The sequence below is a fragment of the Schistocerca nitens genome, chromosome 9 (genome assembly GCF_023898315.1).
Source record: "Schistocerca nitens isolate TAMUIC-IGC-003100 chromosome 9, iqSchNite1.1, whole genome shotgun sequence".
In the NCBI taxonomy this organism is placed as follows: Eukaryota; Metazoa; Arthropoda; class Insecta; order Orthoptera; family Acrididae; genus Schistocerca; species Schistocerca nitens.
This window is the reverse complement of record NC_064622.1, coordinates 419,116,890-420,257,483: the sequence shown is the minus strand read 5'-3', so window position 1 is coordinate 420,257,483 and position 1,140,594 is coordinate 419,116,890. Positions and strand designations below refer to the sequence as shown.

At 40.9% G+C, this 1,140,594-nt stretch overlaps 3 protein-coding genes, 6 long non-coding RNA genes and 3 other non-coding genes across 16 annotated transcripts; 2 read left to right on the top strand and 10 right to left on the bottom strand.

Annotated features, from left to right (window-relative positions):
* Positions 1 to 26,500: 26,500 nt before the first annotated feature.
* LOC126204286 (numb-like protein) lies at positions 26,501 to 461,356 on the bottom strand. Its single transcript, XM_049938673.1, has 5 exons — positions 461,334 to 461,356; positions 367,702 to 367,940; positions 31,520 to 31,724; positions 26,925 to 27,206; positions 26,501 to 26,532 (listed from the first exon to the last, which is right to left on the bottom strand). Exons 2-5 carry the CDS (start codon positions 367,720 to 367,722, stop codon positions 26,501 to 26,503), a joined length of 540 nt encoding a protein of 179 aa, XP_049794630.1. The 5' UTR covers positions 367,723 to 367,940; positions 461,334 to 461,356.
* Positions 178,076 to 179,507, bottom strand: LOC126203651 (uncharacterized). 2 transcript variants are annotated; one of them, XR_007540335.1, is made up of 5 exons: positions 179,422 to 179,507; positions 178,992 to 179,180; positions 178,684 to 178,895; positions 178,377 to 178,573; positions 178,076 to 178,257 (listed from the first exon to the last, which is right to left on the bottom strand). It is a non-coding gene; the product is annotated as an uncharacterized LOC126203651 (long non-coding RNA). The 2 variants fall into 2 exon arrangements; XR_007540333.1 differs by having other exon boundaries at positions 178,684 to 178,880.
* On the bottom strand, positions 270,282 to 283,661 carry LOC126203648 (uncharacterized). 2 transcript variants are annotated; one of them, XR_007540329.1, is made up of 7 exons: positions 283,567 to 283,661; positions 283,258 to 283,455; positions 282,957 to 283,148; positions 282,649 to 282,861; positions 282,342 to 282,538; positions 282,045 to 282,229; positions 270,282 to 270,557 (listed from the first exon to the last, which is right to left on the bottom strand). It is a non-coding gene; the product is annotated as an uncharacterized LOC126203648 (long non-coding RNA). The 2 variants fall into 2 exon arrangements; XR_007540328.1 differs by having other exon boundaries at positions 282,649 to 282,846.
* LOC126203655 (uncharacterized) lies at positions 330,782 to 331,341 on the top strand. Its single transcript, XR_007540340.1, has 3 exons — positions 330,782 to 330,874; positions 330,986 to 331,183; positions 331,293 to 331,341. It is a non-coding gene; the product is annotated as an uncharacterized LOC126203655 (long non-coding RNA).
* LOC126204285 (junction-mediating and -regulatory protein-like) lies at positions 403,116 to 403,454 on the bottom strand. The gene has a single exon (XM_049938672.1). The coding sequence runs from the start codon at positions 403,452 to 403,454 to the stop codon at positions 403,116 to 403,118; it is 339 nt and encodes a 112-aa protein (XP_049794629.1).
* Trnat-agu (transfer RNA threonine (anticodon AGU)) lies at positions 429,837 to 429,910 on the bottom strand. The gene has a single exon. It is a non-coding gene; the product is annotated as a tRNA-Thr (tRNA).
* Positions 461,357 to 484,195: 22,839 nt separating the features above from the next.
* On the bottom strand, positions 484,196 to 649,637 carry LOC126203649 (uncharacterized). Its single transcript, XR_007540330.1, has 10 exons — positions 649,587 to 649,637; positions 584,292 to 584,384; positions 583,980 to 584,177; positions 583,679 to 583,870; positions 583,371 to 583,568; positions 583,064 to 583,260; positions 582,767 to 582,951; positions 570,996 to 571,273; positions 489,470 to 489,502; positions 484,196 to 484,234 (listed from the first exon to the last, which is right to left on the bottom strand). It is a non-coding gene; the product is annotated as an uncharacterized LOC126203649 (long non-coding RNA).
* A 6,421-nt stretch (positions 649,638 to 656,058) lies between these two features.
* Positions 656,059 to 1,117,271, bottom strand: LOC126203645 (uncharacterized). The gene is made up of 4 exons (XM_049938023.1): positions 1,117,246 to 1,117,271; positions 673,358 to 673,568; positions 662,509 to 662,713; positions 656,059 to 656,770 (listed from the first exon to the last, which is right to left on the bottom strand). Exons 2-4 carry the CDS (start codon positions 673,490 to 673,492, stop codon positions 656,304 to 656,306), a joined length of 807 nt encoding a protein of 268 aa, XP_049793980.1. The 5' UTR covers positions 673,493 to 673,568; positions 1,117,246 to 1,117,271; the 3' UTR covers positions 656,059 to 656,303.
* Positions 753,346 to 753,419, bottom strand: Trnat-agu (transfer RNA threonine (anticodon AGU)). The gene has a single exon. It is a non-coding gene; the product is annotated as a tRNA-Thr (tRNA).
* LOC126203652 (uncharacterized) lies at positions 907,096 to 908,028 on the bottom strand. The gene is made up of 4 exons (XR_007540336.1): positions 907,901 to 908,028; positions 907,593 to 907,790; positions 907,286 to 907,482; positions 907,096 to 907,173 (listed from the first exon to the last, which is right to left on the bottom strand). It is a non-coding gene; the product is annotated as an uncharacterized LOC126203652 (long non-coding RNA).
* Positions 935,420 to 983,984, top strand: LOC126203646 (uncharacterized). 3 transcript variants are annotated; one of them, XR_007540326.1, is made up of 16 exons: positions 935,420 to 935,606; positions 945,694 to 945,726; positions 949,360 to 949,490; positions 955,993 to 956,085; positions 956,197 to 956,394; positions 956,504 to 956,692; positions 956,803 to 957,000; positions 957,111 to 957,307; positions 957,427 to 957,611; positions 962,720 to 962,812; positions 962,924 to 963,121; positions 963,231 to 963,419; positions 963,530 to 963,727; positions 963,838 to 964,034; positions 964,154 to 964,338; positions 983,617 to 983,984. It is a non-coding gene; the product is annotated as an uncharacterized LOC126203646 (long non-coding RNA). The 3 variants fall into 3 exon arrangements; XR_007540327.1 differs by lacking the exon at positions 935,420 to 935,606 and having other exon boundaries at positions 944,983 to 945,726; positions 963,515 to 963,727; XR_007540325.1 differs by lacking the exon at positions 935,420 to 935,606 and having other exon boundaries at positions 944,984 to 945,726.
* On the bottom strand, positions 1,088,498 to 1,088,571 carry Trnat-agu (transfer RNA threonine (anticodon AGU)). The gene has a single exon. It is a non-coding gene; the product is annotated as a tRNA-Thr (tRNA).
* Positions 1,117,272 to 1,140,594: the final 23,323 nt, after the last annotated feature.

The window sequence follows — 1,140,594 nt, the reverse complement described above, 5'->3', positions numbered from 1 at the left end:
TGTTCTACTGATCAACAACATTCATTGAAATTTCAACTTAAACTGTAACACAGTTGACCTTCTCTCAGTTATTTTGTGAACATAGTTTATCAATTTGATGTTAATACATTTAAATACACTGGACTGCATCGACAGAAAGAACCAAGGCAGTAAACGTAATGTAATACAGAACAACTTGCATGTGACGGTAATCAACGGTCCAACAGGAGTGCAGGATTTCATTTTGTCATAGAACTGTTAAGCGAGTGCGTGCCTTAAGTCCATCCACACAATCCCTACCTATGATGCAGTTCTTTTTATGCTGCACACATCACTGAATCTTGCATGACTACAATAACACTCGGAAAAGGGTCAGTGTACCAACAGAGAAAGAACAGACTATCTGGTAAAATCAACTATTTTTTCATGGCCAGTTACTTGCTAATGAAGTTGAAGTTACACATGTACAACATTTATGAAAAATTGACAACAGTACTTATCTGAATTCAGGGAGTTTGGGAGACAAACTAATGTGGATACAAAACAATCCCATTGTATCGAACTTAGTTACAGATAACCTTAAAATCACTTTGATGCTGTGCCATGTAGCTCTTAGGAAAGTTTTGGACTCTGCCTTCAATAAAATCACACGATTTCCTCAGAACAAAAATCACACCAACAACCTAGACTCAACCATCTTCGACATCTTGTTACAACAATGAGCCAGTATACCAATGAAGCCCTCAACCCACTGACCGACAGTTGGTTGATTCATGATGTGACCCTTTCATATGCTTTGTTCACTTAAACTGTCTCCATCTAATTCTGTAGATATTGCCACCAGCAAAATTAAATATTGAAACGGCAACTAAAAAGACTGCCTATGTGATTGTATCTATTTAGTCTTATTCAATATGAAATGAACAAATAGAAAACATATGATGTAACCAAGGTGGATTACAGTCCAAAGTAGGTCCGACATCAGCCAGGCCCCAAGACGTTTTCTTCCATTCAATGGCCTGTCTGTCTTATTTAGAACTTTTGAGGCTGCTGTGACATCAGACAAGCCACTTTATGAATTATTTGTCTATCGAAACTGCAGTGTCCTATATTGGTTTCTCCAGTGGATACTCTTTAGCAGTACTCTCTGAAAAATTTTCACTTCATTTTTATTGTCTTAAAAAGCGTTTTTTGGATGTACTATTTTTTTTTTCCTTGGTCGTCCTTTCCTTGGACTCGTCCATTTGCTGATTTCCAAGGGATATCTGCCCTCAGAAATTCAGTCTTACTAATTGTTTGCGCCTTAGCAAAACCTTATGTCAGCTCTCCGAACCCCTCTGCAACTATGTTCTCCTGCCTGCCCTAATGACATGGTGCCATTGTCCACCCTTCCCCCTCCCTTTCCTCCCTATGCAACAATGGTAGCTTCCTGCCTTCAGGTGGCCCTACAAATTCTAATTTCAGTGCTTAGTTGAAACTGATATATCTTGAGATCTAACACTCAAATCACAAAGCATGTTTTCGCAAAACTCACTCTAATCAAATTGTATGTACATCATCCTGTGATTGCATATACTAATCACTCTCCATTATTTTGATTTATCGACAGATTAGCTATGAGCGTGCTGAGCATGCAAAGTGGAAGAATCTACCACTGCCATGTCTCAACCTTCTCATATTGTTTTTGAAACATCCATGAGCTCTGAATATCGGTACATGATAAACTTCTCTTTCCTTTATTTCTACATCATGTAGGTATATTTCACTTTCTCACATTTTCTCCTGCCCCAAACTGGTCACAGCCTTCAATTCTGGCATTTTCATGTCCTTTATAGTCTTACCAGTTTTTAGAACTCCCCTCAACATTTAACACTATATATTTTAAGAAAACATGCACCAATAGTTACACTATTTTATTTGTCATGTGTGTGTGTATCTAAAAACAAAGATGATGTGACTTACCGAACAAAAGCGCTGGCAGGTCGATAGACACACAAACAAACACAAACACACACACAAAATTCAAGCTTTCGCAACAAACTGTTGCCTCATCAGGAAAGAAGAAAGGAGAGGGAAAGACGAAAGGATGTGGGTTTTAGGGGAGAGGGTAAGGAGTCATTCCAATCCCGGGAGCGGAAAGACTTACCTTGGGGGAAAAAAGGACGGGTATACACTCGCACACACACACATATCCATCCACACATATACAGACACAAGCAGACATCTCACAAGCAGACATATTTAAAGACAAAGAGTTTGGGCAGAGATGTCAGTCGAGGCAGAAGTGAAGAGGCAAAGATGATGTTGAATGACAGGTGAGGTATGAGTGGCGGCAACTTGAAATTAGCGGAGATTGAGGCCTGGTGGGTAACGGGAAGAGAGGATATACTGAAGAGCAAGTTCCCATCTCCGGAGTTCGGATGGGTTGGTGTTGGTGGCAAGTATCCAGATAACCCGGACAGTGTAACACTGTGCCAAGATGTGCTGGCCGTGCACCAAGGCATGTTTAGCCACAGGGTGATCCTCATTACCAACAAACACTGTCTGCCTGTGTCCATTCATGTGAATGGACAGTTTGTTGCTGGTCATTCCCACATAGAATGCATCACAGTGTAGGTAGGTCAGTTGGTAAATCACGTGGGTGCTTTCACATGTGGCTCTGCCTTTGATCGTGTACACCTTCCGGGTTACAGGACTGGAGTAGGTGGTGGAGGGAGGGTGCATGGGACAGGTTTTACACCGGGGGCGGTTACAAGGATAGGAGCCAGAGGGTAGGGAAGGTGGTTTGGGGATTTCATAGGGATGAACTAACAGGTTACGAAGGTTAGGTGGATGGCGGAAAGACACTCTTGGTGGAGTGGGGAGGATTTCATGAAGGATGGATCTCATTTCAGGGTTTTAACGTCATTATTTCTTCGTCAGACAATTGTTAGCCTCGTTTTCATAATCTGCCACCACAAAACCACTCCTTTTAATATATTGCACGCAGTTTTTCGAAGTTTTCCCGAATTTCTCCGTCCTTTAACGTGTTTTGGCGGCAACACAACCACCTAACCTTTGTGCACATCGTTGTCTACCAACCCAAGTCCAACATAGCCCAGCTGTAACCAACACCTACTCGCCTTTTTTCACACCAGATATTCAGTTACTTTCCAGTTCACCTTTATCTCTCCCCATATATTTTTATTTTCATTTTCATTTCGCCTCATTTTACACTTTCCACCTTCTAATACCATGTCACCCTCACAACACCCCCACAATGACCCCATTAAGTTTTATTTACATTCCCTGCGCAAACATGCCTTCGCCCTAGCCAGATTACGCTCCCATATTCTATTTTCTCAGGCTTGTCTGACATTTAGCATTACCCCCAAAGGCCTCACACTTAAAGTTCCCATCTCTGGCTGCAACCCTTCTTTCCATCAGTCCCTATACCAGTTCCAAACTGAACAATCCATTGCCCTCACCCACCTAATCCTTCACCTACACATCAACTCAGCCAATGAACACACCCGTCAACTCCTATCCTTAATAAAAGTCCTTAATCTTTCCTCTCCCACATCCACACCGGCTGTTCAGAGCATCCTCCTACAGGCCAACCGTAAATTAGAACAGCATGCCACCCTCCACCTCAAAAAACTATCCAATCTCCTGGTTTCCCACCTCCGGAAAGGCAACTCACTCACCCTTCACAACCTTTCCAGCAAACCTCAACCTCCTCTCATTGCACACAAACCCAGTCTCTCCCATCTACTCAATCTCCCACTTCCAGCTCCACTCCCTCCAAAACCTCAAAATTCCAATCAACACAATCTAGAACCACAACACCCTAACTCAGTAGTTAACCTTTCCTCCAAACCTCTCTCCCAATCCGAAACCTCTGTCCTATCCAAAGGCATCACCTTCAGCCCCACTCCCAGATTCAACCAAACAGCCCTCCCAAAGATTTACTGTCCTACACCCGTACTCTCTGCTGGAAATATCACTTTGCCATGAAGAAAAATGATCCTAATCCTACTCCTAATGATCCAACTCCCCAAGACACCATCCAAATTGAACCCTGCCTGGAACAGTTCCGTCCTCCGTCGCAGCGGGACCCACCTCCTCTTCCTCAAAACCACCCTCTCCAAACCTTCCAGGAATTTCTGACTTCCAGCCTTGCATCTCAATCCTTCTTAAAAAACCTTAATCCTACTCCCAACATCACCACTGCTGAAGCCCAGGCTATCCGTGATCTGAAGGCTGACCGATCCATCGTCATTCTTCCGGCGGACAAGGGTTCCACGACCGTGGTACTTGATCGTCGGGAGTATGCGGCTGAGGGACTGCGTCAGCTTTCAGACAACACCACATACAAAGTTTGCCAAGGTAACCCCATTCCCGATGTCCAGGCGGAGCTTCAAGGAATCCTCAGAACCTTAGGCCCCCTGCAAAACCTTTCACCTGACTCCATCAACCTCCTGACCCCACCGACACCCCGCACCCCTACCTTCTACCTTCTTCCTAAAATCCACAAACCTAATCATCCCGGCCGCCCAATTGTAGCTGGTTACCAAGCCCCCACAGAACGTATCTCTGCCTACGTAGATCAACAGCTTCAACCTATTACATGCAGTCTCCCATCCTTCATCAAAGACACCAACCACTTTCTCGAACACCTGGAATCCTTACCCAATCTGTTACCCCTGGAAACCATCCTTGTAACCATTGATGCCACTTCCTTATACACAAATATTCCGCACGTCCAGGGCCTGACTGCGATGGAGCATTTCCTTTCACGCCGATCACCTGCCACCCTACCTAAAACCTCTTTCCTCATCACCCTAGCCAGCTTCATCCTGACCCACAACTTCTTCACTTTTGAAGGCCAGACATACCAACAATTAAAGGGAACAGCCATGGGTACCAGGATGGCCCCCTCGTACGCCAACCAATTCATGGGTCGCTTAGAGGAAGCCTTCTTGGTTACCCAGGCCTGCCAACCCAAAGTTTGGTACAGATTTATTGATGACATCTTCATGATCTGGACTCACAGTGAAGAAGAACTCCAGAATTTCCTCTCCAACCTCAACTCCTTTGGTTCCATCAGATTCACCTGGTCCTACTCCAAATCCTATGCCACTTTCCTTGACGTTGACCTCCACCTGTCCAATGGCCAGCTTCACACGTCCGTCCACATCAAACCCACCAACAAGCAACAGTACCTCCATTATGACAGCTGCCACCCATTCCACATCGAACGGTCCCTTCCCTACAGCCTAGGTCTTCGTGGCAAACGAATCTGCTCCAGTCCGGAATCCCTGAACCATTACACCCACAACCTGACAACAGCTTTCGCATCTCGCAACTACCCTCCCGACCTGGTACAGAAGCAAATAACCAGAGCCACCTCCTCATCCCCTTGAACCCAGAATCCCCCACAGAAGAACCACAAAAGTGCCCCACTTGTGACAGGATACTTTCCGGGACTGGACCAGACTCTGAATGTGGCTCTCCAGCAGGGATACGACTTCCTCAAATCCTGCCCTGAAATGAGATCCATCCTTCATGAAATCCTCCCCACTCCACCAAGAGTGTCTTTCCGCCGTCCACCTAACCTTCGTAACCTGTTAGTTCATCCCTATGAAATCCCCAAACCACCTTCCCTACCCTCTGGCTCCTATCCTTGTAACCGCCCCCGGTGTAAAACCTGTCCCATGCACCCTCCCTCCACCACCTACTCCAGTCCTGTAACCCGGAAGGTGTACACGATCAAAGGCAGAGCCACATGTGAAAGCACCCATGTGATTTACCAACTGACCTGCCTACACTGTGATGCATTCTATGTGGGAATGACCAGCAACAAACTGTCCATTCGCATGAATGGACACAGGCAGACAGTGTTTGTTGGTAATGAGGATCACCCTGTGGCTAAACATGCCTTGGTGCACGGCCAGAACATCTTGGCACAGTGTTACACTGTCCGGGTTATCTGGATACTTCCCACCAACACCAACCCATCCGTACTCCGGAGATGGGAACTTGCTCTTCAGTATATCCTCTCTTCCCGTTACCCACCAGGCCTCAATCTCCGCTAATTTCAAGTTGCCGCCACTCATACCTCACCTGTCATTCAACATCATCTTTGCCTCTTCACTTCTGCCTCGACTGACATCTCTGCCCAAACTCTTTGTCTTTAAATATGTCTGCTTGTGAGATGTCTGCTTGTGTCTGTATATGTGTGGATGGATATGTGTGTGTGTGCGAGTGTATACCCGTCCTTTTTTCCCCCAAGGTAAGTCTTTCCGCTTCCGGGATTGGAATGACTCCTTACCCTCTCCCCTAAAACCCACATCCTTTCGTCTTTCCCTCTCCTTTCTTCTTTCCTGATGAGGCAACAGTTTGTTGCGAAAGCTTGAATTTTGTACCTTAGGGGGAAAAAAGGACAGGTATACACTCGCACACACACACATATCCATCCACACATATACAGACACAAGCAGACATATTTAGAGCAAAAATTGTATAGTAGATTACGGTGAAAAGCGGAAGGCGAATACAAAGTGAGACTACTGGTAAAAACAGAAAGAGAAAATAAAGAGAAAAAGAGACGACAGGAAAGATTTCGAAATGGAACAGCGTCAATAACAAACGTAATTGTTGGGTTCAAATTACTGATATCAATATAATAGAGGGAAACACTCCACGTAGGAAAAATATATCTAAAAACAAAGATGATGTGACTTACCGAACAAAAGCGCTGGCAGGTCGATAGACACACAAACAAACACAAACACACACAAAAAATTCAAGCTTTCGCAACAAACTGTTGCCTCATCAGGAAAGAGGGAAGGAGAGGGAAAGACGAAGGGATGTGGGTTTTAAGGGAGAGGGTAAGGAGTCATTCCAATTCCGGGAGCGGAAAGACTTACCTTAGGGGGAAAAAAGGACAGGTATACACTCGCACACACACACATATCCATCCACACATATACAGACACAAGCAGACATATTTTGTGTGTCTATCGACCTGCCAGCGCTTTTGTTCGGTAAGTCACATCATCTTTGTTTTTATATATATATAACAGAGGGAAACATTCCACATGGAAAAAATATATCTAAAAAGAAAGATGATGAGACTTACCAAACAAAAGCGCTGGCAGGTCGATAGACACACAAACAAACACAAACATACACACAAAATTCTAGCTTTCGCAACAAACGGTTGCGTCGTCAGGAAAGAGGGAAGGAGAGGGAAAGATGAAAGGAAGTGGGTTTTAAGGGAGAGGGTAAGGAGTCATTCCAATCCCGGGAGCGGAAAGACTTACCTTAGGGGGAAAAAAGGACGGGTATACAGTCGCACACACACACATATCCATCCGCATATACACAGACACAAGCAGACATTTGTAAAGGCAAAGAGTTTGGGCAGAGATGTCAGTCGAGGCGGAAGTACAGAGGCAAAGGTGATGTTGAAAGACAGGTGAGGTACGAGCGGCGGCAAATAGAAATTAGAAATTAGCGGAGATTGAGGCCTGGCGGATAGCGAGAAGAGAGGATATGCTGAAGGGCAAGTTCCCACTTCCGGAGTTCTGACAGGTTGGTGTTAGTGGGAAGTATCCAGATAACCCGGACGGTGTAACACTGTGCCAAGATGTGCTGGCCGTGCACCAAGGCATGTTTAGCCACAGGGTGATCCTCATTACCAACAAACACTGTCTGCCTGTGTCCATTCATGCGAATGGACAGTTTGTTGCTGGTCATTCCCACATAGAAGGCTTCACAGTGTAGGCAGGTCAGTTGGTAAATCACGTGGGTGCTTTCACACGTGGCTCTGCCTTTGATCGTGTACACCTTCCGGGTTACAGGACTGGAGTAGGTGGTGGTGGGAGGGTGCATGGGACAGGTTTTACACCGGGGGCGGTTACAAGGGTAGGAGCCAGAGAGTAGGGAAGGTGGTTTGGGGATTTCATAGGGATGAACTAAGAGGTTAAGAAGGTTAGGTGGACGGCGGAAAGACACTCTAGGTGGAGTGGGGAGGATTTCATGAAGGATGGATCTCATTTCAGGGCAGGATTTGAGGAAGTCGTATCCCTGCTGGAGAGCCACATTCAGAATCTGATCCAGTCCCGGAAAGTATCCTGTCACAAGTGGGGCACTTTTGGGGTTCTTCTGTGGAAGGTTCCGGGTTTGAGGAAGCAAATAACCAGAGCCACTTCCTCATCTCCTCAAACCCAGAACCTTCCACAGAAGAACCCCAAAAGTGCCCCACTTGTGATAGGATACTTTCCGGGACTGGATCAGATTCTGAATGTGGCTCTCCAGCAGGGATACGACTTCCTCAAATCCTGCCCTGAAATGAGATCCATCCTTCATGAAATCCTCCCCACTCCACCTAGAGTGTCTTTCCGCCGTCCACCTAACCTTCGTAACCTCTTAGTTCATCCCTATGAAATCCCCAAACCACCTTCCCTACTCTCTGGCTCCTACCCTTGTAACCGCCCCCGGTGTAAAACCTGTCCCATGCACCCTCCCACCACCACCTACTCCAGTCCTGTAACCCGGAAGGTGTACACGATCAAAGGCAGAGCCACGTGTGAAAGCACCCACGTGATTTACCAACTGACCTGCCTACACTGTGAAGCCTCCTATGTGGGAATGACCAGCAACAAACTGTCCATTCGCAGGAATGGACACAGGCAGACAGTGTTTGTTGGTAATGAGGATCACCCTGTGGCTAAACATGCCTTGGTGCACGGCCAGCACATCTTGGCACAGTGTTACACCGTCCGGGTTATTTGGATACTTCCCACTAACACCAACCTGTCAGAACTCCGGAGGTGGGAACTTGCCCTTCAGCATATTCTCTCTTCTCGCTATCCGCCAGGCCTCAATCTCCGCTAATTTCTAATTTCTATTTGCCGCCGCTCGTACCTCACCTGTCTTTCAACATCACCTTTGCCTCTGTACTTCCGCCTCGACTGACATCTCTGCCCAAACTCTTTGCCTTTACAAATGTCTGCTTGTGTCTGTGTATATGCGGATGGATATGTGTGTGTGTGCGACTGTATACCCATCCTTTTTTCCCCCTAAGGTAAGTCTTTCCGCTCCCGGGATTGGAATGACTCCTTACCCTCTCCCTAAAACCCACTTCCTCTCATCTTTCCCTCTCCTTCCCTCTTTCCTGACGAAGCAACCGTTTGTTGCGAAAGCTAGAATTTTGTGTGTATGTTTGTGTTTGTTTGTGTGTCTATCACTTTATATATATATATATATATATATATATATATATATATATATATATATATATATATATATATATATATATATATATATATAAAAAGAAAGATGATGAGACTTACCAAACAAAAGCGCTGGCAGGTCGATAGACACACAATCAAACACAAATATACACACAAAATTCAAGCTTTCGCAACAAACTGTTGCCTCATCAGGAAAGAGGGAAGGAGAGGGAAAGATGAAAGGATGTGGGTTTTAAGGGAGAGGATAAGGAGTCATTCCAATCCCGGGAGCGGAAAGACTTACCTTAGGGGGAAGACTTACCTTAGGGGGAAAAAAGGACAGGTATACACTCGCACACACACACACATATCAATCCACACATACAGACACAAGCTTGTGTCTGTATGTGTGGATTGATATGTGTGTGTGTGTGCAAGTGTATACCTGTCCTTTTTTCCCCCTAAGGTAAGTCTTTCCGCTCCCAGGATTGGAATGACTCCTTATCCTCTCCCTTAAAACCCACATCCTTTCATCTTTCCCTCTCCTTCCCTCTTTCCTGATGAGGCAACAGTTTGTTGCGAAAGCTTGAATTTTGTGTGTATATTTGTGTTTGTTTGTGTGTCTATCGACCTGCCAGCGCTTTTGTTTGGTAAGTCTCATCATCTTTCTTTTTAGATATATTTTTCCACGTGGAATGTTTCCCTCTGTATATATATATATATATATATATATATATATATATATATATATATATATATATATATATATATAATAGAGGGAAACATTCCACGTGGGAAAAATATATCCCTAGACATGGGACAAAAGAGAGTATTGCTGTCCACCATGTCTCCCATGACACCTTCTTCCTCATCAACACCATGGTCCACTCCAATCCCTACTCCAGAGCCATCTTTCTCTAATGTGAGATAGGTTTATAAATCTCAGAATAAAAGCCTCACAATGACACCTGAAGGCCACCATTTTCCACACCATGTAACAAAGTTTGTATTCTAACTACACACAGATTAATTTGTTACACTACCTTTTCCAAATATTTTCAGAATAATTTTAGTCATGACTTCAGTGATGGAAGCTTACCATTATTACTCATTATGATTTACTCTGTCCAAGGAATACCACTCATGACTCCATAGACTTTTCCCTTCCATTATTGTACTTTTTTGTTTTTCATACACTGAAAATCATTCTTTCTTGATTGCATTTGCTACAGTTACTAAATCACTGGATTTTTTTATATTTATACTTCTGAGTCCACCTATTCTGGTGCTCCACACTGCTCAGTTTCTTATTTCCTTAGCCAATTACATAAAATATACAGATCACACACCTGTTTGTGACACAAATCATTCATCTTCTTAACATCAGATTCTTGCCCTTGTATATACTACACGTTCTGCACTGTTACCTTAGTTCCAAGTTACATTTCTGTTATATTTATTCCTCTTGTAACCTATTTAACTTAAACCATAAAAACACTGTTCATACTTGTATATCACAGAGTGTTACTTCCAATATTGTGGTTTACCCAGAATGTTGTCTTGTTTTCACTTCATGTCCCCCTTGTTATTTTCTCTATATTTCAAAACTCTATTGACACTGTTACTTTCGGGATTTTACGTTTATCATGACATCTTCATGACATCGTGTATCCAACCATTGACTTACTTCACATATTCTCTTGCATTTCAATAACTTCCTCACTTCTCAGTTGTATATATGTACATACTGAAGACTACCAACAATAGATTAAACAAAAGAGGAAGAGAATAGAACAAGGAAAGAATGCATTGTTCTACCCGGCTCAAGTACGCACAGTCGCCTCACTGTGAAGTTTCCCATAGAGCAGGAAACGTTGTACCCTTTTTAATGTGCCTCATCCACCATCCCTTCATCAACTTTCCATGCATCTGTTTCTGGTCCTCCTCCCAGAGGATGACTCTTACATCCTTTTTCTTCTTCCCTTTGAATTCTAATACGATACAAACTTATATTTAATACATCTTTTTCGTTAGAACCTTTGGTCCTACTTGGAAGTTCTAAATTGCCCAGAAATGGCTCCTTTTGCTACAAAAATTGTGTTATTACTGATTTTTCCTAACTAAACTCTGCGTGAACAGGCACCATGAAGTTCTAGCGGTACTGACTGGGCGCCATGTCATACTCAGCCCACAGGCGTCACTGAATGCGGATGTGGAGGGGCTTGTGGTCAGCACATGATACCACTGACCGTTAGTCAGTTTACATGACTGGAGCTGCTACTTTCCCATCAAGTAGCTCCTCAGTTTGCCTCACAAGGCCTGAGTACACCCCACTTGCCAACAGTGCCCGGCAGACCGAATGGTCACCCATTCAAATTATAGCCCTGTCTGACAGCGTTTAACTTCGCTGATCTGATGACTGCCTTTTACTGCATGCTGAGATTTTGTTAGAAAACTAATATTTGCATACTTGGAAATACACATGGTTCATTAGGTACCAGTTCAACACAAAGCACGTACAACAACAACAACAACAACATACAGAGAAACCACACACAGGTGCATATTACCAACCACTGAACATGAAATACTGACTTTAGTTATTTAGTTATTAAAGAACACCAAAGATGTGAAACACATTAACGCTCTCCCTTATTTAATAACTTGCGAAGTCTAATCTTATTACATCAATACTGATATCTAATGTAAAACAGTGGCTTTTTTAGTATATCAGCAAGTTGTTCTACAGTGTCTACTTTTGCAACTGTGATTTCATAAGCGCTGACTAGTTCATGAACAAAGAAATGCCTTTTATGAATATGCTTCATTCTTCAGTGAAACTCAGGATTCTGGGCAAGCCGGATAGCAGTTTTGTTGTCAGCCTGCAGAATTGGTGTTGCCTCCAATTGGTTCATTTCTGTCAGAAGCTTCTTGATCCAGACAATTTCCCAAGCAGCATCACTGGCAGCCACAACCTCAGCTTCAGTTGTGGCTATGGTAACAGAAGATTGCCTTTGACTAATCCAGAAGATAGGTGCCCCAAAGTACTGACAAAGGACCCCAGATGTTGAGCGCCCAGAGCCAGGATCACCACCAACATGGTCAACATCACAAGAACACTCTAAAACCTGCTTCTTAGAATTGTTTTTATATACAAGTCCATAATTTGTTGTGCCTCTCAGGTATCGTAAGGTTCTTTTAACTTTCACTACATCACGATCTGTTCATTTTCAAGATTTCTTGATACAACACTGGCAGCATATGCAATGTCAGGACGTCTGCCACACATCAGAAACATACGTGCTCCAACAGCTTGCCTGTATGGAAATTCAGAGTTGCAAGGACTTTCTTCGGTATCATTGTTATTTATAATGGGTGTAGTTACAGCCTTGTAGTTCTTCATGTTGAAATGCTCTAGTATTTTCTCTGTGTAATGAGTTTGACTTACACATACAGTTTCATGTTCTTGTTGGTCAGTTTCCAGACCTAAGAAAAATGATGCAGGCACTGAAGTAAATTTAAATCACTGACAATGTCTTCAAGTTCCTGTTCACTGTGAGCTGCAATCAGACCATCATCAACATAAAGCACAAGGAATATTTTCTTACAACCTTACTGTATCATGAAAACACCTTTCAGTGCTTTTCGATCCATCTTCCTTCTCTGTTGTTTTGGAATATGAGCATAGGAAGTGGAGCCTATCACCTGCGGATGTTTCTGTCTTGGCTTCTTTCCATATTACAATTCATATGGAGATGTTCCTGGAATACTGAAAGCCCCTGTTCAGTTTAGAATGTAGGTTGCAGTGTTCACCATCTCTGCCCAAAGATTCTGTGGAATGTTTGCATGTGCATGCATTAAGGCTCTGGTAGTTTCCACAACTGTGCAGTTCTCTCTTTCACTGGACCCATTTTGTTCTAGAGTGTATGGCATTGTAGGGGTGTTGAATTATACACCCTTTGTGAAGAATCTCTTTTGCTTGTTTGTTGTCAAATTCTTTCCCATTATCACTCAGAAGTTCCTTGCTGGTATGTCCAGCAGCTTTTGCTTCAGCTATGAACTGCCTTAACTTTTCTGCAACTCCAGACTTTTCTTGTATGAAATATGTTGCCTTAAACTTTGTACAATCATCTTTGGAAAGAACAAAATACCGGTGCCCTGACACAGAAGGTACTAGGAATGGACCACATACATCAGCGTGAATAAGCTCACCTGGTTCTGCTGTCCTCTTTCTGTTGCCAAATGGTAAACGATGAGCCTTGCCATCAATACAGCCTTCACAAAGTTCACTGTCCATTTCCGTCTCAATATTTAACTCGCTACTAAGTACAGACTTCACATGGTGCTTGTTCTGGTTTCCAAATCTTTCATGATAAAGCTGCAACATATTGTCTCTGCTAGTGGTATGAACTTCGCTGAGGGAGCTAGGTTACACATTTCTTAGAACAAGTTTAAAAAGGCCTACAAAGCGATCACAGACACCTACCAATCTAGTGACATTATCAGTCTTAAGATGACAAATTCCTGCAGTTGATGTGAATTTACTTTCTGGATGTTTATCCTGTGCTGCAAGAACAGAGAATAGATTCTTGTGAATCTGAGGTACATACCATACATCTGTCAAGGTAATTCTGTTCCATTTTCCTCCAATTGCTGCTTCTGTGTCTATCGAACCTTTTCCAATTGCTTCAATTATGTCACCATTAGCTGTAGTAACTGAGTGTTTTGTTAGAAAAGACTGAAATGTTTTGTAACAAGTCCTGTCATTTGTAATATGACTTGTTGCACCATTGTCTATATACCAGTCCTCATTTCTACATTCAGAGTTCATCACAGAAGATGTCACAGCAAGAAGTAGTATATTTGTATCTGTGGTAGCTGGTTTTGGAGGTTTGCCATCTGCTGCCCACTTTCTGCACACTTTAATTGTATGGTTAGGTTTCTTGCAGTAATTACATATTAATTTATTTTTCTTCTTTTTCTCCATTGGATTTACTTGCTGAAATAACAGCCTTGACGAGTCTGTAGTGAGGGCTTCTTGTTTACTAAAATCACCCTCCTTTGTACTCAGAGCTTTTTCATGTGCACACAATTGATTTGTTAAATTATCAATTGTTCTGTCATCTCTAGATGTTAGCATCCAACTACGAGGGCAGTTGAATAAGTAATGCAACACTTTTTTTTTCTCGGCCAATTTTGGTTGAAAAAACCGGAAATTTCTTGTGGAATATTTTCAAACATTCCCGCTTCGTCTCGTATAGTTTCATTGACTTGCGACAGGTGGCAGCGCTGTACGGAGCTGTTAAAATGGCGTCTGTAACGGATGTGCGTTGCAAACAACGGGCAGTGATCGAGTTTCTTTTGGCGGAAAACCAGGGCATCCCAGATATTCATAGGCGCTTGCAGAATGTCTATGGTGATCTGGCAGTGGACAAAAGCACGGTGAGTCATTGGGCAAAGCGTGTGTCATCATCGCCGCAAGGTCAAGCAAGACTGACTGATCTCCCGCGTGCGGGCCGGCCGTGTACAGCTGTGACTCCTGCAATGGCGGAGCGTGCGAACACACTTGTTCGAGATGACCATCAAAAAACTCAGTTCTCAACTTGACATCTCTGTTGGTAGTGCTGTCACAATTATTCACCAGTTGGGATATTCAAAGGTTTGTTCCCGCTGGGTCCCTCGTTGTCTAACCGAACACCATAAAGAGCAAAGGAGAACCATATGTGTGGAATTGCTTGCTCGTCATGAGGCTGAGGGTGACAATTTCTTGTCAAAGATTGTTACAGGTGATGAAACATGGGTTCATCATTTCGAACCTGAAACAAAACGGCAATCAATGGAGTGGCGCCACACCCACTCCCCTACCAAGAAAAAGTTTAAATCCATACCCTCAGCCGGTAAAGTCACGGTTACAGTCTTCTGGAACGCTGAAGGGGTTATTCTGTTTGATGTCCTTCCCCATGGTCAAACGATCAACTCTGAAGTGTATTGTGTTACTCTTCAGAAATTGAAGAAACGACTTCAGCATGTTCATAGGCACAAAAATCAGAACGAACTTCTCCTTCTTCATGACAACGCAAGACCTCACACAAGTCTTTGCACCCGAGAGGAGCTCACAAAACTTCAGTGGACTGTTCTTCCTCATGCACCCTACAGCCCCGATCTCTAACCGTCGGATTTCCATATGTTTGGCCCAATGAAGGACGCAATCCGTGGGACGCACTACGCGGATGATGAAGAAGTTATTGATGCAGTACGACGTTGGCTCCGACATCGACCAGTGGAATGGTACCGTGCAGGCATACAGGCCCTCATTTCAAGGTAGAGTAAGGTCGTAGCATTGAATGGAGATTACGTTGAAAAATAGTGTTGTGTAGCTAAAAGATTGGGGAATAACCTGGTGTATTTCAATGCTGAATAAAACAACCCCTGTTTCAGAAAAAAAATGTGTTGCATTACTTATTGAACTGCGCTCGTAGATTTAAACGAAAAATAGTGTTCTCATAGTGTACCTAATATTTTACAAATCAAAAACAAATAAGGCATTTCTGAATTATTTACGATATCTTTAGTCATTTCCTGTTTCAATTCACTCCACAAATTTTTCAGTTTGGAAATGTGTGTTGCAATATCGTCTTCAGGAGCCTTTTTGTAACTAAAGAACTGCAAACAAAGGTTGTACACTTTGTCTTCAGAGACACCATCAAATATTTTGTGTAATTCTGTCCACACTTCACATGCTGTATTTAGATGCATTATGTTCTGCAAAGTTTTTTCCGACATATTTGTAGTCAAAACAAGTGGAGCATTGCTGTCTGCTTTGCTAAAAGCTTCTAAAGCACTTCTGTAGATCACTCTTTGTTCAACGGTAGCACTTTCTGAAATAATTCTAGGTTTCACTAACCTGCCTTCCACAAGATCAAGTGCACCAGGAATTCCTTGTAGACAAATACTTATTTTGTATTTCCAAGTGCTCCAATTTGTTTTGCCTTCCACTACTCCGATGTTGATAATTCTCATTGAATCCATCGTTGGTTGCATGGAATTAACAACTTCAGAGACGTCTTCTTGGAGATAACTTTGAAAACCTTTTGCACAGAGATACATTATTATTTTCTTACAAGTGTCCTTTTAACACACACCTGGGCCCATAACCTGCTGAGATTTTGTTAGAAAACGAATATTTTCTTATTTGGAAATACACATGATTTATTAGGTACCGGTGGAACACAAAGCACGTACAACAACAACAACAATATACAGAAAAACCAGACACAGGTGCGTATTACCAACCACTGAACATAAAATACTGACTTGAATTATTTAGTTGTTAAAGAGCACCAAAGATGTAAAATACATTAACACTGCATGTACATTATTATACAACACCACTCAACATCTACATCACAACAATTCATATTAAAAAATCGATACCTATGATCATGTTGACACTGAGTTTCCGAATTCTCTAATGTGTGTAATTCTGTGACTACAATTTTGAACTGCAAGAGTAGTTTGACTTCATGTTGGATTGTTTTTGGACACCATCCCTGTAGCACCATAAATTTTAATGTTACAGATCAGCAATAGTACTGTGTTCATTTTGCTGGGTGAAGTCACTGAAATCTGTGAACAACTGTCAACCAATACCTCACTTTCTAAGCCACCTACTGCTACTTTTACAAATGGATTGACATCAGCTGAAATGGGCACCAACTCTCCTCCACAAAACAACTCTTTTATTTGGCTTTTTTTTTACCAAACTCAGTCACAGGCATTGAATTTCTATCTTTGCTCTTCCTATTCACCATTGAGCCTGGGAGTCGAAAATCACACTGCATGAGCGCTGTCCAACCTTGATGGCAGTTCATATTTGGAATCTCCATCAAATACAAATTTATAAATCATACAAATTTATAAATCATATTACTTCCGTCCGGAGGCACTCTTGCATTTTGTAATGAACATGCTTGTTTGAATTCTCTCGCTTGCAGTTCAGAAGTGCTTGCTTCCTTGCAGTCTATCATATACTGTTCTGGAGCCTGAAGTCCCCAGACTTGCCACATCAATGAATTTTTATTTCTTATTGTTCCAGTTCCAGTCAGTTGCTTTTTGTCAAACTGTCACACTATCCCAGTAGTACCAGCAGCGTTTAATTCGTCAGATATGTTATAATTATAACTGTTGCACAAGTCAGGTGGCTCTTCACACACACTCGGTGGTGCAGGAATGTCTCCCCCACTCATCATTGTCTCCATTCCTACCAAGTTCACTAGAAAGTACCATCAACTGCCCAACCAAGATATTCAGCAATCTTGTTCCCCCACTGAGTGCACCTCCTCGCCACCAAGGTCACCTGTGTCAGCTGCTATCCACACTTTATTTATGTTCCTCACTATTACTTAAAACTGGTCATCAGAATGATTGATATTCTGTTGCCTGTCATGCACATCATCATAAGGGTCACCAGTCTTACACCTTGCCTCAGTTGTTGTGGTATATCTTGCACTATACTGTAAGGGCCATGATAATATTAGACTCTTTCGAGAAAATGTTCATAATTCTCATAATTGTCATGGAGTGGTGCTACAAGTTCTCACCAAACACAGTATGGTAACAAAAGTTTTACCCACAGCAACAACCGTACAGCCACCCCCACATCAGTACTTACAGAATGCCTTCATTGTGCCCTGACCAGGTTGATACTAGTCTTTGGTCCAGAAATCTATGAGCAGTTCTTGCTGAATTGCTGTAGACCAATATTCTTTCAAAAATTGGAACATGTAAATGATTACAGTAATTAGCTACATCATTCACCTGTCTAAAGACATCATCTTTGAATTGCTCTGCTGTAAAAGAAGCAGACAGCGAATGAGTTGTAAAAAAGGTAGTAAGAGCTACTTGACTTTCTGCGAGTTGTATCCAAGGCTATATCCTCAAAGTCTTATGTGGATGGTCTTAGCAGCAGCTGGTTCCATGGCTAAGTAAAGATGAGAACAGCAACCAGGCAACAGTCGGTTACCACTTCACAGTGGGCTAATAGCACTTGTCCAGAAACACATGGAAGTACGACTTCTTGACATGGCTGGAAGTATGAGAAGATTGTACTGAAAGATGTTAGGTGATTAGCCAGTTTCATCCATAGCTAGTTTCACACTCTTGGATATTATGGCGAAACTTAATGGTATAAACAATAACAAATGTTATGAGCATATTGAAACAAAAAAAAAAAAATTAACAAAATATAGGCACTAGTAACTTCACTAGGCAAAAATTACGTTATATCGTTACCTTTGTCAAAGTATCATTAACCACAAAGCCACATGGCAAGATTAAAATATAAGGATGTCCCTCATATAACTATAAAATATAGAAACTGTAGCTTATACGTTTGAAATCCGTTGTGGTAACAGCTAAAGAGGCCAAACTTCTAAAATGTAAGATTTTTTTCCACTATAAAATTTGTTTCAAAGTTGGAAACTGACTCCTTTTGATGAATTCCTGATTGTGCTATGCACCTCCCTCTACTCTTTATGTGTAAGGTCTATGTGTTTTGTCATGCAACTTGAAATTTGAGATTTCTCTCTTGTGGCATAGGCACCAGCACTTAAATCAGCATGTTTGTTGTCCACAGGTGTGCTTGGTTGTCGTGGACAGGCCTAATGTCCCCTGTGACAGGTCAGCTAGCAGTGACAAAGTCATTAGTGTTGGAGTGTACACCCACCTTCCAGGCAACGGGGACAGCTCATCACCAATGAGGATTTTTTTCCTATTGCGGTGGGCATCCGCCTACTATAAGTGCAGCCAACACACTAGCAACACCACGTGCCGATATCATGGGCACTGACAAGACACCACCTGTTGGATGGAGACGCTGTGGTTCTGCTGCTACCACAACAGAAGCGTTACGTCATTGTGAGGTTAACACTCAGTACAGTCAGCAATGTTTGGCCTAGCATATAAAACTGATTTTTGTTTACAATAAACAAATTATTTGAGCAACATGAGAATTCTCATTGAGTGTAACTATTGTTGTTTAGTAGTTCTCATAGAAAACCTTCACTGATTTCAGTGTAGGGCATCTGTTTTACCTTTGTACTAGAGCGTTAGTTACACAACGGTACACCTATTCACTTCCATTCAGCATCTTGTTTCATCAGGAATTTATCAGCATTGTTGAATGCATTCACTGCCAACCACTTAGCCTATCTGTAGCAATGTATGTTATGCATCACCAACCTTGCAATTTCTTCATGACAGAACTCTCAATACAGATCAAGTTTCCAGAGCTTCATATTTCCGATGCCATCTTTACAGTATAACAGTCCCAGATCGAGAGATTATGCCTGAGAAAAGAAACTTGTAATAGAGAAGAGTTTATCTGTGATTGTCACAGACACAGCTACAAACTAATAATCCTGACTTTTTTCCCAAGGAAATCTTAAAACTTAAACATCCCTCATGACATACTCTGCTGAGAAATGGCCACACCAGTTTAGTTACTGCACTAGATCATTCGCTTCATCACAGATACTTCACATGAAAAGTCAGAATAAAAAGGAAATAATTTCATGCTTGGCAGAGCGAGTGTACCAGCATACATCATTGGTTTAGGGAATGATGTGTTGCGGTCACCTGAGTGTGACAAAAGCAAACTCTAGGGCACAGTGTTTTGAGCTGGAACACAGCCAACAGCTCTTTTGCACAACACTTTTGGATATTTTTCTATTACAAAAAGTCAGAAGGTGAAATACATTATTTTTGCTCTTCCATTGTAGCAAACTGATACTTTTAGCTTACAGGGGAATGTAAATACATGTCAAGTATTGCGCATCACATAGCAGATATCGATTGCTGTACCAAAATACTACTTCTGGGAAGCTGGATCTTCCCCCATGTGGCGAGAGGTAGTAATAGGTAATGCATCCAGGAACATTGTCGAACATGATTATTTTCGTGGTGCAGGTGTTAATGGTAGGCAAAGGCATAATGTTACTTGATCGAACTGTACTCCACACCCACATGTCAACGATATTGCAACACTGTACTTGTTTCCCTTGTTTGTCTTTCCGGAGATGCATTCAGCACTGGCTCCAGTTTCATTCATATATATTATTTTACAAGTCAACATCCCTCTTCTTCAAGACATTCTAATCGTACAGAGATGAATGAGGCATCATTAGAAAATTTTTAATTGTTTCTCATACTGCATACTGAGTTTGCGCTAAAAACTTACTGTTTGTCGAAAATTTTGAACTATTGTAGGCAAATGGGCATCATGGATGCCCGGCATCATACCTGTATTTTGTGAAGCTAACCTCTTACTCACGAACAAGAGACTCACTTTTCAAATTATCTTATTACAAATAACTCCTTATTAACTGGATAATTTGTATACAGCACTGTCATAGATAATAACGGTGACCATTGCGGTAATACAATATCTCTCCTCACCTAGCGTGAAATGAATGCTACCCGTACACGTTGACTTTTCTAAATGATTATACGTTTCGAAATAACAAAGATATTAGTCATTGTCAACATAAATTGTGATTTACGTATTGCTGCTACAGCCATACGTACTTACATGAACTTATAAACACAATCAAAATCCCAAAATACAGTTAGAATTTATTGAGGTCTTAGTGATTACCAGGTAAGAAGCGAATTAAAATTGCATTTGCTGTCGTTATAAGCAAGTCACAGGGACAAAAGTTTCAACACGCAGGATTGTATTTACCATATCCATTCTTTACTTAGAGGCAGTTGCATGTAGCCATTTCAGGACTAACTAAATCAACTAATATTTTCACATACCTTAAGGAAAATGAAAAATAAAAAGTTCATGAAGCTCTAATTCTTATATGACATATCATTTACAACGAGGTATTCTAAAGCCCTGGAAAGAATTTCGTTCAAATTTTCTGTAAGGAAATATATAGAAAAGGGTGTGTCATAAATTTATGATTATTATTTCGCTTTTTCGGTTTATTTTTAAAGAATTTTTTTTTTCAGTTCACACAACTATTCTTATCCCAACTACTTTCTTATTCCAAATACTGTTGTTATTTAAAACTATGAAAGCGCTAAAGTTTCGTAAAGGGCCCCTGATGAATAATAATGTCCAGCCGCATCGAACAGCACTGTTGGAGGTTCTCTTGCAGTGAGAGGATATTTGGCGAATGGGCTGGCCTGTCCGTTCCCATGACGTAAATACCATCGATCACGTGTGAGATCCATTCGGGAAATGTATTGCAGTATATCCACATTCACCAAGGACCATCCAGCAGATGTCAGTCCTGCTGGTAGATGAATCAAATGCCCTGCCACAAAAACTTATTACCAACCGTACGGTCAGCATAGGAGGATGCAATAGAGCATGCACTGTCATCAGTGGTGATCACACATTCCGTTACAAACCATGTCCCGCCATTTGTAAACCTGGGGACCATAATGAAACACAGACACTTTAGTGTAATTCTACTTTGAATGAAATTGTTATTTCTGTTCTTCTCATTGCACACTTCTTTCAGTGACCTCCAATACACTGTAGCAGTTATTTCTATGAGTGGCCCACATTTCATTGAACCATATTACTTGGCAGAGACACATCTCGCAAAAATTACAAACTTTTTGTCCATAGGGTTTGCACAACTGCTATATTGCCATGATTTGATACACAAATAGCCAAGATATTGAAGATACAGCAAAACATAATTCACAATAAGATTCTGTGCAGCTATTGTGTTTCCCTACTCAATCGCAGTCACAAGGCCATCTGCAATTATCTACCACAACACCAAGAATAGCCCATAAGCAGTCATATAGTGATGATAGCTCTACGTACCAGTCCTGTTGTGAGACATATCACAGGAGTATGACATAATTTTTGTTCATCTCATCACATCCTGATCCGCAGTTATTATCACCATTCAGAATTAATTTTTGTACATAAAGTACCTCCTACATGATAGTACATCATTTTATTTAGCAGCATCAGGTGAAGTAACAATTTAATAAATCTCATTGCACCTCTTCAGGTAGTGTCACCTTGAGCTACACCTGCATAAATACGCTGTAAGCCACCTTTAGGTGCCTGGCAGAGGGTTCATCAAATCACTTTCACTATTCCTCTACCATTGCACTCTGTAACAGTGAATGGGAAAAACAAACTTTGCTGAAAAGAGATCACTGTTCTGAAAAACAGTTTTGTTTTAATAAATGGAATCATTAGTCATGTGTCATGTCCATCTGTATTTCCCCTAATTTTTGACAATACCAAATGAGCTGCACTTCTCTGAACTTTTTCAATGTCCTCTTGTCAATCCCATCTGGTAAGGGTACCATACTGCACAATCATACCCTAGCAGAGGATGGACAAGCATAATGTAGGCAATCTCCTTAGTACACCTGTTGCATCTTCTAAGTGCTCTACCAGTAAAATGAAGTCTTGGGTTTGCCTCCCCCAAAATATTTTCTATGTGATCATTCCAATTTCAGGAACATTGCATAATAATTATGAACAACACAGGCACTGCAATATTGTAACCATCCACCGACATTTAGCAAGCGACTTTCAGTTAAAAATGTCACCCCTGTATGGCAATATACATAATTAACATACGAATGCCAGTTTTAGATGCATGGTTGACAACATACGGAGATTTGGGTCGGGCTGTGGGTCACACTCAGATAGCCTAATGGTAAAGTGATCACTCCCGATAAGTGGGAAATCCGCATTTGAGTCCTGGTACAGCACAAATTTTCATTATTGTCATTCAGTTATACAGCTGATGGTTGTCCATGCTGTGCCTGATCCTTTCCACATGCCTGCATATCTAAAGGAACATTGCATTGTACTTCAGAACAACAAAGCCACTGCAATCTTTTATTTATCCACCAATACTGGGCTAGTGACTTTCAATTAAAATATCTCTCCTGTACGGGAATATACATAACAGATGAACAAGTGCAGGTTGATGACATATGGAAGTTTGGGTCTAGCCATGGAGAACGCTCGGGTAACCTAATGGTAAACTGACAGCTATTAATAAGACAGAAATCTGCCGCAAGTCTAGGTCCAGCACAAAAAAATTTTCATTGTCACTCCATTATACAGCTAATGTTTGTTCATATTTGCAACTACAAATACATTTCATGTACTTGTCTGACTCAGTTCTGTCCTATGGTATAATCTGCAACTTGTTGAAGTTTAAATGAAAAAAATATTGCCACTGAAGTTGAAATAAGAACATTTTGACAAATTGACAAGTAAATATCTTCAAGAAGCCTCTTCAGGGAGCTAAGAATTCATATACTTCCCTGTCAGTAGATATACTCCATACTGGTATTTCTGGTTCATGATAAAAGTGAATTTAGGGTGAATTCATAAATTCACTAACACAATTTAGAATTAAATATAATTTTTATATAGATTACATATCAATCCTGAGTATTCAGAATGGAGCTTATTTATTCTGGTGAAAAAAGTTATAATTGTTTATAAACTGACTTATGACGGGAAACTGAATATATCCAAATATTTAAAGACAAAATAAAAGAATTTAGTAGCCATTCTATGTGCAGTGTACTCAAGGGTAGTGAGTAATATAAATTGTGTTTATCTTTGCAAGTATGTAGGCAGCTGGTTGTGGTCTGCATAAAGTTGCTGAAACACTCTGAAGTGTTAAAACACCAGCTAATTAATGTATAGGAGAAGTAGTTCCCCCTTTTTTTTCTTTTTTCAAAGTAGTCGTTTCCCTCCTAACAAAAGAAGAAGAGCATAATATTCTAATTCCAAAGAAAGCAGATGTTGATAGGTATGGATATTACCAAACAGTACATTTAATAAGTGAAATACTAACATGAATTATTTGTTGAAGAATGAAAAAACTGGTAGAAGGTGACCTTGGGGAAGATCTGTTTGAATCCCAGACAAATGTAGGGACATGTGAGGCAATATTGACTCTGTGATATTCCTTACAAGATAAATTAAGGAAAAGCAAGCCCACATTTACAGCATTTATAAACTTAAGGAAAGCTTTTGACAATGCTGACTGGAATAAAATTGTGACAGTAGCACAGCTAGAAAACAGGGAGCCAAAGGTTATTTACAACTTGTTCAGAAACCATATGTCGATTATGAGTGAAGGGGCATGAGAGGGAAACAGTGGTTGAGAAGAGTGTGAGGTGGGGTTGTAGCCTATCCCTGATATTGTTCAATCTGTATATTTAGTAAGCAGTAAAGAAACCAAAGAAAAATTAGGAGTAGGAATTAAAGACCAAGGAGAAGAAATAAAAACTTTGAGGTTTACTAGTGAGATTGTAGATCTGTTAGAGACAGCAAGGAACATGAAGAACAGTTGAATAGAATGGACAGTGTCTTGAAAGGAGGTTAAAAGATGAGCATTAACAAAAGCAAAACAAGGATGAGGGATTGTAGTCAGGTGATGCAGATGGAATCAGATTAGGAAATGAGGAATTTAAAGAATCACATGAGTTTTGCTGTTTGAGCAGCAAAATAACTAATGGTGGTCAAAGTGAGAGGATGTAAAATGTGGATTGGCAGTGGCAAGAAAAGTGTTTCTAAAGAAGAGAAATTTATTAATGTTGAACATAGATTTAAATTTTAGGAAGTATTTTTCTGGAAGTATTTCTATGGAGTGTAGTTCTGTGTGTATGTGGATGATAAACACTTTAGACAGGAAGAAACATAGGCTTTTGAAATGTGGTGCTGCAGAAGAATACTCAAGACTGGATGGGTAGGACATGTAACTAATGAGGAATTACTGAATAAAAATGGAGAAAAAAGAAGTTTGTGGCACTGCATGACTAGAAGAAGGAATTGGCTAATGGGACACATTCTGACATGTCAAGGGATCACAAATTTAGTATTAGAGGGAAGTGCGAGGGAGGGAGGCCAAGAGATGAATACAGTACTCAGGTTCGAAAGGATGTAGAATACAGTAGCTATTTAGAGATGCAGAGCCTTGTGTGAGATAGAGTAATGTGGAGAGCTGCATCAAGCCAGTATTCAGGCTGTGTGTGGCATAATGCAGTAGATTTTCATGGTTTAACCATGGACCAAGGACTGTGGTGTTCCTCAGGCCAGAGGTCACAGGTGATGGATTTCAGGAATTGCGACTGTCACAATGCAAGTACATTGAACAGTGGAGCATTTTATAGTCATTTTATTTATTCTATTACATTTTGGCGCTTCAAAAGTAGTTTATATTTTAGAAAGTATGGATGATAAGACAAAGAAAATTGTGGCAGTCACTGCAGTTTGTATTCTATGTACTCATGTATTTCTTGAAAGAAAAATCACACAATATCTGTAGAATAATGGACATAACACAGTGGATAATAACCGACATTTTATTGGCAGGCACTTATAATGTTGGATTACACAAATCTTCCCCACCTTACATACTTCCTTCAAGAGGCTTACTTTTTTCTGAGGTTATTTCTGGAAGTAGTGAAGGTATTTTAAATCTGTCTTGCGAATCCAGCAAAATGCCTATTGTTGTCATCAAATGTGTTATGCATTATTGAAATAAAATAACATCATTGGTCTTAATGAAACATATATACCACTTTGCTTGCTTTCTCCATCTAAAAACAGTTCATTACAAAAGATGTTGATGCTAGTACTTAACATTTTTGTTCAGAAGTTTAGAAATGCAGAAGTCCTTACATTTTTTATCAACTTACATCTGTCCTTACTCGTGAGATCAAAATTTGTCAGGGAAAAATGCTAAAACTTATCTGGAAATCAGAGAAATATCAGGGAATTTCACTTGAGGGAACTTGTGGCAACCCTGGAGAGATATTAAGAAACAGTTACCTCGATAATTCAACAGTCTACAAATGATTACAATCCACATAATTCAAACCCCCTTGGACAAAATAGGATTTGGAAGGGTGATCGTTTGAGTGGGTCAGACTTCTTTTTCGAATAGACGACTAATTATGTAACATAACAATTATTTTACCCTTGTCATTACACACATATCTTGATCTTTCAGAATCATCCCCAATAACTTGGATCTTCTATCTGTCTTTAAAATGCTTAAAACAACTCACTCCAGTTTCGTAAAGCAAAACTTTACAATCCAGCAAAACAGTGGTAAAATAATTAAAATTTTAAATACCCTTGTGTGGTTTGCATGATTAGGCTCATAAATTTCAATAATACATTAAGCAACCACAGTGTTATAATTTCTACCACAAGTAAGTTATCCAAAAACATCTCGTCAGAAAATACCTTCAGTTACTTCCAAGTTGCAAGCATAATAGATTCAAAAACCAAGAACATAATGAAACACTTGAACTAGAACAATTTGACATCAACAAACAGAATTAATTTCTTTGCCCTCCTAGGCATACCACTTGTATTGCAGTGGTCTGGAGCTGCCTTGGAGCTCAGTCAACATGGCCACTACTTCACAGGTGACATGTTGCACAACACCACATGATCAAAACCCAGCCCACTCCTTCACAGTCTGTCATTGAGACCAGTGTTACATCAACACTGATTTATAAACTTCTGCAACAGTGCACCGTCATGGAATAGGGCTTCTAACAGTGGGGGGAGGGTCCCAGGCGCACCACAATTGAGGGGGCGGACAGCTGAATTGCAGGGATGGCTGCCACCTGCATCTCTGAATTGCTTGCAAGGGGGAGAGGAAAATGTCCTTTGCAAAACCTGCCTGCGACGCGCACCACCACTGGGTATGCTCAGACAAAGAGTCGGAGCAACAACTTCCATGGGTGACAGTGGCGGCGTGACGTCAACGTCAGAATCCATCGGCTCAGGCACCACGAAGTAACACGACAGCAATGGCAGTTGGAGGTGGGGCCATGGCGGTGACGAGAGGCGCCCGCCCAGTGCAGCAGACCAGATCAGCGGCGCAGTCAGGGGCACCCGCACCATAGGCAGGAGCAGCGGAGCCGCCGTCAGTTGAGTCATGGGCTGTTGCAGCGGAAGCTGCGGAGAATCCAATTCTGCCGGGAAAGAACCAGCAGCAAAAAACCGAGGACGTCACAAATGGATCTGGTTATGGCATTGCTTGACAGTGCCAGAGGGACCAGAAATCACAAACAAGGCACGGCCAAGCTGGCGAAGAATGCGCCCCTGCTCCCAGTGCTGCCTGACAGAAAAAACACAACAGAAAACCAAATCATGTGGCGCCCAGCCATAACAAGGCGAAGCAATCGGAGCGTGCAGTGGCGGGTGCAACAGTTGCAATAGCAACCAATGTGTGCAGCCATGCAGTGGCTCCACTGGGGAACAGGTGCCATGCAGCTGGGAGAAATATGAAGCAAAGAAAGTCCATAGCGCAGGCTTGCAAAAGTGTGTGGCAAGCAAATTGTTCAACGGCGACATAAACTTATGCACAGAGTGTTCAACCTTGCTGTTGGACTGGAGGTGGAATGGGTCGGAGGTCAGATGGCGAATCCGATTAACTGTGCAGAACACTTAAAACTTGGAGGACACAAATTGAGGGCCATTGTCAGAGACAATGACTTCAGGAAGGCCATCAATGGAAAAAATAGACGTCAAGGTCCGAATAGTTGTGGCAGATGTGTTACAAGACATAGGTACAACAAAAGGAAAGTTTTTGTAAGCATCAATGAGTATTAACCAGCAGGTGTCCCAGAAAAGACCTGCAAAATCATTATGAACGTGCTGCCAAGGTGCAGTAGGAGTCGGCCATGTGGAACAGCACTGGCAGGGAGCAGACTGGTGCTCCGCGCAAGAGCGACAATTAGCAAGCAAATTCTCAATTTGGTTATTAACACCGAACGAAGTGCAGTGACGACGCACTAATTGCTTCGTCCGCACTATACCCCAATGACGTGCAGTAAACGGAGGATTTCCAACTGCAGTGAATGAGGTACAACCACACAAGACTGATCAGTGTCAGTTCGTACCAAAATAACTTCATGGTGTACAGACAAGTTGAGATGTTCCACAAAGTAACATCGAACAAGTGGATTACTAATCCACATGGCAGACAGAGGCCATTGAGTTCGAATATACTGCAAAACAATCTGCAAGGAAGCATCGGCGGCTGTCATGGAAGCAATGCGACAAAAATCCACCAGAAAACCATCATTGAAATCCTTATTTTGCGAATCAATGAACATGCTAGGCAATTCGGAAGAATCAAACAGATGAAACAGAAGGTAGATGAGACAGAGCATTGGCTGTAGGCCAAAACAAAATTTCATAATTGTAGTTAGACAAAAACAAAGACCAACATTGCAACTTTTGTGCAGTATGGACTGGAACTGGCTTTGACAGGTGAAACAACGACGTCAAAGGCATATGGTCGGTGACCAAATAGAACTTGCGATCGTACAATAAATCATGAAACTTGGTCACTCCATATACAATAGCTAAAGCCTATTTCTGGATATGAGAATAGTTTTGCTGGGCAGAATTGAGCAATTTAGACGCAAAAGCGACCGCGCGATCAACAGAAGTAATGCGGTGCGACAGAACTGCTCCGATGCCATGGGAAGATGCATCGACAGCCAAAACAACTGGTTTGGAGGGATCAGAAGGAATCAAGCAGCGATCACTCAACAGAGCAGATTTGAGCTTGTGGAAAGCAGCGTCACAGTCTGAAGACCAAACAAAAGGAACGTTCTTACACCGAAGGCGATGCAAAGGTCCTGCAATGTGCGCTGCATTTGGTACAAACCAAACATAATATGTAATTCTGCCTAACACAGACTGAAGTTCTTTCACATTCCTGAGTGCTGGCAAGTCCCTAACCACATGGAGATGTGATGGTGAGTGGTGGATACCCTGTCTGTTAATCATATGTCCTAAATATCGAATCTCAGCTTGAAAAAATTTGCCATTGTCTCTGTTACATTTGAGTCCTGGCTGCAAAAGTACAGTAAGTAAGGCACACAAATTCTGCAGATGTTCGTCAGGGGTGTGACCTAATACCACAATATCGTCCATATAATTGGAACAACCAGGGAGATTGGCACACAACTGCTGCAAGTACAACTGAAAAAATGCAGGAGCTGAAGCACAACTGAACGGAAGGCGGCGAAACTTGAACACTCCAAGGTGGGTGTTGATCACAAAATATCGTCACGACTGTTGGTTGAGTGGAATTTGAAAGTATGCAACCCAAAAGTCAATCTTGGAAAAGAATTTACCTGCACTAAGCTTAACAAAAATGTCTTCAGCGCATGATAAGGGAACTGAAGCTACCACCATCTGGGGATTGACTGTAGACTTAAAGTCAGAACAAATACTGAGATGACCATTTGGTTTTTTCACACACACTATAGGAGAAGCCCATTGCAAAGCAGAAACAGGTTGAAGGACACCACTGTCTTGCAAATGCTAAAGTTTAGCAGCCACGGCGACACACTGTGCATGAGGTACCAGGTGTACGCGCTGGAAAATAGGCATGTTATTGTCTCTAACTACAATATGCACTGCAAAGTCCATGGCATAACCAAGCCCCTCAAAAAAGAGTTCAGCAAAATCATCACATAGTGTAGCCACACTTTCTGCATGGTCACAAGCTTTGAAGCAAAGTACATTGTCCTGAAATGCAAGACTAAAAAGTTCAAATGCATCCATGCCAAAAATGATTGGAGCATTACTAGAGTGGAGCACATGAGAAGACACAGTTATCATCATTGCACTACACATGGCTTGCAAACTACACACGCCTAGCATTGAGATTTCCTGTCCAGGAAATGCAGTCAGTATGGAATGCGAACGACGAAGTGGGGACAAACCAAGCAAGTCATACGTTGATCAGTTGATAAAAAAACAGACACACCAGTGTACAGCTGCATATGAATAGAACATCCACAAATGTTCAAAGTCACAAAAAGTTCATTCGCCTCATGCTGAATGCGAGAGGAAGGGTCTGGCAAAACTTGTTCATGCACACTACGAGCTGTAGAAGCACGTGAAGCAGAAGGCTTTTAAAAAATGGCATTAATGTCGATAGGCTGACTGTGGTGTCACCACCAGACACCACACTTGCTAGGTGGTAGCCTTTAAATCTGCCGCTGTCCGTTAGTATACGTCAGACCCGCGTGTCGCCACTATCAGTGATTGCAGACCGAGCGCCGCCACACGGCAAGTCTAGTCTAGAGAGACTCCCTAGCACTCACCCCAGTTGTACAGCCGACTTTGCTAGTGATGGTTCACTGTCTACATACGCTCTCATTTGCAGAGAGGACTGTTTAGCATGGCCTTCAGCTACGTCATTTGCTACAACCTAGCAAGGCGCCATATTCAGTTACTATAAGAACTATCTTCAAGAATGTATTCTGAACAGATAATATTGTGTCTCATGTACCATCAAGAGCGACGTTCATCATTAATGGATTAAAGTTAAGTATCAAACTAATTGTGTCCGCTTTCTGAATTATCGTTCCTTGTCATGTTCCAGACCTCACGTCACTATAGTTCTTCCCTCCTCACACCAGCCTGCGTGAGCTAAAACGTGTGCATTTCGGCCTCCACTCATAATACGATGTCAGCTCTTCTGCTAACACAAAACTGATGATGGGAACTATGATCATGGCAGTTTCCATTGCAGTTATGCCCACATGAGTCACGCGAATGTGAAACAGTCTGAGAATTAGAGTGTCTCTTACTACACACAGCTTGCAAATGTCCTTTCTTATTGCAAAAATAACACTGTGCATGACTGGATGGGCACCTGTCCTGTGGGTGGGCAAGAAAGCAATTCAGATAAGATTTCAGTTGCTTTGTGGGTGCCTGGTTGGAAAATTGTTTACTTGTGCACAAGCGGCACGGCGTGGCTCCCTGTGCCGGGGCAGGGCGGGAGGACGTGTGTTGTGCCTCGCCAACAGTACACACACCCGAGATCACAATGAATCTGGAAGTAGCCATATGTAACGTATCTTGTCTGTCTAGCAAGTCTACTACTTCTTGCAAAGATGGGTTTTTAAATCTTAGGAGTTGCTCGTGGATGCGGTGATCCGTCACATTCTGCACTATAGCATCCTGAATCAAATATCCACATAGGCGAGTCCACAGGATCAATTAAAGTCAAAATCCAATCATAGTCCCTGAAGGTCAGCTGACCATGAATTATTTGACTGATTAGGACCATGCAGGAGATGGAAAAATTTGTAGCATGCAGCCACCACATTTACAATGTCACAGAAGTGGGAGTTTAAAGCTGCTATCACTTTGGTGAAATTTTTAGTTTCTGGGTCGGTGGTGGGAAACAATTTTGTGAGTGCAGGGTATAACATAACACCAACGTTGGTAATGAAAAAGGCAAGATGCTCTGTACCTGGTATGTTGTATGCGACGAGTTGAGCCTCGAGCTGGGCGATGTATTCTGGCCAGCGTTCAGAGCCCGGACTGAAGGCACGGAATGGCGGCACCGAAGGCGTCATCTGTGGCACAGGTGGGGGCATCGGAGGTGCTGAGGCAGCTGCAGTTTGTAGTGTGACAAGTCCATTCACAGCAGCAAGCAGCGGCGTCATTTGCTGAGCCTCAAATCGTACAATATTAGACAGTGAAGCCTGTTCCTGTTGCGAAGTCATCACTGACACAAAATAATTTCTTAGAGCGAAGAGTGGGACCACACATTCACTCAGTCACACAGAGATAGCACAAAAAAGATAAAGCAGTGCCAAACAAAAAACATAGGTAAGAGGAGAAAAAAAAATTATCCCATACTCATAGCCACTTTTTTTGTATCCCTCCTGAATAGGCAGTGCATGGGTCTGCTCTTGTGAACTGCTTCTGTAATATAGGCCGAGAGTGAAGGAAGTGAGTAGGAGCAGGAGAACTGAAGCACTTCAGTACTGCATGTAACTTCAACACTTTTAATAGAGTCAAAAACACAAATAAATATCAAATGCATACATAACTTTGGATAGGATGAGCACATAGGTGAGAAGCCATAGTCCATGTCTAATCCTGTGAAGTTAGGATGACTGTTCTATATAATCTCAAAACTAACAAATACTCATTGCTGTCCATACTCTAATTAAACGTAACTAATACAAAGTCTCAATAGAAAGCTAACCCATTCGGTAGCAGAAGCGATATTTCCAGGCCATCTGCTCTTGATGAAAAAGTGCCAGAAATCAATACGGCACTCGCTGGGCTCCACAGCATTGGCCAGAGGGCGTTGTGGTTGGCATTGTTGGCATAGTTAGTCTTTTCTCATAGTGCCAACTTACGAGAGCGTGCACCTATGTTGTGGCGTCATAACTATCGATGCTACATTACATAACATCCAAAACATTGAGAATATGTGTAGTACAATACCACAATATTTCATCATCATTATACTAAATCTACATAGGTACTGTACTGTTTTGTATACAAACATATATATTAACATAATACAAATTTTGAAGAAAAGAAGATTTATTTTATAACTATTTTCCTTAAATTCTTGCTGACATTTTTTTATTTTATATGGCTTAATGTTCAGCTGAAAGCTCTTCACATGTACACTTCATAGTGAACTATGTCCACTCATTTTGAAGGCCCAAACTTTGGCTGAGGTACTGCTGTCAGTGTGCTCAGTTTCACTTTTTCTCAGCACACATATACATGGAGAACATGGAGAAATACAAAAAACACCCTGTATTAGTAAAGCAATACACCATACTTCTAAGCCTTTACGAAATGATTAAAATCCAATTATGTATGAAATACAAGATTTCAGTTATATATAAAAGCTTTTTACAAAATAATGAAGAAAAACTAAACTCCGTCTGAACATGCTGTGGAAGACCCAACACTACCAACCAACCACTGTAGCAACATCAGCCCAAAGGCATTGTCCAATGCATATATGGAGGTGTGTGGAGTCAGCACACCATTCTCCCAGCCTTTGTCAGTTTTTCTGATCAAAATGCTCGCCACACTTCACAGCGTTTAACTTTGTTAATCTGACACGAATCAATGTATTCAACACACCATGGCCAGTGGCACAAAATTATGGATAAATGGGTTCAAAATGATGCGGAAGCTGTTCTTCAAGTCTCTTTCATTTAAACTAAAAATTACTGGTTTATTAAACTTTACTCATTGTTTTTGGAAATTATGATTTTTACTAAAATCGTTTCTATCAGAACACCCACACATACTTCATATACTGTAATTGGCCAATTATCAGAACATATATTCTTTCAGTGCATGATTACATGAAACTGCTAGTACCAAAGATATAAATTGGAAATTTTCAACATCATAGAAAGTAAACTATGTAGTAGTATTTAGTTAACAATCTGTCGGAGATTATTTCATTCAATTTATTATGTAAAGTTCCATGAATTACATATACAGTACCAAACATTACCTAGACTCACATAGATAATTTACCATATTGTAATCATATTTACCTTCATGTAGTTGACTTTATTATTTGCTTATGCCTGTGTTTTCATTCATTACTTTTCCTAACAAACCTTGTCAGCTGAAAGAGTGTATTGGCAAACACGAAATAGTATAAAGACTGGATAATGTCATGGATCCTTGTTGTCACTATTGTATATAATATAAATCATATTTACCATATTTTGTCACTTCATTTATGTCACAGCATTTTGTTGATTTCTTACTCCATTGCCATTGACACATTGCTACATCATCATATAATCATTTAATGATAAATATCCATGCTGTGTTCCTTTTTTACAAAACTGGCTATACAAAATCACATCTACAGCAATAAACCAATTCCATTATCTAACACAGCATCTCTCTCTATTACTTAAAAGCCAAAAGCTTGTATATTACATTTCATTAGCTTAGGTAATGAGACTGTTTTACTTTTAAAATTATTTTTTTTCTTTCTCATTGTGCCTGATTGTCTTTTTTTATAACAAATGCTTCTTGTTATCCTACTTTAGGTAACACTTTTATTTCATCACAAAATTATTTATTCTAACATGAATGGCAAGGTACTGATATATCGTTATGAACACTGACACATTGTGATAAACTGATTTTATTTCTTTCAGAACAATAGTAAATTTACTGTTGCAGCTGCTATATTATTAGCTGATTGCACACTCAACTTCAGACAGTAGAATCAAAGATATCTTGCCATTATTGGCACAAATCTCATCAGTATTATTGATCCCCCAAGCATATATAAGACAATTTTGCATCAAATATTTCTGAAATAACTTTTAAACATCATCTACTTTCATCGTACGCTGTATACAGTGCTTATAAATGTGTTATTCAACAAATGATTAAGTATCCTTCAGGGCAGAAACTTATACAGTGGTAAAGATGTGGAAGATGGATGACCAAAACAGAGAGAATTCTAGGACAGAAAAGATGTAAATGTTGGATGACCATCCTGGAACAGAACCGTTGGACAGGAAAGACGTAGGTGTTGGGTGACCAAGCTGAGACAGAATGCCGAGACCAGAAAGATGTAGAAATGAGTGGACCAAGAAACAAAGAATCATTACACCCAGGTAGGGAAGGATTACAACCACATAGTTTATTCACTAATTTACAGTGAACCCCTACTTAATTACTTTAATCATTGTCCAAAGTATTTTCAATTTGGCAGCTGACACCTCTTTATGTGGGGTCAACAATGACTATATGCACAGGGTTGGAGTCCCAAGCAGCACAGAACAATAAGTTGCGTTACCTCTACCTGAAAATGTGCACATCTCGCTACTGGTGAAGAGACAATAAACATTTCATGTTTCTTTGTAGTTACAAGAAAGTAGTGAAAGCTACCAGGTTCGAATACCCGCGACGCAAAAATCATTTGTATTGTCATTCCAGGTACCAGTATCATGCTATTGGTGAACACATTTAATATCTGACACCTGATCAATTCATATAGGTACTGAGTTCTACTCCTCGTCCATCACCACAACTTCACTTCATGGGTTTTGCACTTTATTACATACTTTCTGTGGTTACTTCTCTGGCCCAATAAAAGCATCATGGGGTTGCCGGTGCAGTGTGAAATGTATTACCATTTATCTCCAGGTCTGGACATTTAGCCTTGTAAACCAATACTGGTGAACGCTTCAATAGTGTATGCATCTTTATGCCTAGTCGAGTCTCAATCAGACATACAAGCTTTGTTTAGTTAACAGTGGGTTCAAATCATATCACGAACAATAACTTATGTCATTTAATGAGCATGATAATACTGCTGAAGTGTCACGTATTCTAAAGAAGTTTAATTTAAAAGCATTAGGGACTGTCGCATCTATAACAACTTTTTTTCTCTCACCATATAGTGGAGATGGTGAGTCAAAGATAAGCATGACACTGTCACAATAAAAGCTTTTGGCCAACAAGGCCTTTGTTGAAAATATATGACACACACACACACACACACACACACACACACACACACACACACACACACACACACACACACACATGACTACAGCCTCTGGCAGCTGAAGCCACACATACTGTTACATTCCATCATGGATTTTCTATTGTTTCATAACTTGTGTTCTAATATTTGTTGTATCACGGCATTAGTTTACATCTTGATTGACTTCCATAATGAACAGTGCCATCCAGTGATCTCTTGCGGTAGTTATTGTGTATAGTCAGAAGACTGTACCCCACAGGATTTTGATGTTCAGAGGAGCTGCAATATAGCTATGTTACATTGGTTGTATTCAGCAGTTGCCCACTGTTTTTGCTGTCAAGTGTGCCTCATGTTAAGTGCAGCTTTAAATGTCAACACATCACACAACCATGGTTTGCAAAGGTCAGGTTATATGCAGAACATGTGGTTCAGCTGACTGTGAATGATGTCCTAAATGAATACGCAACACATGTGTGTAAACTACCATTCATTTTGGAGGAAGGAAAATATCATTCCAAGAAGAGAACAGAATACAGTAGCTAAAGTTTACCAACGCATCTCATACTTTGAGGTGAAGAAGACATAAGGCCACACAGCCACCTGCTTCAGTGAAGTCCATCTCAAAACTGTACCAGCCTGTACAAATGACTTGTAGTGGCAACCAGACACTGACGGCTGAACAGAGCGCAATCTACAGTTATATATGTAGCCTCAAAGCTTCCACTTACAACTGAACCAATGGTGGATGCAGAACATTGTTGGGAAGAATAATACACCTTCGTGGCAAAGAGAAACAGAAAAAAATCTGTTAAAACAGCCTTACCAATGTCCCAAAACTTGAACCTGAGAATTGAAAACAACAGTCCAGAAAAAACTGGTCCAAAATCATCAGGCTATGCGATCTTCATCCTATCTGATGAATCAGATGATGACCATTTCCTAGGTGGTATCAATGTTGATGTCTGCCTTGGAGATCAGCAAGTTCCTCTCACCCTCCCTCGTTGCAAACTCCCCATCAAGGAGGAATAACAATGGGAAAACAGCAGAAAAACCTCACTGCTAAGGCGGCTTTCATACTACAGTGGGAAATCAATTGGTTTTGGGCACATGTGGTGGGTATATGACTATTAGATCAGGGAAGACCAAAGTGCGTAAGATTTCAACAGATACATTTTAAGCTATATGACACCCTTGGACTACATGGTTGTGGCTAGCACAAAAAATATGACCTTAGGACAAAGAAGGCTGAAGAAGGAGTGACTATTTTCGTAAACAACACAGCCCTGAACAGATGGTGGAGCATTCACTGCAGCAATGCATTAGTGTCATTCATTCCTCTTTATCTTTCTGTGTGTTCCCCATCCCACATACACACTGCTCACTGGAAAGTGATTGATGACTTTTACTGGTGATCACTTCTTGATCTAGATTCACCTTCCAGACAGAGTGGTGCCTGGAATAAAACTGGCATTACAGGTGCTATGTAAGGCAAACAGGAAAGGAGTACAGTTTACAAAAGTCACCCAGAACTAGGTTTCTGGATGACTTTTCTAAACTGTACCCCTTCCCCTAAATCTCTCCAGTCCTTTCCCTTCACCCCTCTTCCTTCCCCTTCAACTCTTCCGCCAGAAGAAGGAGTCACTGCCTCCAAAAGCTTGTGAAAGTTAAATCTTTTTGTTCATGTATTTCCCTGCCACTGCTTGGAGAGTAGATTTTTTATCTGTCCATTTACATTTTAATATAATATAATCTTGACAGTAGATCGACCAGTGTTCTTCTTTGTTTGGAGACAACTTCTTCATCTTTTGTTCCTCCTCCATCATTGCAACGACATTTATAGCACTTCAGTTGCCAGTAATTTTCTTAATTTATTTCACAACTAATTTTGGAGCTTAAAATTTCCTCTTCAGGTGCCACCAAATAATTATCATAGGACCAGCGACCAGCACCCATCTGGTCAGCATCTCACACACACATGATCATGAACCCTAGCTGCTGAAGCTGACAGTCTGGATTCAGTAACCAGAGACTGTGGTCATATGTGTGTGAGAGTTGCATTTGTATGATTGTTTGCGTGCATGTATGTCATCTGTTTCTGATGAAGGCCATTTTGGCCGAAAGATTACTTGCTGTCAGACTTTTTGTTGAGCCCATATGTGACTCAGAATCTCGGCTATTTGCAGTGAGTTACTGCACTCTTGTTCGTAATATTTTGATTACTTCATCCTGGATTTTCCAACATTAAACAAAGGGGAGATTGCTACTTAACATATAATGGGTTGTTAAGTCTCAGACAGGCACAAAAAAGGACTGCCAAACAAGTAAGTGTCTGGCCGAAAGGCCTTCTTCAGAACTGGACAACACACACTCACACACACATATGCAAACACAATACACCAAAACTCACGACCACTGTCTCTGGTTGCTGAGGCCAGAGTTGCATTTGCATGATTGATTGATTGATTGAGTGTGTGTGTGTGTGTGTGTGTGTGTGTGTGTCTGCATGTTGTGTAATTCAGAAGAAGGCCTTTTGGCTTTAAGATTACTTGCTTAGCAGTCTTTTTGTTGTGTCTGTGACACAACATCTCCACTATAAGGAGAGTACCGATCAATTCTTTACATAATATCATTGATGTACTAAACATGGTCTAACCTAAGAAGAGAAAAGATAAATTGGCTGACCTTGAAAGTTACGCACAAGGTGCCACAATCATGCAAAGCAAAATCCCGTTTTTATTAGTGTCAGTGGGGTACCGTTTTAAGTTAGCGAAAGAGTCAGGCAACCTGTTGTGAAAGAAGTAACTAGTATTATACAATATTGTAAAATATTACATTGGTGTCATATGTGTTTTCATTCATAATGTATAAAATACTCTGCCAAGAACTCATGGAACAGTCCATCAATGCAAATGTTTAACAATGCATAGAAAAATAATGTTAGCTTCTTCATCAGGACATTAGAGGACTGAGTAATAAGGTAAAATGGATCTTCATCTGCTTCAAAAAGTTAGCGAGAGCTGTGTTTTGTGCCTATCTGAACACTAAATGACATCACAGTTAAAGCAGTTATATATAAAGGCTGCACTCTGGCATCTTACTTATGTAGAACTAATGTGCATGAAGGATAAGATTCTACATAATTATATAAAGGCAGAACACAAGTGCAAAAACTTTGAAATGAGTAGATCCTATAGAAAGCAACATGTGGAAGTGAGTGTTTGTGCAATAATACTGCATAATAGTTCATCCTTAATTGTAACTGTATACAGATTTCTACTGGGCAATTTTGATCTGTTAGTGGGGCATATGGATTCCTTATTTGTATTCATAGTTTGATATCGGTAATTAAATTTCCAAAATGACTGCATAAAGACAGGAGAATAATGTTTGATAATTGATAATGTTTTCTTTGATGAAGCTCAGAGCAAGAAAATAACTGTACACTCTATGATAATGATGCACAGTTAGTTAAGATACGCATGGTAGTGCCTTACAGAGTTTCTTCTCCTCAGTGGAAATCAGTTAGAATAATTAATGACTCTGAGACAACAAATTTTAAGAATATGAGGAGGATATCCAGGTTGGTTGCACCAATAATCACACCCATTTAGCAATAGTTCATTTACTAACCCTCCCGTTACCAAGCTTTTTCACACCTCTATTTTACAAAGTATTTGGATGACCCCAAAAGAGTTTTGTGTTTTATTGTAATATTTGTTCTCAGATTTCGTTATTTCCATTGAATGGGTTTATTTAGTATTGAAAACAGCTTTTCAGGTTATTAGAAGTATTTCATCAGATCACAGATACAAAGTACAAAACATTTTTTATATCTTTTACTAAATTCAGTACTCAACAAACAGAAAATTAATAATCTATGTACCTCAACAGTTACTGCAGTAAAATAACACAAGACCTGTTTCAACTTTTCAATGAAGTACATTTTTGCACCACATGCACTTCACAGTAACAGTTTCTTCTCTGTGTATATTACAAACAGGTTTCTTGCACGTTACACAAAAGAATCTTGTTTTCCGATCTTCGTTTCTCTTGCAATCTAGACGTCATTGTGGCGTTGGTAACTTGGAACACTGGGTCTGGATCACTGCTGTAGGAATTGTAATACCACAAGCTTTCAGTGCATCTTTGCTGAGTCCAAACGCCAGTTCAGTTGTGAAGAGTTTACGTCGGCTTCAGTTATTCTTCTGGCATTCAGGAAATCTTTGAGTGTACAGAATATATGCATTCATTGATGCAATATCTATCATTTCCAAGAAGATTCTTAGTGGCCACAACCTTGTTCCTCTAACACAACTGTATTCTCTTGTCACTTTGTCCCCATTATCTACAGCACCTTTGGTTTTGTTGTAGTGCAGTATGATCCACACGTATCTCAGTGTGCTATCCCCTTGCACGCACTCACCTCGCTGTTGAGCTCATGAGTCATGTGTCGGTGGGAGGATGAGTGGCTGGAAGTGACTGACATTAAGCTCCGTCTAGTCAAGCCCACAACGCGTGTGTGGTGTACTTCTTTTCAACCCCATCGACGGGACGAGGTTCTCCTCACTCAGCTTCGAATAGGCCACAGCCCTATGATGCATGGCTTCCTGCTCTGGCGAGAAGACCCTCCAATGTGTGGTGCTTGCGGCGTCCATGTCACTGTGCGCCACGTTTTATTGGATTGCGTTTTATTTTCTGACCAGCGGGCCGCAGCTGACTGGCCAGTGGACCTGCCAACTCTTTTAGGCAACACTCTGACGAATTTGGTTAAAGTTTTAAAGTTCTGTGCCATGTCAAATGTTTTTACAAACATTTTAGGGAGAGGATTTTAATTTGCTCACTGTGTGACAAGCTCGCCCATATTTTATGTAAGTAGCCAGCCAGTGACAATTTCAGTGGCATTCTTGTTGCTATGTTTTCTCTTTCCTTCGGTTTTACTTTCTTATATAGCATTTTCTTTCTTTTCCTGCTTTCTTTGCGTGTGTGCTTCAGTTTTCTTAGGTCTGTCCACATTCGTTCCTTTTAATGTGTGTCAGGGCGCTTATGACCTCGATGTTGAGCGCCCATAAACCCCAAAACACACACACACACACACACACACATTTCGGGATTGTGTTAACTTTCTTTACCACTCACTTGGCTCTCACTATGCTGAGTAGAGAGTAGTATTACTGCCTTTCCCTTCTTTGGAACATAGGAAACTATGGTCTAGTCATTTGTGAAACCAAACGTTGAAGAGTGAACTTCTCTCTTTCTGTGTGGCAAGAATTCCTTTGGAATCTCTTTCTTATTGGAACGCAAGGTCATGTTTCATTTTAGTAGTTCAGCAACCAACAGAAAACTGGTGAAAAAATTATCAGTTGTTACACCATGACCGTTATTCAGAAATGGTTACATCAGATCCAAAACAACTCTCTGTCCTTGATTCACTTCCTGAGTACTGTCCACCATTCTGTAAATTTGGATCCGTAATAAGTAAGATGTCTTCACATCAGCACAAACCCAAATTTCAATGCCATACTTGCCACGCTTGCTCTTCATATAAACCCTAAAAGGGCAGTTTCCTCGGTACGTTGCTAATCATTCATCAATAGTCACGTATTCATAAGGATAGAAGTTATTGTACAAGTTAGACTGAAATTTGTCGAACACTACCCTTATGGCTTGTATGTGGTCAAATCGCAAGAATTTCAGTATGGACAAAAATCGGTTTCTTGGCATGGCAGCACAAAAGAATGGTTGCCAAAAGGCAATATTACCTCCCCACAGATCAAAAGTACTTGTGCAATGTCCATGAGTTCAACTAGCTCCTATTAGAATTGCTAATGTAGCGTACACTCCAGTTGCATTTATATCTCTCCATGTCGTTTTGTGCAAAGAATGAGCTTCATTCTACAAAGAAATTACTCGTTTGGCTTCCCTGTTCGTTTCTTCTACAATGATGCTCACAATTTCCGGTGAGATAAATAATAAAAATGACTCTGTTATTGTTTTGATTGTTTTTCCTGGGCCAGGTGTTACATTAAAAATGTTGCGACATCGACGCCACCCACCTTTTGTTGGTTCACTAGAAAATTGTAGTCCACTTCTAGAAACAAACAAATCTCCAGTGTCTTCTTCTTCTTCTTCTTCACCACCATCATCCTCTTCTTCTTCTTCTACTCGTTCACGTGAATGTGTAGTGTCTTCTGATATTTCATCATCAGCTTCATCTGATGCTATGATATGGTCTTTGACAAGAGGTTCAATATATTCATTCAGTTCATTATCAATGTCCCATTCATTTTCATCATCACTGACATCAGAATTGTATAGAATTTCCATGATCTCTTCGCTAGAAAGTCCTTTGGACATTCTTACTTGCAGATGAAATACTGACTCGTGTAATGTCAGCTCAACAGTGAACATCAAATTCAACTCAACAGTAGTAACCAGCAACAATAACAAACATTGGATCTGTGGCACAGTTCAACAAAGAAAATGAATGACAGATATATTTCCCAAAACCTTCTTTCTCTACGAATAAGAAAATAAGAAGTTTCATACCAAGCGGGGTAGTCTCACAATCCCACCAATAAATGACATGAATAACAATGATAACGCCAAAAAAATTGGACAGTTGTGAGTGTGAATTCAACGTCAATCATTTTAGTACAAAGTCATGAAACCACAGGCATGTGGCCCTTCAGATAACATTATTATAGGGAAAAAATCAACCCGGGGTAGTCAGAATACCCCGCTTGGTAATACGTTGGGGAGCTGTGTGGGTATATGTCGTGAAGGAAGGTCGGCCACCAAACCTGTAAGTTGTTGAAGCGAGCCGGGCGTCGTACTGGGCGTGCTGGTCGTGCCGCGACTGGTAAGCTGGTGGTTTGCGGGTGGAACGGGGTGATGACGACGATGTCTCCGGTGGGCGTGGCGAACACACGAAGCATGTCCAGGTCGACATCGGGCAGGAGGGGAACACATTTCACCAGATGGCAGGGAATGGCGGAGTTTTTGTCACGAGCACTGGATGAAGAGAAACACACGATGAACAGTGTATAATCGCCCAGTATTATTGAGATGTCATAGATTATGTCCAGGAGGACAGGCACAAACACCTCAAGCGAGGGCACGTTCGAGACGTGTGGGGCGAGAGAAACCTCGTCAGGGCAAGGCAGGCGACGGTAGAGAGGTCGAAGGGACCAGAGAAGGGCCAGACGGCGAGGGCGTGATTGTAGGTAAGCTCGACATGGGGAGCATGTGGTCACTTGACAGAGTGCGTGAGACCGGAGTAGAGGGCGAGGTCGAAGGAGAGCTCGACAATTGTAGCTGGAAGTCACTCAGTGGAGTGTGTGTATGATGTGGAGGGAGTGGTCGGAGCGTCGTGGACCACAACAGTGATTGGCGTGGTCATGGCCTGAAGAGGGGTAGAAGAGAAGGCTTAAGTCTGTTGAGAGAGACTGTAACAGCCAAATCTTTCATCTGGATGTCATAAGTGTTGGCTGAGCGCTGGAGAACTCGGTGTGGACCGGTATATGGAGGTTGGAGGGGAGCACAGACAGTGTCATCTCAGAGCATTTCGAACTCGCAATTGTCCACAGTTTTCAGGACGTGAACCTTAGGGCAAGAATGGCTGGTGGGTGGACAGATATGGAGGTTGATGAAGTGGCGTCTGACGCGGTCCACAAAGGAAGGTAAGTCAGACTGAGGGAGGGAAGCGGAAGGGCTCACAAGTTCGCCAGGGAGAACAATGTTCTGGCCGTATACGAACTCAGCTGTTGTGCCTTTGAGGTCTTCCTTATAAATCGCATGAATGCCGAGTAGCACAAGGGGAAGGGCCTCCATCCATAGAGAGTCGTGGCATCGAAGAGCTGCCTTGAAAGTGCGGTCACAGCGCTCGACTAGCCTGTTCCTTTGCGGGTGATGTGCTGTGGTACAGATGCGCCTGATGCTGCAAATGTTACAAATCCTGTTGGACAGGGCTGACTCAAATTGTCTATCCTGGTCAGTCGTGATGATAGCTGGACATCGAAATGAGATACCCATGACTCGACAAAAGCTCGAGCAACAGTTTCTGCCATAATATTGGGGAGGGGGACAGCCTCGACCCAGTAAGTTGTTCGGTCGATAGACGAGAGAACACAACAAAAGGTGTTAGAGGGGGAGAGAGGGCCGACAATGTCAATATGAATATGCTGGAAACGCCCAGGAGGGATCGAAAAGGCACCGAGGCGGTGAAGTGTGCTTCTGTACTTTGTAGCGTTGGCACGTGATGCAGGAGCGTGCCCATTGCTGGCAGTCCTTGTTGACATTTCTCCACACAAAGCACTCCGCTACGAGGTGGGTGGCCGCACGAACACCGGAGTGCGCTAAATTATGCAATGCGTTAAAGACAGCTCGACGGAGCGTGGTTGGGATGAGGGGGCGTAACTAGCCCATACTCTCGTCGCACAAGATCTCACCAGAAATGCCAGGAAGGTGGTGTGGACGAATTGTAGTGAAGAAGTAGAGTCCGAAATCAGGTTTTGTGTTCCCTCGTCGGCCGGTTGTTAGGCAGTTCAGAGATGTCTAACAGCGAATGGACGGCATCGACTCGTGAAAGGAAATCAGCAACTATATTGTCAGCACCCCTTATGTGTCTGACAACGATGGTGAACTGAGGTATGAAGTCCATGTATCTGAAGCAGCGAGGAGGCGGGTCAGCTGGTGGGTTCGTAATGGCCGCAGCCAGGGGTTTGTAGTCCGTTAAAACAAAGAAAGGGCATCCCTCAACGTCAGTATTAAAATGCTTCATTGCTTCATAGACCGCGAGCAACTCCCTGTCAAACACGGAATATTTCCGTTGCGAATTGGTGAGCTTGCGCGAGAAGAACTGCAGAGGCGAAGTCTGGCCGTCGATTGTCTCGCTAACGACAGCTCCGATGGCAGTATCGCTCGCGTCTGTGGTGATGAAAAGCTGCACATTGGGACGAGGATGAGCGATGGTGCAGGCCTCGGTAAGAAGATTTTTGAGGGCAGTGAAAGAGTCAGTCATAGCAGGGGGCCATGGAACGGGCCGAGATCCAGAAGTGTTAGTGCCTGCCAAGGCGTCCGTCAGTGGAGCCTGAATCTCCACAGCCCGAGGTAGATGTAGGCGATCATAATTAACTTTCCCCAGAAAGCGCCGGGGCTCTTTGAACGACGAAGGTCTAGGTAGGTTTAGTATTGTTTGTACTTTCTCTGGGGGCAGTGAAATGCCGTCAGCAGAGACCCAAAAACCAAGAAGAGTGACAGCAGGTTGATGTAGATGCAATTTGTCCCAGTTGGTCTCGATGCCTGCTGCCACGAGAGTGTTCATAACAGTTTGCACATGTCGAATGTTGTCCTCGACGGAGGAGCTGAACACAAGAATGTAATCAAGATCTGCAAAGCAGAATTTTAGGTTGAATAGCACTTCCTTGATGAAGCGTTGCCAGGTCTGTGTTGCATTTTTCAGACCAAAGGGCATGAATCGAAACTGAAATAACCCGATCGGGGTGATGATTGCTGTGTTCTCGATGTCTTCAGGTGCCATGGGGATCTGGTGGTAGGCCCGTTTGCAATCAATGACAGAGAATGTGGTCGCACCTGCGAGGGAACTGGTAAAGTCGGCAATGTTGGGTATGGGGTAGGTGTCCATAATTGTATGTGTATTTAGTTGACGGTAGTCTCCGCAGATGCACCAGGACCCGTCTTTCTTGGGTGTCATATGTATGGGCGTATACCAGCTACTGGCAGAAGGTTCAATGACGCCAGAGCTTAGTAGTTCAGAAATCTGATTTTTAAGTTCGGAGAGGCGCTCGGGACAAGGTCAATGTGGTTTACAGGAGATCTGGGGACCTGGCGTGAGGTGAAGCTTGTGAACCATGCCGTTGGTGACGATGGAAATGTTGCCGGTGGCACAGGAGGCGGTTTGTTTACAATGTGTGGTGGGTGGGGCATGCGAGGCGTGGTCGTGGTGTTCGGAGCCACTCAGCGGATCCGACGGGAGCCGAGGCGGTAAAGTGTCCCAGGAGTCAACGTGACAAGATGGCCGCCGGCGCAAAGCAGTGGTACCATGGTCGAGTGAGCCCGGTAGTGCTCATGAGCCATTAGTGAGTTCATTGTCTGAGGGTGCGGCCTGTGGCAACACGGTCATGCACAAAACACTTGGCGCGAGTGCACTGTGTGAGTTGTCAGTGGCGGTTGCACGGCAGCATGCAGGAGCCGAAGTTGCATAGATTGATGTGCTGTCTGCGAGGAGCGTGGTAGGGGCCATCAGTTCGGCAACACGTGACGCCGGCCACGGTGGTCTAGCGGTTCTAGGCGCACAGTCCGGAACCGCGCGACTGCTACGGTCGCAGGTTCGAATCTTGCCTCGGGCATGGACGTGTGTGATGTCCTTAGGTTAGTTAGGTTTAAGTAGTTCTAAGTTCTAGGGGACTGATGACCACAGATGTTAAGTCCCATAGTGCTCAGAACCATTTGAACACATGACGCTCGTCACGCATGCTCACTTGTATTCAGCTGAGTGTCAAACAATGCCATGTTAGGAGGGTGTGGCCCTGTGGAACTGTCAGTACACGTTATGGCAGTCTTGACAGCACAGTTGCGAGGGGTAGCAGGAGGTAAACACACGGAGGCTCGATTGCTGGGATTGCAGGCATACTCGGCGCACTTACTGACCTTGCTTTGTCCTTAATGTAGTGTCTGTAATTGCTTTGCTGCATAGGAGAGCTGGAGCTGTGTTTCGTGGAGCTGAAAGGAGAGCTCGAAGTTTTCCTTGCATAGGCAAGCGACGTGTTCAAGCTCGACAAGGCACTTGGTTTCTTGTAATGTTGTTGACAGAGACGAGCATGTATGGATGAGATGAGCCCAGACCGATGTGTTACGGGGTGGTTTGCTCGATGGAGCACAGGGTAAGTAAGTTTTGGACGGATGATGAAACATGGTGTTTCGTACTAGGTCCGGTGAAAGTTTGTGGTGTCACAAGAAGCCAGTGCCTAGTATAGGTTCATCAATTTCACACACTAAAAAGTCCACTCGAGTTTGCAGTTTGCAGAGATTGAGACAACATGGGAAGTTGAACCCGAGCATTGTAGTTTAGTTGAATTCATGGTTTGCAGTGAAGTATGATGGGGGCAGATGTTCGACGATGCTAAGGACATAGGCAGCTGCGAAACATCGGCGCCTATGTCCACTAGGAAAAGGTATCCTGATGAAATGTCTTTAATGTAAAGATGTCCACAATTATCTGGTCGTTCCCAGACAGAATGGAGCACTAGGGGGTGCCTGTCATGTTGTGCACAGGAGGTGGCACCCGGACCTACCTGCAATTGGCATTTGGGAAATAGCAGGGTGATTTGCAGTTCCGTGCTGCCTCACCAAACCGTGTGTGGAAATAACAATACAGGTAGTGCGGTTGGATTTCCTGCGTAAAGTTCGTTGCCAGTGGCGGTGGCTGAGGTTAGGTGGCCACAGCAGGTTCAGTTGCAGGAGGGGGCATCACCGTGTGTGGAGCCGGTGAAGTCCCAGTTGCTTGTTTACTGCTTTCCAGTGCGAGTGGAATGGTCGGCACAGTACAGCCCAGACCACGTCTGGCCGCAGTGCGATGAGCCTGAACCTCTGACTTGTCAGGTAGGCAGTGGCTGGCGAAATAGAACAGTGATGTATTGTGTAGCTTGTCAGCAATTGTCATTCTTTGCTCAACAGGTTCAGGAGACCTCTGAGCCAGAGTAAAGTGGATATGAGGAGATAGTTTATCTGACCAGATGACGAGGAGAGCTGTGTCAGAGAGTAGATTGGCGCTGACCAGGTCACGTAGCCGTCCCCAGAGCTGGGAAGGTTTGTCGTTGCCTAGTTGCTCGACGTGAAGCACTTGCCATATTGCTGCCTCAGTTGAGCGTGCAAGCCAACATAGAACTGTCTTTTTGGCTAGAGTGTTGTGGGTGGATGAGTGCAGGGTGTCGACCAGGTCAGCAATCAAGTCCTCCTGGTCGTGCAGGTGGGTGATGAGGCACAGAAACCTGGTTGACTCATCGACTTTGTAATGGTCAAACACTTCGTCCACAATTTTGAACCAGGTAGTTGCTCTGTCGGGATTAATCGGTGACAGCATCGGTAAGCATTGTAGAATGTTCAGAAGAACAGGTTGAGTTGAGTTCGTCAGGACACTGCCTGAATTGAGCTTTTGTTGCTGTAGTATTCCAGGAGAGTGTGCCTCCAGGGGACGTGGCAATGACGGCTGTTCGTCGCGTCATGGAAGGCCGATGCAGGTGAGACACCATAATGTGTCGACTGCGGTTGCGGAAGCTCAAAACGTTGTGGGTGTGTTTGGATTGACGTGTCACGGAAGACTGACATGGATGAGGCACCGAGATGTGCTGAGAATGGCAGCGGAAGCTCGACTGGTGCCGGCGCGGCAGCGACAGGTGAGAAAAAGTTCAAAGTTTGAGAATGCATGTTAGTCCACAGAAAGCTTGACGTATGATCAGAGCTGGGGCCACCTGCGTTGCAGGAGGCTGCGGAGGTGTGGGCTGTCCAGAAGCAGAGTGTGGGAAATGATGTCAAACGTGGGATGGAATGTGTGAATGTTCACTGTTCATAGTCACTCCACTCAAAATGGTGTGCGGATAAGGTGAATGTCATGGCACAAAACACTGAGGCGTAGCAGTGGGACAGAGGTGGAGGTCAGGCATGGATAACAAGTTATTTTTCCTGTTGTAGGCCGAGGTATCGAAGTAAGGAGGAATATTCTGATGCTGAACTGAGGCAGGCGCGGGCATGGTCAGATGCTGAGGAGGTAGACCTGTGAACAAAGCAGTTCCGGCCACGTGGCAGGTATCTGCATGGTACTGCATGGATCGTGGCATGGCAAATCGTTGTCTTGGCGGTAGTAAGTTGTCCGATGAAGCATTTGCAGAAATCGGCATTGGTCCCTCACTACACGGAGATCCATAAGAGGTAACTGCACAGTCGATGAGGGAGGGCACATGTGGTGGGAACAAAGGCGTTTGATAGCTGGGGTCATGTGCACTCCTAACCTCACCTATTGTTGCAGGCTCGAAAACGTCTGGTGAAATCGGGGGGATTATCGAGTGAGAGGCATCGTGTTGCAGTCCTGGCAGGTGTACATCGCCTGCAACACGATGCATGTCGATCACAAAATCCGGCGTGAGACGCTGGGCTGAAGTCATTGTTCGAGTGCTGTGTCGATGTAATACATGCAAAAATAACAGACGTGGAGATCGCGGACACAGTAAAACGGCGAAAACAGAAGATGATACAACTCGGGGTCACCAGTGAGGAGGATTACTGGGTTGGTTGCACCAATAATCACACCCATTTAGCAATAGTTCATTTATTAACCTTAACACATACAAGGATCACAAATAACTGAACTGAACATGGCGGAACAGCCAAAGATAATTCTTAGAGTCCAAAGGTTAATGCATATCGATGTTGGCGCTGATGAAATCGACACCACAAATAGCTTACAACACATGACCTGGGATAAAATTTATAGTGAATTAAATGCTGAAATAAAATTTAATTTATTTCGTGATAAAGTCATATTGTTGTTTGAAAACAGCTTTCCTCGTAAAATTATCAGAAAGGACATTAAACATCCAAGTAAAGAAACATGGATTACTAGACAAATTAAAGCATAATGTGAAAGGAGAAGGGAAATGTATCTGTTGGCAAGAACACGTAAAGATCCTGCAGTAGTTGCATACTCCAAAAATGATGCAAGGTGACTAAGAAAGTCATTTCAAAATCAATAAATGTGCACCTTACATCAAAAAACATTCCAACAACAGACATAATCCATATGGAATGTAGTCCTATATGGAACATAGTGACATGAGGGACAGGACAGCAGGCCAGAGAACAGGATAACATCATTGTTGATTCAAATGGAGGGGTTATACATGATCAGTCCCAGGTAGCAGGTATGTTTTTAATCTATGTATGTTTGCAGGTGGAGGTATTCAGCTGGAAAATAATTGTTAAAATTCATCATGGAACTTCACCTGCACAATTCATTTCACTACTAGTTTCAGTCAAATGAGCATTATGAAGCATAAACTGCCATAAACAGCTGCAAAGTTATACCCTAATAGGAGTAATTTGAGCCCATCATAGTAGTGAAACAATTTCTTTTCAATAATGGCTGTGTACAATAGTTTTTTTGGAGAACAAAAGCTCACAACAGAAAGTAACACACCGGCCTATTTGCATTATACAACATAACATCACAGGTTGGCATTTTCTGTGACCTGTCTAAGCTGTTTGATTGTGTAAATCACAATATCTTCCTAGATAAAATAAGTTTTGTGGAACTGGTAGTATCAGTCAACTGATGGATAAAAAGTTCCAACACCAAGGAATAATAACTACAGAGCAATGGAATTTCAGGAATACACTTTTCTAGGTAACATATTAAAGTGATTATGTTGCATGATCACAGGTTAATATAAACATGAGAAAAACCATTGCAAATGTGAAATGTTGATACATTAATAACTGACATAACTGCCAGAATGTTGAATGTAAACGTACATTCATTTTGTTGTGCAGCTACTGCATATCAGTTTGTGGAATGGAGTTCCATGTCTGTTGTACTTGGTCAGAGTCAATATAGGGATAATTAATGCTGGTTGTGGATAACGCTGTTTGTCAACTGATGATGTCCCATACATGCTCGATTGGACATATATATGGTTATTGAGCAGGCCAAGGCTACATGTCAACATTGATGTTTAGAATATTCCTATCTCCCACCTGTGGTGACAGGCACTGCACACATATGAGATTTTATTTCAGTTAACAGCACCCAGTTCAACTCTTTGCTCACTTGTTTCACAGCAGTGTTGACTCAGTGCTGGTCATGATGCTACAGGACTTCCACAAAACTCTCATGCTTGTATACGCAGTTGCTACTCATAGTCTTTCATTGATTCTGTCATGAAGTACAAAGCAAGTGTATACTCAAAATCTGATTTTTAGGCTTGAGGGGTGGGGGGGGGGGGGGGAGAGAGGTTTGTGGCAGAAAGACAGTAAATGTTAATTTCTGGACAAATGATGAAATAGTTTTGATATATCACAGTAAAAGATTCTGGGAACACTTTCTGTTAATGAATATTCATGACAGGTAGTGGCATCTGTCTGCTTGGTTAGATGTGGTGCAAGTTTGATTTGTGGTGGTTTTTTGTAGGCAAGAAGAGAGGGGAAACTACCTTCCCCTGCCCCTTAATGGCTACATCATTGATACAAACTATTGCACACACCTGATATTTACCCTTTCATAATCTAATATGTTTAGCTAGAATCTAGCCTCCAAGACATTCTCTTGTAGCCATAATTTTCAGACCTTTAAGTGCACTTATGACCAGATTATATTGTCACTACCAGAAACTGAATACAGTCAGGCCAGTTCACATTAACCACAGTTCTTTACTTTCCTCCAGTTGTGAAATAAACTGAGCTGCTGGGAAATGGCCTTCTGTTATTAGTTATTCAGATTTATTGGTGTATCTTCAATGTAATTTATTTACAAAAAGTATTACCCATATACCATATGGTATGAACATTTATGCATTCAGGGCATAAATTTGCTATCACATGCTCATTAGAGGCATGAAAAACATATTTATAATAAAAAATCACTTTCTAAATTCAGTGAACTTGGGCATTAAACCATTGTAATCAAACCTGAATGTCTTATGGAGCAGAAACTTTAATTTTAAATAGAAAGATGAATACTGAAGAAATTTAAAAGAAAGAAGAAATATTATTTGGAAAATATTAGGCACCAAAATTGCTGATGGAGAAACTCATAGGCTGAGAAGTAATAAGGAAATAGAAGAATACATGGACATAAATAGTGACATGAGAAAATTAAGATTTAAATTTTATGGGCACATTAATGGAATGGGTCCCACTAGAATGACAAAACAAATAGTAAAACTCAACAAATACAGAAGTAAGGGCAAAAGTGAGCAAATTAAATGGATCACTGCAATTAAGGATGATGTTAAAGTAGTCAATATAACTAAGGGAGATGTTACATACAGAAAAACATTCAGACAAAAGAGGGAGATTAGAAAATGGAATGGAACCCCATGGTCTGAGGAAAGAAAAAGATTACACTCTGAAAGGATGAAACAAATTTGGACACAAAGAAAGGCCAGCCATCAAAAGTGACATTGATTGATTGTACCTCGCATGGTCCTATTGGGTCCATATATGAATAACAATAAATAATAATATTGCTCTTATTAATGTATACTCTTTCATCTGGCATGTTATCATACAACATGAAATGCCCAACATGTACTGCTTGTGATTTCAGTAAAAACACACTTATATCCAACTCACAAAAATTACCTCACTTGCATTTTAAAAATTTTCCAGTACACATAGTGGAAAGATATTGTTACAAGCTTCTCAAAAACTATTTTCTATACTGCATATCATTTTATCTAGTAGATTCTTCAAATTCCAGTTTCTGTGATTCTCAACACATTATTCTTTAACATTTTCTGACACAAAAAAAACATATATATACTGCTGGTGTCGCAAAAGACAGCTGCTGGATTGGAGTGGCATGGCACTAACTTGTCATGGTGGAAAGTTAGTGGCACCAAAACGTTTGAACAAATTCAAATTTTAGTGACACCAATGAAATCTGATAATTTCTCTTGTAGTATTTGTGATTCACTTCAAGTAACACCATTTTAATTACATGTCGAACCCATCTTCAGCCACTGCATACATAATTTGCATTCTTCTCTTAGTTTGCAGTCCATCACTGTTTCTCCTGTGTGCCCATCTGTCAGTGCACCAGGTGTTGGATCAATTTCCTACTTTTTCTGCCAAGATTATCCTTCCTCCGAGCTCTAATGGACATACTGTCAGGGTACTGGTGCATGGGAAGAAGGAGTTTTTAAATCTTTCAGAGCAAGCTATGATTTTTCTGATTTTATTATGACAATCACTTCTCTGTATATGGGTAGGTACCAACAGAATATCTTCACAATTGAAATAGAAAGTCGGTGATTGAAATTTCATGAGAAGATCCTGCCACAATGAAAAATGCCCTTCTTTTAAAGTTAAGCACCCCAATTCACGTATCATGTCCATAGCACTCTCTCCTCTATTTTGCAATAATACAGAATCAGCTACCCTTCTTGAATTTTTTTGATGTCTTCCATCAGTCCCAGGTGAGTAGATCCCACACCACACAGCATTACTCCACAATAGGACAGGCAAGCATGTGTAAACAATCTCTTTTGTAGACCTGTCGCACTTCCTAAATGTTCTGCCAATAAACTGCTGTTCTTGGTTTGCTTTCCTCAAATGTTCAAATGTGTGTGAAATCTTATGGGACTTAACTGCTAAGGTCATCAGTCCCTAAGCTTACACACTACTTAATCTAAATTATCCTAAGAACAAACACACACACCCATGCCTGAGGGAGGACTCGGAACCTCCGCCGGGACCAGCCACACAGTCCATGACTGTAGTGCCTTAGACTGCTCAACTAAATCCGCGTGGTGGTTTGCTTTCCTCACAACATTATTTACGTGATTGTTCCAATTTAAGTTATTTATAATTGTGATCTCTAAGCATCTAGTTGAATTTATGGTCTTTAGATTTCGCTGACTTATTGTGTAACCAAGCTTTAGCAGACTTCGTTTAGTACCCATGTGGATGACTTCATACTTTTTTATTATTTAGAGTCAGTTACCACTTTTTACATGATATAGATGTCTTGTATAAATCATTACACATTTGGTTTTCATCAACTGATGACCTTACCTGATGGTAAGTGATGGCATCATCTGCAAACAATCTAAAAGGGCTGCTCAGATTGACTCATAAGTCATTTATGTAGATTAGGAATGGCAGATGGTGTATCACATTTCCTTGGGAAACGCCAGTTATTACTTCTGTTTTACTCAATGACTTTATGTCAGTTACTATGAACTGTTATCTTTCTGACTGGAACTCAAGAATCCAGTCACACAACTGAAGCAATACTCAATAGGCACGCAATTTGTTTAGAAGTCACTTGTGAGGAATGGTGTCAAAAGCCTTCTGGAAATCTAAAATATATGTAATAAATCTGACATCTGCTGTTGATAGCACTCATTACCTCATGAGAATAAAGAGCTAATTATATTTTACAAGAACAGTATTTTCTGAATATATTGTAGCTATTTGTTAATAAGTCATGTTCTTTGAGGTAATTCATAATGTTCAAACACATCTTAAATTGGTTCTCCTCAAATGGTCTCTCACTCAATGCAAATAAAACTCATTATATGAGGTTCCATACACCACAAAGTAATCTCAATGAAATTAACATAAAATGTAGAGATTAAGTAATACAGAAAGTTGAAGATACAAAATTCCTGGGTGCTTATATAGACAGCAAATGTAATTGCTCAGTTCACATTCTCCATCTATGTAATAAAACTTAGCTCGGCAACATTTGCATTGCGGGTAATTCAGAGGCTGAAGTTGATGCCATTAAGGTTGCCTATGTTGGCTACTTCCATTCATTGATGTCATACGATCACATTCTTGGGGAACCAACCACTTGCAAAGAAAGTTTTTACCATCAAAAAAAAAAAAAAAAAAGCAATCAGAATAATGTGTTTGGTCCATCAAAGACACTCTTGCAGGCACTTGTTTCGAAAGATAGGTATCCCAACAACTGCCTCACAGTATATTTTTTCCTTGCTGACCTTTGTGTGCAAAAATCATTCTATCTACCAAGACAACAGTAAATTCCATGGCTAAAACACCAGAAACAAAAACAATCTACATGTCGAAATGAAATGTCTCACTCTGGTACAAAATGGAGTTTACTACTCCAGCATTAAGCTGTTCAATGCTCTCCCACTACACATCAAATGTGTTCATACAGAACTGCCAAAATTTAAACAAGTTCTCAACGATTACCTGAGAGAGATATCTTTTTATACCGTGGGTGAATATTTGAAAGAGAATGTATACCATCACTAAACTTATTGCGTCTAGAACTAGTTCAACTGATTTTATTGAGCATTTGAGCATTATCACACGTTTTGTAGCAACAGATTGGCTGTACCTGTATTTACTCTTGTAGGCCTAATATCTGATTTAACTTCGTGGTCTTATTTATAACTTTTATTTGAAACTCCCTTTTCTGTTAAATGGTTGTTCTGTTATCTAGCTGACATTGTATCTATTACTGTATTTATAGCATGTCTTACTTAAACTATGTACAATTTGGCATTGAATTGCCCTTGTATTTATTGTAAGTTTAAATTGAAACCTGTAAAATCTGACACGTTCCATGTCCTTGTGATTGACTCACTAACTGGATCTACGGAACATGAAATAAATAACTAAATAAACATAGTATATGTTCCAAAATCCCACTGCAGATCACTATTTTATATGCGATGCTGGATCACTCTTTTGCTAGCTAGACTATGGAACAGCTGACAATTCTTGTTACCATTGCTCATACTGCTCTCACTATAACACATGCTATACAGTTGCAAAGCATGGGCCTGTGATTCATTTTTTATTAATGATACTTGGCGTTTTCAACCTTTATTATCATCATCTTGTGAAGTTATGGTCTGAAGAAGGTTGTGAAGAACAACCAAAACTAGTCACTGTCCTTTAACTATATATTGAAAATTGTGGTCTATGCATTAAATGATTTTACGTTAAAATTTTTTTGTTCAGTAAATTATATTAAGACTGCTACCTCCTCCCTCCCCTCCCATGAACCATGGACCTTGCCATTGGTGGGGAGGCTTGCGTGCCTCAGCGATACAGATAGCCGAACCGTAGGTGCAACCACAATGGAGGGGTATCTGTTGAGAGTCCAGACAAACGTGTGGTTCCTGAAGAGGGGCAGCAGCCTTTTCAGTAGTTGCAGGGGCAACAGTCTGGATGATTGACTGATCTGGCCTTGTAACACTAACCAAAATGGCCTTGCTGTGCTGGTACTGCGAACGGCTGAAAGCAAGGGGAAACTACAGCCGTAATTTTTCCCGAGGGCATGCAGCTTTACTGTATAGTTAAATGATGATGGCGTCCTCTTGGGTAAAATATTCCAGAGGTAAAATAGTCCCCCATTTGGATCCCTGGGCGGGGACTACTCAGGAGGACATCGTTATCAGGAGAAAGAAAACTGGTGTTCTACGGATCGGAGCGTGGGATGTCAGATCCCTTAACCCATTAGCGCCGTCCGTTGCCATATGGTAATGTTTGTAACCCTTTTTTAAAATAGTTGATTCCACAACATCTATGAAGCGAGAGTGTTGGCAGCACTGGATTCCATTCCGCAAGACTGTAAAGATCACTACAATGCAACAGTTTTAAAAATACATTTAAATTCTTCAGTGTAAGCAGTGTTGGAAGTCGTTGTCTGACGAAGAAAAATGGAGTATAAGTTTGAGTAAGTATGTTTTACACAGTAACTTATGATATATAATTTGGTTTTTTAGTATGGTTGTGCTTTAAATACTCAAATATATATTCTTTGGAGGTTACTGCTTGTTGTGAAATAAATTACGTTCATGTAGGTCGTTTGAACGTCGGTGTTGCCATATGGCAACGCTAGGCGCCTGTACTCAGTAAAAGGACGAATTTTCTCTTTTTTGTTTTAGAAGAAGTTTCTCGTTTGCTGAGGCACTGGAGATTCTTTATAATGAGGATATTGAAGGTGATGTGTTTGTTGAGCCCCAAAATTATTTTCCAAGAAAGATCGGGGATATTTTGAGACAGCAATAGAGAAGAATGATGGATTATTGTATGTGCGGTGGCTGGACAGCTCAATTGTCACAATGATCTCTTCTTCATGTTGTGCACAAGAAGTTGGCCAAGTCAAGAGATTCTCGCAACTACAAAAGCGAAATATAATGATTCCCAGACCAAAACTGGTAGCCAAATATAAACATATATGGGAGGTACTGATCAGATGGACAGAATCTAGTGTGCTATCACATTGCAATAAGAAACAAGAAATGGTACTGGTGTCTCTTTACATGGATGTTAGATGTCACCATATAAAACAGTTGGATTTTGTATGATAAAGCAAGAAACCAAACTATTTCTCAGCTTGATTTCAAGAGCGAAGTAGGAACAGTGTACTTGTAAAGACACCAAGCTTTACCAAAAGGAGCCGGGAGACCATTCGCATCAAGGGCATGTTCCGACAGCTGCATATCAGATTCAATTAGGTTTGATAAGACTGACCACCTCGTCCAGCACACAGAAGGCAAGAAGAAGAAAAGGTGTGCACACAAGGACTGTAAAGCTATTGTGAGAACAATGTGTTCAAAGTGTAATGTGGGAGTGTGTATTGACTGTTTTATTCCATTTCATGTAAAATAATGCTGAGTTCAAGATTTGATATTTTGATTAATAATTGTACTGTGTTATAAAGTATCAATTGTATGATGAAGATTGAATAATAAATTTGCACAAAACTTGTATATGTAATAAGAAATTCCAAGGACTCACATATTTTAGTTGAAGTTGTAATCCATATAAATTTAGGTAGTGAAAGCGCCTAGTGTTGCCATATGGCAACATCAAATATCTTGCTAATGGCAGTAATGATGTTCGTCAAAACAACTCTGTTGTGCAATTTATGCTTTTTACAGACATAATAACACAATTTTCTTTAAAAAATCAAGAAAAATTTAATTCCGGCGCTAATGGGTTAATCGGGCAGGTAGGTTAGAAAATTTAAAAAGGTAAATGAATAGGTTAAAGTTAGATATAGTGGGAATTAGTGAAGTTTGGTGGCAGGAGGAACAAGACTTTGGTCAGGCGAATACAGGGTTATAAATGCAAAATCAAATAGGGGTAATGCAGGAGTAGGTTTAATAATGAATAAAAAAATAGGAGAGCGGGTAAGCTACTACAGACAGCATAGTGAACGCATTATTGTGGCCAAGATAGACACAAAGCCCACACCTACCACAGTAGTACAAGTTTATATGCCAACTAGCTCTGCACATGATGAAGAAATTGAAGAAATGTATGATGAAATAAAAGAAATTATTCAGAAAGTGAAGGGAGATGAAAATTTAATAATCATGGGTGACTGCAATTCGAGAGTAGGAAAAGGGAGAGAAGGAAACATAGTAGGTGATTATGGATTGGGGGTAAGAAATGAAAGAGGAAGCCGCCTGATAGAGTTTTGCGCAGAGCATAACTTAATCATAGCTAACACTTGGTTCCAGAATCGTGAAAGAAGGTTGTATACATGGAAGAATCCTGGAGATACTAAAAGGTATCAGATAGATTATATAATGGTAAGACAGAGATTTAGGAACCATGTTTTAAATTGTAAGACATTTCCAGGGGCAGATGTGGACTCTGACCACAATCTATTGGTTATGAACTGTAGATTAAAACTGAAGAAACTGCAAAAAGGTGGGAATTTAAGGAGATGGGACCTGGATAAACAGACTAAACCAGAGGTTGTACAGAGTTTCAGGGAGAGCATAAGGGAACAACTGACAGGAATGGGGGAAAGAAATACAGTAAAAGAAGAATGGGTAGCTTTGAGGGATGAAGTAGTGAAGGCAGCAGAGGATCAAGTAGGTAAAAAGACGAGGGCTAGTAGAAATCCTTGGGTAACAGAAGAAATATTGAATTTAATTGATGAAAGGAGGATATATAAAAATGCAGTAAATGAAGCAGGCAAAAAGGAATACAAACGTCTCAAAAAAGAGATTGACAGGAAGTGCAAAATGGCTAATCAGGGATGGCTAGAGGACAAACGTAAGGATGTAGAGGCTTATCTCACTAGGGGTAAGATAGTTACTGCCTACAGGAAAATGAAAGAGACCTTTGGAGAAAAGAGAACCAATTGTACCAATATCAAGAGCTCAGATGGAAACTCAGTTCTAAGCAAAGAAGGGAAAGCAGAAAGGTGGAAGGAGTATATAGAGGGTCTATACAAGGGCGATGTACTTGACGACAATATTATGGAAATGGAAGAGTATGTAGATGAAGATGAAATGGGAGATACGATACCGCGTGAAGAGTTTGACAGGACGCGGAAAGACCTGAGTTGAAACAAGGCCTCTGGAGTAGACAACATTCCATTAGAACTACTGACGGCCTTGGGAGAGCCAGTCCTGACAAAACTCTACCATCTGGTGAGCAAGATGTATGAGACAGGTGACGAACCCTCAGACTTCAAGAAGAATATAATAATTCCAATCCCAAAGAAAGCAGGTGCTGACAGATGTGAAAATTACCGAACTATCAGTTTAATAAGCCACGGCTGCAAAATACTAACACAAATTCTTTACAGATGAATGGAGAAACTGGTAGAAGCCGACCTCGGGGAAGATCAGTTTGGATTCCGTAGAAATGTTGGAACATGTGAGGCAATACTGACACTATGACTTATCTTAGAAGCTAGATTAAGGAAAGGCAAACCTACGTTTCTAACATTTGTAGACTTAGAGAAAGCTTTTGACAATGTTGACTGGAATACTCTCTTTCAGATTCTGAAGGTGGCAGGGGTAAAATACAGGGAGCAAAAGGCTATTTATAATTTGTACAGAAACCAGATGGCAGTTATAAGAGTTGAGGTACATGAAAGGGAAGCAGTGGTTGGGAAGGGAGTGAGACAGGGTTGTAACCTTTCCTCGATGTTATTCAATCTGTATACTGAGCAAGTAGTGAAGGAAACAAAAGAAAAATTTGGAGTAGGTATTAAAATCTATGGAGAAGAAATAAAAACTTTGAGGTTTGCCGATGACATTGTAATTCTGTCAGAGACAGCAAAGGACTTGGAAGAGCAGTTGAACGGAATGGATAATGTCTTGAAAGGAGGATATAAGATGAACATCAACAAAAGCAAAACGAGGATAATGGAATGTAGTCGAATTAAGTCGGGTGATGCTGAGGGGATTAGATTAGGAAATGAGACACTTAAAGTAGTAAAGGAGTTTTGCTATTTGGGGAGCAAAATAACTGATGATGGTCGAAGCAGAGAGGATATAAAATGTAGGCTGGCAATGGCAAGGAATGCGTTTCTGAAGAAGAGAAATTTGTTAACATCGAGTATAAATTTAAGTGTCAGGAAGTCGTTTCTCAAAGTATTTGTATGGAAGTGAAACATGGACGATAAATAGTTTGGACAAGAAGAGAATAGAAGCTTTTGAAATGTGGTGCTACAGAAGAATGCTGAAAATTAGATGGGTAGATCACATAACTAATGAGGAGTTATGGAATAGGATTGGGGAGAAGAGAAGTTTGCGGCACACTTGACTAGAAGAAGGTATCAGTTTGTAGGACATGTTCTGAGGCATCAAGGGATCACCAATTTAGTAATGAAGGCAGGGTGGAGGGGAAAAATTGTAGAGGGAGACCAAGAGATGAATACCCTAAGCAGATACAGAAGGATGTAGGTTGCAGTAGGTACCGGGAGATGAAGAAGCTTGCACATGATAGAGTAGCATGGAGAGCAGTATCAAACCAGTCTCAGGACTGAAGACCACAACAACAACAAACAACACCTGCTCCCTGACATCCAACTTCACTAATAATTAGGCTTATTTCTAGAGTATTTTGTTATTAGTACCTCTGAATTTCTAGAGACTTGTAAAAGAGTAATTAGCTATTCCGCATACTACCTGAGTGATATTTTTCTCCATTCTGTAATAACAATACTTTCCAGATCACTGAAAATGGATATAACACATAATGTGTTTCACAATGCACACTGTTGACAATTTAGTTAAGTGAACACTCATAATCTCAGGTATTAAGCCAGGTGGCATCATCCAAATGGTCCAATATTTCAGGAAGCTAATTTGCCATTTTCAGGTGGCCATGGTCATCAGCACCACATACTATCATCTGCCAGGAAAGCCTAAAAACACAAATGAGTTCTTACTTCTTCAACACCATGGTTGAACTTCAAACATTTTAGGACACTGTCATTTGTTCAGCAACAGATAGAATTAACTTACAAAACGATGGTAATTGTAGTAAAAATCTAAACAGTTCTCTCTCTCTCTCTCTCTCTCTCTCTCTCTCTCTATCTATCTATCTATCTATCTATCTCTCTCTCTCTCTCTCTCTCACACACACACACACTCTCTCTCTCTCTCTTTCTCTCTCTTTCTCTCTCTTTCACTCTTTCTTTCCCACCCCAACCCACCACCTGACCACCTCTCTCTCTTGATACTTTCAGTTTTCCCCAGATATTATTCAGTAACACCCATGAAACATGGACCTTGCCTTTGGTGGGGAGGCTTGTGTGCCTCAATGATGCAGATAGCCGTACCTTAGATGCAACCACAATGGAAGGGTATCTGTTAAGAGGCCAGACCAATGTGTGGTTCCTGAAGAGGGGCAGCAGCCTTTTCAGTAGTTGCAAGGGTAACAGTCTGGATGATTGACTGATCTGGCCTTGTAACATCCACCAAAACGGCCTTGCTGTGCTGGTACTGTGAACACCTGAAATCAAGGGGAAACTACAGTCCTAATTTTTCCCGAGGGCATGCAGCTTTACTATGTGGTTACATGATGATGGCATCCTATTGGGTAAAATATCTTGAGGTGAAATAGTCCCCCATTTGGATATCTGGGCAGAGACTACTCAGGAGGATGTCATTATCAGGATAAACAAAACTGACATTCTATGGATTGGAGTGTGGAATGTCAGATCCCTTAATTGAGCAGGCAGGTTAGAAAATTTAAAAAGGGAAATGGACAGGTTAAATTTAGATATAGTAGGAATTAGTGAAGTTTGGTGGCAGGAGAAACAATACTTCTGATAAGATGAATAACATGGTTATGAATCAAATATGGGTAATCCAGGAGTAGGTTCAATAATGAATTAAAAAAAAAAAAATAGGAAAATGGGACAAAGACCATGTTGGATGCATTTTTGTAGCCAAGATACACATGAAGCCCATGCCTACTACAGAAGTACAAGTTTATATGCCAACTACCTCCACAGATGATGAAGAAATTGAAGAAATGTATGAGCAGATAAAAGAAATTGTTCACATAGTTAAGGGAGATGAAAATTTAATAGCCATGGATGACTGGAATTCGATAGTAGGAAAAGTGGTAGGTGAATACGGAATGAGGGTAAGGAATGAAAGAGGATGCTGCCTAGTAGAATCTTGCATATAGTGTAACTTAATCATTGGTAACACTTGGTTTAAGAGACATAAAAGAAGGTTGTATATGTGGAAGAGACCTGGAGGCACTGGAAAGTGTCAGATAGATTATATAATGGTAAGATAGAGATTTATGAACCAGGTTTTAAATTTTGAAACATTTCCAGGGGCAGACATCAACTCTGACCACAATTTATTGGATATGACTGCAGGTTAAAACTGAAGAAACTGCAGATAGGTAGGAACTAGAGGTTGCATAAAGTATCAGAGGGAGCGTTAGGGAACAATTGACAAGAACAGAGGAAAGGAATACCATGGAAGAAGAATGGCTCGTTTTAAGAGATAAAATAGTGAAGGCAGTAAAAGGATGAGGGCTAGAGATACTTAATTTAATTGATGAAAGAAGAAAATATAATAATGTAGTAAATGAAACAGGACAAAAGAAATAAAAATGTATCAGAATGAGTTCAACAGGAAATGCTAAATGGCTAAGCAGGAATGGCTAGAGGACAAATGTAATTATGTAGAAGCATACATCACTAGGGGTAACATAGATGCTAGCTACAGAGAAATTAGAGAGACCTTTAGGGAAAAGGGAACCACCTGTATGAATATCAAGAGCTCAAATGGTAAACAAGTCCTAAGCAAAAAAAGGAAAGTTGAAAGGTGGAAGAAGTGCATAGAGGGTCTATACATGTATGATGTACTTCAGGACAATATTAAGGGCATGGAAGAGTACATAGATGAAGATGAGATGGGAGATATGATACTGCGTGAAGAAGTTGACAGAATACTGAAAGACCTAAGCAGAAACAAGGGCCCAGGAGTAGACAACATTCTGTTAGAACTACTGATAGCCTTGGGAGTGCCAGCCATGACCAAACTCTTCTATCTGGTGGGCAAGATGTATGAGACAGGTGAAATACCCTCACTCATACTTCAAGAAGAATAAAATAATTCCAATCCCAAAGAAAGCAGGTGTTGACAGGTGTGAAAATTACTGAACTATTAGTTTAATTAGTCACGATTGCAAAATACTAACACAAATTCTTCACAGATGAATGGAAAAACCTGGTAGAAGCCAACCTAAGGGAAGATCAGTTTGGATTCCATAGAAATGTTGGAACAAACAGGGCAATACTGACCCTATGACTTGCACTAGAACATAAGCTAAGGAAAGTCAAACCTACATTTCTAGCATTTGTTGACTTAGAGAAAGCTTTTGACACTGTTGATGAAATACTCCCTTTCTAATTGTAACATTATGTGATTGTCTTATCATTTTAAATCATTCACTAATCGAGCAGTCGCTCGGCAACAGCTACAGTTAGCAAATAATGTTGCGAGAATGTAAAAGGTGAACGACCTGTGACGTAACTTGTTTATTGTCGAAGCGCCGTCAGAGATGCAGTGAGTTATTGACTTTGAAAACCGCGGCGCGAAAAACGGACAGAAGAAGGACACCTTTACACATTTTTTTTTTGAGGTACGAGATATTCTCGATGAACAGTTACTCATTCTTCTCTTGTCTCCTGTAACTTGTGTCGGACGCGCATGTCTTGCCGCCATATTATTATTGTCAAAATTAATATTGTTCTAGTGTAAAGTAAATGTGTAATACTAAAAGTGCCTAGCAGTAGATTTATTGTGTGACGTGTATGTGAAAACGTCAAAGGAATTGTTTTCATTAAGAGAAGTGCCAGTCAAAACGGCATCCATGTTAAATCCGTCATTGCAGTGTAAGTTTGTCTATTACTTGCCATAAATTCAGAGTTAAATAGAACTGGTGTATGGACTATTCATTTACTATAGAATCTATGTCTCACTTCTTCATGAAATTATTTAATTTTTTATATGTTTCTGCCAAATAGAGAGTTCACAGTCACGAATTCTTTCGTCGAGTTCGGACGGAAGTTGCATGCGGCGAAATATTTTCTCCGCGCCATATTCTACTGGTAAATGCATGATAAACTACGGTCCCTTAGGAAATTCATGTTGAGCTATCCAAAATAATTATATTTTGAATAGGCATTTACTCTCCTCTGCAATGCAACAAGAAACAGCCGCACACGGTCGGCGTTCGCAAATATGTTTCCACCGCTGATTATAGCTATATGTTACAGCACAAAAGTAACATATTGTTATAATTAGAGACTACGAACGGGGACATTTATAACTGTATGTTTATGTATACACATTACGTAAACATATCGTTATAAAATTCTGAATGTGGCAGGGGTAAAATACAGGGACCAAATGGCTATTTACAATTTGTTCAGAAGCCAGATGGCAGTTACAAGAGTTGATGGGCATGAAAACAAAGCAGTGGTAGAGAAGGGAGTGAGAGAGAGTTGTAGCCTATCCCCGATGTTATTCAGTCTGTATATTGAGCAAGCAGTGAAGGAAACTAAAGAAAAATTCAGAGTAGGAATTAAAATCCACAGAGAAGAAATAAAGAAATTGATGAAACCAGAATGAGATTTTCACTCTGCAGCGGAGTGTGCGCTGATATGAAACTTCCTGGCAGATTAAAACTGTGTGCGGACCGAGACTCGAACTTGGGACCTTTGCATTTCGCGGGCAAGTGCTCTACCGACTGAGCTACCCAAGCACGACTCACGCCCCGTCCTCACAGCTCTACTTCTGCCAGTACCTCGTCTCCTACCTTCCAAACTTTACAGAAGCTCTCCTGCGAAACTTGCAGAACTATTTGGTAGAGCACTTGCCCGCGAAAGGCAAAGGTCCCAAGTTCGAGTCTCGGTGTGGCACACAGTTTTAATCTGCCAGGAAATTTCAAAAAATTTGATGTTTACCAATGACATTGTAATTCTGTCACAGACAGAAAAGGACCTGGAAGAGCAATTGAACGAAATGGACAGTGTCTTGAAAGGAGAATGTAAGATGAACATCAACAATAGCAAAATGAGGATAATGGAATGTAGTTGAATTAAATCAGGTGATGCTGAGGGAATTAGATTTGGAAATCAGACTCTTAAAGTAGTAGATGAGTTTTGCCATTTGTGAAGTAAAATAACTGAGGATGATCAAAGTAGAGAGGATATAAAATGTAGACTGGATATGGCAAGGAAAGCGTTTCTGAAGAAGAGAAATTTGGTATAGATTTAAGTATGAGGAAGTCCTTTCTGAAAGTATTTATATGGAGTGTAGTCATGTATGGAAGTGAAACATGGACAATAAATAGTTTATACAATACAAGAATAGAAGCTTTCAAAATGTGGTGCTACAGAAAAATTCTGAAGATCAGATGGGTAGATCATGTAACTAATGAAGAGGTACTATATAGAATTGGGGAGAAGAGGAAGTTGTGGCACAACTTGACTAGGAGAAGGGATCAGTTAGTACAACTTGTTCTAAGGCATCAAGGGCTCCTCAATTTAGTATGGAAGGGAAGTGTGGAGGGTAAAAATTGTATAGGGAGACCAAGAGATGAATATACTAAGCAGATTCAGAAGGATGTAGGTTGCAGCAGTTACTTAGAGATCAAGATACTTGCAAAGGATAGAGTAGCATGAGGAGCCTGTAATCTCCCCCCCCCCCCCCTCCCCCTCCTTCCTGATTCCAATTTATTGTCCACATTAAACAATGTCCAGCAAAGTCTTTTATGAAGGTTTGAGAGGAGCAAAGCTTACAATAAACTTTATAGTGTACTTAGTGTGTAATATTGAGTTGGCTCCCATTCTTCTTGTTTGGGGGTCTGATTCTTGAAGCTGAAAATGTCACAAAAGGTCCTCACAGTTTGTTTGAACTAAATAAATCTGAGGACTATTGTTGCTGCATTTTTTATGTAAATATATTTTCTCATATTTTAGTATCTCATACATTATTTTGATTTTTCATGTTAACAACGCTGAAATTACATTGTTCATGCAAAAATACAAAAATACTTCTGATCACACCTCAGAAATATGTTTAGGACTCTCACACTGAGTGGAAATAAAAATATTCCAAAGGGCTTACAGTTTTTCTTATAAAATGAATTTCTATTAGTTTCTGTTACATTATTAATTTCAATTATTATTTCATAAATGAATCCAGAAATAAACTTAGTAAACAGTACAGGATTGTGTAATTAATAATACAAATTTTAAGTGTGCCAATAATTTCTAATTCCAAATGTTTCAAATAATAATAATAATTTTAACTGTACATTCGGGGCTAGTACTTACAAATTATGTCATCAAAACTAAAATATTTTAAAAAGTAATTCCTTTTCATAAATTTGAGCTTGAACTATAACATATGGTATGGTGCTGTGTATAAAATTATATGGAAGGTTTCAGAAAAGCAGCTGAGATATTATTGGCGTGTCCAAAATTCAAAAAATAATACTGATATCAACAACTACTGTTGAGAAATAGTATATCTACAGCAGTAGGTGCCATTACAACATGCCCCTCATATAATATGCAAACAATGTGTTTACAATATTTTGTGGCCTACTGTAAGGTTTGCCAAATGGTGTACAAAATGATGCCAGAAGGTAGAATACAGATTCTCAAAGTTAAATTCCAAAATTACAAGAAAATTTAAGGTTGAATGATCATCCTTTCCCTACGAACATAAGTATAGGTTAGCTTACAACAAACTGCAAAGGGTAAAGAAGGAAATACATAGCATCTAACAAATTTCTGCTTATAATAAACAGTGTTCTTGTTGCATACAATTTGTCTATAGTCCAAATAAGTGTGAAACCTGAGTAGTGAAATGGTAAACTTAACATATGGCAACAATTTCCTAAATTGTGGATGAAATTCACATGAAGCTGCTCAAAACAGAAGAAAAATATCTACTCTACACGTCACAATCTATACATTAGATTAGATTTACTTTCATTCCAATTGATCCGTAGTGAGGAGGTCCTCCAGGATGTGGAACATGTCAGAAAAACAACAATACATGACAAATACTTACAACTAAAACAAATATGCTAATGTACCATTCCACAGGTCCCAAGTGGAATGATCGTCATTTTTTAATGAATACTAAGAGTCATTTTACAAATACTAATACGCTGAATTTAAAATTAAAAAGTTTTTTTATTTATTTATAAGGTAATAAACATGTAATACAACTACTATAATACTTATTTACAATGAACACATTACTGCACTGAAATTGTGCAGAATATATACAAATCAGTTGGTTTTACTGAGAAATTCATCAATGGAGTAGAAGGAGTTGGCCACCAATAAATCCTTTACGCTTCTCTTAAAGTGAATTTCATTGGTTGTTAAGCTTTTTATGGCTGCTGGCAAATTATTGAAAATTTGTGTTCCTGAATAATGCACACCTTTTTGTACAAGACCAAGTAACTTTAAATCCTTGTGAAGATTATTCTTATTTCTACTATTGATTCCATGAATTGAGCTGTTGGTTTGAAAAAGTGATATATTTTTAATGACAAATTTCAGTAAGGAATAAATATATTGGGAAGCAGCAGTTAGTATCCCTAGTTCCCTAAACAGGCTTCTGCAGGATGTTCTTGAGTTCACACCCCATATAACTCTTACTGCACGTTTTTGTGCCCGGAAAAATTTTGCTTGGCTTGATGAATTACCCCAAAAAATAATCCCATATGACATTATGGAATGAAAGTAAGCATAGTATGCCAGCTTTTTCATTTTTATATCCCCTATGTCTGACAAAATTCGCATTGCAAACAGAGATTTGTTAAGACGCTTCAGCAGTTCTGTGGTGTGCTCCTCCCGGTTGAATTTATTATCAAGCTGTAATCCCAAGAATTTAACACTGTCCACTTCTTCTATCTTCTTGTCATCCTATGTTAGACATATACTCTTGGAACACCCCTTACAAGTTCTGAACTCCATGTAGTGTGTTTTTTCAAAGTTTAGTGACAAAGAATTGGCTAGGAACCAGTGATTAATGTCCACAAATATTTTATTGGCTGATCTTTCAAAGACTACACTTGATTTGCTATTTATTGCAATGTATGTATCATTGGCAAACAAAACAAACTTGGCATCTGGTAATGTTACTGATGAAAGGTCATTGATATACACAAGAAAAAGTAAGGGCCCCAAAATGGAACCTTGTGGGACCCCACATGTAATTAGTTCCCAGTTGGATGATGCCTGATAGCTTGATACATGTCTCTTTCCTAATAACACCCTTTGTTTCCTGCCAGAGATATAAGATTTGAACCATTTTGCAGCAGTTCCTGTTATACTATAATATTCTAGTTTACTTAAAAGGATATTGTGATTTACACAGTCAAATGCCTTTGACAGATCACAAAATATACCAGTTGCCTGCAATTTTTTGTCTAATGAATTAAGCACATTTTCACTGTAAGTGTAGATAGCCTTCTCAATATCAGAACCTTTTAGAAATCCAAACTGTGACTATATGAGGACATAGCATTCAGATTTCCAGATCTGTGGAACATTATGTCCCAAAACAAATGATACAAAGTCAAAACTACAACATTACAACACTAAACTATAGAAATAAGTGCAGAGGCAACTTAAAGTACTAGAATTAAAAATTGCAAGTTTACATCTATAAAGTTGCACCCTCAAAATAATCAAAAGAGAAGAAAAAATTTCAGAGTCTAAGTGTGTGATGAGTGAGCCAACTCGAAAAACTCACAATAATGGGCACTGCCCAGAAGAACATACTCTATCACAAGTATGAGTATAGCACAAAATTAATCATCTACATAAACCAAAGTATGTAAGGATATGTTGGCTCATGAAAAGAGAAAATAATGAAAAGTCTTAGGGCCTATGCTTACAATATGTGGACTGACAACACTACAAAATGAATAAAGTTCATAATCATATATCAATAAGTTCAATAATATGTAAAGAATAATTAGAGGAAGCATCTAGCCTCAATCAACTGTTGCACTGTGTGATACCGCCTCTAGACTTGATTATGTCCTAAATTAGGAACGGAAGAGAGTCAACAAGTTTTCTCACTTATGTCATGTCCAGGTGAAACCCCTGATGGAATAGGTTCCTTAGAGCCAAGGGAATGCAGGGATATTGATCCCTACATTTTACCTTTTGATCCAGCCAGCCCCAGGCACATTTTCAGTGGTACTAAGATCAAGTTAATTAGTCCCCCCCCCCCCCTAACCCCCAAGTGTGATTTCGGTGTACTACATCTGCACCTGTGGTCCAGAGCTAGCGTCTTTGGTTAGTAAAAATCATTTCTCTCCCAGGTTCAAATCCCACCACAGCTTAAATTTCGATTAATAATCAGAATTGAACAATGAATTTTCTTCATACGAGCCCCTCAGAAACTGACCATGTTCCGAGACACCACTTACTCTGCGAATGTTGATATTGCACTCCTGCTGGAGGTGTTGGTCACTGACTTCCAAGTGCCCACCGGGCTTGCCACCCCTGTTGCTCATGCCTCCAACACTGGCAGCAGTGTCGCCATACTCTTACATGATGGGCTCCCTGTACAGGATGTCGTATACCTCCCCTCCACATGGGGGATGACCCTTACTCTATTTGGCACGTGTATCATTAATATCTATCACCATCTGGCTCTAGTTGCCATCATGACCGACATAACATGCTTCGCTGAGAAGATCACACTGTTCTTCACAGGTCCACAAGATGATGTGATGCTTGGTGGGGACTTCAAGTCAACACAAGGGTCTGCTGACCAACTCCAATGGCATTCAACTTGTTCGGCTCTCACAGTTGTCATTGATTGCCTGCAGTTTATGTGGATTTATGAGTGAGAACTGTCAAATGGGTAACCCAGTTGGGCTCACTAGAGCTTTGTGCAGGTGTCAACGAGTTGCAGGCAATTGATTCAGTAGGAGTGCAATATCAACATTCACAGAGTAAATGGTGTCTTGGAACATGTTCAGTGTGTGAGGGGCTCATATGAACAAGATTCATTGTTCAATGCTGATTATTAATCAAAATTTAAGAAGTGGTGAGATTCAGACCTGGGAGAGAATTCATTTTTACTAACTAAAGGCTCTACCCCTGGACCACAGGTGCAGATGTAGTACTGAAATCACACATGGAGGGTGGGGTGGGGGGGAGGGGGAAGCTAAATAACTCGATCTTAGTACCACTGAAAATGCATGGGGCTGGCTGGATTAAAAGGTGAAGTGTAGGGATCAATATCCCTCATTCCCTTGGCTCTATGGAACCTAATCCGTCAGGGGTTTCACATGGACACGGCATAACTGAGAAAACTTGTTGACTCTCTTCCATGCTGAATTGAGGACATTATCAAGTCTAGAAGCGGTATCACACAGTGTTAACTTAATGTCTCCTGAGAATAGTTATCTGCCTGGTGCTCTGAAGTTAAGATGAGCTGCACTCCGCGTAAGTGTGTGGCTATCTCTCTTATATCATGAAAGGCCTGTGACACTACACAGCTACATAGGAAGCAATGTGCCTATCGATTTTTGTTCTGACAATCCTGATGCCATGGTGCAATTTGTATCACGAATATCTTCACCTTTTGTCACTTACTATATCAACACTATAGACAATACAAGGAGGGAAGAGAGTTGTAGCTGGAGGATAGAGCACTTGACTGGTTGGTGACTGTGACTGATTTTAGAATCATGTGAAGGTGTACGCAGTAGAAAGCACTATCAGCAGTTTCCGTCATTTTCTACAGCTTCTGTTGGAGTGAGACATGAGCCTATTTGTTGAGCAGCATTTGCCAGTATTACAAGATCTGCACATTAAGGGCTGTGAAATACATTGAAGCTATTGGGAGCATATTTTAATTATCCAGTTATATACTTTCATTGCTCACAAAATTCAGTGTAATTTTTAAACTAGTTACATAACGCGTGGGCAGTGAAGCCATACTTGGTCAGTCGTACACTATATAGTAAACTAAAACAGAAGGAGGTCTTCAACAATGAAACACAAAATATCTGTAAACTAGCTGAGTCCCTCTGATTTCATAACAATTTTACCCATCTTGAAAATGGAAATTTGTTTTCATTGCCAACAGACTCTATTTAAAATAGTTTTTGACTCGAAAATGGTTTCCGATAATACTTCTTAATTTGGTATCAATTAGTGGTTATTGGTGTACACTATAATAATAATGTAATACAAGCTATTTGTGGTGACCTTAGAAAAGTTTAATAAGTTTTATTACATGTCAGATCATAACAAGAGAAGTGAGTTGGATACCATATGCAAGACGGCCCGCGTGCATCATATAGGACAGCTGAATTGTATATCAAGAGGAAATAATATTCCTCAAAGCAGCTACACACACTTTGCTTTTTTGAGGCTGGTCAAACACATGAGCAAGCAGAACACTTGACATCTTACCAATGGTGTGGAGGGTCATTGTCAATGGAATCATACAGAACTTTTGACAACACATAATGGAAGAACCTCGAGTATGATATAGAGAGATAGTCAAGCACTAAGGTGATCACATGTCATGGGAAGGTTTCAAAGGAATGATCCAGAAAGAAATTAAAGAGGGGTGTGTGCAATCAGAGTCTATTAATAACATTATAAAAGAGTCATGCAGCAGTGCGTAGGGAGGTTCTCAGTGTCAGTACAGAGCATCCAGGGGGCAGGGATGCTCGGCACCAGCACCCAATGGAGCTGTAAACACTTTATCTAGTGTAAGAGAAGATGGTGACAGACTCTGGTGGACACACAGCAAATGTAAGCTAAGTAATGCTTTACAATATTCATTGGAATAATGCTGAACAAGACTGTCTCTCTCTGTCTCAAAAAGTTAGACTAGTGGACAACCACGTGAATTCACCACCAACAAGAATTACAGGTGACTCTCAGACATGTGTTGACCATGTTATTACAAACTTAAGTAAGGAGGACCTTGTAGTTGGAACTGTTGAGAACCACATTTCGGATCATAGTGCATTAGACCTAGAGCTTCACACTGACAAAGAAATAGTATCTCGTAAAGAACAATTTACTTATAAAAGAAAGCTTGACTACCATGCATTAAAGGAAAAACTGACACACATAAACTGGTATCAGGTAGGCCTATATGCAACAGAAGACATTAATGAAAAGTGGGAAATATTTTATACAACATTAACCCATTGCCTAAATCAAGTATGCCCAAGGGTCAAAATACTAAAGAAAACTGACAGTTCCAGGAATCTTAAACTCCCCCCTAATGTGATGAAATTAAAGAATGACATGAATGATCTATATATATTTTTTTAAGGGCACCAAACTGCAGTACTTTCAGTCTAAATACAAAGCTTGTAGAAAAACCTATAGGGAAGCACTTAAGACATTAAAGGCACAGAAGTATGCAGAACAGATGAGTCAATCCTGTAATGTTAGCAAAACAGCGTGGAATATAGTAAAGAAGGAAAGTGGGGGGAGTGACAAGGCATTGTGTAACAACATAATAATAAGGGGCAATGAAAAATTGGTTAGTAACCCAAAAGACGTATGCGAGAGATTCATAGATCAATTTAGTAAGATGAGTAAGGAGGATGTGATAAACCCACTGCAGGTGCTAAATCCCACTAATGTCAGTAATTCGTTCTTCCTGAGGTGTGTTACAGAACAGGAAATCCTGAGAACTATTTCCAACTTAAAAGCAAGTACATCCAGTGGCTGGGATGACATCTCAGCCAAATTTCTGAAAGAATGCAGTAATGAGTTAATAAAGCCATTGCAACATTTAAATAAACAGCTCTTTCAGACAGGGGTCATTTCCTGACATGTTAAAAGTCACTGAAATAAGACCAGTGCATAAAAAGGGAAAATCTACTGATGTACAAAATTATAGGCCTATTTCATTGACATCAGAACTTAGTAAGTTGTTGGAAAGGCTATTTCTTTATCAAATGGAATCATTTTTCTCTAAATACAATTAATTAAAAAGTTCTCAACACGGTTTCAGGAAGGGCAAGTCTACAATAGCAGCCATAGCCACATTTATTCAAGCAGTATTGAATAAACTTGATGATGGAAACAAAGTTATTGGCACCTTTCTAGACCTATCTAAGGCTTTTGATACTGTAAATCACTCCATTCTTCTACATAAGTTAGAAACATATGGGGTCAGAGGAGTGGCATTAGATTTGTTAAGATCGTACCTTGCTGACAGGAGACAATGTATTAAGTTGTATCATACAACCGGGGAACTTATACAAACAGTAAAACCTTCTTATAAAATTCTTAACTGTGGAGTCCTTCAGGGAAGTATTATTGGGCCTTTTCTGTTCATTGTGTACATCAATGATATAATAATTCAAAAAAATGCAGACCTTGTGTAGTAGCCACCAGAAAGATCGCGGGAGGCGCACATTGGCATGGCGCGTCACGGGCGGTAGTTGCCGCAAGTAGAGTCCCGTCCACCAGAGGGCACGCGAGAATTCGGACGCGACCTCTGCCGGCGTAACATCAAGATCAACAACAACAACTCCGGCAGCACGGGCCGTGCCCACTCAGTCAACATCGGGCATGCCTAGGACGCAGTCCCGGTCTACGCTAAGTGAAGTGCGACGTAACGTGAACAGTGTTACTACACAATTGGCGACGAGTAGGGTCGTTCTTTCGCGTGTTGCGTCGTTGTTCCGGTTTCGCAGCTTCTCCACGGCATGGAGGATTTAGTGCGGGTTTTAGTTGCGCAGCAGACGGAGCTCATGGCCACCATGAAACAAGTGCTTCCGGCGTTGCTCTCCACGCCGTCTGCTCCGGCGCAGTTCCCTCCTCCCTTTCCCCCGTATGACGAGACGGCGGAGGATTGGGACGCATACGAACATTGCCTTCGGCAGCATTTCCAGGCGTTTCATGTCGCCGATGTGGAGGTATGTCGTGCGCTCTTCTTGTCTTGGATATCTCCCTCGCTGTATCAAGTTTTGCGGCAGCTAGCGCCGTTGCAGGAACCCTCGTCCTTGTCTTTTGACGCATTGTGTTCATTGCTGTCTTCATATTATCGCCGCCGCACGTTGTTCGTTCGGCCCCTGATAGGGAGGTCCGGCAACGGGCCCTGCAGTTAGAAGACCCTTCCCTCAAGGAAGTCCTGTCCATTGCTCAATCGTATGAAGTCTCTCACGCAGCAGGTCAACAGCTGGAAGCATGGTGCGACGTGGCGGAGGTTCAGGGCGGCGCGGCCGCGTCCACTGTGTCCGGGGTGGACGACGTGCGAGCGGTACAATCCGGCCGTTACGGCCGCTCCCGCATGGCGCGTAAACAGAATTCTGGCCGCCGGCCCCTGTTGCCGTCCTGTGCGTCATGCTATATACATCATAATCGGTCAGAGTGCCCCCGGCGTTGGGCCGTTTGTCCCAAATGTAATAAAAAAGGTCACATAGCTAAAGTTTGCCGCTCAGGCTCGAAAGAATCGAAGGAAGCAAGTACAGAGGACATGGACGTTGACATTCAGGAAGTTTCATCGGGCCAGGCTCCCAACGTGTCGGCACGCAAACTCTTTATCGAGGTGTCGGTTCGGTCGCGCCGGTTACACCTGCAAGTCGATACGGGCGCGGCAGTTTCGTTGTTGAATGCACAAACTTATTCCGACCTTGGATCGCCCCCGTTGGAGCCAGTTTACCGGCGTCTACGCGGTTATGGTAAACAGTTCATTCCCCTACTGGGTCAATTCACTACCGACGTGACTTACAAGTCAGTCACTCGGCCTATTACTTTTATTGTTGTCAGTGATGCGAGCTCCGCTAACCTTTTTGGCCTGGATGCCTTTCAAGCTTTCGGTTTTTCTATTGCTGACACCATACAGTTGGTCTCCGAAGACGTTCCCTATCACTCATTGGAATCTTTTGATCTCAGACTTTCCAGATATTTTTGAGGAGGGCCTGGGGCGTGTTTCCGATTTTGAAGCTCACTTAACGTTGAAGGCGTCGGCTCGCCCGCGTTTTCTACGCGCGAGACAGATCCCCTTGGCTCTCCGCCCTCAGGTAAAGGAAGAGCTAGACCGGCTGACAGCCCTAGGGGTCGTTCTTCCCGTTTCTTCCAGTGAGTGGGCTTCGCCCCTCGTTATTGTCAAGAAGCCCTCGGGAAAATTACGTCTTTGTGGCGATTTCAAGGCCACCATTAATTCCCAATTGGTGGTGGACACCTATCCTTTGCCTCGTGCTGATGAATTGTTCTCCGCCGTGGCGGGAGGCCAATATTTTTCGAAAATCGATCTGTCGGAGGCTTATCATCAGATACCACTTGATGAGGACTCCAAACGGCTGGCAGTCGTCAACACCCCGTTTGGCCTTTACCAATACCAGCGGTTGGCTTTTGGAATATCCAGTGCCCCGGCGATATTCCAGCGTTATCTTGAGCATGTCATGTCGACAATCCCTCATTGTATTAATTACCTGGATGACATAATTGTCACAGGCCGCAGCACGAAGGACCACTTGCACAACCTTCGCACCCTCTTTCTCAAATTCAGGTCTGTGGGCTTGCGTTACAACCTGCATAAGTCAACCTTCTTCCAACCGTCCATTGAGTATGTGGGCTACACCATATCTCGGCATGGCATCCAGCCACTAGGAAGTTTGGTCCAAGGTATCGTCAACCTTCCTCGGCCCTCTTCGCTGAAAGAGTTACAAGCTTTTTTAGGCAAGATAGCGTATTACCACCGGTTCATTCCCAGGGCTTCCACTATAGCCCACCCCCTGTACGGCCTTCTGCACAAGGGTGTTCCTTTTGATTGGTCGCCTGCATGCGAGCGAGCGTTCACCTCGTTGAAGGGCCTCCTCACTTCAGCCCCTTGTTTGGCTACTTTTGATCCCCGTAAGCCGTTGGTCCTGGCTACAGATGCTTCGCAGTATGGGGTGGGGGCGGTCCTGGCCCATCGCAACGCAGATGGTTCCGAGCAACCACTGGCGTTTGCGTCTAAAACGCTTAGTCCCGCGCAGGCCCATTACTCCCAGGTGGAAAAAGAGGCTTTGGCCATTGTCTACGCTGTTACCAAGTTTCACCCTTTCTTGTATGGCACGAAGTTTCAGTTAATCACTGACCATAAGCCGTTAATATCGTTATTTGGCCCCGCCTCTCAGATTCCGGATAGGGCAGCCCACAGACTACAGCGCTGGGCCTTGTTCCTCTCTAAGTACCATTATGACATTCATTTTCGCCCTACAGGACAGCATGCCAACGCCGACGCTCTTTCCCGTCTTCCGGTGGGCCCGGATCCTACGTTTGATCGAGAGGAGATTATGTGTTTTCATTTGGATGTGGCATCCCGCCAAGCAGTTGATGGCTTCCCGATCACTAGTTCTCGAGTCGCCAGGGAAACGGCGGCTGACCCGGTTCTCCGGCAAGTAGTTCGCCTCATTCAGCAGGGGTGGTCCTCCCGCCCTCCGGGCCGGGCCTCTGACCCTCTTCGTAATTATTTTCTTCTAAGAGACCGCCTCTCGGTCTTGGAAGGAGTTCTCCTTCTGGCTACCGATGATACAGCTCCTCGCGTGGTTGTTCCTGCAGGTTTACGAAGGGAGGTCCTCACGTTATTACATGCGGGGCACTGGGGTGTTTCCCGTACTAAAACCTTGGCTCGCAGACATGTGTACTGGCCCGGTATTGACAGAGAAATTGAGCACTTGGTGGCCGCCTGTTCCCAGTGTGCGAGCCAACAAGCATCTCCCAGGGCAGCGTTCTCTTCATGGCCGCAGGCAACCCAAGCATGGGAACGTGTTCACATCGATTTTGCGGGCCCGTTTCTCAATGGCTTTTGGCTCATTGTCATTGATGCTTATTCCCGATTCCCATATGTGGTTCGCTGCTCCTCAACCACTTCAGAAGTTGCAATCCAGGCACTAGCAAAAATCTTTTCTGTGGAAGGTCTGCCAATCACCCTGGTCTCCGACAATGGACCGCAGTTTATTTCGCAGACCTTCCAGGATTTTTGTAGGTGCTTCGGTATTCGGCACGTTTGCTCTCCCCCCTTCCATCCACAATCGAATGGGGAAGCCGAGCGGATGGTGCGCACATTTAAGACGCAGATGAAAAAGTATGTGCACGAATTTCCTGCAGAGGAAGCCTTGACGTTTTTCTTGACGGCATACCGGACCACACCAATGGGCGACCGCAGCCCCGAAGAGCTCCTCCATGGGCGTCAACCTAGGACTCTGCTGCACCTCCTCCGGCCTGGTCCTCGCCAGTCTTCACAAAACGGAGTACCGGGCTTTCCACTGGGTATGTCGGTCTGGGCCCGTGGGTTTGGTCACAATCCACGTTGGATACCGGCGGTGGTCCTGCGTCTAAATGGCCGCCGGCTCTATACCTTGCAGGAGGGGGATCGGGTGGTACGTCGTCACCAAAATCAGCTACGTCCACGTTCGGGCACCCACCCTCCGACCTCTCGGGCACCGGCTTCCCCATTGCCGGCACCTGTCTTGGTTTCACAGGGGACGTTACCTCCTCTCCCCGCTGTGACTCTGCCGCACTGCGATGGTTCTCAGCCTTGGCAGCCTCCAGTAGCTCCAGCACCGGCATCGCCATCATTCGAGATGCCCCAGCGAGAGCCGGCCCCCCTAGCAGGCCCGGTTTCTCAGGGGGCTAGTTCACCTGTGGTTGTCCCTTCCCCTTCGTCCCCACCACTGGGTCTTGCCCCTCCCGAGGTGGAACAGGATCCGGAGTTCGACAGCTTGTCACCCGTTCTGTCCCGAGCTCCGGTTGTGGGACGATGGGGGCCTCTTCGTGTGGGTCACTTCCAGCCGTATTCGAAGGTTCCAGCTCGAGGGTTGGCAGATCCCCTCGACTCCGGCCATCCAATGGATGTGGAGGTCATCGCTCCTGCCCGACGCTCCACCTTCCGACGCAGTGGAACACAGTGGCTTCACCCCCCGAAGGAGGAGGAGTGTAGTAGCCACCAGAAAGATCACGGGAGGCGCACATTGGCACGGCGCGTCACGGGCGGTAGTTGCCGCAAGTAGAGTCCCGTCCACCAGAGGGCACGCGAGAATTCGGATGCGACCTCTGCCGGCGTAACAACAAGATCAACAACAACAACAACTCCGGCAGTACAGGCCGTGCCCAGTCAGTCAACATCGGGCATGCCTAGGACGCAGTCCCGGTCTACGCTAAGTGAAGTGCGACGTAACGTGAACAGTGTTACTACACCTTGTGAATTATGCCGATGACACCTCCTTCATAAGCTGGGGCCCTACGAAACAGCTAGCAGTGCAAAATAATATGAAGAACACTAGCCTCATCACAGAATCTATGACTAAAAATAAATTGGCATTAAATAAGGAAAAGACAATTCTAATGGAGTTTATGCTAAATTACAAATCAGGACAAGTGGATACTGATCCAGAGTTATCAATTGAAACAACTGATAAACATAAATTCCTGGGTATTATAGTTGATGAAGGAGTACATCAGCTATATGTGTAATAAAATCTCGTGTAATACCTACCTGCTAAAATGCCTTTCTAGCATAATATCGTCACCAGTCTTAAGACAAATTTATTTTGGTATTATACACTCCCACCTACAATACCGTATTGAGATTTGGGGCGGGGCACCAACGGTATACATGGATAGGGCTTTTAGAGCCCAGAAGAGAGCAATTAGGATAATAGCGAATATTAGTAAAGGTCAATCCTGTAGAGAATACTTCATTAAGTATAATATACTAATAGTGTATTCGTTATATGTTCTAAGGACTATACTGTTTGTAAAAGAAAATATGGAGCACAGTACAATAAATAGTGATATCCATAGTTATAATACAAGGAAGAAAGAGGATTACCACATAAAATTCAGAAATAAAAAATCAACCGATCATAATCCATTTTCTGCTGGAACATTTTTTTACAACAGACTGCCAAATACCATAAAAATGTTAAAAGGAAACATATTTAAAATAAAATTAAACCAGCTGTTAATTGCTAAATGTTTGTACTCAATCAAAGATTTTTAATGTTGTATGTACTTTATGTTCATGTATGTACTGACTGACTATGTCCATGACTATAAAAGTTATTATGGACAAATAAACCATTATTATTATTATTAGATCCTTTCTAATAATTATTGAAAGCATCTGACATTCTGATAAGTGCTTTTGGTCCAACACCTCACTGAGCAAATGTGTTTGTTATAACAATAAATTGGTTAAAAAAAGAGTAATATCTTGCCTCATCAGCAAAAATTCCTACCAAATCCATGAGAATTATCAATCTTCTGTAACCTAGCGCCCTCCAACCAAGGAGATTTTCTCCCTCTCATCTCTGCTATAAAGGTTCATAATATAGCAAACTAACCCACAATGATATTAACATTCTGATTGCACCAAGAAAGGTAAGGAACTTGTGCCAGGTTGCGATATATTAAATTAGTACAGACAAGATTTTCTTGACTGCAAGACTATTAAATGTGGAACTTCCTGGCAGAGTGAAAATCTCATTCTGGTATTAAATGTGAGTAGATTATTTATTCCTAGGTACATGACCATGTAGTACCTGGGAACAGATTTTCACAACTGGAGTCACCTTATTCTCTGCAGTGATTTTTGTAATTTCAGAGAAAAGACTGCAACAGGCACAGGGTGAATGCCAACATACCAAAATGGAATAAGGAAATACACTGAACTTCTATTACAGTGCTGGATAGATGGGAAAATCTATAAAGAGTGCCAAGGTACAACACTGTCCCCTGGATGTCTGCAGATCTGATCCATACTGATAGCCACGCGCCACACTACCTTATCATTCAGCTACATGAGCCAAGCCAACATGGTGCAGCCCAGTGATAAAAGTGGAGATGGGTGCTATTTTCTTTTGGTTGCACTAGAGTATTGCCATAATACTGCACCATGGAGAATCTGACAAGTCCTTGCAAAAATCAAAAACTTAATTGCTTAATTTTATTTGTTTTGTGGAAGGAGCCTAATGCACTCACCAAGAAATAACATGTACAATATTTTACAAAATTTTATTTCATCAAATAGCTCTAATAAAAATGGTCATCTTTAAAAAATAATGAAGGATAACAATTATTTCATGTTCATGATAAGCAATTCATCTGTACCTGTAAAATATTTTTATTGATCAACGTCTTGCATGACAGAAGACACTATATACTGCCATGGATTCAGGATCTTAGCCGTACCACCAGACGTATCAGAAAATCTATCAGTAGAACAACATCATGACCATGCTCAAAGAACTAGTATACAAACATCTACTGTAGGTGGACCATCAAATAACATCCCAAATTGTGTCTGAGAAGAACCCCAACTTTCAACTGCAGTCTGAAAAAATTCCTCTCGTCACAAAATTGTCACCAGGAATTCATGCAGCCAAACGTTGACAACAGCGCACCTGTGCGACCCATGGGGCTATGGAAGAGTATCTCAGTATATGTCATAAATTATTCAAATGTATGGAAACAAAGTTTAAAAACAAATGTTTGGAATTTAAGGTCATTCCCAAGTACGTAGATGCGATGTTCAGACATTCGAAGAAACAACAACCCGTGTATGCTAAGAGTCTCAAGTTGTGATGTTTATGTAAGGAAATCAATTAATTATACAAGAAGAAACCTTATGTCAATGTAGTCTGCTTCCCGTAGGCACATGGGTCATACAAGTGCACTGTACCTGCTTTTGACTTCCTGCATTCCTGGTCCCAATTTTCCAGCAAGAGGCAATTTCCAAGGCCATGATTAAAAGTTGGGGTTCTTTGCAGCCACAGTTTGGGATGTTATTTGATGGTCCACATATGGTAGATATTTGTCTACTTATTGTATGGATATGGCTGCATCCTACTGCTGCTGTATTTCAGATACGGCTGCTGATGAAGTTAAGAGCCCAAAACCATTGTAGTGTATAGTGACTTCCGTCATGCAAGACTATGATCAATATAAATATTTTACAACTTTGACAGATTTCTTTGTCATGAACATGTTGCAGAACACTTGTGGATGTCACAAAAATAAAAATTTATAACAATAATTGCCCTTTAATATGTGCACAATGTAAACATTAAATTAAATACAATCCCTTTGTAAAATCTAACTGCTCATAACAGCTTCCAAATAACCTCAGATTCCAGCCTCACAAAACCACAGTGGGCTGTCTCAAACAGGTTAATTATGATACACACAGAATCTCATCCTTCACTAATCTAAAACACATGTAAGAAACAGTTACAATATACGCCTTAAAATGAAAGAAGTCAGTATGTGCTTTACACTCTAAGGGAAGGAGAACACTTTCTTAGTAATGTGATCTGAAAACCAAGTATCAGAACCAAAATACCTCTTAAATCACATGCCCCATTGATTAAAATGCTAATCTTAACTATGACTTAAACACAAGATTTTACCAGGCATTAAAAGATTAAAACAACTTTGTCACAACATCATTTCAGAAGCACCTTGCTTGACATGAATCACAGGTTAGCCAAAATCTCTTTCTTTCTGTCTCTCTCTCTCTCTAAAGGGAACAAATCACTAATCTTAATTAAGAGCTTAACTGTCAACTATATCGATTTTCAAAACAATTCAAAGGAGAAATGCTTAGCAAGGCAAAGAGCCTGCTCATATATGGATATTTTGTTACAAAGAGTAGACCAATAAGCATCAACATTAGTACACAAAACTTAACACCAATCAGCCAAAACCAAAATGCAAAAATCAGTGAATTGTCTGGATATAGAACATACCACTCACAATATACAACAAAAATGAATGCTCACAAACACCTTGAGACTCCTAAGGGGCTAGAGCAGGGTGACACTCTATTTTGGAAACTATATTCATGATTTTTTTAAAAATAAAATAACATACATATTATAAAACTTTCTTTGAACCTTTATTGTACAGCCTTAAAATTGTATAATGCTTTTTTAAAGAAAAAACTTGCACCCAGGGGACACTGCACAACATCAATGAAAGGATCTCTGAATGCCACAAATTCCAACATAGAACAAAATTTCCAAAGCTACTTTGAAACTGACATAGTACGTAATACATAGGGATATCTTTTCTAAAACTGTTTTAAACTAAATGATGGCACTCTGAAATAAAAGTCAGTTCTTTCAACAACAAAAAAAGTCATTAAACATGAACCAAAATTAAAAATATTGCAAATATCCTATACACTACAGTAGAAAAAACTACTGACAAGTTACAAAAAGATATGGTGTAATTGCATGTATATTCCATTAGTTATAGCTCCAACCAATTTGAAAAATGTTGTTTTAAAAAAGCAATTGTTTAAAGTTTGCACGTATCTTTTTTAATAATGAAACTGAACAAAACTTTAATCTACAATGCCATCATCATACAAGTTGATTTTCTTCCACTGATGTAGAAACAATCTCATTTTGCCAAATTATATCGATTAACTGGCGTCCACTTACAAAAATCATACCTTTTTCTTTGCACCATTGGTATTACTTTTAGAACCTTTGTTATCTGTATAATTAACTTTGTTTGTCATTTCCAGGCACTCACATTTTACTTTGTATACAAAAACAAGCAAAATGACAAGTTAAGCAGACAACAGACAAGTACGTGCTCTCAGACTATTTACCAAAACGAACTATGTTACAAAGAGAAATCACATTGAGAACAGTATTTTAGTCGATACTAATGTCATATGTGGCACTATCTACAACTACCATGACCCCTGTTCCGTCAGTAACTATTGCTGTGTTACGTCAGTTGCTAAGCACTCGGATGCGTGAGACGGCCATGCAATAAAGCAGTGTTTTAACGCATGTTAACATTTATGATACATTTTATATGAATGAATCTTAAAAACAGACTCTCTGGGGAACATTTTAAGCAAATAGAAATTAGGCTAAAAAGAAAATTTCTACTCTTGTGTACCCCCTTAAGTGAAATGAATCAATTGCTTACTTTCATATCAAGGCTTACAAATATTTGTGTATCAAACTGTAACGCTCACTGATTATTGATCTGCATGATCCTTCTGTCTTCCCACTGTGAAATCCCACAGACAATACAATGACATTCTGCCAATTTATTAGATGATATTAGCCGCACTCGTTGCGCCCATTGTCCTGTAATGGAAACAGGCAGCTCATTTGAGTGCGCGCGCACACACATGCTCATTATCTCGATGGTGAATTAGCTGAGCCGGCAAGCACAACACCTTCCAGACAATGCTCAGTTTAAACTCCAAGTACTGCTTGAACTCCACATCACATGCAGATGAACTTGTGAACATCTACCATAGTTGCTTGTGCCGAGCTTTCATTAAAGGTAACATCTGTGTGTCATCTTCACATGTGAACAGTTCCCCCGCTGTCCCACAAGATTCACTCTTGCATTCGGTGGAAGTGCCAAGACCACGAGCCAATGCACATACAGGACTTTAGAGCCTCATAGCATAACCCCGTCACTGCCTGGAAGGCCACTGGGGTAAGCGTTACCAAGAGACGCGGTCCCGATATCTTTGAATATCAGTAGTGGACAGGATCAGTCACCACCTTTTAATACAAAACCTTTTATTTTTTTCATAAAGTGTTCTCCACTGCACTAATCTATTCAAAGAAATACATGTTACCACCAGAAGTTGCTTTCAGTGAAAAATGCTTTTTTGTCGACTACTTTCGGCAGAAAGTACCATTTTCAAGTCACTGTATGAATGCGTTGTAATAAAAACATCATGGTAATTAACATTTATTTTGCTCAAGAAAATTTACATCAAGACTTTCTTTACTGCCATAATACGGGGGTGAACAAAAATATGAAAACACAGAAAATACAACACATTACCACACCAGTGTCAGAAAACCGGTGGCATTCGAAAGAAACTTCCATTCGTCTCAGAATGGACAAACACATGTCCTGCATGGTTATCAAGAAAATATTATAACATCCTTCCTGCAAAATTATGGCAAATTCAGAAAATTAGTATAGCTGTGGATAGCAATCAAACTTCCCTCTTTTCAAAATAGACCCCAAAGTCTCAATAATACTGAGATCTGGTGCACTTGGTGGCAAGGGAAGTTTCATTCTCATGGTCATAAAACCAGTCCTGGACTACACGAATAGTGGGAACAGGGGCCCTGTTGTCTTGCAACACAGCACCACTCATTTTACCATGTGATGGACCTGATCAGCTAAATTGGTCACATAATCTGTAGCAGTAATGAGACCTTGCAGAGTAATCGTAGGGCTCTGATATGGCTACTCATATCATCATCATGTTCATTCCTCAGATAAGTTGGAAAGAATGTGAAATGAGAGTCACCAGACAAAGTGACGTTTATCCGTTCCTCCATAATCCAGGTATTATGTCACCACATGTTCCTGCTGCGGGCATTTACATCACTGATGAGTGGGTTTGAAATTCTAGCTTGTCCACTAATTCCCCAACAATGTTCCACCATTTGAATTCAGTTAGCTCTGACATAATGCACCAGACTGTGAATCTTGTAATGAATTGAGGATATTGCACAGGTGCAGTTCGTGATCAAATACAGTATTGCAGTCTGCAGGATTTACTACAATCTGCATTTGTGTTCAAATATGCATACCTCGGAGTGTTTCCATATTAAGCTCTGTACATTCTTCACGTCACATAGCATAAAATGTCTGTCACAGTTGTATGTCATACATCGATAGGAGACATGGATGATTAGAAGACTTATGACAGTCCCAGTGATCAGACATAATACATGCTGGGTATGAGAGTGAATACCAATGTAAAATCATCTGTCAAACTGTTGAACTATTTCAGTTAAGCCATATTGAAATCTTACCAAGGACTTACATCAGTGAAACTAAACACTTTAACAGAAATCACACACATTAAAGATAATTTCAGAAAGATGCAGAAGCAAAGAAGTTACAATATATATTTTAATCCAGACTCTAGTCCTGACAATTTTCATTGCCTTCACAGTAAATCCTGGTTACTCCGAAAGGTAGCATCCTATGGGATTAAAACTGGGAGGGGAGAAAGTACAGCAGTAAACATAAAAAGCTTCTGTATGGTGTATCCACTTAGTAATAATAGCTGTCGTCTGTTAGGTACAAAAAACTCTCACTTAAAAAGTTTTTTGACCCTTCATTCGTGACGATACGGTGTAAAATTACATAAGAAATACAACAGAGAGTTGTCTTCGCATCGTAGCTGAGATGAAACCTAGGTATAGGCACAATGAATTTTGTAGACTGAAGAAGCATTCTATTATACTATCTGCATCACACTGCCAAACATTTTCCTAACGTGACTGAACCAGTCAGAGGACATGCACATCCGGATCTGTAGCAGTGCTGAATGATGGCAACACATGTTCCTCATTGTCCGCTCACACTGCCCACATGATTCAGAACTTTCTGCAGGAAAAACAGCCGACAGTTCACTTTAATTACATGGGGAATAAGAGTAATGTTGTTGTTGTGGTCTTCAGTCCAGAGACTGGTTAGATGCAGCTCTCCATGCTACTCTATCCTGAGCAAGCTTCTTCATCTCCCAGTACGTACTGCAACCTACATCCTTCTGAATCTGTTTAGTGTATTCATCTCTTGGTCTCACTCTACGATTTTTACCTTCCGCGCTGCCCTCCAATACTAAATTGGTGATCCCTTGATGCCTCAGAATATTTCCTACCAACTGATCCCTTCTTCTAGTCAAGTTCTGCCACAAATTTCTCTTCTCCTCAATTCTATTGAATACGTCCTCGTTAGTTATGTGATCTACCCATCTAATCTTCAGCATTCTTCTGTAGCACCACATTTTGAAAGTTTCTATTCTCTTCTTGTCTAAACTATTTATCACCAACATTTCACTTCCATACATGGCTACACTCCATACAAATACTTTCAGATACGATTTCTTGACACTTAAATCTATACTCAATGTTAACAAATTTCTCTTCTTTAGAAACACTTTCCTTTCCATTGCCAGTCTACATTTTACATCCTCTCCACTTCGACCATCATCAGTTATTTTGCTCCCCAAATAGCAAAACTCATTTACTACTTTACGCGTCTCATTACCTAATATAATTCCCTCAGCATCAACCAATTTAATTCGACTACATTCCATTATCCTCATTTTGCTTTTGTTGATGTTCGTTTTATATCCCCCTTTCAAGACACTGTCCATTCTGTTCAGCTGCTCTTCCAGGTCCTTTGCTGTCTCTGACAGAATTACAATGTCATCGTTGAAACTCAGAGTTTTTATTTCCTCTCCATAGATTTTAATTCCTACTCCAAATTTTTCTTTTGTTTCCCTTACTGCTTGTTCAATATACAGATTGAATAACATTGGGGATAGTCTACAACCCTGTCTCAATCCCTTCCCAACCACTGCTTCCCTTTCATGCCCCTCAAGTGTTATAACGGCCATCTGGTTTCTGAACAAATTGTAAATAGCCATTTGATCCCTGTATTTTACCCCTGCCACCTTCAGAATTTGAAAGGGAGCATTTCATAAATATTGTCAAAAGCTTTCTCTAAGTCAACAAATGTCAGAAACGTAGGTTTGCCTTTCCTTAATCTATTTGCTAAGGTAAGTCGTAGGGTCAGTATTGCCTCACGTCTTCCAACATGTCTTTGGGATTCGAACTGATCTTCCCCGAGGTTGGCTTCTACCAGTTTTTCCATGCATCTGTAAAGATTTCGTGTTAGTATTTTGGAGCCATGGCTTATTAAACTGATAGTTCGGTAATTTTGACATCTGTCAACACCTGCTTTCTTTGGGATTGGAATTATTGTATTCTTCTTGAAGTCTGAGGGTATTTCGCCTGTCTCATACATGTTGCTCACCAGATGGTAGAGGTTTGTCAGGGGTGGCTCTCCCAAGGCTATCAGTAGTTCTAATGGAATGTTGTCTACTCCCACGGCCTTGTTTTGACTTAGGTCTTTCAGTGCTCTGTCAAACTCTTCGCACATTGTCATATCTTCCATTTCATCTTTATCTACATCCTGTTACATTTCCATAATTTTGTCCTCATGAACATCACCCTTGCATAGACCCTCTATATACTCCTTCCACCTTTCTGTTTTCCCTTCTTTGCTTAGAACTGGGTTTCCATCTGAGCTCTTGATAGTCGTAAGAGTTATAACAGAACATAAAATGTATGTGAGAGAATATCATATTAAATCTTTATTCTGGATTTTTCGTGATATTTTCTAGACAATTGGCTCTCAAGTTTGAGACTAGATTCAAACCAATGTAGCCACTTCTCACTATAACAAAAATAAAATTTTTCGCTGTTCATATGAAATGGATCTATAGTTTAAAATATCATGCTAACTGATCACTTAGAATTTCTTACTGAGGTACCATCACAAAGTCGTCAGTGTGAGAGTACACTTGAGATTAAAACGACACAGCGTCAGAGATTTCATCAGTAAAAAAATTGCATTCATCAGTGTTTTGAAATTCAATAAAAGACTGCAGCAGTAACCATTAGATGGTGATGGCTTCAGCACCATGAATTTTCCCGGATTTTATAAAACAATATGTAATAGAAAACTCTGATTTCTGTTTTGCAGATATTGTCATATAGTTGTAGAAAACCGAACAATCCTCTCCCCTGGCTCCTATCTTTCAGGCACTACCTATCAAATATAATCCAAGCTGAGGAGACGAAAGACTTTGGTGATGGAAGCTACAGGGTTTTAGTTCTCCACTAAGAATAGGTGTGTATGAATTTTAAGCATTTGCGTCGTCTTTTTAATGTACAGAATATGAGTCTGGGAGACACCGTTCTCAGTTTCAAAGTATCATTGCTATTCCTCAGACCCACATTTTATGAGAAACAAAGCTGGTTAATAAACTTAAAATTCTTATTAAAAAAAATTTAAGTTCCTGAGTGTTTTGAATCCCTCTGTGGTAAGACAAGGGGTACAGTCATGTTTTCCCTCTTATTGCTTTGTAAAGCCTTTCCTCAACCACAAGTGCACCACCACTGTATGACTCTCGATCAATATAGACTTTATCTAACAATGTTACATAGAATCTATGATGGGGCATTAGGCAAGATAGACGTACTTGTAAAATGAGCCATACATTTAGCATTAAGTGCCCAGAGCTGGCGAGCCATCACTCTCCGCTCTATGAAAGTCCCAACACGCTTATAATATGAAGATGTTCCATCAGTTATTTGTATTTAATCTAGTTCCTCGAATATCAACTGGACATGTCTTCATAGATTATGGAGCAGGAACTAGACCCTTTCAAATTCAGTCAAACAAACACCACACAAACTTAGACATGACGGAGATGAATGTCCAAATCCAGAGATGGCATTAATATCCCCCATGGCTATTCTCTCACCGCTTTTAAAATAATTAAGATTGTATTTGAATTTGTTAGAGTACAACTAATATGATGTTCCACATTATGTATTTCAGTTATTTTTCAGCAACCAGACAGATTACATGCTACCACATCGCACCTCAGAAAAACACTTTTATGCTAGTGTCAGAATGAATGATTGGGCATACAAACCATCGAGATGCGCCAGGGGAAGACTTATTACTAGGCAATAGTGGACATCTTTCCAATCTGTCTAAGAGAACGGAATGGAACTAACATTATGCAATGTCACATAACACATGACCCTTTCCGGCATGAATGAGATATGCCAGTTTGTGGTGTCTGTGACATACCTGTTGCTGTGAGCAACATTTTGACAGATTCCATTCTGTATTCAGAACAACAAGAGAAATTTGTCTCAGTGCTATCTTACCATCTGTTTTGGGAAGCAATGATTCAGTGTTAAAAAAACTCTTTCCAGTTTTGCATCTTATCTAGTGTCCCACGTAAACTGTTAAATACAATTAGATAGCTGCAATGTTTTATGGAGTAGGTGATTATTGAAACTTCTGGTTAACACAGCTTAGATGGTAGCTTTCCCAGGATAGCTACTATGGCACAGTGTGAAGTCCCACTACATGCACTGATCTCTCTACAGAAATGTAGAGTCCTGTCTGTCTGGCAAGAGGAGTAGTTGGCACTGGGGACTACATCGAGCCATTAGTGACATCATCTTCCCAGTATGGCTGCTCCCAGGCACTGGCTAAACCACAGCCTTGCCTGTCACCTATGTTTAGTGCACTCACATGCCAATGCAAGTGGGATCCTTTTTTGATGAGAGTGTCTGACGCCTTTGTGAGCGAACTACACGTCTTAGCTTTTTTTACAGTCCATATTCTTGTTTTACATTTCTACTGTAAATTTTTTAATCAAAGTAATTCATACACTATTTAGCATCTGCAGGTCATACTGTATACATGTATCTCGTATCATATCATATATTAAACTATAAATGTTGGCAGTGCCAAATTAGGTGATTCTATGATTAACATACTGGACTTGCATTCTGGAGGATGACAGTCCAAATTCCCTTCGGCCATCCAGGTTTAGGCTCTCTGTCATTTTCCTAAGTCACTCCAGGAAATGCCAGTATGGTTCCTTTGAAAAGGGTATGGCTAATTTCCTTCCTATCATTTCATGATCTAAGCTTGTGCTCCTTCTCCAGTCACCTCACTGTTGACAGGCCATTAAACTGTAATCTGCCTTCCTTTCCGTTGGATTACAACAAAAACATTGGGATGGGAATGATACACTCTCATGCATTCTAAATTAAAATCCATCATCTGTCCATGCATGTGGCAGCTGGTTTCAAGAAACAACATACAGACTTCTTACAAGAACCTTACAAATATTTTCGCACATAGAAAACTGTGAATGCTACTAAATTTCACAGACTTGTCTTGAGTGTAATGTAGTATGCTAGTGTTGTAGAAACTCTATAGACTACACGTAAAACTTCAGCTGTTAATGCCTGCTCCGCTATGTTTTGTAAGAGCATTTGAATGTTGCACCTCTTTGCCATTACTGTGTTGATAAGTCTTTGAAATTGCTTGTGTGTCCACGGATGCAATTAGAAGCACAAAAGAAGCAACTGCATATGGCTTGCTTGAAAATTCATCTTCAACCTTCTAGATTACATAAATTAAAAAAGAAATGCTGTACATAACTACCTTTGGTTTGGTTACCAGATCACATAAAATTTCAGTTTCACTTGTTGTTGAATTTATGTAGCCTATTCAATGATGTTGTAACAGTTAAGATCTGTCAGTCAATTTGAATATCATTCTAGGTATACATCTTGGAAGATCATTCAAGGTATACATCTTGTTATAGTGTACCACAATTACACAGTAAGCACAAAGAAACAATGAGTGAAATAGAAGAAAGCTTCGAGTGTGGGATTATAATTTGGGTGGAAGGACAAGAATGACAAAATGCGTTGATGAATTTCCATCTTCAATGAAAGTGATGAAGAACCACAGAATCTGTTGAATGGAGTGAAAGCCCTCATGATCACAGTATGTGGATTTGAGAGTAAACAGAAGGAAGACGGAAGTCATGGGGAGTAGCAGAAATGAGATTGGTGATAAACTTGACATCAGATCTGGTGACTATGGAGTAAGCGAAGTTAAGGAATTCTGTTGCCTTGGAGGTTAAATCACACATGTTGAACAAATCAAACAGGACATAAAAAGCAGACTACCACTAGCAAAGGGAGTATTCCTACCCAAGAGAAATCTGCTAGTGTCAAACTTTGACCTTAATCTGACGAAGAAATTTCTGAGAATGTACATTTGGGGCATAGTGTTGTGTGGTAGTGAATCATGGAGTGCAAAAAAGCTGAAAAAGAAGGGAATTGAAGCATCGGAAGTGTGTTGCTACAGTGGGTAAAAAAAAAAAAAAAAAAAACAGAAATTGGAAGACATCCATTATATAAGTCAGGATGTAGGGTGCACATGCTACTCTGAGAAGAAGGGGCCCACTCATGGTGGGCTACAATGGAGACTGAAGACTGACAACTCAAAAACAAAAAGAATAATGACATGGAACAATGAATAGCTATGACGATAAAAAAATTTTGATAGGCTCTCTTTTTTAGATCATCTTTCAAACCACCGTTCCAATTGCATGGTAATAGCAGCTTATGGAAACTCTTGATTAGCTTTCCAAGAACAACTACTGTGGCGCAATGTGAATTCGCCATGTATGCACTGATCTCCCTCTAGAGACACAGAGTCCTGCCTCTCTGGCAACAGGAGTGGCTTCCACTGGTAGACTACAATCAGCCATCAGTGCAGCTGCTCCCACACACTGGTAAAACCACACACTTGCCTGTCACCCCATGTATGGGCACTCATCGGTGTTTGAGGGTGGGACCTTTTTTGGGCAAGAAGGCCCATCAGTATGAGATGCTTGAGGTGTATGGCCCTCATTAGGCCACACTCTGGAAGAGAAAATCTGATTTGATAATGAGAGGGACGTTCATAACTCAGCTTTGGGTATGCCAATTCTATTAGTTGAGGATGCTGGTTGTATCAACCCCTCAACATTTTTGTTCATCGTCTTGAATTATTTCCAGTGTTGGGTAGGATCATTTAACTTCAATATTCAGCTGTTTTCTCCAAAATACACATTCACATTTTAGAAGTTGTCAAACATTTCTACATGGTTGCATTTTTCCATTTCCCATTTGCCAGTTAATTTTCTACATGTATGTTAGGAGCCCTATAATTAATTGTAATCATATAATCTATTGAATCAGATAAGCAACTAATGATACAGATTCATGTCTAAAGTCTCAGTTTTCCATAAAGACAGAGGCCAATCAATGTAACTACATGTCATTCATATTAGGGGCACGGGCTGTTGAAACCCATGTCTTGCTATGCAGACTTCAGTTACCTTAATTGTAAAACCTGGAAGTTTGGCCAACTTTTACAGACTCTTCAAATTTAGTGTGGACTTCAGTAGCAGATGCTTTTAATAGTTCCCACAACAAAAGTCAGTTTTGAAATCTGGTAGAAAATCCACAGAGATTCTAGCCGCATGTTAAGTTCACCAACGGCAATCTACAATCAATACTTTCACTTTATGATAATGATGGTAATGTTACCGGTGGCAGCACCACTAAAGCTAAGTTACTAAATACAGTTTTCCAAAATTTCTTCACCAAAGAAGATGAGGTAAATATTCCAGAATTCGAATTAAGAACTGCTGCCAACATGAGTGGCTTAGAAGTAGATATCCTCGGTGTAGCGAAGTAACTTAAATCATTTAATAAGTTTTCCAGTCCAGACTGTATGTCAATAAGATTCCTTCCAGAGTATGCTGATATAATAGCTCTGTACTTAACAACCATGTAAAATAGCTCACAATGCGAAAGATACATTCCTAAAAACTGGAAAATTGCATAGGTCACACTAGTACTCAAGAAAGGAAGGAGTCGTCCAATGGCTTACAGGTCCATATCACTGACGTCATTTACAGTAGGATACTGTAACATATACTGCGTTTGAAGGTTACTGGGAGGAAAATGATCTACTGACACACAGTGAGCACAGATTCAGAAAATACCATTCTTGAGAAACACAACTACATCTTTATTCTCACGAAGTAATGAATGCTACGGACAGGGAATCTCAAGTGTTGATTCTATATATCTAGATTTCCAAAAGACTTTTGATACTGTTCCTCACAAGTGCCATCTAAACAAATTGCGTCCCTATGCAGTATCATTCCTGTTGTGTGACTGGATTTGTGATTCCCTGTCAGAAAGGTTGCAGTTCGAATTAACTGATGGCAGGTCATTATGTGAAACAGTGGTGACTTCAGGTGTTCCGCAAGGAAGTGCGGCAGAACTGCCAGAAAATATTAATATCTTTGCTTTTTTGTACTTCGTTTTACTTAATTTGGTTGTTGACTAGTTGGTGTGAGACATTCGTCATGACTGTTACCATGATTGTCGAAAACTATTTCTTTGTGTTTTGATTTATCTTGTGCCAATAAAAATATTACTTAGTGAAAGTAAATGGTGTTTTCTGTGTTGTAAGTATACCACACGCCATACTGGTGACCTCCGACGCGCATCATACATCCAATTCGACAATGTGGCCGTTTACTTCGGCATCTCCACATCGCTCACCTTCTGCTCCTTTCAGACTACAACATGATTGGTGTCTCTACACTGCCTTTCCACGGTTTCCTACGCACAACGCCACCAACAACTGGGATAAAATTGGAAGATAAGTACAACGCTGTGGAGTTTTCTCCGTCATCAACAATGCTGTTGTGGGCTCTTTCAACATCGTCAGTGATGTCACCTGCTATGAAATCTTTTTCTACGCTCATCTATAACAAACCAATCATGAGTGCTGCACCTAAATTTGTGACTCACAGTGTGTCATATGTACAACCTCCTGTGACATGTAGTGTACAACAGTGCCACAACACTATGAACCTCATAGACTTTTCGAGCTCACAGATCACTCATATATTGCTGATAAATCGGTTTTGGACACATTCTCTCCCCATCCACTACAAGACTCACTACAAAAACAGATTGGTACAAATTTCAGTGACAACAATTACTGGTTGGACAGTCGTCCCGCCCCGATTGTTCCCGCAGCCTCCCGTGCCAGCCGTGTGTAAACCAGCCACCGCGAGTGACAGCTTCATAAACACTCCGCCACTCCCATCCGCTGTGCTATCAAATCTGTTACATCCACAACACAAGAGCGAGAAAATTCCTGAATTACCAAGGTTCACACTGGACAATCCACATACATGGTTTATTTTGGCAGAGACTATATTCACCGCCCTAAACATTGATTCAGACAGTGCTAAATTTATTGTGCTTATTAATGCCCTAGAGGACCATGCTGATTGGGTACAGGACTTAGTGCTGTTGGCGGCCCCCGCAAATCGCTACGCACTGGCAAAACAACAGATCTGCAAACGTCTAGCTAAGACTATGCAAGAGTCTGTATTATACATACTGCAAGGTGTACATCTCAAAGACTCGACTCCTTCACAACTGTGGCGACATATCAGAGCAGTCTTTGATAGCAAAACTATGCCAGAGGAAGCTTTACTTTCTTTCTGGGTTGCAAAGCTGCCACAAGCTATTCAATTGCAGCTCCTATCACACGACCAGGAACCTCTACAAGTGAAATTATAGCTGGCCGATGCCACATATAAGAAAATCATCAGAAGAAAGTTATCTACGTGTTTCCCCCTCGATATTACACCTCCGCCGCATGCAGAGACTGATCTTTCCAAAACAACAGACAGAGTACACTGGCTGAGCACCAGATTCCACACCGTCCTTCACCATCCCATACCACAGCTTCAAGTGATGTCCTTCACCCGGTAACAGGATCAGCAAGTTTATCCTCTCTGCTGGTATCACTCCATTTACGGTAATACAGCCAGGAATTGCCGCTCACCCTGCCTGTGCAATGCGCCCAAACACACACGGCGGGCCGCTATAGGCACACCAGTCCGCACTGTGACATCAAGTCGCCTAACAGATCACAGGCTAGTACTTCCGAATTATTCTCTCGGATGTTTGTATATCCAGGATATAGCTTCTCAGAAATGGTTTTTAGTGGACACTGGTGCCGATATGAGCATCATTCCACGTTCAATGGTCACTTCTACAATCAAGCATTCGCCTCACCAAATCAGAGCAGCCAACAATTCCTCATTAAAGGATTGTGGTGTAACGCAACTTCGCATTTACTTCGATGATACACATAATTATGAATGAACATTTTCGGTAGTAGAAATCGAAGAGCCAGTATTAGGATTGGACTTATCAACTGCTCATAACTTTTCTTTGGACTTAATTAGACCTGCCCTCTGCTCAGTGGATTTTAAACAAAAATTTTCGGCGAGATTTTCCCAGTCCATGCCAACAGAATGCAGCTCGAATACGTCCTGTCAACAAGACAAAGAGACAGTTTCTATTCTATCTCAGGAGGTCAAAGCTGCCGTAGCGAGCTTAGTTACACAATGCCTTGAAATCGACCAACTGTCCGAAGACAATGCAAGGCTACTTCAACGTTGTGATGCCCTGACTGATGAATTGAGCGGGTTTAGAGAGGAGATCAAGATTAAAAGTAATAACATGCACGAAACTACACAGGACCTGAATACCGCACCGCTGTTTATACGCAGCCACAGCAGCGCCTGCCACAACCTGGACAGCAAAGATGGCAATCTGCCCAGCAACCCCCCATCCTGCGCTTCACCGTCCATCTTTCATCAAAACACAGAGGCGACAGCTGTTACAGGTGACGCCGCGCATGTGCGCGCAACGATTCCTTCGTGCAGTAACACCATAGTCAATAGAACCCCGCCGGCTGTCGCACAGTGCAGCTCCGCGGACAACACTGCAGCTTTCACTGAACTACCGTTCAATGATAACGTGTTTCAGGTTAGTTCCCTTTCATACTTAATGCGCACAGACGATAATGTCGCTCCTTCCTGCATCCCTCCACGTATTTCAGCCACACCTATTCACAAAATCAAGGCCATTAGTACGGGCATCTGTCACAGGCTTAGCACAACTGAGGGACCGCCTGTCCGTTCTCACCCCCGACGCCTCAATGCAAAAAAACTTACCGCTGCCAAAGAATGTATTAGTGAACTTTTACGCTTGGGTATAATCCGCCCCTCGGACAGTGCGTGGTCTTCCCCAATACATGTCATTCCCCAAAAGGACAATTCCTTTCGACTCTGTGTAGACTATAGGCGTTTGAATGCCAGAACAATACTTGATAACTACCCTGTCCCACACCTCCACGATTTTTCACAATCCATGTTTGGTGCCAATTTTTTCTCTGTGTTAGACTGCGTAAAGGCATACCATCAGATTCCGATGCACCCAGAAGATATCCCCAAAACCGCTATCATCACCCCATTTGGACTACATGAATATTTGCTTATGCCTTATGGATTGAAGAATGCCGCTCAGACCTGCAAAGACTCATTGACACCATTCTACGTGGCCTTAATTTTTGCTGTGCCTACCAAGACGACATCATTATTTTCTCCACAACTGCAGAGGAACACAAACAACACCTCCAACAGGTTTTCGATAGACTGGCATGACACGGAGTTGAGATTAATCATGACAAATCGCAACTGAGCCAGAGGTTATTTTCCTGGGACATTTGGTCAATAATGAGGGCATTCGTCCCACCTCAGATAGAGTACAACAAGTACTTGACCTTCCCCTCCCTCAAACCTATAAAGAGTTATGTAGATACCTTGGAATGGTAAATTTTTTTAGACTCCACATTCCACATGCAGCATCTCTTCAAGCCCCTCTCACTGAGGCCTTAAAGGGAAAGAATACCACAGGTGACAGACACATAGAATGGGATCAGACCATGCAGCGAGCCTTTGACTCGCTTAAGTACGCCTTGATGAACACTATTACCCTGTCTCACCAACACCCTGATGCCTCCCTGACAATAACCACAGATGCTAGCGAGAATGCCATTGGCGCAGTTTTGCAACAGACCCTACCAACAGGTACTACACCCCTGCGTTTCTTTTCAAAAAAGCTCACCGAAACGCAAAGAAAGTGGTCCGCATTTGATCGTGAACTTTACGCCATTTATGAGGCCATATAGTACTATCATACAGATATTGAAGGCCAACTTTTGACAGTTTACACAGATCACAAGCCCCTTGTCAAGGCTCTCCGCAAACCAGCATTACATGTACTACCCAGAGGGTTCCGCCATATGGATTTGGTATTACAATATGTTTCAGACTTTCAATATATCAGGGGTAATGACAATGTTGCAGCAGACTACCTGTCATGCCTGTTCTCCCTGAAGACAGCTATTGATCCTCACCGCTTACACTGGCTCCAGCTATCCGACCCAGAGATACAGCACCTTCTCTCTGACTCTGATACTTCCTTACAAGTTGCTCTTCATCCCTTCCCTAATGATGATTGCTCTTTGTATTGTGACATTAAAACAGGTCATCCTCGTCCTATAGTCCCTAAAGCTCTTAGGAAAGATGTTTTTGACACAATTCACAATCTCGCTCATCCGAGCAGTCACGAGACTCTGCGCCTCATTAAAGAGAGAGACGTTTGGCCCAATGTAAAAAGAGATTGTAATCTGTGGGCAAGAGCACGCATACCTTGCCAGAGAGCCTAAATACACAAACATACTAAGCCCCCATTAGGCAAATTTACTGTGCCCTCTGGTAGATTCCATCAAGTCCATTTGGACATCGTCAGTCCGTTACCGATATCTAACAATTTCCGTTACTTACTGACCATGATAGATCTTACCACACTTTGGGCTGAGGCTATCCCCATCGCAGACATTACGGCCAACACTGTAGTTAACACTTTTGTCCACCATTGGCTTTCTCGTTTTGGTTGCCCTACTTCACTTACCACAGACCATGGGAGACAGTTTGAATCTAATCTGTTTAATTGCCTCTGTCAACTGTGTGGTATCAACAAATTCAGAGCTACAGCCTATCACCCGCCATCTAACGGCCTAATAGAATGATGGCACCATACCCTGAAGGTCACTCTCATGTGTCATTCTTCCTCTTGGACTGAGGCACTCCCCTGGGTCCTCTTAGATTTGAGGACGGTTTTCAAAGAAGACCTTAAAGCGTCAGTTCCTGAGATGGAATATGGAGAAAACCTCGCACTTCCGGCAGATTTTCTTGATGATCCTCCTCTACTTTCTGACGATCAACTTCCCAAGTTGCTACGACAGGTTCGACAGCATATCACCAAGTTACGTTTTCCACAACCTCGATCGCATGCTACCCCTCTAGTTTTCATTCACCCACACCTCAGTTCTTGTAACTATGTGATGCTTAGAGAAGACTCCATGCATCCACCCCTTGCTCCACACTACACTGGCCCATACTGGGTCCTGTCATGCTCTGAAAATACCTATACGATCCTCTTTAAGAACAAACCATCTGTCATGTCCATTGAGTGCTTGAAACCAGCATGGATCCTTAACAACACCGACTTACATGATAATGAATTTGTTTTGCAAGAAACTTCAGAGGCCTGTCCTAACCCTTCTCCACAAGCTAATCAAACACTCTCTGCAAGTCAAGGCCCCCCTCTTCTGTACTTCACGCCTCCGAGTGCCAGCAGTAATGAACTAGTGTTTCAAGTGAACTTGAGTGACTATGATGTGGACTCCATAAAAATACAACTTGTGGACACTTTTCTTTTTTTATTTAAAATTCAAAACAGTTCTGTGCCATCTGACCAGAAAGTATATTGCATGGATTTCGTCAAAAATACATAGTATATATATATACACACATATAGGGTGAACAATACTATACAAAATACAGATGTGCATAGTAGACTACATAACATCAGACCACATTGAAATAGCATGTACAACTTTGATTATTTACATTGATGTATGAGAAAGACTTTTTACATGGAATACACAGTTGATATTTAGATATAACACATACAATTCTAGCAATTTTGTACATATTATTTATTTAGATCATAGCAACAGTCCAATAAAAATTACTATTGGCACAGAGTACATAAATATAATTGTTTAGTATGAAGCTATTCCAGGTATTCTTTTACACTATAATAGCAGTTGGTCATTAAAAATTTGAATACTGCTTCTTTAAATGAAGACAATTTTTTTTATTTCTTTTATCTTTACCGGTAGTTTGTTATACAATCTGCTTCCTTGTATGTTTGTTTGTTTCTGTGCCAAAGCCTTGTTAACTCTTTTTTATATGAATGTCATTGCACTTTCTTGTGTTGTAAGTATGTATATCCGAGTTGGATTGGAAATTGTTAATATTTCTTTTTACATTAATTACGCTTTTCCGTATATAGAGGCACGGTAGGGGTAGAATATTCAGCTGTTTAAATAATTGCTTTGAAGGAGTTAGCCTTGATCTGTTGGTAATTATTCTAACAGTTCGTTTTTGTAGAGTGAAGATGGTTTGAGTTTTTCTTACTATGACCCCAGAAGGTGAGGCCATAGGTAATAGCAGAATGTATATAAGCAAAGTAAACAGCTCTGCTACATTCCCTACTACATACAAAGCTAATAACACGTAAAGCAAAGCAAGCAGAGCTTAACTTATGCGAGAGATACTGGATATGGGATTTCCAGTCTAAATTTTCGTCTATATGTACACCTAAGAATTTTGTGGTAGCAACTCTCACAATTTCTTTATTTTATATTCTGAGATCTAGATCAGAGTGTGACTTTGCTTTCCTGTAATAGATATAATTAGTTTTAGAGATATTAATGGTTAATTTGTTCACTTCAAACCAATTTTGCAAATATTCTATAACTCTGGTTGCAGATGTTGGCAATACCCGGTTTATGTCAGTTACTACAATGTTTGTGTCATCCGCAAACAGGGTTATATGAGTACCATTTACTGGAATCTTGATATCATTTATGTAAAGAAGAAATAGGAGAGGTCCTAGAACACTCCCCAGCGGTACCCCAATTGGCACAGTCTGAATATGCGATCTGTAAACAATACTTTGGTTTTTACTGTTTGTTGTTGCAATTTCTACTACCTGTTTCCTATTATGGAGATATGACTGAAACCACTTTTTAGCTACTCCTCGTATACCGACATATTCTAATTTGTCTAGCAGGATATCATGTTGGACAGTATCAAATGCCTTTGAGAGGTCCAAATTTATTCCTATTGTACTGTTGTTCTTATCTAGCCCCGTTACAATATTTTCAATGAATTGGGTGATGGCTGACTCTGTACTCATTCCTTTGCGAAAGCCGTGTTGGTTTACAGACAGTAGATTGAATTTCTCGAGGTAATTTGTAATTCTGTTTTTCATGACTGTCTCTATTACTTTTGAAAATACCGATAATAAAGCTATTGGTCTATAGTTTCCCACTTCATGTATATTGCCCTTTTTATACAATAGTTTTACTTTTGCAATTTTTAATTGTTGTGGAAAGACACCTTCTGAAAGTGATATGTTTATGATGTGTGAGAGTGGGTCTGATATGACACTAGCACATCTCATCATGACTGAGCAAGGTATCTCGTCAATCCCTGAGGACATTTTACTCTTCATTGTTTTTATTATTCGATTAACTTCCAATTTGTTCGTGGGAGGTAGCAATAATGAATTAACACTTTGTTCTTCTGGGATTGACGTTCTACTAATCTTAGAACAATTTTTACTCAGATTGATTGGACTATTTATGAAGTAGTCATTAATGTAATTTGCTAAAGTAAGATTTCTGACTAGCACACCTTGATCATCTTTTAAAACAAAGTCATCTGGATTTCTAACATTTTTGCTTGGGCCTATTTCTTTTTTTACTACATTCCATATAGATTTCGATTTGTTTGCTGACCCAGCAATTACACTGTCATTGTGCATTGTCTTGGCTTTTTTTGATCACCTTACTGTAAATTTTCTTGTATGTCTTAACATAATCTGTAAAGTGTTCATCTTTGTTATCTTTTTTGAGTTGACTGATATGTTTTAGTGTTTGACTAGATACTCTAATAGCAGGTGTTATCCACTGGCTTGTGTTCCTAGGCATGACATTGATCTTCATGAGCTTTTTTGGGAAACACATCTCAAATAGGGACATGAATGTACTAGAAAAAGCATTGAAAGATTCCTCGGTTGTTGTTTGTGCAAAGACATCTTCCCAGGTTTCATTAGCTAACAACTGGATGAAATTATTCACTTTTTCTGTATAGAAGTGCCTCTTGTATCCCCACTTATATTTTACTGCCTTGGGGATAGAGTAATTTATGTATGTTAATAGTGTATTGTGATCCGAAAGACCTAAGTTTATGTTTAGTGGCTCAATGATACCATTCTCCATATTTGTTAAAATATTGTCTAAAAGAGAAGATGACAGTTCTGTTATTCTGGTGGCATCTGTAAAGAGTGGTTTCATGTGGAAGCTGCTGAGTATACTCAAAAGCTGTCTTTTTTCATCACTTTCAATTAACAGGTTAATATTAAAATCTCCACATAAAAATAATTTCACTTCATTACTATAAAAAATGTTTAATGCTGCTTCTATTTTTTAGAAGAATATGTTTTTGTCACCCAGTGGAGATCTATATATTGTAATGACAACTAGTTTTTCACTCTTCTCCTCAGTTTTTAACTCTATGGCACATGATTCAAAATGTTTTTCTATATTTAGATGGTCCAATTCTGTTTTCACTTTGAACTGCAGTCCTACTCTAGAGTAAATGCATACCCCACCATTTTTAAAAACACTTCGGCAATAATATGATGCTAAATTAAACTTTCTTATATTTATGAGACTTAATTCACTAGCCTTGCACCAGTGTTCAGATAAACAAACACAAGAGACATCAGCAAGATTATTTAAAGCTACTTCTAGATCTAGTACTTTGTTTCTGAGGCATTGAATATTCTGACACATTATCCTGACTGTTTTGCAAGTATTTTTCCTTTTGGCTTTACCTGGTAATGTGCTGCTTTTTCCATAGTAGTTGTGACTTATCTGCAAATTTTCTTGCTGATTTGTCACAATCTTTTCCTTTTCTTTGTCTGAAGCCATAAAAAATCCTTATTCAATGATGTAGATGTACCTTGTCTTTGACTCCTCCTTAGGCATTGTTGTGTTGCTGCAACTGTTTTTGATGGTTTTGTTGCTGCTTCTACTGTTGTTGTTGGTTCAGTTGCTGCTGCTGTTGTTGCTGCTGCTGTTTCTGTGGCCGGAGGTGGTGGTGGTGGTAGTGGTAGTGGTTGTGGTGGTGGTGCTGACAGGATTCTTCGTGCTGTTGCTGCCTTTGATTCTTTTATTGGCACTACTTCTGTTGATGGTGGATCTGTTGTTGTAGTATCTGTTGGTTTTGCTGTTGTTTCCGCCGAAGGTTTAGTTGCAGTTACTGATTGTGGTTTGACCATTTGTGGCAATTTTACTGCTGCTAATGGTGATGATTTTGTTGTTGCTGTTGCTACTTGTGATGAACCTGCTGTTATTGATTTTTGTGGTGTTATTGTTATTGTCGTTGATGGTACTGCAGGTGTTTGCTGGTGCCTTTTTATTTCATCCAATACTTTTTGTGCTACAATTTTCTTCCCTAGGCCATCAAGTGAAGGCCATGAGAAATGTGGAATCTCCGACCAATGCCACTAATATCAACAACACAAACATTTTCGAATTGACTGCATATACTGGAAAAACTCTCATTAGCAGCACTAATCTCTTTGTTCGCACAAGACCACCGTGGCAGATCATAGCGATGTGGAATGTTGACAAAGAGAATGTTTGTATGAGACAAAAGAGCCAGATGCTTTTTCAATTCTGAGCAGGCTTTAGAGGTTTCATTTTTATATACATCGTTAGAGCCACCAAACAAAGCTACAAAGTCTTTTGAAGTCAACTTGATAATTTCATCAGTGTAAACATTCTTAATTACCTCCGAAAGGGAAGCCCCAGGCTTGACATAACTCGTAGATTTCACAACTGATGCCTCTTTAACAAGAGAGGCTATTCCGTGCCCGTGGCTATCAGCTAGAATGTGCTGTTTTCCCATGTGATTATGTACTTTTTGCTGTGACCTAGGCATAAGTTGACATGAATTGCGCGTAGGCCTATTCAGGGGAGCAGCAACGACTGAAACATGTACCTGCGTATTTTCAAAAATATTTTCTGAAGCACTATCATCACTTATTTTGCTTAGCACTTCGTATCTGTTTCGTAATTGAATAGGTGGGCTTAGTCTGGCCCTGTAGACATTGGTATCATGTTTCCTTTCTGACGATGAATTTTCGTGTGTTTTCGGCGACGGATCAACTTTTGCACACCAAGAACGGAACTTTGTTTTGCATATGCCATTACTGCCTACTCTCCCATACTTTTTACACAAGTTATGACTTATATTTTTGCTACTATAGTTAATGGTACCTGAGTGGAGTTCACTGTGCGATTTATTTACGCCCGTCGTGTTCAGCTGCGGGGATTTGTTGCACTCGTGTTGTAAAATGCGTATCTCTTCCACTAACACTGCAATGATATTGTTTGTGTAATCCACCTTATTAAGTTTTTGCACAGGATCTTCTCTGCTACATTTTGCACAGAACCAAATCTTACGTTTAGGATTTACGTTAACACATGAATAATGAAACACAGTTTTACATATCGTGCACATTACACCTTTAACCGCACGTTTCATGCAGTGGCAGAGATCCGAACTTAATATTACACTTGTATCCCCGAAAGATGATGTAGATGCTCCACATGTGTAATTCTCCTTATTACTTCTTGTGGTTCCACAGTTTTTTCTGCGACTTTCTTTATTATGTAGCATGGCATGCACAAGTTTTCACAATACACACTGACTATACTGCACGATAAACACTTTTCCTCGTTATTTTTATACTTTTTTCCGGACTTTACACACTCGCAATCCTCACTTGGCACCATCTATGTAGACTACAATAATGTTTTATTTATAAGAGTACCTCCCCCCCCCCCTTCTCCTTCGTCTTCCCCGAATCCTCCTGCCCCTATTGCCATCACCCGTGCTGGCCGCACTGTACGGCTACCTCTCAGACTTCAAGATTACGTCATGCCTTAAATGTTTACTTCCCTTTATCACTTACTCCTCATCACTCCTCTTATGAGCTCCTCGGAGGGGGGGGGGGGGGGGGGGGGCGCGCTCTGTGGCAGAACTGCCAGAAAATATTAATATCTTTGCTTTTTTGTACTTCATTTTACTTACTTTGATTGTTGACTAGTTGGTGTGAGACATTCATCATGACTGTTACCATGATTGTCGAAAACTATTTCTTTGTGTTTTGATTTATCTAGTGCCAATAAAAATATTACATAGTGAAAGTAAATGGTGTTTTCTGTGTTATAAGTATAACACATGCCATAGAAGTGTTATAGGCCCTCTGCTGTTCCTAATCAATATAAGCAGTTTAGGAGACAATCTGAGCAGCGCTCTTGGGCTGTTTGCAGATGATAAGTGTCATTTAGTGTCTGGTAAAGTCATCAGAAGATCAAAATCAAGTGCGGAATGGTTGAGACAAAATATCTCTGCAGTGCAAAAACCAGCAATTGGCCCCAAATAATGAAAAGTATTGACACGATCACTAAAGGAATCAGTTAAATTTCGATTGTGCTAGAAATCAGACAAAACTGAAGGCTGCCAATTTAATAAGTATCTTATCTAGTATTACACTTACAAATGACTTAAATTGTAATGATCAGATAGATAATGTTGTGGGGAACAAACCAAAGACTGCATTTTATCTGCAGAGCACTTAGAGGATGCAACAGCTCTGCCAAGGAGACTGCCTAACTACGCTTGTTCATCCTCTGATAAGAGTACTGCTGTGCAGTATAGGATCCTTACCAGATGGTGTTGATGGAGGACATCAGGGAAGTTCAAAGAGCAGCAGCTCCTTTTGTAATATCGCAAAATAGGGGAGAGAGTGTCATGGATATGATATGCAAGTTGGCTTGGCAATTGTTAAAACAAAGCCATTTTTCACTGATTTGTGATCTTTTGACAAAATTTAAATCTACAGCATTCTCTCCAGAGGTCGAAAATATTTAGATGACACCCACCAACAGAGGGAGAAACCAAAATAAGAAAAATAGAGCTCACATGGAAAGATTTAAGTGTTCATTTTTCCCGTGCGTTGTTATACAGGGTGTTACAAAAAGGTACGGCCAAACTATCAGGAAACATTCCTCACACACAAAGAAAGAAAATGTGTTATGTGGACATGTGTCCGGAAATGCTTACCTTCCATATTAGAGCTCATTTTATTACTTCTCTTCAAATCGCATTAATCATGGAATGGAAACACACAGCAACAGAACGTACCAGCAAGACTTCAAACACTTTGTTACAGGAAATGTTCAAAATGTCCTCCGTTAGCGAGGATACATGCATTCACCCTCCGTTGCATGGAATCCCTGATGCGCTGATGCAGCCCTGGAGAATGGCGTATTGTATCACAGCTGTCCACAATACGAGCACGAAGAGTCTCTATATTTGGTACCGGGGTTGCGTAGACAAGAGCTTTCAAATGCCCCCATAAATGAAAGTCAAGAGGGTTGAGGTCAGGAGAGCGTGGAGGCCATGGAATTGGTCCACCTCTACCAATCCATCGGTCACCAAATCTGTTGTTGAGAAGCGTACGAACACTTCGACTGAAATGTGCAGGAGCTTCATCGTGCATGAACCACATGTTGTGTCGTACTTGTAAAGGCACATGTTCTAGCAGCACAGGTAGAGTATCCCGTATGAAATCATGATAACGTGCTCCATTGAGCGTAGGTAGAAGAAGATGGGGCCCAATCAAGACATCACCAACAATGCCTGCCCAAATGTTCACAGAAAATCTGTGTTGATGATGTGATTGCACAATTGCGTGCGGATTCTCGTCAGCCCACACATGTTGATTGTGAAAATTTACAATTTGATCACGTTGGAATGAAGCCTCATCTGTAAAGAGAACATTTGCACTGGAATGAGGATTGACACATTGTTGGATGAACCATTCACAGAAGTGTACCCGTAGAGGCCAATCAGCTGCTGATAGTGCCTGCACATGCTGTACATGGTACGGAAACGACTGGTTCTCCCGTAGCACTCTCCATACAGTGACGTGGTCAACGTTACCTTGTACAGCAGCAACTTTTCTGACGCTGACATTAGGGTTATCGTCAACTGCACGAAGAATTGCCTTCTCCATTGCAGGTGTCATCATCGTTCTAGGTATTCCCCAGTCGCGAGTTGTAGGCTGGAATGTTCCGTACTCCCTAAGATGCCAATCAATTGCTTCGAACGTCTTCCTGTCGGGGCACCTTCGTTCTGGAAATCTGTCTCGATACAAATGTACAGCGCCACAGCTATTGCCCCATGCTAATCCATACATCAAATGGGCATCTGCCAACTCTGCATTTGTAAACATTGCACTGACTGCAAAACCACGTTTGTGCTGAACACTAACCTGTTGATGCTACATACTGATGTGCTTGATGCTAGTACTGTAGAGCAATGAATCGCATGTCAACACAAGCACCGAAGTCAACATTACATTCCTTCAATTGGGCTAACTGGCGGTGAATCGAAGAAGTACAGTACATACTGACGAAACTAAAATGAGCTCTAACATGGAAATTAAGCATTTCCAGACACATGTCCACATAACATATATTCTTTATTTGTGTGTGAGGAATGTTTCCTGAAAGTTTGGCCGTACCTTTTTGTAACACCCTGTATATTGCAACATTAGATATGCAGTACGAACGTTGTAAACTGAATGCTCTGAGCAAGTACTTAAGTGTGAATTCCAGAGTAGTCATGTATATGTAGAAAATCGTTTGGCGTGAATGGAGGGTTAGGTTTTTAGCAGACACCCTGGTAAGTTACTTCCTGTTCATTGAAGACAAAAAGTCCGTCTTTCTTGATGCAATAGTGGAATTATGGTTGATATTTTGCATCACTGAAACAGTAGGGGCATTGTATTCCAAATCTCAGCCTCCCCATCTGTTTCTATTCAGCTGAAAAGGAGATATTGAATGGCATTCATTTCACCTGTGGGCAAGTATCAGACTCTGAAATTGAATAAATAAATACATTTGGATTTACGGCAGGTTTACTGCTGCGGCTACCATTGTTACTATTTTAAAGAATCTGTCTTCCACATCAAACCTTTCCTCAAACTATTTCCTCAGAGGTTCTTGACAAAAATTCATTTAAAATAACTTAGCTCTGGAGAATATGAATAAGGTTCATCCATATGGACTATAGACAATGTTTTACACTGAATATGAAAAAAAAAAGATAAGGTGCTATCATGAAAAACTTTTAAAATGAGCAAACAGAAGCAGATGTTTCTACATACATAAGCATTGCATATGAAAACTAAGCACAGTTTCTTGCTCATTTATATGGTGTGCTTGGTTTTCTCACAGCACACCACATGTGAATCATAGCTGATTTAAGTATAGGCCTAACCTAATCAAACTGTATAAATTTAATTTGGCACAGAAATACGTTACATATCTGATTGCAAATACACTTACATGAAGGCTTAGGGCACAGTGTAACACATGTTGATATTATGAGATTCTGTTCAGTTTAAGTGGTTTTAATCAAATCACTGATACTATAGACCCAGATAAGTTTCAGACAAACAATATCAATATCTGTTCAATTTACAGTTCAGCTCTTGAATGACATATTGTTTATGATAGTAGTATTTGTGGTTTACCAGTAGTATAATTTAAAAAGTTTTGGTATCATTACCTATAAAGATCAAAGTCCATTAAAGTTAAAGTTTTCACAATATCATGCAGTATTCCACTGAACTCGAATCATCAAGCTGCACAGTTTGATTTCCTTGTGTATTTTACTTTTACCATTTCTGTGTGTAATTTTGATAAATAATATTTTGTCACTGGTAAGTGACATTTCGCCAGTCAGCCACACATCTACAGACAGGCTCAAACACCAGAATCCTTCCAGGAATTTCAGTCCACTACCTGTAGTAGCCTACCATTTTACTCAGGATCTTATAGTGATCAAGTGTATGGAACTCCACCTTGTTGCTGTGTTGGTCTCCCACACCAAGCCAGAAGGCAATCAGGCATCTAAACTCAAATATACTCCTTCATAACAACACAAACCCAACTCTGTATTGTTTTAGGATTCATGATAGTAACTTGTATGATGCAGACGCAAGCTTTGAGCCTCCTTCTCAAGTCAATGGAAGACAATGGTGAACCACCGCTACAAGGAAATTATCTAGGACTTATAGCATACCATCTACCAATCAAATATGAATGTTTATACTATAAATATGACCAGCAATGAACTTTCAAACAAGTATTTGTCACTATGAGCAATTTAGTAGAATGGAATACTTATCCCATGTTTAGCAGCCCTCCATCTAGAATGCAGGGTGGAAATCTCCCTTTGCAGCCTGGGTAATCATAATTTATGTACTCCAGGCTTTCTAAAAATTAACACCATTTTACGTCTCCTTGGTATCTATTGTGAATTTCATCCACTCCACAACAGTAAATAACAAAACTCTCAACAACTAAAATTTCTCTCCTCCTGCCTCTGCAGCTGACAGATACAAACATATTCTTAACAGTCAAGTAAACAATATAGTAATTATTGAAATTGTCAAATACAAGACTTAAAGTTAAAAAAATTAATTACAATAGTTCTTGCTGCAACAGTTTTACATCAAACAAATTGCCGGATGGATACACAGTGGTTGAAATTGTGAATTTTGTATTTTACTGTGCAAAATAATCTTTTATTTCTGACCCAATAATGCAAAATATAAAATATTGATTTTTTTCTTAATTACAAATTGCCTTTTGTTGATAATGTTTTCATGAACTGCAACGTGTTATTTGATATCAACCCATAATAATGATTGTCTTGGATTTTGTGATTTTCTGTACAGAATAGTGTTTTATGCTGGATACAATAACAGAAAACATAACGATGATTTCCTTTTTAATTAAAATTCAGATATTTTAGTTAACATTTCCGTAAGATTCAAATACATTGCTCGGTACTATCTTTAAGTTGTTTCTTTATGAAATAAACAGGTTGTATCAAATACGAAAATATGTTGTTTGTTTAAAAAAAGTTTCAAGCAATTACTTTCGAAATACTACTCTGTTACTTAATTAGCTAATCAAAGCTTTACCACTGTCATTATTGTTGCAATCACCCATATAATTTGTTGTAATACACTCATGTAAAATATACTCATGTAAAATATACAGTGATGTGAGACATTTAGTATCAGGTTGTATGCTAATGTATGGAGCTGTAATATTCAGTTGATGTACTTGGTTTTTCTCAACATTTTGCCTCCCAATTTCAGCATGGAACTGACACTGGCACTGTTTGAAATATAAATATGTTGTTGATTAACATTATTAGAAGCGCATCTTTGGTTTCTGGATTGATATACGTTCTACCCATATTCTTTCCCACTCCTCCCAAAGTGGTATTACACCACAACTAAAAAATGTCTTGCTCCATCCTTATGCTACTTTAAATACAACCCATCTCCAAATGGATTCTGTTCTTTCAAAACACCCAGGTGTAAAATCAGTTCTAAGTTCCTGCCTAGCACGTAGCTTTCCATTATCTTTCCAGGCATACACTATCTTATCTGAGGCAGAGCCACTGGTGTGGCTGTCATACACCAGCTGTACTGTAACTTTTGCACTAACTTCAAAAAAAATTATACTCACAAAACTGCTGAGAGCTGCTGATAAATAATTCATTATTTACTAAAGATATTCTACTGTAAGTACTGATGTCCAATACCCAGTAGTGGAGCATGCCCTCCAGCATAATTCTAGGGACCTAGGAACCTGCTACACTGTATGTGCCATTTGGTTTCTCCCACCCAACACCAGTCCCTCTGAACTGCAGAGATGGGAACTTGCACTCCAACACATCCTTTCATCCCGCCATCCCCCTGGACTGAACCTACGTTAAACAACCTCACTCCCATTTACTCTTCAGTCTTCTCCTCTTTCCCTTTCCTCTTTAGACATTCACGCATCTTTTCATCCTACATAGTTGTGTTTATCTTTATACTATATACCTCTTTACTTCTGTATGCATCCTCTTTGGTTTGAAGCTGGCACAGTACTTACAGTAGAGTATCTTTGAACATTTGTTCTGAAAGCTAGGAACGTAAATTTTTGGTTCTGTTTTTTGTGTATCTATCGGCTGTACTGAGCTGAGGTAAGTACTGGCCAGCCCCTCTATCTCTTTGTTAGTAATTAACATTTGGTAATTTTATGGGCTGCAGATCGCTGAGTGAGTCATTGCCACAGTGAAGATTAAAAACTTCTGTTCAGAACAATATAGTCATGTAGAAGAAGGTGTACTTAGATAAATGACGAACTCTTGACTTTACTTAACGAAGGTTTATTCAGCACTACCACATACAAGAGCGCAGAGCGGATTGCCTCCAGCCAGAACACATACAGTGTATATACAGCTACAGAACATCCAGTACAGTGATTCTTGACATTTGTAGATACTTCTAGAATGTACTCCAACTGAATATAGAAATTAAAATGGCACAGTTCACACGAGTTTTGAACTCAGCACCCTCCATTCAACAGTTCAGTATCATAACCACTACACCACAGTACTACTCAGCTTCGTCTGTGACATTGCTCCCTCCTTAAGTGAACAGCATTTCAGTGTTACATCGTCCCAGTCCAGGAACGAGTCATCGATCCTGCATACTTTGACCCCCTATGACTGATGCTCATCCTGGCGGTGATCTTCTTGGAACTTCTTTTGCCACTCTGCTCTTCATCACATTTCCGCTTGTTGCCTGTCGCCGGAGCTCCGAATTTACCCTGGGTGGCACGATCCTTGTAGTGCTTCATTCAAAGGGCATGGACCGTATCTCTGATCTTGCGATGTCTTGCATCGGGGTCGAAATCTTCAACTTCATAAGTAACGTCAGACAAGTGTCTTACAACCTTATAAGGTCCAAAGTAGTGTCTGAGGAGTTTCTCAGAGAGAACAAACCTTCCAAACCAGAGTGAAGATCCATACGAGGTCACCAGGATGGTAGACAACAGGGCGGTGACTCGCATCATACCTTCAGTGATCGTTTTCTTGAGCCTGCAGCATGCAGAGTTGAGCTAACTGCCGAGCTTCCTCAGCTCTGGTTAACACCTGGCCACTGTAGTCCTCGTCATCAGGATGTAACGGAAACACAGTGTCCATAGTCATAGTCACCTCATGCCCATGCACCAGGAAAAATGGCGTAAATCCTATGGTGTCTTGTGTTGTAGGCAAACGTCATGAGAAGCAGCACCCCATCCCAGGTGCTCTGCTCAACATTGATGAACATTGATAGCATGTTGACCAAGGTCTTATTAAGGTGCTCAGTAAGCCTGTTAGTTTGCAGATGGTAGGCAGTCATCATGTGAAGATCAAATGTTGCACCAACAGCTTATCTCTGTCACAAGATTCAACTGAAATCTTTCCCTCTGTAATTAACGACCTTGGGGCACCATGTTTTAATACAGTGTCTTCCACAATGAATTTGGCTACCTCGGATGCTTCAGCTGTTTTCACGGCTTTTGTAATGGCATAGTGTGTCCAATAATCAGTGCAAACAATAATCCATCTATTGACACTAGCAGACTTTGGAAATTGTCTGAGGAGGTCAATCCCAACACACTGGAAAGGTGTTTCAGGCAGTGGAATTGGTATGAGTCGGCCAGATGGTTTCTGAGGAACTGCCTTTCTCCTATGGGACTCTCTGCGGTACGACACATAGTGATGGACACTCCTAAATAAACCTGGCCAGAAAAATCTCTTGCTGATTCTATCGTATGTCTTAATAAATCCTAAATGTCCGGACTCAGGTGTGTCATGGAATTTCTGTAGAACATCTAAATGCATGTGTTTAGGAATCACTGGTAGCCACCTATTTCCAAATGGGTCAAAGTTTTTCTTGAAAAGTAATCCATTAATAATCCATTAACTACCTTAAATTGTCCTTTCACATCCTCTGACCGAATTAAGGCAAGCATATTTTGAGATATCTTGGCGTCTTCCGCAGAGAGATCCTGAGGTGCAGTGAGACAGTCACTATCTTCATCAAAGTCCTGATAGTCTTGGACAGGGTTTCTTAATAGACAGTTGGCATCTTGATGTTTTCTTCCACTTTCGTACACTATGGTAATGTCATACTCTTGAAGACATAGTGCCCACCTGGCGAGTCATCCTGTTGGATCCTTAAGACCTGTCAACCAACAAAGTGAATGATGGTCTGTAACAACTGTGAATGGCCTTCCATAAGAATACTGTCAAAATTTGCACATGGCCCAGATCTCAGCAAGTCATTCTCTTTCTGTAGTTGAGTAGTTTCTCTCAGCTTTAGTAAGTGCCCTAGAAGCATAGGCTACAACCTTCTCTTTTACATCTGAAATTTGCACCAGAACAACACCAAGCCCATACCTGCTGGCATCTGTGTGTAGTTCTGTAGGTGCTCTCTCATCATACAGACCAAGTACAGGGTCAGGCATCAGAGCTTTTCATAGTACATCGAAAGAATCTTGTTGAGCACCACCCCAGATAAATTTAACATCAGCTTTTAACAATTCTTGGAGTGGCCTGGCTTTGATACAAAAGTCTTTGATAAAACGATGGTAATAAGAACATAATTCGAGGAAGCTTCTCACATCTCTAATAATTTTAGGGATAGGAAATTCCCTTATAGATCTCACGTTCGTTGACACAGGGTGTCCAGGTATTTTGATTTCTTTTGCTTCAAAGAGACACTTTCTTGGATTAAGTTTCAGTCCGCCTTGTTGGAGACACTTAAGAACGGCCCTCGGTCTTTTTATATGTTCATCACATGTCTCTGAGTACACTATAATGTCATCTAAATAACAAAGACAAATCTTCGACTTCAGGTGACGTAGAAGATTATCCGTCATCCATTCAAAAGTAGCTGGTGCATTACACAAACTGAACAGCATTACCTTAAACTCATATAGGCCCTCAGGGGTGATGAATGCAGTTTTCTGACGATCATCTTCATCTACTTCAATTTGCCAGTATTTCGAATACATGTCCATGGTTGAGAAAAACTTAGCCCCCTTCACACAATCTAGTGTATCATCAATTCGTGGAAGAGGTTAATGTCCTTTTTAGTTATCTTATTAAGCTTCCTGCAATCAACACAAAAGGACTTTTTAGTTTCTTATTAAGCTTCCTGTAATCAACATAAAAGCACCAACTACCATCTTTCTTCCTGACAAGGGCCACTGGTGATGGCCATGGGCTCTGCGAAGGCTGAATGAGGCCATTCTTCATCATTTTCTCTACCTCGTCGCGAATTATTCGACGTTCAGTTGCCGACACACGGTATGCTCTCTGGCGTATTGGTTGATAGTCTCCAGTGCTAATCCAGTGTCAATTTGTCTAATTTGCTCTTCACCTGTGGGCTGAAGCATTCAGAGAACTCTTGAAGAATGGCAAGTAGCTTCTTCTGTTGTTCCTTAGTGAGATCTGGTGATAATCGAGCAAGAAGATCTTGTCTCGAAGTGGTAGCACTAATTTTGCCCACAGACTCAGCATTGGAGGGTTCTATGATGCTCAGCTGTTCTTCAATTAATGGCTCAGCATTTGCTATGCACATGCATCATGGAAGGATCTGCGGTTCTCAGCGACAGTTAACTATCCACAATTCACTGAATCCATTCTTAAACAAGGCGACAGAGGTTGGGATGACCAAGCTATTCTTCAGTGGTATGCTCCTCTTACATTCCACTACAAGATCCATGTGTTGATGCATGGCAGGAGACATGACAGTTACCCTTCTAACACTGACTGCAGGAATAATCACTTCATCCAGCACACATAGTCTCCACACATTCACATGTGCATCTTCCTGTCTACAGTATCTCATCTCGTGTAGCATAATCTTCGAGTGACCACAATCTATAATTGCCTGAGTAGCTTTCAAAAAGTCCCATCCGAGAATGACGTCATGACTACACTCTTGTAAGATGATGAATTCTATGGGCTGCGTATGGCCACTTATATCCACACAAATGGTACATCTTCCTGTAGGTTATACATATTTCCCATTAGCCACCTTCAGCAGAGATGTTTTGTTGTCAACAAATACGGTTTTCTGCAACTGGCAACGGTACTTCTCCGAAATGACTGAATATGACACTCCAGAGTCCTCAAAAGCTTAGGCTGGTCGGCCATTCATGAGGATATTGACATAGTTTCCTATCGGCCTCACTCCAAGGAAGGTTGCACCCTTTAGTTTTCCAGGTTGTGGCAGCTAGGTGATCGGCTGGAGCTTCTAAACAGCGATGGAGACCTTGATCACCATATTGGGGAGTGTCCTCTCCAGCAGCTAGCATGTAGCAGTGGTGACCTACGTTGTCCTGCACCCACATCTTCTTGTTCATCTTCTTCATCCCAGAGTTGGCATCAGCTAAGATTGGTCTGCTGTATTCTGGTGTGGGCATCATCAAATATTCACTGCCTTTCTCGACAATAGAGCACCACATGTCCTGGTTGTCCACAGTGGAAACATACTGCTTGGTTATCCTGGGTACTCCAGATGTCAGTCTTCCTTCGTGCCCTAACAGGGTTCAAAGTCTGTTCCACTTCCTCCCTTACCACCTCTTGAAGCATCTTGGTTTTTTGCTCGCTGTGCAATCCAAGTGACGTCTGAACTTCCTCTCTCACTATCTGACACAGAACACTTGTGAAATTAGTTGCCTCCTCCATCACAGACATCGATATGACATTTGGAAGCCATTCAAACTTCTTGCATGGAATTCTTTTTGATGCATTGTCTCGATAGAGCACCATTTTATGAAGTCATCTACTGTCGAAACCTCCTTCAGGAGTAGTGCTTGATACATGTCCTCAGCAACACCCTTCATGAGATGTGCAACCTTATCTTCCTCCTTCATTCCAGGATCCACTAATTTACACAGCTCGTAGACGTCTTGAATGTAGGATGCAGTAGATTCTCGTGGACACTGTGCCCTGCACTTTATCATCAGCCTTGCACTTCCGTCGTCGTGTCACTGAAATACTTGCACATTTCCGCCCGGAATACTTCCAAGCTTGTGAACTTCTCTTCATTGTTCTCATACCATTGCTTGGCAGTGCCCTCCAAGCAGAAAAATATGTTAGCCAAACACATGGTGTCATCCCATTTGTTAAATTTGGCTATATGCCCAAATAACTTCAGCCACTTTTTTGGATCTTGGCCATTGTTACCAGAGAACCTGGAAGGATGTCTGACATGGTGTACACAGTTGCTGTCATTGTAACATCCTGTTCTTCTTCTGTCTCCGGTAGTTTGTGATCTGTTGAATATGGCTCGAACTCGGGTTTCTCGCCACATAAACGGTGGCTCTGTCATGGCCTGATGGGAGCAACTGTGTCGTCGATAATGTGCGCTATCACAAGTTCCAATACCCAGCCTCTCCACCAGAATAATGCCAGGCAGAAGAAGGTGTATTTAGATGAATGATGAACACTTATTCCACTTAACGAAGGTTTATTCAGCACTTGCACATAGAAGAGCACAGAGAGAATTGCCTCCGGGCAGAACACATACAGTATATATATAGCTATAGAACATTTCAGTACAATGATTCTTGACATTTGTGGATACCTCTAGAATGTACTCAAACCAAATACAGAAATTAAAATGGTACAGCCGATACAGGTTTTGAACTCAGCACCTTCCCTTCAACAGTTTAGTATCATAACCACTACACCATGGTGCCAAGCAGCTTCTTCTGTGAAAATATGATTAAAAGTGTTACTTAAAAGCAGACCTCAAGTTCTGTTCTTTGATAATTATAACTATAACTCTGTAAATACAAAGCAAGAAGCAGTAATAACAGAACTGTGGTATTAACAGTCGTTTCTTCCCATAAAGTAGAAGCTTTCCAGCTAATCTTTAATGTTCACCTTAACCAGTGTCAGCACAAATAAAACTTAATAACTTGATAGGTAATTTTCAATAAGTGTGCAGCGTTAATTTCTCATCTACTTTTATTGTTTATGAGCACCTCAAGTTGTTTTGCAACTGTGAAAGTTTTATTTCAATACAGCATGTATAAACACAATGAAAAGAATGAACGGCCTAGTAAGCAATGACACATTCACTTCACTTGTAAACCACAAGTAAAAGCATCTGCTTTTGTTTAAAGGTATCTTTCTTCAGCATCTAGTGTATCCTACATTGTTTTCCCGTGATCTCTCTCAGCTCTGTATGTTGCATTATGTGTTGGAAATTCCAGCACTTGCAAGTGAAATGCTACTAAGTAAACAAAATGAGTAGCAGACCAGAATCCCAAATTCCGTACCACTGATCAAAATTACACTAATAGGTAATCAAGTTTATGTGACTTCACACATGAATGCATTGCTCTTACTGGAATGTATGCTGTTAGTATCAGTGTAGAGCATTAACTCTGAATGCATAACCATGTAAGAAATTTCAAAAGTCATTCAGCCCAAGACAAGCACATCCGTCTCTCAGAGAAGTGAATGCCTTAACTAATTTCATTGTATACCACATCCAATATGATCTCTGTCTATGGCAGACACTGCATTTCTACAAAGCCTCAGAAAAGTAGCAGTGGTGTGCATTAATAAAAATCAAACAAGCAACGTTTGTAAAATTGTTGACGATGCTACTTTCTGTCTCATTAAAAAAATAGTGAGCAATGAGGCTCTGAAATAATAAAAACCCATTTTGCAGAGAATAGATTCTTAATATCATGGTCTTGGTGACAAGGTCTCCAATGAAACACAATTAGGTGGTTTGAATCCTATCTATTATGACAAGTTTCCAAAGATCAGTGAGTTTTATCCAGTGAGTGTTTTGATATAAGCAATCATTGGTATCTAGTGACTCATTACAGAGTATTTTCTATTGTGTGTGCTGTCCCAGTTATCTTTGTCAAATGTTCTACAATAAATACATTCACAGCAAAGCTAATGCATCTAGTGTGGAAAATCTTAAATGCTTGTAAAGAAAATGCTGAAGTTGTCCTGTAGTATTTGCTGCTGTCAATATGCATAAATGCAGTCTTTCTGATTCCCCCATATGCTTTGATTGTATACTGCTCAGGTTTGTCTGTTTTGTTCCCAGCAACCTTAATTGTGTAAATGTAGTGACACAGTGTGATTACATTTAAAACATACAGTTGTATAATATATGCCTCATATATTGGGACATGGAGTACTTGATGAGGGGCACAATGACACTATGAAGAGCTGTTCCTGCAACAATTTCTTCTTTACATCAGCACCTGTTGGTAACTGTTATTTGAGGGACAGAGGTTATAGGCCTTATGACACAAGTGAGAATGGCCAGTCATGGAGAGGACGTTATGAACGCTCACTGTGCAGGAGAGCAAGCACTGATCTGAGAGTTCCTGTGGAATAAAGCTGTGTGCCAGACCAGTACTTGAACCTGGAATTATGTCCTAAGATAATAGCACAGTGTCATGATAGCCTGCAAGCATGTCATAATGGACTTCATGCTACCAATTGCCGAATAGCTGCCCATTATTTCTGTGAAGGCAGATGGCAAGACGTGCAAAAGTATATACAAAATTGTTTGCCCTGCGTTAAGAAGTCATTGCACCTCAAATGAAGGTACCTTTACAACAAGTACCAGAAGCCACTTGCTCCTGGGCCTTAGTAGCAGCAGGTATTGTTGGTCCTTTCCCTTTGAGTCCATAGAATAACCAACACATATTGTCAATTATAGATCATTTTTCCAGATTTCTAATTTTTGTCCCCACACTGGGCATGTCAGCAGAAACTGTAGCTCGAGCATTTGTCACCCACTTGGTGTTACCATATGGAAGTCCTGAAGCTGTACTTACATACCAAGGAATAAACTTTATGTCAGCATTATTTACAGAAGTTTGTCGACTATTGCAAACCAAAAAGTGGAGAACGACCCCGTTTCACCCTAAGGCTAACGGACACTTAGAGCGAGTCCACTGCTCAGTTACGTGTATGCTTCCTTATTATGTCAATAAAAATCATCCTGGTTGTTACAGGTATGTCCAACACATCATGTCAGCATATAATAACCATGTCCACGAGGCCACTGGATACTCCCCCTACGAGCAGTATATGGCCGACCTATGAATTCACCTTTTGAAATTGACAAACTGGCTCCAGGGATTAGTTCCATAGATGTGAAGGGATTGGCACGATGTTTAAAAGCTATTTGGAAGAAAGTAAGAGGAAACAATGCAAAAGCTTTGGCTTAGCAGTTAAAAAGGAGTAATGAGAGAGCAATAACGCCCGAGTACAAGGTAGGAGATTTGTGGTGTTGCACAATCCAGTAGTTAAGAAGGGTAGGACAAAGAATTTTACTCCTATGTATGAAGGTCCATACCCCACCATGTGGCTTTCTTCACCAGTAAATGCAGAAATTTAGTTAGCAGAATGGACAGTGATTGTTCATTTTGACAGGTTAAAGTTGTATAAGGGTTCCGAGCCACCTCTGCTTGACAGTGAAACAGAGGCTACTACACAAGTAGCCCCAGTGAAGAAGACAAGAAAGAAAGTAGTGCAACCATCTATAGCATGACCTAGATATGCACTGAGGTCAAAACACGCGTATGGATTATGATCCAGGGACTAGGTCAGGTCCAGCATGCCATATATTTAATTTGAAAAGACTTTAGTGAAGCAAAAGAATTAGCTGACGGGAAACCGCCGTCACTGCAATATATTCATTTAAGTTGTGCATGTTATTTGTAAGTATTCATAAGTATTGGCAACCATTTGTAATAGAAGTTAGGATGTCGTATGTAATGGGAAGGGACTGAAGTTTTTCATAATCATTTTGTCTTGCATCATTCAACGTATCCAGTAATGTTGCTGTAACATTAAAGAGCTGGAAACAGTAGTAACGGAATTAAGGGGAAAAGTTGCCCTTGTCAGTAGAACACACAGAGTAAGAATCAGTTAATCTTTTATATGCCAAATGGTATGACACTTCTTAAGTTGATTTAGTGAATGGTTTGTACAGGAGAAGCTGTTAAAGCTTTGCCATAAAAGCATGTTACTAACACATATTCATAACTGCCACTAGCACAAGATCAGAGAAAATCTCCCGCCCTCTACTTACAGTTTGGGATACACCACACTATGTGTATGTTTATGCTAAGAGTTCAGACACCCATAATAATGTTATAAATGGAAAAAAAAAAAAAATTCAAACATCAGGCTAGAGAGACAGTGCCTTCAATTAACAAGAATACATATGTTCAAGTTAAACATCAAATATGTTACTTTAAAAGTAAAAGGAGTCCTCCCTAAGTGCTATTATATTGTTTCTTAATATGCCACTGGAGGGACAACAAGGTAAGTTTTCATGATACTATGTGTTTCTGTATACCCCTCGCTCCCCGCCCTCCTTCCCACAGGCCATGTGCCTTTGCCGCGGTGGAGTAAGACCCCATGCTACACTTCCGCCATACGGTTACAATGTAACCAACAGACCCAAAGCAGATAGTTATAAAAGTAAAGTCACCAGCCTAATACTGCCTTACTGATTCTACAAATTTTACCCCAGACTAGAAATAATAGGAGACATTGGGGTCTCAAATTGATCTCCTGAGCTAGGTTGAATTGCCACTGTCGCAGCTAATAAACAGATCTATATGGCATCAAGGAAGATGGCCCTTGCTGTGATATTTATTGTGTAAAGTGACCGCTGTGTGGTAAACATGTCAGCCAAAAGGATCGAGTTTGAAATTCCATCATAAAATAAAGTAAAGTATAGTATAAACTGAGTTAATACCAATCACGACTAACAGTCCTAATTGCATACCCCACTGTCAATTTCAGAAGTTATTAGCCCCGAGTTTCAAGTAAACGATATTTAAGAGTGTCAAGTTGTAATCACAGTTAATGCAGAAATATAAAACCTGTCAATTACGTACATTTTAGAAGAACAGAGTGTCTAAGTGAGTAAATGAATCGTGACAGTTCTGTGAATTTTAACGAGTGAGTTGTCTGTGTCCCTTGAAAAGAAGGCCCTCCATGAATAAATGTTGTGAACAGCATAAGGAAAGCCTGGAAGAAATTTAGTAACCGCCCAAAGGAATTTTACTCAGCACGTAGCAAGGAAAGCTACCCTGCCTCCACATACAGAGGCCCTTTTCTGCTCTCCACCACTGCCCCCCCCCCCCCCCCCCACCCGTTCGGACCAAGCCCAGCCATCTGTTCTGTATCCAGTCACAGGCAAGAGAAACAACTGCTAAGAAATCACACACCCCTGCATTCCTGAAGCATCTGTCATGTCACCTAGCGCAGTATACAGCGATGGCTACAATAAATGTTAGCAAAAGGAAGAAGCACACGAAACATCCACACCTTATATGAGCCCATTTTTACCTTCGCTAATAGGACTACTACTGAAGTTAATCTTTAAGCTGCTGCAATGGTATCACTGAGAGTGTTTTATGTACATGCTAATCAGGAGTTGTAAAGAGGGGTGAGAGAAAAGCTCCAGTAGAACACCATGCAAGTATCTTTCAACAGAGTAACGGTCAAAATAAAGATATAAAACTGCCGCATACTTCAGTTGGGAAAGAGACAGTTCCTACTAGGATTGAACCCATGACCTGCAAAGAGTTACTTGAGAAGTCATCTATGCCTCAATTTATGACATTAGGTATACGAGTTATATTGACAGTCACCATGAGTACTATAAAACCATCACTTAACCCACCTCTTGCAGAAAATTATTCTGCAGTTATTTAGCGCTCGATGTCCTGCCAGCAGGATGGACCTCTTAGCTGTGCATGCCAGCACTGCTCCCACACCAGCTAGATCCAGTCATATCCACAATGTCAGCACTCTGCAATCTTGCAAGCGCAGCGCCTGCTGCATCTTAGCGCCTCAAGCAGCATAGATTCTCAACATAGAATTCTTAACCACTATGCGACAAAATTTTTGCGTAACTTTACACACATTTTCAACACTAAGGAAATTACCTTCCTGCCTATACACTCTACACATGGCAAACTGACTCTAATTTTATTAAAAAACGCCGACAGGTAAGTTTTGTCGACGTCATCGAGAGGCAACCAGTAACGTCAAACCGTTATCAACGAGTATTAGGGAGCAGGTAGGTGAGAGAGTCAACAAAAGGAACAATAATTATAACTCAGCACAACTGGTTAGGAGGCTATCAACAACCAACATTACGTAGTTACTAGAAAAGGAGTACAAATTAAAGCAGGAGATATCATATAAAAGAGGTAAACGTTTAATAATATCAAGGAGGGTAATGGCAATTATCGATCTAAACTCTGAAGGAGATGTAAAACCACTTTAAACTAAAACATTGCTAGAGGAAGTATTAACCTGACACTGTACTATTATACAGCATTACTAATAACATTGGCATAACCTAATGACAGAATTCATGTAGATATATATACCAAAGACATGTCAATCAGTATGGAGATACAAACAAGGGCATAAAGAGAATACTTATACTTATTTTGCTACAAAATATAACTGGAGGATACGAGAGTTTTGTGTAAGGGAGATAGTATTTTGTACTTTTGCATCAATTGCGGTTTTGCCACTGCCTATCTCACTACAATGGTTGCCAATTACTTATGTAAATATACTACACTCCTGGAAATGGAAAAAAGAACACATTGACACCGGTGTGTCAGACCCACCATACTTGCTCCGGACACTGCGAGAGGGCTGTACAAGTAATGATCACACGCACGGCACAGCGGACACACCAGGAACCGCGGTGTTGGCCGTCGAATGGCGCTAGCTGCGCAGCATTTGTGCACCGCCGCCGTCAGTGTCAGCCAGTTTGCCGTGGCATACGGAGCTCCATCGCAGTCTTTAATACTGGTAGCATGCCGCGACAGCGTGGACGTGAACCGTATGTGCAGTTGACGGACTTTGAGCGAGGGCGTATAGTAGGCATGCGGGAGGCCGGGTGGACGTACCGCCGAATTGCTCAACACGTGGGGCGTGAGGTCTCCACAGTACATCGATGTTGTTGCCAGTGGTCGGCGGAAGGTGCACGTGCCTGTCGACCTGGGACCGGACCGCAGCGACGCACAGATGCACGCCAAGACCGTAGGATCCTACGCAGTGCCGTAGGGGACCGCACCGCCACTTCCCAGCAAATTAGGGACACTGTTGCTCCTGGGGTATCGGCGAGGACCATTCGCAACCGTCTCCATGAAGCTGGGCTACGGTCCCGCACACCGTTAGGCCATCTTCCGCTCACGCCCCAACATCGTGCAGCCCGCCTCCAGTGGTGTCGCGACAGGCGTGAATGGAGGGACGAATGGAGACGTGTCGTCTTCAGCGATGAGAGTCGCTTCTGCCTTGGTACCAATGATGGTCGTATGCCTGTTTGGCGCCGTGCAGGTGAGCGCCACAATCAGGACTGCATACGACCGAGGCACACAGGGCCAACACCCGGCATCATGGTGTGGGGAGTGATCTCCTACACTGGCCGTACACCACTGGTGATCGTCGAGGGGACACTGAATAGTGCACGGTACATCCAAACCGTCATCGAACCCATCGTTCTACCATTCCTAGACCAGCAAGAGAACTTGCTGTTCCAACAGGACAATGCACGTCCGCATGTATCCCGTGCCACCCAACGTGCTCTAGAAGGTGTAAGTCAACTACCCTGGCCAGCAAGATCTCCGGATCTGTCCCCCATTGAGCATGTTTGGGACTGGATGAAGCGTCGTCTCACGCGGTCTGCACATCCAGCACGAACGCTGGTCCAACTGAGGCGCCAGGTGGAAATGGCATGGCAAGCCGTTCCACAGGACTACATCCAGCATCTCTACGATCGTCTCCATGGGAGAATAGCAGCCTGCATTGCTGCGAAAGGTGGATATACACTGTACTAGTGCCGACATTGTGCATGCTCTGTTGCCTGTGTCTATGTGCCTGTGGTTCTGTCAGTGTGATCATGTGATGTATCTGACCCCAGGAATGTGTCAATAAAGTTTCCCCTTCCTGGGACAATGACTTCACGGTGTTCTTATTTCAATTTCCAGGAGTGTATTTTAAGTATTCATCTTGTCTACGTTTTATTATCAATTATTTACCAAGGCAATCCCCTAGAGTTTTGACAGCACCAGTAATTTAGCATTTGTGTCAATGAGCGTAATATTTCCATGTGTTAATTTGTTGCCAGATTTATGAGGGTAGTTATTTATTTTGTGGGATTTCAATTATGCCAGAATACGTTCCTGAGTACTGCCCATTATTTAAGTGTTTACTAATAATGTTCTAGATAAGAAACTACTTTGGAAGGGTAACTTAAGATTTAATCATGCTTTATTTGATTTGTGTTTGAATGCTTATTTGGAGGGACATGCCTCCCTAATGTAGGTCATGTAAACAGAGTAAATAACCCCCACAGGTCTTGGTCGTTAGATAAACCAGAGGCAACCAATCCCCTCTGGCTCTTGAGTCAACTTACTATGTTCCCCCCTTGATGTTCACTGAATAATGAAGGTGCTTCTGCAATTCGTTTTTTTTTTTTTTTCCAACCTCCGTCCTCCATGGCACATTAAGTGAGTGATCTGCTATTGCTGGGAACCAACCCAGTTGAAGTTCAAAAATGATGTCTGCTGAGATGTTTTGCCCTCCCCTGTATCACTTACTCTACTATCAAATCAGGGAAGCTATCCTGTTTTTCGTCTTCCGTCAAGGAGCGAACAGCTTGCTAGTTCCTTCCGACAGTACCAGTCCTACCTACCTTTCCAACCACATCAAATGAGATATCGTTCCTCCCTTCTTACAATTAAGCACTGTCGTTCATTGTTCATGGGTTATCATGTGGGAGAGGCGACTGCCACCAATAAGTAACATTCGATCCTGCTGTCATTCTACTCGAGCGCTAACCAGTATTGGCCACAACACCTAGTTCAGCTGACTTCAAGAGGACAACCCGCAAGGGCACGCACTTTGCATGATGCGACTGGCAATTGTGCGGATCCCTAGCTGTCTATGTCATTCCTTAACTTTTCATTTTCACGGCATAGTCCGTTCTACCCACTTTCATCTTTCAACTTGCTACAGAACAACACCTGAAGAGTCATGCATCTTGCATGAAGCAGCTAACAACTGCACAGACTTCAGCTAACCACAACATTCATTACACCTTTAGTTTTCATGCCACAGTCCATTCCATGTACTTTAATCTTTCATGTCGAAGAAGAGTTCACAAGAACAGTGTTCCGTGGTCTCTGACAATCACTGTTCAAGCACTGTCAGACATGAAGTGCGTCTAGCACACAGCTTAACCGCCAGTAAGTGGAAATCTCAGTTCAAAACTTGTGCACTCTTTGACATTCTTCTTCCATTGTATTTTCTGTAGGATCACCAACTACTTAAGCACTAATATTTAACTGTATGACATGTCTCAGGGCACTGTGATATATCCAAGGATAGATGTGAGTTTTAAACAACTAGTGGGACCCGATGAGGCCAGCACCTAGGAGTTACAGAGACAGCGAATTTAGTCGCAAAACGGCAAGCATGAAGTAGGCGAATTTGGTTGTGCAACAAAGTTTTTATGAGAGCCGTCTTGTTTTAAGAAGTATGTAGCAGTTATCTTGGAATCGCGGTATTGTCATATAAATGGTTAAGTAGGCGATTCTGTCATGTCAATGATGTGCCTTCATAAAGGAAAAGCTCATCAGAAATTATGCTCAACTTAGTCTTTTCTAACTCAGTCCCTTACGCTTTCTGTTTCCACTGTAGAATTGTCTAGATCCTCATCAAGTTTTGTTTTTCTCTTATCATTCTTAACAATGTTGACATTCAACGGCACAATTTATGTGCCCAAGAACAGGAAGCTGAACCTGGCAGACAAACTTATCTATTCAATGGGTGCATGAACCCATAATTACATGCCTTATAATTATTGTTTTGTTGGTCATCATTTAATAAACCATATCAATTGCACTCTTCTATCCTTCTTATTCAGTAATATTATACCCCTTTTATGACACTTCTCACTTTGAATCACATAAATATGTTCATCGGGTTCTAACAACCCTACCACAACAAAGGTCAAAAATTGAATAATGATTGTGGTGTTGCTCAAGCTGCTAAATACTGCATTTTCGGGCAACAACAACGTTATTATGTGGCAGGTGTCATTAGAGCACAGTTAATAAAGTCATTTCATGTAATAACGAATAAACTAGTCACTCATCTTTTCGTGTTTCTCACGCTGGTGTCGTAAAATCATGGCTCAATCATCGAAAATCTAGGGTGCAGGAGCCCAGAGACATGAGGAGTTTCCGCTCTGCAAGTAATTGAGAGCAAAGTACAATTCATTTCCAATATAAAGGGAGATCAGCTCTTCTTGTAACCTTCAATCACCTCTTTTGGACTGTGTCTGCAAGTCCTATTGGTGTGCACATTCTATCTTCGTTCACTACTCTACACTCAAGGCAATAAAGCAAATGATTGTCATTTTTTCTGTTGTTCATGCAACGTATTTTCGCCATTCTGGACTGCCTGAAGGATTTCAGACCATTGTTTGTTTCCAGATTTTGGACATTTGGAATTATGTGGACACAAGTGCTCCGCTACCTATCCTATTACAGTTGCCACTTCATTGTCCTCGACTATCGCCTAATCATGATTAGGACCATTTCTGCTGTCAGCTATTTGTATGGTTTCCAGTGCCCCATCGTTTATGAACCACCCATCAGTGTCAGGCACCATGCTTGAAAAACTCGAAAGTCTATGGTACGCCCCACATCATCTAGTGATTAATACAGTACTTGATAGTGTGCCCCTCATAAAGTAAGAGTTAGCACTGCAACAAACTGCTGAGCAAATGTTAGGATATGAATCATTGCTTGTACAAATGGGTCAGAAGAAAGCTTTACTGGTATTACGTGATCTTAGGCAAAATATTGATCACCTTCAATGTGAACTGCATAGTATAGTTTCAACTGTATCAGCTCCACGCATAAAATGAGCCTGGTTCGATGCCGGAGGCGCCATACTCAAAACTGTGTTCAGAGTCTCCGATCATAAAGATTCCCAACATTGGAATAAAGAAATCAGACAAATCGACATATTTACTCAACAGAACCATGAGATGTTATTACACCAACAAGTACAATTAATGCACATTGTTATCAGCCACTATGGAAATACACAGTGTTACAGCTATGATACTCCTCCAACATGAATCTTTTAAGAACTATGTACAACGGGACCTCGCGACTATACAAGCTGAGATATTCAACCTTACGCTAAACCTTGAAGCATCTGATGCCATACAAACACTGTCACATAACATGCAGACTACCCAACTGCTACTTGTCAATTTATGTGTCACAATACAACTAGGTCTGTGAGGAATTCTGAGTTCAGAACTTTGACCATCCTAACAATTTATTCAAGTACTGCAGAATGTTACCACCAATTTGCCATCATCAATGTGTTTAGTGTTGCCATACATGAAGCTTTGTTACTCGGTTATTATACTATGGCTGAGACACATTTATTAAAACGCACCAACACCCTAGAGTTCCGTATACTTATACCCCTTGCCTGCACGTATTGTCAATTTGAGTGTTACAAGATACATGTGTTCCCTGTTGTGTGGTCAGTAACCAGGCAGTATATATGCTGGAATACAGCAGATATTCTAGTCATTAGTCCGCATTGCAAAAATATACTACGATGTCACAAAATCAGTTGAATGAATTCGTACATGTTCATAATTTCATGAGTCATGAAATTGCCCTTTGAAACCATCCTATGGTATGTGAGATTAGCCTTTTCTTGGGAAAGCATCGATTGCCACCCTGTTCATGAACCGTCATTCACCTAGTGGAACCCTGGTTTAGGACCGTTAGCACAAACTTCCTATACGCTTTAGACCAACCTACGATATTAACACTTTGTTGCTATGAACATAACTTCCAGTCACAGAATACAAGATAGAAATCTCGAACAGCAGATTTTTATCAAATAGTTCCTATTGTGATGTTATTACACCACTTGTAACCTTTCATGTCAGTAGGGCTTACTCTGTCAGTATTTGTGCCAATTTACCTATGTTTTTTCTACCTGAAAGTTCATTCGTGGTTCCTTTGTCAACTGAATTACCTGTTTTATCTAATATATTGAATGACCACCTTTTAACGTCAGTTGATGACCTTTTAAAACAAGAGAGAAGACAAATTTCTTATGATTGCCTGTTAGCACATTTAAGTGAATGGCAGACAGCCACTAATCTACATACAGCTATTATACCCAGTGTCACAGTAACCTCAGTCACAGCTATTTTTATTATTGTACTGATATGGATATTGTATAAAAAGGGATTTTGCAAATGGTTACGACCGTCCCCTCCAATAGTTCCAGAACCCCAGCCTCATGGCAAATAGCGTCCATGATTCGAAAAAAAAAAAGAAAAAGCCTATCAAGGCATGTGCTCTCCTTTAGTTTTAAGATTCAACTGTGTTATTAACTAATGTGAAAACTGGTGCAGCATAGTGAAGTGCTCTCCTAGTGTTAATCCCCTTTTAAATGTGAGTGTGTGAAATGTGTGAACCTCCCCTCATACTCCACTGCACTGAGTTCCAGTGGATGGGTCTGGCCACTGCCACACCCCCTTCTGCCTGGCAGCTTGTGCACTGCCCACCGAGAACAACACAACGTGCTCCGTTGCGCCACTCAGCCTTGCGTGTAAAGCCTAGTTTACATGACGACATTTGGTTGCGCCGCTCGTTGCATGGAATGAATTGCACGCAAGTGATTTCATATATCACTGTAGACACAGAGACACCAGTATACACTTCAGTTTCATCGTTTTGTGGGTCCCTGAGTCATGTCTGAAATGAAAGTATTGGCAGCTGCAAGTTGCACGAGTTGTGATGGAGTTAAAGCTTGTTGCGTGGAATTGCTGCATAAGAAAAAGTAGGAATCCTGTTTCGATTCATGACTGGATGAAGAAAATACGTCAGGTAAGTTGCTCAGCATCCTTGCTGAAATAATTTATAATGGAAGATACAAGATGTTCTTGTAATTATCTTAGAAGGTCACCAGAACTGTTCACGATTCTTCTAAATAGAGTTAATTATGCGATAAGCAATAAAGGTACTGTAATGCATGAAGCACTGCCACTAGGACTGAAATTACATACTATATTGCATGCATTAGAATCGAGAATACTCGACATGCTGTAAGATATGGTTTTAGTTGGTGATTATTCTATTTCATTAACACCAATAATTATTAACATTAACAGTAATAATTATTGACATTAGCAACAATAATTATCCAAAGCAGGTCACATTAATAAGAGAATGGTTTGCAAACTACTCTCTTGAAGATAGATCTGTACAGTGGCAATATTTCAAAATTATAACATATGTGAGTGGGGAGCACTGCAGAGATGTTTTAAACAGATGAATATTGAATAAAGAACGCAGCTTCTCGAATTTGTATAGCCTTCCATCCTGTCAACAATATTCCTTATCAAAGAGTTGGTTAATTCTAACAATGGGATTTTAGTCTTGTAGACGTGAGCATTTCCACAGCTAGAATTACACTTGCTATTTTCCTTAATTCAGTTGTGTAAGTGCTCCTAAATCAATCAATTTTGCCCTGCAGCTCAGATATTGTCAAACGGTCTATATTATGATCGCAAATGACAGTTTCAGCAGCAGCAATATGTTGCTTATTTTTGTAATCAGCATCACAGATATCCTACAAACACCTATGCGAAGCATAGATATCCAAAAAGTGAAAATTATTCTCTGTTCCCCATTTTGTATTTCAGTTTGTCTACACTCAGCAAACACAAATAACCTCAAAACTCATGTAACTAGTGTCACCAAAGTTGGAACATGCTGAAAGTGCTTAGTTTCACCAAGGAGTTGAGCAAACGTGCGGAGCGCATGCTCAGTAGCCGGTAGCGCAGTTGCCTACAACCTAGTGTCGTCGTGTAAACTAGACTTAACTTCAGTGGTGATGCATATAACGATACTAAGATGGTATCTGTTCTTTCGGACATGTCCGAAAGAACAGATACCATCAGTGACCATGCAGCTTGTTGAAATGAAATTACAATGAAATGAACACCCTTAGCTACATACAGGTGTTGACATACGTCAATGGGGACAGATGAAAATGTGTGCCCCGACCGGGACTCGAACCCGGGCTCTCATGCTTCCTTGGCAGACGCTCTATCCATCGTAGCCACCAAGGACACAGATGATAGCGTGACTGCAGGGATTTATCTTTAGCACGCCTCCCGTGAAACCCATATTCTCAACGTATTGTCCCGCAGTACATTCGTAGTGCCCCCGCCCATTATACTCATTACTCGCGGCACGTTGCCAATTCCCATAAGAGTTCGGGCACTGTTCGTGCATTTGCACAGAAGAAGAAGATGGTCAAGTGGCCGGTGAGCCTTAACTATATAGATACTAAGATGGTATCTGTTCTTTCGGACATGTGGCTCACCGGCCAATAGACCATCTTCTTCTTTAAGGAAAGGTGTCAGAACAATTTCCTTCAACACATTCGCCCACTGCCTTAGCTGCTCCTAACAGAGCCATTCGTGCATATTGTGTTCAGGCAACATTTAAAATTATAATTATGAACTACTTAAACTGTAGCATACTTCACCATGGTCCTTTGCCTTTATGCCTTGGACAACTGTACTTAATACTTTTCTTATCTTTCCCTTTGCACGAATAATTTTCTTCAAAATTATAAATACTTTCTTGTGCCCTTCTTCTCCGGCTGCATTTACTTGTTTGGAAGTGATTCAAATACAAGAAATCATTCTATGTGAGTCAGTCATAAACAAACTGAGATATAGACTGCAACACAGGAAACAGTTATTTTACATCTGATTTATTAGTCACTAGAAGTATGCTGTGGCTGCAAGCCATGTGCAGTTTATTTCTGCAACCAAGACAGGATTGCTCTATTCAAAACTACTGTACTTTTCAGACAGACTATAAAAACTAAAGAAGGAAAATTGCCCAAACACAAATAGTGATATACAATGAAAAGCCTGCCCATTATACTAACCAAGCAAAAGGAACAGAACTATTACAATAATTAACCACAAAAAGATTTGTTACTGAATCATGTTGTTGTTGTGGCCTTCAGTCCAGAGACTGGTTTGATGTAGCTTGTAATCTGCCCCATATTTGCTATTTCCCTCTATAATCCACATTAAGCAACAAGCAAAATCTTTTATGAAGATTTGAGAGGAGAAAAAATTACAATAAACTTTCTAGTTTACCTAGCTTGTCACATTGAGTTGGCTCCAGTTCTTCTTGTGTAGGGGTTTGATTCTTTAAGCTGAAAAATGTCACATCAGGTCCTCATAGTTAGTTTGAACTAAATAAATCCAAATATTGTTGTTGCAGTATATTCATATGTAAATATTTGTATATTATCTTACTATGGAAGAGGATGTAGATGAAGATGAAATGGGGGATATGATACTGCGTGAAGAGTTTGACAGAGCACTGAAAGACCTGAGTCGAAACAAGGCCCCTGGAGTAGACAACATTCCATTGGAACTACTGACAGCCTTGGGAGAGCCAGTCCTGACAAAACTCTATCATCTGGTGAGCTAGATGTATGAGACAGGCGAAATACCCTCAGACATCAAGAAGAATATAACAGTTCCAATCCCAAAGAAAGCAGGTGTTGACAGATGTGAAAATTACCGAACAATCAGTTTAATAAGCCACAGCTGCAAAATACTAACACGAATTCTTTACAGACGAATGGAAAAACTAGTAGAAGCCAACCTCGGGGAAGATCATTTTTTTGATTCCGTAGAAATACTGGAACACGTGAGGCAATACTGACCTTACGACTTATCTTAGAAGAAAGATTAAGGAAAGGCAAACCTACGTCTCTAGCAGTTGTAGACTTAGAGAAAGCTTTTGACAATGTTGACTGGAATACTCTCTTTCAAATCCTAAAGGTGGCAGGGGTAAAATACAGGAAGCGAAAGGCTATTTACAATTTGTACAGAAACCAGATGGCAGTTATAAGAGTCGAGGGACACGAAAGGGAAGCAGTTGTTGGGAAGGGAGTAAGACAGGGTTGTAGCCTCTCCCCGATGTTATTCAGTCTGTACATTGAGCAAGCAGTAAAGGAAACAAAAGAAAAATTCACAGTAGGTATTAAAATCCATGGAAAAGCAATAAAAACTTTGAGGTTCGCCGATGACATTGTAATTCTGTTAGAGACAGCAAAGGACTTGGAAGGACAGTTGAACGGAATGGACAGTGTCTTGAAAGGAGGATATAAGATGAACATCAACAAAAGCAAAACGAGGATAATGTAATGTAGTCGAATTAAGTCGGGTAATGCAGAGGGAATTAGATTAGGAAATGAGACACATAAAGTAGTAAAGGCGTTTTGCTATTTGGGGAGCAAAGTAACTGATGATGATCGAAGTAGAGAGGATATAAAATGTAGACTGGCAATGGCAAGGAAAGCGTTTCTCAAGAAGAGAAATTTGTTTACATAGAGTGTAGATTTAAGTGTCAGGAAGTCATTTCTGAAAGTATTTGTATGGAGTGTAGCCATGTATGGAAGTGAAACATGGACGATAAATAGTTTGGACAAGAAGAGAATAGAAGCTTTCGAAATGTGGTGCTACGGAAGAATGCTGAAGATTAGATGGGTAGATCACGTAACTAATGAGGAAGTATTGAATAGGGTTGGGGAGAAGAGAAGTATGTGGCACAACTTGACCAGAAGAAGGGATCGGTTGGTAGGACATTTTCTGAGGCATCAAGGGATCACCAATTTAGTATTGGAGGGCAGCGTGGAGGGTAAAAATCGTAGAGGGAGACCAAGAGCTGAATACACTAAGCAGATTCAGAAGGATGTAGGTTGCAGTAGGTACTGGGAGTTGAAGAAGCTTCCACAGGATAGAGTAGCATGGAGAGCTGCATCAAACCAGTCTCAGGACTGAAGACCACAACAACAACATCTTACTAGTTCATTTTTTTCATTGAATTTAGCTCCGTTTATTAATGTACCATGTGTGTGAACACTTTTAAATCAATTCTGACATATACCCTGAATACTAATTTTCTTCAGTATAAATAGGCAAAAAATATACTGTGTGATGTAAGGGAGGTATTGAACAGCAATGTTTCAGGAAGTAATGTGAAAGTTAGACAGGAAATTACCTATCTGTTAGAGAGTGTGATGAGAAATCTAGGCAGAAAACCGAGAGATGTGGGTGGATCCATTCATACACTACTGTGTGGCTGCACCCTTATTGGTCCACTCAACTTTCAAGAGCTCATAGGTGCTGGGTAATGTACTCAACCATCTGTCAACTACATCAGTCATGTGACTGAAATTTGTATTTTGTTAGTCAAGAAATTATTCTATATGCAGAATTCTTGTATTTATACTAATGGCAAGGAATGATGTTCTATGACATGATTTGTTATGTCTGACACAGAAATTTGAAAACTTAAAAAAGTTCAGGAGTATGTTCTACGAACCATGTTGTAAATAATTATCAGAATCTGATAAAATTAGATACTATTAGGTTAGTGGTCTACGTTTCAATGAAATTTCATATCTCAACCCTGAGTATACACTTTTTTAAATCATTTGTCAATGAATTTTCTATGTATGTAGGTTAGTTTGTGTGAATAATTAGCAAATATTGTGGAAGACATTTATGTTTGTGATCATGAGTTTTTCGAGTTGGCTCACTCAACATACACATAGACTGAAATTTTTTATTCTCTTTTGATGATTTTGAAGGTGGAACTTCATAGATGCAAACTTGCAATATTTAATTCTAGTACTTTGCCTCTGCACTTATTTCTATAGTTTAGTGTTGTAAAGTTGTAGTTTTGACTTTGTATCATTTGTTTTGGGACAGAATGTTCTGCAGATCTGGAATCTGAATGCTATGTCCCCATACATGTAAAGATTGTGACTTGTATAATAGATATTTTACTTGTGTTTTGAACAACGTCATGTGAATTTTGTCCATAATTTTGGAAATTGTCACCATATGTTAATTTTGTCATTTCACTACTCAGATTTCACACATATTTGGACTATAGACAAACTGTAAGCAACAAGAACTCTGTTTATCGTAATCAGAAATTTTTCAGATGCTATGTGCTTCCTTCTATACCTTTTGCAGTTTTTTGTAAGATAACCTTTACCTATGTTAATAGGGAACTGACAATCATACAGCCTAAAATTTTCTTGTAATTTTGGAATTTAACTTTGAGAATCTGTATTCGACCTTTTGGCATCATTGTGTACACCATTTGGCAAACCTTATAGTAGGTCACAAAATATTGTAAACATGCTGTTTCCATATTATATGAGGGGCATCTTGTAACAGGACCTAGTGCTCTAGATATACTTTTCCTCAACAGTAGTTGCTGATATCAGTATTATTTTTGAATTTTGGACAGGATGTGGCGAAGAAAGCTGGGATATTTTTACTTCCCCTCATGTTTTGCCATCTGCCTCCTTAAAATTCGTTTTTTTTTTTTTTCACATTTTAACTGATTACTAAATCATACATGAATATAATCTGCATTTTCATATAAGAGAAAGGTTGGCACTCAGTTTTAAAGAATTTAAAACCAGATCTAATTTTGTGCTTAGTTTTAGGTACATAATTGATTTTCTCATTTATTGCAGTGATGCCCAGTCAGTAACTTTTGTTATAGAGTGAAGTCAGTAATTGTTTTGTAACTTAAATTCTATTGTTGATGTACAAAAAAATATAAATTCTATACTAATTATAAACATTTGGAAGACAAACTATAATAGTATTCTTAAAGTATTTATTTGGCTTTATTCGAAAACATGTTAGAAAAGTTGGCCTTTAATTAATTCCAAAGTAATTAACACTTTTGTCAAAAGTATTGTTTGTATAACCTTGTATGTTAATTTCATAATTTAAACAAATAATTCGGCCTGACTCTTGTAGTGGAAGAAACTGTTGAAAAGAACCAATTTTTTGATGTAGTCAGTTAATTTAATTAGCTAAGATTTAATTGTAATTTCTGTAGATTTAACTTTGAACACTGCATAGTTTCAGCACGTATTGTTGTGAGGACGTATAAGGGCCCAATTTTTGGTCATGAGACAGTCAGTCCACAGTCGAGTTTCAGACGAGGAACCTGTCTGTTTTAGAGTGACAACAATGCATCAACAGTGAAATAAGTGTTACCGCAATAGGTCTTGTGTTAAAGCAATTACAGAGTCTGTTCCATACATACCTGATTATTCTGAAAGAACTGTGAACTGTATGGTTATGTTTTTACTGCTCGTTGATGTTCAGCAGGAAACTCTTGTGCCAGTATGTAGACGTTTGCCTGCTAACTATTAATGAGGCTTATGGGAAGTTAGAACTATAGTGCACTTGCCATATATAACTGTGTATGATTGTGGGCATGTGAAAACTGAAATTAAAAGACTGTGAAACGCAAGTGTGCAACTGTTGGCTACATCATTTACAGTAGACAGTACTGAACGTCCACCACCTAGTTTTTCAGCCACTATGTCAACACTGAGGGCAATCAACGAAGAAGGAAAGAAGGCAAACCACTACAAGATAAATATCTCATCTGCTTTACTGAAAACTTCCATATAATTTTATATACAGTGTGCTATACAGGGTGTACATAAAGTCCAGGAACACTTCCAGTTATTTATTGCACAAGAACTAAACATTATACAGATATCACACATATTGCATTTAGAAGAGAAACTCTGACAGTTTTTTTTTTACAAACATTTGATATGAAAACCATGAGTGACATGGCAGATGTCAATACGCTAATAGAATTCTTGCCATACCCATCCCAGCATGGCATCGTTGACTGGCAGTCGCTTCCTGTATTCTCTCACGGAGCTCAGCTACATGACGTGGCAGAGGTGGTACACACACCAGATCTTTAATGTGCACCCACAGAAAAAAGTCACACAGGATGACATCTGGTGATCGGGGAGGCAATTTCATGAAACACCTGTCCCCTTCTGTAGCATGGCCAATCCATTGACGCAGCAGCTCCATGTTTAGGTACCCACAAACGTCACGATGAAAATGAGGTGGAACCCCATTCTGCTGAAAGATGAATGGAGAGTCCCATTGCATTTGAGGTATCAGCCATTGTTGTAACATATCCAAGTAGGAATATCCAGTGACAGTGCTCTCGACGAAGAAGAATAGCCCGGCAGTTTTCTACATGATAAGGCACAAAAAACATTTACCTTCAGGGAATCATGCTCAAATTCTATGCGTTCGTGTGGATACTCTGTACCACAGATTCAACAATTATGCCTGTTCACTTTCCAATTAGTGTGAAAAGTGGCTTTGGTGCTAAAAATTAAGCGATCAACAATGCCATTCCCATCCTCATTCAGTTGTTGCAACTGCCAACATAACTCAAATTCTTGTCTTTGTCACTGAACTTCTGCACTAGCTCCAATACGAATGGCAGGCCCTGTTGCAGGACCTTCCACACTGTCATTGGAGCTATTTCAAGTTCACAGGATGCATAACGCACCAATTTCTTTGGACTTATGAATGTGTCTCGTACGCACTCCACATTCACTTCACTCACACTGGGATGTCCGCTTCTCTTTGCTGGGCACAAGCAACCCATTGTAACAATTTTTTTGTGCCAGTGGTAAATGGCCTTCCTTGTTGTTGGCTTCTTATTGCGCTTGGTTCTAAACATCCATTGAACAGCTGTAGTACACTTTTCTTTGTCAAACTCCAACACACAGAAAGCTCACCCTGCACCTGGACTCACCACGTTTGCGACTAGTACTGACTATCAGTAGTTGTTGTTGTTGTGGTGGTCTTCAGTCCTGAGACTGGTTTAATGAAGCTCTCAGTGTTACTCTATCCTGTGCAAGCTTCTTCATCTCCCAGTGCCTACTGCAGCCTACATCCTTCTGAATCTGCTTAGTGTATTCATCTCTTGGTCTCCTTCTGCAATTTTTATCCTCCACGCTGCCTCCAGTACTAAATTGGTGATCCCTTGATGCCTCAGAACATGTGCTACCAACCAATCCCTTCTTCTAGTCAAGTTGTGCCACAAACTCCTCTTCTCCACAATTCTATTCAATACCTCCTCATTAGTTATGTGATCTACCCATCTAATCTTCAGCATTCTTCTGTAGCACCACATTTCGAAAGCTTCTATTCTTTTCTTGTCTAAACTATTAATCATCCATGTTTCACTTCCACATCAGCAGATTACCAAACTATGCTGTGGTGATATACATGGAAAAAAAGCTTTCAGGGTTTCTCATCAAAATGACATATGTATGATATCTGTACAATGTTTAGTTCTTGTGCACTAAATAATTGAAAGTGTTCCCAGACTTTATGTACACCCTGTATTTTCAAGCCAAAATTTATGAAACAGAATTACTATATAAAATATTCTAGTTTCAATATTATAACCGGTAAGTACTAGTTCCAAATGCACAGTTAAAATTTTTTTTTAAATATTTGAAATTATGAATTATTGGCACACTTAAAATTTCTGTTATTAATCACGCAATCCTGTACTGTTTACTATGTTTATTTCTGGATTCATTTATGAAATAATAATCAAAATTAATAATGTAACAGAAACAAGTAAAAATTCATTAGTTAAGAAAAATTTAAACCCTCAGGAATATTTTTATTTCCACTGAGTGTGAGAGTTCTAAACATGTATCTGATGTGATGAGACATAGTTTTGTATTTTTGCATGAACAATGTAATTTCAGCTTTGTTAACATGAAAAATCAAAATACTGTATGATGTGCTAAAATATGAGAAAATTTATGTACATGAAAAATGCAGCAACAACAATCCTCAGATTTATTTAGTTCAAACAAACTGTGAGGACCTGTTGTGACATTTTCAGCTTCATGAATCAGATCCACAGACAAGAAGAATGGGAGCCAACTCAATATTACACACTAAGTACACGATAAAGTTTATTTTAATCTTTGTTCCTCTCAAACTTTCATGAAAGACTTTGCTGGACATTGTTTAATGTGGACATTAAACTGTAATCAGGAAGGAGAGGGGGGGGGGGGTTTGATTACAAGCTCTCCATGATACTCTATCATGTGCAAGCCTCTTGATCTCCAACTAACTGCTGCAACCTCCATCCTTCTGAATCTGCTTAGTATATTCATCTCTTGGTCTCCTTACAAGATTTTTACCCTCCATGCTTCCCTCCAATACTAAAGTCGTGATCCTTGGATGCTTCAGAATGTGTCCTACCAACTGATCCCTTCTTCTAGTCAAGTTGTTCCACAAATTCCTCTTCCCCTCCAGTTCTATTCAGTGCCTCTTCATTAGTTACATGATGTACCCATCTAATCTTCAGGATTTTTCTGTAGCACCACATTTCGAAAGCTTCTATTCTAGTCTTGTCTACACTATTTATGGTCCATGTTTCACTTTCATACATGGCTACACTCCATACAAATACTTACAGAAAGGACTTCCCCACACTTAAATCTATACCAAATTTCTCTTCTTCACAAACGCTTTCCTTTACGTAGCCAGTTTACATTTTATATCCTCTCTACTTTGACCATCCACAGTCATTTTGCTTCCAAAATAGGAAAACTCATCTACTACTTTAAGTGGCTCATTTCCTTATCTAAGTCCCTCAGCATCACCTAATTTAATTTGACTACATTCCATTATTCTCATTTTGCTTTTGTTGGTGTTCATCTTATATCTTCCTTTCAAGACACTGTAAATTTCTTTCAACTGCTTTTCCATGTACTTTGCTGTCTCTGACAGAAATACAATGTCATCAGCAAACCTCAAAAATTTTATTTCTGCTCCCTGGATTTTAATCCCTACTGCAAATTTTTCTTTGGTTTCAACACTGCTTGCTCAATAAACAGACTGAATAACATCGAGGATAGGCTACAGCCCTCCTCACTCCCTTCTCTACCACTGTTTTGCTTTCATGCCCTCAACTCTCGTAACTGCCATCTGGTTTCTGAACAAATTGTAAATAGTCTTTTGATCCCTGTATTTGACCTCTGCCACCTAGAGAATTTGAGAGACAGTGTTCCATCAACATTGTCAAAAGCATTCTCTTAGTCAACAAATGCTATAAATGTAGGTTTGCCTTTCCTTAACCCATGTTCTGAGGTAAGTCATAGCATCAGTACTGCCTTGTGTGTTCCAACATTTCTACAGAATCAAAACTGATCTTCGCTTTGGTCGGCTTCTACCAGTTTTCCATTCATATCGGAAGAATTTGTGTTAGTATTTGGCAATCATGACTTATTAAATTAAACTCATAGTTCAGTAATTTTCACACCTGTCAATATTTGCTTTCTTTGAGATTGGAATCATTATATTCTTCTTGAAGTGTGAGAGTATTTTGCCTGATTCATACATCTTGCCCACCAGATAGAAAAGCTTGGTCATTGCTGGCTCTCCCAAGACTATCAGTAGTTGTAACGGAATGTCTCTATTCCCAGGACCTTATTTCTACTTAGGTCTTTCAGTACTCCGTCAAATTCTTCACCTAGTATCATATCTCTCATCTCATCTTCAACTATGTGCTCTTCCATTTCCATAATATTACCCTCAAGTACATCACCCTTGTATAGACCCTGTATGTAGGTCCTACTTCTTCCACCTTTCAGCTTTCCCTTCATTGATTAGGACTTGTTTACCATCTGAGCTCTTGATATTCATACAAGTGGTTCCCTTTTCCCCAAAGGTATCTCTAATTTCTCTGTAGGTGGCATCTATCTTACGCCCCAGTGATACATGCTTCTACATTTGTGGTCTATTCATTCCCGCTTAGCCATTTAGCATTTCCTGTTGATCTCGTTTTTGAGACATTTGTATTCCTTTTTGCCTGTTTCACTTACTACTTTTTTATATTTTCTGCTTTCATCAATTAAATTCAGTATTTCTTGTGTTACCCACGGGTTTCTACAAGCCCTCGTCCTTTTATCTACTTGATCCTCTGCTGCCTTCACTATTTAATCTCTCAAAACTAGCCATTCTTCTTCTACTGTATTCCTTTCCTCTGTTCTTGTCAAACATTCTCTAATGCTCCCTCTGAAACTCTATTCAACCTCTAGTTCTTTCAATTTATCCAGGTCCCATCACCTGAAATTCCTACCTTTCTGCAGTTTCTTCAGTTGCAACCTACATCTTATAACCAAGAAATTGTGGTCAGAGTTCACATCTGCCTCTGAAAATGTCTCACAATTTAAAACCTGGTTCCTAAATCTCTGTGCTACCATTACATAAACTATCTGACACTTTATAGTGCCTTCAGATCAATTCCACATATATAATCTTCTTTCATGACTCTTAAACCAAGTATCAGCAATGATTAAGTAGCCTTCTGTGCAAAATTCTACCAGGCACCTTCCTCTTTCATTCCTTACCCCCAGTCCACACTCACCCAATAATTTTCCTACTATCAAATTCCAGTCATCCATGACTATTAAATTTTCATCTCCCTTAACTATTTGAATAATTTCTTTTATCTCATCATACATTTCTCCAATTTCTTCAACATCTGCGGAGGTAGTTGGGATATAAACTTGCGCTACTGTGGTAGGAAATGTTGGAAAACGTGAGGCAATACTAACCTTACGACTTATCTTAGAAGAAAGATTAAAAAAAGACAAACCTACGTTTCTAGCATTTGTAGACTTAGAGAAAGCTTTTGACAATGTTAACTGGAATACTCTCTTTCAAATTCTGAAGGTGGCAGGGGTAAAATACAGGGAGCGAAAGGCTATTTTCAATTTGTACAGAAACCAGATGGCAGTTATAAGAGTCGAGGTGCATGAAAAGGAAGCATTGGTTGGGAAAGGAGTGATACGGGGTTGTAGCCTCTCCCCGATGTTATTCAATCTGTATATTGAGCAAGCAGTAAAGGAAACAAAAGAAAAATTCACAGTAGGTATTAAAATTCATGGAGAAGAAGTAAAAACTTTGAGTTTCGCCGATGACATTGTAATTCTGTCAGAGACAGCAAAGGACTTGGAAGAGCAGTTGAACGGAATGGACAGTGTCTTGAAAGGAGGATATAAGATGAACATCAACAAAAGCAAAACTAGGATAATGGAATGTAGTCGAATTAAGTCGGGTGATGCAGAGGGAATTAGACTAGAAAATGAGACACTTAAAGTAGTAAAGGAGTTTTGCTATTTAGGGAGCAAAATAACTGATGATGGTCGAAGTAGAGAGGATATAAAATGTAGACTGGCAATGGCAAGAAAAGCATTTCTCAAGAAGAGAAATTTGTTTACATCGAGTATAGATTTAAGTGTCAGGAAGTCGTTTCTGAAAGTATTTGTATGGAGAGTGTAGCCATGTATGGAAGTGAAACATGGACGGTAACTAGTTTGGACAAGAAGAGAATAGAAGCTTTCGAAATGTGGTGCTACAGAAGAATGCTGAAGATAAGGTGGGTAGATCACGTAACTAATGAGGAGGTATTGAATAGGATTGGGGAGAAGAGAAGTTTGTGGCACAACTTGACTAGAGGAATGGATCGGTTGGTAGGACATGTTTTGAGGCATCAAGGGATCACAAATTTAGCATTGGAGGGCTGCGTAGAGGGTAAAAATCGTAGAGGGAGACCAAGAGATGAATACACTAAGCAGATTCAGAAGGATGTAGGTTGCAGTAGGTACTGGGAGATGAAGAAGCTTGCACAGGATAGAGTAGCATGGAGAGCTGCATCAAACCAGTCTCAGGACTGAAGACCACAACAACAACAACAACTGTGGTAGGCATGGGCTTCATGTCTATCTTGGCTACAAAAATGCATTCAACATGCCCTTCGCAGTATCTTATCCATTTTCCTATTTTTTTATTCATTATTGAACCAACTCCTGGATTACCCATATTTGATTTATAAGCATGTCTTCACCTGATCAGAAGTCTTGTTTCTCCTGCCACCAAACTTCACCTAATTCCTACTATATCTAACTTTTATCTATCCATTTCCCTTTTTAAATTTTCTAACCTACCTGTCCAATTACGGGATCTGACATTCCACCAAGTTCCAATCCAAGGCCAGTTTTATTTCTCTTGATAATAACATTCTCCTGAGTTGTCCCTGCCCAGAGATTCAAATGAGGGACTATTTTACCTCCAGAATATTTTACCCAAGAGGACACCATCATCATTTAACCATACAGTAAAACTGCATGCCCTTGGGAAAATTATGACTGTAGTTTCTCCTTGCTTTCAGCTGTTTGCAGTACCAGCCCAGCAAGGCCGTTTTGTTTGATGTTACAAGGCCAGATCGATCAGTCATCCAGACATTTCCAGTTAGCTTCCTGAAATACTGGACCATTTGGATGATGCCACCTGGCTTAATACCTGAAATTTTGAGAGTTCATGTAACTAAATTGTCAACAGTGTGTACCGTGAAACACATTATGTATTAAATCCATTTGCAGTGATCTGGAAAGTAGTCTTATAACAATATAGAGGAAAAGATCACTCAAGTAGAACAAAAGCAAACTGGTGCTTTTCATTTATTATTATAACGTTGTTCTACCAAGAACTGACGGAAGATTCTGTTAATATGATCACTCAAGTAGTATGCTGAATAGCAAATTACTCTGTTACAAGTCTCTAGAAATTCAGAGGTACTAATAACAAAATACTAATTATTAGTGAAGCCTGATGTCAGGCAGGAGGTGGCAAGCTTAATATAATTTATTGAACAAAAAAATTTTAATGTAAAGTCTTTTAATGCACAGACCACAACTTTCAATATATAGTTAAAGGACAGTGACTAGACGACCATCTTATTTCATAACTTCACAAGATGATAATAATAAAGGTTGAAAACGCCCAGTGTCATTAATAAAAATTGAATCACAGGCCCATGATTTGCAACTGATTAGCATGTGTTATAGTGAGAACAGTATAAGCAATGGTAACAAGAATTGTCAGCTGTTCCATAGCCTAGCTAGCAAAGGAGTGATCCAGCATGGCATATAAAACAGTCATCTGTAGTGGGATTTTGGAACATATACTAATTTTGAACATTATGAATGACCTCAAAGAAAATGACTTATTAGCAAGTAGCTACAATATATTCAGAAAATACTGTTCTTGTAAAATATAATTAGCTCTTTATTATCATGAGGTAATGAGTGCTATCAACAGCAGATGTCAAACTTATTATATATATTTTAGATTTCCAGAAGGCTTTTGGCACCATTCCCCACAAGTGACTTCTAAACAAATTGTGTGGCTATTGAGTATTCCTTCTGTTGTGTGACCTTGACTCATGAGTTCCAGTCAGAAAGACAACAGTTCATAGTAACTGACAGAAAGTCATTGAGTAAAACAGAAGTAATAACTGGCATTTCCCAAGAAATGTGATAGACCTTCTGCTGTTCCTGATCTACATAAACGACTTATGAGTCAATCTGAACAGCCATCTTAGATTGTTTGAAGACAATGCTGTCATTTACCATCTTGTAAGGTCATCAGTTGATGAAAACAAAATGCATAATGATTTATACAAGACAGCTACATCATATAAAAAGTGGTAACTGACTCTAAATAATAAAAAAACATGAAGTCATCAACGTAGGTACTAAAAGAAGTATGATAAATTTTGATTACACGATAAGTCACAGAAATCTAAAGACCATAAATTCAACTCAATACTTAGAGATCCCAACTGTAAATAACTTAAACTGGAACAATCATGTAGATAATGTTGTGAGGAAAGCAAACTAAGAACAGCAGTTTATTGGCAGAACACTTAGGAAGTGCAACAGGTCTAAAAGAGATTGTTTATACATGCTTGCCTGTCCTATTCTGGAGTACTGCTGTGTGGTGAGGGATCTACTCACCTGGGACTGGTGGAAGACATCAAAAAGCTTCAAGAAGGGCAGCTGATTCTGTATGTAATTAAAATGGTGTTACTTGAAGTGAATCACAAATACTACAAGAGAAATTATGAGATTTCAATGGTGTCACTAAAAGTTGAATTTTTTCAAACGTTTTGGTGCCACTAACTTTCCACCATGACAAGTTAGCGCCATGCGACTGCAATCCATCAGCTGTCTTTTGAGACACCAGCAGTATATATATGGCTTTTTTGTGTCAGAAAATGGTAGAGAATAATGTGTTGAGAATCACAGAAACTGGAATTTGAAGAATCTACTTGATAAAATGATATGCAGTATAAAAAATAGTTTTTGAGAAGCTTGTAACAATATCTTTCCACTATGTGTACTGGAAAATTATTAAAATGCAAGTGAGGTAGTTTTTGTGAGCTGGATATAAATGTGTTTTTACTGAACTCTCAAGCAGTACATGTTGGGCATTTCATGTTGTATGATAACATGCCAGTTGAAAGAGTATATACATTAATAAGAGCAATATTATTATTTATTATTATTCATATATGGACCCAATAGGACCATGCGAGGTACAATCAATCAATGTCACTTTTGATGGTTGGCCTTTCTTTGTGTCCAAATTTGTTTCATCCTTTCAGAATGAAGTCTTTTTCTTTCATCAGACCATGGAGTTCCATTCCACTTTCTAATCTCCCTCTGACAAACTTTCGTATGAAATATCTTTTGTCTGAATGTTTTTCTATATGTAACATCTGCCTGAGTTATGCTGACTACTTTTAAGATCATCCTTAATTGCAGTGATCCATTTAAATTGCTCAGTTTTGCCCTTACTTCTGTTTTTGTTGAGTTTTACTATTTGTTTTGTCATCCTAGTGGGTCCCATTCCATTAAAGTGCCCATAAAATTTAAATCTTGATTTTCTCATGTCACTATTTATGTCCGTGTATTCTTCTATTTCCTTATTACTTCTCAGCCTACGAGTTTCTCCATCAGTAATTTTGGGGCCTAATATTTTCCTAACAATATTTCTTCTTTCTTTTAAATTTCTTCAGTATCCCTCTATCTATTTAAAATTAAAGTTTCTGCTCCATAAGACATTCAGGTTTGATTACAATGGTTTGATGCCTAAGTTCACTGAATTTAGAAAGAGATTTTTTTTATTATAAATATGTTTTTCATGCCTCTAATGTAGACAACATTCCATTAGAACTACTGATGGCCTCGGGAGAGCCAGTCATGACAAAACTCTACCATCTGGTGAGCTAGATGTATGAGACAGGCGAAATACCCTCAGACTTCAAAAAGAATATAATAACTCCAATCCCAAAGAAGCAGGTGTTGACAGATGTGAAAATTACTGAACTATCAGTTTAAAAAGTCACAGCTGCAAAATACTAACGCGAATTCTTTACAGACGAATGGAAAAACTGGTAGAAGCCGACCTCGGGGAAGATCAGTTTGGATTCCTTAGAAATGTTGGAACACGTGAGGCAATACTGAGCTTACGACTTATCTTGGAAGAAAGATTAAGAAAAGGCAAACCTACGTTTCTAGCATTTGTAGACTTAGAGAAAGCTTTTGACAATGTTGACTGGAATACTCTCTTTCAAATTCTGAAGGTGGCAGGGGTAAAATACAGGGAGCGAAGGTCTATTTACAATTTGTACAAAAACCAGATGGCAGTTGTAAGAGTCGAGGGGCATGAAAGGGAAGCAGTGGTTGGGAAAGGAGTGAGACAGGGTTGTAGCCTCTCCCCGATGATATTCAATCTGTATATTGAGCAAGCAGTAAAGGAAACAAAAGAAAAATTCAGAGTAGGTATTAAAATTCATGGAGAAGAAGTAAAAACTTTGAGGTTTGCCGATGACATTGTAATACTGTCAGAGACAGCAAAGGACTTGGAAGAGCAGTTGAACGGAATGGACAGTGTCTTGAAAGGAGGATATAAGATGAACATCAACAAAAGCAAAACGAGGATAATGGAATGTAGTCAAATTAAGTCGGGTGATGCTGAGGGAATTAGATTAGGAAATGAGACACTTAAAGTAGTAAAAGGAGTTTTGCTATTTAGGGAGTAAAATAACCGATGATGGTTGAAGTAGAGAGGATATAAAATGTAGACTGGCAATGGCAAGGAAAGCGTTTCTCAAGAAGAGAAATTTGTTTACATCGAGTATAGATTTAGGTGTCAGGAAGTCGTTTCTGAAAGTATTTGTATGGAGTGTAGCCATGTATGGAAGTGAGACATGGACGATAACTAGTTTGGACAAGAAGAGAATAGAAGCTTTCGAAATGTGGTGCTACAGAAGAATGCTTAAGATAAGTTGGGTAGATCACGTAACTAATGAGGAGGTATTGAATAGGATTGGGGAGAAGAGAAGTTTGTGGCACAACTTGACTAGAAGGGATCGGTTGGTAGGACATGTTCTGAGGCATCAAGGGATCCCAAATTTAGCATTGGAGGGCAGCGTGGAGGGTAAAAATCGTAGAGGGAGACCAAGAGATGAATACACTAAGCAGATTCAGAAGGATGTAGGTTGCAGTAGGTACTGGGAGATGAAGAAGCTTGCACAGGATAGAGTAGCATGGAGAGCTGCATCAAACCAGTCTCAAGACTGAAGACAACAACAACAACAACAATGAGCATGTGATAGCAAATTTATGCCCTGAATGCATATATGTTCATATCATTTGGTCTATGGGTAATACTTGTTTTGTAAATAAATTACATTGAAGATACACCAATAAATCTGAATAACTAATAACAGAAGGCCATTTCCCAGCAGCTCAGTTTATTTCACAACTGGAGGAAGGTAAAGAACTGTTGTTAATGTCAACTGGCCTGAATGTATTCAGTTTCTGGTAGTGACAATATAATCTGGTCATAAGTGCACTTAAATGTCTGAAAATTATGGTTACAAGAAAATGTCTTGGAGGTTCGATTCTAGCTAAACATAGTAGATTATTGAAGGCTAAATATCAGGTGTATGCAATAGTTTGTATCAATGATGTAGCCATTAAGGGGCAGGGGAGGGTGGTTGTCCCTCTCTTCTTGGCTACAAAAAATCACCACAAATCAAACTTGCACCATTCCTAACCAATCAGACAGATGCCACAACATGTCATGCATATTCATTAACAGAAAGTGTTTCCAGAATCATTTACTGTGATATCCCAAAACTATTTCATCATTTGTCCAAAAATTAATATTTACTATCTTTCTGCTCCAGAGTGTAGCGCCCAGAACCGCACGGCCACTCCGGCCAGCCTCAGCTTCAGAAACTAGGGTTCATGATCATGTGTGTGTGAGATGCTGTCCAGATGGGTACATGTGTGTGTGAGATGCTGTCCAGATGGGTACTGGTTGGTGGTCCTATGATAATTATTTGGTGGCATCTGAAGATGAAATTTTAAGCTACAAAATCAGTTGTGAAATAAATTAAGAAAATTACTGGCAACTGAAGTTCTGTAAATGTTATTGCAATGATGGAGGAGGAAGAAAATATGAAGAAGTTGTCTGCAAACAAAGAAGAACACAGTTTGATCTACTGTCAAGATTATATTATATTAAAATGTAAATGGACGGATAAAAAATCTACTCTGCAAGCGTTGGCAGGGAAATATATGAACAAAAATGTTTAACTTTCACAGGATTTTGGAGGCAGTGGCTCCTTCTTCTGGCAGAAGAGTTGAAGGGGAAGGAAGAGGGGTGAAGGGAAAGGACTGGAGTGATTTAGGGAAAGCGGTACAGTTTAGAAAAGTCGCCCAGAAACCTAGTTCTGGGTGACTTTTGCAAACTGTACCGCTTTCCTGCTTGCCTTACATAGCACCTGTAATGCCAGTTTTATTCCGGGCACCACTCTGTCTGGAAGGCGAATCTAGATCAAGAAGTGATCACCAGTAAAAGTCATCAACCACTTTCCAGTGAGCAGTGTGCATGTGGGATGGGGAGCACACAGAAAGATAAAGAACGACACTAATGCATTGCTGCAGTGAATGCTCCACCCTCTGTTCAGGTCTGTGTTGTTTACAAAAATAGTCATTACTTCTTCAGCCTTCTCTGTCCTAAGGTCATATTTTTGTGCTAGCCACAACCATGTAGTCCAAGGGTGTCATATAGCTTAAAAAGTATCTGCTGAAAAATTACACACTTTGGTCTTCCCTGAGCTAATAGTCATAGACCCACCACATGTGCCCAAAACCAATTGATTTCCCACTGTAGTATGAAAGCTGCCTTAGCAGTGAGGTTTTTTAGCTGTTTTTCCCATTGTTATTCCTCCTTGGTGGGGAGTCTGCAATGAGGGAGAGGGAGTGTGAGAGGAACTTGCTGATCTCCAAGGCAGACATCGACATTGATACTACCTATAACATGGTCATAATCTGATCTATCAGATAGGATGAAGATCGCATAGCCTGATGGTTTTGGACCTATTTTTTTCTGATCTGTTTTTCTCATCCTCAGGTTCAAGTTTTGGGACATTGGTAAGGATGTTTTAACAGATTTTTTTCTCTTTCTCTCTGCCATGAAGGTGTATTATTCTTCCCAACAATATGTTCTGCAGCCACCATTGTTTCATTTGTATGTGGAAAGTTTGAGGGTACATATATAACTGTAGGTTGCACTCTGTTCAGCTGTCAGTGTCTGGTTGCCACTACAAGTCATTTGTTCAGGCTGGTACTGTTTCGAGATGAAGGAATTCACTGAAGTAGGTGGCTGTGTGGCCTTGTGTCTTCTTCACCTCAAAGTATGAGATGTGTTGGTAAACTTTAGCTACTGGATTCTGTACTCTTCTTGAAATACCATTTTGCTTCCTCCAAAATGAATGGTAATTTACACACATGTGTGGGGTATTCATTTAAGACATCATTCATGAGCAGCTGAACCACATGTTCCACATATAACCTGACTTTTGGAAAACATAGTGGTGCGATGTGCTGACATTTAAAGCTGCACTTAACATGAGGTACACTTGACAGCAAAATCAGCGGGCCACTGCTGAATACAACCAATGTAACATAGCTACGTTGCATCTCCTCTGAACACCAAATCCTGTGAGTTCAGCCTTCTGACTATACCTAATGACTACCGCAAGAGACCACTGGATGACACTGCTCATTATGGCAGTCAGTCGAGATGTAAACTAATACCATCATACAACAAATATTAGAAAACAAGTTATCAAACAATAGAAAATCCATGATGGAATGGAACAATATATGTGGCTTCAGCTGCCAGAGGCTGTAGTCTTGTGTGTGTGTGTGTGTGTGTGTGTGTGTGTGTGTGTGTGTGTGTGTGTGTGTGTGTGTGTGTGTGTGTGTGATCTATTTTCAACAAAGGCCTTGTTGGCCAAAAGCTTATATTGTGACAGTCCTTTTGTCATGCTTATCTTCGACTCAGCATCTCCACTATATGGTGAGAGAAAATAAGTTACTGTAGATGAGACAGTCCCTAATGCTTTTAAATTAAACTTCAATAGAATATGTGACACTTCAGAAGTCTTATCCTGCTCATTAAACGACATGAGCTGTTGTTTGTGATATGAATTTGAACCCACTGTTCATCAAACATAGCTTGCATGTCTGATTGAGACTCAACTAGGCATGAAGATGCATACGCTATCGAAGCGTTCACCGGTATTGGTTTACAAGGCTAAATGTCCAGACCTTGAGATAAATGGCAATACATTTCACACTGCACTGGCAACCCCATGACGCTTTTATTGGGCCTGAGAAGTAACCACAGAAGGTATGTAATAAAGTGAAACGCACAAGTGCGAAACCCCATGAAGTGAAGTTGTGGTGATGGGTGAGGAGTAGAACTCAGTACCTACATGAATTGATCAGGTGTCAGGTATTAAATGTGTTCACCAATAGCAGGATACTGGAACCTGGAATGACAATACAAATGATTTTTGCATAGCAGGGATTCGAACCTTGTACCTTTCACTATTTTCTTGACAATACATATGATTTTTGCACAGCAGGGATTCGAACCTTGTACCTTTCACTATTTTCTTGTAACTACAAAGAGACATGAAATGTTTATTGTCTCTTCACCAGTAGTGAGATGTGCACATTTTCTGGTAGAGGTAATACAATTTATAGTTCTGTGCTGCATGGGACTCCAACCCTGCGCATATCATCGTTGTTGACCCCACATAAAGAGGTGTCAGCTGCCAAATTGAAAATACTTTAAACAATGATTAAAGTAATTAAGTAGGGGTTCATTGTAAATTAGTGTATAAAGTATGTTGTTGTAATACTTCCTTACCTGGGTGTAATTATTCTTTGTTTCCTGGTCCACTCATATGTACATCTTTCCTGTCTCGGCATTCTGTCCCAGCTTGGTCACCCATCATCTACATCTTTCCTGTCCCAGGATGGTCATCCAACATCTCCATCCTTTCTGTCCTAGAATTCTCTCTCAGTTTTGGTCATCCATCTTCTACATCTTTACCACTGTATAAGTTTCTGTCCTGAAGGATGCTTAATCATTTGTTGAATGAGAGATTTATAAGCACTGTATACAGCCTATGTTATATGACAGAATTTCTAAATCTTGATGTATACAATTGAGATATCAGAAGATGGAAGCAAATGATGTTTAAAAGTTATTTCAGCAAAATTTAATGCAAAATTGTCTTATATATGTCTGAGGGATCAGTAATATTGACGAGCTTTATGACAATAATGGCAAGGTATCTTTGATTTTACTGTCTGAAGTTGAGTGTGCAATCAGCAAATAATAAGCAGCTGCAACAGTAAATTTACTATCGTTCTGACAGAAATAAAATCACTTTATCACAATGTGTCAGTGTTCATAACTATATATCAGTACCTTGCCGTTCATGCTAGAATAAATAATTTTGTGATGAAATAAAAGTGTTACCTAAAATAGGACAATGAGAAGCATTTGTGATAAAAAAGTCAATCAGGCACAAAGAGAAAAAAATAAATATATTTAAAAGTAAAACAATCGCATTACCTAAGCTAATGAAATGTAGTATACAAGCTTTTGTCTGTTAAGTAATAGAGAGAGATGCTGTGTTAGATAATGGAATTGGTTTATTGCTGTAGATGTGATTTTGTATAGCCAGTTTTGTAAAAAAGGAACACAGCATGGATTTTTATCATTAAATGATATGATGATGTAGCAATGTATCAATGGCAATGGAGTAAGGAACCAACAAAATTCTGTTACATAAATGAAGTGACAAAATATGGTAAATAGGAGTTATGTTATATGCAATAGTGACAGCAAGGATCCATAACATTATCCAGTCTTTATACTATTTTGTGTTTGCCAATACACTCTTTCAGTTGACAAGGTTTGCTAGGAAAAGTAATTAATGAAAACACAGGCATAAGCAAATAATAAAGTCAACTACATGAAGGTAAATATGACTGCAATATGGTAAAATATCTATGTGTGTTGAGGTAATGTTTGGTATGGTATGCATAATTTATGGCGCTTTATATAATAAATTGAATGAAATATTAATCTCCGACAGATTGTTAACTAAATACTACTACATAGTTTATTTTCTATGATGTTGAAAATTTCCTATTTATATCTTTGGTACTAGCAGTTTCATGTAATCATGCACTGAAAGAAAATATGTTCTGATAATCAGCCAATTACAGTATATGAAGTAATTGTGGATGTTCTGACAGAAACAATCATAGTAAAATCATAATTTCCAAAAACAATGAGTAAAGTTTAATAAAACCAGTAATTGTTAGTCTAAATGAAAGAGACTTGAAGAACACCTTCCACATCATTTTGAACCCATTTATCCATAATTTTGTGCCATTGGCTTTGCTGTGGTGAATACATTGATTCACATCAGATTAACAAAGTTAAGCTCTTTGAAGTGTGGCAAGCATTTTGATTGGGTAAACTGACAAAGGCTGGGAGAATGCTGTGCTGACTCCACACACTTCCATATATGCATTGGACAATGCCTTTAGGGTGACGTTGCTACAGTGGTTGGTTGATAGTGTTGGGTCTTCCACAGCATGTTTAGATGGAGTTTAGTTTTTCTTCATTATTTTGTAAAAAGCTTATATATAACTGAAATCTTGTATTTCATACATAATTGGATTTTAATCATTTCGTAAAGGATTAGAAGTAAGCGGTCTTGCTTTACTAATACAGAATGTTTTATGTATTTCTCCATGTTCTTCATGTATATGTGCGCTGAGAAAAAGTGTAACTGAGAACAATGACAGCAGTACCTCAGCCAAACTCTGGGCCTTCAAAATGAGTGGAAAGGGTTCACAATGATGTGTACATTTAAAGAGATTTCAGCTGGACAGTGAACCATACAAAATTTGAAAAAAAAAAAAAAATTAAGAAAGAATTTAAGGTAAAAAGTTATCAAATAAATCACCTCTGCTCCAAAATTTCTATTATGTTAATATATATGTTTGTCTACCAAACTGTACAGTACCTCTGTAGTTTTAGTATTCTGATGATGAAATTGGTGTGGTATTGTACTACACATATTCTAAATGTTTTGAATGTTATGTTATATGCCATCGATAATTACGATGCCACAACGTAGGTTCATGCTCTCATACATAAGTTGGCACTACAAGAGAAGGCTGACTATGCCGACCACAGAGCCCTCTGGTCGATGCTGTGGAGCTCAGTGAGTGGCGTCTTGATTTCTGGCCTGTTTTCATCAAGAGCAGATGGCCTGGAAATATTGCTTCTGCTACCGAGTGGGCTAGCTTGCTATTGAGACTTTGTATTAGTTACGTTCAGTTAGAGTTTGGAGAGCAACAAGTACTTGTTAGTTTTGAGATTATACAGAACAGTCATCCAAACTTCACAGGATTAGACATGGACTACAGCTTTACACCTATGTGCTCATCCTAGCCAAAGTTATGTATGCATTTGATATTTACTTGTGTTTTTGACTCTATTAAAAGTGTTCAAGTTACATGCAGTACTACAGTGCTTCACCTCTCCTGCTCCTACTCGCTTCCTTCACTCTCGGCCTGTATTATCGAAGCAGTTCACAGGAGCAGACCCAGGCACCGCCTATCCAGGTGGAATACAAAAAAGTGGCAATGAGGATGGGATAAATTTTTTTCTCCTCTTACCTATCTTTTTTGTTTGGTACTGCTTTATCTTTTTTTGTGATATCTCCGTGTGACTGAGTGAATGTGCGTTCCCACCCTTCGATCTAAGAAATCATTTTGTGTCAATGATGGCTTCGCAACAGGAACAGGCTTCACTGTCCGATATTGTACAGTTTCAGGCTCATCAAATGACGCCACTGCTTGCTGCTGTGAATGGACTTTTCACACTACAAACTGCCTCGACACCTCCGATGCCCCCGCCTGTATCATTTTGTGCCTTCAATCCAGACTCTGAGCGCTGACCAGAATACATCGCACAGCTTGAGGTTCAACTCACCGCATACAACATACCAGGTACAGAGCAGCTTGCCTTTCTCATTGCCAACATCATTGTTGTCTTATACCCTGTGCTCGTAAAATTGTTTCCCACCACCCGCACACGCAGAAACTAAAACTTTTGCCAAAGTGATAGCAGCTTTAAAATCCCACTTCTGTGACAGTGTAAATCCAGTGGCTGCACGCAACAAATTTTTCCGTCCCCGGCGTGGTCCTACTCAGTCAAATAATTAATGGTTAGCCGACCCTCAGGGACAATCATGTGATTGTGACTTTAATTGATCCTGTGGACTCTTCTATATGGATATCATGATTCGGGACACTATCCATGAGCAACTCCTGAGATTTAAAAACCCGTCTTTGCAGGAAGTAGTAGACTTGCTAGACAGGCAAGATACATTACATATGGCTACTTCCACATTCAACGTGACCTCAGGTGTGTGTACTGTTAGTGAGGCACAACACATGTCCTCCCGCCCTGCCCCGGCACAGGGAGCCACGCTGCACCACTCGTGCGTAAGTAAACAATTTTACAACCAGGCACGTACTAAGCAACTGAAATCTTGTCTGAATTGCTTTCGTGCCCACCCACAGGACAGTGCCCATCCTGTCATATAGAGCGTTATTTTTGCAATAAGAAAGGACATGTGCAAGCTGTGTGTAGTAAGAGACACACAAATTCTCTGACTGTTTCATGTTCATGTGGGCGTCACTGCAACGGAAACTGCCATGATCGTAGTTCCCATCATCAGCCTATGGATATTAATGCCATTTTTTCAAAGCTTTCTGCTTCACTTGGTTCTACAGCTCGTAGTATGCATGAACAAGTTTTGCCAGATGCTTCCTCCCACATTCAGCGTGATGTGAATAAACTTTTTGTGACTTTGAACTTTTGTGGACGTTCTGATCGCATGCAGCTGGACACTGGTGCATCTGTTTCTTTACTCAACAGAACAACATATGACTTGCTTGGTTTGTCCCCACTTCGTTGTTAGCATTCCACACTGAGTGCATTCCCTGGACAGGAAATCTCAATGCTAGGCGTGTGTAGTTTGCAAGACACATATAGTGCAATGACAATAACTGTGTCTTTTCATGTGCTCCACTGTAGTAATGCTCCGAACATTTTTGGCATGGACGCATTTGAACTTTTTTACCTCACCGTTCAGGACAATGTACTTTGCGTCAACGTTTGTGACCATGCAGACAGTGTGGCCACACTATGCGATGATTTTTCTGAACTCTTTCCTGAGGGCCTTGGTTGTGCCACAGACTTGGCAGCGCATATTGTAGTTAGAGACAATGCCTTGCCTATCTTCCGGTGCGCACGCCCAGAACCACATGCACAGCGTGACGCCGTGGCTGCTGAACTTCAGCATTTGCAATACAGTGGTGTCGTTGAACCTGTTTCTGCTTTGCAAAGGGCTTTGCCTATAACGTGTGTGAAAAAACAAAATGGGCGTCTCAGTATTTGTTCCACCTTTAAGTCTACAGTCAATCCCCAGACGGTGGTAACTACGTTTTCCTTATCATGTCCTGAAGACATTTTTGTTAAGCTTGGTGCGGGTAAATTATTTTCCACGACTGACTTGCAGGATGCATAGTTTCAAATTCCACTCAACAAACAGTTGCGGCGATATTTTGTGAGCAACACCCACCTTAGATTGTTCAAGTTTCGACGCCTTTCGTTCAGTTGTGCTTCTACTCCTGTTATTTTTCAGTTGTACTTGCAGCAGTTGTGTGCCAATGTCCCTGGTTGTTCCAATTATATGGACGATATTGTGGTATCAGGTCACACCCCTGGAAAACATCTGCAGAATTTGCATGCCTTATTTACTGTACTTTTGTAGGCAGGACTCAAGTGTAACAGAGACAAGGGCAATTTTTTTTAAACTGAGATTCGGTATTTAGGACATACGATTAATGGACAGGGTATCCACCCCTCACCATCACATCTCCATGCAATCAGGGACCTGCCAGCACCCAGGAACTTGAAAGAACTTCAATCTGTGTTGGGCAGAATTACATATTATGTTTGGTTGATACCAAATGCCTTGCACATTGCAGCACCTTTACATCGCCTTCGGCGTAGGAACGTTCCTTTTGTTTGATCTTTGGACTGTGACACTGCTTTCCACAAGCTCAAATCTACCCTGTTGAGTGATCACTGTTTGATTCCTTCAAATCCCTACAAATCAGTTGTTTTGGCTGTTCTATGCATCTTCTCACGGCATCAGAGCTGTTCTGTTGCACCGCATTACTTCTTTTGATCCCCCGGTCACTTTTGCATCTAAATTACTCAATTCTGCCCAGCAAAACTATTCTCAAATCGAGAAAGATGGTTTAGTTATTGTATATGGAGCGACCAAGTTTCATGATTTTTTGTACAGTCGGAAGTTCTATTTGGTCACCGACCATAAGCCTTTGACTTTGTTGTTTCACTCGTCAAAGCCAGTTCTGGCCCATACTGCACAAAAGTTGCAACGTTGGTCCTTGTTTTTGTCTAACTACAATTATGAAATTTGGTTTTGGCCTACTGCCCAGCATGGCAATGCCAATGCTTTGTCTCGTCTAGCTATCGGTCCTGATGAAGTGTTTGATTCTTCCGAATTGCCATATATGTTCCTTGATTTGCAAGATAAGGTTTTCGCTGATGGTTTTCCGTTGGATTTTCATTGCATTGCTTTCGCGACGGCCGCCGATGCTTATTTGCAGATTGCTTCCAGTATATTCGCACTCAATGGCTTCTGCCTGCTATGCAGATTAGTTATCCCCTTGTTCGATGTTACTTTGTGCAGCGTCATAGCTTGTCTGTACACCACGGTGTTATTTTGTTACAAACTGACACTGATCAGTCTCATGTGGTTGTACCTCGTTCATTGCAGTTGGAAATCCTCTGCTTACTGCACGCTGGTCATTGGAGTATAGTGCAGACGAAGCAATTAGCGTGTCATCACTGCACTTGGGTCGGTATTGATAACAAAAATTGAGAATTTGCTTCTTAATTGTCGCTCTTGCGCGGAGCACCAATCTGCTCCCTGCCAGTGCTTCTTCACATGGCTGACTCCTACTGCACCTTGGCAGCGCGTTCATAATGATTTTGTGTGTTCTTTCTGGGACACATGCTGGTTGATAGTTATTGATGCTTACAGCAACTTTCCTTTTGTTGTACCTATGTCTTGTAGCACATCTGCCAGTACTATTCGGACCTTGACGTCTATTTTTTGCATTGAGAGCCTTCGTGAAGTCATTGTCTCCGACAATGGCCCATAATTTGTGTCCTCTGAGTTTTAAGTGTTCTGTGCTGCTAATGGCATTCACCATCTGACCTCAGCCCCGTTCTACCCCCAGACGAATGACGAGGTTGAGCCTTTTGTGCATACGTTTAAGTCGCAGATGAACAAGTTGCTTCCCACACACTCTTGCAAGCATGTGCTATGGAATTTCCTTGTTTCATATCGCTCCCAGCCATGTGGCGCCCGTTCCCCAGTGGAACTGCTATATGGCCGCGCACATCGGTCGGTATTGCAGATGTTGCACCTGCTGCTGCATGCTTCCACTGCTTTGCCTTGTTCTGCCTGGGCGACACATGATTGGCTTTTCTTTTGTGTTTTCTCTGTCAGGCAGCACTGGGAGCAGGGGCGCATTCTTCGCCAGCTTGGCCATGCCTTGTTTGTGATTTCTGGTCCCTCTGGCACTGTCAAGTGACACCGAAACCAGATATGTTCTGTTACGTCCTCAATTTTTTGCTGCTGGTTCTTTTCTGGCAGAATTGGATGCTTCACAGCTTCTGCTGCCACAGCCCATGACTCATCCGATGGCGCCTCCGCTGCTCGCGCCTACGGCACAGGCTCCCCTGACTGCACCGCTGGTCCAGTCTGCTGCACTGGGTGGGTGCCTCTCGTCACTGCCACGGCCCCACCTCCAGCTGCCGTCGCTGTAGTGTTCCTCCGTGGTGCCTGAGCCGATGGACACTGAGGCTGACATCACACCACCACCGTCATGCATGGAGGTTGTTGCTCTGCCTCTGTGTCTGAGCATACCCTGTGGTGGTGCACGTCCCAGGCAGGTTTTGCAAGGGGCATTTTCCTTGCCCCCTCGCAAGCAATTTAGGGATGCAAGTGGGCAGCATGTCCCAGCAATTCTGCTGTCCGCCCCCTAAATTGCGCTGCCCCTGGGTTTCTCCCCCCACCGTCGGAAGCCCTATTCCATGATGGTGCATTGTTTCAGGGGGAGGGGTGTGGCAACTATAGTTACGATGCAACAATGTAGGTGCACACTCTCATAAGTTTGCACTACAAAAGAAGACTAACTACGCTGATCACAGCACCCTCTGACCGACACTGTGGAGCTTGATTTCTGGCCCTTTTTCATCAAGAGCAGATGGCCTGGAAACGTTGCTTCTACTAAAATGTGGGCTAACTTGCTATTGTGGCTTTGTATTAGTTACGTTAAGTTAGAGTTTGAACAGCAACGTGTACTTGTTAGTTTTGATATTATACAGAACAGTCATCCAAACTTCACGGGATTAGACATGGACTACAGCTTTACACCTATGTGCTCATCCTAGCCAAAGTTATGTATGCATTTGATATTTACTTGTGTTTTTGACTCTATTAAAAGTGTTACAGTTACATGCAGTACCAAAGTGCTTCACTTCTCCTGCTCCTACTTGCTTCCTTCACTCTCAGCCTACATTACAGAAGCAGTTCACAGGAGCAAATCCACACACTGCCTATCCAGGTGGGATACAAAATGTTAAGTTTCACTATGTGTTATTGATAAAGCTGTATCAATTTTCCAATGAGTGTATTGCAGGACCAAAGAGTATGTGCTCAGCGCACAGTAGGTACACAAGCAGCAGGCTTTTAGAGCAATGTGAATTGTTGAGCTGCAATTTCTCTTGGAGGTCTCATAGCTATGGACAGAGGGCGCTGATCAAAAACAGTGTGGTCAGCCAACACCAGTACAGTGGGAGGGGAGCAGAGTACATTTGACTAATGGGCCAGTCGGTATAAATGTTTCCATCAGGCAGAGGCATAACATGAGTTGCTGTGAACTGTTGTTGTTTGAACTTCCTTTTCTGGTGACTGGATGTATTGATTAAATTATGGTGACCTCTGACTGTTAAACTGTCTGACCATTTGATAGACATATCTGGAACTCATGCACATCTGCTGAGCTGATGAACTTTACTCCTTGACATTCGCTTTGCTTGTTTAGGTTAAGACACAGAGGTTAATGTGAGCCGTGTCACTGACCTGTGATTGCCAGTTAATGAAAGACACTGTTGACCTTTCATTCCTAATTTTGTGCAATGTTGCACTCACCTTAGCAAGTCTACATGTCTAGAAGCTGGTACCACAGCAGTCAGAGGATCATTATTTGGCATATTATTAATTGGTAAATTTACTGTTGTCGAAGTTTATAAATTGGTGTTGACGTAACACTGGTCTCAATGACAGACTGTGAAGCAGTGGGCTGTGTTTTGATCCTGTAGTGTTGTGCAACATGTCACCTGTGAAGCAGTGGGCATGTTGATTGAGCTCCGCGGCAGCTCCAGAACACTGAAATACAAGTAGTACGCCTAGGAGGGTGAAGAAATTAATTCAGTTTGTAATGTCAAGTTGTTCTAGTCTCAAGAGTAAGGAAAGATGTAAGTTGATTAAAAATGTAAGAACTTCTGCATTTATAAACTTCTGAACAAAAATGTTAAGTAATAACATCAACATCTTTTGTAATGAACTGTTTTTAGATGGAGAAAGCAAGCAAAATGGTATATATGTTTCATTCAGACCACTGATGTTATTTTATTTCAATAAAGCAAAACACATTGATGACAAAAATAGGCATTTTGCTGGAGTCGCAAGACAGATTTAAAATTCCTTCACTACTTCCAGAAATAACCTCAGAAAAAAGTAAGCCTCTTGAAGGAAATATGTAAGCTGAGGAAGAGTTGTGTAAACCAACACTAAGTGCCTGGCAATAAAATGCTGCTTCTACTACGTCCGTTATTGTCGGTTATTATTCACTGTGTTATGGCAATTATTCTACAGGTATTGTGTGAGTTTTCTTTCAAGAAATACATGAGTACATTTCATACAAACTGCAGTGACTGCCACAATTTTCTTTTTCTTATCATCCATACTTTCTAATATTTAAACTACTTTAGAAGTGTCAAAATGTACTAGAATAAATAAACTGTCTATAAAATGCTGCACTGTTGAATGTCCTTGCAGTGAGACCGTCGCAATTCCTAAAATCCATCGCCCATGGCTTCTGGCCTGCTGAGGAACACCACAGTCCATGGTTAAACCATGAAAAGGCCCTGCATTACGCCACACACTGCCTGAAGACTGGTTTTATGCAACTCTCCAAATTACTCTATCTCATACAAGGCTCTGCATCTCTAAATAGCTACTGTACTCTACAGACTTTTGAACCAGAGCACTGTTTTCATCTCTTGGGCTCCCTCTATAAGGAACCCCTCACACTTCCCTCTAATACTAAATTTGTGATCCATTGATGTGTCAGAATGTGTCCCATCAACCAATCCCTTCTTCTAGTCATGTAGTGCCACACATTGCTTTTTTCTCCAATTTTATTCAGTAATTCCTCATTAGTTACATGATCTACCCATCCAGCCTTGAGTATTCTTCTGTAGCACCGCATTTCAAAAGCCTCTGTTTCTTCCAGTCTAAAGTGTTTATCATCCACTTACATACAGAGCTACACTCCATACAAATACTTCCAGAAAAATACTTCCTTAAGTTAAAATCATTATTCAACATTAATCAATTTCTGTTCTTTAGAAATATTTTTCTTGCCACTGCCAATCCACATTTTACATCCTCTCACTTTGACCATCATTAGTTATTTTGCTGCTCAAACAGCAAAACTCATCTAATACTTTAAATGTCTCATTTCTTAATCTAATTCCATCTGCATCACCTGACTACATCCCCTCATCCTTGTTTTGATTTTGTTAATGTTCATCTTTTAACCTCCTTTCAAGACACTGTCCATTCTGCTCTTCTAAGTTCTTTGCTGTGTCTGACAGAATTACAATCTCACTAGCAAATCTTTAAGTTTTTATTTCTTCTCGTTGGTCTTTAATTCCCACTCCTAATCTTTCTTCCCTTTCTTTACTGCTTACTAAATATACAGATTGAACAATATCAGGGATAGGCTACAACCCCATCTCACTCTCTTCTCAGCCACTGCTTTCCTTTCATGCCCTCGGACTCATAATCGACATATGGTTTCTGAACAAGCTGTAAATAACCTTTGGTTCCCTGTTTTTTAGCTGTGCCTCTGTCACAATTTTATTCCAATCAGCATTGTCAAAAGCTTTCTTTAAGTTTATAAATGCTGTATATGTGGGTTTGCTTTTCCTTAATCTATCTTCTAAGAAATACCACAGAGTAAATATTGCCTCACACGTTCCTACATTTGTCTGGGATTCAAACAGATCTTCCCCAAGTCCAACTTCTACCATTTTTTTCATTCTTCGACAAATAATTTATGTTAGTATTTAACATATTAAATGTACTGTTTGGTAATATCCATACCTATATACATCTACTTTCTTTGGAATTAGAATTTTATGCTCTTCCTGTTTTGTTAGGAGGGAAATGACTATTTTGAAAAAAGAAAAAAAAGGGGAACTACTTCTCCCATACATTAATTAGCTAGTGTTTTAATTTAACACTTCAGGGTGTTTCAGCAACTTCATGCAGATCACAACCAGCTACCTACATACTTGCAAACATAACACAATTTACATTATTGAGTATTCTTGAGTATCCTTGAGTACACTGCACATAGAATGGATAGTACATTCTTTTATTTTTACTTTAAATATTTGGATATTTTCAGTTTCCTGTCATAAATCAATTTATAACCAATTATAACTTTCTGCACCAGAATAAATAAGCTCAATTCTGAATACTAGAGATTGATATGTAATCTATATAAAATTACATTTAATTCTAATATTGTGTTAGTGAATTTATGAATTCACCCTAAATTCACTTTTATCATCAACCAGAAATACCGGTATAACTGACACGTACTGGATTGGAGTATATGTACTGACATCTAAGTATATGAATTCTTAGCTCCCTGAAGAGGCTTCTTCAAGACATTTTCTTGTCAACTTGACAACAGAACTGAGTCAGACAAGTACATGAAATGTATTTGTAGTTGCAAATATTGAGAAACATTAGCTCTATAATGGAGTGACAATGAAAATTTGTTTGTGCCGGACCTAGACTTGCGGCAGACTTCTGGATTATTAATAGCTGTCAGTTTACCATTAGGCTACCCAAGAATTCTCCATGGCTAGACCCAAACTTTTATATGTCGTCAACCTGCACTTGTACATCTGTTATGTATATTCCGGTACAGGAGAGATATTTTAATTGTAAGTCACTAGCCCAGTATTGGTGGATAAATAAAATATTGCAGTGGCTTTGTTGTTCTGAAGCACAATGCAATGTTCCTTTAGACACGCATGCATGTGGAAAAGAACAGGCACAGCATGGACAACCATCAGATGTATAGCTGAATGACAATCATGAAAATTTGTGCTGTACCAGGACTCAAATGCGGATTTCCCACTTATTAGGCTATCTGAGTGTGACCCACAGCCATGCATTTACAACTGGCATTCGTATGTTAACTACAGGGGTGACATTTTTAACTGAAAGTCACTTGCTATGTGTCGATGGATGGTTACAATATTGCAGTACCTCTGTTGTTCATAATTATGATGCAATGTTCTTGGAATTCGAATGATCACATAGATAATATTTTGGGGGAGGTAAACCGAAGACTTCATTTTACTGGCAGAGCACTTAGAAGATGCAACAGGTGTACTAAGGAGATTGCCTACATTTTGCTTGTCCATCCTCTGCTAGGGTATGATTGTGCAGTATGGTACCCTTACCAGATGGGACTGACAAGAGGACATTGAAAAAGTTCAGAGAAATGCAGCTCATTTGGTATTATCAAAAATTAGAAGAGAGAGAGATGGACATGATACATGACTAATGATTCCATTTATTAAAACAAAACTGTTTTTGAGAGTAGTGACATCTTTTCAGCAAAGTTCGTTTTTCCCTTTCACTGTTACAGAGTGGAATTGTAGAGGAATAGTGAAAGTGTTTTGATGAACCCTCTGCCAGGCACCTAAAGGTGGCTTAGAGTATCCATGCAGGTGTAGCTCAAGGTGACACTACTACAAGAGGTGCAATGAGATTTACTGTTACTTCAACACTGATGTTGATAAATAAAATGATTTACTATTATGTAGGAGGTACACTACTGGCCATTAAGATTGCTACACCATGAAGATGACGTGCCACAGACGCGAAATTTAACCGACACGAAGAAGATGATGGGATATGCAAATGATTAGCTTTTCAGAGCATTCACACAAGGTTGCGGTCAGTGGCGACACCTCCAATGTGCTGACATGAGGAAAGTTTGGGTTGCCTGGTGAAACGTTGTTGTAATGCCTCATGTAAGGAGCAGAAATGCGTACCATCACGTTTCCGACTTTGATAAAGGTTGGATTGTAGCCTATCGTGATTGCAGTTTAACGTATCGCGACATTGCTGCTCGTGTTGGTTGACATCCAATGACTGATAGCAGAATATGGAGTCCGTGGGTTCAGGAGGGTAATATGGAACGCCGTGCTGGATTCGAACGGCCTCGTATCACTAGCAGTCAAGATGACAGGCATCGTATCCGCATGGCTGTAACGTATCGTGCAGCCACTTCTCGATCCCCAAGTCAACAGATTGGGATGTTAGCAAGACAATAACCATCTGCACGAACAGTTCGACGACGTTTGCAGCAGCATGGACTATCAGCTCGAAGACCATGGGTGTGATTACCCTTGACGCTGCATCACAGACAGGAACGCCTGCAATGGTGTATGCAACGACGAACCTGGGTGCACGAAAGGCAAAACGTCATTTTTTCGGATGAATCCAGGTTCTGTTTACAGCATCATGATGGTCGCATCCGTGTTTCGCGACATCGCGGTGAACGCACATTGGAAGCATGTATTCGTCATCGCCATACTGGCATTATCACCTGGCATGATGGTATGGGGTGTCAGTCTCAGTCACATCTTGTTCACATTGATGGCACTTTGAACAGTGGACGTTACATTTCAGATGTGTTATGACCCGTGGGTCTACGCTACATTCGATCCCTGCGAAACCCTACATTTCAGCAGGATAATGCGTTCGACTGCTGCCCTGGCCAACACTTTCTCCAGACCTCTCACCAATTGAAAATGTCTGGTCAATGGTGGCCGAGCAACTGACTAGTCACAATACCCCAGACACTACTCTTGATGAACTGTGGTATCATGTTGAAACTGCATGGGCAGCTGTACCTGTACACGCCATCCAAGCTCTATTTGACTCAATGCCCAGGCGTATCAAGGCCGTTATTATGGCCAGAGGTGGTTGTTCTGGGTACTGATTTCTCAAGATCTATGCACCCAAATTGCATGAAAATGTACTCACGTCAGATCTAGCATAACATATTTGTACAATGAATACCCGTTTATCATCTGCATTTCTTCTTGGTGTAGCAATTTTAATGGCCAGTAGCGTATTTTAGGCACAAAAATTAATTTTGAACGGTGATAATAACTGCAGATCCAGATGTGATGAGATGAACAAAAATGATGTCATATTCCTGCGTCATGTCTCACAACAGGACTGGTATGTAGCGTTATCATCGCTATCTGACTGCGTATGGGGTATTCTTGGTGTTGTGGTAGATAATTGCAGATGGCCTTGTGATCGCGGTTGAGTAGAGAAACATAATAGCTGCGTAGAATGTTATTGTGAATGATGTTTTGCAGTATCTTCAATATCTTGGCTATTTGAGTATCAAGTCATGACAATATAGCTGTTTTGCAAACCTTATGGACAAAAAGTTTGTAATTTTCGCGAGATGTCTCTTTGCCAAGTAATATGGTTCACTCATAGAAAGAACTGCTACAATGTATTGGAGAAGAACACAGAAAGAAGTGCGCAATGAGAAGAACGGAAATAACAATTTCATTCAAAGTAGAATTACACTAACGTGTCCGCGTTTCCTGATGGTCCCCAGGTTTACAAATGGCGGGACATGGTTCTTACTGATGACAGTGCAGGCTCTATTGCTCTATGCTGACCGTAAGGTTGGTAATAATTTTTTGTGGCAGGGCGTTTGATTATCTACCAGCAGGACTGAGATCTGACGGATGGTCCTTGGTGAATGTGGATATGCTGCAATACGTTTCCCTAATGGATCTCACACGTGCTCGATGGGATTTACGTCACAAGAAACGGACAGGCCAGCCCATTCGCCAAATATTCTCTCAGTGCAAGAGAATCTACAACAGTGCTGTTCGATTCGAGTGGACATTATTATTCATCAGGGGCCCTTACGAAACTTTAGCGCTTTCATAGTTTTAAATAACGACAGTATTTGGAATAAGACTGTAGTTGGGATGACAGTTGTGTGAACTGAAAAAAGTTCTTTAAAAATAAACCGAAAAAGCGAAATAATAATCATAAATTTATGACGCACCCTTTTCTATATATTTCCACACAGAAAATTTGAACGAAATTGTTTCCAGAGCTTTAGTATACCTCGCTGTAAACGATATATCGTATAAGAATTTGAGCTTCATGAACTTTTTATTTTTCATTTTCCTTAAGGGATACGAAAATGTTGGTTGATTTAGTTAGTCCTGAAATGGCTACATGCAACTGCCTGTAAGTAAAGAATGGATCTGGTAAATACGATCCTACGTTTGGAAACTTTTGTCCATGTGACTTGCTTATAGCGACTGCAAATACAAATTTTAATTCACTTCTTACCTGGTATTCACCCAGTCCTCAATAAATTGTACATGTATTTTGTGATTTTGGTTGCATTTATTACTTCATGTAAGCACGTTAGGCCGTATCAGCAATACGTAAATCACAATTTATGTTGACAATGACTAATATCTTTGTTATTTCGGAACGTATATTCGTTTAGAAAGGCAACCTGTACGACGGGCAGAGATAATGGACTACTGCAGTGGTCACTGTTATTATCTATGACAATAACGTATACAAATTATCCAGGTAATAAGAAGTTATTACAAATAAGATAATATGAAAAATGAGTCTGTTGTTCGTAAGTGATAGGATAGCTTCACAAAATACAGGTATGATACCGGGCATCCATGATGCTCTTTTGCCTACGATAGTTCAAAATTTTCGACAAACAGTAAGTTTTTAGCACAAACTCTGAATGAAGTATGAGAAACAATTCAAAATTTTCTAATGACGCTATTACTCTGCACGATTAGCATGTCTTGAAGAAGAGGGATGTTGATTTAACAAATAATATTTATAATGAAAATTGAAGCCAGTGCCGAATGCACCTCCGGAAAGACAAACGAGGGTAACAAGTACAGTGTCGCAATAACGTTGACAGGTGGGTGTGGAGGTCATTCCGAACAAGTAACATTATGCCTTTGCCCACGATTAACACCGCACCACGAAAACAATATTGTTCGACAATGTTCCTGGATTCATTACCTATTACTACCTCTCGCCACATGGGGGAAGATCCAGCTTCACAGAAATAGTGTTTTGGTACAGCAGTCAATATCTACTATGTGTTGCGCAATACTTGACATGTATTTACATTCCCCTAAAAGCTAAAAGTATCAGTTTGCTACAGTGGAAGAGTAAAAATAATGTATTTCACTTTCGGACTTTCAGTAATAGAAAAAGATCCAAAAATGTTGTGCGAAAGAGCTGTTGGCTGTGATCCAGCTCGAAAGACTGTGCTCTAAAGTTTGCCTTTGTCGCACCACACTCCGGCCACCAGTCATGGAAATTGGCTGATAGGGACCGATGTCCACTCAGGTGACTGCAAGACATCATTTCCTCAACCAATGATGTATCCTGGTGCACTCGCTCTGCCAAACATGAAATTATTTCCTTTTTATTCTGACTTTTCATATGAAATATCTGTGATGAAGCGAATGAACACAGTGCAGTAACTAAATTGGTGTGGCCATTTCGCAGGCAGAGTGTGTCATGGGCGATGTTTAAGTGCTAAGATTTCCATGGGTCAAAAGACAGGATTATTAGTTTGTAGCTGTGTCTGTGACAACCACAGATAAATTATTCTCTATTATAAGTTCCTTTCTCAGGCATTATCTCTCGATCTGGGACTGTTATACTCTGAAGATGGCTTCGGAAACATGAAGCTCTGGAAACTTGATCTGTATTGAGAGTTTTGCCATGAAGAAATTGCAAGGTTGGTGATGCATAACGTACATTGCTACAGGTAGGCTAAGTGGTTGGCAGTGAATGCATTCAACAATGCTGTTAAATTTCTGATGGAACACTATGTTGAATGAAAGTGAATAGGCCAATGCATGTACCATTGTATAACTAACACTTTACTACAAAGGTAAAACAGATGCCCTACACTGATCTCAGTGAATGTTTTTACGAGAACTATTAAACAACAATAGTTACGCTCAATGAGTATTCTCATGTTGCTCAAATAATTTGTTTATTGTAAACAAAACTCAGTTTTAAATGCCAGGCAAACATTGCTGACTGAACTGATGTTAGCCTCACAATGACGTAATGAGTCTGTTGTCTTAGCAGCAGAACCACAGCGTCTCCAGCCAATAGGTGGTGTCTTGTCAGTGTCCATGACGTCGGCATGTGGTGCTGCTAGTGTGCTGGCTGCACTTATAGTAGGCGGATGCCCACCACAACAGGAAAAAAATCCTCGTCGGTGATGAGCTGTCCCCGTTGCCTGGAAGGTGGGTGTCCTCCCCAATAGTAATGACTTTGTCACTGCTGGCTGACCCGTCACATGGGACATTAGGCCTCACCACGACAAACAAGCACACCTGTGGACAACAAAGACGCTAATTTAAGTGCTGATGCCTATGCCACACGAGAGAAATGTCAAATTTCAAGTTGTATGCCAAAACACATAGACCTTACACATAAAGAGTAGAGGGAGGTGCATATCACAATGAAGAATTCATCAAAAGGAGTCAGTTTCCAACTTTGAAACAAATTTTAAACTGGAAAAAATTATTACATTTTAGAAGATTCGCCTCTTTAGCTGTTACCACCATGGATTTCAAACGTATAAGCTACAGTTTCTACGTTTTACAGTTATATGAGGGACATCCTTATGTTTTAATCTTCCCATGTGGCTTTGTGGTTAATGATACTTTGAAAAAGGTAATGATATGATGTAATTTTTGCCTAGTGAAGTTACTAGTGCCAATACTTTGTTAATTTTTGTTTGTTTCAATGTGCTCATATCGTTTGTTACTGTTTATACCACTACGTTGTACCATAATATCCAAGAGTGTGAAACTAGCTATGGATGAAACTGGCTAATCGCCTAACATCTTTCAGTACAATCTTCTCGTACTTCCAGGCATGTCAAGAAGTTGTACTTCCATGGCTTTCTGAACAAATGCTGTAAGCCCACTGTGAAGCGGTAACCAACTATTGCCTGGTTGCTGTCCTCATCTTTACTTAGCCATGGAACCAGCTGCTCCTAAGGCCATTCACATGAGACTTTGAGGATATAGCCTTGGATACCACTCGCAGAAAGCCAAGTTGCTCTTACTACCTTTTCTACAACTCATTCGCTGTCTACGTCTTTTACAGCAGAGCAATTCATAGATGATGTCTTGAGACAGGTGAATGATGTAACTAAGTACTGTAATCAGTTCTCAAGGTCCAGTTTTTGAAAGAATATTGGTCTACAGCAATTTAGTGAGAACTGCTGATAGATTTCTGGACCGAAGAAACTCAGTGTTAACATGTTCATAGGTATCGATTTTTTAATATGCATTGTTGTGATGTAAATGGCGAGTGCTGTTGTATAATAATGTACATGCAATGTTAATGTATTTTATTTCTTTGGCGCTCTTTAACAACTAAATTATTTTACGTTCAGTGGTTGGTAAAACGCACCTGTGTGTGGTTTTTCTGTATATTGTTGTTGTTGTTGTTGTACGTGCTTTGTGTTGAACAGGTACCTAATAAACCATGTGTATTTGCAAATATGCAAATACTCGTTTTCTAACAAAATCTCAGCAGGTTATGGGCCCAGGTGCGCGCTAAAAGGACACTTGTACGAAAATAATAACGTAGCTCTGTGCAAAAGGTTTTTAAAGTTGTCTCCAAGAAGACGTTTTTGAAATTAATTCCACGCAACCAACGATGAATTCAACGAGAATTATCAACATCGGAGTGGTGGAAGGCAAAACAAATTGGAACACTTGGAAATACAAAATAAGTATTTGTCTATGAGGAATTCCTGGCGCACTTGATGTTGTGGAAGGCAGGTTAGTGAAACCTAGTATTATTTCAGAAAGTGCTACCGTTGAACAAAGGGTGATCAACAAAACTGCTTTAGAAGCTTTTAACAAAGCAGACAGCAATGCTCTACTTGTTTTGACTACAAATATGTCGGAAAAAACTTTGCAGAAAATAATGCATATAAACACAGCGTGTGAAGTGTGGACAGAATTACACAAAATATTTGATGGTGTCTTTGAAGACAAAGTTTCCTTACAACCTTTGTTTGCAGTCCTTTAGTTACAAAAAGGCTCCTGAAGACGATATTGCGACACATGTTTCCAAACTTAAAAATTTGTGGAGTGAATTGGAACAGGAAATGACTAAAGATATCGTAAATAATTCAGAAATGCCTGATTTGTTTTTGATTTGTGAAATATTAGGTACACTACCAGAAGACTATTTTTCGTTTAAATCTAGTTGGATGCTAACGTCTAGAGATGACAGAACAATTGATAATTTAACTAATCAAATGTGTGCATATGAAAAAGCTCTGAGTACAAAGGAGGATGATTTTAGTAAACAAGAAGTGCTCACTACAGACTCATCAAGGCTGTCATTTCAGCAAGTAAATCCAATGGAGAAAAAGAAGAAAATATGTAATTACTGCATGAAACGCAACCATACAATTAAAGTGTGCAGAAAGTGGGCAGCGGATGGCAAACCTCCAAAACCAGCTACCACAGATACAAATACGCTACTTCTTGCTGTGACATCTTCTTTGATGAACTCTGAATGTAGAAATGAGGACTGGTATATAGACAATGGTGCCACAAGTCATATCACAAATGATAGGAATTGTTTCAAAACATTTCAGTCATTTCTAACAAAACACTCAGTTACTACAGCTAATGGACACATAATTAAAGCAATTGGAAAAGATTCAATAGACATTGAAGCAGCAGTTGGAGGAAAATGGAAGAAAATTACCTTGACAGATGTATGGTATGTACCTCAGATTCACAAGAATCTATTCTCTGTTCTTCCAGCACAGGATAAACATCCAGAAAGTAAATCCACATAAACTGGAGAAATTTGTCATCTTAAGATTGATAATGTCACTAGATTGGTAGGTGATCGCTTTGTAGGCATTTTGAAACTTGCTGTAAGAAATGTGAAACCTAGCTCCCTGAGCGAAGTTAATACCACTAGCAGAGACAATATGTTGCAGCTCGATCACGAAAGATTTGGAAACAAGAATAAGCGCCATGTGAAGTCAGTACTTTGTGGCGAGTTAAATATTGAGGTGGAAATGGACAGTGAACTTTGTGAAGGCTGTATTGATGGCAAGGCTCATCGTTTACCATTTGGCAACAGAAAGAGGACAGCAGAACCAGGTGAGCTTATTCACGCTGATGTATGTGGTCCGTTTCAAGTACCTTCTGTGTCAGGGCGCTGGTATTTTGTTCTTTTCAAAGATGATTGAACAAAGTTTAGGGTAACATATTTCATACAAGAAAAGTCTGAGTTGCAGAATATTTACGGCAGTTAATAGCTGAAGCAAAAGCTGCTGGACATACCATCAAGGAACTTCTGATAATGGGAAACGATTTGACAACAAACAAGCAAAAGAGATTCTTCACAAAAAGGGTATAATTAAAAGCCTCACAATACCATATACTACAGAACAAAATGAGTGCAGTGAAAGAGAGAACTGTACAGTTGTGGAAACTGCCAGAGCCATAATGCATGCACATGCAAACATTCCACAGAAACTTTGTTCAGAGATGGTGAACACCGCAACCTATATTCTAATCCGAACACGACCTTCCAGTATTCCAGGAGCATCTCCATATGAATTGTGTTATGGTAAGAAGCCAAGACTGAAACATCTGCAGGTGATAGGCTCCATTTGCTTTACTCATATTCCAAAACAACAGAGAAGGAAGATGGACCATAAAGCACTGAAAGGATTCCTTATTGGATATGATCACAATGAAAGTTACACAATTTATTGTGGAGAAGTGTTCAAACCCATTAGGTCACAAGACACCATCTGTGAGGAGAGGCCACTGAAGAGTGAGAAAAGTTCAACTTTTCCAGTGAATGTTTTCAATCATCAGGATCCAGCGTCTTAGACTGAAGACCAATGGTATTGATACTGAGAGTGAAGAGGATGGCATTTCCTTGGATGTAGATGAAGACCCTCAGGAGGAAAATCAGGGAGACACAAGTGGAGAAGCTTTACCATGTGTACGTTATAGGTTAACCGTCAGACCTCCACAAAATTTGATGATTATATAAGGTTTCTTGTTCTTTCCAAGAACAAGAAACATACAGCGATGCCATGAAGTCTGTTCAAAACGATTTCTGGAAGGAAGCTATGGATTCTGAAATAAAAGTTCTTCAAGAAAATAAAACGTGGAATATGGTTGACCTACCATATACAAAGAGGGCCATTTCTAATAGATGGGTGTATAAAGTTAAAACAAATGCTGATGGCTCAGTCAATAAATTCAATGCAAGATTGGTGATTAAGGGTTATTCGCAGCAGAGAAGAGTTGACTATGACCAGACGTTCAGCCCTGTAGCTAGAGTGTATACCATTCGAGCACTACTAAATGTTTCTGCAAGTGAGAGAATGAAACTTTAACAAACTGATGTTTCAATTGCTTTTCCTTATGGTGATTTAAAAGAAACCACTTATATGCAACAACCTCAAGGATGTGTTGATGTGCCGGCCGGGGTGTCGGAGCAGTTCTAGGCATTACAGTCTGCAACCGCGCTACCGCTCTGGTCGCAGGTTCGAATCCTGCCTAGGGCATGGATGTGTGTGATGTCCTTAGGGTAGTTAGGTTTATGTAGTCCTACGTTCTAGGGGACTGATGACCTCAGAAGTTAAGTCCCATACTCCTCAGAGCCATTTGAACCATTTTTGATGTGATGATGGATCTGGGAGAGTACGTCGCTTGAAGAAAAGGCTATACGGACTGAAGCAGGTTCCGCATTGCTGGAATGAGAAGCTCAGTAATCATCTCACTAAATTGAGCTTTGTGAGGAGTGAAGCTGGTCCTTGTCTTTTCATGAGACAGTAAGGCTGTAAGAAAATATTCCTTGTGCTTTATGTTGATGATGGTCTGATTGCAGCTCACAGGGAACAGGAACATGAAGACATTGTCAGTGATTTAAGAGAAGAGTTTAAAATTACATCAGTGCCTGCATCATTTTTCTTAGGTCTGGAAATTGACCAACAAGAACATGGAACTGTATTAGACAGAGAAAGTACTAGAACGTTTCAACATGAAGAACTACAAGGCTGTAACTATGCCCATTATAAATAACAATGATACCGAAGAAAGTCCTCGCAACTCTGAATTTCCATACAGGCAAGCTGTTGAAGCACTGACGTTTCTGATGTCTGGGAGACGTCCTGACATTGCATACGCTGTCAGTGTTGTATCAAGAAATCTTGAAAGTAAACAGATCGTGATGTAGTGAAAGGTAAAAGAACCTTACGATACCTGAGAGGCACAACAAATTATGGACTTGTATATAAAAACAATTCTAAGAAGCAGGTTTTTGAGTGTTCTTGTGATGCTGACCATGTTGGTGGTGATCTTGGCTCTGGGCGCTCAACATCTGGTGTCCTTTGTCTGTACTCTGGGGCACCTATCTCCTGGATTAGTCAAAGGCAATCTTCTGTTGCCATATCCACAACTGAAGCAGGGGTTGTAGCTGCCAGTGAAGCTGCTCGGGAAATTTTCTGGATCAAGAAACGTCTGACTGAATTGGACCAATTTGAGGCAACACCAGTTCTACAGGCTGACAACGAAGCTGCTATCCGGCTTGCCCAGAATCCCGAGTTTCACTTAAGAACGAAGCATATTCAAGCAAGGCACTTCTTTGTTCGTGAACTAGTTAGTGCTTATGAAATCACAGTTGCAAAAATAGACACTGTAGAACAACTTGCTGATATACTTAAAAAGCCAGTTTTCCATTAGATATCAGTATTTATGTAATAAGATTAGACTTTGCTAGTTATTAAATAAGGGAAAGCGTTAATGTATTTTACATCTTTGGTGTTCTTTAATAACTAAATAACTAAAGTCAGTATTTCTTGTTCAGTGGTTGGTAATACGCATCTGTGTTGGTTTCTCTGTATGTTGTAGTTGTTGTCGTACGTGCTATGTGTTGAACTGGTACCTAATAAACCATGTGTATTTCCAATTAGGAAATACAGAAGCGTCCGATCTTACCCGTCGGCTTTGACCCATGACGTCACAAATACCGCGGAAACGACTATAAACAATTCCAATAAGGCGGATATAAAAACATCGCATACGTATTGTAAACACTGAAATACACAAGTTTCACAAAAAGCGTAATGACTGTAACGGGACAAGCGTGGGAAATTAGGGGTTTTTGGGTGCGGAGAAACTAAATATACAGAAATGTAGCCACCGACCGCCATTCAAAACCACGCAAAACAACGAAATAAATCAACATCACAAAACTGACCAAATACCAAAAAACACATTCCTATCCATAATCGGACACTTCCCTTAACCTATATAGCTCAACAGAACCTACCGATCACATCCCCCAATAGAAAACTAAGACACGAAAGCTTCCCTTACACCTACATACATCGGCACTTATGCAGTTTAGCAGGTACGGAAAAAATTTTTCATTTTTTTTCAAAATTTGATCATCATGTGTCGTTATGCGGTGGGGGGAGTCTGCAGTGCCCCCCCATCCCCCCACCGGCTTCATTAGTGTCAAATCAATATTTTCGAATCATAGGCGGCCGCTGCCGCGGCCGCATTCCAAAAAAAAACTCCCAACCTAACCTCAAGTGGGCTACGCTACAGATCAATATGTTCATCAAATTGCTTCATATTACGTATACATATTCATTAGTGTCAAATCAATATTTTCGAATCATAGGCGGCCGCTGCCGCGGCCGCATTCCAAAAAAAAAAAAACTCCCAACCTAACCTCAAGTGGGCTACGCTACAGATCAATATGTTCATCAAATTGCTTCATATTACGTATACATGTTCATTAGTGTCAAATCAATATTTTCGAATCATAGGCGGCCGCTGCCGCGGCCGCATTCCAAAAAAAAACTCCCAACCTAACCTCGTATTCAGGGCTACGCTACAGATCAATGTGTAGGTCCCTTACGTCACGGGTCAAAGCCGACGCGTGAGATCGGATGTTTCCAACCTATACCCAATACACAAAACATACATAAATAACCAAAAAAAAAAACGGAACTTACCTCAAAAAAGTTCCAGCTCCACAAACTAGATTGGCCACCACAATCACACACAAATGCACACACGCACGCACACACACACACACACACACACACACACACACACACACACACACACACATACAAAAACACACACACACACACACCAACGAAAAAATACTGAACTAAAATAGAAACCCAACCCACCCAAACGTCAACCCCCTCCCCCACAACTCCAAAATACAACACACAAACACTATACAACAAAATAAACCACCCACCCACCTACCCAGCCCACCCTAACTAACCACTTTCGGTCTATACATTTTACCCACAGCCCTTAAAAAAACCCGAAGAATGCAATAGCCCTCTGGGACACTCTTCCGCCAACAGTACTCATCTAAATGAGACTGAAGGTTGGAAGAGCGCCTCTTCCCCCTCCCAAGAACTGACTTAACCGCTCCCCACATCCCCTCAATTGTGTTAGTGCAAGCCCCAGTATCATAATTCTTAAACTCTAGACTGTGGTTCACTACTAAATGATTAAATCCCCTCTCACCCAACCCCCTGTATGAAGAAAACGCATCTGAAACTACTGTGGACCCCGGCTCTACATACTCCTCAATTAACCCCACTAATTCAGGCTTCGACCTCCCCTCCACAACCCTAAAAACACATTCAGTACCCCCACCCCCCTGAACAACAGCCCCCCACACCCAAAGACCAGCCACAGACTTCCCCCTCCCATACTTCCTTTTACCAAACTGCGACTCATCCACCTCCACAAGCACCCCATGCCCACCCAACTTACCCCTGTACTTAATAAATTCGGAACACACCTCACGGCAAAAGGAATACCAGTCTAAAACAGTCCTCTCACTCACACCAGTCTCAAACGCGCAAAAACTCTGTCCGCAACTATAACAAAAATAATACATAATAAGCACAATCTCACGCATGGCCAATCTAGACTTCTCGAACCAGGTACCACGCCTTACAGAACGCCATACGCCATCTTTCCGGCAACACCACATGTATCCGTCCCTGGTCCGAGAGTCCGGAACTTTAACCAATTTCATAGGTTCACGGCACACACCGCACTTCACGACCTCGGCAATTAAGCCAAATAGCTGAAGAAATTTAATCAGCTCTAAAGCTGTCTCCCCCATCATCGCCCTCAACCGAACACTGTTAAGGCGGTCTTTCATATCCATTCCTGAACAAAAAACCACAACCAAATACACTCAATAACAAACTCACCCGACGTACAGCAATGAGCATTAAATTAACCATTAACTCACTAATAGAAATTCCGCTTCAAATCCAACACCTGAGCAACAGAAAACTGACCCCACCACACGAAACAAACGAAACAAACGAAAACCATGAACACACCACCAGAGAGCACGACAAACAAAAACAAGACATCTACAAACACGCCACAATCGCAAATCAAACTCCGCGCCGTAATGACGTCACACACCACAACACGCTTACGTCACGGGTCAAAGCCGACGGGTAAGATCGGACGCTTCTGTTGACCCTCCAATTATGCAAATATTCGTTTTCTAACAAAATCTCAGCATGCAGGAAAAGGCAGTCATCAGATCAGCGAAGTTAAACACCATCAGACTGGGCTAGAACTTGGATGGGTAACCACTCGGTCTGCCGAGCGCTGTTGGTGTACTCAGCCCTTGTGAGGCAAACTGAGGAGCTACTTGATGGAGAAGTAGCAGCTCCGGTCCTGTAAACTGACGAACGGTCAGTAGTGCGATGTGCTGACCACATGCCCCTCCACATCTGCATTCAGTGACACCTGTGGGCTGAGGATGACATGGCACCATGTCGGTGATGCTAGAACTTCATGGCGCCTGTTCACGGAGAGTTTAGTTAGGAAAATGCAGTAGTAACACAATTATTGTAGCAAAAGGAGTCTTTCTGGAAAATTTTGAACTTCGAAGTAGGACCAAAGGTTGTAGTGAAAAAGAAGTATGAAATATAAGTTTGTATCTTTGTAGAGTTCAAAGGGAAGCAGACAAAGGATGTAAGAGTTATCCTCTGGAAGGTGGACCAGAAACAGATGCATGGAAAGTAGATGAAAGGATGGTGGATGAGGCACATTAAAAAGGGTATGAGGTTTCCTGCTCTATGGGAAATTTCACAGTGAGGTGACTGTGCGTACTTGAGCTGGGTAGAACAATGCATTCTTTCCTTGTTCTATTCTCCTCCTCATCTGTTTAATCTATTGCTGGTAGTCTTCAGTATGTGCTTATAGACAACAGAGAAGTGAGAAAGTTATTGAAATGGCAAGAGAATATGTGAAGTAAGTCAATGGTTGGATACGGGATGTCATGAGAATATCATGATAAACGTAAAATCCCGAAAGTAGAACAGTGTGAATAGAGTTTTGAAATACAGAGAAAATAACAAGGGGGATATGAAGTGAAAACAAGACAAAATTCTGGCTAAACCACGATATTGGAAGTAACGCTCTGTGATATACATCTATGAACAGTGTTTTTATGGTTTAAGTAAAATATAAATGTAACTTGGAACTAAGGTAACAGTGCAGAATATGTAATATATATGAGGGCAAGTATCTGATGTTTAGAAAATGAGTAATTTGTGCCACAAATAGATGTGTGATCTGTATATTTTATGTAACTGGGTAAGGAAATAAGAGACTGCGCAGTGTGGAGCACCAGAATAGGTGGTCTCAGAAGTGTAAATATAAAAAGATCTAGTGATTACGTAAATGTAGCAAATGCAATGAAGAAAGTATATTTTTCAGTCTATAAAAAACTAAAAAGTACAATAATGGACAGGGAAAAGTCTATGGAGTCATGAGTGGTATTCCTTGGACAGAGTAAATCATAATGAGTAATAATGTTAAGCTTCCATCACTAAAGTCATGTCTAAAATTATTCTGAAAATATTTGGAAAACGTAGTGTAACAAATTAATCTGTGTGTACTTAGAAAACAAACTTTGTTACATGGTGAGGAAAATGGTTGCCTTCAGGTGTCATTATGAGGCTAATATTCTGACATCTATGAACCTAACTCACATCTCGACAAACAGGGCTCTGGAGTAAGAACAGGAGTGGATGATGGTGTTGATGAGGAACAAGGTGTCATGGCAAACATGGTGGACAGCAATACTCTATTTTGTCCCATGCCTAGGGTTAGATCTCAGGGTGGAGGGTCATAATCACTTACCTCATATCTTATAGGTTAACACACCAGCACTAGCACGTGAAACTGTGTGGTGAAGTTAGAAGTGAAGTGTTAAGTAGTACGACAAAATAACTGTGATAACACTACATGCATAGCATATATATATATATATATATATATATATATATATATATATATATATATATATATATATATATATATATATATATATATGGTGTAACTATCAGTGCATGTTCTCTTAAAATATATAGTGTTAAATGTTGGAGGGAGTTCTAAAAACTGGTAAGACTTGTAAGGGAAATGAAAATGACAGAATTGAAGGCTGTGAACAGTTGGGGGCAGGAGAAAATGTGAGAAAGTGAAATATACCTACATGATGTAGAAATAAAGGAAGGAGAAGTTTATCATGTACCGATATTCAGAGCTGATGGAAGTTTAAAAAATAATGTGAGAAGGTTGAGACATGGCAGTGGTAGATTCTTCCACTTTGCATACTCAGCACACTCATAGCTAATCTGTCGATAAATTAAAATGATGCAGAGTGATAAGTATATGCATTCACAGGATGATGTACATAGGGGATGGGTTGGTTGGGTTGTTTGGGGGGAAGAGACCAAACAGAGAGGTCATCGGTCTCATCGGATTAGGGAAGGATGTGGTAGGAAGTCAGCCATGCGCTTTCAAAGGAACCATCCCGGCATTTGCCTGGACGGATTTAGGGAAATCACTGAAAACCTAAATCAGGATGGCCGGACGCGGGATTGAACCGTCGTCCTCCCAAATGCGAGTCCAGTGTGCTAACAACTGCGCCACCTCGCTCACTGATGATGTACGTACAATTTGATTACAGTAAGTTTTGTGAAAACATGCTTTGTGATTTCAGTGTTAGATCGCAAGATATATCAGTTTCAACTAAGCACTGAAATTAGAATTTGTAGGACCACCTGAAGGCAGGAAGCTACCATTGTTGCATAGGGAGGAAAGGGCGGGGGAGGGGGACAAGGGCACCGTGTCATTAGGGCAGGCAGGAGAGCATAGTTGCAGAAAGTTTCGGAGAGCTGACAAAAGGTTTCGCTAAGGCACAAACAATTAGTAAGACTGAATTTCTGAGGGCAGATATCACTTGGAAATCAGTGAACGGACGAGTCCAAGGAAAGGATGACCAAGGAAAGAAAAATAGTACGTGCAAAAAACGCATTTTAAGACAGTAAAAATGAAGGGATAATTTTTCAGAGAGTGTTGCTAAAGAGCATCCACTGCAGAAACCAATATAGGACACTGCAGTTTTGATAGACAAATAATTGATAAAGTGGCTTGTCTGATGTCACAACAGCCTCATATGCTAAGTAAGACAGACAGGCCATTGAGTGGAAGAAAACGTCTTGGGGCTTGGATGATGTCGGACTTACTTCAGACTGTAACCTGACTTGGTCACATCATACGCTTTGTATTTGTTTATTTCATATTAAATAAGACTAAATACATAAAATCACATAGGCAGTCTTTTTAGTTGCCGTTCCAATAGTTATTTCTGATGGTGGCAATATCTACAGACTTAGATGGAGGTAGTTTAAGTGAACAAAGCATATGGGAGGTCATACATTATGATTCAACCAACTGTCGGTCAGTGGGTTGAGGCCTTCATTGGTATACTGGCTCATTGTTGTAACAGGATGTCAACGATGGCCGTGTGGTTGAGCCCAGGTTGCAAGTGTGATTTTTGTTCTGAAGAAATCGTGTGATTTTATTCAAGGCAGAGTCCAAAACTTTCCTAAGAGCTACATGGCACAACATCAAAGGGATTTTAAGGTCATCTACGAGTAACTAGTTACGACACAACGGCATTGTTTTGTATCCACATTAGTTTGTCTTCCAACTCCCTGAATTCAGATGAGTATTGTTGTCAATTTTGCTCATTGGCAAGTCTGTGTTGGTACTCTGACCCTTTCCCGAGTGTTATTGTAGTCATGCAAGATTCAGTGATGTGTGCAGACTGGACTGCAGCATAAAAAGAACTGCATCATAGGTAGGGATTGTGTGGCTGTTTTTAAGGCACGCAGGCGCTTAACTTAGTTCTATGACAAAATTAATTCCTGCACTCCTGTTAGATCATCGATTACTGTCACATGCAAATTGTTCCGTATTACGTTACCGTACTGTGTACTGCCTTGGTTCTTTCTGTCGGTGCAGTCCAGTGTGCTTATTTGTATTAATATCAAATTGATAAACTACGTTCACAAAATAACCGAGAAAAGGTCAACTATGTTACAGTTTAAGTTGAAATTTCAATGAATGTTGTTGATCAGTAGAACGTAGGTAGCTAACACAAGCAACAGTCGGAAGTTACCTGTAAATAACGGTTTGTGTCTATTAGTATGGCTTTCACAAAGTGACAATCTCAGAGAGAAAAGGTTGTAATGAAATATTTCTATCTGTAACATCGCTAAACCTAGTGAAAAGTGGACCAAATTTGTGAAATGAGCAACTTGTAGTTTTAACCCGAACTGAAAAGTTAAGCAATGATAAACAAAAAGAGGAATGTTGTACAGGTGCTTACTAAGATGTGTGATCGCATGTCAGTGTTAGAAATGTAGAATGGTGATATGGGAGGAAATAAGAGTAGTCCAACATAGTTGGGAAGACTTTGACACTAATCTGTGTGTGCTCTGGAGTTAACAGAAACTCTTTCCCATCCAATATGTCTAAGTAAACTATGAATGAAGGCATTAAGTTTCATCAAACTGTACTGTTGTCGATGAAGGTAAATAAATAATCAAGTGTAAGATCACAAAATCATAGTAGATTGAAACTTATACTCACCATTCCCCTTGTTCTCGAGACTGAAGACCGTTCTGCATGGTCTGCGGAATGCTGACTTCTTCAAGGTAAAATTAGCTCCTTCCCGGCCAACATTTCTGAGTAGTACTAGACACCGAAGGCCAATTTGTCTAGCCAGAAGGGCAGTTGCTGTTCTGGACCAAAATGCTCCTCACCGCCAAGTAGGCCTGATTAGACAGTGAAGAAACTGGTTACATTTCATCAAAGTGTATATTTAAGGATCATGGTAAAAACTGCAGAAGAATATAAGAACACAGTATCACTATGGAGTGAAACATGTACTCACAGTCCCATCTCTTGCGCTCGAGTTTGAAGACTGTTTTATCTAGTGAGCAGGATGCTTGCTACTCTGCACCAAATTCAGCTCCTTTCTAGTCGACAGGTCTGAGTAGTACTTGGCTGTGAAGGCTGTTTTGTTAGCGAGCCGAATACCTGCTGCCCTGGACCAATATAGTCAACCTCCAGCCAGTAGGGTTGAGTAGACTGTAAACAATAACGGTTACTTTTTATCAAAATGTACCCACGTCGTTAGAGGTAAAAAATATAAACTAGTGTGTGAACAAAATATCAAGCAGACTGGATCATACACTCACCATCCTACTTCCTGTTGTCGAGTCTGAACACCATCTCGCCTGGTGAGCGGAATGCTTCCTGCTCTGGGCTGAAATCAGCTTCTTCACGGAAAATAGACCTGAGTAATGGTTGGCTCTGAAGGCTGTTTTGTCAAGTGTTCAGAACAGTTGCTTTTTGGGCCAAAATCAGCACACTGCCAGCAAACAGGCCTGAGTAACTGTGAACAAAAGAACTATGTTTCATTAAAATATACCCCAGTTGATCAATGTGAAAAATATAAACCAGTGTAAGAAGAACATTATCGCAGGACACTGGATTGGATACTCACCATTTTAGTTCCTTTGATCGAGTTCGAACGCCGTTTTGCATGGCGAGCAGAATTCTTGCTGCTCCAGGCTATAATCAGATCCTTTCCGGCCAACAGTGCTTGGTCCTGAAGAGTGTTTTGTTTAGACAGCACAACACTTGCTGCTCTGGGCCAGTATAGTCACTATTCTGTCCAGCAGGAATGCGTAGACTGTGAACAAAAAGGTTACATGTTATCAATATGTACCCATATCGATAGAGGTACAAAATATAAACAAGTGTGTGTACAAAATGTGTGTACAAAAATTGGCACACTCCCAGCTAACATGCTTGAGAAGACTGTGAACAAAAGGGTTAAAAAGTTTATCAAAATGTACCCAAATCGACTGAGCTAAAAAAATATAAACAAGTTTATGAACACATTATCACATCAGTGTTGATTGTATACTAACCAGTCTACTTCTCGCACTCAACCTCTACCGAGCAGAATGCTGGCTCCGCATGGGGCAAAACAAGTTGGTGTAGATCTATCATGCCTGGGTGCGCTGTAAAGAAAAAGATTAACTTTCATGAAAACGCACCCCTGTTTACAAAGGTAAGAAAAATAAACTAGTGTAAGAACACAATAAGATTTACAAAGCTGATTAGTTAGTTGTGCAGTAAATTTAATCTCAACTGTTTACACCAAGAGATGTGTAAGTTTACAGTGAATAAAACATAGGGTAAAATGTTGTTATGATCATAACACAAATGTCGCGAGAGTATCTACAGCAAGTAGTTTAGTTCTTGTGTTACATGCTGAGCAGTGATGGAGCAACTTTGTAGTGTTTTGGAGAGTGGATAGTAAGCATTTTATCCATTGCTGTAAATTTTTATTATTTAACGCTGGTTAAGACAGTCATACAGCCATCCAACACACCATTCAAGCAGTTCTATCTTTGCAGCATAAGTTCAGAAAATTTTCATCCCTCGACTACACACACACACACACACACACACACACACACACACACAAACACACATTAATTTCACAGTTTCTGACTGCATAGATCGTCACAGTGGGTTTATTCTTTTTGGGTAATAGCTGTCTTATTTCCATATTGTCTGCAATGAGGATGCTCGATAATAGGTTCAAGGCAATGACATCGCTATCAGGCAGAAGCGACAGGATGGTGGAAGGTCTCCTGTATCCCACACACAGAATCTGACGAAGTAGTATGCATGTTCCGTATTTCCGTCTCTGGTAGGCAAACATGATGTGGTTAACGTCATCTCACACTCTGTATTGCCACATAGTGAGCCCACCCTCCTAGTTATGTAAATATGTGGTTTAAATGGTTCTTGCTTGAATTTTAGGAGTGCCAATGTTTCATAAGAACTTTGCACTGTAGTTCACCTAGTATATCTGTAGAATTGTCGTATATACACTGCCTTATATAAAAAAAGTGAAACTCCCAGAAACCATGGTCGGATAACTGTAACCACGTCTGTGTTCACACGATCCATGTCTTTGGAGCTTCCTGGCAGATTAAAACTGTGTGCCAGACCGAGACTCGAAGACTGGAAGTCTCATATCAGCGAACACTCCGCATGCAGAGTGAAAATCTCTTTCGGAATCAATGCATTTATAAAAGATTAGTGTAGCAATTCTCTAAGACAGAATGGCCACCAAGCTGTGTTAGTGGCGTTCATGTTTGGTGTTGTACCAGAACTGGTAGGATATATAAGGTATGTGAACAGCTTCAAATGTTGAGTGGTCACTGTAAATGACATTGGTATGCTGTATACACATGAGAGACAGCATTACCAGCTCCTGACTGGAATGAAAGTAGCCTCAGAATGGGCGGCCATTTGGTTGGCTCGTCAAATAATAAAGTGTCAAGATGTCACATTGGTTTAAAATTGAATACACACATACACACACACACACACACACACACACACACACACACACACACACACACACACACATACACATGTGTAGGTTACTGTTAATACTACAACACAAATGGATCCATTTGCAGTGATGCCATGACTGGGAAGTACAGACTGCTTACGAATGCATGCACCATCATGCATTATGTTTCATGTGACAGTATCATGCTGCATTTTTTAACAGGACAATGCCTATCCACACATGGACGTATATCTGCGAACTATCTGCGTAACTGAGTATTCTTATGGCCTGCAAGATCCCTAGATCTATCCCTGATGGTGCATGATTTAGACCAGTTCGGACATCAACGACATCATCATTCCTGTATCCAGAATATGAAGCACGATTACAATGGTAGTGGGTTGGGATACCTCAGGAGAAGATACAACGGCTTCATGAAATCCTTTCTAACCAATTTAGATGATGCATCCAGGCAGGAGGGATTTCAGCATCTTGCTGATAAATGAAGTAAATTTGACTCAGTGTGTTAATCACTGAAATAGCATCATGTATCCTCTCAACTTGTGAAATTTCATTTCGTCTCCTCTGCCTTTTCTGGGCATTTCTCTATTTTAGTCAGACATTGCAACTTAGACTCCACTATAGTGATGTCCTCTGGTAGAGGAAGATGTCATCTGTTTGTGTCTTAACGCTTCGTTTTTTTTCGATTACAGATGACGTGTTCTGGATCTCATCGTACTCTTGACTGCTCCTGATAATCTCTTATTTCGCTAACCTCTCAACCACGTTAGTCCAATTAGGATGACTATTTATCCTATCTGCAGAAAGGGACAAAAATATTGTTTCGGGCCATTGGAGAAAGTATATCTAAAACAATAAATTTTATCAATGGTGTTAGTTCCTTTGTGACGAATATTTATAGAAAGGGAACTAACGAGGACTTATTTGGAAATAAAAGTATTTGCAAGTGGAATACAATTGGCTTCTTGCTGTTTCAAATGACAGTGACAGTAACATTTAAGAAGACATTTCTATCCTTTCATCTTTTCGCTTGGGTTTGTTCATTTTGACAAGTGACTTTTCATGAATATGAATTTTTCCCTTTTATTCATTAATTACTTCTTCTTCTTTGGAGACTGCCTTTGTTCTGCATCATGCAAAGGGTCGGCAGTGTTTTGTACAGAACTGAAATGGTTAATTTTAAGGGACGGCCGGATTACTTTCCTTCACCACCGCATACCCCCCCCCCCCCCTGCACCGTCCGGGACGGAATCAGTGTACCCCAGCTGTCTGCGACGAGAGTAAACCATGAAATAGTGTGAACAAGAGCATCCTAAGACTTCGTCGTAAATATCTCAGCTCTAGACAAAGGAGTGCACCTCTTATGGGTTAATTTTAAGGGGTGGCCGGATTACTAGTCGGGATGCATGTATTGGTTCAGTACAGAATTGTGTCATAAAACCATTGACCCGGTCAAGACACAAGCTAGCTAGCCCACAGCTGATGTAACTGGTCCTTGATATCCTGGATAGTTTCACTGGGATGTAGATGGCATACGAGCTGATGTCGTATATATTCTATTGGGTATACAGCTAATAGCTAAACATAACACAGAGAGCTGATAGGGACGCATGTTGCATGTGGACGATCGTTGCCCTCTTGAAAAATGGCGGCATGATACTGTCTCATAGGAGGTACCACATGAAGATGCAGGATGTAAGTGACGTATTATTGTGCCATCAGAGTTCCCTTGGTCAATACCAGCCACGACCTGAAGTCATACCCGATTTTTCCCTACACTGGAATAATCATACAGCAATACTCCAGATGCAGCCTTCTGTGTTGTGGTGTTTATGCCAGCCTACACATGGTGTAGTAATCCCCTAGTCTGGCTGCTGGTTGTCTCTGACCAATGTTGCGGGATGACACAACGTTGAGGGAGTCCATTAATTGTTCTCAGACAGCAGACAAGGATATCAAAGGGTTACAATATGTTTCGTGCACAATAAGGAGTATCTCCCTTATGGTGTTCGATTGGAACCATGACGATGAGTATACCTGCCCTCATATTCCCTTGCAGTCCACCATCGGGCCACTGTCACATCTGAATGCTTCAAAAACTTACACCTGCCAAGAGACTCTTTGAATCTCTGTCAGGCGCTATAACTCCGTTTCACATCATTTCACAGTGTCTCTGTGCCCTTCACAGTCATCACTTGATGTTGACTCTGTTTTGCCTCTTATAGAGGGTGTTACAAAAAGTTACGGCCAAACTTTCAGGAATAATTCCTCACACACAAAGAAAGAAAATATGTTATGTGGACATGCGTCCAGAAACGCTTACTTTCCATGTTAGAGCTCATTTTATTACTTCTCTTCAAATCACATTAATCATGTAATGGAAACACACAGCAACAGAACGTACCAGCGTGACTTCAAACACTTTGTTACAGGAAATGTTCAAAATGTCTTCCGTTAGCGAGGATACATGCATCCACCCTCCGTCGCATGGAATCCCTGATGCGCTGATGCAGCCCTGGAGAATGGCGTATTGTATCACAGCCGTCCACAATACGAGCACGAAGAGTCTCTACATTTGGTACTGGGGTTGCGTAGACAAGAGCTTTCAAATGCCCCCATCAATGAAAGTCAAGAGGGTTGAGGTCAGGAGAGCGTGGAGGCCATGGAATTGGTCCGCCTCTACCAACCCATCGGTCACCGAATCTGTTGTTGAGAAGCGTACGAACACTTCGACTGAAATGCGCAAGAGCTCCATCGTGCATGAACCACATGTTGTGTCATACATGTAAATGCACATGTTCTAGCAGTACAGGTAGAGTATCCCGTATGAAATCATAATAACGTTCTCCATTGAGCGTAGGTGGGAGAACATGGGACCCAATCAAGACATCACCAACAACGCCTGCCCAAACGTTCACAGAAAATCTGTGTTGATAACGTGATTGCACAATTGCGTGCGGATTCTCGTCAGCCCACACATGTTGATTGTGAAAATTTACAATTTCATCACGTTGGAATGAAGCCTCAACCGTAAAGAGAACATTTGTACTGAAATGAGGATTGACACATTGTTGGATGAACCATTCACAGAAGTGTACCCGTGGAGGCCAATCAGCTGCTGCTTGTGCAGCAGCAACTTCTCTGACGCTGACATTAGGGTTATCGTCAACTGCACGAAGAATTGCCTCGTCCATTGCTGGTGTCCTCGTCGTTCTAGGTCTTCCATAGTCGCGAGTCATAGGCTGGAATTTCCGTGCTCCCTAAGACGCATATCAATTGCTTCGAACGTCTTCCTGTCGGGACACCTACGTTCTGGAAATCTGTCTCGATACAAACGTACCGTTCCACGGCTATTGCCCCGTGCTAATCCATACATCAAATGGGCATCTGCCAACTCCGCATTTGTAAACATTGCACTGACTGCAAAACCACGTTCGTGATGAACACTAACTTGTTGACGCTACGTACTGATGTGCTTGATGCTAGTACTGTAGAGCAATGAATCGCATGTCAACACAAGCACCGAAGTCAACATTACCTTCCTTCAATTGGGCCAATTGGCGGTGAATCGAGGAAGTACACTACATACTGACGAAACTAAAATGAGCTCTAACATGGAAATTAAGCGTTTCCGGTCACATGTCCACATAACATCTTTTGTTTATTTGTGTGTGAGGAATGTTTCCTGAAAGTTATGCCGTACCATTTTGTAACACCCCGTATATTTTACCAGGCCTAGTAACGACACTAAACATGAACAACAGTGATGCACGTATGTATGTATAATGTCTGTTCTTTGTACCATGTCGAAAAGAACAGACACCTTAAAATGATATCTTCTGTGCGGATGCACGTACTTGTCTGAATCCTTGTGTGACTCATGTGAATAACTGCGAGCAGATGGGGGATAATGGATGGAGGACACTACATCTGTAGTGTGTGGTACTTAGGAATCTGGGGAGGGCAGGAGATGTGATCAGGTGGTTTAAGTGATTAAAGGATCTGCTATTGAGAAGTGGAGCATCCGGATTCGAGTCCCAGTCCAACACAAATTTTCACGTCGCCATTGGATTTAATACAATGCCTATATGTAGCTGTGTCTGTGAGATTTCTAACACTAGGGCACTCTGGTGGGCCCTTCTATCAGTCAAAGAGGACTGCCACTCTAATCGTTTACTTCCCATCGATGGTGTACAGGTACACAAAGTTACACTTGACATCCGGCCAAGTTCAAAGGACTCTCAGCATTGTTGAATTTCTGTATGTTAGTTATGGTTCAATCATTACTTCCTGGAGAAAAAAAAGTGAACTTAAAACAGTGGTTTTGTGAAAATGGTGAATACCGTTTTACTGATGATTGAAGTGGCAGAACTTCATTAAGATTAACACAAAAATCATACGCTACTTAATGTGGGAAGCACTTAAAAGGACGGTTCACTATACTTTTGCTATCGCATTAACCAAAGCTCGTTTCTGATTTAATTCACTATGTGCATGGGTCAAAACAGGAGCGCAAAAAAAGAACCTGCCACAATTTTATCATCTGCTGAATAATTTCTTTCCTCAGAAAGAGATATCGAGGAAACCTCATCAGAAGCGTTTGCTACAGTCAAAGGATGTGTTTCTTCCACATTTGAACTTATTTGGCACAGAAAAGTGTAAGAATCTATAGAACCTTGATAGCTCCATGAAGCCAACTGTTCTGAGACCTATAGCTATATACGATCATAGACTTCGGATGAAACTTCTGAAGTTCCTCAAAACAGAGGTTTCATAATTTTTGCATTCCCTCGTAAAACTGTGCAGACTGAAGCAAAGGCTAGGTCACTGGATTGGTTTTAAACAGTACATACAGTGCTTGCCTCACATGAACGTTTGTGACTTTTCCAGGGTGTGGTACAGGTGTGCAGGAAGTAGTTGCGCCTGCTAAATTGCATACAAGAAGTTACCCCACTTACCAGTGAGAAGACTCAGGCTGTCCACGGACATCTCTCTTGCAGCACCCTCTTCTGCTGCTGCTGGTGCTGCAGCAGGTGGCCCAGACCAGTCTTCGTTCTTCGCTACCCGTTCATCAGACTTGCTGCAAGGACGAGAAACATGCTTCAGTATATGACTAGACTGCACATTGACTAACGTTTCTACAACTTCCACCACTATGGACACCCTGGTAATAAAAAAGACTGTCATGCTCATTAGATTAGGACAGCTAACGAAAGCTCTCTGTGCTCTGCCCAATTTTGAAGAATGTCTTTGGCTTATCTTGTTCTGAGACGAGTTTCCCTAAGGTTCTCCAGTCTCTAGGACTGTTTGCTGATGTTATATCTTCAGAACTATTCCTTAACAGTGGTAGAAATTTTTAACGCTTGTCTTCCAGATTACTCGTGTTGACACATACTATTGAAGAACAAGATGTGTCACATGTGTGGCCTAGGATTTAGATGAAGTAGCGTTTGGACTGGGAGCTGTGTACGCGTGGGACTTATTTTAACAATTATTTTGTTTAACATCAACAGATTAGAAATACGCTTTCCTTAAGTAAGATATTTCTGTAGCCTATAAAGATACTGACATTGGGCTCCAAACAATCAATAAAAAGTATCTTCCATCAAACAACCTTACCTTAGCCGAATCATACACAGCTAACAACGACAAAAATTTACGATGCTTGGCTCTCGGACATAACCAGTAATAATATGTGAGACAACTTCAGTAGCAAAACACAGAATGAAAAAACACTCTTGGATCCAACTAGGATCGTAACACATAATTGCGTATTTGTTTACTACTACCACTGTCACCATATAATACCACAACGAACTACACACTATGCTCTGTAAAAGTTCATTTGCAGCTGAAAGTGTTTTTTTTCCAGAAACATCTTGTATAATAATGCAACAAGTTGTTTTTTGACATAGAACAAGTAACAAGATGATTTTAAGCACAATAGTCTCAACAAGAGAGTTATGTTCAGAGCATAGTTTAAGCTAACATTTTAGAATCAATACAATTAATCACACTCACATCATGTAGTTAACAAATTGAAGTGCTCGCACTCACTGCACAAACACACCAACACTTCTATGTGAAATCAATAATCAACCACATCTTGTCACACAACAACCATAGACTTCCAAGTGGAATGATTTGCTAGCAGAGGTACACAATGTACAACTAGTATACCACGCGATACACTGTACCAACCATAAAGTCACCAGCATGCAACTGTCAGCTGCCAAAGTTCTCAGTTAGTGCTCCTCTTGATATGCTGAAGCCAGGTTCTCTGCCTCAACTGGGATCACTGTCCATCTGGCTGTGAACAGGCACCAACCACTCCACCAAGTTGTTGTGTCCACACAGCGGCCATGCCGCTCACAGACTGTAGTGACATTTAGGTGACAGAAGTGCAGTGCATCAAATTCTTGAGGCCCTCAGCAATAATTCTGCCCAGAACCTGCACAATCGTCTCTATGGAGCGGCTCAGTAACTCTAACATCTTCAAGTACACGCCACAGTATGGATACATTGGCCACCACGACATTTTGGCCACTGGTGCTTCGCTGTAGACTTGTTCACCTCTTATAACTGGTGCTGGAAGACATCGCTGGTTCCTCTGGTTGCAGCTGACTCACTATGCCATCATACATGCTCGATACTAGCTCGACCACAGTGGCACTCACAGCAGTCACGTGTCTGTGCTGTCTGCCATCTTGGGTCCACAGAATGACACTCCAGTCAAACTTACTCTCCAGACACAGGGAAATAAATCGTGCCACTCGACTTGGCACCCATGGTTGGGATGTACCGAACAGAAGAGCATACATGACATAAGCTCTGCGATGTCAGTACGTATGTCACCATTTATCCGATGTCTTGAGGACACAGCATGGCTGTGCCAAAGGTGCACCATGAGCATCGATTCGAGGAAAACCACCACCTCTACCGCCTCTTGTCAACATGTGAACACTGTATTTACACTGTAATTTGTTATTGTCAACTGTCGTGGCTTGTGACTATGGATTGATGGGTATTAATGCAGCAGTTATTACCCATTTTAATGCTGACGACAGCATCCTGCCAACAGCCATATCCCTGTGGAAGATAATTCATCGCTCCACATGTGTACCTACACTCGCTGCACAACACAAGCGCCGAAATTGCTGCGGACGAAAAAAAAATGTTATGGTTCTATGTCCCCTTGATGCCAAGAGTGCTGGAGGTTGGGCACAAGGTTGGATTGGGAAAGGATGGGGAAGGACAGGTAAGGAAACTGGTTGCTTTCTTTCTGAGGGAATCATCTAGAAATTTACCCTATGCTATTTAGGGACATCACGAAAACCCTAAGACAGGTTTGTGAGGGATGGAATTGGAACTTCTGTATGGTCAAACGCAAGTCCAGTGTCTGACCACAGTACCACCTCGCTCAGTCCCAACTATCTTATTGAGAGGTGTGTAGTGTACTGTGAATTACTGATAGTGGTCGAAGTGTTGGAGATCGGTAGAATGTTTGCCCTATAAGCTTGGAATCAGGAGTAACGTGTCGCGATATAAGTTGGTGTACACCAATGGCAGTGATCAAATTCGTCCAAGCCACATGTTTAGTACGCAGGATGAAAAGAGGTGCTTGATGCACTACTATCATCTTCTCCCAGCCATCAGTACGTTAACCTACTGTTTGATTATAACTGTGTAAATCTGTTTCACCACCTTCAGTGCCATCGTCGACTTGTAGTTTCAGGAGTCCAATTCATTACTTTTGTATCTTAATGTGAATGCTTTGAGGAACACTCCACACAGATGACACTGGTCCTATGAAGTACACCTGGTAGAGCATCGAGCGAGATGTCTATGTCTTGGAGCTAACTCCAGCTGATCTACTCCTGTTGTGGTGGCGGTTCGAGTTCACAGAATCTTCTCTCTGCTAGACGAAGCATTGTTTTTAAAGATGCAATGGCACTCCATCCAGCAGTGGGCGGGAGGACCACAGGACAGGTAGAGATCTGTATAGCTCATTGCCATGCAGGAGCTTCTCATTCCAAATAAAACTGTATGACGTATTTGTGTCTCTCTGGAAACTAAACCAGGGCCATAAAGACGAAAAGTTGTTAATAATTTTATAAATGTTTCCTGTGTAGACGTTCCATACATGAAGATTCCGAGAATTTGGACACGCCTTTGGAACCAGCCTCTTTGGCTGCAACTATGAACAGAATGTGTAGGCGTTCAGTCTATGGCTTTTTCAGTGTAAGTCCTCGTGATACGAGAGGTTTCCATAGGTTTCCATCAGACTGATGTTCAGACAGTCTTGGATACTCTCTGGTCACCAGACTATATGTCTGCACTTCGGCTTCAATGTCCAGGCGTTCTGCGGAGACATGTTGAATTACTGGGTACAAAAGTGTCAATTGTGGTTCATTGCTCGTATTGTGACATCGTGTTTATTGCCCTCTGGTTTCATACTGGAGAAGAAGAAGTTAGCTGTGATAACTGCTGTCATCTCCTCTTTCAGTCTCAAAGACACTAAGTCACCTCTACACTCTACACAGATTCATTACAACCCTCTGCACTAGACAGATTGTATGATACAGCACTTGTATATACACAAGGATTGCTGCAAATGTATGTGAAGAAGATATCCCTTCCAAGTAATGGCTTACACCACATTCTGGAGTCCTGAAGCCTATATCGTCCTGGGACATATCATTTCTTTGACATCTGGCACAGTCAGGAACTTGGGGCCCCAGAGTAAGTCCACATACTCGTTTAATTTTGATGATGAAAGGAATGTAACCAAAAGGAATGTACTTTACCTGTGACCAGGTAAAGTAATTAAAAATATCTATCGATAACGTAAAGTAAAAGTAAAAAAGCTGCAATGGGTCTTACCGATCCAGGACGATACAGGTCCACCAGAGGAACCTGAAACATGAGAAGTTTAAATATTAGACTGTATACTGCAGTAAACACAAAACAGTCAAAGTGTGTTACAGTGCGTGTGCCAAGTGTTTCCGTGTCACTATCTGTGTGAGCAGGCTGTGTGGCCAGCCTTGTTCTGTACGGCCCTGCTATCTGCTTCTGCTGTCTGCCGTCTGTGTTATGAGGAGTTCCTGCAGCAAAGAGGCTGCCACCTCTCTTGTCGGCGCCTGTCCATACGCTGGGAGGGACTTCCACACCTCCAACTGTTTTGTCAACTACAAAACTCAAACCACCCTTCCAGCTGTACCTTAACCTTTTAGTAATTAACAGAAAATTTGAAAATGAAAGTAAAATTTAATTGTAAAAGCTGTAGAAGGTGGCCTATATGTGAGACACATTAATACTGCACATGAGAAAAATCTAAAAACAGTTCAGCATACTGCATATTCATATATTTAAGCACCTACCTACGTCCTAAGATACCTATGGAAAAATAATTAGTATTTATATAGGTCTCGTTTCCACAAGGATGAGTCTTATGAGACTTGTAACTCTTCAGGCTTTCCCGGCAAGGTCTTGACATGTGGAAAAATCGGGTCTACTGCCGGATGTTTGTGTCGCTCTGGCACAATATTTCGGCCACGTAACTCGTTGCCTTCTTCAGGTGCTGCCTGAGACTGCCGTGTTGGAGTTTTTTTTTTAATTTTTTGTTTAGCACATTTCATTCCCTTCCCTTAGGGGGGAGGGCGGGCTATTCTAGTGCTTGCATTGCACTTTTTAGCCTGAGGTGAGATTTACAATTTTTTTTTATTTTCTCTTTTATACAATTTAAAGTGCTTGCAGAAAGGTGCTTTTATGCCCAGAGGGCGCTGGGTGCTCTCTTTGCCGTCCGCGCCCGCCTGGCGCTGCTTGTAATGTGTTGTCTCTTCCCCTGTGTTCCCTCGGACGTCCGCGCCCGACTTGGGCGCCATCTGTGGCAGCTCTCTGAGGCCTGTCCTGTGTAGGGCGTTCCGTTCGCGGTCCGCGCCCGCCAGGTGCTGCTCCTGAGGTTTTTACTCATTCCTGGTGCTCCCACGGACGTCCGCGCCCGGCTCGTCCACCATCTGTGGTCGTGGCAGTTGTCTGGGGCCGGACGCGCATGTGGCGTTCCGTTCGTTGTCCGCGCCCGCTTGGCGCTGCTCCCAAGGTGTTGGCACTTCCCTGGTGCTCCGACGGACGTCCGCGCCCGCCTAGTCTGCCATCTGCAGTTGTGGCAGCTGTCTGAGGCCCGTCTTGCGTCAGGGGCTCTGTTCGTGGTCCGCGCCCACCTGGCGCTGCTTGTAAGGTGTTGTTTCTGCCCCGGTGCTCCCTCAGACGTCCGCGCCCGTCTTGGTCTCCATCTGTGGCAGCTCTCTGAGGCGGGCGCAGACGGCAAAGAGAGCACCCAGCGCCCTCTGGGCATAAATACTGGACAAGATCCTCCAACACGGCAGTCTCAGGTAGCACCTGAAGAAGGCAACGAGTTACGTGGCCTAAATATTGTGCCCGAGCGACACAAACATCTGGCAGTAGACCCGATTTATCCACATCTTATGAGACTTGTTCATCTTCTCCAGACAAACGTTATTTTAAATAAATTTTTGTCAGTAACCTCTGAGGAAACAGATTGGGAAAAGATTTGATCTTGGAGACAAATATTTATTTTATTTAAGGTAACAATACCAGCCGCAGCAGTCAGTGGGCCTTAGGTTAAGTGTCTTTATTTCTTTATTCAACAGTTGTTGTAGGAACACTTCCCCTTAGCGTCTGATACTTCGCCACTCGTGAAATGAATCCCAGTCAATATCTCTTTTTCAGATGAATAGGAATAAATGGGGAGGTTGATTATTTGGACTGGGCTTTCAGTGATGCACAATATCAACGGTCCTTCCATTGTTGCATCAAGGAAGGAAGACTATAGTTTGAAGTTTGGTCGGCTGAACGATATTTAGAGTCAGAACACTTTCCTCAGTAAACAGAAAAGAAGAAGTAACCTATCGTTGTTTGCTAGAACCTCAACTCTCTATTCACCTCAAATGATATCCGACATATATATCCATATAACTGCTCTCCAATTGGTACTGAAGTGCTTGGCAGTTGATTCATAGAACCACTGTCACACTATTTCTCTACCGTTCCAATTACTAACAGCACATGGTAAAAACGAACATTTCAATCTTTCTGTGCAAGCTCTGACAGCTGTATTTTATTACAATGTTCATCCTACCCTATGAATGTGGCTGTTCACAAAATGTTACTTATAATCCGTCTTGATTGCAAACTTTTTATTCGTATGACCGGTTTCGGTTCGTTCAGAACCATCTTCAGATCTGATATTTCAGTTACAGGAGTAACCCGTCCAATCCAGCAAATTTCACATGGTTCTAGACGAACTGAAACAGGTTATATGAACAAAAAATTTTGCAATCAAACGGATTATAAATAACATTATACAATCACTGATTGCTGCTTTCCCATCAGACATTATGTCTGTTTTTGCAAAATGTTCAAAAATGGTTCAAATGGCTCTGAGTACTATGGGACTTAACATCTGTGGTCATCAGTCCCCTAGAAATTAGAACTAATTAAACCTAACTAACCTAAGGACATCACACACATCCATGCCCGGGACAGGATTCGAACCTGCAACCGGAGCTGCAAAATGTTCACCAAATATTATCGCACTTGGAGCAGAACACAGTATATTGAAATGTCGTGGAAAATTTTCATTGCAATGAAAAATGCCATTGTTTTACTCGTTGTCACCCAAACTCAAAAGTAGTGGGCCAAGGGCAGTGTCTGTGCATTTGGTTAGTTTGGGTTGCCTACATCAGGGGCAAGTAGGCACTCAGGGTCAACCTGTTGTACTGACAGGTCATTAACCTATTTTTTTGCCAACTTGATCCTTACTTTTGATTGACAGTTCCTTAACTTATTGTTCCCCACCTCTCCATCTCCTTCTCCTCCCCTCTGACCCCTCAGAAAACCTCCAACACACCCCTCCCCTGACTGATATAGGTACACTTGCAGCTCTGAGTTATTTGAATAGCCCCCTCTCATTCTTATCAATATCATTGACTACTTAGTTAAACTGATCAATTAATTAACCCCTCCCTCTCTGGTAAACATCCCCATCCCTCCTGACCCCTCCCCCACCCCTCCCCAACCTGAAAATTGGTGGCTCTGCAATGGAGAGACAGGATCTCATAACAGGAAATTCAAGGGTATATTGTTTATTTATAAAAAATTCAGTTTGTGCAGTTGGATTTCTCTTGCTCATTGTTCTCTGCTGTTAAGAAAGGTGCAGGTCTTGCAAGAAGTAATCACATTGATTGATTTTCTTTTTTTATTCCGACTGTGTGAGGAATGCCATCATCAAACACTTATGACACACAATTAAACTGGTAAAAATCTTTCGATCTCGAACCATGTGCTGTCCACTGGACTGCACAGAACGCCAACACTCACGCTGCCAGGAGTCGGGCTGTACTGGCAACACTGCAAAGCAACGACGCGGCCATCAGCTGCCGAGTCACGTGCAGGTGTCGGTTCAGGTCCCACAGGCATGAGGTAGTGGCATCCCTTTCATACTTGACACATGAAAAATCCCTGTTGAAGCAAGTGTTTTCCTAGCCACCGTGGCTGACGCATGGCTTTCATAGCTGCGGGTCCAGCACCAAGCAGTTCACACTCGCAGGTGCAGATAAAAGGTTGACACTGTTATACTTACTTCACATGTCTATGTAAATATCAGCCAAGTCTCCCTCCGTTTACGAAAATATCCCAGAATAACACAGGTTGCATTCTTTCTAGCAATCCTAATGGGACAGCCCATTCGTCATGTGTTATGCTGTCCTGCCTTCAACATATGTCTCAGAAATGTTAAACGTTCTCACCACTAAAATCCTTCATTATGGCTGTGTATGGTTGCGAAAACACCGTTTATCATAAAAGCATTCTTGTTGTTTGGGAAGAGAACACTGTCTAAGCACAGATGGGAAATTCAGAACAATTACACAAACAGAATTCGAAGCTCTGCTCTACAGTGGAGTTGTCCTAATGCCACAATCCGGCCAGAGATGGATGGTATGCTTCAACTTGTCTTTGAACACTTGAACAAAGAAGACATCACATTACTCTCAGAACCTTTTGTAGATACCTTGCCCCCATCTTGTTTGAACCAGTCTGTAGAGGCTAGTATGTCCCAGCACAAAAGAATTCTTGACAAAGGATTGAGTTTTCTGGTTAGCTCTTCCTGAATTCACCCACCAAATTACTGACACTGCCGGTGTGGCAGCACTGCTCGCCATTCTCTTCTACAGACGAGACTTTCAGTGGCAAACCTGTTTTGTACAGGTCGCCATATTGCACTGACAGTTAAATCCTTCATATAGGTACGAAAGGGGCTCACTATACTTTCAGTTATCTAGTTTCAACTACTTTTCAAGGTTATTGAAACACCCGCTTCTCACATCTGAAATAGATGCCCATGAATCTTTGTATATAGGAAATGTCTTTGAATTTTTGGTAGTTTAGTGAATAAGAGAAGCAAATATTCTAGTACCAAATCTTTATTAACTTTTGCAACTGGATATACGTACAGAAAACAACAATTCCCTTGTTTTTGTTAGATGTAGTTTTAATAATGTCCAATTAAATTTTTAATTTTTAAGTTAAATCCTCATCTGAATCATCTATTTCCTTTTCAAGCCAGTAATTTGACAAATACAGAGAAGGTATGTTTTCAAACTAAAGTATATATCATATGTTTCTCCTGTAAACTACGTTTTTTATGGCTTTAACAAATAGTTCCGTTCCTTCTGACAATTCTTGTAGATGAGAGCATTCGGAGATTTTAATTTTTCCACTTATTTCTTGCATAACACTGTTGTTATTACATTCCACATCATCCCGGGTGTAAGCTGCAAGTTCTTCAGCTCCACTTTCTTGCGGAATTTATGTATAGAACCTTAAATTTACAACTTTTGCAAACAAATTGCCATTAAAGTTTATTATTTCGTTGGTTTTAAGCTCCGCAAACAGTCGTTCTGTTGCTAAATGTATGACATCAAACACACCACATTTCGATATAATATATCTACTATTTTGAAGCAGCTCCAAGGGGTAATGGAGTTAGATAAACTGATTTTTCGTGTGTCCTTTAACATAATTAACATGCTCCAGTCTTTCGTTTACGGCCAGTACTCAAACATGTGGCCACTTACAACTGCTCTTTACAGTAAACGCTGTGTTTAAAGCTGTATGTAAACCTGGCCTACACATCCGCAATAGCCTCTTTCTTTTCCATTTGCAGCTTATATTCTTCCTTTATAGCACTTGTTTATTCTGTATACTCCAATTTTATTTACTTTACTTCAATGTCTTCCATTTCCGGTTTCCTTTTCCATGCACGTAACACACTGACTGTGCTTAAAGGTGTAATTTCTTTAATGGGAAATGGTTTAAGTCTGGACTTGTGGACTAACGTTGCTCGTGTCAACCAGTCTCAGTTATGTAATATCTATATCGGCCGGTGTTGTGGAGAACAGTGTTCTGGAGTGAGATAAATAAGTTTCTCCTGCATTAACATAAAACTTCTGTATTATACTTATATTGTCTTTACTCGAGTCAGAGTTAAGAATCTCCACGTAGTTTACTGGTACATAATTAAAACTGTATGCAGACAGAACATAGCTGATAAGCTTTTCTCTATCTGAAGTATCTGGAAGACTTACTTGTGCACCTGCCCATTTTCGGGTATTCTTATTACCCAGTACACAAACTGCAGACCGTTTTTAAACACGACACAAGAATTATTCTGTACGTTACCCGTTAATTGATGCCACATGGAAGCAAGTGGCACAGAGTAAAGTGGACCACATAGTAGTTGTTTAGCTATATGTTGTAGCCACCAACCTAACAATGCCATGCTGCTTAGCCAAGGAAGACCTTGAAGTTTCTCGTAGTAGCATGTCTGGACCCTTTATAAAATCTATAGTGAGGCTACCAATATGTTTGTTCACTCCTGGACTTGTGACTGACACATAAATTTGTTATATATCTTTAGTCTACAGTTGGAGTTTAACCACGTTAGACAGTCAATTATAACTGTCTTATGGTTGTCCACAATCACATTGCTGTTTCCCTCATGATATCCTTCCGTGCAGAAGTCCTGGGTTGATATTAAGTAGTCGCAAATCTAAAAAAAAATGGTTCAAATGGCTCTGAGCACTATGGGACTTAACATCTATGGTCATCAGTCCCCTAGAACTTATAACTATTTAAACCTAACTAACCTAAGGACATGCAACCTGTGTTATTCTGGGATATTTTCTTAAAAATTTTCTGAAAGCATTGCATCAGATTTCTAGAGTATGTCTAGAGGGAGACTTTACTGTTATTTACGTAGACATGTGATGTCAGTATGACACCGACAACCTTTTAGCTGCATCTGCGAGGGGGTGCCCCTTAGCAAACATCTTGCTCAGTACTGGACCCGCAGCTATGAAAGCTATGATGCACCAGTCATGGTGGCTAGGAAAACATTTGCTTCGACAGGAATTTCTCAGGTGTCAAGTATGAAAGGGATGCCACCGCCTTAGGACACGAATGGACACCTGCACGTGGCTCGGCAGCTGATGGCCGCATAGTCGCTTTCGGGGCTGCCAGTACACCGTGACACCTTGCAGTGTCTGTGGTGGCGTTCTGTGTGGTCCAGTGGATGGCGCATGCTTCATGATCGAAAAACTTTTACCAGTGTAAATACAAGTCATAGGCGTATCATGAAAGTATTTCTTGCATGACTGGAATAAAAAAAAAGGAAAGCGTTTGATGTAATTACTTCTTACAAGACCTGCATCTTCCCAAACAACAGAGAACAATGAGCAAGAGAAATCCAACCCTGCAAACTGAATTAATTATAAATAAAAAATATACCATTGAATTACCTGTTATGAGATCGTTTCTCTCCACTGCAGAGCACCCCAGTTTTCAGCTAGGGGTGGGGCAGGAGATGGGGGTGGAGGGATGAGGGGGTTTATCAGAGTGGGGAGAGGTTAATTAATTGATCAATGGGGGTGGTGGTTTCCTGAGGGCTTTTGGGGGGGGGGGGGGGGAGCAGTCAGTGGAGGTTTGGGGCAACAGTAGGTTAAGGGTCTGGCAATCATAAGGAAGGAACCTGTTAGCAGAACAGTAGGTTAATGACCTGTTAATCAAAGGAGAACCATAGGTGCATACTTGCCCCTGATTTAGGCAACCCACTCTAACAAAATGCACTGGCGCAACCCTTGCCCTGCTAACCTCGAATATCATATCCATAACACTCTTTCCCATACTTCACGATAATACGAAACAAGGTGCCCTTGTTTTAACTTTTTCAATATCCTCCATCAGTCCTATCTAGTACGGGACCGATACTGCAAAGCAATATTCGAACAGGGGATGGACAGGTGCAGGGTATGCAGACTCTTAAGTAGACCTGTTTCGTCTTCTAAGTGTTCTGCCAATAAAACACAGTCTCTGGTTTGCCTTTCCCACAAAATTGTCTGTATGATCATTCCAATTTAAGTTTTTCGTAATTGTAATTCCTTGACCCATAGCTGAATTCACACCAACATTGTGCAATCAAAATTTAACAAATTCATTTTGGTAGTCATGTTGATGACCTCACATTTTTCTTTATTTAAGATCAATTTCCAATTTTTGCAGCATACAAAGATCTTGCATAAATAACTTCGCAATTAGTTTTGATCTTCTGATGACTTTACTAGACGCTAAATGAAGCACCTTCTGCAAACAGTCTAAGAGGGCTGTTCAGATCGTCTCTTAATCCTTTTACATAGATGAGGAACAGCAGATGGCCTGTAGGACCTTCTTGGGTGATCCCAGATATCACTTCTGTTTTACTCAATGACTTTCCATCAATTACTACGAATTGTGATATTTGTGATAATAAATGATGAATCCAGTCAGAGAACAGATACGATACTCTACAGGCACGCAATTTGTTTAAAAACAGCTTGTGAGGAACTGCATGAAAAGCCATTTGGGAATCTAGGAATATAGAAACAACTTGAGGCTCCCTGTCGATAGCACTCACTATCTCGTGAGAATAAAGATCCAGTTGTGCTTGTCAAGAATGGTATTTCCTGTATCTGTTCTGACAGATCGTTTTCCTCGAGGTAATTCATAATGTTGGAACGCAAATGAAATGAAATATCGTGTGGCTAGGGCCTCCTGTCGGGAAGACTGGTCGCCTGGTGCAAGTCTTTAGACTTGACACCACTTCGGCGACTTGCGCGTCGATAGGGAAGGAGGTGATGATGAAGACAACACAACGCCCAGCCCATGAGTGGAAAAAATCTGCTACCCAGCCGAGAATCGAACCCAGGCCCCTTTGCACAGCATTCGGCCGCGCTGACCACTCAACTACCGAGGCGGATTTTCGAATGCAGTACATGTTACAAAATCCAACTTCAAATCGACGTCAGTGATACGGGTCTGTAATTCGTCGGATTACTCTTACTTCCTTCCTTTGGCCTGAGCGGCTTTCCAGGTTTTAGGTACCGATCTTTCGTGCAGCGAGTGGATGCATACGATAGTGAGGTATGGAGCTGTTATATCAACATATTCTGGAAGTAACCTAATAAGAGTATAATGTGAACCGGAAGGCTTGCCTTTATTAAATGAATTAAGTAGCTACGCTACTTGTTTGGTACTCATGTTGGCAGCAGTTCTTGAGTCAAATTCTGGAATGTTTACTTTGTCTTCTTTGGTGAAGAAATTTCGGGGAGCCATATGTAGTAACTCCGCTTTAGTGGCGCTGTCGTCGGTAACATTACAGTCGCTAGCGCGAAGTGGAAGTATTGATTCTGTCTTTCCGCTGGAGTACTTAAATATGACCAGAATCTTTTTGCATGTTTTGCCATATTTCGAAACAGAACTTCGTTGTGGAATTTATTAATATCATGTCCTGCTGAAGTCTGCGCTAAATTCCGAGCTTCAGTAAAATTTCGGAGGTCTTGAGGATTTTTCGATTAAGAAACTGGCATCATTAGTTGCTTACCTGAATCAGTGTATGGTTAAATTAAATTATAGGTCATCAAAAATACGGGTAGATAATTAATCAGGAAAAGAAGGAAATGAAAAAGTGTAACCACATAGAAACGTTTGATAACTTCTGAAATAAGAATGTGTATTTTGAAAAAAAAGAACTTGATATTGATTCTAAGTGTTCCCTCCCAAAACTGGAAACAAGACCGGAAGATAAATGAAAACGTTAAAAAATACTGTGTACTCAGCAATCGTAGATGGCTTGTCTGAAGTCAAATTACCAACCTCTCTCTCTTGGCCAAATCGGGTTCTCCCTTCCCAAGTGTGGCCTACTGAGGGTCGTACACCACAAGCTCCGCATACTGGTGCCTTAACACCCAAAAAGGATCCCACTCGCAGAGGATAGTGAGTGCCCTATACAGAGGTGACAGACAATGACGTGGTTTTGTCTGAGTGTCTGCAAACAGCCGCACAGGAAGATTATATAACTAATGGCTGACTAGTCCCTCAGTGCCAGCTACTCCTCTTGCCAGAGAGGCATGACTCTTGCGTTTCTACAGAGAATGTAGACGAACTTCACACTGTGCCACAGTAGCTATCCTGGGAAAGCTACTGTCTGATCTTCGTTAATCAGGAGTTTCCGTTATGCTGTTATCAATGCAATTGAAACCGTGGTTTGAAAGTTAATCTAAAAAAGATAACCTTCAAATAATTTTGTTTTTCGTGACATTTGTACACTATTTCAAGTTCCTATTTTTTTCTTTTCCTTTTTTCTTCTTGAGACGACAGTCACGGTTTGTTGTGGCGGCCCCCCGTGAATTCCTCTTGTCTTCCAGCCTCTTCATCTCAGAATAGCACTTGCAGCAATCCTCCTCAATTATTTGCTGGATTTATTACGTCCTCTGTATCCCCCTACGTTTTACCCTCTACAACTCTCTCTGATAACGGGGAAGTTACTCCCTGATGTCTTAACACATGTCCTGTCATTTGGTCCATTGATGGTGTCAGTATTTTCCATGTGTTGTTTCCTTCGCTGATTCTGCAGAGAATCAGTTTATCCTTATCTAATCAGTTCATTTAATCTTCAACAGCGTTCTATAGTGAGTTGTACGGGCTCGGCCTTCTATCGATTTCGCCCCTCGTTGATGATCTTTGTCCGGATAACTTTGGAGGTACGCCGCTTGCGCCATCGGTGGAGACAGAAGCTGCGAAACAGGAAGGTTTTGGGCAGTGTATATGTGGTGTGTGGAGCGAGTTGGCCAGGATCGCGAGGGGTTTGGAGTTCTGGATGGAGCACGAGAGAAATGTGAAAGCGCCGAGTCTTGTTTTGACTATCGATTATCAACTGCCCTGCGAAACGATGCGACGCTAGTGAAGGCTGCCCGGTGTCTTGCACGATTAAGGAGTGAAGGACGTCAGGCATCGCCCCCCCCCCCCCCCCTCCCGTCCGGTGGACTTTATGCTACCACTACTCATAATTAACAGCTGCTGTTTAAAAGTTATTTGGTCAAAAACTGCTCAGTGAATTTTGGCTTAGCGTAGATGACTAAGGAGCGACTGTTAATTGTTTTTTTAATTCTGAATTTTGCTGCCTATTAAATTACAGTGGGCTCATAATTAAGAGTAGTTGTGTAATAATTATTTGCTTAAAATCTGATCAGAAAATTATGGTTAACTGTACCTAACTATTCAGTGAATGTTATTTGTTTTTTAAATTCTGTACCCTTCATTTCAACTGAGTGACAGTGGGTTCATAATTACTTGTAGCTGTTTGAAGGTCATTTACTTAAAAAACTGCTGAGTGAATTTTGCTAACTGTAGTTAACTGTTTTAAAATTCTGTACTTTTTGCGTTTTGTTAATTACTGGTGGCTCGTAATTGGTGGCAGCTGTTTAAAAATAATTTTTCTAAATCCTTCTCAGTCAATTTAGTGGCTGATTGTTTTTTAAGACTCGTTTGACTTTACTAAAGGAAAATTATGTATTAAAGATGATGAACGCTGAAGCAGTTATATGGGGTCCCCATCCTTCCATTACGGTGATCCGATCCCAAATCTTCCCAGCCGAATTCCTAGTTATCATACGTACAGTCTCAGAAATGTCGTCCCCACAATAACGCTGATGTTTGATACTAACAGACTTCTCTTGGACAGGATTATCCTCTGTGCCTATGCCGGCCTGCTTTTCATGCCTTCTGTGCTTCGTTCATTATGTGTCATTTTGCCTCCAAGGTAGAAGAAATCCTTAACCTAATTTACTTCGTGGTCCCAATTTTGATGTTAAATTTGTCACTAAACTCATTTCTGCTACTCAACATTACTTTCGTCTTTCTTCGTTTTACTCTCAATCTACATTCTGTAATCATAAGAATGTTCCTCTCATTAAACAGATCCCTTAATTCTTTTCACTGAGCCGGCCAGTGTGGCCGAACGGTTCTGGGCGCTTCAGTCTGGAACCGCGCGACCGCTACGGCCGCAGGGTCGAATACTGCTTCGGGCATGGGTGTGCGTGATGTCCTTCGGTTAGTTAGGTTTAAGTAGTTCTAAGTTCTAGGGGACTGATGACCTCCCATAGTGCTCAGAGCCATTTGAACCAACTTTTCACTGAGTATAACAAGGTCAAAAGCGAATCTTGCCATTGATATCCTCTGAATCTGAATTTTAATCCCACTCTTGAACCTTTCTCTTACTGCAGCCATTCCTTCTCCGATGTATAGATTATCGCGCTTACTGTCTAACAGCGGTACTGTCTAACAAGACCTATAATTTGAATGTCTTCCAAATCGACTATACAAATCCTTAACCATTACACCACGCCATTGAACATGACGTCATACAAATTCAATAACCGGTAGAGCTGAAATTTCTTGCGAGTTGATAATGTTAGTTACGTATAGCTTGTTTTTAATTTAAGTTCAAATGGTTCAAATGGCTCTGAGCACTATGGGACTCAACATCTGAGGTCATCAGTCCCCTAGAACTTAGAACTACTTAAACCTAACTAACCTAAGGACATCACACACATCCATGCCCGAGGCAGGATTCGAACGTGCGACCGTAGCAGTCACGCGGTTCCGGACTGAAGTGGTTAGAACCGCAGGGCCACCACGGCCGGCTAATTTAAGTAATCTAGGAAGTGGAAGAGGAATTTTGAAGTGGGCCATATCCAGTACTTTCTTTTACGTTTCTAACTGCATCCATGGATGCACGAGCAATCTCCAAAATTTATAAACACAATTGTGAGCAAGAGATACAGTATTCAAGCGCTCTAACGAAACAATTTTCGCTTTCAGCATTATAAAAAAAAAGTGCATGGGCGTTTCTGTCACCAGATAGCCCATGGCACTGTCAGAAACTGAACCGTCAGCCCATAGAGTAACTATGACACTCGCAGACTATATTATACTCAAGGCAAGTTTGCCAAGTTTTCTGTATACGAGAATTTTTGCAGTGTTCTTTTAAGAAGTCCGTGTGTGTTACATGGATGGTGCATATGAGTTTAGGGCGCATGACAGCGGGTCATTACCACCCCAATGTTTTTGCTGTCATAAAAAAAAGCAAGAAATATTAGAATTTAACGTTCCGTCAACAGTGAGGTCACTGGGAATGAAGCACATGCTTAGGTGCGGAAAACGGGGAAGGAAATCTGCCGTGCTCTTTGCAAAGGAACAAGTCTGGCATTTTTCTCTTGAGCTGTCATTCTCCTGGCTGCAAATCGGGTGTGCTAATAAGTAAGCCAACGCGTTCGGTGCTGTCGGACATTTAAGGTTTAATAACATGATATGATAGGAGATATATACGTACAATCTGACATGCAGATGCTAAATACGAGGGCGTGCTGACAAGTAATGCCTCCGAATATATTACACTCCTGGAAATTGAAATAAGAACACCGTGAATTCATTGTCCCAGGAAGGGGAAACTTTATTGACACATTCCTGGGGTCAGATACATCACACGATCACACTGACAGAACCACAGGCACATAGACACAGGCAACAGAGCATGCACAATGTCGGCACTAGTACAGTGTATATCCACCTTTCGCAGCAATGCAGGCTGCTATTCTCCCATGGAGACGATCGTAGAGATGCTGGATGTAGTCCTGTGGAACGGCTTGCCATGCCATTTCCACCTGGCGCCTCAGTTGGACCAGCGTTCGTGCTGGACGTGCAGACCGCGTGAGACGACGCTTCATCCAGTCCCAAACATGCTCAATGGGGGACAGATCCGGAGATCTTGCTGGCCAGGGTAGTTGACTTACACCTTCTAGAGCACGTTGGGTGGCACGGGATACATGCGGACGTGCATTGTCCTGTTGGAACAGCAAGTTCCCTTGCCGGTCTAGGAATGGTAGAACGATGGGTTCGATGACGGTTTGGATGTACCGTGCACTATTCAGTGTCCCCTCGACGATCACCAGTGGTGTACGGCCAGTGTAGGAGATCGCTCCCCACACCATGATGCCGGGTGTTGGCCCTGTGTGCCTCGGTCGTATGCAGTCCTGATTGTGGCGCTCACCTGCACGGCGCCAAACACGCATACGACCATCATTGGCACCAAGGCAGAAGCGACTCTCATCGCTGAAGACGACACGTCTCCATTCGTCCCTCCATTCACGCCTGTCGCGACACCACTGGAGGCGGGCTGCACGATGTTGGGGCGTGAGCGGAAGACGGCCTAACGGTGTGCGGGACCGTAGCCCAGCTTCATGGAGACGGTTGCGAATGGTCCTCGCCGATACCCCAGGAGCAACAGTGTCCCTAATTTGCCGGGAAGTGGCGGTGCGGTCCCCTACGGCACTGCGTAGGATCCTACGGTCTTGGCGTGCATCCGTGCGTCGTTGCGGTCCGGTCCCAGGTCGACGGGCACGTGCACCTTCCGCCGACCACTGGCGACAACATCGATGTACTGTGGAGACCTCACGCCCCACGTGTTGAGCAATTCGGCGGTACGTCCACCCGGCCTCCCGCATGCCCACTATACGCCCTCGCTCAAAGTCCGTCAACTGCACATACGGTTCACGTCCACGCTGTCGCGGCATGCTACCAGTGTTAAAGACTGTGATGGAGCTCCGTATGCCACGGCAAACTGGCTGACACTGACGGCGGCGGTGCACAAATGCTGCGCAGCTAGCGCCATTCGACGGCCAACACCGCGGTTCCTGGAGTGTCCGCTGTGCCGTGCGTGTGATCATTGCTTGTACAGCCCTCTCGCAGTGTCCGGAGCAAGTATGGTGGGTCTGACACACTGGTGTCAATGTGTTCTTTTTTCCATTTCCAGGAGTGTATTATTCCTCAATATCGGTTGAGGTATTACGTGTCATGGATATTACTTGGTAAACTTTCCGCTTTGCTGACACAAGTTATAACCCTCTGTCGCTAGAGGGCTCCCAACTGTAGCATTTAACATTACTTTGTCAACCATTCTACAGTGACAGTATTAACAACATGGTCTCTCGTTCGAAGGAATGTGTTCGTCACTGGGGAGGCTATGTTGACAAATAGATATGTAGATATGATGGTAGGGATGTAAAATGTTAATAAAGCTCATCTCATTTAAAAAGCTTCAAGAGTTTTCGGATAAAACATTGGGAGACATTACATTTCAGAACGACCTCTCAGTACATATAGTCTACGTCTTGATTGAAATTGTTGCAAAAGAAACGTAAAAAAAGAAGCGGAAGTGTACAAAAAAAACTAAGAAATATGGTTCGTTCGCTAAGGAGGTGTATCTATTAATCAGCTACTCCGAAGAACGCTACAGAATTGTGGTTCTTCTTATCAATTTAGGTGGGAGATGGGAGGGCAGGGAACATATAAAAAATTAACAGCTTTTCAAATTCAGTTCATTACTTCCCCGAACAGAAAGTAGGGTACTATCGAGACAAACTTGTGCTCTTCTTCTGAATACACAACGTAATCAATCAATATGTGATGCACTTTAACTGGTACGTCACAGTCATGACAAACCAGCAAAGCCTTTCAATAATGGAGACGACCATGCCTTATGAAGCAGTGACTTATTCACAGTCTTGTCAGTTCCATTCCTTTCCCTCAGAGGGATTGGAATGGTGCCCGCCATTGCGTAGTAATAATGCTTTACCTGACATAGCTCTTCGATTCGTATCTCCAAGCACTCATTCTCACCTTGGCATATAGAAATTCTTGTGAGATGGTAGCCATGTAATGCAGTGAAACGCTGCATTACCACATTTCCATCACAGGTATTCCTGACTGCACTGTCTGGATTCTCATAAATAAGTGATACTTGTTGCCAGTGACGCTGCATCCCAAAATGCCTCATTGCCACTTCATAATCGACGAAGACGTGTCAAGATGATGTTCGGGCAACAATATTAAATACTAATTAATAATATATTAAATACTAATTAATATTATAAGCATGCTAGCTGAGTACCCAGCGTGTCCTGGGTATGCATTTCTTTCCCCTCTTCCTTCAGTCAATTTCCTTCTTTCCCCTCCCTCTGCTCCTCATCTCCACCCCTCTCTCTGTCTTCCTCCTCAACCGCCACTCTCTGTCGACCACCTCCTCCTCCATATCTGTGTCCATCTTCTCTTTGCACCTCGCTGTCTGTCCATCTCCTCCTGCTCCATTCTCTCTCCACGTCATAACGCCCACCTCAACAGGAGGATGGTGGTTCTTATCTCTCCACCCCCCCCCCCCCCCCCGCGCAAAAAAAACAGATTTTGCATGTAGATCGTAACTAACGTATGTAACAAATTGGTTGATGTCGTTTCAGGCCTTTAGTATGAACTTTTTACCCTTGGATTTACCCATGCACACACATGTCAAAAGTATTTCACAGATATCATATATTTAACATATATCACGCGTGTTTGTACACACATTTCGCCTCTGTCTCTAGCTAATTTCACTCCTTAGTTTCGTTTTCACTCAGGCCAGTATTTACGACGTCATATGTGCTGAACTAGGCGCTGTACAGTGATATAATATTGTACGTTCATTCAGTGGTGTATGTGGATACTGTCTGGGAAATGTACTGTGAATAGATTTAGATGTAAAAACATAAAACGTCACGCATGATGCGGTAGTTTTTCGTGCGTCTCAGTATTCGACGTCACATCTCCTGAACTATGTGCTATACAATGACATAACTTTGATGGTACGATCTGTGGTACATGTGAATACGGTCTGCAAAATGAGTCACGAATACAGTTAGTAATAAAGATATGATAAATTAAAATGTAATGCTTCGTACGGCGGTTTTATTGCATGAACAGCGAAAATGTAGCAAGTGATAAACGTCTTTCATTTCATCATTTTCTGGGGTTCATCAGCAAGAAAATGTTTCTTAATGATATGAAGTTATATGTAAAATTTGTTGCAAGTCTGCAAGTGCTCTCAGTCTCAAATACTGGATGACAAAAGTAACGTGTATTCGCGTGAGATGGGCTACCCCGGTTTTGCACCGCCGCCCCTTTTACAGGTAGGAGGTCCTTACCTCCACCGCGAATCTTTCCAGAGACTAATTGATATGTGTATCAAATTTCGTTGTAATCGGTCCAGTGGTATAGGAAGAGTTGTTGAATATACATACGTACATATATAAGTGCATCCATTTTTATAATAAGTATTAATTGCGCCGTCAGGATCTCTCGTAGGTTGTAGCGTGATGGTTCACAAGCTTCGGCACCTAACGCTGTGTCTGGCCTGTTTTACAGGCTCCTAAAGCCTCATAGCGGGATGTTTATAGCACAGTTAGATAAAATATTGCTGGTTGATAGATCACGTACCGGAGGTCCAGCCGGGATCGAGGGAAGGCTTTATAAAACGAAAAGAGAGAAGAGCTGTCTTATCCGTTGTCCTGTAACGGAGGCTCTCCAAATTATTTGGAACCTTCAATGTTTTTGTTTTCATAGTTTTTGGTATGATAACCAACTAGATTTCTCGTCAGATCTGAGACTGACCAGTCGCAATGATACTTTAAAGCTGACAATGGTGTCTCCCAAGTACCAACGCAAATAAATTAACAAGATGACGCATAAAATTAACACCTACACTCTTCTCACTGAAGAATGAAAGCCCTGTTGCATCCGTCGCCAAAGTCTTTCCTCTACTCAGTTTCAATTACGTTTTATGGGTAGTGCCCGAGAGACCGGAGCCAGACGAGAAGATTGTACAGTCGTCCATAACTATACAGCGATGTTCGGAGAACATAAAATCAGAGCTTTCTGTTATTTATTGTTATATAAAATCTTAAAATGAGTATGGTGTTAAGGCCATAGCTATCTAACGATTTCTGCTACAATCTTTTATCAGATTTCGAAATAACGATTAACACAGTTTTTCTTGCTGCCTAGAAGATGATACAATCGGTGGCCGCTGTGTCATATTATTCTCAGGTGTACCCTCACGCTGACCTCTTTGAAGCAGTACCTCAGCAGTAGATTGAAAAATAATGTTCAATGGCCGGGTTACTTTAATTTTAGTTCCTTTTCAACTATTAAAGACTTCATTCCCGCTATCGTTAGAAGTGCTCACGTTGGTCTGAGTTTAATTTCAAAAGTTAGGGTGAACTGACTAGAAAAAACCACAAATATAACTAGAGTAAAATTCTCACACATGTTATGCCCCTTTTTTTCTGCTATTACTGTTATCCTCCATACACTTTTAGTGAAGTGACTGCTGACGTTCCCGCAGAAAGTTCTCAATTGTCTGGGCAGTGCGGGAGAACAATGACGAACGAATTACTGCCGTTCAGCGCTGCCACTCAAGGCGTCTACGCCGACTGTTCTGAATTCACCGGCATCAGCGAAATGTTTGGCGGTGCGATGCAGGTGTTAGAATAGATGCTTCTCACACTTCGAAATTTATCAAGAGAATACCCATGTTCCGTCCGAGGAATGATGCGAAAAGATTGCCCTCTCTTGTGCTTGTTATAATTTAAACACTGGCGCGGTGTGAATGAAGTGTGGAAAACCTTATTACGTAAGTTTTTTTTGTACGTAGCGGACGACAGCCGCAAATACTGAGCTGATACAACCTACAGAAACGTTTTATCATTATTCCTCCACGTTATCCCTTCCCTTTTCTAATCCCCAAGGACGTCACATTTGTTAGAGACAAGCACTTACTTTGATGGCAACGAAAATAGTCTGAAATTAACATTTTTTTCATAAATTCTTCGCTTCAGTGTCTTCTTTTGGAATTAACTGTCTTGACTGTTCCACGTGGCGACTCTGTCCTTTCGCTTAATGTGTTTTTCACGGATGTATCGCATTAGAAGATCGCAGATATTTACATCATCATGCCTTATGCTACAGGTCAGCATAATGGAAAATTGCAATTCTGTCATCTTTTCGATAGACAGTGGAAACCATTGCCACGTGTGTGAGATATAGTTTTTGAAGAATCAATTCCTTGGTAACATTTCAGTGAAGTTCAACTGTGAGAGATTGCTACGTGGGAATGTTACATCAGTATTCACTCTCACGTTCAGTATGTATTACGTCTGACCCCTGAGCATGTCATACGACTTAATCTTATCAACGTCCATGTCTTGTTTCACACTGTTTCCAACTTCTAGTCGAGACAACATCCCAACGGCAGTTCATGCCAGAGGTTTGGTGGTGCTTTGGACAGACATATCGTGGTATTGCAAGGGCCCAATTGGTACTCTGCAAGAGCGCATTACTGCCAGAGATTATGTGACTATTTTGGCTGATCAGGTCCATCCAGTAATGGAATGTTTGTTAACAAAGGCGATGTTGCATTTCAAGAGGGCAGGGACCCGCTCACAAAGCTCACGTCGTCCAGGACTAGATTTGTAAGCACGAGGATTAATTGTAGTATCTGGCCATAACAGACATCAGGTCTCAGTTATTATTGGGTCTCTGTAGGCCATCTTGGAGAGAAGAGTGCGTGAACGCTATGCACCTCCATCATCGTTACCTGAAATGGCCACAATTTTCCAGAAAGTATAGTATAACATTTCCTTGAAAACCACGCAGGACCTGTATTGACCATTTCTGAGACTATTTGAATTTGTTTTGAATGCCAACGGTTTTCTACGGCTTAGCTGTCATGGCAATGTTGTGTTTTTGGTGTTTCCATATTTCTGTGCACCCCCTGCATAACAGCAGTAGAGAAAGTTTTGATGTAAGTTTTCTTCACCAAAACAACTGTAAACTATCAAGATCTTTTTATTAAATATGTTTTTACTTCAACTTGAAAACTGTACTTGTGGTGATAACATGGGTTTCTTGGAATTTTTAGCGCAATGGTGCAAGTTTTAAGAAAGTAAAAAGTTTTGTAATATAAGGATAAAAGGTGATGAAATGCAATACTATATGACAAAATAAGTACTATTTCGATTGGAACAACAAAGAGCTCTGCAACACTGAATTCGAAGTTTAGTCATGACGTTGAAATTTCATTTAGAACAAATAAAGTTACATAATCAGGTTTTTGATTATTTGCAACGACTTGTCTGCCATTCCGGTGCAAACTGCAGTACCGTAACACTTAACTAGGACAACCAAAAGAAAATGGCGCCGATTTCCACTTTTATCAGTGGGCTGCGCAACATTAGTAGTAAAATAAGGCTTTTTGCGTTTGATGCATTTGTCTATAATGAAATACAATTTGAGAGAAGCTACATAAACTTTCAGTCAGATCTTGATAAGATTCCAACGTGGTGCACAGATTGACAACTTGCTCTAAATGTTCGGAAATGTAAGATAAGATTTCAACGTGGTGCAGAGATTAACTAGTTTCTCTAAATGTTCAGAAATGAAAAAGTTTGCACTTCACAAAACGATAAAACGTATTGCCCTATGACTACAATATCAATGACTCACTGTTGGAATCGTCCAACTCATACAAATACCTGGGTGTAACACTTGGAAGGGATATGAACTAGAATGATCACATAGGTTCAGTCGTGGGCAAAGCATGCCGTAGACCTGAAAGACTCTTGAAGACAGACGCAAACTATCCCGAGAAAATCTATTAACAAAGTTTCAAGAACCGGCTTTGAATGATTACTCTGGGGATATACTACAACTCCTTACGTATTTCTCGCATATGGGTAGTGAGGATAAGATTAGAATAATTACTGCATACACAGAGACATTCAAACAGTCATTCTTTCTGCGCACCATACGTGAAAGAAACAGGAACAACTCTTAATTACGAATTACAGTGGGACGTACGCTCTGCCGTCCACCTCACGGTGGTTTGCAGAGTATAGATGTAGATGCGTAGCGGCGTGACAGGGTACTGTGGCGCGTGGCTATCAGTGAGAACCAGACCTGCAGACATACAGGGGACCCTCTTCTACCCCGAAACACTTTTCTATCACCTACAGAAAGCCCTGTAATAGAATTTTAATGTATTTTCATACTCATTTTGAAATGTTCGCATTCATCTTATGCCTACTGTAGTCTTTTTATGAAGCTACAAAAAGAATCAGTAAGTGATACGAGAAGTGATATCAAAAACTACTTACAAGTGAAAAACAGTTTGAAGCAGAACCTACTGGAAATAAAAGACAGGGAAAATTTTTAGGACATTAAAGAGGCACAATTAAAAATAACAAGTGTGTCGTGGTAGAAAACGTCCTGCCATTTCAAGACCAACGATGTGTTGCTCAATCGTCCACGTGTTATGCAGCTAGTTTCAAAAATATACTGAATTTTACTTGCAATAAAATTCTGTAACTAAATAATTAACAATATCCTGCATATTGATTTGAAGTGTTACACGGCACTTAAATATTCTGAACGCGTAATACTAACAAACGCCAGGCAACACAAAATCTCATGTCTCTTTAACAACAAAAACTGCAGAAAATGGAATGGTGGAAATTGCTTATGGTGGATTCTACTGCGTATTCCTTCAAGTGATTCTAAAATCACTGGATAGACTAAAACGCCGACCAGGAAACAACACGTGCTCCTAGGTGCTCTATCATCCAGAAACCACACACTCCCGCTACTTTAGCAGAAGAAATAAAAAACGACTTTTATTATTTCGAAATGACAATTAAGACTATATGGCTACCGGCGACAAAATCATCTTTAAAACTCGATGTGCAGGAAACTGGAATGTAAACATCGAAGAAGCCGACGGCTGGTATCGGACACTAGGATTTATCCTTAATTCTAGTGTCCGATACCAGCCGTCTGCTTTGACCAATAACGTCATGCGTAAGGTAAAGATGCTGCAATGGACCATCTATGAATGAAACCGATCATACTCTTAAACAAACGAATGTAGCATGCCATAAAGTAATACTTTTAACGCCACTTATTTACGCACAAATTTCAGTTAAACGAGTTGAAGATGACTGAAATAAATAAGAACACGAGAGCAATTTCGAGTGCACATATTATATTTCCCACACGTACTGCAAAAATGATCTAAATAAGGAACCGTCGAATAGTTGGAATCGGTAACTAGAAGCAACCTATGTAGGAGGTCATTTCTAGTTACCGATCCAATATTACTGTTTGCTGCGCAAAATACTTATATCGGAAACGTGCATAAAAAATGATCTTGTTCGTGAACTACAGAATACGACTAGACTTTGAAAAGATTAAAATCTGTACACACATCACTGCACACGCGAAGAAATAAAACGCGAAAATGACCAAACCTTGCAACCGATAACTATAGTACAAGGAAGTCACACCAGGTACTGTAGCTCCAAATAACACTCAGTGAAACTGATACACCAGGAGTGACAGTAAAAATAAGAGAAGCGTTGCAGTAACATCGAAAAGGAAAATATAAAAATGGCTACATAAAAAGAAACGTACCACATATGAACTTCCAAAGGCGTCAAAGATCGAGGCTGAAAACAACGAAATAAGGACATAGCAAGAAATAATAATGTTAGAAGGTCAAACTGTAACGAAGGAAGCAAAATCCAGAATAACTAATGGAACAAGTAATAAGAAACACAAACTGCCAGGCACGAATGAGGTAACACCCAAATCAGTTCTTCCCCACCACCCGCCCTCAATCAGACGTAAAATTTTAAAATAGTAAAAAAAACGAAACCACGAGTCAATAACTTAAACTCTCCGGCAAATACACAGCAATACCCCTCGGCCCACCATTCTAACCAGAAAATATGAAAACAACAGAAAACATCCCTCTAGAGAAACCAAAAAAGTAGCACTGGCGCAATACAGTAACATAAAAAAACGCAACGCAAAAGAAGGAAAAAGTATCAGACCCACCAACACCTAGCTAACAAAACGAGGCTTGTACATTTTGCTGACTACTTTCATAAATGCAAGAAATAAACAATAACCTTTAGGAATACTCTTCCTCCAACAGTATTCATCTAAATTGCCTTACAACACAGAAATCCTTCTCTTTCCCCGCCCGACAACAGATTTTACAGCCCCCCAATACCCCTCGATAGTATTAGTACATTCCCCCGCCTTATAATCTTTAAACGGAATATTGTGATTCACGACCAAATGGTGATAAACCCTTTCACCCAACTCTTTCTACGAAGCAAACCCTTCCGACATAACTACAGAACCGTCTTACACATATTCTTCTATTAAAGATGTCAAGACTTCCTTAGTCAGATTTTGTGCAACCCTAAATATAACATCAGAACGATGTCCTCCAGAAACTACTACTCCAAAAAGCCAAAGCCCAACAACCTCGTGCCCCCTTTCGTACTTTCTCTTTCCAAAATGTGACTCATCTACTTCAACTATAACCCCTGCCCCCCCCCCCCCCCTAAATGACCCGCTATACTTTATAAATTCCCCACTGACTTCTCTACAAAACGAGAACCAGTCGACTACAGTGCCACACGAAATCCCTGCTTCGTGCACGACAGACTTTGCAAGAATATTAATAGCAAAAATAGTAGGTGAGCATGACAATTACGTCTAAATTTAGCCTCGATCTTTCGAACCACGTCCCCCTGTGTATGGATCTCCATATGTTATTTTTTCTGCACCTCCACATGAATTCGCCGGAAGTTCGTGATGACGCAACCTTCGTCAAAACTATACAATTTCCACAGACACTGCACTTGCGAAATTCAGCAATGACGTACAATGGTTGCAAAAATTTTATGGTTGATTTACGGTCACTCATTGGGTCAACAGAAAGGTCCGATCTTACTCGTCGGCTTTGACCCGTGACGTAAGCGTGTTGTGGTGTGTGACGTCATTACGGCGCGGAAAACCTAATACATGGTTTGATGTACTCTTGTTTAAAGAACATGTATACGTAATATGAAGCAATTTGATGAACATATTGATCTGTAGCGTAGCCCACTTGAGGTTAGGTTGGGAGTTTTTTTTTTGGAATGCGGCCGCGGCAGCGGCCGCCTATGATTCGAAAATATTGATTTGACACTAATGAAGCCTGTGGGGGTTGGGGGGGGGGGCACTGTAGACTCCCCCCACCGCATAACGACATATTTAGTTTCTCCCCACCCAAAAACCCCCAATTTCCCACGCTTGTCCCGTTACAGTCATTAGGCTTTTTGTGAAACTTGTGTATTTCAGTGTTTACAATACGTATTCGATGTTTTTATATCCGCCATATTGGAATTGTTGTTTATGGTCGTTTCCGCGGTATTTGTGACGTCATGGGTCAAAGCCGACGGGTAAGATCGGACGCTTCTGTATTTCCCACTCATTTTATAAAGCAGAATTTTCGCAGTAAAAGCAACTGACTGATCCATAACGAACAGCGTCAGAAATCAAGACCTTATAAATCACGACTACTTATAATTCACGACTACTTCCATTAACAAAAGGAGCCGAAAACAAATTGTAGATGAAAACATAACAATTTACATCGAATTTTTAATATACACGCGTAACGAGGAAATTCAGAGAAATCATTTAACGTTCATCGACAGCAATCTGCGATACAAACTATTACACCATTGGTCAAAGCCGACGGGTGGTATCGGACACAAGAACTGACCCGAAGAAAATACTGCAGATATACTCTTAACAGGATCCATTGTGAAGCTGTGATGCAACAAACAATCTAACCGGATGCGAATAATGTGTTATACGAAATAACATTAAATATGGAAATATGTGGCTAGAAAACTGCGAGACTTCACTTCTAATCGTTTCCAATCCTTGTTATTTTCGACTCACATACACAAATCATCATTGAAGTTTCTTACACATCCGATTTATTACTACACAAATCATCTTTGAAGTTTCTTACATATTCGATTTAATACAAATGTCACGTGTCTATAAAACCAAGAATGTATCCATAGCGGCATCCCTCGTTAATAAATCTGCTCCAAAATGTGGAAGATGCTTTGTGGAGCCTACTTCTATTGTTCATCTGCTGCTAATGCCGAAATTGTCAAGTTAAGTTTAAGAACTGAGCTACAGGCGTCTCAAGCATAGCGCTGATGCAACTTACCAACCAATCACGTTATACATCACGAAAAGAGCAATCGCGACAGCGCTGGCAATCTCCATTTTGGCGATTCTATACCAACTATGACGTTTCCTCGGTTACACCTCTTCGAAAGAAGCTATTGTTGACACTAAATAATAAGCTTATCTCTCCGCTACGTACCGTATTAAAACCACATTGTGAATCACAGTAGCTTTCAATAAGTGCAATAGGATGTGGTATTCATTAGGTAGTCCGTTCGATCACGATATGGCTATATTGATGAATGCACAAAAGAATTTAACCGAAATTGACCTACAACGGTTGCGACTTCTTCACTATTATCTTTTCTGCAGCGTCATAAATAAAGGATGACACCCTGTGAAACTGTTCAAATCAAAATTATTAAAATGACAAATTACAAGCGTGTTACTAATACTGTTTCGGATTTTACATTCTAACGCACTCAAATTATTCAGACACGTGAGAAATGGTCCCACCTTCTCTTGCAAGAAGTTATGTCAGGTCCAGATGTCCAGATGCGGACATAAACCTAGGATTGCAATATTGCAAAAATTAGCAGCCTAGCTCACGTCCTCTGGCTCAAATAGATGATTGTAAGGAGTTTCCTCCCATAACTGAAAGACGTGATGTAGAGATAAGACACAACATTTGTATTCGTGAACAGCATGTTTCACACCTGCGTCTGGGTACCCTCATTCAGCTATTTCGTATTTCTGTAATCATGCCTCCTGGACGATGGAAGTGTACCATAGATATAGTTAATAGATCTCATCGGGTGCAGTATCATTATAGTTACAGCCCATGACAATATGACATTAAATATAACACAGTATATATCTAAATTTGTTCTATAAAGTGGTTTGAATTTTTCAAGCTGTTGACTATTTTCTTGGGTCAGGTGCCGACACATAACCGGAAGGTCACTCACATTTAGCAGATCACGAGTAGGTAATCCGTTAGACCACTGTGTGACATTACATAAATATGAAGTAACGTGGATATCTGGAAAATGTGGATAGGCTATCAATAAGAATCGATTCTTTATTCGCTTAGTGGTCTGAAGATTAACCTACCACTACACTTTACACTGCACAAGTAACTGGAGGTAATACCATATAACCCGCTGACGGAAATGAAACGCGAAACATCCGTTTTTCAGCAAACTAGAAGAGAAGATAATGTTACATGAAATATTACGCAGAAAGAGTACTATAATCTTTCTAGATCTACAGAAAAAATACATGTAAAACTTTTCTACAAATAGAATACGCATTTATTGGAATATACATTTCGCGGACGTGCTTGTCTGGTAGTTGTACTTACTACCCATGTGCATCGCAACGGAGCTGCTGGAGAATAAAGAGCTCTGGCAAGTAAAATTATCACTGGCGAGTAAAATTATCACCGGAACAAAAGTCGATGCACTGGTCGCATCGGCCGGCCGCTGTGGCCGCGCGGTTCTAGACGCTTCAGTCAGGAACAGCGCTGCTGCTACGATCGCAGGTTCTAATCCTCTTTCGGGTATGGATGTGTGTGGTGCCCTTAGGTTAGTTAGGTTTAAGTAGTTCTAAGTTCTAACGGACTGATGACCTCATGTGTGAGGTCCCATAGTGCACAGAACCATTTGAACCATTTTTTGATTTGTGATACAAATATCACAATCGCTTCGTGATTGTCAGAATGGGAATTACTAGCTACGTTGCTTCTTACGAAGCCACGCATTGGCACAGGCCTTATGTGACGTCCTGCTGACGGCCACGCACTTGTGCGCTGTGCAGCTCAGCAGAACTTAAGAACATCAGGCAGATAACTGGTGACTGCAGGAAACGTGAATACCGTGTGACACCTCCTCTACACTTGGAAATGTCCTAAAAACAGCGTGGAAGAGAATAAACAAGTTTCCACAGTCATGCCATGTCCAGCTGAAACCCCTCATTGATCAGGTTCCGTTGAGCTACCAAAATGCAGGAATATTGATTAGTAAGTTTTATCTGTTGATCCAGATAGTCCCAGACATTTTCTAGGGTGTTGAGATCGCGTTATTTTGCGCGCGAGATGAGAAATGGTGGGGTATCTGAGTGTTCATCAAAACAGGACAGTACAAGTGCAGCCTAAGAACACAGCTGTTGTCACCTTGGATGATAAGAATGTCGGCAGTACACTCAACAAGGTACTTTCCTAGGCACATGGATCTGTCAGAGATGGTATGTATCATATCGGTGCAGGCCATAATTATTGAACGCAGTAAATGCAAAACAACAAAGCACTCGGCTAGGCCCGTCCAGGGTGTGCACGAAATGACAATGTTCGGTCGAGAATTCACTATAGAGAACGGACGTAAATGGCTGGGAAAACAAGTCGAAACTGCAATCCAAAACAGAACCATATAATCACCGTGTGGCTACATTCGAGACTGGAGGTTGAAGGCAGGCGACGCTGAAGTCGTACAGGCACGACTAAACCGCCTGCCGAAGGCTGAGGCAGCTCAGATACAGGCGGCTGGTCGTTGGTGGTTGGGTGTGGAGCTGCTTGCAGCGTCCCGCTCCCACCGTTGCACACAGCATTCAGCTCTGCACTGCTGAGCCTGCTAGCCGTATTCCATTGTCATCGTCTGATCAGCTGGATACAGCAGCACGCCATTGTCTCCCTCTGACTTTTAACTGGCTCGGCTTTTAACTGACTATCCGAGGTTGGTGTTGTTGTTGTTCTTGGCGGTGGTATTTGGGGAAGTGGTGTAACAACTGGCATCGTACTATTCATTGAGTGGCAGCCTATGGAGAGTTATTTCCTTTCACTAGCAGGAGCTTCCTTTGATTATTATTATTATTTCTTTTGTTCCTGTCTGCTATGATGGCGTATCCTGTCCACATTCGCTCTTATTTTTATTTGGCGACATAACCTTCTCTGAATAGTTTTGCCCGTTATTTGAGATAGATTTATATCCATCTAAAATTTAAGAACAATTCCTTCACTGATTCAATATATTAATTTCGCAACGTATAATGCAATGGTATTGTATAGGGCTGTCAGAGAAAGCTACGTACCGTTAGCTAAACTTGAGCCAAGTACTTTGGATTTTTGGAGCGTAATCATCAATACTACAAATGTGAAACTATTTTCAGATGTATTGTAAATAAATTAACGCTCACGGAAATAGCTGCAAATGATAAAATATTTATTTTTGACTAATATTTCGCATGTTAACAGTAATCTTTTTGAATTTAATAGATGGACAAAATCTTCCTGGTACATTTATATACGATCCTATGGCTTTCTCATACGAGAATATCAAGCCACGTTGGCCTTAATCTGTAGAGTCCAGTGGGGTGGGAAATTCTGGAGAGTACGTGGTCACTGCTCAAGTTTGTAACACAGACATTCACATGCGCTAATTCACACGGCAAACAAAATGTGGACAGCATTTATTAGTGGGAAGAATTATATGCACCACGTGGCTGGCATCGAGCAGGATTTTGGTGGCTGCATCTCTTTGCGTGAAGCGCTTGGAATCAAATCGATTCATCTTGCCGAATATACGCTCAGTACAGTTTTATTGATAATTTAAAATGTCCCTCACCAATAAAATAATATGGCACACAGTAACTTTTAAGGCTTGGGCTGCGCTTTGAATCTATAGACCGCGTGGTCGCGTATAACGGAAATCACAGTATTATGACACTGATAATTGAACCAAAAATTGTAACCAGAACCTAAATACTTATTCAAAAATAGTCAGGAAAAGAAATTTTTGTGATTAACAAATTATCATTAACATATTCAAATACCTTTTGTCCCTTGTTCGGCACAGACGCTTACCTGCATTCAGAACAATTCAACCTGTAACCGTCGCGCGGAGTTTCCTCCGAACCGTCCGAGGTGGTGGGGGAGGCCCATGACCAACCTCTGATAGGAAATGGTTTTGCTTTGCTCATCTTTGGTCAAGCCCTCCTGCTCCTGCTCTCTGACTTTCACCGACACCGTTTAGGTCGGTAGAAGATTAAGAAACCCACCACTTCTCTAGTTCGTCTGCCACTGCATTCAAATCATTCACATTTGACCACACACTTTCAGGAAGGGTGAGAAATGGAAACCAGGACACAGGACGTGCGCATAAGAATGAAAAAGAAATGTGTAGACCCAGGCATGCGGTTGTTGGGGCTGAGATTAATTAGTTGCATCACTCATTTTTGAATCATGTAATGATCCCTATTGTAATGTTACAGTGTGAGAGGGGATGTACCTACAGTTTAACGAGAACTTCGAACGGCAGTGCACCTTGCCATTTTTCACACTGACAAATAATTGCCAGAAATGAAAGAAGGACCAAGTCACCGAAAAAAGTTCTTAGTAGTGCCCAAGAGTCAATAGCATGACGTCTGCATCTGTTGTGTGCTATTTAGCTACTGAAACTACAAATGCAACAGTCTGGCATATTACTTTCGAACATATGTGGGATGCTACAGAAATATGAAAGAAAAGTTTACAACAACACTTAAGCATGAGAGCTGTAAATACACTGCTACCACAGGAAGAAATATTGGTGTTTAATGTCCCGTTGATGAGAGATGAAGAACGAGTTGGAGCTGAGGAAAGTTGAGATTGGAAACTGGCAGAGGTCTTACTAGAGTAAATACACCAGAAAGTGTCTTAAAAGTTTAAATGTGGTTACGTGACGGGAAATTTAGCCAACTCCCCCCCCTCCCCCCCCCCCCACTCTGAATGCAATTACAGTTTACTACCACTTCACCAGTAGTGGGACAAAAGCGGCGTCACCACCCTCTGCATTGTTGCCAAATTTATTCAAAATGGCGGCGATAGATATGGCAACATTGTAATGAAATCATGGTGGGAAGTTCAAATTTTTGTGGGAAAAGTAGGTCAATTGAGCTACACCACTAACCTAACCTTTTTCCCCTTCTCCCCCATAAAATGGTGTACCTAAGAAAATGGCTGGAAAAGTTTGGCGGGAAAAGATGTCATTTGGGTTACCTCCACTAACCTAAGTCATCTGACCACCACCTCTTCCTTGGAATTGGCGGGAAAAGGTCTCAGCCTGTGCTGGGCTGCTGGAGAGGAAGGTCTCTGCTTCATTTATTTTCAGTGGGAAGTTGGAACAATTTATTTAGGGATGGATTTCACGTAGTTTATTTATTACACTGATAAAAACACTCTCTTTGACGTGCTTGGCGTCACAACACACAGCCTACAGACCTGCAAACTACTCGTAAGTCACGGAAATAATGCAGTATACTGATGTACAGACACACAACTCGTAAATTGTCAAAGTAATGCGTGTAAAACGCTCTGCAGACATGCTCACTAATTATAAACTGTTGATATAATGCATTGCACAGCCTACAGACCTGTTCACAAAATAATGCAACAGACACGTTCACTACACGTAAAATTGTCAAAAAGTAATGCATATATAGGACTCTGCCCACATGCTCTCAACACTTAAACAGCCAAAAATAATGCAGTGCACAACCACTCATTGCACGTGAAATCACTTTCTAACTATTGTTAACAAATTCGACTGCAGCGTATCAACGAATTGTTCCCTACAAAGGTCCAACGAGCTTGTGCGCCAGTATAGCCTGCCCTACAAAGCGTCGACGTGGCCCTCAGCTGACGGGCCATTTGGTGTCCATTCGGGTCCTGCAAGCATGAGGTTCTGGCATCCCTTTCATAATTGACACCTGAGAAATTCCTGTCAAAACACATGTTTACCTGGCCACTGTGGCCGATGCATAGCTGCAGGTCCAGCGCCGAGCAAGAGATGTTTGCATAGCGGTTCATTTTCGCAGGTGCAGCTAGAAAGTTGTCAGGGTTACACTTACGTCACGAGTGTATGTAAATAACAGCCAAGTCTCCCTCTGGATGCACTACAGAAATCTGTTGCAGTGCTTCCAGAAACTGTTTATGAAAATATCCCAGAATAACGCAGGGTGCATTCTCCCTAGCGATCCTAATGGGACATCTGTCCCACATACGTGACACCTTTGGCTACATACGTGTTTACCCAGCCACCGTGACTGAGGCATCACTGCGAGATGTTTCTCTAGCAGTTCACCCGTGCAGGCGCAGCTAACAGGTTGTCTGTGTCATACTGACGTCTGATATCTATGTAAATAACAGCCAATTCTCCCTCTGGACGTGCTATAGAAACCTTTCGAAATGCTTCCCAGAATAACACAGGATACATTCTTCCTAGCGATTCTAACAACACAGCAGATCCATTAAATATCAGTCCCTCCACGGAAATCGTAAAGTGTCACAGAAACAGTAAACAGTCGTTATTGATGTAAGAGCATTCGTGATGTCTCAGCTCGCCTGCATGGAAATTCTTGTTCTAACAGGACCTGTCTACGGAAATAGCTCAGAATAACACCAACTGCATTGTCGCTGATGGTCCTAAAGATGCATCACGTGTTCCCTTCCTGGAAATCATGACGTCTTGCTTTCAACATATGTCTCAGAAATGGTAAACATTCTCACCGTTAAAAGCATTCATCATGTTTGTGCACGCTTGCGAAAACACCGTTAATCATAAAAGCATTCTTGTTATTTAGAAAGAGAGACGATGGTCGCATCAAGCCCTTCCAGGAAATAGTGAAAAAATGTGTGAAATCTTATGGGATTTAACTGCTAAGGTCATCAGTCCCTAAGCTTACACACTACTTAACCTAAATTATCCTAAGGACAAACACACACCCATGCCCGAGGCAGGACTCGAATCTCCGCCGGGACAAGCCGCACAGTCCATGACTGCAGCGCCCTACAACGCTCGGCTAATCCCGCGCGGCCAGGAAATAGTGACTTTCCATAAAAGCTTCTCATTGGCTATCCATCCAAATGAAGCTCTCTCACTGGTCAGCTCAGTCTATACATAAACCCACAACCAACCACACACCTCTGTGTGTGCGTGTGTTTTTTCTCCCCAAGATGAAGAGAGGTAGCAGCAGCAACGATTCAGAGTGTAGCGGCAAGAGGCGTAGAGTTCTGGAGACAGGATTACCAACTGAGTTAGTAAATTGTATTTTGAGTGTAAATTTTCGTGTGTATGTTAAATTCGCCTTATTAATTCCGTCTCCTTGTTATAGTATAACTCCAGGAATTTATCTTGGACTGTGAGGAGAGACGGGAGGGGGCTGGACCTTGGCAGACTCTAGAAGTCCAGCCACCTGTGGTGGGTTCACAGGTAGGATTGCTATGTGAGTATAATTTTCATTGCAATTTATTCTTGTATAGTAGTGATTCAAAACTTTCTTATTTCATACTTGTTTTTTTTCGGTTTATGCATCTTGCTTTTTCTTGTTGTGAGCAAGACAAACCAATTGCCTGATGCCGATTCTGACGACAATGACATGCCTGAATGGTACAGACAAAGGGTCATTGAACTAGAGGAGGAGGAAAGGTGCTGTGATCTGGCCCTGCTAGATGATGATGACTTCTTTGAGGGTGTGGTGGAGTTTCCCGATAAAGTGTTAATGCCTTGGAGCCAGAGCGAAAAAAGTAATTACTCACTCTGCTTATAACCCTGTGATCATCAGTATTCTTTCTTCCACTGCGCCAGCAGCGGTAAGCATGTACTTGACTATTATTTTTTTATCTCTTCTTCTACAGTGGTCGCGACTCTGCACCTGCAACACAGTGTGGCACGCATACCGATGCCGCTATACCTTCCTCCTACCCAAAGATGCACCCGGTAGGGCACGCAGCGTCGCCTATAAGGGCGCCGCTAGTCGCCGCGAGGGGAACCGCAACCGCCGCCGCCCTGACACCACCTCTCTGGCGTCCATGGGCCAAGCAACGAGCACCCACCCTTCAAGCTACCGGGTCGCGTCTGCAGCAGCAGCAACAGTAAAACCGAGAACCATTACTGTAGCTTGGCTATTTCCATTGATCTGACCCGGTAACACTGCAGCATCCTCCTCCATCATCATCATCAAATCAGCCTTGTCAGAATCGGCGTAAACGCAAGGTATGTGTGCCTTGGTGAATAATGATTGGCCCCTCCCCAACACCATCATCAAAGGGGTTGACTCAGAATAGCGATAATAGTAATAGAGAAGATCCTGCGGCTAGTGGCAGTTCTCTCTCCTGTCCTTCTAGTGAAGGACATCAGATCAGTGATGCCATACCACTGAGCACTCGGTGATTGCAGACGCCTTTGAGGAGCGAATCTCATTCACGTGGGTTGAGAACCTGGCAAGAGGGCATCACGACCCTGTTGCTTTTCTTAGGGCGTGCCTTCCTGTCGTTGAAATGGAGCTTCTCTAAGTAGTCAATAATTCAAGGTACCCCGCCATTAAATGCAGTGTGGCGCTCTGCATCGAACTATCGCGCCCCACCCCCCCTCCCCCACCCCAAAGTTGATTCTGGTGTTGAAGAATGAACTCTTCATTAACTTTGGAAGGGGGGGGGGGGGGCGGCGGGTGGGAATGGGGTGATAACGCAGAGCAATGTCGATCACTGAGAGGTTTCATAATTCCACTTTGAGTGCTATACTGGGCAAGTTTTCCGAGATGGAGGTCAGAGGGTCGGCTAAAACACTCAGCTGAATGCTACACATGGACATCCATTCACATGTGTATGATATGGTAAATGGAGGGTCAAACTATATCAAGCTCCCTACAGCTAACAAGAGAGTGTGCATTAATGTCGAAAATAAAACCGGTTGGTTTTGCATGATCAATCCTGGCTTGCGAGATAAATTACAATTACAGAGATCATCCTCAGCATCCCAGTACGTACCATGTAGGTGATAATATTCGTGGATGATATAACTTTGATGGTATCGATTTCCCCATCAAGATGCAGGACGTACATAAACTCGAGGCACAGAATACCGGAATATCGGTTCACATTTATGGCCTGGAGGAGAAAAGCAAGTCAGATGAGCAAGACAAGCACATTTCCGTCAGGCCCCTCCATTTATCAAAATTTGTGGGTGAGCATTAGCTGCATATAAACATGTTGACCTTCTCTGAAGGTGATAATTAACACTATATTTGGATGAAAGACATGTCTCAACTCCTTTACATCCAGTTGTCGAAAAGAAAAAATAAAAGGCGTATTTGCTTGAAGTCTGAATTATTTGTCTTCAGACAAGTTATTAGCGGCGTACCTAGTAGACTGCACTTCCAATGGCCCGGTAGGTGTTATTATGCCTACTGAGGAAAACAAATTCATAAAATTTAAGAATGCTCACCTCCTGGAGCGATGCCTCCTCGCTACTGTGACCCACTGTGAAGCCAGCCTCACACTCCACCTTTACAGGAAAACATTTGCCATATGTGGCAGTGTATCAAATTGTATAATTCTATGATTCCAGTCATAACTGCTTCAAATCTTATGTCAGGGATAATCCTGTAGTTTGGCTGCTCACTGTGCTCGAAAAACTTTCATGGGAGGTTGATAACCTTTACCGCACCAACGTGCCCATGACCAAATTGAAGGAGAATGAAGATTTGTATAATAACGCGGTTGATTGTCATATTTGTGGGTTGCCGTTAGACAGAAGAGCGGAAACTCCTCACAGGGACCACAGTCATCTTACGGGGAAGTTCTGTGGCGCTGCTCAGAATGTGTGCAATTTGAAGTACCAGCCACCAAGGAACATACCTGTTTTCTTCCACAATTTAAGTGGGTATGATGCTCACTTTTAAGTTGAGCACCTGGCTGATTTGGGCATGGAGAAAGAGCGGGTCAGTGTCCTATCTGAGACCATCGAGAAATATGTTTCATTCTCCAAACGAACGGCGCCAAGAATTATGCTCTGCTTCCTTAATACGCTTCGTTTTACGCAGGCGCCACTCCAGAAACGCGTTGAAACTCTACTTCAGTAGGGTATGCATATTACTCAAGCTGCATTTCCCGACGAGGAAAAGTTTCAACTTGTGACTAGGAAAGGGTTTTTCCCATATGAGTATGCTGATAGCATGGGGAAACTCCACAAAACCACTCTACCCAACATAGCTGCAATCTCCAGCATTCTTATAGGCGACGCCATAATGGATGCAGAGTATGAGCCTGCTGTGAATGTCTGGTGGGAATTCAACATCTCCACTTTAGGAGAGTATGCATGGCTTTACATGGATACAGACGTGCACTTGCTTGCGGACGTTTTTGAGATATTCTGGAGTCTATGCATGGTCACATATTCTCTGGATCCTGCCTTTTATTACACGGCTCCTGGGTTGTCTTAGGATGCAATGCTCAAGAAAACGAAGTGCAGCATTGAATTATTGACCATTGTAGAAATGCTTCTTTTCTTTGAGCGAGGAATCCATGGGGGACTTTGCCAATGTGTCCATAAGTATGCGAAGGCAAATAACCTGCGGATGGGCGACAATTTCATCACATCCCCTGATTCTAGTTACACAATGTACCTGGATGCAAATAACTTATATGGGCACGTCAGCAGCAATCACTGCCGATTGGAGAATTTCCATGGGTACCCAAAGGCATTAGATAGAAAAATCGTGGGGGCTATGTCAGCTGATTCTGACAGGGTATGTGGAGGAAGCAGAACTCGCATACCCTATTAGTTTGCATTCTGTGCACACCAATCTGCCACTGTGTCCAGAGCAACTAGATCCACGAGGAGGCTCCATGCCTATACTGATGACTACACTGGGGAATATGTGGAGATACATCATTCGTTACTGTAATCTCCAGCAGTGTCTCAGCTTGGGTATGGAGCTGGTTAGAATCACTTGGGCTACCCCCTTCAAGCAGTCCCCCTGGTTGAAGAGGTGTATTGATTTGAATACGAGACAGAGAGCTTCTGCGACGTGTGATTTTGAGAAAGAGTTTTACAAATTAATGAATAATTCAATTTTCGGTAAAACAATGGAGAATTTGAGGAAAGGACGTGAAATTTTGAATAGACTCGAATGGGATAGGCGTTATGGCGTAATAAAATGCATTGCCAGACCAAATTCTAAGTGGGTCACCATATTCAATAAGAACTTTGTTGCTGTGGAGATGGCGAAGACTGCAGTAGAGTGTACGAAACCTATTTATGGGGAATGTTCATACTAGCCCTATTGGGTGGAGAACTCTGATCCAAATGAACTGCCAAATGAGGTGCCACAGTAATGAATTCGGCACGTCCTCACACATGGCTGATAATCCTTATAGTATTAGTCCACAGAACAAGAAGTTTATTGGTGTTATGAACGACAAGGTGAATGGATTGCCATTTGTGGAGTTTTTCAAAAATGTATGCGTATCGCACATCAGAAGGTGCCACACAGAGGCGGGCTAAGGGTGTCCTTCATATGGCAACGAGAGCCCTCTCTATAGAAGACTGTTTGCGGTGCCTGTGCAGTGGTGTATGCGGTGCTGCACCACAGCCGCCACATATGCTCCGGTAGATCAGTATTCGATCGAGAGGACATGAGGTGTACATTATGCTGCAGTCTAAAATCGGGCTGTAGCCTCATGACAATGAAATGTTAATTTGTGATAATGGGATTGAAACTCTCCCATACTCACTTGCAGTGAGGGAAGGGGTGGGGGACTGTGATTGAGTGAGAGTGAGAGAATTAGAGAGAGAGAGAGAGGGGGGGGGGGGGGAGAGAGAGAGAGAGAGAGAGAGAGAATGTATATACATACACATAGAGCATGTGAGGAAAAAAATTAAAAAGGAAAAGAAAAATAAAAGTATACATATGCACACCATGTGTGCGGAAGAAAAAAATTAAAAAAAAGCATAAACAAAAAAAAAGAAAAACAGAAAAAAAGATTTGTGTATTTATTTATTTGTTCATACAAACGTATCTGTACCCTGTAAATATATCCATCTACGCACCATGCACATCTTGTAAATAGAAGAGCTTTTAAATTTTTCACCTGCCACTAGCCATCCAAGTCAGAATAGTTTTTAAATGTATCTATATAGCTCACAGTCCGTCAGAACTGTTATTGTAAGAAACCTTCGCTATTGGGGCTGTTGAAATTAGATTCTAAGCGTGTCCAACCCATCAGAATTGTTGTAAAAACTACGCTGCCAACTGTGGAATATAGTTGTAGTAAAGAAAGTATCTTCATATTAGTTTTTAGCATAGATTTACAAAAAGAAATTTCCGACTAGTGTTACTGATGTAGCGAGTAAGTTAAAAGTTCGTTGCATTGTAATAGCAAAATCAATTTATACCTCAAGAATACTATATTGTACCTCAAAAATTACAATGTACCTCAAGAAATATATTGTAGCTGAAGAACTATGTTTTATTTCTGTGAACCGAATAAACGAAGACACAAAATTCGTCACCATACGTCTTTGTAGTTGTTATTTATAAAAAAAACCTATCCTCTGTTGCATTACCTACGCATATGTACGTAAAGGCTGTGGCGGTCACAAATGACGTTAGTTTTGCTGAAGATAATTGCTATTAAGGAGGTGAAGTTTAAGGTGGAAGATAACAAAATGCATAGAATGGTTGCATGGAATTACACCTATCGTGCAGCACGAATTGGGTTATGGGAGCAGGAGGCACGTGACCGTGTCCGCTTTCAAAGATATATAGCAAAGATGTCCGAAATTATATCTACTGTGCGTGAAGAAAACCACAGACATAGCATGTGGTTAAAACTATACACTATCAAACCGGGAACAGTTGAAAAAAAAAAAAACACACACACACACACACATAGATTGTGAGATAAAAATTCATTTATTTCTCATCCCACTTAAAAGTAATTTTACATTTTCATAAGCAGACAGAGCAACACTATTTTCACACATCTTCTTCTTCTTTAGTCGATGGAGAGAACACCCATAGAATTGCAGGTGTTTAATAGCAGCAAACTTGATGATTCGACGCATTCATGAGATCATCTCCTTCCCCTTCGCGTAGATGGTGGTATCAGTGTGATCAAATAATTATACGGTATGCGAGGATCATCCCAGGAATTCCATGGTAGAAATGTCTGCACTCTTCCGTGTCTTAGCACACTTCACATACGTGAAAGACCTCGGTGATGCAATGTTTGCTGAGAATATTTCTATTATTCCTGCATCTCCTGTGTACGCTACGAATGCAGCATCTTTAAATATTGTCACGTAGAAGAAGGCGTAATTAGATGAATGACGAACACTAATTTTGTGGTATCGATAGCTACGATGCCACAGTGTAGGTACAAGTTCTTAGGTTGGCACTACGACACCGACACCGACGTCAGCGCCCTTTAGCCGTCGCTGTGCAGCTCTACGAGCGCCGCTCTGGATTCAGCTCATTTGTTTGCGAGCTGACGACCAACCAACATTGTTTCATCTTCATAGTGGGCGAGCCTCTACAGATTTCGCCTGTGTTAGCTTTGATACATCCGGCTTCGCACCTACGTGCTCATCTTTACCAAAACTTATGTATTAAATGCACTTTTACGTTAAAAACAGTACCAAGATTTTTACCTCACATGCTCCTACTCACTTCCTACATTCGGCCTACTCTTCAGTTTACAGGAACAGACCCACGCGTCGCCTTCCAGGCGGCATACAAAAGCTGACGACAAGTATGTGTCCTTTTTGCTCGGTACTGCTTTAGCTTTGTCAAGTTGCCTGTGTGCCTCAGTGTATGACTGCTTCCACCATTCGATATAAGGTTTTCTTTTGTGTACACCTTGGCTTCGCCACAGGAACGGGCTTCGCTGTCCGATCTTGTACGTTTTCAGGCTCAGCAAATGACGCAGCTGCTTACTGTCATAAATGGACTGGTCACACAACAAACTGCACCCCTACACTCCATCTGTACACCCTTCATCTACTTTCCCAAGGTGGCTTCCATCAACTCCCCCTCCTGGATGATGCCCTCTCTCCCTCCATTTATCCCTCCTATCAACTCTGATCCTCACCCCCCCCCCCTCCTTTCCTCTGTCCTTTTCCTGGGCTGCTTCTCCCCCCCCCCCGTTCCATCCTCTTTTTTTCCCCACCTACATTCTCTCTGCCCCCCTTCTCTCCTCCGAGTCCTTTTGCATTTACCTCCTCTGCTTTTTCCCATTCCCTTTCGGGTCTGCCCTGTCCCTCCCCTCCCGCCCCGTTATGTATCCTCTCCCTCCTTTGGTTACCCCCCCTTTCGTTTTTCCTCTCCTCCCTCCTTGTTTTCGCCCCCATCTGCCTAGGTCCCCCCCCCCCATCTGCCCTCGGCTATGGTGTGTTATCTTTGTGCCGACATTTTAGTACAGTGTTTACAGTGTTGCAAACGGACATCATACTGTCGCTGGGTGTGATTTTTATATTTCTTGCGAACAGAAACCAGACCGTCGCCATGTTTTTTTAAATTTTATTTTAATTGTCTGTCTACTATGTTCCCTGTCTGCTTCCTATGTATTTCATTAGCTTTGCCACCCCTTTGCTTCATGTTTTAACTTTCCACAATTTTCCGCCATTTTACAATTTCAGTCACCATTTTATCGCCTGCTTTTATTGTTTCTTATCTTCTTTCTTACGTTTTAAAAAGTCTGTAGGCTGCAGAGCAGTGTAATAAGCTGCTGCCAGCCCGCCCCCTTTGGGGGGAATCGAAATACAATAAAGGAAATAAAAACTGCAGCTACTTTAGCACCTCCAGCATCTCCGCCTGTACCACTGCCGATGACGCCTCCGGCGCCGCCATTTTTTTTGTTTGTTTTTGTTTTTTAGATTTTTTTTTAAAGGAGGTGGGGGAGGGCGGGGAAGGCAGAGCGATCAGGTGTCGCAACCCGAGGCCTGGTCACAATGTCCCCCTCGTCCGTCAAGGAATCAAGGACTCAGGGATGGGAAGGGGAAATATTTTGTGGAAATCATTATTTATTTATTTATTTTTATTTACTGTTTTTAATACATGCTTAATGTGATTTTACTTTATACCACAACAAAAATAAATGTATCTAGCACCGCATCGTGCTCTGAGTAAAGGAAACAATATCTCGGCATGTTCCTGCACCGAGGTAATGTATATGGGGAAAACGAAAAAAAAGTGCTTCATACAGGATGCAGAAGGGTGTGTCACTGCTCTCCTTATGCTTCATCATCCAGGTACGTCTTCACGTATATCATGTTATTCCACCGAGAATCGAACTTAGTCTTGCCAGCTCACTCAATGGGTGTCTTCTCCTACCTGTTGATGATCCAGCTGCGTGGAGGGTCGCGTAGGGCACTCCCTAAGTAATTAGAAAAATATTGTCTGTATTTTGGGTTCCATACGATCTTGCAATGACGTTCTTGTAGGTAGTTCCAAAAGTCGAATACATCTTTAGATCCATTGTGAAATAAGTAGTGTACCGCATGCGCACGGATCCACGTGACAGCGTTGGTCTTGGCGCGCGGGAAATACTGTTGATCCGGAAATAGTAGAAACCGAGGTGTAATGTGTTCCGGAGTCATTCGTAGAAAATACGACAAAATTTGTCGCACCAAGCGCCATACGTCTACTGCCGCGCTACATGTGAGACGGTGTTCATCCGTGTCTGGTATCCCGCAGTCTACGCAGAGAGGCGATTCCGCCATGTTTATCTTGTGGAGGCGTGATCGGGTGATCTGTTTACTATAGACTGTGATGTACCATGTGGATCGGACGGCTGTGTCCAGTGTAACCCCGTGAATCGTCTTCCACACCACCTTCCAATTAACCTGAGGGCTTTTAGTCTCCACGATATTTGGTGGGCGCCTCTGCTGTAGGACATGATATATATCCCGCACCGACTCCTGTTTAGTCGGTGGTACTGCGATACAGACATAGCTGTGTTCAATGTAAAAGTTCCCGATGTAGTAGAAGGGTGGGGGTATGTCTTGCGTCGTCAGTGGGGGCATAAGGGAGGGTGGAGCTAAGGACTCCAACAGCAAACCTGTCAAACTTTCCGGGTGGTGGTGCCACAGCTTGATGTGCGAGCTGACATACAGGGCCACAGCTCTGTCGTGGACATGGACTAGACCAAAACCTCGCCTTTCTGGGGGAAGGGTCAGTGACTCATAACTGACTTTGAAGAGCATGCCTGTACTGACGTAGGCTCCGAATGCCGCTAATAGACGTCGAGCCATCAGTAACGGTATTGGAAGAACACGCACTATGTGTGTAAGGCGCGATGCGAGGTAAACATTGACGAAGTGTGTCCTTTGGAGAATGTCGAGGGTCCGCAGACGAAGGTTGAAGATCTGGACCCGAATTTGTTGTAATAAGCGGCGGTAGTTAAGAGCCGCAGTGCGCCGTATGTCGTCGTGAAACTCTATTCCGAGACATTTGATAGTGGCACGAAGCTGTAGGGGTTCGACACACGGAAGTCACACCGTATGTGGTAATCCATTCTAGTGCTCTGTTGACATCTTCGCGATTACGGAACACGAGAACCAGGTCGTCTGCATATGCTGTACAGCGAAATGTGACGTCACGTAGGATAAGACCGGTGAGGCGTTGACGGAGGCCACAGAGGAGCGGTTCCAGTGCCAGAGCGTATAGTAACGTCGACAAGGGGCAGCCTTGACGCACGGAGCGGAAAATCGGGAGGGACTGCGAGAGACGCCCGTTAACGAGCACTTTGGAAGTCGCCCCTCGGAGGAGGCGCATCACGACGTCTGTGAATTGCTGTGGGTACTGCATGTGCTGGAGAACGGACGTTAGGTACGCGTGATGGTTCAAATGGTTCAAATGGCTCTGAGCACTATGGGACTCAACATCTGTGGTCATAAGTCCCCTAGAACGTAGAACTACTTAAACCTAACTAACCTAAGGACATCACACACATCCATGCCAGAGGCAGGATTCGAACCTGCGACCGTAGCAGTCGCGCGGTTCCTGACTGAGCGCCTAGAACCGCTAGACCACCGAGGTCGGCGGTACGCGTGATCCACTCGATCAAAAGCTTGGCTAAAATCTAGTGTTGCCAGCCCTCCCGGGATGCAGCGTGCCCTGGCTAGGGCTATTAAGTCACGGTATCGACACAGTGCTGTGTGGATGTTGTTGATACCCCCTAGGGAAGTCTGATCTTTCGAGATGACGTAAGGTAGGGTCGGTCGTAGACGGTTTGCTAATAGTCTGGTGAATGTCTTCATGTCGCAGTTGACGATTGTTAGCGGGCGGTAATCTTGTATTAGAGCCCCACCTTTAGGTTTTTGAACCGGTATAATTATTCCTTCTGCGAAGGTCGCAGGGAGCGGCACCGCGGGGGACTTAACCTCCCGACAGATGTCTGTTAACTTGAGAGCCAGTAAATACTGTAAAGTTCTATAAAACTCCGCAGGGAGCCCGTCAGGGCCAGGAGACTTATTCCCTGCTCCTTTACTGATGGCGTCGATAACTTCGTCTTCCATAATGTCGTTCACTAATTCAGTTTGTAAATCCTGTGGGACAATGCCGTAAACCAGTTGTGAGACAGCTGTCACCGTCGTCGGGTCGGAACATTGAGCAGAATAAAGTCATGTGTAATGGTCGAAGAAGGCTGCAGCAATATCGCGTTGTGTGGTGTGATGACGGCCGTCCTCAGTGGTGATGGCATGTATCAGCGCCCGTCTTCGCAGTGTACGTTCTCGGATGACGTGGTACATGGTGGGTCATTCCGTTGCGAGTCTGTCTTGTGTTCGCGCTCGGACGATCGTCCCTTCGAGGTGTCGGCGCATATGGGCTACGATCTGTGCTTTCGCATGCTGAACTGTCGTTCCGGTGTGGGTGCCAAGGAGGTGCATTGACGAAGGACGGTGGGATAAAAATCACGGGTTAGCCGCTTCCAAGCAGCAGTATCACGACCATACGTAATAAAGGTTCGCCGTAGGGCCGGCTTGGCGCAGGTTAACCACCAACTAATCGACGCAGGATACGTTGGGAGGCGGCAGACGCACAAACACCACGTGTCTTCGATGGTGCGTCAACAATCCGGAGAAGCGAGATGAGCAAGGTTTAATTTCCAGGGATGTTGGCTGCGCCACACCCGTTGGCGACGAAGAGTGACGGAACATATATAGGCCTCGTGATCAGAAAAGGCTACTGACCACACCTCCGCGTCACTCACCATTGCCGCGAGAGAACGGGAGACGTAAATCCTATCGATGCGACTAGACGAGTGACTCGTGAAATGGGTGTATCCTGGTCTATTTCCTCGGACATGTTCCCATGCATCTTCCAGCTGGAGATCGCCAATGAGTGTCCCAAGTTTGGGACACGGTGAATGGCGTGGCAGCTGATCTATAGGTGCTTGGGTGCAATTAAAATAGCCCCCTAATATCAAGTCATCGTGCCTTCCCTGAAAAAGCGGTGCTATTCCTTCTGCGAAGAAGAGCGATCGGTCACGACGGCGATTCGTTCCGGAAGGGGCGTACACATTGATAAACCGGACGCCTTGCACCGTTACGGCCATTCCTCTAGCGTCGGGGAGATATCGAACTTCGTCCGCCTCGAGGCCCTCTCTGAGGAGAATTGCGACTCCACTGTTAGTTGGCGAGGCGTGGGACACACGAGCCGTATGACCATACATACCCGGGAAATCGGCGACGAAGACTTCTTGGAGAAAGACAATGTCAACGTCTGCTGCATTGAGCATGTCTTGGAGCAGCGACAACTTCGTACGTGTCCGAATGGTGTTAATGTTGATGGTCGTTAAGCGATAGGTCTGTAAATCGCCTCCTGCGGTGAGGGCCGCCGTCAGTGTCGCCGTAAAAGGTGGGGCCTGGGATCTGCTGGCCGCGTCCGCGCCGTCATCTGTTGCTACTCTGGAGGGGCCGAGGTGTGGGAGGAGAGACCCCTCTCCTCATCCACTACAGCAGCCGTAGAATCGCCTTCAATGTCATCCGCCCAAGGTCCGTAAGTTAACGGTGGCTGCGGTAGAACACTTGTGGGCTGAGTGACTAAGGGTGAATCCGTAGTTGTTTCCGGTTGTGTACCAACGGCGGGTGCTGTGCTGGCCATCCATTTGCCCGAGAGAGCGGAATCGGGTTGTCAAAATCAGACAAAGCGACAGGTGAGAGCGATCTCGTGTCATCCACTTTCCTCGTCGTTTCGTCAGGCGTCCGGTCGTCAACTGAAGTAGAAGTCCGCTGGAGGCAAACGTCGGAGGGTGTGCGACGTCATTTTTTATGTTTTCTCGGTGACCTTTGTTTGCGGACGTGGGTTTCTGTGTCCAAAAGAGTTTGTGATTCCCGTATAGCATCCCCCTCAGGTAGAAAGGCAGAGGTCGGTACAACCCTAGCGTCGAGTTCCATTCTCTCGTCCGAATCTTCATGTGGAGTCGATGGGCGGCGTTCTTCAACCTCTGCAGACACCGTAATGGTGTTGATCAATCCAGGACCGGCGACAGGTGCCCATTCTAACGCTTCCTGTCTTCCGGGGGGGTTGTCGTCTGTCATGACAGTCGATCGTGTCACCTCTGCGTAAATGAGGGGGAGGGCCGTGAGCGTAGGAGGTGGTGTCGTGTCATGTAATGGAAGTTGTGTAACCCGACGTTGAATACACGCCGAGCGCACATGACCCTCTTGGCCGCAACCAGAACAAGTACGAGGTTGTCCGTCGTACATTACTATTGCTCGACAGCCACCTATGACTAAGTAGGATGTCACATGTTTCTTTAATTCAATTTTAACTTGTCGGACGCCGTTGAGGACCTGGTACGTCTCGAAGGTGATCTATTTTTCGGCCACGTGGCTAATTACCGTCCCATAAGGGCGGAAAGCTGAGGTAACGACGTCCGGTGGCACTTCGAAAGGGAGTTTGAAGACTCTTAGTGTGCGTAATCCTAGTCCAGCATGGTCAACAGTAACCTCTCCGATGTTACCATCAGTGTGTTTGAACTTGAGAGTGTCCGCGCATCGGTTCACAACTGCGTGACATAACTCGTCATCGACCATCTTGACGTAAACGACGCTACTTGTGATGGATAGGTGGATACCGATGATGTGCTGTGTTGGTATTTGAACTTCGTCACGGATGAATCGTTCGACTTCAAAGGCTCGTGGTCGTGCGTAGTCGAGCTGGAAACTGATCTTGATGGTAGCTTTTCTGTACGAATGAGCCATGGCGACTCAGTGTTAACGGACGCGAGTATTAGCTGCGGCGAGGAAGTAAACAAACTACGCGCGCTCGCTACTCTACGGACGGGACGTAAACAAGACGTCCTCGCCGCTCACCGGCCGAAAGCAGACTAACCACCATTTCGTGCCTTCAATCCTGACGTTGAACACTGGCCAGAATACATCGCCCAGCTCGAGGCACACTTCGCAGCATATAACATACCAGGTACAGAGCGGGTTGCCTTTTCCATTGCCAATGCGGGTGTTGTGTTGTACCGTATGGTTGTCAAATTGTTTCCCACCACCCGCGCAGAAACTAAAACTTACGATGAAGTGATTGACGCTTTGAACTCCCACTTCATGATAGTGTAAATGTGGTATCTGCGCGCTACAACTTCTTTCGTCTCTGATGTGGTCCTACTCAGTCAAATAAATCATGGTTAGCGTACCTTCATGGATTAAACTTCTGATTGTGACTTTAATTGCTCATGAGGGCGCTCATCTGCGGATACAATGATTAGAGACACTATTGCGCAGAATGTGGCGGATCACCGCGTATGCGAGCAAATCCTCAAATTTAAAAACTCGTCTATGCAGGAAGTAGTGGACTTGCTAGACAGACAAGATACATTAGACATGGCTACTTCCGCGTTTGACGTGAACCCGGGTTTGTGTACTGTTAAAAAAAAATGGTTCAAATGGCTCTGAGCATTAGGGGACTTAACATCTATGGTCATCAGTCCCCTAGAACTTAGAACTACTTAAACCTAACTAACCTAAGGACATCACACAACACCCAGTCATCACGAGGCAGAGAAAATCCCTGACTCCACCGGGAATCGAACCCGGGAACCCGGGCGCGGGAAGCGAGAACGCTACCGCACGACCACGAGCTGCGGACAAACGCGTTTCAAACCAGGCACAAACTAAGAAACTGAAATCATGTCCGAACTGCTTTCGTGCCCACCCACGGGACACCTGCTCATCCTGTCAAGCACAGTCTTATTTCTGTAATAAGAAAGAACATGTGCAAGTTGTGTGTAGTAAGAGAAACTCTAATTCAGAACTTGTCTCCTGTTCGTGTGACTCGCGTGGGCGTCAACGCAACAGCAACCGCCATGACCATGATTCACATCAGCGTATGGACGTTAATGCCATTTATTCAAAGCCTTCTGCTTCACGTGCCTCATCAGCTTGTCATGTGAATAAAGTTTTGCCTGACACTTCCTCTCGCATTCAGCGCGATGCGAGGAATCTTTTTGTTACTTTGAACATTTGTGGACGTTCTGTTCGCATGCAGCTGGACACTGGTGCGTCTGTTTCTTTATTGAACAGATCCACGTATGACTTGCTTCGTTCGCCCCCGCTTCATCGTTCACATTCCACACTAACTGCATTTATTGGACAGCAAATCTCAGTGCTCGGCGTGCGTAGTTTACAAGTCACGTATGGTGCAACAACCCGTACAGTGTCTTTCCATGTGCTCTGCTCTAGTGATGCTATAAACATTGTTGGCATAGACGCATTTGAACTTTTTGGCCTCGCAATTCAGGGCAATGTACTTTGCATCAACGCTAGTGACCATGCAGACAGTGTTGTCACGCTATGCGATGATTTTGCTGAAATCTTTTCTGATGGCCTTGGTTGTACCACAGACTTTTCAGTGTGTGTTGTTAAAGACAATGCCGTGCCTATTTTCCGGCGCGCTTGCCCGGTGCCGCACGCACTGCGGACGCCGTTGCTGCTGAACTTACGCATATGCAAGACAGTGGTGTCATTGAACCTCTCTGCTTCACCATGAGCTTCGCCTATAGTGTGTGTGAAAAAACCAAACGGTCGTCTCCGTATTTGTGCTGACTTTGTCTATGGTAAATCCCCAGACAGTGGTCGCTACGTTTCCCTTACCGCGTTCTGAAGACATTTTTGATAAGCTTAGTGCAGGAAATTCTTTTCCACGATTGACTTGCAGGACGCATACTTTCAGATTTCGATCGACGGACAGTCGCAGCGCTATTTTGTGATCAACACACACCTTGGATTGTTCAAGTTTCGCCGCCTTCCGTTCGGTTGTGCTTGGGCTCCTGCTATTTTTCAGTCTTACTTGCAGCAGTTGTATGCCACTGTGCGTGGTTGCTCAAGTTATCTGGACGGTATAGTTGAGTTGAGTCGCACCACTGACGAACATTTGCAGAATTTGCGTGCCTTATTTACTGTACTTTTGCAGGCAGGACTCAAGTGTAACAGAGAGAAGTGCAATTTTTTTCAAACTGAGATTCAGTATTCAGGACATGTGATTAATGGACTGGGTATCCTCCTCTTGCCGTCACATCTCACTGCGATTAGAGACTTGCCAGCACCCAAGAACTTGAGAGAACTACAGTCTGTGTTGGGCAAAATTACATATTATTCTCGGTTTATACCAAATGCAGCGCACATTGCATCGCCTTTGCATCACCTTCGGCGTAAGAACATTCCTTTTGTTTGGTCTTTGGACTGTGACGCTGCTTTCCACAAGTTCAAATCTGCTTTGTTGAGTGATCGCGGTTTGATTCCATTCAATCTCTCCAAACCAGTTGTTTTGACTGTCGATGCATCTTCTCACGTCATCAGAGCAGTTCTCTCGCACCGCATTAATTCTGTCGATCGTCCGATCGCTTTTGCTTCTAAGTTGCTCCACTATGCCCGGCAAAACTATTCTCAAATCGAGAAAGAGGCTTTAGCTATTGTATATAGAGTGACAAAGTTCATGATTTTTTGTACAGTCGCAAGTTCTATTTGTTTACCGACCATAAGCCTTTGACGTCGTTGTTTCACCCGTCAAAGCCAGTTCCCGCCTGTACTGCACAAAAGTTGCAGTGTTGGTCTTTGTTTTTGTCTAACTACAATTATGAAATCTTGTTTTGGTCTACAGCCCAGCTTGGCAATGCTGATGCTTTGTCTCGTCTACCTATCAGTCCTGACGTAGTGTTTGATTCTTCCGAATTTAAATACATGTTTATTGCTTCGCACGATAAGGAATTAGCCGATGGTTTTTCGGTGGATTTTAGTCGGATTGCTTCCAAGACAGCCGCCGATGCTTCTTTGCAGATTCTTTTGCAGTATATTCATACTCAATGGTCCCCATCTGCTACACAGATTCGTGACCCACTTGTTCGACATTACTTTGTGCAATGTCACAACTTGTCTGTACACCACGGTGTTACCTTGTTACGAACTGACAATGATCAGTCTCGTGTGGTTGTACCTCGTTCGCTGCATTTGGAAATCCTCCATTTGCTGGACAATGTTTACCGTTTCGAATTAGTTCAGTGTTGCGCCTGTTGTTGGTAGTATTATATTTCTTGTGTAAAGCGTTGTTCTGGTTACAATGCCACATTTTAGTAAACGTATATACACGTTGGAAAAGGGTCTGCTGCTGGTAAACTGTTTTGTGGTATTATGAACTTGCCATTGCCTCCAAGCAAATTTGGGTACTACTGTGAACTGGTAGGATCCTCTGTTGAAGATGTGGCTTTCAAAACCATGAAGGAAGCAGTGGAGGAATCTGTAGAAATGAACGGTGGTTCTAGGGATTTGGTAGTGGCATTAGATGGTTCCTGGCAAAAGAGGGGTCATAAATCCCTGAATGGGGTTGTAACTGCTACTTGTGGAGATAGTGCAAAAGTGATAGATGTTGCAATATTATCAAAACATTGTAGGTGCAAAAATAAAATCAAAGGAGAGCACAGTGGAACCTGTGAGGCAAATTTTAGTGCATCAAGTGGAGCAATGGAAGTGGATGGAGTGAAACAAATTTTTGAACGTTCAGTTCCCAGATACAACGTTAGGTACAAATACTGCCTTGGGTGGTGACTCCAAAGGTTTCAAGACTATAGAGGAACTGAAACCATATGGAAATGAATTTGTAGTTGAAAAGTTGGAATGCATTGGGCATGTGCAAAAGCGTATGGGTGCACGGCTTCGAAGGCTCAAACAAACTTTGGGTTCAAGTAAGCTCAGTGATGGAAAGACAATAGGAGGGAGAGGCAGGCTTACTGATGAGGTGACTGAACGTCTACAGAGATACTAGGGGTATGCTATAAGGCAAAATACTAGTAATGTTAGTGACATGCGAAAAGCAGTGTAGGCATTGTTCCTTCATACTGCCTCTTCCAATGAATACCCTCAACACAGCCTGTGCCCAAAAGATTCTTGGTGCAAATATAATGCAAAAAAGGACTATGATCACAAACATGGTTTGCCAGCAGCTGTGAAAAATGCAATAATACCAATTTTTCATGACTTAGCACAGCCAGAATTGTTACACAAATGTCTACACGGAAAGACACTTGATTTGGAAAGTGATTCCTAAAAGGGTGTTTGTAAGCATAAAAACACTGCACTTTGGCATTTATGATGCAATAGCGACCTACAACCAAGGGAACAGTGTGAAGTGTGAAGTTCTGAAGGCATTAGGATTTACAGCTGGGGTGAACACTGTACGAGCACTAAGAAATATTGACAGAGAAAGGATAAGAGGAGCAGAAAGAAGAGAAAGGCATATGAAGTATGATGGAACAACATGCCAGAAAAGAAGACAGAAAAGGAAGCTTTTGGAGGATGAAGAAGAAGACCCTGATAATCCATCCTATAGTGCAGGAATGTATTGAGAAACTTTGATAGCCATTTCCCGTAAATTAGAATTTTTCGAATATAAGGAACATTTTCTCAAAATCCACTCAAGCTAGAGAGATGAAATTTTTATACAGCACTCCTAGTGGTCAAACTTACATTGTAACACAGCCATTTGGCAATATGTTCAGTAGTTTCATTTCAGTTTAATTATAAAGCAATTATTTGTAAAAAAATTGGGTCACTAAAAAAAAAGTAATTGAAAGGAAACTAGAAAAGATACTCCAAAATCCCTCAGTCATAACTGCAATACTAAACCACTCTATATGTAAAAAAAAATTCAAATTTTTCTATTTGGTAGTTTATTCATAAATGTTCCTCAAACTTAGTGATTTTAACATAGGCAGCATAGGCACCTCCGGCTCCCCTTAAAGTAATTACAGTGTCTGTTGCATACATGCCTGATTATTCTGAAAGAACTATGAATTAAGTAATTATGTTTTTACTGCTCGTTGATGTTCAGCAGGAAACTCTTGTACCAGTATGTGGACGTTTGGAACCTGTCCGTTTTAGAGTGACAACAATGCATCAACTTAACAGTGAAATAAGTGTTACCCCAATAGGCCTTGTGTTAAAGCAATTACAGTGTCTGTTCCATACATACCTGATTATTCTGAAAGAACTGTGAATTGTGTGGTTATGTTTTTACTGCTCGTTGATGTTCAGCAGGAAACTCTTGTACCAGTATGTGGACGTTTGCCTGCTAACTATTAATGAGGCTTATGGGAAGTTAGAACTATAGTGCACTTGCCATATATAACTGTGTATGATTGTGGGCTTGTGAAAACTGAAAGTAAAAGACTGTGAAACGCAAGTGTGCAACTGTTGGCTACATAATTTACAGTAGACAGTACTGCACGTCCACCACCTAGTTCTTCAGCCACTATGTCAACACTGAGGGCAATCAACGAAGAAGGAAAGAAGGCAAACCAATACAAGATAAATAATATCTCATCTGCTTTACTGAAAACTTCCATATAATTTTATATACAGTGTGTTATACAGGGTGTACATAAAGTCCAGGAACACTTCCAGTTATTTATTGCACAAGAACTAAACATTATACAGATGTTACACATATTGCATTTAGAAGAGAAACTCTGAAAGTTTTTTTTTTTACAAACATTCGATATGCAATAGGCTAATAGAATTCTTGCCATACCCATCCCAGCATGGCATCATTGACTGTGGCAGTCACTTCCTGTATTCTCTCACGGAGCTCTGCTACATGACGTGGCAGAGGTGGTACACACACCAGATCTTTAATGTGCACCCACAGAAAGAAAGTCACACAGGATGAGATCTGGTGATCGGGGAGGCAATTTCATGAAACAGCTGTCCCCTTCTGTAGCATGGCGAATCCATTGATGCAGCAGCTCCATGTTTAGGTACCCACAAACATCACGATGAAAATAAGGTGGAGCCCCATTCTGCTGAAAGATGAATGGAAAGTCCAATTGCATTTGAGGTATCAGCCATTGTTGTAACATATCCAAGTAGGAATATCCAGTGACAGTGCTCTTGACAAAGAAGAATAGCCCGGCAGTTTTCTACATGATAAGGCACAAAAAACTTTTACCTTTGGGGAATCACGCTCAAATTCAATGCATTCGTGTGGATACTCTGTACCACAGATTCGACAATTATGCCTGTTCACTTTCCAATTAGTGTGAAAAGTGGCTTTGGTGCTAAAAATTAAGTGATCAACAATGCCATCCCCATCCTCATTCAGTTGTTGCAACAGCCAACATAACTCAAATTCTTGTCTTTGTTGTTATCATTGAACTTCTGCACTAGCTCCAATACGAATGGTTTCATAGGCAGGCCCTGTTACAGGACCTTTCACACCGTCATTGGAGCCATTTCAAGTTCACAGGATGCACAACGCACCAATTTCTTAGGACTTATGAATGTGTCTCGTACGCACTCCACATTCACTTCACTCACACTGGGATGTCCGCTTCTCTTTGCTGGGCACAAGCAACCCATTGTAACAATTTTTTTGTGCCAGTGGTAAACGGCCTTCCTTGTTGTTGGCTTCTTATTTTGCTTGTTTCTAAACATCCATTGAACAGCTGTAGCACACTTTTCTTTGTCAAACTCCAACACACAGAAAGCTCACCCTGCACCTGGACTCACCACGTTTGCGACTAGTGCTGACTATCAGTTGTTGTTGTTGTGGTCTTCAGTCCTGAGACTGGTTTAATGCAGCTCTCCATGCTACTCTATCCCGTGCAAGCTTCTTCATCTCCCAGTACCTACTGCAGCCTACATCCTTCTGAATCTGCCTAGTCTATTCATCTCTTGGTCTCCCTCTACGATTTTTACCCTCCACGCTGCCCTCCAGTACTAAATTGGTGATCCCTTGATGCCTCAGAACATGTCCTACCAACCGATCCCTTCTTCTAGTCAAGTTGTTCCCCAAACTCCTCTTCTCCACAATTCTATTCAATACCTCCTCATTAGTTATGTGATATACCCATCTAATCTTCAGCATTCTTCTGTAGCACCACATTTCGAAAGCTTCTATTCTCTTCTTGTCTAAACTATTAATCGTCCATGTTTCACTTCCACATCAGCAGATTACCAAACTATGCTGTACATGGAACTATGCTATACATGGAAGAAAAGCTTGCAGGGTTTCTCATCAAAATGACATATGTATGATATCTCTAAAATGTTTGGTTCTTGTGCACTAAATAATTGAAAGTGTTCCCAGACTCTATGTACGCCCTGTATTTTCAAGCCAAAATTTATGAAATAGAATTACTATATAAAATATTTTAGTTTCAATATTATAACCTGTAAGTACTAGTTCCAAATGCACAGTTAAATTTTTTTTTTAAATATTTGAAATTATGAATTATTGGTACACTTAAAATTTCTATTATTAATCACGCAATCCTGTACTGTTTACTATGTTTATTTCTGGATTCATTTATGAAATAATAATCAAAATTAATAATGTAACAGAAACAAGTAAAAATTCATTAGTTAAGAAAAATTTAAACCCTCAGGAATATTTTTATTTCCACTGAGTGTGAGAGTTCTAAACATGTCTCTGATGTGATGTGACATAGTTTTGTATTGTTGCATGAACAATGTAATTTCAGCTTTGTTAACATGAAAAATCAAAATACTGTATGATATACTAAAATATGAGAAAATTTATTTACATAAAAATGCAGCAACAACAATCCTCAGGTTATTTAGTTCAAACAAACTGTGAGGACCTGTTGTGACATTTTCAGCTTCAAGAATCAGATCCCCAGACAAGAAGAATGTGAGCCAACTCAATATTACAAACTAAGTACACTAGAAAGTTTATTGTAATCTTTGTTCCTCTCAAACTTTCATGAAAGACTTTGCTGGACATTGTTTAATGTGGACATTAAACTGTAATCAGGAAGGAGCGGAGGGGTGGGGGGTGGGGGGTGATTACAAGTTCTCCATGCTACTCTATCATGTGCAAGCCTCTTGATCTCCAACTAACTGCTGCAACCTACATCCTTCTGAATCTGCTAAGTATATTCATCTCTTGGACTCCTTACAAGATTTATACCCTCCATGCTTCCCTCCAATACTAAAGGTGATCCCTGGATGCTTCAGAATGTGTCCTACCAACTGATCCCTTCTTCTAGTCAAGCTGTGCCACAAATTCCTCTTCTCCTCAGTTCTATTCAGTGCCTCTTCATTATTTACATGATGTATCCATCTAATCTTCAGGATTTTTCTGTAGCACCACATTTCGAAAGCTTCTATTCTCGTCTTGTCTAAACTATTTATGGTCGATGTTTCACTTTCATACATGGCTACACTCCATACAAGTACTTACAGAAAGGACTTCCCCACACTTAAATCTATACCAAATTTCTCTTCTTCAGAAATGCTTTCCTTTACGTAGCCAGTTTACATTTTATATCCTCTCTACTTTGACCATCCACAGTCATTTTGCTTCCAAAATAGGAAAACTCATCTACTACTTTAAGTGGCTCATTTCCTTATCTAAGTCCCTCAGCATCACCTAATTTAATTTGACTACATTCCATTATCCTCATTTTGCTTTTGTTGGTGTTCATCTTATATCTTCCTTTCAAGACACTGTAAATTTCTTTCAACTGCTTTTCCATGTCCTTTGCTGTCTCTGACAGAAATACAATGTCATCAGCAAACCTCAAAAATTTTATTTCTTCTCCCTGGATTTTAATCCCTACTGCAAATTTTTCTTTGGTTTCAACACTGCTTGCTCAATAAACAGACTGAATAACATCGAGGATAGGCTACAGCCCTGTCTCACTCCCTTCTCTACCACTGTTTTGCTTTCATGCCCTCAACTCTTATAACTGCCATCTGATTTCTGTACAAATTGTGAATAGCCTTTGATCCCTGTATTTGACCTCTGCCACCTAGAGAATTTGAGAGACAGTGTTCCATCAACATTGTCAAAAGCTTTCTCTTAGTCAACAAATGCTATAAATGTAGGTTTGCCTTTCCTTAACCATGTTCTGAGGTAAGTGATAGCGTCAGTATTGCCTTGTGTGTTCCAACATTTCTACAGACTCAAAACTGATCTTCCCTGTGGTCGGCTTCTACCAGTTTTCCATTCATCTCGGAAGAATTTGTGTTAGTATTTGGCAATCATGACTTATTAAATTAAACTCATAGTTCAGTAATTTTCACACCTGTCAATATTTGCTTTCTTTGAGATTGGAATCATTATATTCTTCTTGAAGTGTTCTGTTTCATACGTCTTGCCCACCAGATAGAAAAGCTTGGTCATTGCTGTCTCTATTCCCAGGACCTTGTTTCTACTTAGGTCTTTCAGTACTCCATCAAATTCTTCACCTAGTATCATATCTCTCATCTCATTTTCAACTATGTGCTCTTGCATTTCCATAATATTGCCCTCAAGTACATCACCCTTGTATAGACCCTGTATGTAGGTCCTACTTCTTCCACCTTTCAGCTTTCCCTTCATTGATTAGGACTTGTTTACCATCTGAGCTCTTGATATTCATGCAAGTGGTTCCCTTTTCCCCAAAGGTCTCTCTAATTTCTCTGTAGGTGGCATCTATCTTACCCCCCAGTGATACATGCTTCTACATTTGTGGTCTATTCATTCCCGCTTAGCCATTTAGCATTTCCTGTTGATCTCATTTTTGAGACATTTGTATTCCTTTTTGTCTGTTTCACTTACTACTTTTTTATATTTTCTGCTTTCATCAATTAAATTCAGTATTTCTTGTGTTACCCACAGGTTTCTACAAGCCCTCGTCCTTTTATCTACTTGATCCTCTGCTGCCTTCACTATTTAATCTCTCAAAGCTAGTCATTCATCTTCTACTGTATTCTTTTCCTCAGTTCTTCTCAATCATTCTCTAATGCTCCCTCTGAAACTCTATTCAACCTCTAGTTCTTTCAATTTATCCAGGCCCCATCACCTGAAATTCCTACCTTTCTGCAGCTTCTTCAGTTGCAACCTACATCTTATAACCAAGAAATTGTGGTCAGAGTTCACATCTGCCTCTGAAAATGTCTCACAATTTAAAACCTGGTTCCTAAATCTCTGTGTTACCATTACATAATCTATCTGACACTTTCTAGTGCCTTCAGATCAATTCCACATATATAATCTTCTTTCATGACTCTTAAACCAAGTGTCAGCAATGATTAAGTAGCCTTCTGTGCAAAATTCTAGCAGGCACCTTCCTCTTTCATTCCTTACCCTCAGTCCACACTCACCCACCAATTTTCCTACTATCAAATTCCAGTCATCCATGACTATTATATTTTCATCTCCCTTAACTATTTGAATAATTTCTTTTATCTCATCATACATTTCTTCAATTTCTTCGACATCTGCGGAGGTAGTTGGGATATAAACTTGCACTACTGTGGTAGGCATGGGCTTCATGTCTATCTTGGCTACAAAAATGCATTCAACATGCTCTTCGCAGTATCTTATCCATTTTCCTATTTTTGATTCATTATTGAACCAACTCCTGGATTACCCATATTTGATTTATAACCATTTCTTCACCTGACCAGAAGTCTTGTTTCTCTTGCCACCAAACTTCACCTAATTCCTACTATATCTAACTTTAATCCATCCATTTCCCTTTATAAATTTTCTAACTTACCTGCCCAGTTAAGGGATCTGACATTCCACCAAGTTCCAATCCACACAAAGCCAGTTTTATTTCTCTTGATAACAACATCCTCCTGAGTTGTCCCTGCCCAGAGATTCAAATGAGGGACTATTTTACCTCCAGAATATTTTACCCAAGAGGACGCCATCATCATTTAACCATACAGTAAAACTGCATGCCCTTGGGAAAATTACGGCTGTAGCTTGCTTTCAGCTGTTTGCAGTACCAGCACAGCAAGACCGTTTTGGTTGATGTTACAAGGCCAGATCGATCAGTCATCCAGACATTGCCAGTTAGCTTCCTGAAATACTGGACCATTTGGATGATGCCACCTGGCTTAATACCTGAGATTTTGAGAGTTCATGTAACTAAATTGTCAACAGTGTGTACTGTGAAACACATTATGTATTACATCCATTTGCAGTGATCTGGAAAGTAGTCTTATAACAATATGGAGGAAAAGATCACTCAAGTAGAACAAAAGCAAACTGGTGCTTTTCATTTATCATTATAACGTTGTTCTACCAAGAACCGACGGAAGATTCTGTTAATATGATCACTCAAGTAGTATGCTGAATAGCAAATTACTCTGTTACAAGTCTCTAGAAATTCAGAGGTACTAATAACAAAATACTAATTATTAGTGAAGCCTGATGTCAGGCAGGAGGTGGCAAGCTTAATATAATTTATTGAACAAAAAAATTTTAATGTAAAGTCTTTTAATGCACAGACCACAATCTTCAATATATAGTTAAAGGACAGTGACTAGACGACCATCTTATTTCATAACTTCACAAGATGATAATAATAAAGGTTGAAAACGCCCAGTGTAATTAATAAAAATTGAATCACAGGCCCATGATTTGCAACTGTTTAGCATGTGTTATAGTGAGAACAGTATAAGCAATGGTAACAAGAATTGTCAGCTGTTCCATAGCCAGGAGTGATCCAGCATGGCATATAAAACAGTCATCTGTAGTGGGATTTTGGAACATATACTAAGTTTGAACATTATGAATGACCTCAAAGAAAATGACTTATGAGCAAGTAGCTACAATATATTCAGAAAATACTGTTCTTGTAAAATATAATTAGCTCTTTATTATCATGAGGTAATGAGTGCTATCAACAGCAGATGTCAAACTTATTATATATATTTTAGATTTCCAGAAGGCTTTTGGCACCATTCCCCACAAGTGACTTCTAAACAAATTGTGTGGCTATTGAGTATTCCTTCTGTTGTGTGACCTTGATTCGTGAGTTCCAGTCAGAAAGACAACAGTTCATAGTAACTGTTCCTCATCTACATAAACGACTTATGAGTCAATCTGAACAGCCACCTTAGATTGTTTGAAGACAATGCTGTCATTTACCATCTTGTAAAGTCATCAGTTGATGAAAACGAAATGCATAATGATTTATACAAGACAGCTACATCATATAAAAAGTGGTAACTGACTCTAAATAATAAAAAAAACACGAAGTCATCAATGTAGGAACGAAAAGAAGTCTGATAAATTTTGATTACACGATAAGTCACAGAAATCTAAAGACCATAAATTCAACTCAATACTTAGAGATCACAATTGTAAATAACTTAAACTGGAACAATCATGTAGATAATGTTGTGAGGAAAGCAAACCAAGAACAGCAGTTTATTGGCAGAACACTTAGGAAGTGCAACAGGTCTACAAAAGAGATTATTTACACATGCTTGTCTGTCCTATTCTGGAGTACTGCTGTGTGGTGTGGGATCTACTCATCTGGGACTGATGGAAGACATGAAAAAGATTCAAGAAGGGCAGCTGATTCTGCATGTAATTAAAATGGTGTTACTTGAAGTGAATCACAAATATTACAAGAGAAATTATGAGATTTCAATGGTGTCACTAAAAGTTGAATTTTTTCAAACGTTTTGGTGCCACTAACTTTCCACCATGACAAGTTAGTGCCATGCGACTCAAATCCGGCAGCTGTCTTTTGAGACACCAGCAGTATATATATGGCTTTTTTGTGACAGAAAATGAATCTACTTGATAAAATGATATGCAGTATAAAAAATAGTTTTTGAGAAGCTTGTAACAATATCTTTCCACTATGTGTACTGGAAAATTATTAAAATGCAAATGAGGTAATTTTTGTGAGCTGGATATAAGTGTGTTTTTACTGAACTCACAAGCAGTACATGTTGGGCATTTCATGTTGTATCATAACATGGCAGTTGAAAGAGTACACATTAATAAGAGCAATATTATTATTTATTATTATTCATACATGGACCCAATAGGACCATGCGAGGTACAATCAATCAATGTCACTTTTGATGGTTGGCCTTTCTTTGTGTCCAAATTTGTTTCATCCTTTCAGAATGAAGTCTTTTTCTTTCATCAGACCATGGTGTTCCATTCCATTTTATAATCTCCCTCTGACAAACTTTCCTATGAAATATCTTTTGTCTGAATGTTTTTCTATATGTAACATCTGCCTGAATTATGCTGACTACTTTAAGATCATCCTTAATTGCAGTGATCCATTTAATTTGCTCAGTTTTGCCTTTACTTCTGTTTTTGTTGAGTTTTACTATTTGTTTTGTCATCCTAGTGGGTCCCATTCCATTAAAGTGCCCATAAAATTTAAATCTTGATTTTCTCATGTCACTATTTATGTCTGTGTATTCTTCTATTTCCTTATTACTTCTCAGCCTATGAGTTTCTCCATCAGTAATTTTGGGGCCTAATATTTTCCTAATAATATATCTTCTTTCTTTTAAATTTCTTCAGTATCCCTCTTTCTATTTAAAATAAAACTTACTGCTCCATAAAACATTCAGGTTTGATTACAATGGTTCACTGAATTTAGATAGTGATTTTTTACTATAAATATGTTTTTCATGCCTCTAAAGAGCATGTGATAGCAAATTTATGCCCTGAGTGCATATATCTTCATACCATTTGGTCTATGGGTACTACTTGTTTAGTAAATAAATTACATTGAAGATACACCAATAAATCTGAATAACTAATAAGAAGGCCATTTCCCAGCAGCTCAGTTTATTTCACAATTGGAGGAAAGTAAAGAACTGTGGTTAATGTCAACTGGCCTGACTGTATTCAGTTTCTGGTAGTGACAATATAATCTGGTCATAGGTGCACTTAAATGTCTGAAAATTATGGTTACAAGAGAACGTCTTGGAGGTTAGATTCTAGCTAAACAGATTATGAAAGACTAAATATCAAGTGTATGCAATAGTTTGTATTAATGATGTAGCCATTAAGGGGCAGGGGAGGGTAGTTGTCCCTCTCTTCTTGGCTACAAAAAATCACCACAAATCAAACTTGCACCATTCCTAACCAAGCAGACAGATGCCACAACATGTCATCCATATTCATTAACAGAAAGTATTTCCAGAATCATGTACTGTGATATCTCAAAACTATTTTATCATTTGTCCAAAAATTTATATTTACTATCTTTCTGTCCCCCCCCCCCTCCCCCAGGCCAAAACTCAGATTTTGAGTATACACTCGCTTTGTACTTTATGACAGAATCAATGAAAGACTATGAGTAGCAACTGCAAACACAAGCATGAGTTTTGTGGACGTCCTGGACATCATGACCAGTACTGAGCCAACACTGATGTGAAACAAGTCAGCAAAGAGTTGAACAGGGTGCTGTTAACTGAAATAAAATCTCATATGTGTGCTGTGCCTGTCACCACAGATGGGAGATAGGAATATTCTAAACATCAAACAATGTTTACATGTAGCCTTGGCCTGCTCAATCACCATGTATATCTCCAATTGAGCATGTATGGGACATCATCAGTTGACAACCAGCTTTATCCACAACCAGCATTAATTATCCCTGTATTGACTCTGACCAAGTGCAACAGACATAGAACTCTATTCCACAAACTGATATCCAGTAGCTGCTCAACAAAATGAATGCACATTTGCATTCAACATTTTGGCAGTTATGTCAGTTATTAATGTATCAACACTTCACATCTGCAATGGTTTTTCTCATGTTTATATTAACCTGTGATCCTGCAACATAATCACTTAAATATGTTACCTAGAAAAGAGTATTCCTGAAATTTCATTACTCTACAGTTATTATTTCTTGGTGTTGGAATTTTTTATCCATCAGTTGACTGATACTACCAGTTCCACAAAACCTAATTTTATCTAGGAGGATATTGTGATTTACACAATCAAACAGCTTAGACAGGTCACGGAAAATGCCAACCTGTGATGTTATGTTGTATAACGTGAATAGGTCAGTGTGTTACTTGCTGTTGTGAGCTTTGCTTCTCCCTGAAAACTATTGTACACAGCCATTATTGAAAAGAAATTGTTTCACTGCTATGGTGGGCTCAAAATAGCAAAATTACTCCTATTAGGGTATAACTTTCCAGCTGTTTACGGCAGCTTATGCTTCATAATGTTCATTTCACTGAAACTAGTAGCGAATGGAAATTGTGCAGATGAAGGTCCATGATGAATTTTAACAATTATTATGCAGCTGAATATCCTCATCTGCAAACATACCTGATTAAAAACATACCTGCTACCTGGGACTGATCATGTATAACCCCTCCATTTGAATCAACAATGATGTTATCCTGTTCTCTGGCCTGCTGTCCAGTCCCTCATTTCACTACGTTCCATATAGGACTACATTCCATATAGATTATGTCTGTTGTTGGAATGACTTTTTATGTAAGGTGCACATTTATTGATTTTGAAATGACTTTCCTAGTTACTTTGCATCATTTTTGGAGTATGCAACTACTGCAGCATATTTACCTGTTCTTGCCAACAGAAACATTTCCCTTTTCCTTTCACATTATGCTTTAATTTGTCTGGTGATCCATGTTTCTTTACTTGGATGTTTAATGTACTTTCTGATTATTTTACAAGGAAAGCTGTTTTCAAACAATGGTATGACTTTATCATGGAATAAATTAAATTAAACTGTCCTTAAAATTTGTTGTCTCAGAGTCATTAATTATTCTAACTGATTTCCACTGTGGAGAAGAAACACTGTAAGGCACTACCATGTGTATCTTAACTAACTGTGCATCATGATCATAGACTGTACAGTTATTTTCTTGCTTTGAGCTTCATCAAAGAAAACACTATCATTTATCGAACATTATTCTCCTGTCTTTATGCTCTCATTTTGGAAATTTAATTACTGATATCAAACTATGAATGCCAAATAAAGTTTCCAGATGACTTTTTCCATATTCACAAAATGCACTTTGAAATAACCACAGACTGTTAACTGCTTCTTTTTGTCTCATAGATAGTGTGATAAGGAATCCATATGCCCCACTAACAGATCAAAATTGCCCAATAGAAGTCTGTATACAGTTACAATTAAGGCTGAACTATTACTCAGTATTATTGCACAAGCATTCACTTCTACATGTTGATTTCTATAGAATCTACTCATTTCAATGTTTTTGAACTTGTGTTCTGCCTTTATATAATTATGTAGAATCTTATCCTTCATGCACATTAGTTCTACATAAGTAAGATTAAGATGCCAGAGTGCAGCCTTTATATATAACTGCTTTAACTGTGATGTCATTTAGTGTTCAGACAGGCACAAAACACAGCTCTCGCTAACTTTTTGAAGCAAATGAGGATCCATTTTACCTTATTACTCAGTCCTCTAATGTCCTGATGAAGAAGCTAACATTATTTTTCTATGCATTGTAAAACATTTGCATTGATGGACTGTTCCATGAGTTCTTGGTAGAATATTTTATACATTATGAACGAAAACACACATGACACCAATGTAATATTATACAATATTGTCGAATACTAGTAACTTCTTTCACAACAGGTTGCCTGACTCTTTCGCTAACCTAAAAGAGCTCCCCACTGACGCTAATAACAACAGGGATTTTGCTTTGCTTGATTGTGGCCCCTTGTGCATAACTTTCAAGGTCAGTCAATTTATCTTTTCCCTTCTTAGGTGTAGACCATGTTTAGTACATCAACGATATTATGTAAAGAATAAATTGGTACTCTCCTTATAGTGGAGATGATGTGTCACAGACAGACACAACAAAAAGACTGCTAAGTAAGTAATCTTAAAGCCAAAAGGCCTTCTTCTGAATTACACACAACACACAATCATGGAAATGCAACTCTGGCCTCAGCAACCAGAGACAGTGGTCATGTGTGTGTTGTGTTTGCAAATATGCGTGTGTTTGTGTGTATATTTGTGTGTGTGTGTGTATTGTCCAATTCAGAAGGAGGTCTTTTGGCCACACACTTACTTGTTTAGCAGTCCTTTTTTGTGCCTATCTGGGACTTGAACATCTCCATTATATGTTGAGTAGCAATCTACCCTTTGTTTAATATTAAACAATGGAAAATCCAGGATGGAATAATGAAAATATTATGAACAGGATAGCGGTAACTCACTGTAAAGAGCAGAGATTCTGAGTCACATATGGACTCAACGAAAAGACTGGTAGCAAGTAATCTTTTGGCCAAAATGGCCTTCATCAGAAACAGACAACATACATGCACACAGGCAATCATACAAACGCAACTCTCACACACATTTGACCACAGTCTCTGATTACTGAATCCAGAATGTCAGCTTCAGAAGCTAGGGTTCATGATCGTGTGTGTGTAAGATGCTGTCCAGATGGGTACATGTGTGTGTGAGATGCTGTCCAGATGGGTACTGGTTGGTGCTCCTATGATAATTATTTGGTGGCATCTGAAGATGAAATTTTAAGCTTCAAAATCAGTTGTGAAATAAATTAAGAAAATTACAGGCAACTGAAGTTCTGTAAATGTTGTTGCAATGATGGAGGAGGAAGAAAAGATGAAGAAGTTGTCTGCAAACAAAGAAGAACATAGGTTGATCTACTGTCAAGATTATATTAGATTAAAATGTAAATGGACAGATAAAAAATCTACTCTCCAAGCGGTGGAATGGAAATATATGAACAAAAATGTTTAACTTTCACAGGCTTTTGGAGGCAGTGGCTCCCTCTTCTGGCAGAAGTGTTGAAGGGGAAGGAAGAGGGGTGAAGGGAAAGGACTGGAGTGATTTAGGGAAAGCGGTACAGTTTAGAAAAGTCACCCAGAAACCTAGTTCTGGGTGACTTTTGCAAACTGTACCGCTTTCCTGCTTGCCTTACATAGCACCTGTAATGCCAGTTTTATTCCGGGCACCACTCTGTCTGGAAGGTGAATCTAGATCAAGAAGTGATCACCAGTAAAAGTCATCAACCACTTTCCAGTGAGCAGTGTGCATGTGGGATGGGGAGCACGCAGAAAGATAAAGAACGACACTAATGCATTGCTGCAGTGACTGCTCCACCCTCTGTTCAGGTCTGTGTTGTTTACAAAAATAGTCACTCCTTCTTCAGCCTTCTCTGTCCTAAGGTCATATTTTTTGTGCTAGCCACAACCATGTAGTCCAAGGGTGTCATATAGCTTAAAAAGTATCTGCTGAAAAATTACACACTTTGGTCTTCCCTGAGCTAATAGTCATAGACCCACCACATGTGCCCAAAACCAATTGATTTCCCACTGTAGTATGAAAGCTGCCTTAGCAGTGAGGTTTTTTTGCTGTTTTCCCATTGTTATTCCTCCTTGGTGGGGAGTCTGCAACGAGGGAGAGGGAGTGTGAGAGGAACTTGCTGATCTCCAAGGCAGTCATCGACATTGATACAACCTATAACATGGTCATCATCTGATCCATCAGACAGGAAGAAGATCGCATAGCCTGATGGTTTTGGACTTATTTTTTTCTGGTCTGTTGTTTCTCATCCTCAGGTTCAAGTTTTGGGACATTGGTAAGGCTGTTTTAACAGATTTTTTTCTGTTTCTCTCTACCATGAAGGTGTATTATTCTTCCCAACAATATGTTCTGCAGCCACCATTGTTTCAGTTGTATGTTGAAAGTTTGAGGGTACATATATAACTGTAGGTTGCACTCTTTTCAGCTGTCAGTGTCTGGTTGCCACTACAAGTCTTTTGTACAGGCTGGTACAGTTTCGAGATGAAGGAATTCACTGAAGTAGGGGGCTGTGTGGCCTTGTGTCTTCTTCACCTCAAAGTATGAGATGTGTTGGTAAACTTTAGCTACTGGATTCTGTACTCTTCTTGAAATACCATTTTGCTTCCTCCAAAATGAATGGTAATTTACACACATGTGTGGGGTATTCGTTTAGGACATCATTCATGAGCAGCTGAACCACATGTTCCGCATATAACCTGACTTTTGCAAACCATAGTGGTGCGATGTGCTGACATTTAAAGCTGCACTTAACATGAGGTACACCTGACAGCAAAATCAGCGGGCCACTCCTGAATACAACCAATGTAACATAGCTATGTTGCATCTCCTCTGAACATCAAAATCCTGTTAGTTCAGCCTTCTGACTATACACAATGACTACCGCAAGAGACCACTGGATGACACTGCTCATTATGGCAGTCAGTCGAGATGTAAACTAATACCATCATACAACAAATATTAGAAAACAAGTTATCAAACAATAGAAAATCCATGATGGAATGTAACAGTATGTGTGGCTTCAGCTGCCAGAGGCTGTAGTCTTGTGTATGTGTGTGTGTGTGTCTGTGTGTGTGTGTGTGATCTATTTTCAACAAAGGCCTTGTTGGCCAAAAGCTTATATTGTGACAGTCCTTTTGTCATGCTTATCTTCGACTCAGCATCTCCACTATATGAAGACAGAAAACAAGTTATTGTAGATGAGACAGTCCCTAATGCTTTTAAATTAAACTTCAATAGAATATGTGACACTTCAGAAGTCTTGTCCTGCTCATTAAATGACATGAGTTGTTGTTCGTGATACGAATTTGAACCCACTGTTAATAAAACATAGCTTGCATGTCTGATTGAGACTCTACTAGGCATAAAGACGCATATGCTATCGAAGTGTTCACCGGTATTGGTTTACAAGGCTAAATGTCCAGACCTGGAGATAAATGGCAATACATTTCACACTGCACTGGCAACCCCATGACGCTTTTATTGGGCCTGAGAAGTAACCACAGAAGGTATGTAATAAAGTGCAACGCACAAGTGCGAAACCCCATGAAGTGAAGTTGTGGTGATGGATGAGGAGTAGAACTCAGTACCTACATGAATTGATCAGGTGTCAGATATTAAATGTGTTCACCAATAGCAGGATACTGGAACCTGGAATGACAATACAAATGATTTTTGCATAGCAGGGATTCGAACCTTGTACCTTTCACTATTTTCTTGTAACTACAAAGAGACATGAAATGTTTATTGTCTCTTCACCAGTAGTGAGATATGCAAATTTTCTGGTAGAGGTAATACAATTTATAGTTCTGTGCTGCATGGGACTCCAACCCTGCGCATATCATCGTTGTTGACCCCACATAAAGAGGTGTCAGCTGCCAAATTGAAAATACTTTAAACAATGATTCAAGTAATTAAGTAGGGGTTCAGTGTAAATTAGTGAATAAAGTATGTTGTTGTAATACTTCCTTACCTGGGTGTAATGATTCTTTGTTTCCTGGTCCACTCATATGTACATCTTTCCTGTCTCGGCATTCTGTCCCAGCTTGGTCACCCATCATCTACATCTTTCCTGTCCTACGGTTCTGTTCCAGGATGGTCATCCAACATCTCCATCCTTTCTGTCCTAGAATTCTCTCCCAGTTTTGGTCATCCATCTTCTACATCTTTACCACGGTATAAGTTTCTGCCCTGAAGGATGCATAATCATTTTTTGAATGACACATTTATAAGCACTGTATACAGCCTTTGTTATTTATCCATAATTTTGTGCCATTGGCCTTGCTGTGGTGAATACATTGATTCGCATCAGATTAACAAAGTTAAGCTCTTTGAAGTGTGGTAAGCATTTTGATTAGGTAAACTGACACAGGCTGGGAGAATGCTATGCTGACTCCACACACCTCCATATATACATTGGACAATGCCTTTAGGCTGATGTTGCTACAGTGGTTGGTTGATAGTGTTGGGTCTTCCACAGCATGTTTAGACGGAGTTTAGTTTTTCTTCATTATTATGTAAAAAGCTTATATATAACTGAAATCTTGTATTTCATACATAATTGGATTTTAATCATTTTATAAAGAAGGATTAGAAGTAAGCTGTCTTGCTTTACTAATACAGTATGTTTTATGTATTTCTCCATGTTATTCATGTATATGTGCGCTGAGAAAAAGTGTAACTGAGAACAATGACAGAGGTACCTCAGCCAAACTCTGGGCCTTCAAAATGAGTGGAAAGAGTTCACAATGATGTGTACATTTAAAGAGATTTCAGCTGGACAGTGAACCATATAAAATTTGAAAAAAAAAAAAAAAATACAAATTAAGCAAGAATTTAAGGTAAAAAGTTATAAAATAAATCACCTCTGCTTCAAAATTTCTACGTTAATTTATATGTTTGTCTATCAAACTGTACAGTACCTCTGTAGTTTTAGTATTCTGATGATGAAATGGGTGCGGTATTGTACTACACATATTCTAAATGTTTTGAATGTTATGTTATATGGCATCGATAGTTACGATGCCACAACGTAGGTTCATGCTCTCATACATAAGTTGGCACTACAAGGGAAGGCTCACTATGCCAACCACAGAGCCCTCTGGTCGATGCTGTGGAGCTCAGTGAGTGCCGTCATGATTTCTGGCCTGTTTTCATCAAGAGTAGACCGCCTGGAAATATTGCTTCTGCTACCGAGTGGGCTAGCTAACTATTGAGACTTTGTATTAGTTAGGTTCAGTTAGAGTTTGGAGAGCAACAAGTACTTGTTAGTTTTTGAGATTATACAGAACAGTCATCCAAACTTCACAGGATGAGACATGGACTACAGCTTTACATCTATGTGCTCATCCTAGCCAAAGTTATGTATGCATTTGATATTTACTTGTGTTTTTGACTCTATTAAAAGTGTTAAAGTTACATGCAGTGCCGCAGTGCTTCACCTCTCCTGCTCCTACTCGCTTCCTTCACTCTCGGCCTGTATTATAGAAGCAGTTCACAGGAGCAGACCCAGGCACCGCCTATCCCGGCGGAATACAGAAAAGTGGCGACGAGGATGGGATAAATTTTTTTCTCCTCTTACCTTTCTTTTTTGTTTGGTACTGCTTTATGTTTTTTTTGCTATCTCCGTGTGACTGAGTGAATGTGCATTCCCACCCTTCGATCTAAGAAATAATTATGTGTCAACAATGGCTTCACTGTCCGATATTGTACAGTTTCATGCTCAGCAAATGACACCACTGCTTGCTGCTGTGAATGGACTTTTCACACTATAAACTGCATCGACGCCTCCGCCTGTATCATTTCGTGCCTTCAATCCAGACTCGGAGCGCTGACCAGAATACATCGCACAGCTTGAGGCTCAACTCACCGCATACAACATACCAGGTACAGAGCAGCTTGCCTTTCTCATTGCCAACATCGTTGTTGTCTTATACCCTGTGCTTATAAAATTGTTTCCCACCACCCGCACATCCAGAAACTAAAACTTTTGCCATAGTGATAGCAGCTTTAAAATCCCACTTCTGTGTCAGTGTAAATGCAGTGGCTGCACGCTACAAATTTTTCCGTGCCCACCCACAGGACAGTGCCCATCCTGTCATGCAGAGTGTTATTTTTGCAATAAGAAAGGACATGTGCAAGCTGTGTGTAGTAAGAGACACTCTAATTCTCAGACCGTTTCATGTTCGTGTGGGCGTCACTGCAACGGAAACTGCCATGATCGTAGTTCCCCATCACCAGCATATGAAAGCTTTCTACTTCACTTGCTTCTACAGCTCGTAGTATGCATGAACAAGTTTTGCCAGATGCTTCCTCCCACATTCAGCGCGATGTGAATAAACTTTTTGTGACTTTCAACATTTGTGGACGTTCTGATCGCATGCAGGTGGACACTGGTGCATCTGTTTCTTTACTCAACAGATCAACATATGACTTGCTTGGTTTGTCCCCACTTTGTTGTTTGCATTCCACACTGACTGCATTCCCTGGACAGGAAATCTCAATGCTAGGCGTGTGTAGTTTGCAAGCCACGTATAGTGCGATGACAATAACTGTGTCTTTTCATGTGCTCCACTGTAGTAATGCTCCGAACATTTTTGGCATGGACGCATTTGAACTTTTTTACCTCGCCGTTCAGGACAATGTACTTTGCGTCAACGTTTGTGACCATGCAGACAGTGTGACCACACTATGCGATGATTTTTATGAACTCTTTCCTGAGGGCCTTGGCTGTGCCACAGACTTGGCATCGCATATTTTAGTTAGAGACAATGCCATGCCTATTTTCCGGCGCGCACGCCCGGAACCACATGCACAGCGTGACGCCGTGGCTGCTGAACTTCAGCATTTGCAAGACAGTGGTGTCGTTGAACCTGTTTCTGCTTTGCAAAGGGCTTTGCCTATAGCGTGTGTGAAAAAACAAAATGGTCGTCTCAGTATTTGTTCTGACTTTAAGTCTACAGTCAATCCCCAGATGGTGGTAGCTACGTTTTCCTTATCATGTCCTGAAGACATTTTTGTTAAGCTTGGTGCGGTTAAATTCTTTTCCACAATTGACTTGCGGGACGCATAGTTTCAAATTCCACTCAATGAACAGTTGCGGCGATATTTTGTTAGCAACACCCACCTTGGATTGTTCAAGTTTCGCCACCTTTCGTTTAGTTGTGCTTCAACTCCTTTTATTTTTCAGTTGTACTTGCAGCAGTTGTGTGCCAATGTCCCTGGTTGTTCCAATTATATGGTCGATATTGTGGTATCAGGTCACACCCCTGAAAAACATCTGCAGAATTTGCATGCTTTATTTACTGTACTTTTGCAGGCAGGACTCAAGTGTAACAGAGACAAGGCCAATTTTTTTCAAACTGAGATTCGGTATTTAGGACATACGATTAATGGACAGGGTATCCACCCGTCACCATCACATCTCCGTGCAATCAGGGACCTGCCAGCACCCTGGAACTTGAAAGAACTTCAGTCTGTGTTGGGCAGAATTACATATTATGTTTGGTTTATACCAAATGCCGTGCACATTGCAGCACCTTTACATCGCCTTCGGCGTAGGAACGTTCCTTTTGTTTGATCTTTGGACTGTGACACTGCTTTCCACAAGCTCAAATCTACCCTGTTGAATGATCACTGATTCCTTCCGATCCCTAAAAATCCAGTTGTTTTGGCTGTCAATGCATCTTCTCACGGCATCAGAGCTGTTCTGTTGCACCGCATTACTTCTGTTGACCCCCCGGTCACTTTTGTGTCTAAATTACTCAATTCTGCCCAGTAAAACTATTCTCAAATCGAGAAAGATGGTTTAGTTATTGTATATGGAGTGACAAAATTTCATGATTTTTTGTACGGTTGGAAGTTCTATTTGGTCACCGACCATAAGCCTTTGACTTTCTTGTTTCACTCGTCAAAGCCAGTTCTGGCCCATACTGCCCAAAAGTTGCAACGTTGGTCTTTGTTTTTGTCTAACTACAATTATGAAATTTTGTTTTGTCCTACCGCCCAGCATGACAATGCCAATGCTTTGTCTCGTCTAGCTATGGGTTGTGATGCATGTTCATTGATTTGCAAGATAAGGTTTTCACTGATGGTTTCCGTTGGATTTTCATTGCATTGCTTTCGCGACAGCCGCCGTTGCTTATTTGCAGATTGCTTCCAGTATATTCGCACTCAATGGCTTCTGCGTGCTATGCATATTAGTTATCCCCTTGTTCGATGTTACTTTGTGCAGCGTCATAACTTGTCTGTACACCACGGTGTTATTTTGTTACAAACTGACACTGATCAGTCTCATGTGGTTGTACCTCGTTCATTGCAGTTGGAAATCCTCTGCTTACTGCACGCTGGTCATTGGAGTATAGTGCAGATGAAGCAATTAGCGTGTCGTCACTGCACTTGGGTCGGTATTGATAACAAAAATTGAGAATTAGCTTCTTAATTGTCGCTCTTGCGTGGAGCACCAATCTGCTCCCTGCCAGTGCTTCTTCACATGGCTGACTCCTACTGCACCTTGGCAGCGTGTTCATAATTATTTCTCGGGTTCTTTCTGGGACACCCGCTGGTTGATAGTCATTGATGCTTACGGCAACTTTCCTTTTGTTGTACCTATGTCTTGTACCACATCTGCCAGTACTATTCAGACCTTGACGTCTATTTTCTGCACTGAGAGCCTTCATGAAGTCATTGTCTCCGACAATGGCATATAATTTGTGTCCTCTGAGTTTTAAGTGTTCTGTGCTGCTAATGGAATTCGCCATCTGACCTCAGCCCCGTTCTACCCCCAGACGAATGACGAGGTTGAACCCTTTGTGCGTACGTTTAAGTCACAGATGAACAAGTTGCTTCCCACACACTCTAGCAAGTATGTGCTATGGAATTTCCTTGCTTCATATCGCTCCCAGCCATGTGGCGCCCGTTCCCCAGTGGAACTGCTATATGGCCGCGCACATCGGTCGGTATTGCAGATGTTGCACCTGCTGCTGCACGCTTCCACTGCTTTGCCTTGTTCTGGCTGGGCACCACATGATTTGCTTTTCTATCATGTTTTCTCTGTCAGGCAGCACTGGGAGCAGGTGCGCATTCTTCGCCAGCTTGGCCATGCCTTGTTTGTGATTTCTGGTCCCTCTGGCACTGTCAAGTGACACCGAAACCAGATATTTTCTGTTACGTCCTCAATTTTTTGCTGCTGGTTCTTTTCTGGCAGAATTGGATGCTTCACGGTTTCTGCTGCCACAGCCCACGACTCATACAATGGCGCCACCGCTGCTCGCGCCTACGGCACAGGCTCCCCTGACTGTGCCGCAGGTCCAGTCTGCTGCAGCGGGTGGGTGCCTCTCATCACTGCCACGGCCCCACCTCCAGCTGCCGTCGCTGTAGTATTCCTCTGTGGTGCCTGAGCCGATGGTCGCTGAGGCTGATGTCACACCACCACCGTCGTGTATGGAGGTTGTTGCTCTGCCTATGCGTCTGAGCATACCCAGTGGTGGTGCACGTCCCAGGCAGGTTTTGCAAGGCATTTTCCTTGCCCCCTCACAAGAAATTTAGGGATGCAGGTGGGCAGCACGTCCCAGCAATTCAGCTGTCCGCCCCCTAAATTGCGCTGCCCCTGGGTTTCTCCCCCCCACCGTCGGAAGCCCTATTCCATGACGGTGCACTGTTTTAGGGGGAGGGGTGTGGCAACTATAGGTACGATGCCACAATGTAGGTGCACGCTCTCATAAGTTTGCACTCCAAAAGAAGACTAACTACGCCGACCACAGCACCCTCTGGCCGACATTGTGGAGCTCACTGAGTGCCGTCTTGATTTCTGGCCCTTTTTCATCAGGAGCAGATGGCCTGGAAACGTTGCTTCTACTAAAATGTGGGTTAACTTGCTATTGTGGCTTTGTATTAGTTATGTTCAGTTAGAGTTTGGAGAGCAACGTGTACTTGTTAGTTTTGATATTATACAGAACAGTCATCCTAACTTCACAGGATTAGACATGGAATACAGCTTTACACCTATGTGCTCATCCTAGCCAAAGTTATGTATGCATTTGATATTTACTTGTGTTTTTGAGTCTATTAAAAGTGTTACAGTTACATGCAGTACCAAAGTGCTTCACTTCTCCTGCTCCTACTTGCCTCCTTCACTCTCGGCCTACATTACAGAAGCAGTTCACAGGACCAGATCCACACACTGCCTATCCAGGCGGGATACAAAATGTAAAGTTTCACTATGTGTTATTGATAAAGCTGTATCAATTTTCCAATGAGTCTATTGCAGGACCAAAGAGTATGTACTCAGCCCACAGTAGGTACACAAGCAGCAGGCTTTTAGAGCAATGTGAATTGTTGAGCTGCAATATCTCTTGGAGGTCTCATAACTATGGACAGAGGGCGCTGATCAAAAACAGTGTGGTCAGCCAACACCAGTACAGTGGGAGGGGAGCAGAGTACATTTGACTAATGGGCCAGTCGGTATAAATGTTTCCATCAGGCAGAGGCATAACATGAGTTGCTGTGAACTGTTGTTGTTTGAACTTCCTTTTCTGGTGAGTGGATGTATTGATTAAATTATGGTGACCTCTGACTGTTAAACTGTCTGACCATTTGATAGAATTATCTGGAACTCATACTCATCTGCTGAGGTGATGAACTTTACTCCTTGACATTCGCTTTGCTTGTTTAGGTTAAGACACGGAGGTTAATATGAGCCTTGTCACTGACCTGTGATTACCAGTTAATGAAAGACACTGTTGACCTTTCACTCCTAATGTTGTGCAATGTTGCACTCACCTTAGCAAGTCTACATGTCTATAAGCTGGCACCACAGCAGTCAGAGGATCCTTAATTGGCATATTATTAATTGGTAAATTTACTGTTGTCGAAGTTTATAAATCGGTGTTGACGTAACACTGGTCTCAATGACAGACTGTGAAGCAGTGGGCTGTGTTTTGATCATGTAGTGTTGTGCAACATGTCACCTGTGAAGCAGTGGGCATGTTGATTGAGCTCCGCGGCAGGTCCAGAACACTGCAATACAAGTAGTACGCCTAGGAGGGTGAAGAAATTAATTCTGTTTGTAATGTCAAGTTGTTCTAGTTTAAGTGTTTCATGATGTTCTTGGTTTTTGAATCTATTATGCTTGCTACTTGAAAGTAACTGGAGGTATTGTCTCTAGAGATGTTTTTGGATAGCTTACTTGGGGCAGAAATTACAACATTGTGGTTGCTTAAGGTATTAATGACATTTATAAGCCTAATCATGCAAACCACACAAGGGTATTTAAAATTTTGATTGTTTTACCACTGTTTTGCTGGATTGTAAAATTTAGCTTTACAAAACTGGAGTGAATTGTTTTATTGGGGATGATTCTGAAAGGTCAAGGTATGTGTGTAATGACAATGGTAAAACAATTGTTATGATACATAATTAATCATCTATTCGAAAAAGAATCCTATATTGAAGTCTGACCCACCCTCCAATATCCTTTTTTGTCCAAGGGGGTTTGATTTTTGTGGATTGTAATCATTTGTAGGTTTTTGAATTATCGAGGCAAGTGTTTCTTAATATTTCTCCAGGGTTGCCACAAGGTTCCTCATGTGAAATTCCCTGATATTTCTCTGATTTCCAGATAAGTTTTAAGCATTTTTCCCTGACAAATATTGATCTCAAGAGTAAGGAAAGATGTAAGTTGATAAAAAATGTAAGGACTTCTGCATTTATAAACTTCTGAACAAAAATGTTAAGTAATAACATCAACATCTTTTGTAATGAACTGTTTTTAGATGGAGACAGCAAGCAAAATGGTATATATGTTTCATTCAGACCACTGATGTTATTTTATTTCAATAAAGCAAAACACATTGATGACAAAAATAGGCATTGTGCTGGAGTCACAAGACAGATTTAAAATTCCTTCACTACTTCCAGAAATAACCTCAGAAAAAAGTAAGCCTCTTGAAGGAAATATGTAAGCTGAGGAAGAGTTGTGTAAATCAACACTGAGTGCCTGCCAATAAAATACTGCTTCTACTACGTCTGTTATTGTCGGTTATTATCCACTGTGTTATGGCAATTATTCTACAGGTATCGTGTGAGTTTTCTTTCAATAAATACGTATCATACAAACTGCAGTGACTACCACAATTTTCTTTGTCTTATCATCCATACTTTTAAAATATAAACTACTTTTGAAGTGCCAAAATGTAATAGAATAAATAAAATGACTATAAAATTCTGCACTGTTCAATGTACTTGCATTGTGACAGTCGCAATTCCTGAAATCCATCGCCTGTGACCTCTGGCCTGCTGAGGAACACCACAGTTCTTGGTCCATGGTTAAACCATGAAAATCTACTGCATTATGCCACACACAGCCTGAAGACTGGCTTGATGCAGCTCTCCACATTACTCTATCTCACACAAGGCTCTGCATCTCTAAATAGCTACTGTATGCTACATCCTTTCGAACCTGAGTACTGTATTCATCTCTTGGCCTCCCTCCCTTGCACTTCCCTCTAATACTAAATTTTTGATCCCTTGACATGTCAGAATGTGTCCCATCAGCCAATTCCTTCTTCTAGTCATGCAGTGCCACAAACTTCTTTTTTCTCCATTTTTATTCAGTAATTCCTCATTAGTTACATGACCTACCCATCCAGTCTTGAGTATTCTTCTGCAGCACCACATTTCAAAAGCCTCTGTTTCTTCCTGTCTAAAGTGTTTATCATCCACAAACATACAGAACTACACTCCATAGAAATACTTCCAGAAAAATACTTCCTAAAATTTAAATCTATGTTCAACATTAATAAATTTCTCTTCTTTAGAAACACTTTTCTTGCCACTGCCAATCCACATTTTACATCCTCTCACTTTGACCATCATTAGTTATTTTGCTGCTCAAACAGCAAAACTCATCTAATACTTTAAATGTCTCATTTCCTAATCTAATTCCATCTGCATCACCTGACTACATTCCCTCATCCTTGTTTTGATTTTGTTAATGTTCATCTTTTAACCTCCTTTCATGACACTGTCCATTCTGCTCTTCTAAGTTCTTTGCTGTCTCTGACAATTACAATCTCACTAGCAAATCTTTAAGTTTTTATTTCTTCTCATTGGTCTTTATTTCCCACTCCTAATTTTTCTTTGGTTTCTTTACTGCTTACTAAATATACAGATTGAACAATATCAGGGATAGGCTACAACCCCATCTCACTCTCTTCTCAGCCACTGCTTTCCTTTCATGCCCTCTGACTCATAATCGACATATGGTTCCTGAACAAGTTGTAAATAACCTTTGGCTCCCTGTTTTTAGGCTGTGCCTCAATTACAATTTTATTCCAATCAGCATTGTCAAAAGCTTTCTTTAAGTTTATAAATGCTGTATATGTGGGTTTGCTTTTCCTTAATCTATCTTCTAAGAAATACCACAGAGTCAATATTGCCTCACACGTTCCTACATTTGTCTGGGATTCAAACAGATCTTCCCCAAGGCCGGCATCTACCATTTTTTTCATTCTTCGACAAATAATTTATGTTAGTATTTCACATATTAAATGTACTGTTTGGTAATATCCATACCTATATACATCTACTTTCTTTGGAATTAGAATATTATGCTCTTCTTCTTTTGTTTTAACACTTCAGAGTGTTTCAGCAACTTTATGCAGACCACAACCAGCTACCTACATACTTGAAAACATAAACACAATTTATATTATTGAGTATTCTTGAGTATCCTTGAGTACACTGCACATAGAATGGATAGTACATTCTTTTATTTTGACTTTAAATATTTGGATACTTTCAGTTTCCTGTCATAAATCAATTTATAACCAATTATAACTTTTTGCACCAGAATAAATAAGCTCCATTCTGAATACTAGAGATTGATATGTAATCTATATAAAATTACATTTAATTCTAATATTGTGTTAGTGAATTTATGAATTCACCCTAAATTCACTTTTATCATCAACCAGAAATACCGGTATAACTGACATGTACTGGATTGGAGTATATGTACTGACATCTAAGTATATGAATTCTTAGCTCCCTGAAGAGGCTTCTTCAAGATATTTTCTTGTCAACTTGACAACAGAACTGAGTCAGACAAGTACACGAAATGTATTTGTAGTTGCAAATATTGACAAACATTAGCTGTATAATGGAGTGACAATGAAAATTTTTTTGTGCCGGACCTAGACTTGCGGCAGACTTCTGGCTTATTAATAGCTGTCAGTTTACCATTAGGCTACCCAAGAATTCTCCATGGCTAGACCCAAACTTCCATATGTCATCAACCTGCACTTGTACATCTGTTATGTATATTCCGGTACAGGAGAGATATTTTAATTGAAAGTCACTAGCCCAGTATTGGTGGATAAATAAAATATTGCAGTGGCTTTGTTGTTCTGAAGCACAATGGAATGTTCCTTTAGACATGCATGCATGTGGAAAAGAACAGGCACAGCATGGACAACCATCAGCTGTATAGCTGAATGACAATGATGAAAATTTGTGCTGTAACAGGACTCAAATGCGGATTTCCCACTTATCGGGAGTGGTCACTTTATCATTAGGCTATCTGAGTGTGACCCACAGCCATGCATTTACAACTGGCATTCGTATGTTAACTACAGGGGTGACATTTTTAACTGAAAGTCACTTGCTACGTGTCGGTGGATGGTTACAATATTGCAGTACCTCTGTTGTTCATCATTATGATGCAATGTTCTTGGAATTCGAATGATCACATAGGTAATATTTTGGGGGAGGTAAACCGAAGAGTTCATTTTACTGGCAGAGCACTTAGAAGATGCAACTGGTCTACTAAGAAGATTGCCTACATTTTGCTTGTCCATCCTCTGCTAGGGTATGACTGTGCAGTAAGGTACCCTTACCAGATGGGACTGACAGAGGACATTGAAAAAGTACAGAGAAGGCAGCTCATTTGGTATTATCAAAAATTAGAAGAGAGAGAGATGGACATGATACATGACTAATCATTCCATTCATGAAAACGAAACTGTTTTTGAGAGTAGTGACATCTTTTCAGCAAAGTTTGTTTTTTCCATTCACTTTTACAGAGTGGAATGGTAGAGGAATAGTGAAAGTGTTTTGATGAACCCTCTGCCAGGCACCTAAAGGTGGCTTAGAGTATTCATGCAGGTGTGGCTCAAGGTGACAATACTTCAAGAGGTGCAATGAGATTTACTGTTACTTCAACACTGATGTTGATAAATAAAATGATGTACTATTATGTAGCAGGTACACTACTGGCCATTAAGATTGCTACACCATGAAGATGACGTGCCACAGACGCGAAATTTAACTGACATGAAGAAGATGCTGTGATATGCAAATGATTAGCTTTTAAGAGCATTCACACAAGGTTGGGGTCGGTGGCGACACCTCCAATGTGCTGACATGAGGAAAGTTTGGGTTGCCTGGTGAAACGTTGTTGTAATGCCTCATGTAAGGAGCAGAAATGCATACCATCACATTTCCGACTTTGATAAAGGTTGGATTGTAGCCTATCGCGATTTGGTTGACATCCAATGACTGATAGCAGAATATGGAGTCCGTGGGTTCAGGAGGGCAATATGGAACGCCGTGCTGGATTCGAACGGCCTCGTACCACTAGCAGTCAAGATGACAGGCATCTTATCCACATGGCTGTAACGTATCGTGCAGCCATGTCTCGATCCCTGAGTCAACAGATGGGGACGTTAGCAAGACAATAACCATCTGCACGAACAGTTCGACAACGTTTGCAGCAGCATGGACTATCAGCTCGAAGACCATGGCTGTGGTTACCCTTGACGCTGCATCACAGACAGGAACGCCTGCAATGATGTATTCAACGACGAACCTGGGTGCACGAAAGGCAAAACGTCATTTTTTCGGATGAATCCAGGTTCTGTTTACAGAATCATGATGGTCGCATCCGTGTTTGGCGACATCGCGGTGAACGCACATTGGAAGCATGTATTCGTCATCGCTATACTGGCATTATCACCTGGCATGATGGTATGGGTGTCAGTCTCAGTCACATCTTGTTCACATTGATGGCACTTTGAACAGTGGACGTTACATTTCACATGTGTTATGACCCGTGGGTCTACTCTACATTCGATCCCTGCGAAACCCTACATTTCAGCAGGATAATACATGACTGCATGTTGCAGGTCCTGTACGGGCCTTTTTGGATACAGAAAATGTTCGACTGCTGCCCTGGCCAACACATTCTCCAGATCTCTCACCAATCGAAAACGTCTGGTCAATGGTGTCCGAGCAACTGACTAGTCACAATACGCCAGTCACTACTCTTGATGAACTGTGGTATCGTGTTGAAGCTGCATGGGCAGCTGTACCTGTACACGCCATCCAAGCTCTATTTGACACAATGCCCAGGCGTATCAAGGCCGCTATTATGGCCAGAGGTGGTTGTTCTGGGTACTGATTTCTCAAGATCTATGCACCCAAATTGCATGAAAATGTACTCACATGTCAGATCTAGCATAATATATTTGTACAATGAATACCCATTTATCATCTGCATTTCATCTTGGTGTAGCAATTTTAATGGCCAGTAGTGTATTTTAGGCACAAAAATTAATTTTGAATGGTGATAATAACTGCAGAGCCAGATGTGATGAGATGAACAAAAATGATGTCGTATTCCTGCGTCATGTCTCACAACAGGACTGGTATGTAGCGTTATCATCACTATCTGACTGCGTATGGGGTATTCTTGGTGTTGTGGTAGATAATTGCAGATGGCCTTGTGATCGCGGTTGAGTAGAGAAACATAATAGCTGAGTAGAATGTTATTGTGAATGATGTTTTGCAGTATCTTCAATACCTTGGCTATTTGAGTACCAAGTCATGGCAATATAGCTGTTTTGCAAACCTTATGGACAAAAAGTTTGTAATTTTCGTGAGATGTCTCTTTGCCAAGTAATATGGTAAACTGAAATGTGGGCCACTCATAGAAAGAACTGCTACAATGTATTGGAGAAGGTCACAGAAAGAAGTGCGCAATGAGAAGAACGGAAATAACAATTTCATTCAAAGTAGAATTACACTAACGTGTCGGCATTTCCTGATGGTCCCCAAGTTTACAAATGGAGGGACATGGTTCTTACTGATGACAGTGCAGGCTCTATTGCTCTATGCTGACCGTAAGGCTGATAATAATTTTTTGTGGCAGGGCGTTTGATTATCTACCAGCAGGACTGAGATCTGATGGATGGTCCTTGGTGAATGTGGATATGCTGCAATACGTTTCCCTAATGGATCTCACATGTGCTCGATGGGATTTACGTCTCAAGAAACGGACAGGCCAGCCCATTTGCCAAATATTCTCTCACTGCAAGAGAACCTCCAACAGTGTTGTTCGATTCGGCTGGACATTATTATTCATCAGGGGCCCTTACGAAACTTTAGCGCTTTCATAGTTTTAAATAACAACAGTATTTGGAATAAGATCGTAGTTAGGATGACAGTTGCGTGAACTGAAAAAAGTTCTTTAAAAATAAACCGAAAAAGAAAAATAATAATCAAATTTATGACGCACCCTTTTCTATATATTTCCACACAGAAAATTTGAACGAAATTGTTTCCAGAGCTTTAGTATACCTCGCTGTAAATGATATATCGTATAAGAATTTGAGCTTCATGAACTTTTTATTTTTCATTTTCCTTAAGGGATACGAAAATGTTAGTTGATTTAGTTGGTCCTGAAATGGCTACATGCAACTGCCTGTAAGTAAAGAATGGATATGATAAATACGATCCTGCGTTTGGAAACTTTTGTCCCTGTGACTTGCTTATAGCGACAGCAAATACAAATTTTCATTCACTTCTTACCTGGTATTCACCCAGTCCTCAATAAATTGTAACTGTATTTTGTGATTTTGGTTGCATTTATTACTTCATGTAAGTACGTTAGGCCGTATCAGCAATATGTAAATCACAATTTATGTTGACAATGACTAATATCTTTGTCGTTTCGAAACGTATATTCGTTTAGAAAAGTCAACCTGTATGACGGGCAGAGATAATGGACTACTGCAGTGGTCACTGTTATTATCTATGACACTGACGTATACAAATTATCCAGTTAATAAGAAGTTATTACAAATAAGATAATATGAGAAATGAGTCTGTTGTTCGTAAGTAATAGGATAGCTTCACAAAATACAGGTACGATACTGGGCATCCATGATGCTCTTTTGCCTACGATAGTTCAAAATTTTCGACAAACAGTAAGTTTTTAGCACAAACTCTGAATGAAGTATGAGAAACAATTCAAAATTTTCTAATGATGCTATTACTCTGCATGATTAGAATGTCTTGAAGAAGAGGGATGTTGATTTGACAAATAATATTTATTATGAAAATTGAAGCCAGTGCCGAATGCACCTCCGGAAAGACAAACGAGGGAAACAAGTACAGTGTCGCAATAACGTTGACAGGTGGGTGTGGAGGTCATTCCGATCAAGTAACATTATGCCTTTGCCCACGATTAACACCTGCACCACAAAAACAATATTGTTCGACAATGTTCCTGGATTCATTACCTATTACTACCTCTCACCACATGGGGGAAGATCCAGCTTCCCAGAAATAGTGTTTTGATACAGCAGTCAATATCTACTATGTGTTGTGCAATACTTGACATGTATTTACATTCCCCTAAAAGCTAGAAGTATCAGTTTGCTACAATGGAAGAGTAAAAATAATGTATTTCACTTTCTGACTTTCAGTAATAGAAAAAGATACAAAAATGTTGTGCGAAAGAGCTGTTGGGTGTGATCCAACTCGAAAGACTGTGCTCTAAAGTTTGCCTTTGTCGCACCACACTCCGGCCACCAGTCATGGAAGTTGGCTGATAGGGACCGATGTCCACTCAGGTGACTGAAAGGCGTCATTTCCTCAACCAATGATGTATGTTGGTGCACCCGCTCTGCCAAGCATGAAATTATTTCGTTTTTATTCTGACTTTTCATATGAAATATCTGTGATGAAGCGAATGAACACAGTGCAGTAACTAAATTGGTGTGGCCATTTCGCAGGCAGAGTGTGTCATTGGCGATGTTTAAGTGTTAAGATTTGCATGGGTAAAAAGACAGGATTATTAGTTTGTAGCTGTGTCTGTGACAACCACAGATAAATTATTCTTTATTATAAGTTTCTTTTCTCAGGCATTATCTCTCGATCTGGGACTGTTATACTCTGAAGATGGCTTCGGAAACATGAAGCTCTGGAAACTTGATCTGTATTGAGAGTTCTGCCATGAAGAAATTGCAAGGTTGGTGATGCATAACATACATTGCTACAGGTAGGCTAAGTGGTTGGCAGTGAATGCATTCAACAATGCTGTTAAATTTCTGATGGAACAAGATGCTGAATGAAAGTGAATAGGCCAATGCATGTACCATTGTATAACTAACGCTTTACTACAAAGGTAAAACAGATGCCCTACACTGATCTCAGTGAATGTTTTTACGAGAACTATTAAACAACAATAGTTACGCTCAATGAGTATTCTCATGTTGCTCAAATAATTTGTTTATTGTAAACAAAACTCAGTTTTAAATGCCAGGCAAACATTGCTGACTGAACTGATGTTAGCCTCACAATGACGTAATGAGTCTGTTGTAGCAGCAGAACCACAGCGTCTCCAGCCAATAGGTGGTGTCTTGTCAGTGTCCATGACATCGGCATGTGGTGCTGCTAGTCTGTTGGCTGCACTTATAGTAGGCGGATGCCCCCCACAACAGGAAAAAAATCCTCGTCGGTGATAAGCTGTCCCCGTTGCCTGGAAGGTGGGTGTCCTCCCCAATAGTAATGACTTTGTCACTGCTGGCTGACCCGTCACATGGGACATTAGGCCTGACCACGACAAACAAGCACACCTGTGGACAACAAACACGCTGATTAAAGTGCTGGTGCCTATGCCACACAAGAGAAATGTCAAATTTCAAGTTGTATGCCAAAACACATAGACCTTACACATAAAGAGTAGAGGGAGGTGCATATCACAATGAAGAATTCATCAAAAGGAGTCAGTTTCCAACTTTGAAACAAATTTTAAACTGGAAAAAATTATTACATTTTAGAAGATTCGCCTCTTTAGCTGTTACCACCATGGATTTCAAACGTATAAGCTACAGTTTCTATGTTTTACAGTTATATGAGGGACATCCTTATATTTTAATCTTGCCATGTGGCTTTGTGGTTAATGATACTTTGAGAAAGGTAATGATATGATGTAATTTTTGCCTAGTGAAGTTACTAGTGCCAATATTTTGTTAATTTTTGTTTGTTTCAATCTGCTCATATCGTTTGTTACTGTTTATACCACTACGTTGTACCATAATATCCAAGAGTGTGAAACTAGCTATGGATGAAACTGGCTAATCGCCTAACATCTTTCAGTACAATCTTCTCGTACTTCCAGCCATGTCAAGAAGTTGTACTTCCATGGATTTCTGAACAAATGCTGTAAGCCCACTGTGAAGCGGTAACCAACTGTTGCCTGGTTGCTGCCCTCATCTTTACTTAGCCATGGAACCAGATGCTCCTAAGGCCATTCACATGAGACTTTGAGGATATAGCTTTGGATACTACTCGCAGAAAGCCAAGTTGCTCTTACTACCTTTTCTACAACTCATTCGCTCTCTACTTCTTTTACAGCAGACCAATTCATAGATGATGTCTTGAGACAGGTGAATGATGTAACTAAGTACTGTAATCATTTCTCAAGGTCCATTTTTTGACAGAATATTGGTCTACAGCAATTTAGTGAGAACTGCTGATAGATTTCCGGACCGAAGACTAGTATCAAACTGGTCAGGGCACAGGAGGAGGCATTCTGTAAGTACTGATGAGGGGGTAGCTGTGCAGTTGCTGTGGGTATAAAACTTTTGTTACCATTCTGTGTTTGGTGAGAACTTGTAGCACCACTCCGTGACAATTACGAGAATTATGAACGTTTCCTCGAAAGAGTCTAATATTCAACATGGCCCTTACATTATAGTGCAAAATATACCACAGCAACTGCGGGAAGATGGAAGACTGGTGCCCCTTTGATGATGTGCATGACAGGCAACAGAAAATGAGTCATGCTGATGACCAGTTTTAAGTAGAATACTGGCAAGAAATAGTGAGGAGTATAAATGAAGTGTGTATAGCAGCTGCCACAGGTGACCTTGGTGGCGAGGAGGTGCACTCAGTGGGGGAACAAGATTGCTTAATAGCTTGGTTGGGCAGTTGATGGGAAGTTCTAGTGAACTTGGTAGGAATGGAGACATTGATGAGTGGGGAGACATTACTGCACCACCGAGTGTGTGTGAAGAGTCACCTGACTTGCACACCAGCTATTATTATGACATAACTGACGAATTAAACACTGCTGGTACTATTGGAATTGTGTGAAAGTTTGACAAAAAGCAGGAACAATAAGAAATAAAAATTCATTGATGTGGCGAGTGTGGGGACCAGGCTCCAGAACAGTATATGAAAGACTGCAAGGAAGCAAGCACTTCTGAACTGCAAGCGAGAGAATTCAAACAAGCATGTTTATTTCAAAATGCAAGAGTGCCTCTAGACGAAACTAATATGATTTATAAATTTGTATTTGATAGAGATTCCAAATATGAACTGCCATCAAGATTTGATAGCACTTATGCATTGTGCTTTTAGACTCCCAGGCTGAATGGTGAATAGGAAGAGAAATGATAGAAATTCGATGCCTGTGACTGAGTTTGGTAAAAAAAGCCAAAATAAAAGAGTTGTTGTATGGAGGAGAGCTGGTGCCCATTTCAGCTGATATCAATCCGACTGTAAAAGTAGCCGTAGGTGGTTTAGAAAGTGAGGTATTGGTTGACACTGTTCATAGATTGCAGTGACTTCACCCAGCAAAATGGACACAGTACTACTGCTGATCTGTAACGTTAAAATTTTTGGTGCTACAGGGATGGTGTCGAAAAACTATCCAACACGAAGTCAAACTACTCTTGCAGTTCAAAGTTTTGGTCACAGAAATGCACACGTTAGAGAAATCAGAAACTCAGTGTTAACATGTTCATAGGTACCGATTTTTTAATATGCATTGTTGTGATGTAAATGACGAGTGCTGTTGTATAATAATGTACATGCAATGTTAATGTATTTTATTTCTTTGGCGCTCTTTAACAACTAAATAACTAAAGTCATTATTTTATGTTCAGTGGTTGGTAAAACGCACCTGTGTGTGGTTTTTCTGTATATTGTTGTTGTTGTTGTTGTACGTGATTTGTGTTGAACCGGTACCTAATAAACCATGTGTATTTCCAAATATGCAAATACTCGTTTTCTAACAAAATCTCAGCAGGTTATGGGCCCAGGTGCGCGCTAAAAGGACACTTGTACCAAAATAATAACGTAGCTCTGTGCAAAAGGTTTTTAAAGTTGTCTCCAAGAAGACGTTTTTGAAATTCTTAATTCCACGCAACCAACGATGAATTCAACAAGAATTATCAACATTGGAGTGGTGGAAGGCAAAACAAATTGGAACACTTGGAAATACAAAATAAGTATTTGTCTATGAGGAATTCCTGGCGCACTTGATGTTGTGGAAGGCAGGTTAGTGAAACCTAGTATTATTTCAGAAAGTCCTACTGTTGAACAAAGGGTGATCTACAAAACTGCTTTAGAAGCTTTTAACAAAGCAGACAGCAACGCTCTACTTGTTTTGACTACAAATATGTTGGAAAAAACTTTGCAGAAAATAATCCATATAAACACAGCATGTGAAGTGTGGACATAATTACACAAAATATTTGATGGTTTCTTTGAAGACAAAGTTTACAACCTTTGTTTGCAGTCCTTTAGTTACAAAAAGGCTCCTGAAGACGATATTGCGACACATATTTCCAAACTGAAAAATTTGTGGAGTGAATTGGAACAGGAAATGACTAAAGATATCGTAAATAATTCAGAAATGCCTGATTTGTTTTTGATTTGTAAAATATTAGGTACACTACCAGAAGACTATTTTTCGTTTAAATCTAGTTGAATGCTAACGTCTAGAGATGACAGAACAATTGATAATTTAACAAATCAATTGTGTGCATATGAAAAAGCTCTGAGTACAAAGGAGGATGATTTTAGTAAACAAGAAGCCCTCACTACAGACTCATCAAGTCTGTCATTTCAGCAAGTAAATCCAATAGAGAAGAAGAAGAAAATATGTAATTACTGCAAGAAACCCAACCATACAATTAAAGTGTGCAGAAAGTGGGCAGCGGATGGCAAACCTCCAAAACTGGCTACCACAGATACAAATACGCTACTTCTTGCTGTGACATCTTCTTTGACGAACTCTGAATGTAGAAATGACGACTGGTATATAGACAATGGTGCAACAAGTCACATTACAAATCATAGGAATTGTTCCAAAACATTTCAGTCTTTTCTAACAAAACACTCAGTTACTACAGCTAATGGTGACATAATTGAAGCAATTGGAAAAGGTTCAATAGACACAGAAGCAGCAGTTGGAGGAAAATGGAACAGAATTACCTTGACAGATGTATGGTATGTACCTCAGATTCACAAGAATCTATTCTCTGTTCTTCCAGCACAGGATAAACATCCAGAAAGTAAATCCACATAAACTGGAGAAATTTATCATCTTAAGATTGATAATGTCACTAGATTGGTAGGTGATCGCTTTGTAGGCCTTTTTAAACTTGCTGTAAGAAATGTGAAACCTAGCTCCCTGAGCGAAGTTTATACCACTAGCAGAGACAATATGTTGCAGCTCGATCACGAAAGATTTGGAAACAAGAATAAGCGCCATGTGAAGTCAGTACTTTGTGGCGAGTTAAATATTGAGGTGGAAATGGACAGTGAACTTTGTGAAGGCTGTATCGATGGCAAGGCTCATCGTTTAGCATTTGGCAACAGAAAGAGGACAGCAGAACCAGGTGAGCTTATTCACGCTGATGTACGTGGTCCGTTTCAAGTACCTCCTGCGTCAGGACGCTGGTATTTTGTTCTTTTAAAAGATGATTGAACAAAGTTTAGGGTAACATATTTCATACAAGAAAAGTCTGGAGTTGCAGAATATTTAAGGCAGTTAATAGCTGAAGCAAAAGCTGCTGGACATACCATCAAGGAACTTCTGAGTGATAATGGGAAAGGATTTGACAACAAACAAGCAAAAGAGATTCTTCACAAAGAGGGTATAATTAAAAGCCTCACAATACCATACACTACAGAACAAAATGAGTGCAGTGAAAGAGAGAACTGTACAGTTGTGGAAACTGCCAGAGCCATAATGCATGCACATGCAAACATCCCACAGAAACTTTGTTGGTGAACACGACCTTCTCCATATGAATTGTGGTATGAAAGAAGCCAAGACTGAAACATCTGCCGGTGATAGGCTCCACTTGCTTTACTCATATTCCAAAACAACAGAGAAGGAAGATGGACCATAAAGCACTGAAAGGATTCCTTATTGGATATGATCACAATGAAAGTTACACAATTTATTGTGGAGAAGTGTTCAAACCCATTAGATCACAAGATACCATCTTTGAGGAGAGGCCACTGAAGAGTGAGAAAAGTTCAACTTTTCCAGTGAATGTTTTCAATCATCAGGATCCAGCGTCTTAGACTGCAGACCAATGGTATTGATACTGAGAGTGAAGAGGATGGCATTTGCTTGGATGTAGATGAAGACCCTCAGGAGGAAAATCAGGGAGACACAAGTGGAGAAGCTTTACCATGTCTATGTTATAGGTTAACCGTCAGACCTCCACAAAATTTGATGATTATATAATGAACCTCTCAATATCTTTCCAAGAACAAGATACATACAGCGATGCCATGAAGTCTGTTCAAAACGATTTCTGGAAGGAAGCTACGGATTCTGAAATAAAAGCTCTTCAAGAAAATAAAACGTGGGATGTGGTTGACCCACCATATACAAAGAGGGCCATTTCTAATAGATGGGTGTATAAAGTTAAAACAAATGCTGATGGCTCAGTCAATAAATTCAATGCAAGATTGGTGATTAAGGGTTATTCGCAGCAGAGAGGAGTTGACTATGACCAGACGTTCAGTCCTGTAGCTAGAGTGTCTACCATTCGAGCACTACTAAATGTGAGAGAATGAAACTTTAACAAACTGATGTTTCAATTGCTTTTCCTTATGGTGATTTAAAAGAAACCATTTATATGCAACAACCTCAAGGATGTGTTGATGTGCCGGCCGGGGTGTCGGAGCAGTTCTAGGCGCTACAGTCTGCAACCGCGCTACCGCTCTGGTCGCAGGTTCGAATCCTGCCTCGGGCGTGGATGTGTGTGATGTCCTTAGGGTAGTTAGATTTACGTAGTCCTAAGTTCTAGGGGACTGATGACCTCAGAAGTTAAGTCCCATTGTGCTCAGAGCCATTTGAACCATTTTTGATGTGATGATGGGTCTGGGAGAGTATGTCGCTTGAAGAAAAGGCTATATGGACTGAAGCAGGTTCCGCATTGCTGGAATGAGAAGTTCAATAATCATCTCACTAAATTGGGCTTTGTGAGGAGTGAAGCTGATCCTTGTCTTTTCATGAGAGAGTAAGGCTGTAAGAAAATATTCCTTATGTTTTATGTTGATGATGGTCTGATTGCAGCTCACAGGAACAGGAACATGAAGACATTGTCAGTGATTTAAGAGAAGAGTTTAAAATTACTTCAGTGCCTGCATCATTTTTCTTAGGTCTGGAAATTGACCAACAAGAACATGTGTAAGTCAAACTCATTAGACAGAGAAAGTACTAGAACGTTTCAACATGAAGAACTACAAGGCTGTAACTATGCCCATTATAAATAACAATGATACCGAAGAAAGTCCTCGCAACTCTGAATTTCCATACAGGAAAGCTGTTGAGCACTGATGTTTCTGATGTGTGGGAGACGTCCTGACATTGCATACGCTGTCAGTGTTGTATCAAGAAATCTTGAAAATGAACAGATCGTGATATAGTGAAAGTTAAAAGAACCTTACGATACCTGAGAGGCACAACAAATTATGGACTTGTATATAAAAACAATTCTAAGAAGCAGGTTTTTGAGTGTTCTTGTGATGCCGACCATGTTGGTGGTGATCTTGGCTCTGGGTGCTCAACATCTGGTGTCCTTTGTCTGTACTCTGGGGCATCTATCTCCTGGATTAGTCAAAGGCAATCTTCTGTTGCCACATCCACAACTGAAGCAGGGGTTGTGGCTGCCAGTGAAGCTGCTCGAGAAATTTTCTGGATCAAGAACCTTCTGACAGAATTGGACCAATTGGAGGCAACACCAGTTCTACAGGCTGACAACGAAGCTGCTATCCGGCTTGCCCAGAATCCCGAGTTTCACTTAAGAATGAAGCATATTCAAGCAAGGCATTTCTTTGTTCATGAACTAGTTAGTGCTTATGAAATCACAGTTGCAAAAATAGACACTGTAGAACAACTTGCTGATATACTTAAAAAGCCAGTTTTCCATTAGATATCAGTATTTATGTAATAAGATTAGACTTTGCAAGTTATTAAATAAGGGAAAGTGTTAATGTATTTTATATCTTTGGTGTTCTTTAATAACTAAATAACTAAAGTCAGTATTTCTTGTTCAGTGGTTGGTAATACGCATCTGTGTTGGTTTCTCTGTATGTTGTAATTGTTGTCGTATGTGCTATGTGTTGAACCGGTACCTAATAAACCATGTGTATTTCCAATTATGCAAATATTCGTTTTCTAACAAAATCTCAGCATGCAGGAAAAGGCAGTCATCAGATCAGGGAAGTTAAACACCATCAGACTGGGCTAGAACTTGGATGGGTAACCACTCGGTCTGCCGAGCGCTGTTGGTAAGCGGGGTGTACTCAGCCCTTGTGAGGCAAACTGAGGAGCTACATGATGGAGAAGTAGCAGCTCCGGTCCTGTAAACTAAAAGTCAGTAGTGCGATGTGCTGACCACATGCCCCTCCACATCTGCATTCAGTGACACCTGTGGGTTGAGGATGACATGGCACCATGTCGGTACCGCTAGAACTTCATGGCGCCTGTTCACGCAGAGTTTAGTTAGGAAAATGCAGTAGTAACACAATTATTGTAGCAAAAGGAGCCTTTCTGGAAAATTTTGAACTTCGAAGTAGGACCAAAGGTTGTAATGAAAAAGAAGTATGAAATATAAGTTTGTATCTTTGTAGAGTTCAAAGGGAAGCAGACAAAGGATGTAAGAGTTATCCTCTGGAAGGTGGATCAGAAACAGATGCATGTAAAGTAGATGAAAGGATGGTGGATGAGGCACATTAAAAAGGGTATGAGGTTTCCTGCTCTATGGGAAACTTCACAGTGAGGTGACTGTGCGTACTTGAGCTGGGTAGAACAATGCATTCTTTCCTTGTTCTATTCTCCTCCTCATCTGTTTAATCTATTGCTGGTAGTCTTCAGTATGTGCGTATAGACAACAGAGAAATCAGAAAGTTATTGAAATGGCAAGAGAATATGTGAAGTAAGTCAATGGTTGGATACAGGATGTCATGAGAATATCATGATAAACGTAAAATCCCGAAAGTAGAACAGTGTGAATAGAGTTTTGAAATACAGAGAAAATAACAAGGGGGATATGAAGTGAAAACAAGACAAAATTCTGGCTAAACCACGATATTGGAAGTAACGCTCTGTGATATACATCTATGAACAGTGTTTTTATGGTTTAAGTAAAATAGGTTACAAGAGGAATAAATGTAATAGAAATGTAACTTGGAACTAAGGTAACAGTGCAGAATATGTAATATATATGAGGGCAAGTATCTGATGTTTAGAAGATGAGTAATTTGTGTCACAAACAGGTGTGTGATCTGTATATTTTATGTAACTGGGTAAGGAAATAAGAGACTGAGCAGTGTGGAGCACCAGAATAGGTGGTCTCAGAAGTGTAAATATAAAAAGATCTAGTGATTAAGTAAATGTAGCAAATGCAATCAAGAAAGTATATTTTTCAGTCTATAATAAACAAAAAAGTACAATAATGGACGGGGAAAAGTCTATGGAGTCATGAGTGGTATTCCTTGGACAGAGTAAATCATAATGAGTAATAACGTTAAGCTTCCATCACTAAAGTCATGTCTAAAATTATTCTGAAAATATTTGGAAAAAGTAGTGTAACAAATTAATCTGTGTGTACTTAGAAAACAAACTTTGTTACATGGTGAGGAAAATGGTTGCCTTCAGGTGTCTTTATGAGGCTAATATTCTGACATCTATGAACCTAACTCACATCTCGAGAAAGTGGGCTCTGGAGTAAGAACAGGAGTGGACGATGGTGTTGATGAGGTACAAGGTGTCATGGCAGACATGGTGGACAGCAATACTCTCTTTTGTCCCATGCCTAGGGTTAGATGTCAAGGTGGAGGGTCATAATCACTTACCTCATATCTTACAGGTTAACACACCAGCACTAGCATGTGAAACTGGGTGGTGAAGTTAGATGTGAAGTGTTAAGTAGTACGACAAAGTAACTGTGATAACACTACATGCATAGCATAAAGAGATACTCTTACTGAAATATGTTGTATTTGAATTAACTTTAAATTTAATACACACACACACACACAACAAAGATGATGTGACTTACCAAATGAAAGTGCTTGCAGGTCGACAGACACACAAACAAACACAAACATACACACAAAATTCAAGCTTTCGCAACAAACTGTTGCCTCATCAGGAAAGAGGGAAGGAGAGGGAAAGACGAAAGGATGTGGGTTTTAAGGGAGAGGGTAAGGAGGGGATTGGAATGACTCCTTACAATGTGAGAAGGTTGAGACATGGCAGTGTAGATTCTTCCACTTTGCATGCTCAGCACACTCATAGCTAATCTGTTGATAAATTAAAATGATGGAGAGTGATAAGTATATGCATTCACAGGATGATGTACATAGGCTGGCCGCGGTGGTCTAGCGGTTCTAGGCCCTCAGTCCGGAGCCGCGCGACTGCTATAATCGCAGGTTTGAATCCTGCCTCGGGCATGGATGTGTGTGATGTCCTTAGGTTAGTTAGGTTTAAGTAGTTCCAAGTTCTAGGGGACTTATGACCTTGGAAGTTGAGTCCCATAGTGCTCAGAGCCATTTGAACCATTTTTTGATGTACATAGGGGTTGGGTTGGTTGGGTTGTTTGGGGGAAAGAGACCAAACAGCGAGGTCATCGGTCTCATCGGATTAGGGAAAGATGTGGAAGGAAGTCAGCCATGCACTTTCAAAGGAACCATCCTGACATTTGCCTGGAGGGATTAAGGGAAATCACTGAAAACCTAAATCTGGATGGCCGGACGCGGGATTGAGCCGTCGTCCTCCCGAATGCGAGTCCAGTGTGCTAACAATTGCGCCACCTCGCTCACTGATGATGTACATAGAATTTGATTACAGTAAGTTTTGCAAAAACATGCTTTGTGATTTCAGTGTTAGATCGCAAGATATACCAGTTTCAACTAAGCACTGAAATTAGAATTTGTAGGACCACCTGAAGGCAGGAAGCTACCATTGTTGCATAGGGAGGAAAGGGAGGGGGACAAGGGCACCGTGTCATTAGGGCACGAAGGAGAGCATAGTTGCAGAAAGTTTCGGAGAGCTGACAAAAGGTTTCGCTAAGGCACAAACAATTAGTAAGACTGAATTTCTGAGGGCAGATATCACTTGGAAATCAGTGAACGGACGAGTCCAAGGAAAGAATGACCAAGGAAAGAAAAATAGTAAGTGCAAAAAACGCATTTTAAGACAGTAAAAATGAAGGGATAATTTTTCAGAGAGTGTTGCTAAAGAGTATCCACTGCAGAAACCAATATAGGACACTGCAGTTTTGATAGACAAATAATTGATAAAGTGGCTTGTCTGATGTCACAACAGCCTCATATATTCTAAGTAAGACAGACAGGCCATTGAATGGAAGAAAACGTCTTGGGGCTTGGCTGATGTCGGACTTACTTCAGACTGTAACCTGACTTGGTCACATCATACGCTTTGAATTTGTTCATTTCATATTAAATAAGACTAAAGACATAAAATCACATAGGCAGTCTTTTTAGTTGCCGTTTCAATATTTATTTCTGATGGTGGCAATATCTACAGACTTAGATGGAGGTAGTTTAAGTGAACAAAGCATATGGGAGGTCATACATTATGATTCAACCAACTGTCGGTCAGTGGGTTGAGGCCTTCATTGGTATACTGGCTCATTGTTGTAACAGGATGTCAACGATGGCCGTGTGGTTGAGCCCAGGTTGCTAGTGTGATTTTTGTTCTGAAGAAATCGTGTGATTTTATTCAAGGCAGAGTCCAAAACTTTGCTAAGAGCTACATGGCACAACATCAAAGGGATTTTAAGGTTGTCTACGAGTGACTAATTACGACACAGCGGCATTGTTTTGTATTCACATTAGTTTGTCTCCCAACTCCCTGAATTCAGATGAGTATTGTTGTCAATTTTGCACATTGGCAAGTTTGTGTTGGTATTCTGACCCTTTCCCGAGTGTTATTGTAGTCATGCAAGATTCAGTGATGTGTGCAGACTGGACTGCAGCATAAAAAGAACTGCATCATAGGTAGGGATTGCGTGGCTGGTTTTAAGGCACGCAGGCACTTAACGTAGTTCTATGACAAAATTAATTCCTGCACTCCTGTTGGACCGTCGATTACTGTCACATGCAAACTGTTCTGTATTACATTACATGTACTGCCTTGGTTCTTTCTGTCGATGCAGTCCAGTGTACTTAAATAACATCAAATTGATAAACTATGTTCACAAAATAACCAAGAGAAGGTCAACTATGTTACAGTTTAAGTTGAAATTTCAATGAATGTTGTTGATCAGTAGATCACAGGTAGCTAAAACAAACAACAGTCGGAAGTTACCGGTAAATAACGGTTTGTGTCTATTAGTATGGCTTTCACAAAGTGACAATCTGAGAGAGAAAAGGTTGTAATGAAATATTTCTGTCTGTAACATTGCAAGCTGTGGTGAAAAACGGACCAAATTTGTGAATGAGCGACTCTGTAGTTTTAGCCCGAACTGAAAAGTTAAGCAATGAGAAAAAAAAATGGAATGGTCTACAGGTGCTTACTAAGATGTGTGATCGCATGTCAGTGTTAGAAATGTAGACTGGTGATATGGGAGGAAATAAGAATAGTCCAACATAGTTGGGCAGATGTTGACACTAATCTGTGTGTACTCTGGAGTCAACAAAAGCTCTTTCCCATCCAACACGTCTAAGTAGACTGTAAATGAAAGCATTAAGTTTCATCAAACTGTACTGTTGTCGATGAAGGTAAATAAATAACCAAGTGTAAGATCACAAAATTATAGTAGAATGGAACATATACTCACCATTCTCCTTGTTCTCGAGACTGAAGACCGTTCTGCATGGTCTGCGGAATGCTGACTTCTTCAAGGTAAAATTAGCTCCTTCCTGGCCAACATTTCTGAGTAGTACTAGACACCGAAGGCCAATTTGTCTAGCCAGAAGGGCAGTTGCTGTTCTGGACCAAAATGCTCCTCACCGCAAAGTGGGCCTGATTAGACAGTGAAGAAACTGGGTACATTTCATCAAAGTGTATATTTAAGGATCATGGTAAAAATTGCAGAAGAATATAAGAACACAGAATCACAATGGAGTGTACTCACAGTCCCATCTCTTGCGCTCGAGTTTGAAGACTGTTTTATCTAGTGAGCAGGATGCTTGATACTCTGCACCAAATTCAGCTCCTTTCTAGACAACAGGCCTGAGTAGTACTTGGCCGTGAAGGCTGTTTTGTTAGCGAGCCGAATACCTGCTGCCCTGGACCAATATAGTCAACCTCCAGCCAGTAGGATTGAGTTAACTGTGAACAATAACGGTTACTTTTTATCAAAATGTAGCCACATCGCTAGAGGTAACAAATATAAACTAGTGTGTGAACAAAATATCAAGCAGACTGGATCGTATACTCACCATCCTACTTCCTGTTGTCGAGTCTGAACACCATCTCGCCTGGTGCGCGGAATGCTTCCTGCTCTGGGCTGAAACCAGCTTCTTCACGGAAAACAGACCTGAGTAGTGGTTGGCTCTGAAGGCTGTTTTGTCAAGTGTTCAGAACAGTTGCTGTTTTGGGCCAAAATCAGCACACTGCCAGCAAACAGGCCTGAGTAACTGTGAACAAAAGAACTATGTTTCATTAAAATTTACCCCAGTTGATCAATGTGAAAAATATAAACCAGTGTAAGAAGACATTATCACAGGACACTGGATTGGATACTCACCATTTTAGTTCCTTAGGTCGAGTTCGAACGCCGTTTTGCATGGCGAGCAGAATTCTTGCTGCTCCAGGCTATAATCAGATTCTTTCCGGCAAACAGTGCTTGGTCCTGAAGAGTGTTTTGTTTAGACAGCACAACACTTGCTGCTCTGGGCCAGTATAGTCACTCTTCTGTCCAGCAGGAATGTGTAGACTACTGTGAACGAAAAGGTTACATGTTATCAATATGTACCCATATCGATAGAGGTACAAAATATAAACAAGTGTGTGTACAAAATGTCAAGCAGACTGGATCATATACTCACCATCCTACTTATTGTGCTCTAGTCTGAATGGCGTTTTGTGTGGTGAGCGGAATGCTTGCTGCTCTGGACTAAAACCAGCTTCTTCCCGGCCTACAGGTCTGAGTAGTGCTGGCCACGAGGGCCATTTTGTGGAGTGTGCAGAACAGGTGTTCTTTGGGGCCAAAATTGGCACACTCCCAGCTAACATGCTTGAGAAGACTGTGAACAAAAGGGTTAAAGTTTATTAAAATGTACCCATATTGACAGAGCTAAAAAAAAATAAACAAGTTTATGAACACATTATCACATCAGTGTTGATTGTATACTAACCAGTCTACTTCTCGCACTCAACTTCTAGCGCGCAGAATGCTGGCTCCACATGGGGTAGAGCAAGTTCCTGTCCACCTGACATGCCTGAGTGCACTGTGAAGAAAAAGATTAACTTTCATGAAAACGCACCCTTGTTTACAAAGGTAAGAAACATAAACTGGTGTAAGAACACAATAAAATTTACAAAACTGATTAGTTAGTTGTGCAGTAAATTTAATCTCAACTGTTTACACCAAGATATGTGTAAGTTTACAGTGTAGAAAACATAGGGTAAAATGTTGTTATGATCAAAACACAAATGTCGCGTGAGTATCTACAGCAAGTAGTTTAGTTCTTGTGATACATGCTGAGCAGTGTTGGAGCAACTTTGTAGTGTTTTGGAGAGTGGATAGTAAGCATTTTATCCATTGCTGTAAATTTTTATTATTTAACGCTGGTTAAGACGGTCATACAGCCATCCAACACACCATTCAAGCAGTTCTATCTTTGCAGCATAAGTTCAGAAAATTTTCATCCCTCGACTACACTATCTCTCTCTCTCTCTCTCTCTCTCTCTCTCTCTCTCTCTCTCTCTCTCACACACACACACACACATTAATTTCAGAGTTGCTCACTGCATAGGTCGTCACGGTGGGTTTATTCTTTTTGGGAATAGCTGTCTTATTTCCATATTGTCTGCAATGAGGATGCTCGATAATAGGTTCAAGGGAATGACATCAGTATCAGGCAGAAGCGACGGGATGGTGGAAGGTCTCCTGTATCCCACATACAGAATCTGACGAAGTAGTATGCATGTTCCGTATTTCCATCGCTGGTAGGCAAACACGATGTGGTTAACGTCATCTCACACTCTGTATTGCCACATAGTGAGCCCACCCTCCTAGTTATGTAAACATGTGGTTTAAATGGTTCTTGCTTGAATTTTAGGAGTGCCAATGTTTCATAAGAACTTTGCACTATAGTTCACCTAGTATATCTGTAGAATTGTCGTATATACACTCCCAGAAACCATGGTCGGATAACAGTGTAACTACGTCTATGTTCACACGATCCATGCATTTGGAGCTTCCTGGCAGATTAAAACTGTTTGCCGGACCGAGACTCGAAGACTGGAAGTCTCATATCAGCGAACACTCCGCTGCAGAGTGAAAATCTCTTTCGGAATCAATGCATTTATAAAAGATTAGTGTAGCAATTCTCTAAGACAGAATGGCCACCAAGCTGTGTTAGTGGCGTTCATGTTTGGAGTTGTACCAGAACTGGTAGGATATATAAGGTATGTGAACAGCTTCAAATGTTGAGTGGTCACTGTAAATGACATTGGTATGCTGTATACACATGAGAGACAGCATTACCAGCTCCTGACTGGACTGAAAGTAACCTCAGAATGGGCGGCCATTTGGTTGGCTCGTCAAATAATGCAGTGTCAAGATGTCACATTGGTTTAAAATTGAACATACACATACACACACACACACACACACACACACACACACACACACACACACACACACACACACACACACACACACACGTGTAGGTTACTGTTAACACTACAACACAAATAGATCCATTTGGAGTGATGCCATGACTGGGAAGTACAGACTGCTTACAAATGCATGCACCATCATGCATTATGTTTCATGTGACAGTATCATGTTGCATTTTTTAACAGGACAATGCCTATCCACACATGGATGTATATCTGTGAACTATCTGCGTAACTGAGTATTCTTATGGCCTGCAAGATTCCTAGATCTATTCCTGATGGTGCATGATTTAGACCAGTTCGGACATCAACGACGTCATCATTCCTGTATCGAGAATATGAAGTATGATTACAGTGGTCGTGTGTTGGGATACCTCAGGAGAAGATACAACGGCTTCATGAAACCCTTTCTAACCAATTTAGATGATGCATCCAGGAAGGAGGGATTTCAGCATCTTGCTGATAAATAAAGTAAATTTGACTCAATGTGTTAATCACTGAAATAGCATCATGTATCCTCTCAATTTGTGAAATTTCATTTCATCTCCTCCGCCTTTTCTGGGTATTTCTCTATTTTAGTCAAACAGTGCAACTTGGACTCCACTGCAGCGATGTCCTCTGATAGAGGAAGATGTTATCCATTTCTGTCTTAATGCTTAATTTTATTTTGATTCCAGATGACATGTTCTGGATCTCTTGTGGGTTAATTTTAAGGGGTGGCCGGATTACTAGTCGGGATGCATGTATTGGTTCAGTACAGAATTGTGTCATAAAACCGTTGACCCGGTCCTGACAGAAGCTAGCTAGCCCACAGCTGATGTAACTGGTCCTTGATATCCTGGATAGTTTCACTGGGATGGAGATGGCGTACGAGCTGATGTCCTATATATTCTATTGGGTATAGAGCTAGTAGCTAAACATAACACAGAGAGCTGATAGGGACGCATGTTGCATGTGGACGATCGTTGTTCTCTTGAAAAATGGCACTATGATACTGTCTCATAGGAGGTACCACATGAAGATGCAGGATGTAAGTGACGTATTATTGTGCCATCAGAGTTCCCTTGGTCAATACCAGCCACGACCTGAAGTCATACCCGATTTTTCCCTACACTGGAATAATCATACAGCAATACTCCAAATGCAGCCTTCTGTGTTGTGGTGTTTATGCCAGCCTACACATGGTGTAGTAATCCCCTAGTCTGGCTGCTGGTTGTCTCTGACCAATGTTGCGGGATGACACAATGTTGAGGGAGTCCATTAATTGTTCTCAGACAGCAGACAAGGATATCAAAGGGTTACAAATGTTTCGTGCACAATAAGGAGTATCTCCCTTATGGTGTAATCATATGTGTTCGATTGGAACCATGACGATGAGTATACCTGCCCTCATATTCCCTTGCAGTCCACCATTGGGCCACTGTCACATCTGAATGCTTCAAAAACTTACACCTGCCAAGAGACTCTTTGAATTTCTGTCAGGCGCTATCTCCATTTCACATCATTTCACAGCGTCTCTGTGCCCTTCACAGTCATCACTTAATGTTGACTCTGTTTTGCCTCTTATAGAGGGTGTTACAAAAAGGTACGGCCAAACTTTCAGGGAACGTTCCTCACACACAAAGAAAGAAAATATGTTATGTGGACATGTGTCCAGAAACGCTTACTTTCCATGTTAGAGCTCATTTTATTACTTCTCTTCAAATCACATTAATCATGGAATGGAAACACACAGCAACGGAACGTACCAGCGTGACTTCAAACACTTTGTTACAGGAAATGTTCAAAATGTCCTCCGTTAGCGAGGATACATGCATCCACCCTCCGTCGCATGGAATCCCTGATGCGCTGATGCAGCCCTGGAGAATGGCGTATTGTATCACAGCCGTCCACAATACGAGCACAAAGAGTCTCTACATTTGGTAACGGGGTTGCATACACAAAAGCTTTCAAATGCCCCCATAAATGAAAGTCAAGAGGGTTGAGGTCAGGAGAGCGTGGAGGCCATGGAATTGGACCGCCTCCACCAATCCATCGGTCACCGAATCTGTTGTTGAGAAGTGTACGAACATTTCGACTGAAATGTGCAGGAGCTCCATCGTGCATGAACCACATGTTGTGTCATACATATAAAGGCACATGTTCTAGCAGTACAGGTAGAGTATCCCGTATGAAATCATAATAACGTGCTCCATGGAGCGTAGGTGGGATTACATGGGATCCAATCAAGACATCACCAACAATGCCTGCCCTAACGTTCACAGAAAATCTGTGTTGATGATGTGATTGCACAATTGCGTGCGGATTCTCGTCAGCCCACACATTATGATTGTGAAAATTTACAATTTCATCACGTTGGAATGAAGCCTGAACCGTAAAGAGAACATTTGCACTGAAATGAGGATTGACACATTGTTGGATGAACCATTCGCAGAAGTGTACCCGTGGAGGACAATCAGCTGCTGATAGTGCCTGCACACGCTGTACATGGTACGGAAACAACTGGTTCTCCTGTAGCACTCTCCATACAGTGACGTGGTCAACGTTACCTTGTACAGCAGCAACTTCTCTGACGCTGACATTAGGGTTATCGTCAACTGCACAAAGAATTGCCTCCTCCATTGCAGGTGTCCTTGTCGTTCTAGGTCTTCCATAGTCGCGAGTCATAGGCTGGAATGTTCCATGCTCCCTAAGACGCCGATCACTTGTTCTGTCGGGACACCTATGTTCTGGAAATCTGTCTCGATACAAATGTACCGCGCCACGGCTATTGCCCCGTGCTAATCCATACATCAAATGGGCATCTGCCAACTCCGCATTTGTAAACATTGCACTGACTGCAAAACCACGTTCGTGATGAACACTAACTTGTTGATGCTACGTACTGATGTGCTTGATGCTAGTACTGTAGAGCAATGAATCGCATGTCAACACAAGCACCGAAGTCAACATTACCTTCCTTCAATTCGGCCAACTGGCGGTGAATCGAGGAAGTACAGTACATACTGACGAAACTAAAATGAGCTCTAACATGGAAAGTAAGCGTTTCTGGACACATGTCCACATAACATCTTTTCTTTATTTGTGTGTGAGGAATGTTTCCTGAAAGTTTGGCCGTACCATTTTGTAACACCCTGAATATTTTACCAGGCCTAGTAACGACACTAAACATGAACAACAGTAATGCACGTATGTATGTATGGTGTCTGTTCTTTGTAAGATGTCCAAAAGAACAGACACCTTAAAATGATGTTTTCTGTGCGGATGCACTTACTTGTCTGAATTCTTGTGCGACTCATGTGAATAACCGCAAGCAGATGGGGGATAATGGACTCTAGTGTGTGGCATGTAGGAATCTGGGGAGGGCAGGAGATGTGATCAGGTGGCTTAAGTGATTAAAGGAACTGCTATAGAGAAGTGGAGCATCCGGATTCGAGTCCCAGTCCAACACAAATTTTCACATGTCGCCATTGGATTTATTACAATGCCTATATGTAGCTGTGTCTGTGAGATTTCTAACACTAGGGCCCTCTGGTGGGCCCTTCTACCAGTCACAGAGGACTGCCACTCTAATCGTTTACTTCCCATCGATGGTGTACAGGTACACAAAGTCACACTTGACATCCAGCCAAGTCTTCTGGGTGCTTCATTAATTAATTTATTTATTTTCAGGCAGTATAATTTGTAGTCAGTTTGGAACTGATTTTGTTAAATATGTGCTTTATCAACTAGCTGTCTACCTGACTGTTGATATCACTGTGGAAGAGTCCTGCATTAAGATTCTTTAGTTTGATGGAATGGTAGACATCACTGTCTTCCCAACTCCTTTGTCGCGTCCGTCCTGCTCCGTCCACCCCCCTTTTTCTGTGCCCTCTTCCTCTATCGGTTACCCCCCTTCCCCCCTCATTTGTTCGCCCGCCGCCCCAGACCCATATGCAATTGTACTCTGTAGTGCAATATTTTCCGTGAGTGTTCAGTGTTGTGCGTCCCATTTTTAAAGTTCTGCGAACAGAAACCAGACTGTCGCCATGTCTTTTAATTGTGCCTGTTGTGAGGAAAGCAAACCAAGAACAGCAGTTAATTGGCAGAACACTTAGGAAGTGCAACAGGTCTAAAAGAGATTGTTTGTACACGCTTGCCTGTCCTATTCTGGCGTACTGCTGTGTGGTGAGGGATCTACTCATTTGGGACTGATGGAAGACATCAAAAAGCTTCAAGAAGGGCAGCTGAATCTGTATGTAATTAAAATGGTGTTACTTGAAGTGAATAACAAATACTACAAGAGAAATTATGAGATTTCAATGGTGCCACTAGAAGTTGAATTTTTTCAAACGTTTTATTGCCACTAACTTTCCACCATGACAAGTTAGCGCCACGCGACTGCAATCCAGCAGCTGTCTTTTGAGACACCAGCAGTATATATATGGCTTTTTTGTGTCAGAAAATGTTAGAGAATAATGTGTTGAGAATCACAGAAACTGGAATTTGAAGAATCTACTTGATAAAATGATATGCAGTATAAAAAATAGTTTTTGAGAAGCTTGTAAAAATATCTTTCCACTATGTGTACTGGAAAATTATTAAAATGCAAGTGAGGTAGTTTTTGTGAGCTGGATATAAGTGTGGTTTTACTGAACTCACAAGCAGTACATATTGGGCGTTTCATGTTGTATGATAACAAGCCAGATGAAAGAGTATACATTAATAAGAGCAATATTATTATTTATTATTATTCATATATGGACCCAATAGGACCATGCGAGGTACAATCAATCAATGTCACTTTTGATGGTTGGCCTTTCTTTGTGTCCAAATTTGTTTCATCCTTTCAGAATGAAGTCTTTTTCTTTCATCAGACCATGGTGTTCCATTCCATTTTCTAATCTCCCGCTGACAAACTTTCCTATGAAATATCTTTTGTCTGAATGTTTTTCTATATGTAACATCTGCCTGAGTTATGCTGACTACTTTAAGATCATCCTTAATTGCAGTGATCCATTTAAATTGCTCAGTTTTGCCTTTACTTCTATTTTTGTTGAGTTTTACTATTTGTTTTGTCATCCTAGTGGGTCCCATTCCATTAAAGTGCGCATAAAATTTAAATCTTGATTTTCTTATGTCACTATTTATGTCCGTGTATTCTTCTATTTCCTTATTACTTCTCAGCCTATGAGTTTCTCCATCAGTAATTTTGGGGCCTAATATTTTCCTAATAATATTTCTTCTTTCTTTTAAATTTCTTCACTATCCCTCTTTCTATTTAAAATTAAAGTTTCTGCTCCATAAGACATTCAGGTTTGATTACAGTGCCTAAGTTCACTGAATTTAGAAAGAGATTTTTTATTATAAATATGTTTTTCATGCCTCTAATGAGCATGTGATAGCAAATTTATGCCCTGAATGCATATATGTTCATATCATTTGGTATATGGGTAATACTTGTTTTGTAAATAAATTACATTGAAGGTACACCAATAAATCTGAATAACTAATAACAGAAGGCCATTTCCCAGCAGCTCAGTTTATTTCACAATTCGAGGAAAGTAAAGAACTGTGGTTAATGTCAACTGGCCTGACTGTATTCAGTTTAGATTCTAGCTAAACATATTAGATTATGAAAGGCTAAATATCAGGTGTATGCAATAGTTTGTATAAATGATGTAGCCATTAAGGGGCAGGGGAGGGTAGTTGTCCCTCTCTTCTTGGCTACAAAAAATCACCACAAATCAAACTTGCACCATTCCTAACCAAGCAGACAGATGCCACAACATGTCATGCATATTCATTAACAGAAAGTGTTTCCAGAATCATTTACTGTGGTATCCCAAAACTATTTTATCATTTGTCCAAAAATTAATATTTACTATCTTTCTGCCCCCCCAAGCCCAAAACTCAGATTTTGAGTATGCACTTGCTTTGTACTTTATGACAGAATCAATGAAAGACTATGAGTAGCAACTGCATACACAAGCATGAGTTTTGTGGAAGTCCTGCAGCATCATGACCAGCACTGAGTCAACACTGCTGGGAAACAAGTGAGCAAAGAGTTGAACAGGGTGCTGTTAACTGAAATAAAATCTCATATGTGTGCTGTGCCTGTCACCACAGTTGGGAGATAGGAATATTCTAAACACCAAACAATGTTTACATGTAGCCTTGGAGTGCTCAATCACCACGTATATCTCCAATTGAGCATGTATGGGACATCATCAGTTGACAACCAGCTTTATCCACAACCAGCATTAATTATCCATATATTGACTCTGACCAAGTGCAATAGACATAGAACTCTATTCCACAAACTGATATCCAGTAGCTGCTCAACAAAATGAATGCACATTTGCATTCAACATTCTGGCAGTTATGTCAGTTATTAATGTATCAACACTTCACATCTGCAATGGTTTTTTTCATGTTTATATTAACCTGTGATCCTGCAACATAATCACTTAAATATGTTACCTAGAAAAGAGTATTCCTGAAATTTCATTATTCTACAGTTATTATTTCTTGGTGTTGGAACTTTTTATCCATCAGTGACTGATACTACCAGTTCCACAAAACCTTATTTTACCTAGGAGGATATTGTGATTTACACAATCAAACAGCTTAGACAGGTCACGGAAAATCCCAACCTGTGATGTTATGTTGTATAACGTAAATAGGTCAGTGTGTTACTTGCTGTTGTGAGCTATGCTTCTCCCTGAAAACTATTGTACACAGCCATTATTGAAAAGAAATTGTTTCACTACTATGGTGGGCTCAAAATAGCAAATTACTCCTATTAGGGTATAACTTTCCAGCTGTTTATGGCAGCTTATGCTTCCTAATGTTCATTTCACTGAAACTAGTAGTGAATGGAAATTGTGCAGATGAAGGTCCATGATGAATTTTAACGATTATTATCCAGCTGAATATCCCCATCTGCAAACATACATAGATTAAAAACATACCTACTACCTGGGACTGATCATGTATAACCCCTCCATTTGAATCAACAATGATGTTATCCTGTTCTCTGGCCTGCTGTCCAGTCCCTCATTTCACTATGTTCTATATAGGATTACATTCCATATAGATTATGTCTGTTGTTGGAATGATTTTTGATGTAAGGTGCACATTTATTGATTTTGAAATGACTTTCTTAGTCACCTTGCACCATTTTTGGAGTATGCAACTACTGCAGGATCTTTACGTGTTCTTGCCAACAGATACATTTCCCTTCTCCTTTCACATTATGCTTTAATTTGTCTAGTAATCCATGTTTCTTTACTTGGATGTTTAATGTCCTTTCTGATAATTTTACGAGGAAAGCTGTTTTCAAACAACAATATGACTTTATCACGAAATAAATTAAATTAAACTGTCCTTAAAATTTGTTGTCTCAGAGTCATTAATTATTCTAACTGATTTCCACTGTGGAGAAGAGACACTGTAAGGCACTACCATGTGTATCTTAACTAACTGTGCATCATGATCATAGACTGTACAGTTATTTTCTTGCTTTGAGCTTCATCAAAGAAAACACTATCATTTATCGAACATTATTCTCCTGTCTTTATGCTCTCATTTTGGAAATTTAATTACTGATATCAAACTATGAATGCCAAATAAAGTTTCCAGATGACTTTTTCCATATTCACAAAATGCACTTTGAAATAACCACAGACTGTTAACTGCTTCTTTTTGTCTCATAGATAGTGTGATAAGGAATCCATATGCCCCACTAACAGATCAAAATTGCCCAGTAGAAGTCTGTATACAGTTACAATTAAGGCTGAACTATTACTCAGTATTATTGCACAAGCATTCACTTCTACATGTTGATTTCTATAGAATCTACTCATTTCAATGTTTTTGAACTTGTGTTCTGCCATTATATAATTATGTAGAGTCTTATCCTTCATGCACATTAGTTCTACACAAGTAAGATGTCAGAGTGCAGCCTTTATATATAACTGCTTTAACTGTGATGTCATTTAGTGTTCAGACAGACACAAAACACAGCTCTCGCTAACTTTTTGAAGCAGATGAGGATCCATTTTACCTTATTACCCAGTCCTCTAATGTCCTGATGAAGAAGCTAACATTATTTTTCTATGCATTGTTAAACATTTGCATTGATGGACTGTTCCATGAGCTCTTGGTAGAATATTTTATACATTATGAATGAAAACACACGTGACACCAATGTAATATTATACAATATTGTCGAATACTAGTAACTTCTTTCACAACAGGTTGCCTGACTCTTTCGCTAACCAAAAACAGCACCCCACTGACACTAATAACCACAGGGATTTTGCTTTGCATGATTGTGGCCCCTTGTGCATAACTTTCAAGGTCAGCCAATTTATCTTTTCCCTTCTTAGGTGTAGACCATGTTTAGTACATCAATGATATTGTGGCGGCAGCACCGTCCAACGCACGAAGGGCTGAACTGCGGCACTGCCGACACAAGTAGGGGCAGCTGTACCGTTACGCGGAATTTCGGCAACGGTGCGTCGCACACCGGACCGCACGGGAACAAAGCTGCCCCCAGTGCGAGCTAGTCGACGCGACGCGACACACGTCTGCCCAGTTCTTCCGCCGCGGACCACGTGCGTCGAGTCAACGTGACTCCGCCGTAATTGCGTACGCGCGGTCGCAAACGCAGTCGCCGTTAAATTGCCTTTCGTTTCTTCGCGGACGTTACGGCGCCTCTGGTCGCGCCAGGAGCAGAACATTTGGTGACGTGGCCTTTTTGCCTCGTTCGGTCCACGCGGTCGCGCCACGGCTCGTCACTGGAGTGTACACCCTCCGGGATCGGTGACCGAGCCGTGCCGTCAGTGCAACGCACCCGTATAGACGGACACTAGCGAAGATTGTTATGTGACATTTATTGTAGCGGTAGGAAAAATAAATGTGTCCTGTCCAGAAACCGCTTTAACCGCTTATTGCCACAAAGCCTCTCCCATGAGCATAGTGCGTGGGCACGGCGATAAATGCCGGTTCACTGCACATGAGCAACTGTAAGTGGGAAAACCACACGTTCCCACTTCACTGGTGACCCCGACGTGATCTGATGCTAAAAAACACGTGGTGACGAACGTTCATCGGTACGAGAGACGTGGAACCGCGAGTAGGCTTGCGCGTATACGCCCGCGCCGAACAGTGCTCCGTATTAAAAAATTTTTTAACTAACTTTTTTTTGTATTGTTTTTGTGCGCGTATGTTTTGATCGCAGACTGCTTAGTGTTATTTTTTTTTTCGTGTGTTTCCCTTGTGTTATTTTCGCTGTGTACTTTCCTCTTGTACGAGGATTCGACTCTGAACTAAGATGGCGACACTAGAGGAGTTACAAAAGACCGTCGAAGAACTGCTCGCACGCAACACGAGGCTAGAGAGTGAGCTCAGTGTAGTCCCAGCTCAGGTGCAGGCAGTGATAGCCGCAGAGACGGAGATGCAGCTGGACGCCGTCGCTAACTTGGCCGACAGGGTGCACGACGCGCTGACAACGGCACCTAGCACCGCGGCTGCGGCAGCTTACGACTCCGTCCCCCCACCTCCGTGGCGGCAAGCGCCTCCCGCACCCGCATCGGATGCCGACCTGCACCAGCTAGTGCAACACTTGACCGCACAGGTGGCAGCTCTCTCGACGCAAGTCGACCGGTTGGCGCGTTCGCAGCAAGAGGGCAGCACGCGCCGCAGCGGCAGCAGACCGGGCGACAGGCGGCGCGCCTCGAGCGGCCGGCAACGCAGCAACAGCCGCTCCAACGGTACCCCGCAGACGTCACAGCACGCACAAAGTGGCTGCTGCTGGTACCATGCCCGCTTCGGCAACGAAGCAACCAGGTGCTGCGCTCCTTGCTCGCACCCAAACGCCAGCTGCGACCGGACCTAGGCGCACCCGGCTGCAATATGATTTCGAAGCGTCTGTTTGTTGCGGAACGGGGGGCAGGCGTGAGGTACCTCGTCGACACGGGTTCGGACCTCTCGATATTCCCCCGTTCTATGTTACGAGACCGCAGGCGGGCCGAGGCACTCTGCCTTACAGCGGCGAACAATTCCACTATTAAAACTTACGGCACACACAGCTGCAATATAGATCTAGGCCTACGGCGCACGTTCTCGTGGACTTTTACCGTAGCCGACGTCAATGAGCCGATCCTGGGCGCAGACTTTCTCGGCCACCACGGGCTACTAGCCGACATCGCAAACGGCCAGCTCATCGACGCCACGACTAATTTAAAGATAGCGGGACAGCGCCGGCAGGCTGCATACTACAGCGTTAAACCCGTGAAGTGCCCCGGACCGTACGCTGACATTCTGGAACAATTCCCCGACCTCACCCGCCCAGCCGGTGCACCGAGAGACATCAAACATTCGACGGTGCACCACATAATAACCACACCCGGGCCCCCCACATCGTGTCGCCCACGTCGACTCGCGCCGGACAGACTCGCAGTAGCAAAGGCAGAGTTCGAGGCCATGCTGCAGCAAGGCATCGTGCGACCATCGAGCAGCCCATGGTCATCGGCGTTGCATTTAGTGCCCAAAAAGGACAATTCGTGGCGCCCCTGTGGGGACTATCGCGCCCTTAATTCGCGAACGGTGCCGGACCGATACCCAGTCCCACACCTTCAAGACTTTAGCTACGCCTTGGCGGGCTGCGCGGTGTTCAGCAAGATTGACTGCGCAAAGGCGTACACCCAAATTCCGGTGGCGCCCGAAGACATCGAAAAAACAGCCATCGTAACGCCCTTTGGGCTTTTCGAAAGCCTGTTTATGACTTTCGGTCTTCGGAATGCTGCCCAGACTTGGCAGCGGTTCCTGGACGGCGTCTTGCGAGGCTTGCCATTTTGCTTCGCGTACCTCGACGACATCTTGGTGTATTCCAAGTCGCCCGAACTCCACCGCCGCCACTTAACGACCGTCTTTCAGCGCCTGAGCAAAGCCGACATCGTTATTAACCCCGCTAAATGCGAGTTCGGTGTGACGGAAATAGAGTTCCTCGGCCATTTAATTACGCCCACCGGATCGACACCGCTACCGGAGAAAGTGAAGGCAATACAGAACATGCCGCGTCCGCAGACGCACAGAGAATTACGACGTTACCTCGGCATGTTGAACTTTTATCGTCGACACTTGCCCAACGCCGCAGCCGTACAAGAGCCGCTGACTAAGGCGTTACAAGGTCCTACCTCCAAAGGAAAGACCCTCGTGAATTGGACAGATGCAATGGAGCAGAGCTTCACGGACTCAAAAAGGAATCTCGTGGAAGCGATGCTGCTCGCACACCCGGTACATGACGCGGACTTAGCTGTAGTCGTGGACGCCAGCCAGGCCGCCATCGGCGCGGCGTTACAACAGCGCGTCGGCGGGGGTTGGCAGCCTCTCGGTTTTTTCTCCAAAAAGCTTTCCGATTCGCAACGTGCTTGGAGCGCTTATGACCGAGAGTTGCTTGCGGTGTACGCGGCGGTGAAATACTTCCGACCGTCCATAGAAGCCCGACAGTTCATCATTTTCACCGATCACAAACCCATTACACACGCGTTCGAGAACAACCACACTAAGTGTTCACCGCGCCAACTCCAGCAGTTAGAGTACGTGTCGCAATTCACGACTGACATTCGTCACATTTCAGGGATAGACAATATCGTCGCCGATTGTTTGTCTCGAGCGTGTGCAGTTATTTCACCCCCTGTGAACTTTGAGGACGTTGCCCAAGTACAGGAGAGTGACGAAGAACTGCACCGCTTCCGTCACGACACTTCCAGCGGCCTGCAACTGGGGCTGGTGCCTGTCCCCGGCTCCGCACGGAAGATTTGGTGTGACACCTCAACCGGCACGCACCGACCGTTCCTCCCGGAGAAATTCCGGCGCAGTGCCTTCGACCGTGTCCACGGACTGTCACACCCCGGCACCAACACCACTGCGACGCTCGTGGCTGCGCGTTTCGTCTGGCCCGGGCTTCGGAAGGACTGTCGCGAATGGGCGCGCACTTGCACCGCATGCCAGCGCGCCAAAGTCGGGAGGCACACCCACGCACCCGTGGGCACCTTCCCGGACGCGACACGCCGTTTTGCGCACGTTCACGTGGACCTCGTCGGCCCGCTTCCTCTCTCACAAGGCAAGCGGTACCTCCTAACGATGGTGGACCGTTTCACTCGCTGGCCGGAAGCAACGCCCGTCGCGGACGTCACAGCCGAGACCGTCGCCACCGCATTCGTCGACACCTGGGTGGCACGCTTCGGATGTCCCAGTCACGTGACAACTGATCGCAGCCGCCAGTTTGACTGCGCGTTGTTCACGCACGTCGCCAGACTGTGTGGCACCCGGTTACACAGGACAACCAGCTACCATCCAGCGTCAAATGGCATGGTCGAACGGTTCCACAGGACTCTCAAAGCCGCTCTAACCTGCCACGACACCTCATGGCCAGAGGCGCTCCCACTGGTGCTGCTCGGCCTGCGAGTCACGCCGAAGGAGGAGATCGGCGCGTCACCTGCCGACCTCGTTTACGGGCAATCTCTGACAATCCCGGGCGATTTTGTCGAAGATATAAGACTCCCACTCGACGCCGTGGCACCCACTCTGGCGGAACGTCTGCGCAGTCACATGGCCGGCCTCCGAGCGCATGCACCGACGCGGCACGGCACCGGGAAGATATTCGTCCACGCCGGCCTGCAGCGCTGCACGCACGTCATGTTGCGTACCGACGCACTACGGCCACCTCTCCAACCGCCCTACAGTGGACCGCACCGCGTGATCGCCCGAGGAGACAAAACGCTGGTCCTCGAGTGCAACGGAAAGCCGTCGACAGTGTCAGTCGACCGTGTCAAACCAGCCTACGTCTTGCCCGCTCCGTCAGCCACGCATTTCTTCGACCCGGCAGAAGATCTGATCACGGACGACACTCCCTCTGCCAGCGGTCAGACGGAACCCGCACCCGGAGCCGCCGGTGACGCGCAGCTGCAGCCTGCTGTCATCGCGCCGCCACGTGCGCCTCCCACCACCACGACCAGGCAGCTGGTACGGCCGCCCCGACCGCGCCCACCACAGGCGCCCCGGTCGCCCCCACCACAGCCGCCAGCGGACTACGTCACGCGCGCCGGCCGCCGCGTCCGATTCAAACGGCCGTGCTGTGTCGCCAGCGCGCCACGACACCCAAACCGGCAATCGCGCGCCCGAGCCGCCGAACGCCGTCAGAATTCGGCGCCCACGAGCCGCCGTCCGCTGTAGAGACCCGACCTCCAGCTGCAAGTGCCTTCGGCCGGTAACTCCAGTCGAGCTCCGGACACCGTCTCCTGCGTTCGTCACAGCTCCTGGACCCGCGTTCGCGTCGTTTGCCTCCGCCGCGTCGGGCGTTGAGGCCGGATCGGCATCCGCGCCAGCTTACCGCATTCGCTTCTCCGTCGAGCTCCGGACATCGCGCGCCACACCGCCCGGCTTGTCCGTAGTAGCTCCCGGACCCGCGTTCGAGTTCCGACGGCAACGCACTCGCGCAAGCGCCTTCGAGACGTCACCACCAATGACCTGCAACGCGCGCCTTCACGCGCATCGCTACGGACAGTCGCAGCCAGTGCCTGCTGCCGCTGTCACTAGTCGCCAGCGCGAGGACACGCCCACCGCACGCTCGCCGGTCCGGCGCGCTGATGTCACGGGCCGCCGCCCTTCCGACGCCGACCGACCCCCACCAAAGCTGCCGCACTGCCATCATGCAGCGCGCGAACTTTAAACACACGCGCGCCACCGGACGATCGCCGCGTTTTCGCAGCTACGGAGCTCCGCTCTCCAAGGGGGGATCTGTGTGGCGGCAGCACCGTCCAACGCACGAAGGGCTGAACTACGGCACTGCCGACACAAGTAGGGGCAGCTGTACCGTTACGCGGAATTTCGGCAACGGTGCGTCGCACACCGGACCGCACGGGAACAAAGCTGCCCCCAGTGCGAGCTAGTCGACGCGACGCGACACACGTCTGCCCAGTTCTTCCGCCGCGGACCACGTGCGTCGAGTCAACGTGACTCCGCCGTAATTGCGTACGCGCGGTCGCAAACGCAGTCGCCGTTAAATTGCCTTTCGTTTCTTCGCGGACGTTACGGCGCCTCCGGTCGCGCCAGGAGCAGAACATTCGGTGACGCGGCCTTTTTGCCTCGTTCGGTCCACGCGGTCGCGCCACGGCTCGTCACTGGAGTGTACACCCTCCGGGATCGGTGACCAAGCCGTGCCGTCAGTGCAACGCACCTGTATAGACGGACACTAGCGAAGATTGTTATGTGACATTTATTGTAGCGGTAGGAAAAATAAATGTGTCCTGTCCAGAAACCGCTTTAACCACTTATTGCCACAAAGCCTCTCCCATGAGCATAGTGCGTGGGCGCGGCGATAAATGCCGGTTCACTGCACATGAGCGACTGTAAGTGGGAAAACCACACGTTCCCGCTTCAATATTATGTAAAGAATAAATTGGTACTCTCCTTATAGTGGAGATGATGTGTCACAGACAGACACAACAAAAAGACTGCTAAGCAAGTAATCTTAAAGCCAAAAGGCCTTCTTCTGAATTACACACACACACACACACACACACACACAAAATCATGCAAATGCAACTCTGGCCTCAGCAACCAGAGACAGTGGTCATGTGTGTGTTGTGTTTGCACATATGCGTGTGTTTGTGTATGTTTGTGTGTGTGTGTGTGTGTTTTGTCCAATTCAGAAGAAGCCCTTTTGGTCACACACTTACTTGTTTAGCAGTCCTTTTTTGTGCCTATCTGGGACTTGAACATCTCCATTATATGTTGAGTAGCAATCTTCCCTTTCTTTAATATTAAACAATGGACAATACAGGATGGAATAATGAAAATATTATGAACAGGATAGCGGTAACTCACTGTAAAGAGCAGAGATTCTGAGTCACATATGGGCTCAACGAAAAGACTGGCAGCAAGTAATCTTTTGGCCAAAATGGCCTTCATCAGAAACAGATGACATACATGCACACATGCAATCATACAAACGCAACTTTCACACACATATGACCACAGTCTCTGGTTACTGAATCCAGACTGTCAGCTTCAGAAAAATGGTTCAAATGGCTCTGAGCACTATGCGACTTAACTTCTGAGGTCATCAGTCACCTAGAACTTAGAACTAATTAAACCTAACAAACCTAGGGACATCCCACACATCCATGCCTGAGGCAGGATTCGAACTGGTGACCGTAGTGGTCGCTCGGCTCCAGACTGTAGCGCCCAGAACCGCATGGCCACTCTGGCTGGCCTCAGCTTCAGAAACTAGGGTTCATGATCATGTGTGTGTGAGATGCTGTCCAGATGGGTACATGTGTGTGTGAGATGCTGTCCAGATGGGTACTGGTTGGTGGTCCTATGATAATTATTTGGTGGCATCTGAAGATGAAATTTTAAGCTTCAAAATCAGTTGTGAAATAAATTAAGAAAATTACTGGCAACTGAAGTTCTGTAAATGTTATTGCAATGATGGAGGAGGAAGAAAAGATGAAGAAGTTGTCTGCAAACAAAGAAGAACACAGTTTGATCTACTGTCAAGATTATATTATATTAAAATGTAAATGGACAGATAAAAAATCTACTCTCCAAGCGGTGGCAGGGAAATATATGAACAAAAATGTTTAACTTTCACAGGCTTTTGGAGGCTGTGGCTCCTTCTTTTGGCAGAAGAGTTGAAGGGGAAGGAAGAGGGGTGAAGGGAAAGGACTGGAGTGATTTAGGGAAAGCGGTACAGTTTAGAAAAGTCACCCAGAAACCTAGTTCTGGGTGACTTTTGCAAATTGTACCGCTTTCCTGTTTGCGTTACATAGCACCTGTAATGCCAGTTTTATTCCGGGCACCACTCTGTCTGGAAGGTGAATCTAGATCAAGAAGTGATCACCAGTAAAAGTCATCAACCACTTTCCAGTGAGCAGTGTGCATGTGGGATGGGGAGCACACAGAAAGATAAAGAACGACACTAATGCATTGCTGCAGTGAATGCTCCACCCTCTGTTCAGGTCTGTGTTGTTTACAAAAATAGTCACTCCTTCTTCAGCCTTCTCTGTCCTAAGGTCATATTTTTTGTGCTAGCCACAACCATGTAGTCCAAGGGTGTCATATATCTTAAAATGTATATGTTGAAATCTTACGCACTTTGGTTTTCCCTGATCTAATAGACATATACCCACCACATGTGCCCAAAACTAATTGATTTCCCACTGTAGTATGAAAGCCGCCTTAGCAGTGAGGTTTTTCTGCTGTTTTTCCCATTGTTATTCCTCCTTGGTGGGGAGTCTGCAACGAGGGAGAGGGAGTGTGAGATGAACTTGCTGATCTCCAAGGCAGACATCGACATTGATACTACCTATAACATGGTTATCATCCGATCCATCAGATAAGATGAAGGTCGCATAGCCTGATGGTTTTGGTCCGTTGTTTTTCATCCTCAGGTTCAAGTTTTGGGACATTGGTAAGGCTGTTTTAACAGACTTTTTTCTGTTTCTCTCTACCATGAAGGTGTATTATTCTTCCCAACAATATGTTCTGCAGCCACCATTGTTTCAGTTGTATGTTGAAAGTTTGAGGGTACATATATAACTGTAGGTTGCACTCTGTTCAGCTGTCAGTGTCTGGTTGCCACTACAAGTCTTTTGTACAGGCTGGTACAGTTTCGAGATGAAGGAATTCACTGAAGTAGGTGGCTGTGTGGCCTTGTGTCTTCTTCACCTCAAAGTATGAGATGTGTTGGTAAACTTTAGCTACTGGATTCTGTACTCTTCTTGAAATACCATTTTGCTTCCTCCAAAATGAATGGTAATTGACACACATGTGTGGGGTATTCATTTAGGACATCATTCATGAGCAGCTGAACCGCATGTTCCGCATATAAGCTGACTTTTGCAAACCATAGTGGTGCGATGTGCTGACATTTAAAGCTGCACTTAACATGAGGTACACTTGACAGCAAAATCAGCGGGCGACTCCTGAATACAACCAATGTAACATAGCTATGTTGCATCTCCTCTGAACATCAAAATCCTGTTAGTTCAGCCTTCTGACTATACACAATGAATACCGCAAGAGACCACTGGATGACACTGCTCATTATGGCAGTCAGTCGAGATGTAAACTAATACCATCATACAACAAATATTAGAAAACAAGTTATCAAACAATAGAAAATCTATGATGGAATGTAACAGTATGTGTGGCTTCAGCTGCCAGAGGCTGTAATCACGTGTGTGTGTGTGTGTGTGTGTGTGTGTGTGTGTATGTGTGTCTCATTTATTTTCAACAAAGGCCTTGTTGGCCAAAAGCTTATATTGTGACAGTCCTTTTGCCATGCTTATCTTCGACTCAGCATCTCCACTATATGGTGAGAGAAAACAAGTTATTGTAGATGAGACAGTCCCTAATGCATTTAAATTAAACTTCAATAGAATATGTGACACTTCAGAAGTCTTATCCTGCTCATTAAATGACATGAGTTGTTGTTCGTGATACGAATCTGAACCCACTGTTAATCAAACATAGCTTTCATGTCTGATTGAGACTCTACTAAATTAGTGAATAAAGTATGTTGTTGTAATACTTCCCTATTCGGGTGTAATGATAGTTTGTTTCCTGGTCCACTCATATCTACATCTTTCCTGTCTCGGCATTCTGTCCCAGCTTGGTCACCCATCATCTACATCTTTCCTGTCCTATGGCTCTGTTCCAGGATGGACATCCAATATCTCCATCCTTTCTGTCCTAGAATTCTCTCTCAGTTTTGGTCATCCATCTTCTACATCTTTACCACGGTATAAGTTTCTGTCCTGAAGGATGCATAATCATTTTTTGAATGACACATTTATAAGCACTGTATACAGCCTACGTTATTTATCCATAATTTTGTGCCATTGGCTTTGCTGTGGTGAATACATTGATTCGCATCAGATTAACAAAGTTAAGCTCTTTGAAGTGTGGCAAGCATTTTGATTAGGTAAACTGACAAAGGCTGGGAGAATGCTATGCTGACTCCACACACCTCCATATATACATTGGACAATGCCTTGACGCTGATGTTGCTACAGTGGTTGGTTGATAGTGTTGGGTCTTCCATAGCATGTTTAGACAGAGTTTAGCTTTCCTCATTATTTTGTAAAAAGCTTATATATAACTGAAATCTTGTATTTCATACATAATTGGATTTTAATCATTTTGTAAAGGATTAGAAGTAAGCTGTCTTGCTTTACTAATACAGGATGTTTTATGTATTTCTCCATGTTATTCATGTATATGTGCGCTGAGAAAAAGTGTAACTGAGAACAATGACACTAGTACCTCAGCCAAACTCTGGGCCTTCAAAATGAGTGGAAAGAGTTCACAATTATGTGTACATTTAAAGAGATTACAGCTGGACAGTGAACCATATAAAACTTGAAAAAAAAAATTAAGCAAGAATTTAAGGTAAAAAGTTATAAAATAAATCACCTCTGCTTCAAAATTTCTACGTTAATTTATATGTTTGTCTACCAAACTGTGCAGTACCTCTGTAGTTTTAGTATTCTGATGATGAAATTGGTGCGGTATTGTACTACACATATTCTAAATGTTTTGAATGTTATGTTATATGGCATCGATAGTTACGATGCCACAACGTAGGTTCATGCTCTCGTACATAAGTTGGCACTACAAGAGAAGGCTGACTATGCCGACCACAGAGCCCTCTGGTCGATGCTGTGGAGCTCAGTGAGTGCCGTCATGATTTCTGGCCTGTTTTCATCAAGAGTAGACCGCCTGGAAATATTGCTTCTGCTACCGAGTGGGCTAGCTAACTATTGAGACTTTGTATTAGTTAGGTTCAGTTAGAGTTTGGAGAGCAACAAGTACTTGTTAGTTTTTGAGATTATACAGAACAGTCATCCAAACTTCACAGGATGAGACATGGACTACAGCTTTACATCTATGTGCTCATCCTAGCCAAAGTTATGTATGCATTTGATATTTACTTGTGTTTTTGACTCTATTAAAAGTGTTAAAGTTACATGCAGTGCCGCAGTGCTTCACCTCTCCTGCTCCTACTCGCTTCCTTCTCTCTCGGCCTGTATTATAGAAGCAGTTCACAGGAGCAGACCCAGGCATCGCCTATATAGGCGGAATACAAAAAAGTGGCGACGAGGATGGTATAAATTTTTTTCTCCTCTTACCTATCGTTTTTGTTTGGTACTGCTTTATCTTTTTTGTGCTATCTCCATGTGACTGAGTGAATGTGCGTTCCCACCCTTCGATCTAAGAAATCATTTTGTGTCAACGATGGCTTCGCAACAGGAACAGGCTTCACTGTCCGATATTGTAAAGTTTCAGGCTCAGCAAATGACGCCACTGCTTGCTGCTGTGAAGGGACTCTTCACACTACAAACTGCCTCAACACCTCCGATGCCCCCACCTGTATCATTTCGTGCCTTCAATCCAGACTCTGAGTGCTGACCAGAATACATTGCACAGCTTGAGGCTCAACTCACCGCATACAACATACCAGGTACAGAGTGTTTGCCTTTCTCATTGCCAACATCGTTGTTGTCTTATACCCTGTGCTCATAAAATTGTTTCCCACCACCCGCACACCCATAAACTAAAACTTTTGCCAAAGTGATAGCAGCTTTAAAATCCCACTTCTGTGACAGTGTAAATGCAGTGGCTGCATGCTACAAATTTTCCCGTCTCCGGTGTGGTCCTACTCAGTCAAATAATTCATGGTTAGCCGACCCTCAGGGCAATCATATGATTGTGACTTTAATTGATCCTGTGGACTCTTCTATATGGATATCATGATTCGGGACGCTATCCATGAGCAACTCCTGAGATTTAAAAACCCGTCTTTGCAGGAAGTAGTAGACTTGCTAGACAGGCAAGCTACATTACATATGGCTACTTCCACATTCAACGTGACCTCGGGTGTGTGTACTGTTAGTGAGGCACAACACATGTCCTCCCGCCCTGCCCCGGCACAGGGAGCCATGCTGCAGCACTCATGTGTAAGTAAACAATTTTACAACCAGGCACGCTCTAAGAAACTGAAATCTAGTCTGAATTGCTTTCGTGCCCACCCACAGGACAGTGCCCATCCTGTCATGCAGAGTGTTATTTTTGCAATAAGAAAGGACATGTGCAAGCTGTGTGTAGTAAGAGACACTCTAATTCTCAGACTGTTTCATCTTCATGTGGGCGTCACTGCAACGGAAACTGCCATGATCGTTGTTCCCATCATCAGCCTATGGATATTAATGCCATTTTTTCGAAGCTTTCTGCTTCACTTGCTTCTACAGCTCGTAGTATGCATGAACAAGTTTTGCCAGATGCTTCCTCCCACATTCAGCACAATGTGAATAAACTTTTTGTGACTTTGAACATTTGTGGATGTTCTGATCGCATGCAGCTGGACACTGGTGCATCTGTTTCTTTACTCAACAGATCAACATATGACTTGCTTAGTTTGTCCCCACTTCGTTGTTAGCATTCCACACTGAGTGCATTCCCTGGACAGGAAATCTCAATGCTAGGCGTGTGTAGTTTGCAAGACACGTATAGTGCAATGACAATAACTGTGTCTTTTCATGTGCTCCACTGTAGTAATGCTCCGAACATTTTTGGCATGGGCACATTGAACTTTTTTACCTCACAGTTCAGGACAATGTACTTTGCGTCAACGTTTGTGACCTTGCAGACAGTGTGGCCACACTATGCAATGATTTTTCTGAACTCTTTCCTGTGGGCCTTGGTTGTGCCACAAACTTGGCAGCACATATTTTAGTTAGAGACAATGCCATGCCTATTTTCCGGCACGCATGCCCGGAACCACATGCACAGCGTGACACCGTGGCTGCTGAACTTCACCATTTGCAAGACAGTGGTGTCGTTGAACCTGTTTCTGCTTTGCAAAGGGCTTTGCGTATAGTGTGTGTGAAAAAACAAAATGGTTGTCTCAGTATTTGTTCCAACTTTAAGTCAACAGTCAATCCCGAGACGGTGGTAGCTACGTTTTCCTTACCATGTCCTGAAGAAATTTTTTTTAAGCTTGGTGCGGGTAAATTCTTTTCCACGATTGACTTGCGCGATGCATAGTTTCAAATTCCACTCAATGAACAGTTGCGGCGATATTTTGTGAGCAACATCCACCTTGGATTGTTCAAGTTTCACCACCTTTCATTTGGTTGTGCGTCAACTCCTGTTATTTTTCAGTTGTACTTGCAGCAGTTGTGTGCCAATCTCCCTGGTTGTTCCAATTATATGGACGATATTGTGGTATCAGGTCACACCCCTGAAAAACATCTGCAGAATTTGCATGCCTTATTTACTGTACTTTTGCAGGCAGGACTCAAGTGTAACAGAGACAAGGGCAATTTTTTTCAAACTGAGATTCGGTATTTAGGAGATACAATTAATGGACAGGGTATCCACCCCTCACCATCACATCTCCATCCAATCAGGGAACTGCCAGCACCCTGGAACTTGAAAGAACTTCAGTCTGTGTTGGGAATAATTACATATTATGTCTGGTTTATACCAAATGCCGTGCACATTGCAGCACCTTTACATCGCCTTTGGCGTAGGAACGTTCCTTTTGTTTGATCTTTGGACTGTGACACTGCTTTCCAGAAGCTCAAATCTACCCTGTTGAGTGATCACTGTTTGATTCCTTCCAATCCCTACAAACCAGTTGTTTTGGCTGTCAATGGATCTTCTCACGGCATCAGAGCTGTTCAGTTGCACCGCATTACTTCTGTTGATCCCCTGGTCACTTTTGCGTCTAAATTACTCAATTCTGCCCAGCAAAACTATTCTCATATCGAGAAAGATGGTTTAGTTATTGTATATGGAGTGACCAAGTTTCATGATTTTTTGTACGGTCGGGAGTTCTATTTGGTCACCGACCATAAGCCTTTGACTTTGTTGTTTCACTCGTCAAAGCCAGTTCTGGCCCATACTGCACAAAAGTTGCAATGTTGGCCTTTGTTTTTGTCTAACTACAATTATGAAATTTTGTTTTGGCCTACTGCCCAGCATGGCAATGCCAATGCTTTGTCTCGTCTAGCTATCGGTCCTGATGAAGTGTTTGATTCTTCCGAATTGGCATGCATGTTCATTGATTTGCAAGATAAGGTTTTCGCTGATGGTTTTCCGTTGGATTTTCATTGCATTGCTTTCGCGGCAGCCGCCGATGCTTATTTGCAGATTGCTTCCAGTATATTCGCACTCAATGGCTTCTGCCTGCTATGCAGATTAGTTATCCCCTTGTTCGATGTTACTTTGTGCAGCGTCATAACTTGTCTGTACACCACGGTGTTATTTTGTTACAAACTGACACTGATCAGTCTCATGTGGTTGTCCCTCGTTCATTTCAGTTGGAAATCCTCTGCTTACTGCACGCTGGTCATTGGAGTATAGTGCAGACAAAGCAATTAGCATGTCGCAACTGCACTTGGGTCAGTATTGATAACAATAATTGAGAATTTGCTTGTTAATTGTCGCTCTTGCGTGGAGCACCAATCTGCTCCCTGCAAGTGCTTCTTCACATGGCTGACTCCTACTGCACCTTGGCATCGCGTTCATAACGATTTTGCGGGTTCTTTCTGGGACACCCGCTGGTTGATAGTCATTGATGCTTACAGCAACTTTCCTTTTGTTGTACCTATGTCTTGTACCACATCTGCCAGTACTATTCGGACCTTGACATCTATTTTTTTGCATTGAGAGCCTTTGTGAAGTCATTGTCTCCAACAATGGCCCATAATTTGTGTCCTCTGAGTTTTAAGTGTTCTGTGCTGCTAATGGCATTCACCATCTGACCTCAGCCCCGTTCTACCCCCAAACGAATGATGAGGTTGAACCCTTTGTGCGTACGTTTAAGCCGCAGATGAACAAGTTGGTTCCCACACACTCTTGCAAGCATATGCTATGAAATTTCCTTGCTTCATATCGCTCCCAGGCACGTGGCGCCCATTCCCCAGTGGAACTGCTATATGGCCATGCACAACGGTCGGTATTGCAGATGTTGCATCTGCTGCTGCATGCTTCCACTGCTTTGCCTTGTTCTGCCTGGGCGCCACATGATTTGCTTTTCTATCGTGTTATCTCTGTCAGGCAGCACTAGGAGCAGGGGTGCATTCTTCGCCAGCTTCGCCATGCCTTGTTTGTGATTTCTGGTCCCTCTGGCACTGTCAAGTGACACCGAAACCAAATATGTTCTGTTACGTCCTCAATTTTTTGCTGCTGGTTCTTTTCTGGCAGAATTGGATGCTTCACGGCTTCTGCTGCCACAGCCCATGACTCATCCAATGGCGCCTCCGATGCTCACGCCTACGGCACAGGCTCCCCTGACTGCGCCGCTGGTCCAGTCTGCTGCACCGTATAACAGAACGTAAGGTCGTGTATGTCAGTAATTTCTTTACGTGTAACGTTTTATGTAAATATAGCCTTTGACTGCGAGTTTAACAACTAAGAGACAGTTATCTTTGGTCATGCGGAAAGGAGGTCGATCTTTGGTAGAGGTGGTGGAAGGGCTTTTGGATAGGAAGCGTGAGCTGGAGGAGGTGTTGATACAGATGTGCTGTAAAACAATGCCTTATTTAATATTTTTGTAGAAGTGTTAAATGTGAATAAATGAATTAAATAGTGATGTGCAGAACTAATGTAACGTTTGCTCTCTAAAAATCAAAATACCATGTCGCCCTACAAACCAGTTAGTCTCATAAAAACACAAAGAAAACCTGCGGGAACATCGCTCGTCTGGGATATTACAGTTAAATGCGATGGGACTAATTGTGCTTCGTTTGCGGAACGTTACAAACTTTATAATTCGTAAAATGTGAATAACATTGTACACGTTTCCTGGACCAGAAAAACTAGTGTGAGAACCAACAAGTGCTGGCTTATCGGAGAGGTGGACCTGTGATCGACGTCGTGGTGTGAAAAGATAAGTACAATTCTGCTTTGTTTTAAACTTTTCATGAAAACTGTGTCCAAACACGTGGTGTCATCATGACGCTATCAGAAGAAATTAAAAAGGAAGTTGGAGAAATGTTAGACTCGAACGTGTGTGGTGTAAGTGACGATCCAGATGACTCACAAACCGAAAGAAAACCGGATCAACAGGACTGGGTAAGTTTACTCTTTGCCAGAATGGGAAAATGCAGTCCGAATTAACAAGGGCAATGAACTCAAATAGTGAATTTCTAGAATCGAAAATAAATACATCCAGTGAATCGCTGGAAGCAAAACTGAAAAGCAACGGGGATGTACTGAAAGAAGAGATCTCAAATTTAAAACTTCAATTAGGAGAAAGTTTGAAGGGCGTGAACTCCAAAATTGAAGCTATAGAAAATAAGTTTGTGACCTTAGAAAATAAGTTAGCCACAGTTAGCTCAAGTCAAGGGAAAGAGATTGAAAGGTTAACTGCAGCTCAAAGAACTGTGGAGGAGAGGGTAGACAAATTAAGTCTAGATACAGAATCAAACGTTAACTCCTTAGATGCTGAATTAAATAAGATACTAGAGTCTGTAACATGTAATTTAAGTGTAATAGATAAGAGATTCACTGAAATGCAAGATAATTTTGTGTCTAGAAATTTATGTATGAATGGTGGAAGTGTGTGGAGTAATTCACCTGTAAAAAGTTTTCCTTGTGATAATTTACACCCTGTAGATTTCTTGAGGGAGAAGCTTTGTCTTGGGCAAACCAACATTTTGATGAGTGGAAAACGTTTGATGATTTTAAGAAGAGTTTCTTAAATACGTTTTGGTCTGAGACTGAACAGGGTAGAATAAAAAGTGAATTTTTAAATGGGCCTAGCTTCAGGGGCAGAAACCACTCAATGAAAGACTTTTGCAGGGATTAACTTAGGAAATTGGTACATCTAGATAAACCCTTCGACGAAATGACGCAAATTGATGCCCTTAAAAGGAGGTTACCTGAAAGAATACAGTGGGAATTAGTGCATGGACCTGACGACTGTTTAGACCAGTTTCTAAAATATATAGACAAATTAGACAGGGCAATGGAGAGAAATGTGCAACAGTTTAGTAACGGAAACCATTACAGTGGGAGGTGGAATTCTGATTACCGTGGGGAGAACCCTAGAAGGGACGATAGAGATTTTCGGAATGAACACCAATATGATAGAACAAGAGAGTACAATGCTAATTGGAGAGGGAGTAACTGGGAAAGCAATGGTGTAACTAGGAACAACAGATGGGAAGGTAACAACAGAATGAATACAAATTGGAGGAGTGACAATAAAGGTAGACATCCGGAAAACTCCGGACCGCCTCAATGAGGGTCCACAGCTTTGGGGCGAACAGATTTAAACATAATAGGACCACTAACTTTCACACAAAACCCAATACTGTAAATAACTGTACCATTAACAAACAGGTTAAAAACCAGGAATACCAAGTGAATTATATAAATTTTGATAAAACATTTTGGGATGCTATGTGGCACAGTAGACCACCACAAAATAAACATAGGAGAGATCAAAGTTCTGACTCAATTCTGGATGAGGAGATGTTAAATGATTTTTACAGCTGGGCAAAAAGGGGAGAGCAAGCTAATAATGAAGAGAGTAATAAATGTTTTAGTTCAGAATTGGGGGGGTTGTTCACACAAGAAGGTAATAGTGAATCAGCTGATGATAAACCTAAGCAACAGGAAAAAGAATCAACCATAGAAAGTGAAAAACAGAGAGAAATAGATGAAACTGGCAGTAAAGTATACCATAGTAGTGATGATGTTAGTATTTTTGATGTGAAAAGTATGGTAAGCAAACCAGTAAGTGAGTACAATGTCTTTATTGAAATAAATAATGAAGTCTTGGAACTTGATGATAGTTGTGGTGACGAAGCACAGGAATATGATAAGAATAATGAAGTGACAGCTGAAAATCAATTGCTACATGTCTGTCCTGATGAGTTCATGGTTAATCAAAGTGGTGATAACAAAAGTGAAAATATTGTGAAAGAATTAGATTTGCGTGATATTATTGAAAGTAAAGGAAGCCAATTCTTAGAAATCCTGTGGAACCAGTATAATGAGAGTTGTAGTAGCAAAGTGTTTTGGTATCGTCTAAGTATAATTAGTAGAGTTGTATGCCCACGCTGGTGGGAGAGTAAAAGAAAGAGTCTGAGTGAAAGGTACATAAACAGTAGGGAGATATTTTGTGTGCAGCCAAAGTGTAAACTTGACACTAGTAACTTAGAATCTGAAAATCAGGTAAACCTGATGAAGACTGAAAGGGAAGAAGTAGATGGAAATTATAAAGAAATTGAAAAAGATTTATTATATGAAGTCCCCGAGGGGAAGGCAGATGAAAAGGAATTAGGCTGTCCATACATTAAAATAAGAGTAAATCAGTGGGAAGGGCACTGTCTTATTGATACAGGAAGCCCCATATGTGCAATATCAGAAAAATTTAGAGATAAAATTAGAGATGGTAAGAACTTTGTAGAAATGCTGGTTGTAGGGGTAAAAATCAGAGGTGCCACTGGTAGGCAAAGTAAGGTAGTTAAGAGTCAAGTATTGTTAACGTTTGAAATTGAAAATGTGGAATTTGAGCAGGGCTGCCTTGTGGTCCCAAGGTTAGAAGAAAATATCATTTTTGGCATGGATTGGGTCTTAAAAGTGGGTGTATGCTTCTCTTGGGAAGATAAGACTGTTATAATTACTGAACCTGAGAAAAATGGTATTCTGAAAACAGAAATGTACATCCTTAACTGTAGTAATTCTTGCAACCATATCAAAGCTGTTGTAAGCAAGGTAGATAATCAAGCCATAAGTGATAACACATCCTTTGACATTATAAATGAACAAAATTTCGAAGAATTAGTCGAAGTGAAATTGAAGGAAGCTGTAAATCTAAGTGAAAGTCAGAAAAATCAGTTAAGAGAAGTGTTATGGGAATTTCAGGATACATTCAGTGAGAGACCAGGGAAGGTAAAAGACTATCGGTGCAGACTTCAACTCAGAGAACATCATCCTTTCTTCCTAAAACCATATGGCATTCCATTCTCCAGGAAAAAAGATGTAGAAAGGGAAATCAAAAAAATGGAAACTTGGGGGATTATAGAAAGAAGTAGAAGTGCTTACAACAACCCATTAGTAGTTGTGTCTAAGAGAAATGGTGGAGTTAGACTTGTACTTGACTCTAGGCACCTTAATAAGTTTTTGATTAGAGAAAATGACCATCCTGACAATATGGATGAACTCCTGCACAAATTTGATAATGTAAAATTTATGAGTAGCCTAGACTTGACATCTGGTTTTCACCAAATACCACTTGAACTTGATTCTAGGAAGTATACTGCCTTTTTGTATGGTGGCAAAAGTTACCAATATTGTGTTGTCCCTTTTGGATTGAATGTATCTGTGGCTGAATTTATCAGAGCACTGGATTTTGTATTAGGTGATGAATTGTCTTCAAAATTAATAGTATATGTAGATGACGTTCTTGTAACTGGAAAACCCTGGGAAGATCATCTAAACCTTCTGAGACAAGTCTGTTCAAAATTGAGGGAAGGGAGAATGACCGTAAAATTGGAAAAATGTTGTTTTGGAGTTAATGAACTGAAATTTTTGGGGCATAATATTTCAGAAGAGGGAATCTTACCTGATAAGGATAAACTTGAGGCCATTGTAAACTTCCCTACTCCCAAGAACAAAAAACAACTCAAGTCCTTTTTTGGTCTCACTGAATTCTATAGAAAATTTCTTAGTACCCAAGCTTTAAATGCAAACTGCTTATGTAACTTACTAAAAAAGAATACTGTTTGGGATTGGACACAAGAATGTCAGGATGCATTCGTAGAAATAAAACAACAACTGTCCCAAAGTCAAATGTTGTATAGACCTGTTATGTCGTTACCATTCTGTATAATGACAGATAGTAGTGAGACAGGTTTAGGGGCACACTTGTTTCAAAACATAGAAGTAGAAGGAAAATTAGAACACCATTCTATTGCTTTTGCTAGCCGGGTTTTACAAAAGTATGAAAAATCATATACAGTCACAGAGAAGGAACTACTTGCCATCCACTGGGCATTTAATAAGTTTAAAAGTTATCTTTTAGGGCACAAGGTAATTGTTTTCTCTGACCATAAAGCTCTATCATACATTCAGGAGTGCAGACTCTATCATGACCGTATAACAAGGTGGGTTTTATTCCTTCAACAGTTTGACCATGAGATCAAATTTATTCAGGGTAAACATAATGTCACTGCAGATGCCCTTTGCAGACTACCAGTAGGTGCAGATGTTGAAAATACTTATGGAAAAGAGGAGAAAGAGTTCAAACTTATGTACTTAAAGGGTGTAAAAGATGAAGCTGAAATACTGAAAATCTGTAATGATATTCGTAGAAACCAAAACCATGATGAAAATTGGAAGTTGGTTAAAAGTTATATAGGGAAAAATGGAGGAGAAAAGGTAGATCAGTATTATAAAGTACAAAAAGGGATTTTGTTTAGGAGACCTAGACCTGACTTAGACAATTGGAAACTATGTTGGCCTGAGCAATGTATTGACACGTTAATCAGTTACATACATGAAAGCTTTGGACACTGCGGGGCAACAAAATGTATGCAGAAGATACAGGAAAATGTATACTTCTATAATATCAGTAGGAGAGTGAAGAAAAAACTTGAAGCCTGTGATCGTTCTCAGAGAGTAAAAGTGAGCAACCAAACGTCTAAAGGATTGATGCAAAACATTTTACCAAATAAAAACCTTGAATTGACAGCTATTGATTTATATGGACCACTACCAAGGTCAAGGGGAGGGTATAGTTACATCTTCATTATAGTTGACGTTTTCTCTAAATTTATAAAATTGTATACATTAAAGAGAGCAATCAGTAAACAAATTATCATCAAGCTGACGAATCATTATTTCACAAATGTTGGTATACCCCAGGCCATCATGTCTGATAATGGGTCACAGTTTACATCTAAATTATGGAAAAATTTTATTGAAGATACAGGAATAAAACATATTTTGATTTCGGTTTGTCACCCATCAAGTAACCCAGCAGACAGGTACATGAGGGAAATTGGAAGGCTCTGCAGAACATACTGTAGTAAAAATCATGTTAATTGGATTGAAAATGTTACTGACTTTGAGGATAGAATGAACAGCCTACAGCATTCATCCACTGGTTTTTCACCTTATGAAGTAATGTTTAATAGACAACCTGCAAATTTGATTTCTGAGAATGTTGATTTCCCACCTTGTCAAACTATGACACCCCAGGAAAGAGAGACAGCTGATAGGAACACTATGAAAAGACAAGGAGAGGTAAGAACACGGAGAAATGATGCAAGAAGTAAAGGAGTACAGTTCAGGACAGGAGATCTGGTTTTAGTAAAAACACAGGAAAAATCTAAATTGATGAGTTCTGAAATTGGCAGAACACTTAGAAGACGAAACAGGTCTAGTAAAGAGGCTGCATACACTGCACCTGTCCACCCTGCTGTTCGCATATTGTTTGCAGTATTGGATCCGTACTAGATAGGACTGATGGAGGATATTGAAAAAGTTGAAACAAAGGAACCAAATTTCGTATTATCGCGAAGTAGGGGAGAGAGTGTCATAGATATGATATTCGAGAGTAGTAGGAGAAGGGTGGCGTCAGTGCATTTGGTTAGTGCAGGTTGTCTAAATCAGGGGCAAAGATGCACTCAGGGGCAAACCGATTGTTCTCCTTTGATTAACAGGTCATTAACCCACTGTTCTTCTAACAGGATCCTTCCTTTTGATTGACAGGCTATTAACCTATTGTTCCCCAGCACCTCCACCGAGCCCTCCCACAAAACCCTCAGGAAACCCCCAACCCACCCCATCCCTCTCGCTGATGCAGGTACACTTTTAGCTCCCAGTTATTGGAATAGCCTCCTCTCATTCTTATCAATTGACTGACTACTTAATTAAATTGATCAATTAATTAACCTCTCCCCCTCTGGTAAACCCCCTCATCCCTCCTTCCCCCTCTCCCTGCCCCACCTTAGCGGGAAATTAATGGCTCTGCAGCGGAGAGAAATGATCTCATAACAGGAAATTCGGGGGTATATTGTTTATTTATAAAAATTCACTTTAAGGGTTGGATTTCTATTGCTCATTGTTCTCTACTGTTTGGGAAGATGCAGGTGTAGGAAGTAATTACATCAAACGCTTTTCTTATTTTATTCCGACCATGCAAGGAATACTGAGATGAAACACCTATGACATGTAATTACACTGGTAAAAATTTTTCGATTGCGAAGCATGCGCCATCCACTGGACCACACAGAATGCCACCACACACGCTGCCAGGAGTCAGGGTGTTCTGGCAGCCCCTGCAAAGCGACAAAGCGGCCATCAGCTGCCGAGCCAAATGCAGGTGTCTATTCGCAACCTGCAAACATGAGGCGGTGGCATCCCTTTCATACTTGACACCTGAGAAATTCCTGTCGAAACAAGTGTTTTTCTAGCCACCAAAGCTGATGCATAGCTTTCATAGCTGTGGGTCCAGTATCGATCGAGATGTTTGCATAGAGGCTCACCCTCGCAGATGCAGCTAAAAGGTTATCAGTGTTATACTGACGTCACATGTCTATGTAAATAACAGCCAAGTCTCCCTCTGGATGTAATCTAGAAATCTGATGCAATGCTTTCAGAAAACATTTACGAAAATATCCCAGAATAACACAGGTTGCTTTATTGCTAGAGATCCTTGCAGGATAGCCCGTTCGTCATGTGTTACGCTGTACTGCCTTCAACATACATCTCAGAAATAGTAAAAATTCTCACCACTAAAAGCCTTCATCATGTCTGTGCATGATTGTGAAAACACCATTTATCATAAGAGCATTCTTGTTATTTGGAAAGAGAGTACTGTCTAAACACAGATGGGAAATTCAGATGTGGATTTAACGTAATAATTAAAAATCAAATTGGACACCATTAAAACTATGTCTAACAAAAATAAGGAAAGAGTTGTTTTCTGTATCTAAAAGTATATGCAAAAGTTAATAAAGACTTGGTACAAGAGTATCTGCTTCTCTTGTTCGCTAATCTACCAAAAATCCTAAGATATTTCCTAAATACAATGATCCATGGGCATGAATTTCAGATGTGGAAAGTGGGTAGCTGAAGACCTTGAAAAGTAGTTGACACTAGATAGCTGAAAGTATAGTGAGCCCCTTTTCGTACCTATATGAAGAATTTAGGCGTCAGTGCAATATGGCGACCTGTACAAAATAGGTTTGCCACTGAAAGTCTCGTCTGCAGAAGAGAATGGCAAGCAGTGCTGCCACACCGGCAGTGTCAGTAATTTGGCGGTTGAATTCAGGAAGAGCTAACCGGAATGCTCCATTCTTTCTCAAGAATTCCTTTGTGCTGGGACACACTAGCTTCTACAGACTGGTTCAAACAAGAACAAGATGGGGGCATGGTATCTACTTAAAGTTCTGAGAATAATGGGATGTCTTGTTTGCGCAAGTGCTCAAAGACAAGATGAAGCATACCATCCATCCCTGGCAGGATTGTGGCATTAGGACATCTCCACTGTAGGTCAGAGCTTCGAATTCTGTTTGTGAGGTTGTTCTGAGTTTCCCATATGTGCTTAGACAGTGCTCTCTTCCCAAACAACAAGAATGGGTTTATGATAAACGGAGTGCTCGCAACTACGCACAGACATAATGAAGGCTTTTAGTGGTGAGAACGTTTACCATGTCTGAGACGTATTTTGAAGGCAGGACAGCGTAACACATGATGAACAGGCTGTCCCACTAGGATCACTAGAAAGAATTCAACTTGTGTTATTCTGGGATATTTTCGTAAATGGAGGGAGACCTGGCAGTTATTTACATAGACATGTGACGTCAGTATAACGCTGTCAGCCTTTTCGCTGCACCTGCAAGGGTGAGCCACAGCTATGCGTCAGCCATAGTGGGTAGGAAAGCACTTGCTTCGACAGGGATTTCTCATGTGTCAGGTATGAAAGGGATGCCACTACCTCATGCCTGTGGGACCTGAACGGACACCTGCACGTGACTCGGCAGCTGATGGCCACGTCGTTGCTTTGCGGGGTTGCCAGTACAACCCGACTCCTGGCAGCGTGTGTGTTGGCGTTCTGTGCAGTCCAGTGGACAGCCCATGGTTCGAGATTGAAAGATTTTTAACAGTTTAATTGTGTGTCATAAGTGTTTGATGATGGCATTCCTCGCACAATCGGAATAAAAAAAGAAAATGAATCAATGTGATTACTTCTTGCAAAACCTGCACCTTTCTTAACAGCAGAGAACAATGAGCAAGAGAAATCCAACTGCACAAACTGAATTTTTTATAAATAAACAATAAACCCTTGAATTTCCTGTTATGAGATCCTTTCTCTCCATTTGCAGAGCCACCAATTTTCAGGTAGGGGAGGGGTGGGGGGAGGGGTCAGGAGGGATGGGGATGTTTACCAGAGAGGGAGGGGTTAATTAATTGATCAGTTTAACTAAGTAGTCAATGATATTGATAAGAATGAGAGGGGGCTATTCAAATAACTCAGAGCTGCAAGTGTACCTATATCAGTGCGGAGAAGGGTGTGTTGGAGATTTTCTGAGGGGTCAGAGGGGAGGAGAAGGAGATGGAGAGGTGGGGAACAATAAGTTAAGGAACTGTCAATCAAAAGTAAGGATCAAGTTGGCAAGACAATAGGTTAATGACCTGTCAGTACAACAGGTTGACCCTGAATGCCTACTTGCCCCTGATGTAGGCAGCCCACACTAACAAAATGCACAGACACTGCCCTTGGCCCACTACTTTTGAGTTGGGATGACAACCAATAAAATAATGTCATTTTTCATTGCAGTGAAAATTTCCCATGACATTTCAATATACTGTGTTCTGCTCCAAGTGCGAGAATATTTTATGAACACCCACATGCATAGGGAGCAATGATCATTGTAATAAAATAAGGACATCAGAGCTTGCACAGAAAGATTGAATTGTTTGTTTTTACCATGTGCTGTTAGTGAGTGGAACGGTAGAGAAATAGTGTGAAAGAGGTTTGATGAACCATCTTCTTTTCTGTTTATTGAAGAAAGTGTTCAGACTCAAATTATCGTTCAGTCGACCAAACTTCAATCTATAGTCTTCCTTCCTTGGTGCAACAATGGAAGGACTGTTAATATTGTGCATCACTGAAAGTGCTGCCCAAATAATCAACCTCCCTTATTTTTTCCATTCATCGGAGAAAGAGATATTGACTGGGATTCATTTCACATGTGGCAAAGTATCAGACACTAAGGGGAACTGTTCCTACAAAAACTGTTGGATAAAGAAATAAAGACACTTAACCTAAGGCACACTAACTGCTGTGGCTGGTATTGTTACCTTGCATAAAATAAATATTTGTCTCCAAGATCAAATCTTTTCCCAATCTGTTTCCTCAGAGGTTACTGACAAAAATTTATTTAAAATAACATTTGTCTGGGGAAGATGAACAAGTCACATAAGACTCATCCTTGTGGAAACGAGATCTACATAAATGTTAATTATTTTGCCATAGGTATGTTAGGATGTAGGTAGGTGCTTAAATATATGAATATACAGTATGCTGAACTGTTTTTAGATTTTTCTCATGCGCAGTATTAATGTGTCTCACATATAGGCCAACTTCTACAGCTTTTACAATTAAATTTTACTTTCATTTTCAAATCTTCTGTTAATTACTAAAAGCCCTTAATTATGTAAACATTTATAAATCAGAAGGGACGATGGTTAAGGTACAGCTGGAAGAGTGGTTTGAGTTTTGTACTTGACAAAACAGTTGGAGGTGTGGAAGTCCCTCCCAGTGTATGAACAGGCAAGAGAGGTGGCAGCTTCTTTGCTGCAGGAACTCCTCATAACACAGACGACAGACAGCAGCAGCAGAGAGCAGGGCTGTACCAGAACAAGGCTGGCCACACAGCCTGCTCACACATACAATGACACAGAAACACTTGTCGCATGCACTGTAACACACTCTGACTGTCTTGTGTTTACTGCAGTATACAGTCTAATATTTAAACTTCTCATGTTTCAGGTTCCTCTGGTGGACCTGTATTGTCCTGGATCGGTAAGACCCACCATAGCTTTTTACTTTTACTTTACAATATCCATAGATATTTCTAAGTACTTTACCTGGTCAGGCTTCAGGACCTCAGAATGTGGTGTAGGCCACTACTGGGAAGGGATATCTTCTTAACATACATTTGCAGCAATCCTTGTGTATATACGAGTGCTGTATCATACGAATCTGTCTAGTGCAGAGGGTTGTAATGAAGCTGTGTAGAGTGTAGAGGTGACTTTGTGTCCTTGATGGTGAATGGGCAATAAACACGATGTCACAATATGCCCAACAAACCACAACTGACACTTTTGTACCCAGTAATTCAACATGTCTCTGCAGAATGCCTGGGCATTGAAGCTGGGGCACAGACATATAGTCTGGTGACCAGAGAGTATGCAAGACTGTGTCTGAACATCAGTCTGATGGAAACCTATGGAAACATCTCGTATCACTAGGAATTATACCGAAAAGTCATAGACTGAACGCCTACACATCCTGTTCATAGCTACAGCCGCAGAGGCTGGTTCCAAAGGCGTGTCGAAATTCTCTGAATCTTCATGTATGTAACGTCTATATAGGCAACATTTACAAAATTATTAACAACTTTTTGTCTTTTTGGCCCAGTTTATTTTCCAGAGAAACACAAATATGTCAACCAGTTTTATTTGGAATGAGAAGCTCCTACGTGGAAATGAGCTATACAGATCTCTACCTGCCCTGTGGTCCTCCCGCCCACTGCTGGATGGAGTGTCATTGTATCTTTAAAAACAATGCTTCGTCTAACAGAGAGAAGATTCTGCGAAGTTGAGCTGCTACCACAACTGGAGTAGATCAGCTGGAGTTAGCTCCAAGACATAGACATCTCGCTCAATGCTCTCTCAGGTGTACTTAATAGGACCAGTGTCATATGACATGAAAACTTACACAAGTGGCCTCATGTGTGTGGAGTGTTCCTCAAAGCATTCACACTTAACATACAAAAGTAATGAAGTGGACTCCTGAAACTACAAGTCAACGATAGGCGCTAAAGGTGGTGAAACAGATTTACACAGTTATAATCAAACAGTAGGTTAAGGTACTGATGGCCGGGAGAAGATGATAGTAGTGCATCAAACACCCCGTTTCATCCTGAGTACTAAACATGTGGCTTGGACGAATTTGATCACTGCCATTGGTGTGCACCAACTTATATCATAACACGTTACTCCTGATGTCTATTTTCCAAGCTTATAGGGCAAACATTCTTCCGATCTCCAACACTTAGACCACTGTCGGTAATTCAGAGTACACTACACACCTCTCGATAAGATAGTTGGGACTGCGTGAGGTGGTGCTGTGGTCAGACACTGGACTCACATTTGACAATACAGAAGTTCCAACTCTATCCCTCACAAACCTGTCTTCCGGTTTCCGTGATGTCCCTAAGTAGCATAGGGTAAATTTCTAGATGATTCCCTCAGAAAGTAAGCAACCGGTTTCCTTACCTGTCCTTCCCCATCCTTCCCCAATCCAACCTTGTGCCCAACCTCCAGCACTCTTGGGATAAAGGGGACATAGAACCATAACATTTTTCTTGTGCCCACAGCAATTTCAGTGCTTGTGTTGTGCAACAAGTGTAGGTGATATGGATGTTGGCAGGATGCTGTCATCCAGCATTAAAACGGCTAATAGTTGCTGCATTATTATCCATCAATCCACAGTCACAAGCCACGACAGTTGACAATAATAAATTACAGTATAAATACAGTGTTCACATGTCGACAAGAGGCTGTAGAGGTAGTTGTTTTCCTCAAATCGGTGCTCATGGTGCACCTTGACACAACAGTGCTGTGTCCTCACGACATCGGCTAAATGGTGACATACATACTGATATCGCAGAGCTTATGCCATGTATGCCATTCTGTTCAGTACATCCCAACCATGGGTGCCAAGTCGAGTGGCATGATTTATTTTGCTGTGTCCAGAGAGCAAGCTTGAATGGAGTGTCATTCTGTGGACCCAAGATGGCAGACAGCACAGACACGTGACTGCTGTGAGTGCCACTGTGGTCGAGCTAGTATCGAGCATGTATGGTGGCATAGTGAGTCAGCTGCAACCAGAGGAAACAGCGATGTCTTCCAGCACCAGTTATAAGAGGTGAACAAGTCTACAGCGAAGAACCAGCGGCCAAAATGTCGTGGTGGCCAATGTATCCATACTGTGGCGTGTACTTGAAGATGTTAGTGTTACTGAGCCGCTCCATGGAGACGATTGTGCAAGTTCTGGGCAGAATTGTTGCTGAGGGCCTCAAGAATTTTATGCACTGCACTTCTGTCACCTAAATGTCACTACAGTCTGTGAGAGGCATGGCCGCTGTGTGGACACAACAACTTGGTGGTGTGGTTGGTGCCTGTTCACAGCCAGATGGACACTGATCCCAGTTGAGGCAGAGAACCTGGCTTCAGCATATCAAGAGGAGCACTAACTGAGAACTTTGGTAGCTGACAGTTGCATGCTGGTGACTTTATGGTTGGTATAGTGTATCGCGTGGTATACTAGTTGTACATTGGGTACCTCTGCTAGCAAATCATTCCACTTGGAAGTCTGTGGTTGTTGTGTGACAAGGTGTGGTTGTTTATTGATTTCACACAGAAGTGTGGGTGTGTTTGTGCAGTGAGTGCGAGCACTTCAATTTGTTAACTACATGATGTGAGTGTGATTAATTGTATTGATTCTAAAATGTTAGCTTAAACTATGCTCTGAACATAACCCTCTTGTTGAGACTATTGTGCTTAAAAACATCTTGTTACTTGTTCTATGTCAAAAATCAACTTGTTGCATTATTATATAAGATGTTTCTGAAAAAAAAAAAAAAAAACACTTTCAGCTGAAAATGATCTTTTACAGAGCATAGTGTGTAGTTCATTGTGGTATTATATGGTGACAGTGGTAGTAGTAAACAAATACGCAATTATGTGTTATGATCCTAGTTAGATCCAAGAGTGTTTTTCCATTCTGTGTTTTTCTACTGAAGTTGTCTCACATATTATTACTGGTTATGTCCGAGAGCCAAGCATCGTAAATTTTTGTCGTTGTTAGCTGTGTATGATTCGGCTAAGGTAAGGTTGTTTGATGGAAGATACTTTTTATTGATTGTTTGGAGCCCAATGTCAGTATCTTTATAGGCTACAGAAATATCTTACTTAAGGAAAGTGTATTTCTAATCTGTTGATGTTAAACAAAATAATTGTTAAAATAAGTCCCACGCGTACACAGCTCCCAGTCCAAACGCTACTTCATCTAAATCCTAGGCCACACATGTGACACATCTTGTTCTTCAATAGTATGTGTCAACATGAGTAATCTGGAAGACAAGCGTTAAAAATTCCAACCACTGTTAAGGAATGGTTCTGAAGATATAACATCAGCAATCAGTTCTAGGACTGGAGAACCTTAGGGAAACTCGTCTCAGAACAAGATAGGCCAAAGACATTCTTCAAAATTGGGCAGAGCACAGAGAGCTTTCGTTAGCTGTGCTAATCTAATGAGCATGACAGTCTTTTTTATTACCAGGGTGTCCATAGTGGTGGAAGTTGTAGAAACGTTAGTCAATGTGCAGTCTAGTCATATACTGAAGCATGTTTCTCGTCCTTGCAGCAAGTCTGATGAACGGGTAGCGAAGAACGAAGACTGGTCTGGGCCACCTGCTGCAGCAGCAGCAGCAGCAGCAGCAGAAGAGGGTGCTGCAAGAGAGATGTCCGTGGACAGCCTGAGTCTTCTCGCTGGTAAGTGGGGTAACTTCTTGTATGCAATTTAGCAGGCGCAACTACTTCCTGCACACCTGTACCACACCCTGGAAAAGTCGCAAACGTTCATGTGAGGCAAGCACTATATGTACTGTTTAAAACCAATCCAGTGACCTAGCCTTTGCTTCAGTCTGCACAGTTTTACGAGGGAATGCAAAAATTATGAAACCTCTGTTTTGAGGAACTTCAGAAGTTTGATCCGAAGTCTATGATCGTATATAGCTATAGGTCTCAGAACAGTTGGCTTCATGGAGCTGTCAAGGTTCTATAGATTCTTACACTTTTCTGTGCCAAATAAGTTCAAATGTGGAAGAAACACATCCTTTGACAGTAGCAAACGCTTCTGATGAGGTTTCCTCGATACCTCTTTCTGAGTAAAGAAATTATTCAGCAGATGATAAAATTGTGGCAGGTTCTTTTTTTGCGCTCCTGCTTTGACCCACGCACATAGTGAATTAAATCAGAAACTATCTTTGGTTAATGCGATAGCAAAAGTATAGTCAACCGACCTTTTAAGTGCTTCCCACATTACGCAGCGTATGATTTTTGTGTCAATCTTAATGAAGTTCTGCCACTTCAGTCACTAGCAAAACGGTATTCACCATTTTCGCAAAACTACTGTTTTAAGTTCACTTTTTTTTCTCCAGGAAGTAATAATTGAACCATAACTAACCTACGGAAATTCAACAATGCTGAGAGTCCTTTGAACTGACTTTGAGCTTTTTTAAATGAGCTTTTGAAGTTTCTCCTTAGGGTATTTCGCTTCTACATTCACAACATGGAACACCCATTTCGAAACTGGTTCTTAAGACAAAAATTCATTTCATGCGAGATGTCTAACTTTTTCTTTCTGTCTTTCTTTATTGCAGCCACCTGATCACATCTCCTGCCCTCCCCAGATTCCTACATGCCACACACTAGACTACAGATGTAGTGTCCTCCATCCATTATCCCCCATCTGCTCGCAGTTATTCACATGAGTCGCACAAGGATACAGACAAGTAAGTGCATCTGCACAGAAGATATCATTTTAAGGTGTCTGTTCTTTTGGACATCTTACAAAGAACAGACACCATACATACATACGTGCATTACTGTTGTTCATGTTTAGTGTCGTTACTAGGCCTGGTAAAATATACAGGGTCTTACAAAATGGTACGGCCAAACTTTCAGGAAACATTCCTCACACACAAATAAAGAAAAGATGTTATGTGGACATGTGTCTGGAAACGCTTACTTTCCATGTTAGAGCTCTTTTTAGTTTCGTCATTATGTACTGTACTTCCTCGATTCACCGCCAGTTGGCCGAATTGAAGGAAGGTAATGTTGACTTCGGTGCTTGTGTTGACATGCGATTCATTGCTCTACAGTACTAGCATCAAGCACATCAGTACGTAGCATCAACAAGTTAGTGTTCAGCACGAACGTGGTTTTGCAGTCAGTGCAATGTTTACAAATGCGGAGTTGGCAGATGCCCATTTGATGTATGGATTAGCACGGGGCAATAACCGTGGCGCGGTACGTTTGTATCGAGACAGATCTCCATAACGTAGGTGTCCCGACAGGAAGACGTTCGAAGCAATTGATCGGCGTCTTAGGGAGCACGGAAATTCCAGCCTATGACTCGCGCCTATGGAAGACCTAGAATGACGAGGACACCTGCAATGGACGAGGCAATTCTTCGTGCAGTTGACGATAACCCTAATGTCAGCGTCAGAGAAGTTGCTGCTGTACAAGGTAACGTTGACCACGTTACAGTATGGAGAGTGCTACGGGAGAACCAGTTGTTTCCGTACCATGTACAGCGTGTGCAGGCACTATCAGCAGCTGATTGGCCTCCACGGGTACACTTCTGCGAATGGTTCATCCAACAATGTGTCAATCCTCATTTCAGTGCAAATGTTCACTTTACGATTGAGGCTTCATTCCAACGTGATGAAATTGTAAATTTTCACAATCAACATGTGTGGGCTGACGAGAATCCGCACGCAATTGTGCAATCACGTCATCAACACAGATTTTCTATGAACATTTGGGCAGGAATTGTTGGTGATGTCTTGATTGGGTCCCATGTTCTCCCACCTACGCTCAATGGAGCACGTTATTATGATTTCATATGGGATACTCTACCTGTACTGCTAGAACATGTGCCTTTACATATATGACACAACATGTGGTTCATGCACGATGGAGCTCCTGCACATTTCAGTCGAAGTGTTCGTACGCTTCTCAACAACAGATTCGGTGACCGATGGATTGGTAGAGGCGGACTAATTCCATGGCCTCCATGCTCTCCTGACCTCAACCCTCTTGACTTTCATTTATGGGGGCATTTGAAAGCTCTTGTCTACGAAACCCCGGTACCAAATGTAGAGACACTTCGTGCTCGTATTGTGGATGGCTGTGATACAATACGCCATTCTCCAGGGCTGCATCAGCGCATCAGGGATTCCATGCGACGGAGGGTGGATGCATGTATCCTCGCTAACGGAGGACATTTTGAACATTTCCTGTAACAAAGTGTTTGAAGTCACGCTGGTACGTTCTGTTGCTGTGTGTTTCCATTCCATGAATAATTTGATTTGAAGACAAGTAATAAATTGAGCTCTAACATGGAAAGTAAGCGTTTCTGGACACATGTCCACATAACATATTTTCTTTCTTTGTGTGTGAGGAGCCAGCCGCGGTAGTCTCGCCATTCTAGGCGCACAGTCCGGAACCACGCGACTGCTACGGTTGCAGGTTCGAATCCTGCCTCGGGCATGGATGTGTGTGATGTCCTTAGGGTAGTTAGGTTTAAGTAGTTCTAAGTTCTAGGGGACTGATGACCACAGATGTTAAGTCCCATAGTACTCAGAGCCATTTGAACCTTTTTTTTTGTGTGAGGAATGTTTCCTGAATGTTTGGCCGTACCTTTTTGTAACACACTCTATAAGAGGCAAAACAGAGTCAACATTAAGTGATGACTGTGAAGGGCACAGAGACGCTGTGAAATGATGTGAAACGGAGTTATAGCGTCTGACAGAGATTCAAAGAGTCTCATGGCAGGTGTAAGTTTTTGAAGCATTCAGATGTGACAGTGGCACAATGGTGGACTGCAAGGGAATATAAGGGCGGGTATACTCATCGTCATTGTTCCAATCGAACACATATGATTACACCATAAGGGAGTTACTCCTTATTGTGCACGGAACATATCGTAACCCTTTGATATCCTTGTCTGCTGTCTGAGAACAATTAATGGACTCCCTCAACATTGTGTCATCCCGCAACATTGGTCAGAGACAACCAGCAGCCAGACTATGGGATTACTACACCATGTGTAGGCTGGCATAAACACTACAATAAGACGTCACTTACATCCTGCATCTTCATGTGGTACCTCCTATGAGACAGTATCATGGCGCCATTTTTCAAGAGGACAACGATCGTCCACATGCAACATGCGTCCCTATCAGCTCTCTGTGTTATGCTTAGCTATTAGCTCTATACCCAATAGAATATATAGGACATCAGCTCATATGCCATCTCCATCCCGGTGAAACTATCCAGGATATCAAGGACCAGTTACATTAGCTGTGGGATAGCTAGCTTGTGTCAGGACCGGGTCAACGGTTTTATGACGCAATTCTGTACTGAACCAATACATGCATCCCGACTAGTAATTCGGCCACCCCTTAAAATTAACCCACAAGAGGTGCACAGCTGGGGTACACTGATTCCGTCCCGGACGGGGGAGGGGGAGGGGGGGGGGTATGCGGTGGTGAAGGAAAGTCATCCAGCCATCCCTTAAAATTAACCATTTCAGTTCTGTACTAAACACTGCCGACCCTGTGCATGATGCAGAACAAAGGCAGTCTCAAAAGACGAAGAAGTAATTAATGAATAAAAGTGAAAAATTCATATTCATGAAAAGTCACTTGTCAAAATGAACAAACCCAAGCGAAAAGATGAAAGGAGAGAAATGTCTTCTTAAATGTTACTGTCACTGTCATTTGAAACAGCAAGATGCCAATTGTATTTCACTTGCAAATACTTTCATTTCCAAATAAGTCCTCGTTAGTTCCCTTTCTATAAATATTCGTCACAAAGGAACTAACACCATTGATAAAATTTATTGTTTTAGATATACTTTCTCCAATGGCCCGAAACAATATTTTTGTCCCTTTTTGCAGATAGGATAAATAGTCATCCTAACTGGACCAAGATGGTTGAGTGGTTAGCGAAGCAAGAGATTACCAGGAGCAGTCAAGAGTACGATGAGATCCAGAACATGTCATCTGTAATCGAAATAAAATGAAGCGTTAAGACACAAACAGATAACATCTTCCTCTACCAGAGGACATCACTATAGTGGAGTCTAAGTTGCACTATCTGACTAAAATAGAGAAATGCCCAGAAAAGGCAGAGGAGACGAAATGAAATTTCACAAGTTGAGAGGATACATGATGCTATTTCAGTGATTAACACACTGAGTCAAATTTACTTCATTTATCAGGAAGACGCTGAAATCCCTCCTGCCTGGATGCATCATCTAAATTGGTTATAAAGGGTTTCATGAAGCCGTTGTACCTTCTCCTGAGGTATCCCAACACACGACCATTGTAATCGTACTTCATATTCTGGATACAGGAATGATGATGTCGTTGATGTCCGAACTGGTCTAAATCATGCACCATCAGGGATAGATCTACGGATCTTGCAGGCCATAAGAATACTCAGTTACGCAGACAGTTCGCAGATATATGTCCATGTGTGGATAGGCATTGTCCTGTTAAAAAATGCAACATGATACTGTCACAAGAAACGTAATGCATGATGGTGCATGCATTCGTAAGTAGTCTGTACTTCCCAGTCATGGCATCACTCCAAATGGATCCATTTGTGTTTTAGTATTAACAGTAACCTCCACATATGTGTGTGTGTGTGTGTGTGTGTGTATGTGTGTGTGTGTGTGTGTTCAATTTTAAACCAATGTGACATCTTGACACTGCATTATTTGACCGGCCAACCAAATGGCTGCACATTCTGAGGCTACTTTCAGTCCAATCAGGAGCTGGTAATGCTGTCTCTCATATGTATACAGCATACCAATGTCATTTACAGTGACCACTCAACATTTGAAGCTGTTTACATACCTTATATATCCTACCAGTTCTGGTACAACACCAAACATGAACGCCACTAACACAGCTTGGTGGCCGTTCTGTCTTAGAGAATTGCTACACTAATCTTTTATAAATGCATTGATTCCAAAAGAGATTTTCACTCTGCAGTGGAGTGTTCACTGATATGAGACTTCCAGTCTTCGAGTCTCAGTCCGGCACACAGTTTTAATCTGCCAGGAAGCTCCAAATGCATGGATCGTGTGAACATAGACATGGTTCCACTGTTATCCGACCATGGTTTCTGGGAGTTTCACTTTTTTCTATATAAGGCAGTGTATATACGACAATTCTACAGATATACTAGGTGAACTATAGTGCAAAGTTCTTATGAAACATTGACACTTCTAAAATTCAAGTAAGAAACATTTAAACCACATGTTTACATAACTAGGAGGGTGGGCTCACTATGTGGCAATACAGAGCGTGAGATGACGTTAACCACATCGTGTTTGCCTACCAACGACGGAAATACGGAACATGCATACTACTTCGTCAGATTCTGTATGTGGGATACAGGAGACCTTCCAACATCCCGTCGCTTCTGCCTGATACCGATGTCATTGCCTTGAACCTATTATCGAGCATCCTCATTGCAGACAATATGGAAATAAGACTGCTATTACCAAAAAGAATAAACCCACCGTGACGACCTATGCAGTGAGCAACTTTGAAATTAATGTGTGTTTGTGTGTGTGTGTGTGTGTGTGTGTGTGTGTGTGTGTGTGATAGTGTAGTCGAGGGATGAAAATTTTCTGAACTTATGCTGCAAAGATAAACTGCTTGAATGGTGTGTTGGATGGCTGTAGGACTGTCTTAACCAGTGCTAAATAATAAAAATTTACAGCAATGGATAAAATGCTTACTATCCACTCTCCAAAACACTGCAAAGTTGATCCACCACTGCTCAGCATGTAACACAAGAACTAAACTACTTGCTGTAGATACTCACTCGACATTTGTGTTTTGATCATAACAACATTTTACCCTATGTTTTCTACACTGTAAACTTACACATCTCTTGGTGTAAACAGTTGAGATTAAATTTACTGCACAACTAACTAATCAGCTTTGTAAATCTTATTGTGTTCTTACACTAGTTTATTTTTCTTACCTTTGTAAACAGGGGTGCGTTTTCATGAAAGTTAATCTTTTTCTTTACAGTGTACTCAGGCATGTCAGGTGTACACGAACTTGTTTTGCCCCATGCGAAGCCAGCATTCTGCTCGCTAGAGGTTGAGCATGAGAAGTAGACTGGTTAGTATACAATCAACACTGATGTGATAATGTGTTCATAAACTTGTTTATATTTTTTAGCTCTGTCGATATGGGTACATTTTGATAAACTTTAACCCTTTTGTTCACAGTCTTCTCAAGCATGTTAGCTGGGAGTGTGCCAATTTTGGCCCCAAGGAACACCTGTTCTGCACACTCCACAAAATGGCCCTCGTGGCCAGCACTACTCAGACCTGTAGGCTGGGAAGAAGCTGGTTTTAGTCCAGAGCAGCAAGCATTCCGCTCACCACACAAAACGCCATTCAGACTAGAGCACAAGAAGTAGGATGGTGAGTATATGATCCAGTCTGCTTGATATTTTGTACACACACTTGTTTATATTTTTTACCTCTATCAATATGGGTACATCTTGATAACATGTAACCTTTTTGTTCACAGTCTACGCATTCCTGCTGGACAGAAGAGTGACTATACTGGCCCAGAGCAGCAAGTGTTGTGCTGTCTAAACAAAACACTCTTCAGGACCAAGCACTGTTGGCCGGAAAGGATCTGATTATAGGCTGGAGCAGCAAGAATTCTGCTCGCCATGCAAATCGGCGTTCGATCTCGACCAAAGGAGCTAAAATGGTGAGTATCCAATCCAGTGCCCTCTGATAATGTCTTCTTACACTGGTTTATATTTTTCACATTGATTAACTGGGGTATATTTTGATGAAACATAGTTCTTTTGTTCACAGTTACTCAGGCCTGTTTGTTGGCAGTGTGCTGATTTTGGTCCAAAGCAGCAACTGTTCTGAACTCTTGACAAAACAGCTTTCAGAGCCAACCACTACTCAGGTCTGTTTTCCGTGAAGAAGCTGATTTCAGCCCAGAGCAGGAAGCATTCCGCTCACCAGGTGAGATGGTGTTCAGACTCGACAAGAGGAAGTAGGATGGTGAGTATATGATCCAGCCTGCTTGATATTTTGTTCACACACTAGTTTATATTTTTTACCTCTAACGACGTGGGTACATTTTGATAAAAAGTAACCGTTATTGTTCACAGTCTACTCAACCCTACTGGCTGGAGGTTGACTATATTGGTCCAGTGCAGCAGGTATTCGGCTCGCTAACAAAACAGCCTTCACGGCCAAGCACTACTCAGACCTGTCGACTAGAAAGGAGCTGAATTTGGTGCAGAGTATCAAGCATTCTGCTCACTAGATAAAACAGTCTTCGAACTCGAGCGCAAGAGATGGGACTGTGAGTACATGTTTCACTCCGTTGTGATACTGTGTTCTTATATTCTTCTGCAGTTTTTACCATGATCCTTAAATATACACTTTGATGAAATGTAACCAGTTTCTTCACTGTCTAATCAGGCCTACTTGGCGGTGAGGAGCATTTTGGTCCAGAACAGCAACTGCCCTTCTTGCTAGACAAATTTTCTTTACAGTGCACTCAGGCATGTCAGATGTACACGAACTTGTTTTGCCCCATGCGGAGCCAGCATTCTGCTCGCTAGAGGTTGAGCATGAGAAGTAGACTGGTTAGTATACAATCAACACTGATGTGATAATGTGTTCATAAACTTGTTTATATTTTTTTAGCTCTGCCAATATGGGTACATTTTGATAAACTTTAACGCTTTTGTTCACAGTCTTCTCAAGCATGTTAGCTGGGAGTGTGCCAATTTTGGCCCCAAGGAACACCTGTTCTGCACACTCCACAAAATGGCCCTCGTGGCCAGCACTACTCAGACCTGTAGGCCGGGAAGAAGCTGGTTTTAGTCCAGAGCAGCAAGCATTCCGCTCACCACACAAAACGCCATTCAGACTAGAGCACAAGAAGTAGGATGGTGAGTATATGATCCAGTCTGCTTGATATTTTGTACACACACTTGTTTATATTTTTTACCTCTATCAATATGGGTACATATTGATAACATGTAACCTTTTTGTTCACAGTCTACACATTCCTGCTGGACAGAAGAGTGACTATACTGGCCCAGAGCAGCAAGTGTTGTGCTGTCTAAACAAAACACTCTTCAGGACCAAGCACTGTTGGCCGGAAAGGATCTGATTATAGGCTGGAGCAGCAAGAATTCTGCTCGCCATGCAAATCGGCGTTCGATCTCGACCAAAGGAGCTAAAATGGTGAGTATCCAATCCAGTGCCCTCTGATAATGTCTTCTTACACTGGTTTATATTTTTCACATTGATTAACTGGGGTATATTTTGATGAAACATAGTTCTTTTGTTCACAGTTACTCAGGCCTGTTTGTTGGCAGTGTGCTGATTTTGGTCCAAAGCAGCAACTGTTCTGAACTCTTGACAAAACAGCTTTCAGAGCCAACCACTACTCAGGTCTGTTTTCCGTGAAGAAGCTGATTTCAGCCCAGAGCAGGAAGCATTCCGCTCACCAGGTGAGATGGTGTTCAGACTCGACAAGAGGAAGTAGGATGGTGAGTATATGATCCAGCCTGCTTGATATTTTGTTCACACACTAGTTTATATTTTTTACCTCTAACGACGTGGGTACATTTTGATAAAAAGTAACCGTTTTTGTTCACAGTCTACTCAACCCTACTGGCTGGAGGTTGACTATATTGGTCCAGTGCAGCAGGTATTCGGCTCGCTAACAAAACAGCCTTCACGGCCAAGCACTACTCAGACCTGTCGACTAGAAAGGAGCTGAATTTGGTGCAGAGTATCAAGCATTCTGCTCACTAGATAAAACAGTCTTCGAACTCGAGCGCAAGAGATGGGACTGTGAGTACATGTTTCACTCCGTTGTGATACTGTGTTCTTATATTCTTCTGCAGTTTTTACCATGATCCTTAAATATACACTTTGATGAAATGTAACCAGTTTCTTCACTGTCTAATCAGGCCTACTTGGCGGTGAGGAGCATTTTGGTCCACAACAGCAACTGCCTTTCTGGCTAGACAAATTGGCCTTCGGTGTCTTGTACTACTCAGAAATGTTGGCCGGGTAGGAGCTAATTTTACCTTGAAGAAGTCAGCATTCCGCAGACCATGCAGAACGGTCTTCAGCCTCGAGAAGAAGGAGAATGGTGAGTATATGTTCCAATCTACTATGATTTTGTGATCTTACACTTGATTATTTATTTACCTTCATCGACAACAGTACAGTTGGATGAAACTTAATGCCTTCATTCACAGTCTACTTAGACATATTGGATGTGAAAGAGGTTTTTGTTAACTCCAGAGCACACACAGATTAGTGTCAAAGTCTTCCCAACTATGTTGGACTATTCTTATTTCCTCCCATATCACCATTCTACGTTTCTAACACTGACATGCGATCACACATCTTACTAAGCACCTGTACAACATTCCTCTTTATGTTTTTCATTGCTTAACTTTTCAGTTCGGGCTAAAACTACAAAGTTGCTCATTTCACAAATTTGGTCCATTTTTCACTACGTTTAGCGATGTTACAGATAGAAATACTTCATTACAACCTTTTCTCTGTGAGATTGTCACTTTGTGAAAGACATACTAATAGACACAAACCGTTATTTACCGGTAACTTCCGACTGTTGCTTGTGTTAGCCACCTGTGTTCTACTGATCAGCAACATTCATTGAAATTTCAACTTAAACTGTAACATAGTTGACCTTTTCTCGGTTATTTTGTGAACGTAGTTTATCAGTTTGATATTAATACAAATAAAACACTAGGATAGCCACTTGCTCACAAACAGCCATTGATAATATCTTTATAGAAAAGTCCAATGAACAAAATTATATTACAAAACCAATAGTCAATGGCCTCTCAGACCATGACATGCAGTTCCTTCTGTTAAATGTTAATACTGAACAGGATATAAAATCTGTTAAATCTGAGCTCAAAAGGGTAATCAGTAAGCCAAAAATTGATTATTTTAGGACACTCCTCAGAGACATTCACTGGACTGATGTTTACAGCGTTCATGGCATGAATGAAAAATATACCATTTTTGCTAATAAAGTGCTTACCTTATTCGAACACTGCTTTCCCCCAAAACTTACCAAGGTTAGAGCAAAGTCTACAAAGAAGCCATGGATTACTCGAGGAATAGGGGTATCTTGTAAAACAAAAAGAAAACTGTATCTGTCACTCCGAAACATTTCCAATGTTGATGCTATAGCACATTATAAGACATACTGCAAAATATTAAAGAGTGTAATACGGATGTCAAAGCGAATATATTACAAGGAAAAGATATTCATATCAGATAACAAAATAAAGACAATATGGGATATAGTGAAGGAGGAGACCGGTAGAACCAGACATGAAGAGGAATAAATACCATTAAGAGTAAATGATACATTGGTGACAGATGTGTATAGTGTTGCAGAACTTTTTAACAAACATTTTATAACTGTTACTGAAAAGATGGGGTTGTCAGGTTCGGTAGATGCTGCTATGGAATACCTTAGACCAGACATTTCAAGTAACTTCCTTAATATGAATTTGACCCTCACTACCCCAACAGAAATAATGTCCATCATAAAATCTTTAAAATCAAAAACATCTAGAGGATATGATGAAATATCAACAAAGTTAATTAAAGAATGTGATTCTGAGCTAAGTAACATATTAAGCTATCTGTGTAACCAGTCGTTTATTAGTGGAATATTTCCTGAATGGCTGAAATATGCTGAAGTTAAGCCACTGTTTAAGAAGGGAGATAAAGAAATAGCATCAAATTTCTGTACAAATTCACTGTTGCCAGCATTCTCAAAAATTTTCGAAAAAGTAATGTACAGTCGTCTTTATAACCATCTAATCTCAAATAACATACTGTCAAAGTCACAGTTTGGATTTCTAAAAGGTTCTGATATTGAGAAGGCTATCTACACTTACAGTGAAAATGTGCTTAATTCATTAGACAAAAAATTGCAGGCAACTGGTATATTTTGTGATCTGTCAAAGGCATTTGACTGTGTAAATCACAATATCCTTTTAAGTAAATTAGAATATTATAGTATAACAGGAAATGCTGCAAAATGGTTCAAATCTTATATCTCTGGCAGGAAACAAAGGGTGTTATTAGGGAAGAGACATGTATCAAGCTATCAGGCCTTATCCAACTGGGAACTAATTACATGTGGGGTCCCACAAGGTTCCATTTTGGGGCCCTTACTTTTTCTTGTGTATATCAATGACCTTTCATCAGTAACATTACCAGATGCCAAGTTTGTTTTGTTTGCCGATGATACAAACATTGCAATAAATAGCAAGTCAAATGTAGTCTTAGAAAGATCAGCCAATAAAATATTTGTGGACATTAATCACTGGTTCCTAGCCAATTCTTTGTCACTAAACTTTGAAAAAACACACTACATGCAGTTCAGAACTTGTAAGGGGTGTCCCAAGTGTATATGTCTAACATACGATGACAGGAAGATAGAAGAAGTGGACAGTGTTAAATTCTTGGGATTACAGCTTGATAATAAATTCAACTGGGAGGAGCACACCACAGAACTTCTGAAGCGTCTTAACAAATCTCTGTTTGCAATGCGAATTTTGTCAGACATAGGGGATATAAAAATGAAAAAGCTGGCATACTATGCTTACTTTCATTCCATAATGTCATATGGGATTATTTTTTGGGGTAATTCATCAAGCCAAGCTAAAGTTTTCCGGGCACAAAAATGTGCAGTGAGAGTTATATGTGGTGTGAACTCAAGAACATCCTGCAGAAGCCTATTTAGGGAACTAGGGATACTAACTACTGCTTCCCAATATATTTATTCCTTAATGAAATTTGTCATTAAAAATATATCACTTTTTCAAACCAACAGCTCAATTCATGGAATCAATACTAGAAATAAGAATAATCTTCACAAGGATTTAAAGTCACTTAGTCTTGTACAAAAAGGTGTGCATTATTCAGGAACACACATTTTCAATAACTTGCCAGCAGCCATAAAAAGCTTAACAACCAATGAAATTCAGTTTAAGAGAAGCCTAAAGGATTTATTGGTGGCCAACTCCTTCTACTCCATTGATGAATTTCTTAGTAGAACCAACTGATTTGTATATAAGTACAACATAACTTCTGCACAATTTCAGTGCAGTAATGTGTTCATTGAAAATTTGTGTGTGTGTGTGTGTGTGTGTGTGTGTGTGTGTGTGTGTGTGTGTGTGTGTGTGTGTGTTAGTATAATCTAACTTCTGCACCATTTCACTGCAGTAATGTGTTCATTGTAAATAAGTATTACAGTAGTTGTATTACCTTATAAATAAATAAAAAAACTTTTTTTATTTTAAATTCAGTGCATTAGTATTTGTAAAATGACTCTTAGTGTTCATTAAAAAATGACGATCATTCCACTTGGGACCTGTGGAATGGTACATTAGCTTATTTGTTTTAGTTGTAAATATTTGTCATGTATTATTGTTTTTCTGACATGTTCCACATCCTGGAGGACCTCCTCACTACGGATCAATTGGAATGAAAGTAAATCTAATCTAATCTAATCTAAGTACACTAGACTGCACCGACAGAAAGAACCAAGGCAATACACAGTACGGTAACGTAATACGGAACAATTTTCATGTGACAGTAATCGATGATCTAACAGGAGTGCAGGAATTCATTTTGTCATAGAACTACGTTAAGCACCTGCGTGCCTTAAAACCATCCACACAATCCCTACCTATGATGCAGTTCTTTTTATGCTGCAGTCCAGTCTGCACACATCACTGAATCTTGCATGACTACAATAACACTCGGGAAAGGGTCAGAGTACCAACACAGACTTGCCAATGATGTTGACGGTAAGAATGCACAAAATTTGTGCAAAATTGACAACAATACTCATCTGAATTCAGGGAGTTGGAAGACAAACTAATGTGGATACAAATCAATGCTGTTGTGTCGTAATTAGTTACTCGTAGATAACCTTAAAATCCCTTTGATGTTGTGCCATGTAGCTCTTAGCAAAGTTTTGGACTCTGCCTTGAATAAAATCACACGATTTCTTCAGAACAAAAATCACACTAGCAATCTGGGCTCAACCACACGGCCATCATTGACATCCTGTTACAACAATGAGCCAGTATACCAATGAAGGCCTCAACCCACTGACCGACAGTTGGTTGAATCATAATGTATGACCTCCCATATGCTTTGTTCACTTAAACTACCTCCATCTAAGTCTGTAGATATTGCCACCATCAGAAATAAATATTGAAACGGCAACTAAAAAGACTGCCTATGTGATTTTATGTATTTAGTCTTATTTAATATGAAACAAACAAATACAAAGCGTATGATGTGATCAAGTCAGGTTACAGTCTGAAGTAAGTCCGACATCAGCCAAGCCCCAAGACGTTTTCTTCCATTCAATGGCCTGTCTGTCTTACTTAGAATATATGAGGCTGTTGTGACATCAGACAAGCCACTTTATCAATTATTTGTCTATCAAAACTGCAGTGTCCTATATTGGTTTCTGCAGTGGATACTCTTTAGCAACACTCTCTGAAAAATTATCCCTTCATTTTTACTGTCTTAAAATGCGTTTTTTGCACGTACTATTTTTCTTTCCTTGGTCATCCTTTCCTTGGACTCGTCCGTTCACTGATTTCCAAGTGATATCTGCCCTCAGAAATTAAGTCTTACTAATTGTTCGTGCCTTAGCGAAACCTTTTGTCAGCTCTCCGAAACTTTCTGCAACTATGCTCTCCTGCCTGCCCTAATGACATGGTGCCCTTGTCCCCCTCCCCCTCCCTTTCCTCCCTATGCAACAATGGTAGCTTCCTGCCTTCAGGTGGTCCTACAAATTCTAATTTCAGTGTTTAATTGAAACTGATATATCTTGCGATCTAACACTGAAATCACAAAGCATGTTTTCGCAAAACTCACTCTAATCAAATTGTATGTACATCATCCTGTGATTGCATATACTAATCACTCCCCATTATTTTGATTTATCGACAGATTAGCTATGAGCGTGCTGAGCATGCAAAGTGGAAGAATCTACCTCTGCCATGTCTCAACCTTCTCATATTGTTTTTGAAACATCCATGAGCTCTGAATATCGGTACATGATAAACTTCTCTTTCCTTTATTTCTACATCATGTAGGTATATTTCACTTTCTCACATTTTCTCCTGCCCCAAACTGGTCACAGCCTTCAATTCTGGCATTTTCATGTCCTTTATAGTCTTACCAGTTTTTAGAACTCCCCTCAACATTTAACACAATATATTTTAAGAAAACATGCACTGATAGTTACACCATTTTATTTGACATGTGTGTATATATATATATATATAAAATTTAAGTTGATTCTAATACAACTTATTTCAGTAAGTATGTATGTAGTGTTATCACAGTTACTTTGTCGTACTACTTAACACTTCACATCTAACTTCACCACACAGTTTCACATGCTTGTGCTGGTGTGTTAACCTATAAGATATGAGGTAAGTGATTATGATCCTCCACCTTGAGATCTAACCCTAAGCATAGGACAAAAGAGAGTATTGCTGTCCACCATGTCTCCCATGACACCTTCTTCCTCATCAACACCATGGTCCACTCCAATCGCTACTCCAGAGCCATCTTTCTCTAATGTGAGATAGGTTTATAAATCTCAGAATAAAAGCCTCACAATGACACCTGAAGGCCACCATTTTCCACACCATGTAACAAAGTTTTTATTCTAACTACACACAGATTAATTTGTTACACTACCTTTTCCAAATATTTTCAGAATAATTTTAGTCATGACTTCAGTGATGGAAGCTTACCATTATTACTCATTATGATTTACTCTGTCCAAGGAATACAACTCATGACTCCATAGACTTTTCCCTTCCATTATTGTACTTTTTTGTTTTTCATACACTGAAAATCATACTTTCTTGATTGCATTTGCTACATTTACTAAATCACTGGATTTTTTTATATTTATACTTCTGAGCCCACCTATTCTGGTGCTCCACACTGCTCAGTTTCTTATTTCCTTAGCCAATTACATAAAATATACAGATCACACACCTGTTTGTGACACAAATCACTCATCTTCTTAACATCAGATTCTTGCCCTTGTATATATTACACGTTCTGCACTGTTACCTTAGTTCCAAGTTACATTTCTATTATATTTATTCCTCTTGTAACCTATTTAACTTAAACCATAAAAACACTGTTCATACTTGTATATCACAGAGCGTTACTTCCAATATTGTGGTTTACCCAGAATTTTGTCTTGTTTTCACTTCATGTCCCCCTTCTTATTTTCTCTATATTTCAAAACTCTATTCACACTGTTACTTTCGCGATTTTACGTTTGTCATGATATCTTCATGACATCGTGTAGCCAACCATTGACTTACTTCACATATTCTCTTGCATTTCGATAACTTCCTCACTTCTCAGTTGTATATATGTACATACTGAAGACTACCAACAATAGATTAAACAAAAGAGGAAGAGAATAGAACGAGGAAAGAATGCATTGTTCTACCCGGCTCAAGTACGCACAGTCGCCTCACTGTGAAGTTTCCCATAGAGAAGGAAACGTTGTACCCTTTTTAATGTGCCTCATCCACCATCCCTTCATCAACTTTCCATGCATCTGTTTCTGGTCCTCCTTCCAGAGGATAACACGTACATCCTTTTTCTTCTTCCCTTTGAACTCTAAAACGATATAAACTTATATTTAATACATCTATTTCGTTAGAACCTTTGGTCCTACTTGGAAGTTCTAAATTGCCCAGAAATGGCTCCTTTTGCTAAAAAAATTGTGTTATTACTGCTTTTTCCTAACTAAACTCTGTGTGAACAGGCACCATGAAGGTCTAGCGGTACCGACTGGGCACCATGTCATGCTCAGCCCACAGGCGTCACTGAATGCGGATGTGGAGGGGCATGTGGTCAGCACATGACACCACTGACCGTTAGTCAGTTTGCATGACTGGAGCTGCTACTTTTCCATCAAGTAGCTCCTCAGTTTGCCTCACAAGGGCTGAGTACACCCCACTTGCCAACAGTGCCCGGCAGACCGAATGGTCACCCATTCAAATTATAGCCCTGTCTGACAGCGTTTAACTTCACTGATCTGATGACTGCCTTTTACTGCATGCTGAGATTTTGTTAGAAAACTAATATTTGCATTCTTGGAAATACACATGGTTCATTAGGTACCGGTTCAACACAAAGCACGTACAACAACAACAACAACATACAGAGAAACCACACACAGGTGCGTATTACCAACCACTGAACATGAAATACTGACTTTAGTTATTTAGTTATTAAAGAACACCAAAGATGTGAAACACATTAACGCTCTCCCTTATTTAATAACTTGCAAAGTCTAATCTTATTACATAAATACTGATATCTAATGTAAAACAGTGGCTTTTTTTAGTATATCAGCAAGTTGTTCTACAGTGTCTACTTATGCAACTGTGATTTCACAAGCGCTGACTAGTTCATGAACAAAGAAATGCCTTTTACGAATATGCTTCATTCTTCAGTGAAACTCAGGATTCTGGGCAAGCCGAATAGCAGTTTTGTTGTCAGCCTGCAGAACTGGTGTTGCCTCCAATTGGTCCATTTCTGTCAGAAGCTTCTTGATCCAGACAATTTCCTAAGCAGCATCACTGGCAGCCACAACCTCAGCTTCAGTTGTGGCTATGGCAACAGAAGATTGCCTTTGACTAATCCAGAAGATAGGTGCCCCAAAGAACTGACAAAGGACCCCAGATGTTGAGCTCCCAGAACCAGGAACCCCACCAACATGGTCAGCATCACAAGAACACTCTAAAACCTGCTTCTTAGAATTGTTTTTATATACAAGTCCATAATTTGTTGTGCCTCTAAGGTATCGTAAGGTTCTTTTAACTTTCACTACATCACGATCTGTTCATTTTCAAGATTTCTTGATACAACACTGACAGCATATGCAATGTCAGGACATCTGCCACACATCAGAAACATACGTGCTCCAACAGCTTGCCTGTATGGAAATTCAGAGTTGCAAGGACTTTCTTCGGTATCATTGTTATTTATAATGGGTGTAGTTACAGCCTTGTAGTTCTTCATGTTGAAATGCTCTAGTATTTTCTCTGTGTAATGAGTTTGACTTACACATACAGTTTCACGTTCTTGTTGGTCAGTTTCCAGACCTAAGAAAAATGATGCAGGCACTGAAGTAAATTTAAATCACTGACAATGTCTTCAAGTTCCTGTTCACTGTGAGCTGCAATCAGACCATCATCAACATTAAGCACAAGAAATATTTTCTTACAACCTTACTGTATCATGAAAACACCTTTCAGTGCTTTTCGGTCCATCTTCCTTCTCTGTTGTTTTGGAATATGAGTATAGGAATTGGAGCCTATCACCTGCGGATGTTTCTGTCTTGGCTTCTTTCCATACTACAATTCGTATGGAGATGTTCCTGGAATACTGAAAGCCCCTGTTCAGTTTAGAATGTAGGTTGCAGTGTTCACCATCTCTGCCCAAAGATTCTGTGGAATGTTTGCATGTGCATGCATTAAGGCTCTGGTAGTTTCCACAACTGTGCAGTTCTCTCTTTCACTGGACCCATTTTGTTCTAGAGTGTATGGCATTGTAGGGGTGTTGAATTATACCCCCTTTGTGAAGAATCTCTTTTGCTTGTTTGTTGTCAAATTCTTTCCCATTATCACTCAGAAGTTCCTTGATGGTATGTCCAGCAGCTTTTGCTTCAGCTATGAACTGCCTTAACTTTTCTGCAACTCCAGACTTTTCTTGTATGAAATATGTTGCCCTAAACTTTGTACAATCATCTTTGGAAAGAACAAAATACCGGTGCCCTGACACAGAAGGTACTTGAAATGGACCACATACATCAGCGTGAATAAGCTCACCTGGTTCTGCTGTCCTCTTTCTGTTGCCAAATGGTAAACGATGAGCCTTGCCATCAATACAGCCTTCACAAAGTTCACTGTCCATTTCCATCTCAATATTTAACTCGCTACTAAGTACAGACTTCACATGGTGCTTGTTCTGGTTTCCAAATCTTTCATGATAAAGCTGCAACGTATTGTCTCTGCTAGTGGTATGAACTTCGCTGAGGGAGCTAGGTTACACATTTCTTAGAACAAGTTTAAAAAGGTCTACAAAGCGATCACAGACACTTACCAATCTAGTGACATTATCAGTCTTAAGATGACAAATTCCTGCAGTTGATGTGAATTTACTTTCTGGATGTTTATCCTGTGCTGCAAGAACAGAGAATATATTCTTGTGAATCTGAGGTACATACCATACATCTGTCGAGGTAATTCTGTTCCATTTTCCTCCAACTGCTGCTTCTGTGTCTATTGAACCTTTTCCAATTGCTTCAATTATGTCATCATTAGCTGTAGTAACTGAGTGTTTTGTTAGAAAAGGCTGACATGTTTTGAAACAATTCCTGTCATTTGTAATATGACTTGTTGCACCATTGTCTATATACCAGTCCTCATTTCTACATTCAGAGTTCATCACAGAAGATGTCACAGCAAGAAGTAGTATATTTATATCTGTGGTAGCTGGTTTTGGAGGTTTGCCATCTGCTGCCCACTTTCTGCACACTTTCATTGTATGGTTAGGTTTCTTGCAGTAATTACATATTAATTTATTTTTCTTCTTTTTCTCCATTGGATTTACTTGCTGAAATAACAGCCTTGACGAGTCTGTAGTGAGGGCTTCTTGTTTACTAAAATCACCCTCCTTTGTACTCAGAGCTTTTTCATGTGCACACAATTGATTTGTTAAATTATCAATTGTTCTGTCATCTCTAGATGTTAGCATCCAACTAGATTTAAACGAAAAATAGTCTTCTCATAGTGTACCTAATAATTTACAAATCAAAAACAAATAAGGCATTTCTGAATTATTTACGATATCTTTAGTCATTTCCTGTTTCAATTCACTCCACAAATTTTTCAGTTTGGAAATGTGTGTTGCAATATTGTCTTCAGGAGCCTTTTTGTAACTAAAGAACTGCAAACAAAGGTTGTACACTTTGTCTTCAGAGACACCATCAAATATTTTGTGTAATTCTGTCCACACTTCACATGCTGTATTTAGATGCATTATGTTCTGCAAAGTTTTTTCCGACATATTTGTAGTCAAAACAAGTGGAGCATTGCTGTCTGCTTTGTTAAAAGCTTCTAAAGCACTTCTGTAGATCACTCTTTGTTCAACGGTAGCACTTTCTGAAATTCACTAACCTGCCTTCCACAAGATCAAGTGCACCAGGAATTCCTTGTAGACAAATACTTATTTTGTATTTCCAAGTGCTCCAATTTGTTTTGCCTTCCACAGCTCCGATGTTGATAATTCTCATTGAATCCATCGTTGGTTGCGTGGAATTAACAACTTCAGAGACGTCTTCTTGGAGATAACTTTAAAAACCTTTTGCGCAGAGATACGTTATTATTTTCATACAAGTGTCCTTTTAACACGCACCTGGGCCCATAACCTGCTGAGATTTTGTTAGAAAACGAATATTTTCTTATTTGGAAATACACATGATTTATTAGGTACCGGTGGAACACAAAGCACGTACAACAACAACAACAATATACAGAAAAACCACACACAGGTGTGTATTACCAACCACTGAACATAAAATACTGACTTGAATTATTTAGTTGTTAAAGAGCACCAAAGATGTAAAATACATTAACACTGCATGTACATTATTATACAACACCACTCAACATCTACATCACAACAATTCATATTAAAAAATCGATACCTATGATCATGTTGACACTGAGTTTCCGAATTCTCTAATGTGTGTAATTCTGTGACCACAATTTTGAACTGCAAGAGTAGTTTGACTTCATGTTGGATTGTTTTTGGTCACCATCCCTGTAGCACCATAAATTTTAACGTTACAGATCAGCAATAGTACTGTGTCCATTTTGCTGGGTGAAGTCACTGAAATCTGTGAACAATTGTCAACCAATACCTCACTTTCTAAGCCACCTACTACTACTTTTACAAATGGATTGACATCAGCTGAAATGGGCACCAACTCTCCTCCACAAAACAACTCTTTTATTTGGCTTTTCTTTTTACCAAACTCAGTCACAGGCATTGAATTTCTATCTTTGCTCTTCCTATTCACCATTGAGCCTGGGAGTCGAAAATCACACTGCATGAGCGCTGTCCAACCTTGATGGCAGTTCATATTTGGAATCTCCATCAAATACAAATTTATAAATCATACAAATTTATAAATCATATTACTTCCGTCCGGAGGCACTCTTGCATTTTGTAATGAACATGCTTGTTTGAATTCTCTCGTTTGCAGTTCAGAAGTGCTTGCTTCCTTGCAGTCTTTCATATACTGTTCTGGAGCCTGAAGTCCCCAGACTTCCCACATCAACGAATTTTTATTTCTTATTGTTCCAGTTCCAGTCAGTTGCTTTTTGTCAAACTGTCACACTATCCCAATAGTACCAGCAGCATTTAATTCGTCAGATATGTCATAATAATAACTGTTGTACAAGTCAGGTGGCTCTTCACACACACTCAGTGGTGCAGGAACGTCTCCCCCACTCATCATTGTCTCCATTCCTACTAAGTTCACTAGAATGTACCTTCAACTGCCCAACCAAGATATTCAGCAATCTTGTTCCCCCACTGAGTGCACCTCCTCACCACCAAGGTCACCTGTGTCAGCTGCTATCCACACTTTATTTATGTTCCTCACTATTACATAAAACTGGTCATCAGAATGATTGATATTCTGTTGCCTGTCATGCACATCATCATAAGGGGCACCAGTCTTACACCTTCCCGCAGTTGTTGTGGTATATCTTGCACTATACTGTAAGGGCCGTGATAATATTAGACTCTTTCGAGAAAACGTTCATAATTCTCGTAATTGTCATGGAGCGGTGCTACAAGTTCTCACCGAACACAGTATGGTAACAAAAGTTTTACCCACAGCAACAACTGTACAGCCACCCCCACATCAGTACTTACAGAATGCCTTCATTGTGCCCTGACCAGGTTGATACTAGTCTTTGGTCCAGAAATCTATGAGCAGTTCTTGCTGAATTGCTGTAGACCAATATTCTTTCAAAAATTGGACCTTGAGAACTTGTAAATGATTACAGTACTTAGCTACATCATTCACCTGCCTAAAGACATCATCTTTGAATTGCTCTGCTGTAAAAGAAGCAGACAGCGAATGAGTTGTAAAAAAGGTAGTAACAGCAACTTGACTTTCTGCGAGTTGTATCCAAGGCTATATCCTCAAAGTCTTATGTGGATGGCCTTAGCAGCCGCTGGTTCCATGGCTAAGTAAAGATGAGAACAGCAACCAGGCAACAGTCGGTTACCACTTCACAGTGGGCTAATAGCACTTGTCCAGAAACACATGGAAGTACGACTTCTTGACATGGCTGGAAGTATGAGAAGATTGTACTGAAAGATGTTAGGTGATTAGCCAGTTTCATCCATAGCTAGTTTCACACTCTTGGATATTATGGTGAAACTTAATGGTATAAACAATAACAAATGTAATGAGCATATTGAAACAAAAAAAATTAACAAAATATAGGCACTAGTAACTTCACTAGGCAAAAATTACGTTATATCATTACCCTTGTCAAAGTATCATTAACCACAAAGCCACATGGCAAGATTAAAATATAAGGATGTCCCTCATATAACTATAAAATGTAGAAACTGTAGCTTATACATTTGAAATCCGTGGTGGTAACAGCTAAAGAGGCCAAACTTCTAAAATGTAATATTTTTTTCCACTATAAAATTTGTTTCAAAGTTGGAAACTGATTCCTTTTGATGAATTCCTGATTGTGCTATGCACCTCCCTCTACTCTTTATGTGTAAGGTCTATGTGTTTTGTCATGCAACTTGAAATTTGAGATTTCTCTCTTGTGGCATAGGCACCAGCACTTAAATCACCATGTTTGTTGTCCACAGGTGTGCTTGGTTGTCGTGGACAGGCCTAATGTCCCCTGTGTCAGGTCAGCCAGCAGTGACAAAGTCATTAGTGTTGGAGTGTACACCCACCTTCCAGGCAACAGGGACAGCTCATCACCAATGAGGATTTTTTTTCCTATTGCGGTGGGCATCCGCCTACTATAAGTGCATAGAACACACTAGCAACACCACGTGCCGACATCATGGGCACTGACAAGACACCACCTGTTGGATGGAGACGCTGTGGTTCTGCTGCTACCACAACAGAAGCGTTACGTCATTGTGAGGTTAACACTCAGTACAGTCAGCAATGTTTGCCTAGCATTTAAAACTGATTTTTGTTTACAATAAACAAATTATTTGAGCAACATGAGAATTCTCATTGAGTGTAACTATTGTTGTTTAGTAGTTCTCATAGAAAACCTTCACTGAGATCAGTGTAGGGCATCTGTTTTACCTTTGTACTAGAGCGTTAGTTACACAATGGTACACCTATTCACTTTCATTCAGCATCTTGTTTCATCAGGAATTTATTAGCATTGTTGAATGCATTCACTGCCAACCACTTAGCCTATCTGTAGCAATGTATGTTATGTATCACCAACCTTGCAATTTCTTCATGACAGAACTCTCAATACAGATCAAGTTTCCAGAGCTTCATATTTCCGATGCCATCTTCACAGTATAACAGTCCCAGATCGAGAGATTATGCCGGAGAAAAGAAACTTGTAGTAGAGAAGAGTTTATCTGTGATTGTCACAGACACAGCTACAAACTAATAATCCTGACTTTTTTCCCAAGGAAATCTTAAAACTTAAACATCCCTCATGACATACTCTGCTGAGAAATGGCCACAACAGTTTAGTTACTGCACTATGATCATTCGCTTCATCACAGATACTTCACATGAAAAGTCAGAATAAAAGGGAAATAATTTCATGCTTGGCAGAGCGAGTGTACCAGCATACATCATTGGTTTAGGAAATGACGAGTTGCAGTCACCTGAGTGTGACAAAGGCAAACTCTAGAGCACAGTGTTTTGAGCTGGAACACAGCCAACAGCTCTTTTGCAGAACACTTTTGGATATTTTTCTATTACAAAAAGTCAGAAAGTGAAATACGTTATTTTTACTCTTCCATTGTAGCAAACTGATACTTTTAGCTTACAGGGGAATGTAAATACATGTCAAGTATTGCGCATCACATAGCAGATATCGACTGCTGTACCAAAACACTACTTCTGGGAAGCTGCATCTTTCCCCATGTGGCGAGAGGTAGTAATAGGTAATGCATCCAGGAACATTGTCGAACATGATTATTTTCATGGTGCAGGTGTTAATGGAAGGCAAAGGCATAATGTTACTTGATCAAACTGACCTCCACACCCACATGTCAACGATATTGCAACACTGTACTTGTTTCCCTTGTTTGTCTTTCCGGAGATGCATTCAGCACTGGCTCCAGTTTCATTCATATATATTATTTCACAAGTCAACAACCCTCTTCTTCAAGACATTCTAATCATACAGAGATGAATGAGGCATCATTAGAAAATTTTTAATTGTTTCTCATACTGCATACCGAGTTTGCGCTAAAAACTTACTGTTTGTCAAAAATTTTGAACTATTGTAGGCAAATGGGCATCATGGATGCCCAGCATCATACCTGTATTTTGTGAAGCTAACGTCTTACTCACGAACAAGAGACTCACTTTTCATATTATCTTATTACAAATAACCCCTTATTAACTGGATAATTTGTATACAGCACTGTCATAGATAATAACGGTGACCATTGCGGTAATACATTATCTCTACTCACCTAGCGTGAAATGAATGCTACCCGTACAGGTTGACTTTTCTAAATGATTATACGTTTCGAAATGACAAAGATATTAGTCATTGTCAACATAAATTGTGATTTACGAATTGCTGCTACAGCCTAACGTGCTTACATGAAGTTATAATCGCAAACAAAATCCCAAAATACAGTTAGAATTTATTAAGGTCTTAGTGATTACCAGGTAAGAAGCGAATTAAAATTGCATTTGCTGTCGCTATAAGCAAGTCACAGGGACAAAAGTTTCAACACGCAGGATTGTATTTACCATATCCATTCTTTACTTAGAGGCAGTTGCGTGTAGCCATTTCAGGACTAACTAAATCAACTAATATATCTAAAAGAAAGATGATGAGACTTAACAAACAAAAGCGCTGGCAGGTCGATAGACACACAAACAAACACAAATATACACACAAAATTCAAGCTCTCGCAACAAACTGTTGCCTCATCAGGAAAGAGGGAAGGAGAGGGAAAGATGAAAGGATGTGGGTTTTAAGGGAGAGGATAAGGAGTCATTCCAATCCCGGGAGCGGAAAGACTTACCTTAGGGGGAAAAAAGGACAGGTATACACTCGCACACACACACATATCCATCCACACATACAGACACAAGCAGACATATTTAAAGACCTTTAAATATGTCTGCTTGTGTCTGTATGTGTGGTTGGATATGTGTGTGTATGCGAGTGTATACCTGTCCTTTTTTCCCCCTAAGGTAAGTCTTTCCGCTCCCGGGATTGGAATGACTCCTTATCCTCTCCCTTAAAACCCACATCCTTTCATCTTTCCCTCTCCTTCCCTCTTTCCTGATGAGGCAACAGTTTGTTGCGAAAGCTTGAATTTTGTGTGTATATTTGTGTTTGTTTGTGTGTCTATCGACCTGCCAGCGCTTTTGTTTGGTAAGTCTCATCATCTTTCTTTTAGATATATTTTTCCACGTGGAATGTTTCCCTCTGTTAAATCAACTAATATTTTCACATACCTTAAGGAAAATGAAAAATAAAATGTTCATGAAGCTCTAATTCTTATATGACATATCATTTACAACGAGATATTCTAAAGCCCTGGAAAGAATTTCGTTCAAATTTTCTGTAAGGAAATATATAGAAAAGGGTGTGTCATAAATTTATGATTATTATTTCGCTTTTTCGGTTTATTTTTAAAGAATTTTTTTTCAGTTCACACAACTATTCTTATCCCAACTACTTTCTTATTCCAAATACTGTTGTTATTTAAAACTATGAAAGCGCTAAAGTTTCGTATAGGGCCCCTGATGAATAATAATGTCCAGCCGCATCGAACAGCACTATTGGAGGTTCTCTTGCAGTGAGAGGATATTTGGCGAATGGGCTGGCCTGTCCGTTCCCGTGGGGTAAATACCATCGAGCACGTGTGAGATCCATTCGGGAAATGTATTGCAGCACATCCACATTCACCAAGGACCATCAAGCAGCTGTCAGTCCTGCTGGTAGATGAATCAAATGCCCTGCCACAAAAACTTATTACCAACCTTACGGTCAGCATAGGAGGATGCAATAGAGCATGCACTGTCATCAGTGGTGATCACACATTCCATTACAAACCATGTCCCGCCATTTGTAAACCTGGGGACCATAATGAAACACGGACACTTTAGTGTAATTCTACTTTGAATGAAATTGTTATTTCTGTTCTTCTCATTGCACACTTCTTTCAGTGACCTTCTCCAATACACTGTAGCAGTTATTTCTATGAGTGGCCCACATTTCATTGAACCATATTACTTGGCAGAGACACATCTCGCAAAAATTACAAACTTTTTGTCCATAGGGTTTGCACAACTGCTATATTGCCATGATTTGATACACAAATAGCCAAGATATTGAAGATACTGCAAAACATAATTCACAATAAGATTCTATGCAGCTATTATGTTTCCCTACTCAATCGCAGTCACAAGGCCATCTGCAATTATCTACCACAACACCAAGAATAGCCCATACGCAGTCATATAGTGATGATAGCTCTACGTACCAGTCCTGTTGTGAGACATATCACAGGAGTATGACATAATTTTTGTTCATCTCATCACATCCTGATCTGCAGTTATTATCACCATTCAGAATTAATTTTTGTACATAAAGTACCTCCTACATGATAGTACATCATTTTATTTAGCAACATCAGGTGAAGTAACAATTTAATAAATCTCATTGCACCTCTTCAGGTAGTGTCACCTTGAGCTACACCTGCATAAATACGCTGTAAGCCACCTTTAGGTGCCTGGCAGAGGGTTCATCAAAACACTTTCACTATTCCTCTACCATTGCACTCTGTAACAGTGAATGGGAAAAACAAACTTTGCTGAAAAGAGATCACTGTTCTGAAAAACAGTTTTGTTTTAATAAATGGAATCATTAGTCATGTATCATGTCCATCTCTCTTTCCCCTAATTTTTGACAATACCAAATGAGCTGCACTTCTCTGAACTTTTTCAATGTCCTCTTGTCAATCCCATCTGTTAAGGGTACCATACTGCACAATCATACCCTAGCAGAGGATGGACAAGCATAATGTAGGCAATTTCCTTAGTACACCTTTTGCATCTTCTAAGTGCTCTACCAGTAAAATGAAGTCTTGGGTTTGCCTCCCCCAAAATATTTTCTATGTGATCATTCCAATTTCAGGAACATTGCATAATAATTATGAACAACACAGGCACTGCAATATTGTAACCATCCACCGACACTTAGCAAGCGACTTTCAGTTAAAAATGTCACCCCTGTATGGCAATATACATAATTAACATACGAATGCCGGTTGTAGATGCATGGTTGACAACATACGGAGATTTGGGTCGGGCTGTGGGTCACACTCAGATAGCCTAATGGTAAAGTGATCACTCCCGATAAGTGGGAAATCCGCATTTGAGTCCTTGTACAGCACAAATTTTCATTATTGTCATTCAGTTATACATCTGATGGTTGTCCATGCTGTGCCTGATCCTTTCCACATGCATGCATATCTAAAGGAATATTGCATTGTACTTCAGAACAACAAAGCCACTGCAATCTTTTATTTATCCACCAATACTGGGCTAGTGACTTTCAATTAAAATATCTCTTCTGTACGGGAATATACATAACAGATGAACAAGTGCAGGTTGGTGAGATATGGAAGTTTGGGTCTAGCCATGGAGAATGCTCGGGTAACCTAATGGTAAACTGACAGCTATTAATAAGACAGAAATCTGCCGCAAGTCTAGGTCCAGCACAAAAAAATTTTCATTGTCACTCCATTATACAGCTAATGTTTGTTCATATTTGCAACTACAAATACATTTCATGTACTTGTCTGACTCAGTTCTGTCCTATGGTATAATCTGCAACTTGTTGAAGTTTAAATGAAAAAAATATTATTGCCACTGAAGTTGAAATAAGAACATTTTGACAAATTGACAAGTAAATATCTTCAAGAAGCCTCTTCAGGGAGCTAAGAATTCATATACTTCCCTGTCAGTACATATACTCCATACTGGTATTTCTGGTTCATGATAAAAGTGAATTTAGGGTGAATTCATAAATTCACTAACACAATTTAGAATTAAATATAATTTTTATATAGATTACATATAAATCCTGAGTATTCAGAATGAAGCTTATTTATTCTGGTGAAAAAAGTTATAATTGTTTATAAACTGACTTATGACGGGAAACTGAATATATCCAAATATTTAAAGTCAAAATAAAAGAATTAAGGAATTTAAAGTATTACATGAGTTTTGCTGTTTGAGCAGCAAAATAACTAATGGTGGTCAAAGTGAGAGGATGTAAAATGTGGATTGGCATTGGCAAGAAAAGTGTTTCTAAAGAAGAGAAATTTATTAATGTTGGACATAGATTTAAATTTTAGGAAGTATTTTTCTGGAAGTATTTCTATGGAGTGTAGTTCTGTATGTATGTGGATGATAAACACTTTAGACAGGAAGAAACAGAGGCTTTTGAAATGTGGTGCTGCAGAAGAATACTCAAGACTGGATGGGTAGGTCATGTAACTAATGAGGAATTACTGAATAAAAATGGAGAAAAAAGAAGTTTGTGGCACTGCATGACTAGAAGAAGGAATTGGCTGATGGGACACATTCTGACATGTCAAGGGATCAAAAATTTAGTATTAGAGGGAAGTGCAAGGGAGGGAGGCCAAGAGATGAATACAGTACTCAGGTTCGAAAGGATGTAGCATACAGTAGCTATTTAGAGATGCAGAGCCTTGTGTGAGATAGAGTAATGTGGAGAGCTGCATCAAGCCAGTCTTCAGGCTGTGTGTGGCATAATGCAGTAGATTTTCATGGTTTAACCATGGACCAAGAACTGTGGTGTTCCTCAGCAGGCCAGAGGTCACAGGCGATGGATTTCAGGAATTGCGACTGTCACAATGCAAGTACATTGAACAGTGCAGAATTTTATAGTCATTTTATTTATTCTATTACATTTTGGCACTTCAAAAGTAGTTTATATTTTAAAAGTATGGATGATAAGACAAAGAAAATTGTGGTAGTCACTGCAGTTTGTATTCTATGTGATCATGTATTTCTTGAAAGAAAAATCACACAATATCTGTAGAATAATGGACATAACACAGTGGATAATAACCGACATTTTATTGGCAGGCACTTATAATGTTGGTTTACACAAATCTTCCCCACCTTACATACTTCCTTGAAGAGGCTTACTTTTTTCTGAGGTTATTTCTGGAAGTAGTGAAGGTATTTTAAATCTGTCTTGCGAATCCAGCAAAATGCCTATTGTTGTCATCAAATGTGTTATGCTTTATTGAAATAAAATAACATCATTGGTCTTAATGAAACATATATACCACTTTGCTTGCTTTCTCCATCTAAAAGCAGTTCATTACAAAAGATGTTGATGCTAGTACTTAACATTTTTGTTCAGAAGTTTAGAAGTGCAGAAGTCCTTACATTTTTTATCAACTTACACCTGTCCTTACTCTTGAGATCAAAATTTGTCAGGGAAAAATGCTAAAACTTATCTGGAAATCAGAGAAATATCAGGGAATTTCACTTGAGGGAACTTGTGGCAACCCTGGAGAGATATTAAGAAACAGTTACCTCGATAATTCAACAGTCTACAAATGATTACAATCCACATAATTCAAACCCCCTTGGACCAAATAGGATATGGAAGGGTGATCGTTTGAGTGGGTCAGACTTCTTTTTCGAATAGACGACTAATTATGTAACATAACAATTATTTTACCGTTGTCATTACACACATATCTTGATCTTTCAGAATCATCCCCAATAACTTGGATCTTCTATCTGTCTTTAAAATGCTTAAAACAACTCACTCCAGTTTTGTAAAGCAAAACTTTACAATCCAGCAAAACAGTGGTAAAATAATTAAAATTTTAAATACCCTTGTGTGGTTTGCATGATTAGGCTCATAAATTTCAATAATACATTAAGCAACCACAGTGTTATAATTTCTGCCACAAATAAGTTATCCAAAAACATCTCGTCAGAAAATACATTCAGTTACTTCCAAGTTGCAAGCATAATAGATTCAAAAACCAAGAACATAACGAAACACTTAAACTAGAACAATTTGACATCAACAAACAGAATTAATTTCTTTGCCCTCCTAGGCATACCACTTGTATTGCAGTGGTCTGGAGCTGCCTTGGAGCTCAGTCAACATGGCCACTACTTCACAGGTGACATGCACAACACCACAGGATCAAAACCCAGCCCACTCCTTCACAGTCTGTCATTGAGACCAGTGTTACATCAACACTGATTTATAAACTTCTGCAACAGTGCACCGTCATGGAATAGGGCTTATAACAGTGGGGGAGGGTCCCAGGCGCGCCACAATTGAGGGGGCGGACAGCTGAATTGCAGGGATGGCTGCCACCTGCATCTCTGAATTGCTTGCGAGGGGGAGAGGAAAATGTCCTTTGCAAAACCTGCCTGCGACGTGCACCAGCACTGGGTATGCTCAGACAAAGAGTCGGAGCAACAACTTCCATGGGCGACAGTGGCGGCGTGACATCAGCGTCAGCATCCATCGGCTCAGGCACCACGACTGCACTGTGTGTGTTGTCAGTGGCGGTTGCACGGCAGCATGCAGGAGCCGAAGTTGCATAGTTTGATGTGCTGTCTGCGAGGAGCATGGTAGGGGCCATCAGTTCGGGAACACGTGACGCCGGCCGCGGTGGTCTAGTGGTTCTAGGCGCGCAGTCTGGAACCGCGCGACTGCTATGGTCTCAGGTTCGAATCTTGCCTCGGGCATGGATGTGTGTGATGTCCTTAGGTTAGTTAGGTTTAAGTAGTTCTAAGTTCTAGGGGACTGATGACCACAGATGTTAAGTCCCATAGTGCTCAGAACCATTTGAACCATTTGAACACGTGACGCTCATCACGGATGCTCACTTGTATTCAGCTGAGTGTCAAACAATGCCATGTTAGGAGGGTGTAGCCCTGCGGAACTGTCAGTACACGTTATGGCAGTCTTGACAGCACAGTTGCAAGGGGTAGCAGGAGGTAAACACATGGAGGCTCGATTGCTGGGATTGCAGGCAGACTCGGCGCACTTACTGACCTTGCTTTGTCCTTAATGTAGTGTCGGTATTCCTTTGCTGCATAGGAGAGCTGGAGCTGTGTTTCGTGGAGCTGAAAGGAGAGCTCGAAGTTTTCCTTGCATAGGCAAGCGACGTGTTCAAGCTCGACAAGGCACTTGGTTTGTTGTAACGTTGTTGACAGAGACGAGCATGTATGGATGAGATGAGCCCAGACCGATGTGTCACGGGGCGGTTTGCTCGATGGAGCACAGGGTAAGTAAGTTTTGGAAGGATGATGAAACATGGTGTTTCGCACTAGGTCCGGTGAAAGTTCGTGGTGTCGCAAGAAGCCAATGCCTAGTATAGGTTCGTCAATTTCACACACTAAAAAAGTCCACTCGAGTTTGCAGTTTGCGGAGATTGAGACAAAATGGGAAGTTGAACCCGAGCATTGTAGTTTAGTTGAATTCATGGTTTGCAGTGAAGTATGATGGGGGCAGATGTTCGACGATGCTAAGGACGTAGGCAGCTGCGAAACATCGGCGCCTATGTCCACTAGGAAAAGGTATCCTGATGAAATGTCTTTAATGTAAAGATGTCCACAATTATCTGGTCGTTCCCAGACAGAATGGAGCACTAGGGGGTGCCTGTCATGTTGTGCACAGGAGGTGGCACCCGGACCTACCTGCAATTGGCATTTGGGAAATAGCAGGGTGGTTCGCAGTTCCGTGCTGCCTCACCAAACCGTGTGTGGAAGTAACAGTACAGGTAGTGCGGTTGGATTTCCTGCGGAAAGTTCATTGTCAGTGGCGGTGGCTGAGGTTAGGTGGCCACAGCATGTTCAGTTGCAGGAGGGGGCATCACCGTGTGCGGAGCCGGTGACGTCCCAGTTGCTTGTTTACTGCTTTCCAGTGCGAGTGGAACGGTTGGCACAGTACAGCCCAGACCACGTCTGGCCGCAGTGTGATGAGCCTGAACCTCTGACTTGTCAGGTAGGCAGTGGCTGGCGAAATAGAACAGTGATGCGTTGTGTAGCTTGTCAGCAATTGTCATTCTTTGCTCAACAGGTTCAGGAGACCTCTGAGCCAGAGCAAAGTGGATATGAGGAGATAGTTTATCTGACCAGATGACGAGGAGAGCTGTGTCAGAGAGTAGATCGGCGCTGACTATGGCACGTAGCCGTCTCCAGAGCTGGGAAGGTTTGTCATTGCCTAGTTGCTCGACGTGAAGCACTTGCCATATTGCTACCTCAGTTGAGCGTGCAAGCCAACATAGAACTGTCTTTTTGGCTAGAGTGTTGTGGGTAGATGAGTGCAGGGTGTCGACCAGGTCAGCAATCAAGTCCTCCTGGTCGTGCAGGTGGGTGATGAGGCACAGAAACCTGATTGACTCATCGACTTTGTAATGGTCAAACACTTCGTCCACAGTTTTGAACCAGGTTGTTGCTCTGTCGGGATTAATCGGTGACAGCATCGGTAAGCATTGTAGAATGTTCAGAAGAACAGGTTGAGTTGAGTTCGTCAGGACACTGCCTGAATTGAGCTTTTGTTGCTGTAGTATTCCAGGAGAGTGTGCCTCCAGGGGACATGGCAATGACGGCTGTTCATCGCATCATGGAAGGCCGATGCAGGTGAGACACCATAATGTGTCGACTGCGGTTGCGGAAGCTCAAAACGTTGTGGGTGTGTTTGGATTGACGTGTCACGGAAGACTGACATGGATTGAGGCACCGAGATGTGCTGAGAATGGCAGCGGAAGCTCGACTGGTGCCGGCGCGGCAGCGACAGGTGAGAAAAAGTTCAAAGTTTGAGAATGCATGTTAGTCCACGGAAAGCTTGACGTATGATCAGAGCTGGAGCCACCTGCATTGCAGGAGGCTGCGGAGGTGTGGGCTGTCCAGAAGCAGAGTGTGGGAAATGATGTCGAACGTGGGATGGAATGTGTGAATGTTCACTGTTCATAGTCACTCCACTCAAAACGGTGTGCGGATAAGGTGAATGTCGTGGCACAAAACACTGAGGCGTAGCAGTGGGACAGAGGTGGAGGTCAGGCATGGATAACAAGTTATTGTTCCTGTTGCAGGCCAAGGTATCGAAGTAGGGAGGCATATTCTGATGCTGAGCTGAGGCAGGCGTGGGCATGGTCAGATGCTGAGGAGGTAGACCTGTGAACAAAGCAGTTCCGGCCACATGGCAGGTATCTGCATTGTACTGCATGGATCGTGGCAAGGCAAATCATTGTCTTGGTGGTAGTAAGTTGTCCGATGAAGCATTTGCAGAAATCGGCATTGGTCCTTCACTACACGGAGATCCATAAGAGGTAACTGCACAGTCGATGAGGGAGGGCACATGTGGTGGGAACAAAGGCGTTTGATAGCTGGGGTCATGTGCACTCCTAACCTCACCTATTGTTGCAGGCTCGAAAACGTCTGGTGAAATCGGGGGGATTATCGAGTGAGAGGCATCGTGTTGCAGTCCTGACAGGTGTACATCGCCCGCAACACAATGTATGTCGATCACAAAATCCGGCGTGAGGCGCTGGGCCGAAGTCATTGTTTGAGTGCTGTGTCGATGTAATACATGCAAAAATAACAGACGTGGAGATCGCGGACACAGTAAAACGGCAAAAACAGAAGATGATACAACTCGGGGTCACCAGTGAGGAGGATTACTGGGTTGGTTGCACCAATAATCACACCCATTTAGCAATAGTTCATTTATTAACCTTAACACATACGAGGATCACAAATAACTGAACTGAACATGGTGGAACAGCCAAAGATAATTCTTAGAGTCCAAAGATTAATGCATATCGATGTTGGCGCCGATGAAATCGACACCACAAATAGCTTACAACACATGACCTGGGATAAAATTTATAGTGAATTAAATGCTGAAATAAAATTTAATTTATTTCGTGATAAAGTCATATTGTTGTTTGAAAACAGCTTTCGTCGTAAAATTATCAGAAAGGACATTAAACATCCAAGTAAAGAAACATGGATTACTAGACAAATTAAAGCATAATGTGAAAGGAGAAGGGAAATGTATCTGTTGGCAAGAACACGTAGAGATCCTGCAGTAGTTGCATACTCCAAAAATGATGCAAGGTGACTAAGAAAGTCATTTCAAAATCAATAAGTGTGCACCTTACATCAAAAATCATTCCAACAACAGACATAATCCATATGGAATGTAGTCCTATATGGAACATAGTGACATGAGGGACAGGACAGCAGGCCAGAGAACGGGATAACATCATTGTTGATTCAAATGGAGGGGTTATACATGATCAGTCCCAGGTAGCAGGTATGTTTTTAATCTATGTATGTTTGCAGATGGAGGTATTCAGTTGGAAAATAATTGTTAAAATTCATGATGGAACTTCATCTGCACAATTCATTTCACTACTAGTTTCAGTCAAATGAACATTATGAAGCATAAACAGCTGCAAAGTTATACCCTAATAGGAGAAATTTGAGCCCATCATAGTAGTGAAACAATTTCTTTTCAATAATGGCTGTGTACAATAGTTTTTTTGGAGAACCAAAGCTCACAACAGAAAGTAACACACCGGTCTATTTACATTATACAACATAACATCACAGGTTGGCATTTTCTGTGACCCGTCTAAGCTGTTTGATTGTGTAAATCACAATATCTTCCTAGATAAAATAAGTTTTGTGGAACTGGTAGTATCAGTCAACTGATGGATAAAAAGTTCCAACACCAAGGAATAATAACTACAGAGCAATGGAATTTCAGGAATACACTTTTCTAGGTAACATATTAAAGTGATTATGTTGCATGATCACAGGTTAATATAAACATGAGAAAAACCATTGCAAATGTGAAATGTAGATACATTAATAACTGACATAACTGCCAGAATGTTGAATGGAAACGTGCATTCATTTTGTTGTGCAGCTACTGGATATCAGTTTGTGGAATGGAGTTCCATGTCTGTTGTACTTGGTCAGAGTCAATATAGGGATAATTAATGCTGGTTGTGGATAAAGCTGGTTGTCAACTGATGATGTCCCATACATGCTCGATTGGACATATATATGGTTATTGAGCAGGCCAAGGCTACATGTCAACATTGATGTTTAGAATATTCCTATCTCCCAACTGTGGTGACAGGCACTGCATACATATGAGATTTTATTTCAGTTAACAGCACCCAGTTCAACTCTTTGCTCACTTGTTTCACAGCAGTGTTGACTCAGTGCTGGTCATGATGCTACAGGACTTCCACAAAACTCTCATGCCTGCATACGCAGTTGCTACTCATAGTCTTTCATTGATTCTGTCATGAAGTACAAAGCAAGTGTATACTCAAAATCTGATTTTTAGGCTTGATGAGTGGGGGGGGGGGGGGGCAGAAAGACAGTAAATGTTAATTTCTGGACAAATGATGAAATAGTTTTGATATATCACAGTAAATGATTCTGGGAACACTTTCTATTAATGAATATTCATGACATGTAGTGGCATCTGTCTGCTTGGTTAGATGTGGTGCAAGTTTGATTTGTGGTGGTTTTTTGTAGGCAAGAAGAGAGGGGAAACTACCTTCCCCTGCCCCTTAATGGCTACATCATTGATACAAACTATTGCACACACCTGATATTTACCCTTTCATAATCTAATATGTTTAGCTAGAATCTAGCCTCCAAGACATTCTCTTGTAACCATAATTTTCAGACCTTTAAGTGCACTTATGACCAGATTATATTGTCACTACCAGAAACTGAATACAGTCAGGCCAGTTCACATTAACCACAGTTCTTTACTTTCCTCCAGTTGTGAAATAAACTGAGCTGCTGGGAAATGGCCTTCTGTTATTAGTTATTCAGATTTATTGGTGTATCTTCAATGTAATTTATTTACAAAAAGTATTACTCATAGACCATATGGTATGAACATTTATGCATTCAGGGCATAAATTTGCTATCACATGCTCATTAGAGGCATGAAAAACATATTTATACTAAAAAATCTCTTTCTAAATTCAGTGAACTTAGGCATTAAACCATTGTAATCAAACCTGAATGTCTTATGGAGCAGAAACTTTAATTTTAAATAGAAAGATGAATACTGAAGAAATTTAAAAGAAAGAAGAAATATTATTAGGAAAATATTAGGCCCCAAAATTACTGATGGAGAAACTCATAGGCTGAGAAGTAAAAATGAAATAGAAGAATACATGGACATAAATAGTGATATGAGAAAATTAAGATTTAAATTTTATGAGCACATTAATGGAATGGGTCCCACTAGGATGACAAAACAAATAGTAAAACTCAACAAAAACAGAGGTAAGGGCAAAACTGAGCAAATTAAATGGATCACTGCAATTAAGGATGATCCTAAAGTAGTCAATATAACTAAGGGAGATGTTACATACAGAAAAACATTCAGACAAAAGATATTTCATAGGAAAGTTTGTCAGAGGGAGATTAGAAAATGGAATGGAACCCCATGGTCTGAGGAAAGAAAAAGACTACACTCTGAAAGGATGAAATAAATTTGGACACAAAGAAAGGCCAACCATAAAAAGTGACATTGATTGATTGTACCTCGCATGGTCCTATTGGGTCCATATATGAATAACAATAAATAATAATATTGCTCTTATTAATGTATACTCTTTCATCTGGCTGTTATCATACAACATGAAATGCCCAACATGTACTGCTTGTGATTTCAGTAAAAACACACTTATATCCAACTCACAAAAATTACCTCACTTGCATTTTAAAAATTTTCCAGTACACATAGTGGAAAGATATTGTTACAAGCTTCTCAAAAACTATTTTTTATACTGCATATCATTTTATCTAGTAGATTCTTCAAATTCCAGTTTCTGTGATTCTCAACACATTATTCTTTAACATTTTCTGACACAAAAAAAACATATATATACTGCTGGTGTCGCAAAAGACAGCTGCTGGATTGGAGTCGCATGGCACTAACTTGTCATGGTGGAAAGTTAGTGGCACCAAAACGTTTGAACAAATTCAACTTTTAGTGACACCAATGAAATCTGATAATTTCTCTTGTAGTATTTGTGATTTATTCAAGTAACACCATTTTAATTACATGTCGAACCCATCTTCAGCCACTGCATACATAATTTGCATTCTTCTCTTAGTTTTCAGTCCATCAATGTTTCTCCTGTGTGCCCATCTGTCAGTGCACGAGTTGTTGGATCAATTTTCTACTTTTCTGCCAAGATTATCATTCCTCCGAGGTCTAATGGACATCCTGTCAGGGTACTGGTGCATGGGAAAAAGGAGTTTTTAAATCTTTCAGAGCAAGCTATGATTTTTCTGATTTTATTATGACAATCACTTCTCTGTATATGGGTGGGTACCAACGGAATATCTTCACAATTGAAATAGAAAGTCGGTGATTGAAATTTCATGAGAAGATCCTGCCACAATGAAAAATGCCCTTCTTTTAAAGTTAAGCACCCCAATTCACGTATCATGTCCATAGCACTCTCTCCTCTATTTTGCAATAATACAGAATCAGCTACCCTTCTTGAATTTTTTTGATGTCTTCCATCAGTCCCAGGTGAGTAGATCCCACACCACACACCATTACTCCACAATAGGACAGGCAAGCATGTGTAAACAATCTCTTTTCTAGACCTGTCGCACTTCCTATATGTTCTGCCAATAAACTGCTGTTCTTGGTTTGCTTTCCTCAAATGTTCAAATGTGTGTGAAATCTTATGGGACTTAACTGCTAAGATCATCAGTCCCTAAGCTTACACACTACTTAATCTAAATTATCCTAAGAACAAACACACACACCCATGCCTGAGGGAGGACTCGGAAACTCCGCCGGAACCAGCCGTACAGTCCATGACTGTAGTGCCTTAGACTACTCAACTAAATCCGCGCAGTGGTTTGCTTTCCTCACAACATTATTTACGTGATTGCTCCAATTTAAGTTATTTATAATTGTGATCTCTAAGCATCTAGTTGAATTTATGGTCTTTAGATTTCCCTGACTTATTGTGTAACCAAGCTTTAGCAGACTTCGTTTAGTAGCCATGTGGATGACTTCATACTTTTTTATTATTTAGAGTCAGTTACCACTTTTTACATGATATAGATGTCTTGTATAAATCATTACACATTTGGTTTTCATCAACTGATGACCTTACCTGATGGTAAGTGATGGCATCATCTGCAAACAATCTAAAAGGGCTGCTCAGATTGACTCATAAGTCATTTGTGTAGATTAGGAATGGCAGATGGTGTATCACATTTCCTTGGGAAACGCCAGTTATTACTTCTGTTTTACTCAATGACTTTATGTCAGTTACTATGAACTGTTATCTTTCTGACTGGAACTCAAGAATCCAGTCACACAACTGAAGCAATACTCAATAGGCACGCAATTTGTTTAGAAGTCACTTGTGAGGAATGGTGTCAAAAGCCTTCTGGAAATCTAAAATATATGTAATAAATCTGACATCTGCTGTTGATAGCACTCATTACCTCATGAGAATAAAGAGCTAATTATATTTTACAAGAACAGTATTTTCTGAATATATTGTAGCTATTTGTTAATAAGTCACGTTCTTTGAGGTAATTCATAATGTTCAAACACATCTTAAATTGGTTCTCCTCAAATGGTCTCTCACTCAATGCAAATAAAACTCATTATATGAGGTTTCATACACCACAAAGTAATCTCAATGAAATTAACATAAAATGTAGAGATTAAGCAATACAGAAAGTTGAAGATACAAAATTCCTGGGTGTTTATATAGACAACAAATGTAATTGCTCAGTTCACATTCTCCATCTATGTAATAAAACTTAGCTCGGCAACATTTGCATTACGGGTAATTCAGAGGCTGAAGTTGATGCCATTAAGGTTGCCTATGTTGGCTACTTCCATTCATTGATGTCATACAATCACATTCTTGGGGAACCAACCATTTGCAAAGAAAGTTTTCACCATCCAAAAAAAAGCAATCAGAATAATGTGTTTGGTCCATCAAAGACACTCTTGCAGGCACTTGTTTCGAAAGATAGGTATCCAACAACTGCCTCACAGTATATTTTTTTCTTGCTGACCTTTGTGTGCAAAAATTATTCTATCTACCAAGACAACGGTAAATTCCATGGCTACAACACCAGAAACAAAAACAATCTACATGTCGAAATGAAACGTCTCACTCTGGTACAAAAAGGAGTTTACTACTCCAGCATTAAGCTGTTCAATGCTCTCCCACTACACATCAAATGTGTTCATACAGAACTGCCAAAATTTAAACAAGTTCTCAACGATTACCTGAGAGAGAAATCTTTTTATACCGTGGGTGAATATTTGAAAGAGAATGTATACCATCACTAAACTTATTGCGTCTAGAACTAGTTCAACTGATTTTATTGAGCATTTGAGCATTATCACACATTTTGTAGCAACAGATTGGCTGTACCTGTATTTACTCTTGTAGGCCTAATATCTGATTTAACTTCGTGGTCTTATTTATAACTTTTATTTGAAACTCCCTTTTCTGTTAAATGGTTGTTCTGTTATCTAGCTGACATTGTATCTATTACTGTATTTATAGCATGTCTTACTTAAACTATGTACAATTTGGCATTGAATTGCCCTTGTATTTATTGTAAGTTTAAATTGAAACCTGTAAAATCTGACACGTTCCATGTCCTTGTGATTGACTCACTAACTGGATCTACGGAACATGAAATAAATAACTAAATAAACATAGTATATGTTCCAAAATCCCACTGCGGATCACTATTTTATATGCCATGCTGGATCACTCCTTTGCTAGCTAGACTATGGAACAGCTGACAATTCTTGTTACCATTGCTCATACTGCTCTCACTATAACACATGCTATACAGTTGCAAAGCATGGGCCTGTGATTCATTTTTTTATTAATGACACTTGGCGTTTTCAACCTTTATTATCATCATCTTGTGAAGTAATGGTCTGAAGATGGTTGTTAAGAACAACCAAAACTAGTCACTGTCCTTTAACTATATATTGAAAATTGTGGTCTATGCATTAAATGATTTTACGTTAAAATTTTTTTGTTCAGTAAATTATATTAAGACTGCTACCTCCTCCCTCCCCTCCCATGAACCATGGACCTTGCCGTTGGTGGGGAGGCTTGTGTGCCTCAGCGATACAGATAGCCGAACCGTAGGTGCAACCACAATGGAGGGGTATCTGTTGAGAGGCCAGACAAACGTGTGGTTCCTGAAGAGGGGCAGCAGCCTTTTCAGTAGTTGCAGGGGCAACAGTCTGGATGATTGACTGATCTGGCCTTGTAACACTAACCAAAATGGCCTTGCTGTGCTGGTACTGCGAACGGCTGAAAGCAAGGGGAAACTACAGCCGTAATTTTTCCCGAGGGCATGCAGCTTTACTGTATAGTTAAATGATGATGGCGTCCTCTTGGGTAAAATATTCCAGAGGTAAAGTAGTCCCCCATTTGGATCTCTGGGCGGGGACTACTCAGGAGGACATCGTTATCAGGAGAAAGAAAACTGGTGTTCTACGGATCGGAGCGTGGGATGTCAGATCCCTTAACCCATTAGTGCCGTGCGTTGCCATATGGCAACGTTTGTAACCCTTTTTTAAAATCATTGATTCCACAACATCTACGAAGCGAGAGTGTTGGCAGCACTGGATTCCATTCCGCAAGACTGTTAAGATCACTACAATGCAACAGTTTTAAAAATACGTTTAAATTCTTCAGTGTAAGCAGTGTTGGAAGTCGTTGTTTGACGAAGAAAAATGGAGTATAAGTTTGAGTAAGTATGTTTTACACAGTAATTTACGATATATAATTTGGTTTTTTAGTATGGTTGTGCTTTAAATACTCAAATATATATTCTTTAGAGATTACTGCTTGCTGTGAAATAAATTACGATCATGTAGGTCGTTTGAACGTCGGTGTTGTCATATGGCAACGCTAGACGCTTGTACTCAGTAAAAGGACGAATTTTCTCTTTTTTGTTTTAGAAGAAGTTTCTTGCTTGCTGAGGCACTGGAGATTCTTTATAATGAGGATATTGAAGGTGATGTGTTTGTTGAGCCCCAAAATTATTTTCCAAGAAAGATCAGGGATATTTTGAGAGAGCAATAGAGAAGAATGATGGATTATTGTATGTGTGGTGGCTGGACAGCTCAATTGTCACAATGATCTCTTCTTCATGTTGTGCACAAGAAGTTGGCCAAGTCAAGAGATTCTCGCAACTACAAAAGCGAAATATAATGATTCCCAGACCAAAACTGGTAGCCAAATATAAACATATATGGGAGGTACTGATCAGATGGACAGAATCTAGTGTGCTATCACATTGCAATAAGAAGCAAGAAATGGTATTGGTGTCTCTTTACATGGATGTTAGATGTCGCCATATAAAACAGTTGGATTTTGTATGATAAAGCAAGAAACAAAACTATTTCTCAGCTTGATTTCAAGAGCGAAGTAGGAACAGTGTACTTGCAAAGACACTAAGCTTTACCAAAAGGAGCCGGGAGACCATCCGCATCAAGGGCATGTTCCGACAGCTGCATATCAGATTCAATTAGGTTTGATAAGACTGACCACCTCGTCCAGTACACAGAAGGAAAGAAGAAGAAAAGGTGTGCACACAAGGACTGTAAAGCTATTGTGAGAACAATGTGTTCAAAGTGTAATGTGGGAGTGTGTATTGACTGTTTTATTCCATTTCATGTAAAATAATGCTGAGTTCAAGATTTGATTTTTGATTAATAATTGTACTGTGTTATAAAGTATCAATTGCATGATGAAGGTTGAATAATAAATTTGCACAAAACTTGTATATGTAATAAGAAATTTCAAGGACTCACTTATTTTAGTTGAAGTTGTGATCCATATAAATTTAGGTAGTGAAAGCGCCTAGTGTTGCCATATGGCAACATCAAATATCTTGCTAATGGCGGTAATGATTTTCGTCAAAACAACTCTGTTGTGCAATTTATGCCTTTTACAGACATAATAACACAATTTTCTTTAAAAAATCATGAAAAAATTAATTCCGGCGCTAATAGGTTAATCGGGCAGGTCGGTTAGAAAATTTAAAAAGGGAAATGGATAGGTTGAAGTTAGATATAGTGGGAATTATTGAAGTTCGGTGGCAGGAGGAACAAGACTTTTGGTCAGGCGAAGACAGGGTTATAAATGCAAAATCAAATAGGGGTAATGCAGGAATAGGTTTAATAATGAATAAAAAAATAGGAGAGCGGGTAAGCTACTACAGACAGCATAGTGAACGCATTATAGTGGCCAAGATAGACACAAAGCCCACACCTACCACAGTAATACAAGTTTATATGCCAACTAGCTCTGCACATGATGAAGAAATTGAAGAAATGTATGATGAAATAAAAGAAATTATTCAGAAAGTGAAGGGAGATGAAAATTTAATAGTCATGGGTGACTGCAATTCGAGAGTAGGAAAAGAGAGAGAAGGACATATAGTAGGTGAATATGGACTGGGGGTAAGAAATGAAAGAGGAAGCCGCCTGGTAGAGTTTTGCGCAGAGCATAACTTAATCATAGCTAACACTTGGTTCAAGAATCATGAAAGAAGGTTGTATACATGGAAGAATCCTGGAGATACTAGAAGGTATCAGATAGATTATATAATGGACAGAGATTTAGGAACCAGGTTTTAAATTGTAAGACATTTCCAGGGGCAGATGTGGACACTGACCACAATCTATTGGTTATGAACTGTAGATTAAAACTGAAGAAACTGCAAAAAGGTGGGAATTTAAGGAGATGGGACCTGGATAAACAGACTAAACCAGAGGTTGTACAGAGTTTCAGGGAGAGCATAAGGGAACAATTGACAGGAATGGGGGAAAGAAATACAGTAAAAGAAGAATGGGTAGCTTTCAGGGATAAAGTAGTGAAGGCAGCAGAGGATCAAGTAGGTAAAAAGACGAGGGCTAGTAGAAATCCTTGGGTAACAGAAGAAATATTGAATTTAATTGATGGAAGGAAGATATATAAAAATGCAGTAAATGAAGCAGGCAAAAAGGAATACAAACGTCTCAAAAATGAGATCGACAGGGAGTGCAAAATGGCTAAGCAGGGATGGCTAGAGGACAAATGTAAGGATGTAGAGGCTTATCTCACTAGGGGTAAGATAGTTACTGCCTACAGGTAAAAAAGAGACCTTTGGAGAAAAGAGAACCAATTGTATGAATATCAAGAGCTCAGATGGAAACCCAGTTCTAAGCTAAGAAGGGAAAGCAGAAAGGTGGAAGGAGTATATAGAGGGTCTATACAAGGGCGATGTACTTGAGGACAATATTATGGAAATGGAAGAGTATGTAGATGAAGATGAAATGGGAGATACGATACTGCGTGAAGAGTTTGACAGGACGCGGAAAGACCTGAGTTGAAACAAGGCCCCGGGAGTAGACAACATTCCTTTAGAACTACTGACGGCCTTGGGAGAGCCAGTCCTGACAAAACTCTACCATCTGGTGAGCAAGATGTATGAGACAGGTGATGAACCCTCAGACTTCAAGAAGAATATAATAATTCCAATCCCAAAGAAAGCAGATGCTGACAGATGTGAAAATTACCGAACTATCAGTTTAATAAGCCACGGCTGCAAAATACTAACACGAATTCTTTACAGATGAATGGAGAAACTGGTAGAAGCTGACCTTGGGGAAGATCAGTTTGGATTCCGTAGAAATGTTGGAACACGTGAGGCAATACTGACACTACGACTTATCTTAGAAGCTAGATTAAGGAAATGCAAACCTACGTTTCTAACATTTGTAGACTTAGAGAAAGCTTTTGACAATGTTGACTGGAATACTCTCTTTCAGATTCTGAAGGTGACAGGGGTAAAATATAGGGAGCAAAAGGCTATTTATAATTTGTACAGAAACCAGATGGCAGTTATAAGAGTTGAGGGACATGAAAGGGAAGCAGTGGTTGGGAAGGGAGTGAGACAGGGTTGTAACCTTTCCCCGATGTTATTCAATCTGTATATTGAGCAAGCAGTGAAGGAAACAAAAGAAAAATTTGGAGTAGGTATTAAAATCCATGGAGAAGAAATAAAAACTTTGAGGTTTGCCGATGACATTGTAATACTGTCAGAGACAGCAAAGGACTTGGAAGAGCAGTTGAACGGATTAGACATTGTCTTGAAAGGAGTATATAAGATGAACACCAATGAAAGCAAAATGATGATAATGGAATGTAGTTGAATTAAGTCGGGTGATGCTGAGGGAATTAGATTAGGAAATGAGACACTTAAAGTAGTAAAGGAGTTTTGCTATTTGGGGAGCAAAATAACTGATGATGGTCGAAGCAGAGAGGATATAAATGTAGGCTGGCAATGGCAAGGAAAGCGTTTCTGAAGAAGAGAAATTTGTTAACATCGAGTATAAATTTAAGTGTCAGGAAATCGTTTCTCAAAGTATTTGTATGAAAGTGAAACATGGACGATAAATAGTTTGGACAAGAAGAGAATAGAAGCTTTTGAAATGTGGTGCTACAGAAGAATGCTGAAAATTAGATGGGTAGATCACACAACTAATGAGGAGGTATGGAATAAGATTGGGGAGAAGAGAAGTTTGTGGCACACTTGACTAGAAGAAGGTATTAGTTTGTAGGACACATTCTGAGGCATCAAGGGATCACCAATTTAGTAATGGAGGGCAGCGTGGAGGGTAAAAATTGTAGAGGGAGACCAAGAGATGAATACCCTAAGCAGATACAGAAGGATGTAGGTTGCAGTAGGTACTGGGAGATGAAGAAGCTTGCACATGATAGAGTAGCATGGAGAGCAGTATCAAACCAGTCTCAGGACTGAAGACCACAACAACAACAAACAACACCTCTCCCTGACATCCAACTTCACTAATAATTAGGCTTATTTCTAGAGTATTTTGTTATTAGTACCTCTGAATTTCTAGAGACTTGTAAAAGAGTAATTAGCTATTCCGCATACTACCTGAGTGATATTTTTCTCCATTCTGTAATAAGAATACTTTCCAGATCACTGCAAATGGATATAACACATAATGTGTTTCACAATGCACACTGTTGACAATTTAGTTAAGTGAACACTCAAAATCTCAGGTATTAAGCCAGGTGGCATCATCCAAATGGTCCAATATTTCAGGAAGCTAACTTGCCATTTTCAGGTGGCCATGGTCATCAGCACCACATACTATCATCTGCCACGAAAGCCTAAAAATACAAATGAGTTCTTACTTCTTCAACACCATGGTTGAACTTCAAACATTTTAGGACACTGTCATTTGTTCAGCAACAGATAGAATTAACTTACAAAATGATGGTAATTGTAGTAAAAATCTAAACAGTTCTCTCTCTCTCTCTCTCTCTCTCTTTCTCTCACACACACTCTCTCTCTCTCGCTCTCTCTCTCTCTCTCTCTCTCTCTCTCTCTCTCTATCTCTCTTTCACTCTTTCTTTCCCACCCCAACCCACCACCTGACCACCTCTCTCTCTTGATACTTTCAGTTTTCCCCAGATATTATTCAGTAACACCCATGAAACATGGACCTTGCCTTTGGTGGGGAGGCTTGTGTGCCTCAATGATGCAGATAGCCGTACCTTAGATGCAACCACAATGGAAGGGTATCTGTTAAGAGGCCAGACCAATGTGTGGTTCCTGAAGAGGGGCAGCAGCCTTTTCAGTAGTTGCAAGGGTAACAGTCTGGATGATTGACTGATCTGGCCTTGTAACATCAACTAAAACGGCCTTGCTGTGTTGGTACTGTGAACACCTGAAAGCAAGGGGAAACTACAGTCATAATTTTTCCCGAGGGCATGCAGCTTTACTATGTGGTTACATGATGATGGCATCCTATTGGGTAAAATATTCTTGAGGTGAAATAGTCCCCCATTTGGATATCTGGGCAGGGACTACTCAGGAGGATATCATTATCAGGATGAACAAAACTGACATTCTATGGATTGGAGTGTGGAATGTCAGATCCCTTAATTGAGCAGGCAGGTTAGAAAATTTAAAAAGGGAAATGGACAGGTTAAATTTAGATATAGTAGGAATTAGTGAAGTTTGGTTGCAGGAGAAACAATACTTCTGATCAGATGAATACATGGTTATGAATCAAATATGGGTAATCCAGGAGTAGGTTCAATAATGAATTAAAAAAAAATAGGAAAATGGGACAAAGACCATGTTGGATGCATTTTTGTAGCCAAGATACACATGAAGCCCATGCCTACTACAGTAGTACAAGTTTATATGCCAACTACCTCCACAGATGATGAAGAAATTGAAGAAATGTATGAGCAGATAAAAGAAATTGTTCACATAGTTAAGGGAGCTGAAAATTTAATAGCCATGGATGACTGGAAATCAATAGTAGGAAAACTGGTAGGTGAATACGGAATGAGGGTAAGGAATGAAAGAGGATGCTGCCTAGTAGAATTTTGCATAGAGTGTAACTTAATCATTGGTAACACTTGGTTTAAGAGACATAAAAGAAGGTTGTATATGTGGAAGAGACCTGGAGGCACTGGAAAGTGTCAGATAGATTATATAATGGTAAGACAGAGATTTAGGAACCAGGTTTTAAATTTTGAAACATTTCCAGGGGCAGACATCAACTCTGACCACAATTTATTGGATATGACTGCAGGTTAAGACTGAAGAAACTGCAGATACGTAGAAACTATAGGTTGTATAAAGTGTCAGAGGGAGCGTTAGGGAACAATTGACAAGAACAGAGGAAAGGAATACCATGGAAGAAGAATGGCTCGTTTTGAGAGATAAAATAGTGAAGGTAGCAAAAGGATGAGGGCTAGAGATACTTAATTGATGAAAGAAGAAACTATAATAATGTAGTAAATGAAACAGGACAAAAGAAATAAAAATGTATCAGAATGAGTTCAACAGGAAATGCTAAATGGCTAAGCAGGAATGGCTAGAGGACAAATGTAATTATGTAGAAGCATACATCACTAGGGGTAACATAGATGCTACCTACAGAGAAATTAGAGAGACCTTTAGGGAAAAGGGAACCACCTGTATGAATATCAAGAGCTCAAATGGTAAACAAGTCCTAAGCAAAAAAAGGAAAGTTGAAAGGTGGAAGAAGTGCATAGAGGGTCTATACAAGTATGATGTACTTCGGGACAATATTAAGGGCGTGGAAGAGTACATAGATGAAGATGAGATGGGAGATATGATACTGTGTGAAGAAGTTGACAGAATACTGAAAGACCTAAGCAGAAACAAGGGCCCAGGAGTAGACAACATTCTGTTAGAACTACTGATAGCCTTGGGAGTGCCAGCCATGACCAAACTCTTCTATCTGGTGGGCAAGATGTATGAGATAGGTGAAATACCCTCACTCATACTTCAAGAAGAATAAAATAATTCCAATCCCAAAGAAAGCAAGTGTTGAGAGGTGTGAAAATTACTGAACTATTAGTTTAATTAGTCACGATTGCAAAATACTAACACAAATTCTTCACAGATGAATGGAAAAACCTGGTAGAAGCCAACCTAACGGAAGATCAGTTTGGATTCCATAGAAATGTTGGAACAAACAGGGCAATACTGACCCTATGACTTGCACTAGAACATAAGCTAAGGAAAGTCAAACCTACATTTCTAGCATTTGTTGACTTAGAGAAAGCTTTTGACACTGTTGATGAAATACTCCCTTTCAAATTCTGAATGTGTCAGGGTAAAATACAGGGACCAAATGGCTATTTACAATTTGTTCAGAAACCAGATGGCAGTTACAAGAGTTGATGGGCATGAAAGCAAAGCAGTGGTAGAGAAGGGAGTGAGAGAGAGTTGTAGCCTGTCCCCGATGTTATTCAGTCTGTATATTGAGCAAGCAGTGAAGGAAACTAAAGAAAAATTCAGAGTAGGAATTAAAATCCACGGAGAAGAAATAAAAAAATTGATGAAACCAGAATGAGATTTTCACTCTGCAGCGGAGTGTGCGCTGATATGAAACTTCCTGGCAGATTAAAACTGTGTGCGGACCGAGACTTGAACTTGGGACCTTTGCCTTTCGCGGGCAAGTGCTCTACCGACTGAGCTACCCAAGCACGACTCACGCCCCGTCCTCACAGCTCTACTTCTGCCAGTACCTCGTCTCCTACCTTCCAAACTTTACACAAGCTCTCCTGCGAAACTTGCAGAACTATTTGGTAGAGCACTTGCCCGCGAAAGGCAAAGGTCCCGAGTTCGAGTCTCGGTCTGGCACACAGTTTTAATCTGCCAGGAAATTTCAAAAAATTTGATGTTTACCAATGACATTGTAATTCTGTCACAGACAGAAAAGGACCTGGAAGAGCAATTGAACGAAATGGACAGTGTCTTGAAAGGAGAATGTAAGATGATCATCAACAATAGCAAAATGAGGATAATGGAATGTAGTTGAATTAAATCAGGTGATGCTGAGGGAATTAGATTTGGAAATCAGACTCTTAAAGTAGTAGATGAGTTTTGCTATTTGTGAAGTAAAATAACTGGGGATGATCAAAGTAGAGAGGATATAAAATGTAGACTGGATATGGCAAGGAAAGCGTTTCTGAAGAAGAGAAATTTGGTATAGATTTAATTATTAGGAAGTCCTTTCTGAAAGTATTTATATGGAGTGTAGTCATGTATGGAAGCGAAACATGGACAATAAATAGTTTATACAATACAAGAATAGAAGCTTTCAAAATGTGGTGCTACAGAAAAATTCTGAAGATCAGATGGGTAGATCGTGTAACTAATGAAGAGGTACTGAATAGAATTGAGGAGAAGAGGAATTTGTGGCACAACTTGACTAGGAGAAGGGATCAGTTAGTACGACTTGTTCTGAGGCATCAAGGGCTCTTCAATTTAGTATGGAAGAGAAGTGTGGAGGGTAAAAATTGTATAGGGAGACCAAGAGATGAATATACTAAGCAGATTTAGAAGGATGTAGGTTGCAGCAGTTACTTAGAGATCAAGATACTTGCAAAGGATAGTGTAGCATGAGGAGCCTGTAATCTCCCCCCCCCCCCCCTCCTTCCTGATTCCAATTTATTGTCCACATTAAACAATGTCCAGCAAAGTCTTTTATGAAGGTTTGAGAGGAGCAAAGCTTACAATAAACGTTATAGTGTACTTAGTGTCTAATATTGAGTTGGCTCCCATTATTCTTGAAGCTGAAAATGTCACAACAGGTCCTCATAGTTTGTTTGAACTAAATAAATCAGAGGAGTTTTTTTGCTGCATTTTTTATGTAAATATATTTTCTCATATTTTAGTATCTCATACATTATTTTGATTTTTCATGTTAACAACGCTGAAATTACATTGTTCATGCAAAAATACAAAAATACTTCTGATCACACCTCAGAAACATGTTTAGGACTCTCACACTGAGTGGAAATAAAAATATTCCAAAGGGCTTACAGTTTTTCTTATAAAATGAATTTCTATTAGTTTCTGTTACATTATTAATTTCAATTGTTATTTCATAAATGAATCCAGAAATAAACATAGTAAACAGTAAAGGATTGTGTAATTAATAATACAAATTTTAAGTGTGCCAATAATTTCTAATTTCAAATGTTTCAAATAATAATAATAATTTTAACTGTACATTCGGGGCTAGTACTTACAAATTATGTCATCAAAACTAAAATATTTTAAAAAGTAATTCCTTTTCATAAATTTGAGCTTGAACTATAACATATGGTATGGTGCTGTGTATAAAATTATATGGAAGGTTTCAGAAAAGCAGATGAGATATTATTCAAAAAATAATACTGATATCAACAACTACTGTTGAGAAATAGTATATCTACAGCAGTAGGTACCATTACAACATGCCCCTCATATATATGCAAACAATGTGTTTACAATATTTTGTGACCTACTGTAAGGTTTGCCAAATGGTGTACAAAATGATGCCAGAAGGTAGAATACAGATTCTCAAAGTTAAATTCCAAAATTACAAGAAAATTTAAGGTTGAATGATCATCCTTTCCCTACGAACATAAGTATAGGTTAGCTTACAAAAAACTGCAAAGGGTATAGAAGGAAATACATAGCATCTAACAAATTTCTGCTTATAATAAACAGTGTTCTTGTTGCATACAATTTGTCTATAGTCCAAATAAGTGTGAAACCTGAGTAGTGAAATGGTAAACTTAACATATGGCAACAATTTCGTAAATTGTGGATGAAATTCACATGAAGCTGCTCAAAACAGAAGAAAAATATCTACTATACACGTCACAATCTATACATTAGATTAGATTAGATTTACTTTCATTCCAATTGATCCATAGTGAGGAAATCCTCCAGGATGTGGAACATGTCAGAAAAACAACAATACATGACAAATACTTACAACTAAAACAAATATGCTAATGTACCATTCCACAGGTCCCAAGTGGAATGATCGTCATTTTTTAATGAACACTAAGAGTCATTTTACAAATACTAATGCACTGAATTTAAAATAAAAAAGTTTTTTATTTATTTATAAGGTAATACAACTACTGTAATACTTATTCACAATGAACACATTACTGCAGTGAAATGGTGCAGAAGTTAGATTATACTAACACACACACACACACACAGACACACAAGTTTTCAATAAAAACATTACTGCACTGATATTGTGCAGAAGTTATGTTGTACTTATATACAAATCAGTTGGTTTTACTAAGAAATTCATCAATGGAGTAGGAGTTGGCCAACAATAAATCCTTTAGGCTTCTCTTAAACTGAATTTCATTGGTTGTTAAGCTTTTTATGGCTGCTGGCAAGTTATTGAAAATGTGTATTCCTGAATAATGCACATCTTTTTGTACAAGACTAAGTGACTTTAAATCCTTGTGAAGATTATTCTTATTTCTAGTATTGATTCCATGAATTGAGCTGTTGGTTTGAAAAAGTGATATATTTTTAATGACAAATTTCATTAAGGAATAAATATATTGGGAAGCAGTAGTTAGTATCCATAGTTCCCTAAACAGGCTTCTGCAGGGTGTTCTTGAGTTCACATCACATATAACTCTTACTGCACTTTTTTGTGCCCGGAAAACTTTATCTTGGCTTGATGAATTACCCCAAAAAATAGTCGCATATGATATTATGGAATGAAAGTAAGCATAGTATGCCAGCTTTTTCATTTTTATATCCCCTATGTCCGACAAAATTCGCATTGCAAACAGAGATTTGATAAGACGCTTCAGCAGTTCTGTGGTGTGCTCCTCCCAGTTGAATTTATTATCAAGCTGTAATCCCAAGAATTTAACACTGTCCACTTCTTCTCTCTTCTTGTCATCATATGTTAGACATATACTCTTGGGACACCCCTTACAAATTCTGAACTGCATGTAGTGTGTTTTTTCAAAGTTTAGTGACAAAGAATTGGCTAGGAACCAGTGATTAATGTCCACAAATATTTTATTGGCTGATCTTTCAAAGACTACACTTGATTTGCTATTTATTGCAATGTATGTATCATCGGCAAACAAAACAAACTTGGCATCTGGTAATATTACTGATGAAAGGTCATTGATATACACAAGAAAAAGTAAGGGCCCCAAAATGGAACCTTGTGGGACCCCACATGTAATTAGTTCCCAGTTGGATGATGCCTGATAGCTTGATACATGTCTCTTTCCTAATAACACCCTTTGTTTCCTGCCAGGGATATAAGATTTGAACCATTTTGCAGCAGTTCCTGTTATACTATAATATTCTAGTTTACTTAAAAGGATATTGTGATTTACACAGTGAAATGCCTTTGACAGATCACAAAATATACCAGTTGCCTGCAATTTTTTGTCTAATGAATTAAGCACATTTTCACTGTAAGTGTAGATAGCCTTCTCAATATCAGAACCTTTTAGAAATCCAAACTGTGACTATATGAGGACATAGCATTCAGATTTCCAGATCTATGGAACATTCTGTCCCAAAACAAATGATACAAAGTCAAAACTACAACATTACAACACTAAACTATAGAAATAAGAGCAGAGGCAACTTAAAGTACTAGAATTAAAAATTGCAAGTTTACATCTATAAAGTTGCACCCTCAAAATAATCGAAAGAGAAGAAAAAATTTCAGAGTCTAAGTGTATGATGAGTGAGCCAACTCGAAAAACTCACAATAATGGGCACTGCCCAGAAGAACATACTCTATCACAAGTATGAGTATAGCACAAAATTAATCAGCTACATAAACCACAGTATGTAAGGATATGTTGGCTCATGAAAAGAGAAAATAATGAAAAATCTTAGGGCCTATGCTTACGATTTGTGGACTGACAACACTACAAAATGAATAAAGTTCATAATCATATATCAATTAGAGGAAGCATCTAGCCTCAATCAACTGTTGCACTGTGTGATACCGCTTCTAGACTTGATTATGTCCTAAATTAGGAACGGAAGAGAGTCAACAAGTTTTCTCACTTATGTCATGTCCAGGTGAAACCCCTGATGGAATAGGTTCCTTAGAGCCAAGGGAATGCAGGGATATTGATCCCTACATTTTACCTTTTGATTCAGCCAGCCCCAGGCACATTTTCAGTGGTACTAAGATAAAGTTAATTAGTCCCCCCCCCCCCCTCCTTCCCCTTTCGGTGTACTACATCTGCACCTGTGGTCCAGAGCTAGCGTCTTTGGTTAGTAAAAATGATTTCTCTCCCGGTTCAAATCCCACCACTGCTTAAATTTCGATTAATAATCAGAATTGAACAATGAATTTTCTTCATACGAGCCCCTCAGAAACTGACCATGTTCCGAGACACCACTTACTCTGCGAATATTGATATTGCACTCCTGCTGGAGGTGTTGGTCACTGACTTACAAGTGCCCACCGGGCTTGCCATCCCAGTTGCTCATGCCTCCAACACTGGCAGTAGTGTCGCCATACTCTTACATGATGGGCTCCCTGTACAGGACGTCGTATACCTCCCCTCCACATGGGGGATGACCCTCACTCTATTTGGCATGTGTATCATTAATATCTATGCACCATCTGGCTCTAGTTGCCATCATGACCGACATAACATGCTTCGCTGAGAAGATCACACTGTTCTTCACAGGTCCACAAGGTGATGTGGTGCTTGGTGGGGACTTCAAGTCAACACAAGGGTCTGCTGACCAACTCCAATGGCATTCAACTTGTTCAGCTCTCACAGTTGTCATTGATTGCCTGCAGTTTATGTGGATTTATGAGTGAGAACTGTCAAATGGGTAACCCAGTTGGGCTCACTAGAGCTTTGTGCAGGTGTCAACGAGTCGCAGGCAATTGATTCAGTAGGAGTGCAATATCAACATTCACAGAGTAAATGTTGTCTTGGAACATGGTCAGTGTGTGAGGGGCTCATATGAACAAGATTCATTGTTCAATGCTGATTATTAATCAAAATTTAAGAAGTGGTGAGATTCAGACCTGGGAGAGAATTCATTTTTACTAACTAAAGACTCTACCCCTGGACCACAGGTGCAGATGTAGTACTGAAATCACACATGGAGGGTGGGGTGGGGGGGGGGGGGGGGGGGAGGGGGAAGCTAAATAACTCGATCTTAGTACCACTGAAAATGCATGGAGCTGGCTGGATCAAAAGGTGAAGTGTAGGGATCAATATCCCTCATTCCCTTGGCTCTATGGAATCTAATCCATCAGGGGTTTCACATGGACACGGCATAACTGAGAAAACTTGTTGACTCTCTTCCGTGCTGAATTGAGGACATTATCAAGTCTAGAGGCGGTATCACACAGTGTTAACATAATGTCTCCTGAGAATAGTTATCTGCCTGGTGCTCTGAAGTTCAGATGAGCTGCACTCCGCGTAAGTGTGTGGCTATCTCTCTTATATCATGAAAGGCCTGTGACAATACACAGCTACATAGGAAGCAATGTGCCTAGCGATTTTTGTTCTGACAATCCTGATGCCATGGTGCAATTTGTATCACGAATATCTTCACCTTTTGTCACTTACTATATCAACACTATAGACAATACAAGGAGGGAAGAGAGTTGTAGCTGGAGGATAGTGCACTTGACTGGTTGGTGACTGTGACTGATTTTAGAATCATGTGAAGGTGTACGCAGTAGAAAGCACTATCAGCAGAGTCTGTCATTTTCTACAGCTTCTGTTGGAGTGAGACGTGAGGCTATTTGTTGAGCAGCATTTGCCAGTATTACAAGATCTGCACATTAAGGGCTGTGAAATACATTGAAGCTATTGGGAGCATATTTTAATTATCCAGTTATATACTTTCATTGCTCACAAAATTCAGTGTAATTTTGAAACTAGTTACATAACGCGTGGGCAGTGAAGCCATACTTGGTCAGTCGTACACTATATAGTAAACTGAAACAGAAGGAGGTCTTCAACAATCAAACACAAAATATCTGTAAACTAGCTGAGTCCCTCTGATTTCACAACAATTTTACCCATCTTGAAAATGGAAATTTGTTTTCATTGCCAACAGACTCTATCTAAATTAGTTTTTGACTCGAAAATGGTTTCTGATAATACTTCTTAATTTGGTATCACTTAGTGGTTATTGGTGTACACTATAATAATAATGTAATACAAGCTATTTGTGGTGACCTTAGAAAAGTTTAATAAGTTTTATTACATGTCAGATCATAACAAGAGAAGTGAGTTGGATACCGTATGCAAGACAGCCCGCGTGCATCATATAGGACAGCTGAATCGTATATCAAGAGGAAATAATACTCCTCAAAGCAGCTACACACACTTTGCTTTTTTGAGGCTGGTCAAACACATGAGCAAGCAGAACACTTGACATCTTACCAATGGTGTGGAGGGTCATTGTCAATGGAATCATACAGAACTTTTGACAACACATAATGGAAGAACCTCGAGTATGATACAGAGAGATAGACAAGCACTAAGGTGATCACATGTCATGGGAAGGTTTCAAAGGAATGATCCAGAAAGAAATTAAAGAGGGGTGTGTGCAATCAGAGTCAATTAATAATGTTATAAAAGAGTCATGCAGCAGTGCGTAGGGAGGTTCTCAGTGTCAGTACAGAGCATCTAGGGGGCAGTGATGCTCGGCACCAGCACCCAATGGAGCTGTAAACACTTTATCTAGTGTAAGAGAAGATGGTGACAGACTCTGGTGGACACACAGCAAATGTAAGCTAAGTAATGCTTTACAACATTCATTGGAATAATGCTGAACAAGACTGTCTCTCTCTGTCTCAAAAAGTTAGACTAGTGGACAACCACGTGAATTCACCACCAACAAGAATTACAGGTGACTCTCAGACATGTGTTGACCATGTTATTACAAACTTAAGTAAGGAGGACCTTGTAGTTGGAACTGTTGAGAACCACATTTCAGATCATAGTGCATTAGACCTAGAGCTTCACACTGACAAAGAAATAGTATCTCGTAAGGAACAATTTACTTAGAAAGCTTGACTATCATGCATTAAAGGAAAAACTGACACACATAAACTGGTATCAGGTAGGCCTATATGCAACAGAAGACATTAATGAAAAGTGGGAAATATTTTATACAACATTAACCCATTGTCTAAATCAAGTATGCCCAAGGGTCAAAATACTAAAGAAAACTGACAGTTCCAGGAATCTTAAACTCCCCCCAAATGTGATGAAATTAAAGAATGACATGAATGATCTATATATATTTTTTAAGGGCACCAAACTGCAGTACTTTCAGTCTAAATACAAAGCTTGTAGAAAAACCTATAGGGAAGCACTTAAGACATTAAATGCACAGAAGTATGCAGAACAGATGAGTCAATCCTTTAATGTTAGCAAAACAGCGTGGAATATAGTAAAGAAGGAAAGTGGGGGGAATGACAAGGCATTGTGTAACAACATAATAATAAGCGGCAATGAAAAATTGGTTAGTGACCCAAAAGACGTATGCGAGAGATTCATAGATCAATTTAGTAAGATGAGTAAGGAGGATGTGATAAACCCACTGCAGGTGCTAAATCCCAGTAATGTCAGTAATTCGTTCTTCCTGAGGTGTGTTACAGAACAGGAAATCCTGAGAACCATTTCCAACTTAAAAGCAAGTACATCCAGTGGCTGGGATGACATCTCAGCCAAATTTCTGAAAGAATGCAGTAATGAGTTAATGAAGCCATTGCAACATTTAAATAAACAGCTCTTTCAGACAGGGGTCATTTCCTGACTTGTTAAAAGTCACTGAAATAAGACCAGTGCATAAAAAGGGAAAATCTACTGATGTACAAAATTATAGGCCTATTTCATTGACATCAGAACTTAGTAAGTTGTTGGAAAGGCTATTTCTTTATCAAATGGAATCATTTTTCTCTAAATACAATATATTAAAAAGTTCTCAACACGGTTTCAGGAAGGGCAAGTCTACAATAGCAGCCATAGCCACATTTATTCAAGTAGTATTGAATAAACTTGATGATGGAAACAAAGTTATTGGCACCTATCTAGACCTATCTAAGGCTTTTGATACTGTAAATCACTCCATTCTTCTACATAAGTTAGAAACTTATGGGGTCAGAGGAGTGGCATTAGATATGTTAAGATCGTACCTTGCTGACAGGAGACAATGTATTAAGTTGTATCATACAACCAGGGGACTTATACAAACAGTAAAATCATCTTATAAAATTCTTAACTGTGGAGTCCTTCAGGGAAGTATTATTGGGCCTTTTCTGTTCATTGTGTACATCAATGATATAATAATTCAAAAAAATGCAGACCTTGTGAATTATGCCGATGACACCTCCTTCATAAGCTGGGGCCCTACAAAACAGCTAGCAGTGCAAAATAATATGAAGAACACTAGCCTCATCACAGAATATATGACTAAAAATAAATTGGCATTAAATAAGGAAAAGACAATTCTAATGGAGTTTATGCTAAATTACAAATCAAGACAAGTGGATACTGATCCAGAGTTATCAATTGAAACAACTGATAAACATAAATTCCTGGGTATTATAGTTGATGAAGGAGCACATCAGCTACATGTGTAAAAAAATCTCGTGTAATACCTACCTGCTAAAATGCCTTTCTAGCATAATATCGTCACCAGTCTTAAGACGAATCTATTTTGGTATTATACACTCCCACCTACAATACGGTATTGAGATTTGGGGCAGGGCACCAACGGTATACATGGATAGGGCTTTTAGAGCCCAGAAGAGAGCAATTAGGATAATAGCGAATATTAGTAAAGGTCAATCCTGTAGAGAATACTTCATTAAGTATAATGTACTAACAGTGTATTTGTTATATGTTCTAAGGACTATACTGCTTGTAAAAGAAAATATGGAGCACAGTACAATAAATAGTGATATCCATAGTTATAATACAAGGAAGAAAGAGGATTACCACATAAAATTCAGAAATAAAAAATCAACCGATCATAATCCATTTTCTGCTGGAACATTTTTTTACAACAGACTGCCAAATACCATAAAAATGTTAAAAGGAAACATATTTAAAATAAAATTAAAGCAGCTGTTAATTGCTAAATGTTTGTACTCAATCAAAGATTTTTAATGTTGTATGTACTTTATTTCTACTACTAAACTATTATTGTTCATGTATGTACTGACTGACTATGTCCATGACTGTAAAAGTTATTATGGACAAATAAACCATTATTATTATTATTAGATCCTTTCTAATAATTACTGAAAGAATCTGACATTCTGATAAGTGCTTTTGGTCCAACACCTCACTGAGCAAATGTGTTTGTTATAACAATAAATTGGTTAAAAAAAGAGTAATATCTTGCCTCATCAGCAAAATTTCCTACCAAATCCACGAGAATTATCAATCTTCTGTAACCTAGTGCCCTCCAACCAAGGAGATTTTCTCCCTCTCATCTCTGCTATAAAGGTTCATAATATAGCAAACTAACCCACAATGATATTAACATTCTGATTGCACCAAGAAAGGTAAGGAACTTGAGCCAGGTTGCGATATATTAAATTAGTACAGACAAGATTTTCTTGACTGCAAGACTATTAAATTTGAGTAGATTATTTATTCCTAGGTACATGACCATGTAGTACCTGGGAACAGATTTTCACAACTGGAGTCACCTTATTCTCTGCAGTGATTTTTGTAATTTCAGAGAAAAGACTGCAACAGGCACAGGGTGAATGCCAACATACCAAAATGGAATAAGGAAATACACTGAACTTCTATTACAGTGCTGGATAGATGGGAAATCTATAAAGAGTGCCAAGGTACAACACTGTCCCCTGGATGTCTGCAGATCTGGTCCATACTGATAGCCACATGCCACACTACCTTATCATTCAGCTAGATGAGCCAAGCCAACATGGTGCAGCCCAGTGATAAAAGTGGAGATGGGTGCTATTTTCTTTTGGTTGCACTAGAGTATTGCCATGATACTGCACCACGGATTTTCTGACAAGTCCTTGCAAACAATCAAAAACTTAATTGCTTAATTTTATTTGTTTTAGCTGATAATTTTCACTTTGCGACTAATGCTTGTATTAAGTGTGGCTGAATTTTTTGTGGTTCTGATTGAAACTGTATTTCATTTGTCATCAACAACTGCAGGTCACCTCCTTCTAATATCAGGTTTCTTACTGTTAGCTACCTCAAAATTATCCCTAGACAGAACATTTAACTTCGTTGTGGAAGGAGCCTAATGCACTCACCAAGAAATAACATGTACAATATTTTACAAAATTTTATTTCATCAAATAGCTCTAATTAAAATGGTCATCTTTAAAAAATAATGAAGGATAACAATTATTTCATGTTCATGATAAGCAATTCATCTGTACCTGTAAAATACTTTTATTGATCAACGTCTTGCATGACAGAAGACACTATATACTGCCATGGATTCAGGATCTTAGCCGTACCACCAGATGTATCTGAAAATCTATCAGTAGAACAACATCATGACCATGCTCAAAGAACTAGTATACATCATCTACTGTAGGTGGACCATCAAATAACATCCCAAATTGTGTCTGAGAAGAACCCCAACTTTCAACTGCAGTCTGAAAAAATTCCTCTTGTCACAAAATTGTCACCAGGAATTCATGCAGCCAAACGTTGACAACAGTACACCTGTGTGACCCATGGGGCTATGGAAGAGTATCTCAGTATATGTCATAAATTATTCAAATGTATGGAAACAAAGTTTAAAAACAAATGTTTGGAATTTAAGGTCATTCCCAAGTACGTAGATGCGATGTTCAGACATTCGAAGAAACTACAATCCGTGTATGCTAAGAGTCTCAAGTTGTGATGTTTATGTAAGGAAATCAATTAATTATACAAGAAGAAACCTTATGTCAATGTAGTCTGCTTCCCGTAGGTGCATGGGTCATACAAGTGCACTGTACCTGCTTTTGACTTCCTGCATTCCTGGTCCCAATATTCCAGCAAGAGGCATTTTCCAAGGCCATGATTAAAAGTTGGGGTTCTTTGCAGCCACAGTTTGGGATTTTATTTGATGGTCCACATATGGTAGATATTTGTCTACTTGTTGTATGGACATGGCTGTATCCTACTATTGCTGTATTTCAGATACGGCTGCTGATGAAGCTAAGAGCCCAAAACCATTGTAGTGTATAGTGACTTCCGTCATGCAAGACTATGATTAATATCAATATTTTACAACTTTGACAGATTTGTTTGTCATGAACATGTTGCAGAACACTTGTGGATGTCACAAAAATAAAAATTTATAACAATAATTGCCCTTTAATATGTGCACAATGTAAACATTAAATTAAATACAATCCCTTTGTAAAATCTAACTGCTCATAACAGCTTCCAAATAACCTCAGATTCCAGCCTCACAAAACCACAGTGTGCTGTCTCAAACAGGTTAATTATGATACACACAGAATCTCATTCCTCAGTAACCTAAAACACATGTAAGAAACAGTTACAATATACACCTTAAAATGAAAGAAGTCAGTATGTGCTTTACACGCACTCATTGCGCCCATTGTCCTGTAATGGAAACAGGCAGCTCATTTGAGTGCGTGCGCACACACATGCTCATTATCTCGATGGTGAATTAGCTGAGCCGGCAAGCACAACACCTTCCAGACAATGCTCAGTTTAAACTCCAAGTACTGCTTGAACTCCACATCACATGCAGATGAACTTGTGAACATCTACCATAATTGCTTGTGCCGAGCTTTCATTAAAGGTAACACTGTGTCATCTTCACATGTGAACAGTTCCCCGCTGTCCCACAAGACTCACTCTTGCATTCGGTGGAAGTGCCAAGACCACGAGCCAATGCACATACAGGACTTTAGAGCCTCATAGCATAACCCCGCCACTGCCTGGAAGGCCACTGGGGTAAGCGTTACCAAGAGACGCAGTCCCAATATCTTTGAATATCAGTAGTGGACAGGATCAGTAACCACCTTTCAATACAAAACCTTTTATTTTTTTCATAAAGCGTTCTCCACTGCACTAATCTATTCCAAGAAATACATTTTACCACCAGAAGTTGCTTTCAGTGAACAATGCTTTTTTGTCGACTACTTTCGGCAGGAAGTACCATTTTCAAGTCACTGTATGAACACGTTGTAATAAAAACATCATGGTAATTAACATTTATTTTGCTCAAGAAAATTTACATCAAGACTTTATCTACTGCCATAATACAGGGGTGAACAAAAATATGAAAACACTGAAAATACAACACATTACCACACCAGTGTCAGAAAACCGGTGGCATTCGAAAGAAACTTCCATTCGTCTCAGAATGGACAAACACATGTCCTGCATGGTTATCAAGGAAATATAATAACATTCTTCCTGCAAAATTATGGCAAATTCAGGAAATTAGTATAGCTGTGGATAGCAATCAAACTTCCCTCTCTTCAAAATAGACCCCAAAGTCTCAATAATACTGAGATCTGGTGCACTTGGTGGCAAGGGAAGTTTCATTCTCATGGTCATAAAACCAGTCCTGGACTACACGAATAGTGGGAACAGGGGCCTTGTTGTCTTGCAACACAGCACCACTCATTTTACCATGTGATGGACCTGATCAGCTAAATTGGTCACATAATCTGTGGCAGTAATGAGACCTTGCAGAGTAATCGTAGGGCTCTTAAAATACCATGATATGGCTACTCATATCATCACCAAATGCTCATCATGTTCACTCCTCAGATAAGTCAGAAAGAATGTGAAATGAGAGTCACCAGACAAAGTGACGTTTATCCGTTCCTCCATAATCCAGGTATTATGTCTTTGGCACCACATGTTCCTGCTGCGGGCATTTACATCACTGATGAGTGGGTTTGAAATTCTAGCTTGTCCACTAATTCCCTGCTTATGTAACTTTCTTCAGGTTTGTGTTTTTTTTTTTTTTTTTGCTGTCGGAGTTCGTGAGGGCGGCATTCAGTTTTGCAGTGACTTTGCAGATGACATCCTCTTATTTTTCTTCAAAATCCTCTTCAAAGACCATACATCATGATCACACAACACACACTTTTGTCCACGTTGTGACTTAGCAGATGGCATTTTTTCACTTCCCCTGTATTTGGTACAAAATATCTTCGATATGGTGCCTCTTGAAACACTAAACACTTCACCTCCTTTGGTTTACCGAAGTACCCACCCATCATAACAGCACCAACAATGTTCCACCATTTGAATTCAGTTAGCTCTGACATAATGCACCAGACTGTGAATCTTGTAATGAATAGAGGATATTGCACAGGTGCAGTTCGTGATCAAATACAGTATTGCAGTCTGCAGGATTTACTACAATCTGCATTTGTGTTCAAATATGCATACCTCGGAGTGTTTCCATATTAAGCTCTGTACATTCTTCACGTCACATAGCATAAAAGGTCTGTCACAATTGTATGTCATACATCGATAGGAGACATGGATGATTAGAAGACTTATGACAGTCCCAGTGATCAGACATAATACATGCTGGGCATGAGAGTGAATACCAACGTAAGATCATCTGTCAAACTGTTGAACTATTTCGCTTAAGCCATATTGAAATTTTACCAAGGACTTGATTCATCAGAAACTGTTTCTCACACAAGTGGAATAATTTTCACAGACTGTCAAATAGGTGAAAGAATGATATGTATGTTTGCAGTTTTTCCCACTAATACCAACATGCTAAGTGCTTGCGGACCTGTACCATAAGACATGACGTGGATGCCTTCAATTTTCTAATGTGTTACATCAGTGAAACTAAACACTTTAACAGAAATCACACACATTAAAGATAATTTCAGAAAGATGCAGAAGCAAAGAATGTACAATATATATTTTAATCCAGACTCTACTCCTGACAATTTTCATTGCCTTCACAGTAAATCCTGGTTACTCAGAAATGTAGCATCCTATGGGATTAAAACGGAGGGGAGAAAGTACAGCAGTAAACATAAAAAGTTTCTGTATGGTGTATCCACTTAGTATTCATAGCTGTCGTCTGTTAGGTACAAAAAACTCTCACTTAAAAAGTTTTTTGACCCTTCATTCGTGACGATACGGTGTAAAATTACATAAGAAATACAACAGAGAGAGTTGTCTTCGCATCGTAGCTGAGATGAAACATAGGTATAGGCACAATGAATTTTGTAGACTGAAGAAGGATTCTATTATACTATCTGCAACATATTGCCGAACATTTTCCTAACATGACTGAACCAGTCAGAGGACATGCACATCCGGATCTGTAGCAGTGCTGAATGATGGCAACACATGTTCCTCATTGTCTGCTCACACTGCCCACATGATTCAGAACTTTCTGCAGGAAAAACAGCCGTCAGTTCACTTTAATTACATGGGGAACAAGAGTAATGTTGTTGTTGTGGTCTTCAGTCCAGAGACTGGTTAGATGCAGCTCTCCATGCTACTCTATCCTGAGCAAGCTTCTTCATCTCCCAGTACGTACTGCAACCTACATCCTTCTGAATCTGTTTGGTGTATTCATCTCTTGGTCTCATTCTACGATTTTTACTTTCTGCGCTGCCCTCCAATACTAAATTGGTGATCCCTTGATGCCTCAGAATATTTCCTACCAACTGATCCCTTCTTCTAGTCAAGTTCTGCCACAAATTTCTCTTCTCCTCAATTCTATTGAATACCTCCTCATTAGTTATGTGATCTACCCATCTAATCTTCAGCATTCTTCTTTAGCACCACATTTTGAAAGTTTCTATTCTCTTCTTGTCTAAACTACACTCCTGGAAATTGAAATAAGAACACCGTGAATTCATTGTCCCAGGAAGGGGAAACTTTATTGACACATTCCTGGGGTCAGATACATCACATGATCACACTGACAGAACCACAGGCACATAGACACAGGCAACAGAGCATGCACAATGTCGGCACTAGTACAGTGTATATCCACCTTTCGCAGCAATGCAGGCTGCTATTCTCCCATGGAGACGATCGTAGAGATGCTGGATGTAGTCCTGTGGAACGGCTTGCCATGCCATTTCCACCTGGCGCCTCAGTTGGACCAGCGTTCGTGCTGGACGTGCAGACCGCGTGAGACGACGCTTCATCCAGTCCCAAACATGCTCAATGGGGGACAGATCCGGAGATCTTGATGGCCAGGGTAGTTGACTTACACCTTCTAGAGCACGTTGGGTGGCACGGGATACATGCGGACGTGCATTGTCCTGTTGGAACAGCAAGTTCCCTTGCCGGTCTAGGAATGGTAGAACGATGGGTTCGATGACGGTTTGGATGTACCATGCACTATTCAGTGTCCCCTCGACGATCACCAGTGGTGTACGGCCAGTGTAGGAGATCGCTCCCCACACCATGATGCCGGGTGTTGGCCCTGTGTGCCTCGGTCGTATGCAGTCCTGATTGTGGCGCTCACCTGCACGGCGCCAAACACGCATACGACCATCATTGGCACCAAGGCAGAAGCGGCTCTCATCGCTGAAGACGACACGTCTCCTTTCGTCCCTCCATTCACGCCTGTCACGACACCACTGGAGGCGGGCTGCACGATGTTGGGGCGTGAGCGGAAGACGGCCTAACGGTGTGCGGGACCGTAGCCCAGCTTCATGGAGACGGTTGCGAATGGTCCTCGCCGATACCCCAGGAGCAACAGTGTCCCTAATTTGCTGGGAAGTGGCGGTGTGGTCCCCTACGGCACTGCGTAGGATCCTACGGTCTTGGCGTGCATCCGTGCGTCTATGCGGTCTGGTCCCAGGTCGACGGGCACGTGCACCTTCCGCCGACCACTGGCGACAACATCGATGTACTGTGGAGACCTCACGCCCCACGTGTTGAGCAATTCGGCGGTACGTCCACCCGGCCTCCCGCATGCCCACTATACGCCCTCGCTCAAAGTCCGTCAACTGCACATACGGTTCACGTCCACGCTGTCGCGGCATGCTACCAGTGTTAAAGACTGCGATGGAGCTCCGTATGCCACGGCAAACTGGCTGACACTGACGGCGGCGGTGCACAAATGCTGCGCAGCTAGCGCCATTCGACGGCCAACACCACGGTTCCTGGTGTGTCCGCTGTGCCGTGCGTGTGATCATTGCTTGTACAGCCCTCTCGCAGTGTCCGGAGCAAGTATGGTGGGTCTGACACACAGGTGTCAATGTGTTCTTTTTTCCATTTCCAGGAGTGTATTTATCACCAACATTTCACTTCCATACATGGCTACACTCCATACAAATACTTTCAGATATGATTTCCTGACACTTAAATCTATACTCAATGTTAACAAATTTCTCTTCTTTAGAAACACTTTCCTTTCCATTGCCAGTCTACATTTTACATCCTCTCCACTTCGACCATCATCAGTTATTTTGCTCCCCAAATAGCAAAACTCATTTACTACTTTAAGCGTCTCATTACCTAATATAATTCCCTCAGCATCAACCAATTTAATTCGACTACATTCCATTAGCCTCATTTTGCTTTTGTTGATGTTCGTTTTATATCCCCCTTTCAAGACACTGTCCATTCTGTTCAGCTGCTCTTCCAGGTCCTTTGCTGTCTCTGACAGAATTACAATGTCATCGTTGAAACTCAGAGTTTTTATTTCCTCTCCATAGATTTTAATTCCTACTCCAAATTTTTCTTTTGTTTCCCTTACTGCTTGTTCAATATACAGATTGAATAACATTGGGGATAGTCTACAACCCTGTCTCACTCCCTTCCCAACCACTGCTTCCCTTTCATGCCTCTCAAGTGTTATAACTGCCATCTGGTTTCTGAACAAATTTTAAATAGCCATTTGATTCCTGTATTTTACCCCTGCCACCTTCAGAATTTGAAAGGGAGCATTTCATAAATATTGTCAAAAGCTTTCTCTAAGTCAACAAATGTCAGAAACATAGGTTTGCCTTTCCTTAATCTATTTTCTAAGATAAATCGTAGGGTCAGTATTGCCTCACATCTTCCAACATTTCTATGGGATTGGAACTGATCTTCCCCGAGGTTGGCTTCTACCAGTTTTTCCATTCATCTGTAAAGATTTCGTGTTAGTATTTTGGAGCCGTGGCTTATTAAACTGATAGTTTGGTAATTTTGACATCTGTCAACACCTGCTTTCTTTGGGATTGGAATTATTGTATTCTTCTTGAAGTCTGAGGGTATTTCGCCTGTCTCATACATGTTGCTCACGAGATGGGAGAGGTTTGTCAGGGGTGGCTCTCCCAAGGCTATCAGTAGTTCTTATGGAATGTTGTCTACTCCCACGGCCTTGTTTTGACTTAGGTCTTTCAGTGCTCTGTCAAACTCTTCGCACATTGTCATATCTTCCATTTCATCTCCATCTACATCCTGTTACATTTCCATAATTTTGTCCTCATGAACATCACCCTTGCATAGACCCTCTATATACTCCTTCTACCTTTCTGTTTTCCCTTCTTTGCTTAGAACTGGGTTTCCATCTGAGCTCTTGATATTCATAAGAGTTATAACAGAACATAAAATGTATGTGAGAGAATATCATATTAAATCTTTATTCTGGATTTTTCGTGATATTTTGTAGACAATTGGCTCTCAAGTTTGAGACTAGACTCAAACCAATGTAGCCACTTCTAACTATAACAAAAATAAAATTTTTCGCTGTTCATATGAAATGGATCTATAGTTTCAAATATCATGCTAACTGATCACTTAGAATTTGCTACTGAGGTACCATCACAAAGTCGTCAGTGTGAGAGTATACTTGAGATTACAATGACACAGCGTCGGAGATTTCGTCAGTAAAAAAATTGCATTCATCAGTGTTTCAAAATTCAATAAAAGACTGCAGCAGTAACCATTAGATGGTGATGGCTTCAACACCATGAATTTTCCCGGATTTTATAAAATAATATGTAATAGAAAACTCTGATTTCTGTTTTGCAGATATTGCCATATAGTTGTAGAAAACCGAACAATCCTCTCCCCTGGCTCCTATCTTTCGGGCACTACCTATCAAATATAATTCAAGCTGAGGAGACGAAAGACTTTGGTGATGGAAGCTACAGAGTTTTAGTTCTCCACTAAGAATAGGTGTGTATGAATTTTAACCATATGCGTCGTCTTTTTAATGTACAGAATATGAGTCTGGGAGACACCATTCTCAGTTTCAAAGTATCATTGCTATTCCTCAGACCCACATTTTATTAGAAACGAAGCTGGTTAATAAACTTAAAATTCTTATCAAAAAAAATTTAAGTTCCTGAGTGTTTTGAATCCCTATGTGGTAAGACAAGGGGTACAGTCATGTTTTCCCTCTTATTCCTTTGTAAAGCCTTTCCTCAACCACAAGTGCACCACCACTGTATGACTCTGGATGAACATAGACTTTATCTAACAACGTTACATAAAATCTATGATGGGGCATTAGGCAAGACACATGCACTTGTAGAATGAGCCATACATTTAGCATTAAGAGCCAGAGCTGGCGAGCCATCACTCTCCGCTCTATGAAAGTCCCAACACGCTTATAATATGAAGATGTTCCATCAGTTATTTGTATTTAATCTAGTTCCTCGAATATCAACTGGACATGTCTTCATAGATTATGGAGCAGGAACTAGACCCTTTCAAATTCAGTCAAACAAACACCACACAAACTTAGACATGACGGAGATGAATGTCCAAATCCAGAGATGGCATTAATATCCCCCATGGCTATTCTCTCACCGCTTTTAAAATAATTAAGATTGTATTTGAATTTGTTAGAGTACAACTAATATGATGTTCCTCATTATGTATATCAGTTATTTTTCAGCAACCAGACAGATTACATGCTACCACATCGCACCTCAGAAAAACACTTTTATGCTAGTGTCAGACTGAATGATTGGGCATACAAACCATCGAGATGCGCCAGGGGAATACTTATTACTAGGCAATAGTGGACATCTTTCCAATCTGTCTAAGAGAATGGAATGGAACTAACATTATGCAATGTCACATAACCCTTTCTGGTATGAATGAGATATGCCGGTTTGTGGTGTCTGTGACATACCTGTTGCTGTGAGCAACATTTTGACAGATTCCATTCTGTATTCAGAACAACAAGAGAAATTTGTCTCAGTGCTATCTTACCATCTGTTTTGGGAAGCAATGATTCAGTGTTAAAAAAACTCTTTCCAGTTTTGCATCTTATCTAGTGTCTCGCATAAACTGTTAAATACAACTAGATAGCTGCAATGTTTTATGGAGTAGGTGATTATTGAAACTTCTGGTTAACACAGCTTAGACGCTAGCTTTCCCAGGATAGCTACTATGGCACAGTGTGAAGTCCCACTACATGCACTGATCTCTCTACAGAAATGTAGAGTCCTGTCTGTCTGGCAAGAGGAGTAGTTGGCACTGGGGACTACATCGAGCCATTAGTGACATCATCTTCCCAGTACGGCTGCTCCCAGGCACTGGCTAAACCACAGCCTTGCCTGTCACCTATGTTTAGTGCACTCACATGCCAATGCAAGTGGGATCCTTTTTTGATGGGAGTGTCTGACGCCTTTGTGAGCGAACTACACGTCTTAGCTTTTTTTACAGTCCATATTCTTGTTTTACATTTCTTTTGCAAATTTTTTAATCAAAGTAATTCATACACTATTTAGCATCTGCAGGTCATACTGTATACATGTATCTCATATCATATCATATATTAAACTATAAATGTTAACAGTGCCAAATGAGGTGATTCTATGATTAACATATTGGACTTGCATTCTGGAGGATGACAGTCCAAATTCCCTTTGGCCATCCAGGTTTAGGCTCTCTGTCATTTTCCTAAGTCACTCCAGGAAATGCCAGTATGGTTCCTTTTAAAAGGATATGGCTAATTTCCTTCCTATCATTTCATGATCCAAGCTTGTGCTCCTTCTCCAGTGACCCCACTGTTGACAGGCCATTAAACTCTAATCTGCCTTCCTTTCCGTTGGATTACAACAAAAACATTGGGATGGGAATGATACACTCTTATGCATCCTAAATTAAAATCCATCATCTGTCCATGCATGTGGCAGCTGGTTTCAAGAAACAACATACAGGCTTCTTACAAGAACCTTACAAATATTTTCGCACATAGAAAACTGTGAATGCTACTAAATTTCACAGACATGTCTTGAGTGTAATGTAGTATGCTAGTGTTGTAGAAACTCTATGGACTACACGTAAAACTTCAGCTGTTAATGAGTGCTGCGCTATGTTTTGTAAGAGCATTTGAATGTTGCACCTCTTTGCCATTACTGTGTTGATAAGTCTTAGAAATTTCTTGTGTGTCCACGGATGCAATTAGAAGCATAAAAGAAGCAACTGCATATGGCTTGCTTGAAAATTCCTCTTCCACTTTCTAGATTACATAAATTAAAAAAAAAAGCTGTACATAACTACATTTGGTTTGGTTACCAGATCACATAAAATTTCAGTTTCACTTGTTGTTGAATTTGTGTAGCCTATTCAATGATGTAACAGTTAAGATCTGTCAGTCAATTCAAATATCATTCTAGGTATACATCTTGGAAGATCATTCAAGGTATACATCTTGTTATAGTGTACCACAATTACACAGTAAGCACAAAGAAACAATGAGTGAAATAGAAGAAAGCTTCGAGTGTGGGATTATAATTTGGGTGGAAGGACAAGAATGACAAAACTCGTTGATGACTTTCCATCTTCACTGAAAGTGATGAAGAACCACAGAATCTGTTGAATGGAGTGAAAACCCTCATGATCACAGTATGTGGATTTGAGAGTAAACAGAAGGAAGACGGAAGGCATGGGGAGTAGCAGAAATGAGATTGGTGATAAACTTGACATCAGATCTGGTGACTATGGAGTAAGCAAAGTTAAGGAATTCTGTTGCCTTGGAGGTTAAATCACACATGTTGAACAAATCAAACAGGACATAAAAAGCAGACTACCACTAGCAAAGGGAGTATTCCTACCCAAGAGAAATCTGCTAGCGTCAAACTTTGACCTTAATCTGAGGAAGAAATTTCTGAGAATGTACATTTGGGGCATAGTGTTGTGTGGTAGTGAATCATGGACCGCAAAAAAGCTGAAAAAGAAGGGAATTGAAGCATCAGAAGTGTGTTGCTACAGTGGGTAAAAAATGTAGGGGAGGACAGAAATAGGAATACATCCATTATATAAGTCAGGATGTAGGGTGCACATGCTACTCTGAGAAGAAGGGGCCCACTCATGGTGGGCTACAATGGAGACTGAAGACTGACAACTCAAAAACAAAAAGAATAGTGACATGGAACAATGAATAGCTATGATGATAAAAAAATTTTTTGATAGGCTCTCTTGTTTAGATCATCTTTTAAACCACAGTTCCAATTGCACAGTAATAGCAGCTTATGGAAACTCTTGATTAGCTTTCCAAGAACAGCTACTGTGGCGCAATGTGAATTCGCCATGTATGCACTGATCTCCCTCTCGAGACACAGAGTCCTGCCTCTCTGGAACAGGAGTGGCTTCCACTGGTAGACTACAATCAGCCATCAGTGCAGCTGCTCCCACACACTGGTAAAACCACACACTTGCCTGTCACCCCATGTATGGGCACTCATCCGTGTTTGAGGGTGGGACCTTTTTTGGGCAAGAAGAACCATCAGTATGAGATGCTTGAGGTGTATGGCCCTCATTAGGCCACACTTTGGAAGAGAAAATCTGATTTGATAATGAGAGGGACGTTCATAACTCAGCTTTGGGTATGCCAATTCTATTAGCTGAGGATGCTGGTTGTATCAACCCCTCCACATTTTTGTTCATCGTCTTGAATTATTTCCAGTGTTGGGTAGGATCATTTAACTTCAATATTCAGCTGTTTTCTGCAAAATTCACATTCACATTTTAGAAGTTGTCAAACATTTCTACATGGTTGCATTTTTCCATTTCCTTCATTTGCCGGTTAATTTTCTACACGTATGTTGGGAGACCTATAATTAATTGTAATCATATAATCTACTGAATCAGATAAGCAACTAATGATGCAGATTCATGTCTAAAGTCTCAGTTTTCCATAAAGACAGAGGCCAACCAATGTAACTACATGTCATTCATATTAGGGGCACGGACTGTTGGAACCCATGTCTTGCTATGCAGACTTCAGTTACCTTAATTGTAAAACCTGGAAGTTTGGCCTACTTTTACAGACTCTTCAAATTTAGTGTGGACTTCAGTAGCAGATGCTTTTAATAGTTCCCACATCAAAAGTCAGTTTTGAAATCTGGTAGAAAATCCACAGAGATTCTAGTCGCATGTTAAGTTCACCAACGGCAATATACAATCAATACTTTCACTTTATGATAATGATGGTAATGTTACCGGTGGCAGCACCACTAAAGCTAAGTTACTAAATACAGTTTTCCAAAATTTCTTCACCAAAGAAGATGAGGTAAATATTCCAGAATTCGAATTAAGAACTGCTGCCAACATGAGTGGCTTAGAAGTAGATATCCTTGGTGTAGCGGAGCAACTTAAATCATTTAATAAGTTTTCCAGTCCAGACTGTATGTCAATAAGATTCCTTCCAGAGTATGCTGATATAATAGCTCTGTACTTAACAACCATGTAAAATAGGTCACAATGCGAAAGATACATTCCTAAAAACTGGAAAATTGCATAGGTCACACTAGTACTCAAGAAAGGAAGGAGTAGTCCAATGGCTTACAGGTCCATATCACTGACGTCAATTTACAGTAGGATTCTGTAACATATATTGCATTTGAAGGTTACTGGAAGGAAAATGATCTGCTGACACACAGTGAGCACAGATTCAGAAAATACCATTCTTGAGAAACACAACTACATCTTTATTCTCACGAAGTAATGAATGCTACCGACAGGGAATCTCAAGTGTTGATTCTATATATCTATATTTCCAAAAGACTTTTGTTACTGTTCCTCACAAGTGGCATCTAAACATATTGCGTCCCTATGGAGTATCATTCCTGTTGTGTGACTGGATTTGTGATTCCCTGTCAGAAAGGTTGCAGTTCGAATTAACTGATGGCAGGTCATTATGTGAAACAGTGGTGATTTCAGGTGTTCCCCAAGGAAGTGTGGCAGAACTGCCAGAAAATATTAATATCTTTGCTTTTTTGTACTTCGTTTTACTTACTTTGGTTGTTGACTAGTTGGTGTGAGACATTCGTCATGACTGTTACCATGATTGTCGAAAACTATTTCTTTGTGTTTTGATTTATCTTGTGCCAATAAAAATATTACTTAGTGAAAGTAAATGGTGTTTTCTGTGTTGTAAGTATACCACACGCCATACTGGTGACCTCCGACGCGCATCATACATCCGATTCGACAATGTGGCCGTTTACTTCGGCATCTCCACATCGCTCACCTTCTGCTCCTTTCAGACTACAACATGATTGGTCTCTCTACACTGCCTTTCCACGGTTTCCTACGCACAACGCCACCAACAACTGGGATAAAATTGGAAGATAAGTACAACACCGTGGAGTTTTCTCCGTCATCAACAATGCTGTTGTGGGCTCTTTCAACATCGTCAGTGATGTCACCTGCTATGAAATCTTTTTCTACGCTCGTCTATAACAAACCAATCGTGAGTGCTGCACCTAAATTTGTGACTCACAGTGTGTCATATGTACAACCTCCTGTGACATGTAGTGTGCAACAGTGCCCCAACACTATGAACCTCACAGACTTTTCGAGCCCACAGATCACTCATATATTGCTGATAAATCGGTTTTGGACACATTCTCTCCCCATCCACTACAAGACTCACTACAAAAACAGATGGGTACAAATTTCAGTGACAACAATTACTGGTTGGACAGTCGCCCCGCCCCGATTGTTCCCGCAGCCTCCTGTGCCAGCCGTGTGTAAACCAGCCGCCGCGAGAGACAGCTTCATAAACACTCCGCCACTCCCATCCGCTGTGCTATTAAATCTGTTACATCCACAACACAAGAGTGAGAAAATTCCTAAATTACCAAGGTTCATGATGCACAATCCGCATACATGGTTTATTTTGGCAGAGACTATATTCAACGCCCTAAACATTGATTCAGACAGTGCTAAATTTATTGCGCTTATTAATGCCCTAGAGGACCATGCTGAGTGGGTACAGGACTTAGTGCTGTTGGCGGCCCCCACAAATCGTTATGCACTGGCAAAACAACAGATCTGCAAACGTCTAGCTAAGACTATGCAACAGTCTGTATTATACATACTGCAAGGTGTACATCTCAAAGACTCGACTCCTTCACAACTGTGGCGACATATCAGAGCAGTCTTTTATAGCAAAACTATGCCAGAGGAAGCTTTACTTTCTTTCTGGGTTGCAAAGCTGCTGCAAGCTATTCAACTGCAGCTCCTATCACAAGACCAGGAACCTCTACAAGTGAAATTATTGCTGGCCGACGCCACATATAAAAAAATCAACAGAAGATAGTTATCTACGTGTTTCCCCCTCGATATTATGCCTCCCCCGTATGCAGAGACCGATCTTTCCAAAACAACAGACAGAGTACACTGGCTGAGCACCAGATTCCACACCGTCCTTCACCAACCCATACCACAGCTTCAAGTGACGTCCTTCACCCGGTAACAACACAGGATCAGCAAGTTTATCCTCTCTGCTGGTATCACTCCGTTTACGGTAATACAGCCAGGAATTGCCGCTCACCCTGCCTGTGCAATGCGCCCAAACACACACGGCGGGCCGCTATAGGCGCACCAGTCCGCACTGTGACATCAAGTCGCTTAACAGATTGCAGGCTAGTACTTCCGAATTATTCTCTCGGACGTTTGTATATCCAGGATATAGCTTCTCAGAAATGGTTTTTAGTGGACACTGGTGCCGATGTGAGCATCATTCCACGTTCAATGGTCACTTCTACAATCAAGCATTCGCCTCACCAAAGCAGAGCAGCCAACAATTCCTCATTAAAGGATTATGGTGTAACGCAACTTCGCATTTACTTCGATGATACACATAATTATGAATGGACATTTTCGGTAGTAGAAATCGAAGAGCCAGTATTAGGATTGGACTTATCAACTGCTCATAACTTTTCTTTGGAGTTAATTACACCTGCCCTCTGCTCAGTGGATTTTAAACAAAAATTTTCGGCGAGATCTTCCCCGTCCATGCCAACAGAATGCAGCTCGAATACGTCCTGTCAACAAGACAAGAGACAGTTTCTATTCTATCTGAGGAGGTCAAAGCTGCCATAGTGAGCTTAGTTACACAATGCCTTGAAATCGACCAACTGGCCGAAGACAATGCAAGGCTACTTCAACGTTGTGATGCCCTGACTGATGAATTGAGCGGGTTTAGAGAGGAGTTCAAGATTAAAAGTAATAACATGCACGAAACTACACAGGACCTGCATACCACACCGCTGCTTATACGCAGCCACAGCAGCGCCTGCCACAACCTGGACAGCAAAGATGGCAATCCGCCCAGCAACCCCCCATCCTGCGCTTCACCGTCCACCTTTCATCAAAACACAGAGGCGACAGCTGTTACAGGCGACGCCGTGCATGCGCGTGCAACGATTACTTCGTGCAGTAACCCCATAGTCAATAGAACCCCGCCAGCTGTCTCACAGCGCAGCTCCGCGGACAACACTGCAGCTTTCACTGAACTACCGTTCAATGATAACGTGTTTCAGGTTAGTTCCCTTTCATACTTAACGCGCACAGACGATAATGTCGCTCCTTCCTGCATCCCTCCACGTATTTCGGCCACACCTATTCACAAAAGCAAGGCCATTAGTATGGGCATCTGTTACAGGCTTAACACAACTGAGGGACCGCCTGTTCGTTCTCACCCCCGATGCCTCAATGCAAAAAAACTTACCGCTGCCAAAGAATGTATTAGTGAACTTTTACGCTTGGGTATAGTCCACCCCTCGGACAGTGCGTGGTCTTCCCCAATACATGTCATCCCCAAAAAGGACAATTCCTTTCGACTCTGTGTTAGACTGCATAAAGGCATACCATCAGATTCTGATGCACCCAGAAGATATCCCCAAAACCGCTATCATCACCCCATTTGGACTATATGAATATTTGCTTATGCCTTATGGATTGAAGAATGCCGCTCAGACCTGCAAAGACTCATTGACACCATTCTACGTGGCCTTAATTTTTGCTGTGCCTACCAAGAGGACATCATTATTTTCTCCACAACTGCAGAGGAACACAAACAACACCTCCAACAGGTTTTCGATAGATTGGCATGACACGGAGTTGAGATTAATCATGACAAATCGCAACTGAGCCAGAGGTTATTTTCCTGGGACATTTGGTCAATAATGAGGGCATTCGTCCCACCTCAGATAGAGTACAACAAGTACTTGACCTTCCCCTCCCTCAAACCTATAAAGAGTTATGTAGATACCTTGGAATGGTAAATTTTTTTAGACTCCGCATTCCACATGCAGCATCTCTACAAGCCCTTCTCACTGAGGCCTTAAAGGGAAAGAATACCACAGGTGACAGACACATAGAATGGGATCAGACCATGCAGCGAGCCTTTGACTCGCTTAAGTACGCCTTGATGAACGCTATTACCCTGTCTCACCTACACCCTGATGCCTTCCTGACAATAACCACAGACGCTAGCGAGAATGCCATTGGCGCAGTTTTGCAACAGACCCTACCAACAGGTACTACACCCCTGCGTTTCTTTTCAAAAAAGCTCACCGAAACGCAAAGAAAGTGGTCCGCATTTGATCGTGAACTTTACGCCATTTATGAGGCCGTAGAGTACTTTCGTACAGATATTGAAGGCCAACTTGTGACAGTTTACACAGATCACAAGCCCCTTGTCAAGGCTCTCCGCAAACCAGCATTACATGTACTACCCAGAGGGTTCCGCCATATGGTTTTGGTATTACAATATGTTTCAGACTTTCAATATATCAGGGGTAATGACAATGTTGCAGCAGACTACCTGTCATGCCTGTCCTCCCTGAAGACAGCTATTGATCCTCACCGCTTACACGAGCTCCAGCTATCCGACCCAGAGATACAGCACCTTCTCTCTGACTCTGATACTTCCTTACAAGTTGCTCTTCTTCCCTTCCCTAATGATGATTGCTCTTTGTATTGTGACATTAAAACAGGTCATCCTCTTCCTATAGTCCCTAAAGCTCTTAGGAAAGACGTTTTTGACACAATCCACAATCTCGCACATCCGAGCATTCGCGCGACTATGCGCCTCATTACAGAGAGAGACGTTTGGCCTAATGTAAAAAGAGATTGTAATCTGTGGGCAAGAGCATGCATACCTTGCCAGAGAGCCTAAATACACAAACATACTAAGCCCCCATTAGGCAAATTTACTGTGCCCTCTGGTAGATTCCATCATGTCCATTTGGACATCGTCAGTCCGTTACCGATATCTAACAATTTCCGTTACTTACTGACCATGATAGATCGTAACACACGTTGCGCCGAGGCTAACCCCATCGCGGACATTACGGCCAACACTGTAGTTAACACTTTTGTCCACCATTGGCTTTCTCGTTTTGGTTGCCGTACTTCACTTACCACAGACCAGGGGAGACAGTTTCAATCTAATCTGTTTAATTGCCTCTGTCAACTGTGTGGTATCAACAAATTCAGAGCTACAGCCTATCACCTGCCATCTAACAGCCTAATAGAATGATGGCACCGTACCCTGAAGGTCACTATCATGTGTCATGCTTCCTCTTGGACTGAGGCACTCCCCTGGGTCCTTTTAGATTTGAGGACGGTTTTCAAAGAAGACCTTAAAGCGTCAGTTGCTGAGATGGTATATGGAGAAAACCTCGCACTTCTGGCAGATTTTCTTGATGATCCTCCTCTACTTCCTGAGGATCAACTTCCCGAGTTGCTACGACAGGTTCGACAGCATATCACCAAGTTACGTTTTCCACAACCTCGATCGCATGCTACCCCTCTAGTTTTCATTCACCCACACCTCAGTTCTTGTAACTATGTGATGCTTAGAGAAGACGCCATGCATACACCTCAGTTCTTGTAACTATGCGATGCTTAGAGAAGACGCCATGCATCCACCCCTTGCTCCACCCTACACTGGCCCATACTGGGTCCTGTCACGCTCTGAAAATACCTATACGATCCTCTTTAAGAACAAACCATCTGCCATGTCCATTGAGTGCTTGAAACCAGCATGGATCCTTAACAACACCGACTTACACGATAATGAATTTGTTTTGCAAGAAACTTCAGAGGCCTGTCCTAACCCTTCTCCACAAGCTAATCAAACACTCTCTGCAAGTCAAGGCCCCCTCTTCTGTACTTCACGCCTCCGAGTGCCAGCAGTAATGAACTAGTGTTTCAAGTGAACTTGAGTGACTATGATGTGGACTCCATAAAAATACAACTTGTGGACACTTTTCTTTTTTTATTTGAAATTCAAAACAATTCTGTGCCATCTGACCAGAAAGACATTAAGCTATTACAGTGCTTCAGTGTGGCTCCCGGTACTTCACAAAATGACATTTCAGCCTAGTAGTAGTAGTAGTAGTAGTAGTAGTAGTAGTAGTTTATTCATCCAGAGACAATGTATATTGCATGGATTTCGTCAAAAATACATAGTATATATATATACACACATATAGGGTGAACAATACTATACAAAATACAGATGTGCATAGTAAACTACATAACATCAGACCACATTGAAATAGCATGTACAACTTTGATTATTTACATTGATGTATGAGAAAGACTTTTTACATGGAATACACAGTTGATATTTAGATATAACACATACAATTCTAGCACTTTTGTGCATATTATTTACTTAGATCATAGCAACAGTCCAATAAAAATTACTATTGGCACAGAGTACATAAATATAATTGTTTAGTATGAAGCTATTCCAGGTATTCTTTTACACTATAATAGCAGTTGGTCATTAAAAATTTGAATACTGCTTCTTTAAATGAAGACAATTTTTTTTATTTCTTTTATCTTTACCGGTAGTTTGTTATACATTCTGCTTCCTTGTATGTTTGTTTGTTTCTGTGCCAAAGCATTGTTAACTCTTTTTATATGAATGTCATTGCACTTTCTTGTGTTGTAAGTATGTATATCCGAGTTGGATTGGAAATTGTTAATATTTCCTTTTACATTAATTACGCTTTTCTGTATATAGAGGCACGGTAGGGATAGAATATTCAGCTGTTTAAATAATTGCTTTGAAGGAGTTAGCCTTGAACTGTTGGTAATTATTCTAACAGCTCGTTTTTGTAGAGTGAAGATGGTTTTGAGTTTTTCTTACTATGACCCCAGAAGGTGAGGCCATAGGTAATAGCAGAATGTATATAAGTAAAGTAAACAGCTCTGCTACATTCCCTACTACATACAAAGCTAATAACACGTAAAGCAAAGCAAGCAGAGCTTAACTTATGTGAGAGATACATGATATGGGATTTCCAGTCTAAATTTTCGTCTATATGTACACCTAAGAATTTTGTGGTAGCAACTCTCACAATTTCTTTATTTTATATTCTGAGATCTAGATCAGAGTGTGACTTTGCTTTCCTGTAATAGATATAATTAGTTTTAGAGATATTAATGGTTAATTTGTTCACTTCAAACCAATTTTGCAAATATTCTATAACTCTGGTTGCAGATGTTGGCAATACCCGGTTTATGTCAGTTACTACAATGTTTGTGTCATCCGCAAACAGGGTTATATGAGTACCATTTACTGGAATCTTGATATCATTTATGTAAAGAAGAAATAGGAGAGGTCCTAGAACACTCCCCAGCGGTATCCCAATTGGCACAGTCTGAATATCCGATCTGTAAACAATACTTTGGTTTTTACTGTTTGTTGTTGCAATTTCTACTACCTGTTTCCTATTATGGAGATATGACTGAAACCACTTTTTAGCTACTCCTCGTATACCGACATATTCTAATTTGTCTAGCAGGATATCATGTTGGACAGTATCAAATGCCTTTGAGAGGTCGAAATTTATTCCTATTGTACTGTTGTTCTTATCTAGCCCCGTTACAATATTTTCAATGAATTGGGTGATGGCTGACTCTGTACTCATTCCTTTGCGAAAGCCGTGTTGGTTTACAGACAGTAGATTGAATTTCTCGAGGTAATTTGTAATTCTGTTTTTCATGACTGTCTGTATTACTTTTGAAAATACTGATAATAAAGCTATTGGTCTATAGTTTCCCACTTCATGGATATTGCCCTTTTTATACAATAGTTTTACTTTTGCAATTTTTAATCGTTGTGGAAAGACACCTTCTGAAAGTGATATGTTTATGATGTGTGAGAGTGGGTCTGATATGACACTAGCACATCTCATCATGACTGAGCAAGGTATCTCGTCAATCCCTGAGGACATTTTACTCTTCATTGTTTTTATTATTCGATTAACTTCCAATTTGTTCGTGGGAGGTAGCAATAATGAATTAACACTTTGTTCTTCTGGGATTGACGTTCTACTAATCTTAGAACAATTTTTACTCAGATTGATTGGACTATTTATGAAGTAGTCATTAATGTAAATTGCTAAAGTAAGATTTCTGACTAGCACACCTTGATCATCTTTTAAAACAAAGTCATCTGGATTTCTAACATTTTTGCTTGGGCCTATTTCTTTTTTTACTACATTCCATATAGCTTTCGATTTGTTTGCTGACCCAGCAATTACACTGTCATTGTGCATTGTCTTGGCTTTTTTTATCACCTTCCTGTAAATTGTCTTGTATGTCTTAACATAATCTGTAAAGTGTTCATCTTTGTTATCTTTTTTGAGTTGACTGATATGTTTTAGTGTTTGACTAGATACTCTAATAGCAGGTGTTATCCACTGGCTTGTGTTCCTAGGCATGACATTGATCTTCGTGAACTTTTTTGGGAAACACATCTCAAATAGGGACATGAATGTACTAGAAAAAGCATTGAAAGATTCCTCGGTTGTTGTTTGTGCAAAGACATCTTCCCAGGTTTCATTAGCTAACAACTGGATGAAAGTATTCACTTTTTCTGTATAGAAGTGCCTCTTGTATCCCCACTTATATTTTACTGCCTTGGGGATAGAGTAATTTATGTATGTTAATAGTGTATTGTGATCCGAAAGACATAAGTTTACGTTTAGTGGCTCAGTGATACCATTCTCCATATTTGTTAACATATTGCCTAAAAGAGAAGATGACAGTTCTGTTATTCTGGTGGCATCTGTAAAGAGTGGTTTCATGTGGAAGCTGCTGAGTATACTCAAAAGCTGTCTTTTTTCATCACTTTCAATTAACAGGTTAATATTAAAATCTCCACATAAAAATAATTTCACTTCATTACTATAAAAAGTGTTTAATGCTGCTTCTATGTTTTTGAAGAATATGTTTTTGTCACCCAGTGGAGATCTATATATTGTAATGACAACTAGTTTTTCACTCTTCTCCTCAGTTTTTAACCCTATGGCACATGATTCAAAATGTTTTTCTATATTTAGATGGTCCAATTCTGTTTTCACTTTGAACTGCAGTCCTACTCTAGAGTAAATGCATACCCCACCATTTTTAAAAACACTTCGGCAATAATGTGATGCTAAATTAAACTTGCTTATATTTATGAGACTTAATTCACTAGCCTTGCACCAGTGTTCAGATAAACAAACACAAGAGACATCAGCAAGATTATTTAAAGCTACTTCTAGATCTAGTACTTTGTTTCTGAGGCATTGAATATTCTGACACATTATCTTGACTGTTTTGCAAGTATTTTTTCTTTTGGCTTTACCTGGTAATGTGCTGCTTTTTCCATAGTAGTTGTGACTTATCTGCAAATTTTCTTGCTGATTTGTCACAATCTTTTCCTTTTCTTTGTCTGAAGCCATAAAAAATCCTTAGTCAATGATGTAGATGTACCTTGTCTTTGACTCCTCCTTAGGCATTGTTGTGTTGCTGCAACTGTTTTTGATGGTTTTTTGCTGCTTCTACTGTTGTTGTTGGTTCAGTTGCTGCTGCTGTTGTTGCTGCTGCTGTTTCTGTGGCCGGAAGTGGTGGTGGTGGTGGTGGTGGTGGTGGTTGTGGTAGTGGTAGTGGTAGTGGTAGTGGTAGTGGTTGTGGTGGTGGTGCTGACAGGATTCTTCGTGCTGTTGCTGCCTTTGATTCTTTTATTGGCACTATTTCTGTTGATGGTGGATCTGTTGTTGTAGTATCTGTTGGTTTTGCTGTTGTTTCCGCCGAAGGTTTAGCTGCAGTTACCGATTGTGGTTTGACCATTTGTGGCAATTTTACTGCTGCTAATGGTGATGATTTTGTTGTTGCTGTTGCTACTTGTGATTCTGCTGTTATTGATTTTTGTGGAGTTATTGTTACTGTCGTTGATGGTACTGCAGGTGTTTGCTGGTGCCTTTTTATTTCATCCAATACTTTTTGTGCTACAATTTTCTTCCCTAGGCCATTCAAGTGAAGGCCATGAGAAATGTGGAATCTCCGACCAATGCCACTAATATCAACAACACAAACATTTTCGAATTGACTGCATATACTGGAAAAACTCTCATTAGCAGCACTAATCTCTTTGTTCGCACAAGACCAGCGTGGCAGATCATGGCGATGTGGAATGTTGACAAAGAGAATGTTTGTATGAGACAAAAGAGCCAGATGCTTTTTCAATTCTGAGCAGGCTTTAGAGGTTTCATTTTTATATACATCGTTAGAGCCACCAAACAAAGCTACAAAGTCTTTTGAAGTCAACTTGATAATTTCATCAGTGTAAACATTCTTAATTACCTCCGAAAGGGAAGCCCCAGGCTTGACATAACTCGTAGATTTCACAACTGATGCCTCTTTAACAAGAGAGGCTATTCCACGCCCGTGGCTATCAGCTAGAATGTTTCTGTTTTCCCACGTGATTATGTACTTTTTGCTGTGACCTAGGCATATGTTGACATGAATTGCACGTAGGCCTATTCAGGGGAGCAGCAATGGCTGAAACATGTACCTGCGTATTTTCAAAAATATTTTCTGAAGTACTATCATCACTTATTTCGCTTAGCACTTCGTACCTGTTTCGTAATTGAATAGGTGGGTTTAGTCTGGCCCTGTAGACGTTGGTATCATGTTTCCTTTCTGACGATGAATTTTCGTGTGTTTTCGGTGACGGATCAACTTTTGCACACCAAGAACGGAACTTTGTTTTGCATACGCCATTACTGCCTACTCTCCCGTACTTTTTACACAAGTTATGACTTATATTTTTGCTACTATAGTTAATGGTACCTGAGTGGAGTTCACTGTGCGATTTATTTACGCCCATCGTGTTCAGCTGCGGGGATTTGTTGCACTCGTGTTGTAAAATGCGTATCTCTTCCACTAACACTGCAATGATATTGTTTGTGTAATCCACCTTATTAAGTTTTTGCACAGGATCTTCTCTGCTACATTTTGCGCAGAACCAAATCTTACGTTTAGGATTTACGTTAACACATGAATAATGAAACACAGTTTTACATATCGTGCACATTACACCTTTAACCACATGTTTCTTGCAGTGGCAGGGATCCGAACTTAATATTACACTTGTATCCCCGAAAGACGATGTAGATGCTCCACATGTGTAATTCTCCTTATTACTTCTTGTGGTTCCACAGTTTTTTCTGTTACTTTCTTTATTATGTAGCATGGCATGCACAAGTTTTCACAATACACACTGACTATACTGCACGATAAAACACTTTTCCTCGTTATTTTTATACTTTTTTCCAGACTTTACACACTCGCAATCCTCACTCGGCAACATCTATGTAGACTCCAATAATGTTTTATTTATAAGAGTAACTCCCCCCCCCCCCCCTTTCTCCTTCGTCTTCCTCGAATCCTCCTGCCCCTATTGCCATCACCCGTGCTGGCCGCACTGTACGGCCACCTCTCAGACTTCAAGATTACATCATGCCTTAAATGTTTACTTCCCTTTATCACTTACTCCTCATCACTCCTCTTATGCGCTCCTCGGAGGGGGGGGGGGGGGGCGGGGGGGGGGGGCGCTCTGTGGCAGAACTGCCAGAAAATATTAATATCTTTGCTTTTTTGTACTTCATTTTACTTACTTTGGTTGTTGACTAGTTGGTGTGAGACATTCGTCATGACTGTTACCGTGATTGTCGAAAACTATTTCTTTGTGTTTTGATTTATCTAGTGCCAATAAAAATATTACATAGTGAAAGTAAATGGTGTTTTCTGTGTTATAAGTATAACACACACCATAGAAGTGTTATAGGCCCTCTGCTGTTCCTAATCAATATAAGCAGTTTAGGAGACAATCTGAGCAGCGCTCTTGGGCTGTTTGCAGATGATAAGTGTCATTTAGTGTCTGGTAAAGTCATCAGAAGATCAAAATCAAGTGCGGAATGGTTGAGACAAAATATCTCTGCAGTGCAAAAACTAGCAATTGGCCCCAATTAATGTAAAGTATTGACACGATCACTAAAGGAATCAGTTAAATTTCGATTGTGCTGGAAATCAGACAAAACTGAAGGCTGCCAATTTAATAAGTATCTAGTATTACACTTACAAATGACTTAAATTGTAATGATCACATAGATAATGTTGTGGGGAACAAACCAAAGACTGCATTTTATGTGCAGAGCACTTAGAGGATGCAACAGCTTTGCCAAGGAGACTGCCTAACTACGCTTGTTCATCCTCTGATAAGAGTACTGCTGTGCAGTATAGGATCCTTACCAGATGGTGTTGATGGAGGACATCAGGGAAGTTCAAAGAGCAGCAGCTCCTTTTGTAATATCGCAAAATAGGGGAGAGAGTGTCATGGATATGATATGCAAGTTGGCTTGGCAATTGTTAAAACAAAGGCATTTTTCACTGATTTGAGATCTTTTGACAAAATTTCAATCTACAGCATTCTCTCCAGAGTGCGAAAATATTTAGAGGACACCCATCAACAGAGGGAGAAATGATCATTCTACCAAAATAAGAAAAATAGAGCTCACATGGAAAGATTTAAGTGTTTATTTTTCCCGTGCACAGTTATACAGGGTGTTACAAAAAGGTACGGCCAAACTATCAGGAAACATTCCTCACACACAAAGAAAGAAAATATGTTATGTGGACATGCGTCCGGAAATGCTTACCTTCCATATTAGAGCTCATTTTATTACTTCTCTTCAAATCGCATTAATCATGGAATGGAAACACACAGCAACAGAACGTACCAGCGAGACTTCAAACACTTTGTTACAGGAAATGTTCAAAATGTCCTCCGTTAGCGAGGATACATGCATCCACCCTCTATCGCATGGAATCCCTGATGCGCTGATGCAGCCCTGGAGAATGGCGTATTGTATCACAGCCGTCCACAATACGAGCACAAAGAGTCTCTATATTTGGTACTGGGGTTGCGTAGACAAGAGCTTTCAAATGCCCCCATAAAAGAAAGTCAAAAGGTTTGAGGTCAGGAGAGCGTGGAGGCCATGGAATTGGTCCACCTCTACCAATCCACCGGTCACCGAATCTGTTGTTGAGAAGCGTACGAACACTTCGACTGAAATGTGGAGGAGCTTCATCGTGCATGAACCACATGTTGTGTCATATATGTAAAGGCACAGGTAGAGTATCCCGTATGAAATCATGATAACGTGCTCCATTGAGCGTAGGTAGAAGAACATGGGGCCCAATCAAGACATCACCAACAATGCCTGCGCAAATGTTCACAGAAAATCTGTGTTGATGACGTGATTGCACAATTGCGTGCGGATTCTCGTCAGCCCACACATGTTGATTGTGAAAATTTACAATTTGATCACGTTGGAATGAAGCCTCATCCGTAAAGAGAACATTTGTACTGGAATGAGGATTGACACATTGTTGGATGAACCATTCACAGAAGTGTACCCGTGGAGGCCAATCAGCTGCTGATAGTGCCTGCAAATGCTGTACATGGTACGGAAACAACTGGTTCTCCCGTAGCACTCTCCATACAGTGACGTGCTCAACGTTACCTTGTACAGCAGCAACGCCTCTGACGCTGACATTAGGGTTATCGTCAACTGCACGAAGAATTGCCTCGTCCATTGCTGGTGTCCTCGTCGTTCTAGGTATTCCCCAGTTGCGAGTCGTAGGCTGGAATGTTCCGTACTCCCTAAGATGCCAATCAATTGCTTCGAACGTCTTCCTGTCAGGGCACCTTCATTCTGGAAATCTGTCTCGATACAAACGTACAGCGCCACGGCTATTGCCCCATGCTAATCCATACATCAAATGGGCATCTGCCAACTCTTCATTTGTAAACATTGCACTGACTGCATAACCACGTTCGTGATGAACACTAACTTGTTGATGCTACGTACTGATGTGCTTGATGCTAGTACTGTAGAGCAATGAGTCGCATGTCAACACAAGCACCGAAGTCAACATTACCTTCCTTCAATTGGGCTAACTGGCGGTGAATCGAAGAAGTACAGTACATACTGACGAAACTAAAATGAGCTCTAACACAGAAATTAAGCATTTCCAGACACATGTCCACATAACATATATTCTTTATTTGTGTGTGAGGAATGTTTCCTGAAAGTTTGACCGTACCTTTTCGTAACACCCTGTATATTGGAACATTAGATATGCAGTATGAACGTTGTAAACTGAATGCTCTGAGCAAGTACTTAAGTGTGAATTCCTGAGTAGTCATGTATATGTAGAAAATCGTTTGGGGTGAATGGAGGGTTAGGTTTTTAGCAGACACCCTGGTAAGTTACTTCCTGTTCATTAAAGACAAAAAGTCCGTCTTTCTTGATGCAATAGTGGAATTATGGTTGATATTTTGCATCACTGAAACAGTAGGGGCATTGTATTCCAAATCTCAGCCTCCCCATCTGTTTCTATTCAGCTGAAAAGGAGATATTGAATGGCATTCATTTTACCTGTGGGCAAGTATCAGACTCTGAAATTGAATAAATAAATACATTTGGATTTACGGCAGGTTGACTGCTGCGGCTACCATTGTTACTATTTTAAAGAATGTGTCTTCCACATCAAACCTTTCCTCAAACTATTTCCTCAGAGGTTCTTGACAAAAATTCATTTAAAATAACTTAGCTCTGGAGAATATGAATAAGGTTCATCCATATGGACTATAGACAATGTTTTACACTGAATATGAAAAAAAATAAAGATAAGGTGCTATCATGAAAAACTTTTAAAATTAGCAAACAGAAGCAGATGTTTCTACATACATAAGCATTGCATATGAAAACTAAGCAGTTTCTTGCTCATTTATATGGTGTGCTTGGTTTTCTCACAGCACACCACATGTGAATCATAGCTGATTTAAGTATAGGCCTAACCTAATCAAACTGTATAAATTTAATTTGGCACAGAAATACGTTACATATCTGATTGCAAATACACTTACATGAAGGTTTAGGGCACAGCGTAACACATGTTGATATTATGAGATTCTGTTCAGTTTAAGTGGTTTTAATCAAATCACTGATACTATAGACCCAGATAAGTTTCAGACAAACAATTTCAATACATGTTCAATTTACAGTTCAGCCCTTGAATGACATATTGTTTATGATAGTAGTATTTGTGGTTTACCAGTAGTATAATTTAAAAAGTTTTGGTATCATTACCTATAAAGATCAAAGTCCATTAAAGTTAAAGTTTTCACAATATCATGCAGTATTCCACTGAACTCGAATCATCAAGCTGCACAGTTTGATTTCCTTGTGTATGTTACTTTTACCATTTCTGTGTGTAATTTTGATAAATAATATTTTGTCACTGGAAAGTGACATTTCGCCAGTCAGCCACACATCTACAGACAGGCTCAAACACCAGAATCCTTCCAGAAATTTCAGTCCACTACCTGTAGTAGCCTACCATTTTACTCAGGATCTTATAGTGATCAAGTGTATGGAACTCCACCTTGTTGCTGTGTTGGTCTCCCACAACAAGCCAGAAGGCAATCAGGCATCTAAACTCAAATATACTCCTTCATAACAACACAAACCCAACTCTGTATTGTTTTAGGATTCATGATAGTAACTTGTATGATGCAGACGCAAACTTTGAGCCTCCTTCTCAAGTCAATGGAAGACAATGGTGAACCACCGCTACAAGGAAATTATCTAGGACTTATAGCATACCATCTACCAATCAAATATGAATGTTTATACTATAAATATGACCAGCAATGAAATTTCAAACAAGTATTTGTCACTATGAGCAATTTAGTAGAATGGAATACTTATCCCATGTTTAGCAGCCCTCCATCTAGAATGCAGGGTGTAAATCTCTCTTTGCAGCCTGGGTAATCATAATTTATGTACTCCAGGCTTTCTAAAAATTAACACCATTTTACGTCTCCTTGGTAGCTATTGTGAATTTCATCAACTCCACAACAGTAAATAATAAAACTCTCAACAACTAAAATTTCTCTCCTCCTGCCTCTGCAGCTGACAGATACAAACATATTCTTAACAGTCAAGTAAACAATATAGTAATTATTGAAATTGTCAAATACAAGACTTAAAGTTAAAAAAATTAATTACAATAGTTCTTGCTGCAACAGTTTTACATCAAACAAATTGCCGAATGGATACACAGTGGCTGAAATTGTGAATTTTGTATTTTACTGTGCAAAATAATCTTTTATTTCTGACCCAATAATGCAAAATATAAAATATTTATTTTTTCTTAATTACAAATTGGCTTTTGTTGATAATGTTTTCATGAACTCCAACGTGTTATTTGATATCAACCCATAATAATGTTTGTCTTGGATTTTGTGATTTTCTGTAGAGAATAGTGTTTTATGCTGGATACAATAACAGAAAACATATAATGATGGTTTCCTTTTTAATTAAAATTCAGATATTGTAGTTAACATTTCCTTAAGATTCAAATACATTGCTCGGTACTATCTTTAAGTTGTTTCTTTATGAAATAAACAGGTTGTATCAAAATACGAAAATATGTTGTTTGTTTAAAAATTTTTTCAAGCAATTACTTTCGAAATACTACTCTGTTACTTAATTAGCTAATCAAAGCTTTACCAGTGTCATTATTGTTGCAATCACCCATATAATTTGTTGTAATACACTCATGTAAAATATACAGTGATGTGAGACATTTAGTATCAGGTTGTATGCTAATGTATGGAGCTGTAATATTCAGTTGATGTACTTGGTTTTTCCCAACATTTTGCCTCCCAATTTCAGCATGGAACTGACACTGGCACTGTTTGAAATATAAATATGTTGTTGATTAACATTATTAGAAGCGCATCTTTGGTTTCTGGATTGATATACGTTCTACCCATATTCTTTCCCACTCCTCCCAAAGTGGTATTACACCACAACTAAAAAATGTCTTGCTCCATCCTTATGCTACTTTAAATACAACCCATCTCCAAATGGATTCTGTTCCTTCAAAACACCCAGGTGTAAGATCAGTTCTAAGTTCCTGCCTAGCACGTAGCTTTCCATTATCTTTCCAGGCATACACAATCTTCTCTGAGGCAGAGCCACTGGTGTGGCTGTCATACACCAGCTGTACTGTAACTTTTGTACTAACTTCGAAAAAAATTATACTCACAAAACTGCTGAGAGCTGCTGATAAATAATTCATTATTTACTAAAGATATTCTACTGTAAGTACTGATGTCCAATACCCAGTAGCGGAGCATGCCCTCCAGCATAATTCTAGGGACCTAGGAACCTGCTACACTGTATGTGCCATTTGGTTTCTCCCACCCAACACCAGTCCCTCTGAACTGCAGAGATGGGAACTTGCACTCCAACACATCCTTTCATCCCGCCATCCCCCTGGACTGAACCTACGTTAAACAACCTCACTCCCATTTACTCTTCAGTCTTCTCCTCTTTCCCTTTCCTCTTTAGCCATTCACGCATCTTTTCATCCTACATAGTTGTGTTTATCTTTATACTATATACCTCTTTACTTCTGTATACATCCTGTTTGGTTTGAAGCTGGCACAGTACTTACAGTAGAATATCTTTGAACATTTGTTCCGAAAGCTAGGAACGTAAATTTTTGGTTCTGTTTTTTGTGTATCTATCGGCTGTACTGAGCTGAGGTAAGTACTGGCCAGCCCCTCTATCTCTTTGTTAGTAATTAACATTTGGTAATTTTATGGGCTGCAGATCGCTGAGTGAGTCATTGCCACTGTGAAGATTAAAAACTTCTGTTCAGAACAATATTGTCATGTAGAAGAAGGTGTACTTAGATAAATGACGAACTCTTGACTTCACTTAACGAAGGTTTATTCAGCACTGCCACATACAAGAGCGCAGAGCGGATTGCCTCCAGCCAGAACACACACAGTATACAGGGTGATTCAAAAAGAATACCACAACTTTAGGAATTTAAAACTCTGCAACGACAAAAGGCAGAGCTAAGCACTATCTGTCGGCGAATTAAGGGAGCTATAAAGTTTCATTTAGTTGTACATTTGTTCGCTTGAGGCGCTGTTGACTAGGCGTCAGCGTCAGTTGATGCTAAGATGGCGACCGCTCAACAGAAAGCTTTTTGTGTTATTGAGTACGGCAGAAGTGAATTGACGACAGTTGTTCAGCGTGCATTTCGAACGAAGTATGGTGTTAAACCTCCTGATAGGTGGTGTATTAAACGTTGGTACAAACAGTTTACAGAGGATGGGTGTTTGTGCAAAGGGAAAAGTTCTGGACGGCCGAGAACGAGTGATGAAAATGTAGCACGCATCCAGCAAGCATTTGTTCGCAGCCCAGGAAAATCGACTCGCAGAGCTAGCAGAGAGCTGCAAATTCCACAATCAACTGTATGGAGAGTCCTACGAAAAAGGTTAGTTATGAAACCTTATGAAACCGTAACTACCTGAACGTCAACTACCCGAGGCGATGGATCGGCCGCCAGGCAGCCCGTGACAGAGCACTTCATCACTGGCCTCCAAGAAACCCTGATCTTACCCCCTGCGATTTTTTCTTATGGGGGTATGTTAAGGATATGGTGTTTCGGCCACCTCTCCCAGCCACCATTGATGATTTGAAACGAGAAATAACAGCAGCTATCCAAACTGTTACGCCTGATATGCTACAGAGAGTGTGAAACGAGTTGGAGTATCGGGTTGATATTGCTCGTGTGTCTGGAGGGGGCCATATTGAACATCTCTGAACTTGTTTTTGAGTGAAAAAAACCTTTTTAAATACTTTTTGTAATGATGTATAACAGAAGGTTATATTATGTTTCTTTCATTAAATACACATTTTTAAAGTTGTGGTATTCTTTTTGAATCACCCTGTATATACAGCTACAGAACATCCAGTACAGTGATTCTTGACATTTGTAGATACTTCTAGAATGTACTCCAACTGAATATAGAAATTAAAATGGTACAGTTCACACCAGTTTTGAACTCAGCATCCTCCATTCAACAGTTCAGTATCATAACAACTACACCACAGCACTACTCAGCTTCTGCTGTGACATTGCTCCCTCCTTAAGTGAACAGCATTTCAGTGTTACATCGTCCCAGTCCAGGAACGAGTCATCGATCCTGCATACTCTGACCCCCTATGACTGATGCTCATCCTGGCGGTGATCTTCTTGGAACTTCTTTTGCCACTCTGCTCTTCATCACATTTCCGCTTGTTGCCTGTCGCCGGAGCTCCGAATTTACCCTGGGTGGCACGATCCTTGTAGTGCTTCATTCGAAGGGCATGGACCGTATCTCTGATCTTTCGACGTCTTGCATCGGGGTCGAAATCTTCAACTTCTTAAGTAACGTCAGACAAGTGTCTTACAACCTTATAAGGTCCAAAGTAGTGTCTGAGGAGTTTCTCAGAGAGAACAAACCTTCCGAACCGGAGTGAAGATCCATACGAGGTCACCAGGCTGGTAGACAACAGGGCGGTGACTCGCATCATACCTTCAGTGATCGTTTTCTTGAGCCTGCAGCATGCAGAGTTGAGCTAACTGCCAAGCTCCCTCAGCTCTGGTTAACACCTGGCCACTGTAGTCCTCGTCATCAGGATGTAACGGAAACACAGTGTCCATACTCATAGTCACCTCATGCCCATGCACCAGGAAAAATGGCGTAAATCCTATGGTGTCTTGTGTTGTACGCAAACGTCATGAGAGGCAGCACCCTATCCCAGTTGCTCTGCTCAACATTGATGAACATTGATAGCATGTTGACCAAGGTCTTATTAAGGTGCTCAGTAAGCCTGTTAGTTTGCAGATGGTAGGCAGTCATCATGTGATGATCAAATGTTGCACCAACAGCTTATCTCTGTCACAAGATTCAACTGCAATCTTTCCCTCAATCTGTAATTAACGACCTTGGGGCACCATGTTTTAATACAGTGTCTTCCACAATGAATTTGGCTACCTCGGATGCTTCAGCTGTTTTCACGGCTTTTGTAATGGCATAGTGTGTCCAATAATCAGTGCAAACAATAATCCATCTATTGCCACTAGCAGACTTTGGAAATTGTCTGAGGAGGTCAATCCCAACATGCTGGAAAGGTGTTTCAGCCAGTGGAATTGGTATGAGTCGGCCAGATGGTTTCTTAGGAACTGCCTTTCTCCTATGGCACTCTCTGCGGTACGACACATAGTGATGGACACTCCTAAATAAACCTGGCCAGAAAAATCTCTTGCTGATTCTATCGTATGTCTTAATAAATCCTAAATGTCCGGACTCAGGTGTGTCATGGAATTTCTGTAGAACATCTAAATGCATGTGTTTAGGAATCACTGGTAGCCACCTATTTCCAAATGGGTCAGAGTTTTTCTTGCAAAGTAATCCATTAATAATCCATTAACTACCTTAAATTGTCCTTTCACATCCTCTGACCGAATTAAGGCAAGCATATTTTGAGATATCTTGGCATCCTCAGCAGAGAGATCCTGAAGTGCAGTGAGACAGTCACTATCTTCATCAAAGTGTTGATAGTCTTGGACAGGGTTTCTTAGTGTTTTCTTCCACTTTTGTACACTATGGTAATGTCATACTCTTGAAGACATAGTGCCCACCTGGCGAGTCATCCTGTTGGATCCTTAAGACCTGTCAACCAACAAAGTGAATGATGGTCTGTAACAACTGTGAATGGTCTTCCATAAGAATACTGTCAAAATTGCACATGGCCCAGGTCTCAGCAAGTCATTCTCTTTCTGTAGTTGAGTAGTTTCTCTCAGCTTTTGTAAGTGCCCTAGAAGCATAGGCTACAACCTTCTCTTTTCCATCTGAAATTTGCACCAGAACAACACCAAGCCCATACCTGCTGGCATCTGTGTGTAGTTCTGTAGGTGCTCTCTCATCATACAGACCAAGTACAGGGTCAGGCATCAGAGCTTTTCATTGCACATCGAAAGAATCTTGTTGAGCACCACCCCAGATAAATTTAACATCGGCTTTTAACAACTCTTGGAGTGGCCTGGCTTTGATACAAAAGTCTTTGATAAAACGATGGTAATAAGAACATAATCCAAGGAAGCTTCTCACATCTCTAATAATTTTAGGGATAGGAAATTCCCTTATAGATCTCACCTTTGTTGACACAGGGTGTCCAAGTATTTTGATTTCTTTTGCTCCAAAGAGACACTTTCTTGGATTAAGTTTCAGTCCGCCTTATTGGAGACACTTAAGAACGACCCTCGGTCTTTTTATATGTTCATCACATGTCTCTGAGTACACTATAATGTCATCTAAATAACAAAGACAAATCTTCCACTTCAGGTGATGCAGAAGATTATCCATCATCCATTCAAAAGTTGCTGGTGCATTACACAAACTGAACAGCATTACCTTAAACTCATACAGGCCCTCAGGGGTGATGAATGCAGTTTTCTGACAATCATCTTCATCTACTTCAATTTGCCAGTATCCCGAATACATGTCCATGGTTGAGAAAAACTTAGCCCCCTTCACACAATCTAGTGTATCGTCAATTCGTGGAAGAGGTTAATGTCCTTTTTAGTTATCTTATTAAGCTTCCTGTAATCAACACAAAAGGACTTTTTAGTTATCTTATTAAGCTTCCTGTAATCAACATAAAAGCACCAACTACCATCCTTCTTCCTGACAAGGGCCACTGGTGATGGCCATGGGCTCTGCGAAGGCTGAATGAGGCCATTCTTCATCATTTTCTCTACCTCGTCGCGAATTATTCGATGTTCAGTTGCTGACACACGGTATGCTCTCTGGCGTATTGGTTGATAGTCTCCAGTGCTAATCCAGCGTCAATTTGTCTAATTTGCTCTTCACCTGTGGACTGAAGCATTCAGAGAACTCTTGAAGAATGGCAAGTAGCTTCTTCTGTTGTTCCTTAGTGAGATCTGGTGATAGTCGAGCAAGAAGATCTTGTCTCGAAGTGGTAGCACTAATTTCGCCCACAGACTCAGCATTGGAGGGTTCTATGACGCTCAGATGTTCTTCAATTAATGGCTCAGCATTTGCTATGCACATGCATCATGGAAGGATCTGCGGTTCTCAGCGACAGTTAACTATCCACAATTCACTGAATCCATTCTTAAACGAGGCGACAGAGGTTGGGATGACCAAGTTATTCTTCAGTGGTATGCTCCTCTTACATTCCAGTACAAGATCCATGTGTTGATGCATGGCAGGAGACATGACAGTTACCATTCTAACGCTGACTGCAGGAATGATCACTTCATCCAGCACACATAGTCTCCACACATTCAGATGTGCATCTTCCTGTCTACAGTATCTCATCTCATGTAGCATAATCTTCGAGTGACCACAATCTATAATTGCCTGAGTAGCTTTCAAAAAGTCCCATCCGAGAATGACGTCATGACTACACTCTTGTAAGACGATGAATTCTATGGGCTGCATATGGCCACTTATACCCACACAAATGGTACATCTTCCTGTAGGTTTTACATATTTCCCATTAGCCACCTTCAGCAGAGATGTTTTGTTGTCAACAAATACGGTTTTCTGCAACTGGCAACGGTACTTCTCCGAAATGACTGAATATGACACTCCAGAGTCCTCAAAAGCTTAGGCTGGTCGGCCATTCATGAGGTTATTGACATAGTTTCCTATCGGCCTCACTCCAAGGGAGGTTGCACCCTTTAGTTTTCCAGTTTGTGGCAGCTAGGTGATCGGCTGGAGCTTCTAAACAGTGATGGAGGCCTTGATCACCACATTGGGGAGTGTCCTCTCCAGCAGCTAGCATGTAGCAGTGGTGACCTATGTTGTCCTGCACCCACATCTTCTTGTTCATCTTCTATGTCCCAGAGTTGGCATCAGCTAAGATTGGTCTGCTGTATTCTGGTGTGGGCATCATCAAATATTCACAGCCTTTCTTCGACAATAGAGCACCACATGTCCTGGTTGTCCACAGTGGAAACATACTGCTTGGTTATCCTGGGTACTCCAGATGTCAGTCTTCCTTCGTGCCCTAACAGGGTTCAAAGTCTGTTCCACTTCCTCCCTTACCACCTCTTGAAGCATCTTGGTTTTTTGCTTGCTGTGCAATCCAAGTGACATCTGAACTTCTTCTCTCACTATCTGACACAGAACACTTGTGAAATTAGTTGCCTCCTGCATCACAGACATCGATATGACATTTGGAAGCCATTTAAACTTCTTGCATGGAATTCTTTTTTGATGCATTGTCTCGATAGAGCACCATTTTATGAAGTCATCTACTGTCGAAACCTCCTTCAGGAGTAGGGCTTGATACATGTCCTCAGCAACACCCTTCATGAGATGTGCAACCTTATCTTCCTCCTTCATTCCAGGATCCACTAATTTACACAGCTCGTAGACGTCTTGAATGTAGGATGCAGTAGATTCTCGTGGACACTGTGCCCTGCACTTTATCATCAGCCTTGCACTTCCGTCGTCGTGTCACTGAAATACTTGCACATTTCCGCCCGGAATACTTCCAAGCTTGTGAACTTCTCTTCATTGTTCTCATACCATTGCTTGGCAGTGCCCTCCAAGCAGAAAAATATGTTAGCCAAACACATGGTGTCATCCCATTTGTTAAATTTGGCTATACGCCCATATAACTTCAGCCACTTTTTTGGATCTTGGCCATTGTTACCAGAGAACCTGGAAGGATGTCTGACATGGTGTACACAGTTGCTGTCATTGTAACATCCTCTTCTTCTTCGGTCTCCGGTAGTTTGTGATCTGTTGAATATGGCTCGAGCCCGGGTTTCTCGCCACATAAACGGTGGCTCTGTCGTGGCCTGATGGGAGCAACTGTGTCGTCGATAATGTGCGCTATCACAAGTTCCAATACCCAGCCTCTCCACCAGAATAATGCCAGGTAGAAGAAGGTGTATTTAGATGAATGATGAACACTTACTCCACTTAATGAAGGTTTATTCAGCACTTGCACATAGAAGAGCACAGAGAGAATTGCCTCCGGGCAGAACACATACAGTATATATACAGCTATAGAACATTCCAGTACAATGATTCTTGACATTTGTGGATACCTCTAGAATGTACTCAAACCAAATACAGAAATTAAAATGGTACAGCCGATACAGGTTTTGAACTCAGCACCTTCCCTTCAACAGTTTAGTATCATAACCACTACACCATGGTGCCAAGCAGCTTCTTCTGTGAAAATATGATTAAAAGTGTTACTTAAAAGCAGACCTCAAGTTCTGTTCTTTGATAATTATAACTATAACTCTGTAAATACAAAGCAAGAAGCAGTAATAACAGAACTGTGGTATTAACAGTCGTTTCTTCCCATAAAGTAGAAGCTTTCCAGCTAATCTTTAATGTTCACCTTAACCAGTGTAAGCACAAATAGAACTTAATAGCTTGATAGGTAATTTTCAATAAGTGTGCAGTGTCAATTTCTCATCTACTTTTATTGTTTATGAGCACCTCAGGTTGTTTTGCAACTGTGAAAGTTTTATTTCAATACAGCATGTATAAACACAATGAAAAGAATGAACGGCCTAGTAAGCAATGACACATTCACTTCACTTGTAAACCACAAGTAAAAGCATCTGCTTTTGTTTAAAGGTATCTTTCTTCAGCATCTAGTGTATCCTACATTGTTTTCCCGTGATCTCTCTCAGCTCTGTATGTTGCATTATGTGTTGGAAATTCCAGCACTTGCAAGTGAAATGCTACTAAGTAAACAAAATGAGTAGCAGACCAGAATCCCAAATTCCGTACCACTGATCAAAATGACACTAATAGGTAATCAAGTTTATGTGACTTCACACATGAATACATTGCTCTTACTGGAATGTATGCTGTTAGTATCAGTGTAGGGCATTAACTCTGAATGCATAACCATGTAAGAAATTTCAAAAGTCATTCAGACCAAGACAAGCACATCCGTCTCTCAGAGAAGTGAATGCCTTAACTAATTTCATTGTATACTACATCCAATATGATCTCTGTCTATGGCAGACACTGCATTTCTACAAAGCCTCAGAAAAGCAGCAGTGGTGTGCATTAATAAAAATCAAACAAGCAACGTTTGTAAAATTGTTGACGATGCTAATTTCTGTCTCATTAAAAAAATAGTGAGCAATGAGGCTCTGAAATAATAAAAACCCATTTTGCAGAGAATAGATTCTTAATATCATGGCCTTGGTGACAAGGTCTCCAATGAAACACAATTAGGTGGTTTGAATCCTATCTATTATGACAAGTTTCCAAAGATCAGTGAGTTTTATCCAGTGAGTGTTTTGATATAAGCAATCATTGGTATCTAGTGACTCATTACAGAGTATTTTCTTCTGTGTGCTGTCCCAGTTACCTTTTTCAAATGTTCTACAATAAATACATTCACAGCAAAGCTAATGCATCTAGTATGGAAAATCTTAAATGCTTGTAAAGAAAATGCTGAAGTTGTCCTGTAGTATTTGCTGCTGTCAATATGCATAAATGCAGTCTTTCTGATTCCCCCATATGCTTTGACTGTATACTGATCAGGTTTGTCTCATGTTTTGTTCCCAGCAACCTTAACTGTGTAAATGTAGTGACACAGTGTGATTACATTTAAAACATACAGTTGTATAATATATGCCTCATATAATGGGACATGGAGTACTTGATGAGGGGCACAATGACACTATGAAGAGCTGTTCCTGCAATAATTTCTTCTCTACATCAGCACCTGTTGGTAACTGTTATTTGAGGGACAGAGGTTATAGGCCTTATGACACAAGTGAGAATGGCCAGTCATGGAGAGGACATAATGAACGCTCACTGTGCAGGAGAGCAAGCACTGATCTGAGAGTTCCTGTGGAATAAAGCTGTGTGCCAGACCAGTACTTGAACCTGGAATTATGTCCTAAGATAATAGCACAGTGTCATGATAGCCTGCAAGCATGTCATAATGGACTTCATGCTACCAATTGCCGAATAGCTGCCCATTATTTCTGTGAAGGCAGATGGCAAGACGTGCAAAAGTATATACAAAATTGTTTGCCCTGCGTTAAGAAGTCATTGCGCCTCAAACAAAGGTACCTTTACAACAAGTACCAGAAGCCACTTGCTCCTGGGCCTTAGTAGCAGCAGGTATTGTTGGTCCTTTCCCTTTGAGTCCATAGAATAACCAACACATATTGTCAATTATTTTTCCAGATTTCTAATTTTTGTCCCCACACTGGACATGTCAGCAGAAACTGTAGCTCGAGCATTTGTCACCCACTTGGTGTTACCATATGGAAGTCCTGAAGCTGTACTTACAGACCAAGGCATAAACTTTATGTCAGCATTATTTACAGAAGTTTCTCGACTATTGCAAACCAAAAAGTGGAGATCGACCCCGTTTCACCCTAAGGCTAACGGACACTTAGAGCGAGTCCACTGCACAGTTACATGTATGCTTTCTTATTACGTCAATAAAAATCATCCTGGTTGTTACTGGTATGTCCAATATGTCATGTCAGCATATAATAACCATGTCCATGAGGCCACAGGATACTCCCCCTACGAGCAGTATATGGCCAACCTATGAATTCACCTTTGGAAATTGACAAACTGGCCCCAGGGATTAGATCCATAGATGTGAAGGGATTGGCACGATGTTTAAAAGCTATTTGGAAGAAAGTAAGAGGAAACAATGCAAAAGATTTGGCTTAGCAGTTAAAAAGGAGTAATGAGAGAGCAATAATGCCCGAGTACAAGGTAGGAGATTTGTGGTGTTGCACAGTCCAGTAGTTAAGAAGGGCAGGACAAAGAAGTTTACTCCTATGTATGAAGGTCCATACCCCATCATGTGGCTTTCTTCACCAGTAAATGCAGAAATTTAGTTAGCAGAATGGACAGTGATTGTTCATTTTGACAGGTTAAAGTTGTATAAGGGTTCCGAGCCACCTCTGCTTGACAGTGAAACAGAGGCTACTACACAAGCAGCCCCAGTGAAGAAGACAAGAAAGAAAGTAGTGCAACCATCTATAGCATGACCTAGATATGCACTGCGGTCAAAACACCTGTATGGATTATGATCCAGGGACTAGGTCCAGCATGCCATGTATTTAATTTGAAAAGACTTTAGTGAAGCAAAAGAATTACCTGACGGGAAACCGCCGTCATTGCAATATATTCATTTAAGTTGTGCATGTTATTTGTAAGTATTCATAAGTATTGGCAACCATTTGTAATAGAAGTTAGGATGTCGTATGTAATGGGAAGGGACTGGAGTTTTTCATAATCATTTTGTCTTGCATCATTCAACGTATCCAGTAATGTTGCTGTAGCAGTAAAGAGCTGGAAACACTCAGTAGTAACGGAATTAAGGGGAAAAGTTGCCCATGTCAGTAGAACACACAGAGTAAGAATCAGTTAATCTTTTATATGCAATATGGTATGACACTTCATAAGTTGATTTAGTGAATGGTTTGTACAGAAGAAGCTGTTAAAGCTTTGCCATAAAAGCATGTTACTAACACATATTCATAACTGCCACTAGCACGAGATCAGAGAAAACCTCCCGCCCTCTACTTACAGTTTGGGATACACCACACTACGTGTATGTTTATGCTAAGAGCTCAGACACCCATAATAATGTTATAAAGGGAAAAAAAATTCAAATATCAGGCTAGAGAGACAGTGCCTTCAATTAACAAGAATACATATGTTACTTTAAAAGTAAAAGGAGTCCTCCCTAAGTGCTATTATATTGTTTCTTAATATGCCACTGGAGAGACAACAAGGTAAGTTTTCATGATACTATGTGTTTCTGTATAACCCTCGCTCCCCTCCCTCCTTCCCTCAGACCATGTGCCTTTGCTGCGGTGGAGTAAGCCCCCATGCTACACTTCCACACCTTCCACCATACGGTTACAATGTAACCAACAGACCCAAAGAAGATAGTTATAAAAGTAAAGTCACCAGCCTAATATTGCCTTACTGATTCTACAAGTTTTACCCCAGACTAGAAATAATAGGAGACATTGGGGTCTCAAATTGATCTCCTGAGCTAGGTTGAATTGCCACTCTCGCAGCTAATAAACAGATCTATATGGCATCAAGGAAGATGGCCCTTGCTGTGATATTTATTGTGTAAAGTGACCGCTGTGTGGTAAACATGTCAGTCAAAAGGATCGAGTTTGAAATTCCATCATAAAATAAAGTAAAGTAGAGTATAAACTGAGTTAATACCAATCACGACTAACAGTCCTAATTGCATACCCCACTGTCAATTTCAGAAGTTATTAGCCCCGAGTTTCAAGTAAACGATATTTAAGTGTGTCAAATTGTCATCACAGTTAATGAAGAAATATAAAACCTATCAATTACGTACATTTTAGAAGAACAGAATGTCTAAGTGAGTAAATGAATCGTGACAGTTCTGTGAATTTTAACAAGTGAGTTGTCTGTGTCCCTTGAAAAGAAGGCCCTCCAGGAATAAATGTTGTGAACAGCATAAGGCAAGCCTGGAAGAAATTTAGTAACCGCCCCAGAGGAATTTTACTCAGCACGTAGCAAGGAAAGCTACCCTGCCTCCACATACAGAGGCCCTTTTCTGCTCTCCACCCCCCCCCCCCCCCCCACCCGTTCGGACCAAGCCCAGCCATCTGTTCTGTATCCAGTCACAGGCAAGAGAAACAACTGCTAAGAAATCACACATCCCTGCATTCCTGAAGCATCTAAGTCGTGTCACCTAGCGCAGTATACAGCGATGGCTACAATAAATGTTAACAAAAGGAAGAAGCACACGAAACATCCACACCTTATATGAACCCATTTTTACCTTCGCTAATAGGACTACTACTGAAGTTAATCTTTAAGCTGCTGCAATGGTATCATTGAGAGTGTTTTATGTACTTGCTAATCAGGAGTTGTAAAGAGGGGTGAGATAAAAGCTCCAGTAGAACACCATGCAGGTATCTTTCAACAGAGTAACGGTCAAAATAAAGATATAAAACTGCCGCATACTTCAGTTGGGAAAGAGACAGTTCCTACTAGGATCGAACCCATGACCTGCAAAGAGTTACTTGAAAAGTCATCTATGCCTCAATTTATGACATTAGGTTGTTGTTGTTGTGGTCTTCAGTCCTGAGACTGGTTTGATGCAGCTCTCCATGCTACTCTTAGGTATACAAGTTATATTGACAGTCACCATGAGTACTATAAAACCATCACTTAACCCGCCTCTTGCAGAAAATTATTCTGCAGTTATTTAGCGCTCGATGTCCTGCCAGCAGGATGGACCTCTTAGCTGTGCATGCCAGCACTGCTCCCACACCAGCTAGATCCAGTCATATCCACAATGTCAGCACTCTGCAATCTTGCGAGCGCAGCGCCTGCTGCATCTTAGTGCCTCAAGCAGCATAGATTCTCAACATAGAATTCTTAACCACTATGCGATGAATTTTTTGCATAACTTTACACACATTTTCAACACTAAGGAAATTACCTTCCTGCCTATACACTCTACACATGGCAAACTGACTCTAATTTTATTCAAAAATGCCGACAGGTAAGTTATGTCGACGTCATCGAGAGGCAACCAGTAACGTCAAACCATTATCAACGAGTATTAGGGAGCAGGTAGGTGAGAGAGTCAACAAAAGGAACAATAATTATAACTCAGCACAACTGGTTAGGAGGCTATCAACAACCAACATTACGTAGTTACTAGAAAAGGAGTACAAATTAAAGCAGGAGATATCATATGAAAGAGGTAAACGTTTAATAATATCAAGGAGGGTAATGGCAATTATCGATCTAAACTCTGAAGGAGACGTGAAACCACTTTAAACTAAAACATTGCTAGAGGAAGTATTAACCTAACACTGTACTATTATACAGCATTACTAATAACACTGGAATAACCTAATGATAGAATTCATGTAGATATACATACCAAAGACATGTCAATCAGTATGGAGATACAAACAAGGGCATAAAGAGAATACTTATACTTATTTTGCTACAAAATATAACTGGAGAATAAGAGAGTTTTGTGTAAGGGAGATAGTATTTTGTACTTTTGCTTCAATTGCGGTTTTGCCACTGCGTATCTCACTACAATGGGTTGCCAATTACTTATGTAAATATACTATTTTAAGTATTCATTTTGTCTACGTTTTATTATCAATTATTTACCAAGGCAATCCCCTAGAGTTTTGACATCACCAGTAATTTAGCATTTGTGTCAATGAGCGTAATACTTCCATGTGTTAATTTGTTGCCAGACTGTTGAGGGTAGTTATTTATTTTGTGGGATTTCAATTATGCCAGAATAAGTTCCTGAGTGCTGCCCATTATGTAAGTGTTTACTAATAATGTTCTAGATAAGAAACTATTTTGGAAGGGTAACTTAAGATTTAATCATGCTTTATTTGATTTGTGTTTGAATGCTTATTTGGAGAGACATGCGGCACGCCTCCCTAATGTAGGTCATGTAAACAGAGTAAATAACCCCCACAGGGCAAGAGATTTTGGCTGTATGTCTTGGTCATTAGATAAACCAGAGGCAACCAATCCCCTCTGGCTCTTGTGTCAACTTACTATGTTCCCCCCCTTGATGTTCACTGAATAATGAAGGTGCTTCTGCAATTCGTTTTTTTTTTTTTTTTTCCAACCTCCGTCCTCCATGGCACATTAAATGAGTGATCTGCTATTGCTGGGAACCAACCCAGTTGAAGTTCAAAAATGATGTCTGCTGAGATGTTTTGCCCTCCCCTGTATCACTTACTCTACTATCAAATCAGGGAAGCTATCCTGTTTTTCGTCTTCCGTCAAGGAGCGAACAGCTTGCTAGTTCCTTCTGACAGTACCAGTCCTACCTACCTTTCCAACCACATCAAATGAGATATCGTTCCTCCCTTCTTACGATTAAGCACTGTCGTTCATTGTTCATGGGTTATCATGTGGGAGAGGCGATTGCCACCAATAAGTAACATTCGATCGTGCTGTCGTTCTACTCGAGCGCTAACCAGTATTGGCCACAACACCTAGTTCAGCTGACTTCAAGAGGACAACCCGCAAGGGCACGCACTTTGCATGATGCGACTGGCAATTGTGCGGATCCCTAGCTGTCTATGTCATTCCTTAACTTTTCATTTTCGCGGCATAGTCCGTTCTACCCACTTTCATCTTTCAACTTGCTACAGAACAACACCTGAAGAGTCATGCATCTTGCATGAAGCAGCCAACAACTGCACAGACTTCAGCTAACCACAACATTCATTACACCTTTAGTTTTCATGCCACAGTCCAGTCCATGTACTTTAATCTTTCATGTTGAAGAAGAGTTCACAAGAACAGTGTTCCGTGGTCTCTGACAGTCACTGTTCAAGCACTGTCAGACCCGAAGTGCGTCTAGCCTGCAGCTTAACCGCCAGTAAGTGTAAATCTCAGTTCAAAACCTGTGCACTCTTTGACATTCTTCTTCCATTGTATTTTCTGTAGGATCACCAACTACTGAAGCACTAATATTTAACTGTATGACATGTCTCAGGGCACGGTGATATATCAAAGGATAGATGTGAGTTTTAAACAACTAGCGGGACCCGATGAGGCCAGCACCTAGGAGTTACAGAGACAGCGAATTTAGTCGCAAAACAGCAAGGATGAAGTAGGCGAATTTGGTTGTGCAACAAAGTTTTTATGAGAGATGTCTTGTTTGAAGAAGTATGTAGCAGTTATCTTGGAATTGCAGTATTGTCGTATAAACGATTAAGTAGGCGATTCGGTCATGTCAACGATGTGCCTTCATAAAGGAAAAGCTCATCAGAAATTATGCTCAACTTAGTCTTTTCTAACTCAATCCCTTACGCTTTCTGTTTCCACTGTAGAAGTGTCTAGATCCTCATCAAGTTTTGTTTTTCTCTTATCATTCTTAACAATGTTGACATTCAACGGCACAATTTTTGTGCCCAAGAACATGAAGCTGAACCTGGCAGACAAACTTATCTATTCAATGGGTGCATGAACCCATAATTACATGCCTTATAATTATTGTTTTGTTGGTCATCACTTAATAAACCATATCAATTGCACTCCTCTATCCTTCTTATTCAGTAATATTATACCCCTTTTATGACACTTCTCACTTTGAATCACATAAGTATGTTCATCGGGTTCTAACAACCCTACCACAACAAAGGTCAAAAATTTAATAATGATTGTGGTGTTGCTCATGCTGCTAAATACTGCATTTTCGGGCAACAACAAAGTTATTATGAGGCAGGTGTCATTAGAGCACAGTTAATAAAGTCATTTCATGTAATAATGAATAAACTAGGCACTCATCTTTTCGTGTTTCTCACGCTGGTGTCGTTGTAAAATCATGGTTCAATCGTCGAAAATCTAGGGTGCAGGAGCCCAGAGACATGAGGAGTTTCTGTTCTGCAAGTAATTGAGAGCAAAGTACAATTCATTTCCAATATAAAGGGAGATCAGCTCTTCTTGTAACCTTCAGTCACCTCTTTTGGACTGTGTCTGCAAGTCCTATTGGTGTGCACATTCTATCTTTGTTCACTACTCTACACTCAAGGCAATAAAACAAATGATTGTCATTTTTTCTGTTGTTCATGCAACGTATTTTCGCCATTCTGGACTGCCTGAAGGATTTCAGACCATTGTTTGTTTCCAGATTTTGGACATTTGGAATTACGTGGACACAAGTGCTCCGCTACCTATCCTATTACATTTGCCACTTCATTGTCCTCGACTATCACCTAATCGTGATTAGGACCATTTCTGCTGTCAGCTATTTGTATGGTTTCCAGTGCCCCATCATTTACGAACCACCCGTCGGTGTCAGGCACCATGCTTGAAAAACTCGAAAGTCTTTGGTACACCCCACATCATCTAGTGATTAATACAGTACTTGATAGTGTGCCCTTCATAAAGTAAGAGTTAGCACTGCAACAAACTGCTGATCAAATGTTAGGATATGAATCATTGCTTGTACAAATGGGTCAGAAGAAAGCGTTACTGGTATTACGTGATCTTAGGCAAAATATTGATCATCTTCAAAGTGAACTGCATAGTATAGTTTCAACTGTACCAGCTCCATGCATAAAATGAGCCTGGTTCGATGCCGGAGGCGCCATACTCAAAACTGTGTTCAGAGTCCCCGATCATAAAGATTCCCAACATTGGAATAAAGAAATCAGACAAATCGACATATTTACTCAACAGAACCATGAGATGTTATTACACCAACAAGTACAATTAATGCACATTGTTATCAGCCACTATGGAAATACACAGTGTTACAGCTATGATACTCCTCCAACATGAATCTTTTAAGAACTATGTACAACGGGACCTCGCGACTATACAAGCTGAGATATTCAACCTTACGCTAAACCTTGTGCATCTGATGCCATACAAACGCTGTCACATAACATGCAGACTACCCAACCGCTACTTGTCAATTTATGTGTCACAATACAACTAGGACTGCAAGGAATTCTGAGTTCAGAACTTTGACCATCCAAACAATTTATTCAAGTATTTGCCATCATCAATGTGTTTAGTGTTGCCATACATGAAGCTTTGTTACTCTATTATACTATGGCTAGGACACATTTATTAAAACGCACCAACACTCTAGAGTTCCGTATACTTATACCCATTGCCTGCACGTATTGTCAATTTGAGTGTTACAAGATACATGTGTTCCCTGTTGTGTGGTCAGTAACCAGGCAGTATATATGCTGGAATACAGCAGACATTCTAGTCATTAGCCCGCATTGCAAAAATATACTACGATGTCACAAAATCAGTTGAATGAATTCATACATGTTCATAATTTCATGAGTCATGAAATTGCCCTTTGAAACCATCCTATGGTATGTGAGATTAGCCTTTTCTTGCGAAAGCATCGATCACCGCCATGTTCATGAACCGTCATTCACCTAGTGGAACCCTGGTTTAGGACCGTTAGCACAAACCTCCTATACGCATTAGACCAATCTACGATATTAACACTTTGTTGCTATGAACATAACTTCCAGTCACAGAATACAAGATAGAAATCTCGAACAGCAGATTTTTATCAAACAGTTCCTATTGTGATGTTATTACGCCACTTGTAACCTTTCATGTCAGTAGGGCTTACTCTGTCAGTATTTGTGCCAATTTACCTATGTTTTTTCTACCTGAAAGTTCATTCGTGGTTCCTTTGTCAACTGAATTACCTGTTTTATCTAATATATTGAATGACCACCTTTTAACGTCAGTTGATGACCTTTTAAAACATGAGAGAGGACAAATTTCTTATGATTGCCTGTTAGCACATTTAAGTGAATGGCAGACAGCCACTAATCTACATACAGCTATTATACCCTGTGTCACAGTAACCTCAGTCACAGCTATTTTTATTATTGTACTGATATGGATATTGTATAAAAAGGGATTTTGCAAATGGTTACGACCGTCCCCTCCAATAGTTCCAGAACCCCAGCCTCATGGCAAATAGCGTCCATGATTTGAAAAAAAAAAAAAAAAAGAAAAAGCCTATCAAGGCATGTGCTCTCCTTTAGTTTTAAGAGTTCAACTGTGTTATTAACTAATGTGAAAACTGGTGCAGCATAGTGAAGTGCTCTCCTAGTGTTAATCCCCTTTTAAATGTGTGTGTGTGAAATGTGTGAACCTCCTCTCATACTCCACTGCACTGAGTTCCAGTGGATGGGTCTGGCCACTGCCACGCCCCCTTCTGCCTGGCAGCTTGGGCACTGCCCGCCGAGAACAACACAACGTGCTGCGTTGCGCCACTCAGCCTTGCGTGTAAAGCCTAGTTTACACGACGACATTTGGTTGCGCCGCTTGTTGCGTGGAACAAATTGCACGCAAGTGATTTCATATATCACTGTAGACACAGAGACACCAGTATACACTTCAGTTTCATCGTTTTGTGGGTCCCTGAGTCATGTCTGAAATGAAAGTATTGGCAGCTGCAAGTTGCACGAGTTGTGATGGAGTTAAAGCTTGTTGCGTGGAATCGCTGCATAAGAAAAAGTAGGAATCCTGTTTCGATTCATGACTGGATGAAGAAAATACGTCAGCTCAGCTGCTCAGCATCCTTGCTGAAATAATTTATAATGGAAGATACAAGATGTTCTTGTATTTATCTTAGAATGTCACCAGAACTGTTCACGATTCTTCTAAATAGAGTTAATTATGCGATAAGGAATAAAGGTACTGCAATGCATGAAGCACTGCCACTAGAACTGAAATTACATACTATATTGCATGCATTAGAATCGAGAACACTCGACACGCTGTAAGATATGGTTTTAGTTGGTGATGATGCTATTTCATTAACACCAATAATTATTAACATTAACAGTAATAATTATTGACATTAGCAACAATAATTATCCAAAGCAGGCCACATTAATAAGAGAATGGTTTGGAAACTACTCTCTTGAAGATAGATCTGTACAGTGGCAATATTTCAAAATTCTAACATATGTGAATGGGGAGCACTGCAGAGACATTTTAAACAGATAAATATTGAATTTGTATAGCCTTCCATCCTGTCAACAATATTCCTTATCAAAGAGTTGGTTAACTCTAACAATGGGATTTTAGTCTTGTAGACATGAGAATTTCCACAGCTAGAATTACACTTGCTATTTTCCTTAATACAGTTGTGTATGTACTCCTAAATGAATCAATTTTGCCCTGCAGCTCAGATATTGTCAAACTGTCTATATTATGATCGCAAATGACAGTTTCAGCAGCAGCAATATGTTGCTTATTTTTGTAATCAGCATCACAGAAATCCTACAAACACCTATGCGAAGCATAGATATCCAAAAAGTGAAAATTATTCTCTGTTCCCCATTTTGTATTTCAGTTTGTCTACACTCAACAAACACACATAACCTCAAAACTCATGTAACTAGTGTCACCAAAGTTGGAACATGCTGAAAGTGCTTAGTTTCACCAAGGACTTGCGCAAACGTGCGGAGCGCATGCTCAGTAGCCGGTAGCGCAGTTGCCTACAACCTAGTCTCGTCGTGTAAACTAGACTTAACTTTAGTGGTGATACGTATAATGATACTAAGATGGTATCTGTTCTTTCAGACATGTCCAAAAGAACAGATACCATCAGTGACCATGCAGCTCGTTGAAATGAAATTACAATGAAATGAACACCCTTAGCTGCATACAGGTGTTGACATACGTCAACGGGGACAGATGAAAATGTGTGCCCCGACCGGGACTCGAACCCGGGACCTCATGCTTACTTGGCAGATGCTCTATCCATCTGAGCCACCAAGGACACAGATGATAGCGCGACTGCAGGGATTTATTTCTAGCACACCTCCTGCGAAACCCACATTCTCAACGTATTGTCCCGCACTACATTCGTAGTTCCCCCGCCCATTATACTCATTACTCGCAGCGCGTTGCCAATTCCCTTAAGAGTTCGGGCACTGTTTGTGCATTTGCACAGAAGAAGAAGATGGTCAAGTGGCCGGTGAGCCTTAACTATATAGATACTAAGATGGTATCTGTTCTTTCGGACATGTGGCTCACCGGCCACTAGACCATCTTCTTCTTCAAGGAAAGGTGGCAGAACAATTTCCTTCAACACATTCGCCCACTGCCTTAGCTGCTCCTAAGAGAGCCATTCATGCATATTGTATTCAGGCAACATTTAAAATTATAATTATGAACTACTTAAACTGTAGCATACTTCTCCATGGTCCTTTGCCTTTATGCCTTGGACAACTGTACTTAATACTTTTCTTATCTTTCCCTTTGCACGAATAATTATCTTCAAAATTATAAATACTTTCTTGTGCCCTTCTTCTCCAGTTGCATTTACTTGTTTAGAAGTGATTCAAATACAAGAAATCATTCTATGTGAGTCAGTTATAAAGAAACTGAGATCTAGACTGCAACACAGGAAACAGCTATTTTACATCTGATTTATTAGTCACTAGAAGTATGCTGTGGCTGCAAGCCATGTGCTGTTTATTTCTGCAACCAAGACAGGATTGCTCTATTCAAAACTACTGTACTTTTCAGACAGACTATAAAAACTAAAGAAGGAAAATTGCCCAAACACAAATAGTGATATACAATGAAAAGCCTGCCCATTATACTAACCAAGCAAAAGGAACAGAACTATTACAATAATTAACCACAAAAAGATTTGTTACTGAATCATGTTGTTGTTGTTGTGGCCTTCAGTCCAGAGACTGGTTTGATGTAGCTTGTACTCTGCCCCATATTTGCTATTTCCCTCTATAATCCACATTAAGCAATAAGCAAAATTTTTTATGAAGATTAGAGAGGAGAAAAAATTACAATAAACTTTCTAGTTTACCTAGCTTGTCACATGGAGTTGGCTCCAGTTCTTCTTGTCTAGGGGTTTGATTCTTTAAGCGGAAAAATGTCACATAGGTCCTCATAGTTAGTTTGAACTAAATAAATCCAAAGATTGTTGTTGCAGTATCTTTATATGTAAATATTTGTATATTATCTTACCAGTTAATTTTTTTCATTGAATTTAGCTCCGTTTATTAATGTACCATGTGTGTGAACACTTTTAAATCCATTCTGACATATACCCTGAATATTAATTTTCTTCAGTATTGATAAACAAAACATATACTGTGTGATGTAAGGGAGGTATTGAACAGCAATGTTTCAGGAATCAATGTGAAAGTTAGACAGGGAATTACCTATCTGTTAGAGAGTGTGATGAGAAATCTAGGCAGAAAACTGAGAGATGTGGGTGGATCCATTCATACACTACTGTGTGGCTGCACCCTTATTGGTCCAGTCAACTTTCAAGAGCTCATAGGTGCTGGGTAATGTACTCAACCATCTGTCAACTACATCAGTCATGTGACTGAAATTTGTATATTGTTAGCCAAGAAATTATCCTATATGCAGAATTCTTGTATTTATACTAATGGCAAGGAATGATGTTCTATGACACGATTTGTTATATCTGACACAGAAATTTGAAAACTTAAAAAGTTCAGGAGTATGTTCTACGAACCATGTTGTAAATAATTATCAGAATCTCATAAAATTAGATACTATTAGGTTAGTGGTCTACGTTTCAATGAAATTTCGTATCTCAACCCTGAGTATACACTTTTTTAAATCATTTGTCAATGAATTTTCTATGTATGTAGGTTAGTTTGTGTGAATAATTAGCAAATATTGTGGAAGACATTTATGTTTGTGATCATGAGTTTTTCGAGTTGGCTCACTCAACATACACATAGACTCTGAAATTTTTTATTCTCTTTTGATGATTTTGAAGGTGGAACTTCATAGATGCAAACTTCAATTTTTAATTCTAGTACTTTGCCTCTGCACTTATTTCTATAGTTTAGTGTTGTAATGTTGTAGTTTTGTCTTTTGGGACAGAATGTTCCACAGATCTGGAATCTGAATGCTATGTCCCCATACATGTAAAGATTGTGACTTGTATAATAGATATTTTTCTTTTGTTTTGAACAACTTCATGTGAATTTTGTCCATAATTTTGGAAATTTTCACCATATGTTAATTTTGTCATTTCATTACTCAGATTTCACACATATTTGGACTATAGACAAATTGTAAGCAACAAGAACTCTGTTTATCGTAATCAGAAATTTGTCAGACGCTATGTACTTCCTTCTATACCTTTTGCAGTTTTTTGTAAGCTAACCTATACTAATGTTAATAGGGAACTGACAATCATACAGCCTAAAATTTTCTTGTAATTTTGGAATTTAACTTTGAGAATCTGTATTCGACCTTTTGGCATCATTGTGTACACCATTTGGCAAACCTTATAGTAGGTCACAAAATATTGTAAACATGCTGTTTCCATATTATATGTGGGGCATCTTTTAACAGGACCTAGTGCTCTAGATATACTTTTCCTCAACAGTAGTTGCTGATATCAGTATTATTTTCGAATTTTGGACAGGTTGTGGTGAAGAAAGCTGGGATATTTTTACTTCCCCTCATGTTTTGCCATCTGCCTCCTTAAAATTCGTTTTTTTTTCACATTTTAACTGATGACTAAATCATACATGAATATAATCTGCATTTTCATATAAGAGAAAGGTTGGCACTCATTTTTAAAGAATTTAAAACCAGATCTAATTTTGTGCTTAGTTTTAGGTATATAATTGATTTTCTCATTTATTTCAGTTATGCCCAGTCAGTAAATTTTGTTATAGAATGAAGTCAGTAATTGTTTTGTAACTTAAATTCTATTGTTGATGTACAAACAAATATAAATTCTATACTAATTATAAACGTTTGGAAGACAAACTATAATAGTATTCTTGAAGTATTTATTTGGCTCTATTCGAAAACATGTTAGCAAAGCTGGCCTTTAATTAATTCCAAAGTAATTAACAGCTTTGTCAAAAGCATTGTTTATATAACCTTGTATGTTAATTTCATAATTTAAACAAATAATTCGGCCTGACTCTTGTAGTGGAAGAAACTGTTGAAAAGAACCAATTTTTTGATGTAGTCAGTTAATTTAATTAGCTAAGATTTAATTGTAATTTCTGTAGATTTAACTTTGAACAATGCATAGTTTCAGCATGTATTGTTGTGAGGATGTATAAGGGCCCAATATTTGGTCATGAGACAGTCAGTCCACAGTCGAGTTTCAGACGAGGAACCTGTCTGTTTTAGAGTGACAACAATGCATCAACAGTGAAATAAGTGTTACCCCAATAGGCCCTGTGTTAAAGCAATTACAGTGTCTGTTCCATACATACCTGATTAATCTGAAAGAACTGTGAATTGTGTGGTTATGTTTTTACTGCTCGTTGATGTTCAGCAGGAAACTCTTGTACCAGTATGTGGACGTTTGGAACCTGTCTATTTTAGAGTGACAACAATGCATCAACTTAACAGTAAAATAAGTGTAACCCCAATAGGCCTTGTGCTAAAGCAATTACAGTGTCTGTTCCATACATACCTGATTATTCTGAAAGAACTGTGAATTGTGTGGTTATGTTTTTACTGCTCGTTGATGTTCAGCAGGAAACTCTTGTACCAGTATGTGGACTTTTCCTGCTAACTATTAATGAGGCTTATGGGAAGTTAGAAATATAGTGCACTTGCCATATATAACTGTGTATGATTGTGGGCTTGTGAAAACTGAAAGTAAAAGACTGTGAAACACAAGTGTGCAACTGTTGGCTACATCATTTACAGTAGACAGTACTGCACGTCCACCACCTAGTTCTTCAGCCACTATTTCAACACTGAGGGCAATCAACGAAGAAGGAAAGAAGGCAAACCACTACAAGATAAATAATATCTCATCTGCTTTACTGAAAACTTCCATATAATTTTATATACAGTGTGTTATACAGGGTGTACATAAAGTCCAGGAACACTTCCAGTTATTTATTGCACAAGAACTAAACATTATACAGATATCACACATATTGCATTTAGAAGAGAAACTCTGACAGTTTTTTTTTTACAAACATTCGATATGCAAACCATGAGTGACATGTCAGAATCAATACGCTAGTAGAATTCTTGCCATAACCATCCCAGCATGGCATCGTTGACTGTGGTGGTCGCTTCCTGTATTCTCTCACGGAGCTCTGCTACATGACATGGCAGAGGTGGTACACACACCAGATCTTTAATGTGCACCCACAGAAAAAAGTCACACAGGATGAGATCTGGTGATCGGGGAGGCAATTTCATGAAACAGCTGTCCCCTTCTGTAGCATGGCGAATCCATTGATGCAGCAGCTCCATGTTTAGGTACCTACAAACTTCACGATGAAAATGAGGTGGAGCCCCATTCTGCTGAAAGATGAATGGAGAGTCCAATTGCAGTTGAGGTATCAGCCATTGTTGTAACATATCCAAGTAGGAATATCCAGTGACAGTGCTCTCGACAAAGAAGAATAGCCCGGCAGTTTTCTACATGATAAGGCACAAAAAACCTTTACCTTTGGGGAATCACGTTCAAATTCAATGCATTCGTGTGGCTACTCTGTACCACAGATTCGACAATTATGCCTGTTCACTTTCCAATTAGTGTGAAAAGTGGCTTTGGTGCTAAAAATTAAGGAATCAACAATGCCATCTCCATCCTCATTCAGTTGTTGCAACTGCCAACATAACTCAAATTCTTGTCTTTGTCGTTGTCATTGAACTTCTGCACTAGCTCCAATACGAATGGTTTCATAGGCAGGTCCTGTTGCAGGACCTTCCACACTGTCATTGGAGCTATTTCAAGTTCACAGGATGCACAACACACCAATTTCTTTGGACTTATGAATGTGTCTCGTACACACTCCACATTCACTTCACTCACACTGGGATGTCCGCTTCTCTTTTCTGGGCACAAGCAACCCATTGTAACAATTTTTTTGTGCCAGTGGTAAACGGCCTTCCTTGTTGTTGGCTTCTTATTGCACTTGGTTCTAAACATCCATTGAACAGCTGTAGCACACTTTTCTTTGTCAAACTCCAACACATAGAAAGCTCACCCTGCACCTGGAGTGACATGTTTGCGACTAGTACTGACTATCAGTTGTTGTTGTTGTGGTCTTCAGTCCTGAGACTGGTTTAATGCAGCTCTCCATGCTACTATATCCTGTGCCAGCTTCTTCATCTCCCAGTACCTACTGCAGCCTACATCCTTCTGAATCTGCTTAGTGTATTCATCTCTTGGTCTCCCTCTGAAATTTTTACCCTCCACGCTGCATTCCAGTACTAAATTGGTGATCCCTTGATGCCTCAGAACATGTCCTACCAACCAATCCCTTCTTCTAGTCAAGTTGTGCCACAAACTCCTCTTCTCCACAGTTCTATTCAATACCTCCTCATTAGTTATGTGATCTACCCATCTAATCTTCAGCATTCTTCTGTAGCACCACATTTCGAAAGCTTCTATTCTCTTCTTGTCTAAACTATTAATCGTCCATGTTTCACTTCCACATCAGCAGATTACCAAACTATGCTGTGGTGGTATACATGGAAAAAAAGCTTTCAGGGTTCCTCATCAAAATGACATATGTATGATATCTGTACAGTGTTTGGTTCTTGTGCACTAAATAATTGAAAGTGTTCCCAGACTTTATGTATACCCTGTATTTTCAAGCCAAAATTTATGAAATAGAATTACTATATAAAATATTTTAGTTTCAATATTGTAACCTGTAAGTACTAGTTCCAAACACACAGTTAAAATTTCTATTATTAATCACGCAATCCTGTACTGTTTACTATGTTTATTTCTGGATTCATTTATGAAATAATAATCAAAATTAATAATGTAACAGAATCCAGTAAAAATTCATTAGTTAAGTAAAATTTAAACCCTTTGGAATATTTTTATTTCCACTGAGTGTGAGAGTTCTAAACATGTCTCTGATGTGATGAGACAGTTTTGTATTTTTGCATGAACAATGTAATTTCAGCTTTGTTAACATGAAAAATCAAAATACTGTATGATATTCTAAAATATGAGAAAATTTAGTTACATAAAAAATGCAGCAACAACAATTCTCAGGTTTATTTAGTTCAAACAAACTGTGAGGACCTGTCGTGACATTTTCAGCTTCAAGAATCAGATCCCCAGACAAGAAGAATGGGAGCCAACTCAATATTACACACTAAGTACACAAGAAAGTTTAAGGTAATCTTTGTTCCTCTCAAACTTTCATGAAAGACTTTGCTGGACATTGTTTAATGTGAACATTAAACTGTAATCAGGATGGAGGGGGGGGGGGGGGGGGGATTGATTACAAGCCATCCATGCTACTCTATCATGTGCGAGCCTCTTGATCTCCAACTAACTGCTGCAACCTACATCCTTCTGAATCTGCTTAGTATATTCATATCTTGGTCTCCTTACAAGATTTTTACCCTCCATGCTTCCCTCCAATGGTCCCTGGATGCTTCAGAATGTGTCCTACCAACTGATCCCTTCTTCTAGTCAAGTTGTGCCACAAATCCCTCTTCCCCCCCAGTTCTATTCAGTGTCTCTTCATTAGTTACATGATGTACCCATCTAATCTTCATGATTTTTCTGTAGCACCACATTTCGAAAGCTTCTATTCTCGTCTTGTCTGAACTATTTATGGTCCATGTTTCACTTTCATACATGGCTACACTCCATACAAATACTTACAGAAAGGAGTTCCCCACACTCAAATCTATACCAAATTTCTCTTCTTCAGAAACGCTTTCTTTTACGTAGCCAGTTTACATTTCATATCCTCTCTACTTTGACCATCCACAGTCATTTTGCTTCCAAAATAGGAAAACTCATCTACTACTTTAAGTGGCTCATTTCCTTATCTAAGTCCTTCAGCATCACCTAATTTAATTTGACAACATTCCATTATCCTCATTTTGCTTTTGTCGGTGTTCATCTTATATCTTCCTTTCAAGACACTGTAAATTTCCTTCAACTGCTTTTCCATGTCCTTTGCTGTCTCTGACAGAAATACAATGCCATCAGCAAACCTCAAAAATTTTATTTCTTCTCCCTGGATTTTAATCCCTACTGCAAATTTTTCTTTGGATTCAACACTGCTTGCTCAATAAACAGACTGAATAACATCGACGATAGGCTACAGCCCTGTCTCAATCCCTTCTCTACCACTGTTTTGCTTTCATGCCCTCAACTCTTATAACTGCCGTCTGGTTTCTGTACAAATTGTAAATAGCCTTTTGATCCCTGAATTTGACCTCTGCCACCTAGAGAATTTGAGAGACAGTGTTCCATCAGCATTGTCAAAAGTGTTCTCTTAGTCAACAAATGCTATAAATGTAGGTTTGCCTTTCCTTAACCCATGTTCTGAGGTAAGTCATAGCGTCAGTATTGCCTTGTGTGTTCCAACATTTCTACAGAATCAAAACTGATCTTCCCTTTGGTCGGCTTCTACCAGTTTTCCATTCATCTCTGAAGAATTTGTGTTAGTATTTGGCAATCATGACTTATTAAATTAAACTCATAGTTCAGTAATTTTAACACCTGTCAACACTTGCTTTCTTTGAGATTGGAATCATTATATTCTTCTTGAAGTGTGAGGGTATTTTGCCTGTTTCATACATCTTGCCCACCAGATAGAAAAGCTTGGTCATTGCTGGCTCTCCCAAGGCTATCAGTAGTTCTAACGGAATATCTCTATTCCCGGGACCTTGTTTCTACTTAGGTCTTTCAGTACTCCATCAAATTCTTCACCTAGTATCATATCTCTCATCTCATCTTCAACTATGTGCTCTTCCATTTCCATAATATTGTCCTCAAGTACATCACCCTTGTATAGACCATGTATGTAGGTCCTACTTCTTCCACCTTTCAGCTTTCCCTTCATTGATTAGGACTTGTTTACAACCTGAGCTCTTGATATTCATACAAGTGGTTCCCTTTTCCCAAAGGTCTCTCTAATTTCTCTGTAGGTGGCATCTATCTTACCCCCCAGTGATACATGCTTCTACATTTGTGGTCTATTCATTCCCGCTGAGCCATTTAACATTTCCTGTTGATCTTGTTTTTGAGACATTTGTATTCCTTTTTGCCTGTTTCACTTACTACTTTATTATACTTTCTGCTTTCATCAATTAAATTCAGTATTTCTTGTGTTACCCACGGGTTTCTACATGCCCTCGTCCTTTTACCTACTTGATCCTCTGCTGCCTGCACTATTTAATCTCTCAAAGCTAGCCATTCTTCTTCTACTGTATTCCTTTCCTCTGTTCTTGTCAATCATTCCCTAATGCTCCCTCTGAAACTCTCTTCAACCTCTAGTTCTTTCAATTTATCCAGGTCCCATCACCTTAAATTCCTACCTTTCTGCAGTTTCTTCGGTTTTAACCTACATCTTATAACCAAGAAATTGTGGTCAGAGTCCACATCTGCCTCTGAAAATGTCTCACAATTTAAAACCTGGTTCCTAAATCTCTGTGTTACCATTATATAATCTATCTGACACTTTCTAGTGCCTTCAGGTCAATTCCACATATATAATCTTCTTTCATGACTCTTAAACCAAGTGTCAGCAATGATTAAGTAGCCTTCTGTGCAAAATTCTACCAGGCACCTTCCTCTTTCATTCCTTACCCTCAGTCCACACTCACCCACCAATTTTCCTACTATCAAATTCCAGTCATCCATGACTATTAAATTTTCATCTCTCTTAACTATTTGAATAATTTCTTTTATCTCATCATACATTTCTTCAATTTCTTCAACATCTGCGGAGGTAGTTGGGATATAAACTTGCACTACTGTGGTAGGCATGGACTTCATGTCTATCTTGGCTGCAAAAATGCATTCAACATGCTCTTTGCAGTATCTTATCCATTTTCCTATTTTTTAATTCATTATTGAACCAACTCCTGGATTACCCATATTTGATTTATAACCATGTCTTCACCTGATCAGAAGTCTTATTTCTCCTGCCACCAAATTTCACTTAATTCCTACTATATCTAACTTTAATTTATCCATTTCCCTTTTTAAATTTTCTAACCTACCTGCCCAATTAAGGGATCTGACATTCCACCAAGTTCCAATCCACAAAAAGCCAGTTTTATTTCTCTTGATAACAACATTCTCCTGAGTTGTCCCTGCCCAGAGATTCAAATGAGGGACTATTTTACCTCCAGAATATTTTACCCAAGAGGACGCCATCATCATTTAACCATACAGTAAAACTGCATGCTCTTGGGAAAATTACGGCTGTAGTTTCTCCTTGCTTTCAGCTGTTTGCAGTACCAGCACAGCAAGACCGTTTTGGTTGATGTTACAAGGCCAGATCGATCAGTCATCCAGACATTGCCAGTTAGCTTCCTGAAATACTGGACCATTTGGATGATGCCACCTGGCTTAATACCTGAGATTTTGAGAGTTCATGTAACTAAATTGTCAACAGTGTGTACCGTGAAACACATTATGTATTAAATCCATTTGCAGTGATCTGGAAAGTATTCTTATAACAATATGGAGGAAAAGATCACTCAAGTAGTTTGCTGAATAGCAAATTACTCTGTTACAAGTCTCTAGAAATTCAAAGGTACTAATAACAAAATACTCTGGAAATAAGCCTAATTATTAGTGAAGCCAGATGTCAGGGAGGAGGTGGCAAGCTTAATATAATTTATTGAACAAAAAAATTGTAATGTAAAGTCTTTTAATGCACAGACCACAATTCTCAGTATACGGTTAAAGGACAGTGACTAGTTTTGGTTGTTCTACATGACCATCTTATTTCATAACTTCACAAGATGATAATAATAAAGGTTGAAAACGCCCAGTGTCATTAATAAAAATTGAATCACAGGCCCATGATTTGCAACTGTTTAGCATGTGTTATAGTGAGAACAGTATAAGCAATGGTAACAAGAATTGTCATCTGCTCCATAGCCTAGCTAGCAAAGGAGTGATCCAGCATGGCATAAAAACAGTCATCTGTAGTGGGATTTTGGAACATATACTAAGTTTGAACATTATGAATGACCTCAAAGAAAATGACTTATTAGCAAGTAGCTACAATATATTCAGAAAATACTGTTCTTGTAAAATATAATTAGCTCTTTATTATCATGAGGTAATGAGTGCTATCAACAGCAGATGTCAAACTTATTATATATATTTTAGATTTCCAGAAGGCTTTTGGCACCATTCCCCACAAGTGACATCGAAACAAATTGTGTGGCTATTGAGTATTCCTTCTGTTGTGTGACCTTGATTCATGAGTTCCAGTCAGAAAGACAACAGTTCATAGTAACTGACAGAAAGTCATTGAGTAAAACAGAAGTAATAACTGGCATTTCCCAAGAAATGTGATAGACTTTCTGCTGTTCCTGATCTACATAAACGACTTATGAGTCAATCTGAACAGCCACCTTAGATTGTTTGAAGACAATGCTGTCATTTACCATCTTGTAAGGTCATCACTTGATGAAAACGAAATGCATAATGATTTATACAAGACAGCTACATCATATAAAAAGTGGTAACTGACTCTAAATAATTAAAAAAAATGAAGTCATCAATGTAGGAACTAAAAGAAGTCTGATAAATTTTGATTACACGATAAGTCACAGAAATCTAAAGACCATAAATTCAACTCAATACTTAGAGATCACAACTGTAAATAACTTAAACTGGAACAATCATGTAGATAATGTTGTGAGGAAAGCAAACCAGGAACAGCAGTTTATTGGCAGAACACTTAGAAAGTGCAACAGGTCTACAAAAGAGATTGTTTACACATGCTTGTCTGTCCTATTCTGGAGTACTGCTGTGTGGTGTGGGATCTACTCATCTGGGACTGATGGAAGAAATGAAAAAGATTCAAGAAGGGCAGCTGATTCTGTATGTAATTAAACTGGTGTTACTTGAAGTGAATCACAAATACTACAAGAGAAATTATGAGATTTCAATGGTGTCACTAAAAGTTGAAGTTTTTCAAACGTTTTTGTGCCACTAACTTTCCACCATGACAAGTTAGTGCCATGCGACTCCAATCCACCAGCTTTTGAGACACCAGCAGTATATATATATGGCTTTTTTGTGTCAGAAAATGAATCTACTTGATAAAATGATATGCAGTATAAAAATAGTTTTTGAGAAGCTTGTAACAATATCTTTCCACTATGTGTACTGGAAAATTATTAAAATGCAAGTGAGGTAATTTTTGTGAGCTGGATATAAGTGTGTTTTTACTGAACTCACAAGCAGTACATGTTGGGCATCTCATGTTGTATGATAGCATGCCAGTTGAAAGAGTATACATTAAAAAGAGCAATATTATTATTTATTATTATTCATATATGGACCCAATAGGACCATGCGAGGTACAATCAATCAATGTCACTTTTGATGGTTGGCCTTTCTTTGTGTCCAAATTTGTTTCATCCTTTCAGAATGAAGTCTTTTTCTTTCATCAGACCATGGTGCTCCATTCCATTTTCTAATCTCCCTCTGACAAACTTTCCTATGAAATATCTTTTGTCTGAATGTTTTTCAGTATGTAACATCTCCCTTAGTTATATTGACTACTTTAAGATCATCCTTAATTGCAGTGATCCATTTAAATTGCTCAGTTTTGCCTTTACTTCTGTTTTTGTTGAGTTTTTCTATTTGTTTTTTCATCCTAGTGGGTCCCATTCCATTAAAGTGCCCATAAAATTTAAATCTTGATTTTCGCATGTCTCTATTTATGTCTGTGTATTCTTCTATTTCCTTATTACTTCTCAGCCTATGAGTTTCTCCATCAGTAATTTTGGGGCCTAATATTTTCCTAATAATATTTCTTCTTTCTTTTACATTTCTTCAGTATCCCTCTTTCTATTTAAAATTAAAGTTACTGCTCCATAAGACATTCAGGTTTGATTACAATGGTTCACTGAATTTAGATAGTGATTTTTTACTATAAATATGTTTTTCATGGCTCTAATGAGCATGTGATAGCAAATTTATGCCCTGAATGCATATATGCTCATACCATTTGGTCTATGGGTAATACTTGTTTTGTAAGTAAATTACATTGAAGATACACCAATAAATCTGAATAACTAATAACAGAAGGCCATTTCCCAGCAGCTCAGTTTATTTCACAATTGGAGGAAAGTAAAGAACTGCGGTTAATGTCAACTGGCCTGACTGTATTCAGTTTCTGGTAGTGACAATATAATCTGGTCATAGGTGCACTTAAATGTCTGAAAATTATGGTTACAAGAGAACGTCTTGGAGGTTAGATTCTAGCTAAACATATTAGATTATGAAAGACTAAATATCAGGTGTATGCAATAGTTTGTATTAATGATGTAGCCATTAAGGGGCAGGGGAGGGTAGTTGTCCCTCTCTTTTTGGCTACAAAAAATCACCACAAATCAAACTTGCACCATTCGTAACCAAGCAGATGCCTCAACATGTCATCCATATTCATTAACAGAATGTGTTCCCCGAATCATTTACTGTGATATCTCAAAACTATTTTATCATTTGTCCAAAAACTAATATTTACTATCTTTCTGCTCACCCCCACCCCCCACCCCCAAGCCCAAAACTCAGATTTTGAGTATACACTTGCTTTGTACCTTATGACAGAATCAATGAAAGACTATGAGTAGCAACTGCGTACACAAGCATGAGTTTTGTGGAAGTCCTGCAGCATCATGAGCAGCACTGAGTCAACACTGCTGTGAAACAAGTGAGCAAAGAGTTGAACAGGGTGCTGTTAACTGAAATAAAATCTCATGTGTGTGCTGTGCCTGTCACCACAGATGGGAGATAGGAATATTCTCAACATCAAACAATGTTTACATGCAGCCTTGGCCTGCTCAGTCACCACATATATCTCCAATTGAGCATGTATGGGACACCATCAGTTGGCAACCAGCTTTATCCACAACCAGCATTAATTATCCCTGTATTGACTCTGACCAAGTGCAACAGACATAGAACTCTATTCCACAAACTGATAATAATAATAATAATAATAATAATAATAATAATTATATATGTTCTGCCAGTCGTAAAAGGCGACGAAAAGAACAAACCACTAATAGGGCTAACCCCCCTTTTAGTGTGATTAGTTGGTTCAGGACAGAACTAAAGAAGCCTCGGACAAGCGCCGTCATGGTCGGGGACGACGCTTGAACCCTATGCCCGCCCACAATGGTAACGACACTGCTAGCCAACTGGAAAATGATTTAAATCCAAATAGAGGTGTTTTGCAGGATATGCTTCCTGCAACCACCCTAGAAGGAAAACAAAGACAGAGGATGAGATGGTCAGATGAAGTTAATCGACACCTCATGTTCTGTTATTACCAAGCAACAAACCTAGGAACCAACACAACTGGATACAGATCACAAGTATACACAACATTTATTACCAGATACCCAGAATTAAAATTTTTAACAGAACAACGACTAGCTGATCAGATCCGTGTAATAATCAAAAATAACAGGATACCCCAGTCAGAATTAGAAAACATCAAACAAGAAGTACAACAAATACTGGAACAAAATAATGTGCAATCAGAAGAAGAAGAAAATACAGTAATGGACTCAAACATCCCAGAGCAAACAAACAAAGAACAACACGCACCAATTAAACAATCAGAGGAAAACGAAATCTTAAGACAGCCACCAGAACAAGCACAAATAGAACACGAAGTGACACAGATGCTAGATATAGAAGAAAAATTTCAGCTAACATATATAGAATACAAAGACACAAATACAGACATTAGACCATTCTTGCATAGACCACCAAATAACCCACAAGTCGAAACAACAATAAAAACTATCAACACAATCATACACAACAAAATAAATGAAAACACAACTATGGAAGAGTTACAACTACTGGTTTATATAGGAGCACTCACTACATTAAATATACACACTAGACAGAGATCAGAACCAACCAACACACAGAAGAAACCCACAAAACCAGCATGGCAACACAGGCTACAGATCAGAATAGAAAAACTGAGAAAAGACATCGGACAGCTAACACAATTTATAAGAAATGAAATCTCGGAAAAAAAACGAAAAAGGTTAGGTAAAATCTCACAACAAGAAGCGACAGAGCAATTAGACGAAAAGAAGCAGAAATTACAAGCATTAGCCAAACGACTCAGAAGATACAAAAAAAGTGAAAATAGAAGGAAACAAAACCAAACATTCAACACAAACCAAAAGAAATTTTACCAGACAATAGATAACACACACATTAAAATAAACAATCCACCAAACATAACAGACATGGAACACTTCTGGAGCAACATATGGTCAAACCCGGTACAACATAACAGGCATGCACGGTGGATACAAACAGAAACAGACACATACAAGATGATACCACAAATGCCTGAAGTGAAAATTTTGCAACATGAAGTCACCCAAGCAATTAATTCTACTCACAATTGGAAAGCCCCTGGAAATGATAAAATAGCAAATTTCTGGTTAAAGAAGTTCACCTCAACACATTCACATCTAACTAAATTATTTAACAGTTACATTGCAGACCCATACACATTCCCTGATACACTTACACATGGAATAACTTATCTGAAACCTAAAGATCAAGCAGACACAGCGAACCCAGCTAAATATCGCCCCATAACATGCCTACCAACAATATACAAAATATTAACTTCAGTCATTAAACAGAAATTAATGACACATACAACACAGAACAAAATTATAAATGAAGAACAAAAAGGCTGTTGCAAAGGAGCACGAGGATGTAAAGAGCAACTGATAATAGATGCAGAGGTGACATATCAAGCTAAAACTAAACAAAGGTCGCTACACTACGCATACATTGATTACCAAAAAGCTTTTGATAGTGTACCCCACTCATGGTTACTACAAATATTGGAAATATACAAAATAGATCCTAAATTGATACAGTTCCTAAACATAGTAATGAAAAATTGGAAAACCACACTTAATATCCAAATAAATTCAAATAATATCACATCACAGCCAATACAGATTAAGCGTGGAATATACCAAGGAGACTCATTAAGTCCTTTCTGGTTCTGCCTTGCTCTGAACCCACTATCCAACATGCTAAATAATACAAATTATGGATACAATATTACTGGAACATACCCACACAAAATCACACATTTGCTATACATGGATGATCTAAAACTACTGGCAGCAACAAATCAACAACTCAACCAATTACTAAAGATAACAGAAGTATTCAGCAATGATATAAGTATGGCTTTTGGAACAGACAAATGTAAGAAAAATAGCATAGTCAAGGGAAAACACACTAAACAAGAAGATTACATGTTGGATAACCACAGCGACTGCATAGAAGCGATGGAAAAAACAGATGCCTATAAATATCTAGGATACAGACAAAAAATAGGAATAGATAATACAAATATTAAAGAAGAACTAAAAGAAAAATATAGACAAAGACTAACAAAAATACTGAAAATAGAATTGACAGCAAGAAACAAGACAAAAGCTATAAATACTTATGCCATACCAATATTGACCTACTCATTTGGAGTAGTGAAATGGAGTAACACAGACCTAGAAGCACTCAATACACTTACACGCTCACAATGCCACAAATATAGAATACATCACATACATTCAGCAACAGAAAGATTCACATTAAGCAGAAAGGAAGGAGGAAGGGGATTTATCGATATAAAAAACCTACATTATGGACAGGTAGACAATTTAAGAAAATTCTTTATAGAACGAGCAGAAACTAGCAAAATACACAAAGCAATCACTCATATAAATACATCGGCTACACCACTACAATTTCATAACCACCTCTACAACCCTTTAGACCACATAACATCAACAGATACGAAGAAAGTAAATTGGAAAAAGAAAACACTTCATGGCAAGCACCCGTATCATCTAACACAGCCACACATCGATCAAGACGCATCCAACACATGGCTAAGAAAAGGCAATATATACAGTGAGACAGAAGGATTCATGATTGCAATACAGGATCAAACAATAAACACCAGGTATTACAGCAAGCATATTGTTAAAGATCCTAATACCACAACAGATAAATGCAGACTTTGTAAACAACAAATAGAAACAGTAGATCACATCACAAGCGGATGTACAATACTAGCAAATACAGAATACCCCAGAAGACATGACAATGTCGCAAAAATAATACATCAACAGCTTGCCTTACAACATAAACTTATAAAACAACACGTTCCTACATACAAGTATGCACCACAAAATGTACTGGAGAATGATGAATACAAATTATACTGGAACAGAACCATTATAACAGATAAAACAACGCCACATAACAAACCTGACATCATACTCACCAATAAAAAGAAGAAATTAACACAATTAATCGAAATATCCATACCCAATACAACAAATATACAAAAGAAAACAGGAGAAAAAATTGAAAAATACATCCAACTGGCTGAGGAAGTCAAAGACATGTGGCATCAGGATAAAGTTGACATCATACCAATTATACTATCAACTACAGGAGTCATACCACACAATATCCACCAATACATCAATGCAATACAGCTACATCCAAACATATATATACAATTACAGAAATCCGTAATTATTGATACATGTTCAATTACCCGAAAGTTCCTAAATGCAATATAACATGTACCGTACAGCAAAAAGGAAGTGACGCTTGATAAAGGTCCGCGTCACTCCATTCTTAACCAGACTTCTAAAAAGTCTGAGAAAGTAATCAAATAATAATAATAATTTTATTGTCATTCGGCCATTACAGCAATAGACAACGTCATATACATACTAAAATACAATTAATAGTTTGAAAGAAACAACAGGTTTCTTGTTAACATTATAGTATTATATTACAGTTGATAAATTCTCTTATGTCATAGAATGGGTGGACAACTAGCCAGTCATGAATTGTTTGTTTGAATAATTGTTCAGGTAATTCTTGAACAGATTGAGGAAGTTTATTAAATAATTTGTACCCCATGATTTCGTAGCTGTTGAGTGACTTTGACAACCTGTGGTAAGGAATATAGAGGCACCTATTCCTTCTTGTATTGTGGCTGTGTACATTTTCTCTGGTTTTTGTTTCTGGTAATTTCTTCTTCGTATAAATTAGAACATAGTATATGTACAAGTTTATAACAGTCATGATTTTCTGTTCACAGAACAATGGTTTACAGTGTGCCTTATATGCAGAACCAGTAATTATCCTAATAGCTTTTTTTTGCAGTATTAATATGTCATGTACACAGGATATCCAGTAGCTGCTCAACAAAATGAATGCACATTTGCATTCAACATTTTGGCAGTTATGTCAGTTATTAATGTATCAACACTTCACATCTGCAATGGTTTTTCTCATGTTTATATTAACCTGTGATCCTGCAACATAATCACTAAAATATGTTACCTAGAAAAGAGTATTCCTGAAATTTCATTACTCTACAGTTATTATTTCTTGGTGATGGAATTTTTTATCCATCAGTTGACTGATACTACCAGTTCCACAATACCTTATTTTATTTAGGACGATATTGTGATTTACACAATCAAACAGCTTAGACAGGTCATGGAAAATGCCAACCTGTGATGTTATGTTGTATAACGTGAATAGGTCAGTGTGTTACTTGCTGTTGTGAGCTTTGCTTCTCCCTGAAAACTATTGTACACAGCCATTATTGAAAAGAAATTGTTTCACTACTATGGTGGGCTCAAAATAGCAAATTACTCCTATTAGGGTATAACTTTCCAGCTGTTTACGGAAGCTTATGCTTCATAATGTTCATTTCACTGAAACTAGTAGTGAATGGAAATTGTGCAGATGAAGGTCCATGATGAATTTTAACAATTATTATCCAGCTGAATATCCCCATCTGCAAACATACATGATTAAAAACATACCTGATACCTGGGACTGATCATGTATAACCCCTCGCATTTGAATCAACAATGATGTTGTACTGTTCTCTGGCCTGCTGTCCAGTCCCTCATTTCACTACGTTCCATATAGGACTACATTCCATATAGATTATGGCTGTTGTTGGAATGACTTTTTATGTAAGGTGCACATTTATTGATTTTGAAATGACTTTCTTAGTTACTTTGCATCATTTTTGGAGTATGCAACTACTGCAGCATATTTACCTGTTCTTGCCAACAGAAACATTTCCCTTTCCCTTTCACATTTGTCTAGTGATCCATGTTTCTTTACTTGGATGTTTAATGTCCTTTCTGATTATTTTACGAGGAAAGCTGTTTTCAAACAATGGTATGACTTTATCATGGAATAAATTAAATTAAAACGTCCTTAAAATTTGTTGTCTCAGAGTCATTAATTATTCTAACTGATTTCCACTGTGGAGAAGAAACACTGTAAGGCACTACCATGTGTATCTTAACTAACTGTGCATCATGGTCATAGAGTGTACAGTTATTTTCCTGCTTTGAGCTTCATCAAAGAAAACACTATCATTTATCAAACATTATTTTCCTGTCTTTATGCTCTCATTTTGGAAATTTAATTACTGATATCAAACTGTCAATACCAAATAAGGTTTCAAGATGACTTTTTCCATATTCACAAAATGCACTTTGAAATAACCACAGACTGTTAACTGCTTCTTGTTGTCTCATAGATAGCGTGATAAGGAATCCATATGCCCCACTAACAGATCAAAATTGCCCAGTAGAAGTCTGTATACAGTTACAATTAAGGCTGAACTATTACTCAGTATTATTGCACAAGCATTCACTTCTACATGTTGATTTCTATAGAATCTACTAATTTCAATGTTTTTGAACTTGTGTTCTGCCTTTATATAATTATGTAGAGTCTTATCCTTCATGCACATTAGTTCTACATAAGTAAGATGCCAGAGTGCAGCCTTTAAATATAACTGCTTTAACTGTGATGTCATTTAGTGTTCAGATAGGCACAAAACACAGCTCTTGCTAACTTTTTGAAGCAGATGAGGATCCATTTTACCTTATTACTCAGTCCTCTAATGTCCTGATGAAGAAGCTAACATTATTTTTCTATGCATTGTTAAACATTTGCATTGATGGACTGTTCCATGAGTTCTTGGCAGAGTATTTTATACATTATGAATGAAAACACATATGACTCCAATGTAATATTCTACAATATTGTATAATACTAGTAACTTCTTTCACAACAGGTTGCCTGACTCTTTCGCTAGCCTAAAACAGCACCCCACTGACACTAATAACCACAGGGATTTTTCATTGCATGATTGTGGCCCCTTGTGCATAATTTTCAAGGTCAGCCAATTTATCTTTTCCCTTCTTAGGTGTAGACCATGTTAAGTACATCAACGATATTATGTAAAGACTAAATTGGTACTCTCCTTATAGTGGAGATGATGTGTCACAGACAGACACAACAAAAAGACTACTAAGCAAGTAATCTTAAAGCCAAAAGGCCTTCTTCTGAATTACACACACACACACACACACACACACACACACACACACACACACACACACACACACACACACAACAATCATGCAAATGCAAATCTGGCCTCAGCAACCAGATACAGTGGTCAATAGTGCGTTGTGTTTGCATATACGCATGTGTTTGTGTGTGTTTGTGTGTGTGTGTGTGTGTGTGTGTGTGTGTGTGTGTGTGTGTATTGTCCAATTCAGAAGGAGGCCTTTTGGCCACACACTTACTTGTTTAGCAGTCCTTTTTTGTGCCTATCAGGGACTTGAACATCTCCATTATATGTTGAGTAGCAATCTACCCTTTCTTTAATATTAAACAATGGAAAATCCAGGATGGAATAATGAAAACATTATGAACAGGATAGCGGTAACTCACTGTAAAGAGCAGAGATTCTGAGTCACATATGGGCTCAATGAAAAGACTGGCAGCAAGTAATCTTTTGGCCAAAATGGCCTTCATCAGAAACAGACAACATACATGCACCCAGGCAATCATACAAACGCAACTCTCACACACATATCACCACAGTCTCTGGTTACTGAATCCAGACTGTCAGCTTCAGAAGCTAGGGTTCATTATCATGTGTGTGTGAGATGCTATCCAGATGGGTACATGTGTGTGTCAGATGCTGTCCAGATGGGTACTGGTTGGTGGTCCTATGATAATTATTTGGTGGTATCTGAAGATGAAATTTTAAGCTTCAAAATCAGTTGTGAAATAAATTAAGAAAATTACTGGCAACTGAAGTTCTGTAAATGTTGTTACAATGATGGAGGAGGAAGAAAAGATGAAGTTGTCTGCAAACAAAGAAGAACAGAGGTCAATCTACTGTGAAGATTATATGACATTAAAATGTAAATGGACAGATAAAAAATCTACTCTCCAAGCGGTGGCAGGGAAATATATGAACAAAAATGTTTAACTTTCACAGGCTTTTGGAGGCAGTGGCTCCTTCTTCTGGCAGAAGAGTTGAAGGGGAAGGAAGAAGGGTGAAGGGAAAGGACTGGTGTGATTTAGGGAAAGCGGTACAGTTTAGAAAAGTCACCCAGAAACCTAGTTCTGGGTGACTTTTGCAAACTGTACCACTTTCCTGTTTGCCTTACATAGCACCTGTAATGCCAGTTTTATTCCAAGCACCACTCTGTCTGGAAGGTGAATCTAGATCAAGAAGTGATCACCAGTAAAAGTCATCAACCACTTTCCAGTGAGCAGTGTGCATGTGGGATTGGGAGCACACAGAAAGATAAAGAACGACACTAATGCATTGCTGCAGTGAATGCTCCACCCTCTGTTCAGGTTTGTGCTGTTTGCAAAAATAGTCACTCCTTCTTCAGCCTTCTCTGTCCTAAGGTCATATTTTTTGTGCTAGCCACAACCATGTAGTCCAAGGGTGTCATATAGCTTAAAAAGTATCTGCTGAAAAATTACACACTTTGGTCTTCCCTGATCTAATAGTCATAGACCCACCACATGTGCCCAAAACCAATTGATTTTCCACTGCAGTATGAAAGCTGCCTTAGCAGTGAGGTTTTTTTGCTGTTTTCCCATTGTTATTCCTCCTTGGCGGGGAGTCTGCAACGAGGGAGAGGGAGTGTGAGAGGAATTTGCTGATCTCCAAGGCAGACATCGACATTGATACTACCTATAACATGGTCATCATCTGATCCATCAGATAGGATGAAGATCGCATAGCCTGATGGTTTTGGACTTATTTTTTTCTGGTCTGTTGTTTCTCATCCTGAGGTTCAAGTTTTTCTCTGAAACAAAGGTGTATTATTCTTCCCAACAATGTTCTGCATCCACCATTGGTTCAGTTGTAAGTGGAAGCTTTGAGGGTACATTTATTACTGTAGGTTGCACTCTGTTCAGCTGTCAGTGTCTGGTTGCCACTACAAGTCATTTGTACAGGCTGGTACAGTTATGAGATGGACTTCACTGAAGTAGGTGGCTGTGTGGCCTTATGTCTTCTTCACCTCAAAGTATGAGATGCGTTGGTAAACTTCAGCTACTGGATTCTGTTCTCTTCTCGAAATATCATTTTGCTTCCTCCAAAATGAATGGTAATTTACACACATGTGTGGGGTATTCATTTAGGACATCATTCATGAGCAGCTGAACCACATGTTCCCCATATAATCTGACTTTTGCAAACCATAGTGGTGCGATGTGCTGACATTTAAAGCTGCACTTAACATGAGGTACACTTGACAGCAAAATCAGCGGGCCACTCCTGAATACAACCAATGTAACATAGCTATGTTGCATCTCCTCTGAACACCAAAATCCTGTTAGTTCAGCCTTCTGACTATGCACAATGAATACCGCAAGAGACCACTGGATGACACTGCTGATTATGGCAGTCAGTCGAGATGTAAACTAATACCATCATACAACAAATATTAGAAAACAAGTTATCAAACAATAGAAAATCCATGATGGAATGTAACAATATATGTGGCTTCAGCTGCCAGAGGCTGTAGTCGTGTGTGTGTCATCTATTTACAACAAAGGCCTTGTTGGCCAAAAGCTTATATTGCGACAGTCCTTTTGTCATGCTTATCTCCGACTCAGCATCTCCACTATATGGTGAGAGAAAACAAGTTACTGTAGATGAGACAGTCCCTAATGCTTTTAAATTAAACTTCAATAGAATATGTGACACTTCAGAAGTCTTATCCTGCTCATTAGACGACATGAGTTGTTGTTTGTGATACGAATTTGAACCCACTGTTAATCAAACATAGCTTGCATGTCTGACTGAGACTCGATTAGGCATAAAGATGCATACGCTATCGAAGCGTTCACCAGTATTGGTTTACAAGGCTAAATGTCCAGACCTGGAGATATATGGCAATACATTTCACACTGCACTGGCAACCCCATGACGCTTTTATTGGGCCTGAGAAGTAACCACAGAAGGTATGTAATAAAGTGCAACGCACAAGTGTGAAACCCCATGAAGTGAAGTTGTGGTGATGGATGAGGAGTAGAACTCAGTACCTACATGAATTGATCAGGTGTCAGATATTAAATGTGTTCACCAATAGCAGGATACTGGAACCTGGAATGACAATACAAATGATTTTTGCATAGCAGGGATTCGAACCTTGTACCTTTCACTATTTTCTTGTAACTACAAAGAGACATGAAATGTTTATTGTCTCTTCACCAGTAGTGAGATGTACACATTTTGTGGTAGAGGTAATGCATTTTATAGTTCTGTGCTGCATGGGACTCCAACACTGCGCATATCATCATTGTTGACCCCACATAAAGAGGTGTCAGCTGCCAAATTGAAAATACTTTAAACAATGATTAAAGTAATTAAGTAGGGGTTCATTGTAAATTAGTGAATAAAGTATGTTGTTGTAATACTTCCCTACCTGGGTGTAATGATTCTTTGTTTCCTGGTCCACTCATATCTACATCTTTCCTGTCTCGGCATTCTGTGCTAGCTTGGTCACCCATCATTTACATCTTTCCTGTCCTACAGTTCTGTTCCAGGATGGTCATCCAACATCTCCATCCTTTCTGTCCTAGAATTCTCTCTCAGTTTTGGTCATCCATCTTCTACATCTTTACCACTGTATAAGTTTCTGTTCTGAAGGATGCTTAATCATTTGTTGAATGACACATTTATAAGCACTGTATACAGCCTACGTTATATGACAGAATTTCTAAATCTTGATGTATACAATTGAGATATCAGAAGATGGAAGCAGATGATGTTTAAAAGTTACTTCAGCAAAATTTAATGCAAAATTGTCTTATATATGTCTGAGGGATCAGTAATATTGACGAGCTTTATGCCAATAATGGCAAGGTATCTTTGCTTTTACTGTCTGAAGTTGAGTGTGCAATCAGCAAATAATAAGCAGCTGCAACAGTAAATTTACTATCGTTCTGACAGAAATAAAATCACTTTATCACAATGTGTCAGTGTTCATAACTATATATCAGTACCTTGCCGTTCATGCTAGAATAAATAATTTTGTGATGAAATAAAAGTGTTACCTAAAATAGGACAATGAGAAGCATTTGTGATAAAAAAAGTCAATCAGGCACAATAAGAAAAAAATAAATATTTTTAAAAGTAAAACAATCTCATTACCTAAGCTAATGAAATGTAGTATACAAGCTTTTGTCTGTTAAGTAATAGAGAGAGATGCTGTGTTAGATAATGGAATTGGTTTATACCTGCAGATGTGGTTTTGTATAGCCAGTTTTGTAAAAAAGGAACACAGCATAGATTTTTATCATTAAATGATATGATGATGTAGCAATGTATCAATGGCAATGGAGTAAGGAACCAACAAAATTCTGTTACATAAATGAAGTGACAAAATATGGTAAACAGGAGTTATATTATATGCAATAGTGACACCAAGGATCCATAACATTATCCAATCTTTATATTATTTTGTGTTTGCCAATAGACTCTTTCAGTTGACAAGGTTTGTTAGGAAAAGTAATTAATGAAAACACAGGCATAAGCAAATAATAAAGTCAACTACATGAAGGTAAATATGACTACAATATGCTAAAATATCTATGTGTGTTGAGGTTATGTTTGGTATGGTATGCATAATTTATGGCACTGCAATGTTGCAATCACCTTATAAATTGGTGTTGACGTAACACTGGTCTCAATGACAGACTGTGAAGCAGTGGGCTGGGTTTTGATCCTGTAGTGTTGTGCAACATGTCACCTGTGAAGCAGTGGACATGTTGATTGAGCTCCGCGGCAGCTCCAGAACACTGCAATACAAGTAGTACACCTAGGAGGGTGCAGAAATTCTGTTTGTAATGTCAAGTTGTTCTAGTTTAAGTGTTTCATGATGTTCTTGGTTTTTGAATCTATTATGCTTGCAACTTGAAAGTAACTGGAGGTACTGTCTGTAGAGATGTTTTTGGATAACTTACTTGGGGCAGAAATTACAACATTGTGGTTGCTTAAGGTATTAATGACATTTATAAGCCTAATCATGCAAACCACACAAGGGTATTTAAAATTTTGATTGTTTTACTACTGTTTTGTTGGATTGTAAAGTTTTGCTATACGAAACTGGAGTGAATTGTTTTATTGGGGATGATTCTGTAAGGTCAAGGTATGTGTGTAATGACAATGGTAAAACAATTGTTATGTTACATAATTAATCATCTATTCGAAAAAGATTTCTATATTGAAGTCTGACCCACTCAAACGATCACCCTCCCATATCCTTTTTCCTCCAAGGGGGTTTGAATTATGTGGATTGTAATCATTTGTAGGTTTTTGAATCATCGAGGCAACTGTTTCTTAATATCTCTCCAGGGTTGCCACAAGTTTCCTCATGTGAAATTCCCTGATATTTCTCTGATTTCTAGATAAGTTTTAGCATTTTTCCCTGACAAATTTTGATCTCAAGAGTAAGGAAAGACTTAAGTTGATAAAAAATGTAAGGACTTCTGGATTTATAAACTTCTGAACAAAAATATTAAGTAATAACATCAACATCTTTTGTAATGAACTGTTTTTAGATGGAGAAAGCAAGCAAAATGGTATATATGTTTCATTAAGACCACTGATGTTATTTTATTTCAATAAAGCAAAACACATTGATGACAATAATAGGCATTTTGCTGGAGTCGCAAGGCAGATTTAAAATACCTTCAATACTTCCAGAAATAACCTCAGAAAAAAGTAAGCCTCTTGAAGGAAATATATGAGCTGAGGAAGAGTTGTGTAAACCAACACTGAGTGCCTGCCAATAAAATGCTGTTTCTACTATGTTCGTTATTATCGGTTATTATCCACTGTGCTATGGCAATTATTCTACAGGTATTGTGTGAGTTTTCCTTCAAGAAATACATGAGTACATATCATACAAACTGCATTGACTGCCACAATTTTCTTTTTCTTATCATCCATACTTTGTAATATTTAAACTACTTTAGAAGTGTGAAAATGTACTAGAATAAATAAAATGTCCATAAAATGCTGCACTGTTCAATGTACTTGCAGTGAGACAGTCGCAATTCCCGAAATCCATCGCCCGTGGCCTCTGGCCTGCAGAGGAACACCACAGTCCTGGGTCCATGGTTAAACCATGAAAAGGCCCTGCATTACGCCACACACAGCCTGAAGACTGGTTTGATGCAGCTCTTCAAATTACTCTATCTCATACAAGGCTCTGCATCTCTAAATAGCTACTGTACTCTACATCCTTTTGAACCAGAGCACTGTATTCATCTCTTGGGGTCCCTCTATAAGGTACCCCTCACACTTCCCTCTAATACTAAATTTATGATCCCTTGATGTGTCAAAATGTGTCCCATCAACCAATCCCTCCTTCTAGTCATGCAGTGCCACACATTTCTTTTTTCTCCAATTTTATTCAGTAATTCCTCATTAGTTACATGATCTACCCATCCAGCCTTGAGTATTCTTCTGTAGCACCGCATTTCAAAAGCCTCTGTTTCTTCCAGTCTAAAGTGTTTATCATCCACTTACATACAGAGCTACACTCCATACAAATACTTCCAGAAAAATACTTCCTAAAGTTAAAATCATTATTCAATATTAATAAATATCTCTTCTTTAGAAACATTTTTCCTGCCATTGCCAATCCACATTTTACATCCTCTCACTTTGACCCTCATTAGTTATTTTGCTGCTCAAACAGCAAAACTCATCTAATACTTTAAATGTCTCATTTCCTAATCTAATTCCATCAGCATCACCTGACTACATTCCCTCATCCTTGTTTTGCTTTTGTTAATGTTCATCTTTTAACCTCCTTTCAAGACATTGCCCATTCTGCTCTTGTAAGTTCTTTGCTGTCTCTGACAGAATTACAATCTCACTAGAAAACCTTTAAGTTTTTTTTTTCTTCTCATTGGTCTTTAATTCCCACTCCTAATTTTTCTTTGGTTTCTTTACTGCTTACTAAATATACAGATTGAACAATATCAGGGATAGGCTACAACCCCATCTCACTCTCTTCTCAGCCACTGCTTTCCTTTCATGCCCTCGGACTCATAATCGACATATGGTTTCTGAACAAGCTGTAAATAACCTTTGGCTCCCTGTTTTTTAGCTGTACCTCTGTCACAATTTTATTCCAATCAGCATTGTCAAAAGCTTTCTTCAAGTTTATAAATGCTGTATATGTGAGTTTGATTTTCCTTAATCTATCTTCTAAGAAATACCAAAGAGTAAATATTGCCTCACACGTTCCTACATTTGTCTGTGATTCAAATAGATCTTCCCCAAGGCCAGCTTCTACCATTTTTTTCATTCTTCGACAAATAATTTATGTTAGTATTTCACATATTAAATGTACTGTTTGGTAATATCCATACCTATATACATCTGCTTTCTTTGGAATTAGAATATTATGCTCTTCCTCTTTTGTTAGGACGAAAATGACTATTTCGAAAAAAGAAAAAAAAAGGGGGAACTACTTCTCCCATACAATAATTAGCTAGTGTTTTAATTTAACACTTCAGAGTGTTTCAGCAACTTCATGCAGATCACAACCAGCTACCTACATACTTGCAAACATAACACAATTTATATTATTGAGTATTCTTGAGTATCCTTGAGTACACTGCACATAGAATGGATACTACTTTATTTTATTTTGACTTTAAATATTTGGATATTTTCAGTTTCCTGTCATAAATCAATTTATAACCAATTATAACTTTTTGCACCAGAATAAATAAGCTCCATTCTGAATACTAGAGATTGATATGTAATCTATATAAAATTATATTTAATTCTAATATTGTGTTAGTAAATTTATGAATTCGCCCTAAATTCACTTTTATCATCAACCAGAAATACCGGTATAACTGACATGTACTGGATTTGAGTATATGTACTGACATGTAAGTATATGAATTCTTAACTCCCTGAAGAGGCTTCTTCAAGATATTTTCTTGTCAACTTGACAACAGATCTGATTCAGACAAGTACATGAAATGTATTTGTAGTTGCAAATATTGACAAACATTAGCTGTATAATGGAGTGACAATGAAAATTTTTTTGTGCCAGACATAGACTTGCGGCAGACTTCTGGCTTATTAATAGCTGTCAGTTTGCCATTAGGCTACCCAAGAATTCTCCATGGCTAGACCCAAACTTTCATATGTCGTCAATCTGCACTTGTACATCTGTTATGTATATTCCCGTACAGGAGAGATATTTTAATTGAAAGTCACTAGCCCAGTATTGGTGGATAAATAAAATATTGCAGTGGCTTTGTTGTTCTGAAGCACTATGCAATGTTCCTTTACACATGCATGCATGTGGAAAAGAACAGGCACAGCATGGACAACCATCAGCTGTATAGCTGAATGACAATGATGAAAATTTGTGCTGTACCAGGACTCAATTGCGGATTTCCCACTTATTAGGCTATCTGAGTGTGACCCACAGCCATGCATTTACAACTGGCATTCGTATGTTAACTACAGGGGTGACATTTTTAACTGAAAGTCACCTGCTACATGTCGATGTATGGTTACAATATTGCAGTACCTTTGTTGTTCATAATTATGATGCAATGTTCTTGGAATTCGAATGATCACATAGATAATATTTTGGGGGAGGTAAACCAAAGACTTCATTTTACTGGCAGAGCACTTAGAAGATGCAACTGGTCAACTAAGGAGATTGCCTACATTTTGCTTGTCCATCCTCTGCTAGGGTATGATTGTGCAGTATGGTACCCTTACCAGATGGGATTGACAGAGAACATTGAAAAGGTTCAGAGAAGGGCAGCTCATTTGGTATTATCAAAAATTAGAAGAGAGAGAGATGGACATGATACATGACTAATGATTCCATTCACGAAAAGAAAACTGTTTTTGAGAGTAGTGACATCTTTTCCCCAAAGTTCGTTTTTGCCATTCTCTGTTACAGAGTGGAATGGTAGAGGAATAGTGAAAGTGTTTTGATGAACCCTCTGCCAGGCACCTAAAGGTGGCTTAGAGTATTCATGCAGGTGTAGCTCAAGGTGACACTACTTCAAGAGGTGCAATGAGATTTACTGTTACTTCAACACTGATGTTGATAAATAAAATGATGTACCATTATGTAGGAGGTACACTACTGGCCATTAAGATTGCTACACCATGAAGATGACGTGCCACAGACATGAAATTTAACCGACATGAAGAAGATGCTGTGATATGCAAATGATTAGCTTTTCAGAGCATTCACATAAGGTTGGGGTCGGTGGTGACACCTTCAATGTGCTGACATGAGGAAAGTTTGGGTTGCCTGGTGAAACGTTGTAATGCCTCATGTAAGGAGCAGAAATGCGTGCCATCACGTTTCCGACTTTGATAAAGGTTGGATTGTAGCCTATCGCGATTGCAGTTTAACGTATCGCGACATTGCTGCTCGCGTTGGTTGACATCCAATCCATGATGGCAGAATATGGAGTCCGTGGGTTCAGGAGGGTAATATGGAACGCCGTGCTGGATTCGAACGGCCTCGTATCACTAGCAGTCAAGATGACAGGCATCTTATCTGCAAGGCTGTAACGTATCGTGCAGCCATGTCTCTATCCCTGAGTCAACAGATGGGGACGTTAGCAAGACAATAACCATCTGCACGAACAGTTCTATGACGTTTGCAGCAGCATGGACTATCAGCTCGAAGACCATGGCTGTGGTTACCCTTGATGCTGCATCACAGACAGGAACGCCTGCAATGGTGTATTCAACGACGAACCTGGATGCACGAAAGGCAAAACGTCATTTTTTCAGATGAATCCAGATTCTGTTTACAGCATCATGATGGTTGCATCCGTGTTTGGTGACATCGTGTTGAACGCACATTGGAAGCGTGTATTCGTCGTCGCCATACTGGCATCATCACCTGGCATGATGGTATGGGGTGTCAGTCTCAGTCACATCTTGTTCACATTGATGGCACTTTGAACAGTGGACATTACATTTCAGATGTGTTATGTAGGGTCTACCCAACATTCGATCCCTGCGAAACCCTACGTTTCAGCAGGGTAATGCATGACCGCATGTTGCAGGTCCTGTACGGGGCTTTTTGGATACAGAAAATGTTCGACTGCTGCCCTGCCCAACACATTATCCAGATCTCTCACCAATTGAAACCATCTGGTCAATGGTGGCCGAGCAACTGACTAGTCACAATACGCCAGTCACTACTCTTGATGAACTGTGGTATCGTGTTGAAGCTGCATAGGCAGCTGTACCTGTACACGCCATCCAAGCTCTGTTTAACTCAATGCCCAGGCGTATCAAGGCCGTTATTATGGCCAGAGGTGGTTGTTCTGGGTACTGATTTCTCAAGATCTATGCACCCAAATTGCATGAAAATGTACTCACATGTCAGATCTAGCATAATATATTTGTCCACTGAATACCCATTTATCATCTGCATTTCTTCTTGGTGTAGCACTTTTAATGGCCAGTAGCGTTTTTTAGGCACAAAAATTAATTTTGAATGGTGCTAGTAACTGCAGATCCAGATGTGATGAGATGAACAAAAATGATGTCATATTCCTGTGTAATGTCTCACAACAGGACTGGTACGTAGCGCTATCATCACTATCTGACTGCGTATGGGGTATTCTTGGTGTTGTGGTAGGTAATTGCAGATGGCCTTGTGATCGCGGTTGAGTAGAGAAACATAACAGCTGCGTAGAATGTTATTGTGAATGATGTTTTGCAGTATCTTCAATATCTTGGCTATTTGAGTATCAAGTCATGGCAATATAGCTGTTTTGCAAACCTTATGGACAAAATGTTTGCAATTTTCGCAAGATGTGTCTTTGCCAAGTAATATGGTTCACTGAAATGTGGGCCACTCATAGAAAGAACTGCTACAATGTATTGGAGAAGGTCACAGAAAGAAGTGCGCAATGAGAAGAACGGAAATAACAATTTCATTCAAAGTAGAATTACACTCACGTGTCCGCGTTTCCTGATTGTCCCCAGGTTTACAAATGGCGGGGCATGGTTCTTAATGGAATGTGTGATCACCACTGATGACAGTGCATGCTCTATTGCGTCCTCCTATGCTGACCGTAAGGCTGATAATAATTTTTTGTGGCAGGGCGTTTGATTATCTACCAGCAGGACTGAGATCTGATGGATGGTCCTTGGTGAATGTGGATATGCTGCAATACGTTTCCCTAATGGATCTCACATGTGCTCGATGGGATTTACGTCACAAGAACAGACAGGCCAGCCCATTCGCCAAATATTCTCTCACTGCAAGAGAACCTCCAACAGTGCTGTTCGATTCCGCTGGATATTATTGTTCATCAGGGGCCTTTACGAAACTTCAGCGCTTTCATAGTTTCAAATAACGACAGTATTTGGAATAAGAATGTAGTTGGGATGATAGTTGTGTGAACTGAAAAAAATTCTTTAAAAATAAACCGAAAAAGTGAAATAATAATCATAAATTTATGACGCACCTTTTTCTATATATTTCCACACAGAAAATTTGAACGAAATTGTTTCCAGAGCTTTAGTATACCTCGCTGTAAACGATATATCGTATAAGAATTTGAGCTTCATGAACTTTTTACTTTTCATTTTCCTTAAGGGATACGAAAATGTTGGTTGATTTAGTTAGTCCTGAAATGGCTACATGCAACTGCCTGTAAGTAAAGTATGGATATGGTAAATACGATCCTGCGTCTGGAAACTTTTGTCCCTGTGACTTGCTTATAGCGACAGCAAATACAATTTTAATTCGCTTCTTACCTGGTATTCACCCAGACCTCAATAAATTGTAGGCCTAACTGTATTTTGGGATTTTGGTTGCATTTATTACTTCATGTAAGCACGTTAGGTCGTATCAGCAACACGTAAATCACAATTTATGTTGACAATGACTAATATCTTTGTCGTTTCGAAACGTATATTTGTTTAGAAAAGTCAACCTGTACGACGGGCAGAGATAATCGACTACTGCAGTGGTCACTGTTATTATCTATGACACTGACGTATACAAATTATCCAGTTAATAAGAAGTTATTACAAATAAGATAATATGAAAAATGTGTCTCTTGTTCGTGAGTAATATGGTAGCTTCACAAAATACAGGTATGATACCGGGCATCCATGATGCTCTTTTGCCTACGATAGTTCAAAATTTTCGACAAACAGTAAGTTTTTAGCGCAAACTCTGTATGAAGTATGAGAAACAATTAAAAATTTTCTAACGATGCCTCATTCATCTCTGCACGATTAGAATGTCTTGAAAAAGAGGAATGTTGACTTGACAAATAATATTTATAATGAAAATTGAAACCAGTGCCGAATGCACCTCCGGAAACACGAACGAGGGAAACAAGTACAGTGTCGCAGTGACGTTGGCAGGTGGGTGTGAAGGTCATTCCGATCAAGTAACATTATGCCTTTGCCCACCATTAACACCAGCACCACGAAAACAACAATGTTCCTGGATGCATTACCTATTACTACCTCTCACCACATGGGGAAGATCCAGCTTCCCAGAGATAGTGTTTTGGTACAGCAGTCGATATCTACTATGTGATGCACAACACTTGACATGTATTTACATTCCCCTAAAAGCTAAAAGTGTCAGTTTGCTACAATGGAAGAGTAAAAATAATGTATTTCACTTTCTGACTTCCAGTAATAGAAAAAGATCCAAAAATGTTGTGCGAAAGAGCTGTTGGCTGTGATCCAGCTCGAAAGACTGTGGCTCTAAAGTTTGCCTTTGTCGCACCACACTCGGGCCTCCAGTAATGGAAGTTGGCTGATAGGGACCGATGTCCACTCAGGTGACTGCAAGACGTCATTTCCTCAACCAGTGATGTATGCTGGTGCACTCGCTCTGCCAAGCATGAAATTATATCCTTTTTATTCTGACTTTTCATATGAAATATCTGTGATGAAGCAAATGAACACAGTGCAGTAACTAAATTGGTGTGGCCATTTCTCAGGCAGAGTATGTCATGGCGATGTTTAAGTGTTAAGATTTCCATGGGTAAAAAGACAGGATTATTAGTTTGTAGCTGTGTCTGTGACAACCACAGATAAATTATTCTCTATTATAAGTTTCTTTTCTCAGGCATTATCTCTCGATCTGGGACTGTTATACTCTGAAGATGGCTTCAGAAACATGAAGCTCTGGAAACTTGATCTGTATTGAGAGTTCTGCCATGAAGCAATTGCAAGGTTGGTGATGCATAACATACATTGCTACTGGTAGGCTAAGTGGTTCGCAGTGAATGCATTCAACAATGCTGTTAAATTTCTGATGAAACAAGATGCTGAATGAAAGTGAATAGGCCAATGCATGTACCATTGTATAACTAACACTCTACTACAAAGGTAAAACAGATGCCCTACACTGATCTCAGTGAATGTTTTTACGAGAACTATTAAACAACAATAGTTACGCTCAATGAGTATTCTCATGTTGCTCAAATAATTTGTTTATTGTTAACAAAAATCAGTTTTAAATGCCAGGCAAACATTGCTGACTGAACTGATGTTAGCCTCACAATGACGTAATGCTTCTGTTGTGGTAGCAGCAGAACCACAGCGTCTCCAGCCAACAGGTGGTGTCTTGTCAGCGTCCATGACGTCGGCATGTGGTGCTGCTAGTGTGTTGGCTGCACTTATAGTAGGCGGATGCCCACCACAATAGGAAAAAAATCCTCGTCGGTGATGAGCTGTCCCCGTTGCCTGGAAGGTGGGTGTCCTCCCCAATACTAATGACTTTGTCACTGCTGGCTGACCCGTCACATGGGACATTAGGCCTGACCACGACAACCAAGCACACCTGTGGACAACAAAGACGCTAATTTAAGTGCTGGTGCCTATGCCACACGACAGAAATGTCAAATTTTAAGCTGTATGCCAAAACACATAGACCTTACACATAAAGAGTAGAGGGAGGTGCATATCACAATGAAGAATTCATCAAGAGGAGTCAGTTTCCAACTTTGAAACACATTTTAAACTGGAAAAAATTATTACATTTTAGAAGATTCACCTCTTTAGCTGTTACCACGGATTTCAATCGTATAAGCTACAGTTTCTACGTTTTACAGTTATATGAGGGACATCCTTATGTTTTAATCTTGCCATATGGCTTTGTGGTTAATGATACTTTGAGAAAGGTAATGATATGATGTAATTTTTGCCTAGTGAAGTTACTAGTGCCAATATTTTGTTAATTTTTGTTTGTTTCAATGTGCTCATATCGTTTGTTACTGTTTATACCACTAAGTTGCACCATAATATCCAAGAGTGTGAAACTAGCTATGGATGAAACTGGCTAATCGCCTAACATCTTTCAGTACAATCTTCTCATACTTCCAGGCATGTCAAGAAGTTGTACTTCCATGGCTTTCTGAACAAATGCTGTAAGCCCACTGTGAAGCGGTAACCAACTGTTGCCTGGCTGCTGTGCTCATCTTTACTTAGCCATGGAACCAGCTGCTCCTAAGGCCATCCACATGAGACTTTGAGGATATAGCCTTGGATACTACTCGCAGAAAGCCAAGTTGTTGTTACTACCTTTTCTACAACTCATTCGCTGTCTGCTTCTTTTACAGCAGAGCAATTCAAAGATGATGTCTTTAGACAGGTGAATGATGTAGCTAAGTACTGTAATCATTTACAAGTTTTTAAGGTCCAATTTTTGAAAGAATATTGGTCTACAGCAATTTAGTGAGAACTGCTGATAGATTTCTGGACCGAAGACTAGTATCAATCTGGTCAGGGCACAGGAGGAGGCAGTCTGTAAGTACTGATGTGGGGGTGGCTGTGCAGTTGTTGCTGTGGGTATAAAACTTTTGTTACCATACTGTGTTTGGTGAGAACTTGTAGCGCCACTCCATGACAATTACGAGAATTATGAACGTTTTCTCGAAAGAGTCTAATATTCTCATGGCCCTTACAGTATAGTGCAAGATATACCACAGCAACTGAGAGAAGGCGGAAGACTGGTGCCCCTTATGATGATGTGCATGACAGGCAACAGAATATCAATCATTCTGATGACCAGTTTTAAGTAATAGTGAGGAACATAAATAAAGTGAGGATAGCAGCTGACACAGGCGACCTTGGTGGCGAGGAGGTGCAGTCAATGGGGGAACAAGATTGCTGAATATCTTGGTTGGGCAGTTGATGGTACGTTCTAGTGAACTTGGTAGGAATGGACACAATGATGAGTGGGGGAGACATTCCTGCACCACCGAGTGTGTGTGAAGAGTCACCTGACTTGCACACCAGTTATTATTATGACATAACTGACGGATTAAACGCTGCTGGTACTTTGGGATAGTTTGACAGTTTGACAAAAAGCAACTGACTGGAACAGGAACAATAAGAAATAAAAATTCGTTGATGTGGGACTTCAGGCTCCAGAACAGTACATGAAAGACCGCAAGGAAGCAAGCACTTCTGAACTGCAAGCGAGAGAATTCAAACAAGCATGTTCATTACAAAACGCAAGAGTGCCTCTAGACGAAACTAATATGATTTATAAATTTGTATTTGATGGGGATTCCAAATATGAACTGCCATCAAGGTTTGACAGCGCTCATGCAGTGTGCTTTTAGACTCCCAGGCTGAATGGTGAATAGGAAGAGAAATGATACACATTCGATGCCTGTGACTGAGTTTGGTAAAAAAAGCCAAAATAAAAGAGTTGTTGTATGGAGGAGAGCTGGTGCCCATTTCAGCTGATGTCAATCCGACTGTAAAAGTAACCGTAGGTGGCTTAGAAAGTGAGGTATTGGTTGACACTGTTCACAGATTTCAGTGACTTCACCCAGCAAAATGGACACAGTACTACTGCTAATATGTAACGTTAAAATTTTTGGTGCTACAGGGATGGTGTCGAAAAACAATCCATCATGAAGTGAAACTACTCTTGCAGTTCAAAGTTTTGGTCACAGAATTGCAAACGTTAGAGAATTCAGAAACTCAGTGTTAACATGATCATAGGTATCGATTTTTTAATATGCATTGTTGTGATGTAAATGACGAGTGCTGTTATATAATAATGTACATGCAGTGTTAATGTATTTTATTTCTTTGGCGCTCCTTAACAACTAAATAACTAAAGTCAGTATTTTATGTTCAGTGGTTGGTAAAACGCACCTGTGTGTGGTTTTTCTGTATATTGTTGTTGTTGTTGTACGTGCTTTGCGTTGAACCGGTACCTAATAAACCATGTGTATTTCCAAATATGCAAATACTCGTTTTCTAACAAAATCTCAGCAGGTTATGGGCCCAGATGCGTGCTAAAAGGACACTTGTACGAAAATAATAACGTAGCTCTGTGCAAAAGGTTTTTAAAGTTATCTCCAAGAAGACGTTTTTGAAATTATTAATTCCACGCAACCAACGATGAATTCATCGAGAATCATCAACATCGGAGTTGTGGAAGGCAAAACAAATTGGAACACTTGGAAATACAAAATAAGTATTTGTCTACGAGGAATTCCTGGCGCACTTGATGTTGTGGAAGGCAGGTTAGTGGAACCTAGTATTATTTCAGAAAGTGCCACTGTTGAACAAACAGCGATCTACAAAACTGCTTTAGAAGCTTTTAACAAAGCAGACAGCAACGCTCTACTTGTTTCGACTACAAAAACTTTGCAGAAAATAATCCATCTAAACACAGCGTGTGAAGTGTGGATCGAATTACACAAAATATTTGATGGTGTCTTTGAAGACAAAGTTTACAACATTTGTGTGCAGTCCTTTAGTTACAAAAAGGCTCCTGAAGACGATATTGCGACACATATTTCCAAACTGAAAAATTTGTGGAGTGAATTGAAACAGGAAATGACTAAAGATATCGTAAATAATTCAGAAATGCCTGATTTGTTTTTGATTTGTAAAATATTAGGTACACTACCAGAATACTATTTTTCGTTTAAATCTAGTTGGATGCTAACGTCTAGAGACGACAGAACAATTGATAATTTAACAAATCAATTGTGTGCATATGAAAAAGCTCTGAGTACAAAGGAGGATGATTGTAGTAAACAAGAAGCCCTCACTCGGATGGCAAACCTCCAAAACCGGCTACCACAGATACAAATATGCTACTTCTTGCTGTGACATCTTCTTTGATGAACTCTGAATGTAGAAATGAGGACTGGTATATAGACAATGGTGCAACAAGTCATATTACAAATGATAGGAATTGTTTCAAAACATTTCAGTCTTTTCTAACAAAACACTCAGTTACTACAGCTAATGGTGACATAATTGAAGCAATTGGAAAAGGTACAATAGGCATTGAAGCAGCAGTTGGAGGAAAATGGAACAAAATTACCTTGACAGATGTATGGTATCTAACTCAGATTCACAAGAATCTATTCTGTGTTCTTGCAGCACAGGATAAACATCCAGAAAGTAAATCCACATAAACTGCAGAAATTCGTCATCTTAAGAATGATAATGTCACTAGATTGGTAGGTGATCGCTTTGTAGGCCTTTTTAAGCTTGCTGTAAGAAATGTGAAACCTAGCTTCCTAGCAGAGACAATATGTTGCAGCTCGATCACGAAAGATTTGGAAACTAGAACAAGCGCCATGTGAAGTCTATACTTTGTGGCGAGTTAAATATTGAGGTGGAAATGGACAGTGAACTTTGTGAAGGGTGTATTGATGGCAAGGCCCATCGTTTACCATTTGGCAACAGAAAGAGGACAGCAGAACCAGGTGGGCTTATTCACGCTAATGTATGTGGTCCGTTTCAAGTACCTTCTGTGTCAGGGCACTGGTATTTTGTTCTTTTCAAAGATGATTGTACAAAGCTTAGGGTAACATATTTCATACAAGATAAGTCTGGAGTTGCAGAATATTTAAGGCAGTTAATAGCTGAAGCAAAAGCTGCTGGATATACCATCAAGGAACTTCTGAGTGATAATGGGAAAGCAAAAGAGATTCTTCACAAAGAGGGTATAATTAAACGCCTCACAATACCATACACTACAGAACAAAATGAGTGCAGTGAAAGAGAGAACTGCACAGTTGTGGAAACTGCCAGAGCCATAATGCATGCACATGCAAACATTCCACAGAAACTTTGTTCAGAGATGGTGAACACCTCAACCTATATTCTAAACCGAACACGACCTTCCAGTATTCCAGGAACATCTCCATATGAATTGTGGTATGAAAGAAGCCAAGACTGAAACATCTGCAGGTGATAGGCTCCACTTGCTTTACTCATATTCCAAAACAACAGAGAATGAAGATGGACCATAAAGCACTGAAAGGTGTCCTTATTGGATATGATCACAATGAGAGTTACACAATTTATTGTGGAGAAGTGTGCAAACCCATTAGGTCACAAGATACCATCTTTGAGGAGAGGCCACTGAAGAGTGAGAAAAGTTCAACTTTTACAGTGAATGTTTTCAGTCATCAGGATCCAGCGTCTTAGACTGAAGACCAATGGTATTGATACTGAGAGTGAAGAGGATGGCATTTCCTTGGATGTAAATGAAGACCCTCAGGAGGAAAATCAGGGAGACACAAGTGGAGAAGCTTTACCATGTCTACATTATAGGTTAACTGTCAGACCTCCACAAAATTTGATGATTATATAATGAACCTCTCAATATATTTCCAAGAACAAGAAACATATAGCGATGCCATGAAGTCTGTTCAAAATGATTTCTGGAAGGAAGCTATGGATTCTGAAATAAAAGCTCTTCAAGAAAATAAAACGTGGGATGTGGTTGACCTACCATATACAAAGAGGGCCATTTCTAATAGCTGGGTGAATAAAGTTAAAACAAATGCTGATGGCTCAGTCAATAAATTCAATGCAAGATTGGTGATTAAGGGTTATTCGCAGCAGAGAGGAGTTGCCCATGACCAGACATTCAGTCCTGTAGCTAGAGTGTCTACCATTGGAGCACTACTAAATGTTTCTGCAAGTGAGAGCATGAAACTTTAACAAACTGATGTTTCAATTGCTTTTCCTTATGGTGATTTAAAATAAACCATTTATATGCAACAACCTCAATGATGTGTTGATGTGCCGGCCGGGATGTCGGAGCAGTTCTAGGCGCTACAGTCTGCAATCGCGCTACCGCTCTGGTCGCAGGTTCGAATCCTGCCTCAGGCATGGATGTGTGTGATGTCCTCAGGGTAGTTAGGTTTACGTAGTCCTAAGTTCTAGGGGACTGATGACCTCAGAAGTTAAGTCACATAGTGCTCAGAGCCATTTGAACCATTTTGATGTGATGATGGGTCTGGGAGAGTATGTCGCTTGAAGAAAAGTCTATATGGACTGGAGCAGGCTCCGCGTTGCTGGAATGAGAAGTTCAGTAATCATCTCACTAAATTGGGCTTTGTGAGGAGTGAAGCTGATCCTTGTCTTTTCATGAGACAGTAAGGCTGTAAGAAAATATTCCTTGTGCTTTATGTTGATGATGGTCTGATTGCAGCTCACAGGGAACAGGAACATGAAGACATTGTCAGTGATTTAATAGAAGAGTTGAAAATTACTTCAGTGCCTGCATCATTTTTCTTAGGTCTCGAAATTGACCAACAAGAACATGGAACTGTATGTGTAAGTCAAACTCATTAGACAGAGAAAGTACTAGAATGTTTCAACATGAAGAACTATAAGGCTGTAACTACACCCATTATAAATAACAATGATACCGAAGAAAGTCCTCGCAACTCTGAATTTCCATACAGGCAAGCTGTTGAAGCACTGATGTTTCTGATGTGTGGGAGACGTCCTGACATTGCATATGCTGTCAGTGTTGTATCAAAAATCTTGGAAAATGAACAGATCGTGATGTAGTGAAAGTTAAAAGAATCTTACGATACCTGAGAGGCACAACAAATTATGGACTTGTATATAAAAACAATTCTAAGAAGCAGGTTTTTGAGTGTTCTTGTGATGCTGACCGTATTGGTGGTGATCTTGGCTCTGGGCGCTCAACATCTGGTGTCCTTTGTCTGTACTCTGGGGCACCTATCTCCTGGATTAGTCAAAGGCAATCTTCTGTTGCCATATCCACAACTGAAGCAGGGGTTGTGGCTGCCAGTGAAGCTGTTCGGGAAATTTTCTGGATCAAGAAGCTTCTGACAGAATTGGACCAATTGGAGGCAACACCAGTTCTGCAGGTTGACAACGAAGCTGCTATCCGGCTTGCCCAGAATCCCGAGTTTCACTTAAGAACGAAGCATATTCGAGTAAAGCATTTCTTTGTTCGTGAACTAGTTAGTGCTTATGAAATCACAGTTGCAAAAATAGACACTGTAGAACAACTTGCTGATACACTTAAAAAGCCAGTTTTCCATTAGATATCAGTATTTATGTAATAAGATTAGACTTTGCAAGTTATTAAATAAGGGAAAGCGTTAATGTATTTTACATCTTTGGTGTTCTTTAATAACTAAATAACTAAAGTCTCTATTTCTTGTTCAGTGGTTGGTAATACGCATCTGTGTGTGGTTTCTCTGTATGTTGTAGTTGTTGTCGTACGTGCTATGTGTTGAACCGGTACCTAATAAACCGTGTGTATTTCCAATTATGCAAATATTCGTTTTCTAACAAAATCTCAGCATGCAGGAAAAGGCAGTCATCAGACCAGGGAAGTTAAACACCATCAGACTGGGCTAGAACTTGGATGGGTAACCACTCGGTCTGCCGAGCGCTGATGGCAAGCGGGGTGTACTCAGCCCTTGTGAGGCATACTGAGGAGCTACATGATGGAGAAGTAGCAGCTCCGGTCCTGTAAACTAACAGTCAGTAGTGCGATGTGATGACCACATGCCCCTCCACATCTGCATTCAGTGACACCTGTGGGCTGAGGATGACATGGCACCATGCCGGTACCGCTAGAACTTCATGGCACCTGTTCACGCAGAGTTTAGTTAGGAAAATGCAGTAGTAACACAATTATTGTAGCGAAAGGAGCCTTTCTGGAAAATTTTGAACTTCGAAGTAGGACCAAAGGTTGTAATGAAAAAGAAGTATGAAATATAAGTTTGTATCTTTGTAGAGTTCAAAGGGAAGCAGACAAAGGATGTAAGAGTTATCCTCTGGAAGGTGGACCAGAAACAGATGCATGGAAAGTAGATGAAAGGATGGTGGATGAGGCACATTAAAAAGGGTATGAGGTTTCCTGCTCTATGGGAAACTTCACAGTGAGGTGACTGTGCGTACTTGAGCTGGGTAGAACAATGCATTCTTTCCTTGTTCTATTCTCCTCCTCATCTGTTTAATCTATTGCTGGTAGTCTTCAGTATGTGCGTATAGACAACAGAGAAGTCAGAAAGTTATTGAAATGGCAAGAGAATATGTGAAGTAAGTCAATGGTTGGATACAGGATGTCATGAGAATATTATGATAAACGTAAAATCCCGAAAGTAGAACAGTGTGAATAGAGTTTTGAAATACAGAGAAAATAACAAGGGGGATATGAAGTGAAAACAAGACAAAATTCTGGGTAAACCACGATATTGGAAGTAACGCTCTGTGATATACATCTATGAACACTGTTTTTATGGTTTAAGTAAAATAGGTTACAAGAGGAATAAATGTAATAGAAATGTAACTTGGAACTAAGGTAACAGTGCAGAATATGTAATATATATGAGGGCAAGTATCTGATGTTTAGAAGATGACTAAATTGTGCCACAAACAGGTGTGTGATCTGTATATTTTATGTAACTGGGTAAGTAAATAAGAGACTGAGCAGTGTGGAGCACCAGAATAGGTGGTCTCAGAAGTGTAAATATAAAAAGATCTAGTGATTCAGTAAATGTAGCAAATGCAATCAAGAAAGTATATTTTTCAGTCTATAAAAAACAAAAAATACAATAATGGACAGGGAAAAGTCTATGGAGTCATGAGTGGTATTCCTTGGACAGAGTAAATCATAATGAGTAATAATGTTAAGCTTCCATCACTAAAGCCATGTCTAAAATTATTCTGAAAATATTTGGAAAAAGTAGTGTAACAAATTAATCTGTGTGTACTTTGAAAACAAACTTTGTTACATGGTGAGGAAAATGGTGGCCTTCATGTGTCATTGCGAGGCTTTTATTCTGAGATTTATGAACCTAACTCACATCTCGAGAAAGAGGGCTCTGGAGTAAGAACAGGAGTGGACGATGGTGTTGATGAGGAAGAAGTTGTCATGGGAGACATGGTGGACAGCAACACTCTCTTTGGTCCCATGCCTAGGGTTAGATCTCAAGGTGGAGGGTCATAATCACTTACCTCATATCTTATAGGTTAACACACCAGCACTAGCACGTGAAACTGTGTGGTGGAGTTAGATGTGAAGTGTTAAGAATTAACTTTAAATTTAATACACACACACACACATTATATATATATATATATATATATATATATATATATATATATATATATATATATATATATATATATATATATATATATAAACAAAGATGTGTGACTTACCGAACGAAAGCGCTGGGCACACAAACAAACACAAACACACACACAAAATTTAAGCTTTCGCAACAAACTGTTGCCTCATCAGGAAAGAGGGAAGGAGAGGGAAAGACGAAAGGATGTGGGTTGTAAGGGAGAGGGTAAGGAGTCATTCCAATCCCGGGAGCGGAAAGACTTACCTTAGGGGGAAAAAAGCGTCTGGTGTACACTCGCACACACACACACACACACATATCCATCCACACATATACAGACACCATTTGTAAGGAGGAGGTCTGCTTGGAAAAGGCGGTGATACGGGAAGATTTCAGTTAGATTACATCATGGTCAGACAGAGATTCCGAAATCAGAAACTGGTGGTGGTGGTTAGTGTTTAACGTCCCGTCGACAACGAGGTCATTAGAGACGGAGCGCAGGCTCGGGGTAGGGAAGGATTGGGAAGGAAATCGGCCGTGCCCTTTGAAATAAACCATCCCGGCTTTTGCCTGAAACGATTTAGGGAAATCACGGAAAACCTAAATCAGGATGGCCGGAGATGGGATTGAACCGTCGTCCTCCCAAATGCGAGTCCAGTGTGCTAACCACTGCACCACCTAGCTCGGTGTCTGTATATGTGTGGATGGAGATGTGTGTGTGTGCGAGTGTATACCCGTCCTTTTTTCCCCCTAAGGTAAGTCTTTCCGTTCCCGGGATTGGAATGACTCCTTACCCTCTCCCTTAAAACCCACATCCTTTCGTCTTTCCCTCTGCTTCCCTCTTTCCTGATGAGGCAACAGTTTGTTGCGAAAGCTTGAATTGTGTGTGTGTGTTTGTGTTTGTTTGTGTGTCATTCGACCTGCCAGCGCTTTCGTTCGGTAAGTCACACATCTTTGTTTTTATATATATTTTTCCCACGTGGAATGTTTCCCTCTATTATATATATATATATATATATATATAAAAAATGGTGTAACTATCAGTGCATGTTCTCTTGAAATATATAGTGTTAAATGTTGGAGGGAGTTCTAAAAACTGGTAAGACTTGTAAGGGAAATGAAAATGCCAGAATTGAAGGCTATGAACAGTTGGTGGCAGGAGAAAATGTGAGAAAGTGAAATATACCTACATGATGTAGAAATAAAGGAAGGAGAAGTTTATCATGTACCGATATTCAGAGCTGATGGAAGTTTCAAAAACAATGTGAGAAGGTTGAGACATGGCAGTGGTAGATTCTTCCACTTTGCATGCTCAGCACACTCATAGCTAATCTGTCGATAAATTAAAATGATGGAGAGTGATAAGTATATGCATTCACAGGATGATGTACATAGGGGTTGTGTTGTTTGGGGGGAAGAGACCAAACAGCAAGGTCATCGGTCTCATCGGATTAGGGAAGGATGTGGAAGGAAGTCAGCCATGCCCATTGAAAGGAACCATCCCGGCATTTGCCTGGAGGGATTTAGAGAAATCACTGAAAACCTAAATCAGGATGGCCGGGCGTCCTCCCGAATGCGAGTCCAGTGTGCTAACAACTGCGCCACCTCGCTCACTGATGATGTACATACAATTAGATTACAGTAAGTTTTGCGAAAACATGCTTTGTGATTTCAATGTTAGTACGTAAAATATATCAATTTCAACTAAGCACTGAAATTAGAATTTGTAGGACCACCTGAAGGCAGGAAGCTACCATTGTTGCATAGGGAGGAAAGGGAGGGGGACAAGGGCACCCTGTCATTAGGACAGGCAGGAGAGCATAGTTGCAGAAAGTTTCAGAGAGCTGACATAAGGTATCGCTAAGGCACAAACAATTAGTAAGACTGAATTTCTGAGGGCAGATATCACTTGGAAATCAGTGAACGGACGAGTCAAAGGAAAGGATGACCAAGGAAAGAAAAATAGTACGTGCAAAAAACGCATTTTAAGACAGTAAAAATTAAGGGATAATTTTTCAGAGAGTGTTGCTAAAGAGTATCCGCTGCAGAAACCAATATAGGACACTGCAGTTTTGATAGACAAATAATTGATAAAGTGGCTTGTCTGATGTCACAGCAGCCTCATACGTTCTAACTAAGACAGACAGGCCATTGAATGGAAGGAAACGTCTTGGGGCTTGGCTGATGTCGGACTTACTTCAGACTGTAACCTGACTTGGTCACATCATACGCTTTGAATTTGTTCATTTCATATTAAATAAGACTAAATACATAAAATCACATAGGCAGTCTTTTTAGTTGCCGTTTCAATATTTATTTCTGATGGTGGCAATATCTACAGACTTAGATGGAGGTAGTTTAAGTGAACAAAGCATATGGGAGGTCATACATTATGATTCAAACAATTGTCGGTCAGTTGGTTGAGGCCTTCATTGGAATACTGGCTTATTGTTGTAACAGGATGTCAACGATGGCCGTGTGGTTGAGTCCAGGTTGCTAGTGTGATTTTTGTTCTGAAGAAATGGTGTGATTTTATTGAAGGCAGAGCCCAAAACTTTCCTAAGATCTACATGGCACAACATCAAAGGGATTTTAAGGTTATCTACGAGTAACTAATTACGACACAACGGCATTGTTTTGTATCCACATTAGTTTGTCTCCCAACTCCCTGAATTCAGATGAGTATTGTTGTCAATTTTGCACAAATTTTGTGCGTTCTTACCGTCAACGTCATTGGCAAGTAACGGGACTCGACAAAATAGTTGATTTTTTCAGATAGTCTGTTCTGTCTGTGTTGGTACTCTGACCCTTTCCCAAGTGTTATTGTAGTCATGCAAGATTCAGTGATGTGTGCAGACTGGACTGCAGCATAAAAAGAACTGCATGATAGGTAGGGATTGTGTGGCTGGTTTTAAGGCACGTAGGCGCTTAACGTAGTTCTATGACAAAATTAATTCCTGCACTCCTGTTAGATCATCGATTACTGTCACATGCAAAATGTTCCGTATTACGTTACCGTACTGTGTACTGCCTTGGTTCTTTCTGTCGGTGCAGTCCAGTGTACTTATTTGTATTAATTTCAAATTGATAAACAACGTTCACAAAATAACCGAGAGAAGGTCAACTATGTTACAGTTTAAGTTGAAATTTCAATGAATGTTGTTGAGCAGTAGAACACAGGTAGCTAACACAAGCAACAGTCGGAAGTTACCGGTAAATAACGGTTTGTGTCTATTAGTATGTCTTTCACAAAGTGACAATCTCAGAGAGAAAAGGTTGTAATGAAATATTTCTATCTGTAACATCGCTAAATGTAGTGAAAAATGTACCAAATTTGTGAAATGAGCAACTTTGTAGTTTTAGCCCGAACTGAAATGTTAGGCAATGAAAAACAAAAAGAGGAATGTTGTACAGGTGCTTACTAAGATGTGTGATCGCATGTCAGTGTTAGAAATGTAGACTGGTGATATGGGAGGAAATAAGAATAGTCCAACATAGTTGGGCAGATGTTGACACTAATCTGTGTGTACTCTGGAGTCAACAAAAGCTCTTTCCCATCCAACACGTCTAGGTAGACTGTGAATGAAGGCATTACGTTTCATTAAACTGTACTGTTGTCGATGAAGGTAAATAAATAATCAAGTGTAAGATCACAAAATCATAGTAGACTGGAACTTATACTCACCATTCTCCTTGTTCTCGAGACTGAAGACCGTTCTGCATGGTCTGCGGAATGCTGACTTCTTCAAGGTAAAATTAGCTCCTTCCCGGCCAACATTTCTGAGTAGTACTAGACACCGAAGGACAATTTGTCTAGCCAGAAGGGCAGTTGCTGTTCTGGACCAAAATGCTCCTCACCGCCAAGTAGGCCTGATTAGACAGTGAAGAAACTGGTTACATTTCATCAAAGTGTATATTTAAGGATCATGGTAAAAATTGCAGAAGAATATAAGAACACAGTATCACAACGGGGTGAAACATGTACTCACAGTCCCATCTCTTGCGCTCGAGTTTGAAGACTGTTTTATCTAGTGAGCAGAATGCTTGCAACTCTGCACCAAATTCAGCTCCTTTCTAGTCGACAGGTCTGAGTAGTACTTGGCCATGAAGGCTGTTTTGTTAGCGAGCCGAATACCTGCTGCACTGGACCAATATAGTCAACCTCCAGCCAGTAGGGTTGAGTAGACTGTGAACAATAACGATTACTTTTTATCAAAATGTACCCACGTCGTTAGAGGTAAAAAATATAAACTAGTGTGTGAACAAAATATCAAGCAGACTGGATCATATACTCACCATCCTGTTTCCTGTTGTCGAGTCTGAACACCATCTCGCCTGGTGAGTGGAATGCTTCCTGCTCTGGGCTGAAATCAGCTTCTTCACGGAAAATAGACCTGAGTAGTGCTTGGCTCTGCAGGCTGTTTTGTCAAGTGTTCAGGACAGTTGCTGCTTTGGTCCAAAATCAGAACACTGCCAGCAAACAGGCCTGAGTAACTGTGAACAAAAGAACTATGTTTCATTAAAATATACCCCAGTTGTATATGTGAAAAATATAAACCAGTGTAAGAAGACATTATCACAGGACACTGGATTGGATACTCACCATTTTAGTTCCTTAGGTCGAGTTCGAATGCCGTTTTGCATGGCAAGCAGAATTCTTGTTGCTCGAGGCTATAATCAGATCCTTTCCGACCAACAGTGCTTGGTCCTGAAGAGTGTTTTGTTTAGACAGCACAACACTTGCTGCTCTGGGCCAGTATAGTCACTATTCTGTCCAGCAGGAATGTGTAGACTGTGAACAAAAAGGTTAAAGTTTATCAAAATGTACCCATATCGACAGAGCTAAACAAATATAAACAAGTTTATGAACACATTATCACATCAGTGTTGATTGTATACTAACCAGTCTACTTCTCGCACTCAATTTCTAGCGCGCAGGATGCTGGCTCCACATGGGGTAGAGCAAGATCCTGTCCACCTGACATGCCGGAGTGCACTGTGAAGAGAAAGATTAACTTTCATGAAAACGCACCCTTGTTTACAAAGGTAAGAAACATAAACTGGTGTAAGAACACAATAAAATTTACAAAACTGATTAGTTAGTTGTGCAGTAAATTTAATCTCAACTGTTTACACCAAGAGATGTGTAAGTTTACAGTGTAGAAAACATAGGGTAAAATGTTGTTATGATCAAAACACAAATGTCGCGTGAGTATCTACAGCAAGTAGTTTAGTTCTTGTGTTCGATGCTGAGCAGTGGTGGAGCAACTTTGTAGTGTTTTGGAGAGTGGATAGTAAGCATTTTATCCATTGCTGTAACTTTTTATTATTTAACGCTGGTTAAGACAGTCATACAGCCATCCAACACACCATTCAAGCAGTTCTATCTTTGCAGCATAAGTTCAGAAAATTTTCATCCCTCGACTACACTATCACACACACACACACAGACACACACACACACACACAAACACACATTAATTTCAGAGTTGCTCACTGCATAGGTCGTCACGGTGGGTTCATTCCTTTTGGGAATAGCTGTCTTATTTCCATATTGTCTGCAATGAGGATGCTCGATAATAGGTTCAAGGCAATGACATCGGTATCAGGCAGCAGCGACGGGATGGTGGAAGAGCTCCTGTATCCCACATACAGAATCTGACGAAGTAGTATGCATGTTCCGTATTTCCGTCGCTGGTAGGCAAACACGATGTGGTTAACGTCATCTCACACTCTGTATTGCCACATAGTGAGCCCACCCTCCTAGTTATGTAACCATGTGGTTTAAATGGTTCTTGCTTGAATCTTAGGAGTGCCAATGTTTCATAAGAACTTTGCACTATAGTTCACCTAGTATATCCGTAGAATTGTCGTATATACACTGCCTTATATATAAAAAAGTGAAACTCCCAGAAACCATGGTCGGATAACAGTGTAACTACGTCTATGTTCACACGATCCATGCATTTGGAGCTTCCTGGCAGAATAAAACTGTGTGCCGGACCGAGACTTGAAGACTGGAAGTCTCATATCAGCGAACACTCCGCTGCAGAGTGAAAATCTCTTTCGGAATCAATGCATTTATAAAAGATTAGTGTAGAAATTCTCTAAGACAGAATGGCCACCAAGCTGTGTTAGTGGCGTTCATGTTTGGTGTTGTACCAGAACTGGTAGGATATATAAGGTATGTGAAGAGCTTCAAATGTTGAGTGGTCACTGTAAATGACATTGGTATGCTGTATACACATGAGAGACAGCATTACCAGCTCGTGACTGGACTGAAAGTAGCCTCAGAATGGGCGGCCATTTGATTGGCTCGTCAAATAATGCAGTGTCAAGATGTCACATTGGTTTAAAATTGAACACACACACGCACGTGTAGGTTACTGTTAACACTACAACACAAATGGATCCATTTGGAGTGATGCCATGACTGGGAAGTACAGACTGCTTACAAATGCATGCACCATCATGCATTATGTTTCATGTTGCATTTTTTAACAGGACAATGCCTATCCACACATGGACGTATATCTGTGAACTATCTGCGTAACTGAGTATTCTTATAGCCTGCAAGATTCCTAGATCTATCCCTGATGGTGCATGATTTAGACCAGTTCGGACATCAACGACGTCATCATTCCTGTATCCAGAATATGAAGTACGATTACAATGGTCGTGGGTTGGGATACCTCAGGAGAAGATACAACGGCTTCATGAAACCCTTTCTAACCAATTTAGATGATGCATCCAGGCAGGATGGATTTCAGCGTCTTGCTGATAAATGAAGTAAATTTGACTCAGTGTGTTAATCACTGAAATAGCATAATGTATCCTCTCAATTTGTGAAATTTCATTTCATCTCCTCCCCTTTTTCTGGGCATTTCTCTATTTTAGTCAAACAGTGCAACTTCGACCCCACTACAGCGATGTCCTCTGATAGAGGAAGATGTTATCCATTTGTGTCTTAATGCTTAATTTTATTTTGATTACAGATGACAGGTTCTGGATCTCATCGTACTCTTGACTGCTCCTGGTAATCTCTTATTTCGCTAACCTCACAACCATGTTAGTCCAAGTAGGATGACTATTTATCCTATCTGCAAAAAGGGACAAAAATATTGTTTCGGGCCATTGGAGAAAGTATATCTAAAACAATAAATTTTATAAATGGTGTTAGTTCCCTTGTGACGAAAATTTATAGAAGGGGAACTAACGAGGACTTGTTTGGAAATGAAAGTATTTGCAAGTGTAAATACAATTGGCTTCTTGCTGCATCAAATGACAGTGACAGTAACATTTAAGAAGACATTTCTCTTCTTTCATCTTTTCGCTTGGGTTTGTTCATTTTGACAAGTGACTTTTCATGAATATGAATTTTTCACTTTTATTCATTAATTACTTCTTCTTCTTTTGAGACTGCCTTTGTTCTGCATCATGCAAAGGGTCGGCAATGTTTTGTACATAACTGAAATAGTTAATTTTAAGGGATGGCCGGATTACTTTGCTTCACCACCGCATCCCCCCCCCCCCCCTCCCCATCCCCCGTCCGTAATCAGTGTACCCCAGCTGTCTGCGACGAGGGTAAACCATGAAATAGTGTGAACAAGAGCATCCTAAGACTTCGTCGTAAATATCTCAACTCTAGACAAAGGAGTGCACCTCTTGTGGGTTAATTTTAAGGGGTGGCCGGATTACTAGTCGGGATGCATGTATTGGTTCAGTACAGAATTGTGTCATAAAACCGTTGACCCGGTCCTGACACAAGCTAGCTAGCCCACAGCTGATGTAACTGGTCCTTGATATCCTGGATAGTTTCACTGGGATGGAGATGGCATACGAGCTGATGTCCTATATATTCTATTGGGTATAGAGCTAATAGATAAACATAACACAGAGAGCTGATAGGGACGCATGTTGCATATGGAAGATCGTTGTCCTCTTGAAAAATGGCGCTATGATACTGTCTCATAGGAGGTACCACATGAAGATGCAGGATGTAAGTGACGTATTATTGTGCCATCAGAGTACCCTTGGTCAATACCAGCCACGACCTGAAGTCATACCCGATTTTTCCCTACACTGAAATAATCATACAGCAATATTCCAAATGCAGCCTTCTGTGTTGTGGTGTTTATGCCAGCCTACACATGGTGTAGTAACCCCCTAGTCTGCTGGTTGTCTCTGACCAATGTTGCGGGATGACACAATGTTGAGGGAGTCCATTAATTGTTCTCAGACAGCAGAGAAGGATATCAAAGGGTAACAATATGTTTCGTGCACAATAAGGAGTATCTCCCTTATGGTGTAATCATATGTGTTCGATTGGAACCATGACAATGAGTATACCGGCCCTCATATTCCCTTGCAGTCCACCATCGGGCCACTGTCACATCTGAATGTTTCAAAAACTTACACCTGCCAAGAGTCTCTTTGAATCTCTGTCAGGCGCTATAACTCTGTTTCACATCATTTCACAGCGTCTCTGTGCCCTTCACAGTCATCACTTAATGTTGACTCTGTTTTGCCTCTTATAGAGGGTGTTACAAAAAGGTACAGCCAAACTTTCAGGAAACATTCCTCACACACAAAGAAAGAAAATATGTTATGTCGACATGTGTCCAGAAACGCTTACTTTCCATGTTAGAGCTTATTTTATTACTTCTCTTCAAATCACATTAATCATGGAATGAAAACACACAGCAACAGAACGTACCAGCGAGACTTCAAACACTTTGTTACAGGAAATGTTCAAAATGTCTTCCGTTAGCGAGGATACATGCATCCACCCTCCGTCGCATGGAATCCCTGATGCGCTGATGCAGCCCTGGAGAACGGCGTATTGTATCACAGTCGTCCTCAATACGAGCACGAAGAGTCTCTACATTTGGTACTGGGGTTACGTAGACAAGAGCTTTCAAATGCCCCCATAAATGACAGTCAAGAGGTTTGAGGTCAGGATAGCGTGGAGGCCATGGAATTGGTCCGCCTCTACCAATCCATCGGTCACCGAATCTGTTGTCGAGAAGCGTACGAACACTTCGACTGAAATGCGCAGGAGCTCCATCGTGCATGAACCACATGTTGTGTCATACATGTAAAGGCACATGTTCTAGCAGTACAGGTAGAGTATCCAGTATGAAATCATAATAACGTGCTCCATTGAGCGTAGGTGGGAGAACATGGGACCCAATCAAGACATCACCAACAATGCCTGCCCAAACGTTCACAGAAAATCTGTGTTGATGACGTGATTGCACAATTGCGTGCGGATTCTCGTCAGCCCACACATGTTGATTGCGAAAATTTACAATTTCATCACGTTGGAATGAAGCCTCAACCGTAAAGTGAACATTTGCACTGAAATGAGGATTGACACATTGTTGGATGAACCATTCGCAAAAGTGTACCCGTGGGGGCCAATCAGCTGCTGATAGTACATGCACACGCTGTACATGGTACGGAAACAACTGGTTCTCCCGCAGCACTCTCCATACAGTGATCTGGTCAACGTTACCTTGTACAGCAGCAACTTCTCTGACGCTGACATTAGGGTTATCGTCAACTGCACGAAGAATTGCCTCGTCCATTGCAGGTGTCCTCGTCGTTCTAGGTCTTCCATAGTCGCGAGTCATAGGCTGGAATGTTCCGTGCTCCCTAAGACGCAGATCAATTGCTTCGAACGTCTTCCTGTCCGGACACCTACGTTCCGGAAATCTGTCTCGATACAAACGTACCGTGCCACGGCTATAGCCCCGTGCTAATCCATACATCAAATGGGCATCTGCCAACTCCGCATTTGTAAACATTGCACTGACTGCAAAACCACGTTCGTGATGAACACTAACTTGTTGATGCTACGTACTGATATGCTTGATGCTAGTACTGTAGAGCAATGAATCGCATGTCAACACAAGCACCGAAGTCAACATTACCTTCCTTCAATTCGGCCAACTGGCGGTGAATCGAGGAAGTACAGTACATACTGACGAAACTAAAATGAGCTCTAACATGGAAAGTAAGCGTTTCGAGACACATGTCCACATAACATCTTTTCTTTATTTGTGTGTGAGGAATGTTTCCTGAAAGTTTGGCCGTATCATTTTGTAAGACCCTGTATATTTTACCAGGCCTAGTAACGACACTAAACATGAACAACAGTAATGCACGTATGTATGTATGGTGTCTGTTCTTTGTAACATGTCCAAAAGAACAGACACCTTAAAATGATGTTTTCTGTGCGGATGCACTTACTTGTCTGAATTCTTGTGCGACTCATGTGAATAACTGCGAGCAGATGGGGGATAATGGATGGAGGACACTACATCTGTAGTCTAGTGTGTGGCATGTAGGAATCTGGGGAGGGCAGGAGATGTGATCAGGTGGCTTAAGTGATTAAAGGAACTGCTATTGAGAAGTGGAGCATCCGGATTCAAGTCCCGGTCCAACACAAATTTTCACATGTCGCCATTGGATTTAATACAATGCCAATATGTAGCTGTGTCTATGAGATTTCTAACACTAGGGCACTCTGGTGGGCCCTTCTATCAGTCACAGAGGACTGCCACTCTAATCGTTTACTTCCCATCGATGGTGTACAGGTACACAAAGTCACACTTGACATCCGGCCAAGACTTCTGGGTGTTTCATTAATTAATTTATTTATTTTCAGGCAGTCCAATTTGTAGTCATTTTGGAAGTGATGTTGTTAAATATGTGCTTTATCAACTAGCTGTCTACCTGACTGTTGATATCGCTGTGGAAGAGTCCTGCATTAAGATTCTTTAGTTTGATGGAATGGTAGACATCACTGTCCTCCCAACTCCTTTGTCGCGTCCGCCCTGCTCCGTCCGCCCCCCTTTTTCTGTGCCCTCTTCCTCTATCGGCTACCCCCCTCCCCCCCTCATTTGTTCGCCCCCCGCCCCAGACCCATATGCAATTGTACTCTGTAGTGCAGTATTTTCCGTGAGTGTTCAGTGTTGTGCGTCCCATTTTTAAAGTTCTGCGAACAGAAACCAGACTGTCGCCATGTCTTTTAATTGTGCCTGTCTGTTTCCTAAGGGTTTTGAATCAGCATCACTGACCTCTTTGTTATTTAATTTTTCTTAACAACTTTTTCGCCATGTACAAGTTTTAAACAGTCACCATTTTATCACCTCTTTATATTGTTATATCTTCTCATTATGTTTTTTAAATTTATCTGTAGGCTGCAGAGCGGTGTATTACGCTGCTGCCAGCCCGTCCCCTTTCTGGGGGGGGGGGAATCGAAACGCAATAAAGAAAGACAGAAAGAAAGAAAGAAAAAGTTAGACATCTGGCATGAAATGAATTCTTATCTAAAGAACCAGTTTCGAAATGGGTGTTCCATGTTGTGAATGTAGAAGCGAAATACCCTAAGGAGAAACTTCAAAAGCGCATTTAAAAGAGCTCAAAGTCAGTTCAAAGGACTCTCAACATTGTTGAATTTCTGTAGGTTAGTAATGGTTCAATCATTACTTCCTGGAGAAAAAAAAAGTGAACTTAAAACAGTAGTTTTGCGAAAATGGTGAATACCGTTTTGCTAGTGACTGAAGTGACAGAACTTCATTAAGATTGAGACAAAAATCATACGCTGCGTAATGTGGGAAGCACTTAAAGGTCGGTTGACTATACTTTTGCTATTACATTAACCAAAGCTCGTTTCTGATTTAATTCACTATGTGCATGGGTCAAAACAGGAGCGCAAAAAAAGAACCTGCCACAATTTATCATCTGCTGAATAATTTCTTTACTCAGAAAGAGGTATCGAGGAAACCTCATCAGAAGCATTTGCTACAGTCAAAGGATGTGTTTCTTCCACATTTGAACTTATTTGGCACAGAAAAGTGTAAGAATCTATAGAACCTTGACAGCTCCATGAAGCCAACTGTTCTGAGACCTATAGCGATATACGATCATAGACTTCGGATGAAAATTCTGAAGTTCCTCAATACAGAGGTTTCATAATTTTTGCATTCCCTCGTAAAACTGTGCAGACTGAAGCAAAGGCTAGGTCACTGGATTGGTTTTAAACAGTACATACAGTGCTTGGCTCACATGAACGTTTGTGACTTTTCCAGGGTGTGGTACAGGTGTGCAGGAAGTAGTTGCGCCTGCTAAATTGCATACAAGAAGTTACGCCACTTACCAGCGAGAAGACTCAGGCTGTCCACGGACATCTCTCTTGCAGCACCCTCTTCTGCTGCTGCTGCTGCTGCTGCTGCAGCAGGTGGCCCAGACCAGTCTTCGTTCTTCGCTACCCGTTCATCAGACTTGCTGCAAGGACGAGAAACATGCTTCAGTGCATGACTGGACTGCACATTGACTAACGTTTCTACAACTTCCACTACTATGGACACCCTGGTAATAAAAAAGACTGTCATGCTCATTAGATTAGCACAGCTAACGAAAGCTCTCTGTGCTCTGCCCAATTTTGAAGAATGTCTTTGGCCTATCTTGTTCCGAGACGAGTTTCCCTAAGGTTCTCCTAGGACTGTTTGCTGAAGTTGTATCTTCAGAACTATTCCTTAACAGTGGTTGGAATTTTTAACGCTTGTCTTCAAGATTACTCGTGTTGACACATACTATTGAAGAACAAGATGTGTCACATGTGTGGCCTAGGATTTAGATGAAGTAGCGTTTGGACTGGGAGCTGTGTACGCGTGAGACTTACACTCCTGGAAATTGAAATAAGAACACCGTGAATTCATTGTCCCAGGAAGGGGAAACTTTATTGACACATTCCTGGGGTCAGATACATCACATGATCACACTGACAGAACCACAGGCACATAGACACAGGCAACAGAGCATGCACAATGTCGGCACTAGTACAGTGTATATCCACCTGTCGCAGCAATGCAGGCTGCTATTCTCCCATGGAGACGATCGTAGAGATGCTGGATGTAGTCCTGTGGAACGGCTTGCCATGCCATTTCCACCTGGCGCCTCAGTAGGACCAGCGTTCGTGCTGGACGTGCAGACCGCGTGAGACGACGCTTCATCCAGTCCCAAACATGCTCAATGGGGGACAGATCCGGAGATCTTGCTGGCCAGGGTAGTTGACTTACACCTTCTAGAGCACGTTGGGTGGCACGGGATACATGCGGACGTGCATTGTCCTGTTCGAACAGCAAGTTCCCTTGCCGGTCTAGGAATGGTAGAACGATGGGTTCGATGACGGTTTGGATGTACCGTGCACTATTCAGTGTCCCCTCGACGATCACCAGTGGTGTACGGCCAGTGTAGGAGATCGCTCCCCACACCATGATGCCGGGTGTTGGCCCTGTGTGCCTCGGTCGTATGCAGTCCTGATTGTGGCGCTCACCTGCACGGCGCCAAACACGCATACGACCATCATTGGCACCAAGGCAGAAGCGACTCTCATCGCTGAAGACGACACGTCTCCATTCGTCCCTCCATTCACGCCTGTCGCGACACCACTGGAGGCGGGCTGCACGATGTTGGGGCGTGAGCGGAAGACGGCCTAACGGTGTGCGGGACCGTAGCCCAGCTTCATGGAGACGGTTGCGAATGGTCCTCGCCGATACCCCAGGAGCAACAGTGTCCCTAATTTGCTGGGAAGTGGCGGTGCGGTCCCCTACGGCACTGCGTAGGATCCTACGGTCTTGGCATGCATCCGTGCGTCGCTGCGGTCCGGTCCCGGGTCGACGGGCACGTGCACCTTCCGCCGACCACTGGCGACAACATCGATGTACTGTGGAGACCTCACGCCCCACGTGTTGAGCAATTCGGCGGTACGTCCACCCGGCCTCCCGCATGCCCACTATACGCCCTCGCTCAAAGTCCGTCAACTGCACATACGGTTCACGTCCACGCTGTCGCGGCATGCTACCAGTGTTAAAGATTGCGATGGAGCTCCGTATGCCACGGCAAACTGGCTGACACTGACGGCGGCGGTGCACAAATGCTGCGCAGCTAGCGCCATTCGACGGCCAACACCACGGTTCCTGGTGTGTCCGCTGTGCCGTGCGTGTGATCATTGCTTGTACAGCCCTCTCGCAGTGTCCGGAGCAAGTATGGTGGGTCTGACACACGGGTGTCAATGTGTTCTTTTTTCCATTTCCAGGAGTGTATTTTAACAATTATTTTGTTTAACATGAACAGATTAGAAATACGCTTTCCTTAAGTAAGATATTTCTGTAGCCTATAAAGATACTGACATTGGGCTCCAAACAATCAATAAAAAGTATCTTCCATCAAACAACATTACCTTAGCCGAATCATACACAGCTAACAACGACAAAAATTTACAATGCTTGGCTCTCGGACATAACCAGTAATAATATGTGAGACAACTTCAGTAGAAAAACACAGAATGGAAAAAGACTCTTGGATCTAACTAGGATCGTAACACATAATTGCGTATTTGTTTACTACTACCACTGTCACCATATAATACCACAACTAACTACACACTATGCTCTGTAAAAGTTCATTTGCAGCTGAAAGTGTTTTTTTTTCCAGAAACATCTTATATAATAATGCAACAAGTTGATTTTTACATAGAACAAGTAACAAGATGATTTTAAGCACAATAGTCTCAACAAGAGAGTTATGTTCAGAGCATAGTTTAAGCTAACAATTTTGAATCAATACAATTAATCACACTCACATCATGTAGTTAACAAATCGAAGTGCTCGCACTCACTGCACAAACACACCCACACTTCTATGTGAAATCAATAAACAACCACACCTTATCACACAACAACCACAGACTTCCAAGTGGAATGCTTTGCTAGCAGAGGTACCCAATGTACAACTAGTATACCATGCGATACACTGTACCAACCATAAAGTCACCAGCATGCAACTGTCAGCTGCCAAAGTTCTCAGTTAGTGCTCCTCTTGATATGCTGAAGCCAGGTTCTCTGCCTCAACTGGGATCACTGTCCATCTGGCTGTGAACAGGCACCAACCACACAGCGGCCATGCCTCTCACAGACTGTAGTGACATTTAGGTAACAGAAGTTCAGTGCATCAAATTCTTGAGGCCCTCAGCAACAATTCTGCCCAGAACTTGCACAATCGTCTCCATGGAGCGGCTCAGTAACTTTAACATCTTCAAGTACACGCCACAGTATGGATACATTGGCCACCACGACATTTTGGCCGCTGGTGCTTCGCTGTAGGCTTGTTCACCTCTTATAACTGGTGCTGGAAGACATCGCTGGTTCCTCTGGTTGCAGCTGACTCACTATGCCACCATACATGCTCGATACTAGCTCGACCACAGTGGCACTCACAGCAGTCACGTGTCTGTGCTGTCTGCCATCTTGGGTCCACAGAATGACACTCCAGTCAAACTTACTCTCCAGACACAGGGAAATAAATCGTGCCACTCGACTTGGCACCCATGGTTGGGATGTACCGAACAGAAGAGCGTACATGACATAAGGTCTGCGATGTCAGTATGTATGTCACCATTTATCCGATGTCGTGAGGACGCAGCATGGCTGTGTCAAAGGTGCACCATGAGCATCGATTCGAGGAAAACCACCAACTCTACCGCCTCTTGTCAACATGTGAACACTGTATTTACACTGTAATTTGTTATTGTCAACTGTCGTGGCTTGTGACTATGGATTGATGGGTATTAATGCAGCAGTTATTACCCATTTTAATGCTGACGACAGCATCCTGCCAACAGCCATATTGCCATATCCCTGTGGCAGATAATTCATCGCTCCACATGTGTACCTACACTCGCTGCACAACACAAGCGCCGAAATTGCTGTGGACAGAAAAAAAATGTTATGGTTTTATGTCCCCTTGATGCCAAGAGTGCTGGAGGTTGGGCACAAGGTTGGATTGGGAAAGGATGGGGAAGGACAGGTAAGGAAACTGGTTTCTTTCTTTCGGAGGGAATCATCTAGAAATTTACCCTATGCTATTTAGGGACATCACGAAAACCCTCAGACAGGTTTGTGAGGGATGGAATTGGAACTTCTGTATTGTCAAACGCAAGTCCAGTGTCTGACCACAGTACCACCTCGCTCAGTCCCAACTATCTTATTGAGAGGTGTGTAGCGTACTGTGAATTACTGATAGTGGTCGAAGTGTTGGAGATCGGAAGAATGTTTGCCCTATAAGCTTGGAATCAGGAGTAACGTGTCGCGATATAAGTTGGTGTACACCAATGGCAGTGATCAAATTCGTCCAAGCCACATGTTTAGAATGCAGGATGAAAAGAGGTGCTTGATGCACTACTATCATCTTCTCCCAGCCATCAGTACCTTAACCTACTGTTTGATTATAACTGTGTAAATCTGTTTCACCATCTTCAGCGCCATCGTCGACTTGTAGTTTCAGGAGTCCAATTCATTACTTTTGTATCTTAATGTGAATGCTTTGAGGAACACTCCACCAGATGAAGCCACTTGTGTAAGCTTTCATGCCACATGACACTGGTCCTATTAAGTACACCTGGTAGAGCATCGAGCGAGATGTCTATGTCTTGGAGCTAACTCCAGCTGATCTACTCCAGTTGTGGTGGCGGTTCGAGTTCGCAGAATCTTCTTTCTGCTAGACGAAACATTGTTTTTAAAGATGCAATGGCACTCCATCCAGCAGTGGGCGGGAGGACCACAGGACAGGTAGAGATCTGTATAGCTCATTTCCATACAGGAGCTTTTCATTCCAAATAAAACTGTATGACGTATTTGTGTCTCTTTGGAAAATCAACCAGGGCCATAAAGACGAAAAGTTGGTAATAATTTTATAAATGTTTCCTGTATAGACGTTCCATACATGAAGATTCCGAGAATTTGGACACGCCTTTGGAACCAGCCTCTTTGGCTGCAACTATGAACAGGATGTGTAGGCGTTCAGTCTATGGCTGTTTCAGTGTAAGTCCTCTTGATACGAGTGGTTTCCATAGGTTTCCGTCAGACTGATGTTCAGACATAGTCTTGGATACTCTCTGGTCACCAGACTACATGTCTGCACTTCGGCTTCAATGTCCAGGCGTTCTGCGGAGACATGTTGAATTACTGGGTACAAAAGTGTCAATTGTGGTTCGTTGCTCATATTGTGACATCGTGTTTATTGCCCTCTGGTTTCATACTGGAGAAGTTAGCTGTGATAACTGCTGTCATCTCCTCTTTCTCCCTCAAAGACACTAAGTCACCTCTACACTCTACACAGATTCATTACAACCCTCTGCACTAGACAGATCGTATGATACAGCACTCGTATATACACAAGGATTGCTGCAAATGTATGTGAAGAAGATATCCCTTCCAAGTAATGGCTTAAACCACATTCTGGAGTCCTGAAGCCTACATCGTCCTGGGACATATCATCATTTCTTTGACATCTGGCACAGTCAGGAACTTGGGGCCCCAGAGTAAGTCCACATACTCGTTTAATTTTGATGATGAAAGGAATGTAACCAAAAGGAATGTACTTTACCTGTGACCAGGTAAAGTAATTAAAAATATCTATGGATAATGTAAAGTAAAAGTGAAAAGCTACAATGGGTCTTACCGATCCAGGACGATACAGGTCCACCAGAGGAACCTGAAACATGAGAAATTTAAATATTAGACTGTATACTGCAGTGAACACAAGACAGTCAAAGTGTGTTACAGTGCGTGCGACAAGTGTTTCCATGTCATTATGTGTGTGAGCAGGCTGTGTGGCCAGCCTTGTTCTGTACGGCCCTGCTATCTACTTCTGGTGTCTGCCGTCTGTGTTATGAGGAGTTCCTGCAGCAAAGAGGCTGCCACCTCTCTTGTCGGCGCCTGTCCATACGCTGGGAGGGACTTCCACACCTCCAACTGTTTTGCCAACTACAAAACTCAAACCACTCTTCCAGCTGTACCTTAACCATTGTCCATTCCGATTTATAAACGTTTAAATGTATTAAGGGCTTTTAGTAATTAACAGAAAATTTGAAAATGAAAGTAAAATTTAATTGTAAAAGCTGTAGAAGGTGGCCTATATGTGAGACACATTGATACTGCACGAGAAAAATCTAAAAACAGTTCAGCATACTGCATATTCATATATTTAAGCACCTACCTACGTCCTAAGATACCTATAGAAAAATAATTAGTATTTATATAGATCTCGTTTCCACAAGGATGAGTCTTATGAGACTTGTAACTCTTCAGGCTTTCCCAGCGAGATCTTGACATGTGGAAAAATCGGGTCTACTGCCGGATGTTTGTGTCGCTCTGGCACAATATTTCGGCCACGTAACTCGTTGCCTTCTTCAGGTGCTACCTGAGACTGCCGTGTTGGAGGATCTTGTGCAGTATTTATGCCCAGAGGTCGCTGGGTGCTCTCTTTGCCGTCCGCGCCCGCCTGGCGCTGCTTGAAATGTCTCTCTTCCCCGGTGTTCCCTTGGACGTCCGCGCCCGACTTGGGGGCCATCTGTGGCAGCTCTCTGAGGCCTGTCCTGTGTCGGGCGTTCCGTTCGCGGTCCGCGCCCGCCAGGTGCTGCTCCTGATGTTTTTACTCCTCCCTGGTGCTCCCACGGACGTCCGCGCACGGCTCGTCCACCATCTGTGGTCGTGGCAGTTGTCTGGGGCCGGACCCGCATGTGGCGTTCCGTTCGTTGTCCGCGGCCGCTTGGCGCTGCTCCCAAGGTGTTGGCACTTACCTGGTGCTCCGACGGACGTCCGCGCCCGCCTAGTCCACCATCTGCAGTTGTGGCAGCTGTCTGAGGCCCGTCTCGCGTCGGGGAAGAGACAACACATTACAAGCAGCGCCAGGCGGGCGCGGACGGCAAAGGGAGCACCCAGCGCCCTCTGGGCATAAATACTGGACAAGATCCTCCAACACGGCAGTCTCAGGTAACACCTGAAGAAGGCAACGAGTTACGTGGCCGAAATATTGTGCCAGAGCGACATAAACATCCGGCAGTAGTCCCGATTTTCCACATCTTATGAGACTTGTTCATCTTCACCAGACAAACGTTATTTTAAATAAATTTTTGTCAGTAACCTCTGAGGAAACAGATTGGGAAAAGATTTGATCTTGGAGACAAATATTAATTTTATTCAAGGCAACGATACCAGCAGCAGCAGTCAGTGGGCCTTAGGTTAAGTGTCTTTATTTCTTTATTCAACAGTTATTGTAGGAACAGTTCCCCTTAGTGTCTGATACTTCACCACTCGTGAAATGAATCCCAGTCAATATCTCTTTTTTCAGATGAATAGTAATAAATGGGGAGGTTGATTATTTGGACTGGGCTTTCAGTGATGCACAATATCAACGGTCCTTCCATTGTTGCATCAAGGAAGGAAGACTATAGTTTGAAGTTTGGTCAGCTGAACGATATTTAGAGTCGGAACACTTTCCTCAGTAAACAGAAAAGAAGAAGTAACCTATCATTGTTTGCTAGAACCTCAACTCTCTATTCACCTTAAATGATATCCGACATATATATCCATATAACTGCTCTCCAATTGATACTGAAGTGCTTGGCAGTTGATTCATAGAACCACTTTCACACTATTTCTCTACCGTTCCACTTACTAACAGCACATGGTAAAAATGAACATTTCAATCTTTCTGTGCAAGCTCTGACGGCTGTATTTTATTACAATGATCATCCTTCCCTATGAATGTGGCTGTTCACAAAATGTTACTTATAATCCGTCTTGATTGCAAAACTTTTTATTCGTATAACCGGTTTCGGTTCGTTCAGAACCATATTCATATCTGATATTTCAGTTACAGGAGTAACCCGTCCAAATCCAGCAACTTTCACATGGTTCTGGACGAACTGAAACAGGTCATATGAATAAAAAAATTTGCAATCAAGACGGATTATAAGTAACATTATACAATCACTGATTGCTGCTTTCCCATCAGACATTATGTCTGTTTTTGCAAAATGTTCAAAAATGGTTCAAATGGCTCTGAGCACTATGGGACTTAACATCTGTGGTCATCAGTCCCCTAGAACTTAGAACTAATGAAACCTAACTAACCTAAGGACATCACACACATCCATGCCCGAGACAGGATTCGTACCTGCAACCAGAGCTGCAAAATGTTCACAAAATATTTTCGCACTTGGAGCAGAACACAGTATATTGAAATGTCGTGGAAAATTTTCATTGCAATGAAAAATGCCATTGTTTTACTCGTTGTCATCCCAACTCAAAAGTAGTGGGCCAAGGGCAGTGTCTGTGCATTTTGTTAGTTTGGGTTGCCTACATCAGGGGCAAGTAGGCACTCAGGGTCAACCTGTTGTACTGACAGGTCATTAACCTATTTTTTTGCCAACTTGCTCCTTACTTTTTATTGACAGTTCCTTAACTTATTATTCCCCACCTCTCCATCTCCTTCTCCTCCCCTCTGACCCTTCAGAAAACCTCCAACACACCCCTCCCCTGACTGATATAGGTACACTTGCAGCTCTGAGTTATTTGAATAGCCCCCTCTCATTCTTATCAATATCATTGACTACTTAGTTAAACTGATCAATTAATTAACCCCTCCATCTCTGGTAAACATCCCCATCCCTCCTGACCCCTCCCCCCACCCCTCCCCTACCTGAAAATTGGTGACTCTGCAATGGAGAGAAAGGATCTCATAACAGGAAATTCAAGGGTATATTGTTTATTTATAAAAAATTCAGTTTGTGCAGTTGGCTCTTGCTCATTGTTCTCTGCTGTTAAGAAAGGTGCAGGTCTCGCAAGAAGTAATCACATTGATTGAATTTCTTTTTTTATTCCGACTGTGTGAGGAATGCCATCATCAAACACTTATGACACACAATTAAACTGGTAAAAATCTTTCGATCTCGAACCATGTGCTGTCCACTGGACTGCACAGAACGCCAACACACACGCTGCCAGGAGTCGGGCTGTACTGGCAACCCTGCAAAGCAACGACGCGGCCATCAGCTGCCGAGTCACGTGCAGGTGTCCGTTCAGGTCCCACAGGCATGAGGTAGTGGCATCCCTTTCATACTTGACACATGAAAAATCCCTGTTGAAGCAAGTGTTTTCCTAGCCACCATGGCTGACGCATAGCTTTCATAGCTGCGGGTCCAGCACCAAGCAGCTCACCCTCGCAGGTGCAGATAAAAAGTTGACATTGTTATACTTACTTCACATGTCTATGTAAATAACAGCCAAGTCTCCCTCCGTTTACGAAAATATCCCAGAATAACACAGGTTGCATTCTTTCTAGCAAATCTAATGGGACAGCCCATTCGTCATGTGTTATGCTGTCCTGCCTTCAACATATGTCTCAGAAATGTTAAACGTTCTCACCACTTAAATCCTTCATTATGGCTGTGTATGGTTGCGAAAACACCGTTTATCATAAAAGCATTCTTGTTGTTTGGGAAGAGAACACTGTCTAAGCACAGATGGGAAATTCAGAACAATTACACAAACAGAATTCGAAGCTCTGCTCTACAGTGGAGTTGTCCTAATGCCACAATCCGGCCAGAGATGGATGGTATGCTTCAACTTGTCTTTGAACACTTGAACAAAGAAGAAATCACATTACTCTCAGAACCTTTTGTAGATACCTTGCCCCTGTCTTGTTTGAACCAGTCTGTAGAGCCTAGTATGTCCCAGCACAAAAGAATTCTTGACAAAGAATTGAGTTTTCCGGTTAGCTCGTCCTGAATTCACCCACCAAATTACTGACACTGCCTGTGTGGCAGCACTGCTCGCCATTCTCTTCTACAGACGAGACTTTCAATGGCAAGCCATTTTTGTACAGGTCGCCATATTGCACTGACATTTAAATCCTTCATATAGGTACGAAAGGGGCTCACTATACTTTCAATTATCTAGTTTCAACTACTTTTCAAGGCTATTGAAACACCCACTTCTCACATCTGAAATAGATGCCCATGGATCTTTGTATATAGGAAAGGTCTTTGAATTTTTGGTAGTTTAGCGAATAAGAGAAGCAAATATTCTAGTACCAAATCTTTATTAACTTTTGCATATACATTTACGTACAGAAAACAACAATTCCCTTGTTTTTGTTAGATATAGTTTTAATAATGTACAATTAGATTTTTAATTTTTAAGTTAAATCCACATCTGAATCATCTATTTCCTTCTCCAGCCAGTAATTTGACAAATACAGAGAAGGTATGTTTTCGAACTAAAGTATATATCATATGTTTCTCCTGTAAACTACATCTTTTATGGCTTTAACAATTAGTTCCGTTCCTTCCGACAATTCTTGTAGATGAGAGCATTCGGAGATTTTAATTTTTCCTCTTATTTCTTGCAGAACACTGTTGTTATTACACTCCACATCATCCTGGGTGCAAGCTGCAAGTTCTTCAGCTCCACGTTCTTGCGGAATTTAGGTATAGAACCTTAAATTTACAACTTTTGCAAACAAATTGCCATTAAAGTTTATTATTTCGTTGGTTTTAAGCTCTGCAAACAGTCGTTCTGTTGCTAAATGTATGACATCAAACACACCACATTTCGATATAATATATCTATTATTTTGAAGCAGCTCCAAGTGGTAATGGAGTTAGATAAACTGATTTTTCGTGTGTCCTTTAACATAATTAACATGCTCCAGTCTTTCGTTTACGGCCAGTACTCAAACATGTGGCCACTTACAACTGCTCTTTACAGTAAACGCTGTGTTTAAAGCTGTATGTAAACCTGGCCTACACATCCGCAATAGCCTCTTTCTTTTCCATTTGCAGCTTATATTCTTCCTTTATAGCACTTGTTTATTCTGTATACTCCAATTTTATTTACTTTACTTCAATGTCTTCCATTTCCGGTTTTCTTTTCCATGCACATAACACACTGACTGTGCTTAAATGTGTAATTTCTTTAATGGGAAATGGTTTAAGTCTGGACTTGTGGACTAACGTTGCTCGTGTCAACCGGTCCCAGTTATGTAATATCTATATCGGCCGGTGTTGTGGAGAACAGTGTTCTGCAGTGAGATAAATAAGTTTCTCCTGCATTAACATAAAACTTCTGTATAATACTTATATCGTCTTTACTCGAGTCAGAGTTAAGAATCTCCAAGTAGTTTACTGGTAGATAATTAAAACTGTATGCAGACAGAACATAGCTGATAAGCTTTTCTCTGTCTGCAGTATCTGGAAGACTTACTTGTGCACCTGCCCATTTTCGGGTATTCTTATTACCCAGTACACAAACTGCAGACCGTTTTTAAACACGACACAAGAATTATTCTGTACGTTACCCGTTAATTGACGCCACATGGAAGCAAGTGGCACAGAGTAAAGTGGACCACATAGTAGTTGTTTAGCTATATGTTGTAGCCACCAATCTAACAATGCCATGCTGCTTAGCCAAGGAAGACCTTGAAGTTTCTCTAAGTCGCATGTCTGGACCCTTTATAAAATCTATAGTGAGGCTACCAATATGTTTGTTCACTCCTGGACTTGTGACTGACACATAAATTTGTTATATATCTTTAGTCTACAGTTGGAGTTTAACCACGTTAGACAGTCAATTCTAACTGTCTTATGGTTGTCCACAATCACATTGCTGTTTCCCTCATGATCTCCTTCCGTGCAGAAGTCCTGGGTTGATATTAAGCAGTCGCAAATTTAAAAAAAAAAATGGTTCAAATGGCTCTGAGCACTATGGGACTTAACATCTATGGTCATCAGTCCCCTAGAACTTAGAACTACTTAAACCTAACTAACCTAAGGACATCACACAACACCCAGGCATCACGAGGCAGAGAAAATCCCTGACCCCTCCGGGAATAGAACCCGGGAACCTGGGCGCAGGAAGCGAGAACGCTACCGCACAACGACGAGCTGCGGACGGTCGCAAATCTCCATTTTGTTAAAAATTCTGGTGAAGTCCCGCGTTATGTCCAAAAGAAAGGGTAATAGTCATCTACACGTAGCTGATGTCGTATTCCAGGCAGCTGCTCTATTAGAACATCCATTTCAACTTCTGACAATTCCATTGTATATGGTAGTATCACAGGATTCTTACATTTCTTCGAAATAGTTTCCAGTGGTTCCTCGCCAGAATTTTCCCGTATCCCTCTTACTGTCACACTGCCGTTCCCGTGTAGGAGAAAAGGTAGCTTCCCCTTGACATCATGTCTTGGAGAGACGAAATTGGAGAATTTAGTACGTATTGGCTCTGAGCACTATGGGACTTAACATTTGAGGTCGTCAGTCCCATAGAACTTAGAACTACTTAAACCTAACTAACATAAGGACATCACACACATCCATGCCAGAGGCATTATTCGAACCTGCGACAGTAGCGGTCGCGCGGTTCCAGACTGAAGCGAATTTACTACGTACTTAATAGTAATATGAGCCACATATTTCCTTCTTTAACATGACAGACCGTCCTCTTTGTAATTGTTCTTGACAGCAAACTTGATCGCAGATGTTTAGTGACCATAATGTTATCGGAAAACCGTTCTGTAATACATGTAGGTACTTCTATACATTCTTCTCGCTAAGTAGTTTACTATTTTCGGTTGCCAAGGTCAGTAGCCAGATTCTCCTATAATAACCACAAACCAAATCGTTCGTCCGTTGCCGGCCGAAGTGGCCGTGCGGTTAAAGGCGCTGCAGTCTGGAACCGCAAGACCGCTACGGTCGCAGGTTCGAATCCTGCCTCGGGCATGGATGTTTGTGATGTCCTTAGGTTAGTTAGGTTTAACTAGTTCTAAGTTCTAGGGGACTAATGACCTCAGCAGTTGAGTCCCATGGTGCTCAGAGTCATTTGCACCATTTTTTGTTCGTCCGTTGGTCCATCTTCCTCCATAACAGCTGAGAGATGTATAGCACTTTGGAGGAATCTATGTTGACATTTTCAACTACCGCGGAAGACTGATCAGTTGCGACTGTCAGGCATTCTTTTATACTCTAAAGACCCAAGACGATTGCACTTCCGGTCATGTTATGTCCGGTAATACTCTCTCCTGAACTCCTAGCCCAGTTACGATATTTTGTGTGCAAAATGTCCGTGGCAGGGGAAGGAAATAGATGATTACGATGTGGATTTAACTTAAAAATTAAAAATCAAATTGGACATTATTAAAACTATATCTAACAAAAACAAGGGAATTGTTGTTATCTGTACGTATATCTAGTTGCAAAAGTTAACAAAGATTTGGTACTAGAATATTTGCTTCTCTTATTCGCTAATCTACAAAAAATTCAAAGACATTTCCCATATATACAAAGATCCATGGGCATCTATTTCAGATGTGGGAAGTGGGTATTTCAATAGCCATGAAAAGTAGTTGAAACTAGATATTTGAAAGTATTGTGAGCCCCTTTTCGTACCTATATGAAAAATTTAACTGTCAGTGGAATATGGAGACCTGTACAAAATACGTTTGCCACTGAAAGTCTCGTCTGTAGAAGAGAATGGCGAGCAGTGCTGCCACAAGGGCACTGTCAGTAATTTGTCAGGTAAATTCAGGAAGAGCTAATCAGAATGCTCGATTCATTCACAAGAAATCCTTCGTGCTGGGACATACTAGCCTATACAGACTGGTTCAAACAAGATGGGGGCAAGGTATCTACAAATAGTTCTGAGAATAATGTGATATCTTCTTTGTTCAAGTGTTCAAAGACAGGTTGAAGCATACTATCTACCTATGGCGAGATGCTGTCTCTTATCTGTCATTGTGGCATTAGGACATCTCCACTGTAGGACAGAGCTTCGAATTCTGTTTGTGTAATTGTTCTGAATTTCCCGTCTGTGCTTATAGAGTGCTCTCTTCCCAAACAACAAGAATGCTTTTAAGATAAACGGTGTTTTCGCAACCAAAACATGGTTCAAATGGCTCTGAGCACTATGGGTCTTAACATCTGAGGTCATCAGTCCCCTACACTTAGAACTACTTAAATCTAACTAACCTGAGGATATCACACACATCCATGCTCACGGCAGGATTCGAACCTACGACCATAGCAGCAGTGCTGTTCCGAACTGAAGCGCCTAGAACCGCTCGGTCACAGCGGCCGGCTTTTCGCAACCATGCACAGACATGATGAAGGCTTTCATTGGTGAGAATGTTTACTATATCTGAGACATATGTCGAAGGTAGGACAGCGTAACAAATAACGAATGGGCTATCCTGTTAGGATCGCTAGGAACAATGCAACCTGTGTTATTCTGGGATATTTTCTTAAACATCCCGGCGGTGGTTCGAGTCCTCCCTCGGGCATGGGTGTGTGTGTTTGTCCTTAGGATAGTTTAGGACAAGTAGTGTGTAAGCCTAGGGACTGATGACCTTAGCTGTTAAGTCCCATAAGATTTCACACACATTTGAACATTTTTGAACATTTTCTTAAACATTTTCTGAAAGCATTGCATCAGATTTCTAGAGTATGTCTAGAGGGAGATTTTACTGTTATTTATGTAGACATGTGATGTCAGTATGACACTGACAACCTTTTAGCTGCATCTGCGAGGGGGTGCCCCTTAGCAAACATCTTGCTCAGTACTGGACCCGCAACTATGAAAGCTATGACGCATCAGTCATGGTGGCTAGGAAAACACTTGCTTCGACAGGAATTTCTCAGGTGTCAAGTATGAAAGGGATGCCGCCGCCTTAGGACACGAATGGACACCTGCACGTGGCTCGGCAGCTGATGGCCACATAGTCGCTTTCGGGGCTGCCAGTACACCGTGACACCTTGCAGTGTCTGTGGTGGCGTTCTGTGTGGTCCAGTGGATGGCGCATGCTTCATGATCGAAAAACTTTTACCAGTGTAAATACAAGTCATAGGTGTATCATGACAGTATTTCTTGCATGACTGGAATAAAAAAAGGAAAGCGTTTGATGTAATTACTTCTTACAAGACCTGCATCTTCCCAAACAACAGAGAACAATGAGCAAGAGAAATCCAACCCTGCAAACTGAATCAATTATAAATAAAAAATATACCATTGAATTACCTGTTATGAGATCGTTTCTCTCCACTGCAGAGCACCCCAGTTTTCAGCTAGGGGTGGGGCAGGAGATGGGGGTGGAGGGATGAGGGGGTTTACCAGAGTGGGAGAGGTTAATTAATTGATAAATGGGGGTGGAGGTTTCCTGACGGCTTCGGGGGAGGGGGGGGGGGGAGCAGTCAGTGGAGGTTTGGAGGAACAATAGGTTAAGGGTCTGGCAATCAAAAGGAAGGAACCTGTTAGTAGAACAGTAGGTTAGTGACCTGTTAATCAAAGGAGAACCATAGGTTTGCCCCTGAGTGCATACTTGCCCCTGATTTAGGCAACCCACTCTAACAAAATGCACTGGCGCAACCCTTGCCCTGCTAACCTCGAATATCATGTCCATAACACTCTCTCCCATACTTCACGATAATATGAAACAAGGTGCCCTTGTTTTAACTTTTTCAATATCCTCCGTCAGTCCTATCTAGTACGGGACCGATACTGCAAAGCAATATTCGAACAGGGGATGGACAGGTGCAGGGTATGCAGACTCTTAAGTAGACCTGTTTCGTCTTCTAAGTGTTCTGCCAATAAAACACAGTCTTTGGTTTGCCTTTCCCACAACATTGTCTGTATGATAATTCCAATTTAAGTTTTTCGTAATTGTAGTTCCTTGACCCATAGCTGAATTCACACCAACATTGTGCAATCAAAATTTAGCAAATTCATTTTGGTAGTCATGTTGATGACCTCACTTTTTTCTTTATTTAAGATCAATTTCCAATTTTTGCAGCATACAAATATCTTGCATAAATAACTTCGCAATTAGTTTTGATCTTCTGATGACTTTACTAGACGCTAAATGAAGCACCTTCTGCAAACAGTCTAAGAGGGCTGCTCAGATCGTCTCTTAATCCTTTTACATAGATGAGGAACAGCGAATGGCCTGTAACAGTTCCTTGGGTGACCCCAGATATCACTTCTGTTTTACTCAATGACTTTCCATCAATTACTACGAATTGTGATATTTGTGATAATAAATGATGAATCCAGTCAGAGAACAGATACGATACTCTACAGGCACGCAATTTGTTTAAAAACAGCTTGTGAGGAACTGCATGAAAAGCCATTTGGGAATCTAGGAATATAGAAACAACTTGAGGCTCCCTGTCGATAGCACTCACTATCTCGTGAGAATAAAGATCCAGTTGTGCTTGTCAAGAATGGTATTTCCTGCATCTGTTCTGACAGATCGTTTTCCTCGAGGTAATTCATAATGTTGGAACGCAAATGAAATGAAATATCGTGTGGCTAGGGCCTCCTGTCGGGAAGACTGGTCGCCTGGTGCAAGTCTTTAGACTTGACACCACTTCGGCGACTTGCGCATCGATAGGGAAGGAGGTGATGATGAAGACAACACAACACCCAGTCCATGAGTGGAGAAAATCTGCTACCCAGCCGAGAATCGAACCCAGGCCCCTTTGCACAGCATTCGGCCGCGCTGACCACTCAACTACCGAGGCGGATTTTCGAATGCAGTACATGTTACAAAATCCAACTTCAAATCGACGTCAGTGATACGGGTCTGTAATTCGTCGGATTACTCTTACTTCCTTCCTTTGGCCTGAGCGACTTTCCAGTTTTTAGGTACCGATCTTTCGTGCAGCGAGCGGATGCATACGATAGTGAGGTATGGAGCTGTTATATCAGCATATTCTGGAAGTAACCTAATAAGAGTATAATGTGAACCGGAAGGCTTGCCTTTATTAAATGAATTAAGTAGCTACGCTACTTGTTTGGTACTCATGTTGGCAGCAGTTCTTGAGTCAAATTCTGGAATGTTTACTTTGTCTTCTTTGGTGAAGAAATTTCGGGGAGCCATATGTAGTAACTCCGCTTTAGTGGCGCTGTCGTCGGTAACATTACAGTCGCTAGCGCGAAGTGGAAGTATTGATTCTGTCTTTCCGCTGGAGTACTTAAATATGACCAGAATCTTTTTGGATGTTTTGCCATATTTCGAAACAGAGCTTCGTTGTGGAATTTATTAATATCATGTCCTGCTGAAGTCTGCGCTAAATTCCGAGCTTCAGTAAAATTTCGGAAGTCTTGAGGATTTTTCGATTAAGAAACTGAAGTCTGCATAGGGAGACACGGGTTCCAACAACCCGTCTCCCTAACACGAACGACAGGTAGTCAAATCGATTGGCCTCTACCTTTATGGAAAACTGAGACTGTGTATGTGAACTGGCATCATTAGTTGCTTATCTGAATCAGTGTATGGTTAAATTAAATTATAGGTCATCAAAAATACGGGTAGATAATTAATCAGGAAAAGAAGCAAATAAAAGAGTGTAACCACATAGAAACTTTTGATAACTTCTGAAATAAGAATGTGTATTTTGAAAAAAAAAAAAGAACTTGATATTGATTCTAAGTGTTCCCTCCCAAAACTGGAAACAAGACCGGAAGATAAACGAAAACGTTAAAAAATACTGTGTACTCAGCAATCGTAGATGGCTTGTCTGAAGTCAAATTACGAACCTCTCTCTCTTGGCCAAATCGGGTTCTCCCTTCCCAAGTGTGGCCTACTGAGGGTCGTACACCACAAGCTCCGCATACTGGTGTGCCTTAACGCCCAAAAAAGATCCCACTCGCAGAGGATAGTGAGTGCCCTATACAGAGGTGACAGACAATGACGTGGTTTTGTCTGAGTGTCTGCAAACAGCCGCACAGGAAGATTATATAACTAATGGCTGACTAGTCCCTCAGTGCCAGCTACTCCTCTTGCCAGAGAGGCATGACTCTTGCGTTTCTACAGAGAATGTAGACGAACTTCACACTGTGCCACAGTAGCTATCCTGGGAAAGCTACTGTCTGATCTTCGTTAATCAGGAGTTTCCGTTATGCTGTTATCAATGCAATTGAAACCGTGGTTTGAAAGTTAATCTAAAAAAGATAACCTTCAAATAATTTTGTTTTTCGTGACATTTGTACACTATTTCAAGTTCCTATTTTTTTCTTTTCCTTTTTTCTTCTTGAGACGACAGTCACGGTTTGTTGTGGCGGCCCCCCGTGAATTCCTCTTGTCTTCCAGCCTCTTCATCTCAGAATAGCACTTGCAGCATACCTCCTCAGTTATTTGCTGGATTTATTACGTTCTCTGTCTCCCCCTACGTTTTACCCTCTACAACTCTCTCTGATAACAGGGAAGTTACTCCCTGATGTCTTAACACATGTCCTGTCATTTGGTCCATTGATGGTGTCAGTATTTTGCATGTGTTGTTTCCTTCGCTTATTCTGCGGAGAATCAGTTCATCCTTATCTAATCAGTTCATTTAATCTTCAACAGCGTTCTATAGTGAGTTGTACGGGCTCGGCCTTCTATCGATTTCGCCCCTCGTTGATGATCTTTGTCCGGATAACTTTGGAGGTACGCGACTTGCGCCATCGGTGGAGACAGAAGCTGCGAAGCAGGAAGGTTTTGGGCAGTGTATATGTGGTGTGTGGAGCGAGTTGGCCAGGATCGCGAGGGGTTTGGAGTTCTGGATGGAGCACGAGAGAAATGTGAAAGCGCCGAGTCTTGTTTTGACTATCGATTATCAACTGCCCTGCGAAACGGTGCGACGCTAGTGAAGGCTGCCCGGTGTCTTGCACGATTAAGGGGTGAAGGACGTCAGGCATCGCCCCCCTTCCCGACCGGTGGACTTTATGCTACCACCACTCATAATTAACAGCTGCTGTTCAAAAGTTATTTGGTCAAAAACTGCTCAGTGAATTTTGGCTTATTGTAGATGACTAAGGAGCGACTGTTAATTGTTTTTTTTTAATTCTGAATTTTGCTGTCTATTAAATTACAGTGGGCTCATAATTAAGAGTAGTTGTGTAATAATTATTTGCTTAAAATCTGATCAGAAAATTATGGTTAACTGTACCTAACCATTCAGTGAATGTTATTTGTTTTTGAAATTCTGTACCCTTGATCTCAACTGAGTGACAGTGGGTTCATAATTACTTGTAGCTGTTTGAAGGTCATTTACTTAAAAAACTGCTGAGTGAATTTTGCTAACTATAGTTAACTGTTTTGAAATTCTGTACTTTTTGCGTTTAGTTAATTACTGGTGGCTCGTAATTGGTGGCAGCTGTTTAAAAATAATTTTTCTAAATCCTTCTGAGTCAATTTAGTGGCTGATTGTTTTTTAAGACTCGTTTGACTTTACTAAAGGAAAATTATGTATTAAAGATGATGAACGCTGAAGCAGTTATATGGGGACTCCAGTCCTTCCATTACGGTGATCCGATCCCAAATCTTCCCACCCGAATTCCTAGTTATCATACGTACAGTCTCAGAAAAGTCGTCCCCACAATAACGCTGATGTTTCACACTAACAGACTTCTCTTGGACAGGATTATCCTCTGTGCCTATGCCGGCCTGGTTTTCATGCCTTCTTTGCTTCGTTCATTATGTGTCATTTTGCATCCAAGGTAGAAGAAATCCTTAACGTAATTTACTTCGTGGTCCCAATTTTGATGTTAAATTTGTCACTAAACTCATTTCTGCTACTCAACATTACTTTCGTCTTTCTTCGTTCTACTCTCAATCTACATTATGTAATCATCAGAATGTTCCTCTCATTAAACAGATCCCTTAATTCTTTTCACTGAGCCGGCCAGTGTGACCGCACGGTTCTGGGCACTTCAGTCTGGAACCGCGCGACCGCTACGGTCGCAGGTTCGAATACTGCTTCGGGCATGGGTGTGCGTGATGTCCTTGGGTTAGTTAGGTTTAAGTAGTTCTAAGTTCTAGGGGACTGATGACCTCAGATGTTAACTCCCATAGTGCTCAGAGCCATTTGAACCAACTTTTCACTGAGTATAACAAGGTCAAAAGCGAATCTTGCCATTGATATCCTGTGAATCTGAATTTTAATCCCACTCTTGAACCTTTCTCTTACTGCAGCCATTCCTTCTCCGATGTATAGATTATCGCGCTTACTGTCTAACAGCGGTACTGTCTAACAAGACCTATAATTTGAATGTCTTCCAAATCGACTATACAAATCCTTAACCATTACACCACGCCATTGAACATGACGTCATACAAATTCAATAACCGGTAAAGCTGAAATTTCTTGCGAGTTGGTAATGTTAGTTACGTATAGCTTGTTTTTAATTTAAGTTCGAATGGTTCAAATGGCTCTGAGCACTATGGGACTCAACATCTGAGGTTGTCAGTCCCCTAGAACTTAGAACTACTTAAACCTAACTAACCTAAGGACATCACACACATCCATGCCCGAGGCAGGATTCGAACCTGCTACCGTAGCAGCCACGCGGTTCCGGACTGAAGTGCCTAGAACCGCACGGCCACCACGGCCGGCTAATTTAAGTAATCTAGGAAGTGGAAGAGAAATTTGGAAGTGGGCCATATCCAGTACTTTCTTTTACGTTTCTAACTGCATCCATGGATGCACGAGCAATCTCCAAGATTTATAAACACAATTGTGAGCAAGAGATACAGTATTCAAGCGCTCTAACGAAACAATTTTCGCTTTCAGAATTATAAAAAAAAAAGTGCAAGGGCGTTTCTGTCACCAGATAGCCCATGGCACTGTCAGAAACTGAACCGTCAGCCCATAGAGTAACTATGACACTCGCAGACTAGATTATACTCAAGGCAATTTTGCGAAGTTTTCTGTATACGATAATTTTTGCAGTGTTCTTTTAAGAAGTCCGTGTCTGTTACATGGATGGTCATATGAGTTTAGGGCGCATGACAGCGGGTCATTACCACCACAATGTTTTTGCTGTCATAAAAAAAAGCAAGAAATATTAGAATTTAACGTTCCGTCAACAGTGAGGTCACTGGGAATGAAGCACATGCTTAGGTGCGAGAAACGGGGAAGGAAATCTGCCGTGCTCTTTGCAAAGGAACAAGTCTGGCATTTTTCTCTTGAGCTGTCGTTCTCCTGGCTGCAAATCGGGTGTGCTAATAAGTAAGCCAACGCGTTCGGTGCTGTCGGACATTTAAGGTTTAATAACATGATATGATAGGAGATATATACGTACAATCTGACATGCAGATGCTAAATACGAGGGCGTGCTGACAAGTAATGCCTCCGAATATATTATTATTTCTCAATATCGGTTGAGGTATTACGTGTCATGGATATTACTCGGTCAACTTTCCGCTTTGCTGACACAAGTTATAACCCTCTGTCGCTAGAGGGCTCCCAACTGTAGCATTTAACATTACTTTGTCAACCATTCTACAGTGACAGTATTAACAACATGGTCTCTCGTTGGAAGGAATGTGTTCGTCACTGGGGAGGCTATGTTGACAAATAGATATGTAGATATGATGGCAGGGATGTAGAATGTTAATAAAGCTCATTTCGTTTAAAAAGCTTCAAGAGTTTTCGGATAAACCATTGGGAGACATTACATTTCAGAACGACCTCTCAGTACATATAGTCTACGTCTTGATTGAAAGTGTTGCAAAAGAAACGTAAAAAAAAGAAGCGGAAGTGTAAAAAAAAACTAAGAAATATGGCTCGTTCGCTAAGGAGGCGTACCTATTAATCAGCTACTCCGAAGAACGCTACAGAATTGTGGTTATTCTTATCAGTTTAGGTGGGAGATGGGAGGGCAGGGAACATATAAAAAATTAACAGCTTTTCAAATTCAATTCATTACTTCCCCGAACAGAAAGTAGGGTACTATCGAGACAAACTTGTGCTCTTCTTCTGAATACGCAACGGAATCAATCAATATGTGATGCACTTTAACTGGTATGTCACAGTCATCACAAACCAGCAAATCCTTTCAATAATGGAGACGACCATGCGTTATGAAGCAGTGCCTTATTCACAGTCTTGTTAGTTCCATTCCTTTCCCTCAGAGGGATTGGAATGGTGCCCGCCATTGCGTAGTAATAAGGCTTTACCTGACATAACTCTTTGATTTGTATCTCCAAGCACTCATTCTCACCTTGGCATATAGAAGTTCTTGTGAGATGGTAGCCGTGTAATGCAGTGAAACGCTGTATTACCACATTTCCATCACAGGTATTCCTGACTGCACTGTCTGGATTCTCATAAATAAGTGATACTTGTTTCCAGTGACGCTGCATCCCAAAATGTCTCATTGCCACTTCATAATCTACGAAGACGTGTCAAGATGATGTTCGGGCAACAAGATTAAATACTAATTAATAATATATTAAATACTAATTAATATTATAAGCATGCTAGCTGAGTACCCAGCGTGTCCTGGGTATGCATTTCTTTCCCCTCTTCCTTCAGTCAATTTCCTTCTTTCCCCTCCCTCTGCTCCTCATCTCCACCCCTCTCTCTGTCTTCCTCCTCAACCGCCACTCTCTGTCGACCTCCTCCACCTCCTCCTCCATATCTGTGTCCATCTTCTCTTTGCACCTCGCTGTCTGTCCATCTCCTCCTGCTCCATTCTCTCTCCACGTCATAACGCCCACCTCAACAGGAGGATGGTGGTTCTTATCTCTCCACCCCCCCCCCCCCCCCCGCAAAAAACAGATTTTGCATGTAGATCGTAACTAACGTATGTAACAAATTGGTTGATGTCGTTTCAGGTCTTTAGGATGAACTTTTTACCCTTGGATTTCCCATGCACACACATGTCAAAAGTATTTCACAGATATCAGATATTTAACATATATCACGCGTGTTTGTACACACATTTCGCCTCTGTCTCTAGCTAATTTCACTCTTTAGTTTCGTTTTCACTCAGGCCAGTATTTGCGACGTCATATGTGCTGAACTAGGCGCTGTACAGTGATATAATATTGTACGTACATTCAGTGGTGTATGTGGACACTGTCTGTGAAATGTACTGTGAATAGATTTAGATGTAAAAACATAAAACGTCAATCATGATGCGGTAGTTTTTCGTGCGTCTCAGTATTCGACGTCACATCTCCTGAACTATGTGCTATACAATGACATAACTTTGATGGTACGATCTGTGGTACATGTGAATACGGTCTGCAAAATGAGTCACGAATACAGTTAGTATTAAAGATATGATAAATTAAAATGTAATGCTTCGTGCGGCGGTTTTATTGCATGAACAGCGAAAATGTAGCAAGTGATAAACGTTTTTCATTTCATCATTTTCTGGGGTTCATCAGCAAGAAAATGTTTCGTAATTATATGAAGTTATATGTAAAATTTGTTGCAAGTCTGCAAGTGCTCTCAGTCTCAAATACTGGATGACAAAAGTAACGTGTATTCGCGTGAGATGGGCTACCCCGGTTTTGCACCGCCGCCCCTTTTACGGGTAGGAGGTCCTTACCTCCACCGCGAATCTTTACAGAGACTAAATGATATGTGTATCAAATTTCGTTGTAATCGGTCCAGTGGTATAGGAAGAGTTGTTGAATATACATACGTACATATATAAGTGCATCCATTTTTATAATAAGTATTAATTGCGCCGTCAGGATCTCTCGTAGGTTGTAGCGTGATGGTTCACAAGCTTCGGCACCTAACGCTGTGTCTGGCCTGTTTTACAGGCGCCTAAAGCCTCATAGCGGGGTGTTTATAGCACTGTTAGATAAAATATTGCTGGTTGATAGATCACGTACCGGAGGTCGAGCCGGGATCGAGGGAAGGCTTTATAAAACGAAAAGAGAGAAGACCTGTCTTATCCGTTGTCCTGTAACGGAGGCTCGCCAAATTATTTGTAACCTTTAACGTTTTTGTTTTCATAGTTTTTTGTATGATAACCAACTAGATTTCTCGTCAGATCTGAGACTGACCAGTCGCAATGATACTTTAAAGCTGACAATGGTGTCTCCCAAGTACCAAAGCAAATAAATTAACAAGATGACGCATAAAATTAACACCTACACTCTTCTCACTGAAGAATGAAAGCCCTGTTGCATCCGTCGCCAAAGTTTTTCCTCTACTCAGTTTCAATTACGTTTTATGGGTAGTGCCCGAGAGACCGGAGCCAGACGAGAAGATCGTACAGTCGTCCATAACTATACAGCGATATTCGGAGAACATAAAATCAGAGCTTTCTGTTATTTATTGTTATATAAAATCTTAAAATGAGTATGGTGTTAAGGCCATAGCTATCTAACGATTTCTGCTACAATCTTTTATCAGATTTCGAAATAACGATTAACACAGTTTTTCTTGCTGTCTAGAGATGATACAATCATTGGCCGCTGTGTCATATTATTCTCAGGTGTACCCTCACGCTGACCTCTTTGAAGCAGTACCTCAGCAGTAGATTGAAAAATAATGTTCAATGGCCGGGTTACTTTAATTTTAGTTCCTTTTCAACTATTAAAGACTTCATTCCCGCTATCGTTAGAAGTGCTCACGTTGGTCTGAGTTTAATTTCAAAAGTTAGGGTGAACTGACTAGAAAAAACCACAAATATAACTAGAGTAAAATTCTCACACATGTTATGCCCCTTTTTTCTGCTATTACTGTTATCCTCCATACACTTTTAGTGAAGTGACTGCTGACGTTCCCGCAGAAAGTTCTCAATTGTCTGGGCAGTGCGGGAGAACAATGACGAACGAATTACTGCCGTTCAGCGCTGCCACTCAAGGCGTCTACGCCGACTGTTCTGAATTCAGCGGCATCAGCGAAATGTTTGGCGGTGCGATGCAGGTGTTAGAATAGATGCTTCTCACACTTCGAAATTTATTAAGAGAATACCCATGTTCCGTCCGAGGAATGATGCGAAAAGATTGCCCTCTCTTGTGCTTGTTATAATTTAAACACTGGCGCGGTGTGAATGAAGTGTGGAAAACCTTATTAAGTAAGTTTTTTTTGTACGTAGCGGACGACAGCCGCAAATACTGAGCTGATACAACCTACAGAAACGTTTTATCATTATTCCTCCACGTTATCCCTTCCCTTTTCTAATCCCCAAGGACGTCACATTTGTTAGAGACAAGCACTTACTTTGATGGCAACGAAAATAGTCTGAAATTAACATTTTTTTCATAAATTCTTCGCTTCAGTGTCTTCTTTTGGAATTAACTTTCTTGACTGTTCCACGTGGCGACTCTGTCCTTTCGCTTAATGTGTTTTTCACGGATGTATCGCATTAGAAGATCGCAGATATTTATATCATCATGCCTTATGCTACAGGTCAGCATAATGGAAAATTGCAATTCTGTCATCTTTTCGATAGACAGTGGAAACCATTGCCACGAGTGTGAGATATAGTTTTTGAAGAATCAATTCCTTGGTAACATTTCAGTGAAGTTCAACTGTGACAGATTGCTACGTGAGAATGTTACATCAGTATTCACTCTCACGTTCAGTATGTATTACGTCTGACCCCTGAGCATGTCATACGACTTAATCTTATCAACGTCCATGTCTTGTTTCACACTGTTTCCAACTTCTAGTCGAGACAACATCCCAACGGCAGTTCATGCCAGAGGTTTGGTGGTGCTTTGGACAGACATATCGTGGTATTGCAAGGGCCCAATTGGTACTCTGCAAGAGCGCATTACTGCCAGAGATTATGTGACTATTTTGGCTGATCAGGTCCATCCAGTAATGGAATGTTTGTTAACAAAGGCGATGTTGCATTTCAAGAGGGCAGGGACCCGCTCACAAAGCTCACGTCGTCCAGGACTAGATTTGTAAGCACGAGGATTAATTGTAGTATCTGGCCATAACAGACATCAGGTCTCAGTTATTATTGGGTCTCTGTAGGCCATCTTGGAGAGAAGAGTGCGTGAACGCTATGCACCTCCATCATCGTTACCTGAAATGGCCACAATTTTCCAGAAAGTATAGTATAACATTTCCTTGAAAACCACGCAGGACCTGTATTGACCATTTCTGAGACTATTTGAATTAGTTTTGAATGCCAACGGTTTTCTACGGCATAGCTGTCATGGCAATGTTGTGTTTTTGGTGTTTCCATATTTCTGTGCACCCCCTGCATAACAGCAGTAGAGAAAGTTTTGATGTAAGTTTTCTTCACCAAAACAACTGTAAACTATCAAGATCTTTTTATCACAATATCTTTTTACTTCAACTTGAAAACTGTACTTGTGGTGATAACATGGGTTTCTTGGAATTTTTAGCGCAATGGTGCAAGTTTTAAGAAAGTAAAAAGTTTTGTAATATAAGGATAAAAGGTGATGAAATGCAATACTATATGACAAAATAAGTACTATTTCGATTGGAACAACAAAGAGCTCTGCAACACTGAATTCGAAGTTTAGTCATGACGTTAAAATTTCATTTAGAAAAATTAAAGTTACATAATCAGTTTTTGATTATTTGCAACGACTTGTCTGCCATTCCGGTGCAAACTGCAGTACCGTAACACTTAACTAGGACAACCAAAAGAAAATGGCGCCGATTTCCACTTTTATCAGTGGGCTGCGCAACATTAGTAGTAAAATAAGGCTTTTTGCGTTTGATGCATTTGTCTATAATGAAGTACAATTTGAGAGAAGCTACATAAACTTTCAGTCAGATCTTGATAAGATTCCAACGTGGTGCACAGATTGACAACTTGCTCTAAATGTTCGGAAATGTAAGATAAGATTTCAACGTGGTGCAGAGATTAGCTAGTTTCTCTAAATGTTCAGAAATGAAAAAGTTTGCACTTCACAAAACGATAAAACGTATTGTCCTATGACTACAATATCAATGACTCACTGTTGGAATCGTCCAACTCATACAAATACCTGGGTGTAACACTTGGAAGGGATATGAACTAGAATGATCACATAGGTTCAGTCGTGGGTAAAGCATGCCGTAGACCTGAAAGACTCTTGAAGACAGACACAAACTATCCCGAAAAAATCTATTAACAAAGTTTCAAGAACCGGCTTTGAATGATTACTCTGGGGATATACTACAACTCCTTACGTATTTCTCGCATATGGGTAGTGAGGATAAGATTAGAATAATTACTGCATACACAGAGGCATTCAAACAGTCATTCTTTCTGCGCACCATACGTGAAAGAAACAGGAACAACTCTTAATTACGAATTACAGTGGGACGTATGCTCTGCCGTCCACCTCACGGTGGTTTGCAGAGTATAGATGTAGATGCGTAGCGGCGTGACAGGGTACTGTGGCGCGTGGCTATCAGTGAGAACCAGACCTGCAGACATACAGGGGACCCTCTTCTACCCCGAAACACTTTTCTATCACCTACAGCAAGCCCTGTAATAGAAGTTTAATGTATTTTCATACTCATTTTGAAATGTTCGCATTCATCTTATGCCTACTGTAGTCTTTTTCTGAAGCTACAAAAAGAATCAGTAAGTGATACGAGAAGTGATATCAAAAACTACATATAAGTGAAAAACAATTTGAAGCAGAACCTACTGGAAATAAAAGACAGGGAAAATTTTTAAGACATTAAAGAGGCACAATTAAAAATAACAAGTGTGTCGTGGTAGAGAACGTCCTGCCATTTCAAGACCAACGATGTGTTGCTCAATCGTCCACGTGTTATGCAGCTAGTTTCAAAAATATACTGAATTTTACTTGCAATAACATTCTGTAACTAAATAATTAACAATATCCTGCATATTGATTTGAAGTGTTACACGGCACTTAAATATTCTGAACGCGTAATACTAACAAACGCCAGGCAACACAAAATCTCATGTCTCTTTAACAACAAAAACTGCAGAAAATGGAATGGCGGAAATTGCTTATGATGGATTCTACTGCGTATTCCTTCGGGTGATTCTAAAATCACTGGGTAGACTAAAACGCCGACCAGGAAAAAACACGTGCTCCTAGGTGCTCTATCATCCAGAAACGACACACCCCCGCTACTTTCGCAGAAGAAATAATTAACGACTTTTATTATTTCGAAATGACAATTAAGACTATATGGCTACCGGCGACAAAATCATCTTTAAAACTCGATGTGCAGGAAACTGGAATGGAAACATCGAAGAAAAGGATAAATTCTAGTGTCCGATACCAGCCGTCGGCTTTGACCAATAACGTCATGCTAAGGCAAAGATGCTGCAATGGACCATCTATGAAAGAATCCGATCATACTCTTAAACAAACGAATGTAGCATGCCATAAAGTAATACTTTTAACGCCACTATTATTTACGCACAAATTTCAGTTGAACGAGTTGAAGATGACTGAAATAAATAAGAACACGAGAGCAATTACGAGTGCACATATTATATTTCCTACACGTACTGCAAAAATGATCTAAATAAGGAACCGTCGAATAGTTGGAATCGGTAACTAGAAGGAACCTATGAAGGAGGTCATTTCTAGTTACCGATCCAATATTACTGTTTGTTGCGCAAAAATCTTATATCAGAAACGTGCATAAAAAATGATCTTGTTCGTGAACTACAGAATACGATTAGACTTTGAAAAGATTAAAATCTGTACACACATCACTGCACACGCAAAGAAATAAAACGCGAAAATGACCAAACCTTGCAACCGATAACTATAGTACAAGGAAGTCACACCATAGCTCCAAATAACACTCAGTGAAACTGATACACCAGGAGTGACAGTAAAAATAAGAGAAGCGTAGCAGTAACATCGAAAAGGAAAATATAAAAATGGCTACACAAAAAGAAACGTACCGCATATGAACTTCCAAAGGCGTCAAAGATCGAGGCTGAAAACAACGAAATAAGGACATAGCAAGAAATAATAATGTTAGAAGGTCAAACTGTAACGAAGGAAGCAAAATCCAGAATAACTAATGGAACAAGTAATAAGAAACACAAACTGCCAGGCACGAATGAGGTACCACCCAAATCAGTTCTTCCCTACCACCCGCCCTCAATCAGACGTAACATTTTAAAATAGTAAAAAAAACGAAACCACGAGTCAATAACATAAACTCTCCGGCAAATACACAGCAATACCCCTCGGCCCACCAATCTAACCAGAAAATATGAAAACAACAGGAAACATCCCTCTAGAGAAACCAAAAAAGTAGCACTGGCGCAATACAGTGACATAAAAAAACGCAACGCAAAAGAAGGAAAAAGTATCAGACCCACCAACACCTAACTAACAAAACGAGGCTTGTACATTTTGCTGACTACTTTCATAAATGCAAGAAATAAACAATAACCTTTAGGAATACTCTTCCTCCAACAGTATTCATCTAAATTGCCTTACAACACAGAAATCCTTCTCTTTCCCCGCCCGACAACAGATTTTACAGCCCCCCAATACCCCTCGATAGTATTAGTACATTCACCCGTCTTATGATCTTTAAACGGAGTATTGTGATTCACGACCAAATGGTGATAAACCCTTTCACCCAACCATTTCTACGAAGCAAATCCTTCCGACAAACTACAGAACCTTCTTACACATATTCTTCTATTAAAGATGTCAAGACTTCCTTAGTCAGATTTTGTGCAACCCTAAATATAACATCAGAACAATGTCCTCCAGAAACTACTACTCCAAAAAGCCAAAGCCCAACAACTTCGTGCCCCCTTTCGTACTTTCTCTTTCCAAAATGTGACTCATCTACTTCAACTATAACCTCTGCCCCCCCCCCTAAATGACCCGCTATACTTTATTAATTCCCCACTGACTTCTCTACAAAACGAGAACCAGTCGACTACAGTGCCACACGAAATCCCTGCTTCGTGCACGACAGACTTTGCAAGAATATTAATAGCAAAAATAGTAGGTGAGCATGACAATTACGTCTAAATTTAGCCTCGATCTTTCGAACCACGTTCCCCTGTGTATGGATCTCCATATGTTATTTTTTCTGCACCTCCACATGAATTCGTCGGAAGTTCGTGATGACGCAACCTTTGTCAAAACCATACAATTTCCACAGACACTGCACTTGCGAAATTCAGCAATGACGTACAATGGTTGCAAAAATTTTATAGTTGATTTACGGTCACTCATTTTATAAAGCAGAATTTTCGCAGTAAAAGCAACTGACTGATCCATAACGAACAGCGTCACAAATCAAGACCTTATAAATCACGGCTACTTATAAATTACGACTACTTCCATTAACAAAAGGTGCCGAAAAGAAATTACAAGATGAAAACATAACAATTTACATCGAATTTTTAATATACACGCGTAACGAGGAAACCCAGAGAAATCATTTAACGTTCATCGACAGCAATCTGCGATACAAACAAAATAACTTCACATATTACACCGTTGGTCAAAGCCGACGGGTGGTATCGGACACAAGAACTGACCCGAAGAAAATACTGCAGATATACTCTTAACAGGATCCATGGTGAAGCTGTGATGTAACAAACAATCTAACCGGATGCGAATAATGTGTTATACGAAATAACATTAAATATGGAAATATGTGGCTAGAAAACTGCGAGACTTCACTTCTAATCGTTTCCAATCCTTGTTATTTTCGACTCACATACACAAATCATCATTGAAGTTTCTTACACATCCGATTTATTACTACACAAATCATCTTTGAAGTTTCTTACATATTCGATTTAATACAAATGTCACGTGTCTAGAAAACCAAGAATGTATCCATAGCGGCATCCCTCGTTAATAAATCTGCTCCAAAATGTGGAAGATGCTTTGTGGAGCCTACTTCTATTGTTCATCTGCCGCTAATGCCGAAATTGTCAAGTTAAGTTTAAGAACTGAGCTACAGGCGTCTCAAGCATAGCGCTGATGCAACTTACCAACCAATCACGTTATACATCACGAAAAGAGCAATCGCGACAGCGCTGGCAATCTCCATTTTGGCGATTCTATACCAACTATGACGTTTCCTCGGTTACACCTCATCGAAAGAAGCCATTGTTGACACTAAATAATAAGCTTATCTCTCCGCTACGTACCGTATTAAAACCACATTGTGAATCACAGTAGCTTTCAATAAGTGCAATAGGATGTGGTATTCATTAGGTAGTCCGTTCGATCACGATATGGCTATATTGATGAATGCACAAAAGAATTTAACCGAAATTGACCTACAACGGTTGCGACTTCTTCACTATTATCTTTTCTGCAGCGTCATAAATAAAGGATGACACCCTGTGAAACTGTTCAAATCAAAATTATTAAAATGACAAATTACAAGCGTGTTACTAATACTGTTTCGGATTTTACATTCTAACGCACTCAAATTGTTCAGACACGTGAGAAATGGTCTCATGTTCTCTTGCAAGAAGTTATGTCAGGTCCAGATGTCCAGATGCGGACATAGACCTAGGATTGCAATATTGCAAAAATTAGCAGCCTAGCTCGCGTCCACTGGCTCAAATAGATGATTGTAAGGAGTTTCCTCCCGTAACTGAAAGACGTGATGTAGAGATAAGACACAACATTTGTATTCGTGAACAGCATGTTTCACACCTGCGTCTGGGTACCCTCATTCAGCTATTTCGTATTTCTGTAATCATGCCTCCTGGACGATGGAAGTGTACCATAGATATAGTTAATAGATCTCATCGGGTGCAGTATCATTATAGTTACAGCCCATGACAATATGACATTAAATATAACACAGTATATATCTACATTTGTTCTATAAAGTGGTTTGAATTTTTCAAGCTGTTGACTATTTTCTTGGGTCAGGTGCCGACACATAACCGGAAGGTCACTCACATTTAGCAGATCACGAGTAGGTAATCCGTTAGACCACTCTGTGACATTACATAAATATGAAGTAACGTGGATATCTGGAAAATGTGGATAGGCTATCAATAAGAATCGATTCTTTATTCGCTTAGCAGTCTGAAGATTAACCTACCACTACACTTGACACTGCACAAGTGACTGGAGGTAATACCATATAACGCGCTGACGGAAATGAAACGCGAAACATCCGTTTTTCAGCAAACTAGAAGAGAAGATAATGTTACATGAAATATTACGCGGAAAGAGTACTATAATCAATCTAGATCTACAGAAAAAATACATGTAAAACTTTTCTACAAATAGAATACGCCTTTATTGGAATATACATTTCGCGGACGTGCTTGTCTGGTAGTTGTACTTACTACCCATGTGCATCGCAACGGAGCTGCTGAAGGATAAAGAGCTTTGGCAAGTAAAATTATCACTGGCGAGTAAAATTATCACCGGAACAAAAGTCGATGCACTGGTCGCATCGGCCGGCCGCTGTGGCCGTGCGGTTCTAGACGCTTCAGTCAGGAACAGCGCTGCTGCTACGATCGCAGGTTCTAATCCTGCCTCGGGTATGGATGTATGTGGTGCCCTTAGGTTAGTTAGGTTTAAGTAGTTCTAAGTCTAGGCGACTGGTGGCCTCAGATGTTAAGTCCCATAGTACTTCGAGCCATCTGAAACATTTGAACTGGTCGCATCCATTGATAGAGGAGACAGGAGAGTGACATTAGCCTTTAGTGCAGTCTTTGTGAGGTGCTGAGCCTAGGAAATTATTGAATGGTAATTTCAGAGAATCAAGATTAAGGATGAGAAAATCTATGGAATTAAGTTGGACGTATTCCAGAACTGTATATTTGTTATGACTTAGTAGGAGGAGTATCGAAAAAACTTACAGGAAATCACTCTTTGTAAAAATCGTTACGTGGACGGAACTGTCAGCGATGTGACAGTAGCAGCTTCATGGAGGACATTAGACTCTGAAATCAGTAATGAATCGAAAAATTTTTATTGGAATCATTTTGAGATAGTGTTGGTATATTGAGTGATAAATGGTGAAGAGATATGAAGAGATTTGTGATAGCCGGCCGGTGCGGTCGAGCGGTTCTAGGTGCTTCAGTCTGGAACCGCGCGACCGCTACGGTCGCAGGTTCGAATCCTGTCTCGGGCATGGATGTGTGTGATGTCCTTAGGTTAGTTAGGTTTAAGTGGTTCTAAGTTCTAGGGGACTGATGACCTCATGTGTGAAGTCCCATAGTGCACAGAGCCATTTGAACCATTTTTTTGATTTGTGATACAAATATCACAATCGCGTCGTGATTGTCAGAATGGAAATTACTAGCTACGTTGCTTGCTACGAAGCCACGCATTGGCACAGGCCTTATGTGACGTCCTGCTGACGGCCACGCACTTGTGCGCTGTGCAGCTCAGCAGAACTTAAGAACATCAGGCAGATAACTGGTCACTGCAGGAAACGTTAATACCGTGTGACACCTCCTCTACACTTGGAAATGTCCTAAAAACAGCGTGGAAGAGAATCAGCAAGTTTCCTCAGTCATTCCATGTCCAGCTGAAACCCCTCATTGATCAGGTTCCGTAGAGCTACCAAAATGCAGGAATATTGATTAGTAAGTTTTATCTGTTGATCCAGATAGTCCCAGACATTTTCTATGGTGTTGAGATCGCGTTATTTTACGCGCGAGATGAGAAATGGTGGGGTATCTGAGTGTTCATAAAAACAGGACAGTACAAGTGCAGCCTAAGAACACAGCTGTTGTCACCTTGGAAGATAAGAATGTCGGCAGTACACTCAACATGGTACTTTCCTAGACACATTGATCTGTGAGAGATGGTATGTATCATATCGGTGCAGGCCATAATTATTGAACGCAGTAAATGCAAAACAACAAAGCACTCGGCTAGGCCCGTCCAGGGTGTGCACGAAATGACAATGTTCGGTCGAGAATTCACAATAGAGAACGGACGTAAATGGCTGGGAAAACAAGTCGAAACTGCAATCCAAAACAGAACCATATAATCACCGTGTGGCTACATTCGAGACTGGAGGTTGAAGGCAGGCGACGCTGAAGTCGTACAGGCACGACTAAACCGCCTGCCGAAGGCTGAGGCAGCTCAGATACAGGCGGCTGGTCGTTGGTGGTTGGGTGTGGAGCTGCTTGCAGCGTCCCGCTCCCACCGTTGCACACAGCATTCAGCTCTGCACTGCTGAGCCTGCTAGCCGTATTCCATTGTCATCGTCTGATCAGCTGGATACAGCAGCACGCCATTGTCTCCCTCTGACTTTTAACTGGCTCGGCTTTTAACTGACTATCCGAGGTTGGTGTTGTTGTTCTTGGCGGTGGTATTAGGGGAAGTGGTGTAACTCACCACTGGCATCTTACTATTCATTGAGTGGCAGCCTATGGAGAGTTATTTCCTTTCACTAGCAGGAGCTTCCTTTGATTATTATTATTATTTCTTTTGTTCCTGTCTGCTATGATGGCGTATCCTGTCCACATTCGCTCTTATTTTTATTTGGCGACATAACCTTCTCTGAATAGTTTTGCCCGTTATTTGAGATAGATTTATATCCATCTAAAATTTAAGAACAATTCCTTCACTGATTCAATATATTAATTTCGCAACGTATAATGCAATGGTATTGTATAGGGCTGTCAGAGAAAGCTACGTACCGTTAGCTAAACTTGAGCCAAGTACTTTGGATTTTTGGAGCGTAATCATCAATACTACAAATGTGAAACTATTTTCAGATGTATTGTAAATAAATTAACGCTCACGGAAATAGCTGCAAATGATAAAATATTTATTTTTGACTAATATTTCGCATGTTAACAGTAATCTTTTTGAATTTAATAGATGGACAAAATCTTCCTGGTACATTTATATACGACCCTATGGCTTTCTCATACGAGAATATCAAGCCACGTTGGCCTTAATCTGTAGAGTCCAGTGGGGTGGGAAATTCTGGAGAGTACGTGGTCACTGCTCAAGTTTGTAACACAGACATTCACATGCGCTAATTCACACGGCAAACAAAATGTGGACAGCATTTATTAGTGGGAAGAATTATATGCACCACGTGGCTGGCATCGAGCAGGATTTTGGTGGCTGCATCTCTTTGCGTGAAGCGCTTGGAATCAAATCGATTCATCTTGCCGAATATACGCTCAGTACAGTTTTATTGATAATTTAAAATGTCCCTCACCAATAAAATAATATGGCACACAGTAACTTTTAAGGCTTGGGCTGCGCTTTGAATCTATAGACCGCGTGGTCGCGTATAACGGAAATCACAGTATTATGACACTGATAATTGAACCAAAAATTGTAACCAGAACCTAAATACTTATTCAAAAATAGTCAGGAAAAGAAATTTTTGTGATTAACAAATTATCATTAACATATTCAAATACCTTTTGTCCCTTGTTCGGCACAGACGCTTACCTGCATTCAGAACAATTCAACCTGTAACCGTCGCGCGGAGTTTCCTCCGAACCGTCCGAGGTGGTGGGGGAGGCCCATGACCAACCTCTGATAGGAAATGGTTTTGCTTTGCTCATCTTTGGTCAAGCCCTCCTGCTCCTGCTCTCTGACTTTCACCGACACCGTTTAGGTCGGTAGAAGATTAAGAAACCCACCACTTCTCTAGTTCGTCTGCCACTGCATTCAAATCATTCACATTTGACCACACACTTTCAGGAAGGGTGAGAAATGGAAACCAGGACACAGGACGTGCGCATAAGAATGAAAAAGAAATGTGTAGACCCAGGCATGCGGTTGTTGGGGCTGAGATTAATTAGTTGCATCACTCATTTTTGAATCATGTAATGATCCCTATTGTAATGTTACAGTGTGAGAGGGGATGTACCTACAGTTTAACGAGAACTTCGAACGGCAGTGCACCTTGCCATTTTTCACACTGACAAATAATTGCCAGAAATGAAAGAAGGACCAAGTCACCGAAAAAAGTTCTTAGTAGTGCCCAAGAGTCAATAGCATGACGTCTGCATCTGTTGTGTGCTATTTAGCTACTGAAACTACAAATGCAACAGTCTGGCATATTACTTTCGAACATATGTGGGATGCTACAGAAATATGAAAGAAAAGTTTACAACAACACTTAAGCATGAGAGCTGTAAATACACTGCTACTACAGGAAGAAATATTGGTGTTTAATGTCCCGTTGATGAGAGATGAAGAACGAGTTGGAGCTGAGGAAAGTTGAGATTGGAAACTGGCAGAGGTCTTACTAGAGTAAATACACCAGAAAGTGTCTTAAAAGTTTAAATGTGGTTACGTGACGGGAAATTTAGCCAACTCCCCCCCCTCCCCCCCCCCCCCCACTCTGAATGCAATTACAGTTTACTACCACTTCACCAGTAGTGGGACAAAAGCGGCGTCACCACCCTCTGCATTGTTGCCAAATTTATTCAAAATGGCGGCGATAGATATGGCAACATTGTAATGAAATCATGGTGGGAAGTTCAAATTTTTGTGGGAAAAGTAGGTCAATTGAGCTACTCCACTAACCTAACCTTTTTCCCCTTCTCCCCCATAAAATGGTGTACCTAAGAAAATGGCTGGAAAAGTTTGGCGGGAAAAGATGTCATTTGGGTTACCTCCACTAACCTAAGTCATCTGACCACCACCTCTTCCTTGGAATTGGCGGGAAAAGGTCTCAGCCTGTGCTGGGCTGCTGGAGAGGAAGGTCTCTGCTTCATTTATTTTCAGTGGGAAGTTGGAACAATTTATTTAGGGATGGATTTCACGTAGTTTATTTATTACACTGATAAAAACACTCTCTTTGACGTGCTTGGCGTCACAACACACAGCCTACAGACCTGCAAACTACTCGTAAGTCACGGAAATAATGCAGTATACTGATGTACAGACACACAACTCGTAAATTGTCAAAGTAATGCGTGTAAAACGCTCTGCAGACATGCTCACTAATTATAAACTGTTGATATAATGCATTGCACAGCCTACAGACCTGTTCACAAAATAATGCAACAGACACGTTCACTACACGTAAAATTGTCAAAAAGTAATGCATATATAGGACTCTGCCCACATGCTCTCAACACTTAAACAGCCAAAAATAATGCAGTGCACAACCACTCATTGCACGTGAAATCACTTTCTAACTATTGTTAACAAATTCGACTGCAGCGTATCAACGAATTGTTCCCTACAAAGGTCCAACGAGCTTGTGCGCCAGTATAGCCTGCCCTACAAAGCGTCGACGTGGCCCTCAGCTGACGGGCCATTTGGTGTCCATTCGGGTTCTGCAAGCATGAGGTTCTGGCATCCCTTTCATAATTGACACCTGAGAAATTCCTGTCAAAACACATGTTTACCTGGCCACTGTGGCCGATGCATAGCTGCAGGTCCAGCGCCGAGCAAGAGATGTTTGCATAGCGGTTCATTTTCGCAGGTGCAGCTAGAAAGTTGTCAGGGTTACACTTACGTCACGAGTGTATGTAAATAACAGCCAAGTCTCCCTCTGGATGCACTACAGAAATCTGTTGCAGTGCTTCCAGAAACTGTTTATGAAAATATCCCAGAATAACGCAGGGTGCATTCTCCCTAGCGATCCTAATGGGACATCTGTCCCACATACGTGACACCTTTGGCTACATACGTGTTTACCCAGCCACCGTGACTGAGGCATCACTGCGAGATGTTTCTCTAGCAGTTCACCCGTGCAGGCGCAGCTAACAGGTTGTCTGTGTCATACTGACGTCTGATATCTATGTAAATAACAGCCAATTCTCCCTCTGGACGTGCTATAGAAACCTTTCGAAATGCTTCCCAGAATAACACAGGATACATTCTTCCTAGCGATTCTAACAACACAGCAGATCCATTAAATATCAGTCCCTCTTCGGAAATCGTAAAGTGTCACAGAAACAGTAAACAGTCGTTATTGATGTAAGAGCATTCGTGATGTCTCAGCTCGCCTGCATGGAAATTCTTGTTCTAACAGGACCTGTCTACGGAAATAGCTCAGAATAACACCAACTGCATTGTCGCTGATGGTCCTAAAGATGCATCACGTGTTCCCTTCCTGGAAATCATGACGTCTTGCTTTCAACATATGTCTCAGAAATGGTAAACATTCTCACCGTTAAAAGCATTCATCATGTTTGTGCACGCTTGCGAAAACACCGTTAATCATAAAAGCATTCTTGTTATTTAGAAAGAGAGACGATGGTCGCATCAAGCCCTTCCAGGAAATAGTGAAAAAATGTGTGAAATCTTATGGGATTTAACTGCTAAGGTCATCAGTCCCTAAGCTTACACACTACTTAACCTAAATTATCCTAAGGACAAACACACACCCATGCCCGAGGCAGGACTCGAATCTCCGCCGGGACAAGCCGCACAGTCCATGACTGCAGCGCCCTACAACGCTCGGCTAATCCCGCGCGGCCAGGAAATAGTGACTTTCCATAAAAGCTTCTCATTGGCTATCCATCCAAATGAAGCTCTCTCACTGGTCAGCTCAGTCTATACATAAACCCACAACCAACCACACACCTCTGTGTGTGCGTGTGTTTTTTCTCCCCAAGATGAAGAGAGGTAGCAGCAGCAACGATTCAGAGTGTAGCGGCAAGAGGCGTAGAGTTCTGGAGACAGGATTACCAACTGAGTTAGTAAATTGTATTTTGAGTGTAAATTTTCGTGTGTATGTTAAATTCGCCTTATTAATTCCGTCTCCTTGTTATAGTATAACTCCAGGAATTTATCTTGGACTGTGAGGAGAGACGGGAGGGGGCTGGACCTTGGCAGACTCTAGAAGTCCAGCCACCTGTGGTGGGTTCACAGGTAGGATTGCTATGTGAGTATAATTTTCATTGCAATTTATTCTTGTATAGTAGTGATTCAAAACTTTCTTATTTCATACTTGTTTTTTTTCGGTTTATGCATCTTGCTTTTTCTTGTTGTGAGCAAGACAAACCAATTGCCTGATGCCGATTCTGACGACAATGACATGCCTGAATGGTACAGACAAAGGGTCATTGAACTAGAGGAGGAGGAAAGGTGCTGTGATCTGGCCCTGCTAGATGATGATGACTTCTTTGAGGGTGTGGTGGAGTTTCCCGATAAAGTGTTAATGCCTTGGAGCCAGAGCGAAAAAAGTAATTACTCACTCTGCTTATAACCCTGTGATCATCAGTATTCTTTCTTCCACTGCGCCAGCAGCGGTAAGCATGTACTTGACTATTATTTTTTTATCTCTTCTTCTACAGTGGTCGCGACTCTGCACCTGCAACACAGTGTGGCACGCATACCGATGCCGCTATACCTTCCTCCTACCCAAAGATGCACCCGGTAGGGCACGCAGCGTCGCCTATAAGGGCGCCGCTAGTCGCCGCGAGGGGAACCGCAACCGCCGCCGCCCTGACACCACCTCTCTGGCGTCCATGGGCCAAGCAACGAGCACCCACCCTTCAAGCTACCGGGTCGCGTCTGCAGCAGCAGCAACAGTAAAACCGAGAACCATTACTGTAGCTTGGCTATTTCCATTGATCTGACCCGGTAACACTGCAGCATCCTCCTCCATCATCATCATCAAATCAGCCTTGTCAGAATCGGCGTAAACGCAAGGTATGTGTGCCTTGGTGAATAATGATTGGCCCCTCCCCAACACCATCATCAAAGGGGTTGACTCAGAATAGCGATAATAGTAATAGAGAAGATCCTGCGGCTAGTGGCAGTTCTCTCTCCTGTCCTTCTAGTGAAGGACATCAGATCAGTGATGCCATACCACTGAGCACTCGGTGATTGCAGACGCCTTTGAGGAGCGAATCTCATTCACGTGGGTTGAGAACCTGGCAAGAGGGCATCACGACCCTGTTGCTTTTCTTAGGGCGTGCCTTCCTGTCGTTGAAATGGAGCTTCTCTAAGTAGTCAATAATTCAAGGTACCCCGCCATTAAATGCAGTGTGGCGCTCTGCATCGAACTATCGCGCCCCACCCCCCCTCCCCCACCCCAAAGTTGATTCTGGTGTTGAAGAATGAACTCTTCATTAACTTTGGAAGGGGGGGGGGGGCGGCGGGTGGGAATGGGGTGATAACGCAGAGCAATGTCGATCACTGAGAGGTTTCATAATTCCACTTTGAGTGCTATACTGGGCAAGTTTTCCGAGATGGAGGTCAGAGGGTCGGCTAAAACACTCAGCTGAATGCTACACATGGACATCCATTCACATGTGTATGATATGGTAAATGGAGGGTCAAACTATATCAAGCTCCCTACAGCTAACAAGAGAGTGTGCATTAATGTCGAAAATAAAACCGGTTGGTTTTGCATGATCAATCCTGGCTTGCGAGATAAATTACAATTACAGAGATCATCCTCAGCATCCCAGTACGTACCATGTAGGTGATAATATTCGTGGATGATATAACTTTGATGGTATCGATTTCCCCATCAAGATGCAGGACGTACATAAACTCGAGGCACAGAATACCGGAATATCGGTTCACATTTATGGCCTGGAGGAGAAAAGCAAGTCAGATGAGCAAGACAAGCACATTTCCGTCAGGCCCCTCCATTTATCAAAATTTGTGGGTGAGCATTAGCTGCATATAAACATGTTGACCTTCTCTGAAGGTGATAATTAACACTATATTTGGATGAAAGACATGTCTCAACTCCTTTACATCCAGTTGTCGAAAAGAAAAAATAAAAGGCGTATTTGCTTGAAGTCTGAATTATTTGTCTTCAGACAAGTTATTAGCGGCGTACCTAGTAGACTGCACTTCCAATGGCCCGGTAGGTGTTATTATGCCTACTGAGGAAAACAAATTCATAAAATTTAAGAATGCTCACCTCCTGGAGCGATGCCTCCTCGCTACTGTGACCCACTGTGAAGCCAGCCTCATACTCCACCTTTACAGGAAAACATTTGCCATATGTGGCAGTGTATCAAATTGTATAATTCTATGATTCCAGTCATAACTGCTTCAAATCTTATGTCAGGGATAATCCTGTAGTTTGGCTGCTCACTGTGCTCGAAAAACTTTCATGGGAGGTTGATAACCTTTACCGCACCAACGTGCCCATGACCAAATTGAAGGAGAATGAAGATTTGTATAATAACGCGGTTGATTGTCATATTTGTGGGTTGCCGTTAGACAGAAGAGCGGAAACTCCTCACAGGGACCACAGTCATCTTACGGGGAAGTTCTGTGGCGCTGCTCAGAATGTGTGCAATTTGAAGTACCAGCCACCAAGGAACATACCTGTTTTCGTCCACAATTTAAGTGGGTATGATGCTCACTTTTAAGTTGAGCACCTGGCTGATTTGGGCATGGAGAAAGAGCGGGTCAGTGTCCTATCTGAGACCATCGAGAAATATGTTTCATTCTCCAAACGAACGGCGCCAAGAATTATGCTCTGCTTCCTTAATACGCTTCGTTTTACGCAGGCGCCACTCCAGAAACGCGTTGAAACTCTACTTCAGTAGGGTATGCATATTACTCAAGCTGCATTTCCCGACGAGGAAAAGTTTCAACTTGTGACTAGGAAAGGGTTTTTCCCATATGAGTATGCTGATAGCATGGGGAAACTCCACAAAACCACTCTACCCAACATAGCTGCAATCTCCAGCATTCTTATAGGCGACGCCATAATGGATGCAGAGTATGAGCCTGCTGTGAATGTCTGGTGGGAATTCAACATCTCCACTTTAGGAGAGTATGCATGGCTTTACATGGATACAGACGTGCACTTGCTTGCGGACGTTTTTGAGATATTCTGGAGTCTATGCATGGTCACATATTCTCTGGATCCTGCCTTTTATTACACGGCTCCTGGGTTGTCTTAGGATGCAATGCTCAAGAAAACGAAGTGCAGCATTGAATTATTGACCATTGTAGAAATGCTTCTTTTCTTTGAGCGAGGAATCCATGGGGGACTTTGCCAATGTGTCCATAAGTATGCGAAGGCAAATAACCTGCGGATGGGCGACAATTTCATCACATCCCCTGATTCTAGTTACACAATGTACCTGGATGCAAATAACTTATATGGGCACGTCAGCAGCAATCACTGCCGATTGGTGAATTTCCATGGGTACCCAAAGGCATTAGATAGAAAAATCGTGGGGGCTATGTCAGCTGATTCTGACAGGGTATGTGGAGGAAGCAGAACTCGCATACCCTATTAGTTTGCATTCTGTGCACACCAATCTGCCACTGTGTCCAGAGCAACTAGATCCACGAGGAGGCTCCATGCCTATACTAATGACTACACTGGGGAATATGTGGAGATACATCATTCGTTACTGTAATCTCCAGCAGTGTCTCAGCTTGGTTATGGAGCTGGTTAGAATCACTTGGGCTACCCCCTTCAAGCAGTCCCCCTGGTTGAAGAGGTGTATTGATTTGAATACGAGACAGAGAGCTTCTGCGACGTGTGATTTTGAGAAAGAGTTTTATAAATTAATGAATAATTCAATTTTCGGTAAAACAATGGAGAATTTGAGGAAAGGACGTGAAATTTTGAATAGACTCGAATGGGATAGGCGTTATGGCGTAATAAAATGCATTGCCAGACCAAATTCTAAGCGGGTCACCATATTCAATAAGAACTTTGTTGCTGTGGAGATGGCGAAGACTGCAGTAGAGTGTACGAAACCTATTTATGGGGAATGTTCATACTAGCCCTATTGGGTGGAGAACTGTGATCCAAATGAACTGCCAAATGAGGTGCCACAGTAATGAATTCGGCACGTCCTCACACATGGCTGATAATCCTTATAGTATTAGTCCACAGAACAAGAAGTTTATTGGTGTTATGAACGACAAGGTGAATGGATTGCCATTTGTGGAGTTTTTCAAAAATGTATGCGTATCGCACATCAGAAGGTGCCACACAGAGGCGGGCTAAGGGTGTCCTTCATATGGCAACGAGAGCCCTCTCTATTGAAGACTGTTTGCGGTGCCTGTGCAGTGGTGTATGCGGTGCTGCACCACAGCCGCCACATATGCTCCGGTAGATCAGTATTCGATCGAGAGGACATGAGGTGTACATTATGCTGCAGTCTAAAATCGGGCTGTAGCCTCATGACAATGAAATGTTAATTTGTGATAATGGGATTGAAACTCTCCCATACTCACTTGCAGTGAGGGAAGGGGTGGGGGACTGTGATTGAGTGAGAGTGAGAGAATTAGGGAGAGAGAGAGAGAGAGAGAGAGAGAGAGGGGGAGAGAGAGAGAGAGAGAGAATGTATATACATACACATAGAGCATGTGAGGAAAAAAATTAAAAAGGAAAAGAAAAATAAAAGTATACATATGCACACCATGTGTGCGGAAGAAAAAAATTAAAAAAAAGCATAAACAAAAAAAAGAAAAACAGAAAAAAAGATTTGTGTATTTATTTATTTGTTCATACAAACGTATCTGTACCCTGTAAATATATCCATCTACGCACCATGCACATCTTGTAAATAGAAGAGCTTTTAAATTTTTCACCTGCCACTAGCCATCCAAGTCAGAATAGTTTTTAAATGTATCTATATAGCTCACAGTCCGTCAGAACTGTTATTGTAAGAAACCTTCGCTATTGGGGCTGTTGAAATTAGATTCTAAGCGTGTCCAACCCATCAGAATTATTGTAAAAACTACGCTGCCAACTGTGGAATATAGTTGTAGTAAAGAAAGTATCTTCATATTAGTTTTTAGCATAGATTTACAAAAAGAAATTTCCGACTAGTGTTACTGATGTAGCGAGTAAGTTAAAAGTTCGTTGCATTGTAATAGCAAAATCAATTTATACCTCAAGAATACTATATTGTACCTCAAAAATTACAATGTACCTCAAGAAATATATTGTAGCTGAAGAACTATGTTTTATTTCTGTGAACCGAATAAACGAAGACACAAAATTCGTCACCATACGTCTTTGTAGTTGTTATTTATAAAAAAAACCTATCCTCTGTTGCATTACCTACGCATATGTACGTAAAGGCTGTGGCGGTCACAAATGACGTTAGTTTTGCTGAAGATAATTGCTATTAAGGAGGTGAAGTTTAAGGTGGAAGATAACAAAATGCATAGAATGGTTGCATGGAATTACACCTATCGTGCAGCACGAATTGGGTTATGGGAGCAGGAGGCACGTGACCGTGTCCGCTTTCAAAGATATATAGCAAAGATGTCCGAAATTATATCTACTGTGCGTGAAGAAAACCACAGACATAGCATGTGGTTAAAACTATACACTATCAAACCGGGAACAGTTGAAAAAAAAAAACACACACACACACACACACATAGATTGTGAGATAAAAATTCATTTATTTCTCATCCCACTTAAAAGTAATTTTACATTTTCATAAGCAGACAGAGCAACACTATTTTCACACATCTTCTTCTTCTTTAGTCGATGGAGAGAACACCCATAGAATTGCAGGTGTTTAATAGCAGCAAACTTGATGATTCGACGCATTCATGAGATCATCTCCTTCCCCTTCGCGTAGATGGTGGTATCAGTGTGATCAAATAATTATACGGTATGCGAGGATCATCCCAGGAATTCCATGGTAGAAATGTCTGCACTCTTCCGTGTCTTAGCACACTTCACATACGTGAAAGACCTCGGTGATGCAATGTTTGCTGAGAATATTTCTATTATTCCTGCATCTCCTGTGTACGCTACGAATGCAGCATCTTTAAATATTGTCACGTAGAAGAAGGCGTAATTAGATGAATGACGAACACTAATTTTGTGGTATCGATAGCTACGATGCCACAGTGTAGGTACAAGTTCTTAGGTTGGCACTACGACACCGACACCGACGTCAGCGCCCTTTAGCCGTCGCTGTGCAGCTCTACGAGCGCCGCTCTGGATTCAGCTCATTTGTTTGCGAGCTGACGACCAACCAACATTGTTTCATCTTCATAGTGGGCGAGCCTCTACAGATTTCGCCTGTGTTAGCTTTGATACATCCGGCTTCGCACCTACGTGCTCATCTTTACCAAAACTTATGTATTAAATGCACTTTTACGTTAAAAACAGTACCAAGATTTTTACCTCACATGCTCCTACTCACTTCCTACATTCGGCCTACTCTTCAGTTTACAGGAACAGACCCACGCGTCGCCTTCCAGGCGGCATACAAAAGCTGACGACAAGTATGTGTCCTTTTTGCTCGGTACTGCTTTAGCTTTGTCAAGTTGCCTGTGTGCCTCAGTGTATGACTGCTTCCACCATTCGATATAAGGTTTTCTTTTGTGTACACCTTGGCTTCGCCACAGGAACGGGCTTCGCTGTCCGATCTTGTACGTTTTCAGGCTCAGCAAATGACGCAGCTGCTTACTGTCATAAATGGACTGCTCACACAACAAACTGCACCCCTACACTCCATCTGTACACCCTTCATCTACTTTCCCAAGGTGGCTTCCATCAACTCCCCCTCCTGGATGATGCCCTCTCTCCCTCCATTTATCCCTCCTATCAACTCTGATCCTCACCCCCCCCCCCTCCTTTCCTCTGTCCTTTTCCTGGGCTGCTTCTCCCCCCCCCCCCCCGTTCCATCCTCTTTTTTTCCCCACCTACATTCTCTCTGCCCCCCTTCTCTCCTCCGAGTCCTTTTGCATTTACCTCCTCTGCTTTTTCCCATTCCCTTTCGGGTCTGCCCTGTCCCTCCCCTCCCGCCCCGTTATGTATCCTCTCCCTCCTTTGGTTACCCCCCTTTCGTTTTTCCTCTCCTCCCTCCTTGTTTTCGCCCCCATCTGCCTAGGTCCCCCCCCCCCCATCTGCCCTCGGCTATGGTGTGTTATCTTTGTGCCGACATTTTAGTACAGTGTTTACAGTGTTGCAAACGGACATCATACTGTCGCTGGGTGTGATTTTTATATTTCTTGCGAACAGAAACCAGACCGTCGCCATGTTTTTTTAAATTTTATTTTAATTGTCTGTCTACTATGTTCCCTGTCTGCTTCCTATGTATTTCATTAGCTTTGCCACCCCTTTGCTTCATGTTTTAACTTTCCACAATTTTCCGCCAATTTACAATTTCAGTCACCATTTTATCGCCTGCTTTTATTGTTTCTTATCTTCTTTCTTACGTTTTAAAAAGTCTGTAGGCTGCAGAGCAGTGTAATAAGCTGCTGCCAGCCCGCCCCCTTTGGGGGGAATCGAAATACAATAAAGGAAATAAAAACTGCAGCTACTTTAGCACCTCCAGCATCTCCGCCTGTACCACTGCCGATGACGCCTCCGGCGCCGCCATTTTTTTTGTTTGTTTTTGTTTTTTAGATTTTTTTTTTAAAGGAGGTGGGGGAGGGCGGGGAAGGCAGAGCGATCAGGTGTCGCAACCCGAGGCCTGGTCACAATGTCCCCCTCGTCCGTCAAGGAATCAAGGACTCAGGGATGGGAAGGGGAAATATTTTGTGGAAATCATTATTTATTTATTTATTTTTATTTACTGTTTTTAATACATGCTTAATGTGATTTTAATTTATACCACAACAAAAATAAATGTATCTAGCACCGCATCGTGCTCTGAGTAAAGGAAACAATATCTCGGCATGTTCCTGCACCGAGGTAATGTATATGGGGAAAACGAAAAAAAAGTGCTTCATACAGGATGCAGAAGGGTGTGTCACTGCTCTCCTTATGCTTCATCATCCAGGTACGTCTTCACGTATATCATGTTATTCCACCGAGAATCGAACTTAGTCTTGCCAGCTCACTCAATGGGTGTCTTCTCCTACCTGTTGATGATCCAGCTGCGTGGGGGGTCGCGTAGGGCACTCCCTAAGTAATTAGAAAAATATTGTCTGTATTTTGGGTTCCATACGATCTTGCAATGACGTTCTTGTAGGTAGTTCCAAAAGTCGAATACATCTTTAGGTCCATTGTGAAATAAGTAGTGTACCGCATGCGCACGGATCCACGTGACAGCGTTGGTCTTGGCGCGCGGGAAATACTGTTGATCCGGAAATAGTAGAAACCGAGGTGTAATGTGTTCCGGAGTCATTCGTAGAAAATACGACAAAATTTGTCGCACCAAGCGCCATACGTCTACTGCCGCGCTACATGTGAGACGGTGTTCATCCGTGTCTGGTATCCCGCAGTCTACGCAGAGAGGCGATTCCGCCATGTTTATCTTGTGGAGGCGTGATCGGGTGATCTGTTTACTATAGACTGTGATGTACCATGTGGATCGGACGGCTGTGTCCAGTGTAACCCCGTGAATCGTCTTCCACACCACCTTCCAATTAACCTGAGGGCTTTTAGTCTCCACGATATTTGGTGGGCGCCTCTGCTGTAGGACATGATATATATCCCGCGCCGACTCCTGTTTAGTCGGTGGTACTGCGATACAGACATAGCTGTGTTCAATGTAAAAGTTCCCGATGTAGTAGAAGGGTGGGGGTATGTCTTGCGTCGTCAGTGGGGGCATAAGGGAGGGCGGAGCTAAGGACTCCAACAGCAAACCTGTCAAACTTTCCGGGTGGTGGTGCCACAGCTTGATGTGCGAGCTGACATACAGGGCCACAGCTCTGTCGTGGACATGGACTAGACCAAAACCTCCCCTTTCTGGGGGAAGGGTCAGTGACTCATAACTGACTTTGAAGAGCATGCCTGTACTGACGTAGGCTCCGAATGCCGCTAATAGACGTCGAGCCATCAGTAACGGTATTGGAAGAACACGCACTATGTGTGTAAGGCGCGATGCGAGGTAAACATTGACGAAGTGTGTCCTTTGGAGAATGTCGAGGGTCCGCAGACGAAGGTTGAAGATCTGGACCCGAATTTGTTGTAATAAGCGGCGGTAGTTAAGAGCCGCAGTGCGCCGTATGTCGTCGTGAAACTCTCTTCCGAGACATTTGATAGTGGCACGAAGCTGTAGGGGTTCGACACACGGAAGTCACACCGTATGTGGTAATCCATTCTAGTGCTCTGTTGACATCTTCGCGATTACGGAACACGAGAACCAGGTCGTCTGCATATGCTGTACAGCGACATGTGACGTCACGTAGGATAAGACCGGTGAGGCGTTGACGGAGGCCACAGAGGAGCGGTTCCAGTGCCAGAGCGTATAGTAACGTCGACAAGGGGCAGCCTTGACGCACGGAGCGGAAAATCGGGAGGGACTGCGAGAGACGCCCGTTAACGAGCACTTTGGAAGTCGCCCCTCGGAGGAGGCGCATCACGACGTCTGTGAATTGCTGTGGGTACTGCATGTGCTGGAGAACGGACGTTAGGTACGCGTGATGGTTCAAATGGTTCAAATGGCTCTGAGCACTATGGGACTCAACATCTGTGGTCATAAGTCCCCTAGAACGTAGAACTACTTAAACCTAACTAACCTAAGGACATCACACACATCCATGCCAGAGGCAGGATTCGAACCTGCGACCGTAGCAGTCGCGCGGTTCCTGACTGAGCGCCTAGAACCGCTAGACCACCGAGGTCGGCGGTACGCGTGATCCACTCGATCAAAAGCTTGGCTAAAATCTAGTGTTGCCAGCCCTCCCGGGATGCAGCGTGCCCTGGCTAGGGCTATTAAGTCACGGTATCGACACAGTGCTGTGTGGATGTTGTTGATACCCCCTAGGGAAGTCTGATCTTTCGAGATGACGTAAGGTAGGGTCGGTCGTAGACGGTTTGCTAATAGTCTGGTGAATGTCTTCATGTCGCAGTTGACGAGTGTTAGCGGGCGGTAATCTTGTATTCGAGCCCCACCTTTAGGTTTTTGAACCGGTATAATTATTCCTTCTGCGAAGGTCGCAGGGAGCGGCACCGCGGGGGACTTAACCTCCCGACAGATGTCTGTTAACTTGAGAGCCAGTAAATACTGTAAAGTTCTATAAAACTCCGCAGGGAGCCCGTCAGGGCCAGGAGACTTATTCCCTGCTCCTTTACTGATGGCGTCGATAACTTCGTCTTCCATAATGTCGTTCACTAATTCAGTTTGTAAATCCTGTGGGACAATGCCGTAAACCAGTTGTGAGACAGCTGTCACCGTCGTCGGGTCGGAACATTGAGCAGAATAAAGTCATGTGTAATGGTCGAAGAAGGCTGCAGCAATATCGCGTTGTGTGGTGTGATGACGGCCGTCCTCAGTGGTGATGGCATGTATCAGCGCCCGTCTTCGCAGTGTACGTTCTCGGATGACGTGGTACATGGTGGGTCATTCCGTTGCGAGTCTGTCTTGTGTTCGCGCTCGGACGATCGTCCCTTCGAGGTGTCGGCGCATATGGGCTACGATCTGTGCTTTCGCATGCTGAACTGTCGTTCCGGTGTGGGTGCCAAGGAGGTGCATTGACGAAGGACGGTGGGATAAAAATCACGGGTTAGCCGCTTCCAAGCAGCAGTATCACGACCATACGTAATAAAGGTTCGCCGTAGGGCCGGCTTGGCGCAGGTTAACCACCAACTAATCGACGCAGGATACGTTGGGAGGCGGCAGACGCACAAACACCACGTGTCTTCGATGGTGCGTCAACAATCCGGAGAAGCGAGATGAGCAAGGTTTAATTTCCAGGGATGTTGGCTGCGCCACACCCGTTGGCGACGAAGAGTGACGGAACATATATAGGCCTCGTGATCAGAAAAGGCTACTGACCACACCTCCGCGTCACTCACCATTGCCGCGAGAGAACGGGAGACGTAAATCCTATCGATGCGACTAGACGAGTGACTCGTGAAATGGGTGTATCCCGGTCTATTTCCTCGGACATGTTCCCATGCATCTTCCAGCTGGATATCGCCAATGAGTGTCCCAAGTTTGGGACATGGTGAATGGCGTGGCAGCTGATCTATAGATGCTTGGGTGCAATTAAAATAGCCCCCTAATATCAAGTCATCGTGCCTTCCCTGAAAAAGCGGTGCTATTCCTTCTGCGAAGAAGAGCGATCGGTCACGACGGCGATTCGTTCCGGAAGGGGCGTACACATTGATAAACCGGACGCCTTGCACCGTTACGGCCATTCCTCTAGCGTCGGGGAGATATCGGACTTCGTCCGCCTCGAGGCCCTCTCTGAGGGGAATTGCGACTCCACTGTTAGTTGGCGAGGCGTGGGACACACGAGCCGTATGACCATACATACCCGGGAAATCGGCGACGAAGACTTCTTGGAGAAAGACAATGTCAACGTCTGCTGCATTGAGCATGTCTTGGAGCAGCGACAACTTCGTACGTGTCCGAATGGTGTTAATGTTGATGGTCGTTAAGCGATAGGTCTGTAAATCGCCTCCTGCGGTGAGGGCCGCCGTCAGTGTCGCCGTAAAAGGTGGGGCCTGGGATCTGCTGGCCGCGTCCGCGCCGTCATCTGTTGCTACTCTGGAGGGGCCGAGGTGTGGGAGGAGAGACCCCTCTCCTCATCCACTACAGCAGCCGTAGAATCGCCTTCAATGTCATCCGCCCAAGGTCCGTAAGTTAACGGTGGCTGCGGTAGAACACTTGTGGGCTGAGTGACTAAGGGTGAATCCGCAGTTGTTTCCGGTTGTGTACCAACGGCGGGTGCTGTGCTGGCCATCCATTTGCCCGAGAGAGCGGAATCGGGTTTGTCAAAATCAGACAAAGCGACAGGTGAGAGCGATCTCGTGTCATCCACTTTCCTCGTCGTTTCGTCAGGCGTCCAGTCGTCAACTGAAGTAGAAGTCCGCTGGAGGCAAACGTCGGAGGGTGTGCGACGTCATTTTTTATGTTTTCTCGGTGACCTTTGTTTGCGGACGTGGGTTTCTGTGTCCAAAAGAGTTTGTGATTCCCGTATAGCATCCCCCTCAGGTAGAAAGGCAGAGGTCGGTACAACCCTAGCGTCGAGTTCCATTCTCTCGTCCGAATCTTCATGTGGAGTCGATGGGCGGCGTTCTTCAACCTCTGCAGACACCGTAATGGTGTTGATCAAACCAGGACCGGCGACAGGTGCGCATTCTAACGCTTCCTGTCTTCCGGGGGGGTTGTCGTCTGTCATGACGGTCGATCGTGTCACCTCTGCGTAAATGAGGGGGAGGGCCGTGAGCGTAGGAGGTGGTGTCGTGTCATGTAATGGAAGTTGTGTAACCCGACGTTGAATACACGCCGAGCGCACATGACCCTCTTGGCCGCAACCAGAACAAGTACGAGGTTGTCCGTCGTACATTACTATTGCTCGACAGCCACCTATGACTAAGTAGGATGTCACATGTTTCTTTAATTCAATTTTAACTTGTCGGACGCCGTTGAGGACCTGGTACGTCTCGAAGGTGATCTATTTTTCGGCCACGTGGCTAATTACCGTCCCATAAGGGCGGAAAGCTGAGGTAACGACGTCCGGTGGCACTTCGAAAGGGAGTTTGAAGACTCTTAGTGTGCGTAATCCTAGTCCAGCATGGTCAACAGTAACCTCTCCGATGTTACCATCAGTGTGTTTGAACTTGAGAGTGTCCGCGCATCGGTTCACAACTGCGTGACATAACTCGTCATCGACCATCTTGACGTAAACGACGCTACTTGTGATGGATAGGTGGGTACCGATGATGTGCTGTGTTGGTATTTGAACTTCGTCACGGATGAATCGTTCGACTTCAAAGGCTCGTGGTCGTGCGTAGTCGAGCTGGAAACTGATCTTGATGGTAGCTTTTCTGTACGAATGAGCCATGGCGACTCAGTGTTAACGGACGCGAGTATTAGCTGCGGCGAGGAAGTAAACAAACTACGCGCGCTCGCTACTCTACGGACGGGACGTAAACAAGACGTCCTCGCCGCTCACCGGCCGAAAGCAGACTAACCACCATTTCGTGCCTTCAATCCTGACGTTGAACACTGGCCAGAATACATCGCCCAGCTCGAGGCACACTTCGCAGCATATAACATACCAGGTACAGAGCGGGTTGCCTTTTCCATTGCCAATGCGGGTGTTGTGTTGTACCGTATGGTCGTCAAATTGTTTCCCACCACCCGCGCAGAAACTAAAACTTACGATGAAGTGATTGACGCTTTGAACTCCCACTTCATGATAGTGTAAATGTGGTATCTGCGCGCTACAACTTCTTTCGTCTCTGATGTGGTCCTACTCAGTCAAATAAATCATGGTTAGCGTACCTTCATGGATTAAACTTCTGATTGTGACTTTAATTGCTCATGAGGGCGCTCATCTGCGGATACAATGATTAGAGACACTATTGCGCAGAATGTGGCGGATCACCGCGTATGCGAGCAAATCCTCAAATTTAAAAACTCGTCTATGCAGGAAGTAGTGGACTTGCTAGACAGACAAGATACATTAGACATGGCTACTTCCGCGTTTGACGTGAACCCGGGTTTGTGTACTGTTAAAAAAAAATGGTTCAAATGGCTCTGAGCATTAGGGGACTTAACATCTATGGTCATCAGTCCCCTAGAACTTAGAACTACTTAAACCTAACTAACCTAAGGACATCACACAACACCCAGTCATCACGAGGCAGAGAAAATCCCTGACTCCACCGGGAATCGAACCCGGGAACCCGGGCGCGGGAAGCGAGAACGCTACCGCACGACCACGAGCTGCGGACAAACGCGTTTCAAACCAGGCACAAACTAAGAAACTGAAATCATGTCCGAACTGCTTTCGTGCCCACCCATGGGACACCTGCTCATCCTGTCAAGCACAGTCTTATTTCTGTAATAAGAAAGAACATGTGCAAGCTGTGTGTAGTAAGAGAAACTCTAATTCAGAACTTGTCTCCTGTTCGTGTGACTCGCGTGGGCGTCAACGCAACAGCAACCGCCATGACCATGATTCACATCAGCGTATGGACGTTAATGCCATTTATTCAAAGCCTTCTGCTTCACGTGCCTCATCAGCTTGTCATGTGAATAAAGTTTTGCCTGACACTTCCTCTCGCATTCAGCGCGATGCGAGGAATCTTTTTGTTACTTTGAACATTTGTGGACGTTCTGTTCGCATGCAGCTGGACACTGGTGCGTCTGTTTCTTTATTGAACAGATCCACGTATGACTTGCTTCGTTCGCCCCCGCTTCATCGTTCACATTCCACACTAACTGCATTTATTGGACAGCAAATCTCAGTGCTCGGCGTGCGTAGTTTACAAGTCACGTATGGTGCAACAACCCGTACAGTGTCTTTCCATGTGCTCTGCTCTAGTGATGCTATAAACATTGTTGGCATAGACGCATTTGAACTTTTTGGCCTCGCAATTCAGGGCAATGTACTTTGCATCAACGCTAGTGACCATGCAGACAGTGTTGTCACGCTATGCGATGATTTTGCTGAAATCTTTTCTGATGGCCTTGGTTGTACCACAGACTTTTCAGTGTGTGTTGTTAAAGACAATGCCGTGCCTATTTTCCGGCGCGCTTGCCCGGTGCCGCACGCACTGCGGACGCCGTTGCTGCTGAACTTACGCATATGCAAGACAGTGGTGTCATTGAACCTCTCTGCTTCACCATGAGCTTCGCCTATAGTGTGTGTGAAAAAACCAAACGGTCGTCTCCGTATTTGTGCTGACTTTGTCTATGGTAAATCCCCAGACAGTGGTCGCTACGTTTCCCTTACCGCGTTCTGAAGACATTTTTGATAAGCTTAGTGCAGGAAATTCTTTTCCACGATTGACTTGCAGGACGCATACTTTCAGATTTCGATCGACGGACAGTCGCAGCGCTATTTTGTGATCAACACACACCTTGGATTGTTCAAGTTTCGCCGCCTTCCGTTCGGTTGTGCTTGGGCTCCTGCTATTTTTCAGTCTTACTTGCAGCAGTTGTATGCCACTGTGCGTGGTTGCTCAAGTTATCTGGACGGTATAGTTGAGTTGAGTCGCACCACTGACGAACATTTGCAGAATTTGCGTGCCTTATTTACTGTACTTTTGCAGGCAGGACTCAAGTGTAACAGAGAGAAGTGCAATTTTTTTCAAACTGAGATTCAGTATTCAGGACATGTGATTAATGGACTGGGTATCCTCCTCTTGCCGTCACATCTCACTGCGATTAGAGACTTGCCAGCACCCAGGAACTTGAGAGAACTACAGTCTGTGTTGGGCAAAATTACATATTATTCTCGGTTTATACCAAATGCAGCGCACATTGCATCGCCTTTGCATCACCTTCGGCGTAAGAACATTCCTTTTGTTTGGTCTTTGGACTGTGACGCTGCTTTCCACAAGTTCAAATCTGCTTTGTTGAGTGATCGCGGTTTGATTCCACTCAATCTCTCCAAACCAGTTGTTTTGACTGTCGATGCATCTTCTCACGTCATCAGAGCAGTTCTCTCGCACCGCATTAATTCTGTCGATCGTCCGATCGCTTTTGCTTCTAAGTTGCTCCACTATGCCCGGCAAAACTATTCTCAAATCGAGAAAGAGGCTTTAGCTATTGTATATAGAGTGACAAAGTTCATGATTTTTTGTACAGTCACAAGTTCTATTTGTTTACCGACCATAAGCCTTTGACGTCGTTGTTTCACCCGTCAAAGCCAGTTCCCGCCTGTACTGCACAAAAGTTGCAGTGTTGGTCTTTGTTTTTGTCTAACTACAATTATGAAATCTTGTTTTGGTCTACAGCCCAGCTTGGCAATGCTGATGCTTTGTCTCGTCTACCTATCAGTCCTGACGTAGTGTTTGATTCTTCCGAATTTAAATACATGTTTATTGCTTCGCACGATAAGGAATTAGCCGATGGTTTTTCGGTGGATTTTAGTCGGATTGCTTCCAAGACAGCCGCCGATGCTTCTTTGCAGATTCTTTTGCAGTATATTCATACTCAATGGTCCCCATCTGCTACACAGATTCGTGACCCACTTGTTCGACATTACTTTGTGCAATGTCACAACTTGTCTGTACACCACGGTGTTACCTTGTTACGAACTGACAATGATCAGTCTCGTGTGGTTGTACCTCGTTCGCTGCATTTGGAAATCCTCCATTTGCTGGACAATGTTTACCGTTTCGAATTAGTTCAGTGTTGCGCCTGTTGTTGGTAGTATTATATTTCTTGTGTAAAGCGTTGTTCTGGTTACGATGCCACATTTTAGTAAACGTATATACACGTTGGAAAAGGGTCTGCTGCTGGTAAACTGTTTTGTGGTATTATGAACTTGCCATTGCCTCCAAGCAAATTTGGGTACTACTGTGAACTGGTAGGATCCTCTGTTGAAGATGTGGCTTTCAAAACCATGAAGGAAGCAGTGGAGGAATCTGTAGAAATGAACGGTGGTTCTAGGGATTTGGTAGTGGCATTAGATGGTTCCTGGCAAAAGAGGGGTCATAAATCCCTGAATGGGGTTGTAACTGCTACTTGTGGAGATAGTGCAAAAGTGATAGATGTTGCAATATTATCAAAACATTGTAGGTGCAAAAATAAAATCAAAGGAGAGCACAGTGGAACCTGTGAGGCAAATTTTAGTGCATCAAGTGGAGCAATGGAAGTGGATGGAGTGAAACAAATTTTTGAACGTTCAGTTCCCAGATACAACGTTAGGTACAAATACTGCCTTGGGTGGTGACTCCAAAGGTTTCAAGACTATAGAGGAACTGAAACCATATGGAAATGAATTTGTAGTTGAAAAGTTGGAATGCATTGGGCATGTGCAAAAGCGTATGGGTGCACGGCTTCGAAGGCTCAAACAAACTTTGGGTTCAAGTAAGCTCAGTGATGGAAAGACAATAGGAGGGAGAGGCAGGCTTACTGATGAGGTGACTGAACGTCTACAGAGATACTAGGGGTATGCTATAAGGCAAAATACTAGTAATGTTAGTGACATGCGAAAAGCAGTGTAGGCATTGTTCCTTCATACTGCCTCTTCCAATGAATACCCTCAACACAGCCTGTGCCCAAAAGATTCTTGGTGCAAATATAATGCAAAAAAGGACTATGATCACAAACATGGTTTGCCAGCAGCTGTGAAAAATGCAATAATACCAATTTTTCATGACTTAGCACAGCCAGAATTGTTACACAAATGTCTACACGGAAAGACACTTGATTTGGAAAGTGATTCCTAAAAGGGTGTTTGTAAGCATAAAAACACTGCACTTTGGCATTTATGATGCAATAGCGACCTACAACCAAGGGAACAGTGTGAAGTGTGAAGTTCTGAAGGCATTAGGATTTACAGCTGGGGTGAACACTGTACGAGCACTAAGAAATATTGACAGAGAAAGGATAAGAGGAGCAGAAAGAAGAGAAAGGCATATGAAGTATGATGGAACAACATGCCAGAAAAGAAGACAGAAAAGGAAGCTTTTGGAGGATGAAGAAGAAGACCCTGATAATCCATCCTATAGTGCAGGAATGTATTGAGAAACTTTGATAGCCATTTCCCGTAAATTAGAATTTTTCGAATATAAGGAACATTTTCTCAAAATCCACTCAAGCTAGAGAGATGAAATTTTTATACAGCACTCCTAGTGGTCAAACTTACATTGTAACACAGCCATTTGGCAATATGTTCAGTAGTTTCATTTCAGTTTAATTATAAAGCAATTATTTGTAAAAAAAATTGGGTCACTAAAAAAAAAAGTAATTGAAAGGAAACTAGAAAAGATACTCCAAAATCCCTCAGTCATAACTGCAATACTAAACCACTCTATATGTAAAAAAAAATTCAAATTTTTCTATTTGGTAGTTTATTCATAAATGTTCCTCAAACTTAGTGATTTTAACATAGGCAGCATAGGCACCTCCGGCTCCCCTTAAAGTAATTACAGTGTCTGTTCCATACATGCCTGATTATTCTGAAAGAACTATGAATTAAGTAATTATGTTTTTACTGCTCGTTGATGTTCAGCAGGAAACTCTTGTACCAGTATGTGGACGTTTGGAACCTGTCCGTTTTAGAGTGACAACAATGCATCAACTTAACAGTGAAATAAGTGTTACCCCAATAGGCCTTGTGTTAAAGCAATTACAGTGTCTGTTCCATACATACCTGATTATTCTGAAAGAACTGTGAATTGTGTGGTTATGTTTTTACTGCTCGTTGATGTTCAGCAGGAAACTCTTGTACCAGTATGTGGACGTTTGCCTGCTAACTATTAATGAGGCTTATGGGAAGTTAGAACTATAGTGCACTTGCCATATATAACTGTGTATGATTGTGGGCTTGTGAAAACTGAAAGTAAAAGACTGTGAAACGCAAGTGTGCAACTGTTGGCTACATAATTTACAGTAGACAGTACTGCACGTCCACCACCTAGTTCTTCAGCCACTATGTCAACACTGAGGGCAATCAACGAAGAAGGAAAGAAGGCAAACCAATACAAGATAAATAATATCTCATCTGCTTTACTGAAAACTTCCATATAATTTTATATACAGTGTGTTATACAGGGTGTACATAAAGTCCAGGAACACTTCCAGTTATTTATTGCACAAGAACTAAACATTATACAGATGTTACACATATTGCATTTAGAAGAGAAACTCTGACAGTTTTTTTTTTACAAACATTCGATATGCAATAGGCTAATAGAATTCTTGCCATACCCATCCCAGCATGGCATCATTGACTGTGGCAGTCACTTCCTGTATTCTCTCACGGAGCTCTGCTACATGACGTGGCAGAGGTGGTACACACACCAGATCTTTAATGTGCACCCACAGAAAGAAAGTCACACAGGATGAGATCTGGTGATCGGGGAGGCAATTTCATGAAACAGCTGTCCCCTTCTGTAGCATGGCGAATCCATTGATGCAGCAGCTCCATGTTTAGGTACCCACAAACGTCACGATGAAAATAAGGTGGAGCCCCATTCTGCTGAAAGATGAATGGAAAGTCCAATTGCATTTGAGGTATCAGCCATTGTTGTAACATATCCAAGTAGGAATATCCAGTGACAGTGCTCTTGACAAAGAAGAATAGCCCGGCAGTTTTCTACATGATAAGGCACAAAAAACTTTTACCTTTGGGGAATCACGCTCAAATTCAATGCATTCGTGTGGATACTCTGTACCACAGATTCGACAATTATGCCTGTTCACTTTCCAATTAGTGTGAAAAGTGGCTTTGGTACTAAAAATTAAGTGATCAACAATGCCATCCCCATCCTCATTCAGTTGTTGCAACAGCCAACATAACTCAAATTCTTGTCTTTGTTGTTGTCATTGAACTTCTGCACTAGCTCCAATACGAATGGTTTCATAGGCAGGCCCTGTTACAGGACCTTTCACACTGTCATTGGAGCCATTTCAAGTTCACAGGATGCACAACGCACCAATTTCTTAGGACTTATGAATGTGTCTCGTACGCACTCCACATTCACTTCACTCACACTGGGATGTCCGCTTCTCTTTGCTGGGCACAAGCAACCCATTGTAACAATTTTTTTGTGCCAGTGGTAAACGGCCTTCCTTGTTGTTGGCTTCTTATTTTGCTTGTTTCTAAACATCCATTGAACAGCTGTAGCACACTTTTCTTTGTCAAACTCCAACACACAGAAAGCTCACCCTGCACCTGGACTCACCACATTTGCGACTAGTACTGACTATCAGTTGTTGTTGTTGTGGTCTTCAGTCCTGAGACTGGTTTAATGCAGCTCTCCATGCTACTCTATCCCGTGCAAGCTTCTTCATCTCCCAGTACCTACTGCAGCCTACATCCTTCTGAATCTGCCTAGTCTATTAATCTCTTGGTCTCCCTCTACGATTTTTACCCTCCACGCTGCCCTCCAGTACTAAATTGGTGATCCCTTGATGCCTCAGAACATGTCCTACCAACCGATCCCTTCTTCTAGTCAAGTTGTTCCCCAAACTCCTCTTCTCCACAATTCTATTCAATACCTCCTCATTAGTTATGTGATATACCCATCTAATCTTCAGCATTCTTCTGTAGCGCCACATTTCGAAAGCTTCTATTCTCTTCTTGTCTAAACTATTAATCGTCCATGTTTCACTTCCACATCAGCAGATTACCAAACTATGCTGTACATGGAACTATGCTATACATGGAAGAAAAGCTTGCAGGGTTTCTCATCAAAATGACATATGTATGATATCTCTAAAATGTTTGGTTCTTGTGCACTAAATAATTGAAAGTGTTCCCAGACTCTATGTACGCCCTGTATTTTCAAGCCAAAATTTATGAAATAGAATTACTATATAAAATATTTTAGTTTCAATATTATAACCTGTAAGTACTAGTTCCAAATGCACAGTTAAATTTTTTTTTTAAATATTTGAAATTATGAATTATTGGTACACTTAAAATTTCTATTATTAATCACGCAATCCTGTACTGTTTACTATGTTTATTTCTGGATTCATTTATGAAATAATAATCAAAATTAATAATGTAACAGAAACAAGTAAAAATTCATTAGTTAAGAAAAATTTAAACCCTCAGGAATATTTTTATTTCCACTGAGTGTGAGAGTTCTAAACATGTCTCTGATGTGATGTGACATAGTTTTGTATTGTTGCATGAACAATGTAATTTCAGCTTTGTTAACATGAAAAATCAAAATACTGTATGATATACTAAAATATGAGAAAATTTATTTACATAAAAATGCAGCAACAACAATCCTCAGGTTATTTAGTTCAAACAAACTGTGAGGACCTGTTGTGACATTTTCAGCTTCAAGAATCAGATCCCCAGACAAGAAGAATGTGAGCCAACTCAATATTACAAACTAAGTACACTAGAAAGTTTATTGTAATCTTTGTTCCTCTCAAACTTTCATGAAAGACTTTGCTGGACATTGTTTAATGTGGACATTAAACTGTAATCAGGAAGGAGCGGAGGGGTGGGGGGTGGGGGGTGATTACAAGTTCTCCATGCTACTCTATCATGTGCAAGCCTCTTGATCTCCAACTAACTGCTGCAACCTACATCCTTCTGAATCTGCTAAGTATATTCATCTCTTGGACTCCTTACAAGATTTATACCCTCCATGCTTCCCTCCAATACTAAAGGTGATCCCTGGATGCTTCAGAATGTGTCCTACCAACTGATCCCTTCTTCTAGTCAAGCTGTGCCACAAATTCCTCTTCTCCTCAGTTCTATTCAGTGCCTCTTCATTATTTACATGATGTATCCATCTAATCTTCAGGATTTTTCTGTAGCACCACATTTCGAAAGCTTCTATTCTCGTCTTGTCTAAACTATTTATGGTCGATGTTTCACTTTCATACATGGCTACACTCCATACAAGTACTTACAGAAAGGACTTCCCCACACTTAAATCTATACCAAATTTCTCTTCTTCAGAAATGCTTTCCTTTACGTAGCCAGTTTACATTTTATATCCTCTCTACTTTGACCATCCACAGTCATTTTGCTTCCAAAATAGGAAAACTCATCTACTACTTTAAGTGGCTCATTTCCTTATCTAAGTCCCTCAGCATCACCTAATTTAATTTGACTACATTCCATTATCCTCATTTTGCTTTTGTTGGTGTTCATCTTATATCTTCCTTTCAAGACACTGTAAATTTCTTTCAACTGCTTTTCCATGTCCTTTGCTGTCTCTGACAGAAATACAATGTCATCAGCAAACCTCAAAAATTTTATTTCTTCTCCCTGGATTTTAATCCCTACTGCAAATTTTTCTTTGGTTTCAACACTGCTTGCTCAATAAACAGACTGAATAACATCGAGGATAGGCTACAGCCCTGTCTCACTCCCTTCTCTACCACTGTTTTGCTTTCATGCCCTCAACTCTTATAACTGCCATCTGATTTCTGTACAAATTGTGAATAGCCTTTGATCCCTGTATTTGACCTCTGCCACCTAGAGAATTTGAGAGACAGTGTTCCATCAACATTGTCAAAAGCTTTCTCTTAGTCAACAAATGCTATAAATGTAGGTTTGCCTTTCCTTAACCATGTTCTGAGGTAAGTGATAGCGTCAGTATTGCCTTGTGTGTTCCAACATTTCTACAGACTCAAAACTGATCTTCCCTGTGGTCGGCTTCTACCAGTTTTCCATTCATCTCGGAAGAATTTGTGTTAGTATTTGGCAATCATGACTTATTAAATTAAACTCATAGTTCAGTAATTTTCACACCTGTCAATATTTGCTTTCTTTGAGATTGGAATCATTATATTCTTCTTGAAGTGTTCTGTTTCATACGTCTTGCCCACCAGATAGAAAAGCTTGGTCATTGCTGTCTCTATTCCCAGGACCTTGTTTCTACTTAGGTCTTTCAGTACTCCATCAAATTCTTCACCTAGTATCATATCTCTCATCTCATTTTCAACTATGTGCTCTTGCATTTCCATAATATTGCCCTCAAGTACATCACCCTTGTATAGACCCTGTATGTAGGTCCTACTTCTTCCACCTTTCAGCTTTCCCTTCATTGATTAGGACTTGTTTACCATCTGAGCTCTTGATATTCATGCAAGTGGTTCCCTTTTCCCCAAAGGTCTCTCTAATTTCTCTGTAGGTGGCATCTATCTTACCCCCCAGTGATACATGCTTCTACATTTGTGGTCTATTCATTCCCGCTTAGCCATTTAGCATTTCCTGTTGATCTCATTTTTGAGACATTTGTATTCGTTTTTGTCTGTTTCACTTACTACTTTTTTATATTTTCTGCTTTCATCAATTAAATTCAGTATTTCTTGTGTTACCCACAGGTTTCTACAAGCCCTCGTCCTTTTATCTACTTGATCCTCTGCTGCCTTCACTATTTAATCTCTCAAAGCTAGCCATTCATGTTCTACTGTATTCTTTTCCTCAGTTCTTCTCAATCATTCTCTAATGCTCCCTCTGAAACTCTATTCAACCTCTAGTTCTTTCAATTTATCCAGGCCCCATCACCTGAAATTCCTACCTTTCTGCAGCTTCTTCAGTTGCAACCTACATCTTATAACCAAGAAATTGTGGTCAGAGTTCACATCTGCCTCTGAAAATGTCTCACAATTTAAAACCTGGTTCCTAAATCTCTGTGTTACCATTACATAATCTATCTGACACTTTCTAGTGCCTTCAGATCAATTCCACATATATAATCTTCTTTCATGACTCTTAAACCAAGTGTCAGCAATGATTAAGTAGCCTTCTGTGCAAAATTCTAGCAGGCACCTTCCTCTTTCATTCCTTACCCTCAGTCCACATTCACCCACCAATTTTCCTACTATCAAATTCCAGTCATCCATGACTATTATATTTTCATCTCCCTTAACTATTTGAATAATTTCTTTTATCTCATCATACATTTCTTCAATTTCTTCGACATCTGCGGAGGTAGTTGGGATATAAACTTGCACTACTGTGGTAGGCATGGGCTTCATGTCTATCTTGGCTACAAAAATGCATTCAACATGCTCTTCGCAGTATCTTATCCATTTTCCTATTTTTGATTCATTATTGAACCAACTCCTGGATTACCCATATTTGATTTATAACCATTTCTTCACCTGACCAGAAGTCTTGTTTCTCTTGCCACCAAACTTCACCTAATTCCTACTATATCTAACTTTAATCTATCCATTTCCCTTTATAAATTTTCTAACTTACCTGCCCAGTTAAGGGATCTGACATTCCACCAAGTTCCAATCCACAGAAAGCCAGTTTTATTTCTCTTGATAACAACATCCTCCTGAGTTGTCCCTGCCCAGAGATTCAAATGAGGGACTATTTTACCTCCAGAATATTTTACCCAAGAGGATGCCATCATCATTTAACCATACAGTAAAACTGCATGCCCTTGGGAAAATTACGGCTGTAGCTTGCTTTCAGCTGTTTGCAGTACCAGCACAGCAAGACCGTTTTGGTTGATGTTACAAGGCCAGATCGATCAGTCATCCAGACATTGCCAGTTATCTTCCTGAAATACTGGACCATTTGGATGATGCCACCTGGCTTAATACCTGAGATTTTGAGAGTTCATGTAACTAAATTGTCAACAGTGTGTACCGTGAAACACATTATGTATTAAATCCATTTGCAGTGATCTGGAAAGTAGTCTTATAACAATATGGAGGAAAAGATCACTCAAGTAGAACAAAAGCAAACTGGTGCTTTTCATTTATCATTATAATGTTGTTCTACCAAGAACCGACGGAAGATTCTGTTAATATGATCACTCAAGTAGTATGCTGAATAGCAAATTACTCTGTTACAAGTCTCTAGAAATTCAGAGGTACTAATAACAAAATACTAATTATTAGTGAAGCCTGATGTCAGGCAGGAGGTGGCAAGCTTAATATAATTTATTGAACAAAAAAATTTTAATGTAAAGTCTTTTAATGCACAGACCACAATCTTCAATATATAGTTAAAGGACAGTGACTAGACGACCATCTTATTTCATAACTTCACAAGATGATAATAATAAAGGTTGAAAACGCCCAGTGTAATTAATAAAAATTGAATCACAGGCCCATGATTTGCAACTGTTTAGCATGTGTTATAGTGAGAACAGTATAAGCAATGGTAACAAGAATTGTCAGCTGTTCCATAGCCAGGAGTGATCCAGCATGGCATATAAAACAGTCATCTGTAGTGGGATTTTGGAACATATACTAAGTTTGAACATTATGAATGACCTCAAAGAAAATGACTTATGAGCAAGTAGCTACAATATATTCAGAAAATACTGTTCTTGTAAAATATAATTAGCTCTTTATTATCATGAGGTAATGAGTGCTATCAACAGCAGATGTCAAACTTATTATATATATTTTAGATTTCCAGAAGGCTTTTGGCACCATTCCCCACAAGTGACTTCTAAACAAATTGTGTGGCTATTGAGTATTCCTTCTGTTGTGTGACCTTGATTCGTGAGTTCCAGTCAGAAAGACAACAGTTCATAGTAACTGTTCCTCATCTACATAAACGACTTATGAGTCAATCTGAACAGCCACCTTAGATTGTTTGAAGACAATGCTGTCATTTACCATCTTGTAAAGTCATCAGTTGATGAAAACGAAATGCATAATGATTTATACAAGACAGCTACATCATATAAAAAGTGGTAACTGACTCTAAATAATAAAAAAAAACACGAAGTCATCAATGTAGGAACGAAAAGAAGTCTGATAAATTTTGATTACACGATAAGTCACAGAAATCTAAAGACCATAAATTCAACTCAATACTTAGAGATCACAATTGTAAATAACTTAAACTGGAACAATCATGTAGATAATGTTGTGAGGAAAGCAAACCAAGAACAGCAGTTTATTGGCAGAACACTTAGGAAGTGCAACAGGTCTACAAAAGAGATTATTTACACATGCTTGTCTGTCCTATTCTGGAGTACTGCTGTGTGGTGTGGGATCTACTCATCTGGGACTGATGGAAGACATGAAAAAGATTCAAGAAGGGCAGCTGATTCTGCATGTAATTAAAATGGTGTTACTTGAAGTGAATCACAAATATTACAAGAGAAATTATGAGATTTCAATGGTGTCACTAAAAGTTGAATTTTTTCAAACGTTTTGGTGCCACTAACTTTCCACCATGACAAGTTAGTGCCATGCGACTCAAATCCGGCAGCTGTCTTTTGAGACACCAGCAGTATATATATGGCTTTTTTGTGACAGAAAATGAATCTACTTGATAAAATGATATGCAGTATAAAAAATAGTTTTTGAGAAGCTTGTAACAATATCTTTCCACTATGTGTACTGGAAAATTATTAAAATGCAAATGAGGTAATTTTTGTGAGCTGGGTATAAGTGTGTTTTTACTGAACTCACAAGCAGTACATGTTGGGCATTTCATGTTGTATCATAACATGGCAGTTGAAAGAGTACACATTAATAAGAGCAATATTATTATTTATTATTATTCATACATGGACCCAATAGGACCATGCGAGGTACAATCAATCAATGTCACTTTTGATGGTTGGCCTTTCTTTGTGTCCAAATTTGTTTCATCCTTTCAGAATGAAGTCTTTTTCTTTCATCAGACCATGGTGTTCCATTCCATTTTATAATCTCCCTCTGACAAACTTTCCTATGAAATATCTTTTGTCTGAATGTTTTTCTATATGTAACATCTGCCTGAATTATGCTGACTACTTTAAGATCATCCTTAATTGCAGTGATCCATTTAAATTGCTCAGTTTTGCCTTTACTTCTGTTTTTGTTGAGTTTTACTATTTGTTTTGTCATCCTAGTGGGTCCCATTCCATTAAAGTGCCCATAAAATTTAAATCTTGATTTTCTCATGTCACTATTTATGTCTGTGTATTCTTCTATTTCCTTATTACTTCTCAGCCTATGAGTTTCTCCATCAGTAATTTTGGGGCCTAATATTTTCCTAATAATATATCTTCTTTCTTTTAAATTTCTTCAGTATCCCTCTTTCTATTTAAAATTAAACTTACTGCTCCATAAAACATTCAGGTTTGATTACAATGGTTCACTGAATTTAGATAGTGATTTTTTACTATAAATATGTTTTTCATGCCTCTAAAGAGCATGTGATAGCAAATTTATGCCCTGAATGCATATATCTTCATACCATTTGGTCTATGGGTACTACTTGTTTAGTAAATAAATTACATTGAAGATACACCAATAAATCTGAATAACTAATAAGAAGGCCATTTCCCAGCAGCTCAGTTTATTTCACAATTGGAGGAAAGTAAAGAACTGTGGTTAATGTCAACTGGCCTGACTGTATTCAGTTTCTGGTAGTGACAATATAATCTGGTCATAGGTGCACTTAAATGTCTGAAAATTATGGTTACAAGAGAACGTCTTGGAGGTTAGATTCTAGCTAAACAGATTATGAAAGACTAAATATCAAGTGTATGCAATAGTTTGTATTAATGATGTAGCCATTAAGGGGCAGGGGAGGGTAGTTGTCCCTCTCTTCTTGGCTACAAAAAATCACCACAAATCAAACTTGCACCATTCCTAACCAAGCAGACAGATGCCACAACATGTCATCCATATTCATTAACAGAAAGTATTTCCAGAATCATGTACTGTGATATCTCAAAACTATTTTATCATTTGTCCAAAAATTTATATTTACTATCTTTCTGTCCCCCCCCCCCCCCCTCCCCCAGGCCAAAACTCAGATTTTGAGTATACACTCGCTTTGTACTTTATGACAGAATCAATGAAAGACTATGAGTAGCAACTGCAAACACAAGCATGAGTTTTGTGGACGTCCTGGACATCATGACCAGCACTGAGCCAACACTGATGTGAAACAAGTCAGCAAAGAGTTGAACAGGGTGCTGTTAACTGAAATAAAATCTCATATGTGTGCTGTGCCTGTCACCACAGATGGGAGATAGGAATATTCTAAACATCAAACAATGTTTACATGTAGCCTTGGCCTGCTCAATCACCATGTATATCTCCAATTGAGCATGTATGGGACATCATCAGTTGACAACCAGCTTTATCCACAACCAGCATTAATTATCCCTGTATTGACTCTGACCAAGTGCAACAGACATAGAACTCTATTCCACAAACTGATATCCAGTAGCTGCTCAACAAAATGAATGCACATTTGCATTCAACATTTTGGCAGTTATGTCAGTTATTAATGTATCAACACTTCACATCTGCAATGGTTTTTCTCATGTTTATATTAACCTGTGATCCTGCAACATAATCACTTAAATATGTTACCTAGAAAAGAGTATTCCTGAAATTTCATTACTCTACAGTTATTATTTCTTGGTGTTGGAATTTTTTATCCATCAGTTGACTGATACTACCAGTTCCACAAAACCTAATTTTATCTAGGAGGATATTGTGATTTACACAATCAAACAGCTTAGACAGGTCACGGAAAATGCCAACCTGTGATGTTATGTTGTATAACGTGAATAGGTCAGTGTGTTACTTGCTGTTGTGAGCTTTGCTTCTCCCTGAAAACTATTGTACACAGCCATTATTGAAAAGAAATTGTTTCACTGCTATGGTGGGCTCAAAATAGCAAAATTACTCCTATTAGGGTATAACTTTCCAGCTGTTTACGGCAGCTTATGCTTCATAATGTTCATTTCACTGAAACTAGTAGCGAATGGAAATTGTGCAGATGAAGGTCCATGATGAATTTTAACAATTATTATGCAGCTGAATATCCTCATCTGCAAACATACCTGATTAAAAACATACCTGCTACCTGGGACTGATCATGTATAACCCCTCCATTTGAATCAACAATGATGTTATCCTGTTCTCTGGCCTGCTGTCCAGTCCCTCATTTCACTACGTTCCATATAGGACTACATTCCATATAGATTATGTCTGTTGTTGGAATGACTTTTTATGTAAGGTGCACATTTATTGATTTTGAAATGACTTTCCTAGTTACTTTGCATCATTTTTGGAGTATGCAACTACTGCAGCATATTTACCTGTTCTTGCCAACAGAAACATTTCCCTTTTCCTTTCACATTATGCTTTAATTTGTCTGGTGATCCATGTTTCTTTACTTGGATGTTTAATGTACTTTCTGATTATTTTACAAGGAAAGCTGTTTTCAAACAATGGTATGACTTTATCATGGAATAAATTAAATTAAACTGTCCTTAAAATTTGTTGTCTCAGAGTCATTAATTATTCTAACTGATTTCCACTGTGGAGAAGAAACACTGTAAGGCACTACCATGTGTATCTTAACTAACTGTGCATCATGATCATAGACTGTACAGTTATTTTCTTGCTTTGAGCTTCATCAAAGAAAACACTATCATTTATCGAACATTATTCTCCTGTCTTTATGCTCTCATTTTGGAAATTTAATTACTGATATCAAACTATGAATGCCAAATAAGGTTTCCAGATGACTTTTTCCATATTCACAAAATGCACTTTGAAATAACCACAGACTGTTAACTGCTTCTTTTTGTCTCATAGATAGTGTGATAAGGAATCCATATGCCCCACTAACAGATCAAAATTGCCCAATAGAAGTCTGTATACAGTTACAATTAAGGCTGAACTATTACTCAGTATTATTGCACAAGCATTCACTTCTACATGTTGATTTCTATAGAATCTACTCATTTCAATGTTTTTGAACTTGTGTTCTGCCTTTATATAATTATGTAGAATCTTATCCTTCATGCACATTAGTTCTACATAAGTAAGATTAAGATGCCAGAGTGCAGCCTTTATATATAACTGCTTTAACTGTGATGTCATTTAGTGTTCAGACAGGCACAAAACACAGCTCTCGCTAACTTTTTGAAGCAAATGAGGATCCATTTTACCTTATTACTCAGTCCTCTAATGTCCTGATGAAGAAGCTAACATTATTTTTCTATGCATTGTAAAACATTTGCATTGATGGACTGTTCCATGAGTTCTTGGTAGAATATTTTATACATTATGAACGAAAACACACATGACACCAATGTAATATTATACAATATTGTCGAATACTAGTAACTTCTTTCACAACAGGTTGCCTGACTCTTTCGCTAACCTAAAAGAGCTCCCCACTGACGCTAATAACAACAGGGATTTTGCTTTGCTTGATTGTGGCCCCTTGTGCATAACTTTCAAGGTCAGTCAATTTATCTTTTCCCTTCTTAGGTGTAGACCATGTTTAGTACATCAACGATATTATGTAAAGAATAAATTGGTACTCTCCTTATAGTGGAGATGATGTGTCACAGACAGACACAACAAAAAGACTGCTAAGTAAGTAATCTTAAAGCCAAAAGGCCTTCTTCTGAATTACACACAACACACAATCATGGAAATGCAACTCTGGCCTCAGCAACCAGAGACAGTGGTCATGTGTGTGTTGTGTTTGCAAATATGCGTGTGTTTGTGTGTATATTTGTGTGTGTGTGTGTATTGTCCAATTCAGAAGGAGGTCTTTTGGCCACACACTTACTTGTTTAGCAGTCCTTTTTTGTGCCTATCTGGGACTTGAACATCTCCATTATATGTTGAGTAGCAATCTACCCTTTGTTTAATATTAAACAATGGAAAATCCAGGATGGAATAATGAAAATATTATGAACAGGATAGCGGTAACTCACTGTAAAGAGCAGAGATTCTGAGTCACATATGGACTCAACGAAAAGACTGGTAGCAAGTAATCTTTTGGCCAAAATGGCCTTCATCAGAAACAGACAACATACATGCACACAGGCAATCATACAAACGCAACTCTCACACACATTTGACCACAGTCTCTGATTACTGAATCCAGAATGTCAGCTTCAGAAGCTAGGGTTCATGATCGTGTGTGTGTAAGATGCTGTCCAGTTGGGTACATGTGTGTGTGAGATGCTGTCCAGATGGGTACTGGTTGGTGCTCCTATGATAATTATTTGGTGGCATCTGAAGATGAAATTTTAAGCTTCAAAATCAGTTGTGAAATAAATTAAGAAAATTACAGGCAACTGAAGTTCTGTAAATGTTGTTGCAATGATGGAGGAGGAAGAAAAGATGAAGAAGTTGTCTGCAAACAAAGAAGAACATAGGTTGATCTACTGTCAAGATTATATTAGATTAAAATGTAAATGGACAGATAAAAAATCTACTCTCCAAGCGGTGGAATGGAAATATATGAACAAAAATGTTTAACTTTCACAGGCTTTTGGAGGCAGTGGCTCCCTCTTCTGGCAGAAGTGTTGAAGGGGAAGGAAGAGGGGTGAAGGGAAAGGACTGGAGTGATTTAGGGAAAGCGGTACAGTTTAGAAAAGTCACCCAGAAACCTAGTTCTGGGTGACTTTTGCAAACTGTACCGCTTTCCTGCTTGCCTTACATAGCACCTGTAATGCCAGTTTTATTCCGGGCACCACTCTGTCTGGAAGGTGAATCTAGATCAAGAAGTGATCACCAGTAAAAGCCATCAACCACTTTCCAGTGAGCAGTGTGCATGTGGGATGGGGAGCACGCAGAAAGATAAAGAACGACACTAATGCATTGCTGCAGTGACTGCTCCACCCTCTGTTCAGGTCTGTGTTGTTTACAAAAATAGTCACTCCTTCTTCAGCCTTCTCTGTTCTAAGGTCATATTTTTTGTGCTAGCCACAACCATGTAGTCCAAGGGTGTCATATAGCTTAAAAAGTATCTGCTGAAAAATTACACACTTTGGTCTTCCCTGAGCTAATAGTCATAGACCCACCACATGTGCCCAAAACCAATTGATTTCCCACTGTAGTATGAAAGCTGCCTTAGCAGTGAGGTTTTTTTGCTGTTTTCCCATTGTTATTCCTCCTTGGTGGGGAGTCTGCAACGAGGGAGAGGGAGTGTGAGAGGAACTTGCTGATCTCCAAGGTAGTCATCGACATTGATACAACCTATAACATGGTCATCATCTGATCCATCAGACAGGAAGAAGATCGCATAGCCTGATGGTTTTGGACTTATTTTTTTCTGGTCTGTTGTTTCTCATCCTCAGGTTCAAGTTTTGGGACATTGGCAAGGCTGTTTTAACAGATTTTTTTCTGTTTCTCTCTACCATGAAGGTGTATTATTCTTCCCAACAATATGTTCTGCAGCCACCATTGTTTCAGTTGTATGTTGAAAGTTTGAGGGTACATATATAACTGTAGGTTGCACTCTTTTCAGCTGTCAGTGTCTGGTTGCCACTACAAGTCTTTTGTACAGGCTGGTACAGTTTCGAGATGAAGGAATTCACTGAAGTAGGGGGCTGTGTGGCCTTGTGTCTTCTTCACCTCAAAGTATGAGATGTGTTGGTAAACTTTAGCTACTGGATTCTGTACTCTTCTTGAAATACCATTTTGCTTCCTCCAAAATGAATGGTAATTTACACACATGTGTGGGGTATTCGTTTAGGACATCATTCATGAGCAGCTGAACCACATGTTCTGCATATAACCTGACTTTTGCAAACCATAGTGGTGCGATGTGCTGACATTTAAAGCTGCACTTAACATGAGGTACACCTGACAGCAAAATCAGCGGGCCACTCCTGAATACAACCAATGTAACATGGCTATGTTGCATCTCCTCTGAACATCAAAATCCTGTTAGTTCAGCCTTCTGACTATACACAATGACTACCGCAAGAGACCACTGGATGACACTGCTCATTATGGCAGTCAGTCGAGATGTAAACTAATACCATCATACAACAAATATTAGAAAACAAGTTATCAAACAATAGAAAATCCATGATGGAATGTAACAGTATGTGTGGCTTCAGCTGCCAGAGGCTGTAATCACGCGCGCGTGTGTGTGTGTGTGTGTGTGTGTGTGTGTGTGTGTGTGTGTGTGTGTGTGTCATCTATTTTCAACAAAGGCCTTGTTGGCCAAAAGCTTATATTGTGACAGTCCTTTTGTCATGCTTATCTTCGACTCAGCATCTCCACTATATGAAGACAGAAAACAAGTTATTGTAGATGAGACAGTCCCTAATGCTTTTAAATTAAACTTCAATAGAATATGTGACACTTCAGAAGTCTTGTCCTGCTCATTAAATGACATGAGTTGTTGTTCGTGATACGAATTTGAACCCACTGTTAATAAAACATAGCTTGCATGTCTGATTGAGACTCTACTAGGCATAAAGACGCATATGCTATCGAAGTGTTCACCAGTATTGGTTTACAAGGCTAAATGTCCAGACCTGGAGATAAATGGCAATACATTTCACACTGCACTGGCAACCCCATGACGCTTTTATTGGGCCTGAGAAGTAACCACAGAAGGTATGTAATAAAGTGCAACGCACAAGTGCGAAACCCCATGAAGTGAAGTTGTGGTGATGGATGAGGAGTAGAACTCAGTACCTACATGAATTGATCAGGTGTCAGATATTAAATGTGTTCACCAATAGCAGGATACTGGAACCTGGAATGACAATACAAATGATTTTTGCATAGCAGGGATTCGAACCTTGTACCTTTCACTATTTTCTTGTAACTACAAAGAGACATGAAATGTTTATTGTCTCTTCACCAGTAGTGAGATGTGCAAATTTTCTGGTAGAGGTAATACAATTTATAGTTCTGTGCTGCATGGGACTCCAACCCTGCGCATATCATCGTTGTTGACCCCACATAAAGAGGTGTCAGCTGCCAAATTGAAAATACTTTAAACAATGATTCAAGTAATTAAGTAGGGGTTCAGTGTAAATTAGTGAATAAAGTATGTTGTTGTAATACTTCCTTACCTGGGTGTAATGATTCTTTGTTTCCTGGTCCACTCATATGTACATCTTTCCTGTCTCGGCATTCTGTCCCAGCTTGGTCACCCATCATCTACATCTTTCCTGTCCTACGGTTCTGTTCCAGGATGGTCATCCAACATCTCCATCCTTTCTGTCCTAGAATTCTCTCCCAGTTTTGGTCATCCATCTTCTACATCTTTACCACGGTATAAGTTTCTGCCCTGAAGGATGCATAATCATTTTTTGAATGACACATTTATAAGCACTGTATACAGCCTTTGTTATTTATCCATAATTTTGTGCCATTGGCCTTGCTGTGGTGAATACATTGATTCGCATCAGATTAACAAAGTTAAGCTCTTTGAAGTGTGGTAAGCATTTTGATTAGGTAAACTGACACAGGCTGGGAGAATGCTATGCTGACTCCACACACCTCCATATATACATTGGACAATGCCTTTAGGCTGATGTTGCTACAGTGGTTGGTTGATAGTGTTGGGTCTTCCACAGCATGTTTAGACAGAGTTTAGTTTTTCTTCATTATTATGTAAAAAGCTTATATATAACTGAAATCTTGTATTTCATACATAATTGGATTTTAATCATTTTATAAAGAAGGATTAGAAGTAAGCTGTCTTGCTTTACTAATACAGTATGTTTTATGTATTTCTCCATGTTCTTCATGTATATGTGCGCTGAGAAAAAGTGTAACTGAGAACAATGACAGAGGTACCTCAGCCAAACTCTGGGCCTTCAAAATGAGTGGAAAGAGTTCACAATGATGTGTACATTTAAAGAGATTTCAGCTGGACAGTGAACCATATAAAATTTGAAAAAAAAAAAAAAATACAAATTAAGCAAGAATTTAAGGTAAAAAGTTATAAAATAAATCACCTCTGCTTCAAAATTTCTACGTTAATTTATATGTTTGTCTATCAAACTGTACAGTACCTCTGTAGTTTTAGTATTCTGATGATGAAATGGGTGCAGTATTGTACTACACATATTCTAAATGTTTTGAATGTTATGTTATATGGCATCGATAGTTACGATGCCACAACGTAGGTTCATGCTCTCATACATAAGTTGGCACTACAAGGGAAGGCTCACTATGCCAACCACAGAGCCCTCTGGTCGATGCTGTGGAGCTCAGTGAGTGCCGTCATGATTTCTGGCCTGTTTTCATCAAGAGTAGACCGCCTGGAAATATTGCTTCTGCTACCGAGTGGGCTAGCTAACTATTGAGACTTTGTATTAGTTAGGTTCAGTTAGACTTTGGAGAGCAACAAGTACTTGTTAGTTTTTGAGATTATACAGAACAGTCATCCAAACTTCACAGGATGAGACATGGACTACAGCTTTACATCTATGTGCTCATCCTAGCCAAAGTTATGTATGCATTTGATATTTACTTGTGTTTTTGACTCTATTAAAAGTGTTAAAGTTACATGCAGTGCCGCAGTGCTTCACCTCTCCTGCTCCTACTCGCTTCCTTCTCTCTCGGCCTGTATTATAGAAGCAGTTCACAGGAGCTGACCCAGGCACCGCCTATCCAGGCGGAATACAAAAAAGTGGCGACGAGGATGGGATAAATTTTTTTCTCCTCTTACCTTTCTTTTTTGTTTGGTACTGCTTTATGTTTTTTTTGCTATCTCCGTGTGACTGAGTGAATGTGCATTCCCACCCTTCGATCTAAGAAATAATTATGTGTCAACGGTGGCTTCACTGTCCGATATTGTACAGTTTCATGCTCAGCAAATGACACCACTGCTTGCTGCTGTGAATGGACTTTTCACACTATAAACTGCATCGACACCTCCGATGCCTCCGCCTGTATCATTTCGTGCCTTCAATCCAGACTCGGAGCGCTGACCAGAATACATCGCACAGCTTGAGGCTCAACTCACCGCATACAACATACCAGGTACAGAGCAGCTTGCCTTTCTCATTGCCAACATCGTTGTTGTCTTATACCCTGTGCTTATAAAATTGTTTCCCACCACCCGCACATCCAGAAACTAAAACTTTTGCCATAGTGATAGCAGCTTTAAAATCCCACTTCTGTGTCAGTGTAAATGCAGTGGCTGCACGCTACAAATTTTTCCGTGCCCACCCACAGGACAGTGCCCATCCTGTCATGCAGAGTGTTATTTTTGCAATAAGAAAGGACATGTGCAAGCTGTGTGTAGTAAGAGACACTCTAATTCTCAGACCGTTTCATGTTCGTGTGGGCGTCACTGCAACGGAAACTGCCATGATCGTAGTTCCCCATCACCAGCATATGAAAGCTTTCTACTTCACTTGCTTCTACAGCTCGTAGTATGCATGAACAAGTTTTGCCAGATGCTTCCTCCCACATTCAGCGCGATGTGAATAAACTTTTTGTGACTTTCAACATTTGTGGACGTTCTGATCGCATGCAGGTGGACACTGGTGCATCTGTTTCTTTACTCAACAGATCAACATATGACTTGCTTGGTTTGTCCCCACTTCGTTGTTTGCATTCCACACTGACTGCATTCCCTGGACAGGAAATCTCAATGCTAGGCGTGTGTAGTTTGCAAGCCACGTATAGTGCGATGACAATAACTGTGTCTTTTCATGTGCTCCACTGTAGTAATGCTCCGAACATTTTTGGCATGGACGCATTTGAACTTTTTTACCTCGCCGTTCAGGACAATGTACTTTGCGTCAACGTTTGTGACCATGCAGACAGTGTGACCACACTATGCGATGATTTTTATGAACTCTTTCCTGAGGGCCTTGGCTGTGCCACAGACTTGGCATCGCATATTTTAGTTAGAGACAATGCCATGCCTATTTTCCGGCGCGCACGCCCGGAACCACATGCACAGCGTGACGCCGTGGCTGCTGAACTTCAGCATTTGCAAGACAGTGGTGTCGTTGAACCTGTTTCTGCTTTGCAAAGGGCTTTGCCTATAGCGTGTGTGAAAAAACAAAATGGTCGTCTCAGTATTTGTTCTGACTTTAAGTCTACAGTCAATCCCCAGACGGTGGTAGCTACGTTTTCCTTATCATGTCCTGAAGACATTTTTGTTAAGCTTGGTGCGGTTAAATTCTTTTCCACAATTGACTTGCGGGACGCATAGTTTCAAATTCCACTCAATGAACAGTTGCGGCGATATTTTGTTAGCAACACCCACCTTGGATTGTTCAAGTTTCGCCACCTTTCGTTCAGTTGTGCTTCAACTCCTGTTATTTTTCAGTTGTACTTGCAGCAGTTGTGTGCCAATGTCCCTGGTTGTTCCAATTATATGGTCGATATTGTGGTATCAGGTCACACCCCTGAAAAACATCTGCAGAATTTGCATGCTTTATTTACTGTACTTTTGCAGGCAGGACTCAAGTGTAACAGAGACAAGGCCAATTTTTTTCAAACTGAGATTCGATATTTAGGACATACGATTAATGGACAGGGTATCCACCCGTCACCATCACATCTCCGTGCAATCAGGGACCTGCCAGCACCCTGGAACTTGAAAGAACTTCAGTCTGTGTTGGGCAGAATTACATATTATGTTTGGTTTATACCAAATGCCGTGCACATTGCAGCACCTTTACATCGCCTTCGGCGTAGGAACGTTCCTTTTGTTTGATCTTTGGACTGTGACACTGCTTTCCACAAGCTCAAATCTACCCTGTTGAATGATCACTGATTCCTTCCGATCCCTAAAAATCCAGTTGTTTTGGCTGTCAATGCATCTTCTCACGGCATCAGAGCTGTTCTGTTGCACCGCATTACTTCTGTTGACCCCCCGGTCACTTTTGTGTCTAAATTACTCAATTCTGCCCAGTAAAACTATTCTCAAATCGAGAAAGATGGTTTAGTTATTGTATATGGAGTGACAAAATTTCATGATTTTTGTACGGTTGGAAGTTCTATTTGGTCACCGACCATAAGCCTTTGACTTTCTTGTTTCACTCGTCAAAGCCAGTTCTGGCCCATACTGCCCAAAAGTTGCAACGTTGGTCTTTGTTTTTGTCTAACTACAATTATGAAATTTTGTTTTGTCCTACCGCCCAGCATGACAATGCCAATGCTTTGTCTCGTCTAGCTATGGGTTGTGATGCATGTTCATTGATTTGCAAGATAAGGTTTTCACTGATGGTTTCCGTTGGATTTTCATTGCATTGCTTTCGCGACAGCCGCCGTTGCTTATTTGCAGATTGCTTCCAGTATATTCGCACTCAATGGCTTCTGCGTGCTATGCATATTAGTTCTCCCCTTGTTCGATGTTACTTTGTGCAGCGTCATAACTTGTCTGTACACCATGGTGTTATTTTGTTACAAACTGACACTGATCAGTCTCATGTGGTTGTACCTCGTTCATTGCAGTTGGAAATCCTCTGCTTACTGCACGCTGGTCATTGGAGTATAGTGCAGATGAAGCAATTAGCGTGTCGTCACTGCACTTGGGTCGGTATTGATAACAAAAATTGAGAATTAGCTTCTTAATTGTCGCTCTTGCGTGGAGCACCAATCTGCTCCCTGCCAGTGCTTCTTCACATGGCTGACTCCTACTGCACCTTGGCAGCGTGTTCATAATTATTTCTCGGGTTCTTTCTGGGACACCCGCTGGTTGATAGTCATTGATGATTACAGCAACTTTCCTTTTGTTGTACCTATGTCTTGTACCACATCTGCCAGTACTATTCAGACCTTGACGTCTATTTTCTGCATTGAGAGCCTTCATGAAGTCATTGTCTCCGACAATGGCATATAATTTGTGTCCTCTGAGTTTTAAGTGTTCTGTGCTGCTAATGGAATTCGCCATCTGACCTCAGCCCCGTTCTACCCCCAGACGAATGACGAGGTTGAACCCTTTGTGCGTACGTTTAAGTCACAGATGAACAAGTTGCTTCCCACACACTCTAGCAAGTATGTGCTATGGAATTTCCTTGCTTCATATCGCTCCCAGCCATGTGGCGCCCGTTCCCCAGTGGAACTGCTATATGGCCGCGCACATCGGTCGGTATTGCAGATGTTGCACCTGTTGCTGCACGCTTCCACTGCTTTGCCTTGTTCTGGCTGGGCACCACATGATTTGCTTTTCTATCATGTTTTCTCTGTCAGGCAGCACTGGGAGCAGGTGCGCATTCTTCGCCAGCTTGGCCATGCCTTGTTTGTGATTTCTGGTCCCTCTGGCACTGTCAAGTGACACCGAAACCAGATATTTTCTGTTACGTCCTCAATTTTTTGCTGCTGGTTCTTTTCTGGCAGAATTGGATGCTTCACGGTTTCTGCTGCCACAGCCCACGACTCATACAATGGCACCACCGCTGCTCGCGCCTACGGCACAGGCTCCCCTGACTGTGCCGCAGGTCCAGTCTGCTGCAGCGGGTGGGTGCCTCTCATCACTGCCACGGCCCCACCTCCAGCTGCCGTCGCTGTAGTATTCCTCTGTGGTGCCTGAGCCGATGGTCGCTGAGGCTGATGTCACACCACCACCGTCGTGTATGGAGGTTGTTGCTCTGCCTATGCGTCTGAGCATACCCAGTGGTGGTGCACGTCCCAGGCAGGTTTTGCAAGGGGCATTTTCCTTGCCCCCTCACAAGCAATTTAGGGATGCAGGTGGGCAGCACGTCCCAGCAATTCAGCTGTCCGCCCCCTAAATTGCGCTGCCACTGGGTTTCTCCCCCCCACCGTCGGAAGCCCTATTCCATGACGGTGCACTGTTTTAGGGGGAGGGGTGTGGCAACTATAGTTACGATGCCACAATGTAGGTGCACGCTCTCATAAGTTTGCACTCCAAAAGAAGACTAACTACGCCGACCACAGCACCCTCTGGCCGACATTGTGGAGCTCACTGAGTGCCGTCTTGATTTCTGGCCCTTTTTCATCAGGAGCAGATGGCCTGGAAACGTTGCTTCTACTAAAATGTGGGTTAACTTGCTATTGTGGCTTTGTATTAGTTATGTTCAGTTAGAGTTTGGAGAGCAACGTGTACTTGTTAGTTTTGATATTATACAGAACAGTCATCCTAACTTCACAGGATTAGACATGGAATACAGCTTTACACCTATGTGCTCATCCTAGCCAAAGTTATGTATGCATTTGATATTTACTTGTGTTTTTGAGTCTATTAAAAGTGTTACAGTTACATGCAGTACCAAAGTGCTTCACTTCTCCTGCTCCTACTTGCCTCCTTCACTCTCGGCCTACATTACAGAAGCAGTTCACAGGACCAGATCCACACACTGCCTATCCAGGCGGGATACAAAATGTAAAGTTTCACTATGTGTTATTGATAAAGCTGTATCAATTTTCCAATGAGTCTATTGCAGGACCAAAGAGTATGTACTCAGCCCACAGTAGGTACACAAGCAGCAGGCTTTTAGAGCAATGTGAATTGTTGAGCTGCAATATCTCTTGGAGGTCTCATAACTATGGACAGAGGGCGCTGATCAAAAACAGTGTGGTCAGCCAACACCAGTACAGTGGGAGGGGAGCAGAGTACATTTGACTAATGGGCCAGTCGGTATAAATGTTTCCATCAGGCAGAGGCATAACATGAGTTGCTGTGAACTGTTGTTGTTTGAACTTCCTTTTCTGGTGACTGGATGTATTGATTAAATTATGGTGACCTCTGACTGTTAAACTGTCTGACCATTTGATAGAATTATCTGGAACTCATACTCATCTGCTGAGGTGATGAACTTTACTCCTTGACATTCGCTTTGCTTGTTTAGGTTAAGACACGGAGGTTAATATGAGCCTTGTCACTGACCTGTGATTACCAGTTAATGAAAGACACTGTTGACCTTTCACTCCTAATGTTGTGCAATGTTGCACTCACCTTAGCAAGTCTACATGTCTATAAGCTGGCACCACAGCAGTCAGAGGATCCTTAATTGGCATATTATTAATTGGTAAATTTACTGTTGTCGAAGTTTATAAATCGGTGTTGACGTAACACTGGTCTCAATGACAGACTGTGAAGCAGTGGGCTGTGTTTTGATCATGTAGTGTTGTGCAACATGTCACCTGTGAAGCAGTGGGCATGTTGATTGAGCTCCGCGGCAGGTCCAGAACACTGCAATACAAGTAGTACGCCTAGGAGGGTGAAGAAATTAATTCTGTTTGTAATGTCAAGTTGTTCTAGTTTAAGTGTTTCATGATGTTCTTGGTTTTTGAATCTATTATGCTTGCTACTTGAAAGTAACTGGAGGTATTGTCTCTAGAGATGTTTTTGGATAGCTTACTTGGGGCAGAAATTACAACATTGTGGTTGCTTAAGGTATTAATGACATTTATAAGCCTAATCATGCAAACCACACAAGGGTATTTAAAATTTTGATTGTTTTACCACTGTTTTGCTGGATTGTAAAATTTAGCTTTACAAAACTGGAGTGAATTGTTTTATTGGGGATGATTCTGAAAGGTCAAGGTATGTGTGTAATGACAATGGTAAAACAATTGTTATGATACATAATTAATCATCTATTCGAAAAAGAATCCTATATTGAAGTCTGACCCACCCTCCAATATCCTTTTTTGTCCAAGGGGGTTTGATTTTTGTGGATTGTAATCATTTGTAGGTTTTTGAATTATCGAGGCAAGTGTTTCTTAATATTTCTCCAGGGTTGCCACAAGGTTCCTCATGTGAAATTCCCTGATATTTCTCTGATTTCCAGATAAGTTTTAAGCATTTTTCCCTGACAAATATTGATCTCAAGAGTAAGGAAAGATGTAAGTTGATAAAAAATGTAAGGACTTCTGCATTTATAAACTTCTGAACAAAAATGTTAAGTAATAACATCAACATCTTTTGTAATGAACTGTTTTTAGATGGAGACAGCAAGCAAAATGGTATATATGTTTCATTCAGACCACTGATGTTATTTTATTTCAATAAAGCAAAACACATTGATGACAAAAATAGGCATTGTGCTGGAGTCACAAGACAGATTTAAAATTCCTTCACTACTTCCAGAAATAACCTCAGAAAAAAGTAAGCCTCTTGAAGGAAATATGTAAGCTGAGGAAGAGTTGTGTAAATCAACACTGAGTGCCTGCCAATAAAATACTGCTTCTACTACGTCTGTTATTGTCGGTTATTATCCACTGTGTTATGGCAATTATTCTACAGGTATCGTGTGAGTTTTCTTTCAATAAATACGTATCATACAAACTGCAGTGACTACCACAATTTTCTTTGTCTTATCATCCATACTTTTAAAATATAAACTACTTTTGAAGTGCCAAAATGTAATAGAATAAATAAAATGACTATAAAATTCTGCACTGTTCAATGTACTTGCATTGTGACAGTCGCAATTCCTGAAATCCATCGCCTGTGACCTCTGGCCTGCTGAGGAACACCACAGTTCTTGGTCCATGGTTAAACCATGAAAATCTACTGCATTATGCCACACACAGCCTGAAGACTGGCTTGATGCAGCTCTCCACATTACTCTATCTCACACAAGGCTCTGCATCTCTAAATAGCTACTGTATGCTACATCCTTTCGAACCTGAGTACTGTATTCATCTCTTGGCCTCCCTCCCTTGCACTTCCCTCTAATACTAAATTTTTGATCCCTTGACATGTCAGAATGTGTCCCATCAGCCAATTCCTTCTTCTAGTCATGCAGTGCCACAAACTTCTTTTTTCTCCATTTTTATTCAGTAATTCCTCATTAGTTACATGACCTACCCATCCAGTCTTGAGTATTCTTCTGCAGCACCACATTTCAAAAGCCTCTGTTTCTTCCTGTCTAAAGTGTTTATCATCCACAAACATACAGAACTACACTCCATAGAAATACTTCCAGAAAAATACTTCCTAAAATTTAAATCTATGTTCAACATTAATAAATTTCTCTTCTTTAGAAACACTTTTCTTGCCAATGCCAATCCACATTTTACATCCTCTCACTTTGACCATCATTAGTTATTTTGCTGCTCAAACAGCAAAACTCATCTAATACTTTAAATGTCTCATTTCCTAATCTAATTCCATCTGCATCACCTGACTACATTCCCTCATCCTTGTTTTGATTTTGTTAATGTTCATCTTTTAACCTCCTTTCATGACACTGTCCATTCTGCTCTTCTAAGTTCTTTGCTGTCTCTGACAATTACAATCTCACTAGCAAATCTTTAAGTTTTTATTTCTTCTCATTGGTCTTTATTTCCCACTCCTAATTTTTCTTTGGTTTCTTTACTGCTTACTAAATATACAGATTGAACAATATCAGGGATAGGCTACAACCCCATCTCACTCTCTTCTCAGCCACTGCTTTCCTTTCATGCCCTCTGACTCATAATCGACATATGGTTCCTGAACAAGTTGTAAATAACCTTTGGCTCCCTGTTTTTAGGCTGTGCCTCAATTACAATTTTATTCCAATCAGCATTGTCAAAAGCTTTCTTTAAGTTTATAAATGCTGTATATGTGGGTTTGCTTTTCCTTAATCTATCTTCTAAGAAATACCACAGAGTCAATATTGCCTCACACGTTCCTACATTTGTCTGGGATTCAAACAGATCTTCCCCAAGGCCGGCTTCTACCATTTTTTTCATTCTTCGACAAATAATTTATGTTAGTATTTCACATATTAAATGTACTGTTTGGTAATATCCATACCTATATACATCTACTTTCTTTGGAATTAGAATATTATGCTCTTCTTCTTTTGTTTTAACACTTCAGAGTGTTTCAGCAACTTTATGCAGACCACAACCAGCTACCTACATACTTGAAAACATAAACACAATTTATATTATTGAGTATTCTTGAGTATCCTTGAGTACACTGCACATAGAATGGATAGTACATTCTTTTATTTTGACTTTAAATATTTGGATACTTTCAGTTTCCTGTCATAAATCAATTTATAACCAATTATAACTTTTTGCACCAGAATAAATAAGCTCCATTCTGAATACTAGAGATTGATATGTAATCTATATAAAATTACATTTAATTCTAATATTGTGTTAGTGAATTTATGAATTCACCCTAAATTCACTTTTATCATCAACCAGAAATACCGGTATAACTGACATGTACTGGATTGGAGTATATGTACTGACATCTAAGTATATGAATTCTTAGCTCCCTGAAGAGGCTTCTTCAAGATATTTTCTTGTCAACTTGACAACAGAACTGAGTCAGACAAGTACACGAAATGTATTTGTAGTTGCAAATATTGACAAACATTAGCTGTATAATGGAGTGACAATGAAAATTTTTTTGTGCCGGACCTAGACTTGCGGCAGACTTCTGGCTTATTAATAGCTGTCAGTTTACCATTAGGCTACCCAAGAATTCTCCATGGCTAGACCCAAACTTCCATATGTCATCAACCTGCACTTGTACATCTGTTATGTATATTCCGGTACAGGAGAGATATTTTAATTGAAAGTCACTAGCCCAGTATTGGTGGATAAATAAAATATTGCAGTGGCTTTGTTGTTCTGAAGCACACTGGAATGTTCCTTTAGACATGCATGCATGTGGAAAAGAACAGGCACAGCATGGACAACCATCAGCTGTATAGCTGAATGACAATGATGAAAATTTGTGCTGTAACAGGACTCAAATGCGGATTTCCCACTTATCGGGAGTGGTCACTTTATCATTAGGCTATCTGAGTGTGACCCACAGCCATGCATTTACAACTGGCATTCGTATGTTAACTACAGGGGTGACATTTTTAACTGAAAGTCACTTGCTACGTGTCGGTGGATGGTTACAATATTGCAGTACCTCTGTTGTTCATCATTATGATGCAATGTTCTTGGAATTCGAATGATCACATAGGTAATATTTTGGGGGAGGTAAACCGAAGAGTTCATTTTACTGGCAGAGCACTTAGAAGATGCAACTGGTCTACTAAGAAGATTGCCTACATTTTGCTTGTCCATCCTCTGCTAGGGTATGACTGTGCAGTAAGGTACCCTTACCAGATGGGACTGACAGAGGACATTGAAAAAGTTCAGAGAAGGCAGCTCATTTGGTATTATCAAAAATTAGAAGAGAGAGAGATGGACATGATACATGACTAATCATTCCATTCATGAAAACGAAACTGTTTTTGAGAGTAGTGACATCTTTTCAGCAAAGTTTGTTTTTTCCATTCACTTTTACAGAGTGGAATGGTAGAGGAATAGTGAAAGTGTTTTGATGAACCCTCTGCCAGGCACCTAAAGGTGGCTTAGAGTATTCATGCAGGTGTGGCTCAAGGTGACAATACTTCAAGAGGTGCAATGAGATTTACTGTTACTTCAACACTGATGTTGATAAATAAAATGATGTACTATTATGTAGCAGGTACACTACTGGCCATTAAGATTGCTACACCATGAAGATGATGTGCCACAGACGCGAAATTTAACTGACATGAAGAAGATGCTGTGATATGCAAATGATTAGCTTTTCAGAGCATTCACACAAGGTTGGGGTCGGTGGCGACACCTCCAATGTGCTGACATGAGGAAAGTTTGGGTTGCCTGGTGAAACGTTGTTGTAATGCCTCATGTAAGGAGCAGAAATGCATACCATCACATTTCCGACTTTGATAAAGGTTGGATTGTAGCCTATCGCGATTGCAGTTTAACGTATCATGACATTGCTGCTCGCGTTGGTTGACATCCAATGACTGATAGCAGAATATGGAGTCCGTGGGTTCAGGAGGGCAATATGGAACGCCGTGCTGGATTCGAACGGCCTCGTACCACTAGCAGTCAAGATGACAGGCATCTTATCCACATGGCTGTAACGTATCGTGCAGCCATGTCTCGATCCCTGAGTCAACAGATGGGGACGTTAGCAAGACAATAACCATCTGCACGAACAGTTCGACAACATTTGCAGCAGCATGGACTATCAGCTCGAAGACCATGGCTGTGGTTACCCTTGACGCTGCATCACAGACAGGAACGCCTGCAATGATGTATTCAACGACGAACCTGGGTGCACGAAAGGCAAAACGTCATTTTTTCGGATGAATCCAGGTTCTGTTTACAGAATCATGATGGTCGCATCCGTGTTTGGCGACATCGCGGTGAACGCACATTGGAAGCATGTATTCGTCATCGCTATACTGGCATTATCACCTGGCATGATGGTATGGGTGTCAGTCTCAGTCACATCTTGTTCACATTGATGGCACTTTGAACAGTGGACGTTACATTTCACATGTGTTATGACCCGTGGGTCTACTCTACATTCGATCCCTGCGAAACCCTACATTTCAGCAGGATAATACATGACTGCATGTTGCAGGTCCTGTACGGGCCTTTTTGGATACAGAAAATGTTCGACTGCTGCCCTGGCCAACACATTCTCCAGATCTCTCACCAATCGAAAACGTCTGGTCAATGGTGTCCGAGCAACTGACTAGTCACAATACGCCAGTCACTACTCTTGATGAACTGTGGTATCGTGTTGAAGCTGCATGGGCAGCTGTACCTGTACACGCCATCCAAGCTCTATTTGACACAATGCCCAGGCGTATCAAGGCCGTTATTATGGCCAGAGGTGGTTGTTCTGGGTACTGATTTCTCAAGATCTATGCACCCAAATTGCATGAAAATGTACTCACATGTCAGATCTAGCATAATATATTTGTACAATGAATACCCATTTATCATCTGCATTTCATCTTGGTGTAGCAATTTTAATGGTCAGTAGTGTATTTTAGGCACAAAAATTAATTTTGAATGGTGATAATAACTGCAGAGCCAGATGTGATGAGATGAACAAAAATGATGTCGTATTCCTGCGTCATGTCTCACAACAGGACTGGTATGTAGCGTTATCATCACTATCTGACTGCGTATGGGGTATTCTTGGTGTTGTGGTAGATAATTGCAGATGGCCTTGTGATCGCGGTTGAGTAGAGAAACATAATAGCTGAGTAGAATGTTATTGTGAATGATGTTTTGCAGTATCTTCAATACCTTGGCTATTTGAGTACCAGGTCATGGCAATATAGCTGTTTTGCAAACCTTATGGACAAAAAGTTTGTAATTTTCGTGAGATGTCTCTTTGCCAAGTAATATGGTAAACTGAAATGTGGGCCACTCATAGAAAGAACTGCTACAATGTATTGGAGAAGGTCACAGAAAGAAGTGCGCAATGAGAAGAACGGAAATAACAATTTCATTCAAAGTAGAATTACACTAACGTGTCGGCATTTCCTGATGGTCCCCAAGTTTACAAATGGAGGGACATGGTTCTTACTGATGACAGTGCAGGCTCTATTGCTCTATGCTGACCGTAAGGCTGATAATAATTTTTTGTGGCAGGGCGTTTGATTATCTACCAGCAGGACTGAGATCTGATGGATGGTCCTTGGTGAATGTGGATATGCTGCAATACGTTTCCCTAATGGATCTCACATGTGCTCGATGGGATTTACGTCTCAAGAAACGGACAGGCCAGCCCATTTGCCAAATATTCTCTCACTGCAAGAGAACCTCCAACAGTGTTGTTCGATTCGGCTGGACATTATTATTCATCAGGGGCCCTTACGAAACTTTAGCGCTTTCATAGTTTTAAATAACAACAGTATTTGGAATAAGATCGTAGTTAGGATGACAGTTGCGTGAACTGAAAAAAGTTCTTTAAAAATAAACCGAAAAAGAAAAATAATAATCAAATTTATGACGCACCCTTTTCTATATATTTCCACACAGAAAATTTGAACGAAATTGTTTCCAGAGCTTTAGTATACCTCGCTGTAAATGATATATCGTATAAGAATTTGAGCTTCATGAACTTTTTATTTTTCATTTTCCTTAAGGGATACGAAAATGTTAGTTGATTTAGTTGGTCCTGAAATGGCTACATGCAACTGCCTGTAAGTAAAGAATGGATATGATAAATACGATCCTGCGTTTGGAAACTTTTGTCCCTGTGACTTGCTTATAGCGACAGCAAATACAAATTTTCATTCACTTCTTACCTGGTATTCACCCAGTCCTCAATAAATTGTAACTGTATTTTGTGATTTTGGTTGCATTTATTACTTCATGTAAGTACGTTACGCCGTATCAGCAATATGTAAATCACAATTTATGTTGACAATGACTAATATCTTTGTCGTTTCGAAACGTATATTCGTTTAGAAAAGTCAACCTGTATGACGGGCAGAGATAATGGACTACTGCAGTGGTCACTGTTATTATCTATGACACTGACGTATACAAATTATCCAGTTAATAAGAAGTTATTACAAATAAGATAATATGAAAAATGAGTCTGTTGTTCGTAAGTAATAGGATAGCTTCACAAAATACAGGTATGATACTGGGCATCCATGATGCTCTTTTGCCTACGATAGTTCAAAATTTTCGACAAACAGTGTCGCAATAACGTTGACAGGTGGGTGTGGCGGTCATTCCGATCAAGTAACATTATGCCTTTGCCCACGATTAACACCTGCACCACAAAAACAATATTGTTCGACAATGTTCCTGGATTCATTACCTATTACTACCTCTCACCACATGGGGGAAGATCCAGCTTCCCAGAAATAGTGTTTTGATACAGCAGTCAATATCTACTATGTGTTGTGCAATACTTGACATGTATTTACATTCCCCTAAAAGCTAGAAGTATCAGTTTGCTACAATGGAAGAGTAAAAATAATGTATTTCACTTTCTGACTTTCAGTAATAGAAAAAGATACAAAAATGTTGTGCGAAAGAGCTGTTGGGTGTGATCCAACTCGAAAGACTGTGCTCTAAAGTTTGCCTTTGTCGCACCACACTCCGGCCACCAGTCATGGAAGTTGGCTGATAGGGACCGATGTCCACTCAGGTGACTGCAAGGCGTCATTTCCTCAACCAATGATGTATGTTGGTGCACCCGCTCTGCCAAGCATGAAATTATTTCGTTTTTATTCTGACTTTTCATATGAAATATCTGTGATGAAGCGAATGAACACAGTGCAGTAACTAAATTGGTGTGGCCATTTCGCAGGCAGAGTGTGTCATTGGCGATGTTTAAGTGTTAAGATTTGCATGGGTAAAAAGACAGGATTATTAGTTTGTAGCTGTGTCTGTGACAACCACAGATAAATTATTCTTTATTATAAGTTTCTTTTCTCAGGCATTATCTCTCGATCTGGGACTGTTATACTCTGAAGATGGCTTCGGAAACATGAAGCTCTGGAAACTTGATCTGTATTGAGAGTTCTGCCATGAAGAAATTGCAAGGTTGGTGATGCATAACATACATTGCTACAGGTAGGCTAAGTGGTTGGCAGTGAATGCATTCAACAATGCTGTTAAATTTCTGATGGAACAAGATGCTGAATGAAAGTGAATAGGCCAATGCATGTACCATTGTATAACTAACGCTTTACTACAAAGGTAAAACAGATGCCCTACACTGATCTCAGTGAATGTTTTTACGAGAACTATTAAACAACAATAGTTACGCTCAATGAGTATTCTCATGTTGCTCAAATAATTTGTTTATTGTAAACAAAACTCAGTTTTAAATGCCAGGCAAACATTGCTGACTGAACTGATGTTAGCCTCACAATGACGTAATGTTTCTGTTGTAGCAGCAGAACCACAGCGTCTCCAGCCAATAGGTGGTGTCTTGTCAGTGTCCATGACATCGGCATGTGGTGCTGCTAGTCTGTTGGCTGCACTTATAGTAGGCGGATACCCCCCACAACAGGAAAAAAATCCTCGTCGGTGATAAGCTGTCCCCGTTGCCTGGAAGGTGGGTGTCCTCCCCAATAGTAATGACTTTGTCACTGCTGGCTGACCCGTCACATGGGACATTAGGCCTGACCACGACAAACAAGCACACCTGTGGACAACAAACACGCTGATTTAAGTGCTGGTGCCTATGCCACACAAGAGAAATGTCAAATTTCAAGTTGTATGCCAAAACACATAGACCTTACACATAAAGAGTAGAGGGAGGTGCATATCACAATGAAGAATTCATCAAAAGGAGTCAGTTTCCAACTTTGAAACTAATTTTAAACTGGAAAAAATTATTACATTTTAGAAGATTCGCCTCTTTAGCTGTTACCACCATGGATTTCAAATGTATAAGCTACAGTTTCTATGTTTTACAGTTATATGAGGGACATCCTTATATTTTAATCTTGCCATGTGGCTTTGTGGTTAATGATACTTTGAGAAAGGTAATGATATGATGTAATTTTTGCCTAGTGAAGTTACTAGTGCCAATATTTTGTTAATTTTTGTTTGTTTCAATCTGCTCATATCGTTTGTTACTGTTTATACCACTACGTTGTACCATAATATCCAAGAGTGTGAAACTAGCTATGGATGAAACTGGCTAATCGCCTAACATCTTTCAGTACAATCTTCTCGTACTTCCAGCCATGTCAAGAAGTTGTACTTCCATGGATCTCTGAACAAATGCTGTAAGCCCACTGTGAAGCGGTAACCAACTGTTGCCTGGTTGCTGCCCTCATCTTTACTTAGCCATGGAACCAGATGCTCCTAAGGCCATTCACATGAGACTTTGAGGATATAGCCTTGGATACTACTCGCAGAAAGCCAAGTTGCTCTTACTACCTTTTCTACAACTCATTCGCTCTCTACTTCTTTTACAGCAGACCAATTCATAGATGATGTCTTGAGACAGGTGAATGATGTAACTAAGTACTGTAATCATTTCTCAAGGTCCATTTTTTGACAGAATATTGGTCTACAGCAATTTAGTGAGAACTGCTGATAGATTTCCGGACCGAAGACTAGTATCAAACTGGTCAGGGCACAGGAGGAGGCATTCTGTAAGTACTGATGAGGGGGTAGCTGTGCAGTTGCTGTGGGTATAAAACTTTTGTTACCATTCTGTGTTTGGTGAGAACTTGTAGCACCACTCCGTGACAATTACGAGAATTATGAACGTTTCCTCAAAAGAGTCTAATATTCAACATGGCCCTTACATTATAGTGCAAAATATACCACAGCAACTGCGGGAAGATGGAAGACTGGTGCCCCTTTGATGATGTGCATGACAGGCAACAGAAAATGAGTCATGCTGATGACCAGTTTTAAGTAGAATACTGGCAAGAAATAGTGAGGAGTATAAATGAAGTGTGTATAGCAGCTGCCACAGGTGACCTTGGTGGCGAGGAGGTGCACTCAGTGGGGGAACAAGATTGCTTAATAGCTTGGTTGGGCAGTTGATGGGAAGTTCTAGTGAACTTGGTAGGAATGGAGACATTGATGAGTGGGGAGACATTACTGCACCACCGAGTGTGTGTGAAGAGTCACCTGACTTGCACACCAGCTATTATTATGACATAACTGACGAATTAAACACTGCTGGTACTATTGGAATTGTGTGAAAGTTTGACAAAAAGCAGGAACAATAAGAAATAAAAATTCATTGATGTGGCGAGTGTGGGGACCAGGCTCCAGAACAGTATATGAAAGACTGCAAGGAAGCAAGCACTTCTGAACTGCAAGCGAGAGAATTCAAACAAGCATGTTTATTTCAAAATGCAAGAGTGCCTCTAGACGAAACTAATATGATTTATAAATTTGTATTTGATAGAGATTCCAAATATGAACTGCCATCAAGATTTGATAGCACTTATGCATTGTGCTTTTAGACTCCCAGGCTGAATGGTGAATAGGAAGAGAAATGATAGAAATTCGATGCCTGTGACTGAGTTTGGTAAAAAAAGCCAAAATAAAAGAGTTGTTGTATGGAGGAGAGCTGGTGCCCATTTCAGCTGATGTCAATCCGACTGTAAAAGTAGCCGTAGGTGGTTTAGAAAGTGAGGTATTGGTTGACACTGTTCATAGATTTCAGTGACTTCACCCAGCAAAATGGACACAGTACTACTGCTGATCTGTAACGTTAAAATTTTTGGTGCTACAGGGATGGTGTCGAAAAACTATCCAACACGAAGTCAAACTACTCTTGCAGTTCAAAGTTTTGGTCACAGAAATGCACACGTTAGAGAAATCAGAAACTCAGTGTTAACATGTTCATAGGTACCGATTTTTTAATATGCATTGTTGTGATGTAAATGACGAGTGCTGTTGTATAATAATGTACATGCAATGTTAATGTATTTTATTTCTTTGGCGCTCTTTAACAACTAAATAACTAAAGTCATTATTTTATGTTCAGTGGTTGGTAAAACGCACCTGTGTGTGGTTTTTCTGTATATTGTTGTTGTTGTTGTTGTACGTGATTTGTGTTGAACCGGTACCTAATAAACCATGTGTATTTCCAAATATGCAAATACTCGTTTTCTAACAAAATCTCAGCAGGTTATGGGCCCAGGTGCGCGCTAAAAGGACACTTGTACCAAAATAATAACGTAGCTCTGTGCAAAAGGTTTTTAAAGTTGTCTCCAAGAAGACGTTTTTGAAATTCTTAATTCCACGCAACCAACGATGAATTCAACAAGAATTATCAACATTGGAGTGGTGGAAGGCAAAACAAATTGGAACACTTGGAAATACAAAATAAGTATTTGTCTATGAGGAATTCCTGGCGCACTTGATGTTGTGGAAGGCAGGTTAGTGAAACCTAGTATTATTTCAGAAAGTGCTACTGTTGAACAAAGGGTGATCTACAAAACTGCTTTAGAAGCTTTTAACAAAGCAGACAGCAACGCTCTACTTGTTTTGACTACAAATATGTTGGAAAAAACTTTGCAGAAAATAATCCATATAAACACAGCATGTGAAGTGTGGACATAATTACACAAAATATTTGATGGTTTCTTTGAAGACAAAGTTTACAACCTTTGTTTGCAGTCCTTTAGTTACAAAAAGGCTCCTGAAGACGATATTGCGACACATATTTCCAAACTGAAAAATTTGTGGAGTGAATTGGAACAGGAAATGACTAAAGATATCGTAAATAATTCAGAAATGCCTGATTTGTTTTTGATTTGTAAAATATTAGGTACACTACCAGAAGACTATTTTTCGTTTAAATCTAGTTGAATGCTAACGTCTAGAGATGACAGAACAATTGATAATTTAACAAATCAATTGTGTGCATATGAAAAAGCTCTGAGTACAAAGGAGGATGATTTTAGTAAACAAGAAGCCCTCACTACAGACTCATCAAGTCTGTCATTTCAGCAAGTAAATCCAATAGAGAAGAAGAAGAAAATATGTAATTACTGCAAGAAACCCAACCATACAATTAAAGTGTGCAGAAAGTGGGCAGCGGATGGCAAACCTCCAAAACTGGCTACCACAGATACAAATACGCTACTTCTTGCTGTGACATCTTCTTTGACGAACTCTGAATGTAGAAATGACGACTGGTATATGGACAATGGTGCAACAAGTCACATTACAAATCATAGGAATTGTTTCAAAACATTTCAGTCTTTTCTAACAAAACACTCAGTTACTACAGCTAATGGTGACATAATTGAAGCAATTGGAAAAGGTTCAATAGACACAGAAGCAGCAGTTGGAGGAAAATGGAACAGAATTACCTCGACAGATGTATGGTATGTACCTCAGATTCACAAGAATCTATTCTCTGTTCTTCCAGCACAGGATAAACATCCAGAAAGTAAATACACATAAACTGGAGAAATTTATCATCTTAAGATTGATAATGTCACTAGATTGGTAGGTGATCGCTTTGTAGGCCTTTTTAAACTTGCTGTAAGAAATGTGAAACCTAGCTCCCTGAGCGAAGTTTATACCACTAGCAGAGACAATATGTTGCAGCTCGATCACGAAAGATTTGGAAACAAGAATAAGCGCCATGTGAAGTCAGTACTTTGTGGCGAGTTAAATATTGAGGTGGAAATGGACAGTGAACTTTGTGAAGGCTGTATCGATGGCAAGGCTCATCGTTTAGCATTTGGCAACAGAAAGAGGACAGCAGAACCAGGTGAGCTTATTCACGCTGATGTACGTGGTCCGTTTCAAGTACCTCCTGCGTCAGGACGCTGGTATTTTGTTCTTTTAAAAGATGATTGAACAAAGTTTAGGGTAACATATTTCATACAAGAAAAGTCTGGAGTTGCAGAATATTTAAGGCAGTTAATAGCTGAAGCAAAAGCTGCTGGACATACCATCAAGGAACTTCTGAGTGATAATGGGAAAGGATTTGACAACAAACAAGCAAAAGAGATTCTTCACAAAGAGGGTATAATTAAAAGCCTCACAATACCATACACTACAGAACAAAATGAGTGCAGTGAAAGAGAGAACTGTACAGTTGTGGAAACTGCCAGAGCCATAATGCATGCACATGCAAACATCCCACAGAAACTTTGTTGGTGAACACGACCTTCCAGTATTCCAGGAACATCTCCATATGAATTGTGGTATGAAAGAAGCCAAGACTGAAACATCTGCCGGTGATAGGCTCCACTTGCTTTACTCATATTCCAAAACAACAGAGAAGGAAGATGGACCATAAAGCACTGAAAGGATTCCTTATTGGATATGATCACAATGAAAGTTACACAATTTATTGTGGAGAAGTGTTCAAACCCATTAGATCACAAGATACCATCTTTGAGGAGAGGCCACTGAAGAGTGAGAAAAGTTCAACTTTTCCAGTGAATGTTTTCAATCATCAGGATCCAGCGTCTTAGACTGCAGACCAATGGTATTGATACTGAGAGTGAAGAGGATGGCATTTCCTTGGATGTAGATGAAGACCCTCAGGAGGAAAATCAGGGAGACACAAGTGGAGAAGCTTTACCATGTCTACGTTATAGGTTAACCGTCAGACCTCCACAAAATTTGATGATTATATAATGAACCTCTCAATATCTTTCCAAGAACAAGATACATACAGCGATGCCATGAAGTCTGTTCAAAACGATTTCTGGAAGGAAGCTACGGATTCTGAAATAAAAGCTCTTCAAGAAAATAAAACGTGGGATGTGGTTGACCCACCATATACAAAGAGGGCCATTTCTAATAGATGGGTGTATAAAGTTAAAACAAATGCTGATGGCTCAGTCAATAAATTCAATGCAAGATTGGTGATTAAGGGTTATTCGCAGCAGAGAGGAGTTGACTATGACCAGACGTTCAGTCCTGTAGCTAGAGTGTCTACCATTCGAGCACTACTAAATGTGAGAGAATGAAACTTTAACAAACTGATGTTTCAATTGCTTTTCCTTATGGTGATTTAAAAGAAACCATTTATATGCAACAACCTCAAGGATGTGTTGATGTGCCGGCCGGGGTGTCGGAGCAGTTCTAGGCGCTACAGTCTGCAACCGCGCTACCGCTCTGGTCGCAGGTTCGAATCCTGCCTCGGGCGTGGATGTGTGTGATGTCCTTAGGGTAGTTAGATTTACGTAGTCCTAAGTTCTAGGGGACTGATGACCTCAGAAGTTAAGTCCCATTGTGCTCAGAGCCATTTGAACCATTTTTGATGTGATGATGGGTCTGGGAGAGTATGTCGCTTGAAGAAAAGGCTATATGGACTGAAGCAGGTTCCGCATTGCTGGAATGAGAAGTTCAATAATCATCTCACTAAATTGGGCTTTGTGAGGAGTGAAGCTGATCCTTGTCTTTTCATGAGAGAGTAAGGCTGTAAGAAAATATTCCTTATGTTTTATGTTGATGATGGTCTGATTGCAGCTCACAGGAACAGGAACATGAAGACATTGTCAGTGATTTAAGAGAAGAGTTTAAAATTACTTCAGTGCCTGCATCATTTTTCTTAGGTCTGGAAATTGACCAACAAGAACATGTGTAAGTCAAACTCATTAGACAGAGAAAGTACTAGAACGTTTCAACATGAAGAACTACAAGGCTGTAACTATGCCCATTATAAATAACAATGATACCGAAGAAAGTCCTCGCAACTCTGAATTTCCATACAGGAAAGCTGTTGAAGCACTGATGTTTCTGATGTGTGGGAGACGTCCTGACATTGCATACGCTGTCAGTGTTGTATCAAGAAATCTTGAAAATGAACAGATCGTGATATAGTGAAAGTTAAAAGAACCTTACGATACCTGAGAGGCACAACAAATTATGGACTTGTATATAAAAACAATTCTAAGAAGCAGGTTTTTGAGTGTTCTTGTGATGCCGACCATGTTGGTGGTGATCTTGGCTCTGGGTGCTCAACATCTGGTGTCCTTTGTCTGTACTCTGGGACATCTATCTCCTGGATTAGTCAAAGGCAATCTTCTGTTGCCACATCCACAACTGAAGCAGGGGTTGTGGCTGCCAGTGAAGCTGCTCGAGAAATTTTCTGGATCAAGAACCTTCTGACAGAATTGGACCAATTGGAGGCAACACCAGTTCTACAGGCTGACAACGAAGCTGCTATCCGGCTTGCCCAGAATCCCGAGTTTCACTTAAGAATGAAGCATATTCAAGCAAGGCATTTCTTTGTTCATGAACTAGTTAGTGCTTATGAAATCACAGTTGCAAAAATAGACACTGTAGAACAACTTGCTGATATACTTAAAAAGCCAGTTTTCCATTAGATATCAGTATTTATGTAATAAGATTAGACTTTGCAAGTTATTAAATAAGGGAAAGTGTTAATGTATTTTATATCTTTGGTGTTCTTTAATAACTAAATAACTAAAGTCAGTATTTCTTGTTCAGTGGTTGGTAATACGCATCTGTGTTGGTTTCTCTGTATGTTGTAATTGTTGTCGTATGTGCTATGTGTTGAACCGGTACCTAATAAACCATGTGTATTTCCAATTATGCAAATATTCGTTTTCTAACAAAATCTCAGCATGCAGGAAAAGGCAGTCATCAGATCAGGGAAGTTAAACACCATCAGACTGGGCTAGAACTTGGATGGGTAACCACTCGGTCTGCCGAGCGCTGTTGGTAAGCGGGGTGTACTCAGCCCTTGTGAGGCAAACTGAGGAGCTACATGATGGAGAAGTAGCAGCTCCGGTCCTGTAAACTAACAGTCAGTAGTGCGATGTGCTGACCACATGCCCCTCCACATCTGCATTCAGTGACACCTGTGGGTTGAGGATGACATGGCACCATGTCGGTACCGCTAGAACTTCATGGCGCCTGTTCACGCAGAGTTTAGTTAGGAAAATGAAGTAGTAACACAATTATTGTAGCAAAAGGAGCCTTTCTGGAAAATTTTGAACTTCGAAGTAGGACCAAAGGTTGTAATGAAAAAGAAGTATGAAATATAAGTTTGTATCTTTGTAGAGTTCAAAGGGAAGCAGACAAAGGATGTAAGAGTTATCCTCTGGAAGGTGGATCAGAAACAGATGCATGTAAAGTAGATGAAAGGATGGTGGATGAGGCACATTAAAAAGGGTATGAGGTTTCCTGCTCTATGGGAAACTTCACAGTGAGGTGACTGTGCGTACTTGAGCTGGGTAGAACAATGCATTCTTTCCTTGTTCTATTCTCCTCCTCATCTGTTTAATCTATTGCTGGTAGTCTTCAGTATGTGCGTATAGACAACAGAGAAATCAGAAAGTTATTGAAATGGCAAGAGAATATGTGAAGTAAGTCAATGGTTGGATACAGGATGTCATGAGAATATCATGATAAACGTAAAATCCCAAAAGTAGAACAGTGTGAATAGAGTTTTGAAATACAGAGAAAATAACAAGGGGGATATGAAGTGAAAACAAGACAAAATTCTGGCTAAACCATGATATTGGAAGTAACGCTCTGTGATATACATCTATGAACAGTGTTTTTATGGTTTAAGTAAAATAGGTTACAAGAGGAATAAATGTAATAGAAATGTAACTTGGAACTAAGGTAACAGTGCAGAATATGTAATATATATGAGGGCAAGTATCTGATGTTTAGAAGATGAGTAATTTGTGTCACAAACAGGTGTGTGATCTGTATATTTTATGTAACTGGGTAAGGAAATAAGAGACTGAGCAGTGTGGAGCACCAGAATAGGTGGTCTCAGAAGTGTAAATATAAAAAGATCTAGTGATTAAGTAAATGTAGCAAATGCAATCAAGAAAGTATATTTTTCAGTCTATAATAAACAAAAAAGTACAATAATGGACAGGGAAAAGTCTATGGAGTCATGAGTGGTATTCCTTGGACAGAGTAAATCATAATGAGTAATAACGTTAAGCTTCCATCACTAAAGTCATGTCTAAAATTATTCTGAAAATATTTGGAAAAAGTAGTGTAACAAATTAATCTGTGTGTACTTAGAAAACAAACTTTGTTACATGGTGAGGAAAATGGTTGCCTTCAGGTGTCATTATGAGGCTAATATTCTGACATCTATGAACCTAACTCACATCTCGAGAAAGTGGGCACTGGAGTAAGAACAGGAGTGGACGATGGTGTTGATGAGGTACAAGGTGTCATGGCAGACATGGTGGACAGCAATACTCTCTTTTGTCCCATGCCTAGGGTTAGATGTCAAGGTGGAGGGTCATAATCACTTACCTCATATCTTACAGGTTAACACACCAGCACTAGCACGTGAAACTGGGTGGTGAAGTTAGATGTGAAGTGTTAAGTAGTACGACAAAGTAACTGTGATAACACTACATGCATAGCATAAAGAGATACTCTTACTGAAATATGTTGTATTTGAATTAACTTTAAATTTAACACACACACACACACACACACACACACACACACACACAACAAAGATGATGTGACTTACCAAATGAAAGTGCTTGCAGGTCAACAGACACACAAACAAACACAAACATACACACAAAATTCAAGCTTTCGCAACAAACTGTTGCCTCATCAGGAAAGAGGGAAGGAGAGGGAAAGACGAAAGGATGTGGGTTTTAAGGGAGAGGGTAAGGAGGGGATTGGAATGACTCCTTACAATGTGAGAAGGTTGAGACATGGCAGTGTAGATTCTTCCACTTTGCATGCTCAGCACACTCATAGCTAATCTGTCGATAAATTAAAATGATGGAGAGTGATAAGTATATGCATTCACAGGATGATGTACATAGGCTGGCCGCGGTGGTCTAGCGGTTCTAGGCCCTCAGTCCGGAGCCGCGCGACTGCTATAATCGCAGGTTTGAATCCTGCCTCGGTTAGTTAGGTTTAAGTAGTTCCAAGTTCTAGGGGACTTATGACCTTGGAAGTTGAGTCCCATAGTGCTCAGAGCCATTTGAACCATTTTTTGATGTACATAGGGGTTGGGTTGTTTGGGGGAAAGAGACCAAACAGCGAGGTCATCGGTCTCATCGGATTAGGGAAAGATGTGGAAGGAAGTCAGCCATGCGCTTTCAAAGGAACCATCCCGACATTTGCCTGGAGGGATTAAGGGAAATCACTGAAAACCTAAATCTGGATGGCCGGACGCGGGATTGAGCCGTCGTCCTCCCGAATGCGAGTCCAGTGTGCTAACAATTGCGCCACCTCGCTCACTGATGATGTACATAGAATTTGATTACAGTAAGTTTTGCGAAAACATGCTTTGTGATTTCAGTGTTAGATCGCAAGATATACCAGTTTCAACTAAGCACTGAAATTAGAATTTGTAGGACCACCTGAAGGCAGGAAGCTACCATTGTTGCATAGGGAGGACAGGGAGGGGGACAAGGGCACCGTGTCATTAGGGCACGAAGGAGAGCATAGTTGCAGAAAGTTTCGGAGAGCTGACAAAAGGTTTCGCTAAGGCACAAACAATTAGTAAGACTGAATTTCTGAGGGCAGATATCACTTGGAAATCAGTGAACGGACGAGTCCAAGGAAAGAATGACCAAGGAAAGAAAAATAGTAAGTGCAAAAAACGCATTTTAAGACAGTAAAAATGAAGGGATAATTTTTCAGAGAGTGTTGCTAAAGAGTATCCACTGCAGAAACCAATATAGGACACTGCAGTTTTGATAGACAAATAATTGATAAAGTGGCTTGTCTGATGTCACAACAGCCTCATATATTCTAAGTAAGACAGACAGGCCATTGAATGGAAGAAAACGTCTTGGGGCTTGGCTGATGTCGGACTTACTTCAGACTGTAACCTGACTTGGTCACATCATACGCTTTGAATTTGTTCATTTCATATTAAATAAGACTAAAGACATAAAATCACATAGGCAGTCTTTTTAGTTGCCGTTTCAATATTTATTTCTGATGGTGGCAATATCTACAGACTTAGATGGAGGTAGTTTAAGTGAACAAAGCATATGGGAGGTCATACATTATGATTCAACCAACTGTCGGTCAGTGGGTTGAGGCCTTCATTGGTATACTGGCTCATTGTTGTAACAGGATGTCAACGATGGCCGTGTGGTTGAGCCCAGGTTGCTAGTGTGATTTTTGTTCTGAAGAAATCGTGTGATTTTATTCAAGGCAGAGTCCAAAACTTTGCTATGAGCTACATGGCACAACATCAAAGGGATTTTAAGGTTGTCTACGAGTGACTAATTACGACACAGCGGCATTGTTTTGTATTCACATTAGTTTGTCACCCAACTCCCTGAATTCAGATGAGTATTGTTGTCAATTTTGCACATTGGCAAGTTTGTGTTGGTATTCTGACCCTTTCCCGAGTGTTATTGTAGTCATGCAAGATTCAGTGATGTGTGCAGACTGGACTGCAGCATAAAAAGAACTGCATCATAGGTAGGGATTGCGTGGCTGGTTTTAAGGCACGCAGGCACTTAACGTAGTTCTATGACAAAATTAATTCCTGCACTCCTGTTGGACCGTCGATTACTGTCACATGCAAACTGTTCTGTATTACATTACATGTACTGCCTTGGTTCTTTCTGTCGATGCAGTCCAGTGTACTTAAATAACATCAAATTGATAAACTATGTTCACAAAATAACCAAGAGAAGGTCAACTATGTTACAGTTTAAGTTGAAATTTCAATGAATGTTGTTGATCAGTAGATCACAGGTAGCTAAAACAAACAACAGTCGGAAGTTACCGGTAAATAACGGTTTGTGTCTATTAGTATGGCTTTCACAAAGTGACAATCTGAGAGAGAAAAGGTTGTAATGAAATATTTCTGTCTGTAACATTGCTAGCTGTGGTGAAAAACGGACCAAATTTGTGAATGAGCGACTCTGTAGTTTTAGCCCGAACTGAAAAGTTAAGCAATGAGAAAAAAAAAAATGGAATGGTCTACAGGTGCTTACTAAGATGTGTGATCGCATGTCAGTGTTAGAAATGTAGACTGGTGATATGGGAGGAAATAAGAATAGTCCAACATAGTTGGGCAGATGTTGACACTAATCTGTGTGTACTCTGGAGTCAACAAAAGCTCTTTCCCATCCAACACGTCTAAGTAGACTGTAAATGAAAGCATTAAGTTTCATCAAACTGTACTGTTGTCGATGAAGGTAAATAAATAACCAAGTGTAAGATCACAAAATTATAGTAGAATGGAACATATACTCACCATTCTCCTTGTTCTCGAGACTGAAGACCGTTCTGCATGGTCTGCGGAATGCTGACTTCTTCAAGGTAAAATTAGCTCCTTCCTGGCCAACATTTCTGAGTAGTACTAGACACCGAAGGCCAATTTGTCTAGCCAGAAGGGCAGTTGCTGTTCTGGACCAAAATGCTCCTCACCGCAAAGTGGGCCTGATTAGACAGTGAAGAAACTGGGTACATTTCATCAAAGTGTTTACTTAAGGATCATGGTAAAAATTGCAGAAGAATATAAGAACACAGAATCACAATGGAGTGTACTCACAGTCCCATCTCTTGTGCTCGAGTTTGAAGACTGTTTTATCTAGTGAGCAGGATGCTTGCTACTCTGCACCAAATTCAGCTCCTTTCTAGACAACAGGCCTGAGTAGTACTTGGCCGTGAAGGCTGTTTTGTTAGCGAGCCGAATACCTGCTGCCCTGGACCAATATAGTCAACCTCCAGCCAGTAGGATTGAGTTAACTGTGAACAATAACGGTTACTTTTTATCAAAATGTAGCCACATCGCTAGAGGTAACAAATATAAACTAGTGTGTGAACAAAATATCAAGCAGACTGGATCGTATACTCACCATCCTACTTCCTGTTGTCGAGTCTGAACACCATCTCGCCTGGTGAGCGGAATGCTTCCTGCTCTGGGCTGAAACCAGCTTCTTCACGGAAAACAGATCTGAGTAGTGGTTGGCTCTGAAGGCTGTTTTGTCAAGTGTTCAGAACAGTTGCTGTTTTGGGCCAAAATCAGCACACTGCCAGCAAACAGGCCTGAGTAACTGTGAACAAAAGAACTATGTTTCATTAAAATTTACCCCAGTTGATCAATGTGAAAAATATAAACCAGTGTAAGAAGACATTATCACAGGACACTGGATTGGATACTCACCATTTTAGTTCCTTAGGTCGAGTTCGAACGCCGTTTTGCATGGCGAGCAGAATTCTTGCTGCTCCAGGCTATAATCAGATTCTTTCCGGCAAACAGTGCTTGGTCCTGAAGAGTGTTTTGTTTAGACAGCACAACACTTGCTGCTCTGGGCCAGTATAGTCACTCTTCTGTCCAGCAGGAATGTGTAGACTACTGTGAACGAAAAGGTTACATGTTATCAATATGTACCCATATCGATAGAGGTACAAAATATAAACAAGTGTGTGTACAAAATGTCAAGCAGACTGGATCATATACTCACCATCCTACTTATTGTGCTCTAGTCTGAATGGCGTTTTGTGTGGTGAGCGGAATGCTTGCTGCTCTGGACTAAAACCAGCTTCTTCCCGGCCTACAGGTCTGAGTAGTGCTGGCCACGAGGGCCATTTTGTGGAGTGTGCAGAACAGGTGTTCTTTGGGGCCAAAATTGGCACACTCCCAGCTAACATGCTTGAGAAGACTGTGAACAAAAGGGTTACAGTTTATTAAAATGTACCCATATTGACAGAGCTAAAAAAAAAAAATAAACAAGTTTATGAACACATTATCACATCAGTGTTGATTGTATACTAACCAGTCTACTTCTCGCACTCAACTTCTAGCGCGCAGAATGCTGGCTCCACATGGGGTAGAGCAAGTTCCTGTCCACCTGACATGCCTGAGTGCACTGTGAAGAAAAAGATTAACTTTCATGAAAACGCACCCTTGTTTACAAAGGTAAGAAACATAAACTGGTGTAAGAACACAATAAAATTTACAAAACTGATTAGTTAGTTGTGCAGTAAATTTAATCTCAACTGTTTACACCAAGATATGTGTAAGTTTACAGTGTAGAAAACATAGGGTAAAATGTTGTTATGATCAAAACACAAATGTCGCGTGAGTATCTACAGCAAGTAGTTTAGTTCTTGTGATACATGCTGAGCAGTGTTGGAGCAACTTTGTAGTGTTTTGGAGAGTGGATAGTAAGCATTTTATCCATTGCTGTAAATTTTTATTATTTAACGCTGGTTAAGACGGTCATACAGCCATCCAACACACCATTCAAGCAGTTCTATCTTTGCAGCATAAGTTCAGAAAATTTTCATCCCTCGACTACACTATCTCTCTCTCTCTCTCTCTCTCTCTCTCTCTCTCTCTCTCTCTCACACACACACACACACACACACATTAATTTCAGAGTTGCTCACTGCATAGGTCGTCACGGTGGGTTTATTCTTTTTGGGAATAGCTGTCTTATTTCCATATTGTCTGCAATGAGGATGCTCGATAATAGGTTCAAGGGAATGACATCAGTATCAGGCAGAAGCGACGGGATGGTGGAAGGTCTCCTGTATCCCACATACAGAATCTGACGAAGTAGTATGCATGTTCCGTATTTCCGTCGCTGGTAGGCAAACACGATGTGGTTAACGTCATCTCACACTCTGTATTGCCACATAGTGAGCCCACCCTCCTAGTTATGTAAACATGTGGTTTAAATGGTTCTTGCTTGAATTTTAGGAGTGCCAATGTTTCATAAGAACTTTGCACTATAGTTCACCTAGTATATCTGTAGAATTGTCGTATATACACTCCCAGAAACCATGGTCGGATAACAGTGTAACTACGTCTATGTTCACACGATCCATGCATTTGGAGCTTCCTGGCAGATTAAAACTGTTTGCCGGACCGAGACTCGAAGACTGGAAGTCTCATATCAGCGAACACTCCGCTGCAGAGTGAAAATCTCTTTCGGAATCAATGCATTTATAAAAGATTAGTGTAGCAATTCTCTAAGACAGAATGGCCACCAAGCTGTGTTAGTGGCGTTCATGTTTGGTGTTGTACCAGAACTGGTAGGATATATAAGGTATGTGAACAGCTTCAAATGTTGAGTGGTCACTGTAAATGACATTGGTATGCTGTATACACATGAGAGACAGCATTACCAGCTCCTGACTGGACTGAAAGTAACCTCAGAATGGGCGGCCATTTGGTTGGCTCGTCAAATAATTCAGTGTCAAGATGTCACATTGGTTTAAAATTGAACATACACATACACACACACACACACACACACACACACACACACACACACACGTGTAGGTTACTGTTAACACTACAACACAAATAGATCCATTTGGAGTGATGCCATGACTGGGAAGTACAGACTGCTTACAAATGCATGCACCATCATGCATTATGTTTCATGTGACAGTATCATGTTGCATTTTTTAACAGGACAATGCCTATCCACACATGGATGTATATCTGTGAACTATCTGCGTAACTGAGTATTCTTATGGCCTGCAAGATTCCTAGATCTATTCCTGATGGTGCATGATTTAGACCAGTTCGGACATAAACGACGTCATCATTCCTGTATCGAGAATATGAAGTATGATTACAGTGGTCGTGTGTTGGGATACCTCAGGAGAAGATACAACGGCTTCATGAAACCCTTTCTAACCAATTTAGATGATGCATCCAGGCAGGAGGGATTTCAGCATCTTGCTGATAAATGAAGTAAATTTGACTCAATGTGTTAATCACTGAAATAGCATCATGTATCCTCTCAATTTGTGAAATTTCATTTCATCTCCTCCGCCTTTTCTGGGTATTTCTCTATTTTAGTCAAACAGTGCAACTTGGACTCCACTGCAGCGATGTCCTCTGATAGAGGAAGATGTTATCCATTTCTGTCTTAATGCTTAATTTTATTTTGATTCCAGATGACATGTTCTGGATCTCTTGTGGGTTAATTTTAAGGGGTGGCCGGATTACTAGTCAGGATGCATGTATTGGTTCAGTACAGAATTGTGTCATAAAACCGTTGACCCGGTCCTGACAGAAGCTAGCTAGCCCACAGCTGATGTAACTGGTCCTTGATATCCTGGATAGTTTCACTGGGATGGAGATGGCGTACGAGCTGATGTCCTATATATTCTATTGGGTATAGAGCTAGTAGCTAAACATAACACAGAGAGCTGATAGGGACGCATGTTGCATGTGGACGATCGTTGTCCTCTTGAAAAATGGCACTATGATACTGTCTCATAGGAGGTACCACATGAAGATGCAGGATGTAAGTGATGTATTATTGTGCCATCAGAGTTCCCTTGGTCAATACCAGCCACGACCTGAAGTCATACCCGATTTTTCCCTACACTGGAATAATCATACAGCAATACTCCAAATGCAGCCTTCTGTGTTGTGGTGTTTATGCCAGCCTACACATGGTGTAGTAATCCCCTAGTCTGGCTGCTGGTTGTCTCTGACCAATGTTGCGGGATGACACAATGTTGAGGGAGTCCATTAATTGTTCTCAGACAGCAGACAAGGATATCAAAGGGTTACAAATGTTTCGTGCACAATAAGGAGTATCTCCCTTATGGTGTAATCATATGTGTTCGATTGGAACCATGACGATGAGTATACCTGCCCTCATATTCCCTTGCAGTCCACCATTGGGCCACTGTCACATCTGAATGCTTCAAAAACTTACACCTGCCAAGAGACTCTTTGAATTTCTGTCAGGCGCTATCTCCATTTCACATCATTTCACAGCGTCTCTGTGCCCTTCACAGTCATCACTTAATGTTGACTCTGTTTTGCCTCTTATAGAGGGTGTTACAAAAAGGTACGGCCAAACTTTCAGGGAACGTTCCTCACACACAAAGAAAGAAAATATGTTATGTGGACATGTGTCCAGAAATGCTTACTTTCCATGTTAGAGCTCATTTTATTACTTCTCTTCAAATCACATTAATCATGGAATGGAAACACACAGCAACGGAACGTACCAGCGTGACTTCAAACACTTTGTTACAGGAAATGTTCAAAATGTCCTCCGTTAGCGAGGATACATGCATCCACCCTCCGTCGCATGGAATCCCTGATGCGCTGATGCAGCCCTGGAGAATGGCGTATTGTATCACAGCCGTCCACAATACGGGCACGAAGAGTCTCTACATTTGGTACCGGGGTTGCGTAGACAAGAGCTTTCAAATGCCCCCATAAATGAAAGTCAAGAGGGTTGAGGTCAGGAGATACGTGGAGGCCATGGAATTGGACCGCCTCCACCAATCCATCGGTCACCGAATCTGTTGTTGAGAAGTGTACGAACATTTCGACTGAAATGTGCAGGAGCTCCATCGTGCATGAACCACATGTTGTGTCATACATATAAAGGCACATGTTCTAGCAGTACAGGTAGAGTATCCCGTATGAAATCATAATAACGTGCTCCATTGAGCGTAGGTGGGATTACATGGGATCCAATCAAGACATCACCAACAATGCCTGCCCAAACGTTCACAGAAAATCTGTGTTGATGATGTGATTGCACAATTGCGTGCGGATTCTCGTCAGCCCACACATTATGATTGTGAAAATTTACAATTTCATCACGTTGGAATGAAGCCTGAACCGTAAAGAGAACATTTGCACTGAAATGAGGATTGACACATTGTTGGATGAACCATTCGCAGAAGTGTACCCGTGGAGGCCAATCAGCTGCTGATAGTGCCTGCACACGCTGTACATGGTACGGAAACAACTGGTTCTCCTGTAGCACTCTCCATACAGTGACGTGGTCAACGTTACCTTGTACAGCAGCAACTTCTCTGACGCTGACATTAGGGTTATCGTCAACTGCACGAAGAATTGCCTCCTCCATTGCAGGTGTCCTTGTCGTTCTAGGTCTTCCATAGTCGCGAGTCATAGGCTGGAATGTTCCATGCTCCCTAAGACGCCGATCACTTGTTCTGTCGGGACACCTATGTTCTGGAAATCTGTCTCGATACAAATGTACGGCGCCACGGCTATTGCCCCGTGCTAATCCATACATCAAATGGGCATCTGCCAACTCCGCATTTGTAAACATTGCACTGACTGCAAAACCACGTTCGTGATGAACACTAACTTGTTGATGCTACGTACTGATGTGCTTGATGCTAGTACTGTAGAGCAATGAATCGCATGTCAACACAAGCACCGAAGTCAACATTACCTTCCTTCAATTCGGCCAACTGGCGGTGAATCGAGGAAGTACAGTACATACTGACGAAACTAAAATGAGCTCTAACATGGAAAGTAAGCGTTTCCGGACACATGTCCACATAACATCTTTTCTTTATTTGTGTGTGAGGAATGTTTCCTGAAAGTTTGGCCGTACCATTTTGTAACACCCTGAAAATTTTACCAGGCCTAGTAACGACACTAAACATGAACAACAGTAATGCACGTATGTATGTATGGTGTCTGTTCTTTGTAAGATGTCCAAAAGAACAGACACCTTAAAATGATGTTTTCTGTGCGGATGCACTTACTTGTCTGAATTCTTGTGCGACTCATGTGAATAACCGCGAGCAGATGGGGGATAATGGACTCTAGTGTGTGGCATGTAGGAATCTGGGGAGGGCAGGAGATGTGATCAGGTGGCTTAAGTGATTAAAGGAACTGCTATAGAGAAGTGGAGCATCCGGATTCGAGTCCCGGTCCAACACAAATTTTCACATGTCGCCATTGGATTTATTACAATGCCTATATGTAGCTGTGTCTGTGAGATTTCTAACACTAGGGCCCTCTGGTGGGCCCTTCTACCAGTCACAGAGGACTGCCACTCTAATCGTTTACTTCCCATCGATGGTGTACAGGTACACAAAGTCACACTTGACATCCAGCCAAGTCTTCTGGGTGCTTCATTAATTAATTTATTTATTTTCAGGCAGTATAATTTGTAGTCAGTTTGGAACTGATTTTGTTAAATATGTGCTTTATCAACTAGCTGTCTACCTGACTGTTGATATCGCTGTGGAAGAGTCCTGCATTAAGATTCTTTAGTTTGATGGAATGGTAGACATCACTGTCTTCCCAACTCCTTTGTCGCGTCCGTCCTGCTCCGTCCACCCCCCTTTTTCTGTGCCCTCTTCCTCTATCGGTTACCCCCCTTCCCCCCTCATTTGTTCGCCCGCCACCCCAGACCCATATGCAATTGTACTCTGTAGTGCAATATTTTCCGTGAGTGTTCAGTGTTGTGCGTCCCATTTTTAAAGTTCTGCGAACAGAAACCAGACTGTCGCCATGTCTTTTAATTGTGCCTGTTGTGAGGAAAGCAAACCAAGAACAGCAGTTTATTGGCAGAACACTTAGGAAGTGCAACAGGTCTAAAAGAGATTGTTTGTACACGCTTGCCTGTCCTATTCTGGCGTACTGCTGTGTGGTGAGGGATCTACTCATCTGGGACTGATGGAAGACATCAAAAAGCTTCAAGAAGGGCAGCTGAATCTGTATGTAATTAAAATGGTGTTACTTGAAGTGAATAACAAATACTACAAGAGAAATTATGAGATTTCAATGGTGCCACTAGAAGTTGAATTTTTTCAAACGTTTTATTGCCACTAACTTTCCACCATGACAAGTTAGCGCCACGCGACTGCAATCCAGCAGCTGTCTTTTGAGACACCAGCAGTATATATATGGCTTTTTTGTGTCAGAAAATGTTAGAGAATAATGTGTTGAGAATCACAGAAACTGGAATTTGAAGAATCTACTTGATAAAATGATATGCAGTATAAAAAGTAGTTTTTGAGAAGCTTGTAAAAATATCTTTCCACTATGTGTACTGGAAAATTATTAAAATGCAAGTGAGGTAGTTTTTGTGAGCTGGATATAAGTGTGGTTTTACTGAACTCACAAGCAGTACATATTGGGCGTTTCATGTTGTATGATAACAAGCCAGATGAAAGAGTATACATTAATAAGAGCAATATTATTATTTATTATTATTCATATATGGACCCAATAGGACCATGCGAGGTACAATCAATCAATGTCACTTTTGATGGTTGGCCTTTCTTTGTGTCCAAATTTGTTTCATCCTCTCAGAATGAAGTCTTTTTCTTTCATCAGACCATGGTGTTCCATTCCATTTTCTAATCTCCCGCTGACAAACTTTCCTATGAAATATCTTTTGTCTGAATGTTTTTCTATATGTAACATCTGCCTGAGTTATGCTGACTACTTTAAGATCATCCTTAATTGCAGTGATCCATTTAAATTGCTCAGTTTTGCCTTTACTTCTATTTTTGTTGAGTTTTACTATTTGTTTTGTCATCCTAGTGGGTCCCATTCCATTAAAGTGCGCATAAAATTTAAATCTTGATTTTCTTATGTCACTATTTATGTCCGTGTATTCTTCTATTTCCTTATTACTTCTCAGCCTATGAGTTTCTCCATCAGTAATTTTGGGGCCTAATATTTTCCTAATAATATTTCTTCTTTCTTTTAAATTTCTTCACTATCCCTCTTTCTATTTAAAATTAAAGTTTCTGCTCCATAAGACATTCAGGTTTGATTACAGTGCCTAAGTTCACTGAATTTAGAAAGAGATTTTTTATTATAAATATGTTTTTCATGCCTCTAATGAGCATGTGATAGCAAATTTATGCCCTGAATGCATATATGTTCATATCATTTGGTATATGGGTAATACTTGTTTTGTAAATAAATTACATTGAAGGTACACCAATAAATCTGAATAACTAATAACAGAAGGCCATTTCCCAGCAGCTCAGTTTATTTCACAATTCGAGGAAAGTAAAGAACTGTGGTTAATGTCAACTGGCCTGACTGTATTCAGTTTAGATTCTAGCTAAACATATTAGATTATGAAAGGCTAAATATCAGGTGTATGCAATAGTTTGTATAAATGATGTAGCCATTAAGGGGCAGGGGAGGGTAGTTGTCCCTCTCTTCTTGGCTACAAAAAATCACCACAAATCAAACTTGCACCATTCCTAACCAAGCAGACAGATGCCACAACATGTCATGCATATTCATTAACAGAAAGTGTTTCCAGAATCATTTACTGTGGTATCCCAAAACTATTTTATCATTTGTCCAAAAATTAATATTTACTATCTTTCTGCCCCCCCCCCCCCCCCCCCCCAAGCCCAAAACTCAGATTTTGAGTATACACTTGGTTTGTACTTTATGACAGACTCAATGAAAGACTATGAGTAGCAACTGCATACACAAGCATGAGTTTTGTGGAAGTCCTGCAGCATCATGACCAGCACTGAGTCAACACTGCTGGGAAACAAGTGAGCAAAGAGTTGAACAGGGTGCTGTTAACTGAAATAAAATCTCATATGTGTGCTGTGCCTGTCACCACAGTTGGGAGATAGGAATATTCTAAACATCAAACAATGTTTACATTTAGCCTTGGAGTGCTCAATCACCACGTATATCTCCAATTGAGCATGTATGGGACATCATCAGTTGACAACCAGCTTTATCCACAACCAGCATTAATTATCCATATATTGACTCTGACCAAGTGCAATAGACATAGAACTCTATTCCACAAACTGATATCCAGTAGCTGCTCAACAAAATGAATGCACATTTGCATTCAACATTCTGGCAGTTATGTCAGTTATTAATGTATCAACACTTCACATCTGCAATGGTTTTTTTCATGTTTATATTAACCTGTGATCCTGCAACATAATCACTTAAATATGTTACCTAGAAAAGAGTATTCCTGAAATTTCATTATTCTACAGTTATTATTTCTTGGTGTTGGAACTTTTTATCCATCAGTGACTGATACTACCAGTTCCACAAAACCTTATTTTACCTAGGAGGATATTGTGATTTACACAATCAAACAGCTTAGACAGGTCACGGAAAATCCCAACCTGTGATGTTATGTTGTATAACGTAAATAGGTCAGTGTGTTACTTGCTGTTGTGAGCTTTGCTTCTCCCTGAAAACTATTGTACACAGCCATTATTGAAAAGAAATTGTTTCACTACTATGGTGGGCTCAAAATAGCAAATTACTCCTATTAGGGTAAAACTTTCCAGCTGTTTATGGCAGCTTATGCTTCCTAATGTTCATTTCACTGAAACTAGTAGTGAATGGAAATTGTGCAGATGAAGGTCCATGATGAATTTTAACGATTATTATCCAGCTGAATATCCCCATCTGCAAACATACATGATTAAAAACATACCTACTACCTGGGACTGATCATGTATAACCCCTCCATTTGAATCAACAATGATGTTATCCTGTTCTCTGGCCTGCTGTCCAGTCCCTCATTTCACTATGTTCTATATAGGATTACATTCCATATAGATTATGTCTGTTGTTGGAATGATTTTTGATGTAAGGTGCACATTTATTGATTTTGAAATGACTTTCTTAGTCACCTTGCATCATTTTTGGAGTATGCAACTACTGCAGGATCTTTACGTGTTCTTGCCAACAGATACATTTCCCTTCTCCTTTCACATTATGCTTTAATTTGTCTAGTAATCCATGTTTCTTTACTTGGATGTTTAATGTCCTTTCTGATAATTTTACGAGGAAAGCTGTTTTCAAACAACAATATGACTTTATCACGAAATAAATTAAATTAAACTGTCCTTAAAATTTGTTGTCTCAGAGTCATTAATTATTCTAACTGATTTCCACTGTGGAGAAGAGACACTGTAAGGCACTACCATGTGTATCTTAACTAACTGTGCATCATGATCATAGAGTGTACAGTTATTTTCTTGCTTTGAGCTTCATCAAAGAAAACACTATCATTTATCGAACATTATTCTCCTGTCTTTATGCTCTCATTTTGGAAATTTAATTACTGATATCAAACTGTGAATACCAAATAAGGTTTCCAGATGACTTTTTCCATATTCACAAAATGCACTTTGAAATAACCACAGTCTGTTAACTGCTTCTTTTTGTCTCATAGATAGTGTGATAAGGAATCCATATGCCCCACTAACAGATCAAAATTGCCCAGTAGAAGTCTGTATACAGTTACAATTAAGGCCGAACTATTACTCAGTATTATTGCACAAGCATTCACTTCTACATGTTGATTTCTATAGAATCTACTCATTTCAATGTTTTTGAACTTGTGTTCTGCCATTATATAATTATGTAGAGTCTTATCCTTCATGCACATTAGTTCTACACAAGTAAGATGTCAGAGTGCAGCCTTTATATATAACTGCTTTAACTGTGATGTCATTTAGTGTTCAGACAGACACAAAACACAGCTCTCGCTAACTTTTTGAAGCAGATGAGGATCCATTTTACCTTATTACCCAGTCCTCTAATGTCCTGATGAAGAAGCTAACATTATTTTTCTATGCATTGTTAAACATTTGCATTGATGGACTGTTCCATGAGCTCTTGGTAGAATATTTTATACATTATGAATGAAAACACACGTGACACCAATGTAATATTATACAATATTGTCGAATACTAGTAACTTCTTTCACAACAGGTTGCCTGACTCTTTCGCTAACCAAAAACAGCACCCCACTGACACTAATAACCACAGGGATTTTGCTTTGCATGATTGTGGCCCCTTGTGCATAACTTTCAAGGTCAGCCAATTTATCTTTTCCCTTCTTAGGTGTAGACCATGTTTAGTACATCAATGATATTGTGGCGGCAGCACCGTCCAACGCACGAAGGGCTGAACTACGGCACTGCCGACTCAAGTAGGGGCAGCTGTACCGTTACGCGGAATTTCGGCAACGGTGCGTCGCACACCGGACCGCACGGGAACAAAGCTGCCCCCAGTGCGAGCTAGTCGACGCGACGCGACACACGTCTGCCCAGTTCTTCCGCCGCGGACCACGTGCGTCGAGTCAACGTGACTCCGCCGTAATTGCGTACGCGCGGTCGCAAACGCAGTCGCCGTTAAATTGCCTTTCGTTTCTTCGCGGACGTTACGGCGCCTCTGGTCACGCCAGGAGCAGAACATTTGGTGACGCGGCCTTTTTGCCTCATTCGGTCCACGCGGTCGCGCCACGGCTCGTCACTGGAGTGTACACCCTCCGGGATCGGTGACCGAGCCGTGCCGTCAGTGCAACGCACCCGTATAGACGGACACTAGCGAAGATTGTTATGTGACATTTATTGTAGCGGTAGGAAAAATAAATGTGTCCTGTCCAGAAACCGCTTTAACCGCTTATTGCCACAAAGCCTCTCCCATGAGCATAGTGCGTGGGCGCGGCGATAAATGCCGGTTCACTGCACATGAGCGACTGTAAGTGGGAAAACCACACGTTCCCACTTCACTGGTGACCCCGACGTGATCTGATGCTAAAAAACACGTGGTGACGAACGTTCGTCGGTACGAGAGACGTGGAACCGCGAGTAGGCTTGCGCGTATACGCCCGCGCCGAACAGTGCTCCGTATTAAAAAATTTTTTAACTAACTTTTTTTTGTATTGTTTTCTGCGCATATGTTTTGATCGCAGACTACTTAGTGTTATTTTTTTTTTTCGTGTGTTTCCCTTGTGTTATTTTCGCTGTGTACTTTCCTCTTGTACGAGGATTCGACTCTGAACTAAGATGGCGACACTAGAGGAGTTACAAAAGACCGTCGAAGAACTGCTCGCACGCAACACGAGGCTAGAGAGTGAGCTCAGTGTAGTCCCAGCTCAGGTGCAGGCAGTGATAGCCGCAGAGATGGAGATGCAGCTGGACGCCGTCGCTAACTTGGCCGACAGGGTGCACGACGCGCTGACAACGGCGCCTAGCACCGCGGCTGCGGTAGCTTACGACTCCGTCCCCCCACCTCCGTGGCGGCAAGCGCCTCCCGCACCCGCATCGGATGCCGACCTGCACCAGCTAGTGCAACACTTGACCGCACGGGTGGCAGCTCTCTCGACGCAAGTCGACCGGTTGGCGCGTTCGCAGCAAGAGGGCAGCACGCGCCGCAGCGGCAGCAGACCGGGCGACAGGCGGCGCGCCTCGAGCGGCCGGCAACGCAGCAAGAGCCGCTCCAACGGTACCCCGCAGACGTCACAGCACGCACAAAGTGGCTGCTGCTGGTACCATGCCCGCTTCGGCAACGAAGCAACCAGGTGCCGCGCTCCTTGCTCGCACCCAAACGCCAGCTGCGACCGGACCTAGGCGCACCCGGCTGCAATATGATTTCGAAGCGTCTGTTTGTTGCGGAACGGGGGGCAGGCGTGAGGTACCTCGTCGACACGGGTTCGGACCTCTCGATATTCCCCCGTTCTATGTTACGAGACCGCAGGCGGGCCGAGGCACTCTGTCTTACAGCGGCGAACAATTCCACTATTAAAACTTACGGCACACACAGCCGCAATATAGATCTAGGCCTACGGCGCACGTTCTCGTGGACTTTTACCGTAGCCGACGTCAATGAGCCGATCCTGGGCGCAGACTTTCTCGGCCACTACGGGCTATTAGCCGACATCGCAAACGGCCAGCTCATCGACGCCACGACTAATTTAAAGATAGCGGGACAGCGCCGGCAGGCTGCATACTACAGCGTTAAACCCGTGAAGTGCCCCGGACCGTACGCTGACATTCTGGAACAATTCCCCGACCTCACCCGCCCAGCCGGTGCACCGAGAGACATCAAACATTCGACGGTGCACCACATAATAACCACACCCGGGCCCCCCACATCGTGTCGCCCACGTCGACTCGCGCCGGACAGACTCGCAGTAGCAAAGGCAGAGTTCGAGGCCATGCTGCAGCAAGGCATCGTGCGACCATCGAGCAGCCCATGGTCATCGGCGTTGCATTTAGTGCCCAAAAAGGACAATTCGTGGCGCCCCTGTGGGGACTATCGCGCCCTTAATTCGCGAACGGTGCCGGACCGATACCCAGTCCCACACCTTCAAGACTTTAGCTACGCGTTGGCGGGCTGCGCGGTGTTCAGCAAGATTGACTGCGCAAAGGCGTACACCCAAATTCCGGTGGCGCCCGAAGACATCGAAAAAACAGCCATCGTAATGCCCTTTGGGCTTTTCGAAAGCCTGTTTATGACTTTCGGTCTTCGGAATGCTGTCCAGACTTGGCAGCGGTTCCTGGACGGCGTCTTTCGAGGCTTGCCATTTTGCTTCGCGTACCTCGACGACATCTTGGTGTATTCCAAGTCGCCCGAACTCCACCGCCGCCACTTAACGACCGTCTTTCAGCGCCTGAGCAAAGCCGACATCGTTATTAACCCCGCTAAATGCGAGTTCGGTGTGACGGAAATAGAGTTCCTCGGCCATTTAATTACGCCCACCGGATCGACACCGCTACCGGAGAAAGTGAAGGCAATACAGAACATGCCGCGTCCGCAGACGCACAGAGAATTACGACGTTACCTCGGCATGTTGAACTTTTATCGTCGACACTTGCCCAACACCGCAGCCGTACAAGAGCCGCTGACTAAGGCGTTACAAGGTCCTACCTCCAAAGGAAAGACCCTCGTGAATTGGACAGATGCAATGGAGCAGAGCTTCACGGACTCAAAAAGGAATCTCGTGGAAGCGACGCTGCTCGCACACCCGGTACATGACGCGGACTTAGCTGTAGTCGTGGACGCCAGCCAGGCCGCCATCGGCGCGGCGTTACAACAGCGTGTCGGCGGGGGTTGGCAGCCTCTCGGTTTTTTCTCCAAAAAGCTTTCCGATTCGCAACGTGCTTGGAGCGCTTATGACCGAGAGTTGCTTGCGGTGTACGCAGCGGTGAAATACTTCCGACCGTCCATAGAAGCCCGACAGTTCATCATTATCACCGATCACAAACCCATTACACACGCGTTCGAGAACAACCACACTAAGTGTTCACCGCGCCAACTCCAGCAGTTAGAGTACGTGTCGCAATTCACGACTGACATTCGTCACATTTCGGGGATAGACAATATCGTCGCCGATTGTTTGTCCCGAGCGTGTGCAGTTATTTCACCCCCTGTGAACTTTGAGGACATTGCCCAAGTACAGGAGAGTGACGAAGAACTGCACCGCTTCCGTCACGACACTTCCAGCGGCCTGCAACTGGAGCTGGTGCCTGTCCCCGGCTCCGCACGGAAGATTTGGTGTGACACCTCAACCGGCACGCACCGACCGTTCCTCCCGGAGAAATTCCGGCGCAGTGCCTTCGACCGTGTCCACGGACTGTCACACCCCGGCACCAACACCACTGCGACGCTCGTGGCTGCGCGTTTCGTCTGGCCCGGGCTTCGGAAGGACTGTCGCGAATGGGCGCGCACTTGCACCGCATGCCAGCGCGCCAAAGTCGGGAGGCACACCCACGCACCCGTGGGCACCTTCCCGGACGCGACACGCCGTTTTGCGCACGTTCACGTGGACCTCGTCGGCCTGCTTCCTCTCTCACAAGGCAAGCGGTACCTCCTAACGATGGTGGACTGTTTCACTCGCTGGCCGGAAGCAACGCCCGTCGCGGACGTCACAGCCGAGACCGTCGCCACCGCATTCGTCGACACCTGGGTGGCACGCCTCGGATGTCCCAGTCACGTGACAACTGATCGCGGCCGCCAGTTTGACTGCGCGTTGTTCACGCACGTCGCCAGACTGTGTGGCACCCGGTTACACAGGACAACCAGCTACCATCCGGCGTCGAATGGCATGGTCGAACGGTTCCACAGGACTCTCAAAGCTGCTCTAACCTTCCACGACACCTCATGGTCAGAGGCGCTCCCACTGGTGCTGCTCGGCCTGCGAGTCACGCCGAAGGAGGAGATCGGCGCGTCACCTGCCGACCTCGTTTACGGGCAATCTCTGACAATCCCGGGCGATTTTGTCGAAGATATAAGACTCCCACGCGACGCCGTGGCACCCACTCTGGCGGAACGTCTGCGCAGTCACATGGCCGGCCTCCGAGCGCACGCACCGACGCGGCACGGCACCGGGAAGATATTCGTCCACGCCGGCCTGCAGTGCTGCACGCACGTCATGTTGCGTACCGACGCAGTACGGCCACCTCTCCGACCGCCCTACAGTGGACCGCACCGCGTGATCGCCCGAGGAGACAAAACGCTGGTCCTCGAGTGCAACGGAAAGCCGTCGACAGTGTCAGTCGACCGTGTCAAACCAGCCTACGTCTTGCCCGCTCCGTCAGCCACGCATTTCTTCGACCCGGCAGAAGATCTGATCACGGACGACACTCCCTCTGCCAGCGGTCAGACGGAACCCGCACCCGGAGCCGCCGGTGACGCGCAGCTGCAGCCTGCTGTCATCGAGCCGCCACGTGCGCCTCCCACCACCACGACCAGGCAGCTGGTACGGCCGCCCCGACGGCGCCCACCACAGCCGCCCCGGTCGCCCCCACCACAGCCGCCAGCGGACTACGTCACGCGCGCCGGCTGCCGCGTCCGATTCAAACGGCCGTGCTGCGTCGCCAGCGCGCCACGACACCCAAACCGGCAATCACGCGCCCGAGCCGCCGAACGCCGTCAGAATTCGGCGCCCACGAGCCGCCGTCCGCTGTAGAGACCCGACCTCCAGCTGCAAGAGCCTTCGGCCGGTAACTCCAGTCGAGCTCCGGACACCGTCTCCTGCGTTCGTCACAGCTCCTGGACCCGCGTTCGCGTCGTTTGCCTCCGCCGCGTCGGGCGTTGAGGCCGGATCGGCATCCGCGCCAGCTTACCGCATTCGCTTCTCCGTCGAGCTCCGGACATCGCGCGCCACACCGCCCGGCTTGTCCGTAGTAGCTCCCGGACCCGCGTTCGAGTTCCGACGGCAACGCACTCGCGCAAGCGCCTTCGAGACGTCACCACCAATGACCTGCAACGCGCGCCTTCACGCGCATCGCTACGGACAGTCGCAGCCAGTGCCTGCTGCCGCTGTCACTAGTCGCCAGCGCGAGGACACGCCCACCGCACGCTCGCCGGTCCGGCGCGCTGACGTCACGGGCCGACGCCCTTCCGACGCCGACCGACCCCCACCAAAGCTGCCGCACTGCCATCATGCAGTGCGCGAACTTTAAACACACGCGCACCACCGGACGATCGCCGCGTTTTCGCAGCTACGGAGCTCCGCTCTCCAAGGGGGGATCTGTGTGGCGGCAGCACCGTCCAACGCACGAAGGGCTGAACTACGGCACTGCCGACACAAGTAGGGGCAGCTGTACCGTTACGCGGAATTTCGGCAACGGTGCGTCGCACACCGGACCGCACGGGAACAAAGCTGCCCCCAGTGTGAGCTAGTCGACGCGACGCGACACACGTCTGCCCAGTTCTTCCGCCGCGGACCACGTGCGTCGAGTCAACGTGACTCCGCCGTAATTGCGTACGCGCGGTCGCAAACGCAGTCGCCGTTAAATTGCCTTTTGTTTCTTCGCGGACGTTACGGCGCCTCCGGTCGCGCCAGGAGCAGAACATTCGGTGACGCGGCCTTTTTGCCTCGTTCGGTCCACGCGGTCGCGCCACGGCTCGTCAGTGGAGTGTACACCCTCCGGGATCGGTGACCGAGCCGTGCCGTCAGTGCAACGCACCTGTATAGACGGACACTAGCGAAGATTGTTATGTGACATTTATTGTAGCGGTAGGAAAAATAAATGTGTCCTGTCCAGAAACCGCTTATTGCCACAAAGCCTTTCCCATGAGCATAGTGCATGGGCGCGGCGATAAATGCCGGTTCACTGCACATGAGCGACTGTAAGTGGGAAAACCACACGTTCCCGCTTCAATATTATGTAAAGAATAAATTGGTACTCTCCTTATAGCGGAGATGATGTGTCACAGACAGACACAACAAAAAGACTGCTAAGCAAGTAATCTTAAAGCCAAAAGGCCTTCTTCTGAATTACACACACACACACACACACACACACACACACACAAAATCATGCAAATGCAACTCTGGCCTCAGCAACCAGAGACAGTGGTCATGTGTGTGTTGTGTTTGCACATATGCGTGTGTTTGTGTATGTTTGTGTGTGTGTGTGTGTTTTGTCCAATTCAGAAGAAGCCCTTTTGGTCACACACTTACTTGTTTAGCAGTCCTTTTTTGTGCCTATCTGGGACTTGAACATCTCCATTATATGTTGAGTAGCAATCTTCCCTTTCTTTAATATTAAACAATGGAAAATACAGGATGGAATAATGAAAATATTATGAACAGGATAGCGGTAACTCACTGTAAAGAGCAGAGATTCTGAGTCACATATGGGCTCAACGAAAAGACTGGCAGCAAGTAATCTTTTGGCCAAAATGGCCTTCATCAGAAACAGATGACATACATGCACACATGCAATCATACAAACGCAACTTTCACACACATATGACCACAGTCTCTGGTTACTGAATCCAGACTGTCAGCTTCAGAAAAATGGTTCAAATGGCTCTGAGCACTATGCGACTTAACTTCTGAGGTCTAGAACTTAGAACTAATTAAACCTAACAAACCTAGGGACATCCCACACATCCATGCCTGAGGCAGGATTCGAACTGGTGACCGTAGTGGTCGCTCGGCTCCAGACTGTAGCGCCCAGAACCGCATGGCCACTCTGGCTGGCCTCAGCTTCAGAAACTAGGGTTCATGATCATGTGTGTGTGAGATGCTGTCCAGATGGGTACATGTGTGTGTGAGATGCTGTCCAGATGGGTACTGGTTGGTGGTCCTATGATAATTATTTGGTGGCATCTGAAGATGAAATTTTAAGCTTCAAAATCAGTTGTGAAATAAATTAAGAAAATTACTGGCAACTGAAGTTCTGTAAATGTTATTGCAATGATGGAGGAGGAAGAAAAGATGAAGAAGTTGTCTGCAAACAAAGAAGAACACAGTTTGATCTACTGTCAAGATTATATTATATTAAAATGTAAATGGACAGATAAAAAATCTACTCTACAAGCGGTGGCAGGGAAATATATGAACAAAAATGTTTAACTTTCACAGGCTTTTGGAGGCTGTGGCTCCTTCTTTTGGCAGAAGAGTTGAAGGGGAAGGAAGAGGGGTGAAGGGAAAGGACTGGAGTGATTTAGGGAAAGCGGTACAGTTTAGAAAAGTCACCCAGAAACCTAGTTCTGGGTGACTTTTGCAAATTGTACCGCTTTCCTGTTTGCGTTACATAGCACCTGTAATGCCAGTTTTATTCCGGGCACCACTCTGTCTGGAAGGTGAATCTAGATCAAGAAGTGATCACCAGTAAAAGTCATCAACCACTTTCCAGTGAGCAGTGTGCATGTGGGATGGGGAGCACACAGAAAGATAAAGAACGACACTAATGCATTGCTGCAGTGAATGCTCCACCCTCTGTTCAGGTCTGTGTTGTTTACAAAAATAGTCACTCCTTCTTCAGCCTTCTCTGTCCTAAGGTCGTATTTTTTGTGCTAGCCACAACCATGTAGTCCAAGGGTGTCATATATCTTAAAATGTATATGTTGAAATCTTACGCACTTTGGTTTTCCCTGATCTAATAGACATATACCCACCACATGTGCCCAAAACTAATTGATTTCCCACTGTAGTATGAAAGCCGCCTTAGCAGTGAGGTTTTTCTGCTGTTTTTCCCATTGTTATTCCTCCTTGGTGGGGAGTCTGCAACGAGGGAGAGGGAGTGTGAGATGAACTTGCTGATCTCCAAGGCAGACATCGACATTGATACTACCTATAACATGGTTATCATCCGATCCATCAGATAAGATGAAGGTAGCATAGCCTGATGGTTTTGGTGCGTTGTTTTTCATCCTCAGGTTCAAGTTTTGGGACATTGGTAAGGCTGTTTTAACAGACTTTTTTCTGTTTCTCTCTACCATGAAGGTGTATTATTCTTCCCAACAATATGTTCTGCAGCCACCATTGTTTCAGTTGTATGTTGAAAGTTTGAGGGTACATATATAACTGTAGGTTGCACTCTGTTCAGCTGTCAGTGTCTGGTTGCCACTACAAGTCTTTTGTACAGGCTGGTACAGTTTCGAGATGAAGGAATTCACTGAAGTAGGTGGCTGTGTGGCCTTGTGTCTTCTTCACCTCAAAGTATGAGATGTGTTGGTAAACTTTAGCTACTGGATTCTGTACTCTTCTTGAAATACCATTTTGCTTCCTCCAAAATGAATGGTAATTGACACACATGTGTGGGGTATTCATTTAGGACATCATTCATGAGCAGCTGAACCGCATGTTCCGCATATAAGCTGACTTTTGCAAACCATAGTGGTGCGATGTGCTGACATTTAAAGCTGCACTTAACATGAGGTACACTTGACAGCAAAATCAGCGGGCGACTCCTGAATACAACCAATGTAACATAGCTATGTTGCATCTCCTCTGAACATCAAAATCCTGTTAGTTCAGCCTTCTGACTATACACAATGAATACCGCAAGAGACCACTGGATGACACTGCTCATTATGGCAGTCAGTCGAGATGTAAACTAATACCATCATACAACAAATATTAGAAAACAAGTTATCAAACAATAGAAAATCTATGATGGAATGTAACAGTATGTGTGGCTTCAGCTGCCAGAGGCTGTAATCACGTGTGTGTGTGTGTGTGTGTGTGTGTGTGTGTGTGTGTGTGTGTGTGTGTGTGTCTCATTTATTTTCAACAAAGGCCTTGTTGGCCAAAAGCTTATATTGTGACAGTCCTTTTGCCATGCTTATCTTCGACTCAGCATCTCCACTATATGGTGAGAGAAAACAAGTTATTGTAGATGAGACAGTCCCTAATGCATTTAAATTAAACTTCAACAGAATATGTGACACTTCAGAAGTCTTATCCTGCTCATTAAATGACATGAGTTGTTGTTCGTGATACGAATCTGAACCCACTGTTAATCAAACATAGCTTTCATGTCTGATTGAGACTCTACTAAATTAGTGAATAAAGTATGTTGTTGTAATACTTCCCTATTTGGGTGTAATGATAGTTTGTTTCCTGGTCCACTCATATCTACATCTTTCCTGTCTCGGCATTCTGTCCCAGCTTGGTCACCCATCATCTACATCTTTCCTGTCCTATGGCTCTGTTCCAGGATGGACATCCAATATCTCCATCCTTTCTGTCCTAGAATTCTCTCTCAGTTTTGGTCATCCATCTTCTACATCTTTACCACGGTATAAGTTTCTGTCCTGAAGGATGCATAATCATTTTTTGAATGACACATTTATAAGCACTGTATACAGCCTACGTTATTTATCCATAATTTTGTGCCATTGGCTTTGCTGTGGTGAATACATTGATTCGCATCAGATTAACAAAGTTAAGCTCTTTGAAGTGTGGCAAGCATTTTGATTAGGTAAACTGACAAAGGCTGGGAGAATGCTATGCTGACTCCACACACCTCCATATATACATTGGACAATGCCTTGACGCTGATGTTGCTACAGTGGTTGGTTGATAGTGTTGGGTCTTCCATAGAATGTTTAGACAGAGTTTAGCTTTCCTCATTATTTTGTAAAAAGCTTATATATAACTGAAATCTTGTATTTCATACATAATTGGATTTTAATCATTTTGTAAAGAATTAGAAGTAAGCTGTCTTGCTTTACTAATACAGGATGTTTTATGTATTTCTCCATGTTATTCATGTATATGTGCGCTGAGAAAAAGTGTAACTGAGAACAATGACACTAGTACCTCAGCCAAACTCTGGGCCTTCAAAATGAGTGGAAAGAGTTCACAATGATGTGTACGTTTAAAGAGATTACAGCTGGACAGTGAACCATATAAAACTTGAAAAAAAAATTAAGCAAGAATTTAAGGTAAAAAGTTATAAAATAAATCACCTCTGCTTCAAAATTTCTACGTTAATTTATATGTTTGTCTACCAAACTGTGCAGTACCTCTGTAGTTTTAGTATTCTGATGATGAAATTGGTGCGGTATTGTACTACACATATTCTAAATGTTTTGAATGTTATGTTATATGGCATCGATAGTTACGATGCCACAACGTAGGTTCATGCTCTCGTACATAAGTTGGCACTACAAGAGAAGGCTGACTATGCCGACCACAGAGCCCTCTGGTCGATGCTGTGGAGCTCAGTGAGTGCCGTCATGATTTCTGGCCTGTTTTCATCAAGAGTAGACCGCCTGGAAATATTGCTTCTGCTACCGAGTGGGCTAGCTAACTATTGAGACTTTGTATTAGTTAGGTTCAGTTAGAGTTTGGAGAGCAACAAGTACTTGTTAGTTTTTGAGATTATACAGAACAGTCATCCAAACTTCACAGGATGAGACATGGACTACAGCTTTACATCTATGTGCTCATCCTAGCCAAAGTTATGTATGCATTTGATATTTACTTGTGTTTTTGACTCTATTAAAAGTGTTAAAGTTACATGCAGTGCCGCAGTGCTTCACCTCTCCTGCTCCTACTCGCTTCCTTCTCTCTCGGCCTGTATTATAGAAGCAGTTCACAGGAGCAGACCCAGGCATCGCCTATATAGGCGGAATACAAAAAAGTGGCGACGAGGATGGTATAAATTTTTTTCTCCTCTTACCTATCGTTTTTGTTTGGTACTGCTTTATCTTTTTTGTGCTATCTCCATGTGACTGAGTGAATGTGCGTTCCCACCCTTCGATCTAAGAAATCATTTTGTGTCAACGATGGCTTCGCAACAGGAACAGGCTTCACTGTCCGATATTGTAAAGTTTCAGGCTCAGCAAATGACGCCACTGCTTGCTGCTGTGAAGGGACTCTTCACACTACAAACTGCCTCAACACCTCCGATGCCCCCACCTGTATCATTTCGTGCCTTCAATCCAGACTCTGAGTGCTGACCAGAATACATTGCACAGCTTGAGGCTCAACTCACCGCATACAACATACCAGGTACAGAGTGTTTGCCTTTCTCATTGCCAACATCGTTGTTGTCTTATACCCTGTGCTCATAAAATTGTTTCCCACCACCCGCACACCCATAAACTAAAACTTTTGCCAAAGTGATAGCAGCTTTAAAATCCCACTTCTGTGACAGTGTAAATGCAGTGGCTGCATGCTACAAATTTTCCCGTCTCCGGCGTGGTCCTACTCAGTCAAATAATTCATGGTTAGCCGACCCTGAGGGCAATCATATGATTGTGACTTTAATTGATCCTGTGGACTCTTCTATATGGATATCATGATTCGGGATGCTATCCATGAGCAACTCCTGAGATTTAAAAACCCGTCTTTGCAGGAAGTAGTAGACTTGCTAGACAGGCAAGCTACATTACATATGGCTACTTCCACATTCAACGTGACCTCGGGTGTGTGTACTGTTAGTGAGGCACAACACATGTCCTCCCGCCCTGCCCCGGCACAGGGAGCCATGCTGCACCACTCATGTGTAAGTAAACAATTTTACAACCAGGCACGCTCTAAGAAACTGAAATCTAGTCTGAATTGCTTTCGTGCCCACCCACAGGACAGTGCCCATCCTGTCATGCAGAGTGTTATTTTTGCAATAAGAAAGGACATGTGCAAGCTGTGTGTAGTAAGAGACACTCTAATTCTCAGACTGTTTCATCTTCATGTGGGCATCACTGCAACGGAAACTGCCATGATCGTTGTTCCCATCATCAGCCTATGGATATTAATGCCATTTTTTCGAAGCTTTCTGCTTCACTTGCTTCTACAGCTCGTAGTATGCATGAACAAGTTTTGCCAGATGCTTCCTCCCACATTCAGCACAATGTGAATAAACTTTTTGTGACTTTGAACATTTGTGGATGTTCTGATCGCATGCAGCTGGACACTGGTGCATCTGTTTCTTTACTCAACAGATCAACATATGACTTGCTTAGTTTGTCCCCACTTCGTTGTTAGCATTCCACACTGAGTGCATTCCCTGGACAGGAAATCTCAATGCTAGGCGTGTGTAGTTTGCAAGACACGTATAGTGCAATGACAATAACTGTGTCTTTTCATGTGCTCCACTGTAGTAATGCTCCGAACATTTTTGGCATGGGCACATTGAACTTTTTTACCTCACAGTTCAGGACAATGTACTTTGCGTCAACGTTTGTGACCTTGCAGACAGTGTGGCCACACTATGCAATGATTTTTCTGAACTCTTTCCTGTGGGCCTTGGTTGTGCCACAAACTTGGCAGCACATATTGTAGTTAGAGACAATGCCAAGCCTATTTTCCGGCACGCATGCCCGGAACCACATGCACAGCGTGACACCGTGGCTGCTGAACTTCACCATTTGCAAGACAGTGGTGTCGTTGAACCTGTTTCTGCTTTGCAAAGGGCTTTGCGTATAGTGTGTGTGAAAAAACAAAATGGTTGTCTCAGTATTTGTTCCAACTTTAAGTCAACAGTCAATCCCCAGACGGTGGTAGCTACGTTTTCCTTACCATGTCCTGAAGAAATTTTTTTTAAGCTTGGTGCGGGTAAATTCTTTTCCACGATTGACTTGCGGGATGCATAGTTTCAAATTCCACTCAATGAACAGTTGCGGCGATATTTTGTGAGCAACATCCACCTTGGATTGTTCAAGTTTCACCACCTTTCATTTGGTTGTGCGTCAACTCCTGTTATTTTTCAGTTGTACTTGCAGCAGTTGTGTGCCAATCTCCCTGGTTGTTCCAATTATATGGACGATATTGTGGTATCAGGTCACACCCCTGAAAAACATCTGCAGAATTTGCATGCCTTATTTACTGTACTTTTGCAGGCAGGACTCAAGTGTAACAGAGACAAGGGCAATTTTTTTCAAACTGAGATTCGGTATTTAGGAGATACAATTAATGGACAGGGTATCCACCCCTCACCATCACATCTCCATCCAATCAGGGAACTGCCAGCACCCTGGAACTTGAAAGAACTTCAGTCTGTGTTGGGAATAATTACATATTATATCTGGTTTATACCAAATGCCGTGCACATTGCAGCACCTTTACATCGCCTTTGGCGTAGGAACGTTCCTTTTGTTTGATCTTTGGACTGTGACACTGCTTTCCAGAAGCTCAAATCTACCCTGTTGAGTGATCACTGTTTGATTCCTTCCAATCCCTACAAACCAGTTGTTTTGGCTGTCAATGGATCTTCTCACGGCATCAGAGCTGTTCAGTTGCACCGCATTACTTCTGTTGATCCCCTGGTCACTTTTGCGTCTAAATTACTCAATTCTGCCCAGCAAAACTATTCTCATATCGAGAAAGATGGTTTAGTTATTGTATATGGAGTGACCAAGTTTCATGATTTTTTGTACGGTCGGGAGTTCTATTTGGTCACCGACCATAAGCCTTTGACTTTGTAGTTTCACTCGTCAAAGCCAGTTCTGGCCCATACTGCACAAAAGTTGCAATGTTGGCCTTTGTTTTTGTCTAACTACAATTATGAAATTTTGTTTTGGCCTACTGCCCAGCATGGCAATGCCAATGCTTTGTCTCGTCTAGCTATCGGTCCTGATGAAGTGTTTGATTCTTCCGAATTGGCATGCATGTTCATTGATTTGCAAGATAAGGTTTTCGCTGATGGTTTTCCGTTGGATTTTCATTGCATTGCTTTCGCGGCAGCCGCCGATGCTTATTTGCAGATTGCTTCCAGTATATTCGCACTCAATGGCTTCTGCCTGCTATGCAGATTAGTTATCCCCTTGTTCGATGTTACTTTGTGCAGCGTCATAACTTGTCTGTACACCACGGTGTTATTTTGTTACAAACTGACACTGATCAGTCTCATGTGGTTGTCCCTCGTTCATTTCAGTTGGAAATCCTCTGCTTACTGCACGCTGGTCATTGGAGTATAGTGCAGACAAAGCAATTAGCATGTCGCAACTGCACTTGGGTCAGTATTGATAACAATAATTGAGAATTTGCTTGTTAATTGTCGCTCTTGCGTGGAGCACCAATCTGCTCCCTGCAAGTGCTTCTTCACATGGCTGACTCCTACTGCACCTTGGCATCGCGTTCATAACGATTTTGCGGGTTCTTTCTGGGACACCCGCTGGTTGATAGTCATTGATGCTTACAGCAACTTTCCTTTTGTTGTACCTATGTCTTGTACCACATCTGCCAGTACTATTCGGACCTTGACATCTATTTTTTTGCATTGAGAGCCTTTGTGAAGTCATTGTCTCCAACAATGGCCCATAATTTGTGTCCTCTGAGTTTTAAGTGTTCTGTGCTGCTAATGGCATTCACCATCTGACCTCAGCCCCGTTCTACCCCCAAACGAATGATGAGGTTGAACCCTTTGTGCGTACGTTTAAGCCGCAGATGAACAAGTTGGTTCCCACACACTCTTGCAAGCATATGCTATGAAATTTCCTTGCTTCATATCGCTCCCAGGCACGTGGCGCCCATTCCCCAGTGGAACTGCTATATGGCCATGCACAACGGTCGGTATTGCAGATGTTGCATCTGCTGCTGCATGCTTCCACTGCTTTGCCTTGTTCTTCCTGGGCGCCACATGATTTGCTTTTCTATCGTGTTATCTCTGTCAGGCAGCACTGGGAGCAGGGGTGCATTCTTCGCCAGCTTCGCCATGCCTTGTTTGTGATTTCTGGTCCCTCTGGCACTGTCAAGTGACACCGAAACCAAATATGTTCTGTTACGTCCTCAATTTTTTGCTGCTGGTTCTTTTCTGGCAGAATTGGATGCTTCACGGCTTCTGCTGCCACAGCCCATGACTCATCCAATGGCGCCTCCGCTGCTCGCGCCTACGGCACAGGCTCCCCTGACTGCGCCGCTGGTCCAGTCTGCTGCACCGTATAACAGAACGTAAGATCGTGTATGTCAGTAATTTCTTTACGTGTAACGTTTTATGTAAATATAGCCTTTGACTGCGAGTTTAACAACTAAGAGACAGTTATCTTTGGTCATGCGGAAAGGAGGTCGATCTTTGGTAGAGGTGGTGGAAGGGCTTTTGGATAGGAAGCGTGAGCTGGAGGAGGTGTTGATACAGATGTGCTGTAAAACAATGCCTTATTTAATATTTTTGTAGAAGTGTTAAATGTGAATAAATGAATTAAATAGTGATGTGCAGAACTAATGTAACGTTTGCTCTCTAAAAATCAAAATACCACGTCGCCCTACAAACCAGTTAGTCTCATCCAAACACAAAGAAAAACTGCGGGAACATCGCAGTGGAATCACCTCTAGACTTCACGAAGACAACAACGCAGCCATCGATATGAGTTAAGTACCAAACTGTTCGTACTTGTTAACGAGCTCGGACTATAAATTTGAATCTCCTGTAGTGCCTGAAGTCACCATGTGGACAAAGGAGTAGGACAACTCAAAGAAATGTGGAAATCTTAAGAAGAGGTCTGTTAAACTTGGGGGCTCGTCTGGGATATTACAGTTAAATGCGATGGGACTAATTGTGCTTCGTTTGCGGAACGTTACAAACTTTATAATTCGTAAAATGTGAATAACATTGTACACGTTTCCTGGACCAGAAAAACTAGTGTGAGAACCAACAAAGTGCTGGCTTATCGGAGAGGTGGACCTGTGATCGACGTCGTGGTGTGAAAAGATAAGTACAATTCTGCTTTGTTTTAAACTTTTCATGAAAACTGTGTCCAAACACGTGGTGTCATCATGACGCTATCAGAAGAAATTAAAAAGGAAGTTGGAGAAATGTTAGACTCGAACGTGTGTGGTGTAAGTGACGATCCAGATGACTCACAAACCGAAAGAAAACCGGATCAACAGGACTGGGTAAGTTTACTCTTTGCCAGAATGGGAAAATGCAGTCCGAATTAACAAGGGCAATGAACTCAAATAGTGAATTTCTAGAATCGAAAATAAATACATCCAGTGAATCGCTGGAAGCAAAACTGAAAAGCAACGGGGATGTACTGAAAGAAGAGATCTCAAATTTAAAACTTCAATTAGGAGAAAGTTTGAAGGGCGTGAACTCCAAAATTGAAGCTATAGAAAATAAGTTTGTGACCTTAGAAAATAAGTTAGCCACAGTTAGCTCAAGTCAAGGGAAAGAGATTGAAAGGTTAACTGCAGCTCAAAGAACTGTGGAGGAGAGGTAGACAAATTAAGTCTAGATACAGAATCAAACGTTAACTCCTTAGATGCTGAATTAAATAAGATACAAGAGTCTGTAACATGTAATTTAAGTGTAATAGATAAGAGATTCACTGAAATGCAAGATAATTTTGTGTCTAGAAATTTATGTATGAATGGTGGAAGTGTGTGGAGTAATTCACCTGTAAAAAGTTTTCCTTGTGATAATTTACACCCTGTAGATTTCTTGAGGGAGAAGCTTTGTCTTGGGCAAACCAACATTTTGATGAGTGGAAAACGTTTGATGATTTTAAGAAGAGTTTCTTAAATACGTTTTGGTCTGAGACTGAACAGGGTAGAATAAAAAGTGAATTTTTAAATGGGCCTAGCTTCAGGGGCAGAAACCACTCAATGAAAGACTTTTGCAGGGATCAACTTAGGAAATTGGTACATCTAGATAAACCCTTCGACGAAATGACGCAAATTGATGCCCTTAAAAGGAGGTTACCTGAAAGAATACAGTGGGAATTAGTGCATGGACCTGACGACTGTTTAGACCAGTTTCTAAAATATATAGACAAATTAGACAGGGCAATGGAGAGAAATGTGCAACAGTTTAGTAACGGAAGCCATTACAGTGGGAGGTGGAATTCTGATTACCGTGGGGAGAACCCTAGAAGGGACGATAGAGATTTTCGGAATGAACACCAGTATGATAGAACAAGAGAGTACAATGCTAATTGGAGAGGGAGTAACTGGGAAAGCAATGGTGTAACTAGGAACAACAGATGGGAAGGTAACAACAGAATGAATACAAATTGGAGGAGTGACAATAGAGGTAGACATCCGGAAAACTCCGGACCGCCTCAATGAGGGTCCACAGCTTTGGGGCGAACAGATTTAAACATAATAGGACCACTAACTTTCACACAAAACCCAATACTGTAAATAACTGTACCATTAACAAACAGGTTAAAAACCAGGAATACCAAGTGAATTATATAAATTTTGATAAAACATTTTGGGATGCTATGTGGCACAGTAGACCACCACAAAATAAACATAGGAGAGATCAAAGTTCTGACTCAATTCTGGATGAGGAGATGTTAAATGATTTTTACAGCTGGGCAAAAAGGGGAGAGCAAGCTAATAATGAAGAGAGTAATAAATGTTTTAGTTCAGAATTGGGGGGGTTGTTCACACAAGAAGGTAATAGTGAATCAGCTGATGATAAACCTAAGCAACAGGAAAAAGAATCAACCATAGAAAGTGAAAAACAGAGAGAAATAGATGAAACTGGCAGTAAAGTATACCATAGTAGTGATGATGTTAGTATTTTTGATGTGAAAAGTATGGTAAGCAAACCAGTAAGTGAGTACAATGTCTTTATTGAAATAAATAATGAAGTCTTGGAACTTGATGATAGTTGTGGTGACGAAGCACAGGAATATGATAAGAATAATGAAGTGACAGCTGAAAATCAATTGCTACATGTCTGTCCTGATGAGTTCATGGTTAATCAAAGTGGTGATAACAAAAGTGAAAATATTGTGAAAGAATTAGATTTGCGTGATATTATTGAAAGTAAAGGAAGCCAATTCTTAGAAATCCTGTGGAACCAGTATAATGAGAGTTGTAGTAGCAAAGTGTTTTGGTATCGTCTAAGTATAATTAGTAGAGTTGTATGCCCACGCTGGTGGGAGAGTAAAAGAAAGAGTCTGAGTGAAAGGTACATAAACAGTAGGGAGATATTTTGTGTGCAGCCAAAGTGTAAACTTGACACTAGTAACTTAGAATCTGAAAATCAGGTAAACCTGATGAAGACTGAAAGGGAAGAAGTAGATGGAAATTATAAAGAAATTGAAAAAGATTTATTATATGAAGTCCCCGAGGGGAAGGCAGATGAAAAGGAATTAGGCTGTCCATACATTAAAATAAGAGTAAATCAGTGGGAAGGGCACTGTCTTATTGATACAGGAAGCCCCATATGTGCAATATCAGAAAAATTTAGAGATAAAATTAGAGATGGTAAGAACTTTGTAGAAATGCTGGTTGTAGGGGTAAAAATCAGAGGTGCCACTGGTAGGCAAAGTAAGGTAGTTAAGAGTCAAGTATTGTTAACGTTTGAAATTGAAAATGTGGAATTTGAGCAGGGCTGCCTTGTGGTCCCAAGGTTAGAAGAAAATATCATTTTTGGCATGGATTGGGTCTTAAAAGTGGGTGTAAGCTTCTCTTGGGAAGATAAGACTGTTATAATTACTGAACCTGAGAAAAATGGTATTCTGAAAACAGAAATGTACATCCTTAACTGTAGTAATTCTTGCAACCATATCAAAGCTGTTGTAAGCAAGGTAGATAATCAAGCCATAAGTGATAACACATCCTTTGACATTATAAATGAACAAAATTTCGAAGAATTAGTCGAAGTGAAATTGAAGGAAGCTGTAAATCTAAGTGAAAGTCAGAAAAATCAGTTAAGAGAAGTGTTATGGGAATTTCAGGATACATTCAGTGAGAGACCAGGGAAGGTAAAAGACTATCGGTGCAGACTTCAACTCAGAGAACATCATCCTTTCTTCCTAAAACCATATGGCATTCCATTCTCCAGGAAAAAAGATGTAGAAAGGGAAATCCAAAAAATGGAAACTTGGGGGATTATAGAAAGAAGTAGAAGTGCTTACAACAACCCATTAGTAGTTGTGTCTAAGAGAAATGGTGGAGTTAGACTTGTACTTGACTCTAGGCACCTTAATAAGTTTTTGATTAGAGAAAATGACCATCCTGACAATATGGATGAACTCCTGCACAAATTTGATAATGTAAAATTTATGAGTAGCCTAGACTTGACATCTGGTTTTCACCAAATACCACTTGAACTTGATTCTAGGAAGTATACTGCCTTTTTGTATGGTGGCAAAAGTTACCAATATTGTGTTGTCCCTTTTGGATTGAATGTATCTGTGGCTGAATTTATCAGAGCACTGGATTTTGTATTAGGTGATGAATTGTCTTCAAAATTAATAGTATATGTAGATGACGTTCTTGTAACTGGAAAACCCTGGGAAGATCATCTAAACCTTCTGAGACAAGTCTGTTCAAAATTGAGGGAAGGGAGAATGACCGTAAAATTGGAAAAATGTTGTTTTGGAGTTAATGAACTGAAATTTTTGGGGCATAATATTTCAGAAGAGGGAATCTTACCTGATAAGGATAAACTTGAGGCCATTGTAAACTTCCCTACTCCCAAGAACAAAAAACAACTCAAGTCCTTTTTTGGTCTCACTGAATTCTATAGAAAATTTCTTAGTACCCAAGCTTTAAATGCAAACTGCTTATGTAACTTACTAAAAAAGAATACTGTTTGGGATTGGACACAAGAATGTCAGGATGCATTCGTAGAAATAAAACAACAACTGTCCCAAAGTCAAATGTTGTATAGACCTGTTATGTCGTTACCATTCTGTATAATGACAGATAGTAGTGAGACAGGTTTAGGGGCACACTTGTTTCAAAACATAGAAGTAGAAGGAAAATTAGAACACCATTCTATTGCTTTTGCTAGCCGGGTTTTACAAAAGTATGAAAAATCATATACAGTCACAGAGAAGGAACTACTTGCCATCCACTGGGCATTTAATAAGTTTAAAAGTTATCTTTTAGGGCACAAGGTAATTGTTTTCTCTGACCATAAAGCTCTATCATACATTCAGGAGTGCAGACTCTATCATGACCGTATAACAAGGTGGGTTTTATTCCTTCAACAGTTTGACCATGAGATCAAATTTATTCAGGGTAAACATAATGTCACTGCAGATGCCCTTTGCAGACTACCAGTAGGTGCAGATGTTGAAAATACTTATGGAAAAGAGGAGAAAGAGTTCAAACTTATGTACTTAAAGGGTGTAAAAGATGAAGCTGAAATACTGAAAATCTGTAATGATATTCGTAGAAACCAAAACCATGATGAAAATTGGAAGTTGGTTAAAAGTTATATAGGGAAAAATGGAGGAGAAAAGGTAGATCAGTATTATAAAGTACAAAAAGGGATTTTGTTTAGGAGACCTAGACCTGACTTAGACAATTGGAAACTATGTTGGCCTGAGCAATGTATTGACACGTTAATCAGTTACATACATGAAAGCTTTGGACACTGCGGGGCAACAAAATGTATGCAGAAGATACAGGAAAATGTATACTTCTATAATATCAGTAGGAGAGTGAAGAAAAAACTTGAAGCCTGTGATCGTTCTCAGAGAGTAAAAGTGAGCAACCAAACGTCTAAAGGATTGATGCAAAACATTTTACCAAATAAAAACCTTGAATTGACAGCTATTGATTTATATGGACCACTACCAAGGTCAAGGGGAGGGTATAGTTACATCTTCGTTATAGTTGACGTTTTCTCTAAATTTATAAAATTGTATACATTAAAGAGAGCAATCAGTAAACAAATTATCATCAAGCTGACGAATCATTATTTCACAAATGTTGGTATACCCCAGGCCATCATGTCTGATAATGGGTCACAGTTTACATCTAAATTATGGAAAAATTTTATTGAAGATACAGGAATAAAACATATTTTGATTTCGGTTTGTCACCCACCAAGTAACCCAGCAGACAGGTACATGAGGGAAATTGGAAGGCTCTGCAGAACATACCGTAGTAAAAATCATGTTAATTGGATTGAAAATGTTACTGACTTTGAGGATAGAATGAACAGCCTACAGCATTCATCCACTGGTTTTTCACCTTATGAAGTAATGTTTAATAGACAACCTGCAAATTTGATTTCTGAGAATGTTGATTTCCCACCTTGTCAAACTATGACACCCCAGGAAAGAGAGACAGCTGTTAGGAACACTATGAAAAGACAAGGAGAGGTAAGAACACGGAGAAATGATGCAAGAAGTAAAGGAGTACAGTTCAGGACAGGAGATCTGGTTTTAGTAAAAACACAGGAAAAATCTAAATTGATGAGTTCTGAAATTGGCAGAACACTTAGAAGACGAAACAGGTCTAGTAAAGAGGCTGCATACACTGCACCTGTCCACCCTGCTGTTCGCATATTGTTTGCAGTATTGGATCCGTACTAGATAGGACTGATGGAGGATATTGAAAAAGTTGAAACAAAGGAACCAAATTTCGTATTATCGCGAAGTAGGGGAGAGAGTGTCATAGATATGATATTCGAGAGTAGTAGGAGAACGGTGGCGTCAGTGCATTTGGTTAGTGCAGGTTGCCTAAATCAGGGGCAAAGATGCACTCAGGGGCAAACCGATTGTTCTCCTTTGATTAACAGGTCATTAACCCACTGTTCTTCTAACAGGATCCTTCCTTTTGATTGACAGGCTATTAACCTATTGTTCCCCAGCACCTCCACCGAGCCCTCCCACAAAACCCTCAGGAAACCCCCAACCCACCCCATCCCTCTCGCTGATGCAGGTACACTTTTAGCTCCCAGTTATTGGAATAGCCTCCTCTCATTCTTATCAATTGACTGACTACTTAATTAAATTGATCAATTAATTAACCTCTCCCCCTCTGGTAAACCCCCTCATCCCTCCTTCCCCCTCTCCCTGCCCCACCTTAGCGGGAAATTAATGGCTCTGCAGCGGAGAGAAATGATCTCATAACAGGAAATTCGGGGGTATATTGTTTATTTATAAAAATTCACTTTGAAGGGTTGGATTTCTATTGCTCATTGTTCTCTACTGTTTGGGAAGATGCAGGTGTAGGAAGTAATTACATCAAACGCTTTTCTTATTTTATTCCGACCATGCAAGGAATACTGAGATGAAACACCTATGACATGTAATTACACTGGTAAAAATTTTTCGATTGCGAAGCATGCGCCATCCACTGGACCACACAGAATGCCACCACACACGCTGCCAGGAGTCAGGGTGTTCTGGCAGCCCCTGCAAAGCGACAAAGCGGCCATCAGCTGCCGAGCCAAATGCAGGTGTCTATTCGCAACCTGCAAACATGAGGCGGTGGCATCCCTTTCATACTTGACACCTGAGAAATTCCTGTCGAAACAAGTGTTTTTCTAGCCACCAAAGCTGATGCATAGCTTTCATAGCTGTGGGTCCAGTATCGATCGAGATGTTTGCATAGAGGCTCACCCTCGCAGATGCAGCTAAAAGGTTATCAGTGTTATACTGACGTCACATGTCTATGTAAATAACAGCCAAGTCTCCCTCTGGATGTAATCTAGAAATCTGATGCAATGCTTTCAGAAAACATTTACGAAAATATCCCAGAATAACACAGGTTGCTTTATTGCTAGAGATCCTTGCAGGATAGCCCATTCGTCATGTGTTACGCTGTACTGCCTTCAACATACATCTCAGAAATAGTTAAAATTCTCACCACTAAAAGCCTTCATCATGTCTGTGCATGATTGTGAAAACACCATTTATCATAAGAGCATTCTTGTTATTTGGAAAGAGAGTACTGTCTAAACACAGATGGGAAATTCAGATGTGGATTTAACGTAATAATTAAAAATCAAATTGGACACCATTAAAACTATGTCTAACAAAAATAAGGAAAGAGTTGTTTTCTGTATCTAAAAGTATATGCAAAAGTTAATAAAGACTTGGTACAAGAGTATCTGCTTCTCTTGTTCGCTAATCTACCAAAAATCCTAAGATATTTCCTAAATACAATGATCCATGGGCATGAATTTCAGATGTGGAAAGTGGGTAGCTGAAGACCTTGAAAAGTAGTTGACACTAGATAGCTGAAAGTATAGTGAGCCCCTTTTCGTACCTATATGAAGAATTTAGGCGTCAGTGCAATATGGCGACCTGTACAAAATAGGTTTGCCACTGAAAGTCTCGTCTGCAGAAGAGAATGGCAAGCAGTGCTGCCACACCGGCAGTGTCAGTAATTTGGCGGTTGAATTCAGGAAGAGCTAACCGGAATGCTCCATTCTTTCTCAAGAATTCCTTTGTGCTGGGACACACTAGCTTCTACAGACTGGTTCAAACAAGAACAAGATGGGGGCATGGTATCTACTTAAAGTTCTGAGAATAATGGGATGTCTTGTTTGCGCAAGTGCTCAAAGACAAGATGAAGCATACCATCCATCCCTGGCAGGATTGTGGCATTAGGACATCTCCACTGTAGGTCAGAGCTTCGAATTCTGTTTGTGAGGTTGTTCTGAGTTTCCCATATGTGCTTAGACAGTGCTCTCTTCCCAAACAACAAGAATGGGTTTATGATAAACGGAGTGCTCGCAACTACGCACAGACATAATGAAGGCTTTTAGTGGTGAGAACGTTTACCATGTCTGAGACGTATTTTGAAGGCAGGACAGCGTAACACATGATGAACAGGCTGTCCCACTAGGATCACTAGAAAGAATTCAACTTGTGTTATTCTGGGATATTTTCGTAAATGGAGGGAGACCTGGCAGTTATTTACATAGACATGTGACGTCAGTATAACGCTGTCAGCCTTTTCGCTGCACCTGCAAGGGTGAGCCACAGCTATGCGTCAGCCATAGTGGGGAGGAAAGCACTTGCTTCGACAGGGATTTCTCATGTGTCAGGTATGAAAGGGATGCCACTACCTCATGCCTGTGGGACCTGAACGGACACCTGCACGTGACTCGGCAGCTGATGGCCACGTCGTTGCTTTGCGGGGTTGCCAGTACAACCCGACTCCTGGCAGCGTGTGTGTTGGCGTTCTGTGCAGTCCAGTGGACAGCCCATGGTTCGAGATTGAAAGATTTTTAACAGTTTAATTGTGTGTCATAAGTGTTTGATGATGGCATTCCTCGCACAATCGGAATAAAAAAAGAAAATGAATCAATGTGATTACTTCTTGCAAAACCTGCACCTTTCTTAACAGCAGAGAACAATGAGCAAGAGAAATCCAACTGCACAAACTGAATTTTTTATAAATAAACAATAAACCCTTGAATTTCCTGTTATGAGATCCTTTCTCTCCATTTGCAGAGCCACCAATTTTCAGGTAGGGGAGGGGTGGGGGGAGGGGTCAGGAGGGATGGGGATGTTTACCAGAGAGGGAGGGTTTAATTAATTGATCAGTTTAACTAAGTAGTCAATGATATTGATAAGAATGAGAGGGGGCTATTCAAATAACTCAGAGCTGCAAGTGTACCTATATCAGTGCGGAGAAGGGTGTGTTGGAGATTTTCTGAGGGGTCAGAGGGGAGGAGAAGGAGATGGAGAGGTGGGGAACAATAAGTTAAGGAACTGTCAATCAAAAGTAAGGATCAAGTTGGCAAGACAATAGGTTAATGACCTGTCAGTACAACAGGTTGACCCTGAATGCCTACTTGCCCCTGATGTAGGCAGCCCACACTAACAAAATGCACAGACACTGCCCTTGGCCCACTACTTTTGAGTTGGGATGACAACCAATAAAATAATGTCATTTTTCATTGCAGTGAAAATTTCCCATGACATTTCAATATACTGTGTTCTGCTCCAAGTGCGAGAATATTTTATGAACACCCACATGCATAGGGAGCAATGATCATTGTAATAAAATAAGGACATCAGAGCTTGCACAGAAAGATTGAATTGTTTGTTTTTACCATGTGCTGTTAGTGAGTGGAACGGTAGAGAAATAGTGTGAAAGAGGTTTGATGAACCATTTGTCAAGCACTTCAGTGTGAATTGAAGAGCATATATATATATATATATATATATATATATATATATATATATATATATATATATATATATATATATATATGAATATAACAGAGGGAAACATTCCACGTGGAAAAAATATATCTAAAAAGAAAGATGATGAGACTTACCAAACAAAAGCGCTGGCAGGTCGATAGACACACAAACAAACACAAATATACACACAAAATTCAAGCTTTCGCAACAAACTGTTGCCTCATCAGGAAAGAGGGAAGGAGAGGGAAAGACGAAAGGATGTGGGTTTTAAGGGAGAGGGTAAGGAGTCATTCCAATCCCGGGAGCGGAAAGACTTACCTTAGGGGGAAAAAAGGACAGGTATCACTCGCACACACACACATATCCATCCACACATACAGACACAAGCAGACATATTTAAAGACAAAGAGTTTGGGCAGAGATGTCAGTCGAGGTGGAAGAGTAGAGGCAAAGAAGTTGTTGAGAGACAGGTGAGGTATGAGTGGCGGCAACTTGAAATTAGCGGAGATTGAGGCCTGGCGGATAACGAGAAGAGAGGATATACTGAAGGGCAAGTTCCCATCTCCGGAGTTCGTATAGGTTGGTGTTGGTGGGAAGTATCCAGATAACCCGGACGGTGTAACACTGTGCCAAGATGTGCTGGCTGTGCACCAAGGCATGTTTAGCCACAGGGTGATCCTCATTACCAACAAACACTGTCTGCCTGTGTCCATTCATGCGAATGGACAGTTTGTTGCTGGTCATTCCCACATAGAATGCATCACAGTGTAGGCAGGTCAGTTGGTAAATCACGTGGGTGCTTTCACACGTGGCTCTGCCTTTGATCGTGTACACCTTCCGGGTTACAGGACTGGAGTAGGTGGTGGTGGGAGGGTGCATGGGACAGGTTTTGCACCGGGGGCGGTTACAAGGATAGGAGCCAGAGGGTTTTACTAACAGGTTACGAAGGTTAGGTGGACGGCGGAAAGACACTCTTGGCGGAGTGGGGAGGATTTCATGAAGGATGGATCTCATTTCAGGGCAGGATTTGAGGAAGTCGTATCCCTGCTGGAGAGCCACATTCAGAGTCTGGTCCAGTCCCGGAAAGTATCCTGTCACAAGTGGGGCACTTTTGTGGTTTTTCTGTGGGGGATTCTGGGTTTGAGGGGATGAGGAAGTGGCTCTGGTTATTTGCTTCTGTACCAGGCCGGGAGGGTAGTTGCGGGATGAGAAAGCTGTTGTCAGGTTGTTGGTGTAATGTTTCAGGGATTCCGGACTGGAGCAGATTCGTTTGCCACGAAGACCTAGGCTGTAGCGAAGGGACCGTTTGATGTGGAATGGGTGGCAGCTGTCATAATGGAGGTACTGTTGCTTGTTGGTGGGTTTGATGTGGACGGATGTGTGAAGTTGGCCATTGGACAGGTGGAGGTCAACGTCAAGGAAAGTGGCATGGGATTTGGAGTAGGACCAGGTGAATCTGATGGAACCAAAGGAGTTGAGGTTGGAGAGGAAATTCTGGAGTTCTTCTTCACTGTGAGTCCAGATCATGAAGATGTCATCAATAAATCTGTACCAAACTTTGGGTTGGCAGACCTGGGTAACCAAGAAGGCTTCCTCTAAGCGACCCATGAATAGGTTGGCATACGAGGGGGCCATCCTGGTACCCATGGCTGTTCCCTTTAATTGTTGGTATGTCTGGCCTTCAAAAGTGAAGAAGTTGTGGGTCAGGATGAAGCTGGTTAAGGTAATGAGGAAAGAGGTTTTAGGTAGGGTGGCAGGTGATCGGCGTGAAAGGAAATGCTCCATCGCAGCGAGGCCCTGGACGTGCGGAATATTTGTGTATAAGGAAGTGGCATCAATGGTTACAAGGATGGTTTCCGGGGGTAACAGATTGGGTAAGGATTCCAGGCGTTCAAGGAAGTGGTTGGTGTCTTTGATGAAGGATGGGAGACTGCATGTAATGGGTTGAAGGTGTTGATCTACGTAGGCAGAGATACGTTCTGTGGGGGCTTGGTAACCAGCTACAATGGGGCGGCCGGGATGATTGGGTTTGTGGATTTTAGGAAGAAGGTAGAAGGCCACTCATCCCTATGAAATCCCCAAACCACCTTCCCTACCCTCTGGCTCCTATCCTTGTAACCGCCCCCGGTGCAAAACCTGTCCCATGCACCCTCCCACCACCACCTACTCCAGTCCTGTAACCCGGAAGGTGTACACGATCAAAGGCAGAGCCACGTGTGAAAGCACCCACGTGATTTACCAACTGACCTGCCTACACTGTGATGCATTCTATGTGGGAATGACCAGCAACAAACTGTCCATTCGCATGAATGGACACAGGCAGACAGTGTTTGTTGGTAATGAGGATCACCCTGTGGCTAAACATGCCTTGGTGCACAGCCAGCACATCTTGGCACAGTGTTACACCGTCCGGGTTATCTGGATACTTCCCACCAACACCAACCTATCCGAACTCCGGAGATGGGAACTTGCCCTTCAGTATATCCTCTCTTCTCGTTATCCGCCAGGCCTCAATCTCCGCTAATTTCAAGTTGCCGCCACTCATACCTCACCTGTCTCTCAACAACTTCTTTGCCTCTACTCTTCCACCTCGACTGACATCTCTGCCCAAACTCTTTGTCTTTAAATATGTCTGCTTGTGTCTGTATGTGTGGATGGATATGTGTGTGTGTGCGAGTGATACCTGTCCTTTTTTCCCCCTAAGGTAAGTCTTTCCGCTCCCGGGATTGGAATGACTCCTTACCCTCTCCCTTAAAACCCACATCCTTTCGTCTTTCCCTCTCCTTCCCTCTTTCCTGATGAGGCAACAGTTTGTTGCGAAAGCTTGAATTTTGTGTGTATATTTGTGTTTGTTTGTGTGTCTATCGACCTGCCAGCGCTTTTGTTTGGTAAGTCTCATCATCTTTCTTTTTATATATATATATATATATATATATATATATATATATATATATATATATATATATATGTCGGATGTCATTTGAGGTTAATAGAAGGTTAAGGTTCTAGCAAACAATGATAATTTACTTCTTCTTTTCTGTTTATTGAAGAAAGTGTTCAGACTCTAATTATCGTTCAGTCGACCAAACTTCAATCTATAGTCTTGCTTCCTTGGTGCAACAATGGAAGGACTGTTAATATTGTGCATCACTGAAAGTGCTGCCCAAATAATCAACCTCCCTTATTTTTTCCATTCATCGGAGAAAGAGATATTGACTGGGATTCATTTCACATGTGGCAAAGTATCAGACACTAAGGGGAACTGTTCCTACAAAAACTGTTGGATAAAGAAATAAAGACACTTAACCTAAGGCACACTAACTGCTGTGGCTGGTATTGTTACCTTGCATAAAATAAATATTTGTCTCCAAGATCAAATCTTTTCCCAATCTGTTTCCTCAGAGGTTACTGACAAAAATTTATTTAAAATAACATTTGTCTGGGGAAGATGAACAAGTCACATAAGACTCATCCTTGTGGAAACGAGATCTACATAAATGTTAATTATTTTGCCATAGGTATGTTAGGATGTAGGTAGGTGCTTAAATATATGAATATACAGTATGCTGAACTGTTTTTAGATTTTTCTCATGCGCAGTATTAATGTGTCTCACATATAGGCCAACTTCTACAGCTTTTACAATTAAATTTTACTTTCATTTTCAAATCTTCTGTTAATTACTAAAAGCCCTTAATTATGTAAACATTTATAAATCAGAAGGGACGATGGTTAAGGTACAGCTGGAAGAGTGGTTTGAGTTTTGTACTTGACAAAACAGTTGGAGGTGTGGAAGTCCCTCCCAGTGTATGAACAGGCAAGAGAGGTGGCAGCTTCTTTGCTGCAGGAACTCCTCATAACACAGACGACAGACAGCAGCAGCAGAGAGCAGGGCTGTACCAGAACAAGGCTGGCCACACAGCCTGCTCACACATACAATGACACAGAAACACTTGTCGCATGCACTGTAACACACTCTGACTGTCTTGTGTTTACTGCAGTATACAGTCTAATATTTAAACTTCTCATGTTTCAGGTTCCTCTGGTGGACCTGTATTGTCCTGGATCGGTAAGACCCACCATAGCTTTTTACTTTTACTTTACAATATCCATAGATATTTCTAAGTACTTTACCTGGTCAGGCTTCAGGACCTCAGAATGTGGTGTAGGCCACTACTGGGAAGGGATATCTTCTTAACATACATTTGCAGCAATCCTTGTGTATATACGAGTGCTGTATCATACGAATCTGTCTAGTGCAGAGGGTTGTAATGAAGCTGTGTAGAGTGTAGAGGTGACTTTGTGTCCTTGATGGTGAATGGGCAATAAACACGATGTCACAATATGCCCAACAAACCACAACTGACACTTTTGTACCCAGTAATTCAACATGTCTCTGCAGAATGCCTGGGCATTGAAGCTGGGGCACAGACATATAGTCTGGTGACCAGAGAGTATGCAAGACTGTGTCTGAACATCAGTCTGATGGAAACCTATGGAAACATCTCGTATCACTAGGAATTATACCGAAAAGTCATAGACTGAACGCCTACACATCCTGTTCATAGCTACAGCCGCAGAGGCTGGTTCCAAAGGCGTGTCGAAATTCTCTGAATCTTCATGTATGTAACGTCTATATAGGCAACATTTACAAAATTATTAACAACTTTTTGTCTTTTTGGCCCAGTTTATTTTCCAGAGAAACACAAATATGTCAACCAGTTTTATTTGGAATGAGAAGCTCCTACGTGGAAATGAGCTATACAGATCTCTACCTGCCCTGTGGTCCTCCCGCCCACTGCTGGATGGAGTGTCATTGTATCTTTAAAAACAATGCTTCGTCTAACAGAGAGAAGATTCTGCGAAGTTGAGCTGCTACCACAACTGGAGTAGATCAGCTGGAGTTAGCTCCAAGACATAGACATCTCGCTCAATGCTCTCTCAGGTGTACTTAATAGGACCAGTGTCATATGACATGAAAACTTACACAAGTGGCCTCATGTGTGTGGAGTGTTCCTCAAAGCATTCACACTTAACATACAAAAGTAATGAAGTGGACTCCTGAAACTACAAGTCAACGATAGGCGCTAAAGGTGGTGAAACAGATTTACACAGTTATAATCAAACAGTAGGTTAAGGTACTGATGGCCGGGAGAAGATGATAGTAGTGCATCAAACACCTCGTTTCATCCTGAGTACTAAACATGTGGCTTGGACGAATTTGATCACTGCCATTGGTGTGCACCAACTTATATCATAACACGTTACTCCTGATGTCTATTTCCCAAGCTTATAGGGCAAACATTCTTCCGATCTCCAACACTTTGACCACTGTCGGTAATTCAGAGTACACTACACACCTCTCGATAAGATAGTTGGGACTGCATGAGGTGGTGCTGTGGTCAGACACTGGACTCACATTTGACAATACAGAAGTTCCAACTCTATCCCTCACAAACCTGTCTTACGGTTTCCGTGATGTCCCTAAATAGCATAGGGTAAATTTCTAGATGATTCCCTCAGAAAGTAAGCAACCGGTTTCCTTACCTGTCCTTCCCCATCCTTCCCCAATCCAACCTTGTGCCCAACCTCCAGCACTCTTGGGATAAAGGGGACATAGAACCATAACATTTTTCTTGTGCCCACAGCAATTTCAGTGCTTGTGTTGTGCAACAAGTGTAGGTGATATGGATGTTGGCAGGATGCTGTCATCCAGCATTAAAACGGCTAATAGTTGCTGCATTATTATCCATCAATCCACAGTCACAAGCCACGACAGTTGACAATAATAAATTACAGTATAAATACAGTGTTCACATGTTGACAAGAGGCTGTAGAGGTAGTTGTTTTCCTCAAATCGGTGCTCATGGTGCACCTTGACACAACAGTGCTGTGTCCTCACGACATCGGCTAAATGGTGACATACATACTGATATCGCAGAGCTTATGCCATGTATGCCATTCTGTTCAGTACATCCCAACCATGGGTGCCAAGTCGAGTGGCATGATTTATTTTGCTGTGTCCAGAGAGCAAGCTTGAATGGAGTGTCATTCTGTGGACCCAAGATGGCAGACAGCACAGACACGTGACTGCTGTGAGTGCCACTGTGGTCGAGCTAGTATCGAGCATGTATGGTGGCATAGTGAGTCAGCTGCAACCAGAGGAAACAGCGATGTCTTCCAGCACCAGTTATAAGAGGTGAACAAGTCTACAGCGAAGCACCAGCGGCCAAAATGTCGTGGTGGCCAATGTATCCATACTGTGGCGTGTACTTGAAGATGTTAGTGTTACTGAGCCGCTCCATGGAGACGATTGTGCAAGTTCTGGGCAGAATTGTTGCTGAGGGCCTCAAGAATTTTATGCACTGCACTTCTGTCACCTAAATGTCACTACAGTCTGTGAGAGGCATGGCCGCTGTGTGGACACAACAACTTGGTGGTGTGGTTGGTGCCTGTTCACAGCCAGATGGACACTGATCCCAGTTGAGGCAGAGAACCTGGCTTCAGCATATCAAGAGGAGCACTAACTGAGAACTTTGGTAGCTGACAGTTGCATGCTGGTGACTTTATGGTTGGTATAGTGTATCGCGTGGTATACTAGTTGTACATTGGGTACCTCTGCTAGCAAAGCATTCCACTTGGAAGTCTGTGGTTGTTGTGTGACAAGGTGTGGTTGTTTATTGATTTCACACAGAAGTGTGGGTGTGTTTGTGCAGTGAGTGCGAGCACTTCAATTTGTTAACTACATGATGTGAGTGTGATTAATTGTATTGATTCTAAAATGTTAGCTTAAACTATGCTCTGAACATAACTCTCTTGTTGAGACTATTGTGCTTAAAATCATCTTGTTACTTGTTCTATGTCAAAAATCAACTTGTTGCATTATTATATAAGATGTTTCTGAAAAAAAAAAAAAAACACTTTCAGCTGAAAATGATCTTTTACAGAGCATAGTGTGTAGTTCATTGTGGTATTATATGGTGACAGTGGTAGTAGTAAACAAATACGCAATTATGTGTTACGATCCTAGTTAGATCCAAGAGTGCTTTTCCATTCTGTGTTTTTCTACTGAAGTTGTCTCACATATTATTACTGGTTATGTCCGAGAGCCAAGCATCGTAAATTTTTGTCGTCGTTAGCTGTGTATGATTCGGCTAAGGTAAGGTTGTTTGATGGAAGATACTTTTTATTGATTGTTTGGAGCCCAATGTCAGTATCTTTATAGGCTACAGAAATATCTTACTTAAGGAAAGTGTATTTCTAATCTGTTGATGTTAAACAAAATAATTGTTAAAATAAGTCCCACGCGTACACAGCTCCCAGTCCAAACGCTACTTCATCTAAATCCTAGGCCACACATGTGACACATCTTGTTCTTCAATAGTATGTGTCAACACGAGTAATCTGGAAGACAAGCGTTAAAAATTCCAACCACTGTTAAGGAATGGTTCTGAAGATATAACATCAGCAATCAGTTCTAGGACTGGAGAACCTTAGGGAAACTCGTCTCAGAACAAGATAGGCCAAAGACATTCTTCAAAATTGGGCAGAGCACAGAGAGCTTTCGTTAGCTGTGCTAATCTAATGAGCATGACAGTCTTTTTTATTACCAGGGTGTCCATAGTGGTGGAAGTTGTAGAAACGTTAGTCAACGTGCAGTCTAGTCATATACTGAAGCATGTTTCTCGTCCTTGCAGCAAGTCTGATGAACGGGTAGCGAAGAACGAAGACTGGTCTGGGCCACCTGCTGCAGCAGCAGCAGCAGCAGCAGCAGCAGCAGAAGAGGGTGCTGCAAGAGAGATGTCCGTGGACAGCCTGAGTCTTCTCGCTGGTAAGTGGGGTAACTTCTTGTATGCAATTTAGCAGGCGCAACTACTTCCTGCACACCTGTACCACACCCTGGAAAAGTCGCAAACGTTCATGTGAGGCAAGCACTATATGTACTGTTTAAAACCAATCCAGTGACCTAGCCTTTGCTTCAGTCTGCACAGTTTTACGAGGGAATGCAAAAATTATGAAACCTCTGTTTTGAGGAACTTCAGAAGTTTGATCCGAAGTCTATGATCGTATATAGCTGTAGGTCTCAGAACAGTTGGCTTCATGGAGCTGTCAAGGTTCTATAGATTCTTACACTTTTCTGTGCCAAATAAGTTCAAATGTGGAAGAAACACATACTTTGACAGTAGCAAACGCTTCTGATGAGGTTTCCTCGATACCTCTTTCTGAGTAAAGAAATTATTCAGCAGATGATAAAATTGTGGCAGGTTCTTTTTTTGCGCTCCTGCTTTGACCCACGCACATAGTGAATTAAATCAGAAACTATCTTTGGTTAATGCGATAGCAAAAGTATAGTCAACCGACCTTTTAAGTGCTTCCCACATTACGCAGCGTATGATTTTTGTGTCAATCTTAATGAAGTTCTGCCACTTCAGTCACTAGCAAAACGGTATTCACCATTTTCGCAAAACTACTGTTTTAAGTTCACTTTTTTTTCTCCAGGAAGTAATAATTGAACCATAACTAACCTACGGAAACTCAACAATGCTGAGAGTCCTTTGAACTGACTTTGAGCTTTTTTAAATGCGCTTTTGAAGTTTCTCCTTAGGGTATTTCGCTTCTACATTCACAACATGGAACACCCATTTCGAAACTGGTTCTTAAGACAAAAATTCATTTCATGCGAGATGTCTAACTTTTTCTTTCTGTCTTTCTTTATTGCAGCCACCTGATCACATCTCCTGCCCTCCCCAGATTCCTACATGCGACACACTAGACTACAGATGTAGTGTCCTCCATCCATTATCCCCCATCTGCTCGCAGTTATTCACATGAGTCGCACAAGGATACAGACAAGTAAGTGCATCTGCACAGAAGATATCATTTTAAGGTGTCTGTTCTTTTGGACATCTTACAAAGAACAGACACCATACATACATACGTGCATTACTGTTGTTCATGTTTAGTGTCGTTACTAGGCCTGGTAAAATATACAGGGTCTTACAAAATGGTACGGCCAAACTTTCAGGAAACATTCCTCACACACAAATAAAGAAAAGATGTTATGTGGACATGTGTCTGGAAACGCTTACTTTCCATGTTAGAGCTCTTTTTAGTTTCGTCATTATGTACTGTACTTCCTCGATTCACCGCCAGTTGGCCGAATTGAAGGAAGGTAATGTTGACTTCGGTGCTTGTGTTGACATGCGATTCATTGCTCTACAGTACTAGCATCAAGCACATCAGTACGTAGCATCAACAAGTTAGTGTTCAGCACGAACGTGGTTTTGCAGTCAGTGCAATGTTTACAAATGCGGAGTTGGCAGATGCCCATTTGATGTATGGATTAGCACGGGGCAATAACCGTGGCGCGGTACGTTTGTATCGAGACAGATCTCCATAACGTAGGTGTCCCGACAGGAAGACGTTCGAAGCAATTGATCGGCGTCTTAGGGAGCACGGAAATTCCAGCCTATGACTCGCGCCTATGGAAGACCTAGAATGACGAGGACACCTGCAATGGACGAGGCAATTCTTCGTGCAGTTGACGATAACCCTAATGTCAGCGTCAGAGAAGTTGCTGCTGTACAAGGTAACGTTGACCACGTTACAGTATGGAGAGTGCTACGGGAGAACCAGTTGTTTCCGTACCATGTACAGCGTGTGCAGGCACTATCAGCAGCTGATTGGCCTCCACGGGTACACTTCTGCGAATGGTTCATCCAACAATGTGTCAATCCTCATTTCAGTGCAAATGTTCACTTTACGATTGAGGCTTCATTCCAACGTGATGAAATTGTAAATTTTCACAATCAACATGTGTGGGCTGACGAGAATCCGCACGCAATTGTGCAATCACGTCATCAACACAGATTTTCTATGAACATTTGGGCAGGAATTGTTGGTGATGTCTTGATTGGGTCCCATGTTCTCCCACCTACGCTCAATGGAGCACGTTATTATGATTTCATATGGGATACTCTACCTGTACTGCTAGAACATGTGCCTTTACATATATGACACAACATGTGGTTCATGCACGATGGAGCTCCTGCACATTTCAGTCGAAGTGTTCGTACGCTTCTCAACAACAGATTCGGTGACCGATGGATTGGTAGAGGCGGACTAATTCCATGGCCTCCATGCTCTCCTGACCTCAACCCTCTTGACTTTCATTTATGGGGGCATTTGAAAGCTCTTGTCTACGAAACCCCGGTACCAAATGTAGAGACACTTCGTGCTCGTATTGTGGACGGCTGTGATACAATACGCCATTCTCCAGGGCTGCATCAGCGCATCAGGGATTCCATGCGACGGAGGGTGGATGCATGTATCCTCGCTAACGGAGGACATTTTGAACATTTCCTGTAACAAAGTGTTTGAAGTCACGCTGGTACGTTCTGTTGCTGTGTGTTTCCATTCCATGATTAATTTGATTTGAAGACAAGTAATAAATTGAGCTCTAACATGGAAAGTAAGCGTTTCTGGACACATGTCCACATAACATATTTTCTTTCTTTGTGTGTGAGGAGCCGGCCGCGGTGGTCTCGCCATTCTAGGCGCACTGTCCGGAACCACGCGACTGCTACGGTTGCAGGTTCGAATCCTGCCTCGGGCATGGATGTGTGTGATGTCCTTAGGGTAGTTAGGTTTAAGTAGTTCTAAGTTCTAGGGGACTGATGACCACAGATGTTAAGTCCCATAGTACTCAGAGCCATTTGAACCTTTTTTTTTTGTGTGAGGAATGTTTCCTGAATGTTTGGCCGTACCTTTTTGTAACACACTCTATAAGAGGCAAAACAGAGTCAACATTAAGTGATGACTGTGAAGGGCACAGAGACGCTGTGAAATGATGTGAAACGGAGTTATAGCGTCTGACAGAGATTCAAAGAGTCTCATGGCAGGTGTAAGTTTTTGAAGCATTCAGATGTGACAGTGGCACAATGGTGGACTGCAAGGGAATATAAGGGCGGGTATACTCATCGTCATTGTTCCAATCGAACACATATGATTACACCATAAGGGAGTTACTCCTTATTGTGTACGGAACATATCGTAACCCTTTGATATCCTTGTCTGCTGTCTGAGAACAATTAATGGACTCCCTCAACATTGTGTCATCCCGCAACATTGGTCAGAGACAACCAGCAGCCAGACTATGGGATTACTACACCATGTGTAGGCTGGCATAAACACTACAATAAGACGTCACTTACATCCTGCATCTTCATGTGGTACCTCCTATGAGACAGTATCATGGCGCCATTTTTCAAGAGGACAACGATCGTCCACATGCAACATGCGTCCCTATCAGCTCTCTGTGTTATGCTTAGCTATTAGCTCTATACCCAATAGAATATATAGGACATCAGCTCGTATGCCATCTCCATCCCGGTGAAACTATCCAGGATATCAAGGACCAGTTACATTAGCTGTGGGATAGCTAGCTTGTGTCAGGACCGGGTCAACGGTTTTATGACGCAATTCTGTACTGAACCAATACATGCATCCCGACTAGTAATTCGGCCACCCCTTAAAATTAACCCACAAGAGGTGCACAGCTGGGGTACACTGATTCCGTCCCGGACGGGGGAGGGGGAGGGGGGGGGGGTATGCGGTGGTGAAGGAAAGTCATCCAGCCATCCCTTAAAATTAACCATTTCAGTTCTGTACTAAACACTGCCGACCCTGTGCATGATGCAGAACAAAGGCAGTCTCAAAAGACGAAGAAGTAATTAATGAATAAAAGTGAAAAATTCATATTCATGAAAAGTCACTTGTCAAAATGAACAAACCCAAGCGAAAAGATGAAAGGAGAGAAATGTCTTCTTAAATGTTACTGTCACTGTCATTTGAAACAGCAAGATGCCAATTGTATTTCACTTGCAAATACTTTCATTTCCAAATAAGTCCTCGTTAGTTCCCTTTCTATAAATATTCGTCACAAAGGAACTAACACCATTGATGAAATTTATTGTTTTAGATATACTTTCTCCAATGGCCCGAAACAATATTTTTGTCCCTTTTTGCAGATAGGATAAATAGTCATCCTAACTGGACCAAGATGGTTGAGTGGTTAGCGAAGCAAGAGATTACCAGGAGCAGTCAAGAGTACGATGAGATCCAGAACATGTCATCTGTAATCGAAATAAAATGAAGCGTTAAGACACAAACAGATAACATCTTCCTCTACCAGAGGACATCACTATAGTGGAGTCTAAGTTGCACTATCTGACTAAAATAGAGAAATGCCCAGAAAAGGCAGAGGAGACGAAATGAAATTTCACAAGTTGAGAGGATACATGATGCTATTTCAGTGATTAACACACTGAGTCAAATTTACTTCATTTATCAGGAAGACGCTGAAATCCCTCCTGCCTGGATGCATCATCTAAATTGGTTATAAAGGGTTTCATGAAGCCGTTGTACCTTCTCCTGAGGTATCCCAACACACGACCATTGTAATCGTACTTCATATTCTGGATACAGGAATGATGATGTCGTTGATGTCCGAACTGGTCTAAATCATGCACCATCAGGGATAGATCTACGGATCTTGCAGGCCATAAGAATACTCAGTTACGCAGACAGTTCGCAGATATATGTCCATGTGTGGATAGGCATTGTCCTGTTAAAAAATGCAACATGATACTGTCACAAGAAACGTAATGCATGATGGTGCATGCATTCGTAAGTAGTCTGTACTTCCCAGTCATGGCATCACTCCAAATGGATCCATTTGTGTTTTAGTATTAACAGTAACCTCCACATGTGTGTGTGTATGTGTGTGTGTGTGTGTGTGTGTGTGTGTGTGTGTGTGTGTGTGTTCAATTTTAAACCAATGTGACATCTTGACACTGCATTATTTGACTAGACAACCAAATGGACGCCCATTGTGAGGCTACTTCAGTCCAGTCAGGAGCTGGTAATGCTCTCTCTCGTGTGTATGCAGCATATCAATGTCATTTACAGTGACCACTCAACATTTGAAGCTGTTCATGTTCCTTATATATCCTACCAGTTCCGGTACAACACCAAACATGAACACCACTAACGTAGTTTGGTGGCCATTCTGTCTTAGAGAATTGCTACACTAATCTTTTATAAATGCATTGATTCCGAAAGAGATTTTCACTCTGCAGTGGAGTGTTCGCTGATATGAGACTTCCAGTCTTCGACTCTCAGTCCGGCACACAGTTTTAATCTGCCAGGAAGCTCCAAATGCATGGATCGTGTGAACATAGACATGGTTCCACTGTTATCCGACCATGGTTTCTGGGAGTTTCACTTTTTTCTATATAAGGCAGTGTATATACGACAATTCTACAGATATACTAGGTGAACTATAGTGCAAAGTTCTTATGAAACATTGACACTTCTAAAATTCAAGTAAGAAACATTTAAACCACATGTTTACATAACTAGGAGGGTGGGCTCACTATGTGGCAATACAGAGCGTGAGATGACGTTAACCACATCGTGTTTGCCTACCAACGACGGAAATACGGAACATGCATACTACTTCGTCAGATTCTGTATGTGGGATACAGGAGACCTTCCAACATCCCGTCGCTTCTGCCTGATACCGATGTCATTGCCTTGAACCTATTATCGAGCATCCTCATTGCAGACAATATGGAAATAAGACTGCTATTACCAAAAAGAATAAACCCACCGTGACGACCTATGCAGTGAGCAACTTTGAAATTAATGTGTGTTTGTGTGTGTGTGTGTGTGTGTGTGTGTGTGTGTGTGTGTGTGTGTGTGTGTGATAGTGTAGTCGAGGGATGAAAATTTTCTGAACTTATGCTGCAAAGATAAACTGCTTGAATGGTGTGTTGGATGGCTGTAGGACTGTCTTAACCAGTGCTAAATAATAAAAATTTACAGCAATGGATAAAATGCTTACTATCCACTCTCCAAAACACTGCAAAGTTGATCCACCACTGCTCAGCATGTAACACAAGAACTAAACTACTTGCTGTAGATACTCACTCGACATTTGTGTTTTGATCATAACAACATTTTACCCTATGTTTTCTACACTGTAAACTTACACATCTCTTGGTGTAAACAGTTGAGATTAAATTTACTGCACAACTAACTAATCAGCTTTGTAAATCTTATTGTGTTCTTACACTAGTTTATTTTTCTTACCTTTGTAAACAGGGGTGCGTTTTCATGAAAGTTAATCTTTTTCTTTACAGTGTACTCAGGCATGTCAGGTGTACACGAACTTGTTTTGCCCCATGCGGAGCCAGCATTCTGCTCGCTAGAGGTTGAGCATGAGAAGTAGACTGGTTAGTATACAATCAACACTGATGTGATAATGTGTTCATAAACTTGTTTATATTTTTTAGCTCTGTCGAAATGGGTACATTTTGATAAACTTTAACCCTTTTGTTCACAGTCTTCTCAAGCATGTTAGCTGGGAGTGTGCCAATTTTGGCCCCAAGGAACACCTGTTCTGCACACTCCACAAAATGGCCCTCGTGGCCAGCACTACTCAGACCTGTAGGCTGGGAAGAAGCTGGTTTTAGTCCAGAGCAGCAAGCATTCCGCTCACCACACAAAACGCCATTCAGACTAGAGCACAAGAAGTAGGATGGTGAGTATATGATCCAGTCTGCTTGATATTTTGTACACACACTTGTTTATATTTTTTACCTCTATCAATATGGGTACATCTTGATAACATGTAACCTTTTTGTTCACAGTCTACGCATTCCTGCTGGACAGAAGAGTGACTATACTGGCCCAGAGCAGCAAGTGTTGTGCTGTCTAAACAAAACACTCTTCAGGACCAAGCACTGTTGGCCGGAAAGGATCTGATTATAGGCTGGAGCAGCAAGAATTCTGCTCGCCATGCAAATCGGCGTTCGATCTCGACCAAAGGAGCTAAAATGGTGAGTATCCAATCCAGTGCCCTCTGATAATGTCTTCTTACACTGGTTTATATTTTTCACATTGATTAACTGGGGTATATTTTGATGAAACATAGTTCTTTTGTTCACAGTTACTCAGGCCTGTTTGTTGGCAGTGTGCTGATTTTGGTCCAAAGCAGCAACTGTTCTGAACTCTTGACAAAACAGCTTTCAGAGCCAACCACTACTCAGGTCTGTTTTCCGTGAAGAAGCTGATTTCAGCCCAGAGCAGGAAGCATTCCGCTCACCAGGTGAGATGGTGTTCAGACTCGACAAGAGGAAGTAGGATGGTGAGTATATGATCCAGCCTGCTTGATATTTTGTTCACACACTAGTTTATATTTTTTACCTCTAACGACGTGGGTACATTTTGATAAAAAGTAACCGTTATTGTTCACAGTCTACTCAACCCTACTGGCTGGAGGTTGACTATATTGGTCCAGTGCAGCAGGTATTCGGCTCGCTAACAAAACAGCCTTCACGGCCAAGTACTACTCAGACCTGTCGACTAGAAAGGAGCTGAATTTGGTGCAGAGTATCAAGCATTCTGCTCACTAGATAAAACAGTCTTCGAACTCGAGCGCAAGAGATGGGACTGTGAGTACATGTTTCACTCCGTTGTGATACTGTGTTCTTATATTCTTCTGCAGTTTTTACCATGATCCTTAAATATACACTTTGATGAAATGTAACCAGTTTCTTCACTGTCTAATCAGGCCTACTTGGCGGTGAGGAGCATTTTGGTCCACAACAGCAACTGCCTTTCTGGCTAGACAAATTGGCCTTCGGTGTCTTGTACTACACAGAAATGTTGGCCGGGTAGGAGCTAATTTTACCTTGAAGAAGTCAGCATTCCGCAGACCATGCAGAACGGTCTTCAGCCTCGAGAAGAAGGAGAATGGTGAGTATATGTTCCAATCTACTATGATTTTGTGATCTTACACTTGATTATTTATTTACCTTCATCGACAACAGTACAGTTGGATGAAACTTAATGCCTTCATTCACAGTCTACTTAGACATATTGGATGTGAAAGAGGTTTTTGTTAACTCCAGAGCACACACAGATTAGTGTCGAAGTCTTCCCAACTATGTTGGACTATTCTTATTTCCTCCCATATCACCATTCTACGTTTCTAACACTGACATGCGATCACACATCTTACTAAGCACCTGTACAACATTCCTCTTTATGTTTTTCATTGCTTAACTTTTCAGTTCGGGCTAAAACTACAAAGTTGCTCATTTCACAAATTTGGTCCATTTTTCACTACGTTTAGTGATGTTACAGATAGAAATACTTCATTACAACCTTTTCTCTCTGAGATTGTCACTTTGTGAAAGACATACTAATAGACACAAACCGTTATTTACCGGTAACTTCCGACTGTTGCTTGTGTTAGCCACCTGTGTTCTACTGATCAGCAACATTCATTGAAATTTCAACTTAAACTGTAACATAGTTGACCTTTTCTCGGTTATTTTGTGAACGTAGTTTATCAGTTTGATATTAATACAAATAAAACACTAGGATAGCCACTTGCTCACAAACAGCCATTGATAATATCTTTATAGAAAAGTCCAATGAACAAAATTATATTACAAAACCAATAGTCAATGGCCTCTCAGACCATGACATGCAGTTCCTTCTGTTAAATGTTAATACTGAACAGGATATAAAATCTGTTAAATCTGAGCTCAAAAGGGTAATCAGTAAGCCAAAAATTGATTATTTTAGGACACTCCTCAGAGACATTCACTGGACTGATGTTTACAGCGTTCATGGCATGAATGAAAAATATACCATTTTTGCTAATAAAGTGCTTACCTTATTCGAACACTGCTTTCCCCCAAAACTTACCAAGGTTAGAGCAAAGTCTACAAAGAAGCCATGGATTACTCGAGGAATAGGGGTATCTTGTAAAACAAAAAGAAAACTGTATCTGTCACTCCGAAACATTTCCAATGTTGATGCTATAGCACATTATAAGACATACTGCAAAATATTAAAGACTGTAATACGGATGTCAAAGCGAATATATTACAAGGAAAAGATATTCATATCAGATAACAAAATAAAGACAATATGGGATATAGTGAAGGAGGAGACCGGTAGAACCAGACATGAAGAGGAATAAATACCATTAAGAGTAAATGATACATTGGTGACAGATGTGTATAGTGTTGCAGAACTTTTTAACAAACATTTTATAACTGTTACTGAAAAGATGGGGTTGTCAGGTTCGGTAGATGCTGCTATGGAATACCTTAGACCAGACATTTCAAGTAACTTCCTTAATATGAATTTGACCCTCACTACCCCAACAGAAATAATGTCCATCATAAAATCTTTAAAATCAAAAACATCTAGAGGGTATGATGAAATATCAACAAAGTTAATTAAAGAATGTGATTCTGAGCTAAGTAACATATTAAGCTATCTGTGTAACCAGTCGTTTATTAGTGGAATATTTCCTGAATGGCTGAAATATGCTGAAGTTAAGCCACTGTTTAAGAAGGGAGATAAAGAAATAGCATCAAATTTCTGTACAAATTCACTGTTGCCAGCATTCTCAAAAATTTTCGAAAAAGTAATGTACAGTCGTCTTTATAACCATCTAATCTCAAATAACATACTGTCAAAGTCACAGTTTGGATTTCTAAAAGGTTCTGATATTGAGAAGGCTATCTACACTTACAGTGAAAATGTGCTTAATTCATTAGACAAAAAATTGCAGGCAACTGGTATATTTTGTGATCTGTCAAAGGCATTTGACTGTGTAAATCACAATATCCTTTTAAGTAAACTAGAATATTATAGTATAACAGGAAATGCTGCAAAATGGTTCAAATCTTATATCTCTGGCAGGAAACAAAGGGTGTTATTAGGGAAGAGACATGTATCAAGCTATCAGGCCTTATCCAACTGGGAACTAATTACATGTGGGGTCCCACAAGGTTCCTTTTTGGGGCCCTTACTTTTTCTTGTGTATATCAATGACCTTTCATCAGTAACATTACCAGATGCCAAGTTTGTTTTGTTTGCCGATGATACAAACATTGCAATAAATAGCAAGTCAAATGTAGTCTTAGAAAGATCAGCCAATAAAATATTTGTGGACATTAATCACTGGTTCCTAGCCAATTCTTTGTCACTAAACTTTGAAAAAACACACTACATGCAGTTCAGAACTTGTAAGGGGTGTCCCAAGTGTATATGTCTAACATACGATGACAGGAAGATAGAAGAAGTGGACAGTGTTAAATTCTTGGGATTACAGCTTGATAATAAATTCAACTGGGAGGAGCACACCACAGAACTTCTGAAGCGTCTTAACAAATCTCTGTTTGCAATGCGAATTTTGTCAGACATAGGGGATATAAAAATGAAAAAGCTGGCATACTATGCTTACTTTCATTCCATAATGTCATATGGGATTATTTTTTGGGGTAATTCATCAAGCCAAGCTAAAGTTTTCCGGGCACAAAAATGTGCAGTGAGAGTTATATGTGGTGTGAACTCAAGAACATCCTGCAGAAGCCTATTTAGGGAACTATGGATACTAACTACTGCTTCCCAATATATTTATTCCTTAATGAAATTTGTCATTAAAAATATATCACTTTTTCAAACCAACAGCTCAATTCATGGAATCAATACTAGAAATAAGAATAATCTTCACAAGGATTTAAAGTCACTTAGTCTTGTACAAAAAGGTGTGCATTATTCAGGAACACACATTTTCAATAACTTGCCAGCAGCCATAAAAAGCTTAACAACCAATGAAATTCAGTTTAAGAGAAGCCTAAAGGATTTATTGGTGGCCAACTCCTTCTACTCCATTGATGAATTTCTTAGTAAAACCAACTGATTTGTATATAAGTACAACATAACTTCTGCACAATTTCAGTGCAGTAATGTGTTCATTGAAAATTTTTGTGTGTGTGTGTGTGTGTGTGTGTGTGTGTGTGTGTGTGTGTGTGTTAGTATAATCTAACTTCTGCACCATTTCACTGCAGTAATGTGTTCATTGTAAATAAGTATTACAGTAGTTGTATTACCTTATAAATAAATAAAAAACTTTTTTTATTTTAAATTCAGTGCATTAGTATTTGTAAAATGACTCTTAGTGTTCATTAAAAAATGACGATCATTCCACTTGGGACCTGTGGAATGGTACATTAGCTTATTTGTTTTAGTTGTAAATATTTGTCATGTATTATTGTTTTTCTGACATGTTCCACATCCTGGAGGACCTCCTCACTACGGATCAATTGGAATGAAAGTAAATCTAATCTAATCTAATCTAAGTACACTAGACTGCACCGACAGAAAGAACCAAGGCAATACACAGTACGGTAACGTAATACGGAACAATTTTCATGTGACAGTAATCGATGATCTAACAGGAGTGCAGGAATTCATTTTGTCATAGAACTACGTTAAGCACCTGTGTGCCTTAAAACCATCCACACAATCCCTACCTATGATGCAGTTCTTTTTATGCTGCAGTCCAGTCTGCACACATCACTGAATCTTGCATGACTACAATAACACTCGGGAAAGGGTCAGAGTACCAACACAGACTTGCCAATGATGTTGACGATAAGAATGCACAAAATTTGTGCAAAATTGACAACAATACTCATCTGAATTCAGGGAGTTGGAAGACAAACTAATGTGGATACAAATCAATGCTGTTGTGTCGTAATTAGTTACTCGTAGATAACCTTAAAATCCCTTTGATGTTGTGCCATGTAGCTCTTAGCAAAGTTTTGGACTCTGCCTTGAATAAAATCACACGATTTCTTCAGAACAAAAATCACACTAGCAATCTGGGCTCAACCACACGGCCATCGTTGACATCCTGTTACAACAATGAGCCAGTATACCAATGAAGGCCTCAACCCACTGACCGACAGTTGGTTGAATCATAATGTATGACCTCCCATATGCTTTGTTCACTTAAACTACCTCCATCTAAGTCTGTAGATATTGCCACCATCAGAAATAAATATTGAAACGGCAACTAAAAAGACTGCCTATGTGATTTTATGTATTTAGTCTTATTTAATATGAAATAAACAAATACAAAGCGTATGATGCGATCAAGTCAGGTTACAGTCTGAAGTAAGTCCGACATCAGCCAAGCCCCAAGACGTTTTCTTCCATTCAATGGCCTGCCTGTCTTACTTAGAACATATGAGGCTGTTGTGACATCAGACAAGCCACTTTATCAATTATTTGTCTATCAAAACTGCAGTGTCCTATATTGGTTTCTGCAGTGGATACTCTTTAGCAACACTCTCTGAAAAATTATCCCTTCATTTTTACTGTCTTAAAATGCGTTTTTTGCACGTACTATTTTTCTTTCCTTGGTCATCCTTTCCTTGGACTCGTCCGTTCACTGATTTCCAAGTGATATCTGCCCTCAGAAATTAAGTCTTACTAATTGTTCGTGCCTTAGCGAAACCTTTTGTCAGCTCTCCGAAACTTTCTGCAACTATGCTCTCCTGCCTGCCCTAATGACATGGTGCCCTTGTCCCCCTCCCCCTCCCTTTCCTCCCTATGCAACAATGGTAGCTTCCTGCCTTCAGGTGGTCCTACAAATTCTAATTTCAGTGTTTAATTGAAACTGATATATCTTGCGATCTAACACTGAAATCACAAAGCATGATTTCGCAAAACTCACTCTAATCAAATTGTATGTACATCATCCTGTGATTGCATATACTAATCACTCCCCATTATTTTGATTTATCGACAGATTAGCTATGAGCGTGCTGAGCATGCAAAGTGGAAGAATCTACCTCTGCCATGTCTCAACCTTCTCATATTGTTTTTGAAACATCCATGAGCTCTGAATATCGGTACATGATAAACTTCTCTTTCCTTTATTTCTACATCATGTAGTAATATTTCACTTTCTCACATTTTCTCCTGCCCCAAACTGGTCACAGCCTTCAATTCTGGCATTTTCATGTCCTTTATAGTCTTACCAGTTTTTAGAACTCCCCTCAACATTTAACACAATATATTTTAAGAAAACATGCACTGATAGTTACACCATTTTATTTGACATGTGTATATATATATAAAAAATTTAAGTTGATTCTAATACAACTTATTTCAGTAAGTATGTATGTAGTGTTATCACAGTTACTTTGTCGTACTACTTAACACTTCACATCTAACTTCACCACACAGTTTCACATGCTTGTGCTGGTGTGTTAACCTATAAGATATGAGGTAAGTGATTATGATCCTCCACCTTGAGATCTAACCCTAAGCATGGGACAAAAGAGAGTATTGCTGTCCACCATGTCTCCCATGACACCTTCTTCCTCATCAACACCATGGTCCACTCCAATCGCTACTCCAGAGCCATCTTTCTCTAATGTGAGATAGGTTTATAAATCTCAGAATAAAAGCCTCACAATGACACCTGAAGGCCACCATTTTCCACACCATGTAACAAAGTTTTTATTCTAACTACACACAGATTAATTTGTTACACTACCTTTTCCAAATATTTTCAGAATAATTTTAGTCATGACTTCAGTGATGGAAGCTTACCATTATTACTCATTATGATTTACTCTGTCCAAGGAATACAACTCATGACTCCATAGACTTTTCCCTTCCATTATTGTACTTTTTTGTTTTTCATACACTGAAAATCATACTTTCTTGATTGCATTTGCTACATTTACTAAATCACTGGATTTTTTTATATTTATACTTCTGAGCCCACCTATTCTGGTGCTCCACACTGCTCAGTTTCTTATTTCCTTAGCCAATTACATAAAATATACAGATCACACACCTGTTTGTGACACAAATCACTCATCTTCTTAACATCAGATTCTTGCCCTTGTATATATTACACGTTCTGCACTGTTACCTTAGTTCCAAGTTACATTTCTATTATATTTATTCCTCTTGTAACCTATTTAACTTAAACCATAAAAACACTGTTCATACTTGTATATCACAGAGCGTTACTTCCAATATTGTGGTTTACCCAGAATTTTGTCTTGTTTTCACTTCATGTCCCCCTTCTTATTTTCTCTATATTTCAAAACTCTATTCACACTGTTACTTTCGCGATTTTACGTTTGTCATGATATCTTCATGACATCGTGTAGCCAACCATTGACTTACTTCACATATTCTCTTGCATTTCGATAACTTCCTCACTTCTCAGTTGTATATATGTACATACTGAAGACTACCAACAATAGATTAAACAAAAGAGGAAGAGAATAGAACGAGGAAAGAATGCATTGTTCTACCCGGCTCAAGTACGCACAGTCGCCTCACTGTGAAGTTTCCCATAGAGAAGGAAACGTTGTACCCTTTTTAATGTGCCTCATCCACCATCCCTTCATCAACTTTCCATGCATCTGTTTCTGGTCCTCCTTCCAGAGGATAACACGTACATCCTTTTTCTTCTTCCCTTTCAACTCTAAAACGATATAAACTTATATTTAATACATCTATTTCGTTAGAACTTTTGGTCCTACTTGGAAGTTCTAAATTGCCCAGAAATGGCTCCTTTTGCTAAAAAAATTGTGTTATTACTGCTTTTTCCTAACTAAACTCTGTGTGAACAGGCACCATGAAGGTCTAGCGGTACCGACTGGGCACCATGTCATGCTCAGCCCACAGGCGTCACTGAATGCGGATGTGGAGGGGCATGTGGTCAGCACATGACACCACTGACCGTTAGTCAGTTTGCATGACTGGAGCTGCTACTTTTCCATCAAGTAGCTCCTCAGTTTGCCTCACAAGGGCTGAGTACACCCCACTTGCCAACAGTGCCCGGCAGACCGAATGGTCACCCATTCAAATTATAGCCCTGTCTGACAGCGTTTAACTTCACTGATCTGATGACTGCCTTTTACTGCATGCTGAGATTTTGTTAGAAAACTAATATTTGCATTCTTGGAAATACACATGGTTCATTACGTACCGGTTCAACACAAAGCACGTACAACAACAACAACAACAACATACAGAGAAACCACACACAGGTGCGTATTACCAACCACTGAACATGAAATACTGACTTTAGTTATTTAGTTATTAAAGAACACCAAAGATGTGAAACACATTAACGCTCTCCCTTATTTAATAACTTGCAAAGTCTAATCTTATTACATAAATACTGATATCTAATGTAAAACAGTGGCTTTTTTAGTATATCAGCAAGTTGTTCTACAGTGTCTACTTATGCAACTGTGATTTCACAAGCGCTGACTAGTTCATGAACAAAGAAATGCCTTTTACGAATATGCTTCATTCTTCAGTGAAACTCAGGATTCTGGGCAAGCCGAATAGCAGTTTTGTTGTCAGCCTGCAGAACTGGTGTTGCCTCCAATTGGTCCATTTCTGTCAGAAGCTTCTTGATCCAGACAATTTCCTAAGCAGCATCACTGACAGCCACAACCTCAGCTTCAGTTGTGGCTATGGCAACAGAAGATTGCCTTTGACTAATCCAGAAGATAGGTGCCCCAAAGAACTGACAAAGGACCCCAGATGTTGAGCTCCCAGAACCAGGAACCCCACCAACATGGTCAGCATCACAAGAACACTCTAAAACCTGCTTCTTAGAATTGTTTTTATATACAAGTCCATAATTTGTTGTGCCTCTAAGGTATCGTAAGGTTCTTTTAACTTTCACTACATCACGATCTGTTCATTTTCAAGATTTCTTGATACAACACTGACAGCATATGCAATGTCAGGACATCTGCCACACATCAGAAACATACGTGCTCCAACAGCTTGCCTGTATGGAAATTCAGAGTTGCAAGGACTTTCTTCGGTATCATTGTTATTTATAATGGGTGTAGTTACAGCCTTGTAGTTCTTCATGTTGAAATGCTCTAGTATTTTCTCTGTGTAATGAGTTTGACTTACACATACAGTTTCACGTTCTTGTTGGTCAGTTTCCAGACCTAAGAAAAATGATGCAGGCACTGAAGTAAATTTAAATCACTGACAATGTCTTCAAGTTCCTGTTCACTGTGAGCTGCAATCAGACCATCATCAACATTAAGCACAAGAAATATTTTCTTACAACCTTACTGTATCATGAAAACACCTTTCAGTGCTTTTCGGTCCATCTTCCTTCTCTGTTGTTTTGGAATATGAGCATAGGAATTGGAGCCTATCACCTGCGGATGTTTCTGTCTTGGCTTCTTTCCATACTACAATTCATATGGAGATGTTCCTGGAATACTGAAAGCCCCTGTTCAGTTTAGAATGTAGGTTGCAGTGTTCACCATCTCTGCCCAAAGATTCTGTGGAATGTTTGCATGTGCATGCATTAAGGCTCTGGTAGTTTCCACAACTGTGCAGTTCTCTCTTTCACTGGACCCATTTTGTTCTAGAGTGTATGGCATTGTAGGGGTGTTGAATTATACCCCCTTTGAGAAGAATCTCTTTTGCTTGTTTGTTGTCAAATTCTTTCCCATTATCACTCAGAAGTTCCTTGATGGTATGTCCAGCAGCTTTTGCTTCAGCTATGAACTGCCTTAACTTTTCTGCAACTCCAGACTTTTCTTGTATGAAATATGTTGCCCTAAACTTTGTACAATCATCTTTGGAAAGAACAAAATACCGGTGCCCTGACACAGAAGGTACTTGAAATGGACCACATACATCAGTGTGAATAAGCTCACCTGGTTCTACTGTCCTCTTTCTGTTGCCAAATGGTAAACGATGAGCCTTGCCATCAATACAGCCTTCACAAAGTTCACTGTCCATTTCCATCTCAATATTTAACTCGCTACTAAGTACAGACTTCACATGGTGCTTGTTCTGGTTTCCAAATCTTTCATGATAAAGCTGCAACGTATTGTCTCTGCTAGTGGTATGAACTTCGCTGAGGGAGCTAGGTTACACATTTCTTAGAACAAGTTTAAAAAGGTCTACAAAGCGATCACAGACACCTACCAATCTAGTGACATTATCAGTCTTAAGATGACAAATTCCTGCAGTTGATGTGAATTTACTTTCTGGATGTTTATCCTGTGCTGCAAGAACAGAGAATATATTCTTGTGAATCTGAGGTACATACCATACATCTGTCGAGGTAATTCTGTTCCATTTTCCTCCAACTGCTGCTTCTGTGTCTATTGAACCTTTTCCAATTGCTTCAATTATGTCATCATTAGCTGTAGTAACTGAGTGTTTTGTTAGAAAAGGCTGACATGTTTTGAAACAATTCCTGTCATTTGTAATATGACTTGTTGCACCATTGTCTATATACCAGTCCTCATTTCTACATTCAGAGTTCATCACAGAAGATGTCACAGCAAGAAGTAGTATATTTGTATCTGTGGTAGCTGGTTTTGGAGGTTTGCCATCTGCTGCCCACTTTCTGCACACTTTCATTGTATGGTTAGGTTTCTTGCAGTAATTACATATTAATTTATTTTTCTTCTTTTTCTCCATTGGATTTACTTGCTGAAATAACAGCCTTGACGAGTCTGTAGTGAGGGCTTCTTGTTTACTAAAATCACCCTCCTTTGTACTCAGAGCTTTTTCATGTGCACACAATTGATTTGTTAAATTATCAATTGTTCTGTCATCTCTAGATGTTAGCATCCAACTAGATTTAAACGAAAAATAGTCTTCTCATAGTGTACCTAATAATTTACAAATCAAAAACAAATAAGGCATTTCTGAATTATTTACGATATCTTTAGTCATTTCCTGTTTCAATTCACTCCACAAATTTTTCAGTTTGGAAATGTGTGTTGCCATATCGTCTTCAGGAGCCTTTTTGTAACTAAAGAACTGCAAACAAAGGTTGTACACTTTGTCTTCAGAGACACCATCAAATATTTTGTGTAATTCTGTCCACACTTCACATGCTGTATTTAGATGCATTATGTTCTGCAAAGTTTTTTCCGACATATTTGTAGTCAAAACAAGTGGAGCATTGCTGTCTGCTTTGTTAAAAGCTTCTAAAGCACTTCTGTAGATCACTCTTTGTTCAACGGTAGCACTTTCTGAAATTCACTAACCTGCCTTCCATAAGATCAAGTGCACCAGGAATTCCTTGTAGACAAATACTTATTTTGTATTTCCAAGTGCTCCAATTTGTTTTGCCTTCCACAGCTCCGATGTTGATAATTCTCATTGAATCCATCGTTGGTTGCGTGGAATTAACAACTTCAGAGACGTCTTCTTGGAGATAACTTTAAAAACCTTTTGCGCAGAGATACGTTATTATTTTCATACAAGTGTCCTTTTAACACGCACCTGGGCCCATAACCTGCTGAGATTTTGTTAGAAAACGAATATTTTCTTATTTGGAAATACACATGATTTATTAGGTACCGGTGGAACACAAAGCACGTACAACAACAACAACAATATACAGAAAAACCACACACAGGTGTGTATTACCAACCACTGAACATAAAATACTGACTTGAATTATTTAGTTGTTAAAGAGCACCAAAGATGTAAAATACATTAACACTGCATGTACATTATTATACAACACCACTCAACATCTACATCACAACAATTCATATTAAAAAATCGATACCTATGATCATGTTGACACTGAGTTTCCGAATTCTCTAATGTGTGTAATTCTGTGACCACAATTTTGAACTGCAAGAGTAGTTTGACTTCATGTTGGATTGTTTTTGGTCACCATCCCTGTAGCACCATAAATTTTAACGTTACAGATCAGCAATAGTACTGTGTCCATTTTGCTGGGTGAAGTCACTGAAATCTGTGAACAATTGTCAACCAATACCTCACTTTCTAAGCCACCTACTACTACTTTTACAAATGGATTGACATCAGCTGAAATGGGCACCAACTCTCCTCCACAAAACAACTCTTTTATTTGGCTTTTCTTTTTACCAAACTCAGTCACAGGCATTGAATTTCTATCTTTGCTCTTCCTATTCACCATTGAGCCTGGGAGTCGAAAATCACACTGCATGAGCGCTGTCCAACCTTGATGGCAGTTCATATTTGGAATCTCCATCAAATACAAATTTATAGATCATACAAATTTATAAATCATATTACTTCCGTCCGGAGGCACTCTTGCATTTTGTAATGAACATGCTTGTTTGAATTCTCTCGTTTGCAGTTCAGAAGTGCTTGCTTCCTTGCAGTCTTTCATATACTGTTCTGGAGCCTGAAGTCCCCAGACTTCCCACATCAACGAATTTTTATTTCTTATTGTTCCAGTTCCAGTCAGTTGCTTTTTGTCAAACTGTCACACTATCCCAATAGTACCAGCAGCATTTAATTCGTCAGATATGTCATAATAATAACTGTTGTACAAGTCAGGTGGCTCTTCACACACACTCAGTGGTGCAGGAACGTCTCCCCCACTCATCATTGTCTCCATTCCTACTAAGTTCACTAGAATGTACCTTCAACTGCCCAACCAAGATATTCAGCAATCTTGTTCCCCCACTGAGTGCACCTCCTCACCACCAAGGTCACCTGTGTCAGCTGCTATCCACACTTTATTTATGTTCCTCACTATTACATAAAACTGGTCATCAGAATGATTGATATTCTGTTGCCTGTCATGCACATCATCATAAGGGGCACCAGTCTTACACCTTCCCGCAGTTGTTGTGGTATATCTTGCACTATACTGTAAGGGCCGTGATAATATTAGACTCTTTCGAGAAAACGTTCATAATTCTCGTAATTGTCATGGAGCGGTGCTACAAGTTCTCACCGAACACAGTATGGTAACAAAAGTTTTACCCACAGCAACAACTGTACAGCCACCCCCACATCAGTACTTACAGAATGCCTTCATTGTGCCCTGACCAGGTTGATACTAGTCTTTGGTCCAGAAATCTATGAGCAGTTCTTGCTGAATTGCTGTAGACCAATATTCTTTCAAAAATTGGACCTTGAGAACTTGTAAATGATTACAGTACTTAGCTACATCATTCACCTGCCTAAAGACATCATCTTTGAATTGCTCTGCTGTAAAAGAAGCAGACAGCGAATGAGTTGTAAAAAAGGTAGTAACAGCAACTTGACTTTCTGCGAGTTGTATCCAAGGCTATATCCTCAAAGTCTTATGTGGATGGCCTTAGCAGCCGCTGGTTCCATGGCTAAGTAAAGATGAGAACAGCAACCAGGCAACAGTCGGTTACCACTTCACAGTGGGCTAATAGCACTTGTCCAGAAACACATGGAAGTACGACTTCTTGACATGGCTGGAAGTATGAGAAGATTGTACTGAAAGATGTTAGGTGATTAGCCAGTTTCATCCATAGCTAGTTTCACACTCTTGGATATTATGGTGAAACTTAATGGTATAAACAATAACAAATGTAATGAGCATATTGAAACAAAAAAAATTAACAAAATATAGGCACTAGTAACTTCACTAGGCAAAAATTACGTTATATCATTACCCTTGTCAAAGTATCATTAACCACAAAGCCACATGGCAAGATTAAAATATAAGGATGTCCCTCATATAACTATAAAATGTAGAAACTGTAGCTTATACATTTGAAATCCGTGGTGGTAACAGCTAAAGAGGCCAAACTTCTAAAATGTAATATTTTTTTCCACTATAAAATTTGTTTCAAAGTTGGAAACTGATTCCTTTTGATGAATTCCTGATTGTGCTATGCACCTCCCTCTACTCTTTATGTGTAAGGTCTATGTGTTTTGTCATGCAACTTGAAATTTGAGATTTCTCTCTTGTGGCATAGGCACCAGCACTTAAATCACCATGTTTGTTGTCCACAGGTGTGCTTGGTTGTCGTGGACAGGCCTAATGTCCCCTGTATCAGGTCAGCCAGCAGTGACAAAGTCATTAGTGTTGGAGTGTACACCCACCTTCCAGGCAACAGGGACAGCTCATCACCAATGAGGATTTTTTTCCTATTGCGGTGGGCATCCGCCTACTATAAGTGCAGCGAACACACTAGCAACACCACGTGCCGACATCATGGGCTCTGACAAGACACCACCTGTTGGATGGAGACGCTGTGGTTCTGCTGCTACCACAACAGAAGCGTTACGTCATTGTGAGGTTAACACTCAGTACAGTCAGCAATGTTTGCCTAGCATTTAAAACTGATTTTTGTTTACAATAAACAAATTATTTGAGCAACATGAGAATTCTCATTGAGTGTAACTATTGTTGTTTAGTAGTTCTCATAGAAAACCTTCACTGAGATCAGTGTAGGGCATCTGTTTTACCTTTGTACTAGAGCGTTAGTTACACAATGGTACACCTATTCACTTTCATTCAGCATCTTGTTTCATCAGGAATTTATTAGCATTGTTGAATGCATTCACTGCCAACCACTTAGCCTATCTGTAGCAATGTATGTTATGTATCACCAACCTTGCAATTTCTTCATGACAGAACTCTCAATACAGATCAAGTTTCCAGAGCTTCATATTTCCGATGCCATCTTCACAGTATAACAGTCCCAGATCGAGAGATTATGCCTGAGAAAAGAAACTTGTAGTAGAGAAGAGTTTATCTGTGATTGTCACAGACACAGCTACAAACTAATAATCCTGACTTTTTTCCCAAGGAAATCTTAAAACTTAAACATCCCTCATGACATACTCTGCTGAGAAATGGCCACAACAGTTTAGTTTCTGCACTATGATCATTCGCTTCATCACAGATACTTCACATGAAAAGTCAGAATAAAAGGGAAATAATTTCATGCTTGGCAGAGCGAGTGTACCAGCATACATCATTGGTTTAGGAAATGACGAGTTGCAGTCACCTGAGTGTGACAAAGGCAAACTCTAGAGCACAGTGTTTTGAGCTGGAACACAGCCAACAGCTCTTTTGCAGAACACTTTTGGATATTTTTCTATTACAAAAAGTCAGAAAGTGAAATACGTTATTTTTACTCTTCCATTGTAGCAAACTGATACTTTTAGCTTACAGGGGAATGTAAATACATGTCAAGTATTGCGCATCACATAGCAGATATCGACTGCTGTACCAAAACACTACTTCTGGGAAGCTGCATCTTCCCCCATGTGGCGAGAGGTAGTAATAGGTAATGCATCCAGGAACATTGTCGAACATGATTATTTTCGTGGTGCAGGTGTTAATGGTAGGCAAAGGCATAATGTTACTTGATCAAACTGACCTCCACACCCACATGTCAACGATATTGCAACACTGTACTTGTTTCCCTTGTTTGTCTTTCCGGAGATGCATTCAGCACTGGCTCCAGTTTCATTCATATATATTATTTCACAAGTCAACAACCCTCTTCTTCAAGACATTCTAATCATACAGAGATGAATGAGGCATCATTAGAAAATTTTTAATTGTTTCTCATACTGCATACCGAGTTTGCGCTAAAAACTTACTGTTTGTCAAAAATTTTGAACTATTGTAGGCAAATGGGCATCATGGATGCCCAGCATCATACCTGTATTTTGTGAAGCTAACGTCTTACTCACGAACAAGAGACTCACTTTTCATATTATCTTATTACAAATAACCCCTTATTAACTGGATAATTTGTATACAGCACTGTCATAGATAATAACAGTGACCATTGCGGTAATACATTATCTCTACTCACCTAGCGTGAAATGAATGCTACCCGTACAGGTTGACTTTTCTAAATGATTATACGTTTCGAAATGACAAAGATATTAGTCATTGTCAACATAAATTGTGATTTACGAATTGCTGCTACAGCCTAACGTGCTTACATGAAGTTATAATCGCAAACAAAATCCCAAAATACAGTTAGAATTTATTAAGGTCTTAGTGATTACCAGGTAAGAAGCGAATTAAAATTGCATTTGCTGTCGCTATAAGCAAGTCACAGGGACAAAAGTTTCAACACGCAGGATTGTATTTACCATATCCATTCTTTACTTAGAGGCAGTTGCGTGTAGCCATTTCAGGACTAACTAAATCAACTATATATCTAAAAGAAAGATGATGAGACTTACCAAACAAAAGCGCTGGCAGGTCGATAGACACACAAACAAACACAAATATACACACAAAATTCAAGCTTTCGCAACAAACTGTTGCCTCATCAGGAAAGAGGGAAGGAGAGGGAAAGATGAAAGGATGTGGGTTTTAAGGGAGAGGATAAGGAGTCATTCCAATCCCGGGAGCGGAAAGACTTACCTTAGGGGGAAAAAAGGACAGGTATACACTCGCACACACACACATATCCATCCACACATACAGACACAAGCAGACATATTTAAAGACCTTTAAATATGTCTGCTTGTGTCTGTATGTGTGGTTGGATATGTGTGTGTATGCGAGTGTATACCTGTCCTTTTTTCCCCCTAAGGTAAGTCTTTCCGCTCCCGGGATTGGAATGACTCCTTATCCTCTCCCTTAAAACCCACATCCTTTCATCTTTCCCTCTCCTTCCCTCTTTCCTGATGAGGCAACAGTTTGTTGCGAAAGCTTGAATTTTGTGTGTATATTTGTGTTTGTTTGTGTGTCTATCGACCTGCCAGCGCTTTTGTTTGGTAAGTCTCATCATCTTTCTTTTAGATATATTTTTCCACGTGGAATGTTTCCCTCTGTTAAATCAACTAATATTTTCACATACCTTAAGGAAAATGAAAAATAAAATGTTCATGAAGCTCTAATTCTTATATGACATATCATTTACAACGAGATATTCTAAAGCCCTGGAAAGAATTTCGTTCAAATTTTCTGTAAGGAAATATATAGAAAAGGGTGTGTCATAAATTTATGATTATTATTTCGCTTTTTCGGTTTATTTTTAAAGAATTTTTTTTCAGTTCACACAACTATTCTTATCCCAACTACTTTCTTATTCCAAATACTGTTGTTATTTAAAACTATGAAAGCGCTAAAGTTTCGTATAGGGCCCCTGATGAATAATAATGTCCAGCCGCATCGAACAGCACTGTTGGAGGTTCTCTTGCAGTGAGAGGATATTTGGCGAATGGGCTGGCCTGTCCATTCCCGTGGGGTAAATACCATCGAGCACGTGTGAGATCCATTCGGGAAATGTATTGCAGCACATCCACATTCACCAAGGACCATCAAGCAGCTGTCAGTCCTGCTGGTAGATGAATCAAATGCCCTGCCACAAAAACTTATTACCAACCTTACGGTCAGCATAGGAGGATGCAATAGAGCATGCACTGTCATCAGTGGTGATCACACATTCCATTACAAACCATGTCCCGCCATTTGTAAACCTGGGGACCATAATGAAACACGGACACTTTAGTGTAATTCTACTTTGAATGAAATTGTTATTTCTGTTCTTCTCATTGCACACTTCTTTCAGTGACCTTCTCCAATACACTGTAGCAGTTATTTCTATGAGTGGCCCACATTTCATTGAACCATATTACTTGGCAGAGACACATCTCGCAAAAATTACAAACTTTTTGTCCATAGGGTTTGCACAACTGCTATATTGCCATGATTTGATACACAAATAGCCAAGATATTGAAGATACTGCAAAACATAATTCACAATAAGATTCTATGCAGCTATTATGTTTCCCTACTCAATCGCAGTCACAAGGCCATCTGCAATTATCTACCACAACACCAAGAATAGCCCATATGCAGTCATATAGTGATGATAGCTCTACGTACCAGTCCTGTTGTGAGACATATCACAGGAGTATGACATAATTTTTGTTCATCTCATCACATCCTGATCCGCAGTTATTATCACCATTCAGAATTAATTTTTGTACATAAAGTACCTCCTACATGATAGTACATCATTTTATTTAGCAACATCAGGTGAAGTAACAATTTAATAAATCTCATTGCACCTCTTCAGGTAGTGTCACCTTGAGCTACACCTGCATAAATACGCTGTAAGCCACCTTTAGGTGCCTGGCAGAGGGTTCATCAAAACACTTTCACTATTCCTCTACCATTGCACTCTGTAACAGTGAATGGGAAAAACAAACTTTGCTGAAAAGAGATCACTGTTCTGAAAAACAGTTTTGTTTTAATAAATGGAATCATTAGTCATGTATCATGTCCATCTCTCTTTCCCCTAATTTTTGACAATACCAAATGAGCTGCACTTCTCTGAACTTTTTCAATGTCCTCTTGTCAATCCCATCTGTTAAGGGTACCATACTGCACAATCATACCCTAGCAGAGGATGGACAAGCATAATGTAGGCAATTTCCTTAGTACACCTTTTGCATCTTCTAAGTGCTCTACCAGTAAAATGAAGTCTTGGGTTTGCCTCCCCCAAAATATTTTCTATGTGATCATTCCAATTTCAGGAACATTGCATAATAATTATGAACAACACAGGCACTGCAATATTGTAACCATCCACCGACACTTAGCAAGCGACTTTCAGTTAAAAATGTCACCCCTGTATGGCAATATACATAATTAACATACGAATGCCGGTTGTAGATGCATGGTTGACAACATACGGAGATTTGGGTCGGGCTGTGGGTCACACTCAGATAGCCTAATGGTAAAGTGATCACTCCCGATAAGTGGGAAATCCGCATTTGAGTCCTTGTACAGCACAAATTTTCATTATTGTCATTCAGTTATACATCTGATGGTTGTCCATGCTGTGCCTGATCCTTTCCACATGCATGCATATCTAAAGGAATATTGCATTGTACTTCAGAACAACAAAGCCACTGCAATCTTTTATTTATCCACCAATACTGGGCTAGTGACTTTCAATTAAAATATCTCTTCTGTACGGGAATATACATAACAGATGAACAAGTGCAGGTTGGTGAGATATGGAAGTTTGGGTCTAGCCATGGAGAATGCTCGGGTAACCTAATGGTAAACTGACAGCTATTAATAAGACAGAAATCTGCCGCAAGTCTAGGTCCAGCACAAAAAAATTTTCATTGTCACTCCATTATACAGCTAATGTTTGTTCATATTTGCAACTACAAATACATTTCATGTACTTGTCTGACTCAGTTCTGTCCTATGGTATAATCTGCAACTTGTTGAAGTTTAAATGAAAAAAATATTATTGCCACTGAAGTTGAAATAAGAACATTTTGACAAATTGACAAGTAAATATCTTCAAGAAGCCTCTTCAGGGAGCTAAGAATTCATATACTTCCCTGTCAGTACATATACTCCATACTGGTATTTCTGGTTCATGATAAAAGTGAATTTAGGGTGAATTCATAAATTCACTAACACAATTTAGAATTAAATATAATTTTTATATAGATTACATATAAATCCTGAGTATTCAGAATGAAGCTTATTTATTCTGGTGAAAAAAGTTATAATTGTTTATAAACTGACTTATGACGGGAAACTGAATATATCCAAATATTTAAAGTCAAAATAAAAGAATTTAGTAGCCATTCTATGTGCAGTGTACTCAAGGGTACTGAGTAATATAAATTGTGTTTATGTTTGCAAGTATGAAGGCAGCTGGTTGTGGTCTGCATAAAGTTGCTGAAACACTCTGAAGTGTTAAAACACCAGCTAATTAATGTATAGGAGAAGTAGTTCCCCCTTTTTTTTTCTTTTTTCAAAGTAGTCGTTTCCCTCCTAACAAAAGAAGAAGAGCATAATATTCTAATTTCAAACAAAGCAGATGTTAATAGGTATGGATATTACCACACAGTACATTTAATAAGTGAAATACTAACATGAATTATTTGTCGAAGAATGAAAAAACTGGTAGAAGCTGACCTTGGGGAAGATCTGTTTGAATCCCAGACAAATGTAGGGTCATGTGAGGCAATATTGACTCTGTGATATTCCTTACAAGATAAATTAAGGAAAAGCAAGCCCACATTTACAGCATTTATAAACTTAAAGAAAGCTTTTGACAATGCTGACTGGAATAAAATTGTGACAGTAGCACAGCTAGAAAACAGGGAGCCAAAGGTTATTTACACCTTGTTCAGAAACCATATGTCGATTATGAGTGAAGGGGCACGAGAGGGAAGCAGTGGTTGAGAAGAGAGTGAGATGGGGTTGTAGCCTATCCCTGATATTGTTCAATCTGTATATTTAGTAAGCAGTAAAGAAACCAAAGAAAAATTAGGAGTAGGAATTAAAGACCAAGGAGAAGAAATAAAAACTTTGAGGTTTACTAGTGAGATTGTAGATCTGTCAGAGACAGCAAAGAACATGAAGAACAGTTGAATAGAATGGATAGTGTCTTGAAAGGAGGTTAAAAGATGAACATTAACAAAAGCAAAACAAGAATGAGGGATTGTAGTCAGGTGATGCAGATTAGGAAATAAGGAATTTAAAGTATTACATGAGTTTTGCTGTTTGAGCAGCAAAATAACTAATGGTGGTCAAAGTGAGAGGATGTAAAATGTGGATTGGCATTGGCAAGAAAAGTGTTTCTAAAGAAGAGAAATTTATTAATGTTGGACATAGATTTAAATTTTAGGAAGTATTTTTCTGGAAGTATTTCTATGGAGTGTAGTTCTGTATGTATGTGGATGATAAACACTTTAGACAGGAAGAAACAGAGGCTTTTGAAATGTGGTGCTGCAGAAGAATACTCAAGACTGGATGGGTAGGTCATGTAACTAATGAGGAATTACTGAATAAAAATGGAGAAAAAAGAAGTTTGTGGCACTGCATGACTAGAAGAAGGAATTGGCTGATGGGACACATTCTGACATGTCAAGGGATCAAAAATTTAGTATTAGAGGGAAGTGCAAGGGAGGGAGGCCAAGAGATGAATACAGTACTCAGGTTCGAAAGGATGTAGCATACAGTAGCTATTTAGAGATGCAGAGCCTTGTGTGAGATAGAGTAATGTGGAGAGCTGCATCAAGCCAGTCTTCAGGCTGTGTGTGGCATAATGCAGTAGATTTTCATGGTTTAACCATGGACCAAGAACTGTGGTGTTCCTCAGCAGGCCAGAGGTCACAGGCGATGGATTTCAGGAATTGCGACTGTCACAATGCAAGTACATTGAACAGTGCAGAATTTTATAGTCATTTTATTTATTCTATTACATTTTGGCACTTCAAAAGTAGTTTATATTTTAAAAGTATGGATGATAAGACAAAGAAAATTGTGGTAGTCACTGCAGTTTGTATTCTATGTGATCATGTATTTCTTGAAAGAAAAATCACACAATATCTGTAGAATAATGGACATAACACAGTGGATAATAACCGACATTTTATTGGCAGGCACTTATAATGTTGGTTTACACAAATCTTCCCCACCTTACATACTTCCTTCAAGAGGCTTACTTTTTTCTGAGGTTATTTCTGGAAGTAGTGAAGGTATTTTAAATCTGTCTTGCGAATCCAGCAAAATGCCTATTGTTGTCATCAAATGTGTTATGCTTTATTGAAATAAAATAACATCATTGGTCTTAATGAAACATATATACCACTTTGCTTGCTTTCTCCATCTAAAAACAGTTCATTACAAAAGATGTTGATGCTAGTACTTAACATTTTTGTTCAGAAGTTTAGAAGTACAGAAGTCCTTACATTTTTTATCAACTTACACCTGTCCTTACTCTTGAGATCAAAATTTGTCAGGGAAAAATGCTAAAACTTATCTGGAAATCAGAGAAATATCAGGGAATTTCACTTGAGGGAACTTGTGGCAACCCTGGAGAGATATTAAGAAACAGTTACCTCGATAATTCAACAGTCTACAAATGATTACAATCCACATAATTCAAACCCCCTTTGACCAAATAGGATATGGAAGGGTGATCGTTTGAGTGGGTCAGACTTCTTTTTCGAATAGACGACTAATTATGTAACATAACAATTATTTTACCGTTGTCATTACACACATATCTTGATCTTTCAGAATCATCCCCAATAACTTGGATCTTCTATCTGTCTTTAAAATGCTTAAAACAACTCACTCCAGTTTTGTAAAGCAAAACTTTACAATCCAGCAAAACAGTGGTAAAATAATTAAAATTTTAAATACCCTTGTGTGGTTTGCATGATTAGGCTCATAAATTTCAATAATACATTAAGCAACCACAGTGTTGTAATTTCTGCCACAAATAAGTTATCCAAAAACATATCGTCAGAAAATACATTCAGTTACTTCCAAGTTGCAAGCATAATAGATTCAAAAACCAAGAACATAACGAAACACTTAAACTAGAACAATTTGACATCAACAAACAGAATTAATTTCTTTGCCCTCCTAGGCATACCACTTGTATTGCAGTGGTCTGGAGCTGCCTTGGAGCTCAGTCAACATGGCCACTACTTCACAGGTGACATGCACAACACCACAGGATCAAAACCCAGCCCACTCCTTCACAGTCTGTCATTGAGACCAGTGTTACATCAACACTGATTTATAAACTTCTGCAACAGTGCACCGTCATGGAATAGGGCTTATAACAGTGGGGGAGGGTCCCAGGCGCGCCACAATTGAGGGGGCGGACAGCTGAATTGCAGGGATGGCTGCCACCTGCATCTCTGAATTGCTTGCGAGGGGGAGAGGAAAATGTCCTTTGCAAAACCTGCCTGCGACGTGCACCAGCACTGGGTATGCTCAGACAAAGAGTCGGAGCAACAACTTCCATGGGCGACAGTGGCGGCGTGACATCAGCGTCAGCATCCATCGGCTCAGGCACCACGAAGTAACACGACAGCAATGGCAGCTGGAGGTGGGGCCATGGCGGTGACGAGAGGCGCCCGCCCAGTGCAGCAGACCAGATCAGCGGCGCAGTCAGGGGCACCCGCACCATAGGCAGGAGCAGCGGAGCCGCCGTCACTTGAGTCATGGGCTGTTGCAGCGGAAGCTGTGGAGCATCCAATTCTGCCGGAAAAGAACCAGCAGCAAAAAACCGAGGACGTCACAAATGGATCTGGTTATGGCATTGCTTGACAGTGCCAGAGGGACCAGAAATCACAAACAAGGCACAGCCAAGCTGGAGAAGAATGCGCCCCTGCTCCCAGTGCTGCCTGACAGAGAAAACACAATAGAAAACCAAATCATGTGGCGCCCAGCCATAACAAGGCGAAGCAATCGGAGCATGCAGTGGCGGGTGCAACAGTTGCAATAGCTACCAATGTGTGCAGCCATGCAGTGGTTCCACTGGGGAACAGGTGCCATGCAGCTGGGAGAGATATGAAGCAAAGAAAGTCCATAGCGCAGGCTTGCAAAAGTGCGTGGCAAGCAAATTGTTCAACGGCGACATAAACTTATGCACAGAGTGTTCAACCTTGCTGTTGGACTGGAGGTGGAATGGGTCAGAGGTCAGATGGCGAATGCGATTAACAGTGCAGAACACTTAAAACTCGGAGGACACAAATTGGGGGCCATTGTCAGAGACAATGACTTCAGGAAGGCATTCAATGGAAAAAATAGACGTCAAGGTATGAATAGTTGTGGCAGATGTGGTACAAGACATAGGTACAACAACAGGAAAGTATTTGTAAGCATCAATGAGTATTAACCAGCAGGTGTCCCAGAAAAGACCTGCAAAATCAATATGCACATGCTGCGAAGGTGCAGTAGGAGTCAGCCATGTGAAACAGCACTGGCAGGGAGCAGACTGGTGCTCCGCGCAAGAGCAACAATTAGCAAGCAAATTCTCAATTTGGTTATCAACACCGAACGAAGTGCAGTGACGACGCACTAATAGCTTCGTCCACACTATACCCCAATGACGTGCAGTAAACGGAGGATTTCCAACTGCAGTGAATGAGGTACAACCACACAAGACTGATCAGTGTCAGTTCGTACCAAAATAACTTCATGGTGTACAGACAAGTTGAGATATTCCACAAAGTAATGTCGAACAAGTGGATTACTAATCCAATAGCAGACAGAGGCCATTGAGTTCGAATATACTGCAAAACAATCTGCAAGGAAGCATCGGCGGCTGTCGTGGAAGCAATGCGACAAAAATCCACCGGAAAACCATCATTGAAATCCTTATCTTGCGAATCAATGAACATGCTAGGCAATTCAGAAGAATCAAACAGATGAAACAGAAGGTAGATGAGACAGAGCATTGGCCGTAGGCCAAAACAAAATTTCATAATTGTAGTTAGACAAAAACAAAGACCATCATTGCAACTTTTGTGCAGTGTGGGCTGAAACTGGCTTTGACAGGTGAAACAACGACGTCAAAGGCATATGGTCGGTGACCAAATAGAACTTGCGATCGTACAATAAATCATGAAACTTGGTCACTCCATATACAATAGCTAAAGCCTATATCTGGATATGAGAATAGTTTTGCTGGGCAGAATTGAGCAATTTAGACGCAAAAGCGATCGGGCGATCAACAGAAGTAATGCGGTGCGACAGAACTGCTCCGATGCCATGGGAAGATGCATCGACAGCCAAAACAACTGGTTTGGAGGGATCAGAAGGAATCAATCAGCGATCACTCAACAGGGCAGATTTGAGCTTGTGGAAAGCAGCGTCACAGTTTGAAGACCAAACAAAAGGAACGTTCTTACACCGAAGGCGATGCAAAGGTGCTGCAATGTGCGCTGCATTTGGTACAAACCAAACATAATATGTAATTCTGCCTAACACAGACTGAAGTACTTTCAAGTTCCTGGGTGCTGGCAAGTCCCTAACCACATGGAGATGTGATGGTGAGTGGTGGATACCCTGTCTGTTAATCATATGTCCTAAATATCGAATCTCAGCTTGAAAAAAATTTGCCATTGTCTCTGTTACATTTGAGTCCTGCCTGCAAAAGTACAGTAAGTAAGGCACACAAATTCTGCAGATGTTCGTCAGGGGTGTGACCTGATACCACAATATCGTCCATATAATTGGAACAACCAGGGACACTGGCGCACAACTGCTGCAAGTACGACTGAAAAAATGCAGGAGCTGAAGCACAACTGAATGGAAGGCGGCGAAACTTGAACACTCCAAGGTGGGTGTTGATCACAAAATATTCTCACGACTGTTGGTTGAGTGGAATTTGAAAGTATGCAACCCAAAAGTCAATCTTGGAAAAGAATTTACCTGCACTAAGCTTAACAAAAATGTCTTCAGCGCGTGATAAGGGAACTGTAGCTACCACCATCTGGGGATTGACTGTAGACTTAAAGTCAGAACAAATACTGAGATGACCATTTGGTTTTTTCACACACACTATAGGAGAAGCCCATTGCAAAGCAGAAACAGGTTGAAGGACACCACTGTCTTGCAAATGCTTAAGTTTAGTAGCCACGGCGATGCACTGTGCATGAGGTACCAGGTGTACGCGCTGGAAAATAGGCATGTTATTGTCTCTAACTACAATATGCACTGCAAAGTCCGTGGCATAACCAAGCCCCTCCGAAAAGAGTTCAGCAAAATCATCACATAGTGTAGCCACACTTTCTGCATGGTCACAAGCTTTGAAGCAAAGTACATTGTCCTGAAATGCAAGACCAAAAAGTTCAAATGCATCCATGCCAAAAATGATTGGAGTATTACTAGAGTGGAGCACATGAGAAGACACAGTTATCGTCATTGCACTACACATGGCTTGCAAACCACACACGCCTACCATTGAGATTTCCTGTCCAGGAAATGCAGTCAGTATGGAATGCGAACGACGAAGTGGGGACAAACCAAGCAAGTCATACGTTGATCAGTTGATAAAAAAACAGACACACCAGTGTACAGCTGCATATGAATAGAACATCCACAAATGTTCAAAGTCACAAAAAGTTCATTCGCCTCATGCTGAATGCGAGAGGAAGGGTCTGGCAAAACTTGTTCATGCACACTACGAGCTGTAGAAGCATGTGAAGCAGAAGGCTTTTAAAAAATGGCATTAATGTCGATAGGCTGACTGTGGTGTCACCACCAGACACCACACTTGCTAGGTGGTAGCCTTTAAATCGGCTGCTGTCCGTTAGTATACATCAGACCCGCGTGTCGCCACTATCAGTGATTGCAGACCGAGCGCCGCCACACGGCAGGTCTAGTCTAGAGAGACTCCCTAGCACTCACCCCAGTTGTACAGCCAACTTTGCTAGTGATGGTTCACTGTCTACATACGCTCTCATTTCCAGAGAGGACTGTTTAGCATAGCCTTCAGCTACGTCATTTGCTACGACCTAGCAAGGCGCCATATTCAGTTACTATAAGAACTATCTTCAAGAATGTATTCTGAACAGATAATATTGTGTCTCATGTACCATCAAGAGCGACGTTCACCATTAATGGATTAAAGTTAAGTATCAAACTAATTATGTCCGCTTTCTGAATTCTCATTCCTTGTCATGTTCCAGACCTCACGTCAGTATAGTTCTTCCCTCCTCACACCAGCCTGCGTGAGCTAAAACGTGTGCATTTCGGCCTCCACTCATAATACGATGTCGGCTCTTCTGCTAACACAAAACTGATGATGGGAACTACACTCCTGGAAATGGAAAAAAGAACACATTGACACCGGTGTGTCAGACCCACCATACTTGCTCCGGACACTGCGAGAGGGCTGTACAAGCAATGATCACACGCACGGCACAGCGGACACACCAGGAACCGCGGTGTTGGCCGTCGAATGGCGCTAGCTGCGCAGCATTTGTGCACCGCCGCCGTCAGTGTCAGCCAGTTTGCCGTGGCATACGGAGCTCCATCGCAGTCTTTAACACTGGTAGCATGCCGCGACAGCGTGGACGTGAACCGTATGTGCAGTTGACGGACTTTGAGCGAGGGCGTATAGTGGGTATGCGGGAGGCCGGGTGGACGTACCGCCGAATTGCTCAACACGTGGGGCGTGAGGTCTCCACAGTACATCGATGCTGTCGCCAGTGGTCGGCGGAAGGTGCACGTGCCCGTCGACCTGGGACCGGACCGCAGCGACGCACGGATGCACGCCAAGACCGTAGGATCCTACGCAGTGCCGTAGGGGACCGCACTGCCACTTCCCAGCAAATTAGGGACACTGTTGCTCCTGGGGTATCGGCGAGGACCATTCGCAACCGTCTCCATGAAGCTGGGCTACGGTCCCGCACACCGTTAGGCCGTCTTCTGCTCATGCCCCAACATCGTGCAGCCCGCCTCCAGTGGTGTCGCGACAGGCGTGAATGGAGGGACGAATGGAGACGTGTCGTCTTCAGCGATGAGAGTCGCTTCTGCCTTGGTGCCAATGATGGTCGTATGCGTGTTTGGCGCCGTGCAGGTGAGCGCCACAATCAGGACTGCATACGACCGAGGCACACAGGGCCAACACCCGGCATCATGGTGTGGGGAGCGATCTCCTACACTGGCCGTACACCACTGGTGATCGTCGAGGGGACACTGAATAGTGCACGGTACATCCAAACCGTCATCGAACCCATCGTTCTACCATTCCTAGACCGGCAAGGGAACTTGTTGTTCCAACAGGACAATGCACGTCCGCATGTATCCCGTGCCACCCAACGTGCTCTAGAAGGTGTAAGTCAACTACCCTGGCCAGCAAGATCTCCGGATCTGTCCCCCATTGAGCATGTTTGGGACTGGATGAAGCGTCGACTCACGCGGTCTGCACGTCCAGCACGAACGCTGGTCCAACTGAGGCGCCAGGTGGAAATGGCATGGCAAGCCGTTCCACAGGACTACATGCAGCATCTCTACGATCGTCTCCATGGGAGAATAGCAGCCTGCATTGCTGCGAAAGGTGGATATACACTGTACTAGTGCCGACATTGTGCATGCTCTGTTGCCTGTGTCTATGTGCCTGTGGTTCTGTCAGTGTGATCATGTGATGTATCTGACCCCAGGAATGTGTCAATAAAGTTTCCCCTTCCTGGGACAATGAATTCACGGTGTTCTTATTTCAATTTCCAGGAGTGTATGATCATGGCAGTTTCCATTGCGGTTATGCCCACATGAGTCATGCGAATGTGAAACAGTCTGAGAATTAGAGTGTCTCTTACTACACACAGCTTGCAAATGTCCTTTCTTATTGCAAAAATAACACTGTGCATGACTGGATGGGCAACTGTCCTGTGGGTGGGCAAGAAAGCAATTCGGATAAGATTTCAGTTGCTTTGTGGGTGCCCGGTTGGAAAATTGTTTACTTGTGCACAAGCAGCACGGCGTGGCTCCCTGTGCCGGGGCAGGGCGGGAGGATGTGTGTTGTGCCTCGCCAACAGTACACACACCCGAGGTCACAATGAATGTGGAAGTAGCCATATGTAACGTATCTTGTCTGTCTAGCAAGTCTACTACTTCTTGCAAAGACGGGTTTTTAAATCTTAGGAGTTGCTCGTGGATGCGGTGATCTGTCACATTCTGCACTATAGCATCCTGAATCATAATATCCACATAGGTGAGTCCACAGGATCAATTAAAGTCAAAATCCGATCATAGTCCCTGAAGGTCAGCTGACCATGAATTATTTGACTGATTAGGACCATGCAGGAGACGGAAAAATTTGTAGCGTGCAGCCACCACATTTACAATGTCACAGAAGTGGGAGTTTAAAGCTGCTATCACTTTGGTGAAATTTTTAGTTTCTGGGTGGGTGGTGGGAAACAATTTTATGAGTGCAGGGTATAACATAACACCAACGTTGGTAATGAAAAAGGCAAGCTGCTCTGTACCTGGTATGTTGTATGCGGCAAGTTGAGCCTCGAGCTGGGCAATGTATTCTGGCCAGCGTTCAGAGTCCGGACTGAAGCCACGGAATGGCGGCACCGAAGGCGTCATCTGTGGCACAGGTGGGGGCATCGGAGGTGCTGAGACAGCTGCAGTTTGTAGTGTGACAAGTCCATTCACAGCAGCAAGCAGCGGCGTCATTTGCTGAGCCTGAAATTGTACAATATCAGACAGTGAAGCCTGTTCCTGTTGCGAAGTCATCACTGACACAAAATAATTTCTTAGAGCAAAGAGTGGGACCACACATTCACTCAGTCACACAGAGATAGCACCAAAAAGATAAAGCAGTGCCAAACAAAAAACATAGGTAAGAGGAGAAAAAAAATTATCCCATACTCATAGCCACTTTTTTTGTATCCCTCCTGGATAGGCAGTGTATGGGTCTGCTCTTGTGAACTGCTTCTGTAATATAGGCCGAGAGTGAAGGAAGTGAGTAGGAGCAGGAGAACTGAAGCACTTCGGTACTGCATGTAACTTCAACACTTTTAATAGAGTCAAAAACACAAATAAATATCAAATGCATACATAACTTTGGATAGGATGAGCACGTAGGTGTGAAGCCATAGTCCATGTCTAATCCTGTGAAGTTAGGATGACTGTTCAATATAATCTCAAAACTAACAAATACTCATTGCTGTCCAAACTCTAATTAAACGTAACTAATACAAAGTCTCAATAGAAAGCTAACCCATTCGGTAGCAGAAGCGATATTTCCAGGCCATCTGCTCTTGATGAAAAAGTGCCAGAAATCAATACGGCACTCGCTGGGCTCCACAGCATTGGCCAGAGGGCATTGTGGTTGGGATAGTTAGTCTTCTCTCATAGTGCCAACTTACGAGAGCCTGCACCTATGTTGTGGCGTCATAACTATCGACGCTACATTACATAACATCCAAAACATTGAGAATATGTGTAGTACAATACTACAATATTTCATCATCAGTATACTAAAACTACATAAGTACTGTACTGTTTTGTATACAAACATATATATTAACATAAATAAATTTTGAAGAAAAGAAGATTTATTTTATAACTATTTTCCTTAAATTCTTGCTGACATTTTTTTATTTTATATGGCTTAATGTTCAGCTGAAAGCCCTTCACATGTACACTTCATAGTGAACTATGTCCACTCATTTTGAAGGCCCAAACTTTGGCTGAGGTACTGCTGTCAGTGTGCTCAGTTTCACTTTTTCTCAGCACACATATACATGGAGAACATGGAGAAATACATAAAACACCCTGTATTAGTAAAGCAATACACCATACTTCTAAGCCTTTACGAAATGATTAAAATCCAATTATGTATGAAATACAAGATTTCAGTTATATATAAAAGCTTTTTACAAAATAATGAAGAAAAACTAAACTCCGTCTGAACATGCTGTGGAAGACCCAACACTACCAACCAACCACTGTAGCAAAATCAGCACAAAGGCATTGTCCAATGCATATATGGAGGTGTGTGGAGTCAGCACACCATTCTCCCAGCCGTTGTCAGTTTTTCTGATCAAAATGCTTGCCACACTTCACTGCGTTTAACTTTGTTAATCTGACACGAATCAATGTATTCACCACACCATGGCCAGTGGCACAAAATTATGGATAAATGGGTTCAAAATGATGCGGAAGCTGTTCTTCAAGTCTCTTTCCTTTAAACTGAAAATTACTGGTTTATTAAACTTTGCTCATTGTTTTTGGAAATTATGATTTTTACTAAAATCGCTTCTATCAGAACACCCACACATACTTCATATACTGTAATTGGCCAATTATCAGAACATATATTCTTTCAATGCATGATTACATGAAACTGCTAGTACCAAAGATATAAATTGGAAATTTTCAACATCATAGAAAGTAAACTATGTAGTAGTATTTAGTTAACAATCTGTCGGAGATTAATATTTCATTCAATTTATTATGTAAAGTTCCATGAATTACATATACAGTACCAAACATTACCTAGACTCACATAGATAATTTACCATATTGTAATCATATTTACCTTCATGTAGTTGACTTTATTATTTGCTTATGCCTGTGTTTTCATTCATTACTTCTCCTAACAACCTTGTCAGCTGAAAGAGTGTATTGGCAAACACGAAATAGTATAAAGACTGGATAATGTCATGGATCCTTGTTGTCACTATTGTATATAATATAAATCATATTTACCATATTTTGTCACTTCATTTATGTCACAGCATTTTGTTGATTTCTTACTCCATTGCCATTGACACATTGCTACATCATCATATAATCATTTAATGATAAATATCCATGCTGTGTTCCTTTTTTACAAAACTGGCTATACAAAATCACATCTACAGCAATAAACCAATTCCATTATCTAACACAGCATCTCTCTCTATTACTTAAAAGCCAAAAGCTTGTATATTACATTTCATTAGCTTAGGTAATGAGACTGTTTTACCTTTAAAATTATTTTTTTTTTCTTTCTCATTGTGCCTGATTGACTTTTTTTATAACAAATGCTTCTTGTTATCCTACTTTACGTAACACTTTTATTTCATCACAAAATTATTTATTCTAGCATGAATGGCAAGGTACAGATATATTGTTATGAACATTGACACATTGTGATAAACTGATTTTATTTCTTTCAGAACAATAGTAAATTTACTGTTGCAGCTGCTATATTATTTGCTGATTGCACACTCAACTTCAGACAGCAAAATCAAAGATATCTTGCCATTATTGGCACAAATCTCATCAGTATTATTGATCCCCCAAACATATATAAGACAATTTTGCATCAAATATTTCTGAAATAACTTTTAAACATCATCTACTTCCATCGTACGCTGTATACAGTGCTTATAAATGTGTTAGTCAACAAATGATTAAGTATCCTTCAGGGCAGAAACTTATACAGTGGTAAAGATGTGGAAGATGGATGACCAAAACAGAGAGAATTCTAGGACAGAAAAGATGTAAATGTTGGATGACCATCCTGGAACAGAACCGTTGGAAAGGAAAGACGTAGGTGATGGGTGACCAAGCTGAGACAGAATGCCGAGACCAGAAAGATGTAGAAATGAGTGGACCAGGAAACAAAGAATCATTACACCCAGGTAGGGAAGGATTACAACCACATAGTTTATTCACTAATTTACAGTGAACGCCTACTTAATTACTTTAATCATTGTCCAAAGTATTTTCAATTTGGCAGCTGACACCTCTTTATGTGGGGTCAACAATGACTATATGCACAGGGTTGGAGTCCCAAGCAGCACAGAACTATAAATTGCGTTACCTCTACCTGAAAATGTGCACATCTCGCTACTGGTGAAGAGACAATAAACATTTCATGTCTCTTTGTAGTTACAAGAAAGTAGTGAAAGCTATCAGGTTCGAATACCCGCGACGCAAAAATCATTTGTATTGTCATTCCAGGTACCAGTATCATGCTATTGGTGAACACATTTAATATCTGACACCTGATCAATTCATATAGGTACTGCGTTCTACTCCTCGTCCATCACCACAACTTCACTTCATGGGTTTTGCACTTGTGCGTTGCACTTTATTACATACTTTCTGTGGTTACTTCTCTGGCCCAATAAAAGCATCATGGGGTTGCCGGTGCAGTGTGAAATGTATTACCATTTATCTCCAGGTCTGGACATTTAGCCTTGTAAACCAATACTGGTGAACGCTTCAATAGTGTATGCATCTTTATGCCTAGTCGAGTGTCAATCAGACATACAAGCTTTGTTTGGTTAACAGTGGGTTCAAATCATATCACGAACAACAACTTATGTCATTTAATGAGCATGATAATACTGCTGAAGTGTCACGTATTCTATTGAAGTTTAATTTAAAAGCATTAGGGACTGTCTCATCTACAATAACTTGTTTTCTCTCATCATATAGTGGAGATGCTGAGTCGGAGATAAGCATGACAAAAGGACTGTCGCAATATAAGCTTTTGGCCAACAAGGCCTTTGTTGAAAATAGATCACACACACACACACAGACACACACACACACATACACAAGACTACAGCCTCTGGCAGCTGAAGCCACACATACTGTTACATTCCATCATGGATTTTCTATTGTTTCATAACTTGTGTTCTAATATTTGTTGTATCATGGCATTAATTTACATCTCAATTGACTGCCATAATGTTAGTGATCTCTTGCGGTAGTTATTGTGTATAGTCAGAAGACTGTACCCCACAGGATTTCGATATTCAGAGGAGCTGCAATATAGCTATGTTACATTGGTTGTATTCAGCAGTGGCCCACTGTTTTTGCTGTCAAGTGTACCTCATGTTAAGTGCAGCTTTAAATGTCAACACATCACACAACCATGGTTTGCAAAGGTCAGGTTATATGCGGAACATGTGGTTCAGCTGCCTGTGAATGATGTCCTAAATGAATACGCAACACATGTGTGTAAACTACCATTCATTTTGGAGGAAGGAAAATATCATTCCAAGAAGAGAACAGAATCCAGTAGCTAAAGTTTACCAACGCATCTCATACTTTGAGGTGAAGAAGACATAAGGCCACACAGCCACCTGCTTCGGTGAAGTCCATCTCAAAACTGTACCAGCCTGTACAAATGACTTGTAGTGGCAACCAGACACTGACAGCTGAACAGAGTGCAATCTACAGTTATATATGTAGCCTCAAAGCTTCCACTTACAACTGAACCAATGGTGGATGCAGAACATTGTTGGGAAGAATAATACACCTTCGTGGCAGAGAGAAACAGAAAAAAAATCTGTTAAAACAGCCTTACCAATGTCCCAAAACTTGAACCTGAGAATTAAAAACAACAGGCCAGAAAAAACAGGTCCAAAATCATCAGCCTATGCGATCTTCATCCTATCTGATGAATCAGATGATGACCATTTCCTAGGTGGTATCAATGTCGATGTCTGCCTTGGAGATCAGCAAGTTCCTCTCACCCTCCCTCGTTGCAAACTCCCCATCAAGGAGGAATAACAATGGGAAAACAGCAGAAAAACCTCACTGCTAAGGCGGCTTTCATACTACAGTGGGAAATCAATTGGTTTTGGGCACATGTGGTGGGTCTATGACTATTAGATCAGGGAAGACCAAAGTGTGTAAGATTTCAACAGATACATTTTAAGCTATATGACACCCTTGGACTACATGACTGTGGCTACCACAAAAAATATGACCTTAGGACAAAGAAGGCTGAAGAAGGAGTGACCATTTTCGTAAGCAACACAGCCCTGAACAGAGGCTGGAGCCTTCACTACAGCAATGCATTAGTGTCATTCATTCCTCTTTATCTTTCTGTGTGCTCCCCATCCCACATGCACACTGCTCACTGGAAAGTGGTTGATGACTTTTACTGGTGATCACTTCTTGATCTAGATTCACCTTTCAGACAGAGTGGTGCCTGGAATAAAACTGGCATTACAGGTGCTATGTAAGGCAAACAGGAAAGCAGTACAGTGTACAAAAGTCACCCAGAACTAGGTTTCTGGATGACTTTTCTAAACTGTACCCCTTCCCCTAAATCTCTCCAGTCCTTTCCCTTCACCCCTCTTCCTTCCCCTTCAACTCTTCCGCCAGAAGAAGGAGTCACTGCCTCCAAAAGCTTGTGAAAGTTAAATCTTTTTGTTCATGTATTTCCCTGCCACTGCTTGGAGAGTAGATTTTTTATCTGTCCATTTACATTTTAATATAATACAATCTTGACAGTAGATCGACCCGTGTTCTTCTTTGTTTGGAGACAACTTCTTCATCTTTTGTTCCTCCTCCATCATTGCAACGACATTTATAGCACTTCAGTTGCCAATAATTTTCTTAATTTATTTCACAACTAATTTTGGAGCTTAAAATTTCATCTTCAGGTGCCACCAAATAATTATCATAGGACCACCAACCAGTACCCATCTGGACAGCATCTCACACACACATGTACCCATCTGGACAGCATCTCACACACACATGATCATGAACCCTAGCTGCTGAAGCTGACAGTCTGGATTCAGTAACCAGAGCCTGTGGTCATATGTGTGTGAGAGTTGCATTTGTATGATTGTTTGTGTGCATGTATGTCATCTGTTTCTGATGAAGGCCATTTTGGCCGAAAGATTACTTGCTGTCAGACTTTTTGTTGAGCCCATATGTGACTCAGAATCTCGGCTATTTGCAGTGAGTTACTGCACTCTTGTTCATAATATTTTGATTACTTCATCCTGGATTTTCCAACATTAAAGAAAGGGGAGATTGCTACTTAACATATAATGGAGATGTTAAGTCGCAGACAGGCACAAAAAAGGACTGCCAAACAAGTAAGTGTCTGGCCGAAAGGCCTTCTTCTGAACTGGACAACACACACCCACACACACATATGCAAACACAACACACCAAAACTCACGACCACTGTCTCTGGTTGCTGAGGCCAGAGTTGCACTTGCATGATTGATTGATTGATTGAGAGAGAGAGAGAGTGTGTGTGTGTGTCTGCATGTTGTGTAATTCAGAAGAAGGCCTTTTGGCTTTAAGATTACTTGCTTAGCAGTCTTTTTGTTGTGTCTGTGACACAACATCTCCATTATAAGGAGAGTACCAGTCAATTCTTTACATAATATCATTGATGTACTAAACATGGTCTAACCTAAGAAGAGAAAAGATAAATTGGCTGACCTTGAAAGTTACGCACAAGGTGCCACAATCATGCAAAGCAAAATCCCGTTTTTATTAGTGTCAGTGGGGTACCGTTTTAAGTTAGCGAAAGAGTCAGGCAACCTGTTGTGAAAGAAGTTACTAGTATTATACAATATTGTAAAATATTACATTGGTGTCATATGTGTTTTCATTCATAATGTATAAAATACTCTGCCAAGAACTCATGGAACAGTCCATCAATGCAAATGTTTTACAATGCATAGAAAAATAATGTTAGCTTCTTCATCAGGACATTAGAGGACTGAGTAATAAGGTAAAATGGATCCTCATCTGCTTCAAAAAGTTAGCGAGAGCTGTGTTTTGTGCCTATCTGAACACTAAATGACATCACAGTTAAAGCAGTTATATATAAAGGCTGCACTCTGGCATCTTACTTATGTAGAACTAATGTGCATGAAGGATAAGATTCTACATAATTATATAAAGGCAGAACACAAGTGCAAAAACTTTGAAATGAGTAGATCCTATAGAAATCAACATGTAGAAGTGAGTGCTTGTGCAATAATACTGCATAATAGTTCATCCTTAATTGTAACTGTATACAGATTTCTACTGGGCAATTTTGATCTGTTAGTGGGGCATATGGATTCCTTATTTGTATTCATAGTTTGATATCGGTAATTAAATTTCCAAAATGACTGCATAAAGACAGGAGAATAATGTTCGATAATTGATAATGTTTTCTTTGATGAAGTTCAGAGCAAGAAAATAACTGTACACTCTATGATCATGATGCACAGTTAGTTAAGTTTCTTCTCCTCAGTGGAAATCAGTTAGAATAATTAATGACTCTGAGACAACAAATTTTAAGAATATGAGGAGGATATCCAGGTTGGTTGCACCAATAATCACACCCATTTAGCAATAGTTCATTTACTAACCCTCCCGTTACCAAGCTTTTTCACACCTCTATTTTACAAAGTATTTGGATGACCCCAAAAGAGTTTTGTGTTTTATTGTAATATTTGTTCTCAGATTTCGTTATTTCCATTGAATGGGTTTATTTAGTATTGAAAACAGCTTTTCAGGTTATTAGAAGTATTTCATCAGATCACAGATACAAAGTACAAAACATTTTTTATATCTTTTACTAAATTCAGTACTCAACAAACAGAAAATTAATAATCTATGTACCTCAACAGTTACTGCAGTAAAATAACACAAGACCTGTTTCAACTTTTCAATGAAGTACATTTTTGCACCACATGCACTTCACAGTAACAGTTTCTTCTCTGTGTATATTACAAACAGGTTTCTTGCACGTTACTCAAAAGAATCTTGTTTTCCGATCTTCGTTTCTCTTGCAATCTAGACATCATTGTGGCGTTGGTAACTTGGAACACTGGGTCTGGATCACTGCTGTAGGAATTGTAATACCACAAGCTTTCAGTGCATCTTGTACAGCTTTATGAAGGCCGTTGATATTTTTGGCTCTTTCTTCCATGTTGCCTTTGCTGAGTCCAAACGCCAGTTCAGTCGTGAAGAGTTTACGTCGGCTTCAGTTATTCTTCTGCCATTCAGGAAATCTTTGAGTGTACAGAACATATGCAATCATTGATGCAATATCTATCATTTCCAAGAAGATTTTTAGTGGCCACAGCCTTGTTCCTCTAACACAACTGTATTCTCTTGTCACTTTGTCACCATTATCTACAGCACCTTTGGTTTTGTTGTAGTGCAGTATGATCCACACGTATCTCAGTGTGCTATCCCCTTGCACGCACTCACCTCGCTGTTGAGCTCACGAGTCATGTGTCGGTGGGAGGATGAGTGGCTGGAAGTGACTGACAATAAGCTCCGTCTAGTCAAGCCCACAACTCGTGTGTGGTGTACTTCTTTTCAACCCCATCGACGGGACGAGGTTCTGCTCACTCGGCTTCGAATAGGCCACAGCCCTATGACGCATGGGTTTCTCCTCCGGCGAGAAGACCCTCCAATGTGTGGTGCTTGCGGCGTCCAGGTCACTGTGCGCCACGTTTTATTGGATTGCGTTTTATTTTCTGACCAGCGGGCCGTGGCTGACTTGCCAGCGGACCTGCCAACTCTTCTAGGCAACACTCGGACGAATGTGGTTGAAGTTTTAAAGTTCTGTGCCATGTCAAATGTTTTTACAAAGATTTTAGGGAGAGGATTTTAATTTGCTCACTGTGTGACAAGCTCGCCCATATTTTATGTAAGTAGCCAGCCAGTGACAATTTCAGTGGCATTCTTGTTGCTGTGTTTTCCCTTTCCTTTGGTTTTACTTTCTTATATAGCATTTTCTTTCTTTTCCTGCTTTCTTTGCGTGTGTGCTTCAGTTTTCTTAGGTCTGTCCACATTCGTTCCTTTTAATGTGTGTCAGGGCGCTGATGACCTCGATGTTGAGCGCCCATAAACCCCAACACACACACACATTTCGGGATTGTGTTCACTTTCTTTACCACTCACTTGGTTCTCACTATGCTGAGTAGAGAGTAGTATTACTGCCTTTCCCTTCTTTGGAACACAGGAAACTATGGTCAAGTCATTTGTGAAACCAAACGTTGAAGAGTGAACTTCTCTCTTTCTGTGTGGCAAGAATTCCTTCGGAATCTCTTTCTTATTGGAACGCAAGGTCATGTTTCATTTTAGTAGTTCAGCAGCTAACAGAAAACTGGTGAAAAAATTATCAGTTGTCACACCATGACCGTTATTCAGAAATGGTTACATCAGATCCAAAACAACTCTCTGTCCTTGATTCACTTCCTGAGTACTGTCCACCATTCTGTAAATTTGGATCCGTAATAAGTAAGATGTCTTCACATCAGCACAAACCCAAATTTCAATGCCATACTTGCCAGGCTTGCTCTTCATATAAACCCTAAAAGGGCAGTTTCCTCGGTACGTTGCTAATCGTTCATCAGTAGTCACGTATTCATAAGGATAGAAGTTATTGTACAAGTTAGACTGAAATTTGTCGAACGCTACCCTTATGGCTTGTATGTTGTCAAATCGCAAGAATTTCAGTATGGACAAAAATCGGTTTCTTGGCATGGCAGCACAAAAGAATGGTTGCCAAAAGGCAATATTACCTCCCCACAGATCGGAAGTACTTGTGCGATGTCCATGAGTTCAACCAGCTCCTATTAAAATTGCTAATGTAGCCTACACTCCAGTTGCATTTATATCTCTCCATGTCGTTTTGTGCGAAGAATGAGTTTCATTCCACAAAGAAGTTACTCGTTTGGCTTCCCTGTTCGTTTCTTCTACAATGATGCTCACGATTTCTGGTGAGATAAATAATAAAAATGACTCTGTTATTGTTTTGATTGTTTTTCCTGGGCCAGGTGTTACATTAAAAATGTTGCGACATCGACGCCACCCATCTTTTGTTGGTTCACTAGAAAATTGTAGTCCACTTCTAGAAACAAACAAATCTCCAGTGTCTTCTTCTTCTTCTTCACCATCATCCTCTTCTTCTTCTTCTACTTGTTCATGTGAATGTGTAGTGTCTTCTGATATTTCATCATCAGCTTCATCTGATGCTATGATATGGTCTTTGACAAGAGGTTCCATATATTCATTCAGTTCATTATCAATGTCCCATTCATTTTCATCATCACTGACATCAGAATTGTATAGAATTTCCATGATCTCTTCGCTAGAAAGTCCTTTGGACATCCTTACTTGCAGATGAAATACTGACTCGTGTAATGTCAGCTCAACAGTGAACATCAAATTCAACTCAACAGTAGTAACCAGCAACAATAACAAACATTGGATATGTGGCACAGTTCAACAAAGAAGATGAATGACAGATATATTTCCCAAAACCTTCTTTCTCTACGAATAAGAAAATAAGAAGTTTCATACCAAGCGGGGTAGTCTCACAATCCCACCAATAAATGACATGAATAACAATGATAACGCCAAAAAAATTGGACAGTTGTGAGTGTGAATTCAACGTCAATCATTTTAGTACAAAGTCATGAAACCACAGGCATGTGGCCCTTCAGATAACATTATTATAGGGAAAAAATCAACCCGGGGTAGTCAGAATACCCCGCTTGGTAATGCGTTGGGTAGCTGTGTGGGTATATGTCGTGAAGGTAGGTTCGGCCACCAAACCTGTAAGTTGTTGAAGCGAGCCGGGCGTCGTACTGGGCGTGCTGGTCGTGCCGCGACTGGTAAGCTGGTGGTTTGCGGGTGGAACGGGGCGATGACGACGATGTCTCCAGTGGGCATGGCGAACACACGAAGCATGTCCAGGTCGCCATCGGGCAGGAGGGGAACACATTTCACCAGATGGCAGGGAATGGCGGAGTTTCTGTCACGAGCACTGGATGAAGAGAAACACACGATGAACAGTGTATAATCGCACAGTATTATTGAGATGTCATAGATTATGTCCAGGGGGACAGGCACAAACACCTCAAGCGAGGGCACGTTCAAGACATGTGGGGCGAGAGAAACCTCGACAGGGTGAGGCAGGCGATGGTAGAGAGGTCGAAGGGACCAGAGAAGGGCCAGACGGTGAGGGCGTGAATGTAGGTAAGCTCGACATGGGGAGCATGTGGTCACTTGACAGAGTGCGTGAGACCGGAGTAGAGGGCGAGGTCGAAGGAGAGCTCGACAATTGTAGCTGGAAGTCACTCGATGGAGTGTGTAAGTGTGATGTGGAGGGAGTGGTCGGAGCGTCATGAGCCACAACAGTGAGTGGCGTGGTCGTGACCTGAAGCGGGGTAGAAGAGCAGGCTTAAGTCTGTTGAGAGAGACTGTAACAGCAAAATCTTTCATCTGGATGTCATAAGTGTTGGCTGAGCGCTGGAGAACTCGGTGTGTGGACCGGTATATGGATGTTGGAGTGGAGCACAGACAGTGTCATCTCGGAGCATTTCGAACTCGCAATTGTCCACAGTTTTCAGGATGTGAACCTTAGGGCAAGAATGGCTGGTGGGTGGACGGATATGGAGGTTGATGAAGTGGCATCTGACGCGGTCCACAAAGGAAGGTAAGTCAGACTGAGGGAGGGAAGCAGAAGGGCTCACAAGTTCGCCAGGGAGAACAATGTTCTGGCCGTATACGAACTCGGCTATTGTGCCTTTGAGGTCTTCCTTATAAATCGCATGAATGCTGAGTAGCACAAGGGGAAGGGCCTCCATCCATAGAGAGTCGTGGCATCGAAGAGCCGCCTTGAAAGTGCGGTCCCAGCACTCGACTAGCCTGTTCCTTTGCGGGTGATGTGCTGTGGTACAGATGCGCCTGATGCCGAAAATGTTACAAATCCTGTTGAACAGGGCCGACTCAAATTGTCTATCCTGGTCAGTCGTGATGATAGCTGGACATCCGAAATGAGATACCCATGACTCGACGAAAGCTCGAGCAACAGTTTCTGCCATAATATTGGGGAGGGGGACAACCTCGACCCAGTAAGTTGTTTGGTCGATAGACGAGAGAACACAACTAAAGCTGTTAGAGGGGGAGAGAGGGCCGACAATGTCAATATGAATATGCTGTAAACGCCCAGGAGGGATCGAAAAGGCGCCGAGGTGGTGAAGTGTGCTTCTGTACTTTGTAGCGTTGGCACGTGACACAGGAGCGTGCCCATTGCTGGCAGCCTTGTTGACATTTCTCCACACAAAGCACTGCGCTACAAGGCGGGTGGCCGCACAAACACCGGAGTGGGCTAAATTATGCAAATCGTTGAAGACAGCTCGATGGAGCATGGTTGGGATGAGGGGGCGTAACTAGCCCATACTGTCGTCGCACAAGATCTCACCAGAAATGCCAGGAAGGTGGTGTGGACGAATTGTAGCGAAGAAATAGAGTCCGAAATCAGGTTCTGTGTTCCCTCGTCGGCCGGTTGTAAGGCAGTTCAGAGATGTCTAACAGCGAATGGACGGCATCGACTCGTGAAAGGAAATCAGCAACTATATTGTCAGCACCCCTTATGTGTCTGACAATGATGGTGAACTGAGGTATGAAGTCCATGTATCTGAAGCAGCGAGGAGGCGGGTCAGCTGGTGGGTTTGTAATGGCTGCAGCCAGGGGTTTGTAGTCCGTTAAAACAAAGAAAGGGCGTCCCTCAACGTCAGTATTAAAATGCTTAATTGCTTCATAGACCGCGAGCAACTCCCTGTCAAACACGGAATATTTCCGTTGCGAATTGGTGAGCTTGCGCGAGAAGAACTGCAGAGGCGAAGTCTGGCCGTCGATTGTCTCGCTAACGACAGCTCCGATGGCAGTATCGCTCGCGTCTGTGGTGATGAAAAGCTGCACATTGGGACAAGGATGAGCGATGGTGCAGGCCTCAGCAAGAATATTTTTGAGGGCAGTGAAAGAGTCAGTCATAGCAGGGGGCCATGGAACGGGCCGAGATCCAGAAGTGTTAGTGCCTGCGAAGGCGTCCGTCAGTGGAGCCTGAATCTCCACAGCCTGAGGTAGATGTAGGCGATCATAATTAACTTTCCCCCGAAAGCGCCGGGGCTCTTTGAACGACGAAGGTCTAGGTAGGTTTAGTATTGTTTGTACTTTCTCAGGGGGCAGTGAAATGCCGTCAGCAGAGACCCAAAAACCAAGAAGAGTGACAGCAGGTTGATGTAGCTGCAATTTGTCCAGGTTGGTCTCGATGCCTGCTGCCACGAGAGTGTTCATAACAGTTTGCACATGTCGAACGTTGTCCTCGACGGAGGAGCTGAACACAAGAATCAAGATCTGCAAAGCAGAATTTTAGGTTGAATAGCACTTCATTGATGAAACGTTGCCAGGTCTGGGTTGCATTTTTCAGACCAAAGGGCATGAATCGAAACTGAAATAACCCGATCGGGGTGATGATTGCCGTGTTCTTGATGTCTTCAGGTGCCATGGGGATCTGGTGGTAGGCCCGTTTGCAATCAATGATAGAGAACGTGATCGCACCTGCGAGGGAACTGGTAAAGTCGGCAATGTTGGGTATGGAGTAGGTGTCCGTAATTGTACGTGCGTTTAGTTGACGGTAGTCTCCGCAGATGCACCAGGACCCGTCTTTCTTGGGTGTCATATGTATGGGCGTAGACCAGCTACTGGCAGAGGGTTCAATGACGCCAGAGCTTAGTAGTTCAGAAATCTGATTTTTAAGTTCGGAGAGGCGCTTGGGACAAAGTCAATGTGGTTTACAGGAGATCTGGGGACCTGGCGTGAGGTGAAGCTTGTGAACCGTGCCGTTGGTGATGATGGAAATGTTGCCGGTGCCACAGGAGGCGGTTTGTTTACAATGTGTGGTGGGTGGGGCAGGCGAGGCGTGGTCGTGGTGTTCGGAGCCACACAGAGGATCCGACGGGAGCCGAGGCGGTAAAGTGTCCCAGGAGTCAACGTGACGAGATGGCCGCCGGCGCAAAGCAGTGGTACCATGGTCGAGTAAGCCCAGTAGAGCTCATGAGCCATTAGTGAGTTCATTGTCTGAGGGTGCGGCCTGTGGCGACACGGTCATGCACAAAACGCTTGGCGCGACTGCACTGTGTGTGTTGTCAGTGGCGGTTGCACGGCAGCATGCAGGAGCCGAAGTTGCATAGTTTGATGTGCTGTCTGCGAGGAGCATGGTAGGGGCCATCAGTTCGGGAACACGTGACGCCGGCCGCGGTGGTCTAGTGGTTCTAGGCGCGCAGTCTGGAACCGCGCGACTGCTATGGTCTCAGGTTCGAATCTTGCCTCGGGCATGGATGTGTGTGATGTCCTTAGGTTAGTTAGGTTTAAGTAGTTCTAAGTTCTAGGGGACTGATGACCACAGATGTTAAGTCCCATAGTGCTCAGAACCATTTGAACCATTTGAACACGTGACGCTCATCACGGATGCTCACTTGTATTCAGCTGAGTGTCAAACAATGCCATGTTAGGAGGGTGTAGCCCTGCGGAACTGTCAGTACACGTTATGGCAGTCTTGACAGCACAGTTGCAAGGGGTAGCAGGAGGTAAACACATGGAGGCTCGATTGCTGGGATTGCAGGCAGACTCGGCGCACTTACTGACCTTGCTTTGTCCTTAATGTAGTGTCGGTATTCCTTTGCTGCATAGGAGAGCTGGAGCTGTGTTTCGTGGAGCTGAAAGGAGAGCTCGAAGTTTTCCTTGCATAGGCAAGCGACGTGTTCAAGCTCGACAAGGCACTTGGTTTGTTGTAACGTTGTTGACAGAGACGAGCATGTATGGATGAGATGAGCCCAGACCGATGTGTCACGGGGCGGTTTGCTCGATGGAGCACAGGGTAAGTAAGTTTTGGACGGATGATGAAACATGGTGTTTCGCACTAGGTCCGGTGAAAGTTCGTGGTGTCGCAAGAAGCCAATGCCTAGTATAGGTTCGTCAATTTCACACACTAAAAAAGTCCACTCGAGTTTGCAGTTTGCGGGGATTGAGACAAAATGGGAAGTTGAACCCGAGCATTGTAGTTTAGTTGAATTCATGGTTTGCAGTGAAGTATGATGGGGGCAGATGTTCGACGATGCTAAGGACGTAGGCAGCTGCGAAACATCGGCGCCTATGTCCACTAGGAAAAGGTATCCTGATGAAATGTCTTTAATGTAAAGATGTCCACAATTATCTGGTCGTTCCCAGACAGAATGGAGCACTAGGGGGTGCCTGTCATGTTGTGCACAGGAGGTGGCACCCGGACCTACCTGCAATTGGCATTTGGGAAATAGCAGGGTGGTTCGCAGTTCCGTGCTGCCTCACCAAACCGTGTGTGGAAGTAACAGTACAGGTAGTGCGGTTGGATTTCCTGCGTAAAGTTCATTGTCAGTGGCGGTGGCTGAGGTTAGGTGGCCACAGCATGTTCAGTTGCAGGAGGAGGCATCACCGTGTGCGGAGCCGGTGACGTCCCAGTTGCTTGTTTACTGCTTTCCAGTGCGAGTGGAACGGTTGGCACAGTACAGCCCAGACCACGTCTGGCCGCAGTGCGATGAGCCTGAACCTCTGACTTGTCAGGTAGGCAGTGGCTGGCGAAATAGAACAGTGATGCGTTGTGTAGCTTGTCAGCAATTGTCATTCTTTGCTCAACAGGTTCAGGAGACCTCTGAGCCAGAGCAAAGTGGATATGAGGAGATAGTTTATCTGACCAGATGACGAGGAGAGCTGTGTCAGAGAGTAGATCGGCGCTGACTATGGCACGTAGCCGTCTCCAGAGCTGGGAAGGTTTGTCATTGCCTAGTTGCTCGACGTGAAGCACTTGCCATATTGCTACCTCAGTTGAGCGTGCAAGCCAACATAGAACTGTCTTTTTGGCTAGAGTGTTGTGGGTAGATGAGTGCAGGGTGTCGACCAGGTCAGCAATCAAGTCCTCCTGGTCGTGCAGGTGGGTGATGAGGCACAGAAACCTGATTGACTCATCGACTTTGTAATGGTCAAACACTTCGTCCACAGTTTTGAACCAGGTTGTTGCTCTGTCGGGACTAATCGGTGACAGCATCGGTAAGCATTGTAGAATGTTCAGAAGAACAGGTTGAGTTGAGTTCGTCAGGACACTGCCTGAATTGAGCTTTTGTTGCTGTAGTATTCCAGGAGAGTGTGCCTCCAGGGGACGTGGCAATGACGGCTGTTCATCGCGTCATGGAAGGCCGATGCAGGTGAGACACCATAATGTGTCGACTGCGGTTGCGGAAGCTCAAAACGTCGTGGGTGTGTTTGGATTGACGTGTCACGGAAGACTGACATGGATTGAGGCACCGAGATGTGCTGAGAATGGCAGCGGAAGCTCGACTGGTGCCGGCGCGGCAGCGACAGGTGAGAAAAAGTTCAAAGTTTGAGAATGCATGTTAGTCCACAGAAAGCTTGACGTATGATCAGAGCTGGAGCCACCTGCATTGCAGGAGGCTGCGGAGGTGTGGGCTGTCCAGAAGCAGAGTGTGGGAAATGATGTCGAACGTGGGATGGAATGTGTGAATGTTCACTGTTCATAGTCACTCCACTCAAAACGGTGTGCGGATAAGGTGAATGTCGTGGCACAAAACACTGAGGCGTAGCAGTGGGACAGAGGTGGAGGTCAGGCATGGATAACAAGTTATTGTTCCTGTTGCAGGCCAAGGTATCGAAGTAGGGAGGCATATTCTGATGCTGAGCTGAGGCAGGCGTGGGCATGGTCAGATGCTGAGGAGGTAGACCTGTGAACAAAGCAGTTCCGGCCACATGGCAGGTATCTGCATTGTACTGCATGGATCGTGGCAAGGCAAATCATTGTCTTGGTGGTAGTAAGTTGTCCGATGAAGCATTTGCAGAAATCGGCATTGGTCCTTCACTACACGGAGATCCATAAGAGGTAACTGCACAGTCGATGAGGGAGGGCACATGTGGTGGGAACAAAGGCGTTTGATAGCTGGGGTCATGTGCACTCCTAACCTCACCTATTGTTGCAGGCTCGAAAACGTCTGGTGAAATCGGGGGGATTATCGAGTGAGAGGCATCGTGTTGCAGTCCTGACAGGTGTACATCGCCCGCAACACAATGTATGTCGATCACAAAATCCGGCGAGAGGCGCTGGGCCGAAGTCATTGTTTGAGTGCTGTGTCGATGTAATACATGCAAAAATAACAGACGTGGAGATCGCGGACACAGTAAAACGGCAAAAACAGAAGATGATACAACTCGGGGTCACCAGTGAGGAGGATTACTGGGTTGGTTGCACCAATAATCACACCCATTTAGCAATAGTTCATTTATTAACCTTAACACATACGAGGATCACAAATAACTGAACTGAACATGGTGGAACAGCCAAAGATAATTCTTAGAGTCCAAAGATTAATGCATATCGATGTTGGCGCCGATGAAATCGACACCACAAATAGCTTACAACACATAACCTGGGATAAAATTTATAGTGAATTAAATGCTGAAATAAAATTTAATTTATTTCGTGATAAAGTCATATTGTTGTTTGAAAACAGCTTTCGTCGTAAAATTATCAGAAAGGACATTAAACATCCAAGTAAAGAAACATGGATTACTAGACAAATTAAAGCATAATGTGAAAGGAGAAGGGAAATGTATCTGTTGGCAAGAACACGTAAAGATCCTGCAGTAGTTGCATACTCCAAAAATGATGCAAGGTGACTAAGAAAGTCATTTCAAAATCAATAAGTGTGCACCTTACATCAAAAATCATTCCAACAACAGACATAATCCATATGGAATGTAGTCCTATATGGAACATAGTGACATGAGGGACAGGACAGCAGGCCAGAGAACGGGATAACATCATTGTTGATTCAAATGGAGGGGTTATACATGATCAGTCCCAGGTAGCAGGTATGTTTTTAATCTATGTATGTTTGCAGATGGAGGTATTCAGTTGGAAAATAATTGTTAAAATTCATGATGGAACTTCATCTGCACAATTCATTTCACTACTAGTTTCAGTCAAATGAACATTATGAAGCATAAACAGCTGCAAAGTTATACCCTAATAGGAGTAATTTGAGCCCATCATAGTAGTGAAACAATTTCTTTTCAATAATGGCTGTGTACAATAGTTTTTTTGGAGAACCAAAGCTCACAACAGAAAGTAACACACCGGTCTATTTACATTATACAACATAACATCACAGGTTGGCATTTTCTGTGACCCGCCTAAGCTGTTTGATTGTGTAAATCACAATATCTTCCTAGATAAAATAAGTTTTGTGGAACTGGTAGTATCAGTCAACTGATGGATAAAAAGTTCCAACACCAAGGAATAATAACTACAGAGCAATGGAATTTCAGGAATACACTTTTCTAGGTAACATATTAAAGTGATTATGTTGCATGATCACAGGTTAATATAAACATGAGAAAAACCATTGCAAATGTGAAATGTAGATACATTAATAACTGACATAACTGCCAGAATGTTGAATGGAAACGTGCATTCATTTTGTTGTGCAGCTACTGGATATCAGTTTGTGGAATGGAGTTCCATGTCTGTTGTACTTGGTCAGAGTCAATATAGGGATAATTAATGCTGGTTGTGGATAAAGCTGGTTGTCAACTGATGATGTCCCATACATGCTCGATTGGACATATATATGGTTATTGAGCAGGCCAAGGCTACATGTCAACATTGATGTTTAGAATATTCCTATCTCCCAACTGTGGTGACAGGCACTGCATACATATGAGATTTTATTTCAGTTAACAGCACCCAGTTCAACTCTTTGCTCACTTGTTTCACAGCAGTGTTGACTCAGTGCTGGTCATGATGCTACAGGACTTCCACAAAACTCTCATGCCTGCATACGCAGTTGCTACTCATAGTCTTTCATTGATTCTGTCATGAAGTACAAAGCAAGTGTATACTCAAAATCTGATTTTTAGGCTTGATGAGTGGGGGGGGGGGGGGGGGCAGAAAGACAGTAAATGTTAATTTCTGGACAAATGATGAAATAGTTTTGATATATCACAGTAAATGATTCTGGGAACACTTTCTATTAATGAATATTCATGACATGTAGTGGCATCTGTCTGCTTGGTTAGATGTGGTGCAAGTTTGATTTGTGGTGGTTTTTTGTAGGCAAGAAGAGAGGGGAAACTACCTTCCCCTGCCCCTTAATGGCTACATCATTGATACAAACTATTGCACACACCTGATATTTACCCTTTCATAATCTAATATGTTTAGCTAGAATCTAGCCTCCAAGACATTCTCTTGTAACCATAATTTTCAGACCTTTAAGTGCACTTATGACCAGATTATATTGTCACTACCAGAAACTGAATACAGTCAGGCCAGTTCACATTAACCACAGTTCTTTACTTTCCTCCAGTTGTGAAATAAACTGAGCTGCTGGGAAATGGCCTTCTGTTATTAGTTATTCAGATTTATTGGTGTATCTTCAATGTAATTTATTTACAAAAAGTATTACTCATAGACCATATGGTATGAACATTTATGCATTCAGGGCATAAATTTGCTATCACATGCTCATTAGAGGCATGAAAAACATATTTATACTAAAAAATCTCTTTCTAAATTCAGTGAACTTAGGCATTAAACCATTGTAATCAAACCTGAATGTCTTATGGAGCAGAAACTTTAATTTTAAATAGAAAGATGAATACTGAAGAAATTTAAAAGAAAGAAGAAATATTATTAGGAAAATATTAGGCCCCAAAATTACTGATGGAGAAACTCATAGGCTGAGAAGTAAAAATGAAATAGAAGAATACATGGACATAAATAGTGATATGAGAAAATTAAGATTTAAATTTTATGAGCACATTAATGGAATGGGTCCCACTAGGATGACAAAACAAATAGTAAAACTCAACAAAAACAGAGGTAAGGGCAAAACTGAGCAAATTAAATGGATCACTGCAATTAAGGATGATCCTAAAGTAGTCAATATAACTAAGGGAGATGTTACATACAGAAAAACATTCAGACAAAAGATATTTCATAGGAAAGTTTGTCAGAGGGAGATTAGAAAATGGAATGGAACCCCATGGTCTGAGGAAAGAAAAAGACTACACTCTGAAAGGATGAAATAAATTTGGACACAAAGAAAGGCCAACCATAAAAAGTGACATTGATTGATTGTACCTCGCATGGTCCTATTGGGTCCATATATGAATAACAATAAATAATAATATTGCTCTTATTAATGTATACTCTTTCATCTGGCTGTTATCATACAACATGAAATGCCCAACATGTACTGCTTGTGATTTCAGTAAAAACACACTTATATCCAACTCACAAAAATTACCTCACTTGCATTTTAAAAATTTTCCAGTACACATAGTGGAAAGATATTGTTACAAGCTTCTCAAAAACTATTTTTTATACTGCATATCATTTTATCTAGTAGATTCTTCAAATTCCAGTTTCTGTGATTCTCAACACATTATTCTTTAACATTTTCTGACACAAAAAAAACATATATATACTGCTGGTGTCGCAAAAGACAGCTGCTGGATTGGAGTCGCATGGCACTAACTTGTCATGGTGGAAAGTTAGTGGCACCAAAACGTTTGAACAAATTCAACTTTTAGTGACACCAATGAAATCTGATAATTTCTCTTGTAGTATTTGTGATTTATTCAAGTAACACCATTTTAATTACATGTCGAACCCATCTTCAGCCACTGCATACATAATTTGCATTCTTCTCTTAGTTTTCAGTCCATCAATGTTTCTCCTGTGTGCCCATCTGTCAGTGCACGAGTTGTTGGATCAATTTTCTACTTTTCTGCCAAGATTATCATTCCTCCGAGGTCTAATGGACATCCTGTCAGGGTACTGGTGCATGGGAAAAAGGAGTTTTTAAATCTTTCAGAGCAAGCTATGATTTTTCTGATTTTATTATGACAATCACTTCTCTGTATATGGGTGGGTACCAACGGAATATCTTCACAATTGAAATAGAAAGTCGGTGATTGAAATTTCATGAGAAGATCCTGCCACAATGAAAAATGCCCTTCTTTTAAAGTTAAGCACCCCAATTCACGTATCATGTCCATAGCACTCTCTCCTCTATTTTGCAATAATACAGAATCAGCTACCCTTCTTGAATTTTTTTGATGTCTTCCATCAGTCCCAGGTGAGTAGATCCCACACCACACACCATTACTCCACAATAGGACAGGCAAGCATGTGTAAACAATCTCTTTTCTAGACCTGTCGCACTTCCTATATGTTCTGCCAATAAACTGCTGTTCTTGGTTTGCTTTCCTCAAATGTTCAAATGTGTGTGAAATCTTATGGGACTTAACTGCTAAGATCATCAGTCCCTAAGCTTACACACTACTTAATCTAAATTATCCTAAGAACAAACACACACACCCATGCCTGAGGGAGGACTCGGAAACTCCGCCGGAACCAGCCGTACAGTCCATGACTGTAGTGCCTTAGACTGCTCAACTAAATCCGCGCAGTGGTTTGCTTTCCTCACAACATTATTTACGTGATTGTTCCAATTTAAGTTATTTATAATTGTGATCTCTAAGCATCTAGTTGAATTTATGGTCTTTAGATTTCCCTGACTTATTGTGTAACCAAGCTTTAGCAGACTTCGTTTAGTAGCCATGTGGATGACTTCATACTTTTTTATTATTTAGAGTCAGTTACCACTTTTTACATGATATAGATGTCTTGTATAAATCATTACACATTTGGTTTTCATCAACTGATGACCTTACCTGATGGTAAGTGATGGCATCATCTGCAAACAATCTAAAAGGGCTGCTCAGATTGACTCATAAGTCATTTGTGTAGATTAGGAATGGCAGATGGTGTATCACATTTCCTTGGGAAACGCCAGTTATTACTTCTGTTTTACTCAATGACTTTATGTCAGTTACTATGAACTGTTATCTTTCTGACTGGAACTCAAGAATCCAGTCACACAACTGAAGCAATACTCAATAGGCACGCAATTTGTTTAGAAGTCACTTGTGAGGAATGGTGTCAAAAGCCTTCTGGAAATCTAAAATATATGTAATAAATCTGACATCTGCTGTTGATAGCACTCATTACCTCATGAGAATAAAGAGCTAATTATATTTTACAAGAACAGTATTTTCTGAATATATTGTAGCTATTTGTTAATAAGTCACGTTCTTTGAGGTAATTCATAATGTTCAAACACATCTTAAATTGGTTCTCCTCAAATGGTCTCTCACTCAATGCAAATAAAACTCATTATATGAGGTTTCATACACCACAAAGTAATCTCAATGAAATTAACATAAAATGTAGAGATTAAGCAATACAGAAAGTTGAAGATACAAAATTCCTGGGTGTTTATATAGACAACAAATGTAATTGCTCAGTTCACATTCTCCATCTATGTAATAAAACTTAGCTCGGCAACATTTGCATTACGGGTAATTCAGAGGCTGAAGTTGATGCCATTAAGGTTGCCTATGTTGGCTACTTCCATTCATTGATGTCATACAATCACATTCTTGGGGAACCAACCATTTGCAAAGAAAGTTTTCACCATCCAAAAAAAAGCAATCAGAATAATGTGTTTGGTCCATCAAAGACACTCTTGCAGGCACTTGTTTCGAAAGATAGGTATCCAACAACTGCCTCACAGTATATTTTTTTCTTGCTGACCTTTGTGTGCAAAAATTATTCTATCTACCAAGACAACGGTAAATTCCATGGCTACAACACCAGAAACAAAAACAATCTACATGTCGAAATGAAACGTCTCACTCTGGTACAAAAAGGAGTTTACTACTCCAGCATTAAGCTGTTCAATGCTCTCCCACTACACATCAAATGTGTTCATACAGAACTGCCAAAATTTAAACAAGTTCTCAACGATTACCTGAGAGAGAAATCTTTTTATACCGTGGGTGAATATTTGAAAGAGAATGTATACCATCACTAAACTTATTGCGTCTAGAACTAGTTCAACTGATTTTATTGAGCATTTGAGCATTATCACACATTTTGTAGCAACAGATTGGCTGTACCTGTATTTACTCTTGTAGGCCTAATATCTGATTTAACTTCGTGGTCTTATTTATAACTTTTATTTGAAACTCCCTTTTCTGTTAAATGGTTGTTCTGTTATCTAGCTGACATTGTATCTATTACTGTATTTATAGCATGTCTTACTTAAACTATGTACAATTTGGCATTGAATTGCCCTTGTATTTATTGTAAGTTTAAATTGAAACCTGTAAAATCTGACACGTTCCATGTCCTTGTGATTGACTCACTAACTGGATCTACGGAACATGAAATAAATAACTAAATAAACATAGTATATGTTCCAAAATCCCACTGCGGATCACTATTTTATATGCCATGCTGGATCACTCCTTTGCTAGCTAGACTATGGAACAGCTGACAATTCTTGTTACCATTGCTCATACTGCTCTCACTATAACACATGCTATACAGTTGCAAAGCATGGGCCTGTGATTCATTTTTTTATTAATGACACTTGGCGTTTTCAACCTTTATTATCATCATCTTGTGAAGTAATGGTCTGAAGATGGTTGTTAAGAACAACCAAAACTAGTCACTGTCCTTTAACTATATATTGAAAATTGTGGTCTATGCATTAAATGATTTTACGTTAAAATTTTTTTGTTCAGTAAATTATATTAAGACTGCTACCTCCTCCCTCCCCTCCCATGAACCATGGACCTTGCCGTTGGTGGGGAGGCTTGTGTGCCTCAGCGATACAGATAGCCGAACCGTAGGTGCAACCACAATGGAGGGGTATCTGTTGAGAGGCCAGACAAACGTGTGGTTCCTGAAGAGGGGCAGCAGCCTTTTCAGTAGTTGCAGGGGCAACAGTCTGGATGATTGACTGATCTGGCCTTGTAACACTAACCAAAATGGCCTTGCTGTGCTGGTACTGCGAACGGCTGAAAGCAAGGGGAAACTACAGCCGTAATTTTTCCCGAGGGCATGCAGCTTTACTGTATAGTTAAATGATGATGGCGTCCTCTTGGGTAAAATATTCCAGAGGTAAAGTAGTCCCCCATTTGGATCTCTGGGCGGGGACTACTCAGGAGGACATCGTTATCAGGAGAAAGAAAACTGGTGTTCTACGGATCGGAGCGTGGGATGTCAGATCCCTTAACCCATTAGTGCCGTGCGTTGCCATATGGCAACGTTTGTAACCCTTTTTTAAAATCATTGATTCCACAACATCTACGAAGCGAGAGTGTTGGCAGCACTGGATTCCATTCCGCAAGACTGTTAAGATCACTACAATGCAACAGTTTTAAAAATACGTTTAAATTCTTCAGTGTAAGCAGTGTTGGAAGTCGTTGTTTGACGAAGAAAAATGGAGTATAAGTTTGAGTAAGTATGTTTTACACAGTAATTTACGATATATAATTTGGTTTTTTAGTATGGTTGTGCTTTAAATACTCAAATATATATTCTTTAGAGATTACTGCTTGCTGTGAAATAAATTACGATCATGTAGGTCGTTTGAACGTCGGTGTTGTCATATGGCAACGCTAGACGCTTGTACTCAGTAAAAGGACGAATTTTCTCTTTTTTGTTTTAGAAGAAGTTTCTTGCTTGCTGAGGCACTGGAGATTCTTTATAATGAGGATATTGAAGGTGATGTGTTTGTTGAGCCCCAAAATTATTTTCCAAGAAAGATCAGGGATATTTTGAGAGAGCAATAGAGAAGAATGATGGATTATTGTATGTGTGGTGGCTGGACAGCTCAATTGTCACAATGATCTCTTCTTCATGTTGTGCACAAGAAGTTGGCCAAGTCAAGAGATTCTCGCAACTACAAAAGCGAAATATAATGATTCCCAGACCAAAACTGGTAGCCAAATATAAACATATATGGGAGGTACTGATCAGATGGACAGAATCTAGCGTGCTATCACATTGCAATAAGAAGCAAGAAATGGTATTGGTGTCTCTTTACATGGATGTTAGATGTCGCCATATAAAACAGTTGGATTTTGTATGATAAAGCAAGAAACAAAACTATTTCTCAGCTTGATTTCAAGAGCGAAGTAGGAACAGTGTACTTGCAAAGACACTAAGCTTTACCAAAAGGAGCCGGGAGACCATCCGCATCAAGGGCATGTTCCGACAGCTGCATATCAGATTCAATTAGGTTTGATAAGACTGACCACCTCGTCCAGTACACAGAAGGAAAGAAGAAGAAAAGGTGTGCACACAAGGACTGTAAAGCTATTGTGAGAACAATGTGTTCAAAGTGTAATGTGGGAGTGTGTATTGACTGTTTTATTCCATTTCATGTAAAATAATGCTGAGTTCAAGATTTGATTTTTGATTAATAATTGTACTGTGTTATAAAGTATCAATTGCATGATGAAGGTTGAATAATAAATTTGCACAAAACTTGTATATGTAATAAGAAATTTCAAGGACTCACTTATTTTAGTTGAAGTTGTGATCCATATAAATTTAGGTAGTGAAAGCGCCTAGTGTTGCCATATGGCAACATCAAATATCTTGCTAATGGCGGTAATGATTTTCGTCAAAACAACTCTGTTGTGCAATTTATGCCTTTTACAGACATAATAACACAATTTTCTTTAAAAAATCATGAAAAAATTAATTCCGGCGCTAATGGGTTAATCGGGCAGGTAGGTTAGAAAATTTAAAAAGGGAAATGGATAGGTTGAATTAGATATAGTGGGAATTATTGAAGTTCGGTGGCAGGAGGAACAAGACTTTTGGTCAGGCAAATACAGGGTTATAAATGCAAAATCAAATAGGGGTAATGCAGGAATAGGTTTAATAATGAATAAAAAAATAGGAGAGCGGGTAAGCTACTACAGACAGCATAGTGAACGCATTATAGTGGCCAAGATAGACACAAAGCCCACACCTACCACAGTAATACAAGTTTATATGCCAACTAGCTCTGCACATGATGAAGAAATTGAAGAAATGTATGATGAAATAAAAGAAATTATTCAGAAATTGAAGGGAGATGAAAATTTAATAGTCATGGGTGACTGCAATTCGAGAGTAGGAAAAGAGAGAGAAGGACACATAGTAGGTGAATATGGACTGGGGGTAAGAAATGAAAGAGGAAGCCGCCTGGTAGAGTTTTGCGCAGAGCATAACTTAATCATAGCTAACACTTGGTTCAAGAATCATGAAAGAAGGTTGTATACATGGAAGAATCCTGGAGATACTAGAAGGTATCAGATAGATTATATAATGGACAGAGATTTAGGAACCAGGTTTTAAATTGTAAGACATTTCCAGGGGCAGATGTGGACACTGACCACAATCTATTGGTTATGAACTGTAGATTAAAACTGAAGAAACTGCAAAAAGGTGGGAATTTAAGGAGATGGGACCTGGATAAACAGACTAAACCAGAGGTTGTACAGAGTTTCAGGGAGAGCATAAGGGAACAATTGACAGGAATGGGGGAAAGAAATACAGTAAAAGAAGAATGGGTAGCTTTCAGGGATAAAGTAGTGAAGGCAGCAGAGGATCAAGTAGGTAAAAAGACGAGGGCTAGTAGAAATCCTTGGGTAACAGAAGAAATATTGAATTTAATTGATGGAAGGAAGATATATAAAAATGCAGTAAATGAAGCAGGCAAAAAGGAATACAAACGTCTCAAAAATGAGATCGACAGGGAGTGCAAAATGGCTAAGCAGGGATGGCTAGAGGACAAATGTAAGGATGTAGAGGCTTATCTCACTAGGGGTAAGATAGTTACTGCCTACAGGTAAAAAAGAGACCTTTGGAGAAAAGAGAACCAATTGTATGAATATCAAGAGCTCAGATGGAAACCCAGTTCTAAGCTAAGAAGGGAAAGCAGAAAGGTGGAAGGAGTATATAGAGGGTCTATACAAGGGCGATGTACTTGAGGACAATATTATGGAAATGGAAGAGTATGTAGATGAAGATGAAATGGGAGATACGATACTGCGTGAAGAGTTTGACAGGACGCGGAAAGACCTGAGTTGAAACAAGGCCCCGGGAGTAGACAACATTCCTTTAGAACTACTGACGGCCTTGGGAGAGCCAGTCCTGACAAAACTCTACCATCTGGTGAGCAAGATGTATGAGACAGGTGATGAACCCTCAGACTTCAAGAAGAATATAATAATTCCAATCCCAAAGAAAGCAGATGCTGACAGATGTGAAAATTACCGAACTATCAGTTTAATAAGCCACGGCTGCAAAATACTAACACGAATTCTTTACAGATGAATGGAGAAACTGGTAGAAGCTGACCTTGGGGAAGATCAGTTTGGATTCCGTAGAAATGTTGGAACACGTGAGGCAATACTGACACTACGACTTATCTTAGAAGCTAGATTAAGGAAATGCAAACCTACGTTTCTAACATTTGTAGACTTAGAGAAAGCTTTTGACAATGTTGACTGGAATACTCTCTTTCAGATTCTGAAGGTGACAGGGGTAAAATATAGGGAGCAAAAGGCTATTTATAATTTGTACAGAAACCAGGTGGCAGTTATAAGAGTTGAGGGACATGAAAGGGAAGCAGTGGTTGGGAAGGGAGTGAGACAGGGTTGTAACCTTTCCCCGATGTTATTCAATCTGTATATTGAGCAAGCAGTGAAGGAAACAAAAGAAAAATTTGGAGTAGGTATTAAAATCCATGGAGAAGAAATAAAAACTTTGAGGTTTGCCGATGACATTGTAATACTGTCAGAGACAGCAAAGGACTTGGAAGAGCAGTTGAACGGATTAGACATTGTCTTGAAAGGAGTATATAAGATGAACACCAATGAAAGCAAAATGATGATAATGGAATGTAGTTGAATTAAGTCGGGTGATGCTGAGGGAATTAGATTAGGAAATGAGACACTTAAAGTAGTAAAGGAGTTTTGCTATTTGGGGAGCAAAATAACTGATGATGGTCGAAGCAGAGAGGATATAAAATGTAGGCTGGCAATGGCAAGGAAAGCGTTTCTGAAGAAGAGAAATTTGTTAACATCGAGTATAAATTTAAGTGTCAGGAAATCGTTTCTCAAAGTATTTGTATGAAAGTGAAACATGGACGATAAATAGTTTGGACAAGAAGAGAATAGAAGCTTTTGAAATGTGGTGCTACAGAAGAATGCTGAAAATTAGATGGGTAGATCACACAACTAATGAGGAGGTATGGAATAAGATTGGGGAGAAGAGAAGTTTGTGGCACACTTGACTAGAAGAAGGTATTAGTTTGTAGGACATGTTCTGAGGCATCAAGGGATCACCAATTTAGTAATGGAGGGCAGCGTGGAGGGTAAAAATTGTAGAGGGAGACCAAGAGATGAATACCCTAAGCAGATACAGAAGGATGTAGGTTGCAGTAGGTACTGGGAGATGAAGAAGCTTGCACATGATAGAGTAGCATGGAGAGCAGTATCAAACCAGTCTCAGGACTGAAGACCACAACAACAACAAACAACACCTCTCCCTGACATCCAACTTCACTAATAATTAGGCTTATTTCTAGAGTATTTTGTTATTAGTACCTCTGAATTTCTAGAGACTTGTAAAAGAGTAATTAGCTATTCCGCATACTACCTGAGTGATATTTTTCTCCATTCTGTAATAAGAATACTTTCCAGATCACTGCAAATGGATATAACACATAATGTGTTTCACAATGCACACTGTTGACAATTTAGTTAAGTGAACACTCAAAATCTCAGGTATTAAGCCAGGTGGCATCATCCAAATGGTCCAATATTTCAGGAAGCTAACTTGCCATTTTCAGGTGGCCATGGTCATCAGCACCACATACTATCATCTGCCACGAAAGCCTAAAAATACAAATGAGTTCTTACTTCTTCAACACCATGGTTGAACTTCAAACATTTTAGGACACTGTCATTTGTTCAGCAACAGATAGAATTAACTTACAAAATGATGGTAATTGTAGTAAAAATCTAAACAGTTCTCTCTCTCTCTCTCTCTCTCTCTCTTTCTCTCACACACACTCTCTCTCTCTCTCTCTCTCTCTCTCTCTATCTCTCTCTCTCTCTTTCACTCTTTCTTTCCCACCCCAACCCACCACCTGACCACCTCTCTCTCTTGATACTTTCAGTTTTCCCCAGATATTATTCAGTAACACCCATGAAACATGGACCTTGCCTTTGGTGGGGAGGCTTGTGTGCCTCAATGATGCAGATAGCCGTACCTTAGATGCAACCACAATGGAAGGGTATCTGTTAAGAGGCCAGACCAATGTGTGGTTCCTGAAGAGGGGCAGCAGCCTTTTCAGTAGTTGCAAGGGTAACAGTCTGGATGATTGACTGATCTGGCCTTGTAACATCAACTAAAACGGCCTTGCTGTGCTGGTACTGTGAACACCTGAAAGCAAGGGGAAACTACAGTCATAATTTTTCCCGAGGGCATGCAGCTTTACTATGTGGTTACATGATGATGGCATCCTATTGGGTAAAATATTCTTGAGGTGAAATAGTCCCCCATTTGGATATCTGGGCAGGGACTACTCAGGAGGATATCATTATCAGGATGAACAAAACTGACATTCTATGGATTGGAGTGTGGAATGTCAGATCCCTTAATTGAGCAGGCAGGTTAGAAAATTTAAAAAGGGAAATGGACAGGTTAAATTTAGATATAGTAGGAATTAGTGAAGTTTGGTTGCAGGAGAAACAATACTTCTGATCAGATGAATACATGGTTATGAATCAAATATGGGTAATCCAGGAGTAGGTTCAATAATGAATTAAAAAAAAATAGGAAAATGGGACAAAGACCATGTTGGATGCATTTTTGTAGCCAAGATACACATGAAGCCCATGCCTACTACAGTAGTACAAGTTTATATGCCAACTACCTCCACAGATGATGAAGAAATTGAAGAAATGTATGAGCAGATAAAAGAAATTGTTCACATAGTTAAGGGAGCTGAAAATTTAATAGCCATGGATGACTGGAAATCAATAGTAGGAAAACTGGTAGGTGAATACGGAATGAGGGTAAGGAATGAAAGAGGATGCTGCCTAGTAGAATTTTGCATAGAGTGTAACTTAATCATTGGTAACACTTGGTTTAAGAGACATAAAAGAAGGTTGTATATGTGGAAGGGACCTGGAGGCACTGGAAAGTGTCAGATAGATTATATAATGGTAAGACAGAGATTTAGGAACCAGGTTTTAAATTTTGAAACATTTCCAGGGGCAGACATCAACTCTGACCACAATTTATTGGATATGACTGCAGGTTAAGACTGAAGAAACTGCAGATAGGTAGAAACTATAGGTTGTATAAAGTGTCAGAGGGAGCGTTAGGGAACAATTGACAAGAACAGAGGAAAGGAATACCATGGAAGAAGAATGGCTCGTTTTGAGAGATAAAATAGTGAAGGTAGTAAAAGGATGAGGGCTAGAGATACTTAATTGATGAAAGAAGAAACTATAATAATGTAGTAAATGAAACAGGACAAAAGAAATAAAAATGTATCAGAATGAGTTCAACAGGAAATGCTAAATGGCTAAGCAGGAATGGCTAGAGGACAAATGTAATTATGTAGAAGCATACATCACTAGGGGTAACATAGATGCTACCTACAGAGAAATTAGAGAGACCTTTAGGGAAAAGGGAACCACCTGTATGAATATCAAGAGCTCAAATGGTAAACAAGTCCTAAGCAAAAAAAGGAAAGTTGAAAGGTGGAAGAAGTGCATAGAGGGTCTATACAAGTATGATGTACTTCGGGACAATATTAAGGGCGTGGAAGAGTACATAGATGAAGATGAGATGGGAGATATGATACTGTGTGAAGAAGTTGACAGAATACTGAAAGACCTAAGCAGAAACAAGGGCCCAGGAGTAGACAACATTCTGTTAGAACTACTGATAGCCTTGGGAGTGCCAGCCATGACCAAACTCTTCTATCTGGTGGGCAAGATGTATGAGATAGGTGAAATACCCTCACTCATACTTCAAGAAGAAAAAAATAATTCCAATCCCAAAGAAAGCAAGTGTTGAGAGGTGTGAAAATTACTGAACTATTAGTTTAATTAGTCACGATTGCAAAATACTAACACAAATTCTTCACAGATGAATGGAAAAACCTGGTAGAAGCCAACCTAACGGAAGATCAGTTTGGATTCCATAGAAATGTTGGAACAAACAGGGCAATACTGACCCTATGACTTGCACTAGAACATAAGCTAAGGAAAGTCAAACCTACATTTCTAGCATTTGTTGACTTAGAGAAAGCTTTTGACACTGTTGATGAAATACTCCCTTTCAAATTCTGAATGTGTCAGGGTAAAATACAGGGACCAAATGGCTATTTACAATTTGTTCAGAAACCAGATGGCAGTTACAAGAGTTGATGGGCATGAAAGCAAAGCAGTGGTAGAGAAGGGAGTGAGAGAGAGTTGTAGCCTGTCCCCGATGTTATTCAGTCTGTATATTGAGCAAGCAGTGAAGGAAACTAAAGAAAAATTCAGAGTAGGAATTAAAATCCACGGAGAAGAAATAAAAAAATTGATGAAACCAGAATGAGATTTTCACTCTGCAGCGGAGTGTGCGCTGATATGAAACTTCCTGGCAGATTAAAACTGTGTGCGGACCGAGACTTGAACTTGGGACCTTTGCCTTTCGCGGGCAAGTGCTCTACCGACTGAGCTACCCAAGCACGACTCACGCCCCGTCCTCACAGCTCTACTTCTGCCAGTACCTCGTCTCCTACCTTCCAAACTTTACACAAGCTCTCCTGCGAAACTTGCAGAACTATTTGGTAGAGCACTTGCCCGCGAAAGGCAAAGGTCCCGAGTTCGAGTCTCGGTCTGGCACACAGTTTTAATCTGCCAGGAAATTTCAAAAAATTTGATGTTTACCAATGACATTGTAATTCTGTCACAGACAGAAAAGGACCTGGAAGAGCAATTGAACGAAATGGACAGTGTCTTGAAAGGAGAATGTAAGATGATCATCAACAATAGCAAAATGAGGATAATGGAATGTAGTTGAATTAAATCAGGTGATGCTGAGGGAATTAGGTTTGGAAATCAGACACTTAAAGTAGTAGACGAGTTTTGCTATTTGTGAAGTAAAATAACTGGGGATGATCAAAGTAGAGAGGATATAAAATGTAGACTGGATATGGCAAGGAAAGCGTTTCTGAAGAAGAGAAATTTGGTATAGATTTAATTATTAGGAAGTCCTTTCTGAAAGTATTTATATGGAGTGTAGTCATGTATGGAAGCGAAACATGGACAATAAATAGTTTATACAATACAAGAATAGAAGCTTTCAAAATGTGGTGCTACAGAAAAATTCTGAAGATCAGATGGGTAGATCGTGTAACTAATGAAGAGGTACTGAATAGAATTGAGGAGAAGAGGAATTTGTGGCACAACTTGACTAGGAGAAGGGATCAGTTAGTACGACTTGTTCTGAGGCATCAAGGGCTCTTCAATTTAGTATGGAAGAGAAGTGTGGAGGGTAAAAATTGTATAGGGAGACCAAGAGATGAATATACTAAGCAGATTTAGAAGGATGTAGGTTGCAGCAGTTACTTAGAGATCAAGATACTTGCAAAGGATAGTGTAGCATGAGGAGCCTGTAATCCCCCCCCCCCCCCCCTCCTTCCTGATTCCAATTTATTGTCCACATTAAACAATGTCCAGCAAAGTCTTTTATGAAGGTTTGAGAGGAGCAAAGCTTACAATAAACTTTATAGTGTACTTAGTGTGTAATATTGAGTTGGCTCCCATTCTTCTTGTTTGGGGGTCTGATTCTTGAAGCTGAAAATGTCACAACAGGTCCTCATAGTTTGTTTGAACTAAATAAATCAGAGGAGTTTTTTTGCTGCATTTTTTATGTAAATATATTTTCTCATATTTTAGTATCTCATACATTATTTTGATTTTTCATGTTAACAACGCTGAAATTACATTGTTCATGCAAAAATACAAAAATACTTCTGATCACACCTCAGAAACATGTTTAGGACTCTCACACTGAGTGGAAATAAAAATATTCCAAAGGGCTTACAGTTTTTCTTATAAAATGAATTTCTATTAGTTTCTGTTACATTATTAATTTCAATTATTATTTCATAAATGAATCCAGAAATAAACATAGTAAACAGTAAAGGATTGTGTAATTAATAATACAAATTTTAAGTGTGCCAATAATTTCTAATTTCAAATGTTTCAAATAATAATAATAATTTTAACTGTACATTCGGGGCTAGTACTTACAAATTATGTCATCAAAACTAAAATATTTTAAAAAGTAATTCCTTTTCATAAATTTGAGCTTGAACTATAACATATGGTATGGTGCTGTGTATAAAATTATATGGAAGGTTTCAGAAAAGCAGATGAGATATTATTCAAAAAATAATACTGATATCAACAACTACTGTTGAGAAATAGTATATCTACAGCAGTAGGTACCATTACAACATGCCCCTCATATATATGCAAACAATGTGTTTACAATATTTTGTGACCTACTGTAAGGTTTGCCAAATGGTGTACAAAATGATGCCAGAAGGTAGAATACAGATTCTCAAAGTTAAATTCCAAAATTACAAGAAAATTTAAGGTTGAATGATCATCCTTTCCCTACGAACATAAGTATAGGTTAGCTTACAAAAAACTGCAAAGGGTATAGAAGGAAATACATAGCATCTAACAAATTTCTGCTTATAATAAACAGTGTTCTTGTTGCATACAATTTGTCTATAGTCCAAATAAGTGTGAAACCTGAGTAGTGAAATGGTAAACTTAACATATGGCAACAATTTCCTAAATTGTGGATGAAATTCACATGAAGCTGCTCAAAACAGAAGAAAAATATCTACTATACACGTCACAATCTATACATTAGATTAGATTAGATTTACTTTCATTCCAATTGATCCATAGTGAGGAAATCCTCCAGGATGTGGAACATGTCAGAAAAACAACAATACATGACAAATACTTACAACTAAAACAAATATGCTAATGTACCATTCCACAGGTCCCAAGTGGAATGATCGTCATTTTTTAATGAACACTAAGAGTCATTTTACAAATACTAATGCACTGAATTTAAAATAAAAAAGTTTTTTATTTATTTATAAGGTAATACAACTACTGTAATACTTATTCACAATGAACACATTACTGCAGTGAAATGGTGCAGAAGTTAGATTATACTAACACACACACACACACACAGACACACAAGTTTTCAATAAAAACATTACTGCACTGATATTGTGCAGAAGTTATGTTGTACTTATATACAAATCAGTTGGTTTTACTAAGAAATTCATCAATGGAGTAGGAGTTGGCCAACAATAAATCCTTTAGGCTTCTCTTAAACTGAATTTCATTGGTTGTTAAGCTTTTTATGGCTGCTGGCAAGTTATTGAAAATGTGTATTCCTGAATAATGCACATCTTTTTGTACAAGACTAAGTGACTTTAAATCCTTGTGAAGATTATTCTTATTTCTAGTATTGATTCCATGAATTGAGCTGTTGGTTTGAAAAAGTGATATATTTTTAATGACAAATTTCATTAAGGAATAAATATATTGGGAAGCAGTAGTTAGTATCCATAGTTCCCTAAACAGGCTTCTGCAGGGTGTTCTTGAGTTCACATCACATATAACTCTTACTGCACTTTTTTGTGCCCGGAAAACTTTATCTTGGCTTGATGAATTACCCCAAAAAATAGTCGCATATGATATTATGGAATGAAAGTAAGCATAGTATGCCAGCTTTTTCATTTTTATATCCCCTATGTCCGACAAAATTCGCATTGCAAACAGAGATTTGTTAAGACGCTTCAGCAGTTCTGTGGTGTGCTCCTCCCAGTTGAATTTATTATCAAGCTGTAATCCCAAAAATTTAACACTGTCCACTTCTTCTCTCTTCTTGTCATCGTATGTTAGACATATACTCTTGGGACACCCCTTACAAATTCTGAACTGCATGTAGTGCGTTTTTTCAAAGTTTAGTGACAAAGAATTGGCTAGGAACCAGTGATTAATGTCCACAAATATTTTATTGGCTGATCTTTCAAAGACTACACTTGATTTGCTATTTATTGCAATGTATGTATCATCGGCAAACAAAACAAACTTGGCATCTGGTAATATTACTGATGAAAGGTCATTGATATACACAAGAAAAAGTAAGGGCCCCAAAATGGAACCTTGTGGGACCCCACATGTAATTAGTTCCCAGTTGGATGATGCCTGATAGCTTGATACATGTCTCTTTCCTAATAACACCCTTTGTTTCCTGCCAGGGATATAAGATTTGAACCATTTTGCAGCAGTTCCTGTTATACTATAATATTCTAGTTTACTTAAAAGGATATTGTGATTTACACAGTGAAATGCCTTTGACAGATCACAAAATATACCAGTTGCCTGCAATTTTTTGTCTAATGAATTAAGCACATTTTCACTGTAAGTGTAGATAGCCTTCTCAATATCAGAACCTTTTAGAAATCCAAACTGTGACTATATGAGGACATAGCATTCAGATTTCCAGATCTATGGAACATTCTGTCCCAAAACAAATGATACAAAGTCAAAACTACAACATTACAACACTAAACTATAGAAATAAGAGCAGAGGCAACTTAAAGTACTAGAATTAAAAATTGCAAGTTTACATCTATAAAGTTGCACCCTCAAAATAATCGAAAGAGAAGAAAAAATTTCAGAGTCTAAGTGTATGATGAGTGAGCCAACTCGAAAAACTCACAATAATGGGCACTGCCCAGAAGAACATACTCTATCACAAGTATGAGTATAGCACAAAATTAATCAGCTACATAAACCACAGTATGTAAGGATATGTTGGCTCATGAAAAGAGAAAATAATGAAAAATCTTAGGGCCTATGCTTACGATTTGTGGACTGACAACACTACAAAATGAATAAAGTTCATAATCATATATCAATTAGAGGAAGCATCTAGCCTCAATCAACTGTTGCACTGTGTGATACCGCTTCTAGACTTGATTATGTCCTAAATTAGGAACGGAAGAGAGTCAACAAGTTTTCTCACTTATGTCATGTCCAGGTGAAACCCCTGATGGAATAGGTTCCTTAGAGCCAAGGGAATGCAGGGATATTGATCCCTACATTTTACCTTTTGATACAGCCAGCCCCAGGCACATTTTCAGTGGTACTAAGATAAAGTTAATTAGTCCCCCCCCCCCCCTCCTTCCCCTTTCGGTGTACTACATCTGCACCTGTGGTCCAGAGCTAGCGTCTTTGGTTAGTAAAAATGATTTCTCTCCCGGTTCAAATCCCACCACTGCTTAAATTTCGATTAATAATCAGAATTGAACAATGAATTTTCTTCATACGAGCCCCTCAGAAACTGACCATGTTCCGAGACACCACTTACTCTGCGAATATTGATATTGCACTCCTGCTGGAGGTGTTGGTCACTGACTTACAAGTGCCCACCGGGCTTGCCACCCCAGTTGCTCATGCCTCCAACACTGGCAGCAGTGTCGCCATACTCTTACATGATGGGCTCCCTGTACAGGACGTCGTATACCTCCCCTCCACATGGGGGATGACCCTCACTCTATTTGGCATGTGTATCATTAATATCTATGCACCATCTGGCTCTAGTTGCCATCATGACCGACATAACATGCTTCGCTGAGAAGATCACACTGTTCTTCACAGGTCCACAAGGTGATGTGGTGCTTGGTGGGGACTTCAAGTCAACACAAGGGTCTGCTGACCAACTCCAATGGCATTCAACTTGTTCAGCTCTCACAGTTGTCATTGATTGCCTGCAGTTTATGTGGATTTATGAGTGAGAACTGTCAAATGGGTAACCCAGTTGGGCTCACTAGAGCTTTGTGCAGGTGTCAACGAGTCGCAGGCAATTGATTCAGTAGGAGTGCAATATCAACATTCACAGAGTAAATGTTGTCTTGGAACATGGTCAGTGTGTGAGGGGCTCATATGAACAAGATTCATTGTTCAATGCTGATTATTAATCAAAATTTAAGAAGTGGTGAGATTCAGACCTGGGAGAGAATTCATTTTTACTAACTAAAGACTCTACCCCTGGACCACAGGTGCAGATGTAGTACTGAAATCACACATGGAGGGTTGGGTGGGGGGGGGGGGGGAGGGGGAAGCTAAATAACTCGATCTTAGTACCACTGAAAATGCATGGAGCTGGCTGGATCAAAAGGTGAAGTGTAGGGATCAATATCCCTCATTCCCTTGGCTCTATGGAATCTAATCCATCAGGGGTTTCACATGGACACGGCATAACTGAGAAAACTTGTTGACTCTCTTCCGTGCTGAATTGAGGACATTATCAAGTCTAGAGGCGGTATCACACAGTGTTAACATAATGTCTCCTGAGAATAGTTATCTGCCTGGTGCTCTGAAGTTCAGATGAGCTGCACTCCGCGTAAGTGTGTGGCTATCTCTCTTATATCATGAAAGGCCTGTGACAACACACAGCTACATAGGAAGCAATGTGCCTAGCGATTTTTGTTCTGACAATCCTGATGCCATGGTGCAATTTGTATCACGAATATCTTCACCTTTTGTCACTTACTATATCAACACTATAGACAATACAAGGAGGGAAGAGAGTTGTAGCTGGAGGATAGTGCACTTGACTGGTTGGTGACTGTGACTGATTTTAGAATCATGTGAAGGTGTACGCAGTAGAAAGCACTATCAGCAGAGTCTGTCATTTTCTACAGCTTCTGTTGGAGTGAGACATGAGGCTATTTGTTGAGCAGCATTTGCCAGTATTACAAGATCTGCACATTAAGGGCTGTGAAATACATTGAAGCTATTGGGAGCATATTTTAATTATCCAGTTATATACTTTCATTGCTCACAAAATTCAGTGTAATTTTGAAACTAGTTACATAACGCGTGGGCAGTGAAGCCATACTTGGTCAGTCGTACACTATATAGTAAACTGAAACAGAAGGAGGTCTTCAACAATCAAACACAAAATATCTGTAAACTAGCTGAGTCCCTCTGATTTCACAACAATTTTACCCATCTTGAAAATGGAAATTTGTTTTCATTGCCAACAGACTCTATCTAAATTAGTTTTTGACTCGAAAATGGTTTGTGATAATACTTCTTAATTTGGTATCACTTAGTGGTTATTGGTGTACACTATAATAATAATGTAATACAAGCTATTTGTGGTGACCTTAGAAAAGTTTAATAAGTTTTATTACATGTCAGATCATAACAAGAGAAGTGAGTTGGATACCGTATGCAAGACAGCCCGCGTGCATCATATAGGACAGCTGAATCGTATATCAAGAGGAAATAATACTCCTCAAAGCAGCTACACACACTTTGCTTTTTTGAGGCTGGTCAAACACATGAGCAAGCAGAACACTTGACATCTTACCAATGGTGTGGAGGGTCATTGTCAATGGAATCATACAGAACTTTTGACAACACATAATGGAAGAACCTCGAGTATGATATAGAGAGATAGACAAGCACTAAGGTGATCACATGTCATGGGAAGGTTTCAAAGGAATGATCCAGAAAGAAATTAAAGAGGGGTGTGTGCAATCAGAGTCAATTAATAATGTTATAAAAGAGTCATGCAGCAGTGCGTAGGGAGGTTCTCAGTGTCAGTACAGAGCATCTAGGGGGCAGTGATGCTCGGCACCAGCACCCAATGGAGCTGTAAACACTTTATCTAGTGTAAGAGAAGATGGTGACAGACTCTGGTGGACACACAGCAAATGTAAGCTAAGTAATGCTTTACAACATTCATTGGAATAATGCTGAACAAGACTGTCTCTCTCTGTCTCAAAAAGTTAGACTAGTGGACAACCACGTGAATTCACCACCAACAAGAATTACAGGTGACTCTCAGACATGTGTTGACCATGTTATTACAAACTTAAGTAAGGAGGACCTTGTAGTTGGAACTGTTGAGAACCACATTTCAGATCATAGTGCATTAGACCTAGAGCTTCACACTGACAAAGAAATAGTATCTCGTAAGGAACAATTTACTTAGAAAGCTTGACTATCATGCATTAAAGGAAAAACTGACACACATAAACTGGTATCAGGTAGGCCTATATGCAACAGAAGACATTAATGAAAAGTGGGAAATATTTTATACAACATTAACCCATTGTCTAAATCAAGTATGCCCAAGGGTCAAAATACTAAAGAAAACTGACAGTTCCAGGAATCTTAAACTCCCCCCAAATGTGATGAAATTAAAGAATGACATGAATGATCTATATATATTTTTTAAGGGCACCAAACTGCAGTACTTTCAGTCTAAATACAAAGCTTGTAGAAAAACCTATAGGGAAGCACTTAAGACATTAAATGCACAGAAGTATGCAGAACAGATGAGTCAATCCTTTAATGTTAGCAAAACAGCGTGGAATATAGTAAAGAAGGAAAGTGGGGGGAATGACAAGGCATTGTGTAACAACATAATAATAAGCGGCAATGAAAAATTGGTTAGTGACCCAAAAGACGTATGCGAGAGATTCATAGATCAATTTAGTAAGATGAGTAAGGAGGATGTGATAAACCCACTGCAGGTGCTAAATCCCAGTAATGTCAGTAATTCGTTCTTCCTGAGGTGTGTTACAGAACAGGAAATCCTGAGAACCATTTCCAACTTAAAAGCAAGTACATCCAGTGGCTGGGATGACATCTCAGCCAAATTTCTGAAAGAATGCAGTAATGAGTTAATAAAGCCATTGCAACATTTAAATAAACAGCTCTTTCAGACAGGGGTCATTTCCTGACTTGTTAAAAGTCACTGAAATAAGACCAGTGCATAAAAAGGGAAAATCTACTGATGTACAAAATTATAGGCCTATTTCATTGACATCAGAACTTAGTAAGTTGTTGGAAAGGCTATTTCTTTATCAAATGGAATCATTTTTCTCTAAATACAATATATTAAAAAGTTCTCAACACGGTTTCAGGAAGGGCAAGTCTACAATAGCAGCCATAGCCACATTTATTCAAGTAGTATTGAATAAACTTGATGATGGAAACAAAGTTATTGGCACCTATCTAGACCTATCTAAGGCTTTTGATACTGTAAATCACTCCATTCTTCTACATAAGTTAGAAACTTATGGGGTCAGAGGAGTGGCATTAGATATGTTAAGATCGTACCTTGCTGACAGGAGACAATGTATTAAGTTGTATCATACAACCAGGGGACTTATACAAACAGTAAAATCATCTTATAAAATTCTTAACTGTGGAGTCCTTCAGGGAAGTATTATTGGGCCTTTTCTGTTCATTGTGTACATCAATGATATAATAATTCAAAAAAATGCAGACCTTGTGAATTATGCCGATGACACCTCCTTCATAAGCTGGGGCCCTACAAAACAGCTAGCAGTGCAAAATAATATGAAGAACACTAGCCTCATCACAGAATATATGACTAAAAATAAATTGGCATTAAATAAGGAAAAGACAATTCTAATGGAGTTTATGCTAAATTACAAATCAAGACAAGTGGATACTGATCCAGAGTTATCAATTGAAACAACTGATAAACATAAATTCCTGGGTATTATAGTTGATGAAGGAGCACATCAGGTACATGTGTAAAAAAATCTCGTGTAATACCTACCTGCTAAAATGCCTTTCTAGCATAATATCATCACCAGTCTTAAGACGAATCTATTTTGGTATTATACACTCCCACCTACAATACGGTATTGAGATTTGGGGCAGGGCACCAACGGTATACATGGATAGGGCTTTTAGAGCCCAGAAGAGAGCAATTACGATAATAGCGAATATTAGTAAAGGTCAATCCTGTAGAGAATACTTCATTAAGTATAATGTACTAACAGTGTATTTGTTATATGTTCTAAGGATTATACTGCTTGTAAAAGAAAATATGGAGCACAGTACAATAAATAGTGATATCCATAGTTATAATACAAGGAAGAAAGAGGATTACCACATAAAATTCAGAAATAAAAAATCAACCGATCATAATCCATTTTCTGCTGGAACATTTTTTTACAACAGACTGCCAAATACCATAAAAATGTTAAAAGGAAACATATTTAAAATAAAATTAAAGCAGCTGTTAATTGCTAAATGTTTGTACTCAATCAAAGATTTTTAATGTTGTATGTACTTTATTTCTACTACTAAACTATTATTGTTCATGTATGTACTGACTGACTATGTCCATGACTGTAAAAGTTATTATGGACAAATAAACCATTATTATTATTATTAGATCCTTTCTAATAATTACTGAAAGAATCTGACATTCTGATAAGTGCTTTTGGTCCAACACCTCACTGAGCAAATGTGTTTGTTATAACAATAAATTGGTTAAAAAAAGAGTAATATCTTGCCTCATCAGCAAAATTTCCTACCAAATCCACGAGAATTATCAATCTTCTGTAACCTAGTGCCCTCCAACCAAGGAGATTTTCTCCCTCTCATCTCTGCTATAAAGGTTCATAATATAGCAAACTAACCCACAATGATATTAACATTCTGATTGCACCAAGAAAGGTAAGGAACTTGAGCCAGGTTGCGATATATTAAATTAGTACAGACAAGATTTTCTTGACTGCAAGACTATTAAATTTGAGTAGATTATTTATTCCTAGGTACATGACCATGTAGTACCTGGGAACAGATTTTCACAACTGGAGTCACCTTATTCTCTGCAGTGATTTTTGTAATTTCAGAGAAAAGACTGCAACAGGCACAGGGTGAATGCCAACATACCAAAATGGAATAAGGAAATACACTGAACTTCTATTACAGTGCTGGATAGATGGGAAATCTATAAAGAGTGCCAAGGTACAACACTGTCCCCTGGATGTCTGCAGATCTGGTCCATACTGATAGCCACATGCCACACTACCTTATCATTCAGCTAGATGAGCCAAGCCAACATGGTGCAGCCCAGTGATAAAAGTGGAGATGGGTGCTATTTTCTTTTGGTTGCACTAGAGTATTGCCATGATACTGCACCACGGATTTTCTGACAAGTCCTTGCAAACAATCAAAAACTTAATTGCTTAATTTTATTTGTTTTAGCTGATAATTTTCACTTTGCGACTAATGCTTGTATTAAGTGTGGCTGAATTTTTTGTGGTTCTGATTGAAACTGTATTTCATTTGTCATCAACAACTGCAGGTCACCTCCTTCTAATATCAGGTTTCTTACTGTTAGCTACCTCAAAATTATCCCTAGACAGAACATTTAACTTGGTTGTGGAAGGAGCCTAATGCACTCACCAAGAAATAACATGTACAATATTTTACAAAATTTTATTTCATCAAATAGCTCTAATTAAAATGGTCATCTTTAAAAAATAATGAAGGATAACAATTATTTCATGTTCATGATAAGCAATTCATCTGTACCTGTAAAATACTTTTATTGATCAACGTCTTGCATGACAGAAGACACTATATACTGCCATGGATTCAGGATCTTAGCTGTACCACCAGATGTATCTGAAAATCTATCAGTAGAACAACATCATGACCATGCTCAAAGAACTAGTATACATCATCTACTGTAGGTGGACCATCAAATAACATCCCAAATTGTGTCTGAGAAGAACCCCAACTTTCAACTGCAGTCTGAAAAAATTCCTCTTGTCACAAAATTGTCACCAGGAATTCATGCAGCCAAACGTTGACAACAGTACACCTGTGTGACCCATGGGGCTATGGAAGAGTATCTCAGTATATGTCATAAATTATTCAAATGTATGGAAACAAAGTTTAAAAACAAATGTTTGGAATTTAAGGTCATTCCCAAGTACGTAGATGCGATGTTCAGACATTCGAAGAAACTACAATCCGTGTATGCTAAGAGTCTCAAGTTGTGATGTTTATGTAAGGAAATCAATTAATTATACAAGAAGAAACCTTATGTCAATGTAGTCTGCTTCCCGTAGGTGCATGGGTCATACAAGTGCACTGTACCTGCTTTTGACTTCCTGCATTCCTGGTCCCAATATTCCAGCAAGAGGCATTTTCCAAGGCCATGATTAAAAGTTGGGGTTCTTTGCAGCCACAGTTTGGGATTTTATTTGATGGTCCACATATGGTAGATATTTGTCTACTTGTTGTATGGACATGGCTGTATCCTACTATTGCTGTATTTCAGATACGGCTGCTGATGAAGCTAAGAGCCCAAAACCATTGTAGTGTATAGTGACTTCCGTCATGCAAGACTATGATTAATATCAATATTTTACAACTTTGACAGATTTGTTTGTCATGAACATGTTGCAGAACACTTGTGGATGTCACAAAAATAAAAATTTATAACAATAATTGCCCTTTAATATGTGCACAATGTAAACATTAAATTAAATACAATCCCTTTGTAAAATCTAACTGCTCATAACAGCTTCCAAATAACCTCAGATTCCAGCCTCACAAAACCACAGTGGGCTGTCTCAAACAGGTTAATTATGATACACACAGAATCTCATTCCTCAGTAACCTAAAACACATGTAAGAAATAGTTACAATATACACCTTAAAATGAAAGAAGTCAGTATGTGCTTTACACGCACTCATTGTGCCCATTGTCCTGTAATGGAAACAGGCAGCTCATTTGAGTGCGTGCGCACACACATGCTCATTATCTCGATGGTGAATTAGCTGAGCCGGCAAGCACAACACCTTCCAGACAATGCTCAGTTTAAACTCCAAGTACTGCTTGAACTCCACATCACATGCAGATGAACTTGTGAACATCTACCATAATTGCTTGTGCCGAGCTTTCATTAAAGGTAACACTGTGTCATCTTCACATGTGAACAGTTCCCCGCTGTCCCACAAGACTCACTCTTGCATTCGGTGGAAGTGCCAAGACCACGAGCCAATGCACATACAGGACTTTAGAGCCTCATAGCATAACCCCGCCACTGCCTGGAAGGCCACTGGGGTAAGCGTTACCAAGAGACGCAGTCCCAATATCTTTGAATATCAGTAGTGGACAGGATCAGTAACCACCTTTCAATACAAAACCTTTTATTTTTTTCATAAAGCGTTCTCCACTGCACTAATCTATTCCAAGAAATACATTTTACCACCAGAAGTTGCTTTCAGTGAACAATGCTTTTTTGTCGACTACTTTCGGCAGGAAGTACCATTTTCAAGTCACTGTATGAACACGTTGTAATAAAAACATCATGGTAATTAACATTTATTTTGCTCAAGAAAATTTACATCAAGACTTTATCTACTGCCATAATACAGGGGTGAACAAAAATATGAAAACACTGAAAATACAACACATTACCACACCAGTGTCAGAAAACCGGTGGCATTCGAAAGAAACATCCATTCGTCTCAGAATGGACAAACACATGTCCTGCATGGTTATCAAGGAAATATAATAACATTCTTCCTGCAAAATTATGGCACATTCAGGAAATTAGTATAGCTGTGGATAGCAATCAAACTTCCCTCTCTTCAAAATAGACCCCAAAGTCTCAATAATACTGAGATCTGGTGCACTTGGTGGCAAGGGAAGTTTCATTCTCATGGTCATAAAACCAGTCCTGGACTACACGAATAGTGGGAACAGGGGCCTTGTTGTCTTGCAACACAGCACCACTCATTTTACCATGTGATGGACCTGATCAGCTAAATTGGTCACATAATCTGTGGCAGTAATGAGACCTTGCAGAGTAATCGTAGGGCTCTTAAAATACCATGATATGGCTACTCATATCATCACCAAATGCTCATCATATTCACTCCTCAGATAAGTCGGAAAGAATGTGAAATGAGAGTCACCAGACAAAGTGACGTTTATCCGTTCCTCCATAATCCAGGTATTATGTCACCACATGTTCCTGCTGCGGGCATTTACATAACTGATGAGTGGGTTTGAAATTCTAGCTTGTCCACTAATTCCCTGCTTATGTAACTTTCTTCAGGTTTGTGTTTTTTTTTTTTGCTGTCGGAGTTCGTGAGGGCGGCATTCAGTTTTGCAGTGACTTTGCAGATGACATCCTCTTATTTTTCTTCAAAATCCTCTTCAAAGACCATACATCATGATCACACAACACACACTTTTGTCCACGTTGTGACTTAGCAGATGGCATTTTTTTCACTTCCCCTGTATTCGGTACAAAATATCTTCGATATGGTGCCTCTTGAAACACTAAACACTTCACCTCCTTTGGTTTACCGAAGTACCCACCCATCATAACAGCACCAACAATGTTCCACCATTTGAATTCAGTTAGCTCTGACATAATGCACCAGACTGTGAATCTTGTAATGAATAGAGGATATTGCACAGGTGCAGTTCGTGATCAAATACAGTATTGCAGTCTGCAGGATTTACTACAATCTGCATTTGTGTTCAAATATGCATACCTCGGAGTGTTTCCATATTAAGCTCTGTACATTCTTCACGTCACATAGCATAAAAGGTCTGTCACAATTGTATGTCATACATCGATAGGACACATGGATGATTAGAAGACTTATGACAGTCCCAGTGATCAGACATAATACATGCTGGGCATGAGAGTGAATACCAACGTAAGATCATCTGTCAAACTGTTGAACTATTTCACTTAAGCCATATTGAAATTTTACCAAGGACTTGATTCATCAGAAACTGTTTCTCACACAAGTGGAATAATTTTCACAGACTGTCAAATAGGTGAAAGAATGATATGTATGTTTGCAGTTTTTCCCACTAATACCAACATGCTAAGTGCTTGCGGACCTGTACCATAAGACATGACGTGGATGCCTTCAATTTTCTAATGTGTTACATCAGTGAAACTAAACACTTTAACAGAAATAACACACATTAAAGATAATTTCAGAAAGATGCAGAAGCAAAGAATGTACAATATATATTTTAATCCAGACTCTACTCCTGACAATTTTCATTGCCTTCACAGTAAATCCTGGTTACTCAGAAATGTAGCATCCTATGGGATTAAAACGGAGGGGAGAAAGTACAGCAGTAAACATAAAAAGTTTCTGTATGGTGTATCCACTTAGTAATAATAGCTGTCGTCTGTTAGGTACAAAAAACTCTCACTTAAAAAGTTTTTTGACCCTTCATTCGTGACGATACGGTGTAAAATTACATAAGAAATACAACAGAGAGAGTTGTCTTCGCATCGTAGCTGAGATGAAACATAGGTATAGGCACAATGAATTTTGTAGACTGAAGAAGGATTCTATTATACTATCTGCAACATATTGCCGAACATTTTCCTAACATGACTGAACCAGTCAGAGGACATGCACATCCGGATCTGTAGCAGTGCTGAATGATGGCAACACATGTTCCTCATTGTCTGCTCACACTGCCCACATGATTCAGAACTTTCTGCAGGAAAAACAGCCGTCAGTTCACTTTAATTACATGGGGAACAAGAGTAATGTTGTTGTTGTGGTCTTCAGTCCAGAGACTGGTTAGATGCAGCTCTCCATGCTACTCTATCCTGAGCAAGCTTCTTCATCTCCCAGTACGTACTGCAACCTACATCCTTCTGAATCTGTTTGGTGTATTCATCTCTTGGTCTCATTCTACGATTTTTACTTTCTGCGCTGCCCTCCAATACTAAATTGGTGATCCCTTGATGCCTCAGAATATTTCCTACCAACTGATCCCTTCTTCTAGTCAAGTTCTGCCACAAATTTCTCTTCTCCTCAATTCTATTGAATACCTCCTCATTAGTTATGTGATCTACCCATCTAATCTTCAGCATTCTTCTTTAGCACCACATTTTGAAAGTTTCTATTCTCTTCTTGTCTAAACTACACTCCTGGAAATTGAAATAAGAACACCGTGAATTCATTGTCCCAGGAAGGGGAAACTTTATTGACACATTCCTGGGGTCAGATACATCACATGATCACACTGACAGAACCACAGGCACATAGACACAGGCAACAGAGCATGCACAATGTCGGCACTAGTACAGTGTATATCCACCTTTCGCAGCAATGCAGGCTGCTATTCTCCCATGGAGACGATCGTAGAGATGCTGGATGTAGTCCTGTGGAACGGCTTGCCATGCCATTTCCACCTGGCGCCTCAGTTGGACCAGCGTTCGTGCTGGACGTGCAGACCGCGTGAGACGACGCTTCATCCAGTCCCAAACATGCTCAATGGGGGACAGATCCGGAGATCTTGATGGCCAGGGTAGTTGACTTACACCTTCTAGAGCACGTTGGGTGGCACGGGATACATGCGGACGTGCATTGTCCTGTTGGAACAGCAAGTTCCCTTGCCGGTCTAGGAATGGTAGAACGATGGGTTCGATGACGGTTTGGATGTACCATGCACTATTCAGTGTCCCCTCGACGATCACCAGTGGTGTACGGCCAGTGTAGGAGATCGCTCCCCACACCATGATGCCGGGTGTTGGCCCTGTGTGCCTCGGTCGTATGCAGTCCTGATTGTGGCGCTCACCTGCACGGCGCCAAACACGCATACGACCATCATTGGCACCAAGGCAGAAGCGGCTCTCATCGCTGAAGACGACACGTCTCCTTTCGTCCCTCCATTCACGCCTGTCACGACACCACTGGAGGCGGGCTGCACGATGTTGGGGCGTGAGCGGAAGACGGCCTAACGGTGTGCGGGACCGTAGCCCAGCTTCATGGAGACGGTTGCGAATGGTCCTCGCCGATACCCCAGGAGCAACAGTGTCCCTAATTTGCTGGGAAGTGGCGGTGTGGTCCCCTACGGCACTGCGTAGGATCCTACGGTCTTGGCGTGCATCCGTGCGTCTATGCGGTCTGGTCCCAGGTCGACGGGCACGTGCACCTTCCGCCGACCACTGGCGACAACATCGATGTACTGTGGAGACCTCACGCCCCACGTGTTGAGCAATTCGGCGGTACGTCCACCCGGCCTCCCGCATGCCCACTATACGCCCTCGCTCAAAGTCCGTCAACTGCACATACGGTTCACGTCCACGCTGTCGCGGCATGCTACCAGTGTTAAAGACTGCGATGGAGCTCCGTATGCCACAGCAAACTGGCTGACACTGACGGCGGCGGTGCACAAATGCTGCGCAGCTAGCGCCATTCGACGGCCAACACCACGGTTCCTGGTGTGTCCGCTGTGCCGTGCGTGTGATCATTGCTTGTACAGCCCTCTCGCAGTGTCCGGAGCAAGTATGGTGGGTCTGACACACAGGTGTCAATGTGTTCTTTTTTCCATTTCCAGGAGTGTATTTATCACCAACATTTCACTTCCATACATGGCTACACTCCATACAAATACTTTCAGATATGATTTCCTGACACTTAAATCTATACTCAATGTTAACAAATTTCTCTTCTTTAGAAACACTTTCCTTTCCATTGCCAGTCTACATTTTACATCCTCTCCACTTCGACCATCATCAGTTATTTTGCTCCCCAAATAGCAAAACTCATTTACTACTTTAAGCGTCTCATTACCTAATATAATTCCCTCAGCATCAACCAATTTAATTCGACTACATTCCATTAGCCTCATTTTGCTTTTGTTGATGTTCGTTTTATATCCCCCTTTCAAGACACTGTCCATTCTGTTCAGCTGCTCTTCCAGGTCCTTTGCTGTCTCTGACAGAATTACAATGTCATCGTTGAAACTCAGAGTTTTTATTTCCTCTCCATAGATTTTAATTCCTACTCCAAATTTTTCTTTTGTTTCCCTTACTGCTTGTTCAATATACAGATTGAATAACATTGGGGATAGTCTACAACCCTGTCTCACTCCCTTCCCAACCACTGCTTCCCTTTCATGCCTCTCAAGTGTTATAACTGCCATCTGGTTTCTGAACAAATTTTAAATAGCCATTTGATTCCTGTATTTTACCCCTGCCACCTTCAGAATTTGAAAGGGAGCATTTCATAAATATTGTCAAAAGCTTTCTCTAAGTCAACAAATGTCAGAAACATAGGTTTGCCTTTCCTTAATCTATTTTCTAAGATAAATCGTAGGGTCAGTATTGCCTCACATCTTCCAACATTTCTATGGGATTGGAACTGATCTTCCCCGAGGTTGGCTTCTACCAGTTTTTCCATTCATCTGTAAAGATTTCGTGTTAGTATTTTGGAGCCGTGGCTTATTAAACTGATAGTTTGGTAATTTTGACATCTGTCAACACCTGCTTTCTTTGGGATTGGAATTATTGTATTCTTCTTGAAGTCTGAGGGTATTTCGCCTGTCTCATACATGTTGCTCACGAGATGGGAGAGGTTTGTCAGGGGTGGCTCTCCCAAGGCTATCAGTAGTTCTTATGGAATGTTGTCTACTCCCACGGCCTTGTTTTGACTTAGGTCTTTCAGTGCTCTGTCAAACTCTTCGCACATTGTCATATCTTCCATTTCATCTCCATCTACATCCTGTTACATTTCCATAATTTTGTCCTCATGAACATCACCCTTGCATAGACCCTCTATATACTCCTTCTACCTTTCTGTTTTCCCTTCTTTGCTTAGAACTGGGTTTCCATCTGAGCTCTTGATATTCATAAGAGTTATAACAGAACATAAAATGTATGTGAGAGAATATCATATTAAATCTTTATTCTGGATTTTTCGTGATATTTTGTAGACAATTGGCTCTCAAGTTTGAGACTAGACTCAAACCAATGTAGCCACTTCTAACTATAACAAAAATAAAATTTTTCGCTGTTCATATGAAATGGATCTATAGTTTCAAATATCATGCTAACTGATCACTTAGAATTTGCTACTGAGGTACCATCACAAAGTCGTCAGTGTGAGAGTATACTTGAGATTACAATGACACAGCGTCGGAGATTTCGTCAGTAAAAAAATTGCATTCATCAGTGTTTCAAAATTCAATAAAAGACTGCAGCAGTAACCATTAGATGGTGATGGCTTCAACACCATGAATTTTCCCGGATTTTATAAAATAATATGTAATAGAAAACTCTGATTTCTGTTTTGCAGATATTGCCATATAGTTGTAGAAAACCGAACAATCCTCTCCCCTGGCTCCTATCTTTCGGGCACTACCTATCAAATATAATTCAAGCTGAGGAGACGAAAGACTTTGGTGATGGAAGCTACAGAGTTTTAGTTCTCCACTAAGAATAGGTGTGTATGAATTTTAACCATATGCGTCGTCTTTTTAATGTACAGAATATGAGTCTGGGAGACACCATTCTCAGTTTCAAAGTATCATTGCTATTCCTCAGACCCACATTTTATTAGAAACGAAGCTGGTTAATAAACTTAAAATTCTTATCAAAAAAAATTTAAGTTCCTGAGTGTTTTGAATCCCTATGTGGTAAGACAAGGGGTACAGTCATGTTTTCCCTCTTATTGCTTTGTAAAGCCTTTCCTCAACCACAAGTGCACCACCACTGTATGACTCTGGATGAACATAGACTTTATCTAACAACGTTACATAAAATCTATGATGGGGCATTAGGCAAGACACATGCACTTGTAGAATGAGCCATACATTTAGCATTAAGAGCCAGAGCTGGCGAGCCATCACTCTCCGCTCTATGAAAGTCCCAACACGCTTATAATATGAAGATGTTCCATCAGTTATTTGTATTTAATCTAGTTCCTCGAATATCAACTGGACATGTCTTCATAGATTATGGAGCAGGAACTAGACCCTTTCAAATTCAGTCAAACAAACACCACACAAACTTAGACATGACGGAGATGAATGTCCAAATCCAGAGATGGCATTAATATCCCCCATGGCTATTCTCTCACCGCTTTTAAAATAATTAAGATTGTATTTGAATTTGTTAGAGTACAACTAATATGATGTTCCTCATTATGTATATCAGTTATTTTTCAGCAACCAGACAGATTACATGCTACCACATCGCACCTCAGAAAAACACTTTTATGCTAGTGTCAGACTGAATGATTGGGCATACAAACCATCGAGATGCGCCAGGGGAATACTTATTACTAGGCAATAGTGGACATCTTTCCAATCTGTCTAAGAGAATGGAATGGAACTAACATTATGCAATGTCACATAACCCTTTCTGGTATGAATGAGATATGCCGGTTTGTGGTGTCTGTGACATACCTGTTGCTGTGAGCAACATTTTGACAGATTCCATTCTGTATTCAGAACAACAAGAGAAATTTGTCTCAGTGCTATCTTACCATCTGTTTTGGGAAGCAATGATTCAGTGTTAAAAAAACTCTTTCCAGTTTTGCATCTTATCTAGTGTCTCGCATAAACTGTTAAATACAACTAGATAGCTGCAATGTTTTATGGAGTAGGTGATTATTGAAACTTCTGGTTAACACAGCTTAGACGCTAGCTTTCCCAGGATAGCTACTATGGCACAGTGTGAAGTCCCACTACATGCACTGATCTCTCTACAGAAATGTAGAGTCCTGTCTGTCTGGCAAGAGGAGTAGTTGGCACTGGGGACTACATCGAGCCATTAGTGACATCATCTTCCCAGTACGGCTGCTCCCAGGCACTGGCTAAACCACAGCCTTGCCTGTCACCTATGTTTAGTGCACTCACATGCCAATGCAAGTGGGATCCTTTTTTGATGGGAGTGTCTGACGCCTTTGTGAGCGAACTACACGTCTTAGCTTTTTTTACAGTCCATATTCTTGTTTTACATTTCTTTTGCAAATTTTTTAATCAAAGTAATTCATACACTATTTAGCATCTGCAGGTCATACTGTATACATGTATATCATATCATATCATATATTAAACTATAAATGTTAACAGTGCCAAATGAGGTGATTCTATGATTAACATATTGGACTTGCATTCTGGAGGATGACAGTCCAAATTCCCTTTGGCCATCCAGGTTTAGGCTCTCTGTCATTTTCCTAAGTCACTCCAGGAAATGCCAGTATGGTTCCTTTTAAAAGGATATGGCTAATTTCCTTCCTATCATTTCATGATCCAAGCTTGTGCTCCTTCTCCAGTGACCCCACTGTTGACAGGCCATTAAACTCTAATCTGCCTTCCTTTCCGTTGGATTACAACAAAAACATTGGGATGGGAATGATACACTCTTATGCATCCTAAATTAAAATCCATCATCTGTCCATGCATGTGGCAGCTGGTTTCAAGAAACAACATACAGGCTTCTTACAAGAACCTTACAAATATTTTCGCACATAGAAAACTGTGAATGCTACTAAATTTCACAGACATGTCTTGAGTGTAATGTAGTATGCTAGTGTTGTAGAAACTCTATGGACTACACGTAAAACTTCAGCTGTTAATGAGTGCTGCGCTATGTTTTGTAAGAGCATTTGAATGTTGCACCTCTTTGCCATTACTGTGTTGATAAGTCTTAGAAATTTCTTGTGTGTCCACGGATGCAATTAGAAGCATAAAAGAAGCAACTGCATATGGCTTGCTTGAAAATTCCTCTTCCACTTTCTAGATTACATAAATTAAAAAAAAAGCTGTACATAACTACATTTGGTTTGGTTACCAGATCACATAAAATTTCAGTTTCACTTGTTGTTGAATTTGTGTAGCCTATTCAATGATGTAACAGTTAAGATCTGTCAGTCAATTCAAATATCATTCTAGGTATACATCTTGGAAGATCATTCAAGGTATACATCTTGTTATAGTGTACCACAATTACACAGTAAGCACAAAGAAACAATGAGTGAAATAGAAGAAAGCTTCGAGTGTGGGATTATAATTTGGGTGGAAGGACAAGAATGACAAAACTCGTTGATGACTTTCCATCTTCACTGAAAGTGATGAAGAACCACAGAATCTGTTGAATGGAGTGAAAACCCTCATGATCACAGTATGTGGATTTGAGAGTAAACAGAAGGAAGACGGAAGGCATGGGGAGTAGCAGAAATGAGATTGGTGATAAACTTGACATCAGATCTGGTGACTATGGAGTAAGCAAAGTTAAGGAATTCTGTTGCCTTGGAGGTTAAATCACACATGTTGAACAAATCAAACAGGACATAAAAAGCAGACTACCACTAGCAAAGGGAGTATTCCTACCCAAGAGAAATCTGCTAGCGTCAAACTTTGACCTTAATCTGAGGAAGAAATTTCTGAGAATGTACATTTGGGGCATAGTGTTGTGTGGTAGTGAATCATGGACCGCAAAAAAGCTGAAAAAGAAGGGAATTGAAGCATCAGAAGTGTGTTGCTACAGTGGGTAAAAAATGTAGGGGAGGACAGAAATTGGAATACATCCATTATATAAGTCAGGATGTAGGGTGCACATGCTACTCTGAGAAGAAGGGGCCCACTCATGGTGGGCTACAATGGAGACTGAAGACTGACAACTCAAAAACAAAAAGAATAGTGACATGGAACAATGAATAGCTATGATGATAAAAAAATTTTTTGATAGGCTCTCTTGTTTAGATCATCTTTTAAACCACAGTTCCAATTGCACGGTAATAGCAGCTTATGGAAACTCTTGATTAGCTTTCCAAGAACAGCTACTGTGGCGCAATGTGAATTCGCCATGTATGCACTGATCTCCCTCTAGAGACACAGAGTCCTGCCTCTCTGGAACAGGAGTGGCTTCCACTGGTAGACTACAATCAGCCATCAGTGCAGCTGCTCCCACACACTGGTAAAACCACACACTTGCCTGTCACCCCATGTATGGGCACTCATCCGTGTTTGAGGGTGGGACCTTTTTTGGGCAAGAAGAACCATCAGTATGAGATGCTTGAGGTGTATGGCCCTCATTAGGCCACACTTTGGAAGAGAAAATCTGATTTGATAATGAGAGGGACGTTCATAACTCAGCTTTGGGTATGCCAATTCTATTAGCTGAGGATGCTGGTTGTATCAACCCCTCCACATTTTTGTTCATCGTCTTGAATTATTTCCAGTGTTGGGTAGGATCATTTAACTTCAATATTCAGCTGTTTTCTGCAAAATTCACATTCACATTTTAGAAGTTGTCAAACATTTCTACATGGTTGCATTTTTCCATTTCCTTCATTTGCCGGTTAATTTTCTACACGTATGTTGGGAGACCTATAATTAATTGTAATCATATAATCTACTGAATCAGATAAGCAACTAATGATGCAGATTCATGTCTAAAGTCTCAGTTTTCCATAAAGACAGAGTCCAACCAATGTAACTACATGTCATTCATATTAGGGGCACGGGCTGTTGGAACCCATGTCTTGCTATGCAGACTTCAGTTACCTTAATTGTAAAACCTGGAAGTTTGGCCTACTTTTACAGACTCTTCAAATTTAGTGTGGACTTCAGTAGCAGATGCTTTTAATAGTTCCCACATCAAAAGTCAGTTTTGAAATCTGGTAGAAAATCCACAGAGATTCTAGTCGCATGTTAAGTTCACCAACGGCAATCTACAATCAATACTTTCACTTTATGATAATGATGGTAATGTTACCGGTGGCAGCACCACTAAAGCTAAGTTACTAAATACAGTTTTCCAAAATTTCTTCACCAAAGAAGATGAGGTAAATATTCCAGAATTCGAATTAAGAACTGCTGCCAACATGAGTGGCTTAGAAGTAGATATCCTTGGTGTAGCGGAGCAACTTAAATCATTTAATAAGTTTTCCAGTCCAGACTGTATGTCAATAAGATTCCTTCCAGAGTATGCTGATATAACAGCTCTGTACTTAACAACCATGTAAAATAGCTCACAATGCGAAAGATACATTCCTAAAAACTGGAAAATTGCATAGGTCACACTAGTACTCAAGAAAGGAAGGAGTAGTCCAATGGCTTACAGGTCCATATCACTGACGTCAATTTACAGTAGGATTCTGTAACATATATTGCGTTTGAAGGTTACTGGAAGGAAAATGATCTGCTGACACACAGTGAGCACAGATTCAGAAAATACCATTCTTGAGAAACACAACTACATCTTTATTCTCACGAAGTAATGAATGCTACTGACAGGGAATCTCAAGTGTTGATTCTATATATCTATATTTCCAAAAGACTTTTGTTACTGTTCCTCACAAGTGGCATCTAAACATATTGCGTCCCTATGGAGTATCATTCCTGTTGTGTGACTGGATTTGTGATTCCCTGTCAGAAAGGTTGCAGTTCGAATTAACTGATGGCAGGTCATTATGTGAAACAGTGGTGATTTCAGGTGTTCCCCAAGGAAGTGTGGCAGAACTGCCAGAAAATATTAATATCTTTGCTTTTTTGTACTTCGTTTTACTTACTTTGGTTGTTGACTAGTTGGTGTGAGACATTCGTCATGACTGTTACCATGATTGTCGAAAACTATTTCTTTGTGTTTTGATTTATCTTGTGCCAATAAAAATATTACTTAGTGAAAGTAAATGGTGTTTTCTGTGTTGTAAGTATACCACACGCCATACTGGTGACCTCCGACGCGCATCATACATCCGATTCGACAATGTGGCCGTTTACTTCGGCATCTCCACATCGCTCACCTTCTGCTCCTTTCAGACTACAACATGATTGGTCTCTCTACACTGCCTTTCCACGGTTTCCTACGCACAACGCCACCAACAACTGGGATAAAATTGGAAGATAAGTACAACACCGTGGAGTTTTCTCCGTCATCAACAATGCTGTTGTGGGCTCTTTCAACATCGTCAGTGATGTCACCTGCTATGAAATCTTTTTCTACGCTCGTCTATAACAAACCAATCGTGAGTGCTGCACCTAAATTTGTGACTCACAGTGTGTCATATGTACAACCTCCTGTGACATGTAGTGTGCAACAGTGCCCCAACACTATGAACCTCACAGACTTTTCGAGCCCACAGATCACTCATATATTGCTGATAAATCGGTTTTTGACACATTCTCTCCCCATCCACTACAAGACTCACTACAAAAACAGATGGGTACAAATTTCAGTGACAACAATTACTGGTTGGACAGTCGCCCCGCCCCGATTGTTCCCGCAGCCTCCTGTGCCAGCCGTGTGTAAACCAGCCGCCGCGAGAGACAGCTTCATAAACACTCCGCCACTCCCATCCGCTGTGCTATTAAATCTGTTACATCCACAACACAAGAGTGAGAAAATTCCTAAATTACCAAGGTTCATGATGCACAATCCGCATACATGGTTTATTTTGGCAGAGACTATATTCAACGCCCTAAACATTGATTCAGACAGTGCTAAATTTATTGCGCTTATTAATGCCCTAGAGGACCATGCTGAGTGGGTACAGGACTTAGTGCTGTTGGCGGCCCCCACAAATCGTTACGCACTGGCAAAACAACAGATCTGCAAACGTCTAGCTAAGACTATGCAACAGTCTGTATTATACATACTGCAAGGTGTACATCTCAAAGACTCGACTCATTCACAACTGTGGCGACATATCAGAGCAGTCTTTTATAGAAAAACTATGCCAGAGGAAGCTTTACTTTCTTTCTGGGTTGCAAAGCTGCCGCAAGCTATTCAACTGCAGCTCCTATCACAAGACCAGGAACCTCTACAAGCGAAATTATTGCTGGCCGACGCCACATATAAAAAAATCAACAGAAGATAGTTATCTACGTGTTTCCCCCTCGATATTATGCCTCCCCCGTATGCAGAGACCGATCTTTCCAAAACAACAGACAGAGTACACTGGCTGAGCACCAGATTCCACACCGTCCTTCACCAACCCATACCACAGCTTCAAGTGACGTCCTTCACCCGGTAACAACACAGGATCAGCAAGTTTATCCTCTCTGCTGGTATCACTCCGTTTACGGTAATACAGCCAGGAATTGCCGCTCACCCTGCCTGTGCAATGCGCCCAAACACACACGGCGGGCCGCTATAGGCGCACCAGTCCGCACTGTGACATCAAGTCGCTTAACAGATTGCAGGCTAGTACTTCCGAATTATTCTCTCGGACGTTTGTATATCCAGGATATAGCTTCTCAGAAATGGTTTTTAGTGGACACTGGTGCCGATGTGAGCATCATTCCACGTTCAATGGTCACTTCTACAATCAAGCATTCGCCTCACCAAAGCAGAGCAGCCAACAATTCCTCATTAAAGGATTATGGTGTAACGCAACTTCGCATTTACTTCGATGATACACATAATTATGAATGGACATTTTCGGTAGTAGAAATCGAAGAGCCAGTATTAGGATTGGACTTATCAACTGCTCATAACTTTTCTTTGGAGTTAATTACACCTGCCCTCTGCTCAGTGGATTTTAAACAAAAATTTTCGGCGAGATCTTCCCCGTCCATGCCAACAGAATGCAGCTCGAATACGTCCTGTCAACAAGACAAGAGACAGTTTCTATTCTATCTGAGGAGGTCAAAGCTGCCATAGTGAGCTTAGTTACACAATGCCTTGAAATCGACCAACTGGCCGAAGACAATGCAAGGCTACTTCAACGTTGTGATGCCCTGACTGATGAATTGAGCGGGTTTAGAGAGGAGTTCAAGATTAAAAGTAATAACATGCACGAAACTACACAGGACCTGCAAACCACACCGCTGCTTATACGCAGCCACAGCAGCGCCTGCCACAACCTGGACAGCAAAGATGGCAATCCGCTCAGCAACCCCCCATCCTGCGCTTCACCGTCCACCTTTCATCAAAACACAGAGGCGACAGCTGTTACAGGCGACGCCGTGCATGCGCGTGCAACGATTACTTCGTGCAGTAACCCCATAGTCAATAGAACCCCGCCAGCTGTCTCACAGCGCAGCTCCGCGGACAACACTGCAGCTTTCACTGAACTACCGTTCAATGATAACGTGTTTCAGGTTAGTTCCCTTTCATACTTAACGCGCACAGACGATAATGTCGCTCCTTCCTGCATCCCTCCACGTATTTCGGCCACACCTATTCACAAAAGCAAGGCCATTAGTACGGGCATCTGTTACAGGCTTAACACAACTGAGGGACCGCCTGTTCGTTCTCACCCCCGATGCCTCAATGCAAAAAAACTTACCGCTGCCAAAGAATGTATTAGTGAACTTTTACGCTTGGGTATAGTCCACCCCTCGGACAGTGCGTGGTCTTCCCCAATACATGTCATTCCCAAAAAGGACAATTCCTTTCGACTCTGTGTTAGACTGCATAAAGGCATACCATCAGATTCTGATGCACCCAGAAGATATCCCCAAAACCGCTATCATCACCCCATTTGGACTATATGAATATTTGCTTATGCCTTATGGATTGAAGAATGCCGCTCAGACCTGCAAAGACTCATTGACACCATTCTACGTGGCCTTAATTTTTGCTGTGCCTACCAAGAGGACATCATTATTTTCTCCACAACTGCAGAGGAACACAAACAACACCTCCAACAGGTTTTCGATAGATTGGCATGACACGGAGTTGAGATTAATCATGACAAATCGCAACTGAGCCAGAGGTTATTTTCCTGGGACATTTGGTCAATAATGAGGGCATTCGTCCCACCTCAGATAGAGTACAACAAGTACTTGACCTTCCCCTCCCTCAAACCTATAAAGAGTTATGTAGATACCTTGGAATGGTAAATTTTTTTAGACTCCGCATTCCACATGCAGCATCTCTACAAGCCCTTCTCACTGAGGCCTTAAAGGGAAAGAATACCACAGGTGACAGACACATAGAATGGGATCAGACCATGCAGCGAGCCTTTGACTCGCTTAAGTACGCCTTGATGAACGCTATTACCCTGTCTCACCAACACCCTGATGCCTTCCTGACAATAACCACAGACGCTAGCGAGAATGCCATTGGCGCAGTTTTGCAACAGACCCTACCAACAGGTACTACACCCCCGCGTTTCTTTTAAAAAAAAGCTCACCGAAACGCAAAGAAAGTGGTCCGCATTTGATCGTGAACTTTACGCCATTTATGAGGCCGTAGAGTACTTTCGTACAGATATTGAAGGCCAACTTGTGACAGTTTACACAGATCACAAGCCCCTTGTCAAGGCTCTCCGCAAACCAGCATTACATGTACTACCCAGAGGGTTCCGCCATATGGTTTTGGTATTACAATATGTTTCAGACTGTCAATATATCAGGGGTAATGACAATGTTGCAGCAGACTACCTGTCATGCCTGTCCTCCCTGAAGACAGCTATTGATCCTCACCGCTTACACGAGCTCCAGCTATCCGACCCAGAGATACAGCACCTTCTCTCTGACTCTGATACTTCCTTACAAGTTGCTCTTCTTCCCTTCCCTAATGATGATTGCTCTTTGTATTGTGACATTAAAACAGGTCATCCTCTTCCTATAGTCCCTAAAGCTCTTAGGAAAGACGTTTTTGACACAATCCACAATCTCGCACATCCGAGCATTCGCGCGACTATGCGCCTCATTACAGAGAGAGACGTTTGGCCTAATGTAAAAAGAGATTGTAATCTGTGGGCAAGAGCATGCATACCTTGCCAGAGAGCCTAAATACACAAACATACTAAGCCCCCATTAGGCAAATTTACTGTGCCCTCTGGTAGATTCCATCATGTCCATTTGGACATCGTCAGTCCGTTACCGATATCTAACAATTTCCGTTACTTACTGACCATGATAGATCGTAACACACGTTGCGCCGAGGCTAACCCCATCGCGGACATTACGGCCAACACTGTAGTTAACACTTTTGTCCACCATTGGCTTTCTCGTTTTGGTTGCCGTACTTCACTTACCACAGACCAGGGGAGACAGTTTCAATCTAATCTGTTTAATTGCCTCTGTCAACTGTGTGGTATCAACAAATTCAGAGCTACAGCCTATCACCTGCCATCTAACAGCCTAATAGAATGATGGCACCGTACCCTGAAGGTCACTATCATGTGTCATGCTTCCTCTTGGACTGAGGCACTCCCCTGGGTCCTTTTAGATTTGAGGACGGTTTTCAAAGAAGACCTTAAAGCGTCAGTTGCTGAGATGGTATATGGAGAAAACCTCGCACTTCTGGCAGATTTTCTTGATGATCCTCCTCTACTTCCTGAGGATCAACTTCCCGAGTTGCTACGACAGGTTCGACAGCATATCACCAAGTTACGTTTTCCACAACCTCGATCGCATGCTACCCCTCTAGTTTTCATTCACCCACACCTCAGTTCTTGTAACTATGTGATGCTTAGAGAAGACGCCATGCATACACCTCAGTTCTTGTAACTATGCGATGCTTAGAGAAGACGCCATGCATCCACCCCTTGCTCCACCCTACACTGGCCCATACTGGGTCCTGTCACGCTCTGAAAATACCTATACGATCCTCTTTAAGAACAAACCATCTGTCATGTCCATTGAGTGCTTGAAACCAGCATGGATCCTTAACAACACCGACTTACACGATAATGAATTTGTTTTGCAAGAAACTTCAGAGGCCTGTCCTAACCCTTCTCCACAAGCTAATCAAACACTCTCTGCAAGTCAAGGCCCCCTCTTCTGTACTTCACGCCTCCGAGTGCCAGCAGTAATGAACTAGTGTTTCAAGTGAACTTGAGTGACTATGATGTGGACTCCATAAAAATACAACTTGTGGACACTTTTCTTTTTTTATTTGAAATTCAAAACAATTCTGTGCCATCTGACCAGAAAGACATTAAGCTATTACAGTGCTTCAGTGTGGCTCCCGGTACTTCACAAAATGACATTTCAGCCTAGTAGTAGTAGTAGTAGTAGTAGTAGTAGTAGTAGTAGTAGTTTATTCATCCAGAGACAATGTATATTGCATGGATTTCGTCAAAAATACATAGTATATATATATACACACATATAGGGTGAACAATACTATACAAAATACAGATGTGCATAGTAGACTACATAACATCAGACCACATTGAAATAGCATGTACAACTTTGATTATTTACATTGATGTATGAGAAAGACTTTTTACATGGAATACACAGTTGATATTTAGATATAACACATACAATTCTAGCACTTTTGTGCATATTATTTACTTAGATCATAGCAACAGTCCAATAAAAATTACTATTGGCACAGAGTACATAAATATAATTGTTTAGTATGAAGCTATTCCAGGTATTCTTTTACACTATAATAGCAGTTGGTCATTAAAAATTTGAATACTGCTTCTTTAAATGAAGACAATTTTTTTTATTTCTTTTATCTTTACCGGTAGTTTGTTATACATTCTGCTTCCTTGTATGTTTGTTTGTTTCTGTGCCAAAGCATTGTTAACTCTTTTTATATGAATGTCATTGCACTTTCTTGTGTTGTAAGTATGTATATCCGAGTTGGATTGGAAATTGTTAATATTTCCTTTTACATTAATTACGCTTTTCTGTATATAGAGGCACGGTAGGGATAGAATATTCAGCTGTTTAAATAATTGCTTTGAAGGAGTTAGCCTTGAACTGTTGGTAATTATTCTAACAGCTCGTTTTTGTAGAGTGAAGATGGTTTTGAGTTTTTCTTACTATGACCCCAGAAGGTGAGGCCATAGGTAATAGCAGAATGTATATAAGTAAAGTAAACAGCTCTGCTACATTCCCTACAACATACAAAGCTAATAACACGTAAAGCAAAGCAAGCAGAGCTTAACTTATGCGAGAGATACATGATATGGGATTTCCAGTCTAAATTTTCGTCTATATGTACACCTAAGAATTTTGTGGTAGCAACTCTCACAATTTCTTTATTTTATATTCTGAGATCTAGATCAGAGTGTGCCTTTGCTTTCCTGTAATAGATATAATTAGTTTTAGAGATATTAATGGTTAATTTGTTCACTTCAAACCAATTTTGCAAATATTCTATAACTCTGGTTGCAGATGTTGGCAATACCCGGTTTATGTCAGTTACTACAATGTTTGTGTCATCCGCAAACAGGGTTATATGAGTACCATTTACTGGAATCTTGATATCATTTATGTAAAGAAGAAATAGGAGAGGTCCTAGAACACTCCCCAGCGGTATCCCAATTGGCACAGTCTGAATATCCGATCTGTAAACAATACTTTGGTTTTTACTGTTTGTTGTTGCAATTTCTACTACCTGTTTCCTATTATGGAGATATGACTGAAACCACTTTTTAGCTACTCCTCGTATACCGACATATTCTAATTTGTCTAGCAGGATATCATGTTGGACAGTATCAAATGCCTTTGAGAGGTCGAAATTTATTCCTATTGTACTGTTGTTCTTATCTAGCCCCGTTACAATATTTTCAATGAATTGGGTGATGGCTGACTCTGTACTCATTCCTTTGCGAAAGCCGTGTTGGTTTACAGACAGTAGATTGAATTTCTCGAGGTAATTTGTAATTCTGTTTTTCATGACTGTCTGTATTACTTTTGAAAATACTGATAATAAAGCTATTGGTCTATAGTTTCCCACTTCATGGATATTGCCCTTTTTATACAATAGTTTTACTTTTGCAATTTTTAATCGTTGTGGAAAGACACCTTCTGAAAGTGATATGTTTATGATGTGTGAGAGTGGGTCTGATATGACACTAGCACATCTCATCATGACTGAGCAAGGTATCTCGTCAATCCCTGAGGACATTTTACTCTTCATTGTTTTTATTATTCGATTAACTTCCAATTTGTTCGTGGGAGGTAGCAATAATGAATTAACACTTTGTTCTTCTGGGATTGACGTTCTACTAATCTTAGAACAATTTTTACTCAGATTGATTGGACTATTTATGAAGTAGTCATTAATGTAATTTGCTAAAGTAAGATTTCTGACTAGCACACCTTGATCATCTTTTAAAACAAAGTCATCTGGATTTCTAACATTTTTGCTTGGGCCTATTTCTTTTTTTACTACATTCCATATAGCTTTCGATTTGTTTGCTGACCCAGCAATTACACTGTCATTGTGCATTGTCTTGGCTTTTTTTATCACCTTCCTGTAAATTGTCTTGTATGTCTTAACATAATCTGTAAAGTGTTCATCTTTGTTATCTTTTTTGAGTTGACTGATATGTTTTAGTGTTTGACTAGATACTCTAATAGCAGGTGTTATCCACTGGCTTGTGTTCCTAGGCATGACATTGATCTTCGTGAACTTTTTTGGGAAACACATCTCAAATAGGGACATGAATGTACTAGAAAAAGCATTGAAAGATTCCTCGGTTGTTGTTTGTGCAAAGACATCTTCCCAGGTTTCATTAGCTAACAACTGGATGAAAGTATTCACTTTTTCTGTATAGAAGTGCCTCTTGTATCCCCACTTATATTTTACTGCCTTGGGGATAGAGTAATTTATGTATGTTAATAGTGTATTGTGATCCGAAAGACCTAAGTTTACGTTTAGTGGCTCAGTGATACCATTCTCCATATTTGTTAACATATTGCCTAAAAGAGAAGATGACAGTTCTGTTATTCTGGTGGCATCTGTAAAGAGTGGTTTCATGTGGAAGCTGCTGAGTATACTCAAAAGCTGTCTTTTTTCATCACTTTCAATTAACAGGTTAATATTAAAATCTCCACATAAAAATAATTTCACTTCATTACTATAAAAAGTGTTTAATGCTGCTTCTATGTTTTTGAAGAATATGTTTTTGTCACCCAGTGGAGATCTATATATTGTAATGACAACTAGTTTTTCACTCTTCTCCTCAGTTTTTAACCCTATGGCACATGATTCAAAATGTTTTTCTATATTTAGATGGTCCAATTCTGTTTTCACTTTGAACTGCAGTCCTACTCTAGAGTAAATGCATACCCCACCATTTTTAAAAACACTTCGGCAATAATGTGATGCTAAATTAAACTTGCTTATATTTATGAGACTTAATTCACTAGCCTTGCACCAGTGTTCAGATAAACAAACACAAGAGACATCAGCAAGATTATTTAAAGCTACTTCTAGATCTAGTACTTTGTTTCTGAGGCATTGAATATTCTGACACATTATCTTGACTGTTTTGCAAGTATTTTTTCTTTTGGCTTTACCTGGTAATGTGCTGCTTTTTCCATAGTAGTTGTGACTTATCTGCAAATTTTCTTGCTGATTTGTCACAATCTTTTCCTTTTCTTTGTCTGAAGCCATAAAAAATCCTTATTCAATGATGTAGATGTACCTTGTCTTTGACTCCTCCTTAGGCATTGTTGTGTTGCTGCAACTGTTTTTGATGGTTTTGTTGCTGCTTCTACTGTTGTTGTTGGTTCAGTTGCTGCTGCTGTTGTTGCTGCTGCTGTTTCTGTGGCCGGAAGTGGTGGTGGTGGTGGTGGTGGTTGTGGTAGTGGTAGTGGTAGTGGTTGTGGTGGTGGTGCTGACAGGATTCTTCGTGCTGTTGCTGCCTTTGATTCTTTTATTGGCACTATTTCTGTTGATGGTGGATCTGTTGTTGTAGTATCTGTTGGTTTTGCTGTTGTTTCCGCCGAAGGTTTAGCTGCAGTTACCGATTGTGGTTTGACCATTTGTGGCAATTTTACTGCTGCTAATGGTGATGATTTTGTTGTTGCTGTTGCTACTTGTGATTCTGCTGTTATTGATTTTTGTGGAGTTATTGTTACTGTCGTTGATGGTACTGCAGGTGTTTGCTGGTGCCTTTTTATTTCATCCAATACTTTTTGTGCTACAATTTTCTTCCCTAGGCCATTCAAGTGAAGGCCATGAGAAATGTGGAATCTCCGACCAATGCCACTAATATCAACAACACAAACATTTTCGAATTGACTGCATATACTGGAAAAACTCTCATTAGCAGCACTAACCTCTTTGTTCGCACAAGACCAGCGTGGCAGATCATAGCGATGTGGAATGTTGACAAAGAGAATGTTTGTATGAGACAAAAGAGCCAGATGCTTTTTCAATTCTGAGCAGGCTTTAGAGGTTTCATTTTTATATACATCGTTAGAGCCACCAAACAAAGCTACAAAGTCTTTTGAAGTCAACTTGATAATTTCATCAGTGTAAACATTCTTAATTACCTCCGAAAGGGAAGCCCCAGGCTTGACATAACTCGTAGATTTCACAACTGATGCCTCTTTAACAAGAGAGGCTATTCCACGCCCGTGGCTATCAGCTAGAATGTTTCTGTTTTCCCACGTGATTATGTACTTTTTGCTGTGACCTAGGCATATGTTGACATGAATTGCACGTAGGCCTATTCAGGGGAGCAGCAATGGCTGAAACATGTACCTGCGTATTTTCAAAAATATTTTCTGAAGTACTATCATCACTTATTTCGCTTAGCACTTCGTACCTGTTTCGTAATTGAATAGGTGGGTTTAGTCTGGCCCTGTAGACATTGGTATCATGTTTCCTTTCTGACGATGAATTTTCGTGTGTTTTCGGTGACGGATCAACTTTTGCACACCAAGAACGGAACTTTGTTTTGCATACGCCATTACTGCCTACTCTCCCGTACTTTTTACACAAGTTATGACTTATATTTTTGCTACTATAGTTAATGGTACCTGAGTGGAGTTCACTGTGCGATTTATTTACGCCCGTCGTGTTCAGCTGCGGGGATTTGTTGCACTCGTGTTGTAAAATGCGTATCTCTTCCACTAACACTGCAATGATATTGTTTGTGTAATCCACCTTATTAAGTTTTTGCACAGGATCTTCTCTGCTACATTTTGCGCAGAACCAAATCTTACGTTTAGGATTTACGTTAACACATGAATAATGAAACACAGTTTTACATATCGTACACATTACACCTTTAACCACATGTTTCTTGCAGTGGCAGGGATCCGAACTTAATATTACACTTGTATCCCCGAAAGACGATGTAGATGCTCCACATGTGTAATTCTCCTTATTACTTCTTGTGGTTCCACAGTTTTTTCTGTGACTTTCTTTATTATGTAGCATGGCGTGCACAAGTTTTCACAATACACACTGACTATACTGCACGATAAAACACTTTTCCTCGTTATTTTTATACTTTTTTCCAGACTTTACACACTCGCAATCCTCACTCGGCAACATCTATGTAGACTCCAATAATGTTTTATTTATAAGAGTAACTCCCCCCCCCCCCCCTTTCTCCTTCGTCTTCCTCGAATCCTCCTGCCCCTATTGCCATCACCCGTGCTGGCCGCACTGTACGGCCACCTCTCAGACTTCAAGATTACATCATGCCTTAAATGTTTACTTCCCTTTATCACTTACTCCTCATCACTCCTCTTATGCGCTCCTCGGAGGGGGGGGGGGGGCGGGGGGGGGGGCGCTCTGTGGCAGAACTGCCAGAAAATATTAATATCTTTGCTTTTTTGTACTTCATTTTACTTACTTTGGTTGTTGACTAGTTGGTGTGAGACATTCGTCATGACTGTTACCGTGATTGTCGAAAACTATTTCTTTGTGTTTTGATTTATCTAGTGCCAATAAAAATATTACATAGTGAAAGTAAATGGTGTTTTCTGTGTTATAAGTATAACACACACCATAGAAGTGTTATAGGCCCTCTGCTGTTCCTAATCAATATAAGCAGTTTAGGAGACAATCTGAGCAGCGCTCTTGGGCTGTTTGCAGATGATAAGTGTCATTTAGTGTCTGGTAAAGTCATCAGAAGATCAAAATCAAGTGCGGAATGGTTGAGACAAAATATCTCTGCAGTGCAAAAACTAGCAATTGGCCCCAATTAATGTAAAGTATTGACACGATCACTAAAGGAATCAGTTAAATTTCGATTGTGCTGGAAATCAGACAAAACTGAAGGCTGCCAATTTAATAAGTATCTAGTATTACACTTACAAATGACTTAAATTGTAATGATCACATAGATAATGTTGTGGGGAACAAACCAAAGACTGCATTTTATGTGCAGAGCACTTAGAGGATGCAACAGCTTTGCCAAGGAGACTGCCTAACTACGCTTGTTCATCCTCTGATAAGAGTACTGCTGTGCAGTATAGGATCCTTACCAGATGGTGTTGATGGAGGACATCAGGGAAGTTCAAAGAGCAGCAGCTCCTTTTGTAATATCGCAAAATAGGGGAGAGAGTGTCATGGATATGATATGCAAGTTGGCTTGGCAATTGTTAAAACAAAGGCATTTTTCACTGATTTGAGATCTTTTGACAAAATTTCAATCTACAGCATTCTCTCCAGAGTGCGAAAATATTTAGAGGACACCCATCAACAGAGGGAGAAATGATCATTCTACCAAAATAAGAAAAATAGAGCTCACATGGAAAGATTTAAGTGTTTATTTTTCCCGTGCACAGTTATACAGGGTGTTACAAAAAGGTACGGCCAAACTATCAGGAAACATTCCTCACACACAAAGAAAGAAAATATGTTATGTGGACATGCGTCCGGAAATGCTTACCTTCCATATTAGAGCTCATTTTATTACTTCTCTTCAAATCGCATTAATCATGGAATGGAAACACACAGCAACAGAACGTACCAGCGAGACTTCAAACACTTTGTTACAGGAAATGTTCAAAATGTCCTCCGTTAGCGAGGATACATGCATCCACCCTCTATCGCATGGAATCCCTGATGCGCTGATGCAGCCCTGGAGAATGGCGTATTGTATCACAGCCGTCCACAATATGAGCACAAAGAGTCTCTATATTTGGTACTGGGGTTGCGTAGACAAGAGCTTTCAAATGCCCCCATAAAAGAAAGTCAAGAGGGTTGAGGTCAGGAGAGCGTGGAGGCCATGGAATTGGTCCACCTCTACCAATCCACCGGTCACCGAATCTGTTGTTGAGAAGCGTACGAACACTTCGACTGAAATGTGGAGGAGCTTCATCGTGCATGAACCACATGTTGTGTCATATATGTAAAGGCACAGGTAGAGTATCCCGTATGAAATCATGATAACGTGCTCCATTGAGCGTAGGTAGAAGAACATGGGGCCCAATCAAGACATCACCAACAATGCCTGCGCAAATGTTCACAGAAAATCTGTGTTGATGACGTGATTGCACAATTGCGTGCGGATTCTCGTCAGCCCACACATGTTGATTGTGAAAATTTACAATTTGATCACGTTGGAATGAAGCCTCATCCGTAAAGAGAACATTTGTACTGGAATGAGGATTGACACATTGTTGGATGAACCATTCACAGAAGTGTACCCGTGGAGGCCAATCAGCTGCTGATAGTGCCTGCAAATGCTGTACATGGTACGGAAACAACTGGTTCTCCCGTAGCACTCTCCATACAGTGACATGCTCAACGTTACCTTGTACAGCAGCAACGTCTCTGACGCTGACATTAGGGTTATCATCAACTGCACGAAGAATTGCCTCGTCCATTGCAGGTGTCCTCGTCGTTCTAGGTATTCCCCAGTTGCGAGTCGTAGGCTGGAATGTTGTTCCGTACTCCCTAAGATGCCAATCAATTGCTTCGAACGTCTTCCTGTCAGGGCACCTTCATTCTGGAAATCTGTCTCGATACAAACGTACAGCGCCACGGCTATTGCCCCATGCTAATCCATACATCAAATGGGCATCTGCCAACTCTTCATTTATAAACATTGCACTGACTGCATAACCACGTTCGTGATGAACACTAACTTGTTGATGCTACGTACTGATGTGCTTGATGCTAGTACTGTAGAGCAATGAGTCGCATGTCAACACAAGCACCGAAGTCAACATTACCTTCCTTCAATTGGGCTAACTGGCGGTGAATCGAAGAAGTACAGTACATACTGACGAAACTAAAATGAGCTCTAACACAGAAATTAAGCATTTCCAGACACATGTCCACATAACATATATTCTTTATTTGTGTGTGAGGAATGTTTCCTGAAAGTTTGACCGTACCTTTTCGTAACACCCTGTATATTGGAACATTAGATATGCAGTATGAACGTTGTAAACTGAATGCTCTGAGCAAGTACTTAAGTGTGAATTCCTGAGTAGTCATGTATATGTAGAAAATCGTTTGGGGTGAATGGAGGGTTAGGTTTTTAGCAGACACCCTGGTAAGTTACTTCCTGTTCATTAAAGACAAAAAGTCTGTCTTTCTTGATGCAATAGTGGAATTATGGTTGATATTTTGCATCACTGAAACAGTAGGGGCATTGTATTCCAAATCTCAGCCTCCCCATCTGTTTCTATTCAGCTGAAAAGGAGATATTGAATGGCATTCATTTTACCTGTGGGCAAGTATCAGACTCTGAAATTGAATAAATAAATACATTTGGATTTACGGCAGGTTGACTGCTGCGGCTACCATTGTTACTATTTTAAAGAATGTGTCTTCCACATCAAACCTTTCCTCAAACTATTTCCTCAGAGGTTCTTGACAAAAATTCATTTAAAATAACTTAGCTCTGGAGAATATGAATAAGGTTCATCCATATGGACTATAGACAATGTTTTACACTGAATATGAAAAAAAATAAAGATAAGGTGCTATCATGAAAAACTTTTAAAATGAGCAAACAGAAGCAGATGTTTCTACATACATAAGCATTGCATATGAAAACTAAGCACAGTTTCTTGCTCATTTATATGGTGTGCTTGGTTTTCTCACAGCACACCACATGTGAATCATAGCTGATTTAAGTATAGGCCTAACCTAATCAAACTGTATAAATTTAATTTGGCACAGAAATACGTTACATATCTGATTGCAAATACACTTACATGAAAGTTTAGGGCACAGCGTAACACATGTTGATATTATGAGATTCTGTTCAGTTTAAGTGGTTTTAATCAAATCACTGATACTATAGACCCAGATAAGTTTCAGACAAACAATATCAATACATGTTCAATTTACAGTTCAGCTCTTGAATGACATATTGTTTATGATAGTAGTATTTGTGGTTTACCAGTAGTATAATTTAAAAAGTTTTGGTATCATTACCTATAAAGATCAAAGTCCATTAAAGTTAAAGTTTTCACAATATCATGCAGTATTCCACTGAACTCGAATCATCAAGCTGCACAGTTTGATTTCCTTGTGTATGTTACTTTTACCATTTCTGTGTGTAATTTTGATAAATAATATTTTGTCACTGGAAAGTGACATTTCGCCAGTCAGCCACACATCTACAGACAGGCTCAAACACCAGAATCCTTCCAGAAATTTCAGTCCACTACCTGTAGTAGCCTACCATTTTACTCAGGATGTTATAGTGATCAAGTGTATGGAACTCCACCTTGTTGCTGTGTTGGTCTCCCACAACAAGCCAGAAGGCAATCAGGCATCTAAACTCAAATATACTCCTTCATAACAACACAAACCCAACTCTGTATTGTTTTAGGATTCATGATAGTAACTTGTATGATGCAGACGCAAACTTTGAGCCTCCTTCTCAAGTCAATGGAAGACAATGGTGAACCACCGCTACAAGGAAATTATCTAGGACTTATAGCATACCATCTACCAATCAAATATGAATGTTTATACTATAAATATGACCAGCAATGAACTTTCAAACAAGTATTTGTCACTATGAGCAATTTAGTAGAATGGAATACTTATCCCATGTTTAGCAGCCCTCCATCTAGAATGCAGGGTGTAAATCTCTCTTTGCAGCCTGGGTAATCATAATTTATGTACTCCAGGCTTTCTAAAAATTAACACCATTTTACGTCTCCTTGGTAGCTATTGTGAATTTCATCAACTCCACAGTAAATAATAAAACTCTCAACAACTAAAATTTCTCTCCTCCTGCCTCTGCAGCTGACAGATACAAACATATTCTTAACAGTCAAGTAAACAATATAGTAATTATTGAAATTGTCAAATACAAGACTTAAAGTTAAAAAAATTAATTACAATAGTTCTTGCTGCAACAGTTTTACATCAAACAAATTGCCGAATGGATACACAGTGGCTGAAATTGTGAATTTTGTATTTTACTGTGCAAAATAATCTTTTATTTCTGACCCAATAATGCAAAATATAAAATATTTATTTTTTCTTAATTACAAATTGGCTTTTGTTGATAATGTTTTCATGAACTCCAACGTGTTATTTGATATCAACCCATAATAATGTTTGTCTTGGATTTTGTGATTTTCTGTAGAGAATAGTGTTTTATGCTGGATACAATAACAGAAAACATATAATGATGGTTTCCTTTTTAATTAAAATTCAGATATTGTAGTTAACATTTCCTTAAGATTCAAATACATTGCTCGGTACTATCTTTAAGTTGTTTCTTTATGAAATAAACAGGTTGTATCAAAATACGAAAATATGTTGTTTGTTTAAAAATTTTTTCAAGCAATTACTTTCGAAATACTACTCTGTTACTTAATTAGCTAATCAAAGCTTTACCAGTGTCATTATTGTTGCAATCACCCATATAATTTGTTGTAATACACTCATGTAAAATATACAGTGATGTGAGACATTTAGTATCAGGTTGTATGCTAATGTATGGAGCTGTAATATTCAGTTGATGTACTTGGTTTTTCCCAACATTTTGCCTCCCAATTTCAGCATGGAACTGACACTGGCACTGTTTGAAATATAAATATGTTGTTGATTAACATTATTAGAAGCGCATCTTTGGTTTCTGGATTGATATACGTTCTACCCATATTCTTTCCCACTCCTCCCAAAGTGGTATTACACCACAACTAAAAAATGTCTTGCTCCATCCTTATGCTACTTTAAATACAACCCATCTCCAAATGGATTCTGTTCCTTCAAAACACCCAGGTGTAAGATCAGTTCTAAGTTCCTGCCTAGCACGTAGCTTTCCATTATCTTTCCAGGCATACACAATCTTCTCTGAGGCAGAGCCACTGGTGTGGCTGTCATACACCAGCTGTACTGTAACTTTTGTACTAACTTCGAAAAAAATTATACTCACAAAACTGCTGAGAGCTGCTGATAAATAATTCATTATTTACTAAAGATATTCTACTGTAAGTACTGATGTCCAATACCCAGTAGCGGAGCATGCCCTCCAGCATAATTCTAGGGACCTAGGAACCTGCTACACTGTATGTGCCATTTGGTTTCTCCCACCCAACACCAGTCCCTCTGAACTGCAGAGATGGGAACTTGCACTCCAACACATCCTTTCATCCCGCCATCCCCCTGGACTGAACCTACGTTAAACAACCTCACTCCCATTTACTCTTCAGTCTTCTCCTCTTTCCCTTTCCTCTTTAGCCATTCACGCATCTTTTCATCCTACATAGTTGTGTTTATCTTTATACTATATACCTCTTTACTTCTGTATACATCCTGTTTGGTTTGAAGCTGGCACAGTACTTACAGTAGAATATCTTTGAACATTTGTTCCGAAAGCTAGGAACGTAAATTTTTGGTTCTGTTTTTTGTGTATCTATCGGCTGTACTGAGCTGAGGTAAGTACTGGCCAGCCCCTCTATCTCTTTGTTAGTAATTAACATTTGGTAATTTTATGGGCTGCAGATCGCTGAGTGAGTCATTGCCACTGTGAAGATTAAAAACTTCTGTTCAGAACAATATAGTCATGTAGAAGAAGGTGTACTTAGATAAATGACGAACTCTTGACTTCACTTAACGAAGGTTTATTCAGCACTGCCACATACAAGAGCGCAGAGCGGATTGCCTCCAGCCAGAACACACACAGTATACAGGGTGATTCAAAAAGAATACCACAACTTTAGGAATTTAAAACTCTGCAACGACAAAAGGCAGAGCTAAGCACTATCTGTCGGCGAATTAAGGGAGCTATAAAGTTTCATTTAGTTGTACATTTGTTCGCTTGAGGCGCTGTTGACTAGGCGTCAGCGTCAGTTGATGCTAAGATGGCGACCGCTCAACAGAAAGCTTTTTGTGTTATTGAGTACGGCAGAAGTGAATTGACGACAGTTGTTCAGCGTGCATTTCGAACGAAGTATGGTGTTAAACCTCCTGATAGGTGGTGTATTAAACGTTGGTACAAACAGTTTACAGAGGATGGGTGTTTGTGCAAAGGGAAAAGTTCTGGACGGCCGAGAACGAGTGATGAAAATGTAGCACGCATCCAGCAAGCATTTGTTCGCAGCCCAGGAAAATCGACTCGCAGAGCTAGCAGAGAGCTGCAAATTCCACAATCAACTGTATGGAGAGTCCTACGAAAAAGGTTAGTTATGAAACCTTATGAAACCGTAACTACCTGAACGTCAACTACCCGAGGCGATGGATCAGCCGCCAGGCAGCCCGTGACAGAGCACTTCATCACTGGCCTCCAAGAAACCCTGATCTTACCCCCTGCGATTTTTTCTTATGGGGGTATGTTAAGGATATGGTGTTTCGGCCACCTCTCCCAGCCACCATTGATGATTTGAAACGAGAAATAACAGCAGCTATCCAAACTGTTACGCCTGATATGCTACAGAGAGTGTGAAACGAGTTGGAGTATCGGGTTGATATTGCTCGTGTGTCTGGAGGGGGCCATATTGAACATCTCTGAACTTGTTTTTGAGTGAAAAAAAACCTTTTTAAATACTTTTTGTAATGATGTATAACAGAAGGTTATATTATGTTCCTTTCATTAAATACACATTTTTAAAGTTGTGGTATTCTTTTTGAATCACCCTGTATATACAGCTACAGAACATCCAGTACAGTGATTCTTGACATTTGTAGATACTTCTAGAATGTACTCCAACTGAATATAGAAATTAAAATGGTACAGTTCACACCAGTTTTGAACTCAGCATCCTCCATTCAACAGTTCAGTATCATAACCACTACACCACAGCACTACTCAGCTTCTGCTGTGACATTGCTCCCTCCTTAAGTGAACAGCATTTCAGTGTTACATCGTCCCAGTCCAGGAACGAGTCATCGATCCTGCATACTCTGACCCCCTATGACTGATGCTCATCCTGGCGGTGATCTTCTTGGAACTTCTTTTGCCACTCTGCTCTTCATCACATTTCCGCTTGTTGCCTGTCGCCGGAGCTCCGAATTTACCCTGGGTGGCGCGATCCTTGTAGTGCTTCATTCGAAGGGCATGGACCGTATCTCTGATCTTTCGACGTCTTGCATCGGGGTCGAAATCTTCAACTTCTTAAGTAACGTCAGACAAGTGTCTTACAACCTTATAAGGTCCAAAGTAGTGTCTGAGGAGTTTCTCAGAGAGAACAAACCTTCCGAACCGGAGTGAAGATCCATACGAGGTCACCAGGCTGGTAGACAACAGGGCGGTGACTCGCATCATACCTTCAGTGATCGTTTTCTTGAGCCTGCAGCATGCAGAGTTGAGCTAACTGCCAAGCTCCCTCAGCTCTGGTTAACACCTGGCCACTGTAGTCCTCGTCATCAGGATGTAACGGAAACACAGTGTCCATACTCATAGTCACCTCATGCCCATGCACCAGGAAAAATGGCGTAAATCCTATGGTGTCTTGTGTTGTACGCAAACGTCATGAGAGGCAGCACCCTATCCCAGTTGCTCTGCTCAACATTGATGAACATTGATAGCATGTTGACCAAGGTCTTATTAAGGTGCTCAGTAAGCCTGTTAGTTTGCAGATGGTAGGCAGTCATCATGTGATGATCAAATGTTGCACCAACAGCTTATCTCTGTCACAAGATTCAACTGCAATCTTTCCCTCAATCTGTAATTAACGACCTTGGGGCACCATGTTTTAATACAGTGTCTTCCACAATGAATTTGGCTACCTCGGATGCTTCAGCTGTTTTCACGGCTTTTGTAATGGCATAGTGTGTCCAATAATCAGTGCAAACAATAATCCATCTATTGCCACTAGCAGACTTTGGAAATTGTCTGAGGAGGTCAATCCCAACATGCTGGAAAGGTGTTTCAGCCAGTGGAATTGGTATGAGTCGGCCAGATGGTTTCTTAGGAACTGCCTTTCTCCTATGGCACTCTCTGCGGTACGACACATAGTGATGGACACTCCTAAATAAACCTGGCCAGAAAAATCTCTTGCTGATTCTATCGTATGTCTTAATAAATCCTAAATGTCCGGACTCAGGTGTGTCATGGAATTTCTGTAGAACATCTAAATGCATGTGTTTAGGAATCACTGGTAGCCACCTATTTCCAAATGGGTCAGAGTTTTTCTTGCAAAGTAATCCATTAATAATCCATTAACTACCTTAAATTGTCCTTTCACATCCTCTGACCGAATTAAGGCAAGCATATTTTGAGATATCTTGGCATCCTCAGCAGAGAGATCCTGAAGTGCAGTGAGACAGTCACTATCTTCATCAAAGTGTTGATAGTCTTGGACAGGGTTTCTTAGTGTTTTCTTCCACTTTTGTACACTATGGTAATGTCATACTCTTGAAGACATAGTGCCCACCTGGCGAGTCATCCTGTTGGATCCTTAAGACCTGTCAACCAACAAAGTGAATGATGGTCTGTAACAACTGTGAATGGTCTTCCATAAGAATACTGTCAAAATTGCACATGGCCCAGGTCTCAGCAAGTCATTCTCTTTCTGTAGTTGAGTAGTTTCTCTCAGCTTTTGTAAGTGCCCTAGAAGCATAGGCTACAACCTTCTCTTTTCCATCTGAAATTTGCACCAGAACAACACCAAGCCCATACCTGCTGGCATCTGTGTGTAGTTCTGTAGGTGCTCTCTCATCATACAGACCAAGTACAGGGTCAGGCATCAGAGCTTTTCATCGCACATCGAAAGAAACTTGTTGAGCACCACCCCAGATAAATTTAACATCGGCTTTTAACAACTCTTGGAGTGGCCTGGCTTTGATACAAAAGTCTTTGATAAAACGATGGTAATAAGAACATAATCCAAGGAAGCTTCTCACATCTCTAATAATTTTAGGGATAGGAAATTCCCTTATAGATCTCACCTTTGTTGACACAGGGTGTCCAAGTATTTTGATTTCTTTTGCTCCAAAGAGACACTTTCTTGGATTAAGTTTCAGTCCGCCTTATTGGAGACACTTAAGAACGACCCTCGGTCTTTTTATATGTTCATCACATGTCTCTGAGTACACTATAATGTCATCTAAATAACAAAGACAAATCTTCCACTTCAGGTGATGCAGAAGATTATCCATCATCCATTCAAAAGTTGCTGGTGCATTACACAAACTGAACAGCATTACCTTAAACTCATACAGGCCCTCAGGGGTGATGAATGCAGTTTTCTGACAATCATCTTCATCTACTTCAATTTGCCAGTATCCCGAATACATGTCCATGGTTGAGAAAAACTTAGCCCCCTTCACACAATCTAGTGTATCGTCAATTCGTGGAAGAGGTTAATGTCCTTTTTAGTTATCTTATTAAGCTTCCTGTAATCAACACAAAAGGACTTTTTAGTTATCTTATTAAGCTTCCTGTAATCAACATAAAAGCACCAACTACCATCCTTCTTCCTGACAAGGGCCACTGGTGATGGCCATGGGCTCTGCGAAGGCTGAATGAGGCCATTCTTCATCATTTTCTCTACCTCGTCGCGAATTATTCGACGTTCAGTTGCTGACACACGGTATGCTCTCTGGCGTATTGGTTGATAGTCTCCAGTGCTAATCCAGCGTCAATTTGTCTAATTTGTTCTTCACCTGTGGACTGAAGCATTCAGAGAACTCTTGAAGAATGGCAAGTAGCTTCTTCTGTTGTTCCTTAGTGAGATCTGGTGATAGTCGAGCAAGAAGATCTTGTCTCAAAGTGGTAGCACTAATTTCGCCCACAGACTCAGCATTGGAGGGTTCTATGACGCTCAGATGTTCTTCAATTAATGGCTCAGCATTTGCTATGCACATGCATCATGGAAGGATCTGCGGTTCTCAGCGACAGTTAACTATCCACAATTCACTGAATCCATTCTTAAACGAGGCGACAGAGGTTGGGATGACCAAGTTATTCTTCAGTGGTATGCTCCTCTTACATTCCAGTACAAGATCCATGTGTTGATGCATGGCAGGAGACATGACAGTTACCATTCTAACGCTGACTGCAGGAATGATCACTTCATCCAGCACACATAGTCTCCACACATTCAGATGTGCATCTTCCTGTCTACAGTATCTCATCTCATGTAGCATAATCTTCGAGTGACCACAATCTATAATTGCCTGAGTAGCTTTCAAAAAGTCCCATCCGAGAATGACGTCATGACTACACTCTTGTAAGACGATGAATTCTATGGGCTGCATATGGCCACTTATACCCACACAAATGGTACATCTTCCTGTAGGTTTTACATATTTCCCATTAGCCACCTTCAGCAGAGATGTTTTGTTGTCAACAAATACGGTTTTCTGCAACTGGCAACGGTACTTCGCCGAAATGACTGAATATGACACTCCAGAGTCCTCAAAAGCTTAGGCTGGTCGGCCATTCATGAGGTTATTGACATAGTTTCCTATCGGCCTCACTCCAAGGAAGGTTGCACCCTTTAGTTTTCCAGTTTGTGGCAGCTAGGTGATCGGCTGGAGCTTCTAAACAGTGATGGAGGCCTTGATCACCACATTGGGGAGTGTCCTCTCCAGCAGCTAGCATGTAGCAGTGGTGACCTATGTTGTCCTGCACCCACATCTTCTTGTTCATCTTCTATGTCCCAGAGTTGGCATCAGCTAAGATTGGTCTGCTGTATTCTGGTGTGGGCATCATCAAATATTCACAGCCTTTCTTCGACAATAGAGCACCACATGTCCTGGTTGTCCACAGTGGAAACATACTGCTTGGTTATCCTGGGTACTCCAGATGTCAGTCTTCCTTCGTGCCCTAACAGGGTTCAAAGTCTGTTCCACTTCCTCCCTTACCACCTCTTGAAGCATCTTGGTTTTTTGCTTGCTGTGCAATCCAAGTGACATCTGAACTTCTTCTCTCACTATCTGACACAGAACACTTGTGAAATTAGTTGCCTCCTGCATCACAGACATCGATATGACATTTGGAAGCCATTTAAACTTCTTGCATGGAATTCTTTTTTGATGCATTGTCTCGATAGAGCACCATTTTATGAAGTCATCTACTGTCGAAACCTCCTTCAGGAGTAGGGCTTGATACATGTCCTCAGCAACACCCTTCATGAGATGTGCAACCTTATCTTCCTCCTTCATTCCAGGATCCACTAATTTACACAGCTCGTAGACGTCTTGAATGTAGGATGCAGTAGATTCTCGTGGACACTGTGCCCTACACTTTATCATCAGCCTTGCACTTCCGTCGTCGTGTCACTGAAATACTTGCACATTTCCGCCCGGAATACTTCCAAGCTTGTGAACTTCTCTTCATTGTTCTCATACCATTGCTTGGCAGTGCCCTCCAAGCAGAAAAATATGTTAGCCAAACACATGGTGTCATCCCATTTGTTAAATTTGGCTATACGCCCATATAACTTCAGCCACTTTTTTGGATCTTGGCCATTGTTACCAGAGAACCTGGAAGGATGTCTGACATGGTGTACACAGTTGCTGTCATTGTAACATCCTCTTCTTCTTCGGTCTCCGGTAGTTTGTGATCTGTTGAATATGGCTCGAGCCCGGGTTTCTCGCCACATAAACGGTGGCTCTGTCGTGGCCTGATGGGAGCAACTGTGTCGTCGATAATGTGCGCTATCACAAGTTCCAATACCCAGCCTCTCCACCAGAATAATGCCAGGTAGAAGAAGGTGTATTTAGATGAATGATGAACACTTACTCCACTTAATGAAGGTTTATTCAGCACTTGCACATAGAAGAGCACAGAGAGAATTGCCTCCGGGCAGAACACATACAGTATATATACAGCTATAGAACATTCCAGTACAATGATTCTTGACATTTGTGGATACCTCTAGAATGTACTCAAACCAAATACAGAAATTAAAATGGTACAGCCGATACAGGTTTTGAACTCAGCACCTTCCCTTCAACAGTTTAGTATCATAACCACTACACCATGGTGCCAAGCAGCTTCTTCTGTGAAAATATGATTAAAAGTGTTACTTAAAAGCAGACCTCAAGTTCTGTTCTTTGATAATTATAACTATAACTCTGTAAATACAAAGCAAGAAGCAGTAATAACAGAACTGTGGTATTAACAGTCGTTTCTTCCCATAAAGTAGAAGCTTTCCAGCTAATCTTTAATGTTCACCTTAACCAGTGTAAGCACAAATAGAACTTAATAACTTGATAGGTAATTTTCAATAAGTGTGCAGTGTCAATTTCTCATCTACTTTTATTGTTTATGAGCACCTCAGGTTGTTTTGCAACTGTGAAAGTTTTATTTCAATACAGCATGTATAAACACAATGAAAAGAATGAACGGCCTAGTAAGCAATGACACATTCACTTCACTTGTAAACCACAAGTAAAAGCATCTGCTTTTGTTTAAAGGTATCTTTCTTCAGCATCTAGTGTATCCTACATTGTTTTCCCGTGATCTCTCTCAGCTCTGTATGTTGCATTATGTGTTGGAAATTCCAGCACTTGCAAGTGAAATGCTACTAAGTAAACAAAATGAGTAGCAGACCAGAATCCCAAATTCCGTACCACTGATCAAAATGACACTAATAGGTAATCAAGTTTATGTGACTTCACACATGAATACATTGCTCTTACTGGAATGTATGCTGTTAGTATCAGTGTAGGGCATTAACTCTGAATGCATAACCATGTAAGAAATTTCAAAAGTCATTCAGACCAAGACAAGCACATCCGTCTCTCAGAGAAGTGAATGCCTTAACTAATTTCATTGTATACTACATCCAATATGATCTCTGTCTATGGCAGACACTGCATTTCTACAAAGCCTCAGAAAAGCAGCAGTGGTGTGCATTAATAAAAATCAAACAAGCAACGTTTGTAAAATTGTTGACGATGCTAATTTCTGTCTCATTAAAAAAATAGTGAGCAATGAGGCTCTGAAATAATAAAAACCCATTTTGCAGAGAATAGATTCTTAATATCATGGCCTTGGTGACAAGGTCTCCAATGAAACACAATTAGGTGGTTTGAATCCTATCTATTATGACAAGTTTCCAAAGATCAGTGAGTTTTATCCAGTGAGTGTTTTGATATAAGCAATCATTGGTATCTAGTGACTCATTACAGAGTATTTTCTTCTGTGTGCTGTCCCAGTTACCTTTTTCAAATGTTCTACAATAAATACATTCACAGCAAAGCTAATGCATCTAGTATGGAAAATCTTAAATGCTTGTAAAGAAAATGCTGAAGTTGTCCTGTAGTATTTGCTGCTGTCAATATGCATAAATGCAGTCTTTCTGATTCCCCCATATGCTTTGATTGTATACTGATCAGGTTTGTCTCATGTTTTGTTCCCAGCAACCTTAACTGTGTAAATGTAGTGACACAGTGTGATTACATTTAAAACATACAGTTGTATAATATATGCCTCATATAATGGGACATGGAGTACTTGATGAGGGGCACAATGACACTATGAAGAGCTGTTCCTGCAATAATTTCTTCTCTACATCAGCACCTGTTGGTAACTGTTATTTGAGGGACAGAGGTTATAGGCCTTATGACACAAGTGAGAATGGCCAGTCATGGAGAGGACATAATGAACGCTCACTGTGCAGGAGAGCAAGCACTGATCTGAGAGTTCCTGTGGAATAAAGCTGTGTGCCAGACCAGTACTTGAACCTGGAATTATGTCCTAAGATAATAGCACAGTGTCATGATAGCCTGCAAGCATGTCATAATGGACTTCATGCTACCAATTGCCGAATAGCTGCCCATTATTTCTGTGAAGGCAGATGGCAAGACGTGCAAAAGTATATACAAAATTGTTTGCCCTGCGTTAAGAAGTCATTGCGCCTCAAACAAAGGTACCTTTACAACAAGTACCAGAAGCCACTTGCTCCTGGGCCTTAGTAGCAGCAGGTATTGTTGGTCCTTTCCCTTTGAGTCCATAGAATAACCAACACATATTGTCAATTATTTTTCCAGATTTCTAATTTTTGTCCCCACACTGGACATGTCAGCAGAAACTGTAGCTCGAGCATTTGTCACCCACTTGGTGTTACCATATGGAAGTCCTGAAGCTGTACTTACAGACCAAGGCATAAACTTTATGTCAGCATTATTTACAGAAGTTTCTCGACTATTGCAAACCAAAAAGTGGAGATCGACCCCGTTTCACCCTAAGGCTAACGGACACTTAGAGCGAGTCCACTGCACAGTTACATGTATGCTTTCTTATTACGTCAATAAAAATCATCCTGGTTGTTACTGGTATGTCCAATATGTCATGTCAGCATATAATAACCATGTCCATGAGGCCACAGGATACTCCCCCTACGAGCAGTATATGGCCAACCTATGAATTCACCTTTGGAAATTGACAAACTGGCCCCAGGGATTAGATCCATAGATGTGGAGGGATTGGCACGATGTTTAAAAGCTATTTGGAAGAAAGTAAGAGGAAACAATGCAAAAGATTTGGCTTAGCAGTTAAAAAGGAGTAATGAGAGAGCAATAATGCCCGAGTACAAGGTAGGAGATTTGTGGTGTTGCACAGTCCAGTAGTTAAGAAGGGCAGGACAAAGAAGTTTACTCCTATGTATGAAGGTCCATACCCCATCATGTGGCTTTCTTCACCAGTAAATGCAGAAATTTAGTTAGCAGAATGGACAGCGATTGTTCATTTTGACAGGTTAAAGTTGTATAAGGGTTCCGAGCCACCTCTGCTTGACAGTGAAACAGAGGCTACTACACAAGCAGCCCCAGTGAAGAAGACAAGAAAGAAAGTAGTGCAACCATCTATAGCATGACCTAGATATGCACTGAGGTCAAAACACCTGTATGGATTATGATCCAGGGACTAGGTCCAGCATGCCATGTATTTAATTTGAAAAGACTTTAGTGAAGCAAAAGAATTAGCTGACGGGAAACCGCCGTCATTGCAATATATTCATTTAAGTTGTGCATGTTATTTGTAAGTATTCATAAGTATTGGCAACCATTTGTAATAGAAGTTAGGATGTCGTATGTAATGGGAAGGGACTGGAGTTTTTCATAATCATTTTGTCTTGCATCATTCAACGTATCCAGTAATGTTGCTGTAGCAGTAAAGAGCTGGAAACACTCAGTAGTAACGGAATTAAGGGGAAAAGTTGCCCATGTCAGTAGAACACACAGAGTAAGAATCAGTTAATCTTTTATATGCAATATGGTATGACACTTCATAAGTTGATTTAGTGAATGGTTTGTACAGAAGAAGCTGTTAAAGCTTTGCCATAAAAGCATGTTACTAACACATATTCATAACTGCCACTAGCACGAGATCAGAGAAAACCTCCCGCCCTCTACTTACAGTTTGGGATACACCACACTACGTGTATGTTTATGCTAAGAGCTCAGACACCCATAATAATGTTATAAAGGGAAAAAAAATTCAAATATCAGGCTAGAGAGACAGTGCCTTCAATTAACAAGAATACATATGTTACTTTAAAAGTAAAAGGAGTCCTCCCTAAGTGCTATTATATTGTTTCTTAATATGCCACTGGAGAGACAACAAGGTAAGTTTTCATGATACTATGTGTTTCTGTATAACCCTCGCTCCCCTCCCTCCTTCCCTCAGACCATGTGCCTTTGCCGCGGTGGAGTAAGCCCCCATGCTACACTTCCACACCTTCCACCATACGGTTACAATGTAACCAACAGACCCAAAGAAGATAGTTATAAAAGTAAACTCACCAGCCTAATATTGCCTTACTGATTCTACAAGTTTTACCCCAGACTAGAAATAATAGGAGACATTGGGGTCTCAAATTGATCTCCTGAGCTAGGTTGAATTGCCACTCTCGCAGCTAATAAACAGATCTATATGGCATCAAGGAAGATGGCCCTTGCTGTGATATTTATTGTGTAAAGTGACCGCTGTGTGGTAAACATGTCAGTCAAAAGTATCGAGTTTGAAATTCCATCATAAAATAAAGTAAAGTAGAGTATAAACTGAGTTAATACCAATCACGACTAACAGTCCTAATTGCATACCCCACTGTCAATTTCAGAAGTTATTAGCACCGAGTTTCAAGTAAACGATATTTTAGTGTGTCAAATTGTCATCACAGTTAATGAAGAAATATAAAACCTATCAATTACGTACATTTTAGAAGAACAGAATGTCTAAGTGAGTAAATGAATCGTGACAGTTCTGTGAATTTTAACAAGTGAGTTGTCTGTGTCCCTTGAAAAGAAGGCCCTCCAGGAATAAATGTTGTGAACAGCATAAGGCAAGCCTGGAAGAAATTTAGTAACCACCCAGAGGAATTTTACTCAGCACGTAGCAAGGAAAGCTACCCTGCCTCCACATACAGAGGCCCTTTTCTGCTCTCCACCACCGCCCCCCCCCCCCCCCCCACCCGTTCGGACCAAGCCCAGCCATCTGTTCTGTATCCAGTCACAGGCAAGAGAAACAACTGCTAAGAAATCACACATCCCTGCATTCCTGAAGCATCTAAGTCGTGTCACCTAGCGCAGTATACAGCGATGGCTACAATAAATGTTAACAAAAGGAAGAAGCACACGAAACATCCACACCTTATATGAACCCATTTTTACCTTCGCTAATAGGACTACTACTGAAGTTAATCTTTAAGCTGCTGCAATGGTATCATTGAGAGTGTTTTATGTACTTGCTAATCAGGAGTTGTAAAGAGGGGTGAGATAAAAGCTCCAGTAGAACACCATGCAGGTATCTTTCAACAGAGTAACGGTCAAAATAAAGATATAAAACTGCCGCATACTTCAGTTGGGAAAGAGACAGTTCCTACTAGGATCGAACCCATGACCTGCAAAGAGTTACTTGAAAAGTCATCTATGCCTCAATTTATGACATTAGGTTGTTGTTGTTGTGGTCTTCAGTCCTGAGACTGGTTTGATGCAGCTCTCCATGCTACTCTTAGGTATACAAGTTATATTGACAGTCACCATGAGTACTATAAAACCATCACTTAACCCGCCTCTTGCAGAAAATTATTCTGCAGTTATTTAGCGCTCGATGTCCTGCCAGCAGGATGGACCTCTTAGCTGTGCATGCCAGCACTGCTCCCACACCAGCTAGATCCAGTCATATCCACAATGTCAGCACTCTGCAATCTTGCGAGCGCAGCGCCTGCTGCATCTTAGTGCCTCAAGCAGCATAGATTCTCAACATAGAATTCTTAACCACTATGCGATGAATTTTTTGCATAACTTTACACACATTTTCAACACTAAGGAAATTACCTTCCTGCCTATACACTCTACACATGGCAAACTGACTAATTTTATTCAAAAACGCCGACAGGTAAGTTATGTCGACGTCATCGAGAGGCAACCAGTAACGTCAAACCATTATCAACGAGTATTAGGGAGCAGGTAGGTGAGAGAGTCAACAAAAGGAACAATAATTATAACTCAGCACAACTGGTTAGGAGGCTATCAACAACCAACATTACGTAGTTACTAGAAAAGGAGTACAAATTAAAGCAGGAGATATCATATAAAAGAGGTAAACGTTTAATAATATCAAGGAGGGTAATGGCAATTATCGATCTAAACTCTGAAGGAGACGTGAAACCACTTTAAACTAAAACATTGCTAGAGGAAGTATTAACCTGACACTGTACTATTATACAGCATTACTAATAACATTGGAATAACCTAATGATAGAATTCATGTAGATATACATACCAAAGACATGTCAATCAGTATGGAGATACAAACAAGGGCATAAAGAGAATACTTATACTTATTTTGCTACAAAATATAACTGGAGAATAAGAGAGTTTTGTGTAAGGGAGATAGTATTTTGTACTTTTGCTTCAATTGCGGTTTTGCCACTGCGTATCTCACTACAATGGGTTGCCAATTACTTATGTAAATATACTATTTTAAGTATTCATTTTGTCTACGTTTTATTATCAATTATTTACCAAGGCAATCCCCTAGAGTTTTGACATCACCAGTAATTTAGCATTTGTGTCAATGAGCGTAATACTTCCATGTGTTAATTTGTTGCCAGATTGTTGAGGGTAGTTATTTATTTTGTGGGATTTCAATTATGCTAGAATAAGTTCCTGAGTGCTGCCCATTATGTAAGTGTTTACTAATAATGTTCTAGATAAGAAACTATTTTGGAAGGGTAACTTAAGATTTAATCATGCTTTATTTGATTTGTGTTTGAATGCTTATTTGGAGAGACATGCGGCACGCCTCCCTAATGTAGGTCATGTAAACAGAGTAAATAACCCCCACAGGGCAAGAGATTTTGGCTGTATGTCTTGGTCATTAGATAAACCAGAGGCAACCAATCCCCTCTGGCTCTTGTGTCAACTTACTATGTTCCCCCCCTTGATGTTCACTGAATAATGAAGGTGCTTCTGCAATTCGTTTTTTTTTTTTTTTTCCAACCTCCGTCCTCCATGGCACATTAAATGAGTGATCTGCTATTGCTGGGAACCAACCCAGTTGAAGTTCAAAAATGATGTCTGCTGAGATGTTTTGCCCTCCCCTGTATCACTTACTCTACTATCAAATCAGGGAAGCTATCCTGTTTTTCGTCTTCCGTCAAGGAGCGAACAGCTTGCTAGTTCCTTCTGACAGTACCAGTCCTACCTACCTTTCCAACCACATCAAATGAGATATCGTTCCTCCCTTCTTACGATTAAGCACTGTCGTTCATTGTTCATGGGTTATCATGTGGGAGAGGCGATTGCCACCAATAAGTAACATTCGATCGTGCTGTCGTTCTACTCGAGCGCTAACCAGTATTGGCCACAACACCTAGTTCAGCTGACTTCAAGAGGACAACCCGCAAGGGCACGCACTTTGCATGATGCGACTGGCAATTGTGCGGATCCCTAGCTGTCTATGTCATTCCTTAACTTTTCATTTTCGCGGCATAGTCCGTTCTACCCACTTTCATCTTTCAACTTGCTACAGAACAACACCTGAAGAGTCATGCATCTTGCATGAAGCAGCCAACAACTGCACAGACTTCAGCTAACCACAACATTCATTACACCTTTAGTTTTCATGCCACAGTCCAGTCCATGTACTTTAATCTTTCATGTTGAAGAAGAGTTCACAAGAACAGTGTTCCGTGGTCTCTGACAGTCACTGTTCAAGCACTGTCAGACCCGAAGTGCGTCTAGCCTGCAGCTTAACCGCCAGTAAGTGTAAATCTCAGTTCAAAACCTGTGCACTCTTTGACATTCTTCTTCCATTGTATTTTCTGTAGGATCACCAACTACTGAAGCACTAATATTTAACTGTATGACATGTCTCAGGGCACGGTGATATATCAAAGGATAGATGTGAGTTTTAAACAACTAGCGGGACCCGATGAGGCCAACACCTAGGAGTTACTGAGACAGCGAATTTAGTTGCAAAACAGCAAGGATGAAGTAGGCGAATTTGGTTGTGCAACAAAGTTTTTATGAGAGATGTCTTGTTTGAAGAAGTATGTAGCAGTTATCTTGGAATTGCAGTATTGTCGTATAAACGATTAAGTAGGCGATTCGGTCATGTCAACGATGTGCCTTCATAAAGGAAAAGCTCATCAGAAATTATGCTCAACTTAGTCTTTTCTAACTCAATCCCTTACGCTTTCTGTTTCCACTGTAGAAGTGTCTAGATCCTCATCAAGTTTTTTCTCTTATCATTCTTAACAATGTTGACATTCAACGGCACAATTTTTGTGCCCAAGAACATGAAGCTGAACCTGGCAGACAAACTTATCTATTCAATGGGTGCATGAACCCATAATTACATGCCTTATAATTATTGTTTTGTTGGTCATCACTTAATAAACCATATCAATTGCACTCCTCTATCCTTCTTATTCAGTAATATTATACCCCTTTTATGACACTTCTCACTTTGAATCACATAAGTATGTTCATCGGGTTCTAACAACCCTACCACAACAAAGGTCAAAAATTTAATAATGATTGTGGTGTTGCTCATGCTGCTAAATACTGCATTTTCGGGCAACAACAAAGTTATTATGAGGCAGGTGTCATTAGAGCACAGTTAATAAAGTCATTTCATGTAATAATGAATAAACTAGGCACTCATCTTTTCGTGTTTCTCACGCTGGTGTCGTTGTAAAATCATGGTTCAATCGTCGAAAATCTAGGGTGCAGGAGCCCAGAGACATGAGGAGTTTCTGTTCTGCAAGTAATTGAGAGCAAAGTACAATTCATTTCCAATATAAAGGGAGATCAGCTCTTCTTGTAACCTTCAGTCACCTCTTTGGGACTGTGTCTGCAAGTCCTATTGGTGTGCACATTCTATCTTTGTTCACTACTCTACACTCAAGGCAATAAAACAAATGATTGTCATTTTTTCTGTTGTTCATGCAACGTATTTTCGCCATTCTGGACTGCCTGAAGGATTTCAGACCATTGTTTGTTTCCAGATTTTGGACATTTGGAATTACGTGGACACAAGTGCTCCGCTACCTATCCTATTACATTTGCCACTTCATTGTCCTCGACTATCACCTAATCATGATTAGGACCATTTCTGCTGTCAGCTATTTGTATGGTTTCCAGTGCCCCATCATTTACGAACCACCCGTCGGTGTCAGGCACCATGCTTGAAAAACTCGAAAGTCTATCTATGGTACACCCCACATCATCTAGTGATTAATACAGTACTTGATAGTGTGCCCTTCATAAAGTAAGAGTTAGCACTGCAACAAACTGCTGATCAAATGTTAGGATATGAATCATTGCTTGTACAAATGGGTCAGAAGAAAGCGTTACTGGTATTACGTGATCTTAGGCAAAATATTGATCATCTTCAAAGTGAACTGCATAGTATAGTTTCAACTGTACCAGCTCCATGCATAAAATGAGCCTGGTTCGATGCCGGAGGCGCCATACTCAAAACTGTGTTCAGAGTCCCCGATCATAAAGATTCCCAACATTGGAATAAAGAAATCAGACAAATCGACATATTTACTCAACAGAACCATGAGATGTTATTACACCAACAAGTACAATTAATGCACATTGTTATCAGCCACTATGGAAATACACAGTGTTACAGCTATGATACTCCTCCAACATGAATCTTTTAAGAACTATGTACAACGGGACCTCGCGACTATACAAGCTGAGATATTCAACCTTACGCTAAACCTTGTGCATCTGATGCCATACAAACACTGTCACATAACATGCAGACTACCCAACCGCTACTTGTCAATTTATGTGTCACAATACAACTAGGACTGCAAGGAATTCTGAGTTCAGAACTTTGACCATCCAAACAATTTATTCAAGTATTGCAGAATGTTACCACCAATTTGCCATCATCAATGTGTTTAGTGTTGCCATACATGAAGCTTTGTTACTCTATTATACTATGGCTAGGACACATTTATTAAAACGCACCAACACTCTAGAGTTCCGTATACTTATACCCATTGCCTGCACGTATTGTCAATTTGAGTGTTACAAGATACATGTGTTCCCTGTTGTGTGGTCAGTAACCAGGCAGTATATATGCTGGAATACAGCAGACATTCTAGTCATTAGTCCGCATTGCAAAAATATACTACGATGTCACAAAATCAGTTGAATGAATTCATACATGTTCATAATTTCATGAGTCATGAAATTGCCCTTTGAAACCATCCTATGGTATGTGAGATTAGCCTTTTCTTGCGAAAGCATCGATCACCGCCATGTTCATGAACCGTCATTCACCTAGTGGAACCCTGGTTTAGGACCGTTAGCACAAACCTCCTATACGCATTAGACCAATCTACGATATTAACACTTTGTTGCTATGAACATAACTTCCAGTCACAGAATACAAGATAGAAATCTCGAACAGCAGATTTTTATCAAACAGTTCCTATTGTGATGTTATTACGCCACTTGTAACCTTTCATGTCAGTAGGGCTTACTCTGTCAGTATTTGTGCCAATTTACCTATGTTTTTTCTACCTGAAAGTTCATTCGTGGTTCCTTTGTCAACTGAATTACCTGTTTTATCTAATATATTGAATGACCACCTTTTAACGTCAGTTGCTGACCTTTTAAAACATGAGAGAGGACAAATTTCTTATGATTGCCTGTTAGCACATTTAAGTGAATGGCAGACAGCCACTAATCTACATACAGCTATTATACCCTGTGTCACAGTAACCTCAGTCACAGCTATTTTTATTATTGTACTGATATGGATATTGTATAAAAAGGGATTTTGCAAATGGTTACGACCGTCCCCTCCAATAGTTCCAGAACCCCGGCATCATGGCAAATAGCGTCCATGATTTGAAGAAAAAAAAAAAAAAGAAAAAGCCTATCAAGGCATGTGCTCTCCTTTAGTTTTAAGAGTTCAACTGTGTTATTAACTAATGTGAAAACTGGTGCAGCATAGTGAAGTGCTCTCCTAGTGTTAATCCCCTTTTAAATGTGTGTGTGTGAAATGTGTGAACCTCCTCTCATACTCCACTGCACTGAGTTCCAGTGGATGGGTCTGGCCACTGCCACGCCCCCTTCTGCCTGGCAGCTTGGGCACTGCCCGCCGAGAACAACACAACGTGCTGCGTTGCGCCACTCAGCCTTGCGTGTAAAGCCTAGTTTACACGACGACATTTGGTTGCGCCGCTTGTTGCGTGGAACAAATTGCACGCAAGTGATTTCATATATCACTGTAGACACAGAGACACCAGTATACACTTCAGTTTCATCGTTTTGTGGGTCCCTGAGTCATGTCTGAAATGAAAGTATTGGCAGCTGCAAGTTGCACGAGTTGTGATGGAGTTAAAGCTTGTTGCGTGGAATCGCTGCATAAGAAAAAGTAGGAATCCTGTTTCGATTCATGACTGGATGAAGAAAATACGTCAGCTCAGCTGCTCAGCATCCTTGCTGAAATAATTTATAATGGAAGATACAAGATGTTCTTGTATTTATCTTAGAATGTCACCAGAACTGTTCACGATTCTTCTAAATAGAGTTAATTATGCGATAAGGAATAAAGGTACTGCAATGCATGAAGCACTGCCACTAGAACTGAAATTACATACTATATTGCATGCGTTAGAATCGAGAACACTCGACACGCTGTAAGATATGGTTTTAGTTGGTGATGATGCTATTTCATTAACACCAATAATTATTAACATTAACAGTAATAATTATTGACATTAGCAACAATAATTATCCAAAGCAGGCCACATTAATAAGAGAATGGTTTGGAAACTACTCTCTTGAAGATAGATCTGTACAGTGGCAATATTTCAAAATTCTAACATATGTGAATGGGGAGCACTGCAGAGACGTTTTAAACAGATAAATATTGAATTTGTATAGCCTTCCATCCTGTCAACAATATTCCTTATCAAAGAGTTGGTTAACTCTAACAATGGGATTTTAGTCTTGTAGACATGAGAATTTCCACAGCTAGAATTACACTTGCTATTTTCCTTAATACAGTTGTGTATGTGCTCCTAAATGAATCAATTTTGCCCTGCAGCTCAGATATTGTCAAACTGTCTATATTACGATCGCAAATGACAGTTTCAGCAGCAGCAATATGTTGCTTATTTTTGTAATCAGCATCACAGAAATCCTACAAACACCTATGCGAAGCATAGATATCCAAAAAGTGAAAATTATTCTCTGTTCCCCATTTTGTATTTCAGTTTGTCTACACTCAACAAACACACATAACCTCAAAACTCATGTAACTAGTGTCACCAAAGTTGGAACATGCTGAAAGTGCTTAGTTTCACCAAGGACTTGCGCAAACGTGCGGAGCGCATGCTCAGTAGCCGGTAGCGCAGTTGCCTACAACCTAGTCTCGTCGTGTAAGCTAGACTTAACTTCAGTGGTGATACGTATAATGATACTAAGATGGTATCTGTTCTTTCAGACATGTCCAAAAGAACAGATACCATCAGTGACCATGCAGCTCATTGAAATGAAATTACAATGAAATGAACACCCTTAGCTGCATACAGGTGTTGACATACGTCAACGGGGATAGATGAAAATGTGTGCCCCGACCGGGACTCGAACCCGGGACCTCATGCTTACTTGGCAGATGCTCTATCCATCTGAGCCACCAAGGACACAGATGATAGCGCGACTGCAGGGATTTATTTCTAGCACACCTCCTGCGAAACCCACATTCTCAACGTATTGTCCCGCACTACATTCGTAGTTCCCCCGCCCATTATACTCATTACTCGCAGCGCGTTGCCAATTCCCTTAAGAGTTCGGGCACTGTTTGTGCATTTGCACAGAAGAAGAAGATGGTCAAGTGGCCGGTGAGCCTTAACTATATAGATACTAAGATGGTATCTGTTCTTTCGGACATGTGGCTCACCGGCCACTAGACCATCTTCTTCTTCAAGGAAAGGTGGCAGAACAATTTCCTTCAACACATTCGCCCACTGCCTTAGCTGCTCCTAAGAGAGCCATTCATGCATATTGTATTCAGGCAACATTTAAAATTATAATTATGAACTACTTAAACTGTAGCATACTTCTCCATGGTCCTTTGCCTTTATGCCTTGGACAACTGTACTTAATACTTTTCTTATCTTTCCCTTTGCACGAATAATTTTCTTCAAAATTATAAATACTTTCTTGTGCCCTTCTTCTCCGGCTGCATTTACTTGTTTGGAAGTGATTCAAATACAAGAAATCATTCTATGTGAGTCAGTTATAAAGAAACTGAGATATAGACTGCAACACAGGAAACAGCTATTTTACATCTGATTTATTAGTCACTAGAAGTATGCTGTGGCTGCAAGCCATGTGCTGTTTATTTCTGCAACCAAGACAGGATTGCTCTATTCAAAACTACTGTACTTTTCAGACAGACTATAAAAACTAAAGAAGGAAAATTGCCCAAACACAAATAGTGATATACAATGAAAAGCCTGCCCATTATACTAACCAAGCAAAAGGAACAGAACTATTACAATAATTAACCACAAAAAGATTTGTTACTGAATCATGTTGTTGTTGTTGTGGCCTTCAGTCCAGAGACTGGTTTGATGTAGCTTGTACTCTGCCCCATATTTGCTATTTCCCTCTATAATCCACATTAAGCAATAAGCAAAATTTTTTATGAAGATTAGAGAGGAGAAAAAATTACAATAAACTTTCTAGTTTACCTAGCTTGTCACATTGAGTTGGCTCCAGTTCTTCTTGTCTAGGGGTTTGATTCTTTAAGCGGAAAAATGTCACATAGGTCCTCATAGTTAGTTTGAACTAAATAAATCCAAAGATTGTTGTTGCAGTATCTTTATATGTAAATATTTGTATATTATCTTACTAGTTCATTTTTTTCATTGAATTTAGCTCCGTTTATTAATGTACCATGTGTGTGAACACTTTTAAATCCATTCTGACATATACCCTGAATATTAATTTTCTTCAGTATTGATAAACAAAACATATACTGTGTGATGTAAGGGAGGTATTGAACAGCAATGTTTCAGGAATCAATGTGAAAGTTAGACAGGGAATTACCTATCTGTTAGAGAGTGTGATGAGAAATCTAGGCAGAAAACTGAGAGATGTGGGTGGATCCATTCATACACTACTGTGTGGCTGCACCCTTATTGGTCCAGTCAACTTTCAAGAGCTCATAGGTGCTGGGTAATGTACTCAACCATCTGTCAACTACATCAGTCATGTGACTGAAATTTGTATATTGTTAGCCAAGAAATTATCCTATATGCAGAATTCTTGTATTTATACTAATGGCAAGGAATGATGTTCTATGACACGATTTGTTATATCTGACACAGAAATTTGAAAACTTAAAAAGTTCAGGAGTATGTTCTACGAACCATGTTGTAAATAATTATCAGAATCTCATAAAATTAGATACTATTAGGTTAGTGGTCTACGTTTCAATGAAATTTCGTATCTCAACCCTGAGTATACACTTTTTTAAATCATTTGTCAATGAATTTTCTATGTATGTAGGTTAGTTTGTGTGAATAATTAGCAAATATTGTGGAAGACATTTATGTTTGTGATCATGAGTTTTTCGAGTTGGCTCACTCAACATACACATAGACTCTGAAATTTTTTATTCTCTTTTGATGATTTTGAAGGTGGAACTTCATAGATGCAAACTTCAATTTTTAATTCTAGTACTTTGCCTCTGCACTTATTTCTATAGTTTAGTGTTGTAATGTTGTAGTTTTGTCTTTTGGGACAGAATGTTCCACAGATCTGGAATCTGAATGCTATGTCCCCATACATGTAAAGATTGTGACTTGTATAATAGATATTTTTCTTTTGTTTTGAACAACTTCATGTGAATTTTGTCCATAATTTTGGAAATTTTCACCATATGTTAATTTTGTCATTTCACTACTCAGATTTCACACATATTTGGACTATAGACAAATTGTAAGCAACAAGAACTCTGTTTATCGTAATCAGAAATTTGTCAGACGCTATGTACTTCCTTCTATACCTTTTGCAGTTTTTTGTAAGCTAACCTATACTAATGTTAATAGGGAACTGACAATCATACAGCCTAAAATTTTCTTGTAATTTTGGAATTTAACTTTGAGAATCTGTATTCGACCTTTTGGCATCATTGTGTACACCATTTGGCAAACCTTATAGTAGGTCACAAAATATTGTAAACATGCTGTTTCCATATTATATGTGGGGCATCTTGTAACAGGACCTAGTGCTCTAGATATACTTTTCCTCAACAGTAGTTGCTGATATCAGTATTATTTTCGAATTTTGGACAGGTTGTGGTGAAGAAAGCTGGGATATTTTTACTTCCCCTCATGTTTTGCCATCTGCCTCCTTAAAATTCGTTTTTTTTCACATTTTAACTGATGACTAAATCATACATGAATATAATCTGCATTTTCATATAAGAGAAAGGTTGGCACTCATTTTTAAAGAATTTAAAACCAGATCTAATTTTGTGCTTAGTTTTAGGTATATAATTGATTTTCTCATTTATTTCAGTTATGCCCAGTCAGTAAATTTTGTTATAGAATGAAGTCAGTAATTGTTTTGTAACTTAAATTCTATTGTTGATGTACAAACAAATATAAATTCTATACTAATTATAAACGTTTGGAAGACAAACTATAATAGTATTCTTGAAGTATTTATTTGGCTCTATTCGAAAACATGTTAGCAAAGCTGGCCTTTAATTAATTCCAAAGTAATTAACAGCTTTGTCAAAAGCATTGTTTATATAACCTTGTATGTTAATTTCATAATTTAAACAAATAATTCGGCCTGACTCTTGTAGTGGAAGAAACTGTTGAAAAGAACCAATTTTTTGATGTAGTCAGTTAATTTAATTAGCTAAGATTTAATTGTAATTTCTGTAGATTTAACTTTGAACAATGCATAGTTTCAGCATGTATTGTTGTGAGGATGTATAAGGGCCCAATATTTGGTCATGAGACAGTCAGTCCACAGTCGAGTTTCAGACGAGGAACCTGTCTGTTTTAGAGTGACAACAATGCATCAACAGTGAAATAAGTGTTACCCCAATAGGCCCTGTGTTAAAGCAATTACAGTGTCTGTTCCATACATACCTGATTAATCTGAAAGAACTGTGAATTGTGTGGTTATGTTTTTACTGCTCGTTGATGTTCAGCAGGAAACTCTTGTACCAGTATGTGGACGTTTGGAACCTGTCTATTTTAGAGTGACAACAATGCATCAACTTAACAGTAAAATAAGTGTAACCCCAATAGGCCTTGTGCTAAAGCAATTACAGTGTCTGTTCCATACATACCTGATTATTCTGAAAGAACTGTGAATTGTGTGGTTATGTTTTTACTGCTCGTTGATGTTCAGCAGGAAACTCTTGTACCAGTATGTGGACTTTTCCTGCTAACTATTAATGAGGCTTATGGGAAGTTAGAAATATAGTGCACTTGCCATATATAACTGTGTATGATTGTGGGCTTGTGAAAACTGAAAGTAAAAGACTGTGATACACAAGTGTGCAACTGTTGGCTACATCATTTACAGTAGACAGTACTGCACGTCCACCACCTAGTTCTTCAGCCACTATTTCAACACTGAGGGCAATCAACGAAGAAGGAAAGAAGGCAAACCACTACAAGATAAATAATATCTCATCTGCTTTACTGAAAACTTCCATATAATTTTATATACAGTGTGTTATACAGGGTGTACATAAAGTCCAGGAACACTTCCAGTTATTTATTGCACAAGAACTAAACATTATACAGATATCACACATATTGCATTTAGAAGAGAAACTCTGACAGTTTTTTTTTTTACAAACATTCGATATGCAAACCATGAGTGACATGGCAGAATCAATACGCTAGTAGAATTCTTGCCATAACCATCCCAGCATGGCATCGTTGACTGTGGTGGTCGCTTCCTATATTCTCTCACGGAGCTCTGCTACATGACATGGCAGAGGTGGTACACACACCAGATCTTTAATGTGCACCCACAGAAAAAAGTCACACAGGATGAGATCTGGTGATCGGGGAGGCAATTTCATGAAACAGCTGTCCCCTTCTGTAGCATGGCCAATCCATTGATGCAGCAGCTCCATGTTTAGGTACCTACAAACTTCACGATGAAAATGAGGTGGAGCCCCATTCTGCTGAAAGATGAATGGAGAGTCCAATTGCAGTTGAGGTATCAGCCATTGTTGTAACATATCCAAGTAGGAATATCCAGTGACAGTGCTCTCGACAAAGAAGAATAGCCCGGCAGTTTTCTACATGATAAGGCACAAAAAACCTTTACCTTTGGGGAATCACGTTCAAATTCAATGCATTCGTGTGGCTACTCTGTACCACAGATTCGACAATTATGCCTGTTCACTTTCCAATTAGTGTGAAAAGTGGCTTTGGTGCTAAAAATTAAGGAATCAACAATGCCATCTCCATCCTCATTCAGTTGTTGCAACTGCCAACATAACTCAAATTCTTGTCTTTGTCGTTGTCATTGAACTTCTGCACTAGCTCCAATACGAATGGTTTCATAGGCAGGTCCTGTTGCAGGACCTTCCACACTGTCATTGGAGCTATTTCAAGTTCACAGGATGCACAACACACCAATTTCTTTGGACTTATGAATGTGTCTCGTACACACTCCACATTCACTTCACTCACACTGGGATGTCCGCTTCTCTTTTCTGGGCACAAGCAACCCATTGTAACAATTTTTTTGTGCCAGTGGTAAACGGCCTTCCTTGTTGTTGGCTTCTTATTGCACTTGGTTCTAAACATCCATTGAACAGCTGTAGCACACTTTTCTTTGTCAAACTCCAACACACAGAAAGCTCACCCTGCACCTGGAGTGACATGTTTGCGACTAGTACTGACTATCAGTTGTTGTTGTTGTGGTCTTCAGTCCTGAGACTGGTTTAATGCAGCTCTCCATGCTACTATATCCTGTGCCAGCTTCTTCATCTCCCAGTACCTACTGCAGCCTACATCCTTCTGAATCTGCTTAGTGTATTCATCTCTTGGTCTCCCTCTGCAATTTTTACCCTCCACGCTGCATTCCAGTACTAAATTGGTGATCCCTTGATGCCTCAGAACATGTCCTACCAACCAATCCCTTCTTCTAGTCAAGTTGTGCCACAAACTCCTCTTCTCCACAGTTCTATTCAATACCTCCTCATTAGTTATGTGATCTACCCATCTAATCTTCAGCATTCTTCTGTAGCACCACATTTCGAAAGCTTCTATTCTCTTCTTGTCTAAACTATTAATCGTCCATGTTTCACTTCCACATCAGCAGATTACCAAACTATGCTGTGGTGGTATACATGGAAAAAAAGCTTTCAGGGTTCCTCATCAAAATGACATATGTATGATATCTGTACAGTGTTTGGTTCTTGTGCACTAAATAATTGAAAGTGTTCCCAGACTTTATGTATACCCTGTATTTTCAAGCCAAAATTTATGAAATAGAATTACTATATAAAATATTTTAGTTTCAATATTGTAACCTGTAAGTACTAGTTCCAAACACACAGTTAAAATTTCTATTATTAATCACGCAATCCTGTACTGTTTACTATGTTTATTTCTGGATTCATTTATGAAATAATAATCAAAATTAATAATGTAACAGAATCCAGTAAAAATTCATTAGTTAAGTAAAATTTAAACCCTTTGGAATATTTTTATTTCCACTGAGTGTGAGAGTTCTAAACATGTCTCTGATGTGATGAGACAGTTTTGTATTTTTGCATGAACAATGTAATTTCAGCTTTGTTAACATGAAAAATCAAAATACTGTATGATATTCTAAAATATGAGAAAATTTAGTTACATAAAAAATGCAGCAACAACAATTCTCAGGTTTATTTAGTTCAAACAAACTGTGAGGACCTGTCGTGACATTTTCAGCTTCAAGAATCAGATCCCCAGACAAGAAGAATGGGAGCCAACTCAATATTACACACTAAGTACACAAGAAAGTTTAAGGTAATCTTTGTTCCTCTCAAACTTTCATGAAAGACTTTGCTGGACATTGTTTAATGTGAACATTAAACTGTAATCAGGATGGAGGGGGGGGGGATTGATTACAAGCCATCCATGCTACTCTATCATGTGCGAGCCTCTTGATCTCCAACTAACTGCTGCAACCTACATCCTTCTGAATCTGCTTAGTATATTCATATCTTGGTCTCCTTACAAGATTTTTACCCTCCATGCTTCCCTCCAATGGTCCCTGGATGCTTCAGAATGTGTCCTACCAACTGATCCCTTCTTCTAGTCAAGTTGTGCCACAAATCCCTCTTCCCCCCCAGTTCTATTCAGTGTCTCTTCATTAGTTACATGATGTACCCATCTAATCTTCATGATTTTTCTGTAGCACCACATTTCGAAAGCTTCTATTCTTGTCTTGTCTGAACTATTTATGGTCCATGTTTCACTTTCATACATGGCTACACTCCATACAAATACTTACAGAAAGGAGTTCCCCACACTCAAATCTATACCAAATTTCTCTTCTTCAGAAACGCTTTCTTTTACGTAGCCAGTTTACATTTCATATCCTCTCTACTTTGACCATCCACAGTCATTTTGCTTCCAAAATAGGAAAACTCATCTACTACTTTAAGTGGCTCATTTCCTTATCTAAGTCCTTCAGCATCACCTAATTTAATTTGACAACATTCCATTATCCTCATTTTGCTTTTGTCGGTGTTCATCTTATATCTTCCTTTCAAGACACTGTAAATTTCCTTCAACTGCTTTTCCATGTCCTTTGCTGTCTCTGACAGAAATACAATGCCATCAGCAAACCTCAAAAATTTTATTTCTTCTCCCTGGATTTTAATCCCTACTGCAAATTTTTCTTTGGATTCAACACTGCTTGCTCAATAAACAGACTGAATAACATCGACGATAGGCTACAGCCCTGTCTCAATCCCTTCTCTACCACTGTTTTGCTTTCATGCCCTCAACTCTTATAACTGCCGTCTGGTTTCTGTACAAATTGTAAATAGCCTTTTGATCCCTGAATTTGACCTCTGCCACCTAGAGAATTTGAGAGACAGTGTTCCATCAGCATTGTCAAAAGTGTTCTCTTAGTCAACAAATGCTATAAATGTAGGTTTGCCTTTCCTTAACCCATGTTCTGAGGTAAGTCATAGCGTCAGTATTGCCTTGTGTGTTCCAACATTTCTACAGAATCAAAACTGATCTTCCCTTTGGTCGGCTTCTACCAGTTTTCCATTCATCTCTGAAGAATTTGTGTTAGTATTTGGCAATCATGACTTATTAAATTAAACTCATAGTTCAGTAATTTTAACACCTGTCAACACTTGCTTTCTTTGAGATTGGAATCATTATATTCTTCTTGAAGTGTGAGGGTATTTTGCCTGTTTCATACATCTTGCCCACCAGATAGAAAAGCTTGGTCATTGCTGGCTCTCCCAAGGCTATCAGTAGTTCTAACGGAATATCTCTACTGCCGGGACCTTGTTTCTACTTAGATCTTTCAGTACTCCATCAAATTCTTCACCTTGTATCATATCTCTCATCTCATCTTCAACTATGTGCTCTTACATTTCCATAATATTGTCCTCAAGTACATCACCCTTGTATAGACCATGTATGTAGGTCCTACTTCTTCCACCTTTCAGCTTTCCCTTCATTGATTAGGACTTGTTTACAACCTGAGCTCTTGATATTCATACAAGTGGTTCCCTTTTCCCAAAGGTCTCTCTAATTTCTCTGTAGGTGGCATCTATCTTACCCCCCAGTGATACATGCTTCTACATTTGTGGTCTATTCATTCCCGCTGAGCCATTTAACATTTCCTGTTGATCTTGTTTTTGAGACATTTGTATTCCTTTTTGCCTGTTTCACTTACTACTTTATTATACTTTCTGCTTTCATCAATTAAATTCAGTATTTCTTGTGTTACCCACGGGTTTCTACATGCCCTCGTCCTTTTACCTACTTGATCCTCTGCTGCCTGCACTATTTAATCTCTCAAAGCTAGCCATTCTTCTTCTACTGTATTCCTTTCCTCTGTTCTTGTCAATCATTCCCTAATGCTCCCTCTGAAACTCTCTTCAACCTCTAGTTCTTTCAATTTATCCAAGTCCCATCACCTTAAATTCCTACCTTTCTGCAGTTTCTTCGGTTTTAACCTACATCTTATAACCAAGAAATTGTGGTCAGAGTCCACATCTGCCTCTGAAAATGTCTCACAATTTAAAACCTGGTTCCTAAATCTCTGTGTTACCATTATATAATCTATCTGACACTTTCTAGTGCCTTCAGGTCAATTCCACATATATAATCTTCTTTCATGACTCTTAAACCAAGTGTCAGCAATGATTAAGTAGCCTTCTGTGCAAAATTCTAGCAGGCACCTTCCTCTTTCATTCCTTACCCTCAGTCCACACTCACCCACCAATTTTCCTACTATCAAATTCCAGTCATCCATGACTATTAAATTTTCATCTCTCTTAACTATTTGAATAATTTCTTTTATCTCATCATACATTTCTTCAATTTCTTCAACATCTGCGGAGGTAGTTGGGATATAAACTTGCACTACTGTGGTAGGCATGGACTTCATGTCTATCTTGGCTGCAAAAATGCATTCAACATGCTCTTTGCAGTATCTTATCCATTTTCCTATTTTTTAATTCATTATTGAACCAACTCCTGGATTACCCATATTTGATTTATAACCATGTCTTCACCTGATCAGAAGTCTTATTTCTCCTGCCACCAAATTTCACTTAATTCCTACTATATCTAACTTTAATTTATCCATTTCCCTTTTTAAATTTTCTAACCTACCTGCCCAATTAAGGGATCTGACATTCCACCAAGTTCCAATCCACAGAAAGCCAGTTTTATTTCTCTTGATAACAACATTCTCCTGAGTTGTCCCTGCCCAGAGATTCAAATGAGGGACTATTTTACCTCCAGAATATTTTACCCAAGAGGACGCCATCATCATTTAACCATACAGTAAAACTGCATGCTCTTGGGAAAATTACGGCTGTAGTTTCTCCTTGCTTTCAGCTGTTTGCAGTACCAGCACAGCAAGACCGTTTTGGTTGATGTTACAAGGCCAGATCGATCAGTCATCCAGACATTGCCAGTTAGCTTCCTGAAATACTGGACCATTTGGATGATGCCACCTGGCTTAATACCTGAGATTTTGAGAGTTCATGTAACTAAATTGTCAACAGTGTGTACCGTGAAACACATTATGTATTAAATCCATTTGCAGTGATCTGGAAAGTATTCTTATAACAATATGGAGGAAAAGATCACTCAAGTAGTTTGCTGAATAGCAAATTACTCTGTTACAAGTCTCTAGAAATTCAGAGGTACTAATAACAAAATACTCTGGAAATAAGCCTAATTATTAGTGAAGCCAGATGTCAGGGAGGAGGTGGCAAGCTTAATATAATTTATTGAACAAAAAAATTGTAATGTAAAGTCTTTTAATGCACAGACCACAATTCTCAGTATACAGTTAAAGGACAGTGACTAGTTTTGGTTGTTCTACATGACCATCTTATTTCATAACTTCACAAGATGATAATAATAAAGGTTGAAAACGCCCAGTGTCATTAATAAAAATTGAATCACAGGCCCATGATTTGCAACTGTTTAGCATGTGTTATAGTGAGAACAGTATAAGCAATGGTAACAAGAATTGTCATCTGCTCCATAGCCTAGCTAGCAAAGGAGTGATCCAGCATGGCATAAAAACAGTCATCTGTAGTGGGATTTTGGAACATATACTAAGTTTGAACATTATGAATGACCTCAAAGAAAATGACTTATTAGCAAGTAGCTACAATATATTCAGAAAATACTGTTCTTGTAAAATATAATTAGCTCTTTATTATCATGAGGTAATGAGTGCTATCAACAGCAGATGTCAAACTTATTATATATATTTTAGATTTCCAGAAGGCTTTTGGCACCATTCCCCACAAGTGACATCTAAACAAATTGTGTGGCTATTGAGTATTCCTTCTGTTGTGTGACCTTGATTCATGAGTTCCAGTCAGAAAGACAACAGTTCATAGTAACTGACAGAAAGTCATTGAGTAAAACAGAAGTAATAACTGGCATTTCCCAAGAAATGTGATAGACTTTCTGCTGTTCCTGATCTACATAAACGACTTATGAGTCAATCTGAACAGCCACCTTAGATTGTTTGAAGACAATGCTGTCATTTACCATCTTGTAAGGTCATCACTTGATGAAAACGAAATGCATAATGATTTATACAAGACAGCTACATCATATAAAAAGTGGTAACTGACTCTAAATAATTTAAAAAAATGAAGTCATCAATGTAGGAACTAAAAGAAGTCTGATAAATTTTGATTACACGATAAGTCACAGAAATCTAAAGACCATAAATTCAACTCAATACTTAGAGATCACAACTGTAAATAACTTAAACTGGAACAATCATGTAGATAATGTTGTGAGGAAAGCAAACCAGGAACAGCAGTTTATTGGCAGAACACTTAGGAAGTGCAACAGGTCTACAAAAGAGATTGTTTACACATGCTTGTCTGTCCTATTCTGGAGTACTGCTGTGTGGTGTGGGATCTACTCATCTGGGACTGATGGAAGAAATGAAAAAGATTCAAGAAGGGCAGCTGATTCTGTATGTAATTAAACTGGTGTTACTTGAAGTGAATCACAAATACTACAAGAGAAATTATGAGATTTCAATGGTGTCACTAAAAGTTGAAGTTTTTCAAACGTTTTTGTGCCACTAACTTTCCACCATGACAAGTTAGTGCCATGCGACTCCAATCCACCAGCTTTTGAGACACCAGCAGTATATATATATGGCTTTTTTGTGTCAGAAAATGAATCTACTTGATAAAATGATATGCAGTATAAAAATAGTTTTTGAGAAGCTTGTAACAATATCTTTCCACTATGTGTACTGGAAAATTATTAAAATGCAAGTGAGGTAATTTTTGTGAGCTGGATATAAGTGTGTTTTTACTGAACTCACAAGCAGTACATGTTGGGCATCTCATGTTGTATGATAGCATGCCAGTTGAAAGAGTATACATTAAAAAGAGCAATATTATTATTTATTATTATTCATATATGGACCCAATAGGACCATGCGAGGTACAATCAATCAATGTCACTTTTGATGGTTGGCCTTTCTTTGTGTCCAAATTTGTTTCATCCTTTCAGAATGAAGTCTTTTTCTTTCATCAGACCATGGTGCTCCATTCCATTTTCTAATCTCCCTCTGACAAACTTTCGTATGAAATATCTTTTGTCTGAATGTTTTTCTATATGTAACATCTGCCTGAGTTATGCTGACTACTTTTAAGATCATCCTTAATTGCAGTGATCCATTTAAATTGCTCAGTTTTGCCTTTACTTCTGTTTTTGTTGAGTTTTTCTATTTGTTTTTTCATCCTAGTGGGTCCCATTCCATTAAAGTGCCCATAAAATTTAAATCTTGATTTTCGCATGTCTCTATTTATGTCTGTGTATTCTTCTATTTCCTTATTACTTCTCAGCCTATGAGTTTCTCCATCAGTAATTTTGGGGCCTAATATTTTCCTAATAATCTTTCTTCTTTCTTTTAAATTTCTTCAGTATCCCTCTTTCTATTTAAAATTAAAGTTAGTGCTCCATAAGACATTCAGGTTTGATTACAATGGTTCACTGAATTTAGATAGTGATTTTTTACTATAAATATGTTTTTCATGGCTCTAATGAGCATGTGATAGCAAATTTATGCCCTGAATGCATATATGCTCATACCATTTGGTCTATGGGTAATACTTGTTTTGTAAGTAAATTACATTGAAGATACACCAATAAATCTGAATAACTAATAACAGAAGGCCATTTCCCAGCAGCTCAGTTTATTTCACAATTGGAGGAAAGTAAAGAACTGCGGTTAATGTCAACTGGCCTGACTGTATTCAGTTTCTGGTAGTGACAATATAATCTGGTCATAGGTGCACTTAAATGTCTGAAAATTATGGTTACAAGAGAACGTCTTGGAGGTTAGATTCTAGCTAAACATATTAGATTATGAAAGACTAAATATCAGGTGTATGCAATAGTTTGTATTAATGATGTAGCCATTAAGGGGCAGGGGAGGGTAGTTGTCCCTCTCTTCTTGGCTACAAAAAATCACCACAAATCAAACTTGCACCATTCGTAACCAAGCAGATGCCTCAACATGTCATCCATATTCATTAACAGAATGTGTTCCCCGAATCATTTACTGTGATATCTCAAAACTATTTTATCATTTGTCCAAAAATTAATATTTACTATCTTTCTGCTCACCCCCCCCCCCCACCCCCAAGCCCAAAACTCAGATTTTGAGTATACACTTGCTTTGTACCTTATGACAGAATCAATGAAAGACTATGAGTAGCAACTGCGTACACAAGCATGAGTTTTGTGGAAGTCCTGCAGCATCATGAGCAGCACTGAGTCAACACTGCTGTGAAACAAGTGAGCAAAGAGTTGAACAGGGTGCTGTTAACTGAAATAAAATCTCATATGTGTGCTGTGCCTGTCACCACAGATGGGAGATAGGAATATTCTCAACATCAAACAATGTTTACATGTAGCCTTGGCCTGCTCAGTCACCACATATATCTCCAATTGAGCATGTATGGGACACCATCAGTTGGCAACCAGCTTTATCCACAACCAGCATTAATTATCCCTGTATTGACTCTGACCAAGTGCAACAGACATAGAACTCTATTCCACAAACTGATAATAATAATAATAATAATAATAATAATAATAATAATAATAATTTTATTGTCATTCGGCCATTACAGCAATAGACAACGTCATATACATACTAAAATACAATTAATAGTTTGAAAGAAACAACAGGTTTCTTGTTAACATTATAGTATTATATTACAGTTGATAAATTCTCTTATGTCATAGAATGGGTGGACAACTAGCCAGTCATGAATTGTTTGTTTGAATAATTGTTCAGGTAATTCTTGAACAGATTGAGGAAGTTTATTAAATAATTTGTACCCCATGATTTCGTAGCTGTTGAGTGACTTTGACAACCTGTGGTAAGGAATATAGAGGCACCTATTCCTTCTTGTATTGTGGCTGTGTACATTTTCTCTGGTTTTTGTTTCTGGTAATTTCTTCTTCGTATAAATTAGAACATAGTATATGTACAAGTTTATAACAGTCATGATTTTCTGTTCACAGAACAATGGTTTACAGTGTGCCTTATATGCAGAACCAGTAATTATCCTAATAGCTTTTTTTTGCAGTATTAATATGTCATGTACACAGGATATCCAGTAGCTGCTCAACAAAATGAATGCACATTTGCATTCAACATTTTGGCAGTTATGTCAGTTATTAATGTATCAACACTTCACATCTGCAATGGTTTTTCTCATGTTTATATTAACCTGTGATCCTGCAACATAATCACTAAAATATGTTACCTAGAAAAGAGTATTCCTGAAATTTCATTACTCTACAGTTATTATTTCTTGGTGATGGAATTTTTTATCCATCAGTTGACTGATACTACCAGTTCCACAATACCTTATTTTATTTAGGACGATATTGTGATTTACACAATCAAACAGCTTAGACAGGTCATGGAAAATGCCAACCTGTGATGTTATGTTGTATAACGTGAATAGGTCAGTGTGTTACTTGCTGTTGTGAGCTTTGCTTCTCCCTGAAAACTATTGTACACAGCCATTATTGAAAAGAAATTGTTTCACTACTATGGTGGGCTCAAAATAGCAAATTACTCCTATTAGGGTATAACTTTCCAGCTGTTTACGGAAGCTTATGCTTCATAATGTTCATTTCACTGAAACTAGTAGTGAATGGAAATTGTGCAGATGAAGGTCCATGATGAATTTTAACAATTATTATCCAGCTGAATATCCCCATCTGCAAACATACATGATTAAAAACATACCTGCTCCCTGGGACTGATCATGTATAACCCCTCCATTTGAATCAACAATGATGTTATCCTGTTCTCTGGCCTGCTGTCCAGTCCCTCATTTCACAACGTTCCATGTAGGACTACATTCCATATAGATTATGTCTGTTGTTGGAATGACTTTTTATGTAAGGTGCACATTTATTGATTTTGAAATGACTTTCTTAGTTACTTTGCATCATTTTTGGAGTATGCAACTACTGCAGCATATTTACCTGTTCTTGCCAACAGAAACATTTCCCTTTTCCTTTCACATTATGCTTTAATTTGTCTGGTGATCCATGTTTCTTTACTTGGATGTTTAATGTACTTTCTGATTATTTTACAAGGAAAGCTGTTTTCAAACAATGGTATGACTTTATCATGGAATAAATTAAATTAAACTGTCCTTAAAATTTGTTGTCTCAGAGTCATTAATTATTCTAACTGATTTCCACTGTGGAGAAGAAACACTGTAAGGCACTACCATGTGTATCTTAACTAACTGTGCATCATGATCATAGACTGTACAGTTATTTTCTTGCTTTGAGCTTCATCAAAGAAAACACTATCATTTATCGAACATTATTCTCCTGTCTTTATGCTCTCATTTTGGAAATTTAATTACTGATATCAAACTATGAATGCCAAATAAAGTTTCCAGATGACTTTTTCCATATTCACAAAATGCACTTTGAAATAACCACAGACTGTTAACTGCTTCTTGTTGTCTCATAGATAGCGTGATAAGGAATCCATATGCCCCACTAACAGATCAAAATTGCCCAGTAGAAGTCTGTATACAGTTACAATTAAGGCTGAACTATTACTCAGTATTATTGCACAAGCATTCACTTCTACATGTTGATTTCTATAGAATCTACTAATTTCAATGTTTTTGAACTTGTGTTCTGCCTTTATATAATTATGTAGAGTCTTATCCTTCATGCACATTAGTTCTACATAAGTAAGATGCCAGAGTGCAGCCTTTAAATATAACTGCTTTAACTGTGATGTCATTTGGTGTTCAGATAGGCACAAAACACAGCTCTTGCTAACTTTTTGAAGCAGATGAGGATCCATTTTACCTTATTACTCAGTCCTCTAATGTCCTGATGAAGAAGCTAACATTATTTTTCTATGCATTGTTAAACATTTGCATTGATGGACTGTTCCATGAGTTCTTGACAGAGTATTTTATACATTATGAATGAAAACACATATGACTCCAATGTAATATTCTACAATATTGTATAATACTAGTAACTTCTTTCACAACAGGTTGCCTGACTCTTTCGCTAGCCTAAAACAGCACCCCACTGACACTAATAACCACAGGGATTTTTCATTGCATGATTGTGGCCCCTTGTGCATAATTTTCAAGGTCAGCCAATTTATCTTTTCCCTTCTTAGGTGTAGACCATGTTAAGTACATCAACGATATTATGTAAAGACTAAATTGGTAGTCTCCTTATAGTGGAGATGATGTGTCACAGACAGACACAACAAAAAGACTACTAAGCAAGTAATCTTAAAGCCAAAAGGCCTTCTTCTGAATTACACACACACACACACACACACACACACACACACACACACACACACAAAACAATCATGCAAATGCAAATCTGGCCTCAGCAACCAGATACAGTGGTCAATAGTGCGTTGTGTTTGCATATACGCACGTGTTTGTGTGTGTGTGTGTGTGTGTGTGTGTGTGTGTATTGTCCAATTCAGAAGGAGGCCTTTTGGCCACACACTTACTTGTTTAGCAGTCCTTTTTTGTGCCTATCAGGGACTTGAACATCTCCATTATATGTTGAGTAGCAATCTACCCTTTCTTTAATATTAAACAATGGAAAATCCAGGATGGAATAATGAAAACATTATGAACAGGATAGCGGTAACTCACTGTAAAGAGCAGAGATTCTGAGTCACATATGGGCTCAATGAAAAGACTGGCAGCAAGTAATCTTTTGGCCAAAATGGCCTTCATCAGAAACAGACAACATACATGCACCCAGGCAATCATACAAACGCAACTCTCACACACATATGACCACAGTCTCTGGTTACTGAATCCAGACTGTCAGCTTCAGAAGCTAGGGTTCATTATCATGTGTGTGTGAGATGCTATCCAGATGGGTACATGTGTGTGTCAGATGCTGTCCAGATGGGTACTGGTTGGTGGTCCTATGATAATTATTTGGTGGTATCTGAAGATGAAATTTTAAGCTTCAAAATCAGTTGTGAAATAAATTAAGAAAATTACTGGCAACTGAAGTTCTGTAAATGTTGTTACAATGATGGAGGAGGAAGAAAAGATGAAGTTGTCTGCAAACAAAGAAGAACACAGGTCAATCTACTGTGAAGATTATATGACATTAAAATGTAAATGGACAGATAAAAAATCTACTCTCCAAGCGGTGGCAGGGAAATATATGAACAAAAATGTTTAACTTTCACAGGCTTTTGGAGGCAGTGGCTCCTTCTTCTGGCAGAAGAGTTGAAGGGGAAGGAAGAAGGGTGAAGGGAAAGGACTGGTGTGATTTAGGGAAAGCGGTACAGTTTAGAAAAGTCACCCAGAAACCTAGTTCTGGGTGACTTTTGCAAACTGTACCACTTTCCTGTTTGCCTTACATAGCACCTGTAATGCCAGTTTTATTCCAAGCACCACTCTGTCTGGAAGGTGAATCTAGATCAAGAAGTGATCACCAGTAAAAGTCATCAACCACTTTCCAGTGAGCAGTGTGCATGTGGGATTGGGAGCACACAGAAAGATAAAGAACGACACTAATGCATTGCTGCAGTGAATGCTCCACCCTCTGTTCAGGTTTGTGCTGTTTGCAAAAATAGTCACTCCTTCTTCAGCCTTCTCTGTCCTAAGGTCATATTTTTTGTGCTAGCCACAACCATGTAGTCCAAGGGTGTCATATAGCTTAAAAAGTATCTGCTGAAAAATTACACACTTTGGTCTTCCCTGATCTAATAGTCATAGACCCACCACATGTGCCCAAAACCAATTGATTTTCCACTGCAGTATGAAAGCTGCCTTAGCAGTGAGGTTTTTTTGCTGTTTTCCCATTGTTATTCCTCCTTGGCGGGGAGTCTGCAACGAGGGAGAGGGAGTGTGAGAGGAATTTGCTGATCTCCAAGGCAGACATCGACATTGATACTACCTATAACATGGTCATCATCTGATCCATCAGATAGGATGAAGATCGCATAGCCTGATGGTTTTGGACTTATTTTTTTCTGGTCTGTTGTTTCTCATCCTGAGGTTCAAGTTTTTCTCTGAAACAAAGGTGTATTATTCTTCCCAACAATGTTCTGCATCCACCATTGGTTCAGTTGTAAGTGGAAGCTTTGAGGGTACATTTATTACTGTAGGTTGCACTCTGTTCAGCTGTCAGTGTCTGGTTGCCACTACAAGTCATTTGTACAGGCTGGTACAGTTATGAGATGGACTTCACTGAAGTAGGTGGCTGTGTGGCCTTATGTCTTCTTCACCTCAAAGTATGAGATGCGTTGGTAAACTTCAGCTACTGGATTCTGTTCTCTTCTCGAAATATCATTTTGCTTCCTCCAAAATGAATGGTAATTTACACACATGTGTGGGGTATTCATTTAGGACATCATTCATGAGCAGCTGAACCACATGTTCCCCATATAATCTGACTTTTGCAAACCATAGTGGTGCGATGTGCTGACATTTAAAGCTGCACTTAACATGAGGTACACTTGACAGCAAAATCAGCGGGCCACTCCTGAATACAACCAATGTAACATAGCTATGTTGCATCTCCTCTGAACACCAAAATCCTGTTAGTTCAGCCTTCTGACTATGCACAATGAATACCGCAAGAGACCACTGGATGACACTGCTGATTATGGCAGTCAGTCGAGATGTAAACTAATACCATCATACAACAAATATTAGAAAACAAGTTATCAAACAATAGAAAATCCATGATGGAATGTAACAATATATGTGGCTTCAGCTGCCAGAGGCTGTAGTCATGTGTGTGTGTGTGTGTGTGTGTGTGTGTGTGTGTGTGTGTGTGTCATCTATTTACAACAAAGGCCTTGTTGGCCAAAAGCTTATATTGCGACAGTCCTTTTGTCATGCTTATCTCCGACTCAGCATCTCCACTATATGGTGAGAGAAAACAAGTTACTGTAGATGAGACAGTCCCTAATGCTTTTAAATTAAACTTCAATAGAATATGTGACACTTCAGAAGTCTTATCCTGCTCATTAGACGACATGAGTTGTTGTTTGTGATACGAATTTGAACCCACTGTTAATCAAACATAGCTTGCATGTCTGACTGAGACTCGACTAGGCATAAAGATGCATACGCTATCGAAGCGTTCACCAGTATTGGTTTACAAGGCTAAATGTCCAGACCTGGAGATAAATGGCAATACATTTCACACTGCACTGGCAACCCCATGACGCTTTTATTGGGCCTGAGAAGTAACCACAGAAGGTATGTAATAAAGTGCAACGCACAAGTGTGAAACCCCATGAAGTGAAGTTGTGGTGATGGATGAGGAGTAGAACTCAGTACCTACATGAATTGATCAGGTGTCAGATATTAAATGTGTTCACCAATAGCAGGATACTGGAACCTGGAATGACAATACAAATGATTTTTGCATAGCAGGGATTCGAACCTTGTACCTTTCACTATTTTCTTGTAACTACAAAGAGACATGAAATGTTTATTGTCTCTTCACCAGTAGTGAGATGTACACATTTTGTGGTAGAGGTAATGCAATTTATAGTTCTGTGCTGCATGGGACTCCAACACTGCGCATATCATCATTGTTGACCCCACATAAAGAGGTGTCAGCTGCCAAATTGAAAATACTTTAAACAATGATTAAAGTAATTAAGTAGGGGTTCATTGTAAATTAGTGAATAAAGTATGTTGTTGTAATACTTCCCTACCTGGGTGTAATGATTCTTTGTTTCCTGGTCCACTCATATCTACATCTTTCCTGTCTCGGCATTCTGTGCTAGCTTGGTCACCCATCATTTACATCTTTCCTGTCCTACAGTTCTGTTCCAGGATGGTCATCCAACATCTCCATCCTTTCTGTCCTAGAATTCTCTCTCAGTTTTGGTCATCCATCTTCTACATCTTTACCACTGTATAAGTTTCTGTCCTGAAGGATGCTTAATCATTTGTTGAATGACACATTTATAAGCACTGTATACAGCCTACGTTATATGACAGAATTTCTAAATCTTGATGTATACAATTGAGATATCAGAAGATGGAAGCAGATGATGTTTAAAAGTTACTTCAGCAAAATTTAATGCAAAATTGTCTTATATATGTCTGAGGGATCAGTAATATTGACGAGCTTTATGCCAATAATGGCAAGGTATCTTTGCTTTTACTGTCTGAAGTTGAGTGTGCAATCAGCAAATAATAAGCAGCTGCAACAGTAAATTTACTATCGTTCTGACAGAAATAAAATCACTTTATCACAATGTGTCAGTGTTCATAACTATATATCAGTACCTTGCCGTTCATGCTAGAATAAATAATTTTGTGATGAAATAAAAGTGTTACCTAAAATAGGACAATGAGAAGCATTTGTGATAAAAAAAGTCAATCAGGCACAATAAGAAAAAAATAAATATTTTTAAAAGTAAAACAATCTCATTACCTAAGCTAATGAAATGTAGTATACAAGCTTTTGTCTGTTAAGTAATAGAGAGAGATGCTGTGTTAGATAATGGAATTGGTTTATACCTGCAGATGTGGTTTTGTATAGCCAGTTTTGTAAAAAAGGAACACAGCATAGATTTTTATCATTAAATGATATGATGATGTAGCAATGTATCAATGGCAATGGAGTAAGGAACCAACAAAATTCTGTTACATAAATGAAGTGACAAAATATGGTAAACAGGAGTTATATTATATGCAATAGTGACACCAAGGATCCATAACATTATCCAATCTTTATATTATTTTGTGTTTGCCAATAGACTCTTTCAGTTGACAAGGTTTGTTAGGAAAAGTAATTAATGAAAACACAGGCATAAGCAAATAATAAAGTCAACTACATGAAGGTAAATATGACTACAATATGCTAAAATATCTATGTGTGTTGAGGTTATGTTTGGTATGGTATGCATAATTTATGGCACTGCAATGTTGCAATCACCTTATAAATTGGTGTTGACATAACACTGGTCTCAATGACAGACTGTGAAGCAGTGGGCTGGGTTTTGATCCTGTAGTGTTGTGCAACATGTCACCTGTGAAGCAGTGGACATGTTGATTGAGCTCCGCGGCAGCTCCAGAACACTGCAATACAAGTAGTACACCTAGGAGGGTGCAGAAATTCTGTTTGTAATGTCAAGTTGTTCTAGTTTAAGTGTTTCATGATGTTCTTGGTTTTTGAATCTATTATGCTTGCAACTTGAAAGTAACTGGAGGTACTGTCTGTAGAGATGTTTTTGGATAACTTACTTGGGGCAGAAATTACAACATTGTGGTTGCTTAAGGTATTAATGACATTTATAAGCCTAATCATGCAAACCACACAAGGGTATTTAAAATTTTGATTGTTTTACTACTGTTTTGTTGGATTGTAAAGTTTTGCTATACGAAACTGGAGTGAATTGTTTTATTGGGGATGATTCTGTAAGGTCAAGGTATGTGTGTAATGACAATGGTAAAACAATTGTTATGTTACATAATTAATCATCTATTCGAAAAAGATTTCTATATTGAAGTCTGACCCACTCAAACGATCACCCTCCCATATCCTTTTTCCTCCAAGGGGGTTTGAATTATGTGGATTGTAATCATTTGTAGGTTTTTGAATCATCGAGGCAACTGTTTCTTAATATCTCTCCAGGGTTGCCACAAGTTTCCTCATGTGAAATTCCCTGATATTTCTCTGATTTCTAGATAAGTTTTAGCATTTTTCCCTGACAAATTTTGATCTCAAGAGTAAGGAAAGACTTAAGTTGATAAAAAATGTAAGGACTTCTGGATTTATAAACTTCTGAACAAAAATATTAAGTAATAACATCAACATCTTTTGTAATGAACTGTTTTTAGATGGAGAAAGCAAGCAAAATGGTATATATGTTTCATTAAGACCACTGATGTTATTTTATTTCAATAAAGCAAAACACATTGATGACAATAATAGGCATTTTGCTGGAGTCGCAAGGCAGATTTAAAATACCTTCAGTACTTCCAGAAATAACCTCAGAAAAAAGTAAGCCTCTTGAAGGAAATATATGAGCTGAGGAAGAGTTGTGTAAACCAACACTGAGTGCCTGCCAATAAAATGCTGCTTCTACTACGTTCGTTATTGTCGGTTATTATCCACTGTGCTATGGCAATTATTCTACAGGTATTGTGTGAGTTTTCCTTCAAGAAATACATGAGTACATATCATACAAACTGCATTGACTGCCACAATTTTCTTTTTCTTATCATCCATACTTTGTAATATTTAAACTACTTTAGAAGTGTGAAAATGTACTAGAATAAATAAAATGTCCATAAAATGCTGCACTGTTCAATGTACTTGCAGTGAGACAGTCGCAATTCCCGAAATCCATCGCCCGTGGCCTCTGGCCTGCAGAGGAACACCACAGTCCTGGGTCCATGGTTAAACCATGAAAAGGCCCTGCATTACGCCACACACAGCCTGAAGACTGGTTTGATGCAGCTCTTCAAATTACTCTATCTCATACAAGGCTCTGCATCTCTAAATAGCTACTGTACTCTACATCCTTTTGAACCAGAGCACTGTATTCATCTCTTGGGGTCCCTCTATAAGGTACCCCTCACACTTCCCTCTAATACTAAATTTATGATCCCTTGATGTGTCAAAATGTGTCCCATCAACCAATCCCTTCTTCTAGTCATGCAGTGCCACACATTTCTTTTTTCTCCAATTTTATTCAGTAATTCCTCATTAGTTACATGATCTACCCATCCAGCCTTGAGTATTCTTCTGTAGCACCGCATTTCAAAAGCCTCTGTTTCTTCCAGTCTAAAGTGTTTATCATCCACTTACATACAGAGCTACACTCCATACAAATACTTCCAGAAAAATACTTCCTAAAGTTAAAATCATTATTCAATATTAATAAATATCTCTTCTTTAGAAACATTTTTCCTGCCATTGCCAATCCACATTTTACATCCTCTCACTTTGACCCTCATTAGTTATTTTGCTGCTCAAACAGCAAAACTCATCTAATACTTTAAATGTCTCATTTCTTAATCTAATTCCATCAGCATCACCTGACTACATTCCCTCATCCTTGTTTTGCTTTAGTTAATGTTCATCTTTTAACCTCCTTTCAAGACATTGCCCATTCTGCTCTTGTAAGTTCTTTGCTGTCTCTGACAGAATTACAATCTCACTAGAAAACCTTTAAGTTTTTTTCTTCTTCTCATTGGTCTTTAATTCCCACTCCTAATTTTTCTTTGGTTTCTTTACTGCTTACTAAATATACAGATTGAACAATATCAGGGATAGGCTACAACCCCATCTCACCCTCTTCTCAGCCACTGCTTTCCTTTCATGCCCTCGGACTCATAATCGACATATGGTTTCTGAACAAGCTGTAAATAACCTTTGGCTCCCTGTTTTTTAGCTGTACCTCTGTCACAATTTTATTCCAATCAGCATTGTCAAAAGCTTTCTTCAAGTTTATAAATGCTGTATATGTGAGTTTGATTTTCCTTAATCTATCTTCTAAGAAATACCAAAGAGTAAATATTGCCTCACACGTTCCTACATTTGTCTGTGATTCAAATAGATCTTCCCCAAGGCCAGCTTCTACCATTTTTTTCATTCTTCGACAAATAATTTATGTTAGTATTTCACATATTAAATGTACTGTTTGGTAATATCCATACCTATATACATCTGCTTTCTTTGGAATTAGAATATTATGCTCTTCCTCTTTTGTTAGGACGAAAATGACTATTTCGAAAAAAGAAAAAAAAGGGGGGAACTACTTCTCCCATACATTAATTAGCTAGTGTTTTAATTTAACACTTCAGAGTGTTTCAGCAACTTCATGCAGATCACAACCAGCTACCTACATACTTGCAAACATAACACAATTTATATTATTGAGTATTCTTGAGTATCCTTGAGTACACTGCACATAGAATGGATACTACTTTATTTTATTTTGACTTTAAATATTTGGATATTTTCAGTTTCCTGTCATAAATCAATTTATAACCAATTATAACTTTTTGCACCAGAATAAATAAGCTCCATTCTGAATACTAGAGATTGATATGTAATCTATATAAAATTATATTTAATTCTAATATTGTGTTAGTAAATTTATGAATTCGCCCTAAATTCACTTTTATCATCAACCAGAAATACCGGTATAACTGACATGTACTGGATTTGAGTATATGTACTGACATGTAAGTATATGAATTCTTAACTCCCTGAAGAGGCTTCTTCAAGATATTTTCTTGTCAACTTGACAACAGATCTGATTCAGACAAGTACATGAAATGTATTTGTAGTTGCAAATATTGACAAACATTAGCTGTATAATGGAGTGACAATGAAAATTTTTTTGTGCCAGACATAGACTTGCGGCAGACTTCTGGCTTATTAATAGCTGTCAGTTTGCCATTAGGCTACCCAAGAATTCTCCATGGCTAGACCCAAACTTTCATATGTCGTCAATCTGCACTTGTACATCTGTTATGTATATTCCCGTACAGGAGAGATATTTTAATTGAAAGTCACTAGCCCAGTATTGGTGGATAAATAAAATATTGCAGTGGCTTTGTTGTTCTGAAGCACTATGCAATGTTCCTTTACACATGCATGCATGTGGAAAAGAACAGGCACAGCATGGACAACCATCAGCTGTATAGCTGAATGACAATGACGAAAATTTGTGCTGTACCAGGACTCAATTGCGGATTTCCCACTTATTAGGCTATCTGAGTGTGACCCACAGCCATGCATTTACAACTGGCATTCGTATGTTAACTACAGGGGTGACATTTTTAACTGAAAGTCACCTGCTACATGTCGATGTATGGTTACAATATTGCAGTACCTTTGTTGTTCATCATTATGATGCAATGTTCTTGGAATTCGAATGATCACATAGATAATATTTTGGGGGAGGTAAACCAAAGACTTCATTTTACTGGCAGAGCACTTAGATGATGCAACAGGTGTACTAAGGAGATTGCCTACATTTTGCTTGTCCATCCTCTGCTAGGGTATGATTGTGCAGTATGGTACCCTTACCAGATGGGATTGACAGAGAACATTGAAAAGGTTCAGAGAAGGGCAGCTCATTTGGTATTATCAAAAATTAGAAGAGAGAGAGATGGACATGATACATGACTAATGATTCCATTCACGAAAAGAAAACTGTTTTTGAGAGTAGTGACATCTTTTCCCCAAAGTTCGTTTTTGCCATTCTCTGTTACAGAGTGGAATGGTAGAGGAATAGTGAAAGTGTTTTGATGAACCCTCTGCCAGGCACCTAAAGGTGGCTTAGAGTATTCATGCAGGTGTAGCTCAAGGTGACACTACTTCAAGAGGTGCAATGAGATTTACTGTTACTTCAACACTGATGTTGATAAATAAAATGATGTACCATTATGTAGGAGGTACACTACTGGCCATTAAGATTGCTACACCATGAAGATGACGTGCCACAGACACGAAATTTAACCGACATGAAGAAGATGCTGTGATATGCAAATGATTAGCTTTTCAGAGCATTCACATAAGGTTGGGGTCGGTGGTGACACCTTCAATGTGCTGACATGAGGAAAGTTTGGGTTGCCTGGTGAAACGTTGTAATGCCTCATGTAAGGAGCAGAAATGCGTGCCATCACGTTTCCGACTTAGATAAAGGTTGGATTGTAGCCTATCGCGATTGCAGTTTAACGTATCGCGACATTGCTGCTCGCGTTGGTTGACATCCAATCCATGATGGCAGAATATGGAGTCCGTGGGTTCAGGAGGGTAATATGGAACGCCGTGCTGGATTCGAACGGCCTCGTATCACTAGCAGTCAAGATGACAGGCATCTTATCTGCAAGGCTGTAACGTATCGTGCAGCCATGTCTCTATCCCTGAGTCAACAGATGGGGACGTTAGCAAGACAATAACCATCTGCACGAACAGTTCTATGACGTTTGCAGCAGCATGGACTATCAGCTCGAAGACCATGGCTGTGGTTACCCTTGATGCTGCATCACAGACAGGAACGCCTGCAATGGTGTATTCAACGACGAACCTGGATGCACGAAAGGCAAAACGTCATTTTTTCAGATGAATCCAGATTCTGTTTACAGCATCATGATGGTTGCATCCGTGTTTGGTGACATCGCGTTGAACGCACATTGGAAGCGTGTATTCGTCGTCGCCATACTGGCATCATCACCTGGCATGATGGTATGGGGTGTCAGTCTCAGTCACATCTTGTTCACATTGATGGCACTTTGAACAGTGGACATTACATTTCAGATGTGTTATGTAGGGTCTACCCAACATTCGATCCCTGCGAAACCCTACGTTTCAGCAGGGTAATGCATGACCGCATGTTGCAGGTCCTGTACGGGGCTTTTTGGATACAGAAAATGTTCGACTGCTGCCCTGCCCAACACATTATCCAGATCTCTCACCAATTGAAACCATCTGGTCAATGGTGGCCGAGCAACTGACTAGTCACAATACGCCAGTCACTACTCTTGATGAACTGTGGTATCGTATTGAAGTTGCATAGGCAGCTGTACCTGTACACGCCATCCAAGCTCTGTTTAACTCAATGCCCAGGCGTATCAAGGCCGTTATTATGGCCAGAGGTGGTTGTTCTGGGTACTGATTTCTCAAGATCTATGCACCCAAATTGCATGAAAATGTACTCACATGTCAGATCTAGCATAATATATTTGTCCACTGAATACCCGTTTATCATCTGCATTTCTTCTTGGTGTAGCACTTTTAATGGCCAGTAGCGTTTTTTAGGCACAAAAATTAATTTTGAATGGTGATAGTAACTGCAGATCCAGATGTGATGAGATGAACAAAAATGATGTCATATTCCTGTGTAATGTCTCACAACAGGACTGGTACGTAGCGCTATCATCACTATCTGACTGCGTATGGGGTATTCTTGGTGTTGTGGTAGGTAATTGCAGATGGCCTTGTGATCGCGGTTGAGTAGAGAAACATAACAGCTGCGTAGAATGTTATTGTGAATGATGTTTTGCAGTATCTTCAATATCTTGGCTATTTGAGTATCAAGTCATGGCAATGTAGCTGTTTTGCAAACCTTATGGACAAAATGTTTGCAATTTTCGCAAGATGTGTCTTTTCCAAGTAATATGGTTCACTGAAATGTGGGCCACTCATAGAAAGAACTGCTACAATGTATTGGAGAAGGTCACAGAAAGAAGTGCGCAATGAGAAGAACGGAAATAACAATTTCATTCAAAGTAGAATTACACTCACGTGTCCGCGTTTCCTGATTGTCCCCAGGTTTACAAATGGCGGGGCATGGTTCTTAATGGAATGTGTGATCACCACTGATGACAGTGCATGCTCTATTGCGTCCTCCTATGCTGACCGCAAGGCTGGTAATAATTTTTTGTGGCAGGGCGTCTGATTATCTACCAGCAGGACTGAGATCTAACGGATGGTCCTTGGTGAATATGGATATGCTGCAATACGTTTCCCTAATGGATCTCACACGTGCTCGATGGGATTTACGTCACAAGAACAGACAGGCCAGCCCATTCGCCAAATATTCTCTCACTGCAAGAGAACCTCCAACAGTGCTGTTCGATTCCGCTGGATATTATTGTTCATCAGGGGCCTTTACGAAACTTCAGCGCTTTCATAGTTTCAAATAACGACAGTATTTGGAATAAGAATGTAGTTGGGATGATAGTTGTGTGAACTGAAAAAAATCTTTAAAAATAAACCGAAAAAGCGAAATAATAATCATAAATTTATGACGCACCCTTTTCTATATATTTCCACACAGAAAATTTGAACGAAATTGTTTCCAGAGCTTTAGTATACCTCGCTGTAAACGATATATCGTATAAGAATTAGAGCTTCATGAACTTTTTATTTTTCATTTTCCTTAAGGGATACGAAAATGTTGGTTGATTTAGTTAGTCCTGAAATGGCTACATGCAACTGCCTGTAAGTAAAGTATGGATATGGTAAATACGATCCTGCGTCTGGAAACTTTTGTCCCTGTGACTTGCTTATAGCGACAGCAAATACAATTTTAATTCGCTTCTTACCTGGTATTCACCCAGACCTCAATAAATTGTAGGCCTAACTGTATTTTGGGATTTTGGTTGCATTTATTACTTCATGTAAGCACGTTAGGTCGTATCAGCAATACGTAAATCACAATTTATGTTGACAATGACTAATATCTTTGTCGTTTCGAAACGTATATTTGTTTAGAAAAGTCAACCTGTACGACGGGCAGAGATAATCGACTACTGCAGTGGTCACTGTTATTATCTATGACACTGACGTATACAAATTATCCAGTTAATAAGAAGTTATTACAAATAAGATAATATGAAAAATGTGTCTCTTGTTCGTGAGTAATATGGTAGCTTCACAAAATACAGGTATGATACCGGGCATCCATGATGCTCTTTTGCCTACGATAGTTCAAAATTTTCGACAAACAGTAAGTTTTTAGCGCAAACTCTGTATGAAGTATGAGAAACAATTAAAAATTTTCTAACGATGCCTCATTCATCTCTGCACGATTAGAATGTCTTGAAAAAGAGGAATGTTGACTTGACAAATAATATTTATAATGAAAATTGAAACCAGTGCCGAATGCACCTCCGGAAACACAAACGAGGGAAACAAGTACAGTGTCGCAATAACGTTGACAGGTAGGTGTGAAGGTCATTCCGATCAAGTAACATTATGCCTTTGCCCACCATTAACACCAGCACCACGAAAACAATAATGTTCAACAATGTTCTTGGATGCATTACCTATTACTACCTCTCGCCACATGGGGAAGATCCAGCTTCCCAGAGATAGTGTTTTGGTACAGCAGTCGATATCTACTATGTGATGCACAACACTTGACATGTATTTACATTCCCCTAAAAGCTAAAAGTGTCAGTTTGCTACAATGGAAAAGTAAAAATAATATATTTCACTTTCTGACTTTCAGTAATAGAAAAAGATCCAAAAATGTTGTGCGAAAGAGCTGTTGGCTGTGATCCAACTCCAAACACTGTGCTCTAGAGTTTTCCTTTGTCGCCCAAACTCCGGCCACCAGTCATGGAAGTTGGCTGATAGGGACTGATGTCCACTCAGGTGACTGCCAGACGTCATTTCCTCAACCAATGATGTATGCTTTGACAAGCATGAAATTATTTCCTTTTTATTCTGACTTTTCATATCAGATATCTGTGATGAAGCGAATGAACACAGTGCAGTAACTAAATTGGTGTGGGCATTTCTCAGGCAGAGTGTGTCATGGTCGATGTTTAAGTGTTAAGATTTCCATGGGTAAAAAGACAGGATTATTAGTTTGTAGCTGTGTCTGTGACAACCACAGATAAATTATTCTCTATTATAAGTTTCTTTTCTCAGGCATTATCTCTCGATCTGGGACTGTTATACTCTGAAGATGGCTTCAGAAACATGAAGCTCTGGAAACTTGATCTGTGTTGAGAGTTCTGCCATGAAGCAATTGCAAGGTTGGTGATGCATAACATACATTGCTACTGGTAGGCTAAGTGGTTCGCAGTGAATGCATTCAACAATGCTGTTAAATTTCTGATGAAACAAGATGCTGAATGAAAGTGAATAGGCCAATGCATGTACCATTGTATAACTAACACTCTACTACAAAGGTAAAACAGATGCCCTACACTGATCTCAGTGAATGTTTTTACGAGAACTATTAAACAACAATAGTTACGCTCAATGAGTATTCTCATGTTGCTCAAATAATTTGTTTATTGTTAACAAAAATCAGTTTTAAATGCCAGGCAAACATTGCTGACTGAACTGATGTTAGCCTCACAATGACGTAATGCTTCTGTTGTGGTAGCAGCAGAACCACAGCGTCTCCAGCCAACAGGTGGTGTCTTGTCAGTGTCCATGACGTCGGCATGTGGTGCTGCTAGTGTGTTGGCTGCACTTATAGTAGGCGGATGCCCACCACAATAGGAAAAAAATCCTCGTCGGTGATGAGCTGTCCCCGTTGCCTGGAAGGTGGGTGTCCTCCCCAATACTAATGACTTTGTCACTGCTGGCTGACCCGTCACATGGGACATTAGGCCTGACCACGACAACCAAGCACACCTGTGGACAACAAAGACGCTAATTTAAGTGCTGGTGCCTATGCCACACGACAGAAATGTCAAATTTTAAGCTGTATGCCAAAACACATAGACCTTACACATAAAGAGTAGAGGGAGGTGCATATCACAATGAAGAATTCATCAAGAGGAGTCAGTTTCCAACTTTGAAACACATTTTAAACTGGAAAAAATTATTACATTTTAGAAGATTCACCTCTTTAGCTGTTACCACGGATTTCAATCGTATAAGCTACAGTTTCTACGTTTTACAGTTATATGAGGGACATCCTTATGTTTTAATCTTGCCATATGGCTTTGTGGTTAATGATACTTTGAGAAAGGTAATGATATGATGTAATTTTTGCCTAGTGAAGTTACTAGTGCCAATATTTTGTTAATTTTTGTTTGTTTCAATGTGCTCATATCGTTTGTTACTGTTTATACCACTAAGTTGCACCATAATATCCAAGAGTGTGAAACTAGCTATGGATGAAACTGGCTAATCGCCTAACATCTTTCAGTACAATCTTCTCATACTTCCAGGCATGTCAAGAAGTTGTACTTCCATGGCTTTCTGAACAAATGCTGTAAGCCCACTGTGAAGCGGTAACCAACTGTTGCCTGGCTGCTGTGCTCATCTTTACTTAGCCATGGAACCAGCTGCTCCTAAGGCCATCCACATGAGACTTTGAGGATATAGCCTTGGATACTACTCGCAGAAAGCCAAGTTGTTGTTACTACCTTTTCTACAACTCATTCGCTGTCTGCTTCTTTTACAGCAGAGCAATTCAAAAATGATGTCTTTAGACAGGTGAATGATGTAGCTAAGTACTGTAATCATTTACAAGTTTTTAAGGTCCAATTTTTGAAAGAATATTGGTCTACAGCAATTTAGTGAGAACTGCTGATAGATTTCTGGACCGAAGACTAGTATCAATCTGGTCAGGGCACAGGAGGAGGCAGTCTGTAAGTACTGATGTGGGGGTGGCTGTGCAGTTGTTGCTGTGGGTATAAAACTTTTGTTACCATACTGTGTTTGGTGAGAACTTGTAGCGCCACTCCATGACAATTACGAGAATTATGAACGTTTTCTCGAAAGAGTCTAATATTCTCATGGCCCTTACAGTATAGTGCAAGATATACCACAGCAACTGAGAGAAGGCGGAAGACTGGTGCCCCTTATGATGATGTGCATGACAGGCAACAGAATATCAATCATTCTGATGACCAGTTTTAAGTAATAGTGAGGAACATAAATAAAGTGAGGATAGCAGCTGACACAGGCGACCTTGGTGGCGAGGAGGTGCAGTCAATGGGGGAACAAGATTGCTGAATATCTTGGTTGGGCAGTTGATGGTACGTTCTAGTGAACTTGGTAGGAATGGACACAATGATGAGTGGGGGAGACATTCCTGCACCACCGAGTGTGTGTGAAGAGTCACCTGACTTGCACACCAGTTATTATTATGACATAACTGACGGATTAAACGCTGCTGGTACTTTGGGATAGTTTGACAGTTTGACAAAAAGCAACTGACTGGAACAGGAACAATAAGAAATAAAAATTCGTTGATGTGGGACTTCAGGCTCCAGAACAGTACATGAAAGACCGCAAGGAAGCAAGCACTTCTGAACTGCAAGCGAGAGAATTCAAACAAGCATGTTCATTACAAAACGCAAGAGTGCCTCTAGACGAAACTAATATGATTTATAAATTCGTATTTGATGGGGATTCCAAATATGAACTGCCATCAAGGTTTGACAGCGCTCATGCAGTGTGCTTTTAGACTCCCAGGCTGAATGGTGAATAGGAAGAGAAATGATACACATTCGATGCCTGTGACTGAGTTTGGTAAAAAAAGCCAAAATAAAAGAGTTGTTGTATGGAGGAGAGCTGGTGCCCATTTCAGCTGATGTCAATCCGACTGTAAAAGTAACCGTAGGTGGCTTAGAAAGTGAGGTATTGGTTGACACTGTTCACAGATTTCAGTGACTTCACCCAGCAAAATGGACACAGTACTACTGCTAATATGTAACGTTAAAATTTTTGGTGCTACAGGGATGGTGTCGAAAAACAATCCATCATGAAGTCAAACTACTCTTGCAGTTCAAAGTTTTGGTCACAGAATTGCAAACGTTAGAGAATTCAGAAACTCAGTGTTAACATGATCATAGGTATCGATTTTTTAATATGCATTGTTGTGATGTAAATGACGAGTGCTGTTATATAATAATGTACATGCAGTGTTAATGTATTTTATTTCTTTGGCGCTCCTTAACAACTAAATAACTAAAGTCAGTATTTTATGTTCAGTGGTTGGTAAAACGCACCTGTGTGTGGTTTTTCTGTATATTGTTGTTGTTGTTGTACGTGCTTTGCGTTGAACCGGTACCTAATAAACCATGTGTATTTCCAAATATGCAAATACTCGTTTTCTAACAAAATCTCAGCAGGTTATGGGCCCAGATGCGTGCTAAAAGGACACTTGTACGAAAATAATAACGTAGCTCTGTGCAAAAGGTTTTTAAAGTTATCTCCAAGAAGACGTTTTTGAAATTATTAATTCCACGCAACCAACGATGAATTCATCGAGAATTATCAACATCGTAGTTGTGGAAGGCAAAACAAATTGGAACACTTGGAAATACAAAATAAGTATTTGTCTACGAGGAATTCCTGGCGCACTTGATGTTGTGGAAGGCAGGTTAGTGGAACCTAGTATTATTTCAGAAAGTGCCACTGTTGAACAAAGAGCGATCTACAAAACTGCTTTAGAAGCTTTTAACAAAGCAGACAGCAACGCTCTACTTGTTTCGACTACAAAAACTTTGCAGAAAATAATCCATCTAAACACAGCGTGTGAAGTGTGGATCGAATTACACAAAATATTTGATGGTGTCTTTGAAGACAAAGTTTACAACATTTGTGTGCAGTCCTTTAGTTACAAAAAGGCTCCTGAAGACGATATTGCGACACATATTTCCAAACTGAAAAATTTGTGGAGTGAATTGAAACAGGAAATGACTAAAGATATCGTAAATAATTCAGAAATGCCTGATTTGTTTTTGATTTGTAAAATATTAGGTACACTACCAGAATACTATTTTTCGTTTAAATCTAGTTGGATGCTAACGTCTAGAGACGACAGAACAATTGATAATTTAACAAATCAATTGTGTGCATATGAAAAAGCTCTGAGTACAAAGGAGGATGATTGTAGTAAACAAGAAGCCCTCACTCGGATGGCAAACCTCCAAAACCGGCTACCACAGATACAAATATGCTACTTCTTGCTGTGACATCTTCTTTGATGAACTCTGAATGTAGAAATGAGGACTGGTATATAGACAATGGTGCAACAAGTCATATTACAAATGATAGGAATTGTTTCAAAACATTTCAGTCTTTTCTAACAAAACACTCAGTTACTACAGCTAATGGTGACATAATTGAAGCAATTGGAAAAGGTTCAATAGACATTGAAGCAGCAGTTGGAGGAAAATGGAACAAAATTACCTTGACAGATGTATGGTATCTACCTCAGATTCACAAGAATCTATTCTGTGTTCTTGCAGCACAGGATAAACATCCAGAAAGTAAATCCACATAAACTGCAGAAATTCGTCATCTTAAGAATGATAATGTCACTAGATTGGTAGGTGATCGCTTTGTAGGCCTTTTTAAGCTTGCTGTAAGAAATGTGAAACCTAGCTTCCTAGCAGAGACAATATGTTGCAGCTCGATCACGAAAGATTTGGAAACTAGAACAAGCGCCATGTGAAGTCTATACTTTGTGGCGAGTTAAATATTGAGGTGGAAATGGACAGTGAACTTTGTGAAGGGTGTATTGATGGCAAGGCTCATCGTTTACCATTTGGCAACAGAAAGAGGACAGCAGAACCAGGTGGACTTATTCACGCTAATGTATGTGGTCCGTTTCAAGTACCTTCTGTGTCAGGGCACTGGTATTTTGTTCTTTTCAAAGATGATTGTACAAAGCTTAGGGTAACATATTTCATACAAGAAAAGTCTGGAGTTGCAGAATATTTAAGGCAGTTAATAGCTGAAGCAAAAGCTGCTGGATATACCATCAAGGAACTTCTGAGTGATAATGGGAAAGCAAAAGAGATTCTTCACAAAGAGGGTATAATTAAACGCCTCACAATACCATACACTACAGAACAAAATGAGTGCAGTGAAAGAGAGAACTGCACAGTTGTGGAAACTGCCAGAGCCATAATGCATGCACATGCAAACATTCCACAGAAACTTTGTTCAGAGATGGTGAACACCTCAACCTATATTCTAAACCGAACACGACCTTCCAGTATTCCAGGAACATCTCCATATGAATTGTGGTATGAAAGAAGCCAAGACTGAAACATCTGCAGGTGATAGGCTCCACTTGCTTTACTCATATTCCAAAACAACAGAGAATGAAGATGGACCATAAAGCACTGAAAGGTGTCCTTATTGGATATGATCACAATGAGAGTTACACAATTTATTGTGGAGAAGTGTGCAAACCCATTAGGTCACAAGATACCATCTTTGAGGAGAGGCCACTGAAGAGTGAGAAAAGTTCAACTTTTACAGTGAATGTTTTCAGTCATCAGGATCCAGCGTCTTAGACTGAAGACCAATGGTATTGATACTGAGAGTGAAGAGGATGGCATTTCCTTGGATGTAGATGAAGACCCTCAGGAGGAAAATCAGGGAGACACAAGTGGAGAAGCTTTACCATGTCTACATTATAGGTTAACTGTCAGACCTCCACAAAATTTGATGATTATATAATGAACCTCTCAATATCTTTCCAAGAACAAGAAACATATAGCGATGCCATGAAGTCTGTTCAAAATGATTTCTGGAAGGAAGCTATGGATTCTGAAATAAAAGCTCTTCAAGAAAATAAAACGTGGGATGTGGTTGACCTACCATATACAAAGAGGGCCATTTCTAATAGCTGGGTGAATAAAGTTAAAACAAATGCTGATGGCTCAGTCAATAAATTCAATGCAAGATTGGTGATTAAGGGTTATTCGCAGCAGAGAGGAGGTGCCCATGACCAGACATTCAGTCCTGTAGCTAGAGTGTCTACCATTGGAGCACTACTAAATGTTTCTGCAAGTGAGAGCATGAAACTTTAACAAACTGATGTTTCAATTGCTTTTCCTTATGGTGATTTAAAATAAACCATTTATATGCAACAACCTCAATGATGTGTTGATGTGCCGGCCGGGGTGTCGGAGCAGTTCTAGGCGCTACAGTCTGCAATCGCGCTACCGCTCTGGTCGCAGGTTCGAATCCTGCCTCAGGCATGGATGTGTGTGATGTCCTCAGGGTAGTTAGGTTTACGTAGTCCTAAGTTCTAGGGGACTGATGACCTCAGAAGTTAAGTCACATAGTGCTCAGAGCCATTTGAACCATTTTGATGTGATGATGGGTCTGGGAGAGTATGTCGCTTGAAGAAAAGTCTATATGGACTGGAGCAGGCTCCGCGTTGCTGGAATGAGAAGTTCAGTAATCATCTCACTAAATTGGGCTTTGTGAGGAGTGAAGCTGATCCTTGTCTTTTCATGAGACAGTAAGGCTGTAAGAAAATATTCCTTGTGCTTTATGTTGATGATGGTCTGATTGCAGCTCACAGGGAACAGGAACATGAAGACATTGTCAGTGATTTAATAGAAGAGTTGAAAATTACTTCAGTGCCTGCAACATTTTTCTTAGGTCTCGAAATTGACCAACAAGAACATGGAACTGTATGTGTAAGTCAAACTCATTAGACAGAGAAAGTACTAGAATGTTTCAACATGAAGAACTATAAGGCTGTAACTACACCCATTATAAATAACAATGATACCGAAGAAAGTCCTCGCAACTCTGAATTTCCATACAGGCAAGCTGTTGAAGCACTGATGTTTCTGATGTGTGGGAGACGTCCTGACATTGCATATGCTGTCAGTGTTGTATCAAAAATCTTGAAAATGAACAGATCGTGATGTAGTGAAAGTTAAAAGAATCTTACGATACCTGAGAGGCACAACAAATTATGGACTTGTATATAAAAACAATTCTAAGAAGCAGGTTTTTGAGTGTTCTTGTGATGCTGACCGTATTGGTGGTGATCTTGGCTCTGGGCGCTCAACATCTGGTGTCCTTTGTCTGTACTCTGGGGCACCTATCTCCTGGATTAGTCAAAGGCAATCTTCTGTTGCCATATCCACAACTGAAGCAGGGGTTGTGGCTGCCAGTGAAGCTGTTCGGGAAATTTTCTGGATCAAGAAGCTTCTGACAGAATTGGACCAATTGGAGGCAACACCAGTTCTGCAGGTTGACAACGAAGCTGCTATCCGGCTTGCCCAGAATCCCGAGTTTCACTTAAGAACGAAGCATATTCGAGTAAAGCATTTCTTTGTTCGTGAACTAGTTAGTGCTTATGAAATCACAGTTGCAAAAATAGACACTGTAGAACAACTTGCTGATATACTTAAAAAGCCAGTTTTCCATTAGATATCAGTATTTATGTAATAAGATTAGACTTTGCAAGTTATTAAATAAGGGAAAGCGTTAATGTATTTTACATCTTTGGTGTTCTTTAATAACTAAATAACTAAAGTCTCTATTTCTTGTTCAGTGGTTGGTAATACGCATCTGTGTGTGGTTTCTCTGTATGTTGTAGTTGTTGTCGTACGTGCTATGTGTTGAACCGGTACCTAATAAACCGTGTGTATTTCCAATTATGCAAATATTCGTTTTCTAACAAAATCTCAGCATGCAGGAAAAGGCAGTCATCAGACCAGGGAAGTTAAACACCATCAGACTGGGCTAGAACTTGGATGGGTAACCACTCGGTCTGCCGAGCGCTGATGGCAAGCGGGGTGTACTCAGCCCTTGTGAGGCATACTGAGGAGCTACATGATGGAGAAGTAGCAGCTCCGGTCCTGTAAACTAACAGTCAGTAGTGCGATGTGATGACCACATGCCCCTCCACATCTGCATTCAGTGACACCTGTGGGCTGAGGATGACATGGCACCATGTCGGTACCGCTAGAACTTTATGGCACCTGTTCACGCAGAGTTTAGTTAGGAAAATGCAGTAGTAACACAATTATTGTAGCAAAAGGAGCCTTTCTGGAAAATTTTGAACTTCGAAGTAGGACCAAAGGTTGTAATGAAAAAGAAGTATGAAATATAAGTTTGTATCTTTGTAGAGTTCAAAGGGAAGCAGACAAAGGATGTAAGAGTTATCCTCTGGAAGGTGGACCAGAAACAGATGCATGGAAAGTAGATGAAAGGATGGTGGATGAGGCACATTAAAAAGGGTATGAGGTTTCCTGCTCTATGGGAAACTTCACAGTGAGGTGACTGTGCGTACTTGAGCTGGGTAGAACAATGCATTCTTTCCTTGTTCTATTCTCCTCCTCATCTGTTTAATCTATTGCTGGTAGTCTTCAGTATGTGCGTATAGACAACAGAGAAGTCAGAAAGTTATTGAAATGGCAAGAGAATATGTGAAGTAAGTCAATGGTTGGATACAGGATGTCATGAGAATATTATGATAAACGTAAAATCCCGAAAGTAGAACAGTGTGAATAGAGTTTTGAAATACAGAGAAAATAACAAGGGGGATATGAAGTGAAAACAAGACAAAATTCTGGGTAAACCACGATATTGGAAGTAACGCTCTGTGATATACATCTATGAACACTGTTTTTATGGTTTAAGTAAAATAGGTTACAAGAGGAATAAATGTAATAGAAATGTAACTTGGAACTAAGGTAACAGTGCAGAATATGTAATATATATGAGGGCAAGTATCTGATGTTTAGAAGATGACTAAATTGTGCCACAAACAGGTGTGTGATCTGTATATTTTATGTAACTTGGTAAGTAAATAAGAGACTGAGCAGTGTGGAGCACCAGAATAGGTGGTCTCAGAAGTGTAAATATAAAAAGATCTAGTGATTCAGTAAATGTAGCAAATGCAATCAAGAAAGTATATTTTTCAGTCTATAAAAAACAAAAAATACAATAATGGACAGGGAAAAGTCTATGGAGTCATGAGTGGTATTCCTTGGACAGAGTAAATCATAATGAGTAATAATGTTAAGCTTCCATCACTAAAGCCATGTCTAAAATTATTCTGAAAATATGTGGAAAAAGTAGTGTAACAAATTAATCTGTGTGTACTTAGAAAACAAACTTTGTTACATGGTGAGGAAAATGGTGGCCTTCATGTGTCATTGCGAGGCTTTTATTCTGAGATTTATGAACCTAACTCACATCTCGAGAAAGAGGGCTCTGGAGTAAGAACAGGAGTGGACGATGGTGTTGATGAGGAAGAAGTTGTCATGGGAGACATGGTGGACAGCAACACTCTCTTTGGTCCCATGCCTAGGGTTAGATCTCAAGGTGGAGGGTCATAATCACTTACCTCATATCTTATAGGTTAACACACCAGCACTATATATATATATATATATATATATATATATATATATATATATATATATATATATATATATATATAAACAAAGATGTGTGACTTACCGAACGAAAGCGCTGGGCACACAAACAAACACAAACAAACACACAAAATTCAAGCTTTCGCAACAAACTGTTGCCTCATCAGGAAAGAGGGAAGGAGAGGGAAAGACGAAAGGATGTGGGTTGTAAGGGAGAGGGTAAGGAGTCATTCCAATCCCGGGAGCGGAAAGACTTACCTTAGGGGGAAAAAAGCGTCCGGTGTACACTCGCACACACACACACACACACACATATCCATCCACACATATACAGACACCATTTGTAAGGAGGAGGTCTGCTTGGAAAAGGCGGTGATAAGGGAAGATTTCAGTTAGATTACATCATGGTCAGACAGAGATTCCGAAATCAGAAACTGGTGGTGGTGGTTAGTGTTTAACGTCCCGTCGACAACGAGGTCATTAGAGACGGAGCGCAGGCTCGGGGTAGGGAAGGATTGGGAAGGAAATCGGCCGTGCCCTTTGAAATAAACCATCCCGGCTTTTGCCTGAAACGATTTAGGGAAATCACGGAAAACCTAAATCAGGATGGCCGGAGATGGGATTGAACCGTCGTCCTCCCAAATGCGAGTCCAGTGTGCTAACCACTGCGCCACCTCGCTCGGTGTCTGTATATGTGTGGATGGAGATGTGTGTGTGTGCGAGTGTATACCCGTCCTTTTTTCCCCCTAAGGTAAGTCTTTCCGTTCCCGGGATTGGAATGACTCCTTACCCTCTCCCTTAAAACCCACATCCTTTCGTCTTTCCCTCTGCTTCCCTCTTTCCTGATGAGGCAACAGTTTGTTGCGAAAGCTTGAATTTTGTGTGTGTGTTTGTGTTTGTTTGTGTGTCATTCGACCTGCCAGCGCTTTCGTTCGGTAAGTCACACATCTTTGTTTTTATATATATTTTTCCCACGTGGAATGTTTCCCTCTATTATATATATATATATATATATATATATATATATATATATATATATATAATGGTGTAACTATCAGTGCATGTTCTCTTGAAATATATAGTGTTAAATGTTGGAGGGAGTTCTAAAAACTGGTAAGACTTGTAAGGGAAATGAAAATGCCAGAATTGAAGGCTATGAACAGTTGGGGGCAGGAGAAAATGTGAGAAAGTGAAATATACCTACATGATGTAGAAATAAAGGAAGGAGAAGTTTATCATGTACCGATATTCAGAGCTGATGGAAGTTTCAAAAACAATGTGAGAAGGTTGAGACATGGCAGTGGTAGATTCTTCCACTTTGCATGCTCAGCACACTCATAGCTAATCTGTCGATAAATTAAAATGATGGAGAGTGATAAGTATATGCATTCACAGGATGATGTACATAGGGGTTGGGTTGTTTGGGGGGAAGAGACCAAACAGCAAGGTCATCGGTCTCATCGGATTAGGGAAGGATGTGGAAGGAAGTCAGCCATGCCCATTGAAAGGAACCATCCCGGCATTTGCCTGGAGGGATTTAGGGAAATCACTGAAAACCTAAATCAGGATGGCCGGGCGTCCTCCCGAATGCGAGTCCAGTGTGCTAACAACTGCGCCACCTCGCTCACTGATGATGTACATACAATTAGATTACAGTAAGTTTTGCGAAAACATGCTTTGTGATTTCAATGTTAGTACGTAAGATATATCAATTTCAACTAAGCACTGAAATTAGAATTTGTAGGACCACCTGAAGGCAGGAAGCTACCATTGTTGCATAGGGAGGAAAGGGAGGGGGACAAGGGCACCCTGTCATTAGGACAGGCAGGAGAGCATAGTTGCAGAAAGTTTCAGAGAGCTGACATAAGGTATCGCTAAGGCACAAACAATTAGTAAGACTGAATTTCTGAGGGCAGATATCATTTGGAAATCAGTGAACGGACGAGTCAAAGGAAAGGATGACCAAGGAAAGAAAAATAGTACGTGCAAAAAACGCATTTTAAGACAGTAAAAATTAAGGGATAATTTTTCAGAGAGTGTTGCTAAAGAGTATCCGCTGCAGAAACCAATATAGGACACTGCAGTTTTGATAGACAAATAATTGATAAAGTGGCTTGTCTGATGTCACAGCAGCCTCATACGTTCTAACTAAGACAGACAGGCCATTGAATGGAAGGAAACGTCTTGGGGCTTGGCTGATGTCGGACTTACTTCAGACTGTAACCTGACTTGGTCACATCATACGCTTTGAATTTGTTCATTTAATATTAAATAAGACTAAATACATAAAATCACATAGGCAGTCTTTTTAGTTGCCGTTTCAATATTTATTTCTGATGGTGGCAATATCTACAGACTTAGATGGAGGTAGTTTAAGTGAACAAAGCATATGGGAGGTCATACATTATGATTCAAACAATTGTCGGTCAGTGGGTTGAGGCCTTCATTGGAATACTGGCTTATTGTTGTAACAGGATGTCAACGATGGCCGTGTGGTTGAGTCCAGGTTGCTAGTGTGATTTTTGTTCTGAAGAAATGGTGTGATTTTATTGAAGGCAGAGCCCAAAACTTTCCTAAGATCTACATGGCACAACATCAAAGGGATTTTAAGGTTATCTACGAGTAACTAATTACGACACAACGGCATTGTTTTGTATCCACATTAGTTTGTCTCCCAACTCCCTGAATTCAGAGAAGTATTGTTGTCAATTTTGCACAAATTTTGTGTGTTCTTACCGTCAACGTCATTGGCAAGTAACGGGACTCGACAAAATAGTTGATTTTTTCAGATAGTCTGTTCTGTCTGTGTTGGTACTCTGACCCTTTCCCAAGTGTTATTGTAGTCATGCAAGATTCAGTGATGTGTGCAGACTGGACTGCAGCATAAAAAGAACTGCATGATAGGTAGGGATTGTGTGGCTGGTTTTAAGGCACGTAGGCGCTTAACGTAGTTCTATGACAAAATTAATTCCTGCACTCCTGTTAGATCATCGATTACTGTCACATGCAAAATGTTCCGTATTACGTTACCGTACTGTGTACTGCCTTGGTTCTTTCTGTCGGTGCAGTCCAGTGTACTTATTTGTATTAATTTCAAATTGATAAACAACGTTCACAAAATAACCGAGAGAAGGTCAACTATGTTACAGTTTAAGTTGAAATTTCAATGAATGTTGTTGAGCAGTAGAACACAGGTAGCTAACACAAGCAACAGTCGGAAGTTACCGGTAAATAACGGTTTGTGTCTATTAGTATGTCTTTCACAAAGTGACAATCTCAGAGAGAAAAGGTTGTAATGAAATATTTCTATCTGTAACATCGCTAAATGTAGTGAAAAATGTACCAAATTTGTGAAATGAGCAACTTTGTAGTTTTAGCCCGAACTGAAATGTTAGGCAATGAAAAACAAAAAGAGGAATGTTGTACAGGTGCTTACTAAGATGTGTGATCGCATGTCAGTGTTAGAAATGTAGAATGGTGATATGGGAGGAAATAAGAATAGTCCAACATAGTTGGGAAGACTTTGGCACTAATCTGTGTGTGCTCTGGAGTTAACAAAAACTCTTTCCCATCCAACACGTCTAAGTAGACTGTGAATGAAGGCATTACGTTTCATTAAACTGTACTGTTGTCGATGAAGGTAAATAAATAATCAAGTGTAAGATCACAAAATCATAGTAGACTGGAACTTATACTCACCATTCTCCTTGTTCTCGAGACTGAAGACCGTTCTGCATGGTCTGCGGAATGCTGACTTCTTCAAGGTAAAATTAGCTCCTTCCCGGCCAACATTTCTGAGTAGTACTAGACACCGAAGGACAATTTGTCTAGCCAGAAGGGCAGTTGCTGTTCTGGACCAAAATGCTCCTCACCGCCAAGTAGGCCTGATTAGACAGTGAAGAAACTGGTTACATTTCATCAAAGTGTATATTTAAGGATCATGGTAAAAATTGCAGAAGAATATAAGAACACAGTATCACAACGGGGTGAAACATGTACTCACAGTCCCATCTCTTGCGCTCGAGTTTGAAGACTGTTTTATCTAGTGAGCAGAATGCTTGCAACTCTGCACCAAATTCAGCTCCTTTCTAGTCGACAGGTCTGAGTAGTACTTGGCCATGAAGGCTGTTTTGTTAGCGAGCCGAATACCTGCTGCACTGGACCAATATAGTCAACCTCCAGCCAGTAGGGTTGAGTAGACTGTGAACAATAACGATTACTTTTTATCAAAATGTACCCACGTCGTTAGAGGTAAAAAATATAAACTAGTGTGTGAACAAAATATCAAGCAGACTGGATCATACACTCACCATCCTACTTCCTGTTGTCGAGTCTGAACACCATCTCGCCTGGTGAGCGGAATGCTTCCTGCTCTGGGCTGAAATCAGCTTCTTCACGGAAAATAGACCTGAGTAATGGTTGGCTCTGAAGGCTGTTTTGTCAAGTGTTCAGAACAGTTGCTTTTTGGGCCAAAATCAGCACACTGCCAGCAAACAGGCCTGAGTAACTGTGAACAAAAGAACTATGTTTCATTAAAATATACCCCAGTTGATCAATGTGAAAAATATAAACCAGTGTAAGAAGAACATTATCGCAGGACACTGGATTGGATACTCACCATTTTAGTTCCTTTGATCGAGTTCGAACGCCGTTTTGCATGGCGAGCAGAATTCTTGCTGCTCCAGGCTATAATCAGATCCTTTCCGGCCAACAGTGCTTGGTCCTGAAGAGTGTTTTGTTTAGACAGCACAACACTTGCTGCTCTGGGCCAGTATAGTCACTATTCTGTCCAGCAGGAATGCGTAGACTGTGAACAAAAAGGTTACATGTTATCAATATGTACCCATATCGATAGAGGTACAAAATATAAACAAGTGTGTGTACAAAATGTGTGTACAAAAATTGGCACACTCCCAGCTAACATGCTTGAGAAGACTGTGAACAAAAGGGTTAAAAAGTTTATCAAAATGTACCCAAATCGACTGAGCTAAAAAAATATAAACAAGTTTATGAACACATTATCACATCAGTGTTGATTGTATACTAACCAGTCTACTTCTCGCACTCAACCTCTACCGAGCAGAATGCTGGCTCCGCATGGGGCAAAACAAGTTGGTGTAGATCTATCATGCCTGGGTGCGCTGTAAAGAAAAAGATTAACTTTCATGAAAACGCACCCCTGTTTACAAAGGTAAGAAAAATAAACTAGTGTAAGAACACAATAAGATTTACAAAGCTGATTAGTTAGTTGTGCAGTAAATTTAATCTCAACTGTTTACACCAAGAGATGTGTAAGTTTACAGTGAATAAAACATAGGGTAAAATGTTGTTATGATCATAACACAAATGTCGCGAGAGTATCTACAGCAAGTAGTTTAGTTCTTGTGTTACATGCTGAGCAGTGATGGAGCAACTTTGTAGTGTTTTGGAGAGTGGATAGTAAGCATTTTATCCATTGCTGTAAATTTTTATTATTTAACGCTGGTTAAGACAGTCATACAGCCATCCAACACACCATTCAAGCAGTTCTATCTTTGCAGCATAAGTTCAGAAAATTTTCATCCCTCGACTACACTATCACACACACACACACAGACACACACACACACACACAAACACACATTAATTTCAGAGTTGCTCACTGCATAGGTCGTCACGGTGGGTTCATTCCTTTTGGGAATAGCTGTCTTATTTCCATATTGTCTGCAATGAGGATGCTCGATAATAGGTTCAAGGCAATGACATCGGTATCAGGCAGCAGCGACGGGATGGTGGAAGAGCTCCTGTATCCCACATACAGAATCTGACGAAGTAGTATGCATGTTCCGTATTTCCGTCGCTGGTAGGCAAACACGATGTGGTTAACGTCATCTCACACTCTGTATTGCCACATAGTGAGCCCACCCTCCTAGTTATGTAACCATGTGGTTTAAATGGTTCTTGCTTGAATCTTAGGAGTGCCAATGTTTCATAAGAACTTTGCACTATAGTTCACCTAGTATATCTGTAGAATTGTCGTATATACACTGCCTTATATAAAAAAAAGTGAAACTCCCAGAAACCATGGTCGGATAACAGTGTAACTACGTCTATGTTCACACGATCCATGCATTTGGAGCTTCCTGGCAGAATAAAACTGTGTGCCGGACCGAGACTTGAAGACTGGAAGTCTCATATCAGCGAACACTCCGCTGCAGAGTGAAAATCTCTTTCGGAATCAATGCATTTATAAAAGATTAGTGTAGAAATTCTCTAAGACAGAATGGCCACCAAGCTGTGTTAGTGGCGTTCATGTTTGGTGTTGTACCAGAACTGGTAGGATATATAAGGTATGTGAAGAGCTTCAAATGTTGAGTGGTCACTGTAAATGACATTGGTATGCTGTATACACATGAGAGACAGCATTACCAGCTCGTGACTGGACTGAAAGTAGCCTCAGAATGGGCGGCCATTTGATTGGCTCGTCAAATAATGCAGTGTCAAGATGTCACATTGGTTTAAAATTGAACACACACACGCACGTGTAGGTTACTGTTAACACTACAACACAAATGGATCCATTTGGAGTGATGCCATGACTGGGAAGTACAGACTGCTTACAAATGCATGCACCATCATGCATTATGTTTCATGTTGCATTTTTTAACAGGACAATGCCTATCCACACATGGACGTATATCTGTGAACTATCTGCGTAACTGAGTATTCTTATAGCCTGCAAGATTCCTAGATCTATCCCTGATGGTGCATGATTTAGACCAGTTCGGACATCAACGACGTCATCATTCCTGTATCCAGAATATGAAGTACGATTACAATGGTCGTGGGTTGGGATACCTCAGGAGAAGATACAACGGCTTCATGAAACCCTTTCTAACCAATTTAGATGATGCATCCAGGCAGGATGGATTTCAGCGTCTTGCTGATAAATGAAGTAAATTTGACTCAGTGTGTTAATCACTGAAATAACATAATGTATCCTCTCAATTTGTGAAATTTCATTTCATCTCCTCCCCTTTTTCTGGGCATTTCTCTATTTTAGTCAAACAGTGCAACTTGGACCCCACTACAGCGATGTCCTCTGATAGAGGAAGATGTTATCCATTTGTGTCTTAATGCTTAATTTTATTTTGATTACAGATGACAGGTTCTGGATCTCATCGTACTCTTGACTGCTCCTGGTAATCTCTTATTTCGCTAACCTCACAACCATGTTAGTCCAAGTAGGATGACTATTTATCCTATCTGCAAAAACGGACAAAAATATTGTTTCGGGCCATTGGAGAAAGTATATCTAAAACAATAAATTTTATAAATGGTGTTAGTTCCCTTGTGACGAAAATTTATAGAAGGGGAACTAACGAGGACTTGTTTGGAAATGAAAGTATTTGCAAGTGTAAATACAATTGGCTTCTTGCTGCATCAAATGACAGTGACAGTAACATTTAAGAAGACATTTCTCTTCTTTCATCTTTTCGCTTGGGTTTGTTCATTTTGACAAGTGACTTTTCATGAATATGAATTTTTCACTTTTATTCATTAATTACTTCTTCTTCTTTTGAGACTGCCTTTGTTCTGCATCATGCAAAGGGTCGGCAATGTTTTGTACATAACTGAAATAGTTAATTTTAAGGGATGGCCGGATTACTTTGCTTCACCACCGCATACCCCCCCCCCCTCCCCATCCCCCGTCCGGAATCAGTGTACCCCAGCTGTCTGCGACGAGGGTAAACCATGAAATAGTGTGAACAAGAGCATCCTAAGACTTCGTCGTAAATATCTCAACTCTAGACAAAGGAGTGCACCTCTTGTGGGTTAATTTTAAGGGGTGGCCGGATTACTAGTCGGGATGCATGTATTGGTTCAGTACAGAATTGTGTCATAAAACCGTTGACCCGGTCCTGACACAAGCTAGCTAGCCCACAGCTGATGTAACTGGTCCTTGATATCCTGGATAGTTTCACTGGGATGGAGATGGCATACGAGCTGATGTCCTATATATTCTATTGGGTATAGAGCTAATAGATAAACATAACACAGAGAGCTGATAGGGACGCATGTTGCATATGGAAGATCGTTGTCCTCTTGAAAAATGGCGCTATGATACTGTCTCATAGGAGGTACCACATGAAGATGCAGGATGTAAGTGACGTATTATTGTGCCATCAGAGTACCCTTGGTCAATACCAGCCACGACCTGAAGTCATACCCGATTTTTCCCTACACTGAAATAATCATACAGCAATATTCCAAATGCAGCCTTCTGTGTTGTGGTGTTTATGCCAGCCTACACATGGTGTAGTAACCCCCTAGTCTGCTGGTTGTCTCTGACCAATGTTGCGGGATGACACAATGTTGAGGGAGTCCATTAATTGTTCTCAGACAGCAGAGAAGGATATCAAAGGGTAACAATATGTTTCGTGCACAATAAGGAGTATCTCCCTTATGGTGTAATCATATGTGTTCGATTGGAACCATGACAATGAGTATACCGGCCCTCATATTCCCTTGCAGTCCACCATCGGGCCACTGTCACATCTGAATGTTTCAAAAACTTACACCTGCCAAGAGTCTCTTTGAATCTCTGTCAGGCGCTATAACTCTGTTTCACATCATTTCACAGCGTCTCTGTGCCCTTCACAGTCATCACTTAATGTTGACTCTGTTTTGCCTCTTATAGAGGGTGTTACAAAAAGGTACAGCCAAACTTTCAGGAAACATTCCTCACACACAAAGAAAGAAAATATGTTATGTCGACATGTGTCCAGAAACGCTTACTTTCCATGTTAGAGCTTATTTTATTACTTCTCTTCAAATCACATTAATCATGGAATGAAAACACACAGCAACAGAACGTACCAGCGAGACTTCAAACACTTTGTTACAGGAAATGTTCAAAATGTCTTCCGTTAGCGAGGATACATGCATTCACCCTCCGTCGCATGGAATCCCTGATGCGCTGATGCAGCCCTGGAGAACGGCGTATTGTATCACAGTCGTCCTCAATACGAGCACGAAGAGTCTCTACATTTGGTACTGGGGTTACGTAGACAAGAGCTTTCAAATGCCCCCATAAATGACAGTCAAGAGGTTTGAGGTCAGGATAGCGTGGAGGCCATGGAATTGGTCCGCCTCTACCAATCCATCGGTCACCGAATCTGTTGTCGAGAAGCGTACGAACACTTCGACTGAAATGCGCAGGAGCTCCATCGTGCATGAACCACATGTTGTGTCATACATGTAAAGGCACATGTTCTAGCAGTACAGGTAGAGTATCCAGTATGAAATCATAATAACGTGCTCCATTGAGCGTAGGTGGGAGAACATGGGACCCAATCAAGACATCACCAACAATGCCTGCCCAAACGTTCACAGAAAATCTGTGTTGATGACGTGATTGCACAATTGCGTGCGGATTCTCGTCAGCCCACACATGTTGATTGCGAAAATTTACAATTTCATCACGTTGGAATGAAGCCTCAACCGTAAAGTGAACATTTGCACTGAAATGAGGATTGACACATTGTTGGATGAACCATTCGCAAAAGTGTACCCGTGGGGGCCAATCAGCTGCTGATAGTACATGCACACGCTGTACATGGTACGGAAACAACTGGTTCTCCCGCAGCACTCTCCATACAGTGACCTGGTCAACGTTACCTTGTACAGCAGCAACTTCTCTGACGCTGACATTAGGGTTATCGTCAACTGCACGAAGAATTGCCTCGTCCATTGCAGGTGTCCTCGTCGTTCTAGGTCTTCCATAGTCGCGAGTCATAGGCTGGAATGTTCCGTGCTCCCTAAGACGCAGATCAATTGCTTCGAACGTCTTCCTGTCCGGACACCTACGTTCCGGAAATCTGTCTCGATACAAACGTACCGTGCCACGGCTATAGCCCCGTGCTAATCCATACATCAAATGGGCATCTGCCAACTCCGCATTTGTAAACATTGCACTGACTGCAAAACCACGTTCGTGATGAACACTAACTTGTTGATGCTACGTACTGATATGCTTGATGCTAGTACTGTAGAGCAATGAATCGCATGTCAACACAAGCACCGAAGTCAACATTACCTTCCTTCAATTCGGCCAACTGGCGGTGAATCGAGGAAGTACAGTACATACTGACGAAACTAAAATGAGCTCTAACATGGAAAGTAAGCGTTTCGAGACACATGTCCACATAACATCTTTTCTTTATTTGTGTGTGAGGAATGTTTCCTGAAAGTTTGGCCGTATCATTTTGTAAGACCCTGTATATTTTACCAGGTCTAGTAACGACACTAAACATGAACAACAGTAATGCACGTATGTATGTATGGTGTCTGTTCTTTGTAACATGTCCAAAAGAACAGACACCTTAAAATGATGTTTTCTGTGCGGATGCACTTACTTGTCTGAATTCTTGTGCGACTCATGTGAATAACTGCGAGCAGATGGGGGATAATGGATGGAGGACACTACATCTGTAGTCTAGTGTGTGGCATGTAGGAATCTGGGGAGGGCAGGAGATGTGATCAGGTGGCTTAAGTGATTAAAGGAACTGCTATTGAGAAGTGGAGCATCCACATTCAAGTCCCGGTCCAACACAAATTTTCACATGTCGCCATTGGATTTAATACAATGCCAATATGTAGCTGTGTCTATGAGATTTCTAACACTAGGGCACTCTGGTGGGCCCTTCTATCAGTCACAGAGGACTGCCACTCTAATCGTTTACTTCCCATCGATGGTGTACAGGTACACAAAGTCACACTTGACATCCGGCCAAGACTTCTGGGTGTTTCATTAATTAATTTATTTATTTTCAGGCAGTCCAATTTGTAGTCATTTTGGAAGTGATGTTGTTAAATATGTGCTTTATCAACTAGCTGTCTACCTGACTGTTGATATCGCTGTGGAAGAGTCCTGCATTAAGATTCTTTAGTTTGATGGAATGGTAGACATCACTGTCCTCCCAACTCCTTTGTCGCGTCCGCCCTGCTCCGTCCGCCCCCCTTTTTCTGTGCCCTCTTCCTCTATCGGCTACCCCCCTCCCCCCCTCATTTGTTCGCCCCCCGCCCCAGACCCATATGCAATTGTACTCTGTAGTGCAGTATTTTCCGTGAGTGTTCAGTGTTGTGCGTCCCATTTTTAAAGTTCTGCGAACAGAAACCAGACTGTCGCCATGTCTTTTAATTGTGCCTGTCTGTTTCCTAAGGGTTTTGAATCAGCATCACTGACCTCTTTGTTATTTAATTTTTCTTAACAACTTTTTCGCCATGTACAAGTTTTAAACAGTCACCATTTTATCACCTCTTTATATTGTTATATCTTCTCATTATGTTTTTTAAATTTATCTGTAGGCTGCAGAGCGGTGTATTACGCTGCTGCCAGCCCGTCCCCTTTCTGGGGGGGGGGGGGGGGGAATCGAAACGCAATAAAGAAAGACAGAAAGAAAGAAAGAAAAAGTTAGACATCTGGCATGAAATGAATTCTTATCTAAAGAACCAGTTTCGAAATGGGTGTTCCATGTTGTGAATGTAGAAGCGAAATACCCTAAGGAGAAACTTCAAAAGCGCATTTAAAAGAGCTCAAAGTCAGTTCAAAGGACTCTCAACATTGTTGAATTTCTGTAGGTTAGTAATGGTTCAATCATTACTTCCTGGAGAAAAAAAAAGTGAACTTAAAACAGTAGTTTTGCGAAAATGGTGAATACCGTTTTGCTAGTGACTGAAGTGACAGAACTTCATTAAGATTGAGACAAAAATCATACGCTGCGTAATGTGGGAAGCACTTAAAGGTCGGTTGACTATACTTTTGCTATCACATTAACCAAAGCTCGTTTCTGATTTAATTCACTATGTGCATGGGTCAAAACAGGAGCGCAAAAAAAGAACCTGCCACAATTTATCATCTGCTGAATAATTTCTTTACTCAGAAAGAGGTATCGAGGAAACCTCATCAGAAGCATTTGCTACAGTCAAAGGATGTGTTTCTTCCACATTTGAACTTATTTGGCACAGAAAAGTGTAAGAATCTATAGAACCTTGACAGCTCCATGAAGCCAACTGTTCTGAGACCTATAGCGATATACGATCATAGACTTCGGATGAAAATTCTGAAGTTCCTCAATACAGAGGTTTCATAATTTTTGCATTCCCTCGTAAAACTGTGCAGACTGAAGCAAAGGCTAGGTCACTGGATTGGTTTTAAACAGTACATACAGTGCTTGGCTCACATGAACGTTTGTGACTTTTCCAGGGTGTGGTACAGGTGTGCAGGAAGTAGTTGCGCCTGCTAAATTGCATACAAGAAGTTACGCCACTTACCAGCGAGAAGACTCAAGCTGTCCACGGACATCTCTCTTGCAGCACCCTCTTCTGCTGCTGCTGCTGCTGCTGCTGCAGCAGGTGGCCCAGACCAGTCTTCGTTCTTCGCTACCCGTTCATCAGACTTGCTGCAAGGACGAGAAACATGCTTCAGTGCATGACTGGACTGCACATTGACTAACGTTTCTACAACTTCCACTACTATGGACACCCTGGTAATAAAAAAGACTGTCATGCTCATTAGATTAGCACAGCTAACGAAAGCTCTCTGTGCTCTGCCCAATTTTGAAGAATGTCTTTGGCCTATCTTGTTCCGAGACGAGTTTCCCTAAGGTTCTCCTAGGACTGTTTGCTGAAGTTGTATCTTCAGAACTATTCCTTAACAGTGGTTGGAATTTTTAACGCTTGTCTTCAAGATTACTCGTGTTGACACATACTATTGAAGAACAAGATGTGTCACATGTGTGGCCTAGGATTTAGATGAAGTAGCGTTTGGACTGGGAGCTGTGTACGCGTGAGACTTACACTCCTGGAAATTGAAATAAGAACACCGTGAATTCATTGTCCCAGGAAGGGGAAACTTTATTGACACATTCCTGGGGTCAGATACATCACATGATCACACTGACAGAACCACAGGCACATAGACACAGGCAACAGAGCATGCTCAATGTCGGCACTAGTACAGTGTATATCCACCTGTCGCAGCAATGCAGGCTGCTATTCTCCCATGGAGACGATCGTAGAGATGCTGGATGTAGTCCTGTGGAACGGCTTGCCATGCCATTTCCACCTGGCGCCTCAGTAGGACCAGCGTTCGTGCTGGACGTGCAGACCGCGTGAGACGACGCTTCATCCAGTCCCAAACATGCTCAATGGGGGACAGATCCGGAGATCTTGCTGGCCAGGGTAGTTGACTTACACCTTCTAGAGCACGTTGGGTGGCACGGGATACATGCGGACGTGCATTGTCCTGTTGGAACAGCAAGTTCCCTTGCCGGTCTAGGAATGGTAGAACGATGGGTTCGATGACGGTTTGGATGTACCGTGCACTATTCAGTGTCCCCTCGACGATCACCAGTGGTGTACGGCCAGTGTAGGAGATCGCTCCCCACACCATGATGCCGGGTGTTGGCCCTGTGTGCCTCGGTCGTATGCAGTCCTGATTGTGGCGCTCACCTGCACGGCGCCAAACACGCATACGACCATCATTGGCACCAAGGCAGAAGCGACTCTCATCGCTGAAGACGACACGTCTCCATTCGTCCCTCCATTCACGCCTGTCGCGACACCACTGGAGGCGGGCTGCACGATGTTGGGGCGTGAGCGGAAGACGGCCTAACGGTGTGCGGGACCGTAGCCCAGCTTCATGGAGACGGTTGCGAATGGTCCTCGCCGATACCCCAGGAGCAACAGTGTCCCTAATTTGCTGGGAAGTGGCGGTGCGGTCCCGTACGGCACTGCGTAGGATCCTACGGTCTTGGCGTGCATCCGTGCGTCGCTGCGGTCCGGTCCCAGGTCGACGGGCACGTGCACCTTCCGCCGACCACTGGCGACAACATCGATGTACTGTGGAGACCTCACGCCCCACGTGTTGAGCAATTCGGCGGTACGTCCACCCGGCCTCCCGCATGCCCACTATACGCCCTCGCTCAAAGTCCGTCAAGTGCACATACGGTTCACGTCCACGCTGTCGCGGCATGCTACCAGTGTTAAAGATTGCGATGGAGCTCCGTATGCCACGGCAAACTGGCTGACACTGACGGCGGCGGTGCACAAATGCTGCGCAGCTAGCGCCATTCGACGGCCAACACCGCGGTTCCTGGTGTGTCCGCTGTGCCGTGCGTGTGATCATTGCTTGTACAGCCCTCTCGCAGTGTCCGGAGCAAGTATGGTGGGTCTGACACACGGGTGTCAATGTGTTCTTTTTTCCATTTCCAGGAGTGTATTTTAACAATTATTTTGTTTAACATGAACAGATTAGAAATACGCTTTCCTTAAGTAAGATATTTCTGTAGCCTATAAAGATACTGACATTGGGCTCCAAACAATCAATAAAAAGTATCTTCCATCAAACAACATTACCTTAGCCGAATCATACACAGCTAACAACGACAAAAATTTACAATGCTTGGCTCTCGGACATAACCAGTAATAATATGTGAGACAACTTCAGTAGAAAAACACAGAATGGAAAAAGACTCTTGGATCTAACTAGGATCGTAACACATAATTGCGTATTTGTTTACTACTACCACTGTCACCATATAATACCACAACGAACTACACACTATGCTCTGTAAAAGTTCATTTGCAGCTGAAAGTGTTTTTTTTCAGAAACATCTTATATAATAATGCAACAAGTTGATTTTTACATAGAACAAGTAACAAGATGATTTTAAGCACAATAGTCTCAACAAGAGAGTTATGTTCAGAGCATAGTTTAAGCTAACAATTTTGAATCAATACAATTAATCACACTCACATCATGTAGTTAACAAATTGAAGTGCTCGCACTCACTGCACAAACACACCCACAATAATCAATAAACAACCACACCTTATCACACAACAACCACAGACTTCCAAGTGGAATGCTTTGCTAGCAGAGGTACCCAATGTACAACTAGTATACCATGCGATACACTGTACCAACCATAAAGTCACCAGCATGCAACTGTCAGCTGCCAAAGTTCTCAGTTAGTGCTCCTCTTGATATGCTGAAGCCAGGTTCTCTGCCTCAACTGGGATCACTGTCCATCTGGCTGTGAACAGGCACCAACCACACAGCAGCCATGCCTCTCACAGACTGTAGTGACATTTAGGTAACAGAAGTTCAGTGCATCAAATTCTTGAGGGCCTCAGCAACAATTCTGCCCAGAACTTGCACAATCGTCTCCATGGAGCGGCTCAGTAACTCTAACATCTTCAAGTACACGCCACAGTATGGATACATTGGCCACCACGACATTTTGGCCGCTGGTGCTTCGCTGTAGGCTTGTTCACCTCTTATAACTGGTGCTGGAAGACATCGCTGGTTCCTCTGGTTGCAGCTGACTCACTATGCCACCATACATGCTCGATACTAGCTCGACCACAGTGGCACTCACAGCAGTCACGTGTCTGTGCTGTCTGCCATCTTGGGTCCACAGAATGACACTCCAGTCAAACTTACTCTCCAGACACAGGGAAATAAATCGTGCCACTCGACTTGGCACCCATGTTTGGGATGTACCGAACAGAAGAGCGTACATGACATAAGGTCTGCGATGTCAGTATGTGTGTCAACATTTATCCGATGTCGTGAGGACGCAGCATGGCTGTGTCAAAGGTGCACCATGAGCATCGATTCGAGGAAAACCACCAACTCTACCGCCTCTTGTCAACATGTGAACACTGTATTTACACTGTAATTTGTTATTGTCAACTGTCGTGGCTTGTGACTATGGATTGATGGGTATTAATGCAGCAGTTATTACCCATTTTAATGCTGACGACAGCATCCTGCCAACAGCCATATTGCCATATCCCTGTGGCAGATAATTCATCGCTCCACATGTGTACCTACACTCGCTGCACAACACAAGCGCCGAAATTGCTGTGGACAGAAAAAAAAATGTTATGGTTTTATGTCCCCTTGATGCCAAGAGTGCTGGAGGTTGGGCACAAGGTTGGATTGGGAAAGGATGGGGAAGAACAGGTAAGGAAACTGGTTTCTTTCTTTCGGAGGGAATCATCTAGAAATTTACCCTATGCTATTTAGGGACATCACGAAAACCCTCAGACAGGTTTGTGAGGGATGGAATTGGAACTTCTGTATTGTCAAACGCAAGTCCAGTGTCTGACCACAGTACCACCTCGCTCAGTCCCAACTATCTTATTGAGAGGTGTGTAGCGTACTGTGAATTACTGATAGTGGTCGAAGTGTTGGAGATCGGAAGAATGTTTGCCCTATAAGCTTGGAATCAGGAGTAACGTGTCGCGATATAAGTTGGTGTACACCAATGGCAGTGATCAAATTCGTCCAAGCCACATGTTTAGAATGCAGGATGAAAAGAGGTGCTTGATGCACTACTATCATCTTCTCCCAGCCATCAGTACCTTAACCTACTGTTTGATTATAACTGTGTAAATCTGTTTCACCATGTTCAGCGCCATCGTCGACTTGTAGTTTCAGGAGTCCAATTCATTACTTTTGTATCTTAATGTGAATGCTTTGAGAAACACTCCACCAGATGAAGCCACTTGTGTAAGCTTTCATGCCACATGACACTGGTCCTATTAAGTACACCTGGTAGAGCATCGAGCGAGATGTCTATGTCTTGGAGCTAACTCCAGCTGATCTACTCCAGTTGTGGTGGCGGTTCGAGTTCGCAGAATCTTCTTTCTGCTAGACGAAACATTGTTTTTAAAGATGCAATGGCACTCCATCCAGCAGTGGGCGGGAGGACCACAGGACAGGTAGAGATCTGTATAGTTCATTTCCATACAGGAGCTTTTCATTCCAAATAAAACTGTATGACGTATTTGTGTCTCTTTGGAAAATCAACCAGGGCCATAAAGACGAAAAGTTGGTAATAATTTTATAAATGTTTCCTGTATAGACGTTCCATACATGAAGATTCCGAGAATTTGGACACGCCTTTGGAACCAGCCTCTTTGGCTGCAACTATGAACAGGATGTGTAGGCGTTCAGTCTATGGCTGTTTCAGTGTAAGTCCTCTTGATACGAGTGGTTTCCATAGGTTTCCGTCAGACTGATGTTCAGACATAGTCTTGGATACTCTCTGGTCACCAGACTACATGTCTGCACTTCGGCTTCAATGTCGGCGTTCTGCGGAGACATGTTGAATTACTGGGTACAAAAGTGTCAATTGTGGTTCGTTGCTCATATTGTGACATCGTGTTTATTGCCCTCTGGTTTCATACTGGAGAAGTTAGCTGTGATAACTGCTGTCATCTCCTCTTTCTCCCTCAAAGACACTAAGTCACCTCTACACTCTACACAGATTCATTACAACCCTCTGCACTAGACAGATCGTATGATACAGCACTCGTATATACACAAGGATTGCTGCAAATGTATGTGAAGAAGATATCCCTTCCAAGTAATGGCTTAAACCACATTCTGGAGTCCTGAAGCCTACATCGTCCTGGGACATATCATCATTTCTTTGACATCTGGCACAGTCAGGAACTTGGGGCCCCAGAGTAAGTCCACATACTCGTTTAATTTTGATGATGAAAGGAATGTAACCAAAAGGAATGTACTTTACCTGTGACCAGGTAAAGTAATTAAAAATATCTATGGATAATGTAAAGTAAAAGTGAAAAGCTACAATGGGTCTTACCGATCCAGGACGATACAGGTCCACCAGAGGAACCTGAAACATGAGAAATTTAAATATTAGACTGTATACTGCAGTGAACACAAGACAGTCAAAGTGTGTTACAGTGCGTGCGACAAGTGTTTCCGTGTCATTATGTGTGTGAGCAGGCTGTGTGGCCAGCCTTGTTCTGTACGGCCCTGCTATCTACTTCTGGTGTCTGCCGTCTGTGTTATGAGGAGTTCCTGCAGCAAAGAGGCTGCCACCTCTCTTGTCGGCGCCTGTCCATACGCTGGGAGGGACTTCCACACCTCCAACTGTTTTGCCAACTACAAAACTCAAACCACTCTTCCAGCTGTACCTTAACCATTGTCCATTCCGATTTATAAACGTTTAAATGTATTAAGGGCTTTTAGTAATTAACAGAAAATTTGAAAATGAAAGTAAAATTTAATTGTAAAAGCTGTAGAAGGTGGCCTATATGTGAGACACATTGATACTGCACATGAGAAAAATCTAAAAACAGTTCAGCATACTGCATATTCATATATTTAAGCACCTACCTACGTCCTAAGATACCTATAGAAAAATAATTAGTATTTATATAGATCTCGTTTCCACAAGGATGAGTCTTATGAGACTTGTAACTCTTCAGGCTTTCCCAGCGAGATCTTGACATGTGGAAAAATCGGGTCTACTGCCGGATGTTTGTGTCGCTCTGGCACAATATTTCGGCCACGTAACTCGTTGCCTTCTTCAGGTGCTACCTGAGACTGCCGTGTTGGAGGATCTTGTGCAGTATTTATGCCCAGAGGTCGCTGGGTGCTCTCTTTGCCGTCCGCGCCCGCCTGGCGCTGCTTGAAATGTCTCTCTTCCCCGGTGTTCCCTTGGACGTCCGCGCCCGACTTGGGGGCCATCTGTGGCAGCTCTCTGAGGCCTGTCCTGTGTCGGGCGTTCCGTTCGCGGTCCGCGCCCGCCAGGTGCTGCTCCTGATGTTTTTACTCCTCCCTGGTGCTCCCACGGACGTCCGCGCACGGCTCGTCCACCATCTGTGGTCGTGGCAGTTGTCTGGGGCCGGACCCGCATGTGGCGTTCCGTTCGTTGTCCGCGGCCGCTTGGCGCTGCTCCCAAGGTGTTGGCACTTACCTGGTGCTCCGACGGACGTCCGCGCCCGCCTAGTCCACCATCTGCAGTTGTGGCAGCTGTCTGAGGCCCGTCTCGCGTCGGGGAAGAGACAACACATTACAAGCAGCGCCAGGCGGGCGCGGACGGCAAAGGGAGCACCCAGCGCCCTCTGGGCATAAATACTGGACAAGATCCTCCAACACGGCAGTCTCAGGTAACACCTGAAGAAGGCAACGAGTTACGTGGCCGAAATATTGTGCCAGAGTGACATAAACATCCGGCAGTAGTCCCGATTTTCCACATCTTATGAGACTTGTTCATCTTCACCAGACAAACGTTATTTTAAATAAATTTTTGTCAGTAACCTCTGAGGAAACAGATTGGGAAAAGATTTTATCTTGGAGACAAATATTCATTTTATTCAAGGCAACGATACCAGCAGCAGCAGTCAGTGGGCCTTAGGTTAAGTGTCTTTATTTCTTTATTCAACAGTTATTGTAGGAACAGTTCCCCTTAGTGTCTGATACTTCACCACTCGTGAAATGAATCCCAGTCAATATCTCTTTTTTCAGATGAATAGTAATAAATGGGGAGGTTGATTATTTGGACTGGGCTTTCAGTGATGCACAATATCAACGGTCCTTCCATTGTTGCATCAAGGAAGGAAGACTATAGTTTGAAGTTTGGTCAGCTGAACGATATTTAGAGTCGGAACACTTTCCTCAGTAAACAGAAAAGAAGAAGTAACCTATCATTGTTTGCTAGAACCTCAACTCTCTATTCACCTTAAATGATATCCGACATATATATCCATATAACTGCTCTCCAATTGATACTGAAGTGCTTGGCAGTTGATTCATAGAACCACTTTCACACTATTTCTCTACCGTTCCACTTACTAACAGCACATGGTAAAAATGAACATTTCAATCTTTCTGTGCAAGCTCTGACGGCTGTATTTTATTACAATGATCATCGTTCCCTATGAATGTGGCTGTTCACAAAATGTTACTTATAATCCGTCTTGATTGCAAAACTTTTTATTCGTATGACCGGTTTCGGTTCGTTCAGAACCATATTCATATCTGATATTTCAGTTACAGGAGTAACCCGTCCAAATCCAGCAACTTTCACATGGTTCTGGACGAACTGAAACAGGTCATATGAATAAAAAAATTTGCAATCAAGACGGATTATAAGTAACATTATACAATCACTGATTGCTGCTTTCCCATCAGACATTATGTCTGTTTTTGCAAAATGTTCAAAAATGGTTCAAATGGCTCTGAGCACTATGGGACTTAACATCTGTGGTCATCAGTCCCCTAGAACTTAGAACTAATGAAACCTAACTAACCTAAGGACATCACACACATCCATGCCCGAGACAGGATTCGTACCTGCAACCAGAGCTGCAAAATGTTCACAAAATATTTTCGCACTTGGAGCAGAACACAGTATATTGAAATGTCGTGGAAAATTTTCATTGCAATGAAAAATGCCATTGTTTTACTTGTTGTCATCCCAACTCAAAAGTAGTGGGCCAAGGGCAGTGTCTGTGCATTTTGTTAGTTTGGGTTGCCTACATCAGGGGCAAGTAGGCACTCAGGGTCAACCTGTTGTACTGACAGGTCATTAACCTATTTTTTTGCCAACTTGCTCCTTACTTTTTATTGACAGTTCCTTAACTTATTATTCCCCACCTCTCCATCTCCTTCTCCTCCCCTCTGACCCTTCAGAAAACCTCCAACACACCCCTCCCCTGACTGATATAGGTACACTTGCAGCTCTGAGTTATTTGAATAGCCCCCTCTCATTCTTATCAATATCATTGACTACTTAGTTAAACTGATCAATTAATTAACCCCTCCATCTCTGGTAAACATCCCCATCCCTCCTGACCCCTCCCCCCACCCCTCCCCTACCTGAAAATTGGTGACTCTGCAATGGAGAGAAAGGATCTCATAACAGGAAATTCAAGGGTATATTGTTTATTTATAAAAAATTCAGTTTGTGCAGTTGGATTTCTCTTGCTCATTGTTCTCTGCTGTTAAGAAAGGTGCAGGTCTCGCAAGAAGTAATCACATTGATTGAATTTCTTTTTTTATTCCGACTGTGTGAGGAATGCCATCATCAAACACTTATGACACACAATTAAACTGGTAAAAATCTTTCGATCTCGAACCATGTGCTGTCCACTGGACTGCACAGAACGCCAACACACACGCTGCCAGGAGTCGGGCTGTACTGGCAACCCTGCAAAGCAACGACGCGGCCATCAGCTGCCGAGTCACGTGCAGGTGTCCGTTCAGGTCCCACAGGCATGAGGTAGTGGCATCCCTTTCATACTTGACACATGAAAAATCCCTGTTGAAGCAAGTGTTTTCCTAGCCACCATGGCTGACGCATAGCTTTCATAGCTGCGGGTCCAGCACCAAGCAGCTCACCCTCGCAGGTGCAGATAAAAAGTTGACATTGTTATACTTACTTCACATGTCTATGTAAATAATAGCCAAGTCTCCCTCCGTTTACGAAAATATCCCAGAATAACACAGGTTGCATTCTTTCTAGCAAATCTAATGGGACAGCCCATTCGTCATGTGTTATGCTGTCCTGCCTTCAACATATGTCTCAGAAATGTTAAACGTTCTCACCACTTAAATCCTTCATTATGGCTGTGTATGGTTGCGAAAACACCGTTTATCATAAAAGCATTCTTGTTGTTTGGGAAGAGAACACTGTCTAAGCACAGATGGGAAATTCAGAACAATTACACAAACAGAATTCGAAGCTCTGCTCTACAGTGGAGTTGTCCTAATGCCACAATCCGGCCAGAGATGGATGGTATGCTTCAACTTGTCTTTGAACACTTGAACAAAGAAGAAATCACATTACTCTCAGAACCTTTTGTAGATACCTTGCCCCTGTCTTGTTTGAACCAGTCTGTAGAGGCTAGTATGTCCCAGCACAAAAGAATTCTTGACAAAGAATTGAGATTTCCGGTTAGCTCGTCCTGAATTCACCCACCAAATTACTGACACTGCCTGTGTGGCAGCACTGCTCGCCATTCTCTTCTACAGACGAGACTTTCAATGGCAAGCCATTTTTGTACAGGTCGCCATATTGCACTGACATTTAAATCCTTCATATAGGTACGAAAGGGGCTCACTATACTTTCAATTATCTAGTTTCAACTACTTTTCAAGGCTATTGAAACACCCACTTCTCACATCTGAAATAGATGCCCATGGATCTTTGTATATAGGAAAGGTCTTTGAATTTTTGGTAGTTTAGCGAATAAGAGAAGCAAATATTCTAGTACCAAATCTTTATTAACTTTTGCATATACATTTACGTACAGAAAACAACAATTCCCTTGTTTTTGTTAGATATAGTTTTAATAATGTACAATTAGATTTTTAATTTTTAAGTTAAATCCACATCTGAATCATCTATTTCCTTCTCCAGCCAGTAATTTGACAAATACAGAGAAGGTATGTTTTCGAACTAAAGTATATATCATATGTTTCTCCTGTAAACTACATCTTTTATGGCTTTAACAATTAGTTCCGTTCCTTCCGACAATTCTTGTAGATGAGAGCATTCGGAGATTTTAATTTTTCCTCTTATTTCTTGCAGAACACTGTTGTTATTACACTCCACATCATCCTGGGTGCAAGCTGCAAGTTCTTCAGCTCCACGTTCTTGCGGAATTTAGGTATAGAACCTTAAATTTACAACTTTTGCAAACAAATTGCCATTAAAGTTTATTATTTCGTTGGTTTTAAGCTCTGCAAACAGTCGTTCTGTTGCTAAATGTATGACATCAAACACACCACATTTCGATATAATATATCTATTATTTTGAAGCAGCTCCAAGTGGTAATGGAGTTAGATAAACTGATTTTTCGTGTGTCCTTTAACATAATTAACATGCTCCAGTCTTTCGTTTACGGCCAGTACTCAAACATGTGGCCACTTACAACTGCTCTTTACAGTAAACGCTGTGTTTAAAGCTGTATGTAAACCTGGCCTACACATCCGCAATAGCCTCTTTCTTTTCCATTTGCAGCTTATATTCTTCCTTTATAGCACTTGTTTATTCTGTATACTCCAATTTTATTTACTTTACTTCAATGTCTTCCATTTCCGGTTTTCTTTTCCATGCACATAACACACTGACTGTGCTTAAATGTGTAATTTCTTTAATGGGAAATGGTTTAAGTCTGGACTTGTGGACTAACGTTGCTCGTGTCAACCGGTCCCAGTTATGTAATATCTATATCGGCCGGTGTTGTGGAGAACAGCGTTCTGCAGTGAGATAAATAAGTTTCTCCTGCATTAACATAAAACTTCTGTATAATACTTATATCGTCTTTACTCGAGTCAGAGTTAAGAATCTCCAAGTAGTTTACTGGTAGATAATTAAAACTGTATGCAGACAGAACATAGCTGATAAGCTTTTCTCTGTCTGCAGTATCTGGAAGACTTACTTGTGCACCTGCCCATTTTCGGGTATTCTTATTACCCAGTACACAAACTGCAGACCGTTTTTAAACACGACACAAGAATTATTCTGTACGTTACCCGTTAATTGACGCCACATGGAAGCAAGTGGCACAGAGTAAAGTGGACCACATAGTAGTTGTTTAGCTATATGTTGTAGCCACCAATCTAACAATGCCATGCTGCTTAGCCAAGGAAGACCTTGAAGTTTCTCTAAGTCGCATGTCTGGACCCTTTATAAAATCTATAGTGAGGCTACCAATATGTTTGTTCACTCCTGGACTTGTGACTGACACATAAATTTGTTATATATCTTTAGTCTACAGTTGGAGTTTAACCACGTTAGACAGTCAATTCTAACTGTCTTATGGTTGTCCACAATCACATTGCTGTTTCCCTCATGATCTCCTTCCGTGCAGAAGTCCTGGGTTGATATTAAGCAGTCGCAAATTTAAAAAAAAATGGTTCAAATGGCTCTGAGCACTATGGGACTTAACATCTATGGTCATCAGTCCCCTAGAACTTAGAACTACTTAAACCTAACTAACCTAAGGACATCACACAACACCCAGGCATCACGAGGCAGAGAAAATCCCTGACCCCTCCGGGAATAGAACCCGGGAACCTGGGCGCAGGAAGCGAGAACGCTACCGCACAACGACGAGCTGCGGACGGTCGCAAATCTCCATTTTGTTAAAAATTCTGGTGAAGTCCCGCGTTATGTCCAAAAGAAAGGGTAATAGTCATCTACACGTAGCTGATGTCGTATTCCAGGCAGCTGCTCTATTAGAACATCCATTTCAACTTCTGACAATTCCATTGTATATGGTAGTATCACAGGATTCTTACATTTCTTCGAAATAGTTTCCAGTGGTTCCTCGCCAGAATTTTCCCGTATCCCTCTTACTGTCACACTGCCGTTCCCGTGTAGGAGAAAAGGTAGCTTCCCCTTGACATCATGTCTTGGAGAGACGAAATTGGAGAATTTAGTACGTATTGGCTCTGAGCACTATGGGACTTAACATTTGAGGTCGTCAGTCCCATAGAACTTAGAACTACTTAAACCTAACTAACCTAAGGACATCACACACATCCATGCCAGAGGCATTATTCGAACCTGCGACAGTAGCGGTCGCGCGGTTCCAGACTGAAGCGAATTTACTACGTACTTAATAGTAATATGAGCCACATATTTCCTTCTTTAACATGACAGACCGTCCTCTTTGTAATTGTTCTTGACAGCAAACTTGATCGCAGATGTTTAGTGACCATAATGTTATCGGAAAACCGTTCTGTAATACATGTAGGTACTTCTATACATTCTTCTCGCTAAGTAGTTTACTATTTTCGGTTGCCAAGGTCAGTAGCCAGATTCTCCTATAATAACCACAAACCAAATCGTTCGTCCGTTGCCGGCCGAAGTGGCCGTGCGGTTAAAGGCGCTGCAGTCTGGAACCGCAAGACCGCTACGGTCGCAGGTTCGAATCCTGCCTCGGGCATGGATGTTTGTGATGTCCTTAGGTTAGTTAGGTTTAACTAGTTCTAAGTTCTAGGGGACTAATGACCTCAGCAGTTGAGTCCCACGGTGCTCAGAGTCATTTGCACCATTTTTTGTTCGTCCGTTGGTCCATCTTCCTCCATAACAGCTGAGAGATGTATAGCACTTTGGAGGAATCTATGTTGACATTTTCAACTACCGCGGAAGACTGATCAGTTGCGACTGTCAGGCATTCTTTTATACTCTAAAGACCCAAGACGATTGCACTTCCGGTCATGTTATGTCCGGTAATACTCTCTCCTGAACTCCTAGCCCAGTTACGATATTTTGTGTGCAAAATGTCCGTGGCAGGGGAAGGAAATAGATGATTACGATGTGGATTTAACTTAAAAATTAAAAATCAAATTGGACATTATTAAAACTATATCTAACAAAAAGAAGGGAATTGTTGTTATCTGTACGTATATCTAGTTGCAAAAGTTAACAAAGATTTGGTACTAGAATATTTGCTTCTCTTATTCGCTAATCTACAAAAAATTCAAAGACATTTCCCATATATACAAAGATCCATGGGCATCTATTTCAGATGTGGGAAGTGGGTATTTCAATAGCCATGAAAAGTAGTTGAAACTAGATATTTGAAAGTATTGTGAGCCCCTTTTCGTACCTATATGAAAAATTTAACTGTCAGTGGAATATGGAGACCTGTACAAAATACGTTTGCCACTGAAAGTCTCGTCTGTAGAAGAGAATGGCGAGCAGTGCTGCCACAAGGGCACTGTCAGTAATTTGTCAGGTAAATTCAGGAAGAGCTAATCAGAATGCTCGATTCATTCACAAGAAATCCTTCGTGCTGGGACATACTAGCCTATACAGACTGGTTCAAACAAGATGGGGGCAAGGTATCTACAAATAGTTCTGAGAATAATGTGATATCTTCTTTGTTCAAGTGTTCAAAGACAGGTTGAAGCATACTATCTACCTATGGCGAGATGCTGTCTCTTATCTGTCATTGTGGCATTAGGACATCTCCACTGTAGGACAGAGCTTCGAATTCTGTTTGTGTAATTGTTCTGAATTTCCCGTCTGTGCTTATAGAGTGCTCTCTTCCCAAACAACAAGAATGCTTTTAAGATAAACGGTGTTTTCGCAACCAAAACATGGTTCAAATGGCTCTGAGCACTATGGGTCTTAACATCTGAGGTCATCAGTCCCCTACACTTAGAACTACTTAAATCTAACTAACCTGAGGATATCACACACATCCATGCTCACGGCAGGATTCGAACCTACGACCATAGCAGCAGTGCTGTTCCGAACTGAAGCGCCTAGAACCGCTCGGTCACAGCGGCCGGCTTTTCGCAACCATGCACAGACATGATGAAGGCTTTCATTGGTGAGAATGTTTACTATATCTGAGACATATGTCGAAGGTAGGACAGCGTAACAAATAACGAATGGGCTATCCTGTTAGGATCGCTAGGAACAATGCAACCTGTGTTATTCTGGGATATTTTCTTAAACATCCCGGCGGTGGTTCGAGTCCTCCCTCGGGCATGGGTGTGTGTGTTTGTCCTTAGGATAGTTTAGGACAAGTAGTGTGTAAGCCTAGGGACTGATGACCTTAGCTGTTAAGTCCCATAAGATTTCACACACATTTGAACATTTTTGAACATTTTCTTAAACATTTTCTGAAAGCATTGCATCAGATTTCTAGAGTATGTCTAGAGGGAGATTTTACTGTTATTTATGTAGACATGTGATGTCAGTATGACACTGACAACCTTTTAGCTGCATCTGCGAGGGGGTGCCCCTTAGCAAACATCTTGCTCAGTACTGGACCCGCAACTATGAAAGCTATGACGCATCAGTCATGGTGGCTAGGAAAACACTTGCTTCGACAGGAATTTCTCAGGTGTCAAGTATGAAAGGGATGCCGCCGCCTTAGGACACGAATGGACACCTGCACGTGGCTCGGCAGCTGATGGCCACATAGTCGCTTTCGGGGCTGCCAGTACACCGTGACACCTTGCAGTGTCTGTGGTGGCGTTCTGTGTGGTCCAGTGGATGGCGCATGCTTCATGATCGAAAAACTTTTACCAGTGTAAATACAAGTCATAGGCGTATCATGACAGTATTTCTTGCATGACTGGAATAAAAAAAGGAAAGCGTTTGATGTAATTACTTCTTACAAGACCTGCATCTTCCCAAACAACAGAGAACAATGAGCAAGAGAAATCCAACCCTGCAAACTGAATCAATTATAAATAAAAAATATACCATTGAATTACCTGTTATGAGATCGTTTCTCTCCACTGCAGAGCACCCCAGTTTTCAGCTAGGGGTGGGGCGGGAGATGGGGGTGGAGGGATGAGGGGGTTTACCAGAGTGGGAGAGGTTAATTAATTGATAAATGGGGGTGGAGGTTTCCTGACGGCTTCGGGGGAGGGGGGGGGGGAGCAGTCAGTGGAGGTTTGGAGGAACAATAGGTTAAGGGTCTGGCAATCAAAAGGAAGGAACCTGTTAGTAGAACAGTAGGTTAGTGACCTGTTAATCAAAGGAGAACCATAGGTTTGCCCCTGAGTGCATACTTGCCCCTGATTTAGGCAACCCACTCTAACAAAATGCACTGGCGCAACCCTTGCCCTGCTAACCTCGAATATCATGTCCATAACACTCTCTCCCATACTTCACGATAATATGAAACAAGGTGCCCTTGTTTTAACTTTTTCAATATCCTCCGTCAGTCCTATCTAGTACGGGACCGATACTGCAAAGCAATATTCGAACAGGGGATGGACAGGTGCAGGGTATGCAGACTCTTAAGTAGACCTGTTTCGTCTTCTAAGTGTTCTGCCAATAAAACACAGTCTTTGGTTTGCCTTTCCCACAACATTGTCTGTATGATAATTCCAATTTAAGTTTTTCGTAATTGTAGTTCCTTGACCCATAGCTGAATTCACACCAACATTGTGCAATCAAAATTTAGCAAATTCATTTTGGTAGTCATGTTGATGACCTCACTTTTTTCTTTATTTAAGATCAATTTCCAATTTTTGCAGCATACAAATATCTTGCATAAATAACTTCGCAATTAGTTTTGATCTTCTGATGACTTTACTAGACGCTAAATGAAGCACCTTCTGCAAACAGTCTAAGAGGGCTGCTCAGATCGTCTCTTAATCCTTTTACATAGATGAGGAACAGCGAATGGCCTGTAACAGTTCCTTGGGTGACCCCAGATATCACTTCTGTTTTACTCAATGACTTTCCATCAATTACTACGAATTGTGATATTTGTGATAATAAATGATGAATCCAGTCAGAGAACAGATACGATACTCTACAGGCACGCAATTTGTTTAAAAACAGCTTGTGAGGAACTGCATGAAAAGCCATTTGGGAATCTAGGAATATAGAAACAACTTGAGGCTCCCTGTCGATAGCACTCACTATCTCGTGAGAATAAAGATCCAGTTGTGCTTGTCAAGAATGGTATTTCCTGCATCTGTTCTGACAGATCGTTTTCCTCGAGGTAATTCATAATGTTGGAACGCAAATGAAATGAAATATCGTGTGGCTAGGGCCTCCTGTCGGGAAGACTGGTCGCCTGGTGCAAGTCTTTAGACTTGACACCACTTCGGCGACTTGCGCATCGATAGGGAAGGAGGTGATGATGAAGACAACACAACACCCAGTCCATGAGTGGAGAAAATCTGCTACCCAGCCGAGAATCGAACCCAGGCCCCTTTGCACAGCATTCGGCCGCGCTGACCACTCAACTACCGAGGCGGATTTTCGAATGCAGTACATGTTACAAAATCCAACTTCAAATCGACGTCAGTGATACGGGTCTGTAATTCGTCGGATTACTCTTACTTCCTTCCTTTGGCCTGAGCGACTTTCCAGTTTTTAGGTACCGATCTTTCGTGCAGCGAGCGGATGCATACGATAGTGAGGTATGGAGCTGTTATATCAGCATATTCTGGAAGTAACCTAATAAGAGTATAATGTGAACCGGAAGGCTTGCCTTTATTAAATGAATTAAGTAGCTACGCTACTTGTTTGGTACTCATGTTGGCAGCAGTTCTTGAGTCAAATTCTGGAATGTTTACTTTGTCTTCTTTGGTGAAGAAATTTCGGGGAGCCATATGTAGTAACTCCGCTTTAGTGGCGCTGTCGTCGGTAACATTACAGTCGCTAGCGCGAAGTGGAAGTATTGATTCTGTCTTTCCGCTGGAGTACTTAAATATGACCAGAATCTTTTTGGATGTTTTGCCATATTTCGAAACAGAGCTTCGTTGTGGAATTTATTAATATCATGTCCTGCTGAAGTCTGCGCTAAATTCCGAGCTTCAGTAAAATTTCGGAAGTCTTGAGGATTTTTCGATTAAGAAACTGAAGTCTGCATAGGGAGACACGGGTTCCAACAACCCGTCTCCCTAACACGAACGACAGGTAGTCAAATCGATTGGCCTCTACCTTTATGGAAAACTGAGACTGTGTATGTGAACTGGCATCATTAGTTGCTTATCTGAATCAGTGTATGGTTAAATTAAATTATAGGTCATCAAAAATACGGGTAGATAATTAATCAGGAAAAGAAGCAAATGAAAGAGTGTAACCACATAGAAACTTTTGATAACTTCTGAAATAAGAATGTGTATTTTGAAAAAAAAAGAACTTGATATTGATTCTAAGTGTTCCCTCCCAAAACTGGAAACAAGACCGGAAGATAAACGAAAACGTTAAAAAATACTGTGTACTCAGCAATCGTAGATGGCTTGTCTGAAGTCAAATTACGAACCTCTCTCTCTTGGCCAAATCGGGTTCTCCCTTCCCAAGTGTGGCCTACTGAGGGTCGTACACCACAAGCTCCGCATACTGGTGTGCCTTAACGCCCAAAAAGGATCCCACTCGCAGAGGATAGTGAGTGCCCTATACAGAGGTGACAGACAATGACGTGGTTTTGTCTGAGTGTCTGCAAACAGCCGCACAGGAAGATTATATAACTAATGGCTGACTAGTCCCTCAGTGCCAGCTACTCCTCTTGCCAGAGAGGCATGACTCTTGCGTTTCTACAGAGAATGTAGACGAACTTCACACTGTGCCACAGTAGCTATCCTGGGAAAGCTACTGTCTGATCTTCGTTAATCAGGAGTTTCCGTTATGCTGTTATCAATGCAATTGAAACCGTGGTTTGAAAGTTAATCTAAAAAAGATAACCTTCAAATAATTTTGTTTTTCGTGACATTTGTACACTATTTCAAGTTCCTATTTTTTTCTTTTCCTTTTTTCTTCTTGAGACGACAGTCACGGTTTGTTGTGGCGGCCCCCCGTGAATTCCTCTTGTCTTCCAGCCTCTTCATCTCAGAATAGCACTTGCAGCATACCTCCTCAGTTATTTGCTGGATTTATTACGTTCTCTGTCTCCCCCTACGTTTTACCCTCTACAACTCTCTCTGATAACAGGGAAGTTACTCCCTGATGTCTTAACACATGTCCTGTCATTTGGTCCATTGATGGTGTCAGTATTTTGCATGTGTTGTTTCCTTCGCTTATTCTGCGGAGAATCAGTTCATCCTTATCTAATCAGTTCATTTAATCTTCAACAGCCTTCTATAGTGAGTTGTACGGGCTCGGCCTTCTATCGATTTCGCCCCTCGTTGATGATCTTTGTCCGGATAACTTTGGAGGTACGCGGCTTGCGCCATCGGTGGAGACAGAAGCTGCGAAGCAGGAAGGTTTTGGGCAGTGTATATGTGGTGTGTGGAGCGAGTTGGCCAGGATCGCGAGGGGTTTGGAGTTCTGGATGGAGCACGAGAGAAATGTGAAAGCGCCGAGTCTTGTTTTGACTATCGATTATCAACTGCCCTGCGAAACGGTGCGACGCTAGTGAAGGCTGCCCGGTGTCTTGCACGATTAAGGGGTGAAGGACGTCAGGCATCGCCCCCCCTCCCGACCGGTGGACTTTATGCTACCACCACTCATAATTAACAGCTGCTGTTCAAAAGTTATTTGGTCAAAAACTGCTCAGTGAATTTTGGCTTATTGTAGATGACTAAGGAGCGACTGTTAATTGTTTTTTTTAATTCTGAATTTTGCTGTCTATTAAATTACAGTGGGCTCATAATTAAGAGTAGTTGTGTAATAATTATTTGCTTAAAATCTGATCAGAAAATTATGGTTAACTGTACCTAACCTTTCAGTGAATGTTATTTGTTTTTGAAATTCTGTACCCTTGATCTCAACTGAGTGACAGTGGGTTCATATTTACTTGTAGCTGTTTGAAGGTCATTTACTTAAAAAACTGCTGAGTGAATTTTGCTAACTATAGTTAACTGTTTTGAAATTCTGTACTTTTTGCGTTTAGTTAATTACTGGTGGCTCGTAATTGGTGGCAGCTGTTTAAAAATAATTTTTCTAAATCCTTCTGAGTCAATTTAGTGGCTGATTGTTTTTTAAGACTCGTTTGACTTTACTAAAGGAAAATTATGTATTAAAGATGATGAACGCTGAAGCAGTTATATGGGGACTCCAGTCCTTCCATTACGGTGATCCGATCCCAAATCTTCCCACCCGAATTCCTAGTTATCATACGTACAGTCTCAGAAATGTCGTCCCCACAATAACGCTGATGTTTCACACTAACAGACTTCTCTTGGACAGGATTATCCTCTGTGCCTATGCCGGCCTGGTTTTCATGCCTTCTTTGCTTCGTTCATTATGTGTCATTTTGCATCCAAGGTAGAAGAAATCCTTAACGTAATTTACTTCGTGGTCCCAATTTTGATGTTAAATTTGTCACTAAACTCATTTCTGCTACTCAACATTACTTTCGTCTTTCTTCGTTCTACTCTCAATCTACATTATGTAATCATCAGAATGTTCCTCTCATTAAACAGATCCCTTAATTCTTTTCACTGAGCCGGCCAGTGTGACCGCACGGTTCTGGGCACTTCAGTCTGGAACCGCGCGACCGCTACGGTCGCAGGTTCGAATACTGCTTCGGGCATGGGTGTGCGTGATGTCCTTGGGTTAGTTAGGTTTAAGTAGTTCTAAGTTCTAGGGGACTGATGACCTCAGATGTTAACTCCCATAGTGCTCAGAGCCATTTGAACCAACTTTTCACTGAGTATAACAAGGTCAAAAGCGAATCTTGCCATTGATATCCTCTGAATCTGAATTTTAATCCCACTCTTGAACCTTTCTCTTACTGCAGCCATTCCTTCTCCGATGTATAGATTATCGCGCTTACTGTCTAACAGCGGTACTGTCTAACAAGACCTATAATTTGAATGTCTTCCAAATCGACTATACAAATCCTTAACCATTACACCACGCCATTGAACATGACGTCATACAAATTCAGTAACCGGTAAAGCTGAAATTTCTTGCGAGTTGGTAATGTTAGTTACGTATAGCTTGTTTTTAATTTAAGTTCGAATGGTTCAAATGGCTCTGAGCACTATGGGACTCAACATCTGAGGTTGTCAGTCCCCTAGAACTTAGAACTACTTAAACCTAACTAACCTAAGGACATCACACACATCCATGCCCGAGGCAGGATTCGAACCTGCTACCGTAGCAGCCACGCGGTTCCGGACTGAAGTGCCTAGAACCGCACGGCCACCACGGCCGGCTAATTTAAGTAATCTAGGAAGTGGAAGAGAAATTTGGAAGTGGGCCATATCCAGTACTTTCTTTTACGTTTCTAACTGCATCCATGGATGCACGAGCAATCTCCAAGATTTATAAACACAATTGTGAGCAAGAGATACAGTATTCAAGCGCTCTAACGAAACAATTTTCGCTTTCAGAATTATAAAAAAAAAGTGCAAGGGCGTTTCTGTCACCAGATAGCCCATGGCACTGTCAGAAACTGAACCGTCAGCCCATAGAGTAACTATGACACTCGCAGACTAGATTATACTCAAGGCAATTTTGCGAAGTTTTCTGTATACGATAATTTTTGCAGTGTTCTTTTAAGAAGTCCGTGTCTGTTACATGGATGGTCATATGAGTTTAGGGCGCATGACAGCGGGTCATTACCACCACAATGTTTTTGCTGTCATAAAAAAAAGTAAGAAATATTAGAATTTAACGTTCCGTCAACAGTGAGGTCACTGGGAATGAAGCACATGCTTAGGTGCGAGAAACGGGGAAGGAAATCTGCCGTGCTCTTTGCAAAGGAACAAGTCTGGCATTTTTCTCTTGAGCTGTCGTTCTCCTGGCTGCAAATCGGGTGTGCTAATAAGTAAGCCAACGCGTTCGGTGCTGTCGGACATTTAAGGTTTAATAACATGATATGATAGGAGATATATACGTACAATCTGACATGCAGATGCTAAATACGAGGGCGTGCTGACAAGTAATGCCTCCGAATATATTATTATTTCTCAATATCGGTTGAGGTATTACGTGTCATGGATATTACTCGGTCAACTTTCCGCTTTGCTGACACAAGTTATAACCCTCTGTCGCTAGAGGGCTCCCAACTGTAGCATTTAACATTACTTTGTCAACCATTCTACAGTGACAGTATTAACAACATGGTCTCTCGTTGGAAGGAATGTGTTCGTCACTGGGGAGGCTATGTTGACAAATAGATATGTAGATATGATGGCAGGGATGTAGAATGTTAATAAAGCTCATTTCGTTTAAAAAGCTTCAAGAGTTTTCGGATAAACCATTGGGAGACATTACATTTCAGAACGACCTCTCAGTACATATAGTCTACGTCTTGATTGAAATTGTTGCAAAAGAAACGTAAAAAAAGAAGCGGAAGTGTAAAAAAAAACTAAGAAATATGGCTCGTTCGCTAAGGAGGCGTACCTATTAATCAGCTACTCCGAAGAACGCTACAGAATTGTGGTTATTCTTATCAGTTTAGGTGGGAGATGGGAGGGCAGGGAACATATAAAAAATTAACAGCTTTTCAAATTCAATTCATTACTTCCCCGAACAGAAAGTAGGGTACTATCGAGACAAACTTGTGCTCTTCTTCTGAATACGCAACGGAATCAATCAATATGTGATGCACTTTAACTGGTATGTCACAGTCATCACAAACCAGCAAATCCTTTCAATAATGGAGACGACCATGCGTTATGAAGCAGTGCCTTATTCACAGTCTTGTTAGTTCCATTCCTTTCCCTCAGAGGGATTGGAATGGTGCCCGCCATTGCGTAGTAATAAGGCTTTACCTGACATAGCTCTTTGATTTGTATCTCCAAGCACTCATTCTCACCTTGGCATATAGAAGTTCTTGTGAGATGGTAGCCGTGTAATGCAGTGAAACGCTGTATTACCACATTTCCATCACAGGTATTCCTGACTGCACTGTCTGGATTCTCATAAATAAGTGATACTTGTTTCCAGTGACGCTGCATCCCAAAATGTCTCATTGCCACTTCATAATCTACGAAGACGTGTCAAGATGATGTTCGGGCAACAAGATTAAATACTAATTAATAATATATTAAATACTAATTAATATTATAAGCATGCTAGCTGAGTACCCAGCGTGTCCTGGGTATGCATTTCTTTCCCCTCTTCCTTCAGTCAATTTCCTTCTTTCCCCTCCCTCTGCTCCTCATCTCCACCCCTCTCTCTGTCTTCCTCCTCAACCGCCACTCTCTGTCGACCTCCTCCACCTCCTCCTCCATATCTGTGTCCATCTTCTCTTTGCACCTCGCTGTCTGTCCATCTCCTCCTGCTCCATTCTCTCTCCACGTCATAACGCCCACCTCAACAGGAGGATGGTGGTTCTTATCTCTCCACCCCCCCCCCCCCGCAAAAAACAGATTTTGCATGTAGATCGTAACTAACGTATGTAACAAATTGGTTGATGTCGTTTCAGGTCTTTAGGATGAACTTTTTACCCTTGGATTTCCCATGCACACACATGTCAAAAGTATTTCACAGATATCAGATATTTAACATATATCACGCGTGTTTGTACACACATTTCGCCTCTGTCTCTAGCTAATTTCACTGTTTAGTTTCGTTTTCACTCAGGCCAGTATTTGCGACGTCATATGTGCTGAACTAGGCGCTGTACAGTGATATAATATTGTACGTACATTCAGTGGTGTATGTGGACACTGTCTGTGAAATGTACTGTGAATAGATTTAGATGTAAAAACATAAAACGTCAATCATGATGCGGTAGTTTTTCGTGCGTCTCAGTATTCGACGTCACATCTCCTGAACTATGTGCTATACAATGACATAACTTTGATGGTACGATCTGTGGTACATGTGAATACGGTCTGCAAAATGAGTCACGAATACAGTTAGTATTAAAGATATGATAAATTAAAATGTAATGCTTCGTGCGGCGGTTTTATTGCATGAACAGCGAAAATGTAGCAAGTGATAAACGTTTTTCATTTCATCATTTTCTGGGGTTCATCAGCAAGAAAATGTTTCGTAATTATATGAAGTTATATGTAAAATTTGTTGCAAGTCTGCAAGTGCTCTCAGTCTCAAATACTGGATGACAAAAGTAACGTGTATTCGCGTGAGATGGGCTACCCCGGTTTTGCACCGCCGCCCCTTTTACGGGTAGGAGGTCCTTACCTCCACCGCGAATCTTTCCAGAGACTAAATGATATGTGTATCAAATTTCGTTGTAATCGGTCCAGTGGTATAGGAAGAGTTGTTGAATATACATACGTACATATATAAGTGCATCCATTTTTATAATAAGTATTAATTGCGCCGTCAGGATCTTCAAATGGCTCTGAGCACTATGGGACTCAACTGCTGAGGTCATTAGTCCCCTAGAACTTAGAACTAGTTAAACCTAACTAACCTAAGGACATCACACACATCCATGCCCGAGGCAGGATTCGAACCTGCGACCGTAGCGGTCTCGCGGTTCCAGACTGCAGCGCCAGAACCGCGCGGCCACTTCGGCCGGCCGTCAGGATCTCTCGTAGGTTGTAGCGTGATGGTTCACAAGCTTCGGCACCTAACGCTGTGTCTGGCCTGTTTTACAGGCGCCTAAAGCCTCATAGCGGGGTGTTTATAGCACTGTTAGATAAAATATTGCTGGTTGATAGATCACGTACCGGAGGTCGAGCCGGGATCGAGGGAAGGCTTTATAAAACGAAAAGAGAGAAGACCTGTCTTATCCGTTGTCCTGTAACGGAGGCTCGCCAAATTATTTGTAACCTTTAACGTTTTTGTTTTCATAGTTTTTTGTATGATAACCAACTAGATTTCTCGTCAGATCTGAGACTGACCAGTCGCAATGATACTTTAAAGCTGACAATGGTGTCTCCCAAGTACCAAAGCAAATAAATTAACAAGATGACGCATAAAATTAACACCTACACTCTTCTCACTGAAGAATGAAAGCCCTGTTGCATCCGTCGCCAAAGTTTTTCCTCTACTCAGTTTCAATTACGTTTTATGGGTAGTGCCCGAGAGACCGGAGCCAGACGAGAAGATCGTACAGTCGTCCATAACTATACAGCGATATTCGGAGAACATAAAATCAGAGCTTTCTGTTATTTATTGTTATATAAAATCTTAAAATGAGTATGGTGTTAAGGCCATAGCTATCTAACGATTTCTGCTACAATCTTTTATCAGATTTCGAAATAACGATTAACACAGTTTTTCTTGCTGCCTAGAGATGATACAATCATTGGCCGCTGTGTCATATTATTCTCAGGTGTACCCTCACGCTGACCTCTTTGAAGCAGTACCTCAGCAGTAGATTGAAAAATAATGTTCAGTGGCCGGGTTACTTTAATTTTAGTTCCTTTTCAACTATTAAAGACTTCATTCCCGCTATCGTTAGAAGTGCTCACGTTGGTCTGAGTTTAATTTCAAAAGTTACGGTGAACTGACTAGAAAAAACCACAAATATAACTAGAGTAAAATTCTCACACATGTTATGCCCCTTTTTTTCTGCTATTACTGTTATCCTCCATACACTTTTAGTGAAGTGACTGCTGACGTTCCCGCAGAAAGTTCTCAATTGTCTGGGCAGTGCGGGAGAACAATGACGAACGAATTACTGCCGTTCAGCGCTGCCACTCAAGGCGTCTACGCCGACTGTTTTGAATTCAGCGGCATCAGCGAAATGTTTGGCGGTGCGATGCAGGTGTTAGAATAGATGCTTCTCACACTTCGAAATTTATTAAGAGAATACCCATGTTCCGTCCGAGGAATGATGCGAAAAGATTGCCCTCTCTTGTGCTTGTTATAATTTAAACACTGGCGCGGTGTGAATGAAGTGTGGAAAACCTTATTAAGTAAGTTTTTTTTGTACGTAGCGGACGACAGCCGCAAATACTGAGCTGATACAACCTACAGAAACGTTTTATCATTATTCCTCCACGTTATCCCTTCCCTTTTCTAATCCCCAAGGACGTCACATTTGTTAGAGACAAGCACTTACTTTGATGGCAACGAAAATAGTCTGAAATTAACATTTTTTTCATAAATTCTTCGCTTCAGTGTCTTCTTTTGGAATTAACTTTCTTGACTGTTCCACGTGGCGACTCTGTCCTTTCGCTTAATGTGTTTTTCACGGATGTATCGCATTAGAAGATCGCAGATATTTACATCATCATGCCTTATGCTACAGGTCAGCATAATGGAAAATTGCAATTCTGTCATCTTTTCGATAGACAGTGGAAACCATTGCCACGAGTGTGAGATATAGTTTTTGAAGAATCAATTCCTTGGTAACATTTCAGTGAAGTTCAACTGTGACAGATTGCTACGTGAGAATGTTACATCAGTATTCACTCTCACGTTCAGTATGTATTACGTCTGACCCCTGAGCATGTCATACGACTTAATCTTATCAACGTCCATGTCTTGTTTCACACTGTTTCCAACTTCTAGTCGAGACAACATCCCAACGGCAGTTCATGCCAGAGGTTTGGTGGTGCTTTGGACAGACATATCGTGGTATTGCAAGGGCCCAATTGGTACTCTGCAAGAGCGCATTACTGCCAGAGATTATGTGACTATTTTGGCTGATCAGGTCCATCCAGTAATGGAATGTTTGTTAACAAAGGCGATGTTGCATTTCAAGAGGGCAGGGACCCGCTCACAGAGCTCACGTCGTCCAGGACTAGATTTGTAAGCACGAGGATTAATTGTAGTATCTGGCCACAACAGACATCAGGTCTCAGTTATTATTGGGTCTCTGTAGGCCATCTTGGAGAGAAGAGTGCGTGAACGCTATGCACCTCCATCATCGTTACCTGAAATGGCCACAATTTTCCAGAAAGTATAGTATAACATTTCCTTGAAAACCACGCAGGACCTGTATTGACCATTTCTGAGACTATTTGAATTTGTTTTGAATGCCAACGGTTTTCTACGGCATAGCTGTCATGGCAATGTTGTGTTTTTGGTGTTTCCATATTTCTGTGCACCCCCTGCATAACAGCAGTAGAGAAAGTTTTGATGTAAGTTTTCTTCACCAAAACAACTGTAAACTATCAAGATCTTTTTATCACAATATCTTTTTACTTCAACTTGAAAACTGTACTTGTGGTGATAACATGGGTTTCTTGGAATTTTTAGCGCAATGGTGCAAGTTTTAAGAAAGTAAAAAGTTTTGTAATATAAGGATAAAAGGTGATGAAATGCAATACTATATGACAAAATAAGTACTATTTCGATTGGAACAACAAAGAGCTCTGCAACACTGAATTCGAAGTTTAGTCATGACGTTAAAATTTCATTTAGAAAAATTAAAGTTACATAATCAGTTTTTGATTATTTGCAACGACTTGTCTGCCATTCCGGTGCAAACTGCAGTACCGTAACACTTAACTAGGACAACCAAAAGAAAATGGCGCCGATTTCCACTTTTATCAGTGGGCTGCGCAACATTAGTAGTAAAATAAGGCTTTTTGCGTTTGATGCATTTGTCTATAATGAAGTACAATTTGAGAGAAGCTACATAAACTTTCAGTCAGATCTTGATAAGATTCCAACGTGGTGCACAGATTGACAACTTGCTCTAAATGTTCGGAAATGTAAGATAAGATTTCAACGTGGTGCAGAGATTAACTAGTTTCTCTAAATGTTCAGAAATGAAAAAGTTTGCACTTCACAAAACGATAAAACGTATTGTCCTATGACTACAATATCAATGACTCACTGTTGGAATCGTCCAACTCACACAAATACCTGGGTGTAACACTTGGAAGGGATATGAACTAGAATGATCACATAGGTTCAGTCGTGGGTAAAGCATGCCGTAGACCTGAAAGACTCTTGAAGACAGACACAAACTATCCCGAAAAAATCTATTAACAAAGTTTCAAGAACCGGCTTTGAATGATTACTCTGGGGATATACTACAACTCCTTACGTATTTCTCGCATATGGGTAGTGAGGATAAGATTAGAATAATTACTGCATACACAGAGGCATTCAAACAGTCATTCTTTCTGCGCACCATACGTGAAAGAAACAGGAACAACTCTTAATTACGAATTACAGTGGGACGTATGCTCTGCCGTCCACCTCACGGTGGTTTGCAGAGTATAGATGTAGATGCGTAGCAGCGTGACAGGGTACTGTGGCGCGTGGCTATCAGTGTGAACCAGACCTGCAGACATACAGGGGACCCTCTTCTACCCCGAAACACTTTTCTATCACCTACAGCAAGCCCTGTAATAGAAGTTTAATGTATTTTCATACTCATTTTGAAATGTTCGCATTCATCTTATGCCTACTGTAGTCTTTTTCTGAAGCTACAAAAAGAATCAGTAAGTGATACGAGAAGTGATATCAAAAACTACATATAAGTGAAAAACAATTTGAAGCAGAACCTACTGGAAATAAAAGACAGGGAAAATTTTTAAGACATTAAAGAGGCACAATTAAAAATAACAAGTGTGTCGTGGTAGAGAACGTCCTGCCATTTCAAGACCAACGATGTGTTGCTCAATCGTCCACGTGTTATGCAGCTAGTTTCAAAAATATACTGAATTTTACTTGCAATAAAATTCTGTAACTAAATAATTAACAATATCCTGCATATTGATTTGAAGTGTTACACGGCACTTAAATATTCTGAACGCGTAATACTAACAAACGCCAGGCAACACAAAATCTCATGTCTCTTTAACAACAAAAACTGCAGAAAATGGAATGGCGGAAATTGCTTATGATGGATTCTACTGCGTATTCCTTCAGGTGATTCTAAAATCACTGGGTAGACTAAAACGCCGACCAGGAAAAAACACGTGCTCCTAGGTGCTCTATCATCCAGAAACGACACACCCCCGCTACTTTCGCAGAAGAAATAATTAACGACTTTTATTATTTCGAAATGACAATTAAGACTATATGGCTACCGGCGACAAAATCATCTTTAAAACTCGATGTGCAGGAAACTGGAATGGAAACATCGAAGAAAAGGATAAATTCTAGTGTCCGATACCAGCCGTCGGCTTTGACCAATAACGTCATGCTAAGGCAAAGATGCTGCAATGGACCATCTATGAAAGAATCCGATCATACTCTTAAACAAACGAATGTAGCATGCCATAAAGTAATACTTTTAACGCCACTATTATTTACGCACAAATTTCAGTTGAACGAGTTGAAGATGACTGAAATAAATAAGAACACGAGAGCAATTACGAGTGCACATATTATATTTCCCACACGTACTGCAAAAATGATCTAAATAAGGAACCGTCGAATAGTTGGAATCGGTAACTAGAAGGAACCTATGAAGGAGGTCATTTCTAGTTACCGATCCAATATTACTGTTTGTTGCGCAAAAATCTTATATCAGAAACGTGCATAAAAAATGATCTTGTTCGTGAACTACAGAATACGATTAGACTTTGAAAAGATTAAAATCTGTACACACATCACTGCACACGCAAAGAAATAAAACGCGAAAATGACCAAACCTTGCAACCGATAACTATAGTACAAGGAAGTCACACCAGGTACTGTAGCTCCAAATAACACTCAGTGAAACTGATACACCAGGAGTGACAGTAAAAATAAGAGAAGCGTAGCAGTAACATCGAAAAGGAAAATATAAAAATGGCTACACAAAAAGAAACGTACCGCATATGAACTTCCAAAGGCGTCAAAGATCGAGGCTGAAAACAACGAAATAAGGACATAGCAAGAAATAATAATGTTAGAAGGTCAAACTGTAACGAAGGAAGCAAAATCCAGAATAACTAATGGAACAAGTAATAAGAAACACAAACTGCCAGGCACGAATGAGGTACCACCCAAATCAGTTCTTCCCTACCACCCGCCCTCAATCAGACGTAACATTTTAAAATAGTAAAAAAAACGAAACCACGAGTCAATAACATAAACTCTCCGGCAAATACACAGCAATACCCCTCGGCCCACCAATCTAACCAGAAAATATGAAAACAACAGGAAACATCCCTCTAGAGAAACCAAAAAAGTAGCACTGGCGCAATACAGTAACATAAAAAAACGCAACGCAAAAGAAGGAAAAAGTATCAGACCCACCAACACCTAACTAACAAAACGAGGCTTGTACATTTTGCTGACTACTTTCATAAATGCAAGAAATAAACAATAACCTTTAGGAATACTCTTCCTCCAACAGTATTCATCTAAATTGCCTTACAACACAGAAATCCTTCTCTTTCCCCGCCCGACAACAGATTTTACAGCCCCCCAATACCCCTCGATAGTATTAGTACATTCACCCGTCTTATGATCTTTAAACGGAGTATTGTGATTCACGACCAAATGGTGATAAACCCTTTCACCCAACCATTTCTACGAAGCAAATCCTTCCGACAAACTACAGAACCTTCTTACACATATTCTTCTATTAAAGATGTCAAGACTTCCTTAGTCAGATTTTGTGCAACCCTAAATATAACATCAGAACAATGTCCTCCAGAAACTACTACTCCAAAAAGCCAAAGCCCAACAACTTCGTGCCCCCTTTCGTACTTTCTCTTTCCAAAATGTGACTCATCTACTTCAACTATAACCTCTGCCCCCCCCCCCCCCCCTAAATGACCCGCTATACTTTATTAATTCCCCACTGACTTCTCTACAAAACGAGAACCAGTCGACTACAGTGCCACACGAAATCCCTGCTTCGTGCACGACAGACTTTGCAAGAATATTAATAGCAAAAATAGTAGGTGAGCATGACAATTACGTCTAAATTTAGCCTCGATCTTTCGAACCACGTTCCCCTGTGTATGGATCTCCATATGTTATTTTTTCTGTACCTCCACATGAATTCGTCGGAAGTTCGTGATGACGCAACCTTTGTCAAAACCATACAATTTCCACAGACACTGCACTTGCGAAATTCAGCAATGACGTACAATGGTTGCAAAAATTTTATAGTTGATTTACGGTCACTCATTTTATAAAGCAGAATTTTCGCAGTAAAAGCAACTGACTGATCCATAACGAACAGCGTCAGAAATCAAGACCTTATAAATCACGACTACTTATAAATTACGACTACTTCCATTAACAAAAGGTGCCGAAAAGAAATTACAAGATGAAAACATAACAATTTACATCGAATTTTTAATATACACGCGTAACGAGGAAACCCAGAGAAATCATTTAACGTTCATCGACAGCAATCTGCGATACAAACAAAATAACTTCACATATTACACCGTTGGTCAAAGCCGACGGGTGGTATCGGACACAAGAACTGACCCGAAGAAAATACTGCAGGTATACTCTTAACAGGATCCATTGTGAAGCTGTGATGTAACAAACAATCTAACCGGATGCGAATAATGTGTTATACGAAATAACATTAAATATGGAAATATGTGGCTAGAAAACTGCGAGACTTCACTTCTAATCGTTTCCAATCCTTGTTATTTTCGACTCACATACACAAATCATCATTGAAGTTTCTTACACATCCGATTTATTACTACACAAATCATCTTTGAAGTTTCTTACATATTCGAATTAATACAAATGTCACGTGTCTAGAAAACCAAGAATGTATCCATAGCGGCATCCCTCGTTAATAAATCTGCTCCAAAATGTGGAAGATGCTTTGTGGAGCCTACTTCTATTGTTCATCTGCCGCTAATGCCGAAATTGTCAAGTTAAGTTTAAGAACTGAGCTACAGGCGTCTCAAGCATAGCGCTGATGCAACTTACCAACCAATCACGTTATACATCACGAAAAGAGCAATCGCGACAGCGCTGGCAATCTCCATTTTGGCGATTCTATACCAACTATGACGTTTCCTCGGTTACACCTCATCGAAAGAAGCCATTGTTGACACTAAATAATAAGCTTATCTCTCCGCTACGTACCGTATTAAAACCACATTGTGAATCACAGTAGCTTTCAATAAGTGCAATAGGATGTGGTATTCATTAGGTAGTCCGTTCGATCACGATATGGCTATATTGATGAATGCACAAAAGAATTTAACCGAAATTGACCTACAACGGTTGCGACTTCTTCACTATTATCTTTTCTGCAGCGTCATAAATAAAGGATGACACCCTGTGAAACTGTTCAAATCAAAATTATTAAAATGACAAATTACAAGCGTGTTACTAATACTGTTTCGGATTTTACATTCTAACGCACTCAAATTGTTCAGACACGTGAGAAATGGTCTCATGTTCTCTTGCAAGAAGTTATGTCAGGTCCAGATGTCCAGATGCGGACATAGACCTAGGATTGCAATATTGCAAAAATTAGCAGCCTAGCTCGCGTCCACTGGCTCAAATAGATGATTGTAAGGAGTTTCCTCCCATAACTGAAAGACGTGATGTAGAGATAAGACACAACATTTGTATTCGTGAACAGCATGTTTCACACCTGCGTCTGGGTACCCTCATTCAGCTATTTCGTATTTCTGTAATCATGCCTCCTGGACGATGGAAGTGTACCATAGATATAGTTAATAGATCTCATCGGGTGCAGTATCATTATAGTTACAGCCCATGACAATATGACATTAAATATAACACAGTATATATCTACATTTGTTCTATAAAGTGGTTTGAATTTTTCAAGCTGTTGACTATTTTCTTGGGTCAGGTGCCGACACATAACCGGAAGGTCACTCACATTTAGCAGATCACGAGTAGGTAATCCGTTAGACCACTCTGTGACATTACATAAATATGAAGTAACGTGGATATCTGGAAAATGTGGATAGGCTATCAATAAGAATCGATTCTTTATTCGCTTAGCGGTCTGAAGATTAACCTACCACTACACTTGACACTGCACAAGTGACTGGAGGTAATACCATATAACGCGCTGACGGAAATGAAACGCGAAACATCCGTTTTTCAGCAAACTAGAAGAGAAGATAATGTTACATGAAATATTACGCGGAAAGAGTTCTATAATCAATCTAGATCTACAGAAAAAATACATGTAAAACTTTTCTACAAATAGAATACGCCTTTATTGGAATATACATTTCGCGGACGTGCTTGTCTGGTAGTTGTACTTACTACCCATGTGCATCGCAACGGAGCTGCTGAAGGATAAAGAGCTTTGGCAAGTAAAATTATCACTGGCGAGTAAAATTATCACCGGAACAAAAGTCGATGCACTGGTCGCATCGGCCGGCCGCTGTGGCCGTGCGGTTCTAGACGCTTCAGTCAGGAACAGCGCTGCTGCTACGATCGCAGGTTCTAATCCTGCCTCGGGTATGGATGTGTGTGGTGCCCTTAGGTTAGTTAGGTTTAAGTAGTTCTAAGTCTAGGCGACTGGTGGCCTCAGATGTTAAGTCCCATAGTACTTCGAGCCATCTGAAACATTTGAACTGGTCGCATCCATTGATAGAGGAGACAGGAGAGTGACATTAGCCTTTAGTGCAGTCTTTGTGAGGTGCTGAGCCTAGGAAATTATTGAATGGTAATTTCAGAGAATCAAGATTAAGGATGAGGAAATCTATGGAATTAAGTTGGACGTATTCCAGAACTGTATATTTGTTATGATTTAGTAGGAGGAGTATCGAAAAAACTTACAGGAAATCACTCTTTGTAAAAATCGTTACGTGGACGGAACTGTCAGCGATGTGACAGTAGCAGCTTCATGGAGGACATTAGACTCTGAAATCAGTAATGAATCGAAAAATTTTTATTGGAATCATTTTGAGATAGTGTTGGTATATTGAGTGATAAATGGTGAAGAGATTTGAAGAGATTTGTGATAGCCGGCCGGTGCGGCCGAGCGGTTCTAGGTGTTTCAGTCTGGAACCGCGTGACCGCTACGGTCGCAGGTTCGAATCCTGCCTCGGGCATGGATGTGTGTGATGTCCTTAGGTTAGTTAGGTTTAAGTAGTTCTAAGTTCTAGGGGACTGATGACCTCATGTGTGAAGTCCCATAGTGCACAGACCCATTTGAACCATTTTTTGATTTGTGATACAAATATCACAATCGCGTCGTGATTGTCAGAATGGAAATTACTAGCTACGTTGCTTCCTACGAAGCCACGCATTGGCACAGGCCTTATGTGACGTCCTGCTGACGGCCACGCACTTGTGCGCTGTGCAGCTCAGCAGAACTTAAGAACATCAGGCAGATAACTGGACACTGCAGGAAACGTTAATACCGTGTGACACCTCCTCTACACTTGGAAATGTCCTAAAAACAGCGTGGAAGAGAATCAACAAGTTTCCTCAGTCATGCCATGTCCAGCTGAAACCCCTCATTGATCAGGTTCCGTTGAGCTACCAAAATGCAGGAATGTTGATTAGTAAGTTTTATCTGTTGATCCAGATAGTCCCAGACATTTTCTACGGTGTTGAGATCGCGTTATTTTGGGCGCGAGATGAGGAATGGTGGGGTATCTGAGTGTTCATCAAAACAGGACAGTACAAGTGCAGCCTAAGAACACAGCTGTTGTCACCTTGGAAGATAAGAATGTCGGCAGTACACTCAACATGGTACTTTCCTAGACACATTGATCTGTGAGAGATGGTATGTATCATATCGGTGCAGGCCATAATTATTGAACGCAGTAAATGCAAAACAACAAAGCACTCGGCTAGGCCCGTCCAGGGTGTGCACGAAATGACAATGTTCGGTCGAGAATTCACAATAGAGAACGGACGTAAATGGCTGTGAAAACAAGTCGAAACTGCAATCCAAAACAGAACCATATAATCACCGTGTGGCTACATTCAAGACTGGAGGTTGAAGGCAGGCGACGCTGAAGGCGTACAGGCACGACTAAACCGCCTGCCGAAGGCTGAGGCAGCTCAGATACAGGCGGCTGGTCGCTGGTGGTTGGGTGTGGAGCTGCTTGCAGCGTCCCGCTCCCACCGTTGCACACAGCATTCAGCTCTGCACTGCTGAGCCTGCTAGCCGTATTCCATTGTCATCGTCTGATCAGCTGGATACAGCAGCACGCCATTGTCTCCCTCTGACTTTTAACTGGCTCGGCTTTTAACTGACTATCCGAGGTTGGTGTTGTTGTTCTTGGCGGTGGTATTAGGGGAAGTGGTGTAACTCACCACTGGCATCTTACTATTCATTGAGTGGCAGCCTATGGAGAGTTATTTCCTTTCACTAGCAGGAGCTTCCTTTGATTATTATTATTATTTCTTTTGTTCCTGTCTGCTATGATGGCGTATCCTGTCCACATTCGCTCTTATTTTTATTCGGCGACGTAACCTTCTCTGAATAGTTTTGCCCGTTATTTGAGATACATTTAGATCCATCTAAAATTTAAGAACAATTCCTTCACTGATTGAATATATTAATTTCGCAACGTATAATGCAATGGTATTGTATGGGGCTGTCAGAGGAAGCTACGTACCGTTAGCTAAACTTGAGCCAAGCACTTTGGATTTTTGGAGCGTAATCATCAATACTACAAATGTGAAACTATTTTCAGATGTATTGTAAATAAATTAACGCTCACGGAAATAGCTGCAAATGATAAAATATTTATTTTTGACTAATATTTCGCATGTTAACAGTAATCTTTTTGTATTTAATAGATGAACAAAACACTCCTGGTACATTTATATACGATCCTATGGCTTTCTCATACGAGAATATCAAGCCACGTTGGCCTTAATCTGTAGAGTCCAGTGGGGTGGGAAATTTTGCTCAAGTTTGTAACACAGACATTCACATGCGCTAATTCACACGGCAACCAAATTGTCGACATCATTTATTAGTGGGAATGATTTATATGCACCACGTGGCTGGCATCGAGCAGGATTTTGGTGGCTGCATCTCTGTGCGTGAAGCGCTTGGAATCAAATCGATTCATCTTGCCGAATATACGCTCGGTACAGTTTTATTGATAATTTAAAATGTCCCTCACCAATAAAATAATATGGCAGACTGTAACTTTTAAGATTTGGGCTACGCTTTGAATCTATAGACCGCGTGGTCGCGTATGACGGAAATCACAGTATTATGACACTGATAATTGAACCAAAAATTGTAACCAGAACCTAAATGCTTATTCAAAAATAGTTAGGAAAAGAAATTTTTGTGATTAACAAATTATCATTAACATATTCAAATACCTTTTGTCCCTTGTTCGACACAGACGTTCTGAGGGAACGTCTGGTCGCTTACCTGCATTCAGAACAATTCAACCTGTAACCGTCGCGCGGAGTTTCCTCCGAACCGCCCGAGGTGGTGGGGGAGGCCCATGACCAACCTCTGATAGGAAATGGTTTTGCTTTACTCACCCTTGGTCAAGCCCTCCTGCTCCTGCTCTCTGACTTCCACCGACACCGTTTAGGTCGGTAGAAGATTAAGAAACCCACCACTTCTCTAGTTCGTCTGCCACTGCATTCAAATCATTCACATTTGAGCACACACTTTCAGGAAGGGTGAAAAATGGAAACCAGGACACAGGGCGTGCACATAAGAATGAAAAAGAAATGTGTAGACCCATTTTGCTCCTACAGGCATGCCGTTGTTGGGGCTGAGATTAATTAGTTGCATCACTCATTTTTGAATCATGTAATGACCCCTATTGTAATGTTACAGTGTGAGAGGGGATGTACCTACAGTTTAACGAGAACTTCGAACGGCAGTGCACCTTGCCATTTTTCACACTGACAAATAATTGCCAGAAATGAAAGAAGGTCCAAGTCACCGAAAAAAGTTCTCAGTAGTGCCCAAGAGTCAATACCATGACGTCTGCATCTGTAGTGTGCTATTTAGCTACTGAAACTACAAATGCAACAGTCTGGCATATTACTTTCGAACATATGTGGGATGCTACAGAACTATGAAAGAAAAGTTTACAACAACACTTAAGCATGACAGCTGTAAATACACCGCTACTATAGGAAGAAATATTGGTGTTTAATGTCCCGTTGATGAGAGATGAAGAACGAGTTCCAGCTGAGGAAAGTTGAGATTGGAAACTGGCAGAGGTAAATACACCAGAAAGTGTCTTAAAAGTTTGAATGTGGTTACGTGACGGGAAATTTAGCCACCTCCCCCCCCCCCCCACTTCGAATGCAATTACAGTTTACTACCACTTCACCAGTAGTGGGACAAGGGCGGCGTCACCCCCCTCTGCATTGTTGCCAAATGGCGGCAATAGATATGGCAACATTGTAATGAAATCATGGTGGGAAGTTCTAATTTTTGTGGGAAAAGTAGTTCAATTGAGCTACTCCACTAACCTAACCTTTTTCCCCTTCTCCCCCATAAAATGGTGTACCTAAGAAAATGGCTGGAAAAGTTTGGCGGGAAAAGATGTCATTTGGGCTACCTCCACTAACCTAAGTCATCTGACCACCGCGTCTTCCTTGGAATTGGTGGGGAAAGATCTCAGCCTGTGCTGGGCTGCTGGAGAGGAAGGAGTGTGCTTCATTTATTTTCAGTGGGAAGTTGGAACAATTTATTTACGGATGGATTTCACGTAGTATATTTATTACACTGATAAAAAACACTCGCTTTGACGTGCTTGGCGTCACAATACACAGCCTACAGACCTGCAAACTACTCGTAAGTCACGGAAATAATGCAGTATACTGATGTACAGACACACAACTCGTAAATTGTCAAAGTAATGCGTGTAAAACGCTCTGCAGACATGCTCACTAACTATAAACTGTTGATATAATGCATTGCATAGCCTACAGACCTGTTCACAAAATAATGCAACAGACACGTTCACTACACATAAAATTGTCAAAAAGTAATGCATATATATAGAACTCTGCCCACATGCTCTCAACACTTAAACAGCGAAAAATAATGCAGTGCACAACCACTCATTGTACGTGAAATCACTTTCTAACTATTGTTAACAAATTCGACTGCAGCGTATCAACGAGTTGTTCCCTACAGAGGTCCAACGAGCTTGTGCGCCAGTATAGCCTGCCCTGCAAAGCGTCGACGTGGCCCTCAGCTGACGGGCCATTTGGTGTCCATTCGGGTCCTGCAAGCATGAGGTTCTGGCATCCCTTTCATAATTGACACCTGAGAAATTCCTGTCAAAACACATGTTTACCTGGCCACTGTAGCCAATGCATAGCTGCAGGTCCAGTGCCGAGCAAGAGATGTTTGCATGGCGGTTCACTTTCGCAGGTGCAGCTAGAAAGTTGTCAGGGTTACACTTACGTCACGAGTCTATGTAAATAACAGCCAAGTCTCCCTCTGGATGCACTACAGAAATCTGTTGCAGTGCTTCCAGAAACTGTTTATGAAAATATCCCAGAATAACACAGGGTGCATTCTCCCTAGCGATCCTAATGGGACATCTGTCCCACATACGTGACACCTTTGGCTACATACATGTTTACCCAGCCACCGTGACTGAGGCATCACTGCGAGATGTTTCTCTAGCAGTTCACCCGTGCAGGCGCAGCTAACAGGTTGTCTGTGTCATACTGACACCTGTCTACGAAAATAGCTGAGAATAACACCAACTGCATTGTCACTGATGGTCGTAAAGATGCATCATGTGTTCCCTTCCTGGAAATCACGACGTCTTGCTTTCAACATATGTCACAGAAACGGTAAACATTCTCACCGTTTAAAGCATTCATCATGTTTGTGCACGCTTGCGAAAACACCGTTAATCACAAAAGCATTCTTGTTATTTAGAAAGAGAGACGATGGTCGCATCAAGCCCTTCCAGGAAATAGTGAAAAAATGTGTGAAATCTTATGGGACTTAACTTCTGAGGTCATCAGTCCCTAAGCTTACACACTACTTAACCTAAATTATCCTAAGGACAAACACACACACCCATGCCCAAGGGAGGACTCGAACCTCTGCCGGGACCAGCAGCACAGTCCATGACTGCAGCGCCCCAGACCGCTCGGATAATCCCGCGCGGCCAGGAAATAGTGACTTTCCATAAAAGCTTCTCATTGGCTATCCATCCAAATGAAGCTCTCTCACTGGTCACCTCAGTCTATACATAAACCCACAACCAACCACACACCTCTGTGTGTGCGTGTGTTTTTTCTCCCCAAGATGAAGAGAGGTAGCAGCAGCAACGATTCAGAGTGTAGCGACAAGAGGCGTAGAGTTCTGGAGACAGGATTACCAACTGAGTAAATAAATTCTATTTTGAGTGTAAATTTTCGTGTGTATGTTAAATTCGCCTTATTAATTCCGTCTCCTTGTTATAGTACAACTCCAGGAATTTATCTTGGACTGTGAGGAGAGACGGGAGGGGGCCGGACCTTGGCAGACTCTCGAAGTCCAGTCACCTGTGGTGGGTTCACAGCTAGGATTGCTATGTGAGTATAATTTTCATTGCAATTTATTCTTGTATATTAGTGATTCAAAATTTTCTTATTTCATACTTGTTTTTTTTTTCGGTTTATGCATCTTGCTTTTTGTTGTTGTGAGGAAGACAAACCAATTGACTGATGCCGATTCTGACGACAGTGACATGCCTGAATGGTACAGACAAAGGGTCACTGAACTAGAGGAGGAGGAAAGGAGCTGTGATCTGGCCCTGCCAGATGATGATGATGATGATGATGATGATGATGATGATGATGATGATGACTTCTTTGAGGGTGTGGTGGAGTTTCCCGATAAAGTGTTAATGCCTTGGAGCCAGAGTAAAAAAAGTAATTACTCAGTCTGCTTATAACCCTGTGATCATCAGTATTCTTTTTCCACTGCGCCAGCAGCAGTAAGCAATGTACTTAACTATTATTTTTTTATCTCTTCTTCTACAGTGGTCGCGACTCTGCACCTGCAACACAGTGTGGCACGCTTACCGATGGTGGCTATACCTTCCTCCTACCCAAAGAGGCGCCCGGTAGGGGACGCAGCATCGCCTATAAGGACGCCGCTAGTCGCCGCGAGGGGAACCGCAGCCGCCGCCGCACTGACACCACCTCTCTGGCGTCCATGGGCCAAGCAACGAGCCACCACTCTTCAAGCTACCGGGTCGCGTCTGCAGCAGCAGCAACAGTAAAACCGAGAACCATTGCCGTAGCTTGGCTGTTTCCAATGATCTGACCCGGTAACACTGCAGCATCCTCCTCCATCATCATCATCAAATCAGCCTTGTCAGAATCGGCGTAAACGCAAGGTATGTGTGCCTTGGTGAATAATGATTGGCCCCTCCCCAACACCATCATCAAAGGGGTTGACTCAGAATAGCGATAATAGTAATAGAGAAGATCCTGCGGCTAGTGGCAGTTCTCTCTCCTGTCCTAGTGAAGGACATCAGATCAGTGATGCCATACCACTGAATACTCGGTGATTGCAGACGCCTTTGAGGAGCGAATCTCATTCACGTGGGTTGAGAACCTGGGAAGAGGGCACCACGACCCTGTTGCTTTTCTTAGGGCATGCCTTCCTGTCGTTGAAATGGAGCTTCTCAAAGTAGTCAATTATTCAAGGTACCCCGCCATTAAATGCAGTGTGGTGCTCTGCATCGAACTATCGCACCCCACCCCCGCTCCCCCACCCAAAAGTTGATTCTGGTGTTGAAGAATGAACTCTTCATTATCTTTGGAAGGGGGGGGGGCGGGTGGGAATGGGGTGATAACGCAGAGCATGTCGATCACTGAGTGGTTTCATAAATCCACCTTGAGTGCTATACTGGCCAAGTTTTCCGAGATGGAGGTCAGAGGGTCGGCTAAAACACTCAGCTGAATGCTACACATGGACATCCATTCACATGTGTGTCATATGGTAAATGCAGGGTCAAACTATATCTAGCTCCCTAAAGATACAGCTAACAAGAGAGTGTGCATTAATGTCGAAAATAAAACCGGTTGGTTTTGCATGATCAATCCTGGCTTACGAGATAAATTACAATTACAGAGATCATCCTCAGCATCCCAGTACGTACCATGTAGGTGATAATATTCGTGGATGATATAACTTTGATGGTATCGATTTCCCCATCAAGATGCAGGACATACATAAACTCGAGGCGCAGAATACCGGAATATCGGTTCACATTTATGGCCTGGAGGAGAAAAGCAAGTCAGATGAGCAAGACAAGCACATTGCCGTCAGGACCCTCCATTTATCAAAATTTGTGGGTGAGCATTAGCTGCATATAAACATGTTGACCTTCTCTGAAGGTGATAATTAACACTATATTTGGATGAAAGACATGTCTCAACTCCTTTACATCCAGTTGTCGAAAAGAAAAAATAAAAGGCGTATTTGCTTGAAGTCTGAATTATTTGTCTTCGGACAAGTTATTAGCGGCGTACCTAGTAGACTGCACTTCCAATGGCCCGGTAGGTGTTATTATGCCTACTGAGGAAAACAAATTCATAAAATTTAAGAAGGCTCACCTCCAGGAGCGATGCCTCCTCGCTACTGTGACCCACTGTGAAGCCAGCCTCATACTCCACCTTTACAGGAAAACACTTGCCATATGTGGCAGTGTATCAAATTGTATAATTCTATGATTCCAGTCATAACTGCTTCAAATCTTATGTCAGGGATAATCCTGTAGTTTGGCTGCTCACTGTGCTCGAAAAACTTTCATGGGAGGTTGATAACCTTTACCGCACCAACGTGCCCATGACCAAATTGAAGGAGAATGAAGATTTGTATAATAACGCGGTTGATTGTCATATTTGTGGGTTGCCGTTAGACAGAAGAGCGGAAACTCCTCACAGGGACCACAGTCATCTTACGGGGAAGTTCTGTGGCGCTGCTCAGAATGTGTGCAATTTGAAGTACCAGCCACCAAGGAACATACCTGTTTTCTTCCACAATTTAAGTGGGTATGATGCTCACTTTTAAGTTGAGCACCTGGCTGATTTGGGCATGGAGAAAGAGCGGGTCAGTGTCCTATCTGAGACCATCGAGAAATATGTTTCATTCTCCAAACGAACGGCGCCAAGAATTATGCTCTGCTTCCTTAATACGCTTCGTTTTACGCAGGCGCCACTCCAGAAACGCGTTGAAACTCTACTTCAGTAGGGTATGCATATTACTCAAGCTGCATTTCCCGACGAGGAAAAGTTTCAACTTGTGACTAGGAAAGGGTTTTTCCCATATGAGTATGCTGATAGCATGGGGAAACTCCACAAAACCACTCTACCCAACATAGCTGCAATCTCCAGCATTCTTATAGGCGACGCCATAATGGATGCAGAGTATGAGCCTGCTGTGAATGTCTGGTGGGAATTCAACATCTCCACTTTAGGAGAGTATGCATGGCTTTACATGGATACAGACGTGCACTTGCTTGCGGACGTTTTTGAGATATTCTGGAGTGTATGCATGGTCACATATTCTCTGGATCCTGCCTTTTATTACACGGCTCCTGGGTTGTCTTAGGATGCAATGCTCAAGAAAACGAAGTGCAGCATTGAATTATTGACCATTGTAGAAATGCTTCTTTTCTTTGAGCGAGGAATCCATGGGGGACTTAGCCAATGTGTCCATAAGTATGCGAAGGCAAATAACCTGCGGATGGGCGACAATTTCATCACATCCCCTGATTCTAGTTACACAATGTACCTGGATGCAAATAACTTATATGGGCACGTCAGCAGCAATCACTGCCGATTGGTGAATTTCCATGGGTACCCAAAGGCATTAGATAGAAAAATTGTGGGGGCTATGTCAGCTGATTCTGACAGGGTATGTGGAGGAAGCAGAACTCGCATACCCTATTAGTTTGCATTCTGTGCACACCAATCTGCCACTGTGTCCAGAGCAACTAGATCCACGAGGAGGCTCCATGCCTATACTGATGACTACACTGGGGAATATGTGGAGATACATCATTCGTTACTGTAATCTCCAGCAGTGTCTCAGCTTGGGTATGGAGCTGGTTAGAATCACTTGGGCTACCCCCTTCAAGCAGTCCCCCTGGTTGAAGAGGTGTATTGATTTGAATACGAGACAGAGAGCTTCTGCGACGTGTGATTTTGAGAAAGAGTTTTACAAATTAATGAATAATTCAATTTTCGGTAAAACAATGGAGAATTTGAGGAAAGGACGTGAAATTTTGAATAGACTCGAATGGGATAGGCGTTATGGCGTAATAAAATGCATTGCCAGACCAAATTCTAAGCGGGTCACCATATTCAATAAGAACTTTGTTGCTGTGGAGATGGCGAAGACTGCAGTAGAGTGTACGAAACCTATTTATGGGGAATGTTCATACTAGCCCTATTGGGTGGAGAACTGTGATCCAAATGAACTGCCAAATGAGGTGCCACAGTAATGAATTCGGCACGTCCTCACACATGGCTGATAATCCTTATAGTATTAGTCCACAGAACAAGAAGTTTATTGGTGTTATGAACGACAAGGTGAATGGATTGCCATTTGTGGAGTTTTTCAAAAATGTATGCGTATCGCACATCAGAAGGTGCCACACAGAGGCGGGCTAAGGGTGTCCTTCATATGGCAACGAAAGCCCTCTCTATTGAAGACTGTTTGCGGTGCCTGTGCAGTGGTGTATGCGGTGCTGCACCACAGCCGCCACATATGCTCCGGTAGATCAGTATTCGATCGAGAGGACATGAGGTGTACATTATGCTGCAGTCTAAAATCGGGCTGTAGCCTCATGACAATGAAATGTTAATTTGTGATGATGGGATTGAAACTCTCCCATACTCACTTGCAGTGAGGGAAGGGGTGGGGGACTGTGATTGAGTGAGAGTGAGAGAATTAGAGAGAGAGAGAGAGAGAGGGGGAGAGAGAGAGAGAGAGAGAGAGAATGTATATACATACACATAGAGCATGTGAGGAAAAAAATTAAAAAGGAAAAGAAAAATAAAAGTATACATATGCACACCATGTGTGCGGAAGACAAAAATTAAAAAAAAGCATAAACAAAAAAAAGAAAAACAGAAAAAAAGATTTGTGTATTTATTTATTTGTTCATACAAACGTATCTGTACCCTGTAAATATATCCATCTACGCACCATGCACATCTTGTAAATAGAAGAGCTTTTAAATTTTTCACCTGCCACTAGCCATCCAAGTCAGAATAGTTTTTAAATGTATCTATATAGCTCACAGTCCGTCAGAACTGTTATTGTAAGAAACCTTCGCTATTGGGGCTGTTGAAATTAGATTCTAAGCGTGTCCAACCCATCAGAATTATTGTAAAAACTACGCTGCCAACTGTGGAATATAGTTGTAGTAAAGAAAGTATCTTCATATTAGTTTTTAGCATAGATTTACAAAAAGAAATTTCCGACTAGTGTTACTGATGTAGCGAGTAAGTTAAAAGTTCGTTGCATTGTAATAGCAAAATCAATTTATACCTCAAGAATACTATATTGTACCTCAAAAATTACAATGTACCTCAAGAAATATATTGTAGCTGAAGAACTATGTTTTATTTCTGTGAACCGAATAAACGAAAACACAAAATTCGTCACCATACGTCTTTGTAGTTGTTATTTATAAAAAAACCTATCCTCTGTTGCATTACCTACGCATATGTACGTAAAGGCTGTGGCGGTCACAAATGACGTTAGTTTTGCTGATGATAATTGCTATTAAGGAGGTGAAGTTTAAGGTGGAAGATAACAAAATGCATAGAATGGTTGCATGGAATTACACCTATCGTGCAGCACGAATTGGGTTATGGGAGCAGGAGGCACGTGATCGTGTCCGCTTTCAAAGATATATAGCAAAGATGTCTGAAATTATATCTACTGTGCGTGAAGAAAACCACAGACATAGCATGTGGTTAAAACTATACACTATCAAACCGGGAACAGTTGAAAAAAAAAAAAAAAACACACACACACACACACACATAGATTGTGAGATAAAAATTCATTTATTTCTCATCCCAATTAAAAGTAATTTTACATTTTCATAAGCAGACAGAGCAACACTATTTTCACACATCTTCTTCTTCTTTAGTCGATGGAGAGAACACCCATAGAATTGCAGGTGTTTAATAGCAGCAAACTTGATGATTCGACGCATTCATGAGATCATCTCCTTCCCCTTCGCGTAGATGGTGGTATCAGTGTGATCAAATAATTATACGGTATGCGAGGATCATCCCAGGAATTCCATGGTAGAAATGTCTGCACTCTTCCGTGTCTTAGCACACTTCACATACGTGAAAGACCTCGGTGATGCAATGTTTGCTGAGAATATTTCTATTATTCCTGCATCTCCTGTGTACGCTACGAATGCAGCATCTTTAAATATTGTCACGTAGAAGAAGGCGTAATTAGATGAATGACGAACACTAATTTTGTGGTATCGATAGCTACGATGCCACAGTGTAGGTACAAGTTCTTAGGTTGGCACTACGACACCGACACCGACGTCAGCGCCCTTTAGCCGTCGCTGTGCAGCTCTACGAGCGCCGCTCTGGATTCAGCTCATTTGTTTGCGAGCTGACGACCAACCAACATTGTTTCATCTTCATAGTGGGCGAGCCTCTACAGATTTCGCCTGTGTTAGCTTTGATACATCCGGCTTCGCACCTACGTGCTCATCTTTACCAAAACTTATGTATTAAATGCACTTTTACGTTAAAAACAGTACCGAGATTTTTACCTCACATGCTCCTACTCACTTCCTACATTCGGCCTACTCTTCAGTTTACAGGAACAGACCCACGCGTCGCCTTCCAGGCGGCATACAAAAGCTGACGACAAGTATGTGTCCTTTTTGCTCGGTACTGCTTTAGCTTTGTCAAGTTGCCTGTGTGCCTCAGTGTATGACTGCTTCCACCATTCGATATAAGGTTTTCTTTTGTGTACACCTTGGCTTCGCCACAGGAACGGGCTTCGCTGTCCGATTTTGTACGTTTTCAGGCTCAGCAAATGACGCAGCTGCTTACTGTCATAAATGGACTGGTCACACAACAAACTGCACCCCTACACTCCATCTGTACACCCTTCATCTACTTTCCCAAGGTGGCTTCCATCAACTCCCCCTCCTGGATGATGCCCTCTCTCCCTCCATTTATCCCTCCTATCAACTCTGATCCTCACCCCCCCCCCTCCTTTCCTCTGTCCTTTTCCTGGGCTGCTTCTCCCCCCCCCCCCCGTTCCATCCTCTTTTTTTCCCCACCTATATTCTCTCTGCCCCCCTTCTCTCCTCCGAGTCCTTTTGCATTTACCTCCTCTGCTTTTTCCCATTCCCTTTCGGGTCTGCCCTGTCCCTCCCCTCCCGCCCCGTTATGTATCCTCTCCCTCCTTTGGTTACCCCCCTTTCGTTTTTCCTCTCCTCCCTCCTTGTTTTCGCCCCCATCTGCCCAGGTCCCCCCCCCCCATCTGCCCTCGGCTATGGTGTGTTATCTTTGTGCCAACATTTTAGTACAGTGTTTACAGTGTTGCAAACGGACATCATACTGTCGCTGGGTGTGATTTTTATATTTCTTGCGAACAGAAACCAGACCGTCGCCATGTTTTTTTAAATTTTATTTTAATTGTCTGTCTACTATGTTCCCTGTCTGCTTCCTATGTATTTCATTAGCTTTGCCACCCCTTTGCTTCATGTTTTAACTTTCCACAATTTTCCGCCATTTTACAATTTCAGTCACCATTTTATCGCCTGCTTTTATTGTTTCTTATCTTCTTTCTTACGTTTTAAAAAGTCTGTAGGCTGCAGAGCAGTGTAATAAGCTGCTGCCAGCCCGCCCCCTTTGGGGGGAATCGAAATACAATAAAGGAAATAAAAACTGCAGCTACTTTAGCACCTCCAGCATCTCCGCCTGTACCACTGCCGATGACGCCTCCGGCGCCGCCATTTTTTTTTGTTTGTTTTTGTTTTTTAGATTTTTTTTTAAAGGAGGTGGGGGAGGGCGGGGAAGGCAGAGCGATCAGGTGTCGCAACCCGAGGCCTGGTCACAATGTCCCCCTCGTCCGTCAAGGAATCAAGGACTCAGGGATGGGAAGGGGAAATATTTTGTGGAAATCATTATTTATTTATTTATTTTTATTTACTGTTTTTAATACATGCTTAATGTGATTTTACTTTATACCACAACAAAAATAAATGTATCTAGCACCGCATCGTGCTCTGAGTAAAGGAAACAATATCTCGGCATGTTCCTGCACCGAGGTAATGTATATGGGGAAAACGAAAAAAAAGTGCTTCATACAGGATGCAGAAGGGTGTGTCACTGCTCTCCTTATGCTTCATCATCCAGGTACGTCTTCACGTATATCATGTTATTCCACCGAGAATCGAACTTAGTCTTGCCAGCTCACTCAATGGGTGTCTTCTCCTACCTGTTGATGATCCAGCTGTGTGGAGGGTCGCGTAGGGCACTCCCTAAGTAATTAGAAAAATATTGTCTGTATTTTGGGTTCCATACGATCTTGCAATGACGTTCTTGTAGGTAGTTCCAAAAGTCGAATACATCTTTAGGTCCATTGTGAAATAAGTAGTGTACCGCATGCGCACAGATCCACGTGACAGCGTTGGTCTTGGCGCGCGGGAAATACTGTTGATCCGGAAATAGTAGAAACCGAGGTGTAATGTGTTCCGGAGTCATTCGTAGAAAATACGACAAAATTTGTCGCACCAAGCGCCATACGTCTACTGCCGCGCTACATGTGAGACGGTGTTCATCCATGTCTGGTATCCCGCAGTCTACACAGAGAGGCGATTCCGCCATGTTTATCTTGTGGAGGCGTGATCGGGTGATCTGTTTACTATAGACTGTGATGTACCATGTGGATCGGACGGCTGTGTCCAGTGTAACCCCGTGAATCGTCTTCCACACCACCTTCCAATTAACCTGAGGGCTTTTAGTCTCCACGATATTTGGTGGGCGCCTCTGCTGTAGGACATGATATATATCCCGCGCCGACTCCTGTTTAGTCGGTGGTACTGCGATACAGACATAGCTGTGTTCAATGTAAAAGTTCCCGATGTAGTAGAAGGGTGGGGGTATGTCTTGCGTCGTCAGTGGGGGCATAAGGGAGGGCGGAGCTAAGGACTCCAACAGCAAACCTGTCAAACTTTCCGGGTGGTGGTGCCACAGCTTGATGTGCGAGCTGACATACAGGGCCACAGCTCTGTCGTGGACATGGACTAGACCAAAACCTCCCCTTTCTGGGGGAAGGGTCAGTGACTCATAACTGACTTTGAAGAGCATGCCTGTACTGACGTAGGCTCCGAATGCCGCTAATAGACGTCGAGCCATCAGTAACGGTATTGGAAGAACACGCACTATGTGTGTAAGGCGCGATGCGAGGTAAACATTGACGAAGTGTGTCCTTTGGAGAATGTCGAGGGTCCGCAGACGAAGGTTGAAGATCTGGACCCGAATTTGTTGTAATAAGCGGCGGTAGTTAAGAGCCGCAGTGCGCCGTATGTCGTCGTGAAACTCTATTCCGAGACATTTGATAGTGGCACGAAGCTGTAGGGGTTCGACACACGGAAGTCACACCGTATGTGGTAATCCATTCTAGTGCTCTGTTGACATCTTCGCGATTACGGAACACGAGAACCAGGTCGTCTGCATATGCTGTACAGCGAAATGTGACGTCACGTAGGATAAGACCGGTGAGGCGTTGACGGAGGCCACAGAGATACCCGGGAAATCGGCGACGAAGACTTCTTGGAGAAAGACAATGTCAACGTCTGCTGCATTGAGCATGTCTTGGAGCAGCGACAACTTCGTACGTGTCCGAATGGTGTTAATGTTGATGGTCGTTAAGCGATAGGTCTGTAAATCGCCTCCTGCGGTGAGGGCCGCCGTCAGTGTCGCCGTAAAAGGTGGGGCCTGGGATCTGCTGGCCGCGTCCGCGCCGTCATCTGTTGCTACTCTGGAGGGGCCGAGGTGTGGGAGGAGAGACCCCTCTCCTCATCCACTACAGCAGCCGTAGAATCGTCTTCAATGTCATCCGCCCAAGGTCCGTAAGTTAACGGTGGCTGCGGTAGAACACTTGTGGGCTGAGTGACTAAGGGTGAATCCGCAGTTGTTTCCGGTTGTGTACCAACGGCGGGTGCTGTGCTGGCCATCCATTTGCCCGAGAGAGCGGAATCGGGTTTGTCAAAATCAGACAAAGCGACAGGTGAGAGCGATCTCGTGTCATCCACTTTCCTCGTCGTTTCGTCAGGCGTCCGGTCGTCAACTGAAGTAGAAGTCCGCTGGAGGCAAACGTCGGAGGGTGTGCGACGTCATTTTTTATGTTTTCTCGGTGACCTTTGTTTGCGGACGTGGGTTTCTGTGTCCAAAAGAGTTTGTGATTCCCGTATAGCATCCCCCTCAGGTAGAAAGGCAGAGGTCGGTACAACCCTAGCGTCGAGTTCCATTCTCTCGTCCGAATCTTCATGTGGAGTCGATGGGCGGCGTTCTTCAACCTCTGCAGACACCGTAATGGTGTTGATCAATCCAGGACCGGCGACAGGTGCGCATTCTAACGCTTCCTGTCTTCCGGGGGGGTTGTCGTCTGTCATGACGGTCGATCGTGTCACCTCTGCGTAAATGAGGGGGAGGGCCGTGAGCGTAGGAGGTGGTGTCGTGTCATGTAATGGAAGTTGTGTAACCCGACGTTGAATACACGCCGAGCGCACATGACCCTCTTGGCCGCAACCAGAACAAGTACGAGGTTGTCCGTCGTACATTACTATTGCTCGACAGCCACCTATGACTAAGTAGGATGTCACATGTTTCTTTAATTCAATTTTAACTTGTCGGACGCCGTTGAGGACCTGGTACGTCTCGAAGGTGATCTATTTTTCGGCCACGTGGCTAATTACCGTCCCATAAGGGCAGAAAGCTGAGGTAACGACGTCCGGTGGCACTTCGAAAGGGAGTTTGAAGACTCTTAGTGTGCGTAATCCTAGTCCAGCATGGTCAACAGTAACCTCTCCGATGTTACCATCAGTGTGTTTGAACTTGAGAGTGTCCGCGCATCGGTTCACAACTGCGTGACATAACTCGTCATCGACCATCTTGACGTAAACGACGCTACTTGTGATGGATAGGTGGATACCGATGATGTGCTGTGTTGGTATTTGAACTTCGTCACGGATGAATCGTTCGACTTCACAGGCTCGTGGTCGTGCGTAGTCGAGCTGGAAACTGATCTTGATGGTAGCTTTTCTGTACGAATGAGCCATGGCGACTCAGTGTTAACGGACGCGAGTATTAGCTGCGGCGAGGAAGTAAACAAACTACGCGCGCTCGCTACTCTACGGACGGGACGTAAACAAGACGTCCTCGCCGCTCACCGGCCGAAAGCAGACTGACCACCATTTCGTGCCTTCAATCCTGACGTTGAACACTGGCCAGAATACATCGCCCAGCTCGAGGCACACTTCGCAGCATATAACATACCAGGTACAGAGCGGGTTGCCTTTTCCATTGCCAATGCGGGTGTTGTGTTGTACCGTATGGTCGTCAAATTGTTTCCCACCACCCGCGCAGAAACTAAAACTTACGATGAAGTGATTGACGCTTTGAACTCCCACTTCATGATAGTGTAAATGTGGTATCTGCACGCTACAACTTCTTTCGTCTCTGATGTGGTCCTACTCAGTCAAATAAATCATGGTTAGCGTACCTTCATGGATTAAACTTCTGATTGTGACTTTAATTGCTCATGTGGGCGCTCATCTGCGGATACAATGATTAGAGACACTATTGCGCAGAATGTGGCGGATCACCGCGTATGCGAGCAAATCCTCAAATTTAAAAACTCGTCTATGCAGGAAGTAGTGGACTTGCTAGACAGACAAGATACATTAGACATGGCTACTTCCGCGTTTGACGTGAACCCGGGTTTGTGTACTGTTAAAAAAAAATGGTTCAAATGGCTCTGAGCACTATGGGACTTAACATCTATGGTCATCAGTCCCCTAGAACTTAGAACTACTTAAACCTAACTAACCTAAGGACATCACACAACACCCAGTCATCACGAGGCAGAGAAAATCCCTGACTCCACCGGGAATCGAACCCGGGAACCCGGGCGCGGGAAGCGATAACGCTACCGCACGACCACGAGCTGCGGACAAACGCGTTTCAAACCAGGCACAAACTAAGAAACTGAAATCATGTCCGAACTGCTTTCGTGCCCACCCACGGGACACCTGCTCATCCTGTCAAGCACAGTCTTATTTCTGTAATAAGAAAGAACATGTGCAAGCTGTGTGTAGTAAGAGAAACTCTAATTCAGAACTTGTCTCCTGTTCGTGTGACTCGCGTGGGCGTCAACGCAACAGCAACCGCCATGACCATGATTCACATCAGCGTATGGACGTTAATGCCATTTATTCAAAGCCTTCTGCTTCACGTGCCTCATCAGCTTGTCATGTGAATAAAGTTTTGCCTGACACTTCCTCTCGCATTCAGCGCGATGCGAGGAAACTTTTTGTTACTTTGAACATTTGTGGACGTTCTGTTCGCATGCAGCTGGACACTGGTGCGTCTGTTTCTTTATTGAACAGATCCACGTATGACTTGCTTCGTTCGCCCCCGCTTCATCGTTCACATTCCACACTAACTGCATTTATTGGACAGCAAATCTCAGTGCTCGGCGTGCGTAGTTTACAAGTCACGTATGGTGCAACAACCCGTACAGTGTCTTTCCATGTGCTCTGCTCTAGTGATGCTATAAACATTGTTGGCATAGACGCATTTGAACTTTTTGGCCTCGCAATTCAGGGCAATGTACTTTGCATCAACGCTAGTGACCATGCAGACAGTGTTGTCACGCTATGCGATGATTTTGCTGAAATCTTTTCTGATGGCCTTGGTTGTACCACAGACTTTTCAGTGTGTGTTGTTAAAGACAATGCCGTGCCTATTTTCCGGCGCGCTTGCCCGGTGCCGCACGCACTGCGGACGCCGTTGCTGCTGAACTTACGCATATGCAAGACAGTGGTGTCATTGAACCTCTCTGCTTCACCATGAGCTTCGCCTATAGTGTGTGTGAAAAAACCAAACGGTCGTCTCCGTATTTGTGCTGACTTTGTCTATGGTAAATCCCCAGACAGTGGTCGCTACGTTTCCCTTACCGCGTTCTGAAGACATTTTTGATAAGCTTAGTGCAGGAAATTCTTTTCCACGATTGACTTGCAGGACGCATACTTTCAGATTTCGATCGACGGACAGTCGCAGCGCTATTTTGTGATCAACACACACCTTGGATTGTTCAAGTTTCGCCGCCTTCCGTTCGGTTGTGCTTGGGCTCCTGCTATTTTTCAGTCTTACTTGCAGCAGTTGTATGCCACTGTGCGTGGTTGCTCAAGTTATCTGGACGGTATAGTTGAGTTGAGTCGCACCACTGACGAACATTTGCAGAATTTGCGTGCCTTATTTACTGTACTTTTGCAGGCAGGACTCAAGTGTAACAGAGAGAAGTGCAAATTTTTTCAAACTGAGATTCAGTATTCAGGACATGTGATTAATGGACTGGGTATCCTCCTCTTGCCGTCACATCTCACTGCGATTAGAGACTTGCCAGCACCCAGGAACTTGAGAGAACTACAGTCTGTGTTGGGCAAAATTACATATTATTCTCGGTTTATACCAAATGCAGCGCACATTGCATCGCCTTTGCATCACCTTCGGCGTAAGAACATTCCTTTTGTTTGGTCTTTGGACTGTGACGCTGCTTTCCACAAGTTCAAATCTGCTTTGTTGAGTGATCGCGGTTTGATTCCATTCAATCTCTCCAAACCAGTTGTTTTGACTGTCGATGCATCTTCTCACGTCATCAGAGCAGTTCTCTCGCACCGCATTAATTCTGTCGATCGTCCGATCGCTTTTGCTTCTAAGTTGCTCCACTATGCCCGGCAAAACTATTCTCAAATCGAGAAAGAGGCTTTAGCTATTGTATATAGAGTGACAAAGTTCATGATTTTTTGTACAGTCGCAAGTTCTATTTGTTTACCGACCATAAGCCTTTGACGTCGTTGTTTCACCCGTCAAAGCCAGTTCCCGCCTGTACTGCACAAAAGTTGCAGTGTTGGTCTTTGTTTTTGTCTAACTACAATTATGAAATCTTGTTTTGGTCTACAGCCCAGCTTGGCAATGCTGATGCTTTGTCTCGTCTACCTATCAGTCCTGACGTAGTGTTTGATTCTTCCGAATTTAAATACATGTTTATTGCTTCGCACGATAAGGAATTAGCCGATGGTTTTTCGGTGGATTTTAGTCGGATTGCTTCCAAGACAGCCGCCGATGCTTCTTTGCAGATTCTTTTGCAGTATATTCATACTCAATGGTCCCCATCTGCTACACAGATTCGTGACCCACTTGTTCGACATTACTTTGTGCAATGTCACAACTTCTCTGTACACCACGGTGTTACCTTGTTATGAACTGACAATGATCAGTCTCGTGTGGTTGTACCTCGTTCGCTGCATTTGGAAATCCTCCATTTGCTGGACAATGTTTACCGTTTCGAATTAGTTCAGTGTTGCGCCTGTTGTTGGTAGTATTATATTTCTTGTGTAAAGCGTTGTTCTGGTTACGATGCCACATTTTAGTAAACGTATATACACGTTGGAAAAGGGTCTGCTGCTGGTAAACTGTTTTGTGGTATTATGAACTTGCCATTGCCTCCAAGCAAATTTGGGTACTACTGTGAACTGGTAGGATCCTCTGTTGAAGATGTGGCTTTCAAAACCATGAAGGAAGCAGTGGAGGAATCTGTAGAAATGAACGGTGGTTCTAGGGATTTGGTAGTGGCATTAGATGGTTCCTGGCAAAAGAGGGGTCATAAATCCCTGAATGGGGTTGTAACTGCTACTTGTGGAGATAGTGCAAAAGTGATAGATGTTGCAATATTATCAAAACATTGTAGGTGCAAAAATAAAATCAAAGGAGAGCACAGTGGAACCTGTGAGGCAAATTTTAGTGCATCAAGTGGAGCAATGGAAGTGGATGGAGTGAAACAAATTTTTGAACGTTCAGTTCCCAGATACAACGTTAGGTACAAATACTGCCTTGGGTGGTGACTCCAAAGGTTTCAAGACTATAGAGGAACTGAAACCATATGGAAATGAATTTGTAGTTGAAAAGTTGGAATGCATTGGGCATGTGCAAAAGCGTATGGGTGCACGGCTTCGAAGGCTCAAACAAACTTTGGGTTCAAGTAAGCTCAGTGATGGAAAGACAATAGGAGGGAGAGGCAGGCTTACTGATGAGGTGACTGAACGTCTACAGAGATACTAGGGGTATGCTATAAGGCAAAATACTAGTAATGTTAGTGACATGCGAAAAGCAGTGTAGGCATTGTTCCTTCATACTGCCTCTTCCAATGAATACCCTCAACACAGCCTGTGCCCAAAAGATTCTTGGTGCAAATATAATGCAAAAAAGGACTATGATCACAAACATGGTTTGCCAGCAGCTGTGAAAAATGCAATAATACCAATTTTTCATGACTTAGCACAGCCAGAATTGTTACACAAATGTCTACACGGAAAGACACTTGATTTGGAAAGTGATTCCTAAAAGGGTGTTTGTAAGCATAAAAACACTGCACTTTGGCATTTATGATGCAATAGCGACCTACAACCAAGGGAACAGTGTGAAGTGTGAAGTTCTGAAGGCATTAGGATTTACAGCTGGGGTGAACACTGTACGAGCACTAAGAAATATTGACAGAGAAAGGATAAGAGGAGCAGAAAGAAGAGAAAGGCATATGAAGTATGATGGAACAACATGCCAGAAAAGAAGACAGAAAAGGAAGCTTTTGGAGGATGAAGAAGAAGACCCTGATAATCCATCCTATAGTGCAGGAATGTATTGAGAAACTTTGATAGCCATTTCCCGTAAATTAGAATTTTTCGAATATAAGGAACATTTTCTCAAAATCCACTCAAGCTAGAGAGATGAAATTGGGTCACTAAAAAAAAAGTAATTGAAAGGAAACTAGAAAAGATACTCCAAAATCCCTCAGTCATAACTGCAATACTAAACCACTCTATATGTAAAAAAAAATTCAAATTTTTCTATTTGGTAGTTTATTCATAAATGTTCCTCAAACTTAGTGATTTTAACATAGGCAGCATAGGCACCTCCGGCTCCCCTTAAAGTAATTACAGTGTCTGTTCCATACATGCCTGATTATTCTGAAAGAACTATGAATTAAGTAATTATGTTTTTACTGCTCGTTGATGTTCAGCAGGAAACTCTTGTACCAGTATGTGGACGTTTGGAACCTGTCCGTTTTAGAGTGACAACAATGCATCAACTTAACAGTGAAATAAGTGTTACCCCAATAGGCCTTGTGTTAAAGCAATTACAGTGTCTGTTCCATACATACCTGATTATTCTGAAAGAACTGTGAATTGTGTGGTTATGTTTTTACTGCTCGTTGATGTTCAGCAGGAAACTCTTGTACCAGTATGTGGACGTTTGCCTGCTAACTATTAATGAGGCTTATGGGAAGTTAGAACTATAGTGCACTTGCCATATATAACTGTGTATGATTGTGGGCTTGTGAAAACTGAAAGTAAAAGACTGTGAAACGCAAGTGTGCAACTGTTGGCTACATAATTTACAGTAGACAGTACTGCACGTCCACCACCTAGTTCTTCAGCCACTATGTCAACACTGAGGGCAATCAATGAAGAAGGAAATAAGGCAAACCAATACAAGATAAATAATATCTCATCTGCTTTACTGAAAACTTCCATATAATTTTATATACAGTGTGTTATACAGGGTGTACATAAAGTCCAGGAACACTTCCAGTTATTTATTGCACAAGAACTAAACATTATACAGATGTTACACATATTGCATTTAGAAGAGAAACTCTGAAAGTTTTTTTTTTATAAACATTCGATATGCAATAGGCTAATAGAATTCTTGCCATACCCATCCCAGCATGGCATCATTGACTGTGGCAGTCACTTCCTGTATTCTCTCACGGAGCTCTGCTACATGACGTGGCAGAGGTGGTACACACACCAGATCTTTAATGTGCACCCACAGAAAGAAAGTCACACAGGATGAGATCTGGTGATCGGGGAGGCAATTTCATGAAACAGCTGTCCCCTTCTGTAGCATGGCGAATCCATTGATGCAGCAGCTCCATGTTTAGGTACCCACAAACGTCACGATGAAAATAAGGTGGAGCCCCATTCTGCTGAAAGATGAATGGAAAGTCCAATTGCATTTGAGGTATCAGCCATTGTTGTAACATATCCAAGTAGGAATATCCAGTGACAGTGCTCTTGACAAAGAAGAATAGCCCGGCAGTTTTCTACATGATAAGGCACAAAAAACTTTTACCTTTGGGGAATCACGCTCAAATTCAATGCATTCGTGTGGATACTCTGTACCACAGATTCGACAATTATGCCTATTCACTTTCCAATTAGTGTGAAAAGTGGCTTTGGTGCTAAAAATTAAGTGATCAACAATGCCATCCCCATCCTCATTCAGTTGTTGCAACAGCCAACATAACTCAAATTCTTGTCTTTGTTGTTGTCATTGAACTTCTGCACTAGCTCCAATACGAATGGTTTCATAGGCAGGCCCTGTTACAGGACCTTTCACACTGTCATTGGAGCTATTTCAAGTTCACAGGATGCACAACGCACCTATTTCTTAGGACTTATGAATGTGTCTCGTACGCACTCCACATTCACTTCACTCACACTGGGATGTCCGCTTCTCTTTGCTGGGCACAAGCAACCCATTGTAACAATTTTTTTGTGCCAGTGGTAAACGGCCTTCCTTGTTGTTGGCTTCTTATTTTGCTTGTTTCTAAACATCCATTGAACAGCTGTAGCACACTTTTCTTTGTCAAACTCCAACACACAGAAAGCTCACCCTGCACCTGGACTCACCACGTTTGTGACTAGTACTGACTATCAGTTGTTGTTGTTGTGGTCTTCAGTCCTGAGACTGGTTTAATGCAGCTCTCCATGCTACTCTATCCCGTGCAAGCTTCTTCATCTCCCAGTACCTACTGCAGCCTACATCCTTCTGAATCTGCCTAGTCTATTCATCTCTTGGTCTCCCTCTACGATTTTTACCCTCCACGCTGCCCTCCAGTACTAAATTGGTGATCCCTTGATGCCTCAGAACATGTCCTACCAACCGATCCCTTCTTCTAGTCAAGTTGTTCCCCAAACTCCTCTTCTCCACAATTCTATTCAATACCTCCTCATTAGTTATGTGATATACCCATCTAATCTTCAGCATTCTTCTGTAGCACCACATTTCGAAAGCTTCTATTCTCTTCTTGTCTAAACTATTAATCGTCCATGTTTCACTTCCACATCAGCAGATTACCAAACTATGCTGTACATGGAACTATGCTATACATGGAAGAAAAGCTTGCAGGGTTTCTCATCAAAATGACATATGTATGATATCTCTAAAATGTTTGGTTCTTGTGCACTAAATAATTGAAAGTGTTCCCAGACTCTATGTACGCCCTGTATTTTCAAGCCAAAATTTATGAAATAGAATTACTATATAAAATATTTTAGTTTCAATATTATAACCTGTAAGTACTAGTTCCAAATGCACAGTTAAATTTTTTTTTTAAATATTTGAAATTATGAATTATTGGTACACTTAAAATTTCTATTATTAATCACGCAATCCTGTACTGTTTACTATGTTTATTTCTGGATTCATTTATGAAATAATAATCAAAATTAATAATGTAACAGAAACAAGTAAAAATTCATTAGTTAAGAAAAATTTAAACCCTCAGGAATATTTTTATTTCCACTGAGTGTGAGAGTTCTAAACATGTCTCTGATGTGATGTGACATAGTTTTGTATTGTTGCATGAACAATGTAATTTCAGCTTTGTTAACATGAAAAATCAAAATACTGTATGATATACTAAAATATGAGAAAATTTATTTACATAAAAATGCAGCAACAACAATCCTCAGGTTATTTAGTTCAAACAAACTGTGAGGACCTGTTGTGACATTTTCAGCTTCAAGAATCAGATCCCCAGACAAGAAGAATGTGAGCCAACTCAATATTACAAACTAAGTACACTAGAAAGTTTATTGTAAACTTTGTTCCTCTCAAACTTTCATGAAAGACTTTGCTGGACATTGTTTAATGTGGACATTAAACTGTAATCAGGAAGGAGCGGAGGGGTGGGGGGTGGGGGGGGGGGGGGGTGATTACAACTAACTGCTGCAATCTACATCCTTCTGAATCTGCTAAGTATATTCATCTCTTGGACTCCTTACAAGATTTATACCCTCCATGCTTCCCTCCAATACTAAAGGTGATCCCTGGATGCTTCAGAATGTGTCCTACCAACTGATCCCTTCTTCTAGTCAAGCTGTGCCACAAATTCCTCTTCTCCTCAGTTCTATTCAGTGCCTCTTCATTATTTACATGATGTATCCATCTAATCTTCAGGATTTTTCTGTAGCACCACATTTCGAAAGCTTCTATTCTCGTCTTGTCTAAACTATTTATGGTCGATGTTTCACTTTCATACATGGCTACACTCCACACAAGTACTTACAGAAAGGACTTCCCCACACTTAAATCTATACCAAATTTCTCTTCTTCAGAAATGCTTTCCTTTACGTAGCCAGTTTACATTTTATATCCTCTCTACTTTGACCATCCACAGTCATTTTGCTTCCAAAATAGGAAAACTCATCTACTACTTTAAGTGGCTCATTTCCTTATCTAAGTCCCTCAGCATCACCTAATTTAATTTGACTACATTCCATTATCCTCATTTTGCTTTTGTTGGTGTTCATCTTATATCTTCCTTTCAAGACACTGTAAATTTCTTTCAACTGCTTTTCCATGTCCTTTGCTGTCTCTGACAGAAATACAATGTCATCAGCAGACCTCAAAAATTTTATTTCTTCTCCCTGGATTTTAATCCCTACTGCAAATTTTTCTTTGGTTTCAACACTGCTTGCTCAATAAACAGACTGAATAACATCGAGGATAGGTACAGCCCTGTCTCACTCCCTTCTCTACCACTGTTTTGCTTTCATGCCCTCAACTCTTATAACTGCCATCTGATTTCTGTACAAATTGTGAATAGCCTTTGATCCCTGTATTTGACCTCTGCCACCTAGAGAATTTGAGAGACAGTGTTCCATCAACATTGTCAAAAGCTTTCTCTTAGTCAACAAATGCTATAAATGTAGGTTTGCCTTTCCTTAACCATGTTCTGAGGTAAGTGATAGCGTCAGTATTGCCTTGTGTGTTCCAACATTTCTACAGACTGTAAATGGACCGCCAAAGTCGTCGTAGATATCTTTTGCTAATTGCTGATAAACGCACTATTTCACTCCCATTTACGGAGCTTGTTAGCACTTGATGTTAGGTTGGCGCCATTACAAAATATTGTATTGTAGTAATCGCTGCTGCTTGCTGGATCGCTGCTGCTTGCTGGATCGCTGCTGTGTCTCGTTGCTGATGCTGGCTCTAAATTTGGTTGTCTAGGGTAAACACATGAGGTTCCGTGTTTTTCATGTGCTTTTGATGATAAAGAACGAGCGAAACCAACACGTATGTAAACATCAAATATTTATTACTTTAGTGGCCATATTAATTCCACTGTCCACCAAAGACCATAACACAACACAAAGTAATACTTCCTTTACATGTTCTTTGACTTGTTTTGCCAAACAACACAGAAACACACTTCACCAAAGTGACATTCCGACTGCCCGACTGCCTCCGACTGGCTCTGTCGACCCTTCTAGCTGCTTGTATTTATAACATTGTCAAAGAACTACTAAAAAGAGATACAGTTTATAAGTCACATGTACATCTGTTATCATAATTTGTGCAGAAAAGTTGTTAATTTGCATCGAGTGACATAATTTAACATGTTATTAAAATGACAGACAGATTTGTTGACTTGACAGAATAATTCTTTGTTACAAAAAGGTCGTTTTTTAGAAGTTTGTCAATTGACTTCTCTAATTTGCATAAATAAGTAAGTAACGTGAATTATGAAGAATTACATTGGTTTTCGTCTAAAATAGGATTGATTACGTGAATACTGAGTGGAAACGCTCCTAGTGAACAAATAGGTTTCACTGGGTGATTTTTATTTAAGGAGATCCAAAATACCTAAGTTGGCCACTATTTTTCGTACTTCATATTAATTATTTAAGATAAACTTAGTGTTTTTACATGATGACATTTGCTGTATCAGTGATCAAGTGATATTAACTTTTGTGTGGGTCAGTTATTCAGTATAATTTAATGGGTTGACTGTTTATGGAGACATGTTGTGCAATCATTGTTAACATACACAATAACTTTTCTATAATCATAAATACTCGTTAAACTGGTTGAATTTGGAAGGGATCGCATACTTCGGTAAAGTAAAGCCTTTAATATGTTCCGTTACAATACCCCCCTCGGGTAATATCATTTACAGAATGTTAATGATATTAGCCGACTAGGACAAATGTGTCAATTACTATGCATAATGTGTATGTATACAACGACCGTTACACCATTTCAAAATGACTTTTTCCTGCAAATATTTTAGTTGTGTTGTTTCAACTGCACTTTGTGTTATGGCTCTCAGTATGACAGCATCATAAAAAATATTTAGTATTATATGAAAGTAAAAAAAAAATGTTAATCTTTGCTCCCAGTGAGCCACATGGAAAATGATCAAAAACAGACACAAATATATCACATGCGATTTTAAGATATATAAAAAATATATGTAAATTATTTCAAAGTCAGTTCTCATTGAGTCACAGATTAGTCAAGATAATAGAAGGAACATAAATATATTACATAGATGGACAGGTCATATGTCCATAAGAAAATATTGCCACTGTCTGTTCCTTTTGAGCCACATAAAAGAAATGAAAACCAAGAACATAATTATAAGTATGGACATGATATATAAATACACACACTAGTGAAGTCACATGTATGGATATAATATGCATTTAAAAAAGAAACGAAATATTTAAAAAACTTGTCTCCCATTGAGACACATAGTCAAGACAGTACAAGAACATATGAATACTAAAATTGGACACTTAAATTGGTCACAGCATAACACAAACATCAAACTTGGTAAACATCTGATTGGTTGTAGAAAATTGTACACAAATCTTATGCCTAAGAAAAGAATAGTAACAAAATGATGGGTCTTGCACAACAATTTTTACATTGTCTTTTATATTTGGTGCAAGTATGTCCCATATTCAACAATACAAAAAGAAAGTAATAAATGTTTGTCACCTCTTTGGGTGCATGGTTAAACTTGCCCCTTGCAAGTAAAGAAGATGTCTCCAAATTTAATATTGAATGGTGACAATAAAAATATAAAAACATTCTCTCTGAAATCTGGAACTTTTCCAGGGTCTGTAGTATGAGTGGTAGTTGCTACTTGACACATCCAGTAAAAATCTTTGCTGATCACATGCTTTATGGAAAATGGGTAAGTAACTGTATTTAAACAGGGAAATGTGCTTAATCATGTTTATATGGTTTCAATTCAGTGATGTTTCTTAATCCAAATAACCTTCTTGATCTGGGGAAGATAAGTCTATACGCATTAGGATGTGGGCTTTCTTTTATTTCAAATGGACAAATGTCAATGTTTACTTTAACATATAGATAACCTAGCTCAACATCTTTGTCTACTTCAGTATTTTCAAACAATAGATCATTTTCAATTCCTTTAGTTCCTAAGTGTATTTCCTCTTTCCTACACTTAGACACATCCCTCTCTGTTTGCAAAGCATTGACATTTAAACATAAACCTTTGTTTTCATCTGTTCCTTTTAACACTGTGTTGTCACTTAACAACCTACTGTTTTCACCCCCTTTTTTATAAAGTCCACTACGGATTTTTATCCACCATATAGGATACAAGGTTGCACTTACCTTTGCTAATTCTTTCCAAAAGGCATCTTTGTTTATACAGTTTCCATAGTTGTTCCACAAAACTTCTAAAAACTTTTCCCCTTTTTCTTGAAAACACACATTTACATTCCATCCGTTTATATTTTCTTTAATATTATTAGTATTACCATTCTCATAGATTAGCGTTTCATAGTTCCCAATAGGCAATAGCTTGTCCTCAGATACACATTCCCTAGTCTGCATTTCACTTAAATTAACCTCATTATTATCCATGTTTGTCACATCACTTACCTTTATCTCATCATCACTTTTCAATTCTACAAATACTTTTATTTCTTCCTCTACACTCTCATCAATAACATCACTTGATTTAGGATCATTATTTAAATGTCCCTCTATTACTTCTTCCTCCTCCTCCACAACAACCTCATCTTCAGTTTCCCCCTTATGTATCTGAATCTCAGCAATTGAGTCTTTGGCTCCATTAAACACTTCGTCATCCCCCTTCTTATCAAATAAACCCCCCAAAATAGATTCTACTTGTGGTGTGTCTGACTTGTTATTCACACCAGTATCCTTTTCAGCCCAACTATGGAACTCTGCAATACCTTCAACTTCTGCACTTTCACTAACTACTTGTGCTTGAACACAGTTATTATTAACTGTATCACTTTTACTCATAGTATCCCAAAACCTTTTATTAAATTCTAATTTATTCATTCTAACAACTTCAGTATTTTCATGGTATTTACTCTTTACATTGTATCCTCTCCTTTTCCAGTTTCGGTTATGTGTTGTCCTGTCATAATATTGTCTAGCCCCAAAACTACGGACATCTAGTGGGACTGTCCACCGTTTCCCGGCTGGTTTCCTCGGTCTGTCCGTTTGTAGTTGTCGTTTTGTTCACTAGTTTCAACAAACCCCCTTCTCTCTTGTTCTCTTCCCCAATATCTATTTCTATCATTCCTGTTATCTCTCCTCCATCCTCCCTCCTGTGTATTGTTTCTGAAATCATTTTCATATCTCCTATCTCCCCTATTTGGAGCATTATTTCCAGAATTTTCAAAGTCTCTCCTCCCATAATAATCTCTATTTACATTCCTGTTCCACCCCCCATACTGGTTGTTGCCAGAGCCAAAACTTTGGTTACTTTCTCTTTCCAAGGCCCTATCTAATCTATCTACAAATTTCAGGAACTCTTCCATTGAATCGTCTGGTCCATGGACCAATTCCCACTGCAGTCTCTCTGGTAATCTTCTTTTTAAAACATCAATTTGTGTCATAATATCAAAAGAATTAGTTAAGTGAGCAAGTTTTTTCAATTGATCTCTGCAAAATTTTTGCATTCCCCCTACTTTCCCTCTATACACTGGTCCATTTAGAAATTCTGACTTTAATCTGGCTTGTATGGACTGTGACCAAAATTTACAAATAAATTTGGCTTCAAACTCTTCAAACGTATTCCAAGAATCATTATTCTCATTTGCCCAGGATAGGGCTTCCCCTTCTAGAAACCGTTTTACTAACTTAATTTTTATGTTGTCTGACATTCCTACAACAAACATATCCTTACATTGGTGAATAAAGTCAATAGGGTGCAGATTTTCACCAGGAAAGCATTTCACTTGGATGTGCCCATACATTGTATTTTGATTGTAAAACATTTGTTTTGACATTAATGCATCTTCCAATTGTGTATATTTAGTGTGTATATTTTCTACTTTTGTATCTACATTAGTGGTATACAGGTTGTATTCTTGTTTAAGGTTTTCTGATGTTTTGTCTATTCTCTGATCTAATCTTTCAACTTCAGTATCTACTCTGTTGTAGATGACAGCAATGCTGTCTGTGTTCGCTTGTATGTTTTCATTTAAACTTTCAACTTTAACTTGAAATTCTTTTCTGAAGTGTATCAACTGTTCGCTAGTGTTCTTACTGAGGGTAGTTTTGATTTCCTCACACTTCTCATTGAGATGAGTACTTAATAGATCAAAATCCAAACTTAACTTATCCAGTCTATCTGTGTTTTCTTTAAGTTTCAAACTTACTTGTTCACTTGATTGTTTAAAATCCAAACGTACTTGTTCACTTGATTGTTTAAGTTGCGAGTTTATTTGAGTTGCAAACTCTGCTAGCCGCTCTGTTAAGTTTAATTGTTTACCATCCCCTGGTTCAATTTTTACATTTCCTACGCTCTCATCCCTCTCAGGTAGAGACATTTTAATAATAAATTATTTTAAATGACAACAACAAAATACCTTGCTTTATGCTATGATGTCGTGATCGGTGTTCTTGTTGGCTTTCTTCACGTCTATTCGGTTGTATCGAAGCTGAAGTCTTGATTGATGAACTCCATTGACATAATCCAGACGTTAATCTTCCGAGCGGTGTGATGATAGTTCTTCGTAGTCGCGCAAACACACTTTATTTATTTATTTATTTTTTGACATATTTTCACTGTTGCCACAATGCACAAATAAAAAAATTTTTTTTTGGAGTGCCAAGCACTTACGAAATTTATCGCTGCACTATTATCATCGATGCACTTAAAGATCCCGGCTGAGCCCCCACTTTTGTAAATGGACCGCCAAAAGTCGTCGTAGATATCTTTTGCTAATTGCTGATAAACGCACTATTTCACTCCCATTTACGGAGCTTGTTAGCACTTGATGTTAGGTTGGCGCCATTACAAAATATTGTATTGTAGTAATCGCTGCTGCTTGCTGGATCGCTGCTGCTTGCTGGATCGCTGCTGTGTCTCGTTGCTGATGCTGGCTCTAAATTTGGTTGTCTAGGGTAAACACATGAGGTTCCGTGTTTTTCATGTGCTTTTGATGATAAAGAACGAGCGAAACCAACACGTATGTAAACATCAAATATTTATTACTTTAGTGGCCATATTAATTCCACTGTCCACCAAAGACCAGAACACAACACAAAGTAATACTTCCTTTACATGTTCTTTGACTTGTTTTGCCAAACAATAACACAGAAACACACTTCACCAAAGTGACATTCCGACTGCCCGACTGCCTCCGACTGGCTCTGTCGACCCTTCTAGCTGCTTGTATTTATAACATTGTCAAAGAACTACTAAAAAGAGATACAGTTTATAAGTCACATGTACATCTGTTATCATAATTTGTGCAGAAAAGTTGTTAATTTGCATCGAGTGACATAATTTAACATGTTATTAAAATGACAGACAGATTTGTTGACTTGACGAATAATTCTTTGTTACAAAAAGGTCGTTTTTTAGAAGTTTGTCAATTGACTTCTCTAATTTGCATAAATAAGTAAGTAACGTGAATTATGAAGAATTACATTGGTTTTCGTCTAAAATAGGATTGATTACGTGAATACTGAGTGGAAACGCTCCTAGTGAACAAATAGGTTTCACTGGGTGATTTTTATTTAAGGAGATCCAAAATACCTAAGTTGGCCACTATTTTTCGTACTTCATATTAATTATTTAAGATAAACTTAGTGTTTTTACATGATGACATTTGCTGTATCAGTGATCAAGTGATATTAACTTTTGTGTGGGTCAGTTATTCAGTATAATTTAATGGGTTGACTGTTTATGGAGACATGTTGTGCAATCATTGTTAACATACACAATAACTTTTCTATAATCATAAATACTCGTTAAACTGGTTGAATTTGGAAGGGATCGCATACTTCGGTAAAGTAAAGCCTTTAATATGTTCCGTTACAAGACTCAAAACTGATCTTCCCTGTGGTCGGCTTCTACCAGTTTTCCATTCATCTCGGAAGAATTTGTGTTAGTATTTGGCAATCATGACTTATTAAATTAAACTCATAGTTCAGTAATTTTCACACCTGTCAATATTTGCTTTCTTTGAGATTGGAATCATTATATTCTTCTTGAAGTGTTCTGTTTCATACGTCTTGCCCACCAGATAGAAAAGCTTGGTCATTGCTGTCTCTATTCCCAGGACCTTGTTTCTACTTAGGTCTTTCAGTACTCCATCAAATTCTTCACCTAGTATCATATCTCTCATCTCATTTTCAACTATGTGCTCTTGCATTTCCATAATATTGCCCTCAAGTACATCACCCTTGTATAGACCCTGTATGTAGGTCCTACTTCTTCCACCTTTCAGCTTTCCCTTCATTGATTAGGACTTGTTTACCATCTGAGCTCTTGATATTCGTGCAAGTGGTTCCCTTTTCCCCAAAGGTCTCTCTAATTTCTCTGTAGGTGGCATCTATCTTACCCCCCAGTGATACATGCTTCTACATTTGTGGTCTATTCATTCCCGCTTAGCCATTTAGCATTTCCTGTTGATCTCATTTTTGAGACATTTGTATTCCTTTTTGTCTGTTTCACTTACTACTTTTTTATATTTTCTGCTTTCATCAATTAAATTCAGTATTTCTTGTGTTACCCACAGGTTTCTACAAGCCCTCGTCCTTTTATCTACTTGATCCTCTGCTGCCTTCACTATTTAATCTCTCAAAGCTAGCCATTCATCTTCTACTGTATTCTTTTCCTCAGTTCTTCTCAATCATTCTCTAATGCTCCCTCTGAAACTCTATTCAACCTCTAGTTCTTTCAATTTATCCAGGCCCCATCACCTGAAATTCCTACCTTTCTGCAGCTTCTTCAGTTGCAACCTACATCTTATAACCAAGAAATTGTGGTCAGAGTTCACATCTGCCTCTGAAAATGTCTCACAATTTAAAACCTGGTTCCTAAATCTCTGTGTTACCATTACATAATCTATCTGACACTTTCTAGTGCCTTCAGATCAATTCCACATATATAATCTTCTTTCATGACTCTTAAACCAAGTGTCAGCAATGATTAAGTAGCCTTCTGTGCAAAATTCTAGCAGGCACCTTCCTCTTTCATTCCTTACCCTCAGTCCACACTCACCCACCAATTTTCCTACTATCAAATTCCAGTCATCCATGACTATTATATTTTCATCTCCCTTAACTATTTGAATAATTTCTTTTATCTCATCATACATTTCTTCAATTTCTTCGACATCTGCGGAGGTAGTTGGGATATAAACTTGCACTACTGTGGTAGGCATGGGCTTCATGTCTATCTTGGCTACAAAAATGCATTCAACATGCTCTTCGCAATATCTTATCCATTTTCCTATTTTTGATTCATTATTGAACCAACTCCTGGATTACCCATATTTGATTTATAACCATTTCTTCACCTGACCAGAAGTCTTGTTTCTCTTGCCACCAAACTCACCTAATTCCTACTATATCTAACTTTAATCTATCCATTTCCCTTTATAAATTTTCTAACTTACCTGCCCAGTTAAGGGATCTGACATTCCACCAAGTTCCAATCCACACAAAGCCAGTTTTATTTCTCTTGATAACAACATCCTCCTGAGTTGTCCCTGCCCAGAGATTCAAATGAGGGACTATTTTACCTCCAGAATATTTTACCCAAGAGGACGCCATCATCATTTAACCATACAGTAAAACTGCATGCCCTTGGGAAAATTACGGCTGTAGCTTGCTTTCAGCTGTTTGCAGTACCAGCACAGCAAGACCGTTTTGGTTGATGTTACAAGGCCAGATCGATCAGTCATCCAGACATTGCCAGTTAGCTTCCTGAAATACTGGACCATTTGGATGATGCCACCTGGCTTAATACCTGAGATTTTGAGAGTTCATGTAACTAAATTGTCAACAGTGTGTACCGTGAAACACATTATGTATTAAATCCATTTGCAGTGATCTGGAAAGTAGTCTTATAACAATATGGAGGAAAAGATCACTCAAGTAGAACAAAAGCAAACTGGTGCTTTTCATTTATCATTATAACGTTGTTCTACCAAGAACCGACGGAAGATTCTGTTAATATGATCACTCAAGTAGTATGCTGAATAGCAAATTACTTTGTTACAAGTCTCTAGAAATTCAGAGGTACTAATAACAAAATACTAATTATTAGTGAAGCCTGATGTCAGGCAGGAGGTGGCAAGCTTAATATAATTTATTGAACAAAAAAATTTTAATGTAAAGTCTTTTAATGCACAGACCACAATCTTCAATATATAGTTAAAGGACAGTGACTAGACGACCATCTTATTTCATAACTTCACAAGATGATAATAATAAAGGTTGAAAACGCCCAGTGTAATTAATAAAAATTGAATCACAGGCCCATGATTTGCAACTGTTTAGCATGTGTTATAGTGAGAACAGTATAAGCAATGGTAACAAGAATTGTCAGCTGTTCCATAGCCAGGAGTGATCCAGCATGGCATATAAAACAGTCATCTGTAGTGGGATTTTGGAACATATACTAAGTTTGAACATTATGAATGACCTCAAAGAAAATGACTTATGAGCAAGTAGCTACAATATATTCAGAAAATACTGTTCTTGTAAAATATAATTAGCTCTTTATTATCATGAGGTAATGAGTGCTATCAACAGCAGATGTCAAACTTATTATATATATTTTAGATTTCCAGAAGGCTTTTGGCACCATTCCCCACAAGTGACTTCTAAACAAATTGTGTGGCTATTGAGTATTCCTTCTGTTGTGTGACCTTGATTCGTGAGTTCCAGTCAGAAAGACAACAGTTCATAGTAACTGACAGAAAGTCATTGAGTAAAATAGAAGTAATAACTGGCATTTCCCAAGAAATGTGATAGACTTTCTGCTGTTCCTCATCTACATAAACGACTTATGAGTCAATCTGAACAGCCACCTTAGATTGTTTGAAGACAATGCTGTCATTTACCATCTTGTAAAGTCATCAGTTGATGGAAACGAAATGCATAATGATTTATACAAGACAGCTACATCATATAAAAAGTGGTAACTGACTCTAAATAATAAAAAAAACACGAAGTCATTAATATAGGAACGAAAAGAAGTCTGATAAATTTTGATTACACGATAAGTCACAGAAATCTAAAGACCATAAATTCAACTCAATACTTAGAGATCACAATTGTAAATAAATTAAACTGGAACAATCATGTAGATAATGTTGTGAGGAAAGCAAACCAAGAACAGCAGTTTATTGGCAGAACACTTAGGAAGTGCAACAGGTCTACAAAAGAGATTATTTACACATGCTTGTCTGTCCTATTCTGGAGTACTGCTGTGTGGTGTGGGATCTACTCATCTGGGACTGATGGAAGACATGAAAAAGATTCAAGAAGGGCAGCTGATTCTGCATGTAATTAAAATGGTGTTACTTGAAGTGAATCACAAATATTACAAGAGAAATTATGAGATTTCAATGGTGTCACTAAAAGTTGAATTTTTTCAAACGTTTTGGTGCCACTAACTTTCCACCATGACAAGTTAGTGCCATGCGACTCAAATCCGGCAGCTGTCTTCTGAGACACCAGCAGTATATATATGGCTTTTTTGTGACAGAAAATGAATCTACTTGATAAAATGATATGCAGTATAAAAAATAGTTTTTGTGAAGCTTGTAACAATATCTTTCCACTATGTGTACTGGAAAATTATTAAAATGCAAATGAGGTAATTTTTGTGAGCTGGATATAAGTGTGTTTTTACTGAACTCACAAGCAGTACATGTTGGGCATTTCATGTTGTATCATAAAATGGCAGTTGAAAGAGTACACATTAATAAGAGCAATATTATTATTTATTATTATTCATACATGGACCCAATAGGACCATGCGAGGTACAATAAATCAATGTCACTTTTGATGGTTGGCCTTTCTTTGTGTCCAAATTTGTTTCATCCTTTCAGAATGAAGTCTTTTTCTTTCATCAGACCATGGTGTTCCATTCCATTTTATAATCTCCCTCTGACAAACTTTCCTATGAAATATCTTTTGTCTGAATGTTTTTCTATATGTAACATCTGCCTGAATTATGCTGACTACTTTAAGATCATCCTTAATTGCAGTGATCCATTTAAATTGCTCAGTTTTGCCTTTACTTCTGTTTTTGTTGAGTTTTACTATTTGTTTTGTCATCCTAGTGGGTCCCATTCCATTAAAGTGCCCATAAAATTTAAATCTTGATTTTCTCATGTCACTATTTATGTCTGTGTATTCTTCTATTTCCTTATTACTTCTCAGCCTATGAGTTTCTCCATCAGTAATTTTGGGGCCTAATATTTTCCTAATAATATATCTTCTTTCTTTTAAATTTCTTCAGTATCCCTCTTTCTATTTAAAATTAAACTTACTGCTCCATAAAACATTCAGGTTTGATTACAATGGTTCACTGAATTTAGATAGTGATTTTTTACTATAAATATGTTTTTCATGCCTCTAAAGAGCATGTGATAGCAAATTTATGCCCTGAATGCATATATCTTCATACCATTTGGTCTATGGGTACTACTTGTTTAGTAAATAAATTACATTGAAGATACACCAATAAATCTGAATAACTAATAAGAAGGCCATTTCCCAGCAGCTCAGTTTATTTCACAATTGGAGGAAAGTAAAGAACTGTGGTTAATGTCAACTGGCCTGACTGTATTCAGTTTCTGGTAGTGACAATATAATCTGGTCATAGGTGCACTTAAATGTCTGAAAATTATGGTTACAAGAGAACGTCTTGGAGGTTAGATTCTAGCTAAACAGATTATGAAAGACTAAATATCAAGTGTATGCAATAGTTTGTATTAATGATGTAGCCATTAAGGGGCAGGGGAGGGTAGTTGTCCCTCTCTTCTTGGCTACAAAAAATCACCACAAATCAAACTTGCACCATTCCTAACCAAGCAGACAGATGCCACAACATGTCATCCATATTCATTAACAGAAAGTATTCCCAGAATCATGTACTGTGATATCTCAAAACTATTTTATCATTTGTCAAAAAATTTATATTTACTATCTTTCTGTCCCCCCCCCCCCCCCTCCCCCAGGCCAAAACTCAGATTTTGAGTATACACTCGCTTTGTACTTTATGACAGAATCAATGAAAGACTATGAGTAGCAACTGCAAACACAAGCATGAGTTTTGTGGACGTCCTGGACATCATGACCAGCACTGAGCCAACACTGATGTGAAACAAGTCAGCAAAGAGTTGAACAGGGTGCTGTTAACTGAAATAAAATCTCATATGTGTGCTGTGCCTGTCACCACAGATGGGAGATAGGAATATTCTAAACATCAAACAATGTTTACATGTAGCCTTGGCCTGCTCAATCACCATGTATATCTCCAATTGAGCATGTATGGGACATCATCAGTTGACAACCAGCTTTATCCACAACCAGCATTAATTATCCCTGTATTGACTCTGACCAAGTGCAACAGACATAGAACTCTATTCCACAAACTGATATCCAGTAGCTGCTCAACAAAATGAATGCACATTTGCATTCAACATTTTGGCAGTTATGTCAGTTATTAATGTATCAACACTTCACATCTGCAATGGTTTTTCTCATGTTTATATTAACCTGTGATCCTGCAACATAATCACTTAAATATGTTACCTAGAAAAGAGTATTCCTGAAATTTCATTACTCTACAGTTATTATTTCTTGGTGTTGGAATTTTTTATCCATCAGTTGACTGATACTACCAGTTCCACAAAACCTAATTTTATCTAGGAGGATATTGTGATTTACACAATCAAACAGCTTAGACAGGTCACGGAAAATGCCAACCTGTGATGTTATGTTGTATAACGTGAATAGGTCAGTGTGTTACTTGCTGTTGTGAGCTTTGCTTCTCCCTGAAAACTATTGTACACAGCCATTATTGAAAAGAAATTGTTTCACTGCTATGGTGGGCTCAAAATAGCAAAATTACTCCTATTAGGGTATAACTTTCCAGCTGTTTACGGCAGCTTATGCTTCATAATGTTCATTTCACTGAAACTAGTAGCGAATGGAAATTGTGCAGATGAAGGTCCATGATGAATTTTAACAATTATTATGCAGCTGAATATCCTCATCTGCAAACATACCTGATTAAAAACATACCTGCTACCTGGGACTGATCATGTATAACCCCTCCATTTGAATCAACAATGATGTTATCCTGTTCTCTGGCCTGCTGTCCAGTCCCTCATTTCACTACGTTCCATATAGGACTACATTCCATATAGATTATGTCTGTTGTTGGAATGACTTTTTATGTAAGGTGCACATTTATTGATTTTGAAATGACTTTCCTAGTTACTTTGCATCATTTTTGGAGTATGCAACTACTGCAGCATATTTACCTGTTCTTGCCAACAGAAACATTTCCCTTTTCCTTTCACATTATGCTTTAATTTGTCTGGTGATCCATGTTTCTTTGCTTGGATGTTTAATGTACTTTCTGATTATTTTACAAGGAAAGCTGTTTTCAAACAATGGTATGACTTTATCATGGAATAAATTAAATTAAACTGTCCTTAAAATTTGTTGTCTCAGAGTCATTAATTATTCTAACTGATTTCCACTGTGGAGAAGAAACACTGTAAGGCACTACCATGTGTATCTTAACTAACTGTGCATCATGATCATAGACTGTACAGTTATTTTCTTGCTTTGAGCTTCATCAAAGAAAACACTATCATTTATCGAACATTATTCTCCTGTCTTTATGCTCTCATTTTGGAAATTTAATTACTGATATCAAACTATGAATGCCAAATAAGGTTTCCAGATGACTTTTTCCATATTCACAAAATGCACTTTGAAATAACCACAGACTGTTAACTGCTTCTTTTTGTCTCATAGATAGTGTGATAAGGAATCCATATGCCCCACTAACAGATCAAAATTGCCCAATAGAAGTCTGTATACAGTTACAATTAAGGCTGAACTATTACTCAGTATTATTGCACAAGCATTCACTTCTACATGTTGATTTCTACAGAATCTACTCATTTCAATGTTTTTGAACTTGTGTTCTGCCTTTATATAATTATGTAGAATCTTATCCTTCATGCACATTAGTTCTACATAAGTAAGATTAAGATGCCAGAGTGCAGCCTTTATATATAACTGCTTTAACTGTGATGTCATTTAGTGTTCAGACAGGCACAAAACACAGCTCTCGCTAACTTTTTGAAGCAAATGAGGATCCATTTTACCTTATTACTCAGTCCTCTAATGTCCTGATGAAGAAGCTAATATTATTTTTCTATGCATTGTAAAACATTTGCATTGATGGACTGTTCCATGAGTTCTTGGTAGAATATTTTATACATTATGAACGAAAACACACATGACACCAATGTAATATTATACAATATTGTCGAATACTAGTAACTTCTTTCACAACAGGTTGCCTGACTCTTTCGCTAACCTAAAAGAGCTCCCCACTGACGCTAATAACAACAGGGATTTTGCTTTGCTTGATTGTGGCCCCTTGTGCATAACTTTCAAGGTCAGTCAATTTATCTTTTCCCTTCTTAGGTGTAGACCATGTTTAGTACATCAACGATATTATGTAAAGAATAAATTGGTACTCTCCTTATAGTGGAGATGATGTGTCACAGACAGACACAACAAAAAGACTGCTAAGTAAGTAATCTTAAAGCCAAAAGGCCTTCTTCTGAATTACACACAACACACAATCATGGAAATGCAACTCTGGCCTCAGCAACCAGAGACAGTGGTCATGTGTGTGTTGTGTTTGCAAATATGCGTGTGTTTGTGTGTATATTTGTGTGTGTGTGTGTATTGTCCAATTCAGAAGGAGGTCTTTTGGCCACACACTTACTTGTTTAGCAGTCCTTTTTTGTGCCTATCTGGGACTTGAACATCTCCATTATATGTTGAGTAGCAATCTACCCTTTGTTTAATATTAAACAATGGAAAATCCAGGATGGAATAATGAAAATATTATGAACAGGATAGCGGTAACTCACTGTAAAGAGCAGAGATTCTGAGTCACATATGGACTCAACGAAAAGACTGGTAGCAAGTAATCTTTTGGCCAAAATGGCCTTCATCAGAAACAGACAACATACATGCACACAGGCAATCATACAAACGCAACTCTCACACACATATGACCACAGTCTCTGATTACTGAATCCAGAATGTCAGCTTCAGAAGCTAGGGTTCATGATCGTGTGTGTGTAAGATGCTGTCCAGATGGGTACATGTGTGTGTGAGATGCTGTCCAGATGGGTACTGGTTGGTGCTCCTATGATAATTATTTGGTGGCATCTGAAGATGAAATTTTAAGCTTCAAAATCAGTTGTGAAATAAATTAAGAAAATTACAGGCAACCGAAGTTCTGTAAATGTTGTTGCAATGATGGAGGAGGAAGAAAAGATGAAGAAGTTGTCTGCAAACAAAGAAGAACATAGGTTGATCTACTGTCAAGATTATATTATATTAAAATGTAAATGGACAGATAAAAAATCTACTCTCCAAGCGGTGGAATGGAAATATATGAACAAAAATGTTTAACTTTCACAGGCTTTTGGAGGCAGTGGCTCCCTCTTCTGGCAGAAGTGTTGAAGGGGAAGGAAGAGGGGTGAAGGGAAAGGACTGGAGTGATTTAGGGAAAGCGGTACAGTTTAGAAAAGTCACCCAGAAACCTAGTTCTGGGTGACTTTTGCAAACTGTACCGCTTTCCTGCTTGCCTTACATAGCACCTGTAATGCCAGTTTTATTCCAGGCACCACTCTGTCTGGAAGGTGAATCTAGATCAAGAAGTGATCACCAGTAAAAGCCATCAACCACTTTCCAGTGAGCAGTGTGCATGTGGGATGGGGAGCACGCAGAAAGATAAAGAACGACACTAATGCATTGCTGCAGTGACTGCTCCACCCTCTGTTCAGGTCTGTGTTGTTTACAAAAATAGTCACTCCTTCTTCAGCCTTCTCTGTCCTAAGGTCATATTTTTTGTGCTAGCCACAACCATGTAGTCCAAGGGTGTCATATAGCTTAAAAAGTATCTGCTGAAAAATTACACACTTTGGTCTTCCCTGAGCTAATAGTCATAGACCCACCACATGTGCCCAAAACCAATTGATTTCCCACTGTAGTATGAAAGCTGCCTTAGCAGTGAGGTTTTTTTGCTGTTTTCCCATTGTTATTCCTCCTTGGTGGGGAGTCTGCAACGAGGGAGAGGGAGTGTGAGAGAAACTTGCTGATCTCCAAGGCAGTCATCGACATTGATACAACCTATAACATGGTCATCATCTGATCCATCAGACAGGAGGAAGATCGCATAGCCTGATGGTTTTGGACTTATTTTTTTCTGGTCTGTTGTTTCTCATCCTCAGGTTCAAGTTTTGGGACATTGGTAAGTCTGTTTTAACAGATTTTTTTCTGTTTCTCTCTACCATGAAGGTGTATTATTCTTCCCAACAATATGTTCTGCAGCCACCATTGTTTCAGTTGTATGTTGAAAGTTTGAGGGTACATATATAACTGTAGGTTGCACTCTTTTCAGCTGTCAGTGTCTGGTTGCCACTACAAGTCTTTTGTACAGGCTGGTACAGTTTCGAGATGAAGGAATTCACTGAAGTAGGGGGCTGTGTGGCCTTGTGTCTTCTTCACCTCAAAGTATGAGATGTGTTGGTAAACTTTAGCTACTGGATTCTGTACTCTTCTTGAAATACCATTTTGCTTCCTCCAAAATGAATGGTAATTTACACACATGTGTGGGGTATTCGTTTAGGACATCATTCATGAGCAGCTGAACCACATGTTCCGCATATAACCTGACTTTTGCAAACCATAGTGGTGCGATGTGCTGACATTTAAAGCTGCACTTAACATGAGGTACACCTGACAGCAAAATCAGTGGGCCACTCCTGAATACAACCAATGTAACATAGATATGTTGCATCTCCTCTGAACATCAAAATCCTGTTAGTTCAGCCTTCTGACTATACACAATGACTACCGCAAGAGACCACTGGATGACACTGCTCATTATGGCAGTCAGTCGAGATGTAAACTAGTACCATCATACAACAAATATTAGAAACAAGTTATCAAACAATAGAAAATCCATGATGGAATGTAACAGTATGTGTGGCTTCAGCTGCCAGAGGCTGTAATCACGCGCGCGCGCGCGCGTGTGTGTGTGTGTGTGTGTGTGTGTGTGTGTGTGTGTGTGTGTGTGTCATCTATTTTCAACAAAGGCCTTGTTGGCCAAAAGCTTATATTGTGACAGTCCTTTTGTCATGCTTATCTTCGACTCAGCATCTCCACTATATGAAGACAGAAAACAAGTTATTGTAGATGAGACAGTCCCTAATGCTTTTAAATTAAACTTCAATAGAATATGTGACACTTCAGAAGTCTTGTCCTGCTCATTAAATGACATGAGTTGTTGTTCGTGATATGAATTTGAACCCACTGTTAATAAAACATAGCTTGCATGTCTGATTGAGACTCTACTAGGCATAAAGACGCATATGCTATCGAAGTGTTCACCAGTATTGGTTTACAAGGCTAAATGTCCAGACCTGGAGATAAATGGCAATACATTTCACACTGCACTGGCAACCCCATGACGCTTTTATTGGGCCTGAGAAGTAACCACAGAAGGTATGTAATAAAGTGCAACGCACAAGTGCGAAACCCCATGAAGTGAAGTTGTGGTGATGGATGAGGAGTAGAACTCAGTACCTACATGAATTGATCAGGTGTCAGATATTAAATGTGTTCACCAATAGCAGGATACTGGAACCTGGAATGACAATACAAATGATTTTTGCATAGCAGGGATTCGAACCTTGTACCTTTCACTATTTTCTTGTAACTACAAAGAGACATGAAATGTTTATTGTCTCTTCACCAGTAGTGAGATGTGCAAATTTTCTGGTAGAGGTAATACAATTTATAGTTCTGTGCTGCATGGGACTCCAACCCTGCGCATATCATCGTTGTTGACCCCACATAAAGAGGTGTCAGCTGCCAAATTGAAAATACTTTAAACAATGATTCAAGTAATTAAGTAGGGGTTCAGTGTAAATTAGTGAATAAAGTATGTTGTTGTAATACTTCCTTACCTGGGTGTAATGATTCTTTGTTTCCTGGTCCACTCATATGTACATCTTTCCTGTCTCGGCATTCTGTCCCAGCTTGGTCACCCATCATCTACATCTTTCCTGTCCTACAGTTCTGTTCCAGGATGGTCATCCAACATCTCCATCCTTTCTGTCCTAGAATTCTCTCCCAGTTTTGGTCATCCATCTTCTACATCTTTACCACGGTATAAGTTTCTGCCCTGAAGGAAGCATAATCATTTTTTGAATGACACATTTATAAGCACTGTATACAGCCTTTGTTATTTATCCATAATTTTGTGCCATTGGCCTTGCTGTGGTGAATACATTGATTCGCATCAGATTAACAAAGTTAAGCTCTTTGAAGTGTGGTAAGCATTTTGATTAGGTAAACTGACACAGGCTGGGAGAATGCTATGCTGACTCCACACACCTCCATATATACATTGGACAATGCCTTTAGGCTGATGTTGCTACAGTGGTTGGTTCATAGTGTTGGGTCTTCCACAGCATGTTTAGACGGAGTTTAGTTTTTCTTCATTATTATGTAAAAAGCTTATATATAACTGAAATCTTGTATTTCATACATAATTGGATTTTAATCATTTTATAAAGAAGGATTAGAAGTAAGCTGTCTTGCTTTACTAATACAGTATGTTTTATGTATTTCTCCATGTTCTTCATGTATATGTGCGCTGAGAAAAAGTGTAACTGAGAACAATGACAGAGGTACCTCAGCCAAACTCTGCACCTTCAAAATGAGTGGAAAGAGTTCACAATGATGTGTACATTTAAAGAGATTTCAGCTGGACAGTGAACCATATAAAATTTGAAAAAAAAAAAAAAATACAAATTAAGCAAGAATTTAAGGTAAAAAGTTATAAAATAAATCACCTCTGCTTCAAAATTTCTACGTTAATTTATATGTTTGTCTATCAAACTGTACAGTACCTCTGTAGTTTTAGTATTCTGATGATGAAATGGGTGCGGTATTGTACTACACATATTCTAAATGTTTTGAATGTTATGTTATATGGCATCGATAGTTACGATGCCACAACGTAGGTTCATGCTCTCATACATAAGTTGGCACTACAAGGGAAGGCTCACTATGCCAACCACAGAGCCCTCTGGTTGATGCTGTGGAGCTCAGTGAGTGCCGTCATGATTTCTGGCCTGTTTTCATCAAGAGTAGACCGCCTGGAAATATTGCTTCTGCTACCGAGTGGGCTAGCTTGCTATTGAGACTTTGTATTAGTTAGGTTCAGTTAGAGTTCGCAGAGCAACAAGTACTTGTTAGTTTTTGAGATTATACAGAACAGTCACCCAAACTTCACAGGATTAGACATGGACTACAGCTTTACACCTATGTGCTCATCCTAGCTAAAGTTATGTATGCATTTGATATTTAATTGTGTTTTTGACTCTATTAAAAGTGTTAAAGTTACATGCAGTGCCGCAGTACTTCACCTCTCCTGCTCCTACTCGCTTCCTTCACTCTCGGCCTGTATTATAGAAGCAGTTCACAGGAGCAGACCCAGGCACCGCCTATCCAGGCGGAATACAGAAAAGTGGCGACGAGGATGAGATAAATTTTTTTCTCCTCTTACCTTTCTTTTTTGTTTGGTACTGCTTTATCTTTTTTTTGCTATCTCCGTGTGACTGAGTGAATGTGCATTCCCACCCTTCGATCTAAGAAATAATTATGTGTCAACGATGGCTTCACTGTCCGATATTGTACAGTTTCATGCTCAGCAAATGACACCACTGCTTGCTGCTGTGAATGGACTTTTCACACTATAAACTGCATCGACACCTCCGATGCCTCCGCCTGTATCATTTCGTGCCTTCAATCCAGACTCGGAGCGCTGACCAGAATACATCGCACAACTTGAGGCTCAACTCACCGCATACAACATACCAGGTACACAGCAGCTTGCCTTTCTCATTGCCAACATCGTTGTTGTCTTATACCCTGTGCTTATAAAATTGTTTCCCACCACCCGCATATCCAGAAACTAAAACTTTTGCCATAGTGATAGCAGCTTTAAAATCCCACTTCTGTGTCAGTGTAAATGCAGTGGCTGCACGCTACAAATTTTTCCGTGCCCACCCACAGGACAGTGCCCATCCTGTCATGCAGAGTGTTATTTTTGCAATAAGAAAGGACATGTGCAAGCTGTGTGTAGTAAGAGACACTCTAATTCTCAGACCGTTTCATGTTCGTGTGGGCGTCACTGCAACGGAAACTGCCATGATCGTAGTCCCCCATCACCAGCATATGAAAGCTTTCTACTTCACTTGCTTCTACAGCTCGTAGTATGCATGAACAAGTTTTGCCAGATGCTTCCTCCCACATTCAGCGCGATGTGAATAAACTTTTTGTGACTTTCAACATTTGTGGACGTTCTGATCGCATGCAGGTGGACACTGGTGCATCTGTTTCTTTACTCAACAGATCAACATATGACTTGCTTGGTTTGTCCCCACTTCGTTGTTTGCATTCCACACTGACTGCATTCCCTGGACAGGGAATCTCAATGCTAGGCGTGTGTAGTTTGCAAGCCACGTATAGTGCGATGACAATAACTGTGTCTTTTCATGTGCTCCACTGTAGTAATGCTCCGAACATTTTTGGCATGGACGCATTTGAACTTTTTTACCTCGCCGTTCAGGACAATGTACTTTGCGTCAACGTTTGTGACCATGCAGACAGTGTGACCACACTATGCGATGATTTTTATGAACTCTTTCCTGAGGGCCTTGGCTGTGCCACAGACTTGGCATCGCATATTTTAGTTAGAGACAATGCCATGCCTATTTTCTGGCGCGCACGCCCGGAACCACATGCACAGCGTGACGCCGTGGCTGCTGAACTTCAGCATTTGCAAGACAGTGGTGTCGTTGAACCTGTTTCTGCTTTGCAAAGGGCTTTGCCTATAGCGTGTGTGAAAAAACAAAATGGTCGTCTCAGTATTTGTTCTGACTTTAAGTCTACAGTCAATCCCCAGACGGTGGTAGCTACGTTTTCCTTATCATGTCCTGAAGACATTTTTGTTAAGCTTGGTGCGGTTAAATTCTTTTCCACAATTGACTTGCGGGACGCATAGTTTCAAATTCCACTCAATGAACAGTTGCGGCGACATTTTGTTAGCAACACCCACCTTGGATTGTTCAAGTTTTGCCACCTTTCGTTCAGTTGTGCTTCAACTCCTGTTATTTTTCAGTTGTACTTGCAGCAGTTGTGTGCCAATGTCCCTGGTTGTTCCAATTATATGGTCGATATTGTGGTATCAGGTCACACCCCTGAAAAACATCTGCAGAATTTGCATGCTTTATTTACTGTACTTTTGCAGGCAGGACTCAAGTGTAAAAGAGACAAGGCCAATTTTTTTCAAACTGAGATTCGGTATTTAGGACATACGATTAATGGACAGGGTATCCACCCGTCACCATCACATCTCCGTGCAATCAGGGACCTGCCAGCACCCTGGAACTTGAAAGAACTTCAGTCTGTGTTGGGCAGAATTACATATTATGTTTGGTTTATACCAAATGCCGTGCACATTGCAGCACCTTTACATCGCCTTCGGCGTAGGAACGTTCCTTTTGTTTGATCTTTGGACTGTGACACTGCTTTCCACAAGCTCAAATCTACCCTGTTGAGTGATCACTGATTCCTTCCGATCCCTAAAAATCCAGTTGTTTTGGCTGTCAATGCATCTTCTCACAGCATCAGAGCTGTTCTGTTGCACCGCATTACTTCTGTTGACCCCCCGGTCACTTTTGTGTCTAAATTACTCAATTCTGCCCAGTAAAACTATTCTCAAATCGAGAAAGATGGTTTAGTTATTGTATATGGAGTGACAAAATTTCATGATTTTTTGTATGGTTGGAAGTTCTATTTGGTCACCGACCATAAGCCTTTGACTTTCTTGTTTCACTCGTCAAAGCCAGTTCTGGCCCATACTGCCCAAAAGTTGCAACGTTGGTCTTTGTTTTTGTCTAACTACAATTATGAAATTTTGTTTTGTCCTACCGCCCAGCATGACAATGCCAATGCTTTGTCTCGTCTAGCTATGGGTTGTGATGCATGTTCATTGATTTGCAAGATAAGGTTTTCACTGATGGTTTCCGTTGGATTTTCATTGCATTGCTTTCGCGACAGCCGCCGTTGCTTATTTGCAGATTGCTTCCAGTATATTCGCACTCAATGGCTTCTGCGTGCTATGCATATTAGTTATCCCCTTGTTCGATGTTACTTTGTGCAGCGTCATAACTTGTCTGTACACCACGGTGTTATTTTGTTACAAACTGACACTGATCAGTCTCATGTGGTTGTACCTCGTTCATTGCAGTTGGAAATCCTCTGCTTACTGCACGCTGGTCATTGGAGTATAGTGCAGATGAAGCAATTAGCGTGTCGTCACTGCACTTGGGTCGGTATTGATAACAAAAATTGAGAATTAGCTTCTTAATTGTCGCTCTTGCGTGGAGCACCAATCTGCTCCCTGCCAGTGCTTCTTCACATGGCTGACTCCTACTGCACCATGGCAGCGTGTTCATAATTATTTCTCGGGTTCTTTCTGGGACACCCGCTGGTTGATAGTCATTGATGCTTACGGCAACTTTCCTTTTGTTGTACCTATGTCTTGTACCACATCTGCCAGTACTATTCAGACCTTGACGTCTATTTTCTGCATTGAGAGCCTTCATGAAGTCATTGTCTCCGACAATGGCATATAATTTGTGTCCTCTGAGTTTTAAGTGTTCTGTGCTGCTAATGGAATTCGCCATCTGACCTCAGCCCCGTTCTACCCCCAGACGAATGACGAGGTTGAACCCTTTGTGCGTACGTTTAAGTCACAGATGAACAAGTTGCTTCCCACACACTCTAGCAAGTATGTGCTATGGAATTTCCTTGCTTCATATCGCTCCCAGCCATGTGGCGCCCGTTCCCCAGTGGAACTGCTATATGGCCGCGCACATCGGTCGGTATTGCAGATGTTGCACCTGCTGCTGCACGCTTCCACTGCTTTGCCTTGTTCTGGCTGGGCACCACATGATTTGCTTTTCTATCATGTTTTCTCTGTCAGGCAGCACTGGGAGCAGGTGCGCATTCTTCGCCAGCTTGGCCATGCCTTGTTTGTGATTTCTGGTCCCTCTGGCACTGTCAAGTGACACCGAAACCAGATATTTTCTGTTACGTCCTCAATTTTTTGCTGCTGGTTCTTTTCTGGCAGAATTGGATGCTTCACGGTTTCTGCTGCCACAGCCCACGACTCATACAATGGCGCCACCGCTGCTCGCGCCTACGGCACAGGCTCCCCTGACTGTGCCGCAGGTCCAGTCTGCTGCAGCGGGTGGGTGCCTCTCGTCACTGCCACGGCCTCACCTCCAGCTGCCGTCGCTGTAGTATTCCTCTGTGGTGCCTGAGCCGATGGTCGCTGAGGCTGATGTCACACCACCACCGTCGTGTATGGAGGTTGTTGCTCTGCCTATGCGTCTGAGCATACCCAGTGGTGGTGCACGTCCCAGGCAGGTTTTGCAAGGGGCATTTTCCTTGCCCCCTCACAAGCAATTTAGGGATGCAGGTGGGCAGCACGTCCCAGCAATTCAGCTGTCCGCCCCCTAAATTGCGCTGCCCCTGGGTTTCTCCCCCCCACCGTCGGAAGCCCTATTCCATGACGGTGCACTGTTTTAGGGGGAGGGGTGTGGCAACTATAGTTACGATGCCACAATGTAGGTGCACGCTCTCATAAGTTTGCACTCCAAAAGAAGACTAACTACGCCGACCACAGCACCCTCTGGCTGACATTGTGGAGCTCACTGAGTGCCGTCTTGATTTCTGGCCCTTTTTCATCAGGAGCAGATGGCCTGGAAACGTTGCTTCTACTAAAATGTGGGTTAACTTGCTATTGTGGCTTTGTATTAGTTATGTTCAGTTAGAGTTTGAACAGCAACGTGTACTTGTTAGTTTTGATATTATACAGAACAGTCATCCTAACTTCACAGGATTAGACATGGAATACAGCTTTACACCTATGTGCTCATCCTAGCCAAAGTTATGTATGCATTTGATATTTACTTGTGTTTTTGAGTCTATTAAAAGTGTTACAGTTACATGCAGTACCAAAGTGCTTCACTTCTCCTGCTCCTACTTGCCTCCTTCACTCTCGGCCTACATTACAGAAGCAGTTCACAGGACCAGATCCACACACTGCCTATCCAGGCGGGATACAAAAAGTAAAGTTTCACTATGTGTTATTGATAAAGCTGTATCAATTTTCCAATGAGTCTATTGCAGGACCAAAGAGTATGTACTCAGCCCACAGTAGGTACACAAGCAGCAGGCTTTTAGAGCAATGTGAATTGTTGAGCTGCAATATCTCTTGGAGGTCTCATAACTATGGACAGAGGGCGCTGATCAAAAACAGTGTGGTCAGCCAACACCAGTACAGTGGGAGGGGAGCAGAGTACATTTGACTAATGGGCCAGTCGGTATAAATGTTTCCATCAGGCAGAGGCATAACATGAGTTGCTGTGAACTGTTGTTGTTTGAACTTCCTTTTCTGGTGAGTGGATGTATTGATTAAATTATGGTGACCTCTGACTGTTAAACTGTCTGACCATTTGATAGAATTATCTGGAACTCATACTCATCTGCTGAGGTGATGAACTTTACTCCTTGACATTCGCTTTGCTTGTTTAGGTTAAGACACGGAGGTTAATATGAGCCTTGTCACTGACCTGTGATTACCAGTTAATGAAAGACACTGTTGACCTTTCACTCCTAATGTTGTGCAATGTTGCACTCACCTTAGCAAGTCTACATGTCTATAAGCTGGCACCACAGCAGTCAGAGGATCCTTAATTGGCATATTATTAATTGGTAAATTTACTGTTGTCGAAGTTTATAAATCGGTGTTGATGTAACACTGGTCTCAATGACAGACTGTGAAGCAGTGGGCTGTGTTTTGATCATGTAGTGTTGTGCAACATGTCACCTGTGAAGCAGTGGGCATGTTGATTGAGCTCCGCGGCAGGTCCAGAACACTGCAATACAAGTAGTACGCCTAGGAGGGTGAAGAAATTAATTCTGTTTGTAATGTCAAGTTGTTCTAGTTTAAGTGTTTCATGATGTTCTTGGTTTTTGAATCTATTATGCTTGCTACTTGAAAGTAACTGGAGGTATTGTCTGTAGAGATGTTTTTGGATAGCTTACTTGGGGCAGAAATTACAACATTGTGGTTGCTTAAGGTATTAATGACATTTATAAGCCTAATCATGCAAACCACACAAGGGTATTTAAAATTTTGATTGTTTTACCACTGTTTTGCTGGATTGTAAAATTTAGCTTTACAAAACTGGAGTGAATTGTTTTATTGGGGATGATTCTGAAAGGTCAAGGTATGTGTGTAATGACAATGGTAAAACAATTGTTATGATACATAATTAATCATCTATTCGAAAAAGAATCCTATATTGAAGTCTGACCCACCCTCCAATATCCTTTTTTGTCCAAGGGGGTTTGATTTATGTGGATTGTAATCATTTGTAGGTTTTTGAATTATCGAGGCAACTGTTTCTTAATATTTCTCCAGGGTTGCCACAAGGTTCCTCATGTGAAATTCCCTGATATTTCTCTGATTTCCAGATAAGTTTTAAGCATTTTTCCCTGACAAATATTGATCTCAAGAGTAAGGAAAGATGTAAGTTGATAAAAAATGTAAGGACTTCTGCATTTATAAACTTCTGAACAAAAATGTTAAGTAATAACATCAACATCTTTTGTAATGAACTGTTTTTAGATGGAGACAGCAAGCAAAATGGTATATATGTTTCATTCAGACCACTGATGTTATTTTATTTCAATAAAGCAAAACACATTGATGACAAAAATAGGCATTGTGCTGGAGTCACAAGACAGATTTAAAATTCCTTCACTACTTCCAGAAATAACCTCAGAAAAAAGTAAGCCTCTTGAAGGAAATATGTAAGCTGAGGAAGAGTTGTGTAAATCAACACTGAGTGCCTGCCAATAAAATACTGCTTCTACTACGTCTGTTATTGTCGGTTATTATCCACTGTGTTATGGCAATTATTCTACAGGTATCGTGTGAGTTTTCTGTCAATAAATACGTATCCTACAAACTGCAGTGACTACCACAATTTTCTTTGTCTTATCATCCATACTTTTAAAATATAAACTACTTTTGAAGTGCCAAAATGTAATAGAATAAATAAAATGACTATAAAATTCTGCACTGTTCAATGTGCTTGCATTGTGACAGTCGCAATTCCTGAAATCCATCGCCTGTGACCTCTGGCCTGCTGAGGAACACCACAGTTCTTGGTCCATGGTTAAACCATGAAAATCTACTGCATTATGCCACACACAGCCTGAAGACTGGCTTGATGCAGCTCTCCACATTACTCTATCTCACACAAGGCTCTGCATCTCTAAATAGCTACTGTATGCTACATCCTTTCGAACCTGAGTACTGTATTCATCTCTTGGCCTCCCTCCCTTGCACTTCCCTCTAATACTAAATTTTTGATCCCTTGACATGTCAGAATGTGTCCCATCAGCCAATTCCTTCTTCTAGTCATGCAGTGCCACAAACTTCTTTTTTCTCCATTTTTATTCAGTAATTCCTCATTAGTTACATGACCTACCCATCCAGGCTTGAGTATTCTTCTGCAGCACCACATTTCAAAAGCCTCTGTTTCTTCCTGTCTAAAGTGTTTATCATCCACAAACATACAGAACTACACTCCATAGAAATACTTCCAGAAAAATACTTCCTAAAATTTAAATCTATGTTCAACATTAATAAATTTCTCTTCTTTAGAAACACTTTTCTTGCCAATGCCAATCCACATTTTACATCCTCTCACTTTGACCATCATTAGTTATTTTGCTGCTCAAACAGCAAAACTCATCTAATACTTTAAATGTCTCATTTCCTAATCTAATTCCATCTGCATCACCTGACTACATTCCCTCATCCTTGTTTTGATTTTGTTAATGTTCATCTTTTAACCTCCTTTCATGACACTGTCCATTCTGCTCTTCTAAGTTCTTTGCTGTCTCTGACAATTACAATCTCACTAGCAAATCTTTAAGTTTTTATTTCTTCTCATTGGTCTTTATTTCCCACTCCTAATTTTTCTTTGGTTTCTTTACTGCTTACTAAATATACAGATTGAACAATATCAGGGATAGGCTACAACCCCATCTCACTCTCTTCTCAGCCACTGCTTTCCTTTCATGCCCCCTGACTCATAATCGACATATGGTTCCTGAACAAGTTGTAAATAACCTTTGGCTCCCTGTTTTTAGGCTGTGCCTCAATTACAATTTTATTCCAATCAGCATTGTCAAAAGCTTTCTTTAAGTTTATAAATGCTGTATATGTGGGTTTGCTTTTCCTTAATCTATCTTCTAAGAAATACCACAGAGTCAATATTGCCTCACACGTTCCTACATTTGTCTGGGATTCAAACAGATCTTCCCCAAGGCCGGCTTCTACCATTTTTTTCATTCTTCGACAAATAATTTATGTTAGTATTTCACATATTAAATGTACTGTTTGGTAATATCCATACCTATATACATCTACTTTCTTTGGAATTAGAATATTATGCTCTTCTTCTTTTGTTTTAACACTTCAGAGTGTTTCAGCAACTTTATGCAGACCACAACCAGCTACCTACATACTTGAAAACATAAACACAATTTATATTATTGAGTATTCTTGAGTATCCTTGAGTACACTGCACATAGAATGGATAGTACATTCTTTTATTTTGACTTTAAATATTTGGATACTTTCAGTTTCCTGTCATAAATCAATTTATAACCAATTATAACTTTTTGCACCAGAATAAATAAGCTCCATTCTGAATACTAGAGATTGATATGTAATCTATATAAAATTACATTTAATTCTAATATTATGTTAGTGAATTTATGAATTCACCCTAAATTCACTTTTATCATCAACCAGAAATACCGGTATAACTGACATGTACTGGATTGGAGTATATGTACTGACATCTAAGTATATGAATTCTTAGCTCCCTGAAGAGGCTTCTTCAAGATATTTTCTTGTCAACTTGACAACAGAACTGAGTCAGACAAGTACACGAAATGTATTTGTAGTTGCAAATATTGACAAACATTAGCTGTATAATGGAGTGACAATGAAAATTTTTTTGTGCCGGACCTAGACTTGCGGCAGACTTCTGGCTTATTAATAGCTGTCAGTTTACCATTAGGCTACCCAAGAATTCTCCATGGCTAGACCCAAACTTCCATATGTCATCAACCTGCACTTGTACATCTGTTATGTATATTCCGGCACAGGAGAGATATTTTAATTGAAAGTCACTAGCCCAGTATTGGTGGATAAATAAAATATTGCAGTGGCTTTGTTGTTCTGAAGCACAATGGAATGTTCCTTTAGACATGCATGCATGTGGAAAAGAACAGGCACAGCATGGACAACCATCAGCTGTATAGCTGAATGACAATGATGAAAATTTGTGCTGTAACAGGACTCAAATGCGGATTTCTCACTTATCGGGAGTGGTCACTTTATCATTAGGCTATCTGAGTGTGACCCACAGCCATGCATTTACAACTGGCATTCGTATGTTAACTACAGGGGTGACATTTTTAACTGAAAGTCACTTGCTACGTGTCGGTGGATGGTTACAATATTGCAGTACCTCTGTTGTTCATCATTATGATGCAATGTTCTTGGAATTCGAATGATCACATAGGTAATATTTTGGGGGAGGTAAACCGAAGAGTTCATTTTACTGGCAGAGCACTTAGAAGATGCAACTGGTCTACTAAGAAGATTGCCTACATTTTGCTTGTCCATCCTCTGCTAGGGTATGACTGTGCAGTAAGGTACCCTTACCAGATGGGACTGACAGAGGACATTGAAAAAGTTCAGAGATGGCAGCTCATTTGGTATTATCAAAAATTAGAAGAGAAAGAGATGGACATGATACATGACTAATCATTCCATTCATGAAAACGAAACTGTTTTTGAGAGTAGTGACATCTTTTCAGCAAAGTTTGTTTTTTCCATTCACTTTTACAGAGTGGAATGGTAGAGGAATAGTGAAAGTGTTTTGATGAACCCTCTGCCAGGCACCTAAAGGTGGCTTAGAGTATTCATGCAGGTGTGGCTCAAGGTGACAATACTTCAAGAGGTGCAATGAGATTTACTGTTACTTCAACACTGATGTTGATAAATAAAATGATGTACTATTATGTAGCAGGTACACTACTGGCCATTAAGATTGCTACACCATGAAGATGACGTGCCACAGACGCGAAATTTAACTGACATGAAGAAGATGCTGTGATATGCAAATGATTAGCTTTTCAGAGCATTCACACAAGGTTGGGGTCGGTGGCGACACCTCCAATGTGCTGACATGAGGAAAGTTTGGGTTGCCTGGTGAAACGTTGTTGTAATGCCTCATGTAAGGAGCAGAAATGCATACCATCACATTTCCGACTTTGATAAAGGTTGGATTGTAGCCTATCGCGATTGCAGTTTAACGTATCATGACATTGCTGCTCGCGTTGGTTGACATCCAATGACTGATAGCAGAATATGGAGTCCGTGGGTTCAGGAGGGCAATATGGAACGTCGTGCTGGATTCGAATGGCCTCATACCACTAGCAGTCAAGATGACAGGCATCTTATCCACATGGCTGTAACGTATCGTGCAGCCACGTCTCGATCCCTGAGTCAACAGATGGGGACGTTAGCAAGACAATAACCATCTGCACGAACAGTTCGACAACGTTTGCAGCAGCATGGACTATCAGCTCGAAGACCATGGCTGTGGTTACCCTTGACGCTGCATCACAGACAGGAACGCCTGCAATGATGTATTCAACGACGAACCTGGGTGCACGAAAGGCAAAACGTCATTTTTTCGGATGAATCCAGGTTCTGTTTACAGAATCATGATGGTCGCATCCGTGTTTGGCGACATCGCGGTGAACGCACATTGGAAGCATGTATTCGTCATCGCTATACTGGCATTATCACCTGGCATGATGGTATGGGTGTCAGTCTCAGTCACATCTTGTTCACATTGATGGCACTTTGAACAGTGGACGTTACATTTCACATGTGTTATGACCCGTGGGTCTACTCTACATTCGATCCCTGCGAAACCCTACATTTCAGCAGGATAATACATGACTGCATGTTGCAGGTCCTGTACGGGCCTTTTTGGATACAGAAAATGTTCGACTGCTGCCCTGGCCAACACATTCTCCAGATCTCTCACCAATCGAAAACGTCTGGTCAATGGTGTCCGAGCAACTGACTAGTCACAATACGCCAGTCACTACTCTTGATGAACTGTGGTATCGTGTTGAAGCTGCATGGGCAGCTGTACCTGTACACGCCATCCAAGCTCTATTTGACACAATGCCCAGGCGTATCAAGGCCGTTATTATGGCCAGAGGTGGTTGTTCTGGGTACTGATTTCTCAAGATCTATGCACCCAAATTGCATGAAAATGTACTCACATGTCAGATCTAGCATAATATATTTGTACAATGAATACCCATTTATCATCTGCATTTCATCTTGGTGTAGCAATTTTAATGGCCAGTAGTGTATTTTAGGCACAAAAATTAATTTTGAATGGTGATAATAACTGCAGAGCCAGATGTGATGAGATGAACAAAAATGATGTCGTATTCCTGCGTCATGTCTCACAACAGGACTGGTATGTAGTGTTATCATCACTATCTGACTGCGTATGGGGTATTCTTGGTGTTGTGGTAGATAATTGCAGATGGCCTTGTGATCGCGGTTGAGTAGAGAAACATAATAGCTGAGTAGAATGTTATTGTGAATGATGTTTTGCAGTATCTTCAATACCTTGGCTATTTGAGTACCAAGTCATGGCAATATAGCTGTTTTGCAAACCTTATGGACAAAAAGTTTGTAATTTTCGCGAGATGTCTCTTTGCCAAGTAATATGGTAAACTGAAATGTGGGCCACTCATAGAAAGAACTGCTACAATGTATTGGAGAAGGTCACAGAAAGAAGTGCGCAATGAGAAGAACGGAAATAACAATTTCATTCAAAGTAGAATTACACTAACGTGTCGGCATTTCCTGATGGTCCCCAAGTTTACAAATGGAGGGACATGGTTCTTACTGATGACAGTGCAGGCTCTATTGCTCTATGCTGACCGTAAGGCTGATAATAATTTTTTGTGGCAGGGCGTTTGATTATCTACCAGCAGGACTGAGATCTGATGGATGGTCCTTGGTGAATGTGGATATGCTGCAATACGTTTCCCTAATGGATCTCACATGTGCTCGATGGGATTTACGTCTCAAGAAACGGACAGGCCAGCCCATTTGCCAAATATTCTCTCACTGCAAGAGAACCTCCAACAGTGTTGTTCGATTCGGCTGGACATTATTATTCATCAGGGGCCCTTACGAAACTTTAGCGCTTTCATAGTTTTAAATAACAACAGTATTTGGAATAAGATCGTAGTTAGGATGACAGCTGCGTGAACTGAAAAAAGTTCTTTAAAAATAAACCGAAAAAGAAAAATAATAATCAAATTTATGACGCACCCTTTTCTATATATTTCCACACAGAAAATTTGAAAGAAATTGTTTCCAGAGCTTTAGTATACCTCGCTGTAAATGATATATCGTATAAGAATTTGAGCTTCATGAACTTTTTATTTTTCATTTTCCTTAAGGGATACGAAAATGTTAGTTGATTTAGTTGGTCCTGAAATGGCTACATGCAACTGCCTGTAAGTAAAGAATGGATATGATAAATACGATCCTGCGTTTGGAAACTTTTGTCCCTGTGACTTGCTTATAGCGACAGCAAATACAAATTTTCATTCACTTCTTACCTGGTATTCACCCAGTCCTCAATAAATTGTAACTGTATTTTGTGATTTTGGTTGCATTTATTACTTCATGTAAGTACGTTAGGCCGTATCAGCAATATGTAAATCACAATTTATGTTGACAATGACTAATATCTTTGTCGTTTCGAAACGTATATTCGTTTAGAAAAGTCAACCTGTATGACGGGCAGAGATTATGGACTACTGCAGTGGTCACTGTTATTATCTATGACACTGACGTATACAAATTATCCAGTTAATAAGAAGTTATTACAAATAAGATAATATGAAAAATGAGTCTGTTGTTCGTAAGTAATAGGATAGCTTCACAAAATACAGGTATGATACTGGGCATCCATGATGCTCTTTTGCCTACGATAGTTCAAAATTTTCGACAAACAGTAAGTTTTTAGCACAAACTCTGAATCAAGTATGAGAAACAATTCAAAATTTTCTAATGATGCTATTACTCTGCATGATTAGAATGTCTTGAAGAAGAGGGATGTTGATTTGACAAATAATATTTATTATGAAAATTGAAGCCAGTGCCGAATGCACCTCCGGAAAGACAAACGAGGGAAACAAGTAGAGTGTCGCAATAACGTTGACAGGTGGGTGTGGAGGTCATTCCGATCAAGTAACATTATGCCTTTGCCCACGATTAACACCTGCACCACGAAAACAATATTGTTTGCTAATGTTCCTGGATTCATTACCTATTACTACCTCTCACCACATGGGGGAAGATCCAGCTTCCCAGAAATAGTGTTTTGATACAGCAGTCAATATCTACTATGTGTTGTGCAATACTTGACATGTATTTACATTCCCCTAAAAGCTAGAAGTATCAGTTTGCTACAATGGAAGAGTAAAAATAATGTATTTCACTTTCTGACTTTCAGTAATAGAAAAAGATACAAAAATGTTGTGCGAAAGAGCTGTTGGGTGTGATCCAACTCGAAAGACTGTGGCTCTAAAGTTTGCCTTTGTCGCACCACACTCCGGCCACCAGTCATGGAAGTTGGCTGATAGGGACCGATGTCCACTCAGGTGACTGCAAGGCGTCATTTCCTCAACCAATGATGTATGTTGGTGCACCCGCTCTGCCAAGCATGAAATTATTTCGTTTTTATTCTGACTTTTCATATGAAATATCTGTGATGAAGCGAATGAACACAGTGCAGTAACTAAATTGGTGTGGCCATTTCGCAGGCAGAGTGTGTCATTGGCGATGTTTAAGTGTTAAGATTTGCATGGGTAAAAAGACAGGATTATTAGTTTGTAGCTGTGTCTGTGACAACCACAGATAAATTGTTCTTTATTATAAGTTTCTTTTCTCAGGCATTATCTCTCGATCTGGGACTGTTATACTCTGAAGATGGCTTCGGAAACATGAAGCTCTGGAAACTTGATCTGTATTGAGAGTTCTGCCATGAAGAAATTGCAAGGTTGGTGATGCATAACATACATTGCTACAGGTAGGCTAAGTGGTTGGCAGTGAATGCATTCAACAATGCTGTTAAATTTCTGATGGAACAAGATGCTGAATGAAAGTGAATAGGCCAATGCATGTACCATTATATAACTAACGCTTTACTACAAAGGTAAAACAGATGCCCTACACTGATCTCAGTGAATGTTTTTACGAGAACTATTAAACAACAATAGTTACGCTCAATGAGTATTCTCATGTTGCTCAAATAATTTGTTTATTGTAAACAAAACTCAGTTTTAAATGCCAGGCAAACATTGCTGACTGAACTGATGTTAGCCTCACAATGACGTAATGTTTCTGTTGTAGCAGCAGAACCACAGCGTCTCCAGCCAATAGGTGGTGTCTTGTCAGTGTCCATGACGTCGGCATGTGGTGCTGCTAGTGTGTTGGCTGCACTTATAGTAGGCGGATGCCCCCCACAACAGGAAAAAAATCCTCGTCGGTGATAAGCTGTCCCCGTTGCCTGGAAGGTGGGTGTCCTCCCCAATAGTAATGACTTTGTCACTGCTGGCTGACCCGTCACATGGGACATTAGGCCTGACCACGACAAACAAGCACACCTGTGGACAACAAACACGCTGATTTAAGTGCTGGTGCCTATGCCACACAAGAGAAATGTCAAATTTCAAGTTGTATGCCAAAACACATAGACCTTACACATAAAGAGTAGAGGGAGGTGCATATCACAATGAAGAATTCATCAAAAGGAGTCAGTTTCCAACTTTGAAACAAATTTTAAACTGGAAAAAATTATTACATTTTAGAAGATTCGCCTCTTTAGCTGTTACCACCATGGATTTCAAACGTATAAGCTACAGTTTCTATGTTTTACAGTTATATGAGGGACATCCTTATATTTTAATCTTGCCATGTGGCTTTGTGGTTAATGATACTTTGAGAAAGGTAATGATATGATGTAATTTTTGCCTAGTGAAGTTACTAGTGCCAATATTTTGTTAATTTTTGTTTGTTTCAATGTGCTCATATCGTTTGTTACTGTTTATACCACTACGTTGTACCATAATATCCAAGAGTGTGAAACTAGCTATGGATGAAACTGGCTAATCGCCTAACATCTTTCAGTACAATCTTCTCGTACTTCCAGCCATGTCAAGAAGTTGTACTTCCATGGATTTCTGAACAAATGCTGTAAGCCCACTGTGAAGCAGTAACCAACTGTTGCCTGGTTGCTGCCCTCATCTTTACTTAGCCATGGAACCAGATGCTCCTAAGGCCATTCACATGAGACTTTGAGGATATAGCCTTGGATACTACTCGCAGAAAGCCAAGTTGCTCTTACTACCTTTTCTACAACTCATTCGCTCTCTACTTCTTTTACAGCAGACCAATTCATAGATGATGTCTTGAGACAGGTGAATGATGTAACTAAGTACTGTAATCATTTCTCAAGGTCCATTTTTTGACAGAATATTGGTCTACAGCAATTTAGTGAGAACTGCTGATAGATTTCCGGACCGAAGACTAGTATCAAACTGGTCAGGGCACAGGAGGAGGCATTCTGTAAGTACTGATGAGGGGGTAGCTGTGCAGTTGCTGTGGGTATAAAACTTTTGTTACCATTCTGTGTTTGGTGAGAACTTGTAGCACCACTCCGTGACAATTACGAGAATTATGAACGTTTCCTCGAAAGAGTCTAATATTCAACATGGCCCTTACATTATAGTGCAAAATATACCACAGCAACTGCGGGAAGGTGGAAGACTGGTGCCCCTTTGATGATGTGCATGACAGGCAACAGAAAATGAGTCATGCTGATGACCAGTTTTAAGTAGAATACTGGCAAGAAATAGTGAGGAGTATAAATGAAGTGTGTATAGCAGCTGCCACAGGTGACCTTGGTGGCGAGGAGGTGCACTCAGTGGGGGAACAAGATTGCTTAATAGCTTGGTTGGGCAGTTGATGGGAAGTTCTAGTGAACTTGGTAGGAATGGAGACATTGATGAGTGGGGAGACATTACTGCACCACCGAGTGTGTGTGAAGAGTCACCTGACTTGCACACCAGCTATTATTATGACATAACTGACGAATTAAACACTGCTGGTACTATTGGAATTGTGTGAAAGTTTGACAAAAAGCAGGAACAATAAGAAATAAAAATTCATTGATGTGGCGAGTGTGGGGCCCAGGCTCCAGAACAGTATATGAAAGACTGCAAGGAAGCAAGCACTTCTGAACTGCAAGCGAGAGAATTCAAACAAGCATGTTTATTACAAAATGCAAGAGTGCCTCTAGACGAAACTAATATGATTTATAAATTTGTATTTGATAGAGATTCCAAATATGAACTGCCATCAAGATTTGATAGCACTTATGCATTGTGCTTTTAGACTCCCAGGCTGAATGGTGAATAGGAAGAGAAATGATAGAAATTCGATGCCTGTGACTGAGTTTGGTAAAAAAAGCCAAAATAAAAGAGTTGTTGTATGGAGGAGAGCTGGTGCCCATTTCAGCTGATATCAATCCGACTGTAAAAGTAGCCGTAGGTGGTTTAGAAAGTGAGGTATTGGTTGACACTGTTCATAGATTTCAGTGACTTCACCCAGCAAAATGGACACAGTACTACTGCTGATCTGTAACGTTAAAATTTTTGGTGCTACAGGGATGGTGTCGAAAAACTATCCAACACGAAGTCAAACTACTCTTGCAGTTCAAAGTTTTGGTCACAGAAATGCACACGTTAGAGAAATCAGAAACTCAGTGTTAACATGTTCATAGGTACCGATTTTTTAATATGCATTGTTGTGATGTAAATGACGAGTGCTGTTGTATAATAATGTACATGCAATGTTAATGTATTTTATTTCTTTGGCGCTCTTTAACAACTAAATAACTAAAGTCATTATTTTATGTTCAGTGGTTGGTAAAACGCACCTGTGTGTGGTTTTTCTGTATATTGTTGTTGTTGTTGTTGTACGTGATTTGTGTTGAACCGGTACCTAATAAACCATGTGTATTTCCAAATATGAAAATACTCGTTTTCTAACAAAATCTCAGCAGGTTATGGGCCCAGGTGCGCGCTAAAAGGACACTTGTACCAAAATAATAACGTAGCTCTGTGCAAAAGGTTTTTAAAGTTGTCTCCAAGAAGACGTTTTTGAAATTCTTAATACCACGCAACCAACGATGAATTCAACAAGAATTATCAACATTGGAGTGGTGGAAGGCAAAACAAATTGGAACACTTGGAAATACAAAATAAGTATTTGTCTATGAGGAATTCCTGGCGCACTTGATGTTGTGGAAGGCAGGTTAGTGAAACCTAGTATTATTTCAGAAAGTGCTACTGTTGAACAAAGGGTGATCTACAAAACTGCTTTAGAAGCTTTTAACAAAGCAGACAGCAACGCTCTACTTGTTTTGACTACAAATATGTTGGAAAAAACTTTGCAGAAAATAATCCATATAAACACAGCATGTGAAGTGTGGACAGAATTACACAAAATATTTGATGGTGTCTTTGAAGACAAAGTTTACAACCTTTGTTTGCAGTCCTTTAGTTACAAAAAGGCTCCTGAAGACGACATTGCGACACATATTTCCAAACTGAAAAATTTGTGGAGTGAATTGGAACAGGAAATGACTAAAGATATCATAAATAATTCAGAAATGCCTGATTTGTTTTTGATTTGTAAAATATTAGGTACACTACCAGAAGACTATTTTTCGTTTAAATCTAGTTGAATGCTAACGTCTAGAGATGACAGAACAATTGATAATTTATCAAATCAATTGTGTGCATATGAAAAAGCTCTGAGTACAAAGGAGGATGATTTTAGTAAACAAGAAGCCCTCACTACAGACTCATCAAGTCTGTCATTTCAGCAAGTAAATCCAATAGAGAAGAAGAAGAAAATATGTAATTACTGCAAGAAACCCAACCATACAATTAAAGTGTGCAGAAAGTGGGCAGCGGATGGCAAACCTCCAAAACTGGCTACCACAGATACAAATACGCTACTTCTTGCTGTGACATCTTCTTTGACGAACTCTGAATGTAGAAATGACGACTGGTATATAGACAATGGTGCAACAAGTCACATTACAAATCATAGGAATTGTTTCAAAACATTTCAGTCTTTTCTAACAAAACACTCAGTTACTACAGCTAATGGTGACATAATTGAAGCAATTGGAAAAGGTTCAATAGACACAGAAGCAGCAGTTGGAGGAAAATGGAACAGAATTACCTCGACAGATGTATGGTATGTACCTCAGATTCACAAGAATCTATTCTCTGTTCTTCCAGCACAGGATAAACATCCAGAAAGTAAATCCACATAAACTGGAGAAATTTATCATCTTAAGATTGATAATGTCACTAGATTGGTAGGTGATCGCTTTGTAGGCCTTTTTAAACTTGCTGTAAGAAATGTGAAACCTAGCTCCCTGAGCGAAGTTTATACCACTAGCAGAGACAATATGTTGCAGCTCGATCACGAAAGATTTGGAAACAAGAATAAGCGCCATGTGAAGTCAGTACTTTGTGGCGAGTTAAATATTGAGGTGGAAATGGACAGTGAACTTTGTGAAGGCTGTATCGATGGCAAGGCTCATCGTTTAGCATTTGGCAACAGAAAGAGGACAGCAGAACCAGGTGAGCTTATTCACGCTGATGTACGTGGTCCGTTTCAAGTACCTCCTGCGTCAGGACGCTGGTATTTTGTTCTTTTAAAAGATGATTGAACAAAGTTTAGGGTAACATATTTCATACAAGAAAAGTCTGGAGTTGCAGAATATTTAAGGCAGTTAATAGCTGAAGCAAAAGCTGCTGGACATACCATCAAGGAACTTCTGAGTGATAATGGGAAAGGATTTGACAACAAACAAGCAAAAGAGATTCTTCACAAAGAGGGTATAATTAAAAGCCTCACAATACCATACACTACAGAACAAAATGAGTGCAGTGAAAGAGAGAACTGTACAGTTGTGGAAACTGCCAGAGCCATAATGCATGCACATGCAAACATCCCACAGAAACTTTGTTGGTGAACACGACCTTCTCCATATGAATTGTGGTATGAAAGAAGCCAAGACTGAAACATCTGCCGGTGATAGGCTCCACTTGCTTTACTCATATTCCAAAACAACAGAGAAGGAAGATGGACCATAAAGCACTGAAAGGATTCCTTATTGGATATGATCACAATGAAAGTTACACAATTTATTGTGGAGAAGTGTTCAAACCCATTAGATCACAAGATACCATCTTTGAGGAGAGGCCACTGAAGAGTGAGAAAAGTTCAACTTTTCCAGTGAATGTTTTCAATCATCAGGATCCAGCGTCTTAGACTGCAGACCAATGGTATTGATACTGAGAGTGAAGAGGATGGCATTTCCTTGGATGTAGATGAAGACCCTCAGGAGGAAAATCAGGGAGACACAAGTGGAGAAGCTTTACCATGTCTACGTTATAGGTTAACCGTCAGACCTCCACAAAATTTGATGATTATATAATGAACCTCTCAATATCTTTCCAAGAACAAGATACATACAGCGATGCCATGAAGTCTGTTCAAAACGATTTCTGGAAGGAAGCTACGGATTCTGAAATAAAAGCTCTTCAAGAAAATAAAACGTGGGATGTGGTTGACCCACCATATACAAAGAGGGCCATTTCTAATAGATGGGTGTATAAAGTTAAAACAAATGCTGATGGCTCAGTCAATAAATTCAATGCAAGATTGGTGATTAAGGGTTATTCGCAGCAGAGAGGAGTTGACTATGACCAGACGTTCAGTCCTGTAGCTAGAGTGTCTACCATTGGAGCACTACTAAATGTGAGAGAATGAAACTTTAACAAACTGATGTTTCAATTGCTTTTCCTTATGGTGATTTAAAAGAAACCATTTATATGCAACAACCTCAAGGATGTGTTGATGTGCCGGCCGGGGTGTCGGAGCAGTTCTAGGCGCTACAGTCTGCAACCGCGCTACCGCTCTGGTCGCAGGTTCGAATCCTGCCTCGGGCGTGGATGTGTGTGATGTCCTTAGGGTAGTTAGATTTACGTAGTCCTAAGTTCTAGGGGACTGATGACCTCAGAAGTTAAGTCCCATTGTGCTCAGAGCCATTTGAACCATTTTTGATGTGATGATGGGTCTGGGAGAGTATGTCGCTTGAAGAAAAGGCTATATGGACTGAAGCAGGTTCCGCATCGCTGGAATGAGAAGTTCAATAATCATCTCACTAAATTGGGCTTTGTGAGGAGTGAAGCTGATCCTTGTCTTTTCATGAGAGAGTAAGGCTGTAAGAAAATATTCCTTATGTTTTATGTTGATGATGGTCTGATTGCAGCTCACAGGAACAGGAACATGAAGACATTGTCAGTGATTTAAGAGAAGAGTTTAAAATTACTTCAGTGCCTGCATCATTTTTCTTAGGTCTGGAAATTGACCAACAAGAACATGTGTAAGTCAAACTCATTAGACAGAGAAAGTACTAGAACGTTTCAACATGAAGAACTACAAGGCTGTAACTATGCCCATTATAAATAACAATGATACCGAAGAAAGTCCTCGCAACTCTGAATTTCCATACAGGAAAGCTGTTGAAGCACTGATGTTTCTGATGTGTGGGAGACGTCCTGACATTGCATACGCTGTCAGTGTTGTATCAAGAAATCTTGAAAATGAACAGATCGTGATATAGTGAAAGTTAAAAGAACCTTACGATACCTGAGAGGCACAACAAATTATGGACTTGTATATAAAAACAATTCTAAGAAGCAGGTTTTTGAGTGTTCTTGTGATGCCGACCATGTTGGTGGTGATATTGGCTCTGGGTGCTCAACATCTGGTGTCCTTTGTCTGTACTCTGGGGCATCTATCTCCTGGATTAGTCAAAGGCAATCTTCTGTTGCCACATCCACAACTGAAGCAGGGGTTGTGGCTGCCAGTGAAGCTGCTCGAGAAATTTTCTGGATCAAGAACCTTCTGACAGAATTGGACCAATTGGAGGCAACACCAGTTCTACAGGCTGACAACGAAGCTGCTATCCGGCTTGCCCAGAATCCCGAGTTTCACTTAAGAATGAAGCATATTCAAGCAAGGCATTTCTTTGTTCATGAACTAGTTAGTGCTTATGAAATCACAGTTGCAAAAATAGACACTGTAGAACAACTTGCTGATATACTTAAAAAGCCAGTTTTCCATTAGATATCAGTATTTATGTAATAAGATTAGACTTTGCAAGTTATTAAATAAGGGAAAGTGTTAATGTATTTTATGTCTTTGGTGTTCTTTAATAACTAAATAACTAAAGTCAGTATTTCTTGTTCAGTGGTTGGTAATACGCATCTGTGTTGGTTTCTCTGTATGTTGTAATTGTTGTCGTATGTGCTATGTGTTGAACCGGTACCTAATAAACCATGTGTATTTCCAATTATGCAAATATTCGTTTTCTAACAAAATCTCAGCATGCGGGAAAAGGCAGTCATCAGATCAGGGAAGTTAAACACCATCAGACTGGGCTAGAACTTGGATGGGTAACCACTCGGTCTGCCGAGCGCTGTTGGTAAGCAGGGTGTACTCAGCCCTTGTGAGGCAAACTGAGGAGCTACATGATGGAGAAGTAGCAGCTCCGGTCCTGTAAACTAACAGTCAGTAGAGCGATGTGCTGACCACATGCCCCTCCACATCTGCATTCAGTGACACCTGTGGGTTGAGGATGACATGGCACCATGTCGGTACCGCTAGAACTTCATGGCGCCTGTTCACGCAGAGTTTAGTTAGGAAAATGCAGTAGTAACACAATTATTGTAGCAAAAGGAGCCTTTCTGGAAAATTTTGAACTTCGAAGTAGGACCAAAGGTTGTAATGAAAAAGAAGTATGAAATATAAGTTTGTATCTTTGTAGAGTTCAAAGGGAAGAAGAAAAAGGATGTACGTGTTATCCTCTGGAAGGAGGACCAGAAACAGATGCATGGAAAGTTGATGAAGGGATGGTGGATGAGGCACATTAAAAAGGGTACAACGTTTCCTGCTCTATGGGAAACTTCACAGTGAGGCGACTGTGCGTACTTGAGCCGGGTAGAACAATGCATTCTTTCCTTGTTCTATTCTCCTCCTCATCTGTTTAATATATTGCTGGTAGTCTTCAGTATGTGCGTATAGACAACAGAGAAGTCAGAAAGTTATTGAAATGGCAAGAGAATATGTGAAGTAAGTCAATGGTTGGATACAGGATGTCATGAGAATATCATGATAAACGTAAAATCCCAAAAGTAGAACAGTGTGAATAGAGTTTTGAAATACAGAGAAAATAACAAGGGGGATATGAAGTGAAAACAAGACAAAATTCTGGCTAAACCACGATATTGGAAGTAACGCTCTGTGATATACATCTATGAACAGTGTTTTTATGGTTTAAGTAAAATAGGTTACAAGAGGAATAAATGTAATAGAAATGTAACTTGGAACTAAGGTAACAGTGCAGAATATGTAATATATATGAGGGCAAGTATCTGATGTTTAGAAGATGAGTAATTTGTGTCACAAACAGGTGTGTGATCTGTATATTTTATGTAACTGGGTAAGGAAATAAGAGACTGAGCAGTGTGGAGCACCAGAATAGGTGGTCTCAGAAGTGTAAATATAAAAAGATCTAGTGATTAAGTAAATGTAGCAAATGCAATCAAGAAAGTATATTTTTCAGTCTATAATAAACAAAAAAGTACAATAATGGACAGGGAAAAGTCTATGGAGTCATGAGTGGTATTCCTTGGACAGAGTAAATCATAATGAGTAATAACGTTAAGCTTCCATCACTAAAGTCATGTCTAAAATTATTCTGAAAATTTGGAAAAAGTAGTGTAACAAATTAATCTGTGTGTACTTAGAAAACAAACTTTGTTACATGGTGAGGAAAATGGTTGCCTTCAGGTGTCATTATGAGGCTAATATTCTGACATCTATGAACCTAACTCACATCTCGAGAAAGTGGGCTCTGGAGTAAGAACAGGAGTGGACGATGGTGTTGATGAGGTACAAGGTGTCATGGCAGACATGGTGGACAGCAATACTCTCTTTTGTCCCATGCCTAGGGTTAGATGTCAAGGTGGAGGGTCATAATCACTTACCTCATATCTTACAGGTTAACACACCAGCACTAGCACGTGAAACTGGGTGGTGAAGTTAGATGTGAAGTGTTAAGTAGTACGACAAAGTAACTGTGATAACACTACATGCATAGCATAAAGAGATACTCTTACTGAAATATGTTGTATTTGAATTAACTTTAAATTTAATACACACACACACACACAACAAAGATGATGTGACTTACCAAATGAAAGTGCTTGCAGGTCGACAGACACACAAACAAACACAAACATACACACAAAATTCAAGCTTTCGCAACAAACTGTTGCCTCATCAGGAAAGAGGGAAGGAGAGGGAAAGACGAAAGGATGTGGGTTTTAAGGGAGAGGGTAAGGAGGGGATTGGAATGACTCCTTACAATGTGAGAAGGTTGAGACATGGCAGTGTAGATTCTTCCACTTTGCATGCTCAGCACACTCATAGCTAATCTGTTGATAAATTAAAATGATGGAGAGTGATAAGTATATGCATTCACAGGATGATGTACATAGGCTGGCCGCGGTGGTCTAGCGGTTCTAGGCCCTCAGTCCGGAGCCGCGCGACTGCTATAATCGCAGGTTTGAATCCTGCCTCGGGCATGGATGTGTGTGATGTCCTTAGGTTAGTTAGGTTTAAGTAGTTCCAAGTTCTAGGGGACTTATGACCTTGGAAGTTGAGTCCCATAGTGCTCAGAGCCATTTGAACCATTTTTTGATGTACATAGGGGTTGGGTTGGTTGGGTTGTTTGGGGGAAAGAGACCAAACAGCGAGGTCATCGGTCTCATCAGATTAAGGAAAGATGTGGAAGGAAGTCAGCCATGCGCTTTCAAAGGAACCATCCCGACATTTGCCTGGAGGGATTAAGGGAAATCACAGAAAACCTAAATCTGGATGGCCGGACGCGGGATTGAGCCGTCGTCCTCCCGAATGCGAGTCCAGTGTGCTAACAATTGCGCCACCTCGCTCACTGATGATGTACATAGAATTTGATTACAGTAAGTTTTGCGAAAACATGCTTTGTGATTTCAGTGTTAGATCGCAAGATATACCAGTTTCAACTAAGCACTGAAATTAGAATTTGTAGGACCACCTGAAGGCAGGAAGCTACCATTGTTGCATAGGGAGGAAAGGGAGGGGGACAAGGGCACCGTGTCATTAGGGCACGAAGGAGAGCATAGTTGCAGAAAGTTTCGGAGAGCTGACAAAAGGTTTCGCTAAGGCACAAACAATTAGTAAGACTGAATTTCTGAGGGCAGATATCACTTGGAAATCAGTGAACGGACGAGTCCAAGGAAAGAATGACCAAGGAAAGAAAAATAGTAAGTGCAAAAAACGCATTTTAAGACAGTAAAAATGAAGGGATAATTTTTCAGAGAGTGTTGCTAAAGAGTATCCACTGCAGAAACCAATATAGGACACTGCAGTTTTGATAGACAAATAATTGATAAAGTGGCTTGTCTGATGTCACAACAGCCTCATATATTCTAAGTAAGACAGACAGGCCATTGAATGGAAGAAAACGTCTTGGGGCTTGGCTGATGTCGGACTTACTTCAGACTGTAACCTGACTTGGTCACATCATACGCTTTGAATTTGTTCATTTCATATTAAATAAGACTAAAGACATAAAATCACATAGGCAGTCTTTTTAGTTGCCGTTTCAATATTTATTTCTGATGGTGGCAATATCTACAGACTTAGATGGAGGTAGTTTAAGTGAACAAAGCATATGGGAGGTCATACATTATGATTCAACCAACTGTTGGTCAGTGGGTTGAGGCCTTCATTGGTATACTGGCTCATTGTTGTAACAGGATGTCAACGATGGCCGTGTGGTTGAGCCCAGGTTGCTAGTGTGATTTTTGTTCTGAAGAAATCGTGTGATTTTATTCAAGGCAGAGTCCAAAACTTTGCTAAGAGCTACATGGCACAACATCAAAGGGATTTTAAGGTTGTCTACGAGTGACTAATTACGACACAGCGGCATTGTTTTTTATTCACATTAGTTTGTCTCCCAACTCCCTGAATTCAGATGAGTATTGTTGTCAATTTTGCACATTGGCAAGTTTGTGTTGGTATTCTGACCCTTTCCCGAGTGTTATTGTAGTCATGCAAGATTCAGTGATGTGTGCAGACTGGACTGCAGCATAAAAAGAACTGCATCATAGGTAGGGATTGCGTGGCTGGTTTTAAGGCACGCAGGCACTTAACGTAGTTCTATGACAAAATTAATTCCTGCACTCCTGTTGGACCGTCGATTACTGTCACATGCAAACTGTTCTGTATTACATTACATGTACTGCCTTGGTTCTTTCTGTCGATGCAGTCCAGTGTACTTAAATAACATCAAATTGATAAACTATGTTCACAAAATAACCAAGAGAAGGTCAACTATGTTACAGTTTAAGTTGAAATTTCAATGAATGTTGTTGATCAGTAGATCACAGGTAGCTAAAACAAACAACAGTCGGAAGTTACCGGTAAATAACGGTTTGTGTCTATTAGTATGACTTTCACAAAGTGACAATCTGAGAGAGAAAAGGTTGTAATGAAATATTTCTGTCTGTAACATTGCTAGCTGTGGTGAAAAACGGACCAAATTTGTGAATGAGCGACTCTGTAGTTTTAGCCCGAACTGAAAAGTTAAGCAATGAGAAAAAAAAATGGAATGGTCTACAGGAGCTTACTAAGATGTGTGATCGGATGTCAGTGTTAGAAATGTAGAATGGTGATATGGGAGGAAATAAGAATAGTCCAACATAGTTGGGCAGATGTTGACACTAATCTGTGTGTACTCTGGAGTCAACAAAAGCTCTTTCCCATCCAACACGTCTAAGTAGACTGTAAATGAAAGCATTAAGTTTCATCAAACTGTTCTGTTGTCGATGAAGGTAAATAAATAACCAAGTGTAAGATCACAAAATTATAGTAGAATGGAACATATACTCACCATTCTCCTTGTTCTCGAGACTGAAGACCGTTCTGCATGGTCTGTGGAATGCTGACTTCTTCAAGGTAAAATTAGCTCCTTCCTGGCCAACATTTCTGAATAGTACTAGACACCGAAGGCCAATTTGTCTAGCCAGAAGGGCAGTTGCTGTTCTGGACCAAAATGCTCCTCACCGCAAAGTGGGCCTGATTAGACAGTGAAGAAACTGGGTACATTTCATCAAAGTGTATACTTAAGGATCTTGGTAAAAATTGCAGAAGAATATAAGAACACAGAATCACAATGGAGTGTACTCACAGTCCCATCTCTTGTGCTCGAGTTTGAAGACTGTTTTATCTAGTGAGCAGGATGCTTGCTACTCTGCACCAAATTCAGCTCCTTTCTAGACAACAGGCCTGAGTAGTACTTGGCCGTGAAGGCTGTTTTGTTAGCGAGCCGAATACCTGCTGCCCTGGACCAATATAGTCAACCTCCAGCCAGTAGGATTGAGTTAACTGTGAACAATAACGGTTACTTTTTATCAAAATGTAGCCACATCGCTAGAGGTAACAAATATAAAGTAGTGTGTGAACAAAATATCAAGCAGACTGGATCGTATACTCACCATCCTACTTCCTGTTGTCGAGTCTGAACACCATCTCGCCTGGTGAGCGGAATGCTTCCTGCTCTGGGCTGAAACCAGCTTCTTCACGGAAAACAGACCTGAGTAGTGGTTGGCTCTGAAGGCTGTTTTGTCAAGTGTTCAGAACAGTTGCTGTTTTGGGCCAAAATCAGCACACTGCCAGCAAACAGGCCTGAGTAACTGTGAACAAAAGAACTATGTTTCATTAAAATTTACCCCAGTTGATCAATGTGAAAAATATAAACCAGTGTAAGAAGACATTATCACAGGACACTGGATTGGATACTCACCATTTTAGTTCCTTAGGTCGAGTTCGAACGCCGTTTTGCATGGCGAGCAGAATTCTTGCTGCTCCAGGCTATAATCAGATTCTTTCCGGCAAACAGTGCTTGGTCCTGAAGAGTGTTTTGTTTAGACATCACAACACTTGCTGCTCTGGGCCAGTATAGTCACTCTTCTGTCCAGCAGGAATGTGTAGACTACTGTGAACGAAAAGGTTACATGTTATCAATATGTACCTATATCGATAGAGGTACAAAATATAAACAAGTGTGTGTACAAAATGTCAAGCAGACTGGATCATATACTCACCATCCTACTTATTGTGCTCTAGTCTGAATGGCGTTTTGTGTGGTGAGCGGAATGCTTGCTGCTCTGGACTAAAACCAGCTTCTTCCCGGCCTACAGGTCTGAGTAGTGCTGGCCACGAGGGGCATTTTGTGGAGTGTGCAGAACAGGTGTTCTTTGGGGCCAAAATTGGCACACTCCCAGCTAACATGCTTGAGAAGACTGTGAACAAAAGGGTTAAAGTTTATTAAAATGTACCCATATTGACAGAGCTAAAAAAAAAATAAACAAGTTTATGAACACATTATCACATCAGTGTTGATTGTATACTAACCAGTCTACTTCTCGCACTCAACTTCTAGCGCGCAGAATGCTGGCTCCACATGGGGTAGAGCAAGTTCCTGTCTGCCTGACATGCCTGAGTGCACTGTGAAGAAAAAGATTAACTTTCATGAAAACGCACCCTTGTTTACAAAGGTAAGAAACATAAACTGGTGTAAGAACACAATAAAATTTACAAAACTGATTAGTTAGTTGTGCAGTAAATTTAATCTCAACTGTTTACACCAAGGTATGTGTAAGTTTACAGTGTAGAAAACATAGGGTAAAATGTTGTTATGATCAAAACACAAATGTCGCGTGAGTATCTACAGCAAGTAGTTTAGTTCTTGTGATACATGCTGAGCAGTGTTGGAGCAACTTTGTAGTGTTTTGGAGAGTGGATAGTAAGCATTTTATCCATTGCTGTGAATTTTTATTATTTAACACTGGTTAAGACGGTCATACAGCCATCCAACACACCATTCAAGCAGTTCTATCTTTGCAGCATAAATTCAGAAAATTTTCATCCCTCGACTACACTATTTCTCTCTCTCTCTCTCTCTCTCTCTCTCTCTCTCTCTCACACACACACACACACACACACATTAATTTCAGAGTTGCTCACTGCATAGGTCGTCACGGTGGGTTTATTCTTTTTGGGAATAGCTGTCTTATTTCCATATTGTCTGCAATGAGGATGCTCGATAATAGGTTCAAGGGAATGACATCAGTATCAGCCAGAAGCGACGGGATGGTGGAAGGTCTCCTGTATCCCACATACAGAATCTGACGAAGTGGTATGCATGTTCCGTATTTCCGTCGCTGGTAGGCAAACACGATGTGGTTAACGTCATCTCACACTCTGTATTGCCACATAGTGAGCCCACCCTCCTAGTTATGTAAACATGTGGTTTAAATGGTTCTTGCTTGAATTTTAGGAGTGCCAATGTTTCATAAGAACTTTGCACTATAGTTCACCTAGTATATCTGTAGAATTGTCGTATATACACTCCCAGAAACCATGGTCGGATAACAGTGTAACTACGTCTATGTTCACACGATCCATGCATTTGGAGCTTCCTGGCAGATTAAAACTGTTTGCCGGACCGAGACTCGAAGACTGGAAGTCTCATATCAGCGAACACTCCGCTGCAGAGTGAAAATCTCTTTCGGAATCAATGCATTTATAAAAGATTAGTGTAGCAATTCTCTAAGACAGAATGGCCACCAAGCTGTGTTAGTGGCGTTCATGTTTGGTGTTGTACCAGAACTGGTAGGATATATAAGGTATGTGAACAGCTTCAAATGTTGAGTGGTCACTGTAAATGACATTGGTATGCTGTATACACATGAGAGACAGCATTACCAGCTCCTGACTGGACTGAAAGTAACCTCAGAATGGGCGGCCATTTGGTTGGCTCGTCAAATAATTCAGTGTCAAGATGTCACATTGGTTTAAAATTGAACATACACACACACACACACACACACACACACACACACACACACACACACACACACGTGTAGGTTACTGTTAACACTACAACACAAATAGATCCATTTGGAGTGATGCCATGACTGGGAAGTACAGACTGCTTACAAATGCATGCACCATCATGCATTATGTTTCATGTGACAGTATCATGTTGCATTTTTTAACAGGACAATGCCTATCCACACATGGATGTATATCTGTGAACTATCTGCGTAACTGAGTATTCTTATGGCCTGCAAGATTCCTAGATCTATTCCTGATGGTGCATGATTTAGACCAGTTCGGACATCAATGATGTCATCATTCCTGTATCGAGAATATGAAGTATGATTACAGTGGTCGTGTGTTGGGATACCTCAGGAGAAGATACAACGGCTTCATGAAACCCTTTCTAACCAATTTAGATGATGCATCCAGGCAGGAGGGATTTCAGCATCTTGCTGATAAATGAAGTAAATTTGACTCAATGTGTTAATCACTGAAATAGCATCATGTATCCTCTCAATTTGTGAAATTTCATTTCATCTCCTCCGCCTTTTCTGGGTATTTCTCTATTTTAGTCAAACAGTGCAACTTGGACTCCACTGCAGCGATGTCCTCTGATAGAGGAAGATGTTATCCATTTCTGTCTTAATGCTTAATTTTATTTTGATTCCAGATGACATGTTCTGGATCTCTTGTGGGTTAATTTTAAGGGGTGGCCGGATTACTAGTCGGGATGCATGTATTGGTTCAGTACAGAATGGTGTCATAAAACCGTTGACCCGGTCCTGACACAAGCTAGCTAGCCCACAGCTGATGTAACTGGTCCTTGATATCCTGGATAGTTTCACTGGGATGGAGATGGCGTACGAGCTGATGTCCTATATATTCTATTGGGTATAGAGCTAGTAGCTAAACATAACACAGAGAGCTGATAGGGACGCATGTTGCATGTGGATGATCGTTGTCCTCTTGAAAAATGGCACTATGATACTGTCTCATAGGAGGTACCACATGAAGATGCAGGATGTAAGTGACGTATTATTGTGCCATCAGAGTTCCCTTGGTCAATACCAGCCACGACCTGAAGTCATACCCGATTTTTCCCTACACTGGAATAATCATACAGCAATACTCCAAATGCAGCCTTCTGTGTTGTGGTGTTTATGCCAGCCTACACATGGTGTAGTAATCCCCTAGTCTGGCTGCTGGTTGTCTCTGACCAATGTTGCGGGATGACACAATGTTGAGGGAGCCCATTAATTGTTCTCAGACAGCAGACAAGGATATCAAAGGGTTACAAATGTTTCGTGCACAATAAGGAGTATCTCCCTTATGGTGTAATCATATGTGTTCGATTGGAACCATGACGATGAGTATACCTGCCCTCATATTCCCTTGCAGTCCACCATCGGGCCACTGTCACATCTGAATGCTTCAAAAACTTACACCTGCCAAGAGACTCTTTGAATTTCTGTCAGGCGCTATCTCCATTTCACATCATTTCACAGCGTCTCTGTGCCCTTCACAGTCATCACTTAATGTTGACTCTGTTTTGCCTCTTATAGAGGGTGTTACAAAAAGGTACGGCCAAACTTTCAGGAAACATTCCTCACACACAAAGAAAGAAAATATGTTATGTGGACATGTGTCCAGAAACGCTTACTTTCCATGTTAGAGCTCATTTTATTACTTCTCTTCAAATCACATTAATCATGGAATGGAAACACACAGCAACGGAACGTACCAGCGTGACTTCAAACACTTTGTTACAGGAAATGTTCAAAATGTCCTCCGTTAGCGAGGATACATGCATCCACCCTCCGTCGCATGGAATCCCTGATGCGCTGATGCAGCCCTGGAGAATGGCGTATTGTATCACAGCCGTCCACAATACGAGCACGAAGAGTCTCTACATTTGGTAACGGGGTTGCATACACAAAAGCTTTCAAATGCCCCCATAAATGAAAGTCAAGAGGGTTGAGGTCAGGAGAGCGTGGAGGCCATGGAATTGGACCGCCTCCACCAATCCATCGGTCACCGAATCTGTTGTTGAGAAGTGTACGAACATTTCGACTGAAATGTGCAGGAGCTCCATCGTGCATGAACCACATGTTGTGTCATACATATAAAGGCACATGTTCTAGCAGTACAGGTAGAGTATCCCGTATGAAATCATAATAACGTGCTCCATTGAGCGTAGGTGGGATTACATGGGATCCAATCAAGACATCACCAACAATGCCTGCCCAAACGTTCACAGAAAATCTGTGTTGATGATGTGATTGCACAATTGCGTGCGGATTCTCGTCAGCCCACACATTATGATTGTGAAAATTTACAATTTCATCACGTTGGAATGAAGCCTCAACCGTAAAGAGAACATTTGCACTGAAATGAGGATTGACACATTGTTGGATGAACCATTCGCAGAAGTGTACCCGTGGAGGCCAATCAGCTGCTGATAGTGCCTGCACACGCTGTACATGGTACGGAAACAACTGGTTCTCCCGTAGCACTCTCCATACAGTGACGTGGTCAACGTTACCTTGTACAGCAGCAACTTCTCTGACGCTGACATTAGGGTTATCGTCAACTGCACGAAAAATTGCCTCCTCCATTGCAGGTGTCCTTGTCGTTCTAGGTCTTCCATAGTCGCGAGTCATAGGCTGGAATGTTCCATGCTCCCTAAGACGCCGATCACTTGTTCTGTCGGGACACCTATGTTCTGGAAATCTGTCTCGATACAAATGTACCGCGCCACGGCTATTGCCCCGTGCTAATCCATACATCAAATGGGCATCTGCCAACTCCGCATTTGTAAACATTGCACTGACTGCAAAACCACGTTCGTGCTGAACACTAACTTGTTGATGCTACGTACTGATGTGCTTGATGCTAGTACTGTAGAGCAATGAATCGCATGTCAACACAAGCACCGAAGTCAACATTACCTTCCTTCAATTCGGCCAACTGGCGGTGAATCGAGGAAGTACAGTACATACTGACGAAACTAAAATGAGCTCTAACATGGAAAGTAAGCGTTTCCGGACACATGTCCACATAACATCTTTTCTTTATTTGTGTGTGAGGAATGTTTCCTGAAAGTTTGGCCGTACCATTTTGTAACACCCTGAATATTTTACCAGGCCTAGTAACGACACTAAACATGAACAACAGTAATGCACGTATGTATGTATGGTGTCTGTTCTTTGTAAGATGTCCAAAAGAACAGACACCTTAAAATGATGTTTTCTGTGCGGATGCACTTACTTGTCTGAATTCTTGTGCGACTCATGTGAATAACCGCGAGCAGATGGGGGATAATGGACTCTAGTGTGTGGCATGTAGGAATCTGGGGAGGGCAGGAGATGTGATCAGGTGGCTTAAGTGATTAAAGGAACTGCTATAGAGAAGTGGAGCATCCGGATTCGAGTCCCGGTCCAACACAAATTTTCACATGTCGCCATTGGATTTATTACAATGCCTATATGTAGCTGTGTCTGTGAGATTTCTAACACTAGGGCAGTCTGGTGGGCCCTTCTACCAGTCACAGAGGACTGCCACTCTAATCGTTTACTTCCCATCGATGGTGTACAGGTACACAAAGTCACACTTGACATCCAGCCAAGTCTTCTGGATGCTTCATTAATTAATTTATTTATTTTCAGGCAGTATAATTTGTAGTCAGTTTGGAACTGATTTTGTTAAATATGTGCTTTATCAACTAGCTGTCTACCTGCCTGTTGATATCGCTGTGGAAGAGTCCTGCATTAAGATTCTTTAGTTTGATGGAATGGTAGACATCACTGTCTTCCCAACTCCTTTGTCGCGTCCGTCCTGCTCCGTCCACCCCCCTTTATCTGCGCCCTCTTCCTCTATCGGTTACCCCCCTTCCCCCCTCATTTGTTCGCCCGCCGCCCCAGACCCATAGGCAATTGTACTCTGTAGTGCAATATTTTCCGTGAGTGTTCAGTGTTGTGCGTCCCATTTTTAAAGTTCTGCGAACAGAAACCAGACTGTCGCCATGTCTTTTAATTGTGCCTGTTGTGAGGAAAGCAAACCAAGAACAGCAGTTTATTGGCAGAACACTTAGGAAGTGCAACAGGTCTAAAATAGATTGTTTGTACACGCTTGCCTGTCCTATTCTGGCGTACTGCTGTGTGGTGAGGGATCTACTCATCTGGGACTGATGGAAGACATCAAAAAGCTTCAAGAAGGGCAGCTGAATCTGTATGTAATTAAAATGGTGTTACTTGAAGTGAATAACAAATACTACAAGAGAAATTATGAGATTTCAATGGTGCCACTAGAAGTTGAATTTTTTCAAACGTTTTATTGCCACTAACTTTCCACCATGACAAGTTAGCGCCACGCGACTGCAATCCAGCAGCTGTCTTTTGAGACACCAGCAGTATATATATGGCTTTTTTGTGTCAGAAAATGTTAGAGAATAATGTGTTGAGATTCACAGAAACTGGAATTTGAAGAATCTACTTGATAAAATGATATGCAGTATAAAAAATAGTTTTTGAGAAGCTTGTAAAAATATCTTTCCACTATGTGTACTGGAAAATTATTAAAATGCAAGTGAGGTAGTTTTTGTGAGCTGGATATATGTGTGGTTTTACTGAACTCACAAGCAGTACATATTGGGCGTTTCATGTTGTATGATAACAAGCCAGATGAAAGAGTATACATTAATAAGAGCAATATTATTATTTATTATTATTCATATATGGACCCAATAGGACCATGCGAGGTACAATCAATCAATGTCACTTTTGATGGTTGGCCTTTCTTTGTGTCCAAATTTGTTTCATCCTTTCAGAATGAAGTCTTTTTCTTTCATCAGACCATGGTGTTCCATTCCATTTTCTAATCTCCCGCTGACAAACTTTCCTATGAAATATCTTTTGTCTGAATGTTTTTCTATATGTAACATCTGCCTGAGTTATGCTGACTACTTTAAGATCATCCTTAATTGCAGTGATCCATTTAAATTGCTCAGTTTTGCCTTTACTTCTATTTTTGTTGAGTTTTACTATTTGTTTTGTCATCCTAGTGGGTCCCATTCCATTAAAGTGCGCATAAAATTTAAATCTTGATTTTCTTATGTCACTATTTATGTCCGTGTATTCTTCTATTTCCTTATTACTTCTCAGCCTATGAGTTTCTCCATCAGTAATTTTGGGGCCTAATATTTTCCTAATAATATTTCTTCTTTCTTTTAAATTTCTTCACTATCCCTCTTTCTATTTAAAATTAAAGTTTCTGCTCCATAAGACATTCAGGTTTGATTACAGTGCCTAAGTTCACTGAATTTAGAAAGAGATTTTTTATTATAAATATGTTTTTCATGCCTCTAATGAGCATGTGATAGCAAATTTATGCCCTGAATGCATATATGTTCATATCATTTGGTATATGGGTAATACTTGTTTTGTAAATAAATTACATTGAAGGTACACCAATAAATCTGAATAACTAATAACAGAAGGCCATTTCCCAGCAGCTCAGTTTATTTCACAATTCGAGGAAAGTAAAGAACTGTGGTTAATGTCAACTGGCCTGATGTATTCAGTTTAGATTCTAGCTAAACATATTAGATTATGAAAGGCTAAATATCAGGTGTATGCAATAGTTTGTATAAATGATGTAGCCATTAAGGGGCAGGGGAGGGTAGTTGTCCCTCTCTTCTTGGCTACAAAAAATCACCACAAATCAAACTTGCACCATTCCTAACCAAGCAGACAGATGCCACAACATGTCATGCATATTCATTAACAGAAAGTGTTTCCAGAATCATTTACTGTGGTATCCCAAAACTATTTTATCATTTATCCAAAAATTAATATTTACTATCTTTCTGCCCCCCCAAGCCCAAAACTCAGATTTTGAGTATACACTTGCTTTGTACTTTTTGACAGACTCAATGAAAGACTATGAGTAGCAACTGCATACACAAGCATGAGTTTTGTGGAAGTCCTGCAGCATCATGACCAGCACTGAGTCAACACTGCTGGGAAACAAGTGAGCAAAGAGTTGAACAGGGTGCTGTTAACTGAAATAAAATCTCATATGTGTGCTGTGCCTGTCACCACAGTTGGGAGATAGGAATATTCTAAACACCAAACAATGTATACATGTAGCCTTGGAGTGCTCAATCACCACGTATATCTCCAATTGAGCATGTATGGGACATCATCAGTTGACAACCAGCTTTATCCACAACCAGCATTAATTATCCATATATTGACTCTGACCAAGTGCAATAGACATAGAACTCTATTCCACAAACTGATATCCAGTAGCTGCTCAACAAAATGAATGCACATTTGCATTCAACATTCTGGCAGTTATGTCAGTTATTAATGTATCAACACTTCACATCTGCAATGGTTTTTTTCATGTTTATATTAACCTGTGATCCTGCAACATAATCACTTAAATATGTTACCTAGAAAAGAGTATTCCTGAAATTTCATTATTCTACAGTTATTATTTCTTGGTGTTGGAACTTTTTATCCATCAGTGACTGATACTACCAGTTCCACAAAACCTTATTTTACCTAGGAGGATATTGTGATTTACACAATCAAACAGCTTAGACAGGTCACGGAAAATCCCAACCTGTGATGTTATGTTGTATAACGTAAATAGGTCAGTGTGTTACTTGCTGTTGTGAGCTTTGCTTCTCCCTGAAAACTATTGTACACAGCCATTATTGAAAAGAAATTGTTTCACTACTATGGTGGGCTCAAAATAGCAAATTACTCCTATTAGGGTATAACTTTCCAGCTGTTTATGGCAGCTTATGCTTCCTAATGTTCATTTCACTGAAACTAGTAGTGAATGGAAATTGTGCAGATGAAGGTCCATGATGAATTTTAACGATTATTATCCAGCTGAATATCCCCATCTGCAAACATACATGATTAAAAACATACCTACTACCTGGGACTGATCATGTATAACCCCTCCATTTGAATCAACAATGATGTTATCCTGTTCTCTGGCCTGCTGTCCAGTCCCTCATTTCACTATGTTCTATATAGGATTACATTCCATATAGATTATGTCTGTTGTTGGAATGATTTTTGATGTAAGGTGCACATTTATTGATTTTGAAATGACTTTCTTAGTCACCTTGCATCATTTTTGGAGTATGCAACTACTGCAGGATCTTTACGTGTTCTTGCCAACAGATACATTTCCCTTCTCCTTTCACATTATGCTTTAATTTGTCTAGTAATCCATGTTTCTTTACTTGGATGTTTAATGTCCTTTCTGATAATTTTACGAGGAAAGCTGTTTTCAAACAACAATATGACTTTATCACGAAATAAATTAAATTAAACTGTCCTTAAAATTTGTTGTCTCAGAGTCATTAATTATTCTAACTGATTTCCACTGTGGAGAAGAGACACTGTAAGGCACTACCATGTGTATCTTAACTAACTGTGCATCATGATCATAGACTGTACAGTTATTTTCTTGCTTTGAGCTTCATCAAAGAAAACACTATCATTTATCGAACATTATTCTCCTGTCTTTATGCTCTCATTTTGGAAATTTAATTACTGATATCAAACTGTGAATACCAAATAAGGTTTCCAGATGACTTTTTCCATATTCACAAAATGCACTTTGAAATAACCACAGTCTGTTAACTGCTTCTTTTTGTCTCATAGATAGTGTGATAAGGAATCCATATGCCCCACTAACAGATCAAAATTGCCCAGTAGAAGTCTGTATACAGTTACAATTAAGGCTGAACTATTACTCAGTATTATTGCACAAGCATTCACTTCTACATGTTGATTTCTATAGAATCTACTCATTTCAATGTTTTTGAACTTGTGTTCTGCCTTTATATAATTATGTAGAATCTTATCCTTCATGCACATTAATTCTACATAAGTAAGATTAAGATGCCAGAGTGCAGCCTTTATATATAACTGCTTTAACTGTGATGTCATTTAGTGTTCAGACAGGCACAAAACACAGCTCTCGCTAACTTTTTGAAGCAAATGAGGATCCATTTTACCTTATTACTCAGTCCTCTAATGTCCTGATGAAGAAGCTAACATTATTTTTCTATGCATTGTAAAACATTTGCATTGATGGACTGTTCCATGAGTTCTTGGTAGAATATTTTATACATTATGAACGAAAACACACATGACACCAATGTAATATTATACAATATTGTCGAATACTAGTAACTTCTTTCACAACAGGTTGCCTGACTCTTTCGCTAACCTAAAACAGTTCCCCACTGACACAAATAACCACAGGGATTTTGCTTTGCATGATTGTGGCCCCTTGTGCATAACTTTCAAGGTCAGCCAATTTATCTTTTCCCTTCTTAGGTGTAGACCATGTTTAGTACATCAATGATATTGTGGCGGCAGCACCGTCCAACGCACGAAGGGCTGAACTACGGCACTGCCGACACAAGTAGGGGCAGCTGTACCGTTATGCGGAATTTCGGCAACGGTGCGTCGCACACCGGACCGCACAGGAACAAAGCTGCCCCCAGTGCGAGCTAGTCGACGCGACGCGACACACGTCTGCCCAGTTCTTCCGCCGCGGACCACGTGCATCGAGTCAACGTGACTCCGCCGTAATTGCGTACGCGCGGTCGCAAACGCAGTCGCCGTTAAATTGCCTTTCGTTTCTTCGCGGACGTTACGGCGCCTCCGGTCGCGCCAGGAGCAGAACATTTGGTGACGCGGCCTTTTTGCCTCGTTCGGTCCACGCGGTCGCGCCACGGCTCGTCACTGGAGTGTACACCCTCCGGGATCGGTGACCGAGCCGTGCCGTCAGTGCAACGCACCCGTATAGACGGACACTAGTGAAGATTGTTATGTGACATTTATTGTAGCGGTAGGAAAAATAAATGTGTCCTGTCCAGAAACCGCTTTAACCGCTTATTGCCACAAAGCCTCTCCCATGAGCATAGTGCGTGGGCGCGGCGATAAATGCCGGTTCACTGCACATGAGCGACTGTAAGTGGGAAAACCACACGTTCCCACTTCACTGGTGACCCCGACGTGATCTGATGCTAAAAAACACGTGGTGATGAACGTTCGTCGGTACGAGAGACGTGGAACCGCGAGTAGGCTTGTGCGTATACGCCCGCGCCGAACAGTGCTCCGTATTAAAAAATTTTTTAACTAACTTTTTGTTGTATTGTTTTTGTGCGCGTATGTTTTGATCGCAGACTGCTTAGTGTTATTTTTTTTTTCGTGTGTTTCCCTTGTGTTATTTTCGCTGTGTACTTTCCTCTTGTACGAGGATTCGACTCTGAACTAAGATGGCGACACTAGAGGAGTTACAAAAGACCGTCGAAGAACTGCTCGCACGCAACACGAGGCTAGAGAGTGAGCTCAGTGTAGTCCCAGCTCAGGTGCAGGCAGTGATAGCCGCAGAGACGGAGATGCAGCTGGACGCCGTCGCTAACTTGGCCGACAGGGTGCACGACGCGCTGACAACGGCGCCTAGCACCGCGGCTGCGGCAGCTTACGACTCCGTCCCCCCACCTCCGTGGCGGCAAGCGCCTCCCGCACCCGCATTGGATGCCGACCTGCACCAGCTAGTGCAACACTTGACCGCACAGGTGGCAGCTCTCTCGACGCAAGTCGACCGGTTGGTGCGTTCGCAGCAAGAGGGCAGCACGCGCCGCAGCGGCAGCAGACCGGGCGACAGGCGGCGCGCCTCGAGCGGCCGGCAACGCAGCAACAGCCGCTCCAACGGTACCCCGCAGACGTCACAGCACGCACAAAGTGGCTGCTGCTGGTACCATGCCCGCTTCGGCAACGAAGCAACCAGGTGCCGCGCTCCTTGCTCGCACCCAAATGCCAGCTGCGACCGGACCTAGGCGCACCCGGCTGCAATATGATTTCGAAGCGTCTGTTTGTTGTGGAACGGGGGGCAGGCGTGAGGTACCTCGTCGACACGGGTTCGGACCTCTCGATATTCCCCCGTTCTATGTTACGAGACCGCAGGCGGGCCGAGGCACTCTGCCTTACAGCGGCGAACAATTCCACTATTAAAACTTACGGCACACACTGCCGCAATATAGATCTAGGCCTACGGCGCACGTTCTCGTGGACTTTTACCGTAGCCGACGTCAATGAGCCGATCCTGGGCGCAGACTTTCTCGGCCACTACGGGCTACTAGCCGACATCACAAACGGCCAGCTCATCGACGCCACGACTAATTTAAAGATAGAGGGACAGCGCCGGCAGGCTGCATACTACAGCATTAAACCCGTGAAGTGCCCCGGACCGTACACTGACATTCTGGAACAATTCCCCGACCTCACCCGCCCAGCCGGTGCACCGAGAGACATCAAACATTCGACGGTGCACCACATAATAACCACACCCGGGCCCCCCACATCGTGTCGCCCACGTCGACTCGCGCCGGACAGACTCGCAGTAGCAAAGGCAGAGTTCGAGGCCATGCTGCAGCAAGGCATCGTGCGACCATCGAGCAGCCCATGATCATCGGCGCCCCTGTGGGGAGTATCGCGCCCTTAATTCGCGAACGGTGCCGGACCGATACCCAGTCCCACACCTTCAAGACTTTAGCTACGCCTTGGCGGGCTGCGCGGTGTTCAGCAAGATTGACTGCGCAAAGGCGTACACCCAAATTCCGGTGGCGCCCGAAGACATCGAAAAAACAGCCATCGTAACGCCCTTTGGGCTTTTCGAAAGCCTGTTTATGACTTTCGGTCTTCGGAATGCTGCCCAGACTTGGCAGCGGTTCCTGGACGGCGTCTTGCGAGGCTTGCCATTTTGCTTCGCGTACCTCGACGACATCTTGGTGTATTCCAAGTCGCCCGAACTCCACCGCCGCCACTTAACGACCGTCTTTCAGCGCCTGAGCAAAGCCGACATCGTTATTAACCCCGCTAAATGCGAGTTCGGTGTGACGGAAATAGAGTTCCTCGGCCATTTAATTACGCCCACCGGTTCGACACCGCTACCGGAGAAAGTGAAGGCAATACAGAACATGCCGCGTCCGCAGACGCACAGAGAATTACGACGTTACCTCGGCATGTTGAACTTTTATCGTCGACACTTGCCCAACGCCGCAGCCGTACAAGAGCCGCTGACTAAGGCGTTACAAGGTCCTACCTCCAAAGGAAAGACCCTCGTGAATTGGACAGATGCAATGGAGCAGAGCTTCACGGACTCAAAAAGGAATCTCGTGGAAGCGACGCTGCTCGCACACCCGGTACATGACGCGGACTTAGCTGTAGTCGTGGACGCCAGCCAGGCCGCCATCGGCGCGGCGTTACAACAGCGCGTCGGTGGGGGTTGGCAGCCTCTCGGTTTTTTCTCCAAAAAGCTTTCCGATTCGCAACGTGCTTGGAGCGCTTATGACCGAGAGTTGCTTGCGGTGTACGCGGCGGTGAAATACTTCCGACCGTCCATAGAAGCCCGACAGTTCATCATTTTCACCGATCACAAACCCATTACACACGCATTCGAGAACAACCACACTAAGTGTTCACCGCGCCAACTCCAGCAGTTAGAGTACGTGTCGCAATTCACGACTGACATTCGTCACATTTCGGGGATAGACAATATCGTCGCCGATTGTTTGTCCCGAGCGTGTGCAGTTATTTCACCCCCTGTGAACTTTGAGGACGTTGCCCAAGTACAGGAGAGTGACGAAGAACTGCACCGCTTCCGTCACGACACTTCCAGCGGCCTGCACCTGGAGCTGGTGCCTGTCCCCGGCTCCGCACGGAAGATTTGGTGTGACACCTCAACCGGCACGCACCGACCGTTCCTCCCGGAGAAATTCCGGCGCAGTGCCTTCGACCGTGTCCATGGACTGTCACACCCCGGCACCAACACCACTGCGACGCTCGTGGCTGCGCGTTTCGTCTGGCCCGGGCTTCGGAAGGACTGTCGCGAATGGGCGCGCACTTGCACCGCATGCCAGCGCGCCAAAGTCGGGAGGCACACCCACGCACCCGTGGGCACCTTCCCGACGCGACACGCCGTTTTGCGCACGTTCACGTGGACCTCGTCGGCCCGCTTCCTCTCTCACAAGGCAAGCGGTACCTCCTAACGATGGTGGACCGTTTCACTCGCTGGCCGGAAGCAACGCCCGTCGCGGACGTCACAGCCGAGACCGTCGCCACCGCATTCGTCGACACCTGGGTGGCACGCTTCGGATGTCCCAGTCACGTGACAACTGATCGCGGCCGCCAGTTTGACTGCGCGTTGTTCACGCACGTCGCCAGACTGTGTGGCACCCGGTTACACAGGACAACCAGCTACCATCCGGCGTCGAATGGCATGGTCGAACGGTTCCACAGGACTCTCAAAGCCGCTCTAACCTGCCACGACACCTCATGGCCAGAGGCGCTCCCACTGGTGCTGCACGGCCTGCGAGTCACGTCGAAGGAGGAGATCGGCGCGTCACCTGCCAACCTCGTTTACAGGCAATCTCTGACAATCCCGGGCGATTTTGTCGAAGATATAAGACTCCCACGCGACGCCGTGGCACCCACTCTGGCGGAACGTCTGCGCAGTCACATGGCCGGCCTCCGAGCGCACGCACCGACGCGGCACGGCACCGGGAAGATATTCGTCCGCGCCGACCTGCAGCGCTGCACGCACGTCATGTTGCGTACCGACGCAGTACGGCCACCTCTCCGACCGCCCTACAGTGGACCGCACCGCGTGATCGCCCGAGGAGACAAAACGCTGGTCCTCGAGTGCAACGGAAAGCCGTCGACATTGTCAGTCGACCGTGTCAAACCAGCCTACGTCTTGCCCGCTCCGTCAGCCACGCATTTCTTTGACCCGGCAGAAGATCTGATCACAGACGACACTCCCTCTGCCAGCGGTCAGACGGAACCCGCACCCGGAGCCGCCGGTGACGCGCAGCTGCAGCCTGCTGTCATCGCGCCGCCACGTGCGCCTCCCACCACCACGACCAGGCAGCTGGTACGGCCGCCCGGACCGTGCCCACCACAGGCGCCCCGGTCGCCCCCACCACAGCCGCCAGCGGACTACGTCACGCGCGCTGGCCGCCGCGTCCGATTCAAACGGCCGTGCTGCGTCGCCAGCGCGCCACGACACCCAAACCGGGAATCACGCGCCCGAGCCGCCGAACGCCGTCAGAATTCGGCGCCCACGAGCCGCCGTCCGCTGTAGAGACCCGACCTCCAGCTGCAAGTGCCTTCGGCCGGTAACTCCAGTCGAGCTCCGGACACCGTCTCCTGCGTTCGTCACAGCTCCTGGACCCGCGTTCGCGTCGTTTGCCTCCGCCGCGTCGGGCGTTGAGGCCGGATCGGCATCCGCGCCAGCTTACCGCATTCGCTTCTCCGTCGAGCTCCGGACATCGCGCGCCACACCGCCCGGCTTGTCCGTAGCAGCTCCCGGACCCGCGTTCGAGTTCCGACGGCAACGCACTCGCGCAAGCGCCTTCGAGACGTCACCACCAATGACCTGCAATGCGCGCCTTCACGCGCATCGCTACGGACAGTCGCAGCCAGTGCCTGCTGCCGCTGTCACTAGTCGCCAGCACGAGGACACGCCCACCGCACGCTCGCCGGTCCGGCGCGCTGACGTCACGGGCCGCCGCCCTTCCGACGCCGACCGACCCCCACCAAAGCTGCCGCACTGCCATCACGCAGCGCGCGAACTTTAAACACACGCGCGCCACCGGACGATCGCCGCGTTTTCGCAGCTACGGAGCTCCGCTCTCCAAGGGGGGATCTGTGTGGCGGCAGCACCGTCCAACGCACGAAGGGCTGAACTACGGCACTGCCGACACAAGTAGGGGCAGCTGTACCGTTACGCGGAATTTCGGCAACGGTGCGTCGCACACCGGACCGCACGGGAACAAAGCTGCCCCCAGTGCGAGCTAGTCGACGCGACGCGACACACGTCTGCCCAGTTCTTCCGCCGCGGACCACGTGCGTCGAGTCAACGTGACTCCGCCGTAATTGCGTACGCGCGGTCGCAAACGCAGTCGCCGTTAAATTGCCTTTCGTTTCTTCGCGGACGTTACGGCGCCTCCGGTCGCGCCAGGAGCAGAACATTCGGTGACGTGGCCTTTTTGCCTCCTTCGGTCCACGCGGTCGCGCCACGGCTCGTCACTGGAGTGTACACCCTCCGGGATCGGTGACCGAGCCGTGCCGTCAGTGCAACGCACCTGTATAGACGGACACTAGCGAAGATTGTTATGTGACATTTATTGTAGCGGTAGGAAAAATAAATGTGTCCTGTCCAGAAACCGCTTTAACCGCTTATTGCCACAAAGCCTCTCCCATGAGCATAGTGCATGGGCGCGGCGATAAATGCCGGTTCACTGCACATGAGCGACTGTAAGTGGGAAAACCACACGTTCCCGCTTCAATATTATGTAAAGAATAAATTGGTACTCTCCTTATAGTGGAGATGATGTGTCACAGACAGACACAACAAAAAGACTGCTAAGCAAGTAATCTTAAAGCCAAAAGGCCTTCTTCTGAATTACACACACACACACACACACACACACACACACACACACAAAATCATGCAAATGCAACTCTGGCCTCAGCAACCAGAGACAGTGGTCATGTGTGTGTTGTGTTTGCACATATGCGTGTGTTTGTGTATGTTTGTGTGTGTGTGTGTGTTTTGTCCAATTCAGAAGAAGCCCTTTTGGTCACACACTTACTTGTTTAGCAGTCCTTTTTTGTGCCTATCTGGGACTTGAACATCTCCATTATATGTTGAGTAGCAATCTTCCCTTTCTTTAATATTAAACAATGGAAAATACAGGATGGAATAATGAAAATATTATGAACAGGATAGCGGTAACTCACTGTAAAGAGCAGAGATTCTGAGTCACATATGGACTCAACGAAAAGACTGGCAGCAAGTAATCTTCTGGCCAAAATGGCCTTCATCAGAAACAGATGACATACATGCACACATGCAATCATACAAACGCAACTTTCACACACATATGACCACAGTCTCTGGTTACTGAATCCAGACTGTCAGCTTCAGAAAAATGGTTCAAATGGCTCTGAGCACTATGCGACTTAACTTCTGAGGTCATCAGTCGCCTAGAACTTAGAACTAATTAAACCTAACAAACCTAGGGACATCCCACACATCCATGCCTGAGGCAGGATTCGAACTGGTGACCGTAGTGGTCGCTTGGCTCCAGACTGTAGCGCCCAGAACCGCATGGCCACTCTGGCTGGCCTCAGCTTCAGAAACTAGGGTTCATGATCATGTGTGTGTCAGATGCTGTCCAGATGGGTACATGTGTGTGTGAGATGCTGTCCAGATGGGTACTGGTTGGTGGTCCTATGATAATTATTTGGTGGCATCTGAAGATGAAATTTTAAGCTTCAAAATCAGTTGTGAAATAAATTAAGAAAATTACTGGCAACTGAAGTTCTGTAAATGTTATTGCAATGATGGAGGAGGAAGAAAAGATGAAGAAGTTGTCTGCAAACAAAGAAGAACACAGTTTGATCTACTGTCAAGATTATATTATATTAAAATGTAAATGGACAGATAAAAAATCTACTCTACAAGCGGTGGCAGGGAAATATATGAACAAAAATGTTTAACTTTCACAGGCTTTTGGAGGCTGTGGCTCCTTCTTTTGGCAGAAGAGTTGAAGGGGAAGGAAGAGGGGTGAAGGGAAAGGACTGGAGTGATTTAGGGAAAGCGGTACAGTTTAGAAAAGTCACCCAGAAACCTAGTTCTGGGTGACTTTTGCAAATTGTACCGCTTTCCTGTTTGCGTTACATAGCACCTGTAATGCCAGTTTTATTCCGGGCACCACTCTGTCTGGAAGGTGAATCTAGATCAAGAAGTGATCACCAGTAAAAGTCATCAACCACTTTCCAGTGAGCAGTGTGCATGTGGGCTGGGGAGCACACAGAAAGATAAAGAACGACACTAATGCATTGCTGCAGTGAATGCTCCACCCTCTGTTCAGGTCTGTGTTGTTTACAAAAATAGTCACTCCTTCTTCAGCCTTCTCTGTCCTAAGGTCATATTTTTTGTGCTAGCCACAACCATGTAGTCCAAGGGTGTCATATATCTTAAAATGTATATGTTGAAATCTTACGCACTTTGGTTTTCCCTGATCTAATAGACATATACCCACCACATGTGCCCAAAAGTAATTGATTTCCCACTGTAGTATGAAAGCCGCCTTAGCAGTGAGGTTTTTCTGCTGTTTTTCCCATTGTTATTCCTCCTTGGTGGGGAGTCTGCAACGAGGGAGAGGGAGTGTGAGATGAACTTGCTGATCTCCAAGGCAGACATCGACATTGATACTACCTATAACATGGTTATCATCCGATCCATCAGATAAGATGAAGGTCGCATAGCCTGATGGTTTTGGTCCGTTGTTTCTCATCCTCAGGTTCAAGTTTTGGGACATTGGTAAGGCTGTTTTAACAGACTTTTTTCTGTTTCTCTCTACCATGAAGGTGTATTATTCTTCCCAACAATATGTTCTGCAGCCACCATTGTTTCCGTTGTATGTTGAAAGTTTGAGGGTACATATATAACTGTAGGTTGCACTCTGTTCAGCTGTCAGTGTCTGGTTGCCACTACAAGTCTTTTGTACAGGCTGGTACAGTTTCGAGATGAAGGAATTCACTGAAGTAGGTGGCTGTGTGGCCTTGTGTCTTCTTCACCTCAGTGTATGAGATGTGTTGGTAAACTTTAGCTACTGGATTCTGTACTCTTCTTGAAATACCATTTTGCTTCCTCCAAAATGAATGGTAATTGACACACATGTGTGGGGTATTCATTTAGGACATCATTCATGAGCAGCTGAACCGCATGTTCCGCATATAAGCTGACTTTTGCAAACCATAGTGGTGCGATGTGCTGACATTTAAAGCTGCACTTAACATGAGGTACACTTGACAGCAAAATCAGTGGGTGACTCCTGAATACAACCAATGTAACATAGCTATGTTGCATCTCCTCTGAACATCAAAATCCTGTTAGTTCAGCCTTCTGACTATACACAATGAATACCGCAAGAGACCACTGGATGACACTGCTCATTATGGCAGTCAGTTGAGATGTAAACTAATACCATCATACAACAAATATTAGAAAACAAGTTATCAAACAATAGAAAATCTATGATGGAATGTAACAGTATGTGTGGCTTCAGCTGCCAGAGGCTGTAATCACGTGTGTGTGTGTGTGTGTGTGTGTGTGTGTGTGTCTCATTTATTTTCAACAAAGGCCTTGTTGGCCAAAAGCTTATATTGTGACAGTCCTTTTGCCATGCTTATCTTCGACTCAGCATCTCCACTATATGGTGAGAGAAAACAAGTTATTGTAGATGAGACAGTCCCTAATGCATTTAAATTAAACTTCAATAGAATATGTGACACTTCAGAAGTCTTATCCTGCTCATTAAATGACATGAGTTGTTGTTCGTGATACGAATCTGAACCCACTGTTAATCAAACATAGCTTTCATGTCTGATTGAGACTCTACTAAATTAGTGAATAAAGTATGTTGTTGTAATACTTCCCTATTTGGGTGTAATGATAGTTTGTTTCCTGGTCCACTCATATCTACATCTTTCCTGTCTCGGCATTCTGTCCCAGCTTGGTCACCCATCATCTACATCTTTCCTGTCCTATGGCTCTGTTCCAGGATGGACATCCAATATCTCCATCCTTTCTGTCCTAGAATTCTCTCTCAGTTTTGGTCATCCATCTTCTACATCTTTACCACGGTATAAGTTTCTGTCCTGAAGGATGCATAATCATTTTTTGAATGACACATTTATAAGCACTGTATACAGCCTACGTTATTTATCCATAATTTTGTGCCATTGGCTTTGCTGTGGTGAATACATTGATTCGCATCAGATTAACAAAGTTAAGCTCTTTGAAGTGTGGCAAGCATTTTGATTAGGTAAACTGACAAAGGCTGGGAGAATGCTATGCTGACTCCACACACCTCCATATATACATTGGACAATGCCTTGACGCTGATGTTGCTACAGTGGTTGGTTGATAGTGTTGGGTCTTCCATAGCATGTTTAGACAGAGTTTAGCTTTCCTCATTATTTTGTAAAAAGCTTATATATAACTGAAATCTTGTATTTCATACATAATTGGATTTTAATCATTTTGTAAAGGATTAGAAGTAAGCTGTCTTGCTTTACTAATACAGGATGTTTTATGTATTTCTCCATGTTATTCATGTATATGTGCGCTGAGAAAAAGTGTAACTGAGAACAATGACACTAGTACCTCAGCCAAACTCTGGGCCTTCAAAATGAGTGGAAAGAGTTCACAATGATGTGTACATTTAAAGAGATTACAGCTGGACAGTGAACCATATAAAACTTGAAAAAAAAAAAATTAAGCAAGAATTTAAGGTAAAAAGTTATAAAATAAATCACCTCTGCTTCAAAATTTCTACGTTAATTTATATGTTTGTCTACCAAACTGTGCAGTACCTCTGTAGTTTTAGTATTCTGATGATGAAATTGGTGCGGTATTGTACTACACATATTCTAAATGTTTTGAATGTTATGTTATATGGCATCGATAGTTACGATGCCACAACGTAGGTTCATGCTCTCATACATAAGTTGGCACTACAAGAGAAGGCTGACTATGCCGACCACAGAGCCCTCAGGTCGATGCTGTGGAGCTCAGTGAGTGCCGTCATGATTTCTGGCCTGTTTTCATCAAGAGTAGACCGCCTGGAAATATTGCTTCTGCTACCGAGTGGGCTAGCTAACTATTGAGACTTTGTATTAGTTAGGTTCAGTTAGAGTTTGGAGAGCAACAAGTACTTATTAGTTTTTGAGATTATACAGAACAGTCATCCAAACTTCACAGGATGAGACATGGACTACAGCTTTACATCTATGTGTTCATCCTAGCCAAAGTTATGTATGCATTTGATATTTACTTGTGTTTTTGACTCTATTAAAAGTGTTAAAGTTACATGCAGTGCCGCAGTGCTTCACCTCTCCTGCTCCTACTCGCTTCCTTCTCTCTCAGCCTGTATTATAGAAGCAGTTCACAGGAGCAGACCCAGGCATCGCCTATATAGGCGGAATACAAAAAAGTGGCGACGAGGATGGTATAAATTTTTTTCTCCTCTTACCTATCGTTTTTGTTTGGTACTGCTTTATCTTTTTTGTGCTATCTCCATGTGACTGAGTGAATGTGCGTTCCCACCCTTCGATCTAAGAAATCATTTTGTGTCAACGATGGCTTCGCAACAGGAACAGGCTTCACTGTCCGATATTGTAAAGTTTCAGGCTCAGCAAATGACGCCACTGCTTGCTGCTGTGAAGGGACTTTTCACACTACAAACCGCCTCAACACCTCCGATGCCCCCACCTGTATCATTTCGTGCCTTCAATCCAGACTCTGAGTGCTGACCAGAATACATTGCACAGCTTGAGGCTCAACTCACCGCATACAACATACCAGGTACAGAGTGTTTGCCTTTCTCATTGCCAACATCGTTGTTGTCTTATACCCTGTGCTCATAAAATTGTTTCCCACCACCCGCACACCCATAAACTAAAACTTTTGCCAAAGTGATAGCAGCTTTAAAATCCCACTTCTGTGACAGTGTAAATGCAGTGGCTGCATGCTACAAATTTTCCCGTCTCCGGCGTGGTCCTACTCAGTCAAATAATTCATGGTTAGCCGACCCTCAGGGCAATCATATGATTGTGACTTTAATTGATCCTGTGGACTCTTCTATATGGATATCATGATTCGGGACGCTATCCATGAGCAACTCCTGAGATTTAAAAACCTGTCTTTGCAGGAAGTAGTAGACTTGCTAGACAGGCAAGCTACATTACATATGGCTACTTCCACATTCAACGTGACCTCGGGTGTGTGTACTGTTAGTGAGGCACAACACATGTCCTCCCGCCCTGCCCCGGCACAGGGAGCCATGCTGCACCACTCATGTGTAAGTGAACAATTTTACAACCAGGCACGCTCTAAGAAACTGAAATCTAGTCTGAATTGCTTTCGTGCCCACCCACAGGACAGTGCCCATCCTGTCATGCAGAGTGTTATTTTTGCAATAAGAAAGGACATGTGCAAGCTGTGTGTAGTAAGAGACACTCTAATTCTCAGACTGTTTCATCTTCATGTGGGCATCACTGCAACGGAAACTGCCATGATCGTTGTTCCCATCATCAGCCTATGGATATTAATGCCATTTTTTCGAAGCTTTCTGCTTCACTTGCTTCTACAGCTCGTAGTATGCATGAACAAGTTTTGCCAGATGCTTCCTCCCACATTCAGCACAATGTGAATAAACTTTTTGTGACTTTGAACATTTGTGGATGTTCTGATCGCATGCAGCTGGACACTGGTGCATCTGTTTCTTTACTCAACAGATCAACATATGACTTGCTTAGTTTGTCCCCACTTCGTTGTTAGCATTCCACACTGAGTGCATTCCCTGGACAGGAAATCTCAATGCTAGGCGTGTGTAGTTTGCAAGACACGTATAGTGCAATGACAATAACTGTGTCTTTTCATGTGCTTCACTGTAGTAATGCTCCGAACATTTTTGGCATGGGCACATTGAACTTTTTTACCTCACAGTTCAGGACAATGTACTTTGCGTCAACGTTTGTAACCTTGCAGACAGTGTGGCCACACTATGCAATGATTTTTCTGAACTCTTTCCTGTGGGCCTTGGTTGTGCCACAAACTTGGCAGCACATATTGTAGTTAGAGACAATGCCATGCCTATTTTCCGGCACGCATGCCCAGAACCACACGCACACCGTGACACCGTGGCTGCTGAACTTCACCATTTGCAAGACAGTGGTGTCGTTGAACCTGTTTCTGCTTTGCAAAGGGCTTTGCGTATAGTGTGTGTGAAAAAACAAAATGGTTGTCTCAGTATTTGTTCCAACTTTAAGTCAACAGTCAATCCCCAGACGGTGGTAGCTACGTTTTCCTTACCATGTCCTGAAGAAATTTTTTTTAAGCTTGGTGCGGGTAAATTCTTTTCCACGATTGACTTGCGGGATGCATAGTTTCAAATTCCACTCAATGAACAGTTGCGGCGATATTTTGTGAGCAACATCCACCTTGGATTGTTCAAGTTTCACCACCTTTCATTTGGTTGTGCGTCAACTCCTGTTATTTTTCAGTTGTACTTGCAGCAGTTGTGTGCCAATCTCCCTGGTTGTTCCAATTATATGGACAATATTGTGGTATCAGGTCACACCCCTGAAAAACATCTGCAGAATTTGCATGCCTTATTTACTGTACTTTTGCAGGCAGGACTCAAGTGTAACAGAGACAAGGGCAATTTTTTTCAAACTGAGATTCGGTATTTAGGAGATACAATTAATGGACAGGGTATCCACCCCTCACCATCACATCTCCATCCAATCAGTGAACTGCCAGCACCCTGGAACTTGAAAGAACTTCAGTCTGTGTTGGGAATAATTACATATTATGTCTGGTTTATACCAAATGCCGTGCACATTGCAGCACCTTTACATCGCCTTTGGCGTAGGAACGTTCCTTTTGTTTGATCTTTGGACTGTGACACTGCTTTCCAGAAGCTCAAATCTACCCTGTTGAGTGATCACTGTTTGATTCCTTCCAATCCCTACAAACCAGTTGTTTTGGCTGTCAATGCATCTTCTCACGGCATCAGAGCTGTTCAGTTGCACCGCATTACTTCTGTTGATCCCCTGGTCACTTTTGCGTCTAAATTACTCAATTCTGCCCAGCAAAACTATTCTCATATCGAGAAAGATGGTTTAGTTATTGTATATGGAGTGACCAAGTTTCATGATTTTTTTGTACGGTCGGGAGTTCTACGAGGGTCAGTCAAAAAGTAATGCCTCCTATTTTTTTTCTACGTTTAATTGTCAGGAAATTTAAATGCAATTACATAGGTTGAAAACCACAACATTGAGGATCATTTGCCATTTTTCAATGTAATCTCCGCCCATCTCTACAGTTTTGGTCCATCTTTGAACAAGGGCATGTATCCCAGCACGGTAAAAATCACACCTCTGCTTCCTAAGCCATTGACGCACGGATGTTTTGACGGCCTCCTCATCTTCAAAATGAATCCCACGATGAGCTTCTTTTAGTGGCCCGAACAGATGGAAGTCTGATGGTGCCAGGTCAGGGCTGTATGGGGGAAGAGGCAAAACTTCCCATCCAATTTTGACAATCTCGTCAGAGGTGTGACGACTGGTGTGTGGTCTTGCATTGTCATGCAAAAGAAGAACATCTGCCATTGATTTTGTTGGGCAAACTCGCTGAAGACGTGCTTTAAGTTTTTTGAGGGTTGTGACGTATTGAACAGAATTTATTGTGCATCCCTGCTCCAAAAAATCAACCAGAATCACACCCTCTGTATCCCAGAAAACTGTTGCCATACTTTCCCTGCCGATCGCACAGTTCTGAATTTTTTCTTCCTCGGCGAGCTTGTGTGACGCCACTCCATTGACTGCCTCTTTGATTCGGGTTCAAAAAAATGCACCCATGTTTCGTCCCCGGTCACAATTTTTTTCAGAAACTCATCTCCCTCCAAACGGAAGCGCTGCAAGTGTTGGGAGGCTATTGTTTTCCTTGCCTCTTTATTCTGATCGGTTAACATTCTTGGAACCCACCGTGCACACACTTTTGAGTACCCCAATTGTTTAATAATCGTGATCACACTGCCTTTACTAAGAGAAATAATGCGACACACTTCATCTGCAGTCACCCGACGGTCACCACGAATGATGTCATCAACTTGCTGAATGTTGTGTGGAGTCACTGCACTCACCGGCCTGCCACTCCGCTTTTCGTCAGTCAACGGTGTTTGCCCTTCAGCTTCCTTACAACGATGAACCCATCGTCTAACAGTGCTGACATCCACTGTCACAACACCATACACCTTCTTCAGTCTTTCATGAATGCGTATGGGCGTTTCACCTTCTGCATTCAAGAATTCAATCACACAACGCTGTCTCAAACGAACATCGATGTCGGCCATCTTACAAACTTCTGCTGTGCTGCCACCTGTTGACACAGAAAGTTACTACTGCAGTGGATTGCAGAAGAAGGTTTGAGGAATGGCGCCAAATTCAAATTTTTCACTTAACTTAATTTCTTTAAGTAGAAAAAAAATGGGAGGCATTACTTTTTGACCGACCCTCGTATTTGGTCACCGACCATAAGCCTTTGACTTTGTTGTTTCACTCGTCAAAGCCAGTTCTGGCCCATACTGCACAAAAGTTGCAATGTTGGCCTTTGTTTTTGTCTAACAACAATTATGAAATTTTGTTTTGGCCTACTGCCCAGCATGGCAATGCCAATGCTTTGTCTCGTCTAGCTATCGGTCCTGATGAAGTGTTTGATTCTTCCGAATTGGCATGCATGTTCATTGATTTGCAAGATAAGGTTTTCGCTGATGGTTTTCCGTTGGATTTTCATTGCATTGCTTTCGCGGCAGCCGCCGATGCTTATTTGCAGATTGCTTCCAGTATATTCGCACTCAATGGCTTCTGCCTGCTATGCAGATTAGTTATCCCCTTGTTCGATGTTACTTTGTGCAGCGTCATAACTTGTCTGTACACCACGGTGTTATTTTGTTACAAACTGACACTGATCAGTCTCATGTGGTTGTCCCTCGTTCATTTCAGTTGGAAATCCTCTGCTTACTGCACGCTGGTCATTGGAGTATAGTGCAGACAAAGCAATTAGCATGTCGCAACTGCACTTGGGTCAGTATTGATAACAATAATTGAGAATTTGCTTGTTAATTGTCGCTCTTGCGTGGAGCACCAATCTGCTCCCTGCAAGTGCTTCTTCACATGGCTGACTCCTACTGCACCTTGGCATCGCGTTCATAACGATTTTGCGGGTTCTTTCTGGGACACCCGCTGGTTGATAGTCATTGATGCTTACAGCAACTTTCCTTTTGTTGTACCTATGTCTTGTACCACATCTGCCAGTACTATTCGGACCTTGACATCTATTTTTTTGCATTGAGAGCCTTTGTGAAGTCATTGTCTCCAACAATGGCCCATAATTTGTGTCCTCTGAGTTTTAAGTGTTCTGTGCTGCTAATGGCATTCACCATCTGACCTCAGCCCCGTTCTACCCCCAAACGAATGATGAGGTTGAACCCTTTGTGCGTACGTTTAAGTCGCAGATGATGAACAAGTTGCTTCCCACACACTCTTGCAAGCATATGCTTTGAAATTTCCTTGCTTCATATCGCTCCCAGGCACGTGGCGCCCATTCCCCAGTGGAACTGCTATATGGCCATGCACAACGGTCGGTATTGCAGATGTTGCATCTGCTGCTGCATGCTTCCACTGCTTTGCCTTGTTCTGCCTGGGCGCCACATGATTTGCTTTTCTATCGTGTTATCTCTGTCAGGCAGCACTGGGAGCAGGGGTGCATTCTTCGCCAGCTTCGCCATGCCTTGTTTGTGATTTCTGGTCCCTCTGGCACTGTCAAGTGACACCGAAACCAAATATGTTCTGTTACGTCCTCAATTTTTTGCTGCTGGTTCTTTTCTGGCAGAATTGGATGCTTCACGGCTTCTGCTGCCACAGCCCATGACTGCTCGCGCCTACGGCACAGGCTCCCCTGACTGCGCCGCTGGTCCAGTCTGCTGCACCGTATGACAGAACGTAAGATCGTGTATGTCAGTAATTTCTTTACGTGTAACGTTTTATGTAAATATAGCCTTTGACTGCGAGTTTAACAACTAAGAGACAGTTATCTTTGGTCATGCGGAAAGGAGGTCGATCTTTGGTAGAGGTGGTGGAAGGGCTTTTGGATAGGAAGCGTGAGCTGGAGGAGGTGTTGATACAGATGTGCTGTAAAACAATGCCTTATTTAATATTTTTGTAGAAGTGTTAAATGTGAATAAATGAATTAAATAGTGATGTGCAGAACTAATGTAACGTTTGCTCTCTAAAAATCAAAATACCACGTCGCCCTACAAACCAGTTAGTCTCATCCAAACACAAAGAAAAACTGCGGGAACATCGCAGTGGAATCACCTCTAGACTTCACGAAGACAACAACGCAGCCATCGATATGAGTTAAGTACCAAACTGTTCGTACTTGTTAACGAGCTCGGACTATAAATTTGAATCTCCTGTAGTGCCTGAAGTCACCATGTGGACAAAGGAGTAGGACAACTCAAAGAAATGTGGAAATCTTAAGAAGAGGTCTGTTAAACTTGGGGGCTCGTCTGGGATATTACAGTTAAATGCGATGGGACTAATTGTGCTTCGTTTGCGGAACGTTACAAACTTTATAATTCGTAAAATGTGAATAACATTGTACACGTTTCCTGGACCAGAAAAACTAGTGTGAGAACCAACAAAGTGCTGGCTTATCGGAGAGGTGGACCTGTGATCGACGTCGTGGTGTGAAAAGATAAGTACAATTCTGCTTTGTTTTAAACTTTTCATGAAAACTGTGTCCAAACACGTGGTGTCATCATGACGCTATCAGAAGAAATTAAAAAGGAAGTTGGAGAAATGTTAGACTCGAACGTGTGTGGTGTAAGTGACGATCCAGATGACTCACAAACCGAAAGAAAACCGGATCAACAGGACTGGGTAAGTTTACTCTTTGCCAGAATGGGAAAATGCAGTCCGAATTAACAAGGGCAATGAACTCAAATAGTGAATTTCTAGAATCGAAAATAAATACATCCAGTGAATCGCTGGAAGCAAAACTGAAAAGCAACGGGGATGTACTGAAAGAAGAGATCTCAAATTTAAAACTTCAATTAGGAGAAAGTTTGAAGGGCGTGAACTCCAAAATTGAAGCTATAGAAAATAAGTTTGTGACCTTAGAAAATAAGTTAGCCACAGTTAGCTCAAGTCAAGGGAAAGAGATTGAAAGGTTAACTGCAGCTCAAAGAACTGTGGAGGAGAGGGTAGACAAATTAAGTCTAGATACAGAATCAAACGTTAACTCCTTAGATGCTGAATTAAATAAGATACAAGAGTCTGTAACATGTAATTTAAGTGTAATAGATAAGAGATTCACTGAAATGCAAGATAATTTTGTGTCTAGAAATTTATGTATGAATGGTGGAAGTGTGTGGAGTAATTCACCTGTAAAAAGTTTTCCTTGTGATAATTTACACCCTGTAGATTTCTTGAGGGAGAAGCTTTGTCTTGGGCAAACCAACATTTTGATGAGTGGAAAACGTTTGATGATTTTAAGAAGAGTTTCTTAAATACGTTTTGGTCTGAGACTGAACAGGGTAGAATAAAAAGTGAATTTTTAAATGGGCCTAGCTTCAGGGGCAGAAACCACTCAATGAAAGACTTTTTCAGGGATCAACTTAGGAAATTGGTACATCTAGATAAACCCTTCGACGAAATGACGCAAATTGATGCCCTTAAAAGGAGGTTACCTGAAAGAATACAGTGGGAATTAGTGCATGGACCTGATGACTGTTTAGACCAGTTTCTAAAATATATAGACAAATTAGACAGGGCAATGGAGAGAAATGTGCAACAGTTTAGTAACGGAAACCATTACAGTGGGAGGTGGAATTCTGATTACCGTGGGGAGAACCCTAGAAGGGACGATAGAGATTTTCGGAATGAACACCAATATGATAGAACAAGAGAGTACAATGCTAATTGGAGAGGGAGTAACTGGGAAAGCAATGGTGTAACTAGGAACAACAGATGGGAAGGTAACAACAGAATGAATACAAATTGGAGGAGTGACAATAGAGGTAGACATCCGGAAAACTCCGGACCGCCTCAATGAGGGTCCACAGCTTTGGGGCGAACAGATTTAAACATAATAGGACCACTAACTTTCACACAAAACCCAATACTGTAAATAACTGTACCATTAACAAACAGGTTAAAAACCAGGAATACCAAGTGAATTATATAAATTTTGATAAAACATTTTGGGATGCTATGTGGCACAGTAGACCACCACAAAATAAACATAGGAGAGATCAAAGTTCTGACTCAATTCTGGATGAGGAGATGTTAAATGATTTTTACAGCTGGGCAAAAAGGGGAGAGCAAGCTAATAATGAAGAGAGTAATAAATGTTTTAGTTCAGAATTGGGGGGGTTGTTCACACAAGAAGGTAATAGTGAATCAGCTGATGATAAACCTAAGCAACAGGAAAAAGAATCAACCATAGAAAGTGAAAAACAGAGAGAAATAGATGAAACTGGCAGTAAAGTATACCATAGTAGTGATGATGTTAGTATTTTTGATGTGAAAAGTATGGTAAGCAAACCAGTAAGTGAGTACAATGTCTTTATTGAAATAAATAATGAAGTCTTGGAACTTGATGATAGTTGTGGTGACGAAGCACAGGAATATGATAAGAATAATGAAGTGACAGCTGAAAATCAATTGCTACATGTCTGTCCTGATGAGTTCATGGTTAATCAAAGTGGTGATAACAAAAGTGAAAATATTGTGAAAGAATTAGATTTGCGTGATAATATTGAAAGTAAAGGAAGCCAATTCTTAGAAATCCTGTGGAACCAGTATAATGAGAGTTGTAGTAGCAAAGTGTTTTGGTATCGTCTAAGTATAATTAGTAGAGTTGTATGCCCATGCTGGTGGGAGAGTAAAAGAAAGAGTCTGAGTGAAAGGTACATAAACAGTAGGGAGATATTTTGTGTGCAGCCAAAGTGTAAACTTGACACTAGTAACTTAGAATCTGAAAATCAGGTAAACCTGATGAAGACTGAAAGGGAAGAAGTAGATGGAAATTATAAAGAAATTGAAAAAGATTTATTATATGAAGTCCCCGAGGGGAAGGCAGATGAAAAGGAATTAGGCTGTCCATACATTAAAATAAGAGTAAATCAGTGGGAAGGGCACTGTCTTATTGATACAGGAAGCCCCATATGTGCAATATCAGAAAAATTTAGAGATAAAATTAGAGATGGTAAGAACTTTGTAGAAATGCTGGTTGTAGGGGTAAAAATCAGAGGTGCCACTGGTAGGCAAAGTAAGGTAGTTAAGAGTCAAGTATTGTTAACGTTTGAAATTGAAAATGTGGAATTTGAGCAGGGCTGCCTTGTGGTCCCAAGGTTAGAAGAAAATATCATTTTTGGCATGGATTGGGTCTTAAAAGTGGGTGTAAGCTTCTCTTGGGAAGATAAGACTGTTATAATTACTGAACCTGAGAAAAATGGTATTCTGAAAACAGAAATGTACATCCTTAACTGTAGTAATTCTTGCAACCATATCAAAGCTGCTGTAAGCAAGGTAGATAATCAAGCCATAAGTGATAACACATCCTTTGACATTATAAATGAACAAAATTTCGAAGAATTAGTCGAAGTCAAATTGAAGGAAGCTGTAAATCTAAGTGAAAGTCAGAAAAATCAGTTAAGAGAAGTGTTATGGGAATTTCAGGATACATTCAGTGAGAGACCAGGGAAGGTAAAAGACTATCGGTGCAGACTTCAACTCAGGGAACATCATCCTTTCTTCCTAAAACCATATGGCATTCCATTCTCCAGGAAAAAAGATGTAGAAAGGGAAATCCAAAAAATGGAAACTTGGGGGATTATAGAAAGAAGTAGAAGTGCTTACAACAACCCATTAGTAGTTGTGTCTAAGAGAAATGGTGGAGTTAGACTTGTACTTGACTCTAGGCACCTTAATAAGTTTTTGATTAGAGAAAATGACCATCCTGACAATATGGATGAACTCCTGCACAAATTTGATAATGTAAAATTTATGAGTAGCCTAGACTTGACATCTGGTTTTCACCAAATACCACTTGAACTTGATTGTAGGAAGTATACTGCCTTTTTGTATGGTGGCAAAAGTTACCAATATTGTGTTGTCCCTTTTGGATTGAATGTATCTGTGGCTGAATTTATCAGAGCACTGGATTTTGTATTAGGTGATGAATTGTCTTCAAAATTAATAGTATATGTAGATGACATTCTTGTAACTGGAAAACCCTGGGAAGATCATCTAAACCTTCTGAGACAAGTCTGTTCAAAATTGAGGGAAGGGAGAATGACCGTAAAATTGGAAAAATGTTGTTTTGGAGTTAATGAACTGAAATTTTTGGGGCATAATATTTCAGAAGAGGGAATCTTACCTGATAAGGATAAACTTGAGGCCATTGTAAACTTCCCTACTCCCAAGAACAAAAAACAACTCAAGTCCTTTTTTGGTCTCACTGAATTCTATAGAAAATTTCTTAGTACCCAAGCTTTAAATGCAAACTGCTTATGTAACTTACTAAAAAAGAATACTGTTTGGGATTGGACACAAGAATGTCAGGATGCATTCGTAGAAATAAAACAACAACTGTCCCAAAGTCAAATGTTGTATAGACCTGTTATGTAGTTACCATTCTGTATAATGACAGATAGTAGTGAGACAGGTTTAGGGGCACACTTGTTTCAAAACATAGAAGTAGAAGGAAAATTAGAACACCATTCTATTGCTTTTGCTAGCCGGGTTTTACAAAAGTATGAAAAATCATATACAGTCACAGAGAAGGAACTACTTGCCATCCACTGGGCATTTAATAAGTTTAAAAGTTATCTTTTAGGGCACAAGGTAATTGTTTTCTCTGACCATAAAGCTCTATCATACATTCAGGAGTGCAGACTCTATCATGACCATATAACAAGGTGGGTTTTATTCCTTCAACAGTTTGACCATGAGATCAAATTTATTCAGGGTAAACATAATGTCACTGCAGATGCCCTTTGCAGACTACCAGTAGGTGCAGATGTTGAAAATACTTATGGAAAAGAGGAGAAAGAGTTCAAACTTATGTACTTAAAGGGTGTAAAAGATGAAGCTGAAATACTGAAAATCTGTAATGATATTCGTAGAAACCAAAACCATGATGAAAATTGGAAGTTGGTTAAAAGTTATATAGGGAAAAATGGAGGAGAAAAGGTAGATCAGTATTATAAAGTACAAAAAGGGATTTTGTTTAGGAGACCTAGACCTGACTTAGACAATTGGAAACTATGTTGGCCTGAGCAATGTATTGACACGTTAATCAGTTACATACATGAAAGCTTTGGACACTGCGGGGCAACAAAATGTATGCAGAAGATACAGGAAAATGTATACTACTATAATATCAGTAGGAGAGTGAAGAAAAAACTTGAAGCCTGTGATCGTTCTCAGAGAGTAAAAGTGAGCAACCAAACGTCTAAAGGATTGATGCAAAACATTTTACCAAATAAAAACCTTGAATTGACAGCTATTGATTTATATGGACCACTACCAAGGTCAAGGGGAGGGTATAGTAACATCTTCGTTATAGTTGACGTTTTCTCTAAATTTATAAAATTGTATACATTAAAGAGAGCAATCAGTAAACAAATTATCATCAAGCTGACGAATCATTATTTCACAAATGTTGGTATACCCCAGGCCATCATGTCTGATAATGGGTCACAGTTTACATCTAAATTATGGAAAAATTTTATTGAAGATACAGGAATAAAACATATTTTGATTTCGGTTTGTCACCCATCAAGTAACCCAGCAGACAGGTACATGAGGGAAATTGGAAGGCTCTGCAGAACATACTGTAGTAAAAATCATGTTAATTGGATTGAAAATGTTACTGACTTTGAGGATAGAATGAACAGCCTACAGCATTCATCCACTGGTTTTTCACCTTATGAAGTAATGTTTAATAGACAACCTGCAAATTTGATTTCTGAGAATGTTGATTTCCCACCTTGTCAAACTATGACACCCCAGGAAAGAGAGACAGCTGTTAGGAACACTATGAAAAGACAAGGAGAGGTAAGAACACGGAGAAATGATTCAAGAAGTAAAGGAGTACAGTTCAGGACAGGAGATCTGGTTTTAGTAAAAACACAGGAAAAATCTAAATTGATGAGTTCTGAAATTGGCAGAACACTTAGAAGACGAAACAGGTCTAGTAAAGAGGCTGCATACACTGCACCTGTCCACCCTGCTGTTCGCATATTGTTTGCAGTATTGGATCCGTACTAGATAGGACTGATGGAGGATATTGAAAAAGTTGAAACAAAGGAACCAAATTTCATATTATCGCGAAGTAGGGGAGAGAGTGTCATAGATATGATATTCGAGAGTAGTAGGAGAAGGGTGGCGTCAGTGCATTTGGTTAGTGCAGGTTGTCTAAATCAGGGGCAAAGATGCACTCAGGGGCAAACCGATTGTTCTCCTTTGATTAACAGGTCATTAACCCACTGTTCTTCTAACAGGATCCTTCCTTTTGATTGACAGGCTATTAACCTATTGTTCCCCAGCACCTCCACCGAGCCCTCCCACAAAACCCTCAGGAAACCCCCAACCCACCCCATCCCTCTCGCTGATGCAGGTACACTTTTAGCTCCCAGTTATTGGAATAGCCTCCTCTCATTCTTATCAATTGACTGACTACTTAATTAAATTGATCAATTAATTAACCTCTCCCCCTCTGGTAAACCCCCTCATCCCTCCTTCCCCCTCTCCCTGCCCCACCTTAGCGGGAAATTAATGGCTCTGCAGCGGAGAGAAATTATCTCATAACAGGTAATTCGGGGGTATATTGTTTATTTATAAAAATTCAGTTTGAAGGGTTGGATTTCTATTGCTCATTGTTCTCTACTGTTTGGGAAGATGCAGGTGTAGGAAGTAATTACATCAAACGCTTTTCTTATTTTATTCCGACCATGCAAGGAATACTGAGATGAAACACCTATGACATGTAATTACACTGGTAAAAATTTTTCGATTGCGAAGCATGCGCCATCCACTGGACCACACAGAATGCCACCACACACGCTGCCAGGAGTCAGGGTGTTCTGGCAGCCCCTGCAAAGCGACAAAGCGGCCATCAGCTGCCGAGCCAAATGCAGGTGTCTATTCGCAACCTGCAAACATGAGGCGGTGGCATCCCTTTCATACTTGACACCTGAGAAATTCCTGTCGAAACAAGTGTTTTTCTAGCCACCAAAGCTGATGCATAGCTTTCATAGCTGTGGGTCCAGTATCGATCGAGATGTTTGCATAGAGGCTCACCCTCGCAGATGCAGCTAAAAGGTTATCAGTGTTATACTGACGTCACATGTCTATGTAAATAACAGCCAAGTCTCCCTCTGGATGTAATCTAGAAATCTGATGCAATGCTTTCAGAAAACATTTACGAAAATATCCCAGAATAACACAGGTTGCTTTATTGCTAGAGATCCTTGCAGGATAGCCCGTTAGTCATGTGTTACGCTGTACTGCCTTCAACATACATCTCAGAAATAGTAAAAATTCTCACCACTAAAAGCCTTCATCATGTCTGTGCATGATTGTGAAAACACCATTTATCATAAGAGCATTCTTGTTATTTGGAAAGAGAGTACTGTCTAAACACAGATGGGAAATTCAGATGTGGATTTAACGTAATAATTAAAAATCAAATTGGACACCATTAAAACTATGTCTAACAAAAATAAGGAAAGAGTTGTTTTCTGTATCTAAAAGTATATGCAAAAGTTAATAAAGACTTGGTACAAGAGTATCTGCTTCTCTTGTTCGCTAATCTACCAAAAATCCTAAGATATTTCCTAAATACAATGATCCATGGGCATGAATTTCAGATGTGGAAAGTGGGTAGCTGAAGACCTTGAAAAGTAGTTGACACTAGATAGCTGAAAGTATAGTGAGCCCCTTTTCGTACCTATATGAAGAATTTAGGCGTCAGTGCAATATGGCGACCTGTACAAAATAGGTTTGCCACTGAAAGTCTCGTCTGCAGAAGAGAATGGCAAGCAGTGCTGCCACACCGGCAGTGTCAGTAATTTGGCGGTTGAATTCAGGAAGAGCTAACCGGAATGCTCCATTCTTTCTCAAGAATTCCTTTCTGCTGGGACACACTAGCTTCTACAGACTGGTTCAAACAAGAACAAGATGGGGGCATGGTATCTACTTAAAGTTCTGAGAATAATGGGATGTCTTGTTTGCGCAAGTGCTCAAAGACAAGATGAAGCATACCATCCATCCCTGGCAGGATTGTGGCATTAGGACATCTCCACTGTAGGTCAGAGCTTCGAATTCTGTTTGTGAGGTTGTTCTGAGTTTCCCATATGTGCTTAGACAGTGCTCTCTTCCCAAACAACAAGAATGGGTTTATGATAAACGGAGTGCTCGCAACTACGCACAGACATAATGAAGGCTTTTAGTGGTGAGAACGTTTACCATGTCTGAGACGTATTTTGAAGGCAGGACAGCGTAACACATGATGAACAGGCTGTCCCACTAGGATCACTAGAAAGAATTCAACTTGTGTTATTCTGGGATATTTTCGTAAATGGAGGGAGACCTGGCAGTTATTTACATAGACATGTGACGTCAGTATAACGCTGTCAGCCTTTTCGCTGCACCTGCAAGGGTGAGCCACAGCTATGTGTCAGCCATAGTGGGTAGGAAAGCACTTGCTTCGACAGGGATTTCTCATGTGTCAGGTATGAAAGGGATGCCACTACCTCATGCCTGTGGGACCTGAACGGACACCTGCACGTGACTCGGCAGCTGATGGCCACGTCGTTGCTTTGCGGGGTTGCCAGTACAACCCGACTCCTGGCAGCGTGTGTGTTGGCGTTCTGTGCAGTCCAGTGGACAGCCCATGGTTCGAGATTGAAAGATTTTTAACAGTTTAAGTGTGTCATAAGTGTTTGATGATGGCATTCCTCGCACAATCGGAATAAAAAAAGAAAATGAATCAATGTGATTACTTCTTGCAAAACCTGCACCTTTCTTAACAGCAGAGAACAATGAGCAAGAGAAATCCAACTGCACAAACTGAATTTTTTATAAATAAACAATAAACCCTTGAATTTCCTGTTATGAGATCCTTTCTCTCCATTTGCAGAGCCACCAATTTTCAGGTAGGGGAGGGGTGGGGGGAGGGGTCAGGAGGGATGGGGATGTTTACCAGAGAGGGAGGGGTTAATTAATTGATCAGTTTAACTAAGTAGTCAATGATATTGATAAGAATGAGAGGGGGCTATTCAAATAACTCAGAGCTGCAAGTGTACCTATATCAGTGCGGAGAAGGGTGTGTTGGAGATTTTCTGAGGGGTCAGAGGGGAGGAGAAGGAGATGGAGAGGTGGGGAACAATAAGTTAAGGAACTGTCAATCAAAAGTAAGGATCAAGTTGGCAAGACAATAGGTTAATGACCTGTCAGTACAACAGGTTGACCCTGAATGCCTACTTGCCCCTGATGTAGGCAGCCCACACTAACAAAATGCACAGACACTGCCCTTGGCCCACTACTTTTGAGTTGGGATGACAACCAATAAAATAATGTCATTTTTCATTGCAGTGAAAATTTCCCATGACATTTCAATATACTGTGTTCTGCTCCAAGTGCGAGAATATTTTATGAACACCCACATGCATAGGGAGCAATGATCATTGTAATAAAATAAGGACATCAGAGCTTGCACAGAAAGATTGAATTGTTTGTTTTTACCATGTGCTGTTAGTGAGTGGAACGGTAGAGAAATAGTGTGAAAGAGGTTTGATGAACCATTTGTCAAGCACTTCAGTGTGAATTGAAGAGCATATATATATATATATATATATATATATATATATATATATATATATATATATATATGTCGGATATCATTTGAGGTTAATAGAAGGTTAAGGTTCTAGCAAACAATGATAATTTACTTCTTCTTTTCTGTTTATTGAAGAAAGTGTTCAGACTCTAATTATCGTTCAGTCGACCAAACTTCAATCTATAGTCTTCCTTCCTTGGTGCAACAATGGAAGGACTGTTAATATTGTGCATCACTGAAAGTGCTGCCCAAATAATCAACCTCCCTTATTTTTTCCATTCATCGGAGAAAGAGATATTGACTGGGATTCATTTCACATGTGGCGAAGTATCAGACACTAAGGGGAACTGTTCCTACAAAAACTGTTGGATAAAGAAATAAAGACACTTAACCTAAGGCACACTAACTGCTGTGGCTGGTATTGTTACCTTGCATAAAATAAATATTTGTCTCCAAGATCAAATCTTTTCCCAATCTGTTTCCTCAGAGGTTACTGACAAAAATTTATTTAAAATAACATTTGTCTGGGGAAGATGAACAAGTCACATAAGACTCATCCTTGTGGAAACGAGATCTACATAAATGTTAATTATTTTGCCATAGGTATGTTAGGATATAGGTAGGTGCTTAAATATATGATTATACAGTATGCTGAACTGTTTTTAGATTTTTCTCATGCGCAGTATTAATGTGTCTCACATATAGGCCAACTTCTACAGCTTTTAAAATTAAATTTTACTTTCATTTTCAAATCTTCTGTTAATTACTAAAAGCCCTTAATTATGTAAACATTTATAAATCAGAAGGGACGATGGTTAAGGTACAGCTGGAAGAGTGGTTTGAGTTTTGTACTTGACAAAACAGTTGGAGGTGTGGAAGTCCCTCCCAGTGTATGAACAGGCAAGAGAGGTGGCAGCTTCTTTGCTGCAGGAACTCCTCATAACACAGACGACAGACAGCAGCAGCAGAGAGCAGGGCTGTACCAGAACAAGGCTGGCCACACAGCCTGCTCACACATACAATGACACAGAAACACTTGTCGCATGCACTGTAACACACTCTGACTGTCTTGTGTTTACTGCAGTATACAGTCTAATATTTAAACTTCTCATGTTTCAGGTTCCTCTGGTGGACCTGTATTGTCCTGGATCGGTAAGACCCACCATAGCTTTTTACTTTTACTTTACAATATCCATAGATATTTCTAAGTACTTTACCTGGTCAGGCTTCAGGACCTCAGAATGTGGTGTAGGCCACTACTGGGAAGGGATATCTTCTTAACATACATTTGCAGCAATCCTTGTGTATATACGAGTGCTGTATCATACGAATCTGTCTAGTGCAGAGGGTTGTAATGAAGCTGTGTAGAGTGTAGAGGTGACTTTGTGTCCTTGATGGTGAATGGGCAATAAACACGATGTCACAATATGACCAACGAATCACAACTGACACTTTTGTACCCAGTAATTCAACATGTCTCTGCAGAATGCCTGGGCATTGAAGCTGGGGCACAGACATATAGTCTGGTGACCAGAGAGTATGCAAGACTGTGTCTGAACATCAGTCTGATGGAAACCTATGGAAACATCTCGTATCACTAGGAATTATACCGAAAAGTCATAGACTGAACGCCTACACATCCTGTTCATAGCTACAGCCGCAGAGGCTGGTTCCAAAGGCGTGTCGAAATTCTCTGAATCTTCATGTATGTAACGTCTATATAGGCAACATTTACAAAATTATTAACAACTTTTTGTCTTTTTGGCCCAGTTTATTTTCCAGAGAAACACAAATATGTCAACCAGTTTTATTTGGAATGAGAAGCTCCTACGTGGAAATGAGCTATACAGATCTCTACCTGTCCTGTGGTCCTCCCGCCCACTGCTGGATGGAGTGTCATTGTATCTTTAAAAACAATGCTTCGTCTAACAGAGAGAAGATTCTGCGAAGTTGAGCTGCTACCACAACTGGAGTAGATCAGCTGGAGTTAGCTCCAAGACATAGACATCTCGCTCAATGCTCTCTCAGGTGTACTTAATAGGACCAGTGTCATATGACATGAAAACTTACACAAGTGGCCTCATGTGTGTGGAGTGTTCCTCAAAGCATTCACACTTAACATACAAAAGTAATGAAGTGGACTCCTGAAACTACAAGTCAACGATAGGCGCTAAAGGTGGTGAAACAGATTTACACAGTTATAATCAAACAGTAGGTTAAGGTACTGATGGCCGGGAGAAGATGATAGTAGTGCATCAAACACCTCGTTTCATCCTGAGTACTAAACATGTGGCTTGGACGAATTTGATCACTGCCATTGGTGTGCACCAACTTATATCATAACACGTTACTCCTGATGTCTATTTTCCAAGCTTATAGGGCAAACATTCTTCCGATCTCCAACACTTCGACCACTGTCGGTAATTCAGAGTACACTACACACCTCTCGATAAGATAGTTGGGACTGCGTGAGGTGGTGCTGTGGTCAGACACTGGACTCACATTTGACAATACAGAAGTTCCAACTCTATCCCTCACAAACCTGTCTTACGGTTTCCGTGATGTCCCTAAATAGCATAGGGTAAATTTCTAGATGATTCCCTCAGAAAGTAAGCAACCGGTTTCCTTACCTGTCCTTCCCCATCCTTCCCCAATCCAACCTTGTGCCCAACCTCCAGCACTCTTGGGATAAAGGGGACATAGAACCATAACATTTTTCTTGTGCCCACAGCAATTTCAGTGCTTGTGTTGTGCAACAAGTGTAGGTGATATGGATGTTGGCAGGATGCTGTCATCCAGCATTAAAACGGCTAATAGTTGCTGCATTATTATCCATCAATCCACAGTCACAAGCCACGGCAGTTGACAATAATAAATTACAGTATAAATACAGTGTTCACATGTCGACAAGAGGCTGTAGAGGTAGTTGTTTTCCTCAAATCGGTGCTCATGGTGCACCTTGACACAACAGTGCTGTGTCCTCACGACATCGGCTAAATGGTGACATACATACTGATATCGCAGAGCTTATGCCATGTATGCCATTCTGTTCAGTACATCCCAACCATGGGTGCCAAGTCGAGTGGCATGATTTATTTTGCTGTGTCCAGAGAGCAAGCTTGAATGGAGTGTCATTCTGTGGACCCAAGATGGCAGACAGCACAGACACGTGACTGCTGTGGGTGCCACTGTGGTCGAGCTAGTATCGAGCATGTATGGTGGCATAGTGAGTCAGCTGCAACCAGAGGAAACAGCGATGTCTTCCAGCACCAGTTATAAGAGGTGAACAAGTCTACAGCGAAGCACCAGCGGCCAAAATGTCGTGGTGGCCAATGTATCCATACTGTGGCGTGTACTTGAAGATGTTAGTGTTACTGAGCCACTCCATGGAGACGATTGTGCAAGTTCTGGGCAGAATTGTTGCTGAGGGCCTCAAGAATTTTATGCACTGCACTTCTGTCACCTAAATGTCACTACAGTCTGTGAGAGGCATGGCCGCTGTGTGGACACAACAACTTGGTGGTGTGGTTGGTGCCTGTTCACAGCCAGATGGACACTGATCCCAGTTGAGGCAGAGAACCTGGCTTCAGCATATCAAGAGGAGCACTAACTGAGAACTTTGGTAGCTGACAGTTGCATGCTGGTGACTTTATGGTTGGTATAGTGTATCGCGTGGTATACTAGTTATACATTGGGTACCTCTGCTAGCAAAGCATTCCACTTGGAAGTCTGTGGTTGTTGTGTGACGAGGTGTGGTTGTTTATTGATTTCACACAGAAGTGTGGGTGTGTTTGTGCAGTGAGTGCGAGCACTTCAATTTGTTAACTACATGATGTGAGTGTGATTAATTGTATTGATTCTAAAATGTTAGCTTAAACTATGCTCTGAACATAACTCTCTTGTTGAGACTATTGTGCTTAAAATCATCTTGTTACTTGTTCTATGTCAAAAATCAACTTGTTGCATTATTATATAAGATGTTTCTGAAAAAAAAAAAAAAAAAAAACACTTTCAGCTGAAAATGATCTTTTACAGAGCATAGTGTGTAGTTCATTGTGGTATTATATGGTGACAGTGGTAGTAGTAAACAAATACGCAATTATGTGTTACGATCCTAGTTAGATCCAAGAGTGTTTTTCCATTCTGTGTTTTTCTACTGAAGTTGTCTCACATATTATTACTGGTTATGTCCGAGAGCCAAGCATCGTAAATTTTTGTCGTTGTTAGCTGTGTATGATTCGGCTAAGGTAAGGTTGTTTGATGGAAGATACTTTTTATTGATTGTTTGGAGCCCAATGTCAGTATCTTTATAGGCTACAGAAATATCTTACTTAAGGAAAGTGTATTTCTAATCTGTTGATGTTAAACAAAATAATTGTTAAAATAAGTCCCACGCGTACACAGCTCCCAGTCCAAACACTACTTCATCTAAATCCTAGGCCACACATGTGACACATCTTGTTCTTCAATAGTATGTGTCAACACGAGTAATCTGGAAGACAAGCGTTAAAAATTCCAACCACTGTTAAGGAATGGTTCTGAAGATATAACATCAGCAATCAGTTCTAGGACTGGAGAACCTTAGGGAAACTCGTCTCAGAACAAGATAGGCCAAAGACATTCTTCAAAATTGGGCAGAGCACAGAGAGCTTTCGTTAGCTGTGCTAATCTAATGAGCATGACAGTCTTTTTTATTACCAGGGTGTCCATAGTGGTGGAAGTTGTAGAAACATTAGTCAATGTGCAGTCTAGTCATATACTGAAGCATGTTTCTCGTCCTTGCAGCAAGTCTGATGAACGGGTAGCAAAGAACGAAGACTGGTCTGGGCCACCTGCTGCAGCACCAGCAGCAGCAGCAGCAGCAGAAGAGGGTGCTGTAAGAGAGATGTCCGTGGACAGCCTGAGTCTTCTCGCTGGTAAGTGGGGTAACTTCTTGTATGCAATTTAGCAGGCGTAACTACTTCCTGCACACCTGTACCACACCCTGGAAAAGTCACAAACGTTCATGTGAGGCAAGCACTGTATGTACTGTTTAAAACCAATCCAGTGACCTAGCCTTTGTTTCAGTCTGCACAGTTTTACGAGGGAATGCAAAAATTATGAAACCTCTGTTTTGAGGAACTTCAGAAGTTTCATCCGAAGTCTATGATCGTATATAGCTATAGGTCGCAGAACAGTTGGCTTCATGGAGCTGTCAAGGTTCTATAGATTCTTACACTTTTCTGTGCCAAATAAGTTCAAATGTGGAAGAAACACATCCTTTGACTGTAGCAAACGCTTCTGATGAGGTTTCCTCGATACCTCTTTCTGCGTAAAGAAATTATTCAGCAGATGATAAAATTGTGGCAGATTCTTTTTTTGCGCCACTGTTTTGACCCACGCACACAGTGAATTAAATCAGAAACTAGCTTTTGTTAATGCGATAGCAAAAGTATAGTCAACCGACCTTTAAAGTGCTTCCCACATTACACAGCGTATGATTTTTGTGTCAATCTTAATGAAGTTCTGCCACCTCAGTCACTAGCAAAACGGTATTCACCATTTTCGCAAAACTACTGTTTTAAGTTCACTTTTTTTTCTCCAGGAGGCAATAATTGAACCATAACTAACCTACGGAAATTCAACAATGCTGAGAGTCCTTTGAACTGACTTTGAGCTTTTTTAAATGCGCTTTTGAAGTTTCTCCTTAGGGTATTTCGCTTCTACATTCACAACATGGAACACCCATTTCGAAACTGGTTCTTAAGATAAAAATTCATTTCATGCGAGATGTCTAACTTTTTCTTTCTTTCTTTATTGCGTTTCGATTTCCCAGCCCCCTCCCCCCCCCCCCCCCCCCCCCCCTCACCCAGAAGGGGGACGGGCTGGCAGCAGCGTAATACACCGCTCTGCAGCCTACAGATAAATTTAAAAAACATAATGAGAAGATATAACAATATAAAGAGGTGATAAAATGTTGACTGTTTAAAACTTGTACATGGCGAAAAAGTTGTGAAGAAAAATAAAAGAACAAAGACGTCAGTGATGCTGATTCAAAACCCTTAGGAAACAGACAGGCACAATTAAAAGACATGGCGACAGTCTGGTTTCTGTTCGCAGAACTTTAAAAATGGGACGCACAACACTGAACACTCACAGAAAATACTGCACTACAGAGTACAATTGCATATGGGTCTGGGGTGGGGGGCGAACAAATGAGGGGGGGAGAGGGTAGCCGATAGAGGAAGAGGGCACAGAAAAAGGGGGGCGGACGGAGCAGGGCGGACGCGACAAAGGAGTTGGGAAGACAGTGATGTCTACCATTCCATCAAACTAAAGAATCTTAATGCAGGACTCTTCCACAGCGATATCAACAGTCAGGTAGGCAGTTAGTTGATAAAGCACATATTTAACAAAATCACTTCCAAACTGACTACAAATTATACTGCCTGAAAATAAATAAATTACTTAATGAAGCACCCAGAAGACTTGGCCGGATGTCAAGTGTGACTTTGTGTACCTGTACACCATCAATGGGAAGTAAACGATTAGAGTGGCAGTCCTCTGTGACTGGTAGAAGGGCCCACCAGAGTGCCCTAGTGTTAGAAATCTCACAGCCACAGCCACATATAGGCATTGTATTAAATCCAATGGCGTCATGTGAAAATTTGTGTTGGACCAGAACTTGAATCCGGATGCTCCACTTGATGTGTCGGCAGCTGGGCCAACACCTTGTAGATAGAGGTGGCTTAAGGCACGCTATGACTAACGCAGACGGGCGTGAAGTACTGGAACAGGATACGTAATTAATGCTATGAAGAAAATATGTAGCTGGTATAATACTTAACTTTATTTATCCTTGTTGTACATCTCTATGGTGAACACAATCACTGTAAGGCTAATGGCGCCTTGCTAGTTCTTAGCCATTAACTGAGCTGAAGGCTTTTCTGTCTCTCGGCTAATGAGAGAGAAAGGCTTCGTACGTCTAGTCGCTAGCTAGGTCATCCGTACAACTGGGCTGAGTTCGAGTCAGTCTCTCGAGACCTGCCTTGTGGTGGCGCTAGGTTTGCGATCACACAGTGGCGACACGCGGGTCCGACATGTACTACAGGACCGCGGCCGATTTAAGCTACCACCTAGGACGTGTGGTGTCTGGCTGTGACACCACACCACTTCTCTATAGCAGTTCCCTTAATCACTTAAGCCACCTGAGCACAGCTCCTGCCCTGCCCAAATTCCTATATGCCACACACTACAGATGTAGTGTCCTCCGTCCATTATCTCCAGTCACATGAGTCGCACAAGTATTCAGACAAGTAAGTGCATCTGCACAGAAGATATTATTTTGAGGTGTCTGTTCTTTTAAACATGTTAGAAAGAACAGACACCATACATACATACGTGCATTACTGTTGTTCGTATTTAGTGTTGTTGCTAGGCCTGGTAAAATTATAAGAGGCAAAACAGCGTCAACATTAAGTGATGACTGTGAAGGGCACAGAGACGCTGTGAACTGATGTGAAATGGAATTATAGCGCATGACTGAGTTTCAAAGAGTCCTCATGGCAGGTGTAAGTTTTTGAAGCATTCAGATGTGACAGTGGCCCGATGGTGGACTGCAAGGGAATATGAATGTGAATAAAATGTGTGTGAAATCTTATGGGGCTTAACTGCAGTCCCTAAGCGTACACACTACTTAACCTAAATTATCCTAAGGACAAACACACACTCCCATGCCCGAGGGAGGACTCCAACCTCCGCCAGGACCAGCCTCACAGTCCATGACTGCAGCGCCTTAGACCACTCGGCTAATCCTGCACGGCAGGGAATATGAGGGCAGGCATACTCATCGTCATGGTTCCAATCAAACACTTATGATTACACCACAAGGGAGATTCTCCTTATTGTGCACGAAACATATTGTAACCCTTAGATATCCTTGTCTGCTATTTGAGAACAATTAATGGACTCCCTCTACATTCTGTGTCATCCCGCAACATTGGTCAGAGACAACCAGCAGCCAGACTAGGGGATTACTACGCCATGTGTAGGCTGGCATTAACACCACAACACAAAAGGCTGCATTTGGAGTATTGCTGTATGATTCTTCCAGTGTAGGTAAAAATCGGGTATCACTTCCGGTAGTGGCTGGTATTGACCAAGGGAACTCTGACGGCACAATAGTACGTCACTTACGTCCTGCATCTTCATGTGGTGCCTTCTATGAGACAGTATCATGCCGCCATTTTTCAAGAGGACAACGATTGTCCACATGCAACATGCATCCCTATCAGCTCTCTGTGTTATGTTTAGCTATTAGCTCTGTACCCAATAGAATATATGAGACATCAGCTCATATGCCATCTCCATCCCAGTGAAACTATCCAGGATATCAAGAACCAGTTACATCAGCTGTGGACTAGCTAGCTTGTGTCAGGACTGGGTCAACAGTTTTATGACACAATTCTGTACTGAACCAATACATGCCCCCAGACCAGTAATCCGGCAAGCCCTTAAAATTAACCCACAAGAGGTGCACTCCTTTGTCTAGAGTTGAGATTTTTACGACAAAGTCTTAGGATGTTCTTGTTCGCACTATTTCATGGTTTACTCTCATCGCAGGCAGCTGGGGTACACTGATTCCATCCCGGAGGGGGGAGGGGGGGGGGGGGAGTATGCGGTGGTGAAGGAAAGTAATCCGGCCGTCCCTTAAAATTAACCATTTCAGTTCTGTACAAAACACTGCCGACCCTTTGCATGATGCAGAACAAAGGCAGTCTCAAAAGAAGAAGAAGTAATTAATGAATAAAAGTGAAAAATTCATATTCATGAAAAGTCAGTTGTCAAAATGAAAAGATGTAAGGAGAGAAATGTCTTTTGAAATGTTACTGTCACTGTCAATTAATGCTGCAAGAAGCCAATCGCATTTACACATGCAAATACTTTCATTTCCAAATAAGTTCTCGTTAGTTCCCTTTTTATAAATATTCGTCACAGAGGAACTAACACCATTGATAAAATTTACTGTTTTAGATATACTTCCTCCATGGCCTGAAACAATATTTTTGTCCCTTTTTGCAGATAGGATAAATAGTCATCCTAATTGGACTAACATGGTTGAGAGGTTAGCGAAATAAGAGATTACCAGGAGCAGTCAAGAGTACGATGAGATCCAGAACATGTCATCTGTAATCAAAATAAAATTAAGCATTAAGACACAAATGGATAACATCTTCCTCTATCAGAGAACATCGCTGTAGTGGAGTCCAAGTTGCACTGTTTGACTAAAATAGAGAAATGCCCAGAAAAGGCGGAGGAGATGAAATGAAATTTCATGAGTTGAGAGGACACATGATGCTATTTCAGTGATTAACACACTGAGTCAAAATTACTTCATTTATCAGCAAGATGCTGAAATCCCTCCTGCCTGGATGCATGATCTAAATTGGTTAGAAAGAGTTTCTCCTGAGGTATCCCAACCCACGACGATTGTAATCATACTTGATATTTTGGATACAGGAATGACGACGTCATTGATGTTCGAACTGGTCTAAATCATGCACCATCAGGGATAGATCTAGGGATCTTGCAGGCCATAAGGGTATCTCAGTTACACAGACAGTTCACAGATATACATCCATGTGTGGATAGGCATTGTGCTGTTAAAAAAATGCAACATGATACTGTCACATGAGAGATAATGCATGATGGTGCAGCATGTCCATGTCAAACCAGGGTGCTATCACAGTTCAGTTAATCTCTACCAGCCATGACCTGAAATCGTATCTGATAGCTCATCTCAATATGAGACCAGGTGCAAACAAATTGTGTATCTCCAAACCAGTGGATGAATGGGACCTCTCCCCATGCTGCCACCACACTCGTTGACCATTGTCGTCAGGGTAATGTAGAACAACGATTTATTGCTGAACTCAGTGCAAAGCCATTCGTGAGCAGTCTGTACTTCCCAGTCATGGCATCACTCCAGATGGATACATTTGTGTTGTAGTGTAAACAGTAGCCTACACATATGTGTGTGTGTGTGTGTGTGTGTGTGTGTGTGTGTGTGTGTGTGTGTGTGTTCAATTTTAAACCAATGTGACATCTTGACACTGCATTATTTGACTAGACAACCAAATGGACGCCCATTGTGAGGCTACTTCAGTCCAGTCAGGAGCTGGTAATGCTCTCTCTCGTGTGTATGCAGCATATCAATGTCATTTACAGTGACCACTCAACATTTGAAGCTGTTCATGTTCCTTATATATCCTACCAGTTCCGGTACAACACCAAACATGAACACCACTAACGTAGTTTGGTGGCCATTCTGTCTTAGAGAATTGCTACACTAATCTTTTAGAAATACGTGGATTCAGAATGAGATTTTCACTCTGCAGCGGAGTGTGCGCTAATATGAAACTTCCAGACTTCGCGTCTTGGTCTGGTACACAGTTTTAATCTGTCAGGAAGTTTTAAATGCATGGATTGTGTGAACATAGATGAAGTTACATTGTTATCTGACCATGGTTTCTGGGAGTTTCACTCTTTTTTTTATAAGGCAGTGGATATACGACAACTCCACATGTATACTAGGTGAACTATACTGCAAGGTGCTTATGAAGCATTGGCACTTCTAAAATTCAAGCAATAACCATTTAAATCACATTTTTACATAACTAGGAGGGTGGGCTCACTACATGGCAATACAGAGTGTGAGATGAAGTTAACCACATCGTGTTTGCCTACCAGCGATGGAAATATGGGACATGCATACTACTTCATCAGATTCTGTATGTGGGATACAGGAGACCTTCCACCATCCTGCCGCTTCTGCCTGATACCGATGTCATTGCCTTGAACCTATTATCGAGCATCCTCATTGCAGACAATATGGAAATAAGATAGCTATTCCCAAAAAGAATAAACCCACCGTGACGACCTATGCAGTCAGCAACTCTGAAATTAATGTGTGTTTGTGTGTGTGTGTGTGTGTGTGTGTGTGATAGTGAAGTCGAGGGATGAAAATTTTGTGAATTTATGCTGCAAAGATAGAATTGCTTGAATGGTGTGTTGGATGGCTGTATGACTGTCTTAACCAGCGTTAAATAATAAAAAGTTACAGCAATGGATAAAATGCTTACTATCCACTCTCCAAAACACTACAAAGTTGCTCCACCACTGCTCAGCATCGAACACAAGAACTAAACTACTTGCTGTAGATACTCACGCGACATTTGTGTTTTGATCATAACAACATTTTACCCTATGTTTTCTACACTGTAAACTTACACATCTCTTGGTGTAAACAGTTGAGATTAAATTTACTGCACAACTAACTAATCAGTTTTGTAAATTTTATTGTGTTCTTAGACCAGTTTATGTTTCTTACCTTTGTAAACAAGGGTGCGTTTTCATGAAAGTTAATCTTTTTCTTCACAGTGCACTCAGGCATGGTAGGTGGACAGGATCTTGCTCTACCCCATCTGGAGCCAGCATCCTGCGCGCTAGAAATTGAGTGCGAGAAGTAGACTGGTTAGTGTACAATGAACACTGATGTGATAATGTGTTCATAAACTTGTTTATATTTTTTTAGCTCTGTCAATATGGATACATTTTGATAAACTTTAACCCTTTTGTTCACAGTCTTCTCAAGCATGTTAGATGGGAGTGTGCCAATTTAGGCCCCAAGGAACACCTGTTCTGCACACTCCACAAAATTGCCCTCGTGGCCAGCACTACTCAGACCTGTAGGCCGGGAAGAAGCTGGTTTTAGTCCAGAGCAGCAAGCATTCCGCTCACCACACAAAACGCCATTCAGACTAGAGCACAATAAGTAGGATGGTGAGTATATGATCCAGTCTGCTTGACATTTTGTACACACATTTGTTTATATTTTGTACCTCTATCGATATGGGTACATATTGATAACATGTAACCTTTTTGTTCACAGTCTACACATTCCTGCAGGACAGAAGAGTGACTATACTGGCGCAGAGCAGCAAGTGTTGTGCTGTCTAAACAAAACACTCTTCAGGACCAAGCACTGTTGGCCGGAAAGGATCTGATTATATCCTGGAGCAGCAAGAATTCTGCTTGCCATGCAAAACGGCGTTCGAACTCGACCTAAGGAACTAAAATGGTGAGTATCCAATCCAGTGTCCTGTGATAATGTCTTCTTACACTGGTTTATATTTTTCACATTGATCAACTGGGGTGTATTTTAATGAAATATAGTTCTTTTGTTCACAGTTACTCAGCCCTGTTTGCTGGCAGTGTGCTGATTTTGTCCCAAAGCAGCAACTGTTCTGAACACTTGACAAAACGGCCTTCAGAGCCAACCACTACTCAGATCTATTGTCCTTGAAGAAGCTGATTTCAGCCCAGAGCAGGAAGCATTCTGCTCACCAGGCAAGATGGTGTTCAGACTCGACAATAGGAAGTAGGATGGTGAGTACATGATCCAGTCTGCTTGATATTTTGTTCACATACTTGTTTATATTTTTTACCTCTAACAATGTGGGTATATTTTGATAAAAAGGAACCGTTTTTGTTCACAGTCTACTCAAGCCTGCTGGCTGGAGGGTGACTATATTGGTCCAGGGCAGCAGGTATTCTGCTCGCCAACAAAACAGCCTTCACGGCCAAGTACTACTCAGGCCTGTTGTCTAGAAAGGAGCTGAATTTGGCGCAGAGTAACAAGCATTCTGCTCACTAGATAAAACAGTCTTCAAACTCGAGTGCAAGAAATGGGACTGTGAGTACATGTTTCAGTCTGTTGTGATACTGTGTTCTTACATTCTTCTGCAATTCTTACCATGATCTATAAACATACACTTTGATGAAATGTAACCAGTTTCTTCACTGTCTAATCAGGCCTACTTGGTGGTGAGGAGCATTTTGGTCCAGAACAGCAACTACCCATCTGGCTAGACAAATTGGCCTTCAGTGTCTAGTACTACTCAGAAATGTTGTCCGGGAAGGAGCTAATTTTACCTTGGAGAAATTAGCATTCCGCACACTATGCAGAATGGCCTTCAGCCTCGAGAACAAGGAGGATAGTGAGTATATGTTCTAATCTTCTACGATTTTGTGATCTTACACTTGGTTATTTATTTAACTTCATCGACAATAGTGCAGTTTGATGAAACTTAATGCTTTCATTCACAGTCTACTTAGACGTGTTGGATGGGGAAGAGCTTTTGTTGACTCGAGAGCACACACAGATTAGTGTCAACATCTGCCCAACTATGTTGGACTATTCTTATTTCCTCCCATATCACCATTCTATATTTCTAACACTGACATGCAATCACACATCTTAGTAAGCACCTGTAGTCCATTCCATTTTTTGTTTCTCATTGCTTAACTTTTCAGTTCGGGCTAAAACTACAGAGTTGCTCATTCACAAATTTGGTCCATTTTTCACCACAGTTAGCAATGTTACAGATAGAAATATTTCATTACAACCATTTCTCTCTCAGATTGTCACTTTGTGAAAGCCATACTAATAGACACAAACCATTATTTACCGGTAATTTCCGACTGTTGTTTGTGTTAGCTACCTGTGTTCTACTGATCAACAACATTCATTGAAATTTCAACTTAAACTGTAACACAGTTGACCTCTCAGTTATTTTGTGAACATAGTTTATCAATTTGATGTTAATACATTTAAATACACTGGACTGCATCGACAGAAAGAACCAAGGCAGTAAACGTAATGTAATACAGAACAACTTGCATGTGACGGTAATCAACGGTCCAACAGGAGTGCAGGATTTCATTTTGTCATAGAACTGTTAAGCGAGTGCGTGCCTTAAGTCCAGCCACACAATCCCTACCTATGATGCAGTTCTTTTTATGCTGCACACATCACTGAATCTTGCATGACTACAATAACACTCGGAAAAGGGTCAGTGTACCAACAGAGAAAGAACAGACTATCTGGTAAAATCAACTATTTTTTCATGGCCAGTTACTTGCTAATGAAGTTGAAGTTACACATGTACAACATTTATGAAAAATTGACAACAGTACTTATCTGAATTCAGGGAGTTTGGGAGACAAACTAATGTGGATACAAAACAATCCCATTGTATCGAACTTAGTTACAGATAACCTTAAAATCACTTTGATGCTGTGCCATGTAGCTCTTAGGAAAGTTTTGGACTCTGCCTTCAATAAAATCACACGATTTCCTCAGAACAAAAATCACACCAACAACCTAGACTCAACCATCTTCGACATCTTGTTACAACAATGAGCCAGTATACCAATGAAGCCCTCAACCCACTGACCGACAGTTGGTTGATTCATGATGTGACCCTTTCATATGCTTTGTTCACTTAAACTGCCTCCATCTAAGTCTGTAGATATTGCACCAGCAAAATTAAATATTGAAACGGGAATTAAAAAGACTGCCTATGTGATTGTATCTATTTAGTCTTATTCAATATGAAATGAACAAATGGAAAACATATGATGTAACCAAGGCGGATTACAGTCCAAAGTAGGTCCGACATCAGCCAGGCCCCAAGACGTTTTCTTCCATTCAATGGCCTGTCTGTCTTATTTTGAACTTTTGGTTCCAATCAAACACTTATGATTACACCACAAGGGAGATTCTCCTTATTGTGCACGAAACATATTGTAACCCTTAGATATCCTTGTCTGCTATTTGAGAACAATTAATGGACTCCCTCTACATTCTGTGTCATCCCGCAACATTGGTCAGAGACAACCAGCAGCCAGACTAGGGGATTACTATGCCATGTGTAGGCTGGCATTAACACCACAACACAAAAGGCTGCATTTGGAGTATTGCTGTATGATTCTTCCAGTGTAGGGAAAAATCGGGTATCACTTCCGGTAGTGGCTGGTATTGACCAAGGGAACTCTGACGGCACAATAGTACATCACTTACATCCTGCATCTTCATGTGGTGCCTTCTATGAGAAAGTATCATGCCGCCATTTTTCAAGAGGACAACGATCGTCCACATGCAACATGCGTCCCTATCAGCTCTCTGTGTTATGTTTAGCTATTAGCTCTGTACCCAATAGTATATATGAGACATCAGCTCATACGCCATCTCCATCCCAGTGAAACTATCCAGGATATCAAGAACCAGTTACATCAGCTGTGGACTAGCTAGCTTGTGTCAGGACTGGGTCAACAGTTTTATGACACAATTCTGTACTGAACCAATACATGCCCCCAGACCAGTAATCCGGCAAGCCCTTAAAATTAACCCACAAGAGGTGCACTCCTTTGTCTAGAGTTGAGATATTTACTACAAAGTCTTAGGATGCTCTTGTTCACACTATTTCATGGTTTACTCTCGTCGCAGGCAGCTGGGGTACACTGATTCCATCCCGGAGGGGGGAGGGGGGGGGGGGAGTATGCGGTGGTGAAGGAAAGAATTCCGGCTGTCCCTTAAAATTAACCATTTCAGTTCTGTACAAAACACTGCCGACCCTTTGCATGATGCAGAACAAAGGCAGTCTCAAAAGAAGAAGAAGTAATTAATGAATAAAAGTGAAAAATTCATATTCATGAAAAGTCAGTTGTCAAAATGAAAAGATGTAAGGAGAGAAATGTCTTTTGAAATGTTACTGTCACTGTCAATTGATGCTGCAAGAAGCCAATCGCATTTACACATGCAAATACTTTCATTTCCAAATAAGTTCTCGTTAGTTCCCTTTTTATAAATATTCGTCACAGAGGAACTAACACCATTGATAAAATTTACTGTTTTAGATATACTTCCTCCATGGCCTGAAACAATATTTTTGTCCCTTTTTGCAGATAGGATAAATAGTCATCCTAATTGGGCTAACATGGTTGAGAGGTTAGCGAAATAAGAGATTACCAGGAGCAGTCAAGAGTACGATGAGATCCAGAACATGTCATCTGTAATCAAAATAAAATTAAGCATTAAGACACAAATGGATAACATCTTCCTCTATCAGAGGACATCGCTGTAGTGGAGTCCAAGTTGCACTGTTTGACTAAAATAGAGAAATGCCCAGAAAAGGCGGAGGAGATGAAATGAAATTTCATGAGTTGAGAGGATACATGATGCTATTTCAGTGATTAACACACTGAGTCAAAATTACTTCATTTATCAGCAAGATGCTGAAATCCCTCCTGCCTGGATGCATGATCTAAATTGGTTAGAAAGAGTTTCTCCTGAGGTATCCCAACCCACGACGATTGTAATCATACTTGATATTCTGGATACAGGAATGACGACGTCATTGATGTTCGAACTGGTCTAAATCATGCACCATCAGGGATAGATCTAGGGATCTTGCAGGCCATAAGGGTATCTCAGTTACACAGACAGTTCACAGATATACATCCATGTGTGGATAGGCATTGTGCTGTTAAAAAAATGCAACATGATACTGTCACATGAGAGATAATGCATGATGGTGCAGCATGTCCATGTCAAACCAGGGTGCTATCACAGTTCAGTTAATCTCTACCAGCCATGACCTGAAATCGTATCTGATAGCTCATCTCAATATGAGACCAGGTGCAAACAAATTGTGTCTCTCCAAACCAGTGGATGAATGGGACCTCTCCCCATGCTGCCACCACACTCGTTGACCATTGTCGTCAGGGTAATGTAGAACAACGATTTATTGCTGAACTCAGTGCAAAGCCATTCGTGAGCAGTCTGTACTTCCCAGTCATGGCATCACTCCAGATGGATACATTTGTGTTGTAGTGTAAACAGTAGCCTACACATATGTGTGTGTGTGTGTGTGTGTGTGTGTGTGTGTGTTCAATTTTAAACCAATGTGACATCTTGACACTGCATTATTTGACCAGCCAACCAAATGGACGCCCATTGTGAGGCTACTTTCAGTCCAGTCAGGAGCTGGTAATGCTGTCTCTCATGTGTATGCAGCATATAAATGTCATTTACAGTGACCACTCAACATTTGAAGCTGTTCATGTTCCTTATATATCCTACCAGTTCCGGTACAACACCAAACATGAACACCACTAACGTAGTTTGGTGGCCATTCTGTCTTAGAGAATTGCTACACTAATCTTTTAGAAATACGTGGATTCAGAATGAGATTTTCACTCTGCAGCGGAGTGTGCGCTAATATGAAACTTCCAGACGTCGCGCCTTGGTCCGGTACACAGTTTTAATCTGTCAGGAAGTTTTAAATGCATGGATTGTGTGAACATAGATGAAGTTACATTGTTATCTGACCATGGTTTCTGGGAGTTTCACTCTTTTTTTTATAAGGCAGTGGATATACGACAACTCCACATGTATACTAGGTGAACTATACTGCAAGGTGCTTATGAAGCATTGGCACTTCTAAAATTCAAGCAATAACCATTTAAATCACATTTTTACATAACTAGGAGGGTGGGCTCACTACATGGCAATACAGAGTGTGAGATGAAGTTAACCACATCGTGTTTGCCTACCAGCGATGGAAATATGGGACATGCATACTACTTCATCAGATTCTGTATGTGGGATACAGGAGACCTTCCACCATCCTGCCGCTTCTGCCTGATACCGATGTCATTGCTTTGAACCTATTATCGAGCATCCTCATTGCAGACAATATGGAAATAAGATAGCTATTCCCAAAAAGAATAAACCCACCGTGACGACTTATGCAGTCAGCAACTCTGAAATTAATGTGTGTTTGTATGTGTGTGTGTGTGTGTGTGTGTGTGTGTGTGTGTGTGTGATAGTGTAGTCGAGGGATGAAAATTTTCTGAATTTATGCTGCAAAGATAGAATTGCTTGAATGGTGTGTTGGATGGCTGTATGACTGTCTTAACCAGCGTTAAATAATAAAAAGTTACAGCAATGGATAAAATGCTTACTATCCACTCTCCAAAACACTACTAAGTTGCTCCACCACTGCTCAGCATCGAACACAAGAACTAAACTACTTGCTGTAGATACTCACGCGACATTTGTGTTTTGATCATAACAACATTTTACCCTATGTTTTCTACACTGTAAACTTATACATCTCTTGGTGTAAACAGTTGAGATTAAATTTACTGCACAACTAACTAATCAGTTTTGTAAATTTTATTGTGTTCTTAGACCACTTTATGTTTCTTACCTTTGTAAACAAGGGTGCATTTTCATGAAAGTTAATCTTTTTCTTCACAGTGCACTCAGGCATGTCAGGTGGACAGGAACTTGCTCTGCCCCATGCGGAGCCAGCATTCTGCGCGCTAGAAGTTGAGTGTGAGAAGTAGACTGGTTAGTATACAATCAGCACTGATGTGATAATGTGTTCATAAATTTGTTTATATTTTTTTAGCTCTGTCGATATGGGTACATTTTGATAAACTTTAACCTGTTTGTTCACAGTCTTCTCAAGCATGTTAGCTGGGAGTGTGCCAATTTTGGCCCCAAAGAACACCTGTTCTGCACACTCCACAAAATGGCCCTCGTGGCCAGCACTACTCAGACCTGTAGGCCGGGAAGAAGCTGGTTTTAGTCCAGAGCAGCAAGCATTCCGCTCACCACACAAAACGCCATTCAGACTAGAGCACAATAAGTAGGATGGTGAGTATATGATCCAGTCTGCTTGACATTTTGTACACACATTTGTTTATATTTTGTACCTCTATCGATATGGGTACATCTTGATAACATGTAACCTTTTTGTTCACAGTCTACACAGTCCTGCCGGACAGAAGAGTGACTATACTGGCCCAGAGCAGCAAGTGTTGTGCTGTCTAAACAAAACACTCTTCAGGACCAAGCACTGTTGGCCGGAAAGGATCTGATTATATCCTGGAGCAGCAAGAATTCTGCTTGCCATGCAAAACGGCGTTCGAACTCGACCTAAGGAACTAAAATGGTGAGTATCCAATCCAGTGTCCTGTGATAATGTCTTCTTACACTGGTTTATATTTTTCACATTGATCAACTGGGGTGTATTTTAATGAAATATAGTTCTTTTGTTCACAGTTACTCAGCCCTGTTTGCTGGCAGTGTGCTGATTTTGTTCCAAAGCAGCAACTGTTCTGAACAATTGACAAAACGACCTTCAGAGCCAACCACTACTCAGATCTATTGTCCTTGAAGAAGCTGATTTCAGCCCAGAGCAGGAAGCATTCTGCTCACCAGGCAAGATGGTGTTCAGACTCGACAATAGGAAGTAGGATGGTGAGTACATGATCCAGTCTGCTTGATATTTTGTTCACACACTTGTTTATATTTTTTACCTCTAACGATGTGGGTACATTTTGATAAAAAGGAACCGTTTTTGTTCACAGTCTACTCAAGCCTGCTGGCTGGAGGGTGACTATATTGGTCCAGGGCAGCAGGTATTCTGCTCGCCAACAAAACAGCCTTCACGGCCAAGTACTACTCAGGCCTGTTGTCTAGAAAGGAGCTGAATTTGGCGCAGAGTAACAAGCATTCTGCTCACTAGATAAAACAGTCTTCAAACTCGAGTGCAAGAAATGGGACTGTGAGTACATGTTTCAGTCTGTTGTGATACTGTGTTCTTACATTCTTCTGCAATTCTTACCATGATCTATAAACATACACTTTGATGAAATGTAACCAGTTTCTTCACTGTCTAATCAGGCCTACTTGGTGGTGAGGAGCATTTTGGTCCAGAACAGCAACTACCCATCTGGCTAGACAAATTGGCCTTCAGTGTCTAGTACTACTCAGAAATGTTGTCCGGGAAGGAGCTAATTTTACCTTGGAGAAATTAGCATTCCGCACACTATGCAGAATGGCCTTCAGCCTCGAGAACAAGGAGGATAGTGAGTATATGTTCTAATCTTCTACGATTTTGTGATCTTACACTTGGTTATTTATTTAACTTCATCGACAATAGTGCAGTTTGATGAAACTTAATGCTTTCATTCACAGTCTACTTAGACGTGTTGGATGGGGAAGAGCTTTTGTTGACTCGAGAGCACACACAGATTAGTGTCAACATCTGCCCAACTATGTTGGACTATTCTTATTTCCTCCCATATCACCATTCTATATTTCTAACACTGACATGCAATCACACATCTTAGTAAGCACCTGTAGTCCATTCCATTTTTTGTTTCTCATTGCTTAACTTTTCAGTTCGGGCTAAAACTACAGAGTTGCTCATTCACAAATTTGGTCCATTTTTACCACAGTTAGCAATGTTACAGATAGAAATATTTCATTACAACCTTTTCTCTCTCAGATTGTCACTTTGTGAAAGCCATACTAATAGACACAAACCATTATTTACCGGTAATTTCCGACTGTTGTTTGTGTTAGCTACCTGTGTTCTACTGATCAACAACATTCATTGAAATTTTAACGTAAACTGTAACACAGTTGACCTCTCAGTTATTTTGTGAACATAGTTTATCAATTTGATGTTAATACATTTAAATACACTGGACTGCATCGACAGAAAGAACCAAGGCAGTAAACGTAATGTAATACAGAACAACTTGCATGTGACGGTAATCAACGGTCCAACAGGAGTGCAGGATTTCATTTTGTCATAGAACTGTTTAGCGAGTGCGTGCCTTAAGTCCAGCCACACAATCCCTACCTATGATGCAGTTCTTTTTATGCTGCACACATCACTGAATCTTGCATGACTACAATAACACTCGGAAAAGGGTCAGTGTACCAACAGAGAAAGAACAGACTATCTGGTAAAATCAACTATTTTTTCAAGGCCAGTTACTTACCAATGAAGTTGACATTACACATGTACAACATTTATGCAAAATTGACAACAGTACTTATCTGAATTCAGGGAGTTTGGGAGACAAACTAATGTGGATACAAAACAATCCCATTGTATCGAACTTAGTTACAGATAACCTTAAAATCACTTTGATGCTGTGCCATGTAGCTCTTAGGAAAGTTTTGGACTCTGCCTTCAATAAAATCACACGATTTCCTCAGAACAAAACTCACACCAACAACCTAGACTCAACCATGTTCGACATCTTGTTACAACAATGAGCCAGTATACCAATGAAGCCCTCAACCCACTGACCGACAGTTGGTTGATTCAGGATGTGACCCTTTCATATGCTTTGTTCACTTAAACTGCCTCCATCTAATTCTGTAGATATTGCCACCAGCAAAATTAAATATTGAAACGGCAACTAAAAAGACTGCCTATGTGATTGTATCTATTTAGTCTTATTCAATATGAAATGAACAAATAGAAAACATATGATGTAACCAAGGTGGATTACAGTCCAAAGTAGGTCCGACATCAGCCAGGCCCCAAGACGTTTTCTTCCATTCAATGGCCTGTCTGTCTTATTTAGAACTTTTGAGGCTGCTGTGACATCAGACAAGCCACTTTATCAATTATTTGTCTATCGAAACTGCAGTGTCCTATATTGGTTTCTCCAGTGGATACTCTTTAGCAGTACTCTCTGAAAAATTTTCACTTCATTTTTATTGTCTTAAAAAGCGTTTTTTGGATGTACTATTTTTTTTTTCCTTGGTCGTCCTTTCCTTGGACTCGTCCATTTGCTGATTTCCAAGGGATATCTGCCCTCAGAAATTCAGTCTTACTAATTGTTTGCGCCTTAGCAAAACCTTATGTCAGCTCTCCGAACCCCTCTGCAACTATGCTCTCCTGCCTGCCCTAATGACATGGTGCCATTGTCCACCCTTCCCCCTCCCTTTCCTCCCTATGCAACAATGGTAGCTTCCTGCCTTCAGGTGGCCCTACAAATTCTAATTTCAGTGCTTAGTTGAAACTGATATATCTTGAGATCTAACACTCAAATCACAAAGCATGTTTTCGCAAAACTCACTCTAATCAAATTGTCTGTACATCATCCTGTGATTGCATATACTAATCACTCTCCATTATTTTGATTTATCGACAGATTAGCTATGAGCGTGCTGAGCATGCAAAGTGGAAGAATCTACCACTGCCATGTCTCAACCTTCTCATATTGTTTTTGAAACATCCATGAGCTCTAAATATCGGTACATGATAAACTTCTCTTTCCTTTATTTCTACATCATGTAGGTATATTTCACTTTCTCACATTTTCTCCTGCCCCAAACTGGTCACAGCCTTCAATTCTGGCATTTTCATGTCCTTTATAGTCTTACCAGTTTTTAGAACTCCCCTCAACATTTAACACTATATATTTTAAGAAAACATGCACCAATAGTTACACTATTTTATTTGTCATGTGTGTGTGTATCTAAAAACAAAGATGATGTGACTTACCGAACAAAAGCGCTGGCAGGTCGATAGACACACAAACAAACACAAACACACACACAAAATTCAAGCTTTCGCAACAAACTGTTGCCTCATCAGGAAAGAGGAAAGGAGAGGGAAAGACGAAAGGATGTGGGTTTTAGGGGAGAGGGTAAGGAGTCATTCCAATCCCGGGAGCGGAAAGACTTACCTTGGGGGAAAAAAGGACGGGTATACACTCGCACACACACACATATCCATCCACACATATACAGACACAAGCAGACATCTCACAAGCAGACATATTTAAAGACAAAGAGTTTGGGCAGAGATGTCAGTCGAGGCAGAAGTGAAGAGGCAAAGATGATGTTGAATGACAGGTGAGGTATGAGTGGCGGCAACTTGAAATTAGCGGAGATTGAGGCCTGGTGGGTAACGGGAAGAGAGGATATACTGAAGAGCAAGTTCCCATCTCCGGAGTTCGGATGGGTTGGTGTTGGTGGCAAGTATCCAGATAACCCGGACAGTGTAACACTGTGCCAAGATGTGCTGGCCGTGCACCAAGGCATGTTTAGCCACAGGGTGATCCTCATTACCAACAAACACTGTCTGCCTGTGTCCATTCATGTGAATGGACAGTTTGTTGCTGGTCATTCCCACATAGAATGCATCACAGTGTAGGCAGGTCAGTTGGTAAATCACGTGGGTGCTTTCACATGTGGCTCTGCCTTTGATCGTGTACACCTTCCGGGTTACAGGACTGGAGTAGGTGGTGGAGGGAGTGTGCATGGGACAGGTTTTACACCGGGGGCGGTTACAAGGATAGGAGCCAGAGGGTAGGGAAGGTGGTTTGGGGATTTCATAGGGATGAACTAACAGGTTACGAAGGTTAGGTGGACGGCGGAAAGACACTCTTGGTGGAGTGGGGAGGATTTCATGAAGGATGGATCTCATTTCAGGGTTTTAACGTCATTATTTCTTCGTCAGACAATTGTTAGCCTCGTTTTCATAATCTGCCACCACAAAACCACTCCTTTTAATATATTACACGCAGTTTTTCGAAGTTTTCCCGAATTTCTCCGTCCTTTAACGTGTTTTGGCGGCAACACAACCACCTAACCTTTGTGCACATCGTTGTCTACCAACCCAAGTCCAACATAGCCCAGCTGTAACCAACACCTACTCGCCTTTTTTCACACCAGATATTCAGTTACTTTCCAGTTCACCTTTATCTCTCCCCATATATTTTTATTTTCATTTTCATTTCGCCTCATTTTACACTTTCCACCTTCTAATACCATGTCACCCTCACAACACCCCCACAATGACCCCATTAAGTTTTATTTACATTCCCTGCGCAAACATGCCTTCGCCCTAGCCAGATTACGCTCCCATATTCTATTTTCTCAGGCTTGTCTGACATTTGGCATTACCCCCAAAGGCCTCACACTTAAAGTTCCCATCTCTGGCTGCAACCCTTCTTTCCATCAGTCCCTATACCAGTTCCAAACTGAACAATCCATTGCCCTCACCCACCTAATCCTTCACCTACACATCAACTCAGCCAATGAACACACCCGTCAACTCCTATCCTTAATAAAAGTCCTTAATCTTTCCTCTCCCACATCCACACCGGCTGTTCAGAGCATCCTCCTACAGGCCAACCGTAAATTAGAACAGCATGCCACCCTCCACCTCAAAAAACTATCCAATCTCCTGGTTTCCCACCTCCGGAAAGGCAACTCACTCACCCTTCACAACCTTTCCAGCAAACCTCAACCTCCTCTCATTGCACACAAACCCAGTCTCTCCCATCTACTCAATCTCCCACTTCCAGCTCCACTCCCTCCAAAACCTCAAAATTCCAATCAACACAATCTAGAACCACAACACCCTAACTCAGTAGTTAACCTTTCCTCCAAACCTTTCTCCCAATCCGAAACCTCTGTCCTATCCAAAGGCCTCACCTTCAGCCCCACTCCCAGATTCAACCAAACAGCCCTCCCAAAGATTTACTGTCCTACACCCGTACTCTCTGCTGGAAATATCACTTTGCCACGAAGAAAAATGATCCTAATCCTACTCCTAATGATCCAACTCCCCAAGACACCATCCAAATTGAACCCTGCCTGGAACAGTTCCGTCCTCCGTCGCAGCGGGACCCACCTCCTCTTCCTCAAAACCACCCTCTCCAAACCTTCCAGGAATTTCTGACTTCCAGCCTTGCATCTCAATCCTTCTTAAAAAACCTTAATCCTACTCCCAACATCACCACTGCTGAAGCCCAGGCTATCCGTGATCTGAAGGCTGACCGATCCATCGTCATTCTTCCGGCGGACAAGGGTTCCACGACCGTGGTACTTGATCGTCGGGAGTATGCGGCTGAGGGACTGCGTCAGCTTTCAGACAACACCACATACAAAGTTTGCCAAGGTAACCCCATTCCCGATGTCCAGGTGGAGCTTCAAGGAATCCTCAGAACCTTAGGCCCCCTGCAAAACCTTTCACCTGACTCCATCAACCTCCTGACCCCACCGACACCCCGCACCCCTACCTTCTACCTTCTTCCTAAAATCCACAAACCTAATCATCCCGGCCGCCCCATTGTAGCTGGTTACCAAGCCCCCACAGAACGTATCTCTGCCTACGTAGATCAACAGCTTCAACCTATTACATGCAGTCTCCCATCCTTCATCAAAGACACCAACCACTTTCTCGAACACCTGGAATCCTTACCCAATCTGTTACCCCCGGAAACCATCCTTGTAACCATTGATGCCACTTCCTTATACACAAATATTCCGCACGTCCAGGGCCTGACTGCGATGGAGCATTTCCTTTCACGCCGATCACCTGCCACCCTACCTAAAACCTCTTTCCTCATCACCCTAGCCAGCTTCATCCTGACCCACAACTTCTTCACTTTTGAAGGCCAGACATACCAACAATTAAAGGGAACAGCCATGGGTACCAGGATGGCCCCCTCGTACGCCAACCAATTCATGGGTCGCTTAGAGGAAGCCTTCTTGGTTACCCAGGCCTGCCAACCCAAAGTTTGGTACAGATTTATTGATGACATCTTCATGATCTGGACTCACAGTGAAGAAGAACTCCAGAATTTCCTCTCCAACCTCAACTCCTTTGGTTCCATCAGATTCACCTGGTCCTACTCCAAATCCTATGCCACTTTCCTTGACGTTGACCTCCACCTGTCCAATGGCCAGCTTCACACGTCCGTCCACATCAAACCCACCAACAAGCAACAGTACCTCCATTATGACAGCTGCCACCCATTCCACATCAAACGGTCCCTTCCCTACAGCCTAGGTCTTCGTGGCAAACGAATCTGCTCCAGTCCGGAATCCCTGAACCATTACACCCACAACCTGACAACAGCTTTCGCATCTCGCAACTACCCTCCCGACCTGGTACAGAAGCAAATAACCAGAGCCACCTCCTCATCCCCTTGAACCCAGAATCCCCCACAGAAGAACCACAAAAGTGCCCCACTTGTGACAGGATACTTTCCGGGACTGGACCAGACTCTGAATGTGGCTCTCCAGCAGGGATACGACTTCCTCAAATCCTGCCCTGAAATGAGATCCATCCTTCATGAAATCCTCCCCACTCCACCAAGAGTGTCTTTCCGCCGTCCACCTAACCTTCGTAACCTGTTAGTTCATCCCTATGAAATCCCCAAACCACCTTCCCTACCCTCTGGCTCCTATCCTTGTAACCGCCCCCGGTGTAAAACCTGTCCCATGCACCCTCCCTCCACCACCTACTCCAGTCCTGTAACCCGGAAGGTGTACACGATCAAAGGCAGAGCCACATGTGAAAGCACCCACGTGATTTACCAACTGACCTGCCTACACTGTGATGCATTCTATGTGGGAATGACCAGCAACAAACTGTCCATTCGCATGAATGGACACAGGCAGACAGTGTTTGTTGGTAATGAGGATCACCCTGTGGCTAAACATGCCTTGGTGCACGGCCAGAACATCTTGGCACAGTGTTACACTGTCCGGGTTATCTGGATACTTCCCACCAACACCAACCCATCCGTACTCCGGAGATGGGAACTTGCTCTTCAGTATATCCTCTCTTCCCGTTACCCACCAGGCCTCAATCTCCGCTAATTTCAAGTTGCCGCCACTCATACCTCACCTGTCATTCAACATCATCTTTGCCTCTTCACTTCTGCCTCGACTGACATCTCTGCCCAAACTCTTTGTCTTTAAATATGTCTGCTTGTGAGATGTCTGCTTGTGTCTGTATATGTGTGGATGGATATGTGTGTGTGTGCGAGTGTATACCCGTCCTTTTTTCCCCCAAGGTAAGTCTTTCCGCTTCCGGGATTGGAATGACTCCTTACCCTCTCCCCTAAAACCCACATCCTTTCGTCTTTCCCTCTCCTTTCTTCTTTCCTGATGAGGCAACAGTTTGTTGCGAAAGCTTGAATTTTGTACCTTAGGGGGAAAAAAGGACAGGTATACACTCGCACACACACACATATCCATCCACACATATACAGACACAAGCAGACATATTTAGAGCAAAAATTGTATAGTAGATTACGGTGAAAAGCAGAAGGCGAATACAAAGTGAGACTACTGGTAAAAACAGAAAGAGAAAATAAAGAGAAAAAGAGACGACAGGAAAGATTTCGAAATGGAACAGCGTCAATAACAAACGTAATTGTTGGGTTCAAATTACTGATATCAATATAATAGAGGGAAACACTCCACGTAGGAAAAATATATCTAAAAACAAAGATGATGTGACTTACCGAACAAAAGCGCTGGCAGGTCGATAGACACACAAACAAACACAAACACACACAAAAAATTCAAGCTTTCGCAACAAACTGTTGCCTCATCAGGAAAGAGGGAAGGAGAGGGAAAGACGAAGGGATGTGGGTTTTAAGGGAGAGGGTAAGGAGTCATTCCAATTCCGGGAGCGGAAAGACTTACCTTAGGGGGAAAAAAGGACAGGTATACACTCGCACACACACACATATCCATCCACACATATACAGACACAAGCAGACATATTTTGTGTGTCTATCGACCTGCCAGCGCTTTTGTTCGGTAAGTCACATCATCTTTGTTTTTATATATATATAACAGAGGGAAACATTCCACATGGAAAAAATATATCTAAAAAGAAAGATGATGAGACTTACCAAACAAAAGCGCTGGCAGGTCGATAGACACACAAACAAACACAAACATACACACAAAATTCTAGCTTTCGCAACAAACGGTTGCGTCGTCAGGAAAGAGGGAAGGAGAGGGAAAGATGAAAGGAAGTGGGTTTTAAGGGAGAGGGTAAGGAGTCATTCCAATCCCGGGAGCGGAAAGACTTACCTTAGGGGGAAAAAAGGACGGGTATACAGTCGCACACACACACATATCCATCCGCATATACACAGACACAAGCAGACATTTGTAAAGGCAAAGAGTTTGGGCAGAGATGTCAGTCGAGGCGGAAGTACAGAGGCAAAGGTGATGTTGAAAGACAGGTGAGGTACGAGCGGCGGCAAATAGAAATTAGAAATTAGCGGAGATTGAGGCCTGGCGGATAGCGGGAAGAGAGGATATGCTGAAGGGCAAGTTCCCACTTCCGGAGTTCTGACAGGTTGGTGTTAGTGGGAAGTATCCAGATAACCCGGACGGTGCAACACTGTGCCAAGATGTGCTGGCCGTGCACCAAGGCATGTTTAGCCACAGGGTGATCCTCATTACCAACAAACACTGTCTGCCTGTGTCCATTCATGCGAATGGACAGTTTGTTGCTGGTCATTCCCACATAGAAGGCTTCACAGTGTAGGCAGGTCAGTTGGTAAATCACGTGGGTGCTTTCACACGTGGCTCTGCCTTTGATCGTGTACACCTTCCGGGTTACAGGACTGGAGTAGGTGGTGGTGGGAGGGTGCATGGGACAGGTTTTACACCGGGGGCGGTTACAAGGGTAGGAGCCAGAGAGTAGGGAAGGTGGTTTGGGGATTTCATAGGGATGAACTAAGAGGTTAAGAAGGTTAGGTGGACGGCGGAAAGACACTCTAGGTGGAGTGGGGAGGATTTCATGAAGGATGGATCTCATTTCAGGGCAGGATTTGAGGAAGTCGTATCCCTGCTGGAGAGCCACATTCAGAATCTGATCCAGTCCCGGAAAGTATCCTGTCACAAGTGGGGCACTTTTGGGGTTCTTCTGTGGAAGGTTCCGGGTTTGAGGAAGCAAATAACCAGAGCCACTTCCTCATCTCCTCAAACCCAGAACCTTCCACAGAAGAACCCCAAAAGTGCCCCACTTGTGATAGGATACTTTCCGGGACTGGATCAGATTCTGAATGTGGCTCTCCAGCAGGGATACGACTTCCTCAAATCCTGCCCTGAAATGAGATCCATCCTTCATGAAATCCTCCCCACTCCACCTAGAGTGTCTTTCCGCCGTCCACCTAACCTTCGTAACCTCTTAGTTCATCCCTATGAAATCCCCAAACCACCTTCCCTACTCTCTGGCTCCTACCCTTGTAACCGCCCCCGGTGTAAAACCTGTCCCATGCACCCTCCCACCACCACCTACTCCAGTCCTGTAACCCGGAAGGTGTACACGATCAAAGGCAGAGCCACGTGTGAAAGCACCCACGTGATTTACCAACTGACCTGCCTACACTGTGAAGCCTCCTATGTGGGAATGACCAGCAACAAACTGTCCATTCGCAGGAATGGACACAGGCAGACAGTGTTTGTTGGTAATGAGGATCACCCTGTGGCTAAACATGCCTTGGTGCACGGCCAGCACATCTTGGCACAGTGTTACACCGTCCGGGTTATTTGGATACTTTCCACTAACACCAACCTGTCAGAACTCCGGAGGTGGGAACTTGCCCTTCAGCATATTCTCTCTTCTCGCTATCCGCCAGGCCTCAATCTCCGCTAATTTCTAATTTCTATTTGCCGCCGCTCGTACCTCACCTGTCTTTCAACATCACCTTTGCCTCTGTACTTCCGCCTCGACTGACATCTCTGCCCAAACTCTTTGCCTTTACAAATGTCTGCTTGTGTCTGTGTATATGCGGATGGATATGTGTGTGTGTGCGACTGTATGCCCATCCTTTTTTCCCCCTAAGGTAAGTCTTTCCGCTCCCGGGATTGGAATGACTCCTTACCCTCTCCCTAAAACCCACTTCCTCTCATCTTTCCCTCTCCTTCCCTCTTTCCTGACGAAGCAACCGTTTGTTGCGAAAGCTAGAATTTTGTGTGTATGTTTGTGTTTGTTTGTGTGTCTATCACTTTATTTTTATATATATATATATATATATATATATATATATATATATATATATATATATATATATATAAAGAAAGATGATGAGACTTACCAAACAAAAGCGCTGGCAGGTCGTTAGACACACAAACAAACACAAATATACACACAAAATTCAAGCTTTCGCAACAAACTGTTGCCTCATCAGGAAAGAGGGAAGGAGAGGGAAAGATGAAAGGATGTGGGTTTTAAGGGAGAGGATAAGGAGTCATTCCAATCCCGGGAGCGGAAAGACTTACCTTAGGGGGAAGACTTACCTTAGGGGGAAAAAAGGACAGGTATACACTCGCACACACACACACACACACATATCAATCCACACATACAGACACAAGCTTGTGTCTGTATGTGTGGATTGATATGTGTGTGTGTGTGTGCGAGTGTATACCTGTCCTTTTTCCCCCCTAAGGTAAGTCTTTCCGCTCCCAGGATTGGAATGACTCCTTATCCTCTCCCTTAAAACCCACATCCTTTCATCTTTCCCTCTCCTTCCCTCTTTCCTGATGAGGCAACAGTTTGTTGCGAAAGCTTGAATTTTGTGTGTATATTTGTGTTTGTTTGTGTGTCTATCGACCTGCCAGCGCTTTTGTTTGGTAAGTCTCATCATCTTTCTTTTTAGATATATTTTTCCACGTGGAATGTTCCCCTCTGTTATATAATAGAGGGAAACATTCCACGTGGGAAAAATATATCCCTAGACATGGGACAAAAGAGAGTATTGCTGTCCACCATGTCTCCCATGACACCTTCTTCCTCATCAACACCATGGTCCACTCCAATCCCTACTCCAGAGCCATCTTTCTCTAATGTGAGATAGGTTTATAAATCTCAGAATAAAAGCCTCACAATGACACCTGAAGGCCACCATTTTCCACACCATGTAACAAAGTTTGTATTCTAACTACACACAGATTAATTTGTTACACTACCTTTTCCAAATATTTTCAGAATAATTTTAGTCATGACTTCAGTGATGGAAGCTTACCATTATTACTCATTATGATTTACTCTGTCCAAGGAATACCACTCATGACTCCATAGACTTTTCCCTTCCATTATTGTACTTTTTTGTTTTTCATACACTGAAAATCATTCTTTCTTGATTGCATTTGCTACATTTACTAAATCACTGGATTTTTTTATATTTATACTTCTGAGTCCACCTATTCTGGTGCTCCACACTGCTCAGTTTCTTATTTCCTTAGCCAATTACATAAAATATACAGATCACACACCTGTTTGTGACACAAATCATTCATCTTCTTAACATCAGATTCTTGCCCTTGTATATACTACACGTTCTGCACTGTTACCTTAGTTCCAAGTTACATTTCTATTATATTTATTCCTCTTGTAACCTATTTAACTTAAACCATAAAAACACTGTTCATACTTGTATATCACAGAGTGTTACTTCCAATATTGTGGTTTACCCAGAATGTTGTCTTGTTTTCACTTCATGTCCCCCTTGTTATTTTCTCTATATTTCAAAACTCTATTGACACTGTTACTTTCGGGATTTTACGTTTATCATGACATCTTCATGACATCGTGTATCCAACCATTGACTTACTTCACATATTCTCTTGCATTTCAATAACTTCCTCACTTCTCAGTTGTATATATGTACATACTGAAGACTACCAACAATAGATTAAACAAAAGAGGAAGAGAATAGAACAAGGAAAGAATGCATTGTTCTACCCGGCTCAAGTACGCACAGTCGCCTCACTGTGAAGTTTCCCATAGAGCAGGAAACGTTGTACCCTTTTTAATGTGCCTCATCCACCATCCCTTCATCAACTTTCCATGCATCTGTTTCTGGTCCTCCTTCCAGAGGATGACTCTTACATCCTTTTTCTTCTTCCCTTTGAACTCTAATACGATACAAACTTATATTTAATACATCTTTATCGTTAGAACCTTTGGTCCTACTTGGAAGTTCTAAATTGCCCAGAAATGGCTCCTTTTGCTACAAAAATTGTGTTATTACTGCTTTTTCATAACTAAACTCTGCGTGAACAGGCACCATGAAGTTCTAGCGGTACTGACTGGGCGCCATGTCATACTCAGCCCACAGGCGTCACTGAATGCGGATGTGGAGGGGCTTGTGGTCAGCACATGATACCACTGACCGTTAGTCAGTTTACATGACTGGAGCTGCTACTTTTCCATCAAGTAGCTCCTCAGTTTGCCTCACAAGGGCTGAGTACACCCCACTTGCCAACAGTGCCCGGCAGACCGAATGGTCACCCATTCAAATTATAGCCCTGTCTGACAGCGTTTAACTTCGCTGATCTGATGACTGCCTTTTACTGCATGCTGAGATTTTGTTAGAAAACTAATATTTGCATACTTGTAAATACACATGGTTCATTAGGTACCAGTTCAACACAAAGCACGTACAACAACAACAACAACAACAACAACATACAGAGAAACCACACACAGGTGCATATTACCAACCACTGAACATGAAATACTGACTTTAGTTATTTAGTTATTAAAGAACACCAAAGATGTGAAACACATTAACGCTCTCCCTTATTTAATAACTTGCGAAGTCTAATCTTATTACATCAATACTGATATCTAATGTAAAACAGTGGCTTTTTTAGTATATCAGCAAGTTGTTCTACAGTGTCTACTTTTGCAACTGTGATTTCATAAGCGCTGACTAGTTCATGAACAAAGAAATGCCTTTTATGAATATGCTTCATTCTTCAGTGAAACTCAGGATTCTGGGCAAGCCGGATAGCAGTTTTGTTGTCAGCCTGCAGAACTGGTGTTGCCTCCAATTGGTTCATTTCTGTCAGAAGCTTCTTGATCCAGACAATTTCCCAAGCAGCATCACTGGCAGCCACAACCTCAGCTTCAGTTGTGGCTATGGCAACAGAAGATTGCCTTTGACTAATCCAGAAGATAGGTGCCCCAAAGTACTGACAAAGGACCCCAGATGTTGAGCGCCCAGAGCCAGGATCACCACCAACATGGTCAACATCACAAGAACACTCTAAAACCTGCTTCTTAGAATTGTTTTTATATACAAGTCCATAATTTGTTGTGCCTCTCAGGTATCGTAAGGTTCTTTTAACTTTCACTACATCACGATCTGTTCATTTTCAAGATTTCTTGATACAACACTGGCAGCATATGCAATGTCAGGACGTCTGCCACACATCAGAAACATACGTGCTCCAACAGCTTGCTTGTATGGAAATTCAGAGTTGCAAGGACTTTCTTCGGTATCATTGTTATTTATAATGGGTGTAGTTACAGCCTTGTAGTTCTTCATGTTGAAATGCTCTAGTATTTTCTCTGTGTAATGAGTTTGACTTACACATACAGTTTCATGTTCTTGTTGGTCAGTTTCCAGACCTAAGAAAAATGATGCAGGCACTGAAGTAAATTTAAATCACTGACAATGTCTTCAAGTTCCTGTTCACTGTGAGCTGCAATCAGACCATCATCAACATAAAGCACAAGGAATATTTTCTTACAACCTTACTGTATCATGAAAAAACCTTTCAGTGCTTTTCGATCCATCTTCCTTCTCTGTTGTTTTGGAATATGAGCATAGGAAGTGGAGCCTATCACCTGCGGCTGTTTCTGTCTTGGCTTCTTTCCATATTACAATTCATATGGAGATGTTCCTGGAATACTGAAAGCCCCTGTTCAGTTTAGAATGTAGGTTGCAGTGTTCACCATCTCTGCCCAAAGATTCTGTGGAATGTTTGCATGTGCATGCATTAAGGCTCTGGTAGTTTCCACAACTGTGCAGTTCTCTCTTTCACTGGACCCATTTTGTTCTAGAGTGTATGGCATTGAAGGGGTGTTGAATTATACACCCTTTGTGAAGAATCTCTTTTGCTTGTTTGTTGTCAAATTCTTTCCCATTATCACTCAGAAGTTCCTTGCTGGTATGTCCAGCAGCTTTTGCTTCAGCTATGAACTGCCTTAACTTTTCTGCAACTCCAGACTTTTCTTGTATGAAATATGTTGCCCTAAACTTTGTACAATCATCTTTGGAAAGAACAAAATACCGGTGCCCTGACACAGAAGGTACTAGGAATGGACCACATACATCAGCGTGAATAAGCTCACCTGGTTCTGCTGTCCTCTTTCTGTTGCCAAATGGTAAACGATGAGCCTTGCCATCAATACAGCCTTCACAAAGTTCACTGTCCATTTCCGTCTCAATATTTAACTCGCTACTAAGTACAGACTTCACATGGTGCTTGTTCTGGTTTCCAAATCTTTCATGATAAAGCTGCAACATATTGTCTCTGCTAGTGGTATGAACTTCGCTGAGGGAGCTAGGTTACACATTTCTTAGAACAAGTTTAAAAAGGCCTACAAAGCGATCACAGACACCTACCAATCTAGTGACATTATCAGTCTTAAGATGACAAATTCCTGCAGTTGATGTGAATTTACTTTCTGGATGTTTATCCTGTGCTGCAAGAACAGAGAATATATTCTTGTGAATCTGAGGTACATACCATACATCTGTCAAGGTAATTCTGTTCCATTTTCCTCCAATTGCTGCTTCTGTGTCTATCGAACCTTTTCCAATTGCTTCAATTATGTCACCATTAGCTGTAGTAACTGAGTGTTTTGTTAGAAAAGACTGAAATGTTTTGTAACAAGTCCTGTCATTTGTAATATGACTTGTTGCACCATTGTCTATATACCAGTCCTCATTTCTACATTCAGAGTTCATCACAGAAGATGTCACAGCAAGAAGTAGTATATTTGTATCTGTGGTAGCTGGTTTTGGAGGTTTGCCATCTGCTGCCCACTTTCTGCACACTTTAATTGTATGGTTAGGTTTCTTGCAGTAATTACATATTAATTTATTTTTCTTCTTTTTCTCCATTGGATTTACTTGCTGAAATAACAGCCTTGACGAGTCTGTAGTGAGGGCTTCTTGTTTACTAAAATCACCCTCCTTTGTACTCAGAGCTTTTTCATGTGCACACAATTGATTTGTTAAATTATCAATTGTTCTGTCATCTCTAGATGTTAGCATCCAACTACGAGGGCAGTTGAATAAGTAATGCAACACTTTTTTTTTCTCGGCCAATTTTGGTTGAAAAAACCGGAAATTTCTTGTGGAATATTTTCAAACATTCCCGCTTCGTCTCGTATAGTTTCATTGACTTGCGACAGGTGGCAGCGCTGTACGGAGCTGTTAAAATGGCGTCTGTAACGGATGTGCATTGCAAACAACGGGCAGTGATCGAGTTTCTTTTGGCGGAAAACCAGGGCATCCCAGATATTCATAGGCGCTTGCAGAATGTCTACGGTGATCTGGCAGTGGACAAAAGCACGGTGAGTCATTGGGCAAAGCGTGTGTCATCATCGCCGCAAGGTCAAGCAAGACTGACTGATCTCCCGCGTGCGGGCCGGCCGTGTACAGCTGTGACTCCTGCAATGGCGGAGCGTGCGAACACACTTGTTCAAGATGACCATCAAAAAACTCAGTTCTCAACTTGACATCTCTGTTGGTAGTGCTGTCACAATTATTCACCAGTTGGGATATTCAAAGGTTTGTTCCCGCTGGGTCCCTCGTTGTCTAACCGAACACCATAAAGAGCAAAGGAGAACCATATGTGCGGAATTGCTTGCTCGTCATGAGGCTGAGGGTGACAATTTCTTGTCAAAGATTGTTACAGGTGATGAAACATGGGTTCATCATTTCGAACCTGAAACAAAACGGCAATCAATGGAGTGGCGCCACACCCACTCCCCTACCAAGAAAAAGTTTAAATCCATACCCTCAGCCGGTAAAGTCACGGTTACAGTCTTCTGGAACGCTGAAGGGGTTATTCTGTTTGATGTCCTTCCCCATGGTCAAACGATCAACTCTGAAGTGTATTGTGTTACTCTTCAGAAATTGAAGAAACGACTTCAGCATGTTCATAGGCACAAAAATCAGAACGAACTTCTCCTTCTTCATGACAACGCAAGACCTCACACAAGTCTTTGCACCCGAGAGGAGCTCACAAAACTTCAGTGGACTGTTCTTCCTCATGCACCCTACAGCCCCGATCTCTAACCGTCGGATTTCCATATGTTTGGCCCAATGAAGGACGCAATCCGTGGGACGCACTACGCGGATGATGAAGAAGTTATTGATGCAGTACGACGTTGGCTCCGACATCGACCAGTGGAATGGTACCGTGCAGGCATACAGGCCCTCATTTCAAGGTAGAGTAAGATCGTAGCATTGAATGGAGATTACGTTGAAAAATAGTGTTGTGTAGCTAAAAGATTGGGGAATAACCTGGTGTATTTCAATGCTGAATAAAACAACCCCTGTTTCAGAAAAAAAATGTGTTGCATTACTTATTGAACTGCGCTCGTAGATTTAAACGAAAAATAGTGTTCTCATAGTGTACCTAATATTTTACAAATCAAAAACAAATAAGGCATTTCTGAATTATTTACGATATCTTTAGTCATTTCCTGTTTCAATTCACTCCACAAATTTTTCAGTTTGGAAATGTGTGTTGCAATATCGTCTTCAGGAGCCTTTTTGTAACTAAAGAACTGCAAACAAAGGTTGTACACTTTGTCTTCAGAGACACCATCAAATATTTTGTGTAATTCTGTCCACACTTCACATGCTGTATTTAGATGCATTATGTTCTGCAAAGTTTTTTCCGACATATTTGTAGTCAAAACAAGTGGAGCATTGCTGTCTGCTTTGCTAAAAGCTTCTAAAGCACTTCTGCAGATCACTCTTTGTTCAACGGTAGCACTTTCTGAAATAATTCTAGGTTTCACTAACCTGCCTTCCACAAGATCAAGTGCACCAGGAATTCCTTGTAGACAAATACTTATTTTGTATTTCCAAGTGCTCCAATTTGTTTTGCCTTCCACAACTCCGATGTTGATAATTCTCATTGAATCCATCGTTGGTTGCATGGAATTAACAACTTCAGAGACGTCTTCTTGGAGATAACTTTGAAAACCTTTTGCACAGAGATACATTATTATTTTCTTACAAGTGTCCTTTTAACACACACCTGGGCCCATAACCTGCTGAGATTTTGTTAGAAAACGAATATTTTCTTATTTGGAAATACACATGATTTATTAGGTACCGGTGGAACACAAAGCACGTACAACAACAACAACAATATACAGAAAAACCAGACACAGGTGCGTATTACCAACCACTGAACATAAAATACTAACTTGAATTATTTAGTTGTTAAAGAGCACCAAAGATGTAAAATACATTAACACTGCATGTACATTATTATACAACACCACTCAACATCTACATCACAACAATTCATATTAAAAAATCGATACCTATGATCATGTTGACACTGAGTTTCCGAATTCTCTAATGTGTGTAATTCTGTGACTACAATTTTGAACTGCAAGAGTAGTTTGACTTCATGTTGGATTGTTTTTGGACACCATCCCTGTAGCACCATAAATTTTAATGTTACAGATCAGCAATAGTACTGTGTTCATTTTGCTGGGTGAAGTCACTGAAATCTGTGAACAACTGTCAACCAATACCTCACTTTCTAAGCCACCTACTGCTACTTTTACAAATGGATTGACATCAGCTGAAATGGGCACCAACTCTCCTCCACAAAACAACTCTTTTATTTGGCTTTTTTTTTTTACCAAACTCAGTCACAGGCATTGAATTTCTATCTTTGCTCTTCCTATTCACCATTGAGCCTGGGAGTCGAAAATCACACTGCATGAGCGCTGTCCAACCTTGATGGCAGTTCATATTTGGAATCTCCATCAAATACAAATTTATAAATCATACAAATTTATAAATCATATTACTTCCGTCCGGAGGCACTCTTGCATTTTGTAATGAACATGCTTGTTTGAATTCTCTCGCTTGCAGTTCAGAAGTGCTTGCTTCCTTGCAGTCTATCATATACTGTTCTGGAGCCTGAAGTCCCCAGACTTGCCACATCAATGAATTTTTATTTCTTATTGTTCCAGTTCCAGTCAGTTGCTTTTTGTCAAACTGTCACACTATCCCAGTAGTACCAGCCGCGTTTAATTCGTCAGATATGTTATAATTATAACTGTTGTACAAGTCAGGTGGCTCTTCACACACACTCGGTGGTGCAGGAATGTCTCCCCCACTCATCATTGTCTCCATTCCTACCAAGTTCACTAGAAAGTACCATCAACTGCCCAACCAAGATATTCAGCAATCTTGTTCCCCCACTGAGTGCACCTCCTCGCCACCAAGGTCACCTGTGTCAGCTGCTATCCACACTTTATTTATGTTCCTCACTATTACTTAAAACTGGTCATCAGAATGATTGATATTCTGTTGCCTGTCATGCACATCATCATAAGGATCACCAGTCTTACACCTTGCCTCAGTTGTTGTGGTATATCTTGCACTATACTGTAAGGGCCATGATAATATTAGACTCTTTCGAGAAAATGTTCATAATTCTCATAATTGTCATGGAGTGGTGCTACAAGTTCTCACCAAACACAGTATGGTAACAAAAGTTTTACCCACAGCAACAACCGTACAGCCACCCCCACATCAGTACTTATAGAATGCCTTCATTGTGCCCTGACCAGGTTGATACTAGTCTTTGGTCCAGAAATCTATGAGCAGTTCTTGCTGAATTGCTGTAGACCAATATTCTTTCAAAAATTGGAACTTGTAAATGATTACAGTAATTAGCTACATCATTCACCTGTCTAAAGACATCATCTTTGAATTGCTCTGCTGTAAAAGAAGCAGACAGCGAATGAGTTGTAAAAAAGGTAGTAAGAGCTACTTGACTTTCTGCGAGTTGTATCCAAGGCTATATCCTCAAAGTCTTATGTGGATGGTCTTAGCAGCAGCTGGTTCCATGGCTAAGTAAAGATGAGAACAGCAACCAGGCAACAGTCGGTTACCACTTCACAGTGGGCTAATAGCACTTGTCCAGAAACACATGGAAGTACGACTTCTTGACATGGCTGGAAGTATGAGAAGATTGTACTGAAAGATGTTAGGTGATTAGCCAGTTTCATCCATAGCTAGTTTCACACTCTTGGATATTATGGCGAAACTTAATGGTATAAACAATAACAAATGTTATGAGCATATTGAAACAAAAAAAAAAATTAACAAAATATAGGCACTAGTAACTTCACTAGGCAAAAATTACGTTATATCATTACCTTTGTCAAAGTATCATTAACCACAAAGCCACATGGCAAGATTAAAATATAAGGATGTCCCTCATATAACTATAAAATATAGAAACTGTAGCTTATACGTTTGAAATCCGTTGTGGTAACAGCTAAAGAGGCCAAACTTCTAAAATGTAAGATTTTTTTCCACTATAAAATTTGTTTCAAAGTTGGAAACTGACTCCTTTTGATGAATTCCTGATTGTGCTATGCACCTCCCTCTACTCTTTATGTGTAAGGTCTATGTGTTTTGTCATGCAACTTGAAATTTGAGATTTCTCTCTTGTGGCATAGGCACCAGCACTTAAATCAGCATGTTTGTTGTCCACAGGTGTGCTTGGTTGTCGTGGACAGGCCTAATGTCCCCTGTGACAGGTCAGCCAGCAGTGACAAAGTCATTAGTGTTGGAGTGTACACCCACCTTCCAGGCAACGGGGACAGCTCATCACCAATGAGGATTTTTTTCCTATTGCGGTGGGCATCCGCCTACTATAAGTGCAGCCAACACACTAGCAACACCACGTGCCGACATCATGGGCACTGACAAGACACCACCTGTTGGATGGAGACGCTGTGGTTCTGCTGCTACCACAACAGAAGCGTTACGTCATTGTGAGGTTAACACTCAGTACAGTCAGCAATGTTTGGCCTAGCATTTAAAACTGATTTTTGTTTACAATAAACAAATTATTTGAGCAACATGAGAATTCTCATTGAGTGTAACTATTGTTGTTTAGTAGTTCTCATAGAAAACCTTCACTGATTTCAGTGTAGGGCATCTGTTTTACCTTTGTACTAGAGCGTTAGTTACACAACGGTACACCTATTCACTTTCATTCAGCATCTTGTTTCATCAGGAATTTATCAGCATTGTTGAATGCATTCACTGCCAACCACTTAGCCTATCTGTAGCAATGTATGTTATGCATCACCAACCTTGCAATTTCTTCATGACAGAACTCTCAATACAGATCAAGTTTCCAGAGCTTCATATTTCCGATGCCATCTTTACAGTATAACAGTCCCAGATCGAGAGATTATGCCTGAGAAAAGAAACTTGTAATAGAGAAGAGTTTATCTGTGATTGTCACAGACACAGCTACAAACTAATAATCCTGACTTTTTTCCCAAGGAAATCTTAAAACTTGAACATCCCTCATGACATACTCTGCTGAGAAATGGCCACACCAGTTTAGTTACTGCACTAGATCATTCGCTTCATCACAGATACTTCACATGAAAAGTCAGAATAAAAAGGAAATAATTTCATGCTTGGCAGAGCGAGTGTACCAGCATACATCATTGGTTTAGGAAATGATGTGTTGCGGTCACCTGAGTGTGACAAAAGCAAACTCTAGGGCACAGTGTTTTGAGCTGGAACACAGCCAACAGCTCTTTTGCACAACACTTTTGGATATTTTTCTATTACAAAAAGTCAGAAGGTGAAATACATTATTTTTGCTCTTCCATTGTAGCAAACTGATACTTTTAGCTTACAGGGGAATGTAAATACATGTCAAGTATTGCGCATCACATAGCAGATATCGATTGCTGTACCAAAATACTACTTCTGGGAAGCTGGATCTTCCCCCATGTGGCGAGAGGTAGTAATAGGTAATGCATCCAGGAACATTGTCGAACATGATTATTTTCGTGGTGCAGGTGTTAATGGTAGGCAAAGGCATAATGTTACTTGATCGAACTGTACTCCACACCCACATGTCAACGATATTGCAACACTGTACTTGTTTCCCTTGTTTGTCTTTCCGGAGATGCATTCAGCACTGGCTCCAGTTTCATTCATATATATTATTTTACAAGTCAACATCCCTCTTCTTCAAGACATTCTAATCGTACAGAGATGAATGAGGCATCATTAGAAAATTTTTAATTGTTTCTCATACTGCATACTGAGTTTGCGCTAAAAACTTACTGTTTGTCGAAAATTTTGAACTATTGTAGGCAAATGGGCATCATGGATGCCCGGCATCATACCTGTATTTTGTGAAGCTAACCTCTTACTCACGAACAAGAGACTCACTTTTCAAATTATCTTATTACAAATAACTCCTTATTAACTGGATAATTTGTATACAGCACTGTCATAGATAATAACGGTGACCATTGCGGTAATACAATATCTCTCCTCACCTAGCGTGAAATGAATGCTACCCGTACACGTTGACTTTTCTAAATGATTATACGTTTCGAAATAACAAAGATATTAGTCATTGTCAACATAAATTGTGATTTACGTATTGCTGCTACAGCCTAACGTACTTACATGAAGTTATAAACACAATCAAAATCCCAAAATACAGTTAGAATTTATTGAGGTCTTAGTGATTACCAGGTAAGAAGCGAATTAAAATTGCATTTGCTGTCGTTATAAGCAAGTCACAGGGACAAAAGTTTCAACACGCAGGATTGTATTTACCATATCCATTCTTTACTTAGAGGCAGTTGCATGTAGCCATTTCAGGACTAACTAAATCAACTAATATTTTCACATACCTTAAGGAAAATGAAAAATAAAAAGTTCATGAAGCTCTAATTCTTATATGACATATCATTTACAACGAGGTATTCTAAAGCCCTGGAAAGAATTTCGTTCAAATTTTCTGTAAGGTAATATATAGAAAAGGGTGTGTCATAAATTTATGATTATTATTTCGCTTTTTCGGTTTATTTTTAAAGAATTTTTTTTTCAGTTCACACAACTATTCTTATCCCAACTACTTTCTTATTCCAAATACTGTTGTTATTTAAAATTATGAAAGCGCTAAAGTTTCGTAAAGGGCCCCTGATGAATAATAATGTCCAGCCGCATCGAACAGCACTGTTGGAGGTTAGCAGATGTCAGTCCTGCTGGTAGATGAATCAAATGCCCTGCCACAAAAACTTATTACCAACCGTACGGTCAGCATAGGAGGATGCAATAGAGCATGCACTGTCATCAGTGGTGATCACACATTCCGTTACAAACCATGTCCCGCCATTTGTAAACCTGGGGACCATAATGAAACACAGACACTTTAGTGTAATTCTACTTTGAATGAAATTGTTATTTCTGTTCTTCTCATTGCACACTTCTTTCAGTGACCTCCAATACACTGTAGCAGTTATTTCTATGAGTGGCCCACATTTCATTGAACCATATTACTTGGCAGAGACACATCTCGCAAAAATTACAAACTTTTTGTCCATAGGGTTTGCACAACTGCTATATTGCCATGATTTGATACACAAATAGCCAAGATATTGAAGATACTGCAAAACATAATTCACAATAAGATTCTGTGCAGCTATTATGTTTCCCTACTCAATTGCAGTCACAAGGCCATCTGCAATTATCTACCACAACACCAAGAATAGCCCATAAGCAGTCATATAGTGATGATAGCTCTACGTACCAGTCCTGTTGTGAGACATATCACAGGAGTATGACATAATTTTTGTTCATCTCATCACATCCTGATCCGCAGTTATTATCACCATTCAGAATTAATTTTTGTACATAAAGTACCTCCTACATGATAGTACATCATTTTATTTAGCAGCATCAGGTGAAGTAACAATTTAATAAATCTCATTGCACCTCTTCAGGTAGTGTCACCTTGAGCTACACCTGCATAAATACGCTGTAAGCCACCTTTAGGTGCCTGGCAGAGGGTTCATCAAATCACTTTCACTATTCCTCTACCATTGCACTCTGTAACAGTGAATGGGAAAAACAAACTTTGCTGAAAAGAGATCACTGTTCTGAAAAACAGTTTTGTTTTAATAAATGGAATCATTAGTCATGTATCATGTCCATCTGTCTTTCCCCTAATTTTTGACAATACCAAATGAGCTGCACTTCTCTGAACTTTTTCAATGTCCTCTTGTCAATCCCATCTGGTAAGGGTACCATACTGCACAATCATACCCTAGCAGAGGATGGACAAGCATAATGTAGGCAATCTCCTTAGTACACCTGTTGCATCTTCTAAGTGCTCTACCAGTAAAATGAAGTCTTGGGTTTGCCTCCCCCAAAATATTTTCTATGTGATCATTCCAATTTCAGGAACATTGCATAATAATTATGAACAACACAGGCACTGCAATATTGTAACCATCCACCGACATTTAGCAAGCGACTTTCAGTTAAAAATGTCACCCCTGTATGGCAATATACATAATTAACATACGAATGCCGGTTTTAGATGCATGGTTGACAACATACGGAGATTTGGGTCGGGCTGTGGGTCACACTCAGATAGCCTAATGGTAAAGTGATCACTCCCGATAAGTGGGAAATCCGCATTTGAGTCCTGGTACAGCACAAATTTTCATTATTGTCATTCAGTTATACAGCTGATGGTTGTCCATGCTGTGCCTGATCCTTTCCACATGCCTGCATATCTAAAGGAACATTGCATTGTACTTCAGAACAACAAAGCCACTGCAATCTTTTATTTATCCACCAATACTGGGCTAGTGACTTTCAATTAAAATATCTCTCCTGTACGGGAATATACATAACAGATGAACAAGTGCAGGTTGATGACATATGGAAGTTTGGGTCTAGCCATGGAGAACGCTCGGGTAACCTAATGGTAAACTGACAGCTATTAATAAGACAGAAATCTGCCGCAAGTCTAGGTCCAGCACAAAAAAATTTTCATTGTCACTCCATTATACAGCTAATGTTTGTTCATATTTGCAACTACAAATACATTTCATGTACTTGTCTGACTCAGTTCTGTCCTATGGTATAATCTGCAACTTGTTGAAGTTTAAATGAAAAAAATATTATTGCCACTGAAGTTGAAATAAGAACATTTTGACAAATTGACAAGTAAATATCTTCAAGAAGCCTCTTCAGGGAGCTAAGAATTCATATACTTCCCTGTCAGTACATATACTCCATACTGGTATTTCTGGTTCATGATAAAAGTGAATTTAGGGTGAATTCATAAATTCACTAACACAATTTAGAATTAAATATAATTTTTATATAGATTACATATCAATCCTGAGTATTCAGAATGGAGCTTATTTATTCTGGTGAAAAAAGTTATAATTGTTTATAAACTGACTTATGACGGGAAACTGAATATATCCAAATATTTAAAGACAAAATAAAAGAATTTAGTAGCCATTCTATGTGCAGTGTACTCAAGGGTAGTGAGTAATATAAATTGTGTTTATCTTTGCAAGTATGTAGGCAGCTGGTTGTGGTCCGCATAAAGTTGCTGAAACACTCTGAAGTGTTAAAACACCAGCTAATTAATGTATAGGAGAAGTAGTTCCCCCTTTTTTTTCTTTTTTCAAAGTAGTCGTTTCCCTCCTAACAAAAGAAGAAGAGCATAATATTCTAATTCCAAAGAAAGCAGATGTTGATAGGTATGGATATTACCAAACAGTACATTTAATAAGTGAAATACTAACATGAATTATTTGTTGAAGAATGAAAAAACTGGTAGAAGGTGACCTTGGGGAAGATCTGTTTGAATCCCAGACAAATGTAGGGACATGTGAGGCAATATTGACTCTGTGATATTCCTTACAAGATAAATTAAGGAAAAGCAAGCCCACATTTACAGCATTTATAAACTTAAGGAAAGCTTTTGACAATGCTGACTGGAATAAAATTGTGACAGTAGCACAGCTAGAAAACAGGGAGCCAAAGGTTATTTACAACTTGTTCAGAAACCATATGTCGATTATGAGTGAAGGGGCATGAGAGGGAAACAGTGGTTGAGGTTGTAGCAAATGACGTAGCTGAAGGCCATGCTAAACAGTCCTCTCTGCAAATGAGAGCGTATGTAGACAGTGAACCATCACTAGCAAAGTCGGCTGTACAACTGGGGTGAGTGCTAGGGAGTCTCTCTAGACTAGACTTGCCGTGTGGCGGCGCTCGGTCTGCAATCACTGATAGTGGCGACACGCGGGTCTGACGTATACTAACGGACAGCGGCAGATTTAAAGGCTACCACCTAGCAAGTGTGGTGTCTGGTGGTGACACCACAGTCAGCCTATCGACATTAATGCCATTTTTTAAAAGCCTTCTGCTTCACGTGCTTCTACAGCTCGTAGTGTGCATGAACAAGTTTTGCCAGACCCTTCCTCTCGCATTCAGCATGAGGCGAATGAACTTTTTGTGACTTTGAACATTTGTGGATGTTCTATTCATATGCAGCTGTACACTGGTGTGTCTGTTTTTTTATCAACTGATCAACGTATGACTTGCTTGGTTTGTCCCCACTTCGTCGTTCGCATTCCATACTGACTGCATTTCCTGGACAGGAAATCTCAATGCTAGGCGTGTGTAGTTTGCAAGCCATGTGTAGTGCAATGATGATAACTGTGTCTTCTCATGTGCTCCACTCTAGTAATGCTCCAATCATTTTTGGCATGGATGCATTTGAACTTTTTAGTCTTGCATTTCAGGACAATGTACTTTGCTTCAAAGCTTGTGACCATGCAGAAAGTGTGGCTACACTATGTGATGATTTTGCTGAACTCTTTTTTGAGGGGCTTGGTTATGCCACTGACTTTGCAGTGCATATTGTAGTTAGAGACAATAACATGCCTATTTTCCAGCGCGTACACCTGGTACCTCATGCACAGTGTGTCGCCGTGGCTGCTAAACTTTAGCATTTGCAAGACAGTGGTGTCCTTCAACCTGTTTCTGCTTTGCAATGGGCTTCTCCTATAGTGTGTGTGAAAAAACCAAATGGTCATCTCAGTATTTGTTCTGACTTTAAGTCTACAGTCAATCCCCAGATGGTGGTAGCTTCAGTTCCCTTATCATGCGCTGAAGACATTTTTGTTAAGCTTAGTGCAGGTAAATTCTTTTCCAAGATTGACTTTTGGGTTGCATACTTTCAAATTCCACTCAACCAACAGTCGTGACGATATTTTGTGATCAACACCCACCTTGGAGTGTTCAAGTTTCGCCGCCTTCCGTTCAGTTGTGCTTCAGCTCCTGCATTTTTTCAGTTGTACTTGCAGCAGTTGTGTGCCAATCTCCCTGGTTGTTCCAATTATATGGACGATATTGTGGTATTAGGTCACACCCCTGACGAACATCTGCAGAATTTGTGTGCCTTACTTACTGTACTTTTGCAGCCAGGACTCAAATGTAACAGAGACAATGGCAAATTTTTTCAAGCTGAGATTCGATATTTAGGACATATGATTAACAGACAGGGTATCCACCACTCACCATCACATCTCCATGTGGTTAGGGACTTGCCAGCACTCAGGAATGTGAAAGAACTTCAGTCTGTGTTAGGCAGAATTACATATTATGTTTGGTTTGTACCAAATGCAGCGCACATTGCAGGACCTTTGCATCGCCTTCGGTGTAAGAACGTTCCTTTTGTTTGGTCTTCAGACTGTGACGCTGCTTTCCACAAGCTCAAATCTGCTCTGTTGAGTGATCGCTGCTTGATTCCTTCTGATCCCTCCAAACCAGTTGTTTTGGCTGTCGATGCATCTTCCCATGGCATCGGAGCAGTTCTGTCGCACCGCATTACTTCTGTTGATCGCGCGGTCGCTTTTGCGTCTAAATTGCTCAATTCTGCCCAGCAAAACTATTCTCATATCCAGAAATAGGCTTTAGCTATTGTATATGGAGTGACCAAGTTTCATGATTTATTGTACGATCGCAAGTTCTATTTGGTCACCGACCATATGCCATATGCCTACGGCCAATGCTCTGTCTCATCTACCTTCTGTTTCATCTGTTTGATTCTTCCGAATTGCCTAGCATGTTCATTGATTCGCAAAATAAGGATTTCAATGATGGTTTTCTGGTGGATTTTTGTCGCATTGCTTCCATGACAGCCGCCGATGCTTCCTTGCAGATTGTTTTGCAGTATATTCGAACTCAATGGCCTCTGTCTGCCATGTGGATTAGTAATCCACTTGTTCGATGTTACTTTGTGGAACATCTCAACTTGTCTGTACACCATGAAGTTATTTTGGTACGAACTGACACTGATCAGTCTTGTGTGGTTGTACCTCATTCACTGCAGTTGGAAATCCTCCGTTTACTGCACGTCATTGGGGTATAGTGCGGACGAAGCAATTAGTGCGTCGTCACTGCACTTCGTTCGGTGTTAATAACCAAATTGAGAATTTGCTTGCTAATTGTCGCTCTTGCGCGGAGCACCAGTCTGCTCCCTGCCAGTGCTGTTCCACATGGCCGACTCCTACTGCACCTTGGCAGCACGTTCATAATGATTTTGCAGGTCTTTTCTGGGACACCTGCTGGTTAATACTCATTGATGCTTACAAAAACTTTCCTTTTGTTGTACCTATGTCTTGTAACACATCTGCCACAACTATTCGGACCTTGACGTCTATTTTTTCCATTGATGGCCTTCCTGAAGTCATTGTCTCTGACAATGGCCCTCAATTTGTGTCCTCCAAGTTTTAAGTGTTCTGCACAGTTAATCGGATTCGCCATCTGACCTCCGACCCATTCCACCTCCAGTCCAACAGCAAGGTTGAACACTCTGAGCATAAGTTTATGTCGCCGTTGAACAATTTGCTTGCCACACACTTTTGCAAGCCTGCGCTATGGACTTTCTTTGCTTCATATTTCTCCCAGCTGCATGGCACCTGTTCCCCAGTGGAGCCACTGCATGGCTGCACACATTGGTTGCTATTGCAACTGTTGCACCCGCCACTGCACGCTCCGATTGCTTCGCCTTGTTATGGCTGGGCGGCACATGATTTGGTTTTCTGTTGTGTTTTTTCTGTCAGGCAGCACTGGGAGCAGGGGCGCATTCTTCGCCAGCTTGGCCGTGCCTTGTTTGTGATTTCTGGTCCCTCTGGCACTGTCAAGCAACGCCATAACCAGATCCATTTGTGACGTCCTCGGTTTTTTGCTGCTGGTTCTTTCCCGGCAGAATTGGATTCTCCGCAGCTTCCGCTGCAACAGCCCATGACTCAACTGACGGCGGCTCCGCTGCTCCTGCCTATGGTGCGGGTGCCCCTGACTGCGCCGCTGATCTGGTCTGCTGCACTGGGCGGGCGCCTCTCGTCACCGCCATGGCCCCACCTCCAACTGCCATTGCTGTCGTGTTACTTCGTGGTGCCTGAGCCGATGGATTCTGACGTTGACGTCACGCCGCCACTGTCACCCATGGAAGTTGTTGCTCCGACTCTTTGTCTGAGCATACCCAGTGGTGGTGCGCGTCGCAGGCAGGTTTTGCAAAGGACATTTTCCTCTCCCCCTTGCAAGCAATTCAGAGATGCAGGTGGCAGCCATCCCTGCAATTCAGCTGTCCGCCCCCTCAATTGTGGTGCGCCTGGGACCCTCCCCCCACTGTTAGAAGCCCTATTCCATGACGGTGCACTGTTGCAGAAGTTTATAAATCAGTGTTGATGTAACACTGGTCTCAATGACAGACTGTGAAGGAGTGGGCTGGGTTTTGATCATGTGGTGTTGTGCATGTCACCTGTGAAGTAGTGGCCATGTTGACTGAGCTCCAAGGCAGCTCCAGACCACTGCAATACAAGTGGTATGCCTAGGAGGGCAAAGAAATTAATTCTGTTTGTTGATGTCAAATTGTTCTAGTTCAAGTGTTTCATTATGTTCTTGGTTTTTGAATCTATTATGCTTGCAACTTGGAAGTAACTGAAGGTATTTTCTGACGAGATGTTTTTGGATAACTTACTTGTGGTAGAAATTATAACACTGTGGTTGCTTAATGTATTATTGAAATTTATGAGCCTAATCATGCAAACCACACAAGGGTATTTAAAATTTTAATTATTTTACCACTGTTTTGCTGGATTGTAAAGTTTTGCTTTACGAAACTGGAGTGAGTTGTTTTAAGCATTTTAAAGACAGTTAGAAGATCCAAGTTATTGGGGATGATTCTGAAAGATCAAGATATGTGTGTAATGACAAGGGTAAAATAATTGTTATGTTACATAATTAGTCGTCTATTCGAAAAAGAAGTCTGACCCACTCAAACGATCACCCTTCCATATCCTATTTTGTCCAAGGGGGTTTGAATTATGTGGATTGTAATCATTTGTAGACTGTTGAATTATCGAGGTAACTGTTTCTTAATATCTCTCCAGGGTTGCCACAAGTTCCCTCAAGTGAAATCCCCTGATATTTCTCTGATTTCCAGATAAGTTTTAGCATTTTTCCCTGACAAATTTTGATCTCACGAGTAAGGACAGATGTAAGTTGATAAAAAATGTAAGGACTTCTGCATTTCTAAACTTCTGAACAAAAATGTTAAGTACTAGCATCAACATCTTTTGTAATGAACTGTTTTTAGATGGAGAAAGCAAGCAAAGTGGTATATATGTTTCATTAAGACCAATGATGTTATTTTATTTCAATAATGCATAACACATTTGATGACAACAATAGGCATTTTGCTGGATTCGCAAGACAGATTTAAAATACCTTCACTACTTCCAGAAATAACCTCAGAAAAAAGTAAGCCTCTTGAAGGAAGTATGTAAGGTGGGGAAGATTTGTGTAATCCAACATTATAAGTGCCTGCCAATAAAATGTCAGTTATTATCCACTGTGTTATGTCCATTATTCTACAGATATTGTGTGATTTTTCTTTCAAGAAATACATGAGTACATAGAATACAAACTGCAGTGACTGCCACAATTTTCTTTGTCTTATCATCCATACTTTCTAAAATATAAACTACTTTTGAAGCGCCAAAATGTAATAGAATAAATAAAATGACTATAAAATGCTCCACTGTTCAATGTACTTGCATTGTGACAGTCGCAATTCCTGAAATCCATCACCTGTGACCTCTGGCCTGAGGAACACCACAGTCCTTGGTCCATGGTTAAACCATGAAAATCTACTGCATTATGCCACACACAGCCTGAATACTGGCTTGATGCAGCTCTCCACATTACTCTATCTCACACAAGGCTCTGCATCTCTAAATAGCTACTGTATTCTACATCCTTTCGAACCTGAGTACTGTATTCATCTCTTGGCCTCCCTCCCTCGCACTTCCCTCTAATACTAAATTTGTGATCCCTTGACATGTCAGAATGTGTCCCATTAGCCAATTCCTTCTTCTAGTCATGCAGTGCCACTATATTATTTGCTGATTGCACACTCAACTTCAGACAGTAGAATCAAAGATATCTTGCCATTATTGGCACAAATCTCATCAGTATTATTGATCCCCCAAGCATATATAAGACAATTTTGCATCAAATATTTCTGAAATAACTTTTAAACATCATCTACTTTCATCGTACGCTGTATACAGTGCTTATAAATGTGTTATTCAACAAATGATTAAGTATCCTTCAGGGCAGAAACTTATACAGTGGTAAAGATGTGGAAGATGGATGACCAAAACAGAGAGAATTCTAGGACAGAAAAGATGTAAATGTTGGATGACCATCCTGGAACAGAACCGTTGGACAGGAAAGACGTAGGTGTTGGGTGACCAAGCTGAGACAGAATGCCGAGACCAGAAAGATGTAGAAATGAGTGGACCAAGAAACAAAGAATCATTACACCCAGGTAGGGAAGGATTACAACCACATAGTTTATTCACTAATTTACAGTGAACCCCTACTTAATTACTTTAATCATTGTCCAAAGTATTTTCAATTTGGCAGCTGACACCTCTTTATGTGGGGTCAACAATGACTATATGCACAGGGTTGGAGTCCCAAGCAGCACAGAACAATAAGTTGCGTTACCTCTACCTGAAAATGTGCACATCTCGCTACTGGTGAAGAGACAATAAACATTTCATGTCTCTTTGTAGTTACAAGAAAGTAGTGAAAGCTACCAGGTTCGAATACCCGCGACGCAAAAATCATTTGTATTGTCATTCCAGGTACCAGTATCATGCTATTGGTGAACACATTTAATATCTGACACCTGATCAATTCATATAGGTACTGAGTTCTACTCCTCGTCCATCACCACAACTTCACTTCATGGGTTTTGCACTTGTGCGTTGCACTTTATTACATACTTTCTGTGGTTACTTCTCTGGCCCAATAAAAGCATCATGGGGTTGCCGGTGCAGTGTGAAATGTATTACCATTTATCTCCAGGTCTGGACATTTAGCCTTGTAAACCAATACTGGTGAACGCTTCAATAGTGTATGCATCTTTATGCCTAGTCGAGTCTCAATCAGACATACAAGCTTTGTTTGGTTAACAGTGGGTTCAAATCATATCACGAACAATAACTTATGTCATTTAATGAGCATGATAATACTGCTGAAGTGTCACGTATTCTAAAGAAGTTTAATTTAAAAGCATTAGGGACTGTCGCATCTATAACAACTTTTTTTCTCTCACCATATAGTGGAGATGGTGAGTCAAAGATAAGCATGACACTGTCACAATAAAAGCTTTTGGCCAACAAGGCCTTTGTTGAAAATAGATGACACACACACACACACACACACACACACACACACACACATGACTACAGCCTCTGGCAGCTGAAGCCACACATACTGTTACATTCCATCATGGATTTTCTACTGTTTCATAACTTGTGTTCTAATATTTGTTGTATCACGGCATTAGTTTACATCTTGATTGACTTCCATAATGAACAGTGCCATCCAGTGATCTCTTGCGGTAGTTATTGTGTATAGTCAGAAGACTGTACCCCACAGGATTTTGATGTTCAGAGGAGCTGCAATATAGCTATGTTACATTGGTTGTATTCAGCAGTTGCCCACTGTTTTTGCTGTCAAGTGTACCTCATGTTAAGTGCAGCTTTAAATGTCAACACATCACACAACCATGGTTTGCAAAGGTCAGGTTATATGCAGAACATGTGGTTCAGCTGACTGTGAATGATGTCCTAAATGAATACGCAACACATGTGTGTAAACTACCATTCATTTTGGAGGAAGGAAAATATCATTCCAAGAAGAGAACAGAATACAGTAGCTAAAGTTTACCAACGCATCTCATACTTTGAGGTGAAGAAGACATAAGGCCACACAGCCACCTGCTTCAGTGAAGTCCATCTCAAAACTGTACCAGCCTGTACAAATGACTTGTAGTGGCAACCAGACACTGACGGCTGAACAGAGCGCAATCTACAGTTATATATGTAGCCTCAAAGCTTCCACTTACAACTGAACCAATGGTGGATGCAGAACATTGTTGGGAAGAATAATACACCTTCGTGGCAAAGAGAAACAGAAAAAAATCTGTTAAAACAGCCTTACCAATGTCCCAAAACTTGAACCTGAGAATTGAAAACAACAGTCCAGAAAAAACTGGTCCAAAATCATCAGGCTATGCGATCTTCATCCTATCTGATGAATCAGATGATGACCATTTCCTAGGTGGTATCAATGTTGATGTCTGCCTTGGAGATCAGCAAGTTCCTCTCACCCTCCCTCGTTGCAAACTCCCCATCAAGGAGGAATAACAATGGGAAAACAGCAGAAAAACCTCACTGCTAAGGCGGCTTTCATACTACAGTGGGAAATCAATTGGTTTTGGGCACATGTGGTGGGTATATGACTATTAGATCAGGGAAGACCAAAGTGCGTAAGATTTCAACAGATACATTTTAAGCTATATGACACCCTTGGACTACATGGTTGTGGCTAGCACAAAAAATATGACCTTAGGACAAAGAAGGCTGAAGAAGGAGTGACTATTTTCGTAAACAACACAGCCCTGAACAGATGGTGGAGCATTCACTGCAGCAATGCATTAGTGTCATTCATTCCTCTTTATCTTTCTGTGTGTTCCCCATCCCACATACACACTGCTCACTGGAAAGTGATTGATGACTTTTACTGGTGATCACTTCTTGATCTAGATTCACCTTCCAGACAGAGTGGTGCCTGGAATAAAACTGGCATTACAGGTGCTATGTAAGGCAAACAGGAAAGGAGTACAGTTTACAAAAGTCACCCAGAACTAGGTTTCTGGATGACTTTTCTAAACTGTACCCCTTCCCCTAAATCTCTCCAGTCCTTTCCCTTCACCCCTCTTCCTTCCCCTTCAACTCTTCCGCCAGAAGAAGGAGTCACTGCCTCCAAAAGCTTGTGAAAGTTAAATCTTTTTTTTCATGCCACTGCTTGGAGAGTAGATTTTTTATCTGTCCATTTACATTTTAATATAATATAATCTTGACAGTAGATCGACCAGTGTTCTTCTTTGTTTGGAGACAACTTCTTCATCTTTTGTTCCTCCTCCATCATTGCAACGACATTTATAGCACTTCAGTTGCCAGTAATTTTCTTAATTTATTTCACAACTAATTTTGGAGCTTAAAATTTCCTCTTCAGGTGCCACCAAATAATTATCATAGGACCAGCGACCAGCACCCATCTGGTCAGCATCTCACACACACATGATCATGAACCCTAGCTGCTGAAGCTGACAGTCTGGATTCAGTAACCAGAGACTGTGGTCATATGTGTGTGAGAGTTGCATTTGTATGATTGTTTGCGTGCATGTATGTCATCTGTTTCTGATGAAGGCCATTTTGGCCGAAAGATTACTTGCTGTCAGACTTTTTGTTGAGCCCATATGTGACTCAGAATCTCGGCTATTTGCAGTGAGTTACTGCACTCTTGTTCATAATATTTTGATTACTTCATCCTGGATTTTCCAACATTAAACAAAGGGGAGATTGCTACTTAACATATAATGGGTTGTTAAGTCTCAGACAGGCACAAAAAAGGACTGCCAAACAAGTAAGTGTCTGGCCGAAAGGCCTTCTTCTGAACTGGACAACACACACTCACACACACATATGCAAACACAATACACCAAAACTCACGACCACTGTCTCTGGTTGCTGAGGCCAGAGTTGCATTTGCATGATTGATTGATTGATTGAGTGTGTGTGTGTGTGTGTGTGTGTGTCTGCATGTTGTGTAATTCAGAAGAAGGCCTTTTGGCTTTAAGATTACTTGCTTAGCAGTCTTTTTGTTGTGTCTGTGACACAACATCTCCACTATAAGGAGAGTACCGATCAATTCTTTACATAATATCATTGATGTACTAAACATGGTCTAACCTAAGAAGAGAAAAGATAAATTGGCTGACCTTGAAAGTTACGCACAAGGTGCCACAATCATGCAAAGCAAAATCCCGTTTTTATTAGTGTCAGTGGGGTACCGTTTTAAGTTAGCGAAAGAGTCAGGCAACCTGTTGTGAAAGAAGTAACTAGTATTATACAATATTGTAAAATATTACATTGGTGTCATATGTGTTTTCATTCATAATGTATAAAATACTCTGCCAAGAACTCATGGAACAGTCCATCAATGCAAATGTTTAACAATGCATAGAAAAATAATGTTAGCTTCTTCATCAGGACATTAGAGGACTGAGTAATAAGGTAAAATGGATCTTCATCTGCTTCAAAAAGTTAGCGAGAGCTGTGTTTTGTGCCTATCTGAACACTAAATGACATCACAGTTAAAGCAGTTATATATAAAGGCTGCACTCTGGCATCTTACTTATGTAGAACTAATGTGCATGAAGGATAAGATTCTACATAATTATATAAAGGCAGAACACAAGTGCAAAAACTTTGAAATGAGTAGATCCTATAGAAAGCAACATGTGGAAGTGAGTGTTTGTGCAATAATACTGCATAATAGTTCATCCTTAATTGTAACTGTATACAGATTTCTACTGGGCAATTTTGATCTGTTAGTGGGGCATATGGATTCCTTATTTGTATTCATAGTTTGATATCGGTAATTAAATTTCCAAAATGACTGCATAAAGACAGGAGAATAATGTTTGATAATTGATAATGTTTTCTTTAATGAAGCTCAGAGCAAGAAAATAACTGTACACTCTATGATAATGATGCACAGTTAGTTAAGATACGCATGGTAGTGCCTTACAGAGTTTCTTCTCCTCAGTGGAAATCAGTTAGAATAATTAATGACTCTGAGACAACAAATTTTAAGAATATGAGGAGGATATCCAGGTTGGTTGCACCAATAATCACACCCATTTAGCAATAGTTCATTTACTAACCCTCCCGTTACCAAGCTTTTTCACACCTCTATTTTACAAAGTATTTGGATGACCCCAAAAGAGTTTTGTGTTTTATTGTAATATTTGTTCTCAGATTTCGTTATTTCCATTGAATGGGTTTATTTAGTATTGAAAACAGCTTTTCAGGTTATTAGAAGTATTTCATCAGATCACAGATACAAAGTACAAAACATTTTTTATATCTTTTACTAAATTCAGTACTCAACAAACAGAAAATTAATAATCTATGTACCTCAACAGTTACTGCAGTAAAATAACACAAGACCTGTTTCAACTTTTCAATGAAGTACATTTTTGCACCACATGCACTTCACAGTAACAGTTTCTTCTCTGTGTATATTACAAACAGGTTTCTTGCACGTTACACAAAAGAATCTTGTTTTCCGATCTTCGTTTCTCTTGCAATCTAGACATCATTGTGGCGTTGGTAACTTGGAACACTGGGTCTGGATCACTGCTGTAGGAATTGTAATACCACAAGCTTTCAGTGCATCTTTGCTGAGTCCAAACGCCAGTTCAGTTGTGAAGAGTTTACGTCGGCTTCAGTTATTCTTCTGGCATTCAGGAAATCTTTGAGTGTACAGAATATATGCATTCATTGATGCAATATCTATCATTTCCAAGAAGATTCTTAGTGGCCACAACCTTGTTCCTCTAACACAACTGTATTCTCTTGTCACTTTGTCCCCATTATCTACAGCACCTTTGGTTTTGTTGTAGTGCAGTATGATCCACACGTATCTCAGTGTGCTATCCCCTTGCACGCACTCACCTCGCTGTTGAGCTCATGAGTCATGTGTCGGTGGGAGGATGAGTGGCTGGAAGTGACTGACATTAAGCTCCGTCTAGTCAAGCCCACAACGCGTGTGTGGTGTACTTCTTTTCAACCCCATCGACGGGACGAGGTTCTCCTCACTCAGCTTCGAATAGGCCACAGCCCTATGACGCATGGCTTCCTGCTCTGGCGAGAAGACCCTCCAATGTGTGGTGCTTGCGGCGTCCATGTCACTGTGCGCCACGTTTTATTGGATTGCGTTTTATTTTCTGACCAGCGGGCCGCAGCTGACTGGCCAGTGGACCTGCCAACTCTTTTAGGCAACACTCTGACGAATTTGGTTAAAGTTTTAAAGTTCTGTGCCATGTCAAATGTTTTTACAAACATTTTAGGGAGAGGATTTTAATTTGCTCACTGTGTGACAAGCTCGCCCATATTTTATGTAAGTAGCCAGCCAGTGACAATTTCAGTGGCATTCTTGTTGCTATGTTTTCTCTTTCCTTCGGTTTTACTTTCTTATATAGCATTTTCTTTCTTTTCCTGCTTTCTTTGCGTGTGTGCTTCAGTTTTCTTAGGTCTGTCCACATTCGTTCCTTTTAATGTGTGTCAGGGCGCTTATGACCTCGATGTTGAGCGCCCATAAACCCCAAAACACACACACACACACACACACACACACACACACACACACACATTTCGGGATTGTGTTAACTTTCTTTACCACTCACTTGGCTCTCACTATGCTGAGTAGAGAGTAGTATTACTGCCTTTCCCTTCTTTGGAACATAGGAAACTATGGTCTAGTCATTTGTGAAACCAAACGTTGAAGAGTGAACTTCTCTCTTTCTGTGTGGCAAGAATTCCTTTGGAATCTCTTTCTTATTGGAACGCAAGGTCATGTTTCATTTTAGTAGTTCAGCAACCAACAGAAAACTGGTGAAAAAATTATCAGTTGTTACACCATGACCGTTATTCAGAAATGGTTACATCAGATCCAAAACAACTCTCTGTCCTTGATTCACTTCCTGAGTACTGTCCACCATTCTGTAAATTTGGATCCGTAATAAGTAAGATGTCTTCACATCAGCACAAACCCAAATTTCAATGCCATACTTGCCACGCTTGCTCTTCATATAAACCCTAAAAGGGCAGTTTCCTCGGTACGTTGCTAATCGTTCATCAATAGTCACGTATTCATAAGGATAGAAGTTATTGTACAAGTTAGACTGAAATTTGTCGAACACTACCCTTATGGCTTGTATGTGGTCAAATCGCAAGAATTTCAGTATGGACAAAAATCGGTTTCTTGGCATGGCAGCACAAAAGAATGGTTGCCAAAAGGCAATATTACCTCCCCACAGATCAGAAGTACTTGTGCAATGTCCATGAGTTCAACTAGCTCCTATTAGAATTGCTAATGTAGCGTACACTCCAGTTGCATTTATATCTCTCCATGTCGTTTTGTGCAAAGAATGAGCTTCATTCTACAAAGAAATTACTCGTTTGGCTTCCCTGTTCGTTTCTTCTACAATGATGCTCACGATTTCCGGTGAGATAAATAATAAAAATGACTCTGTTATTGTTTTGATTGTTTTTCCTGGGCCAGGTGTTACATTAAAAATGTTGCGACATCGACGCCACCCACCTTTTGTTGGTTCACTAGAAAATTGTAGTCCACTTCTAGAAACAAACAAATCTCCAGTGTCTTCTTCTTCTTCTTCTTCACCACCATCATCCTCTTCTTCTTCTTCTACTCGTTCACGTGAATGTGTAGTGTCTTCTGATATTTCATCATCAGCTTCATCTGATGCTATGATATGGTCTTTGACAAGAGGTTCAATATATTCATTCAGTTCATTATCAATGTCCCATTCATTTTCATCATCACTGACATCAGAATTGTATAGAATTTCCATGATCTCTTCGCTAGAAAGTCCTTTGGACATTCTTACTTGCAGATGAAATACTGACTCGTGTAATGTCAGCTCAACAGTGAACATCAAATTCAACTCAACAGTAGTAACCAGCAACAATAACAAACATTGGATCTGTGGCACAGTTCAACAAAGAAAATGAATGACAGATATATTTCCCAAAACCTTCTTTCTCTACGAATAAGAAAATAAGAAGTTTCATACCAAGCGGGGTAGTCTCACAATCCCACCAATAAATGACATGAATAACAATGATAACGCCAAAAAAATTGGACAGTTGTGAGTGTGAATTCAACGTCAATCATTTTAGTACAAAGTCATGAAACCACAGGCATGTGGCCCTTCAGATAACATTATTATAGGGAAAAAATCAACCCGGGGTAGTCAGAATACCCCGCTTGGTAATGCGTTGGGGAGCTGTGTGGGTATATGTCGTGAAGGAAGGTCGGCCACCAAACCTGTAAGTTGTTGAAGCGAGCCGGGCGTCGTACTGGGCGTGCTGGTCGTGCCGCGACTGGTAAGCTGGTGGTTTGCGGGTGGAACGGGGTGATGACGACGATGTCTCCGGTGGGCGTGGCGAACACACGAAGCATGTCCAGGTCGACATCGGGCAGGAGGGGAACACATTTCACCAGATGGCAGGGAATGGCGGAGTTTTTGTCATGAGCACTGGATGAAGAGAAACACACGATGAACAGTGTATAATCGCCCAGTATTATTGAGATGTCATAGATTATGTCCAGGAGGACAGGCACAAACACCTCAAGCGAGGGCACGTTCGAGACGTGTGGGGCGAGAGAAACCTCGTCAGGGCAAGGCAGGCGACGGTAGAGAGGTCGAAGGGACCAGAGAAGGGCCAGACGGCGAGGGCGTGATTGTAGGTAAGCTCGACATGGGGAGCATGTGGTCACTTGACAGAGTGTGTGAGACCGGAGTAGAGGGCGAGGTCGGAGGAGAGCTCGACAATTGTAGCTGGAAGTCACTCAGTGGAGTGTGTGTATGATGTGGAGGGAGTGGTCGGAGCGTCGTGGACCACAACAGTGATTGGCGTGGTCGTGGCCTGAAGAGGGGTAGAAGAGAAGGCTTAAGTCTGTTGAGAGAGACTGTAACAGCCAAATCTTTCATCTGGATGTCATAAGTGTTGGCTGAGCGCTGGAGAACTCGGTGTGGACCGGTATATGGAGGTTGGAGGGGAGCACAGACAGTGTCATCTCAGAGCATTTCGAACTCGCAATTGTCCACAGTTTTCAGGACGTGAACCTTAGGGCAAGAATGGCTGGTGGGTGGACAGATATGGAGGTTGATGAAGTGGCGTCTGACGCGGTCCACAAAGGAAGGTAAGTCAGACTGAGGGAGGGAAGCGGAAGGGCTCACAAGTTCGCCAGGGAGAACAATGTTCTGGCCGTATACGAACTCAGCTGTTGTGCCTTTGAGGTCTTCCTTATAAATCGCATGAATGCCGAGTAGCACAAGGGGAAGGGCCTCCATCCATAGAGAGTCGTGGCATCGAAGAGCTGCCTTGAAAGTGCGGTCACAGCGCTCGACTAGCCTGTTCCTTTGCGGGTGATGTGCTGTGGTACAGATGCGCCTGATGCTGCAAATGTTACAAATCCTGTTGGACAGGGCTGACTCAAATTGTCTATCCTGGTCAGTCGTGATGATAGCTGGACATCGAAATGAGATACCCATGACTCGACAAAAGCTCGAGCAACAGTTTCTGCCATAATATTGGGGAGGGGGACAGCCTCGACCCAGTAAGTTGTTCGGTCGATAGACGAGAGAACACAACAAAAGGTGTTAGAGGGGGAGAGAGGGCCGACAATGTCAATATGAATATGCTGGAAACGCCCAGGAGGGATCGAAAAGGCACCGAGGCGGTGAAGTGTGCTTCTGTACTTTGTAGCGTTGGCACGTGATGCAGGAGCGTGCCCATTGCTGGCAGTCCTTGTTGACATTTCTCCACACAAAGCACTCCGCTACGAGGTGGGTGGCCGCACGAACACCGGAGTGCGCTAAATTATGCAATGCGTTAAAGACAGCTCGACGGAGCGTGGTTGGGATGAGGGGGCGTAACTAGCCCATACTCTCGTCGCACAAGATCTCACCAGAAATGCCAGGAAGGTGGTGTGGACGAATTGTAGTGAAGAAGTAGAGTCCGAAATCAGGTTTTGTGTTCCCTCGTCGGCCGGTTGTTAGGCAGTTCAGAGATGTCTAACAGCGAATGGATGGCATCGACTCGTGAAAGGAAATCAGCAACTATATTGTCAGCACCCCTTATGTGTCTGACAACGATGGTGAACTGAGGTATGAAGTCCATGTATCTGAAGCAGCGAGGAGGCGGGTCAGCTGGTGGGTTCGTAATGGCCGCAGCCAGGGGTTTGTAGTCCGTTAAAACAAAGAAAGGGCATCCCTCAACGTCAGTATTAAAATGCTTCATTGCTTCATAGACCGCGAGCAACTCCCTGTCAAACACGGAATATTTCCGTTGCGAATTGGTGAGCTTGCGCGAGAAGAACTGCAGAGGCGAAGTCTGGCCGTCGATTGTCTCGCTAACGACAGCTCCGATGGCAGTATCGCTCGCGTCTGTGGTGATGAAAAGCTGCACATTGGGACGAGGATGAGCGATGGTGCAGGCCTCGGTAAGAAGATTTTTGAGGGCAGTGAAAGAGTCAGTCATAGCAGGGGGCCATGGAACGGGCCGAGATCCAGAAGTGTTAGTGCCTGCCAAGGCGTCCGTCAGTGGAGCCTGAATCTCCACAGCCCGAGGTAGATGTAGGCGATCATAATTAACTTTCCCCAGAAAGCGCCGGGGCTCTTTGAACGACGAAGGTCTAGGTAGGTTTAGTATTGTTTGTACTTTCTCTGGGGGCAGTGAAATGCCGTCAGCAGAGACCCAAAAACCAAGAAGAGTGACAGCAGGTTGATGTAGATGCAATTTGTCCCAGTTGGTCTCGATGCCTGCTGCCACGAGAGTGTTCATAACAGTTTGCACATGTCGAATGTTGTCCTCGACGGAGGAGCTGAACACAAGAATGTAATCAAGATCTGCAAAGCAGAATTTTAGGTTGAATAGCACTTCCTTGATGAAGCGTTGCCAGGTCTGTGTTGCATTTTTCAGACCAAAGGGCATGAATCGAAACTGAAATAACCCGATCGGGGTGATGATTGCTGTGTTCTCGATGTCTTCAGGTGCCATGGGGATCTGGTGGTAGGCCCGTTTGCAATCAATGACAGAGAATGTGGTCGCACCTGCGAGGGAACTGGTAAAGTCGGCAATGTTGGGTATGGGGTAGGTGTCCATAATTGTATGTGTATTTAGTTGACGGTAGTCTCCGCAGATGCACCAGGACCCGTCTTTCTTGGGTGTCATATGTATGGGCGTATACCAGCTACTGGCAGAAGGTTCAATGACGCCAGAGCTTAGTAGTTCAGAAATCTGATTTTTAAGTTCGGAGAGGCGCTCGGGACAAGGTCAATGTGGTTTACAGGAGATCTGGGGACCTGGCGTGAGGTGAAGCTTGTGAACCGTGCCGTTGGTGACGATGGAAATGTTGCCGGTGGCACAGGAGGCGGTTTGTTTACAATGTGTGGTGGGTGGGGCATGCGAGGCGTGGTCGTGGTGTTCGGAGCCACTCAGCGGATCCGACAGGAGCTGAGGCGGTAAAGTGTCCCAGGAGTCAACGTGACAAGATGGCCGCCGGCGCGAAGCAGTGGTACCATGGTCGAGTGAGCCCGGTAGTGCTCATGAGCCATTAGTGAGTTCATTGTCTGAGGGTGTGGCCTGTGGCAACACGGTCGTGCACAAAACACTTGGCGCGAGTGCACTGTGTGAGTTGTCAGTGGCGGTTGCACGGCAGCATGCAGGAGCCGAAGTTGCATAGATTGATGTGCTGTCTGCGAGGAGCGTGGTAGGGGCCATCAGTTCGGCAACACGTGACGCCGGCCACGGTGGTCTAGCGGTTCTAGGCGCACAGTCCGGAACCGCGCGACTGCTACAGTCGCAGGTTCGAATCTTGCCTCGGGCATGGACGTGTGTGATGTCCTTAGGTTAGTTAGGTTTAAGTAGTTCTAAGTTCTAGGGGACTGATGACCACAGATGTTAAATCCCATAGTGCTCAGAACCATTTGAACACATGACGCTCGTCACGCATGCTCACTTGTATTCAGCTGAGTGTCAAACAATGCCATGTTAGGAGGGTGTGGCCCTGTGGAACTGTCAGTACACGTTATGGCAGTCTTGACAGCACAGTTGCGAGGGGTAGCAGGAGGTAAACACACGGAGGCTCGATTGCTGGGATTGCAGGCATACTCGGCGCACTTACTGACCTTGCTTTGTCCTTAATGTAGTGTCTGTAATTGCTTTGCTGCATAGGAGAGCTGGAGCTGTGTTTCGTGGAGCTGAAAGGAGAGCTCGAAGTTTTCCTTGCATAGGCAAGCGACGTGTTCAAGCTCGACAAGGCACTTGGTTTCTTGTAATGTTGTTGACAGAGACGAGCATGTATGGATGAGATGAGCCCAGACCGATGTGTCACGGGGTGGTTTGCTCGATGGAGCACAGGGTAAGTAAGTTTTGGACGGATGATGAAACATGGTGTTTCGTACTAGGTCCGGTGAAAGTTTGTGGTGTCACAAGAAGCCAGTGCCTAGTATAGGTTCATCAATTTCACACACTAAAAAGTCCACTCGAGTTTGCAGTTTGCAGAGATTGAGACAACATGGGAAGTTGAACCCGAGCATTGTAGTTTAGTTGAATTCATGGTTTGCAGTGAAGTATGATGGGGGCAGATGTTCGACGATGCTAAGGACATAGGCAGCTGCGAAACATCGGCGCCTATGTCCACTAGGAAAAGGTATCCTGATGAAATGTCTTTAATGTAAAGATGTCCACAATTATCTGGTCGTTCCCAGACAGAATGGAGCACTAGAGGGTGCCTGTCATGTTGTGCACAGGAGGTGGCACCCGGACCTACCTGCAATTGGCATTTGGGAAATAGCAGGGTGATTTGCAGTTCCGTGCTGCCTCACCAAACCGTGTGTGGAAATAACAATACAGGTAGTGCGGTTGGATTTCCTGCGTAAAGTTCGTTGCCAGTGGCGGTGGCTGAGGTTAGGTGGCCACAGCAGGTTCAGTTGCAGGAGGGGGCATCACCGTGTGTGGAGCCGGTGAAGTCCCAGTTGCTTGTTTACTGCTTTCCAGTGCGAGTGGAATGGTCGGCACAGTACAGCCCAGACCACGTCTGGCCGCAGTGCGATGAGCCTGAACCTCTGACTTGTCAGGTAGGCAGTGGCTGGCGAAATAGAACAGTGATGTATTGTGTAGCTTGTCAGCAATTGTCATTCTTTGCTCAACAGGTTCAGGAGACCTCTGAGCCAGAGTAAAGTGGATATGAGGAGATAGTTTATCTGACCAGATGACGAGGAGAGCTGTGTCAGAGAGTAGATTGGCGCTGACCAGGTCACGTAGCCGTCCCCAGAGCTGGGAAGGTTTGTCATTGCCTAGTTGCTCGAAGTGAAGCACTTGCCATATTGCTGCCTCAGTTGAGCGTGCAAGCCAACATAGAACTGTCTTTTTGGCTAGAGTGTTGTGGGTGGATGAGTGCAGGGCGTCGACCAGGTCAGCAATCAAGTCCTCCTGGTCGTGCAGGTGGGTGATGAGGCACAGAAACCTGGTTGACTCATCGACTTTGTAATGGTCAAACACTTCGTCCACAATTTTGAACCAGGTAGTTGCTCTGTCGGGATTAATCGGTGACAGCATCGGTAAGCATTGTAGAATGTTCGGAAGAACAGGTTGAGTTGAGTTCGTCAGGACACTGCCTGAATTGAGCTGTTGTTGCTGTAGTATTCCAGGAGAGTGTGCCTCCAGGGGACGTGGCAATGACGGCTGTTCGTCGCGTCATGGAAGGCCGATGCAGGTGAGACACCATAATGTGTCGACTGCGGTTGCGGAAGCTCAAAACGTTGTGGGTGTGTTTGGATTGACGTGTCACGGAAGACTGACATGGATGAGGCACCGAGATGTGCTGAGAATGGCAGCGGAAGCTCGACTGGTGCCGGCGCGGCAGCGACAGGTGAGAAAAAGTTCAAAGTTTGAGAATGCATGTTAGTCCACAGAAAGCTTGACGTATGATCAGAGCTGGGGCCACCTGCGTTGCAGGAGGCTGCGGAGGTGTGGGCTGTCCAGAAGCAGAGTGTGGGAAATGATGTCAAACGTGGGATGGAATGTGTGAATGTTCACTGTTCATAGTCACTCCACTCAAAATGGTGTGCGGATAAGGTGAATGTCGTGGCACAAAACACTGAGGCGTAGCAGTGGGACAGAGGTGGAGGTCAGGCATGGATAACAAGTTATTTTTCCTGTTGTAGGCCGAGGTATCGAAGTAAGGAGGCATATTCTGATGCTGAACTGAGGCAGGCGCGGGCATGGTCAGATGCTGAGGAGGTAGACCTGTGAACAAAGCAGTTCCGGCCACGTGGCAGGTATCTGCATGGTACTGCATGGATCGTGGCATGGCAAATCGTTGTCTTGGCGGTAGTAAGTTGTCCGATGAAGCATTTGCAGAAATCGGCATTGGTCCCTCACTACACGGAGATCCATAAGAGGTAACTGCACAGTCGATGAGGGAGGGCACATGTGGTGGGAACAAAGGCGTTTGATAGCTGGGGTCATGTGCACTCCTAACCTCACCTATTGTTGCAGGCTCGAAAACGTCTGGTGAAATCGGGGGGATTATCGAGTGAGAGGCATCGTGTTGCAGTCCTGGCAGGTGTACATCGCCTGCAACACGATGCATGTCGATCACAAAATCCGGCGTGAGACGCTGGGCCGAAGTCATTGTTCGAGTGCTGTGTCGATGTAATACATGCAAAAATAACAGACGTGGAGATCGCGGACACAGTAAAACGGCGAAAACAGAAGATGATACAACTCGGGGTCACCAGTGAGGAGGATTACTGGGTTGGTTGCACCAATAATCACACCCATTTAGCAATAGTTCATTTATTAACCTTAACACATACAAGGATCACAAATAACTGAACTGAACATGGCGGAACAGCCAAAGATAATTCTTAGAGTCCAAAGGTTAATGCATATCGATGTTGGCGCTGATGAAATCGACACCACAAATAGCTTACAACACATGACCTGGGATAAAATTTATAGTGAATTAAATGCTGAAATAAAATTTAATTTATTTCGTGATAAAGTCATATTGTTGTTTGAAAACAGCTTTCCTCGTAAAATTATCAGAAAGGACATTAAACATCCAAGTAAAGAAACATGGATTACTAGACAAATTAAAGCATAATGTGAAAGGAGAAGGGAAATGTATCTGTTGGCAAGAACACGTAAAGATCCTGCAGTAGTTGCATACTCCAAAAATGATGCAAGGTGACTAAGAAAGTCATTTCAAAATCAATAAATGTGCACCTTACATCAAAAAACATTCCAACAACAGACATAATCCATATGGAATGTAGTCCTATATGGAACATAGTGACATGAGGGACAGGACAGCAGGCCAGAGAACAGGATAACATCATTGTTGATTCAAATGGAGGGGTTATACATGATCAGTCCCAGGTAGCAGGTATGTTTTTAATCTATGTATGTTTGCAGGTGGAGGTATTCAGCTGGAAAATAATTGTTAAAATTCATGATGGAACTTCACCTGCACAATTCATTTCACTACTAGTTTCAGTCAAATGAGCATTATGAAGCATAAACTGCCATAAACAGCTGCAAAGTTATACCCTAATAGGAGTAATTTGAGCCCATCATAGTAGTGAAACAATTTCTTTTCAATAATGGCTGTGTACAATAGTTTTTTTGGAGAACAAAAGCTCACAACAGAAAGTAACACACCGGCCTATTTGCATTATACAACATAACATCACAGGTTGGCATTTTCTGTGACCTGTCTAAGCTGTTTGATTGTGTAAATCACAATATCTTCCTAGATAAAATAAGTTTTGTGGAACTGGTAGTATCAGTCAACTGATGGATAAAAAGTTCCAACACCAAGGAATAATAACTACAGAGCAATGGAATTTCAGGAATACACTTTTCTAGGTAACATATTAAAGTGATTATGTTGCATGATCACAGGTTAATATAAACATGAGAAAAACCATTGCAAATGTGAAATGTTGATACATTAATAACTGACATAACTGCCAGAATGTTGAATGTAAACGTACATTCATTTTGTTGTGCAGCTACTGGATATCAGTTTGTGGAATGGAGTTCCATGTCTGTTGTACTTGGTCAGAGTCAATATAGGGATAATTAATGCTGGTTGTGGATAACGCTGTTTGTCAACTGATGATGTCCCATACATGCTCGATTGGACATATATATGGTTATTGAGCAGGCCAAGGCTACATGTCAACATTGATGTTTAGAATATTCCTATCTCCCACCTGTGGTGACAGGCACTGCATACATATGAGATTTTATTTCAGTTAACAGCACCCAGTTCAACTCTTTGCTCACTTGTTTCACAGCAGTGTTGACTCAGTGCTGGTCATGATGCTACAGGACTTCCACAAAACTCTCATGCTTGTATACGCAGTTGCTACTCATAGTCTTTCATTGATTCTGTCATGAAATACAAAGCAAGTGTATACTCAAAATCTGATTTTTAGGCTTGAAGGGGGGGGGGGGGGAGAGGTTTGTGGCAGAAAGACAGTAAATGTTAATTTCTGGACAAATGATGAAATAGTTTTGATATATCACAGTAAAAGATTCTGGGAACACTTTCTGTTAATGAATATTCATGACAGGTAGTGGCATCTGTCTGCTTGGTTAGATGTGGTGCAAGTTTGATTTGTGGTGGTTTTTTGTAGGCAAGAAGAGAGGGGAAACTACCTTCCCCTGCCCCTTAATGGCTACATCATTGATACAAACTATTGCACACACCTGATATTTACCCTTTCATAATCTAATATGTTTAGCTAGAATCTAGCCTCCAAGACATTCTCTTGTAGCCATAATTTTCAGACCTTTAAGTGCACTTATGACCAGATTATATTGTCACTACCAGAAACTGAATACAGTCAGGCCAGTTCACATTAACCACAGTTCTTTACTTTCCTCCAGTTGTGAAATAAACTGAGCTGCTGGGAAATGGCCTTCTGTTATTAGTTATTCAGATTTATTGGTGTATCTTCAATGTAATTTATTTACAAAAAGTATTACCCATATACCATATGGTATGAACATTTATGCATTCAGGGCATAAATTTGCTATCACATGCTCATTAGAGGCATGAAAAACATATTTATAATAAAAAATCACTTTCTAAATTCAGTGAACTTGGGCATTAAACCATTGTAATCAAACCTGAATGTCTTATGGAGCAGAAACTTTAATTTTAAATAGAAAGATGAATACTGAAGAAATTTAAAAGAAAGAAGAAATATTATTTGGAAAATATTAGGCACCAAAATTGCTGATGGAGAAACTCATAGGCTGAGAAGTAATAAGGAAATAGAAGAATACATGGACATAAATAGTGACATGAGAAAATTAAGATTTAAATTTTATGGGCACATTAATGGAATGGGTCCCACTAGAATGACAAAACAAATAGTAAAACTCAACAAATACAGAAGTAAGGGCAAAAGTGAGCAAATTAAATGGATCACTGCAATTAAGGATGATGTTAAAGTAGTCAATATAACTAAGGGAGATGTTACATACAGAAAAACATTCAGACAAAAGAGGGAGATTAGAAAATGGAATGGAACCCCATGGTCTGAGGAAAGAAAAAGATTACACTCTGAAAGGATGAAACAAATTTGGACACAAAGAAAGGCCAGCCATCAAAAGTGACATTGATTGATTGTACCTCGCATGGTCCTATTGGGTCCATATATGAATAACAATAAATAATAATATTGCTCTTATTAATGTATACTCTTTCATCTGGCATGTTATCATACAACATGAAATGCCCAACATGTACTGCTTGTGATTTCAGTAAAAACACACTTATATCCAACTCACAAAAATTACCTCACTTGCATTTTAAAAATTTTCCAGTACACATAGTGGAAAGATATTGTTACAAGCTTCTCAAAAACTATTTTCTATACTGCATATCATTTTATCTAGTAGATTCTTCAAATTCCAGTTTCTGTGATTCTCAACACATTATTCTTTAACATTTTCTGACACAAAAAAAAACATATATATACTGCTGGTGTCGCAAAAGACAGCTGCTGGATTGGAGTGGCATGGCACTAACTTGTCATGGTGGAAAGTTAGTGGCACCAAAACGTTTGAACAAATTCAAATTTTAGTGACACCAATGAAATCTGATAATTTCTCTTGTAGTATTTGTGATTCACTTCAAGTAACACCATTTTAATTACATGTCGAACCCATCTTCAGCCACTGCATACATAATTTGCATTCTTCTCTTAGTTTGCAGTCCATCACTGTTTCTCCTGTGTGCCCATCTGTCAGTGCACCAGGTGTTGGATCAATTTCCTACTTTTTCTGCCAAGATTATCCTTCCTCCGAGCTCTAATGGACATACTGTCAGGGTACTGGTGCATGGGAAGAAGGAGTTTTTAAATCTTTCAGAGCAAGCTATGATTTTTCTGATTTTATTATGACAATCACTTCTCTGTATATGGGTGGGTACCAACAGAATATCTTCACAATTGAAATAGAAAGTCGGTGATTGAAATTTCATGAGAAGATCCTGCCACAATGAAAAATGCCCTTCTTTTAAAGTTAAGCACCCCAATTCACGTATCATGTCCATAGCACTCTCTCCTCTATTTTGCAATAATACAGAATCAGCTACCCTTCTTGAATTTTTTTTATGTCTTCCATCAGTCCCAGGTGAGTAGATCCCACACCACACAGCATTACTCCACAATAGGACAGGCAAGCATGTGTAAACAATCTCTTTTGTAGACCTGTCGCACTTCCTAAATGTTCTGCCAATAAACTGCTGTTCTTGGTTTGCTTTCCTCAAATGTTCAAATGTGTGTGAAATCTTATGGGACTTAACTGCTAAGGTCATCAGTCCCTAAGCTTACACACTACTTAATCTAAATTATCCTAAGAACAAACACACACACCCATGCCTGAGGGAGGACTCGGAACCTCCGCCGGGACCAGCCACACAGTCCATGACTGTAGTGCCTTAGACTGCTCAACTAAATCCGCGTGGTGGTTTGCTTTCCTCACAACATTATTTACGTGATTGTTCCAATTTAAGTTATTTATAATTGTGATCTCTAAGCATCTAGTTGAATTTATGGTCTTTAGATTTCGCTGACTTATTGTGTAACCAAGCTTTAGCAGACTTCGTTTAGTACCCATGTGGATGACTTCATACTTTTTTATTATTTAGAGTCAGTTACCACTTTTTACATGATATAGATGTCTTGTATAAATCATTACACATTTGGTTTTCATCAACTGATGACCTTACCTGATGGTAAGTGATGGCATCATCTGCAAACAATCTAAAAGGGCTGCTCAGATTGACTCATAAGTCATTTATGTAGATTAGGAATGGCAGATGGTGTATCACATTTCCTTGGGAAACGCCAGTTATTACTTCTGGTTTACTCAATGACTTTATGTCAGTTACTATGAACTGTTATCTTTCTGACTGGAACTCAAGAATCCAGTCACACAACTGAAGCAATACTCAATAGGCACGCAATTTGTTTAGAAGTCACTTGTGAGGAATGGTGTCAAAAGCCTTCTGGAAATCTAAAATATATGTAATAAATCTGACATCTGCTGTTGATAGCACTCATTACCTCATGAGAATAAAGAGCTAATTATATTTTACAAGAACAGTATTTTCTGAATATATTGTAGCTATTTGTTAATAAGTCATGTTCTTTGAGGTAATTCATAATGTTCAAACACATCTTAAATTGGTTCTCCTCAAATGGTCTCTCACTCAATGCAAATAAAACTCATTATATGAGGTTCCATACACCACAAAGTAATCTCAATGAAATTAACATAAAATGTAGAGATTAAGTAATACAGAAAGTTGAAGATACAAAATTCCTGGGTGCTTATATAGACAGCAAATGTAATTGCTCAGTTCACATTCTCCATCTATGTAATAAAACTTAGCTCGGCAACATTTGCATTGCGGGTAATTCAGAGGCTGAAGTTGATGCCATTAAGGTTGCCTATGTTGGCTACTTCCATTCATTGATGTCATACGATCACATTCTTGGGGAACCAACCACTTGCAAAGAAAGTTTTTACCATCAAAAAAAAAAAAAAAAAAAAAAAAGCAATCAGAATAATGTGTTTGGTCCATCAAAGACACTCTTGCAGGCACTTGTTTCGAAAGATAGGTATCCCAACAACTGCCTCACAGTATATTTTTTCCTTGCTGACCTTTGTGTGCAAAAATCATTCTATCTACCAAGACAACAGTAAATTCCATGGCTAAAACACCAGAAACAAAAACAATCTACATGTCGAAATGAAATGTCTCACTCTGGTACAAAATGGAGTTTACTACTCCAGCATTAAGCTGTTCAATGCTCTCCCACTACACATCAAATGTGTTCATACAGAACTGCCAAAATTTAAACAAGTTCTCAACGATTACCTGAGAGAGATATCTTTTTATACCGTGGGTGAATATTTGAAAGAAAATGTATACCATCACTAAACTTATTGTGTCTAGAACTAGTTCAACTGATTTTATTGAGCATTTGAGCATTATCACACTTTTTGTAGCAGCAGATTGGCTGTACCTGTATTTACTCTTGTAGGCCTAATATCTGATTTAACTTCGTGGTCTTATTTATAACCTTTATTTGAAACTCCCTTTTCTGTTAAATGGTTGTTCTGTTATGTAGCTGACATTGTATCTATTACTGTATTTATAGCATGTCTTACTTAAACTATGTACAATTTGGCATTGAATTGCCCTTGTATTTATTGTAAGTTTAAATTGAAACCTGTAAAATCTGACACGTTCCATGTCCTTGTGATTGACTCACTAACTGGATCTATGGAACATGAAATAAATAACTAAATAAACATAGTATATGTTCCAAAATCCCACTGCAGATCACTATTTTATATGCCATGCTGGATCACTCTTTTGCTAGCTAGGCTATGGAACAGCTGACAATTCTTGTTACCATTGCTCATACTGCTCTCACTATAACACATGCTATACAGTTGCAAAGCATGGGCCTGTGATTCATTTTTTATTAATGACACTTGGCGTTTTCAACCTTTATTATCATCATCTTGTGAAGTTATGGTCTGAAGAAGGTTGTGAAGAACAACCAAAACTAGTCACTGTCCATTAACTATATATTGAAAATTGTGGTCTATGCATTAAATGATTTTACGTTAAAATTTTTTTGTTCAGTAAATTATATTAAGACTGCTACCTCCTCCCTCCCCTCCCATGAACCATGGACCTTGCCATTGGTGGGGAGGCTTGCGTGCCTCAGCGATACAGATAGCCGAACCGTAGGTGCAACCACAATGGAGGGGTATCTGTTGAGAGTCCAGACAAACGTGTGGTTCCTAAAGAGGGGCAGCAGCCTTTTCAGTAGTTGCAGGGGCAACAGTCTGGATGATTGACTGATCTGGCCTTGTAACACTAACCAAAATGGCCTTGCTGTGCTGGTACTGCGAACGGCTGAAAGCAAGGGGAAACTACAGCCGTAATTTTTCCCGAGGGCATGCAGCTTTACTGTATAGTTAAATGATGATGGCGTCCTCTTGGGTAAAATATTCCAGAGGTAAAATAGTCCCCCATTTGGATCCCTGGGCGGGGACTACTCAGGAGGACATCGTTATCAGGAGAAAGAAAACTGGTGTTCTACGGATCGGAGCGTGGGATGTCAGATCCCTTAACCCATTAGCGCCGTCCGTTGCCATATGGTAATGTTTGTAACCCTTTTTTAAAATAGTTGATTCCACAACATCTATGAAGCGAGAGTGTTGGCAGCACTGGATTCCATTCCGCAAGACTGTAAAGATCACTACAATGCAACAGTTTTAAAAATACATTTAAATTCTTCAGTGTAAGCAATGTTGGAAGTCGTTGTCTGACGAAGAAAAATGGAGTATAAGTTTGAGTAAGTATGTTTTACACAGTAACTTATGATATATAATTTGGTTTTTTAGTATGGTTGTGCTTTAAATACTCAAATATATATTCTTTGGAGGTTACTGCTTGTTGTGAAATAAATTACGTTCATGTAGGTCGTTTGAACGTCGGTGTTGCCATATGGCAACGCTAGGCGCCTGTACTCAGTAAAAGGACGAATTTTCTCTTTTTTGTTTTAGAAGAAGTTTCTCGTTTGCTGAGGCACTGGAGATTCTTTATAATGAGGATATTGAAGGTGATGTGTTTGTTGAGCCCCAAAATTATTTTCCAAGAAAGATCGGGGATATTTTGAGACAGCAATAGAGAAGAATGATGGATTATTGTATGTGCGGTGGCTGGACAGCTCAATTGTCACAATGATCTCTTCTTCATGTTGTGCACAAGAAGTTGGCCAAGTCAAGAGATTCTCGCAACTACAAAAGCGAAATATAATGATTCCCAGACCAAAACTGGTAGCCAAATATAAACATATATGGGAGGTACTGATCAGATGGACAGAATCTAGTGTGCTATCACATTGCAATAAGAAGCAAGAAATGGTACTGGTGTCTCTTTACATGGATGTTAGATGTCACCATATAAAACAGTTGGATTTTGTATGATAAAGCAAGAAACCAAACTATTTCTCAGCTTGATTTCAAGAGCGAAGTAGGAACAGTGTACTTGTAAAGACACCAAGCTTTACCAAAAGGAGCCGGGAGACCATTCGCATCAAGGGCATGTTCCGACAGCTGCATATCAGATTCAATTAGGTTTGATAAGACTGACCACCTCGTCCAGCACACAGAAGGCAAGAAGAAGAAAAGGTGTGCACACAAGGACTGTAAAGCTATTGTGAGAACAATGTGTTCAAAGTGTAATGTGGGAGTGTGTATTGACTGTTTTATTCCATTTCATGTAAAATAATGCTGAGTTCAAGATTTGATATTTTGATTAATAATTGTACTGTGTTATAAAGTATCAATTGTATGATGAAGATTGAATAATAAATTTGCACAAAACTTGTATATGTAATAAGAAATTTCAAGGACTCACATATTTTAGTTGAAGTTGTAATCCATATAAATTTAGGTAGTGAAAGCGCCTAGTGTTGCCATATGGCAACATCAAATATCTTGCTAATGGCAGTAATGATGTTCGTCAAAACAACTCTGTTCTGCAATTTATGCTTTTTACAGACATAATAACACAATTTTCTTTAAAAAATCAAGAAAAATTTAATTCCGGCGCTAATGGGTTAATCGGGCAGGTAGGTTAGAAAATTTAAAAAGGTAAATGAATAGGTTTAAGTTAGATATAGTGGGAATTAGTGAAGTTTGGTGGCAGGAGGAACAAGACTTTGGTCAGGCGAATACAGGGTTATAAATGCAAAATCAAATAGGGGTAATGCAGGAGTAGGTTTAATAATGAATAAAAAAATAGGAGAGCGGGTAAGCTACTACAGACAGCATAGTGAACGCATTATTGTGGCCAAGATAGACACAAAGCCCACACCTACCACAGTAGTACAAGTTTATATGCCAACTAGCTCTGCACATGATGAAGAAATTGAAGAAATGTATGATGAAATAAAAGAAATTATTCAGAAAGTGAAGGGAGATGAAAATTTAATAATCATGGGTGACTGCAATTCGAGAGTAGGAAAAGGGAGAGAAGGAAACATAGTAGGTGATTATGGATTGGGGGTAAGAAATGAAAGAGGAAGCCGCCTGATAGAGTTTTGCGCAGAGCATAACTTAATCATAGCTAACACTTGGTTCCAGAATCGTGAAAGAAGGTTGTATACATGGAAGAATCCTGGAGATACTAAAAGGTATCAGATAGATTATATAATGGTAAGACAGAGATTTAGGAACCATGTTTTAAATTGTAATACAATTCCAGGGGCAGATGTGGACTCTGACCACAATCTATTGGTTATGAACTGTAGATTAAAACTGAAGAAACTGCAAAAAGGTGGGAATTTAAGGAGATGGGACCTGGATAAACAGACTAAACCAGAGGTTGTACAGAGTTTCAGGGAGAGCATAAGGGAACAACTGACAGGAATGGGGGAAAGAAATACAGTAAAAGAAGAATGGGTAGCTTTGAGGGATGAAGTAGTGAAGGCAGCAGAGGATCAAGTAGGTAAAAAGACGAGGGCTAGTAGAAATCCTTGGGTAACAGAAGAAATATTGAATTTAATTGATGAAAGGAGGATATATAAAAATGCAGTAAATGAAGCAGGCAAAAAGGAATACAAACGTCTCAAAAAAGAGATTGACAGGAAGTGCAAAATGGCTAATCAGGGATGGCTAGAGGACAAACGTAAGGATGTAGAGGCTTATCTCACTAGGGGTAAGATAGTTACTGCCTACAGGAAAATGAAAGAGACCTTTGGAGAAAAGAGAACCAATTGTACCAATATCAAGAGCTCAGATGGAAACTCAGTTCTAAGCAAAGAAGGGAAAGCAGAAAGGTGGAAGGAGTATATAGAGGGTCTATACAAGGGCGATGTACTTGGCGACAATATTATGGAAATAGAAGAGTATGTAGATGAAGATGAAATGGGAGATACGATACCGCGTGAAGAGTTTGACAGGACGCGGAAAGACCTGAGTTGAAACAAGGCCTCTGGAGTAGACAACATTCCATTAGAACTACTGACGGCCTTGGGAGAGCCAGTCCTGACAAAACTCTACCATCTGGTGAGCAAGATGTATGAGACAGGTGACGAACCCTCAGACTTCAAGAAGAATATAATAATTCCAATCCCAAAGAAAGCAGGTGCTGACAGATGTGAAAATTACCGAACTATCAGTTTAATAAGCCACGGCTGCAAAATACTAACACAAATTCTTTACAGATGAATGGAGAAACTGGTAGAAGCCAACCTCGGGGAAGATCAGTTTGGATTCCGTAGAAATGTTGGAACATGTGAGGCAATACTGACACTATGACTTATCTTAGAAGCTAGATTAAGGAAAGGCAAACCTACGTTTCTAACATTTGTAGACTTAGAGAAAGCTTTTGACAATGTTGACTGGAATACTCTCTTTCAGATTCTGAAGGTGGCAGGGGTAAAATACAGGGAGCAAAAGGCTATTTATAATTTGTACAGAAACCAGATGGCAGTTATAAGAGTTGAGGTACATGAAAGGGAAGCAGTGGTTGGGAAGGGAGTGAGACAGGGTTGTAACCTTTCCTCGATGTTATTCAATCTGTATACTGAGCAAGTAGTGAAGGAAACAAAAGAAAAATTTGGAGTAGGTATTAAAATCTATGGAGAAGAAATAAAAACTTTGAGGTTTGCCGATGACATTGTAATTCTGTCAGAGACAGCAAAGGACTTGGAAGAGCAGTTGAACGGAATGGATAATGTCTTGAAAGGAGGATATAAGATGAACATCAACAAAAGCAAAACGAGGATAATGGAATGTAGTCGAATTAAGTCGGGTGATGCTGAGGGGATTAGATTAGGAAATGAGACACTTAAAGTAGTAAAGGAGTTTTGCTATTTGGGGAGCAAAATAACTGATGATGGTCGAAGCAGAGAGGATATAAAATGTAGGCTGGCAATGGCAAGGAATGCGTTTCTGAAGAAGAGAAATTTGTTAACATCGAGTATAAATTTAAGTGTCAGGAAGTCGTTTCTCAAAGTATTTGTATGGAAGTGAAACATGGACGATAAATAGTTTGGACAAGAAGAGAATAGAAGCTTTTGAAATGTGGTGCTACAGAAGAATGCTGAAAATTAGATGGGTAGATCACATAACTAATGAGGAGTTATGGAATAGGATTGGGGAGAAGAGAAGTTTGCGGCACACTTGACTAGAAGAAGGTATCAGTTTGTAGGACATGTTCTGAGGCATCAAGGGATCACCAATTTAGTAATGAAGGCAGGGTGGAGGGGAAAAATTGTAGAGGGAGACCAAGAGATGAATACCCTAAGCAGATACAGAAGGATGTAGGTTGCAGTAGGTACCGGGAGATGAAGAAGCTTGCACATGATAGAGTAGCATGGAGAGCAGTATCAAACCAGTCTCAGGACTGAAGACCACAACAACAACAAACAACACCTGTTCCCTGACATCCAACTTCACTAATAATTAGGCTTATTTCTAGAGTATTTTGTTATTAGTACCTCTGAATTTCTAGAGACTTGTAAAAGAGTAATTAGCTATTCCGCATACTACCTGAGTGATATTTTTCTCCATTCTGTAATAAGAATACTTTCCAGATCACTGAAAATGGATATAACACATAATGTGTTTCACAATGCACACTGTTGACAATTTAGTTAAGTGAACACTCATAATCTCAGGTATTAAGCCAGGTGGCATCATCCAAATGGTCCAATATTTCAGGAAGCTAATTTGCCATTTTCAGGTGGCCATGGTCATCAGAACCACATACTATCATCTGCCAGGAAAGCCTAAAAACACAAATGAGTTCTTACTTCTTCAACACCATGGTTGAACTTCAAACATTTTAGGACACTGTCATTTGTTCAGCAACAGATAGAATTAACTTACAAAACGATGGTAATTGTAGTAAAAATCTAAACAGTTCTCTCTCTCTCTCTCTCTCTCTCTCTCTATCTATCTATCTATCTATCTATCTCTCTCTCTCTCTCTCTCTCTCTCTCTCTCTCTCTCTCACTCACACACACACACTCTCTCTCTCTCTTTCTCTCTCTTTCACTCTTTCTTTCCCACCCCAACCCACCACCTGACCACCTCTCTCTCTTGATACTTTCAGTTTTCCCCAGATATTATTCAGTAACACCCATGAAACATGGACCTTGCCTTTGGTGGGGAGGCTTGTGTGCCTCAATGATGCAGATAGCCGTACCTTAGATGCAACCACAATGGAAGGGTATCTGTTAAGAGGCCAGACCAATGTGTGGTTCCTGAAGAGGGGCAGCAGCCTTTTCAGTAGTTGCAAGGGTAACAGTCTGGATGATTGACTGATCTGGCCTTGTAACATCCACCAAAACGGCCTTGCTGTGCTGGTACTGTGAACACCTGAAATCAAGGGGAAACTACAGTCCTAATTTTTCCCGAGGGCATGCAGCTTTACTATGTGGTTACATGATGATGGCATCCTATTGGGTAAAATATCTTGAGGTGAAATAGTCCCCCATTTGGATATCTGGGCAGAGACTACTCAGGAGGATGTCATTATCAGGATAAACAAAACTGACATTCTATGGATTGGAGTGTGGAATGTCAGATCCCTTAATTGAGCAGGCAGGTTAGAAAATTTAAAAAGGGAAATGGACAGGTTAAATTTAGATATAGTAGGAATTAGTGAAGTTTGGTGGCAGGAGAAACAATACTTCTGATAAGATGAATAACATGGTTATGAATCAAATATGGGTAATCCAGGAGTAGGTTCAATAATGAATTTAAAAAAAAAAAAATAGGAAAATGGGACAAAGACCATGTTGGATGCATTTTTGTAGCCAAGATACACATGAAGCCCATGCCTACTACAGTAGTACAAGTTTATATGCCAACTACCTCCACAGATGATGAAGAAATTGAAGAAATGTATGAGCAGATAAAAGAAATTGTTCACATAGTTAAGGGAGATGAAAATTTAATAGCCATGGATGACTGGAATTCGATAGTAGGAAAAGTGGTAGGTGAATACGGAATGAGGGTAAGGAATGAAAGAGGATGCTGCCTAGTAGAATCTTGCATATAGTGTAACTTAATCATTGGTAACACTTGGTTTAAGAGACATAAAAGAAGGTTGTATATGTGGAAGAGACCTGGAGGCACTGGAAAGTGTCAGATAGATTATATAATGGTAAGATAGAGATTTATGAACCAGGTTTTAAATTTTGAAACATTTCCAGGGGCAGACATCAACTCTGACCACAATTTATTGGATATGACTGCAGGTTAAAACTGAAGAAACTGCAGATAGGTAGGAACTAGAGGTTGCATAAAGTATCAGAGGGAGCGTTAGGGAACAATTGACAAGAACAGAGGAAAGGAATACCATGGAAGAAGAATGGCTCGTTTTAAGAGATAAAATAGTGAAGGCAGTAAAAGGATGAGGGCTAGAGATACTTAATTTAATTGATGAAAAAAGAAAATATAATAATGTAGTAAATGAAACAGGACAAAAGAAATAAAAATGTATCAGAATGAGTTCAACAGGAAATGCTAAATGGCTAAGCAGGAATGGCTAGAGGACAAATGTAATTATGTAGAAGCATACATCACTAGGGGTAACATAGATGCTAGCTACAGAGAAATTAGAGAGACCTTTAGGGAAAAGGGAACCACCTGTATGAATATCAAGAGCTCAAATGGTAAACAAGTCCTAAGCAAAAAAAGGAAAGTTGAAAGGTGGAAGAAGTGCATAGAGGGTCTATACATGTATGATGTACTTCAGTACAATATTAAGGGCATGGAAGAGTACATAGATGAAGATGAGATGGGAGATATGATACTGCGTGAAGAAGTTGACAGAATACTGAAAGACCTAAGCAGAAACAAGGGCCCAGGAGTAGACAACATTCTGTTAGAACTACTGATAGCCTTGGGAGTGCCAGCCATGACCAAACTCTTCTATCTGGTGGGCAAGATGTATGAGACAGGTGAAATACCCTCACTCATACTTCAAGAAGAATAAAATAATTCCAATCCCAAAGAAAGCAGGTGTTGACAGGTGTGAAAATTACTGAACTATTAGTTTAATTAGTCACGATTGCAAAATACTAACACAAATTCTTCACAGATGAATGGAAAAACCTGGTAGAAGCCAACCTAAGGGAAGATCAGTTTGGATTCCATAGAAATGTTGGAACAAACAGGGCAATACTGACCCTATGACTTGCACTAGAACATAAGCTAAGGAAAGTCAAACCTACATTTCTAGCATTTGTTGACTTAGAGAAAGCTTTTGACACTGTTGATGAAATACTCCCTTTCTAATTGTAACATTATGTGATTGTCTTATCATTTTAAATCATTCACTAATCGAGCAGTCGCTTGGCAACAGCTACAGTTAGCAAATAATGTTGCGAGAATGTAAAAGGTGAACGACCTGTGACGTAACTTGTTTATTGTCGAAGCGCCGTCAGAGATGCAGTGAGTTATTGACTTTGAAAACCGCGGCGCGAAAAACGGACAGAAGAAGAACACCTTTACACATTTTTTTTTTGAGGTACGAGATATTCTCGATGAACAGTTACTCATTCTTCTCTTGTCTCCTGTAACTTGTGTCGGACGCGCATGTCTTGCCGCCGTATTATTATTGTCAAAATTAATATTGTTCTAGTGTAAAGTAAATGTGTAATACTAAAAGTGCCTAGCAGTAGATTTATTGTGTGACGTGTATGTGAAAACGTCAAAGGAATTGTTTTCATTAAGAGAAGTGCCAGTCAAAACGGCATCCATGTTAAATCCGTCATTGCAGTGTAAGTTTGTCTATTACTTGCCATAAATTCAGAGTTAAATAGAACTGGTGTATGGACTATTCATTTACTATAGAATCTATGTCTCACTTCTTCATGAAATTATTTAATTTTTTATATGTTTCTGCCAAATAGAGAGTTCACAGTCACGAATTCTTTCGTCGAGTTCGGACGGAAGTTGCATGCGGCGAAATATTTTCTCCGCGCCATATTCTACTGGTAAATGCATGATAAACTACGGTCCCTTAGGAAATTCATGTTGAGCTATCCAAAATAATTATATTTTGAATAGGCATTTACTCTCCTCTGCAATGCAACAAGAAACAGCCGCACACGGTCGGCATTCGCAAATATGTTTCCACCGCTGATTATAGCTATATGTTACAGCACAAAAGTAACATATTGTTATAATTAGAGACTACGAACGGGGACATTTATAACTGTATGTTTATGTATACACATTACGTAAACATATCGTTATAAAATTCTGAATGTGGCAGGGGTAAAATACAGGGACCAAATGGCTATTTACAATTTGTTCAGAAGCCAGATGGCAGTTACAAGAGTTGATGGGCATGAAAACAAAGCAGTGGTAGAGAAGGGAGTGAGAGAGAGTTGTAGCCTATCCCCGATGTTATTCAGTCTGTATATTGAGCAAGCAGTGAAGGAAACTAAAGAAAAATTCAGAGTAGGAATTAAAATCCACAGAGAAGAAATAAAGAAATTGATGAAACCAGAATGAGATTTTCACTCTGCAGCGGAGTGTGCGCTGATATGAAACTTCCTGGCAGATTAAAACTGTGTGCGGACCGAGACTCGAACTTGGGACCTTTGCATTTCGCGGGCAAGTGCTCTACCGACTGAGCTACCCAAGCACGACTCACGCCCCGTCCTCACAGCTCTACTTCTGCCAGTACCTCGTCTCCTACCTTCCAAACTTTACAGAAGCTCTCCTGCGAAACTTGCAGAACTATTTGGTAGAGCACTTGCCCGCGAAAGGCAAAGGTCCCGAGTTCGAGTCTCGGTGTGGCACACAGTTTTAATCTGCCAGGAAATTTCAAAAAATTTGATGTTTACCAATGACATTGTAATTCTGTCACAGACAGAAAAGGACCTGGAAGAGCAATTGAACGAAATGGACAGTGTCTTGAAAGGAGAATGTAAGATGAACATCAACAATAGCAAAATGAGGATAATGGAATGTAGTTGAATTAAATCAGGTGATGCTGAGGGAATTAGATTTGGAAATCAGACTCTTAAAGTAGTAGATGAGTTTTGCCATTTGTGAAGTAAAATAACTGAGGATGATCAAAGTAGAGAGGATATAAAATGTAGACTGGATATGGCAAGGAAAGCGTTTCTGAAGAAGAGAAATTTGGTATAGATTTAAGTATGAGGAAGTCCTTTCTGAAAGTATTTATATGGAGTGTAGTCATGTATGGAAGTGAAACATGGACAATAAATAGTTTATACAATACAAGAATAGAAGCTTTCAAAATGTGGTGCTACAGAAAAATTCTGAAGATCAGATGGGTAGATCATGTAACTAATGAAGAGGTACTATATAGAATTGGGGAGAAGAGGAAGTTGTGGCACAACTTGACTAGGAGAAGGGATCAGTTAGTACGACTTGTTCTAAGGCATCAAGGGCTCCTCAATTTAGTATGGAAGGGAAGTGTGGAGGGTAAAAATTGTATAGGGAGACCAAGAGATGAATATACTAAGCAGATTCAGAAGGATGTAGGTTGCAGCAGTTACTTAGAGATCAAGATACTTGCAAAGGATAGAGTAGCATGAGGAGCCTGTAATCTCCCCCCCCCCCTCCCCCTCCTTCCTGATTCCAATTTATTGTCCACATTAAACAATGTCCAGCAAAGTCTTTTATGAAGGTTTGAGAGGAGCAAAGCTTACAATAAACTTTATAGTGTACTTAGTGTGTAATATTGAGTTGGCTCCCATTCTTCTTGTTTGGGGGTCTGATTCTTGAAGCTAAAATGTCACAACAGGTCCTCTTAGTTTGTTTGAACTAAATAAATCTGAGGAGTATTGTTGCTGCATTTTTTATGTAAATATATTTTCTCATATTTTAGTATCTCATACATTATTTTGATTTTTCATGTTAACAACGCTGAAATTACATTGTTCATGCAAAAATACAAAAATACTTCTGATCACACCTCAGAAATATGTTTAGGACTCTCACACTGAGTGGAAATAAAAATATTCCAAAGGGCTTACAGTTTTTCTTATAAAATGAATTTCTATTAGTTTCTGTTACATTATTAATTTCAATTATTATTTCATAAATGAATCCAGAAATAAACTTAGTAAACAGTACAGGATTGTGTAATTAATAATACAAATTTTAAGTGTGCCAATAATTTCTAATTTCAAATGTTTCAAATAATAATAATAATTTTAACTGTACATTCGGGGCTAGTACTTACAAATTATGTCATCAAAACTAAAATATTTTAAAAAGTAATTCCTTTTCATAAATTTGAGCTTGAACTATAACATATGGTATGGTGCTGTGTATAAAATTATATGGAAGGTTTCAGAAAAGCAGCTGAGATATTATTGGCGTGTCCAAAATTCAAAAAATAATACTGATATCAACAACTACTGTTGAGAAATAGTATATCTACAGCAGTAGGTGCCATTACAACATGCCCCTCATATAATATGCAAACAATGTGTTTACAATATTTTGTGGCCTACTGTAAGGTTTGCCAAATGGTGTACAAAATGATGCCAGAAGGTAGAATACAGATTCTCAAAGTTAAATTCCAAAATTACAAGAAAATTTAAGGTTGAATGATCATCCTTTCCCTACGAACATAAGTATAGGTTAGCTTACAACAAACTGCAAAGGGTAAAGAAGGAAATACATAGCATCTAACAAATTTCTGCTTATAATAAACAGTGTTCTTGTTGCATACAATTTGTCTATAGTCCAAATAAGTGTGAAACCTGAGTAGTGAAATGGTAAACTTAACATATGGCAACAATTTCCTAAATTGTGGATGAAATTCACATGAAGCTGCTCAAAACAGAAGAAAAATATCTACTCTACACGTCACAATCTATACATTAGATTAGATTTACTTTCATTCCAATTGATCCGTAGTGAGGAGGTCCTCCAGGATGTGGAACATGTCAGAAAAACAACAATACATGACAAATACTTACAACTAAAACAAATATGCTAATGTACCATTCCACAGGTCCCAAGTGGAATGATCGTCATTTTTTAATGAATACTAAGAGTCATTTTACAAATACTAATACGCTGAATTTAAAATTAAAAAGTTTTTTATTTTTTTATAAGGTAATAAACATGTAATACAACTACTATAATACTTATTTACAATGAACACATTACTGCACTGAAATTGTGCAGAATATATACAAATCAGTTGGTTTTACTGAGAAATTCATCAATGGAGTAGAAGGAGTTGGCCACCAATAAATCCTTTATGCTTCTCTTAAAGTGAATTTCATTGGTTGTTAAGCTTTTTATGGCTGCTGGCAAATTATTGAAAATTTGTGTTCCTGAATAATGCACACCTTTTTGTACAAGACCAAGTAACTTTAAATCCTTGTGAAGATTATTCTTATTTCTACTATTGATTCCATGAATTGAGCTGTTGGTTTGAAAAAGTGATATATTTTTAATGACAAATTTCAGTAAGGAATAAATATATTGGGAAGCAGCAGTTAGTATCCCTAGTTCCCTAAACAGGCTTCTGCAGGATGTTCTTGAGTTCACACCCCATATAACTCTTACTGCACGTTTTTGTGCCCGGAAAACTTTTGCTTGGCTTGATGAATTACCCCAAAAAATAATCCCATATGACATTATGGAATGAAAGTAAGCATAGTATGCCAGCTTTTTCATTTTTATATCCCCTATGTCTGACAAAATTCGCATTGCAAACAGAGATTTGTTAAGACGCTTCAGCAGTTCTGTGGTGTGCTCCTCCCGGTTGAATTTATTATCAAGCTGTAATCCCAAGAATTTAACACTGTCCACTTCTTCTATCTTCTTGTCATCCTATGTTAGACATATACTCTTGGAACACCCCTTACAAGTTCTGAACTCCATGTAGTGTGTTTTTTCAAAGTTTAGTGACAAAGAATTGGCTAGGAACCAGTGATTAATGTCCACAAATATTTTATTGGCTGATCTTTCTAAGACTACACTTGATTTGCTATTTATTGCAATGTATGTATCATTGGCAAACAAAACAAACTTGGCATCTGGTAATGTTACTGATGAAAGGTCATTGATATACACAAGAAAAAGTAAGGGCCCCAAAATGGAACCTTGTGGGACCCCACATGTAATTAGTTCCCAGTTGGATGATGCCTGATAGCTTGATACATGTCTCTTTCCTAATAACACCCTTTGTTTCCTGCCAGAGATATAAGATTTGAACCATTTTGCAGCAGTTCCTGTTATACTATAATATTCTAGTTTACTTAAAAGGATATTGTGATTTACACAGTCAAATGCCTTTGACAGATCACAAAATATACCAGTTGCCTGCAATTTTTTGTCTAATGAATTAAGCACATTTTCACTGTAAGTGTAGATAGCCTTCTCAATATCAGAACCTTTTAGAAATCCAAACTGTGACTATATGAGGACATAGCATTCAGATTTCCAGATCTGTGGAACATTCTGTCCCAAAACAAATGATACAAAGTCAAAACTACAACATTACAACACTAAACTATAGAAATAAGTGCAGAGGCAGCTTAAAGTACTAGAATTAAAAATTGCAAGTTTACATCTATAAAGTTGCACCCTCAAAATAATCAAAAGAGAAGAAAAAATTTCAGAGTCTAAGTGTGTGATGAGTGAGCCAACTCGAAAAACTCACAATAATGGGCACTGCCCAGAAGAACATACTCTATCACAAGTATGAGTATAGCACAAAATTAATCATCTACATAAACCAAAGTATGTAAGGATATGTTGGCTCATGAAAAGAGAAAATAATGAAAAGTCTTAGGGCCTATGCTTACAATATGTGGACTGACAACACTACAAAATGAATTAAGTTCATAATCATATATCAATAAGTTCAATAATATGTAAAGAATAATTAGAGGAAGCATCTAGCCTCAATCAACTGTTGCACTGTGTGATACCGCCTCTAGACTTGATTATGTCCTAAATTAGGAACGGAAGAGAGTCAACAAGTTTTCTCACTTATGTCATGTCCAGGTGAAACCCCTGATGGAATAGGTTCCTTAGAGCCAAGGGAATGCAGGGATATTGATCCCTACATTTTACCTTTTGATCCAGCCAGCCCCAGGCACATTTTCAGTGGTACTAACATCAAGTTAATTAGTCCCCCCCCCCCCCCCCTAACCCCCAAGTGTGATTTCGGTGTACTACATCTGCACCTGTGGTCCAGAGCTAGCGTCTTTGGTTAGTAAAAATCATTTCTCTCCCAGGTTCAAATCCCACCACAGCTTAAATTTCGATTAATAATCAGAATTGAACAATGAATTTTCTTCATACGAGCCCCTCAGAAACTGACCATGTTCCGAGACACCATTTACTCTGCGAATGTTGATATTGCACTCCTGCTGGAGGTGTTGGTCACTGACTTCCAAGTGCCCACCGGGCTTGCCACCCCTGTTGCTCATGCCTCCAACACTGGCAGCAGTGTCGCCATACTCTTACATGATGGGCTCCCTGTACAGGACGTCGTATACCTCCCCTCCACATGGGGGATGACCCTTACTCTATTTGGCATGTGTATCATTAATATCTATCACCATCTGGCTCTAGTTGCCATCATGACCGACATAACATGCTTCGCTGAGAAGATCACACTGTTCTTCACAGGTCCACAAGATGATGTGATGCTTGGTGGGGACTTCAAGTCAACACAAGGGTCTGCTGACCAACTCCAATGGCATTCAACTTGTTCGGCTCTCACAGTTGTCATTGATTGCCTGCAGTTTATGTGGATTTATGAGTGAGAACTGTCAAATGGGTAACCCAGTTGGGCTCACTAGAGCTTTGTGCAGGTGTCAACGAGTTGCAGGCAATTGATTCAGTAGGAGTGCAATATCAACATTCACAGAGTAAATGGTGTCTTGGAACATGTTCAGTGTGTGAGGGGCTCATATGAACAAGATTCATTGTTCAATGCTGATTATTAATCAAAATTTAAGAAGTGGTGAGATTCAGACCTGGGAGAGAATTCATTTTTACTAACTAAAGGCTCTACCCCTGGACCACAGGTGCAGATGTAGTACTGAAATCACACATGGAGGGTGGGGCGGGGGGGGAGGGGGAAGCTAAATAACTCGATCTTAGTACCACTGAAAATGCATGGGGCTGGCTGGATTAAAAGGTGAAGTGTAGGGATCAATATCCCTCATTCCCTTGGCTCTATGGAACCTAATCCGTCAGGGGTTTCACATGGACACGGCATAACTGAGAAAACTTGTTGACTCTCTTCCATGCTGAATTGAGGACATTATCAAGTCTAGAGGCGGTATCACACAGTGTTAACTTAATGTCTCCTGAGAATAGTTATCTGCCTGGTGCTCTGAAGTTCAGATGAGCTGCACTCCGCGTAAGTGTGTGGCTATCTCTCTTATATCATGAAAGGTCTGTGACACTACACAGCTACATAGGAAGCAATGTGCCTAGCGATTTTTGTTCTGACAATCCTGATGCCATGGTGCAATTTGTATCACGAATATCTTCACCTTTTGTCACTTACTATATCAACACTATAGACAATACAAGGAGGGAAGAGAGTTGTAGCTGGAGGATAGTGCACTTGACTGGTTGGTGACTGTGACTGATTTTAGAATCATGTGAAGGTGTACGCAGTAGAAAGCACTATCAGCAGTTTCCGTCATTTTCTACAGCTTCTGTTGGAGTGAGACATGAGCCTATTTGTTGAGCAGCATTTGCCAGTATTACAAGATCTGCACATTAAGGGCTGTGAAATACATTGAAGCTATTGGGAGCATATTTTAATTATCCAGTTATATACTTTCATTGCTCACAAAATTCAGTGTAATTTTTAAACTAGTTACATAACGCGTGGGCAGTGAAGCCATACTTGGTCAGTCGTACACTATATAGTAAACTAAAACAGAAGGAGGTCTTCAACAATGAAACACAAAATATCTGTAAACTAGCTGAGTCCCTCTGATTTCATAACAATTTTACCCATCTTGAAAATGGAAATTTGTTTTAATTGCCAACAGACTCTATTTAAAATAGTTTTTGACTCGAAAATGGTTTCCGATAATACTTCTTAATTTGGTATCAATTAGTGGTTATTGGTGTACACTATAATAATAATGTAATACAAGCTATTTGTGGTGACCTTAGAAAAGTTTAATAAGTTTTATTACATGTCAGATCATAACAAGAGAAGTGAGTTGGATACCATATGCAAGACGGCCCGCGTGCATCATATAGGACAGCTGAATTGTATATCAAGAGGAAATAATATTCCTCAAAGCAGCTACACACACTTTGCTTTTTTGAGGCTGGTCAAACACATGAGCAAGCAGAACACTTGACATCTTACCAATGGTGTGGAGGGTCATTGTCAATGGAATCATACAGAACTTTTGACAACACATAATGGAAGAACCTCGAGTATGATATAGAGAGATAGTCAAGCACTAAGGTGATCACATGTCATGGGAAGGTTTCAAAGGAATGATCCAGAAAGAAATTAAAGAGGGGTGTGTGCAATCAGAGTCTATTAATAACATTATAAAAGAGTCATGCAGCAGTGCGTAGGGAGGTTCTCAGTATCAGTACAGAGCATCCAGGGGGCAGGGATGCTCGGCACCAGCACCCAATGGAGCTGTAAACACTTTATCTAGTGTAAGAGAAGATGGTGACAGACTCTGGTGGACACACAGCAAATGTAAGCTAAGTAATGCTTTACAATATTCATTGGAATAATGCTGAACAAGGCTGTCTCTCTCTGTCTCAAAAAGTTAGACTAGTGGACAACCACGTGAAGTCACCACCAACAAGAATTACAGGTGACTCTCAGACATGTGTTGACCATGTTATTACAAACTTAAGTAAGGAGGACCTTGTAGTTGGAACTGTTGAGAACCACATTTCGGATCATAGTGCATTAGACCTAGAGCTTCACACTGACAAAGAAATAGTATCTCGTAAAGAACAATTTACTTATAAAAGAAAGCTTGACTACCATGCATTAAAGGAAAAACTGACACACATAAACTGGTATCAGGTAGGCCTATATGCAACAGAAGACATTAATGAAAAGTGGGAAATATTTTATACAACATTAACCCATTGCCTAAATCAAGTATGCCCAAGGGTCAAAATACTAAAGAAAACTGACAGTTCCAGGAATCTTAAACTCCCCCCTAATGTGATGAAATTAAAGAATGACATGAATGATCTATATATATTTTTTTAAGGGCACCAAACTGCAGTACTTTCAGTCTAAATACAAAGCTTGTAGAAAAACCTATAGGGAAGCACTTAAGACATTAAAGGCACAGAAGTATGCAGAACAGATGAGTCAATCCTGTAATGTTAGCAAAACAGCGTGGAATATAGTAAAGAAGGAAAGTGGGGGGAGTGACAAGGCATTGTGTAACAACATAATAATAAGGGGCAATGAAAAATTGGTTAGTAACCCAAAAGACGTATGCGAGAGATTCATAGATCAATTTAGTAAGATGAGTAAGGAGGATGTGATAAACCCACTGTAGGTGCTAAATCCCACTAATGTCAGTAATTCGTTCTTCCTGAGGTGTGTTACAGAACAGGAAATCCTGAGAACTATTTCCAACTTAAAAGCAAGTACATCCAGTGGCTGGGATGACATCTCAGCCAAATTTCTGAAAGAATGCAGTAATGAGTTAATAAAGCCATTGCAACATTTAAATAAACAGCTCTTTCAGACAGGGGTCATTTCCTGACATGTTAAAAGTCACTGAAATAAGACCAGTGCATAAAAAGGGAAAATCTACTGATGTACAAAATTATAGGCCTATTTCATTGACATCAGAACTTAGTAAGTTGTTGGAAAGGCTATTTCTTTATCAAATGGAATCATTTTTCTCTAAATACAATATATTAAAAAGTTCTCAACACGGTTTCAGGAAGGGCAAGTCTACAATAGCAGCCATAGCCACATTTATTCAAGCAGTATTGAATAAACTTGATGATGGAAACAAAGTTATTGGCACCTTTCTAGACCTATCTAAGGCTTTTGATACTGTAAATCACTCCATTCTTCTACATAAGTTAGAAACATATGGGGTCAGAGGAGTGGCATTAGATTTGTTAAGATCGTACCTTGCTGACAGGAGACAATGTATTAAGTTGTATCATACAACCGGGGAACTTATACAAACAGTAAAACCTTCTTATAAAATTCTTAACTGTGGAGTCCTTCAGGGAAGTATTATTGGGCCTTTTCTGTTCATTGTGTACATCAATGATATAATAATTCAAAAAAATGCAGACCTTGTGTAGTAGCCACCAGAAAGATCGCGGGAGGCGCACATTGGCATGGCGCGTCACGGGCGGTAGTTGCCGCAAGTAGAGTCCCGTCCACCAGAGGGCACGCGAGAATTCGGACGCGACCTCTGCCGGCGTAACATCAAGATCAACAACAACAACTCCGGCAGCACGGGCCGTGCCCAGTCAGTCAACATCGGGCATGCCTAGGACGCAGTCCCGGTCTACGCTAAGTGAAGTGCGACGTAACGTGAACAGTGTTACTACACAATTGGCGACGAGTAGGGTCGTTCTTTCGCGTGTTGCGTCGTTGTTCCGGTTTCGCAGCTTCTCCACGGCATGGAGGATTTAGTGCGGGTTTTAGTTGCGCAGCAGACGGAGCTCATGGCCACCATGAAACAAGTGCTTCCGGCGTTGCTCTCCACGCCGTCTGCTCCGGCGCAGTTCCCTCCTCCCTTTCCCCCGTATGACGAGACGGCGGAGGATTGGGACGCATACGAACATTGCCTTCGGCAGCATTTCCAGGCGTTTCATGTCGCCGATGTGGAGGTATGTCGTGCGCTCTTCTTGTCTTGGATATCTCCCTCGCTGTATCAAGTTTTGCGGCAGCTAGCGCCGTTGCAGGAACCCTCGTCCTTGTCTTTTGACGCATTGTGTTCATTGCTGTCTTCATATTATCGCCGCCGCACGCATGTTGTGGCGGCTAGGGTCGAGTTCTATCAATGCAAGAAACAGCCCCATCAGTCTTACCGGGCGTGGGCCGCTACCCTGCACGGTCTTAGTCGCAAGTGTCATTTTGTCACGGAGCAGTCGCGAGAGTCGTATGCCCACGTTATGGTACGCGACGTCATTGTTCGTTCGGCCCCTGATAGGGAGGTCCGGCAACAGGCCCTGCAGTTAGAAGACCCTTCCCTCAAGGAAGTCCTGTCCATTGCTCAATCGTATGAAGTCTCTCACGCAGCAGGTCAACAGCTGGAAGCATGGTGCGACGTGGCGGAGGTTCAGGGCGGCGCGGCCGCGTCCACTGTGTCCGGTGTGGACGACGTGCGAGCGGTACAATCCGGCCGTTACGGCCGCTCCCGCATGGCGCGTAAACAGAATTCTGGCCGCCGGCCCCTGTTGCCGTCCTGTGTGTCGTGCTATATACATCATAATCGGTCAGAGTGCCCCCGGCGTTGGGCCGTTTGTCCCAAATGTAATAAAAAAGGTCACATAGCTAAAGTTTGCCACTCAGGCTCGAAAGAATCGAAGGAAGCAAGTACAGAGGACATGGACGTTGACATTCAGGAAGTTTCATCGGGCCAGGCTCCCAACGTGTCGGCACGCAAACTCTTTATCGAGGTGTCGGTTCGGTCGCGCCGGTTACACCTGCAAGTCGATACGGGCGCGGCAGTTTCGTTGTTGAATGCACAAACTTATTCCGACCTTGGATCGCCCCCGTTGGAGCCAGTTTACCGGCGTCTACGCGGTTATGGTAAACAGTTCATTCCCCTACTGGGTCAATTCACTACCGACGTGACTTACAAGTCAGTCACTCGGCCTATTACTTTTATTGTTGTCAGTGATGCGAGCTCCGCTAACCTTTTTGGCCTGGATGCCTTTCAAGCTTTCGGTTTTTCTATTGCTGACACCATACAGTTGGTCTCCGAAGACGTTCCCTATCACTCATTGGAATCTTTGATCTCAGACTTTCCAGATATTTTTGAGGAGGGCCTGGGGCGTGTTTCCGATTTTGAAGCTCACTTAACGTTGAAGGCGTCGGCTCGCCCGCGTTTTCTACGCGCGAGACAGATCCCCTTGGCTCTCCGCCCTCAGGTAAAGGAAGAGCTAGACCGGCTGACAGCCCTAGGGGTCGTTCTTCCCGTTTCTTCCAGTGAGTGGGCTTCGCCCCTCGTTATTGTCAAGAAGCCCTCGGGAAAATTACGTCTTTGTGGCGATTTCGAGGCCACCATTAATTCCCAATTGGTGGTGGACACCTATCCTTTGCCTCGTGCTGATGAATTGTTCTCCGCCGTGGCGGGAGGCCAATATTTTTCGAAAATCGATCTGTCGGAGGCTTATCATCAGATACCACTTGATGAGGACTCCAAACGGCTGGCAGTCGTCAACACCCCGTTTGGCCTTTACCAATACCAGCGGTTGGCTTTTGGAATATCCAGTGCCCCGGCGATATTCCAGCGTTATCTTGAGCATGTCATGTCGACAATCCCTCATTGTATTAATTACCTGGATGACATAATTGTCACAGGCCGCAGCACGAAGGACCACTTGCACAACCTTCGCACCCTCTTTCTCAAATTCAGGTCTGTGGGCTTGCGTTACAACCTGCATAAGTCAACCTTCTTCCAACCGTCCATTGAGTATGTGGGCTACACCATATCTCGGCATGGCATCCAGCCACTAGGAAGTTTGGTCCAAGGTATCGTCAACCTTCCTCGGCCCTCTTCGCTGAAAGAGTTACAAGCTTTTTTAGGCAAGATAGCGTATTACCACCGGTTCATTCCCAGGGCTTCCACTATAGCCCACCCCCTGTACGGCCTTCTGCACAAGGGTGTTCCTTTTGATTGGTCGCCTGCATGCGAGCGAGCGTTCACCTCGTTGAAGGGCCTCCTCACTTCAGCCCCTTGTTTGGCTACTTTTGATCCCCGTAAGCCGTTGGTCCTGGCTACAGATGCTTCGCAGTATGGGGTGGGGGCGGTCCTGGCCCATCGCAACGCAGATGGTTCCGAGCAACCACTGGCGTTTGCGTCTAAAACGCTTAGTCCCGCGCAGGCCCATTACTCCCAGGTGGAAAAAGAGGCTTTGGCCATTGTCTACGCTGTTACCAAGTTTCACCCTTTCTTGTATGGCACGAAGTTTCAGTTAATCACTGACCATAAGCCGTTAATATCGTTATTTGGCCCCGCCTCTCAGATTCCGGATAGGGCAGCCCACAGACTACAGCGCTGGGCCTTGTTCCTCTCTAAGTACCATTATGACATTCATTTTCGCCCTACAGGACAGCATGCCAACGCCGACGCTCTTTCCCGTCTTCCGGTGGGCCCGGATCCTACGTTTGATCGAGAGGAGATTATGTGTTTTCATTTGGATGTGGCATCCCGCCAAGCAGTTGATGGCTTCCCGATCACTAGTTCTCGAGTCGCCAGGGAAACGGCGGCTGACCCGGTTCTCCGGCAAGTAGTTCGCCTCATTCAGCAGGGGTGGTCCTCCCGCCCTCCGGGCCGGGCCTCGGACCCTCTTCGTAATTATTTTCTTCTAAGAGACCGCCTCTCGGTCTTGGAAGGAGTTCTCCTTCTGGCTACCGATGATACAGCTCCTCGCGTGGTTGTTCCTGCAGGTTTACGAAGGGAGGTCCTCACGTTATTACATGCGGGGCACTGGGGTGTTTCCCGTACTAAAACCTTGGCTCGCAGACATGTGTACTGGCCCGGTATTGACAGAGAAATTGAGCACTTGGTGGCCTCCTGTTCCCAGTGTGCGAGCCAACAAGCATCTCCCAGGGCAGCGTTCTCTTCATGGCCGCAGGCAACCCAAGCATGGGAACGTGTTCACATCGATTTTGCGGGCCCGTTTCTCAATGGCTTTTGGCTCATTGTCATTGATGCTTATTCCCGATTCCCATATGTGGTTCGCTGCTCCTCAACCACTTCAGAAGTTGCAATCCAGGCACTAGCAAAAATCTTTTCTGTGGAAGGTCTGCCAATCACCCTGGTCTCCGACAATGGACCGCAGTTTATTTCGCAGACCTTCCAGGATTTTTGTAGGTGCTTCGGTATTCGGCACGTTTGCTCTCCCCCCTTCCATCCACAATCGAATGGGGAAGCCGAGCGGATGGTGCGCACATTTAAGACGCAGATGAAAAAGTATGTGCACGAATTTCCTGCAGAGGAAGCCTTGACGTTTTTCTTGACGGCATACCGGACCACACCAATGGGCGACCGCAGCCCCGAAGAGCTCCTCCATGGGCGTCAACCTAGGACTCTGCTGCACCTCCTCCGGCCTGGTCCTCGCCAGTCTTCACAAAACGGAGTACCGGGCTTTCCACTGGGTATGTCGGTCTGGGCCCGTGGGTTTGGTCACAATCCACGTTGGATACCGGCGGTGGTCCTGCGTCTAAATGGCCGCCGGCTCTATACCTTGCAGGAGGGGGATCGGGTGGTACGTCGTCACCAAAATCAGCTACGTCCACGTTCGGGCACCCACCCTCCGACCTCTCGGGCACCAGCTTCCCCATTGCCGGCACCTGTCTTGGTTTCACAGGGGACGTTACCTCCTCTCCCCGCTGTGACTCTGCCGCACTGCGATGGTTCTCAGCCTTGGCAGCCTCCAGTAGCTCCAGCACCGGCATCGCCATCATTCGAGATGCCCCAGCGAGAGCCGGCCCCCCTAGCAGGCCCGGTTTCTCAGGGGGCTAGTTCACCTGTGGTTGTCCCTTCCCCTTCGTCCCCACCACTGGGTCTTGCCCCTCCCGAGGTGGAACAGGATCCGGAGTTCGACAGCTTGTCACCCGTTCTGTCCCGAGCTCCGGTTGTGGGACGATGGGGGCCTCTTCGTGTGGGTCACTTCCAGCCGTATTCGAAGGTTCCAGCTCGAGGGTTGGCAGATCCCCTCGACTCCGGCCATCCAATGGATGTGGAGGTCATCGCTCCTGCCCGACGCTCCACCTTCCGACGCAGTGGAACACAGTGGCTTCACCCCACGAAGGAGGAGGAGTGTAGTAGCCACCAGAAAGATCACGGGAGGCGCACATTGGCACGGCGCGTCACGGGCGGTAGTTGCCGCAAGTAGAGTCCCGTCCACCAGAGGGCACGCGAGAATTCGGATGCGACCTCTGCCGGCGTAACAACAAGATCAACAACAACAACAACTCCGGCAGTATAGGCCGTGCCCAGTCAGTCAACATCGGGCATGCCTAGGACGCAGTCCCGGTCTACGCTAAGTGAAGTGCGACGTAACGTGAACAGTGTTACTACACCTTGTGAATTATGCCGATGACACCTCCTTCATAAGCTGGGGCCCTACGAAACAGCTAGCAGTGCAAAATAATATGAAGAACACTAGCCTCATCACAGAATCTATGACTAAAAATAAATTGGCATTAAATAAGGAAAAGACAATTCTAATGGAGTTTATGCTAAATTACAAATCAGGACAAGTGGATACTGATCCAGAGTTATCAATTGAAACAACTGATAAACATAAATTCCTGGGTATTATAGTTGATGAAGGAGTACATCAGCTACATGTGTAATAAAATCTCGTGTAATACCTACCTGCTAAAATGCCTTTCTAGCATAATATCGTCACCAGTCTTAAGACAAATTTATTTTGGTATTATACACTCCCACCTACAATACCGTATTGAGATTTGGGGCGGGGCACCAACGGTATACATGGATAGGGCTTTTAGAGCCCAGAAGAGAGCAATTAGGATAATAGCGAATATTAGTAAAGGTCAATCCTGTAGAGAATACTTCATTAAGTATAATATACTAATAGTGTATTCGTTATATGTTCTAAGGACTATACTGTTTGTAAAAGAAAATATGGAGCACAGTACAATAAATAGTGATATCCATAGTTATAATACAAGGAAGAAAGAGGATTACCACATAAAATTCAGAAATAAAAAATCAACCGATCATAATCCATTTTCTGCTGGAACATTTTTTTACAACAGACTGCCAAATACCATAAAAATGTTAAAAGGAAACATATTTAAAATAAAATTAAACCAGCTGTTAATTGCTAAATGTTTGTACTCAATCAAAGATTTTTAATGTTGTATGTACTTTATGTTCATGTATGTACTGACTGACTATGTCCATGACTATAAAAGTTATTATGGACAAATAAACCATTATTATTATTATTAGATCCTTTCTAATAATTATTGAAAGCATCTGACATTCTGATAAGTGCTTTTGGTCCAACACCTCACTGAGCAAATGTGTTTGTTATAACAATAAATTGGTTAAAAAAAGAGTAATATCTTGCCTCATCAGCAAAAATTCCTACCAAATCCATGAGAATTATCAATCTTCTGTAACCTAGCGCCCTCCAACCAAGGAGATTTTCTCCCTCTCATCTCTGCTATAAAGGTTCATAATACAGCAAACTAACCCACAATGATATTAACATTCTGATTGCACCAAGAAAGGTAAGGAACTTGTGCCAGGTTGCGATATATTAAATTAGTACAGACAAGATTTTCTTGACTGCAAGACTATTAAATGTGGAACTTCCTGGCAGAGTGAAAATCTCATTCTGGTATTAAATGTGAGTAGATTATTTATTCCTAGGTACATGACCATGTAGTACCTGGGAACAGATTTTCACAACTGGAGTCACCTTATTCTCTGCAGTGATTTTTGTAATTTCAGAGAAAAGACTGCAACAGGCACAGGGTGAATGCCAACATACCAAAATGGAATAAGGAAATACACTGAACTTCTATTACAGTGCTGGATAGATGGGAAAATCTATAAAGAGTGCCAAGGTACAACACTGTCCCCTGGATGTCTGCAGATCTGATCCATACTGATAGCCACGCGCCACACTACCTTATCATTCAGCTACATGAGCCAAGCCAACATGGTGCAGCCCAGTGATAAAAGTGGAGATGGGTGCTATTTTCTTTTGGTTGCACTAGAGTATTGCCATAATACTGCACCATGGAGAATCTGACAAGTCCTTGCAAAAATCAAAAACTTAATTGCTTAATTTTATTTGTTTTGTGGAAGGAGCCTAATGCACTCACCAAGAAATAACATGTACAATATTTTACAAAATTTTATTTCATCAAATAGCTCTAATAAAAATGGTCATCTTTAAAAAAATAATGAAGGATAACAATTATTTCATGTTCATGATAAGCAATTCATCTGTACCTGTAAAATATTTTTATTGATCAACGTCTTGCATGACAGAAGACACTATATACTGCCATGGATTCAGGATCTTAGCCGTACCACCAGACGTATCAGAAAATCTATCAGTAGAACAACATCATGACCATGCTCAAAGAACTAGTATACAAACATCTACTGTAGGTGGACCATCAAATAACATCCCAAATTGTGTCTGAGAAGAACCCCAACTTTCAACTGCAGTCTGAAAAAATTCCTCTCGTCACAAAATTGTCACCAGGAATTCATGCAGCCAAACGTTGACAACAGCGCACCTGTGCGACCCATGGGGCTATGGAAGAGTATCTCAGTATATGTCATAAATTATTCAAATGTATGGAAACAAAGTTTAAAAACAAATGTTTGGAATTTAAGGTCATTCCCAAGTACGTAGATGCGATGTTCAGACATTCGAAGAAACAACAACCCGTGTATGCTAAGAGTCTCAAGTTGTGATGTTTATGTAAGGAAATCAATTAATTATACAAGAAGAAACCTTATGTCAATGTAGTCTGCTTCCCGTAGGCACATGGGTCATACAAGTGCACTGTACCTGCTTTTGACTTCCTGCATTCCTGGTCCCAATTTTCCAGCAAGAGGCAATTTCCAAGGCCATGATTAAAAGTTGGGGTTCTTTGCAGCCACAGTTTGGGATGTTATTTGATGGTCCACATATGGTAGATATTTGTCTACTTATTGTATGGATATGGCTGCATCCTACTGCTGCTGTATTTCAGATACGGCTGCTGATGAAGTTAAGAGCCCAAAACCATTGTAGTGTATAGTGACTTCCGTCATGCAAGACTATGATCAATATAAATATTTTACAACTTTGACAGATTTCTTTGTCATGAACATGTTGCAGAACACTTGTGGATGTCACAAAAATAAAAATTTATAACAATAATTGCCCTTTAATATGTGCACAATGTAAACATTAAATTAAATACAATCCCTTTGTAAAATCTAACTGCTCATAACAGCTTCCAAATAACCTCAGATTCCAGCCTCACAAAACCACAGTGGGCTGTCTCAAACAGGTTAATTATGATACACACAGAATCTCATCCTTCACTAATCTAAAACACATGTAAGAAACAGTTACAATATACGCCTTAAAATGAAAGAAGTCAGTATGTGCTTTACACTCTAAGGGAAGGAGAACACTTTCTTAGTAATGTGATCTGAAAACCAAGTATCAGAACCAAAATACCTCTTAAATCACATGCCCCATTGATTAAAATGCTAATCTTAACTATGACTTAAACACAAGATTTTACCAGGCATTAAAAGATTAAAACAACTTTGTCACAACATCATTTCAGAAGCACCTTGCTTGACATGAATCACAGGTTAGCCAAAATCTCTTTCTTTCTGTCTCTCTCTCTCTCTCTCTAAAGGGAACAAATCACTAATCTTAATTAAGAGCTTAACTGTCAACTATATCGATTTTCAAAACAATTCAAAGGAGAAATGCTTAGCAAGGCAAAGAGCCTGCTCATATATGGATATTTTGTTACAAAGAGTAGACCAATAAGCATCAACATTAGTACACAAAACTTAACACCAATCAGCCAAAACCAAAATGCAAAAATCAGTGAATTGTCTGGATATAGAACATACCACTCACAATATACAACAAAAATGAATGCTCACAAACACCTTGAGACTCCTAAGGGGCTAGAGCAGGGTGACACTCTATTTTGGAAACTATATTCATGATTTTTTTAAAAATAAAATAACATACATATTATAAAACTTTCTTTGAACCTTTATTGTACAGCCTTAAAATTGTATAATGCTTTTTTAAAGAAAAAACTTGCACCCAGGGGACACTGCACAACATCAATGAAAGGATCTCTGAATGCCACAAATTCCAACATAGAACAAAATTTCCAAAGCTACTTTGAAACTGACATAGTACGTAATACATAGGGATATCTTTTCTAAAACTGTTTTAAACTAAATGATGGCACTCTGAAATAAAAGTCAGTTCTTTCAACAACAAAAAAAGTCATTAAACATGAACCAAAATTAAAAATATTGCAAATATCCTATACACTACAGTAGAAAAAACTACTGACAAGTTACAAAAAGATATGGTGTAATTGCATGTATATTCCATTAGTTATAGCTCCAACCAATTTGAAAAATGTTGTTTTAAAAAAGCAATTGTTTAAAGTTTGCACGTATCTTTTTTAATAATGAAACTGAACAAAACTTTAATCTACAATGCCATCATCATACAAGTTGATTTTCTTCCACTGATGTAGAAACAATCTCATTTTGCCAAATTATATCGATTAACTGGCGTCCACTTACAAAAATCATACCTTTTTCTTTGCACCATTGGTATTACTTTTAGAACCTTTGTTATCTGTATAATTAACTTTGTTTGTCATTTCCAGGCACTCACATTTTACTTTGTATACAAAAACAAGCAAAATGACAAGTTAAGCAGACAACAGACAAGTACGTGCTCTCAGACTATTTACCAAAACGAACTATGTTACAAAGAGAAATCACATTGAGAACAGTATTTTAGTCGATACTAATGTCATATGTGGCACTATCTACAACTACCATGACCCCTGTTCCGTCAGTAACTATTGCTGTGTTACGTCAGTTGCTAAGCACTCGGATGCGTGAGACGGCCATGCAATAAAGCAGTGTTTTAACGCATGTTAACATTTATGATACATTTTATATGAATGAATCTTAAAAACAGACTCTCTGGGGAACATTTTAAGCAAATAGAAATTAGGCTAAAAAGAAAATTTCTACTCTTGTGTACCCCCTTAAGTGAAATGAATCAATTGCTTACTTTCATATCAAGGCTTACAAATATTTGTGTATCAAACTGTAACGCTCACTGATTATTGATCTGCATGATCCTTCTGTCTTCCCACTGTGAAATCCCACAGACAATACAATGACATTCTGCCAATTTATTAGATGATATTAGCCGCACTCGTTGCGCCCATTGTCCTGTAATGGAAACAGGCAGCTCATTTGAGTGCGCGCGCACACACATGCTCATTATCTCGATGGTGAATTAGCTGAGCCGGCAAGCACAACACCTTCCAGACAATGCTCAGTTTAAACTCCAAGTACTGCTTGAACTCCACATCACATGCAGATGAACTTGTGAACATCTACCATAATTGCTTGTGCCGAGCTTTCATTAAAGGTAACATCTGTGTGTCATCTTCACATGTGAACAGTTCCCCCGCTGTCCCACAAGATTCACTCTTGCATTCGGTGGAAGTGCCAAGACCACGAGCCAATGCACATACAGGACTTTAGAGCCTCATAGCATAACCCCGCCACTGCCTGGAAGGCCACTGGGGTAAGCGTTACCAAGAGACGCGGTCCCGATATCTTTGAATATCAGTAGTGGACAGGATCAGTCACCACCTTTTAATACAAAACCTTTTATTTTTTTCATAAAGTGTTCTCCACTGCACTAATCTATTCAAAGAAATACATGTTACCACCAGAAGTTGCTTTCAGTGAAAAATGCTTTTTTGTCGACTACTTTCGGCAGAAAGTACCATTTTCAAGTCACTGTATGAATGCGTTGTAATAAAAACATCATGGTAATTAACATTTATTTTGCTCAAGAAAATTTACATCAAGACTTTCTTTACTGCCATAATACAGGGGTGAACAAAAATATGAAAACACAGAAAATACAACACATTACCACACCAGTGTCAGAAAACCGGTGGCATTCGAAAGAAACTTCCATTCGTCTCAGAATGGACAAACACATGTCCTGCATGGTTATCAAGAAAATATTATAACATCCTTCCTGCAAAATTATGGCAAATTCAGAAAATTAGTATAGCTGTGGATAGCAATCAAACTTCCCTCTTTTCAAAATAGACCCCAAAGTCTCAATAATACTGAGATCTGGTGCACTTGGTGGCAAGGGAAGTTTCATTCTCATGGTCATAAAACCAGTTCTGGACTACACGAATAGTGGGAACAGGGGCCCTGTTGTCTTGCAACACAGCACCACTCATTTTACCATGTGATGGACCTGATCAGCTAAATTGGTCACATAATCTGTAGCAGTAATGAGACCTTGCAGAGTAATCGTAGGGCTCTGATATGGCTACTCATATCATCATCATGTTCATTCCTCAGATAAGTTGGAAAGAATGTGAAATGAGAGTCACCAGACAAAGTGACGTTTATCCGTTCCTCCATAATCCAGGTATTATGTCACCACATGTTCCTGCTGCGGGCATTTACATCACTGATGAGTGGGTTTGAAATTCTAGCTTGTCCATTAATTCCCCAACAATGTTCCACCATTTGAATTCAGTTAGCTCTGACATAATGCACCAGACTGTGAATCTTGTAATGAATTGAGGATATTGCACAGGTGCAGTTCGTGATCAAATACAGTATTGCAGTCTGCAGGATTTACTACAATCTGCATTTGTGTTCAAATATGCATACCTCGGAGTGTTTCCATATTAAGCTCTGTACATTCTTCACGTCACATAGCATAAAATGTCTGTCACAGTTGTATGTCATACATCGATAGGAGACATGGATGATTAGAAGACTTATGACAGTCCCAGTGATCAGACATAATACATGCTGGGTATGAGAGTGAATACCAACGTAAAATCATCTGTCAAACTGTTGAACTATTTCAGTTAAGTTACCAAGGACTTTTCATCAGAAACTGTTTCTCACACAAGTGGAATAATTTTCACAGACTGTCAAATAGGTGAAAGAATGATATGTATGTTTGCAGTTTTTCCCACTAATACCAACATGCTAAGTGCTTGCGGACCTGTACCATAAGACATGACGTGGATGCCTTCAATTTTCTAATGTGTTACATCAGTGAAACTAAACACTTTAACAGAAATCACACACATTAAAGATAATTTCAGAAAGATGCAGAAGCAAAGAAGTTACAATATATATTTTAATCCAGACTCTAGTCCTGACAATTTTCATTGCCTTCACAGTAAATCCTGGTTACTCCGAAAGGTAGCATCCTATGGGATTAAAACTGGGAGGGGAGAAAGTACAGCAGTAAACATAAAAAGCTTCTGTATGGTGTATCCACTTAGTAATAATAGCTGTCGTCTGTTAGGTACAAAAAACTCTCACTTAAAAAGTTTTTTGACCCTTCATTCGTGACGATACGGTGTAAAATTACATAAGAAATACAACAGAGAGTTGTCTTCGCATCGTAGCTGAGATGAAACCTAGGTATAGGCACAATGAATTTTGTAGACTGAAGAAGCATTCTATTATACTATCTGCATCACACTGCCAAACATTTTCCTAACGTGACTGAACCAGTCAGAGGACATGCACATCCGGATCTGTAGCAGTGCTGAATGATGGCAACACATGTTCCTCATTGTCCGCTCACACTGCCCACATGATTCAGAACTTTCTGCAGGAAAAACAGCCGTCAGTTCACTTTAATTACATGGGGAATAAGAGTAATGTTGTTGTTGTGGTCTTCAGTCCAGAGACTGGTTAGATGCAGCTCTCCATGCTACTCTATCCTGAGCAAGCTTCTTCATCTCCCAGTACATACTGCAACCTACATCCTTCTGAATCTGTTTAGTGTATTCATCTCTTGGTCTCACTCTACGATTTTTACCTTCCGCGCTGCCCTCCAATACTAAATTGGTGATCCCTTGATGCCTCAGAATATTTCCTACCAACTGATCCCTTCTTCTAGTCAAGTTCTGCCACAAATTTCTCTTCTCCTCAATTCTATTGAATACCTCCTCGTTAGTTATGTGATCTACCCATCTAATCTTCAGCATTCTTCTGTAGCACCACATTTTGAAAGTTTCTATTCTCTTCTTGTCTAAACTATTTATCACCAACATTTCACTTCCATACATGGCTACACTCCATACAAATACTTTCAGATACGATTTCCTGACACTTAAATCTATACTCAATGTTAACAAATTTCTCTTCTTTAGAAACACTTTCCTTTCCATTGCCAGTCTACATTTTACATCCTCTCCACTTCGACCATCATCAGTTATTTTGCTCCCCAAATAGCAAAACTCATTTACTACTTTACGCGTCTCATTACCTAATATAATCCCCTCAGCATCAACCAATTTAATTCGACTACATTCCATTATCCTCATTTTGATTTTGTTGATGTTCGTTTTATATCCCCCTTTCAAGACACTGTCCATTCTGTTCAGCTGCTCTTCCAGGTCCTTTGCTGTCTCTGACAGAATTACAATGTCATCGTTGAAACTCAGAGTTTTTATTTCCTCTCCATAGATTTTAATTCCTACTCCAAATTTTTCTTTTGTTTCCCTTACTGCTTGTTCAATATACAGATTGAATAACATTGGGGATAGTCTACAACCCTGTCTCAATCCCTTCCCAACCACTGCTTCCCTTTCATGCCCCTCAAGTGTTATAACTGCCATCTGGTTTCTGAACAAATTGTAAATAGCCATTTGATCCCTGTATTTTACCCCTGCCACCTTCAGAATTTGAAAGGGAGCATTTCATAAATATTGTCAAAAGCTTTCTCTAAGTCAACAAATGTCAGAAACGTAGGTTTGCCTTTCCTTAATCTATTTGCTAAGGTAAGTCGTAGGGTCAGTATTGCCTCACGTCTTCCAACATGTCTTTGGGATTCGAACTGATCTTCCCCGAGGTTGGCTTCTACCAGTTTTTCCATGCATCTGTAAAGATTTCGTGTTAGTATTTTGGAGCCATGGCTTATTAAACTGATAGTTCGGTAATTTTGACATCTGTCAACACCTGCTTTCTTTGGGATTGGAATTATTGTATTCTTCTTGAAGTCTGAGGGTATTTCGCCTGTCTCATACATGTTGCTCACCAGATGGTAGAGGTTTGTCAGGGGTGGCTCTCCCAAGGCTATCAGTAGTTCTAATGGAATGTTGTCTACTCCCACGGCCTTGTTTTGACTTAGGTCTTTCAGTGCTCTGTCAAACTCTTCGCACATTGTCATATCTTCCATTTCATCTTTATCTACATCCTGTTACATTTCCATAATTTTGTCCTCATGAACATCACCCTTGCATAGACCCTCTATATACTCCTTCCACCTTTCTGTTTTCCCTTCTTTGCTTAGAACTGGGTTTCCATCTGAGCTCTTGATAGTCGTAAGAGTTATAACAGAACATAAAATGTATGTGAGAGAATATCATATTAAATCTTTATTCTGGATTTTTCGTGATATTTTCTAGACAATTGGCTCTCAAGTTTGAGACTAGATTCAAACCAATGTAGCCACTTCTCACTATAACAAAAATAAAATTTTTCGCTGTTCATATGAAATGGATCTATAGTTTAAAATATCATGCTAACTGATCACTTAGAATTTCTTACTGAGGTACCATCACAAAGTCGTCAGTGTGAGAGTACACTTGAGATTAAAACGACACAGCGTCAGAGATTTCATCAGTAAAAAAATTGCATTCATCAGTGTTTTGAAATTCAATAAAAGACTGCAGCAGTAACCATTAGATGGTGATGGCTTCAGCACCATGAATTTTCCCGGATTTTATAAAACAATATGTAATAGAAAACTCTGATTTCTGTTTTGCAGATATTGTCATATAGTTGTAGAAAACCGAACAATCCTCTCCCCTGGCTCCTATCTTTCAGGCACTACCTATCAAATATAATTCAAGCTGAGGAGACGAAAGACTTTGGTGATGGAAGCTACAGGGTTTTAGTTCTCCACTAAGAATAGGTGTGTATGAATTTTAAGCATTTGCGTCGTCTTTTTAATGTACAGAATATGAGTCTGGGAGACACCGTTCTCAGTTTCAAAGTATCATTGCTATTCCTCAGACCCACATTTTATGAGAAACAAAGCTGGTTAATAAACTTAAAATTCTTATTAAAAAAAATTTAAGTTCCTGAGTGTTTTGAATCCCTCTGTGGTAAGACAAGGGGTACAGTCATGTTTTCCCTCTTATTGCTTTGTAAAGCCTTTCCTCAACCACAAGTGCACCACCACTGTATGACTCTCGATCAATATAGACTTTATCTAACAACGTTACATAGAATCTATGATGGGGCATTAGGCAAGATAGACGTACTTGTAAAATGAGCCATACATTTAGCATTAAGTGCCCAGAGCTTGCGAGCCATCACTCTCCGCTCTATGAAAGTCCCAACACGCTTATAATATGAAGATGTTCCATCAGTTATTTGTATTTAATCTAGTTCCTCGAATATCAACTGGACATGTCTTCATAGATTATGGAGCAGGAACTAGACCCTTTCAAATTCAGTCAAACAAACACCACACAAACTTAGACATGACGGAGATGAATGTCCAAATCCAGAGATGGCATTAATATCCCCCATGGCTATTCTCTCACCGCTTTTAAAATAATTAAGATTGTATTTGAATTTGTTAGAGTACAACTAATATGATGTTCCACATTATGTATTTCAGTTATTTTTCAGCAACCAGACAGATTACATGCTACCACATCGCACCTCAGAAAAACACTTTTATGCTAGTGTCAGAATGAATGATTGGGCATACAAACCATCGAGATGCGCCAGGGGAAGACTTATTACTAGGCAATAGTGGACATCTTTCCAATCTGTCTAAGAGAACAGAATGGAACTAACATTATGCAATGTCACATAACACATGACCCTTTCCGGCATGAATGAGATATGCCAGTTTGTGGTGTCTGTGACATACCTGTTGCTGTGAGCAACATTTTGACAGATTCCATTCTGTATTCAGAACAACAAGAGAAATTTGTCTCAGTGCTATCTTACCATCTGTTTTGGGAAGCAATGATTCAGTGTTAAAAAAACTCTTTCCAGTTTTGCATCTTATCTAGTGTCCCACGTAAACCGTTAAATACAATTAGATAGCTGCAATGTTTTATGGAGTAGGTGATTATTGAAACTTCTGGTTAACACAGCTTAGATGGTAGCTTTCCGAGGATAGCTGCTATGGCACAGTGTGAAGTCCCACTACATGCACTGATCTCTCTACAGAAATGTAGAGTCCTGTCTGTCTGGCAAGAGGAGTAGTTGGCACTGGGGACTACATCGAGCCATTAGTGACATCATCTTCCCAGTATGGCTGCTCCCAGGCACTGGCTAAACCACAGCCTTGCCTGTCACCTATGTTTAGTGCACTCACATGCCAATGCAAGTGGGATCCTTTTTTGATGAGAGTGTCTGACGCCTTTGTGAGCGAACTACACGTCTTAGCTTTTTTTACAGTCCATATTCTTGTTTTACATTTCTACTGTAAATTTTTTAATCAAAGTAATTCAGCACTATTTAGCATCTGCAGGTCATACTGTATACATGTATCTCGTATCATATCATATATTAAACTATAAATGTTGGCAGTGCCAAATTAGGTGATTCTATGATTAACATACTGGACTTGCATTCTGGAGGATGACAGTCCAAATTCCCTTCGGCCATCCAGGTTTAGGCTCTCTGTCATTTTCCTAAGTCACTCCAGGAAATGCCAGTATGGTTCCTTTGAAAAGGGTATGGCTAATTTCCTTCCTATCATTTCATGATCTAAGCTTGTGCTCCTTCTCCAGTCACCTCACTGTTGACAGGCCATTAAACTGTAATCTGCCTTCCTTTCCGTTGGATTACAACAAAAACATTGGGATGGGAATGATACACTCTCATGCATTCTAAATTAAAATCCATCATCTGTCCATGCATGTGGCAGCTGGTTTCAAGAAACAACATACAGACTTCTTACAAGAACCTTACAAATATTTTCGCACATAGAAAACTGTGAATGCTACTAAATTTCACAGACTTGTCTTGAGTGTAATGTAGTATGCTAGTGTTGTAGAAACTCTATAGACTACACGTAAAACTTCAGCTGTTAATGCCTGCTCCGCTATGTTTTGTAAGAGCATTTGAATGTTGCACCTCTTTGCCATTACTGTGTTGATAAGTCTTTGAAATTGCTTGTGTGTCCACGGATGCAATTAGAAGCACAAAAGAAGCAACTGCATATGGCTTGCTTGAAAATTCATCTTCAACCTTCTAGATTACATAAATTAAAAAAGAAATGCTGTACATAACTACCTTTGGTTTGGTTACCAGATCACATAAAATTTCAGTTTCACTTGTTGTTGAATTTATGTAGCCTATTCAATGATGTTGTAACAGTTAAGATCTGTCAGTCAATTTGAATATCATTCTAGGTATACATCTTGGAAGATCATTCAAGGTATACATCTTGTTATAGTGTACCACAATTACACAGTAAGCACAAAGAAACAATGAGTGAAATAGAAGAAAGCTTCGAGTGTGGGATTATAATTTGGGTGGAAGGACAAGAATGACAAAATGCGTTGATGAATTTCCATCTTCAATGAAAGTGATGAAGAACCACAGAATCTGTTGAATGGAGTGAAAGCCCTCATGATCACAGTATGTGGATTTGAGAGTAAACAGAAGGAAGACGGAAGTCATGGGGAGTAGCAGAAATGAGATTGGTGATAAACTTGACATCAGATCTGGTGACTATGGAGTAAGTGAAGTTAAGGAATTCTGTTGCCTTGGAGGTTAAATCACACATGTTGAACAAATCAAAGAGGACATAAAAAGCAGACTACCACTAGCAAAGGGAGTATTCCTACCCAAGAGAAATCTGCTAGTGTCAAACTTTGACCTTAATCTGACGAAGAAATTTCTGAGAATGTACATTTGGGGCATAGTGTTGTGTGGTAGTGAATCATGGACTGCAAAAAAGCTGAAAAAGAAGGGAATTGAAGCATCGGAAGTGTGTTGCTACAGTGGGTAAAAAAAAAAAAAAAAAAAAAAAAAAAAAAAAAAAAAAAAAAAAACAGAAATTGGAAGACATCCATTATATAAGTCAGGATGTAGGGTGCACATGCTACTCTGAGAAGAAGGGGCCCACTCATGGTGGGCTACAATGGAGACTGAAGACTGACAACTCAAAAACAAAAAGAATAATGACATGGAACAATGAATAGCTATGACGATAAAAAAATTTTGATAGGCTCTCTTTTTTAGATCATCTTTCAAACCACCGTTCCAATTGCATGGTAATAGCAGCTTATGGAAACTCTTGATTAGCTTTCCAAGAACAACTACTGTGGCGCAATGTGAATTCGCCATGTATGCACTGATCTCCCTCTAGAGACACAGAGTCCTGCCTCTCTGGCAACAGGAGTGGCTTCCACTGGTAGACTACAATCAGCCATCAGTGCAGCTGCTCCCACACACTGGTAAAACCACACACTTGCCTGTCACCCCATGTATGGGCACTCATCGGTGTTTGAGGGTGGGACCTTTTTTGGGCAAGAAGGCCCATCAGTATGAGATGCTTGAGGTGTATGGCCCTCATTAGGCCACACTCTGGAAGAGAAAATCTGATTTGATAATGAGAGGGACGTTCATAACTCAGCTTTGGGTATGCCAATTCTATTAGTTGAGGATGCTGGTTGTATCAACCCCTCAACATTTTTGTTCATCGTCTTGAATTATTTCCAGTGTTGGGTAGGATCATTTAACTTCAATATTCAGCTGTTTTCTCCAAAATACACATTCACATTTTAGAAGTTGTCAAACATTTCTACATGGTTGCATTTTTCCATTTCCTTCATTTGCCAGTTAATTTTCTACATGTATGTTAGGAGACCTATAATTAATTGTAATCATATAATCTATTGAATCAGATAAGCAACTAATGATACAGATTCATGTCTAAAGTCTCAGTTTTCCATAAAGACAGAGGCCAATCAATGTAACTACATGTCATTCATATTAGGGGCACGGGCTGTTGAAACCCATGTCTTGCTATGCAGACTTCAGTTACCTTAATTGTAAAACCTGGAAGTTTGGCCAACTTTTACAGACTCTTCAAATTTAGTGTGGACTTCAGTAGCAGATGCTTTTAATAGTTCCCACAACAAAAGTCAGTTTTGAAATCTGGTAGAAAATCCACAGAGATTCTAGCCGCATGTTAAGTTCACCAACGGCAATCTACAATCAATACTTTCACTTTATGATAATGATGGTAATGTTACCGGTGGCAGCACCACTAAAGCTAAGTTACTAAATACAGTTTTCCAAAATTTCTTCACCAAAGAAGATGAGGTAAATATTCCAGAATTCGAATTAAGAACTGCTGCCAACATGAGTGGCTTAGAAGTAGATATCCTCGGTGTAGCGAAGTAACTTAAATCATTTAATAAGTTTTCCAGTCCAGACTGTATGTCAATAAGATTCCTTCCAGAGTATGCTGATATAATAGCTCTGTACTTAACAACCATGTAAAATAGGTCACAATGCGAAAGATACATTCCTAAAAACTGGAAAATTGCATAGGTCACACTAGTACTCAAGAAAGGAAGGAGTCGTCCAATGGCTTACAGGTCCATATCACTGACGTCATTTACAGTAGGATTCTGTAACATATACTGCGTTTGAAGGTTACTGGGAGGAAAATGATCTACTGACACACAGTGAGCACAGATTCAGAAAATACCATTCTTGAGAAACACAACTACATCTTTATTCTCACGAAGTAATGAATGCTACGGACAGGGAATCTCAAGTGTTGATTCTATATATCTAGATTTCCAAAAGACTTTTGATACTGTTCCTCACAAGTGCCATCTAAACAAATTGCGTCCCTATGCAGTATCATTCCTGTTGTGTGACTGGATTTGTGATTCCCTGTCAGAAAGGTTGCAGTTCGAATTAACTGATGGCAGGTCATTATGTGAAACAGTGGTGATTTCAGGTGTTCCGCAAGGAAGTGCGGCAGAACTGCCAGAAAATATTAATATCTTTGCTTTTTTGTACTTCGTTTTACTTAATTTGGTTGTTGACTAGTTGGTGTGAGACATTCGTCATGACTGTTACCATGATTGTCGAAAACTATTTCTTTGTGTTTTGATTTATCTTGTGCCAATAAAAATATTACTTAGTGAAAGTAAATGGTGTTTTCTGTGTTGTAAGTATACCACACGCCATACTGGTGACCTCCGACGCGCATCATACATCCGATTCGACAATGTGGCCGTTTACTTCGGCATCTCCACATCGCTCACCTTCTGCTCCTTTCAGACTACAACATGATTGGTGTCTCTACACTGCCTTTCCACGGTTTCCTACGCACAACGCCACCAACAACTGGGATAAAATTGGAAGATAAGTACAACGCCGTGGAGTTTTCTCCGTCATCAACAATGCTGTTGTGGGCTCTTTCAACATCGTCAGTGATGTCACCTGCTATGAAATCTTTTTCTACGCTCATCTATAACAAACCAATCATGAGTGCTGCACCTAAATTTGTGACTCACAGTGTGTCATATGTACAACCTCCTGTGACATGTAGTGTGCAACAGTGCCACAACACTATGAACCTCATAGACTTTTCGAGCTCACAGATCACTCATATATTGCTGATAAATCGGTTTTGGACACATTCTCTCCCCATCCACTACAAGACTCACTACAAAAACAGATTGGTACAAATTTCAGTGACAACAATTACTGGTTGGACAGTCGTCCCGCCCCGATTGTTCCCGCAGCCTCCCGTGCCAGCCGTGTGTAAACCAGCCACCGCGAGTGACAGCTTCATAAACACTCCGCCACTCCCATCCGCTGTGCTATCAAATCTGTTGCATCCACAACACAAGAGCGAGAAAATTCCTGAATTACCAAGGTTCACACTGGACAATCCACATACATGGTTTATTTTGGCAGAGACTATATTCACCGCCCTAAACATTGATTCAGACAGTGCTAAATTTATTGTGCTTATTAATGCCCTAGAGGACCATGCTGATTGGGTACAGGACTTAGTGCTGTTGGCGGCCCCCACAAATCGCTACGCACTGGCAAAACAACAGATCTGCAAACGTCTAGCTAAGACTATGCAAGAGTCTGTATTATACATACTGCAAGGTGTACATCTCAAAGACTCGACTCATTCACAACTGTGGCGACATATCAGAGCAGTCTTTGATAGCAAAACTATGCCAGAGGAAGCTTTACTTTCTTTCTGGGTTGCAAAGCTGCCACAAGCTATTCAATTGCAGCTCCTATCACACGACCAGGAACCTCTACAAGTGAAATTATAGCTGGCCGATGCCACATATAAGAAAATCATCAGAAGAAAGTTATCTATGTGTTTCCCCCTCGATATTACACCTCCGCCGCATGCAGAGACTGATCTTTCCAAAACAACAGACAGAGTACACTGGCTGAGCACCAGATTCCACACCGTCCTTCACCATCCCATACCACAGCTTCAAGTGATGTCCTTCACCCGGTAACAGGATCAGCAAGTTTATCCTCTCTGCTGGTATCACTCCATTTACGGTAATACAGCCAGGAATTGCCGCTCACCCTGCCTGTGCAATGCGCCCAAACACACACGGCGGGCCGCTATAGGCACACCAGTCCACACTGTGACATCAAGTTGCCTAACAGATCACAGGCTAGTACTTCCGAATTATTCTCTCGGATGTTTGTATATCCAGGATATAGCTTCTCAGAAATGGTTTTTAGTGGACACTGGTGCCGATGTGAGCATCATTCCACGTTCAATGGTCACTTCTACAATCAAGCATTCGCCTCACCAAATCAGAGCAGCCAACAATTCCTCATTAAAGGATTGTGGTGTAACGCAACTTCGCATTTACTTCGATGATACACATAATTATGAATGAACATTTTCGGTAGTAGAAATCGAAGAGCCAGTATTAGGATTGGACTTATCAACTGCTCATAACTTTTCTTTGGACTTAATTAGACCTGCCCTCTGCTCAGTGGATTTTAAACAAAAATTTTCGGCGAGATTTTCCCAGTCCATGCCAACAGAATGCAGCTCGAATACGTCCAGTCAACAAGACAAAGAGACAGTTTCTATTCTATCTCAGGAGGTCAAAGCTGCCGTAGCGAGCTTAGTTACACAATGCCTTGAAATCGACCAACTGTCCGAAGACAATGCAAGGCTACTTCAACGTTGTGATGCCCTGACTGATGAATTGAGCGGGTTTAGAGAGGAGATCAAGATTAAAAGTAATAACATGCACGAAACTACACAGGACCTGAATACCGCACCGCTGTTTATACGCAGCCACAGCAGCGCCTGCCACAACCTGGACAGCAAAGATGGCAATCCGCCCAGCAACCCCCCATCCTGCGCTTCACCGTCCATCTTTCATCAAAACACAGAGGCGACAGCTGTTACAGGCGACGCCGCGCATGTGCGCGCAACGATTCCTTCGTGCAGTAACACCATAGTCAATAGAACCCCGCCGGCTGTCGCACAGTGCAGCTCCGCGGACAACACTGCAGCTTTCACTGAACTACCGTTCAATGATAACGTGTTTCAGGTTAGTTCCCTTTCATACTTAATGCGCACAGACGATAATGTCGCTCCTTCCTGCATCCCTCCACGTATTTCGGCCACACCTATTCACAAAATCAAGGCCATTAGTACGGGCATCTGTCACAGGCTTAGCACAACTGAGGGACCGCCTGTCCGTTCTCACCCCCGACGCCTCAATGCAAAAAAACTTACCGCTGCCAAAGAATGTATTAGTGAACTTTTACGCTTGGGTATAATCCGCCCCTCGGACAGTGCGTGGTCTTCCCCAATACATGTCATTCCCCAAAAGGACAATTCCTTTCGACTCTGTGTAGACTATAGGCATTTGAACGCCAGAACAATACTTGATAACTACCCTGTCCCACACCTCCACGATTTTTCACAATCCATGTTTGGTGCCAATTTTTTCTCTGTGTTAGACTGCGTAAAGGCATACCATCAGATTCCGATGCACCCAGAAGATATCCCCAAAACCGCTATCATCACCCCATTTGGACTACATGAATATTTGCTTATGCCTTATGGATTGAAGAATGCCGCTCAGACCTGCAAAGACTCATTGACACCATTCTACGTGGCCTTAATTTTTGCTGTGCCTACCAAGACGACATCATTATTTTCTCCACAACTGCAGAGGAACACAAACAACACCTCCAACAGGTTTTCGATGGACTGGCATGACACGGAGTTGAGATTAATCGTGACAAATCGCAACTGAGCCAGAGGTTATTTTCCTGGGACATTTGGTCAATAATGAGGGCATTCGTCCCACCTCAGATAGAGTACAACAAGTACTTGACCTTCCCCTCCCTCAAACCTATAAAGAGTTATGTAGATACCTTGGAATGGTAAATTTTTTTAGACTCCACATTCCACATGCAGCATCTCTTCAAGCCCCTCTCACTGAGGCCTTAAAGGGAAAGAATACCACAGGTGACAGACACATAGAATGGGATCAGACCATGCAGCGAGCCTTTGACTCGCTTAAGTACGCCTTGATGAACGCTATTACCCTGTCTCACCAACACCCTGATGCCTCCCTGACAATAACCACAGACGCTAGCGAGAATGCCATTGGCGCAGTTTTGCAACAGACCCTACCAACAGGTACTACACCCCTGCGTTTCTTTTCAAAAAAGCTCACCGAAACGCAAAGAAAGTGGTCCGCATTTGATCGTGAACTTTACGCCATTTATGAGGCCGTAGAGTATTTTCGTACAGATATTGAAGGCCAACATTTGACAGTTTACACAGATCACAAGCCCCTTGTCAAGGCTCTCCGCAAACCAGCATTACATGTACTACCCAGAGGGTTCCGCCATATGGATTTGGTATTACAATATGTTTCAGACTTTCAATATATCAGGGGTAATGACAATGTTGCAGCAGACTACCTGTCATGCCTGTTCTCCCTGAAGACAGCTATTGATCCTCACCGCTTACACGGGCTCCAGCTATCCGACCCAGAGATACAGCACCTTCTCTCTGACTCTGATACTTCCTTACAAATTGCTCTTCATCCCTTCCCTAATGATGATTGCTCTTTGTATTGTGACATTAAAACAGGTCATCCTCGTCCTATAGTCCCTAAAACTCTTAGGAAAGATGTTTTTGACACAATTCACAATCTCGCTCATCCGAGCAGTCGCGAGACTCTGCGCCTCATTACAGAGAGAGACGTTTGGCCCAATGTAAAAAGAGATTGTAATCTGTGGGCAAGAGCATGCATACCTTGCCAGAGAGCCTAAATACACAAACATACTAAGCCCCCATTAGGCAAATTTACTGTGCCCTCTGGGAGATTCCATCATGTCCATTTGGACATCGTCAGTCCGTTACCGATATCTAACAATTTCCGTTACTTACTGACCATGATAGATCGTACCACACTTTGGGCTGAGGCTATCCCCATCGCGGACATTATGGCCAACACTGTAGTTAACACTTTTGTCCACCATTGGCTTTCTCGTTTTGGTTGCCGTACTTCACTTACCACAGACCAGGGGAGACAGTTTCAATCTAATCTGTTTAATTGCCTCTGTCAACAGTGTGGTATCAACAAATTCAGAGCTACAGCCTATCACCTGCCATCTAACGTCCTAATAGAATGATGGCACCACACCCTGAAGGTCACTCTCATGTGTCATTCTTCCTCTTGGACTGAGGCACTCCCCTGGGTCCTTTTAGATTTGAGGACGGTTTTCAAAGAAGACCTTAAAGCGTCAGTTGCTGAGATGGAATATGGAGAAAACCTCGCACTTCCGGCAGATTTTCTTGATGATCCTCCTCTACTTTCTGAGGATCAACTTCCCGAGTTGCTACGACAGGTTCGACAGCATATCACCAAGTTACGTTTTCCACAACCTCGATCGCATGCTACCCCTCTAGTTTTCATTCACCCACACCTCAGTTCTTGTAACTATGTGATGCTTAGAGAAGACTCCATGCATCCACCCCTTGCTCCACACTACACTGGCCCATACTGGGTCCTGTCATGCTCTGAAAATACCTATACGATCCTCTTTAAGAACAAACCATCTGTCATGTCCATTGAGTGCTTGAAACCAGCATGGATCCTTAACAACACCGACTTACATGATAATGAATTTGTTTTGCAAGAAACTTCAGAGGCCTGTCCTAACCCTTCTCCACAAGCTAATCAAACACTCTCTGCAAGTCAAGGCCCCCCTCTTCTGTACTTCACGCCTCCGAGTGCCAGCAGTAATGAACTAGTGTTTCAAGTGAACTTGAGTGACTATGATGTGGACTCCATAAAAATACAACTTGTGGACACTTTTCTTTTTTTATTTAAAATTCAAAACAGTTCTGTGCCATCTGACCAGAAAGTATATTGCATGGATTTCGTCAAAAATACATAGTATATATATACACACATATAGGGTGAACAATACTATACAAAATACAGATGTGCATAGTAGACTACATAACATCAGACCACATTGAAATAGCATGTACAACTTTGATTATTTACATTGATGTATGAGAAAGACTTTTTACATGGAATACACAGTTGATATTTAGATATAACACATACAATTCTAGCAATTTTGTACATATTATTTATTTAGATCATAGCAACAGTCCAATAAAAATTACTATTGGCACAGAGTACATAAATATAATTGTTTAGTATGAAGCTATTCCAGGTATTATTTACACTATAATAGCAGTTGGTCATTAAAAATTTGAATACTGCTTCTTTAAATGAAGACAATTTTTTTATTTCTTTTATCTTTACCGGTAGTTTGTTATACAATCTGCTTCCTTGTATGTTTGTTTGTTTCTGTGCCAAAGCCTTGTTAACTCTTTTTATATGAATGTCATTGCACTTTCTTGTGTTGTAAGTATGTATATCCGAGTTGGATTGGAAATTGTTAATATTTCTTTTTACATTAATTACGCTTTTCTGTATATAGAGGCACGGTAGGGGTAGAATATTCAGCTGTTTAAATAATTGCTTTGAAGGAGTTAGCCTTGAACTGTTGGTAATTATTCTAACAGTTCGTTTTTGTAGAGTGAAGATGGTTTGAGTTTTTCTTACTATGACCCCAGAAGGTGAGGCCATAGGTAATAGCAGAATGTATATAAGCAAAGTAAACAGCTCTGCTACATTCCCTACTACATACAAAGCTAATAACACGTAAAGCAAAGCAAGCAGAGCTTAACTTATGCGAGAGATACTGGATATGGGATTTCCAGTCTAAATTTTCGTCTATATGTACACCTAAGAATTTTGTGGTAGCAACTCTCACAATTTCTTTATTTTATATTCTGAGATCTAGATCAGAGTGTGACTTTGCTTTCCTGTAATAGATATAATTAGTTTTAGAGATATTAATGGTTAATTTGTTCACTTCAAACCAATTTTGCAAATATTCTATAACTCTGGTTGCAGATGTTGGCAATACCCGGTTTATGTCAGTTACTACAATGTTTGTGTCATCCGCAAACAGGGTTATATGAGTACCATTTACTGGAATCTTGATATCATTTATGTAAAGAAGAAATAGGAGAGGTCCTAGAACACTCCCCAGCGGTACCCCAATTGGCACAGTCTGAATATGCGATCTGTAAACAATACTTTGGTTTTTACTGTTTGTTGTTGCAATTTCTACTACCTGTTTCCTATTATGGAGATATGACTGAAACCACTTTTTAGCTACTCCTCGTATACCGACATATTCTAATTTGTCTTGCAGGATATCATGTTGGACAGTATCAAATGCCTTTGAGAGGTCCAAATTTATTCCTATTGTACTGTTGTTCTTATCTAGCCCCGTTACAATATTTTCAATGAATTGGGTGATGGCTGACTCTGTACTCATTCCTTTGCGAAAGCCGTGTTGGTTTACAGACAATGGATTGAATTTCTCGAGGTAATTTGTAATTCTGTTTTTCATGACTGTCTCTATTACTTTTGAAAATACCGATAATAAAGCTATTGGTCTATAGTTTCCCACTTCATGTATATTGCCCTTTTTATACAATAGTTTTACTTTTGCAATTTTTAATCGTTGTGGAAAGACACCTTCTGAAAGTGATATGTTTATGATGTGTGAGAGTGGGTCTGATATGACACTAGCACATCTCATCATGACTGAGCAAGGTATCTCGTCAATCCCTGAGGTCATTTTACTCTTCATTGTTTTTATTATTCGATTAACTTCCAATTTGTTCGTGGGAGGTAGCAATAATGAATTAACACTTTGTTCTTCTGGGATTGACGTTCTACTAATCTTAGAACAATTTTTACTCAGATTGATTGGACTATTTATGAAGTAGTCATTAATGTAATTTGCTAAAGTAAGATTTCTGACTAGCACACCTTGATCATCTTTTAAAACAAAGTCATCTGGATTTCTAACATTTTTGCTTGGGCCTGTTTCTTTTTTTACTACATTCCATATAGATTTCGATTTGTTTGCTGACCCAGCAATTACACTGCCATTGTGCATTGTCTTGGCTTTTTTGATCACCTTCCTGTAAATTTTCTTGTATGTCTTAACATAATCTGTAAAGTGTTCATCTTTGTTATCTTTTTTGAGTTGAGTGATATGTTTTAGTGTTTGACTAGATACTCTAATAGCAGGTGTTATCCACTGGCTTGTGTTCCTAGGCATGACATTGATCTTCGTGAGCTTTTTTGGGAAACACATCTCAAATAGGGACATGAATGTACTAGAAAAAGCATTGAAAGATTCCTTGGTTGTTGTTTGTGCAAAGACATCTTCCCAGGTTTCATTAGCTAACAACTGGATGAAATTATTCACTTTTTCTGTATAGAAGTGCCTCTTGTATCCCCATTTATATTTTACTGCCTTGGGGATAGAGTAATTTATGTATGTTAATAGTGTATTGTGATCCGAAAGACCTAAGTTTATGTTTAGTGGCTCAGTGATACCATTCTCCATATTTGTTAAAATATTGTCTAAAAGAGAAGATGACAGTTCTGTTATTCTGGTGGCATCTGTAAAGAGTGGTTTCATGTGGAAGCTGCTGAGTATACTCAAAAGCTGTCTTTTTTCATCACTTTCAATTAACAGGTTAATATTAAAATCTCCACATAAAAATAATTTCACTTCATTACTATAAAAAATGTTTAATGCTGCTTCTATTTTTTTGAAGAATATGATTTTGTCACCCAGTGGAGATCTATATATTGTAATGACAACTAGTTTTTCACTCTTCTCCTCAGTTTTTAACTCTATGGCACATGATTCAAAATGTTTTTCTATATTTAGATGGTCCAATTCTGTTTTCACTTTGAACTGCAGTCCTACTCTAGAGTAAATGCATACCCCACCATTTTTAAAAACACTTCGGCAATAATGTGATGCTAAATTAAACTTTCTTATATTTATGAGACTTAATTCACTAGCCTTGCACCAGTGTTCAGATAAACAAACACAAGAGACATCAGCAAGATTATTTAAAGCTACTTCTAGATCTAGTACTTTGTTTCTGAGGCATTGAATATTCTGACACATTATCCTGACTGTTTTGCAAGTATTTTTCCTTTTCGCTTTACCTGGTAATGTGCTGCTTTTTCCATAGTAGTTGTGACTTATCTGCAAATTTTCTTGCTGATTTGTCACAATCTTTTCCTTTTCTTTGTCTGAAGCCATAAAAAATCCTTATTTAATGATGTAGAGGTACCTTGTCTTTGACTCCTCCTTAGGCATTGTTGTGTTGCTGCAACTGTTTTTGATGGTTTTGTTGCTGCTTCTACTGTTGTTGTTGGTTCAGTTGCTGCTGCTGTTGTTGCTGCTGCTGTTTCTGTGGCCGGAGGTGGTGGTGGTGGTAGTGGTAGTGGTAGTGGTAGTGGTTGTGGTGGTGGTGCTGACAGGATTCTTCGTGCTGTTGCTGCCTTTGATTCTTTTATTGGCACTATTTCTGTTGATGGTGGATCTGTTGTTGTAGTATCTGTTGGTTTTGCTGTTGTTTCCGCCGAAGGTTTAGTTGCAGTTACTGATTGTGGTTTGACCATTTGTGGCAATTTTACTGCTGCTAATGGTGATGATTTTGTTGTTGCTGTTGCTACTTGTGATGAACCTGCTGTTATTGATTTTTGTGGTGTTATTGTTATTGTCGTTGATGGTACTGCAGGTGTTTGCTGGTGCCTTTTTATTTCATCCAATACTTTTTGTGCTACAATTTTCTTCCCTAGGCCATCAAGTGAAGGCCATGAGAAATGTGGAATCTCCGACCAATGCCACTAATATCAACAACACAAACATTTTCGAATTGACTGCATATACTGGAAAAACTCTCATTAGCAGCACTAATCTCTTTGTTCGCACAAGACCACCGTGGCAGATCATAGCGATGTGGAATGTTGACAAAGAGAATGTTTGTATGAGACAAAAGAGCCAGATGCTTTTTCAATTCTGAGCAGGCTTTAGAGGTTTCATTTTTATATACATCGTTAGAGCCACCAAACAAAGCTACAAAGTCTTTTGAAGTCAACTTGATAATTTCATCAGTGTAAACATTCTTAATTACCTCCGAAAGGGAAGCCCCAGGCTTGACATAACTCGTAGATTTCACAACTGATGCCTCTTTAACAAGAGAGGCTATTCCGTGCCCGTGGCTATCAGCTAGAATGTGCTGTTTTCCCATGTGATTATGTACTTTTTGCTGTGACCTAGGCATATGTTGACATGAATTGTGCGTAGGCCTATTCAGGGGAGCAGCAACGGCTGAAACATGTACCTGCGTATTTTCTGAAGCACTATCATCACTTATTTCGCTTAGCACTTCGTATCTGTTTCGTAATTGAATAGGTGGGCTTAGTCTGGCCCTGTAGACATTGGTATCATGTTTCCTTTCTGACGATGAATTTTTGTGCGTTTTCGGCGACGGATCAACTTTTGCACACCAAGAACGGAACTTTGTTTTGCATATGCCATTACTGCCTACTCTCCCATACTTTTTACACAAGTTATGACTTATATTTTTGCTACTATAGTTAATGGTACCTGAGTGGAGTTCACTGTGCGATTTATTTACGCCCGTCGTGTGCAGCTGCAGGGATTTGTTGCACTCGTGTTGTAAAATGCGTATCTCTTCCACTAACACTGCAATGATATTGTTTGTGTAATCCACCTTATTAAGTTTTTGCACAGGATCTTCTCTGCTACATTTTGCACAGAACCAAATCTTACGTTTAGGATTTACGTTAACACATGAATAATGAAACACAGTTTTACATATCGTGCACATTACACCTTTAACCGCACGTTTCATGCAGTGGCAGAGATCCGAACTTAATATTACACTTGTATCCCCGAAAGACGATGTAGATGCTCCACATGTGTAATTCTCCTTATTACTTCTTGTGGTTCCACAGTTTTTTCTGCGACTTTCTTTATTATGTAGCATGGCATGCACAAGTTTTCACAATACACACTGACTATACTGCATGATAAACATTTTTCCTCGTTATTTTTTTCCGGACTTTACACACTCGCAATCCTCACTCGGCGCCATCCATGTAGACTCCAATAATGTTTTATTTATAAGAGTACCTCCCCCCCCCCCCCTTCTCCTTCGTCTTCCCCGAATCCTCCTGCCCCTATTGCCATCACCCGTGCTGGCCGCACTGTACGGCCACCTCTCAGACTTCAAGATTACGTCATGCCTTAAATGTTTACTTCCCTTTATCACTTACTCCTCATCACTCCTCTTATGCGCTCCTCGGAGGGAGGGGGGGGGGGGGGGCGCTCTGTGGCAGAACTGCCAGAAAATATTAATATCTTTGCTTTTTTGTACTTCATTTTACTTACTTTGGTTGTTGACTAGTTGGTGTGAGACATTCGTCATGACTGTTACCGTGATTGTCGAAAACTATTTCTTTGTGTTTTGATTTATCTAGTGCCAATAAAAATATTACATAGTGAAAGTAAATGGTGTTTTCTGTGTTATAAGTATAACACACGCCATAGAAGTGTTATAGGCCCTCTGCTGTTCCTAATCAATATAAGCAGTTTAGGAGACAATCTGAGCAGCGCTCTTGGGCTGTTTGCAGATGATAAGTGTCATTTAGTGTCTGGTAAAGTCATCAGAAGATCAAAATCAAGTGCGGAATGGTTGAGACAAAATATCTCTGCAGTGCAAAAACTAGCAATTGCCCCAAATAATGAAAAGTATTGACACGATCACTAAAGGAATCAGTTAAATTTCGATTGTGCTAGAAATCAGACAAAACTGAAGGCTGCCAATTTAATAAGTATCTTATCTAGTATTACACTTACAAATGACTTAAATTGTAATGATCACATAGATAATGTTGTGGGGAACAAACCAAAGACTGCATTTTATCTGCAGAGCACTTAGAGGATGCAACAGCTCTGCCAAGGAGACTGCCTAACTACGCTTGTTCATCCTCTGATAAGAGTTGCTGTGCAGTATAGGATCCTTACCAGATGGTGTTGATGGAGGACATCAGGGAAGTTCAAAGAGCAGCAGCTCCTTTTGTAATATCGCTAAATAGGGGAGAGAGTGTCATGGATATGATATGCAAGTTGGCTTGGCAATTGTTAAAACAAAGGCATTTTTCACTGATTTGAGATCTTTTGACAAAATTTCAATCTACAGCATTCTCTCCAGAGTGCGAAAATATTTAGATGACACCCACCAACAGAGGGAGAAATGATCATTCTACCAAAATAAGAAAAATAGAGCTCACATGGAAAGATTTAAGTGTTCATTTTTCCCGTGCGCTGTTATACAGGGTGTTACAAGAAGGTATGGCCAAACTATCAGGAAACATTCCTCACACACAAAGACAGAAAATATGTTATGTGGACATGTGTCCGGAAATGCTTACCTTCCATATTACAGCTCATTTTATTACTTCTCTTCAAATCGCATTAATCATGGAATGGAAACACACAGCAACAGAACGTACCAGCGAGACTTCAAACACTTTGTTACAGGAAATGTTCAAAATGTCCTCCGTTAGCGAGGATACATGCATCCACCCTCCGTTGCATGGAATCCCTGATGCGCTGATGCAGCCCTGGAGAATGGCGTATTGTATCACAGCCATCCACAATACGAGCACGAAGAGTCTCTATATTTGGTACCGGGGTTGCGTAGACAAGAGCTTTCAAATGCCCCCATAAATGAAAGTCAAGAGGGTTGAGGTCAGGAGAGCGTGGAGGCCATGGAATTGGTCCACCTCTACCAATCCATCGGTCACCAAATCTGTTGTCGAGAAGCGTACGAACACTTCGACTAAAATGTGCAGGATCTTCATCGTGCATGAACCACATGTTGTGTCGTACTTGTAAAGGCACATGTTCTAGCAGCACAGGTAGAGTATCCCATATGAAATCATGATAACGTGCTCCATTGAGCGTAGGTAGAAGAACATGGGGCCCAATCAAGACATCACCAACAATGCCTGCCCAAATGTTCACAGAAAATCTGTGTTGATGATGTGATTGCACAATTGCGTGCGGATTCTCGTCAGCCCACACATGTTGATTGTGAAAATTTACAATTTGATCACGTTGGAATGAAGCCTCATCTGTAAAGAGAACATTTGCACTGGAATGAGGATTGACACATTGTTGGATGAACCATTCACAGAAGTGTACCCGTGGAGGCCAATCAGCTGCTGATAGTGCCTGCACATGCTGTACATGGTACGGAAACGACTGGTTCTCCCGTAGCACTCTCCATACAGTGACGTGGTCAACGTTACCTTGTACAGCAGCAACTTTTCTGACGCTGACATTAGGGTTATCGTCAACTGCACGAAGAATTGCCTTCTCCATTGCAGGTGTCATCATCGTTATAGGTATTCCCCAGTCGCGAGTTGTAGGCTGGAATGTTCCGTACTCCCTAAGATGCCAATCAATTGCTTCGAACGTCTTCCTGTCGGGGCACCTTCGTTCTGGAAATCTGTCTTGATACAAATGTACAGCGCCACAGCTATTGCCCCATGCTAATCCATACATCAAATGGGCATCTGCCAACTCTGCATTTGTAAACATTGCACTGACTGCAAAACCACGTTTGTGCTGAACACTAACCTGTTGATGCTACATACTGATGTGCTTGATGCTAGTACTGTAGGGCAATGAATCGCATGTCAACACAAGCACCGAAGTCAACATTACATTCCTTCAATTGGGCTAACTGGCGGTGAATCGAAGAAGTACAGTACATACTGACGAAACTAAAATGAGCTCTAACATGGAAATTAAGCATTTCCAGACACATGTCCCCATAACATATATTCTTTATTTGTGTGTGAGGAATGTTTCCTGAAAGTTTGGCCATACCTTTTTGTAACACCCTGTATATTGGAACATTAGATATGCAGTACGAACGTTGTAAACTGAATGCTCTGAGCAAGTACTTAAGTGTGAATTCCAGAGTAGTCATGTATATGTAGAAAATCGTTTGGCGTGAATGGAGGGTTAGGTTTTTAGCAGACACGCTGGTAAGTTACTTCCTGTTCATTGAAGACAAAAAGTCCGTCTTTCTTGATGCAATAGTGGAATTATGGTTGATATTTTGCATCACTGAAACAGTAGGGGCATTGTATTCCAAATCTCAGCCTCTCCATCTGTTTCTATTCAGCTGAAAAGGAGATATTGAATGGCATTCATTTCACCTGTGGGCAAGTATCAGACTCTGAAATTGAATAAATAAATACATTTGGATTTACGGCAGGTTGACTGCTGCGGCTACCATTGTTACTATTTTAAAGAATCTGTCTTCCACATCAAACCTTTCCTCAAACTATTTCCTCAGAGGTTCTTGACAAAAATTCATTTAAAATAACTTAGCTCTGGAGAATATGAATAAGGTTCATCCATATGGACTATAGACAATGTTTTACACTGAATATGAAAAAAAAAAAGATAAGGTGCTATCATGAAAAACTTTTAAAATGAGCAAACAGAAGCAGATGTTTCTACATACATAAGCATTGCATATGAAAACTAAGCACAGTTTCTTGCTCATTTATATGGTGTGCTTGGTTTTCTCACAGCACACCACATGTGAATCATAGCTGATTTAAGTATAGGCCTAACCTAATCAAACTGTATAAATTTAATTTGGCACAGAAATACGTTACATATCTGATTGCAAATACACTTACATGAAGGCTTAGGGCACAGCGTAACACATGTTGATATTATGAGATTCTGTTCAGTTTAAATGGTTGTAATCAAATCACTGATACTATAGACCCAGATAAGTTTCAGACAAACAATATCAATACCTGTTCAATTTACAGTTCAGCTCTTGAATGACATATTGTTTATGATAGTAGTATTTGTGGTTTACCAGTAGTATAATTTAAAAAGTGGTATCATTACCTATAAAGATCAAAGTCCATTAAAGTTAAAGTTTTCACAATATCATGCAGTATTCCACTGAACTCGAATCATCAAGCTGCACAGTTTGATTTCCTTGTGTATTTTACTTTTACCATTTCTGTGTGTAATTTTGATAAATAATATTTTGTCACTGGTAAGTGACATTTCGCCAGTCAGCCACACATCTACAGACAGGCTCAAACACCAGAATCCTTCCAGGAATTTCAGTCCACTACCTGTAGTAGCATACCATTTTACTCAGGATCTTATAGTGATCAAGTGTATGGAACTCCACCTTGTTGCTGTGTTGGTCTCCCACACCAAGCCAGAAGGCAATCAGGCATCTAAACTCAAATATACTCCTTCATAACAACACAAACCCAACTCTGTATTGTTTTAGGATTCATGATAGTAACTTGTATGATGCAGACGCAAGCTTTGAGCCTCCTTTTCAAGTCAATGGAAGACAATAGTGAACCACCGCTACAAGGACATTATCTAGGACTTGTAGCATACCATCTACCAATCAAATATGAATGTTTATACTATAAATATGACCAGCAATGAACTTTCAAACAAGTATTTGTCACTATGAGCAATTTAGTAGAATGGAATACTTATCCCATGTTTAGCAGCCCTCCATCTAGAATGCAGGGTGGAAATCTCTCTTTGCAGCCTGGGTAATCATAATTTATGTACTCCAGGCTTTCTAAAAATTAACACCATTTTACGTCTCCTTGGTATCTATTGTGAATTTCATCCACTCCACAACAGTAAATAACAAAACTCTCAACAACTAAAATTTCTCTCCTCCTGCCTCTGCAGCTGACAGATACAAACATATTCTTAACAGTCAAGTAAACAATATAGTAATTATTGAAATTGTCAAATACAAGACTTAAAGTTAAAAAAATTAATTACAATAGTTCTTGCTGCAACAGTTTTACATCAAACAAATTGCCGGATGGATACACAGTGGTTGAAATTGTGAATTTTGTATTTTACTGTGCAAAATAATCTTTTATTTCTGACCCAATAATGCAAAATATAAAATATTGATTTTTTCTTAATTACAAATTGCCTTTTGTTGATAATGTTTTCATGAACTGCAACGTGTTATTTGATATCAACCCATAATAATGATTGTCTTGGATTTTGTGATTTTCTGTACAGAATAGTGTTTTATGCTGGATACAATAACAGAAAACATAACGATGATTTCCTTTTTAATTAAAATTCAGATATTGTATTTAACATTTCCTTAAGATTCAAATACATTGCTTGGTACTATCTTTAAGTTGTTTCTTTATGAAATAAACAGGTTGTATCAAATACGAAAATATGTTGTTTGTTTAAAAAAAATTTCAAGCAATTACTTTCGAAATACTACTCTGTTACTTAATTAGCTAATCAAAGCTTTACCACTGTCATTATTGTTGCAATCACCCATATAATTTGTTGTAATACACTCATGTAAAATATACTCATGTAAAATATACAGTGATGTGAGACATTTAGTATCAGGTTGTATGCTAATGTATGGAGCTGTAATATTCAGTTGATGTACTTGGTTTTTCCCAACATTTTGCCTCCCAATTTCAGCATGGAACTGACACTGGCACTGTTTGAAATATAAATATGTTGTTGATTAACATTATTAGAAGCGCATCTTTGGTTTCTGGATTGATATACGTTCTACCCATATTCTTTCCCACTCCTCCCAAAGTGGTATTACACCACAACTAAAAAATGTCTTGCTCCATCCTTATGCTACTTTAAATACAACCCATCTCCAAATGGATTCTGTTCCTTCAAAACACCCAGGTGTAAAATCAGTTCTAAGTTCCTGCCTAGCACGTAGCTTTCCATTATCTTTCCAGGCATACACTATCTTATCTGAGGCAGAGCCACTGGTGTGGCTCTCATACACCAGCTGTACTGTAACTTTTGCACTAACTTCAAAAAAAATTATACTCACAAAACTGCTGAGAGCTGCTGATAAATAATTCATTATTTACTAAAGATATTCTACTGTAAGTACTGATGTCCAATACCCAGTAGTGGAGCATGCCCTCCAGCATAATTCTAGGGACCTAGGAACCTGCTACACTGTATGTGCCATTTGGTTTCTCCCACCCAACACCAGTCCCTCTGAACTGCAGAGATGGGAACTTGCACTCCAACACATCCTTTCATCCCGCCATCCCCCTGGACTGAACCTACGTTAAACAACCTCACTCCCATTTACTCTTCAGTCTTCTCCTCTTTCCCTTTCCTCTTTAGACATTCACGCATCTTTTCATCCTACATAGTTGTGTTTATCTTTATACTATATACCTCTTTACTTCTGTATGCATCCTCTTTGGTTTGAAGCTGGCACAGTACTTACAGTAGAATATCTTTGAACATTTGTTCTGAAAGCTAGGAACGTAAATTTTTGGTTCTGTTTTTTGTGTATCTATCGGCTGTACTGAGCTGAGGTAAGTACTGGCCAGCCCCTCTATCTCTTTGTTAGTAATTAACATTTGGTAATTTTATGGGCTGCAGATCGCTGAGTGAGTCATTGCCACTGTGAAGATTAAAAACTTCTGTTCAGAACAGTATAGTCATGTAGAAGAAGGTGTACTTAGATAAATGACGAACTCTTGACTTCACTTAACGAAGGTTTATTCAGCACTGCCACATACAAGAGCGCAGAGCGGATTGCCTCCAGCCAGAACACACACAGTATACAGGGTGATTCAAAAAGAATACCACAACTTTAGGAATTTAAAACTCTGCAACGACAAAAGGCAGAGCTAAGCACTATCTGTCGGCGAATTAAGGGAGCTATAAAGTTTCATTTAGTTGTACATTTGTTCACTTGAGGCGCTGTTGACTAGGCGTCAGCGTCAGTTGATGCTAAGATGGCGACCGCTCAACAGAAAGCTTTTTGTGTTATTGAGTACGGCAGAAGTGAATTGACGACAGTTGTTCAGCGTGTATTTCGAACGAAGTATGGTGTTAAACCTCCTGATAGGTGGTGTATTAAACGTTGGTACAAACAGTTTACAGAGGATGGGTGTTTGTGCAAAGGGAAAAGTTCTGGACGGCCGAGAACGAGTGATGAAAATGTAGCACGCATCCAGCAAGCATTTGTTCGCAGCCCAGGAAAATCGACTCGCAGAGCTAGCAGAGAGCTGCAAATTCCACAATCAACTGTATGGAGAGTCCTACGAAAAAGGTTAGTTATGAAACCTTATGAAACCGTAACTACCTGAACGTCAACTACCCGAGGCGATGGATCGGCCGCCAGGCAGCCCGTGACCGAGCACTTCATCACTGGCCTCCAAGAAGCCCTGATCTTACCCCCTGCGATTTTTTCTTATGGGGGTATGTTCAGTATATGGTGTTTCGGCCACCTCTCCCAGCCACCATTGATGATTTGAAACGAGAAATAACAGCAGCTATCCAAACTGTTACGCCTGATATGCTACAGAGAGTGTGGAACGAGTTGGAGTATCGGGTTGATATTGCTCGTGTGTCTGGTGGGGGCCATATTGAACATCTCTGAACTTGTTTTTGAGTGAAAAAAAACCTTTTTAAATACTCTTTGTAATGATGTATAACAGAAGGTTATATTATGTTTCTTTCATTAAATACACATTTTTAAAGTTGTGGTATTCTTTTTGAATCACCCTGTATATACAGCTACAGAACATCCAGTACAGTGATTCTTGACATTTGTAGATACTTCTAGAATGTACTCCAACTGAATATAGAAATTAAAATGGTACAGTTCACACGAGTTTTGAACTCAGCATCCTCCATTCAACAGTTCAGTATCATAACCACTACAACACAGCACTACTCAGCTTCTTCTGTGACATTGCTCCCTCCTTAAGTGAACAGCATTTCAGTGTTACATCGTCCCAGTCCAGGAACGAGTCATCGATCCTGCATACTCTGACCCCCTATGACTGATGCTCATCCTGGCGGTGATCTTCTTGGAACTTCTTTTGCCACTCTGCTCTTCATCACATTTCCGCTTGTTGCCTGTCGCCAGAGCTCCGAATTTACCCTGAGTGGCACGATCCTTGTAGTGCTTCATTCGAAGGGCATGGACCGTATCTCTGAACTTTCGACGTCTTGCATCGGGGTCGAAATCTTCAACTTCTTAAGTAACGTCGGACAAGTGTCTTACAACCTTATAAGGTCCAAAGTAGTGTCTGAGGAGTTTCTCAGAGAGAATAAACCTTCCAAACCAGAGTGAAGATCCATACGAGGTCACCAGGCTGGTAGACAACAGGGCGGTGACTCGCATCATACCTTCAGTGATCGTTTTCTTGAGCCTGCAGCATGCAGAGTTGAGCTAACTGCCGAGCTTCCTCAGCTCTGGTTAACACCTGGCCGCTGTAGTCCTCGTCATCAGGATGTAACGGAAACACAGTGTCCATATTCATAGACACCTCATGCCCATGCACCAGGAAAAATGGCGTAAATCCTATGGTGTCTTGTGTTGTACGCAAACGTCATGAGAGGCAGCACCCTATCCCAGGTGCTCTGCTCAACATTGATGAACATTGATAGCATGTTGACCAAGGTCTTATTAAGGTGCTCAGTAAGCCTGTTAGTTTGCAGATGGTAGGCAGTCATCATGTGATGATCAAATGTTGCACCAACAGCTTATCTCTGTCACAAGATTCAACTGAAATCTTTCCCTCAATCTGTAATTAACGACCTTGGGGCACCATGTTTTAATACAGTGTCTTCCACAATGAATTTGGCTACCTCGGATGCTTCAGCTGTTTTCACGGCTTTTGTAATGGCATAGTGTGTCCAATAATCAGTGCAAACAATAATCCATCTATTGCCACTAGCAGACTTTGGAAATTGTCTGAGGAGGTCAATCCCAACACGCTGGAAAGGTGTTTCAGCCAGTGGAATTGGTATGAGTCGGCCAGATGGTTTCTGAGGAACTGCCTTTCTCCTATGGCACTCTCTGCGGTACGACACATAGTGATGGACACTCCTAAATAAACCTGGCCAGAAAAATCTCTTGCTGATTCTATCGTATGTCTTAATAAATCCTAAATGTCCGGACTCAGGTGTGTCATGGAATTTCTGTAGAACATCTAAATGCATGTGTTTAGGAATCACTGGTAGCCACCTATATCCAAATGGGTCAAAGTTTTTCTTGCAAAGTAATCCATTAATAATCCATTAACTACCTTAAATTGTCCTTTCACATCCTCTGACCGAATTAAGGCAAGCATATTTTGAGATATCTTGGCATCCTCAGCAGAGAGATCCTGAAGTGCAGTGAGACAGTCACTATCTTCATCAAAGTGTTGATAGTCTTGGACAGGGTTTCTTAGTGTTTTCTTCCACTTTTGTACACTATGGTAATGTCATACTCTTGAAGACATAGTGCCCACCTGGCGAGTCATCCTGTTGGATCCTTAAGACCTGTCAACCAACAAAGTGAATGATGGTCTGTAACAACTGTGAATGGTCTTCCATAAGAATACTGTCAAAATTTGCACATGGCCCAGGTCTCAGCAAGTCATTATCTTTCTGTAGTTGAGTAGTTTCTCTCAGCTTTTGTAAGTGCCGTAGAAGCATAGGCTACAACCTTCTCTTTTCCATCTGAAATTTGCACCAAAACAACACCAAGCCCATACCTACTGGCATCTGTGTGTAGTTCTGTAGGTGCTCTCTCATCATACAGACCATGTACAGGGTCAGGCATCAGAGCTTTTCATCGCACATCGAAAGAATCTTGTTGAGCACCACCCCAGATAAATTTAACATCAGCTTTTAACAACTCTTGGAGTGGCCTGGCTTTGATACAAAAGTCTTTGATAAAACGATGGTAATAAGAACATAATCCAAGGAAGCTTCTCACATCTCTAATAATTTTAGGGATAGGAAATTCCCTTATAGATCTCACCTTCGTTGACACAGGGTGTCCAAGTATTTTGATTTCTTTTGCTCCAAAGAGACACTTTCTTGGATTAAGTTTCAGTCCGCCTTATTGGAGACACTTAAGAACGACCCTCGGTCTTTTTATATGTTCATCACATGTCTCTGAGTACACTATAATGTCATCTAAATAACAAAGACAAATCTTCCACTTCAGGTGATGCAGAAGATTATCCATCATCCATTCAAAAGTTGCTGGTGCATTACACAAACTGAACAGCTTTACCTTAAACTCATACAGGCCCTCAGGGGTGATGAATGCAGTTTTCTGACAATCATCTTCATCTACTTCAATTTGCCAGTATCCCGAATACATGTCCATGGTTGAGAAAAACTTAACCCCCTTCACACAATCTAGTGTATCGTCAATTCGTGGAAGAGGTTAATGTCCTTTTTAGTTATCTTATTAAGCTTCCTGTAATCAACACAAAAGGACTTTTTAGTTATCTTATTAAGCTTCCTGTAATCAACATAAAAGCACCAACTACCATCCTTCTTCCTGACAAGGGCCACTGGTGATGGCCATGGGCTCTGCGAAGGCTGAATGAGGCCATTCTTCATCATTTTCTCTACCTCGTCGCGAATTATTCGACGTTCACTTGCTGACACACAGTATGCTCTCTGGCGTATTGGTTGATAGTCTCCAGTGCTAATCCAGCGTCAATTTGTCTAATTTGCTCTTCACCTGTGGACTGAAGCATTCAGAGAACTCTTGAAGAATGGCAAGTAGCTTCTTCTGTTGTTCCTTAGTGAGATCTGGTGATAGTCGAGCAAGAAGATCTTGTCTCGAAGTGGTAGCACTAATTTCGCCCACAGACTCAGCATTGGAGGGTTCTATGACGCTCAGCTGTTCTTCAATTAATGGCTCAGCATTTGCTATGCACATGCATCATGGAAGGATCTGTGGTTCTCAGCGACAGTTAACTATCCACAATTCACTGAATCCATTCTTAAACAAGGCGACAGAGGTTGGGATGACCAAGTTATTCTTCAGTGGTATGCTCCTCTTACATTCCAGTACAAGATCCATGTGTTGATGCATGGCAGGAGACATGACAGTTACCCTTCTAACGCTGACTGAAGGAATGATCACTTCATCCAGCACACATAGTCTCCACACATTCAGATGTGCATCTTCCTGTCTACAGTATCTCATCTCATGTAGCATAATCTTCGAGTGACCACAATCTATAATTGCCTGAGTAGCTTTCAAAAAGTCCCATCCGAGAATGACGTCATGACTACACTCTTGTAAGACGATGAATTCTATGGGCTGCATATGGCCACTTATACCCACACAAATGGTACATCTTCCTGTAGGTTTTACATATTTCCCATTAGCCACCTTCAGCAGAGATGTTTTGTTGTCAACAAATACAGTTTTCTGCAACTGGCAAAGGTACTTCTCCGAAATGACTGAATATGACACTCCAGAGTCCTCAAAAGCTTAGGCTGGTTGGCCATTCATGAGGTTATTGACATAGTTTCCTATCGGCCTCACTCCAAGGAAGGTTGCACCCTTTAGTTTTCCAGTTTGTGGCAGCTAGGTGATCTGCTGGAGCTTCTAAACAGCGATGGAGGCCTTGATCACCACATTGGGGAGTGTCCTCTCCAGCAGCTAGCATGTAGCAGTGGTGACCTATGTTGTCCTGCACCCACATCTTCTTGTTCATCTTCTACGTCCCAGAGTTGGCATCAGCTAAGATTGGTCTGCTGTATTCTGGTGTGGGCATCATCAAATATTCACAGCCTTTCTCGACAATAGAGCACCACATGTCCTGGTTGTCCACAGTGGAAACATACTGCTTGGTTATCCTGGGTACTCCAGATGTCAGTCTTCCTTCGTGCCCTAACAGGGTTCAAAGTCTGTTCCGCTTCCTCCCTTACCACCTCTTGAAGCATCTTGGTTTTTTGCTCGCTGTGCAATCCAAGTGACATCTGAACTTCCTCTCTCACTATCTGACACAGAACACTTGTGAAATTAGTTGCCTCCTCCATCACAGACATCGATATGACATTTGGAAGCCATTTAAACTTCTTGCATGGAATTCTTTTTTGATGCATTGTCTGGATAGAGCACCATTTTATGAAGTCATCTACTGTCGAAACCTCCTTCAGGAGTAGGGCTTGATACATGTCCTCAGCAACACCCTTCATGAGATGTGCAACCTTATCTTCCTCCTTCATTCCAGGATCCACTAATTTACACAGCTCGTAGACGTCCTGAATGTAGGATGCAGTAGTTTCTCGTGGACACTGTGCCCTGCACTTTATCATCAGCCTTGCACTTCCGTCGTCGTGTCACTGAAATACTTGCACATTTCCGCCCGGAAGACTTCCCAGCTTGTGAACTGCTCTTCGTTGTTCTCATACCATTGCTTGGCAGTGCCCTCCAAGCAGAAAAAATATGTTAGCCAAACACATGGTGTCATCCCATTTGTTAAATTTGGCTATACGCCCATATAACTTCAGCCACTTTTTTGGATCTTGGCCATTGTTACCAGAGAACCTGGAAGGATGTCTGACATGGTGTACACAGTTGCTGTCATTGTAACATCCTCTTCTTCTTCTGTCTCCGGTAGTTTGTGATCTGTTGAATATGGCTCGAACCCGGGTTTCTCGCCACATAAACAGTGGCTCTGTCATGGCCTGATGGGAGCAACTGTGTCGTCGATAATGTGCGCTATCACAAGTTCCAATACCCAGCCTCTCCATCAGAATACTGCCAGGTAGAAGAAGGTGTATTTAGATGAATGATGAACACTTACTCCACTTAACGAAGGTTTATTCAGCACTTGCACATAGAAGAGCACAGAGAGAATTGCCTCCGGGCAGAACACATACAGTATATATACAGCTATAGAACATTCCAGTACAATGATTCTTGACATTTGTGGATACCTCTAGAATGTACTCAAACCAAATACAGAAATTAAAATGGTACAGCCGATACAGGTTTTGAACTCAGCACCTTCCCTTCAACAGTTTAGTATCATAACCACTACACCATGGTGCCAGGCAGCTTCTTCTGTGAAAATAACTATAACTCTGTAAATACAAAGCAAGAAGCAGTAATAACAGAACTGTGGTATTAACAGTCGTTTCTTCCCATAAAGTAGAAGCTTTCCAGCTAATCTTTAATGTTCACCTTAACCAGTGTAAGCACAAATAGAACTTAATAACTTGATAGGTAATTTTCAATAAGTGTGCAGTGTCAATTTCTCATCTACTTTTATTGTTTATGAGCACCTCAAGTTGTTTCACAACTGTGAAAGTTTTATTTCAATACAGCATGTATAAACACAATGAAAAGAATGAACGGCCTAGTAAGCAATGACACATTCACTTCACTCTTAAACCACAAGTAAAAGCATCTGCTTTTGTTTAAAGGTATCTTTCTTCAGCATCTAGTGTATCCTACATTGTTTTCCCGTGATCTCTCTCAGCTCTGTATGTTGCATTATGTGTTGGAAATTCCAGCACTTGCAAGTGAAATGCTACTAAGTAAACAAAATGAGTAGCAGACCAGAATCCCAAATTCCGTACCACTGATCAAAATTACACTAATAGGTAATCAAGTTTATGTGACTTCACACATGAATACATTGCTCTTACTGGAATGTATGCTGTTAGTATCAGTGTAGGGCATTAACTCTGAATGCATAACCATGTAAGAAATTTCAAAAGTCATTCAGACCAAGACAAGCACATCCGTCTCTCAGAGAAGTGAATGCCTTAACTAATTTCATTGTATACCACATCCAATATGATCTCTGTCTATGGCAGACACTGCATTTCTACAAAGCCTCAGAAAAGCAGCAGTGGTGTGCATTAATAAAAATCAAACAAGCAACGTTTGTAAAATTGTTGACGATGCTAATTTCTGTCTCATTAAAAAAATAGTGAGCAATGAGGCTCTGAAATAATAAAAACCCATTTTGCAGAGAATAGATTCTTAATATCATGGCCTTGGTGACAAGGTCTCCAATGAAACACAATTAGGTGGTTTGAATCCTATCTATTATGACAAGTTTCCAAAGATCAGTGAGTTTTATCCAGTGGGTGTTTTTATATAAGCAATCATTGGTATCTAGTGACTCATTACAGAGTATTTTCTTCTGTGTGCTGTCCCAGTTACCTTTGTCAAATGTTCTACAATAAATACATTCACAGCAAAGCTAATGCATCTAGTATGGAAAATCTTAAATGCTTGTAAAGAAAATGCTGAAGTTGTCCTGTAGTATTTGCTGCTGTCAATATGCATAAATGCAGTCTTTCTGATTCCCCCATATGCTTTGATTGTATACTGCTCAGGTTTGTCTCATGTTTTGTTCCCAGCAACCTTAATTGTGTAAATGTAGTGACACAGTGTGATTACATTTAAAACATACAGTTGTATAATATATGCCTCATATAATGGGACATGGAGTACTTGATGAGGGGCACAATGACACTATGAAGAGCTGTTCCTGCAATAATTTCTTCTCTACATCAGCACCTGTTGGTAACTGTTATTTGAGGGACAGAGGTTATAGGCCTTATGACACAAGTGAGAATGGCCAGTCATGGAGAGGACATAATGAACACTCACTGTGCAGGAGAGCAAGCACTGATCTGAGAGTTCCTGTGGAATAAAGCTGTGTGCCACACCAGTACTTGAACCTGGAATTATGTCCTAAGATAATAGCACAGTGTCATGATAGCCTGCAAGCATGTCATAATGGACTTCATGCTACCAATTGCCGAATAGCTGCCCATTATTTCTGTGAAGGCAGATGGCAAGACGTGCAAAAGTATATACAAAATTGTTTGCCCTGCGTTAAGAAGTCATTGCGCCTCAAACGAAGGTACCTTTACAACAAGTACCAGAAGCCACTTGCTCCTGGGCCTTAGTAGCAGCAGGTATTGTTGGTCCTTTCCCTTTGAGTCCATAGAATAACCAACACATATTGTCAATTATAGATCATTTTTCCAGATTTCTAATTTTTGTCCCCACACTGGACATGTCAGCAGAAACTGTAGCTCGAGCATTTGTCACCCACTTGGTGTTACCATATGGAAGTCCTGAAGCTGTACTTACAGACCAAGGCATAAACTTTATGTCAGCATTATTTACAGAAGTTTGTCGACTATTGCAAACCAAAAAGTGGAGAACGACCCCGTTTCACCCTAAGGCTAACGGACACTTAGAGCGAGTCCACTGCACAGTTACTTGTATGCTTTCTTATTATGTCAATAAAAATCATCCTGGTTGTTACTGGTATGTCCAATACGTCATGTCAGCATATAATAACCATGTCCATGAGGCCACAGGATACTCCCCCTACGAGCAGTATATGGCCAACCTATGAATTCACCTTTGGAAATTGACAAACTGGCCCCAGGGATTAGATCCATAGATGTGAAGGGATTGGCACGATGTTTAAAAGCTATTTGGAAGAAAGTAAGAGGAAACAATGCAAAAGATTTGGCTTAGCAGTTAAAAAGGAGTCATGAGAGAGCAATAATGCCCGAGTACAAAGTAGGAGATTTGTGGTGTTGCACAATCCAGTAGTTAAGAAGGGCAGGACAAAGAAGTTTACTCCTATGTATGAAGGTCCATACCACATCATGTGGCTTTCTTCACCGGTAAATGCAGAAATTTAGTTAGCAGAATGGACAGTGATTGTTCATTTTGACAGGTTAAAGTTGTATAAGGGTTCCGAGCCACCTCTGCTTGACAGTGAAACAGAGGCTACTACACAAGTAGCCCCAGTGAAGAAGACAAGAAAGAAAGTAGTGCAACCATCTATAGCATGACCTAGATATGCACTGAGGTCAAAACACCCGTATGGATTATGATCCAGGGACTAGGTCCAGCATGCCATGTATTTAATTTGAAAAGACTTTAGTGAAGCAAAAGAATTAGCTGATGGGAAACCGCCGTCATTGCAATATATTCATTTAAGTTGTGCATGTTATTTGTAAGTATTCATAAGTATTGGCAACCATTTGTAATAGAAGTTAGGATGTCGTATGTAATGGGAAGGGACTGGAGTTTTTCATAATCATTTTGTCTTGCATCATTCAGCGTATCCAGTAATGTTGCTGTAGCAGTAAAGAGCTGGAAACACTCAGTAGTAACGGAATTAAGGGGAAAAGTTGCCCATGTCAGTAGAACACACAGAGTAAGAATCAGTTAATCTTTTATATGCAAAATGGTATGACACTTCATAAGTTGATTTAGTGAATGGTTTGTACAGGAGAAGCTGTTAAAGCTTTGCCATAAAAGCATGTTACTAACACATATTCATAACTGCCACTAGCACGAGATCAGAGAAAACCTCCCGCCCTCTACTTACAGTTTGGGATACACCACACTACGTGTATGTTTATGCTAAGAGCTCAGACACCCATAATAATGTTATGAAGGGAAAAAAAATTCAAATATCAGGCTAGAGAGACAGTGCCTTCAATTAACAAGAATACATATGTTCAAGTTAAACATCAAATATGTTACTTTAAAAGTAAAAGGAGTCCTCCCTAAGTGCTATTATATTGTTTCTTAATATGCCACTGGAGAGACAACAAGGTAAGTTTTCATGATACTATGTGTTTCTGTATAACCCTCGCTCCCCTCCCTCCTTCCCTCAGGCCATGTGCCTTTGCCGCGGTCGAGTAAGCCCCCATGCTACACTTCCACACCTTCCACCATACGGTTACAATGTAACCAACAGACCCAAAGAAGATAATTATAAAAGTAAAGTCACCAGCCTAATATTGCCTTACTGATTCTACAAGTTTTACCCCAGACTAGAAATAATAGGAGACATTGGGGTCTCAAATTGATCTCCTGAGCTAGGTTGAATTGCCACTCTCGCAGCTAATAAACAGATCTATATGGCATCAAGGAAGATGGCCCTTGCTGTGATATTTATTGTGTAAAGTGACCGCTGTGTGGTAAACATGTCAGCCAAAAGGATCGAGTTTGAAATTCCATCATAAAATAAAGTAAAGTAGAGTATAAACTGAGTTAATACCAATCACGACTAACAGTCCTAATTGCATACCCCACTGTCAATTTCAGAAGTTATTAGCCCCGAGTTTCAAGTAAACGATATTTAAGTGTGTCAAGTTGTCATCACAGTAAATGCAGAAATATAAAACCTATCAATTACGTACATTTTACAAGAACAGAATGTCTAAGTGAGTAAATGAATCATGACAGTTCTGTGAATTTTAACGAGTGGAGTGAGTTGTCTGTGTCCCTTGAAAAGAAGGCCCTCCATGAATAAATGTTGTGAACAGCATAAGGCAAGCCTGGAAGAAATTTAGTAACCGCCCAGAGGAATTTTACTCAGCACGTAGCAAGGAAAGCTACCCTGCCTCCACATACAGAGGCCCTTTTCTGCTCTCCACCACCCCCCCCCCCCCACCCCCCCCACCCCCCCCCCCCCCCCGCCCCACCCGTTCGGACCAAGCCCAGCCATCTGTTCTGTATCCAGTCACAGGCAAGAGAAACAACTGCTAAGAAATCACACACCCCTGCATTCCTGAAGCATCTAAGTCGTGTCACCTAGCGCAGTATACAGCGATGGCTACAATAAATGTTAGCAAAAGGAAGAAACACACGAAACATCCACACCTTATATGAACCCATTTTTACCTTCGCTAATAGGACTACTACTGAAGTTAATCTTTAAGCTGCTGCAATGGTATCATTGAGAGTGTTTTATGTACACGCTAATCAGGAGTTGTAAAGAGGGGTGAGATAAAAGCTCCAGTAGAACACAATGCAAGTATCTTTCAACAGAGTAACGGTCAAAATAGATATAAAACTGCCGCATACTTCAGTTGGGAAAGAGACAGTTCCTACTAGGATCGAACCCATGACCTGCAAAGAGTTACTTGAAAAGTCATCTATGCCTCAATTTATGACATTAGGTTGTTGTTGTTGTGGTCTTCAGTCCTGAGACTGGTTTGATGCAGCTCTCCATGCTACTCTTAGGTATACAAGTTATATTGACAGTCACCATGAGTACTATAAAACCATCACTTAACCCGCCTCTTGCAGAAAATTATTCTGCAGTTATTTAGCGCTCGATGTCCTGCCAGCAGGATGGACCTCTTAGCTGTGCATGCCAGCACTGCTCCCACACCAGCTAGATCCAGTCATATCCACAATGTCAGCACTCTGCAATCTTGCGAGCGCAGCGCCTGCTGCATCTTAGCACCTCAAGCAGCATAGATTCTCAACATAGAATTCTTAACCACTATGCGACGAATTTTTTGCATAACTTTACACACATTTTCAACACTAAGGAAATTACCTTCCTGCCTATACACTCTACACATGGCAAACTGACTCTAATTTTATTCAAAAACGCCGACAGGTAAGTTATGTCGATGTCATCGAGAGGCAACCAGTAATGTCAAACCATTATCAACGAGTATTAGGGAGCAGGTAGGTGAGAGAGTCAACAAAAGGAACAATAATTATAACTCAGCACAACTGGTTAGGAGGCTATCAACAACCAACATTACGTAGTTACTAGAAAAGGAGTACAAATTAAAGCAGGAGATATCATATAAAAGAGGTAAACGTTTAATAATATCAAGGAGGGTATTGGCAATTATCGATCTAAACTCTGAAGGAGACGTGAAACCACTTTAAACTAAAACATTGCTAGAGGAAGTATTAACCTGACACTGTACTATTATACAGCATTACTAATAACATTGGCATAACCTAATGATAGAATTCATGTAGATATACATACCAAAGACATGTCAATCAGTATGGAGATACAAACAAGGGCATAAAGAGAATACTTATACTTATTTTGCTACAAAATATAACTGGAGAATAAGAGAGTTTTGTGTAAGGGAGATAGTATCTTGTACTTTTGCTTCAATTGCGGTTTTGCCACTGCGTATCTCACTACAATGGGTTGCCAATTACTTATGTAAATATACTATTTTAAGTATTCATTTTGTCTACGTTTTATTATCAATTATTTACCAAGGCAATCCCCTAGAGTTTTGACAGCACCAGTAATTTAGCATTTGTGTCAATGAGCATAATACTTCCATGTGTTAATTTGTTGCCAGATTTATGAGGGTAGTTATTTATTTTGTGGGATTTCAATTATGCCAGAATAAGTTCCTGAGTACTGCCCATTATGTAAGTGTTTACTAATAATGTTCTAGATAAGAAACTATTTTGGAAGGGTAACTTAAGATTTAATCGTGCTTTATTTGATTTGTGTTTGAATGCTTATTTGGAGGGACATGCGGCACGCCTCCCTAATGTAGGTCATGTAAACAGAGTAAATAACCCCCACAGGGCAAGAGATTTTGGCTGTATGTCTTGGTCATTAGATAAACCAGAGGCAACCAATCCCCTCTGGCTCTTGTGTCAACTTACTATGTTCCCCCCTTGATGTTCACTGAATAATGAAGGTGCTTCTGCAATTCGTTTTTTTTTTTTTTTTTTTTCCCAACCTCCGTCCTCCATGGCACATTAAGTGAGTGATCTGCTATTGCTGGGAACCAACCCAGTTGAAGTTCAAAATTGATGTCTGCTGAGATGTTTTGCCCTCCCCTGTATCACTTACTCTACTATCAAATCAGGGAAGCTATCCTGTTTTTCGTCTTCCGTCAAGGAGCGAACAGCTTGCTAGTTCCTTCTGACAGTACCAGTCCTACCTACCTTTCCAACCACATCAAATGAGATATCGTTCCTCCCTTCTTACGATTAATCACTGTCGTTCATTGTTCATGGGTTATCATGTGGGAGAGACGATTGCCACCAATAAGTAACATTCGATCCTGCTGTCGTTCTACTCGAGCGCTAACCAGTATTGGCCACAACACCTAGTTCAGCTGACTTCAAGAGGACAACCCGCAAGGGCACGCACTTTGCATGATGCGACTGGCAATTGTGCGGATCCCTAGCTGTCTATGTCATTCCTTAACTTTTCATTTTCGCGGCACAGTCCGTTCTACCCACTTTCATCTTTCAACTTGCTACAGAACAACACCTGAAGAGTCATGCATTTTGCATGAAGCAGCCAACAACTGCACAGACTTCAGCTAACCACAACATTCATTACACCTTTAGTTTTCATGCCACAGTCCAGTCCATGTACTTTAATCTTTCATGTTGAAGAAGGGTTCACAAGAACAGTGTTCCGTGGTCTCTGACAGTCACTGTTCAAGCACTGTCAGACCCGAAATGCGTCTAGCCCGCAGCTTAACCGCCAGTAAGTGGAAATCTCAGTTCAAAACCTGTGCACTCTTTGACATTCTTCTTCCATTGTATTTTCTGTAGGATCACCAACTACTGAAGCACTAATATTTAACTGTATGACATGTCTCAGGACACGGTGATATATCAAAGGATAGATGTGAGTTTTAAACAACTAGCGGGACCCGATGAGGCCAGCACCTAGGAGTTACAGAGACAGCGAATTTAGTCGCAAAACGGCAAGCATGAAGTAGGCGAATTTGGTTGTGCAACAAAGTTTTTATGAGAGATGTCTTGTTTGAAGAAGTATGTAGCAGTTATCTTGGAATTGCAGTATTGTCGTATAAACGATTAAGTAGGCGATTCTGTCATGTCAACGATGTGCCTTCATAAAGGAAAAGCTCATCAGAAATTATGCTCAACTTAGTCTTTTCTAACTCAATCCCTTACGCTTTCTGTTTCCACTGTAGAAGTGTCTAGATCCTCATCAAGTTTTGTTTTTCTCTTATCATTCTTAACAATGTTGACATTCAACGGCACAATTTTTGTGCCCAAGAACATGAAGCTGAACCTGGCAGACAAACTTATCTATTCAATGGGTCCATGAACCCATAATTACATGCCTTATAATTATTGTTTTGTTGGTCATCATTTAATAAACCATATCAATTGCACTCTTCTATCCTTCTTATTCAGTAATATTATACCCCTTTTATGACACTTCTCACTTTGAATCACATAAATATGTTCATCGGGTTCTAACAACCCTACCACAACAAAGGTCAAAAATTTAATAATGATTGTGGTGTTGCTCATGCTGCTAAATACTGCATTTTCGGGCAACAACAACGTTATTATGTGGCAGGTGTCATTAGAGCACAGTTAATAAAGTCATTTCATGTAATAATGAATAAACTAGTCACTCATCTTTTCGTGTTTCTCACGCTGGTGTCGTAAAATCATGGCTCAATCATCGAAAATCTAGGGTGCAGGAGCCCAGAGACATGAGGAGTTTCCACTCTGCAAGTAATTGAGAGCAAAGTACAATTCATTTCCAATATAAAGGGAGATCAGCTCTTCTTGTAACCTTCAGTCACCTCTTTTGGACTGTGTCTGCAAGTCCTATTGGTGTGCACATTCTATCTTCGTTCACTACTCTACACTCAAGGCAATAAAACAAATGATTGTCATTCTGGACTGCCTGAAGGATTTCAGACAATTGTTTGTTTCCAGATTTTGGACATTTGGAATTACGTGGACACAAGTGCTCCGCTACCTATCCTATTACATTTGCCACTTCATTGTCCTCGACTATCACCTCATCATGATTAGGACCATTTCTGCTGTCAGCTATTTGTATGGTTTCCAGTGCCCCATCGTTTACGAACCACCCGTCGGTGTCAGGCACCATGCTTGAAAAACTCGAAAGTCTATGGTACACCCCACATCATCTAGTGATTAATACAGTACTTGATAGTGTGCCCTTCATAAAGTAAGAGTTAACACTGCAACAAACTGCTGATCAAATGTTAGGATATGAATCATTGCTTGTACAAATGGGTCAGAAGAAAGTGTTACTGGTATTACGTGATCTTAGGCAAAATATTGATCACCTTCAAAGTGAACTGCATAGTATAGTTTCAACTGTACCAGCTCCACGCATAAAATGAGCCTGGTTCGATACCAGAGGCGCCATACTCAAAACTGTGTTCAGAGTCCCCGATCATAAAGATTCCCAACATTGGAATAAAGAAATCAGACAAATCGACATATTTACTCAATAGAACCATGAGATGTTATTACACCAACAAGTACAATTAATGCACATTGTTATCAGCCACTATGGAAATACACAGTGTTACAGCTATGATACTCCTCCAACATGAATCTTTTAAGAACTATGTACAACGGGACCTCGCGACTATACAAGCTGAGATATTCAACCTTACGCTAAACCTTGAAGCATCTGATGCCATACAAACGCTGTCACATAACATGCAGACTACCCAACCGCTACTTGTCAATTTATGTGTCACAATACAACTAGGACTGCAAGGAATTCTGAGTTCAGAACTTTGACCATCCAAACAATTTATTCAAGTACTGCAGAATGTTACCACCAATTTGCCATCATCAATGTGTTTAGTGTTGCCATACATGAAGCTTTGTTACTCTATTATACGAGGGCTAGGACACATTTATTAAAACGCACCAACACTCTAGAGTTCCGTATACTTATACCACTTGCCTGCACGTATTGTCAATTTGAGTGTTACAAGATACATGTGTTCCCTGTTGTGTGGTCAGTAACCAGGCAGTATATATGCTGGAATACAGCAGACATTCTAGTCATTAGTCCGCATTGCAAAAATATACTACGGTGTCACAAAATAAGTTGAATGAATTCATACATGATCATAATTTCATGAGTCATGAAATTGCCCTTTGAAACCATCCTATGGTATGTGAGATTAGCCTTTTCTTGGGAAAGCATCGATCACCGCCCTGTTCATGAACCGTCATTCACCTAGTGCAACCCTGGTTTAGGACCGTTAGCACAAACCTCCTATACGCATTAGACCAATCTACGATATTAACACTTTGTTGCTATGAACATAACTTCCAGTCACAGAATACAAGATAGAAATCTCGAACAGCAGATTTTTATCAAACAGTTCCTATTGTGATGTTATTACGCCACTTGTAACCTTTCATGTCAGTAGGGCTTACTCTGTCAGTATTTGTGCCAATTTACCTATGTTTTTTCTACCTGAAAGTTCATTCGTGGTTCCTTTGTCAACTGAATTACCTGTTTTATCTAATATATTGAATGACCACCTTTTAACGTCAGTTGATGACCTTTTAAAACATGAGAGAGGACAAATTTCTTATGATTGCCTGTTAGCACATTTAAGTGAATGGCAGACAGCCACTAATCTACATACAGCTATTATACCCAGTGTCACAGTAACCTCAGTCACAGCTATTTTTATTATTGTACTGATATGGATATTGTATAAAAAGGGATTTTGCAAATGGTTACGACCGTCCCCTCCAATAGTTCCAGAACCCCAGCCTCATGGCAAATAGCGTCCATGATTCAAAAAAAAAAAAAAAAGAAAAAGCCTATCAAGGCATGTACTCTCCTTTAGTTTTAAGAGTTCAACTGTGTTATTAACTAATGTGAAAACTGGTGCAGCATAGTGAAGTGCTCTCCTAGTGTTAATCCCCTTTTAAATGCGTGTGTGTGAAATGTGTGAACCTCCCCTCATACTCCACTGCACTGAGTTCCAGTGGATGGGTCTGGCCACTGCCACGCCCCCATCTGCCTGGCAGCTTGTGCACTGCCCGCCGAGAACAACACAACGCGCTGCGTTGCGCCACTCAGCCTTGCGTGTAAAGCCTAGTTTACACGACGACATTTGGTTGCGCCGCTCGTTGCGTGGAACAAATTGCACGCAAGTGATTTCATATATCACTGTAGACACGGAGACACCAGTATACACTTCAGTTTCATCGTTTTGTGGGTCCCTGAGTCATGTCTGAAATGAAAGTATTGGCAGCTGCAAGTTGCACGAGTTGTGATGGAGTTAAAGCTTGTTGCGTTGAATCGCTGCATAAGAAAAAGTAGGAATCCTGTTTCGATTCATGACTGGATGAAGAAAATACGTCAGCTCAAAAAAATGGCTCTGAGCACTATGGGACTTAACATCTATGGTCATCAGTCCCCTAGAACTTAGAACTACTTAAACCTAACTAACCTAAGGACAGCACACAACACCCAGCCATCACGAGGCAGAGAAAATCCCTGACCCCGCCGGGAATCGAACCCGGGAACCCGGGCGTGGGAAGCGAGAACGCTACCGCACGACCACGAGATGTGGGCCTACGTCAGCTCAGCTGCTCAGCATCCTTGCTGAAATAATTTATAATGGAAGATACAAGATGTTCTTGTAATTATCTTAGAATGTCACCAGAACTGTTCACGATTCTTCTAAATAGAGTTAATTATGCGATAAGGAATAAAGGTACTGCAATGCATGAAGCACTGCCACTAAAACTGAAATTACATACTATATTGCATGCATTAGAATCGAGAACACTCGACACGCTGTAAGATATGGTTTTAGTTGGTGATGATGCTATTTCATTAACACCAATAATTATTAACATTAACAGTAATAATTATTGACATTAGCAACAATAATTATCCAAAGCAGGCCACATTAATAAGAGAATGGTTTGGAAACTACTCTCTTGAAGATAGATCTGTACAGTGGCAATATTTCAAAATTCTAACATATGTGAATGGGGAGCACTGCAGAGACGTTTTAAACAGATAAATATTGAATAAAGAATGCAGCTTCTCGAATTTGTATAGCCTTCCATCCTGTCAACAATATTCCTTATCAAAGAGTTGGTTAACTCTAACAATGGGATTTTAGTCTTGTAGACATGAGCATTTCCACAGCTAGAATTACACTTGCTATTTTCCTTAATACAGTTGTGTATGTGCTCCTAAATGAATCAATTTTGCCCTGCAGCTCAGATATTGTCAAACTGTCTATATTATGATCGCAAATGACAGTTTCAGCAGCAGCAATATGTTGCTTATTTTTGTAATCAGCATCACAGAAATCCTACAAACACCTATGCGAAGCATAGATATCCAAAAAGTGAAAATTATTCTCTGTTCCCCATTTTGTATTTCAGTTTGTCTACACTCAACAAACACACATAACCTCAAAACTCATGTAACTAGTGTCACCAAAGTTGGAACATGCTGAAAGTGCTTAGTTTCACCAAGGACTTGCGCAAACGTGCGGAGCGCATGCTCAGTAGCCGGTAGCGCAGTGGCCTACAACCTAGTCTCGTCGTGTAAACTAGACTTAACTTCAGTGGTGATACGTATAATGATACTAAGATGGTATCTGTTCTTTCAGACATGTCCAAAAGAACAGATACCATCAGTGACCATGCAGCTCGTTGAAATGAAATTACAATGAAATGAACACCCTTAGCTGCATACAGGTGTTGACATACGTCAACGGGGACAGATGAAAATGTGTGCCCTGACCGGGACTCGAACCCGGGACCTCATGCTTACTTGGCAGACGCTCTGTCCATCTGAGCCACCAAGGACACAGAAGATAGCGCGACTGCAGGGATTTATTTCTAGCACGCCTCCTGCGAAACCCACATTCTCAACGTATTGTCCCGCACTACATTCGTAGTTCCCCCGCCCATTATACTCATTACTCGCAGCGCGTTGCCAATTCCCATAAGAGTTTGGGCACTGTTTGTGCATTTGCACAGAAGAAGAAGAAGATGGTCAAGTGGCCGGTGAGCCTTAACTATATACACTCCTGGAAATTGAAATAAGAACACCGTGAATTCATTGTCCCAGGAAGGGGAAACTTTATTGACACATTCCTGGGGTCAGATACATCACATGATCACACTGACAGAACCACAGGCACATAGACACAGGCAACAGAGCATGCACAATGTCGGCACTAGTACAGTGTATATCCACCTTTCGCAGCAATGCAGGCTGCTATTCTCCCATGGAGATGATCGTAGAGATGCTGGATGTAGTCCTGTGGAACGGCTTGCCATGCCATTTCCACCTGGCGCCTCAGTTGGACCAGCGTTTGTGCTGGACGTGCAGACCGCGTGAGACGACGCTTCATCCAGTCCCAAACATGCTCAATGGGGGACAGATCCGGAGATCTTGCTGGCCAGGGTAGTTGACTTACACCTTCTAGAGCACGTTGGGTGGCACGGGATACATGCGGACGTGCATTGTCCTGTTGGAACAGCAAGTTCCCTTGCCGGTCTAGGAATGGTAGAACGATGGGTTCGATGACGGTTTGGATGTACCGTGCACTATTCAGTGTCCCCTCGACGATCACCAGTGGTGTACGGCCAGTGTAGGAGATCGCTCCCCACACCATGATGCCGGGTGTTGGCCCTGTGTGCCTCGGTCGTATGCAGTCCTGATTGTGGCGCTCACCTGCACGGCGCCAAACACGCATATGACCATCATTGGCACCAAGGCAGAAGCGACTCTCATCGCTGAAGACGACACGTCTCCATTCGTCCCTCCATTCACGACTGTCGCGACACCACTGGAGGCGGGCTGCATGATGTTGGGGCGTGAGCGGAAGACGGCCTAACGGTGTGCGGGACCGTAACCCAGCTTCATGGAGACGGTTGCGAATGGTCCTCGCCGATACCCCAGGAGCAACAGTGTCCCTAATTTGCTGGGAAGTGGCGGTGCGGTCCCCTACGGCACTGCGTAGGATCCTACGGTCTTGGCGTGCATCCGTGCGTCGCTGCGGTCCGGTCCCAGGTCGACGGGCACGTGCACCTTCCGCCGACCACTGGCGACAACATCGATGTACTGTGGAGACCTCACGCCCCACGTGTTGAGCAATTCGGCGGTACGTCCACCCGGCCTCCCGCATGCCCACTATACGCCCTCGCTCAAAGTCCGTCAACTGCACATACGGTTCACGTCCACGCTGTCGCGGCATGCTACCAGTGTTAAAGACTGCGATGGAGCTCCGTATGCCACGGCAAACTGGCTGACACTGACGGCGGCGGTGCACAAATGCTGCGCAGCTAGCGCCATTCGACGGCCAACAGCGCGGTTCCTGGTGTGTCCGCTGTGCCGTGCGTGTGATAATTGCTTGTACAGCCCTCTCGCAGTGTCCGGAGCAAGTATGGTGGGTCTGACACACCGGTGTCAATGTGTTCTTTTTTCCATTTCCAGGAGTGTAGATACTAAGATGGTATCTGTTCTTTCGGACATGTGGCTCACCGGCCACTAGACCATCTTCTTCTTCAAGGAAAGGTGGCAGAACAATTTCCTTCAACACATTCGCCCACTGCCTTAGCTGCTCCTAAGAGAGCCATTCATGCATATTGTATTCAGGCAACATTTAAAATTATAATTATGAACTACTTAAACTGTAGCATACTTCTCCATGGTCCTTTGCCTTTATGCCTTGGACAACTGTACTTAATACTTTTCTTATCTTTCCCTTTGCATGAATAATTTTCTTCAAAATTATAAATACTTTCTTGTGCCCTTCTTCTCCAGTTGCATTTACTTGTTTGGAAGTGATTCAAATACAAGAAATCATTCTATGTGAGTCAGTTATAAACAAACTGAGATATAGACTGCAACACAGGAAACAGTTATTTTACATCTGATTTATTAGTCACTAGAAGTATGCTGTGGCTGCAAGCCATGTGCTGTTTATTTCTGCAACCAAGACAGGATTGCTCTATTCAAAACTACTGTACTTTTCAGACAGACTATAAAAACTAAAGAAGGAAAATTGCCCAAACACAAATAGTGATATACAATGAAAAGCCTGCCCATTATACTAACCAAGCAAAAGGAACAGAACTATTACAATAATTAACCACAAAAAGATTTGTTACTGAATCATGTTGTTGTTGTTGTGGCCTTCAGTCCAGAGACTGGTTTGATGTAGCTTGTACTCTGCCCCATATTTGCTATTTCCCTCTATAATCCACATTAAGCAATAAGCAAATTTTTTTATGAAGATTAGACAGGAGAAAAAATTACAATAAACTTTCTAGTTTACCTAGCTTGTCACATTGAGTTGGCTCCAGTTCTTCTTCTCTAGGGGTTTGATTCTTTAAGTGGAAAAATGTCACATCAGGTCCTCATAGTTAGTTTGAACTAAATAAATCCAAAGATTGTTGTTGCAGTATCTTTATATGTAAATATTTGTATATTATCTTACTAGTTCATTTTTTCATTGAATTTAGCTCCGTTTATTAATGTACCATGTTTGTGAACACTTTTAAATCCATTCTGACATATACCCTGAATACTAATTTTCTTCAGTATAGATAAACAAAACATATACTGTGTGATGTAAGGGAGGTATTGAACAGCAATGTTTCAGGAATCAATGTGAAAGTTAGACAGGAAATTACCTATCTGTTAGAGAGTGTGATGAGAAATCTAGGCAGAAAACTGAGAGATGTGGGTGGATCCATTCATACACTACTGTGTGGCTGCACCCTTATTGGTCCAGTCAACTTTCAAGAGCTCATAGGTGCTGGGTAATGTACTCAACCATCTGTCAACTACATCAGTCATGTGACTGAAATTTGTATATTGTTAGCCAAGAAATTATCCTATATGCAGAATTCTTGTATTTATACTAATGGCAAGGAATGATGTTCTATGACACGATTTGTTATGTCTGACACAGAAATTTGAAAACTTAAAAAGTTCAGGAGTATGTTCTACGAACCATGTTATAAATAATTATCAGAATCTGATAAAATTAGATACTATTAGGTTAGTGGTCTACGTTTCAATGAAATTTCGTATCTCAACCCTGAGTATACACTTTTTTAAATCATTTGTCAATGAATTTTCTATGTATGTAGGTTAGTTTGTGTGAATAATTAGCAAATATTGTGGAAGACATTTATGTTTGTGATCATGAGTTTTTCTAGTTGGCTCACTCAACATACACATAGACTCTGAAATTTTTTATTCTCTTTTGATGATTTTGAAGGTGGAACTTCATAGATGCAAACTTCAATTTGTAATTCTAGTACTTTGCCTCTGCACTTATTTCTATAGTTTAGTGTTGTAATGTTGTAGTTTTGTCTTTTGGGACAGAATGTTCCACAGATCTGGAATCTGAATGCTATGTCCCCATACATGTAAAGATTGTGACTTGTATAATAGATATTTTTCTTTTGTTTTGAACAACTTCATGTGAATTTTGTCCATAATTTTGGAAATTGTCACCATATGTTAATTTTGTCATTTCACTACTCAGATTTCACACATATTTGGACTATAGACAAATTGTAAGCAACAAGAACTCTGTTTATCGTAATCAGAAATTTGTCAGATGCTATGTGCTTCCTTCTATACCTTTTGCAGTTTTTTGTAAGCTAACCTATACTAATGTTAATAGGGAACTGACAATCATACAGCCTAAAATTTTCTTGTAATTTTGGAATTTAACTTTGAGAATCTGTATTCGACCTTTTGGCATCATTGTGTACACCATTTGGCAAACCTTATAGTAGGTCACAAAATATTGTAAACATGCTGTTTCCATATTATATGAGGGGCATCTTGTAACAGGACCTAGTGCTCTAGATATACTTTTCCTCAACAGTAGTTGCTGATATCAGTATTATTTTCGAATTTTGGACAGGTTGTGGTGAAGAAAGCTGGGATATTTTTACTTCCCCTCATGTTTTGCCATCTGCCTCCTTAAAATTCGTTTTTTTTTCACATTTTAACTGATGACTAAATCATACATGAATATAATCTGCATTTTCATATAAGAGAAAGGTTGGCACTCATTTTTAAAGAATTTAAAACAAGATCTAATTTTGTGCTTAGTTTTAGGTATATAATTGATTTTCTCATTTATTTCAGTTATGCCCATTCAGTAAATTTTGTTATAGAATGAAGTCAGTAATTGTTTTGTAACTTAAATTCTATTGTTGATGTACAAACAAATATAAATTCTATACTAATTATAAACGTTTGGAAGACAAACTATAATAGTATTCTTGAAGTATTTATTTGGCTCTATTCGAAAACATGTTAGCAAAGCTGGCCTTTAATTAATTCCAAAGTAATTAACAGCTTTGTCAAAAGCATTGTTTATATAACCTTGTATGTTAATTTCATAATTTAAACAAATAATTCGGCCTGACTCTTGTAGTGGAAGAAACTGTTGAAAAGAACCAATTTTTTGATGTAGTCAGTTAATTTAATTAGCTAAGATTTAATTGTAATTTCTGTAGATTTAACTTTGAACAATGCACAGTTTCAGCATGTATTGTTGTGAGGATGTATAAGGGCCCAATATTTGGTCATGAGACAGTCAGTCCACAGTCAAGTTTCAGACGAGGAACCTGTCTGTTTTAGAGTGACAACAATGCATCAACAGTGAAATAAGTGTTACCCCAATAGGCCCTGTGTTAAAGCAATTACAGTGTCTGTTCCATACATACCTGATTAATCTGAAAGAACTGTGAATTGTGTAATTATGTTTTTACTGCTCGTTGATGTTCAGCAGGAAACACTTGTACCAGTATGTGGACGTTTGGAACCTGTCTATTTTAGAGTGACAACAATGCATCAACTTAACAGTAAAATAAGTGTAACCCCAATAGGCCTTGTGCTAAAGCAATTACAGTGTCTGTTCCATACATACCTGATTATTCTGAAAGAACTGTGAATTGTGTGGTTATGTTTTTACTGCTTGTTGATGTTCAGCAGGAAACTCTTGTACCAGTATGTGGACGTTTTCCTGCTAACTATTAATGAGGCTTATGGGAAGTCAGAACTATAGTGCACTTGCCATATATAACTGTGTATGATTGTGGGCTTGTGAAAACTGAAAGTAAAAGACCGTGAAACACAAGTGTGCAACTGTTGGCTACATCATTTACAGTAGACAGTACTGCACGTCCACCACCTAGTTCTTCAGCCACTATGTCAACACTGAGGGCAATCAACGAAGAAGGAAAGAAGGCAACCCACTACAAGATAAATAATATCTCATCTGCTTTACTGAAAACTTCCATATAATTTTATATACAGTGTGTTATACAGGGTGTACATAAAGTCCAGGAAAACTTCCAGTTATTTATTGCACAAGAACTAAACATTATACAGATGTCACACATATTGCATTTAGAAGAGAAACTCTGAAAGTTTTTTTTTTACAAACATTCGATATGCAAACCATGAGTGACATGGCAGAATCAATACGCTAATAGAATTCTTGCCATACCCATCCCAGCATGGCATCGTTGACTGTGGCAGTCGCTTCCTGTATTCTCTCACGGAGCTCTGCTACATGACATGGCAGAGGTGGTACACACACCAGATCTTTAATGTGCACCCACAGAAAAAAGTCACACAGGATGAGATCTGGTGATCGGGGAGGAAATTTCATGAAACACCTGTCCCCTTCTGTAGCATGGCCAATCCATTGATGCAGCAGCTCCATGTTTAGGTACCTACAAACTTCACGATGAAAATGAGGTGGAGCCCCATTCTGCTGAAAGATGAATGGAGAGTCCAATTGCAGTTGAGGTATCAGCCATTGTTGTAACATATCCAAGTAGGAATATCCAGTGACAGTGCTCTCGACAAAGAAGAATAGCCCAGCAGTTTTCTACATGATAAGGCACAAAAAACCTTTACCTTTGGGGAATCACGTTCAAATTCAATGCATTCGTGTGGATACTCTGTACCACAGATTCGACAATTATGCCTGTTCACTTTCCAATTAGTGTGAAAAGTGGCTTTGGTGCTAAAAATTAAGCAATCAACAACGCCATCTCCATCCTCATTCAGTTGTTGCAACTGCCAACATAACTCAAATTCTTGTCTTTGTCGTTGTCATTGAACTTCTGCACTAGCTCCAATACGAATGGTTTCATAGGCAGGTCCTGTTGCAGGACCTTCCACACTGTCATTGGAGCTATTTCAAGTTCACAGGATGCACAACACACCAATTTCTTTGGACTTATGAATGTGTCTCGTACGCACTCCACATTCACTTCACTCACACTGGGATGTCCGCTTCTCTTTGCTGGGCACAAGCAACCCATTGTAACAATTTTTTTGTGCCAGTGGTAAACGGCCTTCTTTGTTGTTGGCTTCTTATTGCACTTGGTTCTAAACATCCATTGAACAGCTGTAGCACACTTTTCTTTGTCAAACTCCAACACACAGAAAGCTCACCCTGCACCTGGAGTGACATGTTTGCGACTAGTACTGACTATCAGTTGTTGTTGTTGTGGTCTTCAGTCCTGAGACTGGTTTAATGCAGCTCTCCATGCTACTATATCCTGTGCCAGCTTCTTCATCTCCCAGTACCTACTGCAGCCTACATCCTTCTGAATCTGCTTAGTGTATTCATCTCTTGGTCTCCCTCTACGATTTTTACCCTCCACGCTGCATTCCAGTACTAATTTGGTGATCCCTTGATGCCTCAGAACATGTCCTACCAACCAATCCCTTCTTCTAGTCAAGTTGTGCCACAAACTCCTCTTCTCCACAATTCTATTCAATACCTCCTCATTAGTTATGTGATCTACCTATCTAATCTTCAGCATTCTTCTGTAGCACCACATTTCGAAAGCTTCTATTCTCTTCTTGTCTAAACTATTAATTGTCCATGTTTCACTTCCACATCAGCAGATTACCAAACTATACTGTGGTGGTATACATGGAAAAAAAGCTTTCAGGGTTCCTCATCAAAATGACATATGTATGATATCTGTACAGTGTTTGGTTCTTGTGCACTAAATAATTGAAAGTGTTCCCAGACTTTATGTACACCCTGTATTTTCAAGCCAAAATTTATGAAATAGAATTACTATATAAAATATTTTAGTTTCAATATTGTAACCTGTAAGTACTAGTTCCAAACACACAGTTAAAATTTCTATTATTAATCACGCAATCCTGTACTGTTTACTATGTTTATTTCTGGATTCATTTATGAAATAATAATCAAAATTAATAATGTAACAGAATCCAGTAAAAATTCATTAGTTAAGTAAAATTTAAACCCTTTGGAATATTTTTATTTCCACTGAGTGTGAGAGTTCTGAACATGTCTCTGATGTGATGAGACATAGTTTTGTATTTTTGCATGAACAATGTAATTTCAGCTTTGTTAACATGAAAAATCAAAATACTGTATGATATTCTAAAATATGAGAAAATTTAGTTACATAAAAAATGCAGCAACAACAATTCTCAGGTTTATTTAGTTCAAACAAACTGTGAGGACCTGTTGTGACATTTTCAGCTTCAAGAATCAGATCCCCAGACAAGAAGAATGGGAGCCAACTCAATATTACACACTAAGTACACTAGAAAGTTTATTGTAATCTTTGTTCCTCTCAAACTTTCATGAAAGACTTTGCTGGACATTGTTTAATGTGAACATTAAACTGTAATCAGGAAGGAGGGGGGGGGGGGGGGATTGATTACAAGCCATCCATGCTACTCTATCATGTGCGAGCCTCTTGATCTCCAACTAACTGCTGCAACCTACATCCTTCTGAATCTGCTTAGTATATTCATATCTTGGTCTCCTTACAAGATTTTTACCCTCCATGCTTCCCCCCAATGGTAAAGTGGTGGTCCCTGGATGCTTCAGAATGTGTCCTACCAACTGATCCCTTCTTCTAGTCAAGTTGTGCCACAAATTCCTCTTCCCCCCCAGTTCTATTCAGTGTCTCTTCATTAGTTACATGATGTACCCATCTAATCTTCACTTTTTTTCTGTAGCACCACATTTCGAAAGCTTCTATTCTCGTCTTGTCTGAACTATTTACGGTCCATGTTTCACTTTCATACATGGCTACACTCCATACAAATACTTACAGAAAGGAGTTCCCCACACTCAAATCTATACCAAATTTCTCTTCTTCAGAAACACTTTCCTTTACGTAGCCAGTTTACATTTCATATCCTCTCTACTTTGACCATCCACAGTCATTTTGCTTCCAAAATAGGAAAACTCATCTACTACTTTAAGTGGCTCATTTCCTTATCTAAGTCCTTCAGCATCACCTAATTTAATTTGACAACATTCCATTATCCTCATTTTGCTTTTGTCGGTGTTCATCTTATATCTTCCTTTCAAGACACTGTAAATTTCTTTCAACTGCTTTTCCATGTCCTTTGCTGTCTCTGACAGAAATATAATGTCATCAGCAAACCTCAAAAATTTTATTTCTTCTCCCTGGATTTTAATCCCTACTGCAAATTTTTCTTTGGATTCAACACTGCTTGCTCAATAAACAGACTGAATAACATCAACGATAGGCTACATCCCTGTCTCAATCCCTTCTCTACCACTGTTTTGCTTTCATGCCCTCAACTCTTATAACTGCCGTCTGGTTTCTGTACAAATTGTAAATAGCCTTTTGATCCCTGAATTTGACCTCTGCCACCTAGAGAATTTGAGAGACAGTGTTCCATCAGCATTGTCAAAAGTGTTCTCTTAGTCAACAAATGCTATAAATGTAGGTTTGCCTTTCCTTAACCCATGTTCTGAGGTAAGTCATAGTGTCAGTATTGCCTTGCGTGTTCCAACATTTCTACAGAATCAAAACTGATCTTCCCTTTGGTCGGCTTCTACCAGTTTTCCATTCATCTCTGAAGAATTTGTGTTAGTATTTGGCAATCATGACTTATTAAATTAAACTCATAGTTCAGTAATTTTAACACCTGTCAACACTTGCTTTCTTTGAGATTGGAATCATTATATTCTTCTTGAAGTGTGAGGGTATTTTGCCTGTTTCATACATCTTGCCCACCAGATAGAAAGGCTTGGTCATTGCTGGCTCTCCCAAGGCTATCAGTAGTTCTAACGGAATATCTCTATTCCCGGGACCTTGTTTCTACTTAGGTCTTTCAGTACTCCATCAAATTCTTCACCTAGTATCATATCTCTCATCTCATCTTCAACTATGTGCTCTTCCATTTCCATAATATTGTCCTCAAGTACATCACCCTTGTATAGACCATGTATGTAGGTCCTACTTCTTCCACCTTTCAGCTTTCCCTTCATTGATTAGGACTTGTTTACCATCTGAGCTCTTGATATTCATACAAGTGGTTCCCTTTTCCCAAAGGTCTCTCTAATTTCTCTGTAGGTGGCATCTATCTTACCCCCCAGTGATACATGATTCTACATTTGTGGTCTATTCATTCCCGCTGAGCCATTTAACATTTCCTGTTGATCTCATTTTTGAGACATTTGTATTCCTTTTTGCCTGTTTCACTTACTACTTTATTATACTTTCTGCTTTCATCAATTAAATTCAGTATTTCTTGTGTTACCCACGGGTTTCTACATGCCCTCGTCCTTTTACCTACTTGATCCTCTGCTGCCTGCCCTATTTAATCTCTCAAAGCTAGCCATTCTTCTTCTACTGTATTCCTTTCCTCTGTTCTTGTCAATCATTCCCTAATGCTCCCTCTGAAACTCTCTTCAACCTCTAGTTCTTTCAATTTATCCAAGTCCCATCACCTTAAATTCCTACCTTTCTGCAGTTTCTTCGGTTTTAACCTACATCTTATAACCAAGAAATTGTGGTCAGAGTCCACATCTGCCTCTGAAAATGTCTCACAATTTAAAACCTGGTTCCTAAATCTCTGTGTTACCATTATATAATCTATCTGACACTTTCTAGTGCCTTCAGGTCAATTCCACATATATAATCTTCTTTCATGACTCTTAAACCAAGTGTCAGCAATGATTAAGTAGCCTTCTGTGCAAAATTCTACCAGCCACCTTCCTCTTTCATTCCTTACCCTCAGTCCACACTCACCCACCAATTTTCCTACTATCAAATTCCAGTCATCCATGACTATTAAATTTTCATCTCCCTTAACTATTTGAATAATTTCTTTTATCTCATCATACATTTCTTCAATTTCTTCAACATCTGCGGAGGTAGTTGGGATATAAACTTGCACTACTGTGGTAGGCATGGACTTCATGTCTATCTTGGCTGCAAAAATGCATTCAACATGCTCTTTGCAGTATCTTATCCATTTTCCTATTTTTTTTATTCATTATTGAACCAACTCCTGGATTACCCATATTTGATTTATAACCATGTCTTCACCTGATCAGAAGTCTTATTTCTCCTGCCACCAAACATCACTTAATTCCTATTATATCTAACTTTAATCTATCCATTTCCCTTTTTAAATTTTCTAACCTACCTGCCCAATTAAGGGATCTGACATTCCACCAAGTTCCAATCCACAGGAAGCCAGTTTTATTTCTCTTGATAACAACATCCTCCTGAGTTGTCCCTGCCCAGAGATTCAAATGAGGGACTATTTTACCTCCAGAATATTTTACCCAAGAGGACGCCATCATCATTTAACCATACAGTAAAACTGCATGCTCTTGGGAAAATTACGGCTGTAGTTTCTCCTTGCTTTCAGCTGTTTGCAGTACCAGCACAGCAAGACCGTTTTGGTTGATGTTACAAGGCCAGATCGATCAGTCATCCAGACATTGCCAGTTAGCTTCCTGAAATACTGGACCATTTGGATGATGCCACCTGGCTTAATACCTGAGATTTTGAGAGTTCATGTAACTAAATTGTCAACAGTGTGTACCGTGAAACACATTACGTATTAAATCCATTTGCAGTGATCTGGACAGTATTCTTATAACAATATGGAGGAAAAGATCACTCAAGTAGTTTGCTGAATAGCAAATTACTCTGTTACAAGTCTCTAGAAATTCAGAGGTACTAATAACAAAATACTCTGGAAATAAGCCTAATTATTAGTGAAGCCAGATGTCAGGGAGGAGGTGGCAAGCTTAATATAATTTATTAAACAAAAAAAATTTAATGTAAAGTCTTTTAATGCACAGACCACAATTTTCAATATATAGTTAAAGGACAGCGACTAGTTTTGGTTGTTCTACATGACCATCTTATTTCAAAACTTCACAAGATGATAATAATAAAGGTTGAAAACGCCCAGTGTCATTAATAAAAATTGAATCACAGGCCATGATTTGCAACTGATTAGCATGTGTTATAGTGAGAACAGTATAAGCAATGGTAACAAGAATTGTCAGCTGTTCCATAGCCTAGCTAGCAAAGGAGTGATCCAGCATGGCATATAAAACAGTCATCTGTAGTGGGATTTTGGAACATATACTAAGTTTGAACATTATGAATGACCTCAAAGAAAATGACTTATTAGCAAGTAGCTACAATATATTCAGAAAATACTGTTCTTGTAAAATATAATTAGCTCTTTATTATCATGAGGTAATGAGTGCTATCAACAGCAGGTGTCAAACTTATTATATATATTTTAGGTTTCCAGAAGGCTTTTGACACCATTCCCCACAAGTGACTTCTAAACAAATTGTGTGGCTATTGAGTATTCCTTCTGTTGTGTGACCTTGATTTGTGAGTTCCAGCCAGAAGGACAACAGTTCATAGTTACTGACAGAAAGTCATTGGGTAAAACAGAAGTAATAGCTGGCATTTCCCAAGAAATGTGATAGACTTTCTGCTGTTCCTGATCTACATAAACGACTTATGAGTCAATCTGAACAGCCACCTTAGATTGTTTGAAGACAATGCTGTCATTTACCATCTTGTAAGGTCATCACTTGATGAAAACGAAATGCATAATGATTTATACAAGACAGCTACATCATATAAAAAGTGGTAACTGACTCTAAATAATAAAAAAAAAAAAAAACACGAAGTCATCAATGTAGGAACTAAAAGAAGTCTGATAAATTTTGATTACACGGTAAGTCACAGAAATCTAAAGACCATAAATTCAGCTCGATACTTAGAGATCACAATTGTAAATAACTTAAACTGGAACAATCATGTAGATAATGTTGTGAGGAAAGCAAACCAAGAACAGCAGTTTATTGGCAGAACACTTAGGAAGTGCAACAGGTCTACAAAAGAGATTGTTTACACATGCTTGCCTGTCCTATTCTGGAGTACTGCTGTGTGGTGTGGGATCTACTCATCTGGGACTGATGGAAGACATCAAAAAGATTCAAGAAGGACAGCTGATTCTGTATGTAATTATAATGGTGTTACTTGAAGTGAATCACAAATACTACAAGAGAAATTATGAGATTTCAATGGTGTAACTAAAAGTTGAATTTTTTCAAACGTTTTGGTGCCACTAACTTTCCACCATGACAAGTTAGTGCCATGCGACTCCAATCCAGCAGCTTTTGAGACACCAGCAGTATATATATGGCTTTTTTGTGTCAGAAAATGAATCTACTTGATAAAATGATATGCAGTATAAAAAATAGTTTTTGAGAAGCTTGTAACAATATCTTTCCACTATGTGTACTGGAAAATTATTAAAATGCAAGTGAGGTAATTTTTGTGAGCTGGATATAAGTGTGTTTTTACTGAACTCACAAGCAGTACATGTTGGGCATCTCATGTTGTATGATAGCATGCCAGTTGAAAGAGTATACATTAAAAAGAGCAATATTATTATTTATTATTATTCATATATGGACCCAATAGGACCATGCGAGGTACAATCAATCAATGTCACTTTTGATGGTTGGCCTTTCTTTGTGTCCAAATTTGTTTCATCCTTTCAGAATGAAGTCTTTTTCTTTCATCAGACCATGGTGTTCCATTCCATTTTCTAATCTCCCTCTGACAAACTTTCCTATGAAATATCTTTTGTCTGAATGTTTTTCAGTATGTAACATCTCCCTTAGTTATATTGACTACTTTAAGATCATCCTTAATTGCAGTGATCCATTTAAATTGCTCAGTTTTGCCTTTACTTCTGTTTTTGTTGAGTTTTTCTATTTGTTTTGTCATCCTAGTGGGTCCCATTCCATTAAAGTGCCCATAAAATTTAAATCTTGATTTTCGCATGTCACTATTTATGTCTGTGTATTCTTCTATGTCCTTATTACTTCTCAGCCTATGAGTTTCTCCATCAGTAATTTTGGGGCCTAATATTTTCCTAATAATCTTTCTTCTTTCTTTTAAATTTCTTCAGTATCCCTCTTTCTATTTAAAATTAAACTTACTGCTCCATAAAACATTCAGGTTTGATTACAATGGTTCACTGAATTTAGATAGTGATTTTTTACTATAAATATGTTTTTCATGCCTCTAATGAGCATGTGATAGCAAATTTATGCCCTGAATGCATATATGCTCATACCATTTGGTCTATGGGTAATACTTGTTTTGTAAGTAAATTACATTGAAGATACACCAATAAATCTGAATAACTAATAACAGAAGGCCATTTCCCAGCAGCTCAGTTTATTTCACAATTGGAGGAAAGTAAAGAACTGCGGTTAATGTCAACTGGCCTGACTGTATTCAGTTTCTGGTAGTGACAATATAATCTGGTCATAGGTGCACTTAAATGTCTGAAAATTATGGTTACAAGAGAACGTCTTGGAGGTTAGATTCTAGCTAAACATATTAGATTATGAAAGACTAAATATCAGGTGTATGCAATAGTTTGTATTAATGATGTAGCCATTAAGGGGCAGGGGAGGGTAGTTGTACCTCTCTTTTTGGCTACAAAAAATCACCACAAATCAAACTTGCCATTCCTAACCAAGCAGACAGATGCCACAAAATGTCATCCATATTCATTAACAGAAAGTGTTCCCAGAATCATTTACTGTGATATCTCAAAACTATTTTATCATTTGACCAAAAATTAATATTTATTATCTTTCAGCCCCCCCCCCCCCAAGCCCAAAACTCAGATTTTGAGTATACACTTGCTTTGTACTTTATGACAGAATCAATGAAAGACTATGAGTAACAACTGCATACACAAGCATGAGTTTTGTGGAAGTCCTGCAGCATCATCACCAGCACTGAGCCAACACTGCTGTGAAACAAGTGAGCAAAGAGTTGAACAGGGTGCTGTTAACTGAAATAAAATCTCATATGTGTGCTGTGCCTGTCACCACAGATGGGAGATAGGAATTTTCTAAACATCAAACAATGTTTACATGTAGCCTTGGCCTGCTCAGTCACCACGTATATCTCCAATTGAGCATGTATGGGACACCATCAGTTGGCAACCAGCTTTATCCACAACCAGCATTAATTATCCCTGTATTGACTCTGACCAAGTGCAACAGACATAGAACTCTATTCCACAAACTGATATCCAGTAGCTGCTCAACAAAATGAATGCACATTTGCATTCAACATTTTGGCAGTTATGTCAGTTATTAATGTATCAACACTTCACATCTGCAATGGTTTTTCTCATGTTTATATTAACCTGTGATCCTGCAACATAATCACTTAAATATGTTACCTAGAAAAGAGTATTCCTGAAATTTCATTACTCTACAGTTATTATTTCTTGGTGATGGAATTTTTTATCCATCAGTTGACTGATACTACCAGTTCCACAAAACCTTATTTTATTTAGGACGATATTGTGATTTACACAATCAAACAGCTTACACAGGTCATGGAAAATGCCAACCTGTGATGTTATGTTGTATAACGTGAATAGGTCAGTGTGTTACTTGCTGTTGTGAGCTTTGCTTCTCCCTGAAAACTATTGTACACAGCCATTATTGAAAAGAAATTGTTTCACTACTATGGTGGGCTCAAAATAGCAAATTACTCCTATTAGGGTATAACTTTCCAGCTGTTTACGGAAGCTTATGCTTCATAATGTTCATTTCACTGAAACTAGTAGTGAATGGAAATTGTGCAGATGAAGGTCCATGATGAATTTTAACAATTATTATCCAGGTGAATATCCCCATCTGCAAACATACATGATTAAAAACATACCTGCTCCCTGGGACTGATCATGTATAACCCCTCCATTTGAATCAACAATGATGTTATCCTGTTCTCTGGCCTGCTGTCCAGTCCCTCATTTCACAACGTTCCATGTAGGACTACATTCCATATAGATTATGTCTGTTGTTGGAATGACTTTTTATGTAAGGTGCACATTTATTGATTTTGAAATGACTTTCTTAGTTACTTTGCATCATTTTTGGAGTATGCAACTACTGCAGCATATTTACCTGTTCTTGCCAACAGAAACATTTCCCTTTCCCTTTCACATTATGCTTTAATTTGTCTAGTGATCCATGTTTCTTTACTTGGATGATTAATGTCCTTTCCGATTATTTTACGAGGAAAGCTGTTTTCAAACAATGGTATGACTTTATCATGGAATAAATTAAATTAAACTGTCCTTAAAATCTGTTGTCTCAGAGTCATTAATTATTCTAACTGATTTCCACTGTGGAGAAGAAACACTGTAAGGCACTACCATGTGTATCTTAACTAACTGTGCATCATGGTCATAGAGTGTACAGTTATTAGCCTGCTTTGAGCTTCATCAAAGAAAACACTATCATTTATCGAACATTATTCTCCTGTCTTTATGCTCTCATTTTGGAAATTTAATTACTGATATCAAACTGTCAATACCAAATAAGGTTTCAAGATGACTTTTTCCATATTCAAAAAATGCACTTTGAAATAACCACAGACTGTTAACTGCTTCTTGTTGTCTCATAGATAGCGTGATAAGGAATCCATATGCCCCACTAACAGATCAAAATTGCCCAGTAGAAGTCTGTATACAGTTACAATTAAGGCTGAACTATTACTCAGTATTATTGCACAAGCATTCACTTCTACATGTTGATTTCTATAGAATCTACTCATTTCAATGTTTTTGAACTTGTGTTCTGCCTTTATATAATTATGTAGAATCTTATCCTTCATGCACATTAGTTCTACATAAGTAAGATGCCAGAGTGCAGCCTTTAAATATAACTGCTTTAACTGTGATGTCATTTGGTGTTCAGATAGGCACAAAACACAGCTCTTGCTAACTTTTTGAAGCAGATGAGGATCCATTTTACCTTATTACTCAGTCCTCTAATGTCCTGATGAAGAAGCTAACATTTTTTTTCTATGCATTGTTAAACATTTGCATTGATGGACTGTTCCATGAGTTCTTGGCAGAGTATTTTATACATTATGAATGAAAACACATATGACTCCAATGTAATATTCTACAATATTGTATAATACTAGTAACTTCTTTCACAACAGGTTGCCTGACTCTTTCGCTAGCCTAAAACAGCACCCCACTGACACTAATAACCACAGGGATTTTTCATTGCATGATTGTGGCCCCTTGTGCCTAATTTTCAAGGTCAGCCAATTTATCTTTTCCCTTCTTAGGTGTAGACCATGTTAAGTACATCAACGATATTATGTAAAGACTAAATTGGTAGTCTCCTTATAGTGGAGATGATGTGTCACAGACAGACACAACAAAAAGACTGCTAAGCAAGTAATCTTAAAGCCAAAAGGCCTTCTTCTGAATTACACACACACACACACACACACACACACACACACACACACACACACACACACACACACAGAAAAATCATGCAAATGCAACTCTGGCCTCAGCAACCAGAGACAGTGGTCATGTTTGTGTTGTGTTTGCATATATGCATGTGTTTGTGTGTATGTTTGTGTCTCTGTGTGTGTGTGTATTGTCCAATTCAGAAGGAGGCCTTTTGGCCACACACTTACTTGTTTAGCAGTCCTTTTTTGTGCCTATCAGGGACTTGAACATCTCCATTATATGTTGAGTAGCAATCTACCCTTTCTTTAATATTAAACAATGGAAAAACCAGGATGGAATAATGAAAACATTATGAACAGCATAGCGGTAACTCACTGTAAAGAGCAGAGATTCTGAGTCACATATGGGCTCAACGAAAAGACTGGCAGCAAGTAATCTTTTGGCCAAAATGGCCTTCATCAGAAACAGACGACATACATGCACACAGGCAATCATACAAACGCAACTCTCACACACATATGACCACAGTCTCTGGTTACTGAATCCAGACTGTCAGCTTCAGAAGCTAGGGTTCATGATCATGTGTGTGTGAGATGCTGTCCAGATGGGTACATGTGTGTGTCAGATGCTGTCCAGACGGGTACTGGTTGGTGGTCCTATGATAATTATTTGGTGGTATCTGAAGATGAAATTTTAAGCTTCAAAATCAGTTGTGAAATAAATTAAGAAAATTACTGGCAACTGAAATTCTGTAAATGTTGTTGCAATGATGGAGGAGGAAGAAAAGATGAAGTTGTCTGCAAACAAAGAAGAACACAGGTCAATCTACTGTCAAGATTATATTACATTAAAATGTAAATGGACAGATAAAAAATCTACTCTCCAAGCGGTGGCAAGGAAATATATGAACAAAAATGTTTAACTTTTACAGGCTTTTGGAGGCAGTGGCTCCTTCTTCTGGCAGAAGAGTTGAAGGGGAAGGAAGAGGGGTGAAGGGAAAGGACTGGTGTGATTTAGGGAAAGCGGTACAGTTTAGAAAAGTCACCCAGAAACCTAGTTCTGGGTGACTTTTGCACACTGTACCACTTTCCTGTTTGCCTTACATAGCACCTGTAATGCCAGTTTTATTCCAGGCACCACTCTGTCTGGAAGGTGAATCTAGATCAAGAAGTGATCACCAGTAAAAGTCATCAACCACCTGCCAGTGAGCAGTGTGCATGTGGGATTGGGAGCACACAGAAAGATAAAGAACGAGACTAATGCATTGCTGCAGTGAATGCTCCACCCTCTGTTCAGGTCTGTGTTGTTTACAAAAATAGTCACTCCTTCTTCAGCCTTCTCTGTCCTAAGGTCATATTTTTTGTGCTAGCCACAACCATGTAGTCCAAGGGTGTCATATAGCTTAAAAAGTATCTGCTGAAAAATTACACACTTTGGTCTTCCCTGAGCTAATAGTCATAGACCCACCACATGTGCCCAAAACCAATTGATTTTCCACTGCAGTATGAAAGCTGCCTTAGCAGTGAGGTTTTTTTGCTGTTTTCCCATTGTTATTCCTCCTTGGCGGGGAGTCTGCAACGAGGGAGAGGGAGTGTGAGAGGAATTTGCTGATCTCCAAGGCAGTCATCGACATTGATACTACCTATAACATGGTCGTCATCTGATCCATCAGATAGGATGAAGATCGCATAGCCTGATGGTTTTGGACTTATTTTTTTCTGGTCTGTTGTTTCTCATCCTCAGGTTCAAGTTTTTGGACATTGGTAAGGCTGTTTTAACAGATTTTTTTTCTGTTTCTCTCTGAAACAAAGGTGTATTATTCTTCCCAACAATGTTCTGCATCCACCATTGGTTCAGTTGTAAGTGGAAGCTTTGAGGGTACATATATTACTATAGGTTGCAGTCTGTTCAGCTGTCAGTGTCTGGTTGCCACTACAAGTCATTTGTACAGGCTGGTACAGTTTTGAGATGGACTTCACTGAAGTAGGTGGCTGTGTGGCCTTACGTCTTCTTCACCTCAAAGTATGAGATGCGTTGGTAAACTTCAGCTACTGGATTCTGTTCTCTTCTCGAAATATCATTTTGCTTCCTCCAAAATGAATGGTAATTTACACACATGTGTGGGGTATTCATTTAGGACATCATTCATGAGCAGCTGAACCACATGTTCCCCATATAACCTGACTTTTGCAAACCATAGTGGTGCGATGTGCTGACATTTAAAGCTGCACTTAACATGAGGTACACTTGACAGCAAAATCAGCGGGCCACTCCTGAATACAACCAATGTAACATAGCTATGTTGCATCTTCTCTGAACACCAAAACCCTGTTAGTTCAGCCTTCTGACTATACACAATGAATACCGCAAGAGACCACTGCATGACACTGCTCATTATGGCAGTCAGTTGAGATGTAAACTAATACCATCATACAACAAATATTAGAAAACAAGTTATCAAACAACAGAAAATCCATGTTGGAATGTAAAAATATGTGTGGCTTCAGCTGCCAGAGGCTGTAGTCATGTGTGTGTGTGTGTGTGTGTGTGTGTGTGTGTGTGTGTGTGTGTGTGTGTGTGTGTGTGTGTGTGTGTGTGTCATCTATTTTCAACAAAGGCCTTGTTGGCCAAAAGCTTATATTGCGACAGTCGTTTTGTCATGCTTATCTCGGACTCAGCATCTCCACTATATGGTGAGAGAAAACAAGTTACTGTAGATGAGACAGTCCCTAATGCTTTTAAATTAAACTTCAATAGAATATGTGACACTTCAGAAGTCTTATCCTGCTCATTAGTCGACATGAGTTGTTGTTTGTGATACGAATTTAAACCCACTGTTAATCAAACATAGCTTGCATGTCTGACTGAGACTCGACTAGGCATAAAGATGCATACGCTATCGAAGCGTTCACCAGTGTTGGTTTACAAGGCTAAATGTCCAGACCTGGAGATAAATGCAATACATTTCACACTGCACTGGCAACCCCATGACGCTTTTATTGGGCCTGAGAAGTAACCACAGAAGGTATGTAATAAAGTGCAACGCACAAGTGTGAAACCTCATGAAGTGAAGTTGTGGTGATGGATGAGGAGTAGAACTCAGTACCTACATGAATTGATCAGGTGTCAGATATTAAATGTGTTCACCAATAGCAGGATACTGGAACCTGGAATGACAATACAAATGATTTTTGCATAGCAGGGATTCGAACCTTGTACCTTTCACTATTTTCTTGTAACTACAAAGAGACATGAAATGTTTATTGTCTCTTCACCAGTAGTGAGATGTACACATTTTGTGGTAGAGGTAATGCAATTTATAGTTCTGTGCTGCATGGGACTCCAACCCTGTGCATATCATCATTGTTGACCCCACATAAAGAGGTGTCAGCTGCCAAATTGAAAATACTTTAAACAATGATTAAAGTAATTAAGTAGGGGTTCATTGTAAATTAGTGAATAAAGTATGTTGTTGTAATACTTCCTTACCTGGGTGTAATTATTCTTTGTTTCCTGGTCCACTCATATGTACATCTTTCCTGTCTCGGCATTCTGTCCCAGCTTGGTCACCCATCATCTACATCTTTCCTGTCCCAGGATGGTCATCCAACATCTCCATCCTTTCTGTCCTAGAATTCTCTCTCAGTTTTGGTCATCCATCTTCTACATCTTTACCACTGTATAAGTTTCTGTCCTGAAGGATGCTTAATCATTTGTTGAATGAGAGATTTATAAGCACTGTATACAGCCTATGTTATATGACAGAATTTCTAAATCTTGATGTATACAATTGAGATATCAGAAGATGGAAGCAAATGATGTTTAAAAGTTATTTCAGCAAAATTTAATGCAAAATTGTCTTATATATGTCTGAGGGATCAGTAATATTGACGAGCTTTATGACAATAATGGCAAGGTATCTTTGATTTTACTGTCTGAAGTTGAGTGTGCAATCAGCAAATAATAAGCAGCTGCAACAGTAAATTTACTATCGTTCTGACAGAAATAAAATCACTTTATCACAATGTGTCAGTGTTCATAACTATATATCAGTTACCTTGCCGTTCATGCTAGAATAAATAATTTTGTGATGAAATAAAAGTGTTACCTAAAATAGGACAATGAGAAGCATTTGTGATAAAAAAAGTCAATCAGGCACAATGAGAAAAAAATTAATATTTTTAAAAGTAAAACAATCTCATTACCTAAGCTAATGAAATGTAGTATACAAGCTTTTGTCTGTTAAGTAATAGAGAGAGATGCTGTGTTAGATAATGGAATTGGTTTATACCTGCAGATGTGGTTTTGTATAGCCAGTTTTGTAAAAAAGGAACACAGCATAGATTTTTATCATTAAATGATATGATGATGTAGCAATGTATCAATGGCAATGGAGTAAGGAACCAACAAAATTCTGTTACATAAATGAAGTGACAAAATATGGTAAACAGGAGTTATATTATATGCAATAGTGACACCAAGGATCCATAACATTATCCAATCTTTATATTATTTTGTGTTTGCCAATAGACTCTTTCAGTTGACAAGGTTTGCTAGGAAAAGTAATTAATGAAAACACAGGCATAAGCAAATAATAAGGTCAACTACATGAAGGTAAATATGACTACAAAATGGTAAAATACCTATGTGTGTTGAGGTTATGTTTGGTATGGTATGCATAATTTATGGCTGTGCAATGTTGCACTCACCTTATAAATTGGTGTTGACGTAACACTGGTCTCAATGACAGACTGTGAAGCAGTGGGCTGGGTTTTGATCCTGTAGTGTTGTGCAACATGTCACCTGTGAAGCAGTGGGCATGTTGATTGAGCTCCGCGGCAGCTCCAGAACACTGCAATACAAGTAGTACACCTAGGAGGGTGCAGAAATTCTGTTTGTAATGTCAAGTTGTTCTAGTTTAAGTGTTTCATGATGTTCTTGGTTTTTGAATCTATTATGCTTGCAACTTGAAAGTAACTGGAGGTACAGTCTGTAGAGATGTTTTTGGATAACTTACTTGGGGCAGAAATTACAACATTGTGGTTGCTTAAGGTATTAATGACATTTATAAGCCTAATCATGCAAACCACACAAGGGTATTTAAAATTTTGATTGTTTTAACACTGTTTTGCTGGATTGTAAAGTTTTGCTATACGAAACTGGAGTGAATTGTTTTATTGGGGATGATTCTGAAAGTTCAAGGTATGTGTGTAATGACAATGGTAAAACAATTGTTATGTTACATAATTAATCATCTATTCGAAAAAGAATTCTATATTGAAGTCTGACCCACTCAAACGATCACCCTCCCATATCCTTTTTCCTCCAAGGGGGTTTGAATTATGTGGATTGTAATCATTTGTAGGTTTTTGAATTATCGAGGCAACTGTTTCTTAATATCTCTCCAGGGTTGCCACAAGTTTCCTCATGTGAAATTCCCTGATATTTCTCTGATTTCTAGATAAGTTTTAGTATTATTCCCTGACAAATTTTGATCTCAAGAGTAAAGAAAGACTTAAGTTGATAAAAAATGTAAGGACTTCTGGATTTATAAACTTCTGAACAAAAATATTAAGTAATAACATCAACATCTTTTGTAATGAACTGTTTTTAGATGGAGAAAGCAAGCAAAATGGTATATATGTTTCATTAAGACCACTGATGTTATTTTATTTCAATAAAGCAAAACACATTGATGACAATAATAGGCATTTTGCTGGAGTCGCAAGGCAGATTTAAAATACCTTCACTACTTCCAGAAATAACCTCAGAAAAAAGTAAGCCTCTTGAAGGAAATATGTAAGCTGAGGATGAGTTGTGTAAACCAACAGTAAGTGCCTGCCAATAAAATGCTGCTTCTACTACGTTCGTTATTGTCGGTTATTATCCACTGTGATATGGCAATTATTCTACAGGTATTGTGTGAGTTTTCCTTCAAGAAATACATGAGTACATATCATACAAACTGCAGTGACTGCCACAATTTTCTTTTTCTTATCATCCATACTTTCTAATATTTAAACTACTTTAGAAGTGTCAAAATGTACTAGAATAAATAAAATGTCCATAAAATGCTGCACTGTTCAATGTACTTACAGTGAGACAGTCGCAATTCCCGAAATCCATCGCCCGTGGCCTCTGGCTTGCAGAGGAACACCACAGTCCTGGGTCCATGGTTAAACCATGAAAAGGCCCTGCATTACGCCACACACAGCCTGAAGACTGGTTTGATGCAGCTCTCCAAATTACTCTATCTCATACAAGGCTCTGCATCTCTAAATAGCTACTGTACTCTACATCCTTTTGAACCAGAGCACTGTATTCATCTCTTGGGCTCCCTCTATAAGGTACCCCTCACACTTCCCTCTAATACTAAATTTATGATCCCTTGATGTGTCAAAATGTGTCCCATCAACCAATCCCTTCTTCTAGTCATGCAGTGCCACACATTTCTTTTTTCTCCAATTTTATTCAGTAATTCCTCATTAGTTACATGATCTACCCATGCAGCCTTGAGTATTCTTCTGTAGCACCGCATTTCAAAAGCCTCTGTTTCTTCCAGTCTAAAGTGTTTATCATCCACTTACATACAGAGCTACACTCCATACAAATACTTCCAGAAAAATACTTCCTCAAGTTAAAATCATTATTCAATATTAATAAATATCTCTTCTTTAGAAACATTTTTCCTGCCATTGCCAATCCACATTTTACATCCTCTCACTTTGACCCTCATTAGTTATTTTGCTGCTCAAACAGCAAAACTCATCTAATACTTTAAATGTCTCATTTCCTAATCTAATTCCATCAGCATCACCTGACTACATTCCCTCATCCTTGTTTTGCTTTTGTTAATGTTCATCTTTTAACCTCCTTTCAAGACATTGCCCATTCTGCTCTTGTAAGTTCTTTGCTGTCTCTGACAGAATTACAATCTCACTAGAAAACCTTTAAGTTTTTTTTTTCTTCTCATTGGTCTTTAATTCCCACTCCTAATTTTTCTTTGGTTTCTTTACTGCTTACTAAATATACAGATTGAACAATATCAGGGATAGGCTACAACCCCATCTCACTCTCTTCTCAGCCACTGCTTTCCTTTCATGCCCTCGGACTCATAATCGACATATGGTTTCTGAACAAGCTGTAAATAACCTTTGGCTCCCTGTTTTTTAGCTGTACCTCTGTCACAATTTTATTCCAATCAGCATTGTCAAAAGCTTTCTTCAAGTTTATAAATGCTGTATATGTGAGTTTGATTTTCCTTAATCTATCTTCTAAGAAATACCAAAGAGTCAATATTGCCTCACACGTTCCTACATTTGTCTGGGATTCAAATAGATCTTCCCCAAGGCCAGCTTCTACCATTTTTTTCATTCTTCGACAAATAATTTATGTTAGTATTTCACATATTAATGTACTGTTTGGTAATATCCATACCTATATACATCTGCTTTCTTTGGAAATAGAATATTATGCTCTTCCTCTTTTGTTAGGACGAAAATGACTATTTCGAAAAAAGAAAAAAAAGGGGAACTACTTCTCCCATACATTAATTAGCTAGTGTTTTAATTTAACACTTCAGAGTGTTTCAGCAACTTCATGCAGATCACAACCAGCTACCTACATACTTGCAAACATAACACAATTTATATTATTGAGTATTCTTGAGTATCCTTGAGTACACAGCACATAGAATGGATACTACTTTATTTTATTTTGACTTTAAATATTTGGATATTTTCAGTTTCCTGTCATAAATCAATTTATAACCAATTATAACTTTTTGCACCAGAATAAATAAGCTCCATTCTGAATACTAGAGATTAATATGTAATCTATATAAAATTATATTTAATTCTAATATTGTGTTAGTGAATTTATGAATTCGCCCTAAATTCACTTTTATCATCAACCAGAAATACCGGTATAACTGACATGTACTGGATTTGAGTATATGTACTGACATGTAAGTATATGAATTCTTAACTCCCTGTAGAGGCTTCTTCAAGATATTTTCTTGTCAACTTGACAACAGAACTGATTCAGACAAGTACATGAAATGTATTTGTAGTTGCAAATATTGACAAACATTAGCTGTATAATGGAGTGACAATGAAAATTTTTTTGTGCCGGACCTAGACTTGCGGCAGACTTCTGGCTTATTAATAGCTGTCAGTTTGCCATTAGGCTACCCAAGAATTCTCCATGGCTAGACCCAAACTTTCATATGTCGTCAATCTGCACTTGTACATCTGTTATGTATATTCCCGTACAGGAGAGATATTTTAATTGAAAGTCACTAGCCCAGTATTGGTGGATAAATAAAATATTGCAGTGGCTTTGTTGTTCTGAAGCACTATGCAATGTTCCTTTACACATGCATGCATGTGGAAAAGAACAGGCACAGCATGGACAACCATCAGCTGTATAGCTGAATGACAATGATGAAAATTTGTGCTGTACCAGGACTCAATTGCGGATTTCCCACTTATCGGGAGTGGTCACTTTACCATTAGGCTATCTGAGTGTGACCCACAGCCATGCATTTACAACTGGCATTCGTATGTTAACTACAGGGGTGACATTTTTAACTGAAAGTCACTTGCTACATGTCGGTGTATGGTTACAATATTGCAGTACCTCTGTTGTTCATCATTATGATGCAATGTTCTTGGAATTCGAATGATCACATAGATAATATTTTGGGGGAGGTAAACTGAAGACTTCATTTTACTGGCAGAGCACTTAGAAGATGCAACTGGTCTACTAAGGAGATTGCCTACATTTTGCTTGTCCATCCTCTGCTAGGGTATGACTGTGCAGTATGGTACCCTTACCAGATGGGATTGACAGAGAACATTGAAAAAGTTCAGAGAACGGCAGCTCATTTGGTATTATCAAAAATTAGAAGAGAGAGAGATGGACATGATACATGACTAATGATTCCATTCACGAAAAGAAAACTGTTTTTGAGAGTAGTGACATCTTTTCAGCAAAGTTCGTTTTTGCCATTCTCTGTTACAGAGTGGAATGGTAGAGGAATAGTGAAAGTGTTTTGATGAACCCTCTGCCAGGCACCTAAAGGTGGCTTAGAGTATTCATGCAGGTGTAGCTCAAGGTGACACTACTTCAAGAGGTGCAATGAGATTTACTGTTACTTCAACACTGATGTTGATAAATAAAATGATGTACTATTATGTAGGAGGTACACTACTGGCCATTAAGATTGCTACACCATGAAGATGACGTGCCACAGACACGAAATTTAACTGACATGAAGAAGATGCTGTGATATGAAATGATTAGCTTTTCAGAGCATTCACATAAGGTTGGGGTCGGTGGTGACACCTTCAATGTGCTGACATGAGGAAAGTTTGGGTTGCCTGGTGAAACGTTGTAATGCCTCATGTAAGGAGCAGAAATGTGTACCATCACGATTCCGACTTTGATAAAGGTTGGATTGTAGCCTATCGCGATTGCAGTTTAACGTATCGCGACATTGCTGCTCGCGTTGGTTGACATCCAATGACTGATGGCAGAATATGGAGTCCGTGGGTTCAGGATGGTAATATGGAACGCCGTGCTGGATTCGAACAGCCTCGTATCACTAGCAGTCAAGATGACAGGCATCTTATCCGCAAGGCTGTAACGTATCGTGCAGCCACGTCTTGATCCCTGAGTCAACAGATGGGGACGTTAGCAAGACAATAACCATCTGCACGAACAGTTCTATGACGTTTGCAGCAGCATGGACTATCAGCTCGAAGACCATGGCTGTGGTTACCCTTGATGCTGCATCACAGACAGGAATGCCTGCAATGGTGTATTCAACGACGAACCTGGATGCACGAAAGGCAAAACGTCATTTTTTCAGATGAATCCAGATTCTGTTTACAGCATCATGATGGTTGCATCCGTGTTTGGTGACATCGCGTTGAACGCACATTGGAAGCGTGTATTCGTCATCGCCATACTGGCATTATCACCTGGCATGATGGTATGGGGTGTCAGTCTCAGTCACATCTTGTTCACATTGATGGCACTTTGAACAGTGGACAATACATTTCAGATGTGTTATGACCCGCGGGTCTACCCTACATTCGATCCCTGCGAAACCCTACATTTCAGCAGGATAATGCATGACCTCATGTTGCAGGTCCTGTACGGGGCTTTTTGGATACAGAAAATGTTCGACTGCTGCCCTGGCCAACACATTCTCCAGATCTCTCACCAATTGAAACCATCTGGTCAATGGTGGCCGAGCGACTGACTAGTCACAATACGCCAGTCACTACTCTTGATGAACTGTGGTATCGTGTTGAAGCTGCATGGGCAGCTGTACCTGTACACGCCATCCAAGCTCTGTTTGACTCAATGCCCAGACGTATCAAGGGCGTTATTATGGCCAGAGGTGGTTGTTCTGGGTACTGATTTCTCAAGATCTATGCACCCAAATTGCATGAAAATGTACTCACATGTCAGATCTAGCATAATATATTTGTACAATGAATACCCGTTTATCATCTGCATTTCTTCTTGGTGTAGCACTTTTAATGGTCAGTAGCGTTTTTTAGGCACAAAAATTAATTTTGAATGGTGATAGTAACTGCAGATCCAGATGTGATGAGATGAACAAAAATGATGTCATATTCCTGTGTCATATCTCACAACAGGACTGGTACGTAGCGCTATCATCACTATCTGACTGCGTATGGGGTATTCTTGGTGTTGTGGTAGGTAATTGCAGATGGCCTTGTGATCGCGGTTGAGTAGAGAAACATAACAGCTGCGTAGAATGTTATTGTGAATGATGTTTTGCAGTATCTTCAATATCTTGGCTATTTGAGTATCAAGTCATGGCAATATAGCTGTTTTGCAAACCTTATGGACAAAAAGTTTGTAATTTTCGCGAGATGTGTCTTTGCCAAGTAATATGGTTCACTGAAATGTGGGCCACTCATAGAAAGAACTGCTACAATGTATTGGAGAAGGTCACAGAAAGAAGTGCGCAATGAGAAGAACGGAAATAACAATTTCATTCAAAGTAGAATTACACTAAAGTGTCCGCGTTTCCTGATGGTCCCCAGGTTTACAAATGGCGGGGCATGGTTCTTAATGGAATGTGTGATCACCACTGATGACAGTGCATGCTCTATTGCGTCCTCCTATGCTGACCGTAAGGCTGGTAATAATTTTTTGTGGCAGGGCGTTTGATTATCTACCAGCAGGACTGAGATCTGACGGATGGTCCTTGGTGAATGTGGATATGCTGCAATACGTCTCCCTAATGGATCTCACACGTGCTCGATGGGATTTACGTCACAAGAACGGACAGGCCAGCCCATTCACCAAATATTCTCTCACTGCAAGAGAACCTCCAACAGTGCTGTTCGATTCCGCTGGACATTATTGTTCATCAGGGGCCTTTACGAAACTTCAGCGCTTTCATAGTTTTAAATAACGACAGTATTTGGAATAAGAATGTAGTTGGGATGATAGTTGTGTGAACTGAAAACAAATCTTTAAAAATAAACCGAAAAAGCGAAATAATAATCATAAATTTATGACGCACCCTTTTCTATATATTTCCACACAGAAAATTTGAACGAAATTGTTTCCAGAGCTTTAGTATACCTCGCTGTAAACGATATATCGTATAAGAATTAGACCTTCATGAACTTTTTATTTTTCATTTTCCTTAAGGGATACGAAAATGTTGGTTGATTTAGTTAGTCCTGAAATGGCTACATGCAACTGCCTGTAAGTAAAGTATGGATATGGTAAATACGATCCTGCGTCTGGAAACTTTTGTCCCTGTGACTTGCTTATAGCGACAGCAAATACAATTTTAATTCGCTTCTTACCTGGTATTCACCCAGACCTCAATAAATTGTAGGCCTAACTGTATTTTGGGATTTTGGTTGCATTTATTACTTCATGTAAGCACGTTAGGCCGTATCAGCAATACGTAAATCACAATTTATGTTGACAATGACTAATATCTTTGTCGTTTCGAAACGTATATTCGTTTAGAAACGTCAACCTGTACGACGGGCAGAGATAATCGACTACTGCAGTGGTCACTGTTATTATCTATGACACTGACGTATACAAATTATCCAGTAAATAAGAAGTTATTACAAATAAGATAATATGAAAAATGTGTCTCTTGTTCGTGAGTAATATGATAGCTTCACAAAATACAGGTATGATACCGGGCATCCATGATGCTCTTTTGCCTACGATAGTTCAAAATTTTCGACAAACAGTAACTTTTTAGCGCAAACTCTGTATGAAGTATGAGAAACAATTAAAAATTCTCTAACGATGCCTCATTCATCTCTGCACGATTAGAATGTCTTGAAAAAGAGGAATGTTGACTTGACAAATAATATTTATAATGAAAATTGAAACCAGTGCCGAATGCACCTCCGGAAACACGAACGAGGGAAACAAGTACAGTGTCGCAATAACGTTGACAGGTGGGTGTGAAGGTCATTCCGATCAAGTAACATTATGCCTTTGCCCACCATTAACACCAGCACCACGAAAACAATAATGTTCAACAATGTTCCTGGATGCATTACCTATTACTACCTCTCACCACATGGGGAAGATCCAGCTTCCCAGAGATAGTGTTTTGGTACAGCAGTCGATATCTACTATGTGATGCACAACACTTGACATGTATTTACATTCCCCTAAAAGCTAAAAGTGTCAGTTTGCTACAATGGAAGAGTAAAAAAAATGTATTTCACTTTCTGACTTCCAGTAATAGAAAAAGATCCAAAAATGTTGTACGAAAGAGCTGTTGGCTGTGATCCAGCTCAAAACACTGTGCTCTAGAGTTTGCCTTTGTCGCACCACACTCGGGCCTCCAGTAATGGAAGTTGGCTGATAGGGACCGATGTCCACTCAGGTGACTGCAAGACGTCATTTCCTCAACCAATGATGTATGCTGGTGCACTCGCTCTGCCAAGCATGAAATTATATCCTTTTTATTCTGACTTTTCATATGAAATATCTGTGATGAAGCGAATGAACACAGTGCAGTAACTAAATTGGTGTGGCCATTTCTCAGGCAGAGTATGTCATGGCGATGTTTAAGTGTTAAGATTTCCATGGGTAAAAAGACAGGATTATTAGTTTGTAGCTGTGTCTGTGACAACCACAGATAAATTATTCTCTATTATAAGTTTCTTTTCTCAGGCATTATCTCTCGATCTGGGACTGTTATACTCTGAAGATGGCTTCAGAAACATGAAGCTCTGGAAACTTGATCTGTATTGAGAGTTCTGCCATGAAGCAATTGCAAGGTTGGTGATGCATAACATACATTGCTGCAGGTAGGCTAAGTGGTTCGCAGTGAATGCATTCAACAATGCTGTTAAATTTCTGATGAAACAAGATGCTGAATGAAAGTGAATAGGCCAATGCATGTACCATTGTATAACTAACACTCTACTACAAAGGTAAAACAGATGCCCTACACTGATCTCAGTGAATGTTTTTACGAGAACTATTAAACAACAATAGTTACGCCCAATGAGTATTCTCATGTTGCTCAAATAATTTGTTTATTGTTAACAAAAATCAGTTTTAAATGCCAGGCAAACATTGCTGACTGAACTGATGTTAGCCTCACAATGACGTAATGCTTCTGTTGTGGTAGCAGCAGGACCACAGCGTCTCCAGCCAATAGGTGGTGTCTTGTCAGTGTCCATGACGTCGGCATGTGGTGCTGCTAGTGTGTTGGCTGCACTTATAGTAGGCGGATGCCCACCACAATAGGAAAAAAATCCTCGTCGGTGATGAGCTGTCCCCGTTGTCTGGAAGGTGGGTGTCCTCCCCAATAGTAATGACTTTGTCACTGCTGGCTGACCCGTCACATGGGACATTAGGCCTGACCACGACAACCAAGCACACCTGTGGACAACAAAGACGCTAATTTAAGTGTTGGTGCCTATGCCAAACGAGAGAAATGTCAAATTTCAAGCTGTATGCCAAAACACATAGACCTTACACATAAAGAGTAGAGGGAGGTGCATATCACAATGAAGAATTCATCAAAAGGAGTCAGTTTCCAACTTTGAAACCAATTTTAAACTGGAAAAAATTATTACATTTTAGAAGATTCACCTCTTTAGCTGTTACCACGGATTTCAAACGTATAAGCTACAGTTTCTACGTTTTACAGTTATATGAGGGACATCCTTATGTTTTAATCTTGCCATATGGCTTTGTGGTTAATGATACTTTGAGAAAGGTAATGATATGATGTAATTTTTGCCTAGTGAAGTTACTAGAGCCAATATTTTGTTAATTTTTGTTTGTTTCAATGTGCTCATATCGTTTGTTACTGTTTATACCACTAAGTTGCACCATAATATCCAAGAGTGTGAAACTAGCTATGGATGAAACTGGCTAATCACCTAACATCTTTCAGTACAATCTTCTCGTACTTCCAGCCATGTCCAGAAGTTGTACTTCCATGGCTTTCTGAGCAAATGCTGTAAGCCCACTGTGAAGCGGTAACCAACTGTTGCCTGGCTGCTGCGCTCATCTTTACTTAACCATGGAACCAGCTGCTCCTAAGGCCATCCACATGAGACTTTGAGGATATAGCCTTGGATACTACTCGCAGAAAGCCAAGTTGTTGTTACTACCTTTTCTACAACTCATTCGCTGTCTGCTTCTTTTACAGCAGAGCAATTCAAAGATGATGTCTTTAGACAGGTGAATGATGTAGCTAAGCACTGTAATCATTTACAAGTTTTTAAGGTCCAATTTTTGAAAGAATATTGGTCTACAGCAATTTAGTGAGAACCGCTGATAGATTTCTGGACCGAAGACTAGTAGTATCAATCTGGTCAGGGCACAGGAGGAGGCAGTCTGTAAGTACTGATGTGGGGGTGGCTGTGCAGTTGTTGCTGTGGGTATAAAACTTTTGTTACCATACTGTGTTTGGTGAGAACTTGTAGCACCACTCCATGACAATTACGAGAATTATGAACGTTTTCTCGAAAGAGTCTAATATTCTCATGGCCCTTACAGTATAGTGCAAGATATACCACAGCAACTGAGAGAAGGCGGAAGACTGGTGCCCCTTATGATGATGTGCATGACAAGCAACAGAATATCAATTATTCTGATGACCAGTTTTAAGTAATAGTGAGGAACATAAATAAAGTGGGGATAGCAGCTGACACAGGTGACCTTGGTGGCGAGGAGGTGCAGTCAATGGGGGAACAAGATTGCTGAATATCTTGGTTGGGCAGTTGATGGTACGTTCTAGTGAACTTGGTAGGAATGGACACAATGATGAGTGGGGGAGACATTCCTGCACCACCGAGTGTGTGTGAAGAGTCACCTGACTTGCACACCAGTTATTATTATGACATAACTGAAGGATTAAACGCTGCCGGTACTTTGGGATAGTTTGACAGTTTGACAAAAAGCAACTGACTGGAACAGGAACAATAAGAAATAAAAATTCGTTGTTGTGGGACTTCAGGCTCCAGAACAGTACAAGAAAGACTGCAAGGAAGCAAGCACTTCTGAACTGCAAGCGAGAGAATTCAAACAAGCATGTTCATTACAAAACGCAAGAGGGCCTCTAGACGAAACTAATATGATTTATAAATTCGTATTTGATGGGGATTCCAAATATGAACTGCCATCAAGGTTTGACAGCGCTCATGCAGTGTGCTTTTAGACTCCCAGGCTGAATGGTGAATAGGAAGAGAAATGATACACATTCGATGCCTGTGACTGAGTTTGGTAAAAAAAGCCAAAATAAAAGAGTTGTTGTATGGAGGAGAGCTGGTGCCCATTTCAGCTGATGTCAATCCGACTGTAAAAGTAGCCGTAGGTGGCTTAGAAAGTGAGGTATTGGTTGACACTGTTCACAGATTTCAGTGACTTCACCCAGCAAAATGGACACAGTACTACTGCTGATATGTAACGTTAAAATTTTTGGTGCTACAGGGATGGTGTCGAAAAACAATCCAACATGAAGTCAAACTACTCTTGCAGTTCAAAGTTTTGGTCACAGAATTGCAAACGTTAGAGAATTCAGAAACTCAGTGTTAACATGATCATAGGTATCGATTTTTTAATATGCATTGTTGTGATGTAAATGACGAGTACTGTTGTATAATAATGTACATGCAGTGTTAATATATTTTATTTCCTTGGCGCTCCTTAACAACTAAATAACTAAAGTCAGTATTTTATGTTCAGTGGTTGGTAAAACGCACCTGTGTGTGGTTTTTCTGTATATTGTTGTTGTTGTTGTACGTGCTTTGCGTTGAACCGGTACCTAATAAACCATGTGTATTTCCAAATATGCAAATACTCGTTTTCTAACAAAATCTCAGCAGGTTATGGGCCCAGATGCGTGCTAAAAGGACACTTGTACGAAAATAATAACGTAGCTCTGTGCAAAAGGTTTTTAAATTTATCTCCAAGAAGACGTTTTTGAAATTATTAATTCCACGCAACCAACGATGAATTCATCGAGAATTATCAACATCGGAGTTGTGGAAGGCAAAACAAATTGGAACACTTGGAAATACAAAATAAGTATTTGTCTACGAGGAATTCCTGGCGCACTTGATGTTGTGGAAGGCAGGTTAGTGGAACCTAGTATTGTTTCAGAAAGTGCCACTGTTGAACAAAGAGCGATCTACAAAACTGCTTTAGAAGCTTTTAACAAAGCAGACAGCAACGCTCTACTTGTTTCGACTACAAAAACTTTGCAGAAAATAATCCATCTAAACACAGCGTGTGAAGTGTGGATCGAATTACACAAAATATTTGATGGTGTCTTTGAAGACAAAGTTTACAACATTTGTTTGCAGTCCTTTAGTTACAAAAAGGCTCCTGAAGACGATATTGCGACACATATTTCCAAACTGAAAAATTTGTGGAGTGAATTGAAACAGGAAATGACTAAAGATATCGTAAATAATTCAGAAATGCCTGATTTGTTTTTGATTTGTAAAATATTAGGTACACTACCAGAATACTATTTTTCGTTTAAATCTAGTTGGATGCTAACGTCTAGAGACGACAGAACAATTGATAATTTAACAAATCAATTGTGTGCATATGAAAAAACTCTGAGTACAAAGGAGGATGATTGTTGTAAACAAGAAGCCCTCACTCGGATGGCAAACCTCCAAAACCGGCTACCACAGATACAAATATGCTACTTCTTGCTGTGACATCTTCTTTGATGAACTCTGAATGTAGAAATGAGGACTGGTATATAGACAATGGTGCAACAAGTCATATTACAAATGATAGGAATTGTTTCAAAACATTTCAGTCTTTTCTAACTAAACACTCAGTTACTACAGCTAATGGTGACATAATTGAAGCAATTGGAAAAGGTTCAATAGACATTGAAGCAGCAGTTGGAGGAAAATGGAACAAAATTACCTTGACAGATGTATGGTATCTACCTCAGATTCACAAGAATCTATTCTCTGTTCTTGCAGCACAGGATAAACATCCAGAAAGTAAATCCACATAAACTGCAGAAATTTGTCATCTTAAGATTGATAATGTCACTAGATTGGTAGTTGATCGCTTTGTAGGCCTTTTTAAACTTGCTGTAAGAAATGTGAAACCTAGCTCCCTAGCAGAGACAATATGTTGCAGCTCGATCACGAAAGATTTGGAAACTAGAACAAGCGCCATGTGAAGTCTATACTTTGTGGCGAGTTAAATATTGAGGTGGAAATGGACAGTGAACTTTGTGAAGGGTGTATTGATGGCAAGGCTCATCGTTTACCATTTGGCAACAGAAAGAGGACAGCAGAACCAGGTGAGCTTATTCACGCTAATGTATGTGGTCCGTTTCAAGTACCTTCTGTGTCAGGGCACTGGTATTTTGTTCTTTTCAAAGATGATTGTACAAAGCTTAGGGTAACATATTTCATACAAAAAAAGTCTGGAGTTGCAGAATATTTAAGGCAGTTAATAGCTGAAGCAAAAGCTGCTGGATATACCATCAAGGAACTTCTGAGTGATAATGGGAAAGCAAAAGAGATTCTTCACAAAGAGGGTATAATTAAACGCCTCACAATACCATACACTACAGAACAAAATGAGTGCAGTGAAAGAGAGAACTGCACAGTTGTGGAAACTGCCAGAGCCATAATGCATGCACATGCAAACATTCCACAGAAACTTTGTTCAGAGATGGTGAACACCGCAACCTATATTCTAAACCGAACACGACCTTCCAGTATTCCAGGAACATCTCCATATGAGTTGTGGTATGAAAAAAGCCAAGACTGAAACATCTGCAGGTGATAGGCTCCACTTGCTTTACTCATATTCCAAAACAACAGAGAATGAAGATGGACCATAAAGCACTGAAAGGTGTCCTTATTGGATATGATCACAATGAGAGTTACACAATTTATTGTGGAGAAGTGTGCAAACCCATTAGGTCACAAGATACCATCTTTGAGGGGAGGCCACTGAAGAGTGAGAAAAGTTCAACTTTTACACTGAATGTTTTCAATCATCAGGATCCAGCGTCTTAGACTGAAGACCAATGGTATTAATACTGAGAGTGAAGAGGATGGCATTTCCTTGGATGTAGATGAAGACCCTCAGGAGGAAAATCAGGGAGACACAAGTGGAGAAGCTTTACCATGTCTACATTATAGGTTAACTGTCAGACCTCCACAAAATTTGATGATTATATAATGAACCTCTCAATATCTTTCCAAGAACAAGAAACATACAGCGATGCCATGAAGTCTGTTCAAAATGATTTCTGGAAGGAAGCTATGGATTCTGAAATAAAAGCTCTTCAAGATAATAAAACGTGGGATGTGGTTGACCTACCATATACAAAGAGGGCCATTTCTAATAGATGGGTGTATAAAGTTAAAACAAATGCTGATGGCTCAGTCAATAAATTCAATGCAAGATTGATGATTAAGGAGTAATTCGCAGCAGAGAGGAGTTGCCCATGACCAGACATTCAGTCCTGTAGCCAGAGTGTCTACCATTGGAGCACTACTAAATGTTTCTGCAAGTGAGAGCATGAAACTTTAACAAACTGATGTTTCAATTGCTTTTCCTTATGGTGATTTAAAAGAAACCATTTATATGCAACAACCTCAACGATGTGTTGATGTGCCGGCCGGGGTGTCGGAGCAGTTCTAGGCGCTACAATCTGCAACCGCGCTACCGCTCTGGTCGCAGGTTCGAATCCTGCCTCAGGCATGGATGTGTGTGATGTCCTTAGGGTAGTTAGGTTTACGTAGTCCTAAGTTCTAGGGGACTGATGACCTCAGAAGTTAAGTCCCATAGTGCTCAGAGCCATTTGAACCATTTTGATGTGATGATGGGTCTGGGAGAGTATGTCGCTTGAAGAAAAGTCTATATGGACTGGAGCAGGCTCCGCGTTGCTGGAATGAGAAGTTCAGTAATCATCTCACTAAATTGGGCTTTGTGAGGAGTGAAGCTGATCCTTGTCTTTTCATGAGACAGTAAGGCTGTAAGAAAATATTCCTTGTGCTTTATGTTGATGATGGTCTGATTGCAGCTCACAGGGAACAGGAAAATGAAGACATTGTCAGTGATTTAATAGAAGAGTTTAAAATTACTTCAGTGCCTGCATCATTTTTCTTAGGTCTGGAAATTGACCAACAAGAACATGGAACTGTATGTGTAAGTCAAACTCATTAGACAGAGAAAGTACTAGAACGTTTCAACATGAAGAACTACAAGGCTGTAACTATGCCCATTATAAATAACAATGATACCGAAGAAAGTCGTTGCAACTCTGAATTTCCATACAGGCAAGCTGTTGAAGCACTGATGTTTCTGATGTGTGGGAGACGTCCTGACATTGCATATGCTGTCAGTGTTGTATCAAAAATCTTGAAAATGAACAGATCGTGATGTAGTGAAAGTTAAAAGAATCTTACGATACCTGAGAGGCACAACAAATTATGGACTTGTATATAAAAACAATTCTAAGAAGCAGGTTTTTGAGTGTTCTTGTGATGCTGACCGTGTTGGTGGTGATCTTGGCTCTGGGCGCTCAACATCTGGTGTCCTTTGTCTGTACTCTGGGGCACCTATCTCCTGGATTAGTCAAAGGCAATCTTCTGTTGCCATATCCACAACTGAAGCACGGGTTGTGGCTGCCAGTGAAGCTGCTCGGGAAATTTTCTGGATCAAGAAGCTTCTGACAGAATTGGACCAATTAGAGGCAACACCAGTTCTGCTGGTTGACAACGAAGCTGCTATCCGGCTTGCCCAGAATCCCGAGTTTCACTTAAGAACGAAGCATATTCGAGTAAGGCATTTCTTTGTTCGTGAACTAGTTAGTGCTTATGAAATCACAGTTGCAAAAATAGACACTGTAGAACAACTTGCTGATACACTTAAAAAGCCAGTTTTCCATTAGATATCAGTATTTATGTAATAAGATTAGACTTTGCAAGTTATTAAATAAGGGAAAGCGTTAATGTATTTTACATCTTTGGTGTTCTTTAATAACTAAATAACTAAAGTCTCTATTTCTTGTTCAGTGGTTGGTAATACGCATCTGTGTGTGGTTTCTCTGTATGTTGTAGTTGTTGTCGTACGTGCTATGTGTTGAACCGGTACCTAATAAATCGTGTGTATTTCCAATTATGCAAATATTCATTTTCTAACAAAATCTCAGCCTGCAGGAAAAGGCAGTCATCAGATCAGGGAAGTTAAACACCATCAGACTGGGCTAGAACTTGGATGGGTAACCACTCGGTCTGCCGAGCGCTATTGGTAAGCGGGGTGTACTCAGCCCTTGTGAGGCAAACTGAAGAGCTACATGATGGAGAAGTAGCAGCTCCGGTCCTATAAACTAACGGTCAGTAGTGCGATGTGCTGACCACATGCCCCTCCACATCTGCATTCAGTGACACCTGTGGGCTGAGGATGACATGGCACCATGTCGGTGCCGCTAGAACTTCATGGCACCTGTTCACGCAGAGTTTAGTTAGGAAAATGCAGTAGTAACACAATTATTGTAGCAAAAGGAGCCTTTCTGGAAAATTTTGAACTTCGAAGTAGGACCAAAGGTTGTAATGAAAAAGAAGTATGAAATATAAGTTTGTATCTTTGTAGAGTTCAAAGGGAAGCAGACAAAGGATGTAAGAGTTATCCTCTGGAAGGTGGACCAGAAACAGATGCATGGAAAGTAGATGAAAGGATGGTGGATGAGGCACATTAAAAAGGGTATGAGGTTTCCTGCTCTATGGGAAACTTCACTGTGAGGTGACTGTGCGTACTTGAGCTGGGTAGAACAATGCATTCTTTCCTTGTTCTATTCTCCTCCTCATCTGTTTAATCTGTTGCTGGTAGTCTTCAGTATGTGCGTATAGACAACAGAGAAGTCAGAAAGTTATTGAAATGGCAAGAGAATATGTGAAGTAAGTCAATGGTTGGATACAGGATGTCATGAGAATATCATGATAAACGTAAAATCCCGAAAGTAGAACAGTGTGAATAGAGTTTTGAAATACAGAGAAAATAACAAGGGGGATATGAAGTGAAAACAAGACAAAATTCTGGGTAAACCACGATATTGGAAGTAACACTCTGTGATATACATCTATGAACAGTGTTTTTATGGTTTAAGTAAAATAGGTTACAAGAGGAATAAATGTAATAGAAATGTAACTTGGAACTAAGGTAACAGTGCAGAATACGTAATATATATGAGGGCAAGTATCTGATGTTTAGAAGATGAGTAAATTGTGTCACAAACAGGTGTGTGATCTGTATATTTTATGTAACTGGGTAAGGAAATAAGAGACTGAGCAGTGTGGAGGACCAGAATAGGTGGTCTCAGAAGTGTAAATATAAAAAGATCTAGTAATTCAGTAAATGTAGCAAATGCAATCAAGAAAGTATATTTTTCAGTCTATAAGAAACAAAAAAGTACAATAATGGACAGGGAAAAGTCTATGGAGTCATGAGTGGTATTCCTTGGACAGAGTAAATCATAATGAGTAATAATGTTAAGCTTCCATCACTAAAGCCATGTCTAAAATTATTCTGAAAATATTTGGAAAAAGTAGAGTAACAAATTAATCTGTGTGTACTTAGAAAACAAACTTTGTTACATGGTGAGGAAAATGGTGGCCTTCAGGTGTCATTGCGAGGCTTTTATTCTGAGATTTATGAACCTAACTCACATCTCGAGAAAGAGGGCTCTGGAGTAAGAACAGGAGTGGACGATGGTGTTGATGAGGAAGAAGTTGTCATGGGAGACATGGTGGACAGCAACACTCTCTTTTGTCCCATGCCTAGGGTTAGATCTCAAGGTGGAGGGTCATAATCACTTACCTCATATCTTATAGGTTAACACACCAGCACTAGCACGTGAAACTGTATTGTGAAGTTAGATGTGAAGTGTTAAGAATTAACTTTAAATTTAATACACACACACACACACATACACACACACATTATATATATATATATATATATATATATATATATATATATATATATATATATATAAACAAAGATGTGTGACTTACCAAACGAAAGCGCTGGCAGGTCGACAGACACACAAACATACACAAACACACACACAAATTTCAAGCTTTCTCAACAAACGGTTGCTTCATCAGGAAAGAGGGAAGGAGAGGGAAAGACGAAAGGATGTGGGTTTTAAGGGAGAGGGTAAGGAGTCATTCCAATCCCGGGAGCGGAAAGACTTAGCTTAGGGGGAAAAAAGCGTCCGGTATACACTCGCACACACACACATATCCATCCACACATATACAGACACCATTTGTAAGGAGGAGGTCTGCCTGGAAAAGGCGGTGATACGGGAAGATTTCAGTTAGATTACATCATGGTCAGACAGAGATTCCGAAATCAGAAACTGGTGGTGGTGGTTAGTGTTTAACGTCCCGTCGACAACGAGGTCATTGGAGACGGAGCGCAGGCTCGGGGTAGGTAAGGATAGGGAAGGGAATCGGCCGTGCCCTTTGAAATGAACCATCCCGGCATTTGCCTGAAACGATTTAGGGAAATCACGGAAAACCTAAATCAGGATGGCCGGAGACGGGATTGAACCGTCATCCTCCCGAATGCGAGTCCAGTGTGCTAACCACTGCGCCACCTCGCTCGGTGTCTGTATATGTGTGGATGGATATGTGTGTGTGTGCGAGTGTATACCCGTCCTTTTTTCCCCCTAAGGTAAGTCTTTCCGCTCCCGGGATTGGAATGACTCCTTACCCTCTCCCTTAAAACCCACATCCTTTCGTCTTTCCCTCTCCTTCCCTCTTTGCTGATGAGGCAACAGTTTGTTGCGAAAGCTTGAATTTTGTGTGTGTGTTTGTGTTTGTTTGTGTGTCTGTCGACCTGCCAGCGCTTTCGTTCGGTAAGTCACACATCTTTGTTTTTATATATATTTTTCCCACGTGGAATGTTTCCCTCTATTATATATATATATATATATATATATATATATATATATATATATATATATAATGGTGTAACTATCAGTGCATGTTCTCTTGAAATATATAGTGTTAAATGTTGGAGGGAGTTCTAAAAACTGGTAAGAATTGTAAGGGAAATGAAAATGCCAGAATTGAAGGCTGTGAACAGTTGGGAGCAGGAGAAAATATGAGAAAGTGAAATATACCTACATGATGTAGAAATAAAGGAAGGAGAAGTTTATCATGTACCGATATTCAGAGCTGATGGAAGTTTCAAAAACAATGTGAGAAGGTTGAGACATGGCAGTGGTAGATTCTTCCACTTTGCATGCTCAGCACACTCATAGCTAATCTGTCGATAAATTAAAATGATGGAGAGTGATAAGTATATGCATTCACAGGATGATGTACATAGGGGTTGGGTTGGTTGGGTTGTTTGTGGGGAAGAGACCAAACAGCAAGGTCATCGGTCTCATCGGATTAGGGAAGGATGTGGAAGGAAGTCAGCCATGCCCATTGAAAGGAACCATCCTGGCATTTGCCTGGAGGGATTTAGGGAAATCACTGAAAACCTAAATCAGCATGGCCGGACGTCCTCCCGAATGCGAGTCCAGTGTGCTAACAACTGCGCCACCTCGCTCACTGATGATGTACATACAATTTGATTACAGTAAGTTTTGTGAAAACATGTTTTGTGATTTCAATGTTAGTACGTAAGATATATCAATTTCAACTAAGCACTGAAATTAGAATTTGTAGGACCACCTGAAGGCAGGAAGCTACCATTGTTGCATAGGGAGGAAAGGGAGGGGGAGGGGGACAAGGGCACCGTGTCATTAGGGCAGGCAGGAGAGCATAGTTGCAGAAAGTTTCAGAGAGCTGACATAAGGTATCGCTAAGGCACAAACAATTAGTAAGACTGAATTTCTGAGGGCAGATATCACTTGGAAATCAGTGAACGGACGAGTCAAAGGAAAGGATGACCAAGGAAAGAAAAATAGTACGTGCAAAAAACGCATTTTAAGACAGTAAAAATGAAGGGATAATTTTTCAGAGAGTGTTTGTAAAGAGTATCCGCTGCAGAAACCAATATAAGACACTGCAGTTTTCATAGACAAATAATTGATAAAGTGGCTTGTCTGATGTCACAGCAGCCTCATACGTTCTAACTAAGACAGACAGGCCATTGAATGGAAGGAAACGTCTTGGGGCTTGGCTGATGTCGGACTTACTTCAGACTGTAACCTGACTTGGTCACATCATACGCTTTGTATTTGTTCATTTCATATTAAATAAGACTAAATACATAAAATCACATAGGCAGTCTTTTTAGTTGCCGTTCCAATATTTATTTCTGATGGTGGCAATATCTACAGACTTAGATGGAGGTAGTTTAAGTGAACAAAGCATATGGGAGGTCATACATTATGATTCAAACAATTCTCGGTCAGTGGGTTGAGGCCTTCATTGGTATACTGGCTCATTGTTGTAACAGGATGTCAACGATGGCCGTGTGGTTGAGTCCAGGTTGCTAGTGTGATTTTTGTTCTGAAGAAATCGCGTGATTTTATTGAAGGCAGAGTCCAAAACTTTCCTAAGAGCTACATGGCACAACATCAAAGGGATTTTAAGGTTATCTACGAGTAACTAATTACGACACAACGGCATTGTTTTGTATCCACATTAGTTTGTCTCCCAACTCCCTGAATTCAGATGAGTATTGTTGTCAATTTTGCACAAATTTTGTGCATTCTTACCGTCAACGTCATTGGCAAGTAACGGGACTCGACAAAATAGTTGATTTTTTCAGTTAGTCTGTTCTGTCTGTGTTGGTACTCTGACCCTTTACCAAGTGTTATTGTAGTCATGCAAGATTCAGTGATGTGTGCAGACTGGACTGCAGCATAAAAAGAACTGCATGATAGGTAGGGATTGTGTGGCTGGTTTTAAGGCACGCAGACGCTTAACGTAGTTCTTTGACAAAATGAATTCCCGCACTCCTGTTAGATCATCGATTACTGTCACATGCAAAATGTTCCGTATTACGTTACCGTACTGTGTACTGCCTTGGTTCTTTCTGTCGGTGCAGTCCAGTGTGCTTATTTGTATTAATATCAAATTGATAAACAACGTTCACAAAATAACCGAGAGAAGGTCAACTATGTTACAGTTTAAGTTGAAATTTCAATGAATGTTGTTGAGCAGTAGAACACAGGTAGCTAACACAAGCAACAGTCGGAAGTTACCGGTAAATAACGGTTTGTGTCTATTAGTATGTCTTTCACAAAGTGACAATCTCAGAGAGAAAAGGTTGTAATGAAATATTTCTATCTGTAACATCGCTAAATGTAGTGAAAAATGTACCAAATTTGTGAAATGAGCAACTTTGTAGTTTTAGCCCGAACTGAAATGTTAGGCAATGAAAAACAAAAAGAGGAATGTTGTACAGGTGCTTACTAAGATGTGTGATCGCATGTCAGTGTTAGAAATGTAGAAAGGTGATATGGGAGGAAATAAGAATAGTCCAACATAGTTGGGAAGACTTTGACACTAACCTGTGTGTGCTCTGGAGTTAACAAAAACTCTTTCCCATCCAACACGTCTAAGTAGACTGTGAATGAAAGCATTAAGTTTCATCAAACTGTACTGTTGTCGATGAAGGTAAATAAATAACCAAGTGTAAGATCACAAAATCATAGTAGATTGGAATATATAATCACCATTCTCCTTGTTCTCGAGACTGAAGACCATTCTGCATGGTCTGCGGAATGCTGACTTCTTCAAGGTAAAATTAGCTCCTTCCCGGCCAACATTTCTGAGTAGTACTAGACACTGAAGGCCAATTTGTCTAGCCAGAAGGGCAGTTGCTGTTCTGGACCAAAATGCTCCTCACCGCCAAGTAGGCCTGATTAGACAGTGAAGAAACTGGTTACATTTCATCAAAGTGTATATTTAAGGATCATGGTAAAAACTGCAGAAGAATATAAGAACACAGTATCACAACGGAGTGAAACATGTACTCACAGTCCCATCTCTTGCGCTCGAGTTTGAAGACTGTTTTATCTAGTGAGCAGAATGCTTGCTACTCTGCACCAAATTCAGCTTCTTTCTAGTCGACAGGTCTGAGTAGTACTTGGCCGTGAAGGCTGTTTTGTTAGCGAGCCGAATACCTGCTGCCCTGGACCAATATAGTCAACCTCCAGCCAGTAGGGTTGAGTAGACTGTGAACAATAACGGTTACTTTTTATCAAAATGTACCCACGTCGTTAGAGGTAAAAAATATAAACTAGTGTGTGAACAAAATATCAAGCAGACTGGATCATATACTCACCATCCTGTTTCCTGTTGTCGAGTCTGAACACCATCTCGCCTGGTGAGCGGAATGCTTCCTGCTCTGGGCTGAAATCAGCTTCTTCACGGAAAATAGACCTGAGTAGTGCTTGGCTCTGCAGGCTGTTTTGTCAAGTGTTCAGGACAGTTGCTGCTTTGGTCCAAAATCAGCACACTGCCAGCAATCAGGCCTGAGTAACTGTGAACAAAAGAACTATGTTTCATTAAAATATACCCCAGTTGATCAATGTGAAAAATATAAACCAGTGTAAGAAAACATTATCACAGGACACTGGATTGGATACTCACCATTTTAGTTCCTTAGGTACTCTTGACTGCTCCTCGTAATCTCTTATTTCGCTAACCTCACAACCATGTTAGTCCAAGTAGGATGACTATTTATCCTATCTGCAAAAACGGACAAAAATATTGTTTCGGGCCATTGGAGAAAGTATATCTAAAACAATAAATTTTATAAATGGTGTTAGTTCCCTTGTGACGAATATTTATAGAAGGGGAACTAACAAGGACTTGTTTGGAAATGAAAGTATTTGCAAGTGTAAATACAATTGGCTTCTTGCTGCATCAAATGACAGTGACAGTAACATTTAAGAAGGCATTTCTCTTCTTTCATCTTTTCGCTTGGGTTTGTTCATTTTGACAAGTGACCTTTCATGAATATGAATTTTTCACTTTTATTCATTAATTACTTCTTCTTCTTTTGAGACTGCCTTTGTTCTGCATCATGCAAAGGGTCGGCAATGTTTTGTACATAACTGAAATGGTTAATTTTAAGGGATGGCCGGATTACTTTGCTTCACCACCGCATACCCCCCCCCCCCCCTCCCCCGTCCGTATTCAGTGTACCCCAGCTGTCTGCGACGAGAGTAAACCATGAAATAGTGTGAACAAGAGCATCCTAAGACTTCGTCGTAAATATCTCAACTCTAGACAAAGGAGTGCACCTCTTGTGGGTTAATTTTAAGGGGTGGCCGGATTACTAGTCGGGATGCATGTATTGGTTCTGTACAGAATTGTGTCATAAAACCGTTGACCCGGTCCTGACACAAGCTAGCTAGCCCACAGCTGATGTAACTGGTCCTTGATATCCTGGATAGTTTCACTGGGATGGAGATGGCATACGAGCTGATGTCCTATATATTCTTTTGTGTATAGAGCTAATAGATAAACATAACACAGAGAGCTGATAGGGATGCATGTTGCATGTGGACGATCGTTGTCCTCTTGAAAAATGGCGCCATGATACTGTCTCATAGGAGGTACCACATGAAGATGCAGGATGTAAGTGGCGTATTATTGTGCCATCAGAGTACCCTTGGTCAATACCAGCCACGACCTGAAGTCATACCCGATTTTTCCCTACACTGAAATAATCATACAGCAATATTCCAAATGCAGCCTTCTGTGTTGTGGTGTTTATGCCAGCCTACACATGGTGTAGTAACCCCCTAGTCTGCTGGTTGTCTCTGACCAATGTTGCGGGATGACACAATGTTGAGGGAGTCCATTAATTGTTCTCAGACAGCAGAGAAGGATATCAAAGGGTAACAATATGTTTCGTGCACAATAAGGAGTATCTCCCTTATGGTGTAATCATATGTGTTCGATTGGAACCATGACAATGAGTATACCGGCCCTCATATTCCCTTGCAGTCCACCATCGGGCCACTGTCACATCTGAATGTTTCAAAAACTTACACCTGCCAAGAGTCTCTTTGAATCTCTGTCAGGCGCTATAACTCTGTTTCACATCATTTCACAGCGTCTCTGTGCCCTTCACAGTCATCACTTAATGTTGAGTCTGTTTTGCGTCTTATAGAGGGTGTTACAAAAAGGTACAGCCAAACTTTCAGGAAACATTCCTCACACACAAAGAAAGAAAATATGTTATGTGGACATGTGTCCAGAAACGCTTACTTTCCATGTTAGAGCTTATATTATTACTTCTCTTCAAATCACATTAATCATGGAATGAAAACACACAGCAACAGAACGTACCAGCGAGACTTCAAACACTTTGTTACAGGAAATGTTCAAAATGTCTTCCGTTAGCGAGGATACATGCATCCACCCTCCGTCGCATGGAATCCCTGATGCGCTGATGCAGCCCTGGAGAATGGCGTATTGTATCACAGTCGTCCACAATACGAGCACGAAGAGTCTCTACATTTGGTACTGGGGTTACGTAGACAAGAGCTTTCAAATGCCCCCATAAATGACAGTCAAGAGGTTTGAGGTCAGGATAGCGTGGAGGCCATGGAATTGGTCCGCCTCTACCAATCCATCGGTCACCGAATCTGTTGTCGAGAAGCGTACGAACACTTCGACTGAAATGCGCAGGAGCTCCATCGTGCATGAACCACATGTTGTGTCATACATGTAAAGGCACATGTTCTAGCAGTACAGGTAGAGTATCCAGTATGAAATCATAATAACGTGCTCCATTGAGCGTAGGTGGGAGAACATGGGACCCAATCAAGACATCACCAACAATGCCTGCCCAAACGTTCACAGAAAATCTGTGTTGATGACGTGATTGCACAATTGCGTGCGGATTCTCGTCAGCCCACACATGTTGATTGCGAAAATTTACAATTTCATCACGTTGGAATGAAGCCTCAACCGTAAAGTGAACATTTGCACTGCAATGAGGATTGACACATTGTTGGATGAACCATTCGCAGAAGTGTACCTGTGGAGACCAATCAGCTGCTGATAGTACATGCACACGCTGTACATGGTACGGAAACAACTGGTTCTCCCATAGCACTCTCCATACAGTGACGTGGTCAACGTTACCTTGTACAGCAGCAACTTCTCTGACGCTGACATTAGGGTTATCGTCAACTGCACGAAGAATTGCCTCGTCCATTGCAGGTGTCGTCGTCGTTCTAGGTCTTCCATAGTCGCGAGTCATAGGCTGGAATGTTCCGTGCTCCCTAAGACGCAGATCAATTGCTTCGAACGTCTTCCTGTCCGGACACCTACGTTCTGGAAATCTGTCTCGATACAAACGTACCGTGCCACGGCTATAGCCCCGTGCTAATCCATACATCAAATGGGCATCTGCCAACTCCGCATTTGTAAACATTGCACTGACTGCAAAACCACGTTCGTGATGAACACTAACTTGTTGATGCTACGTACTGATATGCTTGATGCTAGTACTGTAGAGCAATGAATCGCATGTCAACACAAGCACCGAAGTCAACATTACCTTCCTTCAATTCGGCCAACTGGCGGTGAATCGAGGAAGTACAGTACATACTGACGAAACTAAAATGAGCTCTAACATGGAAAGTAAGCGTTTCCAGACACATGTCCACATAACATCTTTTCTTTATTTGTGTGTGAGGAATGTTTCCTGAAAGTTTGGCCGTACCATTTTGTAACACCCTGTATATTTTACCAGGCCTAGTAACGACACTAAATATGAACAACAGTAATGCACGTATGTATGTATGGTGTCTGTTCTTTGTAACATGTCCAAAAGAACAGACACATTAAAATGATATCTTCTGTGCGGATGCACTTACTTGTCTGAGTCCTTGTGCGACTCATGTGAATAACTGCGAGCAGATGGGGGATAATGGATGGAGGATACTACATCTGTAGTCTAGTGTGTGGCATGTAGGAATCTGGGGAGGGCAGGAGATGTGATCAGGTGGCTTAAGTGATTAAAGGCACTGCTATTGAGAAGTGGAGCATCCGGATTCAAGTCCCGGTCCAACACAAATTTTCACATGTCCCCATTGGATTTAATACAATGCCAATATGTAGCTGTCTCTATGAGATTTCTAACACTAGGGCACTCTGGTGGGCCTTTCTATCAGTCACAGAGGACTGCCACTCTAATCGTTTACTTCCCATCGATGGTGTACAGGTACACAAAGTCACACTTGACATCCGGCCAAGACTTCTGGGTGTTTCATTAATTAATTTATTTATTTTCAGGCAGTCCAATTTGTAGTCATTTTGGAAGTGATTTTGTTAAATATGTGCTTTATCAACTAGCTGTCTACCTGACTGTTGATATCGCTGTGGAAGAGTCCTGCGTTAAGATTCTTTAGTTTGATGGAATGGTAGACATCACTGTCCTCCCAACTCCTTTGTCGCGTCCGCCCTGCTCCGTCCGCCCCCCTTTTTCTGTGCCCTTTTCCTCTATCGGCTACCCCCCTCCCCCCCTCATTTGTTCGCCCCCCGCCGCAGACCCATATGCAATTGTACTCTGTAGTGCAGTATTTTCCGTGAGTGTTCAGTGTTGTGCGTCCCATTTTTAAAGTTCTGCGAACAGAAACCAGACTGTCGCCATGTCTTTTAATTGTGCCTGTCTGTTTCCTAAGGGTTTTGAATCAGCATCACTGACCTCTTTGTTATTTAATTTTTCTTAACAACTTTTTCGCCATGTACAAGTTTTAAACAGTCACCATTTTATCACCTCTTTATATTGTTATATCTTCTCATTATGTTTTTTAAATTTATCTGTAGGCTGCAGAGCGGTGTATTACGCTGCTGCCAGCCCGTCCCCTTTCTGGGGGGGGGGGGGGGGGGGGATCGAAACGCAATAAAGAAAGACAGAAAGAAAGAAAGAAAAAGTTAGACATCTGGCATGAAATGAATTCTTATCTAAAGAACCAGTTTCGAAATGGGTGTTCCATGTTGTGAATGTAGAAGCGAAATACCCTAAGGAGAAACTTCAAAAGCGCATTTAAAAAAGCTCAAAGTCAGTTCAAAGGACTCTCAGCATTGTTGAATTTCCGTAGGTTAGTTATGGTTCAATTATTACTTCCTGGAGAAAAAAAAGTGAACTTAAAACAGTAGTTTTGCGAAAATGGTGAATACCGTTTTGCTAGTGACTGAAGTGGCAGAACTTCATTAAGATTGACACAAAAATCATACGCTGCGTAATGTGGGAAGCACTTAAAAGGTCGGTTGACTATACTTTTGCTATCGCATTAACCAAAGATAGTTTCTGATTTAATTCACTATGTGCGTGGGTCAAAGCAGGAGCGCAAAAAAAGAACCTGCCACAATTTTATCATCTGCTGAATAATTTCTTTACTCAGAAAGAGGTATCGAGGAAACCTCATCAGAAGCATTTGCTACAGTCAAAGGATGTGTTTCTTCCACATTTGAACTTATTTGGCACAGAAAAGTGTAAGAATCTATAGAACCTTGACAGCTCCATGAAGCCAACTGTTCTGAGACCTATAGCGATATACGATCATAGACTTCGGATGAAAATTCTGAAGTTCCTCAATACAGAGGTTTCATAATTTTTGCATTCCCTCGTAAAACTGTGCAGACTGAAGCAAAGGCTAGGTCACTGGATTGGTTTTAAACAGTACATACAGTGCTTGGCTCACATGAACGTTTGTGACTTTTCCAGGGTGTGGTACAGGTGTGCAGGAAGTAGTTGCGCCTGCTAAATTGCATACAAGAAGTTACGCCACTTACCAGCGAGAAGACTCAGGCTGTCCACGGACATCTCTCTTGCAGCACCCTCTTCTGCTGCTGCTGCTGCTGCAGCAGGTGGCCCAGACCAGTCTTCGTTCTTCGCTACCCGTTCATCAGACTTGCTGCAAGGACGAGAAACATGCTTCAGTGCATGACTGGACTGCACATTGACTAACGTTTCTACAACTTCCACTACTATGGACACCCTGGTAATAAAAAAGACTGTCATGCTCATTAGATTAGCACAGCTAACGAAAGCTCTCTGTGCTCTGCCCAATTTTGAAGAATGTCTTTGGCCTATCTTGTTCTGAGACTAGTTTCCCTAAGGTTCTCCAGTCCTAGGACTGTTTGCTGAAGTTGTATCTTCAGAACTATTCCTTAACAGTGGTTGGAATTTTTAATGCTTGTCTTCCAGATTACTCGTGTTGACACATACTATTGAAGAACAAGATGTGTCACATGTGTGGCCTAGGATTTAGATGAAGTAGCGTTTGGACTGGGAGCTGTGTACGCGTGAGACTTATTTTAACAATTATTTTGTTTAACATGAACAGATTAGAAATACGCTTTCCTTAAGTAAGATATTTCTGTAGCCTATAAAGATACTGACATTGGGCTCCAAACAATCAATAAAAAGTATCTTCCATCAAACAACCTTACCTTAGCCGAATCATACACAGCTAACAACGACAAAAATTTACAATGCTTGGCTCTCGGACATAACCAGTAATAATATGTGAGACAACTTCAGTAGAAAAACACAGAATGGAAAAACACTCTTGGATCTAACTAGGATCGTAACACATAATTGCGTATTTGTTTACTACTACCACTGTCACCATATAATACCACAACGAACTACACACTATGCTCTGTAAAAGTTCATTTGCAGCTGAAAGTGTTTTTTTTTTCCAGAAACATCTTACATAATAATGCAACAAGTTGATTTTTACATAGAACAAGTAACAAGATGATTTTAAGCACAATAGTCTCAACAAGAGAGTTATGTTTATAGCATAGTTTAAGCTAACAATTTTGAATCAATACAATTAATCACACTCACATCATGTAGTTAACAAATTGAAGTGCTCGCACTCACTGCACAAACACACCCACACTTCTATGTGAAATCAATAAACAACCACACCTTATCACACAACAACCACAGACTTCCAAGTGGAATGCTTTGCTAGCAGAGGTACCCAATGTACAACTAGTATACCACGCGATACACTGTACCAACCATAAAGTCACCAGCATGCAATTGTCAGCTGCCAAAGTTCTCAGTTAGTGCTCCTCTTGATATGCTGAAGCCAGGTTCTCTGCCTCAACTGGGATCACTGTCCATCTGGCTGAGAACAGGCACCAACCACACAGCGGCCATGCCTCTCACAGACTGTAGTGACATTTAGGTGACAGAAGTGCAGTGCATCAAATTCTTGAGGCCCTCAGCAACAATTCTGCCCAGAACCTGCACAATCGTCTCCATGGAGCGGCTCAGTAACTCTAACATCTTCAAGTACACGCCACAGTATGGATACATTGGCCACCACGACATTTTGGCCGCTGGTGCTTCGCTGTAGGCTTGTTCACCTCTTATAACTGTTGCTGGAAGACATCGCTGGTTCCTCTGGTTGCAGCTGACTCACTATGCCACCATACATGCTCGATACTAGCTCGACCACAGTGGCACTCACAGCAGTCACGTGTCTGTGCTGTCTGCCATCTTGGGTCCACAGAATGACACTCCAGTCAAACGTACTCTCCAGACACAGGGAAATAAATCGTGCCACTCGACTTGGCACCCATGTTTGGGATGTACCGAACAGAAGAGCGTACATGACATAAGCTCTGCGATGTCAGTATGTATGTCACCATTTATCCGATGTCGTGAGGACGCAGCATGGCTGTGTCAAAGGTGCACCATGAGCATCGATTCGAGGAAAACCACCACCTCTACCGCCTCTTGTCAACATGTGAACACTGTATTTACACTGTAATTTGTTATTGTCAACTGTCGTGGCTTGTGACTATGGATTGATGGGTATTAATGCAGCAGTTATTACCCATTTTAATGCTGACGACAGCATCCTGCCTACAGCCATATTGCCATATCCCTGTGGCAGATAATTCATCGCTCCACATGTGTACCTACACTCGCTGCACAACACAAGCGCCGAAATTGCTGTGGACAGAAAAAAAATGTTATGGTTTTATGTCCCCTTGATGCCAAGAGTGCTGGAGGTTGGGCACAAGGTTGGATTGGGAAAGGATGGGGAAGGACAGGTAAGGAAACTGGTTGCTTTCTTTCGGAGGAAATCATCTAGAAATTTACCCTATGCTATTTAGGGACATCACGAAAACCCTCAGACAGGTTTGTGAGGGATGGAATTGGAACTTCTGTATTGTCAAACGCAAGTCCAGTGTCTGACCACAGTACCACCTCGCTCAGTCCCAACTATCTTATTGAGAGGTATGTAGTGTACTGTGAATTACTGATAGTGGTCGAAGTGTTGGAGATCAGAAGAATGTTTGCCCTATAAGCTTGGAATCAGGAGTAACGTGTCGCGATATAAGTTGGTGTACACCAATGGCAGTGATCAAATTCGTCCAAGCCACATGTTTAGAATGCAGGATGAAAAGAGGTGCTTGATGCACTACTATCATCTTCTCCCAGCCATCAGTACCTTAACCTACTGTTTGATTATAACTGTGTAAATCTGTTTCACCATCTTCAGCGCCATCGTCGACTTGTAGTTTCAGGAGTCCAATTAATTACTTTTGTATCTTAATGTGAATGCTTTGAGGAACACTCCACCAGATGAAGCCACTTGTGTAAGCTTTCATGCCACATGACACTGGTCCTATTAAGTACACCTGGTAGAGCATCGAGCGAGATGTCTATGTCTTGGAGCTAACTCCAGCTGA

What these genes read in the sequence shown, in the direction of transcription:
- LOC126204286 (XM_049938673.1), bottom strand. Translation starts at nt 367,722, where the DNA reads ATGGAGAAAAATATCACTCAG. An exon ending in TGGAGAAAAATATCACTCAG is followed by an intron (nt 31,725 to 367,701) that starts GTAGTATGCGGA and finishes GTACGATTTGAG; the next exon opens with GCTCAGCAAATGACGCCGCT. An exon ending in CGTCGCATACAACATACCAG is followed by an intron (nt 27,207 to 31,519) that starts GTACAGAGCATC and finishes CTTTCCCGGCAG; the next exon opens with AATTGGATTCTCCGCAGCTT.
- LOC126204285 (XM_049938672.1), bottom strand. Translation starts at nt 403,454, where the DNA reads ATGGTCAAACCACAATCGGTAACTGCAGCTAAACCTTCGGCGGAAACA.
- LOC126203645 (XM_049938023.1), bottom strand. Translation starts at nt 673,492, where the DNA reads ATGCTTCGTGTGTTCGCCATGCCCACTGGAGACATCGTCGTCATCGCC. An exon ending in CTCGCTTCAACAACTTACAG is followed by an intron (nt 662,714 to 673,357) that starts GTTTGGTGGCCG and finishes GTACAATTTCAG; the next exon opens with GCTCAGCAAATGACGCCGCT. An exon ending in TGCCGCATACAACATACCAG is followed by an intron (nt 656,771 to 662,508) that starts GTACAGAGCAGC and finishes CTTTTCCGGCAG; the next exon opens with AATTGGATGCTCCACAGCTT.